The sequence below is a fragment of the Macaca fascicularis genome, chromosome 13 (genome assembly GCF_037993035.2).
Source record: "Macaca fascicularis isolate 582-1 chromosome 13, T2T-MFA8v1.1".
In the NCBI taxonomy this organism is placed as follows: Eukaryota; Metazoa; Chordata; class Mammalia; order Primates; family Cercopithecidae; genus Macaca; species Macaca fascicularis.
Genome location: NC_088387.1, coordinates 48,792,642 through 49,946,074, shown reverse-complemented (window position 1 = coordinate 49,946,074; position 1,153,433 = coordinate 48,792,642). Strand labels below are relative to the sequence as shown.

At 41.6% G+C, this 1,153,433-nt stretch overlaps 7 protein-coding genes, 2 long non-coding RNA genes, 2 other non-coding genes and 2 pseudogenes across 51 annotated transcripts; 8 read left to right on the top strand and 5 right to left on the bottom strand.

Annotated features, from left to right (window-relative positions):
• Positions 1–133,189: 133,189 nt before the first annotated feature.
• On the bottom strand, positions 133,190–153,136 carry CYP26B1 (cytochrome P450 family 26 subfamily B member 1). 4 transcript variants are annotated; one of them, XM_005575617.5, is made up of 7 exons: positions 153,072–153,136; positions 151,575–152,748; positions 147,927–148,151; positions 139,113–139,388; positions 138,731–138,886; positions 137,000–137,284; positions 133,190–136,604 (listed from the first exon to the last, which is right to left on the bottom strand). In XM_005575617.5, exons 2-7 carry the CDS (start codon positions 151,776–151,778, stop codon positions 136,212–136,214), a joined length of 1,539 nt encoding a protein of 512 aa, XP_005575674.1. In that variant the 5' UTR covers positions 151,779–152,748; positions 153,072–153,136; the 3' UTR covers positions 133,190–136,211. The 4 variants fall into 4 exon arrangements, with proteins under 4 accessions (XP_005575674.1, XP_045225026.1, XP_005575678.1 ...); XM_045369091.3 differs by lacking the exons at positions 151,575–152,748; positions 153,072–153,136 and adding an exon at positions 150,998–151,191; XM_005575621.5 differs by lacking the exons at positions 151,575–152,748; positions 153,072–153,136 and adding an exon at positions 151,061–151,191.
• Positions 148,576–149,704, top strand: LOC135966804 (uncharacterized). Its single transcript, XR_010580412.1, has 2 exons — positions 148,576–148,828; positions 149,203–149,704. It is a non-coding gene; the product is annotated as an uncharacterized lncRNA (long non-coding RNA).
• Positions 153,137–180,102: 26,966 nt separating the features above from the next.
• Positions 180,103–858,301, bottom strand: EXOC6B (exocyst complex component 6B). Of its 5 annotated transcripts, XM_005575615.4 has the most exons (22): positions 858,084–858,301; positions 761,674–761,839; positions 753,680–753,727; positions 751,736–751,826; positions 751,591–751,636; positions 738,292–738,496; positions 601,580–601,756; positions 586,861–586,929; positions 542,475–542,558; positions 542,077–542,123; positions 540,580–540,700; positions 528,588–528,659; positions 527,086–527,183; positions 525,101–525,206; positions 524,060–524,169; positions 521,267–521,378; positions 509,124–509,258; positions 494,890–495,069; positions 398,051–398,192; positions 355,949–356,022; positions 187,835–187,947; positions 180,103–183,546 (listed from the first exon to the last, which is right to left on the bottom strand). In XM_005575615.4, exons 1-22 carry the CDS (start codon positions 858,194–858,196, stop codon positions 183,420–183,422), a joined length of 2,436 nt encoding a protein of 811 aa, XP_005575672.1. In that variant the 5' UTR covers positions 858,197–858,301; the 3' UTR covers positions 180,103–183,419. The 5 variants fall into 5 exon arrangements, with proteins under 5 accessions (XP_005575672.1, XP_065383037.1, XP_065383034.1 ...); XM_065526965.2 differs by lacking the exon at positions 601,580–601,756; XM_065526962.2 differs by lacking the exon at positions 753,680–753,727.
• LOC135966803 (small ribosomal subunit protein uS8-like) lies at positions 298,083–298,552 on the top strand (annotated as a pseudogene).
• On the top strand, positions 742,002–742,199 carry LOC123568546 (U2 spliceosomal RNA). Its single transcript, XR_006691912.2, has one exon. It is a non-coding gene; the product is annotated as a U2 spliceosomal RNA (small nuclear RNA).
• LOC123568516 (small nucleolar RNA SNORD78) lies at positions 781,584–781,648 on the top strand. Its single transcript, XR_006691888.1, has one exon. It is a non-coding gene; the product is annotated as a small nucleolar RNA SNORD78 (small nucleolar RNA).
• Positions 858,302–896,367: 38,066 nt separating the features above from the next.
• Positions 896,368–897,724, top strand: LOC102129217 (succinate dehydrogenase [ubiquinone] iron-sulfur subunit, mitochondrial pseudogene; annotated as a pseudogene).
• A 26,163-nt stretch (positions 897,725–923,887) lies between these two features.
• On the top strand, positions 923,888–928,571 carry SPR (sepiapterin reductase). Its single transcript, XM_005575613.5, has 3 exons — positions 923,888–924,226; positions 924,788–925,078; positions 927,762–928,571. The coding sequence occupies exons 1-3, from the start codon at positions 923,923–923,925 to the stop codon at positions 927,950–927,952; spliced, it is 786 nt and encodes a 261-aa protein (XP_005575670.1). The 5' UTR covers positions 923,888–923,922; the 3' UTR covers positions 927,953–928,571.
• Positions 928,572–950,280: 21,709 nt separating this feature from the next.
• On the bottom strand, positions 950,281–955,135 carry LOC107127192 (uncharacterized). The gene is made up of 3 exons (XM_065526551.2): positions 954,923–955,135; positions 954,504–954,861; positions 950,281–953,800 (listed from the first exon to the last, which is right to left on the bottom strand). The coding sequence occupies exons 1-3, from the start codon at positions 955,133–955,135 to the stop codon at positions 952,875–952,877; spliced, it is 1,497 nt and encodes a 498-aa protein (XP_065382623.1). The 3' UTR covers positions 950,281–952,874.
• Positions 953,432–974,011, top strand: EMX1 (empty spiracles homeobox 1). 3 transcript variants are annotated; one of them, XM_005575611.5, is made up of 3 exons: positions 953,432–955,653; positions 961,630–961,814; positions 971,132–974,011. In XM_005575611.5, exons 1-3 carry the CDS (start codon positions 955,134–955,136, stop codon positions 971,297–971,299), a joined length of 873 nt encoding a protein of 290 aa, XP_005575668.1. In that variant the 5' UTR covers positions 953,432–955,133; the 3' UTR covers positions 971,300–974,011. The 3 variants fall into 3 exon arrangements, with proteins under 3 accessions (XP_005575668.1, XP_065383032.1, XP_073867654.1); XM_065526960.2 differs by lacking the exon at positions 971,132–974,011 and adding an exon at positions 968,668–968,873; XM_074011553.1 differs by lacking the exon at positions 953,432–955,653 and adding an exon at positions 957,947–958,143.
• Positions 974,012–979,392: 5,381 nt separating this feature from the next.
• On the bottom strand, positions 979,393–1,110,226 carry SFXN5 (sideroflexin 5). 27 transcript variants are annotated; one of them, XR_010580410.1, is made up of 15 exons: positions 1,110,121–1,110,226; positions 1,095,196–1,095,264; positions 1,077,721–1,077,798; positions 1,060,033–1,060,059; positions 1,059,365–1,059,419; positions 1,057,075–1,057,100; positions 1,038,360–1,038,413; positions 1,037,270–1,037,326; positions 1,035,793–1,035,858; positions 1,024,856–1,024,946; positions 1,008,474–1,008,589; positions 1,005,439–1,005,524; positions 1,004,274–1,004,360; positions 998,312–998,429; positions 979,393–982,457 (listed from the first exon to the last, which is right to left on the bottom strand). XR_010580410.1 is itself a non-coding variant. In XM_065526953.1 (14 exons), the coding sequence occupies exons 1-14, from the start codon at positions 1,110,220–1,110,222 to the stop codon at positions 982,380–982,382; spliced, it is 1,023 nt and encodes a 340-aa protein (XP_065383025.1). In that variant the 5' UTR covers positions 1,110,223–1,110,226; the 3' UTR covers positions 979,393–982,379. The 27 variants fall into 27 exon arrangements, 21 of the variants coding, with proteins under 21 accessions (XP_065383025.1, XP_065383026.1, XP_065383030.1 ...); XR_012422199.1 differs by lacking the exon at positions 1,110,121–1,110,226 and adding an exon at positions 1,095,649–1,095,814; XR_012422201.1 differs by lacking the exon at positions 1,110,121–1,110,226 and adding an exon at positions 1,095,649–1,095,814 and having other exon boundaries at positions 1,024,879–1,024,946.
• On the top strand, positions 1,074,731–1,077,094 carry LOC141408329 (uncharacterized). The gene is made up of 2 exons (XR_012422204.1): positions 1,074,731–1,074,805; positions 1,076,728–1,077,094. It is a non-coding gene; the product is annotated as an uncharacterized lncRNA (long non-coding RNA).
• Positions 1,110,227–1,111,857: 1,631 nt separating the features above from the next.
• Positions 1,111,858–1,150,856, bottom strand: RAB11FIP5 (RAB11 family interacting protein 5). Of its 6 annotated transcripts, XM_045369081.3 has the most exons (7): positions 1,150,096–1,150,707; positions 1,127,624–1,128,060; positions 1,126,794–1,127,493; positions 1,120,522–1,120,540; positions 1,118,537–1,120,284; positions 1,114,535–1,114,724; positions 1,111,858–1,114,222 (listed from the first exon to the last, which is right to left on the bottom strand). In XM_045369081.3, the coding sequence occupies exons 1-7, from the start codon at positions 1,150,524–1,150,526 to the stop codon at positions 1,114,019–1,114,021; spliced, it is 3,729 nt and encodes a 1,242-aa protein (XP_045225016.1). In that variant the 5' UTR covers positions 1,150,527–1,150,707; the 3' UTR covers positions 1,111,858–1,114,018. The 6 variants fall into 6 exon arrangements, 5 of the variants coding, with proteins under 5 accessions (XP_045225016.1, XP_015289029.2, XP_015289030.2 ...); XR_012422198.1 differs by lacking the exon at positions 1,120,522–1,120,540 and having other exon boundaries at positions 1,118,537–1,120,406; XM_015433543.4 differs by having other exon boundaries at positions 1,118,537–1,120,540; positions 1,150,096–1,150,856.
• Between the last annotated feature and the right edge of the window lie 2,577 nt (positions 1,150,857–1,153,433).

Sequence of the window (1,153,433 nt, the reverse complement as noted above, 5' to 3'; positions counted from 1 at the left end):
TAGAAAATTTGAAAAAATGTGATTAACAACCATGACCTAATTAATAGTGGCATTCACTGTATCAAAGAATTTCAAAAGCCAAATTTTTTAAGGATCATATGGAATATTTTCCAAAAATGCTGGGCCATAAAGAAGGCCTCAATGAATTTATGAAAATAGAATAAAATAGATCATGTGCTTGATCATAATAAGGTTAAAAAACCAATAACAAAAAGAAAAGTAGGAAAAACCCTAAATGTTGGGAAATTAAAATATATGTATCTAAATAACTCATGGACCAAAGGAGAGTAACAACAAAAATTAGAAAAAAAATTAACTATATAATGAAGATACAGTACATCGCAATTTGTGAAATGCAGCTAAAATCATGCTTTAAGGGAAATGGACAGGTCTTTTTAAGTTTTTTTTTATTATTGTACTTCAAGTTCTGGGATACATGTGAACACGTGCAGCTTGGTTACATAGGTATACACGTGCCAGGGAAATGGACAGTTTTAATGCATATATTTAAAAAGAAAAGCTAAACATTAAATCCATCTTAAGAATATAGAAAAAGAAACAAAAATTAAATACATAAAGGGTAAAAGGAAAGAAGTATAAAGATGAGACCAGAAACCAATGAAAGAGAAAGTAAACATGTAATAGAGAAAATAAATAAGAGTTTATTCTCTGAAAGTCCAGTAAAAATTAGGAAGTCTCTACCAAAGCTTATTTAGAAAAAAGTGAGGAATACAAATTATTAACTCAGTAATTAGGCTACCCAGCTAGTTCAGTCAGTAGAGCATGAAACTCTTAATTCAGTAATTAAAAGGATACTTTATTACAGCTTCACCATAACCCCTTTAAGGGGAGTCTGGGCACAAATCTTAATGGCTTTGGAAAGATAATAAAATCATATTATGACGAACTTTATGCCAAAAATAAATTCACTTGAACAATTTGCTAGATAATCTAACTTGACCAAAAAGGACATAAGAAGAAACAGAACATCCGAATGTTCTACTACATATACACTGTATACATACTACATGTGTTTTAAACATTGAATCTATGATTTGAAACCTTCCAACAAAGAAATCTCTAGTCCAGGAGTTTTCACTAAACATTTAAGGAAGAAATAACATCAATGTTACACAAACTCTTCCAAAGAATAAAAAAATGAGTAAGCACTTCCCAGCTAGTTTTGTGAAGATAGATGCAAAAAAAAAAAAAAGAAAAGAAATTATGAGTTTACTTAAAAATTATATTCAGCAAATTACAAAACCCAAGAACAAAACTTAAATCACTAGTAAATAGAGAAATACAGATGCAAGTAATAACGAAATGTCACTTTATTCAACAACACCTATTTCTAAAGAAGACATAGAGGCAAATAACTCTAACATTGTTGGTGGCAATGTGAAATGTTATGGTTTTATGAAAAGCAATCTGCAAGTGCCTATAAAATTTACATATATATGCCTATAACCTAATAATTTCACTTCTGGGAATCTAGCCATAACATTAAGAGCACTAGTATATAAGGGTATATATTTAAAGACATTTATTGCAGCGTTGTTATTGTGGCAACAAAATTAAAACCTGGAAGTAAAATTAATGCCTATAAATAAGGAGATGGCTGAGAAAATATGGTTCACCCATACCACGGAATATTATATAGCTGTTTTTTTAAAAATGAGACTAGAAATTTACCTTTCACTCTAGAGGGTTTTACCTGAAGTTTTATTGAACAAGGTGTGGAAAAGAGTATATAATATTCCCTCTTTATATTTTTACAAAAAACAACAGAAAACTCATTATGCATTTGTGTGTGTGTGTGTGTGTGTGTGTGTGTCTGCACACATGTACGTGCAATGCAAATGATCACCTCAGCATGGAGAAGAATATGGAAGGTAACATACTGGATTCCCTTTATATACTAGTTCACTACTATGAGTTCACTTGCTATTAAAGAAGGAGGGGAGAAGAAAAGGGAGACAAGATGCTAAATGAAACCAAAAGAAACCTTTATTTCTTTATGTAAAATTGTCTGTGTATGTGCATAAAGAAATTAAATAACTTTAAAAAACAAAGACCAAATAACAACTTTGTAGTCCTTTTATGAAAGATTGAATAATTTAACTTTTTTGCTGCTTCTATCTTTCCGATCATTTCAGACATTTTAAAAAATTTAATCCAGAATTATAAACCCCATTATTTGCTTTCAAAATATATTAATAATTGAGCTGTTTTTTCCCTTTTTTCTTGTACTTTTATTGAATATTTACAACATTTTTACATTTAAAAAGTCTTAAAAATGCTTAGTGCAATAATTATAGCTTGCCTCATCTTTCCTTGCTTTATTTTTTTCATAACACACATTGCCAACTGAGATCTTGCCATATGCTCCTTTTCCTCCTGTTCCCCACACTGGGATGCGCATGCGCCAGGCAGGGACTGGGTCTATTGTTTACCGCTGTGTCTACAGTGCCTGGAGGGGTGTCTGGCAGACAGTAGGTGCTCAGTCAATGCTTGAATGAATTTGTGAATGAATACATTTTCTATTTCAACTTCTGTATATTTGAGTTCATTTCACTTACTCATGAATTTATTTAACACATGTTTAAAGAAGTCTAAATACCGAGTTAGAAATAGGAATAAATGAAGGTAGAAGACATGGTCCATTCCTCCCAAACAGTGTATGTTCCAGTGGGAGAAAAGACCTGAAAGTCAGTGATTGTTTGGAATGATATGATAAAAGTAAGCATAATGTATTCACGGAGTACCGAGGAGGGGCACTTTTCTCAGACTGTTTGGGGGTGCAGGTGTGCAGAAACTTTCAGAACGCAGTCCCCCTGTGAAGGAAGCCAGGGTGGCTGGGGAGGGAATAGCTCCAGGACAGCAAGCAGGGCCCCATGGCAGGAGCCAGGATACCCAAAGGAATTCCACAGGCCACCTGGTTGGAAAGAGCTGAAGGTGAGCAGGCAGGAAGGGCGACGAAGGGCTTCCAGGTCAGCATGACGCTCAGGGTCAAGTGGCACAGGTGTGATTGTCTACTGAGGAATGCAGATGGAATTACAGTAAAAAATATTGTTCTGTTGTCTCTACTAAAGTCAAGTTGGAGGAGAATGGGTCAAGGCAGCTTAGTACTAAATCCTGGACACCCATTTCCAGCAGAGTTTGCTGGGTCAGCCTCTCATCTGAATCATCTCTGGGCTTCTGCGAATGGATTTCTGCCAGTGTTTCTCTAGGGAAGGTGAGATACAAAGCCTTGAGATGCTGCTGCAGGACTCAGTCCTATGGGTTTGCAGAGGACGAGGCAGCCTGAAAGCTTCCAGTGGGATTTTCTTCTCATGTCTGAGTCAGTGATGAGCTAAGAACTCCTCTTCTTTATACAGCAGCCCTATCTATACATCTCGTGTGAATTCTGGCAATTAGTTATAACAGTTTTTTGCTTAGTGCACTAATTCCCCTTTTCCAGCACTCTTGGGATTAGTAATGATAATATCAATAATAACTATCTATTGGGTTATTACCATGGCTTATTTAATCTTCACAAAAATTCTATGAGGCAGTCACTATTATTAGCCCCGTTTCCCAGATGGAGAAACTGAGACTTGGAAGGGTAAGTAGCTTGCACAAAACCTTGCAGCCAGAAGGTGACACAGGTGCATACCGTGACATTCCAGGCTTTACCAACTTACGAAGCCACACTTCCCTTTAATACCCAAATCACAGAAGTCAGAGCACCTGTCCCTTGCCCACTCTGTTTGGACTTCCTCAGGAATATTGGTGTGTTCACGCATTGCCTCCTGTGTTCTTCCCACCCCACTCATCACCTAGCTCTGGAACAATGCATGTTCAATGTGTTGCCTTTGGTAGGCTCAAGATCAGCTACCCTCTAGATACTCCTGCTGTCCTCGTACCAACTCTTTCCCAAATGTGGGAATAGCACCCTCCTGCCATTCCTCTGCTGAAATGAGATTGGGATGTAGAATTTAACACAAGCTGGCTGAAAGGTAGGCTATGACAGGCGGGATTACCACCCAAGGGGTTTACATTGAATATTATCAATGGCTTCCCTCAGAGTCCACGGGCCCAGTATCCTTCATGGGGACCCTCTGCTGCCTTCCTCTTTTCCTGAATTCCGGCCTGCCTTGCTAGAGTAGAGGCTGACCTGCATGCCCTGACCCAGCGTGCTACTTGTCACTAAGGCCATGCCAAAGGAATTGTCCTTCAGTGTGACAGCCAAGGCAAGATCCAGTTGAGTCATATCCCAAGGCCTACAGACAGAAGGCAGTTTCCCTGCCTTAATGCTAAGATCCACCTTCTAAGTTTTCATTTTCCAGCCCTATGATTAACCCTCCATAAGCATGATTGACAATGGAAAATCAGCTTCCTTCAAGAAAACCCCAGCCCCATCCGTGGGAAAACAGTCTTGCCCTTTGGCCCTTAAAAGATATCTGAACAGAAAGTTTCAAGTCCAGACATTTCCCAAATTCTAGATTGTTAGGTCTTGAAAAACATCTTCTGTGACCTATTAATAGTCTGAGCCCAGCCAAAACCCTTTCATTTTCATCCTTCCTCCAGCAACCCTGTTGACCAAGCCTGCACAGGCTTTCTGTCATCTTCAGGGTCCCCTCCAAGATCTGTGACCAAATGCTTGAAGAGTAACATAGAAATACTTTCTGAGAACAAGCAGTATGATACCAAGTAAGACAGCCTAATCCAGTTGTTGTGAAAGAGGCATTCCTTTAAAGGAAGTAAATCTGTCTACAGAGTGCAATTCTGTCCACCCCTCTCCACCTCCACCACCCTCATTCATGATAACCTGTTAACATTGTTATGCGGAGAAACTCAGCTCTTTGGAAATCCATTGCCTTTGCTTTGCTTAGTCAGAAGGGTCATTGCTCAAGAGTGAATCCAAGAACCCACCTTCAGCAACAAAGGAAATCACTTGAACCTTTGATATCATGGCTCTGTTTCAGCTTCAACCCTCCTCATCAGACTATATAAACCCCAGGAACCAATGTTTTCTTTTGAGGACCAAGTTCAGAATGCCTTGACTTTTTCTTCTGCCAACAGCCTCTGCCAGGAGATTTCCGAAGCAGGTGATTTAAGAGCAACAGTAGCTAACATCGCACCAAGCATCCTTCACACGTTCTATATTGTTTTCCAGGAGAATAAAACTCAGTGAGACTGAGTGGTTTGCCTAATGTTCCATAGCTAATAACTAGGAGAACCATTATTTGAATCCAATAAGTCTGATTCTGGTTCCAGCCCTCTTAACCACTTTTCAGGTGGGGAATGAGAATCCAGCCTGGGAATGAGAAGAATTGCAGACCCATCTCCCCTCTACAGCAGACTGTGGGCACTATGGCATTCCCTTGGTGTGGATTGGGGTCAGTATCCCTCCATGGCAATATATAGCCAATATTCAGTATTTAGATGACAGAGACACTGAAACCTGATCAGCCTGAACCTGCAAAATCCTTCCCCTGACTCTACGCTAAACTTGGAGGAGAATGCGGCTCTGTGATGCAGATTCCTCCATCTCCCCACAGTCAAGGAGAGCCAGGGCCAGAGTGTGGTCCCTTTGGGATTCCCTTCTTTCCTTCCTTGCTTTTTTTTTTTTCTTCTTCTTCTTCTTTTTTTTTTTTTGTTTGTTTGTTTGTTTGAGACAGGGTCTCTCTGTCGTCCAGGCTGGAGTGCAGTGGCGTGATCACGGCTCACTGCAGCCTCGACCTCCAGAGCTCAGGTGATCCTTCCACTTAAGCCTCCCAAGTAGCTAGAACTACAGGTGTGTGCCACCACACCTGGCTAATTTTTAAATTTTTTGTAGAGATGGGGTTTTGCCATGTGGCCCAGGCTGGTCTCGAACTCCTGAGCTCAAGTGATCCTCCTGCCTTGGTCTCCTAAAGTGCAGGGATTATAGGCTGACATTGTAATTTCTGTTGGTCTCAGCTCATCTCCCCAGGCTGACATCTGCTACAGATGCTCACTCAACTCAGTGGGCCCTGACATCACTGCAGGCTCATTCCCGGGGTTCCATATCAATAAAGTCTTTGATAGGAGACTACAGGACTAAGTAGAGAGAAGGGATTGGTCAGAGGGAAGAGGTCGAACTGTATCCCAAACTAGTGGAGGTTACCAGCTTAGCTTGGTTCTCTCTGTTTTTCTTTCTTATTAGAGTCACTTCTCGTGTGCATAGGGCTCTCCCAGGGTTCTCTTTCCCCCTTAGTTTGCTGATCATCCTGCTATTTGTGTTGGATGCCGAGGTGGAGTTTGATCACTCTTTGTGGTGTTTCCTAATCCAGGCTCATAAGCCCTATGTTTAACAGGCACTCCTTTGCATCTGTGGTATTTGGTTGAGTAAGTGTATAGGCCCCTTTATTTAAATTATTTTACACAAGAGGTGGCTTTAAATGAATTCAGGTCTTGGATGAATTCTCAGAGCACGAAATATCATTGCAAATGTGATTACTGAACCATTGTTGATAATGTTTTTGAGGTCATAGAGAACTAGAGACGGGCCACAAAACAGAAGATTGACAAATGTTGAATATTTTTCACATAGGCGAGATGGATGGCATGTGGAAATTGCAAACTGATGAGTGTGACATCTCTTACCAATAAGATACCAGAATGGACTACTGAGTAGACAGTTCCTGCACACTAAATCACCATGCATAAACATGGGTTCTCAAGAAACAGCTCATGCCAAATGATCTAGTCTGTTTCTACTTGCTTATTTGAGTCAAGCATCAGGAAGTACTGTAGGCATGGCTCTTCCTGACTACAGTGAGCCATTTGAAGAAGTTTCTTTTGAAATCTTAGTAGATAAAATGGAGAAATGTGAGTTGGCTACTGGTTAATTAGGTGGATTTGTAACTGGCTGAACAACTATACCTAAAGAATATTGATACAATGTTTTTTAATCAACTCACACAAAAGTGTTTATGACATGCTTATCATCAATTACAAATGATGCCAAACTGCAAGGGATAGCTAATAATTTGGATGACAAAATTAGTATTCTAAAGTATTTTGCTAGACTGGAACTTGGATAAGAGATAACAACAACAAAGTGAATGGAGATAGTGTGGAGTTTTCCTTCAGGCGTAAAAAAAAGAAATTGTATAAGCACAGGAAGGGTAGACATGAGTTAGCAGTAATTCCTTGCATTAGTTGGGGATGCCTTTGGCTGCAAGTAACAAAAATACCTGATTCAAGATCGATAAGGCAATTTGTCATCTCCTATAACAAGGAGACAGGCAAAGCAGCTGTGGGTGTGAAAGCTTTACTTCTCTGAGATACTCTAGGCTAGCAGTTGTCAACCAGGGCAGTTTTGCCCTCAGGGGACATTTGACAAAACCTAGAAACATTTTTGGTTGTCATAATGGTAAGGTGGGAGTATGCTATGGCGTTTAGTGGATAGACAGAGATGCCATGGATGCTGCTAAACATCCTACAATGTGCAGGATAACTTCCACAACAAAGAATTCCCGTCCCAAAATGTCAGTAGTTCAAGACTCAGAAGCCCTGATTTACAGTAATTCAGATCTACTGCCTGGAGCCTTCCCTGAAGTCACATGGGGGAAGGGTGGCTAGCTGAGCAAAATTGGGTTTTCTTAGGAAGGAAGAAACGAGGGATGGATATTGGAGAGTCTGCCATAAAGATACTACATTCATATAAAAAATATTTTTAAATTGATTATGAGCCAGGGTCACTGCCAGCCCAGAAAAGATCTTTGTGTGATTTAGAAAAGGCACCCCCCACCCCTTCCTCAGAAACTTGACTGCCATCTGCTGGAAAATTACTGAAGGAAGTATGTAAATCTACAAGGGGTTGTAAATAGAGCCCCCTAGAGTTGTGCCACACATAACCTCACAATAATTTACAGCATCCCTTCTGCGAGTCTAACATGATCCAGCTGTATAAAATGGCTGTCAACGAAGTAGCTTAGGACTTTACAAACAGGAACTATGTGTCCCAACTAAGGAAGGTCAAAATCTCACCATATCCTACATTGGTCACACCACAGCTGGAATTCTTGATAAATTCTTGGTTTCATAGTTGAAGAATATTTTTTTAAGTGACCAAAGAAAGTTGGACTGCAGGAAGAAGTGTCAAGGAGTCATAATACATGAGAAGTATGTGTGGAGGAAGGAAGGAACTGGAGATGTAGAGCTAGTGAAGAAACACTAAAAGTGAACTGGAGTGTTATCTCCAAGTATCTGAAGGGTTTTAAGGGGATAGGGACCAGACTGAATCTGTGTTTCTCCAAAGGGCAAAACTGGGTCCAATGAGTGAAATCATAGACTCATGAGAGATGGCTGGAAGTGACCTTGGTGGTCAACAAATCAAACCCATTTTTCAAACATCCTTCTTACAGTACTTCCGCAGCAGCTACCCTGCCAGCACACCTTCAGTGCAGGGGCAACCCTGTGATCTTTAGGTGATGCTAAAGTGTTTTACGTTACATTGAACTCTGCCTCCTCTGGCTCTCATCCATCATTCCCTGTCTCCTTAGCTGCTCTCTTGTGACAAGTAGGTTTCAGAGACAGATTTGGTCTACATAACGAAGGAAGTTTCACAACCAGGGTTTCCATCCAATGGCTTCAAGTAGAAGATGGAACACCATTGGTCAGGGATCAGATCCCTCGTCTATCAAATGAAAGAGTTAAACCTAGAAGATCTCTAAGTTATTTCCTGCTATCCAAGTGGATTATGGTCTCTGGGCTACAAAAGTAAGAGTTTGATGTTGCTGCCAAGTTTTTCTTCTCATTTCCTCACCCTCCTTGTACACGTTTGCACGATTTGGCACTTGATTTTACCATAATTAATTTAATCAGCCCCCAACTCATGAACCTTTAGAGTGTTTCCAATTTTTCATTATTACAAACCATACTGCAATAAACATTCTTATATATTACTTTGGGGCACTTGTGTAAATATTTTTATAGGTTAAGTTCCCAGGAAAGGAATTGTTGAGTAAAAGGGATAGACATTTCCAACTTAATCTGCCTTAATGATTTGCATTAATTTACCCACACCAATACTGGACAATTGCACTCAATCATTTCTGTCAAACTGAAAAATTTGTATTTGATTTTTTACTTCTTTGATTATTAGAGAAGTTAAGCATTGATTTCTATGAATTGCTCCTCTTCATAATCTTTGTCCATTTTTCTATGAGTTATCAATATTTTCTAAAAGTTATTTATATATTGTGGATATTAATGACTAGTTAAGGTGTATGTATAGTATATTCAAATATTATTTCCAGTTTTGAATATGTCTTCCTAGATCTATTTAGATCTTTTGCTAGAGGAAGATTTTAATAAAATCTGACAATGTTTTATGTTATAAATTTTAGGTTTTAAGTTATGCTTAAAAAGCCATTTCAAATGGAAAATATTATGCAAATATTCTCCAATACTTTTATGGTAAGATGTTTCATATTTAATTACTTAATTAGTTTGAATTTTTAGAATGCAGTGTCAATTTATTATGTACATTTTTTTAAATGAATATCCAAATATTCTGATCCTATTTATTTAAAAAATACCCTCTCCTATTATGATTGCCACTTGGTTACATATTTACTTCCCATTTGTACATGTGTGCATCTATTCTTACACTTTGAATTCTCTTTCATTCAACAACTTACCTTTTTCTGTACTTGTATTATACAATTTTCAATACCGTGGCTTTATGGTACTTTTTGATTGCTCATAGAATAAATTCCCTCGTAATTTTCTTCTTTTACAAAAAAATAGAATTGATTTTTCCTTGGAATTCAATTAAATTAATGGAGCAATTTGGGGATAATTGATATTTTTATACAATTAAATCTACTCATCCAAGAACTTGTGTCTGTTCACTTACTAATTCAAATATTCTTCTATATCTTTGAAGAACATTATTTAATTTTTATATATGTCTTATACATTTCTTTTTAAATCTGTTACTAATTATTTCATAGTTAAGCATACTCTTTGAAGGATTTTATTAAAATTTTCTAACAGGTTTTTGTTGCTATGTAGGAAGCCTATAGAGTTTCATTTTTTTAATATAAATTTAATCCACATGCTTCACAGAACTCAGTTTACATACTTAATGGCTGATTATCTTGGATATATCATTTATTCACATTATCCACAATAATGACGATTTTTCCTTTTTAATTTACTATATGTAGTTCTTTACTGGACTTTTTCATTATTTTGGCTAGAACTTTCAGAACAATGATAAATAATAGCCGTGATGGTAAGCATCTTTGTCTTATTCTTGATTTTGGTGGTGTTTCTAGTGTTTAATCATTAAGGATGATGTTCAATGATTTTATGATACTTTTGTCTATTTAGTAAACTCTCCTTATTCTCATGACTTACTAGGAGAATATAAAAAGGACAAAATTTGAATTTTGCCAAATAATATTTTGGCATCTATTGAAATGATCATTTTTTTTCTTTAGCTATTAATATAAATGTATGGATATCTACTACTGAACCAGACTCGAACTTCTGAAATGCTTAGTCATGATATTTTTATTTCTTAATACATTGTTTCACTGAAATTTTCAATAATTTATTTAGGATTTTTACAGTTCTATAAATTGGTCTATATGTTGGCACCGTCTCTGTCAGATTTTGGTATCAGGGTTAAATTAGTCTCATAAAATTGCTCAGGAAGGACTTCATCTCTAAGTGTAGATAAGAAATATTTGCCCTATGGAGATGTGATAGATCTCACTTATAAAACCATCTGCCCTGAGGTATTTGGAGTGTTAAGTATTTTATTACCTTTGCCCTTTCTTCTGTGATTATTGGTCTTTTAGATCTTCTGCCTTTTCTCGAGCCATTTTTGTGATTTATACTTATATTAGTGGTCATTTCATGTAGAATTTCAAATTTACTGAAATAAATATGTATGTGATATTAAATTTTTAAAAACTCCCTCTACATAAGTAGTTGTATCTTGATATGGTTTGGCTGTGTTTCTACCCAAGTCTTATCTTGAACTATAGCTCCCACAATTCCCACATATTGTAGGAGGGACCTGGTGGGAGATAACTGAATCATGGGGGCAGTTTCCCCCATACTGTTCTCGTGGTAGTGAGTAAGTCTCATAAGATCTGATGGTTTTATAAAGGATTTCCTCTTTCACTTGATTCTCACTCTCTCTTGCCTGCTGCTGTGTAAAACGTGCCCTTCACCTTCCACCATGATCCCATGTAGAACTGTGAGTTTATTCAACCTCTTTTCTTTAAAAGTTACCCAGTCTCAGGTATGTCTTTATCAGCAGCATGAAAATGTACTAATACATGTCTACTTTCTTACTGAGAAAATTACGTATTTGTATTCTTTTTTACTCCTTTTTTCACCAGTCTTAAAAAGTATCTATTTTTTAATAATCTTTTCAAAAGAATTTCACAAGTAGAAAAATCACATCTATTTTGTTCATCTCAACATCCTCAGTGACCTTGTGCAGTGCCTAGACATAGGCACATAATAAATATTTATTGTCAAGGTAAATCAATAGAAACTTGTTTTGATTTTCTGTATCAATCCTATTTTTTTCTCTCTACTGCTTCATTTTTTTCATCTACTTTATTTTGATGTTTGTTGTTTCTCTTCTAGTTTCTGGAATAAAACTCTCAGCCAGTTCTTTTCAAACTTTTATTTATAATAAAATAATTAAACAATGAATTCTACTCTGAGTGTAGCTTTGGTTTCGCCCCATAAGCCTTGATATATCTTGTTTTTTATTATTAATTTTTAAGTAGACAGTAATTTTTTAAATGGTTATCAATGATTTTATTTTAGAAAACCATTTATTTTTATTATTCCTAGGTTTATTGCACTAGAATGGTTTTGGAAATATCTTGAGAATTTTTTTATATAGTTGTACATGATCAATTTTTGTAAATCATTTACAGGTATTCAAAAAGGATTTTTTTCTATGTATTAGGTATGAAAATAGGAGAATACACAAGAAGAAGCAGGTTTGGGAGAAGATAACGTGTCCAGTCTTAACTTATTGCTTTCAAGTTGCCTACAAAAATGACAAAGTGTTGGTGTCAGTACGTGGGGCCACCAGGTGGGTCTGGGGCTCAAGAAAAAGATGCACCTGGGAGTCATTGCTGTGTGTGGTAGTTAAGGCCAACGTACATGAGATTATTCCAAGAACATGTAGAGTGAGAAAGGCTGGCTGCATGGGCAATTGACCACACAGGACCCGTGCTCAGAGGGCATATGCTTGGTTTAATGCTCTGCTGTCGCCATCTTGAATTTCTTAATATTTGTTGAACCATGGAGCCACATTTTCATTTTGCACTGAGCCCTGCTAATTATGTACCAGTTTCTGAGTGTGAAAAGGGCAAAGACAAACTCTGAAGCACCAAGCCCAAAGGGGTGGGCAGTGCAAGAGAAGCCGGGGAGATTACGAGGGATCCCGGTGCCAGGTTGGAGGAGATGTTGGAGAGTTGGGTCATAGGAGTGACAGAGGTCAGGGTCTCACAAGGGCCATGTTATGCAGAAGAGTTGTGGATGAAGAGGTGTGGGAAGCAGCCAGGTTGCACCGTTTGAGGTGTGAAAAGGAGAGGGACATGTAGGCAACAAGAGTGGACAAAACAGACTTCTAGTTTGGTGACGCAGTATGGAGAAAGATTCAGATTCTGACCACTTCTTACACCTTCTGCTGCCACTATTGTAGTTCACACCCCCACGGGCTCCTGTCTGCACTACTACAGCAGCCTCCTGACTCCTCCCTGCTTCATCCTTGCCCCCAGTGGTCACGATGATTGTGCTGAAACTTCAGTCAGATCACGTCACGCCCCTGGCCAAACCCACCAAAGCCTTCTCATCTCAGAAGAACATCACGTCCTTCCTGTGGCCTCTGTGGCCCTACTGGGTCCAGTCCCCATCCCCTGTTGCCTGCTACGCTCCCCTTCACTCACATGGCTCCAGCCACACTGGCCTCCTTGGCTTCTCCCTGCGCTTTCAAACTGCCTCACAGCTTTACCTGGAATGTCCTTCCACCATTCACTCCTTGACCAGCTCCCTCTCTTCCTTGGGCTCTGCTCAGATGTAGCCTCTCCGGGAGCTCCTCCCTGGCCAGCCTGTCCACGCCTGCTCCTCCTTACTGTATTTTCATCACAGCCCTCAACATCACCTGTCTTACAGTGTAGTTACTGGCTTGCTTTTTGTGTTTCCACCCATGGGAGAGTAGACTATTGGCTTTGCTCACAGTTTGTCTGTTTTGATGCTCTTGTAGAAGGACAGTGGCCCAGGAGGATATCAGCAGCTATGTGGACCCTATTCCCAAGCCAAAAACTATGATATCTTGTCTAGTAATGAGAGAGAATATGCATTTATTTATCTGTTTGTGTATACACCTCTTTGTTTCACAAAAGGATTTAAGGCAGTTTACAAAGATGCATAAAATTCAGCAGGACGACATAAATTAGAAGCAGGTGAGAAAGAAAAAAATGTAAAAGCAAGAGTAAAGCCATAAAATGGAGCCAAGGATGGGACTAATACAAAATAAACATACCATAAACTTTGATCCATTTGCTAGGGGTGGGCCACAAATTTGGCTCTAAAATTTCTAACAGCCAGTGCCAAGATGAAACATGATCAACTGCACAATTCCCAGGATCCTCAAGATTAAAGCAAACCACTAGCCCAGGAGAAATGCATACATTCCTGGTGTCCCAGAGAACAGAAAGAAATGGCTCCTTAACCCCTCCCAGAGATGACAAGGGAGAAGACAGTGAGCAATTTGCTCAGAGGCCTCTTTGCAGCAGACACAGCCATGAGCTTTGTTTCTTACATTTCTTAGCCAGGCTTATGGGAGTCTGACTAATGTGAAATGCAGTTATTTGGTGGGCTAGGGCTCAGGGTTCTGTCCAGCCGTAGGAGTGCCTGAGCAACTGGTGGAGGATGTAATCTACAAATGCTGTCTTTTTTTTTTTTTTTTTTGAGACAGAGTCTTGCTCTGTCACCCGGGCTGGAGTGCAGTGGGGCAATCTCGGCTCACTGCAGCCTCCAACTTCCATGTTCAGGTGATTCTCATGCCTTAGCCTCCCGAGTAGCTGGGACTACAGGGTCACGCCACCATGCCTGGCTAACTTTTGTATTTTTTTTTAGTAGAGACAGGGTTTTACCTTGTTGGCCAGGCTAGTCTCGAACTAGCCTGACCTCAAGTGATCCACCTGCTCCGGCCTCCCAAAGTGCTGGGATTACAGGTGTGAGCCACTGCGCCCAGCTCAAGTAATGCAGTCTAAGGAGAGCGTCTTTAGGCCAAGTTTCAGGCCGATATTGGGGGACTGTGGGTTCTCATGACTGGCACCCTGACTGTCATGAGAATATGGCAAGACTAGGTGACATAGCTTTGTTTGAGATCCACTAGATGTCAAACTGCAAAGAGGTTGGACATCCCCTAGGAAAAATGAAGCAGGTCTAACAGGGTCTTGTTCCCGCTCTCAAGATGAGCAAGATTCTTCCCAGAAAACAAGACCAAGATTCTAACAAGACCAAGATTCTTCCCAGGAAATAATGATGAGCCCAGTGCGATAGAGTGACTTCAGCCTGGGAACATTTTAAAGCAGACCCAGACAAACACCTACCTAATTTGTGTGTGTCAGTAAAATCTCCTTCCTGCTGTACCTTCCAAGATAAACCATTTGTGAAACACATGCCAAGTTAACCAAGAGGAGACCTGTGTGGGATAATTAACTGTCGTTAAAAGCCAAAGGACAGCCACCAAAAATAATGACTTTGCTGATAGAGTATTTGATCTGAAATCTTTCTTTCTGGCAATAATTAAATAGCAGGGCCAGCTGTGTCCTGGGATTGAAAACTGAAATCAAGCTTCTCCAGAAAATCCAGACTGCAGGCCTGTGGGAGAAAGAGCAGAGCCATCGTGGCCCCTCCCCAGGCCCGCTCCCCACCCCTGATAAGGATCCCAGCCACCTCCCTGCTTCCCTGGGGTGTTGAAAGGCTCCAAGATAGCAAAGTGCCCCTCCTCTGAGATCCTGGGAAGGAAAGTGCTAGGCAAATAAGAAACATGGCATAGGACAAAGAGTAGCTGGAAGACTGGAATTGCAAGGAGGGCTCTGGGCCTCTCAGTTCAGAGCCCTGGCTCCTGAAAACAGGATCTCAGCTCCATGGCCAAGTCAAAGCAGTGGGTTGGCAGCCTTTCTATCTTCCCCAAATTTTCCTTGACACAGATTAAAACATCCTGGCAAATCCACAAATACTGAGCACAGTCAACGACCAAAGTCCAGTACATCAATGTCCCCAAGAAGTGGCCTGCTTCCCTCCTGGCCACCTAGCAGCTTCCTCGCTCTGTGAACCACTTCTCGACCTCCCAGCCTCCCTACACTCCTCATACCTCTTTCTTTTACCTCAATGATACCTGTAGCAGAATTGGTCCCTATAGAGAGAGGTCAGTCCTAGCCCTGTGGGCTACATCCTCTGGCCTCCCTGGCCCCCTGAACTTTGATCTGGCTGCCTTTCTCCATATTCACACCCTCTTACTTGTTCTCTAGGGTTAGTCATAATAACCCCTCATGTTAACGGGGCAGGAGATCACCTTAGATCTGCCCCACAACCCCAAGAAGGTGAGTGGTTGGAGACTAACTATTATCTCAGTTTTACAAATCAAGAAATGGGCTCAGAATCATCCCATGGTTTTCCCACAGCCGGACCACAGTGTCCAGGCAGGGAGCAGAACTCACAACTCCAGGCTCCCAGCCTATGAGCCGCCACACCCATCTCCAAACCCAAAACCAGCCACAACCAGCCACTGGCTCCAGGACAAGTCATCCTTGCCCAGTGAGGGCAACTGGAGTACACAGTATGCAGGTGTGTGTGAGGGGCAGCGGCCAGGAGGTGGGGAGGGCTTTCTGGTGTTCCATCACTTCCGTAGCTCCTGCTTTATGGTATCAGGAAATGACCCAGCCAGAGGGAACCCACGAGTTCCCCCACTGCAACCCTTCACTTTACAGATGGGGAAACTGAGGCTCAGGATCCTCAGTAGAATGCCCACTACACGATGGGAGCTGGGCACCAGCACCCCTAGGTGAGCACTGCGGGGCCAGATTCTCACTTGGCCACACACCATGCACACACCTCCCCTGCCCCTCGAGTTCTTCTAAGCCACCCTGACAAGGCCTGGCCGTGGGTTCTTTTGGAAAGAGCACTGGACTGCGCACTGGTAGCTCCCCCTTCCAGGCCTCGTTTGGCAGCTGACCCTCGGGGTGACCTTGAGCCTTTTCTCTAAAATTTAAGAGCCCGTTCTCAGCCTTTCCCACAGAGGGCTTGACCTCAAGAAGCTGATCAGACTCTGGCTTAATGTTTATTCTAGGATTCCAGGACTTCCTTCAAGAAAGGAGTACTCTCCTTGAACAGACAAGCTGTGGCCGGGTGAGGTGGGAAGCCACGGAGGGCAGAACTGGAGGAGTGAGGGCTGGATGGCGGTTGGAGGTGGAGGCGGGAAGCCTGCCTGGAAGGAGGGGTAAAGCTCTGAGGAGGAGGAAGAGCAGGTGCCCCAGGCCAGGGAGAGGGCAAAGAACAGGTTCTGGCCCATTTGGGGCTCCATGAGGCTGCAGCCCAGCCCAAGGCCCTGAAGTCCTAGGACATCCAGTCCCTTCATTCCCCAGCTGGAAAAGCCGAGGTCACCTTTAACTCGTATCAAGTTTGAATGGTCCTGGCCAGACACTTTGACACACAGGGTCTCCTTGCTGCTCCACAGCCTACTTGTGCCAGGGGATTTATATTCCTATATTGAAGACAAGAAAACTGGGGCCAGATAAGTAAGGTCAGAGCAGAAGTACAGCAGCAGCAGGGATTGCAGGGCCTGGCCAGTGCTTTGTCCTCTGTGTAGCCCTTGGCCCCAGCACACCCTGTCATGACCAGATCCCATGTCTCTGGACTGATGAACACAAATGCGTAGCTCATGAAGAGAGCCTAGGAATCTAAGGCTGCTCCCAGCCAGGGAATCAGAAGTATCCTGCCCTAAATGTCAGTATTTCATGTTCAACACTCAACTCATCCATGTGCTACTCTTTTTATTCATTTCACTCATCAAGCAAATATGGATTTAGCTTCTTTTGTGTTCCGGGCACTGTGCGCCACTGGAGTTTCACAGTGTGTTTAGGGCATGGGCTTTCACATGTCATCACTAAGGTGCACTCGAGCACAGCTGGAATGTCTGGGGGGAAGCTCTGTACCTGAACCCCCATCCCCTCCTGAGAAGCTGTATCCTCTGCCTGACTCTATCGAGGTGAGGGGTGGAGGCTGTGGGAGTCAAGGAGGAGGAGGGAGAGAGAAAGAGCCTGAGAGAGCTGTAAAAGTGAGGCAGTAATCACTGGAGAAGTTCTCTCCATCATTAAAGAGGATCTTAATTAAGGTCCCTGAAACAGACACCCCAAACAAGCAGCAGCTGTGGGAACCAGGCCTGGGAGGGGGAGCACAGCCGCCCAGGGGTGCTGGGTGTTACTGGCCAGCGCCTCACCTGTCATTAGGGAGTGGGAATTCACCCCACATCAAAGCCAGCCAGGAAGGAATGTGACAAATGCCATTCACCTTCAAAACAGTGATGAAAATAAATGCCAAAGACTGCCAACCATTGTGTGCGAAAACTCCTCAGGCAGAAGGCCTAGCCCCAGAGAGAGGTGAGGTGTGTCCAGCTGAGAAGCAAAGGAGAGATGCCTGGGTCTGGGAACAGAGCCTTCCCTAGACTGTGGCCGCCCGGACCTGGACACGCCTCTCCTGGCCATTGGCCTTCAGTTTACCGGGTGCTAAGACCCTGGGAAATCCCTTTCTCCTACTGTCCCATCACTCCGGGATACCTTAACGTGGTTGCTTTACTCTGCTGGTGCTTAGGGAATCGGAGGACATCCTGGGTGGAGTCTCTGCCACCCTTGAAGAAGGACACCGTCATGGCCCATCTTGGACCCCCTGACTTTCCTCTTCTGGGAGGCAGTTATTTTCTCTTTGTTGTTTATAATATGGATAATCCCTGACCAAAAATAAATAGATAAATAACTTCTGAGTCCGGGTGCTTCGTTACGTATGACGTAATCCAGAATTCGAGAGAACGGGGGCAAGTTGACATCTCAAGATGAGTTTATGGCTGATGCGGGCAGGGGTTAGCCAGTGGCACCGGGCTGGTGGCATGAGGCGGCAGAACTCTTTTAGTGCCAAGCTGTGTCCACACATACATTGGGTTAATACAGGGAACTGTTCATCTAGGAGTCTTTTGGAGCCTCCCTTTAGCAGAAAGCAGAGAAATCATGGCCCAGAGACTAAGAGACAGAAGCAGGAGCAAAGAGAGATCCAAAGAGAGTTGGGGAGGCGGATGGGATGCATCAGCCACAGAGTAGTGTTTACTGAGACACCTGTGTTTCCCAAATAGCTTTCTCCTGCCGCTTGACCTCCAAACCCAACACAAAGAGGCCAGCCTCTCCGCTTCTACCCCCACCTTGAACTTCAAATCCTGTGAGCTTCCCAGGGCAAGTTCAAAGCAAGGTCCAACAACCCCTCCCATTCCTCAGGAGCAAGTGTGGCTGAGGCTCCATCACCGCCTTCCACCGGGGAGGACCCTGAGCTCCACAAGGCAGCAAAGCAGGTCTGTTTTATGGCCTCTGAAGAGACTTTGTCATACTGTCACCTCACTCTGACCAGACTTCAGTAATCTCGGGGGAATGGGGAGGGGCCCTAATCCACCTTGGGCCTACTTCATATCGATACCAAGGGCCAGGGGCATTCAGGGAGCCATGTGGACTGGAAAGGCCAGAAAAGGCATCCTGGTGGAGGGGGCATGTGATCTGGGCCTTGAAGGGTGGATAGGAGTTGAAACAGAGAAGAGAAGACACCCTCTGCAGTGGCACCGCAGGGCCATGAATTGGTGGTAGGGGAGACAGTCGATAGGATGAAAGCCATAGGCTTGAGCCACAGTGGATAGGATGAAAGCCACGTTGGAAGAACAGCTGTGTGGCCCTGCAGTCAGAGGCTGCTCTGGGTTGGGGAGGACACCGTGGAGATATAAATCAGGAAACAAGACCACAGGGATTGCACTAGGGGGTGGCATGCCCAGAAACTGGGGCATCTCCCCTTCAGGACCACATCTCTCCTTGTGGTCACTGAGACACCTTGAAGTGTCTCAAGTGGGACACCAGACCATCCTCCGCTGCATTAAGCATAAGGGAGGCATGAGGTGTGATTTGGCTGCAGCATGCAGGCTATAAGTCTGACCTAAGGAGGAACTTCCTGACTGGGAAAGTGTGAAAATCTCATACAAGTTAAAGATGATCTTAGAATCCTTTGCCCTGAAGGCTTTTAACAAGACCCTTGTCTGCTAACTGCTGGATCCCACTCCCCACCTGTGAATTGCAGACCCTTAGTTTCCAGGGAATGGGACTTGGAAAGGTCAGAATTTGGCCTCTCTGCCACTTTCACAATAATAACAAATAATTATGATTATGGCAGCTGCTGACATTCTGTGTTCCAGACACTGTTCAAAGTGCTCCAAGTGCGTCAACTCTTTTAATCTTCACAGAATCTTACCAGGTACTATTTCCCCATTCTACAGTTGAAGAAACTAAGAAGCAAAGGCAAATCACTTGCCCCAAATCACTCAGCAAGGAAATGGTGGTGTGGAGATCTGAACCCATGCTTCCACGCTCTCTACAAATCTGTGCATCTTTGAATATCCTCCACTTTGCTCTCACAGCATTTCCCAGGAACCCTCTGTACTCCCCGGTCTGTGTATCAGACAGAGCAGAACTAACACGAAAAAATCAAGGCTACAGCAATTTCATGAGTGTCTGAATGCTGCAAGGCATCTCTATATGTTATGAAGTTTGGCATAGAATAAAATCAAGGGGCCATTTTTCCAAATTCTAAATGTGAGCTGAGCATCTGACAAACGGTTAAACGTAGAACACCAAGATTTACAGGAAAGCCAGGTGTGGGGTTTGCACTAGGCTCACATGAAAGACTGTGGCTGCTCAGCAAGGGCAGTGGTCTTGAGACTGCAGATCTCGGGGGTGCCTCTGTGGAGAGGCAAGGAGGAGACCCCGGCCAGACCTGAGGGCGTGGAGGACACTGGCTGTAAGCCAGCCAGCTTCAAACAGGGGCAGCAGCACGGGCAAAGTGGAGATGAGTGCTATTGTCCAACAAACCAGGTGACCCTGAATGTGACCGTCTCTTCTGCTGCAGGAGAATTTGCTAGGTGAGGCGGAAGAGGGGCAGCATGGTAGCATGGTCTCAGGTTGGCATCATAGCCCATGCTCTTGTGATCGTGCCATCTCAGCCAACTTTAAAAGTAAACAAATAGGCAGAGGACAGAGCCTTCGATCAGTGCATGATCTGGACGACATCTGCAGGGCCCATTGTTGGCGCACTGATTCCAATCTACCCTTCAGTTGCTGGTCTTGTTAGAAAGTCAGAGGTGTGTTAAGGCTTCCACTCTCAAGACACAACTATCAACTTTTTAAGTATACACACACTTGAAGAGTAAAACCAATCACCATGCCCTGGTGGTCACTCACACAGCAAATAAAGAGTGAACTACACTGCAGACTACAAGTTTGTGTGCAGGACAGTGAAGGAAAACTGGGCCAGTGCATTGGAACTGGCTGTCTGACAAAGGATTCCAGAACCTACTTGACAAATGGAATTTCCACTCCCATCCTGGGAGAAGGGCGCACACAGGCCTGATTAGCTCACCTTGTTTTAATGATCCTGAAGTTTCCCCAGCTCAGAAATCACAGCTGGGCAAATGCCCAGCTGGATGAACACAGGCGAGAGGGTGTTTGTGGTGGGTGGAGGCCCTGTCCTTTCTCTGCTAGAGAAAGCCATTTATGACCTCACGGGATGAAAGGAACTAACCCAGGACCACTGAGCTGTTATTATAACAATTATCAAGACCTATCACCTCCCTTTGGGAAATGTTCTTTCAAGTTGCAGTGGCCTGGTGTATCCTGGCTCACTCTTACTCACAATCATTACTGCTGCCCAGGGCAAGTTATGAATGCTTTTCTTCCGATGTGGATGGATGCGATCCTGTTTGAAGGGCTGTAGCTTTGCAAGGGGTTCATTAAAGCCACTGTAGGTTAGTGGTAGGGAGCATGTGTGTGCATGGGTGTTCAAGTGCCCGGCTGTTCCATCCCATGGCAGCATTCCCCCAGCTTGCCCAGGTGACTAAACATGCCAACATGGGGAGGCGTGGACGGCGTTGATCCTGCTCAGCCTCAGTCGTTGGGAGCACCAGGAGGAGAAGGGAGGAGGACAAGGGAAATGTTTTCCCAATTTTTTCCCCTGCTGAGTGACTCAACCCTGCTACACCCAAGCACCAGAAGCCTCTGGACACTGGGTTTGGGGCTCCAGGACATGCGGGGACCCTATTTCCTTCTAGAAGTTAACTCAAGACCAGAGTTCTCCCACTTGGGCCTCTTTTTTTTTTTTTTAATTTATTTATTATTATTATACTTTAAGTTGTAGGGTACATGTGCATAACGTGCAGGTTTGTTACATATGTATACTTGTGCCATGTTGCTGTGCTGCACCCATCAACTCGTCATTTACATCAGGTATAACTCCCAATGCAATCCCTCCCCCCTCCCCCCTCCCCATGATAGGCCCCGGTGTGTGATGTTCCCCTTCCTGAGTCCGAGTGATCTCATTGTTCAGTTCCCACCTATGAGTGAGAACATGCGGTGTTTGGTTTTCTGTTCTTGTGATAGTTTGCTAAGAATGATGGATTCCAGCTGCATCCAAGTCCCTACAAAGGACTCAAACTCATCCTTTTTTATGGCTGCATAGTATTCCATGGTGTATATGTGCCACATTTTCTTAATCCAATCTGTCACTGATGGACATTTGGGTTGATTCCAAGTCTTTGCTATTGTGAATAGTGCCGCAATAAACATATGTGTGCATGTGTCTTTATAGCAGCATAATTTATAATCCTTTGGGTATATACCCAGTAATGGGATGGCTGGGTCATATGGTACATCTAGTTCTAGATCCTTGAGGAATCGCCATACTGTTTTCCATAATGGTCGAACTAGTTTACAATCCCACCAACAGTGTAAAAGTGTTCCTATTTCTCCACATCCTCTCCAGCACCTGTTGTTTCCTGACTTTTTAATGATCGCCATTCTAACTGGTATGAGATGGTATCTCATTGTGGTTTTGATTTGCATTTCTCTGATGGCCAGTGATGATGAGCATTTTTTCATGTGTCTGTTGGCTGTATGAATGTCTTGTTTTGAGAAATGTCTGTTCATATCCTTTGCCCACTTTTTGATGGGGTTGTTTGTTTTTTTCTTGTAAATTTGTTTGAGTTTTTTGTAGGTTCTGGATATTAGCCCTTTGTCAGATGAGTAGACTGCAAAAATTTTCTCCCATTCTGTAGGTTGCCTGTTCACTCTGATGGTAGTTTCTTTTGCTGTGCAGAAGCTCTTTAGTTTAATGAGATCCGATTTGTCAATTTTGGCTTTTGCTGCCGTTGCTTTTGGTGTTTTAGACATGAAGTCTTTGCCCATGCCTATGTCCTGAATGGTACTACCTAGGTTTTCCTCTAGGATTTTTATGGTATTAGGTCTAACATTTAAGTCTCTAATCCATCTTGAATTAATTTTCGTATAAGGAGTAAGGAAAGGATCCAGTTTCAGCTTTCTACTTATGGCTAGCCAATTTTCCCAGCACCATTTATTAAATAGGGAATCCTTTCCCCATTTCTTGTTTCTCTCAGGTTTGTCAAAGATCAAATGGCTGTAGATGTGTGGTATTATTTCTGAGGACTCTGTTCTGTTCCATTGGTCTATATCTCTGTTTCGGTACCAGTACCATGCTGTTTTGGTTACTGTAGCCTTGTAGTATAGTTTGAAGTCAGGTAGCGTGATGCCTCCAGCTTTGTTCTTTTGACTTAGGATTGTCTTGGAGATGCGGGCTCTTTTTTGGTTCCATATGAACTTTAAAGCAGTTTTTTCCAATTCTGTGAAGAAACTCATTGGTAGCTTGATGGGGATGGCATTGAACCTATAAATTACCTTGGGCAGTATGGCCATTTTCACGATATTGATTCTTCCTATCCATGAGCATGGTATGTTCTTCCATTTGTTTGTGTCCTCTTTTATTTCACTGAGCAGTGGTTTGTAGTTCTCCTTGAAGAGGTCCTTTACATCCCTTGTAAGTTGGATTCCTAGGTATTTGATTCTCTTTGAAGCAATTGTGAATGGAAGTTCATTCCTGATTTGGCTCTCTGTTTGTCTGTTACTGATGTATAAGAATGCTTGTGATTTTTGCACATTAATTTTGTATCCTGAGACTTTGCTGAAGTTGCTTATCAGCTTAAGGAGATTTTGGGCTGAGACAATGGGGTTTTCTAAGTATACAATCATGTCATCTGCAAACAGGGACAATTTGACTTCTTCTTTTCCTAACTGAATACCCTTGATTTCTTTCTCTTGCCTGATTGCCCTAGCCAGAACATAGTGCCCAACACTATGTTGAATAGGAGTGGTGAGAGAGGGCATCCCTGTCTTGTGCCAGTTTTCAAAAGGAATTTTTCCAGTTTTTGCCCATTCAGTATGATATTGGCTGTGGGTTTGTCATAAATAGCTCTTATTATTTTGAGGTACGTTCCATCAATACCAAATTTATTGAGAGTTTTTAGCATGAAGGGCTGTTGAATTTTGTCAAAGGCCTTTTCTGCATCTATTGAGGTAATCATGTGGTTCTTGTCTTTGGTTCTGTTTATATGCTGGATTATGTTTATTGATTTGCGAATGTTGAACCAGTCTTGCATCCCAGGGATGAAGCCCACTTGATCATGGTGGATAAGCTTTTTGATGTGTTGCTGAATCCGGTTTGCCAGTATTTTATTGAGGATTTTTGCATCAATGTTCATCAGGGATATTGGTCTAAAATTCTCTTTTTTTGTTGTGTCTCTGCCAGGCTTTGGTATCAGGATGATGTTGGCCTCATAAAATGAGTTAGGGAGGATTCCCTGTTTTTCTATTGATTGGAATAGTTTCAGAAGGAATGGTACCAACTCCTCCTTGTACCTCTGGTAGAATTCAGCTGTGAATCCATCTGGTCCTGGACTTTTTTTGGTTGGTAGGCTATTAATTGTTGCCTCAATTTCAGAGCCTGCTATTGGTCTATTCAGGGATTCAACTTCTTCCTGGTTTAGTCTTGGAAGAGTGTAAGTGTCCAGGAAATTATCCATTTCTTCTAGATTTTCCAGTTTATTTGCGTAGAGGTGTTTATAGTATTCTCTGATGGTAGTTTGTATTTCTGTGGGGTCGGTGGTGATATCCCCTTTATCATTTTTAATTGCGTCAATTTGATTCTTCTCTCTTTTCTTCTTTATTAGTCTTGCTAGTGGTCTGTCAATTTTGTTGACCTTTTCAAAAAACCAACTCCTGGATTCATTGATTTTTTTGGAGAGTTTTTTGTGTCTCTATCTCCTTCAGTTCTGCTCTGATCTTAGTTATTTCTTGCCTTCTGCTAGCTTTCGAATGTGTTTGCTCTTGCTTCTCTAGTTCTTTTAATTGCGATGTTAGAGTGTCAGTTTTAGATCTTTCCTGCTTTCTCTTGTGGGCATTTAGTGCTATAAATTTCCCTCTACACACTGCTTTAAATGTGTCCCAGAGATTCTGGTATGTTGTATCTTTGTTCTCATTGGTTTCAAAGAACATCTTTATTTCTGCCTTCATTTCGTTATGTACCCAGTAGTCATTCAGGAGCAGGTTGTTCAGTTTCCATGTAGTTGAGCAGTTTTGATTGAGTTTCTTAGTCCTGAGTTCTAGTTTGATTGCACTGTGGTCTGAGAGACAGTTTGTTATAATTTCTGTTCTTGTACATTTGCTGAGGAGTGCTTTACTTCCAATTACGTGGTCAATTTTGGAGTAAGTATGATGTGGTGCTGAGAAGAATGTATATTCTGTTGATTTGGGGTGGAGAGTTCTATAGATGTCTATTAGGTCTGCTTGCTGCAGAGATGAGTTCAATTCCTGGATATCCTTGTTAACTTTCTGTCTCGTTGATCTGTCTAATGTTGACAGTGGAGTGTTCAAGTCTCCCATTATTATTGTATGGGAGTCTAAGTCTCTTTGTAAGTCTCTAAGGACTTGCTTTATGAATCTGGGTGCTCCTGTATTGGGTGCATATATATTTAGGATAGTTAGCTCTTCCTGTTGAATTGATCCCTTTACCATTATGTAATGGCCTTCTTTGTCTCTTTTGATCTTTGATGGTTTAAAGTCTGTTTTATCAGAGACTAGTATTGCAACCCCTGCTTTTTTTTGTTCTCCATTTGCTTGGTAAATCTTCCTCCATCCCTTTATTTTGAGCCTATGTATGTCTCTGCATGTGAGATGGGTCTCCTGAATACAGCAGACTGATGGGTCTTGACTCTTTATCCAGTTTGCCAGTCTGTGTCTTTTAATTGGAGCATTTAGTCCATTTACATTTAAGGTTAATATTGTTATGTGTGAACTTGATCCTGCCATTATGATATTAACTGGTTATTTTGCTCGTTAGTTGATGCAGTTTCTTCCTAGCCTCAATGGTCTTTACATTTTGGCATGTTTTTGCAATGGCTGGTACCAGTTGTTCCTTTCCATGTTTAGTGCTTCCTTCAGGGTCTCTTGTAAGGCAGGCCTAGTGGTGACAAAATCTCTAAGCATTTGCTTATCTGTAAAGGATTTTATTTCTCCTTCACTTATGAAACTTAGTTTGGCTGGATATGAAATTCTGGGTTTAAAATTCTTTTCTTTAAGAATGTTGAATATTGGCCCCCACTCTCTTCTGGCTTGTAGAGTTTCTGCTGAGAGATCTGCTGTTAGTCTGATGGGCTTCCCTTTGTGGGTAACCCGACCTTTCTCTCTGGCTGCCCTTAAGATTTTTTCCTTCATTTCAACTTTGGTGAATCTGGCAATTATGTGTCTTGGAGTTGCTCTTCTGGAGGAGTATCTTTGTGGCGTTCTCTGTATTTCCTGGATTTGAATGTTGGCCTGCCCTACTAGGTTGGGGAAGTTCTCCTGGATGATATCCTGAAGAGTGTTTTCCAACTTGGTTCCCTTTTCCCCCTCACTTTCAGGCACCCCAATCAGACGTAGATTTGGTCTTTTTACATAATCCCATACTTCTTGCAGGCTTTGTTCATTTCTTTTTCTTCTTTTTTCTTTTGGTTTCTCTTCTCACTTCATTTCATTCATTTGATCCTCAATCGCTGATACTCTTTCTTCCAGTTGATCGAGTCGGTTACTGAAGCTTGTGCATTTGTCACATATTTCTCGTGTCATGGTTTTCATCTCTTTCATTTCGTTTAGGACCTTCTCTGCATTAATTACTCTAGCCATCAATTCTTCCACTTTTTTTTCAAGATTTTTAGTTTCTTTGCGCTGGGTACGTAATTCCTCCTTTAGCTCTGAGAAATTTGATGGACTGAAGCCTTCTTCTCTCATCTCGTCAAAGTCATTCTCCGTCCAGCTTTGATCCGTTGCTGGCGATGAGCTGCGCTCCTTTGCCGGGGGAGATGCGCTCTTATTTTTTGAATTTCCAGCTTTTCTGCCCTGCTTTTTCCCCATCTTTGTGGTTTTATCTGCCTCTGGTCTTTGATGATGGTGATGTACTGATGGGGTTTTGGTGTAGGTGTCCTTCCTGTTTGATAGTTTTCCTTCTAACAGTCAGGACCCTCAGCTGTAGGTCTGTTGGAGATTGCTTGAGGTCCACTCCAGACCCTGTTTGCCTGGGTATCAGCAGCAGAGGCTGCAGAAGATAGAATATTTCTGAACAGCGAGTGTACCTGTCTGATTCTTGCTTTGGAAGCTTCCTCTCAGGGGTGTACTCCTCCCTGTGAGGTGTGGGGTGTCAGACTGCCCCTAGTGGGGGATGTCTCCCAGTTAGGCTACTCAGGGGTCAGGGACCCACTTGAGCAGGGAGTCTGTCCCTTCTCAGATCTCAACCTCCGTGTTGGGAGATCCACTGCTCTCTTCAAAGCTGTCAGACAGAGTCGTTTGCGTCTGCAGAGGTGTCTGCTGCGTTTGTTTAGTTTACTGTGCCCTGTCCCCAGAGGTGGAGTCTACAGAGACAGGCAGGCTGCGTTTGTTTAGTTTACTGTGCCCTGTCCCCAGAGGTGGAGTCTACAGAGACAGGCAGGTTTCCTTGAGCTGCTGTGAGCTCCACCCAGTTCGAGCTTCCCAGCAGCTTTGTTTACCTACTTAAGCCTCAGCAATGGTGGGCGCCCCTCCCCCAGCCTCGCTGCTGCCTTGCCAGTAGATCACAGACTGCTGCGCTAGCAATGAGGGAGGCTCCGTGGGTGTGGGACCCTCCCGGCCAGGTGTGGGATATGATCTCCTGGTGTGCCTGTTTGCTTAAAGCGCAGTATTGAGGTGGGAGTTACCCGATTTTCCAGGTGTTGTGTGTCTCAGTTCCCCTGGCTAGGAAAAGGGACTCCCTTCCCCCTTGCGCTTCCCAGGTGAGGCAATGCCTCGCCCTGCTTCAGCTCTCGCTGGTCGGGCTGCAGCAGCTGACCAGCACCGATCATCCGGCACTCCCCAGTGAGATGAACCCAGTACCTCAGTTGAAAATGCAGAAATCACCAGTCTTCTGTGTCGCTCGCGCTGGGAGTTGGAGACTGGAGCTGCTCCTATTCGGCCATCTTGCTCTGCCCCCCCCTTTTTTTTTTTTTTTGAGACTGAGTCTTGCTCTGTCGCCCAGGCTGGAGTGCAGTGGCACAATCTCAGCTCAATGAAAGCTCCGCCTCCCGGGTTCAAGCGACTCTCCTGCCTCAGCCTCCCGAGTAGTTGGGACTACAGGTGCCTGCCACCACACCTGGCTAATTTTTGCATTTTTAATAGAGACGGGGTTTCACCATAATGGCCAGGTTGGTCTCAAACTCCTGACCTTTTGATCCGCCCGCCTCAGGCTCCCAAAGTGTTGAGATTACAGGCGTGAGTCACCACGCAGGTCTCTTTTTTTGTGGATCCAAGGCCACTTGGAGAAGGAGGCTCCCTCCTCCCATCCCAGCCACTACTAGACTGTCCCCATTACAATGGGTCAGTGGGCGGGGGCGGCAGCGGGGGGGAAGTGGGAATGGATTCTTGGGGTTTTTTATTCACTGCTAAGAGTCAAAGCAATGGATACTTGAGGAAACAGTGTCCAATCTGCAGGAACTTTAGAAAGATCTATCATGTCTTTACATTCTGTTCATCTTGTAGAAGTGGATACTAAGGCTCAGAGAGGTGGCTGCTTTGCCCAGGGGCACACAGCTGTGAGTAGCAGAGACAAGGTAGAACCCAGCATTGCCACTCTGGGATATCAAAAAATAGGTTTCTATGCAATCACTTAGGAGGCTGTTTATGCTTCACTGAAAAATGTTTTTGAAATGGAATTTTTTTTTAGAAATGTCCTTTGTATTGAGTCCTTTGGGACTCAGTCATGTAAGCCTCATGTTAACACTATGAAAGAAGTAGGAACATTATCCTCATATTAAAGATGAGAAAACCAAGCCCCAGAAAGTCACGCGTTCAGGGTTACAGAGCTAGAAAGTGGTGGAGTGTGAATTCCAACCCAGACGGCCCCAGTCATGCTCTCTGCACCTTAACATCAGACTCCCAATCCTTCATGTCCCAGCAGCAGACAACTCTGGAAAACACTTCCCACACCGTAGAGCGGTGACTGAATTTCTCCCTCCTGTCTAGAAGCCCTCCAGGGAGTCAGTCCACTGGACATGAGCTTTGGAGGATGGGCAGGTCTGGCTGGGGCTCTCGACCCTCCCAGAGCGGGCAAGGTGTTTTGTACTTAGTGACACTCGGCAGATGCTCATGGAGCTGCCTGGATAGACAAGGCACCTGAAAGTAGAGCTCTCCTTTACTGCCATGCTCCTCTTCCTACCCCAGGTCATCCTCTCGTCTAACTAACCTTACACACCTTCAGGGTTACAATAATGTTGAGCTTCTAACTTCTATTTTATTTTATTATTTTATTTTATTTTATTTTATTTAGAAATGGGATCTTGTTCTGTCACTCAGACTGGAGTGCAGCGATGCAATCATAGCTCACTGCAGCCTCAAACTCCTGGGTTCAAGCGATCCTTCTGCCTCAGCCTCCAGAGTAGCTGGGACCACAGGTGCCTGCCACCATGCCCAGTGATGGGCTTCTTTTTAAAAGGTCAATTCTGTCCTCCAACAGGGACAGGAAGGGAGATTTACATAGTAACACATTCCAAAGAAGGTATCACAGGCTCTCTTGGGTTTTGAGCAACATTCGCTTCCTCTGGTTTACTCACTTGGCTTCTCTGCATGGTCAAGACCATCAGCCGCTGACCTAGGTGGTCGGTGGTCCAGTCCCTCAGTTTCCCCCCATATAGATTCTAGAAGCTTCTGTCTCCTGCAGATGTAGAGGGTTCCTCTGTCTCAGTCTGGGGTGGAGGTGCACAGGCATCCCGGGTCCAGGACAGGGCCTAAGGCAGAGTCGGGGAGGAAAGGAGACAAACTGAATGGAAGGAGGGTAAGAAGAAGGGAGAGAGCTAGCAGGAGTGTGAGATGACAGAGAGGAGAAGAGAAAGGAAACAAGAGGTGTTTACAATCAGGAAGGCAGCCTCTGGAGGTAAGAGGACAGGAGGTGGGGAAGAGAGAGGCAAAGGAAGAGAGGGGAGGAGTAGAAAGAGGCAAGAGAAAGAATCGTGGATGGGGAGGACCTCCAGGTCCCCAGGAAGGGACAGTGTTGTGCAGGGAGCTAGGGGAGGGACTGGTTTCCCTTACCCTGGGGTTGCCAGCGTTGTCCTTGGAAACAGCTCCCACAGTAAGGCTGCCCCTGGGTCAGGTCAGGGAGAAGTAGGACAGAGGGTGGGTGAGCGGAGACAGCGGTGGGGAGACAGCCTCCCTAGGAAGCCAAGGACACAGGAGGAAGGGAAGAAAGGGAGAGAGAGAAAGGCTGCCTCTCTGGGCTGGCCCAGGGATCCCTGGAGTCCCCACAGGACCCCTGACACAGCCTCACCTTTGTGAAACGGCCCTTCCTGTCTCCAAGCTCTGATGTCTCCCTCCCCAGTGGCCAGTGACCCAGCCGCCCATCCATCACAACCCAGGAGGAAGGAGGAAGGGAGGGTGTGTCCATGGTTCTGAGAATCCAGCACAAAGCCCCCTGTGGCAGCACCTTCCCATGCACATCCCCAACAGGTGCCATGGGGACAAAAGCACCCTTGGGAGGTGGGTGGGGCAGGGATTCTTCCACCCATTCTATAGATGAGGAGACTGAGGCTGCAAGAGGCAACTCTTCCTGCCTGTCAGTGGCAAAGTGCTTAGAACAGACCCTGGGCACACAGCGACTGCTCAGTAAATATCAGCCACGGGTGTCACTGCAAAGCCTGGACCTCCCAGGGTGTGCTCTTTCAACACTTCCCCGGACCCAGATCCTAGCTCTTGTTCCAGGGAAATGGGTGTCCAGGAAAACCTACCAGGGGCACTGGCAGGAGAGGAAGAAGGGCAGGTGGGAGGCTCCAGCCTGCCCGTGGGCTCTCAACCCAGGCGTCAGGAGGTCCGTGTGAACTTGGGTAAGTTACTTAACAACTTGAGTCTTAGTTTCAGCATCACTAAAATGGAGGTGCTGATATGTTCCTGGAAGGACTCAAGAGCTAACCACTGTGCCAGCAGCTGGCACCTGTGGGCACTCAACAAACACTGGTTCCTTTTCCTTCCCTAAAGGCAGCCTTTCCATGGACAGCTCATATTGCCATTCAGGCACAAAGACACCAGAGGAGGCATGAAGCACGGGATGCAGGCAAAGGACCCCAGGTCTGTTTTGTTTCCCACGGTACCTAGCAAGGGCCTGGGCTGGACGGCAACACCGAGAGAGCCCTGTGGGCTGGGGTGGACAAGAAGGAGTTTGAGTACAGGCTTCCCTTGCAATACAAGTTGTGAAATGTCAATGTAATTATGAAAATGCAAACACAGGAACATTTGCTTATGGGAACTAATGGTTTTTAATGAAGGTAATCAGCTTAGTTAAATCAAATTATTAGCTTTGACAATAGATGTGTAAACAGGTACTTAATGAATTTGTTGATTGTCCCCGCCTGCTAAAAAGACACCACAAGAGCTGTTCTAGGCCCAGTACACATATCTGGGCTCTCCTCTCTGGTTGGGAAACGCGGCCCCTCCACCACCACACAGACACACAGACACATAGACCTAGACACAAACACATTGGGAGCTCCCTGAGGCAGAGACTGTATCTCTCCCATCAGCTCAGAGGATCTAAAAGGGTGGGGCCCTTCTTTGATTTCTTATGTTTTTGCGTCTCCTTTTATACACTCTGTCAGTGGTTGCTGTCTCGGGGAATCTAAGCTTGAGAGGACAGAGTCAGGAGGAAGAAGGAAGACTGTTAAGACATTGGGCTCCTGTGTTCCCGCAATCTTTCGCATATATGTCTCATTTCATCCCCCAAGGACCCTTTGTACTCTGATTGCCATTCTACAGCTTAGGAAATGAAGGCACAGTGGGAGGGGTGGGTTGGTGGCAGTAGATAGAAGTCAAGCCTGGCTGGGAAGCAACTTGCATTTCTCTTACCATGGGACTGACCTCGGGCCGGGAGGACGCCCTCATGAGCTGGGAGGAGCAAAAAGGAAATTGCCCAGAATGAGGAGGTAGGAGTCCATTGAGGCAGAAATGAGGATTAGCAGGGGCAATCAGAAGAGGGGGGCAGGTAGGACTCAGGGTCCTTGTGAGCTAGAAGATGGAAACTGGGCCTCGCATCTCTGGAGACACCCTGGCAGCAATCATGTCTCCAAGGATTCTACCTGGGAATGTGTCAGAGAAGAAGTCATGGGGGCTAGTTTAAGAAGGAGTGCTGAGAGAACCCCCTCCCCTGAAACACACACACTCTCAAACCCCCACCCCCAGTATCAGCCAGGCAGGTGTCTCCCACAGTGCTGGGGGAAGGGAAGTGGGTCCTAGGGTTCTATGAATAATGCAATGGGCAGGTTGGGGGCTGAGGCAGACAGGCAGACACTCCCAAGAGACAGCTCACCCACACCACCCTTGGAGATACCATCAGGCAGTTAACACTGCAGACAAGGCCGCTCGCTTGCTCGCAAGGGCAGCAGCAGAGACGCTGCTGTGTCTCACGTGGGGCTTGCAGAAGGGACTATTAGTCAGACAGATGGAGGGAGGGAGAGTGTGCTGAAACCACCTCAGGCCCTGGCCAGGTTCTCCTGTCAACAGGCCAGCCTGAGACAGTCCACGGGCTCCTTCCTGATCTGAGGCTAGGGAGAGACAGAGGGCGAGGCCCCGCCCCTGCTCTAGGCTGAGTGAACAGACACAGCCCCTGCCATCTGACTCCTGGGCTATTGGTGAAGGCAGTCCCCACCATCCAGCAGCTGGGAAGAGCCTGGTCTTATTTAGGGGAGTCCCACGTCCTACATGCTGACATTTGGAGCCTGCAATTAGTTAGAGAGGCAAAATATTCACCATCAGGATACCTGAGATTGAGAGCCATTATCAAAAGACCTAAACCAAGGGCCAGGAAGTGGGATATGGGCAGGAGGGAGCAGAGTAGGAGGATATAAGAGAGGCTTCTGCCCCATTGTCCACAGCCCCACAAAAGGGGCAGAGGAGACAGTTCCAAATGGGACAATGATGCCATGTCCATGCATCTTGTTGACCTGGCATGGAGGTGCCTGGACTCTCTGTGCCCACATCAACCCAAGGGAGCCTTCGTGAGGACTCCAGCCCATCTCCAGAGAACGTGTCCATGACCTCAGGGTGCCTGGACTGGTGTGGTGGGGCTATTTGGTAACTCAAGAATTCCTTCCCAGAAGGAACAGTTCTCTTCTCAAGTTGAACCTGGTGATTTAGAAACAGGAAACTGAAAAATTAGCCTGCCCCTGGACCCAACCCTAGGACAGGGTTTCATTGGGATGGAAGAGTCAGACCCAAGGAAGGTCAAGAGAGACCTCTTTTCAGCCCCTGCCCCCAGCCATAAATGGTTCCACCCTCTCCAGAACTCTCATCACATATTGTACATTCCTCTACCAGTACCGTGTATAATAATTAAATATGTACCTCCTTCACTAGATAATGACCTACTTCAGTGCAGGGATGGTGTGACTGACAGGGGGTGCTTGGTATTTCCTGCGGTGATCGATGGACGGATGGATGGATGGATGGATGGATGGATGGATGGATGGATGGATGGATGGATAGATGGATGGATGGATGCATGGATGGATGGATGGTTGGCTGGCATACGGACAGATAGATGAACACTACACCCACATCCACCAGCATCTCTAGTGGCCACCGTATGGTTTGCCCTATTCTTGGATTGGAATTGTATCAGCCTATCTCCATTCTAGCTCCATGCAACTGATCCAAATGTCCACACAGGTGTCCTTGCCCAGCAAAAATCTTCTCAGTAGTTACCTAGAGGTCAAGGCCCATTTACCCCCACTCTTCTAAAATCCCACTCAGGATTGTGGTTGCATCAGAGAACTTCCACAGCCCCTTTGGCATGTGAACAATGAAGGGGAAAGGTCAGAGTCAAAACTGGAGGGTCAAGAATGGAGGAGCTTCCAAGGGAAAGAGAAACAGCTCCTGCTTCCATCTAATCCCTACCTGGTCTCTAGAGAGGAAACAAGAGGTCACTTCAAGGCAGGGATAATCTGGGCACTCTCCATCCCCAGACCCCGTCTGACCATGAGGCAGCACCTTCAGTAATGGGTGGAATCATGAACTACAGTTACCCTTACCCTGCAACTAACCCAGCCCCAACCCTTAGTCTAACTCCAATAATAGCAGAATAACAAACACTTACATAGCAATTACCATGTGCCAGGCACCAGCCCAAATGCTTTACATACATTTGCTTATTTAAACCTCACAACAACCCTATGAGGCAAGGATTCTTGTTTATTCTCATCTTACATATGAGGAAACTAAGGCAGACTGAGGTTATGTAGCTTATTTAAGGTCAACAGCTAATAAGTGGTAAAGCTGTGACTTGAACCTAGAAATCCTGTTTCCTGAGTCTACTCTTAACTATCATATCATCCCACCAAATGCATTCATCTCTGTCCTGAATTTAAACCCCATCTCAACCCTGATGCCACCCTCCTATAACCCTCACTTCATCCCCAACTCTTAGCACCACCCTCCCAACTCACCCTTTATACTTTTACACCCTCCCCCCCCCCGCCATAATAGAATCCTCTGGAGATAAATTCCATTGCTAGAAAATATGAGATAAAGGAAAAAGTACATACCAGAAGGAGGCAAACAGACAAATCTGGAATGTGGGACATTCCACCGGGCAACTGACATGATTTCTGCAACAAGGCAATCATGAAAAAAATTAAAAGGGGAGAGAGAAATTCTCTAGACTCAGAAATTTAAGAATTATAACAACCAAATATGAGATATGGCTTTTGTTTGGATCCTTCCATGTTTGAATAAAGCACCCATAAAAAGACATTTTTAGATAGCAGGGATAGTTTGATAATGGTTTGGGTATTCAATGATACCAAGGAATTGGCGTGAATTTTGTTAGGTGTGATAATGGCATCGTCGTCTTGTAAGGAAATGTGCGTAATTCTGAAGTGCAGCTGATTCTTGTTCACAGTGGTTTTGTTATATAAATTCACTAAAACACTGAATTAGCAAATACTGAATTATTGCTCCCAGAGGAAATAGAGGGTTAGGTTCCTATGAGCCTCTGATCACAATGTTTTCCTCAGCTGATCAATACATAATCTTGTTGTATGTGAGTTTCTGCTTAAAGGCACCTTATTTAATACATATTGTTGATTCATTAACAGTAAGCTCACGGCCAACAGGACTGTACCTCATGACTAGATAAAGCTTACCAAACACTCGTATTTCCTCCATAAGGCACATCACAGCTTTCTTGTGCTTAAGAACATCAGACAGCACTGTGCTTCGGGACCACTTTCAACAGCAAAATCACCAACAAAAGGCACCAAGAGTGTGACAAACATGGCACTGAAGAGACCGTGAGAAGGACCCTTTAGAGTATCAGAGCAGAAACCGGAGGCACAGCATCATGACGTTTGGCCTCACCTGGGAACCTAACATCCAGCGACGCATTTTTCACCAATGTGCTCATGTCTGCGAGTGACCAAGAGGGCATCATGTGTGTTGATTTTGCATTGCAAATGAATTTTTAAAACAGGCAAGTTTGCAAATGCAGACTCCATGAATACTGAGGGTGGACTGCATTTAAGAATAAAATGGCTTGGTGTCTGGGATTTGCTTCTAATCACTTCAGTGGGGAAAGAAAAAAAAGGATGAGGAAAGGATAGATGAAGCAAATGTTGGAGGATACTGCTAATTGTGGAGAGTCATGATGGGTATATGGGATTGGGGGGTCTGCTGCTTGAGGTCCTCTAAGAAGCAGGAACCAAGGTGAGATGAAAGGTATTATTTTATTAGGGGAAATTCCTGTGGGAAAGGACATAAGAAGGAGCCAGAAAGGTCGGGAGAGCTAACCATCATTCTAAATGCTTGTCTGACCCTGAGTGAAGGAGGGAGGGAGAGAAGGCTGGGTATGTGCACCCTGGACAGCAGGGCAGCCTCCTGAGTATATGGACAGTCGAGCAAAGCCTGGGAACGTCCCTGAGTGAAAGTCTCTGATAGAGGGTTCCGTAGCTCCCATGAAGGGGCTTGCCTTAGGATTCCTGCCGCACTGGCAGGATCCAGTCCTGGGGAGATGTGGTCCACACAATCAGGGTGAGGACCGAATGCCCAGCACTGGGCCCCACACACAGCAGGGCCCCTGCAGCAGGAGATCTGCAAAGCTTGCTCTCTTTGTTGCCACATGGAGGTTCATTAAACTAGTCTTTACTATTGAGTATTTTTGAAACATTTTTCAATAAAAATTAATAGAAAAAAAATGAAGTGAGCAGAAGAGTGTAGGGAGGAGGAAACTGTGACGAAATTACCATGTGTGGCAACATTTGGACTCACAGCATGCAGGCTGATTGGCAGCAGACCAGCCATGTGTAGTTATTCTCTTTTTTTTTTTTTTTTTTTTTTTTTTAAGAGAGAGAGTCTCACTTTGTCACCCAGGCTGGAGTGCAGTGGCACCATCTCGGCTCACTGCAACCTCCTCCTCCAGGGTTCAAGCCATTCTCCTGCCTCAACCTCCTGAGTAGCTGGGACTACAGGCGTGTGCCACCACATCTGGCTAATTTTCTATTTTTAGTAGAGACAGGGTTTCACCATGTTGATCAGGCTGGTCTCGAACTCCTGACCTCGTGATCTGTCCGTCTCGGCCTCCCAAAGGGCTGGGATTACAGGTGTGAGCCATTCTTATTTTAATACTATAAACTTGGATAATAATTCCACACAGTTTCCAAATTACTTCTGTGCCTCCCCATTGAACTCCCACACCTACTTTAAAAGATGGGCAGGGCAGGCACTTTGGTATCATTGTACCCACTGGGCAGATGAGTAAATCTCTCTCAGCACCCAAATCTTACTTTGGTTAAGAGAGTGGCCCAATCACTCAGCTGAGTAGGAGTCAGGTGAGAAGACTGTGCCTGATCCTCAATCAGATGACCTCCTAGTACCCTTCCGTGGCCCACCCTTCTGGCATTGGGACTCAGGCTGGGAGCTGGGTGCCTCCAGACCCACACTGAGCTGCCCACACTGCTGGGCCCAACATCCCTTGGAAGAAAGAATGCTTATCTTGTGGGATGATGAGTAGGGTTTAAAGGTCAGCCTGGTAGCAGGGCTTAAAGCTCTGAGGTCAGGGTTAAGGTTTAGTCTGAAGCTAGAACAGGGTCACTCTGTGGTCAGGATCAAGGGACTGTAAGGGGTGACACCCCTCAGCCTCATGTAGGCCATGGTAGTGGGGATCAACCCCCTTCCTGGCCCATACAGCCTTCTAACTCACTCTCCTCAGCCCCTCTGGGTCTGTGGACGGGAGCGGGGACTGCATCCACACAGAGGTGCCCTGAGTTTGTCCCTCAGGCCCATTTGCATCTGGCGCACCTTGGGCTCACCCAGGAGGATTTCCCCGGGAACATTTCGTAAGCCGCCTGCCTGGGTTGAAGCCCATTGACAGCAAGAACAACTTTGGGACAAGATCTGTCCAATTCCCCACCCATTGCTACAGACTTAATTACAGAGCCCAGCTGCAGCAAGTGGCCACCTTCCGCCTCCACAGGGGACAGAAGGGGGGCCGGTTTGTGCTCCACTAGGAGGTATCAGCAAGAGAAATCAAGAAGCGTTTCCCAATAGTACAGCCTGGGAGTGCGATCAGTCTCGATGAAACTGTGACCATGGTGGTTACATTTTCTCACGTCCCTGCTACCTCTCCCTCCCCTTTCTATGTACACTGCCCCCCACCCCATCTTGTCCCTGCCATTGTTTCAGTCTCATCCCTTCATGCACCTCAAAAGGGAAAGCCTGAATGGCCTGGCACTTTGTAAAAGGAGCCTGAAGGGGGCAATGCTTATGCCCAAGAGAGAATGATCCTCTGGTGGGGTGGTGGGCACTGTGGCAGCAAAGGTGGAGTCTTCCTGATGCTGCAGAAAAGGAAGGCCCAACCAAACTGTGGCAGCAAAAAACTGTCTCATTCCCCTCCGAATGGGCGCCCCCTTGAGAGAAAGGCAAGCATGCAGGGTGTTGGTGTTGCTGACTGGGCTGGCAGGGACGGTGCTTCCATGTGCCAGGTCATCCCCACCCCATACCTAATCACCAGCCTTGGAAAAACCTGGCAATTCCTTCCTGCCTCTCCTGCCAGGCCGCCGCGGCCCTGCCGTGGGCCCTCCTCCCCGCTCTTCGGGACCTCGGCAGCAACTTTCTACCTCTTCTCCGCTCAGTGCCACAGCACTTCAAGGGCATCATTCCCTATAAGAATAGGTCTAAATCAGCAGTGGGCAGGCTATGAGAGGCCCCAGGCCAAATCCAGCCCACAGCCTATCTCCCTAAAGCCCCACAAGCTGCCTGGCTTTTACAGGTGAAGATTTGCCATCAGTGAGATGGTAGGCACCACTAACTTTTACCCCAATTAAGCAAAATATTACACCCTCCCTCTCCAAGACTGTATCCTTTGCGTTAGTAGACCTATGTTATTTTCTTAATGTACTCTATTGTTATATTTTAAATTTTAAATTTCCTCACTAAAAAGTTGTAGAAACATGCTTTCTCTCTTTTTATATAAGTGCCTATGACATCCTTCGTTTTTCCTCCTGGCCCTCAAAGTCCAAAATGTTTACTGTTTGGCCCTTTCCAGGAAAAGGTTTGCTGGCTTCTGGTCTAAACTCTTCCTTTGAGCATTCAAAGTCCCTTAACCATAAGCACCCCCTGCCAACCACACTTCAACCCAGCCCCCAACCCAACCACACTTCCTGGGTTCAAGTCCTGGCCCTTCCATTTCCCAGCGTAAGTAAGTTATTTGTATTCTTCATGCCCCAGTTTCCTCATCTGTGGAATGGGGATAATGAGAGTGGGATAACTCAGTAAGTTATAAGGGGATTGAATGAGTTATTATTTATAATGTATGTAAAGCAATGCCTGCCACATAACCTGCCAATGTACATGTTTGATAAAGAAATAAAACCTCAGACAGGCGCGGTGGCTCACGCCTGTAATCCCAGCGTTTTGGGAGGCCGAGGCGGGCGGATCACAAAGTCAGGAGATCGAGACCATCCTGGCTAACACGGTGAAACCCCGTCTCTACTAAAAATACAAAAAAAATTAGCCTGGCATGGTGGTGGGGGCCTGTAGTCCCAGCTACTCGGGAGGCTGAGGCAGGAGAATGGCGTGAAACCAGGAGGCGGAGCTTGCAGTGAGACGAGATGGCGCTACTACACTCCAGCCTGGGCAACAGAGCAAGACTCCGTCTCAAAAAAAAAAAAAAAAAAAAAAAAGAAAAGAAAAGAAAAGAAAGAAAACCTCTTACAGCCCAGTGCCACCTTGAGCACTCCATTCAAGCAGTCCTGTCTCCTCCATACGGCTTCCTCCTCCTTTCGTGGGAACCCCTATCTGCATATCTTATCTCTGGCTCACAATGGGAGCAGTGATGACTGTCACTTTCTGCTCCCTCTGCCCTGTTTCCTGAAAGCTCCTTGAGGGCAGGAATAATGTCTTATCTTCCTTACTTCCCAGATGATTACAAAGCCAAATGTAAAATGAAGATACACACACACACATAGGAAGAAGTAAGTTTCAACAATTAGAACAAAGAAGAGCTTTCTAAACTTAAATGTGAATGGAGCAGTGGTGAAGGGAAATATTTTCAATTTGATTGCCTGGAATGTAAGTCTTCTCCATTTCAAGAAAACAAAAAGGCAGGATATAAAATCAAACAGGAAACATAGAAGCAATATTTGAAATGAACATGGCCAGTAAAGGGGGGAGAGTTAATATTCTTAATATACAAAGAATTCTTACAGATCAATATGAAAAAAAAAATCCTAGGATCAAAATAGATAAGTACTAAAAAGACTTAAATAGAAAAAGTGGAAATATAAATGACTAACAAAAAAGTAAAATTATTTGTAATCATTAATAATTCACAAATGCAAATAAAAAGAATGGCAATGAATAATTTAGCACGTGAAATTAATAGATGGTTTTTAAAATAAGAGTATTCAGGCTTTGCAAGGGAACATGAAAATGAGCACTGCTGGTGAGAGTATCAATTGAGCAACTCAGTGAACTCAGCAATATGATTCAAAGGCCTTTAAAACAGTCTTACCATTTGGCCCAGTATTGCGACTTCTAGGAGGCCAGTCCAAGGAAATCATCAGACAGGTGGATAAAGATTTACACACAAGGTTGTGAAAAATAGAATACAACTTACATGTTCAACAATAGGGCATTGGTCAAATAAATTATGATCCACCCATATGATGGTATATTATGCAATGATTTAAAATGATGTTTACAGAGAGTGTTTCATGACATGAGATACAAAATGGTACAAACAATTCAAATGCAAGTATGCTCTGTAAGTGCATAGAAAAGGGACTGGAAGGAAAGAGGCATGACTTCCCAGCTCCAGGACAGGATTGTGGTGCTCCGCCTGCATACCGAGACTGTGGGGTGTCCGAGGCATGGGCATGGATTTCCATGCAGGCCTCTGTAAATCAGTGTGCACTAGGGCACAGTTTTGTCTGTGATTATGTGAGAAAATGTCTTCATGTGTGGACACAGATGTGAAAACATGTGCAGGGCATGCTCTGAGTATGTGTACTTATTTCTTGTGTGCAAGCCTTCATGTTTGAGCAAAGCAATCAGCAAGTGATATGGACACTTCTTAGTCTGCACACCTTGACCGTAAGAGGGCCAGTAGCCACCACCCCGATAAAAAAGTGTTCAGTGCCCTCGGCCCTCAAGCTGGCCCTTGCCGAGGACACTGCCACACTCAAGCTGGGAGTCCAGCAGCACTTGTGGGATCACAAGTGGAGTAGGTCCAGCCCTGCCAGTTGTGATTAGAGGTAATTTGAAATCTCAAGGGCCTAAAAGGAGACTGCAGTTGCTTCCTAAGGCCCTGGAGGGCCTAGATCCATGGGGCTGAGGACTGACCCTCAGCTCACCCTGACCCAGCCTGAGAACTGCCCACATGTGGCGCCATAGAGGGAAGGCCCATGTGGCTCCCCTAGTTTGAGGGGAGCCTGAGCTCCTTGCATAGGCCCATGCACTTGGGGGCAACCTTCTGGCCCGTATTTTCCAGGCCTTTCTGTTCCCATTCCCAGGAGGAGGCCGTGTGGTGTGGTGATTTTCCACTGAGGAGTGCCTGTGCGATTGCCATCTCCCCAGGGCCAGGCTGGCTCCACCTGCTGGCCTGGTTGGTGATAAGTGGGCCCCACCTGCTGCCCCCGCCCCAGGAGCAGGTGGGGGCAGGCTGCCGGGGGTGTGCCAGGATCCTATCTGGAGCACCCAGCCCAGATCGTGGGGTGTGAAACTCCCTAGACACCCCAGCATCTTCCCCATAGTCACCTGACCGGGAATCGAACCCTGTTCTCAAGCACCTGACCTGTCTTTTCCCTCCTCCAAGGACTCACCCTCCTGCAACCAAGTCATCCTGTCCATCCCTCTGCCTCCAAGCTTGGCTGAGGTTCAACTCGGCACATGTTTATTGAGCATCTACTCAGGCTCTCAGGAGCTCCCTCAGAGCCAGGCCCAGCCACACCGGGTCTGAGTCACCAGCAGCCCTCCTGCAAAACGAGTAAGGGATGACTTAGCCAGTTAATGGGGAAATACCCACAAAACCCAGCCAAAGGTGTGCAGACTCTCAAAAGGCAGGAGGAAACAGAGGGAGGCACAGAAGGAGCTGGAGGGCTTTTCTGTGAGTGGGGAAGAGAGAACTCAGATGTTCCTTCAATAGCAACTTTCGAACTCCCACTGCAGGCAGGCACATGCTAGATGCTGGCCACCAATGCCATCTTTGCCTCCTTGGAACTTACAGTCTAGTGGGGAAATGATATTAATCAAAGAAAAGTAAAATTGCAATGGCATTAGGGGATTTAAACCAAAAGTTCACGATGCCAGGAGAGCTCACGCAGGCAGTGCTTGCTCTGTTCCACACCTGGGGGGCAGCCTGCCTCTGCCCCACACCACAGGCCCATGGGCCTGGATTTCCAGCACTGTGTTAGTGTCACCTTTCAGGCCCTCCAAGCTCCTAAAGTCAGCACAAGCCTTGATCCAGAGTTGTCCCCGTGCTGGGTGGTCCTCCCAGGCAGCAGGATGTTCCCAGTGCCCCCCACCCCATGCCCTTTTGTAGCATCAAAGGGCTTCCAGACATCCCCAATGTGAAAGACAAAACGCATGTTCTAACAAACCAGCCTTGAGCAGAGCAGCAGGTGTGGAATGGGGGCTCCACTGAGAGCAGGGGCAGCTCGTGGAGAAAGCGATGTCTGCGAGAGAGCTGAGTTCACAAGGTATGGGGCAGAGCGGGGGTGGGGGCCAGACAGAGGGAACGGTAAGTGCCAAGGGCCTGGCAGAGAGGCACATGGCATGAGCCAGGAAGTGCAAGGTGGCCAGGGTGCTACGGAGGGGCCTAGAGGGAGATGGGAGGCAGCCTGGGCCAGCCTTGTGTACGAAAGTCAGGTTCTTGTTCGTACCCTAAGGGTACTGGGGAGCCATTGAAGGATTTTAAGCAGAGAGTGACATGACGAACTTTACAACTTAACATCCCTCTGGTTACCCTGTGGGGAACCAATGGGAGGCCACCAGAGAGGAGCTGGCAGGCTGTCGGGAGGCTCCATAGCAGCCCAGGCTGGGGGTCCTGACTCAGAGGGGCGGGTGGGCAGGAGCGCACAGAGTTGAGAGCTATGAAAGAGGAGAGTGTGAGGAGGCGGGGCACAGGGCATTGTCTATTTCAGAGGGAGGCAGGGGGCACTTAAGAGTGAGTCAGAGGGACAGAGGCCTCCATGGGGAGTTCAGCCCCAGAGGCTCTCACTCCAGGCATCTGTCCTGTGGGCAGAGATTGTGGGGAACTTCAGGGGCCGCCTGTCCTGGGCTCCATAAACCCATTGGACATCCAAGGAGAGAATGTAGAGGATTTGGGGATTGAATGTGGAGAAAATTACACCATTATTTTCACCAACCCCTAACTCAACTTTCAATTATGTGTGGAGACAACAAAGCACAAAAGTATGTAAAAGTACCTGTGACTTTGTTAGCAATAGAAATCAGATATTTTCATATCATTACAATTGAGAAGACATCTTGAAATATCAAAAACGCTCATCCCAATGCTGAAATTATTATACAAAAACTATTAGACCGGCTGCTAGATCTTGTGATGTGAATCACTAATGAGAAGCACGCATGTTGCCATAGCACAAACTTAAAGCTGAGTTGCCTCCACCTGATGGCTTTTCCACACGCCACAAGCAGCCTTGATTCCACCCGCCATTCTCATCAGGGAGGAACAAGGCAGCAGGTCAACCCATGATGACTAATAGTTTGGTGATCTTAAACCATTAAAATTTTGGCTTATCTTTTATTCAGGAGAAATGGAAAGAAACAGGTTTTCAAACAATATAAATTACATATGTTTTTACGTTCATAATAAGGAATTAACAACCTGAAGTAATGTAATATATTTTTATTTATTTGAAATTGTCTTCATTTTATGATCTTCCGATTTTTTATAACTGGCCACTTATAGCCACATCCTCTAACTTATATACACATCATTACTAAGGCTTATTTACAGCATATTTAAAAATTGTTTTATTCTCGTTCATGGTCACTCACTGCCAACACCTCAAGTTCTTTTTTTTTTTTTTTGACAGGGTCTCACTCTGTTGCCCAGGCTGGAGTGCATTGACATAATCATGGCTCAAAGCCTTGACCTCCCAGTTTCAAGCCTCAGCCTCCTGAGTAGCTAGGACTACAGGTGCACCTGGCTACCACCACCCCTGGCTAACTTTTTAATTTTTGTAGAGACAGCATCTCACTATGTTGCCCAAGTTGGTCTCAAACTCCTAAGCTCAAGGGGTCCTCCTGCCTTGGCCTCCCAAAGTGCTAGGATTATAGGCGTGAGCCACCATGCCCAGCCTGCCTCAAGATCTTGGTCTTTGTTTTCCTAAACTGGATCAGTTTCTGAGACTCTTGTCAAAGACTCTAAGCTTTATACCACCCCTTCTCAAAAAGCAGAGCCGTATGCACCAAGCATTATTTGGTTGCAGGATTTGGGTTGGTTGCATCTTTGAGTCCGGGTCCCAGGTGAGAGGTGTGGCATATAATTGTACCATGCAACATGTGCATTCTTATTGAAGAAATACACAACCAAAATAGGTTGGCACAATGTTTTCTTTTTTAATTCTACTCCAGGGTATTGTCTACTTCAGTGGGAGTGAAGCTCATTTGCATTTTGTCAGTTATAGTGACGTGGTCCCAGTGAAACCTGAGTTAGGTAGCATCCTACTTCCAGCTTGAACCATTTGTGCCCACTACTGACTGGCTACCTGACAGGTGCCCAGATTGCCTTTCTCTGAATCAGGTTCTTCCTGCCGAGGGAAACTGGTTTTCAAAAACCCTCTTCATGGTGCCCTGAATCAGCCCCCGCACCCCCTATACTAAGAAGCTCAAGACCCACCAGGAATTTTATTGAAACAGGGCAAATCTGAACTAGCTGTTAGGGCATTGGTAAAGAGTGAGGATGGATTATTGTGGAGGCTCCAAATAGACACAGTCTTCCTATAGCGTGGGTGCGAAGTGGCCCAAGGTGTCTCTGCAACCCCACCTTCCCTTGAGGTTCTCCAATCACCCTCTTCTCTGCTCCCGCTTCCTGCAACCCCCTACCCAGGGAAGAAACTATTTGCTGGTGCCATTTACAGTGATGGGTGCAGCAATACCCTTTCAAGGAAATTCGTCTGTGGTGAGGGGATGTGCCCTGTCCGAAAGTGTGTATCAGCTCTGCTGGAACTCGGCACCATAACATGCAATCAGGGGCTCTTTGGTGAGAAGACTTCTGCACACACCTCGAGGAATACACAGTCTGCCTGTCTGTGGGGTTGGCCCTCCTTCCAAGCCCTGATCCTTCTTGAGAAAGGCTCTGGCTTCCTAACTTCCCACGATCTCTATCAGTAAGGTAGGTATCCTGCGAGAGGCCCCATGCCCTGTTCCCTGGGAGAGAGGACATGACCCAGGAAATCTCCAAGTACAGGCTGTGCCTGGGGAAGAGGAGCCAGCCAGGGCTGAGGAACCAGAGGAGTTAGCGCAGGAAGGCTTCCTGGGGGAAGAGGGAGCAGCCCTGGGCCCCTCACCAGTACTGTCCCGAACATTCCATAGGCATTCGGAAACTTCTGCAACCCGACCCTCCTGCCCACCCATACACATACCTTACGTTCCTGGCCCCTGAAAACAAGTTCATCCCATGCCGCTGGCTGCTTCCCTGTCCAGAACGCCTTCTACCCGCCTCGCTTCTCTGATATTCTTGTGATAGCCTCCACGGAGCTGCTGCTGGGCACTCAACCCACTCAAGGCTTCTCCCATGGTCACTCTCCAGACCTGGCTGTGCAGTTGTCCTCAAGGCTGTTCTTCAGTGTCCATGCCTCCTCCTTCTCCTGTTACCCACAGTGCAAGGGGAATCAACAAACTTCTCGAAGGTCACAGCTTCCTTCCCTAGCTCAGAGAATTTGGGCACAGAGTTGAAAATGGCAACCAGATGTGGGGACAGTCGTGACTGTAAATGGCAGAGCTCCTGTGTCGGACAAGCCTGGGGCCGCACCCTGGCTCCCTGTTTCCCAGCTGGGCACTCTTGAAATAGCCTTTCCCTTCTCTGAGTCTCAGTCTTCTCATCCACAAAATAGGACTACCTGTGTTTGAAAGGGTTTGGCAAACTGCAAAATACTGAATATCAGAATGGAGATTGTTACTCAGAAATGGCTGGCCCCATGGAGAGATAGACAAGCCAGTGAATTCCAGGCCAGGGCAGGGATTCGGGGCAGGTGTGGGTTGCTGCCTGCCTTACCTGTGCATAGGACCAACCCTGGGCAGGAGTTCCTATTTCTTCCCCTGGAATCCAGGAATTTGCCAAACATGCAGCTCTCACCTGGAAAAAAAGTGACTCAGGCCTCCAAGAGAGCTGGGATGAATCAGGAAGGCAGGGACTGAGTGTGGGGCCCCCACCCAGGGGCCTGGGCCTCTCCCAGCAGGAAGAACATGAGCCGGTCCCCAGCCCTCACTGGGTAAGAGGGCAGTCTTGCCAAAATACGCCCCTGGCCAGCCAGTGGGGCACAATAATCAACACCACCACATCACTCCCACATTCCAGACCTGTCGGGGCGCCTTCACGAGTGCTATCTTGTCATGCATAATCTCTGAACCCCAAGTCAGGGAGGCTCGGGTTCCAGCTCTGCTGCTCGTCCTCAGTGTGCACCCAGGCAATCACGTAGGCCTAGTTTCCCCTTCTGGTAAAGGGGGTGGTGGACTCAGCCCCAGCCGCTCCTCCTGACATGGCTGTGGATGGGAGGCAGTGGCTGCAGGAGACAGGAGCACCTGGGAACAGCCCAGGGTTGCAGCCCCAGCCCTGCCATTTGCCAGTTGTGTGGCCTGACCACTTGCTGCTCTGCTTCCTTGGCAAACCCTTAGAGTCCATCCTGCTCTGACAGTAGTGTGACCCCAGTGAGGTCCTCGGCTGGGACCTCTTTCTCCCTACATCTCCCACGGGCATGGCCAGCTGCTGTCCCTAGAACTCTGCCTAGAAAGCACACTAGGCAGCTCAAACCCTGCATGCCCAATATCAAACTCCGATCATCCTCAAATGCCACAAAAGAACCTCCTTCACCCTGTATCCCAGTAAAAGGCAGTTCCATCCGTCCAGTTGTTCAGGCCCAAAATTTGGACTCTCTCTTTGTCTCCTGCCCCACAGCCAATCCAGCAGCAAATACTCTGGTACCACCTTCAAAGCTGATCAGAGTCAGAATCCCACTGATGCTCATTGCACCTCTCCTCCCTCACTGGTCCAGGTCCTGCGGTCCTCTGGGCCGCCAAGGAAGCCTCCTCTGGGTCACTCTGCCTCACGCTTTGCCCCCCACCGTCAGCATTCCCTGCTGCAGTCAGAGGGATCCTTCTAAACCTCAAGTCAGGTCTGGTCCCTTGGGGCCCAAACTCCACAGAAGCTTCAGAGTAAAAGCCGAAGCCTCGAGGGCAGTGGACCGTTCTATTCTTGCAATAAAACCAACTCGGTTTTGGAAAAAACTCAAAAGGCCTTACAATGGCTAACAGGGCCCTGCATGCTCTGTCTTTCATTACCTCTAGGTTCTCAGGCCCTTCTCCCTCCGCTCCAGCCAAAAGCAACCCTTGTTGTCTTCAGCTCCTCTCTCAAGGCCCATGCATGTCTTTCTCCCAGGCAGCCGCACGCTCCCTCCCTGACCTGCTTCAAGTCTTGGCTGAACCCAGGCTCTCCTTGGCCGCCACACTTCCATTGCAACACCCTTCCCTGGCAGCAGCCCTGATCCACTTGACTCTCCTTTGTTTTCCCCAAACCTCATATGACCTTCTAACATACTCTGTCATATGTCTATCATGTTTGCTGTTTATTGTCTCTCTCTTCCCTCTAGAATGTTAGCACCAGGAGGGCAGAGCTTTTTGTCTGTCTTGTTCTTCGAAAGATCCTTAGCATCCGGCACATAGTATGCTCTCAATGAATACTTACAGTGTGACTGAGTGAATAGGCATCAGTAGACTGTAATGGGAAAGAGAACTTTGGCAATCTGCCATTTCCTAACTGTGTGACATAATCTCTTCATGCCTCAGTTCACTTATTTGTAAAATTAAGTTAATAATGGTATTTGACTCATGGGGCTGGTGTGTGGATTAACATGTGCTCAATAAACATTGACTGTGACCATGATGCCATCTGCAGAGCATCACTAGGAGGCAGGTGTGTCGCGACCCACTGAGTCCCTTTCCAGGTCAGGAGATGTGCCCGGAAAACTTCTCTCAGCTCACTCGGCAGGCTTTTCTTGCCCAGAGCCTAGGGAGGGCACCCCATGCTAAGAAGCAGGACCCTGCTTCAAGGAAGTCAGAGCCAGCCCTGACTCACATGCTCAGTCACTCTTGGATGCTGGGAGTGTGACATAGAGGAACCCAGGCCAGTGGGAAGGCAGTGGCCAGAGAGCATGGAGCCCCAGATGTGTAGTGGGTCTCCTTGGGGTCAGGGGACAGTAATTTATATAGATTTCTCTTCTAGAAGCTGAGAGTAGGTGGCCTTCCCAGCCTGAGCAAACTCTCCCAGTTTCTTCTTTGAGCAGCAAGATTAGTGAGCAAACCAGCTCTGACCAGAGAAATCGCTAAATCTACCTTTTGGCTCAAGGGAGCCTCAAAGCAGCCCCATAAGAGCCAAGGTCAGGCCCCTCATCAAATCCATTTAACACTTAGATAAACAGAGGCCCAAGGGGCAAGAGAATCTTCCCAGGGTCCCACTGCCAGAGAGAGGTGGAGCTGGGACCAGCAGTCAGGCCTTGAGACCTTAAACCCCAGCCAGTTTCCTTCCGCAGAAAGCTGCTGTTTGAACCCAGGCCCCTACTCCCTTTCTCCTCAACTGAAGATCGCAGCTGCAATTTGTTTCCAGGTCTTCAGGCCCTGGAAGCCTCACATTTTCACACCTGTCACTTGAGGTTTCCTCCATCCAAGGGAGAAAGGCATAGGATGTTTGCATGAGTCCCCCTTGATGGTCTATGAGTTTCTCCAGGCCCCATTAATTGACTTATGATTTATACCCTACCTACTTCCAAAGAGGACATGAAGTAGCTTACCATAAAATACAAACATATAATGCTGCTACTAACAAAAAATGATAATACATAAAAATTCAAGAGGAGAAAGAAAGACTCAAATATGCCAAACACAGGGGCAAACACAGATCGTGTGGTTAAGGGTTAACTTTCTATCTGGGCTCCTAGCAGCTAAGGTACAAGTTGGTGCAAAAGTAATCGCGGTTTCTGCCATTAAAATGACACACTACTTTTGAAATCAACCAAATAAAAAGGGCATCTCCAGGAGGCACTGAACCATCTTTTTCATCCTCCCCCAGCACCTGGCATCAAGGATACCCTTGAAGAATGCTTGAGGCTGACTGAAGACATGGATGGCAGCCTAAGTTCATGACTTGCTTTGGCCAAGTGACCCCACGGGGACCCATATCCTTACTCTCTGGGTCCCTCCCCAGAGGTCAGTCCTGGGGCACGCCCTGGGTGCCTGTATGGCTCTCCTCTCCGCCCACAGGAAGTGTGCCCCTGGGTCATGACGTCATGGCTGACCTTGGCATCTGTCCTGCTGCCTTAATGAATCAGGCCTCGCTAAGGAGAAAGCCCCAAGTGGCTAACAGGAGTGACTCAAAATGACTTAATTGATTTAATTAATTGAAAAGAGAGGAAAAGAAACCAAACCCTTCTGAGGGCAGTTTGAGTACCTGCTTGGGCAATGAGTGCAACGGAGATGCCCCCGGCCTAGTGGCTCAGGTTCAGGAAACACGTCCCACCCTAGCCCCGCCCTAGGGTCCATGGTGCCAGGGCAGGCTGGGCCCTGATCCTCACTGTCTCAGGAGAACCAGGCAGCCAGGGATCACAGCAAGGCCATCCACAGTGGAGGATCAGCCCTGGCTTTTGTGACTTAGCCTTCAAGAGCCAGGCCCTGGCAGACGTCACCCTCAGAAGCTTCCTGTAGGAGGTGGGCTGGGTCAGGCGACCCAGGAAGGATGGGTAGACATAAGTAGGTAAGGCTGGGGAGGAGAGGCTTTCTTACAGTGAAGGACAGAGAAGAGCTCTGTGGAGAGGTTGGGCTGAGCCCTGCAGGCCCAGAGTCCCTGAGAAGCTACAAGGAGCAAGGGTGGGCAGGGGAGGCTAACTTGGACATTGCCTTCTGACCCTCTTCAGTGAAAAAACCCGCTTCTGCAGGGGTGAAGACCTCAGCCTCACTGAGCTGCCCTGCCCTGTGGAACCACTGATGTGCTAGGGACAGACTATCCCTGACCACTGACATCTACCGAGCACTTACAAGTGCCAGACGTGCTCGGGGCTTCCCAGAGTGTAGCCCATTCAATCTTCATCGTTCTGCAATAAGTAATGCCACTGGCCCCGTTTCACAGGTGAGGAAATCGAGTTCAGAGAGGTTCAGAAATTGGCCCAAAGACACACAGCTAGTAAATAGTGGAGCCAAGGTTAGGGTCCAAGTGTGCTCAACTGCAGCACCCAAGTTGCTCTTAGCCCCTCCTTGTGCCCCCGCAATGGGTGACTGAGACACAACTCCTGATCATAGGGCTCTCCCAGCCTGACTGCCGTGTTCTGTTCTACAGAAGCTTGGTCCAGCTGGGGAACTTTGTTGCTGCTCATAGGAAGCCCCTGGGAAAGTGGCTAATGGCAGGGCAACAGTGGTGGTGGGGGTTGGGGGGTCCCTTTCATATGGGAACTGGAGCCAGCAGGGGCTGGAGGAAGTATCCTCCTTAGTGAGCATCACTGAGAAGTGGACTAAAGGGATAAAACCAGCAGAATCCACCTGTATCTTCCCTAAGACTGAGGCCTCCTCTCCATGTGGGCCTCTCCCAGCAAGGAGGGCAGACAGGCACTCCCCACCTTCAGGGAGCCAGGCTACCTGGCAGGTGGAGCAGTTCAGCCTGGAGCCAGGAGATCTTACGGGAGGGAGATGCAGTGCTGAGAGGAGATAAGCCCAGAAACTCCCTGAGCATCTTACATGTCTGTGCAATGAGTCCATCTGTAGCCAGGGCCAGAGCCCAGCCAATGCCATTACTGGGACTCTGTCTGAATCAAAGCCAGTTCATGGCCAGGGTCAGAGGTCAGTCAAAGATCAGGGTCATGCATTAGCCAGAGGCCAGCTTGAGGTCTCAGCTAGAGGTCAAGGGTAATGGGGCTGGGATCAACTTTTAAGCAGTGGGTTGCAGAAGGAAGAGGCTGGGAGGTCCTATGAACAAGGTCTGGATCAAGGGACCACAGTAAGTCACCAGGGTGACCCCTGGGGTCCTGTTGGCTGTGGTCACCTGCTAGGGAGTGAGTGCAGCCAGGGCTGCGGATGCTCCAGGGGTAGGCAGGGGCCTGGAGACTCCGTGCCCCTCATTCCTCCTGGCTGAGGTCATTCCATTGGTCCAGCCACCCCAGCCTGGGAGGGGAGGTAGAGGTTCTGAGGTGGCTCCCCCCGAGTGCCTGTGAGTCATGATCCCTAGGACTGCAGCTACTGGGCCTGGCAGATCGAGGTACCCCAGTGTGCTGCTCCCAGCCCTAGAGCCTCATGTGTCAGCAACCAAGAGTCAGTTAAAGGCTAAATCATACTGAGACTAAGCTATGTGCCAGACACAATTCTAAAGCTTTATTTACATAGCATCTTTTAATCCAGTGATGTGTTATTACTCAGTTTCTAGATAAGGAAACTGAGGCACAGAATGGTTAAATACATGACTCTGGCATTTAAATCCATGCATGGCTTTAAATGAGGCAGCCGACCTCACTCTGAACCACAATATGATTTCAGATCAGGATGAGACTAACCATCCCCCAACTCCACCAATTCAAGAAAGCTATGGCATTGTCAAAGGGCTGTGGGCATGGGGACCGCAGACTCCGCATCCCTACCATGCTACTTCCTCATAGAAGAAGCTTAAAGCCAGAGTCCATATCTCTAGGGATGAAATTCCAGGCAGCAGCAAGTTGAATCTTTGGAGCCGGGTGGACTCCCGGCAGCATCAGCCAGGAGTCTTCATTTTTCTTGATCCCTGAAATGCCACTATCCCCATTTGTCTCCTTTCTATTGGACATGGGGCCTTCCAGCAGGCAGCGTACCCTAGGAGGGACTCCCAATGCGGTGTGCTGGCCTCCCGGGAAAGTGGGTTAAGAAACATTGCACTTTGGTGGAGTTGTGAGATGCTGTGGTAACTGCACTTCTATTTGATGTAATGAGGTTAATGAAACTGGGTTAAAATACTGGATTCTCAGGCTATGTGTTCCCAAAGGCAGGAAAAGGGATCAATAAAGACAGTTAAAAGTACACAGGACCCCAGGGGCATCGCATTTGATCAGCAGTTTACCCATTCCAGACACTTCCACGGGTACCTTCACCAGAGTCTCCCAGGGAGGAGGTACTAAAACTGAGATTATCAACCTTTTTCACAGATGAGCAAACTGAGGCCCTCGTGGGGTAAGTGTCAAAGATGCATTGGAGGCTCCGCTGCAGACATTCCAACCTGCCCCTTTCTCTGTTGCCGGAAACTCCAGTTTTACCTGAAGCTCACCATCCCTGGTACTTGAGAAGGACGCCCCCGCTCAGCTCCAGGGTCTCTCTGTTGGCTGAGGTCAGTAGCTTGCCACCTTCCCAAACTCAATCCACTTTTGATAGCAAATATTTTGAGCTATCCTCTTTACTATCCTGAAATGAAATCCATAGATAATATGATTTCAAAGGGAAGCATCAACACAATGCCTTTAACATAAAGGAGAAATATAAGAAGAGTAATTTCTAATGAGATAAACATGTTTTGGTGTGCAGACGATCAAGCGGGACCACAGCACAGGCTGCACCGTGCGGGTGGCAATGCACACCTCCCGTGGTGCTGCAGCCACTCACACGCCAGGAAGCAGCACTGCCAACACTTTGGGACCTTCAGAAGTGGCAGGAGGCTCTCAGTCAAGTTCCAAAGAAAACCATGGAGTATTTTCTCCCACTGTACCTGGAAAACTTGGGCAAGGACGCTTCTATAAAGTGGAGTTAGGACCTACGCCTGGATCATAAAAAACAGGTTTCTCACCATCATGAATGACTGACATGACATTAAAGGTCACAGAAGGGACAAATTATTCTATGCAATGCAGGACATTCAAACTTTCCCTGCACCCTCCCCAAACCTCTCCAAATGCCATCACTCCAACAGTCACAACATGCCCGCAGCTTGCTTCTGTGAGCCAGCGCTGTAAGCTGATGACACAGTCATCTATCTCCTTGCCTGAGTATGGCCAACAGGACCTAGGGGGGTGAGGGAAAGTTTTCTCATGATTGAGGGGAGACAGAACTACCCCCACTTGTTTACCGGATGTCATTTTATCATTGACCACCCTGAGGGAGACACGACCAACTGCTGTGTTAGACAGAGGAAGGATGGAAAGCTCCCGGGCCCCTGAGAGTTGAGGAACTGTCAGCCTGCAGATTCATCTGCCGTGGAACCACCCCGAGCATGGACTCTGCTATGTGAGGTGATACTCCCATCTTGCTTAAGCTACTCTGAGGTGGGCCTTCAGTTGCTTGTTCCCATGGATGTTCAGATACAAGAAGTGGCTTTTCCTGACCTCACAGCCATTCTGGAAATCAGAGCCCAGGTCTCCTGGCCTCAGACGGGTTCTCTCTCCACCTGGAAGCAGATGGAAGCAGCCAGGCTGGGTCACTGCTTGGGAAGCTTTCTGAAAAGGAGGCCTCTGAGCCTCCCCAGTGGGTGGAGACTCTGAAGGGGCAGACATCCTGGGGATGGAAAGGGGACTGTCCCCTCCCCAGCTCCTTCCCTGACTCAAGAGACACTGGGATTAGCAGCCACATTCCTCACTAATGTCATATTTTATGCTTTCAGTGCTTTACAGGCGCCTATTAGAAGCCAAGCACTCCACCCAAAGGTATCTGCCCAGCAGCCAGGACTCCCTAAGTGTGACACAGAGGCAGCACCAGCCTCATCTGCAGTGAGCATCAAAGGCCTCCCTGGGGAAGCCCTCAGCACAGCCCCCAAGGATGGGAAGGAGTAGGCGGTATGGAAGTGATGGAGAGGTGGTCAAACCCGCTGAGAAGACCCCAGTGATGGAAACACAGCAGGACACAAGCTCCTGCTGGACCTGCATCCATCTGCCATGGACCCGCAGATGGAACTGGCATGCAGAACCTACAGACCTCAGTGCAGATTCTCAGCTTTATCCAGGTCCAAGAGGAGCCATCCAAGGTTTGAAACACAGGGTGACACAACCACTTCAAGTCCTGGTTTCCCTGAAACCCTTGAGCATCTCCACAGGCCTCCCACTGCAGAACGATGCTGTGGCCTCGAGTTTGGTCCTCAGTGGGAGCCAGCATCTGCACAGCTGCCTTCATGGACAGGGATAATGTCCCTGGTCCAAGTCTTCTGGCCCTTGGGTGTCAGGTGAGGAAGCAGGATACATTCTAGTCCCGAGTTGCTTCCCGATACCTCACTTGTAACCCATCATTCCCATGCTCAAGAAGCCGCCGTGGCTCCCTCCTGCCCAAGAGGTCAATCCCAAGTCCACCATCTGCACCCAAATGGCCTCACAACCTTTTCCCTTTTGTTCACAAGCACCAACCCCAAGGTCCCAGCAAGTTAACCTCATGGCGCCCTCGACATTCCCACCTCCAACTGCTGCCCACACTGCTTCCCCAGCCTGGAACGGCTACACCCCACAGGCACTCACGTCATCTACAAATCCCACCCATCTCTTAACCGCTGGTCCTCCTCTCACAAACGTCCTAATGATTTTCCAGCTCCTGCCACCCTTGACAACTCCTCAGTCCCCAAAACAGTGGAGATATTCAGCTACCTACCATCAGTCTCAGTACTTACCTTGAACAGTCTCTTTCATCCTGTGTTGCTTTTCACATTTTCAGCGTTTGTGTTCTTGCCTGCCCCCGACTCCATTGTAAACTCTTGGAGGATGCAGACCTGTCTTACTCACACATTCCCAGCACCCAGCATGCTGCTGGCACCCACCGGTTAGGAGCTCAGCGAACGTTCTGTGGTTTTTGAATTGCCTTTGCTCCAAGGAGTGACTCAGTGATAAAATTGCCTATACAGAGATAACTGGGTGGGGGGAGGTTGAGGGAAGGGTCCCTCCCTCGAATTATTATCATCACCAATGACTTTGTAAAAGTAATTGGGGAGGAGATTGTTCTTCTAGTCTGTGATGATGGAGTGAACTCCGCAAGCAAGAGATGCAAATGGAACAAGAGAGAAGAAACAAGACATGGGATGGAGACTGGGTAGGGACAGAAGCAGAGATTTGGAGAGGGAGCAAGACAGTGACAGGGACAGACAGAAACAGGGCCAGAGAAGGAGGAGGAGAAGTGCCTGTGGAGACAGGCAGGGACCCAGAGAGACGAGCATCAAAGAGGGCAGAGAGGGAGAGGGGAAGACCAACAAAAGCTGAGAGAGGCAGAGGGCAGCAGGGGAGTGGGCCCCTCCCTCCCCAGCTGCTTCCCAGCCAGGCTGGGCTCTGCATCCTCAGAGCCACTCCTGAAACTCCCACATGTTGGGACACGAAGGCCAGGAGGAAGGCAGCCAAACTGGAAAGCAGCAGAGGAGCATTTGCCAGGCAGCCATGCACCCAGGAAGATGGCAGTGATGAGGAGACGTTGTCCTGTCCCATGGCCTCACCATCATACCCACCCCAACGTGCGCGCGCACACACACACACACACACACACATACACACACACTGACCTAGCCAAGGTACACTCCTGCACCGGCTGGCTGAGCTTGCCTGGATGAGGAGTACTTTTTCAAGGCTTGACTCAGGTGCCTGCTGGTGACAGGGAAAGGGAGTGGCCCAGCTGAGTCCATGGAAGCTGCGGGGGTAGGGGGGGTCAGAAACGAAAGGAAAGCTGGGATTAAAGTTTCAGTAACCGGCCTCGAAAGTGCCCAGGCATTGTGTGGGCCAGGATTCCTGGGTGCTGAGTAAGGCAGCCATTCCAGCGTGGATGAGGAGAGGAAAGGTGCTGGCCACTGGTTGGTGTGAGGTGGGCAGGGTGATGGAGAGTCTTGCAGGGGACTGTGGCCTCCTCATCACCTCTTCCTACCATGCAACACCTTCCTCACAGTCCAGGCACCCATTGATTGAGGGCTCAGACCCCCACTACTAAGAATGGAATAAGGTGGTGGTTTGAGACTCAGGGAAGCCTGGGTCTGGGGAGGTCTAGGAACGATTCCTGTGTGTGTGGTGTGGTAAGAGGGAGAAAGGATGCTGAGAAAGAAGGGACCAAGAAAGGCAGGGGCTGAAGGGCTTTAAGAAGACTTAGCTGGCCAAACTTTGCTATTCATTTGTGCACTTAAGCAACATTTATTGACACAGAAAAAAGGGGGGTCCAATCAGAAACCAGCGTGAATAGACAAACCCCAACCCTGATCACAGACTGAACCCTAAACCTGGCCTCAGACTGAACTTTAACCCTGGCCATAGACTCACGGCTAAACCTGTCCTCAGACTCACCCCTAATCCCTAGTACTCCAGCTACACTGAGCCTAGTCTTGGCTACTGGCCACCTCAAACCAATATGTTTCTATCTGAAAAGGTACAGGGAAAGACCATATAGATGTTTCTTGAGATCCCTATCACCGCCACCACCAACACACAGCACATGGCAGAAGGGCCTGACAGATGACGTTTGGCTGCACATTGGAAGTAGTTACAAAGGCCATGAAAGGCCCTTGTTTTTCTCTAACATAGCCCTAATGCCCTTCCCAGTTGAATTGCTTCTCCTTCCCACCATTCCCTCTCCCTGCCTGCCAGACAAATTTGCCCACTGTTCCCTGACTCCAGACTCCTGCCCCTCTCAGAGCCCAGCTTCAGAGCCCCCTGAACCTAATCTTACAAGCCAAGTACAATCTTCATCTCCTCCCTCTAGCCAGTCGCAGCTAGAAGGCTGTCTCCCTCCTCTGAACTCCTGCCCCAGCGTGAGTTAATAATCCATTTGGCCAAGAATGACCTTCTATTGTCTTCTTAAAGGGTTATTTTCACTTGCAGAATGACTGCATGTTAAATATACACTCAAATTATTGCCCCAAGTAGACAGTAATTTTTCCATTGTTACAATCAATGTTGTGATGAACATTCTTATAATATATCTTTATGTCCTTGTATACTTTAAAACATTTCTTCAACCAGAAGACGTTCTAAACATAATTTTAGAAGTCTAAAAGTCAAAAAAATTATGATGAAAATCAACAGTATCCTGACCCACTCCCCCTGCTTCCCTGAGGCTCTTGCAATTTCTTTAGCAATTTTTCTAGTATTTAACTGCATATATCTAAATAATTTGTTTACATTCTGCTTTCTTGATTAATCAAATTTAAACATCATTTACTGACTTACTACTGTGGAAGATTAAAAAGGGAGCACTCTTATATTGCTACACACAAACATTTCCCCTCTCCTTGGTTTTCTAATAGATTTGAATTATAACATTTCCAAATCTGAGTCAGGTAGTATACTATGATTACAATTGCTTTCCTATACAATGTTTAGTTCCTCCTGGAGTCAATAACAGCCTTGATTTTATTTGCCTAGTTTGCTCAATACTTATTGTTAATTCTCCCCAGGCTTTCTGACAGAACCATAAGACCTCTCTAAATAAGGTGAATATCTTCCATTTTTTCTTAGATTTCCTTAACATAGCTGCTGCTCCCATCTGTTCTGTCTCTCTGACACTCCAAAGCACAGTTCTTCTTGTACTTCTTTCACTAACATCTTAGGGATTCATTTTGCTTTTATCTTGTGTTGGCATCTTATTTCCTGGCTCCCCTGTCAATATTTTCTTAGTTTATTCTTTTATTTTGTTGGAACACAACCTCCAGTAGTTTCGTGGAAAAAAATGGGAGATACAAGTTTTGAAAATTTAGATGTCTGAAAATGCATTCATTCTACTCTCAATATTGATTGAAGGTTTGGCTGGGTATAAAATTCTGTATTTATTCTTTAAAGAGCCTTCTCACTAAAATATAGCCAGACCCTAGAAAAATTGCCTTAAATACAATTTCTATTTTTGTAATCATACTCACAAAACATAAGGAAAATGAAAATAACAAACTTAGGAAACTATTCTTTCATCATTGAGATCTATAATTTAGGTCAAGTATTCCCAGCATTGACTTTACACTAGAATCAGCTGTGGAACTTAAAAAAAAAGAAAGCTGATACTCCAAAATCTGATTTAATTTGTCTGCAATAGGGATGGGTGTAGTTTGTTGGTTTTTAAGGTTTTTTTTGTTTGTTTGTTTGTTTGTTTTTAGTGAGAAACTTCTCCCAGTCAGATGTAGAATACTGAATTTTCGTATGTGTTTTAAAATATACATAACATAATCGTGTTAGCCATTCCAGTTTAGTGGCATTAAGCGCATTTGCATTGTTGGGCAACCATCCCCACCATCCAATTCCAGAAGTTTTTCATCTTCCAAAATTGAAACTTTGTACTAATTAAACACTGACTGTCTATTCCTCCCTTCCCCTAGCCCCTGGCCACTACCATCTTACTTTCTGTCTCTATAAATTTGACTTGTCTAGGTACTTCATATAAGTGCAATCATATAGTATTTGTCCTTTTGTGACTGGCTTATTTCACTTAGCATAATGGCTTCGAGGTTAATCCCTAATATAGCATTGTCAGAATTTCCTTCCTTTTTAAGACAGAATAATATTTTATTGTATGTGTATTCCACATTTAGTTTATCCATAAATCTACTCATAGATACTTCAGTTGCTTCCACCTATTGGCTATTGTAAATAATGATACTATAAACTATATAGTATATACTATATACTATAATGATACTATGTACAAATACTGGTTTCAGTTTCTGCTTTCTCTCTTCTGAGTACATACTCAGAAGTGGAATTGTTAGATTACATACTAATCCTATGTGTAATTTTTTTTTTTTTTTGAGGAACCACAATACTGTTTTCCATAGCAACTGCACAATTTTACATTCTCACCGATGTAAAATAAACAACACTCTCACAGTGTTCCAATTTCTCCACACCCTCATCAGTATCTATTATTCTTTGTTTGTTGGGTTTTGTTTGTTTTGTTTAAGGATTTTTAGATAATTGCCATTGTAATGGGTATGCAAGTGGTATCTTATTGTGGTCTTAATTTGCATTTCCCTAAAGATTAGTAATATTGAACATTTTTCATGTGTTAATTGGCCATTTGTAATTTTATTTTTGAGAAATGTCTATTAAAGTCTTTGCCTGCTTTTAAATCAGTTTTTGTTTTTGTTGGTTGTTAAGTTGTAAGAATTCTTTTTATATTCTATATGTTAATTGCTTATTAGATATATGCTTTGCAAATATTTTCTCACATTCCATGAGTTGCCTTTTCACTCTGTTGATAATGCCCTTTGGTACAAAAAAGTTTTTAATTTTGGTGGAGTCCAGTTTATCTATTTTTCATTTTGTTGTCTATGCTTTTGGTGTCATATGCAAACAAGCACTGCCAAGTTGAAAGTCATGTAGCTTTTATACTGTTTTTTTTCTAAGAGTTCTATAGTTCTCACTATAATGTTAAGGTCTTTAATCTATTTTGAATTAATTGGTGCATACAGTGTAAGACAGGAATCCATCTTCATTTTTTGTGTGTAAAGATATCCAGTTTTCCCAGCACCATTTGTTGAAAACACTGTCCTTTCCCCCATTGAACAGAGTTGGCTCTTTGTTGAAACCATCTGACGATGTATGGAAGGGTTTTTTGTTTTTTTTTTTTTTTTCTGGGCTCTCTATTCTATTTTGTTGGTATATATGGCTGTCTTTATGCCAATACCACACTGTTTTTATTACTGTAGCTTTGTGAGAAGTTTTGAAATCAGCAAGTGTGAGACCTTCAACTTGTTCTTTTTCAAAATTGTTTTGGCTACTCGGGATCCCTTGGGATTCCATATAAATTTTAGAATAGACATTTCTATTTCAGGAAAAAATTTATTAGAATTTTGAGAGAGTTGCATCAAATCTGTAGATTCTTTGACTAGTCTTGATATCTTAACAATATTACATCTTCCAATCCAGGCACAGATTTAAAAATAACTCACAATAAAAGACTGTAGATAAAGCAAAGAGCTTGTGTTCTTTAATTTGTCTTTGAATTTACCTTGTCTGCCAAGTCATTCAACTGCAAACCTCAAAACATCTTTATTAGTAGCTTTATATGTTAATTGATGAGGATCATAATTACTTTTTTTTTCCATGATTTATCAATAAAGAATTCCTCAGGGTAAATAGCTTCTAACTGGGATTATGTGCCAGAGTTAGCTAAGAGATTTTATTTTGTCTTGTATTACCACAAAATCCTATTTACCCTCTCCTTACTATATACCAAAACATAATTTCTAGGGATTTAAAAGAAAAAACAAAATCTACCTCTAGGTTAAAAAAAATCTGAGAGCAAACAAAAACAATCAGAACAAAAACCCTGAAAAATAAAAGGAAACTAGAAGAGGTGAAACATAAACAAATATGAACGAAATAGTGACCCTGAGGGAAAATGCCAATGTTAGCATGTAGTAGAAAAACGAAGAAATCAACAACAGAATTCAATTTGAGAAAAAAAAAAGCACAGGGAAAACAGAAAGCACAAGGTTTAAAGATGTCAATAATCACTAGAGTTAAATAGACTCCACCTGTTAAATGATGGATATGATCAGAGTCAACTTTTACAAAACTTATCTATGTCGTGTTGTAAAATGACACACATAAAACATGAAGAGAAAGACTGAAAGTTAAAGGATGAAAAACAAGATGTTGTAAGAAATACAAATTAAAATAACTAGGGAGCTACATCAATAAAAGATAAAATAAACTTTGAGATGAAAAACATTATTAAGGATAAAAAGAGTCACAACATAATGAGAAAAAGTTTTAATGAACTGGGAAGATAAAATAATTACAAACTTGTTGGCACCTATTAGAATAAATGATAGATCCAGGGAGGAATGGAAAAATCCACTATAAGAGTCAGCAATTTCAACACAACTCACTCAATTACTCATGACTGAAATGGAATAAAAATCAATAAAGATGTGTAGGGGATTTGAAAGATACACTGACGAAGCTTGATTTAATGGCTATTTCTAGATCTCGGCATTCTACAATCAGAAAATATATATACTCCTTAAACACCCATGAATGATTTACAAAAACTGACAACATACCAGAACATGGAGTAAGCCTTAACACAATTCAAAGAACTGCTATCATTTCAAACTACAATCTCTGATTACAGTGCAGTTAAATTAGAACTCAATAACAAAAATATAATCATTGTAGACATACATTTCTAAATAATGGTTCAAAAAAAAAACCATAATAGAAACTTAAAAATGATCAGAACAGTAGAGCTCAGCTTCTAGCCAACATGGAGTAGCAACAAGATTTACCCTTTCACCTTACACAATCAGAAATCCAGACAAATATACAAAGCATTGGATAGCAAGCAGCACAGAACTTGACCAACTAAGAGAAGAAAAACAAGCAAAATGTGCCTATTATTTTACCAGCTTACTGGCTCCTGGTCAGAAGCTATGTGAGACAGAAGACAAAGGAGAGACATCATTAAGAAAAAAAAAAAAAAATCTGTCAACCTGGAATTTTTACCCAGATAAGTATTGTTTTCAAAATGTAAAATAAAATGAAGACTTTTTTTAGACAAAAGTTGAGAAGATTCATTTTCAGCAGACCTGCTTATAAGAAAAGTTAAAGTGGCCAGGCGCAGTGGCTCACGTCTCTAATCCCAATACTTTGTGAGGCTGGGGCAGGAAGACTGCTTGAGCCCAGGAGTTTGAGACTAACATGAGCAACACAGTGAGACTCCATCTCTACAAAAGAATTAAAAATTTAGCAGGGCATGGTGGCACGCACTTGTAGTCTCAGCTACTTGGGAGGCTGAGGTGGGAGGATTGCTTGAATCAATGAATTCAAGTTTACAGTGAGCCATGATTGGACTACTGCACTCCAGTCTGGGTGAAAGAGTGAGACATTGTTAAAAAAAAAAAAAAAAAAAAAAAAAAAAAAGACAAAAAGAAAAGAAAAGAAAGGAAAAGAAAAAGAAAAGAGGCCAGGTACAGTGGCTCATGGCTGTAATCCCGGCATTTTGGGAGGCCAAGGCAGGTAGAGCACAAGGTCAGGTGATCGAGACCATCCTGGCTAACACAGTGAAACCCTGTCTCTACTGAAAATACAAACAATTAGCTGGGCGTGGTGGCGGGTGCCTGGAGTCCCATCTACTCCCGAGGCTGAGACAGGAGAATGGTGTGAACCTGGGAGGCGGAGCTTGCAGTGAGCTGAAATCTCACCACTGCACTCCAGCCTGTGCGACAGAGCTAGACTCCGTCTCAAAAAAAAACCAAAAAAAAAAAAAAAAAAGGAAAAAGAAAAGAAAAGTTAAAGGACTGTCATTGGCAGAAAAAAAAAATAATACCAGATTGAAAAATGGATCCACAAAAAGAATGAAGAGCACTATAAAGGATAAAAATCACATTTTAATCTCTTGAGAAGATAGCATACTGTTTAACATAAAAATAATAATGTATTTTGCAGTTTACCCATGTGTAAAGGAAATGTATAAAAATAGCACAAAGGATAGAGGAAACAGAAATATACTATTTTAAGATTTGTATAACTATATGTGATGTGATAGTTTAAATTACACTATGATAAGTTAAAGATGTTTACAGTAAACCACAGACAATAACTAAAACATAAAACAAAGTCATATAGCTAATAAGCCGATAGTGGAGGTAAAATAGAATTTTTAAAAAATGATTCAAAAGAATGAAGGAAAGGGAAAAGGGGGAACAAAGAGTAGATTAAGTAAAAAGAAAATAAATAGCAAGATGGTAGGTTTAAGTTGAAAAATATTGAAATTTTTATTAAATGTAAGTGGCTTAAGCACACAAATTAAAAGGCAGAGACTTATATTAGAGTTTTTAAAGCAAGACCAATTATATATTCTCTAGAAGATACTCACTTTTGATATAAAAACACAAATAGATTAAAAGTAAAACAATGAAAAGGATATGTCATGCAAATACTATTCACAAAACAGCTGGAGACGCTATTTTAATATATACTAGACTCAATATTATCAGTGATAAAGACAGAATAAAGTGGTAAATTCATCAAGAGGACATCACAATCCTGAATGTGTATGCAACTAGTAGGAGAGATTCAAAATATATGAAGTAAAAACATACAATAGAACAAAGAAATAGATACATTTATTATTACAATTGGAGATTTCAACATTCCTCTTCCAATAATCAATAGAACAGGTAGACAGAAAATCAATAAGAATATAGAAGACTGGGCTAGGTGAGGTGGCTCATTTGTTTACTTTCAGCACTTTGGGAGGCCAAGGCAGGAGGATCACTTGAGTCCACAAATTTGACACCAGCTTGGGCAACATAGCAAGGCAACATTTTTACAGAAAATTTAAAAATTAGCCAGGCATGGTAGTGTGCACCTTTAATCCCAGCTACTTGGGAGGCTGAGGTGGGAGGATGGCTTGAGCCCAGGAGAACAAGGCTGCAGTGAGCTATGATCACACTACTGTACTCTAGCATAAGTGACAGAGCAAGAGCCTGCCTCTTAAACAAACAAACAAAAAAGGAATACAGAAGACTTGAACAACACTATCAACCAGCTTGACTTAATTGACATCTACAGATTTTGCCATCCGTCTATAGCAAAAGACACATTCTTTTCAAGTGTTTATGGAACATTGACCAAAACAGATTATATTCCGTGTTGTAAAACAAAACTGCCTAAATTTAAGAGTATTGAAATCAGGCAAAATTCCCTTATCACAACAGAATTAAACTAGACATCAATAACACAAAGTATCTGGGAAATCTAAATATTTGGAAACTAAACAATACATTTCTAAATAACCCAGCCTTCCATATTTCAAAGAATTCACAATTTAAATAAAACCATATTTTGAATTGAATGAAAGGGAAAGCACAATCAACCAAAGTGGGTGGATTACAGATAAAGCAATGCTCTGAGGGAAATTTGTAGCATTAAGTGCTTATATATTAGGAGGAAAAGATTATAAATTAATGGTTTAAATGTCCACCTAAGAAATTTAAAAAGTTGCAAGTCAAACCCTAAATAAGAAAACAAAAGGAAATAATAAAGAGTATAAATTCATTTTTAAAAGGGAACAGAGAAAACAATAGAAATCATGAAACAAATGACTAGTTCTTCAAAACACATGAAGCGGGAATTGACACCACAGCCATGATCTCTAAACCTAACAAAGATTCCCTGGGATTATGTCCTCAAGTAAAGACAAAATAAATAGATAAACAAAATAAAACATAAACCTAACAAAGACTACAAAAAATCTCAAACCAATGTCTTTATTCATGATATTAAACCTAAAAAAAAAAATCCTTTAAGATATTTAGTAAATTAAATCCAGTAATACATCTCTAAAAAGGGTAATACAGCGTAACCAAATGGGGTTCATCCCAGAAATGTAAGGTTGGTTTTTACAAATGCTCCCCAAAAGACATTCACAGCTTAATCCCTGTAAATTTACATTAACTTATTTGGAAAAAGGGTCTTTGCAGATGAGATTACATTCAAGACTTTGAAATGAGGGGATTATTCTGGATTATCTGGGCAGGCCCTAAATGCCATCACAACTGTCCTTATAACACAGAGGGAGATTACACACCCAGCAGAGGAGGAGGCAATGTGGCCACAAAGGCAGAGTGTGGCATGATATGGCCACAAGTCAAGGAATGCCAACAGCCCTCTTCAGACAACAGACCTCACCATCTGCCAGGGTAGGGGTGGGGCAGGCACTCAGTGGCACATATTTGGAGAAGGGGCTTAGAGAGCTAATTCCCTTTTTTTATTTTTTTAACTACCTCTTAAACAGCTTTCAGAGAACTCTTTCTATGTTAGCAACTGTGAAAGGAAAATAAATCTCAGGACCTCAAAATCACTAAGGCAAAGGGAAAAGTCAAGCTGGGAACTGTGTCAGGCAAACCTGCCTCCTATTTATTTCTAAATAAGATAGCTACAAAGACTTTTTTTTAAGTTACATACCTCCCTCACAATTTGCCAACTAGGAAAACCCTATGGGCCCCAGGATGTAAATGGACAGCTTATCTTCACAGGTGCAGGACAAAGGGCAGAACACTAAGTCATCCCTCTGCTGGCCTGAGACAAATACGTATCTGATTGCTTCCTCTGATGTAAAAATGCAGATTCTCTGAACTAGACATAAGTGACTGTTTCTCTACCCAGCCCTTGCCCCACATGTAAATTATGTATTCAGTGAAAGACTGATCAGACTCCAAAGAATTCAACTGTTTGTCTCTTACCTATCCACACCTCTTAAAAATTTCTTCCTCTTTACCCAATATTCACTCTTTCCCCTTTGAATACTAAAGCCCTCAAAATCATCTTTGGAGAAGGCACAGACCTGCCTGCCAGGCATATGTCCTTAACCTTGGCAAAATAAACTTTCCAAATTGATTGAGGCCTATCTCAGATACTTTTTAGTTCACACAACACACATTCCTTCCATCACCTCCTTCAAGAGGTTTCAATTCCCGGGTCTTTTGAAGGTCCTGTGATACAATCCAGGTGAGTTCCCAGGTTTGTAAGATTTGTCAAGTAAATTACCACTCTTCTATTGGCTTTCCAGCTAACAGAAATGAGTTGCTCCCCACGCTGTGGATTCAGGCCTTTTAAAATAATCCCTTTACTGTAGCTTTGGAGAGATTTTGGAAAAGAGCAAAATTAAATACATGTGTTTGATTTGCCATTCTCTGCTCAGGCTTCCATTTTTCAACTTCTGAAGCTGTGTTGACAACTTTATTCCATTGTCATCTCCTTGTTATTTTACACTTCTCTTTTAACTTTAGTCAATCGAGTGGGATATTAGGAGGGGGCAGAGAGAAATCCACATATTCAATCTATCATGTTTAACACTCCAATTATTTGCGTAGGCTACATTCCTTCCCAGAAATGGAACTGCTGGTGTCAGAGGGCTTGCACAATTTTAAGACTTTTGATAGAGATGGTCAAATAGTCCTCTAGGAAGTTTGTACTAATTTATAGTTGAACCAGTAAGTTATGAAAGTGTCGATTTCTCTATATCCCAACAAGCATTGTGCAATATTATTCCTGTTAAGCTTTGCAAATCTGTTATGGAGAAAAACTATATCTCATTTTGCATTTATTTTTGCTACTGAATATCAATATATTTAATGTATTTGTTAGCTGTTAGTTTTGTGAATTGCCTACTCATGTAATTTTCCAGTTCTTACAATTAAGCTATACATTTCTTACTGATTTTTAAGAACACTTTATATAGAGAAGATTGACTCCTATATTTTTATTGCAAAAAAAATCCCACTAATTTTTTCTTTTACTTTTTTCATCATAATAGTTTTCTCAGTATGAATTTCTACTTTTTATGTAGTCAAACCTATCAGCATCTTACTTTATTGCTTTGTTCTAGTGGCAAGAGTAGAAAGGATTCCTATTTGAAATTTATTTTTTGTAAAAAATAAGGAAGAGAATCCAACCATATTTTTGCTTTAAAAGAATCCAATTATGCGTGTGCCATTTACCAGACAGCCCACTCTTTCCCTGCTTAAATGAAATCTTATCTTTACCTTATACTAAACCCTTATAAACACTTGTCTTTGTTTGGACTTTCTATTTAATTCTACTTTTACATTTGTGTGTTCTGATGTTGGTGCCACACTCTTTTTATTTACTATAGTTTTAAAATTCTGTATATCTTATCTGGAAGGGTAAGTATCTTTTCATTACTTTGCTTTTTCGTAATTTTGTTGACTCTTCTTTTATATTGAATCTTTACATAAACATTAGAACGTTTCTGGCAGGTTGAAAAAAATCATTGAGAATTTGTGGAAATTATGTATGACCAACAGATTAATTTGAGGATAACTTATCTATTTATGATATAGTCTTCTCACATAGAAATTAAATTAAATGTTACATCTCTAATTATTGCTATTAGGTTGAATTGCATAAAACTGCTTATATTTGACCTTTTGACCTACAAAAACTAAAATTTTATATGTTTTAACATAATAGTACTCAAGAAATTGTTTCCTAGAATTGTATTTTCATTCTTTCAATGGAACTCAGATGTAGAGAATTGGATTAATCATAACCATTGGTTTATGACTCATTCTCATTGGTCCACATGTGACCTGCTTTTATGCATTCATTTATTTAGTTGGGTAGGCCATGTGGTATCTTGTCTTCAAGTCGGGTGCCATCAATTCTTCCCTTTCTTGTATCACATGTTTTTCATCCTTTGAGAGGTAGAGTTTATTCCTCCTCTTGCCTTTATTTCTGAGACTAGGTCATAAGAAGACTTGCAGCTTTTACCTGGGCCTCTCAATGCAGTCACTGTTAGAGTCCTGAGCCACCATGTAGGAGGTCCAACTACCCTGAGGCCACCATGTTGTGAAAAAGCCTAAGCTAGCCCCATGGAGAGAAAGGGAGCAGCACCTGACCAACCCCCAGATGTTTCAGCCCCAGCTGTTGTACTCATCCCAACTGAGACCCCAGCCATTGTGGAACAAGATACGCCTCTCTGTGCCCTACCTGAACTCCAGAGAATCATAAGGTATAATAATAACAAAGGTTATTTTAAGCCATTCAGCTTGGAGTGGCTTGTTATACAGCAGTAAGTAATTAAAATGGATAGTTTTAGTTAGTTAGTTAGCTTTAATGATTACATAAGCATCTATGAAACCACCACCCAAAACAGGCTTGGGCCTTGACAATAACCTACATCTAAACATGATCTCCCTCCATACCATTTCCCTGCCTGTCTCAACTCAAATGAGTCATCATCCATAATCCCTGTATTCATCACTTAAATATTTTATTTTTGTATAGTTTTTCTGCATCTATCTATTCATTCAAATGTACATATTTTTATTTTAACTTCACAAAAGTGATATCGTGCTGAATCTTTTGAGACTTACATTTTTCACTTAATATTATATTACTATGATTCATCCATATTGTTGTATATCATTTTAGTTCATTTGTTTTGACTACTATGTAATATTTTATCATATGAATTTATAACAATTTACTCATCCACTCTTCCACTGATGGGCATTTAAATTGCCAGATTTTTGATATTGTGAACACTGCTATGAACATTCTTATGCTTGTTTTCTCTGTTATACATGTGCAAGTTTCTCTTGAGTATATATGTAGGATTAGCTCAAAAGGTAGGATAAACTTTAGGAGGTAGTACCAAACTGTTCTCCACATTAGTTGTGTCCATTTAAATCCCCACCAGCAAGATATGAGAAAGAGGTCCTTTGATGGCATATCCTCTTCAACTTTTGTTGTTGTCAGACTTGTTCATTTTTGCCAATTGGATGTATGTTTAAAAACATCCCATTGTGGTCTTAATTTGCATTTTCTGATCATTAATGATGCTGAGCATCTCTTCATCTATTTGTGGATGATATGTGTTTCCTCTTATGTGAAATGTCTGTTCACAGTTTCAGGAAATTTTCTATTGGGTTGTATGTGCTTTTCTTATTAATCTATAGGAGTTCTTTATATATTCTTAATGCAAATCCATTATCTGTAGCTACTGCAAATATCTTCTCTCAGTTTCTACTTTGCATACTTTCTTTTCTTTCTTTCTTTATTTATTCATTTTAATTTTTATTTTAGATTCAGAGATACATGTACAGGTCTGTTACATAGGTAAACTTGTGTCACTGGGATTTGTTGTACAGATTATTTCATCACCCAGGTGCTAGGCCTAGTACCCAGTAGTTATTTTTTCTGATCCTCTCCCCTCATCCCATACTCCATCCTTTACTACACCTCAGTGTCTGTTGTTCCCCTCATCGTGTTCATGAATTCTCATCATTTAGTTTGTTCTTATAAGTAAGAATATGCGGTATTTGGTTTTCTGTTCCTGCATTAGTCTGCTAAGGATAATGGCCTCCAGTACCACCTACGTTCCCACAAAAGACAGGATCTAATTCTTTTTTATGGCTTCATAGTATTCCAAAGTATATATGTACCACATTTTCTCAGTCTGTCACTGATGGAAATTTAGGTTGATTCCATGTCTTTGCTATTGTGAATACTGCTGCAATGAACATTCATGTGCATATGTCCTTATGGCAGAATAATTTATATTCCTGTGGGTCTGTACCCAGTAATGGGATTACTGGGTTGAATGGTAGTCCTGTAGCTCTTTGAGGAATCACCACACTGCTTTCTACATGGTTGAACTAATTTACACTCCTACCAACAGTATACAAGCATTGCCTTTTCTCCGCAACTTTGTCGCCATCTGTTATTTCTTGACTTCTTAATAACAGCCATTCTGACTTGTGTAAGATGGTATCTTATTGTGGTTTTGATTTGCATTTCTCTAATGATTAGTGATGTTGAGGTTTTTTTCACATACCTGTTGGCCACATGTATGTCTTTTGAAAAGTGTCTGTTCATGTCCTTTGCTCACTTTTTAATGGAGTTATTCAGGTTTTGCTTGTAAATTTGTTTAATTTCCATATAGATGCTGGAAATTAGACTTTTGTCAGATGCATAGTTTGCAAATATTTTCTCCCATCCTGTATGTTGCCTGTTTACTCTGTTGATAGTTTCCTTTGCTGTGCAGAAGCTCTTTTGTTTAATTAAATTCCATCTGCCAATTTTTGCTCTTGTTGTGATTGATTTTGGAGTCTTCATCATGAAATCTTCACCAGTTCCTATGTCCAGAATGGTGTTTCCAAGGTTGCTTACCAGAACTTTTATAGTTTTGGGTTTTACATTTAAGTCTTTAATCCATCTTGAGTTTATTTTTATATGTGGTGTAAGAAAGGGGTACAGTTTAAATCTTCTGCATATAGCTAGCCAGTTATCATAGCACCATTTATTGAATAGAGAATCCTTTCCCCATTGCTTGTTTTTGTCTTGTTTGTCAAAGATTGGAAAGTTGTAGGTGTGCTGCCTTATTTCTGGACTCTCTACTCTTTTCCATTGGTTTATGTGTCTTGTTTTGTACCAGTACCATGCTACTTTGGTTACTATAGGCTTATTGTATATTTTGAAGTCGGGTGATGTGAGCCTTCAGCTTCGTTTATTTTGCTTAGGATTGCCTTGGCTGTTCCGGCTCTTTTTTGGTTCCATATGAATTTTAAAATAGTTTTTTCTAGTTCGGTGAAGAATGTCATTGGTAGTTTGATAGGAATACCATTGAATCTGTAAATTGCTTTGTATCCATGAGCATGGAATGTTTTTCCATTTGTTTGTGTCATGTATGATTTCTTTGAGCAGTGTTTTGTAATTCTCATTGTAGAGATTTTTCACCTCCTGGTTAGCTTATTCCCAGGTATTTCATTCTTTTTGTGATAATTGTGAATGAGATTGTATTCCTGATTTGGCTCTCAGTTAGCTGTTGTTGGTATATAGGAATGCTAATGATTTTTGTACATTGATTTTGTATCCTGAAGCTTTGCTGAAGTTGTGTATTAGCTGAAGGAGATTTTCAGCCAAGACTAAGGCTTTTCTAGGTAAAGAATCACGTTGTCTGCAAACATAGATAGTTTTACTTTCTCTATTCCCATTTGGATGTGCTTTATTTCTTTATCTTGCCTGACTGCTCTAGCTAGGACTTCCAGTACAATGTTGAATAGGAGTGGTGAGAGAGGGCATCTTGTCCTGTGCCAGTTTTCAAGGGGAACCCTCCCAGCTTTTGCCCATTCAGTATGATGTTGGTTGTGGTTTTGTCATAGATGGCTCTGATTATTTTGAGGTGTATTTCTTCTATACCTAGTTTATTGAGAGTTTTTAATATGAAAGGATTTTGAATTTTATTGAAAGCGTTTTCTGCATCCATTGAGATAATTGTGTGGTTTTTGTCTTTACTTCTGTTTATGTGATTAATCACATTTATTGATTTGCATATATTGAACCAACCTTGCATCCTGGGAAAGAAGGCTACTTGATCATGGTGGATTAGCTTTTTGACGTGCTGCTGGATTCAGTTTGCAAGTATTTTCTTCAGGATTTTGTCATCAAGAGGCCAGTTTATCAATAATATTGGCCTGAAGTTTTCTTTTTTGTTGTTGTTGTGTCTCTGCCACGTTTTGGTGTCAGGACAATGCTGACCTCATAGAATGAGTTGGAGTCCCTCCTCAATTTTTTGGAGTAGATTCAGTAGGAATGGTACCAGCTTTTCTTTGTACATCTGGTAGAATTTGGCTGTGAATTCATCTGGTCCTGGGCTTCTTTTGGTTGGTTGGCTATTTATTACTGATTCAAATTCGAAGCTTGTTATTGTCTGTTCAAGGAATCAATTTCTTCCTGGTTCAGTCTTGGGAGAGTGTATGTGTCCAGGTATTTATCCATCTCTTTTCAGTTTTCTAGTTTGTGTGCACAGAGGTGTTCATAGTAGTTTCAGATGGTTATTTGTATTCCTTTTGTATCAGTGGTAACATCTTCTTTGTCATTTCTAATTGTGTTTATTTGAATCTTCTCTCTTTTCTTCTTCATTAGTCTAGCTAGCAGACTATCTATCTTATTAATTTTTTCAAAAAGACTAACTTCTGGATTCATTGATCTTTTGAATGGTTTTTTGTGTCTCAATTTCCTTCAGTTCACCTCTGATTGTGGTTATTTCTTGTCTTCTGCTAGCTTTGGGTTTGGCTTGCTCTTGTTTCTCTAATTCTGTTCGTTGTAATGTTAGGTTGTTAATTTGAGATATTTCCAGCTTTTTTATATTGGTGTTTAGTGCTTTGAATTTCCCTCTTAACATTGCCTTAGCTATTGCCCAAAGATTCTAGTATGTTATATCTTCGTTCTCATTAATTTCAAAGAACTTCTTGACTTTAGCCCTAATTTCATTATTACCCAAAAATCATTCAGGAGCATGATGTTTAATTTCCATGTAATTGCAAGGTTTTGAACAAATTTTAAAATCTTGACTTCTATTTTTATGGTGTTGTGGTCTGAGAGTGTATTTGGCACAATTTTGGTTCTTTGGCATTTGCTCAGGATTGTTTTATATCTGATTGGTCAATTTTAGAGTATGTGCCATGTGGTGATGAGAACAATGAATATTCTGTTGTTTTGGGGTGGAGAGTTCTGTGGAGGTCTAGAAGATCCATTTAGTCCAATGTTGAGTTCAGGTTCTGAATGTCTTTATTAATTTTTTGCCTCAATGATATGTCTAATACTGACAGTGGAATGTTGAAGTCTCCTACTATTATTGTGTGGGAGTCTAAGTCTCCTTGTAAGTCTCTAAGAACTTGCTTTAGGAATCTGGGTGCTCCTGTGTTAGGTGCATATATATTTAGGATAGTTAGATCTCATTGAATTGAACTCTTTACCGTTACATAATGCTCTTTTTTGTCTTTTTTGATCTTTGTTTAAGTTTTTTTCATCTGAAATTATGGTTGCAATCCCTGCTTTTTTCTGATTTTCATTTGGTTTGTAGATTTTCCTCCATTCCTTTATTTTGAGCCTATGGGTGTCATTACATGTGAGATGGGTCTCTTGAAGACACCATACCATTGGGTCTTGCTTTTTTATCCAGCTTGCCACTCTGTGCCTTTTAAATGGGGCACTTAAGCTGTTTACATTCAAGGTTAGTATTGATAAGTGTGGATTTTCTCCTGTCATTGTGTTGTTAGCTGGCTGTTATGCTGGCTTGTTTGTATACTTTATTTCATATGTCTTTTAGGCAACTAAGATTCTTAATTTTAATATAGACAAATCTATTGATCTTTTCCTTTACAAGAAAAACTTTCTGTGTCTTTTTTCAAAAATATTTTTATACCTGGAGTTTTAAATTCAGGATATTAATGCATAAGTTCACAATCTATCTTGAGTTGATTTCTGTATATAAAAAGAGGATTCCAATTTTGTCAACTTCTATATGAATAACCATTATTTTCTAGTTATGTTAACATCTTTACTGATCTGATATGACACCTCCTTCTTGTACCTAAATTCCACACATGTCTGGGCTGGACTGGGTTCTCTATTAGTATTAGTATTTGATGATATAACTTTTTCCTTCCTTTTAATTTGTCCTTGTACTTAGCTTTAAATGTGCCTTGTAAATAGCATAAATTTATATTTTAAACTCTATTCTGTCAATCTTTGCATTTTACCCATTAAGTTAAATTCATTCACATTAATTCTAATTATTTATATATATTTGGACCAGTTTCTATTGTCTCAGATGTTCAGTTGTCCTATTTTTAAATGTTGCTTTTCAATCCTTTATTTCCTCTCTAATTTGACAAGAATTTTAGCACACTTTCACATTCCCTTAGTCTTCCCTACATTCCAATCTCAATCATGCTGATATCATCTATACTATGGCTTCTCAAATGCTCAAAGGGCCTATAACCCTTCTTAAAAGGCAGATACTGATTCTGCATGATTCTGAGATGGGGCCTAAGACTTTGCATTTATAACAAGCTCCCAGGTAGTAATGATGCTGATGCTGGTTCAAAGACTACATTTTGCATTGCAAGGACCTAGATTTGTGCCATCCAATATGGTAGCCAAATTCTGGGTTTGCATTTTCTCTTTACACTCTTCATCCAAAATAGCTTTTGGTGTGGATCTTTCTATGACAAATGTTATGAAACTTTCTGGGATTAAGAATATTTTTATTATGCCCTCATATTTAAATGATGTTTTTTGTTTTTTGTTTTTTCTTGAGACAGGGTCTGGCTCTGTCACCCAGGCTGAAGTGCAATGGCACAATCTCAGCTCACCGCAACATCTGCCTCCCAGACTCAAGCCATCCTCTCACCTCAGCCTCCCGAGTAGCTGTGACTACAGATGTGTGACACCACAACTGGCTGTTTTGGTTTTTTTTGGTTTTTTTTTTTTTTTTTTTTTTTTTGTAGAGATGGGGTTTCACCATGTTGCCCAAGCTGGTCTCAAACTCCTGAGTTCAAGTGATCCACCTGTCTCAGCCTCCCAAAGTGCTAGGATTACAGGCATGAGCCACCATACCCATCCTGATGTTTTGATTTGATATAAAAATCTACTAAGTTCTTTACTTCTAATATTTTAAAAATAATATTCTTATGACTTCCTGTATCCAGTGCTTTTTTGAAAACTCTCTGAAAGTCAATCTGATTTTTGTTCCTTTGTGTGAGAACTACTCTCTCTCTGAAAACTTTTAAAATTTTCTCTTAGACTTTGCTAGTCTCAAATTTCACATTCCTATTTAGTTTTCTCTACCTATTCTTTACAGCTTCTTTCAACCTAAAGTCTTCTTCTTCTCCTCCTCCTTCCATTCTTCCTCCTCCTCCTTCCCCTCTACTTCACTTTGGGAAATTTATCACTATTATTTCTTCAAATATACCCTCCTCCACATTTTTTGTTTCTCTCTTTCTGGGTCTCCTATTGTATTAGTCCGTTTTCACACTGCTATAAAGAACTATCTGAGACTGGGTAATTTATAAAGATAATAAGGTTTCATTGTCTCACAATGCTGCATGACTGGGAAAGCCTCAGAAAACTTACAATCATGGCAGAAAGGAAAGCAAGGCACATCTTACATGGTAGTGGGAAAGAGAGAGAGCAGGGGAAACAGCCACTTTTAAACCATCAGATCTTGTGAGAAGTCCTTCACTATTACAAGAACAGCACTAAGAAACCACTTCTATGATCCAATCACCTCCCACCAGTCCCTCCCTTGACATATGGAGATTACAGTTTGAGATGAAATTTGGGTAGGAACACGGAGCCAAACCATATCACCTATTATCTAAATATTAGCACTTCTATTTTTCTCTTCCATGTGTCCTTGCTTTTTAAATAATATTTTTTCTATTTATTTGTCCTTTTCTTCCTTTCTAAGGGAGATGATTTCAATCTGGCCTTCCAAATTACTAATTTATCCCCAGAAAGCTCCAATCTACTACTTAGCCTAACTATTCTTTTCTTTCTTTTTTTTTTTTTTTGAGATGGAGTCTCACTCTGTCACTCAGGCTGGAGTACAGTGGTGCTATCTTGGCTCACTGCAACCTCTGCCTCCCAGGTTCAAGCAATTCTCCTGCTTCAGCTCTTGAGTAGCTGGGATTACAGGCACGTGCCACCATGCCTGGCTAATTTTTATATTTTTAGTAGACATGGGGTCTTGCTGTGTTGCCCAGGATGGTCTCTAACTCCTGGGCTCAAACAATCCTCCCACCTCAGCCTCCCAAAGTTTTGGGATTATAGGCATGAGCCACCGTGCCTGGTCCAGTTCTTTATTTTAACCACTATATTTTTCATACCTAATATTTCTACATCACCTTTGTGTTTTCTTGTTCTTGTTCTAAGATATTAGATACAGCTGAGAAATAAAAATAAAATCTGAAACCCCCCCACAACTGACTAAATAGACCCTGCTCTTGGACAAGGGGAACCCAGGGAAACCTGAGTTCCTGACATGATGGGATGGGAGGTTGCACATACTTTGTTATACCCTCTTCCCTTGCTAACCACCATTACATTTTTTCCTTTAAAGTATAAACAGAAACCAGCCCTTTTAAAATACTCACTTCACTACTGATATCAACCAACCAACTGACTGATGCTGCCCCTCCTTTTTTGCAGTTTGACGCAACTGACCAGCATTCCTTCCTAAGAGACCACAGACCACTGAGTGGTTCTGGCCAGTCTACAGAGAATGCAGTGAGGGTTTTCATGTCCTCTGCTTCACCTTTTGACATCAGAGGCTGAAAACTCTATCCTTGGAGCATGCTAATGCCACCATTTTTTGTACATGTGACCCATGAAGGGGTATGAAGCTCAATGGCACATGCACAGGTTTCTCTACTCATAAATATTCATGACTCCTCCTAGAGCTTATAGAATATATATATATATATATATTCGGCCAACACATTCAGCATAAATCCCTGTCTTATTCTTCTGACCCTTGAAGCGCTTGTTTCTGGTTTCTGACCAGAGGCTACACTTCCCAGTCTGTGGAACTGGCCTCCCTTCAGGCTGTAACTATTTATAAGAAATAAAATTTTCCTTTCAAATTTATGAACCCCATTACTTCAGTTGACCCTGCTAATATATTCTCTTATCACTTTTAGCTTATTACTCTAGTTTTACATTGGTGGTTTGTCTATTTTAATATTTCTTTCTCTGAAGAAATCTGTACTCTGGTTGTGCATTATTTTTTTGTTTGAAATACTATGAGTCTAATCTGTCTTATTTTAACCTGAACTCATTTTTTTCCCTGGGAATATTGCCTTCTCTGTTAATACAACTGGGAAAAGGCCAGATCCCTGTCTATGTGAGTTCCAGTGAGCTGAGGAGGTGGAAGAATCCTAGGGTGAAGAGGCTAGGAACTGAAACTCATCTCAACCATTAGTCACCCCACAAAATAACTCTTTGGGACTGGGCTTCATACACCCTTTGGATCCCAGAAAGAAAGAACACTATGAGAAGGTTCCCCATCCCCAACTTACCCCACCCAACATAACTCACCTGCCCTGAGGACTTGGAGAGGGAGGAGTGAGGAAGCAAATGTCCAAAGTTAATTAATCTCTACCTGTTTTTCTTAGTTCCTCAAACTTACCTTGCATTTCTGGAATGATCCCTATTTTTATAGAGTGTGTTATTGTTTTCACATACGAATGCTCTTGATTTGCTCATGTTTTATTGATGGCTTATTCACTAGCATATTATTCAGTAGCTTTCCATTTTGTGCTGTTTCATCAAGTTTTTGTATTAGGTTTAAAAAAATTTATTAAATAAATTGAAAACTTCTACGTTTTTATCTATGCCCTAGAGCAATTCAAATTGCATAAACATTCTCTTGGGTTTGAAATAAATCACTTGCAAATAGATCTACTTTCTGTTCTTATGGCATAGTTTGAAGGAGATGGATATAGGTGGCAAAGTTCTTCGTAAACTTCTCAATTTATTTCATATTTTTGCTATATTCAGATTTTCTAGTTCTTTTCAGAGTCTATTTTAGTTATACTTTTCTTAAAAAGCAACCAATTCATCTGTATTTTCCAATTTATGCATCTTACAGTGTTCTTTTTAAAAATAGCTTTACTGAAGTATAATTTACATTAAAAAATTCATCCATTTTAGGTACAGTTCAATCTATTTTAACAAACTAATGCATTCCTGTAATCTTTACTGAGAATATGGAGTATTTTTTAGTATTCAGAGTCATGCCAAAAGTACTGACTGCAAAGGCAGCCAGTAACCTCTCCCAACCTCTGCCCCAAGCAACTACTGGGTTGCTTTCTATCGATATAGCTCTGCCTTTTCTGAAATTTCATATGAATGGAATCAGACACAATTTGTCTTTTGCGTTTGGCATTTTTTGCAAAGTATAATGTTTTGGAGATTCATTCGTGCATGTATCAGTTTTTTGTCCCTTTTTATTACTGAGTAGTAGTATCTTGTATAAATATACCAGGTTTGTTTATCCATTCACCAGTTGGTGAACATGGTTATTTTAAGTTTTGAGTCCCCCCACCCCAAATATATTCAGATGTGAATCCCTGGTACCTGTAAATGTTACTTTACATAGAAAAAGCACCTTTGCAGATATAATTAAGGATTTTGAGATGGATAGCTTATCCTGGATTATCAAGGTGGGCCCTAAATGTAATCACACATATCCTTATAAGAGGAAGGCAGAGGGATATTTGACACACACACAGATGTGAAGACCAAGCAGAGGGAAATTTGAAGATGCTGGAGCAATGCAGCCACAAGCTGAGAGATGCCAGCAACCACCAGAACCAGAAGAGGCAAGGAATGGCTTCTCTCGTGGAGCTTGCAGAAGAAACATGGCCACGCCAACACCCTGATTTCAGCCCAGTGAATCTGTTTTTGTACCTCTGGCCTCCAGAACTGTAAGAGAGTAAATGTATGTTGTTTTAAGCCACCAAGTCTGTAGTAAGTTGTTACAGCAATACTACAAAGAAAGTTGGTATAACCTTTGTATACAAGTCTATCTGTGGGCATGTTGCTCATTTCTCTTAGATAAACAAATGGGATTGCTGGGATATAGATCTAAATTTATATAAGAAATGGACTGTTTTTCAAAGCAATATGTGGGAGTTGTCATTGTTTCACATTTTTATCACTAGGTGATATTTTAGTCTGTTCATGCTGCTACAACAAAGTACCTGAAACTGGGTCATGTATTAATATAAATAATCAAAATGTATTTCTCATAGTTCTATAGGCTGGTACATCCAAGATCAAGGCATCAGAAGATTTGGTGTCTAGTGAGAGCCTGGCTTCTGCTTCCAGGATGACACCTTGAATGCTGTATCCTCATATGGCAGAAGGGCAAACAGGATTTAGTTAGTTCCCTCTAGTCCTTTTATAAGAGCACTTATCTGTTTGTGAAGGCAGAGCCCTCATGATCTATCACTCCCCAAAGGCCATACCTCTTTTTTTTTTTTTTCTTTTTAGATGAAGTCTTGCTCTGTTGCCCAGGCTAGAGGGCAGTGGCGTGATCTCGGCTCACTGCAACCTCCACCTCCCTTGTTCAAGCAATTCCCCTGCCTCAGTCTCCCAAGTAGCTGGGATTACAGTCACATGCTACCATGCCCTGCTATTTTTTTTGCATTTTTAGTAGAGATGGGGTTTCACCATGTTGGCCACACTGGTCTCGAACTCCTGACCTCAGATGACCCACTGGCCTTTGGCATCCCAAAGTGCTGGGATTACAGGGTTCAGCCGCCATGCCCAGCTGCCATACCTCCTAATACTGTTACATTGGGAATTAAATTTCAACACAAATTTTGGAGGGGACACAAACATTCAAACCATAGTACTTGGTATGATTAACCTTTTTTAATTTTAGCCATTCTACTATGTGCATAGTGATATCTCATTGTGGTTTTGATTTACATATCCCTGAGCATCTTTTCATGTGCTTTTTTTTTTTTTTTTGTCATTCATATATGTTTTTTGGTGAAATGTTTATTCAAATCTTTTTATCCATATTTTTATCCCAACAACTCAGTTGTTTGCCTTCCTATTATTAAGGTGTGAGAATTCTTTATATAACAGATACACTTGCAAATATTTTTCCCAGTCTATAGCATATCTCTTTCGTTTATGTCTTTCAAATAGCAAAACTTTTTATTTTGATGAATTCTAATTTAATATTTTTTCTTTTACATTGTGCTTTTATGTCATAAGAAATCTACCTAACCAAATGTCACAAAGATTTTCTTTTATGCTTTCTTTTAGAAGCGTTATAGTTTTAGCCCTTACATTTAGGTCTATCATCTATTTCATGTTAATTTTTTGTGGTGTGAGTTGAGGATCAAGGTTCACATTTTTGCATATGTATATCCTTTGTTCCAGTTCTAAGTATTGAAAAGAGTATCTCCATTGACACCCTTGGCACCTTTGTGGAAGGTCAACAGACCACATCTGTTCCATTGATCTGTGTGTCTATCATCACACCAACCCCACACCATCTTGATGACTGCAGTTTTACAGTCATAAAATCAAATAGTTTAAGTCTTTTAACTTTATCCTTTTTTACAAAATTGTTTTGGATATTCTAGGTTTCTTGTATCTTAGGATCAGCTTATCAATTTCTACCCCTTTTTCTCCCTGTCTCAAAAAAAACCTGCTGGGATTTTTATTTGGATTGTTTAAAAATCTATAGATCATTTGGGGGACAATTAAATCTTAATACTGAGTTCTCTAATTAATGAACATGGTATATCTTTTTATTTATTTCAGTTGTATCTAATTTATCTCAGCAATATTTTATAATTTTCACTCTACATGTTTTGCACACAATTTGTTATACCTAGCCTTGATTATTTTAAGATTGTAATGCTCTTGCAATTGAGGTTTTTAATTTCAATTTTCAATTGTTTATTTTTGTATTTTTCTTTAGAATTTTCTCTTTCTAGAGCTTTATGCTGTTTCTCATTCATAATATTTTGTGTGCTCTTTTTTGTCTTATTAGCACTGCTAAAAGTTTTCTTATTTTATTAGCCTTTACACAAATAAATACTGGTTTGTTAAATCTATTGACTTTTCATTTTCTAATTAAGTTTTGCTTTTGTCTATTGGGGGAGCCCCAATATTTCAACATAGGCTCTTTCTATTTTCCATAAGTGTCAACTGGCTGAGAAACAAAGAGAGGCAGTACAAAGAGAGGAATTTTACAGCTGGGCCACCGGGAGTGACATCACACATCGGTAGGACTGTGATGCCCGCCTGAGTCTCAAACCAGCAAGTTTTTATTAAGGGTTTCAAAAGGGGAGGGGGTGTAAGAACAGGGAGTAGGTACAAAGATCACATGCTTCAAAGGGCAAAAAGCAGAATTACTAATAAGGGTCTAACAAACATCACAAAGCAAAGGGCAAAAGCAGAACTACTGATAAGGGTCTATGTTCAGCGGTGCACGTATTGTCTTGATAGACATCTTAAATAACAGAAAAAAGGTTTGAGAGCAGAGAACCAGTCTGACTACAAATTTACCAGGGCAGAGTTTTTCCCCACCCTAGTAAACCTGAGGGTACTGCAGGAGACCAGGGCGTATCTCAGTCCTTATCTCAACTGCATAAGATAAACACTCCCAGAGCAGCCTTTTATAGACCTTCCCCCAGCAATGTATTCCTTTCCCAGGGTATTAATATTAATATTCCTTGCTAGGAAAATAATTTAGCGATATCTCTCCTACTTGCACGTCCATTTATATGCTCTCTGCAAGAAGAAAAAAATGGCTCTTTTTGCCCAGCCCCGCAGGCAGTCAGACCTTATGGTTGTCTTCCCTTTTTCCCTAAAAATCGCTGTTATTCTGTTCTTTTTCAAGGTGCACTGATTTCATATTGTTCAAATACACATGTTTTACAATCAATTTGTACAGTTAACACAATTATCACAGTGGTCCTGAGGTGAGGTGCAACCTCAGTTTACAAAGGTAACAGGATTAAGAGATTAAAGTAAAGACAGGCATAAGAAATTATAAAAGTATTATTTGAGAACTGATAAATGTCCATGAAATCTTCACAATTTGTGTTCCTCTGCCATGGCTCCAGCTGGTCCCTCCATTCGGGGTCCCTGAATTCCCACATTTGTCATTATTAATTTTTTTCCTTTTGCTTTCATTAGGTTTATTTCATTGCACTTTTTAAAAATTTGTTAACTGTTGAATGAATTTTGCTTTCATTCTATCTTATTTAATTATTGAGATGGCATTGTACTGTGACCACTTATCTAAACTTGAAGAACTACATTTCACAGAATTCTCTTCCCTATATGGGTGCTGGTTAGATTTGGCCCTGTGGGAAATTTACATTGCATTTGGAAGGCAGGGGTGAAGGAGTAGTCACTTTTTAAAATCAAAGGTCAGTGTAGGGCCAGGTACTGCTGATTGCAGTTTACAAATTGTAGAATATCTGCTTTCTGACTTTGCCAGTGAGGGCAGCACTCAGGCTCTCAACTCCCACTGGGTCTCCTCCTGCTTCTCAGAATTCTGGTCCTGTTGCATGTGCTGCTGATGCCAGCCTATTACAGGTAATAACACAGATTCCCATTTGTCCTGATGGGTCTCAGTTCACCCTTACTGTCCCTTACTTCTCATCCCTCTCCCTTCCTGACTTAACATAAATGGGGGATTTTCACTGGAATTAACAGATGTTTTTGGTCCATGTCATTACTATAAATTTCTTTTTAACTTGGTTAGGTTTCTAAAGAGTTTTTTCTCTCTCTTTATTAAATTTTTAACTATGTTACTAGCAATAATTTATATATTAACCAAGTTTCATGGTTTTGTTTGTAGTCACAATTTCTTTTTTTTTTTTTTTTTTTTTTTTTTTTTTTTGATGGAATCTTACTCTGTCACCCAGACTGGAGTGCAATGGTGCAATCTCAGCTCACTGCAAGCTCTGCCACCTGGGTTATGCCATTCTCCTGCCTCAGCTTCCCGGGTAGCTGGGACTACAAGCACCCACCACCATGCCTGGCTAATTTTTTTGTATTTTTTAGTAGAGATGGGGTTTCACCTTGTTAGCTAGGATGGTCTCGATCTCCTGACCTCATGATCTTCCCACCTCAGCCTCCTAAAGTGCTGGAATTATAGGCATGAGCCACTGCACCCAGCCACCACAACTCCTTTTACAGTATATCTTTCATATCGGAGTCTTATTTTTATTCACTTCTCAATTTTATTTCCTCAAGCAATTTTTCTGAATAAATAGTTTACTTTCTGAATCCTAGTATAACCAAGAATGTCTCTATGTTTCCTAACTCTGTGCTCTAATCTTGGGCTTTTCATAGGTTTCCTAGGTAACCTGTCTATTCACTTCCAATGCAAGATATAAGCTTGCTACCCCTCTCCCAATCCTAATGATTCTGAAATCATAAAGAGTCTTACCTTCTAAGGAGGTCTATCAGCACACAGGTGGGGAGAGGAAGAGAGGAGCTGGGAGTAGAACACACACCATGGGAAAAGGAATATTCAATATTCTTGAACTCATATCAAACTCAAAACTCAACAAAATCTTTTTGACTGGAGATACACAAAGATAGGATGAGAAAACTTTGCAGGGGAAGAGATACTGAGAAACACAGCACCCAGTTCTACCCAGCAAGTCTCTGGTTGATTGATGGCTTCCTTTCTATGTTTTAAAAATGAATGCAGATGTAGAAAGGGTGGGTGAATAGGCAGATGGATAAATATAAAGAAAAAAATGGTATTTCAAAAATACAATGATGGTTTGAGCTACCTTGCCTGCCAGAGGGCAGAATTCCATTTAGGAAGTTCGTTTCCATTTTTCTTAAAAATGCCTTAATAGTTGTAGCAGAGACTATTAGATATCTATCAAAATGCCATCTCCCTTCCCTCCATAGTGAGTTTTATCTAGGAAGTGAATACCAGCCTGATACCACTCTTACTAGTCCCACTTCCCACAAGGCAAGGCCACATGACCAGTCTCACTACACAATGTGAGCAGCAGTGTTGTGCACAACTGCTGAGCCAGGCCCATGTTCCCTAAGACCCACTTCTCCACATTCCCTCAGATGACTGAGGTGGTAAGGACTAGAACATCCTGGGAGGTGAACGCTCAAGTTGACAGAGTTGTCGTCAGCCTGGTTTCCTGAATGACTGGCTGGAGCAGAGACTCCTCCCATCATCTCCCTCTACATGAAATAAATCAATTGTTTTCAGTCACATGGTTTTGAAGTCTTTTTTTTTTTCCATAAGATTTTTCTAACTAATACAGTGGAATTCTCAGTGAGTCAAAACCAATTTCTCCCCATTCCCTACCTTTCTGCTGCTTCCATGGTAGGAAAAGAGTACAGAAGAAAGCTTGATTGTTCTACAGAAGATTGTGCTCTCACACACAACAGTTTTAATGGGCAGCTTGGGAGAAGAAGAATGAGGTCACCTGGAATGTGAAGAGAAATGTGGAGACAAAAGAGGACCATGGTGACACGGAGTGCAACAGAGAAGGGGTAGTCTGATAAACTCTCAGTGGTGGGCATAACTGAGTACAAAAACATCTAATACTCAATGTGATGCAGTCCCTTGAACCTTCAGGAAATCCTACAATGCAAAATTGTCTCCTGTTAAATGTTTATCGGGGCAGAGATTACAGTGTGGTTAAGCAAGTGTAGTGTTGGAGAAACAGCATAAACTTTAGAGCCAGATCTGGACTCAAGTCCCTTCATTTATGTGTCTGCACAGCTTACATTCTGCAAGCTTGAGTTGCCTCATTATGAAATGACTAAATAATTCCCCCTAAGACTTCCAATTAAACATGGTAGATTGTGCCACTCTTCTGCAAAGTCCCACTCCTACAAAAGTAAAATAATTATTTATTTATTTATTTATTTATTTATTTTGAGACTGAGTCTCGCTCTTGTTGCCCAGGCTGGAGTGCAATGGTACGAGCTTGGCTCACCACAACCTCCACCTCCCAGGTTCAAGCGATTCTCCTGCCTCAACCTCCTGAGGAACTGAAATTACAGGCATGCACCACCATGCCCGGCTAATTTTGTATTTTTAGTAGAGACGGGATTTCTCCATGTTAGTCAGGCTGGTCTCAAACTCCCAACCTCAGGTGATCCACCCGCCTCAGCCTCCCAAAGTGTTGGGATTATAGGCATGAGCCACCAAGCCCAGCCAAATAATTACTTTTTAGGCACAAACTCACAAAGACAAATAGAATAGGAGTAAACAGTCACAAAATATTAAGAAGTGGTGAGTAGACAGCCAAATGATACCTGACAAGACACTGGGGAAAGCTCAAATCCAAATGAATTGTTGGGGAAGACCAAAGATAAGTTCATTGCGCTTCAGAGCCCCTGAAAATCTAAGAATTAGAAGTACCAGGTAGGCTGGTTGTGTGGCTCACGCCTATAATTCCAGCACTTGGGAGGCTGAGGCGGGTGGATCACCTGAGGTCAAGAGTATGAGACCAGCCTGACCAACATGGTGAAACCCCATCTTTACTAAAAACACAAAAATTAGCTGGGCATGGTGGCAGGTGCCTGTAATCCCAGCCATTCAGGAGGCTGAGGCAGGAGAATCACTTGAACCCAGGAGGTGGAGGTTTCAGTGAGCCGAGGTCACGTCATTGCACTCCAGCCTGGGCAACAGAGCAAGACTGTCTCGAAAAAAAAAAGAAAGAAAAAAGAAGAAGTACCAAGTACTCCTTGGAAGTGAGAATGCAGTTGGGGCTGAAAATAGAAGATTTGATTGAAAGGCTTTATGAGGGATAATCAGCCCCCCAGTGCCCTCTTCCAACCTTACAGAAGACTAGAGTCCCTCTCTCTAAAGAAATTGAGACAGAGAAGCTCTGAATTCAGCAGCTCTGGGAGCAACCAAGGATTGGGGAGGGGAATTCTAGACTGTAAATGGGAAAATTAGGTGAGGGGAGAATGTAGTCCTCTCCCCTAACTCTGCCTCCACACTCCTGCAGCAGCATGTGTGCATCACCCCCACCCCCAAGCAGGAGATTGTGAATCCCTCTATGATTAAACCAACTATCCCAGGAGAAAAGACCTACGGACACCGAGATGCAGTGGTTCCCCAAAGAATTATCCAGCCAGGCTGTCCTAGAACGTCACCATAGTCAAAAAGCCTCATCCATGCACATTGTTTCCAGTTTTTCAGTGCCCCACTCTTAAATATGAGCCAAGGATTGCCAACATATGATGAGGGATGTTGACAAGAATATAATGGAGGCAGTTGGTTGTCAATGTTAATTACAGTATGTCTGAACTGTTGAGAGAAGTTTTCACTTCCTTCAGAGAGATTAATTAATGAAAGTTACAGAAATTAACAACTAAAATGGACAATTATTAATCCCAGAGGAAACAAAAAGTTGCACAAGAAAGGAAATGTGTTCATGGGACACTACATGGTTCAGCTGCAATGAATAGATTATACGGACATAATACCAAGAGTATATATTGGTCCAACCAAAAAGACAATATCATTCCATTGGAAGGCTAGAAAAACCAATACGTCTGTATTCTGGGAAAGGAATGGAGCAAAAACCTCATTTTTAATAGTAGAAGACCAATACTAATACCTAAGCCTTCTACAAAAGTCCGTATAAGCATGATATTTAAAAATATGGCCAATAATGTCACAAAAAACTCAAAATAGCTGCCTCTGGGAAGTGGAATTCAAGAAAGATGAAGGATAAAAATGTTATACTTTTTAAACCATGTACATGTATGACTTTGTCAAAATAAAATACATTTAAATAAGGTGTAGAAGCTTGTGAAAACGTTTTGCAAGTTGATTTGTACTGCACCTGGATAAATTGTCATGAATTCTTTCCTCTTTGTATGTTTTAATATTGATGTATCTCTGCAATTATTAGCCTTCCGGAATTTTTTCTTTTTCCCCCATGTTCCCTCTTCTCCTGGTTGGGTCCTAATGATTGAGGACAATAGTGGTAGCAATGACAACAGCAATGACAGCTGCTAACCTTTATTATCTTATTTAATCCTTGCAATTTGGCAACAGCACGATGGGGTTCATGCTACTTCCTGTTCTTAAAGAAAAGCAAACTGAGTCTCAGGAAGATCCTGTAACTTTGCCAAGGCTGCATAGTAGCAATGGGTGGATCAGGGATTTGAACACAGACATTGTGACCCCGGAGGCTGTGCAATGACAGTTCATGCCATCCAGCTCCCTGTTAGTGAAGCAGATGGGAAATTAGACGCTTCAGTCTGACTGTGGCTGCTGACCTCACACCTGCGGCAGCCAAGAGCCATAAGTGGGAACCACCATCATTAACATAGCACGTGCCATGCGCACTTTGACCATGTGGTTGTTACCACACATCCCTAAGGCCAATATCCCTGCTCCCTGGCAAGGCCCCTGAGCTGGGATCTCACAGTCCCATGATTGAACCTGGTCCCTGGAAAATGCTCATAGATAGTACATGTCATCAGCCTGATGCCCAACCTATGCAATGGGAGCCTCTTTTACTGTCTTTGTTAAGCATCTACTGCATATAACTTGTGGCCTGCAGCACCTGGCTAAGACCTTCCTCCACTCCCTCCCTAGGAGACTGCACAGCCTAGCTGGGAAAGTCAAAGCCATCAAGGATCCAGAAAAAGTTACAAGGTAATAGCACATCTGCAAGGGCGAAATAGAGCCCTCAGCTCAAGACGCTGAATGATGAAACGTGACCTGAAAGTCTTTGCTAGTTCTCCAGTTGCAAGTGGAAACTAATTCCTTCTTCTTGAATATGGCCAGCTCAGCTTGGGCCGTCAGCCAGTGCCTATCCTTAAGACTGCCATGCTGGAGAGCCCACCTGGAGGTATCCAGCCTGGCAGCTTCTACCCAGGCCTCCCAGAACACTTGTTCTGGGGACCTCAGCCAGGAGTACCAGATGACAGACCATCCCTGAGAGAGGGAGTAAAGAGCAGGGGCGCTCAGAGAAGGACAGCTGGAAGCAGACAGAAGAACACTTGCCCCTGAGCCTCATGGAATTCTGGGGCACTCAGCCTACTGTGCTTCTATGCCTGAGTCAGGCCAGGGAAACCCTCCCAGGGCCAAGGGCCACACTCAGTGGGCCCTGTATACCCTTCAGAGCCCCTCTGCCCTCCCAGTACTTCACAGAGGAAGGGAAGGACAAGCTTCCAGGAAAGCCAAGGCCCAGCGTGAACCAGAGACTCACCGGGCACACAACCCATCCAAGGATGGGCTGAGATGCAGGGCTTTTGGATCCCCACTCCTGTGCCTTTCGTGAGGTTGCACCTAAGTGACCACCTCCGAAGAGATGAAGGAGGAAAGCAAGGGAAGGGAAGAGGAGGGGAAAAGAGGGGAGGAGAGAGGAGAGGAGATGGTTCACAGCCCAGCTCAAAGCTGGTTTTCAGGCAGGGCCATGGCTGTGTAACTACTATTCACAGTTCAGGGAAGGAACTTAACCTACTATCCCTGTGTGTGTGTGTGTGTGTGTGTGTGTGTGTGTGCGCACGTGCATGTGTGTGCATGTGCACAAGTGTCAGACTGGAAGTAGTTGTGAATCACACAACATGCTCTGCACTGGGGAAATGTGAGCTCTGAAGAACCTTCCAGAAACATGTGAGCACCAAGACCCAGGTATTAGTGATGGCAGCAGTATGCTATCTGGTGCAGCTGCTGCCATCACACTGGTGGCTGAAGGGAGGGCATGGGGAGGAGGTGGACAGCCCCCACCCCTGCAGCCCACCACCCTGGGGCCACTGGGATGGGACTGGGCTGGGTCGTGTGCCCAAGCCACAGCTGCAACCTGGGCACCCCTGCACTCTTCGGAGCTGGGAGTAGGCAGGAGCCCTGCCCTCCTGGGCTCCTGCTCCATGGAGCACCACCCCCTTCATGGCTACAGCTGTCCATACCACAGCTGCAGACCCAGGCATCCCTGAACTCTTACCTTTGCAGGCTCAGAGGTGCCTTCTCCCACTGCCTGGCCTCTCTCCACTTTTGGCACCCCCTTCCAGTCTCAGAGTAGAGTTGGCACTAAGCCCAGTGCTGTTACAGCCAAGCCAGGTGGGCCCGGCACTGTCACAGCCCAGTCAGGTGTGCCCACACTCCGGGCAGTGCTGACATGCCAGCCTCCTGCTGTCTTGGTCCCCTTCAGACTTTGGGCACTGAGGAGCAGGGGAGGGGAAGCTGAGGGGGGCTGAGGAGAGCTGGGTACTGGCCTGCAGGTACCCCTTGGTGCCAGCAGCCTGGGCACCATGGATGGTCACAGAAGGCAGACAGTCTCCTGGGTGGAAGGGAGTGGGTCACCAGTGAAGCCACATCTTCAGGCCAGTCTGCCAGTCCTACAAACAGGAGGGGAACTCATAGTGCTTTTTCCTGGGCCCACCCATGGCTGCCCAGGGACCAATCAGCACACACTTCCCCCCTCTGATGCCCATAAAAGGCTGGGGCTCAGTCAGAGCAGGGCAGGGGTCAGAGAGAGGATGGGACAGCCAGCTGCAGAGAGGAGTTACCCTCTCTGCTGGGAGCTGAATACTCAGGCTGACTTACCTACAGAGAGAAGCTACCCCCTGCGGGTGTCCTCTGAGTTGTTCTAATACTTAATAAATCTCCTCTTCCTCATGTTCACCCTTCACTTATCTGCATACCTCATTCTTTCTGGATGCGGGACAAGATCTTGGGCAAAGGCACCACTGGCCATAGAGATTTCCGGCCAGAAAATCGATACCCTAAAGATCCCATAATATCAGGACTTCACACCCAGCACTCTGCCCACTCTAACCATTGCTCATAATCAATGGTGATGCTGAGTACCCAGGAAGAAGGAAGTGCCTGGATGGATTTCTGGTCATGCTGACCCACCCTTGGTGTCCACTTTCATGCTCGAGGGGGGCGTGTGGAGCAGGGCAGTTGCAGGTCACTCTGCTAATGGGATGCAGGCCACCCTGGGCCATGGAGCAGCTCTGCACCCCTGGCTCTAGCACTGAGTGTGTGACCCACAGGCAGGGGGCATGTGCACACAGCACTCGCATACCCGCCGACCAGCCTCTGCCACTCCGAGATTTGTGGGGCTTTTCATTCGCCTGTGAACCCGAGTGACTCAGAGCGATGGGGTTTCCAGAACTGCCTCTCTGTAGCTCAAATGACACAGTTGAGTAATCAGAGGGGCTGCAGGGGTCAGAGCACCAGTTTTCTGACTCTCAGGCTGCTGTCTGGACCCTCGTCATAAGGGTCCTCTTCCTTCAGAGCCCTGGACCTGAACTCGCCACCACTCCCAACCCAGCCCCCATAGCAGGCGCCTGGGTCCCACCTCTCTCCCTGCTGCCCCCACCCCCACGTCCCTCCTTGGTCTCCATCTTGGCAAGCTGGCCTCTACCCCACCCCATCCCCATTTGAATTCTGGGAAAGGCAAAGGGAGGAATGGAACAATGGCCTAAAATTAGAACCCACAACAAAAACATGGCACTCTGAGTCATGCATTGTTCTTTTGCACTGCTCCAAATGCTATGTAGCCACATTGGTTCTGGCCCTGACGAGTGCTGACAACAGGATGAGCACAAGCCAGGCCTCAGGGGAGAGGGGCTGCAGAGTGGCGGCCCCATGGGGCCTGGCTCCTGGATGTCAGAAAACTGGTGGGAGGATGGAAGGCCAGTGTTGCCCTTGGGTCAGCCCTGATGGGCATGGAGATGAGATGCCTGGGCCAGTTGCCTCCGCTTGCACCACCTTCCATCTGCCTGCCATCAGGCAGCCTCCCGACAGCACTTCAGTGCAGTACCATGTGCACGCATGAGGTTTCCCGTTCGTGGGAAGTGACGGCTGGCTCAGAGCACACATCAGCCATGATCGTGATCATCCCAGGAACTGCTGAGCAGGACCTCAACTGAGCCACATGCTTGTCACCTTCTCAGAAAAAAAAATGACTCACAGTCATGTTCTCCAGTTTGCACCCACAGGAAGGGGACTATGTCCCTTTACCAGCAGGTTGGGGGCCCCAGCATGGAATCTCATCCCAGAAATCTCTTGTCCATCTTTTCGCCATCCCCACAGCTTCCTTTAAGAAGAAAACAGTGTTTTTAGGTTCCCTTCATCCCGGGGATCCCCCATCACCACAGGGATGAATCCCCTCATCTGCAGGCAGGCGCGGCCCGCTGAGGGGCGGCCCGGAGGTGGAACATGGTTCTCCTTGTGCTCTGGGCTTTGTGGGAGGAGTGAAGACAAGATAGACAGTTCCCTCATCTTTCAGTGACCCCCAGTGTACTTCAGGGCTCCTCAAAAGCCAGCAAGTGCCAGAACCACCATCCAGGCAGCTGATTTCAGAGCCGACTCCCCGTTCTCAAAGGGCCCGAGCCTATGGGACCGGGAGAGCTCCACAGTCTACCTGCCTCTGGGGGTGGAAGACTACTCTCAGAAGCACGGGCTGAGGCCTGCACGCGAACAGATTCCCGCGCAGCACATGCACAGGTGTGCCCTGGGCCAGCGGCCGTTTCGGGTGCTCGGGACTGGATGGTCGGAGGAAGGCGCGCGCTGAGCTTGAAGCCTTGGCAGGATATGGAGAGGCAGGAATTGGAAGTGAAAATTAGAAAGATTGTGGCCTGGTGCAGTGGCTCACACCTGTAATCCCAGCGCTTTGGGAGGCTGAGTGGGGCAGATCACCTGAGATCAGGAGTTCAAGACCAGCCTGGGTAACATGGCAAAACCCAGTCTCTACAAAAAATACAAAAATTAGCCAGGCATGGCAGCGCATGCCTGTAATTCCAGCTACTCTGGAAGCTGAGGCAGAAGAATGGCTTGAACCCAGGAGGTGGAGGTTGCAGTGAGCCGAGATTGCGCCCACTCTAGCCTGGGCAACAGAGTAAGGCTCCATCTCAAAATGATAATAATAATAATAAAATTAGAAAGATTATGAAGAGCTTTGAATGCTGCCAAGAAAGCTGATTTTCACCTGCTGAAAATGGGAAGCGGATGTGGAGACAGACACGTGGTCAGAGCTATTTTCGGACAGAAGCTGGCAGAATATGGAGGTGGCCTGGGAGGCCAAGAGGAGCAGTGGTGGGTCCCTGTTCCCATCCAAAAGACCCCAAGAACAGGACCAGGACTTACTGGACTCTGCATTCCCAGTTCCTGCCTGGTTCACAGTGGCACTGGTGAATGTGTGTGGTCAGGTGAGTTATGCCTGAGAAGGTTCCTGCATTGTCATGCATGAGAGGAGACGGGCCTGAGCTGGGACAGGCTGGTGATGAAGGGAGGGTGGGGACACATGGCGGCACAGGTAGTGAAGGTGGGAGATGAGGCCTCTGGAGCCCTGGGGTGGGGAGGGGCAGGCTGCGGGGTGGGCCTTGGACCCCGTGTGCGGGTCGGGGGTGGTGGTAAAGGTGGTGCAGGGCCAAGACCAGAAATGGAGAATGGATCCTGGGTGGAGTCAGGAGTGGAGTCACTGCTTCTCCAGGATGGCCTCTTGCCCCAAGGCCATGGGAGCAAGGGGGGTGCTGTGGGAGCACGGGAATGCACTGTGAAGCTGCACGTGGGCGCGATGTCCTTTCACTGGAGTCCTCAGGGGTCTCGCCCTGCCTTGCCCCAGCATCCACCCACAGACCCACGTGTCCCAGATCCGAGAGGAACGTGTCTGCTAAATGCCGTCCCCCACAAAAGGCAAGGGACACACTGTCTCCCCTCACTGCCGGCTGGCATTGTAAGAGGAGCCGCTGGCAGCTGGAAGATGCTCCCAAAGCTGGAGAGCACCCGGCACGTGGCTGGGCTGCGGGGAAGCGGGTGCAGCAGCCACCGGCATCCGAGCCTGGAGGAAAGTCAGGTCTCAGAGGGAATAGAGTGGCGGGGCTCTGTTTAGATTGAAAGAAAATCATCAGAAAACCCAGAGCTTTGGTTCCAGTTCAGACCGGCTCATTGGTTTGTTCTCGTTTTAAGACTCTCTCTTTGTTTATAAAGTGTATTTGTATTTGTTTCCATTTGGGATTCAGCAGATGAGTGCAGTGAATTCCAGGGTCTGCTTCACGGATCAGCTCAACTTGAACACACGCACATTTCACTCTCAGACTGGGGCGCATCCAGGGATGTGTTGTCTCCTCTCTGCTCCCTAGACAGTCCCGGGGCAGCACCACACAGACCAGAGACAGGGGCTGCCGCACCAGGAGCAGCAAGGCCTGAAAGACCACAGCTGACCACTATGGAGACTTCCAATGCCTGGCTCATGAATCATCTCATTTAAATCCTTGCAACAACTGCATGCCGTTGGTTTGATGATTAGCCCTGTTTTACAAAGGGAGGGGGAAATTCAGAGAGATGAAAAACATGTCCATGGTTGTTCTGCAGGCACATGCAGAACAGGATTTGAACCCAGGAACCCAAGCAGTCTGGCTCCAGGCCCTACCCTGGACCATCAAGTGTATTCTTTCTGTACAAAGTACTGCTGCTCACAAGAGGGAAGTGGCCCCCAGAGCCTTGTCTCCCCTTAAGAGAGAATGTAGAATGAGAGGCAGGGTGGGCAGCAGCCCGGGAGCTGCATGGTCTGTCCTGCCTCACCCAGGAGATGGCTTGCTCCAGGGCTGCCCCCATGATGGCCTCTCCCAGGCAGGTCCTTGAGAGGTTGGAACAACCAGGACTTTGGGGGAACCATGTTCTTGTACCCCCCGGGCCAGGACAGTTGCAGAAGCCTGGGGCTCAGGCTGCAGAGGTGGCGGGCAGGACTCTGGGTGCCCACAGCCCCGGAAGGATACCTCACCTACCTGCAGGCTCTCCTCTCGAGGACTCTGTCCCAGGGGCTCCAGCAACCCCCTGGGAGGCTGCTCAGGCCCCACTGTTCCCCAGGCCCACCTCTGCTCAGAGTGAGCCTAAAGGAGGAGCAGGAGAGAGAGCACGTCTTAAGAGAGAAAGCCACCTTCGTGAGCAGACGCTCGCCTGCTCCATTAGCGCCAAGGTCAGCGTGAGCAAGGAAAACCATTACCATTAATCAACAGCAAGGCTGACCTGAAGCCCAAGTGCTGGGAAATAGGACTGGGTCACCTGGGGAGCAGCTGCTGGGCGAGCTGCAAGGTGTGTGGGAACCCACAGCTCCCTGGCAACCTGGGAAGGCTGCCGGGAGGAAGCAGCCTTTTGAGTGCTGCTGGATGTCCCCAACAGCTCTGGGCCCCATTCCCAAAGGCCTCTGCCTCCCAAGAACACCGCAGGCTGGCTGGCTCCCATGTGGCCCTGAAGCCCACACGGTCAGGAGCAGAAGAAAAGTGGGAAAGGAGAAGTTGCTCTACTGGGGAGGAGGCCAGAGGCCCTGGCATCCCCGGGAACTGCACCCCCTGCAAATTTTCAATTCTGCAATCCCTCCCTGACCAAAATCTCACTCCCCCTGCTCTTTTCTTGGCAGGTGGCCTTGCCTCATGCAAAGACATAGAAGGGCCCTGCTCCTCTATCCAGAGTTGCCTCTGCCTGTCTGCCCTGACCTCTCTCTGTCCATCAGAGCTCCCCGCTCCACTGCCCCCCACCAGTCCCTCAACACTGATTCTTTGGCCACTCCTTAGTCCTTGCTCTGGACCCACTCCCTGGGTACCCCTGAAATACCAGCTGCCTCCCAGGGCCCCACTGTCCATCCTCTCTGCTCTTCCTGCTCTCCACATGTGCAGATAACAATGCCTGTATTGATTCCTTCATTTCTTATAATAACCTCATAGAGTTAGAAGGGCACTCAGTAGATGCCGGCCACTCCTCTTCCACAGAAGGCAGTCAGGAGGCGGCACCCCCAGGCCTGGTCAACTCAGCCACCCAGCCATGTCAGGCGCTGGGCCAGGTATACCGTGATTCTCTCAGTTCACTCCCTGAAGTATGTGAGACCACTGCCATGAGTCCCAATATCACATTTTTACAAGGCAAAGTCTACACACAGAAAAGAAGGCATTTTCCTCCTCCATTGTCTCTTTTTATCAGGGAGAAAATATTTTCCTGGAAGCCCCTGATTCCTTGGACCAATTCAGGCATGGTGCTGAAAACCTAGCTGCAAAGGAGGCTGGGGAGGCCTGGTGTTGGGAAGGTAGTTCTGCCAAAAAGGAGAGGGGCACCTGCCCATCTGGCTAATGGGATGACCTGCCCTTGACCTTTCCCCTCTCCAGCCCATCCTCCATAATGATACCAGAGTGACCTTTCTAATCTCAGATTTGATTGTGTTGGTCTCTGCTTAAAAACTTTTAATAATCGACTTCAGATAAGGCCACAGTCCTTGATGTGACATATGATGTCTTCCACTGTGTGATTACAACTTCTCTTCCTGCAATTCCCCCGTTTGGCCAGTTCAAACTTCTCACCATTCCCTCGAACCTTTCCCTACCCCACTCTCTCCTAAATCAGCCTAACAAAATGAAACTATTCATTCATCAAAACACAGTTTATTTTGCTTCCTCATCCCCCTGTTAGGCCAAATACCTACAATGGTGCTAACTCAGAGGCTTTCAATCAGTGTTTGATGAAGGAGGGAAGGAAGGAAGGAAGGAAGGAAGGAAGGAAGGAAGGAAGGAAGGAAGGAAGGAAGGAAGGAAGGAAGAAGGAAGAAGGAAGGAAGGAAGGAAGGAAGGAAGGAAGGAAGGAAGGAAGGAAGGAAGGATGGAAGGAAGGGTCAGAGGCATTTGCACCACAGTGACTCCATCTTGTATAGAGGCTGGGTAAAATGAGGCTGAGACCGACTGGGCTGCATTCCCAGGAGGTGAGGCTAAATCACAGGATGAGATAGGTGGGCACAAGATACAGGTCACAAAGACTTTGCTGATAAAACAAGTCACAGTAAGGAAGCCGGCCAAAGCCCATTAAAACCAAGATGGTGACGAAAGTGACCTCTGGTCGTCCTCACTGCTCATTATATGCTAAGTATAATGCATTAGCATGCTAAAAGACATCCCCAGCAGCACCTTGACAGTTTACAAATGCCAAGGCAACTTCAGGAAATTACCCTATATGGTCTAAAAAAGGGAGGAACCCTCAGTTCCGGGAATTGCCCACCCCTTTCCCAGAAAACCCATGAAAAATCCACCCCATGTTTAGCATACAATGAAGAAATAGTAAGTATAAGCAGCTGAGCAGCCCATGCCACTGCCCTGCCTGTGGAGTAGCCGGTCTTTATTCCTTTACTTCCTTAACTTGCTTTCATTTGTTATATGGACTTCCCCTGGCTTCTTTCTTGAGCAAGATCCAAGAACCCTCTCTTGGGTTCTGGATCGGGACCCCTTTATGGTAACAGAAAAAAGGAAGGAAGGACAAGAGGAAGGGAACAAGGAAGAAGAAAGGAACGAAGGAAGGGAGGGAGGAAAGAAGGGAGGGAGGGAGGGAGGAAGGAAGATGCAGAAGAGGAAGGAAGGAAGAACAGAAGGAAGGAAGGAAGGGATGAAGACGGGGGGAAGGCAGATGGGAGAGAAGGAGGAATAGAGGAAGGGAGGGAGGATTAGGAAGAAAGGGATGGAGGGAAGGATGGGAGAGAATGGAAGGAAGGAGAGAGGATGAGGAAGGAAGGATATGTATGATGCCCCAGGCATCATTGGGCCCTTTCCTCTTCTGTGGAAAGCATGGAAAGTGCCATTGGCTCCTAGAATGGCCCCGTGGGGCCTCCTGGGCACGACATTTTGTTATAGGTGGTTAGGCATGAGTGGAGCAGGAGAGGGCTCTCCCCCAACCTGCTGGAAATGGCAGGTGATGGTTTGGCAATTATTGCATTGCCTCTCTAAAAATGATAATTCATCACCCAGGGAGAGACCAGCTACTGACGGCCCACATTTTTTAACATTAGAAGTGTTAATTGAATGCAGACCCCAGGGAGAAGCGGCTTCCTGGGCATGAGTGTTAAGAGACAAAATGGCGAAGTATGACGTGCCAGGACACGCCACTGGAAAGAGGAAAAATGCTTCAGACGGGCATGTGTGTAACTCCCTGAACACACGGTGCCTGCTCAGTTCCAAAGGGTAGGAGAGCACTGCGCATGCGGGAAGCCCACCCTAAGGGAAGAATCATGGGAAAGAGGCGAGTCTATAAAATCGTAGGATCACGGTTAAAGCCCCACCCTTTTTTTTTTTTTTTTTTTCCTTTCACTCTTTTCTCTTTTGGATATTCAGGCGCCCGCTTGGGTCTCTTCCAAGCTAACTTTCCTTTCTTTCCTGTTCTAAAGCCTGTTTAAATAAATTTCCACTCCTGCTCTGAAACTTGCCTCGGTCTCTTTTTCTGCGTTATGCCCCTCAGTGGAATTCGTTCTTCTCCAGGAGGCAAGGGCTGAAGTGGCTACAAACCCGGACGGATGCACCACCCGTAACTCGGATCTCTTCTACTGCTAACAGTTTTGTCCCAGCTCATCGGTGGAGGTTGAACTAGAGACCATCCTCTCATCACTACCGGATTCAAGTAGTTTTGTTGTCCACCAGCCCCCACTTGGGATAACTCCCTCCCACTATGGGCTATTTTCCTAAGCCAATGAGACACACCAAGTATTTTCCAAAAGATCTACAGCGCTGCAGGGTGCTGTGGTCTCAGTGGAGGGAGCGTTTCTCACTGGTCCCCCATGGGGCGCCCTCACATTTAATTCAGCTCACCTCTCCAGCCTGACGGGGCCTCTTGGCCTTTGACCCAGATGCCCTCATTCAATAAGCATATCACCTATGTCTTCAGCTCCATAGCTACTAGAATCATTACACAGGCCTAAACCTCCCTGCTGAAACCTCCCTCATCTGACCTCAATCTTTTCCTCCATCGACACCCCTTGGGCATGGTCATTCACCCCTGGAGAGCTGGGTAGGAGCAAAGCCTCACTCAAGGTGACCTCAGAAGATGGGGAAGAGAGAAAAACCTGCCCTGGCAGGGGCTCAGACTGACCTGTGGAAAAGAAGGGGAGGCCAGGCTGACCCAGGAAGGGTCAACATGTTGTGGCACTGTGAATTCTTCAACCCGGAAGCTAGTATCCCTCCTGCCCCTTCCTCTGCCTCTGTTTCTCCCTTTTCCTGCCTGACTTCTGTGAGTTGCCTCTTGAAATTCCCAAGAAAGTTCTGTTGGCCAGCTAGTCACCATCCAGGATGGAGCACACCAGGCAGGCAAAATCTCACTCCCAAGGGTGGCTCATGCTCACTCATCTTCAACCAATAGATGACTTCCTTGGACCCAAGTTCTGATTCCTAGGCCAACCAGCTGTGGCCAGAGGGACAGGGTCCCAGACCACAACTCCCAGCACTAGCCTGCAAGGGCTGCTCAAGGCTGCTTTCCTGAGAAGCAGAGGTGGGAATGGCAGGCGCCTGGAGTCCCACAGACCAGCACGCTGGCATCCAGCCCATGAAAACAGGAGCTTGAGGCTTGTAGGCTGTTGGGGAGCTGGGGTCCAGACCTGCCCCTGGAGCAACCATCTAGTTCCTGCCCCTGATAATGGCACAACTGGCTGTTATCAGGGGCAGGAAGTGCAACTGGGCCAGGGTAAAAAGAGCAAATTGGCAGCTGATACTGCCCTGGTAGGGCCCACCTAGGAGAGGCCCAGAAACAGGCAGCCAAAGAGAGGAGCCCAGCAATGGATGTCCATGAGCACCCTGGCAGGCCTGCCTCTTGTCTTACCAGTGGGCTGGAAGACAGAGACAGGCCCAACACTTGGATGGACTCGCAGTATCTGAAAGGGCCCAAGGCAGAATCCAGACCTGGAAGCACCATGGGGCCTCATATGAGACTGCTTCAAAGGCAAGCCCTAGTCTCTGGATCTGGAGCAGTAGGTCACAGCCAAGCTGCAAACGGGAAATAACATCATTCCCTTACCCAATTACATATATAACTCCTTACATTTCCCACACCCTGGTTGGGGCTTATTCCTGAATCAGCCTTCCCGATTAACTGGGAATCCACCTGGCCTCAGCTTATGGACGAGAAAGAGACAGGGTCAGAGAAGTGCCAAGCCGTCCCAGCCCAAGGGTCTCCATTTGATCTCACAGGGTGACTTGAGAGACTTGGGGAAAGAGACACATCTGCCTCCCATCCCGGCTCCCACTCCCACCTCCTCATCTGGAACCCATTAAAAATGAACATGAAAGAATTTCATAGGTCTGTCAAGCAGAGCCAGGTGGGCTCCTGGTGGCGACCACTTTCTTTTCTACAGATTTGCAAACTGTGTTTTTATCCAACCAGAGAAGGAGCCTGCCTGTGTTCGATGAGTTCTGGCCTAGTCCTTCCCCTCTCCAGGTATTAAACTCAGAATGCCATCTGACCAGGTGTCCTGACCTCCCTCCCAGTTTCCACACTGACTTGGCAGTGTACAATTGCACAGTTCTCTCCAGGCCTGCTGGGGATGACTCGAGGCTTACCAATAGGATTATCAGAATATTGAGTGATTACCCTGGGACAATGGCTGGGTACTGTCTGAATAATCAGGTTCAAAAGGTCAGTGATAGAATTGAACATATGCATTTGTTCTGGATCCTTCACCTAAAGGAAGAGAAAATTTGGTCCAGGAGAACAGAAGGAGCCGTGTGGTTCACACGAAGGGGAAGCGCTCCCTGCGGGGTGGTTAGCATGTGAGCAAATTCCTCACTCATTTCATTAGATCAAATCCAAACTCCTCAGCCTCAATGAGGAAATGACTCTAAAGCAGCCAGCAGTTTTTCAATGTATTGCTACTGTGCATTTGGAAACATGAACATAAACCAGTAGTGACAAGATACAGGAAAATTATTTCACTTGAAAGGCGGTGGAGAAGGCCGGTGAGTTCAAGCGGAAAGGACTTGCTCATTGCTTATCTTAGTCATCTCTTCCCTCCAAAAGTGCAGAAAATTAGAGGCATCCGTAGGAGAGAAGCAGAAAGCATAAAGGTCCTAGAGGACAGTAAGCATGGAACCAGGCATCTCAATCCCTCCTGGACCTCCACTGACCCCCTCAGCATGAACATTCCAACCACCTTAATAAACAAAACAGAAACAACATCCTCAATAGTGAAAGACTAAATAAATTATACAATCATTTAATATGCATTTAACTTATATTTACTTAATATGACAATAAATTACATTTTATATAAAATGGTTAAATTTTATACTCCTGCTAAAATTGGAGTTTTAAGTAGCAAGTGCTGCTTTTATAAGTAAATATCACCGTTACTAAACAAAAGCCAGACATTTTGGTTTAGGTTGGGCGCGGTGGCTCACGCCTGTAAGCCCAGCACTTTGGGAGGCTGAGGCAGGCGGATTGTCTGAGGTCAGGAGTATGAGACTAGCTCGGCCAACGTGGTGAAACTCCATCTCTACTAAAAATACAAAATTTAGCCAAGTGTGGTGGCATGCGCCTGTAGTCCCGGCTGCTTCGGGAGGCTGAGGCAGCAGAATCACTTGAACTCAAGAGGTGGAGGTTGTAGTGAACCGCCATCGTGCCACTGCACTCCAGCCTGGGTGACAGTGAGACTCCGCCTCCAAAGAAAAAAAGAAGTTTGGTTTAAAAGCATTGATTGGTACAAAGTTATCAAAACAGAAAAATAACAATAAAAGAATTGACTTTACAGGTTATATTAACCCTCCCTTTTTTTTCCATTCAGTGGAAGTCTTTTAATTTGTTTTGCCCACTGTCTGTTGACTCTTCTGATCCTCTTGTTTTTAAATTTTATAGGAGTAGCTTGCAGCGTTCCTGCCTCTCTGGCCTATCCGGTTCTCCCATTCTCCTGTCACCATCTGTGGCTCACAGATGGTGGGCTCACTTCCCCAGCAAGCTTCTCCTTAGAGGGGTCCAGACCTACTGCCTCATCTCCTCTCCTCCCATCCTCCCGCAGTGTTTTGCAATCCACCCTCCATCTCTGTGGCTCCAAGGTAACCAGCAGCCTCTGGTGCTAAATCCAGTATGTGCTTTTCAGGCCCCGCCGTGTGATTTCTCCACAGTGTTGGATACTCAGCTACTCCCTGCTTCTCCCAAGCTCCTCTCCCATTAATTCCCATATATCCTCTCTCCTTACTTTCCCCCATTGCCCTCCTTTGGAGCTTCTCTTCCGTAGAGGCTGGGATTCCCCAGCATTCTCTCCTAAGTGCACTTTCTTCTCCCACTACCCACAGCCCCCTGAGACGGACGATCAATATGACCGCCAATGACCCTCCTGAGCTCTGGATTCAAATCCCATAGGACCTCAAACCTGGCCTATGATCTCTTCCCTCATGGCCACCTCTTGCCCCTCCTCTCAGTTGTTCCTCTCAGCTTCGGGTTCCGCCACCCAACCAGTTACTTGGTCTAAAATGTGGGGGATTTTCTTAACTCCTGCCTTTCCCTTACGGACCTTATCCAGCCCATTTTCAAGTCCTATAAATGCCTCATCCTTAGTAGTTCTTAAACCCACTTCCCCCTCCACCTCCTTCTCAGTCCTGGTGTCCTCTCGGATCACCGGGACACTGGCGAAGTCTAACTGTCCTTGTTGGCTGTCCCATCCCCATCACCACCCTCACTTCAATTCATCCTCCACCCAAGGAGTGATTTTTATAAAATGCAAATCTGAGGATCCCATTCCCTTTTTAAAAATTTCTCCAGGGGCACTCCAGCCTGAGCTACAGAATGAGACTCTGTCTCAAACAAACAAACAAAAAAAGTCTCCAGTAGTCCTTGTCTCCTTTGCAGGACAGCCCTGCCTGGGTCAGCCTTCAGCCCTCAGCCCTCATTCTGAAGTGCCCAGTTCTGCAGCTCCCATCCTGCACCATGCCTCAGCCCTCGTCCATTCACCCCACTCTTCCTTTATCTCCTCCAGCAGGAGCAGTACCCCAAGCCTCCAGGTCTTGACCAAAATCCTACTGTTATGTGTCCTGGGTTGGCCAACACCTGGCCAGCCTCTAGGAACAAATGAGGCCAGCATCTCGATAAGAACCTAGATTCCTCTGGTCCATATCACGCAAGAATCTGACATCTTAAATCTCCACTCCAATTCTAAGAGTCCCCAGGACATCTCACCTATGTCCACACACAAGTCCAGTTGCCACCCAGTGGTCTGCTGAGGACTTGTTGGGGATGGAATGTTGCCTTGTCAATGTCTTTGTCTCCCTTCCCCTCTGTGTAACTGTCAAGCAGTCTGAATGGTCCTGACCCCATCTCAACTCTGAGAGGGATCCTGCTCCATCTAAACCAGAGTTGCTCAATCTCAGCACCATTTACATTTTGGGCCAGGTGGGGGCAAGGGTGGGGCTATCTTGTGCATCATAGGCTGTTTAGCAGCATCACCGGCCTTTATTTACCAGATGCCAGTCACACACACACACACACACACACACACACACACACACACACACAAAACCTGTGACAAAATGTCTTCAGACACTGCCAGTGTCCTGTGGAGGGCAAAATTGCCCCTGGTTGAGAACCACTGATCTAAACCAATTCTGTAATGTCATTCTCTTCTCCAGTTCTCAGTTAGATTCGAATGTATGACCTAAACTGGTTGAATGAGAATGAAGTTCAAGCATTGCGTTCAGTGTTCAGTGGTTTTGTTTTCTCACCTGCTCGAGTATCAACCTGGGAATTGGAAGCAGCCATTTGTAGGAGGGGCTGCAGGATAAAGCTGCCGCCATGGAAACAAAACAGAGATGGAAAGAAATCAAGTCCTGAGTGACAAGCTTGGGCCTCAAAAGATCAAACTGCCTTAAGTTCACTCATTGCTGGACAGTTCTATATACTAAGCCTATAAATTTTCTTGTTTATAGTCCTGTTACTTGCCACTGAAACCATCACTACTGTTAATACATCCTCTGTTTGGGCCAGATCCACCATCTGACACAGGACTCGGCACAACCACTAGTAACCACTGCCATTTTCCACTGGGCTTTGCTCTGTATTCCTGAGCATGGCACCTGCAGGCAGTGCTTCCCAGGGGGCACTGCCACCAATGTCCTAAAACCCTCAACATGTGAAGCCAGAGGTTCCAGGGAAAAGTGTGAATGAATATCATGCTCCCCTTCATGTTAGCCTTTGGGAGAGGACAGCTAAGCTCATTGCTCTGGCCACAATATTATTCAGAGTTTAGTGAAAGAGGCATTTTGAGTTCACTCATCTTGTAGCTCGCTGTCTCTCTCTGTCAAAGACAAGATGTGAGTTCATGGGACATGGCCAAGGACATGTTTAAGTAATAGTCCCGTCCTTATGTTAGACTTCCTTAGCCTCTTCAAGGCCAATCAGAACACACATAGATTTTTCTAATCTTAGAAGATATTCTTTCCCAAAAAGCCCTGGCCCCTCAACCAGATAGATACTGGGTTTTTAGCCCAATATTGGTATATTGACCAGCTTATGCTAGCTGTGGCAACAATCAATCCCAAATCATAGTCTCTTACAACCATAAGAGTTTTTACACTGTCAATATTATATTTATAATATAAACATATTGGCTCTGTACGTGAATTTATTCAAGGTTATCACCAGTCCTTCAGCGTAATGCTTTCTCCACTCCAGAGTTTTTTATTCAGATTCATCTCTTGCTTAACTGGATTTCATCTCCCAGGTAGTTTTTAAAGAAATACTTACTGGTGCAACAGTCCCAGCATATTTCCATATTTGTGAATGACCATTGCCTTTAGACTTGAAAACGTGTTAGGTCATGCTTCTCTCTTAACTCTGTAGATGATATGCCACTACTTTTTGCTAATACTGAGGAATATGCCTGAGGCCAATTGATAATATTTTCTTCCTTGTAAATGACTTGCTTTTTCTGCCTGGATGCCCATATGATTCTTTAGCTTTCTTACTTAATTACTTCACTAAGATATGTTCTTTCTGGAACATACTGCACCCTATCCAATTGTACATTCAGGTCCTCCTTTATAGGACAGTTTTATTTTTGAATTTCTTTCTACTTCATTTATTTTGTCTAATTCCACTGGAAAAAAAACTGTTGCATTTATGCTGGATTTCTTTTGCCTGTCTTGAACTTCTACCTATATTTTTCTATCTTTGCTCTTCTCTGTTTCATTTTATGGGGTTTTTCTCAGGTTTGTCTACTATGCAGCTTACTCCACTTTCAAAAATCAGTTTCGTTCTTGTGATTGCCAGTAAGGTTCTTGTATTTCTAACGTGTTTATTATTATCTTACATGTCTGTTATTTGAGTTTTGTCAGCTCACTTTTTATCTCTGTTCATTCTCTTATTGTTGCTCATTTGGTCTCTTTTATTTCTTCTCTGAGTTCCTCCTTTTCCCCTTAAGAGTTTATATTTCCATCAGTTCCTCGTTCCTCTGAGATGATGAACAGAGTGTGTTTTTCTGGAATGTTTCTCTATCTCCCGAGGTAATTTTTTTCTGATATGCATTTTTCATCGGCTTTTTAATTGTTATGTGTCTTTTCTTCTTTCTCTGTTGAAACCATTTTATTGATGATTCCTTTCGGTTCATTCCTCATCATTGAATGATTGAATGGGAAAAGTTGTGTAGGCCAGCTTTTTTATTTTTTGAGACAGGATCTTACTCTGACACCCCAGGCTGGAGTGTAGTGACACAATCATGGCTCACTGCAGCCTGGACTTCCTGAACTCAAGTGACCCTCCCACCTCAGCAGGGACCACAGGCACACGCCACCACACCCATCTAAAAGATTTTTTTGTAGAGACGGGGTTTCACTATGTTGCCCAGGCTGGTCTCGAACTGCTGAGTTCAAGCAATCTATCTGCCTTGGCCTTTCAAAGTGCTAGGATTACAGACGTGAACCACTGCACCTGGCCAGCATTTTTTTGAAGAATCATGTGGGGGAGGTATGGAGGAGTGGGTAGGGCAGCTGACGGCTTCACCTGAGACTAACACTACAACTGCTTTCTCACCAAAGCACTGTGTTCTCTGTCTAGGGGCACAATAGCCTCTCAGGTTCTGTTGATGTCCTGCCATCTTGAATCTTGCAGAGGAGCAGAAAATTTTTTTGAATGTCCCTCCTATTATTTTGATACTTTTTCCTTCATTTAAAAAAATCAGTTTTATTATGATAAAATATATATGCATTAAAATTCACTCACTTTCAGTGTACAGTTTGAGAAGTTTGGCGATTGTATGCAGTCATGAGACCACTACCACAATCAAGATAGAAAGCATTTCCATCACCCTAAACATCTCCCTTTGTCCCTGGTGTTAACCCCCTTCCGTAGCTGCCCCAGCCCCAGGGAACGACTTATCTACTTCCTGTCCCTATAATTTTGCCTTTTTTAGAATTTCATCTGAATAGAATCACACAGTGTGTCATCGTTTATGTTTTATTTCCTTCACTTAGCATAATGCTTTTGAGATTCATGCATATTGTTGTATGTATCAATAGTTTGTTCTTCTTTATTGCAATGTAATATTACATGGAAATTCTGTTTTGCGTACCCATTTGCCAGTTAACAGACATTTGGGGTGTTTCCAGTTTGAGCCACTTATGAATAAATCGGCTATGAACCTTCTTCACATACAAGTATGAATGGACAAATCTTTTTTCTCCTGGGTGAATACCTAGGAGTAGAATGGCTGGGCTGTATGATAAAAGTGAACCATACAGTTCTCCAAAGTGAGTATCTTACATTCCCAAGTAATCTGCCATCTTTTTAGTTGATTGTTCTCAGCAATGCTTGGTATTATCAATCTTTTAAATCTAATTCCATTAAATTTAATGAGAATTTCATCTCATTGTAGCTTTAATTTGCATTTCCTTGAAGAATACTGAGGTCAAGCATCTTTTTACGTGTTTATTGGCCATTCATATGTCTTCTTTGGTGAAATGTCTTTAAAATTTTGCTCCTTTTTAAAAAATGCTGGATTATTTGTCTTACTATTGTCTTGTAAGAGTTCTTTAAATATTTTGGATACAAGTCCTTGTTTAGATATATGTTTAACAAATACATTCTCTCATTCTGTATCTGGGTTCTTCATTTTCTTAACGATATCTTTTGAAGACAAGCATGTTTCAATTTTGCTAATGCTCGTTTCATCCATTTTCTTTTTTTATGGCCCATGTTTGCTGTGTCCTATTTCAGAAATCTTTATGTAAGCCGATGTCACAAAGACTTTTGCCTCTATTTTTCTCTAGAAGCTTTATCATTTTACCTCTTACATTTGGGTCTGTGATTCATTTAGAGTTAAATTGTTAGCCGGGCTTAGTGGCTCATGCCTGTAATGCCAACATTTTGTGAGGCCAAACAGAGGGAATCACTTGAGGGCAGGAGTTCAAGACCAGCCTCTGGAATGATAGATTTGCCACTAATTGCTCTGAAGAAGACTGGGACAAGTAAGCTGGGAAGGGAGAGAGGCAACTGGGATGCGTAGTGGGCATCCAACTGGAGATGGGCAGCTGAACACACAGATGTGGAGTCCAGAAGACAGGTCCAGGTGGAACACGTGGATTTGCTAATCCTCGGAACATAGATCATCCTGAAAGACATGACATTTGATGTGATCACCCAGGATGGGGGCATGGACAAAGAGGAGAAGAAATCCAAGGGATGAGCCCTGGGACATCTCAAGATTTTTTTTAATAATAATTTCCTAAAGAAGCTCATACTTGTGTATAAAGTCTATGGTTTTTGCCTTTGATATCATATTAAAAAGTCCTTTCTCACCCACAGATATATAACTATTCATCTATGTTTCTTTTATAGTATAATTTTTTTATATTTGATTATGTTCAGACCTTCATTTCTCAATACCATTTCCCAATCAAAGGAAGAGTTCCTTAGAGAAATGGCTGATTCCAAGTCTGGCACAGGAAAAGTACAAAGTAAGCCTGGAGCATCTTGTTGTGCCAGAAAGCAAAGAAGTGCTTAGACAACGATAGGAATGGGTCAAAAGGGCATGGGTCAAAAGGGCACAGGACTCATGGGCCAAATCTGAGACAACTGGAGCATCAAAATGAATAAAGACAGTAACGGGCGATGGCCCATTGAATAACAAAAGAATCCATACTGATAGGATAGAAAGAAAAAGAGAAGGAGAGAGAAGGGAGAAGAGAGAGAAAACTTCCTCATAATAAAATGCCAACTAATAAATACAGAAGGAATGATAGACTTGGAAATTCACCACCTTACAATAATCCTAGTTAATTAATTTAGGCACCAATCATGGAATGAACCTGGATCACATTCCTATGTGCCTCCTGAAGTGAGGCACTGAGCAGGACACATGTGTCAAGCTGTATTCCTGCAAAAATGCGTAGCCAGATTCCAAGTATGAAATGCCAGATAAACAGCAATTGAGGGAGATTCTTCAAAACAATGGGCCTGTGTATGTCAAAAAATATCATGGACACAAAAGACAAAGAAAGGCTGAGAAAGTATCCCAGATAAAAGGAACGAAAGATGTGACAACAAAATGCCATGAATGATCCTGGATTGAATTCTGGTTGGGGAGAAGGGAGGCCTATAAAGGATATTGTTGGGAAACTGCAGAATTTGAATTGGAACTGAGCATTAGATGATAGTATTGTATCAATGCTAAAAATTTTGAATTTGACCATTGTATGGTGGTTACATAAGAGAATGTCCTTATTCTTTGGAGAATCTCACTGAAGTTTTTAAGGGTAAGAGGTACAATTTTCCTGCAACTTTCTTTCAAATGTTACAGGAAAAAATAAAAAATAAAATATATATATATATACACACACACACATACACGTGTGTGTTTGTATATGTGTATATATGTATATGTGTGTATATGTGTATATATGTATGTGTGTATATAGATGTGTGTATATATATGTATATGCATCTGTGGGTATATAATAAAACAATTGTCAAATGTCCACAATTGGTGAGTCTTTGTTAAGGCTATGATGGAATTGATTACACTATTCTTACACATTTTTGGTAAATTTAAAGTCTTTTCAAAAAAGCAAAGAGTTAAAAATGAAAATACATGTAATCAAAAGCTAAGATTTGTGTTTACATGTGTTTTGAGGAAGGAATCTAACTTAGCCTTTATTTATTGAGCACTTATTTTCCAACTCTATGAAATATCTCCATAATCAATAATAAAATCTCACACATATTTGGATCTGCTCCTGCCTTCCTAGTCTGTCTCATGAATCCATCTGTCTGTTTTTCTTCACCAGCGAATACACTGTAATTGTTGTAGCCTTTAATTATGTTTAATATCTAGTAGGGCAAGCCCATCCACCTTGCTCTTCAACATTTTCCTCCCCATGCTTCTATTCTTCCAAAGAAACTTACAATAATTTTGTCAGATTTCCTTAAGAGAAAAAACTCACTGAAATTTTGATTGATATTTAGTGGCTTATTGATTAATTGGGAAAATTAAAATCTTATAATTTTTATTGATTCTTCCTAGAAAAAAAAAATGTTTGTTTCTCTTTTTGTTCAAGTCTCATTTTGGGTTCTGTAAAGTCTTTTCATTTTCTTTACATAAATCTTGTGCATTTCTTGCTAAGTTAATTCCCATGAATTTTGTTGCTGTAGTAAATGCAATATATTTCTGTGATGTGTTCTAATGGCTTGTTCATTATCATAGGAAGGATATTGGTTTTTATAACTATATTTCTGTATTTTGTGACTGCTACCCCACTAAACTCATTTGTTAGCTATATGACATTTTCAGTTGATTTTTTGAGATTTTCAAATTACAAAACCATATCCCCTGAAAATGATGGTGATAATATTTCCTTCTTGGGAATATTTATGACCCTTATTTTATCTTCTTGTTTATTTCCATTGCTAGAACTTTCAGAACATTAATAAGTAATAGTGATGATAGAGGCTTCCTTGTCTTATTCCTGAACTTAATTCGGATGCCAATGATGTTTTCACAGTTAATGATAATGTTGCTTTAGTTTGAGAGAGATCTTCTTTATAATGTTAAAAGAGTGTTCTTTAATTATTTTATTTACAAAAACATCACCAGAATGAATGGCAATGTCTTGAAATTTTTCTAAAACTCTGATTTACTAAGCTCTGACTCTGTGCCCAGCTCTGTGCCAAGAATTTTAAATTTACCATTTAATGTAACCTGCACATGACCCTGACTATTAAAAATTAATTTTCAAATTATATAGTAGAAAAACTGACCAAGGGCCCAGAGTTGGGAAGTGAAAAAGACAGGATTTGAACTCAGGCTTTCAAAATTCAAGCTCTTGACACGCTATGGCAATGACAATGTGTGTTTTGTTTTTGTTTTTGTTTTGCCTTAATCTATTTAAAAAATTGATCACATTAAGAAATTTCCTAGTATTGAACAACATTTGCATTGCCAGAATCAGCCCTGCTTGTACATAGTGTATTACTAGTTTAAACACAAGACTTCATTCAATTTTGTAATAGTTTGAGTCTGTATTTGCAAAATTAGCCTGCAGTTTCTCTTTTGCCCATCTGGCTGGCTGGTTTTAATGTCCGGGCAATGCCAGCTTAGCCAAATGACTTGGGAAGCTGCCCGTCTTTTTCCATGCACTAGCCCTATTTAAACAGCCCAGAGATGATCTGTTCCTTGAAGTTTTGAAAGAACTTGCCTCTCCGACGGTCTGGGTTTAAAGCTTTTTTTAAAAAAACTTTCTCAGCTTCATCTTGGATTGTGTTAGTCTATTCAGGTTTCTACCACTTCTTCAGTCAAATGTGGTCATTTCTATTTTCCTAGAAAACTATCCACTTCATTGACATTTTCAAGTTTATTAGCATAAAGTTATAAAACCTATTTCTTTATATTTTTCATTTATTTTGCATCATTTCTCATTTCTGCACGCTCATATGTTCTCTTTCTCTTGATTAGGCTTGCCAATGGTTTCTCTAATTCATTGGTCTTTGTAAAGAGCCAGGGACGCTGGGTTTATTTATCAATTTATGTTTCCCATTTTCTAATCCATTAATTTCTAGGGGTTTTGTTATGAGCTTCTCCTTGTTTCCTTGGGTTGTGTGGGTGGTGATGGTAGTTGTTTGCTTTTCTCTTTTTCTGGCTTCTGGAAATAAATGTTTGGCTCATTTATTTTTCTGTGTTGTCATCATTATCATTATGTTCCTTACAGACTATGATTGATGTTTGTCTTCCCTCTCAGACCCAAGAGCTACTTAGAAGGATAGTTTTTAATTTCCCAAGTGGTCCGACGTTTCTGTTCTTTGCTAACCCTTTGCTTTTTAATGTCTAGTTTTCTTGAATTCTAGTGAGAGAATGTGACCTGTACAATGCATGCATTTTAGAAGTGATTGAGAACTTATTTGGGACCTGGTCTAAGCTGAAAATATTCTGACCTGTGGCTGAAAGAAATGTGCATCTTCTGTGGGGTTCTCCCAAAGGACCCCTGAGCAAACCCGAAGGATGGCAGGCAATGTGTCTTTAAACCACTCACACTAGCCAGATGAACACGACTCTCTCTGCGCGGGAGAGAGAGGAACATTTAAAGAGGGAAAGAGGCTAGGGATGGGGCTAGGAGATCAAGCGCGCGAGGAAATGGTGAGCCACCCGTGCTGTCCTCCTGCCCTGTCTCAAGATATGACCCGAGGGTGGCCCGGAAGCTCTCCCTTGGGAAACTTGTGGCAGGCAGTGTGGGGTGCTAGGGACCCCTCTAGGACCATCGTTTGACTGCTTGGGGTCCCAGTTTTGTCTGCTTATTGAACAAGAAAAGTCTAAGGTGTTAAGCAGGTATCTGAATGTCATTCAAACCAGCCGGACTTGCCACAGCCTCCTCAACCCTGCCCTCTGTTGAGAGTGGGCCTGCTCCTTGCTGGCTCTTCTCTCTCAAAGTGTGACATTAGAACTGGGGGCGTGGGAAGGAGGGGAGTGAGTTAATCCTGACACAATTTCAGAGAAAACATAACCTAGTTACTGCTAGCTCAATGGCTTTGTCTTGCTTACAAAAAGATCATGGGCAGCCGCACAGTACTCAGAACCAAAGCTCCATGTGCACGGCTGGTACAGTGTGCCCACTGCTTAATCCTTGGAGCAGACATCCCAGCCCACGCTAAACCATGGCACCCATACACTGTGAGAAGCCCTCGTCCACTGCCCCCCAGGACATGTCCCCTGGCCTTGGGTTGCTCTCCGAGTCCTCCCCATTCTCTCCCTCCCTCTGTCTCTCACTGCAGACCCCTCCCATCTCTTAAAATAGAAAGACAGAAAATCTCCATGACGTGATACTTCAGAGATGGCAGCTTATTGCTGTGTCCTCACATGAAGGGGGACACAGAAGAGAACAGGGACTGGCAGCCCCTCTCCAGCCCTTCTAGAAGGGCTGGGCCCCATCCACGAGGGCAGGGCCCTCATGACCTAGCCACCTCCTAATGCTATTGCATTGGGGATTAAGTTTCAACCTGAGTTTTGGAAGAACACATTCAACCCACAACACCCGCCACCTTCCCTTTAAATTTCATTCAGATGTTAGTCCTCAACCGCTGGGTTGAAAACTGGGCCACTGCTTTTGTGTGTGTGTGTGTGTGTGTGTGTGTGTGTGTGTATGTGAGACAGAGTCTTGCTCTGTCGCCCAGGCTGGAGTTCAGTGGTATGATCTTGGCTCACTGCAACCTCCGTCTCCTGGGTTCAAGCGATTCTCCTGCCTCAGCCTCCCAAGTAGTTGGGATTACAGGTGGGTGCCACTGTGTCTGGCTAATGTTTGTATTTTTAGTAGAGACAGGATTTTGCCATGTTGGTCAGGCTAGTCTCGAACTCCTGACCTCAAGTGATCCACCCGCCTCGGCCTCCCAAAGTGCTGGAATTACAGGCATGAGCCGCTGTGCCCGGCCAAGGCATTGCTTTTTAAATCTCACTTCTAGATAATAAAAATTGTTTGAAGTGCCAAATACTAATTCAGTTCAGTAATTAAAACTATTCCAGTCCCAAGTGACAATAAAATCCTCCAACCTGGTTTCGATGTTCTCCCCTATCTAAGCTGCTTACAGTGGAGTGGTGCAGGGGGCAACTGGGGCAGGGGCCTCTGCGTGCCTCTGTTTCCCCCTTGCATTGCCTGGCACCTCTCTGCCTCCCCCAGCCCAATAGCTGTGGCATCTGACCCTCCAGGGCTGGGGCCTGAGTGAGGGGGCAGGAGGAGACATAAGGAGACAGGCACGTTCCACCTGCCGGGGACTGAGCTAAGACGGCCTTGTGACTTCCTTGTGGCACATATTTGTAGCATCCTCAGAGGCCACGCAGGGAGCACCTGACGCGCTTGCTATGAAGGGGGAGCGGCAGTGACCTCTAGTGCCCTTCGCGTTTCCACGCTGCCTGCCTGTCACTGGCAGGTCCCTGAGCCATTTCAGAAGGTCGCCTGGGCAGGACTTTCAACAGCTCTAGTCCAGTTGATGAATTGTCACTCCGCACGCCTCTCTCTGGTCCATGACAAATGGGCACGTCCACGCTGGCCTTCGGAGGAAGCAGATCTCTCTCCGCCAGTGGCCAGTGTCCCTCGGCCCTGCTTCCCAGCCTCCTTGCAGGCAGGTGTCAGACCCCAGCGCACTGTGTCCCTCAAGCTCTCATGTCCGTCAAGATCTCCCAAGGCCTTCTCGATGGACACCGGGTGAGAAGGACACTGAGGCTCTGTGAAGAAACTCCCCCTCCCAGAGTCTCTCACAGGTGTTCAGACCCTTGATGTGAGTGAGGGCCCAAGAGTCAGAAAACCAGAGGGTTTTGTTGTTGTTGTTGTTGTTGCTGCTGCTGCTGCTGCTGTTGTTTTGGTTTATTTTTTTTTTCTAACTCTTTTGTGACTTTGGCATATGGTGACAAACAGTGGTTCACAACTTTGGGTGCACATTGAAATCACCTGGGGTGTTTTTGAAAATAGTGATGTCTGGGTCTCAGCCCCCAGATTCTCCTTTAATTGGTCTGGGGTGTGGCCTGGGCAGTGGGATTTTAAAGCCTCCTCTAGGTGATTCTAATGAGCAGCCAAGAATGAGACCAGTGTTCTCAGACTTCAACATGTTTATGAAGTGCCTGGGAGGCTACTGAGCTTCGGGTTCTTGCTCAGCAGGTCTGGCGTGGGCTTGAGAGGCTGCATCGCTCCTAGTGATGTTGAGGCTTCTGATTCAAGCACCACACTTAGAGCATCTGCGAACTAGAACCGACGTGCCTTGGTAAAAAACTCTGATTTTTTTTTTCTGGACTTTATTTATTAGAGCAGTTTTAGGTACCCAGCAAAATTAAATGGAAAGCACAGTGTTCCCATAGAGCCCCTACCCCAACACAGGCACAGCCTCCCCCATTACTAACATCCCCCTCCCACTGGTACATTTGTTACAGCTGATGAACCTGCGCTGACCCATCACCCAGCGTCTGCAGCTTACTTAGGGGTCGCTCTCGGTGTGGGACGTTCTATGGGTTTGACAAATGTACAGTTGTCTTTTGGTATATGTGGGGGATTGGTTCCGGGACTGCCTGCCACACACCAAACCCACACATACTCAAGTCCTGCAGTTGGCCCTGCGGAACCCACTTATACGAAAAGTGGACCCTCCTAGAATACTGTATTCTCTATCTGCCCTGCTTGAAAAAAAAAAGCCGTGTGTAAGTGGATCCTCTAAGTTTAAACTCATGTTTTTCTAGGGTCAACTGTATCACAGCATATATCCACCATCAGAGCATCATTCTGGTCAGTTTCACTGACCTAACAATCCGGCGCTTCCCCTATTCTTGCCCCGCTCCCTACCCCCCAGTCCCCAGGCAACCACTTAAAACTTAGATTTTTTACATCTTATTACCTATTTAGAATGTTTAAAATCCTAAGAAAGTATCTTCCTAAACAACTTAGGCAATAATGGCTCTACAGCAGAATTTCTCCGCTATTTCCCCCCGTATTTGGGGCTGGATAATTCTTTGCTATGAGGGCTGCCCCGTGCATTGGAGGTTGTTTAACCACATCCCAGTCTCTACCCACTAGCTGCTGGAAGCAAAGTTCCCTCTTCCCAATCAACAATGTCTCAACATTGCCTAATGTCCCCTGGGGACACAATCACCCTCATCAAGAACCACTGATCTAGAGCAACACAAAGAACTTGCAGAATTTTTAAATGTTGTGTCTTTAAAATTTCATTCATTCGTGAATTATACTGCTGAGCACCTCCTGTATGCCAAGCAATCCCCCTAGTACTGAGGGATATAAAGGTGAACAAACCAAATGCTTATATAATATAATGTCCAGGAGTGATGATTATATGCAAAAATAAATAAAGCAGGACAAGGAAATCGTGGTGGCCTGAAGCAGGGATGAGCCGGCAGGGAAAATCCCACCAGGAGAGAGGTAGGGAGGGCCTTTTTGAGGATGTGACTTTCAAGCAGGAGAATGAAGTGCAGGTGAGTCAGGTAAACATGGGGTGAGGGCAGAGGGTAGGTGGTTTGAAACTGAGGGAAAGCTGGTACAAAAGCCCTAAGGTGAGAGCTCACTTTAATCCCAGAGCAAAATCTCAGACTAGGCTGAGGATCTGGAGGGAGCAGGACAGGTTTGGAAGGTGATTCTGTCCTGTTCAGGTGGAACCTCATGGTCTCCACTTTTCGCTTTTGCTTTTATGTCTACATGATTTGATTTTTCTAGTTCTTTTTTTAGACACCTTGACCTGTCAAATACGGAGATCCATATGTTTAAAATCTCCACATGGATTCATGAATTTTTTTAAATATAATAGCTTTTGCTTTCTATTTTTTAATGAGATGTTATTTGGTTCATAAAAGTTTATGAAGTATCTTTATTGTGGATTGTCATTTTGATCAATATAAAATAGCACTCTCTTATTTGCACTTCTCATGTACTACTACTATGTATTTCTGCTTTCTTTTTGTTTGCATTTGGAGTATAATATTTTCCCACTTCTCTGTTTTTCATGTTTCCACTGTATGTTTCTGAAAGAGTATATACTTTGATTTTTTTACATAATCTAAAAGTTTTCATCTGTTCACAGCAGAACCTCATATGTTGATATTTATTGTGAAACTTGTATGTTTAACATTGTTTCTGTAATACTATTTTGTGCTTTGTTTTTATATTTCCTTCCTGTTTCTTTTTCTGAATTTACTTAATTGCATAAATATTTTGGTGTATTTTTCTGTAATAATTTGAAAGTTATATATACGTGTAGAATAAAACAAAATATTTAAAGCAAAAAATCCTACAATTTTAATAATTAAATAATATCTATAACTGTACTGAAGTAAGACGAGAAATTTAGGACATTTTTCTTTCTCTCTTTCTTTGCCTATCTTTTCCTCACCTTAAAGTTTCATCAGAATAATTATTTATTTTGGATTTATATTCTTTTCCTTCAAGAATTATTTTGTGTGTTTGCATTTGGCTTTATAGCCATATTCCAAACGATGATTTAGACGTTAACTGTTCCTTCCTGGCTGAGTTACTCATGGCTGTTTCTTTTGTATCTCTTCTTTCATTCTCTGGTTCTTGATTTTGACTCATTTCTTGGATGATTGGTGGATCTTTTGGGGCATTGTTTTTAAAGCAGAATTACATGAGCTCCTACATGTCTGAAAATGCCTCTTTCTTGACCTATATATGAGTGACATCATAGCTATGTATAGAATTCTTCTTCACAATTGTTGTCACTCAAAAATTCAGCAGACATTGCTTCATTGTTTTCTGAAATTTAAAGTTGCACAAGTGAAGCCTGGGATGACCTGATTTTTTTCTCTCTCTGTTTCTTTCCTGCCTAGATACTGAAAATGGTTTTCCTTTATCCTTAAGCCTTGAGATTTTATTAAGCATACATGAGTCCTTTCATATGAATGTTGCCCCTTACATCTGATGGCTGACATCTTCCTTCACATCAGAGAAATTTTCTTCTATTATTTCTTTGAGTATGGATATAGTAGATTATAAAAAATAATCAAATGAAAATGTAAACTAGAGACTTTACATGAGACTATAAAAGCTCCATTGACTCAAAATAAGCTCCCTAAATAAATGGTGAATGAATGAATAAGCAAAGAATGGATGAGTGAATCTTTTTCTCCATTTTCTTTGTTCTCTTCTTCTTCCTAACCTGCCTTTTATGTTTTCCCTCATCTCATCAGCATTTTCTTCTGATATCTCTCAGAAACTTTCAAGCTACTTTCCTAATTTCATTTGATTTTATGTTATTCATGGCTTACACTTTTTAAATTTTATAATAGTGATTTTTCATATTTTAACCCTTTCCTTTACCAAAAAAAAATGCAGTTGAGATTTGTTTCTTCTCACAGATGCAATTAATCTTATAAAAACTCTAAAGAGAGGTATTACATTGTATTTCCCTTCGTTCTGTTTTCTCTGGTTTCTTGCAGTAACTCTTTTCCAGAGGGGAATACATCTGTTTAGTTTCCTTGGATTTGTCCTTGCAGAGCCAGCCTCTAAGATGCCCCTGCAAATTCCCACCTTCCTGCTATTCCTGCCCTTCTGTGTTGCCCTCTCTCAGTGAAGCAGGGCTGATCTGTGAGACCAAGAGTCTCACCATTATGTAGAAGTAACGGTGCATGACCTTTGATGCTGGGAGGTCACAGAAGACATTGCAGCTTCATCTTTGTGCTCTCGAATCTCTCCCCGGAAAGCCCACCACCATGTCATGAGGACATTCAAGCAGCCCTGTGGAGGGATCCACCTGGGAAGGAAGTAAAGTCTCCTGCCAAAGGCCAGCACCACGTTCCAGCTGTGTGAGTGAACCACCTTGGGAGCGGGTCCTTCCAACCCATAGAGCCTTCGGATGACCGCAGCCCCAGCCAACAGGTCAGAAGACTGCAACCCAATGGGAGTCCTGGGCCAGGACCACCAAGCCTCTCCCAAATTCCTGACCCACTAATATTGTGAGAGAACATGGTGTTTATTATTGCTGTAGGCCACCAAATTTTGAGATAATTTGTTAGGTGGCAATAGATAACTGATACCATCTCCTTCTTTTGAACTCATTGGCCTTTTCAATAAATGTTCTTTTACTTCTGTTTGTCCAGTATTGGGATTTGACATTGGTTCTGTCAGAACTTGTGCAGGTTTCTGTTCAAACCTTTCATTCCCAGAGGACGGAGAAGACAAAAGTTGAGCTATGCTATGTTAGCTTTGTTTTCCCCGACTGGGGTCTGTGAGGCTCATGGTGAGCAGAGGCTTCTATGGCTTAATAAGCCTGGTGCGGGGTGTCTCATCACCATGTGGAAGGGTTTTCTGTACGGGGGTATTTGAATGTCCCTGCTCTACCTAGAAGTGAGTGATCACTGGAGCCAGTGGGCTCCCCACTCCACTAGCCCTTCCTCTGCCAGCCATGGGGCCACCGTGCGTATGCACTTTCTCGCTTGCACAGACCTCCCCTGGCACCTGCAATGCTTCTCCTGGGGGCTCCCACAGGCCGCAGGGATTTCATTGTGTAGCACATTTGAGAGCCAAATGCCCCAACTAACTTTGCTGAAGCCCATCATCCAACTAACTCTTCAGACCACACAGTTTAGATTATGTTCTTGACTGGAGCATTAGGGGCACCGTCAGGAGCAGTAACCAAACAGGAAGAACACACTTGAGGCATTATTTGGCATCATCTTTTACAGCTGAACACATACACATCCTCCAAGCTCCTTCTAAAGAAACTGGAATTTGTTCATCAAGAGATAAGAATGCTCACAGCAGCACTGTTTATGGTAGAAAAAAAACTGAAGACAACCAAATATTCATTGACTGTAGAATGGATAGATAAATCCAAGTGTGTTTATTATAGATGGTGGGTTATTATACAGTAGTGAAAAAACGAACCGTAACTCCACATGTCAACATGGAGGAATCTCAACACTCACAACGTGGTGCAGAAGAAGCAAGTGAAAGAAAAATGATTCCATTTATAAAATGGCAGGAGTTCCGGCACTTTGGGAAGCTGAGGCCCTTGAGCCCAGGAGTTCGAGACCAGCCTCGGCAACACAGCAAGACTCTGTCCTACAGAAATTAGATAAAATAAAATAGCAGGCAACATGAAATATTCTTTTGCTTAGGGCTGTATTCCAAGGTGGGAAGCCTAGTGATAAACTCGAAATTGGGGGACCTCGGAAGTGGGGAGGACGCAACCAAAGAGAGCTGTCCTGGGCAGGTGCAAGCCCCGGCAGAGTTAATTTTCTCATCCTGAGAAATTGCTTCACTGGGTATTGAAACAGAAGAAAAAGCAGGGTATTTGCTTCATTGTTACTCCTTAACCTGTACACATACAATGTAACAAAGTGAAATACACACACAATGTAACAAATTGAAAAAATAGATCCTAACCAGCTTTCAGATCAGATCTCCACAATGCCTGTGTCCTCTAGGCTAGATGTTGGTTCTCCCTCTTCTCCCTCTTTGAGTCTCAAGCAACAGTCACTCCCTGTGCCAGAAAATCCCACCCCTGCCCTCGAAGAGCCGCCTTAACCAGCTCTTCCAGGGTCCTCAGTCTCCAGAAGCCCCTGTGACCAGCCAGATTGGCATTTCTTGGGCCTGTGGTCAGCTCCTACCTGGACCGCCTTGAACACCAGGCAGTAAATTCATTCTTGTGCATGAACTCCTTGGAGTGAGGAATATATCATTTGTAAGGACAAATGCAAGGACAGGGCCCATTCTGACCTGTGTGAGGTCTGAGAATTGTATCTACATCGTTGGAGTAGCTGGTTTCAGAGCGTGAGATGCATTCACTGACTCAGCACTCACACGGGTGAGTGAGCAGACAGCGGCCTGGGAGCCAAGAAAGCCAGACTCTACGAAACAAGCCGTTAGCCATGAGGAGGCCACTTTTACTTTCTGGGCCTTAGTCGCTTCATCTGTTCAGTGGGATGTTTGGACCAAACGAAGTTCACATCCATTTTAACCCCACAGTCCCTGTTGTTACGCATTCACGGAGTGCAAGGGTCCCCCAGGAGCATAAAGAGACGGCGCTCCCCTTGAGGAAGCAGGGCCACTCACGGCACGTAATCAAAGAGCACTGAGGAAGTTCAGCTCAAGGCCAAAATCCCCAGCACAGAGACACGGACCACAGGTGCTGAGAAAAGTCACCCGCTGAGGCTGGGTTTGGGAGCACACGTGAATTGGGGTGGGAACAGGGAGTGTCCCCTTGGCCTCACAGTCCTGTGAGCTCACAGAGGCTCTTCCGGCCCGTTTCTGGCATGGGCCGGGAAGGCGCAGCTGGAATCAAGAGTGGACTGGGGAGAGGCGAGACTCAAGAGTTTCGATCCGAAACCCTGCGGGTAGGCTGAGCGCAGAAGCAGACCAGCAGCAAATGGGGAAATCTGTGGAACTCGGGTGGAGCCAGATTTCTGGCTGCGTTCTATGTCCACTCCCCTGGGAGGGACCCTCTTGCTGGATGTAGGAGTTAAGTGTGACGGTTAGACACTCCCCAGTGACTGAATGTCCAGTCTGTAGGCAAAGCTTAAGAGTGTTCGGCCACCAGGCCTATGTCCCTCCTCAGCAGCTATGCTGGGTTGACTCCGGCCAATGAGCTGATGAACCCCAGGTCTGGGAATACTGGGTGCTCTGTGCCATCTGCCCTGCTCCATCATCCTTGCAACTGATGGGGTAAGATGGTTCATCCAGGATTGGGTGGTTTATGGCTGGGCCAAGAGAGGGAGGTGGGAGTTAGGGGTTAAGTTGCCCCGAATTGATCCCAGGTGACCTGGCGTCTCAGAGAAAAAGCCAGCCTCCTGCAGGGGTCCCCCAAAACCAGCCTCAGCCTAGTGCTGAGGCCTGAGGACCAGGGCAAGCAGTCCTGGAAGAAGGTATCAGGGATGGAGCAGGTCTCCCATGCTGAGAGCTGCAGCAGCCTGGCCCCATCGGAGGCAAGGGACAGGTGCTTTCCTATCCACACTGCCTAAGAGCCCCACAGCCTCAGTCCCTCTTCCAGGCTCTGACGTCTGGCCCTGCTGGGTCCCTGCGTGCTGCCCTAATGAGACCAGCAATGAAGGCTCACACAGCCCAGCTTCCCGTCTCTGGAATTGCCCGCTAATCAAATGCCCCGGAAGCCCAGTGAGTGTGTGCAGCCGGGTCACGTTTTTGTTTGCTTGACAGGAGGTGAAAAGACGTTTCCCTGTGGGAGGTTGTCTGCCCGAGGTTGCACTGAATCTTTGTTACTGAGACACCAGTTCTGCTAGTCCCCCACCTAAGTCCCCTCAGGTCTGTTATGACCCTCAACTTCTAAATCCCTGGGAGGACGGCTGGCAGGCGAATGAGGCTCACCAGGAACCAGGGCTTCCTCAGGCGTGCAGTTAGAAAGGGCCAGAACCACAGCCAGAGCTGCAAATGCCCTCCAGATCGGCAGGCCCAGCATCCCAGGCTGGGCTGGTGGAGGCTCCCCAACCCTCCCAGCCATCTGGGAAGCCCCCCTCTCTCAGGTCCTCATGGTGAGGCTGACAGTCACATGTCCCCACCCCCACCTGACAGAGCAGGCACATGGCCCCACCAGCTAATCAAGTTGCCTGTCCCCACCCATAGCCAATCATTCTTCCGTGGGGTTGCATGAGGACCAGAGAGAGAAGTCCCCCTTCCACCAGGGCTGCACGGACAGGGCAGCTCGTGGCCCACAAGTGTCCTCCCCACTCAGAATGGAGCCAGACAGAGACATTCGAGAACCAAGAGATAAAGCCAGAGCGAGCAGCTGGGGGGGTCCCATTTGAAACCAGGGCCTGGCACTGCCTGAAGCGGGAGCCCCTGATGGACTCAGCAGCTCTGAGGCAGTGGGGACTTGTTTCTAGTTCCTTGTCTTTACTGACTGCAAGAGCCCAGGCCTTTGCTCTCCATAGCTGTCACTGTATCCCCCAGCCTCACCCTCCTCAATCCTCCACACAGCACCTGTGGCTCTGCAGCCCTGGGCCAACACCGTGATGGGTCCTGGACTGGCTCTTGGACAGCTTAGATGCCGAGGCCCAGAATTGGCTGCTGGGGCATCCCCCATTCCCAGGAGAGTGGGTTGCCCTGGAGCAAGGCTGCCTGGCCTCCTCAGGGAGACCCCAGCCCCTGTCTCAGGAATGCAGCTTCTCTGAAGAGCCCACTCCATCGCACAGACTCCAAGCCCTCGCTCCCTGCCCAGATGCTTCGCTGGCTGAGACTGCCCGCGCCCTGCTTTCTGCGCATTGCACAGCGTTTCGGCTCTTTAGCTTGAAGGTTTGTGTTATTTCTTGTTGGAATAAAATGCCAAACCAGAACTAACGGTGGGACTCAGTGAGCTGTTTGGAAACGCCTCTTTGAGCCACAGCACAAAAATCAGCACAGCATGTCCAACTTTCCTGTGAATTGAGGAAGCAGGCACCTGCGAGGTCCCACCTGGGATGGGAGGGCCGGGGGTGGCTCTGAGCCAGCATTGAGGGGAGCGACTCATTCAGTCAGCAAGTGGGCCTGAGCCAGCTCGGGCTGGGGAGAAGACCAGAGCAGAGGGCCTTGCCCGTGGTTTGAAGCCCAGGTGCCGGGGCTGGTGTGTCCAGGACAGAGGCCCGTGCCCCTTGCTCTCAGGGAAGATCCGCCCAGGAGTGAGATTCTGAGTGCTCCTCCAGCCGCAGCCCCTCAGCGTGTTGTGACAGGGAGGGGCAGAGGCTGGGGAAACCAGTCAGCCACTCTGTGAGTCAAGCCTTTGGCAGGCGGCCCCCAGCCCCAGGGCATCTCTGACTCAGCCTGCTGACTGACTGACTGACAGGAGATCTATGGACAGGAGGCAGTGAAAGTGCCGGGAAAGGGTGGACCCAGGGCAGAAAAGGCTCTCAGCTTCCCCAGAGAACTTGAATTGGGCTCCCTTCGAAGCCTGGCCCCGGGGCACCCTGCACTCCTCTCTGTCCTCCTCCTGGCACACCCCCTCTGTCTGAGAGCCTGAGCCCGTGAGTGCAGCCTGAGGGACAGAGAAGCACACTTCCCAGTCGCTGGCAAGTGAGCAGCCCAGCAGCCCCCTACTCCAGGCCAGACAACATCCTGCCCTCCAGAGGACCCGGTCCTCCAGTGAGGGTGGGGCTGATGCTGAGGGCTGAGGAAAGATCACTTCCTGGCCTTCAACCCTTCCACACCCTGTCATGGGCCCCACCCCACTACAAGTTCTCTCCAAGCACTACTCAGCACATGCTTGGGGCCAGCCCTGACCCCCAGGTCGTTTTCTTAAGCATGTGTGCCTCATGGCCTCCCCCACCCTGTAGAGTGCTGCAGGTTTGGCCCCTCAGGACACACACACTCATTTCTCCAGTTTGAGCCCACACTTGCCCTGACTCCTCTCTGTGTTCTCTCCCTCCTCCCAGCCTCCCAGGCACTGTCCCCAGCCTACCACTGCCAAGGAGCCCCCAGACGCACCCTCAGCCCCAGGGCCACCTGCAGGCCAGAGCAGGGGCTGCAGGAAGCTGCACTTCCTCTGGCTTTCTCAGGGCCCAAGGAGGGGCCTGCTCGGTCCCCTTGTTCAGCCCCTTCTCTGCCAGCCCTACAGGAAAGAAAGGAGGCCACGCCTCAGAGCTTGTGCCCCAATCTGGAGCTTCTACACCCGTGCCCCAGGTCCATCTGGCCCCACCCTCACCTGTCTTCACTCTGAGCCTGGAGAGGCCCAGGACTTCCAGAAAGCTGCAGACCAGGACCATCAGCAGCTCCTCCCCATTCTGGGAGAAAGCCCCAAGACAGCCTCTGAGACGACTCTGACTTTCTAACTGGAACCTGGGGCAAGTCACTTAGCACTCAGAGCCTCAGTTTCTTCGCATGTAAAAAGGGATCATCGAGCCTGGAATATAGTAGAATTATGAATCAAAATTCTCTCTTACTAGTTACTATTACTGAATGTTCGTCTGTTTTGACTCACACCTGTAATCCCAGCACTTTGGGAGGCTGAGGTATAAGGATCACTTTAGGCCAGGATTTTGAGACCAGACTGGGCAACATAGTGAGATCCCACCTCTACTGAAAATTTTAAAAATTAGCTGGGCATGTGGCACATGCCTGTGGTCCCAGCTACTCAGGGGGCTGAGACAGAAGGATCACTTAAACCTGGGAGGTTGAGGCTGCAGTGAGCCATGATCATGCTACTGTACTTTAGTCTGGATGACAGAGTAAGACTGTCAAAAAAAAAAAAATGAAAGAAAGAAAGAAAGAGAAAGAAAGAAATACCTGAGGCTGGATAATTTATAAAGAAAAGAGGTTTACCTGGCTCATGGTTTTGCAGGCTGTCCAGGAAGCATGGCGCCAGCATTTGCTGGGCTTCTGGGGAGGCCCCAGGGAGCTTTCACTGATGGCAGAAGGTGAAGTGGGAGCAGGTGTGTCACACGGTGAGGGAGGGAGCAAGGGGTGGGGCCGGCTCCTTTTTAAACAGCTGGATCTTGCATGAACTCAGAGAGTGAGAACTCACTCATTGCCATGAGGAGGGCACCAAGCCATTCACGAGGGATCTGCCCCTGTGCCCCTAACACCTCCCACCAGGCCCCATCTCCAACACTGGGGGTTACACTTCAACATGCGATTTGGAGGAGACACACATCCAAACCATACCTCTGACCTAAATATAGAGCACTAATTCTGAACCTTAACTGATTATAGCATCTCCGGACCCCTTTTGAAAGTGATGGAAGCTATGAACTCTCACCTCCAAGAAGGCACAAAAACAAAAATTGTAAATACAATACAGGTGCAAAGGCCTCCGAGGGCCATCCATGAATCCCAGGTTCATGGCCATCTGGGTCATTTCCACTTTGGGGCCCTTACGAGCACTCCTGTACCTTCACACACGAGGAGCGGATGCAGGGTCGTTTGAGGATGGAATAGCCAGGTCAGCTTGATGAGCTTCTGCTGAAGCATTTTCCAGAGCTGTTCACTGTTTTCCATGCCCATTGAGTGTAAGGAGCACTTAGTGTGAATGCACTTTTGACTTTTTGCTCCCCTCGTGCATTCCCTTGCTCTTCTCACAAGGGCCAGCGTTGGACCTACAGACCCTGACACTGTGCTGGAGAGGCGAGCCCTTTGCAGGCTCCTGGAGACTTTCATCAGGAGTTCGCCACTGTCCAGCAAGGGCCTGCTGGGCAGCAGACACTGCTTAATTACATTGTCTCCTTTAACCCCGTCCAGTGCTCTTCAACACTGAAATGTTGAAGAAATGATTCTCCTGCATGGTGGATAAGAAAACTGAGGCAGATACACCAAGTTCTTTGTTTCATAGAGGGAACAGGCTTTAGGTCACACCAGACACAAGGAATGTATCTACAGTCAGAGACTTAGAGACCACCGGATGAGATGCCAGGCCTTGGCAGGGAACTCAAAAGTGGCAAGAATTAGGGTGACTTGTGAAGAAGTGAGTGCTGTTGGTTTTTAGACAGGCCACGTATATAGGACCATGTGGGAAAAAAGGAGCATCTTTCTACAGGAAGCCGTCCCTGATTCACTCTATCCCACAGGAATAATTGCTCTGCTTTGCCTTCCTGATTATGCACTCGCTTTATGATAAAACTTTTTGGGTTGAGTTTTATAAATATCATTGATACCTGGAGTGGACACTTAAGGCATGATCCATCTCTCTGGCCACCCCACCTCTCAGCTGCCTTATTTGTGCCGAAGGATCCTGTCTCCTGGGACAGAGCTAACTAGCCTGGAGGAGAATACAGCTGGACCCATCAGATGCTCTCTTCTGAGAAACCGAAATGGCAGACTGGGAGATCCACTGCCAACAAACCACTGGAGCTGAGTCACATTGATGAGAAGGCAGCACCACAATCTCCCATTACTGGGGTCTCCAGGGCAAACCCCTTTCTATGGCTTTGAGTTTGGGTCTTCCTTGGAGTCCATGAGACATCCAGAGTCCTCCCAATAAGTTCCTTTTGGTGCTGAAGCCACTGCTATTTAGTCTCTTTTACTTGCAATTGAAAGAATCAGAAATGATCTAACTTTGGAGCAGGAAGGAAGCTCACATCCACCTCCTCACTTTTCAGATGAGAGAACCGAGGCCCAGAGAAGGGAGTCATCGATCGAGCACTTCATAGGTAGAGGACGGCAGAGGCTGGACTGGACTGCCATCCCCAGACACCCTGTGCAACACCCACAATGTCAACTCTGAGGATCACAGCAGGGCTCCCCACACCTGCCTCCTCCAACAGCAGGAAGATCTCGGAGGGAGTTGGGTTAGGGACACGGTGGGAGGGAGGCCTGGGAAAGAGGCTTGGAATAGCTAAGTGTGGCACCAAGTACATATTTGTACTTAGAAATTTGTAATGCTTTTATAATCAACCCATACCCTAACTGGGGTTTCAAGTTATTCATGGGTTATGGAACTCAATCAAGACTTGAATTATGAAATTAATAAAGAACAGCCATCTGGCTGGTGACAGGCAAAGATGTGTGGGTTGTGTCTTGAGTTGACACCACAAGTTTGGCATCTGTTGGTGTGAGCCACCGACCCTTGGGAGGTGTCACCAGGTGACAGCCCTCCAAGACAGGGTTAACGCATCTGTTCCAGCCCCCTGGCAGGGTGTAAACAACAACAGGCAGGTCAGAACTTGAGGATAACTTTTCATTCTTGCTATCAGCCCCAAAGGATATCCCAATTTTTTGGATGAACTGAGATTTGGCCTGATGGAGCTTTGCTTGGGATGAAGGCGTCTTTGGGTAGGACCTGAAAGTTTAGTTGAAAAGTGTGTGGTGATAGGATTGGGCTGGCCCATGCCCCTTCACTTCATTCTCTAATCTCTTCATCCATTCAAAGGGATGAAAAACTGGAAAACTGGTTCTAAATCTTGGAATGGGGAATAAATAAGGGAAAGAAGGGGATAAAGAGATGAGAAAGTATCTGTGGAGTTGACTTGTAAGGTCATAGAAAAGGTTGACATTGTCTCTCTGAGAAGAGACAGGAAGTCCCAGACACAATCCACACCCACCCGTTGGCCTTTTCTGTCACTAATAGAAATCACTGGGTCACATCTGACTTAATTTCACTCTTTTTCTCCACCCTTTCTTCAAACTGGTGGAGGACCTTGGGGGACTTTCCAATTCTGGTTTTTCTTAGAGCAGAAAGACAGCAAACCACACAGGTCAGCTGCAATCCTCTGTACATCTCGACACCTCTGTCTGCATTCAGGGCCCCACATATGAAATTCAGCTCTGCTTTGATTTCTTGTAATTCAACAGATGGGCCTGAGATGGTGGCTCACACCTGTAATCCCAGCACTTTAGGAGGCCAAGGAAGGAGGATGACTCAAGCCCAGGGGTTTGAGACCAGCCTGGCCAACATGGCGAGACTCCATCTCTACAAAAATTGTAAAAATTAGCCAGGCATGGTGGCACACACCTGTAGTCTCAGCTATTCAGGAGGCTGAGGAGGGAGGGTCACTTGAGCCCAGGAATTCAAGGCAGCAGTGAGCTGTGACTGCACCACTGCACTCCACCCTGGATAACAAGTTGAGATCCTGTCTCAAAAACAAACAAACAAACAACAACCACGAAAAAACAGAAACGTGTATTTAGTGCAAGCCTATTGTAAGCAAGACGTCATGCAAAGCACTCAGTAAATATTAACAGAGAAGGCAGGAGAGCTGTTTCCACTTCCAGAGTTATCTTATTTTTGAAATTCTAACACTGAAAGTATTACCTATTCAAATCTTTTGCCATTTTTTTTTCCTATTAGATTTTTTCCTATGGGGTTGTTTGGGCTCCTTGTATTTTCCGATTATTCTCTTGTGAGATGGGCAGTTTGCAGATATTTTCTCCCATTCTGTGGGCTGCCTCTTCACTTTGCTGTAGGAGCAGAAACTTTTTAACCCATTTATGCCTAGTGTTCCATCATTGGAACGCTAAGCTTGTGGGAGTTATTTGTATCCTACTGCTCAAGGTCATCACCAAGGTCTGATTTTTCACACACAAAACATTTGCAGCCTCCAGCATAAATGGGTTAACTTGATGTGAACCCATTTTCCCATGTTGGCTTTGGTTGCCCTTGCTTGTGGGGTATTACTCAATAAATCTTTGCCCGGTCCATTAAACCAAAGTCTTCAACTATTTCAACCTTCTCATATCCCAATAACATATTTTAATTCTGAATTCTCCCAATAACCAATATCTATGCATCAAAATTCGTAAGTTGAACATTTTTTTATATAACAGAATGATTAGGCTTACACTGCCTCGCCTCTCTTACCTATCACTAGGATATTCACAGTTCTTTCTATTTGCATATTTGTATTTTTTAAAGACTTTTTCTCAGAGAAGCATTAGGTTCACAGCACAACTGAGAGGAAGGTACAGAGATTTATCATATACCCGCTGTCCTCATAACTTCTCCATTATCAACAACATCCCCAGCAGAAGAATATGTGTGTTACTGTTGGTGCACTTTGATTTTTTAAAATACATGCATACACATATACACAGTCACACAAAGCCCCTGGGAACATGGCTTTGTTTTGATGGAGAAGCAGTTGACATTATAATAATGCAAAAACTTCACATGGAGCAGCAATGGCTTCGACTTGGAGTCTCACCAAGCTTAAAATGTCATTTACCACCCCCCATTCCCATCAGTCCACTCACTGCCTTGCTAGCTCCTTCACTTTCCTCTAGAGTAACATTGGTCTCCATCTGTTCTCTCCCACATCACCTGCCCATCTCAACCTTGGCCTGCAAGGTATCATTTATCCCCAAATTGATATACAGGTTTAACACAATTTCTATCAAAATCTCAGCAAGAATTTTTGTATATATAGACAAGGTTATGCTAAGATGTACATGAAAGGCAAAGGAACTAGAATAAGTAAAATAATGTTGAAAAAGAAGAAAACAACATGGAAGAAATAGTTCTACCCAACTTGATGACTTATTCTATAGCTACAGTAATCGAGACAAGTACCCAGCCTGCGAAGCTCCCTCGTCCTACTGGGTTGATACTCCTCTTCCCCACCCAGAGACACCAGGAGTCCAGGTGGAACAACCAAGGTGATTACAACACAACAGATCCCCAGCCTTTGATCAAGGAAGGGGCTATTCTGCCACAAGTGCCCAGCCTGGAAGAGCTCTTTATTCCTGCAGGCCAGAGACTCCCTCCTCCTACCCAGAAGCACCAGGCAGCTCAGCCTAGGGAGGCTCCCTCTGCCATTCTGCCAGAAGGGTTAGTGGGAGCCTCACTGGCACTAGATACACTAAGAAAACCAAAATAACATTGCAAAGACTCTGAAAATTAAATTTTCATTGGAACTACAGCTCATAAAACAAGCCAGTTTCTTTGTGCTAAACCTAATCAGGGTGACTGACTACTGAAATGAGAAATTTATATAGGACCCAGAGTCTCCTAACATAACAGGCAAAATGTATAGTATGCAATAAAAGATCACCCATCATACAAAGATTCAGGAAGATCACAACTTGAACGAGAACAATCAATCAACTAACGCCAACAACAAGAATGAGAACAAACCTTGTAATTATTTGACAAGAATTTTAAAGCATCCGTCATTAAAATGCTTCAACAAACAATTACAAATTCTCTTGGAACAAAGGAAAAATAGAAAATCTCAAAAAAGAAATATACACTATAAAAAGGAAAGTTATAAAACTGAAAAATACAATAAGCAAAAATAAAAAAGACACATTACATGGGCTCAATAGTAGAATGGAGGTGACATAGCAAAATAATCAGTAAACTTGAGGACAGAAAAATGGAATTTACCCCATCTGAACAGAGGGAAAACAGACTAAAAGGAGTAAGTAAACTGTTACAAGGATCTATATAAAAATGGCAAAGACCCAACATTTGTATTTTGGCATCCCAAAAGAAAGACAGGAGAAGACTCAAAAGTACTCAAAGAAGTAATGGCTGAAATCCCAGCTTGGCAAAAGACATAAGCCCACAGACACAAGGAACTGAGTGAAGTCCAATAGGATAAACCTGAAGAAATTCATGCCGAGACACAGTGAAAACTGAAGACGAAAGGAAAGTGCTGAAAGCTGCCAGAGAGAAGTGACACATTAATTCTAGGGGCACACCAGTTTAAATGAAAATTTCTCATCTGAAACTATTCAGACCATAAGGAAGTGGCACAATCTTTTACAAATGCTGAAATAAAAGAACTGTCTACTGTGAATTCTACATTGGGTGAACGAAGGTGTTCTGCAGAAATGAAGCGGAAATAAACGTTCTTAGATGAAGAAAAAAAGAATTTGTGGCTAGTGACCTACCTTTAAAGAATGTCGAAAGGAAGCTCTTTAAACAGGAAAAGATACAAGGGGGAGTCTTGGGACATCCAGAGGAAAATAAAACAGAAAGAAAAGAAATACGGGTACCTACAATAAACTAAACTACTCCTCATCTTGTAAATCACAATTGATGAAAAAGTAAACCTAAAACCGCTCTGAAAAATGAAGTCTATTAGTTTTTTTTTTAAAGCACATGCATATTTACAATCACTCCAAAGAAAATGAAATACTTAGATACACACTTACATATCATATACAAGATCTGTATGTTGAAAATTATGAAATGCTGATGAAAGAAATCAGTGAAGAACTAAATAAATGGAGAGACATATGTCCATGAATGGAAAGACTCGACATAATGAAGATGTCATTTCCCCAAAAACTGATTGCATTTAAAAGTTTAATGCAATTTCTATAAAAATCCTAGCAAAGTTTTTGCCAACATATACAAGCTTTTTCTGGAAGGGCACAGGTCTTAGAATAGGTAGAATACTCTTCAAAAAGAAGGATGAAGCCAGGCACGATAGTGATACCTGCAGTCCCAGTTACTCAGGAAACTGAAGATCACTTGAGCCCAGGGGTTGGAGTCTTGCAACATAGCAAGAACCCATATCTAAAAAAAAATTAAAATCTTAAAAAGAAGCATAGAGTAGAAGAAATCTGCTTACCTGATAATAAGGCTTACTATATAGAAAGAATGTGGTTTTAGCAGATGGATTGACACATTGATTAATAGAAAAGAAAAGATGCCAGAAATAAACCCAAGCAAAATATGCCCAGCCGATTTTAGACAAAGGTGCAAAAGCAATTTAGTGATGACAGATACCCTTGTCAACAAACAGTAGTGGAGCAATTGGGAATCTATAGGCAAAACCAAAAACATTAACAAAAAACAAAAATCCCACTCACAATAATCTTAGACTTAAATTTCATATCTTATTTGGAAATTATAGACTTCATTATAAAAAACGAAACTAAAAAACTTGTAGAAAAATAGCAAAAAATCTCCAGGATCTAGAGCGAGGCAGAATTCTTAGACTTGACATGAAAAGAACAATCAATGGGGCCGGGCGTGGTAGCTCACGCCTGTAATCCCAGTACTTTGGGAGGCCAAGGTGGGCAGATCACCTGAGATCAGGAGTTCCAAGACCAACCTGGGCAACATGGAGAAACCCTGTCTCTAAATAAATAAATAAATAAATAAATAAATAAATAAATAAATAAATAAAAGGAATCAAAGCACAATAAGTAAAATAAAAAATTAATAACAAGGACCTCATGAAAATTAAAACGTGTTGCTTTGTGAAAGTCTCTGTTAACAGGATAAGAAGTCAAGCTACAGAATGGGAGGAAATATTTGCGTGCCACATCTAACAAAGGACTAGTTACTAGAATATGCAGAATATGTAAAGAACTCTCAACGTGCAGCAGTAAAAAACGAACAATTCAATTAGAAAATGAGCAAAAGACCTGAACACCCTTATTACCCAACAGGATTTACAAATAGCACATAAACACATGAAAAGATGTTTCCCTCGCCAAAGTAAAACCATGATGAGATACCACTATGAACTTACGAGAATAGCTATCATTAAAAATAATGATGATACCAAATGCTGGTGAGGGTGTGGGAAACTGGATCTCTCATACATGCTGGTGGGGATTGAAAAGGGCACAGCCACTCTGGAAAACGGTTTGGCAGTTTCCTATAAAACTAAGCATTCAACTACCATATCACCCAGTAATTGCATTCGTAGATGTTTATCCCAAAGAAATAAAAATGTGTGTCCACACAAAAAAGCATACACAAATGTCCGTAGCAGCTTTCTGTGTAAAAGCCAAAGCTGGAAACAATCCAGACGTTCTTTGATGGGTAAATGGTTAAACAAACTGGCACATCTGTACCATGGAACACTACTCAGCAACAAAAAGGAACAGACTATTGATATACGGAAGGACTTGGATGGCTTTTTTCCTTTTTTTGAGACAGAGTTTCGCTCTTGTCACCCAGGCTGGAGTGCAATGGTGCGATCTCGGCTCACTGCAACCGCTGCCTCCCGGGTTCAAGCGATTCTCCTGCCTCAGCCTCCTGAGTAGCTGGGACTACAGGTGCTCATCACCATGCAGGCTAATTTTTTGTATTTTTAGTAGAAACTGGGTTTCACCATGTTGGCCAGGCTGGTCTTGATGTTATATGGAAAAAGCCAGTCCCAAATAATTATATCCTGTATGATTCCATTTATACAGCCTTCTTGAAATGACAAAATTCTAGATATGGAGAAGAGATTCGTTGTGTCCAGGAGCTGGAGAGAGTGGAGGAGTGGGGCAGGGGTGGGTGTGGCTGTCAAGGGGTAGCAGGAGGGAGGGAGATCTTTGTGGTGATGGAACAGTCCTGTACCTGCATCGCGTGGTTGGCCCACACATCTACAGGTGATAAAAGGGCAACAAACTGCGCCCATCCAGTCACATGTCACTTAAAAACAGGGATACGTTCAGAGAATATGTTCAGAATCGCCTGTCAGGCAATTTTGTCATGAGACCATCATAAAATGTATTACACAAACTTCAGCGGTAGAGCCTGCCACACACCTAGGCTGTATGGTGCGGCCTATCGCCCCTAGGCTAGAAGCCTGTGCAGCTTGTTACTGCACTGAATACTGTGGACGATCCTGTGTGCTCTCGGTCGCCCTGTCCAGCCCTGAACACAGTGGCATTTGTGTATCCAAACATAGAAAAGGCAGTGTGTTATGCTACGATGTCACTAGGTGGTAGGAATATTTTTGCTCCATTATATAATCACACGGGACCACCATCGACTGTGAGGTCCATCGTTGACTGAAACGACATTGTCGCGTGGTGCGTTACTATCCATTGTACCAATGTCCATTTCCTATTTTGAGATTCAACTACAATCACAACAAGGTGACGAGTACACAGGACCTCTCTTGTACTATCTTTGCAACCTCCTGTGAATCTATAATTACTTCAAACTAAACAGTACACATACACACACACACACACACACACACACAGTCACACAAAGCCCTTGGGAGCATGACAAGAGAAGGAATTGATACCATAGGAGTGCAAACAAGCTCACGGGAAGCGGTGAGGGCTTCCATTTACAGTGTCTCCACTCCTAAAATGTCGCTCATTGCCCACCTTCCTTCTGGCATCCCTGGCACAATCCAGGGATGTGCTCTTCCCCCGCTTGATAGTTTCTTCCCCTGCCACCTCTGTTGTGCTCTGAAGTAACATTCACATCCACCTGTCCCTTCCTACACTTCCTTCCCCTCTCTACCTTGGGTTGCCAAACCTACACCACGCCTCTGACCCCCTCCAAGGCAACCAATCAGAGGAAGCCATCCTCCTGGCCAGGCGTGGGCATGTGACCCAAATTAGACCAAGCGGAGTCCTTGTAGGGGGCTGCCATTTGACCTCTGCAGCTCCGGGCTCAGAGCATGGCCTTCCACGCGCATCTCCAGGGCCACCACTCCAGGTGAGCCACTCACGATGTGTTCTACATAACATTTGACTCAGAGGGAATCTAAGCCCGAGTCCCAGAAGAGGAAACTTCACGAAGGAAGGCATGCCATAGGCAGGACTTCTGTGGGTGCCGACCAGCTAGGAAGGAGGGGGCCAGAGCCACGCAGGTGGACACTACCCAGGCTCACCTGCCTCCCCAGGAGCCTAGTACCCTCAGCTGGGCCAGCCCCCAGCCCCATGGCTACTGGTAGCCAAGGAGCCCTTGCTGTGCTTCAAACAGCCTGAGGGTGTTACAGCACCGCACTCACATGGAAACCTTGCTGGGGTCCCCTGTCCCTTGCCTGCTGTGCAGGACGGAGGAGCCACCGGAGGAGGTCAGAGTCTCAGAGCACCGGTGCTTAGGGGCACAGGGGATTCTTTCCACAGGGAGGAGGCCAAAGCTGAAGGGGCTGGAATAAGAATCTCCTGGGAGGCCAGACGTGGGCATTCTCTGTTCTCTCCTCCTCCCCGTCTCCTCACTTCTGTACCTCCTTTCCCTCTCTCTCCTCCCTCTCTCTTCATCTGTCCCTCTCTCCCTCTTCCCCCCTTGCCTGCTTCTCCGTCTCCCCTCCAAGGCATGTCAGAGCTAAGCAGAGCCAGCAGAGCCGTGTCTCTGTCCTCATCTGGTTACCCCCAACGCTGGCCCCCTAGCCTTGCTTTCCCCAGCTCTGTTCCTGGCTCCCAGCCCCGGCCACCCTGGGCAACCCGGCCCAGCAAAGACCAGGCTGTTTTGGAAAAGTGCAGGGAGGTGGCAGAATGTGCGGTCTGTGAGTTCCCTCCAAACTGGCGCCCCAATCCCTGGACAAACAGAGCCCATGTTTGCCTGTCCACAGCGGTCTGTTTTCTCCTTCCAGGCTGGGAGATCCCGAGGGTAGGCGACCGTGTCGGGGACGTCATTGACCCACTGGGCCCATGGAGGAGAGACAAGGACAGCCTGGGTGATGACGGGGCCAGCCGCCTGCCCAGCTGGGCCCGCCTACCCCAAGCAGGGTGGTCAGGCCGAGGGCAGCCCAGGGACCATGCTTTCATTGCCTCTGCTGCCACATGGGGCATTCCACCAGGAGGGACGGAATTTACTCTCTGGAAAATGACCGCCTTTCTTGGCGCGACTCCCTGCGGAAGCTGGGGCTTTTCACTGCTTCTCAGGATGCTGGGGGCCTCTGTCCAAGGGAGCCCCTTGGAGCGGGCATGTGCGGGTGGGGCAGGCCACCAGTACTACCTTCTGCTTTTTGTGGCTTTAGGAAAGTCCCCTGCCCCTTTCCCCACGCTGGGGAGAGTGGAGGATGGGGCCGCGTCACAGTGCGGAGGAGAGGTGAGCAGAAAGGACACCAGAGCAGGTGAGCTGGGGTTAGGGTTGCTGAGCGTCCTGCTCTGGTGACATTGCTCTGATGCTGGGTCCTTCTCTTCTGGGTGGCCAGGCTCTGAGACCTAGGCAGAGTGAGGTCCTACACCTCAGGGCGTGCCTGGGCCAGGGTGCTCTGAGCTGAGGTTGGGGCTGACTTGACTGTATGGAAAAGAAACGTTGCAGCCGCAAAAAGGCTCTTCTCAGGCCAGCTCAAGGGTGGGCCTTCCCCCTCAGGCTGTGGGGATGGGACCGGGGCAGGGCGGAGGCTGGGGCTAGCCTGGCCACGCTGTGGCCTTTCCTGGTTCCCAGTGTGCAGCTCCAGGGGCCAAGGCTCTGTCTCTCATTGCCCTCCCTCCCCAAGCACAGCCCCTCAATCCCGGGAACCACCTGGGGTTTTCTCAGCACTGAAAGCTGTGCCCACCACAGGTCCTCGCCTCAGGCCTCTGTGATAGGCCGTGGATCTTTCCATGAAATGTGATCATCGGCGAAAGAGGACAGGGTTTCAGTCCTCAAATAGGCCTGGAGAATGCTGCAGCCCATGTTCACCCCATACTCTACTACCCCTGAGGCTACACATCCTGTGGCTCAAGGTTCTGACAAGGCCTGCAGAAGGGGAACCAGGATGACTGTGTTTAGCCCATTTCCCAAACTCATTTGATCATGGAATCCATGTGATCCCACAACACCCATGAAACAGGCTTTGAGAAGTGCTGGCATGGGACGCGAGGCCAGACGTCAGAAGAACTGAATTCTGCGCCCTCATTTGTCACGTGACTGTGAACATCAGTGTCCTCGCTCAAGTTAACAAGACAGACTCAGAGCTCTCAGTCCCCCTGTCCAGCCCCGAAACACCTGGCACAGCCAGCCATGGCCACACTCGGAGTGTCCTCCCAGCTGCCCCTCCCCATATAGGCTGACCGGTTCTCTTTCTCCTTCCCCAAGGAGCCTCCTCCTCCCAGGACTCTGTCACAGATCTCTGTGCCTGCACGCAAGGAATGGCGAACTGGCCTCACGGGACACTTTTAGGGAAGAACTTCCTAACTGACAAGGTGGATGGGGCGTTGCTGGTGTGAACACAGGTGGCCAGGGAGGACCCTTTCAGTAAGGCTGAGAAGGCAGAGAGCAGAGAGGCAACGAAGACAAGGGCAAGTCCCCATGGTTTATTATAGAAGCCTATAAAAGAGCCACATTGAGTATTTCCAAAATCACAAAATGCACAACATTCATTTTTTTAATATGCAACATGGAATATTATATACAGATTAAAACCACGACAGCAAAAACACTCACACGGTACCAGTTTCATATCAAAACAAAACACACAAGTGCTTTTTCAATATTAAAACGACTGTGATAAAAACATATTAATATTTTGAACCATGTTTACAATAGAGCAAAATTCATATTTTACTAAATAACAAATATTTAACAGCAAAAACTTTATACTAAATATCTATTTTGAATTATAACAAAAATAGTACTTATAATAGTTTATAAAGACAGACACAAAATTATAACATTTATGAAAAACATGTTTGTGTATAAAATAATATTATAGCCATCTGGGCAGGGTCACGATGGTGCCCAGAACACAAACGCCAGCGCCCAACATCGAAAGTGCTTCAATCTGCAAGCCCGTGGCAGGAAGAGTTTTGTGGGGGGGGGGGTTGTCTTGTTAAGGTCAAGTTACAATAGTTAGGGATGATAAGTAAGAAACATCACCCGTCTAATGCTAGCTCTATGAAACACACGCGCACACACACAGACACGGGAATCTCACCAGAGAGCTGAAAGGAGGGACCAATTACAACACAGGGGGCCTGTCAGCCAGCCAGAGCTTTCTTCGGCTCTCTTCTCATTGCCTTTGATACCCAGCAGGGCAAATGATCCTTCTTTCCTCCCTCACTGGAACCCCCCTCAGCTTTTCCTTCTCTGCCCCCTACCAGGCTGGCCACCCCCAGGCAAGGCCCCTGAGACCTCCCAGCCCCATGCCTCCTGCCCGTCACCTGGACCAGACCCAGTGGGCTTGTTGTCTGAAGTTCCACTTACTGCTCTCCTAGATACTCAGTCAAAAACAATTGGTTTAGGGCCAGCTGGATCAGTTTAAAGGCAAATGAACTTTCCGGACACTCGTTTTGTGTTGAGGGATGGGTGGGTACAGGTTCGGGTGCACCATGTAGCTATGTTGCAAGCTTTGACAAGTCTTTACCCATTCAGGCCTGTTTTTCAGGATTGGGGATGATCAATTTTGCCAATAATGTCTGTTCCACACTGTTTTTTAGTAGTGGAAAAGTAGGAAATAATGAAACATCTGAGACTCGGGGACTGGAGAGCAGTCTGTGTGGTATGGGCCCGTTCCTATAGTCTATCGTCAGGGTGGCGGTGAGTGGGGTCAGGGTCAGTCTGTGGGGCTGCCTACGGTATCTGGTTGGAGGGAGCCGCTGAGGTGCTCACAGCAGCGATCGGGGGCTGGCATGTCCTTCATTCTTCTATGTTTTCGATTTTCTTGTAAAGAGGATTCATTGCTTTTACAACATCAAAAACCAATAGAGAAACACAAAAGCAAGGAAAAATCTGAAAACAAACACAATTGCTTAGAGACTCACCAAAGGCCCCCAGACCATCCCCAGGAGGCATCCCAAATTGCCAACACTCAAAATGCCAGTGGCAGGAGCTACTCCTCTTTCACCCAGTCATCCCGACTGGCCAGTTTTCAACCCAATCCCCTGACAAACTGCACATAGCCGCCTCGTCAGCTCTAGCTGCAGCAGCCTTCCCGCAGCTGTCCGGAGACCACACGGGGCCCTGGAGTCAGCTCCGAGGCAGAACTGCCGCTGCACTCACCTCCCCCACGCTTTCGCCTCTTCCCTACCCCTGAGCTGGGCTAAGCAGACAGTGGCATAGAGGTGGAAGGGACTTCAAGGACACCTTTTGCAGGGTGGAGGGCAAAGGGGGAGGGTTAAGGAAGGGAAGACGGAGGGCCTGGCTCCCCGTCAGAAGAACCCGTATCCTTCCCCATACTGATGCACTGGAGTCAGGGGCACTGGGGTGAACAGGGGCCAAGCAGGAAATGGCGGCCGCCTGCAAATCTACCTGATCAGGGCTTTTGACAGGAGAGGGAGGAGGCAATGGGCCATGTCCCATCTCCACCAGGGACAAGGCAGAGGCACTGGACTTCAGCCCAGGAGTGAGCCTGCAGGATTAAACCCAAATAATGCCTGGAGCCGGGGAAGGCTTTCAACCCTAGGCCCGGGGGCTGGGTTTGACCAGAGACCCCTTCCTCTTCACTCACAGAAGTCTCGCCAAGACAGCTGGAACACAGGCTAGGGCGTGAAGGGGAGGAGATGTTCACTCCAGACCCCAGCATCCCCAAGATTCCCTATCAGTGAATAAATATGGGGGCAAGTAGCACACGAGCCGTGGACCTCAGGCCCGTGTGTGTAACAGGGCCGGGTTCAGCAGGGGATGGGAAGGTGGGGGTGTCAGTGCACCTGCCCAGGGCCACCAGGGAGGATGCTGGGGAGACAGGGCCTGGGGCTCCTTTGCCCCAAAGTCGGAGGACAGAACAAGTAGCAGCAATAGGTAATTTCAAATGTCCAAACCGGCGAGGGAGGGTGGGAACAGGGGCACAGGGAAGGGCAGTCTCCAGGTTGGAGGCAGCCCCCACCCCGCCAAGGTTGACTCCTGTTCTGCTACCCAGGATGCTGTTCCTGGGCAGATGCAGTGGGGGCGCAGGAGAGGGAGGCGCTGAAGAGTGCACCAAAGGGGGCACCGCTCTTCCCGTCCCCCGGCTCCAGCTAAAAGGGTCCAAAAGGAACGGAGGGAAGGGAGCATTTCAGAACATCACAAGAACACTGTAGCACGCGCTGACACCAAACACTGTCACGGGCATGCAGAGCCCCCGCCACGCCCTTCCCAGGGGCTGAGCTGGTGGGAAATGGGGAGTGGCTGGAGGGAAGCGGGAGCCAGAAGTGGAGCACCGCCCTAGGAAGGATGGGGCCCACTGGCTTTGGGTAGGGTTTGCCAGGGAGGGGGAGCAGGGAAGGGCAAGTATGGGGGCCGCTTGCCCTCCCTGTTCCGGCCCCCTCCCACACACAGGTTTCTACCTCCCACCACCGCCACCCCGCTGCCTGGGCTGGGCTGAGGCAGGTGGGCCTTGGGTTAGACTGTGGCGCTCAGCATGGCCTCTGTCTCTGGCAGGATCTTGTTCTGGTTGGAGTCCAGGCCAAAGAACTTGACGCTGAGGCCGTCCACGGGGTGCAGGACGGGGACCAAGGTGATGCGGGGAAAGGTCCGCGTGGCCAGCTCAAAGCGGCTGGTGCTGGCCAGCTCCACCGCCAGCACCTTCAGGAACAGCTTAGCCAGGTGCTTGCCCAGGCAGGTCCGGACACCGCCACCGAATGGGAGGTAATGGAAGCGGCCGTCCTTGTCCTCGCTCCGCGCCTGGCTGAAGCGATCGGGGTCGAACACATTCACGTCTTTGAACACAGGCGCTGTGTCGTGGGTGTCCCGGATGCTGTACATGACACTCCAGCCTTTGGGGATCTGGAAACCCTGGAGCAAGATGGGGGCCGAGGAGCGGGTGGTGAGAGCCGGAATAACCCACGAAGGGCCTAGGACTGCCCCCTGCCTGCTCAGCCCCAGATGTTCAAGACCTGTCTCTTCCTAGAGACACCCCACTGTGGCCCCCCAGGCCTGGCCAGCCAGCCCCACTCAGCATGTTAGTCCAAGCCCTTATCTGTAGATGTGCACATGCGACTTCACATATAACACCCAACTTGGCTTCATCTGATGCATTTGGGGCGCACTTCTCTCATGAGACTGAAAGTAAGCACTGTTTCCCCATCAGGCCTGATGTCCCTGAAATGGAGGCTGGTCTCCCGCCTTGCCCCATCCCGGTGCCCCCGCTCCCCCATCACCCCCGGCTCCACAGGCCCAGCCTCTCTCACATCCAGCTCGAAGGTCTGCAGCACAGTGCGGTAGCCACCGGAAATGGGTGTGAACAGGCGCATGACTTCCTTGATGACACAGTCCAGGTAGCGCAGCCCGCTGAGCGTGTCCAGGCGCAGTGTGCCCTCGCAGGGGCAGCCACCGCTGTGCAGGATGCCATGAGCCCGCAGCTCCTCCCGCAGCTTCTCCAGCACGGTGGGGTGCTTCAGCAGCTGCATGATGAGTGAGGTGCTGGCGCTGGCCGTGGTGGCATAGGCCGCGAAGATCAGCTCCAGGGTCCCGTCCTGCAGGGCACAGAGGAGAGGCGTTGTTGGAGGTATGGGTTCAGCCAGGCAGGGGCTACCCCATTCGGCCAGCGGCCCGTGTGCCCAGGTCATCTGTGCTGGGCCCTGCCTGGTTCCTGCAGTGAATTCTGCTTCCTCTGAGTCTCATGTTGCCAGAGCACTAGTGTCACGACGGACACGGGGGTCACAGCCAGTCCCTGGCTGGGCAGAAGACACAACTGCTGTGACCCAGGGCAGAAGCCTCCAATCCTTTGGAGCGGGGCCACTTCTCACTCACTGCTGGGTTCCTGGGCCAGCCCCACAGGCCTGATATGCAATGGGCTCACAGGAGAAAAAGAACAAATCCCAAGGAGCAAGGCCCTGCGCAGTGGGTGTTCGTGTGCGTGTGTGGGGGATGTGGTCTAAACCCGGGCCTTCCCACTAGCAGCGCCAGCCCCTTCCTCCATCGCAGGAGGAGGACATTTGGTGGGTAGTCAGGGGAGCCAATGGGGTCTGAGAGGCAGCCTGGGGCCACAGCCTGGGGCCACTCCCCTGGAGACCTGGGATGAGGCTGAGGGGAGGTGACCTCCTGAGGACCTAAAGACCCTGCCAGGGCTCTCTGGGGAGCAGGACACCAGGGCCATGGGTTCCCCATAGAAAGGCCCCAGCAGGCCATCTCATAGCAAGCCCTGCATTTTACAAATGTGAACTCTGGGCCCAGAGAGGGGAATGAAGGGACCTGGGTCCATTACTGGCCATGGCGACACCCATAAATCACAAAGCTTGTTATAGTGGAAAAGCTACTCTGGCTCTTCCTAGCTCCCCAGGAAAGAAGCTGGAGCTAGAATACGGGGAGGCAAAGATAGTGGGCAGGGGAGGCTGCAGTGAGTGTCCGTGGGGACCCAGCAGCGGAGTGGGCCTGCAGAGCCCAGGTGGGGATGGGCGAGTGAGCCCTCCTCCGGTGAAACATCTGTCCAAAGCAGGGCAAGCAGGCCCTGCGCGGAGCACAGCCGGGATCACCAGGGGCCAGGGGGCTGGGAGGGCATGCAAAGTGCCAGCAATCTGAAAAGGCTGGGGGTGGGGGAGGAGACCTCGCATCCAAATCTCCGCTGCTGTTCCCCAAGGGCTGAGGCTGACGATAAGCAAGTGGTTTCCCCTTGTGGGCCTGCATTTCCCTAGAGAGCCTCCCAAGGATATTGGGACTAGGAAATGAACCGAGATCATTCCCAGGCCTGAGCTCCCTGTAGGCCATGGGGAGAGAAGGGAGGGCACCCACGGCATCCTGCAGAGCAGGGGCGGGGACACAGACTTCGCTTCCGGTTTCGCGGTCTCCAGCCGCTGCTCAGAAAGCGTGTGTGGGGCCAGACTACAGGGGCTAGAAAGGGCAAGGCACATTTCCATCCAAGGAAAGCTCAGAATGGAGCCTGGGTGCTGGTGCTGCCAGCGAGGGGCGCATGCCCACCCCACCTTCAGCTCCTGCATGGTCATCTCCTTTCCGTGCTCCTTGCTGCTCTCAATGAGGAGGTCCAGGGCGTCCGAGTAGTCCTTGCCCTGTGTGCACTGCAGCTTCTCCCGGATGGCCTTCTCCAGCCCCTTCTGCAGGATCTGCCGAGCCTGAATGCCCTGCAGGGGGAAGGGCTGTCACTCATATAGAAGGGCAGGCTCCCATCCGAGCCTTGGGACCACCAGGGATGACTCCAGCCTCCTCCTACCCCACGCTGACACCTCTCCCCTTTGTCCATGTGCCCTGTGCCTAGGTGCCCACTCAGGGGTCAGGTCAGCCACCCATCCCCAGAGAGGGGGCTCATGGATGCTCCTGCTAATCTCCTCCCAGGCCCTGGGTGCTCACCCGCCGATAGCCACTGAAGGGCAGGTCAACAGGCAGGGAGAAGACATTCTCCACAAACTGCTGGTAGACCTCAAATAGGTGCCCAAGGTCCTCCTCGGGGATGCTGAAGCCCAGCAGCACCCGGATGGCCATGCGGAAGGTCAGCTTCTGCGCCTCCTGGTACACGTTGATGGCCTCGGGGTGGCTGCTCCAGGCACGCAGTGTGTCCTGGATCACCAGCTGGATCTTGGGCAGGTAACTCTCCAGGGCCTCGTGGCTGAAGATCTTGGAGAAGACCTGGAAGGCAGAGAGGCAGGTGGGTGAGCTGATTGGCACGGCCCGCCCCTGGTCAGCCCCTCACTCTGCCTGAAGGATGAATGTGGCCAAAGAGAACTTCAGCTTCCACACAATCACAAAGCGTTGGGAGCTGGGCAGGCCAGCTGTCAGCAAGTCTTCGAGGGATGTGGCTTGCGTGGGGCACAAGTGGCAGCTGAGCGGGGAACCACCCTTCCACTGCAGAAGCCCATTTCGGAATCCCGGGACACAGGATGGAAGTGCCCGGGAGAAGTGGAGCACAGTCGTTGGACTGTACAGGAAAGTAGGGGAAGGCCATCAGGGGATAGCTACTCCATGGGGGACAGCAAGAGAGCCTGAGACTGGACCTCAAGCAGGACTTCCTGGGAACCAAAATTGTCATCACTTGCTGGAAAACACCTACTGGGTGCAGATTCTAGTAAGTTTATTAACAGCTGTGCCATGAAAAGGTCTTCAGTGTGGCCAGGTCCAAAAGCAGCGGGGGAATGGGGACAATGGCTTTCCACCCCCAAAGATCATAAAGACAACCAGAAGCCCTGTGACTTCCCTGCATCTTCCAGGGCCACTGTAAGGAGGCAGTGAGTCCTGTTCCCACCTCCCCGTCTTCCGTCCTCCCGGCTGCCTGCGCAGCCCCCCTTGCGGCCCTCCTCACCCAGGACTCCCCCGCACATGTTTTCATGTGTGGAGGAGACGGGAGCACGTTAGTTTATTTACCGATAGCCTGTGGGTCTCGCTCATAAGCAGCAACCTCCATCCCACCAGAGTTCAGATGAGAAGGGGGAGCACCCCCACTACCAGCACCAAGCAAAGACTGGGAGGGGAGGGACAGTGTGGAAGAGGGAGCCCCCCACCCCACCCCATGCAAACCACACACACGCGCCGCCCTCCCCAACTGCCCCCCAAACACAACCACCGCACAAACTGTAAATGTGAGAATTTCCCCTGCAGTCAGCTCGGGGAGGAAAGGTAACATTTTCCTGGCCTGGGCCCTGCATGGCTAATGGGAGGGCTGGTTTGCAGAAATAACAGTGCTGGCCCTTCAGTGGCCCAGCCAGGCGTTCACAATAGCACTTTCATTCCGAAATTCCCGGTGGAGGGAGGGAGGGAGGGCAGGAGGCCGGCGAGGGGCAGAGAGGCCTGCACTGTTTGGGGCCGCTCCTGCTACAGAGGAACAGCAGAGAGGTAGAAGGATGATAGGAGGTCGCCTAGATCAGCCCAAGTCCAGATGGGTCATTCACACCTTGCCCAGTGTTGGGGGTCCGAGGGAATTTCCAGGGGACTCTAACTGCTGCCTCCCTTCAGAGAGTAATGGATAAAGGCAATGCTTGTTTGCTTCAACCCCCAACCCTCATGTCCTTAGGATTCCAGGTTCAGCCCTTGGGCAAATGAAGGGTCTTGGGGGAATGAGAAGGGGCACTTCTCCTAAAGCCCAGCACTGGCCAGTGAAGTGCCCCTTACAGACAGCAGAGAGCCACAGGGTGGGCAGACAGCAGCACACAGGAGGGAAAAGTGCATCGGGAAACAAGACGGGGACAGGCAAATCACTCTGCGGCTACCAGGCCTCCATGGCAGGACAGGGAGGCCAGAGGTGGGACAGGGAGGGCCCAAGAGGTCATACTTGGCCCAGAGCCGGCCAGCCAGCCCAGGACGGACGGACTAGGTGTTCTGTCATGGAGGGTGCAAGGTGGGAGCTGGCCAGGGCCCCCAGCACATGGGAGACCTGGTCCTCCTGCCTCTCACCCTGTGCCCCGGAGGCCACGTCCACCAGGCCCAGTCGAAGTAGAAACCGGCGGGCTCTAAGATGCGGTGGGGTGACAGGAAAGGGGCTGAGTTGTAGCTGTGCATCATCCAGCAACTTACAGTGTGATCATGGCCAAGTGGCTACCCGCTCCCCCAAGCCTCAGTTTCCTCATCTGTAGACAGTGAGGTGGAGCCAGGTGGCCTCCCGTCAATCCACTGAGCACCTGAACAGCAGCCCCCACCTGCCCCTAAGTAGATGCTATCCCTTCAAAGCGGCCCAGAACTTGTCAATGCTCGAATCCCCTGGGGAGCGCCTTCCAGCCCCCACGCACACACCCCATGTGGGCTACAGTGGCCCAGGAGGGGCCATCCCAGGGTTTAAAAAGGGGGAGCACGGAGGGCCCACACCTCACCCACAGACAAGCCCTGCCTTGCCCCGTGGGCTCCGTTTCCTGCGCCCTCTAGCGATGGCCGGTTGAACTGCTCCTTCCCAGGCCTTGGGGGCCCTGGAGGGCAGGCAGGGATAGTCTAGGAAGAGAGAAGGGCCCAGGGACTGACCGAAGGACTCCAAGGGCAGGGGTCCACACCTGACCCCTGCGGGGAAGGGCTCTATGGGCAAGGCCAGGAGCTAGAATCAGCCAGAAAAACCACTGCCACCCGGCACCTGCAGGCCCCTGGGGTTGGGGCTTCTAAAAGGAAAGTGAAGGCAGGACCAGGACACTGTCTCGGCCAGTGTCTGACTGGCTGAGTGACAGCCAGCAGGCCGCTGCCCCTCCTGGAGCTGTTTCTCTGCTGGGTTCACGAGAGGCCTGACTGGCCGTTCTGAGGGCCTTTCCGCCAGGCTGTCCATGACGCTCCTCAGAGCTCACCGTGAGGTGGAGAAATCCCCCAAATGAGAAGCCCAGCAAAGGTGGGTGGAGGGCACACTGGCCCCGAGGGGCTGGGCTCAGAAGTCACCAGGTCCATGCCCCTGCCTCTGGCCCAGCTGCTCCACAGGCATAGGGGCCTCCCAGGCCCTAGGAAGCCTCCAGGGCCTCATCCCTGGGTCTGTGCCCAGGTGTAACAACGCAGGCACTTCCCCAAGCCAGGGAAGCTCTGAAACCACCACCCGCCACGAAGGACGGGTGGAGGCAGAGGCGCAGGCTGGGGCAGAGGGCGGTCAGGGCTGCGTCAGGGCGCGCTGGGTCTGAGGCCACCGCCTGCTGGGGTCAGGGCTCGGGCATACTGGGAAGGTGCCGGGGAGCGGCTCCCTGTGAAGAAACGAAGGGTTCCCGGCCCGGAGCTACTTCCCTGACCACAGGCATAGCAGGAGCCACGGCTGCTTTGTTTCCTTCTGGGGCTTCCCTCGGAATTCCCAAAAGTCAGCCAAGAATGCCGGACAAAGGTCACTGGGAGCCAGCCCAGGCCCAGGCCAAGCCCTGCAGAGGGAGTGGCAGGTATGGACTCCCCACCAGGGTTGGTGCCAGGAGAGAGCAAGGGTACTGTCACAGGAGACCAGGAGCGCCCATCCAGGTTTACCTGCTGCAGCCTCAGAGGCTTGGGCAGGAGGGAGGAGGGCAGTCGCCTTGAGGGATGGCTTTGGGCAACTCCCCTGCCAAGCCCCCAAGGACACAATAGGCTCAGGAGTCCACCCCTTGGTTCTCTCCCTCCCTCCGGAGTGGGAGCTGATCCCACAAGGGTCTAGGGGCACCAGCAGGGGCTCGTGAAGGCTCAGATTCCCTATCATTGTTTCTACAAATGCATTCTCCCCAAGCAGGCCTCCTCACCCCTCCTGCCTCTCACCCTGTGCCCTGGGAGGGGAGTCACTTTGTGAACCCCCATGGCCCTACGGGCCGCGCTTACTCAGCCAGATAGCCTCCCCCTTCTCTGCTGGCAGGTGTGGACAGATGGACAAATGGATGGGCAGCAGGAGTGGGTAGAGCCGGAGCGGGGACCCACTGCCCAGGCCAGTGACTCAGACTGGGAGGAATGGAAGCGGCTGCCCAGGAGGGGTGGGGGCCTGGGCAGGCCACCCGGCCAAGCCACCGGAGCCTCAGCCTGTGGAGTGGAAAGAATAACAGAGGGCAGGCAGGCGCTGAGGCAGCCGTCCGCACAGGGGTGACGCCAAGGTGTGTACTTTATATTCAAGCAAGGGGGGTAAGAGAGGACGTCATCTTCCCAGCTGCCTGGCTGCCTCAGCTTCACCCTGGCCCAGTGGAAATGCCAGGCAGCTTCACCCAGAACTGGAAATGTCCAATCCGGGTCTGTGGGGCTGGGCACACTCAGCCCCTCTGGTTACAGGGAGGCTGGCCCAGACCCCCAACAGGCTCCAGCGGTTAGAGCAGAGCGCCTGCCCCTGATTTGACTCCAGCTGTGATCATCTCACCTGGAGACGTGCTCCCCACTGCCCTAACTCTTCCACACATACCTACAGCACAAGGGGGGCAAGGTGGGGAGGGGCGAGCAGCACTTGGCAGACACCTGCCAAGCCACAGAATCTGAGATTTGCCCGGCCGCTCTTACGTCTCCCGCTTCCAACCGCCACCAACCCTACCTTAGAAAGCCGTGGATGGGGAGGGGCCTCCCAAGGTCACAGTCCAGAGTGTGGCTGGCCACACCCACCAGAGGCCCTGAACTCCCTGCCTCCCACCACTCCAGACTCCATAGAGCTGCCCTCTGCCAGCCCTGGTGGGCTCTGAATTTATTCAAGGGTCCTGAAGGGGACTGTCCTCTACAGTGAAGTCCACTCTCAGGGTGAGGCCAGCTGTCCCTGCCACTTTGGTGTGATCCTGGCATGTCTCAAGGCCCCGCAGTTGCTTCCTTTTAGGCTTAGGGAACCCAGGACAGATACAGCAGCCAGCCTGGGGGGCCCAGGGCCAGGGCAGACCACACCAAACCTTCCCACTCCCCGCCAAGGCCACCTTCATCTTCCAAGGCTGGGAGAGTGAGCAAACACATCAGTACCACAACCTTGGACCCCTCCCTGCCTTGGGAGAAGGACACAGAAAGAAGGGACAGAGGGAAGGGCTGGCCCCCGCATCCAGGCCGCCCACCCACCTGCTGCCTGGCACAAGGGCATGCAGAGGGAGTTTCCCACTCCCAGGCGTCCTGGCAGCTGACTGTGGGCTCCCTCCCCCACTGACCTTCAGATAGATCCGCTGCTGCTACCCGCCCCCTCAGCAGCCCCTGTGCCCACCCACTGGTGCTACAGTAACTTTTGGGCGAAGGACTTGTGTTGGCAGAACAAAGGCGTTGTGCCTATGCCAAGGGGCTGGGGCAGAGCTCCCAGCAGCAGAGCTGCCTGGCTGTGCCACTGGCCTTCCATCCAACACAGGTTGGACCTTCTGCCCTGAGCTGAGCCTGGTGGACATGACTGTGTGGCCAGAGGTTGTGCCTTGGTCCAAAGGCCTCCTAGAGCCAGGTGTGGGCTAGCCTTCCCTGGGACCCCATAACCATGGGTCCTCCTGGCACCGTCCTCCTGCTGAGGCACCTCCTGGCCTCTCCATCCCAACACAGATCCCAGGAGCACAAGGTTTCCAAGATGGGGCCAAAGTCAGGGATGGTGGATGGACAGGCAGGGTTTCTTGACTTCTACTTCCAAAGCCTAATCCCCCACCTTGGCTTCAGGCCCAGAAGGCCCTGTAGGCAGGGATCTGGGTAGATGGGGCAAGACTACCACTCCTGAGGTCTCCCCAGTTCAGAGGCTCCAAGGCTAAGTCCCTCCCCTGAAATACTCTCCAAGTTCCCTGAGGGTATCTCCAGGCCACTGTCTGGGGTGTCCTGAAGCTGCTGGCCTCTTGGTGCGTAGAGGTCCAGTCCTATCTCCAAAGAAGAAGAGGAGAGGCCCAATCCTGGTGGGTAGGACTGGGCATAGGAAGCTTCTAGAACGATTCCCTAGCTCCTTCTCCATGTTTTGGACAACCGTCTCACCCCCACCTTCCTAACCAGACTCCATCTGCCCTTCTACAGCAATACTCCAGCCTCTCTACACACGAAGAGGGATGGGGTCCCTCCCCCATCCATCAGATACACCCCAGGCCCTGGGCAGGGGAAGGGTAACCCAGGAGGAGGGAGGGAGTCTGAGGCCCTGGCTGCAAGGACACAGGCCTGGCTTCCAGAGATGATTCTGTTAGACTGGGCAAGACTTTCTGGACTTTTTCCCTGGCAACCCCACCCCTGCTGGCCCAAGACCACCAGGGCAGCCAGGGCAAACACCTGGAGCGCAGTGATGGCAGTGAGAAGCCCCCTCCAACACATCTGGTCAGACCTCCCAGAGGCAGGGTGGGCCACCAGCCCCAATGGAAACAGTGACGCTCCAGTTCCCCACCAGCCGGGCCCCAGCACACCTGGGCCCCACTTCCCGCTCCTACCTCCTAACCAGGCCAGTCCTGGCCCAGCAGCCCACACTGTAGCCAGGCCCCTAACCGCAGCATGGACCAGATAAAGAGGTGTGTGTGGCACACAGCAGCCCCTACCTTGGCCACACTCAGTCCACCAGGCCTTGGGTTCAGCAGATGAGCAGTTCTCTCCAGGACCAACATGTATATTTAGAAACAGTGGCCCTGAGTGTCCTCCTGGCTTCCAGCTAGATTCTACCTACCCAGCCCCAGGACTTTCGTGGAGTTTAGTAAACTTAAATCATCAGTTAGGGAGATTTGGGGGGAAGAATCCTTTCATCTGGCTGACTACCCATTTCTCATTCGACCCTCCCTGCCAACATGCCTCACATGGCAAGCATAAAACTGCTACACACAAAGAGGGGGCCCTGCATTTGGCTCTCAGGCCCCTGGCAGGATGAACCAGCTTCTGGTGGCTCCCCACTCACCCCCAGGGAGCTAAAGGACTGGCTGTTCTGAATAGGGAACCATCACACCTCAGCCAAGGCTCTCAGTGTCTGCCCTGACCCCAGTCCCAGCCCTCCTCCTCCCTTCCCTCATATTCCTGGTCATCTGCGCCCTCCCTTCCTTCTCCCTCCCCTCTAAGTGGACAATCTAGGCCAAAAAACCTTGGGACTTTCCAGGCAAGCCCTTCCCAGCCAACACCTGGAGGCCTGAGGCCAAGTCAGGCCCAGGGTGGGTGGAACCCCAAGACAACGCCCTCACCCCAAAGCCCTCTGCACCCCACACTCTGGTCCTGGCCACACCTCCTTCCTCACTGTCCACCCCAGCTTCCAGCAGCCCCAGGCAGGCCGGACAGAGGAGGACTCTTCTCCCGGGCCCAGAGACTATTCCCGTGGACGCTGCAGTCCAGTGGTGCAGGCTCTCCCCGAAATTTTCTTTGTCTGCTGACCTGGTTCAAGTCTCGTTCTACCGCTCTACGCTTCAGTGGCCCCTTCCGTGAAAAGGGCACAATAATACCCCTCTGACCAAAGCCTCTGTAAAGCAGAGCTCAGGAAGCAGCCATCTCCTTTGGAGCTGAGTCTCCGCTCTCCTCGCTCTTTGGAATGGGCCTGTGGTGGAGTCGCAAAGGCTGAGGGAAAAATAACTGCCCAACACCTTGGAAAAGCCGAGGCTTCATTCCGAAGCCTCCAGCCCCTCCCAGCCACTCCCCAGAACCCCTCTCCCGCCGCCCCCAGGCTGTGGCAACTGCTTCCAGCTAGGAGTGGGGCAGATGGAAGAAAGGACTTTGGGAGCCCGTTTCTAGTTCCCGAAATACATGCTGTATAAGGGAACGGGGTGGGGGCAGGGATGCAGCCCAGTCTCCTCGGTTTGACCGCTCCTTCTTTTGTCTGCAGTTAAGAATTACCCTTCACAGGCTGTTCAGAGAACGTCAAGTGCTACAGGATGCGTCTGCAAGTAGAGCGCTCCTCATCTTCGCCCAGACCACAGCATATGCGGCCCCTGACGGAGGGAGTCCGCCTCCCCACCTCCCGGGTCTGCCACCGCTCCCGAACGGGAAGCTGCCTCTCCCTTTCCTTAGCTTTCAAACCTGGGTGAGTCCTCTGACCCAGTGGAAAAAAATGGAGTCGGGGAGGTCGCGCGGCCCCCCTCCTGGCGGCTTCGAGCCCGCCCGCCGGCTCGGCTTTCGGGTTACTGCAGTTCAAACAGCACGTGCTGCCCGCGCTGGTAGCCGAGCGCAGCCGGGAGGGGCGGAGGCCTGCCCCGTGCGCGCCTCCTCCGCGCCTCCTCCAGTCGCTCGGGAAATCCAAGGGATAAACACCCACTTTCCCTTCCTCTTTCGGGGGGGTGGGTGCGCTTTGATCCCCGCTCGTGCCTCGCCTGCTCTCCCCCCGCCCGCCCTGCCCCCATGGCCCAGGCCCGTGTGCTCTGCGGCCCAAGGCTCGCCGCACCTTTCTCTGACCAGGCCCAGCCACCGCAGCCCACAAGCTGTCCCCAACCTCCACGAGCAGCCGCCTGCCCGCGCCTCCCTTCAGGCAGCCTGTGGTGGGAAGGGCAGCTTTGATTTTAGAATGATCGCTCTCCAGTCCTCGGAATTCCCTGGGAAACGTGGAGAAAAGGCGAACGCCGGCCAACTGTCCCGCCTCCTTCCTTTTCCAGCTCGGTGGAGCAAGGCAAGGACAGGCTTTGGACACCCCAGATCCCGCATGCTCAAGCTCTTCCAAGCCACCGTGGGTGGTGCCCACGGCAGTCGGCCAGCATGATAAGGGACCAAGAGGAGGGAGGCCGGAGCAGGCCCTGGATCCGGACTCGAGGCCTTGTCGGCGGGGAACTGCGGTGTCTTCAAGCATGGTGTGCAAAGGGGGGCACAGATTCGGTAGGGGAACATTCCCCAGGCTCCAGGAACTCCTTGCCCCGAGGTGAGGGGAGGGAGTGCACGGAAGAAAGAGGACAGAGTTTTTACCTTGCGCTTGTTGCGGTGGATGTCGCCAATGGAATTGGACACCGTGTTGGGGCCCAGCAACATGCGCGTGCTGCGAGGCCACTCGGTGCTCACGAGGTGGTGCTCGCCCATGAGGATCTTGCGCACGTTCTCCGCGCCGGTCACGCGTATCAGCGGCCGCCCCAACAAGTGCGTCTTGAACACGTTGCCATACTTCTCCCTCCGCGACGACTGGAAGCCAGAACCCTGCGGGAGCCACACCGGGGTCTCTCTCAGGGTGCACTTCTGCAGAAGGCCCGCGAGGGAGGGGTGGCGGACCCCAACGCGGGGCACAGTCACCTGCCCCCTCTCCCCACCAAACACACACTCACATAGACAAGCACGCAGGTTTTATTTTTCATAGCGTGCACAAGAACTGGGAAGTAGGGCCTAGAGGATAATAAATAATGCAAGGAGGCGGAGGCCCAGGGGCACCCCCAGGAGGCTGTTTTTTAGTAATGACTTTCGAGAGGAAAGAGGTATCCCGGACAGCTGGACCCGAAGCGGGAGTCTCCACCTCCAACCCCTCCCCCCTCCCCCGCGCTCGGGAGCCTCTCGGAATAAATATTTCCAGGCTCCGGGCCACGGGCTGGCGAGACCCCGCGGGGTGGCCGCAGGCCAAAGATTATTTATAGCGGTAAGCGGTCGGTGCCCGAAGGCAGCAACTACAGATGGGGGTTGGAGTTTCCTCCGCTGTCCGGTGTGGCCCGCGCAGGGACCCGGCGGCCCTCGGAGGACTCTGCAGGGCGGGGTCACGGGCCGAGAGCCGCGATTTTCCTAATGCATTTTGACCTGGAAATAACGGAGACCGACTTTGGTTGCCGCCCTGGAGTTTGGAACCCGAGCGCGGGGCGGGGCGGGACCGGGCAGGGCGACCCGCGCAGGTAACCAGATCCCCGGCTGTGGCGGCGCGAGCCGAGGATGGCGGGGCCGGGGCCCTGCCGGGCTCTCGAAACGGCTGGCGGAGCCGGCCCGGCGCGGGTACCGGAAACCGTGGAGACCTCAGAGGGGCGGGAGCAGGGGCGTCCCGCTCACCTTTGACGTCGGCACTAGTTACCCCACCCCACGTTAACCCTTCTCCTGCCGGGGCAGCACCGGGCGAAAAGGGGAGGGGCGCCACCTGTCTAGCCGCCCCGCCTGCCAGTCCACCGGCGTACAGACTCGGGCTCCAGATCTACCTGGTCCTGCAACCCCGAGGGAACAACTCAGTCTCCCTATCCCGGGTTGGTCCCTCTCCTCACTTTTCTTTTTTCCACAGAAAACTATTCTCCAGCTAAATGTGCACACACCCCAGTACAGCCGAAAAGTGACTCTGCAGAACCCGGAGCCCTAATCACTTTTCCACATGCGCCTCCGGCCCCGGCGCGCGACGGGGAACGAGCCGGGAGCGCCAGCGCAGCCAGGAGGGGGGCTGGGCCTCGAGAACGCTGTCCCCCTTCCAGGCTGGAGGACGGGGAGAGTTCCCCCCACCGTGCAGCCCTTCTACACGGCGTCTACCCCTTTAAGAAAAATCTAGGCGGAGGTGGGGTGCGACAGAGCGGGTGGTGAGGCGAGGGGTTCCCTCCCTCCGTCTGCTATACCCGTCTCCCTCGCTCCGTCTCACTCTCCGTCTTTCCTCTCCTTCTTTTCCTCTGTTTTTCTTTTCTTTCAACACAAAAGTTGGGTTGTGAATTTTCCGAGGTCGCCGCCGCCTCGCCCCCACCCCCTGCCTCTGATCTGCCTAACTATAATTAAAGTGCGTTTTTTGTGGCATTAATAAAGAGTTATTTGTCTGCCGTTTCCACGGTCTTCACAAAGAGGACTTTCATAGGGGCGGCCGCTCGGGCCGCGAGTCCAATTTATACAAAAATGTTGTATTTTTAGCCCTGGGCTCTGTTTAGATGGCGCTCGGTGGAAACGGAGAGCCCTTGGAGGTCCCCCCGTAAAATCTGATAAATGACTCCGAAAAAATAACGCTGGGATTCAGAGGGCTCTTATTAACCCCTTAGGCGCTCTGTACACGTACCCCCTATTTCCCTCCCCCACGCCAGATCTAGGGCCCCGGGTTGGAGGGATGGGGAGGCGTAGGTTTCCTCCTCCCTAACTTCTGTGCAGGTTGGACGCAGACCCCCGGGGACTCTTGAGGGATTCGGAGAAAAGGTCATGGGAACCTGAGCGGGGCAGAGAGAGGTGAGGAAACGAAGTGGGGGTGGCTGGTGACAGACCGTGGATTCAGCAGACAGTCTCTAAAAGGCGGGAGCCGTTGCCCAAGTTATTTTATTTCCTAAATTCGCGGCCCAGAGCCTAGAGCACCGCTGCAGTTGACCCTTTAAGTGTGGTGGCGAGGGAAAGGCTCTGGGGATTTCTTTGCGGGGGTGGGGGGGGATACTTCCATTGGTTGAAGGGACCCCCACCTCATTGCACTAACAACCACAAAAAGAGATGGGCCAAATCCGGGACGTGGAAAGACCACAGGGCAGAGGAACTTCGAGCCCCCTCCCCGTCCCCGCTCCGCTGTCACTCCGCCCGGGGCAGGGTGAGTGCGCGTGTGCGCGCGCGCGCGAGCGCGCGGATTGCACGCGTCTGTTAATTTCAAGCCAAGCTTTCGCACCTCTAAACCCACAGGTCCCAGCGCTCACCTTTCGCTTCACCTCTCTGGTGCGGGGATTGTCAGTTTCAGGACATCCCTGCTTCCGCTAACAGAACAAACGCGAGTATGCACAAATACACCTCCCGCAGTTACTGCAGAGGCGCTCCCATACCCCAAGAAGAAAACTGGTGTGTATCACATTGCAAAAGCGATTGTCTACCACTTGATGAGGTTAACTCTAGGTTAATCTCCCCATTACCTACCTGGGTCTGGTCCCTGACGCGCCCCACCCCCATTATCACCAGCAGAGTGGGGTTGTGCAGCATCCAACAAGCACACACGCACTCTCTCTATGGATCCCACACTCACCTCTCCCAAGTTTCCCTCTCCTGCCAAACTGTCCCCACCCAATAAGTAAATAGACCCTTTTCCCCGAAAGCCTAGAGCCCTGGCTTCTCAGGCTTCTCATTTTTCTTTGGGTTACCTTCTTCCTCTTCCACCACAAAACAGACACACCAGCGCGGACCGCGGACCAGGACAACTGTACCTGGCGCTGCCGACGGCGCCGCCGGAACACAGTTTTAAATCGGCAGTTCAAGTTGCCACCAGCCCCCTCCTCTTCCGACTCAATTTTCGGCTCCCAGCGACACAGCCAACCCCAGAAAGCCGAGGGCGACTGGGGCTTCGAGCACCGAGGGGCGGCGAAAGCGGCTCAGGACCTGAAGCTCCCTCGGGATCGCGCTGCGCTGGGCGCCCCCAGGGCGCTCCAGGACCCCATGCCAGGCCAGCCGCGACCCAGGCAAGTCCATCTGGGAGCCCCCTCAGGTCCAGGAACCCCTCTTACCAGCCCCCTGAACCTGCTCAGCGAGCGCCAGTGGTCCCGGAACCGCGCTGCCGGCGGGCTGGGGAAGCCTGGGCTGCTGTGGCAGAGAGGAGGGAAGGGGCGGGGCGGGGACCAGTGCCTTCAGGCTCCCGGCGCCCCCTGGCCGGCCCGCCGCTCCGTCAGCCCAACGCTCGCAGCTAGCGGACCCCGGAGAGCAGCGGAGCGAGCGCGCCCTTACCTGCAGCAGCCAGTGGCCGGTCTCTCCGATGAGCGGGAAGCCCATGGATCCCTTGGGGATGGGCAGCTTGCAGCTCTTGTCGCGAGTGGCGGCCCAGCGCAGCTGCCACAGCTGCTGCGACACGGCCAGCAGCAGCGTCACGGACACCAGGCACGCGGCGAGGGTGGCCAGCGCCGACACCAGCTCCAAGCCCTCAAAGAGCATGTTGGCGGCCGCTCGGGGGATTGGCTGTGCCGGCCGCGGCGGGGGAGGGGAGGGCCAGACGGGAGGGGACCGGAGCGGCGGGGGAGGGGAGGCTGCGGCCGGGGGTCCTGGCACCTCCAGCCGAAACAGAGAATGAGGAGGAAGGGGCCGAGGGAAGGGGAATGGAGGCTGCGAGGGGAGCGGAGAGAGGGAGGAAAAAAAATTGCCTAAAAGAAGAGAGGAGACACGAGGCGACTGGGGGTGTAACTTTGTTTGTTTGTTTGTTTGTTTGTTCCTTTATAGCGGGCTTAGGGGCTGCTCAAGGGGTGGTGAGATGAAGCCGTGAGTCAAGCTGGTGGGTTTGCTCTCCCCGCTACCATCACACTCGGAAAACTTTGGAAAACTTTGTCCAGAGGGAGCCTCTCTCTCGTAAGCCCCTTTCCCTGCTCGGGAAAAAAAGAAGGGGGCAGAGAGCTAGCGGAGAGGAAGTGCAGTCGATTTGTCAAAAGTATTGCAGTATGGCCCCCAAATTCCTAGGTAAAAAAAGAATTAAAAAAAAATCCTGAATCCAAAAATTCCAACGAACCCAGAAACTTTGGGGGCGAGGGAGAAAGCTCCCTGGCTGAGGCGAGTGGAGAGGCCGGAGCCCAAATGTCCCTGGGCTGCCCCGGGCGGCGCGCTCGAGCCCCAGAGCCGCCGCGGCACCCCTGAGGCAGGAGCGGCGGGCGCGGCGGGCGAGGCGGCGAGGCGGGCGCTGCGGCCCGAGCGCGGATGCGGAGCTGGAGGGCCGCTGCCGGGACGGGACGCAGCCGGCGACAGAGCCCCGGGCGGGCGATGGGGCGGCGGCGGCGGCGGCGGCGGCGACAGCAGCGGGCGGGAGGGGTGAGGCGGGGTGGGGTTGGGGGAGGAGGTGGAAAACCCGAGCTGGGCTATTGTATCAATTAAGAAAAGGCAGTCCGTCCCGGGACGCGGTCTCTCGGCTCTGGAGTTGCTGTTAGGGGAAGAGAGGGGGAAAAAAGAAAGGAAGGCAAAAGGAATGAAAGAGGGGGAAAAACAGGAGGCAGGATTTCAGGGCTGGTGGTTTTAAAAGCTTCTCTCAATGTGAATTTGAGTCCAAAGCGAGGCGATGCGTGTGTTTATATAGAGGCGGGAGGCTGCGCCGTGGGCGCCCAGCCAGCAAACCCCCCCCAAACCGCGCGCTCACAAAGCCGGAGGCGTGGTGAGAGGCCGGGCCCGCGGCCGGAGCTGTAGAGTGCAGCCCGGCCTCCCGCCCCGCCCCGGCCGCCCGCCGCCCGCAGCCCGCCCGGGACCCACTTGTAGCAGCCGCAGGATCAAACTCAGTTCACCTCTCGCCTCCTCTTCTTTCTCGCCGGCGTCTCGCTGAGCCCAGCGCCTACAGACGGACGAGATGAGACACACGCGCGCGCACCTACGCGCACACACACACAAACACATACACGCGCGCACACACACACACACACCACACACACCTCCGCACACACACGGTGCGCACTCGCTTAGTGCCTGCTTGGCTTCTAGGCTCCTTCCCTTCCTCTTTTCCTCCTCAGGTCAGCGGCCTCCTCCTCCAGCTCCCAGCAGTCCCTCCTGGGCCGGAGCCCCAGCAGCGGAGGTCCGGCCTGACTGCCCCCACGACTGGGAAGCGCCCAAAGCCCTCGAACCTGTGCCTAGGGTCCCGAGCTTCCAACCCGCGGGATCTTGCTGGCTCCTATCTCCAGGGACCCCTCAGTTACTAGTCCCAATCCCCCTAAGCCAAATCCCCCATTCCCGATCCCTACATCCTCACACCTCCGATGCTAAGGTCCGTCCCCCCACCCCCGCCATATGTCTCTTACCCTACGGAACCTGGAGGTTCCCCAGTCCCCGTCAGCGTCCCAGGCTGCTGACTCTGTAGCTCCTCCTCTCCGGCATGTAGGGACCCCCTTCCCCTGCTTTTGTAGTCCCCATCCACCGCCCGCAGCGTCGGGGAACCCCGATGCTGGTCCAGCAAGTGTCCTGCACGGGGACAAACGCGGCGGCCCCGGTACCCAGAGGCGGGAGAAGACGGGCACAAACGTTCATTGATACAAATTAGTAAATAAAAGTGCCGGGTGAGCACGGCCACCTTCTCAGCGCTGGCAGTAGAGGGCCCGGCGCGCGTGCTTGTGTACGATGTGCGTGTGGCCCGGGGCCGCACCTGTGTGTTCGCGCGCGTGGCCTTGCGTCGGCCCGAAGTCTGAGGAGCAAGGTGGCATGTCTGTGGGTTTGTGTATTCTTTCTAGAGCCGTAAGTGTGTCTGCGCATCCGTGCATCTGTCATCTGGCCTCTCCTCCTGCGAGTCTGTGTTAACGTGGAGCTGCGCACAGCAACCCCGGCACTGGTCTAGCTAGTGCCTGCCTCTCCCTCTCCCATGCATCCTGCTTCCCTCAGTCCCCTTGGCTCTGGCGTTCACTCTCGCACTCCGGGAACCAGAGTCGATATCCCATCTTTCGTTTAGAGTAGTGTGTGTGTTAACGATACTAGACTTCCCTTTGAACACTTTGCCTGCACCCGTACGAGTTATGCATTAGAGTTCACGAGACAAGAATGCGTGTGAGCGTCTAAGGTTCGTGCAGATGTGTTGTCCCTCCCTGGGTGAGCGCTTCCGAGGCTGGTGTAGCAAGAGATCTAAACGCTGGTCTAGCTCCTAGTGCTAGGTCACCTCGGCTTCACTCTCTGCCCTGGAACCCCACCTGGTGGGCAGTTATAGTACTACAGATTCGGGGAAACAATTCCCTCTTTCCCCTTTCCGCACTCGCCCTTCCTAGTGGTAGATAGGTCCAAAGGGCCCAGTTGTAGGTTCCGAAGCACCCCGCGCCTGTTGTCAGTGCCCTCAGACTTCCACCCCAGGATGCTTGGGGCCGGACACTCACGAAGGCCCTGTCAGGACCACTGTGGTCCCGAAATAGGGAGCTAGGAAGCATTCTCGGAGCACGGTGGTTTCACAAAACAGTCACATCTGAACAGGGCACATCAAAGTGCCAGAGCCACTCCACACCCTATCTGAGGATGAGGCTAACATAAAATGGGGTTGGGGGAGATTGTTGAGGCCTTGCTGGCTTGAAGAGCTCTAAGAATCTAGCCTGACCCTCAGACACAGCACTGGCCACAAGGTGGTGAAATGGGCAAGATAACCCAGGAAAACCCACCTGTGGAAATCTCCATCTCCTAAAGGACAGACACACACACAGCTTTATAGAAATGCAGATAGATGCACAGGTTGATACTGAGCACACACACACATACACACAAAGGATCATTGTCACAGTCAGAAAACACCCAAGACCTTCCAGCCACCAACCCAAGAGACCACGGGAGGTGTCTGCGGTGTGGGGATCACAGCCCCAGAAGTCCCCCAACACACCAGTTGCCTTCCTCCCATCTCCTTACTCCTGGGTGGGGGTGGCTTTTGTGCCCTTTTGTCCTCCACTGCCCACCCTCTTTTCCCGTTCAGGTATAGAGGAGGAGTTGGGAGGGACGTGGGGGAGAAATTCTGAGTCCTTACACCCTGTGCCAAGTGGGATCCTGGGGAAAGTCTGCAGGGATGGCACAGCCCCACAGCAATAGTCGCTGGATTTCCTAATTAGAACCACCTCTCTACTCAAATCTCACAAAGTACTTCGTAAAGATGAAAAGGAGAGCATGGTACTCCACTCCAAGACTTCCTGGAGGTGCTGTGGAGAGTGGGGGTGCTGAGGCCGTGGACAGGCTTGTGAAGAGGGTGGCTAAGATACAGAAAGCTCGGCAACTTTGCCAGTCAGATTCCATCAGAGGACTTTCTTTCATTAACCTCAGATGGACTTCTGACTCTGATCCCAGACAGAGCCCTGCTCCAAACCTCAGTCTAGCCTGTAACCCTGACCTAAAACAGACCCCTGAGCCAAATCCCAGAATGATCCTTAATCCTGGTCAAAGATTGACCCTGTCTCTAAGCCCAGACTGAATGCCAGTACTACCAAGTATCACTTTGGCCATGAAAGTGTGACTGGCCCCTTGTAGACTGCCCCAAAGCTGGGGCACAGCTCCACCCCTGAGGTGCTGGGCACACAAGTGTATTCCAGGGGAGAATATTTGCCTCATTCTAGCCTTGGGATGATAAGCCTGTTGGCTAATGGTCATCCCTCTCCCTCCGGGCTGATTGTAGGAACTCCCAGACTGCTGCCCCTACCACACACACACACACACACACACACACACACACACCCCTCTTTCCCATGGGCCCAGGGCATACCCCGAGGCTTCAGCTATTGCCTGCAGTGCTGCAGTTCAGGGCCTGAGTCACACGACCCTGTAGCCTTTCTGGCACTTTGAAATCAGTCAGAGCAGCCTGGGACATGAGTAAGGAGATGCTAGTTCAAGTGGAGCTCTGCCTGGTGACATTTGCGGTCTTTGGCAGAAAGGGCCTGGGAAATACAGAAGGTAGGCCTCAGGCACTCAGGAATATGCAGGCAAGGGGCAAGCACAGCCTCTGCACCCACTTCCCTAGCTCAGAAAACTCCACATACAGGGGCAGGTCTGCCTAAAGTCCTGCTGCTCACAAAGACACAAAGCTGCACTGGGGTGTTGTCTGCCCTGGACTTGCTACACCCAAGGGAATGAAGGCATTACCCCTTACAAGTCGCTTACATGCATGCAGTCCTGTATAGCCAGTAATTCTCTTCTACAGCTATTATTTTACTTCAGTGAGATAAAATAGTGAAATAATACTATTTTTAGATATTAGATATACATGTTACTTTTTGTATTGATGAGAAAACAGAGGGCCAGAGTCCCTCAATGCCCACTCCCGCCACACACACACACACACACACACACACACACACACACACACACTCTGTATTGTCCTGTTTCCCCTCCCACCACACCAGCACACATCTCCAGGAGCCATGAGATCCTGTCCATACGGCAGCTTCCTCTTTGTTTAATGTCCATGCTCTGACAACTAAAGCCGACAACAGAGGGAGCTGTCAATTTTATGCTCAATTTTGTATAGTTTTGGCCCTGAATTTTTTCAATTGATGCTAATTTGCTTTCTTTTCCCTAAAACCATTTCTAATTCCTCCAACCGGAGCAAACAGAAAGGGGGAAATTGTCCAGCATCAAGGCGACCACTTGGCCCTACTGGCCAGAGAGTCCAGAGGCAAAGACACCAGGAGGTAGCGAGCAGGAAGCAGGGCTGTGTGTTCAGGGACCAGCAGGGTTTGCTAAAGTCCTCCCAGCCTCTGGCCTGCACCTTGGGCCGTCTAGCCTGAGGGACAAAGCGCAGCATTTCGTCTCAGGGAGCTCTTTGCTCTTAGACCTGTTCTGGCTTGCTGGCACGAAGGAGTCCTTGGAAAACTCAGCTCTCGGCTCCTTCTCATTCTTCCCAGGGTCTCGGGCTGGCTCCCTTCTGTTCTAAGTCTTCTTGGTACACTGCCTGACAGTGGCGGGGCCCTTTGCCTGCGAGATCCCAAGTCCCATGGGGAAACGACATTTCTGAAGGGCTGTGGAGGAGAGGGACCTGGGGGGCAGGTCCTGCCCAGACCCTTCTCCGGAGCCAGAGCAGAAACTGCGACTCTGGTGGGTCAGGGATGCCCCCTTCCCCTGGAACCCAGCTTGCGGCCCCAGGTATTCGTCCCGAGGCCTAGGTGCCTACCCTTCTCCCACTTTGTGCCCTCCCTCCAGAGCCAGCACCACAAGATCGGCAGCCCTCGTCCAGTGCCCAGTCCTCAAGGGCAGCTTAGAGGGCGCTCCCTGCCTGTGCCCTGGCTGTTCTGACGGGCTGGGATCCCTGCTGTCCAGGCTGGGCGGGGGTGGGGGTGTATGGTGGCACTCAACCCAGCTCGGCTTGGAAATCAACACGGTACCAGGCATTCTGCCTTTCTAGAGCCTGTAGGGGCTAAACTCTCCTTCTCCCCCAACCCCTTGCAGCTTTGAGGGCTCTGAGGCTGTGTAGAGAATGCACTGACCCCTCGAAAGCCACTGCCTGCCAGAAGCCCAGCCAGCCCACCCGCCCCTTGGAGAGACCATCCTGCTGTTTCAGTGCTGCCGAAGCAGAGCGCAGTTCTGGGCTCTGTGCGTTGATTTCTTAAAGGCTGCCTTCTTCTCCTTCTTTCTTCCTTAGTGCCACTTGCTCCCACCCCACCCCCAGGTATCTTCAGATTTTGATTTTCATTTTGTTTTATAGATAGCAACCACTATACAGCCATCTCTACCTGGCAGAGCCAGATGTCGGCACAGCCTGGCCCCTCACTCCCAGCCCCTCGGAGAGGAACAGCGAGGAGGGAGCCCCCATCCACTCCCCTGCAGCCCTCTAGGAAGGGGGTGGCCTTTGGGAAAGAACTTTGCTTCTTTCTCCTTTGCCTGAATATGTACCAAGCCTCACGTCATACCTCATCTCAGAAATCTCAGCTTCAGAGACTTGCCTCAAAAGGAATTTTCAAAAAGAAGTGGAAATACCCCCATCGTCCCCTGTCAGAGCCCCCAACTCAGTCCTTTTCCTCCCACCCCACACCCAACCCCAGCAAAAGCAATCCAAAAAAGGACTTGCCAATGGAGAGGACGGATAGGTGCGAGGAACGCAGCTGACAGCTGTGTCCAAATCGGCACTGCCTGGAAAAGAGTAGCCTGCTCGGTGGCAATGGGACACCGGCAGTGCCCCAAGCTGGCTGTGGCTGGCAGCGACACTGCCGCAGTGATGGCGTTCCCTCAGGCCCGGGGAGCCAAGAGCCCTTTATAGCCTGAAACCTGCCCTGGCACCGCCCACTGGGCGGTTGCAACAAGGGCCTGCAACTAGGGGAGTCTCTAGGAGCTGAGAGGGCATTCGTCCCAGGACCCCAGGGCCAGGGCCCCACACACAAGAATCTGGGATTCAGCCTCTTCCCACCAAGGCAACTGTATGTCCTGGCATGTGTACGAGACTCTGTGTGTGTGTGTGTGTGTGTGTGTGTGTGTGTGTGTGTGTGTGGGCATGCGCTCGTGCTTAAACGTCCATTCAAAGACCTCAGATCTCATTCCCTCATCCTCTTTCTCTGGCAGTAACAGTTTTTGAAAGGATGGGGAGAGCAGTGTGTTTCTGCTCAGTTTATCAAATTACACTCAGTGACAAAGGACTGAAGTGCATTTTCTTGAAAGCTTGACAATTGGGATCCAGGAAGAAAAAAGAGGCATGACAGAGAACCCAGAGCTTTTGTCGAAGGTAAAACACGGATATGAAAAGCGGGGGGTGTGGTTGGGTGGCTTTCAGTGAATTTGTCTTCATGTTGCTTGGTGTTAAAAACTGCTTCCCCCCACCCTCCACACAAGCTACAAACATCTCACAGATCCCAGAAATCGCAAGATTGTTGATTCTTAAAAGGAACACTGTTCATTTTTGCACAGGCTGAATCAGACAAGCTGGTGCACAGCCTCCTCCCGCAGGGCCCCAGGTTCCCTTTCCAGCCTCCCATGCCAGAGAAGCCTCCTCTGGGAGGTCACTTACCAAGGTCCAGTGCCCTCCATACTGCTCACCTCAGCCTGTCCAGCCAGCTTCTCCTGAGGGGTACAGTTGAGACAGGAATGGGGTGGGCTTCTCCCTGCCATTCAAATTCCGTCCTGCACCTGAACTCCAAGGGTTGCTAGATAGAGAAGGATGGACTCTTGGGGGCAGGTTTGGGCTGGAAGCAGAGTACACAGGGGCCCTGGACTGTTTGTCTTAAAGTTTCGCATTCTTTGGGAGCAGAAGGGAAGCCAACAACCTAAGTGACCAGCCTCAGGTGCAGAAGGCTGAGAGGAAAAATATCCCCTTATCCAGAGCTTGGATACCTGAAGCAAGTCCACCCTGCCTGCTGTTCCCAGCTGGCTTTTGTTCATAATCCCACCACAGGCAGACCAGACAACTAACCAGCAGCCTCTCCCAGAGACCTCGCAGAGCAGAGCCAACCTGAGAATCTACTTGGCAGAGCTCTCCATTCCCAAGTCCAAAATGCTACCAAATCACTTCCTCTCACCTGAGGCCGAGACTCCTGCCCACTGCCTCTTAGGAGATGGAGGGGCAGAGCAAAGAGGCTGGGTGGTGGCCCGCCTGAACATCTATCTTTCTTCTCATGCCTACAGCCCAGCTCCAAGCACACAGGGGCCCTGCTACTAGAGCTTTAGCTAGTTTCTTCTCCAGACACTGGTGTGGTGGCTGGAGCATAAGAGAACAATTCCCAGTGAGACTCCCACTCCCCATCTCCACTGTTCTGACAGCCAAGGTTATTCTGGCACATGCCTGTGAAGATTTCACCTGGCCCCCACTGACTGGGCCTGACCACTCTGTCCCAAGAAGTTCCAGGGAGAACTGCTGCCTCTCTAGCACATTCTGTCCATCAGCATCCCCAGCAAAGCTCTATGCTTTCTGTCAAACCCAGCTTCAATACAAGCTCCCTGGTCTCCCACCCCCAGCAACCAGATGGCAGCTCTGATATCTGTTCTGTATGGAAAATCTGGAGCACCTCTGAGTCACTCTTCTAATTTTCCCTCCATTGGTTTCTCACTATCCCGCTATTCCAAATTTATTAGTTCTTCATGCTTGCAAACAGGCAGAGTGGCTTAGTAGCTAAGAACAAGGGCTCTGGAGTCAGTTAGAAGTGGACTTAAAATCTGCTCTGCCACTTACTAGCTTGAGCAATATACTTTACCTATCTAAGCCTTAGGTGCTTCTCCAGTGTGGAGAATGAGAGTTGAGGCAGGGAGACCAGTTAGGAGACTATGGTGATAACTCAGGTAATAACAATGAAAGTGATCATCATAGCACAGTAATATACACTAACACTTCTTTAGCACCTTCCTACCTGCGGGACACTTTAAAAAGCACTTCGCTGATTTCAGCTGCCCTCACAGCAACCCCAGGCGGTGGGTCGGTGGGTACTATTATCCTTGCTCTACAGAGGAAGACTCTGAGCTACTAAGTGGTTCAGTAGCTTGCCCAAGTTCATCCACCCGCACTTTTGAGGTTAAATTTAATCTCCTCTAAAATTCAAACCCATTGAATGTGGATTAGAATCTGAGCTGTTAGCTGGCATACTAAAGACTAAATGAAGCTAGTAGCAGGGATGATGAAGAGAAGTGTACAGATTTTAGAAATATTCAGAGTTAGAATTAAAAAGTGGACAGATTTGGCAACTGATTAGGGGTGAGAGCAGGTGGTGGGGAGCGAGGCCAGGATTCCAGGCTGGGGAACTGGGTGTGTGGTGATGATATGTAGTGAGCTAGGGAACTCGGGAGAAAGAGAAGACTTGGGGAACAATATGTTGAGTTTGGTTTGGGCCAGAGTAGGCTCCAGGTGGTGAAGGGGTATGCCAATGGAACTGTCTGCTGGCTGCTGGACATAGAGGTCTGGAGTGCAGAAGACAGATCTGGGCAGGAGAGAGAGACTTGGACATCATCTGCATTCACATGCTAATGGGGGACACAGGAGTAGAGTACCTACGCCGAGTGGAGAGAGCCCCAGAAACACCAGCATTGAAGACACAAAGAGAGGAGAGGAGTCTGGGAAACAGCAACCTCTTTCCTTTGCCCACACATCCTGGTTAGCCTCACTTGAAAGTGATTATTCCTTTTGTTTGTTTCCCCTTAGTACTTATTTATTTATTTTTTGAGACAGTCTTGCTCTGTCGCCCAGGTTGGGGTGCAGTGATGTGATCTTGGCCTCACTGTAACCTCTGCCTTCTGGGCTCAAGCGATTCTCCTGCCTCAGCCTCCTGAGTAGCTGGGACTACAGGCATGTGCCACCGTGCCCAGCTAATTTTCACATTTTTAGTAGATAGAGGGTTTTGCCATGTTGGCCAGGCTGTTCTCAAATCCTGATCTCAAGTGATCCACCTGCCTCAGCCTCCCAAAGTGCTGAGATTACAGGCGTGAGCCATCATGCCCAGCTGTTTCCCCTTAATACTTAGACTCTCAGGGTTATCAAGAAACTCGGAAGCTGGCAATTTCAGCCTCCACTTGAAATTTGCATTTAGAGGCTAGTGAGGACAGAAGGGCAGGTGATAGGTGAGGGAGAGGGAAGAGGATGGAGGTGCTTGGGCAAGGTCTCCACATGATAATGCTAGTTATTAAAGCACCAGCTCAGACAGCCCTGGGCTAGGTATAGCCTCTGATGCGGATGAGGCATTGCTCTGAGCAACTGTGGGGAAGCTCCCTGGCAAGACCACGAAATGGAGACCAAAGGAGTGGGGGAAAGCTGGCAAAGCTTCCTCTGCTGGGTGGATGCATACATTCTTGCTCTCACAGATGCTCCTGCCCCGCTCACAGAAATCCACAAGGTCTCTGCCCAAGACACACATGCCAGCTCCTCCCCATTCTCCATGAGCTGGTTCAGGGGCTGAGCTTCGTGGCTCTGAGACTCTAGCCTGGCAGGAGGAGGGCCACCCACCACTCTCAGGACCTTCCTACCCAGAGAAGCTTGGCTGCTATGTGAGGAACCCCACACTAGAGCACATGTGGAGAGGAAAAAGGAAGTCGTGCTGGGATGGACCTGGGCATGGGGTGGGGCAGCCTTCTCAGAAGTCCACACCGATAGGAAAAGACCCTGCATGGCCTTCTACCTGGCCCCCAGCTGTGGGATGTGGGCTTCCCCCTCTGCTCAGCCTCTGAGCTCTCCCCACCAGGACCCAGTTCCCATGGGGCCATAATCAGTCTGGGGGAGGCAAGCGTGACTATTACGGTGGAAGGGCAGCCCCAGGCTTAGAGCACTCATCAGCTGATCCCTGCAGCCCTGTTACAAGGCTTTCTCCCACCCTTCCTGTCCCTGTTTCTGCGTCTGCCTGATTGCTCTCCACCCCCACCCCAGGGTAGCTGCAGCTGGGACATTTGGGCCAGAGGCTCCTACCAGCCCACCACATAACTAAGCAACTCAACTCAGGCCAAGGACCAGAGGAGTGAGCAGAGCTCATTCAACAGTGGAATGTGGAGTTGAATGGACCTAGTTCTGTCACTTACCAGTTGTACAATCTTGGCCAAGTCACTTCACCTCTCTGAGGCGCAATTTTCTTATAAAAGTGGAGAGAATAAGTCTTGCCTTACTGGACGAGTGATAGTTGTGAGGATCATGTACAAAGATAATGCATGCCAAGCACTTGGCAGGGTGTCAGACACACAGCCAGGACAGATTCACGGCAAAGCCAAGGAAGCTGAAGCTGTAGGGACCCTCATGTGTACAGGCTCCTTTCAAAGCCCTAGGGTAGTAATTTTTGTTATTTTCTTAAAAAAGTTTCCTCAAATCATACAAGCCTCAGGTTCCACAAATCCAGGGACCTGAAAGGTAGTTGTTGCCTCTCTTGTCCCACCCCATTCTCAATCCCCTCAACGTGTTCCCCATCCACCGAGGGAGAGTTGCCCAGTCTGGCCAGGGAGAGTTAAAATGAGCCCAAAGCAAGGCCTCGGCCCAGATGGAAAGCTGGCGTGAAGTCACCCTTCCATGTGAAGGTTGTCCTAGGCCTGGTCTCATTCCTAAACTGAGCTTGGCGCCTACTCCTCCCCACACTCTTTGCAGCAGTCAACCCAACCCAGAAACCCATTGAAGACATGCTCTGGAACTCTCCAAAGTTGTGGCAAACTCTGGGCACTGTGTCCCGATCCTGACAGAGGCTTTGCTCCAAAAATTATGACCTCCTAGAAGAGCCAGTTCTAGGGCTGTGCTAGGCAACGTGGGGGCTCAAGAATGGGCCTTAAGGAAAACAAAGGCAACTTGGCTGCTTTCTCTATTAGCACCCGTTCCCTAAGGAGCCTTGGAGGGAGTGGAGACACAGGGCTCCCTCTTCAGTGTCTGAGAGATGGATGGGGCTGATTTTTTCCACGATTCCTCCCCATAAATCTGATTTGGCCCCTCATCTGTCTAAGCCAGTCTCCATGGAGGTGTGCGGTAGTGATGAATGCGCTGCCTGACTAATGTGACTGTGGTGGCAGGGATTGGGGAGGGGCTCTGCCCTGATGGATGGTCCTCATGAGGGGATATTGCATTAGACACCCATAATGCAATCAGCAGGGCCATTAAGATACCAATTTGTTGCTTCTCCTTACCAAGGTGGGGCAGTGGATCTGGAAGATTAAGGAGGATGTCAGGACTTTGGAGACACCTGGGGGGATTTTGAGAGGGTGCAAGATTTCCCTGTTGGGGGCTGTTACTAGGAGAATAATATGGAGCCAAAGAAAGTGTAAGCTGAAAAGTGAAAACAAGGGAAGTGAGGCCCAGAGAGGTGTGACCTGTCTAAGGTCACTTCTGGAACCAGAAGAAAGAACTGGAATTAGAACTTGAGTCTTCTGCTTTCTGTGCCAAGGTAGCCAGGGATGGAGGAGGGAATGGGTTAGGAGGGGAGAGACAACCTCATTCTGGCCTCACTGCTGCTGGAGGCCTTCCCACCCCTCAAGAGGTTTACTGAGATGGGTGACACCGATGACTGCTTCTCTTCCAAAAGAAGGTGGTCCACTGTGGGTCCCTGTGGAGGGCACCCCACAGAGGGCACCATTCCAGACTACCCACTGCTGTGCTGCCCCACCTACCCACACTTGTTCCGATCTCTGTATTTTCCTCCTGTAATTTTAAAGTAGATGTCTAAACATTACACTGTCCAAGTCTTCCCTTATCCTTTTTAAAACAAAATGTTCTTTCCTGCTTAAAAGCTGTTAGCAGTTGCCTGTTGCCCTCAGGATTGGGGGCCTCACCCAGGCCGCACTCTGACTGCAGCCTCTGTCCCGGCCTCAGCTCTGGGCTCCCTTGACCTCACTCAGCTTCTCCTGTGAAGAAAGCATACCAAGCAGTTTATACTCCTAGGGCCTTCATTTAGAGTGGATGGGTAGGGAACCAATCTTCATACTCCTCAGTTTAACATTTCAGCCAGCGCGGGCTTTACTCTAGTTTCCTTTTCCTCTTCAATTGCCAGCCCCACTCTTGATCCTCAGCTTCTGCCCCCAGATACACACTCCATTGTGTTGGTGTATATGCATACATGGTGGTGGATATGTATCCTTGAAAACAGTGCTGTCTTATGTACGGATGCATTTTTAACTTTCATCAATGATCTTGCACTAAAGAGCTCTCTTGTTTGGATTTTTAAAGGTATTTAACACTGTTTTGAGATTTATTCATGTTGCCTTATGTACTTCTAGTTTGTTATTTCTGACTGCTGCAAAATATTCCCAAATGTGCGTGACAGACACCTAGATTGTCTCCAACTGCTTATTTCTACAGTGGCAGTGAATTCATTTTCTCTGTGTGTTTAACCAGGAGGGAACTTACCAGGTCCTTGGGGATGTATGTACAAGTTCTGCTGGGTAACTCTCCAGAGAGGCTGCTCTAGTCCAACTCTTCAGCAGCGCACAAAGGTGCCACCTCCCTCATCCTCAACTCGCGTGATTCCACTGTCTGATTTGTCAGTCTGACAGGTGTAAAGTGGCCTAAGCCTTTACACATAGCAGTAACCGCTGCTCTGAACATATTTCCTTTTAATATCATTCTACTTTAAACATCCTCCTTTCACTGCCTGGTAAACTCCTAATTATCTTTCAAAATCCAAATCTAGTATCATATTCTTTGTGAAGTTTTCCAGTTTGCCATTCCTTCCTTGGTGCTCCTGAACACCCTGTGCAGACCATCCTAGCAATTATATCACTGTAAACCTTTCTTTCTCATTTATACAACCGCCACCGCCGCTGGCCCCCGGCGCCCGTCAACCTTGGCAATTAAGGCAGAAATTGTTCCTGCCTCAGGAAACCATGGGGTAGGGGGAGAGAGGAGGTGAGGAAGGAGTGAGGTAAGTTGTATAGGTAGGAGCTGGGAAGTCAAGCAGTTAATTTTATAATCCTTTCTCTTGATGGATTCAAAGGACTTTAAATACTGAAATTGTGCATGCTTCTTCATGGTTCCAGTGACTATGCTGTCAATAAGTGTTTTTCTGAATAAATTATCTCTTACATACTTCAGGATCTCACTCAATTCTATCTCAAACAGCTTTATCTTAGCTATTTCTAAATGTTTCTCCCTTTCTGTCTATAACCAAGCCAATATCTCTCTTAGCCTAGAAAGATTTTCCCTTAATGCCAATGAACTCTGGGCTGACATTTCACAAAGATAGGATGCAAAGGAAAGAGCATAGTAATTAGAATTAGGAGACTCTGGGGAGTTCATGTGCCCTTTCTTACACAATGGAGCTAGGTTTGTTGTATTACACAACCATGCGATAGCACTGTGCGTCCATTCTCTTTCCTTCACCAAGCTTCCAAAAAATACCTTCACACATGGCCAAAATTGAATTCCCCATCTTCTTTCAAACCAATCAGCCTCTGGAATATTTTTGCTTTAGCAACTTTATCATTTTCCCACCTCCCTGGCTATTTAGTTAACTAGAAGTCCATTAATTCATTAATTCACCTTTCCAGTTGATGCTTAAATATGCTCCACATCTCCATCCTCATTTGCACTGTTCTCAGAGTAGAGGAATCTTCAGATTGGGTATGAGTTTATTTAGAGACAATGTGTACAATTTAAGTCATCTGCTAACCTGTTTTGGTAGGTTACATCCCACCTTCACTGCTTCTCCCCCATCTACAGACTCATCTGACGTGTTATAGGAATTGCAAATCATCAGTGACCAGCACTCTATCTATCTTCCCCTGCTCCAGATGAAGTTAGTTTTACAAGTTTTGTCAAGAAACAGATAATCCTTGATACACTAAAGCAAAGAGAGGGAGAATAAGATTTTTCAAAAAGATTTTCCTACATACCAAAACAAAACCTTTTGAAGGCAGCATAGAAACAGTTATGTACATGGCTGGGCATGGTGGCTCACTCCTAGCATCTTAGGAGGATGAGGCGGGAGGATTGCTTGAATCCAGGAGTTTGATACCAGCCTAGGCAATATGGCGAGACTCTGCCTCTACAAAATATTTTTTAAAAGTTAGCTGGGCATGGCGATGTGCACCTGTAGTCCCAGGTACTTGGAAGACTGAGGTGGGAGGATTGCTCAATCCTGGGAAATTGAGGCTGCAGCGAGCTGTGATTGTGCCACTGCACTCCAGCCTGGGTGACAGAGTGAGACTCTGTCTCAAAAAAAATAAAAAGAAAAAAGAAAAAGAAAAGAAACATTTAAATACAGACAAATCTTATGAATATTTATATAAAAATCCTAAATTAAATGTCACCAAGTAAAATACAGATGTTTGCCAAAATAATAAGACATTTTGATTAAGCATGGCTGAAATCATAAATGAACCAAACAATGTTTCAACTTAGGACTTTACTATATTAAAAGGCAAGGGAAAAAAGTGATTCCAATAGAGGCTAAAAGGAAGTATTTGATAACATTCAACACTAATTTCTTTTAAAAGCTAACAATAAAGTAGGAAGAGATGAAAACTCCCTTAACTTGATAAGCCTACAGCAAGTCTTACAATTAATAACTAACTTAGAAGCACTTCAACTGAAGCAAGGAGAGACAAGTTTTTACCATTGCCACCATTATAAAAAACTGTCTGGTTGGCTCAGCCAATTAAATCAGAAAAAAATCAGAAATGCAAGGAAAAATCTAAAGCATAAATATATAAATAGTAGTGATAGATCCTGGACAACTTTCTCAACTTCTTTCATGATTACTGCTCTTTTGGAGTGTTCTGTGTTTTCTTGGCTCAATTCAGGTAATACATATTTTTCTAGAAGCATCATCTATCTTCCTTTAGGTTTACAGATTTATTTCCACAAAACTGTATAAAGTATCCTCAACATTATTTACATGAATATTAGGACTATCTACAATAGAATTTTCTAGGGAATCAACTGCAAACCTATTAGATATAATAAAAACATGTAATAACTTCTTTGGATACATGATAAACATAATCAATAGCTTCCTTATGTGTTTATAATAATAAACTTGGAAATATAATTTCAAATATATAACAAATGTGCATATTCATGTGAATTCATGTGAGTAATGTGAATTCATGAGTCATGTAAGACTTATGGGAAGAAAACATAATTCTTTGTGAAATACATAAAAAAGGACCTAAATAGAGACTTACCATGTTGGGATGTCAGTTTCTCCAAAATTTAACAAATTCAATGTAATCCTAATCAAAATCCCCAAGAGATTTTCAAAATGATGCTTCACAAATTAATTCTGAAGCTCATCTGTGAAACTAAACACACAAGGAGAGACTAGACATTTTTGAAAAAGATCAATAGTAGGAGACTTTCTCTAGCAAATATCAGAACATATTTTAAGGTTATATAAATTATAATGATCTCATATTGGCACAGAAATAGACCAGAAGAATATAGAGTCTAGGCAGTGAGGAATGGGTTGACTGATAATAATAAGCACTTAGGATCTTCAGATAGCCATTTGAAAAAAAGGTTATATTTGCATTTTATATAACCCCAAATAAAATCTAGACAGATTTAATATTTAAATATAAAATGAAACTAAAATATTTTTATAATCTGGTGGTAGTGGTGGGTGAGAAAGCTTTCCTATGTAAGATGTAAAACTCAAGAGCTAAAGGAAAAGACTGATGATTAAACTGCATTAAATTTCAAATGTCTGTCTGATGAAAGATGCCATAAACAAACATTACAAATAGGTGAAAGTGGGAGGTATGGGTTAATAATTATGAAACTGTATGCAAGGGTTGAACAACTAAGTAAATAGCTAGTATATGATAGGAGACAGGATCTCACTCTTGGAGAGAGATGAGCAATAAGGGAAGACTAGAATGATCCCTGGGGTACCAGATTACAGTAGGAGACATCAGTATGAACTCAAGTTTTTTATATATATATATATATATATATAGCCTCATAACACAAACACACACACAGAGATGTACAGATACAGAAACAACTAGAAATATTGTATATACATGCATTATCCTACGTAATACAGTATCTAGCTCTGTCTGCTGAGAGCATAAAAGCAATGACACCCCAGGAACAATGAGCATGCCCAGCACCCAGATCTTGATTTTAAAACACCATTCTTCAGTAAAAGGAACCAGTGCTCCATGAAGAACTGGTTAATGCTAGGGCTGGGACAGGGAAAGTACAAGGTAATCTTGCAGCATCTTGAGTATCATAAAGCAAGGAAATCATCATCAAAAAACAAAAGGATAAGGGTATGTCAAAGGCACACAGGAGCCAATCTGAAAGAGTTCCCAGTGATCAAACCTGGAATAATTTAAGTAACCAAATAGGTAAGTAACATGGAATTGGATTATAATCCAAAGGACAGAATAAATACATAAGGCAAAGGATAGCTACATGGATCAATGGGAGAGAACTGAGAGTCCAGATATAAAGCCATACATCTATAATTAATGGATTCTCAGCATGGATGCCAAGACCATTCAGTGGGAAAGAATAGTCTTTTCAACAAATGGTGCTTGGAAAATTCAATATTATTTGAGTTGTTCATATACAAAAATCAGTTCAAAGTGGATCAAAGACCTAACTGTAAGTGCTAAAACCATAAAACTCTTAGAAGGAAACGAAGGTGTAAATCTTGACTTTGGATTAAGCAGTTGTTTCTTAGGTTCTTAGATATTATGCCAAAAGCACAAGCAACAATAAGAAAAAAATGGATAAATCTGGACCTCATCAAAATTTAAAACCTTTTGCATCAAGGATACTGTCAAAAAGTGAAAAGACCCATAGAATAGGTTAAAAAAATTTGCAAATCATATATCTGCTAAGGATCTAAAATCCAGACTATCTACAGAGCTCTTACAAGACAACAATTAAAAAACAAATAGCCCCATTTTTATACAAATGGTCACGATGATATACAAATGGTCAATAACTACATGGAAAAATTCTCAACATCATTAGTCATTAGGGAAATGCAAGTCAAAACTACAGTGAGGTGCCTCTTCACACCCACTAGAATGACTATTACTTAAAAACATAAACCAAAAAAATGGAAAATAGGAAGTGTTAGCAAGAATGTGGAGAAATTGGAACCCTCATATATCGCTGATGGGAATAGAAAATGAAGCAACTGCTGTAGAAAACATTTCAGCAGTTTCTCAACAAGTTAACCATAGTTACCGTATGACACAGCAGTTTCACTACCAGGTATATACCCAAGAGAATTGAAAACACATGTTCAAACAAAAACTTGTATACTGATGTTCATAGTAGCATTATCAGTAATGGCCAAAAAGTGGAAAAAACCCACAGGCTCATCTAATGGATGAATGGATAAATAAAATGTGGTACACAATGAAATATTATTCAGCCATAACAGATATGAAGTACTGAGCATGCTACAACATGGATGAACCTTGAAAACATTATGCTAAGTGACAGAAGCCAGGCACAAAAGGTTGGATATTATATGATTCCACTTATATGATATGTCCAGAATAGGCAAATTCATAGAGAGAGAAAGTAGATTAGGGAGACAGGGGAAGAGGGGAATTGGAAGTGATTACTACTAGGTATAAAATTTCCTTTTGGGATGATGGACATCTTCTGAAGTTAGACAACGCTGGTTGCACAACATTGTGAATATACTGTAAACCACTGAACTGTATGCTTTGAAATGGTGAATTTTATGTTGTGAGTTACATCTCAATAAATACAAAAAGGAAGTCTAAGATAAGTGCCAAAAATCCAGATAAGTTCATGCTAATATAAATAAGTGACTTCAACTATTGGTCAAATAAATAAACGGTATTGAAGAGACAATTCTTTCTTCCAGAAGAATTCCAAATAATTTACTGAGAGAGTCTTTGTGAGAGGTAAAGCTTAACCCTCCTGCCCTTCCCTGCCCCTTCAGTATAGGCTGCAATTAGTAATTTGCTTCTAATAAATAGAATATGGAAAGGGAAAAGTAGTAATTTTATAGTGGAGAAACCTGGCAAACGCTGCCTTAACTAGTGATAAAGGTTAACATCACCAGTGATGTCATGTGAATATCATGTATAGACTGATATATGATAAGGAAGTCACTTTGCCTTTGGTGTATTCTTTCAAAAAACCCATAAGCCCAATCTAATCAAGAGAAAAACTTCAGACCAACACAAAGTGAGGGACATTCTACAAAATACCTATCACTCCTAAAAACTGTTAAGGTCATGGGAAAGAAAGAAAGAGTGAGAAACTGTCACAGACCAGAAGACACTAAGGAGATATGACAGCTAAATGCAAGATAGTATCCTACACTGAATCCTGGAACGGAAAGAAAACATTACTGGAAAAACTGGTGAATTCTGAATGAAGTCCAAGTTTAGTTAATACTAAATGTGCCAATGTGGTATAAAAATTTTTCACAAGTGTACATTGTAATGTAAAACGATAACAATAGGGCTTACTGAGTGAGTAATATATGGGAACTCTCTACCACTTCACAACTTTTCTCTAAACCTAAAATTATTCCAAAATAAAAAGTTTATTTAAAAGGAAGTGGAAGATTAGGGGAAACTATTTGCTCATATATACTGAACAAGTATGTAATTACCATCAAGAGGATCAGTGGGTCAAGGATCTTGTGACAGACCCCATCTCTTGACAACATTCATTTCCCCCTCATCTCCCTGCAGAAAGCACTCAGACTGGCTCAAGTAGTGGTGAAGATACCTTGATATCATGCCCCTATTCTATCCATTTATCTTTCCATTCATGCATACAGTCAGTTCATTCAACAAAATTTCTTAAGCGTATTTTATGTGGCAGAAACTCTTCTAGATACTGAGGATAAAGCTGTGAACAAAGCATCCTGCTTACAGGTACAGGAACTTACAGAGTATGAACCATGATTGGTATGAACCAGACATGATGATCTTACTCCCTCTGGTCATGATTGGTTTGGGGGTGCCCACATGACCCAGTTCTGGCCAAAAAGATGTAAGAGGAGGTAATATGAAGAGATAATTTTAAATAATAATTTACATTCGGGAGGCTGAGGTGGTAGGATCACTTGAGCCCAGGAGTTTGAGGCTGCAGAGAGCTATGATTATGATACCACACTCCACCCTGGGAGACAGAGCAAGACTCCAGCTCTAAAAATAAATATAAACAAATAATTTTGAGAATACTTACATAATTTTAGGGAAAAAAGTAAATCTGTAAGCCTAAGGAAAGATGGAAATCATAGGCTTTTAAGAAAGGGATTCAGCCTGCATGGCTCTTCATCTCTTTGCTTTTTTTTCTTCTTCCTGCCTGGAAAGTGACTGTGATGTCTGGAGGTGAAGCAGCTCTTCTGTGTCTATTAAATGATAAACATACTAAGGATGACAGAACAAAAAGACCGAGAGTGTCTAGGTCTCTGCTGCTCCAGTCCTGTATCATTTATGGTTAAACCTCCAGAATTCTTCATACTTCAAAAAACAAAAACAAAACAAAAAAAACTCAAAAAGCCCCCAAACCAGAAAAAACCCTACCCAATTATTTACTGCACTCATATGACATTTTGAATGAGTAGCTGAACATGCTTCTAATTGATGAAGTTATCAACAGGCAATTTATTGATAATAACTAAAAATGGCTGAGATGTGGAAAGATGATTCAGCCCAACAGAAACTGGCAATTGAAAATTAATATGCCATTTCTCCTCACTCCGTTTGACAGTCTTACTGAGGGTATGCGGAAATGGACCCTCTCCCATGTTGTTGGTAAGAGTATAAACTGGTACAACCTCTCTTTCATTAAAAAAAAGACAATTAACTTTACTGATCTACAGAATGTTTGTATATATGCAAAAAGATATCAAAGATGTTTGCTTCAGTAGTTCTTGTAATGATTAGCAAGTAAAAGCAAGTTAAATAATAAGGAAATGGCTAAAAAAATTAAGGTATGGTCACACTGAGGAATACTATGTAGCCACTAAAAAGACTGAGAACATTATGTGGAATACAAATCTATTTGTGAAAACATTTCAACATTTTGCTATATTCACTTAATTTTTAAAAAAGAAATTAGACTTTATAAAGTTAAAAAGCCTACTTTGTACCCCCATGTCCCTCATTTTTTTCTCCCTCTGCAGATATAACTACTATACCAAATTTGGTGTTTATCATCCTCATGCACATTTTAAAAGTTTGAATTATATTGTATTGTTATCTATAATTCAACTTTTAAAAAAATTCAATAACTCTAAAAAATATTTATTCATGTTGACCCATGTAGGTATAGTTCACTTTAACTGCTGTATAGTATTCTATTAGATTAATATATCACAATTTATCTATTTTCCCACTAATGAACATTTAGGTTATTTCTAATTATTCATCGTTACAAAAAGTGCTGTAATAAACATTCTTATACATGTCTCCTTGTGCACATGTGGATAGATTTCTCTAGGGTATGCACATGTTTAATTCTACTAAATACAAGTCCACAATATGTTGTTCAAAACCCTTGGGGCCAGATATGTTTCAGGATAAGATTTATTGAATTTCAGAAAGGCAATACGGCATATGTGCCATATATAACACCCTCAGTAGGGTTTAGGAAATAGACATAATCAAATATATTGCTTTTTCTGTGTTGAAAAGTATAAATATCCACATTAAGTGGGATAAATACAGATGATATATAACTTCTCATCAGGTCAGATTTTGCACCAAATCAGTAAAGAAAGAATGAGCTTTTTCAGTTTCTGAATTGCCAGTAAGGGATTTGGATCGGTACCACCAAGCTTCTCTGTGAAGTAGGTATATTCATTTATCTTCCCACCTTTATGAGATCCCGTTCCTACATATCCTCATCAATAATTGGTAATACCAGACTTTAAGATTTTTGCCAATCTGATAGATGAGTACATATTACTTTTGTAATTAAAACAAAAAGAACACATAGAACACGAATGAGGAGATCTCATTTTTAACAGTAATGAAAACATAAAACATTTATGATTGTACTAAGTAAGAAATGTGAAGAATCCAAATGCAGAAAATGTTAAACTGTTTGAGGAATGTGAATGTGATGAATAAATGCACAGGGCCTTGCATAGGCAGGCTTTGTGTTACAAATATGTCCTTAACCTGTAAATTATTTTATAAATTCAATGCAACTCCAATCAAATCAAAATAGAACACTGGAAATGAAAAAAATTATAAAATTAACCTGGAAGAATAAATATCTGGGAACATTCTGAAAGAGGAAAGTATGGTGTATTTCCTCTAATAGGAATGGGCTACTAGATATTAAAACAGATTATGAAGATATGGTAATTAAAACAATTTGGTAATGGCTCAGAAACAGAATGATCATGAGACCATAAAGAAAATCCAGAAATAGATCAAAGATAAATATGAATTGAATATATGATAAAGATGACATTTTAAAATTAATCAATGATGTTACAGACAACTAGTTAGCCATTTGGAAAAAAGAAAAGGCTGGATCCCTAACCATGCTCCTCACATCAAAGGAAATTTCAAATTGATAAATGATTAATATATTAAAAATGAAGTATCAGAAGAAAACACGGGCCAATATTTCTATGATTTTGAAGTGGGGACATCTAAGTATAACATGAAATCTAAACATCATAAAGGAAAAGCCTTGTAATTTGACATTTCAAGAATGAAAAACCAGCCAGGTGTTATGGGTCATGCTTGTAATCCCCAGCACATTGGGAGGCTGAGGTGGGAGGATCACTTGAGTCTAGGAGTTTGAGACCAGCCTGGGCAACAAAGTGAGACCCCTATCTCTACAAAAAAAAAAAAAAAAATTAGGTGGGCATGGTGGTACATGCCTGTAGCATCAGCTACTCTGGAGGCTGAGGTGGGAGGATTTGCTTGAGCCAGGGAAGTCAAGGCTGCAGTAAGCCTTGATCATGCCATCACACTCCAGTCTGGGTGACAGAGGGAGACCTTGTCTCAAAAAAGAAAAAAAAAATAATAAGAGAAAACAAAAACATTCTATACAGCAAAAAACACCATATAGTGAATATTGAGGCTGTCTTCTCCACATTCTTTCCACTGTCTTCCCCATTGTGTGGATGCTACGCAGTTTGTTTGGGGGTAGGGTATCCATACCGCCTTACTCTAAATTCCAAGGGTGAGAGTTGATTGTTTTAACTTATCAAGGTAATCTTGTTGCCCTTGCCACAGTGATTGGTTCAAGTAACCCTGATAAAAGCAGTAAATTCATGACATGCTCCTGATAAAAAAGAATGACATATAATCCAATTTAGGACTCTCAATATTGGAGGTTTATTGGATTAAAAAATTCCTTGCTCTTCTAAGAGAGCCACTGGAAGTTTCTGTAAAACGTAGTGTGGGGATGTGAAATGTAGAAAAATGACAGCCAATTAGGCACCATGAGGGAAGTGAGATTTAGGATGGTCTTCTTACCATAAAAGGCAGAGTAGAGGGGAGGAAAGGAAACAGCCTTCACATCTTTTTAAGTCACTGAATCATACTAACCCTGAATCACCTTTGGATTTTTGGTCAGTAAATATTTTCTGAATTGGGTTTTTTGTTACCTGCAAAATAAAGGGTTCTAACTAATATGAACCAATGAACAAACTCAAAAGACAAACTGGGAAAATATTCGCAATGCAAATGACAAATAGCTAAAATCCCTAAAACAAAGAACTACAAATCAATATGAAAAGAAAATAACCTAATTTTTTAAAAGGCAGACTATCTCAATAGTTCATACAAGAGGAAATACAAATAACCAACAAACAATATCAATAGATACTTAAGTTCACTATAAATTAAAGAAAAGTAAATAAGAACAAAGGAAAATGATTTTTCACTTGAAAGGCTGACAAAAATGGAAAAAAACATTAATATTACGTAGGACTGAGAATTCATAGGGAGACAGATTCTCTCATAACCTATTGGAGAAAGTGTAAATTGGTGATTTTCAAAAGAGTAATTATATACTTTCTATTAACATTTAAATACTCATAGGTTTTTTGTTTTTTGTTTGTTTGTTTTGTTTTGTTTTTTGAGACAGTCTCACTCTGTCACATAGCCTGGAGTGCAGTGGCCAGATCTCAGCTCACTGCAACCTCCACCTGCCAGGTTCAAGTGATTCTCCTGCCTCAGCCTCCAGAGTAGCTGGGATTACATGTGCCTACCATCATGCCAGGCTAATTTTTGTATTTTTAGTAGAGACGGGGTTTCACCATGTTGGCCAGGCTGGTCTTGAACTCCTGACTTCAGGTGATCCACCTGCCTTGGCTTCCCAAAGCACTGGAATTCCCAAAGTGCTGGGATTACAGGTGTGAGCCACTGCACCTGGCCAATATTCATCGCTTTTAACCAACCAATTCCACTCCTGAAATTGTATGCTATGGAAATACCTAAGCAAGTAGGCAAAGATGTATACAAATATCTCACAGTATTGTTTGTAAGAGTGGAATGCTGGAAGCATTCTCGATATTCATTAATTCAGAACTGGTTAAATAAACTCATGGTACATTCATGCAATGGAAGAACTTTATGGGCTTCGTAAAGAATGAAGAAATTCTGTATGTTGCCAATGAAATGTATTTCAGATAAATTAAGTAAAAAGTAAAACTGTAATAAATACACTATGATGATAATTCTGTGACAGTATATACAGATTAAAATAATTGGACAGAATATCATCATACTATTAACAGTGATCAGATGTGGGAAATGGGATTAGGATTCAGTGGAGAAAGCTCTAATTCTGTGTGATACCCACATACTCATACACAATACTCATGTACATACACATTGATCACTACCACCAGGACCACATCCTGCCCATCAGGAATTACACTGCCACTTTGGTTTCTCACCTGACTCTTAACCTATTTTCAACCTGTTCCCTACTCTGTGGCATGACAAGGATAGGATGGTACATGTTTGTTGAAAAATTTAAAACCGGCCGGGCGCGGTGGCTCAAGCCTGTAATCCCAGCACTTTGGGAGGCCGAGACGGGCGGATCACGAGGTCAGGAGATCGAGACCATCCTGGCTAACACGATGAAACCCCGTCTCTACTAAAAAATACAAAAAACTAACCGGGCGCGGTGGCGGGTGCCTGTAGTCCCAGCTACTCGGGAGGCTGAGGCAGGAGAATGGCGTAAACCCGGGAGGCGGAGCTTGCAGTGAGCTGAGATCCGGCCACTGCACTCCAGCCTGGGCGACAGAGCGAGACTCCGTCTCAAAAAAAAAAAAAAAAAAAAAAAAAAAAAGAAAAATTTAAAACCACAATAAAACAGACTAAAAGTTGGCTTGCTTTTTTTATTATCTACTCTATGTTGGCAATTCTAAACAATGCCAATAGTAAAATAGTCCTCCCAGCAAGGGTACTGCTCTCACAGCCCCCACGTTTGCACATGACTGCCCCTCTGAAAATCTCATTCATTTGACCATGAGTGCCCATGTGCCATTTGCTGGACTAGGTGCTGCCCATCTTTGCCTCCCTGTCTCCAGTGTCCAGACCACCAATGAATTAATTCCTACTTTGCTTCTGAGAGTGTTACATGAAAATGCCTTCCCTAAAATCTTGGGAAAAAGCTGAATGGCTGCTTAAAACTGGCTATCTGAAAAGCCTTTGGCTGGTGCAGTCATAGGCCCCTTACAAGTACCCACGGAAGTGGTGCTTCCCCAGCAGGCTTGTCTGGAAAAGGGGATCACTGGAGAGGGCAGGGCCTTACTCCATCAGCTTTAAGAATAAGCACCCCATGGAATAAAAAGAAAGCCATCTACCCAGCATAACCTGAGCCTTGTAACAGAGAGGGGAGTGTGTGGGGAGAACAAGAGGCAGATCCAATTAATTATCCTTAGAAGCAAAGGTAAAAGTTGAAGATTACGAGACCCATTTACAGGAGGAAATAGACCCATCATTGAGCCTAGAGAATGGGAGGATTGTTTAGGGCCAGAAAAGCGTCTCAATGTTCAGATTCCATTCCTTTTCTGGAGCTTTGGAGAGAGGAAGGTCACAGCTTGGGCTTGGAAGTTACACTTAGCAGTGGGTTCAGACTGGTAGGAGGAGGGCTGTTGTCTTGGGTCCGATTCTGGGCCCCCAGGCGGCCCCCACCCTGAGGGGATAGAAGCTTCTATCTTCTCTAGGGGCTGGCCAAGGAGGGGGTGCCCCCTGCGAGAGGCCCATCCATTACCATCACAACAGCTGATGTCACAGACCCCACAAAGCAGCTGGGGCCCCAAATGCAGGGTAACCCTAACCCCACCAGCGATTGAAACAGATAGAGGGGTAGCTCTGCCACACAATGCCTGGCCCTCACTCCTCTCCTCCTCCCCCTTGCACTTCCTCAAGAGCCTTTGTCTTCTGGTCCCTAGGGCCTGTAGCCTCTCTCATTCCCGGCAAACTCCGTCCATTAAATTCAAAATGAGGCCTCTGGGGAAAGGGTTTGGCACTTTCTTTCCCTGCCTCCTCTTATCTCCCACCAGCTATTCCCCATCCGCATCTGTCTGGCAGGCAGATAAGAAGCCCAGCTGTGAGAAAAGGGGCAAGGTGGTGACTGCTTCACATCCTTCCCTGGGCTGTTTTGATTTGCTTTGTTTTTCTGCCTCAGAGCACCCCACAGGGTTACTGGTCTCTCTCTGGACAAGGCCTTGGGCCGGAAGTCATAAGAGTCAGTACTGAGGCTGTGGGAAATGTTCTGGGGTGAGTCAGGTTGTTTGACTGTGATAGCCCAAGTCTCTGTACTGAACTCTGTCACCTCCCCAACCAGCTGGAAGCCCCTGTGTTTTCAGAGTGCAGAGTCCTCCTCTCCCCCCTCAGGACCCCAGCATGCTGAGAGAAAGCCAGGAGCAGTGGTTTCACCAGTCTTTAGGTGTGACATGGGGTTCAGGGGGAGGCTTCTGGAGAAGGTGGGTGGCAGACCAGCAGGGCTGGAAAAATCTATCAGAGCTCTATGAGGCAGGGAGAAGGGTCACTGCTTAGAGCTTCTGGCTTTTCCCCCACGAGGAGAGCTACATGTCTGAAGGGATTTGGTTATTATTCAGTATTTTAGTCATGAATCTTTCTTAGACATTGATGAAAGCCATGAACCTTCTTTCCAGAAAAAAATGGGTGGCATGCACACATGCATGCAAACACACACACACATCTGCGATGGTTCTTGGACACCCAGTTAAGAACTCCCAATAGAAGAAAGTATAAGTTTTGGCACCAAAGCAAGAGTAGAGAAGGTTCCAGGTAGTGTTGAGGATAGGCTGTCCACAGAGCCAGGCGGCTGGCTGATTTGAAAGGCGTGTCCCTCTGTTTCATATACAGGTGCTTGGGGGGCATGGCTATCACCAACCCTGTAGTGGACTTGGGGAGAGGATGTCAGGAGGCAGAGAAGCCCTGGACACCTTTGTCCTTTGCTCAGCCATGAGGCATGTTGTGGAATTGGAAGGTAGGGAGGAAAAGGCCTTAAATATTGCATAGGCTATTGCTCGATGTGATACTGGCTAAGCATTTTGACCTTCCACAGCTCATTTACACTTCACAACAAATCTGTAAGTTGGAGACTACCATTCTGCTTTCATGGATGAGGATGATGATATTTAGGGAGTTTGTTGAGTAATTGTTCAAGGTCAGAGGCTAGTAAGTGGCACTGCAGAGATTAAAGCCCAGGTCTCGGGCATGAAAGCCCAGTTGCAGCAGTCAGATATCTTACTGAAGAAAACTGTTTCTAGTCTATTCCCATTGCTTGTGTGCTAGCCTGGAGGGCAAGCAGGCTGGGCGTTGCTACACTGGCATTGCTGGTCTTACTTACCATGGTTCCAGATGTGCTTAGGAGGTTCTTCATTACATCCCAGAACATACCAGGCTCATGCCAACATTGTACTCTAATGTGGTCTGCACCAAAAATACTCATTCCTATGACTTCACAAAATTTGACTTGCATTCCCCTTCAAGGCTCAGCTAATTAACATCTCTTCTGAGCTGTCTTTCCTAACCAGACCCTTTCCTTCACTAGGCCAGGATGACTGTACCCCTCCCGCACTGAGTCTAAAATAGGCTTATCTCTCCCTTTTCTGCAGCCTGGCTTTGTTCTGGATAATCCTACATCACTCCATCTTGACTGGAAGCCTTTCCTTGGCAGGGCTAGTGTTCAACATTGGGTTCCAAGTTGCCTAGCCCAGTGCTCCACTTAACTCAAGCAGTTCAAAAAGTTCTTCTTGATGATGATGTCAGTGTTAGGTGCATAAGCAGGAAAAAAACCTAACCCAGGGGTTAGGGATGTTTCCAAGGCCACAGTACGGCTCCTTGCCTTGTGTGGAAGGTAGGCTTTCTCCTCCCCACTAGGCTCTTGCCTGCTTTAGTCCTCAGTACAGCTGAGTGGGGATCCAATGTCAGTCATCCAGTTCACCAACCACAGTTGCACTGTGCAAATGGGATGGAAGAACAAAATACCCATGAGACAACACCGTGGCTTTTGAAACAGGTATGTAGGCTTTCTTGTTTAATAGCAGTTAAAAGAGGAAAATGTACAAGAGGAATAAACATGCTCTTTTCACAGAGGAGATTTCCCCTAACCATGCGGCCCATCCATATCAGTAGCTTTACTAGTAAGTTTTAGAGAAAAAAGTTCCCTTCAGAGTTAAAAATGGACTTTCCTAATTTTCTCTATAAATGTGCAACTATCTGTGCAAAATAAAAACGCCATTTCCAACACCTTTGTGAAAAGTACTTGTGAATGCAGGCAAAAAAAAAAAAAAAAAAAAAAAAAAAGAGGCAATTGCAGTCAAGAGAGGAGTCCTGGGAGAAGGGAGGCTAAGGTAGGGGAATTTCTGCAGCAGTCCCTAGAGAGTGTGCTCAGAGGCCTGATGAGGAAGGTTATGGCCAAAGCCAATCTTGGGAGATAAAAGGCCGTGGGTCTGTGACTTGCTGAGTAAGCACTTGTCAAGTGTACAGTAAGGCTAGACTGACTTGGAGGACTGGTATGCAATGAGAACACTGGGCAATGCACCCTGGAAGCTGTACATTCCCTTTGCCAATAGGGTCTCACTTCCTGGTTCCCATTTTCAGGTCCTATTCCTTCTTTCCTGCAACAGCTTCATTTATAGCCTGCTCAAAGAGATTTTTCCTATGAATGTTAAAATGATGCAAGCAGCCTATATTACTGCTGAAACCTAATAGGGTCCCAAACTGGACTGTCCCTTCAGGAACATAGACCTGGTTTCCTCAGGAACTTGGCCAAGGGTTCATCCTGACCAAAAGCCATATAGGCTTCTAGCCATCTGTGTGCTTGCCCTCTTATTGAGGCCCTCCAGGGTTTCTATATCTCTAGGTATTTGAGGCCATATCTGAGGAGTCTGATGGGTATGGGCACACATGCTTTGCACAAGTCCTCTCAAGGGTTGGCCCAGCTACAGGTCTATAGACAAAACTAAAAACATTCCACTTTTCTAATTCAAAAACTTGACATTGCTGGTCCCTGTTTTTACCTTCCCTGGCCAACCAAGAGTATGCCTCTACATATAACTCAGTAGCTGCATGTTGCTTTTAGTTAGACAAGGTGAAGGTAGACTAAGAATGGAGAGAAGATATATCAAAGTGTCCATCTTTATATATTGAGCTTGAATAGGCTTTTTCTTTCAGGGGACTTCTGTGCAGAATAACCCCTATTCCTCCACCTTGTTCACCTTTTCCTCTATAGCACAGTTCTTCCAAGGCAGAGGTTTGGGATGAGACCAGCAATGATGATCCTCTAAAGATAAACACTGTGGCATGCTTACATGTCTCTCCATTTCCACTTCAAAGTCTCTCAGCACTTAAAGCTGAAGAGATCTTGCTGCAAAGGGGGTACTAGCGAAGAAAAGTGTTTTTAACCCTTCTCAAGCAATAGAACTTCAGATTAATATAATCGTTTCTCACTTGTTTCAACAAAGATGAGAGCTTGGCGATGCCATTTTGGCTCCTGCCTTCTCTTGGCTTATCAAGTTCTGGGTGGCAGTGCTCATCCCCTACCCTCATCCTGAAACCCTGGCCAACCACCCAGCCCTCAGGATGAGCTGCAGCAGGCGTCTGTGAGCTCACATGTAGCCTGGTCTCTCCAGCTTTGAGGAAGTTTGTATGTCTGTGTGCACATCCTCTTCCCCATGACTATCAAGATGTGATAGGATATAGTGAGGTAGAGGGGTTGAGGGTGGTGGGGGGCAAGGAAGTGCTCCCTCCCCAGAAGCAACTCAGTAGCTGACAAAGGTAGTGAAGAATTCTGTTTGATGAGTCTCTCCTCCCACCAATCCAAGCTGGAAAGGCCTGTGTGGCTTATTTGTCATTGTTTGGTGATGCACAATTATACTCTTGCCAGTAGCCATAGTAGCATCTTTCTGAAGTATCTTAAAGTACAGTTTCCCCTGACTGACTTCATAGCAAAGCTCTTGTATTAAGTCTCAGGAGTCCATCTGGGACAATGAATGCAGCCTCCCAAGCTAAGCTGCTCCAGGCTTTAGAGTTTGGAGGATAGGATTATAGGCAATCTTTCTCAGACAAAGCCAAAGATGGCTTTGGGGATCTCAAAAGAGGATGGGAACCTTGGGCTTCAATGACAAAATAATATCTAGGATATTATTTAGTGAAGGACAGTTGGGCCAGAGGCAACAAGTCACAAGCCATGGTTGGCTCTGCTGACTTTATGGTAACAATGTCTCCATCCCTAGATGCATCCACTCCAGTCATGGCTGCCCCCACAGTGCAGAGCTGGTGACATTTCCTTGAAGATCATAGCCAAAAAACTGCTTTTTAAAACATAAAGGAACAATCCCAACTAATCCTCAGGTTTCACCTAAGGGTAAGGTAAGGGCATTTTTAAGCTTCTGAAATCTGAAATATTTCAACAGCATTACTGGAGAAGGCTAAGTCTCAGACGCTCTGTGAAGACCTATGGAAATAACTGTTGATTTATGTCCTGAACCAAATGTGCTGACTGTGAATGAAGGAAATGAGATGAGCAGGGAAGGGATTGGGTCTCTGATTCCATGAAAACTGGCTTTCAAGATCCAGAAAAACTCCTCGGGTTGAGACTCAACACTTCTAGAGTTGGGGCAATCTGCAGTTAAAGATGGGATCCAATTATTACTGCTCTCTACTTAGCTGTATCCTGCCCCAGAAAAATTTGCAGTAAAAGCCTCAGGTTAGATCTAGGCTAAAGAAATTGCCAAGCTTGGGGGATTGGAATGAAGCTGTCATCTTGCCATATGACATGTTTGTTCACAAGCCAGTGAAAGTCAGCAGACTGAGGAGATGACCCTCCAGAGCTCCCCTTAGTGTATTAAATAATGTTTGCCAGGCCCTTTCCTTGCATTGAGAAGAATCAGCCTCATCTATGTGGTGAATGGGCATCCAGGAGTGAACAGGACATATTTTAGTATCCTTTTGCTTATTCACTCTACCTCCCAGTGCCAGATACCCATTTTTTGTGGTTCCTAAGCCCCAGACCTAAGCTTTAGAGCCATGGATGGAAGGTGGTTCATCACACTGGGATTGATGATACCACCATCTCTAAGATAACACAGATAGTGTAGTAATAACTTCCCCTGAGTCCCAGCCTAGCAACATCTCATGTACTTGCTTATTCTTGTGCCTCTTTTACTATAGGGAAATGTTATGTGAATACTGCACAGGGGTTAATAAAAAAATACATATGCTCTCTTTGAAGAAGAATACACAAATGCAGGGTCAGCTGGGGTTGGATCCCAGACAAAGGGGCTGCAGCAAGTCGCCTCTGTAGGTCCAGGCCACCCTTCATGAGTGGTGGCTGCTGATGAGTCCTCGGAGCTGCTTGGCCACAGTGTCAATGAGTTTCTGCTTGTCTCGCTCATTTTTCCGAAACTGTGCAAACATGTTGTTCTTGCGGCTAGTATCCTTCATCCTAAACAGAGAAGGAAAGAAAAAGGGCAACGTGTTTGAGGAAACAATGGTGGAAGGAGAACCTGCAGGAGGCAGGATGGCAATGCATCTTAACCACTATCCAGAGTAATGAGAGCATCCAGAATATCTCCAGTGTCAGGCCCACACTCACCTACTCATCAGGAAGCTGGCATTCTGGCACCTACATCTCTCAACTTCAGTCACCTTTGGAAACTGGTCAAGACCTAGTTTTGGAGGGGCCAATCTCCTTATCCCTTATACCTGCTCCACCTAATTCATTCCCTTCTCTCAGCAGGTATGTGCCTGCTATAGGTGTGTGGGACATGGAACAGCTCTGCTGGTCAATAAACCCTTATAGAATGTCTAGGATCCACTCATTACCTCATGAACCTACTAAATCCTGTTGGGACCTTCGAGATAACATTTGAAAGGTAAAGCAGGAAAAGTGTTCTTAACTAGCAATTCCAAGAGAACATGAATAACCAAAGGCCACTGTGTATTTCTAAACCTCACTCTAGCTGGCTACTCTATCCCATCCCTAACAAAACTAAGGGCTTGACTGACCTTTTTCCTTTTGTCTCAGGGTAATGGCACATAGGCGGTGTGGTGACTAAGAGAGTATGGTTACTTAGGAAAGCATGTGCCAAAGGGCTGGGCCATCCTCTCACTCCACAAACCAGAGCTTTTTACATGAAAAGCCCTTGAGTCCTCAAGGGCTGTCTGTACCTCCAGACCTTTGACCTTTGGGTCATGCTAAAGCTTCACAGATGGCATATTTCTAGAACCACGGGCAATTCTGGCCAGTGGTTCTTTCAGGTAGACAGCCCTAATGGGGAAACATGGACAAGAAAGTCAAGACTAGGTTGAGATGGTCACAGAACCCCCAAGTCTAAGCAATTGTGACAGAATTCAGGAATTTGCTATTCCCTGCACAGGGCTCACAACCCCTGACATATATTGGTGGCCACTAACTCTTGTCCTAGCCTCTGCACACCAGACCCATATCCCACAGCTAGTTCCAGTGTTAGACAATTGAGAACAGTGCCAAGACAGATTTCTTTCTGGGATAGGGCCAGTCTTCACCAGAGCTGGGCCAGCCCTCTGACTTCACTGCTCCCTGGGCTGTATGGAGACAGGCTAAAGGGAAGGAACATGGCACCAGGCTATAAATTGCCCCCAGGCATATTTCCCAGGGGACTTTGGTCAATCCTGCACCACTTTTTCCCCCCCACTGTGGGTGGCCCTTTGCAGAGGAGCAGATTAGAGGCCAGTGAGTCAAAAGGCCAGAGATCCTACAGGGGCATTTATGTTTGGTATATATGATATAAATTTACAATATATGTATTCCATAAGGGCATTATATGTGGCAAGAAGTTTCTAATGAGCACCACAGCTGTATGGCTCTGGCTGACAGTGATAGCCACAGACTAATTAAGAATTCTCTCACTGATCTAAGCTCAAAGGCCTTCAGGCTGGAATTACTCATCAAGCAAACTCAGAACACTGAATATAAGGTACGACCACCCACATGTGGAGGCCTGTGCTTGGAGGGGAAGAAGAAGGGCAAGTGACTGCACTAGTTGAAGAGAAAGAATGAGGGTCCTCAAGCCTCTGATAATTACTATATTTGTTCCCTTATATACTAGTGGAACAATTATGTTTGTGGAACTGGCCTGGTTTTAGATAGTCCCAGGGAAAGATTCCCTTTCCTCTGCTGGGTATACTATATATCTAAACATTATCAACAACACAAAACAAACAAAAAGAAATGAAGAAAACCACTTCCTATATTCATAGGACATTTAGTTTAATATCCTGCATTATCATTAATTTCACGACTCCTAGAAGCAGCTGAGAGACAGGCAGCCCGCTGGCTTTCAGCTCCCACAGGGAGGCTCCTGTAATATCTGGGAGAAAGAGGGTAGTCTTTGGCCTCACAGGCTAGAATTTCTTGGTCGTTAAGACCTGGAGTTAGAACAAGGCACTGTAAAGATAAACTCAAGTACCCTGAGGGCTAATGGTGGCCTGCTGGTTTCCACTCAGGAATGCTCCAAAACCAAAAGTCAGCCCTCCCACCTTCCATCCCATTCTGAAAGCCCAGTATCCTGTTCTACTTTATTAACAGCTATGGCCACCTCTCAGTGATGCAGGGGTCACTTCTTTTCCCTAAATGTCTTTAGCAGGTCTTTGGGTCTTTCCGTTTCACCCTGCTAAGAAGTGCCAGGTTGAAAAGGAGAGTCAAGATCTGATGGTAGAGCTGGCTGTGGAAAAGCAGGAATAGGTCAGGTAAAGGGGTCAATTCCTATGAGGCTGGGAGACACGGATTGTAGTGATCTGGATGCCCTTTGATCTACTGTGTTTGGAAGAAGCTTTTAAACTCTTCTGATTGCTAGGGCTAAGCACATAGCTTCTTTACTGGCCAGCGCTCCAGAATGGTAGGGAGAGGCTAATTATTTTCAACTATTGTTGAGCCATAGGAAGTGAATGAGCCAGTATTTCCTAGATCCAGAGATTCTTGGGAACAGAAGAGTAAAGGACTGCTGAGAGAAGTAAATAACTGAAGGGAATCCCAGAGCCCATTTGAAGGATACATAATGACCATTAAATATGACCATTTAAGCACCAACTCAAAGGTCAAAATGTTCCCTTCTTTCACCTTAGCACCAAGAACTGTGGGATTAAGCCTTGCTTCTAATAAAGGGTCTTCTATAAGAGATGCGGGTTCTAGATTTTAAAGCCACCAAGAGGTAGGGGAGGCTGCTGAGGAGCTCCCTTTGGTCAGGGCTTTATTTCAGGCCCCACACTAGCAAGAATATTGAGTGTGCCAAGAGGTTGAATGGGAACAACCCTTTACCTGGCACAATGGGAGAAAATGCCTGCTGCCACTCCCAGCCCCAAAGGAATTAGTAAGCCAAGGGTCACTCTAAGGGCCAAGGATAGAGAAGGCAGCCAGCCAGTTGGCACCAGGCTGGTTTAGTAGATTAGTATGTCAGGGTGGGGACAACTCAGAGGCTAGGGATTTTAGTGTAGTCATTAGTGTCAATGAGGAAACCAGAAGGACTTGCCTCAAAGTGATGGAAAAGGCCCAAGTGAATAATATACTTACTCTCTAGATATCCTAGGGAGGAAGGTCAGTGGGAGAGAGAACCATGGGAAACAAAGTTAAAATGGAAACACCAATCTCTGACGTGGTCAGGAGAAAACTGTAGTCTGAGTTTTTAGTCTCTTGGCTCCAAATACATACCCCTGCATCATGCTCTTGCCTACCCTTCACCTCTTCCCCTTTTCTCCCCCTTTCATATTGCATAGTAAGAAGAATAGACCTTGACCTCTCCTTCTGCTTAAGGCTCCACTCTGACTTCCTGGACTCTGAGTCTTGCCTTCCTAGGATTTGAGATGTGGCTGACTGGCCATATATGTAGACTTCCTACACTGCCTAGAGGCAGGGCATTCTTCCAAGTAGCTGGGGATTAACTAGTTTCTCAGATTTCAAGAGAAACCTGCCTTTTTATGTGGGTCTTGGTCTCTGACCTGCCAGCTCTCTAAGAGATTAGCAAAGCCAGAGCCAGGCTGTAATACATAGCATTTCCCAGCTTCTGGGTGACATATTGGTTAGCCCTGAGATTTCCTGGAGCTACCTAACTTACTTTCAGTGGTAGCACCTCTGCTTCAGAGAGGCTACAGTTCTGTGGCAGGGAATCCTCTGCAGGCTAGTGACTGCCTACGGCAAAAATCAGACACATTCTCCAAGACAGCTTTGTTGGGATAGTCAGTACAATAAAGCTCAGTCTGGCAGGGGCTGGGAGTTGGGAACAGATGAAGGTTTCAGTAATTCTCAATAATTTTCAGGGATTCTCTACTAGGAACCAGAGAAGCCATCTGTTCTGTGGAGTTGCACTATCTATCATCATACCCCAGATGACTAGGGCAGCCTCATTCTGTTCACCAGGCTGGCCTGAGCCCCAAAGCAAGCCATTTTTCTTTCTTCTCTTGCCATCTCTAGTAAGAGACACTAGTAAAAGACCCATTAAACTAGAAGGTAATGTCAGAGTCCAATTCTGATCCATACTTGGCCTAGCTTGTTGGGGGCTCAGGAATGAATAAGCCACAAGAGGAAGACTGGCCTGCCAAATCCAGTGATTGAGATTGTTGACAGCACCCATGGCCTATGGCAACTTCCAGAACAAGGCTATCTTTCAAGATATTGGCAGTGGCAAAATTATCTTCTATGCCAAACCCCATCCCTGTCTCCCCACCTCCCAACACAGACCACTGGACTAGGTACTCACTTCTCTAGCAGGGTCAGAGCAGTCACTGGGTTTACCCGGAGGTACTTGCAGTTGGGCTGACCATAGTCAGCAAGGTAGGTTGACCAATCCCACTGGATGAAAAGATCCAAAAGCTGTAAAATATCCAAACCCCACCCCAGGGATTAGTCAGACAGACAAGACAAACCAAGATACCAGAAACTTCATCATCCTTCACTACCAGCTAATAAATTAGATACATAAAAATTAAAATATAATAAGAAAAAGAACAGCTTCAGACTATTCTTTCAACCAAGAAAATAAATGAGTAAACATTAGATGGCAGACTTATCTCTGCCATAAGCAGTATGGAAATGTTGCTAAGACTATATGCCAGCAGTTAGCTCTCAGAGGCAACCCTGTAAAGAAACTAACACTAGACTGAATCAAATATGATAATAATATCATAATAATCATTCACTTACTCATTTAATAAATACTTATCAAATGCCTTCCACATGCCAAGAACCATTCTCAGTATTTAACAAAGAGCAGATAAAGGTGGATGTAGTCCAGTGCCACATATGCAATTGTTTGAACTTCAAGGTTAAAAGGTCTGGGCTCAAGTATCAGTTTTTTGACTTGCTGCACTGACTTAGGTAATACAGACATATATACATGCCTATATACAAATAGGACACACAGACAACACAGAAACACTGAACCAAGGCGTAAATGGATCATGTAGCATTTCTAAGAGGCAATATGTGTTATGCCTATGCAGACACAGGCTGAGAAGATGAAATCTGGGCCATAGTAGATTAGCCCATGATTGAGGACACAGAGTCTAGAATTGGGTTATCAGTGTTAAAGAGAAGTGCCAAGAGCTAGATGTGTGAAAAGACAATGAGAGCTTTCTGAGGGTGAGCTGAGTTCTGACACTGGGGGAGATTTTGACTGAAAGAAGCTAAACTTTTGTCAAAGGCTTTCCTTCCCAGCCAGTTTTAGCCTCAGACATCACACTAACAAATATTCAAAAATTGTAACTGAGTAAAACAAACAAACAAAAGCTTCTAGAAGGGGCACAGTCCCAGACTCACATCACTGCATAGAGGGAGAACCCTCACAGTACTTTTGACTCAAGACATTCTCCGTTTCTCCCTTTCCAGGAGATAGGAAACTGCTGATGAGGACAAGTAGATGGCTGCCTGTGCAGAACAAAGGCAGAGAGGCTGAGAGTGCAGTCATATCCAATGCCAGAACCTGGGCTCTAGGCACACCTTCCTCCATATCTGTCTTCACTCTGCAGCTGGGCAAACAGGCAGTATGGGCCTTGCCCTATTTGGCCAAGTCTCCACTTCATCCAGTCTCTTAGAATAGCAGTTATGAACTTCCTGAAGCAGGATGGGAAATGGCTGAAGTCCCAAACCTAAAACTGAGAAAAGCCCTTACACCCTCAGCCAAGAAAGGGATTTTAGAGATGAGAGAAGCAGTCGGGGAGAGACAGGCACGCTGCTTGGTCTGGGCCAGGATGGTCCCAAACGGCCCCTCAGGCCATTTTCAGGTCATGCCTATTTTCACTGGCAAGTTAAAAGGCTTCTACCACTTCTTTCTGCTGACCCAAGGCCTCAGAGAGTTCTCCTTTAGAAGAGAATTTCTCCTGACTTTCTACTCTAGCGTCAGTATTTCTGTTCTATGGTCTTCAAAGACCACTCAAGACAGCTCCTCTTTACTTGCTTCCACGACAGACACTGAGAGTACCCCTTGTTCTAAAGTTCTTCCAGTACTATGCTTTACACATTTCACTATGTTTTCCCGCAACTCCTAGGGAAAGAACTATGAAAAAATATAGCATTTTTTTCAATTAAAATTTTTTTCACAAATTAAAAAACAAAACAAAACCTAGGAAGCCTTTTACTATTTGTCTGTTAAGGAGCTGATAAGAAAAGTGAATGAATATCAAAAAAGTCTAATTGGAAAAACTGGAAAATCATTTCTTAAAGCTATTTTAGATACTACTTTTTCAGCATACATGGACATATACATGCATGTATTACCTTCTTTTCAAATGAATTCCTAATTTCTGTGCTGGAATTAATGTATTAGTACTTCTGATTTATTGCTAATACTACCATGTATTTCTGGTTAATGACACATGGGAAGTCACTAGTGGACAGTGGAGAGAAGTTCATGGCTTAGCTCTAAGTTATGGGATCTTTGGGGTGTCGCTTTTCTGGCCGGAAACCTGTGGCTGGTGGCACTTTTGCCTTGAGTTTTGCTCTGGCCCACTGGGTTTGTTACACCCACTTGGCCTGGCAGGCTGAGCTCATGCCTGCCAGGGACACTGGAGTCAGGTGTGGAGCAGCGAGGGGTGTGTGTGAGTAAGTGTGGGGTCCAGTCACTGCACAGTCAGACGCGCTGGGTGCTGCCATGGTGTGGGCAGCTCCAGGTGCCAGCATGGACACCAATTCTCTATGCGAATGCAGCTGGACCAGGTGCACTGCAAGCAGCTTTCCTGGATGGCACCGGGGAATGTGGCAGCACCCAGAAGCTTGGAGATGTCAAGAACCACAGGGCCCCAAAGAGGGAGTCACAGCTCTGGCTCAGGGAGCTCCCATGTCTGGGCTCTACAAAGAGCTGCAGCTCTTCTCTCCTTCTCTTCACCCACAATGTGGCGAGCAGGGGGTATGTTTCAGCCCTGTTTGTGTTACCCCAGCTCTTTTAGCCTCACCATTCAGTAGGTCTCAAGTTCTTGTCCTGCAACCAGGAAGAATGAGGTACACACACAGGTGGAAGGTGAGCAAAATGAAGAGATTAATTGAGCAATAGAACAGCTCAGAGATGACCCACAGTGGGAAGCTCCTCTCAGAAGCCAGGGTGTCCCAGCAAGTATTCAGCTTCTAGCAGAAAGGGTTGCTCCTCTCTGTAGGCAGGTCGTCTTGATAAGTGTTCAGCTATCAGCAGAGAGAGTGGCTCCTCTCTGCAGCTGTTCGTTCTGCTGTCTTTCTGTCCTCTCCTCTGTTCTGGCTGAGCTCAGGGCTTTTCTGGGCCTCAGAGGGGAGGAAGTGCATGCCATCTGGTCCACGGGCAGCCAAGTCCCTACTCTGGTCTGCAGGACTGGCAGCTTGGCCACCAGCCTTCAGGCCTTCTGTGGCCTGAAAGTCAGGCCTCACTGGGGACCTGCCCCCTTCTGCCCAGGAACCTGTCTGCTTTCTGCTCCCATTCATGGCACCTGAGGTCAGCCCCAACTTTGCTCCAAGACTGGAGCAGCACTGACAACAGGGAGAAGCCATGCAGTGGGAGCAGGCACTTAAAAGCCTACAAGAGCAGGGAGGGGCCTTCCCAGGCCCCCAAGAGTGCAGGGACGCCTGGGTCCACAGCCATGGTTTGGGTGGCTGCAGTTGTGCCCAGGAGGGTAGGGCTCCTGCCTGCTCCCTGGCTCCCACCAGCTCCATGGAGCATGCAGCCCCGGTCTTGCCTCCCTGCTGCAGCCAGCATGATGGCAGTGGTGGGCCATTTAGGGCAGCCACTACCATCATAAGGATTTCCATTTTTGTCTTCCTGCCAAAGTCAATGCCAATGGTGAGCCTAAGAGCTCTGGAATGACAATCTATCTAATTTATTCCACTACAGTCATGGAAGCTACGTAAGTCTATTAAGTTCAACCACCATGAGCCTATAGATCACACTCTGGGTCATGTTGCTTCCCACAGTCTTTTAGGGTGGCCTCAAGCTAGGTCTTATGGCCTTCTCTGAGACAGATGGACAGAGAGTGAGGGTACTTAACTAAGTGAGCTGCTTGGAGGCACACTTCTACTGGATTCCACAGAACAGTGTTAGAATGAACAGCCAAGAAAACCAGCAGGCCTATTTATCCATTTAGTACTTTGATTTCCAGACTGACTTTCAAGGTCAATCAGACCCTCCCAGCCGATTCTCCACGTACAACAACCTTGTTAGATTGCTATAAATTCTCCTGCAAGAACACTCAATTATCACTAATGACCACACTAGTGATCATCACTAGTGACCACTAATGTTTCTTTTTTATTTTTATATCTTTCATTTGGAAATATTTCAAATTTATCAGAAAGTTGAAAGAATAAGCATAGTATAAAGAGCAACATATTGCTTCCATCCAGATCCATCCACTGTCAATATTCTACCCCATGTGCTCCAGCACTTGAATTCTTTCTCTTCATATACATATACCCATGCATGCACACATATGTTATTTCTTTTCTTGAGTTTCTTCAAAGTAAACTGGGACTTTATTCTCAAATACTTCAGTGTTCCTAAGGATTAGGAATATTTTCTTATATAATCACAGAATAATTTTCAACTTCAGTTTAATGTTGATATGATCCATATTAAATTTTGTAAGTTGACCCAGTAATATCCTTTATAGCCTCTTTTATTTTTGTTCTACTACATGATATAATTTTAGGACTGAGTATTACATTTAGTTGTCATGTCTCTTTAGTTTCCTTTAATCTGGAATATTTATACAACCTTTCTTTTTCTTATATGATATTGACATTTTTGAAGAATATAGTTCCCCTGCCTCCATTTTTTCCCAGTTTGGTTTTGTCTAGTGGCTTCTTATAAGATTTAAGACACGAATTCTTCAGCAGAATACTACGTAAGTGATGCTATGTCCTCCTCAGGGTATCACCTCTGGAGGCATACGATGCTCATTTTCCCCTCATTGATGATATTAATTTTGATCACCTGATTAAGATGTTGTCTGATTTCTCCCAACATCTAGTTATTACGTTTTCCTTTGGAACTGTGAAGATTTAAGACATTCAAATACACTGTTATCCAGTGAGGATTCTTGCCTAACCCAATGTTTACTATGATAGCTTCAAAACTGCTGATTATCTCAACACCATCCTTCCTTGCACATTTATGAGTTGTCACTCATTCTACTGTAAGCAAGTACTCTCTCTTCCCCACTATTAATTTATCCATCTATTTGTTATTAGCACAAACTCACCACTGTGCCCTTCCCCTCCCCTCCCTTCCTTTCTTCCTTCCTTCCCGTCTTTTCTTTTCCCTCTCTCTCTTTCTCTTTTTCTTTCTTTCTTTCTTTCTTTCTTTCTTTCTTTCTTTCTTTCTTTCTTTCTTTCTTTTTCTTTCTTTCTCTCTTTCTTTCTCTCTTTCTTTTTCTCTTTCTTTCTTTTTTCTTCTTTCTCTTTCTTTCTTCTTTCTCTTTCTTTCTGTTTCTTTTTCTTTCTTTCCCTCTTTCTTTCTTTCTTTCTTTCTTTTCCTTCCTTCCTTCTCTCTTTTTCTTCTCTTCCTTCCTTCCTTTTCCTCTCCCCTTCCTCCCTCCCTCCCTCCCTCCCTCCTTCCCTCCTTCCCTCCTTCTCTCCTTCCCTCCTTCTCCCCGTCCTTCCTTCCTTCCTTCCTTCCTTCCTTCCTTCCTTCCTTCCTTCCTTCCTTCCTTCCTTCCTTCCTTCCTTCCTTCTTTTTTCCTAAGAGAATAGTTCTTGCTCTGTTGCCCAGGCCGGAGTGCAGTGGTGCAATCATAGCTTACTGCAGCCTAGAACTCCTGAGCTCTAGTAATCCTCCCACCTTCACCTCTCTGAGTAGCTAGGACTACAGGCACACACCACTATGCCCAGGCTAACTTTTAAATATTTATTTTTGTAGAGATGAGGTCTTGCTATGTTGCCCAGGCTGGTCTGGAACTCCTGGGCTCCAGTGATCCTCCTGCCCCAGAAAATACTGATTTCTAAAGTTACTTAGGTTAGTTATTTTCTTTGTCATTACTTTCAATATGGTTGTGTTTTTCTTTTATAATTCAGCTATGTTCATTTTTCACTGCTTGTGCTCCACCTTTGATTCCCCCACATTCCAGTTGATTTTCATTATTAATTTTGGGGTATGTGAAACAATACTATAGTTCTGAGAGTAACAGCAATATAAAAAATGTTCTCAGAGAAGTATTACTCCCTCCTCATTCCAGCCTGTTCCCATTCTCCCCACTTTCTTCTATATCTTTCCTATCCATTCCTGTAGATAACCAATCTAGTTTCTGGTTTGTCCTTCTTTTATTTATTTTACGCCAATGAGCAGACACACATATATTTTCTTATATCTTCCTCTTTCTCTCTTGAAGGGTAGCATATCATAGCTACTCTTTTACACTTTGTTTTGTCATGTAATGGCATATCTCAGAACTCACTCCCTAGAAGCTCATTCCTCATTAATGATTATATTCTTGATGTATTCATGAAAATGCTGTTTTTGTAAACTAGGTAAGCAAAGTCATTTTCAAGGGACAGACCAGACATTACATTTTGGAGCATTTCATGTTAACTTGGTAGAACAGGAGAGTGCTAGATTTTTAGAGTAGGAAATTCTGATAAATGTTAAGGTTAATTCAATCAAACGCAAACTCAACCCATCATTAACGATGCTTTGATTTCAAACACAGAGTTATCTATTTGTGGTATTTAATAGAACAGGGGAACTAAACTAGTGTAGTAGTTGATATAATACTTTATAAGCTATATAGGTTAATTAAAATGGTAAATTATGTGATTACTGGTTATTATACAAAAATGCATGTAAGTGGAAAAGGATATGACAAGGGGAGACATTTTTAATCAGGTTATATATTAAACAGGCCACTATGATAGGATACTTTTTTTTCTTCCTATATAACTTTTATCTGTGTGACTCTTAACTAGGGCTTTGGCAAAGTTCTAAAGCTCCCTCTGGTATATTTCCTTGTTTTTTTAGAAAATTCCCTGGGCTTAGTAAGACTCAAATTATAATTTTGATTTCATGGAGGGTGGGGAGAGTGGAGAGGACCAAGAACTAGAAAGCATAAACAACTTGCTAAAAATCACAAAGTAGACAAGTGGTGGAGATGGTTTGTTGGCTCACACCCCCCAAGATGCCACAGCTGGTTTTTTGTTGTTGTTGTTGTTTTGTTTTGTTTTGATTTTTTAATCCTGATTGATTCTGTCTGAGTTAGATACTCATCTGAGACTATGCCAAATTTCTGAACAGACTTTCTTTTTTACAACAGTAGCTGGGAAAGACTAGAAAAATCCAAACAAGTCAAAGTGAAAACTAGTCCAAGGCCATACAGTGAGTTAACTGGACAGAGAATAGGCAGCATTATAATAGTAGAACAAATGCAAAGTTCCAAGAAGGACCTTAGGAATGTGATTATTATTAGGATAAAGCAGGACTCGGTTGATCTTTGTTAGTGTACACAAATATACATGTCTCTGGCAGCAAGTCTAGAAATAATTCAGATGGATGAGCTGCTCATGGCTAAAGGACTAGAAAGAAATCATCAAGTAAAAATTACAGGCAATATACAAGCAAACCATCCTGGGGGTACTTGAGTTTTCTTTGGCAGAAAGGATTACCCAAAAAAAACTCAGAAAATAGAAATGTGGAGGCTGGTGGAGAACGGCCTGCTTGTTTCTCCTCCTGGACTGTCTGTTACCAAACCAATTCATATCATGTCTATTCATAAGTGAAGAGAATTGTTGGATGTACCCTAACTTCACTGCCAATTCTTGGCATATAAGCCTCATCTCCCATGTAGACAGGAGCTCCCCAAGGATGGGGATTATGTTTTCTCCTTCTGACTCCTCAACAGCAGACTATTATATGGGCTAGATTCTCAGCAGGTAGTCAGCAAAGACATGGAAAATGGAATTAAATAGGTCAGCTAACATTTTGTAGCAACGATATTGGCTAGATGGTGGGAGAGACTTATACTTTGTGCTTCTCATATCAAACATTCCAAATGGACCAAACCTAGGCTGCTCTTGCCCAGCACTAGAAGAAAAGTTGTATAAGGAAGAAGAAAGCATCAAACAGGAGAGATGATACCTATGACAGGTGAGTGGGAATCCAGTCCCAGACATGTGAATTTAAGGTTCCAATGGAAGACACCTATGATTAATGACTGGAAACACAGCAGATGTTTGGTGACATGTGGGTTGGGTCTTAGTAGGCAACATGGGGCCTACCTCATGTTAGAGAAAGCCTCCTCTTTCCAGAAAACCTGCAAGGATTCCATGGGGAGCAAAGCATAGTATGAGCTAAGGTAGGCATGCAGACAGACACAGATGCTAAGACACACTGACAGTGGCCACACCCCTCTTCCTCAGGGGTGATTTTTTTTACATGTTTTCGCTTGAACAGGAACGCTGAGTCCTGTAGAGAACTGCACTCCCAAAGCAGGTGTGTCCTTGAAGTAAACTTGATGCAGGAAAACCTGAATTTGCACTTGATATACATTCCAGAAGAATTCTTCATGTTAAACAAGATAGACTATAAAATGGTTTCAAATAACATGCTTTTCTGGGACACTTAACATATAATCCAAAAAAAATTCTAAAAGTTCTACCTCTTCAGAACATGGCTGCTGTATAAAGTGCAGCCCACTTTCACTAACATACAGAACACTAACCCCGGAGAAGCTTCATTTGCCCACTCCCTGTCTCTGACAGAATGAAACTAATTACATCATTATAAATTATTTTCATAATCACTGATCCACATCTGCCTTTTTTTTTGGAGGCAGTAGAGCACAGCAAAAGAGCCCCGAGGCTGAGGGTCCTCTGACTGATAGTGTGACCCCAAGCATGACACCAAATCTGTTTCTCTGGTTCAGATGTGGAATCATAATAGCTTCTATCAGCAGCTGAGAGCAGATTAAGAGAACAATTGTAAAGTCTACTAAAAAGCACAGAATTGACCAATGACCCATTTGTGTTTATTGCCCGAGATTTCCTCCAACTCCTTGTCTCTGGTGCTAGGCCTCTGTGATTCAAAGAAGGGCATCCTGAGTCTCCTCAGGAGCACTTCCTGACACAGAAATCTGGGCAAATGTAGAAAATGGAAAGCAGGGCTTATTTCAACAAACATAAATTGAGTACCAACAATGTCTCAGTCACTTTTCTAGATACTGCATATGAAATGATGTTAAGATGTTATCTCCAGTCTTGAGGAAATCAGTCTGGTAAATAAATTGATACAGAATGATGTGAATACCCTAACAGGTACTCTAACAGGTTATAAAGAAAGTTCAAAAGCAGGGCATCTAAGCCTGAGCCAGGTCGGTGGTGACTGAAGGGTGGGGTGGAGGTGTCAAGCAAGGAATCTGACATGGCTAGATCTCTCAGGAGTGCTTTGGGAATAACCAAGACAAATGAGGCCTCATATACTAAGCTAAGGAGATAGATTTTAGCCTAGAGACTTCTCTGCTTATTCTCATCACTGCTGCTACCTGCTTTTTTCTAGATTAGAAGATGGAAAACTATAGTCACTACTTGTTGTAAATAAAGTTTTGTTGAAACATAGCCATGTTCATTGATTTACATAATCATCTATGCTGCTTTTATGCTATAATAACTGAGGTAAGTAGTTGTGACAGAAACCATATGACATGGGAAGCTTAAAATATCCACCATCCAGTCTTTTGTAGAAAAAGTTTGCCTGTAGATCCAAGGCAGGGAGGGCAGTGTGCTCTGAAATTCTCTCAGATGTAAGACATTTAATACCTAGTAAAGAAAGAAGAAAAAAATGTCTTTAGGGAGACCCTTCCCATTGTAATGAGATGGCATAAAATTCATCATCCTAACAACTGGCGTAAAAATTATTTCACGGGAGAAAAACATGTTTGGGGGAAATACCCTGCTTGGTGAGACTCCCAAGGTGCCAAGACATCTAGTAGAGAAGGTAGAAGCAATTTGGTATTCTGGTTCTTGAGAGGCAGAATGTGAAGACAGGAGATTTAACTAACGTGTGAGAAGGGATAAGAAGAAAATTCTTCATGGTATTGTGGTTCCAGACAACTTTGGAGAGGGAATCTAATAAGTGACTTTTCAAAACTGTTTGCTGTGCAGCTCATGACACAATCAATCTTCTTTACAAACCCAACGCCTCAATCCTGGTCTTTAGACAAATCCACTCTGCTCCCAATTGCTGGGTGAACGATTTCTCTCTCTCTCTTTCTGTGTGTGTGTGTATGTGTTTATGTGTTTGTGTGAAACTCAGAGCAGAAGCTGTTTCACATCTAGAAAGCTGCACAACTGCACTATGGAACTGGGAGTGCAGGAAGCAAGAAGACTGGAGGTGTCTACGGATTCACAGAAATCTGGAGGGGGCCTTTGGATTTTCCATAGGCTATGGAACTGTGGTAGGGAGAGGTTCCAAGTTTTTCTGATTTCTGTACATTAAGGGGGTCAAGCTTATACTTGAGCTTTGCAACAACGGCCAGTAATAGGCTGGTTCCTGGCCCTACGTCTGACCTCCTCTTCTTTTACCTAGCGGAGTGAGGGCAGACAAAGAGGTAGAGGAAGGCACAAAGAGTGGCTGTGCAGCTCCCTGCTTTCCCTGCAGCCCAGCTCCAGGTGGATAGAAGCTTCATTCAGTTCTTTATCAGTGACCAATTGCCTATCAGCAGCTTCCTCTGAAAGGGAACATCACCCTGAGAAATATTTATTTGCCTCATAAATGTGGGTTTATAGGTTTTCTGTCTAAACTTTTCACCTTTTCTCTCTTGGTAAAGAGAAAAAAAGAAAGACAGGGAAGCTTCAGGTTCTCCTGTTGTTACCAGCTGGTGCCTACGGGAAGATTCCCAAATAAAAATGCCAACACCAAGCATTCCTTTGAGTCAGAGACTGTCCTGTAGGGCCATTTCTCACTGATGACAGCATCTGTCCTGCTGCAGGGAGCAGAAGGAAAGCCTATTATCACACGGGCTGATAATAATCATGTACACATACATGTTCAAGGGGAGGATGGCAGGCCCCAGTCATGGGCTGACTGAGTTGTCACTTGTTGGGGTGGTAGAAGCAGGCAGATGTGAATTTTGAATGGAATTGCTGCCACAGATGTTGTAGGAGAAGAAGGTAGGAGCCATGGGCCAGTGTTTATTTTCTTTCAGTATAGTGTGACTTGTTAAAGGTTCCTGGGTGGGTGAATTAGGGACTCTATGATTGAGTTGTTAACCCTTCCTCTCTGGACAAAATGACTAAAGGCCTTAAAAAGAATCCCTGCAAAGAGACCACACAGTGAAGATAATATTAACAATGTAAGCGTAAGCAAATATCAAGAAAATGGCAGAGCTCAAAAATCTCCTAATCATAATACAAGCTCTTTATCAGCCACATTATAAAATAATAATAGTAATAAGCTAATCAGATTTGATAAGTCAGTCCCCCAAATCTGAAATGATCGAAAAGCTATTTATATTATTTGTATTCATTATTATGAAAAATGAACTTAACCTAAGTATATATTATGCTTTGAATTATTAATATTAGTATGTATGTGTGTACAAGCAGACTTTCAAAGGTAATGATAATGTTCTGTCTGTTAAACTGCAGTGGGAAGAAAGTTATACATGGGAATAACCTTTTGCAGCTACTCAATGTCTAATTATAATTTATTAGTAAATTTTTATACATACAACTATATTAGGGGGAAGCTCTTAAAATGTCTTTTACCAACAGTAGATTTTCAATCAAAAAACTTTGGAGACATTGGGTAATAACCTGCAGGGAAAACTACTGCAAATTCATAATGAAAATGATTCAAGTTCTTTTTTATAAATGGATAAATTAAGAAACATAGTTGTAGAAAATTACATCTTGCCTTATATAAGTCATTATTACAAATTACAACCCAGGCATCCTATGATAGGCAGAAGAAAAAATACCTAACATTAAGGGATGGCAAAGCAGGTAATGTCCTTACACCCTGGGTAAATTTAGAATAAGCTAGGCTCTCCATGGCCTTTGAAATATGCTTGAGTCTGGTAGAAAGACTCAGCACTAGAAAAATTAACTTCTTAAGATCTTTAGCTCAACTAGATATGCATTTAAAATCAATTTTGTTCACTTGAATTTGAAGGCTAGAGACTGAATAAAATTGCAACTCAGAATTTCATTGCCAAATTTTGAAACTAATCAATAGATTCAGCAAAGAAGCATTAGATAAGTTATGGTTCTTGACCACCAAGGGATGCTTTTTGTTCATTTGTTTTCCATCCATAAACTTCAAATTTCAGAAGGGTTCTGCCTCCCAAACATTTTGTTAGGTAAACACTAGTTCCCAGGAAGACTATAGTTTCAGACCCATAGTGGTGGTATATTTGCTATTTCCTTTTTCATTAAATTTATTTTCCTCCTTTCAATTCTATTTACTAATTAGTTTTTATGTAAAAATTTAACGAGCCACTTCAAGTCTACTTTGGACATAAGTGGGATTAAATAAATAGATAAAAAGTGTTCACCAGCATGCTGTCCATCCTTGAGGGTCAAAGGAGGGCCCCAGGCATCGAGTACCATATGCATTCAGATCAAGGGAAAATCAGGCCCAAAATGTTTTAAGTTCCAGTCTGCCAAAAAGTTGGGCATGATTTAGATAAACAGAAGAGAATGAAGGGAATTTCAAGCAAAGAGACTAGTGGAAGCAAAGGAGCAGAAACAGAAGTAGCTGAGATATATTCAAGGGAAGAAAATAGACATTTCTTGAATACCTATTATGTGCCATATTGGGCTAGGTATCTTACTTATCCATTTCATTTAATCCCCAGGAAAATCAACAGCAGAAGAGGCAGGTACCTCCATTTTATAGATAAATAAAAGAAATCCCAAAAAGGTTAAAAGAATGGGCCAAAAGGAACATATGCAGTAAGTGACAGAGTCAGGACTTGGACCCATGACAATCTGACTCCCAAGCCTGATCTTTTCCTCCATTCCCTTTTGGGCCTCTGTCAAGGGCTAGTTGGATGAAAGCAGAGGGCATATAAAGGAACAGCAGTGAAGAGGCTGAAGAGGAAATAGGTGGGGTTAGACTATGCAGAGTACTGGAGTACTGACTCTCAGTCTAAGGACTTAAAAATAATCTACATTCCACGGGGAGTGGTAACATTTCAGTAGCAATTTATTTAGTGGGATAAATTTGGTAGTAGCATACAAGATGGACTAGAGGAGAAAATTTCTAGTCAGGAAGATCTGAGACAATAAGGATCTGGATTGGGATGGCAACAACAGGGTGACAGAGGAAAGGATGGCCACTGTCTCAGTTCCGACTGAAGGATTTGAAGGCTAACTGAATGTTGGAGGAGACAGGGAAGACTAAAACATGATCACAAAGCAGGTTTTTCAAAATCAGTTGCCTTTAGAGACCAGGCGCACAATACAAATGAATGAATCAGGCAGGTGAAATATGATAGTGAGTAGTGGGGGCTATGGAAAACTAGAGTACATAATCCTCCTAAAGCCATTCACATTTAGATGTTTTAAAAACATTATGCTGATCACTCATTGGGCCATCAGTCTGAAACTTTTGTATAGGGTTTTGAAGCTGGATAGGACACAAGGCAGACCAAAGAGGAGAATGTTGGATATTGCCCCATGATCTACATGCCTCTCACATTCCCAGAGCTTTCTCTCATTGGCAGGGTATACCACATTAATTAGGGTCATTATCAGTCTTAACTTTTATCCACCAGCTGAGTTGACATATATGTCCCACAAAGAGGAAATAGGGCCAAAATGAAGAGAAACATATTTCAGGTTCAAGCCAGTGTTGTCAAGGCTTAGAACACCATGTTTTCACATGAGCTAAACCAATGGCCTTCAGAACAGATCCCAAAAGAACTCTTGCCTCCAAGGAAAACCAACAAAGCATTCAGGGCCTGCTCTCTCACAGAGCAGGCTGCCTCCTCCTTTTCCCCTTTCTCTACTAGCTGGGTCCAGTTTGAAAAAGAGTTTTCAGATCAGGCCAAGTAAAATTATAAGGCAGAGAAAAAAGAAATTTATAGATATTTATTGAGAACCAAGTGTTGGCTAAGTGACATATGTTTAACTTAGATAATGTTATTAGATCCTTTACATAATTCTGTGAGATAGGTTATTATTTTTCTAGATGTGAATAAGAAAGTAAATAAATAGCAAAGTAGTAGTAAGTACAAAGTAAGTAGTAAGTACAAAGAAAGCTGTAAATAGCAGGCCTTAGACATGAATTTAAGTCTTTTTAAGTCCAAAGCTACTAGATTTGAGGTTAAGTCTCTTTAACATCCTTCTACTATGCCAAGAGCTCAGGTCTCCACTGTTCCCCATAACTGTTCTCATTCCAAACAAAAGCAGATGAACCAACACGTCTTTGAGTTCTTTCATATGTGTCTCTTGCTTAAGCTATGCCAGTACTTACACAATTTAACAGGAAACAACACTGAAATCAGATTACTACAAATCTGGGGTTCTTGGGCCAGGAAAGTCCAAAGTGGGGACCATACTTAAATCCTGGTATGAGGCAACTATGACTGTGTGACAAGGGCTGGTTGAATCATTGCCTGGCTTTTCTAGCCTTTATTCATGGGCTACAAGTTTAAAGCTGGAAAGAACCTCCAAGAAGAGCAGAGCAGAAACTCAATGAGATTCCAGGAAGCAACAGAATTCACTAAGGGAACCACATGAAGAGAGAGTGGTGCTACAAGTGTGAATATCAGACTAAAGAACAGAGTCCCAACCAGAGCTGGCTAGTGAGTCACTGTGATTTCTGACAACCACTAGGCTGTAATATTGAGCCACTCAACACAGAAGATTGAAAATTCTATTTAGATTTTCAAGGTGATTTTATTAGGCAGCTGACTTAAAGGGTAAGGTTACCTTACAGTTCAGCACCACACTCAATTCCAAGATCCTCAAAGGCAATACATACAAGCAGGCCCAGTAGGTAAGTGCTTGCTAAAAATCTTGGCCAAGTCTAAGAAGCAAAACTTGCTGAAGACTATTCAGAAATACGTGCTTGTATTTGGGAGGCTGGGGGAAGTGAAGAGATACATCTTAATTTTTCTCTTTGTCTTTGCTCACTGTGAATTTTTATAGGCAGAGGGTAAGGCTAGCTAAGGGTCTGTGGCAGGTTCCAATGACCAAGAACAGTTAATGCTCAAAGAAACAGTGAAGTTTTGAATTACTTAAATCTTAGTAGGACAAATAGCTTCCTCTCCACCACCACTCCCCATCACCATGAATACCCTTCCTTTTCTATCACAATCTCCTTTCTGTCCTCATGCCAGAAATTGTCACAATATTACTTCTCAGAATTCTCATCTAAGGGGTCAAGCATCCTATATGAAACAGTTTTTGCCTGAATTCTGCCTGGCATTTTCAAAACATCCTGAAACCCCAGACCTTTCAGTTTGTTCCATATTATTTGTCTTTTGGTTAGCAAATATACCTTTAGTCATCCTGCTTTCCTTTGGTAGCTTCAGACATATTCTTTCGGCTTTTGAGAGGTTTTTATTTTTATTTTGAGACAGAGTTTCACTCTTGTCACCTAGACCGGAGTGCAATGGCACGATCTCGGCTCACTGCAACCTCCACTTCCCAGGTTCAAGTGATTCTCCTGCCTCAGCCTCCCAAGTAGCTGGGATTACAAGCATGTGCCACCACGCCCTGATACTTTTTGTATTTGTAGTAGAAATGGGGTTTCACCATGTTGGTCAGGTTGGTCTTGAACTCCTGACCTCAGGTGATCCGCTCGCCTTGGCCTCCCAAAGTGCTGGGATTACAAGCGTGAGCCACTGCACCCGGCTTGAGAGATTTTTAGACTTCCGGAATAGAAGAGAGAAAACCAGCATTGTAGCCCTGGATTTGTCACTAGTAGTCTTGCAACTCAGGATTCCTTCTAAAATTCATGTTTACTGATGACCAGATATCTATCCCTCCAGCTCTAAGATTCTAAATCTAATGAATTTCTTTAAAAAATATATATATATACACACACACACACACATATATATACACATATATATATATATACACACACACATATATATATATATTTGGTAGAGACAGGGTTTTGCTATATTGCCAAAGCTGGTCTCAAACTCTTGGCCTCAAGTGATCCCCATTCTCCCACTGTCTTGGCCTTCCAAAGTGCTGGGATTACAGACACAAGCCACTGTGCCGGGCCAGTGAAGCTATGGCATAGAGAGTAGTTCTTAGCATTTAGCAGAAATGGGACTGATAAAATGATAGACTGTGAGGAATTGTAGAGAACTATACTATTATTTCATCTTGCAGAGGAGGAAACTGAGGTCTGGAAAGATTCATTATGGCAAAGTTACCATGAATGGGGCTGTGGTTGGAATACAGGCCCCTGATTTGAATCCACTTTTTTTTCTAATATATGATGCAATTTAATCAGCTGGAGGAGAACAAAAATCATTGAGAATAGTACACAGGTCAGGTGCCTAGACAGGTGAAGGAGAAGGAAAGGGAGTTTCATTTTTAATTAAAAAATAAAAATAAAAGAGAATATAAAATCCATCTTACCCCAGTGAACAAATGTTAATAATTTGTCCAGTTTACTTCAGATCCTCCCTTTGTTTTAAAAGATAAAACATTATAAATAAAGGTGAAATCCCCCTGCCTTCTCTCCATTCCTTCACTTTCCTGATGAAGGCTGCTATCATGATTTTGTTATGTATCTGCTACATGTTTTTATGCTTTTAATAGATAAATAATATATGGTAATGTTCTGTGTTTTAGTTTATATCTATATCTATATATACATACTATGTATACATATGTGACATTATACATAATATTCTGCAACTTGCTTATTTCATTCAATCTTATGTTTTCAAGATCCATCCAGGTTGATCCATCTAAATCTAGTTTATTTAACTGCCAAATAGTATTTTCCACCGTAGAAGTACACTTAAATATACTACACTTAAATATACTTTCATGATGGAAATTTGTACAATTGTGTTTCCAGATGATAGAAGAATGCGGTGTTGCTTGTACCCAGGGAGCAGGCAGCATGCTAGGTGAGTATGGTGAGAAGGGGTTATCATCCTTTATCACTATATATGTGAAATGATGTAAAAAAATTGCAGGGCATTTAGTGAACCAGCTTAAATAGTCCCTGCATTTGATCCCACAGAAAGTGGCAGAAAAAACTCAGATGATTAGTCCAGGCAGGACTCTTAATGAGATAACTGAAAGGAAATTCATCTCTCCTTCGAAGAGAACATGCAGAGGAATAAAGAAAGCACAGTAAAGCTGACATCACTATGCCTACCCTGAACAGAATTAAGATAAACACAAACTATTTCTTTTCTGAATTGTAATGTTAGGGAGTTACATCCCCATTTCTAAGCCTTTGGGAATGGATCAGCAAGTCTCTATAAGATTTTCAAAAGTATATGAGGCTGACCTGGGATGGTAGAGAGGAACAGGCTCTGCTTCCATAGTTATTGTGTGAGGTTGCAAGTTATTGAATTGAGAGTCCAAGTTTACATTTTTCTTGAACTTCAATAAGTTGCTGAATTTCTTCAAGATGCATCTAAATGCCCACTAGCAGTGTTTGCATTGGATGGGAAGAAGACATTAGGAGAAAAAAGAAACCTCCTTGTTATGGGAAAGCTTGGTATCATTCTCAAAGATGCTAGGATGGAAAGACTTCTCGCCTTATTCTGCATTGACAAGCTTAATCTTCTAGTTTCTTGTGTGGCTAGAGCAATAAGGTCTTAGTCTCTGATGGCATGGGAGCCTTGATCCAACATTAGAGCTATGTATTTATCATTTCTGGTCTATAATATGGCTTGTTGTGAGGCAGTTTCTCAATCAGGTGAATTTTTAAAAACCTGCTCCAATTTCTTGAATAAGGATGTGAAAGGAGATACAGTAAGTGAAAGCACTTGAAAACTTCATCTTGTTATTACAGTTAACAACACCATTACCACAGGGTATCATCATTATTCAAGGAGATTTTTAAAAAGCAACTAAAAACTGCCCTTTGTGAACTTTAAAACAACAGGAGCTGTTCTGACTTTTACTTCAATGTAATATAGATGGCAGCCCCTGGCTTTCATCCAAGTTACAATTCCCTTCTCCCAACCCCAGAACCATCATGTCCATATTCCGTGTGAACCCAGGACAGACAGACATTCTCCAGATTAGCATTTATCCATGTGGCTTGTTCCGTGGAAGCAGAGTTCCCTCTAGGACTTTACCAAGGGCCAGATCATAAGCAGTGATTATTTGGAGGGGACCACCCACAGTTTATACCATGAGCAAGCTGCGGGAGAAAAAACCTGTCTTTTTACCTGAGATCTCTCCCATGTCTACAAGAAAATCATTCCAAAGTAGATACCAAGGTGACATTGAAAAATCACCATCATCTTGTTTTAGCCAGTCTCCTTGACTAGTCCTTCTCATCTGGTGATAAGTCACATTCCTGACTTGAAGATATCTTTAGCGGCTAAATATTCCCCAAACTTTCCCACCTCCTGTCCCCTTTATGGATCGCACAAACATTTTACAGCACTGAGCCGGGGACAGAGGGTAAGGAGTTTAGGAATCCTGAGACTCACACTGAAGAGTGGTGGTGAGGCAAATCCAGATCATTCTGCCTAGAAGCCGGCCAGTTCACGACGTTCATTGTTTCTCACTTTTGTGCCTTTGGGCAAGTTACTAACCTCTCTCTAAAATGAAAATAATATTTGCCTTGGTAGAGTATTCAGCATAGTGCCTGGCACAAATGTTCAGCAAATACTGGTGATAATGATGATAATGACAATGAAGATGGCAAACTTATTCCTGCCTTCACTCCTTCACACTTGCCGTTCTCTAATTTACAATGACTTCTTTTCTCTTTGTTCTATCTAAATCCTTCCCATTCTAAGAGACCCTTAAGAAGTCCTTTTCAATCAGTCCCAGGCACAATATTTCAATTGGTAGTATCATAGCCTATCTTAAATTATGAGTTATTTCTTTTGTCTTGCCTCCCCAGGGAGATTATAAGCTCTTTAAGGACAAGGATTTTTTTCTGTGCTTCTACCTGACACATGTCTGGGCCCATGGTATGCGTGATATACTTAGCATTGAGAATAGTCAAGGGAATTTCTATTTGCTGGTCATAGAGTGGTACTAAGCACATTACAAAGGGAATTTCACAGCTAAAGGCTGTGTCTTTCTGGCTGCTCAGTACCATTAGACTTCCATTTCAACTCATACAACTAAAATGGTCCTATATTGGCTAAAGGAGTAAACAGTCTATAATCCCTGAATGAGCCTCAAATGAGTAAGGGATTATAGAAGCTAGTTCGAGATTTAATACTTTAATTCACTAAGCAATTATTCTTACTCCCTATATTGGACAACAAATTGTATTTCCACATTCCCAAGAGAGCTGCTGAGGTACAACAGAGGTATGTCCCCTATGCATATCTGTACTGGCCCAGAGGCTCTGGACCATCAAGATACTGAGATTATGGCAAATAAGAGTTGGTAAGAAATCATCAAGTGGCCACTGCTCTTCTGTAAGTTGTTAATGCTCAGGCTGTGGGCCTTCAATGTATTATACACTGCATCTCTAAGCTTCTGGAATTCTCTGGCCTGGAGGCCTTTCTGCAAATGGATTGGAAACTACAGCACAGCCCTACAATGGGAAGGAACTTCCAATGGAGTTCTATCTTGATGTTGTCTTCTGCTTTCTCTGGATACCAGCAAAGTCCCTGTCCTTCCTCCTATCTCTAAGGTCAGATAATAGATACTCTCCCCTTTCAGCCTGTGAGCAGCTTGAAGGCTTGTCCATTTTTTTTCTTCTTAGTGTTTAGCACTGTGTGGTGGAGTAGAGAAGGATCTCAAAAAGATGTGTGCTGACTGATGATTGTGAGAAAGTATCGTAGAAGGCCACCATTGTGGCAAGGCCCTGAACATATCACAGGAGCTCTCCCTGAGCTCCCCACCCTCTGGCTCCTTGAGGTTCTCTGGAGTCCCAGGGTCTGGCTCCACAAGGCTCTAGTCTCTGCTTCTGTTGGTGTTTCTTCATATTCTCCAAAAGGCAGGGAATGGGTGGAAAGGCTCAGCCACAGGATATTGGACTGTTTACAGTTGGCCAGGCCAAGATTAGCGTGAGCACAACATATGCCAAGTTCATTGGAAGTTACATTTTCTCTTTGTTTACACATTAAAGGGGAGAAGACCAGAAGAAAAAAAAAAGCAGGTGACCTCCTGTTAACCTCAGCCGTCTGCAAAAGGCTGCTGCCCTCACCTCTGAATGAACTTTCAGATTATCTCAGACAAGATTCACCTTGCGCTGAACTTGTACGCCTGCTCTGAAGCCCCCAGTCACGTAGCTGTGATTAAACATTACAGAGTGGCCATAAATTTACAAAAGTATTATTGTGCCTTGCTTTCCTCTTCTTCTTTGGGAGAGGAAGAGGGCAATGGGTTTGGGGTGGGGGGAGGCAAAAAAAGGGAAACACACAGTCAAACAAACAGTTCCTTTTCACAGCTCTGAACAAAAGAGAAAACATTGCATAGGTGTCCCAGAAAGAAGGGGAAAGAAATTTGGTCATGTGAGAGAAATTAAAGCTCTAGAAGAATGCAAAAGCCTAAAACTCAACGGAATAGCTGAGGTGCTCCTGGTCCCATTTCCAGACAGTCTGCAAGTCCACAGACGAAAGACAAACCTGCTCTGGTCCTTGCTCCTGGCTTCTCATGAAGGGTATCCCTGAAATAATACTTTTGCCAGAGAGAGAGAGAGGAAGAGAGAGGGCACGAGGCAACTGACAGGGCAGCAGGCAGGAGAAAGAAGGCTGCGAGAAAACACAGTTCGTTTGTTCTTTGAGCTGCTATGAGAGATGAGGAAGCCCCAACATCTGGGACATTTAAACAGAGACTGGATAAAGACTAGTCCATGTTCTAAAGGAAACACCCTGTAGCTGTACCCAGGAGACTGACCAGATGACCTAAGAACATTTGTTTCTATGATTCACTATTTTATGCTTAAAGTAGAAAAAAAACGGATATTCCACTGAAGTAAAATTTGTTAAACCCTCTAGGATTCCAAAGCCAAGATACGCCTGCAAAAGGCCTGTGCTGACCATGAAACAATGAGACCTCTATAACCAGAAAAGGCCAGGGAGTGCTCTATTTAATCCAAAAGAATTGTAAAAAGTGGTCAGGAAGCCCAGACTGAGGTGATAGGCGCTGGCCAGCAAAGCCACCTTTGGAAAGGAGTCGTTCTGTCTCTGGTTACCCTATGGCAGTGACAGGGGTGCTAAAGAGGCTCATTGTTTCTATAGTTGGCAAGGCCTTGCCCATAAAAGCAGCAAAGTCCAGGGTCCATCCACATGAGGAAGGCGGCTGATGGCTTAGCTCTTGCTGCTTTTAAGAATCAGCCAGGAGTCAAAAAACGGGCCTATGGAAATTCTCAGGCATTGCCCCTGACACACAGAGATGAGCCAGGAAGTGAAATGGCCAGTGTCAGGGCAATATTGGTGATAGTGAAGCTCCGCGTGGGAGTTCTGAAGTCAATCTCTGGTCCCCAGGGGCAACCTGTGTTCAAAACTCCGGCCTGGACTTGGAGAAGAAAGAGAATGGATTCCTGCCTCTCAGTGTGAGTTCTGTGAGAGACAAGACTATTGGGTAGAAACACAGGGGAAAAAGGATAATAAAATGTACATTCGTTGTGAGCCAGATGGGCCAGGTATATATTAAATGCATTATTGGTACGGTCTCAATTAGTGTGATTCTAAGAGGAAGATACTATTTCTCATGCCTATTTTACAGATAAGGTAATTGAGGCACAGGACAATTTAAGCAACTGCTCAGAATCACACAGCTAGTAAGCAAGGAAGTCAGAATCTGAAACCAGGTCTATCTGATTCAATGCATCTTTAAATATGAGAGCAGAATCTTAGAAACGTAGAATTAAGGAAATCTACCAAAGTTCATGCCAGGCAGACTGAATAAAGTGTCCTCCTCCTTTTCCTACCATCCTTCAAGACCCTGCTTAAGTACACATCTCCTTTAGGAAACCTTCTTGAACACTACTATCAGTTCCTTAGATTTATCCCTTCTCTGAACTCCATTTGTACCTATTGTTCATGGTGCACAGGAAGCACTATATCACATATTTTTCTATTCTTCCAACTGTTTGTGCCTCACAGTTGAACTGTTGATTATGTCAGTAAACTAGATGTTGATAAACAGAGAAACCCAAGTGTTTTATGCTCATATCTCCCAGAATAGAACATCAACTTTTTGAGCAAGGGACACATAGTGGGACCTCAACATACTGTGACTAAACTCCACAGAGACTAACAAAAAGCTCTTGATGTATTAAATAAGGATACACTTTATAATAAGTAAAGTTGTTCATTAGTGGAATGTGCTGGAACAGAATGAGTGAAATGTGTGAATGTGTGAAAGTAGAATAAGTTCTACTTCTTTAGTACTTTTTCCCAAGATAATGTAGTTTTATTGTGTATTTCTGTATTAAAAACAATTTATGCTTTTTGCAAAACAATTCAGAAAAAAACTTATTTAATTCAGAAAAGCATAATGGGAAACCATCATCCATAAATTTCATTCCCTAGGGATAATGACTGTCAACAATTTGGTATTTAGCCTTTAACACTTTTTGTCTCGCCAAAATAGAGCAAATTATAGATACTGTCAAAAGCAGATTTTTCCCACTAATACAGAATAGACATCTTTTACATGTAAATACACATAGATAAATGTAACCAATTTTAAAGACTCCACAGAATCTATTTTTAACAGCTATATACCGTACTAAGTTGAACAAATCCCTTATTGATGGGTATTTTGAGTTTTTTCCCCAATCTTTTTTTATATTACCGAATGTCTTGATGAAAATTCTTGAATATACATCTTTGCACATTTCTTCAAGTGTTTCCTTAGGGAATAGTGTGAGTTACAATATGGCACAGTGGTTAAAAGTGTCAACTCTGGATCTAGATAGCAACTCATCAGCTTTGTGACCGTGGGCAAGTCATCTAACCTCTATAATCCAGTCTCATTATTTACATAATGAAGGTAATAGTACATACATAATTAGGTAGGCATGCATATTTAAAGAGTTAATTCACCCAAAAGCACTCAGGACAGTGCCTTTTATGGAGTAAATGCTGAACAAATGTTAGCAATGATGGTGATAATTGATGATGATGATGATAATGGTAAATTCCTGGAAGCAGAATTCTAGGTCAAAGCTTTTGATATCCATCCATAAACTGCTTTCCAGAATAGTGTATCAATTTACATTCCCATTAGCAGGTACCAGAGTGTTTTTGAATGGAAGTATTAGACGAACATTTGTCAAAATACTAGAGGGACTAAACAAAAAGCTTTAGGTTTATCATCTCAATGATCCCTTTCTATCATAAAATACCATGCTTCCTTGCTCCACTGCTAAATCATATAAATGTAATGAAAATAATAAAACAAGTTGAAAACCCCTGGAACACCTTAGAAGGAGAGTGCTAACTTGCACTTAGAAAGTGCTTTGTAGTTCACAAAATGTTTTCAAATATATTCTCATTTTTCGGTTCAAGCACCACCTAACTTATTGGCTATGCAAATTTATACTCTCCAACTGGGACAAGTGAGTGATGATCAGATTATGAAATAACCAAAGGGATGTCAGGTCTCATCTTTTTAAAAAATTTTTCAATTTTTATTTTAGATGCAGGGGGTATATGTGCAGATTTGTTACATGGGTATATTACATGATGCTGAGGTTTGGGGTACAGATCCCATCACCCAGGTAGTGAGCACAGTACCCAATAGGTAGTTTTTTCACCCATGTTCCCCTCCCTCCCTTCCCCATCTAGTAGTCTGCAGTGTCTATTGTTCCCATGTTTATGTCCATGTGAGCTCAATGTTTAGTTCCCACTTATAATTGAGAACATGCAGTGTTTGGTTTTCTGTTCCTGCATTAATTTGCTTAGGATATGGCCTCTAGCTGCATCCATGTTGCTGCAAAGGGCATAATTTAATTCCTTTTTATGGTTGCAAAGTATTCCATGGTGTATAAGTACCACATTTTCTTTATCCAATCTACTACTGATGGGCACCTAGGATGATTCCATGTCACTGCTATTGTGAATAGCATGGCAATGAACAAACAAATGCATGCACCTTTTTGGTAGAATGATTTATTTTCCTTTAGATATATACCCAGTAAAGGGATTGCTGGGTCAAATGGTAGCTCCGTTTTAAGATCAGGTCTCATCTTAACCCTTTTCTAGATCCTAAGATCCAGCCCTCTGCCTCAGAATGAAACTCAGGGTGCCTGCACCCTTTACCTCACAAACACGAGATCTAAAGAGCTCTCTTGTATTCTCTTACTAGAAATCTTTCAATGTCACTAAGTATTAAGAAACTCCTTTTCTGTGGATTTTAACCTTACAATACAGCTTTTTTTCTCTACTTTCTAGAAACTCTTTTATCAAATGAATACATAGGCAAGGAGTTACAGATACAATCTTCTTAACAGAAGTAGCTTGAAATATTTAATATCGCTAGGTGTGGTGGCTCACACCTGTAATCCCAGCACTTTGGGAGGCTGAGAAGGGTGGATCACCTGAGGTCGGGAGTTCAAGACCAGCCTGACCAACATGGAGAAACCCCATCTCTACTAAAAATACATATTTAGCCTGGCATGGTGGCGTATGTCTGTAATCCCAGCTATTCGGGAGGCTGAGGCAGGAGAGTTGCTTGAACCCAGGAGGCGGAGGTTGCAGTGAGCCGCGATCACACCATTGTACCCCAGCCTGGGCAACAAGAGTGAAACTCAGTCTCAAAAAAACAAAACAAAACAACAACAAAATATAATCTTACTTAGTTGTCTCTCCTTTCATCAACTGGGACCTTTTACCAGGACTGAACAAATAAAAGTTCCTTAGCTGTTTCTATCCTGCTCCAATAAAATCTTCTTTCTTAAATTTTCAAGTTTCTGAGGCTGAGGTGGGAGGATGGTTCAAGCCCGGGAAGCAGAGGTTGCAGTGAGCCAAGATTGTGCCACTGTACTCCAGCCTGGGCAACAGATCCAGACGTTGTCTTTAAAAAAAATTTGTTTTCCGGTTTCTGAAGAAGCAAAGCTCAGACTTCCTAAAATTCTTTATCTTAGCACCCTCCGCTGCTGATAGGAAGTGTGAGCATCTCATTCTATTAGAAACTAGATGTGTTTCAGCCAAAGACCCAGTGCAGACCTATGCTTATAGCAGAAAAAAACAAATGGCTCCTTTAAAAACTGGGCTGTTTCATTTCTGATCATTATAGCATTTTTTGCTTAAGTAAAGGCTTACAGCCACATCAGAGAATTAGTGTTGTAACTCATCCTGTGAGTGTCAAAATCAAGGTTAGGGTGCTGAGAATACAACTAGGCACATTTGAATACACTCTTACTTACCAAGGACCATCATCAAGGCAGACTCTTTCTTAAAATTAATGTATTTAAATTTGGTCCTCAGTGATAAGATTTTTATGTTGTTGCTTTTCACATTCAAATATGATGCACCTAATGATTCTGCTACACATGGATTTTGCAAGCATAATTTTTAAAAAAGAATTATAAACAGGAAGACTTTCTTTTGGTAGGTATCTGTAGCTGCCATGTGTAGGGTGTGCTGATCTTTTGGGTCCTAAACCTTTGCTTGCTCTCAGCTCCTCCCTAGTCTCCCCTGGTTTGTCTCCAAATACTGTTTTTTTAGGCATCTACTCAATCAACCTTTATTGAGTATTTTCTCTGATTTACCGTCATGCAAAACGTTATGCGGACTACCAAGAAAGGAGAAAATACAATCTCTTCCTTCAAGGAGTTTACAATGAATTAAGGAGCCAGATCCACATATTTAAGTCAATCAAAATGCATTTTTGTGGATGGCATATTGCTAACTTTCCATTAATCCTAAATAAAATGAACACGTCAATGTGAAGTATGGTAGGGATCACCACGGAAAGTTTAGAAGGAAGAGCAGCAGACGATAATATTTTGTTCATACTGGATAGCTGGATACCCATTTCCTAGCACGATATCAGATACAACAGATACTCAATAAATATAATGAACTGCCCCCTCTCCTGACCTGCCATCTATTTCAAAGCTAGGGGACCAGGTGTTTTCCAGGATACGTACCTTCCCCAAAGGGCCCCTGAGTCACTACAATATCCAGAAAGTTGTACAGTTTTCTGGCAGCTATCCCAAAGGGGGCTGGCTGTGCCTCATCTTACAAGTCAGTGTGTCTTCTTCTCTGGGCACAGTGCCGGTGGAAGCTTGGTTTGCACTTTGTTATTTTTTTTGTGTGTGGGTGGTGGGCAGCAGCAAGGTGGGATTACAGGTCTTCAGGAGTGAGGTGGAAACTTTGGAATCTTTGTCCTTGTTTCCTCAGCAAAGCACAACATACATCCCAAAAGGGCAGTCGGCTGTGGAATCTTGGATATGATGGCTGAGTTACAAGAGAACAACCCTTGTTTACAAAGGCATTTCTTCAAAATGTCTTTGCTTGGCACTTATTTTAGGGTGCTGATTAGCCTGAGTTAAATGTTATCTGTAGAAGGTGAAACACCACCTCCTGTTCCCTCCAGGCAGCGACAGCTTTCTCCAGCCTGGGTTGATTCAGGAAAGTATTAGCAATTTTACCCTCTTCCTTCTCAACCCAAAATGTATCCTGTCTTCACTAACTGCCTGGGCACCTGCAACCTGTAAGACTCATTCCTCAGTGGACCAGTTTCCATGTCCCCTTGCAGACACTCAGAGATGTACTGACAGGTGATCCTAGAAAGTTAAAATATTTCTGGACCCAATTTCTCCAATAAAATGACGTTTTTGGACTAATTGATTTCCAAGGGCCCTTTTCTAGTTCTGAAACTTACTTTCTATTAATAAATGTTCCGTATTCTCCAACGAGAGACTGAGGTGAGAAAATGGGCCCTCTTTTTCTGCTAGAGCTGTACTGTTAGGCAAAGGAAAGCCTTGGGAGAAGCCTGGTATAAGCTCAGGACTAAGGCTGGGCTCTGTTTCTGCACGTGCACCTTTACTCACTCACCATTTAATGAATGCCTCCACATACCCAAAGCCATAACCGAAACAAAAACTTTGTCCTTGCTTAAGATGGAACATTATGCCACACCCACCATAAGCTGGGTTTTATGGTGATTTCACATGAACCACCATGCATAATGAGGTTGCTAGAAGGTGATATGTAGAGTTCTGAATGATTTTTAATATATATCTCCCTAATTCCCACTGTAAATTTGGTATGTGGTCAGGTAGCATAATCTTAGATTGCTATGAAACCAATGTGATTTTAGATAAAAGTATATTTGTTTTTGTCAATCTTAGAAACTATATGAAGGATTTGGGAGGTTGCATATCAATTTGGTTTACCTGTTGCTTTGGTTTGACTTTTTCTGTCACCCAGTGTTATGCTGCTTAAAGTTTATCCCAGTGATTCTCAATGGTGGACTTTTTCCAAACCACATAGCTCTCCCCAAGACTCACTGCTCTAATGAGCCATGAGCCTCTGACACAGATGGGAGTGTGTGGAATCCCTCAAGTGTGCTGAAGTGGGAAAAAAAAAAGAGGCTCCATTGCTTTGGAATATGCAGATGGCATTTCTCCCTTTGGCCCAAGAATGGTGTATCAAAATGAATGCTGTTTCAAGGGTGGTTGACAGGGTCTGCCCTAGGCCTAGTTGGTGCCTCTCTCTGTAGGAAGGTAGCATTTTGCCCTTGAGGGATGTCTAGATGTAAGGAGCAAAAACATTGTTTTCAAAGGGTGTAATGGTATCTACCAGCTACCAACAGCCTGATTTAGCTCTTAATCCACTCCACAATTCTAGTTTCTTGGGGCAGGGCAGGCTGTTTTATGACTTGAAGAGATTTGCGTTAATTACCAACATACCATAGAGATAAATCTGAGTTTCCAACACACATAGGAACAGAATAGCCCTAGAAAATAATAGCCCTATAAAAGAGGAGTTGGAGTTGCTGGTACTGAGAAGGGATAAAAGAACAAAGCAATAAAAAAAAAATTAAATGTCAGTATCAAGCATATTAACTGAACTGAAAATCCCTGAGTGCATAATAAAACACCTTTAACTTAATAAAAATGCATTTGACTTAGACAATAATGGGGGAAACGGACCAAGAATTTGCAACTTATCTTCTTCCAGGTTTTTCCTCACAACTTCTATCTTATGTAAGAGAAGCAGAGCTCAAGCCAATGATAATCAGCCTTTCAGGAATGTATGGAGAGTGACAACTTTCATGTTCTCTATCTCCACTATAAAGTGAACAAAAAAACTTGAATACCAATTGTAGTACATGATGCTTAGGTTAAATACAAAACAGTTCTTACTATAGCAGTATAAGAGGCACTTGAAGGGGAACCTTAGGTGGTGTAGTAGAGTGTGTTTCCAAAGATAGCTGCAAGAGTAACTCCCATCCCATGTGCTGCTTTGCAAAATAACATTGTCACTTTCGCACCAAGAGGTAGAGCCTATTACTTTCCTTCTGAATCTGGGCTAGCTTTAGGACTTGTTTTCCTCAAGAGAATATGGTAAAAGTGTCGCTATACACCTTCTGAGGCTGGGCCTTAACAGATACTAGCTTCTGCTTCACCATTTGGAATACGGACCCTCGAAATTCAGTTGCCAAATAAAGAAGGCTAAGCTAGCCATCTGGAGAGGTAAAGAGAGGTCTCAGCCTCCTAGCCAACCCTGCCAAGGCAACAGACTTGTGAGTGAAGCCATCTTAGCATTTCAGCCCCAGCAACCATCCAATTGCAACCTCATGAGATATGCTAGCTAATACCATGTAAAACTGCCCAGCTGAGCCCCGGCCAAATTCCTGACCCACAGAATAATGAACAAATAAAATGGTTGTTACTTAAAGTCACTAAGTTTGGGGTTATCTTATTAATGTAATAAAAGATAAACAGGTGGAAATATTCCTCCTAGAGAAGTTCTAGGAAAAGGAGAGACGGCCATCTGTTTTGTAAACTTAGGCAGAGGCAATTTGTGATATCCACTTCACCTTTCTGGATTTAACAATCCACTGGACATGGAGAAAATGGAGGAATGAATTACCTTAGAATCTCTACAGTGACTCCTGTTAGAACTTCAGGATGGGACGTCCTGATAGGAAGCCTTCAAGGTGTGCTATGATCTAAATGAGTGCATCTCCCCAAAATTCATATGATGAAATCCTAGCTCCAAGGTGATAGTATTAGGACATGGGACTTTTGAGAGGTGATTAGGTCATGAAAGCAGAACCCTCATCAATGGAATTAGTGTCCCATAAAAGAGACCTGAGAGAAACCTCTTACCCCTTCCATCATGCGAAGACACAGCAAGAAGTCTCCATGCCAGAAAGTGTACCCTCACCGGACACCAAATCTGCCTTGATCTTAGACTTCTCACAACTGTGAGAAGTAAATTTCTGTTGTTTATAGGCTATCCTGTGTATGTTATTTTGTTATAGCAGCCCGAATGGACTAAAACAAGGGAAAATTGGTTTTTCCTTCGTAGCTCTTGGAACAGAAACTCTTCTTGTTTAAGAAGGTGCTCCACTGATGTTATTCTGCCCACCACCCCATACAGTCCATTCCTGATGTGGAAAACTGAAGTCAAGAATACATCAGTTCTGTTCATATTGTCATCTGATGTTATTGAAAACTGTGACTGGTGCCTGGAGCACAGGATGTGCTAAGTATCCTCCCTTTAGATTACTTGTTATCGGTCTGGCACGGTGGCTCACGCCTGTAATCCCAGCACTTTGGGAAGCCAAGGCAGGCAGATCATGAGGTCAGGAGATTGAGACCATCCTGGCTAACATGGTGAAACCCCGTCTCTACTAAAAATACAAAAACAAAATTAGCTGGGTGTGGTGGCGGGTGCCTGTAGTTCCAGCTACTCAGGAGGCTGAGGCAGGAGAATGGCATGAACCCAGGAGGCGGAGCTTGCAGTGAGCCAAGATTGTGCCACTGCACTCCAGCCTGGGCGACAGAGGGCAATTTGTCTCAAAAAAAAAAAAAAAAAAAAATTACTTGTTATCACACATGATTGTGGTAACCCAAGCCCCTTTTCAGTGTCTCTTCTGGCGAGGATTCCCCAGCCAATCTACCACGTTTCTGCGTAATCATTTCTTCTGTTTCCTTCGTGCTGCTCATGCTTTCCACTTATCAGCTGATCTGCAGTTAGAATGAATCAGGTATGTGAGGAGATGGCCACTTGCAGGCTTCTTTCTTTACGACCAGATCAATGTCATTGATGGGAGATTCCCACCTACCATAAAAAGATTAATTTGATGTTATGAACAGAAACAAAAGCTGAGAACTCGGGGGAAGCTTTTCCAAAAGGCTGATGCGATGTTTCTGCATGTGAAAATTTTGCTTTGGGGTTGTGAACTCTTTAAAACAAACAGTTGAGGTCATTGTTAATGGGAGACAGGATGACTCGCATAGTTTCTGTCAAGTCTGACTGCTTTTAGGGAGGAAATGCAGCAGAGAGGGTTGGGTTTTTTCACAATGATCCATCTTTCAAAAGCACAAGTGAATGCCCTCTCTCATTAATCATAAGACTCCAGCTTATATTGGAAATAGGGAGCAAGAGCTACTCATGGGGACACCATATCTCTTCTCTTGCTGAATGGTGAGAGGACCAAATAATCCCATCTTTCCACTTGACTACTTAAGGGACACTTCTCTTGGCAGGCTGAACACCAGAAGAAGGGATGCATATCCAAATCAGTAAGTCTTACTGTTTCATGGTTCTCTTCTGAGGTAGGATGTTAGGGAGGAGAAATTATGTTTCATTCTGGGATTGCCCTGGACTAGGCACAAGTTTCATGGCATCTCTTTAATTTATCACTCCAGCATCACCCAGTAACCAAAACGCCAAAGCAAATGGATCTTCTCCTTCACATTATCTCACCAAACTGTCTCACCCCTTACTTCACACAACGCTTTTTACCTAAACCTAACTTCCAAGTTATCGTTATTATCACCACCCTCAAATGACCAAGGAAATCAGAGTAAAAACTTCATAGGAAGTTGTAGAACCAACTAGACTAAAATCTAAAGGAAAACAGGCACCTTCAAACAGACAGAGGACATGAGCTTTTGCTTACTTGGGACAGATGCTGGGTGCCAAGCAATCTGAAAGAAGTCAGCTGAAAGAAGCCAGCTAAAATTGTTAACAACTAAAAGCTGAGCACATACCATGAGTACAGAACCTTTGGGATCAATACACATGAGAAATCTGCATCTGTTAGGAGACTTCCTCATAGACCTCATTGTTCATAAGAGATTGGAACAGGGCAGGAGATCAGAAAAGGCCTCCTTCTGGAGGCCTTGAGGAGATGTATAATAGTCACTGCAGGAAAGAAACAAAGCTCAGCCTTAGGTGCTTCTATCCTTTCTCCATTGCAAAAGCTGTAGGCTGCTGAGGAAAGAAAGGGCAGCAAACCCTATTGCCTTTAGGGCACAAGGGAAGACTCAGTGCAGCTGTGGTGAATGGAATAAAAAACAAAACAAAACAGAACAAAAAACCCTTGTATCTATGAGAGAAAGACAGCAAAAGGAACTGGGTTCAGATCCTTAGAGGTCCCTTACTGCTTAGGTAGGAAAAGGATCACTGAGAACAAAAAATATGAACACTTCTACCCCTCAAAACCAAGCTAGCAAGCAATAAATAATCAATGCCAGCACTAAACTTCTGGGGTAAAGGCACTGAGAGGAAGCACAAAGGGAAGACTTAAAACAAGAATGTCTACTTTTTGGGCAAAGGACATGAATAGACACTTCTCAAAAGAAGACATTTATGGGTCTGACAAACATATGAAAAAAGGTTCAACATCACTGATCATTAGAGAAATGAAAATCAAAACCACAATGATATACCATCTCACACCAGTCAGCATGGCAATTATTACAAAGTTAAAACAACAGATGATGGAGAGGATGTGGAGAAATAGGAACGCTTTTACACTGTTGGTGGGAATGTAAATTAGTTCAACCACTGTGGAAGACAGTGTGGGCATTCGTTAAGGATCTAGAACCAGAAATAACATTTGAACCAATAATCCCATTACTGAGTATGTACCCAAAGCAATATAAATCATTCTTTTATAAAGACACATGCACACATATGTTTATTGCAGCACTATTCCAATAGCAAAGACATGGAACCAACCCAAATGCCCATTAGTGATAGACTGGATAAAGAAAATGTGGTACATATACACCACGGAATACTATGCAGTCATAAAAAGGAATGAGATCATGTCCTTTGCAGGGACACGGGTGAAGCTGGAAGCTATCATTCTCAGCAAACTAACACCGGAACAGATAACCAAATACCACATGTTCTCATTCATAAGTGGGACCTGAATAATGAGAACACATGGACACAGAGAGGGGAACAAAACACATGAGGGCCTGTTGGGGGCAGGGGCGCAAGGGGAGGGAGAGCATCAGGAAAAATAGCTAATGCATGTGGGGCTTAAAACCTAGGTGATGGGTTGATAAGTACAGCAAACCACCATGGTACATGTATATCTATGTAGCAAATCTGCATGTTCTGCACATGTATCCCAGAATTTAAAATTAAATAAATAAATAAATAATAAAAAGAATGTCCACTTTTACCAGTTCTCTTCAACACAGTAATGGAGGCAATGGAATAAGGAAAAACAAAAAACAAACAAACAAACAAAAAACAGCAAAAAAAAAAAAAAAAAAAAAAACTAAAAGGCTCACAGACTGGAAAGGAAGAAATAACAGCACTATTAATATATGACAAGGGGGTGCATGTAGTCCCAGCTACTCGGGAGGCTGAGACAGGAGAATGGCGTGAACCCGGGAGGCAGAGCTTGCAGTGAGCCAAGATCTCGCCACTGCACTCCAGCCTGGACGACAGAGCGAGACTCCGTCTAAAAAAAAAAAAAAAAAAAAAAAATATATATATATATATATATATATATATATACACACACACACACACACACACACACATACATACACACACACACATATATATATGACAAGGTCAGCTATGTAGAAAATACTCCCAAAATCTACCAAACAGCTACTCACACTAATAAGTTTAGTAAGATCACAGGATACGGGGTTATGATAGAAAAAAAATCCATCCTAACACTATAGTTTTGTTAAAGCACCATCTACAACAGCACCAAAAAACATAATACTTCCATGCCACATCTGTATGCTAAAAACTATAAAATGATGAAAGTGATCAAAGAAGACCTAAACAAATGAAGAAATATACTATGTTCATGGATTGGAAGACTCAAGATTATGAAGATGTCAGATTTCCCAAACTGACCTATAGATTCAACATAATTCCAATTAAAGTTTTAGTGGACTATTTTTGCTGGAAATTGACAAGCTGATTCTACAATAGAAAAGCAAAGAAATGATGGAAAGAAATTTTGAAAATAAAAACAAGTTGGAGGATTCACATTATCTGTTTTCAAAAGTTACTATAAAGCTACAGTAATTACAACAAAGTAATGCTAGTAAAATGAAAGACATATAGATCAATGTACTAGAGTAGACAGTCCAGAAGTAGATCCAACAAATATGTGTGGTCACCGGTTTACAAAGGTGGAAAGGCAATTCAATGGAGAAATGGGAGCTTTCTCAACAAATGGTGCTGAAAGAAGTGGACAGTCATTTTATCAGTTTCTTGTGACTACTATGCCAAATTATTATAAACTGAGTAGCTTAAAACAACAGAAATGTATTCCTTCCCAGTTCTGGAGACCAGAAGTCCAAAATCAAGATGTTGGCAGGGCTGCATTCCCTTTGAAGGTTCTTGGGGAGAATCTGTTCTTTGCCTCTTCCAACTTCTGGTGGCCCATTGGTTTATGGGTACATCATCCCAATCTCTGTGGTTACATTACCTTCTTCTCTTCTGTGTGTCTCAAAAATCCCTCTTCCTCTCATATGAGGATATATATGATTGTGTTTGGGGCCCACCTGGGTAATACAGGATAAAATCTTCCTTTCAAGATACTTAAGATAATCATACCTTTTGCCTTGTAAAGTAATATTCACAGGATCTGTGGATTAGGATGTGAACACATCTTTTTGGGGCCCATCACTCAGTCCACTACAGTTATATACCTAAAAGCAAAGCAAACAAAAAACAAAACAAAAAACCCAACTCCAAACTATAAATCATACCATATACAAAAATTAAAAATAAATCATATACCTAAATGTAAAACCCACATCTGTAAAACTTCTAGAAGAAAACATAGAAGAAAATCTCTATGAACTTGGTTTTAGGTAAAGATTTCTTAGATATACCATAAAGCACACAATCTAAAATTTAAAAATTCATAAAATTAGGCTTCATCAAAATTAAGACCCTTTGCACTTTAAAAGAGAATGAAAAAACAGTCACAGACCGGGATAAAATATTTGCAGGTCACATATATGATAAAAGATTTGTATCCAGGATATAAAAAGAACCTTCAAAACTCAGTAACAAGAAAAACAACCCAACTTTAAAAATAGTAAAAAGATTTGGAAAGATACTTCCTCTAGGAAGATACAGGTGACAAATAAGCACACAAAAAGACACACAGTATCATTGGGGAAATGTAAATTAAAGCCACAATAAGATACCACCACATACCTATGAGAGTTGCTCAAATTTTGAAAAAATTGTACATTTATTTTTGAAAACAGTTTGGCAGTTTCTCATTAAGGCTTAACATACAACTCAGCAATCCCACTCCTATGGATGTATGAAAGCTAAATGAAAACTTATGCTCACAGAAAAATTCTATGTATGAAGGCTTAAAATGGCTTTATTCATTAATTGCAAAAAACTAGAAACAACCTAGATGTCCTTTAACTGGTGAATGAATAAACAAAGAGTAGTCTATCTGTACGACAGAATACTACTCAACAATGCAAAGGAATGAACTCCAGATACATGCTACAATATGGATGAATCTCAAATGCATTATGCAAAGTGAAAGAAGCCAGAGAGAATCATATTGTATGATTCCATTTATATAACATTCTGGAAAAGACACAGATATTGGGACAGAAAACAGATCAGTGATTTTCAGAGGCTGGGAGTGGATGAAGGGTTTTAATACAAAGGGGATGAAAGAATTTTTTAGGGTGATGGAACTGTTTTATATCTTGCTTATGATGGTGGTTACATGAACGTATGCACTTGTCGGAGCACTACACTACAAAGAATGAATTCTTATGTACGTCAGTTCCACCTCAGTAAGGCACAGTTCATGCACAGACATCCTCTTCTTCCTGCCCAGACTCCCACATCCCATGCCAGGCCATTCCTCTACAGAGAGACTCCCTCACCCTTCATTTTAGTTTTTGAACATATAAATGCTAAGGACTACTGGAAAATTAGAATTATGTAAGGTTGGTGTTAATCAAATGTTGACTCAATTTTCAAAAGAGGGAAGAAAATAGATGCTGAAAACTAAAATAAAATAGGCATCTTGTATTCTGTCATTGATATTCTTGACACAGTAATTTTATTCCTGATAGCTTGTACTAAATCATCTGGTAAGCTAAAAAACTTTATATACCAATACGACTACTATAGATTTATAAATGAAAAATTGGTAACATCTAACAATAGGGGAATGCTAATGTAATTTATAGTGCATTAATGACAATTTTAATTTTTGTAAAAATACAGGAAGAAATGTTCTTAAAATAGTCAGTATATAGTACACATACTAAAGAATATATAGCATGAGCTCAATTATGCAAAAAATGTGTGTGTGTATGTGTTTATTAAGTGAGGAAAGGAGATACATCAAAATATTTACAGTTAATATCTCTGGGTAGTATGACAATAGGTAATTTTCTTTCTTTAGAATTGTATCTTTTATATTTTCTGAATTTATTTAATAAGCATGTATTAGTTTTTAGATGTGAAAAATAAATTTTGAGACATTAATTAATGTCTGTTTTCATAGCACTTTATATCTCATAGAATACAAAGTTAAGTAAGAATAGATCCTGCTTTTAATGAGCTAATATTGTAACAGCTACTCATACCTAGGACCAAAGAATGAGTCTCTTTTTTATGGGAAAGTTATCACCTTGGAAGCAAGCATAGAACCTTGAGGTTCTGTGAAGGAACCACGAAGAAGAAGCCATGAGGAAGGACACTGTCATATGACTCACCAGCATCAGTATCAGCAGCAACAGCAGTTAGCAGCTAATACTTATTGAGTACTAACTATATATGTCAGGTATTGTCCATCTCTGTCAGGTATTGTCCATATTAATACTTATTGAGTACTAACTATACATGTCAGGTATTGTCTGTATTATTTCCTTATTTAATCCTCACAGTAGCTCTACCAACTCTATTATTATCTTCTTTTTACAAATGAGGAAACTAAGGCACTGAAAGGTTACCTTCAACTAGCATGTGACAAAGCAAGGAACTGAATATAGGCAACTGATTCCATAGACTAGTATGGACTGTGTAGTTTATAAAAGAATGACCCCTGATAATTAAAGGGGGTGAAAAATTGCAGGAGAGTGACTTCTTATCCTTCTGATCTAGCAAAGACATGATATGCACACATGGTTCTATATGCAAGGTAGAAAGCAGTAAGTGTCATAAAAGAGTTAGAATTAGAGGATCTTGGAGAGGGAGACATGATGATTCAGCAGACAGGACTGGCATTAGAGAGACCATGGCAGATCTCCTAAGGTCAGGAGTACAAGACCAGCCTGGTCAACATGGTGAAACCCCATCTCCACTAAAATACAAAAATTAGCCGGGCGTGGTGGTGCACGTCTGTAATCCCAGCTACTTGGGAGGCTGAGGCAGGAGAGTTGCTTGAACCTGGGAGGTGGAGGTTGCAGTGAGCCGAGATCATACCACTGCACTCCAGCCTGGGCGACTCCATATCAAAAAAAAAAAAAAAGGTATAGTAACCAAGGTAAGAGAAGAAGGTAGCCTGAACCAAGGTATTCTCCCCTCTCCTATTCTGTAGCCCAATTTTGTGAACTAAAGGTTTACATCGTGTGTTTCCCATAAAATACCACTATTATTCCTTACTTTCCCACTGCAGACCAGCCCTGATAATACCAATATTCACAGGTCAGGAGCAGTTGGAGGTTAAAAAATTATGCAATTCTGGTACCTAAACGTCACAATCCCTCCCTCTTAGCTACTTTCTCTCCATTTTACTTGAAAAAGGAGGGTCAAGAAACAGGATATTCTGAGTTGGTAGAGCACAGATACCCAAGTCAGACTTCTAAACTCAGTGGCACAGAATCAGGGTATTAACTACCTCTGCCACACAGAGTCCCTCAGCTACAAAAAGGAGCTAGTATTAAAAAAAGGTACATTCAGAGCACTCACTGTGTGCAAGACTCACTATGTGCCAAGTGCCTGTCAACAAAGAAAGAAAGAAAAACTCCCCCATTGGGGAGCTTCTGCTCTAATGGCCAAGACACAGTCTTACAAAACAGGGGCCCTCCTTGTTCAAGGTAGGACAGGAGAAATTTGCCTTCAGAGGGCCAGACCCAAGAGTAGAGGTCAGGGAAAATGATCAAAGACAATCACAGCATGAATATGGATGTCTCAGGGCTTCCTTCTTGGGGTCTGCTTCAAAGGACTGATATCTGGCATTTTTAGTTAGGAACTTCCAGGAATTGAAAAGATGATGAGTATCTTGAAGACTCCTTGACTATGCTTTATTTTCTTTGTGCCTCAACTTGGACAGGACCTAGCATATAAGCATTTAGTAAGTAATAGCACTAATATGGTCATTATGTGCCAGACACTATACTAAGCATTTTTATATATTATTTTAATTATATTCAAACAAGATAATTAAAGGTAATGAGGCAGGGTTTATTAGTAAACCCACTTTACAGATGAAAAGAATAAGGCCAGATAGGTTAAGTAACTTATTCCAGATCACTGAAGGATTCTTTGGAAAAAGGAGAATGCATGCTATTAGGGGAGATGAAGGGATGAAAGGAGGAGGTTCTGCCAGTTTATAAGTCAATGCACACTCAGAGGAAGAAAATTTACATACTTGCCTTTTGTCAACCATACCTCATAAATGCATTTGTGGATGTGCACAGTAAGGCTGCAAAGTGGCTACTTAGTGTTCAAGTCATCAGCAAGGTGAATTTTTCAGGTTGCTTACTATTCTAGTAGCTAGAAAACTTTAATCCTAAGCATAAAGTCATTTACAGTTTAGCATTTATGCATATTCATGAATTCTTTGATCCTATCTTAATTTCTAGGGACTCAACCTAGAATAAAGAGGCCACTCAATAAGGGTCCCAGAACACAATATGTGTGTGTGCATGTGTGCATATGTATATGTATGTATTTATAACAATTACTAATCACTTTAATTAACCAACTTAACCTGATTAGTAATGATTTATTTCTTCACTGTTTTCTGACACTGTTCCTTACATTGCTAAGTTTTCATTTGTTCCCAGAACCTCTTCTTTGCATTTATCCCTCATTGCTTGCTCCAGTTTTTATATTGTCTTGATCCATCAGCTCTACTCTTAATATGCCGTTTCTTTTTGTGTTTGTTTTTGGAGACGGAGTCTCGCTCTGTCGCCAGGCTGGAGTGCAGTGGCGATCTTGGCTCACTGCAACCTCCGATTCCCTGGTTCAAGCGACTCTCCTGCCTCAGCCTCCTGAGTAGCTGGGATTACAGGCATGTGCCACCACGCCCAACTAATTTTTGTATTTTTAGTAGAGATGGGGTTTCATCATGTTGGCCATGATGAAACTCATGATCTGCCCACCTCGGCCTCCCAAATTGCCGGGATTACAGGCGTGAGCCACCATGCCCGGCCAATATGCTATTTCTTAAAAAAAAAAAAAGGAATGAAGGAAAAAAAACTGGAGAGAATGAAAATAACAACCAATGTCTTAGTAACTTAATTGTACCTGTGATTGTTTGTATCAGGGGACCTTGCTTTCTATGGGCAACAAGAGGCACTGGCATTCCATCGTGATAATACTGAAATAAAGGATTGGTCTGGGATTTCTAAGACCAGAGAAGAGAAGGCTGAAGGGAACATTGATTGCAATCATCAAGTGCCTAGCCATGTGTGAACACTGATAACCGTTACTGCTCTCATTTTCTAAAGCTTGGCTCAGACAGTGGCAAGAGGGAGCAAGGGGGAAGGAGGAGGGGAAGGGGGCAGGACTATATAACCTTGAATGATCATTACCAGATCTGGGACACAGACCAATAGTTTGGACAGCAGAATCCAGCTACTAAAGAATTCTCTGCTCTCAAATTTTAAGCCCCTCTCTCCATGCCGCAATACTGCTTGAGTTCATATAATACGTCTTATGTCAAGATTAGCAGTTTATAACATTGTCATTCTAGTCTTGAAAACTCACAATTTTACCTCTTTCATATTTTCTCCTCCTAGCCTTCCTCACTCTTTAAATATTTAGTTTATTATTCTTTGTTTTCCTTCTCTTCCCTACTCTATTTAATCTAAGCTAAGTCAAACAGGGGGAGGAAGGAATTAGTGTTGTTAGAGGGTCAGCCATAGGTTTTCTCTTTTCATTTTTTTCTGCTCTGGCCCCAAACAAGTAGCACTCCCCAAATATGAAATAATGAGTCTGCAGTGTCCTTCTGCCTTAATCCATTACCTAATTATAACTGTCATTATAGCACTTTCAGTTTGCCTCATTTTATTTTCACAATCTTTTTTTTGTAATTGGTAGTACAAAGATCATTAGCATCCCACGTATTTATGAAACACTAAGGCTCAGATTGGTTAAGCGATTCGTGCTGGTGGAGACACATTTGAAGACGGGTTCATGTACCATGAAGTTACTGGAAACCTGACTCACGGTACAGCCTTGGGTAAGTCACTTAGCCTTTTTGTGTCTAATCTCCAAAATGGGGATGAAAGTACCAACTTGCTTCTCAGGGAAGCTGCAGAGATTAAGTAACCAATAAACAATTGTAAAGGGATTTGGAAATTTCAAACACTACATAAATGTTTTAATAAGCTTTTAATGTTAAGGCTTTTAATGTTAGGTATCCATAGATGGAAATTAGGTGAATTTATCTGCTGGCATTCGTATTTTCCAGGGCCTGGAGAAAGGGGATTGAGCTCCTTTAAGGACTATACTCCTTTCTTAATTGCCCCTAGGTGCTGGCCCTGCTACTTGCAAGTCCTATCTCTGCTGCCCCTCCCCCAGTTGAGCCCAAGCAGATGTGTTGCTCTCTAGAATCTGGCCAAGGCAACTAGAAAATACAGGAAGGAGGGCTGCCTCCTCATGCCCCCTGGGGGCAGCAGAGATGATCACAAGCAGACTCCTATTGTTAGCTCTGGAAACATTCCAGATGGGCACTCTGACCTCCAAGAAAACAACCCTAATAATTTGCAGGGCATTCAAAGAAAGTACAGTGTGGTTCTGGCCACTAAAAAGTGATCTAGACTTGTATTTCAGATCTTCAGGTTATATATTTTGTCTCTTCAATGAAATTCACTTAACTTGCTTTATAACAAGTTTATTATATTGCATAGGGAAATTGGTGACAATGTCATATCAAAGAAAATATCTGAAATCAATTTACATTATAAGAAAAAAAATCTCTAAGGACCGATGAAGACAAACTGCACGATACACTACTGCTGTACTAACCTCAAACATTGTACCCTGTATAATGTTGTTCAGTTCTGTGACTCTAAAGACATTTCTTTTCTTATTACCTTTTTTTTATTGAGGTATAATAGGTGTACATAGTTTAGGGGTGCAGGTGATAATTTAATACATTCACATACTTTGTAAACATGAAATCAGTTTACTTGGGATATCCATCACCTTAAATATTTGTCTTTTCTGTATGCTAGAAACATTCAAGTTATTCTCTCTAGCTATTTTGAAACGTACAATAGATTATTGTAAACCATAGTCACTCTACTGATCTATTGAACACTAGGTCTTATTTCTTCTATCAAACCATATATTTGTACCCATTAGTCAACTTCTCTTCATCCTTCTCCCACACCTTATTTAGTTCCCGTTTCTTTTCTGTGACTTACTTTTCCCAATTTGTAAAACAAAGACAATGGCTTCTGTCAAAAATCTGTCTCACATGAAAGCCACTTTAAGCCAGGATTGATATTCAGTTGGTACAATGAGTTTCTACATGTAAAAAATAAGACTTAAAGGAATCTACGTTAGTTACTAAATTTAAAAATGCCAGTAAATTTTAAATGATAAATCATGGCTCTCCCACTGCCTGCAAAGCTATTCTCTCAGATATCTGCCTATTCCATCTCCTTCAAGGTACTGTCATCTCTTACCTCAATTGGGCCTATTCTGACTACAGTATTTAATACTGCAACCTGTCCTCCCAAATCCCCATACTCTCCAATCCCTTTCCCTTCTTCTGCTTTCTAATTCCTTCCACAGTACTTATTTACAACAACAACTACAGAATCTATTATTTATGCTTATTATTTATCTATTTCCTTACTTGTCTACCCTAAACTGTACTTCATGAGGTCAGGAATCTTGGCCTGCTTTGTTCATTAAGGTATATCAAGTGCCTGGGACATAACAAGTTTAGCAAACATATGGTGAATAAGTGAATGAATGAATAATCCTCTAAGAATAATTAACTTTTAAATTACCCAAGGGTAGAGCTAATTTCTTCTGAATGGTCACTATACTCAGCTCAGGGTTTGGGCCCAGGAAATATTTAAAATCATGTTCTATTTGATTGACATTGTATCTGAAAATCATAAATACTCTGTGACTAAATTCTTTTATCTGTCTTCTCTTTGGTTTGGGGAAACTCTTCTGAATTAGCCAGCCAATTAAGAGCATCAAGATGAGGAGGTGAAACTGGGTAAAGGCAAGGGAGATGAAGGAAAAGGTGAAAGATGACTGAGCAGAGATCCAGAAGCATTGAGAAATGGCCAGTGAACTCACCATGACAAGTCAGTAAGAGCTTCATGGAGAATTCAGTGGAATAGCCAGGGAAGATGGGGATTCTTTTAAATATGTACAACTTCTGTTCTTTTGTTTGCTGGATCACACTACCTGGTGTGTTCTAGGTACTTGAATAGTGAGTCCTAGAAGACATAGGGAATACTATGACTGCCACTATGCACTGCTGTAGGAAAATGCAATGTGTGGAAAAGCTCAAAGGGTTGGCTGTGTGTCCACAATTGATCACAAAAGCCTTTCTACAGGAAACGTGGGTCCTAAAGTATGGGAGAAAACGTTTTTTTGTGTAGACCACAAGAACAAATATATAATGATTATATTTTTATAGGCAGAGCTGAAGGCAAGGGACAGTTTATTCAAGAAGCTTCTTAATTATTTTAAAATACAAAAACCTTGTATATTTGAGTGTCACTATACCTAGTTATGGATAATCTCAAAAACAAATAAAATGCCCTGGACTAGAAGCTAAGCTGATCATCAGCTGGAGAGAGCAAATAACCTTTTTTCTTATGATATATACAGTGTTTCATAATTGTGTCCTTATGGGGTACCAGTATCTTCCTCAGGAAATATCTGGTACTGGGCTGTTTTGGAGATAGGTCATGCAGCTGGTGGGCTACATGGGTCATTTTTGTGGAAAATGTTATTACTATTGCACAATGAGCTGTGTATCTCATTTAACACATCCCCAGCATTTCAAATAACTCATCACAAGCTACTTTGAACCCTAACTGGGCAGAGGCAACTCTCCTGCTAGGCATCTCACGTATTCATTATCCTTCAGTACTAAAGCAACAAGGTGAGGCTGATGGCTAAGGCACTGAGGAAGTACTTTCATGCGAGGGTTTGCAATATACTCACTCTCTCTTCACAGATTAGTGGTTATATATGTGAGTCACTAGCACCAAAAATGTGTAGCAGCAATAGCATCTGTGTTCAGTATGTCTCTGAGATTCATCTTCTCTGATCTATACCCCTCCCTCCATCCCATGCCAAAAACCACAGCTGCCTGTTTCTTGGTCACCAGGCTCTGCTCTAATTCAGTGAAAATGTAGAAAGAGCCCAATAGGCAGATGAAGATATGAGGGCTGACTGATTTCAATAGCTAACAGCCATTGAGAGACCACTACTCAGAAAATACAGTGGAAAAACAAAACAACAAAACACAAAGACTTATTCAGCTTGTTTTAAATTGGACCATACACACTTAGACTTTGGGAAAGTAAGTAAACCACCAAGTTATGAGTGCAGTTTACAAAAGATAAAAATCTGAGTTATCCCTTTGTGGTTACAGATTATGAAACCATTTCAGGCTCTCTCTAGACAGTATTCCTGATGAATGGTAGATTGCAAACAGAGCAAGCCAGAAGGGTTAGCATCTCTGATTACTATCCTGTTAAGATTTTTTCTCAAGCATCCTTGTATAGTTTAAAATTAAATTTTTTTGCCTTTGTAATCTGTAGCCCTTGTATATATATCATCTAATGAAAAGGGCTTTTTTGAATTAAAATGGTGTTTGGAAAAAGAACATGTGTTTCTGATTTATTATTAAATACATTTATAAAGACAGAAGGTTCTCAGACCTAGTGAAAGCCTGTTTTATGTTTGTTTGTTTGTTTGTTTTAAAGCAAGAGTCCTGTAACACTTCAGGAGGATAGAATCTCTCATGCAAACACTCAGATGGACTGGGGCATAAGTTTTTGGGTAGCAAGTAATTGTGGAGCCTAGGAATTCAGATTTGCCTTATCTGACCACCTTAGGGGTAAACACACTGCTCTTCTTTTTCCAGCTAGTTGGTGAACTTGGCATCTATTAAGCAGGACATTTTGAAATACAGACTATTCCAATTATCACAATGGTCTTATGTTTCAAGACTGCTTGTTCATAAACATAGCCACTTTCTGTTTAATTTCTCTCCTTTTTTGGTTTATTTAAGCTCCAAAATTTTTTCAGCACCTAAATGAGGATTTTTGAGATTTATGCCTGGCCAGTATGCATTAAATTAATAAAAGGTATTAGAAATATATGTTATATAAACGTCTACTTTTCATTTGCTAGTAATCAGGGAAATAGACAACAAAGCAATGAGACTTTGCTATTTTACACCTAACGATTAGCAAACAAATTAAAAATATTAACTCCTCTGCAAGGTTTTGGTAAAATCAGTACACTCCTACACTGCAAATAGCATGATGACAAATCATTTTGAAAGAAATATTACCTTACCTCTTGTGAATCACAAAAATATTTCTACCCCCACCACAAAGATTTCACTTATAAATATTTACCTGAAGGGAATAATCTACTAGACTAAAAATGCTATATTTACGAAGATATATACTACTCAATTCTCAGGAAAAAAATTTAAAAATAACATCAGCAGTACAAAATTGCAAACACACTAAATAAATGGATTTCAAAGAGTACAAGTACTCTTTCATGGGAAGGATGTACATCAGAATCTACTTGGGGAGAAAAGGAGGAAGGAACAAATAATATATGTGTAGTTTCAAAAAGCATATTGAGAATTATCACTGCTCTTATTTACTTGAGACAAGGTCTCGCTCTGTTGCCCAGGCTGGAGTGCAGTGGTGCAATCTCCACTCACTGCAGCCTCAAACTCCTGTGCTCAAGTGATCCTCCCACCTCAGTGTCTCAAGTAGCTGGGAATACAGATGCATGCTGCCATGTCCAGCTAATCTGTATGTGTGTGTGTGTGTATACATATATATGTATATGTAAGTATATGTATACATATATGTGTATGTATATATATATATGCCTGTGTGTGTGTATATATATATACTTCTGTGTGTATACATATATACACACACACACACACACACACACACATATATATATCTTTTTTAGTAGTGATGGGGTTTCGCCATGTTGTCCAGGTTGGTCTCAAACTCCTGGGCTGAAGTGAGCACCTGCTGTGGCCTCCCAAAGTGCTAGGATTGTAGGCATGAGCTGCCACACCCAGCCTATTTTATATTAGACATAAAATTGCTTTATTTTATGATTTGAAATAATACCATATAGGATATCATATTTTTATGTTCATTAAAAGAAGTATAAGAAAGTTTGAGAAATGGCAATATAAATATCAATAACGAGGGTGCGAGCAAGATGGCCGAATAGGAACAGCTCCAGCCTCCAGCTCCCAGCGTGAGCGACACAGAAGACAGGTGATTTCTGCACTTTCAACTGAGGTACCAGCTTCATCTCACTGGGGAGTGCTGGACAATCCGTGCTGGTCAGCTGGTGTAGCTCGACCAGCGAGAGCTGAAGCAGGGCGAGGCATTGCCTCACCTGGGAAGCACAAGGGGGAAGGGAATCCGTTTAGAAGCTGAGACACACAACACCTGGAAAATTGGGTAACTCCCACCCTAAAACTGTGTTTTAACAAGGGTCTTAGCAAATGGCACAGCAGGAGATTATATCCCACACCTGGCCAGGAGGGTCCCACACCCACGGAGCCTCCCTCATTGCTAGCAGAGCAGTCTGAGATCAAACTGCAAGGCAGCAGCGAGGCTGGGGGAGGGGTGACCGCCATTGCTGAGACTTAAGTAGGTAAACAAAGCCTCCAGGAAGCTAGAACTGGGTGAAGCCCACCTCAGCTCAAGGAGGCCTGCCTGTCTCTGTAGACTCCACCTCTGGGGACAGGGCATAGCAAAAAAAAAAAAAAAAAGCAGCAGAAACCTCTGCAGATGTTAATGACCTTATCTGACAGCTTTGAAGAGAGCAGTGGATCTCCCAGCACGGAGGCTGAGATCTAAGAACGGACAGACTGCCTGCTCAAGTGGGTCCCTGACCCCTGAGTAGCCTAACTGGGGGACATCCCCCACTACGTGCAGACTGACACCTCACACCTCACATGGCAGGGTCTACCCCTGAGACAAAGCTTCCAGAGCAAGAATCAGACAGCAGCACTCACTCTTCAGCAATATTCTATCTTCTGCAGCCTCTGCTGCTGATACCCAGGCAAACAGGGTCTGGAGTGGACCTCAAGCAGTCTCCAACAGACCTACAGCTGAGGGTCTTGACTGTTAGAAGGAAAACTAACAAACAGAAAGGACACCTACACCAAAACCCCATCAGTACGTCCCTAGCATCAAAGACCAAAGGCAGATAAAACCACAAAGATGGGGAAAAAGCAGGGCAGAAAAGCTGGAAATTCAGAAAATCAGAGCGCATCTCCCCCTCCAAAGGAACGCAGCTCATAGCCAGCAACGGATCAAAGTTGGACAGAGAATGACTTTAACGAGTTGAGAGAAGAAGGCTTCAGTCGATCAAACTTTTCAGAGCTAAAGGAGGAACTACATAACCAGCGCAAAGAAACTAAAAATCTTGAAAAAAGAATGGAAGAATGGATAACTAGAATAATCAATGCAGAGAAAGGCATAAACGAACTGACAGAGATAAAAACCATGACACAAGAAATACATGACAAATGCACAAGCTTCAGTAACCGACTCGATCAACTGGAAGAAAGAGTATCAATGATTGAAGATCAAATGAATGAAATGAAGTGAGAAGAGAAGTCTAGAGAAAAAAAGGAAAAAGAAATGAACAAAGCCTCCAAGAAAAATGGCATTATGTGAAAAGACCAATTCTACGTCTGATGGGTGTGCCTGAAAGTGAGGGGGAAAATGGAACCAAGTTGGAAAACACTTCCCAGGATATCATCCAGGAGAAGTTCCCCAACCTAGTAAGGCAGGCCAACATTCAAATTCAGGAAATACAAAGAATGCCACAAAGATACTCCTTGAGAAGAGCAACGCCAAGATACATAATTGTCAGATTCACCAAAGTAGAAATGAAGGAAAAAAATGTTAAGGGCAGCCAGAGAGAAAGGTCGGGTTACCCACAAAGAGAAGCCCATCAGACTAACAGCAGATCTCTCGGCAGAAACTTTACAAGTCAGAAGAGAGTGGGGGGCCAATATTCAACATTCTTAAAGAAAAGAATTTTCAACCCAGAATTTCATATCCAGCCAAACTAAGTTTCATCAGTGAAGGAGAAATAAAATCCTTTACAGACAAGCAAATGCTTAGAGATTTTGTCACCACCAGGCCTGCCCTACAAGAGATCCTGAAGGAAGCACTAAACATGGAAAGGAACAACTGGTACCAGCCATTGCAAAAACATGCCAAAACGTAAAGACCATCGATGCTAGGAAGTAACTGCATCAACTAATGAGCAAAATAACCAGCTAATATTACAATGACAGCATCAAGTTCACACATAACGACATTAACCTTAAATGTAAATGGGCTAAATGGTCCAATTAAAAGACACAGAATGGCAAATTGGATAAAGAGTCAAGACCCATCAGTTTGCTGTATTTGGGAGACCCATCTCACATGCAGAGACACACATAGGCTCAACATAAAGGGATGGAGGAAGATCTACCAAGCAAATGGAGAACAAAAAAAAGCAGGGGTTGCAATCCTAGTCTCTGATGAAACAGACTTTAAACCATCAAAGATCAAAAGAGACAAAGAAAGCCATTACATAATGGTAAAGGGATCAATTCAACAGGAAGAGCTAACTATCCTAAATATATATGCGCCCAATACAGGAGCACCCAGATTCATAAAGCAAGTCCTTAGAGACTTACAAAGAGGCTTAGACTCCCACACAATAATAATGGGAGACTTCAACACCTGACTGTCAACATTAGACAGATCAACGAGAAAGAAAGTTAACAAGGATATCCAGGAATTGAACTCAATTCTGCACCAAGCGGACCTAGTAGACATCTACAGAACTCTCCACACCAAATCAACAGAATATACATTCTTCTCAGCACCACATCACCCTTATTCGAAAATTGACCACATAGTTGGAAGTAAAGCACTCCACAACTAATGTAAAAGAACAGAAATTATAACAAACTGTCTCTCAGACCACAGTGCAATCAAACTAGAACTCAGGACTAAGAAAATCAATCAAAACCTCTCAACTACATGGAAACTGAACAACCTGCTCCTGAATGACTACTGGGTACACAACGAAATGAAGGCAGAAATAAAGATGTTCTTTGAAACCAATGAGAACAAAGATACAACATACCAGAATCTCTGGGACACATTTAAAGCAGTGTGTAGAGGGAAATTTATAGCACTAAATGCCCACAAGAGAAAGCTGGAAAGATCTAAAATTGACACCCTAAAATCACAATTAAAAGAACTAGAGAAGCAAGAGCAAACACATTCAAAAGCTAGCAGAAGACAAGAAATAACTAAGATCAGAGCAGAGCTGAAGGAGATAGAGACACAAAAAACCCTCCAAAAAATCAATGAATCCAGGAGCTGGTTTTTTGGAAAGATCAACAGAATTGATAGACCGCTAGCAAGACTAATAAAGAAGAAAAAAGAGAAGAATCAAATAAACGCAATAAAAAATGATAAAGGGGATATCACCACCGACCCCACAGAAATACAAACTACCATCAGAGAATCCTATAAACACCTCTAAGCAAATAAACTAGAAAAGCTAGAAGAAATGGATAATTTCCTGGACACATACACCCTCCCAAGACTAAACCAGGAAGAAGTTGAATCCCTGAATAGACCAATAGCAGGCTCTGAAATTGAGGCAATAATTAATAGACTACCAACCAGAAAAAGTCCAGGACCAGATGGATTCACAGCTGAATTCTACCGGACGTACAAGGAGGAGTTGGTACCATTCCTTCTGAAACTATTCCAATCAATAGAAAAAGAGGGAATCCTCCCTAACTCATTTTATGAGGCCAGCATCATCCTGATACCAAAGCCTGGCAGAGACACAACAAAAAAAGAGAATTTTAGACAAATATCCCTGATGAACATTGATGCAAAAATCCTCAATAAAATACTGGCAAACTGGATCCAGCAGCACATCAAAAAGCTTATCCACCATGATCAAGTGGGCTTCATCCCTGGGATGCAAGGCTGGTTCAACATATGCAAATCAATAAACGCAATCCAGCATATAAACAGAACCAAAGACAAAAACCACATGATTATCTCAATAGATGCAGAAAAGGCCTTTGACAAAAGTCAACAGCCCTTCATGCTAAAAACTCTCAATAAATTTGGTATTGATGGAACGTATCTCAAAATAATAAGAGCTATTTATGACAAACCCACAGCCAATATCATACTGAATGGGCAAAAACTGGAAGCATTCCCTTTGAAAACGGGCACAGGACAGAGATGCCCTCTCTCACCACTCCTATTCAACACAGTGTTGGAAGTTCTGGCCAGGGCAATCAGGCAAGAGAAAGAAATAAAGGGTATTCAGTTAGGAAAAGAAGAAGTCAAATTGTCCCTGTTTGCAGATGACATGATTGTATATTTAGAAAACCCCATCATCTCAGCCCCAAATCTCCTTAAGCTGATAAGCAACTTGAGCAAAGTCTCGGGATACAAAATCAATGTGCAAAAATTGCAAGCATTCTTATACACAGTGACAGACAAACAGAGAGCCAAATCATGAATGAACTTCCATTCACAATTGCTTCCAAGAGAATAAAACACCTAGGAATCCAACTTACAAGGGATGTAAAGGACCTCTTTAAGGAGAACTAAAAACCACTGCTCAGTGAAATAAAAGAGGACACAAACAAATGGAAGAACATACCATGCTCATGGATAGGAAGAATCAATATCATGAAAATGGCCACACTGCCCAAGGTAATTTATAGATTCAATGCCATCCTCATTAAGCTACCAATGACTTTCATCACAGAATGGGAAAAAACTGCTTTAAAGTACATATGGAACCAAAAAAGACCCTGCATTGCCAAGACAATCCTAAGTCAAAAGAACAAAGCTGGAGGCATCACGCTACCTGACTTCAAACTGTACTACAAGGCTGCAGTAACCAAAACAGCATGGTACTGGTACCAAAACAGAGATATAGACCAATGGAACAGAACAGAGTCCTCAGAAATAATACCACACATCTACAGCCATCTGATCTTTGACAAACCTGACAAAAACAGGAAATGGGGAAAGGATTCCCTATTTAATAAATGGTGCTGGGAAAATTGGCTAGCCATAAGCAGAAAGCCGAAACTGGATCCCTTCCTTACTCCTTATACAAAAATTAATTCAAGATGGATTAGAGACTTAAATGCTAGACCTAAAACCATAAAAACCCTAGAAGAAAACCTCGGTAATACCATTCAGGACATAGGCATGGGCAAGGACTTCATGTCTAAAACACCAAAAGCAACGGCAACAAAAGCCATAATTGACAAATGGGATCTAATCAAACTAAAGAGCTTCTGCACAGCAAAAGAAACGACCATCAGAGTGAACAGGCAACCTACAGAATGGGAGAAAATTTTTGCAATCTACTCATCTGACAAAGGGCTAATATCCAGAACCTACAAAGAACTCAAACAAATTTACGAGAAAAAAACAAACAACCCCATCAAAAAGTGGGCAAAGGATATGAATAGACATTTCTCAAAAGAAGACATTCATACAGCCAACAGGCACATGAAAAAATGCTCGTCATCACTGGCCATCAGAGAAATGCAAATCAAAACCACAATGAGATACCATCTCACACCAGTTAGAATGGCAATCATTAAAAAGTCAGGAAACAACAGGTGCTGGAGAGGATGTGGAGAAATAGGAACACTTTTACACTGTTGGTGGGATTGTAAACTGGTTCAACCATTGTGGAAAACAGTACGGCGATTCCTCAAGGATCTAGAACTAGAAATACCATATGACCCAGCCATTCGATTACTGCGTATATACCCAAAGGATTATAAGTCATGGTGCTATAAAGACACATGCACACGTATGTTTATTGCGGCACTATTCACAATAGCAAAGACTTGGAATCAACCCAAATGTCCATCAGTGACAGACTGGATTAAGAAAATGTGGCACATATACACCATGGAATCCTATGCAGCCATAAAAAAGGATGAGTTCGTGCCCTTTGTAGGGACATGGATGCAGCTGGAAACCATTATTCTCAGCAAACAACTGCAAGAATAGAAAACCAAACACCATATGTTCTCACTCATAGGTGGGAATTGAACAATGAGATCACTTGGACCCTGGAAGGGGAACATCACACACCGGGGCCTATTATGCGGGGGAAAGGGGGAGGGATGGCATTGGGAGTTATACCTGATGTAAATGACGAGTTGATGGGTGCTGACGAGTTGATGGGTGCAGCACACCAACATGGCCCAAGTATACATATATAACAAACCTGCACATTGTGCACATGTACCCTAGAACTTAGAGTATTATAATAATAATAATAATAAAAGAAATTACGGTAAAAAATAAAAATAAATAAATAAATATCAATAACAAGTCTAACAACAGTCAGAAAATTATAACAAAACAACAATGACAAGTTAATGCTTACTGAGCACTTGATGTGTCTGGTATTGGGCTAAGGTCTTTGCAGACATTACTCTTTATTAAATTTTCATATTTCTAGGTGAAAGAGTTGTGGACACATTTGACATTGAATTAAAAAAATTATTATTGGAATGAAATAGTGACAGGAAAATTCCTTTAGTGGCCCTAGAGGACAGGGAGGTATCTGAGGCTTGGGTTTACAAGCCTACATGGAGACTGTGAGACAATTACTTAGACTTGTCTATGGAGCAAGGTTAGAATTGAGACTCCTGTGTGAAGACAGGGCTCTTCAAGAGCTGAACCTTTGTGAAAGGGTAGGCTGGAAAACAAATCTACCCCTTGGTATAGGCAGATGATAAGGAAACCTTTTTATCATAGCATACTAAAATAAAATACGGTTTTACATTTTCACCCTCATCCCCACTCATTTAACTATATATTGGGCATCATTTGTTGTCCATATAGAAAGCACCTCTTATTAGTATCCTATTAAACAACTATAAAAAATGACACAGTGAATAATCTGGTAAATGCATGCAAGTATGTATATCTGTAGGACTGAGTCCCTGGAGGGGAGCTGCTGGATCAAAAGACATGCACATTAAAGTCCCTCCTTGGAACTTGTATCCATTTATACTACTATAGCAGCAGCCACGTATGTGACTCTCTCTCCACACCCTAAGAAACAGTGTGTTGGTAACTTCTAAAAGACTAGAAATCAAATGTAAACACCCTTTTAAAAGAATGGAAAGAGAATGTAAAATAACCATTTGTTGGAAAAAGAGGGAAAAGGGGATTTAAAAAAACAATCAAATAGAAGACAGACTAAGGAGATATGATGATTGAACACAATGAGATTTTTTTTTTTTGATCCTCAACTGCATCTTAAAACAGAAAAATGGCATTAGTAGAAAAACTAGTGAAATTCAAATAAAGTCTACAGTTTAATTAATAGTAATATATCTTTGTTAATTTCTTGTTGTGACAAATGTTTCACTGTAATAAAAAACAGATGTTAACATTAGGAGAAACTGAGTAAGGGCACACAGGCACTCTTAAATAATGTCTTTGCAACTTTTCTGTAAATCTAAAATTATTCTCCGAAAAGTTTATTTACAAAAACAGAGGGAAAAAGATAAGGCTATCCCAGCAGGGGAGGAGGCAGTAGAAGGAAAGACATGAAGGAAGAAAATAGCACCATTCACACAAGGAACTACAAGGCAGGTTGTTGTTGCTGGAAAGTAAAGTGGTACTCTTAATGTGTAAGTTGTTTCATTATTCCATTTTCCCTGCCATTCCCTTTAAAAATCTAGGTTTACTTAGGTTGTCATGTTTTCAAGAAAAAGTGTGAATTTAGGTTTTATGTTCACTTTGACTAGGTCATAATGTCATCACCAAAGCACTTGCATTCTGGCAGCACTTATTAAGGGACTAACTTCACTCATGAAGTCAGCAGACTTGGCACATCAGTGAATTGGTTTTCAAGGTACAGTATGTGAACAGCCAAGTGGTGATGATTATATATATTTGACATCTCTGTCAGTCAATTAAATAATGTCAAAAGCAAAAAAAAGTGTTTTGAGATTTAGGACTCTATGTTTTCTGCCCTCTTAACCAGAAGCAAATTGTCTGTAAATTTGTTAGATAGGTAGGAAGCAATGGAATTGACAACCACTATATAAAACCAGAAGAATTATGTCTGCATTGCATATATTCATAGTCATAATGCTAACATTTTAAAACCAAAATATAAAAAATAAAAGAAAAGATAAAAACAAAACAAGTGAAGCAAATAAAAGGTATGGTAAATATCACAATAAGATGTTAAAAAGAAAAATATGACAGCAATGATCTAAATTCATCAGTTAAAAGATAGAGGTTCTCAGGTTGTATTAATAAGCAAATCCATCTAAATGCTGCCTATAAGAGATAAATTTAAAATATGAGGATACAGAAAGTTCAAAGTAAAGCAATGGAAAAAGACATATGGAGCAAATACTAAAAAGGAAAATTGGTGCAGTAAAAACTATCAGGTGAAAAAGCATTAATAGGAATAAAAAGGGTCACTACAAACTGATAAAAAAGTAATTCACCAAGAAGACATAAAATTTCTAAACTTGTACATAACCAATAACATAGTCTCAAAACACACCACTACACAAAGTAAAAACTGAAACTATTATAAGGGTAAATTGATACACCATAATCACAGAGAGAGACTTTAACACTATTCTTTCAGTAATGGATAAAAGATTTTTAAAAATTAGTAAAAATGTAGTAGATTTCAATAGCACAACTGGTATGTTTTATCCACTGGATATGTAACATTGCATTCATTTACTAGAGAATACACATTCTTTCAAGCATCCATGGAGCATTTACAAATATTGGCCACAAAGATGCTATAAAGCAAACCTTAATAAATACCACATTCTTTTAATCACTGAATAACATTATAAATAAATAACTTAAATCTATATATCTTCTTTTTAACGAGAGTCTTTCCCTAGGATGTTTATAATTTTACTCAACTTAGCAAAACAACTTTGTAGTGTTAGAAACAAAACTAAGGAAGTGATAGTTTTATTTTAGTGTTACACAACTAATTGGCTTCCTAATGTTATTCACCAGGCCAAGAAGAGTATTGATGATGGAGGAACAGTGATTGCAAAGATAAAATGATATGAAAGGGCAAGGAATTTGGGGGAAGGTATGACTGAAGAATAGATGAGAGAGAAAAAGTAGAAAAGGCTGTTAAAGTAGATTGGAGTCAGGAAGTTTGGATTTTATCCAGGAGAAGGAAGTTTGCTTTTGATCATTTAGGCAAAGGGAAGTGATCAAAAGTGTGTAGGCATGGGGCTGATGAGGTGTGGTAGGGCATGGAGTTGACATCACTTGATAATGCACCCTATGTCCAGGGAAATGAGTAAAATGGGAGAAAAAGAAGAATCAAGAATACATCTCAGATTTCTTAGTTTGAATGATGGAGTAGTGATGTCTTTAACTGGGAGGAGGAAAAGAGAAAAATAGTAAAGCAGGTAGGAGAGGGGAAAAAGTAACACATGGAGTTCAGGACATACTACATTTGAAACAGGGAGACATTCTTAAGAAGATCTAACTCTGACAGTGATGGGAGCATTTACGAAGATTACGAAGCAAGGAGAAGCTGGCGGAGATTAGGAGTTAGAAAATTCAAGTTGCCTGAAATTGAGCAAAGCAGGGTCATGTTACCATTTGCTTTAAAGGTACACTTTTTATGACAACAGGACAAGTTTAGTGCAGCAATTTATGGTTATAACAATAAGCAAGACATCTCTTTCCAGATCTGAAAGAAGCCAGGTATTGTCAGAGGGAGACAGGCAGGGAACTCCCCAGCAAAGGCTCTAGAGCATCCCATAAAAGGAAGAGGAGAGAGACAATCCACAAATGAAAATATCTATTCAATTTTCATTCTATTATAGTTATATTCATAGTTAATACCACACGAAAATGTTTATTATAGAGTCACCTGCAAGAGCAAAAATAAGAAATAACCTGAATTCCCAATAAAGATTCAAATGGGTAAATTATAGCATATTAACTCAAAATATTTTTTAGAAAAGTTGCCTATGTTCAAATCGATACCACGTGCTACCTAATAACTTGCCTTAAAATTTACACGGTTAGGGAAGCTTTGGCCATTTTTGTGGTACTGGATATAATTATATCACAACAGGGGATTCTTTCTGACAGGTATTCCCATCTCAAAGCATCTTAAAAAGGCGAAGTCATTTTACTGTACAATGTTCCCTCGTTAGCAAACCAAAGAAGGAACAGACAAAGCAGGAAAAAATGAGGTGAGTAAGGAGGGGGAGGAATGGAACAGCACTATTTCCCAAAGTACATTCACATTGTCTCTGTGGGGAAAAAAAAAAAAGGGTTCTGCAACTAGTAAGTTTGATTAACTATGGTCAGTGCCGTATTAAGGGTTCTGAGAAGTCCTGCTATAAAGAAACTCACTAAAATTTAACTCCGCACGTCCCAAATTTATTTACTATGGAACTCCCTCACTGCGGGACACTTATTAGCATGCTATGGAACTACAGTTCTGTCGAACATACATTGAGAAATATGAACTAAGTTAGAAAAAATTATTTGATAACAAAGTAGTTTTGGAAAGGGAAGAACTACTAGAAAGACAAGATTGAATTTGGGAAGTCTAACTTCTGAATGATGTCTTTAAGTATTTAAAGGCATATCACTATCTTTTTGCAATGCAATTCCTTCTTGTGTCAAATGAGGATAAGAATTTATTTCACCTCTATTCTAAAGTGTCTTATACTAACGTGAGAGGCCAGCAGTGAGGGTCATAAATACATAAAAACGGATCCCCTGCATTTTAACATTTTAACTAATGACCTAGTCCATATACTTAAATGAGGTTTTAAAAAACTCTTATTGTTAGGTACTAAGGAAGAGAAGAAATAGTTTGTGTGAAAAGCTTACAATAGCTGGTAAATAAAATTTACATATAGGATAGAATAAATTTAAGTGTTCAATTGTTAGACATAGACTCTCAGTGCTACTAGAATTCAGAGCAAAGTACTATTAAAGCTAGCTGTAGGAATTAGGATTTGATGTGAGTATTGAAGTATTGCTGGGAATAGTCAGATAGAGGATATTTTAGGCAAGGAACAATATGAATGAAAGCAGGCATAAAAATGACATATTCCTAAGAGTGAAGAAACAGGCTTTGTAGATATGTGTTGGAGAACAGTACTTTTAAAAAAGTCAAAAGAAACAGTTAAAATGCTTTTCCAGTCAATGAGAACAGCTAGAGATAAAGAATAAAGCAGTTAACATTGATTTAATAAAATCAAACTTACTGAGTATATTTGACTTAAGAGTACCCACGAAAAGTAGAATCTAGTCCTGGTTTAACATAATGAAAGATTTTCCCAACTTTCCCAACTTCCTATATGCCCATGAATATAGGCATATATACACTCCCTCCCTTTCTCTGCTCTCACTCTCTCTAAATAATAATAGCACTATAAATTTAAAAGACCTGATTGCCAAATCTGGGGAAATAGATTAGTCAACAAGAGTGCTGGGAAAACTGGCTGTATGAAACAAAACAAATTAAATCCTAGTTTCAGATCCTTCTCCAAAATAAATTCTAGATGCATTCGTAATCTAAATATTTTAAAATGGAACAGTAAAGAAGAAAATAGGGGTATTAATCTTATTTCTGATTGTGAATCAGAATCAGAATAGAACAATAAGAGAAATTCTTATTCTTTTTGAAGTATAAAAGCAATAAGAGAAATCACAAAGGGAAGTTATAAATTTGAATACATACAAATTTAAAACAAGTATATAAAAATGGGCAAATAAACTGGGAAAATGTCTTTCTTTAGTAAATATGAAAAAATAATAGTAACTCTACTATATAAAGAGCTACAACTGGTGAAAATTTGATATGCCCATGAAACATGGGCAAGGGACAATGGAAATTATGAAAAACTTCACCAATGAAGAAACACAAATGCATAATAAACATTAAAGAATGCTCAGTTGCAAGGGCAATCAAAAATGCAAATCAAAATAATGAGATACATTTTGATTATTAGCATATATATATATATATATAAAATTTTTTTTAGACAGTCTGGCTCTGTCACCCAGGCTAGAGTGCAGTGGCACAGTCTCGGCTCACTGCAACCTCCACCTCTGGGTTCAAGCGATTCTCCTCTCCCAGCCTCCTGAGTAGCTGGGACTACAGGCATGCACCGCCACTCCTGGATAATTTTTTTGTATTTTTAGTAGAGATAGGGTTTCAATATGTTGTCCAGGCTTGTCTCAAACTCCGGACCTCAGGTGATCCACCTACCTCAGCCTCCCAAAGTGCTGGTATTACAGGCGTGAGCCACCGCACCCAGCCTCTGCCTATTAGCAAAGATTTTTTTAAAACTGAAAATATTTAATACCAGTTATAGTGAGATTAAAAGGGGTCCTCTCATGTATTATACATGGGAGTAAATTGGTAAAAGTGTTCTGGAAAGTAATTTGTTAATATGCATAAGAGTCATTAAACATTCACATAGTTTTTAACCTAGTAATTCTTCTTCTGGGAATTGATCCTAAGGAACCCTTGAGAAAATCTAGAAAAAGATAAAAATACCAGATGTTCATTGTAGTGTTATTTATACTAGGGCAAACCAGAAACAATCTAAATGTCTAACCACAGAAAAATCATTAAAAATTATATTTTAAAAGGCAGAATATAAAAAATGTTTGTGTGGTTCTTAATAATAGGAGATGCTCATAACATTAAGTGAAAACTGTAAGACACAAGTCTATGTAAATAATATCTTAAACATTATTTCAAATTTATAATATCCCATATTTCAAAATTTCCGTAATAAATATGTATTATTTTTATTATTAAAAAAACACGAGCCGGGCGCAGTGGCTCACGCCTGTAATCCCAGCACTTTGGGAGGCTGAGGCGGGTGGATCACCTGAGGCCAGGAATTCGAGACCAGCACGTGCAACACAGTGAAATTCCGTCTCTACTATAAACACAAAAATTAGCTGGGCATGGCTGCGGGTGCCTGTAATCTCAGCTACTCGGGGGGCTGAGGCAGGAGAATCACTTGAACGAGGGAGGCGGAGGTTTCAGTGAACCAAGATCATGCCACTGCACTCCAGCCTGGGTGACAGAGTGAGACTCTGTCACAAAAAAAAGAAAAAAAGAAAAAAGAAAGAAACCCTATTAAATAAGATACCCTTTAAAAAGCTACTATGGGACCAAGAATCTCAAAGGATCACATAACTGTGGAACCATATTTTTGTAATTAAATAGAAGACACTAGGAAATTCAGGCAGGGTGGCAGGAGAGGCCAAGGTGTGGACTAGAAGCAGCTCAGTGTGCCACATGATGGAGGAAAGGAAGGGGCTGGTGAACACTGACCCTGCAGGCCGATCACCTGAGAAACCATGTTGGGACCCAGCAAGGCAGCAGGGAACACAGAGGGCAGAGAGGAGTGAGGCTGGGCCCTAGCCTGTCTGGGCTCTGTGGGGAGCCAGGAAAACTTCTCCAACATGGGAAAAGGGGTGTGAGGGACAGCCACCTGGGGGATTCACACTCTCCACAGGAGCTTGAACAAGAATGGGAATGGGAGAATCCCCCTCACCCTCCTCGCAAACCCTCACTGTGCTTCTACACTGAGGCAGACAGCCACCTGGATATTCTGGGGGGGGCAACTCTTGAGCCCAGGGGGACCTCTACAAGTCTTAGGTCCTAGAGCAGACCAGAACCAGTGCCACGGCCTCAACAGAGGCCACAGTTGTGGCACCTGGGAGCACTAAGACTGTTCCACATCCTCATTAAATGCAGCTTCACTCCAGCTTCTGGCCTATCAGTCCTGCTTCAGCATGACCTTGGCTGGCAGCCGCAGCTTCCTGCTGTCCCAAGAAGCACCCTACAGCAGGGTGTGTGCCCCTACCTACCCCCACCACTGGTAGCCAGGTGGGCAATGCCTGCTAGAGCTTTCAGCCCAGCAGTCCCACTTCTGGGTGAGCTCAGCTGGCCTTCTGTTGTCCCAAGAAGCACTTGGAAGGTAGGGCGTGTGCCTCCATCCACTGGACATTGGTAGCCAGGTGGGCAATGCCTGCTAGAGTATCCAGCCCAGCAGTCCTGGCTTCCCATATGCAGAAGATTGAAGCTGACCGCCTCTTTTTCTTTTTTTTTAGATGGAGTCTCACACTGACGCCCAGGCTGGAGTGCAGTGGTGTGATCTCGGCTCACTGCAACCTCCGTCCCCCAGGTTTAAGCAATTCTCTGCCTCAGCCTCCTGAGTAGCTGGGATTACAGGCGCGTGCTGCCACGCCCAGCTAATTTTTTGTATTTTTAGTAGAGATGGGGTTTCACCATCTTGGCCAGGCTTGTCTTGAACTCCTGACCTCGTGATCCACCCACCTCGGCCTCCCAAAGTGCTGGGATTACAGGCGTGAGCCACCGCGCCCAGCCTCCTTCTTTATTCTATGTACAAAATTCAACTCAAGATGGATTAAAGAATTAAATGTAAAACATAAAACTATAAAAACCCTGGAAGATAATCTAGACAATACTTCTGGACATAGGCCCTGGCAAAGATTTCATTATGAAAACACCAAAAACAACTGCAACAAAAACAAAAAATAACAAATGGCACCAAATTAAACTAAAGAGCTTCTGCACAGCAAAAGAAACTATCAACAGAGTAAACAGACAACCTATAGAACGGGAGAAAATATTTGCAAACTATGCATCTGACAAAGGTCTATTATCCGGAATCTATAAGGAACATAAATTAACAAGCAAAAAACAAACAAGCCCATTAAAAGGTGGGCAAAGGATATGAACAGAGACACTTTTCAAAAGAAGATATACATGCAGCCAACAAGCATATGGAAACATGTAAAATCATTAGAGAAATGCAAATCAAAATCATGAGATACCATCTCATACCAGTCAGAAAGGCTAATATTAAAAAGTAAAAGAAAAAAAAGAAAAAAAAAACAGATGTTGGCAAGATTGTAGAGAAAAGGAAATGTTTATACACTGCTGGTGGGAATGTAAATTAGTTCAGCCATTGTGGAAAGCATGTGGCGATTTCTCAGAGAACTTAAAGCAGAAGTATCATTTGACCCAGCAATCCCACTACTGAGTATATACCCAAAGGAACAGAAATCATCCTACCATAAAGACACAAGCATGCATATGTTCATTGCAGCACTATTCACAATAGCAAAGACATGGAGTCAACCTGAATGCCCATCAATAGCAGACTGGATAAAGAAAATGTGGTACATATACACCATGGAATACTATGTAGCCATAAAAAAGAATGAGATTGTATCCTTTTCAGAAACAGGGATGGAGCTGGAGGCCATAATACTAAGTGAACTAATACAGGAACAGCAAACCAAATACTGCATGTTTTCACTTATTTAGCTCACTTAGGAGCTAAATATCAAGTATACATGGACACAAAGAAGGGCAGAACAGACACCAGGGCCTACTTAAAGGTGGAGGCTGGGAGGAGGGAGAGGATTGAAAAACTACCTATTGGGTACTTTGTTTATTATCTGGGTGACATAATAATCTGCACACCAAACCTCTGTGACATGCAATTTACCTATATAACAAACCTGCACATGTATCCCTGAACCTAAAAGTTAAAAAAAAAAAGAAATTCAGGCAGAATTGATAAATCTAGCTTCTAGATGACGCTGTCTAGAAACTGAGTGAAACATAAGAATAGGTATATGAGACTTTCCCATTTATAACTTCCTTTACTCTAGACCTCTTTCTCAGCCACAGTCCTTTGAATATGCTGCCTCTTTCATGTGGTGCCACCTTTGTCTGCCCCTTTGCTGCATGGTTAAGGTCCTTAGTGCCTCAGTAACCTTTCCATACCAATGCAGCCTCTGCCATCACCTTTTCTTCCCACTATTTGTACTACTTTTTTGGCATTCATAATACACCACTTTGCACTGTGGCTTATCTTTTTATAGGCATAATTTGCCTCCCCTTCAAGGGCATTATAAACTTTTCAAGGCTAAAATAGCCATATAGAAGTGCTTAATAGATGTAAGTTCATGATAGAGCTTAAAGGACAAATGCTGAATATTTCTGAGAAGAAAGGATTCCTACTTACATTTTACAGAAACCAAAAGTGATGTCTAGAAGAGTTAATTTATTTCCCTTGGATTCTTGAGCTGAACCGAAATGAACTAAGAAGGTTCCTCTCCTTACTAGAGCAGGGAGCCTCTTGGCAAATCAAAGTGCATAATCCCTTCAGTAACACTGGTTGCTTACCAGCATAGTCAGTATTGATTTATGCTTACAGGCACATGGCAGCTGGAGAATAGGGCAGTAATATTAGGCCACTAATACACAAGAGGAGGTTAAATGGTTTGAAATATTCTGAATCCTGGTTTTCTCTGAGCTTGGAAAATGACCTATTGGGTACATTATTCTGAGGGCGAAAAAGAAAAATCACATCCTGGCACTGGCTTGTCATTTTATCTTTAATTTAGATTTCCAAAATCACTAAATATTTGGTTTTTAGGTACAATGTAATTTTCAATACACTTCCCAGCAAGACAGCTACCAATAAATTGAAGTAATCTTAGTTTCTGCAGCATCTCTTGGAAACTTCATGCCAGCACTGTCCTTGTCTCTGAATTGTTTCAACATATTTGGCCCATGATGAGTCAACCAATTAACAATGCAATTCACAGGCAAAGTGGCTGATATTTTGGTGACTCAGCAGAAGAGTCTTGAAAGACATGGTTATTTTCCTGGCAACTTTTGACTTAATTGCCATCTTGCCAGATTTAGTATAAATAAATTAATAGTGGGACAAGTAAAGAGGGCCATCAAAATTCAGGGGACCATGGGCAGTCTTAGTTTCTCCTGCACTGTCTCAGGTGACTCCACTGCTCTTTGGCAACGTCTGTGCTACCTCTGATAACTATCAACAACAGATTACAAGTCCCATATTTAAACACAGCAGAGTTGTAGTCCTGTTTTTCCCTTCTGGAATGATTTTCTACTTGCTACATAGAAAGATGACATTGCTATAAAATCTACACATAGTTAATATTTCCTGAGACTTCAAGTTAGAAAGAAAGACTTGGGAACAAATAAAGGCATAGTGGTCTATGGAAAACAGAAGAAAGTGGAAGTGCCAGTGCCAGGTAGAGGCTGTTAGGTAGCTCATTCATTGATTCATTCACTCATAAATATTTATGGAGCACATAGGAAGTAACAGGCATTATATGAGGCAGTGGGAATGCAAAACGTTAAACTCCTGAAGTTCAATGTATCACTAAGATGTCAATTTGTCCAAGCTAGCAAGGCGTGTGTGCTGTGCGACAGGTATCTGGTCATTGGGATGCCACCTTTACTTTTGCTCATTGATTTTTATCATTGGCCAGATACACTTTTCTCTTAGAGAATATAATCAAGAGGTTGAAAATAAGTATGCAAATTTCAAATCAAACATGTTTAATAGAAGAGGGCAAATATTTCAAGGAAACAAAGATTCAGCAAATATACCTAAGAAAAAATATGCAAAGAAACCAACATATAGATTATGAACAAAACACAAAGAAAACTGACTATAAATGAAGTAAAGCCTCTGGCTGAAAATCTAAAGCATGCTACACTTTGCTAGATGGCAATGTGAATTTAAATGTGTTACAGAGTCAACCCTATCCTTACCCTCGCCCCCTGCCTGACCTCTGAATCTCTGTGTAATTGCCAGTTTGTGTCGGACTTCACATGCTATGACTCTTTGATTTCTGCTTTGTATAATATATTTCTACAGAGTTTGACATTACGGCAGCACAGGCTGTAAACTGAGTGATCCTTGGAGGCTGCTGACTTGAAGTGTGGGTAGAGAAGAGGCAGGAGAGAGCCAAGACTGGAAAGAAAGAAGGAAACAAAAGTTTTGCTCACTTTTGGACTTAGGGAAGCATTTGCTTTTTTTTTTTTTTTTTTTTTTTTTAACAGCTTAGTTAAAATATAATTCACATACCATATAATTCACCCATTTAAAGTATACATCTCAATGGTCTTTAGGATAATTACAGAATTGTGCAACCAGCACCACAGTCACTTTAGAACATTTTCATCACTCCAGAAAGAAACCCTGTACCCATTTTCAGTCACTCCTCATTCCCATCCCCCAGCTTCTGGTAATTACTACTCTACTTCTGTCTCTATAGATTTGCCTATTGTGAACATTCACGTAGATGGAATCATATAATATGTGGTCTTTTGTGCTTGCTTCCTTCACTTAATGTATGATTTTCAAGGCTCATTCATGTTGTGGCATACATCATTACTTCATTCCTTTTTATTGCTAAATAATATTTCATTGTATTAATATTTTGTTTTTCCATTAATCAGTTCATAGCCATTTGGGTTATTTTCATTTGTTGGCTATTATAAATAATGCTGCTATGAACATACATGTATAAGTTTTGGTATGGACAAATGTTTTCATCTCGAGTATATACATAGGAATGGAATTGCTGGGTTATATGGTTAACTCCCTGTTTAACTTTTTGAGGAACTGCCAGACTGTTTTCTAAAGTGGCTGTACAATTTTGCATTTCCCCAGCAATGTATGAAAGTTTCAATTTTTCCACATCCCCACCAATGCTTGTTGTTACTTGTCTTTTTTATTTTAGCTATCCTAGTGGGTGTATAATGGTATCTCTTGTGGTTTTTATTTTAATTTCCCTACTGACTAATGATGCTAAGCATTTTTTTCATGTAATTGTTGGCCATTTGTATATTTTCCTTAGAGAAATGTCTATTTAATTCTTTTACATTTTAAATTTATGCCATCTTTTTATTATTGAGTTGTGAAATTATATATTCTAGATATAAGTTCCTTATCAGATATATGATTTGCCAATATTTTCTCTCATTCTGTGGTTTGTCTTTCCACTTTCTTGATGGTATTGTTAGTAGCTCAAATGTTTTTAGTTTTTTTGTTTGCTTGTTTTTTAGACAGTCTCACTCTTTGCCCAGGTTGGAGTGCAGTGGAGCAATCACATCTCACTGCAGTCTCAACCTTCCAGGCTCAGGGGATCCTCCCACCTCAGCCTCCTGGGCAGCTGGGACTACAGGTGTGCACCACTGCACCTGGCTAATTTTTTGTATTTTTTGTAGGGTCAGAGTTTTACCATGTTAACCAGGCTAGTCTCAACTCCTGGGCTCAAGCAATCTTCCCATCTTGGCCTCTCAAAGTGCTGGGATTACAAGCGTGAGCCACTGCGCCTGGCCTGTTTTAAATTTTGATTAAGTCAAATCTACTTTTTCTTTTTTCGAGCATGTGTTTATATGGTGTTGCCTAACTCAAGGTCAGAAGATTTACTTCAATGTTTCTTTCTCAGGTTTATAGTTTTAGCTTTACATTTAGGTCTTTGATACACTTTGAGTTAATTTTTGTGTAATGTAATTAAAGGATCCAACTTCATTCCTTTACCTGTGGATATCCAGTTGTCACAGTACCATTTGTGGAAAAGACTATTCTTTCCCTCACTGAATTGTTTTTGCATACTTGTCAAAAGTTAATTGGCCATAAATGCAAGCGATTTTTCCTCAACTTCAACTCTATTCCATTAAGCTACATGTCTGTCCTTAGTGCCAGTATAACACAATCTTGATTATTGTAACTTTGTATTAAATTTTGAAATCAAGAAGTGTGAATCTTCCAACTTTGGTCTTTCTCAAGATTTTGACTGTTCTTTGTTTCCATATTAAGTTTAAGATCAGCTTATCAATTTCTGCAAATAAGTTAACGGGGATTTCAATAGGAATTGTGTTGAATCTATACATCAATTTTGAGCATTTTAACAATATTTAGTCTACCAATCCATGAGCATGAGATATATTTCCATATATTTTGGTGCTCTTCAATTTCTTTCAACAATGTTTTACAGTTTTTAAAGTAAATCTTGTACTTCATTTGTTAAATTTATTACTATGTATTAATATTTTATTCTTTTTGATTTTATAAGTGAAGTTGTTTTCATTTCATTTTTAATTTGTTCATTGCTACCATATAGAAATATAATTAATTTATGTAATTTCTGTATAATATAACAAGGTACAAGTACATGGTTGTATCCTGCAAACTTGCTGGATTCATTTGTCAGTTCTAACAGATTTTTAGTGAATTACTTTGTATTTTCTAAGTATAATATCATGTCATCTATAAATAAAGACAGTGTTACTTCTACCTTTCCAATCTGAATGCCTTCTATTTCCTTTTCTTGCCTAATTGCCCTAGCTAGTACCTCAAGTACAGTGTTGAATATAAATGGTAAAAGTAGATACCCCTGTCTTGTTCCAGGTCATAGGGTAAGGCCTTTGCTTTTTAAGCAGTTTTCGAAAGGTTTAATGCTTTCTTCAAGGGGAAAAAACAAATAACAATACAATATATCCAAAGAGAAAAATGAACTTGAACTCCTATTCTCCAGAGTATCAAAACCCAAAACAGAAAACCATTCTAATTTAATACCTACAGAAAAAATAATAAGGCAACACTAAAATGTATAGTGCTCTGTTGAGGAAACAATGGAGTATGCATAGGAATGACCTATATATATTCCAAATGACTTTTACTCCAAAGTTCTCTTGAGCCCGGATGTTAGCAAAAAATTAAAAGGATGAGGTTGTCCATGAGGGTACATTTGAGATGAACAATGATAGTGACTGGACAGATCCCTGGCCTACAATCATCTGCCGGATAAGATAAGGCACTTACCAGACTACTTAATAGGAGTGCTATATGCTACTATAAAGAAAAAACAAAAGAAATACATTTAAACCATGTAGCATAAGTTAAAAAGAGAAATAATGACTACTAGTTTCTATTCTAGCATATAAGAGGCATAGAATTTGTCACTACAGTTCTTACAACAAAGAAAAAACGAACAAAAATCAGGAAGTCGTATTAGATACATCAGAGATTAGAGTCATAGTGCAAATCACTGCCTCAAAAATTGGACAAACAGGCCGGTGGATACAGAGAATACATTTTACTGGAGTAGAAACAAAGGAGCAGAAATAACCACTGGAGCCAGTACTAGGGCAGAAAAACTGAAGCTGTAATTTGTAATCAGCTAGAGGCTTATTGTGGACAAGACTGAAAGATTAAAACTGAATATAAAACAACTGTGATTAATATGCTAAGGGTTCCAGTGGAAAAATGTACAACATGCAAGACCACATGGGTAACATAGGCAGAGAAATGGAAACTCAAAGAAAGAATCTAAAGGCAATGCTGGAAATAAAAAACACACTGCAACATAAATGCAGAATGCCTTTGATGGGCTCCTCAACAGACTGTATATGGCTAAGGAAAGAATCTGAGCTTGAAGAAATGTCAATGGAAACTTCCGAAACTGAAATGCAAAGAGAATAAGTATGAAAAAGGCAGAAAAGATTTCTAAGAATCATGGGACAATTGCAAAAGGTGCAATATATTTGTAATGAGAACATCAAAATGAGAAGAAAGAAAGGAACAGAAGAAGTACTTGAAATAACTGAGAATTTTTCTAGAGATATCAAACCACAGATCCAGGAATCTTGGAGAACATGAAGCAAGATAAAAACCCAAAAATCCTACACTTAGAGATAATCGTATTCAAACTACAGAAAATCAAAGGCAAAGAAAAAATCTTAAAAGAAGTCGGGTGGGTGGGGGGTCGGGGGAGAATCTTACCTATATAGAAGCAAGAATAAGAATGACATCTGACTTTTCTCAGAAACCATGGAAGCAAGAAGATAGAAATATTTAGAATGTTGCAAGAAAAAAATCCACCAGTAAAGAATTCTAGACCTAGAGAGATTATCTTTCAGAAGTGAAAGTGAAATAAAGACTTCCTCAAACAAACAAATATTGAGGGAATTTGTGCTGAGAGATCTGCCTTGCAAGAAATTTTAAAAGAAGTTCTTCAGAAAAGAAAGAAAATAATATTGGTCAGAAAAGTGGATCTAAAGAAAGAGCCTGGCCAGGTGTGGTGGCTCACACCTGTAATCCCAGCACTTTGGGAGGCCGAGGTGGGAGGATTGCTTGAGCCCAGGAGTGACCAGCCTGGGCAACATAAGAAGACCTCGTCTCTACAAAAAAAAATAAAATAAAAATTACCCAGGCATAGTGGCACACAGCCGTAGTCCCAACTACTCCGGAGGCTGAGACAGGAGGACCACTTGAGCCCAGGGGGTCTAGGCTGCAGTGAGCTATCATCATGCCACTGCACTCCAGCCTGGGTGACAAAACAAGACTCTGTCAAAGAAAAAAAAAAAGCCCTAAATAAGGCATAAATAAAGATCATAGAAAATCTGAATTTTCTTATTCTTAATTGGTCTAACAGACAATACTTTGTTTAGAACAAAAATAACAACAATGTTTTCAGCAGCTATAGTTATGAATAAGTGAAATAAATGACTAATATTATATGGGATGAGAGGGAAGAATTGGAAAAACTCTGTTATAATGTATTTGCACTTACACATGATGCAGCATAGTGTTATTTGAAAGTAAACCTGGATTATCTGTAAATGTATATTGCAAACTCTAGGGAAACCATAGATATGCTAAGAGAAAAGAAAAAAATATTATTAAAATGTTCAATTAAAATTATAGGGCGCAGGAAAAGAATGAAAGACAAAAAAAGGAACTAAGAACAAGGCAACCAAGAGAAAACAGTAACAGATATGGTAGATATTAATCCAACAATATCAATAGTCACTTCAAACATAAAATGGTCTAAATGCCAATTAAAAGACAGAGATTTTCAGAGTGAATAAAATAATAAGACCCAATTATACATTATATATAAGAAACTATTTATTTATTTATTTATTTATTTATTTATTTATTTATTTATAGGCAAGGTCTCACTCTGTCACCCAGGCTAGAGTGCAGTAGTGCAATCATAGCTCACTGAAGCCTTGAACTCCTGGGCTCAAGTGATCTTCCCACCTCAGCTTCCTGAGTAGCTAGGACTACAGGTATGTGCTACCATGCCTCACTAATATTTAAATTTTTTTTTATAGAGATGTGGTCTGACTGTGTTCCTCAGGCTGGTCTTAAACTCTTGGGCTTAAGAGATCCTCCTGCCTTGGCCTCCCAAAGTGTTGGGATTACAGGCATAAGCCACTGTGCCTGGCCAAGAAATCCACTGAAAATACAAATACACGGGTTGTATCAGTCTGTTCTCATGCTGCTATAAGGACATACCCGAGACTGGGTAATTTATAAAGAAAAGAGGTTTAATCGACTTAGAGTTCAGCATGACTGGGGAGGCCTCAGGAAACTTACAATCAGTGTAGTGATTCATCAAGGATCTAGAACTAGAAATACCATTTGACCCAGGGATTTCATTACTGGGTATATACCCAAAGGATAAATCATGCTACTATAAAGACACATGCACACGTATGTTTATTGTGGCAGTATTCACAATAGCAAATACTTGAAACCAACCCAAATGTCCATCAATGATAGACTGGATTAAGAAAATGTGGCACATATACACCATGGAATACTATGCAGCCATAAAAAAGGATGAGTTCATGTCCATTGCAGGGACATGGATGAAGCTGGAAACCATCATTCTGAGCAAACTATCGCAAGGACAGAAAACCAAACACCACATGTTCTCATGCATAGGTGGAAATTGAACAATGAGAACACTTGGACACAGGGTGGGGAACATCACACCCCAGGGCCTGTTGTGGGGTGGGGAGCAGCGGGAGGGATAGCATTAGAAGATATACCTAATGTAAATGACGAGTTAATGGATGCAGCAAACCAACATGGCACATGTATACCTATGTAACAAACCTGCACACTGTGCACATGTACCCTAGAACTTAAAGTATAATTTAAAAAATAAATAAAAACAAGAACAAAAAAGAAAAAACAAGAGAAAATTATCAGGGAAAAAGAGGAGCATTACATAATGATAAAGAGGTTACTTCTTCAAAAGGACATAACAGTCTTTAGCATGTATGCACCTAAGAACAGAGTGTAAAAAGTACATTTGGCAATAACTGATAGAATTGCAAGGAGAAATACATTAGCTCACTATTATAGTTAGAGACTTCAATACACCATTATCAGTAATTGTCGGATATAGCAGGCAGAAAATCAGTAAGAAAACAGCTGAACTCAATAGCACCATCAATCAAGTGGACCAAACTGGCATTCACAGAAAACTTCAACAAAAGCAGAATATACATTCTTCTCAAAGTCACACAGAATATTCACTAAGACTGACCACGTTCTGGGCTATAAGATATACCTTTAACGTTAAACTAAGAATAAAGGAATATTACAGGAACTAGTAACAACTATAGCGAGGGTGCAGGATACAAGATTAATATATAAAGGTCAACAGCTATCTTATATACCAGAAATGAAGAACTGGAATTTGAAATTAAAAACATAGTATCATTTACATTATCACTCTAAAAAGTAAAATACTTAGGTATGAATTTAAAAACATGTACAGATTTATATGAGGAAAACTACAAAAATATGATGAAAGAAATCAGAAAAGATCTAAGTAAATGAAGAGTTATTCCATGTTCATGGATAGGAAGACTCAACATTGTCAAGATATTAGCTCTTTCCAACTCGATCTATAGTTTCAATACAATCCCAATCAAAATCCCAGCAAGTTATTTTGTGAATATCAACAAACTGATTATCTAAAGTTTATATAGAGAGGCAAAAGACCCATTATAGCCAAGATATTACTGAAGGAGAAGAATGTCAGAAGATTGACACTACCTGTTTCTAAAACTTACCATAAATCTGCAGCAATCAAAATGGTGGGTATTGAGAAAAGAACAGACAAAGAGATCAATGGGACAGAAGAAAAAGCCTAGAAATAAATCCACACGAATACAGTAAACTGAACTGTATATAGACAAACAAGGAAAGGCAATTTAATAGAGTCTTTTCAGCAAAAGTTGCTGGAAAAACTGGACATCCACATGAATGGACAGACAAACTGATACATCCATACAATGGGATATTATTCAATGTTAAAAAGAAATGAGCTATCTAGCTAAAAAAGACATGGAGCAACCTTGAAAGCATATTGGTAAGGGAAAATGCCAATCTGAAAAGGCTATATGTTGCATGATTCCAAATACATGACATCCTGAAATGACAAAACTACGAACACAGTAGTTGCCAGGGGTTTGGGGAAAGTGAAGAAGAGAAGAGGCGGAGCGCAGGGCAGTGAAACTATTCTGTATGATACATAATGGTGGATACATGTTATATATTTGCCAAAACCCATAGAATGTACAATACAAAGAGTAGACCGTTATGTAAATTATGGAACTTAAAGATAATGTATTAATATTCACTCATCAATATTATAAAGTCACCTTTTTTAAAAAACATCTGAACTACTGGAAAAATCTCCAGGTTGTTCTCTTACACTGATTCTTTCTGTAGTTAGAATGATTTAAAAAACAAAACAAAACAAAACAAAATAATTAGATCAGTGCCTTGCTTAAATTCCATTGATGGCTAATTGTTTTTTGGATAAAATGCTGGATTCTTTTAGTTCCTCTAATGTACCAGTCTTTTAAACAAATTAATTTACTTATTTTACTTTTTTACATAGGGACGGAGTCTTGCTATATTGTCTAGGCTTGTCTTGAACTCTATTAATTTCAAGCAATCCTCCCACCCCAGTCTCCCAAAGTGTTGAGATTACAGTCATGAGCCACCATGCCCAGCCTTGTGTCACTCATCTTCAAGTTTCAGTTTGGATATCACTTCCTAACAAAAGCTGTCCCCAACTCTTACAGATCAAGCTAGGTCCCTATAAATTATGCTTCCCTAACACTTTATATTTCCCCTTTCATAGAATCCAACTTACTGTCATATTAGACTGCCTGTTTTTATTCCCTAGAATGGTAACTCCTTGAGGGGAGGGCCTATAGTTTTCACTGTTATATGTGTAGTACCTGGCACACAGTAGGTACTCAGAATTAGAGTGCTCAGAATTAGATGACTCACTTAGTGATGTAAGTCCGGAATGCCAATACTTTCTGGAATAGGTTAACTCATTAATGAATTGATTTTTTTTTTAAGAGACAGGGTCTCGCTAATGTTTCTCAGGCTGGTCTTGAATTCCTGGACTCAAGTAATCCTCCTGCCTCAGCCTCCCAATGCACTGGGTTTACAGGCATTAGCCAGTGCACCCAGCCTGGAATACATTAATTTAGGAAGCAGTTGTTATCCTATCTATGGAGACAGAGCTAAACTGATCTGGAATACTGGGTAAGAGGTTGGAGAACATTTCTCTGAGATCATTTTCCATTTTAAATCTATAAAGACAGGGAGGTGAAAGAGATGGCCTTCTAAGATCTTGTTTTTTGAGGTTTTTGAGTTTCTACAATATGGTTTTCCATGGTGTGATCCATATTTAGCAACTCTACAGTTCTTTGCCTATAGAGGAAAATGGTCCACATTGTACCAAACACACTTTTCTAGAAGAGGGTAACAAAATATGCTACCTAGAAATGCAGAAGATAGGACTTTGTGCTATAAAGCAAATATCTTTTGTCATTAAGAATATGAAAATCATTTTTCTGATCAATGTTTTTAATTTATTTAGTGAACAGAGATGCTGTTCTGTGGATTATTTGGTCAATCTTATTCCCATCTCAGAAATGAAGAAGTGGAAAGGCAAGACCTGGGCAGACCCTGGGAGTTGTACTGCTGATACCACCATGTGTCCAAGATACGGAATTATAACTCCTACTATGAGGATCTGAAAATTGTTGAAGGTACAGCAATAGGATACCTAAAGTAGTAGGGGAAAGAATTCAGCAGAGGCTACTGTCCAAGAGAAAAAGGACACTGGGGTTGTTGTCATTATCACACAGATGCAGTTGTTTGCTTAGTGCCTTTTAAAAAGTTTCTAATCTCCCTGTAGCTCTTCCAAGGTTTCTCAAGGACAATACACTGTGATGAACTGATGGTGTGTCCCTGGACTTTCCAGGTCCGCCCAGATGTCAGAAGTCCTCCCTTTTAGATTTGCTATGAAATTAAGATACTTTTTGGCTGGTTGAAGTTTGTAACTGCAACTACTCACGTAAACTCCCAGCTCCTTTTCTACAGCTGCCTTGGAAAGCAAAAATGGGAAATTTGCAAAGTTTTTAGAATATGATGATTGGCCCACAGATGACATTCTTTCTGGGAGGCACGGAAGTGAGGGCACTGGGTAGTTTTCACAAAGTGAATACTTTTGGTCCTTTAATGATTTGTTTTGATTCATCTTATGGGGAAGTTTGGAAGGCATATTAAGATGCTCTGAATTTGAACTTGGATCTTCCTTAAGAATCTTGGAGAGTCATCTGTTTTTTTATGGTGTAGGTAGAAGATGCCTGGAAAATGGGAGATAGACTAGCTGTCCCTGAGGAGGCTTTCACCAAAGATTCTATAATAATATACAACCAAATCTCAGAGAGTGATTCTATCAAGGTTATGCTCTGGGATATTGGTTTGCTCTCTAATCTCTTAGAAACAGTTTCCACATTACCTGACTTCCTCTGCCAGAATCTAAACTACTTAGATAATAAAAAAAAAATGATGACAAGAATAATAACTTTAAAAAGTGTTATCATTTTTTCATTATTAAAATTCCATGTCCCATGACAGGTATAAGTACCTGTACTATCTTTATTCCTTTAATCTTCATTTTGTGTTCATATTTATTAACTAGATTGCAGCTCTTTGAAGAAGGGATCTAGGTGTGATAAATCATCATTTTATCATAAATAGCACTTAGTAGAGACGCTTCAAATATAATAGTTTTATTGGATTCGTAAAACTGTAAACTCTTCACAGGGAGAGACACTTTAGCTTAAATTTATCCCAATTTTCACTATGCTACCATGAGCCATAAACAGCATAGGTTCGCTCAAAGAGTGGTGTCTGAAGTTGATTCATCTTTCTGAATATCCACAAAGTTTTCCACCAAGACATCAAACTCTGACCATTTATTTGGGAACACCAAAAGTTCATATTCACCTACAATTATACCTTGTATGGATCCTGCCTGTCTTGTTCATTGCTTAATCTCTTGTGTCTAGCAGAGTAAATGCTCGGTAAGTATTTGTAGAATAAATGAAAAAGAGTTTTATATTAACATCTAGCTAAATTATTATTCTTACTGCCTACTACCAAAAAAAAAGACATAAAGTGGCCTGCAACATTGAAATATATACAATATAAGACAAAACAGAAAAAGAATAGATTAGAAAAATAGGAAAGAAAACCAGATGAACCAGGAATCTGGGTGAATTGATCACTGTCAAAGAACATTATATGTAGTGTTACTGGCTTCCTGGTTGTCAAACAAAAAGAGAAAATACATCAAGTTTCTAGTTTCAGTAGAATTCATCTGAAGAGGCAAACAAGGCTGGGTGTGGTAGTTCAAGCCTACAATCTCAGGCTTTTGGGAGGCCAAGGTGGGAGAAGTGATTGAGCAGAGGAATTTGAGACCAGCCTGGGCAACATAGTGAGAGCTTGTCTCTCCAAAACAAATTTTAAAATTATCCAGGCATGGTGTCAAGTACCTGCAGTCCCAGCTGCTCAGGAGGCCAAGGAGGGAGGACTACTTGAGTCCAGGAGTTGGAGGCTGTAGTGAGCTAGGATCATACCACTTATACTCCAGCCTGAGCAACAGAATGAGACCTTGTCTCTTTTTTAAAAAGAAAAGAAAAAAAAAAAAAAAAAAAAAAAAAGGAGGTACACAGTTTCCTGGCACTGAATTCTAGGAAAGAATTCTTTTTGCATGAATTCTTACATGTGAGATGGTAGACAAAAAAGTATACAGAATTTTTGTTTTTAACTTTGTAAAAAAATTGTAAAATTTCTTCCAAGTGGGTACTTCTAACATCAGTATCTACAAAAGTCAAATGGGTGCTTTATTTTCACTATCACTACCCAATAATTTATTTGCTTCTTATGATCATTTGCTGTTTTATGACAGGAAAGCTATGTCAATGGTACATGAAAAAAATTCTCTTCTTTGGAATGGTCGGTAGGCATTTACCTAATTAATAGCTGGTTGAACTGTACGAAATTGCTGTTTTTATTGAATATTGGAAGCTTCATACATATTGGTAGTTCAACCTAATACAATAGCTTTATCAAGTTATTTAGGTTAAACATAAAGGGTGAGTAACTCAATCCTGATTTACTCATTAGAATGTAAGCTTCCTGAATGTAGTGACTTGGCTTATCTCATTTACTGTAGAATCCTTATTGTATGGCACATGGTAATACATTTCATAGAGACTGAATAAATGAATACTTTACCTTTGAGTTATTTCAAGAAAATCTTTCATGCAGAATGTAACACAAAGCTTAAATGACATAGTAGAGGAATCTATGATCAAGTTTCAATCATTTTTAAAATTTGGGGGATGAAAACAGTCTCCAAATTCTTGTATAAGCATGGTACCGATCAAAGTCATAATGTATTGCTTGGTTGAAGCCTCTGTTTTTTTTGTTTTTTTTAATTTATTTATTATTATTATACTTTAAGTTGTAGGGTACATGTGCATAACGTGCAGGTTTGTTACATATGTATACTTGTGCCATGTTGCTGTGCTGCACCCATCAACTCGTCATTTACATCAGGTATAACTCCCAATGCAATCCCTCCCCCCTCCCCCCTCCCCATTGAAGCCTCTGTTATATCAGACCAAATTAATCAGTACCTTTCTGATCCTGACAGTACTGTCTAGACAGGAACATATTTTTAAAATTATAATTTAATTTTGTTTTTTGAGACAGGGTCTTGCTCTGTCACTTAGACTGGAGTGCATTGGCATGATCTTGGCTCATTGCAACTTCTGCCTCATGGGCTCAAGCAATCCTCCTAAGTATCCTCCTGAGTAGCTGGGACTACAGGTGTATACCACCAGACCTGGCTAATTTTTGTATTTTTTTTGTAGAGACAGGGTTTTGCCATGTTACCCAGGCTGGTCTCGAACTGCTGAGCTCAAGCGATCTTCTCACCTCAGCCCCCTAAATTGCTGTGATTACAGGTGTGTGTCACTGCACCCAGCCAGACAGGAGCATATTTGGCAAGAAAAGTCAGATTTCTGTAAGCAATATATTTACTTGATTTGAAATCTATTATGATTTTTTGGAAAATTTACAGTTCCTCTTACTCATCACTTGTAAAAAAAACTCAATTTCAATTTGTTTCGTGAAGATAAAAGAAGCACATGTCTTCATTATTTCACTTGCTTACTTTGGTTTTTGTTTGTTTGTTCATTTTTATTTTTGAGATGAGGTTTCACTGTTGCCCAGACTGGAGTGGAGTGGCAGGATGAAAGCTCACTACAGCCTCCGCCCCCTGACCCTCTTACCTCAGCCTCCTGAGTAGCCAGGTTAGTTGAGTAGTTGGCTAATTTTTTGTATTTTTTATGGAGACAGGGTCTCACTACATTGCCCAGGCTGGTCTTGAACTCGGGAACACAAGTAATGTGCTCACCTTGGCCTTTACTTGCTTACTTTGTATTTAATATTAGCAATGTCTCCATAGTCACCTTTTTTTTTCTTTTTGCTATCTACTTTATTTCTTAGCATGCTTGTTCCTGATCTTGTTCTTTGAGGAACTTTTCCTACTTGGATTCCAAGATTTTCATTATAAACTAATCTCTTAGAATAGGTTTTCTAGGCACTGTGTGTTCCAAGTGTATACAGGAATTTATGTTTAGGTAACACAATTTGTTTTCCACCACACTATAATGATCTAAAAGAATATTTAATTTAAATGGCTTATCTGGAAGGAGTGGGTATGACAATGACACACCTGCTGTCATATGCATGTCAACTGGGTTAAGTCTCCAGGGGTAGGAATAGATATGAACCACCACATCCATTCCCACTGTTATTCACATGAAACTGAAGACATTCATTTGCAAGATGGTTAGAACCACTAAGAGGTTAGTTAGTGGGATACATGTGAGAGTCTGAAGACAGCATTTTAATTTTTATTTTTTAAGTAGGACAAATAACACGGATAAAGTTTCAAAACATAATTTCAATAGTTCTTGAGGCAACTGAGTCCCAGGCAAATATACATTTCCCCATACTGTAATTTTTCTTACAGAGAATGTATTGATTATTGCATGCAATGACAATGATTTAGTATTTCCTTGGTTCTGCCCTTTTGTAACTTTATCCATTATGTATAATCATGAATAGCATAATTATAACTGAAATAAAATTTAAGACTTTTCATTTAATGTTTAGCATATGTAAAACCTCACATCCGATAAACCTCAACATTAGATAACTATTTTAGTTTACACAATTTTATTACCAAAAATATCTATCAGCACTCTTGCATCTGAACCCATATTTTCTCCCCCTTCTTCTCTTACAATGAATGAACAATCCTTGTCCCATCACTTGTGCACTTAATTCCACTCTTTTCTGTATACTCAAGGGTGTTATTCCTGCAATTATCCCCTTTCTCACTAAAATCATCAACTTTTCCCTCTTAACTGGATCATTCCTATCACCACATAAATGTTGCATTATCTTTCAGTTATTCTACTACTAAGTAGTACTAGGGCACGGGAAAGGGAAGATGGGCATTGGAGCCATAGAAGGGATTACAGTGACTTTTGGAAATTATACAATTTTACTTAATTGCATTTATATAAACAGGGGTAAAATTTCTGCCACTATTGCCTATGTAAACATTCTTCATGTGTGTGTGTGTGTGGGGGGGCTGATGAAATATACATCTCTACTGTCTACTATTATCATAGGGGTAAAATACTGTTCCACGAAGTTTTTATCTATTCTGAGAAAAACGCTGCAAGGCAATATAATAGAAAGTCACACCATTGCACTCCAGCCTGGGTGACAGAGCGAGACAAATGTCTCAAAAAAAAAAAAAAAAAAAAAAAAAAAAGAGTAAAAGCTTCAGTTTTATCATACATCTGGAAGATTTGGGTTCACATCTCGGTTCTACTATAAACTTCGTGATACTGAGTGAGTCACTTCATAGTTCTGAGTCTCAGTTTCTCAACTGTAATGATAATGTAGTACTGATAATACCTTCTTTACAAGTTGTGAGGAATTAGTGAATAATACACATAATACACATTAAGCACACTGACATACAAATCAGATCAGGGAGGGAGGGGAGCATGGGTTGAAAAACAATCTATTGTGTACTATGCTCACTACCTGGGTGACGGGATCATTTGTGCTCCAACCCTCAGCATCATGCAATATACCCATGTAACAAACCTACACATGCAACCCTTAATCTATCATAAAAGTTGAAAAACAAATCACAGATCACAGGACTGGAAAGGAGTTTTAGAAGCAATATGCTTCACTTACATTTGCAAACTGCAGTGGATTGAATGGTGAACCTCAAAAAAAAAATCCAATCTATAAGGAACTTGAATTTATAAGCCAAAAAAAAACCCCATTAAAAAGTGGACAAAGGACATGAACGCTTTTCAAAAAAAGACATACATGTGGCCAAAAAGCATATGAAAAAATGCTCAACATCACTAATCATTTGAAGAATGCAAATCAAAACCATGAAATACCATCTCACACCAGTCAGAATGGCTGTTACGAGAAAGTCAAAAAATAACAGACGCTGGTGAGGTTGCAGAGAAAAGGAAATGCTTATACACTGCTGGTGGGAATGTAAATTAGTTCAGCCATTGAGGAAAGCAGTTTGGTGATGTCTGAAAGAACTTAAAACAGAATTACCACTTGACCCAGCAATCCCATTATCAGGTATATACCCAAAGGAATGTAAATCATTCTATCATAAAGACACCCACATGAGTATGTTTTTCAGAGCACTATTCACAATAGCAAAGTCATGAAATCAACCTAAACGCCCATCAATGGTAGGCTGGATAGGAAAATGTGGTACAGATATGCTATGGAATACTATGCAGCCATAAAAAAGAATGAGATCATGTCCTTTGCAGCAACCTGGATGGAGCTGGAAGCCATTATCCTAAGTGAGCTAACACAAGAACAGAAAATCAAATACCACATGTTCTCATTTTTATAAGTGGGAGCTAAACATCGAGTACATATGGACACAAAGAGGGGAACAAGAGAACTGGGGCCTACTCCAGGGTGGAGGGTAGGAGGATGAGGACTGAAGAACTGCCTATCAGCTACTATGCTTACTACTTGGATGACAAAATGATCTGCACACTGAACGCCTATGACATGCAATTTACCTATACAAAAAACCTGCAGACGTAACCCTTGAACCTAAAATAAAAGTTAAAAAAAAAAAAAAAAAAAAAGGATGTTCGGCCAGGCACAGTGGCTCATGCCTGTAATCCCAGCACTTCGGGAGGCCAAGGCGGGCAGATCACGAGGTCAGGAGATCGAGACCATCCTGGCTAACACGGTGAAATCCCGTCTCTACCAAAAATATAAAAAATTAGCTGGGCGTGGTGGTGGGTGCCTGTAGTACCAGCTACTCAGGAGGCTGAGGCAGGAGAATGGTGTGAACCTGGGAGGCGGAGGTTGTAGTGAGCCGAGATTGTGCCACTGCACTCCAGGCTGGGCAACAGAGCAAGACTCTGTCTCAAAAAACAAACAAACAAACAAACAAAAAAACCAATATGTTCAAGTTTTAATCTCCAGTACTTAGGAATGTGACCTTATTTGGAATAAGGGTCTTTGAAATCATCTTGGATTAATGGGGTAGGCCCCTGAACCCAATGATGAGTATCCTTAAAAGCAGCAGAAGAGTAGAAGACATGAGAAGATAGAGGTAGAAACTGGAGTTATGTAAGTCACAAGCCAAGGAATTCTAAAAACCATTAAAAGCTGAAAGAGACAAGGAAGAGTCTTCCTTAGAGCCTTCGGAAGAACCACAGCTCTGCCAATGCCTTGATTTCAGATTTCTGGCCTCCAGACCTGTGAGGGAATAAATTTCTTTTGTTTTAAGCCACCAAGTTTATAGTAATTTTGTTATAATAGCCATAGGAAACTAATACAGATTTCGGTAACTACAAGATAAGTGCTGTTGTAATAAATACCTAAACATGTAGAAGTGGCTATGGAATTGGGTAATGGGCAGAGGCTGGTAAACTTTTGAGGCAAATGATAGAAAAAGCCTAGATTGAAGACATTGTTGGTAAAAATATATACAAACATTAAATGCAATTCAGGGTCAGGCATGGTGGCTCACACCTATAATCCTAGCACTTTGGCAGAAAACTCGGCTGAATTGTGTTTTACAGTTGAGTAGAAAGTAGAGCTTGTAAGCAATGAATTTGTGTATTAAGCTGAGATTTCAAAGCAAAATGTTGAAGACACAGCCTGATTTTGCCTCACCACTTATGGTAAAATGTGATAGAAAAGAGATACATTGAAAAAGGAAATCTTAGGCAGAAAGAAACCAACACTTGATGATTTAGAGGGTTCTTGGCATATACAGATTGCAAAGGATGCCAAAATCAGGAAACTTACACTTAAGGAAAGTATGCTCTGTATATCAAGCCAAGGGTGTGGCTGGACAACCTTTTGCTGAAGAGACTCGGCATGTGACTCATTGATCCACTGAACCATCTCAGCAGAAGCCAGAAACAGATGGGGTAATCCGGTAAAGAAAAATGGGCTAATAAAGCTACTTATCTGCAGATATGTAGTACCCTTTAAGAAAAGCAAAGGATGACTTCTAGGTCAGAGCCATGGGTGCTGAAGTAGCTGCTGATGAAGCCACCACAGACCTGGAGGGCAGCGCCAAGAGTCATAGATAATTAGTTCCAGGCCTTAAAATCTAATGTAAATTGCCTTGCTGGATTCAAACTTACTTGGACTGGTGGCTCCTTTATTCTCTCAGTTTCTCCCTTTTGGAATGAAAATTTCTATTGTATCCCTATCCCACCACTGTATTTTGGAAACAGATCATTTCTTTTGTAAGTTCATAGTTCTACAGGTAGAGAAGAATTTTGCCCCAGGGTGCATCATACCCAGAGGGTCACCCATATCTAATGTAGACATTTAGATGAGACTTTAGACTTAGAGTTAATGCAATAATGGATTGAGACTTCTGGGGATGTGGGGAAAGGCTGAATGTGTTTTGCATGTGGAATAAATGTTAATTTTTGAGAGCCAGAGGATAAACTACAGTTGGTTGAATGTTGATACCAAAAAAGATTTGTCCAAGTCCTAACCTCAGGTATCTGTGAATGTGAGCTTATTTGGAAACAGGATCTTTGCAGATGTAATTCAGTCAAGGATCTCAAGGTGAGACCATTCTGGGTCAACTGGGTAGGCCCTAATTGAATGACAAAAGTCTTTATAAGAGAAAGAAGAGAAGACATGAGGAAAAGAGGTCACATAAAGACTGAGGGAGAGATTGGAGTTATACAAAGCCACAAACCAGGGAGCTCCTGGGGTCACCAGAAGCTGAAGGCAAGGAAGGATTCTCCCCTAGAGGATTTGGAGGGAGCACAGCCTTTCTGATATCTTGACTATAGCCTCCAGAACTGTTCCTGTTTTAAGCCATGAAGTTTATGGGTAATTTGTTACGGCAGCCACAGGAAAAGTAATATCGCAATGAAGATATTATCAAATCATTTTGCAGACAGGGTGACTAAAGTTTAGAAAACTTAAGTGATTTCAGTTCACAGAAAAAGCATGAAATAGTTGATCTTTGCAACTGCTGCTTTAGGGTAGAATGAACAGACAATGGAATGGGAATTAGATTAGGGTTCCAGCTCTGGCTTTAGCTGTGTGACTGGGCAGATCACAAATTCTCTGGGCATTAGTTGCTAGTTCTGTAAAACTGAGAGTAGAGGTAGTGAGTACAGGTTAAGTATAGTTTAAAATTGGCTGATCATCTGAATCATGTTGGAGACTTACTTACAACTATAGATTCTCAACCCTCATCACACTGCCCCTACTCCCAACCTGCTAAATGCAACCTGAGAAATCAGCTCTGAAATCTATCTATTTTTAAAAAGCTGTAAGGTAATTCAAGATTAACCAAGTTTGGGAATCACAGAGCTAGATGATTACTGAATCCCTGCTAGTGCTAAATTTTATATTTGGGATCAGCGATATATTCTTATAACATTCAGCACTTAAATATTTGCATGGATTGTGTATGTGTATGAACACAAGGAGGCTGAATGTAAAAGCAGGTATCTGGAACCTATTTATTCCAGGTTCCAGGGCCGTGGAATTTAGGCCTAAAGTAACTCTCAATATCCTTTGTTCTGCATAAGCAGTCACTGTCATTAGGCTGACTCCTTCATGCCCCATCTCATCATGCTCTGGGAACAAAATGACTGTGCAAAGTGTTTTCTCTCCACAAAAACAATGCACATATGTGACACGACACAGGCCAGGTGAAACAGGTATTGTTCAAAGTGTTTGAGTACAAACCAGTCCTAACATGGATTTGCCACATCTGAGAATAATATTCACAAAATCTTTTCCATCTTTTAGAAGTCATGCAGCTTAAAAACAAAAACAAAAACAAAAACAAAAACCAAAAAACCCAAAAAAACACATATCTTTGTTTCTTAGCAAAGGATCTGTTTGACTAAATAAGTTAAAACAACAACAACAACTCATGCTTAGGTTATCTTCTTGGCTCTCAGATTAACCTTTTTCTTCCCTGAATTTAATCTCAAACAGATAATATTAGTATTGGATAAATTACATTTGTTTTAGAGCCTAAATTTGATCATTAAAATTAATTGATCCTGAGTTAGCCCAATCTTAGCAGAATGAAAAAACACTATTAATCTTTGGTCATTAAATCAATCTGAAGGCAATGTATTATTCTGATGTTTACCACTAGCTGAATGCAGTGTGTTAACAAGGCCTGTTAACACATAAAGCTTGAATTACATGTCTGTCAGCTACCAGAATATCCTTATGGAGACAGGAGTTGTGAATTCTGCTGAATTAGTATGACTTAGAAAGATCAGTGAAATACTGATGCCTTCCTATTCTGAGGAAGATAAAAGCAGGAGTTATTTTTTTCTGTTCATTTCAAACCACCCAATTTCCCAGGGCTGGGCTAGTCAACCATCGCCTACACAGCCACGGGATAGTATGATGTTGATGGGAGGGGGTCACATGGTCCCAGACAGTTTTCTAGTTCCTACAACTCCAGTCTCTTTGAAGAGGTGGAGTTAAATGGGCACAGAAATATCTGAATCAAGTGGCTGGGACTCTTCCCACGATTCTGTTTTAAGTCCTGCAAAAAGGACACTCTCTGGGAACTTCCATCCTGAAATTTTTAGGAGGAAATTGGTTTACTCACTAAATTTCATAGTCTTTTAAGTAATTTAAGGCTAAAAGCCTATATATGATTAGATTATTACACATTCTTTAAAGCTAAATGGCCCATCATTCTTGCAATTATTTTTTTTTAAACTCTCAAACTAGTCTGACAGAGGCAGCAAGAAAATAGTGTTGTCTTTATGTAAAGTCAAGCATGAACAGTACCAAAACATTTCTTATCTCTCTCATTAGGCTGTGAGCTCCTTAAAGACAGGGTTTATGTTTGTTTTATCTTGATGTTCTCAGCACTTAAGCCAGGGCTCAACATGGAATAGATGCTCTATGAATGCTTTTATTTTTTATTTTTATCTTTTTTTTTTTTTGAGACAGGGTCTTACTCTGTCATCCAGGCTGGAATGAAGTGGCACAATCATGGCTCACTGCAGCATTGACCTTGGGGGCTCAAGCAGTCCTCTCATCTTAGCCTCCTGAGTAGCTGGGACTACAGGCATGAACCACCACTCCTGGCTAATTTTTAAAATTTTTTCTTTTGTAGAGATAAGGGTCTCCCTGTGTTGCCCAGGCTGGTCTCAAATTCCTGGGCTCAAGTGATCCTCCTGCCTTAGCCACTCAAAGTGCTGGGATTACAGGCATGAGCCACCACACCAGGCCCTACGAATGCTTTTAGAATAAATAAATGAGTGAATAATTATAATAATAATAAGAAGAATGCTTTTAGAATAAATAAATGAGTGAATAATTATAATAATAATAAAAGGTTTTAGAAGGCCCAGATACATACAAAGACAGTAATTATTCCATGAAGAATTTTAAACTTGGCTTTTCTTGTCATTGTGGCTGTTACTGCTTCCTAACCACCCCTGCTAACATTAATTTCAAAATTTTCAAACATACAGATAGTTGAAAGAATTTAACAGTGAACATCCATACACTCACTATCTAAATCTACAATTTACATTTTACTATATTTGTTTTATCATATGTATATTCATCAACTATTCTTCGACACATTTTGAAGTAAGTTGTACACAATTTTATCATGATACAGAGTTCAATCCTTGCTTACAGTTCTACTTTTTATTTTGAGGTGAAATTTACATATGATGAAATGCACAAATCTTAGGTGTACAGTTTAGATGTGTTCTGACAAATGCATACACTGATGTAACCCAAACTCCTATTAAGGTAGAATATTTTCATCACCTATTACCACTCCTCAGAGGCAATCACTGCTTTGAGTTTTTTCCCACCTAGATTAGTTTTGTTTGATCTATGAATTATAGATTGTCACCTGTAAAATTTCATATAAACAAGAGCATACAGTATGTTCTCTTTTGCATATTTCTTTCATTCAGTATGTTTTAGAAATGCGTCCGTGTTGCTGTATCAGTAGTTATTTCTTTTTATTGAAGAATAGTATTCAATTGTATGTATGTACTACAATTTGTTTATCCATTCTCCTATTCATGAACTCTTGGGATCTTTCATCTTCTTTCAATTACTAATGCAGTTGCTATGAACATTCTTTTACAAGTCTTTTTGTGGACATATGCTTTCATCTTGGATAAACACCTATGATTGGATTAGATGGGTTATAAGGTAAGTACCTGTTTACTTTCCTAAGAAACTGCCAAACCATTTTCCATAGTAGTTATACCATTTTATATGCCTACCAACAATGTATGAGATCTCTAACTGGGTTGCTGCAATTAGCCAATTTTTTACTGAATAATTTAGCTGCAGCTAGTGTCACCCTAGCATGCCATGCTGGATTTTTTTGCTTTGAAAGTATAGCAATGCGGCCAGGCACAGTGGCTCACACTGGTAATCCCAGCACTTTGAGAAGCTGAGGCAGATAGATAGTTTGCCCAAGAGTTCAAGACCCGTCTGGGCAAAATGGAGAAACCCTGTCTGAAGAGAAAAATACAAAAATTAGCCAGGCGTGGTGGTATACACCTGTAGTGCCAGCTGCTCAGGAGGCTAAGGTGGGAGGATGACTTGAGTCCAGAAGGTCAAGGCTACAGTGAGCTGTGATCGCACCACTGTACTAAAACCTGGGTGACATAGTGAGACTCTGTTGAAAGAAGGGAGAGAGAGAAAAAGAGAGAGAGAGAGAGAGAGGAAGAAAGAAAATGTAGCAGTGATGGAGCTGCCTCTTCCTGTTTATATATAATAAGGTTTATATGTGATAATAAGCAGTCACTAAAGCAGTCACTTTAATTATATATTATAGAAATGTAGCTATATGAAGGGAACTCGAACTATGTGTATATCTAAAGGGAATGCTATGGTCCATGGAGACTGTTAGACTTCCAGCGATATCACAGGGTAAGGTGAGGTTGATTAGGGCATTAAGAAAATACGTAACCTACTTCTAAAAATCCATTATTTGTATCCAGCCTGTAGGATAACAGAAGTCGTATCCAGTTTTGATTGTGCTAGGCAACAATTATGAGCAGAGTGTCATTAGCAAAACCTCTGTGAAGCTGTAAGAAACTGATTTAAAATATGTCACCACACAGATCAAGTTCAAAGATTCTCTTTTCCTGCCCCATGGCCAATAATCTAGACAGAATTTCAAACACCCTAAAAGTGTAATGGAAAAGAATATCATATAAAACACAGGCTCCAGAAGACTCCGGCAAGGGGAGTGGGGGAGTAAAAATGAGCCATCCAGATCATTTGATAAGAGAACAGAGAAGATTTTGGCAATTTCCTTGTAATAGCTGCAATTCTTGGTAACTTAATCCTTGAAGGGATGGTATGGGGAAGATATTCCCACATGCAAGAGGTGATTCCAACAGAATTCCTATTAAAGAGACTATCCACCAAAACTGAGGTCTTATTTTCTATCTGGTGATAATCTACAGAATTTCTTTTCTCTGAACCGTTGACTTAGAAATATGAAAGTTACTAAATTTATCCAGTTTAGAACAACTATAATTCTGGTTACTCCACATGTGTCTGCTGCATGACATCTGTGATATCATGAACTCCCTCTGTCTGTTCTTCAGAGACATGGAAAGATGAATAAAGAGTTTATGTTGACAAGGACTATAAACTAAGCAGTTCCAAACATACTCCTGCAGGCTCCCAGAATACAAAGAAAAAAGTAATCACTCCAAATGACCCCCAACTATTTAGAATTTCATACCATCAAGTCAGATGAACCAAAATTGCTACCACCTGTAAAGATTCAAAGAAATACAAAAATCACTAAGAAGGAAAAAAAAGTGGCAGATGTGCTTAGAGGGAGGTGGAACAAGTAGAAGAACATGCTTGGAGCACCCCCTCCAGGGAACTCGTGATCGTATCAGAGGCTGAGAAGTCCGGCCAGATTGGAAAGTACTAAAACAACATGCCTTATCTATTCTTATACTTATAATTTTAAAGAAAAGTTTGTTAAAAAAAAGTATAGATCTTTTAGAATCATAGAGTTAAAGGATGGAAGGAGTTTGAGTTTGTCTACTTGCAAAATCACAGACTTTTAGCTTTGGAAGAGACCTTGGGAATCATTTAGTATAATTTGCTACCCAATACAAAACACCCCTTGTAAATGTGAATCTGTTTTCTGCTGGCATGCCTCTAGTTAAAGGAAATATAGCTTGTTCCAATTTTTGAGAACTCCAGCTATTGTCAAGTTTTTTCTCTTATATTGAGGCTGCTTTCCTTTAACTTCCAATCACAGGTCCTAGTTAGCAACACAAAAGTAAGTATACACATATAGTTCTTGACAAGTTATACTTTCATATATTTGAAGGTGGATATTATAAATCTAGCAGTCTTCTCTTTCTTTAGGCTAAAATATCCCCAGTTCTTTTAACAAGGTTTCTCGACCTCTTGCCAGCCTGGTTAACTTTTTCTTTTAATGTACTTTAGCAGCGTCCTCCTTCAAAAGTGGTGCTCGAAATGAAATGCAATGCCTTAGGTATGGGCTTATTATCATAGCTAACTGCCTCCAATTACAGCTGATGAAAGAGATGCCCAGGAAGGTTAGATTACTTGCTCACATTTACACAGGCAGGTAGTGGCAGAGATGGAAATAGGACATAGATCTCCTGATTTCAGTTAGTATTCTTTCCCTATATCTCACTGAAAATAACCTATCAGTTAGAAAAAATCTGAATTTGTCTTTTTCAATATGGCTAACAGAGTTTTTGTGATGACAAAAGGAATTAATGAAAAATAATGAGTCTTAGGATCAAGAACTTCATTCTCCTAGGCCAGCTTAATTCCTTTCCTTGGGTCTCCACTCCTGCCCACAAAGGAAAACAAGATGTATCTCAGGTAACCTCTCTGTATAAGGAAGGTCTTGAAGAATCTAGTAGCAGAGGATCAAAGCATATGAGTGGCTTCTGGTCTTTGTTTAAGAGGCCCATTACTATAGTCCGGATAGGTTCCCTGCACCTCCCAACTGAAGTCTCAAACTTATTGAGGCAATAGTATCCCTGACATTAAAGACAGCTTACAAATAATAAAGACATTCAGTCTACCGCCATTCCACCTTGATTACACCTAATCTCATCTAATCTCAGAAGAAATTCAAAGCATTAAATATTGATCTGAGTTGTGGTGGGGTGGGGAAGCCTTGGCTTATAAGCTATACTCACCTTTTAATCAGAATTTTGAATATAAAATGTATAGAGCAAAGGTACAGAATGAAGCAACATGTATTACCTCTGGGGCAATAGAAGTTCAAGAGCACTGAGCAAAATAGCATTCTGGTTTCATACTGGCTGAGATTTGGCTTAGGTGCTTTCATTGTATATCTTTCCCACCTCCTACAAGTTTTGCATTCACCCTTCAAAATACATATGGAATTAATTCAATATATACTTACTGCAAATCAATAAGACAAAAGGCATCGAGAATTCAAATTCACAAAAAGAGAGAATAAGGCCTGCCTTAAAGAAATTCAGCAACTAACAATAAGACAAGCATGCAGACAACAAACAAACAAGCCACACTGATAATAGAGAAAATGGATACACAAAATATAGCCATACCTAACACTGAAGATTTTCCTCTGAAAGCAAGATCCAAAGTTGGGGGGACAATTTAGAATTAGAACTAATTTTTGATATCAGATTGGAAATTCCATGAAAGTCTCACAATACAAGAGATCTAGGAATTCCTCTTTTGTCAATGGACTAAACTTGCCCTGTGAAATTAACTGGCTCCCAGAGTGAGCTGCTCTGGAAAACAGCCTGCCAGAGTAGGTTAACAATAGGATAGTAGCCAGTGTCAGACCTGGCTTGCATGTCTCTGTATGGTCACCTGTCCAGTACTCTGACTATGATGTACCTGAACTTTCCATGACTGAAGAAAGGTTGCTGGGAAGAGACTATGCTCCATTGCCAAAAGTGATATTCAACCCTTGTTTGTTTGAGAGTGGGGCACTGCTATGTTTGGAGCAGAATATGAAAAAAGAACAACTGAGAAAGGGTTGGGGCAAGCCACATTGTCCTTACCCTCCTGCCACTGTGTAGACTAGTAAGCAGAAAACTATTATGCTGGACACAAACCAGTCTTATCCCCAAAGCAATGAATTTTACAAGCCAAATGACAAACAGAAACTAAATCTATGAATGCTGAATCCGCTGAGAAATCCAAAAGAGAAATATCAATTGTCAATTCTTTCCCAAAGGGGTTGGAAGGAGAGGTTGAATAAAGCAATTCTATAAAATACAATCCAAAAGCCCTAATTGTTTACTGCATGGTAAATCATAATGGCAGGAGTGGTCTTATCCTGTAACGCTGGAAAATGAGCTAGAAGATGATAAAGTCACAGCCACAGCCACTAAATAAAGTAAATAAATACTTTATCCACACAGCAGAATATCCAGACAATGCACAGTCTCCCTGTTCTCAGCCACTCCTGCAAAGGGAAATTGTCTCTTCAGCTTCTGCTACAGGCAGTATAGTAAAGCATTCTGACAGCCAGCCAGCCAGCCAGCCAGCCAGGCAGGCAGAATGCTATGAAGATTCTGAAAGGAGTTTGCTTAGAATACCACAGAGTTGGCGGATGTTTCAATAATGTTTACTTCAAAAAGTAAAAAATGTTTTACTTCCTTTTTCTGAATTAAGGAATGGGCCTACACCCAAGTGTATAAAAAAGGATAATGAACCAATACAGAGCAGATGTCATATACTGTATGCTCAACTAAACCATGTTAATCTTTCCTGCCTTAGAGCTGAAGACTGTCATTCCATCCATTGAATGAGAACAATGTTAAAGACATTCATGGGACCCAGAGTCTCTTGTTTCTATACTCAAAATTGACACTATTCCCACCTTTCTTGTCTTACTATAAACATATACCTTGAGGCTGGGCGCGGTGGCTCATGCCTATAATCTCAGCACTTTCGGAGGCCGAGGCGGGCAGATCACCTTAGGTCAGGAGTTTGAGACTAGCCTGGCCAGCATGGTGAAAACCCGTCTCTACAAAAATACAAAAAATTAGCCAGGCGTAATGGTGGGCGTCTGTAATCCCAGCTACTCGGGAGGCTGAGGCAGGAGAATCACTTGAACCCGGGAGGCGGAGCTTGCAGTGAGCTGAGATCATGCCATTGCACTCCAGCCTGGGTGACAAGAGCAAAACTCTGTCTCAAACAAAAATAAAAACAAAACAAAACAAAAAACAACATATACCTTGATATGGTTTGGCTCTATGTCTCCCCCCCTCAATCTCACTTTGAATTGTAATAATCCCCACGTGTCAAGGATGGGGCCAGGTGGAGGTAATTGAATCAAAGGGGCAGTTTCCCCCACACTGTTCTCATGATAATTAGTGAGTCTCATGAGATCTGATGGTTTTAGAAGCATCTGGCATTTCCCCTGCTGCCTCTCTCTCTCTCCTGCCACCCTCTGAAGAGGTGCTTTCCTCTATGATCATCAATTTCCTGAGGCCTCCTCAGTCATGCTGAACTGCGAGTCAATTAAACCTCTTTTCTTTATAAATTACCTAGTCTCAGGTATGTCCTTATAGCAGCATGAGAACGTACTAATACAGTACATTGGTACCACAGAGAGTGAGGTGCTGCTATAAAGGTACCTGAAATGTGGAAGCGACTTTGGAACTGGGTAACAAGCAGAGGTTGCAACGGTTTGGAGGACTTAGAAGAAGACAAGAAGATGGGGAACATTTGGAACTTCCTAGAGACTTCTTGAATGGTTTTGACCAAAATGCTGATAGTGATATGGACAATGAAGTCCAGGCTGAGATGGTCTCAGATGGAGATAAGGAACTTCTTGGGAACTGGAGCAAAGGTGACTCTTAACTATTCTTTAACAAAGAGTCTGGCAGCATTTTGCCAATGCCCTAGAGATCTGTGGAACTTTGAACTTGAGAGAGATAATTTAGGGTATCTGGCAGAAGACATTTCTAAGAAATTTCACTTGGGGTCATCTCAACAAATAAAAATATCATATGCATCAAGACAAAATAACTCAATGAATCAGTCATTCTACTTCTAGGTATACTTCTAGGTAAAACTCCCCAAGAAACACTCATATATATGCACAGGGAAACAAACATAAGTATGTTCCATGAAGTACTGTTTGTGACAGCAACAAAAATGGGAACATCCTAAGTGTTTATTAATAGAAGAAAAGATAATAAAATGTGACATATAAATATAATGGAAGACTATACAACACATAAAAGGTTTTGGATTTTTTTTGTTTTGTTTTGTTTTTGTTCTTGAGACAGAGTTTCACTCTGTTGCCCAGGCTAGCGTGCAGTGGTGTGATCTTGGCTCACTGAAACCTCTGCCTCCTGGGTTCAAACAATTCTCATGCCTCAGCCTCTCGAGTAGCTGGGACTATAGGCGTGCACCACCACACCCAGCTAATTTTTGTATTTTTAGTAGAGACAGGGTTTTGTTATGTTGGGCAGGCTTGTCTCAAACTCCTGGCTTCAAGTGATCCACCCACCTCTGCCTCCCAAAGTGTTGGGATTACAGGTGTGAGCCACTGTGCCCAGCTCAACATATAAAAGGAGCAAATGAAATGTCATTATTGGCATGGAGAAATCTTGAAAATAATAATGAAAAAAATATTGCAGAATGATACATAGTATGACACATGTACATAAGTTGGAAAATATACAAATCAATACTACCTGTTGCTTGTAAATACTAACTGATATCGTTTGGATGGGTATCCTCTCGGAATCTCATATTGAAATGTGATCTCCAATGTAGGAGGTAGGGCCTGGTAGGAGGTGTTTGGGTCATGAGGGCGGATCCGTCATGAATGACTTGGGGCTGTCCTTGAGGATAATGGATGAGTTCTCACTCAGAGTTCATGTGAAATCTGGTTGTTTAAAGGAGTGTGGCACCTCTCCACCTCTATCTCTTGCTCCCATTTTTGCCATGTGACATGCACGCTCCCCTTCACCTTCCACCATGGTTGTATGCTTCCTGAGGCCCTCATCAGAAGCAGATGCCAGCACTGTGCTTTGTGTACAGCCTACAGAACAATGAACCAATTAAACCTCTTTTCTTTATAAATTATCCAGCCTCAGGCATTTCTTTATAGCAACCCAAGAATGGACTAACATACTCATATATGGCTTAAAAGCATTAAAAAAAAAACCCAAAAAGATAAATACCAAATTCACAGAAGAAACGGGCTTGCCTAGGCCTGGGGATCAAACAGGATGTTATATATATTGCAATGTGTTCCTTCTTTAATTTCTTCTCCTTAAACTACATTTCTTTTATATTTATTCTTACTAACTCTATAGATTTCTAAAGAAAAATAAAGACAAAACAAATAAAAACATTAATTTTCAAGTCTGGACAGTGGAAATACAGTATTTGTTACTATATTTACATTTCTGCAAAAAAAAATAGTTCTTAAAGGGGCCAGTCACTTGACTGTATTTAAGGTATGGAGAAACACACATACTGGGTGTAAACAATTCTGAACAGAAGTAAAAATTTAGTTCTGTTTAACATTTCCTCTGAAAAGGCAGAGAGTTCATGGCTATCTGAATGAATGCTTGCTATTTCAGTTATGAGCCAGCCATTCAGCTAGCTACACTGGTTCTAGGCAAGGTCACTGGAGATAGCAGGTAAAACAAGATAACAGTTAAGATCTCTGGCCAGGCACAGTGGCTCACACCTATCATTCCAGCACTTTGGGAGGCTGAGGTGGGCAGATTGCTCAAACCCAGCAGTTCAAGACCAGCCTGGGGAACACAGGGAGACCCTCTCTTAAAAAAAAGATAACCTTTGACATCAGAAGATCTGGGTCAACTCCTGGTTCAGTCACTTAGTCTGACTTTGACTAAGCTGCTTAACCTCTTCATCTATAAAATGAAAATGATAATTTCTATATCACATGGTCTTTGGAGAATTACCTGAGATAACACTACATAGATTTGCCTAGCACACAGGAAATCTTCAAAGAATGATAGGAAAAACTAAAAGGGTTGAGGAAGCATTTTTCAAGAGTTTTTTGAAGTTATTCTTTTCTTAATTCATCATATATGAAGAATATGGTACATTCCCATCATAATAATGGGGGATGTGAAGAGGTGAAGAGGTTCAGGATGAGAGGTGGTAAACAGGGACAGAAAGCCTCCCAGATATGCCCCAACCCCTCATATCTTCCCTTCATCACTGGTCTGGGTTAGCAGACTCTAGGCCTGGGTATTTCAGGCTCACAGAACTGCGGAGGCATAGCTGGTGGCAACTCTGGACCACTGCTCCCTCCAAAAGCATAGGTTCCAGAGGTCACAGCAATGAGACTTCCTGTTGGCAGCTGCTAAAACCCCTGGGTGGTCAAAACTTGGGGTACTGGGAGGTAGTGGTGGCTGGTTTTCATTCTAAGCAGCCTGGAAGGAGTAGGAGTGGTCTCAGGGGATCCTGAGCAGGTGTCAGAAGGCAAGCATCCCAAACAAAGGCTGAAAAGTTTTCCTAAAATATCTATCCACTCCAAGTCTCACTTCTCTCCATAATAGGGACATTGCTAGATGTCACTTTCCTCCAAATATCAATAAGCATTTGAAATAAAAGACTAAAAAATTTGAACTCTTCACACATATTTAACCACAGACTTTGAAGAAACCTTCAGTGAAGTCCATCTACCTACCCAACACCCTTGCCCACCTTCCTACCCATGCTATCCAGAACACATCGTAAAGCATCTGTTGAAGACATAATAAAATTGCTTTTCTTAGCTGCTTGCTTCTCATCAGCATTTTTTGGTAACTACTATAACTTTATCCAAAATGTATCAGTAGCAGATATCAATTTCCCCTTTAATATTTAATAATTTAGTAATACTTTATTGAATTTAATAATGCATTAAATTTAATAATTAAATAATAATTTATTAATCTTCAAAAATTACAATGATCAGAAAGTGAATAAAATTGAATTTCCTTTGTATTAAGCCTCACCTGAACAGTTCCTTCCCTAGGGAAATAGGTGGCAGAAAATTTCTAAAGTAATCTAAATGCTTCTTGCTGAAATTTAAATCTCTGCTCTTTGAATCTTCTTTGTGTGTACAGAATAATTTGGAAGGAAGAGATGAGCAATTCAAGCAATGTTTGCTAGCAGTTCTCAAGTACATAATTGCTTGAGTAATGCTCCCTCCACATCTTTCTCTCAGTCCAGAGACAGTGCTTATTGTTTTAGCAACCAGGTGCTTTGACATGTTTCCTATTATGTTGAGAAACTGAGGGAACAGGTGATATGAGGTATTAAGTGACTTGATTGGGACCAAAAGTAAAGGGTTTTAAAACTCTTCCCCTTTCATTTGTTGGGATTAGTTCTTTTTGTATGCTGGTCTGCATTCTCTTGAGTTTAAATTAAGTAGGTAAAGATCACAGTGAATGTTCTGACTACTTGAGAGTAATAGTTAAAATCCTAGCCTTTTGAATATCTTGCCTATCCTGCCTCTTTGAGTGAGTCTGCCTACAGTAAGCAGTATCTCCTAAGGAGGGGGCCTTGAGAATCAAAGTCTGTTTGTCAAATGAGGTGTTTCACAATAGAGAAGGATGGTCTACTGAAGGACAGAGTTGGGGAAAGAGGCAGTGAAAGAAGGAGAGAGGGATACAGAGAGAGGGACCGAAGGAGGATGGGAGGTAGGGAGGAAGAAGAAGGGGAAGGAATGGAAGAAAAAGAAAGAGAATGAGAGAGAATCTACTGTGTCCTTTTGATTTTAGGGGAAAAAAACCTTGTGATGTTGGTCCTTATATAATGTAAAGTAGCCTGTTTACCTATAGAGAAAATTTCTACTCACATTTTCATCTTGATAAGTACTTCTGGGTTTGCACATACACCACAATACATTATACATATTTCAAGATCAAAACTGCACCTGCAGTTCACAATGACCTATATTTTGCCTTGGTCCCTGAAAGTTGCTCTGTAGCAAAGCCAAGTCAAAACAATGCTCAAGTAAAAAAAAAAAAAAAAAAGAAAAAACGCTGAAAGTTCCTGGCAATTTCCCTTCCACTCCACATGCTGCCAAGGTCACAGAGAGGTAAAGCTGAACTCTCCATTTGGTCATTTTTGCTTTTTCCTCTCCTTTTCCCCTCCCTCCACTTACGTACATGCTGATATAGTTTATGGTCTGTACCTCAATAGCATTATCACTCTGGATTTTTATCAGACTTGAGGTCAGTGGAAAGGAGAATGGATGTGAGTCTGGGTGTGGCAAGGTCCTACTGCTTTATCAGGGAGGTAAGAAAGTGAATCCACCTGGTATGCTTCTGGCTGTGAAGTGCAGTGAGGTGAGCCAAGGTGCCAGGGGGTCACTAGGAGTTCACCTTGAATAAGTGCCCAGTGTTTGCAGGACTTAGCTCATCAACTTTTCTAATTTGCAAAGATGTATTTCCTGTTGGGTTTCTTCATCCCTGTCATCTAGGGAAAAGAATCCAGTATGCAGCCTGTTTGGTGTGTACAGAAAACATCCCCTTCCTGAATTAAATCCAATTATGGTAATTCATTCAGCAAATCCTGTGATCACAGGCACAAGTTAAACTGCACAGGGTGGAGGAGTTGGGTGTTAAGCAAAGGGGACTATCTGTCAAGTATACCTAGGTGCTTTCCTCACCACTGCATTGACCTGTACCTGAACCTATTCAACATCATCTACAAACTACTTAACCTTGGTGTGCCGTGTTTTCGATTCCTATAAAATAGCATTTCTCACTATTTATTCCTAAATAGGTTCTGTTACCTGCTTAGAGAGCCCTGGAGAGTAGAACAACTAAGTCTCAGTAACAGGAAAGAAACACAAGATTAAATTTTAAGAGTTGTGCTTCTGGATTTTGAGACTGAGAGGTGGCTGATAGGGGGAGCCCTATGGGCTGGCCCTGAATAGGATGTTACTGGCATCATTCTTTTGTGCTAATTTATGGTAGAACTGACCATTGTTTGGGTCTTACTATTAGATTACAATGATTAAAAGTACAAAGCAGGTGGGAGGAGTACTGAATAATTCTCTCCTATTAAGGTTAGGCCAAAAATATTGCAGAACACTAAGGAAAAGTGTTCATTTTCTGAGACATTGCATTAAGGAGAAAGTAAAAGATGAGATTTTACACCTGCTCTCCTAGTTATGGTCAAATTGCCCTTACATCTTTTCACCTAACCTACTTTGAAATATATGTGTGATAAACTATAATGTGATCAACCATAATGGCAATAATCACTTCCACTCAAACTTGAGGACTTTCTCAAATCAAGTTTTCCAAGATACATTTCAAGGTATTGAACTCCCAGCTGAAATATGCAAAGGCCCCTTAACAATTAGCTCAAAAAGCAGGACATATATAAATGTAAAATACTTTAATTTCTAAGGATCTCTCTCATTGGAAATTATTTGACTTCCTTTTAATTCTATTTTTAAAAAAGATGTTTACTCATTTGTTTGTTCATTCATTTAACAAACATTAATTGAACAGCTGTTGTTTGCCAGGAACTGAGATAAGGATATAAAAATGAGTAAGACAACAGTAGAGGAGACATACAGGCAAATAAACACAGTATAGTATGATATGCTGCAACAAATCTTTGTGTAACGTCTTCAAGAAGTATAGAGGGTGGGCCAGTCCCTCCCTGGGAGAGTCAGGGAAAGGTTCACAGGGGAGGAAACATCTGACCTGAATCTTAAAAGTTGAGTAAATGTTTGCCAGAGAAATAAGTGCCTAGCTAAAGGGAAGAAACTTTGCTATGTCATGCTTGGGGAACAGCAACACATTTGATGTGGATATACCAAGGGAATGGTGTAAAAAATTAAACTGGAAAGGCAGGCAGGGGCTGGTCTCAGAAGGTACTTGTATGCAAGGTCTTAGGACCTTCCTTGGAGGTGATAGACCTTGAAGAGTTTTAAGCAGAGGAATGATCAATTTAATTTGTATTTCAGAAAGGCCACTTTAGCAGTAATGGGGGTGGGGACAGGTCTACTATGTGAAAGCAGCGGGAACACTGAGAGAAATATGTAAAATAACTATGATAAAGTTTACGATAATGCTGATGTTAATGTAGATATCTATGTAAGTTTTATAATATATCTGCCACCATTACACATGCTATGGACAATATAATAAGAGTTCAGCATTTGGAATGAAATGATGAGGGAAGGCTTCATAGGAAGGCAGATACTGAGAAAGAAATTAACCCCAGAGTATAGAAATAGAACAAATAAACTGTGATGCTTCTAACTATATGAATGTGTCTGTTAGTTGGAGAATATGTACCAGACATTGAAATCAGAGAAATAAAATTACCTGGGGTCCTACACATTTAGATCAATACTCCAAGTTACATGGAAATATCACACAGAAGTCCACCAAAATCTAAACAGGATCCTAAAATGGGACTGGAAAGTTAATTTTTTAAAATACTAAGCTGACATGATCATGCCTATAATTGCTGTAAAGGTTCTAGTCCATTTCTAAGCTTGTGCATTTGATTGAGATAAAACACACTAGACAAATACAAAGTATTTTGCGTGTCGAATCTTAATCACCAAACAAGTGAAATAACATTTACTTGAGATAAGGAGCCTGGGTTACCAGTGAGTACCTTGTAAAGTTTCTTTTTCATTTACGTATTCTACAGGAAAGACAACAGTATTTAACACAGGCTGCTATTAAGGGAGGAGTTGGGAAGACAAAGCAGGTTTATATGTGTGTCCTAACTGAAACTTCTTTTGAAATATAGTTTATGGTGTTACTTATACATATAATTCTTAAACTAAGCAGATATGTGAACAATTAGATCATTCCAATCTCATGAACAGTGTAAATCCACCCAGTAATAAAAGCCATTTTGGATTATTATTCTTTGTTTACTAAGCCAACAGAAGCATTCATTCCAGCTAGCCTGTCAAAAGCACAGAGTGAAGCTAAACAGTTTGTTTAGTCTAACGATAGATGTTCTCAGCCAAAACAAAAAGGGACCCAAATTGTTTTGCTTTTATAAAATGTAACTTTACCATGGAATGATATTACATAATTAGAGGGAATAGATACGAAGACAGAGGCAACAGAATGATGCAGAGTTCTTTTTTATTCAGTGTGACAAAGGGATGAGATAGATTTTTTTGCCAGTCTAAAGCAGTGACCAGCTGTCATGAATGACTCTGTCAAATAAATCATTTATAGTATTCCCTCAACCTAGTACCCACTTGATAACTGTAGCACCATTATTCAATTTCGTTGATTATGTAAGTTAGTAATTTGCATATTTACTTTAAAATAACATTTCATGGACAAGATAGAGTTAAAGTTTATCTGAGATACATTCATTCTACACCATAAATGACTTCACCACCCCTCCCTGTCATTAACAATGCTAAGTTACTGCTGTAGGGTTTTACCTACCTCATTTTGAATAGTTCCATAAAGTTGTCTAACCCATTTGTCAACAGACCACTTGGAGTTCAAGCAACACTTCATGGCTCACAGTTGGTAATTACAAAGTTTCCCTAAACATGTAGATGCTATACGATTTCCAAATTGCAATAATCTTCTAGGCCACTATCAGGCCTGGTAACCTCTCATCACTTCAGAAATCAATTCACAAAGTGAGCAAGTCAAGTCATTTTCCTCAGCAGTTTTAACCAATGTTATGCTTCACATAGACATGGATGGTCAAACTCATTTTTATTTTCTTATTAGTGCTGCTCAATTAATCCTCAACCCTCTTACAACCAGCACTAAAAAAGATATAATCTTTCTACAAGTACAATTGGCCCCGGACATATCCTGACTTCACCTGTTCAGGTCTCTGGGTATTCAATAAAGCAAGTTCAGCCGCTGTGCCAAAAGGCCACACAGAGTTCAAGGTAACACCTCACAGCCATCAGCAGGTTAATTATAATTTCATTTTCAAACACACCGACTACATGCTTGTTTCAACTCCAAATGACCTTACCTGCTTAATTTTTTTTTTGGCGGGGGGGGGGGTGGTCTACATGGAGTAAATTTCTGTCAGTAAAGCTGAGAGGCCACTCAGAGTTCATGGTAACAATTCATATTTTTAACAGGTTGCCCAGACCTAAATCCTCACCTTCAAACATTCCTGAGAGAGCACTTAGTAGCTATGAAGGAAGTAGGGAGTGGGGGATGGAGAAGGAAGAGAGGTGGAGGTAGAGGAGGGTGGAAAAGGGAAGGTGAGACACAACATCTGACCTCTGGAGTTATGAGGAGTTCAGTGTCAATGGCCATTTTAGTGAGGTGATTCTGGCTCATGGGGGATGGGCCTCCACTTTGCGGGTAGAATCTTACAGGAGTTTCTAGATACCCAATGACTGCATCACTGCCAGAAAGAAAACTGGCTAAAAAGCAGCCTTGTATTAAATTCTTAAGTGATCACAATAGTGGAAGCTTGATTCTGTATGGAAGGGACCTGGGACAAAAGCTGACTTCCTGCTACTTTCTCAATGAGTAGGCATAGAAAAGGAAGTTCTCAGAGAGGTAGGTGTTTTCTCCAGACAAGGGCTCTTTCTCTTATCATTTAGGCTGAAAGAGCCCAGTTAACATCAATGAGAGGAGTCATTTCAGATGTGACTTTTTTACATGTAGCGTGGGCCAGAATGACAAGTTTTGTAGAAATGCTCTCCAGGACCAACTGACCCATTTTCCTCCTTAAAATCTCAAACTAGTGGCCTGAAAGCTTTTTCTCAGGAATGCTTTCTGCTTAACTCATCACTCACCCTGTGTGAAGTGAAATGGAAATCTCATTTCTCATTTCACAGAGCTAAGCTGATTTTTTTGATTTAATTTTTTTTTTCAAATGATATAAATGACTCAACTGCTCATAGTATTAACTTGTTCATTTTGTAAGTTGACTTAAAGAGACCAAAAATAAGTATAGAATCCAATAGCATATTTTATTCTTGGCCATCTATTCCTCTTGAAACAATTAGTAGTAGTATGGGACCTTGTCTCAAGTTGCTTAGAAGTCTTCCCTGGCACTTAAATCACCACCTGGTTTGTCTGCATCTGCTTTCTTACAACCTGATATGTCTTGTCAATCTTCTTTGATAAAATGACAATTTCTATACTGTTCACTCATTCCTTCTTTAGAGGATCTATTTGGCAAAAAAGTGAGTGGTATAACAGCCCCTTTCACTCTTAAATCTTAACCACAGATTATCTCAATGCTGCTTTCCAAATCAGGGAGGTAATTTTTGGTTGCTGCAAGACCACAAAGCATTTAGTTGAGTGCCCTCACATAAAAGACTGAATGTTTTGTTATTGTTGCTGAATCCAGTGATTTACATTTTTTCACTTGCAGAGCCTGTTTTCTTCCCCACAAATAAATTTTATAAAAAAGTCCAATATATAAAAATATAATGTCAAAGCTGCTTATGCAAATTTAGGCTAAACCACACAGACACCTATCAGCTCAGTCCTTCAACCTTCCTCCATTCCTCCAACTTCTACCACCATAGCACAGAATCACACCCAAGGGAGCTCAATAGAACTACTGGCTTCTATGCAACACAGCTTCAAAGCTAGTAAGACATGGATGTCGGTAATAATTAGAAAGTAGGTATTTGGGTTTTTTTGTTTTTCTGGAGACAGCTACCCATGCTGGAGTGCAGAGTACAGTGGCAGAATCTTGGCTCACTGTAACCTTAGCCTCCTGGGTTCAAGCAATTCTTGTGCCTCAGCTTCCTGAGTAGTTGGGATTACAGGTGCCGGCCACTAAACCCAGCTAATTTCTTTGTATTTTCAGTAGTGATGAGGTTTCATCATGTCAGCCAGGCTGGTCTTGAATTCCTGACCTGCAGTGATCCTCCTGCCTTGGCCTCCCAAAGTGCTGGGATTACAGGTGTGAGCCACACCTGGCCAAAAGTAGGTATATTTGTAAGTGGCAAATCATTTCACCAAACTTAATTACACCCCATGTTTTTACATCAAATTATCATCTCCATTCTGTAACCCCAATGGACACTGGCTGTTTTTCACCTTTCTTCCAAGGTTACTAATTTTGCTCAGTTGCAATATATATGTATGAAATAAAAATCAGAAATTATAAAAGTTAAAAAAAATTATCTCTTGAAGGCAGGAGCTTTGGCCTGTTTATACGTTCTTCTCATAAGTCATAGCTCATACTAAGCATTCAAAAAATGTTTGCTACATTAAACTCAATAAATACACTATCTGCCTCAGATCGGAAAAAATTACTTTCAGTGCAAAATTTGTCATTTTAAGTGGGCAGGAATGAAATATCCTTCTCTTCCTCACTCTGCATTCACCCAGAAATCCTTAGTCATCACAGGGATCATATGAGACTAGTCATCACATCAGACTCTATTCATTGCAGAAACACTCCATTTGACCTTCAACAAGGTGACAACCTCCATGCATCTCAACTTTCCTTAATGAGAAATGTAGAATGACAATTGAAAGCTGAGGCCTTCAATAAAGCATATTTGGTCTCAACTTTCCCACTTATAAATGGCAACAATTAAACTGATCTTTTCCCTTGTCTGACATTCAAAAGGAGGTAGTGAGTATCAAACCAAGGCAAAGAAGTCATTTAACGTCTGCTTTTCATTTTAAGAGAATTGTTCCTTCTCAATCAACAATCAACCAAATATGTACTGATATCCTCTGAGGTCCTAAAAAGAACATTGAACTTGAAGTCAAAACACTGGGGCTCAAATTTAGAATTTGCTACTCAATGACTGTATGACATTGATTGAGAACACTTTGAGCATCTGTTTCTCATCTCTATAGGTGGCATAATAATTGCTACCTCACAAGATTATTCTTCAGATAAAAAATAGGATTTATGAAAATATCTAGTACTATTCCTAGTGCATATTTGATTCAGGGCCTCATGTGAGACCCTAGGTACAAAAAGGGTTAAAGGAGAAATACAAAAGAAATGTATTGACTTTGCAAGTCAATTGCCATAATTTTGAATACTGAGGCAATTTGTACTTAATATCCACAAGGTTCAAGGACACAAGCTCACCTCTAGGGGACTAAAGCTGTGGGATGAGTGTGGAAAAACTCACGGCTCTGGGTTTGTTCCAAGGTAAGCCTCAGGATATTTTAAATTCAACTAGATTCAGGACTCTACTAAGATAAAAGGCAGAATCAGAGCCATAGTCCATTTGTAGGGCAAGTATACCAATAGTTGCTCCATGATACCAAAAGGATTTTCATTCCAATCACCATATCCTTCCCTTCACTACCTCTTCCTTCTTACTCTGTTTCTCTCTTCCACTTTAGTATCTGAATCAGGGCTAACCTGGAGCTAGAACAGAGAGACTGGATATTCTCAGAAGTGAAGGGTCCTATGGTCACAGGACTATTTCCAGTGCTAAGATCTGTTCCCTTATTCCTCTGCTAGACCTTCTGGAGTTACAATCACACTTTAGTTTCCCTTTATGTGACCCAGTCCTTAAGTTTAGAATTTAAATGGCTAGAGTAGACGATCAGATGGGTTTGAAAATTTGGACCTTGATGCACACAAAAATTGTATAAAGGCCCAAATATTAAAGAATAGCTTTTTTTGTATGTGATAAAACATGATTCTGAGCTAGAGACCATATTCTTCACAAAATTTTGGTAGCAAAGGAACTCCTACCAAATTTACCTTTCCCTTACGGATCAACATGATTGAAATAGCAGAAAAAGTGTAGATAATTTTTCTTTCTTTTTTATGTTTTTGAGACAAGGTCTGGCTCTATTTTCCAGGCTGGAGTACAATGGTGTGATCTCATCTCACTGCACCCTCTGCCTCCCAGGCTCAAGCCATGCTCCCAGCTCAGCCTCCTGAGTAACTGGGACTACAGACATGCACAACTATACCCAGCTAATTTTTTTTTTTTTTTTGTAGAGACAGGGTTTTGCCATGTTGTCCAGGCTGGTCTCGAATTTGTGAGCTCAAGTGATCCACTCACCTCAGCCTCCCAATGTGCTGAGATTACAGGCTAAGTTTAGATAACTTTTCTAAACGTACTGAGTCATTTGGAAACTCATGACTGAGGAATAACAACATCTAACAATGATGGCAACAACAACAAAAATCTGCTTTACTGAATCCAAGAAATGCTTCTGAAAAATACATGTTTCATTTGTCTCATGGCAAGCATTTATTGAGTACTTCATCTATGTAGGGCCTTAGTCATTACAACTTCTGGTCTTCATTAATTTTTTTTTTTTATCATTCTAGTTCTTCCATTTTCCTCCTTTCTTTACTTTTATTTCCCTGTTTCATTCTCAAATTCTTTTTTCGAGAGTCCCATCATAGTTGATGAAGCAGGCATCACCTATGCCTGCTTCATAAATTAATTCAGATATGTTTCAAACACAGTAACTCACTACTTTTTCTGCTTCTTTTTACACACCTGTGCTCATAACCCTTTTTTCTAGAAAATGTCAAGATAACACAGATGTTAGAATTAAGCACAAAGAAATGACCATTTCCTGTATACCAATATGGGTATAAAAGTTTAAAAGGTTAACCTACAAGAACCACTGGACATTAAAATTAAATGTAACTTCAGAGACCATTTAATCTAGCCTTGAGGTTTCAAAGTGTTACAGGTGGTAATGACACCAGTTAGAATTTCCATTTTAAGTCACTAAACAAGTTTTGGGGTATCATGGAGTAATTTGTAGCAGACCAATATTCTATCAAAGACAATTAGAAAAACCACAGACAAACATTTAAAAAAATAAAAAGACTGCTTGGAAGTATCAGAGAGTTGCTGAGGCATCCAGGACTTAAGGATACAAGATCCGGAAGAGAAGGGGAGCTCACTGAGATGAATACAAAATTCCACATAACATATATCCTTGGTGTTGAAAGAGAGGCAAAGAAGCTAAGAGAACTTCTGGCAAACTCACAGAGCTGGATAAACAAAAACGAGTTTGATGATGCCAGAGGAGCAAGAGTGCAGAGAAAAGAGAAGAACAGAAAACAATCTATTGGCATAAGCCAATGCTAAGCTATAGGGAGGGGAGAGCTATAGGCAAAGGGGAGAAAGCCAAGCAGAAAATGGCTAAAAAATAGAGTTATCTGAAGACTCCTGATGCTGAGAAGATAAAAATTGGAGTCCAGGTTCCATCTAGAAGGAGCCTTGCTAAAATGCTCTATGTTCCCAGTTGGGACACATAAAGGGATACCTGTAATAGTTGGTATGAGCAAAATGTAGACTTAACCTTCGAAAAACTACATTGCTGCAAAACTGCATTGCTGCTGCAGAACTACAAAGTTCCTGAATGTATTGAGGTGATGATCCCCTTTACCCTAGATGCCTGCCAGAAAATAGAATGAATGTCTTTAGAAGAGAATATCCAGGGCCACTACAATTTTTCATGTCTAATGGCCGGGATTCAGTAAAAAGTTGTCAGACTTATCAAGAACAGAAATACGAGAAAAGCAGACAATAGAAACAGTACTACAGGTGAGTGAAATCAGAAATACACTTTAAAATAGAGAATAAAATACAGAATTTCATTACACAATTGAAATATTTAAAAAATAAATTATACATCTGAAAAAAATAATAGTTAAAACTAAGAATATAGCAGAGAGATTTAAGAACAGATTGGATAGAGGATGAGTAAACTGGAACACCAGTGAGTACAAAATGTCTAGACAGAAGCAAAATCTAGACTGAAGCGGAAAGCAGAACAACATATGTGCATATACAGTCCCAGTGGAAGATGGAGAATGGAGGAAAAAGACAATTTGAAGATATAATAACTGCAAATTTTCTAAACTGATGAAAGATATCATGTCATAGGTTCAAGAGGAATCTTAAACTCTACACAGGAAAAACACAAAGAAAACCATGCCAAGGAACATTAAAGTAAAAGTGGCAAAAACTGAAGATGAAGAGAACATTCTGGGCAGCACGGTGAGACCACATCTCTAAAATAATAAAAATTTTAAAAAGACAAATAAAAAAGATACATCATCTTCCAAGAAGCTGCAACAAGACTGACACCTGACTTCATTTTTTAAGATGATGGAAACCAGAAGACAATGGAACTACATCTTTGAATGCTAAAAGAAAATAATTGGCAACTTAGAATTCAATACCCAAGGAAAATGTTCTTCAATAATGAAGCCCTCCTCACCCCCTGCCAACAAAAAGACTTTTCCAGGCAAACAAAAGCTGAGATAATTGAACAACTGTAGGCCTACACTAAAAGAAATATTTTTTTAAATATAAAAAGCAACAAAAGGGTAAATAGATGGATACATGTAAATAAACATTGTCTAAACTAAAAATAATACTAATGATCTTTGGGATTTAAAATATGAAGTCAAAATGCATGATAGTAGCAATAAAAATGTAGGAATGGAATAAATTGAATTAAAGTAGTCTAAAGTTGAAGATTTTCTGGGATTTGTTACAATTATATTAGACTAATAAGAATGATTGTTGTAGAGTTCAGGATAACAAGTAAAAGGATAAAAGACAGTATAATTAACAGGCTAATAGAAAATAAAAGAGCAATCAAATATAATTACTGTTTTAAAAGGCAGGAAAGGAGGAAAAAGTTTAAAAAAAAAGAAAGGTAGAAACAGAAGTGGAAAACAGAAAGTATAAGAGTATATTTAAATCCCAATATATCAGTAATTAATTTAAATGCAAATTAACTAATACTCCAATTAAAAAGCAGACCTTATTAGAACAAAGAAGCACACACTCTATAGCAGAGCATACTTTAAAAATAACAATCTTGAAAAATTGAAAATAAAATGATGGAAAAATATATATCATGCAAATACTAGCCAAAATGAAAGCTGGCGTGACTATATTAACATCGGACAAAGTAGACCCTTGGGCAAGAAGCGTTAAAAAAGGAATATCATAATGTTAAAATAGTTGATCTGCTCAGAAGATGCAACAATCCTAAATTTATATCCACCTAGTAACATAGCATTAATATATGTTAAGAAAAAATGGCAAGACTAACAGGAGAAATCAGTCCATAATCATAATTTGAGAGTTGCACACCTCTCTTCATAGCTGACAAAGCAATTAGTACAAAACCAAAACATCATTAGAGATATAGAAAACTTGCCTATCATGATTAACAATCTTGATTTAATTGATATCTATAGAACACTACACCGAATAACTGGAGAAAACATCTTTTAAAGGGCACACAAGACATTTACCAAAATATACCATATGCTAAGCCAAAAGGTAACTGAACAATCTTCAAAGGACTAGGAATAATTCCATTATTTTTCTAACCACAGTAAAATAAAGCTAGAAATCAATACAAAAAGACATCTGCAAGGACTTCAGTTTTCAGTTCTGTATGAGAGGAGATCGGAAGTCACCAGTCCATTCTAACAAGCAAAAGCTGAACAAACTGAAAAATCATCAATTCCTAGATTTGTAAAAGAAGTAAGAGCACAGGGTAAACTGCTGCCTCTCAAATTGGAAGGACAGATAGAGAAAGAGAGTCACAACATACTGGAAGCAGAAACCTCTATGGGAACCAGTGCTGCAGTAGGAAAACATGAAATGTAGTTCAGAAATTGCTGAAGGCTAGGATTGGACAAGTCTAAGAGTTAAAAGTTCCAGGAGAACCCAGCCATTGAGGAGTGGGGGAGGGGCATGATTTTGTGAGCTTTAACTCTAGAAGGTTGGCCAGATTCTCACAGTAAATATCAGAAAAAAAAAATTCTTCTGAGTCTCAGCAGCGGGAGGGGTAAAGGAACCATTCCTCTGTATTCCTTAAAAAGGTCTGCCCCAGGAGAAACTAGTTAACCAGACCCTAACCTAATCCCTAACCTGCTGTGATTTTATCAAAGCCTAACTGACCTGGAGGAGGGGAAATAACCCAATTATAGTCAGCTATAGTACTTCATGTGGAAGAAATATTGTGAATAACTTTTTGCCCACAAATTTGGTAACACAGATTAAATGGATGAATTGGGTGAAAAACACAGTCTGACAAAACTCACACAAGAAGTGGTCATTCTGAAAAAGCATATAGATGTTATAGAAATTGAATCAATAATAATAACCTCCTAAAACAGAAAGCCCCAAGTACAGATGGGTTCACTGGTGAATTCTACCAAATATTTAAGGAGAAAATTACAGGAATTATCTACAAAATCTTTCAAAACACAGAAGTAGAAGGATACTTCCTAACTTGTTTTATGAGGCCAGCATTACCCTAATATCAAGTCTTGCCAAATATATCACAAGAAAACTACAGATAAATATTGCTCATAAACATAGATGCAAACATTCTCAACAAAATATTAGCAAATCAAATCCAACAATGTATAAAAGAACTGTATACCATAATGAAGTGGGATTCATCCCAGGTATGTAAGGTTGGATTAACATTTGAAAATAAATCAGTGTAATCCATTATATCGATGGGCTAAGAAAGAAAAATTACATAAACATATCAACAGATACAGGAAAAGTATTCAACAAAATCCAACACTATTCATGATAAAAACACCCTCAACAGAGTAGGAAAAGTTTATTAATTTGATAAAGAACATCTACAAAAAACCTACAGCTAACATCATACTTAATGGTGAGAAACTACAAGCTTTCCTACTAAGATCAAGATCAAGAACAAACTTTCCTACTAAGATCAAAACCACTCCTTTTCAACATATTATTAGAAGTCCTAGCTAATGCAATAAGACAAAAAAGGAAATAAAAGGCATACTAATTGAAAGGGAAGAAGGAAAACTGTCTTTTTTTCTTTTGTAGAAGACATGATTTTCTATAGAAAATCCAAAAGAACTCACAAAATATTTCTGGGACTAATAAGTGATTATAGCAAAGTTGTAGGATACAAGGTTAATATACAAAAATTATTCACTTTCCTATATACCAGCAATGAACAAGTGGAATTTGCAATTAAAAGCAAAATGGGGGTCATTTATATAAGCATCTCCAGAATGAAATGCTTAGGTATAAATCTAACAAAATATATCATCAAGATCTACATGAGAAAAACTATGAAACTCTGACAAAAAAAGCCAAAGAATAACTAAATAAATGAAGAGTTATTTCATATTCATGGATAGGAAGACTATAATGTCAAGGTATCAGTTCTTCCTAACTTGATCTATAGATTCAATGCAATCCCAATATAAACCCCAGTAAATTTTTCTATGGATGTTGATAAACTGATTCTAAAGTTTACATGAAGAGGCAATATACCCAGAATAGACAACACAATATCAAAGAAGAACAAAGTCAGACTTGGTTCACTATCAGACTTCAAGACTTACTATAAAGTTATAGTAATCAAGGCAGTGTGGTATTGGTGAATGACTAGGTAAACAGATCAAAGCAACAAAATAGAAAGCACAGAAACAGACCCACATAAATATAGTCAGATATGTTAAAAAAAAAAAAAAAAAAAGATAGACCTCTGACAAGCAAAGGCAAAACAATGGAACAAAGATGTTTTTTTCAACAAATGGTGCTGGAACAACTGTACAATCACATGAACAAAAGAAAATAATCTAGACATAAACTTACAGCTTTCAAAAAAATAAAAACAAACCTACAAATGGATCACAGAAATAAATGTAAATACAAGACTATAAAGTTCATAGAAGATAACATCAGAGAAAATCTAGATAACCTTGGAATTAGCAATGACTTCTTTCTAGATATGAATCCAAAGGCACAATCCATGAAAGAAAATATTTATAAACCGGACTTCATTAAAATTAAAAATTTCTGCTCTGCAAAAGACACTCAAAAGAATACAAAGATAAGCCACAGATTGGGAGAAAATATTTGCAAAAGACACATCTGATAAGGGACTGTTATCCAAAATATACAAAAAACTCTTTAAAGTGCACAATAAAAAACCAAACAATCCAATTAAAAAATGGAGCAAAGATCTTAACAGATACCTCACTGAAGAAGATATCATGACATCAAATAAGCATATAAAAAGACGATCCATATCATATATCCTCAGGGAAATGCAAATTAAAACAATAATGAGATACCACTACACACCTATTAGAATGGCCAAAATCCAGGACACTGCTAAACACCAAATGCTGGTGAAAATATGGAACAACAGGAATTCTCACTTATTGTTGGTGAAAATGCAAAATGGTATAGTCACTTTGGAAGACAAATAGTTTGGTGGTTTCTTACAAAACTAAACATACTCTCACCATATGATCCAGGAATTATACTCCCTGATATTTTCCCAAAGGAATTGAAAACTTATATTCACACAAAAATCTGCACATAAATGTTTTTAGCAACTACAGTCATAATTGCTAAAACTTGGAAGCAATCAAGATATCCTTCAGTAGGTGAATGGATAAATGAATGTGGTAAATCCAGACAATGAAATATTATTCAGCACATTAAGAAGAAATGAGCCATTAAGCCATGAAAAATTATGGAGGAAACTTAAATGCATATTACTAAGTAAAAGAAGCCAGTCTAATAAAGGTTACATACTACATGATTCCAACTACATGACAACCTGGAAAAGGCACAATGAGGGGGACAATAAAAAGATCAGTGACTGCCAGGGGTTAGGGGGAAGGAGGGAATGAAGAGGTGGAGTACAGAGGATTTTAGGGCATCAAAAATACTACGTATGATACTATAATGACGGATACTTGTCATTAGACATTTGTCCAAATCCATAGAATATACAAAACCAAGAGTGAGCCCTCATGCAAATTACCAATTTTGGGTGATAATGATATGTCAGTGTAGGTTTATCACACGTAACATACCACTCTGGGGAGAATATGAATAACGAGGGAGGCTATGCATGTAGAGGGGGCAAGAAGTATATAGGATATCTCTGTATATTCCTCTTAATTTTGCGGTAAAATTAAAATTGCCATAAAAATATGAAGTCCTTTTAAAAAAAAGATACCTAGCAAATCCAAAAATGGAAAAGAGTACCCTACTAAATTACTCATGTTTCAAGAGGAAATTAAAATGGAAGTTAGAAAATATTTTGAGTTGACTGTTAAAAAGAAAAACATATCAAGATCTGTGGGGTAAAGCTAAAAATATGTCTCAAGGAAAATGTATTGCTTTAAATGCATACATTAAAAAATAAATACTGAAAAAGAATAATTATGGATCTAGGTATGCGTCTTAAGAAGTTAAAGAATAACAAACTACTATTGCTGCTGCTGCTGCTGCTGCTGCTGCTACAGCTAACAGACAAAAATCAGAGACATAGAATATAAATGTAGGCCAGGTGTGGTGGTTCACGCCTGTAATCCTAGCACTTTGGGAGGCCGAGGCGGGCGGATCACGAGGTCAGGAGATCGAGACCATCCTGGCTAACACGATGAAACCCCGTCTCTACTAAAATTACAAAAAAAAAAAAAAATTAGCCAGGCGTGGTGGCGGGCACCTGTAGTCCCAGCTACTTGTGAGGCTGAGGCAGGAGAATGGCGTGAACCCGGGAGGTGGAACTTGCAGTGAGTGGAGATCGCACCACTGCACTCCAGCCTGGGCGACAGAGCAAGACTACGTCTTAAAAAAAAAAAAAAAAGAATATAAAAGTAAAGTGGAATCAACAAAGGCAAGAAATGCTTCTTTGAACAGACTAGTAAAAATGATAAACCTCCATCAATAATGTGAAGAAAAAAGAAACAAGGCACAAATAACCAACAGTAAGAATGAAAAAGGGCATATAACTGCAGATCCTACAGATATTAAAAATATAATGACAGAATATTATGAATGACTTTATGCCAACAGATTTGGAAATTTAGATGAAACAGACAAATTTCTAGAAAACACAATTTACCAAAACTGATATAAGAATAAACAGAAGATCTGACTCTTCACTTATGTATTAAAGAAATCAAGTTCATAATTAATAAACTTCCCATAAAGAAATTTCCTGGTCCATATAATTTCACTGGTGAATCTTTATAAATCTGAAGAAAGAAGTAAAGCCAATCTTACATAAATTGTTCCTCAGAAATAAAATTAAGGAATACTTACAATTTATTTTTATTAGACTTGTATAACTTTGATTCTAAAACCTGAAAAGGCTATTTTATGCAAGGAAAATTTGGCAAGGGACATGAAATGGTACTTCAGAAATAAGGTATCAAAATGGCCAATTAACATATGAAAGGTTGCTCAACATCATGTTTTAGGGAAATAGAAAATAAACTTACAATGAGATAGCATACACATTCACTAAGATGGCTAAAAATAAAATACCAATATACCATGTGTTTTAGGGATGTGGAAGAACTTGAGTTATCTTTGCTCTTGGTATAAACTGATTAAAATCACTTTGAAAAACTATTATTAGCTACATATATAGACTCTAAGACATACATAGACTCTATGACCAGCAATTGCAATCCTAGGTATATATCCAACAGAAATAAGTACACTAAAAGATATATACAAGACTGTTCACAGCAGCACTATTTGTAAAAAAAGACAAAACAACAAAACAAGTCAACTGTAAACAACCCAAATGTCCATAGAGATCAATATAACAAAGTATGTCATAGTCACATAATAATACTTTACAGCAATGAGAAAGAATAAACTGCTTCATACCACAGTTTGGATGACTCTCATCAATATAATATTTAATGAAAGAAGCTAGACATAAAAGAGTAGATACTATATAATCCCACTCATATAAAGTACAAAACTGGCCAACTAATCAATCTGATATATATATATACACACACACTCTTTCCGTGCCACCAAAATGGTACACATGAATGTCCTGGATGATGCTCCTAAGAGCATCAACAATGCCGAAGAGAGGCAAATGCCAGGTTCTTATTAGGCTGTGCTCCAAAGTCATCGTCCAGTTTCTAACTGTGTTGATGAAGCATGGTTACTTTGGTGAATTTAAAATCATTGAAAAGCACAGAGCTGGGAAAATTACTGTGAACCTCACAAGAAGGCTAAACAAGTATGGAGTTATCAGCCCCAGATTTGCTGTGCAACTCCAAGATCTGGAAAAATGGCAGAATAATAATCCTGCCAGTTTAGTTTCATTGTATTGACAACCTCAGCTGGTATCATGGACCATAAAGAAGCAAGATGAAAACACACAGGAGAGGAAATCCTGCGATTCTTTTTCTAGAGACGCAATACATGTTTACAAATAAAATGGCTCATGGGCCAAAAAAAAAAAAAAAAAAAGAAATAACACATATTAATTACTTTTGGGTGTGAGGCATTGGAACTGGAAGAAGGAACAAGGGGCCTTTGAGGGATGTCGGTAACATTCTGTATTTTGATCAGAGTTTCATGAGTGTATTCACTTTGTGAAAATACATGAAGCCATATAATTATGATTTATAGATCTTTCTATTCTACAATAAAATGTTTACTTGAAAATGTCAATAAATAGAATATTTACTTTCCCTCTTTAAATATGTACTGCTTGAGATACTCCAAGTGAATACAGAGTAAGTCATAAGTAGCAGCCAGTGGATCAGAAAGTTGTCCTCATGATCCAGTCACTTGGTTGGTATTCCGCTCAGCTGACAACAGCTGGGTGCTGTGAGTGTGTGTCTGTGTGTGTGTATTTTAACTTATAAAATTTGAAAACGTTCTCATTTTTATTCATTGTGATGGTTAATTTTATGTATCAACTTTGCTGAGCCACAGAATGCCCAGATATTTTGTCAAACATTATTCTGGGTGTCTCTGTGAGGGTATTTCTAGATGAGATTAACAGAATTGGTAGACTGAGTAAAGAAGATTGCCAGCCAGGTGCAGTGGCTCATGCCTGTAGTCTCTGAGGCTGAGTGGGTAGGGCCCAGAAGATTGAGGCTGCAGTGAGCTATGATCACACCCCTGCACTTCAGCCTGGGTGACAAAGTGAGACCTCATCTCTAAAGAAAAGGTAGACTGTGCTCTCTAATGTGGATGGGCCTCACCTAATCAGTTGAAGGCCTGAAGAAAACAAAAAGGTTGACTTTTCTGTGAGAAATTCCTTCTGCTTGACGACCTTTGAGCTGAGACATCAGTTTTTATTTGCCTTTGGACTCGAACCAAACCATTCACTTTTCCTGGGTCTCAAGCCTGTTGGCATTTGGACTAGAACTATACCATTGGCTCTCCTGGTTCTCAGGCCTTTGAACTTGAACTGTAATTACATCAGTGGCTCTGCTGGGTCTCCAGCCTGTCAACTGCCCCATCTTGGAACTTGTCAGCCTCCATTATCATGTGAGCCAATTCCTTATTAATCTATATGTGCGTGTGTATACAAATTTACATAGATAAATATTACACATCTTATACAGACTCTTGGTTCTGTTCCTCCAGAGAACCATGACTAATACACTCACATATTGCCTACATTTTGTCCATAATAGATGATCTGTTAAAGGCAGAAAACAAAGAACAGTAAAACATAAAAATAAATGAAGACCATAAGAATAATTACAATTTTTCAAATAAGTCTCAAAGATGATCTTCAACAAAATTTGTAATTACATTTACTAATCAGAATCCTTATAATATATATAAAAATATACTTAATCTTTTAAAAATTGATACTTAACATAAAATATTTGTATTCATATGATTTTTTATTTACTGGGATTTAACATTATTCATATTGAGACTATCATTTTTAGAGAAATACTTGTACTTACTAGCACGAAATACTTTTATTTTGAAACCAAACTAGAAAACTATAAAAGCTTTTAATATTCACAGTTAAAAACTTCAGACAACAGGTTATATAAGCTGATTGATTTGGATCTGTATATGTATATATATTTGATTTCCAAACAATTCAATAAAACATTACAGTTAGAATATCTAAAAATTATGTTTTCTCTTATATTAGTTTAAAAATCTATTTTAAATACATTTAAAGATGAAATGTATTTAATTGAAATGTATGAATTATATTGAAATCAAATATGTAATCTTTAATAATATGCAAAATCTGAATTTTTCTTTAGTTTGCTTTTTTATCATGTATCATTAAAGAATAACATTATTTTTTAAGTTCCAAAGAGGCTGATAATGAGATTATGATTACTGTAAATTCCATAGCTCATAAATGTTTGAAAATGTTAATTTAGTATAATCTCTATCCCCAGGTTTTATAGACAAAGAAACTGAGGCTAGAGCAGTTAGACAATTTGACCAAGGATATATTTTTAGCTTGTGGCAGAGTCAGGGTAAATGTGCAAGTTTCTTGACTATTGATCCAGAGTTCTCTGCAGCAGCACAAGATATCCATCTCTTCTGCATAAAAGATAATAAATGATCCAATGGGTCATTTTCTTAGCTCCACAACTAATTTTTCACATGCACAAAAGAACCCGGTCAGCTATAGCTATTAAAAGGTTGCCATGTCTGACTGAGAAATTCACGAATATAAGGGATCTTTACATTATCCTCCACCTTCAATAAATTTGGCTTTCATCAGTTAATGTCTGAAAATACCTTTGGATAATTTTCAGCAGAAAAACAATACATCAGGAATCTCAGTGGCTGAGAAGGGAGAGCTTTTCCAACTTTCATAAACAAAACTTCAGTGACAGTCTCTTTTGGGTTTTGGATGTAATTTTCCTAACTGATGTCTTCACTGTGGTGTGCCTTGGTTGTTTTCCACTCATTAGCTAATTTTGAGGGAAACCATGTTTATGTTGATGCCACATCAGTGTGAAAAACTGATCAAATAAAGTAGAATTCTGCAGTCTCTCACTGAGAAAAGCCGAAATCAAGTCACAATTCACATGTGAATGAGGGAAAGACAAGGTACATCTACAAGAACACTATTGTCCTGCTTCTGGTTTAAATGATTAGTAGCTAATAACACAGCCTCAAGAAATTTCCCACTGAAATATTCATAAAAATTTAAAGAAAAAGTTAAAACGCATAACAATGCAAAACTCTAAAATGGATAGTTAACCTTTTGCCAGAATTGAAAAGGATTTTCACACTAACAAGAATGGAACAGATTTGAGAATCACAATCAAAGGTTAATACAGAATAGACTCACCAGTTTTCTCCATTCCTACCCCTGGCTTAGTAACCAGGCTATAATAGTGTTTTCTAACCTTGGGCAATTTTCTGAAAATACAGATTCCTTGGCTCAATTTCTAGAGATCCTGATTCCATGGGTATCCAATGGTGGCGATAGTGGTGGCAGGAGGATTCAGAAGTGTGTGTGTGTGTGTGTGTGTGTGTGTGTGTGTATACCTTATAAACCCCATTAAGTGAATCTGAATATCTACCAGGTTTGATAACTACTGGTCTACATCAATCCATAAAATTGAATAGTTGTCCCTCTGTTGCATAGTTCCTGCTTTCTTAAAATATAATTTTCTGTTCTGAAACAGGCTCACAGGAAGTTGCAGAAATAGCACAGAGTTTCTGTACATCCTTCAGGCAGGTTTCCCTGATGATAATATCTCATATAATAACAGGACATTGTCAAAAACTAGTTAACTGATGGTTGATACAGTACTAGGAATTGTTTGATTTCACCAGTTTTTACATGCACCTCTGTGTGTGTGTGTGCTGCATATGATTCTATAAAAATTTATCACATGTGTTGATCCATGTAACCATCACAACAATCAGAATGCAGAACTGTTTCATCACCATAAAGAAACTCATTTGTTTTACTTACTACAAGTCACAGCTTCTTCCTTCTGCACCCCTAACCTCTGGCAACCACTGATGTGTTCTCCATCATTACAGTTTTGTCACTTACAGAATGTTATATAAATGGAATCATATAATATAAAACCTTTTGAAATTCTCTTTTTTTCCCCACTCAGCACAATGCTCTTGAGAGCCATCCAAGTTTTTAATCAATAGCTTAATACTTTTTATTGCTGAGTAGTACTCTATTGTATAGATGGGCCACAGTTTGTTTATCCTTTCACGCACGGAAGGACGTTTGGATTGTTTCCAGTATTTGGCCATTATGAATAAAGCTGCTTTGAACATTCATGGACAAGTTTTAGTGCAAACATGTTTTCATTTCTCTAGGAAAAATGCCAGAAGTAGAATTGTTGATTTGCATGGCTTGTAAACATATTTCATTTTATAAGAAACTGCCAATCTATTTTCCACAGTGATAGTACCATGTTATGCTCCCACCAGCATTGTATAAATGAAAGACTTGTTTGCTCTGCATCCTCACCAGCAGTTGGCTTATTAGTTGCTCTTTGTTGAGGCACATAGATTTGGATATCCTAAATGAGTCCCAGGGACTCATTTCAGTCCCTACCTAGTGCTTATGTTTTTATAATATAGTAGAAGAATAAACTATAGAATATAATAGAAGAATGGAGATACAATATGGGCACAGATTGGAGGACCTAAGAAAGAAGATATGTTGGGGTAATAGCTTTTCCATTTATCCTACTGGTTAATATCAGAGAAAGGGACAATGAGGGTAGGCTTATGATAAACAGTAAACCATTAATGTTTCATTAGATGAATAATTGTTAAAAATGAGATAATTCCTAAGTAGATAGGAATTGCATATATCAATGTGCTCTTCAGCTATGGATCTGAGATGGGCCATCCACACTCAAAAATAGGGCTAATAGGTATCTGGTTTTTAAAAGTGAAAGTCTGGTATTACAGCTTTGCTATGGTGTGACTTATGGGCCAACATTAGAGGCTTGTAATAAATAATACAGTCCTAACTCCTTACTTGGATATAAGAGCATTAACTTTCTTTTCTGATATTTCTGGGGATACTATACGGCAAACAAACCCAAATAAACAAGACCATAGTGAACCATACATCTGTTGAAATACACAATGCATTTGAATATTTACTTTTACGATGAGTAATCAGGAAAAAAAAAGCTATGGAAAAAGGCTCTAGGATTACAGTAAGAGACTATCATCTTTCAAGTTCCATAGGAAAAGAATATTTCTAGAAAGACTTAAGACAGAAACCAGAGGAAATTAAAAACTAAAAACTGTGTTGCCTTTTCAATAGGATGTAAGGAAGAAGTTCACAATAAAAGTAGTCATGATAAGGGAGACAAGTGGAAACAGTGAAAAAAAAAAAGTAATAGTAGAATTTCAGTAAACATTCAAGTTAGTAATAATCATAACTTCAGTAACTTGAACAACAGATATAAAGTACAAGTCTAAATGGCTTTCATAAGAATTCTGAGATTAAAAAACACAAAGATGAACAGAAGGAAAAGATGGTTTGTATGGGGAGGCCTAAGAATTTAATAAATAATTATGGATGGTTTACCCTCCAAAGTTAATATTTATTATAATCATTCTACTCTCCTGTCCTCAAATTGATTTTTTACAACAGAAGCAGACCACCAAGAATCTGATACAATTGATAAGCTCTAAAATTTTGACCAATGAAGCTCTAATTTCAAGGCATTCAGAATTAGGAAATGCCCAGATAATTTTTGTTTTCCTATTTGTAGGGACAGGGTCTCATTATGGGTTGCCCAGGCTACGTTTTATTTTTCTTTTAACATTTCAGAGTCATTTTTTGATATTAAAGTCTTTGCTTTTTTATTTTAAGCCAGTCTGAGCCTCTTAGTAGGGATATAATCTATTTACATTTATTATCATAATGAGGATTCTTGGTCTTGTTTTCTATGGTTTTATGCTTTGTAGTGTCCTTTGCTTTCTTTCATTTGCTACATAGATATTTTCTTTGATTTTGTCTTTGCTAGTAGTGTAGAATATATATAAATAATCTCAATTCAGTTTTTTAAATATGAGCAATTAGTTTCAAGAATAAAAGACAATCTATTCCACACTTCTTCTCATTTCCCAATCTGATTGAGATAATTAGGGATTTCAGACATTGTTCCTTATTTTTAAGTACTTAAAAATATTTACATAAAGTATATTAAATGTTTTTATACATTAAAAATATGTCTCTCAAAAATTACTCTGGCTAGGTGGGGTGGCTCACGCCCGTAATCCCAGCACTTTGAGAGGCTGAGGCCAGTGGATCACATGGTCAGGAGATCGAGACCATCCTGGCCAGGATGTTGAATTCCCGTCTCTACTAAAAATACAAAAATTAGCTGGGCATGATGGCATGCGCCTGAAATCCCAGCTACTCGCGAGGCTGAGGCAGGAGAGTCGCTTGAACCTGGGAGGTGGAGGTTTCCGTAAACCGAGATCGCGCCACTGCACTCCAGCCCGGCGACAGAGCAAGACTACATCTCACAAAAAAAAAAAAAAAAAAGTTGAGGGGGCGCCCAAGATGGCCGAATAGAAACAGCTCCAGCCTCTAGCTCCCAGCATGACAGACACAAAAGACGGGTGATATCTGCATTTCCAAATGAGGTGCAGACTAACACCTCACACCTCACATGGCCAGGTACACCTCAGACGAAGCTTCCAGAGAAACGATCAGACAGTAACACTTGCTGTTCAGCAATATTCTCTCTTCTGCAGCCTCCGCTGCTGATACCCAGACAAACAGGGTCTGGAGTGTACCTCAAGCAAACTCCAACAGACCTGCAGCTGAGGGTCCTGACTGTTAGAAAGAAAACTAACAAACAGAAAGGACATCCACACCAAAACCCCACTGTACATCACCATCCTCAAAGACCAAAGGTAGATAAAACCACAAAGATGGGGAAAAAGCAGTGCAGAAAAGCTGGAAATTCAAAAAATTAGAGCGCCTCTCCCCCTCCAAAGGAACGCAGCTCCTCACCAGCAATGGAACAAAGCTGGATGGAGAATGACTTTGATGAGTTGAGAGAAGAAGGCTTCAGTCAATCAAACTTCTCAGAGCTAAAGGAGGAACTACTAACACAGCACAAAGAAACTAAAAACCTTGAGAAAAGATTTGACAAATGGATAACTAGAATAATCAATGCAGAGAAGTCCATAAACGACCTGAGAGAGATGAAAACCATGACACGAGAATTACATGACAAATGCATAAGCTTCAGTAACAGACTCGATCAACTGGAAGAAAGAATATCAGTGATTGAAGATCAAATGAATGAAATGAAGTGAGAAGAGAAGTTTAGTGAAAAAAGAGTGAAAAGAAATAAACAAAGCCTCCAAGAAATATGGGATTATGTGAAAAGACCAAATCTATGTCTGATTGGTGTACCTGAAAGTGACGGGGAGAATGGAACCAAGAAACACTTTGCAGGATATCATACAGGAGAACTTCCCCAACCTAGCAAGGCAGGCCAACATTCAAATTCAGGAAATATAGAGAACGCCACAAAGATACTCCTCGAGAAGAGCAACTCCAAGACATATAATTGTCAGATTCACCAAAGTTGAAATGAAGGAAAAAATGTTAAGGGCAGCCACAGAGAAAGGCTGGGTTACCCACAAAGGGAATCCCAACAGACTGATAGCAGATCTCTCTGCAGAAACCCTACAAGCCGGAAGAGAGTGGGGGCCGATATTCGACATTCTTAAAGAAAAGAATTTTCAACCCCAAATTTCATATCCAGTCAAACTAAGCTTCATAAGTGAAGGAGAAATAAAATCCTTTACAGACAAGCAAATGCTGAGAGATTTTGTCACCACCAGGCCTGCCCTACAAGAGATCCTGAAGGAAGCACTAAACGTGGAAAGGAACAACTGGTATCAGCCATTGCAAAAACATGCCAAAATGTAAAGACCATCCAGGCTAGGAAGAAACTGCATCAACTAACGAGCAAAATAACCAGTTAATATAATGGCAGGATCAAGTTCACACATAACAATATTAACCTTAAATGTAAATGGACTAAATGCTCCAATTAAAAGACACAGAATGGCAAACGGGATAAAGAGTGAAGACCCGTCAGTCTGCTGTATTCAGGAGACCCATCTCACATGCAGAGACATACATAGGCTCAACATAAAGGGATGGAGGAAGATCTACCAAGCAAATGGAGAATAAAAAAAAGCAGGGGTTGCAATACTAGTCTCTGATAAAACAGACTTTAAACCATCAAAGATCAAAAGAGACAGAGAAGGCCATTACATAATGGTAAAGGGATCAATTCAACAGGAAGAGCTAACTATCCTAAATATATATGCACCCAATACAGGAGCACCCAGATTTATAAAGCAAGTCCTTAGAGACTTAGAAAGAGATTTAGACTCCCATACAATAATAATGGGAGACTTCAACACCCCACTGTCAACATTAGACAGATCTACGAGACAGAAAGTTAACAAGGATATCCAGGAATTGAACTCATCTTTGCAGCAAGCAGATCTAATAGACATCTACAGAACTCTCCACCCCAAATCAATAGAATATACATTCTTCTCAGCACCACATTGCACTTATTCCAAAATTGACCATATAGTTGGAAGTAAAGCACTCCTCAGCAAATTCAAAAGAATGGAAATTACAACAAACTGTCTTCAGACCACAGTGCAATCAAACTAGAACTCAAGACGAAAACTCAATCAAAACCACTTAACTACATGGAAACTGAACAACCTGCTCCTGAATGACTACTGGGTACATAATGAAATGAAGGTAGAAATAAAGATGTTCTCTGAAACCAATGAGAACAAAGATACAACATACCAGAATCTCTAGGACACATTTAAAGCAGTGTGTAGAGGGAAATTTATAGCACTAAATGCCCACAAGAGAAAGCAGGAAAGATCTAAAATGGACAACCTAACTTCACAATTAAAACAACTAGAGAAGCAAGAGCAAACACATTCAAAAGCTAGCAGAAGACAAGATATAACTAAGATCAGAGCAGAACTGAAAGAGATAGAGACACAAAAAACCCTCCAAAAAATCAATGAATCCTGGAGCAGGTTTTTTGAAAAGATCAACAAAATTGATAGACCACTAACAAGACTAATAAAGAAGAAAAGAGAGAAGAATCAAATAGACTCAATAAAAAATGATAAAGGGGATATCACCACCGACCCCACAGAAGTACAAACTACCATCAGAGAATCCTATAAACACCTCTAAGCAAATAAACTAGAAAAGCTAGAAGAAATGGATAATTTCCTGGACACTTACACTCTCCCAAGACTAAACCAGAAAGAAGTTGAATCCCTGAATAGACCAATAGCAGACTCTGAAATTGAGGCAATAATTAATAGCCTACCAACCAAAAAAAAAGTCCAGGACCAGCTGGATTCACAGCCAAATTCTACCAGAGGTACAAGGAGGAGCTGGTACCATTCCTTCTGAAACCATTCCAATCAATAAAAAAAGAGGGAATCCTCCCTAACTCATTTTATGAGGCCAGCATCATCCTGATACCAAAGCCTGGCAGAGACACAACAAAAAAAGAGAATTTTAGACAAATATCCCTGATGAACATTGATGCAAAAATCCTCAATAAAATACTGGCAAACCGAATCCAGCAGCACATCAAAAAGCTTATCCACCATGATCAAGTGGGCTTCATCCCTGGGATGCAAGGCTGGTTCAACATATGCAAATCAATAAATGCAATCCAGCATATAAACAGAACCAAAGACAAAAACCACATGATTATCTCAATAGATGCAGAAAAGGCCTTTGACAAAATTCAACAGCCCTTCATGCTAAAAACGCTCAATAAATTCAGTATTGATGGAACGTATCTCAAAATAATAAGAGCTATTTATGACAAACCCACAGCCAATGTAATACTGAATGGGCAAAAACTGGAAGCATTCCCTTTGAAAACTGGCACAAGACAGGGATGCCCTCTCTCACCACTCCTATTCAACATAGTGTTGGAAGTTCTGGCCAGGACAATCAGGCAAGAGAAAGAAATAAAGGGTATTCAATTATGAAAAGAAGAAGTTAAATTGTCCCTGTTTGCAGATGACATGATTGTATATTTAGAAAACCCTATCATCTGAGCCCAAAATCTCCTTAAGCTGATAAGCAACTTCAACAAAGTCTCAGGATACAAAATCAATGAGCAAAAATCACAAGCATTCTTATACACCAATAACAGACAAACAGAGAGCCAAATCATGACTGAACTCCCAGTCACAATTGCTTGAAAGAGAATAAAATACCTAGGAATCCAACTTAAAAGGGATGTGAAGGACCTCTTCAAGGAGAACTACAAACCACTGCTCAATGAAATAAAAGAGGACACAAACAAATGGAAGAACATTCCATGCTAATGGATAGGAAGAATCAATATCGTGAAAATGGCCATACTGCCCAAGGTAATTTATAGATTCAATGCCATCCCCATTAAGCTACCAATTACTTTCTTCACATAATTGGAAAAAACTACTTTAAAGTTCATATGTAACCAAAAAAGAGCCCGCATAGCCAAGACAATCCTAAGTCAAAAGAACAAAGCTGGACGCATCATGCTACCTGACTTCAAATTATACTACAAGGCTACAGTAACCAAAACAGCATGGTACTGGTACCAAAACAGAGATATAGACCAATGGAACAGAACAGAGGCCTCAGAAACACCACCACACATCTACAACCATCTGATCTTTGACAAACCTGAGAAAAACAAGCAATGGGGAAAGGATTCCCTATTTAATAAATGATGTTGGGAAAACTGGCTAGCCATAAGTAGAAAGCTGAAACTGGATCCCTTCCTTACTCCTTATACAAAAATTAATTCAAGATGGATTAGAGATTTAAATGCTAGACCTAAAACCATAAAAACCCTAGAAGAAAACCTAGGCAATACCATTCAGGACATAGGCATGGGCAAGGACTTCATGTCTAAAACACCAAAAGCAATGGCAACAAAAGCCAAAATTGACAAATGGGATCTAATCAAACTAAAGAGCCTCTGCACAGCAAAAGAAACTACCATCAGAGTGAACAGGCAACCTACAGAATGGGAGAAAATTTTTGCAATCTACTCATCTGACAAAGGGCTAATATCCAGAACCTACAAAGAACTCAATCAAATTTACAAGAAAAAAAAAACAAACAACCCCATCAAAAAGTGGGCAAAGGATATGAACACACACTTCTCAAAAGAAGACATTTATGCAGCCAACAGACACATGAAAAAATGCTCATTATCACTCGCCATCAGAGAAATGCAAATCAAAACCACAATGAGATACCATCTCACACCAGTTAGAATGGCAATCATTTGAAAGTCAGGAAACGATAGGTGCTGGAGAGGATGTGGAGAAATAGGAACACTTTTACACTGTTGGTGGGACTGTAAACTAGTTCAACCATTGTGGAAAACAGTGTGGCGATTCCTCAAGGATCTAGAACTAGAAATACCATTTGACCCAGCCATCCCATTACTGAGTATATGCCCAAAGGATTATAAATCATGCAGCTATAAAGACACATGCACGCGTATGTTTATTGCAGCACTATTCACAACAGCAAAGACTTGGAATCAACCCAAATGTCCATCAATGACAGATTGGATTAAGAAAATGCGGCACATATACACCATGGAATACTACATAGCCATAAAAAAGGATGAGTTCGTGTCCTTTGTAGGGACATGGATGCAGCTGGAAACCATCATTCTCAGCAAACTATTGCAAGAACAGAAAACCAAACACCGCATATTCTCACTCATAGGTGGAAATTGAACAACGAAATCACTTGGACACAGGAAGGGGAACATCACACACTGGGGTCTATTATGGGGTGGGAGGAGCGGGGAGGAATAGTAGTAGGAGATACACCTAATGTAAATGATGAGTTAATGGGTGCAGCACACCAACATGGCACATGTATACATATGTAACAATCTTGCACGTTGTGCACATATACCCAAGAACATAAGTATAATTAAAAAAAAACTACTCAGACCCCAAGATGGTTTAAAAATTTTTAATGCTATCTACGAGTACTTCTATACAACTATATCCTTTTCTTTTAATCAATATACATATATTTCTAATGCCTAAAAAATGAACAAGGTGATTATATAATGGAGACTTTTCTCCTTTAAAAGTTTTATAAGAGTTTTCACTTTCTTGCATGTAATTTCACTTTTTTGCATGTAATGCTGTAGAGCAGGGAGTGGTAAACTTTTCCTGTAAAAGGCCAGAGAGTGACTGTTTTAGGCTTTGCATGCTACACTTTCTTTTTCTGTTGCAAGTACTGAAAAGGTAAGTTAAAATTGTCCCTTAAGTTTAATGAGTGTTTATATGAGTAGATGCTGAGCTGTTGTCTATGGTCAAGGAACACCACAGTTAGTGTTTACTAAGACAGCAAGAAGTGGAACAAGGCTTAAAGAACTACTTCCTGATTATCAGGAACTGCATGCTATGTGATTAAAGGTTTACAAGCAGAGAAAAGGTGACTGCTGAGTTCTTGAAGCATCTGTCTACCTAAAGGCTGGCCATTAGACCATTTCACATTTTAAAACCCTAATATATTTATTTTATAACAGATTATTGTACATAAAATGGAGAAGAGAAAAACAGACTTAAAATATGTATTTTTTTCAGAATATAGAAAAAGAGATTATACGAAAGAGGAGAAAGTTAAACATTTTGTAAGGAGCGTTTCTGATAAGTACTACTTCATAATTTCTCTGTAAAATAAATACAAGGACATCCCCTTAAAGATGAAGAATTCAAGGACTAGAGTGGCTATGGATTTGTCCAAGGATACCCAGCGAGAGTTGTAACAATCCTGAACATGTATGTCTCAATTTTGAATAATATTAAATAATAATATATTAAAATACATTTGTTCCTGAATAAATTAGCATACAATCCTGAAGTGCTGAATATAGGATAATATTTCTTCATTCTGGCAGTTTCTAATATAAAACAGTAAGTTTCTAACGTGATATAGCATGACCTCGCTGAAATAGTACCTTGATATGTATGGGGAAGAAAAAACATGGGTCTTTTAGACTCTTCCAGAGAAAAAGCCTTCGAGTTGCCAAAAACCAGACAAATTTCCTTGGCTTTCTAATGACAATGCCACTGTCCTCTTCATAGCACATATAAACAGAGAAGAAAGAAGTTCGAAAGAACTCCATACATATTTAGATAAAGATAATTCATTATTTCTTGAGAGCCTCTAATATGTATAGCATACATTTAGATGGAGAGTAGAGCAGATAGGTGAGGATGTCATAATTCTATGACTATTTTTCTTTCTATTTTGCCTGCTCCTAAAAAGTGTTTCAGGTGTTTCACAATAAAAGGGATGTACACATAATACTTTGAAAATGGAAATAGAGAAGACATGATCATAACTAATTCTCTAGGTATTTAAAGAAGATGACTGTCAAGGAGGAAAGAAGAGTAAAACACATCCCAAGAGACTAAAAATAACTAGGTGTAATAGGATGAAATTAAGCAAAGGAAAATGCAGGATAAACAGAATGGTTTTCTGGTTTTTTCCTCTGTTTCTACTCGTGAACTAAATTCCCCAAGGAAGATTAGTTATAGTCATGTGAAAAGAAGACTATTCTTTTGGTGCTATTCTGCAGAGGCTAAATCTGCAGAAGGAAGGAGGACAAGGAACATAATTTTCTAAATGAGATTTTCCACCTTTACATTTGTTCTCTATAATTTGCTATATTTTGAAAAAGTAAGTAATATGTAAACATATTCTTAAAGGTTAAAAGATTGCAATCAAATAGAAGTGGAAATTCTGCCTTTCTTCCTTCCTAAAACCCTATTCCTTCAAGATGAAAAGATAATTTAGCTGTTAACAAATATAGATATGTAGATAAATATAAATTTTTCGGCAAAGGTGGGATGGGATTTCACATTGTTTGGTGACTTACTTTTAAAATTTCCTATGTCTTGGGAATCGTTTTTACTTTTATTTGAGGTTAAGGGTTACATGTGAAGGTTTATTGTATAGGTAAACTTGTGTCACAGGATTTTGCAGTAGAGATTATTTTGTCACTCAGGTACTAAGCCCAGAACTCAATAGTTCTGTCTTTGCTGTTTCTCTCCCTCCTCACACTTTCCACCCTCAAGCAGGCCCCAGTGTCTGTTCTTCTCTCTTTGTATCTGTGTATTCCCATCATGTAGCTCCCACTTATAAATGAGAACATGTAGTACGTGGTTTTCTGTTCCTGTGTTAGTTTGCTAAAAATGATGGCCTCAGACTCCATGTATGTTCCTGCAAAGAATATGATCTTGCTCTTTTTCATGGCTGTGTAGTATTCCATTCTGTATATGTACCACATTTTCTTTATCCAGTCTATCATTGATGAGCATTTAGGTTGATTCAATGTCTTTGCTCCTGTGAATAGTGCTGCAATGAACATACACACATGTGTCTTTATGGATAGAAGAACTTATATTCCTTTGGGTATATACCTAGTAATGGGATTGCAAGGTTCAATGGTATTTCTGTTTTCAGCTCTTTCAGGAATGGCCACACTGCTTTCCACAATAGTTGAACAAATTTACACTCCCACCAAAAGTGTATAAGCATTCCATTTTCTCTGCAACTTTGCAAGCATCTGTTATTTTTCGACCTTTTTTTTTTTTTTTTTTTGAGACAGAGTGTCACTCTGGTGCCAAGGCTGGAGTGCAGCGGTGCGATCTCAGCTCACTGCAACCTCTGCCTCCCGGGTTCATGCCATTCTCCTGCCTCAGCCTCCCGAGTAGCTGGGACTATAGGCATCTGCCACCATGCCCAGCTAATTTTTTTGTATTTTTGGTAGAGATGGGGTTTCACCGTGTTAGCCAGGATGGTCTCGATCTCCTGACCTCGTGATCTGCCTGCCTTGGCCTTCCAAAGTGCTGGGATTACAGGCATGAACCACCATGCCTGGCCTTTGACTTTTTTAATATTAGCAATTCTGACTGGTGTGTGATGGTATTTCATTGTAGTTTTGATTTGCATTTCTCTAATGATCAGTGATATTGAACTTTATCATGTATGTCTTTTAAAAAGTATCTGTTCATGTCCTTTGCCCACTTTTTAATGTTTGGTTTTTCACTTTTAAATTTGTTTAACTTCCTTACAGATGCTGGATATTAGACCTTTGTCAGATGCTTAGTTTGCAAGTACCTTCTCCCATTCTGTAGGTTGTCTGTTTATACTGTTGACTGTTTCTTTTGCTGTGCAGAAGCTCTTAGGTTTAATGAGATCCCATTTGTCAATTTTTGCTTTTGCTGTGGTTGCCTTTGGTATCTCCATCATGAAATCTTTGCTCATTCCTATGTCCAAAATGATAATGCCTAGGTTGTTTTCCAGGGTGTTTATAGCTTTGGGTTCTATATTTAAGCCTTCAATCCATCTTCAGTTGATTTTTGTATATGGTGTAAGGAAGGGGTTGAGTTTCAATCTCCTGTATATTGCTAGCTACTTATCCTGCTTATTTATGTAAGCTTTGTCAAAGTTCAGATGCTTGTAGGTAGTGCAGCCTTGTTTCTAGGCTCTCTATTCTGTTCCATTGGTATATGTGCCTGTTTTTGAAACAGTACCATGCTGTTTTGGTTACACTAGTCCTATAGTATAGTCTGAAGTCGGGTAACGTGATGCCTCCAGCTTTCTTCTTTTTGTTTAGAATTGCCTTGGCTATTCAGTCTCTTTTTTGGTTCCATATAAATTTTTAAATAGTTTTTTTTTCTAGTTCCAAAGAATGTCATTGATAGTTTAATAGAAAAAATAGCATTGAATCTGTAAAACTACTTTGAGCAGTATGGCCATTTTAATGATACTGATTCATCCTATCCATAAGCATGGAATGTTTTTCCATTTGTTTGTGTCATCTCTTGTTTCTTTGAGCAGTGTTTTGTAATTCTCCTTGTAGAGAACTTTCACCTCCCTAGTTAGCTGTATTCCTAAGTATTTTATTCTTTTTTGCAGCAATTGTGAATGGGATTACATTCCTGATTTGGCTCTCAGTTGGCTGTTGTTGGTGTATAGGAATGTTAGTGATTTTTGTACATTGATTCTGTATCCCGAAACTTTGCTGAGGTTGTGTATCAGCTGATGCAGCTTTTCGGCCAAGAATGTGGGGTTTTCTAGGTATAGAGTCATGTCATCGGGAAACAAGGATAGTTTCACTTTCTCTCTTCTCATTTAGATGTCCTTTATTTCTGTCTCTTGCCTGACTGCTCTGACCAGGACTTCCAATAACATGTTGAATAGAAGTGGTGACAGAGGGCATCCTTGTTGTGTGCTGGGTTTTGAGTGGAATACTTCTAGGTTTTGCTCATTCAGTGTGATGTTGGATGTGGGTTTGTTATAGATGGCTCTTATTATTATTATTTTATTATACTTTAAGTTCTGGGGTACATGTGCAGAACGTGCAGGATTGTTACATAGCTATACATGTGCCATGGTGGTTTGCTGCACCCACCAACCTGTTATCTACATTAGGTATTTCTCCTAATGCTATCCCTCCTCAAGCCCCCCAACCCCTCAACAGGCCCCAGTGTGTGATGTCCCCCACCCTGTGTCCATGTGTTCTCATTGTTCAACTCCCACTTATGAGTGAGAACATGTGGTATTTGGTTTTCTGTTCTTGTGTTAGTTTGCTGAGAATGATGGTTCCCAGCTTCATCCATGTCCTTGCAAAGGACATGAACTCACCCTTTTTTATGGCTGCATAGTATTCCATGGTGTATATGTGCCACATTTTCTTTATCCAATCATTGATGCACATACAGGTTGGTTCCAAGTCTTTGCTATTGTGAATAGTGCCGCAATAAACATACATGTACATGTGTCTTTATAGTAGAATGATTTATAATCCTTTGGGTATATACCCAGTAATGGGATTGCTGACATGAACTCATCCATTTTATGGCTGCATAGTATTCCATGGTGTATATGTGCCACATTTTCTTTATCCAGTCTATTATTGATGGGCATATGGGTTGGTTCCAAGTCTTTGCTATTGTGAATAGTGCCACAATAAACATATGTGTACATGTGTCTTTATAGTAGAATGATTTATAATCCTTTGGGTATATACCCAGTAATGGGATGGCTGGGTCAAATGGTATTTCTGGTTCTAGATCCTTGAGAAATTGACACACTGTCTTACACAATGGTTGAACTACCAACCACCAACAGTGTAAAAGCATTCCTATTTCTCCACATCCTCTCCAGCATCTGTTGTTTCTGGACTTTTTAATGACCACCATTCTAACTGTCATGAGATGATATCTCATTGTGGTTTTGATTTGCATTTCTCTAATGACCAGTGATGATGAGCTTTTTTTCATATATTTTTTGGCTGCATAAATGTCTTCTTTTGAGAAGTGTCTGTTCATATCCTTTGCCCACTTTTTGATGGGGTTGTTTTTTTCTTGTAAATTTGTTTCTTTGTAGATTCTGGGTATTAGTCCTTTGTCAGATGGATAGATTACAAAAATTTTCTCCCATTCTGTAGGTTGCCTGCTCACTCTGATGATACCTCTTTTGCCGTGCAGAGCTCTTTAATTTAATTAGATCCCATTTGTCAATTTTGGCTTTTGTTGCCATTGCTTTGGGTGTTTTGGACATGAAGTCTTTGCCCATGCCTATGTCCTAAATGGTATTACCTAGGTTTTCTTCTAGTGTTTTTATGGTTTTAGGTCTTATGTTGAAGTCTTTGTATAAGGTGTAAGAAAGGGATTCAGTTTCATCTTTCTGCATATTGCTAGCCAGTTTTCCCAACACCATTTGTTAAATAGGGAATCCTTTCCCCATTGCTTGTTTTTGTCAGGTTTGTAAAAGATCAGATGATTGTAGATGTGTGATATTTCTGAGGCCTCTGTTCTGTTCCATTGGTCTATAAATCTGTTTTGGTACCAGTACCATGCTGTTTTGGTTACTGTAGCCTTGTAGTATAGTTTTAAGTCAGGTAGTGTGATGCCTCGAATTTTATTCTTTTTGCTTAGGATTGTCTTGGCTATGTGGGCTCTTTTTTGGTTCCATATGAAATTTAAAGTAGTTTTTTTTAATTCTGTGAAGAAAGTCAATGGTAGCTTGACGGGGATAGCATTGAACCTATAAATTACCTTGGGCAGTATGGCCATTTTCATAATATTGATTCTTCCTATCCATGAGTATGGAATGCTATTCCATTTGTTTGTGTCCTCTATTATTTCCTTGAGCAGTGGTTTGTAGTTCCCCTTGAAGAGGTCCTTTATATCCCTTGTAAGTTGTATTCCTCTTTGTAGCAGTTGTGAATGGGAGTTCATTCATGATTCGGCTCTCTGTTTGTCTGTTATTGTTGTATAGGAATGCTTGTGATTTTTGCACATCGATTTTGTAGCCTGAGACTGCTTACCAGCTTAGGGAGATGTGGGGCTGAGACAATGGGGTCTTCTAAATATACAATCATGTCATCTGCAAACAGAGACAATTTTACTTCCTGTTTTCCTAATTGAATACCCTTTATTTCTTTCTCTTGCCTGATTGCCCTGGCCAGAACTTCCAGTACTATCTTGAATAGGAGTGGTGAGAGACGGCATCCTTGTCTTGTGCCAGTTTTCAAAGGGAATGTTTTTTCCCATTCAGTATGATATTGGCTGTGAGTTTCTTATAAAGAGATCTTATTATTTTGAGATACGTTCCATCAATGCCTACTTTATTGAGAGTTTTTAGCATGAAGGGGTGTTGAATTTTGTCAAAGGCCTTTTCTGCATCTATTAAGATAATCAGGTGGTTTTTGTCACTGGTTCTGTTTATGTGATGGATTACATTTATTGATTTGCGTATGTTGAACCAGCCTTGCATCCCAGGAATGAACCCAAATTGATGATGGTGGATAAGCTTTTGGATGTGCTGCTGGATTTGGTTTGCTGGTATTTTATTGGGGATTTTTGCATTGATGTTCATCAGGGATACTGACCTGAAATTTTCATTTCTTGTTTTGTCTCTGCCAGGTTTTGGTATCAGGATGATGTTGGCCTCGTAAAATGAGTTAGGGAGGATTCTTCCTTTTTCTATTGTTTGGAATAGTTTCAGAAGGAATGGTACTAGCTCCTCTTTGTACCTCTGGTAGAATTTGGCTCTGAATCGGTCTGGTCCTGGCCTTTTTTTGATTGGTAGGCTATTAATTATTGTCTCAATTTCAGAGTCTGCTATTGATCTATTCAGGGATTCAACTTCTTCCTGGTTTAGTCTTGGGAGGGCGTATGTATCCAGGAATTTATCCATTTTTTCTAGATTTTCTAGTTTATTTGCTTAGAGGTGTTTATAGGATTCTCTGATGGTAGTTTGTACTTCTGTGGGATCAGTGGTGATATCCCCTTTATCATTTTTTATTGAGTCTATTTGATTCTTCTCTCTTTTCTTCTTTATTAGTCTTGCTAGTGGTCTATCAATTTTGTTGATCTTTTCAAAAAACCAGCTCCTGGATTCATTGATTTTTTGGAGGGTTTTTTGTGTCTCTATCTCCTTCAGTTCTTCTCTGATCTTAGTTATTTCTTGTCTTCTGCTAGCTTTTGAATGTGTTTGCTCTTGCTTCTCTAGTTGTTTTAATTGTGAAGTTAGGTTGTCCATTTTAGATCTTTCCTGCTTTCTCTTGTGGGCATTTAGTGCTACAAATTTCCCTCTACACACTGTTTAAGCTGTGTCCCATAGATAGTTGTATGTTGTGTCTTTGTTCTCATTGTTTTCAAAGAACTTATTTATTTCTGTCTTAATTTTGTTATTTACCCCGTAGTCATTCAGGAGCAGATTGTTCAGTTTCCATGTAGTTGTGCAGTTTTGAGTGACTGTTTTAATCCTGAGTTCCAATTTGATTGTGCTGTAGTCTGAGAGACTGTTTATGATTTCTGTTCTTTTGCATTTGCTGAGGAGTGTTTATTTCCCATTATGTGGTCAATTTAAGAATAAGTGCAATGTGGTGCTGAGAAGAATGTATATTCTGTTGATTTAGAGTGGAGATTTCTGTAGACGTCTACTAGGTCTGCTTGGTCCAGAGCTGAGTTCAAGTCCTGAATATCCTTGTTAATTTTCTGTCTCGTTGATCTGTCTAATGTTGACAGTGGGGTGTTAAAGTCTCCAACTATTACTGTATGGGAGTCTAAGTCTCTTTGTAGGTCTCTAAGAACTTACTTTATGAATCTGGGTGCTCCTGTAGTGGGTGCATATATATTTAGGATAGTTAGCTCTTGTTGCATTGATCCCTTTACCATTATGTAATGCTCTTCTTTGTCTCTTTTAATCTTTGTTGGTTTAAAGTCTGTTTTATCAAAGACTAGGATTTCTACCCCTGCTTTTTTTCTTTCTGTTTTTTTTTTTTTTTTTTTTTTTTTTTTTTTTTTTTTTTTTTTTTACTTTCCATTTGCTTGGTAAATATTCCTCCATCCCTTTATTTTGAGCGTATGTGTGTCTTTGCACATGAGATGGATCTCCTGAATACAATACACTGATGGGTCTTGACTCTTTATCCAATTTGCCAGTCTGTGTCTTTTAATTGGGGCATTTAGCCCATTTACATTTAAGGTTAATATTGTTATGTGTGAATTTGATCCTGTCATTATAATGCTAGCTGGTTATTTTGCCTGTTAGTTGATGCAGTTTCTTCATTGCGTTGATGGTCTTTACAAGTTGGTATGTTTTTGCAGTGGCTGATACCAGTTGTTCCTTTCCATGTTTAGTGGTTCCTTCAGGAGCTCTTGTAAGGCAGGCCTGGTGGTGACAAAATCTCTCAGCATTTGCTTGTCTGTAAAGGATTTTATTTCTCCTTCACTTATGAAGCTTAGTTTGGCTGGATATGAAATTCTGGGTTGAAAATTCTTTTTTTTAAGAATGTTGAATATTGCCCCCACTCTCTTCTGGCTTGTAGAGTTTCTGCAGAGAGATCTGCTGTCAGTCTGTTGGGATTCCCTTTGTGGGTAACCCAGCCTTTCTCTCTGGCTGTACTTAACATTTTTTCCTTCATTTCAAACTTGGTGAATCTGATGATTATGTGTCTTGGGGTTGCTCTTCTCCAGGAGTATCTTTATGGTGTTCTCTGTATTTCCTGAATTTGAATGTTGGCCTGCCTTGCTAGGTTGGGGAAGTTCTCCTGGATAATATCCTGAAGAGTGTTTTCCAACTTGGTTCCATTCTCCCTGTCACTTTCAGGTACACCAATCAAACGCAGATTTGGTCTTTTCACATAGTCCAATATTTTTTGGAGGCTTTGTTCATTTCTTTTCACTCTTTTTTCTCTAATCTTCTCTTCTTGCTTTATTTCATTGAGTTGATCTTCAATCTCCAATATCCTTTCTTCTGCTTGATCAGTTTGGCTATTGATACTTGTGTATGCTTCACAAAATTCTCGTGCTGTGTTTTTCAGCTCCATCAGGTCATTTATATTCTTCTCTAAACTGGTTATTCTAGGTAGCAATTAATCTAGTTTTTTTCAAGGTTCTTAGCTTCCTTGCTTTGGGTTAGAACATGCTCCTTTAGCTCGGAGGAGTTTGTTATTACCCACCCTCTGAAGCCTACTTCTGTCGATTTGTCAAACTCATTCTCCGTCCAGTTTTGTTCCCTTGTTGGTGAGGAATTGTGATCCTTTGGAGGAGAAGAGGTGTTCTGGTTTTTGGAATATTCAGCCTTTTTGCGCTGGTTTCTCCCCATCTTCATGGATTTATCTAAGTTTGGTCTTTGATGTTGATGACCTTTGGATGAGGTCTCTGAGTGGACATCCTTTTTGTTGATGTTGTTTCTATTCCTTGCTGTTTTTTAGTTTTCCTTCTAACAGTCAGGCCTCTCTGCTGCAGGTCTGCTGGAGGTTGCTGGAGGTCCACTCCAGACCTTGTTTGCCTGTGTATCACCTGCGGAGGTTGCAGAACAGCAAAGATTGCTGCCTGTTCCTTCCTCTGGAAGCTTCATCCCAGAGGCGCACCTGCCAGATGCCAGCCAGAGCTCTCTTGTATGAGGTGCCTGTTGGCCCCTAGTGGGAGGTGTCTCCCAGTCAGGATACATGGGGGTCAGGGACCCACTTGAGGAGGCAGTCTGTCTCTTAGCAGAGCTCGAACACTGTGCTGGGAGATCTGCTGCTCTCTTCAGAGCTGTCAGGCAGGGATGTTTAAGTCTGCTGAAGCTGCGCCCACAGGCACCGCTTCCCCCAGGTGCTCGGACCCAGGGAGATGGGGGTTTTATCTATAAGTCTCTGACTGGAGCTGCTGCCTTTTTTTCAGAGATGCCCTGCTCAGAGAGGCGGAATCTAGAGGCAGTCTGGCTGCAGTGGCCTTGCTGAGCTGCCGTGGGTTCTACCCAGTTCAAACTTCCCGGGGGCTTTGTTTACACTGTGAGGGTAAACACCTACTCAAGGTGTTGAGTACACCTACTCAATCCTCAGCAATGGTGGATGCCCCTCCCTGCACCAACCTTGAGCATCCCAGGTCAACCTCAGACTGCTGTGCTAGCAGCGAGAATTTCAGCCAGTGGATCTTAGCTTGCTGGGCTCCATGGGGGTGGAACTCACTGAGCCAGACCATGTGGCTTCCTGGCTTCAGCCTCCTTTCCAGGGGAGTGAACTGTTCTGTCTTGCTAGCATTCCAGGTGCCACTGGGGTATGGAAAAAAAAAAAAAAAAAAAAAAAAACTTCTTCAGCTAGCTTGATGTCCGCCCAAATGGTTGCTCAGTTTTGTGCTTGAAACCCAGGGCCCTGGTAGAGTAGGCACCAGAGGGAATCTCCTGGTCTGCCAGTTGTGAAGACCATGGGAAAAGTGCAGTATCTGGCTGGAGTACACCATTCCTCCTGGTACAGTCTCTCATGGCTTCCCTTGGCTGGGGGAGGGAAATCCCCCAACCCCTTGCACTTCCTGGGTGAGGCGATGCCCCACCCTGCTTCAGCTCATCCTCCGTGGGCTGCACCCACTGTCCAACCAGTCCCAATGAGATGAACCAGGTACTTCAATTGGAAATGCAGAAATCACCTGCTTTCTGTGTCAATCTTGCTGGGAGCTGCAGACTGGAGCTGTTCCTATTCAGCCATCTTGCCACCTCGGCTCTTATTATTTTGAGGTATGTTCCTTCAATACCTAGTTATTGAGAGTTTTTAACATGAACGGGTGTTTAATTTTATCAAAAGCCTTTACTGCATCTATTGATACAATCATGTGATTTTTGCCTTTAGTTCTGTTCATGTGATGGATCACATTTACTGATTTGCATATGTTGAACCAACTTTGTATCCCAGGGATAAAGCCTACTTGATCATGGTGAATTCACTTTTTTGATTGTGCTGCTGAATCTGGTTTGCAAGTATTTTGCTGAGAATTTTTGTGTCAATGTTCATCAAGGATATTGGCCTGAAGTTTTCTTTTTGTGTGTTTATGTCTCTGCCAGGTTTTGGTATCAGGACGATGCTGCCCTCATAGAATGAGTTGGGGAGGAGTTCCTCCTTCTCAGTGTTTTGAATAGTTTCAGTAGGAATCGTACCAGTTCTTCTTTGTTCATCTGGTAGAATTTGGCTGTGAATCCATCTAGTCCTGGGCTTTTTATGGTTGGCAGGCTATTTATTACCGATTCAATTCAGGGCTTGTTATTGGTCTTTTCAGGGAACCAATTTCTTCCTGGTTCAGGTTTGGGAGAGTGTATGTGTCCAGGAATTTATCCATCTCTTCTATGTATTCTAGTTTGTGCATATACAGGTGTTCGTAGTAGTCTCTGATGGTTATTTGTATTTTTGTGGAGTCAGTGGTAACATCCCCTTTGTTGTTTCCTATTGTGTTTATTTGTATTTTGTCTCTTTTCTTTTTTATTAGTCTAGCTAGCAGTGTGTCTTACTAATTTTTTCAAAAAACAAACTCCTAGATCTGCCTTTTCTCTCTAGAGTTGTTGATCCTGTGAATTTTTTTTGTGTCTCGATTTCCTTCAGTTCAGCTCTGATTTTGCTTATTTCTTGTCTTCTACTAGCTTTGGGGTTGGTTTGCTCTTGGTTCTTTAGTTCTTTTAGTTGTGATGTTAGGTTGTTAGTTGAGATCTTTCTAACTTTTTGATGTGGGCATTTAGTGCTATAAATTTCCCTCTTTTCACTGCCTTAGTTGTGTACCACGGATTCTGGTATGTTGTATCTTTCTTCTCATTAGTTTCAAACAAATTCTTAATTTCTGCCTTAATTTCATTATTTACCCAAAAGTCATTCAGGAGCAGGTTGTTTAATTTCCATGTAATTACATGCTTTTGAGTTATTATTTTAATCTTGATTTCTATTTTTATTGCACTATGGTCCAAGAGTGTGTTTGGTATGATTTTGATTATTTTGCATTTGCTGAGGATCGTTTTATGTTCGATTGTATGGTCAATTTTACAGCATGTGCCATGTGGCAATGAGAAGAATGTATATTCTATTGTTTTCAGGTGGAGAATTTTGTAGAAGTCTATAAGATCCATTTGGTCTAATGTTGAGTTCAGGTCCTGAATGTCTTTGTTAATTTTCTGCTGCAATGATCTGTTACTTACTGTCAGTGGAGTGTTGTTATTGCACAGGAGTCTAGGTCTCTTTGTAGATCTCTAAGAAATTGCTTTATGGATCTAGGTTTTCCTGTGTTGGGTGCATACATATTTAGGATAATTAGGTCTTCTTGTTGAATTGAACCCTTTACCATTGTGTAATGTCCTTCTTTGTCTTTCTTGATCTTTGTTGGTTTAAAGCCTGTTTTGTCTAAAATCAGAATTTCAGTGCCTGTTTTTTCTGATTTCCATTTGCTTGGTAGATTTGCCTCCATCCTTTTATTTTGAGCCTATGGGTGTGACTGCGTGTGAGATGGGTCTTATGTAGACAGCATACCACCAAGTCTTCTTTTTTTTTTTTTTTTTTCAGCTTACCACTCTGTGCCTTTAAAATGGGGCATTTAGCCCATTTACATTTTTGATATGTGTGGATTTGATCTTGTCATTGTGTTGTTAGCTGGTTGTTATGCCAGCTTATTTGTGTGATTGCTTTATAGTGTCACTAGTCTGTGTACTTAAGTCTGTTTTTGTATTGGTTGGTAACAGTCTTTTCCATATTTAGTGCTTCTTTCAAGATCTCTTATAAAGTGGGTCTGATGATAACAAACTCCCTCAACATTTGCTTATCTGAAAAGAATCTTATTTCTCCTTTACTAAGGAAGCTTGATTTGGCTGGATATGAAATTCTTGGTTGAAGGTTTTTTTCTTTAAGAATGTTGAATATAGGCCTCCAATCTCTTCTGGCTTATAGGGTTTCTGCTGAGAGATTTGCTGTTAGCTTGATGGGGTTCCCTTTGTAGATGACCTGCCCTTAACTCTGTCTTTAACATCATTTATTCCATTTCAACTTTGGAAAATCTGATAATTATGTGTTTTGGGGATGAACTTCTTGTGTAGAATCTTTCAGGGGTCCTCTGTATTTCCTAAACTTGACTGTTGGCCTCCCTAGTGAGGTTTGGGTAGTTTTCAAGGATGATAACCTAAAATACGTTTTCCAAGTTGTTTTGTTTCTTCCCATCCCATTCAGGGATGCCAATAATTTGTAGATTTGGCCTCTTTACATAATCCCGTATTTCAGGGAGGTTTTGTTCATTCCTTTTTATTATTTTCTCTTTATTTTTTTCTGTCTTATTTCACAGAGCCAGTCTTCAAGTTTCAAGATTCTTTCCTCAGCTTGGTTTTTCATCTCTATCAGATCAGTTATATTCTTTATTATATAGGCTATTTTGTCTTTCTCCTTCTGTACCATTTTATTATTATTCTTAGTTTCCTTGGATTGAGTTTTGCCATTCTCCTGAATCTCGATCATCTATGTTCCTATCCATATTCTGAATTCTATTTCTGTCATTTTAGCCAACTCAACCTGATTAAGAACCCTTACTGGAGAAGTAGTGTGATCATTTGAAGGACATAAGACATTCTGGTCATTTGTGTTGCTGGAGTTATTGAATTGGTTCTTTTTCACTTCTGTGTGTGGGTGTTCCTTTAACTGCTGGGCTGCCTCTGATTGAAGTGGTCAGGTAGGGGCAGGGTGGTTGTGCAGGAGTCCCAGGTTGGCCAGCCTTGCTCAGTGAGGAGAAGTAAGGACCAGGACCTATGTGGAAAACATTCTGGCCACTCTTGCATGAGGTGAGTGTTCTGTGCTGGGGATTTAGACTAGTCCCTGATCCTGCCAACTCTGCAAAGCTGCTTCCCTGGGTGGGGGAGGCTTCTCTGTCTCTGTGTCACTCCCAGGTGGGCATTTATCCTGCCTTGCTTTTCTCCATTCTCTAGTCTTGGAAATCATTTCATGTCAGTACATATGACTGCCTCAACCTTTTTAAGGAATGTGTGGTATTCCACAGTATGACTGGTCCATAACTTAGCCATTCTTCTATTAATGGATATTTAAATTTATTCTAATTCTCTCTCTTATACACAATACTATAATGTTCATTTTATATTTATATTCTCGTACATATGTGAGTATTTCCCTAATAGAATATTACTGAACAGAAGAGAATACTGGAGGTCCAACAGAAGATATCATTTAAAATATTGATAATTACTCAAACTATCCTCAAAAATGCCACACCAGTTTATACTCTAATTTATAGCTTCACATAGTTTTAACTTTTTTGTTCCTTTGCCCAACACTAGACATTATGGATTAAATTTTTTTTAACCAATCTGAGAGATGAAAAATGAGATCTAATTATTATTTTAATTTCCATAATTAGTAAAGGTATGTATATTTTCATTTTAGGGGGATACTTGAAAATCATTCTAAATGAAACAGACTTTGGAGTAGAAGGAGTAAACTTTCCATAGTAGAAAGTCAACTCAAAGATCAACCTCTAGTAAAAAATACTCTTCATGGTATGAAAAGGTTAGTCAACTGTGCATTCAGTAGAGCCCTGCTTTTGGTTATATCAGTTCTGTTATTAATCTCCTTTACAAAAATGCAAAACTGCTATTTAGGAACCTGACAGCTTTGAAGCTGCAAGGGCCCCTAGACAATAAGCAGTAAATTCAGTAAGACTGGGCTAGGTTATTTTGGGCAAGTATCAGGCAGTTGAGATTGAGAAAAAGGTTTCCTGAGAAGGTAGGAGTCCAGAAGCTCCTGGTACAAGTATTGGGAGCAGACATATCATACATCTAAAGTGAGTGTATATCTAAAAGACCAAGAAGTTCCTGAGAGGTACACTAAATCAGAATAACTACAAGTCATATTTATTAAATACTCGCCATATGACAGGTAGTATGCTAAGCACTTTGTATGAATTAACTTACTTAATCATCACAAGTGCATGAGGTAGCTATTATTATCTGTATTTTGTTGGTTAAGAAACTGAGGCACAAAAAGGTTATGAATTTGTCCAAGGTCATACTGCTAAGTTCATGTAGTTAAATGCCAGGTTAGCCTTGGCTCTGAGGCTAGTGGGGAAACTTACTTATTTCATGGAAATGTTTAGACAATTAAGTTGAAGAAATATGGGTGTGTGTATATGTATATGTATATCTATATCTATATCTATATGAATGAGATGTGTTTTTGGTCCTCACCAAATCATATTCTTATCCAGTGTCCCCTGTAAACCCTGTGAAGGAAAGTTAGAAGTTTTGTCTTCATGCAAAGGTAAGAGGTACCTGTGAATACTAAAATTATATAATCAAATTATTCAGCTCACAATGCAAAGTAGATTATGATTATCAAATATATACTGCATTCTACATAAGAGATCTATAAGACCTATAAGATCTAATACGATCCTTGGACAAATTCATATGCTTTCTCTGTCTCAGTTTCTTCACTAACAAAACACAGATAATAATAGCGACCTTGTGGACTTGTAATGATTAAATAGTTACATAAAGTTTCACTCTAAGGTACCATACCAAATCTTTGTCTGCTCTAATAAACAAAAAATTTCAATGTATTATTATGCTCCAAAATTTTAGAAAACTAATGTCTATCAATTCTTCAGAATAATTTTATGTTTGCTAAAACTGTGAACACTAGCTAATTAGATTCAAGTTATCCCAAGAAGCCAGTGAAATAAAAGGGTTACAATCTAGGGCTTAGAAGTTCTGATTTTGTTTATATAATACATGACCAGGGCCTTCTGTCTTGTTCTCCCATTCCAAAAGGGGGAGCAAGCAGCATGGCCCCAGAGTCCTGAGAATCCTGAATACATTTTCCTTCTTGGGGAGAACAGGCTCAGTTGAAGGAAAGAACACTTCCTACCCTGACAGGCTGACTCACATTAAAGGATCTCTCAACACACATTCACATTAAAAAAAAAGAGAGAGATTCATAAATATCACCCATTTATACATTATTTATAAAAAACAAGGTAAATAATAGATCAGAATTAAAAAGAAAATGTATACCATTATAATAAAGTATTCTTATTTCACAGTTTATGAAACTGAGTCCTAGAGAGTTAGATGACTTTATCTTAAATAATGACTCAAGCTCTGCAAGTGTTTTCTATTTTTAACATTAAACAACACGTTTTTATATAACTGTGTCATTATAATATGCTATTTTCTGACCTTTTTAAAACATTACTTTGTTGTACATTTTTTGTGTATTATGCCCCACATGTGCATTAACCTAGTCCACAAATGTGTTATTTTAATGGCAATATTCAATTAAATTAACATATAATAGTTTAACTTTTCTCAACTGTTAGATATTTGTAATGTTTCTCATATTTCTTTATTAAAAATAATAACGGTGCAACTACAAACATCGTATGCAGTACTTCTCTTTTTCCCTCTATAAGTAATTTTACAAAGATAAAGGTTATTTTTAGGTCAAAAATAGTGCTCGGTTTTATGACCCTCATTGTACACTGCTAAACTATTCTCCAAAACAACCCTGGCAATTTACTCCATTATATCTAAGTCTACACTTCCAAAAATCCTGTCTGTTCTAATGGGCAGTAAAGTTTCCATATGCTCCTAATCTCCAAAATTCTGGGAAAAACGTGATAATAGTTCCTAATTACTAGTCATACATTTCTAGATAATTCCATTTTATTTAAGATATTTATATCTGTGTTTATAAGTGAGATTACTTTCATGTTGCTTTTTTAGGTGCCCATTTTAACATACCTTTTAGGATCAGGACCATAATAATTTACTTCATATAATAAACTAAGGAACCTCCTAGTGTGTTTTCCCAAGTCCATAAAAGCCCTCTTCCTATCTCTCCTCCACAATACAATCAGAACAACCTTTTAAATACTCAAGTCTCATCACATTCATTTCTTAAAATCTTCAGTGACTTCCCATTACTGCAATGGTATAGGCCAATTTTTTTTTTTTTTTTTTTTTTTTTTTTTTAGATGGAGTCTTGCTCTGTCACCAGGCTGGAGTACAATGGCGTAATCTCTGCTCACTGCAGTCTCTGCCTCCCAGGTTCAGGCGATTCCCCTGCCTCGGCCTCCCGAGTTGCTGGGACTATAGGCCTGCACCAACACACCTGGCTAATTTTTTTTTTTTGTATTTTAATAGAGATGGGATTTCACCATGTTGGCCAGGATGGTCTCGATCTCCTGACCTTGTGATCCATCCACCTCAGCCTTCCAAAGTGCTAGGATTACAGGCATGGGTATAGTCCAAAATTCTAACTTGATCCATATGGTTCTAGATCATTGGCCAGTCATGCCCTTTCCCTCTTTGATGTCTTCAAATGCACTCACCATAAGATTTCCACTCCCCTCGCTCCAGCTGCATTTTACTGATCTACTCTTGAATGCCATTAACATCTGTCACTAGGTTAAAGCTCTCACACTACCCAGTTCAAGTTATTCAAAATTACTTATTCAATGGCTGCTATCTCTGGTAAACTATATAAAACTCCATTTTCTACAGCAAAGGTCCCCTTTTTTTCAGGCTATTGGCAAGCACGCATTCTTTGCCTCAGGAGTTTTAGAACATGATACTGTATATTCTGTTTCCCTATAAGACTATAAACCAAGGTTAAAGGCCAGTTCTTATATATCTCTTCCACTCAAAGTTTAGTATACCTTGCATTCAATAAAGGTTCAATGGATTTATATCAATATGTACTCCAGAGGAATAATACAAAGAGTAAACTTAATAAAGTCGTATCAGACAAATACTCTTTAATGTTTGTAATATAAAATAGAAGAAATAACCATATATCACAAAGATATACTGACTTTCCGAGTTCATTGTTGAAAAATCATCAGAATTTCTGAGTTAAAGCATTTGACTCATTTGAAAGTATTATATAATTGAATAGGTAGAGAAAACTCTTCTGCAGAGACCTCAAAGAAAGAGTACTCAGCAAAGACCAAAACACCTCAGTATTTTCTTTTTCCGTTTACCTCATTAGGTCCAAATAATCCTAAACGCTCCAGGAAATGCCCATGAGTCCACTGCATATGCCCAACCAGAACTATCAACCCCAAATACTACCTCCTTTCCATGACAGTGGATCATATCTTTAAACATCTCAGCTCTGGATTCATAAATTTATGACATTATTAATTTTCAAAATCAATTACTGTGTACTATAGACATATTGAAAACCTAAACCAAGAGACCTAAGAAAGGTGGAAGAGGGACAGTGATGAAATAAATAAGTAATGAAATGGATAAGAAGGAATACATTAAGCTAAAGTAAACAACCTTTCTAACTAATTCATTTCTGCTACTGAGAAGACACCTGTAAAATGAGAATAACAATAGTATTTATCTCACAGAGGTGTTGTGAAGTTTAAGTGAGTTAGTATACATAAAGTACTTAGGAGAGTGCCTGGCATTATTGTCATTTATTTTATAAGGTAGCTGGAACTTAAAGCTTTAAGTACATAAAAACAATGGGCTAACATTGTGGGCCAGGAAGACATCTTCTAGTTTGTTCAAGGCTAATAAAAATCTCCATATATGTACATTTCTAGGGAAGTTTCTGATAACCCAACATTATGACTTTTCCCATCCTAACAGGCAGGCAGTTCTTTATAATATCTAAAACTACTGTAGTTAAACAATCTTATCTGCTTTCTTTTACTTTTTATTAGTAGGAAAAGAAAGGAATTTTCTATAATTTAAATGAAGATGATGACTATAAATGTCTAGAGGAAATAATTAAACCAAACTGCTTTTATTTTCATAAGAGAAAAATACTTTCTATTAATATACAAGATGGCAAATCAGATAAAAATGAGATTGATTTAAAATCTTAAAAAATAAGTCATCTCAAGCAGAATTACGAGAGATGAAAAGATAACCCTATGACCAAAGGGGTGACGTTGCTTTCTACACCAATCAAAATTGCCCTGAAGTCTTCCTGCTTTCATTTTTCTTAATTTTTGTGATTAGTCCTAAATGATCACCTAGTCACTTTTCCAGAAGGAAAGCGAGACAGAAGAAACAGATGAGAAATAGAGCTTAGAAAGAGGAGAATGATTTGGCTACTACAGGGGATTCATTTGGGTCTCATCATTTGGTGCCAAGTTAATGATAAATATTTGTAATTTATTTGCAAAAACTTTGCCTTCAAGTGAATTGATATATGCCCCTCACTCAGGTGAGGAATTACTGAAAATTACATTGAACCTCATTTACTCTCTAATCCAACCCTTTAAATAAAAACAAGAAGACACTAAATCATGTTAGTATCCAAATTAAATCCCATGCCTGGATTATTTCTCTACATGCTATAAAGTCATTACCCATGCTTATTCCAATCTCTCTAGCATTTTTACTTATTCTAAGATTTCTCAAATTCTTTCACTCACTGATGCTAGTTCAGCACAAACATATAGATAAGTTGACTATTCCTTACCATTTCCTGATTATCTACAGTGAAACTTAATTTACCACTTTAAATGTTTTAAAATGTACAAATCAGTGGCACTAAGAACATTCATAATGTTGTACAACCACCATTACCCATCTAGTTTCACAACTTTTTCATCACCCTAAAAGGAAATCCATACCCATTAAGCAGTCAATCCTCATTCCCCTGTCCCTGACGTCCACTTTCTGTCACTAAGGATTTGCCTATTCTGAATATTTCATATAAACAGTATCATATGTGACATTTTGTGTTTGACTTCCTTCACTTAGCATAATTTTTTTAAGGTTCATCCATGTATCAGTATTTCATTTCTTTGATGGCTGAATAATATTCCATTGTAGAGATAGTCCACATTATGTTTATCCATTCATCAGTTGATAGACATCTGGCTGGTTTCTACCTTTTGGCTATTGTGAACAGTGCTGCTATAAACATTCATGCACAAGTTTTTGTTTGAACACTTGTTTTCAATAATTTTCAGTATATGTCCAGGAAGGACATTGCTGGGTCATATGGTAATTCTGTTTAACTTTTTGAGGAAACACTAAACTGTTTTCCACAGTGGCAGCACCATATTACATTCCCACCAACATATGAGGCATCCAATTTCTCTACACTTTTATCAGCTTGTTATTTTCCATTTTCTTTAAAAATTACAGCCAACCTGGTAGGTGTAAAGTGGTATCTCATTGTGGCTTTGATATGCATTTCCCTAATGATTAATGATGGTAAGCATCTTATCATGTGCTTATTGTACATTTGCATGCTTTCCTTGAAGAAATGTCTATTCAAATCCCTTGCCTTTATTTAAATTGGGTTGTCTTTTTATTGTTAAGTTGTGAGAGTTCTTTATATATTCTGGATAGAAGTCTCTTACCAGTTTTATGATGTACAAAGATTATTTCCCATTGTATGGGTTGTCTTTCACTTTCTTGATCATGGCCTTTGAAATAAAAAGTTTTTAATAAAAAATAACCAAGCAAAAGAAGCAAAAAGTTTTTAATGTGATGAAGTCCAATTTATTTATTTTTTCTTTTATTGCTTGTTTTTTTGATGTCATATTTAAGTATGATGCTTCCTTTGATACCTAAGATATGTCAATGTTGGTTTTAATTTTTATTATACTAATCACTATCATTTATTAAGCCTCTACCATACGCCAGGCATTTTACATGTGTTATTTCATTTAACACAGACACACACACACACACACACACACACACACACACACAGAGCTAGTATTAATATTACAGCCATTTTTTAGAGAAAAGAAACAAGCAAACAAGCTCAAAAAGGTATTTTCTCAAAGTCATTCAGCTAAGATATAACAGAAGCAACATTCAAACTCATCTCTGTCTAAATGCACAGACCACACTCTTTCTCTCTTCTGTCCTGCATTCTGCTATTGTACAGCATAATATAAACTGACATTGACAAGAAAAGAGGGAATATATGTTGTATTAATATTCTATTGCTTCCATTATAGTACTACAAAGTTAGTGACTTAAGCAACAGAATTTTATTACCTCATAGTTCTGCAGGTTAGAAGTACAATAAGGATGTTACTGGACTAAAATTAAGGTGTTGGCAGGGCTACATTCCTTTCTAGAGGCTCCAGGATAAGATATGTTTCCTTGCTCCTGTGGGTTGTTTGCAGAAGTCAGTTCTTTGCAGTTGTAGAATTGAGATCCCCATTTCCTTGCAGGCTGCCAGTTGAGGATCATTCCCAGCATTTATAGAGGCCACCCGTACTCTTTGGATCATGGCCTCCTTCTTCCATCTTCAAAACCAGCAAGGTAGGTGGAGTTCCTCTCACACTTCAACTCTTTCCCCCTTCTTCTTCTACCTCATCTCTCTGAACCACTTTTTCTGCCTCTTTCTTCTGCTTTTAAGGAGTTATGGGATTAGACTGGACCCACTAAGATAATCAGGATAATCTTACCATCTCAAGGTCTTTAATACCACATCTGCAAAATCTCTTTTACCCTATAAGGTAACATAGTCACACATCCGAGGGATTAAGATGTCGACACCTTGAGGGGAGGAGGGATATTATTCTGCCACACACACACACACACACACACACACACACACACACACACAAACAGATGTATATTTTCAGCCAGGTAGAATATAGAGTGTAAATGAAGAATAGAGGACTGAAGATAAACCTCTGAAATACAATATTAAGGGATGGATAGAGGAAAGAAGCCCCAACAGAAAGTCTGAGAAGGAGCAATCAGACAGATAGGCTTAGACTAGATCTAAAGGGACATTGATCTTGAAGATTCTTATGTTTTGCCTGTTCATGATTTATTGATTTCCTCACTTTATAAAATCTCTTTTGCCCAGTCTTTTACTTCCTGGTCCTGTCATCTTTAATGGTGCTGATTCTTGGGGAGTGACCACACAAATTTTAATTTTGGACATAATATCCCGAAGTATCTCAGAACACTCAGCCCATGAACTGCTAAACTAGCTGAACATTCAGAGACCTTTTCCCCATGAACATCTTGCTCCAGGCAATAGAATAATAGATCATTGCTAGAACTTCCTAAAACAAGGTAGCTGGAGAAAGCTTGCAACATCTAGACGGTTTCCATTACTGGCAGGCAAGGTCCTTACCTCAGATTTTCAAAAGGAGAAACCAAACAGGCCATCTCCTGTTGTCAATACTTTTTATTTTTTCCCAGCTGAGTCAATTAAGTTCTATGAAGTAGAGACATGTGAATTGAAAAGTATTAATTAAAAGAGCTGGGTGGATCCAGTGTCATAAGCTGAGGATCATTAGTAATAGGAAAGATAAAATGCCTCCTACTAAATAAATGCCATCTTTTAAAACTCAAATATAGGAATTTTTTTTTGCAAGCACACATAAAAAGTTAAAGGTGAAACCATCTTTAAAGAGAACAAGTCTATTGCTAGTGAGGATGATTAAGAGTCATAGGACATAAGAAATCAAAGTGAAAGACAAAAATTAGTCAGGCGTGGTGGTGGGCGCCTATAATCCCAGTTACTGGGAGGCTGAGGCAGGAGAATCACTTGAACCCAGGAGGCAGAGGTTGCAGTGAGCCGAGATCATGCCACTGCACTCGAGCCTGGACAACAAGAGCAAGACTTCGTCTCAAAAAAAAAAAAAAACAACACACACAAACAAAAAAAAAAACAACAAACAAAAAAAACCAAAGTGAAAATGAGGATTATCTAACCTAATTTTTTCATTTTACATTGGGGAAATAAAAATACAAAGCAAAGGCATTCCCAAGATCACCTAGGTGCTGGCAGTATCACAAGTATTCTAACCCCTTCTTTAATGTTCCATATCCTGAGGTGATACACAGAAGGTGGCTCCATTATTGCTAAATTGATGCTGATTTCTCAGCCACTTTATTCTGGTGTCTCGATGAGGGGCACAAAAATGAGTGAAACCATGTTAATCATTAAAATGTAAGAAATTTTAGCCTCAGCACTGTTAGAAAATCAATAAAGAACACCATTCAAAAATAATAGGGGTAACACATGGATACACAGAGGGGAACAACACAGATTGGGGCCTAACGAAGGGTGGCGAGTGGGAGATGAGAAAGGATCAGGAAAAATAACTAATGGATACTAGGCTTAATTCTTGGGTGAAGAAATAATTGGTACAATAAACCTATGACATATGTTCACCCATGTAACAACAAACCTACACATCCTGCACATGTACCCCTGAACTTAAATAAAAGTTTAAAAAATTCATTACTTATATAACAAAAAATGTAGGAGATGACTTATGAAAAGCAATGAGCTGATTTTGTGCAGGGGCCAGTATGCCTAGAAAACCACAGACAGTATACAAATCAAGACTCACTGTCTCTGCATAAGAGATTTTAGAAGGGTGTGTATATGTAAAATTACCACTAGATTCTGGGGAAAGAAAATAGGAAAGAGAAAGTAGGAAACAAAATTAATGGCTTCACCTCTGCCACATCTGCCTTTTCTGCCAAGACTTTTAAAACTCTATTATCTCACAAAAAGTAGGAGCCAGAATAAAGAAATCTCTGAAACGTATGCTGTCCAGCGTATCATGGGACAAAACTAACATAAAATCACAGTTTTTACATTCTTATCCAGAATGAAATTTTTTAAAAATCATATTTTGAGGAGTCAGTTGTCCTACCTGGGCCTCCCAACCCAAGCATCTATGCAATTACCCAGTCATAGATTTAGCAATTAAATACTATAATCCCTGTCCAGGCAATTTGCTACTTGAGAATAGTGAGCTGTTGCTAGATGCCCTGTAAAAGCAGTGGGAGATTTCAGCAGGCTAGACCCTGCAGGACACTGAGAACCACATTGAGAAAGGGGATGAAAGAAAAGGGCATGAAGAAAGTAATAGAAGGTACCTAATTAGCCCGGAATAGCTTACTTTAGATTTCTCTGCCACCTCTCAGGTTATACTATTGAATTATAATTACCCTAACTTAAGGCTATGCCATTTAAATATCTCTGTTATGATTATTGTTATCCAAAATATTGTACTCTTGCTATCACTTTGCCCTCTCTCTTCCTGGCATACTGACACTCATTATCCTGGGTTGTCACAATCGCCTGGTTATCAACTAAATTATCTGTGTCTCATTATACTTTACTGTAATCTGCTGGAATAAGAGGCTACCCTATACAATATTAAAATTCACAACACACTTTTCCAATCAGAGTCAGTTTTCCGTTTACCAAAACACTGCTTGCAAACATGTTCTATTAAGTTACTTGGACCATTTTCAAGTCAATTTTGCATTTCTTGATAATCTGGTTTTCCTTAAGTCTCACTGCCAGTTGTGACAGACTTTGGCACCTGGCTCACAGTTTTTCTCTCCATACCAAATGTACCATCATTATCATCCTGGGTGACAAGTTATTACAGAGGAACATTTATCAGCAGGTATATATCAATCTATATTGTGTATCAAAGAAATCCAGAAACAAGAACACTTTTAGGAAAATCCTGTCTCTACTTCATAGAAAAGTATGGAGTTTATATTCAATATGTGCAACAAACTTTAAAACCAATGATCAGGCCGGGCATGGTGGCTCACGCCTGTAATCCCAGCACTTTGGGAGGCCCAGGCGGGCGCATCACGAGGTCAGGATATCAAGACCATCCTGGCTAACACAGTGAAACCCCGTCTCTACTAAAAATACAAAAAATTAGCCAGGCGTGGTGGCAGGCGCCTGTAGTCCCAGCTACTTGGGAGGCTGAGGCAGGAGAATGACATGAACCCGGGAGGTGGAGCTTGCAGTGAGCTGATATTGCGCCACTGCACTCCAGCCTGGGCGACAGAGCAAGACTTCGTCTCAACAACAACAGCAACAACAACAACAACAAAAAGATCAAAAACTCTTTCCAAAATTCCTACTTTTAATGGTAAAGTAGCTTGCTTTGCAGAACAATTCATGCCTAAAGTTTATTAACCACTTAGTACTTAAAACTAAGGCAAGTATGTTGAGATTACACTTTTTTCCTTCAACAAATCCTTACTGAAGGCCTACCATGTACTAAGCATTGTTCCAGGCACTAAGAATAGTTATTCAGAAAATGTGTAAAATCCCTACACTTGTGAAAATCATTTTTTACTAGGGGGAAGAACAAGATATGTAAGATGTAGAGTATACTAGAAGATGATGAATTCTTCAGAGAAAAATGAAAAGGGAAGAGAATAGAATTTTGTTTTGGTTATGGTTTGGTAAGGAGGTGGCAGAGGTATTCAGAGGGAAGTTGCAATCTTAAATGGGAAATGTCTCAATAAAGTGAACTTTAAGTGACTTGAATAAAGACCTGAACAAGATGAAGGAACAAGTAAAACAGGTATCTGGAAAAGAGCCTTCCAGAAAGAGTCATATCAAATGCAAAGGCCCTGAGATGGGTGTGTACCCAGCGCGTCTAGGAAACAATAAAGAGGCTATCAGAGTGAGAACAGAGTGACTGAGGAAAAAAGTAGTCACAGAGTTAAAGGGTGTGTGTGTGAAGGCTCAATAGGATCTTATAGACCATTAAAAGGACTTTGGTTTTTACTTAGTGTGAAACAGGAAGCTCCTGTGGGATTTTAGGCAGAAGAATGATATGATCTGACTTGTTTTAACTTTTTCACGCTTCTTTTATTGTCCTACTGATTATGGCCTGCAGAGGGGCAAAGGCAGAATCATGGAGACCAGTTAAAAAGCTGTTGCAAGAATACTTAATTATTTGAATCATGAGAAGAGAATGATAGTTAAAAGTGGTTGGTTTCTGGTATATTTTAAAGAGGGAGAAAACATAATTTGCTGACAGATTGGATGTGTGATGTGCAAGAAAAAAGAGTCAAGGATGACTCCATAGTTTCTATTCTTAGAAGAAGTAGAATTGCCATTAATTGAGACAAAGAGAGCTGTAAAAGGAATAGGTTTTTATCGGGGCAATGGAGAAATAGGGAACTTACCTTTAAGACATTTTAGCCTATAATAAAATATAGCACACTAATAATGTTCTATTATCATATCTGATGAAGATAATTATATTTCTAGCATAGAGAATAAGGCTATGTTACATTTTCAACACATTAATCAGTCTTACTCAAAACTCTTCACTGCTTCAGCAAGGATTATTTGTAGACTACAATAGAAGTCACTCCTAGAAATTTTAGTATCTTGAATTGGTTGTAGAGTTTGGATTGTTATTCTGGCATAATTTTCGAGCTAGTTAAGTAGGTCACATATGTCTCATAGAGATATAACAAGGATGAAATTCTGGATGAACTCCAAGGGTGTATTTACATTAAGAAAAATGGCTCCCATAGGAATAAAAAGGCAATACATGACACTTGAACCCAAGTGCTCACCAGAACTGGAAGAATATGACCAAATATTTAGTCTGAAAAGTCATCTCCTGTTGAAGCAGTAAGAGTGATTTATCAGGTGAGGAGCTATGTTCCTCTCTGGCATGAACCATCTAGCTGCATGGAGCCCTTCCTTGATAGCCCTCCTTCAGCAGCTCTCACTAGAGAAAGTCCTCATGTACTAGGTTCCAGGGACTGCCACCTAAGTTCCCTTTACCCACTTTACCCATATTTGGTTTTGCCTTTTCCAGGGCTGTGACCTCTGCAATTCATTTAATAAGATTAAAGTAAACTGATAAAGAAGAGCAAGGAGTAGGAGGAAAATGACGAATCTATTTATGGGAGTTTGAGTACAAATATTATTCAGAAATTCAATCTAGTTCCATTTACTTCTAAAATGCCACAAAACAATATTAAGTCAATACATTCAGCAAGCAATTATGAAATAAGAACTATGTTACCCACTAAGGGATGGGGAATTCATGGATAATAAAACAGGGTTCCTGCCCTTAGTGAACTCAGAAGCTAATGGTGAAAGCAGATGATTAAACAAGTAATTACAAGAGCATTTGTAATGAAGGGGCATACAAAATGTCAGGGACCCGAAGGGGGGACAATTAAATCTGCCTGAGGAGGTTGTGAAGGATTTATAAAGAAGATGACATTTGAGCCAAGCTGTGAAGGAAGAGAATGCATTTGTCACTCTACTGAGAGAGTACTCTGTGATAGGCAGAGGCGGCCTAAAGCTTACCAAGCTTTGGGATCGAGGAGGTGTTAAGAGTAGTCTGGGGAAAGTTTACATGGGGAAGAGTGACAGAAAGAGGAGACTAGAAAGATTAGCTGGGACCAGACCTGCTTTGCTAGGGGTTCATCCTTTGTTCTTTGGGCAACAGAGAGCTCTTAGGTTTTTTAAGCAGGCAAAAGCTATGACAATAATTGTGTTTAAAAAAAAAATAGGTGGCAGAAGGGAAGAAAAGAAAGAAAAGTCATCAACAGCAAGGGCATAAAACAGATCAAGAGAAGTAAGAAAAAAATAGAGTTTCATACTTTGCAGAAATAACCATGAACATATTCACTCCCATGCCCCTTTCCCATCCCCATAACCTATCAATACCTCCCTCTAATTAAATTAAACATCTCTATGCACTATCATTTCATCAAGCAGGCAATGAAAAAAGAAATGTCCACACAGAAAGACAGAGGGAAGATGCTGGTACCTCAGAAAAAAACACACAGAAAACCACCTTGTCCCATTTAATTATTTCTCTCAGAGTTTATAAGAGAAGAAATAATTAAGAACACCATATGGATTTAGAACACAGGGAAGCATGCATGAACACATCACACATGCACACACACACTGCTTGTATTGACAAATGATAAGAATGATAAGTAGTATAAACATCGAGAAGAATGATTACATCTGTCTTACCTCATCACACACATTCATTTTTAATAATGCTGCCAATTTACTATTGTTTGAGATCACTCTTTTTAACATAGCCTTGGTGTATCAGTAGCTTCTGAGAACCACTTCCTCTCCATTGTCACTCCTAGTTTCTTGTGGTTCCAAGACGCTAAATACTAAGGACTACTATAGTAGCTTATGAGAGGGCCATAATATTGCTATAAGGAGCCTGCTGCTTGCCTTGATTAGGTCGAAAGCATCAAAGCTCTGGGAAGAATCTAGGAGACCTCTCTCTGACTGATGTTTAGCTTAGATGAACACTACAATCCTTAGATTAGGTTTTTAGAGCACATTTCTTTTTTAACACAGTCCAGAAAATAGAAAGTTATACCTTCACTTTGCTGGCAAATAGAAGGCTCTTTTCTGTAGTACCACTGCAGACAAGCAAAGGTTTGAACATTTTTTATTATCACCATGGGATTAAATTCCCCAGATGGCCATAGTTTTCAGAGACATTATGAATAGTGATTATCGAATGTCTTGGTCACAGAACACTTTTATGAAAAATTTAAAAACCAAAATAAAACTAAGAAACAACATCAGTTCCTACTGACCCATGGTAAAAATAATAACTAAAAAGGCAGGAATCATCATTTCTAATGGCACAGGAATACTTCCCTCCTCCAAACTCATACAGGGCTTTCATGCTACTCATTTGGCACTTAATTACATGCTGTATTTTACTAGTAATGTTTTTTGTTTTGTTTTGTTTTGTTTTTTTTTGAGACAGAGTCTGGCTCTGCTGCCCAGGCTAGAGTGCAATGGTGCGATCTCGGCTCACTCACTGCAATCTCCACCTCCCAGTTTCAAGCAATTCTCCTGCCTCAGGCTCTGGAGTAGCTGGGACTACAGGTGCGCAACACCACGCCCAGCTAATTTTGTACTGTTAGTAGAAACTGGGTTTCAACATGTTGTCCAGGCAGGTCTCAAACTCCTGACCTCAAGTAATCCACCTGCTTCTAGTAGTTAACTTTTTAGAAGTGTTAGTTCTGCTTCTCTTATTTGATTGTAATAAGGTAAGGTTAAGTTAGATATGCATCAAATCAGACTGCAAAATACCTTCCATCAGATAATAGGCACTAAGAATTGAAAATATGGACACTGGTAAATCCATATCCTTACCGAGATTCATGGGCCACTTTATACTACTTTTTTTTTTTTGAGATGGAGTCTTGCTCTGTCGCCCAGGATGGAGTGCAGTGATGCGATCTCGGCTCACTGCAAGCTCCCCCTCCTGGGTTCACGCCATTCTCCTGCCTCAGCCTCCCAAGTAGCTGGGACTACAGGCGCCCGCCACCACACCCGGCTAATTTTTTGTATTTTTAGTAGAGACAAGGTTTCACTGTGTTAGCCAGTATGGTCTCGATCTCTTGACACTGTGATCCACCCACTTCAGCCTCCCAAAGTGCTGTGATTACAGGCGTGAGCCACCGTGCCCGGCCCACTTAATACTACTTCATGTGTAGCATTAAAAAGTGTAATGTGAAATAAAGGTGCACTCTTATACCTATGAAGTTAACCAAAAAAAAAAAAAAAAAAAAAAAAAAAAAAAACCTGTAAAATCAAAAGAACCTATGTTGGTTGGGCTTCTGTAAAGCTTATGCATGATTATACTTCCCGAAATAATTTAAATTGGTATAACCCTTCATTAAGAATCAGCAATACATTTAAAACCCATAAAAATGCTCATAACCCTTATATAAATAATTTACATTAAGGAGTAATTCAGATTAAAAGGCTTTAGATATGAATATATAATAATTTAAATATAAAAACAAAACATTAGAAATAACATATAAGTTTAGAATAATAATGGCTAATTAATTGATGGTCTATAAAACTGATGGACCATTTATAATAAAAACTTCAATCATATTAAGAAGTCAAAGAAACATGCTTAACTGACAAAGGGCATAAAAAAACTTACACCTGTCATCATATTTAATGGTGAAAGACTGAATACTCCCCCACCCAGTAGGATCAGAAACAAGGCAATGATACCTGCTCTCGGCACCTATTCAACCTTGTACTGGAGTTCCTAGTGCAGTAAGACCAAAAAGCAAAAGGTATCTAGACTGGAAAGAAGAATCTAAAACTGTTTTTATTCACAGATGCCCACCTAGAAACTCCCCAAAAATGTATAAAAAACCACTATATCTGATAAGTGAGTTTAGCAAATTTGAGATTCAACATCAACATACAAAAACCAATTGTATATTTCCATATATTTGCAATGAACAATTAAACATCAACATTAAAATAACAATATCACTTATAAGGAATATGGAACACTTTGGAATAAACCTAACAAAATATGTGCACAATGTGCTGAAAACTACAAAGCACTAAAGAGAGAATTCAAATAAATGAACATAGAACTGTGTTCATGGATTAGAAGACTAAAATTGTCAAAATGTCAATTTTCCCCAAATTGATCTCTGAATTCAATATAATCCTAATGAAAATACCAGCAAGCTTTTTTTTTTTTTCTTTTGAGACGAAGTCTCACTCTGTCGCCTAGGCTGAAGTGCAGTGGTGCGATCTCGGCTCACTACAACCTCCGACTCCCTGGTTCCAGTGATTTCCCTGACTCAGCCTCCCAAGTAGCTGGGACTACAGGTGCACGCCACCACACCTGACTCATTTTTGTACTTTTAGTAGAGACGGGGTTTCATCATGTTGGCCAGAATGGTCTCGATCTCCTGACCTCGTGATCCACCCACCTCGGCCTCTCAAAGTGTTGGGATTACAGGCGTGAGCCACCGCTCCCAGCCAAACTTTTTTAAAGAAATTGACCAATTGATTCTAAGATATATATGTCTATATATATTTACATATATATTTTTGTATATTTACATATATAGTTTCACATATTTGTTCATATATATTTACATATATATGGCTTAGAATTAACAAAACAGCTTTGAAAAAGAAGAAAAAGTTGGAGGACTTGAACTGCTTGATTTCAAGACAATATAAAAGTAAGATCAAGACACAGCAAAAGGACAGACACATAGGTCAATTGAACATAATATAGAGAATGCAGAAGGAGACCAACACGTATGTACTGAATTGATTTCTAAGAAAGGTATCAAGGTGCATCAATGGAGAAAATATAGTCTTCTTAACAAATGGTGCTGGAACAACTGTACATGCCATATAAAAATATGAACCTTGGCCATACCTCATATCATACTGAAAAATTAACCCAAAACATATCATCATAGACCTAAGTATAAAACCTAACAATATGAACTCCTAGATGAAAACATAGGAAATAGACCTTTGTGACCTTGGATTAGGCAAAGATTGGGACACAAGGAGCATGAGACATAAAAAAAGTGACATTATAACTGCATGTCACGAAAATCAGAAGGAAAAACTTAAGGTTTTTAAAAGATACTGCTAAGGAAATGGCCTGCTGACCAGAATATATAAAAAAACTTTCACTACTCAATAATAAGAATTATTTTAAAAACTGAATAAAATATTTGAACAAATACATTAAACACAGAAGAGAAAAGAAACTGAATAAAATATTTGAACAAATACATTAAACACCAAATAAGCACAAAAAAGAGATTCTCAGCATAATTAGTCATTAGGTTAATACAGATTAAAACCTCCATGACATATATCTATACATGTATCAGGATAGCCCAAATTGAGAAAAATACTGACAATACTAGCAATGTGCAGAGCAACTGCTCATATACTGCTGGTAGGACTACAAAATGGCAAAGCCACTTTGGAAAGCAGTTTGATAGTTTCTTATAAACATACACTTACTATATGACCCAGTAACTCTAGAGAAATCAAAATATATGTTCATATACAAACCTGTACACAAATGTTTATTGTGGCTTTATTCACAATAAACTTTGGGAGGCTGGGGCAGGTGGATCGCCTGAGGTCAGGAGTTCAAGACCAGCCTGGTCAACATGGTGAAACCTCGTCTCTCCTAAAAATTCAAAAATTAACTGGGCGTGCTGGTGAGCACCTGTCGTCCCAGTAACTCGGGAGACTGGGGCAGGAGAACTGCTTGAACCTGGGAGGCAGAGGCTATAGCAGCTGAGATCATGCCACTGCATTCCAGCCTGGGAGACAGAGAAAGACTCCGTCTCAAAAAAAAAAAAAGAATGGAGTACTAACGTATGCAAAAATATAGATGAATCTCAAAAGCACCATGCTAAGTGAAAGAAGAGAAAATTAAAAGTATGTTTCCATTTATACGGCATTCTGGAAAAGACAAAACCATATAGTGCCAGAGATCAGAGCAGTTGTTGCCAGGGAATACAGTAGAGGGAGAAGAGTCATTGCAAAGAGGCATAAAAAAAATTCTGATAAATGGAAATATTGTGTGATCTTGGTAGTGGTTATACAACTGTGTCAGTTTGTAAAAAAAAATTATAAAGCTGTATATTTAAGAAGGATGAATTTACTGAACGTAAATTATGCCTCAATTAACCAACCAACAAACAAAATACTGTCAACACCAAGTGTTGAAGAGGATGTTAAACAACTGATATGCTCCTCCACTACTGGCAGGATTCGAAAATGGTACTTTGTAAAATAGCTGGACATTTTAGAAAAATTAAGTTACACATACACTTATTATAGGCCCAACAATTCCATTCCTAGTATTACCCAGGGGAAATAAAAAAATACATGTTCAAGTAGGCCGCTACAGTATAGTGACAGCAATAGTAGAAATAATAATAATAGCTACTTCATTAATTAAATGCTTACTGAATAATAAATATATATTCACTTGTACATGAATGTTCACAGTAGTTTTACTCATAATAGCCCAAACTGGAAAGAACAAAATGTTCATAAATGTCAAAGGTGAATGGGTAATTATGATATATCCATGTAAAAAACTATAATTCATCAATAAAAAAGAACGAACTATTGACACCCCCAATACCATGGATGAATATCAAAATATTATGCTGAATCAAAGAAGCCAGACACAAAGTGTGCACAAAAGAATATAAATTCTAGGATGTACATATAATTCTAGAAAATACAAACTAAGCTGTAGTGATAAAGAGCAGATCAGTGATTGTTTGGGGACAAAGGGATGGGACTAATTACAAAGACGCACAAGGAGCCTTTTTGGCATGGTAGAAATGTTCTTGGTTGTGGTGGTGGTGGTGGTTACATGGAGTTGTACACTTAAAACAGGCACATTTTATTGTATATTAGATTATACCTGAATAAAATTGATTTAAGAATTAACAGCCTAAAAATGTTTAAGATAACCAAAACAGCATGGTACTGGTACCAAAACAGATAAGATATATAGAGGCCTCAGAAATAACGCCATACGCCATACATCTGCAACCATCTGATATTTGACAAACCTGACACAAACAAGCAATGGGGAAAGGATTCCCTGTTTAATAAATGGTGTTGGGAAAACTGGCTAACAATTTTCAGAAAAATGAAACTGAACCCCTTCCTTACACCTTATACAAAAATTAACTCTAACTGGATTAAAGACTTAAATATATGACCTAAAAGCATAAAAATCCTAGAAGAGAACCTAGGCAATACCACTCAGGACATAGGTATGGGCAAAGACTTCACGTCCAAAACACAAAGCAATGGCAACAAAAGCCAGAATTGATACACGGGATCTAATTAAACTAAAGAGCTTCTGCACAGCAAAAGAAACTATCATCAGAGTGAACACGCAACATACAGAATGGGAGAAAATTATTGCAATCTAACCATCTGACAAAGGACTAATATCCAGAATCTACAAAGAACTGAAACAAATTTACAAGAAACAAACAAACAACCCCATCAAAAAGTGGGAGAAGGATATGAACAGACATTTCTCAAAAGAAGACATTTATGGAGCCAACAAACATATGAAAAAATTCTCATCATCACTGGTCACTAGAGAAATGCAAATCAAAAACCACAATGAGATACCATCTCATGACAGTTAGAATGGTGATCATTAAAAAGTCAGGAAACAACAGATGCTGGAGACGATATGGAGAAATAGGAATGCTTTTACACTGTTGGTGGGAGTGTAAATTAGTTCAACCATTGTGGAAGACAGTGTGGCAATTCCTCAAGGATCTAGAACTAGAAACACAATTTGACTCAGCAATCTCGTTACTGGGTATATACCCAAAGGATTATAAATCATTCTACTATAAAGACACATGCACATGTATGTATACTGCAGTACTATTCACAAAGCAAAGACTTGGAACCAACCCAAATGTCCACCAACGATAGACTGGATAAAGAAAATGTGGCACATACACACCTTGGAATACTATGCAGCCATAAAAAAGAATGAGTTCCCTTTGCAGGGACATAGATGAAGCCGGAAACCATCATTCTTAGCAAACTAACACCAGAACAGAAAACCAAACACTGCATGTTCCCAGTCATAAATAGGAGCTGAACAATGAGAAGACATGGACACAGGGAGGGGAACATCACACACCAGGGTCTGTCGGGGGTGGAGAGCTAGGGGAGGGAAAAGCATTAGGAGAAATACCTAATGTAGGTGACAGGTTGTTGGGTGCAGCAAACCACCATGGCACATGTATACCTATGTAACAAAACTGCACATTCTGCACATGTACCCCAGAATTTGAAGTATAATAAAAATAAATAAAAGGGAAAGCACAATATTTTTTTTAAAAAGTTAAACATAAAAGGCCATAGGCATTACAAATATGCATATAAAAAAAAGACCAGAAAGAGCCCCACAAAATAAAAAACAATTGTGTTAAGATAAAAGATTTGGTTAGGACTTATTTTTCAACTTTGAAAACTATTTTTAATCTACTATAGTAATATTTTCATAAACAGTATTTTTAATAGAGACGAATAAAGCAAATAACTTGTAATTTGGTTAAACATGAAAAATTAACTCAAGGCTTAATTTCTTTTCGGTTACCTCTATGCTCAGAGGAGCTCAGAACATTTAATAGTTATCATTCTCAATTCCTTACTTTCTGAGAAATGGCAGGAGTCCCAGTATGAGCCATTAGCCAAAGGCACAAGTATCCTGTCATGTAATGAATCAGCAAGAGTTAAGTGATCACCCCAGGTTGCCTGACTTTCACCTGGATACCATTTCCATGCAGGCAGACTTCTCAAGTAGGCCGCTACAGTATAGTGACAGCAATAGTAGAAGTAATAATAATAGCTACTTCATTAATTAAATGCTTACCGAATAATAAGCAACATAATTATATTGTCTTATTTAATGCTTACTCCAACATTATAAGCCTTATAAGCTATTTAAAATGTTCATTTTATAGTCTTGGAAATGATACCTCAGAGAGGTCAAATAATTTGCCAAATGTCACAGCTAGTAACCTAAGGTTTGCTCAGTTCCAAACCTAATCACCATGCTGCCCTGCCACTCAGTAGAGGGTCCCTGAAATTTGTGGTTATAGAAGCCCTATTTTTCTGATGCTTGAGGGGTTGAGGAAAAGAGGGAGACACTATAACTTAATAGACCAAGGCAGAATTGTCTTTCTTCATGCCTAAGGGGGTTTGGAAAAGCACTGAGCATTTAGCATAAAGAGACTCCAAACACAGCTCTCTGCTGACTTACTGGGAACAGATCTTAAGTCTCTGGACTGATTGGGATCTTGCCTATATAACTAGTCATCAGAGCCCATTTTTCTTTTCTACTGTATATTCTTAACCAGTGTTACAGTATAAAACATGAAAAGGGAATATCAAAAGCTATTCTAGGAAAACGGGCTGTCCTTTCACACAAATGTTATCCAGAAAGACTTCATGCCCACGTTCAATTTCATTTCATGTATAACAATCTCTTAATCACATTTGAGAATGTCGCATCATCTCTCTCACTCTCTCCACATTCTCAACAAATTATTTTACCCTTGAAATCAACAGACCAAGAAAGAAATGATCCCAGCGAATCAAGAAGCAGCTATTAATATTTTAAGAGATGATAATTCCATAGATATAGCTGGTTGTATCTGAAATTGTTCCCTTTGCAGATCCCTCCTTGCTGATATGCACCCTATACAAGGCTCCTTCCTGGGTACCACTGCCTCAGAGAATCGATCTCCTTGACTGTACTTTTGCCTCTTTAACTCATTGATTCTGGCTTGCCTCCCACTGTACTTCTTTCTTTCATTCAAGCCTGGTGTTTTATCTCCTGCTACCCAAAAGGTTGTAAGAACTGCTACAAACTGAAGGGCTTTCATCTTCTGCTTGTCTTCACAAACCTGCCATTTATAACAGTTTAATCTGACAAGGCCCACGGTGCCTCTCATTCATGAGCTTGCATTTCCAGACACAAACTCTCGAGGGAAGAACCCTCAAAGAGGTCCAGAAGCAACCTGATTCTTGTTCCATCTTCACTTGTCCTCTTGGGACTTGATACTCTAGAATATCCTTTTGGTTTTCTACCTTCACTGATGCTGTCCAGTTCCCCTTTCATAATCAGTCCTACCTCACACCTTTATCCATTCCTGGTTCCTGGACTTGCCCTAGAAGGAAGTGTCTTAATCCTCAGATTAGGGTTCTGGATTCTCCCTTTGGTCCTTGCTCTCCAAAGATCCATGCTTGTAACTGTGGCTCCCAGGTAGTTAATTCTTTTATAGCCAAGGGTGCTTCTTTCTTGGTAAACTGAAATATGTCCTAGTTGCCGCAATCTGGACCTTTGTTGCCACTCTCTGCTGCCCTCCAGCGGCTACCAGTAGAATGCAGTAGTTAGAAATTGGTTCCAAGGCCTTTCCTTGACCTATGAGTGTCCTCTAGCAGAAAGCTACACAGTGCGGTTAATGAAAATGAGATTCGTGTTCAGGGCCTAGCAGTTTTCATTCAGCCACTACCACTACAACAGGCTCTGATACCACTGCTACTCCAAGGGAAATTCATTGGTAATGACTCTCCTGTCCCTTCTCATAAAGTGTGATTGTCTCAAAAACTTCCAAATTCCATGTTTGTGGATATGCATATTCATGCTGTATGGTAGAGGTTAGGGAGAAACCTTCTGAATTCCTCAGGCTTGGTTTGTTGGGAGAAGCAGAAAGTAGTGCAACGCCTCAGGCTAACCAGGCAGCAAGGCATCTCACAGGTTACCTAGGTCCCCTATGATACAGCAAGAGAGGATTGACAATGCTGTCTGTGGACTAAGGTAGCAACTGCTAGGTGGCTTACTATGTTATGCTTGTTAGCTCTTCACTCAAAAGCTGAAATGGAATGGAACCAATGCCTCCAAACGGACTGACTTCGCAGTGAGGCTATCTAGAGTGATGCTGGCACCATGTCCACATCAAAAGTTACAGTTGTTGTTCTACTCGAAGCAGAGAGGTAGGAGGGGTTCTACTGAAGCAGAGGGGTAGGAGAGTTGTCACAGATTAGACTGACAGTTCTGTAAAAGGTCCTTCTAACACCTAATGGAAAGGGTGTTCTATTAGGTTGGTGCAAAAGTAATTGCAGTTTTGCCATTGAAAGTAATGGCAAAAACCACAATTACTTTTGCACCAACCTAATATACTCTGGTGGAACCGCTAAGCAGTAGCACCCTGCCTCCAGGATGAAGCAGAAGGTGCTGGACAACCCAGCATTAGGTTAGACTGTGATAATATGGGTTGAAAGCAACAATGGAAACCCTTAGCCTGGGAGGCCCATGAGTCAGAAGGCTAAACCTCATTAATTTTTCATGGGGAAATATGCCAAAGCCTGGTATTTTATCTCATGCTACCCAAAAGGTTGTCAGAACTGCTCTGAACAAAAGGAGGACCTTCAACTGCTGCTTGTCTTCACATATCTGCCATTTATAATAGTTTAATCTGACGAGGCCCACAGTGCCTGTCATTCATGAGCGAGCATTTCCAGACACACAAACTCTCCAGGGAAGAACCCTCAAAGAGGTCCAGAAGTTACCTTTCTACCACATACAACTGTGCAAAGAACCACCTGTTTGGGGCTTACATTGCTATTAGGTGGGTGTGCTTGCTCTCTGAGGAAAACCACAGTGGAGTTCATCAGCCCTTCCATCTTCCCTTCAAGGACCTCTTCCCCATTAAAATAAAAATAAAAAGGAGTCTACTTCTTATAAGACTACCATGGTCTTAGTGTGTTTATCATCTACTACAAATACTTCCTCTCCTCTGATTCCCAATCTCCTGAAACAATTCCATGGGGACTTTTAGGAAGTTAGACCCCTGAGGTGCTAAAATGATTTTCATAGTAAGAGAATAAAGAATAGAAAATTGCCTTCCAAACATGTTATGATGTCATTTGGCCCATTAAATGTTGGTCTTTTCCTGGCACTTAAATGACATCTTACATGATTTTCTATACCAAACAGTGCTGCTCTGTTTGGATATTATTTCATGAGGTCCTGGTCTGTAAAATATGAACTCTTTGTTAAATCAAAAAATGCCCTGATGTAGAATTTCCAAACACACTTCCTCCCCAGTTAAGAAGCTGGTATGAAGTGAGACTAAGTCTTGGCAGTTCTAGAGCAGATTCTCCTCCAATTAACCAAGGACATTCAGCAAATCCCAGAATTTGTTACATATTACTGGCAATTCCTCCTACTAATTTCCTCTGATGGCTCTAGTTACTAATGTCTCAAGCAAGGTAAGGATATAGATCTGGTTTGCAGAGACTACTAAAGCATTCCAGAAGCTGAAGACTTTATTCACCTGTGCCCTATCCTTGCATATGTTGATCCAGCCTTTGCTATAAAGTCAAAGGTCTAGCTCACTGGAGCCTATTCTCATAGTGTTCCTTCTTCTATTTTTCACAGAACCATCCCCAGAAGCTGTTAGCTCTCCCCTCCCCATACTTAGGAACAGGAATTATTTCCTGTCAGAGCTTCCTTTGATCCTGGAGGTATCACCTTGAAGGTAACAGGCATCTGTCAAAACAACTTGGGCAATACAATTTTAGCAAAACGACCAGAAAACTCTGTTTCTAAAAACCAAAGGACCATCTTTTGACCATCTTATTTATGTCAGGCTGCTAAACCACAGCTAAAATATCTTTTCCGAAAGTCTGTGTATCTGCATACAGCGAGTTGGCCTTGCCCTAGAGATCTTGCCAGAAAACTCTATAGCTGCTTCCTAAAACTGAACTATGGCACCAATATTTAAAAATATATAGATAGATAGATAGATAGATAGATAGATAGATAGATAGATAGATAGATAAAGTGACATCCCTTGGAGCACCAGGCCACCTGAAGAGAGATTATGGGAAGAACAGAATGTTATATAAGAATGCAAGCTCCATAAAGGTAGGGGCCTGTTTTATTCATGCATTTTATCTACTACCTGGGCTAGGCACAGTGTTGAATAAATGAATGAACATTTCTTGCTCAGGGAGGAATATATCTATATCCAAGTGCTTGCTGTGGCTATGTCAAGATATGAAATATGGTCTGCAGGACATGTAGTGGCTCTGCATCTGCAAAGACATATGTGCAGGTGGTCTGATATTACTATATCCTCTTCTAACCACCAAATGCCTTTGGGATATGATGACCCTGGATTTCATTTCTCACCTGCCCTCCTCATATATACATGCTACTCTATCAGTGGTACAGATAATCTCTTCCAAGATAATGTACTTTATGGCTTAACTCATTCCTTCTAACCCTATTATCCACAACAGTCATAGTAATGACGTCTTCTAATTCCATGGGTTATCAAGTTATTTGATTTCTGACTATGGTATAGATGGCTCCCAGTTTTATAGGCTATTATTTGAGATCATATACAATCTGAAGGTCAACAGAATATTTCAACTGAGCACTTGGAGAGTATCTCTACTGACAACATTACTGGTCCATACACTTCCCAACTAGAAGGTTTGCAAACAACTGTATTTTCTCTACCAAAAATATCCTTTCATAAAAACGTTTCCCTGCTACCTACCCCCACACTTCTCTTCATTAACTGCTCAGTAACTGCTCAGTAAACACTTGGGAAAACTATAGTTCACCTCCCAAAACCCAAGTTATAGTTCAGCAAGTTCAGGACCAATATTAAGTACATGTGGGAAATGGCTTCCTGTTAATAGTTTAATAGTTATAATGAAAAACAGAAGACTGATATCTCTGGGCTTTTGAGATATGGGCCTGCCCTACCCCAGCCCCACCTCCTGTGAAGCCTCCTAGTTAGGGGATAGTTTAGACTGGTTATGGTAAAACATTAAAAAATAAATCCTATGGACTACATGTCTTTTTGGTATATTGCTGTATCAGAAAACAATCAGCTTTTAATATAAACGGGTTTTCTACTGAGGCTAAAATACAAATAATTATTAAAGTTAAGATTTTTTCCTATGAGCCATAGCAGTCAAGCAAAGGGGGAATGTTCCTTCCAGGAACACATAATATTCACTAGACTTGGGCAATTTGATTTGAAAATCAAAATTTTATTGAAGAGGATCATGACAGGATGAGAAGTAGGAGGGGCAGTCCTACATAGTTAAGTTCTTGAATTGTTCTCGTTTTCCTCACGGGTGTTAACTAACCGAAGGTACAGGTTTTACCTCTATACCTCTAAAAGGAATAGCAGCAGTATTTGTTCAACATCTCAAAAGAAATATGCAACTATTTCTCTTAGGTCTTATAGTTGTTTTCAAGGCAGGTTAAGTGTCTGCAATGGAAATGCACTGTGTTTACTTTAGAATACAGGTTAGAAATTGGGGAATAACTGGCCTAGGGGGAATATCAACAGCTCAATCTAAAAAAAGCCCTAGATATCTTGGGATGGCTTGCTGTATGAGAGTCGTTGCCAACAAGCTCCATTCACGAGATCTGATGCAATGTCACAACCTAGTTCATTCAGCTTTATAAAAACTTAAGTATATATCAGAAGTAAATAACTGTTGGGGCCAAGGAACAGAAAATAACAGGATGTTACTAAGAAAAGGAACACCCTCAAGCCTTTGGCCAAACATGGAAGGTGAACTATCACAGATTAAATAAATAATGCAAACTATTATCAAAGGAAGTTAAGCACTTACAATGAATGTGAATAACAGAAACGTGAAATGTTTCAGGGTAGCCTGCAAATAGTAGCACTTAATGAGGAGAATAGATAGGACATAAAAGAAGAGGTATATGAGGAAGATGAACAACAAAAACTAATATGAGAAATTAAGAAATGGGGGTTTAAAGAGATCAGCCTAATACTTAAAAAAGACAGTCTAGATCCTAATTAAACTAACATACAAAACATCCATGTTTTAAAACAAAACTTAAATCTGCTATTTTCTATGCTTTACATATTTTCTTCCCTTAACAATGCTTGAATTTCAGTGCGACTCTTCACCTTTTCCATGAAATATTTTATAGTTACTCAGGCACACATAGGCCTCTCTACTTCATGGCCTCTTTTTGCACTTACAGGTACAATCTTGCTCTTCATTTGCATCGTTTATATATGTCTTATAGCTCAACTAGAGTGTCAATTGAAGTTTATGTCCCCATTTCTTGAATTTGGACTGGCCTTGTGACTAGCTCTAGCCACAAGAATGTGGTAGAACTGATGGTTTGCTAGTTCCAAGCATAGGCTTCAAGGAGTTTGTGCATTTCCTATTGCTTTCTTGGAACTCTGCCAAGATGCTATGTAAATAAGTCTAGGTTAGGTTGTTTGTAAATGAGAGATGAGAGAGAGTAGAAAAGAGTAGCCCTAGCTAAGGCTTCCTAGACCAACCAGTTCCTAGCCCATCTAGCAGCAGACCTCAAAGTATGAGTAAGCCCAGCTGAAACTACCCTAAATTGAGAATCTGTAGAAATTTGAGCTTCATACGTGGTTCTTGTTTCAAGCCAACATGTTGTGGGGTAATTTATTATGTAGCAAAAGTCACTGAAATAACTGAAACATACATAATGGCTTCATCCTTCAATGTAGTACTTATCACAGTGTGCCTTATACTAGAATCAGGAATTTGCTGGTCATTCCTTTGCTCCCAGAGGGCACAGATTATACTATATTCTTTTTTGTATTCCCACAACACTTAGGTTGTGATTTGTACAAAGTAGGCACTTAGACTTTGATAAAATAAACTGAAATGAAAATCAAATTCTAGTGTTTATCAGCATTATCTACTTAATGTTTAACCATGGAAGAAAAATACAAACCATGCCACAGTTTAAAGAATAAAGTAAGTACTGAGAATCTACTGTTGGTCCTATATTGTAATTCTCAATTATGAACCATTAAAGGTCAGCACTTGGTGTTTATATGCCACTTCAAGATAGCTAATTAAATGAGTCTTTAAGCTATTCTTCTCAAAATTCAGCATTAGCCCAAATTTGGATTTTGATGGAAATATACACATATATTTAATGTTTGCATGGGAAGTCATACTGCAATCCTACTTCTATGAACTTACAAAGACAGAAAACACAAAGTACTAAAGAAGGGGATTTTGATTTGCACTCTGTAATTCACAATACTATTAATAGTAGGTTTTGCAAACTCAGAAATCTGACAAATGAGGTTTAACTTATTTGTACTTTAACTCTGAAGTGCCACACAAAAACAAAATATCATGAAAGCTTGTATATTCAAAATGTCATCTCTCCTTCTCCAAGAAGTAGAAAAGTGAGAATAGGACAAGTGAAAAAGGATGAATAGTTTTCTATCCACATCTGATTTGCTTCCCAGTGAAATTCTATAGCTTTTAAATGACACTGTTATTATAGTCTATACAAAGATGATTTCATCAAATATTCCATGTTTTGAATATTTTAAAATTATTCATTCAATTGATACTGTCTGAAACTCTCTAAAGCAAGAGACTATGAAAGCACGTTCAGAATACACATATAAAGCAGAGAGTCAAATACACTCAATGACAGTAAAAGAATATCCTTGCTGCACTGCACTGGGGGCAGATCCTCTTCTTACATGAGTGTGTACCCTATAATTTACCTTAACTTTAGCTTACCTTAGCTTCTTCCTTTAACTTATGCCATTCCTATTTAATATTTTTATCTTTGGCTTATTAAGGGCATAATGATTAAATCACTTAAGCTAGATAACTCAGGCGGTCAGTTAAAGGTTTAGATAGGTCATTATATAATGAAAGAAAAATCTGTGTTCTTAATAACATGCCTGAAAGAAAAACACAGAAAACACAGACCGGTGAGAGTAGTATCCAGTTTTGGTCCATAAAATCAACCCTGTGAGGACTAGATGAGAAATAGGTAACAATGTGACATGTGAAAAAGACTCAAATACTAGCAAATAGGAGGCTCAATAAATGAGGACTAGGAAGCCCATTCCTCTAATTGGGGATGCCCAAATAAAAATATAAAGGTTTAAAGGGTTAAGGTTAAGTGAGACAGATTTTAGCCAACTTAAGAAATACCTTTCTAATAATCATATTGTCGTAAGGTGGAACTTGCTGCTTTGGGGTAGTGGATCCTCCTCAAGGAAGATATTCAATCAAAGTCTGGGGTGTTGTACAGGGATTGAAGTATAAAGCCAAAGGTAATACTACATAATTTTTAAGATTATCCTCCAATCCCAAAATTCAAAAATTCTACTTTAGAAGCCTAAATGTTTAAGAAAACATAGTCCCAGGTTTTCTGTTTAGAGTTTGAACATCTCTGTAGTTCAGAAGCCTCCTTTTAAAATGATGCTCCTTTAAATAAGTTCTGAGAATGACTAAGACAAACTGCAAAGAGATAAATATTTTCAGCACAGGATGTGGAGAGATCATTTTTTTCACAATGACTCCACCTACCTGAGGTCTACTAATAATGAGCTACAGACCAAGAACTAAAGAAGTTTTTCAAACAGTCTAGGTTAGAAAAATTATCCCTTTAAGCTGTTTCAGTAGAGACAAGTATAAGTAGAAATTAGGTGACAGAATGAATAGAAAAAGGCATACTCTTTCATTACCAGTAAAATTTTGGATTTTGGGTTTCTACCATTAAAACATTACAAAAGCAACTCTGGGAAGAAAAATGTAACAGAAAATAGGAACTTAAGCATAAATGACAGGGCTCACTGAGAGCTTACAAGTACTTGCACATTCATTCCCGACTCTGATCCACCTTATTTTGGCTGTGCTTTCTAACTTACTCCCTTAGTTAACATTTTCTGTGAACACTAGTTCCTTTCCATAGGGACCAAAACCACAAACTGGAGAGAATAACCATGCTTCCTTCTCATGAATAGTGAGAACGGAAACATTTTTCCTTGGATGTGTTTCTCCAATGAAATTCAATTTCTGCTTTCCAAGAAAAGCCAATTGGGTTAGAAGTTTCTGAGAAGAAGCAGGAGTGTGGGAGGGAATCCAATAGATATCACTTCACATACCCTAAACCAAAATCCCAATCTTTCAATCTTACATCAGTCAAGGGATTAAAGTCTCGGTTGAGTTGCTAAAACTACAGGTGGAAGGTCTTAAGTGTGGGAAGAGATTGTTCCATTTGTGATCAGGCTGGTGAATCCTTAATGTGCAAGAGAACCCCCACCTTGGCCCCCAAATATTAAGTTGACACACGTTTCTGGGACACAGCCTGAATCCTCAAACTTTGGCAGGTCTATAGACACACAATTTTCTGTTTTCTGCTTAACAGTGCTTTCCAGAATTGTCATCAGATGACAGATTACACCACCCATCTACAAGGATTCAGGGGTAGCTCAGGCCATCCATTATGGGTTAAAAGCTGTTCCAGCATGAATCGAATCACAGTGGTAAGGAACTACCGATACAAGGGGTCCTGCAGCTTTAAGAAATACCCTGGGCATCTAAAAGTTTTCAGAATGCAAACTATGTCAGCTCTGAAAACAAGAGGCACTGCATCATTATGGCAGGAGAAACAAAGCCAGCCCCCTTTTTTAAACAGACAAAAAAAAGATTGTTTTAATAGGAAAGAAGCATCAGTCATTGATTCTTACTTCATTCACACTTTCTATCCAACCCCATCCATCTTAAGAGTGAAGAGATGACAGAGCCCAGTTAACTCTCTCCCTCACTGGGCCCCCACCCACCCTGTTCCCTATATCCAAACCACCAAGGCCTACCAACCCACTCAGTTCAATCTGCAAGAAACAGTCCTATAGAATGACTGGTTCTATCTAATGGGCTTGCCAAAGCTCAGGTATGCCCAAGTACCAGCTTTCATCACATTACTTTAATAGGGTTAGCATGACTGGTCCAGGCCTTTTCTAATCATCTTCAAAAATGACCACTTAGTTACCCATGACTGACCAGATTCTACAAAGGAGGAGGCGGGAAGACTTAAGGCAGCAGGAAAAAGTCAACAAACCAAACCAACAATCCAGAATGTAAAATATTTCATTTTCTTAAATGCTACTGGCCACATTATCTACAAACAAAACTTCTCCAAGCAGGCAGTCTCTGCATCAGTGCACCTGCTTAGCATTGGTTTGCTGAGTTATCTTTTTGCTATGTCTGCAAAAGCCAACAACAGCACAATGGGTCGCATCACTTGAGGGTCACTTGAGTCCCTCTACTCTGGGTCCCCCCTCCCACCGCCGCCTTCCCTTTTACCCACAAAACCTTTAACTCCACCATAGCTAAGGATCCCAGATAGCTAAATAAAAGAGGTGGCCTCAAATACAGGGAAAACCCTTAGGTCTCCAATGTGAATCGCCAATGCCGATCCCCCTCCCTTCCCCTTTTCCTTAAGACCTGATGGTCTTCAGTCACACATCTTAAAAGAAAAACAAAAAACAAAAACACAAAGACTTACTTGTCTCAAGTCGATGAAGGCCAACTGCAGCGTGTCCTCCTGGAACCCAGGCACCGGGCCGGATCTGGCAAACTCTGTGGGAAAGAAAAGAGGATAAAAAGCGCCTTTAACTAACCATGGACAGGGAGATTGGCAGACGGATGACAGGGAAGACAAGAGAAGCTGGGGGAGAGGAGGACCAAGCTTCTAAGGAGTCATGTCTCTCTCCCTTCAGCTTCTTTGTTTGCCCTTCAAAATTCGTGTCATCAAAACACCATTAATTCCAGCATCCTGACAGCAAGGAAACTGTACTAATTCGACCTGAAATTTATTCCCATGAGCTGCGCTGGGCTTCAGAGTATTTGTTTTGTGAATGGACAAACAACTTGCAAAGGAGGAGGGAGTGGGGGAGAGAAAAAAGTTTTTCCTCTCAACACAATAAAATCTTCAGCTGTGAAACTCTTTTCAGTTCCGAAAGCTATTTATATTTTAGATCGCTGAAGGAATTTTCTAATTTCACGCTTGTCACCTCATTCCCCAAGCATTTATCAAAAAATATTCCCTGCCACATCATTAATTATTCCCTCACTGATTATTTGTATTATCTCATGACTGCATTATTGCCCGCCTCCCCCCTCCGACCCACACACACATACACACACACCCCAGAAGCAGAGGCTACCCCAATCCATGGCTTGGCTTTTGAGCAAAGGAATATTTACAGATATGAAAAGGTCCATCTGAATAAATCTCACTGCAAAACTTAGGGAACATTTGCACGTGTCTGTCCTTCTAGCGTATTCTTTGTCCTTGACTTCTACTTCCATTCCACTCTCAAAAATTCTTTCTTCTTCCTCTACCCCAATTTAATCTTAGCCTGAAGAGACTACATGAATACTATCTGCAATTTACAGTGGCGCCTTGGGTACATGCTCAGTTTATGACTCTGGCTTCCATGTCGTTAACAAGAAGATGGCTGTACAGGGATATAGGTACAAAAACTAGTAACACTTAAGAATGTCAAATTTTATTGTCCCTGAGCCCTGCTTATTATGAAATCAAAAGGTCTTAAGTTCCCTATACACACACACACACATGCACATACACACACATGCCAAATTCAAAAGTTGGGCAGTTAGACTATTCTTCAATTCTTTCTATGAAGCCCACAGCCAATCTCCTATTTACCTCAAAAACAACTCAAGTGTCTGTTCAAAGCAAATATGAAAAGGAATGTTTTCCTTCAAATTATATTTCTATCCAGGACTGAATTTAAGAAACTATACAGAGTTGGTATCATATTCTTCTTTTGGAATCAATAAAATTTATCAAGATATTTGCATATATGTCTAGAAAATTACCTCCAACTACTAGTGGCTGGATAGATTCAAATGGTAATTTGTGAACAAGGTTAGGAACTTCTGTTCTTTAAAAATATTTCCATTTGGGGGCTTCTCAGACATAGCATTTCATAAAACCCTTGCCCCACTTTTAAAAATAATGCTAATGACTTAGTTTGCAGGAATTATGAGAACATTACACAAAATGAAATTTAAAGCAATTTATTAAACTAATTAAAATATAGCACAGATGTATTAAACAACAATATACACAATTCTTATTGTAGACATTTAAAATTAAAAATGCCTCTTTTTTTATTTTAATGAGATAAACTATATGGCATGCTTAGCAGTACTAAAGCTTCTACTTGCTTTGGTAAGAAAATTCAAATGCCATACATAAATTAATTCTGTTGTATATTGCCCAAGTGATAAAACTTTTTTAAAAGAGTAAAATGCTGGCCAGGCACGGTGGCCCACGCCTATAATCCCAGCACTTTGGGAGGCCGAGGCGAGTGAATCACCTGAGATCAGGAGTTTGCGACCAGCCTGACTAATGTGTTGAAATTCCGTCTCTACTAAATACAAACAAATTAGCCAGGCATGGTGACACATGCCTGTAATCTGAGCTACTTGGGAGGCTGATACAGGAGAATCACTTGTACCTGGGAGGCAGAGGTTGCAGTGAGCCGAGATCGCGTCATTGCACTCCAGCCTGGGCAACAAGAACGAAACTCAGTCTCAAAAAAAAAAAAAAAAAAGTAAAATTCTAAAACCGTATGATGATTTTATGAAGGCTATGTTAATAAAAAGCTTGACATAATCCATTGTTTATATCTACAATAGCCAATATCTGTGATAACCTTGTATACAGGAGCTATTCGAGTTAAATGTACAATTTTCCCATACTATGCTCCTGTTAATAGCAATTCTTTGAATTACAGCCACAGCTATTCTTTTTGACTGCTTGGATTGTTAGGTGGTCAGCTAAAATTAGCTTCCCATACTTGGTAGTTTCTCCCAAGGATGATGGATTGTCACACTTGGCACTGCATAACTCAAGTCTATGCTGTATCACTCGAAGTATCTGAAGACTTCTCTGTCAGTACAAACCCTACTTGTGTCAAAATGGCAGCAATTATCAAGATGTTCTGCCGTCCTATATATGTCCAACTCAACGGAATCACCTGTCTGAATGCTTGGAAGCTGGCTACACATTCTTGAATTTCCTTATTGGGCATGCTCCCTCGGGCTAATAGATTAAGCTGATGAAACAATTTAGGAATCTGGATGTGATACGCATTTAGTTCTCAGAGTCACTTTATTGACCTCATTTTTATGACACACTGAATCTTCCAGGTTCCCAAAGGATATAATGACCTTTTAGGCTTGATTGCCCCTTTTATAAATCAAGGAATCAAAGAATGACAGTTGCATCAGGTATGACAAAGTAAAGAAATTAATTTTCACATATAGCTTATGGAAATGTCTAATGAGTATATATTCAACCTCATATTTGTATTTTTTCTCATTGCTTTATGTATATAATTCTTGTCTTCTCACATAGATAGCAAACTCCTTAGGGATAAAGACCATTTCACAAAACCAAATATCCACTCAAAATAGTAGATGTTCAACCAATATTGTGTTTTAATTAAATAAGTTACACAAATAGCAAGATTCATTGGTCACATGTGCTCTTCACTGCCAATGAAAATCTCTGGATTGTAATAGGTAAGGGGTCCTTAATCTGAGTATCAATAAACAGGCTTTAGGAATTCATGAGCTCCCTAAAATTATATGCACATTGATTAAAGGGATGGGCTTTGGAGCAATAAAAATCAGAATTTGAATCCCAGCTTTCCATTTAGTAACTCTATGGACTTACACAATTTACTTAACCTCTTTACACTTCAATATCTTTATCTAAAAAATGAGGATAATAGAACATTCCTTATAGTGCTCCTATGAGGATTAAACAGAATAACACATGTGAAGCAGTTGGCAGAGTGCCTAGCATATCATAATTGAGTATCATTATAATTAGTTTTTTAGTGTAAATATGAATTTCTCTGCAAAGAAGGTTCATAGCTTACACTGAATTCTCAGAGGATTGGTAGCTCAAAAAAGGTTAAGAAACACTGTTCTATATCAAGGACAAAACATAAGAAAAAAATTCAGCGATGGCTCAGTGATGAGTTAGTGACTTGGCATTGCTAATTTATTTATAGGCACTATTTAATTACTTCCTTTAAAGGAAATTGATATTATTAACTACTAGTGTTCTAGCTACAGCATAGTAATTTTCATTAGTATTTTTTAAAAATTTAATAAATGTATAAAATAGGTATTTTGTAACTTTGTGACTCAATATGCCCTCAGAAATATGATTAACTTTTAAAATATATTAAAAATGTTAATAGCATTAGAAAGTGCGAATATTTTTTAAAATAAAGGAGAATTTGTATACACTCTAATTTCAACTATATAAAATATAATATGCATAGAAAACATGATAGTAAGCACTCACGTCATAATGTTACCCCAGGCTGCTACAGAGAGGAAGGTTATGAGGGTTTGTTTTTCTTCTTTATATTTTATAAACTTTAAAAAGAAATACAGACCACTTTTATAACCTGAGAGAAGGAAATGGAAGAACACACACAAACACATACACATTATGTAGTGGAGCTCATATTGCAGTACTTTCCCTAGTAACAAGAAATATAATTTGTTCAAGATTTAGCATTACTGGCAACTAGGATCGGTCTGTAAACCCAAATTCTCAGATGCTACTTGATAGAAAGAAGAGGAAAACTACCACATGAGAGAGGGGCAGGAGGCTCCCAGTCTCTTGTAATATGCTGATGCATCCTCAAATTGATTATATGTACACACAAGAAGCCTCTCTTTAGAGCTTTTAATTAAAATTGTCCTTCTCTGACATAATAAGAAAGAGAAATACATGCAATATTGGCCAAGTGAAACCAACGGATACATAGGTCACAATGGAAATTCCCTTTCTGGACTTATCTTTGCAATCCAGAATTTTTAGTAGGTTTTCAGTATCTAAGTGATCCAAGCCAGTACCAGAGATTCTGAAGCACTGGCAAGGAAATCAAGGTACTTGCTCCACTCAACGCAGAACCAAACCCTACCTTTGACCAATTCATGTTACTGGGAGACTGAATCAAAGTTCAGTGAGACTAGCAAGGTGGCTTCTTCTTGGGAAACTTGTTCAGGATAGAAGAGCCTCCGACAGGTACCAACCCATTCTCCAAGAAAGCTTGGCTCTTCCCAGTAGTTCTGCCCTGCTCCTGTCCAATCATGCATGGTAGAAACTCACAGAATCAAAGCTGATATCAGGAACTGACTCCAAGATACCATTTGCAAATGTGCAAAATCTTTCAATGAGGAAACTGCCAATTCATTTGAAATTTATGAAGGAAATATTTTCACTTAAAAAGTTAAAAGGAGGTATACAAAATTGCAGGAAAGAAGGCATATTGTCAGTAAATGAATCAGAGGAGAAAGAAAATCACTAATATACTTTACTTGCCAAATATCTAACTCTTCATATTCTCATACACACAAAAATCTATGAGATATGGTAGTCATTTTAAAAAACTATCAATTTTTCAAAAATATGCTATAATTTTATATTTCTAATAATCTTCACATTATAATGAAGTTACCAGAGGGAGAAAAGGAAGGATTCCACCCATTTCAAAATGCTTTCTAGACTTCTTGTAGGCTGATCTTAAAATTAACAAATTCTGTCACTTAGTCAAGGGGAAAGAAACAAATTAACTTTAATTTGGTACATTCACACTTGGCTAAAGAAAGCAACATATAAAAAGAGCACAGAATACTAAATTAGAATAAAATGGTAGAGTGAGAGTTAGGAGGGGCCTTGAGAAGTCAAAATAACTGCATTAGTCTATAATCTATATATGTAGATAGGACATTTGGGAGTTTATCAAAAGAAGGCTGTGAGAAAAAATATAAAGCTAATTTTTCTAAATCTTTGCAAAATGCCATAGAACAAGAAGAGTTTTCAAAGTAAGATGAACAAGGTAAAATGTATTTCAGAAAAGCAAAACTAGCACAATGTCTGGCAAGTATATAAAATAGCAATTTTGGGAGAAAAAATAACTTGTTCAAATAGGAAGAAGGTGAAAAGACAATCTGCAAAATGTTAACAAGAGGTTCCTAGATAACATCAGTATACTATTGTTTCCAGTAAACTTCCAGTTTAGACAATGGACACGATAGCATCACCTGCTCTTGCTGAATGGATTAGGGATTTGGTTTTGGCCAAAATGCCAGAGAATTAGGGGAAAAAAGCATAAAAGCCTAAGCTATACTAGCTACTTGTTTATAGCTTAAGATCATGTTAGGTCACATGTGTTTTCTTCGTGGGAATGAAAAAATAAGAGCTGTTGTTGCTGTATTAACATAATGGTTTCCTGGTATCTGGCTCCCTGGAGCAACAGATGAAGGGTATGCTAGACTATGAAGTGTCTAGGGAAGCCAAGCCTTCTTGCATCACATCACAGTGGTTCCACTAAGCTAATTACAGAAAGGAGTTGATGTACTCCATAGGGAATCCAATTCAGATCCTACTGGTCAGAGAAAGGACGGCCAGAAGATAAGGAAGTAAGAACAAAGGGAGAACAATGTCAAGGAGAGAGAAAAGGAGGAGGAGGTGGAGGTGGAAAGGAAAAGCTCCTTGGAGATTCATCTGAGTATACTTGTCTAAGTGTGCTTGTATGGACATGTAATCATACAAAATAGATACCATTAATTATCTAGGGTAAGACTGTATGATGTAAATTATTCTTTGCCTTTTTATATTTTAAATATGAAACTCACTAGATCTCCAACTTCGAGAAAGACAAGGGGCTGTAGGACATTGTGCCTATAATGAACAATACTGTACTGTATATTGTACACCTAAAAATTTAAGAGGGCAGATGTCATATACGTGTTCTTACCACGATTTTAAAAAGAATATGCACAAATCATGTCTGGCAAAGGACTTGTATCCAGAACATGTAATACATTACTACAATAGACTCGTGTTAACCTTAAGGACACAACAGACTGATAATGAAAGGATGAAGAAAGACATTCCATGGCAATGATAATTAGAAGTTTTGTCTTATATCAGACAAAATACACTTTTTGGTAAAAATCTGTCACAAAAGACAAAGAAGGTAATGATATAATGATAAAGGAATCAATTCATCAGGAGGATATGGACGTAAAATTGGAACACTTAATACATGAAGCAAACATTAACAGAGCAGAAAGGAGAAATACAGCAATATGATGACAGGGGACTTCAATACCACATTTTTAACAGTGGATAGATCATCCAGACAGAAAAGCAATAAGAAAACATCAGATTTGAACAACACTATAGACCAAATGAACCTACCAAATACATAAGAACATTCCACCCAACGGTAGTAGAATATATATTTTTCTCAAGTGCTCAGAGAACATTCTACAGGATAGGTCATATGCTGAGTCACAAAACATGTCTTAACAAATTTAACATGACTGTAATCATCTTAAGTACCTTTCTGAGCATAATCGTATATAAAACCAGAAATCAATAATAAGAAGTTATAAAAACTCAGAAATATGTGGAAATTAAACAACACCCTTCTAAATAACCAATGGGTCAAATAAGAAATTAAAAAGGGAATAAAAATATATTGAGACAAATAAAAACAGAAACACAATATATCAAAACTTATGGGATGCATAAAAAGCAATTTTAAGAGGGAAGTTGATTTTTATTAGAATTTATTAGGTATCAGAATTATAGATATTTATTAATACCTACATTAAGGAAAATAAAAGTTCTCAAATCAACAACCTAACTTCACACATCAAGGAACTACAAAAAGAACAAACTAAGCACAAAATTAGAAGGAAGGAAATGATAAAGATCAGAGCATAATAAATGAAATAGAGACTAGAAAAAAATAGAAAAGATCAATAAAACTAAGAGTTAGCTTTCTTGAAAAGATAAACAAAATTTACAAGCCCTTAGCTTGAGCAAAGGACCTAAATAGACATTTTTCCAAAAAAGACATACAAATGACTATTGGGTATATGAAATAGTGCTCAAAATCACAAGTTATCAGAGAAATGCAAATCAAACCACAATAAGATAAACCATCCTACAACTTGTAAGGATGGCTATCATCAAAAATACAAGCCATAACAAACACTGGAGAGGGTGTGGAAAAAAAGAAATCCTTGTATACTGTTATTGGGAATGTAAATAAGTGCAGCCATTTTGGTAAAGAGAATGAAGGTTCCTCAGAATATTAAAATGAGTCAGGTGTAGTTGCTTCTGTCATCCCAGCTACTCAGAATGCTGAGGTGGGAGGATTGCTTGAGGATAAGACCAGCCTGGGCAATATAGCGAGACACTGTGTCTCTGAAAATATTAACAACAACAACAAAAAACCAAAACCAAAAAACAATGAAAAGAAAAATAATTAAAACTATAGTTACCGTATGATCCAGTAATCCCACTTCTGGGTATATAGCCAAAGGAAATGAAATCAGTATCTCAAAGAGATATCTGCCCTCCCGTGTTCACCACAGCATTTATATTCATACTCACATTAGCCATGAAAGCAACTTAAGTGCCCATTAATGGTCAATGGAGAAAGAAAATGTTGTATATACACAATGGAATACTATTAAGCCTAGTGTGGGGAATCTTTCACCTCCTTGGTTAACTTCTAAATACTAAATTTTAGGTTAATAATTTTTCTAATGTATTATTCTCTTAAATAAAAAACAAAAAGAAGGCTGGGCACGGTGGCTTACTTCTGTAATCTCAGAACTTTGGGATTCCAAGGCGGGTGGATCACTCAAGGCCAGGAGTTCAAGACCAGCCTGGCCAACATGGTGAAACCCCATCTCTATTAAAAATACAAAAAGTTAGCCGGGCGTGGTGACACACACCTCTAGTTCCGGCTGCTTGGGAGGCTGCGGCACAAGAATTGCTTGAACTCAGGAGGTGGAGGCTGCAGTGCGCCAAGATCATGCCACTGCACTCCAACCTGGGCAACAGAGTGAGACTGTCTCAAAACAAACAAACAAAACAAAAAGAAGTTGCCAACCACTGTGATAATAATACTAGCTTTTATAATTGCCCATGCATGTACCTTGACTGAGATCTTCATTTATTCATATGGCTTCAAGTGACTGTCTAGTGTGCTTCCATTTCACTTTGTAGGATTCCCTTGGGCATTTATTGCAGGACAGGTCTAGTAGGAAAGAAGTTCCTTAGCTTCTATTTATCTGGTAGTGTCTTAATTTCTCCCTCACTTGAAGGATAATTTTTTTCAGATATGTATATAAAATTACAGATTATATATAAAATTATATGTATAAAATTACATATACATATCTGGAAATATATATATTGATAGGTTTTTTTTCTAGTACTTTGGATATATTGACCTACTGCATCTGGCCTCCAAAGTTTGTAATAAAAAAATCTACAAATCTTATTAAGGATCCTTTGTATGTAATGAGTCTTGTAAGCACCAAAACAGAAATGCTTACAAAGAGTCTTGTAAGATCCTTCAGTTCATTTAAATTGGAGTTCTTCTGGCATGTTTATATTCATATCTTTCAGGAAATCTAGAAAATTTTACAGTCATTATTTCTTGAAATATTCTCTCTACCCATTTCTCTCTCCTCCTTGAGGACTTCCAAATGGCTAGATTGGCCCATTTGATGGGTCTCACATGTCCCTTAGGTTCTGTTTACTTTTTTCTATCATTTTTCTTTCTGTTCCTTACCCAATAATCTCCATTGCCTTATCATCCCATTCATTGATTCTTTTTTCTTTCTGCTCAAATCTACCTTTGAATCCCTTTAGTCCAATTTTCATTTGTTATTGTACTTTTCAGCTCCAAAATTTCTTTTTTGTTTCTTTTTAGGTTTTGTATCTCTTTATTGCTATTTCTAGTTTGCTCATACATCATTTCCATGAATTTCCTCACATCTTTCTTTAGGTCTTTGAACATCTTTAAGAGAGTTGTTTTAAAGTCTTTGTCTAGTAGATCCACCATCAGGTCGTTTCCAGGAGCAGTTTCTGTCGATTTACTTTTTTTTTTTTTTTTTGCATTGCGTGGGCAATACGTGATACTTTCCTGTTTCTTTGTATTTCTTGTGATTTTTAATTGAAAACTGGACATTTGAATCTAATAATATGGCAACTTTGGAAAAAATATCCTTCCCCTTCTCTAGGACTTGCTGTTTTTTGTTACTGTTTTTGTTGATTTTTTTTGTTGATTGTTATAGACCATGTCTATGGCAAGGATCAGCCTGATATGTAAACTTCAGGTCCTCTCACATCTTTTCTGAGCAGGTGCCTTTCTCTGGACCTCTACAGTTAGTTTCTAATTTTCTCCAATTATGCAATTGCTTTTGAATGTCTTAGTCTTTAATGTTTGGCTCCCAAATGGGGAAAAAGAAAAAAGAATGAAGAGAAGTAGGGAGTAAAAGCATGAGCCCTTTAAATCTCCTGACATCACTTCAGCCAGAGGAGCAGGAGCGAACAACAATCCTGGGAAAACAAAAAAGAATGATCGCCCATCTCTGTCTGAACCTCTGTGATTAGAAGCAGCATTCAGCAATCAGAAGACAATTACCCAATATTTGGAGGACAAGGTCATTTTGCCCACTCTGGCTGCCACAAGTTGTGTGTAAGCTGCTTTGGGAACACATGCACAATTGCTTGCCATGGGATTGGGGTTGCGGATGGGTAGCTATTAGTGTACCAAGAAATAAAATTGATTAAAGTTAACCACACTTTAATGTCCAAGCCTTCCTCTGGAAGTTGCAAGCGTTTAATAGACTCTGCAGTTCCAAAATAGTTACATCAGATAAATTCTGCCAGGGTAATTATTGCTTAGGTGGGAAAACTGATTCCTGGTACTTCCTATTTCTCCTAAACATACTCTTATCGTTAACCCAGTAATTGCATTGCTTGGTATTACTCAAATGAGTTGAAAACTTATGTCCACATAGGAATCTGGGAATGGATGTTTAGAGCAGCTGTATTTATAATTCCCAAATCTGGAAGCAACCAAGATGTCCTTTAGTAGGTGAATGGATAAATAAACGATGTTATTTCCAGAAAAGGGAATATTATTTAGTACTAAAAAGAAATGGGCTATCAAGCTATGAAAAAACATAAAAGAACCTAAAATGCATATTACTAAATGACAGAAGCTAATAAAAAAGGCTACATATTGTATGATTCCAACTATATGACATTCTAGATAAGCGAAAATTATGGAAATAGTAAAGGATCAGGGCTTGCTAGGGGACAGAAGAAAGGGAGGGATGAATAGGTGCAAAACAGAGGATTTTTTAGGACAATGAAACTATTCTCTATAAAATTACAGTGGCAGATTCATGTTACTATACATTTGTCCAAACCCATTAGAATGTACAACACAAAGAGTGAACCCTAATGTAAACTACAGATTTTGGGTAACAAGGATGTGTCAATGTAGGTTCACTGATTATAACAAATGTGACACTCTTGTGCAGGGTGTTGATGTGGAGGAAGCTATACATGTGGTAGAGCAGGGAGTATATTAGAACTCTGTACTTTCCACCCAATTTTGCTGGAAACCTAAAACTGTTCTAAAAAGTACAGTCTGCTAAAAAAAATTATGTATAAAAATGGCAGAGGAAAGTGAAGGCTAACTCTAACATATTCTCAAAGGTTTTTTATTTAGTAGGAAATGTGATTAAAATTGATAATAATGAAGTCTAATAGCAAATGCTGAACCAGTACTCCAAATGTATTTATAAATTTTCTCTAAAGTTCCATTCTCCTATCTTCTTACAATTGAGAACTAAGACAGACAGACATGGCTTTTTAATTAAACAAGGAATTAATCTCCCATAAATGAGAAGATAGCCACAAGCACGAAGAGTCCTTCCTGCTGCTGCTAAATAAACAGGCAGATCAATCTCCATCTGGCTGTACCATGTGCATTGAGAAGAAATGAGGATATAGGCACTTGCAGTGAGTGACTAATGTTAATGACAACATACATTTACCTGGAGAGAGGCATTGTTTTAAGAGGAATAAACCTAGAAAACTGGAGAAGCTTATTTCTATGACTTGCCTAACATATAAGAATAATCAGTAAATAAGGAAATTAGTGGGTTGAATCTCAAAAAGTAAACTAAAAAACAATTTCATTTCAAAATTCAAAAAAACAGAGATGATTATCATTTTCTACCAGTTCATGGAGTCCATGGGCAGTTCATGGAGTCCATGAAGTACCGCTTTTCATCTAAGGAAATATTCTAAATGATGGATATGACTATTTTAGCTATATTCACTGAATTAAATGAGTAAGTTTTTCAATGTGTGGTTCCTTATAAAGGAGGAAGAGTTAAAGAAAGTAAAGAATATAACAAATGGCAGAACAATAGCAGGCTATATGGCATTGGATTTTCCCTTAGTCTTCCATAGACAAATAATAGCCAAGGATAACAAAGATGTTCTAGGTTTTCAACCTACAATCTGAGGATCCCAAGATGAAAGGAGTATTTGTAATTGCTGAAGACTTTTGTATTAATAGATTTTAAAAGGTCAAAAAAGTTAAGTCAGTGAACTAGTTACAATCTAATCCCTTTAAATCTATTATTTCAATATGCAACTCCCACTCTAGAATATCAAAAACAAATACTCACTTTTCACATTCCTTTGTATACATATAAAATATTCTTTTCATTAAAATACATAGATCTATGTAAAGTCACAATTTTCCTCCAAGGTTCCCAAATGCGTCACAATTTTTCAAAATAAAGGTCAATTTCACCATATATCTTTTAAAATAAGGCCTCTCCCGTTGGCAATCAGCAGTGCTTCTGTGCATAATCTCTAGGAAAGATGAAGATCTGCCATGAAAGGGGTGGGCTTCCTGAGAGATGAGAAAGACTGGTGTTCCAAAGCAGTAACTTTATATCCTTGATATTTTTACTATGCTTTTAAGAACTTAATTTTATCCATGTGTTCGTTCGGCACTGACTATTCTGCCACATGAACATATATCTGAAGCTATGGCTATCTGAAATTTTACATTGAGAAAGCATTCTGTAGGACATTTAACAGAACAGTGAAAATCAATTCTCTAGAAAAGCACTGTCTAAATAGAAATGTAAACCACATGAGTAATTTTTAGATTTCTAGAAGACACATTACAAAAAGAAACAAGTAAAATTAATTTTAAAATTAAGAATATATTTTGTTTAACTCAATATATCAAAAATATAATTTCAACATGAAATTAATATTTTCAAAATTATTGAGATATTTTGTATTTTTTCAAAATCCGGTATGTACTTTATACTTACAGCACATGTCATTTTCTGACTACCCACAATTTAAGTGCACAACAGCCTTTTGTGGCTGGTAGCAATAGTACTGAACATCGTAGCTCTAGATGACATTGATTATAACAAATGGAAACCAAAATGAAGTATGTAAAGAATGACTTAAGATTTTGGAATGACAAGGAAAGGGCACTGCCAAAACCCGTAGCAATATGAATTCTATTTTCATATTGGCTATGAAATTGGAATTGAAGCAAATGCCCATGATACTACACTATGGCCTCTTACGTTAGTCTATTCAGGCTGTTATAATAAAATACCATACAGTGGGGAGCTTATAAAAAACAGAAATTTATTTCTCACAGTTCTGGGATGGGAACTCCAAGATCAAGGCACCTACAGATTCAGTGTCTAATCGGGCCTGTGTTCTGGTTTATAGATAACACCTACTTATTATAGGCTCACACGTAGAAGGTGTAAGGGATCTCTCTGGGGTCACTTTTGTAAGGGCACTAATCCTATTTACAAGGTCTCTGTCCTCATGACCTAACCTAAAGGCCCCACCTCCTAATATGGTTGCCTTGAAGTTTAGGATTTCAACATATGAATTTTGGGGGAACATAAATATTCAGGTCATAGGACTTTTGTTCAGTTCCCATTATGAGAAAATTCTCTTAGTATTTGGAACTTAAAAAATGTTGCCCTCTTAGATAATGAGAGAGCTATATATTTTGTATATGCTTCAACATGTTTGTCAGTACATTTTTATTATGTCTCTACAAATCCTTTACTTGTATTCTTGCCTTCATCTCATTTTTGCTTTCTTATATCTAATTTATTCATTTTTCAAATTTATAGTGTTGAAAGTGGTCACAAATCACTTGGAAAGCGTAGGATATAACGTTTTTAAAATTACGACAGTTGATCAGCATATAAGTTTCAGGACAAAACTCTCTGCCTCAGTTTCCTCAGCCAATGATGACAGTAGCAAATTTGAGCAACAACTGCAAATACTGCAAATTGTTTTATAAGTGTACAATATAAAATAAATGCTGATCGTTAACAAGAAAAATATTAAGACTAATGTTCAGGACTCTTGAGCAAGGTGGAGGTATGGCATACGTTACAAAAAATGCTGAGAGTGAGAAAATTATAAAGGTAGGTTCCACATGGGGCGTTTCTTAGGTTAAAAGAGCTACATTTTTTTAAAAGTCAGTGTGACCCATTCCAAGCTGAAAGGAGATAATGTTTCTCTCATATATATTTCATATATGGTCTTACAATCTGCTAGCAAACTTAGTCTCATACTCCAAATTAATGTCCACAGAAAATGAACATATCATTGGCTGAGATAATGGGGATTCTAGCCCTTTTAGAATTTATTAGCTATGTGACCCTAGGCCAAACATGTAAGTTCTCAGTGCCAGATGTCTCAGCTGTAAAATGAAGATAATAATATTTCACTTGTTTAAAGCTATGGGACTGAATTGAATATACTCTTGAGGTCGGTGATATAATAAGGAATATATCTGGTCTTTGTCCCTGGATCCTGGCATAGAGCTTCAAAAACTCATGGAATTTCCTGAGTGATGGAATACCTTTTGTTATTTATAATGAGCTCCTTTAGGCAATATCTGAGTTTACGTTAATGAGGTAACTGATGGCGGGGCCTTAGAGAATCTGAAGGGAGGGGCTGGCCATACCATAAAGACCAATTATGGAATTGAACAGTTGGAGCTTTGAGCTCCATCCCTGACCTCCAGGACGCGAGAAGTACTGGAGATTGAGCTCAATCATGTAACTAATGATTTAATCAATCTTGCCTATGCAATAAAACCCCATATAAAAACTCTGGACACTAAAACACAGTGTGGTTTCCTGACTGATGAAAACACTGATAAGCTGAGAGGGAGACACACTCAGATTCCATGAGGAGAGGACATGGATGATCGCTATACTCCCCACCTCAGTCAAGCCCTATGTGTCTCTTTCATTTGGTTGTTCCTAAGTTGTATCCTTTATAATAAAACTATAATTGTAAGTACACAGCTTTCAGTGAGTTCTGTGTGTTGTTCTAGCAAATTATTGAAACTGAAGGGATTGTGGCAAGTCTTAGTCTGTGGCTGGCTAGGCAGAAGTGCAGGTGGCCTGAGGACACCGGAGACTTGCAACTGGAGTCTGAAGTGGGGCAGTCTTGTCGGACTGAACCCCCTGTTTGTGCGGTCTCTGCTAACTCTGGGAAGTTACAGTTAGATTGAATTGTAGGATACTCAGTTGGTGTCAGGGAATTGTGGTCAGAACATAAAGTCCAATCCAGATTAAGGGCAGTACAACTTGATATGGGGTCCATTTTAATAAGTAGGTTATAGCCAAATATGTCCCAGCAAAAGTAATTGTGAAAACCATTGGCCTTGGATGCAATAAAACAACAACATGCATTTTTATCTACATGGCCACCTCTTCAATGAATTGAAAAATTAAATATATTATATTAAAACAGTCTTCATTAGACTTCATTAGCGACCATTTTTGATAATGGCATAGTAAAACATTATGCATATCTTTCCTGGAAGAAGTTAACATTTTCTATATTGTCTAGTTTTCCTTCTTTGCTTCATGGAATTGTTCTAGGATTAGCTGATAATTTTTACCCCCAATATAGAATTTTAATGTAAAGTATTAAAACAATGATCTAACATCCAGGCTAAATTTATGCAATTAGATCAATATTAACATAGATAACAAACAGTCTGTCATTCTGCTTATAAAGGCTAATGAATTTATTCTCAGAGGTCAAGAGCTAAGACTTAGGATCCATCTTATTAGAGAATATAAACTTGGGACTAAGAGCTCAGTTTGATGTGGTGTTTTCCCTTTTCTCTTTTCCTAAAACAAACAAATTTTTAAAAATAAAAAGGAGAAGAGAATCTCTGCCAATGAAACCTGAGACCTTAAGCTGGTAGTTATTAGGTAAGGCGTCAAAGATTTGACTTCAGACACAACAGGAGCTCTAAAGGAAGCATCAGGCATTTGAACTCTTAGGTACTGCTGAGAGAAGGAGATTGGTGTTTAAAGGGAATTTAGATTAGTTTGAGGAAAAGGAAATGAACTTTTTCTCAAGGTACATAAGCAACTTCTTTCCATGATAGACTGGTGCTTTTTAAGGAATATCTTAAGTGCCAGTAAGTATAGAGCATAAATGAGCATTTCAAGTATTAAAAGCAGCCCTGTCTTTAAAACGTTCCTTGTTGAAAAAGCCCTCACAAATGCTTTTGTAGGGGAGAGTCAAGAACCTCACCCTTTCCCCTGGTTAATTGTCTGGGCAGGGGATCATGCTACACCTTGTTTCCATCCATTGACGGGCAGACAGCTGAGAAAGAGATTCCAGTGAGTCAGAGGGGAAGGGCAGGCCTCAAGCAGTCTGACAGCTGGATTTGGTAAAAAAGTGAGCAGACCTGAAATTCTCCAGAAAGGTACATCATTCAGAATGAAAGAGGAGAGAATGACAGAAAGAAGAAAAAGTTTATTAGGAAAATTTTACTGATGCCTACAAAGAAAACAAATTAAAAATAATTTCTCTTTATTTGTGGTCCCATTATATGTTTGGTGTTATTTACAATTAAACAGTTCATAGTCATTTGGCTTAACAATAGCGACATAAGAAAAGTGACCACTGAACTTCTCAGAGGAAGTGAAATAAATACCTTGTTTCCTCCCTTTCAAATCAATTTCTGAAAGACTTGTTTACAAACACTGACTCACCGTCTTTATCTTCCATTCATTCCTCAACTCTGCAATCTGGTTTCCACCACCCTACTTCCACTAAAACTACTCTTTCTTTGGCTTCCTTCTTACTAAAGCAACACTTTTTATGTCCTTAGGCCATTTACATATAACCTGTAATATTTGGGACATGCTTATACTGTAATTTGTTTACCTGAAATTCATTTTTTCCCCTGAACTTTAAATTTAATCAGGCATCCTGTTTTTTATCTGGCAACCCTACTTATAACTGGTTTCTACATCTAGTCTTGGCCTCTCTCCTACGAATTTATTACACTGTTGCTATAATTATTTTTCCAAAGTAGAAATGATCATGACACTCTCATACCTAAAACATAAACAGCTCTCAGTATTCTTAGAATAGAGTATATGCTTCTTAATACATCTTGCAAGATCTAACAATAACTTATCTTTCCATGAATTCCTTATGACTACCCTACTTCATTTCATCCTATTCTCTAGTCAAAATGAACTAGTTTTAGTTCTCTAATTTAAGATAACTCTTCAGTATGCTCTTTATTTTCTCTCACAATTTGTACATACTACTGCCTTTCAGAACACACTTCCTAACCAACTTCATCACACTTGAATGGGTAACACCTAGTCATCTAGTCCAATTGGGGATTTTAGTGCAACCCATTTACATATAACAAATTACTGAAAAAATTATGAAAGGGATTAGCTGAGTTGCACAAATTCATAGCTATTAGTGGTTAAACAAAAACAAAAACACAGGCCTCAATTCACCCATCCAAATGTACATTATCCCACTATTGATCCTACCATACCATCTGCTCCTTCCAGAAAAGGAGTAGAAAATAGAAGGAAAATAGAGTCAGCTACCAGCATAGAACATTAAAGGCAAGGCTTTAAAAAGTCTATACATTGACTTACTAGCTCTTGGAACTTCAGGCTTTCTAAATGGAAGTGTTGGCAATGATATTTTCTTCAGTTTTTCTAAATTTCGATCTCAGAAATATGCAATTGAGAATGCTAAGGTGATATTTGGGTTTTTTCTCTCTCTCCTTTTCTTTCTTTCATGCACATAAATGCAAATAGATTAAAGAGAAAGAAAGAGGACAAATGTTAATACTTGTAATACTAAAAGTAGATTAAATATATGATTTAATTAAAACAGCATAATCCAAATCAGAATCTGTTAAACGCTGGCATGCTGGAGTGAGTAATGATGCAAAGGCATACTTTTTAAAATGTCTTACTTAAAAAAAAAAAGTCTTATAAAAGTTAGGACTGTAATCAATTTTTTTTGAGATGTATAAGGTGTTATTCTACCTTGTACAGTAGATGGATTAAAATGTTATGGGAACTTCTTGTAGACCTGAGTAGAAATCTGTTAACTTGCAACAATTAAAACAATTTCTAAATAGACATGGTATTTAATATGGTTTCCCGGTTTATACCCCATAAAAGAGCTCAATTAATATAAACAGTTTACTGATGTCAGCCCTAACAACATGAAGCGAGGGCCAAAAAATATATTAAATGTACTAGTGTAAACACTGGGAGACAAGCAAGAGCAGTGAATGCATCAGAAATTCTTGGGAGATTGGGGCATACTACGAACATTAGGATTTTGGCCTACATGGGTGAAAGGAAGAACAAATGGCTTGATGGAAGGAGGGGCACCAGTGCTAAATAAGTAAAATAATTTTCAGCTGAGGTGATGTTTGGAGTTAGTTGATAGAGCAGAAAGAGATGACCACACACTGCCCTTGAGCTAATGGTAAGGTCTCCGGTTTGGAATGATGATTAAGATGGGTTGTTCTTTCTACTGGCTCATTTATCCCTGAGAATGCTTCTGTGTGTTTTCAAGCAAATTATGAGGATCAATCTCCACAATGAAAACTTTATATTTTATTTTATTTTTGAGATGGAGTCTCACTCTATCACCCAGGCTGGAGTGCAGTGGTGCCATCTCGGCACACTACAACCTCTGCCTCCCAGGTTCAAACGATCCTCCTGACTCAGCCTCCCGAGTAGCTGGATTACAGGCACCCACTACCATGCCCAACTACTTTTTTTGTACTTTTAGTAGAGACTGGGTTTCACCATGTTGGCCAGGCTGGTTTCAAACTCCTGACCTCAAGTGATCCAACTGCCTCAGCCTCCCAAAGTGCTAACATTACAAGCATGAGCTACCATGCCCAGCTGTAATGAAAATTTTAAATAATCGTTTCTTAAAATTTCTAGTAAAAAAATCAACAGTAAAAAGGCTTTGGAAATTAAGAAAATCCTACAACATACTACTTTAACTGTGACAAAACATGTTTTACCAAGTCTGGAATCAGGGTCAAGTGATATGAAAATAGTAATAACCACAGCATACTGTTCTTCTTTGAAATGGCATTACTTATTCTTTCTGGTCCATGAAACTTAAGGTGTAGAAGGTCTCAAAGTTGCAAAAAATAAGAAATGAAATCTGAAACAATTAAAGTTGAAAATGCAGAGAAAGAGGGATGGAGCAGCAAGCTTGGGACAACAACTAAAAAATAAATTTGTCCCTCTCCTTTTCAAAACCATGTATCAGGAAAATGGTCTTTTAGAAACTATTAGTTGAATAAGTTAGATCTTCTACTGCCAATGGCTTCCCCACCCCAATATCCCTTGAAATAAAACCAGAAGGAAACAGCTAAACAGTTTCAAAGAGCAACCAGCCACTGTCTGTAGCTAGAGATGGAATAAGTACCATATTTACCAAACAGCCAGACAGCATTTCAGGGTATTGAGGGAACTTGCCACAGAAAAGAAGTTCATTTGTGAATTACGATCTTTCATGTAGTAGGTCCTTTGTACTCCCTCATCACGAACATTCGCAGCATCCAAGGTAAGTTCTGCTACCAGAAACAGTACTTTGTTTTTGTTGGCCAATCTCTGAAAGTCAATAGCATGGCTTGACAATGATGTATGTCAAGGTTAGAGCAGCATGATCCATCTCCATTTTCTTGACAGGGATGGCATCTTAGGCCAAGATAAGGAGGAACAGGTTGCTTGCCCCCGCTGTTCAGGTTGGCAGCACCTACTATCAAATGACCAGGTATCTGGCAATGGGCTCAGAGAAACAATGACTGCCTTTTCTTCTGGAATTCAAGGAACTTCAGCCTATAAACTAAAATAACTGCTGAGTGGGCACTACTCATTGACCCATGTCTGAGAAAAGCCCTCTCAGAGAGTATAGGGTCCATCATCTGTGGTCAAAAAGAAGTGACACTGCCATTTTAATGGCCAGGAGGGCTTCTATTTGGGTTCTCCATAGCTAAGAAAGGCATATCATAAAAGCACAGCACCTAGCAAGGACAAGCCTTGTAGGCATGGTAAGATAAGAGCAAACAAAGCAGAGCTTTTGTACTGCCTATTTTTGACGACAAAAAGATTTGCAGTTTGTGTACTTCCCACACCATTCACCATTTTAGATTTAAGAATCCAAACTCAATCGTGCTTTTAAAAAGAGCTGGTAAGGGCCTGGGAGGTGGAGGAGAAACCATCTATAAATTTCCAAAGAAGCTTTTACGTAAGTTGATTGAGAGCTGTGTGCCTGAAAAAATGATACAAGACTATGGTCGCTATTTTCATCCTACACATTCCTACTGCACTTGAGTTTTAGGTATAATTTCTTATATAAAATATCTGCAGTGTGCCAGCTCCTACAGAGAAAACAAGGAACACAGAGAATGAATGAACTATTGACTACTGTATGCATATATACACACACTCATATATATATAATTGCCAACTTAATCATTCTCCTTTGTAAATCTATATGTTTCACTGCAATTATTAAATTCAAATGAGAATTTTGAAACACTAATACAGAACAAAACTGAAAAAAAGGAAACCAAATGATAAAATGAATGAAGAGGGTATGCACTAACAAAGATTGGCAACTCAAATCCCTATATATTTCCAGTAGAGAATGAAAGCATTATTGTAAAAAATATAAAATATTTCTCTGATTCCATTAACCAGTCGGGCAAGCAAAAGAGAAAATTCATTAGCCATGGAGCTTTTCTCATAAAGCAAGTTATAGTCTTCATGATTTTAAAGCAATAACAACTAACTATCCTTAGATTTTCACATGTGCAGTGCACTGCAAATTGTAGAAAACAAGTTTATTTTTCTGCACACAAATTTGAAGTCTATCATCAATCTTTTGACCTTAATGTTTCTCAGATTGGAGACAGCAAAAAGCAGCAGCTTATTTTACAATTATAATTCAGAAGGATGAGGCTAAGGATAGCAGGTAAGGGATTGAAAATTATTGATACTGAAACACACAACATGTCCTTCAGTAGTCCACCCATAGGAAATTTGCATTTTAAAGCACTATAAATTCTCTAACAAAAGGGACATCTGTTATTTTCATTTAACCTAGTAGATGAAGTTTAAAATTTTATTGGGTTCAAACTTCCTCCATTTGTCTCTCTTTAAACCTTACATTCTTAAGACTGCTCTCTTTTAATTCTTGAGGAGGTATCAAATGTCTAAGATGCAATTTGTAAAGTATCCTTTCGCTAAGGTATTAAAATATATTTTAATTGAAAAGGAAGTACATTTAAAATGTTTTATAAGATTCCTTACTATGAAATGGTGCTGTTTGCTACAATGATTAAACATTCCCAAGATTTACTTAATTTCACATAGAGCCAACTTTTATTTTTAAAATACATTTCTACCAGTATGTTCATGTTCAGATACCCAAGTTTCCAAAATAAATTTATTCATATTCTTTAGTTTCTTCTGACGTTCAGGACTGCTTAGCTAACATGTTTTATTACGGCAACTCTGATCTCACCCATAACCACACTAAACGTCTCTACCAGAATACTACAGTGCTTCAGAGCTTGACTAGACAGGTTGATTTTCCTCTGAAACCAACATTATCCAGCCAGGCATGGTGGTACATGCCTGTAGTCCTAGCTACTCAGGAGGCTAAGGCAGGAGGATTGCTTAAATCCAGGAATTCAAGGCTGTAGTGTGCTATGATTGCCCCTGTGAATAGCCACCATACTCTAGTCTGAGCAACATAGCAACATCCTGTATCTTAAACAAAAAAACAAAACAAAACAAAACAAAAAAACTAACACTACCCCAAAGTAAATAGTATAAGGCAGACTATATGAGACAGTCCCACCTTAAAGAATCACATATAAATTTTCTTTTAGTAAAAAATTATGGACCTTATTACATGGCCATTGACTTTATAAGAGCCAACACCCAAAACCTGCTTTCTGCTTGCATATACTCTGAATATAGTAGTCTTTCCCTTATCTGCCATTTCACTTTCCACGGTTTCAGTCATCTATGGTCAACCACTGGCTGAAAATATTATATTGCTACCCTTGCACTGTGGGGCCATTATTGGTGTAAAATAAGAGTCACTTGAACACAAGCACTGCCATACTAAAAATGCAGAACTGAGAACTGAGACGGCCACTAAGTGACTAACAATTAACGGGCAGGTAGCATATAGAGCATGAACACACTGGACAGAGGGATGATTCATTTGCCTAAGTGGGACAGCCAAGATTTCATCACACCACTCTGAATGGTGTAATTTAAAATATGTAAATTGTTGAATTCTGGAATTCACTTCATCTCATCACACAGGCGTTTTATCATCTGACAAAAGGGTGAGTACAGTACAGTAAGATATTTTGAGAGAGACACCATATTTATATTACATAAGAGCATGTTGTTATAATTGTTCTATTTTATTATTATTGTTGTTAATATCTTATTGTACCTAATTTATAAACTAAACTTTAACATAGGGAGGCATGTATAGGAAAAAGCATAGTATATATAGTTATGTGTTGTATAATGATGTTTTAGTCAACAATCAATTGTATATATGATAGTGGTCCCATAATATTATAATGGAATTGGGTTGGGTACGGTGGCTCATGCCTGTAATCCCAGCACTTTGACAGGCCAAGGCAGGTGCGTCACTTGAGGACAGGAGTTTGAGACCAGCCTGGCCAACATGGTGAAACCCTGTCTCTAAAAAAAAAAAAAAATACAAAAATTAGCCGGGTGTGGTGGCACACACTTGTAATCCCAGCTACTTAGGAGGCTGAAGCAGAAGGATCACTTGAACTCAGGAGATAGAGGTTGCAGTGAGCCGAGATAGTGCCACCACACACCAGTCTGGGCAACAGAGCAAGACTGTCTGAAAAAAAAAAAAGATGATAATGGAACTGAAAAATTCCTATTGCCTAGTGATGCTGTAGCCATTGAAAGGTCATAATGTAACACATTACCTCTTCTGTTTAGATACAAATTCTTACCACTGACTGTGTTACAACTGCCTATGGTATATAGTACTATACACGCTGTACAGGTATGTAGCCTAGGTGTGTAGTAGGCTATATACCATTTAGGTTTGTATAAGTACACTCTATGATGTTCACACAACAATGAAATCGCCTTACAAACTTCTCAGAACACATTCATGTCACTAAGCAATGTACGACTGTATAAGGTTCAGTACTATCCACGGTTTCAGGCATCCACTGAGGCTCTTGGAATATATACTGCATAGATAAGGGGGACTACTGTATAAGTCCTCTGGTAAACATGGCATATTATATAACTATAATGAAAACCACATAAACATATTAAATATTTATCTAATAATTACAATATGTATTTATGTTCTGTCATCTGTAAAGCATTTCACATGCATTGTCTCATTTAATACTTACAACAACTCTCCACAGACATAAAGCTATCCACATGATTCCCCTTCTCATAATAAATCTTAATATCTTGGAACTAAATGGAAATTCAGACATCACCTAGACCACCTTTCTCATTTTATAAATGAGGAGCCCAAAGCCCAAACAAGGTTTAATGAATACCCAAGACCAAGACTATACTTAGCCATTGGCAAAATTGAGGTTATAATACAATGACCTCCAGCCCAGTACTCTTTCCAATGATGATGATGGCTGCTAACAATTACTAAGCATTTACAATAGCAATTATTCACTTAGTCATCACATGTCTATGAGATAAGTACAAATATAATTTCATTTTACAAATGAAAAAAAATAAGGTTTGGAGAAGTTGAGTATGCCCAAACTACTACATTGAAGATCCAGGTTTTAAAGGACAATCTATCTATTTCCATCACCTAAGATTTTAATTATTATGTATTATATTGCTGGCATATTAAGAATTGACTGTTGGTGGTAAATATGGCTTTATAATCCATCCAAGTTTGTGGTAGGATGTATGTACCAAAATTGCCATTCACTGACTCTCCAGTTGCATACCATGCTAAGAGAATATTCCTTAAGATTGCAACCACATCCTAGTTTTCCCTATTATTCACATCTCATGATATCTATCTCAAGCTACTTCCTACCTCAACTCCCTCCCATCTTCAGAGCAGACCAAACAGATCTAGAAACTGAAGTAATTGCTAATTGTATCATATTTACTCATTCAAAAAATATTTATTATTAATGTACCATATGGCAGGCACTATGCTAAGTCCGAAGGAGATAGGACTGAGTGGGGCGACAAGATCCTTGCCCTAACTAATCTACTGTTTACCTTTTTCTTAGACTCTATGAAATGAGTATATTTAAAATAAGCGCTCCTCTATTCTTGAACTGGTTTGAATAGATTTTTGCTCCTTGCTCTATTGTTTGAATGTTAGTATCCACTCTAAAATTCATGGTGAAATTTAATCTTCAATGCAACAGGATTAAGAGGTAAAGTTTTTAGGAGGTGATTAGGGTATAAGGGCTCAGTCATCATGAATGGGATTGGTGATCTTACAAAAGGAATGAAGGAAACTACCTAGGCCCTTTTTGCCCTTCTACCCTTTCTACCTTGTGAAATCACAGCATTTGAACCCTCCAGAGGATGCAGCAATAAGGCACCATCTTGGAATCAGTTTTCAGGCCCTCATCAGACACTAAACCTGACAATACCTTGATCTTAAACTTCCAGCCTCCAGAACTGTAGGAAATAAATTTCTATTATTTATAAATTACCTAGTCCCAAGCATTTTGTTACAGCAGGACAAATGGACTAAGACAGTTGCAAATAAACATACTCTAATTAAGACAGATTATTATTAGGGAATGAGCTGCCAAACAAAAGAGAAAGTAGAATGTTTGGAATTAGTTAGCAGGTAATGATAGGGAAAGGGGATAGAGACTTCCCTTTTGATACGTATATTTGTTTGCATATTTCTGTTTGTATATTTGTCCCCTCCAAATCTCATGTTGAAACATGATTCTCAATGCTGAAGGTGAGGCCTAGTGGGAGGTGTTTGGGTCATGGGAGCAGAGCCCTTATAAATGGCTTTGTGCCCTCCCCACAGTAATGAGTTTATGTGAGAGCTGGCTGTTTAAAAGAGCAAGGCTCCTCCCCCACTTCTCTTGCTCATTCTCTTGCCATGTGACATGCCTGCCTGCTTCCCCTTCCCTATCCACCATGAGTAGAAGCTTACTGAGGCCCTCACCAAAAGGATCTGCTGGCACCATGCTTCTTGTACAGCTTGCAGAGCCATAAGCCAAATAAACCTCTTTTCTTTATAAATTAACCAGCCTCAGATTTTTTTTTTGTTTATTTCAGATGGGGTCTTGCTCTGTCACCCAAACTGGAGTGTAGTGGCGCAATCTCAGCTCACGGCAACCTCCATCTCCCAGACTCAAGCAATCCACCCACCTCAGCCTCCCACGTAACTGGGACCACAAGCATGTGCCACTACGCCCAGCCAATTTTTGTATTTTTGGTAGAAACAGGGTTTCGTCATGTTGGCCTGGCTGGTCTTAAACTCCTGAGCTCAAATGATCTGCCTGCCTCAGCCTCCCAAAGTGCTAAAATTACAGGCGTGAGCCACTGCACCTGGACTTCTCAGATACGTTTTTATAGTACAACTTCATTTCCCAGGATGGAAAGCCAACAGTCTGTGGAACATGGCAGCCAAGCTCATAATTAAGGTATTATATTAAGTCACTTATGACTATGTTCCCACTGAGGGAGAAGCTATGGAGGACTAGTGTCTGCTGCCATTTATCAATTTAAAAAAATTGAGGAATACAAGCCAAGTGATCACTTTTAACAACACTGGGTAACTTAGGATAAAAATGAGGCCAATTCTCATCCTTCCTAGAATGCCCATCTCAGGAATCTAAGGAAACACAGAACTATAATGAAGCTCTATTGCAATAATCCCCTTCCTTCTGCAGCTGGATAGCTGAGTAAGCTGAAAACCAAATAAGTTGATTTCAAGTTTCTGTTGCCTTCATAATCCCATCATATTTTCTTGATAAATGCAAGGATAGTAAAAGAAATCATGGAATCTCAGGAGAATGGCGTGAACCCGGGAGGCGGAGCTTACAGTGAGCCGAGATCTTGCCACCGCACTCCAGCCTGGGCGACAGAGCAAGACTCCGTCTCAAAAAAAAAAAAAAAAGAAAAAAGAAATCATGGAACCTCGATCCCTTATTCTTCTCCAAAGTACTTTCCATTGCAACTCCATTCCCAGAGAAGAGTAGCACTTTGCTCTGCTATGCTCTGTCCCTTACTGAATCTTGTCTTGTGACTAGGATCTACATACAACATGTGTTAAGGTTAAAAAGAAAAATAAAAGTAGAGAAGAAAGGAATTATATCCAGAAGGAAATGTAAGAGTTTTCTAGGTAAACTCAGCAAAAACAAGGAAAACTGTGTGGTTGTGCATTTTGCACTACTTCTTCAAGGACGATTAAACATAATTTTGATTGACAACTTAATTACTCTAGGACATCTCACTGGAGAAGCTTGATTGAATGTAGTAACTAGTAGTTACTTTCACAGTTTGCTGATGTAAAGGTCGCTTTGCATAATATAAACTTGAAAGGCTGCAAAAGAAAAATGCTGGTGTGGATCTGTCATATATGCTTGCCCTGTGTTTCTCACCGGGGTCCTCAGGACTCTCCACTATTCCCTTTTCCACACATTAGGAAGAGGTTGGTAATGGAATGCCTGAAGCCCTGTGAGGGAATCTCGGACCAAAGGTGAATAATTAAGTATATGGAACTGAAGAGGCAAGGATAGCTGGGCTCAAGTAGTGGAGAAAACAAAATGAAGTAGGTAGAGTTATGCCAATTGGTAGTTGTTGATGCCCGATACCTAGGGTTCAGTGAGATCTCTTTATAAAGATTCTTTAGTTCTGATGTCCCAGTGACAAAACCACAAGCAAGTCTATTAAGGACTGCCTGGTTAATATTCACGAAAACATCTCACACCTGAGTCAGCGCAGACTCAGCTATATCACAAACCTGTAGCCATTTACTTTTGTGAATATATACAAAGAGATGGAAACTTTCAAACTTTTCAGGAACTATTGGATACTGACTTTGAGATAAAATAAATTCTTCAGGGATGATGTGATCTTTCAATCAGAGTGAAGAGGTTAAGTAGTAAATGCTGTTCTGCCGCTAGTATATATCACAATAGACTCAGTGAGACCAAGAATTTACTCTGAAGCTGTTTCCCTAAATCCTGTGTTTAGGCAAAATCTCTATATTGGTTTCCTTACCTGTAGAGTGAGGGTTATTATGATAAGAATGGTGACATGGAAGGCTTTAGAAGCCCTTGTGCCCTTTCAAAAGAATTAAACCAAAGCATATTTAATTGATCATCAAGATCTGAGAGAATGTGATAAGATGCATTCTATCCCTCCTGTTCATGGATCCAGTTTATGCTGTGAAAAAGATTCAGGGGTCCTGGGAAATGATGGATTACATTACATTTAAAAAGATGCAATTGTTGCTGTATTTCTTTGCAAAGAAATGTGTCCTGGATTTGGTTTAATTATATTTTTAATGTACCAATCTTTTGAATAATTTAGGGAGCTATGCAGATAATTGAAAACTGAAAATGTTTAATATTGTAGACCATAAATCAGTGGAAATATGAATGAAAACACATAAAGGCATATAGATAAAGAAATGATAATTATAACAAATTATAATAAATAACATTTCCATGGCTGTTTCAAATGATTTTATATATATTATTTCATTTGACTTTATAACAGTAATGTGAGACAAATATAGCAGGAATTAGTATTTCTAGCTTACTGATGGGCTCCGAGAGGTTAAATGAATTGATTCATTCACTCTCGTGGCTTGAATTATCATACGAATATATGCTGAGGCTACCAAATCATCTCTACCATAGATTACTGCAATAGCCTTCTAACTAGTCTCTGAGGCTACTGCGAAATGCAAGTTCCTTCTGAAAATACAAATCTAATAGAGTCACCCTCCTATTTAAAATCCATGATTTCTCATCTTATCTCCAGCCTCCAACCATGGTATTTTGCATAGAGCAGTGCCCAAATTGTATCTGCTGACTGAATGAGCAGATTACTGAATTAATGTTGGTAACAAGTGGTTGAGCTGGAATATGAATCTAGAATTCCTCATTTTGAATATACAAAGAGAAAGCATAGGAAATTCCAAACCCAGACACAGACTGAACATCCTAGTGCATGAGAGATACAATAGCTTAAGTTAGATCTAGAAGCTAGTAGGCAATCAACACCTGCTGGTGTTTAAATCTCAGTTTCTCTGCCAGGATCCAGTGCTCTAACGTTTAAAACCAAATATAAAACATACAAACATACAGAGATCTAAGATGAAATCCACACAAAGCAGAAAAACACAGAGGTCATTATCAATTTTTAAAGAAAAAGTGATGACTTCATCACACCTAGTAAATTTTGTAACTGCCACCTTAGAGTTATTTGATTTGGTAGCCTATCAGCAAGAATTACCTAACAATAATACTCCTGTTACATAATGGCACCCTAAGCAGTAGTTACCATCTGTAGAAAAGAGCTGAACTGATTAATTGTAAAATAATCAAGCTGAGAATCAGAAAATCATCAGTTCTGGATCATACCTTCAAGGACAGCCATAGAAGTTTCACAGACAACTACCAAGAAGCAAAATCAATGTATTATACCAAATTAAACCTGTCACAAACTGTGACAAAGTTCCAAGTACTCTGCAAAAGACCTTCTGAGACATGCTGGATATGCTTAATATGAATTAGCAGATTTGCTAACTGCTGCTACTGATGATGATGACAAAAATAGGAGCAGCTAATAATTAGTGCATACTTACTGCTTTGCCACACAATGAAATATAGCCTTTCATGTATTGTCTCATTTAATCCAAACCCACTCATCTTTATAATATTCAGTACTATTATTATTCCTACCTCATAAATGGAGTTGTAAGGGGTTAAATAATTTACATATGGTAACACTAAAAGTAAGTGGGAACCAGAATCCATTCTGTTTAAGTGACTCTAACATCTATATTCTTAATGACTACATTATCCTAGCTGAGTATCTCAGGCTCTTGGTAGTGCGTATAACACCTCTATGCATTTGGGACCTAAGAAAATGGCAGACCTGACCTCATATTCAAAAACATTCAAGGTATATTCACATTTTATCTTGTCCACAGTTTGATTTCTTTTAGGACCTATACAGTTCTTCCAAGGACTCACAGACAAAAAGGGAAAATACCTCATGCACAAACCACTGGGTAGAAAGATATAAGTGTTAATTATCTTGTCATTTGGGACTGCTTTTATACGCCTCTGTATAGTTACTTGAATTTTATGTATCATTTCTTTAAGATTTTTTTATAGACCACTGAGCATCTAAAGAAAAAAAATGAAGGGGGTGGTATAGGGAAAAACATAGAATACAGTTCTTTCTTTTAAAGTAAAATAAATGTCCATGAAAAGTTTCTTGACAGACAAATTACTGCCAATCAGGAATGAAACATTAAATTCTAAATCAATGAATTTTAGTGGTTCCACAATATATGAAGAAAAAAATTTTCAGTGCTGATATTATGGTTATTCGTGGACTGTCATGCCCTTGAAATGTTGGCTTCAATTTGATTTTAAGTCTGAAAGGTTATTACAAATAACAAATGGCTTTTCAGATAAGATATTGGCTCTCTGGAATCTCTTGTACATGGTTAACAAACTCTTGTGTTTCCACTTTTTCATTAAATGCTCTTTTAGTCTTAACTGAAAGCTGGCTCTGCATTAAGGATGCAGATTCTCCTTCAGCTCTCTCAAGAAGAAGCTGCTCATTCAAAATCAGGCCTTAAAATGGCCATTATTCTTACTCTTCAGTGCTTCTCCCAGTCCATCATCACTCCTACTGAAAGTGCATATATTTTAGCTTTATCATCCTTCATCCCTGTTTCTCTCTTATTTCTGTAAAAAATGCAGTCTTGTAGTTGGTCATTCCCCAAAATTCACCAGACTTTGTTATTTAACCAGTGGTATTGGTTGATTGCCTACACCAAAGCCCTTTCCTTCCTTTCTTTATAAGAGAATGAGCTTCTACTTTTTCCTCAAAGTTCAGAAAAGGATGACTTCATTCTCATCTCAAGAATCAATTTTGATTGTTTTAGCATTATGTTTTCAATCTCCTACTAAATAACTGATTAAGACAGAGGAATGTGAAACAATTTTGGCTAATTAGATGCAAGGAATGTGGCGGGCAACTTCTAGAAACGGTTCTGTTGCTATTGTATATTACCATGTCTAGATGAAAGGCATAGGAGTGTGCTTATTTCTGAATGGTAAGATTAGGGTAGTTTTTATTTTCTTCCTGTACTTTTTTTTCCCCCCACCATTTTCCACAATGAATAGATATTTCATAAAAAAAAAAAAACCCTAAAAATCTTAAAAAGTATTCACTTGTTTCTGCTACTGATTATGATAAACTAATAGGCACAGCACCAATCTTTCCAGTGTAAAAACATCCTGGAAACCTAGAAAACTGTACAAGGAGTCTGAAAAAATGGTTTTAGATACTGGACAAGAGGTAATGCAGAATTATGATCCCACAGACATAATGATACTGAGAACAGGAGAGCAAGCGAGGCAAGCTACCCTAGAGGCGGCTTCCAGGCTGTGCTACAAAGCAGGCAAAGGGAGAGAACTGAAACAGAACATGGTTGTCTTACTAAGTTGAAAAGTCAGAAACTAGAGCCCAGGAGTTCAAGGCAACAATTATTTACAGGACTGAGTATCAGAAAGGAGGATGTTGCAAAAGAGAGCATCCAGGAAAATTACAGAAGGGTCCTTTCGGTATTTGGTGGAGTACTAATTTGTGTATGTACAGGAGGCAATTACCAAAGGCTGGAGAAAGAACCATTAGAAATGAAAAGGAAAAGAATTTGTGAAAGTCTTACAGGGATGACCATACTTTGTGTTTCCACCAGCCAGAGTTTAAAGACCTCTGAGCTATCCAAAGCATCAAGCAGAATTCTCCCAAGGGTACTGCTTTAGAATTGGTGACAAATTAGACCTAGACAAAAAGCTGCTATGGACCCGCTATATACTTGAGAAAGTATCAAATGAATCCAATTGCAAATAACTAAAATCTACGTCAGAACAAAATCTAATATTATTTAAAGAAATACAACAAAATACAGCATCCAACAATATGAAATGTAAAATTTCAGGAATCCAGTAAACAATGACCAGGATGCAAAGAAACAGGACAATATGACCTATAATCCAGTGAACAATATCAATAACCTGGAAAATATACACATGATGGAACTGGTAGAACAGGACTGTTACATAGCTATTACAAGAATGTTCCACGTGTTAACAAGGTAGAGGAACAGGAATATTATGAAGAAAGCAATAGAAGATATCAAAAAGAACCAAATGGAGTTCATATAGAAGTGAAAAAAAAAAACCACCTCAAATGACAAATACACTGAAAACAGATAAGCAGCAGATTAGATATTGCAAAAGGAAAGTTCAAAGAACTCGAAGACATCAATAGAAAGCATTCAAAGAGAAGTGCATAAAGAAGAAAAGAAGATTAATAAGAAAATAAACAGAATATCAATAACTTACAGGACAATGTGAAGTGGTCTAAAATATATGTAAAGGAAGTTTCAGACAAAAAGGAGAGATAGAAAAGATATTCAAAGAAATAATGGCAAAAGCCTTCTCAAATTTAATAAAAGGCATAAACTTGCACGTCCAAACTCAATGAATTCTAAACAGAATTAACCTAAAGAATCCCACAGAAAAGACACAGTCTAATGAAATTGCTGAGAACCAGTGATGAAAATCTCAAAAAAGTAGAGAAAATGAGACATAATTTGTACAAAGAAATGAAGATAACAAAAAACATCATCAGAAACTATATCAATCAAAAGAAAATAGAACTCTTTAAAATGTTGAAAGAAAAAAACAACCCTGTTAACCTAGAATTCATTATACAGTGAAAATATATTGCTGAAGATTTTACCAGAAAAAAAAAGTTTAGAGAATTTAACATAAGTGGAATTATACTATAATGTACATTGAAGGAAGCTCCTCAGTAGAATAAAAATGATATCAGATAGAAATCTGAATCTGCACAAAGATAAGAAGAATGCAGAATATAGTAAACACATGGGTAATTATGAAATATATATTAATCATATCTAGACATTTTATAAAACAAATGAGTGTTGAAAGCAAAGATGCAGTAATAATGTATTGTGGGGTTTATAGACTATGTAGAAGTAATATGTATAACAACAATAGTACAAAGGACAATAGATAGAAGAAGAACAATACTTTTGTAAGAGTCTTACATTAATGCAAAATGGCATAATATTATTTTAAGGTATTCTGTGTTAAAGATGTATATTGTAAATCCAGGAACAAAAACTAAAATATAAAATAAAGAGTTTGAGCTAATAAACTATAGATCACATAAAAAACACCAGTTAATCTAAAAAAAAAAAAAAGCAATGAAAGAAGAAAAACAAACAAAGTATGAAAAAGGAAATAGAAAATGAATAGCAAGATGATAGATTTAAGCCCAAGCATACTGAAAATTACATTCAGGAGGTAGAACAAGATGGCAGAATGTAAGATTACATCATTTGTCTGATCCCCCTTCCCCAACCCCACCCCTGCAGGAACACCAAATTTTAACAACTATCTGCAGACAGAAAAGCACTGGCACAAGAATCAAAAACCAGGTGAGTAATCACGCTACCTATATTTTTACATCATATCGCTAAAAAAGGCATTGAAGGTGGGCAGAAAGACAATCTTGTATTGCTGACGCCACCCCTCCCCCAGCCCCTGGCAGTGGCTGAATGGCCTGGAGAGTTTGTGCTCTTGGGGAAGGGAGAGTGCAGCAACTGGGGGACTTTACATTGACCTCAGTCCTGCCCTGTCACAGTGGAGAAAAAGGTTGTGCTGGCTGGGCTCAGTCAGAACCCACACGTGGAGGGAACATTTGGACCAGACCTAGCCAAAGGAGAATCATCCATTCCCGAGGTCAGAACTTGAGTTCTCAGCAAGACTCATCACCACAGGCCAAAGTGCTCTGGGGTCCTAAGCAAACTTGAAAGACAGTCTAGGACACAAGGAATGCAACTCTAAGGCAACTCTTAGTGTTGGGCTGGGCTCAGAGCCAGAGGATTAGGGTGGTATGTGACCTGGGCAGTAACCCAGCCAGGGCGGCTAAGAGAATGCTTGTGCCACCTCTCTGCCAATCCCACGCAGTACAGCTCATAGCTAGAAAATGAGTCCTTCCTTCCGCTTAAGAAGAACAGAATAGAGAGGACTCTGTCATGTGTCTTAGATACCAGCTCAGCCACAGTAGGATAGGGCACTAGGCAGAGTCATGAGGCCCCCATTTCAGGCCCTAGAACACAAACCAATAACAAGTAACAAGATTGAAACCATAATAAAAAGTACCCAGTAAAGACAAGCCCGGGACCCAATTCACTGCAGAATTCTATCAAACATCTAAAGAAGAACTAATAGTAATCCTCCTCAAACTGTTCTGAAAAGTAGAGGAGGAAGGAATACTTCCAAACTCATTCTACAAGGTCAGTATTACCCAGATACTAAAATCAAAGACACATCAAAAAAGAAAACTACATGCCAATATCTCTGATGAATATTGACATAAAAATTCTCAACAAAATACTAGCAAACTGAATTCAACAATGCATTAAAAATATCATTCATCATGACCAAGTGGGATTTATCCCAGGGATGCAAGGATGGTTCAACATACACAAGTCAATCAATGTGATACAACATACGAAGGGAATTGGAGGACAAGAACCATATGATCATTCCAACTGATGCTGAAAAACATTTGATAAAATTCAACATCCCTTCCTGATAAAAACCCTAAAAAATCTGGGTGTTAACATTACCTCAACAAAATGAAAGCCACGTATGACAGATCCACAGCTAGTATCATACTGAATGGAGAAAAACCAAAAGCTTTTTCTCTAAGAAGTGAAACACAACTAGGATGCCTACTTTCACCATTGTTATTCAACATAGTATTGAAAGTCTTGTAGAGCAATTAAACAAGAAAAAGAAAAAAGAGTCATCCAACTCAAAAAGGAAGAGGTCAAATTATCCTTGTGTGCAGATGATATATTATATTTACAAAAACCTAAAGCCTCCACCAAAAAAATGATTAGAATTGATAAATTCAATAAAGTTGCAGGATACAAAATCAGTGTACAAAACTCAGTAGCAGTTCTATATGCCAACAGTGAACAATCTGAAGAAGAAATAAAAAAGTAACCCCCTTTGTAATAGCCACAAATAAAACTAAATACCTAGGAATTTACTTAGCCAAAGAAGTAAAAGATCTTACAAACTATAAAATACTGATGAAAGAAATTAAAGAGGACACATACAAAAAAATGCAAAGATATTGCATGGTCATGGATTGGAAGACTCAATATTGTTAAAATGCCCATATTACCCAAAGCAATCTACAGGGTCAATGCAATTCCTATCAAAGTACCAATGGCATTCTTTACAGAAATAGAAAAAACAATCAGAAAATTTATATGGAACCACAAAAGACCCAGAATGGCCAAAGATATCCTGAGCAAAAAGAACAGAACTGGAGGAATCATATTACCTAACTTCAAATCATATTACAGAGCTATAGTAATAAAAACAGCATGGTACTGGCATTGAAACAGACACACAGACCAATGGAACAGAATAGAGAACCCAGAAAAAAATCCACATACCTATAGTAAATTCCTTTTAGACAAAGATGTCAAGAACACACACTGGCTGGGCATGGTGTGTGGTAGCTCACACCTGTAATCCGAGCACTTTGGGAGGCCAAGGTGGGCGGATCATGAGGTCAGGAGATAGCATCCTGGCTAACACGGTGAAACCCTGTCTCTACTAAAAACACACAAAAAAATTGCCAGGTGTGGTGGCACGTGCCTGTAGTCCCAGCTACTCGGGAGGCTGAGGCAGGAGAATTGCTTGAACTCGAGAGGCAGAAGTTACAGTGAGCCGAGACTGCGCCACTGTACTCCAGCCTGGGTGACAGAGCAAGACTCTGTCTCAAAAAAGGAACACACACTGGGGAAAAGACAGTCTTTTCAATAAATTATGGTGGGAACACTAGAAATCCATATGCAAAATAATGAAACTAGACCCCTATCTCTTGCCATGTATAAAAAGCAAATCAAAATGAATTAAACACTTAAATCTAAGATGTCAAACTATGAAAGTACTACAAGAAAACATTGGGGAAACTCTTCAGGATATCAGACTGGGCAGACATTTCTTTTTTTGAGATGCAGTCTCACTGCAATGGAGCAATCTCAGCTCACTGCAACCTCTGCCTCCCAGGTTCAAGCAATTCTCCTGCCTCAGCCTCTCGAGTAGCTGGGATTACAGGCGTGCGCCACCATGGCCAGCTAATTTTTGTGTTTTCAGTAGAGACGGGGTTTCACCATATTGGCCTGACTGGTCTGGAACTCCTGACCTCAAGTGATCCATCCGCCTCGGCCTCCCAATGTGCTAGGATTACAGGCATGAGCCACCATGCCCAGCCTGGGCAGACATTTCTTAATTAATACCTCATAAGCACAGGAAACCAAAGCAAAAAGGGACAAATGGGATCACATCAAGTTAAAAGGTTTATGCACAACAAAGGAAATAATCAACAAAGTGAAGAGACAACCCACAGAATAGTAGAAAATATTTGCATACCATCCGACAAGGAATTAATAACCCAAATATATAAGGAGATAAAACACTCTATAGGAAAAAACCCCTAATAATCCAATTTAAAAATGAGCAAAATAATTGAATAACCATTTTTCAAAAGAACACACACAAATGGCAAACTGGTGTACGAAAAGGTGCTCAACATAATTGACCATTAGACAAATGTAATTCAAAACTACAACGATATAGCACTTCACTCCAGTTAAAATGTCTTTTATCCAAAAGACAGGCAATAACAAATGCTGGAAAGGATGTGGAGAAAAGGAAACTCTCATATACTGTTGTTGTGAATGTGAATTAGTGTAACCACTATGGAGACGGTGTGGTGGCTCACTCCTATAATCCCAATACTTTGGAAGGCCGAGGCGAGTGGATCACAAGAGGTCTGGAGTTCGAGACAAACCTGGGCAACATGGCGAAACCCCATCTCTACTAAAAATTACAGAAATTATCCAGGCATAGTGGCATGCACCTGTAATTCCAGGTACTCAGGAGGCTGAAGCACTAGAATCGTTTAAGCCTGGGAGGCAAAGATTGCAGTAAGCCAAGTCACGCCACTGTATAGCCTGCGCCTCCAGAGTGATACCCTGTCTCCAAAAAAGAAAAAAATCCACTATGGAGAATAATTTGGAAGTTCCTGAAAAAAGTAAAAATACAGATATCGTAAGATCCAGATCCAGCAATCCCACTGCTGGGTATTTATTCAAATGAAAGAAAATCAGTATATCAAAGAGATTTTATATCTCCACACTCATATTTCTTGCAGCACCATTCACAATAGCCAAGATTTGGAAGCAACCTAATTGTCCATCAACAGATATATGGAGAAAGAAACTGTGGTACTTACACACAATGGAGTACTACTCAGCCATAAAAAAAAAATACTGTCATTTGTAACAGTGATCCTGTCATTTTAATGAACTGGAGGTCATTATGATAAGTGTTAAACCAGGCACAGAAAGACAAACATTGCATGTTCTGACTTATATGTAGGATCTAAAAATCAAAACAATTAAACTCATGAAGATAGAGAGTTGAAGGATGGTTATCGGAGGCCAGGAAGCAGAGTGTTGAGAGGGGAAGTAGGGATGGTTAACGAGTACAAAATACTTAGAAAAATGAATAAGACCTAATATTAGCACAACAGGGTGGCAATAGTCAAAATAATTTAATTGTACATTTTAAAATAACTAAAAGAATATAATTAGATTGTAACACAAATGATAAATGCTTAAGGAGACAGATATTCCATTTTTCACAATGTGATTATTACACATTGCATGCCTGTATCAAAATATTTCATGTACTCCATAAATATATATACCCACTATATACCTACAAAAATTAAAAAATTACATTCAATATAAGTCACCTAACAACCCAGTGAAAAATAAAAGATTCTCATATTGAATAAAAAAGCAGAACCTGGCCGGGCGCAGTGGCTCACGCCTGTAATCCCAGCACTTTGGGAGGCCGAGACGGGCGGATCACGAGGTCAAGAGATCAAGACCATCCTGGCTAACATGGTGAAACCCCGTCTCTACTAAAAATACAAAAAAATTATCCGGGCGTAGTGGCAAGCACCTGTAGTCCTAGCTACAGGCTGAGGCAGGAGAATGGCGTGAATCTGGGAGGCGGAGCTTGCAGTTAGCGGACATCACACCACTGCACTCCAGCCTCTCAAAAAAAAAAAAAACCAAACTTGACTATAAGCTGTATACAACTTTATATTTTTAAAAAAAATTAAAAGATAAAGATAGAAAAGGATATACTTATGCAAACACAACAAGGTCATAAGGAAGTTGAGTGGGCCAATACCAGCATCACAAAAAGTATATTTTTTTCAAATAACACATATTACTAAGGATAAACAGGGTCATTTCATCATAATAATAATCAGTGCATCATAGGGAAATATCAGTTCTAAGTAGTATGCACCCAATAACAGAGCTTCAAAATGCATTAACCTGATAGAATGGAAACTGACAGGATTGATATTGATAAATATAACTGAAGATTTCAACTCTTCTCAGTAATTAATAAACCAACTACAAAGAAAGTCAGAATGAATATAGGAGATTTGAATAACACTGTCGATCAACTTTACCCACGTGATGTCTATAGGCTACTCCACACAGTAACAGCAGAAAACACATTCTTTCTAAGTGCAAATGGAACATTTGACTAGACCATATACTGGGTCATAAAACAAGTCTCAGCAAATTTAGAACAACTGAAATTATATAAAGTATGCTCTCTGATCAAAATGAAAGTAGACTAGAAACCTAAAACAGAAGTATTAATAGATCTAAAAATTTTCTAAATATTTGGGAAGTAACACATTTCTAAATAACCCATAGGTAAAACACAAAAGTAATTTGAAAATACTGAAATGAATAAAAATTAAAACATGACACATTAAAATTTGTATACTGTGGCTGAAATAATACTTAGACAATAATTTCTAATACTAAAATGCTCATATTAGAAAAGAAGAAAGTCTCAAATAAATTATCTAAGTTTCTACCCAAAAGAAACTAACAAAAGAAGAGCAAATAAACGAGAAGTAAGCAGAAGAAAGAAAACAGTGGAAATGAGACAGCTAGAAATTAGCTAGGCACCTGTTAAGATAGGCTCAAGCCTTCTTCATGTGGTCTTTCCACATGAGCTTGCTTAAGATTCTTCAAGCTTGGAAGCCTCAGCATAGCTAGACTTTTTACACAGCAGCCAAGATGGAGGCAGCACCATTCTTTACGGCCTTGACTCAGAGTCACAAAGGGCCACTTCTGCCATATTCTGTTGGCTACAGTCAACTCACAAGCTTTCCCAGATTCAAGGGGAGGGGAATTAGATGCCATTTCGTAATGAAGTAGTCTCAAGATTCTAGAAAAAAATGTGGTAAGGGAGATACTGTTGTAGACATCTTTGAACAATGTAATCTATATTATAGATCTGGGGTGACATATAGTATCATTTCCATTTACCCTGAAAACTACCTTTCACATTTGTGTAGTGCAAATCTGGTGACAAATTCAACTACTGTTTATCTGAAAATGTTTTTATTTTCCGGTTATTTTTGAAGGATATTTTCACAAGATACAGAGTTTTCATTGACAGGTTTTGTTTTGTTTTTCTTTCAGGACTTTACAGATATTCTACTACCTTCTGGTTTGCACTGTTTCTGGTAAGTTGGCTGTAGCTCTTATCACTGTTCTTCATTATGTAATACGCCTTTTCTTCTTTGGCCGCTTTAAAATTTTTCTCTTTGTTATAGTTTATTTAGCAATCTGATTACAATGTGCCTCAGTGTAGCTTTCTTTGTATTTATCTTGCTAAAGTTTTTTGAGCTATTTAAATTAGTGTGTTAATACTGTTTCTCAAACCTGAGAAACTCTGAACCCAGTTATGTACTATGTCCATCTTATCTCTTAAATTACTGACTATATTAAATTATTTTAGGCCCCTGTCTGAAATTTCCAACATATGTGCCATCAGTGGATCTACTTCTATTGTCTATCTTTTCTTCTGTTACGGGTAACATTTTCTTGCTTCTCTGCATGTCAAATTTTAGCTTTTTGCTGTAAAACTGTGTATGCTATGTGCTTGAGAGTGTGGAATTGTCTTTTCTTCCTCATCCTTCAAAGGCCGTTGAGTTTTGTTGGAAGGCCTTTTTTTTTTTTTTTTTTTTAATCAGCAGAGTCACTTTATCTTGCGAAATTGTTAGGGTCAAGAGTAGCTCTTGGGGTTAATATTCAAAATATGTCGAAAATTCACACTAAACAGCAAGAAAAATAACTCGATTAAAAAATAGGTAAAGGACCTGAATCAACATTTCTCAAAAGAAGATATGCATATGGCCAACAGGAATATGAAAAGATGCTCGGAATCACTAATTATCAGGGAAAGGCAAATTAAAATCATAATGACACATCAATTCATACCTAATAGAATAGCTACTATCAAAATGACAAGAAATAACAAGTGTTGAAAAGGATGTGAAAAAAAGGAAATCCTTGTGCATTATTGGTGGAAATGTAAACTAGTACAGCCATTAAGAAAAACAGTATGGGAATTCCTCAAGTAGTTTTAAAGTATACAACTACCATATGATTCAACAATCCCACTACTGAGCATATATTCAGAGAAGATGAAATCAGTTTGCCAAAAAGATATCTGCACTCCTATGTTCATTGTAGCATTATCACAATAGCCAAGATATGGAATCAATCTAAGTGTACATCAGTGGAGGAATGTATAAAGAAAATGTAATATAAATAGACAATAAAATATGGAATATTACTCAAACTTTACAAAGATGGAAATCCTGTCATTTGTGACAACATGGATGAACCTGGAGGACCTAATGTTAAGTAAGAAAAGGCACAGAAAGACAAATAGTGCATAACCTCACCTATACATGGAATCTACAAAAGTTGAACTCATAGAAGTAGACAGCAGAATGGTGGCTGCCAATGAACTCATAGAAGTTGAGTCATATTGATCAAATAATATAAAATTTCAGTTAGGAGAAATAAGTGCAAGAGATCTATTATACAACATTGTGACATTAGTTAATAACAATGTACTGAAATCTTGAAAATTGCTAAGAAAGGAGACTTTGTTTTTTTAACCACCCAAAAAAGTATATGAAGTAATACATATATTAACTAGCTCAATTTAGCCATTCCACAATGTATATATATTTCAAAACAACAAATGTACATGATGAACATATACAATTAAGAAAAAAAAACAGAGGAGCTCCTCCTCTAGAGCTTTGAGTAGCACTCTTAAGACATCATCTTCTGGGGTCTTACTGAATGCAAAAGATGTTTAGCTGGACTCCTTCATTCTGGTTGGTCAGAATTCCAATGTTTCTGTGTATGTTTCCAGTGACCTTTGGCACCCTTATTCATCTCACAGACTTCCAGTGGCTGTTCTCTGCCAAGCCTCACAGAGTTTCACTCTGCACATGGCTACTAAATTTTTTACCAAAGACTCAAGGGCTCTCCAGTGCTGATTAATAGAACTACTTCTTTGAACAATTCCTGCTCTCTGGTACCTTGCTCCACCAATCCCAGCTGTCACACCAGCCCTATAAGCCAGTCTCTGGGATTTTGCTTTTGTCTTTTCTTTGTAAAAACACTGCTTTTTGTTTGGGCTTTACTTTCCTATGTTACTATTTAGACAGTGTCCCCAGACAGAAAAATGGGGAGAATGGCAAGATTACCTTATGTGTTTCCCTTTCTTTGAAGTATCACTGCCTTTTTATGTCTTCTGTCAAATGCATGAATAGGGTTGCTTCATGTAGTTCATTCAATTTTATAATTGTTTATGGCAAAAGGGTAACTTTAATACCTTTTACTCTGTGATGGCTATAACTGGAAGTCCTATTAATGCCTTTTTAAATTAAAAATAGCATTGCCAATAAAACCTTAATTTCCACATATCAAAAGTCAAGCAAAGGAAACCAGTAAGTAGTAAAATAAAAATGTGGGCCAAGGGTGTGAGCAGACTCATATAATTTCCCATTAGTTTAATTTTCTTAGAATAAAAAAAATTCCAAGAGTCATATCATTTCTTGTTCATTTTCATTTCTCACTGACAGCTCTTCATTCTTTCCTAACCAAAGCCTAATTTTGCATTCATCTTCGAGTAGATCATTTATGATGAGTCAACTATGCCAATAATGATGCTCCTATTTCACTTTGTCAGATACTCAATCTCCCAGCCTCCCATAGAGCTAGAAGTGATCATATGGCAATGTTTTGTTCAATGAGACCTATAGGAAAGTTTGTCAGGGATCTCCTTAAAAGGTTCTTATTTTCTTAATAAAAGGAATAGGTGAAGACTGGTCCATTTCCTGTCTTGAATGTGGGTCTCTTCTGACTGTAATATAAATGAAAATGAAGAGTTCACACTCTAATTATACCAAAGGAGGAGAAATGAAAGACCTGGGTCCATAATGACATCATTAAGCAACTAAACCAATACAGCAACTGTCTGCCTTTGAGAAAAATAAAATTTATTTGTTCAAGCCACTCTAAGTTTTTTATTTCGTATAATAGAAAACATTTCTGATTAATTAATGCACACAGCATTTGTTCTTTAGACTAACAAGAGTTTGCATATAAGATGTAGCTAGTTTTTAAATAGAATATTAGAAGAAAGGTGTTAGAAGCTACATTCTTTTGAAGCCTTTGGACCCATTGGGTTTTCTTTAGTGTCTATTAAATGCATGCCTCCCTTATATCACCCTATAGATTGCAAACTTCCTTGTAGCTAGAGATCTTCTGTTTTAAATATGGATCTAAGCACTTCTGGGAGTTCAAATTAGCTTGCTGATAAATAGATGTTCTATAAGTTATCTCTGTTATCTAGGTATTCTTTGACTCCATTAGGAACAAGGACCCTAAACACCTAAAACATTTTTCCCCCCACAGAAATGAGTTTGCTGGTAAGACAAACAAGCACAGGGATGGTCATTGTCTTACGTTCACATTCTCTGACGTCCAAGTTGAACTGCTGTAATGCTCCCAAGGTGAGCTGCCGCACTTCAGCTTCCAGCAAAAGTTGCATCAAGGATGTAGCTAAATGCTTGCAAGCTGACATACACGCTGTCTGGGCCACCTTTCCCTGAAATACAAGAGTGTAAATCATAAAGTTAATGAATCTAACATAAATTAAAATAAAATTTCAACAAAACTTAAAATCACTTCTTTTTCAATTAGGAATTTCCCTAAAGTTCTCCTCATCATAATACCCTTCCATTCAAATAATCCTGGAATTAACATCTGGTGGCAATCATCTCATATAATAGCTCCATCACCATCAGTAGCTGTAACACTAAGGTGAAATTCACAAAGCCCAGTTATTTAATCAAGAATTACTTCTTTTCTAAATTGAAAGCAGACAAACAATATTTGAAATCTTAAGTAAAGTGAGAAACAATATTCTACAATATTGTAGAATACAGTATTCTACAGAGAATAAATTTCAGAAACTTCCTTCCAAGTTAAAAAATTCTTGAAAATCAAATGTGAACAATAATCCCTGCTGTATCTAGAAACCAGTGTTTACTGCTTTATGATTTAACACATATAAAATGAAAATAATTATGGCCGGGCGCAGTGGCTCACGCCTGTAATCCCAGCACTTTGGGAGGCCGAGGTGGGTGGATCACAAAGTCAGGAGATCGAGACTATCCTGGCTAACACGGTGAAACCCCGTCAAACCCCGTCTCTACTAAAAATACAAAAAATTAGCCAGGCGTGGTGGCGGGCTTCTATAGTCCCAACTACTTGGGAGGCTGAGGCAGGAGAATTGGCATGAACCTGGGAGGTGGAGCTTGCAGTGAGCCAAGATCGCGCCACTGTACTCCAGCCGGGGGACAGAGTGAGACTCCGTCTCAAAAAAAAAAAAAAAAAAAAGAAAAGAAAATAATTATTTAAAACAAAAAGGTTACCTGAAAAAAATAATTGAGGGGATGCATTTTGTTTTCTTAGAAAATACTGAGATTTATGAATATAAACTCTAAGTCAATTTTGAAAATATGGATTTTAAAATTAATATTTTAGTGTCTTCTTTAAAAGATTCAAGGTACTCTACATTTAGTGAATTATATAAATTTCATATCTGTTATTTATCATCTTTTTCAAAAGACAGGATGATATATGTTTTAAAAAGACTATGATCAATTTAGTGAATCATCCTTCTTTTTTGAAATTACAGAATCTTTCAGCCATACAGAAAAATACAGAATCATAAGATGAATACTTACGTATCCCCTAAACATTACAAATACAGTTTAAGACCCTATGTGACCTCCTTAATCATTTTCCTCCCACTCCCCAGAGATGACCATTATTGGTATTAGGCATCCCATTTGTTTTTTAAAAGTACTATTATGACAAGTATATAACCAGAAACAATATGTTGTATTATTTTACATATTTTGAAGCTTTCTATAATATTATGTAGGTCCTTCTGCAACTTCCTTTTTCAGTTGAATATTATGAATGTGAAAATTTTTGAAGTGTATTGCATCTAGTTGTAGTTTATTCCTTTAATTGTTCCATAGTATTCCTTTCTGGAAGTATACCACAATTTATTTGGCCATTCCTCTTATACTGGATATTTAGGTTATTTCTTTTTCTTTCTTTCTTTTTGTTTTGGCTATTATAAACACAGTAAGTCAGTTCTAGTGAGAGATCATGAAAATGAAAGAGCATGACTACAGTGCCCCTTTTATATGTTTTTTCATATGTTATACTGGGTCAGTATGATTCTAGCAGGCTTTAAACAGAAAAACTATAAATAAAAAATACCACAATACATTTTAAAACTTACATAATTTTATATAATTTGGATAATTTCTTTGGAATTACTTTTTGAAGCTACTAGGATGAGGGGTATGAAGACTGTGATCCATAATGTATATGCTTGTATGTAAAGACAAACACAAGTGAAAGCTAGACTCCCAAATATCTGGTTAAATGACTCTGCTTATGGTATGTTCTGATTTACATTGTCCCTAGATATTTCGTAGAGTATTACTTCATTGCATAATCATCAGCACTTTATAAGTTTTTCTGCTAATTTTTCTACTAATTAAACAAAAGATATTTTATGGATTTTATCTCTTTGATTACTTTGTGGAATTGAATATTTTCTAAATTTGTATTTATTTGACTAAAATCTTATTTGTAGCATAAAAAATAATGATGACCTATTTTAGTATACAGACTATACATTTTCCTCATCTCTATGGTTTCATCTGTATTTTCTGATGGGCCACACTCTGGATGATTTAAAACAACAAAGGAGTTAATTTAGAGATCAAATAGAACAGATACAATAGAGGCAAAAACAAATTCTAAAGAGAAAAGTCACATCATGAAAGAAATCCACATTAAATTACTTGGTTTTAATTAAACCCACTAGAGACCTAAGACAGGCACCTCCAAAGAAAAACAGGGTTCAACATAATGGTCAGGCTATGCCCACTATGAACTTTCAGAGGGGACAAAGGTGTGAGACCAGCACAACTTACTGAACATTATTCCCCATGGCTTGCTGTTGTCAACTTTGTTGAAAATCAGATGGTCATAAGTGTGTGGAATTATTTCTGGGCTCTCTCTCTATTCCATTCCATTGGTCTGTGTGTCTGTTTTTGTACCAGTACCATGCTGTTTTGGCTACTGTAGCCCTGTGGTATAGTTTGAAGTCAGGTAACATGATGTCTCCAGCTTTGTTCTTTTTGCTTAGGATTTCCTTGGCTATTCAGGGTCTTTTTTGGTTCTATATAAAGTTTTAAATAGTTAATTTCTAGTTCTATGAAGAATGTTATTGATAGTTTGATAGGAGCAGCAATGAATCTGTAAATTGCTTCAAGCAGTATCGCCATTTTAACTATATTGCATCTTCCTACTCAGGAATATGGAATGTTTTACCATTTTTTGTGTCATTTCTGATTTATTTGAGCAGTGTTTTATACTTCTCATTGTAGAGTTCTTTCATGTCCCTGGTTAGCTGTATTTCCAGGTATTTTATTCTTTTTGTGGCAATTGTGAATGGGATTGGGTTCCTGATTTAGCTCTCCACTTTGGTGCTGTTGAATGCTATTGATGTACAGGAATGCTACTGATTTTTGTACATTGATTTTGTATCCTGAAACTTTGCTGAAGTTGTTTATTAGCTCAAGGAGCTTTTAAGCAGAGTAGCCATATACAGAAGATTGGAATCAGACTCCTTCCTTATACCATATACAAAAATCAACACAAGATGGATTAAAGACTTAAATGTAAAACCTAAATCTATAAAAACCTTGGAAGATAACCTAGTAAACACCTTTCTGGACAAGGGAACTGGCAAAGATTTCATGATGAAGACCCTACAAGCAATTGCAACAAAAGCAAAAACTGAAAAATGGGATCGAATTAAACCTAAGAGCTTCTGCACAGCAAAATAAACTATCAACAGAGAAAACAGAAAACCTACAGAATGGAAGAAAATATTTACAAACTATGCATCTGACAAAGGTCTGATATCCACAATCTATAAGGAACTTAAACAAATGTACAAGCAAATAAACAAACAAACCCCCTTAAAAAGTAGGCAAAGGACATAAACAGCCACTATTCAAAAGAAGTCATACATGTGGCCAACAAGCATATGAAAAAATGCTCAATATCACCAATCATTAGAGAAATGTAAATCAAAACCAAAAGGAGATATCATCTCATACCATTCAGAATGGCTATTAGAAAAAAAAAATTTAAAAAAACAGACGCTGGCAAGGTCGCAGAGAAAGAATACTTATACACTGCTGGTCAGAGTGTAAATTAGTTCAGCCATCGTGAAAAGCAGTGTGGTGATTCCTCAAAGAACTAAAAACAGAGTACCCATCAACCCAGCAATCCTACTATTGAACATATAACCAAATGAATATAAATTGTTCTACCATAAAGACACATGCACACGTATGTTCACTGCAGCACTATTCACAATAGCAAAGTCATGGAATAAACCAAAATGCCCATCAACAGTAGACTGAATTAAAAAATTAGGTACCTATACACCACGGAATACTACACAGCCATAAAGAAAGAATGAGATCATGTTCTTTGCAGCAACATGGAAGGCACTGGAGACCTTTATACTTAGCAAACTAAAACAGGAACAGAAAACCAAATGCCTCAGGTTCTCACTTATAAGCAGGAGCTAAATAAAGAGAACACATGGTCACAAAGAGGGGACTAACAGATGCTAGGGCCTGCTTGAGGGTGGAAGATGAAAGAAGTGAGAGATCAGAAAAAATACCTATCAGGCACTATGCTTACTACCTGGGTGACGAGATAATCTGTACACCAAACCCTCATGACATGAGTATACCTATATAACAAACCTGTCTGTATACTCCTAAACCTAAAAGTTAAAAGAAAACAAACAAAAAATGAAAACAAACAAAAAAAGGTGTGAGACTCTATAGCTTTTCAACAGTGAGAGTAGGAATAGAGTGAATGAATGAAGCAAGACTAAAGCAGATGCCCAGAGACAGCATAGCAGATCAGAAATCAGAGAAAAGGTTAAGAAACTGCCATCTCTTGGGAAATACTACACACCAGATGTGCTACACTTAGGCACTTGATATATTTATGTAATCCTCACAATTACCCCCCCAAAATTGATATTATTCTTTTCTTGTACATAAATAAACTAAGACTCAATGAACTTAAGAAATTTACACAAACTCATACAATTATTAGGTACTTCTACCCAATTCTTTTTTTTTTTTTTTTTTTTTTTTGAGATGGCGTCTCGCTCTGTCGCCCAGGCTGGAGTGCAGTGGCACAATCTGGGCTCACTGCAAACTCTGCCTCCTGGGTTCACGCCATTCTCCTGCCTCAGACTCCAAAGTAGCTGTAACTACAGGCACCCGCCACCATGCCCAGCTAATTTTTTTTGTATTTTTAGTAGAGACGGGATTTGACGTCTTAGCCAGGATGGTCTCGATCTCCTGAACTCGTGATCCACCCGCCTCGGCCTCCCAAAGTGCTGGGATTATAGGCTTGAGTCACCGCGGTCTACCCAATTCTTAATCTGTGTCATTCCACAGATATATCTAGGTAATACATCACCTAAAAAGAAGTTATGTATTATAATGTGTCAGTGTATTACACTGAAACAGTTGGGCTAAACAGTTCCAGAAAATAACAGGGGGAAAAGGTGGTGGTAGTTCAGGAGCCAATTCTTCAAATGCAGAGTATCTGCTGGGTCATACTTTTTAACTTGTGGCCTAACATCCTTATCTAGAGCAAGATAGACACTTAAAGGACCTACTAAGCTGAACACTGAGATAAGAAAATCAAAGAGTTAAAAGCCCAATAAAGTCAGAGGCTGAGAAAACAGCATTTGAAAGTCTTGTTTTAGTGGCCAATAGAGACTGACAAGGAGAACCAAAGGTGACTGGGTAAAATGAAAATAGGATTGTTGGCCAGGCACCGTGGCTCAAGCCTGTAATCCCAGCACTTTGGGAGGCCGACATGGGCGGATTACGAGGTCAGGAGATCGAGACCATCCTGGCTAACATGGTGAAACCCCGTCTCTACTAAAAAATACAAAAAACTAGCCGGGTGAGGTGGCAGGCGCCCCTAGTCCCAGCTACTTCGGAGGCTGAGGCAGGAGAATGGCGTGAACCTGGGAGGCGGAGCTTGCAGTGAGCGGAGATCCGGCCACTGCACTCCAGCCTGGGCAACAGAGTGAGACTTCGTCTCAAAAAAAAAAAAAGGATTTTTCAGGGTCGGAAAGTACCAAGTTTGAACTTTTGTCTTTATCATTTGTTAGCTGTGTAATTTTGGTAAGCTATTTTATGCTTCTGACTCAATACTCATCTCAACATATTAAATCACATTAACTTTAACATTAACATGAAATATAGATTTGGTTTTCAAGACTGTATCAATATATATCAATCTGCTGTGTGCAATGGTTCACGCCTGTAATCCCAACACTTTGGGAGGTCGAGGCAGGTGGATCACATGAGGCCAGGAGTTCAAGACTAGCCTGGTCAACATGGTGAAAGCTTGTCTCTACTAAAAATACAAAAATTAGCCAGATGTGGTGGCATGCACCTGTAGTCCCAGCTACTTGGGAGACTGAGGCATGAGAATCGCTTGAACCTGGGAGGTGGAGGTTGCAGTGAGCCGAGATTGCACCACTGCACTCTAGCATGGGTGATAAAGCAAGATGCTATCTCAAAACAAACAAACAAACTATATATATATAAAATATTGTTTATATATATATATAACATGTATATGTTTAGCTCTCTATTGATAAATACAGATCAAAGATGGAAGATCTCGAATATCTATCAAAAGCTAAACACATACATGTTATGTTACTCTGATATACTAGATTATTTAATTGCCCTCCAACCATTTTCCAAACTACTTTTTCTCAAGCTAATTCTTTATTTCCAAACAAAACTATAATTGCAGAAATGTATGGCTTCATTGTTAAATATTTTTCTTTTTCTGTTTTCTTTTTTTTTTTTTTTTTTGAGACAGACTCTCACTCTGTTGCCCAGGCTGGAGTGCGGTGGCGCGATCTCACCTCCGCTTCCTGGGTTCAAGCAATTCTCTGCCTCAGCCTCCCAAGTAGCTGGGATTACAGGTGCCTGCCACCACACCTGGCTAATTTTTTTGTATTTTTAGTAGAGACAAGGTTTCACCATCTTGGCCAGGCTAGTCTTGAACTCCTGATCTCGTGATCCACCTGCCTTGGCCTCCCAAAGTGCTGGGATTACAGCCATGAGCAACAGGGCCTGGCCTGTTAAATATTTTTCTAGTCCTAGAAAGCAATTTGGAGCTTTGCTAATTCACAGTCCATCTCCACTCTTTCTCATTTCTGCTATCCATTAATATGCTGTTCATAGGCTTTCTAAGAAAGAATAAACACAGACTCAAGCAATAACAAACAATTACAAGGCAATAAAAATTGGTGGTTTCACCTTTTCATTAAGTATTCTTAATATGATGCTGACTCATATTAAGAAGCTTACAGCCAAAATCTATAGGACAATGTATGAATTTGGAACATACGAAAACCTAATCTGACAAAATTTCCTATAAAACTGTCATCAATTGTCCTATAAAATTGTACCTCTAGGAACAATTTCAAGTCAGTCATAATTATGTATAGGCTATTATACCTTATGAAACTATGTAAATACCAGGGCAAAGAGATTGCACAATAATAAAGACAGAATGTCAGACAAGAGGAAAAATGAGCTATCACATCATATTTTGAACATATGAAAAATCTGTGATTTGGGGAGGTTTGGGACACAAGGTCTTGCAACTAATTCTATAGGCAAAATCATGCTGCCTCTCAATGCATTTGTAATATTTATGCACTCCAAGACAGTCAATAAATATCAACTACAAGAAATGAAAGTCAACTACGAAAGCATTTAAGTAGTTTATACTATTTCTCAATCTAGTTACAATAACTTTTTGTAAGATTTGAGAAGGGCAGAGGAGTAAACCTGTAAGAAAATTCACATTAATTCAGAAGTCCAGATATTATCATAGTGATAACCAAAACTAGGCCTAAGTTAATACTCATAAAAATTCTCTTTTTATTTTTACCATGTAACTCTTTGGTAGCCAAATCAACTCATTTCCTTAAAAATATGCCCCAGATTCATATTCTGTAATAAAAATCACCCTCTTTAATTCCTACTCTTTCCCTATTTACTGTCTTGCACATTCAACTTATATGATAACACTTTGTACTGGAATATACATGCACTGTTATTTCACGAATGTACATTAACTTAAAAGGTACATAGTTTGCTCTTGAGACAAATGAAAATGGAAACAACATACCAGAACTTATGGGAGACATAAAAGAGCAGGTGTTAAAAGGAACGTTTATAGCAATAAATGCCTACATCAAAAAAGATGGAAGATCTCAAATAAACAACCTAATATTATACCTCAAATGAACTAGAAAAACCAAGAATAAACTAAGCCCAAAGTGAGTAGAAAGAAGGAAATAATAAAGATCAGAGCAGAAATAAATAACATAAAACTAGAAAAACAATAGAAAAGATCAACAAAATTAAGAGTTGGCTTTTTGAAAAGGAAAACAAAATCAACAAACTTTTTAACTATACTAAGAAAAAGAGAGATGACTCAAATAAATAAAACAGAAATGAAAAGGAGGCATTAAAGTATACAGAAATACAAATGATCATAAGAGGCTACTATGAACAAATACACACCAACAAATTGGATATCCTAAAATAAATAGATAAATTCCTAGACATACAAACTACCAAGATTGAATCATGAAGAAATAAAAAATTGAGGCCGGGCGCGGTGGCTCAAGCCTGTAATCCCAGCACTTTGGGAGGCCGAGACGGGCGGATCACGAGGTCAGGAGATTGAGACCATCCTGGCTAACACGGTGAAACCCCGTCTCTACTAAAAAATACAAAAAACTAGCCGGGCGAGGTGGCGGGCGCCTGTAGTCCCAGCTACTCGGGAGGCTGAGGCAGGAGAATGGTCTAAACCCGGGAGGCGGAGCTTGCAGTGAGCTGAGATCCGGCCACTGCACCCCAGCCTGGGCAACAGAGCAAGACTCTGTCTCAAAAAAAAAAAAGAAATAAAAAATTGAAATAGATGAATAATGACTAAAGAGCAATTGAATCATTGATCAAAACCTTCTACAAAAGAAAAGGCCAGAACCTGATGGCTTTACTGGTGAATTCCACTAAACATCTAAGTAAAAACTATTACCAATCCTTCTCAAACTCTTCCAAAAAAACCGAAGAGGAAGGAAAACCTCCAAACTAATTTTATGAGCCCATCACGATCCTGATACATAAACCAGATAAAGATAATACCAAAAAAGGAAGATTATAGGTCAATATAACTAATAAACATAGATGCAAAAATACTCAGCAAAATACTAATAAACTGAATTAAATAGCACATTAAAAGGAATATTTACCACGATCAAGTGGGATTTATCTCTGGAATGAATGAATGGTTCAACATATGCAAATCAGTAAGTGGGACACATCACATTAACACAATGAAGGACAAAAACTACATGCTTATCTCAGTAGATGCAGAAAAGGCATTTGAAAAAACTCAACATCCTTTCATGATAAAAAAACTCTCAACGAATTAGGTATAGAAGGAATGTAACTTAATACATTAAAAGCCATATATGACAGTCCTATAGCTAATATCATACACAAAAGAGAAAAGCTGAAATCATTTTTTTGTAAGATTAGGAACAAGACAGGGGTGTGTACTCTCATCATTTCTAATCAACACAGTTCTGGAAGTGCTAGCCAGGGGAGTTAGTCAAGAGAAAGAAATAAAAAGCATCCAAATTGAAAATGAAGTTAAATTGTTCACCGACTGTTTGAAAAATAAATATGATCTTGAGAGGTGAAGCCGGCTGGACTTCTGGGCAGGTGGGGACTTGGAGAACTTTTCTGTCTAGCTAAAGGACTGTAAACACACCAATCAGCGCTCTGTGTCTAGCTAAAGGTTTGTAAATGCAGGGATCAGCACTCTGTAAAAACGCACCAATCAGTGTTCTGTGTCTAGCTAAAGGTGTAAACACACCAATCAGCCCTCTGTAAAAACGCACCAATTAGCGCTCTGTGTCTAGCTAAAAGTTTGTAAACAGACCAATCAGCACTCTGTAAAATGGACCAATCAGCAGTCTGTAAAATGGACCAATCAGCAGGACGTGAGTGGGGCCAAATAAGGGAATAAAAGCTGGCCACCTGAGCTAGCAGTGGCAACCCACTCGGGTCCCCTTCCACACTGTGGAAGCTTTGTTCTTTTGCTCTTCACAATAAATCTTGCTGCTGCTTACTCTCTGGGTCTGCACTACCTTTGTGAGCTGTAACACTCATTGCGAAGGTCTGCAGCTTCACTCCTGCAGTCAGCGAGACCACGAACCCACTGGGAAGAACAAACAACTCTGGACGCACCACCTTTAAGAGCTGTAACACTCACTGCGAAGGTCTGTGGCTTCACTCCTGAAGTCAGCAAGACCATGAACCCACCAGAAGGAAGAAACTCCGACACATCTGAACATCTGAAGGAACAAACTCCAGACACACCATCTTTAAGAACTGTAACACTCACTGCGAGGGTCTGCGGCTTCATTCTTGAAGTCAGCGAGACCAGGAACCCACTGAAAGGAACCGATTCCGGACACAATCGTATATAGAGAGAAATCTAAAAATTCCACCAAAAACTGTTAGAACTAATAAACAAATTCAGCAAAGTTGCAGGATACAAAATAAACATGCAAATATCAGTTGTGTTTCTATACACTAACAACAAACTATCTGAAAAAGGAATCAAGCAAAAAATCTCACTTACGACAACTATTTAAAAAACTATTTTAAAAATTTAGCTAAAGAGATGAAATATTTGTATAATTAAAAGTATAAAACAATACTAAAAGAAATTTAAGAAGACACAAATAAATGGAAAGACGTATCATGTTCATGAATTGAAGGAATTAATATTGTTAAAATGTCCATTCTACCCAAAGTGATCTACAAACTCAATACAAGCCTTATCACAATACCAATGACTTTTTAAAAATAAATAGAATAAATAATGCTAAAATTCATATGGAACCACAAAAGACCCCAAAAGCCAAAGCAATCTTTTACAGAAATAATGAAGATGGAGTTGTCACACTACCTGATTTCAAAATCCAATACAAATCTATACTAATCAAGACAGTATGGCACTGGTGCAAAAACAGATACACAGACCAGTGGAACAGAACCAGGGCTCCATAATAAATCCACACATTTATGGTCAAAAAATTTTTGATAAAGATACCGATAACACACAATGGGGAAAAGACTCTTCAATAAATGGTGCTGAGGAAACTAGATATCCACATGCATAGGAATGAAATTAGTCCCTCATCTCACATTGTAAACAAAAAATAATTCAAAATAGATTAAAGACTGAAACATAAGACCTGATATGAAACTACTAGAAAAATATAGAGAAAAAGCTCCATGACATTGATCTGTACAATGACTTTTTTTTGTATATGACCACAAAAGTACAGGCAACAAAAACAAAAACAGACACATATGATTACATCAAACTAAAAAGCTTCAGGACAGCAAAGGAAATAATCAAAAGTGTGAAGAGAACCTACAGAATGGGAGAATATACTTGCAAACCACACATCTGATAAGGTGTTAACATCCAAAATATATAAGGAACTCAAACTCAATGACAAGAAAACAAATAAACTGATTAAAAAATGGGCAAAGGATCTGAATAGACATTTCTCAAGAGAAGACACATGAATAGCCAAGATGTATATGAAAACATGTGCAACATCACTAGTCATCAGAAAAATGCAAATTAAAACCACAATGAGATACCACCTCTCATTTGTTACAATGAATATTATCAATAAGACAAAAGGTAACAAGTGTTGGTGAGAATGTGGAGAAGAGTGAACCTTTGTAAACTGTTGGTGGAAATGCAAATTAGTATAGCTATTATTGAAAACAGTATGGAAGTTCCTCACAAAATTTAAAATAGTATTACTATGTGATCCAGTAATCCTACTACTGAATATATACCCAAAGGATATGAAATGAGCATGTCAAAAAGACACCTGAACTCCCATGGTCATTGGAGCATTATTCCCAATAGCCAAGATACGGAGATTACCTATTGTCCATCAATGGATGAATGTAAAAAGAAAATCTGCTATATATATATATATGTGTGTGTGTGTGTGTGTGTATATATATATATATACACACACACACATATACAGTGGAATACCATTCAGTCTTTTTTTTTTTTTTAGACAGAGTCTTGCCCTGTCACCCAGGCTGGAGTGCAGTGGCACGATCTCGGCTAACTGCGATCTCTTCATCCTGGGTTCAAGCAATTCTCCTGCCTCAGCCTCCTCAGTAGCTGGGACTACAGGCGTGCAAAACCACGCCCAGCTAATTTTCGTATTTTTAGTAGAGATGGGGTTTCACCATGTTAGCCAGACTGCTCTTGAATTCCTGACCTCAAGTGATCCGCTCACCTCAGCTTCCCAAAGTGTTGGGATTACAGGTGTAAGCCACTGCACCTGGTACCATTCAGTCTTATATTGTATACTTGAAAATTCATAAGAGTAGTTTTAAGTGTTCTGCATTAAAAAAGGATAAGTATGTGAGGTAATGCACATATTAAATACCTTGGTTTAGCCATTCGATAATACATACATTTATCCAACATCATATTGTACATCATACATATACACAACTTTTATTTGTTGATATGGTTTTAATATGTGTCCCCACTAAATATCATGTTGAACTGTAAAAAATTGAGAAAAAAATTTTTATCTTTCCTACATATTTTTCATTTCCGGTATTCTTTGCTCCTCCATGTAGACCTAAGCTTCCATTTTATATTAATTCTGAAAAACTTAATTCGATATTTCCTGAAATTCACGTCGTCAATAAATTCCCTCAGCTTTTGATTGTCTAAAAAAGTCATTATTACACCATAATTTTTTGCTCACTATAAGATTCCTTGGTGATGGTTCTTTTTCATTCTTTCAGCATTTTAATGGTGTCATTTCATTATCTTCTGGTTTGTATAGTTTCTGACAAAAAAGAAGTATCTAGTCATTTCATCACTTTTTCTCTTTATGTACTGTGTATTTTTTCCCTAGTTGCTTCTAAGATTTTCTTTTCATCAGTTTTTCAGCGTTTTTTTTTTAATCAACTTGCAAAAAATTTTAGTCACTATTTCTTCAAATACTTTACCTTTTCTTCCTTCCTTTCCTCTTTTTCCAAGAAGGCAGTTAGACATACTATCTGTCCCACAAGAATCTGAGGTTCAGGAAAAATTATTCCTCCATTGAATTGCTTGAACCCGGCAGGCAGAGGCTGCAGTCAGCCAAGATCGCACCACTGTACTCCAGCCTGGGTGACAGAGCGAGACTCCATCTCAACAACAAAAAAAGATTCTTCCTCCATTAATTCTCCTTCTGTACTTCAGTTTGCATGATTTCCATTGCTATGTCTTTTAAGTTCTCCAAACTTATTTTGTATAGTTGCTAATTTCTATTAATACAATTCAGTGTAATTTTCATTTTAGATATTACATTTTTGTTATTAGAAGTTCTATTTGATTCCTTTTTGTATAACTTCTATTACTCTCATTGTATTTACCTTTAAATATTGAATATATTGAGCATGTGTGTATAAGCATATAAGCATTTTTAAAGCATTTACCTTCTAATTCTGTCACTTCTGTCATATTTGGATGTTTATATGAACTGATTTTCTTCCGTGTTATGGATCACATTTTCCTGCCTCTTGGCATATCTTGTAAATTTTTGTTGAATACTGGATATTGTGAATGTTGCTGTTGAATATCAGTATTTTGTTAAACTTCCTTAAGGAGTGTTGGGCTTTGTTATGGCAAACAATTAAGTTACTTCTAGATCAGTGTGAAATTTTAAAGCTTACTGGTATGCACTTTTATGCAGAGATCAGAATTATCTTTTATCTAGAGGCCCAATACTATACTATTAGGTCCAGGACTAATGCTACTTTCGACCCATGACTAGCCTCTCATTGCTGTCTCTGCGGTATGCTTCAGTTCAGTGGTGCCTTTCCCTTCTTACAGGTTGTAATTTGAACATTCCCCCCACCTCTTTGTTTGAGTTCTGGCAATTGTGCTTAGCTTCTGTACCCTCTCAATTTGACGGTTTGTTTATTTGTTTGTTTGTTTGTCTGACCTCATGGACTTTTTGCCCTATACATTAATAGCTTAGTTTTCAGCCAAAGCCTCAAAATAATCTCAATGCAAGGTTATTCTTTCCAAAACTTTTTTCATTTCCAAATTGCTGCCTAGCAAATTTCAGTTTTTTCGTCCCCAAACTCCAGTCATTGTCTTCTTACCAGTACTGCTATGCGCTGCCTGGGTTTACCCTTTCTTGTACAGCAATTTTACAAAGTATTTCTAGGAGACTGCTGGGTTTACACTTCATTTGTTGGTCTTCTCTCATGGATCACTGTCCTGCACTTCCTGCTGTACGGTATTTAAAAACAGTTGTTTCATTTATTTTGTATGATATTCTAGATGTTTATGGTTGAGATCAAGTCTGGTACTAGCTATTATACCATGGCCAGTAGTGGCTACCTCAACATTTTTTAAAATATATTTTCACTGAGTACTGAAGTGTGCATTGGCAGTTTTGTTCTCTTTTGGAATTTTATACACTTCATTCTATTGTCATCTGGACTTCATCATTTTTATACAAAGTCAGTCATAATTCTTACAGTTTTTCCCATGAATGTGTCCTTGTTCTCTGGCTGTTTGTAAGACTTTTTTCTTTAATATTGGCAATCTGACCATTATGTGCCTAGGTATAGTTTTCTTTAAGCTTATCCTGTGTGGGCTGCTGAGCTTCCAGAATCTGTGGATTGATGCATTTCTTCAGATACAGAAAATTCTCAAGCATTCTTAAGTACAAAATTCTTTAAGTACTGCTTTGTATCATTCTCTTTCTCTCTTCTCCTTCTGGGACTCCAAGTACAAGCATTTAAAACCTTTCAACTGTGTTCCACCTATCTCATATGCTCCATTCCATTCTTAAAATTAAAAATAAAATTTTTAGGGCTGGGCATAGTGGTGCACACCTGTAATCCCAGCTACTTGGAAAGCTAAGGTGGAGGATCCTATGAGCCCAGAAGTTCAAGTCCAGCCTGAGCAACATAGTGAGACTCACATCTCTTTTAATACTCTGTGTGTTTCAGTTTGGGTATTTTCTGCAGACCTGTATTTGAGTTCACTAATCTTGAATTCTGCTTCGTTGAGTCTGTTTTTAAACCCACTCACTACATTTTTAAAAATTCATGTAATGAGCTCTTATGACAGATTTTATATTTTGCTATTCTATTTCATTCTTTTTTAAAAATCTTGATTTATAATTTAATGGCTGTGCAGGTTCTGGTTCCTCATTTCTGCTGCTCATGGGCCTGCTGCTCTGGGGTCAGGGTTTTCTATTCAAAGGCATGGATATGCAAGAGCTTTTCAGTTGGGCATGCATTCATCAGCTGGTATCCCTGAAGCAGTGGCTTACCCTTGGACTTGGCCAACATATCGGGACTAAGAAGCTGTATGTGAAACAGCTGAGCTTTATATCTTCTACCTCCATGTCTCTGGGTTCTGTTGCAGCTTCCCCTGGAGGTCTTCAGTGCTAGGTTCCATAATGGCAGTCCAGCTGGGGCAGCTGCCCAGTGAGGATTGAACTGCATCTCAGACCCTAGCCACACTCCACATGTCATTCTTAATCTCAATTCAAATAAGTCATCTTTTGATACATTTTGTCTATTATTTCCCCTGTTTTAATATGTTAGTCATAGCTATTTTGAAGTCTTTGCTAACGTCAATATCTGGATCAGCACATGATCTGCTTATATTGACTATTTAAACCTTTGATTTTAGGTCAGTTTTCTCCATGTACTAGCATCTTAGAAAATTTTGTTTTGTGTGGCATACATTGCAGATAAAGTGGTATAGAGACTAGATTATCTGATCAGCCTCAGTAGAGTTTTGAGTTTTGCTCTAGCAGAGAGTTAAATTATGTTTTTTGGGTTTTCTTTTTTTTTTTTTTTTTGTAGACAAAGTCTCACCCTGTCACCAGGCTGGAGTGCAGTGGCATGATCTTGGCTCACTGCAGCCTCTACCTCCCAGGTTCAAGCAATTCTCCTGCCTCAGCCTCCCGAGTACAAGCACTTTGTACTCCCAGTACAAGCTGGGACTACAAGCACACACCACCATGCCCAGCTAATTTTTGTATTTTTTCAGTAGAGACGGGGTTTCACCATATTGGCCAGGCTGGTCTCAAACTCCTGGCCTCGTGATCCATCTGCCTTGGCCTCCCAGAGTGCTGGGATTACAGGTGTGAGTGACTGCACCTAGCCAAAGATTTTTTTGGGGGAGTTTCTTCTCCATGTTTTCTCTCCTCTTTGGTATTCTGCTTATCTAAATCCTATACTTACAGATATCCAAAACATTGATCCCTTCTTTCACTTAGCAACAATGTAATTTTATATTTTCTCCAGGTTTTTATGTTTGTTTATGATTAGAGGATAAAACTGATACTATGGTATCACAATTAGAACCCAAAATGAATCTTTTTAATTTACTACATTTATATGAAACCAGAAGAAAACTGTAATAGATATTTAAAGAATTTCTTTCTGGCCAAGAATCTTCTATGCCTGAGTCTTGATTTCCATTGTCATCTTGGCAAACATTTTTGCTTTATTTACAAAATGCTTATATATGTGTGTCTTTAAACCCAAATTTACAGTAAAGGATAAAGGGTGTAGCCATTAATCAATGCATGCCCAATTCAAAACAACAGTAACACCACCAGCACACACCTAATGTATTCTACTGCCAAAGACTAATAATAGTGTCAGAGCAAAACCAAAGAAAAAAGTATATATAAAGATAAATGGAAAAATTACAGATGTGTGGTTTAATAAAACCAATATACACTTTAAATGTGATGCTCTAGGACACTGACTTTAACCTTTGTCTCAATTTCCTTATCTGCCAAACAGAATTATTATAATAGTTAAATAAAAATAAATCTTATGTAGCATTTTTAATATAGTATGTGGATTATATGTTAAGTACTTACTCAATATCTTCTGATATATTATAACTTTTATTCCTATGATCCTATATAGTAAATAATTGAAAATGACATTAGGTATATTTGCTTAAAATGTAAGTATTTTATGAAGGTATCATATTTTACAAAGTATATCTTTTATAGTCATATGATTTTCTTTTTTTAAATCAAATAATTTTGTATGTGCAAAACAGTGGAAAATGTATTTCCTGTTCTGAAGCAAATCAAGGAGAACATGCAATTAAGTGCTAAATTGAGCATAATAAACTCTAAGCCCTATACAACTTTAGCTGAAAAAAAGTTATGAGGGCACAACAGTCAGAGACGGTTTCACAAAAGTGGTGGGGCTTGCTGGGTGACCCTCATTATATACCAACAACAATGACATGGGAACATTTTTAAGTGGCTTAAAAATTGAAATGGAGGTAATATAAAGTATCCTAAAAATAACAAATATTACTACTATATAAACCTCCGTAGAATGAGAATTATTTGTAATGAAAAATAAAAACTCTTCCTTTCTCTTTCCTCAACCCTGTTCAGGTTAAAGGTTAACTTTATCAAGTCATCTCATTAACAAAGACATGTCTTTGAAGGTATTCAGTCTTTGCTATGCTTAATGTTTCACCAGGCTACAACCAAGATGCCAAAGAATCTGATTCAAATATTAATGAGCAAGAGGTCATGATGAAATAATCTACAAAGCTCTATTAGTTCCTGTTTTCTGACCCTATCCAATTCCCATTGCCCTTTTTCCAGTCCTCTCTTACTACACACATTTATAGTCACTGGCTTACTTTCAAGACACACCCTCTAAACTGTAATTTCACTTGAAGTACATTTTAAGTGGAGGCCTCCCAGATGCCAGATCCCTAATCCAAGGATGATCTGTAGAGATATAAAGTTAAAATTAAAAGGAAGAAAAGGACCAAAAACTAAATCCAATTTTGATGCTTAACTACTAGAACAAAAAAGAGAAAAGAAAAAAAGGAAAAATAAAAAAGAATCCTTGTCTTTCAAACTTTCCAATAAGCCATTTAATAATGTGACAAAGCAAGAGTATTAAAATATTAACTAAAGCTTCCAGGAAAACCTCTATAATCTCAATTGTTTATTCAAGACCTTTACAAACCTCATAAAAAATTAAGTGGGCTTGGAAAAAACACACCACAGCCATAGGAGAAAGTTTACAAAATACAATGGTAGACGCCTGTCTGTCTGCCAGCCAGTCTCTTTTAACTTCCACATACAACTTATTACTCAGTTCCTAACTGGTCAATACCCTAAATAAGAGCATTTCTCCTCCCAAACACCTCATTAGCCCTAGGTGTTTTTTTTTTGTTTGTTTTTGTTTTTTTTTTTTTTTGCTTTTTTAAGCTAAAGTATCCTGTAGGTGCTTTGGTCATTATTTTCTGCCAATAACAAATGCTTCATTTCAGATTATTTAAAACCTTAGGTTCTCTGAGGGAAATCATTTAAGATATGCTTTACAAGAATTTAATGAGCTCTTTAACATCAATATGGGAGAATGGTGCATGAAACATCACGTCCATATTATGGGAAGTGGTAGTAAAAACAAGATAGGACTAAAAAGGAAGTGATATGGAGAGAAATAGCAAATATTTGGGTTCATATTAACCTAGGTTCAAATCTTCACACTTTTAGTTATGTGACCTTTAGGACAGTTATTTAATCTTGGTTAGACTCATCTTCCTCAGCAGTAAAATGCAGATAATGTTGCCAACCTAATAGAGACTGTATGCAGCAAATGAGATAATATAATATAGAGCCCTGTACAGTGTATGGCACATAATTGGGGCCCAATGAATAATAGATACCTTATTATAAAATATCCCCATCTTGTTGAGAAGTATTGTCCATAGGTTAAGGGAAATTCAAAAGGAAATGTTATATGGGTGTCCCAGATAGAACTAAATATTCTACATTTCTTGAAAACTGGTTATAGTAAAGTTTCACATAAAATTCAAATATGAACTAGACTAATAATCAACTTTCATACACCTAGAAATCCACTGAGTTAATCCTGTTGTAGAGAAGAGAATATGAAATGTAAATATTTCACTCAGTTTGAGAGGATACTCTTAAATCATTTATATCTTTAAAAAAAAAATGCTGTGTATTCTCCCCACCCTCTTCTTCATCGTTTCTGAATGGCCCAGAAAGGAGCTGTAAAAGAGGAAACTTCATCACAGTGCATCTGTGTGAAAGCACCAAAATATGTTAACAATTAGAGAAGAGGAAACCTGAAAGACTGCCTTGTTAATTAAGGAACTTGCTATCAAAGAACACATTAAAAGGTAATGAAACCAAATGGCTATTAAAATAAATATCCACTGAAAAGAATTTGCCTGGCTAACAGCCCTTCAATTTAGCTTCTTCTAAATATTCCTAAATAGCATAGAGCCAGAAAAAGAAGAAAAGCCACAACAATGCTAAAATAAAGATTAACGAAATCACAAGTGATCCTAAGCAGAAGACAAAAGGTGAATTTAGAAAAACCTACCTAGGACTCAGAATATGGGACACCAAACATCCTTGAAAAGTCCTCCACCATCTATCCCCTGTTCTCGGAGTTCCTGGATGAAGTGTTACAGAGAACCAGGATCTATAGTTTGCTACTCCTAGCCATCATGTTAGAATATGGTTCTGCTTATTCCTAGTGACTCCATCACTTATTCCTTGCTACTCAGCCTCTTTCTTATGTAAACATGTAGAAGTAAAAGGTAAAAAACCCTGCCAAATTGTGTTATTGAAGACAAATAGTCCCTTGAGCAAAGCAAAGTAAGAACAAGAATCTTTGTAATAATGGGAGATGCTAGATATTTATTATTTACATTGTACTCAACAAATTTAGAAAATTTTCAGAGTTCCAGACATTGCTGACTGGAAGAAGATGTGGACTCTACTGAAAAAATAATGTTTTCAAAATATGTTGCTTTTTTACTCATTATCTATGTTCTCCCTTTTACCTCAATAATAAAAATCCATGGCAATTACAAAAATTATAATTCTCAGTCTGCTGTCAGATAGGAAAGGCAAAGAATTTGAAAATAGCAATTCCTGTGGAAGCTCTTTTGTCTCCTTCTCCTCTTCCTTCTTTCCTTCTTCCTCTTGACTTTAATATAATTGTGATGGTTAGAATTTAGCAGCTATCTTGGAACCCTGAGGAAATGGTCAAAAGGATAACAAAGACCTCAGCCCTGATATTCCTCAGTCTCTGACTAATATCATTTCTGGAGTTCTTTTTATATAAAAAAATATACTTTTGCTGGGTGCAGTGGCTCACGCCTATAATCCCAGCACTTTGGGAGGCTGAGGCGGGTGGATCACGAGGTCAGGAGATTGAGACCATCCTAGCTAATGCGGTGAAACCCCGTCTCTACTAAAAATACAAAAAATTAGCCAGGCATGGTGGCATGCACCTGTAGTCCCAGCTACTCAGGAGGCTGAGGCAGGAGAATCACTTGAGGCCAGGAGGCGGAGGCTGCAGTGAGCCGAGATCACGCCACTGCACTCCAGCCTGGTGACAGAGTGAGATCCCATCTCAAAAAAAAAAAACAAAACAAAACCACACACAAAAGAAAATATACTCTTATATATTCAAGGCATTGAACTTGGTTACCTGATACTATTGACACCTGATAGCTATGTGAAAGCCAGTAGAATCTGAAATCATATGAGAGATGTGCACATTATTATGCATATAAATGATGTGAATATAAAGGATGAGAAAGCCATCAAATGGGGCTGAATAAAATGATCTAGGGCTATCTATTCAACTTGTTTGTTCAAAGCATACAATCTGTAAAGACCCTACCATATCTGAGGTAGAGAAAGGAGGGAAATAAGATACTAGCACGGGGCACAAGAAAAAAATACTGCAAAACAAAGGAAACAGCACAGCATTTGTAATGGTTAATTTTATGTGTCAAATTGATTGAGCCACCAGGTGCTCACATATTTGATCAAACATGATTCTATATATCTGTAAGGGTGTCTTTGGATGAGATTAACATTTGAATCAGTAGACTTGAATAAAGCAAACTGCCCTTTCTGATGCCAACCTCATCAAATTAACTGAAGGCCTGACTAGAATAAAAAGCCAGACCATCTTGCAGAAGTTTTCCTAACTGCCTTGAGTTGAAACATCAGTCTTTTCTGGCCTTTGAACTGAACTAAAGCATCAGCTCTTCTTGGCTCTCAAGCCTGCCAGTGCTCAGAATGGAAGTCAAACCACAGGCTCTTCTGGTCCTCAGGCATTCAGACACAAACTGAACCTACACATTGACTCACCTGGCTCTCCAGCTTGCCAATTTCAAATCTCTCTCTCAGGCCAAGCCCAGCGGCTCACACCTGTAATCCCAGCACTTCCAGAGGCCAAGACAAGTGGATCACTTGAGGTCAGGAGTTCGAGACCAGTCTGACTAACATGGTGAAACCCTGTCTCTACTAAAAATATAAAAATTAGCTGGGCATGATGGTGCATGCCTGTAATCCCAGCTACTTAGGTAGCTGAGGCACGAGAATGGCTTGAACGCAGGAGGCAGAGGTTGTAGTGAGCCAAGATTGCACCACTGCACTCCAGCCTGGGCAACAGAGCGAGACTCTATCTCAAAAAAAAAAAAAATAATAAAAAAAAAACTCTGTCTACACACACACACACTCTCACACACACACTCACACACACACAATTGGTTTTGTTTCTCTGGAGCATCCTGATTAATACAGCATTTGAAACAGAGAATAAGCAAGTCTTAAAAAATTATATATTGAATGATTGAAAGGAAAAGTTCAAGAAACTCTTTGGTATCTAGAGTATAAAATAAACTGTTTTCAATGACAGAAAAACATAAAATAAAAAGAAAATAGTAAATCCTCCCTAATTCATTCTGTGAAGCCAGTATCACCTTGATAGCAAAGCCAGGCAGTGAAAAAGAAAAAAAAAAAAAAAAAAGAAAGAAAAAGAAAAAAAATTACAAGCCAATATCCCTGCTTAACATATCAACTACATATAAGCATATGATCCAGCAACACATCAAAAATATAATATACCACAATCCAGTGTGTTTTATTCCAAAGATGCAAAGACAGTTCAATATATGCAAATCAGTAAATGTGATTTGAAAGAGCATTTGATAAAATTCAGCATCCCTTCAAGATAAAAACACTCAACAACTAGGCAGAGAAGAAACATACCTCAAAATAATAAAAGCAATATACAACAAACGCACAGCCAACATCATACTGAACAGGGAAAAGTTGAAAGCATTCTCCCTAAAAACTGAAACAAGGTAAGGATGCCTACTTTCACCACTCCTATTCAACATAGTACTAGAAGTATTAACTAGAGTAATCAGGCAAGATGAAGAAATAAAAAGTATCCAAATAGGCAAAGAAGAAGTCAAACTATCTCACAAAAAGTATCCAGATAGGCAAAGAAGAAGTCAAACTATCTCTCCTTGCTGATGATATGATTCTATACCTAGAAAACCCTAACGACAATACCAAAGGATTCTGGGATTTGATAAATAACTTTAGTAAAGTTTCAAGACACAAAATCAATGTACAAAAATCAGTAGCATTTCCATACACCAATAATAATCAAGTTGAGAACCAGATTAAGAACTCAATCCCATTTACAATACCTACAAAATAATAAAATACCCAGAAATACATTTAACCCAGTTGGTAAAAGATCGCTACAAAGAAAACCAAAAAAACTCTGATAAAAGAAATCATAGATGACACAACCAAATGGAAAAACATTCCATGTTCATGGACTGGAAGAATCAATATCATTAAAATAACCATACTGCCCAAAGCAATCTACAGATTCAATGCAATTTCTATCAAAATGCGAATGTGGTTTTTCACAGTAATAGAAAAACCTACCCTAAAATTCATATGGAACCTAAAAAGAGCACAAATAGCCAAAGCAATGCTAAGTAAAAAAAAACGAAGCTGAAGGCAACACATTATCTCACTTCAAATTATACTACAAGGCTATAGTAATCAAAATAGCATGGTACTGGTATAAAAATAGCCACATGGATCAGTGGAAGAGTGAACACAGAAATAAAGTCACATATCTATAACAAACTGATCTTCAACAAACTCACCAAAAATATACACTGTAGAAAGGACCCCTATTCAGTAAACACTGTTGGGAAAATTGAATAGCCATATGCAGAATAATGAAACTGGACACATATCTCTCACTATATACAAAAATTAACTTAAGATGGATTAAAGACCTAAATGCAAGACCTGAATCCACAAAAATCATAAAACAAAATGTAGGAAAAACTCTTCTAGACATTGGTCTGGGCAAACAATTTATGACTAAGATCTCAAAAGCAAATAGAACAAAAACAAAAATAGAGAAACAGAAAAATGGGACTTAATTAAACTAGGAAGCATCTGCACAGTGAAAGAAATAATCAACAGAATAAATAGACAAAGTACAGAATGGGAGAAAATGTTTGTAAGCTATGCATCTGACAAAGGGCAAATATCCAGAAGCTATAAGAAAGTCAAACAAATCAACAAGAAAAAAATAAATAACCCCATTTAAAAATGGGCAAAGGACATGAGTAGACATTTCTCAAAAGAAGACATATACAGCCGGGCGCGGTGGCTCAAGCCTGTAATCCCAGCACTTTGGGAGGCCTAGGCGGGCGGATCACAAGGTCAGGAGATCGAGACCATCCTGGCTAACACCGTGAAAACCCGTCTCTACTAAAAAAATACAAAAAACTAGCCGGGCGTAGTGGCGGGCGCCTGTAGTCCCAGCTACTCGGGAGGCTGAGGCAGGAGAATGGCATGAACCCGGGGGCGCGGAGCTTGCAGTGAGCCGAGATCGCGCCACTGCACTCCAGCCTGGGGCACAGAGCAAGACTCCGTCTCAAAAAAAAACAAAAAACAAACAAAAAAAAGAAGACATATGCAACCAAAAAAAAAAAAAAAATGAAAAAATGCTCAACATCACTAATTATCAGAGAAAAACAAATTGAAACCACGATGACATACCATCTTATACCAGTCAAAATAACTATTAGTAACAAGCCAAAAAACAAGATATTGGTGACAATGTGGAGAAAAGGGAATGCTTATACACTGTAGGTTGGAATGTAAATTAATATAGCCTATATAAAAGACAGCATAAAAATGTCTCAGAAAACTAAAAAAGAACTACAATTTGACCCAGCAATCCCACTACTGGGTATCTACTCAAAGGAAAAGAAATCACTACACCAAAAAGATACCTACATTCACGTATTTATCACAGCACTATTCATAATAGCAAAGATATGGAATCAACCTAAGTGTCCACCAACAGAAGGTTGGACAAAGAAATGTTTTAGATAGATAGATAGATAGATAGATAGATAGATAGATAGATAGATAGACAGACAGATAGATTAGATAGATAGATAGATAGATAGATAGATAGATAGATAGATAGATAGATATACATATAGATACAACATTTATGTTAATGAGCTCCAAGTGGAAGGACCTCAAAGAGATGAGTTCTATACAAGAAAATGTTATATATGGCCAGGTGTGATAACTCACGCCTGTAATCCTAGCACTTTGGGAAGGCTGAGGTGGGTGGATCACCTGAGGTCAGGAGTTTAAGACCAGCCTGGCCAATGTGGTGAAACCCTGTCTCTACTAAAAATACAAAAATGAGGCAGGTGTGGTGGTGGGTGCTTGTAATCCCAGCTACTTGGGAGGCTGAGGCAGGAGAAACACTTGAACCCAAGAGGCGGAGGTTGCAGTGAGCCGAGATCATGCCAATGCACTCCAGCCTGGGCAACTAGAGCAAAACTCTGTATTTAAAAGAAAAGAAAAAAGAAAATGTTTCATATATTTTTTTTACATATATTATATATATTTATATATTATATATTATATATATTTGAAAAAGAATGAAATCATGCCTTTTCCAGCAACATGGATGGAACTAGGGTCCATTATCTTAAGTGAAATGACTCAGAAACAGAAAGTTTATATTAAAAAATAAATAAAAAGAATCCCAAGTCCAGAAATATAGCATAAATACACAAAAATTAAAGGCAAAACTAAAATTATAAAAACAGAGGAAAAAAATTATAGCATCAATAATATTGACACTTGACTTTTCAACAGAAATGACAAATGCAAGAAGATAATGAGATTTCTGACAAGATTTTTTTTTAAATCCTTCAAAAATGAAGAAAAAATAATTTTTTAGACAAACAAAAATATGGCCTCATAGAATGAGTTAGGAAGCATTCCCTCTTACTATTAGCAAAATTTTAAGAATTTGTGTTAATTCTTTTTTAAAAGTTTGGTAGAATTCTCCACTGAAACCATTTAGTCTTGGACTTTTCTTTACCAGGAGGCTTTTGATTACAAAATCTCTCCCTTTTCTCATTATAGGTCTGTTAAGATTTTGTATTTATTCTTGAGTCAGTTCAGGTAATGTGTGTGTTTCTAGGAATTTGTCAATTTCACCTAGGTTATCTTCATACAGTTGTCACAAATCACATTTTATACATTTGTCCTTAATAAAATGTTTATAATTATATTTAAGCATTTCTCTTTTAAATCATGTAGAAATAAAATGTGGAATTGTAAACCAAAAATATTAACACTGGTTTTTATATTTTCCCATGAATTTACTTTTGCCAAAGATTTTTATTTCTTCGTATAGCCTTGAGTTACTATCTACTTTCCTTTCATTTCACCATAAAACAATCTGTCAGCATTTTTTGGAGGGCTTGTCTAGTTGTAACAAATTCCCTCAGATTTTGTTTATCTAGAAATGTGTTAAAATCTACATAATTTTTGAGGAAACGTTTTTGCCAGATGTAGAATTCCTGGGCTTTCTCAGATAGTTTCTGTCAATGTATGTTGCTACTTTGAATAGGCCATATTTTTCTGTTTTGTTGTATACTTTGTGATTTTTGTGTTGAAAACTAGCTACTTGAATAATATAAGGCGGTAACTCCGGAACTCAGATCCTCCCTTTTCATGGGGTTTGTTTTTTTTAATTGTTGAGGCTATAGTAGCCTGTTTTTTAGTGACTTTTCCAATATTTTTGCAAAGACTATATTCCATCATGAATAGTCATACAGTTTCTGTTCTGCTCATGCAGAACTGAAGTTTTGAGGGAGATTTCCTGGAATATCAGGAGCAACACAAAAAACAAACCCAATAAAAAATTTTAAAACCAAGACCAAAAAACCAAAAACAACCAAGTCCCAGTCAGTGCAAATTGGGTCTCTGTTGGGGGATTTCAGAATTTATACAGGCTTGCACTGAGACCAGAGATTTACCTCAGGTGAAAGATTAGGGTCTATTTAAGTCTTTTCTGAGTGTATTGCACTTAGCATACACATGGCTTTATAAATTTACCAAGCTTTTCCTCTTGGGGTTTAGACAGTCTATTGTATGTCTGCATTGTAATTTTTTGTTCCGCACACCTGTAAGTTTTTATTTCAGTTTACAACATTTTGAAACACTGCTCATCACTTTTCTGGTCTGTTTTAAGTTCCACAAAACAAAGACAAGGGTTTTCATTGAAGTAGCTCTAAATAAGTTAGAACAGATATATACAATAATTTGTGCATAAAACATACTCTAGGGCCAGTGTGATGGCTCATGCCTATAATCCCAGTGCTTTGGAAGGCCAAGGTGGTAGGATTGCTTGAGGCTAGAAGTTTGAGATCAGCCTGGGAAACATAGTGAGACTTCATCTCTATAAAAATAAAAACAAAAAGTAAAAAATTACCCAGGCATGGTGGTGCATGCCTGTAGTCCTAGATAGGAGGCTGAAGTGGAAGGATGGCTTGAGCCCAGGAGTTCAAGGCTACTGGGAGCTATGATTGTGCCACTATACTGTCCACTACGGTCCAGCCTGGGCAACAGAGCAAGACCCTGTCCTTAACAAAATAAAAAAACTTAAAAATAAAGACATGTTCTGCTCCCTCTGGAACTAATAACAGGGTCCCACAGTGGGAACATGGGATGCCACTGTTCCCCTACAGAGGAAGGTGAGGGGCAAGGGCAAGTAAAAATTGCACACAGCTTTCCAACATTTCTGAGTTGCCTTTATCTTGATTCAACATTCATTTTTCTGCTGTCATCCTTTGACTCTTTTCCAGAGTTCTGACAAAATTGGTTCTGACAGTTTCTGCTTATTCTTCAATGTTTCTGTAGGATGATTTTGAAGCTGCATATTCTGCCATTTGCAACCATCATTCCCAGAGACTGCTTTTCTTACGTCAAGCAGCTGTATCACAAATTATATGTTGTAGATCAGCAATGATCAATCTTATTTCCAATAATGGGTACCATGGTTCTTGATGGAACATGTCTGAAAAATTGTTCTTCTTTTTCATGACTGTCTAAAAACATAAAATAAATGTGGTCTATTTCATCTGAATGCTTGTAGTTACAAGTGAAAACTACTATATGATTTCAGTATCTCAATTTGTGTCTGTGTTAACACTTAGGTTAGTATCAAGTAAAAAACATTTCTGCCACAAGCAAAAGGCTATACATAGGCCTTTATGCAGTTGTATCAGGTGAAGGTCAAATCAGCTTACCAAACAGTATGAAAAAAGTCTTACAATGGTTAAATAGATGAATATGGTAGAAATACTGAAAAATCACACACCACATGTTAAAAGATATTACTATATTCATGTTGAATATACCAATTTAGCTCTGGCAAAACAACACTGATCTTATGAAGCTAATTTTAATTTTACTTACATTGGTTGTAAATATTTATATTTGTTATAAATTTGTTTTTTATTTATAGATATATAAGAACTATATGTATAACACATTTATACCTACTTTATACACATATAGGTAACACTACTAAGAAAAAAAATAACCACTGGGAGAGAATTCTAGTAGTCAAGGAATTTTAGCTCTGGCACATGGCAGACTGAGCTGAAATAAAACATAGAAATTATAGGTGAGGCACGGTGTAGCCCCAGTACTTTGGGAGGCCAAGGCTGGTGAATAGCCTGAGCTCAAGAGTTCAAGATCAGCCTGAGCAACGTAGTGAAACCCTGTCTTTACTAAAAATACAAAAATTAGCTGGGTGTGGTAGCGCATGCCTCTGGTCCCAGATACTTAGGAGGTGGAGGTGTGGGAGGGTCTCTTGAGTTTGAGGAGGTCAAGGCTGCAGTGAATTGTGATTGTGGCACTGAACTCCAGCCTGGGTGACAGAATGAGACCCTGTCTCAAAAAACAAACAAACAAACAAAAATAGACATTATCAATTAAATATAATAATACTTTTAGTAACACATCTGAGCTTGAAAAAAAAGGAAATCTCTTGGTGCTAGAAAGGAGCAGGAAACAAGCCAGAGGAGTAAACTCTTAGGCTGATTTTGCTGAGATCTCAGGAGGACATGAGGCCAAATTCCATAATAGCTACATATTGGATTTTACTACCAATAGAGAAATAGGCCCTGGGTTCTGCAGAAGGAATGGAGAAATAAACTAGTCTCCAGCATATGGATGGGACCTCAAAAGGCTATACTTTTATTGAAAAGGGAGATTAAAGTGACACGGAAGCTTGGTTTCCCCCGTGCACTTGCTGGTGGGGGAAAAAACTAGTATCTCTTGAGAAATCAAATTCCAAGTGTGGGTTTGCTGTCAGCATTTATAATACCCATGTAGTATATGAATGCCTACGCCACAAAATAAGCCGAATCTGGTCATGGATTAGTAAAACCCCTGAGACAACCAGGAAAAAGAAATGCAAAATAGGTCAATAGGAGCACTTTTATAATCTAGGAAACGTGAGTTTCCACAGTAAAAGCAATTCCTGTGAAAAATGAGCTCATAATCAAAAATTTAAAACTGCCTAAAGAAACGATGCCTGAGGAGATAGAGTCTAAAGATCAACAAGTAGAATCAAAAGCTAGACAAAAACCTGAGATGAAGGAACTTTTTGAGAGTTAGATAAAATATGTATGTTTAAGATGAAAAACAAGATAAAAGTAATTTAGATCATTACAAAATAATAGCATACTATGAAACAAACACATATGAAAAAGACCCAAACAGCGCTTCTGGAAAAATACTGTCATTGAAATTTAAAAATTAATGAATAGCATAAACAGTAGATTGGACTAGAAAAAAAACTGAAGAATTATGAAGAATATAAGTTAAAGATATAAAAAGATAAAAATCTCAACAGTAACAAGAAAGAAAAACCAGATTGATTACAACCAAAAAATAAGTAAGACTGACATCAACAACAAGAGGCTACAAAACAATGAAATGTTATCTGTTATAGGCTGAAGGAAAATTAGGTTTAATTCAGAAATCTAACACTAGCTATAGGTGAACAGAGGTGAAATAAAAATATTTTCAGTTAGGGGATCAAAGATCACTGAAATCTGAGAACACTGCTCTAGGTAACAACCAAAAGCCCACAGAGTATGCACAGTCATTTCAAGTCATAGATATACATCCTCTAGGTGCTAGAAAAGACCTCAAGTAGTGGTCATCTGATTCAATCCACTATATGAAAGATTACCACAACATTTCTATTAAGAAGATGTCTGGAACCTAACACAAATGTCTGCAGAAAGATGAAGCTCACTAAATCAAGGAGACACTTTTGCCAAAAAGTTATTTTGCTACTGAAGGCAACAATTATATATCTTAACCCTCTAAGTTATCTTTTTTTTTTCAAGGCTAAATAAACAAAATTTCTTTCACATATCTCCATAGGATTTAGTTCTTAGTTATTTCTAGAACACAGCATTTTATTTTAGAAGTACTCTAGCTCATCAGCATCTTTTTTAGACTATAAAATAAGCAAAATAATTGATCCTGGCATGTTCTAACCAGCATAAAGTAGAAGAAGCTTTTGTTTTAGACCAGAAGGCCTTTTTCTTTCGTTCTTTCTTTTTGGGGTTTTTTGTTTGTTTGTTTGTTTGTTTTTTGTTTTTTCTGTTTCTGTTTCTGTTTTTGTTTTTGTTTTTGTTTTGAGACAGAGTCTAGCTCTGTCGCCCAGGCTGGAGTGCAGTGGCGCGATCTCAGCTCACTGCAAGCTCCGCCTCCCGGGTTCACACCATTCTCTTGCCTCAGCCTCCTGAGTAGCTGGGACTACAGGTGCCCGCCACCACGCCCGGCTAATTTTTTTTTTGTATTTTTAGTAGAGACGAGATTTCACCGTGTTAACCAAGATGGTCTCGATCTCCTGATGTTGTGATCTGCCCGCCTCAGCCTCCCAAAGTGCTGGGATTACAGACGTGAGCCACCACGCCCAGCCCAGAAGTTCTTAAACTTTAGCATACAACACAATAACCTGGAGAAGTTATTACAACATAGGTTGCCAGGCTAATGCCCAAGTTTCTGACTCAGAAGGTCGGTATAGGGCCTGAAATTTTGCATTTATTTATATTTTTTTATTTTTTTAAGAGATGGGGTTGGCCAGGCACCATGGCTCATGCCTGTAATCCCAGCACTTTAGGAGGCCGAGGCAGGCGGATCATGAGGTCAGATGGAGACCATCCTGGCCAGTATGGTGAAACCCAATCTCTACTAAAAATACAAAAATTAGCTGGGTGTGGTGGCACATGCCTGTAATCCCAGCTACTCCAGAGGCTGAGGCAGGAGAATTGCTTGAACCCAGGAGGTGGAGATTGCAGTGAGCTGAGACCGCTCTACTGCACTCCAGCCTGGCAACAGAACAAGACTCCATCTCAAGAAAAAAAAAAAAAAGGAAAAATGGGGCCTCTCTATGCTGCTCCAGGTTGGTCTCGAACTCCTGGCCTCAAGTAATTCCTCCCACTTCAGCTTTCTGAGTAGCTGGGATTACAGGCTGCATGAGTCACCACACCTGGTGAGATTTTGCATTTCTAACAAGTTGTCTAGTGATATTGACTCTACTGTTCCATGAACCTCAGTCTAAGATCAATTTAGCTTTTTGGCAGATCTACAATCTTGTTGACTAAATCTGAATTTGCAGTCAATTCAAATTCCCAAGTCTTTTTTATAAGCACAGTTGATTTTAGTAACCTACTTAACATTCCCATTTCTTGTTTTGTAACACATTGATAAAATCAACAAAAAGCATGTTACAGATACCAAATCACTAATTATACACTCACATATGAAAGAGAACATATTATTCTTTATATTTTAGCTTTAATTCATGAGCTAAAAGGAGTTGAAGACCTCTGTCGTCTCCAATTTTACAAGTGAGTCAGTTTTTGAGATCTCTTGGTGTCCTTTCCCTGACATTAAGAGAATTCCAAGGCTCTGCACTGAGTATTCTACAAATAATTTTTCTAAAGTCTCATAACAACAGCACAATTGCTAAACAATGAATCAACTACACAATGCTTTCCAAAAACCCTTGAAAAATAACCTTTGGCTCCTTCTCAAGTATATGAATAGTTTATCTAATTGTCCAATTACTAGAGGTCCAAAAACCCAGTTTTATAAATACTTATCCACAACTGAAAAAAAAAAATAGTTTCAAGGTTGAGTGCTTGACTCCAGTTAGCTAATGTGACAAGAAGACAAAGAACCCTGCCATTTCCACATAACATGGACAGAGGCCCTCTGTGCAGGGATATTAATATGCTAAGAGAAGAGCCTTTTAAGAAACAGATGCACTCAGTGTCAATCAGCTAAACTTTAGAAATTAATGACCTTCACTAGCTTTGCTTAGTCATTTTTTGGTGCCAACTTCTTGAGTACCCAAGTTCAATTCAAGTCAGTTTGACAGATTCAAGATACATCCCAAGAATACGATATTCAACTCTACATAAATTTACCAGCTCACTGAAAGGGCTCAGCTCTGTTAATACTTACCCTAATTCAAGATGTTTTGGTTAGCACAGGATCAATGGCCAGACAATTGCTAAATTACATAATTCTATGACATTTATTTTATTGTTAGTTGGGTTATTTTACTTTATTTTATTTTTTTGGTAGAGACAAGGTTTCACCATGTTGCCCAGGGTGGTCTCAAACTAACTTAAGACTCTGTGCCCACTGAGTTGGCTGAGTTAAGTTGATAATAAGTACTCTTCTGTCACTGATCAGGTAAAAATATTTATGCTAAATGATATTAACATTTTCTGTTTTTAAATATTTTTCATTTAAGAAATATAATCAATTGCTATAGCAATCCTGAGGCATCCTTAAGACTCAGATATTCATTTACATTTTCAAGTCAGGAAAGATAATGAGCTTTGAGGTTCTAAATTCAGCTAAATTAAAGAAGCCAAATCTCCCAAATGATACCTTTACCTCAGTGTCTCAAATACTTAGCTATGGAGTTCTGAAAGCTTACAAATTGAATTCCTGACTGTTACAAAGCAAAAGACGCTGAGCCTGGAGTCCTCCAAAAAAAAAATACACTGATTAAAGGCTGACTCATTGTGGCTGTGGCAAAAATGTAGTAAAGAAGTAGTCTTCTTAGATTAAAACAAATAAAAAACACCTATATTTGAAAAGTACCCTGAAAACTGTTAAAAATATACTGACAATTTGCTTTAAAATGTATGAAAGTCATTCCATCTGTAGTTTTTTTTTTTTTTTGAGAGTGTACTCAATAAAAACAGATGCTACAATTCACTGTCTCACAGTGTCCAAAGTGTGATCACCAGACTTAGATCCAAGATTCTACTAGATTTAACCATGCAAGCATAAAAGCCAATTGAATAAAACTGTTGATGGAACACTGCTTTTCCCCACTAGTGAGGAAGAATAGGTAGCACAAAGTGAAATTTCTGACTATGCATTGACCTCATCACAAAGCAATTATGATCTTGGTACACATAGTATATATAGTATATATGGAATAGTGCCAAATAGCAGTAATGGATTTATCTGCATTATATCTTCATTAGTACAGTGCAGAGAAAAAGTGATTTCTAAGAAAGTTTGAAGGCTTATCTTATTCAGGATTCTAGAGATGAATACACAAATTTTGACCAATACTATAGTGACTTATCAGGCAGTTTAAATTAGGTTATGCTGCAGTGACAAAAATTCCCAAATCATTGTGACTTATGACCACAAGGATTTATTTCTTGCTTATGCTACATGTCAGCTTTCAGTCAAGCTGAAGATGCACCCCTCTTCTAGGACAGCAGCCTTCATGGCAGAGGGATGACAGCCATGGCAGAAAAGTGTTTCTTAAGGATTCCATTTTGAAGTGACATTTATCCCTTTTGTTTATATTTCATTGGACAAAGGAAGTCACACAGCCAAGCTAGATGTCACTGGTTAGGGAATTAGAATTCTCTCACTGAGAGAGCCAGCAAATAATTGGGGAAAATCATAATGCTTCTCAGAGGAGATAACCCTAACTCCTTTCCAATTATGGCAATAGACTCGCCAAGTCCCGGATCTTGTGATAACCCTTATTTAAAATCCAAATGTGGTGCCTTTTACTCTGGAGACTAATAAACTAAAAAGACGAGTTAGCTGCCCCTCAAATATCTAACATATAACTGCAGAATGGGAAGATACAACTTGCATATATCTCCAAATTGGAAAGAGGACAAATGGGAAATACAGCAGTCACTTATCTATGTAAATTCCAAAATTTTGATGGGCAGAAGATGCAAGCGCTGCTGCTTTGCCCTGGGACTGGCAAACATTCTTTAATTGGGTCCTGGTTCTTCTCTATGGGAAAAGTTTCCCAGTTTACTGTTTTCTGAGGCTGCTGGTTCTGCCCCATAGGAGGTTATTCCTGTTCCTTGATCTTCCTTGGGTCTATAAATAAGGGATTATAGAATATGCCTCTCCTCCACAAACACACACTCACTACTACCATGTTGGTGGCTGAGCAGCTTTCTCAGGCTGCTTCCTAGTCACAGAAGATTAGAGGCACAAAAGTCATTAACAATCGCAGTCTCTTTTACTGGAACCTAGTAGCTGTTTTGGCAGTATAATTCCCTAAAAAGTTCAACTGGCTTTTAACCTGTTTGATTGTACTCATCTTATTACACCAGTAGCCATGCCCACAATCCTTTCTGAGATATGCAACTTACAGTAGATTTAATTACAAGTTCCTTGAAGTAGACAAATTTCTGTGGGACAGCCACACTCATCTTTTGTCCCTTCCTGTACAAAAAGCAGCAGGACCTAAACTGAATCCCTGGTGTTTTGGTAACAATACCACATACTCACTCAGTACATTATCTGATTTCTAGTTACCTCAGGTGACAATATAATCAAAAGTTTTATCATGGGAACCACCTTCTGTCCATCCCCAAAGTCAATGTCATATCTACTAGCTATTTTTGTATAAATATTAATTACAATGGTATCCCATTCTGGTAGCAATTTCTTTATCAGTCAGCTTATAATCAATTATGATAAAATAACATACAACTCATAAATCTCAGTGGTTTATAAAACAGTTCTAATTCTTGCTCAAATTACTGTCAGATACTCTGGCTTTGTAGCATTTTAATTCACTCTGGTCACCTAGGCTGGAGTGCAATGGCGCAATCTCTTCTCACCAGCCTCCTCCTCCCAGGTTCAAGTGATTCTCTTGCCTCAGCCTCTAGAGTAGCAATTTTTGTATTGTTAGTAGAGGTAGGGTTTCACCATGTTGGCCAGGCTGGTCTCAAACTCCTGATCTCAAGTGATCCACCCACCTCGGCCTCCCAAACTGCTGGGATTACAGGCATGAGCCACCATGCCTGGCCAATTCATTGGTCATTTCTGTTTCTTTTATAAGATGTTTTCCATATTCCTGCCCCATTTTTCTAATCTGCTTATAATTAATAATTTGTAAGATTCAGATGTTAACCTGTCTGTTATATATAATAAATATTTTCCTATTCTGTCATTAGTTATCCAGCATATGCTTTAATTTCAGATTATGGTATCTTGCACATATACAGATTTCAATTTTTAAGACAACAAGTGCTTAAAAATATGATTTCGTAACAGAGAAAATTATATAAATTTAGTCTTTTAATTCTCCCAGTGTGTTGTACATTTTTACGGTAGGATATATATCTCCCTTATTCAATTTTGAGTTTATATTTGCCTTAAGTTCTATTTTATATAATGTTTATATTGTAATATATACTTCCTTTTCCTTCACATTCACCTGTAGTATCTTCTCACACATTTATTTTATATATTTTTATCTTATTTTGAGTAGCATATCTTATAAAACACACAAAGGTGAATTTTGTTTTAAAGAAATCCTAGGAGTCTTCATGCTTAAAATTTATTTTACTATTTTCATATTTAAAGTGATTATTGACATGTTTGGACTCATTACTATCATCTTATTTCATATTTTCTATCTTATCACAGTTTCTTATCTTCTCTAATTCTAAACTGGTCAATTTTTCCTTTTATGGTTTTCCCTTCTGCTGTTATATAGCTTTCTATTATATATCCATAAATTATTACTCTGAAATTTTAAATTCATTTAAAAGATATAATTCAGTTAGTGTCTATAGTTAATCAATATATTGTACTAATTTAGTCATTCATATTCTTGTACAAACATCACCAACATCCATCTCCATAACACTTTCCATTTTGCAAAACTGAAACTCTATACCCATTAAACAAGTCCCCATTACTCTCTCAACCCCTGGCAACCACTATTCTGCTTTCTGCAGGGTTGTTCTATCCAGTATTGAGAATGAAAGTATTGAAGTTTCCCACTGTTATTGTAGAACTATGTATTTCTCCTATTAATTCTGTTAATCTTTGTTTTATATATGTTGATGGTCTGTTTGCAGATGCATAAGTGTTTATAACTGTAATCTCCTTGCAGTACTAAATGTTTTATTAATATACATTGTTTCTGTTTCTTGCAACCTTTATTTATTTAAAATCTATTTTGTCTAATATTAGCATAGTTATCTTTGTTCTCTTTTGGTTACTGTTTGCATGGGATCTTTTTCCATGCTTCTACTTTCAACCTGTTTGTGTCTTTGGATCTAAAGTGAATTTCTTATAGATAGCCCACAATTGGAGCATTATAAAAATCCATTCTGCCAAACTCTGTCCTTTTAAGGGAGGAGACCACCCCTCATATTGTCTGATGCCCAATTTCTGCCTCCAAAGAAAGAAAAAGTAAAAACTAAAAGGCAGAAATGAAATCCACAAGCACACAGGCCGGCACCACACCCTGGGCCTGGTAGTTAAAGATCGACCCCTGACCTAATTGGTTATGTTATCTATCGATTACAGACATTGTATAGGAAAGCACTGTGCAAATCCCTATCCTGTTTTGTTCCGATCTAATTACCGGTACATGCAGCCCCCAGTCATGTACCTGCTACTTGCTCAATCGATCACAACCCCCTCACATGCACCCCCTTAGAGCTGTGAGCCCTTAAAAAGGACAGGAATTGCTCACTCAGGGAGCTCGGCTCTTGAGACAGGAGTCTTGCCGATGCCCTTGGCTGAATAAACCCCTTCCTTCTTTAACTCGGTGTCTGAGGAGTTTTGTCTGCGGCTCATCCTGCTACATTTCTTGGTTCCCTGACCAGGAAACGAGGTGATTGGTGGATGGTCGAGGCAGCTCCTTAGGCGGCTTAAGCCTGCCCTGTGGAACATCCCTGCGGGGGACTCTGACCAGCCCGAGTGACGTGGATCCTGAGAGTGCTCCTGGGTAGGCATTTGCCCCGGTGGGACACCTCCCCAGAGCAGTGTGTGGCAGGCCCCCATGGAGGACCAATGCAGTGGCTGAACACTGGGAAGGAATGGGCACTTGGAGTCTGGACATCTAAAACTTGGTAAGACTAGTCTTTGAAACTTGCTCACACCATTTGAGTGGAAGCATGGCCTGATCACCCATAACATGCCTTTATTGGCACTTTGGTTTTGGTTTTGGTTTTGACTTGGTTTGAATTGCTTGACGGGACCAGTCTTAGGAACTTGCCCATTCCATTTGAGTGGAAGCGTGGCCTGATCACCCACGGCGTGCCTTGATCAGCACTTTGGATTTGGTTTTGACTTGCTTTGAATTGCTTGACAGGATTGGTCTTAGGAACTTGCCTACTCCATTTGAGTGAAAGCGTGGCCTGATCACCCATGGTGTGCACTTTGGTTTTTGTTTTTGACTTGACTTGGATTGCTTGATACTTTGGTTTTGGTTTTGACCTGGCTTGGATTTCTGGATACTCTGATTTTTGTTTTGATTTTGGTTTGCTGCAAACTGCAAAAGTGTGTGCGTGTGCCCTTTTTACCCGTTCTTTGTTTTGTGGTGTGTGTGTGTGGTGTGAGCGTGGTGTTTTGTCTTGAAGAAGCATAGGTCAGGCACAAATAAGCCCACCCTACTAGGAACTATGTTGAAAAATTTCAAAAAAGAATTTAAAGGAGACTATAGAGTACTGTGACACTAGGGAAACTTAAAACTTTGTGTAAGATAGACTGGCCAGCATTAGAGGTAGGTTGGCCATTAGAAGGAAGCATGGACGGATCCCTTGTTTCAAAGGTATGGCACGAGGTAACCTGTAAGCCAGGGAATCCAGACCAGTTCCCGTACATAGACACTTTGTTACAGCTGGTTGTAGACCCGCCACTCCCAACACACAGTAGTTGGGAGAACAGCAGCATACGCGGCTGGCAGAGGCAAGGAAAGACCAGCAGAGAGAGAGAAAGGAAAGAGACAGAAAAGAGGCAAAGAGAGAGAGGAAGAGACAGACAAAGAAGGAGTCAAGGAGAGAGAGAGAGAGAAAGAGAGAGGCAGAGAGAGAGAAGAGACAGAGGCAAAACAAAAGTCAAAGAGAGAGAGACAAACTCAGAGAGAGAGAGAGATACAGGTAGTTAAGAAAAAAAAGTGTACCCTATTCCTTTAAAAGTCAAGGTAAATTTAAAACCTATAATTGATAATTGAAGGTATTCTCCATAACCCTATAACACTCAATATCATTTTGTTGTCAGTGTAAAAAAGGGCATATCCCAAAAGCACTGAGGCCTTCCTATCAAAAATCCTTAACCCAGTAACCCGCAGGTGGCCCAAATGCATTCAATCTGTAGCGGCAACTGCTTTGCTAACAAAAAAAAAGGAAAAAAAAAGTAAAAAAAAAAAAAAAAAACTGTTAGAGGAAACTTCATTGTGAGCACATCTCACCAGTTCAGAAGTATCCTAAGGAAAAAAAAGGGGGGCAGAATTTATATAAGAAGAGTATTATATGGTAAATTCTTGTCCTGAAATAAATTAACTGATTGTTTAAAGAAAGAAATATTTTTAATAAGTCTGAAAGTTGAGGCATGTCGAAGAATTGTCTGTGAAAGTCATGAAAAAGGAAAATGTTATAAAAAAAGAATTTATGCAAAAAATGTTGTATAATTTAAAATTAACTAGGCCTCCTGAATGTAAAACTATTGAAAAAAAACAAAAAACAGTTTATGTGCAAAGTGTATAAGAAAAGTAAAATATACCTTTGGTAAAAGGATTATAAGGAGGCATAAGAATGTACATTTTTACCTACATTAAAAAGTTACAAAAATTATTGTTTTGAAGGTTTAAGCAAGTTTAAAAACATTAATTGTAAAGAAAATTCTGTGTGTAAACCTATTAGCTAAAGTTAAAGAAGTATCATCCAGTTTTTCTGTGAACTGGACATTAAAGTAAAAGCATAACAGGTTTTTGTTAAAGCACCAACCTGCTCTTTAGCAAAAATTATAAAAGATTAAAAAGAGTCTATAAAATCTTACCTTATGGTCAAACATTAAAAATTAGATAAATATGTCTACAAGGTTTTATTAAAATTAAGTTTAACATCAATAACACACTAATATAAAGATAAAATTTAGCTTATCTGGTATAAAAATCATACGAGAAGCATCGTTAAATATAAAATGGTATTTGGCTTTCTTTGGTTTAAAAACTAATAAAAATAGGTGCTAAAGGAAATTTGTCAGTAAAAAGGCACTAAAGACTATAAAGTCCACTGCCAAGGTCCCCACATTTAAAACAAAAGGTCAGTTTCTTAGAAATTATATACTTGGTTTATCTTCCACTTTCCTTTCTCTCAAAAACTAAAAGTCTTTTAGCACATGTACCACCCCTAGAATTTCCGGTAAACCAGCACCAGCCGAAAGATCATGTTCTCATCGAAAGGTGGAAAGAAGAAAAACTCAAGCCAGCCTGGGAAAGACTCTACCTTGGGCTGCTAACCACCAAGACTGCTGTTCGTACAGGAAAAAAAAAAAAAAGATGGACTCATCACACCCGAGTCAAGAAAGTGCCACCCCCTCCAGAGTTGTAGGCCATAGTCCCAGAGGAAAATCCTACAAAACTAAAGCTAAGAAATATCTAACTCTTTCAATCTATTCTATTACTCTTTCTTCTTTCCACTCTCTATTGCTGACCATTTAGTTATTAACAAAACCAAGTCAATTTCGCCTCAAACTATTGCATTTAATGCTTGCCTTTTTATACCCTGTGGGGACTTGCCAAGTCAAAGACAGCTCTCTACTTCAGAAAAGTACTTCTGTACCTCCTGACTCTCCTCAGACTCAGCATTAGTAAACTAGGACCATTTAATCCAGGGAGATTTCGATAAAGACCCCAGTGCCAAACAGGGGTCTTGCCCCCCGATGTAGAGCTTTCATGCCATAGTTAGTCCAACTTTCTGTGGACCACTAAAGAGCAAGGATGGACTGCCCCAACCGGTTTTTGTAATTTCCTAAAACCATACATTCATTTTACTAGAGAATCATAGAAGTAAAAGACATAAAACAAACTTTAGCAATTAAGACAGGATACCAAGATGCAAATGCCTGGTTAAAATTGATCAAATATTCCATCTGCACGTTAAACAAAAGCAATTGTTATGCTTATGCACATGGCAGGCTAGAGGCCCAGATTGTCCCCTTTCCAATAAGGTGGTCCTCCAGTCGACCAAGTGTAGGCTGCATGTCAGCTCTTTTCCAGGATTCTGCAGCCTAGAGTAGTAAGTTGTGCCAAGCTCTCTCTGTTATATCCCAAAATCCGGCACCCTGCAGGTCAGCCCCCGAGGGACATCCAGCCTCCATCTCCCAACACTAAGTTCACTTCGTGTCTCTCACAACAGGGAGGAAACTTAGCGTTCCTTGGAGATCTGAAAGGACGCAGTGAGCTTAAACATTTTCAAGAGCTTATCAGTAAGTCCTTGTTCATCCCGGAGCGGGTGTGTGGTGGTATCGTGGTGGACCTTTATGGCACTCTGCCGAATAATGGGAGTGGCACTTGTACTTCAGTCCAACTGGCTATCCCTTTCACCCTGGCATTTCATCAACCAGAAAGAAAAAAATAAGACATCGTAAAGCGAGAGAAGTCCCTTATGGGTCTTTCGACTCTCATGTCTATTTAGACACAATTGCAGTCCCACGAGGAATACAGATCAATTTAAAGCTTAAAATCAAATAGCTGCAGGATTTGAGTCAATATTTTGATGGGCGACAGTTAATAAAAATGTAGATTAGATAAACTACATCTATTACAACCAACAGCAATGAGCTTTTCATGAGTTAAAAGAAAGACTCATGTCGGCCCCAGCCCTGAGGCTGCCTGACCTGACAAAACTCTTTACACTCTATGTGTCAGAAAGAGAAAAAATGGCAGTTGGAATTTTAACCCAGACTGTAGGACCCTGGCCAAGGCCAGTGGCCTATCTCTCAAAACAACTAGACAGGGTTTCCAAAGGCTGGCCCCCAGGTCTAAGGGCCCTAGCAGCAAAGGCCCTGTTAGCACAAGAAGCAAATAAACTAACCCTTAGGTAAAACCTGAATATAAAGGTCCCCCATGCTGTGGTAACTTTAATGATTACCAAAGAACATCATTGGTTAACAAATGCTAGATTAACCAAGTACCAAAGCTTGCTATGTGAAAATCCCCACATGACCATTGAAGTTTGCAGCATCCTAAACCCCACCACCTTGCTCCCAGTATCAGAGAGCCCAGTTGAACATAACTGTGTAGAGATGTTGGACTCAATTTATTCTAGCAGGTCCAACCTCCGAGACCATCCTCAAACATCAGTAGACTGTGAGCAGTACGTGGACGGGAGCAGCTTCGCCATCCCCTGCAAAGTGACTCTGAAGAAGACGACAAGCCCTGCTCCAGTCACACCCGGAAGCTGACTCGTCCACGCATGGACGAAGCATGAGAAAACTCTTTGCGAGACTCATTTTCCTTAAAATTTAGACTTTTACAGTAAGGACTTCAACTGACCTTCCTCAGACTAAGGACTGTTCCCAGTGTATACATCAAGTCACTGAGGTAGGACAAAAAATTGCTAGAGTCCTATTATTTTATGGTTATTATAAGTGTACTGGCACTCTAAAAATAACTTGTTTGTATAATGTTATTCTATACAAGGTATGTAGCCCAGGAAATGACCAACCTGAGGTGTGTTATGACCCATGTAAGCCTCTCATGACCACAGTTTTTAAAATAAGATTAAGAACTGAAGACTGGTAGAGGCTCATAAACGATATAAGTAAAGTGTTAGCCAAAACAGAAAAAAAAGGGGGTGCCCAAACAAGTCACCTTAAAATTTGATGCCTGTGCTGTCATTAATAAGTTAGGAATAAGGTGTAGTTCTCTTAATTAGAAAAGAGGCTATATGGCAGAAGATAAGTACATTTGTCATAAATTAGGACTGTGTGGAAATAAATGTAAATACTGGTCTTGTGTCATTTAGGCCACTTGGATTAAAAAAAAAATGAAAAGGATCCAGTCCACCTTCAGAAAGGAAAAAAATGGTCCTTCCTGTACTAAAGGACAATGTAACCCCTTAGAGCTAGTAATAACCAATCCCCTTGATCCTCGCTGGAAAAAAAGGGGAACATGTAACCCTAAAAATTGATGGAGCTAGACTGGATCTTCAAGTAAATTTCATGGTTTGAGAAAAAGTTTATAAATGCTCTTCCGAGCCAGTATTTCAAACCTTCTATGATAAACTAAAAGTGCCAGTACCAGAAATTCCATGAAAAACAAGAAATTTCTTTTTGCTATTAGCCGAGCCTGTAGCCCAGTCTCTCAATGTCACTTCATGTTGTATATGTGGAAAAATTGTAATAGGAGATCAATGGCCATAGGAAGCCCGAGAATTAGTACCTACAGACCCAGTTCCTGATGAATTCCCAGCCCAAAAGAATCACCCTGATCACTTCTAGGTCCTAAAAGCCTCAATCATTAGACAATACTATATAGCAAGAGTAGAGAAGGACTTCACCCTTCCTGTAAGAAGACTACATGGTGGAGTTCAAACCACACACAGAAAAATCCATTCAGTAAATTTCCAAAGTTGCAGACCATTTAGGCCCACCCAGAATCCCACTGGGACTGGACAGCCCCCACTGGGCTATACTGAATATGTGGACATAGAGCCTATGCTAAGCTGCCTGACCAGTGGACAAGTAGTTGTTATTGGCACTATTAAACCATCTTTCTTCCTACTGCCCATAAAAACAGGCAAACTCCTGGGCTACCCTGTCTATGCTTCCTGTGAAAAGAGAAGCATAACTATAGGAAATTGAAAAAATGATAAATGGCCGCCTGAGAGAATCATACAATATTATAGTCTTGCTACTTAGGCACAAGATGGCTCGTGAGGATACCGGAACCCCCATTTACATGATCAACCAAATCATGCGGTTACGAGCTGTCTTAAACATAATCACTAATAAAAACGGCAGAGCCTTTACTATTCTGACCTGGCAAGAAACTCAAATGAGAAATGCTATCTATCAAAATAGATTAGCTCTCGACTGCTTGCTAGCAGCTGAAAGAGAAGGCTGTAAGAAATTTAACCTTACTAATTGCTGCTTACACATAGAATATCAAGGGCAAGTAGTCGAAGACATAGTTAGAAATATGATAAAACTGGCACATGTGCCCGTGCAAGTGTCGCATGGATTTGATCCTAGGGCCATGTTTAGAAAATGGTTCCCAGCGCTAAAAAGATTTAAAACTCTTGTAACAAGAGTTATAATACTAATAGGAACCTACTTACTGCTCCCTTGTTTGCTAACTGTACTTCTTCAAATGATTAAAACCTTCATCGCTACCTTAGTTCACCAAAATGCTTCAGCGCAAGTGTACCATATGAATCACTATCAATCTGTCTTGCAAGAAGACATAGGTAGTAAAAATGAAAGTGAGAACTCCCACTATTAAGTGAGAGTCTCAAAGCGGGGGAATAAGGGAGGAGACCATCCCTCATATTGTCTGATGCCCAATTTCTGCCTCCAAAGAAAGAAAAAGTAAAAACTAAAAGGCAGAAATGAAATCCACAAGCACACAGCCCGGCACCACACCCTGGGCCTGGTAGTTAAAGATCGACCCCTGACCTAATCGGTTATGTTATCTATAGATTACAGACATTGTATAGAAAAGCACCATGAAAATCCCTATCCTGTTTTGTTCTGATCTAATTACCGGTGCATGCAGCCCCCAGTCACGTACCCCCTGCTTGCTCAATCAATCATGACCATCTCATGCTCACCCCCTTAGAGTTGTGAGCCCTTAAAAAGGACAAGAATTGCTCACTCGGGGAGGTCAGCTCTTGAGACAGGAGTCTTGCTGATGCCCCCAGCTGAATAAACCCCTTCCTTCTTTAACTTCGGTGTCTGAGGAGTTTTTTCTGTGGCTCGTCCTGCTACACTTTGACTGGAGAGGTTAACCCACTTATATGTGAAATACTGACTAGTAGAGGAGGGACTTTCTTTTGTCATTTGCTATTACTTCTCCATAAGCCTTACAACTTTCTGTCCCCCCTTATTTACTGCATTACTGTCTTTTTTTGTGATTTTTTGTAGTGAAATATTTAGATTCATTTCTAATTTCTTCTTTTGTGTATTCAGCTATTTTCTTTGTAGTTATAATATGGGTTATGTTTAACATCCTAAAGTTATCACACTCTAATTTGAATTTATACGAGCTTAACTTAAGTAATAAACAAAAACTGTTCCTTTATAACTTGATCTCTACCCCTATCAGTTGCTACTGTCAACAAATTTACAACTTGATACAGTGTATGTCTGAAAAAATAAATGAATAATTATTTTTAATGTGTTAGTCTCATAAATTATGTAGAAAACAAAATGTGAAGTTACAAACCAAAGCTATAATAGAGGGGACGGAGCAAGATGGCTGAATAGGAACAGCTCTAGTCTCTAGCTCCCAGCGCAAGCAACACAGAAGACAGGTGATTTCTGCATTTTCAACTGAGGAACGAAGCTCATCGCCAGCAACGGATCAAAGCTGGACGGAGAATGACTTTGACAAGATGAGAGAAGAAGGCTAGAGTCCATCAAACTTCTCAGAGCTAAAGGAGGAATTACGTACCCAGCGCAAAGAAACTAAAAATCTTGAAAAAAGAGTGGAAGAATTGATAACCAGAATAATTAATGCAGAGAAGGCCATAAACGAACTGACAGAGATAAAAACCATGACACGAGAAATACGTGACAAATGCACAAGCTTCAGTAATCGACTCGATCAACTGGAAGAAAGAGTATCAGTGATTGAGGATCAAATGAATGAAATGAAGTGAGAAGAGAAATCTAAAGAAAAAAGGAGAAAAAGAAATGAACAAAGCCTGCAAGAAGTATGGGATTATGTAAAAAGATCAAATCTATGTCTGATTGCGGTGCCTGAAAGTGAGGGGGAAAATGGAACCAAGTTGGAAAACACTCTTCAGGATATCATCCAGGAGAACTTCCCCAACCTAGCAAGACAGGCCAACATTCAAATTCAGGAAATACAGAGAACGCCACAAAGATACTCCTCGAGAAGAGCAACTCCAAGACACATAATTGCCAGATTCACCAAAGTTGAAATGAAGGAAAAAAATCTTAAGGGCAGACAGAGAGAAAGGTCGGGTTACCCACAAAGGGAAGCCCATCAGACTAACAGCAGATCTCTTGGCAGAAACTCTACAAGCCAGAAGAGAGTGGGGGCCAATATTCGACATTCTTAAAGAAAAGAATTTTAAACCCAGAATTTCATATCCAGCCAAACTAAGTTTCATAAGTGAAGGAGAAATAAAATCCTTTACAGATAAGCAAATGCTTAGAGATTTTGTCACCACCAGGCCCACCTTACAAGAGACCCTGAAGGAAGCACTAAACATGGAAAAGAACAACCAGTACCAGCCATTGCAAAAACATGCCAAAATGTAAAGACCATTGAGGCTAGGAAGAAACTTCATCGACTAACGAGCAAAATAACCAGTTAATATCATAATGGCAGGATCAAGTTCACACATAACAATATTAACCTTAAATGTAAATGGACTAAATGCTCCAATTAAAAGACACAGACTGGCAAACTGGATAAAGAGTCAAGACCCATCAGTCTGCTGTATTCAGGAGACCCATCTCACATGCAGAGACATACATAGGCTCAAAACAAAGGGATGGAGGAAGATCTACCAAGCAAATGGAGAACAAAAAAAAGCAGGGGTTGCAATACTAGTCTCTGATAAAACAGACTTTAAACCATCAAAGATCAAAAGAGACAAAGAAGGCGATTACATAATGGTAAAGGGATCAATTCAACAGGAAGAGCTAACTATCCTAAATATATATGCACCCAATACAGGAGCACCCAGATTCATAAAGCAAGTCCTTAGAGACTTACAAAGAGATTTAGACTCCCATACAATAATAATGGGAGACTTCAACACCCCACTGTCAACATTAGACAGATCAACGAGACAGAAAGTTAACAAGGATATCCAGGAATTGAACTCATCTCTGCAGCAAGCAGACCTAATAGACATCTACAGAACTCTCCACCCCAAATCAACAGAATATACATTCTTCTCAGCACCAATCACACTTATTCCAAAATTGACCACATAATTGGAAGTAAAGCACTCCTCAGCAAATGTACAAGAACAGAAATTATAACAAACTGTCTCTCAGACCACAGTGCAATCAAACTAGAACTCAGGACTAAGAAACTCAATCAAAACCGCTCAACTACATGGAAACTGAATAACCTGCTCCTGAATGACTACTGGGTACATAGTGAAATGAAGGCAGAAATAAAGATGTTCTTTGAAACCAATGAGAACAAAGATACAACATACCAGAATCTCTGGGACACAATTAAAGCAGTGTGTAGAGGGAAATTTATAGCACTAAATGCCCACAAGAGAAAGCTGGAAAGATCTAAAATTGACACGTTAACATCACAATTAAAAGAACTAGAGAAGCAAGAGTAAACACATTCAAAAGCTAGCAGAAGGCAAGAAATAACTAAGATCAGAGCAGAACTGAAGGAGATAGAGACACAAAAAACCCTCCAAAAAATCAGTGAATCCAGGAGTTGGTTTTTTGAAAAGATCAACAAAATTGATAGACCGCTAGCAAGACTAATAAAGAAGAAAAGAGAGAAGAATCAAATAGACGCAATAAAAAATGATAAAGGGGATATCACCACCAACCCCACAGAAATACAAACTACCATCAGAGAATACTACGCAAATAGAAAATCTAGAAGAAATGAATAATTTCCTGGACACTTACACTCTCCCTAGACTAAACCAGGAAGAAGCTGAATCCCTGAATAGACCAATCACAGGCTCTGAAATTGAGGCAATAATTAATAGCCTACCAACCAAAAAAAGTCCAGGACCAGTTGGATTCACAGCTGAATTCTACCAGAGGTACAAGGAGGAGCTGGTACCATTCCTTCTGAAACTATTCCAATCAATAGGAAAAGAGGGAATCCTCCCTAACTCATTTTATGAGGCTAACATCATCCTGATACCAAAGCTTGGCAGAGACACACACAAAAAAAGAGAATTTTAGACAAATATCACTGATGAACATCGATGCAAAAATCCTCAAAAAAATACTAGCAAACCAGATCCAGCAGCACATCAAAAAGGTTATCCACCATGATCAAGTGGGCTTCATCCCTGGGATGCAAGGCTGGTTCAACGTACGCAAATCAATAAACGTAATCCAGCATATAAACAGAACCAAAGACAAAAACCACATGATTATCTCAATAGATGCAGAAAAGGCCTTTGACAAAATTCAACAGCCCTTCATGCTAAAAACTCTCAATAAATTTGGTATTGATGGAACGTATCTCAAAATAATAAGAGCTATTTATGACAAACCCACAGCCAATATCATACTGAATGGGCAAAAACTGGAAAAATTCCCTTTGAAAACTGGCACAAGACAGGGATGCCCTCTCTCACCACTCCTATTCAACACAGTGTTGGAAGTTCTGGCTAGGGCAATCAGGCAAGAGAAAGAAATAAAGGGTAGAAAGAAATAAATAAGAAGTCAAATTGTCCCTGTTTGCAGATGACATGATTGTATATTTAGAAAACTCCATTGACTCAGCCCAAAATCTCCTTAAGCTGATAAGAAACTTCAGGAAAGTCTCAGGATACAAAATTAATGTGCAAAAATCACAAGCATTCTTATACATCAGTAACAGACAAACAGAGAGCCAAATCATGACTAAACTTGCATTCACAATTGCTTCAAAGAGAATAAAATACCTAGGAATCCAACTTACAAGGGATGTAAAGGACCTCTTCAAGGGGAACTACAAACCACTGCTCAGGGAAATAAAAGAGGACACAAACAAATGGAAGAACATACCATGCTCATGGATAGGAAGAATCAATACTGTGAAAATGGCCATACTGCCCAAGGTAATTTATAGATTCAATGCCATCCCCATCAAGCTACCAATGACTTTCTTCACAGAATTGGAAAAAACTGCTTTAAAGTTCATATGGAACCAAAAAAGAGCCCACATTTCCAAGACAATCCTAAGTCAAAAGAACAAAGCTGGAGGCATCACGCTACCTGACTTCAAACTATACTACAAGGCTACAGTAACCAAAACAGCATGGTACTGGTGCCAAAACAGAGATATAGACCAATGGAACAGAACAGAGTCCTCAGAAATAATACCACACATCTACAGCCATCTGATCTTTGATAAACCTGAGAAAAACAAGAAATGGGGAAAGGATTCCCTATTTAATAAATGGTGCTGGGAAAATTGGCTAGCCATAAGTAGAAAGCTGAAACTGGATCCTTTCCTTACTCCTCATACAAAAATTAATTCAAGATGGATTAGAGACTTAAATGTTAGACCTAATACCATAAAAATCCTAGAAGAAAACCTCGGTAATACCATTCAGGACATAGGCATGGGCAAGGACTTCATGTCTAAAACACCAAAAGCAATGGCAACAAAAGCCAAAATTGACAAATGGGATCTAATTAAACTAAAGAGCTTCTGCACAGCAAAAGAAACTACCATCAGAGTGAACAGGCAACCTACAGAATGGGAGAAAATTTTTGCATTCTACTCATCTGACAAAGGGCTAATATCCAGAACCTACAAAGAACTCAAACAAATTTACAAGAAAAAAACAAACAACCCCATCAAAAAGTGGGCAAAGGATATGAACAGACATTTCTCAAAAGAAGACATTCATACAGCCAACAGACACATGAAAAAATGCTCATCATCACTGGCCATCAGAGAAATGCAAATCAAAACCACAATGAGATACCATCTCACACCAGTTAGAATGGCAATCATTAAAAAGTCAGGAAACAACAGGTGCTGGAGAGGATGTGGAGAAATAGGAACACTTTTACACTGTTGGTGGGATTGTAAACTAGTTCAACCATTATGGAAAACAGTAAGGCGATTCCTCAAGGATCTAGAACTAGAAGTACCATATGACCCAGCCATCCCATTACTGGGTATATACCCAAAGGATTATAAATCATAAAGACACATGAACACATATGTTTATTGCAGCACTATTCACAATAGCAAAGACTTGGAATCAACCCAAATGTCCATCAGTGACAGATTGGATTAAGAAAATGTGGCACATATACACCATGGAATACTATGCAGCCATAAAAAAGGATGAGTTTGTGTCCTTTGTAGGGACATGGATGCAGCTGGAAACCATCATTCTCAGCAAACTATCGCAAGAATAGAAAACCAAACACCGCATGTTCTCACTCATAGGTGGGACCTGAACAGTGAGATCACTTGGACTCGGGAAGGGGAACATCACACACCGGGGCCTATCACGGGGAGGAGGGGAGGCGGGAGGGGGGAGGGATTGCATTGGGAGTTATGCCTGATGTAAATGACGAGTTGATGGGTGCTGACGAGTTGATGGGTGCAGCACACCAACATGGCACAAGTATACATATGTAACAAACCTGCACATTATGCACATGTACCCTAGAAATTAAAGTATAATAATAAAAAAATAAAATAAAATAAAAAATAAAAATAAAAAAATAAAAAAACAAAGTTATAATAATATTAGCTTTTAGACTAACAATTATGTTTTACAAATATTTTAGTATCTAAAACAAAAAGCAGAGTTACAACTTCTCATTACAATAATAATAGCTTTCATAATGGCCCATGTATTTACTGTTGCTCAGATCTTTTCTTTCTTAATAAGGTTTCAAGTCACAGTCTAGTGTCCTTTCATTTCATTCTGCATGACTTTCATTAAGATTTCTTGCAGGAAAAATTTAGTGGTAATTAAGTCCCTTAGCTTTTGTTTATGTGGGGATGCCTTACTTTCTCCTTCACTTTTGAAGGCCATTTTTTCCAGATGTAGTATTCTTGGTTCACAGTTTTTTTTTCTTTTAACACTTTGATATAACAGCCCACTGCCTTATGGCCTCCAACATTTCTGATGAGATATATGCTCATAATTTTATGAAGGAACCCTTGTATGTGACAAGTCACTTATCTCTTGCTGCTTTCAAGGTTCTCTTTGTTTTTCAAAAGTTTTATTTTTAATGTGTCTTAGTGTTGGTCTCTTTTAGTTCATCCAATTTTGAGGTTTTTGAGTTCCTTGCATGTTTATATTCACGTCTTCCTTCAATTTTGGAAAGTTTTCAGCTATTATTTCTTCAGATATTCTACTTTCCCCTTTCTCTCTTTTCCTTCTGGGGTCCAACAATGTGCATAATAGTCGGCTTGAAGGTGTCCCATAGGTCCCTTGGGCTGTGTTCACTTTTATTCAGTCTTTTGGCTTCATGCTCTGCAAACTCAATTCTTTCCAGTATCTTCTCTTCTAGTGTGCTCATTCTTTGTTCTGCCTACTCAAATCTGTGTTTAGATATCTTTAATTAATTTTTCACTTTATTTATTATACTTTTCAGTTCCAGAATTTTGTTTTGGTTTCTTTTTAAACCTCTTTATTAATATTTCCATTTTTTCCATATATAATTTCATTGATTTTTCTCTACATTTTCCTGTAGTTCAATAATCTTTTTTATCATTATTATACTTTAAGTTCTGGGGTACATGTGCAGAACGTGCAGGTTTGTTACATAGGTATACATGTGCCATAGTGGATTGCGGCACCCATCAGCCCATCATCTACATTAGGTATTTCTCCTAATGTTTCCCTCCCCTAGCCCCTCACCCCCCAACAGGCCCCAATGTGTGATGTTCCCCTCCCTGTGTCCATGTATTCTCATTGTGCACCTCCCACTTATGAGTGAGAACATGTGGTATTTGGTTTTCTGTTCTTGTGTTACTTTGCTGAGAATGATGGCTTTTAGCTTCCTCCATGTCCCTGCAAAGGACATGAACTCATCCTTTTTATGACTACATAGTATTCCATGGTGTATATGTGCCACATTTTCTTTATCCAGTCTATCACTGATGGGCATTTGGGTTGGTTCCAAGTCTTTGCTATTGTGAATAGTGCCACAATAAACATACGTGTGCATGTGTCTTTATAGTAGAATGATTTATAATCCTTTGGATATATACTCAGTAATGGGATTGCTGGGTCAAATGGTATTTCTAGTTCTAGATCCTTGAGGAATCACCACAATGTCTTCCACAATGGTTGAACTAATTTACACTCGCACCAACAGTGTAAAAGTGTTCCTATTTCTCCACATCCTCTCCAGCATCTGTTATTTTCCTGACTTTTTAATGACCACCATTGTAACTGGCCTGAGATAGTATCTCATAGTAGTTTTGATTTGCATTTCTCTAATGGCCATTGATGATGAGCTTCCTTCATATGTTTGTTGGCAGCATAAATGTCTTCTTTTGAGAAGTGTCTGTTCATATCCTTTGTCCACTTTTTGATGGGATTATTTTTTTCTTGTAAACTTGTTTAAGTTCTTTGTAGATTCTGGATATCAGCCCTTGGTCAGATGGATAGATTGCAAAACCTTTCTCCCATTCTCTAGGTTTCCTGTTCACTGTGATGACAGTTTCTTTTGCTGTGCTGAAATATCTTTATATATACTAAATTCCCAAATAGCCTGAAGTCTATTTCTAGATTACCTATTCTATTACATGGAACTATACATTCTTTATATTCTCCTGAATGCCAAAATTTTGCATGATACTAACCTTCCAAATTAGGTGAGAATAGTATATTCTCTTTATCTTTTTAAAATAATTTTATTGATCATTCCTTTTTGTCACATTCTAATTTTCAGATAAATTTCACCTACTTTTAATAAATCACAAAGCAAATTTCAGAAGAATTGTTATTGGGCTGCATTGTACTAATGACTAATTGACATTTTGCAAATATCTTGCCACATATGAGAAGATTATTTTATGATACTGTGTAGAGTTTCAGAAATTTCCCAATATAGCATTCACATACTTTGTGTTTATTCTTAAATGTTCTGATATTTTTGTTGCTACTATGATGGGATTTTGATTGCTATATAAGATTTTATATATGGATTTTGATTCATATATAAGAAAATTAAAAATTAAGAATTTATTAAATAATGTATTTTTATGTTGCAAATTATTCTCTAGTTAAGTTTCATGGTATTCTAGATATAGGATCATATAATTGGCAAGTAATAATTTTATCTCTTCCCAACATTTATAACTTAATGCTTTTACATAACTGCTTTAGCTACCACTTCCAGTGAAAAATATTAAATAATAGTGGTACTAGGAAACAATCTTTCTTTTATCCTACAAACATCTACTCACACATATATGCATGCACCTGTGTATGTGCACACACGCACATACACATGTGCATACATACACATACACACACGCACACACACATGAACACACACACTTATTTTAAGAAATTGTTTATCCATTTTGGGTTATATATATTCAATAATATAAAATGTTTTTTAGGTACACAAAATGTAATATTTTTATTTCTTCATTACAGATTACTAAGAATTTTATTGCAGCAACTCAGCATTCCTGGAATGAGCCTCATTTGGCAAAGGAATACATTCTTTTAATACACTGCTGAATTGCATTTGCTACATTTTCTAAGATGATTCTCATCAATATTGTGCAAGATTGAATTGCAAATTGTTTTCATCTTTTCCACGTCAGGTTTTGTATCAATATTACGTTGTCTAGTAAAGGTTGTTGTTATTTTTGCCTTCTATTTCTATGATTGGGGGACAGTTTTAATGTCATAAGTTAATATTACACAATTCTTGATAATTTACACAAAATTCATCTGTGAAGCCATCCAGAAGATGTAAGTAACAGGTAGAGGTGGATTAGTAAACCCTTGCTCCTTGACAGTTTTGTTCTTTCCATTATGCTTTTTTTCCCAATCAGATTTTTCTATCTCCTTTTAAACCAGTTTTAAATTTCATAGAAAATCATTCATTTCATCCACATTTTCAAATTTTAGTACATATAAAACTTGTGCAAAATTGTAGCATTCTTTTGTCTGTATTTTAAGTCATCTCCTAATTTTTATCCATAATTTTGTGTATTTTTGGCTTTCTTCATTTCCCCAACTAATGACTTTTATATCATCAAAGAACAAGCTCTTAAAAACATTAAGTTGATATTTAATCATAGATTAATAGTTTTCATTATCAATTCCTGTTGCTTTCCTTTTCTTGCTGATTTTTTAAGAACTTATTCCTTTTTCATTCTTACTAGATTAAAACTGGAAAATTGAGGCTATAAATTTTCCTTGAAATATGACTCTAATTGTAGCTCTATTTGACTTCTTCAAGTTTATTAATGTGACTACTTCTATGATCAAACAATTATCAAATAGAAACATATCTAATCATCAGGATTACTGATACACAGATAATCTGTTGACTATATCTTCATATTTGATAGCATCACATTTTTCTTTTATTTTAAGTTCAGGGGTACATGTGCAGATTTGTTACATAGGTAAACATGTGTCATGGGGATTTCTTGTACAGATTATTTCATCACTCAGGTATTAAGCCTAGGACCCATTAGTAATTTTTCCTGAATCTCTCCCTTCTCTTATCCTCCTCCCTCCTATAGGCCCCAGTGTGTGTTGCTCTCCTCTATGTGTCCACGTGTTCTCAACATTTGGCTCCCACTTATAAGAGGGAACATAGCATCACAATTTGAATGCAAGTTATTCTGACTCCACATTTTGAGTTCTTAACTCTTATTTTCTATTGCTTCCTTACTTGCTGTTTGTTTTATATCTTTTGCTTTATGGCCTGGATTTTATTAGTTTTGAAATTTCCCCTTCTTCCCTTCAATTATTAATTTAGAAAATACATACAATTGTCAGGTTTTAGGTCTATTAGTGATGATTTTATGTATTTAAAATTATATTTAAAGCACTCTAAAGTGTCATTAACTATAAGATGCTTTGTTATTTTTAAATGATCTTGAAAGAAAATATGGTGCCAATTACAACTATATGTTATTACTGATTGGAAGACATATTCTAATTCCAGAAATGTTTCTTAGAATTGAGGAAATACAATAGTATGCTTAAGCCGCATTTTTCCATTTATATACATCAAAAACAAACTGTCCTAAGATGAAGCAATTCAGTATATTAATATGACCTTCCCTCCAACCCCTCTCCCCAAACCTCCATTTTGCAAGTTCTTTCTGAACTTTTCATCTCAGCTAACTATCATCAAATTATTATTATTTACCTTTTATTTCAGAATTCCAGTATTACATCCCCTTTTCCTAGTCTGTCTGATTTTATGTTTAACATGTTAATCACCAATCCTTCTAGATGGTAATTTTGCCATTTATGCATTCCTTCTTTTGATTCACCTTCTATGTAAGTTTTAAGAGACAGGTCATAAAAGCTATAATTTCTTACTTTTTAAATTTTCTCCTATTTTTCTTAAATACTCTACAGATATTATAGCATCACTTGAAGTCTGAGAAAAAATATGGGATCAACTTGATTTTTAAAAACATTGTAGGTGACATTTTTCTTAATCTAGTCATGCCCATGAAAATTTTTAAATCTTAAAAGTGTATCTTTCAGTCTTTGTTACATTTTCCTGGTATTTAGTAAACCCTCTCAATCTATAGATTGCAGTTTTAATTTCAGGGATAGCTCCTCCCTCTATATCAATAACATTTCCACCAAGTAGTTTTTAATTTCTACCTCACTACATTTTGTGTGATTTTTTTTTCTGAAGTATTTCCTCCAACTCATTAAGAACATCTGCTACATTATTCACTCTATATCTTCCTAGGTCTAATGTAGTTTTAATTATTTTTGACAGCTTTGCTCATCCCCATCTGCCAACACTTCTCTAACCTTACTTTAGTATCCTTTTATCTATATCTTGATCTCTTAAATCTCTTCCTTGATCTCTTATCATAAAGCCTATGATCATTTTATCTCCTTGAGAGTGTTGAAAATTTTTCTTAAAATGTTCATTTCCCCTAACAGTTCTTTTTTCAAAATATTTTCCTTATTTGCCTTTGTATTTTCATTTATTTTATTTCTTTTTGGTAGTATTCATATACAGGTCTGAAGTTGACATTTATATTAGAAGAGGGGAGTTTCAGTATATCTGCTATTTGTTATGATTAGTGTGGTTAAGTTTCTCTACTTATCAAGTGCCATTTTCAAACATACTTTATAACATGAGCTGCAAAGCTAGAATTGGGATAAGAAAAATAGAGAGTACAATGTGATCCTCTGTCAGACCCCACCTCTCCTATTAGTCCCAATTTGCTATTTGCCACTCATATCCCTAGTGCTCTTATTTCCCAGTTAAGTGTTACTGGTAAGATCTTTCTGAATTTAGGGACATATGTATCAGCATTTGACATCAAACTTTAATTTAGTTCGAATATTATCAATGATGGCAGCGGCAGGCCATCCGGAGCGGCCGCTGCCACCACTCCAGCTGCAGAGAGGAGCTGCGAGCAGTGGCTGCAGGGGCAGCAATGGCAGCAGTGGGTCCTCTATGCCCGATGTCCCCGAGGCAGCCAACTGCACTGCCACCACCCTCGTGCAGCCAGACGGGAAGGGATCCCAGGCTTGAAGCTTCAGCCACACCAGACCCTGTATCTGCTCACCACTCTTGCCAGCTGCCACTGAAGAGAGGGAGAAGGGGGTTGGCAGAGCTGGGCCCGGGGCGGTGTGATGCTTCACAGAGCCCGCAGGAGCCAGGGACGAGTGGGAGCTCCCCTGGAGCCAGCCGCCCCCGTTGGCCACAGCAATGGGGCCTGGCCAAACCACCCGCTGGCGGAGGAGCAGCACGGTTGGGCACAGAGGGGTGGACAGAGAGGGGCCCAGTGAGGACCTCAAGCCCCCTCACCAGGCTGAAAGATGTGGCCAGAGCTGCCAGCATGCTCCATGGAGCGGATGGGAGCCCCACCCTCCCAAGCGCAGGACTTGGGTGTCTGCACTCTGCACCCTCAGGGGCCGGGGAAGGCCTCTACTGCCCCCGCAGCCTCAGGGATGTCTGCTTCCATTACCTGGCTTCTCCCCACTCCTGGTGCCCACTCTCATCTCGGAGCAGGGTTGGGGCTACGCACGGGAACTGTCATAACCCAGCGGGGTGTGTGCATGCTCGGGGGCAGCACTGACACACCAGCACCTTGCTGCCTCGGCCCCCTCTGGACTTTGAGCACCAACAAGCATTGCGGAGAACAGGAGGCGGCACTGAGAGGAACTCGGCACTGGCTTGCAGGTGACCCTTGGCCTGAGCAGCCTGAGCAGCCTGGGCGCTGTGGTTGGCAGCAGTGGGCAGACAGGCACCTTGGTAGAAGGGCACGGGACCCTGGTGAGGCTGCATCTTCAGGCCAGGGAGGGACTGAAGGAGGGAGGTTGGGCTGGTAGTCCCACAGACCAGAATGGGAACTTGCAGTACCTTTTCCGGTCCTGCCCATAGCCACCCAAGGACCAACTGGCACACACTTCCTCCCCTGAGGCCCACAAAAGCTCCAAGCTCAGCCATAGCTGGACAGACAATGGGACAACCAGCTGAAGAGAAGAGCTACCCTCTCTGTTGGGAGCTGAAACGTGTTGGGATGACCTGCCTGCAAAGAGGAGCTACCCTCTCCGAGAAGCTGAACACTCCATGGGACACCCTGGCTACAGAAATGAGCTGTACCCTGTGGATCTCCTCTGAGCTGTTCTATCACTCAAAAAAGTTCCTCTTCCTCTTGGTCACCCATCACTTGTCTATGTACCTCATTCTTCCTGGTCACAGGACAAGAACTCAGAACCCACCAAATGGCATGGCTAAAAGAGCTGTAACACAAACAGGGCTGAAACACGCCCCTTGCTCGCCACGTTCCAGGCAAAGATAAGGTGACAAGAGCTGTGGCCCTTTGGGGAACACGGACCTGGGAGCTCCCAGAGCCAGGGCTATGATTCCCTCTTTGGGGCCCTGTGTTTCACGGTATCTACAAGCTTCTGAGTGCCACCGCACTCCCTGGTACCAGCTGGGGAAGCTGCTTGCCTTGCACCTGGTCCAGCTGCAGCCTTGCAGAGCTGGAACCCATGCCAGCATCTGGAGCTGCCTGCCCTGCGGCAGCAGCAGACAAGCCTGACTGCACAGTGGTCGGACCCCATGCTGGCTCATACACTCCTCCCAACTCCACGCTTGACTTGCAGTCTCCGTTGGAGGCATGGGATCCAGGCTGGTAGCATGAGGAGAGTGCAGCCTACCAAGCTGAGTGGGTGGAAAAAGCCAAGCAGGCACAAGCAAAACTTGGGCAAAGGCACCACTGGCCACAGGTTTCCAGCGAAAAAAGCAACACCCCAAAGATCCCATAACAACAATATCTAGAAAATAGCCTTTGCAATAAGTGGAATGGAGCAAAGGTCACTGCTATTGTGTCATTTATGCCTTAAGCTTACACATCTATCTTTGGCTCTTTTTGTCCTTTTCAGAGAGCATTTCAGGAACAGCAATCAGCTCAATCACTCATCGTTCTTAGAACCCTTAGAATTTCAGTTTTCAAATAAGTTTCCAATGATTTAAAGTAAAAGATGAAAGCAGATGAAAGGAGATCAAATAGACCATCTTAATTTGTGATAATATTTAAATTTTATGTTAAACTTCAAGTGATCTCAATTTCACTAATTTAGCTCTTTTAAGGCACAAGCAAATTATCTTTACCTTTCATTTGATTATATGACCCTGTCGATATTCTAAAACTTTTCTGAAAGTCATCATGGGAGTTGTATATCCTGATGTTTGCATTTGATGCCTAAAAATATCCTGCACACTTTTTGTCAAATGAGCATCAATTGTTTTCAAGGGACTAACCCCACCACTTGGTTAGCCATTCCTATCCAAAATAGAAAAGAAAAATAAAAACATGAAGATATTGAAAGATAACTGAAACATTTTTTAAGTTGAAGATTATTTCAGGATGATTAAATAAGTCCTGATCAAAGCAAACAGGTCTTCTTTTACCAAGAACAAGTAATGACAAAATATAAGCATGAAGCGGTTTGATTTGTTTAATATAGATAGATAGATAGATAGATAGATAGATAGTTAGATAGATAGATAGATATAGATATATCAGAACTTAGATAATCATAGCAGGTAAGACATTAATGATAATCATTCTCTGAAATACTCTTGGAATTCCCTTTTAGAACGCCTTTCACAACCATTATTTTGTTAATTTCAATGGTAGCAATTATTTACTATCTGAAATTTTTTAATGTTTTAATTTAGACACAAAAAGTGATTCTCAACTGGGAATGACTTTTCTCTTCAAGGGACGTTGGGCAATGCCTGCAAACAGTTTTGGTTGTCACAAATTATGAGAGGGGGAACACTACTGGCAGCAAATAGGTAGAGGCCAGGAATGCACTTAAACATTCTGAAGTGCATAGGACAGCCGCCACAACAAAGAATTATCCATCCCAACATGTCAATAGTGCCAAAGGCGAGGAACCCTGCATTAAAGTCAAGAATGACGAAAAAGATGGGAGACTGCTTTAGCATAGTATCTTGCATTCTGTGGGGATTTAACAAATATATTGGATGAAGGAATAATTAAGGGAAATGACACTGTTTGGGATGATAAATTATCGTCACAAAACAAAAGGATCCATACAGTGGCTCTAAATATTTTGTTATGGGGAAAACTGTACAGCTTTCCAAGAACACTATTTTGAAAGACAAAATTTTGAAAAAACGTAATAATATAATTGCTTTAAAAGCCACATACAACTAAAGACACAAGAAATCTGAGAAGACTACATCTTTTCATCTTATTACTTACAGAGTTTTATAACACAGGAAAAATAAACTACTGATGTAGCCAATACCTTCTGCTCATCTATAAAGTTGGTCTTTTCTTCCAAATACTATATGTGGATGGAAAAGATGGTTCTCCCTACAAATCTTGAAATCTACTTACAATAAACTCTGAGTAAAAAGATGTAACTGTAAAACAACCTATAAAAATTTGGCCGGGCATGGTGGCTCACGCCTGTAGTCCCAGCACTTTGGAAGGCCAAGGCGGGTGGATCACTTGAGGTCAGGAGTTTGAGACCAGCCTGGCCAATATGGTGAAACCCTGTCTCTACTGAAAATACAAAAAAAAAAAAAAAAAAAAGGCATGGTGGCACATGCCTGTGATCCCACCTCCTTGGGAGACTGGAGCAGCAGAATGGCTTGAACCCGAGAGGTAGAGGTTTCAATGAGTGGAGTCCACACCAGTACACTCCAGCCTGCACAACAGAATGAGACTCCATTTCAAAAAAGAAAAAAAAAGTACTCCTTTGTATCTTAAATATTCATATCAGAGAAGAAATTAAATTTTATCTCACTAAGGATATCATTTCACTAGCAACCAAAGTCCACTGAAAGAAATAAGTAACCTTGATTAAAGAAAAATAAATGGGCAGAAGAATTTCTAAATGTCACTATTTTGGTTAAGCTATTCAAACAAACTGAGCTGCTGATGCTGCCAATCCTGCCAATGAGAAACATAATGTATTATGCACTAAAGGGAACAAATTCCATAGCCAGAGACTTGAGATTGGTTTTTGGGCCAACCAATTCACGGCTATGGAAATACAGACTGAGTACTTAACCATAAAGGTCCTGAGTTCCTCCACTGATAAATGGGGATGCTAAAAAGCTACCTTATTGGGGGTTGCATGTTATTATTACTTTAATCACAACAGAACTGAAAGATCAGAGAGTTGACTCTGCCTAATTTAATTTCCTAGAGCACTAAGGCCCCAGTATCATTTTGAAGTATTATAATTTTTAGTATTTAACATTTAGTATTTAAATATTATAATTTTAAGTATAATACTCTTACCTAATACAGAAACTCTCATGTGACACAAACTGTTAGAAAGTTCATAACATGGCTTCAAATTAGCTTCACTGGCAATTTCATAATGAATTTTAATTATTTTTATTTTTTTAGAGATGGGGTCTGTCTCACTCTGTTGTCCCCAAGGTGGATGCAATGGCACAATCACAGCTCACTGCAGCTTTGAACTCTTGGGCTAAAGCAATCCTCCTGTGTCAGCCTCCTGGAGAGCTGAGAGTACTACTATGTGCCACCATGACTGGCTTCCTTTATCTATCTATCTATCTATCTATCTATCTATCTATCTATCTATCTGCCTATCTATCTAAGGTCTCCCTCTGTTGCCCAGACTGGTGTGGAATGCCTGGCCTCAAGTAAGCCTCCCAGATAGCTCAAATTACAGGAGAGAGCCACCATATCCAGCTAATTTTTTTTTTTAATTATTCTACTTTCAGTTTTGGGATACACGTGCAGGTTTGTTACACAAGTATATATGTGCCATGGTGTTTGCTGCACCCATCAACATTTCATCTACATTAGGTATTTCTCCTAATGCTACCCCTCCCCTAGCCCCCCACACCCCAACAAGCCCTGGTGTGTGATGACTCCCTACCCATGTCCATGGGTTCTCATTGTTACACTCCCACTTATGAGTAAGAACATATGGTGTTTGGTTTTCTTTATTTCTTTCTTTATTTATTTTTTGAGATGGAGTCTCACATTGTCACCCAGGCTGGAGTGCAGTTGCATAATCTCGGCTCACTGCAACCTCTGCCTCCCGGGTTCAAGCAATTCTCTTGCCTCAGCCTCCAGAGTAGCTGAGATTACAGGCACCCGACACCACGCCCAGCTAATTTTTTGTATTTTTGGTAGAGATGGGGTTTCACCATTTTAGCCAGAATGGTCTCGATCTCCTGACCTCGTGATCCGCCCGTCTCAGCCTCCCAAAGTGCTGGGATTACAGGCGTGAGCCACCGCGCCCAGCTGGTGTTTGGTTTTCTGTTCCTGTGTTAGTTTGCTGGGAATGATGATTTCCATCTTCATCCATGTTCCTGCAAAGGACATGACTCATCCGTTTTTTATGGCTGCATAGTATTACATGGTGTATATGTACCACATTTTCTTTTTCTTTCCTTTTTTTTTTTTTTCTGAGATAGTTTCAATCTTTTTGCCCAGGCTGGAATGCAATGGCACAATCTCAGCTCACTACAACCTCCATCTCCCAGGTTCAAGAGCTTCTCCTCCCTCAGGCTCCCAAGTAGCTGAGACTATAGGCATACACCACCACGCCTGGCTAATTTTTTGTATTTAGTAGAGACGTGGTTTCACCATGTTGGTCAAGCTGGTCTAGAACTCCTGACCTCAGGTGATCCACCCACCTCGGCCTCCCAAGCCACATTTTCTTTATCCAGTCTATCACTGATGGGCATTCGGGTTGGTTCCAAGTCTTTGCTATTTTGAATAGTGCCGCAATAAACAAACATGTGCATGTGTCTTTATAGTAGAATGATTTATAATCCTTTGGGTATATACCAGTAATGGGATGGCTGGGTCAAACGGTATTTCTAGTTCTAGATCCTTGAGGAATCACCGCACTGTCTTCCACAATGGTTGAACTAAGTTACACTCCCACCAGCAGTGTAAAAGCATTCCTATTTCTCCACATCCTCTCCAGCATCTGTTGTTTCCTGACTTTTTAATGAACCCCATTCTAACTGGCATGAGACAGTATCTCATTGTGGTTTTCATTTGCATTTCTCTGATGACCAGTGATGATGAGCTTTTTTTCATGTTTCTTGGCTGCATAAGTGTCTTCTTTTTTTTTTTTTTTTTAATTTATTTATTATTATTATACTTTAAGTTGTAGGGTACATGTGCATAACGTGCAGGTTTGTTACATATGTATACTTGTGCCATGTTGGTGTGCTGCACCCATCAACTCGTCATTTACATCAGGTATAACTCCCAATGCAATCCCTCCTCCCTCCCCCCTCCCCCCTCCCCATGATAGGCCCCGGTGTGTGATGTTCCCCTTCCTGAGTCCAAGTGATCTCATTGTTCAGTTCCCACCTATGAGTGAGAACATGCGGTGTTTGGTTTTCTGTTCTTGTGATAGTTTGCTAAGAATGATGGTTTCCAGCTGCATCCATGTCCCTACAAAGGACACAAACTCATCCTTTTTTATGGCTGCATAGTATTCCATGGTGTATATGTGCCACATTTTCTTAATCCAATCTGTCACTGATGGACATTTGGGTTGATTCCAAGTCTTTGCTATTGTGAATAAGTGTCTTCTTTTGAGAAGTGTCTGTTCACATCCTTCAACCATGTTTTGATGGGGTTATTTGTTTTTTTTCTTGTAAATTTGGTAGATTCTGGATATTAGCCCTTTGTCAGATGGATAAATTGCAAAAATTTTCTCCCATTCTGTAAGTTGCCTGTTCACTCTGATGATAGTTTCTTTTGCTGTGCAGAAGCTCTTTAGTTTAATTAGATCCCATTTGTCAATTTTGGCTTTTGCTGCAATTGCTTTTGGTGTTTTAGTCATAAAGTCTTTGCCCATACCTATGTGCTGAATGGTACTGCCTAGGTTTTCTTCTAGGGTTTTTATGAGTTAGGATTTACATCTTTAGTCTTTAATCCATCTTGAGTTAACTTTTGTATAAGGTGTAAGGAAGGGGTCCAGTTTCAGTTTTCTGCACATGGCTAGCCAGTTTTCCCAACATCATTTATTAAATAGGGAATCCTTTTCCCATTGCTAGTTTTTGTCAGGTTTGTCAAAGAACAGATGGTTGTAGATGTGTGGTGTTATTTCTGAGGCCTCTCTTCTGTTCCATTGGTCTATATATCTGTTTTGGTCCCAGTGCCATGCTATCTTGGTTGCTGTAGCTTGCAGTATAGTTTAAAATCAGGTAGTATGATGCCTTCAGCTTTGTTCTTTTTGTTTATATTGTCTTGGATACATGGGCTCTTTCTTGGTTTCATATGAAATTTAAAGTAGTTTTTTCTAATTCTTTGAAGAAATTCAATGGTAGCTTGATGGGAATAGCATTGAATCTATAAATTACTTTGGACAGTATGGCCATTTTTATGATACTGAATATTCCTATCCATAAGCATGGAATGTTTCTCCATTTGTTTGTGTCTTATTTCCTTGAGCAGTGGTTTGTAGTTCTCCTTGAAGAGGTCCTTCACATCCCTTGTAAGTTAGATTCCTAGGTATTTTATTCTCTTTGTAGCAATTGTGAATTGGAGCTCACTCATACTTTGGCTCTCTGTTTGTCTATTATTGGTGTATAGGAATGCTTGTGATTTTTACACATTGATTTTGTATCCTGAGACTCTGATGAAGTTGCTTAACAGCCTAAGGAGTTTCTGGGCTGAGACGATGGGGTTTTCTAAATATACAATCATGTCATCTGCAAACAGAGACAATTTGACTTCCTCTCTTCCTATTTGAATACCCTTTATTTCTTTCTCCTGCCTGATTGCCCTGGCAAGAACTTCCAATACTATGCTGAATAGGAGTGGTGAGAGAGGGCACCCTTGTCTTGTGCCAGTTTTCAAAGGGAATGCTTCCAGCTTTTGCCCATTTGTGGGTTTGTCATAAATAGCTCTTATTATTTTGAGATACGTTCCATCAATACCTAGTTTATTGAGTGTTTTTAGCATGAAGGGGTGCTGAATTTTATCGAAGGCCTTTCCTGCATCTCTTGAGATAATCATGTGGCTTTTGTCATTGCCTTTGCTTATATGACGAATTACATTTATTGATTTGCATATGTTGAATCAGCGTTGCATCCCAGGGATAAAGCCCACTTGATCATAGTGGATAAGCTTTTTGATGGGCTGCTGGATTTGATTTGCCAGTACTTTACTGAGGATTTTTGCATTGACGTTCATCAGGGATATTGACCTGAAATTTTCTTTTTTTATTGTGTCTCTACCAGGTTATGGTATCAGGATGATGCTGGTCTCATAAAATGAGTTAGGGAGGATTCCCTCTTTTTCTATTGATTGGAATAGTTTCAGAAGGAATGATACCAGTTCCGTTTTGTACTTCTGGTAGAATTCAGCTGTGAATCCGTCTGCTCCTGGATTTTTTTAGGTGGTAAGCTATTAATTACTGCTTCAATTTCAGAACTTATTACTGGTCTGTTCAGGGATTACATTTTGATAAGTTTTTGCAGTGGCTGACACTATTTTTTCCTTTCTATATTTAGAGCTTCCTTCAGGAGCTCTTGTAAGGCAGGTCTGGTGGTGACAAAATTCCCTCAGCATTTGGTTGTCTTTAAAGGATTTTATTTCTCCACTTATGAAGCTTAGTTTGGCTGCATATGAAATTCTGGGTTGAAAATTATTTTCTTTAAAAACGTTGAATATTGGCCCCCACTCTCTTCTGGCTTATAGGGTTTTTGAGATCTGCTGTAAGTCTGATGGGCTTCCTTTTGTGGGTAACCTGACCTTTCTCTCTGGCTGCCCTTAACATTTTTTCCTTCATTTCAACCTTGGTGAATCTGACAATTATGTGTCTTGGGGTTGCTCTTCTCGAAGAGTATCTTTGTGGTGTTCTCCGTATTTCCTGAATGTGAATGTTGGCCTGTCTTGCTAGGTTGGGGAAGTTCTCCTGGATAATATCCTGAAGTGTGTTTTCCAACTTGGTTCCATTCTCCCTGTCACTTCCAGGTACACCAGTCAATCGTAGGTTTGGTCTTTTCACACTGTCCTGTATTTCTTGGAGGCTTTGTTCATTCTTTTTTCTCTAATTTTGTCTTCACGCTTTATTTCATTAAGTTAGTCTTCAGTCTCTGATATCCTTTCTCCGGCTTGATCAATTCAGCTAATGATTCTTCTGTATGCTTCACAAAATTCTCATGCTGTGTTTTTCAGCTCCATCAGGTCACTTATGTTCTTCTCTAAACTGGTTATTCAGTTAGCACTTCCTGTAACCTTTTATCAAGGTTATTAGCTTCCTTTCACTGGGTTAGACCATGCTCCTTTAGCTCAGAAGAGTTTGTTATTACCCACCTTCTGAAGCCTACTTCTGTCAATTCATCAACTCATTCTCCATCCAGTTTCGTTCCCTTGTTCATGAGGAGTTGTGTTCCTTCGGAGGAGAAGAGGCATTCTAATTTTGGAATTTTCAGCTTTTGCATTGGTTTTTCCTCATCTCTGTGGATTTATCTACCTTTTATCTTTGATGCTGATGACCTTTGGACGGGGGTTTTTGTGTGGGTGTCCTTTTTGTTCATGTTTTCACTTTCTGTTTGTTAATTTTCCTTCTAACAGTCAGGCCCCTCTGCTGCAGGTCTGCTGGAGTTTCCTAGAGGTCCCCTCCAGACCCTGTTTTTCTGGGTATCACCAGCAGAGGCTGCAGAACAGCAAAGATTGCTGCCTGCTCCTTCCGCTGGAAACTTTGTCCCAGAGGGGCACCTGCCCGATGTCTGTCAACCCCTGCTGGGAGGTATCTCCCAATCAGAAGGCCTCAGGGTCAGGGACCCACTAGAGGAGGCAGTCTGTCCCTTAGCAGAGCTTGAGCGCTGTGCTGGGAGATCCACTGCTCTCTTCAGAGCTGGCAGACAGGAACATTTAAGTCTGATGAAGGTGTGCCCACAGCTACCCCTTTCCCCAGGTGCTCTGTCCCAGGGAGATGGCAGTTTTATCTATAAGCCCCTGACTGGGGTTGCTGCCTTTCTTTCAGAGATGCCCTGCCCAGAGAGGAGGAATCAAGAGAGGTAGTCTGGCTACAGTGGCTTTGCTGAACTGCGGTGGGTTCTGCCCAGTTCCCAGCTAAATTTTAAACAATTATTTTGATAACCAGCTTTTTCAAAAAATTTTGCTGCATATTAACTCCTCTCATACAAACACTGAATTAACAATTTGCTCTTATCTAATATGGATATAAGAACAAAAACTGTATCAGATTGTGCTCTCAAATAGGTCTTTAATGACAGCAAATAATTAAACCTAGAGTAAATCTATTTAGCAATATATTAAAATCATTAATTTATTTCAGTGATAAATTATTCCTAAAGAACATTTTTAGGACAGCTGGATTACTAATGCAATTTATGTGATTAAATTTGGAATACTTCAAATCATGTCACTATATTCTTCCCCAGAGAAGCAATCTTATTTTTATAACCTCACCATGTGGTAGATCATTGAGTACACATTAGGTAGTCAATAAATGTTTATTGAACTAAATTGAAAGCAGTGAACTTGAAATTCTAGGAGCTCATGTTATTCTAAAGCTGTACATATGATAATAAAACAGATGAAACAATGCAAAGGAAACAAACTAGAATTGTATTACACCAATTTATCTAGGATGGTAGACTATGAAGATATATTAAAACTCAATCAGAAAAACACCAAAAAGAAGAATGTGATGATTCTGAAGCTTGGGCCTATAGCTATCAATCTTTGTAAAAAAAAAAAAAAAAAAATTGGCTGGGCATAGTGGCTCACACATGTAATCCCAGTGTTTTGGGAAACTGAGGTGGTAGGATCACTTGAGGACAGGAGTTTGAGACCAGCCTGTGCAACATAGTGAGACCCCATCTCTACAGAAAATTTAAAAATTAGTTAACTGTTGTGGCATGTGCCTGTAGACCTAGTTACTCAGGAAGCTGAGGTGGGAGGATCACTTAAGTCCAGCAGTTTGAGGTTTTCCTATGCCTTTCTTTACTTTAATCTCTTAATCCCATCATCTTCTTTGTAAGCTGAGGAGGATGAATGTTGCCTCAGGACCCTGTGACTGTATCAACTGCACAAATTGTAGAGCATGTGTGTTTGAACAATATGAAATCTGGGCATCTTTAAAAAGAACAGGATAACAGTGATGTTCAGGGAACAAGAAAGGTAACTTTGAACTGGCCGCTGGTGAGCCAGACGGAACAGAGCTATATTTCTCCTCTTTCATAAGCAAATAGAAATATCACTAAATTCTTTTTCTCAGCAAGGAACATCCCTGAGAAAGAGAATGCGCCCTGAAGGTAGGCTTATGGACGGCCCCTTTTTAAGGCGTACCATCGAAGCCGAAGAGATGAAATAAGCCCCGGTCTCCTATAGAGCTCCCAGGCTTATTAGGACAAGGAAAATTCCCACCTAATAAATTGTGGTCAGACAGGTTATCTGCTCTCAAACCCTGTTTCCTGATAAAATATTATCAATGACAATGAGTGCCCGAAACTTCATTAGCAATTTTAATTTCACCTCATCTGGTGGTCCTGTGATCTCGCCCTGCCTCCATTTGCTTTGTGATATTTTATAACCTTGTGAAGTATGTGATCTCTGTGACCCACACCCTATTCCTGCACTCCCTCACCTTTTGAAAATCGCTAATAAAACTTGCTGGTTTTACGGCTCAGGAACATCATGGATCCTGCTGACATGTGATATCTCCCTCGGACACCCAGCTTTAAATTTCTCTCTCTTGTGCTCTTTCCCTTTATTTCTCAACCCAGCCGAGACACTTAGGAAATAGAAAAGAAACCATGTTAAATATCAGGAGTGGGTTCTCCCAAAATCATGTTTTCTTTTCCTTACTCTTTTTGAAATCACCTTCATTGTGGTAAAATAAATGTAACATAAAATGTAACATCTTAAACTTCAACTCACTTTTAATGCATTCTTTTTTCATTAACACCTCAGGTCCTGCTTGAGAGTCTTGCTATAGGATGTCTGAAGGAAGATATGCAAATATCAGAGAAATTGGCTAGGCTAGAATTTTCTTTTAAAATGTTTACTAAAGCCAAATTTTACTTAACTTACACTGTGCTGTCTTGAAAAACAGCTATTAATCAACTATTAGGAAATAGTAAGTTAATTCCACAAAAGGTTTCTGATGCTATTACTCAAGAACTAAAGGCAGAAAAATCCTACCTCTGCCACTTAGAAGCTGTTACCTTGGGTATCTTACTTAATTCTGTGTGAATGACCTTCATTTGCAAAATGAATAAAATAATTCTGCCAATCTCACAGGATTCTTAAAAAATAAATATTTGTAAAGCAACTTAGAAGAGTTAGTATATTCTACTGATATGTAAGGTTTATTAAATAAAAAAGTAAAATTGTGCATCTTGGGGATATATAACTGGGTTTTTCTGAATTTACTGAATATGAAAGCTGTCCTGTCTATCTAGGTGGAGAAAGTGCTCATGGAAGATATCCTGAAATATGTTTTCCATATTGGTTCCATTCTCCTCAGCACTTTCAGGTACACAAATCAATTGTAGATTCCCATATTTGTTGGAGGTTTTCTTCATTCCTTTTCATTCTTTTTTCTCTGTTCTTGTCTGCCTGACTTATTTCAGAGAGACAGTCTTTAAGCTCTGAGATTCTTTAATCTGCCTGGTCTATTCTGCTATTAATACTTGTGACTGCATTATGAAATTATTATATTGTGTTTTTCAGCTCTGTCAGGTTGGCTGCATTCTTCTCTATACTGGCAATTTTGTCTGTTGGCTTCTGCAATGTTTTATCATGATATTTAGCTTCCTTGCATTAGGTTTCAAAGTATTCCTTTAGCTCAGTGAAGTTTGTTTTTATCCATATTCTGAATTCTACTTCTGTCATTTTAGCCATCTGAGCCTCAGCCCAGTTCTGAACCCTTGCTGGAAAGGTGATACAGTCATTTAGAAGGAATAGGGTACTCTGGCTCTTTGAACTTTCAGTGTCTTGCACTGATTCTTTCTCATCTTTGTGGGCTTATCTACCTTCAATCATTCAGATTGCTGAACTTTGGATTTTTTTAATACAAATTGGCCACTTTTCCATATGGCTGCTGTGGTTTGCTGGGGGTTCATTTGCTCTCGTCCCTAGGCACCTCGAAGTTTTGGGTACCTGGAAGTATCAGCAGTGCTGAGAGACAGCAAAGACAGCAGCCTTCCACTTCCTCTGAGAGCTCTGTGTAAGGGAGGTATGGACCTGTGGCCAGCCCAAACACACCTGTAGGAGGCAACTGAAGACCCTGTTGGGAGGTCTCACCTAGTCAGGAGAAATAGGATTGGGGACCTGCTAAAAGAAGCAGTCTGGTAATACTTTTGAAGAGGAATTGTGCTGTGCTGGGGTCCACTTCTGTGTCCAGTTGGCTTCGGTTCTCCAGGGTCGAAATGAAAAAGAAAAAATGGTAAGGACAGCAAGAAATAAAGGCCAGGTCACCTACAGAGAGAAGCCCATCAGAATAACAGTGAAACTCTCACTGGAAACCCTACAAGGCAGAAGAGACTAGGGGGCCAATATTCAACATTCTAAAAGAAAAAAAAAATCCAACTCAAAATTTTATATCTGGCCAAACTAAGCTTCATAAGTGAAGGAGAAATAAGACCCTTTTCAGACAAGCAAATGCTGAGGGAATTCATTACCACCAGACCTGCCTTACAAGAGATCCTGAAGGAAGCACTAAATATGGAAAGGAAAGAACATTACCAGCCACTGCAAAATACACTGAAGTACATAGACCAGGTACACTATAAAGCAACCACATACACAAGTCTGCAAATAACAAGCTAACATCATGAGGACAGGATCAAATCAACACATTATCAACACTAACCTTAAATGTAAATGGGCTAAATGCCCTAAATAAAAGACACAGAGTGGTAAGCTGAATAAAAGACTAAGACTTATTGGTATGGTGTCTTCAAGGGACCCATCTCACATGCAGTGTCACACATAGGCTCAAAATAAAGGGATGGAGGAAAATCTACCAAGCAAATGAAAACCAGAAAAGAGCAGGGATTGCTATCCTACTTTCTGACAAAACAGACTTTAAAACAACAAAGATTTAAAAAAGGACAAAGATGGGCATTAAACTATGGTAAAGAGTATATTTTCACCCTTTATCATCTGGTTATTTTGCAGACTTGTTTATGTGGTTGCATTATAGTGCACCTGGTCTATGTACTTCAGTGTGTTTTGTAGTGGCTGGTAATGGTCTTTCCATATTTAGTGCTTCCATCAGGAGCTCTTGTAAGGCAGATCATGTGGTAACAAATTCCCTCAGGCTTTGCTTGTCTGAAAAAGATCTTATTTCTCTTATCTCTATTCAATAAGAAGAACTAACTATAAAAATACAACATACCAGAAGCTCTGGGACATGTTTAAGGCAATGTTAGGTGGGAAATTTATAGGATTAAATACCCACATCAAAAAGTTACAAAGATCTCAATTTAAAAATCTACCATCACAATGAAAAGAACTAGATAACCAAGAGCAAACAAATCTCAAAGCTAGCAGAAGACAAGAAAAAAACCAAATCAAAGCTGAACTGAAGGAGATAGAGACCTGAAAAACCATTCAAAAGATCAACAAATAAAGAAGTTTCTTTTTTGAAAAAAAAAATACAATAGATAAACCTTTAACTAGAATAATAAAGAAGAAAAGAGAGAAGATTCAAATGAACACAATCAGAAATAAGAAGAAGGATATTAGCACTAAACCCACAGAAATACAAATAACCATCAGACAATATTATAAACACCTCTATGCATATCAAGTAGAAAATCTAGAACTAATCGATAAGTTTCTGGACACATACACCCTCACAAGACTAAAACAGGAAGAAACTGAATCCCTGAATAGACTAATAATGAGTACTGAAATTGAGTACTACCACCTACCAACCCAAAAAAAATAAAAAAAAGAAAAGCCCAGGACCAGAAGATTCACAGCTGAATTCTACCAGATGTACAAAGAAGAGCATGTACCATTCCTACTGAAACTATTCCAAAAATTGAAAAGGAAGGACTCCTCCCTAATGCAATCTATGAGGCCAGCCTCATCCTGATAGCAAAACCTGGCAGAGACACAACAAAAAAAGAAAACTTCAGGCCAATGTCATCGATGAACATTGATGTAAAAATCCTCAAAAAAATACTGGCAAACCAAATTGAGCAGCACATCAAAAAGCTTATGCACCATGATCAAGTAGGCTTAATTCCCAGGACGCAAGGTTGGTTCAACATATGCAAATCAATAAATATGGTTCATCACATAAACAGAACTAAAGACAAAAACCACATGATTATCTCAATAGGTGCAGAAAAGGCTTATCAGAAAATTCAACATCCATTCATGTTAAAAACTCTCAATAAACTAGGTATTGAAGGAAGATACCTCAAAATAATAAGACCCACGTATGACAAACTCACAGCCAACATCACACTAAATGCAAAAAAGCTGAACACATTCCCCCAAAAATGGCACAAGACAAGGATGCTCTCTCTCAAGACTCATATTCAATATAGTAATGGATGTTCTGGCCAAGGAAATCAGGCAAGAGAAAGAAATAAAGGGCATTGAAATAGTCTGCAAACTATTCCTGTGGTTTCTAGATTCTATATCTAGAAAACCACACTGTTTCAGCCCAAAAGCTTCTTAAGCTGATAAACAACTCCAGCAAAGTTTCAGTATACAAAATCAATGTACAAAAATCACTAGCATTTCTATATACCAACAACAGCCAAGCTGAAGCCAAATCAGGAATGCAGTCCCATTCACAGCTGAAACAAAAAGAATGAAATACCTAGGAATACAGCTAAGTAGGGAGGTAAAAGATCTCTGCAAGGAAAACTACAAACCATTGCTCAAAGAAATCAGAGAGAACACAAATACATATTTTAAAATTCCATGTTCATGGATAGGAAGAATCAATATCATTAAAATGGCCATACTGCCCAAATGAATTCATAAATTCAATGCTATTCCCATTAAACTACCATTGACATTCTTCACAGACCTAGAAAAACCTATGTAAAAATTCATAATGAACCAAAAAAGAGCCTGAATAGCCAAGCCAGTCCTAAGCAAAAAGAACAAAGCTGGCGGCATCATGCTACCAACTTCAAACTATACTACAGAGCTACAGTAACCAAAACAGCATGATACAGGTACAAGAAAAGATACATAAGCTGGGCACAGTGCCTCATGCCTGCAATCCCAGCACCTTGGGAGGCCAAGGTGGGCGGGTCACTAGGTCAGGAGTTCGAGACCAGCCTGGCCAATATGGTGAAACCCCGTCTCTACTAAAAATACAAAAATTAGCCAGGCATGGTGGCGCGCCTGTAGTTCCAGCTACTCAGGAGGCTGAGGCAGAAGAATCGCTTGAATCCGGGAGGCGTAGGTTGCAGTGAGCCAAGATCGTGCCACTGCACTCCAGCCTGGGTAACAGAGCGAGATTCTGTCAAAAAAATAAAAATAAAAAAAAAAAGACAGAGAACCCAGAAATAAGACCATACATGTACAACCATCTGATCTTTGACAAAGCTGACAAAAACAAGCAATGGGGAAAGGGCTTCCTATTCAATAAATGATGCTGGGATAACTGGCTAGACATATGCAGAAGACTGAAGCTGCACCCCTTTCTTATACCATGTATTAGTTCATGTTCATGCTGCTGATAAAAACATACCTAAGACTGGGTAATTTATAAATAAAAAGAGGTTTAATAGACTTCCAGTTCCACGTGGCTGGGGAGCCCTCACAATCATGGTGGAAGGCAAAAGGCATGTCTTACATAGCGGCAGACAAGACAGAATAGATGTAGGAGAACTCCCCTTTTTAAAAACATCATATCTCAAGAGACTTATTCACCATCACGAGAACAGCATGGGAAAGATCCACCCCCATGATTCAATTACTTCCTACTGGGTCCCTCCCACAACAGGTGGGAATTACAGGAGCTATATTTCAAGATGAGAGTTGGGTGGGGACACAACCAAACCATATCATTCTGCCCCTAGGCCCTCCCAAATCTCATATTCTCACATTTCAAAACCAACCATGCCTTCCGAACAGTCCCCCAAAGTCTTAACTCATTTCAGCATTAACTCAAGAGTCCACAGTCCAAAGTCTCAATTGAGACAAGGCAAAGTCCTTTCCACCTATGAGCCTGTAAAATCAAAAGCAAGTTAGTTACTTCCTAGATACAATGCAGGTACAGGCATTAGGTAAATACAGCCATTCCAAATGGGAGAAAGTGGCCAAAACAAAGGGGCTACAGGCCCTATGCAAGTCAAAATCCAGCAAGGCAGTCAAATCTTAAAGCCAGAAAATGATCTCCTTTGACTCCATGTCTCACATCCAGGTCATGCTGATGCAAGAGGGAATTCCCATGATCTTAGGCAGCTATGCCCCTGTGACTTCGCAGGGTACAGTGTCCCTCCCAGCTGCTCTCATGGGCTGGTATTGAGTGTCTTGCTGCTTTTCCAGCTGCACAGTGCAAGCTGTAGTTGGATCTACCATTCTGAGGTCTGGAGGATGATGGCCCTCCTCTCACAGCTCCACTAGGTGGTGCCCCACTAGGGACTCTTGTGTGGGGGCTTGCACCCCACATTTCCCTTCTGCACTGCCCTAGCAGAGGTTCTCCATGAGAGTTGCACCCCTGCAGCAAACTTCTGCCTAGATATCCAGGCATTTCTATACATTCTCTGAAATCTAGGCAGAGTTTCCCAAACGTTGGCCCGTTTTAGTCATGGCCAGAGTGGCTGGGATGCAGGGCACCAAGTCCCTAGACTGCACCACAGCACAGGGACCTTGGGCCTGGCCCATGAAACCATTTTTTCTTCCTAGGCCTCCAGGCCCACGATGGGAGGGGCTGCCATGAAAACCTGTGACATGCCCTGGAGACATTTTTGCCATTGTCTTCGGGATTAACATAGGGATCCTCATTTCTAATGCAAATTTCTGCAGCTGGCTTGAATTTCTCCTCAGAAAATGGGATTTTCTATTCTATCGCATTGTCAGGTTGCAAAATTTCCAAACTTTCATGCTCTGTTTCCCTTTTAAAATGGAATGCTTTTAACAGCATCCAAGACACTTCTTCAATGCTCTGCTGCTTAGAAATTTCTTCCACCAGATACCCTAAATCATCTCTCTGAAGTTCAAAGTTCCACAAATCTCTAGGTCAGGGGTAAAATGCCACCAGTCTCTTTGCTAAAACATAACAAGAGTGACCATTACTCCAGTTACCAACAAGTTCCTCATCTCCATTTGAGACCACCTCAGCCTGGACCTTATTGTCCATATTGCTATCAGGATTTTGGTCAAAGCCATTCAACAAGTCTCTAGGAAGTTCCAAAGCTTCCCACATTTTCCCATCTTCTGGGCCCTCCAAACTGTTCCAACCTCTGCCCGTTACCCAGTTCCAAAATCGCTTCCACATTTTTAGGTATCTTATCAGCAGGGCCCTACTCTACTGGTACCAATTTACTGTATTGGTCTGTTTTCACACTGCTGATAAAGACATACCCAAGACTGAGGAATTTACAAAAGAAAGAGATTTAATGGACTTACAGTTCCACATGGCTGGGGAGGCCTCACAATCATGGTGAAAGGAAGAGCAAGTCATATCTTATGTGGATGGTGGCAGGCAAAGACAGAGAGAGCCTGTGCAGGGAAACTCCCCTTTTTATAACCATCAGATCTCATGAGACTTACTCACTATCACAAGAACAGCATGGGAAAGACCTGTCCCCATGATCCAATTACCTCCCACTGGGTCTCTTCCACAACACATGGGAATTCAAGATGAGATCTGGGTGGGGACACAGCCAAACCATATCACAACCTCATAAAAAAGTGAGCAAAAGACGTGAATGCACACTTTTCAAAAGACATACATGTGGCCAAGCATATGTAAAAAAGCTCAATATTACTGATCACTAGAGAAATAAAAATCAACACCGCAATGAGATACTATCTCACACCAGTCAGAATGGCTATTATTAAAAAGTAAACAAAAATAACAGAGGCTGGTGAGGTTTCAGAGGAAAGCAAACGCTTATACATTGTTTTGGGGAGTGTAAATTAGTTCAACCACTGTGGAAAGCAGTATGGCAATTTCTCAAAGAGCTAAAAGCAGAACTACCATTTGAACCAATAATCCCATTACTGGGTCTATAACCAGGGGAATAGAAATCATTCTGCCATAAAGACACATGCACGCAAATGTCCATTCACAATAGAAAAGACATTAAATCAACCTAAATGCACATCAATGACAGACTGGATAAAGACAATGTTTGGGAGGCTGAGGCAGGAGAATCACTTGAACCCAGGAGGCGGAGGTTGCAGTGAGCCAAGATCATGCCACTGCACTCCAGACTGGGCAACAAGAGCAAAACTCCGTCTCAAAAAAAAAAAAAAGGAAAAAAAAAAAAAAACGAAAAGAAAGAAAAGGTAGTATATCTACACCATGGAATACTATGCAGGCATTAAGAAAGAATATCATATCTTTTATGGGAACATGGATGGAGCTGAGGCTATTATCCTTAGCAAACTAAAGCAGGAACAGAAAACCAAACACCCATGTTCTCACTTATAAGTGGGAGATAAATGACAAGAACTCATGAACACAAAGAATGGAACGACAGACACTGGGGTGTACTAGAGTGGGGAGAGTGGGAAGAAGGAGCAGAGCAGAGCAGAAAAAAATAACTACTGGATACTAGGCTTAATACCTGGGTGATAAAATAACCTGTACAACAAACCCCTGTGACACAAGTTTACCTATATAACAAACCTTCACACATACTCCCAAACTTAAAAGTTTGTTTGTTTGTTTTTCTGTTGTTGTTGTGTTTGTTTTTTGAGACAGAGTCTTGCTCTGTCGCCAGGCTGGAGTGAAGTGGCATGATCTCGGCTCATTGCAACCTCTGCCTCCTGGGTTCAAGCGATTCTCCTGCCTTAGTCACCTGAGCAGCTGGGAGTACAGGCACGTGCCACCACATCCAGCTAATTTATTGTATTTTTAGTAGAGATGGGGTTTCACTGTGTTAGCCAGGATGGTCTCGATCTCCTGACCTTGTGATCCACCCACCTTGGCCTCCCAAAGTGCTGGGATTACAGGCGTGAGCCACTACGCCCAGCTAAAATAAAAGTTTTTAAAAAAGAAACTCCTGCTTCAAACTAACATAATTTAAGAATGCTGCCTGGGCACAGTGGCTCATGCCAGAACTTTGGGAGGCCAAGGTGGGCAGATCATGAGGTCAGGAGATCAAGACCGTCCTGGCCAACATGATGAAACCCTGTCTCTACTAAAAATACAAAAAGATTACCTGGACATGGTGGTGCGCATGTCTGTAATCCCAGCTACTTGGGAGGCTGAAGCAGGAGAATCACTTGAACCAGGGAGCTGGAGGTTGCAGTGAACTGAGATCGCACCACTGTCCAACCTGGCGACAGAGCGAGACTCCATCTCAAAAGAAAAAAAATGTTAAAGATTGTTCAAACATCCACCTATTTTGTATTCAACTCCTTTTACAACCTCTAAAAAACAAATCTATCTTTGGAAAAATGTTCCTCTTATAAAGTTCTTCATTATTTCTATTCCATTAAACTCTGAGCTAGTTACTTGAGGGAAGGACTTCTTTATTTCATTTTTGTATCATTAAAACTTAACATAGTGCCTTGCATATGATAGACACCTAAGAAATGTCTATTAAACTAAGATCTATCTCTCTGGAAGTACCTAGCAATTATCTTGTAATGAAATCAAATTTATTTATATACCTTCAAATATATGAAGGTAGTATGTTACCCAGAGTCTTTACACTTCTATACCAAAAAATTCAAGTCATTTAGTCAAACTAAACGAATTACCTCATACTCTTCTTTATGAGCTCCAGTATATTCACACCATTTCTAAATGGAGGGCCAGAATAAAACTCAACACATTAGGTGTGGCTAGACTAAAATACAGCAGATATTGGACCACAATGGTGCTAATTTCAGAAATTACATTTCTATTAATAATAATGCAACCTAAGTTAACATAACCTGTTTCAGAAGCTATATTTCACCAGTGACATTTATTGAGTCTCTGCACTCTCCAAACTTTGATCATAGGATTTGATGCTAAGCTGTGTCTTTCTTTGTACTTGTACTTTGTACTTGCACAGATGATTTGGGGGGTCCAATTATGGTTATACTTATTATATGCAATCTAACTTGCATTAGTCCTCTCCTCTAAAGTCCCACTGCCACTGACTTGGTAATACCATCCATTATCTCTCACCAGAAATATTAGAATATTTACTAAATGATTTCTTGGCCATCATTCATACTATACTCTAATCCACTCATTAAACTGCAAAATGATTGCCCCTAAATGCAATTTAATCAGTAACTTCCTGTATTCATTTATGCTTCTTCACCATTTTCAGTAGAGTCCAATTTCCTTATATGCCATTTAAGGCATTCATGTTCAAGACTCTTATCTATGTTACTAACTTCATATTCTATAATACCCCAAAAAATATCCCCTTATAGTTTATAATATACCATAATTACAGGAATTCATTGAATCATGCAGAAGGCCACTGAAAGTTTCTCTTGACTTTCTACAATTAGCATCAGTAAAATAATTGTGTTTCTAAAAGTTCCATGATTAATTTCATTCCTGTTTCTTTACATACACTATACCCTCTACCTAGTGTTTTCTCTTTTCTCTTCTACCAGATGCCTACCATGCTACCAAACTGTTATATAATTTTTTGATCTTCATCATCTATTTGAAGAACATTATTGTCTATCTCTAGCTAGAGAACACATCTCATTCTCTATTTAAGTAAATGGTATTCAAGTTAGGTGATTAGGTAATTATTTCCAAAATCAACTTATAATATAAGTAATATCTTACAATGTGACAAACAATATATTTTCAATATTTGTCTGCTTCATGTATTTTTATTTAAGGTATACTAAACAACAATAACCTGGGGTAGAAAATTAAAGATATCTATTACCATTGTCTCCCAAGTAACAAAGAAATTTTACTGTGGAACACAGAATAAATGAACTAAATGTTAAACCAGACAACTACAATAACAAGTTATATGGTATTTTATATGAAAGTAGAGTATAAGATTTTGCAAAAATGATTATATTTTGTACTACTAAAAAAAAAACTTCCTTGGTTTGGAGCATCTGGTTAAATCAATAATATCTTCAAATGTAAATGGCCCAAAACTAAGTTTTCTATAAATACTGAGTTCAGAGCTGTGTTCAAAAAACTAGACAGAAGACTAACCACAGATCAGTTCACTTTAGTGTAAGCTTCTGCCCAGTTTTGGAAGAGCCACTATTACTGTCAAAGTTGCATCTGGGAAGATGGTTAAGGCTTTTGGGGAGACAGAGAGTGTCATTAGCATTCTTTTATATATTCACAAGTTTAAAAAGAGTCGTATGAAATTTCATAGTACCAGACTGTGAAAAAAGACAAAAATAAAACAAGTCTATTGTTTCCCTTATACTTAAGCCTAAAAGAAAAATATACCTCAGCTCATATTATAAAGCTTTTGGAAATCTCAGCCAGAGCAATAAACTCTAAACTTGTTTTAAGCACTCTACTTTTGGAAGTTATGTTGCTCATTTCACTTTCCAATTTGTCCTAGAGCATTGTTAATTTTTTTTGCATTGCAGTTATGCAAGAATAAAATTATAATGAATTTTTAGAAATGATCCCTCCCAATGAAATTATATAACTATACTGGACCAATATAAATATTTTCATAGATAAGAAAAATGCAAAAATATAAGGTAAAAATTCCTCTAAATTCAGGCCTTGATCTAACATTGTCTTCACTATAAGTTTAATGTCTAATATGCTTTTACAGTTATTATTTTAGATGACCTTTAAACATACTAAACAGATGCTGTGGCAAACTATATACCAAGTAATTCCTCCTATTTGGTTCCAATACATAGGGGCAGAAGCACAGGAACCTCCGGGTTGGAAGATTTAGAGTTCTAGTCTAACACTCTGTCCTACACATGGATTGCCTTTGCGCCATCCCAGAGAATCAGCTATTCTCTGTTACAATGTTGTCCATGAATCAACTAGTTCATACTCTTACTTATCTCTAACTTCTACTTCTTAGAACAATTTATAAGAGGTCTCATCCATCTTCCATACAAGCACTTCTTCCAGCACTTGGTTTTTCCATTTCCATAAGAAAAAGCAAAGAGCCACTAGGTATTCAAATCTTACTCTAAATAAAATACAGCAGATTAATAAGGGTCAGGAACAACATTTATGGCCACCAGGTGTAAATTCTTTTCTATCTATAATAATTTGACAATCTCTCCCTTGGAGAAAATAATAAACAGACAAAATCAGTACTCAAGAAAACTGTGACAAGCTCCCCAGAATTCCCATACCCTATTTATGTAGAGAGGTTAAAATGGCCTGCAAAGAGATCTTAAAGAAATAGAAAAAAAATAAATAAATAGTAAAACTCTGCTATGTGGATACAATCAATTTTTCAGAGTGCCTCCCAGGTTTTTGGACTAAAAGCACTTAAGCCAAATATCTGTTCCAGCTCCATGAAATCAGAAACAGACTGGCAAGTTTACTAAAGGGACCTGAAAGACAGAGGTCATATGCCATAGAGGGTATAGACACATTAAAAGTTAATCTCACAACTACCACATTATTTTAAAAAGTAAAGGAATTAAAAGAGTGAGAGACTTTACTTGTTAACTAATAGCAAAAGAGAGTCAATAAGACAAGTAGGTACTCATGAGATATCCCTATGAAGATGTCGTTGTTTCGCAGTTTTGGGTAGCAATGTTTTTTAATCAAAAGCAGATAAAGTCCTATATACCATAATTACAGGAATTCATTGAATCATGCAGAAGGCCACTGAAAGTTTCTCTTGACTTTCTACAATTAGCATCAGTAAAATAATTGTGTTATATTCAGTGATCTTCCCTCAATAGCATAGAATAAGTATGATTAGGAATAGTCATAGTCATATCATTAGCAGTTGACTGGGGCCATAGACTAACATTAGAGCTAGACTAGGACTAGAATTTTTAAGCATTGCTATTGAAGCCATAAACCTTATGCTCATTAGACTCATTCTCTGTGCTACTCAAGGGAGCCAGGTTCCACCAGGAAGGTAAAAAGATAAACAAAAAACACTGGAAGGATCCCCATGGACAAGTGCTAAAGGGAAGGGAAACCCTAAGGAAAGATCACAATTATATGTACCCTAGGGAACTGATACCTCCTATTTCCTTTACCACCTGCAATGTAGCATATCAATGTGATTCTTTTAATAATCTCACTGTATCTGTTTTACAATAGCAAAAATATAGATATTGTCAATATGGCACCAAGAATATTGTTTCAGTGAAGAATCCTTAGATTTTACATACTTCCAGCTGGAATGTGTGCTCACAACTAGAAAAAATAGGCACAAAAGAAAATTAGCCTTACAAAGGGTTCATGTTAAACTTCTTGAGAGTATAGAGTTAGGGCCTGTTTGTCTGTTGAAAGACTACTTCCCATTTTCAGATCTCTGTCACCTCCTAATCCTAAGATTATCTTTCAAAGGAGTTATCAAGATAAACAAAGATTAAAGGAAACCTAAGTAAAAACAAAAAATAGTAGGCCAGGAAAAAAAAACACATAGACAAAAACATGAAATAAAACTTCCTCGTTTTGTTACCATTTTAGAACAGTTGAAGATGGTAAATCATTCAATTGCAGAAATCTGTAAAGGCAGTAAGATAATCCTACATGAAATAAAAATAACAAGTGGATATCCTTAACAGAAACACTTTAAAAAATATGTAACATAATGCATTCAGGGATGTATTGCAGGGTAGAAAATTCACTTTTTGTCTTTGTGCGTGCATGCGTGTGTGTGTGTGTGTGTGTGTGTGTGTGTGTGTGTGTATCCCTAATCATTTTTTAAGAAGGTAGTTTTCCTTAGGAAGAGAGTGGACTTCATCTATCACCAAGCAGCTAAAGACCAAGAAGCCTGCAATTGCTAATTCAAAGACAGGGAGGTCCCAGGGACAAGAAAGTACTGTGTCTGATTTCCAACATTGTGTGTTGTTTGGAGAAGTTCAAGCACTTACTAAACTATATTAAAATTGTGGCTATAGACTACCATGAAAGTCTACAGAACAGTGGCATATACCACATTCCTATTGCTCATTTAACTGTGAACTCCTCACCCCACAACATGTACAATATGTATGCTAAGGTATCCTGACACCAATTTGCAGGCCCAAATTTGTCCTCTTGTCAAAGCAGCAAAAATGTAGTTTAGACTGACTGCATTGCGATATTCCAAGCAGCAATATTTTCTTCCTTTGGAACTTGGATAATTACCTTTACAGTGCACTCCCAACATCATTCTTAATGAAGTGGAATTATAAGCAACATATATTTATAATGAAGAGCTGTAATCAAAATAGATGTCATTTGTAAAGGCAAATAGTAATCTGAGTTGAAGGACACTATTCCACGCATGATGTCCCTGTTAGACATTCCAATCTCATCATGACATTGACTGGCTATCTACTCAATGCTGGCCATATTAAAATGTCTGAGATACTTTCTTTCAAATAACATATAACGTTAGTTGATGATAAGGGGAAAATATAGAAAATAATATTTAAGATCATATATCTGAAGTTTCAAGTAGAAAATTGAGACTCCTATAATATCTATAGGAGTTCACAAGAAAATCAAACCTTGGGGTATGAATTGTGGGAAAAAGGGTGAACAGTCCTAAAAGACCTCATGGGGAAACAGGTGTGTTAAGCTGTATTTTAAAGGAGGGAAAGATTTGAAAGTGAGATGAGAAACCATTCTGAGAAGAAGGAAAACCATGAGCAAGAGTCTGCAGCCAGGAATGAGCATAGTATGTTTGGGAATGATTAACAGATATATTTGGCTGAAGTCACAGCCTTCTGTAAGGGAATTATAAGAAATGTATTTTATGTGGATAGTAGCTATACTTTAAAAGGTGGGGATTATTAAAAATTTCTGAAGAGAGAGAGTAACAGACAAACCAGTGTTCTTGGAAGGCACATCTAGAAATAAACTGACATAAAAAGAAACTCTGCCTATGTTCTTCCACTGCTGCTCTTCTTTATAACGATCACACATCCTCAGTTGTCCGTAGTTGTGCTTTATTGTTCTTGATCTAATCGCAACCATGCTTCTCAGTCCCCTTGCCTAGAAGTTTGCTTGGAAACCTCAATTCAACAGCACTCCTACAGACCCAAATACCTTCCTTTAGACTTGGAAATATTAGGGGAAAAGCAACTAGTTTACTGTAGCAAAAAGAGCATATGCTTCGGAATTAGAGAGATCTCAATTTAAATCTGTATTCCAAAAACATATTCTTTATAAGGTCTTAAACAATGATTTAACCTACCTATACCTAAATTTAACCCGTAAAAAGATTAAGTAAAAAGTAAAAAAGGGCTACTTTGCAAATGAAGATGAGATAAATGAAGGATACTGGCACATAAAATAATCTAAAAATGTGGATATTTTTTGTTTCACTTTGAATTTATAAGCAAAAGGAAATCTGAACTGAGAGAGAAGCTGTAAAGGTCTACAACTTTTGTTAAATAAAGGAAATGCTTAAAGACTTTTAAAATGCCAAGAACAATTTTGAAGAAAACTAAGAAGTCACACTACCAACATAATTATTTTAAATATTTCTTGGTGAACTTTTTTCTCACTATGAACATGATTTTACATGTTTGCAATCATTTTGCTTATAAAACTTTCATTCTGTTTCTTTCATTTAACAAAAGTGCTTTGCAAGGTTATAATTTAAATTTCATAAAATTAGTTTACATAAATGCATAACATATCACTGAATAATAGTATTAAAGTTTATATAACAGTTTACCTATCATTACACAGTTAAGGTTTTTAATTATTTGATGATATTAACAATGATGAAATAACTATTTTGTCCTCTGATAAAACTCAACACCCCACAACTTTAGCATCAATAAGAAAGAATTCAAGCAATCTTCTCTTCATCTTTTAAATGTATTGTATTAGTCTGTTCTCACTCTCCTATGAAGAAATACTCAAGACTGGGCAATCTATAAAGAAAAAAAGGTTAATTGACTCACAGTTCCGCATGGCTGGTCGGGACTCTGGAAACTTACAATCATGGCAGAAAGCACATCTTCACAGGGCAGCAGGAGAGAGAATGAGTGCTGAGAGAAGGGGGAAGTGCCTTACAAAACCATCAGATTTCACTATCATGTGAACAGCATGGTGGAAACTACTCCCATGGTTCAATTACCTCCACCTGGTCCCACCCTTGACACATGGGGATTATTACAATTCAAGGTGAAATTTGGGTGGGGACACAGCACCAAACCATATCAGGTATCAAAGATACTGAAGAGACCAAGTATAGCAATATGTAACATATTCTCACTGGAATCTCTGACTCTTACCAGGTGCAGTGGCTTACGCTTATAATCCCAGCACTTTGGGAGGCCAAGGTGGGAGGATTACTTGAGCCCAGAAGTTCAAGACCAACCTGGGCAACACAGTGAGACCCCATCTCACCAAAACATTAATAAATTAGCCAGGAATGGCAGCACACACCTGTAGTCCTAGATGCTTGCAGGGCTGTTGTGGGAGGATTGCTTGAGCTTGAAAGGGCAAGGCTGCAGTGAGCTGTTATCACATCATGGCACTCCAGTCTGGGTGACAGAGTGAGATTCTATCCCAACAAAAACACACAAACAAACAAAAAAGGAATAGAAAAAGAAAAGGAAGAAAAGGAAATCAAATATGAAAATTTGTAAGTGTGGAATTTTGCAGTATGTTAAATTCTAGATTCTCCTTATTTTCTACCTTATCAACAAAAACAGGATTAGAAGTAAATGGCTTTTGGAACCAAACAAACTTAAGCTTTTATTTAACAATTATATGAGCAGAAGAAGACTCAAAGGTCATTATCATTAAAGAGGCAAAGGATTACTGGCTGGACACTACCAGAAAGAAGAGTTCTGGCTTGGTAATAGTAGCTTTATGGGGAGAAAAGTCCTAGGTAATAACTCAACACACAAAGATATTTCTGAAGAAATATAGAACCTCTAAAGTATTTAAGTGATTAACTAAACAAAAGATCCCAATACCACATTCATAAGAAGCAAATGTTTTTATTTCAATATACTCTGCGTAGCTCAAATAACATAAAAGTTAACTGCATGGAAACAGGAAACATAAATCACTTTCTCGATAGGCAGAAAAATCATCAGTAATTATCAGTAATTTGTGCTCCATCGGGGAAAAAGGAAAAAAACTTGAATGTTGGCTCTACCTATGTAATTAATGTAATGAAGAAAAACGTGGTTGTATCCTAAAGGATCTGATGCTTCTAGTCCTCTTTGAGGACACCTGGAACTTTTTTATTTTGTTCCAGAGAAAGTCATAAGAATTGAGCTAAATTACAGGATCATTTTTATCAGTAGATGAGAGAATTTCCACATAAGGTGTCAAAGAAGGGAACTCAAGTTAGGTTAGAAACAAGCAACCCACTTATTGATATATTTCCCATTACCAGATAGAGTTTCTACTTTATGGGGATGTTACCACAATTTATCCCCCATACCGGGAATTGTGACTAAATTCTGGTCATCATGACTAAAATTTTATGAACTAACAAAAAAGATTCTGAATAAGAATCCCACAGAAAAAAAGGTACTTAAATGATGGCTCTATGAAACATAGCTTAGTGCTTCTCATACATAGTTTACAGGTATTATATAGCCTAGGGGGAAAGAATAAAGGCTTTGGAGGCAGTTTGCACCCAGATTCCCTAATTCTAGATGAGTAGTTTTTGACACAATAGTAAACCTCTCTATGTTTACTAATGTGTAAGCTATTCTAATTTTTTTCTTTTTCTATATTATATTTTTATTATACTTTAAGTTCTAGGGTACATGTGCACAACGAGCAGGTTCAGTACATAGGTATACATGTGCCATGTTGGTGTGCTGCACCCATTAACTCATCATTTACATTCTGGGTATTAGTCCTTTGTCAGATGAGTACATTGCTAAAATTTTCTCCCATTCTGTAGGCTGCCTGTTCACTCTGATAGTAGTTTCTTTTGATGTGCAGAGGCGCCTTAGTTTAATTAGATCACAATTGTCAATTTTTGATTTTGTTGCCATTGCTTTTGGTGTTTTAGACATGAAGTCCTTGCCCATGTCTATGTCCTGATGGTATTGCCTAGGTTGTCTTCTAGGGTTTTTATGGTTTTAGGTCTAACATTTAAGTCTTTAATTCATCTTGATTTAATTTTTCTATATGGTGTAAGGAAGGGATCTAGTTTCAGCTTTCTACATATGGCTAGCCAGTTTTCCCAGCACCATTTATTAAATAGAGAATCCTTTCCCCATTGTTTGTTTTTCTCAGGTTTGACAAAGATCAGATGGTTGTAGATGTGTGGTATTACTTCTGAGGGCTCTGTTCTGTTCCATTGGTCTATATCTCTGTTTTGGTACCAGTATCATACTGTTTTGGTTACTGTAGCCTTGTAGTATAGTTTGAAGTCAGGTAGCGTGATGCCTCCAGCTTTGTTCTTTTGGCTTAGGATTGTCTTGGTTATGCGGGCTCTTTTTTCATTCCATATGAACTTTAAAGTAGTTTTTTCCAATTATGTGAAGAAAGTCATTGGTAGCTTGATGAGGATGGCACTGACTCTATACATTACCTTGGGCAGTATGGGCATTTTCATGATATTGATTCTTCCTATCCATGAGCATGGAATGGTCTTCCATTTGTTTGTGTCTTCTTTTATTTCATTGAGCAGTGGCTTGTAGTTCTCCTTGAAGAGGTCCTTTACATCCCTTGTAAGTTGGATTCCTAGGTATTTGATTCTCTTTGAAGCAATTGTGAATGCGAGTTTAGTCATGATTTGGCTCTCTGTTTGTCTGTCATTGGGGTATAAGAATGCTTGTGATTTTTGCACATTGATTTTGTATCCCGAGACTTTGCTGAAGTTTCTTATCAGCTTAAGGAGATTTTGGGCTGAGACAATGGAGTTTTCTAAATATACAATCATGTCATCTGCAAACAGGGACAATTTGACTTCCTCTTTTCCTAACTGAATACACTTTATTTCTTTCTCCTGCCTGATTACCCTAGCCAGAACTTCCAACACTGTGTTCAATAGGAGTGGTGAGAGAGGGCATCCCTGTCTTGTGCCAGTTTTCAAAGGGAATTTTTCCAGTTTTTGCCCCTTCAGTATGATATTGGCTGTGGGTCTGTCATAAATAGCTCTAATTTTTTGAGATACATCCCATCAGTACCTAATTTATTGAGAGTTTTCAGCATGAAGGGCTGCTAAATTTTGTTGAGGGCCTTTTCTCCATCTATTGAGATAATCATGTGGTTTTTGTCTTTGGTTCTGTTTATATGCTGGATTGCATTTACTGATTTGCATATGTTGAACCAGACTTGCATCCCAGGGATGAAGCCCACTTGATCATGGTGGATAAGCTTTTTGATGTGCTGCTGGATTCAGTTTGCCAGTATTTCATTGAGGATTTTTGCATCAATGTTCATCAGGGATATTGGTCTAAAATTCTCTTTTTTTATTGTGTCTCTGCCAGGCTTTGTTATCAGGATGATGCAGGCCTCATAAAATGAGTCAGGGAGGAGTCCCTCTTTTTCTATTGAATGGAATAGTTTCAGAAGGTATGGTACCAGCTCCTCCTTGTACCTCTGGTAGAATTCGGCTGTGAATCCATCTGGTCCTGGACTTTTTTTGGTTGGTAGGCTATTAATTATTGCCTCAATTTCAGAGCCTGTGATTGGTCTACTCAGGGATTCAACTTCTTCCTGGTTTAGTCGGGGGAGAGTGTATGTGTCCAGGAATTTATCAATTTTTCTAGATTTTCTAGTTTATTTGCGTAGAGCTGTTTATAGTATTCTCTGATGGTAGTTTGTACTTCTGTAGGATCTGTGGTGATATCCCCTTTATCATTTTTTATTGTGTCTATTTGATTCTTCTCTCTTTTCTTCTTTATTTGTCTTGCTAGTGGTCTATCAATTTTGTTGATCTTTTCAAAAAACCAGCTCCTGGATTCATTGATTTTTTGAAGGGTTTTTTGTGTCTCTATCTCCTTCAGTTCTGCTCTGATCTTAGTTATTTCTTGCCTTCTGCTAGCTTTTGAATGTGTTTGCTCTTGCTTCTCTAGTTCTTTTAATTGTGATGTTAACGTGTCAATTTTAGATCGTTCCAGCTTTCTCTTGTGGGCATTTAGTGCTATAAATTTCCCTCTACACACCGCTTTAAATATGTCCCAGAGATTCTGGTATGATGTGTCTTTGTTCTCATTTGTTTCAAAGAATATCTTTATTGCTGCCTTCATTTCTTTATGTACCCAGCAGTCATTCAGGAGCAGGTTGTTCAGTTTCCACGTAGTTGAGCAGTTTTGAGTGAGTTTCTTTATCCTGAGTTCTAGTTTGATTGCACTGTGGTCTGAAGACAGTTTGTTGTAATTTCCATTCTTTTGAATTTGCTGAGGAGTGCTTTACTTCCAACTATGTGGTCAATTTTGGAATAAGTGTGATGTGGTGGTTAGAAGAATGTATAGTCTGTTGATTTGGGGTGGAGAGTTCTGTAGATGTCTATTAGGTCTGCTTGGTGCAGAGTTGAGTTCAATTCCTGGATATCCTTGTTAACTTTCTGTCTCGTTGATCTGTCTAATGTTGACAGTGGGGTGTCATTATTATTGTGTGGGAGTCTAAGTCTCTTTGTAGGTCTCTAAGGACTTGCTTTATGAATCTGGGTGCTCCTGTATTGGGAGCATATATATTTAGGATAGTTAGCTCTTCTTGTTGAATTGATCCCTTTACCATTATATAATGGCCTTCTTTGTCTCTTTTGATCTTTGATAGTTTAAAGTCTGTTTTATCAGAGACTAGGATTGCAACCCCTGCCTTTTTTTGGTTTCCATCTGCTTGTTAGATCTTCCTCCATCCCTTTATGTTGAGCCTATGTGTGTGAGATGGTCTCCTGAATACAGCACACTGATGGTCTTGACTCTTTATCCAATTTGCCAGTCTGTGTCTTTTAATTGGAGCATCTACATTTACATTTAAGGTTAATATTGTTATATGTGAATTTGATCTGTCATTATGATGCTAGCTGATTATTTTACCCGTTAGTTGATGCAGTTTCTTCCTAGCATCGATGGTCTTTACAATTTGGCATGTTTTTGCAGTGGCTGATACCAGTTGTTCCTTTCCATGTTTAGTGCTTCCTTCAGGAGCTCTTGTAGGGCAGGCCTGGTGGTGACAAAATCTTTCAGCATTGGCTTGTCTGTAAAGGATTTTATTTCTCCTTCACTTATGAAGCTTAGTTTGGCTGGATATGAAATTCTGAGTTGAAAATTATTTTCTTTAAGAATGTTGAATATTGGCCCCCACTGTCTTCTGGCTTGTAGAGTTTCTGCCGAGAGATCTGCTGTTAGTCTGATGGGCTTCCCTTTTTGGGTAACCCAGCCTTTCTCTCTGGCTGCCCTTAACATTTTTTTCTTCATTTCCACTTTGGTGAATCTGACAATTAGGTGTCTTGGAGCTGCTCTTCTCGAGGAGTATCTTTGTGGTGTTTTCTGTATTTCCTGCATTTGAATGTTGTCTTGCCTTGCTAGGTTGGGGAAGTTCTCCTGGATAATATCCTGCAGAGTGTTTTTCAACTTGGTTCCATTCTCCCTGTCACTTTCAGGTACACCAATCAGACATAGATTTGGTCTTTTCACATAGTCCCATATTTCTTGGAGGCTTTGTTCATTTTCTTTTACTCTTTTTTCTCTGAACTTCTTTTCTTGCTTCATTTCATTCATTTGATCTTCAATCACTGATACCCTTTCTTCCAGTTGATCAAATTGGCTACTGAAGCTTCTGCATTTGTCACGTAGTTCTTGTGCCATGGGTTTCATCTCCACCAGGTCATTTAAGGACTTCTCTACACTGGTTAGTCTAGTTATCCATTTGTCTAATCTTTTTTCAAGGTTTTTAGCTTATTTGCAATGGGTTCGAACTTCCTCCTTTAGCTCGGAGAAGTCTGAAGTGTTCTTCTCTAAACTCGTCCAAGTCATTCTCCGTCCAGCTTTGTTTCATTGATGGCAAGGAGCTGCGTTCCTTTGGAGGGGTAGTGGTGTTCTGATTTTTAGATTTTTCAGCTTTTCTGCTCTGTTTTTCCCCCATCTTTGTGGTTTTATCTACCTTTGGTCTTTGATGACGGTGATCTCCAAATGGGGTTTTGGTGTGGATGTCCTTTCTGTTTGTTAGTTTTCCTTCTAACCATCAGGACCCTCAGTTGCAGGTCTGTTGGAGTTTGCTGGAGGTCCACTCCAGACCCTGTTTGCCTCGGTATCAGCAGCAGCGGCTGTAGAACAGCGAATAGTGCTGAATGGCAAATGTTGCTGCCTGATCATTCCTCTGGAAGCTTCATCTCAGAGGGGTACCCAGCCATGTGAGGTGTCAGTCTGCCCCTACTGGAGGGTGCCTCCCAGTTAGGCTATTCGGAGGTCAGGGACCCACTTGAGCACGCAGTCTGTCTGTTCTCAAGATCTCAAACTGTGTGCTGGGAAAACCACTACTCTCTTCCAAGCTGTCATACAGGGACATTTAAGTCTGCAGAGGTTTCTGCTGCCTTTTGTTTGGCTATGCCTCGTGCCCAGAGGTGGAGTCTGTAGAGGCAGGCAGGCCTCCTTGAGCTGTGGTGGGCTCCACCCAGTTCGAGCTTGTTTACCTGCTCAAGCCTCAGCAATGGCGGGCGCCACTCCCCCACCCTCGCTACCACCTTGCAGTTCGATCTCAGACTCCTGGGCTAGCAATGAGGGAGGTTCCATGGGCGTGGGACCCTCCAAGCCAGGCGCAGGATATAATCTCTTGGCGTGCCATTTGCTAAGATCATTGGAAAAGCGCAGTATTAGAGTGGGAGTGACCCAATTTCCCAGATGCCATCCATCATCACTTCCCTTGGCTAGGAATGGGAATTCCCTGACCCCTTGTACTTCCCATGTGAGGCGATGCCTTGCACTGCTTCAGCTCATGCTCGGTGGGCTGCACCCACTGTCCTGCCCCCACTGTCCAAGAAGCCCCCATGAGATGAATCCGGTACCTCAGTTGAAAATGCAGAAATCACCAGTCTTCTGCATCCTTCACACTGGGAGCTGTAGACTGGAGCTGTTCCTATTTGTCTATCTTGGACTCACCCATCTACAGCCATCTTGGAACCACCCGTCTACCTAATTTTTCTTTTCTAATTTGTAAACTGGGAGAATAACAATGTTTTCACAAATTTGTTGCAAGGAATAAATGAGAATAAATATATATATTAATACATACATACATGTATATTAGAATATATACACCTACGTGTGTATGTGTGTGTATATATATGGGTGTATATGTATACACACACAGAAAGAGAGAAAGAAAGAGAGACAGAGAGGGAGAGGACACTCTGCACAGTAACTGGTACATGGCATGTACTCAAAAGATAGTAGCTATTGTTAAATATTAAGAGACAGCTTGATATAGTGAAAAGAGCATGACCCAGGGTAAAATGACATAGGATCTAGCCCCATAATTGATTAACTTTCTGATCTCTGGGCAAGACCTGTTAGGCCTCAGTTTCCATATTTGTTAAATGGGGAAAATAGTGACTGTCCATATATCATAGAGGTTGCTTTTTTGAAAAAAGAAATGGGATAATGACATATACAAGAAATGTTAACATTACTAACACATGAATGCAAGGCATTTTATAACTAAAATTCTGTCACATGAAAACCATGCTCTTTCTTATTTGGAGAAACAAGAGGATATGGAAGGAGAAAGACCAATTTAGAATTTTAACCTAAGCAAACTTTTGGTCATTATCTCAAAATAATAGCTTTTTACTTCTCTTTTCTATAATTAAATGGCTACTTTTAATGATATATGACCCAAAAATGATTGTCAATGCCCAGGCAGGAATTCAGTTACTTTATTACTCAAAACAGGTAAACTCCATAAAAACTTATTGTGCACTATTTCGTGCAAGTTGCTGCACTATACACAGAAATACAGACGAAAAGGACAAGGTCTTTATCCACAGGGTTGACCAGTCCATAGTTGGCAACCAGTCTAATAGACAGGATAGTATAATGGAAAAAATTATAAGTCAAATAAATTTGTTTAAATCCTAACCCTTTCCCCTATTTGCTGTATCCCTTACAAAGTACATATTCTTCTTGAGTTTATGGTCTCATCATAAAATATAATAATAATATTAATACTTATCTGGTTGGGGTATTTTGAGTCCTCATCAACTGGGATGACATATAACACATATAAAGCATTTGGAATACAGCAGATGCTTTAATTACCATTGTCTCCTTTCCTGAATAAAGTACACAAATGAATGACACATCCAGCCCAAGGTAAAATTTAATTAGTGCCATTTAAAAAAGTGCCACAAAGGAAGATGTCACATCTGGTTAGGAGAACTGGTAAGGCCTCATAGAAGGTGTGGTACTTGAAATGAACCTTGAAGTATGTAAGATTTTCAACACACATAGTTAAAGGGCAGAAGCAGTAAAAGTAGACGAAAGGCATGAAAAAAAAAAAAAAAAAAAAAAGACCCAGGGAGAAAACAGTTGGGTATGGTTAACAAAGAGCATTACTTCATTATGGGAGGAGAATCTCTGGTAAATAGAAAAGAGAGACAGAGACAGAGAAAAAGACAGAAAGGTAGTTTAAGGTCCCATTATGAAAAGTCTTGGTGGACACAGAAAAGATTTTGTACTTAATGGGAGTACTGACAGTTCTTCAGTAGCAGAATCATTTGGTTAGGTTGGAGATGGCAGCAATTCCTGGAAATAAAGTGAGTACTAAAAGAAATGTCAGTTTTTAAAGGATTTTAAATGGGAAGAATTTCAGAAACTTATATGTAGAAAATAATTTTCTCTTAAGGATGACCTAAGAGAAAGTAAGGCCAGGGATAGGTATCACTGTATTACTAGACAAAGAAACTAGGAGAATTTCCACACTTAACCCACAAACCAAGGTGGGCCATGAGAAATCTTGTCCTATGTCATACAAATTAACATTAACAGCAGACAGCGAAAACAAACTCAGGATTCCATCCTGTGGGTCTGTTACTTGAGATAGCATTTCCTCTCTTAAGCATTTCTGAAAGATAATTATCAGGATAACAATAATAAATTCTCAAAAATATGCTCTTATGCTGAGCATGCAAAATGGGTAACTGTGCATGCAATTGTAAATTATACAACTGAAGTCTCAAAAAAATGTGTGTGTACTTACCTCATCTGTTAACTCGAGGGAAACAGTAAGATTTAAAAACTCTAAATGTGGAAAATATCATTACAATCATTTCTGGGTGCCTCATGAATATAGGTAGGCCGCCTAGGTCACGAAAACTTCAAGGGAAAAAACAGTTGCAAAATTAAATAATTTTCCCCTCTGACCACTGACTATCTAACAATGAGAATAATCTGCAAACAAACACACTCGTATTTTCCCTCTGTGTCTCTGTGGCACACACAAACCCATTTCTAGACACTGACCTATTCCATTGGCTATGTTGCTGCTGTGATGTGGTAAAATATCCCTGAAAATTAAGAGAAACTGGGGATTCCAAAATGTAAGAGAACAAGACAGAATTTGCCTTGTCTTTTTTTTTTTTTTTTTTTTTGAGACGGCGTCTCGCTCTGTCGCCCAGGCTGGAGTGCAGTGGCTGGATCTCAGCTCACTGCAAGCTCCGCCTCCTGGGTTTACGCCATTCTCCTGCCTCAGCCACCGGAGTAGCTGGGACTACAGGCGCCCGCCACCTCGCTCGGCTAGTTTTTTGTATTTTTTGGTAGAGACGGGGTTTCACCGTGTTAGCCAGGACGGTCTCGATCTGCTGACCTCGTGATCCGCCCGTCTCGGCCTCCCAAAGTGCTGGGATTACAGGCGTGAGCCACTGAGCCCAGCCTAACAGTCCTCTCTATATACATTTTTTCTATTGATCAATCCCTCTCTGACAGAGAGCCACTTCTGCCAGAGAATTTCAAATATGAAAAGAGAATATTTATAGTAAGTAAAAGACAAATGATTTGGGTTCTTTTTCAGAAACGAACTCTTTTCGCTCCCATTCTTTCTCTAATAATGCCCAAGGGCAAATCTTAGACACAGCTGTTTTGTGACTAATACGGGGTTCCATGAGGAAATTATCTAGCATTCTGGGCAACATAAACACAAATGTTAGGCAATCTATTTTGTGGAAAACCAGGTGGGGTAGTTTAAGAAGTCATCTGATTCTAGAGAATATAATGGTTGGTGAATGCAATTAATTATAAAAGCGTAGCTTCAGAAAAGTATAGACAAGACAGAAATACAGCACCAATGGAAGCAATATTGAGGACTTAAGCCTGTCAGTTACTTCCTACTTTGATTCTGAATGGTCCATGGTAAGTGGTTCTAAAGCCTGAGTGGTAGAATCAACTCTATCCACACTGAGGTGTTTTACAGTATTTAGGTAAAAATGGCAGTTTAGAAAAAACAAAAGAGGGGGAAATAAACCTCAACTAGTTACTTACAGTATAGCCTTGCAAGAAAGTTCACAACTCTACAGGTAGAAAAAGCATGCACTTTAATTCAGACAAGCACCAGCTTGATCCACATTACTGCTTCTAAATGACCTACAGGTTAAAGTAAGGAGTACAAAGTATGGTGCTGAAATATGACAGCATGATGAAATGGGGACAGGTGGGCTGGCAAAAGCAATTTTAAAATATAAATTAGTAATTAAATACAATAATTATTGAGATGGAAAACATTATTCTAAATATCACCTCCACATACCCCCAGCATTATAAAAGCAGCAGATGTTTCAATTCAGAAAACAGTTTCTAAAAACACAAACAAAAAGGAAAACCTAAAAGCTACACAGAAATAAGGATAAACCACGGAGTATACAATTCTAGACTTACATTGTATATAATATAGATATTTAATTAGTGTATATATGTATTAATTAAAATAAGATCATATCTGTTTTTCCAGTTAAGAAATAGTGAACATATTTTTAATGAATAAATACAAATTTACATTAATTTAATGAATGAATGATATCACATATGAATATACAATACTTTAATTTGTGAACAAATTTGTTTATTGGATTTTTAATTGGTACCAACTCCTCTCTATACAAAATACATTGCATTAAATATAGTTATATTTGAATATTATAATACAACCATGATTATTTCATTAAGTTCAAATTCTAAAAGGGGAATTACATAGTAAAAAGGTAAGCACATTTTGAGGGGTTTCTGAGGCATATTGAAAAACTGATCTCCAAAAAGACTATAATAACTTAGACCCCTAGCAGCAATGTATAAAAATACCTATTTCCACAAATATTTCTCACAAATAATGAATGTTACCATTTTCTTATTTCTGACTAGTTTATAGTCAAAAATACCACACAAGCTTAATATGTATGTCTTATTAATAGTTACAAATTATGTTCATGTTATCTTTTTTTACCAAATATTGTGCATTTTTGCTTACAAATGAATTTCAGAATTATTTCATTAAGATTCCTGCCTAAACAAATTTACTTGGTACTTACTGCAATTAGACTAAATTTGAAAAAACTTTCTACAAAATGAAATATTCCCGTCCTGGAATACCATATATATTTGTGCATAAGAAAGTATCTTTTATTTTACTCTGTAAGGTTGTCATATTATTTCTAAATTTACTTGCTGAGTAGCTGCATAGAAAAATTATATCTATGTCCCAGTAGTAAATAAGACAGTTTTGACAATATATTTTCTATGTGGGCATTGCTAATATAAGAAAAGTTTATTTGTTTTCTAAGTGAACCATCTAACCTAAATTCTTATTGGTCTTAATGAATTTTTAGTATGTTCTATCTAGATAATAATAACCTATGAATAATAATGTGCATGTGCTATGGTTTGAAATGTTTGAGCCTTGCCAAAATTCATATTGCAATTTAATCCCCAATGCAACTTTTATATATTATTTTAATTTTTACATTTTGTCAGGAAGGGCTTTTCGGAAGTGATTACATCACTCATTAATTGGATTAGTGCCTATATAGAAGGGATTGTGGGAGTGAGTTTGTCCTTTTTGCCTTCTCTGCCATGTAAGGATACAGAGGTGCCATTTATGAATAACAGGACTTTGTCAGACACTGAATCTGCTGACATCTTAATATTGGACTTTTCAGCCTCCAGCACTATGAGAAACAAATTTCTGTTGTTTATAAATTTCTCAGTCTAAAGTATCTTGTTATGGGAGCAGGAATGGACTAAGACATGCATGGCTCATTACAATGTAATTTATTCTTTTTTTACGTTTATTTGATAGAACTTCTAAAGTGTTGGTGAGAAGCATCTTCACCCAATTCCTGATGTCAATGAAAATAAATGTTTTATTGTTCTACTGTTAAATCTATGGTGGCTACTAAATTTCAAATAGATGTTCTTTTTTATGTTATTGAAATATTATCCTGCTTGGAATTTAGTAAACTTTGTTTTTAAATCAAGAATGTAGCCTGGATGTAATAAAATGTCTTTCTAGAATACATCAAGCAACTTTATCTCCTTCACCTAGTAATGTGATAAATTATATTAACAGATTTTCTAAAATATCAAACCATCCTTGCATTTCTGGAATAAATCCTACACACTAGTACAAAATTACTTTCTTAAAACACTTGGAATTAACTTGCTAAAATTTTATTTATTTTATCTCTATCCATAATTGTGAGATTAACTCATAGTTTTTTTGTGTGTGCTCTTTTTGTCTGGCTTTGGTATCAGGATGAAGCTAGATAAAGTGACATATTTTTCTGCAGGTAAATGCTCCCACTAGGAACAACCAGTAGAGGAAGTAAAACATGCAGAAAAAACATATTAAAAGGTATCAGGTGCTGTGAAGCAATGAAGACTAAAGGGAATAAACCTGCATAGAGGACAGAATCTTTTAAAGGTGAGGTGAAAATCTGCAGCTTTCCTTGTGGGTATTTGAGGAATGTAGGCAAGGGCAACAGACTGAGAATCTTAAAACCAGGCAAAGACTATCTACTAGTGGGTGAAAAAAACATGGAATCTATGCTGCTTCCAATGGACTAGACTGACACAATTGGAGGTTTCAGGACTAGTATTACCCTCAAGATATTTACTGAATTCTAAAGCTAAACAACTGAGGAAAATAAGGGTTTAAGCCAAAATCTTTGAAAAGCAAGGAGATTTCTCTCAGTTTCACAGTGTTTCAGAGAAAAAGACTCACTAGTAGAAGGATGCCTAAAAATGATGGGAACTATCTTAGTTCATTCAGAATAATGTAACAAAATCCCATAGACTGTAGCTTATAAACAAAAGAATTCTCACAGTTCTGGAGGCTTGGAAGTCCAACATCAAGGTACCAGCAGATTCAGTGTCTGATGAAGGCCTATTTCCTAGTGCAAAATAAAAAAGGAGTCTTCTTTCTGTATCCCCATATCCTCACAAGGCCACAAGGAACAAGGCAGCTCTCTGAAGTCTCTTTTATATGTATACTAATCCCATGTGTGAGGCTCTACCGTCATAATCTATCACCTCCCAAGACCTCACCTCCTAATGTAATCACACTGGTTATTAGATTCAACATATGATTTTGGGGGGTACACAAACATTCAGATCACGTAGGAACTGAAACCTCATTAGGGACGGTAAATTAACACTGGCAATCCCCAACACTTTCTTTCCTGTCAGCAATTGCTGGTACTGGGTACTGCTAAGTCTCCTTCTCAAGACATTTGCCAGATGCTAAAACCAAAGAGTACAGGAGGCTGAACAGACAAGGTTTCTGTGAAGAGCAGGAATTTCTATAGTCCTCTTTGGTGCTAAAAAGACAATGACATGTCAGGCATTTTTTAAAAGCTCTGCAGAGCCATATCCTACCAACAAGGGCAAACAAAGTACACTACAATTGCAACCCAATATTAACCCCAATCAGTCCATGATGGTTCTAAGGTGGTCAGCTTCAAACCACAACCCACCTGCCCATTCTATTTACTTAGCAAAGGAAAACATGACCACCTGGAATCTCTACATATTTTACACAATGTCCAACAACAACCAAAAAATATTAGAAAGAGACAGGACCATATCATTGAAAACCAAGAGAAAAAAAATCCACAAATATGTATGTATAATATATATAAGAAGTAGTAAAGAATGATTTTGAATGTCTCTAATTAATATGCTTAAGAAAACAGAGAAAAGATAGACAAATTAGATTAAAAAGATGGAGCATTTCATCACAGAATTTCAGTTTATATAAAAAAATTAAAGAATATTCTAAGACTAAAATATACATACCTGAAATTCTAACTAAGTTTCTTTTTTTAATTCTACCAAGGCTTTTATATTGTCTTTCTACTAATAACTTTGAACATCATAGGAAGATAAGCAGACATAATACCAGGAACCATTTTTAGAATGAAAAAAATGCAAAGGTCAATGAAAAAATGATGGAAGTAGCCTCTAAATATCATTAAAGGTTAATAAATATAGCATGATCTTCTATATACTGAAGACCTTCCTGGGTAGTTACAGCAGAAACTAACATCTTTCACCAAACTAAATTATAAGGAAACCTTCTTATAGGTAAAGGACAATGTAAGAGCAACTGTCACTTACAGGAAGGTGTGTGAATACAGCAAAGGTGCTACGAAGAAAGGCAATGAGGTCTACCAGGTAATCACTAGCTTTGTTGCCCAAATCTCCAGTCATCCAGTCATAGTCTGCCAGCTGTAGGAACTGGTCAATCTTCTGGTTTAAGTTGGTATAAATCTCTTCTTCAGCTGCATGTCTAGCATCCTGTGAAAAAATATAAAATTTGAAACATCACTCAGATTTCAATATGGGCAGAAATTTCTATGAGCTTAGAGTCATCTGACATATCCATTAAGAAACCTAGAATATAACTGGGAATACTGAGTCATATCACAGTCTTCTTTAATTTCTTTTTCAAAACCATTGTGTAGGTTTTTTCTAATTTTTTGTTTGCATCCTAAGACATGTTAAAATAAAAGCAGAATGCCCAGATCACGTAAGTTTGAGATACCTATATAAAAGATTCATGATATACACTAGCATATTAAAGGCCCTAAGAAGTATGGTGAGATTAATATTCTTACAAAAATATTTTCAGGACAAATGATCATACATTACTCTATGACAACCAGTATTCCAATGCTAAAATTCCATCAACATAGACTTGTGCAGAGTAACTTACGAAGTACCTGCCACCACCTTCAATATTCACTTTCAGTCTGATCATCCTTAACTTCTGTTAAATACTCTCTTTTTAAAACTCTGTCTTCCTGTGGAATTCATTAGATGGTTTTCTCCTGGCTTTCCTTTTACTTCTCTGGACACAAATCTTCTCACTTTCTTTGGGTGATTTAATTAAATCCAATAGCTTCCAGTATCTCTATCTTTAGTACAGATCTACTCCAAAATCATTCTAATTCAAGAATCATATATGCGAGTGTTTCATGGACATCTCTGACCCAGACAAACTTTGAAATAATTGGCCAGGAGCAGTGGCTCATGCATGTAATCCCAGAACTTTGGGAGGCCGAAGTGGGTGGATCACCTGAGGTCAGGAGTTCAAGACCAGCCTGGCCAACATGGTGAAACCCCATCTCTACTAAAAATATAAAAATTAGCTGGGTGTGGTGGTGGGACTCTGTAATCCCAGCTACTCAGGAGGCTGAGGCAGGAGAGGTTTCAGTGAGGCGAGATTATGCCACTGCACTCCGGCCTGGGTGACATAGCAAGACTCCATCTCAAAAAAAAAAAAAAAAAAAAGAAAGAAAGAAAGAAGTAGGTCCAGGTTGAGACTCAGCATATTTACCACTCTTTACCTGTTCAACTCAGACCAAGGCAGAGATCTAAGCAACATCTTAAATTCCATTCTTTCCTCCACAGTCAGAAAATGAGTTCTGTAAATTATATCTCCCGAATTTCTCTGTAATTTGTACTGCCCTCTACATTTTCACATTTTTTAAGTCGGAATAATTTTGCAATATATTTACATACTATAACATAGTCAGTGACTATGTTTACTTATGTGAACAATGATTTATAAAATTTGATTGATAGATAAAAATTATATAAAAATTATGTATTTGTCATGTACAACTTGATGTTTTGAAATATGTACACACTGAAATGGCTAAATTGAGCTAAGTTTGGTGCAAAAGAAACCGCTTTTAATGGCAAAAATCACAATTACTTTTGCACCAACCTAATAATTAACATATGCATTACCTCACATACTTATTTTATGAGTTAGGAGTACTTATAAGTACTCTGCTAGCATTTTTCAAGAACATAACACATGGTTATTAACTATAATCATCATGTTATAGAATAGATCTCTTGAACTAATTCCTTCTATCTAACTTAAAATTTCTATCCTTTGACCAAAAACTCCCCAACAATATTCCCCAGCTCTGGTAACCATCATTCTATTCTCTGTTTCTATGAATTCAACATTTTTAGATTCTACATATGAGATCATGCATATTTCTCTTTCTGTGCCTTCCTTATTTCACTTAATACAATGTTCCCATGAGGTTTCTATGTTGTTGCAAATGGCAGGATTTCCTTCTTTTGTAAGGCTGTATAATATCTCATTCTGTATACATACTACATTGTCTTTATGCATTCACCAGTTGACAGACACTTAGGTCAAATCAATATCTTGGCTATTGTGGAAAATGTTGCAATGAACATGTGAGTGCAGATATCTTGATGATATACTGATTTCATTTCCTCTGGAAACATACCCAGTAGTGGGATTGCTGAAACATATGATAGTTCTATTTTTAATTTTTGGGAGAATCTCCATACTATTTTCTACAATGGCTATACTAATTTACATTCCAACACCATATAAGGGTTTCCTTTTCTCCACATCCTCTCCAATACCTACCATTTGTCTTTTTGATAATAGTCAACCTAACAGGTGGAAAGTCATATATAATTGTGGTTTTAGTTTTTATTTTTCTGATGACTAACGATGTTGAATATTTTTTCATACACCTCTTGGTCACTTGTATGTCTTCTCTTGAGAAATGTCTATTCAAAACCTTTGCCCATTTTCTCATCGGGTTGTTTTCTTGCTATTGAATTGTTTTAGTTCTTTACATATTCTAGAAATGCATGCCTTGTCAGCTGTATTGTTGGCAAATATATTCTGCCATTATTTTTTTTTTTTTTTTTTGAGATGGAGTCTCACTCTGTCATCTAGGCTGGAGTGAAGTGGCACAATCTTGGCTCACTGCAACCTCCATCTCCCAGGTTCAAGCATTCTCCTGCCTCAGCCTCCTGAGTAGCTGGGATTACAGGCGTGTGCCACTATGCCTGTCTAATTTTTGTATTTTTAGTAGAGATTGGGTTTCACCATGTTGTCAGGCTGGTCTCAAACTCTTGATCTCAAGTGATTCGCCCGCCTTAGCCTCCCAAAGTGCTGGGATTACAGGCATGAGCCACCATGCCCTGCCTGTTCTGCCATTTTGTAGGTTATCCTTCAACCGTTGTTTTCTTTGCAGTGCAAAAGCTTTCCTGTTTGATAAAATCAATCTCATTTGTCTTTTTTCACATTTGTTGCCTGTGCTTTTGGAGTCATAGCTTAAAAAAAATTATTGCCCAGATCAATGTTATGGAGATTTTTTCCTATATTATTTTGTAGTAATTTTAGTTTCAGGTCTTATGTCCATTTTATGTGGATTTTTATATATGGTGTGAGATGAGGAACGAATTTCATTCTTGTAAATGTGGATATCCAGTTTTCTCAACACCACTTATTTTTTCAGAGACTATCCTTTCCCCTTTTGTGTGTTCTTGGCATCTTTGTCAAAAATGAACTGACTGTATATTAGTAGGATTATATCAGGGTTATTTTGTTCCACTGGTCTGTGCGTATGTTTTTATGCCAGAATCATGCTATTTTGATTATTACAGCGTGTAGTAGATTTTGAAGTCAGGTAGACTGATGCCTCCAGCTTTGTTCTTTCTGCTCAAGATTGCTTTTGCTATTTGGAGTGTTTGGTGGTCCCATATGAATCTTACTATTGTTTACTTTATTCCTATGAAAAATGCATTCGAATTTGGGTAGGAATTGCATTGAATATGTAGATCACTTTGGGTAATATGGAAATTCTAACAATGTTAATTCTTCAATCCACAAACTAGGATATCTTTTTGTTTATTTCTTCAATTTTTTCTTTGATGTTTTATAGTTTTTCAACAGGTCTTCTAAATATTTCAATGAGCACTTCTATACTTTCATCTTTACATTACTTGTATAATAATCTTAAGGTGTCCTTGAATTTCTGTTTTGCTAAAAGTCTTTTTCATTAAAAGTCTTTATTTTTTAGTATTTTAGGTTTAAAGAAAATTTAAGCAGGAAGTACACTGCCTCTGTATATACCACCACCCTCCATGCTACTGCCCCTATTTAAAATTGGTGTGGTACAATTTTTACAATTAATGAAATGATATTGGTATTTTATTATCAACTAAAGTCCCTAGTTTACATTAGGGTGTAATCATTGTGATATCAAGTTCTGTGGGTACTTAAAAATGCATAATGTCACTAATTCACCATTACAGTATCATTTAGATAGTTTCACTGCCCTAAAAATCTACTGAATTCCACCTACTCATCCATCCAGGATTTTCTCTACTGATTTTCTCTACTGGTTTTCATTTTCATTGATTTCTGTTCTAATTTTCATTATTGTTGTTATTATTATTATTGCTCACTTTGGATTTAAATTGTTCTTTGCCTAGTATCCTATGGTGTAAGTACAGATTATTAAATTTAGATCTTTCTTCTTTCTCATATATGCTATTAATGGTACAAATTTCCCTCTGAGTAATGCTTTCACTGCATCTCAGAAATTATAATAAGTTGTATTTTAATTCTCGTTTATTTTGAAATATTTCTCCTGAGACTTTTTCTTTCACCATGTTTTATTTTGAAAGATGTTGTTTAATCTCCAAATAATTTGACATTTTCTACCTTTCTGTTACTCATTTCTAGTTTAATTTCATATGTTCTAAGAGGAATGTTAGTATAATTTCTATTTAAAGGATGTTCTATTGCCTAGAACATGGTGTGTTTTGGTGAATATTTTGTATAAGTTGCTGTTGGATAAAACATTCTATAAATGTCCATTAGATTCACTTGATTGATGATGTCAGTCATTTCAACTATATACATACTGATGTTTCTGCCTCCTGGATTTGTCAGTTTCAGTAGAAGTGTTCCAGAAATTTTAATGAGAATAGATGCTAACATATAAAATAAGATTTTAGTATCTTTCAAAATACTCGTATTTTACCTTCTTCAATCTTCTAAAGTAGTAACTTTGAAAAATTTTCTAATACTAATCATTCATGCATTCCTAACCTTACTTCAATCCTTCATTTATTTGTATGTACTTTTAGATTTTGCTCAGAATTGTTCTGGCTATTCACGTTCTTTTTTTAGTTCCCTATGAATTTTATGATTGTTTTTTCTATTTCCGTAAAAGATGACACTGATACTTTGTTAGGGATTGCATTGAATCTATAGACTGCTTGGGGAAGTATGGTCATTCTAATGATATTTATTCTTCTGATCTATGAGTATGGTATTTCTTTCCATTTGTTTGTGTTCTCTTCCATTTCTTTCATCAGTGTTTTGTAGTTTTCATTGCAGACATTTTTCACCTCCCTGGTTAAACTTATTCCTAGATATTTGAATGTTTTTGAAGCTATTGTAAATAGGAATGCCTTCTTGATTTCTTTTTTATTGTTTCATTATTGAAGAATAAAAAGGCTACTGATTTTTGTATGTTGATTTTACAGCCTGTAACTTTACTGAATTGGTTTTTCAGTTCTAAGTTTTATGATGGAGCCTTTTAGTATTTCTTTTTTTTTTTTTTTTTTTTTTTTTTTTTGAGACGGAGTCTCGCTCTGTAGCCCGGGCTGGAGTGCAGTGGCCGGATCTCAGCTCACTGTAAGCTCCGCCTCCCAGGTTTACGCCATTCTCCTGCCTCAGCCTCCCGAGTAGCTGGGACTACAGGCGCCCGCCACCTCGCCCGGCTAGTTTTTTGTATTTTTTAGTAGAGACGGGGTTTCACGGTGTTCGCCAGGATGGTCTCGATCTCTTGACCTCGTGATCCGCCCGTCTCGGCCTCCCAAAGTGCTGGGATTACAGGCTTGAGCCACCGTGCCCGGCCGCCTTTTAGTATTTCTAAATGAAAGATCGTATCATCAGCAAAGAAGGACAATTTGACTTCCTGTTTTCCAATTTGGATACCTTTTATTTCTTTCTCTTTTCTGACTGTCCTAGCTCAGACATCCAATACTACGTTGAACAGGAGTAGTAAGAATGAGCATCCTTGTCTTGGGGAATGGTTCCACCTTTTGCCCAGTCTTAAAGGAAAGGCAGTTAACCTTTCCCCATTCAGGATGGTGTTAGCTGTGAGTCTGCTATATGTGGTCTTTATTATTTTGAGGTATGTTCCTTCTATATTTGGCTTGTTGGGAGTTTTAATTGTGAAGGGATGTTAAATTTTATCAAATGCTTTTTCTGCATCTATCAAGATGACTATATGGTTTTTGCCCTTCATTCTGTTGATGTGAAGTTTCACATTTACTTCTCTGCATATACTAAACCATCCTTTCACCCCTGGTCTAAATCCCACTTGATCATGGTATATTATCTTTTAATTGAATTCAGTTTTCTAGTATGTTGCTGATAACTTTTGCATCTATTTTTATCAGGAATATTGGTCTGCAGTTTTCTTTTGTTGTTGTTCCTTGTCTGGTTTTGGTATCAGGGTAATGCTAGCCTTACAGAATAAGTTAGGGAGAATTCTCTCTCCTAATTTTTTGGAACAGTTTCAGGAGGATTGGTATGAGTTATTCTTATATGTTTGGTGGAATTTGGTGGTGAATCCACCTGGTTCTGGGCTTTTCTTTGTTCAGATACTATTTATTACTGCTTCAATCTCACTGCCTGTTATTGGTCAGTTCAGGTTTTCCATTTCTTCCTGATTCAATCTTAGTAGGTTCTACATTTCGAAGTATTCATGCATTTCCTATGGGTTTTCCACTGGTTAGCATAATAGTCCCTGATGACCTTTTCTGTTTCTGTGGTATCAGTTATAATGTCTCTGTTTTCATTTATAATTGTATTTGAGTCTTCGCTGTACTCTTCTTGGTTAGTCTAGCTAGTGGTTGTTATCAATTTTACCTTTTCAAAGAACCAACTTTTTGTTCCATTCATCTTTCCATATTTTTCTTTTCAGGTCTACTGTGATCTGTATTTTTTCCTTCTGATAGTGTGGATTCGGTTTGTTATTGCTTTCCTAGTTACTTGAGGTACACTATTAGATTATTTATTTGAAATCTTTCTGCTTTTTTGATGTAGGTGCTTATTGCTATGAACTTCCCTTTAAGTACTGCTTTCGTTGTATCCAACAGGTTGTGATATGTTGTTTCCATTTCATTTGTTCCAAAAAATTTATTTTCTTATTAATTTATTCATTGAACCAATGGTTGTTCAGGAGCATATTGTTTATTTTCCATTTATTTGTATAGTTTCCAAAGTTTCTCTTGGTATTGATTTCTAGTTTTATACCATTGTGAACTGGCAATATACTTGATGTGATTTTGAATTTTAAAACTTTGTTGAGATTTGTTTTGTGGCTTAATATATGGTCTATCTTGGAGAATGTTTCTTGTGCTGATGAGAAGAATGTGTATTCTGCTATTGTTAGATAAGATGTCCTCTAAATGTCTGCTAAGTCCTTTTGGTCTAAAGTCCACTTTAAAATGAATGTTTCTTTTCTGATTATATGTCTCAACGATCTGTCTAGTGTTGGCAGTGGGGTATTAAAGTGCCATAATTTTATCAGAGTTCATCTATTTATTTAGATATGGCAATATTTGCTTTATGAATCTAAGTGCTACAGTGTTAGATGTCAATATGGATTTGGTGTTACATCCTCTTGCTAGATTGATCCCATTATCATTATATAATGACCTTCTTTGTCTTTTTCTTACTGTTTTTTATTTAAAGTGTTGTACCTAATATGAGTATAGTATGCCTGCTCATTTTTTGTTAACATTTCCATGAAATACTTTTTCTATTCCTTTATTTTTCTATTCCTTTATTTCCTTTATATGCATCTTTAAAGGTAAATTATGTTTCTTATAGGCAGCATATGGCTAGATTATGTTTTTTTAATCCATTCGAGCAGTCTATATATTATAAGTAAAGAATTTAATCAATTTACACTCCAAATTATTATTGATATGTGAGGTTGTCCCTTCATCATATTAATTATTTTCTGGTTATTTTGTGTATTCTTTGTTCCTTTCCTTTTCTCTTACTGTTTGTTATTGTGGTTTGGTGGTTTTCTGTAGTAGTACTATTTGAGTCCTTTCTCTTCTTCATTTGTTTGTTTGCTTTACCAGTGAGTTTTATACTTTTGTGTGTTTTCATGATAGCAAATGTCGCTCACGATATCCAAGTTTAGAACTCCCTTGAGGAATTTCTTGTAAGGCCAGTGTAGTGGTGATGAATCCTTTCAGCTTTTGCTTCTATGAGAAAGATGTTATTTCTCCTTCATTTATGAAGAATAATTTTGCTAGATATTTTATATTTTGCCTTCTGGAACCCTTATAATTTGAAAATTTGGTCTCTTATGATGCCCGGTATGTAATAAAGGCTTTGCTCTTTTTTTTAATTGTTTTTACTTTTATTTTGTATAAAGAATTATCTTCTAGATCTAAAATGCTTTCTTCTGCTTGGTCTAGTGTATTGTTGAAGCTTTTGAACGTATTTTGCATTTCATTTAATAAATTCTTCAGTTCCATAATTTATGTTTGGTTACATTTTTGGTATCAATCTGTTTAGCAAATTTCTTATTCATATCATGCATTCTTTTTCTGATTTCTTTGTATTGTTTTGCAGAATTCTCATGTTTCTCACTGAGCTTCTTTGGAGTCAATCCTTTAACTTCTTTTTCTGAGATTTCATTAATTTCTCTTTGATTGGGAGAATTATTCCTTTGGAGGTGTCATATGTCCTGGCTTTTTCTTATTTTCTGTACCATTATATTCATATCTGTACATTTACTATAACAGTCACTTCTTGCAATTTTTTAAATTTGCTCTGGTAGGGGAGGACATTTTCCAGAAGATGTATCTATGCTGTTAGTTGCATAGGACACTTTGGTTGTGATTTTGAGTGCAATAGTGTAAACTCTGTACGATTCCTTCAGGCATAAATAGTACCAGTGGTATCTATAATTTCTTCAGTGGCTCAGAGTGCAATTATTAAATGAGGGTATGGTTTTGCTGTGGACTGTAACACCAGGTAGGTCAGTCTTTGAGCCCCAGTGATGGCAGCAGTGGCTAAGTATGTGTGTCCTTGGGCCCAGGTTGGTCTGGCACCATTATTAGTGAGTCTAGATGGGCCAATTTTTGAGTTTCCGGATAGATTATTTGGATGCCAGCAGTGACAATAGCAGGTGGGGTGGGTAGGGATGTTCTTGAACCCCTGGGCAGCCAGCTTTATGTGAATGATGACAATGGCAGTGGCAGAATCATCCTCTATTAGTCCCAAGTGGTTCACAATGGTATTGGTGTTGGTTGTATTCAGCTGAGTGGGCTGGTCTTCAGGCACACAGGTGGTGCATGCAGGTAGGTGCCAGCTGTGGTAGTAGCAGTCATGTGGGTAGGCCTGATCTCAGGCACCTGGGAGGAGTGTTCAGGTGCCAATTGTAGTGGACTGGGCTAGGTGATCCTCTTGCTTCCTGTGTGCTCTGGCACAGGGGTTTGGGGGTGGCAGGGCAAAGCTGAGCCAAACTTGTCCTCATGCCCTCTGATAATGAGTACAGGCACCAGATGCAGTAGTTAGTGGTGAGGGAATCCCTAGAAAAGTGATATGCTCTGATGGTAGGTGGCAGCAGCTGTGCTAGTTCCCTGCCACTGGGGAGGGCAATGCCACCTTCAGTACTGGGCAACCTAGGTCAGCAGGTGGAAAACACACACACCATTTTCACCACAGCCCAAGTGGCACTCTTTCCTCAGCCCCTCTGCAGTAGCCGACACCTTGCTCATGCCTCAGCCTCAATGGCAGCAGCATGCATCATGATAGCATCTCAGCCCCTGGTGTGGGTGGCCCCTGGTCACTGGCATCTAAGTTGGGAGGCAGCAAGCGTGCTTCTCCTGCTCTTCAGCCCCAGTAGCAGTGGTCTCCAGGATAATGTGCTATCTGTTGGAGGCAAGGCTCTAAGATGGCTGCTTGCTATAGCTGCTTAGGTCTCACAGAATGTGTGAGACTTGGTGTGAGCTCCTTCCCTGGAACAGTGCCATCACACAATCTCTCAGCATCTTCCAATGTTAGTTTCAGGGCAAGTGAGGGTCAAGAGACTCTCCTGTGGCCAGGATTTCAGGAGTCCATAGTGGAAATGGAAACCACTGAAAGTTTCTCATTAACCCTTTCCTCAGTCTCCCTCAGCTCCCAGCTGATCCTAGTGAGTAGACTGCCTCATTTCCTTCCCCTTCCTTGGTTTAGGCATTTACTGTCACTTTTCTGTTGAATTACAGTGTTCTGTCTTGGATGATCTATTTGAAGTGTGATCATCTACTCATTATGCTGGTTCTTCTTAGTGGAGGAAGCGAGTATGAAATACCTCTAGTCAGCCATCTTGAAGCTTTCCTCTTTCATATCTTTTTCTTATCACATCATATCTATTTCCCTATGGATCCTCAAATTTATTAGCACAGAGTTACACAGCGTCTTTTAGGAAGTCAATTCCTCTCATTCTGAACTGTGAGTAATGTGATTGATGTTGTTATTTCCTCCTTCTTTCCTTCCTTACCTTCGTCTTTTCTTTTCCTTCTTTTTTTAGTTTTTCCCTTCCTTTCAATGAAGCACAGTAGAATGTTTATTTTTTTAAATGCAACATCCCTCACTTGAAGTCTTTCAAAGACTTTAGAATAAAGTCCACATTATCTATTAATATAAAACAAAGTGCTTCTCAGATTGGCATTTATCTACTTCTGTATCTCACTGCCATCCTAATTCTATGCTGAATACTGGCTTTATTTTATCATTTAATCTTTGCACATGAAGTTAAAATATCCTTTACTCCCTCTATATCCATTCTCTCCCTAGAAATATCCTGCTGGTTCCAAGATCCATTCCAACTTGTACTTGTCTGGGAAGTCTTCTTTGGAGGTCTTAAAGCTGGAACCTCATCCTCTTTGGAATTCTCCTCTGTTGAGCCTGTCAATTTTGAAGTCCCCTGGAGCTCAATCCTCACACCTTTCCTCTATGTATACTCAAATCCCAGAAGAAAATCCATCCTATGCCATCAAATACCATCTTTACACTGGTGAACTCTAAATTTTTATCTCCAGCTATGATTTTGTCCTGCTAATTTAATACCTCTATATAGCTATCATTAAATATATCGATCTTAATGTATCAAAAATGGAAGTCTTGATCGTATTTCTGCTTTTCAAATGTATTTTTCTCTAAGTGTTCCCCGTCTCAGTAAACAGTATTCATCCAGTTTGTTCAGTTCAAAAGTTTTGGAACTACCCTTGACTCCTGTCTTTCTCTTAATACAAACACCCAATCTAGTACTAAGACCTGCTATCTGTACCTTCAAAAATATTTCTTACCACTTCTACCTCTACCACTCTAGTCCAAGTGACCATTATCTCTTGCCTGGAATACTGCAACTGCCTCCCAATTAGCCTTTCTTCTTCCCCTTTTATTAAATTACAATATATTTATTTCCACATAAAAACCAGTATCACATTAAATAACTCAGATCATTACCCCCCACACTTCAATCTTCTAATGACATCGCATCTCATTTCAGAATACAATGTATAGTATTTATGATGGCCTACAGGGCCAGAAATAATCTAACTCCTGAATACGTCATCTCTTATCATCCATACCATTAGTGATAGATACATCATTGCCAGACTGACCCCCTTACTATTTCTTGAACACACCCATACCTACCACTGTGCTGTTCACTTTGACAGGAATGCATATCCATCGGAAATCCAAATGATTTAATTTCTCACTTCTTTTGGGTCATTTATTTTTTTCCTAGTTCTTATCACTACTTGCCATTATATTAGTTTTCTTTGTTTGTTTATCATCCACTAATTCATTAAAATATAAGCTCTGTAAAGTCAGGAGACTCACTTTTTTGTTCATACCTGAAACTTTCCCTGATTTGTAGTAGATACTGTATTAAAACTTGTTAAATAAATGAGAGATTGAATATATCCAATGTATTATTCCAGTATAGTGGCTGTCTTCTCTGTAAATCATAAACTTTAAGTCCAGGAACAAAGTACTTTTTCTATCTCTCCCCAAGAATCTACCAGATGATTACATAGCAGATACGCAAGCAATATTTATTATGGAGTAAATTAATAAACACTTTCATTCTCTTTTGTAAGAGGGCAAGGAAAATGTTATGAATAAGGAAAGCTAAGGACGCCAGCTTGATTATGTCATACATGGCAGAAATAAGAGGGAACTCTGCAAGAAAATACCTTAAAGACCTTCAGACTCTTTCTACCCCTTTTCCAGCATAAAGGTTTCCATCTGCAAGGGAAAGTTTTCTGGAAACAGTAGCTTAGGAAAATACACAACATGTAGCCGTTATAATTGCCATGTTTATATTGAGTTCTGGGTTAGCTAGTCTGAAACAGCCCTGGTAAAAATAAATTTTCAGTGTGTTTTAAGCAATCAGTGTTTCCAATATGCACTGTCAACATGACCTTTAGTGGTCTCCAGAACTTCTCCTTCACTAAGTATTTAACTGGCTGTTCAGCCCCTATGGCTTCCTGTCTGCCTTTAATTTTCCCTCAGCATTTTTTCATGCTAGAGCAACAACAAAATACACAAGCCATCCTTTGAGAGAATTTCTGAACATAATTTGAAAAGCTATTGACATAAAAAAATTGAGACAGGTTGACAGAAAGAGTATCAGTGGATACCACATATTCTCCATTTGATAGACAAATGAACCTCACGTTCTAATTCCCTAACTCCCTATTATCTACTTAACACTGAACTATTTCTTTAACATTTTCTTTCCTCGAGAAATTTTGGCTTTCACAGAAGAGCAAATACGGAAAATTTTTTTGATAAATCTAATGCCCAAGCTCCATAATAATGCTAGTATTTGAGAGTAATTATAATTCCTATAAAACTGCCTGAGGTCATTCTGAAGCTCTGAAAGCTTTTGTGGCATTTTCATACTCATTCTCAGGGCCTTTTTATTAAATCATTCTTTTCCTCACTAAAAGAACATCAAAATTAATATCATTAGACATTATTGAAAAATTAGGAAGTCACAATATGAACATAACATTATGTGTAATGAATTTTGATTTAAGTAATTTTATTGTCATTTTGAAACAAAGAATTTATAGTCATTTAATGAATGTGTAACTTAACCTAGCAGTTGACCTAATCGCATAGATACATAAAGAATACTTTCTGATTCAACACTGCGTTTTTTCAAGCAATAGAAAAATAGTAAGTCATACCAAAAATTTTTATCTGTCAAAAAGCATAACAGCAGTATGAATCAAATTTGATTTCTTCTCTTGTGCCTACAATTAAAAGAATGTACCAAAAATAGAGAAAAAGGATAAGATGATGGGAAAAAGCAGACAAAAGGGGACATAAATCACGGTTCCAACTCTGCAATTGTACATTTAATTAATATCAATTTCTGGATTTCAACAGGGTGATATAGAATATGTTTCAAAACTAAAACAATCAAATAACAATATAAACAAAAAATCAAACCATATAAGTAGCCTATATGTTAGATCTACATTTTTAATGTTTAAGATGTTGTCCTATTACTTTTACTGCTTAATACCTATTTAAAGCTCACATAATATTAAGGAGTTTATTAAAGCTGCTCTGAGCTATAGCATTTACCCTCCAGAAACTCATCTACCATCAATCCTTCTTTTGTTCTACCTGACTGTCATTTCTTCCCATTTGATTCAGCTCTGGATCAAAACTAGTGCTGTGGACATATGAAATTATAAAATTGCTAACTAAAAAAGCAGGGACAGAAATTCCTCACTAAAAAGTAAGATTAAAAAATTGATCACAGGGCCGGGTACAGTGGTTCATGCCTGCAATCCCAGCATTTTACGAAGCCAAGGTGGGTGGATCGTTTGAGCCCAGGAATTCGAGACCAGCCTGGGCAACATGGCGAAACCCCATCTCTACTAAAAATACTAAAAATTAGCCGGGCATGGTGGCACACGCCTGTTATCCCAACTACTTGGGAGGATGAGATATGAGAATTGCTTGAATCCAGGAGGCAGGGGTTACGGTGAGCCAAGATTGCACCACTGCACTCCAGTCTGGGCAACAGAGCAAGATTTGGTTAAAAAAAAAAATTGGTCACAGGATACAGAGAGCAGGCGACAGTTTAGAAAATTTTAATGAATATTAATGTCAGCCATAACTATGATTATCTAGATCATATTTAAGAACTGTTGACTGATGGGGGCTCAACTTAGGAAATAGTGATTTACATGTACAAAACATAAGGAAGAGTTTACAGACACAGTTGTAGTTGCTTTGTTTTGTTTTGTTTAAACACCCAAAAACTAGGACTGGTATTTATTTCTTCAAAAAAAAATAGAGAAGGGAAACCAAACATATCATAAACACTTGTTCTCAAGAGCATGCTATAAACCATCTTGCAGAAACACAGCCATTTTAGGTAGAATGTCCCAGACTGTGTACACCAGAAGCAGTTCCACTGTACCGCAGGGCCTCTCACCTTAAAAGTTGTGGTGCCATAGAGCTTGGTAGTGTGAACTGTTTCTGGAAGCACATTAGTGATGTTGGTGATAAATTCTTCCAAGTACTTACAGGATTTCTCCAAATGTGTTGTATTGATAATAATCTGGACAAGCTAGAAAACAACAAACACAGGTAAAAGTCATTTGACTACTCACCCCAGGATGAATGGTTCAATATGAAGCTGCCGGTACAAGACAAATGAAAGGCATGATGGAAAAGGCCATCAACATTCTGGTAAGGGGTATGTTAAAGCATGGGCTTTCATGTTACCGCTTCTAGGAAGTTTTTGACATGGTCAGGCTTTGTGTCCCCACCCAAATCTCATCTTGAATTGTAATCCCCATAATCCCACATATCAAGGAAGAGACCAGGTGGAGGTAATTGAATCATGGGGGCAGTTTCCCCCATGCTATTCTTGTGATAGTGAGTGAGTTCTCACAGATCTGATAGTTTTATAAGGGGCTCTTCCCCCTTTACTCACACTTCTCCTTCTTGCCACCTTGTGAAGAAGTCCTTTGCTTCCCCTTTGCCTTCCACCATGATTGTAAGTATCCTGAGGCCTCTCAAGCCATGCTGAACTGTGAGTAAATTAAACTTCTTTCCTTTATAAATTACCCAGTCTCGGGCAGTTCTTTATAGCAGTATGAAAATGGACTAATACAGCCGTCCTAGCATTCCAAAACCTTTTGTATTTCCCCGTATTATGGGAACAACTTATCACTGTATTCTAAAGGTATGTTTTCTTCTGTTTAAAAAGATTAGACTAAGAACAAAAATTGCTACTGTTTAGCATGATGCCTTCCAACTAAAACATTGCCAAATGAACTAAACGAATAAATGATAACCAAAAGAATAGGAATCATTAAAATGCAACAATTCAAAATTAGGCATAATGAACAGAGAGATGTTAGGAGAGACTACAATACGTTAATAAACTACAACGGTTTGTGGAAGAAAGAACATGGGCATCAAAGTGAAAGTAACCAGGGAATTAATGACTTACTTTATTATTATTACCTTCTGATCTTGGGAAATTTTCTTTACTTTTATAACCCTATTTCCTTATCTGTAAAATGTCAATAATAATGTCTACTTCACAGAGTTACTGTGAGGATTAAATATTCTGTTGTTAACACTATTTCCCTTTTCTTATATAGAACAGATCATTAAAAATACAGTACTGGTAAAAAAAAAAAAGTTGTCTTCTATAAATTACTTAAAGAGGAAGATAAAGAATAACTATTATTGTCTGTATAGAATTAAGGATTCTAAAGATTAACTTTGTGATTCATTTTCCTACACTGCTTTCCCATAAACTTGGAAATGTAGTTAAAGGGACATAATTATAACTTCCATTTTATTATAACAGAAATGAAAATGAAGTGATTTTCTTTAGATCACATAGCCTAAATGGAACTAATACTACGTCCTGTACCTTCCAATTATGGACTCATCTAAATGACTCTGCCAATGCCTTTAGCATAAGCATAATATGGCAGCTCTGAAGTGCTGCAAGATTGTGTACATTAGACTAAAATATAAGATTCAGGGCCTGCAATCAACTAGACCCCAATATGCTCTGATTCTACTGTCTGTAAAAAGAAGAGGAAAAAAAGTGGTATCTATTACTTATTTCTTAACTATTAAATTATCCAAACTGTTCATATTCGTTAGAGTCTAAAAGAAATACAAACAGGAAATAGAATGGAAATCTTTTTTGTCTCTCTTTTCTACATCTTTACTTTGCATTTTCACAAAAATATGCCTGATGGTGAGGTTGTGGCAAGTAGGGGGTAGTTTTGGCATGTAAGGCAATGAATTAATCTAGGTCTTTTGGTCTAGTGAGACAGTGAGCCAAGAGGGTGGAGGGGGGGTGGTGGATGGTGGCATATGACACAAAGCAGAAATTGGAACTAAAAGATGGGGGTGGTACTACAATGGTTTACAATCCATAATATTTCAAAACAATGTTAAAAAGTTGGAATTTTATTTCAGTAAGAATCATATCATGCTGTGGAATATTAAACAAAAATACAAATAGGACTGTAATCAGAAAATACATTCTTACTTCTTCCACATCATCCAGCACAGGATGAAAGCACACACTTCATTCTCAAAAAATACATGTCAATTCATAATGACAATGTTTTAGTACTGGTTTCAATTAAGAAAAAGAGTATCTTCTACTCCACTAAGGATCATCCTGACAATCTTAGGAAAATAACTACTTTGAAACACAATAACAACGGGCAAAAACACAGAGATACAATTCCAATAAATTCTCTTAGATGAAAAGTTAGGTCAACACTGGGACTAGATCTCTGTATTTTCCCCCACAACTCATCAGACAAGTTCATATACATCAGCTCTCCTTTCCATTCATTCCACAGTTTGAATTCAGAAATTTTGAGTTTTGAACACAAGACTACTACATCCTATAAAATTACCAAAAACAACAACCTTTTAACTTTGGGGTGTTCTAGGAAAAAATATCCACCAAAATAAGCAATTCATCACCCTCTTTCTTTCATCATTTTCTCCTTCAGAGGAAGACTAAAATCATTTAAAAATATTTAAGTTGTGTGAATTAAATAATTCGTCTTCCTGAGTGGGAAGGTGGCTACTGGCAAGGTTGTCTTGATGTGGGAGTCAGAAAATTAAGAGAGTTAATTTGAGAACTGAAACATTTCTATTTTAAAATCAGTATTACCTATGGAAACACGTTCTGTCAATCAAAAGAAATCCTAATAATAAGGAGGAATCATGTCATGTTATTGAAATAAAAAACAGTGGCAGTCAAAGAGAAAATTATCCTGTTTTACAGGATACTGGCAGTTAAAGAAAAAAAAGGGAGGTGGCTTCACTGGGTACAGCAGTAATTTCCCATGACTTTTTAAAGATCTGTCAACACAAAAGATCACCGTGAATTACATCAATTGGCTGTCAGTCACTTTTTGAAATGTTTCATTGCTGAGCATAGAATAGACTATTAAGACACTCTAGGATTACAGTAGATACCATGTCATTTTCTGAGAGAATATTGTCTGTTAATGAGGTCTAAGTGATAACTTCTCCTGAATGACAGCTACCAAAATCCTTACAAGGGCATTTACTAATGTAAAACCAGATGCTTTGGGCATAATTTCAAATTGAAAGATAAAATGAAGCAATTTCAGATAACTTCCATCAGAGTTTGAGCTCCCTTGATGATATTTTTAATGACTACTTCCCAGTCTCTTATAATATATAACACTGCAGTAATCCAAACTGTCCTAAACATTATTTCAGGGACATAAAACTAACAATAGATCAAATATTGATTATCTCTTAAAGTTCTATGAGAATTGTCAAAAATGAACATTATAAATCAAACGATTATCTCTCACAAGTAAATAACACAAGTCACTTAAGTGAAAAACCATTAAAAATTAGAAAATTTTTCTGTCTCTCCTTCCTTGTATCAGAGAAAATCTAATGAGAAAGGCACATAGCACACCGTGGAGGTCGTTTCTTTTTTTTTTTTTTTCCAATTTTACATTAAGTTCTGGTATACATGTGCAGAACGTGCAGGTTTGTTACATAGGTATATGTATGCCATGGTGGTTTGCTGCACCTATTGACCCGTCCTCTTAAAGATCCCTCCACTCAGCCGGGCACGGCGGCTGTAATCCCAGCACTTTGGAAGGCCGAGGCGGGCAGATCACGAGGTCAGAAGATGGAGACCATCCTGGCTAACACGGTGAAACCCTGTCTCTACCAAAAATACAAAAAAATTAGCCAGCCGTGGTGGCACGTGCCTGTAGTACCAGCTACTCTCCCGAGGCTGAGGCAGAAGAACTACTTGAATGCGGGATTTGGAGGTTACAGTGAGACGAGATCATGCCACTGCACTCCAGCATGGGTGACAGAGCAAGACTCTGTCTCAAAAAAAAAAAAAAAATCCCTCCCCTCATCCCCCACGCCACAACAGGCCCTGGTATGTGTTGTTCCCTTCCCTGTGTCCATGTGTTCTCATTGTTCAACTCCCACTTACGAGTGAGAACATGGAGTGTTTGGTTTTCTGTTCGTGTGTTAGTTTGCTGAGGATGATGGCTTCCAGATTCATCCATGTCCCTGTAAAAGACATGATCTCATTCCTTTTTATGGCTGCATAGTATTCCATGGTGTATAAATGCCACATTTTCTTTATCTAGTCTATCATTGATGGGCATTTAGGTTGGTTCCATGACTTTGCTATTGTAAATAGTGAGGCAATAAACATACGTGTACATGTGTCTTTGTAGTAGAATGATTTATATTCCTTTGGGTATATACCCAGTAGTGGGATTGCTGGGTCAAATGTTATTTCTTGGTTCTAGATCCTTCAGGAATTGCCATACTGTCTTCCACAATGGGGGAACTATTTTACATTCCCAGCAACGGTGTAAAAGTGTTCCTATTTCTTGTGGAGGTCATTTCTCCTCCAAGCCTGCTCAAAACACCCTAGTGGAACCTGAACCATGATGACATTCTATTCTTGACAAACCCCAGAAAATATCTTCATCATCTTCCATAGTTCAAAACTAAGCTTTAAATTCCAAGAAGAGGTTTCCATTCCCTCTTATTTCTGGAATATACACATCTGCATATATTAAAACTGCTTTTAGCATGTTTCCCAAAACAGACAATTCAGTACAATAAACCTTCAACAGTACTAATCCAAAGGAAGAAAATGAGAAGTCACACTCCTCTTCATACCACCAAGGCCTCTCAACTGTTAAATCTGCAAAACAAAAAACTAAATAGTAGCATTGGTTCTCATTCACAAAAATGAGCTATCACATAGACTTCAAGGGATTTGATCTCCTTTTCACCCTAGTCAGGGTACAGAAAACTCTGTCAACCACTCATTTTATAACATCTCCATGATTAAAATACCTAAAATACTAAAATACATGAAACTACTGGTTACAAATTCCAAGATAAAGTACAAAGTTTATATTTGACAAGACTTAAGTATAAAACATGGTAACAAAGTGAGCAATATCACTTCTGTTAACCAGAGGGGAAATAAATGGAATGTGGAAAATGAGAGGATAGAATCATATGGTCATCAATCTAAATTATACTAAAAGCAAAGAATAAATGCAAAGCACTGTTCATTTCTTCAGGTCTCTACGACCATATTAGGTATGCGTAGTGCACTACATCGCAGTAGTGCCCTGTGATTATAAAAATACAAATACCCAATATGGTTTCACTAGAAGGAACTCTGAACTTCTTTCTACATATTATAAATAATTAAACATAAATACTACTGTAAATTATAAAGTATCAGATGAAAATGTACCCAATTCTTTAGAACTAGTATTGATATGAACTGATACATTGCAGCTTCCAGCAAAATATGATTTAAGAAAATACACAATCATGGTTGAGCGCGGTGGCTCATGCCTGTAATCCCAGCACTTTGGGAGGCTGAGGCGGGTGGATCACCTGAGGTCAGGAGTTCGAGACCAGTCTGGTCAATATGGTGAAACATTGTTTCTACTAAAATACAAAAATTAGCTGGGTGTGGTGGCACACGCCTGTAATCCCAGCCACTCAGGAGGCTGAGGCAGAAGAATTGCTTGAACCTGGGAGGTGGAGGTTGCACTGACCCGAGATCAGGCCACTGCACTCCAGCCTGAGAGACGGAGCGAGACTCCATTTCAAAAAAAAAAAAGAAAAAGAAAACGTACAATCGTGTTAGCTAGTTTCACTTTAATTCATGTACACTAGTCAAGAGTGGGCACTTAATGCTACCAAATAACCACATTATCTGGCACAAATCAATTCTTTTTTTTTACACACCCCCAGAGGACTACAACATACCTTCTTTCTCCTTCATCTCCCATGCTTGCTCTCCCATCTGCACATTTAGCCGAAGACCCTGCATTTGCTGGGGAAACTAAGCATTTGGAGCCTGCCACCATAATACGTACCCAGCCACTACCATTTGCATTCACACACTCTGATTCTTATCTGTTACCAGAGGTGAACTTGACACTATCTACTGCCAATCCCTTTAACTGTGTATTGTATCTTAAACTCTCTTACCCAAGGACATTGCACCAGAGATTTCTCCCTTTCTCCTACATCACCCATTTTTTTTGCTCTATACTGTATCATTCCCACAATACATAACAGACTGTTATTTGTCCCATTAAATTTAAAAAAAAAAAACCTGTCTTAACCAACTTCTGCTGCTAGCTATCATCCCATTTCTTTGTTTCCCTTGGTAACAAAATTTCCTGAAAGAGCTGTCTTATATTTGCTGTCTCCAATTCCTCTTTTCCCATTCTTTAATTTTTTTATTTAAACTCTTTATTTTAGGACAGTTTTGTATTTATATTTACAAAAAAGTTGCAGCGTTCCAATATACTCCTCACTCAGCTTCCCTTATTGTTAACATCTTACTTTACTGTGGTACATTTGCCACAACTAAGGAACCAACATAAACGCATTACTACTAATTGAACGCCATACTTTATTCAGATGTCACTAGTTTTTCCTTAATGTTCTCTATCTGTTTCTGGATTCCATCTGAGATACCACATTACATTTAGTTGTCATGTCTTCTTATTCTCTGGTCTGTGACAGTTTATCAGATTTTCCTTCTTTTTGATTACACTGACAGGTTTTTGTTTTGTTTTGTTGTTTTTGTTTTCATTTTCGTTTTTGTTTTTGTTTTTGTTTGAGACGGAGTCTCGCTCTGCCACCAGGCTGGAGTACGGTGGCACAATCTTAGCTCACTGCAACTTCCGACTCCCTAGGTCAAGCGATTCTCCTGCCTCAGTCTCCCGAGAAGCTAGGATCACAGGCACGTGCCACCACGCCCAGCTAATTTTTATATTTTTAGTTGAGATGGAGTTTCACCATGTTGGCCAGGATGGTCTCCAACTGCTGACCTCGTGATTTACCCACCTCAGCCTCCCAAAGTGTTGGGATTATAGATGTGAGCCACCATGCCCAGCCCTACACTGACAGTTTTAAGGAGTACTGGTCAAGTATGTTATGGCATGTCTTTCAATTTTTGTTTGTTTAATGTTTTCCCATGGTTAGACTGAGCTCATGGGGCTAGGGAGAGAGAACACAGAGGCAAAGTGCCCTCTCATCAAATCATATGAAAGGTACATACTATCAATATAACTTATCACTGATGATGTTAACCTGGAACACTTGAGCGAGGCAGCGTCTGCCAGGTTTCTTCACTGTAACGTTACTTTTTTCCTCATTCTACCCTATACTTTTTGGAAGCAAGTCACTAAGCACAGTTCACACTCACCTAGTAGTGGCAATAGTATCTATATTAGTTATCTGAAATTCCTCTCTTCAGGAGTCATTCTCTTTAAAACCTACTCAATCAGGAGTTTCCTTCCACCATTTTATTAAAAGTGTTCTTATCAAGGTCACCAATTTACTCCAAATTGCTAAATGCAATGGTAATTCTTCACCTTCTTCTTGTCAATCAGCAGTATTTGTCATAATTGATCACTCTCTCATTCTTTGTATACTTTATGCACACTCCTGTTTTTTGTTTTGCTTTGTTTTTTCCTAGTTCCCTGGTGGCTCCTTCCCAATCTCCTTTCTTGGTTCCTCTTTTCTCCTAATATCTTAATATCAGAGTACCCAAAAGTTCAATTCTTCATCCTCTTTTCTTCTCCATCTTTATTCATTCCCTCAGTGATAGTACTCAGTTGCATGATTATAAATATTTATATTCTCCCCAATTTTTATCCCCCAGCCAAACTGTCAGGCCTCTGAGCCCAAGCCAAGCCATCACATCCCCTGTGACTTGCACATATATGCCCAGATGGCCTGAAGTAACTGAAGAATCACAAAAGAAGTGCAAATGCCCTGCCTCGCCTTAACCGATGACATTTCACCACACAAGAAGTGAAAATGGCCGGTCCTTGCCTTAAGTGATGATATTATCTTGTGAAATTCCTTTTCCTGGCTCATCCTGTCTCAAAAAGCTCTCCTACTGAGCACCTTGTGACCCCCACTCCTGCCCGCCAGAGAACAACCCCCCTTTGACTACCCAAATCCTATAAAAGGGCCCCACCCTTGTCTCCCTTCGCTGACTCTCTTTTCGGACTCAGCCCTCCTGCACCCAGGTGAAATAAACAGCCATGTTGCTCACACAAAGCCGTTTGGTGGTCTCTTCACATGGACGCACATGACACAAACCTTACTTCCAATCTCCAAATTCATATACACAACTGCTTACTCAACATTTCAACCTATATGTCTAACAAACACTATAAATTTAATATGTCCAAAATCAAATTCCCAATGTTCTCTCACTGCAGATTCAGCTCTGCCTAAAATTTTTCCTATCTTAGTTCATGGTATATACCGCCTTCTCATTGCTCAAGTCAAAAAATCCTGGAGTTAGTTTCCTTCAACTCTTCACTTTTTCTCTTTCTTTATATCCAATCATCAGGAAAGCATGTTGGCTCTACACTTAAAATCTTATCATTGTCCATAGCTACCACCCAGTCTCACTGGATTTCTGCCATAATCCCCCAACTGATCCCCTTATTTCCATCCTACAGTTTATTCTCACTACCATGGTCAATGTGAACCTTTCAAAATATAAGTGAGATCATGTCATTAACCAAAATCCTATAATAGCTCCCCATTTCACACAAAATAAAAGCAAAAGGCTTTACAATGGCCTACCATGAATGCTTGATACCTCTCTAAACTAATCAATTGCTTCTCTTCCCCTTGCTCACTCCACTCCAGCTACCCTAGCCTCCTGATTTTTTCCTCCACTTGCCAAGAACTTTCCTACCTTCAGGCCTTTGCTCTGGCTCTAATCTCTACCTGAAATGCCTCCTGCAATAATAACTTACCCTCAACGTACTGCTATAAAAATAAAACCAACCTAGAACACCTACCAGAATCCTGATTTCCTTAACTCAAGTGCTTTTTCTTCTCTCCATAGCATTCACTACCTTTAACCATACTACAAAATTAACATAATTATTTTGTTTATTATTTATTAACTGCTTTTCTCTCGTAGAATGTAAGCAACCATCTCTATTGTTGTTATTGTTCAGTGATTTATCCTAAGGGCATGGAATCAGTGCCTAATAGAGAGTACATATTTTAAAAATTGTAAAGGTAATAAATTATCTTAATAGAACATCTTATTCTAATTTTTTTTTACTTCTCTTAATTAAAAAACTCCATTTCTATACTAGTATTAATCAGTGATTGACTGCTTAGACCTCTTAATAATAACAGGTAACATGTATTGAGTATTTGCTATATACCAAGCACACTAAGTACTTTACATGCTTCACAACATTCCTGTGAAATACATGCTACCATTGTCCCCATTTTACATAGAAAGCAAAGTAATTTGCCCAAGGGCACAGCTATTATGAGGAGGGCCAGAATTGGAACCCAGGCAGTATGTATTAGAACATACAGTCTTAATCAATACTCTATTGTACTTTTCACAGATCTTTTGAAGCAGCCCTAGGAAAATAGCCATTTTCACTGAATAAATAATGAATAGTCACATAAAGTTTGAAAGAGAAAGGCATTCATGTTCTAGTGGTGCTAAAACTGAAAGGTAATTTTGAATTGGCTCAACATGGAGAAACAAATAAACCATGAGGAAAAAGGATAGAGCATATGCATAGAAAAAGAAAAGATGAGACTGTGTAACCCCAAAACAGAGTAAACACTGTGTAACCCCAAAACAGAGTAAACCCTGTGTAACCCCAAAACAAGAAGGGCAGACAGAGAGACATTCATTTATAGGAACTTTCAAGTCCTAAGAGAATTATCTGATATCCTGAAATAGGAATCTGTAAGTTGTGTGGGCTTATCATAATTCTATTATTGGAGTGGATTTCTGCTATCTAACATAAAACCATCTCTAACTAAAACAATATCCATGTTACTATGGACCTCCTGTAAAAATCTCAATTTTTGTTAGGATGAAATAATTAAATCAATATGGAAGGCAGTACAATACAGTAGAAGTGAATAGGTTTTGGGGAAAAAACCTAGATTTACAAGTATCATTTCTACCAGGTTTGCTGGCTGTATGGCCTCAGGCAATCTCCCTGGACTTTAATTAGGCAGTCTATAAAGTGGGAATAATAACACATGCCCAGCCTGCTTCAAATGTTACTGTACTAATTGAAATCGAATTTGTGAGTGGGCTTTGAAGAATATAAACTGCTCCACAAATGTTACCTATTATGATGATGATTCCAGATGTGAACTCACTTTAGTTACTCATAAAGAAGGATATGTCTTCTCTTTCCAAAGGTAGATAGTATAATCATTCAAAGTGTGTCTGGTTGGTAATTAAAAAAATCACTTTATGTGTTGTGTCTATACATGTACACAGCACTATAATAGCCAAAACAAAAGCGTATGAATGTTTCTTCATTCATATGCAAAGATATTGAAAGTATAGTTCCCTAAAAACACCCAAAGACTAAGGAATAACATTTAGTATTCAATGAAATGGTGCCAAGAATTACATGGTTCTTCCTTGATAACCTCATATTGGTTCTTTCTATTATTACCTGACCTGTACAGTGCTTCCTGAAACCCAAGCTGAGAAGTTAGGCCTTTCTCTTAAAATGTCACAGTAAACCAATGGCACAGCCAGAATTGAACTCAAGATTCTTCTGAGGTCAAAGCTATTTCTATCAGACCATGTTCTTGCTATGCTACTTGTTATAACATTGTTAAGAGACTGCTAAATTGAATGACATAAAAACAGTTACATGAAGAGTTATAATGAAGAGATAGTTCACAAAACAATAAACTTCCCATCCAGAGAAAGAAAACACTATAATCTAACAAAAGGAGGAGGGCTTCCTAATTTTCACTCCAACTTTCCTTTTCTGTAACCTTCTTGATTATAAAGGAAGTTAGCTATTTTTCAGATACATAAAAGCAAATGCCTAATATTTCTGTACCAGGCAATAGAAAGGAAGCTTTGTAAAATGAGGGGATTATCCTAAATAAAGTCTAAGGTAATTTTCAATTGAAAGAAAAGTTTGCTATAAGTAGAACTCAATCACAATCCATCTTATAATTTTTTTTATCTTAATTCAGAGAAAGAGAAAATAACTCCAAAATTAGAAGTAAATGCCCACCTGGCTTCCAGCTGTCTTTACCTATATGTCAGTATCATCAACCTTTTACTGCACTTCACCATAATCCTTGACAGTGTACATTTTAAATGTCAATTTTTTCCTAGAGTAACTGACTTCCAAACTGCACCACCTCTATAGGTAAAACAGATGGCAAACAGCCTTTCCCTTTCCTTGTAAAAAAATTCTTCTAAACTCCTCTCATTTTAGGCACTATAACATCCAGTGAAAAACAGATTGAGGTTACTATGCAATCTTGAGTTTCTAAGAGAGAGAACTTCACATCTTTCTAAATTTTAGAACTACACACCAATAGACCAAATCTCGTTTGCCAAGGTACTACATTCAATATATGTAAAATATCCCTCCTCTGAGATTCCATAAACCTCCACAGAAATGTGACTATTGCCTTTTCTGCACATTTCCTTGATCCCAAATATCTAGTCCTTTTGCAAACAAATTACAAGCTGATAAAGAGTAATTTACCTTTCATACACATGAGATATCTTAAAAATAAAGACTTAGTCTGACACTAACCAAGAACTATGATTGCAATATCCTTGGCATCGATAACTGATGCAAGCAAAATGTGATTTCATATTCTACATTGTACATGAACTGCCATTCACTTGATTGGAACCTGATGCTCAATATATTCTACAAACAAAAATATTTGTATATAATCAATGGCAGGTAATAGAAATGTATTCTAACAACTTCAGAAAGGAAAACCAGTTAAGCTAGTGAAAACAATAAAAGAGAAAAACAACTGTTTTAGAAAAAATGAATAAATTTTTCAAAGGTGACCAAAGAAAAGAACAAGAGATTTCATTTTGCACTTTCACCATTAGGAGCCTATCAGGAAGGGCATGTAGAAAGTTATAACGAATTCAGACATAAGGCCCAGAGCTTAGGACATCTGTTCACATATTGGCTTGGATGACTTCATTAGGAGCAGGTTTACCTCAGTAAGCCCAATATTCTTCCTTTTAATGACATTCTGCAGAGAGTTGCTTAGAGTCCTGGTCAGCAACAGGTTTGTTGATTTACGAATCATGTCATCAATTTCAGTTGAGCTGAAAGAGAAGCACTAAGAGTCAGTCATAGCAGGTAGCACAATTATTTCGGCAAACAAACAGGGTGCCAGTGGTAGTTGTGGTAATAATAATAAAATAATAATAGCAGCAGCAAATATTTATTGTAAGTCAGAAAAAGTACTATAATAAACTCTCCTAGCTTTTGTTGGCTGAAAAAAATATAGTTTGCCTTCATTTTTGAAAATTGTTTTTCTGTCTATAGAATTCTGGCTTTTTTAAATTTTTTTTTATTTCTTTGAGTGTTTTAAGGATGTCACTCCATTTCCTCTGGCTTGCATAGTTTCAGAAAATAAGTCTATTATAATTCTTATCATTATATTATCATGTAATTTTTACTTTTGGGAATGCCTTCTAAACATTCTTTACCTTTCATTTTCACCAGTTTGAACATGATGTCTTTAAATATTTTTGTTTGTTTCTTGTTGTTGCTATTATTTATCTGAATTGGGGTTCTCAAAATCTTGAATTTCTTGTTTGATGCCTTTCATTATTTTTTTGAATACTCTCAGCCACTTTCTTTTAAAGTATTTATTATTCCCAGTTCTCTCAGTCTTCTACTTTAATCTACCATTTGAAATTGCCCTACAGATCTTGGTTCTATTTCTTTCACCTTTTCTTCTAGGTTCTATATTGTAATGCTAGCTCACAGTATACTGTTAACAATACATTAAGACTTTAGTTGTTTTTGTCTTTCTCACATGTGTGGTAGTTACACCTTTCCTATTCTGCCACAGGTGCAGGAGTCTATCCCCTTAGAGGGACCAGTCCCATCATGGTTTTCAGACTACTTAGTTTCCTGGTGACTTCGCCTCTCTGATGAGTTCCAAAAAAGTTTTAATTTTGTAGCTTCTCCGTTTTTTTTCCCCCTGCATTGTTACATAGGAAGCAACAGTCTTTCTAGTCTTATATACTGTAGACATAAACAGAAGTATTTCATAGTAATTTGCTTTAAAAAATGCCGTGCGTGTACACATATTCACATGGAAGCAAGATTAAAAGAAAAAATAAAACATATAAGAAGTGTTATTACTATGTGGTAGAGTTTTGGGTCATTTACATTGTTCCTCTTTGTGCTGTTCTTTATCTCCTGAATTCTTTACAAACATCTAATTTTACTGATATAATGTGAAACAGGATCTCTCATATATGTATGTGGGTGTGTATATATTCTATTATTTTAAGATGAGTATGAATGCTAGAACAGTATTTTACCATAGAAATGCCATGTGTTTGCTATTTTAAAAAAATCTTTCTTTCAAAAAGAAAGTTTTGTGTATTCAAAATTCATGCAATTACAAATTTTGTCAATGTGCATAATGCTTTTTGGCCTCTTCTGTCTAGTGTAAAAGAGAAAATTAAGAGAATAATTATTCTTAAAGCTGCATTAAAATCTGAATGCAGCGGTTTCTCTTGTTTTGAGAGCCTGCATGTAAAAGAAATAATTGTTTTATACAAATTTTCTCATGTTTCATGTTAGCCTCCACTACAAAACAGATATGACTGACAAAGCAATCTGTCACTCCAGGTTATAAGCTAAACATATTCCACGATATAAGATAAATGCCAACTGAAGAGTAAAAGGCATCTTTTTCTAAAATCCCCGAGTTAAATATTTTATTTAAATTTTAAATGTGAAAAATATTAAAGGAAGTTTTCAGGCAAAAACTTAACATATTCAGGCAAGAAAAAGGCATCTGACATTATCCCATTACTAATATTATTCCTTTACCATATTACCTTTCTTCCAAAAGAAGATAGAAAAAGTAATTTTGCAATCAACTTGTAATGATTTATCTACAATAATATACCTAACATAACCTACAGACAATTATCTAATATAAGGTCATTTATATTAATGAAGTGGGGACTAGGCAGATGGGGGATGGAAACCCAGGGTAAAAAACACAAACATCCTCATTTGTGTTTGGCTTGGCTTCTATGTTGCTCCAGCACTTATTAATTAATTGTTCAGCTTCTTAATTAGACTAGGTACTCCTTGAAGACAGGGACCACATTTTCATCATCTTAATTATTTCTATACTGAGGAGCAGCTGCCAAATAACACATTAGCCAAAATGTATGGTGAAAAAACCAATACATGAATAAAGAAACAAAGGAGCCTATACTCTAGGATATACAGAAAACATACATATACGAGTAGAGCAATAATGTTTCCAAAGGATTTTATCTGATACTCCCCTTTTGGCCTTAACATTTCATTAAGTAAAATGTTAAAATTAGTATTTTTTGCTTATTTTTTTTTCTTTAGAGATGGGGGTCCTGCTATGTGGCCCAGGCTGGTCTTGAACTCCTGGATTCAAGCGATCCTCCTGCCTCAGCCTCCCAAAGTGCTGGGATTACAAAAATGAGCCACTGCATCCAGTCTACCATTTTCTGGTAAATTATCTTTAATAGAAAGTGTTGAAATGCAAATCTATAAAGAGCAAGATAGATAATATAAATTTTCAAAATTATTCAAAAGTTACCAATCTTCCCTTTCATCATGACTATATAAATATAGCAGTGCTATGCATTGAAAAGCTAATTATTAAGATTTCCAAAATCAGAGCTGATGGGACTATCAAAAGTTTTTTAGAATATGTAAATATATGAAGTCACAATCTTAACATTGATTACATTTCTACTATTTTATATTATACCTTAGATGAAGATCTTCTGAAAACTTCAGACAAGCGTAGATAAATTCTTTAATTTGGTTGTAAACTTTTGGCACAAATTCAGAGAAAGGAAACTTTTTTGGAAATGGTTGCTGTCAATGGAAGAAGTAATGAAATCAAGTCACAAACCAAGGAACATTGAAGATATTTATAAATTATTTAGGTTGCAAAGAGAACATTCTTCTACATTATGAATTGTCTCCTTAACAACCTCAAATATAAGAAAATATCTCCCAAAGTTTTCTGATATTAAAAAGACATAAATTTTAATAAAACAATAATTCAAGTGTCCTTCATCATGGAAAGAGATAAACAAATTGTGTTACCTACTCAGAAATAAAAAGGAATGAACAATGATACATGCAACAATTTGGATGAATCTCAAAAGCATTATGTCATATCAAAGAAGTTAGTCTCAAGAAGTTATATACTATACAATTCCATTTACATGGCATTCTGAAAAAGGCAAAAGTAGATGCACAGAGCCCAGCTTTCTGGTGTCCTGGGGCTGGGTTAAGGGAGGGAATTACAAAGGGGCATCATTAAATAAATTTTTTTTTTTTGTATAATAGGCCTATTTGGTATCAACATTGTGGTAATGGATACATAACTCAATACATTGTCAAAATCAGCAGAATTGTATATCACAAAGGGTAAATTTTATGTTGCTGGGGAAAATGTCTTTAAATTATAACAAAAACAAGTATTTCAAAGTGCAAACTGAATTAGAACATCCACAGTAATCCTCCAAACACTTCAGAGGTAATAGGACCCAAAGCCATCTGCTGATTCCCAAATCAGGAAATTCTGGTCTTCCCCAAAAAGAGTCCTTCATTGTCAGAAAGGTGATTAAAGTGAAAAAAAAAAGAAAAGAAAAGAAAAAGAAAAAGAAAAAAGAATCCTTTGAAATTGTTTTAGAGTTCTAACCCATTGAGTTGAAGGCACAGCTTTCAATGAAACTGATCCAATGAAAGCTTTTAAGAGGATGCCAAAACAACCAGAGAAGTTTAAAGTATTCCTTACCTTTTCCAGTTCTATATCTTGAAATGGGAATTGTCCTACCACCTTTTTGTACATCTCTTCACTTGTTACTGGTATAGGACTATAGTTGTCAGAATCAAGTATGTTTCTACAAATGGAAGGACAGACAAAGGAAATGGAAGGATAGACAAAGCAGGGTGGGGGAGGGGAGGGAAAGGGAGGGAAGGTGGGTTAATCACAAATACTTTTCTGATGAACTCCAATCTTAATATATATAACACAACCCAAAATGAACGTTTCCCAGTCCCTATTATATCCCTTCCACAATATAGCTATTTGGTTTTGGATTTAAAGAAGACAAAAATAAAACTATCCTCTGAAACAAATGGACCACAATTATAAATATATGTCTTAGGATTAGAGATTTACAAATAGGACAGAACGTATCAATGTAAGTAAGAAGTAAACAACAAAAGAATGTGTGCTCTAGAAAAGGCAAAGAGATTTTTCTGTTTGGTTTAATATGATATATAAATGTACATTATTATTATTATTATTATTATTATTATTAGAGACAGGGTCTCGCTCTGTCACCCAGGCTGGATTTCAGTGGCATGATCACAGCTCACTGTAACCTCAAACTCTGGGGCTCAAGCAGTCCTCCCACCATAGCCTCCCAAGTAGCTGAAACTACAGTTGCTCACCAACCCCCGGGGTAATTTTTTAAGTTTTTGTAGAGATGGACTCTTGCTATGTTGTCCAGGATGGTTGCAAACTCCTGGCTTCAAGGCATCTTCCCACCTTGGCTCCCAAAGTGCTGGGATTACAAGCATGACCCACTGCATCTGGCCCATTGGTAAGGTTTTTAAAATCATGTTCTATTCTAACTTTCAAAATTGCAAATAGAGTAACTTCCATAATAAATTCAAACTATTTCATTTACTTTACCTACTGTTCTATGTCAAGAATGACTTTTTTTAAATCTATAGGTTCTCTCTCCGTAAATAAACTGGGCATTTTCTAATAGTAGGGACCATACTACCAAAATCAAAACAGAAGACTCACTGAAGGCATCAGATCAGAGCATCTAAGACTATGGATATATCATGTTATTAATTTTCAAATATCCTATAGAGGTAACAGTCCCTTAAATACAATTATACCATTAGCTAAATCTAAGTTTTAGAAATATTTATATTAATATACAGATAAATTGGACTAAGTGATGATAGAGATATGTTCATAAACCATGAAGAATAAGAGTAAAGGAACAATGTAAGATCTTAAAGCTGTAAGAGTTTGAAAACAGGACAAACCGATCAGGGAAAGGGGTCTTGCAAGAGGCAGTATAATCACTTAAAGTAAAGGGGAGTAAAGGTATAAAAAGAGAAAAAAAGTCAAATGAGTTGACCTGGGTTATATGCCAAGAGCACAGTCCGAGAAGACATCTGTGAGTGACAGATGTGACAGAATAACTTTCTTATTATTGTATGCATGTTGCAATAACTACTTAAATAACAGGCTTCAAATGCTGGGCTATTACATGCCCCTTTGCTGTGTGTAGAGAGGGAAGATGATGAGGAAGAACATGAGTGAGTCATCAAAACCAATTTTCCAAAAGCCTAAATTATTCCTAAGTGCTCAAATGCTTCTTAGTATAATTAAGTTGTAGACTAGGCATGAACCTCAAAGTGAAAAACAAATATCAGAAGAAGATGACACCAAGATGATCTGAATGACATGAACCAAGGAATCTGACATTTATCGAAGGAAACAAAAAGGAAAAACAGAGTTTGGTGACTTCCCACTACAGTAGACACTAATACACTGAGACTGGATATCTTGGGAACATAATTTTGGACGTTCTAACAGTTTCTTTGAATTCTGGATCATAACCTAGAGTAGCTACAAAATATAAGCAACATACACTTGTTGCCTACTACATCTGAAAACCTTTGTGCATAAATACATGTATGCATACTAATGCACATGAACACATACACATATGACTACAGATAATTTCTCACCTGAAAATACCTGCCCACTTCTTTAGCAGAGTTTCACTATATTGATCTCTGATTTCTAACAGCATGTCAAAAAGCTGATTTACAGGGAAACCATACACCTGAAACAAAATAAGAAAATCACTTCAGTTTCTAAGGAAGGAGGTTTTTTTTGTTTTGTTTTGTTTTGTTTTTTGTTTTTGGCAAAATGAGAGGGATAAGATACTGAAAAAAATTACATTCTTTGAATAGCAAATTAAATAAAACCATGATGGTAGAATTTTTCATTCACACCTAATATCTAGCATTTATCTCTTAAGAATTAAATATACCCAGTAAAATGTTTAAGCCAGTGAGAAAAAGATGAAAATTAAAATCTATATATAAAGGGCATAATATCGGCTAAGTCCTCCCTACAACCCCTCCTATAAGTCCTAATACCTATAGTAAGAGTTCACAGAAGGGAGAGAAAGTAAAAATTCTTCGAATCTCATCCACTTCTAATGCTATTCTGTTAGATATAATATGTGGTTCAAATCAACCATCATTATTCAAGATGGTAGTTAAAGAAACTGCAGACTAACTCAAGTGCCATATATGAATTAAAAACATTGTGAAAAACTAATATAGTCAGTGGTTCAATTAATTGATTTGATATGAGAGAAAAAAAGGAGGTGGAAACTACATATGAAAACATAATGGCTCAGGGTAAAGCTCAGGAAATGCTATGAAGACATAAAAATACCTAGTTCCTAGGAAAATAATAAACTCAACTTAAAACTAAAAGGGAAGTTATCCAAGCTTATGTAGATTTTTTTCTTTGTTCATTTTTGTTGTTGCTGTTTTTCTTCTGTTTGTTTGTTTGTTTGTTTGTTTGTTTTAAGACGAAGTTTCACTCTGTCACCCAGGCTGGAGTGCAATGGCACTATCTCAGCTCACTGCAACCTCCACCTCCCAAGTTCAAGAAATTCTGCTACCTCAGCCTCCCAAGTAGCTGGGATTACAGGTGCTTACCACCACATCTGGCTAATTTTTGCATTTTTACTAAAGATAGGGATCCACCATGTTGGCCAGGCTGGTCTCAAACTCCTAACCTCAAGCGCTCAGCCCGCCTCAGCCACCCAAAGTGCTGAGATTACAGGCATGAGCTACCACGCCCAGCCAGAAATTTTTTTTTTTTTTTTTTGAGACAGTGTCTCTATCACCCATGCAGGAGTGCAATGGCGAGATCATAGCTCACCACAGGCTTGAACTCCTAAGCTCAGGCAATCCTCTCACCTCCATCTGGGACTACAGGAATGTGCTACCACTCCCTGCTGATTTTTTATGTTTTTATTTTTTGTATAGGTGGAGTCTCACTATATTTCTGAGGCTAGTCTTGAACTCCTGGACTCAAGCAATTCTCCTACCTCAGGCTTCCAAACAGTGAGGATTACAGGCAAAAGCCACCAGACCCAGTCAAGAAAAAGGTTTAGAGCTGATGAAATACTAATCTAGATGAGCATATGTAAACAGAAGTCACATACCTGAAGTGTGTCAGCAAAAAGCACAATGAGATTCTTCAAATCTAACACAAGGTTTGGATCAGAGCAGTAAGACTAAAGTAAATAAATGAAAGACAAAGAAGGAAAAATATGTTAATAGTAAAATGAAATTAAATTTTTATTTATTTAATTGTTTAATGCTTTATCTGGCAAATTATTTACCTGGTAAATTCTTTCCCTAGAAATCATTCAACACTTTCCTGGTACAAGGTAACGCCAGATTCAGTCAGGGAACAGCTGAACACAGCAAGTTCAATAACCATGATCTATATTTTCAACACTTAGGAATTTGAAAATGCACTTCTAAATAACTCTTTCGTTAAAGAAGAAAACCAAATTAACACATTTTAAAATGAACAACAATAAAAAACTTCATATCAAAAACTATGTTATGTGGCTAAAACCATTTTCAAAATAAGTTTATATCTATGTAAACATTACAAAACACAAAAGATGAAAATAAACAAACTAAGCACTGAACTCATGAAACTACGGGGGAAAGCCAATGAACCATAAGTAAATGAGAGAATAAAATTAAATTAAAAACAGAAACTAATGAAATTAAAAATGATATGGAAGACTTTATTAAATGAAACAAAGACCAAGTTAAAAATAAAATCAATACAATAAACAAATCTTAGACAAAACTGATTAAATAATACAGAGAAAATAACTCTAAACAACATAAGAAATAACACACTTAAAGCAGTTAATAGAGGGAAATGTATAGCACTAAATGCCCACAAGAGAAAGCAGGAAAGATCTAAAATTGACACCCTAACATCACAATTAAAAGAACTAGAGAAGCAAGAGCAAACACATTCAAAAGCAAGCAGAGGGCAAGAAATAACTAAGATCAGAACAGAACTGAAGGAGATAGAGACACAAAAAACCCTTCAAAAAAATCAATGAATCCAGGAGCTGGTTTTTTGAAAAGATCAACAAAATTGATAGACTGCTAGCAAGACTAATAAAGAAGAAAAGAGAGAAGAATCAAATAGACACAAAAAAAAAATGATAAAGGGGATATCACCACAGATCCCACAGAAATACAAACTACCATCAGAGAATACAGGGCTCTACGCAAATAAACTAGAAAATCTAGAAGAAATGGATAAATTCCTGGACACATACATCCTCCCAAGACTACACCAGGAAGAAGTTGAATCCCTGAATAGACCAATAACAGGCTCTGAAATTGAGGCAATAATTAATAGTCTACCAACCAACAAAAGTCCAGGACCAGAAAGATTAACAGCCGAATTCTACCAGAGGTAAAAGGAGGAGATGGTATCATTCCTTCTGAAACTATTCCATTCAATAGAAAAAGAGGGAATCCTCCCTAACTCATTTTATGAAGCCTGCATCATCCTGATAACAAAGCTTGGCAGAAAAAAAAAAGAGAGAGAATTTTAAACCAATATCCCTGATGAACATTGATGCAAAAATCCTCAATGAAATACTGGCAAACCGAATCCAGCAGCACATCAAAAAGCTTATCCACCATAATCAAGTCGGCTTCATCCCTGGGATGCAAGTCTGGTACAACATAAGCAAATCAATAAACGTAATCCAGCATATAAAGAGAACCAAAGACAAAAACCACATGATTATCTCAATAGATGCAGAAAAGGCCTTTGACAAAATTCAGCAGCCCTTCATGCTAAAAACTCTCAATAAATTCAGTATTGATGGGACGTATCTCAAAACAATAAGAGCTATTTATAAGAGACCCACAGCCAATATCATACTGAATGGGCAAAAACTGGAAGCATTCCCTTTGAAAACTGGCACAAGACAGGGATGCCCTCTCTCACCACTCCTGTTCAACATGTGTTGGAAGTTCTGGTCAGGGCAATCAGGCAGGAGAAAGAAATAGAGGGTATTCAGTTAGGAAAAGAGGAAGTCAAATTGTCCCTGTTTGCAGATGACATGATTGTATATTTAGAAAACTCCATCGCCTCAGCCCAAAATCTCCTTAAGCTGATAAGAAACTTCAGCAAAGTCTCGGGATACAAAATCGATGTGCAAAAATCACAAGCATTCTTATACCCCAATAACAGACAAACAGAGAGCCAAATCATGACTGAACTCGCATTCACAATTGCTTCAAAGAGAATAAAATACCTAGGAATCCAACTTACAAGGGATGTGAAGGACCTCTTCAAGGAGAACTACAAACCACTGCTCAACGAAATAAAAGAGGACACAAACAAATGGAAGAACATTCCATGCTCATGGATAGGAAGAATCAATATCCTGAAAATGCCCATACTGCCCAAGATAATTTACAGATTCAATGCCATCCCCATCAAGCTACCAATGACTTTCTTCACATAATTGGAAAAAACTACTTTAAAGTTCATATGGAACCAAAAAAGAGCCCACATTGCCAAGAAAATCCTAAGCCAAAAGAACAAAGCTGGAGGCATCACGCTACCTGACTTCAAACTATACTACAAGGCTACAGTAACCAAAACAGCATGGTACTGGTACCAAAACAGAGATATAGACCAATGGAACAGAACAGAGCCCTCAGAAGAAACACCACACATCCAGAACCATCTGTTCTTTGACAAACCTGAGAAAAACAAGCAATGGGGAAAGGATTCCCTATTTAATAAATGGTGCTGGGAAAACTGGCTAGTCATATGTAGAAAGCTGAAACTGGATCACTTCCTTACACCTTATAGAAAAATTGAATCAAGATGGATTAAAGACTTAAATGTTAGACCTAAAACCATAAAAACCCTACAAGACAACCTAGGAAATACCATTCAGGACATAGGCATGGGCAAGGACTTCATGTCTAAAACACCAAAAGCAATGGCGACAAAAGCCAAAATTGACAAATGGGATCTAATCAAACTTAAGAGCTTCTACACAGCAAAAGAAACTACCATCAGAGTGAATGGGCAACCTACAGAATGGGAGAAAATTTTTGCAATTTCCTCATCTGACAAAGGGCTAATATCCAGAATCTACAAAGAATTCAATCAAATTTACAAGGAAAAAAAAAAAAAAAACATCAAAAAGTGGGCAAAGGATATGAACAGACACTTCTCAAAAGAAGACATTTATGTAGCCAACAGACACATGAAAAAATGCTCATCATCACTGGCCATCAGAAAAATGCAAATCAAAACTACAATGAGATACCATCTCACACCAGTTAGAATGGTGATCATTAAAAAGTCAGGAAACAGGTGCTGGAGAGGATGTGGAGAAATAGGAACACTTTTACACTGTTGTTGGGACTGTAAACTAGTTCAACTATTGTGGAAAACAGTGTGGCGATTCCTCAAGGATCTAGAACTAGAAATATCATTTGACCCAACCATCCCATCACTGGGTATATACCCAAAGGATTATAAATCGTGCTACTATAAAGACACATGCACACGTATGTTTATTGCGGCACTATTCACAACAGCAAAGACTTGGAACCAACCCAAATGTCCATCAATGATAGGACTGGATTAAGAAAATGTGGCACATATACACCATGAAATACTATGCAGCCATAAAAAAGGATGAGTTCATGTCCTTTGTAGGGACATGAATGAAGCTGGAAACCATCATTCTCAGCAAACTATTACAAGGACAAAAAAAACCAAACACTGCATGTTCTCAGTCATAGGTGGGAATTGAACAATGAGACCACTTGGACATAGGAAGGGGAACATCACATACTGGGGCCTATTATGGGGTGGAGGGAGGGGGGAGGGATAGCATTAGGAGATATACCTAATGTAAATGACGAGTTAATGGGTGCAGCACACCTACATGGCACATGTATACATATGTAACAAACCTGCAAGTTGTGCACATGTACCCTAGAACTTAAAGTATAATTAAAAAATTAAATAAATAAAAATCAAAACCTTACCATAAAGAAAAAATATATAAGAAATACAAAAGAGACAATAAGTACAGAGGAAAATAAAAATTACAAATAATGTCCATGTATAACCTCATATCTACAAATCAGAAAAGTTAACTGACATGGAAAATAAACTCTGTGGGCAGGATACAAAAATGTGTATGTCATTTTTGTAAAAGTTCATTGATTTTGTTATTCAAATTCTTTAATTATAATTTTTGTTACTTGCTCTCTCAAGTCCTGAAACAGGTGTTTGTTTTTTTTTTTTTTTTTTTTTGAGACAGAGTCTCGCTCTGTCGCCCAGGCTGGAGTGCAGTGGCGCAATCTTGGCTCACTGCAAGCTCCGCCTCCCGGGTTCATGCCATTCTCCTGCCTCAGCCTCCTGAGCAGCTGGGACTACAGGCGCCCGCCACCGCGCCCGGCTAATTTTTTGTATTTTTAGTAGAAATGGGGTTTCACCGTGGTCTCGATCTCCTGACCTTGTGATCCGCCCGCCTCGGCCTCCCAAAGTGCTGGGATTACAGGCGTGAGCCACCGCGCCCGGCGAAACAGGTGTTTTGAATTCTCCCGTAATTATGCAGCTTGTCTGTGTCTCTTCCCATTACTAACAGTTTTTGTTTTACACATATTGATGCTTCCTTATAAATGGGCTATTACCTTTTCATTAGATTAAAACTAGTACTAATACAAAATACCCCTCTCCTATCCTGTTTTAAGATCTTCAAATTCATTTCTACTTTCCTTGTAGAATATCACCACTTCTGCTTCCCCTTCTTTATTTTCAATCTTTTCAGCTAATCTTAATTTATGAATATCTCCTATAAACATAGTATAAAACTTTTTAATGCTTTGTCATTTCCTAGTGATATGGTTTGGATATTCATCCCCTCCAAATCTTACATTAAAATATGATCCCCAGTGTTGAAGGTGGCACCTAGTAGGAGGTGTTTGGATCTCTCATGAATAGCCTACTTCCCTCCCCTGAGGTAATGAGTTCATGTGGGAGTTAGTTGTTTAAGGAGCCTGGCAAACCCACCCCTTGCCCTTGCTCCCTGTCTCACAATGTGACACACTAACTCCCCTTTGCCTTTTACCATGACTCTAAGCTTCCTGAGGACCTCACCAGAAGCAAATGCTGGCACTATACTTCATGTACAGCCTGCAGAACCTTGGGCAAAATAAACCTCTTTTCTTTACAAATTACCCAGTCTCAAGTATTACTTTTAGCAACACAAACGGATTGATAAACCTGGGATTACTGACATTTACAAACCTACTCAAGCCACTTTTCGGTACGCTTTTAAAAATTTCCATTAGTGTTTTTATTGGGTCAGCTCTGTTTAATTATCTTTTCGTGGTTAATAAATTATATCCTTTTTGCCCATTATTTACTGAAAGTAAAATTTGGAGTCTTCATTAAAACAACAACAACAACAACAACAACAACAAAACACTTTTTTCCCCCCTCACAGGGTTTCACTCTGTCACCCAGCCTGGAGTGCAGTGGCAGGATCACAGTTCACTGCAGCCTCGACCCCCTGGGTTCAAGCAATCCTCTCACCTCAGCACCCCCAAGTAGCTGGGGCTATAGGCACAAGCCACCACACCTGGTTAATTTTTTTTGTTTTTTGTAGAGATGGGGTTTCATTATGTTGCCCATGCTGGTCTCAAACTACTGGGCTCAAGCAATCCACTTGCCTTGGCCTCCCAAAGTACTGAAATAACAGGCATGAGCCACCACGCTTGGCCTAAAAAAACTTAAACATGATGTCTCTCCTTTTGTAGGAATTAATAGCATTAATTACAAATAATAATACATTATTTAGATTTATCTATGAATTGTACTAATTTTGGCATACATTTTATTTAATCCTATCTCATCTGATATTTTGCATTTTGTTTTTATTTTTTGAATAAGAAGTTCTTAAAGATAGGATAGGTAAAGAGGCTGGGCGTGGTGGCTCATGCCTGTAATCCTGGCTCTTTGGAATGCCAAGGCTGGCGGATCACCTGAGGTCAGAAACTCCAGGCCAGCCTGGCCATTATGGAGAAACCTTATCCTCACTAAAACTACGAAACTTAGCTGGGCATGGTGGCATATGCCTGTGGTCCCAGCTACTCATGAGGCTGAGGCACGAGAATTGTTTGAACCCAGGAGGCAGAGGTTGCAGTGAGCAGAGATTGCACCACTGCACCCTACCCCAGGCAACAAAGCAAGATTATATATCAAAAATAAAAATAAATATAAATATAGGATGGGTAAAGAGTAAACTTTGAATCCTCACGTTTAAAAATACTTTTATTTTGCCCTCTCACTAAAATATAAAATTTCCAATATAAAAAAATTGTCTCCTGTCATTTACCGTGTTTGACACTCAATGTATCCTTCCAACTTTAAGAATCTGCTCTTTTCACTACACTGGAATTTCCCCTTCTTTTATTTTATTACTACAGTACCCTCTTTCGTCACTGTCTTTCCTTTCTAAATCTCTATTAAATACAACCAAAAGTCTACACCAGCTATCCTTGTTTCTTAACTTTCCCTTCCTATTTCTGTGTCTTTGCTCTCTGTATTTTGGGGTATGCATTTGACTTTATCTTCTTAATCAGCATAATATATGGTCTTATCCATTTAATCTCTGAATATCTCAATTCTTATCATCATAAACTTCTAAGAGGCCAATTTTTATTTTGGATTCATACCATCCTTTGGCTTGCTTCCATCATTTCTGCCCTGTTATAATATCTTGGATATCTTAAGGAATCTCTCACTTGCTCTTGGCTTTTGTACTAGTTTGAAATATTATGTAATAATTGTAGTGTGCTACAATTGTTATAACTGATGAGCCAATACCAACACAATATTACTAAACAAAACTCAGAGTTTACATTAGGGTTTACTCTGTGTTATATATTCTATGGGATTTCACATACATAAATATGTTCCACCATTATATTATCATTGAGAACTGTTTTGCTGTCCCCCAAGTACCCTGTGCTCTGCCTATTCATCCCATCCCTCCCTCTCCCAACTCCCAGGCAACAGGGATAGTTTTCTTTTCTCCATAGTTTTGCCTTTTCCAGAATGTCATACAGTTGGGATCATATAGAATGTAGCCTTTTCAGATTGGCTTCTTTCATTTAGCAATATGCATTTAAGGTTCCTCTGTGTGTTTTCATGGATTGATAGCTCATTTCTTTATATCACTGAATAATATTCCATTATATGAATGTACCACAGTTTGTTCCTCCATTCACCCACTGACAAACATGGTTGCTTCCATGTTTTGGCAGTTATAAACAAGCTGCTATACACATGTGTGTGAAGGTTTTAGTTTTCAATTTATTTGGAAAAACTCCTAGGCATACACCTGCTAGATTATATAGTAAGACGATGTTTAGTTTTGTAAAAAACTGTCAAACTGTCCTCAAAGCTGGCTGTACCGTTTCCATTCCCACTAGCAATGAATGAGAATTCCTGATGCTGCACATTCTCTCAGGCATTTGGTGTTGTTAGTGTTCCGGATTTCCTTGATGACACAGGATGATGAGTATGTTTTTTTTGTTTTTTTTTTTGTTTTTTTTTGAGACAGGGTCTCACTCTGTCTCCCAGTTTGGAGTGCAGTGGAATGACCATGGCTCACTACAGCCTCAGGTTCCTGGGATCAAGAGATCCTTCCACTTCACGCTCCTGAGTAGCTGGGACCACAGGCACATGCCACCATGTCTGGTTAATTTTTTAATTTTTTTGTGGACGGTATCTCACTACGTTGCCCAGACTAGTTTCAAACTCCTGGGATCAAGTGATCTTCCTGCTTTGGCCTCCCAAAGTGCTGGCGTTACAGGCATGAGCCACCATGCCTGGCCTTGTTTTCTTGTTTAAGAGTTCATTGTACATTTTGAACACCAGTCCTTCATCAGATATGTGATCTGCAAAGATTTCTCTCAATCTGTAGCTAGCCTTTTCATTCTCCTATATTGTCCTTAATTTGTATCCACCTAAATACTGAGACTTAATCAATATTTTCTCTCTCAACATTATGAGTGGAAATAAGCCATATGTATAATTTTCTTTCTCGCTTCCTTCATTTAACATTATATTTGTGAAATTCATGAATGCTATTGTATATAGCTATACTTTGGTTATTTTCAGGCTCTATAGTATCCAATGTTTGAGTTTAACCCAGATTATCTATTTTACTATTGATGGACATTTAAGTCATTTCTCATTTTAAAATCCAACAATGCTGGAAAGATATTCTTACATTTTTATTATGGTGTATTATGGCAAATTACTGAAGAGAATATAGTTAGAGAAAAGTTGATACATGGGGATCTTTAAGTTTATAAGATATTACACTTTTGCAAAGTGTCTTATCAATTTAAACTTACTCCCTTAGTAGTGTATCGGAGTTTCTATTGCTCCAAATCTTTATCAACATTAGTACTGTTAATTCTTGAATAATGTTACCTCATTTGGTTCTAATTTGCATGTTTTCCCAGCCAGGTGGATTCCTTCTTTCATAAAATGTTTGTCCTTTGCTCATTTTTTCTCATTTGAGATGTCTATCTTTATTGTAATGATTTGGTAGGAATTCTTCATATATTCTATATTAGTTTGTGTTGGTATATACAAATACCATTTTTCACTATGTGGCATATTTTTCTACTAGATTTTGTGAGGTTTTATTCTTATAATTTTAATGTAGTTTGATGTTTTGTGTCTGAATCTTTTCCTTTATGGATAGTGCTTTTAGTTTTCAGTTAAGAACTCCTTCCATATCCTGAATCATAAAGATAATTTATCATATTATCTTCTAAAAGATGAATGGTTTTGGCTTTCACATTTTCGTATTTTATCCACCTGAAATTCAATCTTTGGTGTATATTTTCCTTCATCATGACAGTCAGCTGTCCCACTGCTATTCATTTAAGTCTGACTTCTATCCACAGACCTTCTATGCCACCTAATACATATCCCAAGGATCCATATACATGTGACACTGTTTGAAGGTCCATTATCTATCCAATGACAATATCAGAGGATCTTAATATGATTTTTCAATTGTCTTGGTATACAAATACATTATTCTCAGTCTTAAAGAATCTCTCACTTGCTCTTGGCTTTTGTACTAGTTTGAAATATTATAATTAGGTTGTAAGACAGCCATCTTCCCTATAATAAAACTACTGAAATTTGATTGACACTAAATTAAATCTATAGGTCAATTTTGAAAGTGCTGATATCTTTATAATAATAACTCTTCCAATCAATGAACATGGTATAGCTCTCAATTCTACTTAGGTCTTCTTTAACCCATTTTAATTTCTGAATGACATTTTAGAATTTCTCGACAGGAGTCTTGACTATCTTTAATACATTTTGGAGGACTGCTTTTATTAGTTTAAGGAAATTCTCCCAGTTTCTAATTTACTAAGAAATTTTACCATAAGTTTATTGTGTGTTTTATTAATTACTTTTCTGTATCTACTGAAATGACTATATATTTTTTGTTTTTTAATCTACAATTATGTGCATTATATTAACAGACTTTGTAACATTGATCTAAGCTAGCATTTGCTACTAGAAACTCAACCAAATATATTGTTTGTTGTAAATGGCTGGATTCTGTTTTTTAATATTTTAAGATTCCTGATTTATATTTATAAATAAGTCTGATCTATATTTATGCATTTACAAGGTCTTATACTACTCTCATCTGGTTTCATTATCAAGATCATATACGCATTATAAAAGGAGTTGGTACAGAAGAAGCAGGGTTGAGAAAAGAAAAAAAATAACGCAAAAAAATTAAGATGAATTGGCATTTCCTCATGTCTATTCTCCGAGTATTTATGTAAGAACAAAATTGAAGATAAAACTGCCTAGATAGGAGATTTCTTTGACGGAAGAATTTTGACTGTTTTTTCTTCTACTTCTGGTTCACCCTTATCCTGAAAGGAATAGCCCTTTCCAGCTTAATGGGGGAAGGGCAGCGCATTAGACTCTCCATCTTGAATAGGCCCAAGAGGCTGTGCAAATCCAAGTTTGAGTTATGAACTCTGGGCTAAGAAGTGACTTCAGGAAAAAGGCAGCTTGAGTATTTAACCTATCTATCTACTCATTTCCCTTTGATTTAGCTGAGCAATTCCTTACTATCCTTACTAAGTACTTTAAGACTTAAATGAATATCTTATATGTTATATATAAAATGCAGCATTTCCAGTTGTTTCCAGCTGAGGGATTGGTACTAATAACCTAGTCTTCTACATCCCTAAAATCATAAATATTACTTTGTAAATTTTTCTTCTAGCCCGTAATTTGTATTTGCTAAAGAATGGCTATTCTACTTGTTTATTGTGGTCTTCCATGTGATATAATTGGTTTTCTTCAAATATTTTATGACTCTTGGCTGTTTGTCCATATTTTGGGCTGAAGGACTAGGTTGATTAGTATAGTTGAATCTTAAAAATACTTTTTTCAGTATTATCATATTATCATTAACAATCATATTAGCAGATCTTTTAATATTGAACTATTCCTGAAATGAACTCTCCTTTATACTAGGCATATTAAATCTTTTAATATATTGCTAAATTTACTAAGTGAAGTAGTTTATGCAAGATCTTATGTTTCGAAATCAGCACTGAGAATGCTGCACATATTAATACATGAAATATCGAATCTTTCAAAATGTTTCAATTTACACTAATAATTTAATCAGAAAAAGTAAAGAGTCATTTTAAATAGCCATATATAATGCTAGAAAATATAGAAACATTTGATAAAGAATGTAGTCACATAGACACAGTGTTTTTGAGATTCAATTTGATGTTTGGGTTGTTCTTATTTTGTTTGCTGGGTGCTACTAATAAATAGTGTTATGAAATACAGTCAGCATTTGTGGCACCAACACTCTGTCTCGCTAGCACAAGTAGATGGATACTACAGTCACTTAAAAAAATTGTTTTAATGTTAAATTATCTTCCGTCATTTACTACTCACTATTATTCCTCAAACATGTTGAGATAAGAGCCCTTGCACTACCGTTCTTTAGGACTAAAATGATCATTTAATTGGTCTTCTTTGCATAAATGGTGACTCATTGATATTCTAATCTCAGAATGCCACTTCAAAAAGCAAACACCCTGTTTCCTAATCTGTCATTTTATTTTCACTGTCTGCATTGCATGATCACTGTCTGACATTCTTGTTACAATGTTTATTGGATATCTCTTCCAATCAAAATATAACTCTGAGAGCAAAGACTATCTATCTTGTTCATTGTCACATTCCCACTGCCAAAGCATAATCAATCTTTAAGAATTGAAGGAAGGAAGGAAGGAAGGAAGGAAGGAAGGAAGGAAGGAAGGAAGGGAGGGAGGGAGGGAGGGAGGGAGGGAGGGAGGGAAGGGAATTCATAGCCAGCATTCTCCACCTGAAATAAAGTGGATTATCACCAAAAATATATGCCGCATTAAAATGTATCAATACATCATGGGAACATAAAATTGGGCCACTTAATATGTTATAAACATTTTTTTTCAAAAGGTAAGAGTAGAACTGTGAACTCCAAATCAGTGTTTATAATATTAATAGGCACTATAGCAGGCAAAATGGTGTAGTGGCTAAGAACGTGGGCTCTAGAGTCAGACCATCTGGGTTTCAATCCGACTTCTACTTCTTACTGTATGGCACTAGGCTGGTTACCTAACCTCGCTGAGGTTCAATTTCCCAGACTATAAGGTAAATATAATAATAATAATAATAATACCTACCTTTCTAGGGTTTAGTGAGGATGAAATAAGAGAGTATATATGAAGTAAACAGAACAACATCTGACACATAGAGAGAATAATCAATAGACGTTATCTGCTATTTTCTTATTGCAAAGGGCTTCTATAAAAGTGAGTTCAGTGGTAGAAAATGTGATAATCTGAAGGAGCTACTTCTATGTCTTTGAAGGACATATATAATTCCAAGTGAGTGATTCCAAAGACACACATATGTTGATTTTAAAGCGGTAAAACACTGAATAGTATATAGATAATCAGCTCTAAATAACAAGTTCCCTTGGGCTTCTTACATACCGAGTGGGTACGGAGTGCTGCGATCGTTTTTGAAAGTGCCATTTCCCACAGTTCATCAATGTAGGCTCTATTTACTAAGCCCTGGGTTGTATGTAAAATGTGATCTTCAACCACAAAAAAGCTAAGATTGAGGAAAAAAGAAAGCACAGCTGTCAGAAATTACAATTTTATTACTCTCTCTGGGGTTTGACAAGCATTAAGAGATACCATCAAAGGCAAAGTTAGTGGTCATTTCTTTCTTGAAGAAAGTTATTCAGTATCATAAATGAAATCAGGCTACTTGGATTAAAAATTATGTCTGTGATCATGATATCTTCATAACCACTCCTAGAGAGATTAGAGTTACATTTCTATTAAATTTCTATTAAATGTTAACAATGATATCCAGTAGTTTAAAAGGGAGGAAAATGTGTAGAGGTAATGGAGGCAAATTTTGTTTTATTAAGAAAATACCCAGCTATCAATACATTTCAAAAAAACAAATTTTAAAGAGATCACAAAAGCTAATAATATACATCATATATATTATGTATTCTTTATATATATCTTTTAAGAATCCAATGCACAAAATATCAAAATAATTCCCTTCATGTGGACTCTGTCACCAAAGTGCTGAAAAGGCATTGTATAAAGGTTTCAAAAATGCGAAGTTATGTTTGAACAATCTTGTTGTGGCTTTTTGTTATTATGCATTTAAAATGTAGCTTTCATTGTCTTGTCTAAATGTTCATATTAATGAAAAAAGTCTTTATTAGGGAATTTTTATGATATATTTTAATAACTAATTACATTGAAACAATTTAAATCTGAAAAAAATAAACCTGATGAAGAATCCAAGTTATTTCCTTTTCTTTTAACTGCAAAGTCATTATTTTGCAATTAGAACAAGATGCCTGTATTGGGATGTTTATTTGGGAAATGCAATTCCATACCACTATATATATTCTGGAAGAGGGTGGCAAACTATATAGCCTATGGGATAAACCTAGCCCAATGCCTGTTTTATAAAGATTGTTTTATTGGTACATAGCCATGCTTATCATTTATGTATCGTCTACAGCTACTTTTGCACTGTAACAACAGAGCTAATCAGTTGTGACAGAGATCATATGGCCTACTAAGCCTAAAATATTTTACTATCTGGCCGTTTTGGGAAAAGTTTGCCAACTTTTGCTGATTATTTGGTTCTATCTACCAAAAACAAAGAAACAAAAAATCAAGTGTAATAAGATTACAATTCAATGTTTTTCTCACTTTATCCACAAAAATGCCCTCCAGCAACATAATGTTGAAACCAGCAGGATATTCCTTTTAAATCATTAGAAAATCAAAAACAAATCTTGTCTTAAGGATTAAAAAAAGAAAATGAAAAGAATTTACTAAGGAAAACCTCATTTATTTTTCCAACACTCACAAATCTATGTATGGAAAGAGTATAAATTTCAATAAATAAATAAATAAATAAATAAATAAATAAATATATATATATATACCTACCCTACAATTTGATTAAAATACTTCCTGTAGCCATCTAAAGTTTCATGCTGCAACAAAGCAAAGAAGAAGAAGTTACTGTTTGTGTTTTGTAACATTAAGACTAAGTTAAAATCAGTCACTTAATCTCTTAAGGCTCAGCTCCCTAGATGACATCTGATAAGGTAAAAATAATAATATTATCTACCAATGAAGAGGAAATACAGCAGCACACATCCAGTACTTAGAACAGTGCCTGATACACAGCAATCAATGAATAATGTTTTCTTACTGCAAGTCACATCCACCAAAAGTGGTCTCAGAATGACAGTGTATACACACACACACACACACACACAAGCATCAAAAGACATCAAGGAGGAAAAGTAAAAATGTGAGAAAAGTGAAAATGGTAATCCTACCATGTTAGATGGAGGTTGAAGTACCAAACGAGCCTGTTTTCGCCTCTGTTTTCGGTAGTAATTCTCAAATGTTTCCCGGGCACCCTGTAAAATAAAGAAAAGAAAATGGGTTGACACAATTGGACCAATTACTCTTATATTTCAAGGGAAAAGACAAGGTCCCAGGTCTGGAATTTGAGGTAGTATCACATTTCTCAAAATCTGCTATTTTAACATTGATGATAACAATAGAAAATAAAAATAACTATTACCATTTATTGAACCTGACTTACAAACCTGTAAGGGTGTATACAAAATATCCTTATAAGGAAACTACCAGAACTTAATCACCAGCACACCAAAGCTGGTTTCTGAATCTACTGTCTCAAATTCATAAGAATGAAGGGAAACCAACCTTTCCATAAGTTATGATAACAGGTAAGAAAAATTTTCTTTAAAAAAGCTACAGAACATTCCAGAAGAAAAATGTCCAGAATAAAAACCAGCTTTCAAATGAATCCTGAACAAAGAGGCAATGGGAAGCAGGAAAAAAAGCAGGAATTGAGAACAATAAATTAGTATTCCCCCTTAGGGTATAATCTAGCACAGGATTAAACCCGAAAAACAAAAAACAAAAGCATGAAGATTCTTGGTGCACAGTTCCCACTTTTAATTTAGGGTTTCTGGGCTTAAAATGAGAAGTGCTCTACAGAATAATATCTGACTTATGAGTTGTGTACTGGGTCTCCCCAAATTCATGTCCTTCATGGAACTTCAGAATGTAACTGTATTTGGAAATAGGGCCATTGTAGATGTCATTAGTTAAATTAAGATGTGATCCTATCAGTGGAGGGTGGGACTTTAATAGAGTATGTCTGGTGTCCTGAAAAGCCGAAAAGAATAGATACAGAGACACATGGGGAGAACACCATGCGATGACAGAGGCAGAGAATAGAGTGATGCAGCTGCAAGCCAGGGAACATCAGAGATTGTTGATCACCAGCAGGCGCTAGAAAAACACAACAAAAGATTCTACCCAGTCTCAGAGAGAAAATGGTCCTTCCGATGCCTTGATTTTGGAATTCTAGCCTCCAAAACTGGGATAGAACACATTTCTGTTGTTTTAAACCACTCAGTTTATGGGGCCTTGTGACAGCAGCTCTAGGAAACTAATACAAACTCAGCATGTTTAGATTATCACACCCCACTTATTACTGAATTCTTCTTCTTTTTTTTTTTTTTTTTTTTTTTGAGACAGAATCTCACTCTGTCACCAGGCTGGAATGCAGTGGCACAATCTTGGCTCACTGCAACCTCTGCCTCCTGGGTTCAAGAGATTCTCCTGCCTCAGCCTCCTGAGTAGCTGGGACTACAGGTGTGCGCCACCACGCCCAGCTAATTTTTGTATTTTTAGGAGAAACAGGATTTCCTCATATTGGGCAGGATGGTCTCGATCTGTTGACCTTGTGATCTGCCCACCCCAGCCTCCCAAAGTGCTGGGATTACAGGCGTGAGCCACCACGCCCAGCCCTGAATTCTACTCTTAATCCAAAGCTTTTCTAAATAAATAAGAGTAAAAATGGAAAGAGAGAATACCAGTGGTAAAGAAAACTGACTTTGAAACCAGAGACTATTACATTTGAATAGTGACTCTGCCCCTTACTAGCTGTACAACTGCTATAAATAGCTGTATAACTTCCTACCACTATTTTAAGTTCCACTATTTAACTTTCACTAATAGGTGTGCCACGGTTTTCTCATTTGTAGAGATGCCAACATCATACGGTTGTAATGAGGATTTAGAGGAGTTATAAAGCTTTTAGAACAGTATCTCATGCAAGTGCTTATTTTAAAAATAAATAAGACAAAATCCATGATTAAAGTAAAAGCCCTGCCCACCTAAAAAAAAGTATAAATGCCATGCAATACCTAGTTTAGTTTTCCTCTGCCTTCCTGAAAAATTGAAGAACTTTATTCAAGATGATTTATTTGTTACATTCCCAAACTGGTCCTAAAAAATTGGGAAAGTTGACTTAAGGTACTAAGTCATGTAAAGACACTAGTGTAGCTCAGGGGTTGGCAAACATTTTCTGTAAAGGGCAGGATATTAATATATGAGGGCTTGGTGGACAACTACTCAATTCTGCTGCTGTAGTGCAAAAGCAGCCATAAACAAGACATAAACAAGTATGGCAGTGTTCCAATAAAGCCTTGTTTATGGAAACAAATTATAATTTTGCACAGTTTTCACCTGTCATGAAATATTCCTTGTCTTTTGATTTTAAAAATGTAAAAACCATTTTTAGTTCACAGGCCATTCAGAAACAGGCAACACGCTGGATTTGGTTCATGGATGGTATGTTGAACCCTGGTGTAGCCTAAAAACAACAGTTTTAAAGTTCTAAAGTGATTATAACTGTACACCCGAATTTTTCCTTCCTATAAAATGAAATCGAACATTAGAACAGCTATGCAAGGCTTTTTTCATCCATACATTAATGAGGCGGCAAATGATTCCGTTTGAGAAATAAGAGAAAACTGCTAGTTGGTTTGTTAAAGTTATTCTCAACTTGTCACCATTTCACAGCATAGTAGTATTATTAAATCTTAATTACGTTCTGTACACACTTAGGGCTTTTTATTTTAAGGTGACCAGCCCTAAAGGACCTTTATTATTATAGTGTGACATTACATATTCAACATGCTTTGGAGCCAAGACACACTTACTAGAGAATTTAGAGAAAGCATTCTCTCTAATTATACCATACTAAACTAATTTAATTTTTTGTTATACATGATAGAAAATACATAAGATGAAATTCTATATAAAAACCAAATCATGAACTTCTACTTAATTCTAAACTGGGTATAGTTTTGCCTTTCAAGTATTCCTTCAATAGAATAAAAACAAAAGAAAAGACCAATTTATCTAACAGGTCTGGCTTCTCATTTACAAAAATGAGCTGGAGTTTCCTTAGTGGCTGCTAAATTCACCTTTCGTTATTCTATTCCATCTGCCAATTTTGTCAACTCAATACTTAAAGGTGGAATTTGAGACGTAGATGTTTGACCAGTCCAGTTGAGTAATTGGTGAAGTGCCTGTCTATTCACAGAGAGGTCACTAGATGAACTACAGAGGTTTCACTTAAGCTCCAAGCTCTTTCAATCATTAACATTTTTTTAAAAAGCTGCTGAAGACATAAGTAAATAGATATAAAACAATAAGCAGGCAAGTAAAACTTGGATTTTTTCCTACTTTATGTCATTAGTATTATACTGCTCCAAAAGTTTTGTGTTAATACACACAATCTCACCAAAAACCAAGTCACTTAATATATACTAAGTGGTTACCATGTGATTGGCACACTGAGAACAGTACCTGTACTTACTGAATTTATAGACTACTATGGAAGACTGACAAACAAGCAATTACATTCAAATCAACTATAAAATCCTATGGATTAAAGTAGGGTGTGTGTGTGTGTGTGTGTGTGGTGGGTGGGGAAAGTGTCAAAGAAAGCTTCTTTAAAAAATGACGTTTATGCTTCTAATTGACAAATGAGTCAGAAGAATAAGCCAGAAAGAGAGAAAGGGAAAAAAATGTTCCTGGAGGAGACAAAGAGGCTGAATGGAAAAAAAAGCATCACATATCCTAAGAATCTGAAAGAAGTTCTCCATGGCTGGAACTTGAGGTGTGAGGTATAGGGCTGACAAGAGATGAGGCAGGAAAGCTTCATAAATTATGTTAAGGTATTTGTACTCTAGTGCCATAAGAATTTTAGATATTTTGGAAATTGTATTGCAGAGTACAATAAAGAAAAGGAAAAATTAAAATTGAAAAGATCAGTCTCTGAGGTGTATTTAGGAGGAACTTAATTGGATATGGGTGATAAAGAATAGGAAGGAAAGAAGGTTGACAGAAAGTTTCTAACCTGGGTAACTTGTTTGATGGTGTTTTCATTTGTGAGAGAGGGAACATAAGTAGACAGAATAAACAGTAGATCATTATTCACAGATTCTGTATTTGCAAATTTGCCTACATGCTAAAATTTATTTGTAAACCTAAAAGCAATACTCATAGTTCTTTCATAGTCATTCAACAGACATGTGCAGAGGGGCGAAAAATTTGAGTTGCCTAATGCACATGTTTCTAGCTAAGGTTTAAACAAGGCAATGCTCTGCCTTCTTATTTTAGTTTTCATATTGCAAACGGATATCATTTTCATAGTCTATCCAGTGCCACATTTTTTGCATTTCTGCATTTTTGGTTGATGATTTTGCTGTTTAAAATGGCCCCCAACAATAGTACTTATGTGCTGTCTAGTGTTCCTAAGCTCAAGAAAACTGTGATGTGCCTTACAGAGAAAACCCACATGGTAGATAAACTCTCAGGCATGAGTATAGTGCTGTTGGCTATGAGTTCAATGTTAACGAATCAACAAGATATATTAAATAACATGTCCTTAAACAGAAACACTCATAAATCAAGGTTATGCATTCATTGGTTGATGAAAATGTGACCAGAAGCTCACAGGAAACTAAACCTGTATTTCTCCTAAAAACAATGGCTCAGTATTCGCTCACTCAGTGTTTCCAGTGACTTTATAGAACATAACTACCATGAATAATGAGAATTGACTACATTTGGGACGATTAATAATGATGACTTCTGTACTGGGCATATTTAATTGATGACTTCCAAGTACCAAGTATTCGGGAACTGGCATATTTGGGTCTATAGCTCAAGAGAATCATAATCATTGGCAGAGAGATAGTAGTCAAGGCCCTTAGAGAAAGGGCTCTAAGAAATGCTTGTAGAATTAAAGCACAAAAGAACCTAGCAAAAAAGTCCAAACATGAGGAAATGTATAGCTCTTTCTGATAACTCAAATATAACTTTGAACATCAACTACCTAGAAAAGACTTTTCTACTACTTGATTTAAAATGGAAAGTTTTCCCTAACACATAACCCTTTTAATTCTTTGGTTAGCACATATCTCCATCTGATACTGTTTACTGTCTGTCTCCTCTTGTTAGGATGCAAGCTCCATGAGAAAAAGTCTCAGTTTATCTTATTTATTGTTGTATTCCTAGCTCCTACAACAATGCCAGACACATAACTGGTATGCAATTTTCAATAAATGATTAAAAGTGTGAATAAATTATTAATCTATAATTTCTTAAAACCCTTTGCTTTTATATTTGCCCTTCATCTCCTACTGCAATAATCATTTACTTGTAAGTATTCCTATTCATCTCCTCATGTAATTTTTCGATCTCCATTTATTCTTTTAAAGTTTTTTGTTCATTTCATAGAGACAATTCTTTTTAAGAATTTTCTTTTGATTCCTATAGAAAATCACTTTTAGTGTCATGTTTCCTCTGGATTTTTAGGATGATGTTCTTTAACCCTTTCTAGTCAATATATTTTCTCAGACATCATTTTGTTTTGTTGTGTTTTGTTTTCCCATTTACTCTATTTTGAATGAGAGGAGCTTTCAGGTTTGGTTTGTGGTTTGCATTTGGCCCATTCACCATTTATCTGGCTATAGATCTAACATCATTATGGAAGTGGTAACTCATAGGTTGATGTGCCCAGGTCCAAAGACATGCCAAAGGCAATCTACAAATTGATTTTAGCATCCACCAAGCAACTGGCTTATAAAATATGAGCAAATATTCTCCTACCACGCAGTTCCCAGTGTTTAATAATCTGAATTTCTTAAACTGAATAAAAACCAGAGTAATACAGGATCTTCATATATGTGCTCTTGTATGGCACTATTATTTTGAATATTCTCCAGCACAGGATGAACTGTACAGTCATCCCCAATTCCCCAATTCCCCTTATCCCACACTCTGAGAGCCTTAAAATGGGAAATCCGCGCACCACAAGGGTTTCCAACTGCTATGGTCTGAATGTGTCCCCCAAAATTAACATGTTGAAACTTAACCACCAACATAGTAATAAGAGATGCGGCCTTTAAGAGGTGATTAAGTGATGAGGGTAGGGCCCTCATGAATGGAATTGGGCCCCTATAAAAGAGTTTGAGGGAGTGGGTTTGCACCCGCCCATCTCTTCTGCCATGTGGGCAGAAGAGTTCCTCCCCTCCATTCCCTCCCTCTGGAGGATAAGGTAGTAAGTTGTCATCTGGAAGTAAACAGCAGCCTTCACCAGACAAAAGAACCTGTTATTGCCTTGATCTTGGGCGTCTCAGCCTCCAGAACCCTAAGAAATAAGTCTCTATTGTTTATAAATTACCCAGTCTGTGGAATTTTGTTATAGCAGCACAAATGGACTAAGACGCTGGCTAATGTACTTATACATTCAGGATCCTATTTTCAAGCTAGAAGGCATAGAGTGGGAAAGGTATAAAATGTCTTCTGACTTACAATTTTCTCTGTTTATAACAGCAAATCACATCACCTAACAGCTAGATTTCTCAATCCATTCAATTGGCCCAACAGAGAAAATTTTACTTAAATTCAGAGAAAATGTTAATCATCAGCCTTACCTATGAATGGTGTAACTTTTCAGATTTTTATGCATCTAAAGTATGTTGGTAAGAGTTAAGAAAGACAGACATAGAAGACAAACAAGGCTTTGTTTAACTTTTTTTTTTTTTTTTTTTTTTTTTTTTAGATGGAGTCTCGCTCTGTCACCCAGGCTGGAGTGCAGTGGTGGGATCTCGGCTCACTGCAATCTCCGCCTCCCGGGTTCAAGCGATTCTCCTGCCTCATCCTCCCAAGTAGCTGGGACTACAGGTGCATGCCACCACACCCGGCTAACTTTTTGTATTTTCAGTAGAGACGGGGTTTCACCATGTTAGCCAGGATGGTCTCAATCTCGTGACCTTGTGATCCACCTGCCTCGGCCTCCCAAAGTGCTGGGATTACAGGCGTAAGCCACTGCATCCAGCCAGTTTAATGTTTTTTTATATTGAATACATATATACCATCTGAAATTTAACCTAAAGACTGTAATATTATAAAGAAATCTCCACAACAATTTTTTTTTATCATTTAGTTAAAAAGAAACAATATAAGAAGGGCTAAATAATCACAGCACATATCCTGTATTTACTTAATTGCCAAACAAGAGGAAAAAAATATTCTCCAAGCCCTGTTAAGCTCTTCTTCAATTCACTGGGTACTTGATTTACTAAATTCATATTTCATTTAAATATTTAATATTATATCACACCCTATGTACTACCTGGGGAAGGGCGCAAATGGTCAAATTCTCCAAAAGCCATTGCTATTCCCAAAGTCTAATAATTAATCCTAGCACTGGGTTTTATCAAAAATAACATACTTCTCAGGCAACGTTGGAAACAGTTTCCTTTTTTTAACCTTCTGTTTATAGCTGTGTTTTCTACATTGTTTATCTCTTTTTAAGTTATTATTAATTACAAAAGTAAAATATGTGACTTGTAGAAAAATTAGATAACACAAATTGGGCAAGGAGAAAAAATGAAAGCCATTCATGATCTCCTAATGCTTACTTTTTGATGTACTCCCTATTCGATACATTTTCTCAGATCTCATTTTGTTTTCTATTGTTTTGTTTTCCCAACTCTATTTTAAGCAAGACGACCTCTTTCTAGATCATACTTTCTTTCAGGCTTTGTTTGCGGTTTGCATTTAGCCCATTCACTAAGATCTAATATCCTTACAGATTTTGCCCTATTCTAAATAGATAGATATTTCACATATAATGAACATATACACACATATAAATAGGGTCATATTGTATATACTCTTTTCATTGAACTTTGCATACAAAAATCTTTTCTCCAGCAACATAATTTAGCATGATCCACTTTTACTCCACAACAGTGTTCCAGCTCCTTTTCTTCAAACACATGCTACAAACTGTCACCATACAAATGCTGGAACTAACATGGGCTCTGAATAAATGTTTAAAAATAAAAATAAAAAACAAGTGACAACCTTGAATTCTTCTCCATGTGTCCAGACACTCGTCTGGATAAAAACATAGGAAACAAAAACAATATTGCCACTCAGTATGGGCAAATGAATAAGGCTTTTTGTTTTTGCATATTAAAGTAGTAAAATTTACTACTAATAAAACTCAAAGCTGAATTTTAGCTGCTGTAGGTTACAAATGTACACCAGTAATCAAGTAAGTCAGAATCACATGAACCCATTCTTGGGAGAGAAAGAGACGGCAAGATGAAACACCTTGCCAAGGGATTTCCTTTTCTTCATGAAATGTGACAATGTTCATCATATACACAGACATTCAGAACATTCAGAACATTTCAAACCATTATTGAGCTCCATGCCTCTAACATTAATGGCATCTTACATCCTTATTTTTGCAGGGAAAAAAAACTTATACTGAGAAATACTACTTCATATGGGCAATATGTCTACACAGCAGGCAGAAAGGGACAGACCTTATATTCTCTTCATTAAGATTTACTATGCCATTATCTGGCTAAACAGCTCTTTATCTACTGGGTCTTTCCTGGTAGATACTGGTATGGGGTCTATTGGAGAATGGGCTGAGTTCTTCACATCTGTCACAATAACAGAAAATTAACTCTTGGATTGAGAAGCAACTAAGGACAACCACACAAAGAACAAGGGAAGGGAAAGGAAGAAGAGAAGCACACACCATTGTTCTTCCGCCTCTGCCTACAGGAAGCAATATTTCCACTAGGTCTTGGGGAAAGCCTGTAATTTCACCACCCTGACTGCAGCTGGAACTCCCTTTTAACTGTCACGGCATCCAAGTGAAGACAGGTTTATACAGAGTTTTTAAAAAAAAAAAAAAACTGAAAGGACCATTTTAATTTGCTTCCATGTGAAAAGGGGAGTACTTTTCATAGAGCCCCATAATGATGTTCAGCGGGATATTACACTTCACCATATGGCTAATTTGCACAGCACGCTCAAAGCAGGATTTTCTTTCATTAGAACTGCCCTAAAGATCAGACTACAAAAATATGTGAAAAGAACAAACCCAAGATGCCCCCTATTGCTTAAATCTAGAAACACTGAATTCCCAGATGTAATAGCCAATTCACAGTGTTCCCATGGCAAGGTCATTCCAGAGTCATGATGGTATGTGTCACAGCTCCATTTATATGTATTAGGGCTTTGAAAAATGTCTAAACCACAAGTTTACCTATGTAATAAACCTGCATGTGTACCCCAGACCTGAAAATAAAAATTTTTAAAAAACTTAACTGTATGTTTTAAAATTACTTAAAAAGTGTAACTGGATTGTTTGCAACTCGATGAATAAATGCTTGAAAGAATGGATACCCCATTATTCATAATGTGCTTATTTCACATGGCACACCTATATCAAAACATCTCCTGTACCCCATAAATATATACACCTAGTATATACCCACAAAAGTTAAAAAGAAAAACGTCTAAACTTCAAGAGCCACAACATTGTCAAAACACCTCACAAAAAAACTGTATATGGAGAAAGGATACTTGCTTTGATAGATAATTTATCATTAAAAATATCATTACTTCCAAAGGCCTTAATTCTTGTTATCACTCAATTAGCCTACAGAATTAATCTACATAAACTTGTGACCCTTATTTGAAGAGAGCAGAGGCAGTCTGATGTTCTAACAGAGCCCTGTTTATTTTTAAGGTTCCCTTATAACCTATGTTTGTCTTGGCATTTCCTCCCGCTGCTATATCCCAAGAATGAGCCATAGGAGAGCATCCCCTCCGGGAACCAACAGAGTCTGTAGAATTTTAAAAAAAGAAAAGAAAGAAATCTGATGTTTGATGATTATGGAGTAGTTGAGTCTGTGCTTTTGAAGAAAGTAAACATTACGATTAACAATCTTGGCCTTTGTAATTAGCTTCCCCTTTCCAAGACAGAGTGTTAATTTATTAAATATTTTAACAAAGAGTCTTTTATTATCAGATCCAGTTTGGCTGGATCCTTTCATAGCATTACCAATTACAACCAATAAAGCTTTAATTGATGACTACTTTTTATAACCTTTGACCCAAGATGATAAACAGTTGTACCTTAGAAGCGAAAGGGTAAACCTCAAAGGGAATGGTTCTTAATCATACTTAGCAAACCAAACTGCTTAAAATTACAACCTACCCACCTGGCTAGAACAACAACAACAACAAATGCAGACTTCCTCAATGATGAAGGTTAATTCATTAGAAAAAATTTGTATTTCACTTTTAAGATAAGTATCCTTTTTGTTAGGGAAACCCTAACCTGAATTATCTGCATATAATTGTGTACCTTAATGGGCTAATTATTCAAAGAATATGATCTAATCAATTTGTAGACAAGAACATTTTTAATATAAAACAAATATGATGCAAGTTATTTTACTATTTAAAAAGAATCATTAAGATTAAAATTACATCTCCCAACCACCCCCAAATCCCATTGTTTTCTTCAGTGGTCCCTAACATACCAGTTACAACTAAGGGTATGTGAGAACAGAAATAAACCAAATTATTTGCCAAAAAATAGGACACCAAAAATTCTTAACTGAGGGTCTGCATATGATGAGAAAGGAGAGTCATTGCTTTTATTACCATGAACAAAATGGGGTTTTTCTACATTTTCTCCAAAGAACTATTCCAAAAGTTGGTAGTTTTCTAAAGTTATTATTCATATACCCAATTTCACACTTGCCAATTTTTAAGTCTTTTCTGACCTAACTTACACTTGTCAATCTTCTAAATTGCTAAGGTAATTCACAGTTTGGAAGTTTAAAATTTTCCAGACAAATAACTTAATCTGTTTCATTTTGCCAAGAGGAATAGAGCCTCTGAAACAATTTCTAAGGAGCTAATAGGAAAATGTGGCATTTAAAAATGTAAATTAAAATAATACCAACATGTTACAGATGAAGGCAGTGAGAGATTGCTAACAGTTCTCATAATGGAAAGTACTGGCTTAAACAGAAGGTACAGTATAAGATTTTACACACACAAAAAAAAACTAGGCACATAGCTTCTAAGCAACTTCCCATGTATATAAGGAAGTCAATGCCAGGAAAAGCACAAAATCTGAGACTCAAAGTACTTTATAAACTGAGAGCTATACACATTATTTTTATGATATATAAATGTATGTAATGGATATTTTATTAAAGACACATGGCTTCTTCCAGCATCTCAAAATCACATTTACTATACATACACAGACAAAAATAGCCTTTTATATAGTTAAGTGAGGGTTGGAGAAAACTCATATAAATAATCTATGCCTTCACCCCCATCATTAACAGAAACTGTACAGAAACTGACCAATTTAGAATCTAAGAATAAATAAATCTGTCATACTAAACTTCAGATGTTCAGAAAAAGAGACAGAATATGTAAAAACAGAGAAAGTGGATAAATATTGGATCTACATCTGGTAAATAATGTAAGAATACAGGTGAAGGGAAACAAGCAAACTAAAAGCTGAATAAAATTTGCTTCGTCACCAATTTTTATTCAGATTTTTCATTATAAGAGAATTAATTATAGATCCACATGTAGTTATAGGAAATAACAGAGACAGACCCCATGTGCACTCTATCCAGTCCCCCAAATTTAAACATCTTAGGAAACTATATTGTGTACAATATTCACATCCAGGAAATTGATATTGATAGAGTCAAGACGCCCATTTCCAGACTACAAGGATCCCTCAAGTTGTCTTTTTATAGCCATATCCACTGCTCTCCATCTCTACTTCCTACTTCACTGCTAAGAACCACTAACCTCTTCTCAATTTCTATATAATTTCCATATTCATTTATATGTAATATATAATTTTGTCATTTTAAGAATGTTACAAAAATGAAATTAATGGGGTATCCATCCTTTCAAGCATTTATTCATTGAGTTGCAAACAATCCAGTTACACTTTTTAAGTTATTTTAACACACAGTTAAGTTTTTTAGGAGTATGGAAAGGAGTATGTAATCTTTTTTGATTAGCTTATTTCACTCAGCATAAATCTCTAGAGATTTATCCAGTTTGTTACACATATCAATAGTTCTTTCCTTTATATTGCTGAGTAGTATTCTATTATATAAATGTACCACAGGTATTTAACAATTCACCTGTTAAAGAACATCTAGGTTGTTTTCTAGTTTGGGGCCATTATAAATGAAGCTATTATAAACACTCCTGTATAGTTTTCTGCCTGAAATCTACTTATTTTCATATCATTTATTTTTATTTCTCTGGGACAAATGCCCAGGAGTGCAACTGCAGGGTCATATGGAAGTTGTTGCTTAATTTTTCAAGAAATTGCCAAATTGTTTTCTAGAGTGACTATGCCATTTTACATTTTACTATTTTATATTCTTACCAGCAACCTCACGAGCATTAGATGTCACTGTTCTGATAGCAGAGTAGTGACTTTAAGTTTAATTCCTCCAACGACTAATGATGTTGAATATCTTCTCATGTGCTTATATGCCATCAGTATATCTGCCTTGGTGAATTGTTTCTTCATGTCTTTTGCTCATTTGCCTACTTGCATTGTTTCTTTTGTTTTTAGTTTGTTTGTTTTACTGATGAGTTTTTTTTTAAGTATTTATATATTCTAGATAAATAAGTGGTTTGCAAATATTTTCTCCCACTCCACTGTATCTTTTATCCTCAGCAGAGTCTTCTGTAGAGTAAAAGTGTTTAATTTTGATGAAGTCCAGCCAACCAATTTTTTTCTTTTACATTGAAAGAAAGTTAGTACTTTTGGAGGGAAATTTAAGAACTCTGCCTAAGCTTAGATGCTAAAGATTTTCCCCTATTTTTTTTCTAATTGGTTTGAAGTTTGTATAGTTTTGCATTTAAGTTTATAATCCATTTTGCATAAAATGTAATAATTTTTGCATAAAATGGGAGGTTAGCTCTATGTTCTCTCTCACGCTCACTCTCGCTCTCTCTTTGGTCTATGGCTGTTCAATTGTTCTGACACTATGTGTTGAATTATTTTTGTCAAATATTTTTGTGAATCTATTTCTGGGTTCTCTATTCTGTCCCACTCATCTAACAGTCTAGCCTCTGCCAATACCATGCCATCTTGATTGCTGTAGCTATATAATAAGTCTTGAAATTATATGAGTTAATTTCTCCAATTTATTCTTCTTTAAAATTTGTCTTAGCTATTCTAGTTATTTTGCCTTTCAATACAAATTTTAGAATAATCTTGTTTGTATCTACAAAAATCTTGCTGGAAATGTATAGGAATTTCATTAAATCTTTGTAAAAACCTGGGAAAAATTGGTATCTTTACTGTGTTGAGTCTTCCAGTCCACAAACACAGTATGTCTCTCCATCTATTTACATATATGATTTTATCCATCAGCATTTAGTAGTTTTCAGCATACAAATTCTGTAGATTTTTCTTAGGTTTAAACTAAGTATTTCTTTTTGTTAAGCAATCATAAATAATACCACATTTAAAATTTCTGTATCTACATACTCATTGTGAGTATACAGAAGAACAACTGATTGATATATGTTATCTTATATCCTGCCATCTTGCTGCACTCACTTACTAGTACTAGGTGGTTCACTTAGTAGTCCTACTAGTGGATACTTGAGGATTTTCAATATAGACAATCATCAGGTTATTTGCAAATAACACAGTTGTATTTCTTCCTTTCCACTCTGCATGTCCTTTATCTCCTTTCCTTACGCTAATGCACTGGAAAAAACTTCCAGCACTATATAGAATAACAGTTGTGAGAGCAGATATTTTTGCTTTGCTCCTAATTTTAGGGGGAAACCATCTGGACTTTCACCCCTAAATATAAAGCTAGCTACAGGGTTTTGACATACGTTTTTTATCCAGCTGAATTAGTTTTGTTGTTGTTTTTACATCATGAATGTGTTTTGGATTTTGTCAAATGCTTTTTCTGCATCAAATGATATGATCATTTGATTTTCTTCTTTACACATCCCTGAAATAAACCTGACTGGGTCATACATTCATTTTATACATTACTGTAATCTACTTAAGATTTTGTTTTAAAATTTTTGCATCTATATTTATGAGGAATATTAATCTGTAGTTTCCTTTTCTATATTAATTTTTTCTGGCTTTACCTTAAGGGTACTAACTTCATAAAATGAATCGGAAAGCGTACCCTCCATTTCTGATTTCTGTAACAATTGGTGTTAATTCTTCTATAAATGTTTGGTAGCATTCTCCAGTGAACCCACCTGAGCCTGAAGATTTTAGAAAGAAGTTTGTTTCTTTGGTTTGTTTGTTTGTTTGTTTGTTTGTTTGTTTGTTTGCTTTTAGAGATGGGGTCTCGCTATGTTGCCAAGGCTGGTCTCAAACTCCTGGGCTCAAACAATCCTCCCACCTCAGCCTCCCAAAGTGCTGCGATTACAGTTATGTGCCACTGTGCCCAGTCCTAGAGGGAAGTTTTTAAATTATTAATTAAATTTCCTTCATAGTCATCAGGTTATTCAAATTATCCATTTCATGTTGGGTGAATTGTGGTAGTTTGTGTTTTTCAGAGAATTAACCAATGTCTTTTACTCTGTCAAATTTATGTATATAGAGTTGTTCATAGTGTTCTCTTATTATCCCTTTCATATCAATAGTGTCTCTATAGATATTCCCTGCTTTAGTTTTATGCCTAATATCAATAATCTGTTTATTCTTTCCTTTTCTTTGTCAGTCATGTTGGAGGTCTGTCCATTTTATAAATCTTTTAAAGAGAAAAATCTATTTCACTGATTTTCTCTATTGTTTCCTGCTTTCAGTTTCAATGATTTTGGCTCTTATTATTCTTTCATTCATTCTACTTGCCTTGGGATTATTTTGCCTTTCTTTTCCTAGGTTTTAGATGACAGCTTACATTATTCATTTGAGACTTTTGCTCTTTTCCAGTGTAAACAGTTTAGTGCTATAAATTTCATTCCCAACACTGTGTGCCACAGATCTTCATTTTCATTCAGTTCAATATACAATTTTACTTCCTTTGAGACTTCCTCTTAGACCCAGGCATTATATATAAGTGTATTATGTAGTTTCAGAGGTTTTGGAGATTTTCCTTTTATAGTTGTGTTACTAATTTCTAGTCTGATTCCATTGAAGTCTACATGTGATTTCAGAATTTGTTGAGGTCTGCTTGCCCAGGGTATGCTCTGACTTAGTATGTTTTGCGGATGCTTGAAAAGAATGAATATTCTACTGATGTTGTGTACAGTGTTCTATAAAAGTCAGTTTATCATCTTATTGGTTGATGATGTTGTTTTTTCTGTATCCTTACTGAAATCCTGACCAGTCATTTTACCAATTTTTGAAGTTTTGAATTCTGAAGTCTTCAACTAGAATAGTGATTCATCTGATTATCCTTTCTATTTTACTAGTTTTTACTTCACATATTTTGCAGTTTTGTTGTTTGGGGCATAATCATTATCATTTAGGGTTATGCAACTTTTTGATGGATTGACCCTTTTACCATTATATAATAAACCTCATCTCTGGTAATTTTCTTTCCTCTGATGTCTACTTCATTTCATATTAATAGAGATTTTTCTGCTTTTCTTCGATCAATGTTTGCATGTTGTATTTTTCCCTTCCTTTTTACTTTCAACCTCCCTATATCATTAAAGTGATTTTTCTACAGACAATATTTCTTAATCCATTTTATCAATATCTGCCTTTTTATTGATATATTTAGATAATTTACATTCAATACAATTATTCACATGTTAGGACTTACATCTCTCAGGTTTTTTTGTTGTTGTTTTATGTTCATTTTCCTTGTTTTTATTTTTCTTGCCTTCCTATAGGTTCCCTGAATAACCATTTTTTTAGAGTTCCATTTTTATTTAACTGTAGTGTTTTCAAGTGTATCTATTTACACATTTCTTAGTGGTTAATGTAGATATCACATTATATATACATAATTTACCATAGGACACTGGTGTTTCCATTTTACCAGTTCCAGAGTAGAGTAGAAACCTTACTTCCCTTTACATCTCTATCCTCCTCCATTTATAATACAATTGTCTTAAATATTTTCTCTACATACTGTCAGAACCAAATCAGAAAGTACTGGTAAATCAAAATGTCATTTATAGAACACTCTTAACAACTGTAAAATATACATTATTTTCAAGTGTATACTGAACATTTACCAAATTATACTGTATGCTAGACCATTAAGAAAATCTCCTTAAGTTTCAAAGTGTTAAAATATATAGGGTATTTTATCTGACTTCAATGGAAATCCAGAAATCCTCGACAAAATGATAGCGAGTAGGTAATTTCCCATAGAAGAAAAGTACCTAGGTCCATTTAAAAGAGTTGTGTAAGAATGCCATAGCAGGCCATGCACAGTGACTCACACCTGTAATCCCAGCACTTTGGGAGGCCAAGGTGGGTAGATCACAAGGTCAGGAGTTCGAAACAAGCCTGGTCAACATGGTGAAACCCCGTTTCTACTAAAAATACAAAACTTAGCCAGGTGTGGTGGCGGGCTCCTGTAATCCCAGCTACTCAGGAGGGCTGAGGCAGGAGAATCGCTTGAACCCGGGAGGTGGAGGTTGCAGTGAGCCAAGATCATGCCATTGCATTCCAGCCTGAATGACAAGAGCAAGACTCCTTCTCAAAAAAAATTTTAAAATAAAAATAAAAAGGAATGCCTTAGCAGCTTGAGTTGCTATAAGCTCCAAAGTGGAAAGAGCCCAATGTTCTTCATATTCATAAAATGGAATATCACCCCAGGATCAAAAGGGAAAATACTGATAAATGCAACAACATGCATGAATTTCAAAACACATGTATCAGACAAAAAAAGTCTTAATAAATAAAACATAAACATTCTATGCATATACAAAAAGGAAATGAATGGCCTCTAAACATTAGAAAAAATGTCCACAATGAATAGTGATTTTGAAAATGCAAGTGAAATTAACAATGTGCCATTTTTCCCTACCAAATTAGCAAAAGAAAAAAATACAACACCCAGTATTGTTGAGAGTACGGTAAAACTGTACACCAAAATTATTTTTCTAAGGAATGCAAAGTTTTGACTTTTCTGAGTGGCTAGTAGGTATCAGAAAACTTTAAGTGAATATTTCCTTTAATTCAATTTAATAATTTTACCTAAAATGATAATCAGATAAGTGAGGGCAAACGTAAGGCCAGGCGCGGTGGCTCACGCCTGTAATCGCAGCACTTTGGGAGGCCGAGGTGGGTGGATCACAAGGTCAGGAGTTCAAGACCAGCCTGACTAACATGGTGAAACCCCATCTCCACTAAAAATACAAAATTAGCTGGGCGTGGTGACGCACGCCTGTAATATCAGCTACTCCAGAGGCTGAGGCAGGGGAATTGCTTCAACTCAGGAGGCGGAGGTTGCACTGAGCTGATATCATGCCACTGTACTCCAGCCTGGGTGACAGAGCGAGACTCCGTCTCAAAAAACAACAACAACAAAAAAAACAATGCTTTTGGTTCCGGCATCTGCCATTTGAGACTACAGACATAGTAGCTATCAAGTACACAACTCTGGGATAACAATATGGGATGACTTCAGGCATCAGAAGACATCCTACACAGTAGATATAATTTACCTAAAATTATTCCTAAATTTCAACAAAAGTTATTTTGAAATAGTCAAGTATCTGAAGGTCTCCCTTAAGACAGTACTAAAGCTATGCCTGGAAAGAGGGGAAATTTTTGCTCTTTTCTGAATGGGAGGACCCAAACGCAGCCTGATCCTGGAACAAACTGCACAATAACCTGGCATTATGAAGGGCTATTTGGCAATTCAATGAAGGATGATCTACCCTAAGACTAGTCCAGAATGAGCTTGGCTCTGCCTAACTTAAACCTGGCAGTGATCCTTTCAAAACAGCAGTATTAGCGTCTGCCCCTTCCCTCCTGATTTTCCCGAGCAAGTCAGGTCTACAGTGAAGAGCAGAGAGCACAGGATAATTTCTCATTAAAAATAAATCCTTAGGATGAACTTTAGAGAACTGTCTCAGCAAGGCTGAAATTTTACATCGCAGTTGCAGGACTCTGACAGGCCCAAAGGGACCTTGTATGACGACACTAACACATTATTAGAGTTTCTCATAAGGCAACACTCCCAATCTTTGAAGCAAACTGTTAAACATATTTGCCCATCATCTCTCACTACCCAGTCATTTTTCTAAGCCAAAACCAATGTGGTTTATATGACTGTCTTTCTCCAGGTCCTTGTATCTGATTTCCAAGTTTTTGCCAATATTAGAAGGTAGGGCATGACTATAATTTTTAGTGTAGTTTTTCCAGAAACTACCAAGAGCATTACTTCAATTAAATATTGTATAGGCCGGGCGCGGTGGCTCAAGCCTGTAATCCCAGCACTTTGAGAGGCCGAGACGGGCGGATCACGAGGTCAGGAGATCGAGACCATCCTGGCTAACCTGGTGAAACCCCGTCTCTACTAAAAAATACAAAAAAAAAAAAACTAGCCGGGCGAGGTGGTGGGCGCCTGTAGTCCCAGCTACTCGGGAGCCTGAGGCAGGAGAATGGCGTAAACCCGGGAGGCGGAGCTTGCAGTGAGCTGAGATCCGGCCACTGCATTCCAGTCTGGGCGACAGAGCGAGACTCCGTCTCAAATAAATAAATAAATAAATAAATAAATAAATATTGTATAAACAGCTCTTTCTCCTCACACTTCAAATACCAAAATTAATGAAAAACAAAGCCAATGTATTTATTTTTTAATAATACCTTCAGAATGTATCATTTTAGAAAAAGTCTTTGTCTTAACTGCACAGTATTTGCCCCTGTAACAGAAACATCAAGGTTACTATAAATTCAAAGGAGGTTTCGAATATGACTCATAAGAACAGGCTTTGATCCAAGTTTTGCCAATCACTATCTCTGTGATCCACTGAGCAGACATATTAATCTCACTGAACCTCAATTCCCTTAACCATCAAGTGAATATTAGATATTCACTATAAAACCTGTATATCTCAGACTGGTAGAGTGAGACTCAATGAGATAAAGTATGTATGAAAGTGCTGTAGGAAAATAACAAAGCTCCTCAATTTGAAATGATTCAGCAGTGTGGGATGTTGACTATAAAACAGCTTAGGGCTATAACTATGTAGGGTCAAACCAAAAAAATGACAAAAATTATTCTTCCTTCTAATAAGCATGTCATAACTTCGGTTATTTTCTAGTTTTTTACTTTCAAGAACTGCTTGAGAAGGAGATAGATACAGCACTAAAAATTAAACTATATCCTCAGTGCTTGCCATGCTCATAAAGAATATATCACAAAGGCCACAGGGGACAAGTATTTTGAATTATGTTGAAAAAAAGGAAGTAGAAGAGTAAAATAATCTATGTTTCAGGTTTAAAAGGCATACAGTTAAAACTTAAGATGGTATGTTTTAACTTTACACTTCATAAAAATAAACTTTACCTAACAGGCTTGATTGAGGTAAGGGTTGGATTTAAGGTTTGTGGAAGCAGAAGAGGCAACTTCATGCATGCTTAAGAAGAAATTCTTACTATAAAGAATCAATATACATTAATGATTCATCATACCTGGTATGTACTAGGTAGGCATAGTGGTAGCTAAGAGTTTATAAAAAACAATGTAATTATCTCATTTATTCTTCTCTACAACTCTTTATGTTGCAATTGCTGTCACTATAAGAAAACTGAAAGCCAAAGTTACAAAGATTACTGAGAACAACGCAATTGTTTTCTGATATTATCTCATGTTATTTCTACTATATTATTCTTTTCTATGCAGTTTTTTCTGCTTAGTCCCATAGTCTCCACTTCCAGACAAGTGTAGCTTTTGGTTTCTTTTCTTCAGGAATGGATGAAAGTTTCCTTCTAAAACTCTCCCCTCCCTCAAATCACACTTTTAAGACTAAGTCACACTAAACTTCAGGCCTAAAGTGGTTTCAGGAAACCTCCATCAAAACTATTTCAAGGAAAGAATGTGTTTCCCATCAACTAGAGATAAAAAGCTTAAAATGCAAATACTAAACTTGTTAATCAGATCATATACATCTCTTCGCCTATTTTAATACATACTCTTCAAGAACAAGAAACTCCTCAATACCATTCAAGTTTTTAGCAAGGAATTCTTTTTTTAGGCAAGGAATTCCTAGATGTACCTCTTCAGAGTCTATTTTGCTATTTGGTTTGAAACCGACAGGCACAGAATAAAATGTACCTGCAACAAATATTTACAAAATGAATAAAGTATAGTTCTATTAAAGCACTACTTAGTTTTTTGTTGTTGTTGTTGTTTTCTGTGGAAAGACTGAACTTCAAAGAATGTGTAGTGACTAAGAATTCACATTAGGAATATTAGAGGGGTACATACTCCATGCTGTAAGCACCAAAGTCTTTTCATATTGGTTCTCTATAATGGTACACACTTTGTGTGTAGCCTGACATGTGCATTAATGGCCTTAAAAAGAATTGCTGGTTTTCAAGTTGCACAGAAGGAAGATAAGAAATACACAAAATCAGGCCGGGTGTGGTGGCTCATGCCTATAATCCAAGCACTTTGGGAGGTTGAGGCGGGTGGCTCACCTGAAGTCGAGAGTTCGAGACCAGCCTGACTAACACAGAGAAACTCCGTCTCTACTAAAAATACAAAATTAGCCGGGTTTGGTGGCGCATGCCTGTAATCCCAGCTACTAGGGAGGTTGAGGCAGGACAATCACTTGCACCCGGGAGGCGGAGATTGTGGTGAGCCAAGATCACGCCATTGCACTCCAGCCTGGGCAACAAGAGCAAACTTCTGTCTCAAAAAAAAAAAAAAATTATATACAAAATCTTCCACCAGTGTTTCATGGAAATTCTGTCAAGATGTTCAAGCTAAAAGTAGCGTTATAGGAAAATCCCAGTGACGGCCTTTTGACAAATATGAATGGGATATCTCTGATAATATGACACGCAAGCAGAAACAGTTTAAAGCATTTTATTAACTTTTTATAGGGAATCACATACAAAGAATTGATTTTAAAATGTTCCCTCAGTCCAGGATACATTGCTGATGCATGCAGTCTTGTTATTTTTAAATTTGTTCTCATTTCATGTCCCATTTCCAATCCCATTCCCCTCATTAGTATAGGCACCCATTTGAGAATATAAGATATGTCATTCAAGTCAATATTTTATATTTATTTCTATTAAAATATGCTTTTAAAATAAACATATATAGTATTATTGAGTTTGTTTTAATTTATATAAATGACATAGTACTATCAACTGTATTATTTCTTACTTTGATCTCCCCAGCATAGTATTTCTGAAATCTATATGTATATATTACCACATTTGAATATTGTTTGTTATTTATAATTGTTTGCTATATGTTGCATATTGCATTCAATCATATGTAAATACAAATTTTTAAATATCTTATCATCACTTTTTTAAAATTGTAAAGGTTTTTGTTGATACATATTAGATGTGTATATTTTTGGGGTTGTAAATACCAATTTTACTAACCCATTCCTCTAGTAATGAATACCTCAATTAATTACCTCTCCTCTTTGCTACCAGAAAAAAAAAGTACCAAAACAAGTGCCAAAATAAACATTCTCATAAACGTTTTCTTGTAGAAATATAAGAGAGCTTCTTTGAGATATGGGCCATCACAATATGCCCTCAAGTCTTGACAGCCAGCCACTAGCCTATACGCCACAGCAATTCTGGATGAATCAGAAAAAAGTCTCCCAAGTCACTACAAACTTCCTATTAACACTGTTACTTGAGATCATTGATTTTACAAATTAAATTGAGGAGAAATCAACAACTTTGCATTGTATGAACAACCTATCTATGAAGAGTTAGCTCTCTTCATTTATTCTGCACTTCATTTATGTCCTTTAAAAGAATTTTGAAATTTTCATCATAAAGGTCTTGTACATATTTTAGGTTAATTTCTATGTAACCTATTAGAAGGTTTATTTATTTTAAACTGTATTTTCTCCATTGATATAATTAACCTACAGAAATGCTACTGTGTATGTTTTGCTGATTTTTAAATTCGTCTATCTTTTTTCCTTTTTTTTCCCCCTCATCCTAAGACTTTGGAAATAATGGACATGGCAGATGGTAGTGTGCATCTTCGTCCTAGCATCTGTCTTTATCTTCTTCCTGACATTATTGGGAATCCCTCTAAAGTTTAGTTATCCAGTAAGATCTTTCCTGTAGATTTTTCACAGATGCCCTAATTTCTCTGTAGCTAGAATAGTTAAAAACACAAAACAGGCCAGGCAGGGTGGCTCACACCTATATTCCCAGCACTGGGAGGCCAAGGCAGGTGGATTTTATCACTTTAACCCAGGAATTCAAGACCAGCCTGGGATACATGGCAAAACCCCCATCTCTACAAAAAATACCAAAACAAAAAACAAAACACACACACACACACACACACACACAAACCTGGCCAGGCATGGTGGCACATGCCTATAGTACCAACTACTCTGGAGGCTGAGTTAGGAAGACTGCTTGAGCCAGGGGGGTTCAAGGCTGTATGAGATCATGCCACTATACTCCCAGCCTGGGCAACAAAGTGAGACCCTTTCTCAAAAAAATACATATATATACACGGAGATTTTCCTTATAGTTTTGAGTAGCTTATATAAAAATTCTAGTGGAATTGATGGAGATAAAAGAACCAAGATTTCTGGGTCATATTGATTACTTTTATAAACATTAGGTTCTTATTAATGAATCAGGTTGCCCAGAGATACTCACCAAGGTTTTAAATTTATTCAGATATGGTATATCAAGTTGACAAAAATTGATGTTATTTTGGAGATGTATTGACCATCATCAAAATTCAAAGTAGATTAAAAGAGGGCTCAATAAAATCATGGCTGATATTCTTTTACAAAAATGTTAAATGTAATAACACTAGAAATGAAAAATACTTTTTTTTTTTTTCCGAGACAGGAGCTAGAGTACAGTGGCATGCTCATAGCTCACTGTTAGGTACCTCAAACTCCTGGGCTCAAGCAATCCTCCCACCTCACCTCCCAAAGTAGCTAGGACTGCAGGTATGTACAACCACACCTGGCTAATTTTTGTTTTTAATTTTTAGTAGAGATGAGGTCTCACTATGTTGCCCAGGATGGTCTCAAACTCCTGGCCTCAAGCAAGCCTCCTGCCTTGCCTCCCAAAGTGCTGGGATTACAAGTATGAGCCACTACCCAAGAAGTTTCTTCACTATAAAAGAGAGGGAGTAAAATGCTAAGGGTTCATTATATATTCATTGATATCTGATAAGCAGCGATATTCAACAGAAATATAATGTAAGATGCAAATGTGAACACAATATATAATTTAAAATCTTCTGGTAACCACAGTAAAAAACAGGTGATGTTAAATTTAATAATATATTTTATCTAGCCTAATATATAAAAAATCTTCTTATTTCAGCATGCAAATCAAAATTATTAATATTTTACATTTCTTTTTTGGCAATGAGTCTTTGGTGTATATCTCACACTTAACAGCACATCTTGATTCAGAATATTCACGCTGCAAGTAATCAAAAGCCACACGTGGCTAGTGGCTACCACATTAGATAGCACAGCACCAGTCTAAACCATACAGAACAGAAATTCTGTCCAAAGCCATAACAATAAACCATGTGTTCTGCATACTAGAATTATGCAATAAATATTTATTGAATAAATGAATGAATAAAGTAAATGAAGTGAGACAACCTGAAGCAACAAAACAGTATAATGCAAACGTATATATAAATGGACAAATCAAACAGAGAGGATTTTCACTCTATATATAGTTCTCTGCACCAAGCATCTCTGGCCTGCTATGTTATTACTGTAGTTCTCAAGTTGTAGGAACAGAACTCTATGGATAGCAGCTTGAGCTGGGAATAGGCATTGGCAGAAATAACGACTCTCAGATCACAGCCAGAGAATCAGTGAAATACATATAACAATGCCTCACTAACCTCAAGTACCATTTTTTGATCAGTGGGATAAATTCAAAGTATCGAACTCACTAGAACACAGCAATATCCACAAAACTGAAGCACAAAAGCTGCCCCAAAAGCCCAGAGTAGTGCAAGACCTCCAGCTGACAAAACAGCTTACCCAGAACTGCTTGGTTTGCCAGTAGAGCAAAGAAAAGGAAAAAAAAGAAGGGGGAGGGGAGCATCTAACATACTTCTTCTGCCCTGTTATTTCTACTCCCCACGATGACAAGACCTTTGTGAGCAGGCAAGGGAGTTGAGAAGAGAGAACTCAATCTCTGCAGTCCAAGCTGCTTCACATTTTTCAGAAATTACTACATGTTCAAACAATGGGATATTTGTCAAAGTACAACTTGATCACCAGAATTCATCTGTTTTTCATAACCACATTTGACCTAAACTGTGCTGACTAAACAAGGTACCCTGTGTTTTGCAGTCTGGAAAATGTGGCTCCCAACATCATTTTTAGACTGCACTAAAACCTCTTGCCCCTAGACTACAGCCTCTTGGTAACTAAGTGCAGTCAGATTAGGCCAAGGATGATGTTTGCTGGCTTTCCTTGTTACATTAATCACCAGATTTTCATTTCAACTCATATTTTGGTTAACTTTTCTCTTTTTTATAGGTATCTATCAGGAGAGTATAAAAGAGCTTCAAAATTTCTTATATCTTTTCCTTTACTGTGGTCTATGCGTGTGTGTGTGTGTGTGTGTGTGTGTGTAGTTTGCATATATGACTAAATATACTTATAATTTTTATTTAGAAATTTCAACTTACAGAAAAAGTGTAAGGAGAGTACCAAAAAAAACTCATGTAGCCTTTATCCAGATTCATATGCTGTTAATATTTTGCCCCATATGCCTTATCATTTGCTCCATATAAATCATTTTCTACATATATATTTGTTCTTAACCATCTGAAATTATGTTATATGTATCATATCTATTTATTCCTAAATACTGCATTGTGCATTCCTGAGAATAGGATAATTGCTTACATAATCACGGAATACAATTTCTGAAAAGTTAACGTTTTTCTAATCTACTGCCCACATTTCAATTTTGTCAATGGACCCAGAAATATCCTTTATAGCATACTTTCCCACAGGTAGAGGATTCACTCTAGAATAGGGATAAGCAAACCATGGCCCATGGATAAAACCCATTCCATTACCCGTTAGGTAAATAAAGTTTTATTGGAGCACAACCACTTAATTAATTAACACAGTGTGTCTGGATGTTTTGCACTATAACAGTAATATTAAGTGGCTATAAGAGAGACACAATGGCCTAAAATATTTACTATCAGGACCTTTGCAGAAAAAGTTTGTAAATCCTTGGCTTATGACAATGTGTTGTATTTAATTGTCTCGTCTCTTTGGCTTCTTTTAATCTGAAAAATTCCTCAGCTTTTCTTTATCTTTTGTGACTGGCATTTGATATGGTTTGGTTGTGTCCCCACCAAAATCTCAACTTGAATTGTATCTTCCAGAATTCCTACCTGTTGTGGGAGGGACCCAAGGGGAGGTAATTGAATCATGGGGGCTGGTCTTTCTCATGTTATTCTCATGATAGTGAATAAGTCTCACAAGATCGGATAGGTTTACCAAGGGTATCCGCTTTTGCTTCTTTCTCATTTACTCTTGCCACTGCCATGTAAGAAGTGCCTTTCACCTCCGGTCATGATTCTGAGGCTTCCCGGGCCATGTTGTGCTGTTTAGTCCAATTAAACTTTTTTTCCTTCCCAGTCTTGGGTTTATGTCTTTATCAGCAATGTGAAAACAGACTAATACAGAATTTTTGAAAAACACTCCTTTCTTCCTCCCTTCCTTTCTCCCTTCCCTTATTTCTTTTTTCTTTTATTTCCTTTCTTCCTTCCTTCTTTCTCTTTCTGACCCCTAGAATATAGTCTCTTGGTAACTAAGTGCATTCATAGAGGGTATACAAAAGCCCTTCTCCTCCTGACACTCCATGGATTTTTTTTTTTTTTTTTTTTTTTTTTTTTTTTTGAGACGGAGTCTCACTCTGTAGCCCAGGCTGGAGTGCAGCGGCCAGATCTCAGCTCACTGCAAGCTCCGCCTCCCGGGTTTACACCATTCTCCTGCCTCAGCCTCCCGAGTAGCTGGGACCACAGGCGCCGGCCACCTCGCCCGGCTAGTTTTTTTTGTATTTTTCAGTAGAGACGGGGTTTCACCGTGTTAGCCAGGATGGTCTCGATCTCCCGACCTCGTGATCCACCCGTCTCGGCCTCCCAAAGTGCTGGGATTACAGACTTGAGCCACCGCGCCCGGCCCACTCCATGGTTTTTTAATCTCTAGATTATAATTTTTATAAAGGTAACATTAAATGTGGATAGATTATGGAAATGTACAGGTTTTCTTGCTTATCTGTGGATCTATGTCAACACACATATTAGTCTAGTTCCAAGTCTTTTTCCTTTCTCATTGCATTCTTTAAAAGTCCTTTTTATAATATGAATATGAGGTAAGGAGACAGGTGTAGGTGGAGTGTGTTCAGGTTGTGAAAAGAAATGTTTCTTTATGATTTAGTAATATTCTCAGCCATTACGCCAGGTGTTTTTACATAGATTTTTTCATTTCATTCTCATAGAGACACTGTGAGATAAATACTATTATTTACAGTGTTTCATCATGTTGCCCAGGTTGGTCTCAAATTCCTGGGCTCAAGTAGTCTGCCTGCCTCAGCCTCCTAAAGTGCTGAGATTACAGCTGTGAGCCACCGCACCCAGCCGACCTCATTTTCATACTGTAAAAAGTATGTCAACATTTCTTATAATTTCAGGGCAATGAGAAATCTCTAACCTTAGTTATTAAAACTCCATTTAATAGACCAACAAACTATATTAACCTCAATCAAAATAACTCAATTTTCTTAGCATACTTCATAGCCTTTTACAGGTCTGTTAATTTTTCACATAGTACTTTTTTGAGGTACTTTATTCATTCATTCATTTTACAATTATTTATTCAGCTCCTTCTATGTGGTGAGAATAACCCAGAATTCTGAGATTTTCGGAAAGTCTAGTTAAAGAAGATGAAGTTTTAAAAAAATGAGATAGGCTGGGCGCGGTGGCTCATGCCTGTAATCCCAGCACTTTGGGAAGCTGAAGCAGGTGGATCACGAGGTCAGGAGATTGAGACCATCTTGGCTAACACGGTGAAACCCCGTCTCTACTAAAAATAGAAAAAAATTAGCTGGGCATGGTGGCATGCGCCTGTAGTCCCAGCTACTGGGGAGGCTGAGGCAAGAGAATGGCGTGAACCCAGGAGGCGGAGCTTGCAGTGAGCCGAGATCGCCCCACTGCACTCCAGCCTGGGCGACAGCCTGTGCAAGACTCCATCTCAAAAAAAAAAAAAAAGAGAGAGAGAGAGATGGATCTTGCTTACATTGCCTGAGGTCTTGAATAGGGACAGGCAAAGAGACTGAGCTTCTAGTCCAGCATTAAGCCCCATACTATTTCACCTCCAGATTGTTGGTTTCAGTTTCACCTCTAGAGGTTCTAGCATTTCACCTCTAGATTGTTGGTTTGAGTTATAAGAATCTGAAAAAGTAAAGAATCTACTACAGTCCCAAACTCAGCTTTTTCAAACTTTCACAATTTAAAATAAATCAATTCTATTCATAGGTTAAAAAACAAATCCTTCATTACACCTACTATAACCAACTGTAAATAAATATGAGCTCCAGCTATGGTATTTGTTTCTGGTAAGAAGATCATTTTGGTATATGCTGCTTATATAAACATCTGAATGACCAAAATCATCTATAAAAGAAAAAGAAACTCCTTTTCTCCCTTATATGATCTTTCATTGTTTAGATCATGAGGCTCTGGCTGTAGTTATTTATGTGTCCCCAACATGACATTCAAAACTATTGGGACAAATATTAAACCAGGTAATAAATGGCATCTTGGGCAAACCTCAAAAACCTCTGAAATTTTGAAAATTTAAAAATGAACAAACAAATCTTGCAGTTACAACCAAATTAGGTTGTAGGGAAAAAATGCAGAAATAGGGAAAGGAAGCAAAATGTGTAAGAGATCTGATCAGACATCTGAGATAAGGGAGAACAGGATGTAAATAAAAATCCAGATATCTCAGTAATGGAAGAAATTTGGTATAATTTGGAAAAGTCACCAAAAGGAAGAAAGAAAATGAGAAGTATCTCTCAGGAAAGAGAACTGCCTGTGCAAAGGCATCACTGTGAGAGTACATGGAGTATGGTGTATCTGGTGCATAAACTGTGAGTAGGCAGGAGGAAAAGAACAACCAGAAATGAGGTGAGAGAGTTAGGCTAAGGATAGAATATGGAAGACTATACAGACTAGATAAAGAAACTTACTTTATTCTGAGAAAAATGGGAAACAGAAGTATTTTAAGCACTGTCTTGATAAGGTTAAAATTGTATTTAGAAGGATTACTGGGTGTTACATGGAAAATGAATTGTTTCTTCTTTGTCAGAGCTTGAAAAGAAGTTATCAGATTATTGTGGTGTCTAAAGCTATTCACATGAGATATTATTATTAAAAAGAAGGTAAGCACACTTGAGAAGTTTAATCTTCCCAAAGGAAGCATTTTGGAAAAATGAACGCAAGCATGTCTAGAGATCAAAACAAAACACACACTCTCTCTTTTTCCCCTACCTTGTTTTATTCAAGGCTAAATGATATGTATGCCCATGGGCAATAAGGTCACCAGGTTAAAAGAGCAATATGATAATTATAAAAAGTTAGATCACAGCTACTACAAACCGGGGCCCATTAGCCCATACTGCAGGAAAGTTATCGCTATAACTGGCTTTTCCTGTGTCCTTATCAATGCAGTGCACAAAGTATCTCACCCTTAGTTTTTTCTCTAAGATCTATGTAGTGTTTATGCCTATCTAACCTCACCAGGCACTAGTGGGTCAGTGAAACTAGGAGGCAGTGAGATATGGCAGGAGACTGATGAGACAACCTGCTAAGTGTCAGAGACGGACTAGGAGTTACCAAACATTTCAGGGCAAACTTTCCACATTAAAAAATATCTCTAAAGAAACTACTTAAAATACATTCTTATTGTTCAGGAGTACTCAAGATTACCATGGAAACAAATCAGAAAGCTTCCAGCTCTTCCAATAGTATAAATTGGCTCCTCAAAGATGTAATTTGCATTTGTTTTAGATGTTGTGAAATAGCAGATGAATATTTTGAGATGGAAAATAAAGTCCATTTAAAATGAAAATAAAACAATTACAGATAGATCAAGAGGAATAGTGTCTAAATATCCACTCCTGAAACATTAAACAGTCACCTGAATTTCTTAAAAATAAATTTCAAGGAAGAAACATCAGAATTCCTCTCTAAAACCAATGATATCCCAGAAGACTTGAAAATGACACCTATTCATTTCAAATTACTATTCTCAGGAAAGCTTTTCCACTAAAAGCTCCATGTTTTATTTTGTTTTTTTCTTATTTCCCAAGAAAAACGTATATGTTTCAAATAAACATGATGGATTCTTTTTTTAAAACTGAGTCCTCATCAGGTCTCTTACAAAGCAGCTTTTGTTTACATCTACTAAATTAGAAACTTTTTGAGAGCAGAAAGTGTCCTTGCCATCTCTGTACCTTTCAGTGTATTAGGACATGCTAGCTTCAATAAAGTTTAACTTTTCTTTTTTGGTAGATCTTCTCAGAATATACTTAAATAGACTAATATTAACTGTAAAAAGCCCAAGACAGCAATATAGCACACCAAGTTTCAATGACATTTGAAAGAGTGGGTGCCCTCTTTTATATTTTTTAACAGATAAATTGATGAGACTAGTGTTTCCTACAAATACAGCTCCAGAAATGACTTCACAAGGATCTGAATCATCAAATTGTATCTCTGGCAATGCTAGACTTCTATATACACAATTTCCCATTTCTTATCACTGGTGAAATAAAGTGTTGTTTCCCTATCTTTGTAATGTCATCTTTATAAATATTTAAAAAGAAAGAAACTTATTCACAAACCCTAAGCACCTACAATTTGCATTTTTACAGGCATTTCCCATTTGCCTTAATTTCTAGTATAGGAATTGTAAATGACCCCACTTGTGTTTATATAAAAACCAATTTAGATGTTAATTTAAGTATCTTTGTGAGAAATTGAGAATTCAAATAATAGATATTTACTAATTACATAAAATTAATTTTAAAAATTCCAAGATTTAAAATAGAATCAAGATAGCTCTTAAAAAAAAAAATACTAGGCTATGGGAAGCACTATCAATTTTAATAAAAGCTAAAATGCCAGCCACAGATCTATTTGTTTATTTCCTTTCACTGCCACATCAATGGTTGGTGAGATGCACTGGCAAAAATGATATGAGGCTGATCTGTATCTTTTTTCATTTGCCAATCAATTTTCTTAAGATCAAGATATACCAAAAATGTTTGACCATATTTTTTGAAGTATCTCATTAAAAAAAAAAATCAAATTGACTATTGAAAATACACCCAATCCTTCAGATTAACTTTAAGTGTATGTTCCAATTCCTAAGGCTAACTTTATGGGTTATTAGATAATTAAACTAAATTTGTTTGTTATTAAATAGCAACAGTGCTTCTGGTAAAAATGCAAGAACAAGAACCCTAAAATCTTCATTCTGGTGCCAAAAAAGAACTATTTCACAACATAATTCAGAGTGAGGTAGTCTCTACATAACGAGGTGTTTTCCCCGTATTTACCACATCATTTATTTAAAGTAGTCAAATTTATGAAGCACTATGAAATTGCAGAGCAAAGTGTTATATAAAATCCAAGATGATACTATGTTAATATATATAAACAACAAGTCTTCAAACACTACTACAAAAGTATCTTAAGTCTAACTTTGAGAATACTAAAACTAATTATTTTTAATGAAAACTTCAGTAATGTTTTTGACTCTTCAGTTATTTATTTCCCAAGTGCTTTACTGTAATGGTCAATAGCTACTAAAGTTCTTAAAACAATTTCATTAAGAAATTATCTTAACACCTCAGGAAACATGTCACTTACAAATGCTTATGTCTGTTCCTTTTTCCGCTCTTCTAATCCTTTCCTTGCTATTATCTTTAGTTGCATGACTATGGTTTCCGTAGTTTCTCCCAGCTTCCAGTATAGACTATACCAGTAGAAATCTTCAGATTAGAGTGGGAGAACCATGTCCTAGGAAGATTATTGACCATCTTACACCATTCTACCCTACACCCCTGCAATGGCCATAAGGGACTATAAAGAGATTACGGCCAGACATGGTGGCTCACACGTGTAATCCCAGCACTTTGGGAGGTCGAGGCAGGCGGATCACCTGAAGTCAAGAGTTGGAGACCAGCCTGGCCAACATGGCAAAACCCCATCTCTACCAAATGTACAAAAACTAGCCAAACGTGGTGTCACGTGCCGGTAATCCCAGCTACTCGGTAGGCTGAGGCAGGAGAATCGCTTGAAATCAGGAGGCGGAGTGAGCCAAGATGGCGCCATTGCACTCCAGCCTGGGCTACAGAGCGAGACTCCATCTCCAAAAAAACAGAGAGAGAGAGAGAAATAAATTATGAGTAAATTCTACCTCTGCTGCTGATTCATTTCTTCTAATTATAGCCAAGCCCTTAAAAAATATATTAAAAGTAAATTAGTAGAAAAATATTCTGAAATGTAACACAATTACTATGCTCAGGGAGATCAATTAATAACACTTCTCATAATAGTTTCTAAATCTCTGTTCTGAATCACTTTAAGCAGAAGAATTCAGGAGACAAAACCATTAGTTTAACTGGTGAGGCTAACTTATTCCTAACAGAAAAACAGGTCATCAGCTTGCCATGCATAATGGCTGCTCAGGGAATAAAGATTTATGACACAGAAATAAGGTCACTTTGAAATATACTTTTAGATTTAGATTTTGGCAAGGCTTCCAAATTTAAGAAAAAGACAAGGTGGTAGGGAGTTCTTACGCGGCTTAAACAAGGAGATACTCAAATGGAATTGGGGAAAGCTATTCTGGGGCAAAGGTCTGTAGTCAATAGATACCTGAAACCTAAATCTGTACTTCCCATTAGAGGAGGGATTCTTTCTGGGTCTATGGATGAGATTCAGGGAATTGGGGGAGCCTCTAAATTTTAAGCCAAATGTCACATGCATGCACATATCTGCATTTTGCCTTGTGAAAGCATTCAGAGCTTTCGTAAAATCTCAGAGGCCCCTTGATTAAGAAAACTTAAGAGAAATACTGTACTTGATAGAGCCTTTATAATAATGAATTCACTGCACAATGATATCCTGAATTCTCTTATATCTTAGGGTATTTTACAGTCTCCTGTAGTGAATGGAGCAGAATTCAATAAAACTGAAGTTCTTATGATTCATATAATACTGGGGGATTGCTGCTTACTAAAAACATCCATGTATTTTAACTGCTATTGCTGGACCCAAGATGTCAGAAATCTTTAAACTTTTTTTTATAGTATAACACATATGCAGAAAAGAACATTAATCAAAGGTGAACATTTTGTCAACATTTTTTAGATCTAGGAATTTAAACTGTTAATGAGATGATGATGTACATAGCTGGAGATCAAGAAACCACAAGAAGATCACATACAAGTCTCACAAACTAAGCTTATGGATACATTTATAGGTTTGCCCCTCTAGTCTCTCCTAATGACACTTAAGCTACTTGTTATGGGTTGTATGTACACCCTTCCAGTGATAGCAGGGTGAGGAGTGAAATGAAAGCAGATTCAGAAAGATGTTTTAGTGTATAAAGGAGCTTAAAGTACACGCAGATCTTTGTCCATATTGAGCCAGGTTTGAGGATTAAGGCCGACTGAGTCAATAAAGTTCATAAATATCTACAAGACAGAATAGTCTGTCTTCATCAGACACATAGTCCATCCATCTTTATAACTACCAGTACACTACATACGAGAACCTCAAATTGTTATTATTCATCATTTGCTTAACAGTAAAATTTCTAGTTTGTTTTCCACTTTTAAAAACATATTTTTCTTCAATTACTATAAAATATTTTATATCCTGCCCCTTACCTGCCCATCTCTAAAATGCATGTGAATGTGAAGATTTAAACCATATAAAATTTTAAAAATAATTCCATAAAATACTTCTACCTTTGCCCTGCACACTTCCACTGCATTATTATATCAAAGACCATGTCTCAATTAACCACTATCTGACCCTTGTTCACTTTCTTCCCTCTCCTCCCCCTGCCAAAGTTTGCCCTTCCTGCCAAAGTTCAGCACTTCCTAGAAAAGTCTCACTGCCTGTTTGATATTGTACTTCACTTTAGTCACCAAAGGAAGAATTTGCAGGTGCTTGGCCCCATCTATAAGACCATGACCGAAATCTGACCTCCTGTTACAATACATGAACTCCTGACCTACTGATAAGGCTGGCAGATATAAGTAGGATTTTTCAAATAATCCTTTGGGAATTTATAAGCAGCAAAGCCATAAAAGGGGGGTGAGTGGAAGGTCGGTTTCACTAAAAATAATAAATATTGCCATGTTTATTCAAAGAGTGCCTTGTTATCCTCCAGGCCAAAAGTTCAGATAAACACTATTGTAAATGACAAAATATTAGAACTTTTTGTTACTTATGTTATGATCCTTCCGTTGGACACCAATAGAACTGTTTTCCCTCATATAGGTCCCAGCCCTGATATTGTATAACAGTCCCTGTGACTAGAATACTGAATTCATCTGCAGGTCAAAAGGAGAGTAATTATTCAAAATCAAAAACAAACATTTACTGATTATTACATACTACTAATACTAAGTGCTAAGTACTGGGACTAAAAAGAGGTGAATAAATATAATATCTGCCCTAAAAGAGCTTACAATCTATTGAGGAAAAGCAACATGTTTAGAATATGATGATATAATAAAGTTAAGCAGTAATATAAATATACACTGAATCCTATGTGAAGGAGTAGGGGGTCCACTGAGTTTAAGCTGAAACATTAAAAAAAAATTGCTGGATGATACAAGTAAAAAATAAATAAGTGTGTGAACCAGGGAGGTGGAGCTTGCAGTGAGCTGAGATCATGCCACTGCACTCCAGCCTGGGCGACAGTGAGACTCAATATCAAAAATAAGAAAAATAAATAAATTAAATAAATAACTAAATAAATAAGAACTAGTAAGATAAGTGAGAATAGTAATTCAGGTAGAAGGGCTAGCATAAGGAAAGAATGAGAGGCATATGGTACATTCGAAGAATTGGAAGCATTTAAGTATCATTAAAGTAAAGTAAGAAAATATGGATGATAAGACATGGAAGACTATCTATACTTCTACATACTATATTGTATTCTATACTTCTACATTTTACTCCACAGATAACCAATCACAGAATTGTAAGCAGATAACACATATATCAGATTTGTATGTTGAACAATTATGACTATAGTAAGAACTGAGTTAAGGGTTTAAGATAATGGTAGGGAGACCAGATAAGGAGACTATTTTCAATAATTCTGATGAGAATCTGAACTAGGGCAATAATTTTAGGATAGGAAAAGATGAGATGGAGTAAAACTATATTTAGCAAATAACATTTGGAGATTGGATGGTATTCAGAAAAACCGAAGAGTTTAGGTTTCTGGCTGGTGACTACATAGATGACACTATTATCTGACATCACTAAAAAAGGAGATGGGCAGGAGGGGCAAGAGGTAATGCCTTCATTTTATAACATAGGGAGATATAGAGTTTATGCTGCCTGAGAACATCCAAACGATTCTGTTCACTAGGCAATATATATAAGTCCAAAGCTCAAGGGAAAGTTGAGGACTAAAGATATAGGTTTGGAAGTCATTAGGATTCCAAATCATGAGAATAAATTATATCATTCAAGAAAGGCAAGACACAAAGAAAAGCAGGATGAGAGTAAAACCCTGGGAACAATGAAGGACACTAAGAAGAAGTAAAACTCACAAAGATCAAAACAGGCAACAAGTATCAGAAAGACTGGTAGAGAAGAAGAAAAACATACTGTAAAAGAAGACAGAGATTAAGAATTATAAGGTGAAAATGATCAACAAAGTTGGAGCCAAAAGGTCCAGGAAAATACAGTTTCAGGATAGTGCTAAGAACAGAAGATAAATATACAGGGTTGATGAGAGAATGAAAAGGGAAGAAGTAGAGACAAGCATTAGAATGTAAAGGAATGCGAGAGATACGGTTTTATTTTCTCCTCAATCCCCGTTTCTTTATTCCTAAATCCTTTTTCTAAAGGCCTAACAGTAATATTAAATATATTAGAAAATAAGAAAAAAATTACAAATATTAAGTAATCCATTTTAAAACAATCTTTGTAATTAATATTATGAGGAACTATCCTTTACCATGCAGTAATGCCAATTTGTGACTTGAGAATGGGATAACAAAGAAAGAGAGGTAACAAATTACAGCCCCAAAAAGGCTATGAAGAGTCAGCACTGGAAGTTATACACGTTCTGGTCCTTCCTTTTCTAATGGAGATATCTGAGTATTTATTTAAAGTCCCTATAGACCTAGAAAATCAATGTCCAGAAAATAAACATATATTATCCAGAAAATAGAACTGAGTTTCTACCACTAACTATACCTTTTCAAAACTAGGAAATACCGTGAATGGGAGAAGAGACCCGTTTCTGCCATATAAACAATGCCTTATTAATTGCTATAGAAAATTTATGAATATAAAATATTTCAACAGTAGGGAATATTACTGTGTATAATTTACTTTTAAATGGGCAGTTTAAGGTCCTCCTGCTTTTCTAGAGCTTTATCATCTCTAAATAATAACCAGTATGCCGTAGATTCTACATAGCTTAGGACTATATATGGTCATTGTACAATTAAGAATATGTGGATTTTTAAAAATTTGTATATTGATGACAGAGACCAGAACCCCTATCTACATGTCTACAGTTTATGCCAAACACTTTTAAAAATATCAATACTGTGTCTAACCATTAGCATCAGAGATACATAACAATTACCAGATAACTGCCATTTCTTTTGTTTTGTTTTATTTTTAAAAGGACTCTCGCTCTCTTGCCCAAGCTGAAGTGCAATGGTGCGACCTTGGATAACTGCCATTTATTAAATGCCAATTATGCATACCAGTGACTGAGTTAAGCACTATTTATTCAATTTATTAATTGTACTAAGTAGGTAATTATTATCCTATTTAATATATGAGAAAGGTAGCCTAACAACATACAACTAGTAAATGTGTGATTAAATTATTTCAATACTCATGAATCACTACTGGAGTTCACTTGAGCAAGATCTGTTTTATTTTAATATCATAAAATCTGGAGTCTCACTCTTTCACCCAGGCTGGAGTGCAGTGGCATGATCTCGGCTCACTGCGCCTCCCAGGTTCAAGCGATTCTCCTGCCTCAGCCTCCTAAGTAGCTGGGATTACAGGCACATGCTACCACACCCAGCTAATTTTTGTATTTTTAGTAGAGATGAGGTTTCACCATGTTGGCCAGGATGGTCTCAATCTCTTGACCTTGTGATCCACCTGCCTCGGCCTCCTAAAGTGCTGGGATTACAGGCATAAGCCACCGCACCTGGCTAATATCATAAATTCTTAATCTCTTATAAAAACTAGCATACACACAGTGATGAGATACAATGCGGTCATATTAAAATCATTCAAAGAATGGAACTTCTCTCCTGGTATACTGTAATCATATTAAAGCATAATTTATTAACTTTTATATATCCTTGCTTCTCCAAAATTCATTTCATGCAGAAGAGAAATTCAGTAAGTGTTTTTTTTTAAACAAGGAAACAAATAATAAGATTTGAGTCAACATATGTTCAAACAAATATACTGCATTCTTTAGTTACTACTTATTTATTCATTCAACTATTTAATAATATTTACTGAGTACTTACTACATGCCAAGTAATGTTGGTACTGGCAGATATAACATTAAACAAAATAAACTAGCCATTTCACAGACCTTATGTTATTTGAGGGAAAAAAATCATTAAATTTTTAATTATGAGGCCTACTCTTAACCTTAAAACTTGATGCGAATAAACATGATTATTTTTCTATAGACTACTGGCTTAATTACAACTGTGAACTCCCTTACCCATACATACTATTGAAGAGAGTAAATAAAATCATGGAGCACAGAAACAAGATGTTAAGGAAAAAAGGAGTAAGTGTGTGGCAAAGGAAAAATGTATATTATTGTATATGTGAGTTCTATACAACTTTCAAGGAACAGATAACTCTTATATAAGTCATTCCATAAAATAGAAGAAAGGGGACATGTTCAACTAATTTTAATGAGGCTAAAACAACATTGACTTACAAACCACCTAAGGACAACACACCAAAAATGAAAATTTCAGGGCTGTATTACATATGGCCTAAAATAAAGCAACAATAAAAAGGAGTTAAATTCTACAGGATGTTATAAAAGTAGCAATACATGTTCATCAAATTGAGTTTATCTAATAAACGCAAGGATGAGTTAATACCAAAAAAATCTATCAATGAAACTCATCATATTCATAAACTAAAGAATAAATATTATATTAATATGTATAGAAAACTAATTCAATAAAATTCAGCACACATTTATGTTTTCTTAAAGGATTATCAAGAGTCTAGGAACAACTAAATAGAAGCTATTTACCAAAAACCTATATAATGATTAGTCAATGAAAAAAAGTCACACATATTCTCTTTAAAATTAGAAATCAAAGAGTCTCACTATCACCTTATTGAACAACAAAGCAATGATGACTCCAGTCAATACAGTAAGACAATAAAAAGAATAATGAGATATACAAATAGAAAAAAAAGTCACTATCTGCAGACAATATGATTGACTACACAGGAAACTCATGAACCAAAAAGACTGTTAGAACAAATAAAAGAGTTAATTAAGCAAGGTTTCTAGATGTAAGATCAACCTATAAAAATCAACAGTGTTCCTCAATATCAGCAATAACTAATTAGAAAATAAAGTAGAAAACCACAACAAAAACTATAAGAATTTTGCTATTTATCTAACAAAGAATGTCCAAAACTCTTAACATGAGATTGGGGGAAAGCTCAATTAAATAATTTAAAAGATCTTCCTCCTCCATGACTGGGATGACTTAGCATTATAAAACTGTTAATTCTTCCAAAATTCAATCAATTCAAATCAAAATCCTAGAAGGACTTTTTGAATAATCTCAAACTTATTATAACATATATATGGAAAAATAAAGATCTATAAATAGTTAATGCAATTTTAAAGAGGAGACATGAGAAGGGATTTATTTTATACCATCTATTTTGATATATTATAAAATATAATATAACAAAAAATGAGCTCAGAAACCGAACGATGTAAATATTGAAATTTACTACCAGAGGTACTACCAGAAATCACTGAGTAACATACAGATTATATAGTAGATGGAATTGATAAAACTGAATTCATCATATGGAAAAAAATAAAGCCTTATATTATACAAGGAGTCTTAAAAAGTTCATGGAAAATGCATATTATGAAAAAATTATGCAGGAATTTCAAAATATTTTTACACCAAAATAAGCCTGTACCAACTTGTTATAACATGTCTGAACAGAATCTAGTTTGAGGCACTAAAAAGTATAAGACATCAATTTGAAAAGAGCCTCTATTGGAGCAACATGAATTCTGCTAAAATTGAAGCAAGCACAAATATCAAATTTATGGTAAAACTTAGGTAGAAGAATGGTGAAATCATTGAAGCTTTACAAAAAGTTTATAAAGACAATGCCCCAAAGAAATCAGCAGCTTATAAGTGGATATTTGTTTTAAGAAGGGATGAGACAATGTTGAAAATGAAGCCTGCAGTGATAGACCATTCACATCAATTTTTGAGAAAACAATCTTGTTTGTGCCCTAATTAAAGAGGATTGATAATTAACAGTACAAACAACAGCCAATACCATAGACATCTCAATAGCTTTAGATTACACAATTCTCTCTGAAAAATTGAAGTCAAGCAAACTTTCCACTCAATACAAAACCACTGCACTCAGATCTGCTGCAGAAAAGAGCAGAGAACTTTCAATGGAAATTTTAAACAAGTGGGGGATCAAGATCCTGAACCATTTATGATATGGTTTGGCTGTGTGTCACCAACCAAATCGCATCTCAAATTGTAATTCCCACGTGTCAAGGGAGGGAAGTGATTAGATTATGGGGGCAGTTTCCCCCATGCTGTTCTCATGATAGTGAGTGAGTCTCACAAGATCTGATGGTTTTAAAATGGCAGTTTTTCCTGTCCTCACATTCATTCTCTTTCCTACCACCTTGTGAAGAAGGTGCCTGCTTCTCCTTCACCTTCCATCATAAGTTTCCTGAGGCCACTTAGCCATGCTTCCTGTTAAGCCTGCAGAACTGTGAGTCAATTAAACCTCTTTTCTTTAAAATTATCCAGTCTCAGGTAGTGTTTTTCTTGAGTGAGTTCACATTGCATATGTGAGCTCTACGCAACTTTCTTTTTTTTTATTTTTTATTTTTTTATTATACCCTAAGTTCTAGGGTACATGTGCACAACATGCAGGTTTGTTACATAGCTATACATGTGCCATGTTGGTTTGCTGCACCCATCAACTCGTCATTTACACTAGGTATTTCTCCTAATGCTATCCCTCCCCCAGACCCCCCCACCCCCTGACAGGCCCCAGTGTGTGATGTTCCCTGCCCTGTGTCCATGTGTTCTCGTTGTTCAACTCCCACCTATGAGTGAGAATATGAGGTGTTTGGTTTTCTGTGCTTGTGATAGTTTGCTTAGAATGATGGTTTCCAGCTTCATCCATGTCCCTGCAAAGGACATGAACTCATCCTTTTTTATGGCTGCATAGTATCCCATAGTGTATATGTGCCACATTTTCTTAATCTAGTCTATCATTGATGGACATTTGGGTTGGTTCCAAGTCTTTGCTATTGGGAACAGTGCCACAATAAACATACTTGTGCATGTGCCTTTATAGTAGAATGATTTATAATCCTTTGGGTATATACCCAGGAATGGGATCACTGGGTCAAATGGCATTTCTAATATTAGATCCTTGAGGAATTGCCACACTGTCTTCCACAATGGTTGAACTAATTTACACTCCCACCAACAGTGTAAAAGCAGTCCTATTTCTCCACATCCTCTCCAGCATCTGTTGTTTCCTGACTTTTTAATGATCACCATTCTAACTGGCATGAGATGGTATCTCATTGTGGTTTTGATTTGCATTTCTCTGATGATCAGTGATGATGAGCATTTTTTCATATGTCTGTTGGCTGCATAAATGTCTTCTTCTGAGAAGTGTCTGTTCATATCCTTTGCCCACTTTTTATGGTGTTTTTTGTTTTTTTCTTATAAATGTGTTTAAGTTCTTTGTAGATGCTAGATATTAGCCCTTTGTCAGATGTGTAGATTGCAAATACTTTCTCCCATTCTGTAGGTTGCCTGTTCACTCTGATGATAGTTTCTTTTGCTGGAGTTCTACACAGCTTTCAAGGGACAGAGTGAATCCCCAGTTTTGCTGCCCAGGCTGGAGTGCAGTAGCATGATCTTGGCTCACTACAACCTCTGCATCCCAGGTTCAAACAATTTTCCTGCCTCAGCCTCCTAAGTAGCTGGGATTACAGGCACCCACCACCACGCCTGGCTAATTTTTGTACTTTTAGTAGAGACAGAGTTTCACCATGTTGCCCAGGCTGGTCTCAAACTCCAGACCTCAAGCAATCCACCTGTCTCAACCTCCCAAACTGCTGGGATTAAAGGCATAAGCCACTGCACCCGACCTCGAGCAGTATTCTTTATAGCAGTGTGACAACAGACTAATACAGTTTCTTTGAAGAATTGTGGCAGAAGAGAAACAGGGCTTTCCCAGTACAATCCTGAAGATAAGGCATAATCAAAGCAATGGCTACCAAGAGATGAAAGTAGTCCAGTCAAAGAAAAAGCAGACCAGTCAAGAGCAAAGGTCAAGGCAACAGATTTTTGAAATGCTAAAGGAATTTTTCTTGTTGACCTTCAGGAAGGCCAAAGAACAATAATATCTGCTTATTATAAGACTTTTAGCCAAAGCTTTAGCAGAACTATGCCTGGGAAAGCTTCACTATATAGTCCTCCTCCACTACAGCAACGCTTGTGCTCATTCCCCTCATCAAATGAGGGCAATTTTGTAAGAGTTTCAATGGGAAATCATTAGACATTCGCTTTACAGTCCTGATTTAGCTTGCTCTGACTTCTTTTCGTTTCCTAGTTTTAAAAAGCCTTTAAAGGGCAACTATCTTTCTTCAGTTAATAATGTACAAAAGACTACATTGACATGGTTAAATTTCTAGGATCCTCAGTTCTTTAGAGATGGGCTAAATGGCTGGTATAATTGCTTACCAAAGTGTCTTAAACTTGATGGAGCTTCTGTTGAAAAATAAAGTTTATATTTTTTATTTTTATGTTTTAGTTTCTTTTTTCCATGAACTTTCTAAAGTCCCCTTATATATAATGATGAACCCAAGATGGGTTAAGATGAAAATGTAAATGGTAAAATATTAAACGTAATATAAAGTAAATACTCTGTGACAGCAGGATAAAGAGGTATTTTAAAAAAAAAAACTCAAAAGTATAAACTTATATGGCTAAAATTGATGGATGTGATTACATGGAAACTAAATATTTCTGTTTCACTGAACATAACATAGACATAGTTTAGAGTCTGGTGACAAATTATGAAAAAAGGACATTTTAAACATTCTAAACTGTCAGTATCTACAATATATGAGGAATTTCTGAAATTACTCTTTCAGAAAAGAGGGAAAAAAATAAGAAACCCGATTTTAAAAAATGGACAAAGGTTAAAAATAAGCACTTTATAGAAAAAAATCTAAAAAGATCCACTAGTCTATAAAGAAAACCACAATTTTGACTAGTAACCAGAGAAATGCAAACTAGAACCATAGCGCAACAGCATTTGAGTAAATTAAAAGCACATACATTTACAAATCACTATACATTTTTCAAGGATATTTACACATCTATGACCATATATTACATTTATTAGTGTTATTATTCTTGGAGATGAAAGACAACTGGGCTTGTAAACAATGAATGAATGGAAAAAATATAATAAAACAAAATAAAATACAAGAGGGGGGCCTTTATGAATTGATAATAGAGTGTCACAGTCTAAGATGTATATGATTTCTTATCTATACTTGTGATTGAAAAAGATTGTCAACTTGTTTTAGATGCCTTGATACAATTCAATCTACATTTGGCTTGACCTTTATATAACAAGGAATGGTACATGTGCAGCCATAAAAAAGAATGAGATCATGTCTTTTGCAGGAACATGAATGGAGCAGAAGGCTGTTATCCTCAGCAAACTAATGCAAGAACAGAAAAACAAATACCCCAAGTTCTCACTTATAAGTGGGGGCTAAATGACAAGAACTTATGAACACAAAGAAGGAAACAACAGACAATAAGGTCTACTTGAGAGTGGAGGGAGGAAGATGGGAAGAGGGAGAGGAGCAGAAAAAATAACTTTTGGGTACTGGGCTTAATTCCTGGGTAATGAAATAATCTATACAACAAACCCCTGTGACATGAGATTACCTATGTAATAAACATTCACATGTATCCCTAAACCTAAAATAAATCTTTTAAAAAAAAAAGAATTGTACGTATATCAGACAATATGAATTTTATTTTTGTTAAAAATGTCTGAAAATATTAGATGTAAATACATAAAACATAAATAATGGTGGTCTCTAGGTGTGAAATCGTAGGCAATTATAATTTTATTTTCATGTCTTTTGTTTTATTTACTTTTTGTAACTTGAAAATTTCTAAATGAGTATATGTTACTTTAGCAGTAAGATATTCAGAGCTTCTTTATAAAACCAAAAAAAAAAAAAAAAAGAATGTCTTCTGAGAAATTGCTGCTACTGCAATATTAAATTTAATTCTAATGCCTCTCCACTGTTAGAGTGATTCTAGTATGGACATTTAAACTAGTGAGACATACTTATATTCAAATGTAAATACAAAAATCACAGTATAAGGCTACACATTATTTTTAGTATTCACTACTTTAACTGCCTATTTAAAAAAAAAAAGGAATGGTAGATTAAGAGAGAGGGAGTATAAAGGGAGGGAAGACAGAAAGAGAAACAGAGAAGAAAAGAGGAAGATGAAGAAGTGGGCGAAAGAGGGAGAGAAGAAGAAACTACCTGATTTTTAATCAAACCAATAAAACTACCACAAAATACTTCAGACCATAAAGTCCATAGGTCAGTATCCCAAATTGTCAGGAGTAATGACAAAGTAACACTATGTTAAATACATGAACAAAGAGGCCGGACATGGTGGCTCACACCTGTAATCCCAGCACTTTGGGAGACCCAGACGGAGGATCACCTGAGGTCAGGAGTTCAAGACCAGCCTAACCAACATGGAGAAACTCCATCTCTACTAAAAATACAAAATTAGCCGAGTGTGGTGGCACATGCCCATAATCCCAGCTACTCAAGAGGCTGAGGCAGGAGAATCGCTTGAACCAGGGAGGCGGAGGTTGTGGTGAGCCGAGGTCACACCACTGTACTCCAGCCTAAGCAACAAGAGCAAAACTCTGTCTCAAAAAGAAGAAAAGAAAAAAAAAAAAAATATATATATACACACACACACACACACACACACACACACACACACACAGAAAAACTGATAAGAGACTGAGCAATAAGACATACTTCAACATATTAAAAACAACCTGATACAAGCACCAGTGAAAGTTTCTGTAAAAATAAAAATCAATAATAGGCTTCTCTCACCAATTTGTCTTGGTTGCTACAGTTTAATTTTTGATTCACTTTCTGTGTATCTATGTGTCTGCATGTGAGTGTACTACCAAAATGGAGAAAGGGATCATTTCTTAGAATATTATTGACATCTATAATATCCCCCACACAGAGAGGTTCCCTTTTCCATATGCTTTACATGACAAAAGGAATAATTGTCATTAGGAATAAAAAAGTAAACATTTTCACAAATACTATTTTAATGTGTAAAGACAGAATATTGTTATTTAAATAATTACATTATTAAACTAAAAACAGAAATCTGGATGTGTATGACTACTTCTAGTTATAAGCTACTGATTTATTGATGACTGAGAAATGTCACTAGCCATAGCATATTACATAAAAACATAAGAGATTCAAAATTGCTTTTTATAATTAACAGTCCTTAAACAAGAAGAGTTTTCTCATTTTTCACTCTTAATAAGAAACAGAAAAACTACCAAAAGTTGAGAAAGCAAAGTTTTGAACTCAATGGACATCTTTACTAGGCAGAGCCAGATAAAGACTCACCAGGACAGAATATATGTGTAGACATCGATAAACTGGAGAGAAATCCACCAAATCTTGGGCCCCAGGTACCTGCAAATACAAGATTACAACAAAAAAATTCAAACAAAGCTATTAAAAGCAACTACCTTAATTGTTACTACTCAAGTGTTTGGTTCTTTTTATAAAGGCCAGTTCTAGCTTCTAAGTGAGAAATATAAAACAAACAAAGAAATAGGTTTCCAAAGACCTAGTTCTTATGTTTGAGCCATAGAATTAATAAACTGTGAAGATATACACCAAGGCTGGGACAAAGCCCACAAGGATGGGTAGCAGAGAAGAGAAACAGGTGGTACCAATCCTGCATTTGCCTTTAGAGATACATCTTTGGCCATGGGACTCTAAAGGGAAAATAAGAACAATGTGAGAATGTACCTTTCATGACGACTTTTTCTAAAAGATATGAGAGTTTACATAAAAAACTAAGTTTTAGTAGTTAAAAACAAAATTAGCCACACAATATGAATCACGGCCTGCCAGCCAACTTCTGAAGAACACAAGAATTCATCAATACTTAAGTCAACATGCAATCAAAATCAGAAATATGCTACGAAAAGAGGGGAGATTATGTGAAAAATAAGACAAAGAATGGAAAAGTCAAACCAAGAAGTAATACCAATGGATTTTAATGTGAATAGTGTATGTTAATTAAACCTAGACATCAAGAGAGAAAGTAAAAGAAAAAAACATCAGGTAAGAACTGGAATCTAGTTTCAATGCTAAAACTGATTTGCTTTGTGATCTGACAAGAGTAATTCACGATTTACTTTGGGCTCGATTTCCTCAGTTGAAAAAAAAACTAATCAGCTGATTTATAGGGATTTAACAAGAATAAAAGGAAATATTGAAAGTAAATGTTGAACAAAATAAAACAAAAAGAAAATGAAAAAATTACATAAAGAAGTATTCAAAATAAAGACCTGCCAGTTTTTACTGTAACACTGGTAACTACACAATTCATCAGAATATAAGCAGCAGGCATATCTAATTTGGGTAGGGCTGATTCATAATTACAAGGTCATTTTCCCTTATTTCATAAAGTAAATCTCATTTCTTCTTTTGGGGCATAGCTTCTTTACCAAGATACTTTTCTTAATGAAATCTACTAATTCTAAAATTCAACAGCACAACACCTATGTTCTTTTCCCTCTGGAACCATCACACCTTTATATTTATGGGTTCAAACTTGTTGACTCTTCTGTTCATCTGCTTCACACCCATGACAGCAAATATTAAATTTCTATATTTTAAGTTCCTTGATAGCACTATATACTCTGTAAGCACACAACAAACTTTTAAGTGAATCTAAAAACTGATAGTAAGATGGTCAACATCCTATAGCATGGCCCAAGAATAACTTTACCTAAAAAAAAAACAAACAAACAAACAAACAAAAACCTTATGAAGAGGTAATGAGCATTGCAAATTACTGAAAAAAAATATGGACAGATGTGCAGCATGCAGTTTAAAAAGAGTAAGATTAAATAGCATATAAAAATTGTACGAATGCAAATGGACACTCATTTTCATCTTAATAACACAAAGAGTCCACAGGTGATCATTTTAGGCACTCTTATTTGAAATAATCACAACACTAAAACATCTTTACAGTCTCCTCTTTTGGACTGCAAAGTAGAGAGCTAAAGGAAATTTATTTTATCTTGACAAAAAACCAGAGCCTATTTTATCTTGCCAAAATATGAGGAAAATTTCTTTTATCTTGCCAAAAAACCAGAGCCTACAGCTAAGCAAAACACATTCTCAAAAGAAGAAAAATGTTAAAACATCAAACATGATATTCACAATAGTATTTAAACTATATAAAAACTACACATGCATATGAAAAAGGACAAGAAGAAAACATATTTAAAAGTTTGATCTGTATAGGAAATGACACATTTTTCTTTTATTTAGAATTAATAATTTTTAAATTCTGTTACATATTTACAAAAAGTTTAAAGAATTTTTCTTACATAATTTTGAGTAGCAAATTCAATCATAATTTTGTTTATATATTCTTCTTCATGCAGTTTATTTTGTTTAACTTCATCTCAGAACCATATTTTCACTCAAAAGGAAACTGCTTGTAGCCATTCCTCAGACAAGGCCTTAGCCCTTTTACATGTCAGACCCACCCTTGCAGAATGAACATCTAAATTAAGGGAAAATTTCCCTAAAAATCTGCGATAAATAAGCTAACAGAGCCCCATAACAAAGACATTTTGTTACTAATGGGCTAAGACTGGTTTATGTGGGCATACTATTAAAAAAAATTGATACATTTAGAAAGGAGACAAAGGCCTTTTTTTGTCATCTCCAACAAATATTTACAACCAAATCTATTCTCTCTGAGGCTATTGTGACATCATTCTATTAGCTTCAAACAGGCTAAAGTGCTCTGACTTGTAAGTATTGTCTCTATTATTTCTTAGCCACTGGAACCACCATCCAGTTAAGTCTTCCTAAGCACAAGACTGCCTGCTTTGAAAGCAGTACACAGAAATCTAGACAAAAAGAGAAGGGAGTAAAATGCGGCTTCCGTTCACAACCTTTACCTCTACTCCCAAAATAGCGTAACATTTAGAAATCATTTTTCCTCTATGGTCCCCTCTGTGAAGAACACTAGGAATGAACACCATGAGGAACCAAGAAGAGTGCTGTGAGGATAAAGGTATGTAAAGTATGCACTGACTCATGTTGCTTAGAGTGAGATGTGTTTTCTCTGCTGCCACTAATGAAAAAGAATCACAACTACAGAAAGGCAAAAGGAGAAGAGCAACATACATTGGCTGTGAAGGAATGCTATAGGTTGGGAAGAATAAGAAGTGAACTTTCAAAAATCTAAATAAATAGGGGCGGGGAAGAGTATCAGAAAAAAATGAAGTTTTTCCTGACTCACAGAAATGTGTCTGTTTTAAGGTCCACATCTTGATCACCATTTAAAATGCTAACTCTCTGTCAAAGCTATATTCATACTTCTTCCTTTTCTTTGACCCTCCCTCCCCTCAAGTTGCAAAGAATGATTCAAGGAGGTTTAGGTTTCAGCTGGGGCAGAGGGAGGGGTCCAAGGACACTTTCTTAAGCTAACAATAACTGTTTCTAATAGTTTCTGTCTCCTAACAAAAGCCATGACTCCTTCTATTATCAGCTTCATCTAATTTTTCCTTTCCAAAGAAAATAACACAGCCCTTGCATTTTACACATGTCCAAATTTGACAAATCATCATCGACTGCCACTATAACTGATAAGAGATAACTTTGTGGTAGGACGTTGTCATTTCCTCTCATAAGGGCTTTCTTTCTGAGATACAGAAACATGATTAGAATAGTTAAACATTTCCTCTGCCTGGCAGTCAGGAACTCAAGACTTTAAGATACTGGAGTCTGTATTTTTCTAGAAGTTCAAATAGATCTATGAAGATACAAATAGTAGCCACAAATAGTATATTCAAGATTATCCTGTTTTTTTTAACTAGTTGTTTTCCTTAAGAATTTACATGAAATAATTTCATCACCAAGGACAGCAGCTGCCTAATTCCCTAAATAGTTTCTGAATGGAGAGCATTAGTGCCTTTTGCCAGTTCAAACCTTTCTCCAGAGGATCAAATAGTAGTTAAGATTTTACATTCTATAACTAAGATATCTGTGCCTCAGAGCATATTATAACATTACATAAACTAAGCGAACTAGGATACATTTTTTAATAACCGATAAATAATGACCTAGTAAAGCATTTGAGGATGCCTTAACTTCAGTATCCAGAGGTAGATATCATGGAAGCAACTATTACATTCTTCTATAAATATACATTCACATATCAATTAGAGATCATTGACAGATTAGGTACATGAATTGGCATCTAATGGATCCTATTGGCATCCACGTTTGGTATCCACTAGATACCAATACATATGGCTAATCTGTTAGTTTCAGTACAATTATTCTTATATTTTTATAATACCTATTAACAGCTTCAATCAAAGCATTAGTTCCTAGTTTTTGTTTGTGGAATATTTGTTGTTAAAGAGCATTTATAGTCTATAAATATAGCACTGAACACATGAGACCAATGTATAGATGACGAAAAAGAGTCTGAAAATAGAGGATGTTACAAAACAAACGTAAATTTTAAAATGGGATTAATCAAAGGCCCCCTAAAAAATCAAAAGCCCCTGAAAAAATATTACGAGCCCCCACAGATAATATTTACTACAGAAGATATACAGATTCAGCATAGACATGGGAATATTAGATGATCAGGAGGAAAAGAAACATCAACATTTCTGATTACAAGAATTTTTACAAAACACCAGGATGTGACTTTTAGGATATATTTTTCTTCCTCTCTAATACATCTTAGTTCAGGTAAAAGAAAGTCTCTAAAAACAGAAAAGTAAATGGTTAAGTTCCTCTCATAGCACATAAGGAAAATGCATTTACATATTAAAAAAAGAATATTTTGATTTTTAAAATGCATGATGCCATTCAAGTTTTAACAGATATATTCATTTAATATTTTTCTAACCCTTCCTCCAAAAGGATTCAGAGTTCATAAATATTTTCTATTTTAAAAGACTCACTAGTGAAGGAAGACAGGAAAGAAACATTATCTGCAGGTAAAAATATAATAACTCTACCAGCTTTACTGCTGGGTAAGCATACCCTTAGAAAAGGGGAATACACTATAAGAAAAGATTGCTTGCCTCCCTCCACTCAAGAAGAGTAGCGACATACTATGAGATATTTACCTCTGCTGCCGATAAAGACAGCACATTAAAACAGAAATGCATTAGTACACTCCAGCCCTATTGTTCCCACAGTTGCACCAGAAGATACACAAATACACAGACACACACACACTCTCTCATACACCTACACAGCATTTATTTTTCTCTTAAGAAGGCTTTCAAAGTAGATGGATCATCCAAAAAGAGTTTGATAGAGATTTGCAAGGAATTTAGATATCTTTCTCACTCATTATTTGAGTACAAAATAGTTTCTCCGTATTGGTAAATGAATGCAGGGACTTGGTGCCTGTTTCTGAGCATTACTTAGATCTCAAGTCATTAAAATGTACCAGGCATTTTTCTGCGGAGAGAAGACAACAAATGATTAGCTGAAGGAGCACTGACTTTGCATTCAGAGGATCAATTTTGACAGCCCATATTATGTCTATAAGCCAGGAAATGTCTGGCAAACATTTTTCACCAGTGTGCATTTCAGATCTATGTTGCTTCCCAAAATTCAGAGAAAAGAAGGGTAGAATTCATTTGGATATGAGCTTTTATGCAGCTAGACTAAACACCACAGAAACACCAACAAACTGGAAGGCCTATAATTTTAAGTGACTAGAATTAGCAAAAGCATAAAGAATTTTCTAAGCCTTTTAGCATATAAGAATACTGTGGCCAGAGCCCTATCCCAAAAAAGTGCAAAATTATGCCAAGGAGCTTCTCACAAATTATTAGGATTCTTTCTGAGAAATCCCTAAGCAGATTACCACTTAATTACTCAAGTGTTTGCACTAAGCAGAACAAAATCAAGAAAAACCACCATTTCTCCTTACTGATGCACTGCAAAAAACCTGTGACCAAAGTCAAAGGATAGTCCCTCAAGAATTCTCTGCTTAAAGCTGAACACTGAGAGCCAGGCATGGTGGCTTACACCTGTAATCCCAGCACTTTCGGAGGCCAAAGCAGGTGGATCGCTTGAGTCCAGGAGTTCGAGACCAGCCTGTGCAACACAGCGAAACCCATCTCTACAAAAAACTGCAAAACTTAGCCAGGTGTGATGGCATATGCCTGTACCCCCGCTACTCAGGAGGCTGAGGCGGGAGGATCGCTTGAGCCTGGGAAGTTGAGGCTGCAGGGAGCTGAGATCATGCCACTGTACTCTAGCCTGAGTGACAGAGTGAGACCCTGTCTCCAAAACAAACAAACAAACAAACAAAAAGGCTGAACACTGGTGAAACAAAAATTCAACTGGTCTTTATTTAACACGGGTCCACTATATGCTATGAAACGCTAAACCTTTAGGCAAAAGAGGCAATTTTGCACTACTTGGTATTAAACATAAAAGGTCTGAGAGGATAAAAAATTAGGGGGCGGAGCTTGCAGTGAGCTGAGATCCGGCCACTGCACTCTAGCCCGGGCGACAGAGCCAGACTCCGTCTCAAAAAAAAAAAAAAAAACAAAAAAAAAAAAAAAAAAAAGTTACAATATTATAGGTAAAGAACGAATATCCCTAATATACAGAGAACTAATAAACAATGAAGAAAAATCAAAATCATTCAAAAAATAGGCAAAAGACATAAGCAGTTTACAAAAAAGATATACAAATAGCCCTGAACCTTATAAGATATTCAACTTTACCCACAGTAATAGGAACGAAAATTAAAACTACAAAGAGATATGTTTCTTATCTATGAGAACGGCGAAATTCAAAAGCTTAAAATAAATACTCTCTTAAAGAAGCTGTAAGAAAATAGGCAACTCATGCATTGCTGGGGTGGGTGGTAGGGTATCGAAAACAGTACAACCCCTGTGGAGGAGAATTTGACATTATCTAACAGAATTATATGTGCATTTACCCCTTGACTCAACAATCCTGCTTCTAGGAACCTACCCTGAGGATATAGCTCCAACCACATGGAAAAACAGTTCTCAGGATTTTTTTTTTTTTTTTAAAGTTTTAAAGTGTTTTGCATATGGTAAAATTCACTCTTTCTAGTAAACAATTCTGTAAGTTCTGACAAATGCATATAGACCTGTAATCATCATCATAATCGAGATAAGAAGAAACAGTTTCAGCACTCCCCAAAATTCCCTATGGCCCTTTGTAGTCAAATTGTTTCCTGATGCCTAGCCCTTGGCAAACACTGAACCATTTTCTATCTCTAGAGTTTTGACTTTTTAGAATTGTCATATTGATAGACTCATATAGTTTATAGCCTTTTGAACCTGGCTTCTTCCATTGAACATAATGCATTTGAGATTCATCTGTGTTGTTTCATACATTCTGCAGTTTACTCCTTTTTATTTCAGAGTGGTACTTCAATTATGGATATACCACAGTTCATTTATCCCTTCATGCACTGAAGGACATTTAGGGTGTTTCTAGTTTTGGTAATATATGCACAAAGTTGCTATAAATATTAAGCTTCAAGCTTCTGAGTGAACATGAACGTTCAATACCCAGGAGTGGGATTGCTAGGTCATATATATGACCACTCCTAGCTGTATGTTCAACATTATAATAAACTGCCAAACTGTTTTCTAAAGCGACTCTATCATTTCACATTTTCACAGCAATATATGAGTTCCATTTGCTCTATATCCTTGACAGTACGTGGTAATGTATTTTTTTTATTTTAGCTATTCTAATAGCTGTACAGTTAAAACACTACTTTTTAATTAAAAAAAATTGGAAATCATTTAGTGTCCATGTATAGATTGGCTGAATAAACTATGGTACATCCAAACAATGGAGTACTATTTAGCAGTAAAAATAGAATGAGAAATATTTCTATGAATTGATATGGAATAATTTTCAGAATATATTTCAAATGAAAAAAAACAAAGTACAAATATATATGTATTATGCTATTAATAATTATGTTGCTTAAGGTATAATGAAGGGTATACATACAAAAATTAACAACACTCATTACTTACAAAAGGTGGGTAGGAGCAGTGTGGAAAGGATAAGGATGAGAATGGGATTTCACTGAATATATCTTCTTATATAGTTTTGCCTTTGAACCATGTTCATATTTTAAATAGTCAAAAAGTTAAATAAATAAGGATAGTTGAACCCTAAAAAATAATACAAAAAGAAACAAATGAACCTAATTATATATATATCAATTTGGTAACAATCAAACAGAAGAAAAAAAAATTAGCCAAAAGTGTTTGAACGTAGTACTCTGAACTATACAGAGTTAGTGGGATACACTGTAGGATTAAAAGAACTGTGAAGAAATCTTGAACTTAATAACTTTATTGCTTTTAGTGACATTTGCATAATAATTCTGCAACTATTTTCTGGGTATTATATAATTATCCAAAAGAGTAAATATACTGATACTCTGGAAACCAGAATATTCGCAAATACAAATATAGAATGACAGAAAAAACGTATTACATTAGATTGGAATTAGAAGTAAGTTCTAATATTAGCTTTAGAAGTATTAGCTTTAACTCATGATTTATTTTTTTAAGTCTACACATTAATGTAGCAGGTGTATTTCTTAGCTCTGTCCACAAAAGGGGTATACCTAATACCCATGTTAGCTTCTAAATATCATTTTCCAGTAAACAAAATTAGAACTCTCTGAAGAAATGGCTGATGCCAGGGCTGGGGCAGAACCTGGGGTTTCTTGTGGAAAAGAAGAGAAATTAAAGAGCAGAGCTCAAAAACTGGATGGATAATTTGGAACAAGTGGAAAATGAAAATGAAAGACAAGATGGAATATAACACATTGTATATAAAATGATTATCCATGTGCCCACACTGACACTACAAAAAATAAGGCGAGAAAAGGAAAGATTTTTATAGAAGAATGCTGACTAATAAATGTGAAAGAAATGATAAAAATAGGAAATCACAATATCTTATAACAACCATGGCAACATATGATTCCGGAAAGTGGCATCAATGAATTCTAAAACCACTGGGTGACAAGTTGTTAGGGAACAGGATAGTCACATGGTCTAATGCATTACTAATTACAAAGAAGGATGGGTACCTTTATGGTCAAGAAATCTAGTGAACACCATCTTAATCAATATGTGCCTCCAGATGTGATGCAATGAAAAGAACTTAATATTACCTTTGTAATATTCCTGCCAAAAATGATTAACCTGATTCTAGTCATGAGGATATAACGAGATGTACCTAAACAGATGGATATTAAGGGAGACTAAAAAGATGTAAAAATTAATGTGTAAAATTTGTCTGGATGTGGCTGCAAGGAAAAAAATGAAGGAAAAAAAATCTGCTAGAAAGAACATTATTGGAACAACTGGAGATATTTGTATAAAGGTTGTATATTAAGTGGCAGTGTCACCATCAATGTGAAATTTCCTGATGTAATCACTGTATTGTATGTATATAGAAGAACGTCATTGTCAGGAAACACAGATTACAGTATTTGGAGTTCCAAATATTATGAATGATGCATGCCACTTTCTTCCAAATGGCTCAGTTTGGGGAGAGAAAAGAAACATACACATACACACAAACACACACAGACACACACACACACGCACACCCCTATTCTTTCAAAATCAAATTTTTGAGAGAGAGAGAGGACGTGTCAAGTTTTAATAAGTGAACTATTTAAGTGAAGCATATATGGATACCACATGTGTAACTTTTCTGAAGATGCAAACTTCTTCAAAAGTAAAAGAAAATTTTTAAAAGAGTGTATTACAGAAGAAGTAAAATTGAGGGGTCCTTCAGATAAAAGTAGAATAAGGCATTCTAGGCAAGAAGAAGGGGGTAAAGGATCATATTCCACCGTTGCAATTACTAGCAACTTAGTGCAAGGTAAAGTTCTTTGAATAATCAATGAGACTATAAAAGAGAAATTCTACAAGACCTGAAAAGAGAGGTCGAAGTTTATAATTGAGGCAAATGATTTCAAAATAACAGGGCATTTACACTATCACCACAACCAAAAAAAAAAGAAAGAAAAAAACCTTGAGTTGATGTGAGTCATAATATATCTTTACCAATGGATAGACCTAAAAGAGCAAAGACTGGGAATAAGAAAACCAAAACAGAATGTCTAAAGCATGTCATAACGTTTTCATTCAACCTTCTAAATTGCCCTTTTGGTATTTCATTATATATATGGGCACCTACTTTTCTTTTGATTGCATATGTCCTTAATAGGCCAGATTTCATTAAGAATAGAAGTTTAAAATTCAAAGCCTACAAGTATCAATGGGTATTGGGATTAAGTGATGGATGCTGGCAATTTTAAATCATATTCTCTTAATAGACATACTTTGTATATGAAATATCAAGGACTATTATTTATTCTTACAAAGCACATTATTTTTTTTCACATCAGTGTGGCCCTGTCAGTCTGTTTTTTATTTTGCCATATTTTTTGGATAGACACCCAATATAAGCAGTATTATATTTTTGTCATCACATTTAAACCATATCCCTGATGGCAACATTGCTACTCAAGGCCAGTCTATTACTACCATGCTTAGAAAAAAACTAAATTAGAAATCTAGATTTTTATGTGAATCTAATTGACTTGTAGAAGTTGGCGACTAATTTAAAAATTCTTAAGCATTGTGTAGGCCAACAACCAGTATGCAAGCTGTTTCTGGCCCATAGGTTGCCAATCTGCAACCTCTGGTTTAAACTCTAAACTTGTAAAGGCAGCCTTTGTTTAAGTCTAAGTTTAAACTCTAAACTTCTAAAGTAGCCTTTAGCTTATCGAGGAATGATCCTCATTTTCTGTTACCTTCCTGTCAATGGAAAGTTTTACAATCAATATTTTAAAATTTGGGTCAAATATCACAACCACAATTTTTTACAAGCAATTTGACATAATTATTGTCACTATTTCATAGGTGAGAAAAGGGATGCTTAGAAAAATTACATAATTTCCCCTAATATCACAAAGAAAAAAGCTTGTACATTCTAAAAACAAATCTTTTTTGTATACTTTCCAAACACCCTCTGTTATGACTAAATTGTGTTATGACTATAATTGTGTCTCCTCCGCAAATTCCTATGTTGAAGTCCTTAGTCCCAATGTGACTGTATTTGGAGACTGGGCCTTTAAAGAGGTAATTAAAGTTAAATGAGATCATAAGAATGGGGTTTTAATTCAATAGGACTGGTATCCTTATAAAAAGAGGAAGACACACCTTATAAAAAGAGATATAAGCAAAGAAAAAAACTGTATAAGGATACGGCTAGAAGGCAGCTATCTGCAAGCCAAGGAGAGAGGCCTTAGGAGAAACTAACCCTGGTGGAACCTTGATCTTGGACAGCCAGCCTCCAGAAATGTGAGAAAACAGATTTTTGTTTAAATCACCCATTCTGCAGCCAACTTAATTTATTTGCCAACTGTTAAGGAACAGTGGTAACCATGTCATCCACACCACTGGTCATAGAGTATGGGTCACATAAGTATTTGTTGACCAAATAATTCATGTCAGATTTCTCTCTCCAGATTTTGGTGTCTCTTTTGAAGTATAGAATCAACAGGAGGGAATTGTTAATGTAAATACAAATGCCATGTAATAGAAAGCCTTCTGAGATATCTTGATTATTGTTGTGCTGCAGTAATTTTGAAGTAATGGGACGTATTAATTTGCTAGGGCTACAATTACAACATAGAAATATGTTTATGTTCTAGGGCTCCAGGCACCAGGAGCTCCATCCTCATCAGGGACCTTGTTAAAAAATGCAGACTTGGACTCATTCTCAATCTGTATAATCACAATCTACATTTCAATATGCTTCCCAGGTGATTCCCATGCACGTTAAATTTCAAGAAACATGGTTCTACAACACAGTTCTTAAGTTGGGTCCTAGGGGTAAAATGAATTCCATAAACTCCCTGAAATTTCATGCAAAAGTTTTTGTGACAGCATATATGTACATTTTACCGGGAAATGACTCCATATATTTTTACCAAACTTTCAAAGTAATACATGACCCCAAACAGATTAAGAATGACTGCCATACAGGATTCTATGCCACGGTTACCATGCTTACAGATTAAAAGTCACAATATTCCAAAAACTATGCTGTTCTCAATGAGGTCTGTTGAAGAATGACAAGAATGAAGGTCAGAACGTCACAGTGGGTCACGAAAGACCTTATCTGAAGAATTTATTCACACCATGCAAGAACTATGCCAAGAAACCAGTTTGGAAACATCTAAATAAATAATTCTCTACATGAGGTTTGAGATTAAGAATGTGCACTTGAAGAAGATTCAAACTGAGAAGTAAATAAATATAAGGTAGAATTTTTTTAAGATAGAATGCCATTAGATGACAGTGAAGTGCCAAATTTTTGTTTTAAGAGCTCAATCAGCAAATCTTTAATATGAATTGTTTGATTTGAGATATAGAACCATTTAAAAATATTAACTTCCAAGTACATTCTTACAGTACTACTTTTATGAGAAACCTCCCACACATTTTACTAGTCTCATTTTCTTCATCTTCTCTGGACCTCACAGGACAAGGCAAAGAAGGAGCATGGCACAGAAATTAAAAGGAACTTACCCAGGATCTTCAATGGGTCCATTATAAAGATTGGTTTCCTTTTATATATCACAGTTTCAATGATATATAAGAACTGTGTATATATTTTATTTTTTATCTTATCATCTAACCATCTCTTCAGGTACTGTACGATCCAAGGGCACAGACTATGTCTAACTCATAAGCCACAGTATCTGGCAGAATTTCATCTTCTTCATGGGCACGCAAAATGTAGGTTAAAGGAGTTAGTTGGTGCTTCTTGAGACTGATGCTTTATTGTGCTACTACTGTGACTGATCATCTGTGATGGAATCTAATATCTGAAAGTTTGTCCTCCAGGGTGAATCCACATCCTAACACACCAGTCATTCCAGGCAAGTAGGGAGAATGTTAGAAAATATTCAGGGGAATAAAGTCCCCTCTATCTCTTTCTATCTCCATGAGTCATTAGGCCAATAGTTGGTTCATTTTAGTTTAAAGTGGTCCAATAGATAACACTCAAAAGACTTTTCTTAGCTCTATTAAGAGCTAGTAAGAGTTCTTGCAATCCATGTGCAGTAGGGATAGGATGAAACCTTCAAGCTTTGTTAACTATTAATGTACTTCATTTACATAATAAACATATCCTAGTAAAATATAAACTTTAAAAATGATAAATAAAATTATTCACTTAAATAGCAGAAGTGTGTCCCCTCAATAATGAAACTTATATAAAAGAATGTAGTTTACAGCCAAGCATGGTGGCTCACGCCTGTAATCCCAGCACTTTAGGAGTCCGAGGTGGGTGGATCACGAAGTCAGGAGATCGAGGCCATCCTGGCTAACACAGTGAAACCCCATCTCCACTAAAAAATACAAAAAATTAGCTGGGCATGGTGACGGGCGCCTGTAGTCTCAACTTCTGGGTAGGCTGAGGCAGGAGAATGGCATGAACCCAGGAGGCAGAGCTTGCAGTGAGCCGAGATCAAGCCACTGCATTCCAGCCTGGGCAACGGAGTGAGACTCTGTCTCAAAAAAAATAATAAATTTAATTAAATTTAATTTAATTTTAAAAAAAGAATGCAGTAGTTTACATTCTTATGATAGCTCCTGAGATGTTCTATCAAACTTAAATGCTAAGGTTGTAGACATAAAAATAACATCTTTATTTGTTTTTCAGCTCAAACAGTAACAGTTTAAACATTGCCAATTCACCTTTTGAAGTCAAAGAGGAATAATAATAGAGGCAGGCATAATGACAATAGAGATATATAACAGAAGTCAGCAAGGAAGAGTAATGAAGATAGAACAGAAACCAATGTTTCCTCATCACCCTTTAAGGAGCAAGGATTTGTGAAATCCTATGGGGTAGAGACTACCGCCTCTACTTAATAGGTGAAGACACTCAGCTTAACGATTAAACAGTTTATCCAAGATTACAAAATTAGGACAAGTTTTGGGAAAGAGATAAAAGCAAGAGAGTAGTAACGGTGTAACAGGAGACAAGTACGGGGAAGAAGTAGTGAATCCAGTTTGATCTGGAGAAAGGAAGCAAGCACTTAAAAAAAAGGCTACTGACTACAGGAGTAAATGATTCCTTACACATGTCAGTGGCCATTTTAAAAGTAAATGATATAATTATTAAGAATTTTTTAAAACTTAAGTGGCAGAACCAGGATTTGAACACTGTCTGACTCTAAAGCTCATGCTCCTAAACACCACACTCACAAAGAGACATCCAGTTAATGCAAATGATAAATATTTAGAAAAAAACATTTAACAGGAAATCTCAAAGGTCATAATAGTTTTATTTTTAAAAACACATTAAACATCCTTCTAACAACAAAGAAAGATATAAAAATATGTACTAGTTAAGGCACTTAATCTTATTCTTCCCTGACAGTGACCCAGAACTAATCTATGAGGTTATGAATATGTCACAAAATTCCCAGTTACCCTGTAATCACTCATATGTTTATTTCCTCCAGAAATGCACTCTCAACTTTCTGGAATCTTTGTGTATTTTCCATCTGAGCCATTTCTCAAGGTAAAGAATCTATTTGTTCACTCCCCAGCTTTTGAAGTAACATTTTTTTTGTTTGTCTCCAGTAACTATTGCAGTTTCAGCCGAGGTCACCTAGACCTTCTGTCTCTAGGTAGGTAAACTCTGCTCTTCCCTTAATGTAGTTCCCAGTCAGTACAGAATTTAAAAACCCTGAAACTTTTCAAAATAGAGGAGTGAATTTAAAATTTAAATTCTTGAAAAAGAATCAGGATCTAAATTATCTTAGTGTATCTTCAATTTCCTTATATTGAGTCTTATTTGTATTCAAAATGGTACTTAATATCCAGAAGATCATATAAACTACATTATATGGATAAACTCTTCATCACATCTCAAACATACTATTTAAGCTTAAAAATAGTCTCACTTCCCCGCATCAAATGTTAGTTACCTCTTCATCATCTTCCTCGTCTTCAACATCCAGAATTCCTGAATCCTGTTCAGACTTAGGACTAGTGCTTTCTATCTCTGTATCAAAGATTATATATGCATCTTTCTTAGATTTCCTCTTGCTACCTATTCTGGGTTGTTGCAAGACGATGTTATCCAGGTTTCTTTGCTGCTGGGCCTAGGATAGAGAAGAACACACAAACACACCAAAAAGGTGGGGGTAAGGAGACAGAAAGAAAGAAAAAAGAAACAAAACTTAATTAAACTTTCCACAAACTTCTAATTTTGAACAAATTGATATCTTAAAGAAAATACTACAACAAAAGGCCTTAGTACATAAAGTTTTAGTATCAGATATAAAGCCAAACACATTAATGTATACCTTTTTAACCCTGGAGCTATCGTATTTTAACTCATTTTCCAAGTTAACACAGAAAACAGATAACCAATCAATATTATCATAAGACTTTTCAAATATATCCATTAAATCATCACAAAAAGAAATCTATCCAGTTTTGTCTTAGTAGGCCAGGAGATTAGTGCCTACTATTTATCTCTGACAAGAAAATACCATATTGAGACCATAATGGTTGAAGGAAAAGGGTGGGAGCTTAGAATTAATTTTAATACATTTAGGCTTAAGATACTGTTAAAAACAGTTATGTGGATATAAGAGACCAATGAAATATAATCAGGAGAATGAATTATCTTCAGAAAGTGATTTGAACTAAGTAATTGAATAGGATTCCATGACTGTGATCTGTGGAAAGCAGGGTTTTAAAGGGTTTTTTCTTCTGAACCCCAGAAAAGGTAGTGTAATCCCTTCAGCTTAAAAAAAAATAAACTGATATGGTGGCATGGTTTCAAAAGATACAGAGAGGTAGAAAGTGGGACTATCCAGAGTCAACAACAGAAGCATTAAACCACATTAAACCACATTAGAGCTAGAAGTTACCTTAATTGCCACTCAGGAAAATGAGGCTAGAAAACAAAGGATTTGTTTGAAGTCACAAGGCAAGTGAGTGGTAAATCAGAAGCTCAAAGTATGGTCTCCTAAATTTCAAATTAGTGACATTTCCACTACACCAACAGTCCCTCAAAGCATGATCAAAATGTTACCCAAATATGAGTTGTGGTCAAATCAACAGGAAACACTGCATCCCATAAGCCCTCTTACAGATACGCAATGCACACTAACAGAACAAAAGCTGGGAGAGGTCCTATTTTAAAGAAACTTATTTAATTTGGTTAATCCAGCATGTTCCAAAAACATTTCCCAAGGGAACTTCCTTTTCTTTCTTTTAATGTAATATTTGGTATTACCCCAAGATATAAAGCTTAAGAATGTGACTTCTGAAAGTATACATTTCTTAATCAATATAAGATATTTCTCCTCAGTGGCAAATAGAAATTGGTTCAGGAGAAAAATCAGTCTCCAATCTTCTGTATAAGGTTAATGAAATGAAGATAAATATAAAGTATAAGAAGTTAGTCCAGGCATAGTGAAATGAGACAATTATAACAAGGCAGAGAAAAACTTCAACTATGTGAACTAGTTTCTGCCAAGAAAATGAAAAGAATCTACATTCCAGAGATTTGAATCAATGGACATACTTGTTTCTCTGCATATCACCCATTGATATTTTGGTTAGATTTACATAAATACATGGCTTCAGTAACAAACTGAGATCGAGAAGTACCCCAAATCATTTAATTTAGGTTTGTACATAAGACACAATATCCTCCAAGCCTTTCAGAAACCAAGTTAAATAGAATATTCTATTTTTCTCAAAAGTAAGATGTTCTTCCCCACTTACTTCCAATGCAAAATATACAAAAAGGGATCAAGGACTCCAGGGGCACAAAGGAAGGTACAACTTTCTTTAAAACTTTCATATTTTAAAAAAGCAAGCTCTCACCTAGAGAGTGATCATTTGCTCGCTTAACTCTATCCTCTTTCAGTACAGCAAAACCAAACGCTTTCATAAGTAACTCATATTTTATTGAATCCCAAGTTAATTATATTTCCTTCATAATCAATAAAATATTATCAGTGTTTCAAAAGCAATGAACAAATGAAAGTTATCATCTATTCAAAATGTATGTTATGGTACTGGCAAGAGGTGGTGAAGACTAAATACTGATATAAATACATAACTACATATAATATATATAAAAATGAAAATATGACATTGAAGTCCATGAAAATCAAAAAAAGAAAAAGCCCTTCAGAGATCTTTTCTAATATGCTATGCTGTTTCATCAAGACCATTGATTCTATTCTATCCCTCCAGAGACAACCATTATAATAACGTGGCAAAGAAGCAGCTCACTGACTTCTGCTGACTGGGCTGGAGTAGAGGGAGAGGGGTACAAGGAATACTAACAGCAACTAGATCTGAGAAAGCATTTAGGTGTTTTCATTTTCTTAGTTGTTCATTCTATTTGTAAGTAATTTTTACACACTTTACCACCTCTTTCTCAAGAGTACTTCATATATATTCTTCTCTGATTTCCTAATATAGAGAAATTGAGCAAGGTTTACTCCTCAAACCCTTATCCCTCAAACCACTCTTTCTACTCTCCCAAAATCCAGTAGCACATGTCCCGTTTCCTACTACTAATGTGTGTTCCACCGTCGCCTCATTTCCATCGTACCTAAAATGGAACTCATCACCTTCCTATTACAATCCCCCTACCTAATGCATCCAGGCTCTTCTTAAACCACATTTGTTCTCATGTCAATTAGATATAAGGGAAATTGGGGCAGGGGCAGAGGGATTTAAACAAGTTTAAACTTCATAATCTATCACTTAGATTCCACCATAATGGAAGCTAAACCTAATTTTCCAATGTACTTACCCAATATCCTCCAAGATGAATCTTCCAATTGGGTGAGACTCTACCTCCTAATACGCTGGGTAAATTTCCACTTCTATATCCTTAGTTCTGCCATTTCTCTACCTGATTACCTTTCGTTGCCTCAATCTAACCCTTCCTACAAAACCCAAGTAAGATTCTTCTTCCTTTAGAAAGCCATTTCTCACTGCTCTAACTCATGATGTTTTCTCTCTGTACTCCTACCTTCAGTCAAACACATGTTAAATGTCCACATGGTACCAAGCATTGTGTTGCACACTGGTGATACAAATAAATAAGATGGAGACCCTGACCCCTGAATCTCACATCATATTATTACAGGAAGCAAATCAATAAATAAAAGATAAATATGCTTTTTCAGAGATAAATGGAAAGAGTAACCATTCCAGAAGAATGAAGCAGCATGAGAAAGGACTATGTATGAAAAAAATATTATCCCCTCAGGAAACGGCAAGTAACTTTGTATAATTAGACTATAGTTTATAAAGCAGTAAGAGGAGATAAAGTTAAAGATGCTATATAAAGCATTTTCAATGTTAGAGAAACAATAAAAGAATGTAAGCAGGCAAATAATGGGATCAGCTTTACAATTCAGACAAACCCTCAAGAAGTAGGGGAGTGGTCAACTGAGAAAAGACAAAGACTGGAAACAGGAAATCTAATATAGATCACTAAAACAGTCCAAATAACATTATGAGAACTTGAATAAAGGTAGCAACAGATTATAAGAAGCAAAAGTAACAGAATTAACTGACTTAAATGTGGTACATGGAAGAGAAGAAGGAAATAAGAATAACTCCAAGTATTCTGGCCTTGATGACTAGACAGTAGGGCCATTCCAAGCAATAGGAACCATGAAAATAGTAAGTTGAATGCAGGATAAAAAAAAGATGAGTGCCATAAACCTGTTGAGTATCCAGGTGAAAATGACAGTCAAGCACCTCAGTGTATATAACTCTTTCAGGATAAGAAAAACACTTTACCATTCTTAGACTGCCCCAAGTCCAGAAAGTGACATACACATAGTAAATTTAGATATTTATTATATAAAAAGAACAGGTAACAAAAGGGAATCCATGTGAAAATGAGATTTGGCCCAGTAAAAATTTATAGAAGACTTTACTTGAGTGCTTTTCTACCCATTAGAAGTTAGGGGAGAACCCAAAAGCATGACCTAACCTGGACTGTCAAACTAATTCACTATTAACACTTCTAAAACTGTCAAAGTGTGTCTATGAGGCATCTTACACATGCCATTAAATAAACATTTCTTGTGGAATACAACTTTCAGGGCTACCTAGCAATAAGACTCAGAGAATTAAAAATAATAAGAATCAAAAGCTAAAGGCTCCTGACTTTCTCAACCCAATACTGACCTCTAGTGGATTAGAGGCATACATAAAAATGACCTTTAGAATAAGAAACTAGTTGAAAGGTTTAGGCTTACAGATTGGAGGCCTTGGAGGCCTAATATAATTATATAGCCTTCAATAACAGGGGAGAAACAAAGCTTCTTGGAGAAAGATAGGTCTTACTCTGCAACTTATTAATTGGGCAGGTTAATTCTCTGTGAAATATCCTTATCTATCTATCTACCTATCTATATAGATTAATCAAACCTACCTCGAAGCGGCCACAAGGCTTAAATGAGAAAATACATGTGAAGTCTCTTAAATTAAAACAAAAAAAAAAAGCAAACAAACAAACAAACAAACAAACTCTACCTATCTTGCCGCTGAAAAAGAAATAGGAATCTTTTTTTTTTTTCTTTTTCAGACAGGGTCTCACTGTCACCCAGGCTGGAGTGCAGTGGCACGATATCGGCTCACTGCAACTTCTGCCTCCTGGGTTCAAGCGATTCTCATGCCTCAACCTCCCGAGTAGCTAGGATTACAGACATGCACCACCACACCCGGCTCTGTTTTTGTATTTTTAATAGAGACGTGGTTTCACCATGTTGGCCAGGCTGGTCTCGAACTCCTGACCTCAAATGATCCACCCACCCCGGCCTCCCAAAGTGCTGTGATTACAGGCGTGAGCCACCGCACCCAGCCAGGAATCTTGTTTCACTATCTACTATGGAAACATCTGAAACCCAGCAATATTTCTATACAGAATAATTAATGCACCTAATATCACTGTATAACAAATTTTGCATTTACATATATTTCAAGTATTATGTTTCTGTAATGGACACAATTAGTGCTTCACTTAAATCCTCTGTTTCATCTCTTATTCCAGCTACCATCAGCAACCAGTTCTGAACAGGCCTGGAAGCATCACATAACGTAACCTGACATCAGGTTACTTGGATACTTGTATACTTGGATACTTACAGTATACTTCTTGCTGCCTGCCCTAGGACTTTTCTAATACCAGAATGTGGAACCCCACAAGAAATACTTAGCACTCCTGGAGCACAATCTGGAAGTAAAACAACTCTTGAAAAGCAGCTGACAGAAATGTTTCTTTGCTTTGTTCCTTCCATAGTCAGTTCCAAAAGTCTTCTCAGAGAGTCCCATGGATTAAGGAACCAGACTGCCCTAGCATTGTACCATTGTACTAACTCTCCCACCTTCTCTTTTCATTCCTCCTAACTCTTACTTCTGTTTCATGAGATCATACTATTGAATAAACCAGACACATATCAACTCCCCAGGCTAAGAGAAACCAAAGCTAAAATAACATCCCATCAACAATATAGTAAAGTAGAATTGTGATCCCTTGTTTAGTGTCTGAAGTCCAAAGGATAACCATGAAAATAAATGTCAAAATCAAGACAGGAAGAATCCAAAGTTGCCACTTCAAGTCTCACCAAACAAAATTAACTGTAAAGAAGCTGTAGTTTCAAACCAGGGTTTTTTCACACTTATCAGGACTGGCTCTGGACTCCATCTTTCTTTGGCAACCCACTCCAGTATCAGATTAAAACAAACAAACAAAATGAAAACAAAACAAAATCAAAGTGATTTAAAATGAAGGAAAAAGACCATCTTAAGATAATCTCAAAAAAGTTATTTGTATGTTATTGTCCATAGGAATGTATTTATGTGAACATGTGCATGTGTGCTTCATGTGATATTTTAAAACAAAGAAATAGACAGTTTTCTACACCTTCATCATGACCCAAAGGATTTCCATCAATATGGTTATTATACTTAGGACCTTTTTTATTTAAATTGAGGAAGGTGGTCACTATATCACCTTTAAAGTTCTAATAGTTACCCCAGGCCCAGGCAGATCTCCAAGTTCCTGAAGCACTCATCTCCCGGACAAGGAGTATGGGCTGCCTCCACCTCCCACACCCCGCCCCTGCTGGCCAGTGCAGAGAACTTGGGACCAAGATTTCCCAGCTCCACACCTAGGCATAACTCTGGGCACTTGGTGGTCCCCCCCCACTGGATTCTCCTTCAGCACTAGTGCTTGTGCCTGCCACTGGCAGACCTGTAGGTGGGCCTGCTGGGTCTGACCCCTTCCATCTTACCCATCACTCCCCCAACCCCAGGGCAAAGCTGGAAGCTGAGACCAGGGTGCACTCCACAGATCAGACCATTGCCTGAGGCAACAAGGAGGTTTCTCCCAATAAACAAGGATCAGATATATACCCAACCACACTGGGCACAATCAGCACTGACCCACATGCTGGCTTGCAAGTCCAATCACAGACTCATAAAATCTGCAGACAGAAGTTCATAGGCCATAGAAGAAAAGCCAAAAGACCCTGCCCAACATTCTCTGTAGTGATAGGCCTTAGGGAGGGTGAAAGAGAAGGGGAAATACATACATACATATATATATATATATATATATATATATATATATATATATGCAAAAAATAAAAATTTAAAAATTCTATCCACATGAAAATGATTACAGGCCAGGAGCAGTGACTTATGCCTGTAATCCCAGCACTTTGGGAGGCCAAGATGGGCTGATTGCTTGAGCTCAGGAGTTCAAGACCAGCCTGGGCAACATGGTGAAACTCCATCTCTAACTAAAAAAAAAAGCTGGGCACCTGTGGCTGTGATCCCAGCTATTATGGAGGCTGGGGTGGAAGGATCACTTAATTTCAGGAGGCAGAGGTTGCAGTAAGCTGAGATCATACCATCATACTCCAGCTTGGGTTATAAAGTGAGACCTTGTCTCCAAAATAGAAAAGAATTACAGAATTTTTTTTTTTAAGATGGAGTTTCGCTCTTGTTGCCCAGGCTGTAGTGCAATGGCATGATCTTGGCTCACTGCAACCTCCACCTCCCGGGTTCAAGCAAAGAATTACAGAAATTCGAAGTGCCAATGTCTCCAGCTGAGAAGGAAGCAGTACAAATATTCTGGCACCATGAAAAACCTGAATGTATTGACACAACCATAGGATCACACAAGGTCTCCAGCAATGGCTCCTAACCAAAATGTAAATTTAAAATTTAGAGTTGGGGAGTGATGGGTAAGATGGGAGGTGTCAGACCCAGCAGGCCCACCTACAGGTCCCGCAATTGGCCAGGCTGATCTCTTCTTTAACAAATAAAGAAATCAAAATGGATTGCAAAGAAGCTCAATGACATCTAAGAAAAAGTTGAAAATCAACACAAAGAAACTTCTAAATTAATCAAGGAAATGAAGAGAAAGATAAATACATTAAAAGAAATTAATTAGAGCTTCTGGAATTGACAAACTCACTTAGGGAATTTCAAAATACAATAGAAAGTTTTAGCAACAGGCTGGACAAAGTGGAAGAAAGAATTTCAGACTTTAAAGACCAGTCTTTGAACTAACCCAATCAGACAGAAATAAAGAAAAAATAATTTTTAAAAATGACAAACTATGAGATTATGTAAAAGAATCAAACCTATGAATTACTGGCATTCCTAAGAGTGAAGAAGAAAAAGTCAACAACCTGGAAAACGTATTTCAGGGAATAATTAAAGGTAACCTCCCTAATCTCACTGGAGAGGTAAACATACAGATATAAAAAATCCAAAGAACACCTGCAAGATACTACACAACATGAACATCATCAAGGCATATATTCAACACACTATCCAAGGTCAACCCTAAAGGAAAAATCTAACGGTAGCTAGAGAAAAAGGTCATATAACATACAAAAGGATACCCATGAGGCTAACAGTGAACTTCTCAGTAGAAATCTTACAAGACAGGAGAGATTAGGAAAATATTTTCAGTATTGTTACAGAAAAGAAATTCGAACCAAGAATTTGATATCCAGCCAATTAAACTTCATAAGCAAAGGAGAAATAAAATCTTGTCCAAACAAGCAAGCACTAAGAGAATTTGCTATGACTAGGCCCACCTTAAAAGAGATCCTTAAGGGAGTTCTCTCTCTTTTTTTTTTTTTTTTTTTTTTTTTTTTTTGATGGAATCTTACTCTGTCGCCCGGGCTGGAGTGCAGTGGTGCAATCTTAGCTCACTGCAATCTCCACCTCCTGGGTTCAAGCTATTCTCATGCCTCAGCCTCCTGAGTAGGTGCACGCTACCATACCCGGCTAATTTTTTGTGTTTTTAATAGAGATGGGGTTTCACCATGTTGGCCAGGCTGGTCTCAAACTCCTGACCTCAAGTGATCTGCCTCCCTTGGCCTCCCAAAGTGCTGGGATTACAGGCATGAGCCACCCTCACCAGGCCCCTTAAGGGAGTTCTAAACATGGAAACAAAAGAACAATACCTGCTACTACAAAAGCACACTTAAGTACATAGCCCACAAGACCCTATAAAGCAATAACAATAGAAACTACAAAGCAACCAGCTAACAATTTCAATATTAACCATGAATATAAAGTCTAAATTCCCTACTTAAAAGGCACTGATATGCAAGTTGTGTTAAAAAAAAAAAAAAAAAGAAAGAAAGAAAGAAAGAAAGAAAACAAGTCCCTTCCATCCTGTCTTTAAGAGGCCCATCTCACATGTAATGACACCCATAGGCTCAAGGGATTTGGGCCTACTAATAGGCACAAATAGAAAACAAAACAAAAAAAAGCACAGGTTACCATTCTTACATCTGATAAATCACACTTTAAGCCAACAACTATAAAAAAGAACAAAGGAGGGCATTATATAATAATGAAAAGTTCAATTCAACAAGAAGACTTAACTATCCTAAATATATATGCACCTAACATTGGAGAACACAGATTCATAAAACAAGTTCTTCTTGACCTAAGAAAAGACTCAGACAACCACATAAAAATAGTGGAGGACTTCAATACCCCGCTGGTAATAGACAGATCACAAAGGCAGAAAACTAACAGACATTCTGGACCTAAATTCAACAGTGGACTAATAGGACCTAACAGACATCTACAGAACACTTCACCCATCAACCACAAATATACATTCTTCTCTTTATAGAAGGAACATACTCCAAGATCAATCACATCATTGGCCATAAGGAAAGTCTCAGTAAACCAAAAAAAAAAAAAAAAAACCTGAAATCATACACTCTCAGAGCACAGTGGAATAAAAACAGAAATCAATACCAAGAAGATCTCCCAAAACCACACAATTACATAGAAATTAAACAACTTGTTCCTGAATAACATTTGAGTAAACAACAAACTGAGACAGAAATCAAAATATTCTTTGAAATAAATGAAAACAGAGACACAACATACCAAAATCTCTGGGATGCAACAAAAGCAGTGTTAAGAGGAAAGTTTATAGCCCTAAACATCTACTTAAAAAAGTTAGAAAGAACTCAAATTAATGATCTAATATCATATCTAGAGAAATGAGAAAAACAAGAACAAACTAACTCCAAAACTACCAGAAGAAAAAACCATCAGAGAACAATTGAACAATATTGAGATGCAAAAAAATGCATACAAAATATCAATGAAATTAAAAGTGTGTTGTTCTAAAGAAAAAACTAGATTGATAGATTATGAGCTAGATTAACAAATAAAAAAGAGAGAAAATCCAAAATAGCACCATCAGAAATGACAAAGCTGGCCAGGTGCAGTGGCTCATGCCTGTAATCCCAGCACTTTGGGGAAGGCCAAGGCAGGCAGATCACCTGAGGTCAGGAGTTTGAGACCAGCCTGGCCAACATGGTGAAACCCCATCTCTACTAAAAATACAAAATTTGACAGGCGTGGTGGCACACACCTGTAGTTCTAGCTACTAGGGAGGCTGTGGCAGGAGAATCACTTGAATCCAGGAGGCAGAGGTTGCAGTGATCCGAGATCACGCCATTGCACTCCAGCCTGGGCAACTGAGTGCAAAAAAAAAAAAAAAAGAAATGACAAAGGTGATATTACAAGAGATACCATAGAAATATAAAAGATCCTCAGGGCCTAGTATGAATACCACTATGCACACAAAGTGGAAAATCTAGAGGAAATGAATAAATTCCTAGGTAACACAACCTCTAAAGATTAAATCAGGAAGATAGTGAAACCCTGCTAGACCAATATCGAGTTCCAAAATTGTATCAGTAATGAAAAAAAACCTACCAACCTAAGAAAAGCCCTGGACTAGATGTATTCATACCCAAATTCTACAAGATGTACAAAAAACAACCGTTGGTACCAATTCAACTCACATATAGACCAAACAACACAATAGAGAACCCAGAAATAAAGCCACACACCTACAACCATCTGATCTTCAACAAAGCCAACAAAAATAAGCAATGGGAAACGGAGTTCCTAATTCAATAAATGGTGCTGGGATAACTGGGATAACATACCAAAGAATGAAACTGGACCCCTATCTTTCACATATACAAAAATTAACTATGATGGATTAAAGATTTCAATGGAAAACCTCAAACTATTAAAATGCTAGAAGAAAACCTAGGAAATGTCATTCTAGACATTAGCCTTGGGAAATACTTCATGTCTAAGTCTACAAAAGCAATTGCAACAATAACAAAAATTGATAAATAGGGCCTAATTAAACTAAAGAGCTTCTACACAGCAAAAGAAACTATCAACAGAGAAAACAGACAACCTACAAAGAGAATGGGAGAAAATATTTGCAAACTATGCATCTGATATCCAGAATCTATAAGTAACTTGAACAATTCAACAAGCAAAAACAAATAACCCCATTAAAAGTCAGCAAAAGACATGAACAGGCACTTCTCAAAAGAAGACATACAGCAAACTTAGCCGGGTGCAGTGGCTCACGCCTGTAATCCCAGCACTTTGGGAGGCTGAGGCGGGCAGATCATGAGGTCAAGAGATCAAGACCATCCTGGCCAACATGGTGAAACCTCGTCTCTACAAAAAGTACAAAAATTAACTGGGCGTGGTGGTGCATGCCTGTAATCCCAGTTACTTGGGAGGCTCAGGCAGGAGAATCACTTGAACCTGGGAGGCAGAGGTTGCAGTGAGCTAAGATCACGCCACTGCACTCCAGCTTGGCGACAGAGCCAGACTCCGTCTCAAAAAAATAAAAAAATAAAGAAGACATACATCAACAAACAAAAATATGAAAAAATGCTCACCATCACTAATCATCAGAAATGCAAATCAAAACCACAATGAGGTGCCATCTCACACCAGTCAGAATGGCTACTATTAAAAAGTCAAAAAACAACAGATGCTGGTGAGGCTGCAGAGAAAAGGGAATGCTTATACATTGTCAGTGGGAATGTAAATTAGTTCAGCCACTGTGGAAAGCAGTTTGGAGATTTCTCAAATAACTTAAAACAGAACTACCATTTGACCCAGCAATCCCATTATTGGGTATATATCCAAAAGAAAACAAATCATTCTATCAAAAATACATATGAACTCACGTGTTCATTGCAGCACTATTTACAGTAGCAAAGATGTGGAATCAACCTAGGTGCCCATCAACGGTGGACTGGATAAAAAAATGTGGTACATATACATCGTGGAATACTATGTAGCCATAAAAAGTAATGAAATAATGTCCTTTGCAGCAGCATGGATGCAGCTAGAGACCACTATCCTAAGCAAACTAATGCAGGAACGGAAAATCAAATACTGCATGTTCTAACTTATAAGTCAGAACTAAGCATTGCATAATCATGGACGTAAAGATGGCACTGGGGACTGACTAATAAAGCGGGGAGAGAAAGGAAAGAAAAGGGTTGAAAAACTAACTGTTGGATACTATGCTCACTATCTGAGTGACAGGATCATTCACATCCCAAACCTTAGCATCACACAATATACCCATGTAACACGTGGCCACCTGAAACTAAAATAAAATCAGAAATTATTTTTTAAAGTAACGATGATAATAGTATGTTAGGGCCACCTTATCTTTAACAAAAAGTACATATATAAAAGAATTGTGTTGGTTTTGTTGATAAAAAAGTAAGCAAATAAATAAAATTATAATCATTGGGTGTCAAAGAGAATCATCAACAGAGTAAAAAGGCAGCCTAGAAAGTGGAAGAAAATATTCACTAATCATGTATCTGATAAGGGATTAATACCCATATTATATGAAGAATTCCTTAAATGCAACAACAACAACAAAAAACAACTAACCTGATCTTTTTAATGGGCAAAAGAGTTGAATAGACATTTCTTGAAAGAATACATACAAATGTCCAACAAAAATATAAACAGATGTCAACATCACCAATCATTAGAGAATGCAAGTTAAAACCACAAGGAGATATCCTCATACCCATTAGGACAGTCACTATTAAAAACAAATAAAATGACAAGTGTTAGCAAGGATGTGGATAAATTGGAAACCTTGTGCATTGTTGGTGGAAATGTATAGTTTTCCACTACAGAAAACAGTATGGAGGTTCCTCGAAAATATTTAAAATGAAATTAAAACATTATCCAGAAGTCCCATTTCTGGGTAAATATCCAAAGACTTTAAAGCACTAAATCAAAGAAATACCTGCAAGCACATGTCCGCTGCAGCATTATTAACAATAGCCAAGAGGTGAAAGCAACCCAAACATTCATCAAAGGATGTATGGATAAAGAAAATGTGGCATATACATACAATGAACTATTATGTGGTCTTAAGAAAATTCCGTCACATTTTACAGCATGTATGAATCTTAAGGACATTACGCTAAGTAAGCGAGTCATAAAAATTTTTTAAAAACTGTATGAAACCACTCATATGGGGTATCTCAAGTAGTCAAACTAACAGAAATAGAAAGTAGAATGGTGGTTGCTAGGGGCTGGGAGCAAGGGAATATGGGGCGTTAATGTTCAATGGGTATACAGTTTCAGTTTTGCAATATTAAAAAGTTCTAGAGATTTGCTGTACAACATTGTGAATATACTTAACACTACTGAACTGCACAATTACAGCTTGACCACACTGGAAAACACTGATTAATAATTTTAATTTTTTAAAGTTATAATTGATATCCTTAGCCCTTTGAAAATTGAAAGGTTTGACTCCAGATTATAGTTAAATATTTATTTCATTGGTGGATGAGGAGGTATTTGTACTATTAGAACTCAGTGTAATAAGATGGACACATATAGAACATTATAATTTGTGTGAAGCAATAATGAAATTTTTACAGAATTATCTAGTGAATTTGAGTAATTCCCAGCTCTTTTTAAATATTACCTTTTTCCTTTACATAGACATATACATACTCACAGCAACATGGATTAATTGTACTTACTTGATAGATTTCTTCATAGGAAAGTAAAGAATTAAAAGAATTACTATGAAAAAACAAGGCAGTGAGGCCAAGAAGAAAAAAACACCAGAAAAGAGTCATGATCTAACTTGCTCTAAATGCGACTATTTGTATAATCTTGTGTCATTTTACTCACTTAAAAAATAAAAAATTTGAGCCCTTAAAATAGATTTAGTCCTAAATTCTATATATTTATTATTTTGACACTTGAAACAATATAAATTCAGTGCAAAAAAGTAGAATATAACATTTATCTTACTTCAAAAATGAAAAAAGAGATAAATTTTTTAAAACCACAATGCTTTCTGATAAGACAGTTGACACACTTAGTAACTCTTTAATAATTGATATGCATATTTGAGTTGAAATAACTAGTTCAAAGCAAAAAATTAATTTATTTTATTTCCTTCTACCATCTTCAACAAAGTATTACAAAGTGCTCTGAATTTCTGGAATGTTACCAAAATGCAAAACATTCAGTCGTATGTACTGAGTATTCAAAATACTTAAATTAAGCATACATTCCAGAAAAAAAAAAAAAGTACTTTTTGTTAAAAGAGTAATGTTTCAAATTTTGGCAATGAACAGGATATGCAGGTCTATCTGGTAATTTATTTGGCTTCAAGTGATCCGCTGTGATGTAGTGTGTACCTGAAAATTAGTTTTCCCCTAGCAAAACTAAGGGGAATCTAAAAGGTTGTTGAGAGCCAGGACACTGGGTTACTAGAATTATCTCCCCATGTCTACTTACTCTCTTTTTTCTCCTCATGTGTTTGCACCAAAAAAAATGATATAACAGATCTGATATAACTTAGTTGACATGGCATTGAATGGGGAAAAAAAAGATATGTTAGAAAGCCACATTTGGATTTAAACATTCTGTTTCAAATAAAGGCTTCTGTAAGAAGTCCAGTGAAAAGAAGAAATTCAAAGACCACATCAAAGTGAAGGGTAGTACTCCAAGCTGCCCTCCAAAGAGGGGATAATGACGAAGGAAGCCAATTTTTCGTAGAGGAAACATGTACCTTTAGTGTGGTTTACTAGAAAAGCCAGGACATAACATCTCCTAACCTGTAAATTACCTCGGCGATGGGGCATAATCTTAGGATTTCAGTAATGTTGTGGATAGAAGTCATTGGCTACGTAGGTTGCTAATGAGATGAAGGATGGGTGATTCAAGTGCATATAAGACAACTTATCATAGACAAAAACTCCATATAAAGAAAACTTTGATTATGATCCATTCATATTACACCAGTAGTATAAGCTACTGATAACAAAGCAAATCTAGAAAACCAATATGAATAACATTGTACTTTATAAACACAAGTAGAAAAGTTATAAAAATGAAAATTAGTGTCCACACTCCAAGAGTATTTTAAGAAAAGCTATCAAGAGACCCAATCAATACATAATAGAAATATTAACAAGAAAATAATATAAGTTACTATGCTATGCTTGATTCACATTCCCCAGAAATTCAACATATAACAACAAAAAATGGCAAAAAATTAAAGATCTAAAGCCTAGCTTTCTCCACAATGAGGGTTTTTATTAAAGATTCAAAAGTTCAAATTAAAATCATTCACTTCACTTTATGTACAACTGCCTAGCACTGTAACTAGCACAGAACAGATATTTTTAAAATGAGTTTCTTCCTTCCATAATCTAATGTTTCTTTATCAACAACTTCTGCTAACACAGAAGGTATATTTTTATAGACCACACTAGGCAGGTATGATTAGTATCATTACAGGGAGATAGATCATATCTCTACTGCCTGTTCCTTTAAGAAGCGTCACAGGAAAATGGATAGCATAATTGCCATTTAGTCAACCTATGAAAGACCAAACAAAAGAACCATAATCTAGCTTATAACAATGAATTAAAAAGCTGATTACAATTTCTTACAAAAATTGAGTTTTGATGAACCATAGTAGAGAGCTAGGAAGTGTGTGAGAGAATAGAGAGAACATCTCTATTGCCTGTTCTGTAAAAGAGTGCCATAGAAAAAAGAATAGCAAAAATTGCAATGTACCCAATCTATGAAAGACCAAACATTATAAATTAAGATCTAGTTTATGAAAATAAATTAAAAGACTAGTACAAATGTGTCACAAAAATTGAGGAGTAGGCTATCAGAGTTAATCAAAATGAAGTTATTAAAACGTCTAATTTGGACCACCTGTCTACATACGTGATTTTTAAACATCTTATCTTTATCCACCAATGAAGCTACTGATGTTTGTTTAAAAAGAAATGCAAACTAAATTGTTGTTTTGTGATTGTCACTGGAGCTGATTATTACAGAACTGAAAGACAGCTACTGTTACCTCAGGTTCAGAGTAGTTACTGCTCATTTTGTCTGCTATTTTATGAGTCCTTTTAAGGGACTAAGACACACAATATTAAGAAACCATTTATAATAACCTTTTCAATTGCATCATATTCCTAAGAAACAATATTACCAAAAGCAGCCTTTCTATAAGAAGAAAAAGAGAATAAAGTTAATAAAAAATGACAGCAAAAATGGCTCAAGGCCAGAGACCCATTTGAAACTTCTAAAATCTTCCTAAAATCAGATGGACATGTGTTCTCTTATTGCTAGGTATAAAACTATACACTCACACAAACTTCTGTTTCCAGTTTTAACTTAAAAGCCAGGTTTTCTCAAGATATTAAAGGTTCCTATACATTCTCCTAATGAAATTTAGCTTTGTTTTCACAGCAGGTATTTAGTGCAGTAAAAATAATCAAGTGTACAGTCATTAATGTGTAAATCAGAGGGTCTGTAAATAATTTTGAATTTAGAAATATCATGATGTAGCAAATAAAAAGGGAAAATTAAAGGAGGAAATAGAAATGTCTGCTAACAGGGAATCAGATCGGAAAAAGAATAAGAAATTTATACAACACAAATATGAAGAAATATTACTCAATTAATTTTTTAAAAACCATGTATTGAAAGAATAGTTACATGGAGAAATGTTCTTAATATTATGTTGTTTAAAATATATATATTTATATATACAATATCAAAATTTTATGAAACAAATGTGAATATAAATAATTGTAAAGAATATTCACTTCTGGCAATGGTGAACTAGATAATTTAGATAAGAAAAAGAATAACAAAGTATAAAAGCCAACTGCTTAAAGGCATCAGAGAGCTAAAAAGATGGCGAAAACCTTTTGGGCCAGTATCCAGGAAAGGGAAGTGCCATGGGGAAAAGAGTCCAATATTTGTAGCCATTCTTCCTTTGAGGGCATTTCCAATACAGGAGGGGTGACAGAGTGACTAAGTGGCACTTTTAACAATGCCAAAGGATTAGAAAACAAATACAGAAGTCAAGTTCCGACAGTTAGGAATGGCCTCGATATATCCCTTACTTTGGGATGGAACCCTGAACATTTGAACTCTATGACAAGGGTACACCAGGATTAGACTGACTGATTAGACTGACTGTCCCTTGCAGGAACCCACACTAAGCATGAAATTGGATTAAGGTAATTACAAAGTACTAGTGTCCCCCAGGATCCTGGAATAATACTGTCCACTGGTGTCTGATCAAAGCAAATGTGAATCATCTCCAAAAAAAGACACCATCATCCCAGACTTTCAATAGTTTCTACAAACAATTTTGACACGACAGTGCTGTGAGGCTGTGATATAATAAGAGATATATATTTGGTCTTCATCCCCACTGCCCAGCACAGAGTTTTGAAAACCTTTGTAACTTCCTAAGTGACAAAACTGATGCGAGCATCTTTAATTATAATATTTGGGTTTTGTCCCTGGTTTCTGGCACAGAGCACCTGAACACCCTTGGAATTTCTGAGTGTAAGAGGAGTATCCCTTTTATTCATAAGCTCCTTTCAACCATACCTGAGTTTGTGCTAATAACATGACTCTTGGCAGATGGGGGCTGGTTACTAGAGGAATCAACCACAGGATTAAAGGGTTCAAATTCTCAGCCCCACCCCTTGACATCAAAGAAGAAAAGAAGGGGTGGAAATTAGTTCAATCACCAGTGTCCAGTGATTTAATCAATCATGTATACACAATGGAACCTCCATAAAAACCCTAAACAACAGGGTTAGAGAGCTTCCAAGATGGTGAACACGTCAAGATACTGAAAGGGTAGCATGCTTGAAGAGGCCATGGAATCTCCATGCCCTTCCTCCATACCCTGTCCTATGCATATCTTCCATTTGGCTATTCTTAAGTTGTACCCTTTCTAATAAACTGTTTTTATTAGTAAGTAAAGTATTTCTTTGAGTTCTGTAAACCATTATATCAAATAATAAAACCTGAAGAGGGAGTCATCAGAACCCCCAATTTGTAGCCAAGCTAAACGGAAGTATGGGTAAACAGGGGACTTACTCCTTGGGATTGTTATCAGCAGTGGGGGCAGTATTGTAGGACTGAGTCCTTAACCTTTGGGGTCTGCTATAACTTGTTAGATAGTAACACAATTGAGTTAAATTGGAGGACATTCAGTTGATGTTCAGAGCGAATTAGAGAATTGCTTTTTGTAGAAAACCATTTGCTGTCAGAACTGTTACCAGAATAGAAAAACAATTTTTCCCTTCAAATGCCAGGGATGCAATCAAAAGTAACCAAGCACAAAAGGAGTAAGACAAGATGAACAAAAACGAATAGGGGTCTTAAGAAAAAAAAAGCAGAGGAAGGAGATATAACAGAGCCCTCAAATTTCTAATTATTAGATACAGACTTTAAGGAATCAAAGGCAAAACATCACTACAAACCCAACATTCAATGGATAAGAATAGAATATTACAAACAACTTTATGCCTATATATTCAACAACTTAGTTGAAACAAATTCCTTATAGATGTAAACTACTAAAGCTAACTCAAAAAGAAAATGATAACCTGAATAACCTTGTATATATTAAAGAAATGGGGCCGGGCGCGGTGGCTCAAGCCTGTAATCCCAGCACTTTGGGAGGCCGAGACGGGCGGATCACGAGGTCAGGAGATTGAGACCATCCTGGCGAACACGGTGAAACCCCGTCTCTACTAAAAAAAAAAAAATACAAAAAACTAGCCAGGCAAGGTGGCGGGCGCCTGTGGTCCCAGCTACTCGGGAGGCTGAGGCAGGAGAATGGCGTAAGCCCGGGAGGCGGAGCTTGCAGTGAGCCGAGATCGCGCCACTGCACTCCAGCCCGGGCGACAGAGCAAGACTCTGTCTCAAAAAAAAAAAAAAAAAGAGAAATGGAACATGTAGATAAAAACCTTCCAACAAGTAAAACACAGGGACTATTGGTTCCCTAGTAAATTCTATCAAACATTCTGGTTGTTGTTATTGTTGTTGTTGCTGTTGTTAAGACAGGCTCTTACTGCATTGTCCAGGCTGGAGTGCAGTGGCATGAACACAGCTCATTGCAGCCTTGACCTCCTGGTCTCAACTGCCCAAACTCAGCCTCCCAAATAGTTGGGACCACAGGGGCATGATACCATGCCTGGCTAATTTTTTAAAATTTTTTGTAGAGACAGGGTGTTACTATGTTGCCCGGGCTGCTCTCGAACTCTTGGACTCAAGCAATCTTCCCACCCTGGCTTCCCAAAATGTTGAGATTACAGGCGTGAGCCACCACAACCACTCTGTATTAAACATTTAAGGAAGAAATACACATCAACGCCACACAACAACTTCAGAAAATGGAGGAGAACCGGACATATCCAAACTCATTTTACCAGGCCAATACTACCCTAATACTAAAGACTAGAGTCAATCTAGAAAACAAAAAGGCAAATGAGCACAGTGCTTTACAATGACCTATCTAAATTTAAGTATGGAAATGCCTGAACACCCAGGAGATGATGAATGCTGCCCAGCCACCTCCATACTTTGAGTAAGGTGTACCTCCAAAAAAAGACAATTATATATGCTTGGAGAAAGTGTTTTGATACAAACAACCCAACTTGTTTCTGCTGTCTTCCTATTACTGCCAACTTATTCATGACCCTGATCATAACAAGAGCTAAATGACCACTATAATGTATTTTCTATGAGAAAAAAGGTTTCCATTTGTTTGGTTGACTAACATACCTAAATATTTGCAACAAAACCTGGCATTTAGAAAACAGTAACAAATGGTTAAAATAAATGGATTTCTACACAAAAATTTAAAACCAAAGTTTTCCAGCTTTCTAGCTCATTTTCAAGAGGATGATTCAAATAGTATATAATTAAAGAAAGAAAGATACCAAAGAAAATCTATGCACAATATAGTCTTTAGAAAATACAGATCTAGAAATTAACATTCCCATTCAAAGACAATTAATAAGCATGGAGAGGCCAGATGCAGTGGCTCACGCCTATAATCCTAGCACTTTGGGAGGTAAAGGTGGGTAGATCACTTGAGGTCAGGAGTTCCAGACCAACCTGAACAACATGGTGAAACCTCGTCTCTACTAAAAATACAAAAATATTAGCCAGGCACAGTGGCGCATGCTTGCAATCCCAGCGACTTGGGAGGCTGAGGCAGGAGAATCACTTGAACTCAGGAGGCAGAGATTGCAGTGAGCCAAGATGGTGCCACTGCACTCCAGCCTGAGCAACAGAGCAAGATTCTGTCTCAAATATATATATAAATATATATATATATATACACACACACACACACACACACACATATATATATATATAACAAAGACAATTAATAAGCATGGAGAAAAAAATGACCAAAAAGAAAAGACATATAAAGATAAGCTAATAATATAATTTTAAAAATAAAAATATTAAAAGAAAAAATTTTTGAAAAAATAATCTTGTGTAGTAAAAGAAAAAAAATGTTTCTATAATATCAAGAAGTTAAGAAAAATGAATACTACAGAAAAGTTATCAAAGAAGAGACACAACATGCTTTTATAAAGTAATATGTCAGATGAATATTCTTTTAAAGAGTGATGACAGTTAATGGAAGAAATAGAAAAAACTTAAAAGCAATACAGAACTGAAAACCCCTTAGAAGCCAGAAGCAATACCAAATTAGGGTCATAAAGGAGAGAAGTGACACAAATTTTTTTTTAAAGACATGGATACACAATAAGGAAACAGACAAAAATACGAAAGAAATTAGAGAAATGATAAATACGGAAGACTGACAATGGAATGCCAACATACTGTAATTATTTTCAGATTAAGAGAAAAGAAAAAGTAGAATATAAAAATACTGAAGGCTAAAAAAATGTTTCAAGTTCTCAATTTGCACAAATAAGACTACCATGTTCCAAAAGAAATAACCAATACCAAAATATAGCTTAGAAAATTTCCTGAACTTGAAGTCTAAAGATCTTATCACCAAGTCAAAAGAAGCATACCACACCACAAGTGGGAAAAAAAAAGAAAAAGAAGGCCTCCGGCTTCTCCTCAATAATAATAGATGTCAAAAGACAAGAGGTCTGGTGAGAGAGCCCAGGAAGAATGAGTTCTAAAAATAGTATAAAAAGCCAAGGTGGAACAGACTTCTGGTTTAGCTCCAAAGTGTGAAAAGCTTAGAAGCTGTGACTCTCATATTCACAACAAGAAAAAAGATGAAAAACTAGAAAACAAACCAACTCTTCTCAGATCCATCAGAGAACTGAGGTCTCAAGACAAGCTGCTACTCAGAAAGTTAGAGAGACAGGTGAATACAGAGAAAGCACAACTATCATGAGTGGAAACCCCTGGTGCCTACCTAGTAACAGGTAGGAAAACTTAAATGATACATAATTACTGGAACAGTGTTAAAAGTTAAAACTCTTTAAGAGGCCCAGTCTTAGAGGGGCTCATGAGTTTTACTTTTAGGAGCTTTCCAAGGTTCTCATGGAGAATCCCCTCCTGCTTCCAGCAAAGAAAGGAGAAAAGTAACCATTTTGAAATATGCTCCCTCTAGTCTTCCTTTGTTATATAAAGGAAGAAAAACATAAAGGAAGAGAAGAAGAAGGAGAAGAAGAAGGAGGAGGAGGAGGAAGAGGAGGAGGAGGAGGAGGAGGAGGAAGAGGAGGAAGAGGAGGAGGAGGAGGAGGAGAAGGAGAAGGAGGAGGAGGAGAAGGAGAAAAAGAAGGGTCAAGAAACTCTGAAGGTTTCCCTCTAGTCTTCCTTTCCTATATAAAGGAAGAAAAACATAAAGGAAGAGGAGAAGGAGGAGGAGGAGGAGGAGAGAAGGAGAAGGAGAAGGAGAAGGAGAAGAAGAAGGGTCAAGAAACTCTGAAGGTCACAGTCCAGGAAAGTTGGTTCAATATTTTTTAACGAGAGAGAGATTTAATCATAATACTACAGAAAGCTTCCTGCCTCCAACCCCAAAAGCCTTACCACCACATTAATAACAGTGAATTATAACTGAAAGAGCTACAAAACAAGTACTTTGTTTAAAAAGGAGCTACTAGGGAAAGCTAAAGACAAGGGAGAGAAAAACAAGGACACAAGAGGAAATTGAAGGCTCTGACACCAAAAATTACAGTAAACATTAAATACAGACTAACTCCTACCTAGATAAATACTCATGTTAAAATCCTATTTATCTCAGCTCTTAATATCTGATGCATCATGTCTATCAGAGAGGGTGGAATGGGGAATAATTATTGTATAGCTATCTCTATTTACTCCTAAAGCATTTCCATTATCCCAAAAAGAAACCCTATACCCAATATCCTTAAGGTTTCTTTTTGGGATAATGGAAATGTTTTAGGAGTAAATAGAGACAGTTGTACAAAACTGAATATACTAAATGCCACTAAATTGTTCACTTAAAGATGGATAATTTTATGTTATGTAAATCTTACCTCAATTTAAAATTTTTAATTCTTAAAAATAATACCAATAATGGATTAGGTTATTACAGTTTATGGATAATGGAAATTAATGACAGCAATGTTATAAGGAACTAGAGGGAGGAACTGGGAATACTCTGTTACAATGTATCTGCCCTACTATGAAGCATTACACTGTTATTTGAAAGTAGACTTAGATTAATTATAAATTGATATTGCAAACCCAAGAACAACTGGTAAAAATTTTTAAAGAAAGTATAATTATATGCTGAGAGGGAAAATGGAATTATATAAAATACTCAATTAAAACCACAAAAGGCAGGAAAAAAAGATGTTTTAAAGGAACAAAGAACACGTATAATAACAATATAAAAGTAATAAATATAGTAGCTATTAATCCAACTAAATCAATAATCACCTTAAATGTGATTTGTCCAAATATACTAACTAAAATGAGATGGAAAGAGTGGATGAAAAGAAAGACTTAGCTATATGTTGCCTATAAGAAACCCACTTTAAGTATAAAACTACAGATAGATTAAAAATAAAGAGATAGAGAAACATATACCACATCAACAGTAACAAAAAGAAAGCTGGAGTTACTATATCATTTTCAGACAAAGCACATTTCAGAACAAATAAAATTATCAGGGATATAGAGAGGCACTACATAATGATAAAGGAGTCAATTCTCCAAGAAGATACAACAGTCCTTAGTGGGTATGCACCTAACAACAGAGCACCAATATGCATAAGGCAATAACTGATAGAACTTCAAGAGAAAACAAAAAAATTATTATTATTATAATTGGAGAATGCAATACACATTTATCAATAATTGAATGATCCAGCAGGCAGAAAATCAGTAATAGCTAAACTTAACAACTGGATCTACTTGACATTTGTAGAATACTTCATTCAATAATAGCAGAATAGACACTTTTCTCAAGCTTACATGGAAAATCCACCAAGGCATACCACACTGATGGCCATAAAACACACTCAAAAATTTTGAAAGAATAGAAATCAAAAGACATACCCACTCAGATCACAATGGAATGGAACAAGAAATCAATAATAGAAAATCCCAAAATATTTTGAGATTAAACAACATACTTCTAAATAATACACGAGCCAAAGAAGTCTCAAGAGAAGCTTTTTAAAAATGTAAACGAAATAAAACCTAAAATACAACTAATCAAAATTTGTGGTATACAGCAGAAACAGTGCTTACAGGGGAATTTATAGCATTTAATGCATAAACCAGTAAAGAAGAAAGATCTAAATTCCACCTAAGGAAACTAGAGAAAGGGCTGCAATATAAACCTAAGCAAGCAAAAGAAAAGAATAATTAACATTGGAGTAGGAATCGATGAAATTGAAAATAAGAGAACAATAGAGACAATGAAATGAAAAGCTGGTTCTTTGAAAAGACTGGTAAAGTTGACAAATCTCTAGCCAGGTTAACTGCAAAAAGGGAGATAAACAGAAGCCATAAATTACAAATAGCACAAACATAAGGGAGACCATCGTTACTAATCCCATGAACATTAAAAGGATAACAAAAGAATATTATGAACAAATCTATACTCATAAATTTGATAACTTTGATGAAACAGAGCAATTCCTTGAAAGACATAATCTACCAAAATTAGTTTATTGAAAAGTAAATAATTTAAATATATCTGTATCCCATATCTATTAAATAAATTGAATTAATAATTAATAACCTTTCAAGACAGAAAGCAGCAAATCCAAATAAGTTAGCTGGTGAACTCTACCATTTATGAAAGAAATTATTGAATTCTCTACAATCTCTTCCAAAAAAATAGAAGCACAAAGACGCTTCCTAAATCATTCTATTAAATCAGCATTTCGTAATATCAAAGCCAGATTTAAAAACTTACTAGAAAGGAAAAGTACAGATCAATATCTCTAATGAACACTGATGTAAACATCCTCAACAAAATACAGTAATGCAAATCCAATAATGTATAAAAAGAATTAAACATCACAACAAGTAAGGCTTGTTATAGGTATGTAAGGCTGGTTTGACATTAAGAAATCAATTAATATAATCCAACACATCCATAGGTTAAAAAAGACAAAAAATGATCATATCAAAAAACAAAAAACAAGCATTTGACAAAAACCAACACCATTCATCATAATAACTCTCAGCAAACTGCTAATAGAAGGAAACTTCTGAAACCTGATGATGAACATCCATTAAAAACCTATATCACATCATATTTGACAGTGAGAAACTAGATGCTTTCCTCCTAAGATCAGGAACAATACAAGGATGTCACTTCTCACCACTACTATCTAACATCATATTGGATGTCCTAGCTAATGCAATAAAGCAAGAAAAGGAAACAAAATATACATAAATTGGGAATATAACTGTATTTGTTTGCCAACCACATGACTATTTTAGAAAATTCCAATGAATCACTGGGAGAAAAAAAAAAGCCCTCCTAAAACTAAGTGATTATAGCAGGGCTGCAGGATAGAGGTGAATATACAAAAGTCAGTTGCTTTACTAAATACTAGCAATGAACAACTGAAACTTGAAAGTCAAAACCCAATGCCATTTACATTAGCACCCCAAAGAAACAATTAGGTATAAATCTAAAAAATGTGTACAAAGCCTATAGGAGGAAAACTACAAAACTCTTATTAAAAAGACCAAAGAAAACAGAAATAAATGAAGAGATATTCCATGTTCATTGATAAGAAATCTCAATATTAGGATATCCATTTCTCCCAAATGATCTAAAGATTCAACACAATTCCAATAGAAAATTCTAGTAAGTTATTTTGTGACTATTGACAAACTGATTCTAAAGTTTGTATGGAAAGGCAAAAGACACAGAATAGTCAACATAACACTGACGAAGAGGAAGAAGATCAGAGGACAGTGTCCAACTTTAAGACTTACTATAAAATGTAAAACTGGCTGGGAGCAGTGGCTCACATGTGTAATCCCAGCACTTTGGGAGGCCAAGGCCAGCAGATTGCTTGAGCGCAGGAGTTCGAGACCAACTTGGGCAATATAGTGAGACCCTGTCTCTACAAAAAATACAAAAATTAGCCCAGTATGGTGGCATACACCTGTTAGTTCCAGTTACTGGGGAGAATGAGGTGGGAGTTTCCCTTGAGCCTGGGAGGCATAGGCTGCACTGAGCCAAGACTGTGCCACTGCACTCCAGCCTAGGCAATGGGGTAAGACCTTATCTCAAAAAAATAAAATAAAATAACTAAGACTGTGATATTGGCAAAAGAACAGACAAATAAATCAAAAGAACAGAATACTGAGTCTAGAAATAGACCCACACAAATAGAGTCAACTGATCTTTGACATGAAAATGAAGAAAATCCAATGGAAAGGAGAGCCATTTCAACAAATAGATGATGGAACAGCTGGAAAGCCACATGCAATAAAATGAATGTAGACACAGACCCTAACATGGTTCAAAAAATGTGACTTCGATAGATCATAGACCTAAATGTAAAACACAAAAATATAAAACTTCTGGACAATAGCAAGAGATAACCTAGGTAACCTTGGGTTCAGTGACAATTTTTTAGATACAACACCAAAAGCATGACCTATGAAAGGAAAAAGTGATAAACTGGAATTCATTACAACTTAAAACATCTTCTCTGTAAAAACAATGCTAAGAAAATGAAACACAATGCACAAACTGGGTTAGAATGCAGTAAGAAAATGAACAAATCTATTTTAAAAAAAAAAGGCAAAGGATTCAACAAACACCTCATCAAAGATATACAGATGGGAAATAAGCACATATAAAGATGTTTAATATCATCTGTTATGAGAAGATTTCCAATTAAAATAACAAGTAGACACCATTATAGACTTGTATGGCTATGGTGCTATACATATATATATACACATATATATATATATATTTTTCCCCCCCTGAAACGGAGTCTCACTCTGTCACCCAGGCTGGAGGGCAGTGGTGCGATCTTGGCTCACTGCAAGCTCCACCTCCCGGGTTCATGCCATTCTCCTGCCTCAGCCTCCCAAGTAGCTGGGACTATAGGCGCCTGCAACCACGCCCAGCTAATTTTTTTGTATTTTTAGTAGAGACGGAGTTTCACCATGGGTTAGCCAGGATGGTCTTGATCTCCTGATCTCGTGATCCACCTGCCTCGGCCTCCCAAAGTGCTGGGATTACATGAGTGAGCCGCTGCGCCCAGCCTGTATGGCTAAAATTTTTAAAAGCAAAATAACAAATGCTGATGAGGGTGTGGAGCAACAGGAACTCTCGTTCATTGCTGGTGGGAATGCAAAATAGTACAGACACTTTGGCAGTTTCAAAGAACAAAACTAAATGATCAACCAATGGATCCACCTTACCATATGATCCACCAATCATGTTCCTAGTTATTTACATAAATTAGTTGAAAATTTATGTCCACAAAAAAAACTGCAAACAAATGTTTATAGCAGCCGTATTCATAATAGCCAAACCTTAGAAGCAACAAAGACGTCTTTTGGTAAGTGAATGGATAAACAAACCTTGGTATATTCATACGATGGAATATTATTTGGAAATAAAATGAAACACACCATGAAAAGGCAGAGAGGAACATTAAAAATGCATACTGCTAAGTGAAAGAAGCCAGTTTGAAGGCCAGATACTATACGATTCCAATTATATGACATTCTAAAATAAGCAAAACTACAGAGGCAATTGAAAGATCATTGGTGGCCAGGGGGTTGGTGGGGGATAGGAGGAAGAATGAATGAGTGAGAATGTTCTTCTAAGTGGTCTAGGTCTCTTATAAACCTCTACCTAATTATTTCCCTTTTCTCAGTAAAAGATCATCTGCTGAAATGTAGGTTCAGGTAAATTTGGAGGATTCAGCAACATGAGAAGTTTGAAATAGTCACCCCAGAGAAAGAAAGCAAGACTTAAGAGATGATCATAAGAATTTATAAGAACCATGAATGTATTGGTCAGTTCAAGTAGCATGACTGTAGTAGATAAATCAGGATAATTATATTACTGTTTCCATGAATGAATATAATTCTCAGTAGCCATAATGTTTTCCTTGTTGTGGACTTTATGCTTAAGTTTCTTCCTTCTTCATTAAAACCAACATACTCCATGTAAGAAACAGACAGAATGATGAATATAGTGATTAATGGTTAAGACATAATATTCTCTCAGCAAAAGAACAGACCAACCAAGTTGACAGCTCCATATTCACATGCCTATCAATTAATTAAAATACTTCAAATATCTGATTGTTACTTTAGAATCCATCTGCTATAATAGATGGCTTATATAGAACAGCAATCTGATATAAATTTTAATTCCTACTAACAATGTATGAGTTCATGTCAAAATATGCTTTTGATTATAAATACTACATATATACAATTTCTGTTGTATATATTAATAGCATCATTCTGTCACACAGGTTATTGACTTCTGCTAACATATCCAAGACACATAAAGAAAGATGAGCCCCAAATTCAAAACAAGCAGTCTGTTGAGATCGAACATCAGCCTTAGATCAAAATTAAGCATTCCTCCTCCTCACTCAGTATACTTGGATCTGAATGAAATTAATCACAGCCATCAATGTCTAAAAATGACAGCTTCTAAGAGATGGTGACACACAAATTTTTTGGAACAAGGGTCTGGCTTTAACCTGAGTCATCAGCCCCCCTCTCCTCCCAAAAAAGTAGGAGGAGGAGGAGGAGAAGCAACACTAAGTAGAAGAGAAGTGGGTGGGAGGGAAAGAAAATAGTCAGGGTTAACTTGTGTATGGACAGATGGTTTTTTTTTTTTTTTTTTTTAAAGCACTTTCTTTTCCACCAGGGAATATCAGTGGCCTTTTAAGCAGTTTCACATTTACATGTGTGTTCTGACAGTCATGTCAGAGCCTGGGTAAAAGCCTTTTCATGGAAATCATTAAAACGAAAAGATCCAGACAAGAGGCCTGTTTTTTTCCAGGGAGACAGGGTAGAATAGAATAATGTCACTTTTAAAAGATGGAAGTACCGTAAACACCGAAGGGATAGACGAAACACCTTCTTTACCCTCCCTTCCCCTCCCCTGGCCCCCTAGCACCTGAGAATTTTTACCTGCTGCTGTCTAGAATACTCTATTATCAATAGTCAAGGATCCTTGGGGATAAGGTTAGGAGTGAGGAGAAAAAGAAGAAAAAGCCTACAACTGTACATCAACTTGTGATTCAAAGCAGGAGAGAACAGAGCAATCCCAGAAGTATTCCAATGGAGCTGACCCTCCTGGGTCCTATACTCCCCGTCTGTAACTCACAAAGTCTCAAAGCTCTTAACTTTAAATTGCTGAATCATTCCAGCAAGTGGTGTGTACCTATCTGCTGGTAAGAAATAACAGTCATTCCTTGCTTCAACCATCATTTCCTTGCTTCCCACTGGTAAGTGCTCTGCTGCCCACTGTCAAGACTGAAGCAATGCTGACTACTTCTCCCTAGGAAAACTGGAGGTTGAGTCAGCCAGCCACGAAGGTCACTTTATATCTTGGCTCAAACACTAGGCCCTCTGCAAAAGATGTTTTTTGTTCCTGAAAGACCACAGAGATACTGGTATTTCCCTTACCCAAGTTAACAACTTTTCAAGGACGTCCCCCACCCGCTACATTTTTCCCTTATGGCTCTTTTTATTCCCCCTTAATATCAGAACTGGAATCTTGATATGCTAGAATGTTTTTTCACTTATATGTTCCATAAAGATCATTTCTAAATGATTATTTAGTGTGCCAGAAAAAAAATCATCTTAGATTTACTAGTCCCCGGTCATTTGACACTGACGGAAGTTTCTGTCACACTGATCTTCTAGATTCCCCTAATGCTTTAGTGACTCTAACAACCTTAGGAAGAAGTATAATACAAAACCCAAAGTCGGTGTTACTGAAATAAATCTCATAGATGCCAAGAGACTTCCCCCTAAGAGCTGGCATTATGCACAATCTTAAACCTAGTTAAATAAAAAAACCCTGTGAGTAAACTCTGGTTTCAGATTCGTCAAAGATAACTTTGAAATTTTCGCTTTACCCTTAAAATGAGAAAATTCCTAAGAATCAAAAAGAAAACAAAAAATAATTCAATAATAACATTTGTGAATGTTCTTTATGCACCAGGCACTATAGTAAGCAGAAAATCTGGATTGTTTTATTTAAATTCAAACAACTTTACAACATAGATACTTTCATTATTTCCACTTTAAAGAAGAGAAAACTGAAGTTTACAGAGGTGCTTTAAGTGATTACAAGTTATAAATCCCAGAGAGTGACAGAAACAAGATTTGAAGACAAACCAATGAGACTGGGTGTACCCCATGTGCGTAACTCATGTGGATAACTGTACTTCTATTACTGATCACATCCAAACTAGCTTATATTAAAATCATTTATTTCTGAGTCCGATCCATACTATGATAGAGTTAGAGAAATTATTACAACATTCTTCGGAGAAAGAAAAACACTTCCTAGTTAATAAAGTCTTCTGTGAAGACCAACTTTTACACAAATTATTTCTTCCCCATTACTGACAATTAAACAACATTTAAAGTAGTAATAGCCTATTATGTAATAATTCAACGGTATATGTATGTAAAAATAAAAGCATCTCCTATGCACTTAGGAATCCCAAAAAATCTGAAAGCAAAACACAACCTATAAAGATTACAATTAAGAATCTCCAACTTGGCCAGGCACAGTGGCTCACGCCTGTAATCCCAGCACTTTGGGAGGGTGGATCATGAGGTCAAGAGTTCAAGACCAGCCTGGCCAAGATGGTGAAAACCCATCTCTACTAAAAACACAAAAATTAGCTGGGTGTGGTGGCAGGCACCTGTAATCCCAGCTACTAGGGAGGGCTGAGGCAGGAGAATTGCTTGAACCTGGGAGGTGGAGGTTGCAGTGAGCCGAGATGGCACCACTGCACTCCAGCCTGGGCGACAGAGCAAGACTACGTCTCCCAAAAAAAAAAAAAAAAAACATATATCCAACTTACAGAGTGGAATACTAAAGTCCCAGGATGAGAAGGTATGCCACTTAATCAGTTTACCATGGGGAGGGCTTCACAACCCCAAGTCCTAGATAATAGTCTCTTCCCAGTCTCATCTTGATTATATAATTGGCCTCTCAGCGCAGAGGCAAAGGGAAAGCATTTTATAAGTTTATACTAGTTCTTACTATATCATATTAATTTGTCTCAAATATAAAAGGAAACAAATTATTATATTTGCATTTTAAGTTCACAAAATGACTGTAATAAGAAGAAACCTTTATTCTTTTTCTGTTTGTTCAGTAGGAAGAATTACCCTGGTGGCATTCCAGGAAAAAATAACACTAGCACATGCATATACTAAGGACTGCATCATTAACTAATCCATTCCAGGCAAAAAACTCTCAGGAAGGTTTATTTATTTCTTCTTGAAATCCCTGTAAGCCTATTTTCTCCATGTAATCCTCAGAAAATATGAAAAGACACTTAAAGAAAATGTAACTGAAACAAACCTTCATTGTAACTGAATTAATTTTATAGTTTCATAACCATCTTTACCTCAATCCAGTATCATAAAGATAACACTCTTGATATGTGTGACATATCACAGAATATGTGAATAATAACTCAGTACCTATTTTACTTTATATGACTTTAGATAAAATGACTAAATGACTTTAGATAAAAACCAAAAAAACAAAGCTATATTTACTATACATGTAATGCCCTCTACAGGCCATCAGTGGAATGTATCAGAGAGACAGAACTAAATAAAGATTTCTCAGACTTAGTTATTATGCACTAACACAATTTATTTTCTACATAGGCCAATAGGAATTAGTCTCATTTCTAATCTACATAAGTTTCAAACAAAATTTTCCATATTCTTTCAATTCTTTAAATGAAGTCTTTCAAGGGCCCAAATGGTCATTTACCCAGCTTAGTTATATTCAACATACTGTTAAAAGGATTTTTATATACCACCACTGCATATATATATATACACACACACACATATGCCATAAGTTAATAAGTACACACACACATATAATGTTAAACAGACCTATGAAGTAAACAGTAAACATTAAAAAGTATACTCTTCATGTATATTAGTACAAACTTCCACCCATCTCTACTTGAAAAAAATCCAGATATTAGTGATGGTTCTAATACAAAGTTTAGTCTAAGGCAGGAGAATCACTTGAGGACAGGAGTTGGAGACCAGCCTAAGCAAAACAGGAAGACCCTTTCTCTACAAATAAATAAAGTTTAGAAGATAATTACTTTCCAGAAATATAAATGCAATATATTCACTTTCTTTCTTTCTTTCTTTTTTCCTTTCTTTCTTGTTTTTTTTTTTTTGTTGTTGTTGTTGTTTTTTGTTTGTTTGTTTGTTTGTTTTGAGACAGTGTCTTGTTCTCTCTCCCAGACTGGAGTGCAGTGGCCCAGTCTCGGTTCACTGCAACCTCCACCTCCCAGGTTCAAGAGATTTTTGTGCTTCAGCTGGGATTACAGGCATGAGCTACCATGCCCGGTCAGCTTTCTTTGAACCTAATTAATGTTTTCAAGATTTGATCTACCAAACTTTCCAAAAATCACCCTCATGACTAACGCAATACAACATGACAAAGCAAATTTATTTCAGGGGAATAATTTTCTCCTTGTTAAACTCATGATATTTTAAACATATTGCCATTCTCAAAACAGTATTAATTAAGATTACGGAATGGGATGGGTGGAGAATGCAGAAGAAAAGAAAGGGAAAACAAATGACAATTTTTTTTAAGTTCCCCAAATAAGGTTAGATTTGAACTAACTCCAACTCAAATTCTCAAGTTATTTCTCCAGATTATTAGCAAAGTCTTTCTCTCATAATTTACAAGAGAATAAGTTCCTGACATAAAGGATAAGCTCAGCCTGATTTCTTCTCTCTATCTCGTGCACTGTCTTCTGCCTTCCACCCCTCTGCCCATGGAACGACCCAGACGCCAGCGCCATGCTCTTAGATGTCTCAGACTCTAGAACTGTGAGCTAAATAAACTTCTTTTCTTTATAAACTATGCAGTCTGTGGTATTCTGCTAAAGCAGTAGAAAATGGACTAAAACACCTTCTGAATTTTTTTTAATCATCTAAGTTTTGGAAAATCTATCAAAAATAAATTTTTTATAAAAGCTGTATAATGCTTAATCCAAGTCTTTAGGTGAATATTTTATACCTTAGAGTCCAGGGCATAGTCCAGAGTAGAGTTAGTCATTTGCTGATCTATACACAGAAAAACAAATCAGCCTTCCTTTTTAATGGGGTTTACATGGCAATTGAACAGTTAATAACATTATAATTCTTCTAAGTTAAGAAAACTTTATAAACAAAGAAAGTTTCTAATATTCTGTAAAACATATTGGGTCAGTAAACAGATATGACTTCAGTAAGGTTTTCAAGTGGGTGGTCAGAGGCCTAATACTAAAATTTTCATAAAGTGACAGAATGAAACGAGTTAAGTATGAAACTGATGCTCAATGGAAAGAAAAAGAATTCCAATTCACAGTAAACAAATGACATTAAAGAAATTATCAGAAAGGACAAAAAACAAATGGGATATTATTTGAAGGTAGAATTGTTTTATACAAATTCAGCAAATATGAAAGAAGGCGATAATCAAAATAACAAGTTTAAATGAACTAAATGATGCTATTTAGACCTGAGTAGACACTGCTAATAAATAAAAACAGAACACAACATACGAGATTCTAACAATTCCTTCCCTGAACTCTTGAAATTTACGCATATGAGAATGGAGCATTAATATTTGGTACACAAAAGCCCAAAGCGTTAAGGAATTTGGAAAAGCTGTAAGAAGTTCATATGGTACTCTACTACCACAAAGGAAGACAGTAAACAGAGGCAAGTTTCAAAAGCAGAAAACAAGGAACAAACAATAAAAGTTCAGCAAGATTTCCAGATACTAAAAATAGTTAAATTCTAGAATGGCCTTTTTCTAAGTGGTGAAAGGACTCTTTATCTCACAAACCATTAAGAGTAGTTTATAAGCTAAAGACCATTTATTTCTCAGTTTTAATTATCATCAGTAGCCTAATTCTTCTTGCTAAACTCAACTTCACATCTCCTCCCCCAAATAGTCAAATATGCATACAATCATTATTAAACCAAAGATTCTTTACAATTTCTTTTATTGTTCACACACAGTCAGCAGCTATAAAATTTAGGGCTACTTTCCATTCATGTCAGTGTTTCAGCAATTCATGTCAAAGCTGAGAGAAATTTTTTAAAACTAAATGTTAAAAAAAGGAGTTTCAACACTAGTTATGCTGTAGATGGCTACAAAACTATTTCCTCCATAAAAATAATACCAAAAAGTGAAAAAAAAATAATTCTTTAAAAAAGCAGAAGAGATGTGGATGGGGAAAAATAAAGAACAAAGTATCACAAAGAGATGAGCCTATGTTAGCAGAGACTGGCAACCATTATTATCACTAAGGACAGATACCAAATCTGGGTCACAAGCAGAACAAAAAAATAAATCTACCGTGGATAAGGGAACATTATTGTAATCAAGAGACAACAAATTTTTAATACTGACATTTAAGCTGGTATAGGGGACTGAAATCTAGATGAGTCCCAAACACAAAGCCACTTACTCTCACCTTCCAATTACCACCTCACTTCCCAACTCCACCCACAAGTTTATAACTGAGTAAGCACTATGTAGGAAGATTGAGATGGTACCAGGAAATACAGGGAGATCTAGTGTTTAGATCACAATACCTTATTGGAAGAGCAAACAATCAAAAATTATGAGACATGGGAAAAAGCAGAAAAATGTGACTCATAATCAGGAGAACAAACAGCAATAGAAACAGACCCATAAGTAACCTAGATATTCAAATTAGCTGACAAAAACTTAAATAACTACTGTAAATGTGTAAAGAATGTAGAGAAAAGACTGGATCAAACAAGAGAAAAAAGGTAGACCATTTCAGCAGAGAAATAAAAACTCAAAAATGAACAAAACAGAAACTCTAGTACTGAAAAACATAGTATCTGAAATAAGGAACTTATTGGATGTTCTTAAAAGCAGACTAAACAAACCAGAAGAAAGCATTAGTAAGTGTGAATTATTGACGTGCAGAAAAAAAGATCAGGAGCCCATTCATTAATATCTAGGAGTATGATAAAAGTATAATTGGATTCCCAGAAGGAAAAGAACAGAAGATAAAGTAGAAAAATATATTTGAGGAGATATTTGAGGAGATACTGGCCAAAAGTTTTCCAAACCTTATAAAAGATTTCAAACTAGAGGTCCAAGAAGATCAATAAAGAACAAGAAATATAAAAACTAACAAACATGCACACACACACACACATAGAAAAAACCTCCTCATACTTAGTCAACTCTGTGCAAATAATAAAGGGAAAACATTAAGAACAGCAAGAAAAAACAGACACATTTAGGGAAAAAATTTGAATACAACTAACATCAGAAACAATGAAATCAGTAAACAATAAAATGACATGTTTACAGTGCTGAAGAAAAAAATTAACAGAATCTTGCATCTGGTGAAGATAGCCTTTAAAAATAAAGATGGAATAAACACATCCTTAGGTGAATGAACACAGAGAAACTGTTGCTGGAAGAGGTCTATAATACTATGGGTACTATATTAAATATTAAAGTAAGTGCTTCAAGTGGGTATGGCTGTCTTAATATTAAGAAAATCAATCTCAGAACAAAGCATATTATCAAAAACATAAGTGGTACATTTCATAATCATAAAACAGTCAAACCATTTAAAAGATATAAAAAACTAAAAGTATATACGTAGTATATATACATAGGTTGGCATAATATAAATTACTTTGCACTATCCATTGAAGAGAACTATTAAAATGGCAACACCACAATTACTTTTGCACCAACCTAACAGAAGCAATGACACCTCAGTAGAAGCAAGTATTCTTAGCAACCGGATCTTGGTTTCTAAATACCATTCTCCATTAATGCAGTGTTTAGTACTACATGGAAAAGAAAATGGATGATTCTTGGACTGCCACAGGGATTAAGTAATTGCTGAAAATATAAAAATATGGGGATACATTAAGGGACATAGAAGGTAGCCTGAAATAACTCCCAATCTGAGCAACAAAACAAGTAACATAGTATTGTATTAAAACTCAAAGTATTAGATATTTGTGGGTCCATACTGATATAAACAAAGGAGCAAATCAATAAATTAATAACAGGTGGGGTGAGGTGGGGAGCAAAGAGACAAATCTTCCTTACAGAGGAATGCCAAATAGTTTACATAGATACCACAGCCAAGAGGTGAAATTTAATACCCTCCACCACCATGCCCCATGCCACCACCTTAAGCATGGGCTGCATTTAGCAGCCCACTTTCAAAGAATAAAGGTGAAAATAGGGACAACTCCGCAGTGAAGAAACCTGACAAACACCACCTTCATTGTGATGAAAGTTCACATCACCAGTGAGTGATATCATGTAGATATCACGAATTCCCTGATGTGATATGATTAAAAGGGCACTTCATTTCTGTGGTATCCTTTTCAAAAATCTATATCCCACTCTAATAATAAGAAAAGCACCAGACAAAGACAGAGTGGGAGACATGCGCCAGTACCTCCCAAGACTTGTCAAGGTGGCCAGGCGTGGTGGCTCACACCTGTAATCCCAGCACTTTGGAAAGCCAAGGCAGGCAAATCACTTGAGGACAGGAGTTGAAGACCAGCCTGGCCAACACAGCAAAACCGCATCTCTACTAAAAATACAAAAAATTAGCCAGGCATGGTGGCACATGCCTGTAATCCCAGCTACTCGGGAGGCTGAGGCACGAGAATTGCTTGAACCTAGGAGGCGGCAGTGAGCCAAGATCATGCCATTGCGCTCCAGTGCAATGACTCCAGAGCAAGACTCTGTCTCAAAAAAAAAAAAAAAAAAAAAAAAAAAGACTTGTCAAGGTCATGAAAAACCAGGAAAGATTTAGAAACCATCACAGACCTAAACAGACTGACAAGACATGATAATTAAATAATGTGCTACCCTGGAATGGATCCTGAAACAAAAAGAAGACATTAGTAGAAAAACTGGTGAAATACAAATAAATCTAGACTTTAGTTAGTAGTGATGTGCCAGTACTAGTTTCTTTGTTTTGACAAATGCAAATGTAAGATGTTAACAATATGGGAACTGGTTGAGGAGGATACAAGGACACTTCATATTATCTCTGAAACTTTTCTGTGAATCTAAAATTTCTTCCCCCAAATTATAGTTGCATAAATAAATAAATAAATAAATAGTCTAACTAAACATTTAACAGTAGGAGAGTTGGTAAACAAACTAAAGTACAACTACATCATGGGACATAGTTCTGAAGCTGTCAGAAATAAAGAAATTATAATTATATGACAAAAGTTTATTTTATATAACATTTTAAATGTAAAAATCAGAATTAAAAACCATATGCATAGTATGATCTAAATCTTATAAAATGTACATATACAACTATACTGACAAAAATGCATAGAAAGAGGAATATAAATTAAACAATAAATATTTCACATTTAAAATTATCATCTTGGGGCCAGGCATGGTGGCTCACACCTGTAATCCCAGCACTTTGGAAGGCTGAGGTGGGTGGATCACTTGAGGCCAGGAGTTCGAGACCAGCCTGGGCAACATGGCAAAAACTGTCTCTACTAAAAATTTAAAAATTAGCCAGGCATGGAGAAGCACACCTGTAGTCCCAGCTACTCAGAAGGCTGAGACACGAGAATGGTTTGAGCCCAGGAGACAGAGGTTGCAGTGAGCTGAGATCACGCCACTGCACTCCAGCCTGGGCGACTGAGCGAGACTGCGTCTCAAAAAGAAAAAGAAAAAAAATAAAAACTAAAAATAAAAAAATAAAATAAAAATCATCTCTTGGTGCACCAAGTATGATAAACACTACTGTGCCTTAGCAGCAAAAACTTCAATTCTATGATTCTCCTTTGAAGTTTCTATAAAGGTCGTATCCTAAATGAGGCAGATGCTGGTCTTTGCCTATCCATTATCAATTCCCTCCTTCTCCCTAATTCCAATCTTGCTAGAAGTGGCAGTGCGCTTAAGTAAAAAGCTCACATTTTGAAATGTATACAAAAGTCATCAGGTGAGGTTTCTAAGAATGCTCTTCAAAAGGGGAAAGACTTAACTCAGCTTCTGCTTCTTGTTTTCTCCTTTTCTTCTTGCTAGAGGTAGAACCACCATCTTAAAATTATGGGAGGATAAAGCATCGGGTTAAAAGCTACAACTGGATTTGGGTGTCTGAGCAGAAAGACAGAAGAGGCCTGGGACCCAATTAGCATCATACTGCTGCTTCATCAGCCCTAGATGACTGCCTGCCTCCCCATACTTCCTTACAAGAGAAAAATAAACTCCATATTTGTTTAAGCCCCACTGTTTCAAGTTTTCTCTTCTAAGCACATGTATACATTCCAAACATTACAGAACTGATGTCTATACTCAAAAAGTTTCTTATTGGGTGTCTTTAAAGAACTAAATACATTTTTAAGAAAGTCATGCAGCTCGCTCAGTAGCATTTGGTATTTTTTTAAGCTGCAACAAATGTCAGCTTCAATTTTTCCTGGGATGTGTGAGACAGGAACCATTGCATCATTATAAGGGTGTACAAAGTCTAAGGATAAACAACTGAAGAGATTTTAATGATGATAAAATCAGAGTTAAATATTTCAATGTATTTTTTGACTTAATGATCAGTGTTCATATAACACAACATTTTATTAAGCAGGCATTTGCTAGGCGGAGTTCATTTGGACTGAAAAAAGTAATAAAACAAGATCTTGTCTTCAAACAGGGTCGTAATCATCCTTTAAATGTTTGTAAACTATCTTAACAAAATAAAACAAGAATGGAAACAAAAACTGTTTTCACTTTTTTTAAGGCTGTACTCAGTTATAATAAAAAACAACAATAAAAAACTGGGGGGAAAACTCCAATGCCCAAATAAGAAAGCTAACTGAGTTGATGAGAAATATTATATATTCATTAAAATAATATAGAGACTGTGAAAATGCAATAAAAAGCCCAAAAACTTTAAACAAAAATACAGAACAAAAATAATATGCATAGACTCTTATAGTTATACAAAAACAAAGTATAAATTAAACAAGGTCATAAATCTAAAATAAGGAATGGTTTACCATTTTTTTCTTTATATTTCACCAAATAGGACTTAATATCAAATGATAAAACAGATTATGAAACTAGCAACATATATATTGAAATCTTCTCACTGCAAAATACCCGAAATACTGGATAAACAGAAAAACACTTGAATTTCATATCTAAGCATGCATGGAAGCAAAAAAAAACATCTAAAAGGTCCAAAATTAGAGGATCGTGGAGAAAAAATGTCTTAGTGGCCTATAGCTGAGGTCAGGAAACTATGGCCCACAAGCCAAATCTGGCCTGTAGTCAGTAACCTAAGAATAGTTTCTAAATCTTTAAATGATCGAAAATAAAAAAGTTGTCTTGACAAATGAAAATTCTATGAAATTCAAATTTCAGTATATAAAAATATTTTTTTTTTTTTGCAACACAGCCATGTTCATTCGTGTTAGTATTATCTACAGCTGCTTTCCACAAACCACAAAAGCACAGTTGGATAGTGGTAACAGAGACTATATGATCTGTAAAGTCTAAAACATTCTCTATCTGGCCCTTTATGGAAAAACGGTTTGTCAACCCCTTGGCCTAGAGCTTCATTTTTAATGAATATACAAAGGGAATAGGAAATAGAGCCTCTGGCTTATATAAGGCAAGGGATCACCTGGAAATGCTGTTACAAAGGCACTAACAACAAAAGGACTAGACATTTAATAGAAAATGAACTAGAGAATATATATCCCACAAAATTATAGTGTACAGACACGTGACTGCTTTGACAATGACTCTTCATGAAACAGAGGCAGGGCAGGGAACCAGGAGATAAAGAGGGGAATTTCCTTAAGGATTTATGGACACTGAACAGCCTGTATATGGATTTAGAGCTCAAGAAACACTAAGTTAAGAATTTAATTTAAATTAGACTCAAGTAATCAGTGGTCCCCACCTCCCAATCACCTGACTGATGCTAATACAAATTTTCTCAGAAGGACCATAGCATCAACAAATAAACTTCCAAATAAACTTTGGAACTTCCAAGTAATAACAACAACAAATCATAAGAGCAATTAATTCTATTTCTAGTAATGGAGAGCTAGGTTACTCAAACTAGCACTTCTGCTTAAAACAAGTAAAAATGTTAGCTAAAATATTCAAAACATAAAGTCAAAAGCACTGAAATGCTAATAAACTACTGCAGAACCACAAAGACAAATTCTAAGAGAAAGCTCATACCCAAAGAAGTAGGGAGAATACTAAAACACTAAAGACAATCCTGAACTGAGGGCATTTGCCAATTACAATCCAGAAAGAGGAGTTCACTTTGGAGCTTGAAAAGAGGAAGGCAGAAAGGAAAACTCAACTCCATCCAAGATGATCTTCAGGAGTCTTATAAGAAATTCCCTCCCACACAGAGCTCCAACAGACTACACCATAGAAGTAAGAATATACCATAACTAAATCTCCAACTAGAGAGGAATGCAAGGAAGCTTCCCTTGGTGCAGAGCATAACAAAATATTTTAAATGGGGGAGGGAGGAGGTAAGGAAAGAAAAACAAAAACAAGATGCTGGAAAAGCTGTGCTCATATCTAAGACTTCATAAGGTTGTACTAGAGATAAAGACCATCTAATATTAAGATTCAGACATCTAATAACAAAGCTTCAATATAAATAAAACAAAAAGTGAGAGTAAGCACACTGATATAATATACATATCAACTATTATATAAATCATTTGATATATCAAATCATACTATGCAACTTTCAGGTCATGAATCTTGCTTTACTATTTCTCATTTCTAGGACTACGCCATCTTCAAAAGTCCATCTTCAGTTTGTTAGAAGGAAAATTTCAGATGAATTAAAATTAACAGAGTTCGACTGAGCAAAGAACAAATTGCATATCGGCCTATCCCTCAGAACCAGAATAGGTTCAGAGCTACTCGGGGGCTGTCACATGGTCGAATAACATTTATGGTCAGAAAAAAAAGAGTGACATACAGTAAACAGAATTGACTGTAACACATTAATCATGTGTTTGTGGTAATGCTGATATTTAAAAAAAAAAAAAAAAAAAAACCCACTGTGCAGTCAGGCACATAAAAGTAAAGCACAAACAATTATGTGTAGTATGCAATGTTTAATAATTATAATAAAGAACCATGTTACTGGTTAATGTATGTACTATACTTTTTATCATTATTTTAGAGTATAGTCCTACTTATTTATAAAAATTAGTTAACTGTAAAACAGCCTCAGGCAAGTCCTTCAGGAGGTATTCCAGAAGAGGGCATGGTTATTACAGAAGACACCATACATGTTATTTCCTCAAAGACCTTCCAGTGAAACAAAATGTGAATGTAGAAAACAGCAATATCCCAATGATCCTGACCCTGTATAGGCCCATACTAATATACATGTTTGTGTGTTAGGTTTTTAAAATTTTAAAATGTAAACCAAAATAAATGCAAATTTTAAAAATAGAAAAAAGCTTATAAAATAGCATATAAAAATACCTTTATACAGCTATACAAAATGTTTAAGTAGTATTAGAAAAGAGTCAAAATCTATATGTTGAAAACTAGAAGACACCCATGAAACAAGTTGAAGAAGATATGAATAAAACATATCCCATGTTCGTGGGTTAATATTGTTAAAATGGACATACTACCCAAAGTGACCTATAGATCTAATGCAGTCTGTATCAAAATACCAATGACATTCTTCACAAAAATAGGAAAAAAAATTCTGAAATTCATATAAGAGCAAAAAAAGACCCTAATAGTCAAAGCAAACCTGAGCAAAAAGAAGAAAAGCTGGAGACATGACACTACCTAACTTCAAAATACACTACTAAGCTATAGTAACCAAACGAGCAGGGTATGTGCATAAAAACAAATACACAGACTACTGGACCAGAACAGAGAGCCCAGAAATAAATTCACATCTGCTTTCACATGCTGATAAAGACATACCCAAGATGGGCAATTTACAAAAGAGGTTTAATGGACTTACAGTTTCACATGGCTGGGGAGGCTTCACATTCATTGCAGAAGGCAAGAAGGAACAAGTCACGTCTTACATGGACGGCAGCAGGCAAAGAGAGAGCTTGTGCAGGGAAGCTCTAGTTTTTAAAAACCATCAGATCCTGTGAGACTTACTCACTATCAAGAGAACAGCATGGGAAAGACCCACCTCCATGATTCAATTATTTCCCGCTGGGTCCCTCCCACAACACATGGGAATTATGGAAGCTACAAGATGAAGATCTGGGTGGGGACACAGAGCCAAACCATATCACTACCCAGGCCCCTCCCAAATTTCATGTCTTCACATTTCAAAACCAATCATGCCTTCCCAACAGTCTCTCAAAGTCTTTACTCATTTCAGCATCAACTCAAAATTCCACTGTCCAAAATCTCATCTGAGACAAGGCAAGTCCCTCCTGCCTATGAGCCTGTAAAATCAAAAGCAAGTTAGTTACTTCCTAGATACAATGGGGGTACAGGAACTGGGTAAATACAGCCATTCCAAATGAGAGAAATTGGCCAAAACAAGGAGGCTACAGACTCCATGCAAATCCAAAATCCAGTGGGCCAATCAAATCTTAAAGTTCCAAAATGATCTCCTTTGACTCCATGTCTCACATCCAGGTCATGCTAATGCCAGAAGTGGGCTCCCACAGCCTTGAGCGGCTCCACCCCTGTGGCTCTGCAGGGTATAGCCCCCCTTTTAGCTGCTTTCACAGGCTGATGTTGAGTGCCTGTGGCTTTTCCAGGAGCGTGGTGCAAGCTGTGGGTGGATCCACAGTTCTGGGGTCTAGAGGATGGTGGCCCTCTTTTCACAGCTCCACTAGGTGGTGCTCCAGTAGGGACTCTGTGTAGGGGCTCTGACCCCACATTTCCTTTCCACACTGTCCTAGCAGAGGTTCTCCATGAGGGACCCACCCCTGCAGCAAACTTCTGCCTGGGCATCCAGGTATTTGCATACATTCTCTGAAATCTAGGCAGAGGTCCCCAAACCTCATTTTTTTTTTTTTTAATTGAGATAGGAGTCTCGCTCTGTCACCCAGGCTGGAGTGCAGTGGTGCGATCTCAGCTCACTGAAACCTCCACCACCCAGGTTCAAGCAATTATCCTGCCTCCACCTCCAGATTACAGGCACCCACCACACCATGCCCTGCTAATTTTTGTATTTTTTGTAGAGATGGGGTTTCAACAGGGTGGCCACACTGGTCTCAAACTCCCAACCTCAAGTGATCAGCCTGTCTTGGCCTCCCAAAGTGCTAGGATTACAGCCTTGAGCCACTGTGCCTGGCCAAGACCCTGTAGAGTTCTGATCTTTACTACAGACTCTCAACAGATGGTTCAACAAGTTTTACAGGAATAATACAAAAAAGAATTCATGAGAGACTATTTCTGTCTCTCATGAATTGATGTTGAAATTTATTTCATGAGAGAATTCATGAGAGACACTATTTCTGTCTCTCGTGAATTAATCTTGAAATTTACCTAAACTTACTGCTCCTAGAAAAGAGGAAAGATTAAGAAATTCCTTCGGCCAGGTGCAGTGGTTCACACCTGTAATCCCAGCACTTTGGAAGATAGAGGCAGGTGGATCACCTGAGGTCAGGAGTTCAAGACCAGCCTGGCCAACATGGTGAAACCCTGTCTCTACTAAAAATACAAATATTAGCCAAGCATGGTGGTGGGTGCCTGTAATCTCAGCGACTTGGGAGGCTGAGACAGGAGAATCGCTTGAACCCAGGAGGCGGAGGTTGCAGTGAGCCAAAACCACACCATTGCACTCCAGCCTGGGTGACAAGAGTGAAATTCCATCTCGAAAAAGAAAAGAAAAGAAAAGAAATCCCTTCATACTATTGTGTTCTGAGAAAGAGCTAACCACAAAGGACAATGACATCTTCACATATTCTAAAATAAGACCCGCCTATACCCTTCTTCAATAACTCCTTTTTTCATATAGCACCCCAAGATTTTCCTTTTTAAGATATTCCTCATCAATGAACATTCTCCCTATTATAGTAGCCTGAATGAAATCATCTGTCTACTGTATTTGTCTTTCACAGCAATTTGTTAGTATCTATTAAAGCATTCCTTATGAGCCAGCAATACCATGTCTATTAAGGAAATATTAACATGAATGGAAAAAAAGATGGATGTGGTACATGTTGCTGCTTGCTTAACTTACATCCATTCCTCTACTCTCATTCCCTTCTTAACCTGAAATTCTCAAATTCTCAAATTCTCAATCCTCTTCCATTCAATCAAGGTAATTCTCATCCTCTTCCATTCAATCAAGGTAATTCTGGAAACTAACCCTACTCTCAGCACCCTGCTAAGTACAAAGGTAAGCCCAGCTCCCTACCATACTCATTGGTTCTGACACCCAAGTCTCAGCCAATTAGCAACTGAAATTCCCTTGATAACAGGAACTGATTCAGGAATTAGCATGTGACTTAATCTAGGCCAACCAAATAAAATAGTGTTGCTAATGAACAATTGGAAGAGCAGCTTTGTTGCTCTTAAAGGAAAGCCAATGGAAGAGCTGTTGAATAACAGAAAAGCTCTTCTTGAGGTTGCAGCTATGAAACTGAAAATGTTACAGTTATTCTCCTACCACATGGAAAGCCAGACTAAGAACAAAAACAGAGAAATACACAGCCAGAGAGAGAGAGAGATTAAATTGGACCCGCTGGATCAAACCAACATAGATCACACCTTCCTGTATGAAACAATGACCCAATCGTTTCCTTTTTTGAATAAAAGAATTTGAGTTGGATTTTCTTAAATTATTTTACTGGCAAAAGCATTATACCTGATTTTTAAAATAAAGATTGTTCATGGCAACATTTCCCATGGATTGTCCACCCATTAAAAAAATGGAAAAAGAGAAAAAAAAGGAGACATTCATAGACAGGATAACATATGAGTAACTTACGATACAGTAGGAAATTAGGGTATTTTAAAAAGAATGAGGAGGAGGGAGAACAGGATGGCAGACAAAAGGCAGCTAGCAAACACTATTCCCAAGAAGAGAGACCAAAGTATGGAACAAACCACCATAATTTGGGCAGATCTTTGAAGAGAAAACATCAAGAGTAGTTGGAGAGTCAGCACCAAAGCAGAGATTGAAGAGGGGGAAATCTGGAAACCTTGCATGGGGTACCTGAATACTAGGGTTAGTTTCATCCCTCTAATGGCTCCTATGAAAATGATAAGTGAGGGGACTCACGGACAGCTCACTCTCACAACAGACCTCTGGGATCCTAGCAACAGGAGACTGCATCCCTGATTGATGTGTGAGCTAGCAGGGGGATCTCCCCAGGGAGCAGGCAGAGATAGGCTTTCAGTGGGAGCTTCTGTGTGCTGGGCAGTTCTGGTGGAGAATGGCCATAGATACCCATCCCCCAGGTCTTCCCATATCCCTCTGGGAGGCACTGCCCCAACTGACCTCTGACGAAGAAGAGAGAAAGGTCGGCTTCCCCGCAGGACTGGGGTGCATCCATTCTGCAAGTCCTCCTGCTCACCAACCCAAGCCAGACTGAGGTGCATCTATTCCTCCCAGTCCTTCAAGGAAGCCAGCCTTACTATCTTCTGGGTCAGAGGTCAGTGCCTCCCGGAGGGATATGGGCAGCCTCTGCAGCCCAGGCTGAGTGTGTTGCTATGTCTAAGTAATTTCCCAGTGACCCAGGAGCCACATCAGATCCCCCAGCCCAGCTGGAACCCGACTTCAAGCCACATGATGCAGTGGGGATGTTGCGGGTGGTGGGGGGTGCTGGGGGGCAGGGAAGAGCATTAGGAAGAATGGCTAATAGATGCTTGGCTTAATACATTGGTGATGGGATGATCTGTGCAGCAAACCACCATGACACACATTTACCTATGTAACAAACCTGCACATCCTGTACCTGTACCCCTGAACTTAAAATAAAAATAAAAGAAATTTAAATGTAAGACCTCAAACTATTAAAATGCTAGAAGAAAACCTAGTTAATACCTTTCTCAATATCTGCCTTGGCGAAGAATTTTTGGCTAAGTCCACAAAAACAATTACAACAAAAAACATAAATTGAAAAATGGAAGCAAGTTAAACTAAAGAGCTTCTATACAGCAAAAGAAACCATCAACAAAATAAACAGAAAACCTACAGAATGGAAGAAAATATTCATAAACTATGTATTTGACAAAGGTCTAAAATCCAGGATCTACAAGCAAAAGACAAACAACCCTATTAAAAATGAGCAGAGGATATGAACAGACACTTCTCAAAAAAAGAAATATAAGCAACCAACAAAAATGTGAAAAAAATGCTCATCATCACTGATCATCCAAGAAATGCAAATCAAAACCACAATGAGACACCATCTTATACCAGTCAGAATGGCTATTATTTAAAAGTCAAAAAGCAACAGATATGGCAAAGCTATGGAGAAAAGGGAATGCTTACACACTGTTGGTGGATATGTAAATTAGTTGAGCCACTGTGAAAAGCAGTTTGGGGTTCTCAAATAACTTATAGTTACCACTGGACACATCAATTCCATTACTGGGTATATGCCCAAAGAAAAATATTTTGATCACTATGCCAAAAGACATATGCACCCGTATGTTCATCACAGCACTATTCACAATAGTAAATATATGGAATCAATCTAAGTGCCTATCACTGGTGGACTGGATAAAGAAAATGTGGTACATATATATATCATGGAATACTATGAAACCATAAAAAAGAATGAAAACTACCTTTACAGCAACATGGATGGAGCTGGAGGCCATAATCCTAAGCAAATCGATGTACGAACAGAAAACCAAATACTGCGTGTTCTAACTTATAAGTGGTAGCCAAACACTGAGCATATATGGACGTAAACATGGGAACAATATCCACTGTGGACTACTATGGGGGAAATTAGGGAGGCGGGGGTGGGTTGAAAACCTACCTATTGGGTACTATGCTCACTACCTGGGTAAAATATGCCCATGTAACAAATTTACACGTATCCCCTGTATCTAAAATAAAAGTTGAAATTTGAAAGGAAATATATATATACATTTTTTTCCTCTTATAAAAGGGAGGACAGATGAGGTAGCTGAACAACCAAATGTTTACACTTCAAAATGAAACCAATTTAGAATTCTTTTTCTCACATGTACATTAATACAGATGAATCAGTTAAATATAGAATAATCAATAAAATCATGTATGACGATATTAATGAAATTTAACCCCATCTCATCAAAGGAAGAGCTTGGCATCCTGGAAAAGCATTGTCAGGTATTTTAATGTGGACCAGTAAATACTAGAAAGACAACTTCTTCAGCATACTTCAAAAAAATGAGGTATTACTCGGCAATTAAAAATAAATTTTTAATGAAGATGTTTATACATTAACTTAAAAAGATGTCCATGCCACAATAAGTGGGGAAAGAAATAACTTTCATTGTTAAAAAAAGAAAGAAAAAATTATACTGGTATAGAAAAAAAGTCTATAACAATATATGTTAAATCATTACAATGATTACCTGTAATATTATAGGATTGGAATGGGAAAAGATTATTTTCATATTATACACATGAAGTTTTTCTAAGTTCATATTTTATAAATAACATTTTAAAAAATTGATGAAGTACAAAAAAAAAAAATACTCTCCTCAGCCCCACCCCAGACCAACTGAATTAGAATCTGCACACAGTAAGATCCACAAATACATGTTTTAAAAGCTACTCAAAATTTAGAATATAGGAAGAACTCATAAATTATTAAGAAAAAGACAAACAACTAAAATGTTTCTATATGAAGTAAAAGAAAGTGAACACTCTGTAAAAGAGGATATCCAGGCTGGGCACGGTAGCTCACGCCTATAATCCCAGCACTTTGGATGGTCAAGGAGGGTGGATGACTTGGGCTCAGGAGTTTGACATGGCGAAACCCCATCTCTACAAAAAATACAAAATTAGCCAGGTGTGGTGGCATACGCCTGTGGTCCCGGCTAGTTTGGAGGCTGAGGTGGGAGGATCACTTAAGCCCAGGAAGCAGAGGTTGCAGTGAGCTGTCATCTTGCCACCGCACTCCAGCCTGGGCGACAGAGCCCAGACCCTGTTTCAAAATAAAAATAAAAAAAGAGGATATCCAAATGGCCAATAAATATATGAAAACATCATTAGTTATTAGGGAAATATACAAATAAAAAACATAATGTCATAAGAAAGGTTAAAATTAATAAGAAAATACCAAGTGTAGTTAGAATATGAAACATCTGGAATTCTCATATTCTGTTGGTAGAATTGTAGATTAGTACAACTACTTTGAAAAACTGATTGGTAGTATCTACTACAGCCAAACATATGCATACCCTAGGATCCAATCAGGATAAAGGTTATGGGGACTGAACTGGAAAGGGGCAAGAGAGGAGCTACTGGGACACTAATAATATTCGGTATCTTGATCTGGGTGCTGGTCAGATGGGCATGTTCACTTTGTAAAAATACATTTAAGCTGTCACTTATGTATAGTTTTGATGTATGGATATAATACTTTTCTTAAAAGTCTATATAGAAATGAAAAAAATCCATTTAAAAAAATATTATCCTGAGCATTCTTCTCTTCTCAGTCTACAGTGGGGTGTTCTCTTCCAAGGTCGTATCTTCATCTATCATATATGCACACTATAGATTTACATATACATACCTCTAACCTAGAACTCTTCTAGAAGGCTAGAGACACACTGGCAAAATCAGTAATGACACTTGTTCAAACAGATATTCTTTATGTATTTGCTCAACATTTATTTAGACACCAGGGTAAATGCTCTATGAGCAAGTACAGAAAAGGACAACAGAAATAGAGCTTAGCATCTTCTCTATTACCCCTATTAAGGTTAGGCCCCAAATTGAAAACCGGAATACAGAAACAATGCCCTTCAACTAACCAATTCTAACTTCCTTAGAGAAAACTGCCAAAGTAATCTATTATTTTAACACTCCCTTTATTATTAGTCACTACCCTCAACTCCACAGATTTATCCAAGTATATCTGCTTCCATGACAGTGCCCTGTCAATGACCCAGCTGACCAGCACCTTAATTAGACTCAACCACTGAGTTATTCAACTGTTCCCTAACCTCAGATTAAATATCTCCTATTCAAAAGATTCAAAATGTTTTACTCTTACAGCCTCCACATCCCCATATTGCCCAAAAGCAACACAACTTTGAAAGTAAGTACTGCTATTCCTATTCTTGTTGTAGCCTTCCCATAAACTCCTTCTATGATAAATGCACAATCCTGCTAGCCAATTCCATACAGGCACCTAGAAGTCAACTTTGATACTGTACCTACAGTTTGTAGCAGTACACATAATGAATGGGCTATCTCCGGTTATAGTTCTATAGCAGATAACGAAAAACTAAATGCTGAAAGACAATTTTAATCTATTTACTGTTTTTAGTCTTCTGAAATGAAACTAAAATAAAGGATGAAGATATGAAGAGCAACTCTATATTTTCTGCCTTCATATCAAAATCAGATCATCTTTTTTTTCTTTCTTTCTTTTTTGGGACAGGGTCTTGCCCTGTCCCCCAGGGTGGAATGCAGTGGCACACACTCCTGGGCTCAAATGATCCGCCCATCTCAGTTTCCCAAGCAACTAGCATGTGCCACCATCCCTGCCTAATTTTCTTTTTTATTTTTTGTAGAGACAGGGGTTTTGCTATATTGCCCAGGCTGGTCTCAAACCCCTGGCATCAAGGTATCCTCCTTCCTGGGCCTCCCAAAGTGTTGGGATTACAGGCGTGAGCCACTGCACCTGGCATAAGTGCTTTTTAAATAAAATACAATGATCTTATTTATAAAAATAAGATGCTCTGATTTTGACCAGGTGCAGTGTCTCACTCCTGTAATCCTGTCAATTTGGGAGGCCAAGACAGGAGGATCATTTGAGACCAGGAATTCAAGATTGCCCTGGGCAACAATATAGCAAGATCTCCACGACAAAAGAATTTTTTAAAATTTAGCCAGGCATAGTGGCACACATCTATAGTACTAGCTACTCAGGAGACTGAGGCAGAAAGATCACTTGAGCCCACAAGTTCAAAGCTGCAGTGGGCTATGACTGCACCACCGCACTCCAGCAGAGATGACAGAGCAAGACCCCTATTTCTTAAAAACAATAACAACAACAATAAAAAGCATTTATATAGTACCTACCACTAGCCAGGTACCATTCTAAGTACATTACACATGTTATCTTATTTAATTTTTATATCAAACCTATAAAAGAAGAAACAGACATCAGTAGGTTAGGTGTTACAAGGTCACATAAATTTTAAGTAACAAAGTTCAGACTTGAAATGGACTGTCTGCCTATAGAGTCCACACAACATTTTATACTCTTCTACCTCCTAATCAATGATAACAGCCTAGCAACCTGTCTTTTCAAACCTTTATTTATGCTCAAGAACATATAGAAGTTTTTTTTGGGGGGGGTTGGGTTGTTTTGTTTTGTTTTGCTTTGTTTTGTTTGCAGAGGCAGAATCTCGCTATATTGTTCGGGCTGGTCTCAAGTTCCTAGCCTCAGGTAATCCTCCCACCTGAGCCTCCCAAACTGCTGAGATTACAGGCATGAGCCACCACACCTAGCCTAGAGAGTTTAAAATATATATATATAAAATGAATATATATGTATATGTGTATATATATAACTAAAAATATATATATATACCCCTGAAAAAGACTTTCAGTACTGTTTAACATTTTTTCATTTATCAAATTCTAAATGAAACTGAAACAGTCTTTTCATATTTGCCTCTAATTATAGTTAAATACATGTCCAGAACCCTCAAAACAGCTCTGCTACTTTGACTGCTTACCATTCTCTCTCACACAAAATTCATTGCCCAACTCTGGAGAGGGACTGGCCCCCTTTCCTGCCCATAAAGAGGACAAGGAATCGTCAGTTTCTAGTTTCCCCTATTGTCCTCATTCCAGCAGATAATGAGAAACTCACAAGTAACACATCTGGAAAGAGAACTTTTTTCCTCCCAAATTTGCTAGCATATGCCACGAAAGGCTCCAGGCCATATCAATTACCTCCAAATTCCTATACTCTTGTCCAAGATCCCAAATGTAATGTATTCTCTTGAGACTGTTGGTCTTTTACTGAATCGTATAAATATCAGAGGATATTCCTATTTTCCTTCTAGTGCTACAAGACCACCACAGTGGATTATTACACACCTATGTTCAGGAATATCCTCACCTCCAATTCACATGTGGTCATCATTTACACTAAACAATGGTTTTCAATTGAACTTACTGTGGTTTTTTTACAAAACTATTACTTTTACATGGTTTCAAAGAGACTAAACTTATATGTTCTGGCTATCCTTCAAAGTTTCTAGTAATCTATTCCTTCCTTTTGAATTTACCCTCATTCAGAATTTAACAGCAGCCCTTCCTTTCCCATATCAGGACTTTATATATATAAGTCAAGCAACCTAAAAGCTATGTTTTTCCCCATCTCCCAGAAACCTCACCAAACTCAGAAAAATAATAAAAATTTTTCAAAACCTGTTTTTTCACATAAAAGAATATGAAAAAAATGAAATAAAGATAATCCTCAATTCATTCTTGTAGATAAACTCACATTCAACAATAGAATTGAAAGGCTCTTTCAGCATTCATCTAGCTGTATTTATCAAGAAGAGAAAAAACACTATCTAACAAGATTTCAGTGACTCCTAATGGTATTTAAAGTTCATCCGAAAATAATAAATAGTTGGCATAATAGATCCCAAATCTAAATTAAGAAATATTTTATGATTTAGCCTCATCCAAAGATGTTAGGTTCTAATTTTTAGAGGTATCTTCTCTGGACTTAAATGGGTTATCAGACAAGATGATTTTGGAGTCCTTTCAAACTGTGAGATGCTACGAATTCTCTTATTTAGCTTTCCTTGACCATTCCATCAACAGTTGCCTCTCCCTTTTCTGATCACCTTCACTAGGAACTGCCTAGGATGTTTGTATTTATTTGCTATTTATATGCCATCATGTTAGTTTCTATGTATAATAGTTTTGTCTTCTCAAGTAGATAATAATGACAAAGACAAAATCGTGACCTTTTAATACTTTTTGGTATCTAACTGGCATAATTTATACATACCATTAAGCACTGCCAAGTATGAGAAGGAAGAGCGTTTTCCCTCCCCACTAGGCCAGAATCTACTTAAATGGGAGAAAACCCCTTGTTTTGTTTTTATATTGTTTTTTAATATGTTTGTTAGCCACCTAATATATATTCGGTCTTATGCTGTAGGCTAAAGATTGATCCCTGCTGCACAATGATTATAATTAAGAGGATTCTGGTCTATGCCTTATTAGATAGATAATAGTATTCAGAAGCAACTTTAATTTCTTTTTAATGAGCCTAAATGAGTATTCTATTGCAAAGGGTGGGTGGGTTGAAGATTTATGGAAGAAGGCAATGTATCAGATAAATAACATATGTTTTGTAGTTAGGGAAGGAGAAGCTGATTTCTGAGCTGTTACGAAGATAGAGGATGGGGGCGCAGAATTCCTACACAGACTTTTAGTAAGCAAAATGAAAAATCAGTGTTTTATTTTTCTTTAGCTCTTCTGACTGCTATTCTGCATGCAAAATTGTCCTCTCTTCATCTCTGCTTCTCAGATTACTGAAAGTCAAACCAAATTCCTTCTCTAATTGAGTCTAAGACCTTGCAATTGTACATATTAAAAACACTCTGCATTTCAGCAGTGTTCCCTTTACTGGTGCCACATCAGAGACCATTGCCTGACTGTATAATGACTTGCTGATCATATAGCAGAACGTAATTTAACAAACTACGCTGCACAGATTCTTATGCAACCAGTGTTCCATTCATATAAATCATTCCTGTGATAGGAAAGTTTTTTGGATACAGTTAGTTTCAAGTAAAAAGTATTACATTTTTATATTCAAAGAAAAAATCAGTAAAGTTAATAATAAAAGTTCTTATATGAGTTGGCAATGAAAAGTGTTAATCAGTGTCCACGCATAATTTGGCCACCTTGGGTGTATTTACTTTATGGAGCCCTAGCAGAAGGCTATTTTTCTTTCCATGCAATCTCTCTTTTTGGAGAGAAGATGATCTGTGAGTCTCTGGTGCATTAGGTCAAGGTTAGAAAATTAACTCGCAAGAAATTCCTCTATTTCTCATTTTTAGTTATGTTGCCCAGGCAGGACTCAAACTCCTCGGCCCAAACAATCCTCTCACCTCACCCTGCCAGGTAGCTGGAACTATAAGCATGTACCGCTGCACACAGCTTTCATTTTTGTTGTGTTATTTTTGTGATGTATGAATTTTTGTGAATACTTGTTGTATTTACTTGTGATACATACATTACTTGTGAATTTGTTGTTCTTACTTATATAGGGGTAGGATGTAGAAGCCATTTGAAGTGGAGAAATCACTTTTTAAATGCAGTTTTAAGCAAACATGGAAATTCCAAATTTTAAACAGTATTTTATAAAACAATATTTTATAAGAAGTTTTTATAGAGATGCTTTTGTAGAAAATGGTTTGGTAGAAAATTATCATTGTTATTATTTTTTGAGACAGGATCTTGCTCTGTCTCCCAGGCTGGAGTACAGAAGCACAATCATAGCTCACTACTGCCTCAAACTCCTGGGCTCAACAATCCTCCCACCTCAGCCTCCCAAGTAGCTAGGACAACAGGCATGCACCACCACTCCTGCCTAATTTTTTCTTTTAATTTTTTGTAGAGACAGAGTCTCACTGTGTTGCTCATACTGGTCTCAAACTCCTGGGCTCAAGTGATCCTCCTGTCTCAACCTCCCAAATCACTGGGATTACAGGTGTGAGCTCCCATGCCTGGCCCTAGAAAATTATTTTTAAATTAATCTTCAATGTATTGAGTCTTATAGGATTATATAACATAATGGTTAAAGGCTGTTTGTGACCCCTAAAATTCATATGTTGAAATCCTAACCCATAATATGATGGTATTAGGAGGTGGAGTCTGTGGAAGTGATGAGGTTCAGGAGGGTGGAGCTTTCATGAATAGGATTAATGCCTTTATAAAAGAAATCCCAGAGACCTCTCTCTCTGTCTCTCAGCCACATGAGGATATGAGAAGATGGTGGTCTGCAACCCAGATGAGGGCCCTCACAAGAACCCAACAATGCTGGAACTCTGATCTTGGACTTTCAGCCTCCAAAACTGGGAACAATACATTTCTGTTGTTTATAAGCCATTGAGACTACATACAGTATGTTGTCATAAGAGCCAGAAATGACTAAAGCTGAAATGTATATAAAGTACATATATATACTTAAGGCACTCAAAAATCTAATTCCTTTACTTTCTGCCTGTGCCCTAATCTTTCTCCAATAGCAAAGCTTCCTCTATCCATGTAATATAATACTACTCTGTTGGTGTCAAAACAATACAAGTCTAATCAATTTTCCATGTTTAACCCTTTTAAAATATGAAGCCATTTTGATGGCCACAAAAGTTTTCTGTGTTCTAGGTTAAAAACATCTTTAGTCCTTCATATGCAATAGTATCTTGTTAGCTATTCTATTTTCTGTCCCCAAAGATATTCTGCTTCACTTATATTCCCTTGAACTGTGACACACAAAGCTAAACATAACATTCCAGATGTATTCTAAACAGAAAAAAACAGAACTATCACCTCACTCATCCAGAAACTAGAGCAGTACTATTCATACAGCCTTGGCTTTTTTGAATAACCACATTGCAGTGCCTCCTCCACCTCCCCACATGTATTGCTCATAAACTGTTCCCAATCTCTACTTACAATTAGTTATTTAAGATATAAGAATAGAAATTTCACAATAACTCAAGATAAAATTTAATTCTATTAGATGAAGCCAGATTCAAAATTCTGTAAAGATCCCTCAGAATCTTGATTCTGTTATTTATCATATTCATTTGCTATGAATGGAAATATAGAGCATACTCTTTAACATTTTGATTATGATGGAAAAGCCAGTATTCAGCACAAAGGACCCTACTACACAATAGCAGCAATCTTCTGTTCTCACAGACTCATCTATCATTGTGCCTTATAGTCAACCAGTTGTCTGTTGATCGGTCTTTTTATTCAATTCCTATTTCTTCACCTTGTATAAATACATGACTAGGATGGCAATGATGTGTAAAACAATGTTGAAGAACAGTTACAAAAAGTGAATTATCTTCCAGTTTGTAAATGCACCATCCACTCTTGCCTTCAGACTTTGTAAATTCTGTCTTCTACCCACAACATGCCAACCCCAGAGCTCTGACCTTCATCAAATTCCTTTCTCTCAGCTAATACACCACTTTTTATAGGAAACCTTTGATCACCCAAACCTGGGTTAGATATTCCCCTTCTGAGATTCAGAAATACATTATACCTTCTCTATTATAATACTCACATTATTATAATTTCTTCTTGTCCTTCATACTCAACAAATTGCAAGCCTTAGGCAGCTTGCCATGAGTAGCATTATATAGGTCAAGCCTCAAGGAGCCAACCAATCCAGAGGTAAACATTCAGGACTGGAGCAAAAGGTTTGGTTACCCACCATTTCATAGGCTTTGGGGACTAATTCCATCATCTCATCTCATATCCATTTACCTCAGTGACTAAAGCCTAATCTTCTAATCATCCATCACCCTCCAGCCAGTCATCCCACATGCTCTCTGGATCTCCTAAGTATGAGATTACAAATGTGTGGTCTGCCAATAATTAGAAATTAGGAGAATTCACACAAACATCCAAGTTGTCAATATCTCTTGAAAAAACAATTATGGTTTGGTAAGATTAGGCCTATACTGCCCATGGAAATAAACATCTAGAGATGAACAGTAACTAACCCCCCTTAGACCTGTATTATCCTCTCTACACTTATTCACATATCTGTTAAATTCCCGGATTTAACTGAATATGCAAAACCTGTCCTAATAAAACCATTTCTACCCATGATCATGACTTCTTCTCCCATCTCTTCCACTATGACCTCTGGAATCTCATTCTGAGATCATCAAACTTCTATATACTCTTCTACATAATACAATAAATATTTTCATTCCAAAAAGGAAAAAAAAAATTTCTACATTTTTAAAAACAATAATTCTGCCAAAAGTTAGGAAATACAGGAGGACTGCTAGATCAAAATAAAACATAAAAGAACTCTTGAGCTAGTTAACTAAACAATTAAATAGTAGAAATATTAATAGCTATCCTAAAGCATATTAACTGTATTTGTGCCATGGAAAAACAATTTCTAATGCCCAAGTGCGAATCTCAGGAGGAAGTAGCAATATGAGTAATCGTGTAGTGACATGGTAGTCAACCCTAAAGGAGAAACATTGGCACTATATCAAATCACCAAACTAAACTAAATAATCCCAAAGTGATGTCCCAACATAGCAAACTACATAACGGTGCATTCATCATGACTTTGCATTATCACCACTAATCAAAACATCCTACAAAAAAGAAAATAGTTATAAAAGAGAATAAATGACAATGTGTGAACAGGCAATTAGAGCATAGTTAATGCTCACTGATAGTTCTAAAGTATAGGAATGTGTGTGTTTGTAGATGTATGCAAGTGTGCATATATATATGCATATGTGTATATATGTGTGTGTGTATATATGTATATGTATATATATACATCACTGTTTATAAAATAATGTAACATTTAAATGAGTCAAAGATAAATTATCCATAATACCATATCATTGTTAATATATAGGACCTCTATGCCTCTACTCTATCACTCTATCCTACATATCCTACATATATATATGTAGGATGCAGTGATACAGTAGTGGGGGTGTGTGTGTGTGTGTATATATATATATATATATATATTTTTTTTTTGAGACAAAGTCTTGCTCTGTCACCCAGGCTGGAGTACAGTGGCACAATCACTGCTCACTGAATTCTTGACTTCCTGGGCTCCAGTGCTCCACCCACCTCAGCCTTCCAAGTAGCTGGGACTATAGGCACGTGCCACCATGCCTAGCTAATTTATGTATTTTTGGTAGAGATGGGGTTTCGTCATGTTGTCCAGGCTTTCTCGAACTCCTAAACTCAAGCAATCCACCCGCCTTGGCCTCCCAAAATGCTGAGATTACAGGCATCAGCCACCACGCCCAGCCCACCCCATCCAATCATAATACTTAACTGACACCAAACCTGTAAAAGAAAATGCACAAACACATGTATTTTGTAGCAGTTACCTATTCATAATAGAATACAAGGATTGTCAAATGCATGGTGATGCCAACATGAAAAGCAAATTAAAGTAAATTCCAGATGGATTAAAGAGTTATATAAAGAAGGAAAACACACAAAAATCATTTTTTAAAGTATCAAATATAAATATACAAATAGAAAATTAAAAAACATCAAAAAGATGAATAGGTGATGCTACATGAAAGTGGATATAACTGATGATTTAAAAAGAGAACAAAAAGCTAAGCGCAACTTCCCAACAGAATAGAAGTGTGAACATGGGAAATGAATACACAATTCACAAAGGAGGAATAGATCTAGTGGATAAACCTGTGTTAAAATGTTTAGACTTATGATTAGAAATGCAAAATTTTAAAAACCTATGAAATTTTAAAAGATTGAAGAAAAGAATAATACCTGTTGGCAAGAGTACAATGAAAGAAACTCTCTGAAAGAATCAGTAAAAATGTAAATGTAAAATATCAGTTTGGAAAACTCTTTTTTAATGTGTAGGAAGAACCTTAGATGTGTCTATATTCTTTAATCCAACAACTCCATCTCTCAGAATCTATCCTAAAGAAATGATCTTAAATATGGAAATTATTATGGTTATATATTTGGTATTTTAATATTTTTTAAAACCTGGAAATAATATAACATCCAGCATTTAGTAAAAATAATTTACTGACACATACCACAATGATTCTCTAGATAATAAAAAAATTCAATGAAAGTAATGTTTGCATGGGATAGATAACAACGTGAAAAACACTTGTAAGTAAGTCTCAAACACTAGCTTCTCTCAATTTTTTTTTTATTTTTTTATTTTTTGAGACAGAGTCTCCCAGGCTGGAGTACAGTGGCACAATCACGGCTCACTGCAGCCTCGACCTCCTGGGCTCAAGCAATCCCCACACCTCAGCCTCCCCAGTAGCTGGGACTACAGGTTTGTGTCACCATTCCCAGCTAATTTGTTAATATTTGCTAGAGTTTAAGTCTCCCTGTGTTGCCCAAGCTGGTCTCAACCTCATGGGCTCAAGCGATCCTCCCACATCAGCCTCCCAAATTGTTGGATTTACAGGCGTGAGCCACTGCACCCACCAGACACCAGTTTTCTTAATCTATACCTTGTGAACAAACTTCCTTAAACTAGAATGAACTGTACACTGTACACTTTTTGGTAGACTCATTAACATTTTTGTTTTTTTCTACTTTATATTATAGCATGTATTTCATTCTGACTCTTTGAAAAATACAAATTTTGCCTTTCTGATCAAATATTAAGCAACTTAACATAAAATGTTCCATCTGCCATCAGGTGGAGGCACAGGGATTCCAAACAGAGGAGCACATTCCTGGAGACCTCCAACCTCCTACCCCATCCCAGGAACTGCGGAAGAAATTAGGCAGGATCACATAATGTATGTTGTCGTTGTTGTTGCTGTCGTTGTTGTTGTTGTTGTTGCTGCTGCTGCTACTGCTGTTTTAATATCACTTCCCCCATGCTCTATATCCATCAAGATTTTGATGCCTCAGAGAGAACCCCTGGTGTAATTAAAACAAAATAGAGGCCGGGCGCGGTGGCTCAAGCCTGTAATCCCAGCACTTTGGGAGGCTGAGACGGGCGGATCGCGAGGTCAGGAGATCGAGACCATCCTGGCTAACACGGTGAAACCCCGTCTCTACTAAGAAATACAAAAAACTAGCCGGGGGAGGCAGCGGGCGCCTGTAGTCCCAGCTACACGGGAGGCTGAGGCAGGAGAATGGCGTAAACCCGGGAGGTGGAGCTTGCAGTGAGCTGAGATTCGGCCACTGCACTCCAGCCTGGGCGACAGAGCGAGACTCCGTCTCACAAAAAAAAAAAAAAAAAAATAGACTCTGGTCCATTCTAACTTTCCAACCTTCAATAAATTACTTCAGCTCCTAGAGCTTCAGCATATTCAACTGTAAAAGAGAAGAATAATATTTGCCTTACAGGTTTATATAAATATTAAATTAGCAAACGTAGTCACATAGGTAAATACAGGTAAAACACCTGGAACAGTACCATGGGGCTGACTCAAATAAGGTTCACTTCCCCTTAATCAAACTGCTGAAGTGACTAAGACAGTATAAGCTGGTAAATAAAACAGGATCTGTACCATTAAAGAACTTAAAGTTTTGTGAGAATAAAAATAAATTAGCAAACGTAGTCACATAGATAAATACAGGTAAAACACCTGGAACAGTACCATGGGGCTGACTCAAATAAGGTTCACTTCCCCTTAATCAAACTGCTGAAGTGACTAAGACAGTATAAGCTGGTAAATAAAACAGGATCTGTACCATTAAAGAACTTAAAGTTTTGTGAGAATAAAAATACTTTAAACAAGTAATCACACTAATAAATTTTGCATAAAATATTGCAATAAGTACTATGAAGGAAAAGTTAACAGTGTTATGAAGTAGAGCGGGCCTCTGACTTAGATTGCTGAGGATCGAGAAAGCTTCCTTTGGAAACATATTTAAGCTGAAATCTTTAAAATAAATAGGAGAGGAGGACAATGAAGATAAAAATGATCCAGATGTAAGAAAAGAGCATGTGTGAAGGTCCAAAGACACACAAAACGTTGGCAGCTTAAAAAAAGAACGAAGAAAAGAAAAAGGCAGTGGCTGCAGCATACTGAGCAAGCAGAAAGACTCAAGGAGAGACTAGTAAGATATAGGCAGCTTTCACGTTGAGAAACTATAGCCCAAGACTTAAAGCCAATCTATAGCCTGTATTTGTACAATCCTAGTGCTAAAAATGTTTTTTACATTTTGTAAGAGCTGTAAAAAAATGCTAATAAAAAAAAAAAAACAGACTCTCATTTCTAGAAAGACAGAATAGATGCACTTTTCCTCCTCTTCCTGCTAAGTACAACTAAAATACTGCAGCCCCAGCACTACCCCACCAAAAACCAAGTAGTAAACCAAGACTTGCAATGCCTCCAGGCTATAATTTGGTGCTCCAACCCATCCCCACCTTAGGGATGGTGTCAGAAAAGGCAGAGTGGGGAGCTTGCATTTTACACACCAACAGAAAGTAACAAAGAAACCTTACATGGTGTCAACAGACATATGACAGAATGGTAAGCAGAAATAGACAAATCCACACTTATAAATGGAGACTTCAAAACCCTCACCTCAACAACTGAACAACTCTAGAACAATTAGGAAATCAACAAAGATATAGAAGAATTCACCAGTACCATCAAGCAACAAGATCTAAATGACATTCATAGAATAAGCTTCAAAAAAGGTTCACATCTCCTTAATCAAACGGCTGAAGTTTCAAATTTGTGCTGTCCTTATAACAACAGAAAAATACTCATTCTTTACAAATATCAACAGAACATACAAAAAGATAGACCATATTATGGGCCACAAAACACATCTCAACAAATTTAAACAAACAGAAATCATAGGGTGTGATCTCTGAAAATAATGAATCTCCTACATGCTTGGAAACAAAAAAAAACAAAAACAAAAACAAAAAAACTTCTAAATAATATATGGGTCAAGAAAACATCTCAAAAAAATTAAAAATACATTGAACTGAATGAAAGTGAAAATAAACCAAACCAAAATTAGTAGGATATAGCCAATGCAAGAAGGAAATTTCTAGCACTACACGTATATATTAGAAAAAAGGAAAAGTCTCAAATCAATAATCTAAGCTTCTACCTCAAAAAACTAGAAAGAGAAAAGCAAAGTAACTCTAAAACACATAGAAGGAAGAAAATCATAAGGATAAAAACACAAATCAATTAAATTGAGAACAAGAAAATGTTAGAGAAAATCAATGAAACAAAAAGGTGGTTCTTTGAAAATATTAGTAAAATTGGCAAACTTCAAACAAGACTGACAATGAAAAAAAGAGAAAAAATACAAATCAGGAATGAAACAATGGCTATCACCATGGGCTGTGCAGACATGAAAAGAATAATAAGGGAATGCTATGGTAGAAAAGACTCTAAGGCCGGGCGCGATGGCTCAAGCCTGTAATCCCAGCACTTTGGGAGGCCGAGACGGGCGGATCACGAGGTCGGGAGATCGAGACCATCCTGGTTAACACGGTGAAACCCCGTCTCTACTAAAAAATACAAAAAACTAGCCGGGCGAGGTGGCGGGCGCCTGTAGTCCCAGCTACTCGGGAGGCTGAGGCAGGAGAATGGCGTGAACCCGGGAGGCGGAGCTTGCAGTGAGCTGAGATCCGGCCACTGCACTCCAGCCTGGGTGACAGAGGGAGACTCCGTCTCAAAAAAAAAAAAAAGAAAAGACTCTACAAATATAAATTTGACAAAGTACATGAAATAGACCAATTCCTCAAAAACTACAAAGTACCACACCTTCCCCCAATATTAAATAGAAAATTTAAATAGTCCTGTAACTGGGAAGGAAATTGAATTTACTGAAAAATCTCCCCTTAAAAAATCTCCAGGTGCATATGGTTTCAATAGAGAATTCCACCAAACATTTTAAGAAGAATTAACACCAATTCTACACAATGTTTTCCAGAAAGCAGAAGAGGAAGGAATACCTCCCCGACTCATTTTATGAAGCACTGATGTCAAAACTAGACAAAGACAGTACTAAAATAGAAAACTACAGACCAATATTCTTCATACATTTAGATAAAAATATCTTAGCAAAATACAAGTAAACAGAATTCAGCAATTTACAAAAGGAATTATATACCATGACCAAGTATGGTTTATTCAAGGAATGTAAGGTTGCTTGAATATTTGAAAAATAAATTATTGTGATACATCATATTAACAGACTAAAGATATAACAGAAGAAAGGAAATCTAAAGAAGAAAAATGAGGCCAAGAGAGTAGGATTACTTGAGGCCAGAAGTTCAAGAAGAGCCTAAGCAACATAGGCTTAGGCTATAAGAAACAAAAAATTTCTTTAAAAAATTAGTCAGGTGCAGTGTCATGCATCTGTAGTTCCAGCTACTCAGGAGGCTGAGGCAGGAGGATGGCTTGACCTCAGGAGTTTGAGGCTGTAATGAGCTATCATCATGCCATTGCACTCCAGCTAGGTGACAGTGAAACCATGTATTAAATATCTTTTAAAAATAAAGAAGACAAGAAAGAGGAAGAGGAAGAAAAAAAGGGAAGGAAAAAAGGAGGGAAGAAGGAAAGGAGGGAGGGAGGGATAGAGGGAGGGAGGGAGGGAAGGAAGGAAGGAGAGAGGAAGAAGATAGAAGAAGGAGGGGGAGGAGGAGAACAGGAGGGAGGAAGAAGAAGGAAGAAAAAGGAGGAGGAGGAAGAAAAAGATGGAGGAGAAGGAGAAGGAGGAGGAAGAAGGAGGAGGAGGAGGAGAAGGAGAGGAAGAAGGAAGAAGAAGAGGTGGCGGCAGCAGCAGCCACAGTGCTAGAGAAAGAGAAAGAGGAAGAAAAAGAACCATATGATCAAATCAATTGATGCAGTAAAAACTCTTGACAAAATCCAACATCCATTCATGATACAAACTCTCAGAATACTAGAAATAGAGATGAATTTCCTCAACTTGATAAAATCTACAAAAACTTCATAGTTGACATCACAGTAAATGGTTAAAGGCTGAATATTTTCCCCCTAACACAGGAAGCAAGAAGATATGCATTCTAACCACTGCTATTCAGTATAGTACGTACAGTTCTAGCCACAGCAGTAAGGCCAAAAAACAGAAAAAAGAAAAGAAAAAGCACACATATCAGAAAATAAAAAATAAAACTGTCTTTATTTACAAATGATATGATAACCTATGTAGATTATTCCAAGCAATCTACAAAAAAAAAAAACTACTAGAACGAATAACATCATGGTACTGGTACCAAAACAGAGATACAGACCAATGGAACAGAACAGAGCCCTCAGAAGAAATACCACACATCTACAACCATCTGAATTTTGACAAACCTGACAAAAACAAGAAATGGGGAAAGGATTCCCTATTTAATAAATGGTGCTGGGAAAACTGGCTAGCCATATGTAGAAAGCTGAAATTGGATCCCTTCCTTACACCTTTTAGAAAAATTAATTCAAGATGGATTAAAGACTTATATGTTAGACCTAAAACCATAAAAACCCTACAAGACAACCTAGGAAATACCATTTAGGACATAGGCATGGGCAAGGACTTCATATCTAAAACACCAAAAGCAATGGCAACAAAAGCCAAAATTGACAAATGGGATCTAATCAAATTTAAGAGCTTCTGCATGGCAAAAGAGACTACCATCAGAGTGAACAGGCAACTTACAGAATGGGAGAAAATTTTTACAATCTACTCATCTGACAAAAGGCTAATATCCAGAATCTACAAAGAACTTAAACAAATGTACAAGAAAAAACAAACAACCCCATCAAAAAGTGGGCAAAGGATATGAACAGACACTTCTCAAAAGAAGACATTTATGCAGCCAGCAGACACATGAAGAAATGCTCATCATCACTGGTCATCAGAGAAATGCAAATCAAAACCACAATGAAATACCATCTCACACCAGTTAGAATTGTGATCATTAAAAAGTCAGGAAACAAAAGGAATCCTAGAGAGAATGTGAAGAAATAGTAACGCTTTTACACTGTTGGTGGGAGTGTAAACTAGTTCAACCACTGTGGAAGACAATGTGGCAATTCCTCAAGGATCTAGAACTAAAAATACCATTTGACTGAGCAATCCCATTACTGGGTATATACCCAAAGCATTATAAATCATGCTACTATAAAGACACATGCACACACGTTTCATGCGGCACTATTCACAATAGCAGTATCTTGGAACCAACCCAAATGTCCATCAATGATAGACTGGATTAAGAAAATGTGGCATATATACACCATGGAATATTACGCAGTCATAAAAAAGCATGAGTTCATGTCCTCTGCAGGGACATGGATGAGGCTGGAAACCATCTTCTGAGCAAACTATCACAAGGACGGAAAACCAAACACCACATGTTCTCACTCATAGGTGGGAACTGAACAATGAAAACACCTGGACACATGGCAGGGAACATTACACATGGGGGCCTGTCATGGGGTGAGGGGCAGGGAGAGGGATAGCATTAGGAGAAATACCTAATGTAAATGATGAGTTAATGGGTACAGCAAACCAATATGGCACATGTATACCTATGTAACAAACCTGCACGTTGTGCACATGTACCCTAGAACTTAAAGTATAATTTAAAAAAAAGAAAGAAAGAAAAGAAAATTAGCAAAGATATTCAGGACCTACACTCAGCATTGGATCAAATGGACCTGACAGGTATCTACAGAAATCTCCACCCAAAAACAACAGAATATACATTCTTCTCATCACCACAAGGAACATACTCTAAAATCAGTCACATGACAGAAAGTAAAACACTCAATATACATTCTTCTCATCACCACAAACAACAGAATATACATTCTTCTCATCACCACAAGGAATATACTCTAAAATCAGTCACATGACAGAAAGCAAAACACTCCTCAGCAAATGCAAAAGAACTGAAATCATAACAATCCCTCAGACCACAGCACAATCAAATTAGAAATCAAGACTAAGAAATCTGCTCAAAATCATACAATTACAAGAAAATTGAATAACCTGCTTCTGAATAACATTTGGGTGAATAATGAAATTAAGGCAGACATCAAGAAGCTCTTTAAAACTAATGAGAACAAAAATACAACATACCAGAATCTCTGGGACACAGCTAAGGTAGTGTTAACAAGGAAGTTTACAGTACTAAATGACCACATCAAAAAGTTTTTAAAAACCTCAATGTAACAACTTAATATCACAACTAAAAGAACTAGAGAACCAAGAGCAAACTAAGCCCAAATCTAGCAGAAGACAAGAAACAACCAAAATGATAGATGAACTGAAGGAGATTGAGACACAAAAAAACTATTGAAAAGATCAATGAATCCAGGAGCTGGTTCTTTTAAAAACTGAATAAAATAGATAGACCACTAGCTAGACCAATAAAGAAGAAAAGAAAGAAGATTCAAATAAACACAATCACAAATGACAAGGGGAATACTACCATTGACCCCACAGAAATACAAATAATCATAAGAGAATATTATGAACACCTCTATGCAAATAACTAGAAAATCTAGAAGAAATGGATAAATTCCTGGACATATACAGTCTCCCAAGACAGAATAAGGAAGAAATTGAATCCCTAAACAGACCAACACTGAGCTCTGGAATTGGATCAGTAATAAATAGTCTACCAACCAAAAAAAGCCCAAGACCAGATGGATTCACAGCTGAAATCTACTAGATACACAAAGAAAAGCTGGTACCATTCCTGCTGAAACTATTCCAAAAAATTGAGGAGACCTCAGTATGAGGTCATTCTATGAGGTCAGCATCATCCTGATACCAAAATCTGGCAGACACACAACAATAAAAGAAAACTTCAGGCCAATATCCTTAATGAACATTGATACAAAAATCCTCAACAAAATACTTGGCAAATTGAATACAGTAGCACATCAAAAAGTTTATTCACCATGATCACGTAGGCTTTATCCTTGGGATGCAAGGTTGGTTCAACATATGCAAATCAATAAATGTGATTCATCACATAAACAGAACTAAAGACAAAAATCACATGATGGCTGGGTGTGGTGGCTCACCCCTGTAATCCCAACACTTTGGGAGGCCAAGGAGAGCAGATCACTTGAGGTCAGGAGTTCAAGACCAGCCTGATCAACATGGCAAAACCCCACCCCTACTAAAAATACAAAAATTAGCCAGGCGTAATGGCACACACCTGTAATTCCAGCTCCTCAGGAGGCTGAGGCATGAAAATCACTTGAACCCAGGAGGAAGAGGTTATAGTGAGCCAAGACTGTGCCACTGTGCTCCAGCCTGGGCAACAGAGTGAGACTCTGTCTCAAAAAACAAAACAAAACAAACCACATGATTATCTCAATAGATGCAAAAAAGGTTTTTAATAAAATTCAACTATGCTTCATGTTAAAAACTCTCAATAAACTAGGTATTGAAGGAACACAGCTCAAAATCATAAAAACCAAACCCACAGTCAACATCATATGAAATGGGCAAAACCTGGAAGCACTCCCATGAAAACTGGCACAAGATAAGAATGCCCTCTCTCACTACTTCTATTAAATATAGTATTGGAAGTACTGGCCAGGGCAATCAGGTAAGAGAAAGAAATAAAGAGCATCCAAATAGGAAAACAGGAAGTCAAACTTGTCCTGTTTGCAGATGACATGATCTTGTAACTAGAAAACCCCATAGTCACAGCCCAAAAGATTCTTAAGCTGATAAACAACTTTGGCAAATCCTCAGGATACAAAATCAATGTGCAAAAATCACTAACATTCCTACACAGGAACAACCATCAACTCCAGAGCCAAATCAGGAACACAATCCCATTCACAACTGCCACACACAAAAATAAAATACCTAGGAATACAGCTCACCAGGGAGGTGAAAGGTCTCTACAAAGAGAACTACAAAACATTTCTCAATTAAATCAGTGATGACACAAACAAATACAAAAGCATTCCAGGCTCATAAATAGAAGAATCAATACCATTAAAATGTCAATACTGCCCAAAGCAATTTATACATTCAATGTTATTCTTATTAAACCACCATTGACACTCTTCACAGAACTTAAAAAAAAAAAACACCTATTTTAACATTCATATGGAACCAAAAAAGAGCCCCAATAGTCAAGTCAATTCTAAGCAAAAAGAACAAAGCCAGAGGCATCACATTACCTGACTTCAAACTACACTACAGGGCTAAGGTAATCAAAACAGCATGGCACTAGTATAAAAACACACACATAGACCAATGGAATAGAACAGAGAACCCAGAAAAAAGGCCACATACCTACAACTATCTGACTTTCGACAAACCTGACAAAAACAAACAATGAAGAAAGGATTCCCTACTCAATGAAAGTTGCTGGGATAACTGGCTAGCCAGTTAGGATACCCCTTCTTTACACAATATACAAAAATCAACTCAAGATGGATTAAAGACTTAAATGTAAAATCCAAAACTATACAAACCCTGAAAGACGGCCAGTGTGTTGGCTCACACCTGTAATCCACCACCTTAGGAGGCCAAGGTGGGTGAATTACCTGAGATCAGGAGTTTGAGACCAGCCTGGCCAATATGGTGAAACCCCGTCTCTACTGAAAATACAAAAAATTAACCAGATGTGGTGACAGGCACCTGTAATTCCAGCTACTCGGGAGGCTGAGGCAGGAGAATTGCTTGAACCCAGGAGGCAGAGATTGCAGTGAGCCAAGATTGTACCATTGCACTACAGCTTGGGCAACAGAGCAAAACTCTGTCTTTAAAAAAAAAAAACCTGAAAGACCATTCTGGACGTAGGCAAAGATTTCATGATGAACATGCCAAAAGCAACTGCAACAAAAGCAAAAAATGACAAATGAGATCTCATTAAACTAAAAGAGTTTCTGCACAGCAAAGGAAACTATCAACAAAGTGAACAGACAACCTACAGAATGGGCAAAAAGTTTTACAAACTATGCATTTTGTATGCAGCATCTATAAGGAACTTAAAACAAATTTACAAGAAAATAACCCCATTAAAAAGTGGACAAAGGATATGAACAGACACTTTTCAAAAGAAGGCATACATGTAGTCAAGAATCATATGAATAAAGCTTAACATCACCATTCATTAGAGAAATGCAAATCAAAACCATAAGATACCATCTCACACCAGTCAGAATGGCTATAATTAAAAAGTAAAAAAATAACAGATGCTAGTAAGGTTGCAGAGAAAAAGAAACACTTACACACTGTTGGTGGGAGTGTAAAAGTTTAACCATTGTGGAAGAGAGTGTGGCAATTCCTCAAAGACCTAAATACAGAACTACCACTCAATTGGCGTGCAATCCCATTACTGAGCTACCATGCAATCCCATTACTGGGTATGTACCCAAAGGAATACAAATTGTTGTATCATAAAGACACATGCACACATATGTTAATTGCAGCATTATTCACAATAGCAAAGACATGGAATCAACCTAAATGCCCATCGGTGGTAGACCTGATAAAGAAAATGTGGTACATGCACACCGTGGAATACAATGCAGCCAAGAAAAAGAACAAGATCATGTCCTCCCCAAGAACATGAATAAAGCTGGAGGCCATTATCCTTAGCAAACTAATGCAGGAAGAGAAAACCAAATATATGTTCTCACTTACAAGTAGGAGCTAAAGGATGAGAACATATGGACACACAGAGGGGAAAAACACATACTAGGACCTGTCAGAGAGCGGAAGGTGAGAGGAGGAAGAGGATCATAAAAAATAACTAACGGGTACTAGGCTTAATATCTGGGTGACAAAATAATCTGTACAACAAACTCTTATAACACAAGTTTACATATACAACAAATGTGCACATGTACCACTGAACTTAAAAGTTAATTTTTTTAAAAAAAGCATCCTGGCAAAGAAAAGCCTAGGATACAATGGCTTCACTGTTGAAATTTACCATACACTTAAAGAAAATGTAACACCAATCCTACTCAAACTAATCTGAGGAACAGAGGAGGAGGGAATTCTTCCAAAGTCTTTCTATAAGGCCAGTACTACCCTTATACCAAAACAAGAGACATCAAAGAAAGAAAACTATAGCCCAATGTCCCAGATGAGCATCGATATAAAAATTATTAACAAAATACTAGCAAACTAAATTCAACAACACATTAAAAATAACCAAGTGGTATTTTTCCCAGGGATGCAGTGATGGTTCAACATATGCAAATCAATCAAGGTGATACATCATATCTACAGAATGAAGCACAAAAACCATATGATCATTTCAATTAATGCTGAAAAAGCATTTGATAAAATTCAACATCTCTTCATGATAACAAAAAGCTAGGTACAGAAGGAACATATCTTAACACAATAAAAGTCAAATACTACAGACCATAGCTAGTATCAAACTGAATGGGGAAAAACTGGAAGCCTTGCCTCTAAGATCTGGAACAGGACAGGAATGTGCACTCTCACCACTGTTATTCAACATAGTACTTGAAGTACTAGATAGAGCAATCAGACAAGAGAAAGAAAGGGCATCCAAATTGGAAAGAAAGAAGTCAAATTATCCTTGTTTGCTGATGATATGATCTTATATTTGGAATAACCTAAAGACTCCACACACACACACACACACACACACACACACACACAAAACCTATTAGAACTAATAAAGAAATTCAGTAAAGTTGCTGGATACAATATTAACATAGAAAATGAGTAGCAATTCCATATGTCAAAACTGAACAATCTGAAAAAGAAATCAAGAAAGTAATCTCATTTATAATAGCTACAAATAAAATAAAATACCTAGGAATTAACCAAAGAAGTAAAAGATCTCTAAAATGAACACTATAAAACACTGATGAATGAAATTGAAGAGGACATAAAAAATGGAAAGATATTCCATATTCATGGATTAGAAGAATCAATATTGTTAAAATGTCCATACTACTCAAAGCAGTCTATAGATTTAATACGAGCTCTATCAAAATATCAGTGACATTCTTCAGAGAAGTTGAAAAAACAATACTAAGATTTATATGGAACCACAAAAGACCCACAAGAGCCAAAGCTATCTTGAGCAAAAAGAAGAAAACTGGAAGAATCACATTATCTGACTTTAAATTATACTACAGAGCTATAGTAACCAAAACAGCATGGTATTGGTGTTAAAACAGATATGTAGACCAATGGAACAGAATAGAGAACTCAGAAACAAATCCACACCTTTACAGTGAACTCATTTTCGACAAAGGTGCCAAGAACATATACTGGGGCCGGGTGCAGTGGCTCACCCCTGTAATCCCAGCACTTTGGGAGGCCAGGGTGGGCAGATCACCTGAGGTCAGGAGTTCAAGACCAGACTGGCCAACATGGTAAAACCACGTATCTACTAAAAGTAGAAAAACTAGCCAGACATGGTGGTGGGTGCCTATAATCCCAGCTACTTGGGCAGCTGAGGCAGGAGAATCGCTTGAACCTGGAAGGCGGAGACTGCAGTAAGCCAAGATCACGCCATTGCACTCCAGCCTGGGTGAGAAACTCTGTCTCAAAAAAAACAAAAAGAACATACACTGGAGAAAGGAAAATCTCTTCAATAAATGGTGCTGGGAAAACTGGATATCCATACGCAAAAGAATAAAACTAGACCCCTATCTCTCGCCATATATAAAAGTCAAATCAAAATGAATTAGAGACAGAAATCTAAGACCTCAAACTATGAAACTACTGAAAGAAAGCCTCAGGGAAACATTCCAGTACATTGGTCTGGGCAAAAAAAAAATTTTTTTTTTTTTTTTTTTTTTTTTTTTTTTTGAGACGGAGTCTCTCTCTGTCGCCCAGGCTGGAGTGCAGTGGCGTGATCTCCACTCACTGCAAGCTCCACCTCCCGGGTTCACACCATTCTCCTGCCTCAGCCTCCCGTGTAGCTGGGACTACAGGCACCCGCCACCACGCTCGGCTAATGTTTGTATTTTTAGTCGAGGCGGGGTTTCACCACGTTAGCCAGGATGGTCTCGATCTCCTGACCTCGTAATCCGCCCATCTCGGCCTCCTAAAGTGCTGGGATTACAGGCGTGAGCCACCACGCCCGGCCTGGGCAAAAATTTCTTGAGCAATACCCCAGAAGCACACTCAACAAACACAAAAATGGACAAATGGAATCACATCAAGCTAAAAAGTTTCTGCATGGCAAAGGAAACGATCCAGAAAGTGAAGAGACTACCCACAGAATGGGAGAGAATATTTGCAAACTACTCATCTGACAAGGGATTAATAATCAGAATACAAGGAGCTCAAACAACTTTATGAGAAAAAAAATCTAACAATCCAATTAAAAAATGGGCAAAAGATCTGAATACACATTTCTCAAAAGAAGACATACAAATGGCAAACAAGTATATGAAAAGGTGCTCAGCATCACTGATCATCAGAGAAATGCAAATCAGAACTACAAAGAGGTATCATTTCACCCCAGTTAAATGGATTTTACCCAAAAGACTGGCAATAACAAATGCTGGCAAGGATATGGCAAAAAGGGAACACTATCTAGTACACTGTTGGTAGGAATGTAAAATAGTACAATCACTATGGAGAACAGTTTTAAAGTTCCTCGAAAAACTAAAAATAGAGCTACCGTATGTTCCAGCAATCCCATTGTTAGGTATATACCCAAAAGAAAGGAAATCAGTACATCAAAGAGCTATCTGCACTCCCATGTTTACTGCAGAACTATCCACAATAGCCAACATTTGGAAGCAACCTAAGTATCCATCAACAGACGAATAGATAAAGAAAATGTGATACATATACACAATGGAACACTATTCAGCCACAACAAAGAATGAGATGCAAATGTCATTTACAACAACATGGATGGAACTGGAAGTCATTATGTTAAATGAAATAAACCAGGCACAGTAAGACAAACGTTGCATGTTCTTATTTATTTGTGGGAGCTAAAAATTAAAATAACTGAGGCCAGGTATGCTGGCACATGACTGTAATTCCAGCACTTTGGGAGGCCGAGGCAGGAGGATCACTTGATTCCAGTTCAAGACCAGCCTTGACATGATGGTGAGACCCCTGTCTCTACAAAAATTTAAAATTAGCCAAGCATGGTAGTGCACACTGTAGTCCCAGCTACTCAGGAGGTTGAGGTGGGAGGATCACTTAAGCCCAGGAGTTTGAGGCTGTTGTGAGCTGCAATCACACCACTGCTTTCCTACCTTGGTGACAGGGAGAGACCCTGTCTCTATTTAAAGGAAAAAATAAAATTGAACTCATGGAGATAATAGAATGATGTTTACCACAGGCTGGGAATGGTAGTGGGTGGCAGGGAGTGGGGATGGTTAATGGGTACAAAAACCAGCTAGATAGAATAAGATCTAGTATTTATGACAGCACAATACAGTGAGTATAGTAAATAACAATCAAACTGTACATTTAAAAATAACTAAAAGAGTATGATTAGATTGCTTGTAACACAAAAAGTGAATGCTTGAGGTAACAATGTCCCATTTATCCTGATGTGGTTATTACACATTGTATGCCTGGATCAAAATATCTCACGTATCACGTAAATATATGCACCTACTATATGCCCACAAAAATTAATTTTTTTAAATCTGTGCAGCAGTAAAAGAAAAAAATCTAAAAAATGAAAAAAAATAAATTTTTTAAAACTAAATAAATAAATACAATTTACATGAAAATGTAAAGAAACTAAAGTAGCTAAAAACAGTTTTGAAGAAAGAAGAAAGTGCGAGAAAGCAGTCTACCTTATTGCAAGACTTACACAGCTATAGTAATCAAGACTGTGTGAAGGGACATGCACATAATTCAATGGAACAGAACAGATCCCAGAAACAGCCCCACAGTACAGCCAACTGATTTTTCCCAAAGGTACAAAACCCTTTCAATGGAGGAAGAATAGCCTTTTCAACAAATGGTGCTGCTGGAGCAATTTCATAAACATAAGCAAAAAAAATGAACCTCAACCTAAACTTCACACCATTTGCCAAAATAAATTAAAATTAATCATAGACATAAATGTAAAACATAAACCTATAAACCTTTTAGAACAGGGGTCCCCAACCCACGGGCCACAGACCAGTACCAGTCCATAGCCTGTTAGGAACTGGGCGCAGGGCAGGACACGAGCAGCTGACCAGTGAGCATTACCACCTGAGTTCCACCTCCTGTCAGATCAATGCAGCATTAGAATCTCATAGGAATGTGAATCCTATTATGAATTGCGCATCTGAGGGATCTAGGCTGTGTGTGCCTATGAGAATCCAATGCCTGATGATCTAAGTTGGAATAGTTTCATCCCAAAACCATCCCCCACATCAGTTTGTGGAAAAATTGTCTTCATGAAACCAGTCCCTGGTGCCAGAAAGTTGGGGACTGCTGTTTTAGAAAATACGTAAAAGAGGCTGGGCACGGTGGCTCACGCCTGTAATCCCAGCAGTTTGGGAGGCAGAGACAGGCGGATCACGAGGTCAGGAGATCAAGACCATCCTGGCTAACATGGTGAAACCCCATCTCTACTAAAAATACAAAAATTTAGCCGGGCATGGTGGTACACGTCTGTACTCCCAGCTACTCAGGAGGCTGAGGCAGGAGAATCACTTGAACCCGGGATGTGGAGGTTGCAGTGAGCTGAGATTGCGCCACTGTATGCTAGCCTGGGCAACAGAGGTAGACTCCATCTCAAAAAAAAAAAAGAAAAAAAAAAAAGAGAAGAAAAGAAAAGAAAATAGGTAAAAGACATAGAAATATATTTACTGAAGAGGATATAGGAATAGCAAATACACACATGAAAAGATGTTCAACATCACTACAATTCCTATCAGAATGGCTATTATAAAAAAAAATGGCAAAATCAAATGCTTCAGGGAATGCAGAGAAATCAGATCCTTCGACACAGTTGATAGAAATGTAAAACAATACATCCACTCTGGAAAACGCTTTGGCAGTTTCTAAAAAAAAAAAAAAAAAAAAAAAAAAGCCCAGGATTTCAAGGCTACAGTGAACTATGATCACACCACTGCACTCCAGCCAGGGTGATATCCCATCTCTTAAAAAGAAAAACAAATATCTTGAACCCTAGTTTACCAAAAGACTAGTATTACACAAGTGAATCAACCAGTCAATAACAGCAATAAAAACAGCCTAATCTGAGCATCACTATGGACCCGCAATTATATGAAATATCTGTGCTTTGTCTGTTTTAATCTTTCAACTACCCTTTGAGTTAGATTAATTACACTGGATTACAAAAGTTAAATTCTATGCTAAAAATCTTACTGTTAGGAAATGGTAGAGGCAGGACTCAAAATTCAGGCAGTGTGAACACAAAGCCTGTAGTTCTAATCCATGGTTTAATACTGCCTCCACTAAACTACCCTCCACCTTCATTTGTGAGGGAACAACCAAATGAAATGCAGGAAATTACAGACAAGTGAGGTAGGCAGAACTGAATCGATACTAATTGAGTTGATCTTTGAAAAGACACCTGAAAGGAAAACCTCTGAAGACACAATTGCTCTAAGAATAACTAATCAGTTAGTAAAAGATGCTGTTTAGTTGTTGCAATAGTAATTGCAATTTTCGCCATTAAAACAGCAAAACCGCAATTACCTTCGCACCAACCTAATACAATAGTTTCTTATTTAGTGAGCGCTAAGTAACACTTTGTGACTGGAATGCCTACTTTTTCTTTTTTGTTTGTTTGTTTTTTGTTTTTTGTTTTTTTTGAGACGGAGTCTCGCTGTGTCTCCCAGGCTGGAGTGCAGTGGCGCGATCTCGGCTCACTGCAAGCTCCGCCCCCTGGGTTCACGCCATTCTCCCGACTCAGCCTCCCAAGTAGCTGGGACTACAGGCGCCCGCTACCACGCCCGGCTAATTTTTTTTTTTTTTTTTTTTTTGTATTTTTAGTAGAGACGGGGGTTTCACCGTGTTAGCCAGGATAGTCTCGATCTCCTGACCTCGTGATCCACCCGCCTCGGCCTCCCAAAGTGCTGGGATTACAGGCTTGAGCCACCGCGCCCGGCCTCTTTTTTTTTTTTAAGACGGAGTCTCCCTCTGTCGCCCAGGCTGGAGTACAGAAGCGCGATCTCAGCTCACTGCAAGCTCTTCCTCCCAGGTTCATGCCATTCTCCTGCCTCAGTCTCCCAAGCAGCTGGGACTACAGGCGCCTGCCACCACACCCGGCTAGTTTTGTGTATTTTTAGTAGAGATGGGGTTTCACCGTGTTAGCCAGGGTGGTCTCAATCTCCTGACCTTGTGATCCACCCACCTCAGCTGGAACGCCTACATTTTTTACTGTGCCTAAAAAGATTTAGACATCCATTCTACTGAAAGAGAAGATATATATATGACAATGAGACACAGATCCAGTATAATAATTTGGCCTGCCTCTGTTAGGAGTAAGAATTAAATGCCTTCTAAAATTCTCTTTCTAAATAATCTGTGATCTCTAGTTTCAAATTTATTAATTTTACAAATGAGTCAATATTTTTACTTCCCTAAATTTCTATAAAATAAAGCCACACAGAGCCAGGTAAAAGAATTATGATATATAATGTATTAAATTTCAAATTTCACCCCCCTCCCCACAAATAAGAAAAAAAAAAAAACCTGAGTAATTATACCTAATAAACACAGTAGCAGGAGCGTCAACCTTTGAAAGAGAAAGGAGACCAAAAAAATGCGTAACCATCTGGTAACCATGCGTTATTTGAGCAAATGTTAGTGTTCTAATTGAGATCTAATTGAGTTTGATTTACTTGTCAAGATAATTGCTTCAGTATTAATTAAATATGTCTCCTGCAGCTGCACAGAAAGCTAAACCTTACATTCTGCTGATTATATAGGATACATATCGATCATTCAAGTCAACATTGCTAGGCTCATATTACACCAAAAATAGCTCTCTGTATATTGATTATTAACATCTCAGATTCTGACATTAGTTATTTCTCAACAGATGAAGAATAACATTTCTGAAATCTTGAGAGGAAATTAGTGAGGCTACTTACAGACTAGTCAGAAAACTATTCACCATCAATAATATATATATATATATGTAAAATCTTACATAAATATATGTGTATATAAATGATTTTATACATTATATGAGAGATTTTTACTTTTTTCTATGGAATTATATATAATTAATATACTATATGAAATTATATATAAAATATATAGTAATATATATCTAATATTATAATTATATAAGATAATATATAATAGGCATATATTTTATGTATAATATATAATCACAAAGAAAAAAGGAAAAATTAGGACCAGGCATGGTGGCTCGCACCTGCAGTCCCAGCATTTTGATAGGCTGAAGTGGGAAGATCTCTTGAGCCCAGGAGTTCAAGGCCGGCGTGGTCAACACAGTGAGACCTCAGTTATATATTTTTTTAAAATTTAAAAAAGAAAATATTACTCTTTTATAATCCTGTTGCCATTTTCCAGAAAGTAGTATGTTAAAGCAGGAAATACTGACGAGTTGAAAGAGACCTAAAAATCACCTAATTTTGCCCCCAAATTATACTTCTAAAAGAGGTAAAATATTAATTGACTGACCAAAGTTCTTCATTTGATACCTAACATTTGAAACTAACTTCTAAGTAAAGGCTTTATCAAATATATTTTTCCCATATATATGCTTCAATGGGATACACCAAGCTTCCATAGCTATGAGTACAGCACTACTACAAATGAATCTAAAAGGATATTAAGTATTAATAACAACAAAATGGTTGTAGGCCTGCTACAAGTACACTGGTTCGGAATAACCTTTGATAATGTATAATGGTACAATGTCATGAATTTTAAGGAATGCTTTTAGAGATCAGATTTTTCTCCAGCTTTCAATCTACATAGAAGTCTTTTTTTTTTTTAATTTATTTATTATTATTATACTTTAAGTTGTAGGGTACATGTGCATAACGTGCAGGTTTGTTACATATGTATACTTGTGCCATGTTGAAGTCTTTAACAACTGTCTTCCAACATGTCTTATTCCCAAAAGGTGTATATATCAAATCCCAAAGTTAGTTTCCTAATTTCTCTCAAATTTATAATTAGCAGGGTTAGACAAGAGAAACCTGAAGGAAATAAACAACAATCACTTCATGATGCAGAAGAGAGGGAGACCTAGGTTTCAAAACTGATGTGTAGAGTTTAAGTCTGGTTTTGTCCTGTTATTTTTGGCTCCTCCAGAGATGTAAATTAAACAACTGTCTTTTTTTCCTTTATGGGTTGTATGTGAAATGCTTAGATGCTGAGCACAGAGAAGAGAATGAGGAATCTTTTCTTTCTTTTCCTGATGATAAAACTTTATGCCAGAGCTATTTTAAATTTTCAGTCCAAAAACACAATGCCCAACAGCTATTATCACCCATACATCAAGACTGCCACAAATGTGCCATCCACAAAAATCTCTCAGGAAGCTAGTAGGCTTTATGATTTTATAGGTTAATTAAAGAGAAAAACTGAGCATGTTTTCTTGGGCTTTATTCTACATGAAGTATGTTAAATATTTTCCAATAAAGAGACAGGAATACTGATTGAAAACATGCAATACCACACATAAATAGTAATAAATAATTAACTCATTCTCATTATTTACACGTATTTATCTTTTGAAAATTTGTAGCCCATATAGAACTTTAAGTTTAAGATTTAAGTCTAAATCCTACCTGTACAAGTCTTTCAAAAATTAACCATACTTCTGCTAATACCTTTCCTTAGGAGAACAAATATGGTGTTCCAACTTACATGAGACACATATTCAGTGTCCAGAATTATTGAATCAATTATTCAAACAAGTAAACAGATTTTAGTAATCACTCTATTAAAATGCTAGAAGTAGTTTATGCAAAACTCACTATGATTACCTACCTCAATAGATTGGGAACATGGAGGTCAATTTAAAAATTATAAGCATACATACTATTAATAACTGCATGGTAACTTATTCAAAACTATCAAGAATTTTTTTAATTCTTTAAATTTATAGATTTTTTTAAAGGGCAAACTAAAAAGAAAAATCAGGTAGACATCAGACTTCTACCATAAATGCAAGAAGACAATGGAGGAAGATACATTCTGAAGAGAAAAATACATGTGGCACAAGATTTCTATATTTAAGAAAGTTGTTACTTGTAAAAGAAGAGAAAAAAAAAAAGAAAAAGAAGTCTTTAGATTTACGGTGCTTCTAAAACAATTCCATTCATATAAATTCCATTTCATGTAAATTTTTTGAAAAAGTACCTGTATTCAAAGATGCACTCCAGTCAAAGACAAAACAAATCAAAATAAGAACCTAAAAATAGAGAAACTCCAGTATCCAAGGCCTGGCAATAAGCACTAAAATATTTAATTTAAAGAATTCAAAATAATTATTGAAAACATGATGATCAAAATTACAAATTACACTTTTAGCAGAAAATGCTTTTCAAATTTAGCATATTGAGCTAGTTAACCATCCCTGAGATATTTTGCAAAGCCTTCCCATTTAAACTTCTAAATTTCTTTTAGCATATTTTAATCTATAAAACTAAATAGACCTAAAGAAGATCAGAATAAATGAAGTTACAGACCATGTTCCTAGATAGGATGCCTCTATTGTAAATATGTCAATTAATCCAGTAATTAAATTAGAAATATAATTCCTTTGAAGGTTTTACTACTGTTTCTTTGAAATGTGACACTTTTTAAAGAAATATTGGAAATAAAAAAATAAATAGATTAAAATGCCTAAAAATGCCCAAAAACATTTTGAACTGAAGAATAATGACAGGGAAACTAAAATATCAGATGTTAAAATATACTGTAAAGCAATGATGGTTAAAACAGTGTGCAATAAACAGGAGAGAAAAACTAATAGAATAAAAAGCCCACAAACAGCCAAAGTTTATAAAAGTAGCATTTCAAATTAGTAGGAAAAAGTTTAATTGTTCAATAAATGAGAAAACTGGATAATCTTTTGTGAAAACATATATTATCAGATTTCCATCTCATACTAAAAACCATATTATAAGAAAATAAAGGAGAATACTAATTGTAAAATGAAGAAAGACTTTAAACAGAAAACAAAGAAAAAGTTTAAAAGATATGATTACATAAAATTAAAACTTCACATCTATGCAAGGAATTTAAAAAGGTAATTCACAAAAAAATAAATAAAATAGTCAAAAAATTACAAATTGAAACAGTAAGATATAAATGTTTCCTTTTTATTTTAGAAAAAGTTTATTTGAAAAACACAGCTAACCAACAGACTGGATAAAAAGCCCCCCTTATTGAGTAATGGTGAAAGTCAAAATGTTCATTATAGTTATAGAAGAATGTTCATTACAGTTGATTTTAAAATAATTTAAAAATCCATAAAACTGCCACTCAGAGATGACTACTACTATCAGTTGGTATATGTACTTTAAGTCATTTTTAATGGTGTGTAAGTGTATGTATATACACAAACATGTACACACAAGTATTCATAACTCAACTTTCTTTTTTTTTTTTTTTTTTTTTTTTGAGATGGAATTTCACTCTTGTTGCCCAGACTGGAGTCCAATGGCATGATCTCGGCTCACTGCAACCTCCACCCACTGGGTTCAAGTGATTCTCCTGCCTCAGCCTTCTGAGTAGCTGGGATTACAGGCATGCACCACCACGCCCCGCTAATTTTGTATTTGTAGTAGAGACGGGGTTTCTCCATGTTGGTGAGGCTGGTCTCGAACTCCCGACCTCAGGTGATCCACCCACCTCAGCCTCCCAAAGTGCTGGGATTACAGGCGTGAGCCACCGGCCTGGCCAACTTAACTTATTTTTTTAAGACTAGATCATCAATATCTATTTTATTGACTACTTAACCATATTACCACAACTGTCTTCTTTTTTTCTTTTTTTGAGATGGAGTCTGGTTGTGTTTCCCAGGCTGCACTGCAGTGGCGCTATCTCGGATCACTGCAACCTCTGCCTCCCAGGTTCAAGCGATTCTCCTGCCTTAGGCTCCCTAATAGCTGGGATTACAGGTGTGCACCACCACACACCCAGCTAATATCTTTGTTTTTTTTGTTTGTTTGTTTGTTTGTTTGTTTTTAAGGAAAGAAGAGGTTTCACCATACTAGCCAGGCTTGTCTCCAACTCCTGACTTCAGGTGATCCACCCAACTCGGCCTCCCAAAGTGCTGGGATTACTGAAGTGAGCCACCGCGCCCAGCTTGTCATTTAATATTAGGTCTCTCCTCTTTTCTTTCTTTCTTTTTTTTTTTTTTTTTTTTTTTTTTGAGCTTTTTAACAATTCTTCTGGCTGGAATATGGGTAGGACAACTGAAACTCAAATAGCCATCTTGGAACTGGAGGTAGTACTGACAAACTACTGGTAGTACTGAAAAAGTCTGGGTCTCTGATGATTTGGTGGAATAGTCATTATACTAGACTTAGAGAATCTACCATAAGAAATTTACATAAGAGAAAAATAAAGCACTCGATATATATTAGCTAGTATTATGTCTTAAATGCATTTACTTTTTTTAATGCTCACAATACTACTTGACTTTAAAGGTTAATCATATAAAGAATCACAAAAACACACACTGAAACTATATCAGTGGTCACTTCTAAGTATTAATTATATACAATTTTCCTTTATTTTTATTGCCCAGATGTTCTGTATTAAGCAAGAATTATTCTCATAATTTGAAGAAATATATGTGTAATTAAAATAAAGCACCACATATTGGAAAATAAAGTCCAGAGAACAGGTTAATATCCAGTCCAGCTTTTTAAGTTCTTTCTTCATAAAACCACACTGAAGGTAACAGAGAAACATCTTCAAAGAACCAATTTAGGTACGCCCTTGACCTTAAAAGGATCAATCTACTCTGAATTAATTGGAGCAAACAGAAGAAACAGGAAAGGACAGAAATCAAAGATAATTACATACTATATAAAAACTAGGGGAAAAAACTAAAAACTAGTAAAAAAAAAAAAAAAGGGATAAAATCAACTTAACAACATAACAAACAAAAAAGCTCAATAATTTACAAGAACCAAAAATACTTTTCTTAATGTTAAGTGCACCAAACATTTTTCTTTCTGTTAAAATAATTTGTAATTGTTCTTAGTGTCATGGCTGAACTCTAAGTTTTTCAAATATTATAATGGACCCAAGGAAGAGCAAATCAACTAATTCCTCTATCAGTGATCATCTCCAAATATAAATTATATATAACTAATCACTCTGACACTATAGTACTGGAGTCAACATAGAGCTTCCACTTGCCTTCCCTACACAACTGGACATTTGAATGTTGTAATTCTAATTGACAAGAAACTGAGAAAGAGAAGAGAGTTTAAAAAAAAAAAAAAAAACTTTCTAGTAAGCTTATATATTTCTATTGAGAGTTAGTATTTTCATTTTTCACAAATACAGTTTTATTATTTTATACCATAATTATAATGGACCCCTACTCCATAATCAGGAGTTACTTTTAGTTAAAAACAAAAATCCTCTGCATTCTCTTAAAATGGCCAGATGAAAAAGACGCACTTGTTTTTATCAGATAATGATAAAAATTATACAACCCATGATGTCTTTTTTCATCTTTTCTCACAGAAAATTCAGAGTAAAGCACTGAAATATAGTACATTTCTTAAATCAGTTTCCTGGTATTTATTTCCTCTTCCCATTAGTCATACCTTCTATCCACCATCATTTTCATTACTATATTACTGTTCATTTAACCCCAGTATTTATAGGTCTGTCTTTTACCAGAAGGTATCTCAAATTATTTTCGGAAGTAGGTAGAAACATACAATGAATTAATAAACTGGAATATCCACAATATGAAAACAGTGCAGTCTTTTGACTACATTTTAAATTACAAAACAGCCTAAAATGAGATATTATATTCCCATCTGAAGAAGATAAAGTCACACAAGAAACAAATAATTCTCATGGGATCTCTAGCAAATAACTGTCATTGGATCTCTTGCAAGTAAATTTCATAGGATCTCTTGGTTGAATCAATTGACCTCAAAAAAAAAAAAAAAAAAAGACCGCTAATCTCTTGCTCTATATTAGGCAAAAACCTTTCCATCTACTCATGATTCACTTTACACTGAATTCCTACAATTTTTTATTCCAAATCCTAATTATTTTATCTTAAGAAAATTCAAGAACTGTGTTAACAGCTATATTTTATTTCCCCAAGTCTATATAAGGGATCTGTATCTTGCTATATAACTGCAGACAGGCTTCTATGAGGGTTTGTTTTATTTGTTTGTTTTGACTGGGGTTTTTTGCATCCAAAATTTCACTATTGCAGTGACCACAGTGTTGGAAAATGGCTCCTAAGCTGGAACCAGAACAAGATTTCAAAAAATGTATAAATAATCATTTCAAGAACACATCTTTCCCTATTTTATCCTACAAAGACAATATTTTATTCAGGAACCACAAACTGTCAACTTCTCAGCATACCCAAAATCCCACTTAGGTCTATATTGTAAACAGTGTAGTATTTCACTACCACATCAATAAATACAATTCTTAAAAGAATCATTTTTATGTTTGATTCACATTTGTTGTGCATATGCCAATAAACCTAAGGTATTTGTAATGTTAGACTCTTAAAAATCTTTAGCTTACAAAAGGGTCAAGCAATCCGAAAACAGCAAAAGGTCTACCCATGGAGACAAGCACGGACAAAATCTAAAATAAGGAATCACAGCATAAACTGGTATGACAGTCTGTTGTACTAATCCACCTCACTCTCTCCTTACATCAATCCTCTTTTTTTTTTTTTTTTTTTTTTAACGGTAAGTGTAAAGGACTGGCTGTTAAAACACAGTCTACTAAATAGGGAGTACTATCCTAATGTTTTAAAACCATGATTTACCTCATCAAAAAGCTGAAAAAAAAAAAACAAAGCCATTGGTAATTTAACAATCTTGAATAGAGTAAACAAAAAATACTTATTGTACATATTTCTAGTGATATCTGTAGAAGAGTATTAAGAAAGCATTATCTTTTCTCAGTCTTAGGAAAATTAGTCTTTTCCATTCTCCTTAATTAATAAGAACAGTATAGAAATAAAACACTTTCTAACAGCACAGATAAAGAAAAATTACCAGTTGTGTCATCAGAATTTTGCTCAGAAGCAGAATACAAAAATTATCCTCATTCAACGTCTCCTACAAAACTTTGTCTCCACCAATGCATTTGATTATTAATTATCCTATAAGAGAATATTTTCAATTATAACTATGGCAACATCAAGAGAGCATTTACTCTGTAATTATTTGGTCTACACACAAAAGGGTGTGATTTAGCTCATTTCCTGTAAAATGTCATTAATGGAGTCTAATTCCAGGTAAAATAAGGTAAGTATACTGAAACTTCTCTGAATAGTTATAAAATGTTGACAGAAGTCTTGGAGCAGCTATTTAAAGACTCTGAAAAAGTAAATCCTAGCAGGTAGATTGAAGAAGAAGACTAGAAGTTGAAGTATTACACACTTGGCACTAAGTTTACCTTTTTTTTTTTTTTTCCTTCCTTCATCTCCTAGCCTGGACTCAATATACCAGTGACTTGGAAGTAGGCAATGAAACTCCAAGACCAGTCATCTAGTTCTGGCTCAAGGAGCAGAAAAGGAACACCTAATGCACAGAGAAAATAAAGAAATGCCCCTTTTTTTCTTTCTTTTCTCTCTCTCACCATAGCCCAGTAGCAATCTCTAGGCAAAAGTAGCACTGGCCACTAACGAGAGCCCACAGGAGTTCAAACTCTAAGGGAGGAAAACCTTTCTCCCCACTCAGTGGAGCTACAGGGCCAAGAGGGTGCATCTAAATCCCAATTATTTTTCCTTTCTCTCTGTCCTCCCAGAGCTTACCTTAGGATGAAAGGGCAACTGGGGAAGTCCACACCAAAGTGAAGTAACAAAAGACTCACCTTTCTAGCCAGAGGACAAAAAAGAAAAGCACCAGGAAACTGAAAATCAATGGAACATAAAGATTACGAAGAAAAAAAAAATTAAATTGTCCCTACTCACAGATAACGTAATTATCCAGGCTGAATATACCAAGAAATCTCAAAAAAAAGAAAAAACCTACAACAAATAAGTGAGTTTGACAAGCTTGTACAATATAGGGTCAATATCAATATCATAAATATCAATAATACTTCTATAAAATGGAAATAATTTAAAACCAAAAAATTTTAATATCATATATAACAGTTCAAAAAATATGAAATAATTGATATGACTCTAGCAAAATATATACATGATTTAGATAATAAAAACTACGAAATGCTAATTGAAGAAATAAAAAAAGACCTAAATGAATGGAGAGATATACCATGTTCAGTAATTGGAAGAGCCAACATAATAAAGATGTCAATACTACACAAATTGAGCCACAGATTCGATGCAATTGTAATTAAAATCCCAGCAGGAATTTGTATAGATATAAACAAGCTGATTCTAGAATTTATATAGAGAAGCAAAGAAACTAGAATGTTAAAAACAATTATTAAAAAGAAGAATAAAGTGAGAGGAATTACACTATTAAATTTTAAGATTTATTTTCAAGCTACAGTATTCAAGACACTGTACTACTGGGAAAGGGATAGATACCAGCGATACTAATAGACATCAGTAGAATAGAACTGATATTCCAAAAATAGATTCACACTAATATAGCCAGTGATTTTTGACAAAACTGCAAAACAATTCAATGAGAAGTAATAGTCTATTAATTAAATGGTGTTGGAACAACTGGAAAAGATAGAAACTGGGGAAAGGAGGAAAGGGAGAAAGAAAGAAGAAAGGAAAGAAGGAAGAGAGGGAGGGAGGGAAAGGGAAAGGGGAAGGGAGAAGGGAAGGGGGAAGGGAGGAAAGAAAGAGAGGAAGTTGGGGAAAGAGAGGAAGTTGGGGAAAGAGAGAAAGATAAAGAGAAGAAACCTTGAACTAAATCGTATACCTCACACAAAAATTAACTGAAAATTGCTCATAGATCTAATTGCAAAATCTGCATTTCGAAGAAAATCTTCATGGCCTAGCATAAGACAAACAGTTCTTAGACATGACACCAAAATCATGATTCACTTTCTAAAAACTGATAAATTTAACTTCATCAATATTAAATGTTTTGTTCTACAAAAGACACTGTTAAAAAGCAAACTACTGAGTGGAAGATGATACCTGCAAATCACATATCTGGCAAAGGACTTGTATCCAGAATACATAAACAACTCCCACAATTCAAAAGTAAGAAACAAACAATCCAATTTAAATTGGGGGAAAATGTTTGAATAGACACTTCACCAAAGAGTACAAATGAATGTAAAATAAATATGATGAAAAGATGCTCAAGATCATTAGCCATTATAGAAATGCAAATTAAAACCACAATAACCTATCACTACACATATAAAACCTAGGGGAAAAAGCTAACAATACCAAGTGCTGAGTGAGGATACAGAGCAACTGGAATGCTCAGATATTGCTGGTGGAAATGCAAAATGGCCCTGCCATTCTGAAAAACAGTTTAGCCATTTCTTTTCTTTTTTTTTTTTTTTTTTTTTTTTTTTTTCTGAGACGGAGTCTCACTCTATCACCAGGCTGGAGTGCAGTGGCATGATCTCGGCTCACCACAACCTCCAACTCCCTAGTTCAAGCGATTCTCCTGCTTCAGCCTCCCAAGAAGTTAGGATCACAGGCACGCTAATTTTTGTATTTTTAGTAGAGATAGGGTTTCACCATGTTGGCAAGGATGGTCTTGATCTCCTGACCTTGTGATCTGCCCACCTTGGCCTCCCGAAGTGCTGGGATTACAGGCATGAGTCACCCCACCCAGCCTAGCCATTTCTTAAAAAGTAAAACCGCACCTACCCTAAGACCCAGCAATCTCATTCCACAGTATTTACCATAGATAAATAGAAACATGTGTTCACGTAAAAACTTATACGCAATTGTTTACAGCAGCTCTATTAACTGGAAACAAACCAAATGCCAATCAACAGCCAATTCTATAAACAACTTGTAGTACATCCTTACAATGGAGTAATACTCAACAATAAAAAGGAATAAACTATTGACACACACAATAATTTGGATTGATATCAGAGGTATTCTGCTGAATGAAAGAAGCCAGTCTCAAAAGTGTACGTATGTATAATATATGTCCCATTCTCAAGGAGACAGAACTATAGTGACAGAAAACAGATAAGTTATTTTCAGGATGTAGTGATTGGGAAAAATATGTGACTATAGCACAGGAAAAACATGTGACTATAAAGGAATAGAAATGGATAAAATATATATATATATATATATATAGAGAGAGAGAGAGAGAGAGAGAGAGAGAGAGAGCTAGAAAGCCCTAGCTATGAAGGGTTTTCTTGAAGAAGCTTGAAAATTACAAAACACTTCTAAATAATATATGTGTCAAAGAGAAGTCTCAGGAGAAATTTGAAAATATTTTCAACTAAATGAAAATGAAACCACAACTTGTAGGATGCAGTAAAAGCTGTGCTTACAAAGAAATTTAAAGCTGTTTGATTCCAAATGCATTACATTTTGGATCAGGCAAAATTATGGAGATAGTAAAAAGATTAGTGGTTGTCAGGGATTGGGAAAGGGAGGGGAAGGGATGAAGAGGTGGAATACATAGGACTTTTAGGGCAGTGAAACTATTCCGTAATATTGCAGTGGTATATGTCATTTTATATTCTTAAAAACTATGGAATATACAATGCAAAAGGTAAACCCTAATGTAAGCTATAGCTTTAATTAATAATAATGCGTCAATATTGGCTCATCCATTATTTAAAAAAAAGTATTACACTAATGCATGATGTTAACAACAGGAGAAATTGCCTCAGGGTGAAGGTGAAGGGGTATTTGATAACTCTGTACTTTCCCTTCAACTTTTCTGTAAACCTAAAACCATTTTTCTAAAAAATAAAGTCAACCAGGAATGGTAGTTCACGGCTGCAATCCCAATACTCTGGGAGACGAGGCAGGAGGATGGCTTGAACACGGCAGTTTGAGACCAGCCTGGGCAACATAGCGAGACCCCATTTCAACAAAATAATTTTTTTAAATTAGCCAGGAGTAAGGAACAAAATGGCTGACTAGACACAGCAAGAAGTGCTGCTGAGAGACACCAAAATATTGAGTAAACCAGCATACTTCAAACAGATCTTCAGAGAGAAAACACTGAGACTCAGTAGAGAGGCAATGAAGACACTGAGGCTGAAGAGTGGGGAAGCTAGGATCCCTGCATGGAGTTGCTGGGTGCCAGCACTAGTTCCCAGCCTTGAATGGCTCCTAGGGAAAGGGGGAGTGACATTGAGGGTGGGATGGCCCACTCTTGCCACGCAACTCTGGGAACCCAGCTACAAGAGATCCCATGACACCACCACTCCCCACCACAGACAGTTAAATTAACAGGTGGATCTCCCTGGAGAATAGTCAGAGGCATAACTCCAACCTGAGCAGAGCCCAGGGAGTTTTGCACACAGAGCAGCTGCAGCAAAATGTGGCCATAGGCGTTCACCCTTCAAGGCTATCCATTTTCTTGTGAGTAGCTCTAGCCCCAGCTGATCACTAAGCCAAGAGACACCAGGACTGTCTTTCCCCTGGGACTGGAGTACATCTGTTCTGCAGTCCCTCTGCCCAGCAGTCCTTTGAAAGGTCCCGGTTTGGCTGCTCCCACAGGAGTGTGTGCACAGCATAGCCTCTATTGTGCAGCCTGGGTGCTATGCTGGCAGCCCTGCCTGAGTGCCTTCCCAATGGCCTGAGAGCACTTTGGATCCACTGGTACAGCCAGTGACCATCCCAGAGGGACCGAAGGATGGAGCTGTGGGCCCAGTCCCAACACTCCAGAGTTTCAGCATGCAGCTTGGGAGTGTGAAGCTAAGATCTGTGGCCAATTCTTGAGCAGGGGAGGAGTCCCCACTCTGAGAACACTGAAGACAGGTGGGATGTGGCTTCGTGGGCTGGCACAGGAGTGGGGCATGCCTCCCTCTGCAGGGCCAGTCTGGGAAGGGTGTACCCTGTTTGCCAGCCACAGCCGCTGATAAAGGGAGCACCATGGCCCAGAACACCCAACAAATGAAACACAGGTGCAGTGCTGTGATGGAAGGGGCTCTTCTAAGGCCCAGGAGTGGACCTGGTGAGAGAGTCATCTCTCTCCCACACACACCACAGAGCACTGCTGCTAACACGTGGAAACACAAAAGAGCTGTGTGGCTGAGTAAGAGCCTATCTGCCAGCCATTATACAAAAGTGCTATCGACAGGATTACAGCCAAAATTACAGCACCAAAAATATTTTGCCAGTAAATATTGCCTCTGAAACCCAGGGCATGAATTTAGCCACAAAAAAAGAAGTCATACAGACTGGTGGCCCTCTGAATGCACCCAGATGTTAAGCCAATTTACTGTACTCAAAAGAATCTGGATGGCAAGGTAGCTCATTGAGATCCAGAAAAAGGTTGAAACCCAATCCAAGGAATCCAAGATATTCAGTAAAATAACCCAAGATTTGAAAGAAGAAACTGCCATTTTAAGAAAGAACTGAACTTCTGAAATTGAACATTAACAACAAGAATTTCAAAATACAGTTGGAAGTATTAACAGCAGAACAGACTAGGGTAAGTAAAGAATCTTAAGAGTTTGAAGACTGGTTCTTTGCATCAACTCAAACAAAAATAAAGAAAAAAAAATTTTAATGCACAAAAACTCCAAGAAATATGGGATTATGTAAAGAGTCCAAATCTGTGACTCATTGGCATTCCTGAGAGAGAAGAACTTGGAAAAAATACTTGAAGATATACTCCATGAAAAATTCCCCAACTCACTCAAGAGGTTGACATGCAAATTCAAGAAATATAGAGAACCCCTGAGTGTTACTATACAAGATGACCAGGCCCAAGTCACAGTCATCAGATTCACCAAGGTCAATATAAAAGAAAATAATATAAAGGCAGCTAGAGAGAAGGGTCAAGTCACTCATAAAGGAAACAGCATTAGGCAAGCAGCAGACCTCTCAGCAGAAACCTTATAAGCCAAAAGAGATTGGAAGCCTATTTTCAGTGTCCTTAAAAAAAAGAAATTCCAACTAAGAATTTAACATTCCACCAAACTAAGCTTCATAAGCGGAGAAGTAAAATCCTTTTCAGACAAGTAAACACTAAAGGAATTCATTACCACTAGACCAGCCTTAAAAGAGGTGTTTAACAAAGCACTAAATACAGAAATGAAAGAATTATACTGACTGCCACAAAAACACACCTAAGTACATAGCCCACAGACTCTATAAAGAAAATACGCAATCAAATCTATAAAGCAACTAGCTAATAACACAGTAACAGTAACAAAATCTCACATCTCAATACTAACCTTAAATATAAACAGTCTAAATGCCCCACTTAAAAGGCAGAGAGTGGCAAGGTGAATAAAAAGACGACCCAATTATCTGCTCTCTTCAAGAGACCCATTTCACATGTAACAACACTCATAGACTCAAATTAAAGTAATGGAGAAAGGTCTATTATGCAAATGGAAAATAAAAAAGAGCAGGGATTGCTATTTTTATATCAGATAAACCAGATATAAACCAACAACAAGCAAGAAGGACAAAGATGGGTACTACATAATGATAAAGAGTTCAATTCAACAAGACTTAACTATACTAAATGTATACACACTCCACAATGAAGCAGCCAGATGCATAAAACAAGTTCTAGTGGAAGCCTTGAACACCCTACTGACAGTGTTATACAGATCATCGAGATAGAAAACTAACAAAGAAACTCTGGACTTAAACTTGCCGCTCAACCAACTGGACCTAGTAGACATCTACAGAGCACTCTACCCAATAACCACACATATACTTTCTTCTCATACGCACATGGAATATATTCTAAGATCAACCACATGCTTGGTCATATAGCAAGACTCAATTAATTTAAAAAAAATTAAATCACCCCACACACACTCTCAGATCACAGAACTATAACAAGACAAGAATGCTCACTCTCACCATTCCCATTCAATAAAGTAGTGGAAGTCTTAACCAGAAAAATCAAGGAAGAAAAAGAAATAAAAGACATCTAAAAAGGAAAAAAGAAGTCAAACTATCGGTCTTCATTGACTACATGATTATGTACTTAGAAAACCCTAAAGACTCCAAAAAAAGGCTTCTGAAAGTGATAAAGGACTTCAGCAACGTTTCAGAAGACAAAATCAATGGACAAAAATCAGTAGTATTTCTATATACCAATTACATTATAGCAGAGAAGTAAATCAAGAATGCAATCCCATTTACAATAGATACACACACACACACACATACACACACACATACACACACAGAAATGCCTAAGTATACATCTAACAAAAGAGGAGAAAAAAAAATTTTTTTTTCAGATGGAGTCTCGCTCTGTCACCCAGGCTGGAGTGCAGTGGTGCCATCTCAGCTCGCTGCAACCTCCACCTTTGGGTTCAAGTGATTCTCCGGCCTCAGCCTCCCGAGTAGCTGGGACCACAGGTGCATGCCACCATGGCCAGCTAATTTTTTGTATTTTTAGTAGAGATGGGGTTTCATCATATTAGCCAGGATGGTATCTTTCTCCTGACCTCGAGGTCTGCCCGCCTTGGCCTCCCAAAGTGATGGGATTACAGGCATGAGCCACCACGCCCGACCGAGGAGAAAGACTTCTATAGAGAGAACTACAAAACACTGCTGAAAGAAACCAGAGATGACACAAACAAATGGAAAAACATTCCATGCTCATATTTAATAGATTGGAAGAACCAATCTTGTTAACATGGCCATACTGCTCAAAGCAATTTACAGATTCAACACTACTCCTATCAAACTACTAACATCATTTTTCAAATAATTATAAAAACCTACTCTAAAATTCATATGGAACCAAAAAAGAGCCTGAATAGCCAAAGCAATCATAAGCAAAAAGACAAAGCTGGAGGAATCATATTACCTGACTTCAAACTATATTATAAGGCTACAGTAATCAAAACAGCATCTAGTGGTACAAAAACAGACACACAGACCAATAGAACAGAATAGAAAATCCAGAAATAAAGCTGCACACCTACAACCATCTGATCTTTGACAAACTCAAAAAAAAGAGCAATAGGGAAAAGACTCCTTGTTCAATAAATGGTACTGGGATAACTGGTTACCCATATGCAGAAGAATGAAACTAGACCCCTACCTTTCACCATATACAAAAATTCACTCAAGATGGATTAAAGAATTAAATGTAAGACCTAAAACTACAAAATTCTAGAAGAAATTCTAGGAAATACCTTTCTTGATATTGGCCTTGGCAAAGAATTTATGGCTAAGTCCTCAAAAGCAATTGTAACAAAGATAAAAATTGACAAGTGTGACCTAATTATACTAAAGAGCTTCTGCACAGCAAAAGAAATTATCAATAAACAGGAACCTACAGAATGGAAGAAAATATTCACCAACTATACATCCAACAAAGGTCTAATATCCAGAATCTATAATGAACTTAAATCAACAAGCAAAAAACCAATCCTCAGTAACAGTGGGCAAAGGACATGAACAGACACTTCTCAAAAGAAGGCATATGAGTGGCCAACAAACATATGAAAAAATGGTCACCACCACTAATCATTACAGAAATGCAAATCACACATCTCACATATCAATACTAACCTTGAATATAAGCAGTCTAATCAAAAACACAATGAGATACCACCGCACATTAGTCAGAATGGCTTTTGTTAAGAAGTCAAAAAATAACAGATGTTGGTGAGTCTGCAGAAAAAAGGGGACATTTACACACTATAGGTGAAAATGTAAATTAATCTGGTCACTGTGGAGAACAGTTGGGCTATTTCTCAAAGAAGCAAGAGTTGAACTACCATTTGACCAAGCAATGCCATTACTGAGTATATATCCAAAGGAAAATAAATTGTTCTACAAAAAAAAAATGCAACCCATATCTTCATTGCAGAGCTAGTCACAACAGCAAAAAAATGGAGTCAACCCAGGTGCCCATCCACGTAGACTAGATAAAGAAAATATAGTACACATACACCATGGAATGCTTTGCAGTCATAACAAAGAACAAAATTATATCCTTTGCAGCATCATGGACACAGCTAAAAGTCATTATCCTAAGTAAACTAATGCAAAAACAGAAAACCAAATACCACATATTCTCACTTACAAGTGGGAGCTAAACACTGGATACACACAGACATAAAGATGGGAACAGCAGACACTGGGGACTACTAGAGGGGAAAGAGAATGATAGGGGCAAGGGCTGAAAAACTACCTGTTGGGTATTATGCTCACTACCAGGGTGACAGATTCAGTTATACCTCAAATCTCAGAATCACACAATATACTTTTGTAATAAACCTCCACACGTACCTCCTAATTCTAAAATAAAAGTTGAACAAAAATATTGCTGGGTGTGGTGGCACGCACCTGTGGTCCTAGCCACTTGGGAGTCTGAAGCAGGTGAATCACTTGAGCCCAGATGTTTGAGTCTACAGTGAGCTGTGATCACACTACTACATTCTAGCCCGGGTGACACAGCAAGACTTTATATCAAAAAACGTATTATTATTTATTAAAATAAATTCTATTAGTTTAAAGAAACAAAAAAGAAACTCATACTCAAATATGGAAAAATAATAGTCCTAAATCCTGTAAACATTGTTCACCAGTATCTCAAGAACAAGAGAGCAGCAAGAAGTTCTAATCACTGTAAGTACAGAAGAAATTTTCACAATGCTTATAAATGGGAGGTTCACTGCCAAGCTTTCCTTACCCAATATCGAATTAGCCACAGAAATCTAAGAAAGATGATTCGCTTAAAAAAAAAAAAAAAGAAGGGAAAAATAAAGTCAAGAAGTGATTCTGATTTATGAAATGGGGGGTGGCAGTACCATTTTCATAGTTTGGTTTTTTTTTTTTTAACACGCTTCAGAGCTCCAAAAACAAATGTGAGAAATTAACACTAAAATAAACATATCGTCACCACCAATATCACCAACTACTTAAATGCACATGTATACAATTCTAGAAACACCAAACCAAACAGTATCCTTTCCTAATTATTCATAAAATGCTAAAACATGATGCCATAATCCACCACAGGTTATTTTTAAAGAGGAGAAACAGAGATGAAACATGCTATTACACCTTAAACTAGGGATTTCTACACAGTCTGTGCGTTGCAGGAAGGCATGTGTTGAGAAACGTGTGGAAGATGTTTTATCACAATAATTAGTAGGGTAGCCAGGCACCATTGGCAGCAGGTAGAGCCAGGGATGCTAGACAACCTGAAATATGTGGGATAGTCCTATAAAAAGAAGAAATATCCCACATCACTCTCAACTATCTGATGTCCCAGTGGACATTCATGTAAGTCAAAAGAAAATGTCTTGAATTAGTTACCTGAACCCATAACTTAATGGTAGTATTCATGAAATACGTTTTGCACAGCTTTAATATGCACTGAACTTATAGAAATGTAATAGCCATATAGATTAGGGGAAATTGTATTTTGTGGTTTTTTCAGAACTCTACAAAAGTTGCTCCGTAACTCAGAATATTAAGCACCAACTGTAATGCTGCTTATGGCATTTAAATTGGAAATACAGCACGCTGGAATGAGTTTGTATTTTAGCACACAAGGTATCTGTAAACAACTATCCAACTATTTCACTATGCTATCAATATTTCATTATGTCTTCAAGTATTTATAGATGAAAATATATAATATTTTGTTATAAATTGTTTTCATTTTATTTCCTGTTTATACTACATTTAGGGCATCATATTATTTTTTGAATTGTGTAGATATATTATTAATAGCTATAAGTTTAATTATTTCAAGACTATAAAAGAGGCATCATAAAATATTCCTTATAAAAAGGCAGCATTACGTTTGACAGAATTGAACCAATAAGTTAGTTAGACTATATCATTTCTCCCCTGGAATTCTGCAATACTTTCTCAATTAGGTCTCTTTTTATTTAATCAGGCCTAGACACTGCTTACCCTTCCCAGTAAGCCTTCCTAAAAGACAAGCTTGATCATGCCCCTCTGCTATTCATAAATATTTAATACGGCTGACAGTAAAAAGCCCAAATCCTCAAAATGGCATTCAAGACTCTGTGATATGATGGTATTAATTGCCCAACAATTTTTCTTTTCTGGAAATTGCTCTACCTCTCACAGTGAAAACTTTCTTCATTATTAAAGAATCTGGAACACCTCTACCTTCTGGCTCTTCTGCTTCTTTACTGAATGCTATTCTTAATCTCTTTTGCTGGCTACTCTTTTCCTCATCCTCTCAATGTTAAAGAGTTTCTGTGCTCAGTCCTTGGAGTTCTCTCTTCTCTACTGACACTTATTTTCTACGTGATTCCATCCAGTTCTATGATGAATTCCAGAATTATACTAGTAGCTTAGGCCTCTCCCATGAACCTCAGACTCATAAATCCAATCCAGTCACCCTACTCAACATTTCTGCTTGGATGTCTTAGAGCTATCCTCAAACTTAACATGTACAAAATCAAATTCTAAGACTTGGAACTATGAAACTACCAGAAGAAAACATTGCGGAAATGCTCCAGAACATTGGATGGACAAAGATTTTTTTGTGTAGGACCTCAAAAACATAGGCAACAAAAGCAAAAATAGACAAACAGGATTACATTAAGCTAAAAAGCTTTGGCACAATAAAAGAAACAATCAACAAGGTGAAGAGACAACCCAAAGAATGGAAGAAAATATTTGCAAACTATCCATCTGACAAGGGACTAATAACCAGAATATACAAGGAGCTCAAACTCAATAGCAAAATAAAATCTCATTTAAAAATGGGCAGAAGATCTGAATAGACATTTTTCAAAAGAAGACATACGAATGGACAATGGGTATATGAAAAAGGCTCTGGCTGGGCACCCTGGCTCAAGCCTGTAATCCCAGCACTCTGGGAAGCTGAGGAGGGGGGGATCACCTAAGGTCAGGACAGTTCGAGACCAGTCGCCAACACGGTGAAACCCCGTCTCTACTAAAAAAAAATAAATAATTCATTGGGCGTGGTGGTGGGTGCCTGTAATTCCAGCTACTTGGGAGCCTGAGGGAGAAGAATCGCTTGAACCCAGGAGGTGGAGGTTGCAGTGAGCCAATATCGCGCCATTGCATCTAGCTTAGGCAACCAGAGCAAAACTCCATCAAAAAAAAAGAAAGAAAGAAAGAGGAAAAGGAGAAGAGAGGAGACGAGAGGAGAGGAGAGGAGAGGAGAGGAGACGAGAGGAGACGAGAGGAGAGGAGACGAGGAGAGGAGAGGAGAGGAGAGGAGAGGAGAGGAGAGAGGCTCAACATCACTAATCATCAAAGAAATGCAAATCAAAACCACAATGATATCTCACCCCAATCAGAATGACTTTTATCAAAAAGACAGGGAATAGCAGGGTGCTGGCAAGGATATGGAGGACGGGGTACCCTCATACATTGTTGGTGGGAATGTAAATTAGTACAGTCACTACAGAGAACTGTATGGAAGTTCCTTAAAAAACTAAGAACAGAACTACCATACGAGCCAGCAATTCGACTACTGGGTATACAAAAAGATGAAATCAATATATCAAAGAGATATCTACACTTCCATGTTTATTGCAGCACTACTCACAACAGACAAAATATGGAATCAACCTACATGTCCATCAATGGGTAAACAGATAAAACATGGTATATGGCCAGGCGCAGCGGCTCACACCTGTAATCCCAGCACCTTGGGAGGCCCAGGAGGGCGGATCACAAGGTCAGGAAATCCAGACCATCCTGGCTAACACGGTGAAACCCCGTCTCTACTAAAAAGACAAAAAATTAGCCAGGCGTGGTGGCAGGCAGCTGCTCGGGAGGCTGAGTCAGCAGACTGAAGTGAACCCGGGAGACGGATTTTACAGTGAGCCGAGATCACCCCACTGCACTCCAGCCTGGGCGACAGTGCGAGACTCCGTCTCAAAAAAAAAAAAAGAAAAGAAAATGTGGTATATATACACAATGGAATATCACTCATCCATAAGAGATGAAAGTCTGTCAGATGCAGCTACATGGATAGAACCAAAAGTCATTACATTAAGTGAAATAAGCCAAGCACAAAAAGACAAATATCAGATGTTCTCACTCATATGTGAGAGCCTGAAAAGTGGATCTCATGAAGATGGAGAGTACACTGATGGTTACCAGAGGCTGGGATAGGTTGAGGGAAGGTGGTGAAGAGAGTACTAATTGATACAAACATACACTTAGAGGAAATAAGACCTGATGTTCAATAGGGCAATAGAGTGACTACATTAAACAACCAATTGTACATTTCAAAATAGCTAGAAGAGAATAACTGGAATGTTCCCAGCATAAAGAAAAGATATATATTTAAGGTGGTGGATATCCCAATTACTCTGATTTGATTATATGAATGTATCAAATTATTACATATACCCTGAAAATATGTGCATATAATATGTATCAATAAAAAAGAAAAGGAAATATTCAGAAAAAAAACAATTAAAATAGCAATAAAACAATAAATAATACTATTTTGTAAATCCTCCAATGGTTTCCTTCTCACTCAAAGACAAGTCTTTACATTGACTCTCAAGGCCTACATCAGTATTTACCAAGGATACTTTTAATATATACTAATGCCCAGGTTACAGCCTCAGTAGTTCAGATTCAACTGGTCTGTCTAGAGTGTAGGGCATTGGTGTTTACTGAATGAAAGGCTATGATTGTCAATAACCTGCCCAGCCTTTCCCAACACAGGGATGCCTACAACTCTGGCTAGCCAGAGTGTCCCATTCCTCTGGTCTTGTTTAAGATTGAGCACATGATACAAGCTGAGTCATATTCTGGGCCTTTGGTAAAGTTATCTGGCAAAGTATATGGTTAATATTTAACATTATGTAAGCCCAGAGCTGCCGAAGGCCATCATTGTCACCCTTCATTGTTAAAGTTTCCTTAACAATAAAGTCTTAACAAAGAAAAGCAGACTGTTTAGCACACTAGACCCATGTGTGTTTAAAGGGAGATCCATTCCTGGAACTTTCAATTATATGTGCCAGTAAATTCCTTTTTTTTCTTTCTTTCTTTATTTATTATTATTATTTTTTTTTTTTTGACTAAGGTAATTTAAGTTAGGTTTCTATCACTGGAAAGAAAATAATTCCTATCACAATTATAAGCATGCTTAGTTTTTAAATTCCTAAGATTAGTCTTTTACCACCATCAGCCCTCAATTAGACAGTAAGACCCTAGCAGAAAAATGATTCTCTTCACAAACTTGTATCTATCACATTAATAGTACAGTGTCTGACAAATGGCAGATACTGAAATATTCATCTACCAACCAAAAGAGTTTGGGGTTTGTTTGTTTTTTATATATTTAAAACTTCACTTCATTTAGAAGTAACACTGAAGAAGGATATTTGCTTTTGCAGAAAGGATGGATTCTACGACTTTAAAGGTTTCTCTCACCACTTTGATTTTATGAGACTCTATAATCTCTTTTTATCAGTGAGTTTCACCAGAAAGTTTCAGCTATCTCACTTTGTATCTCCCCAGTTTGGTCCTTTCAGTTCCCACCAATCAAGCATACTCCCAATCTCATTTGAAGGACACCATCCTTCTGAGATTTCTCTCAAGTGTTGCTCTATGATTAAGAAGGTCCTACCTTCTACAGATGATCAGACTCCCCATCTTCTTATAGAAAGTATTTTGTTAATTAACAGTCTTGGAACCAGTGCTGTATTAACATTCAGTGTTCCTCACTTTCACATTTGTCTACAAACATGAAGGCAAAATGCACTTCTACATATTTTCATTTACTACAATCGTTTATGTCTATCGAGTGGTAATAAATCGTATACCTTTTAAAAGGTTGTGCAGGCTGAGCATGGTGGCTCACACCTGTAATCCGAGCACTTTGGGAGGCCGAGGCGGGCAGATCACAAGGTCAAGAGATCGAAACCATCCTGGCTAACAGGGTGAAACCCTGTCTCTACTAAAAATTCAAAAAATTTGCCAGGCGTGATGGCGGGCTCCTGTGGTCCCAGCTACTCAGGAGGCAGTGCTTGCAGTGAGCCGAGATCGCGCCACTGCGCTCCAGCCTGGGTGACAGTGCGAGACTCCAACTCAAAAAAAAAAAAAGATTGTGCAACTGACTGAAAAACATAAATAATGATAAATACATAAACAGATAAATAATGATTATTTATCGGTTTAAATTACAAAGGCCTAAAGAATAGACAGTGTCAATGTAACTAAGTTGTGCAATGCATGATATACATGTGTGTAACAATGATGTTTAAATGCTTCCTAAATATATGCCTTTTCATATTTTTAGGCTAATACCAAACTCTGATACATAAACCCTCTACAAAATTGGGTTGATGTGTTTCTTTATATACCACTCAAAACAAGCACTGCTAAAATATCTTGCTCCACTATGATTTGTACAGGTATACACCCAAAATAGTACCATCCAGAGGAGGCCTACTGATAAATGCTATATGATCAAGGAATATCACTAACTGGTTCTTTGAACTTTGTACTGACTTTCATGTTTGGAACTCTGTAACACAAAACTGCCACAGTTGATTAAAAAATAAAAAGCTGAATGAGATCTCTCCTAGTATAAAGACAGCATTTAAACATTCTATTAGTCTGATAGCATTAAACAGAATCTTCTGAACAATCTACCTAAAAGTTGAGATTCTCTGTAAATAACTGACTGTGCAAACTGGATTAATTATTTGAATATTTTTCTTGTGGAATCTTTACAGCTCATAAAATCCCCTGAGGCAGTTTCAAGCAGCTAAATGCCTTAAACTGGCAGGTCAAACATCACGATTAGAAAGCACAGGCCGGGCACCATGGCACATGCCTGTAATCCCAGCACTTTGGGAGGCCGAGGCAGGTGAAACACTTGAGCCCAGGAGTTTGAGACCAGCCTGGGAAACATGGCGAAATCTTGTCTCTACAAAAAATACAAAAATTGGCCAGGCATGTTGGCATGTGCCTGTAGTCAGCTACTCAAGAGAGTGAGATGGAGAGAACTACTTGAGCCTGGGAGGTTAAGGCTGCAGTGAGCCAAGATCACACCACTGCACTTTAGCCTGGGTGACAAAGTGAAACCATGTCTCAAAAATCTTTTCTAAAAAGGGCGGTGTGGGGGGACAATGTACAAACCACAAAGTTTTCTATTTATCCTCTATCTTTGGCTCAGTATACTTACATTAGTATACTTACAGTATACTATACATACATAGAGGTGCTTTCCTCTATGTTCTACTAATGCATCTCTGGCACTCGAATCAAGCTATAGCTCCCTCTGTAGCAGAATTTTTTTTTAAGACAAACACACAGACACCCCTTCACTGACTTTTTCCAAAGAAGTTTTCATTGAATAGAAGATAGACTCCAGAAAACAGCCCTTATGAAGGGATATGGCATGAACAGACCAGGCTCTGAACTAATATGTGTACATTTCATTCTAGTTTAAAAAAAAAAAAAGAAGAAGAAGAAGAAGTAGGTTTTCAACTTCTGAGAGGGGAAAAAAATCAGTTTTACTTATGATAAGCCACTCTTAGTCTTTAGAGAATGCCCTGGCCATTTTCTGTCTCTCAACTCAGAACTTCAACCTTTCAAATGATTTTTTAAAAAGGTTCAAACACTACAAAGCATCTGATTTAGTGAAAAGCACTTTAAATACCTCTCCAAGTACTCCCCACAGGATCAAAATGTCATAGAAATGTTGTAAACACTATCAGTCATGTTCCAGAGAACAATTTAAACAAACATTGTTTTGCTCTTTTGTCTGGAAAAGTAATTTCTGAAGTGAAGAGTTCAAAACTTTTAGCCCTACATACTACGCAGTAAGAAAAAAAAATACATCTTTTAAGCATCAGAAGCAGAGTACACAATAGGCTTTGTCTTGTTAAACAAAAGAACATGCTTTTATTTTCAATCATTTCCAGCTGTATGATCTGGCCTTCACAGAATCAGAAATTAACAGCATATGGCATCTGGCTACCTGCACAGACTACATATAAAATTTGAAATCTTCAATAAGATTAACGAGTCTAGTGGTTGAAAGTGGAGGGGGAACCACCGAACACCATTTCTTATACAGAGGCAATAACTCTAACCAAAGAGGGCAAGAAAAATCGTCCCTGCCTAATCAGATGTCAACTATATTCCTGTGAAGTGACTCATATCACAAGATCTTTATACTTCCTAGGCAACTTGTAAAATATACTACCACTGACTACATAACTGTTCTGACTTTCAAACAAGAAAGGAATTCTACCAAAAACCCCCAGAACAAAAAATTTCTGGACTAATCCACCTCATGAGAGATACATGAGAGTGATGCTTTGGACCCAAATGGGCCAGAAAGAAGAAAAACACAAACGACTATCATTCTCATCATAAATAAATTCCACTAAATCTTAGTAGCAGAATGTCTTTAGTCTTTTTGCATAGAATCTTAGCCTAAGATTCAGCCATACAGCCCAAATCTCTAATCTGATTCTCAGCTAGCATAACATAAACCCTAGAACTTCCTTCCTGTAGTTGTACACAAATGGGGGGAATGAGTGTAGGACAATAAAGAGTAAGTATCAGCAGGGTGCAATGGCTCACATCTGTAATCCCAGCACTTCAGGATGCCAAGGCAGGAGGATCCCTTGAGCCCAGGAGTTCAAGACCAGCCTGGGCAACAATGTGAAACCCTGTCTTTATTTTTATATTTAAAAAAAAAAAAAAAGGAAATAGGGATAATAAGTATCAGCAAACTTAGAAGAAATATCTGCTCAAAACAGTCAAGACTGATCCTTTCCTCCCCCTCCCCAACACTTTCCTCTACAGCTTCAGACACCCAACACCTTCAAGTGTACTCTTCACACTTTTAACCCTGTTTCATCTGGATCCTCTCCAAAACACTCTGAGTTGAGCTTCAGTGGGCCTAGAAGTCAAACAGTGCTACATTCTTTGACAGTTTACTTCATAACTCCTAGAAGAGAAAAACAATGTAATTTATTCACAAATATCATCAAAGGTGGGTTTGCTTAAAGTAATTTCATCAACAAAGTTTAATTCTGCCTTCAAGTCTTTGGATTTCATAAAAGAGTACTCAACAGTGCCTAACATGAAGACATGTAGAAAATCCAAACACATTTAGAAGCAGAACTGAAGTCTCTTAATGACATACAACTCAGAAAATGCAAAATAAAAAGATGAGCAATCCATGAGGAAGTTAACTACTTTATTTTTAAGACATGCATGGTCTAAGGACAATCAACCACTGGAATTCCTAAATCAAAAACTCTTTTAGTGACAATAGAGGATTGCTAGATTCCAGTAGGACTCTCTAGATTTAATTTAAAAAAAAATACTTAAAAGAATAACAAACATGTTTTCCCTCTCAGATTCTCCCTCTCTCTACAGTTCTCACCAGGACCCTGACAGCCTGACAACATCAATGTATTGCACATCCTGAGGCACTAGGTCAACTGCAGGAATCTATCTATCGCAGCTGTTAATGTTTTAGCTTTACTTGAAATTTCAGAAATGCAAATGCAACGTACCAACAGCTGTTCACACTTTCAATTTTTTCTTGCAAAGCAGGTCATGAAATGTGGCTTGCTAAACATTTGTAACACAGTTACCAATTTCTGTTTCAAGGCCTATAAATACTGCTGCCGCTAGTGTACAATCTGATTTCACTGCCCAGTAGTGAAACAGTGTGGCTGGAGGTCCACCAGAAAGGAGATATGTCTGCTTATTAAGGAACTGGAGCAGGCTGGGCGCTGTGGCTTACGCCTACAATCCCAACACTTTAGGAAGTCAAGGTGGGCGAATCACTTGAGGCCAGGAATTGGAGGCCTCATGGCCAACATGGCGAAACCCCATCTTTACTAAAAATACAAAAATTAGCCAGGTATGTTTGCACACAACTGTAGTCCCAGCTACTCAGGAAGCTGAGCATAAGAATCGCTTGAGCCCAGGAGGCACAGGTGGCTGTGAGCCAAGATCGTGCCACTACACTCCAGCCTGGGCGATAGAGCAAGACTGTCTCCAACAACAATCACAAAAAAGGAACTGGAGCAGACTAATAGTTAAAACACACACCACAACAGTCTGTTTAAATTAGAACATAGATACACTAACATGTGTGCATGCACACATCAAATTAGTGAGCAATATGAATTCTCAATACATACACTTAATTAAAATTTGTGAGGACCTATTGTTTTGTAATCTCCTAGGATTTCATCAGACACAAAGAAAAATTACCTCAAGATACACTCTCTCTTCTAAAGTAAGCACACTAACAGGATAACTCTTAAAATTATTCCACATTATCAACTACTTTGAAATCCTAACGAAAGTTATGGATCCTCTCCCCAGAAATACATGCAGATATACTGATCTTTCATATAATTTCTTTTTTTTTTTAAACAGAGTCTGATTCTGTCACCCAGGCTGGAGTATAATGGCGTGATCTTGGCTCACTGCAACCTCTGCCTCCTGGGTTCAAGTGATTCTCCTGCCTCGGCTTCCCAAGTAGCTGGGATTACAGGCACATGCCACCATGCCCAGCTAATTTTTGTATTTTTTAGTAGAGACAGGGTTTCACCATGTTGACCAAGCTGGTCTTGAACTCCTGACCTCAAGTGATCCACTCGCCTCAGGCTCCCAAAGTGCTGAGATTTACAGGCGTGAGCCATCGTGCCTAGTCTATCTTGCATATAATTTCAGGGGGTTAATAGACCTCCTGAACCCTTTGAATGTACCCCAGATTAGGAACCCCTGTTTAAAACAAATATATTTAAAGGTAAACCAAAGAAATGTGGGTTTCTTAGATGTAATCTGTCAAGATTATGTTTTTTGGAAGTGCATTTTCATTAAGAAAAGGAAGGAAGTTTGGCAGAAAGAATAACATTTCTGATTTAAAAACTGGTAATCTCATGAGATTTCACTGACGGTATAAAGTTGTAAAATGAATTGGGAGGAGGTAACAGAAAAAGTAAAGTGTGCATTCATAATTGGAGAAAATATTCTCTGAAGAAAAGAGAAAAGAGGAACTATAAAATTGTTAAATCTTAGAAGTTGATGGAAATGGCAACAAAAGTTTTCAGAAGAGAAATGGAATATAAACAATGCTTGGCTGGAAACAATGATTCTGGTAGTACTGGCAATGGTGACTAGCCAAGGGAAGGCTACACAGATTAGAGGGTTAAGAGCACAGACTCTGAAAAATGATCCTGGATTGACTCCTAGATCTAAGCAAATTTTTTTCTTTTATAAAATTTGGATAAGATTTATAGATTAAATAAGAATACAACATAAATATAAATTTCCTGATTTTAATAATGTGATTATATAAGAGAATGCTGTTTTCCTGAAGATGTCATTATCTCTATAATGAACTCTAAAATTGTTTAGAAAAATATATATGGATAATAAAAGGAGAAAGCAAATATGAAAAAATGCTAACATTTGGGGAATCCAGATAAAGTGTATATGGACTTGTTTGTGCTATTTCTGCAAGTTTTCTGTAAGTCTGCTATTATTTCAAGAAAAGGGTTCTAAAAAATCATAGGCTCTGAAGTATGGCTGCCTAAATCCTGGCTCTGCCACTTACTAGCTACGTAACGACGTGCAAGTACATTTTTTAACCTCTCTTTACCTATTTTCTCATTTGTAAAATTGACACAATAAAAGTATCAGCTCAAGTTGTTGTAAAGAATAAAATAATAATCAGAGACTTCATCTAAAGCATTTACAACAGTGCCTAACAGATAAGAAGCACTCTGATCTGGCCTGGCCCAGTGACTCACGCCTGTAATCCCAGTACTTTTGGAGGCCAATGCGGTGGATCACCTGAGGTTAGGAGTTTGAGACCAGTCTGGCCAACATAGTGAAACCCCATCTCTATTAAAAATACAAAAATAAGCTGGGTGTGGTGGTGCATACCTGTAATCCCAGCTACTTGGGAGGCTGAGCAGGGATGAACCCAGGAGGCAGAAGTTGCAGTGAGCTGAGATCTTGCGACTGCACTTACGGCCTGGGCGACAGGGCAAGACTCCATTTCAAAAAGAAAAAGAAAAAAAAAGGCCGGGCACGGTGGCTCACGCCTGTAATCCCAGCACTTTGGGAGGCCGAGGTGGGCGGATCACGAGGTCAGGAAATCTAGACCATCCTGGCTAACACGGTGAAACCCCGTCTCTACTAAAAATACAAAGAATTAGCAGGGCGTGGTGATGGGCGCCTGTAGTGCCAGCTACTCGGGAGGCTGAGGCAGGAAACTGGCGTGAACCCGGGAGGCGGAGCTTGAAGAGCTTGCAGAGCTTGCAGTGAGCCGAGATCGTGCCACTGCACTCCAGCCTGGGCGACAGAGCAAGACTCCATCTCAAAAAAAAAAAAGCACTCTGATCTTCATCATTATTGTTACCATTATTCCTTTTTATATAACCCTTATCCATCCCCATTTCACCACACCATTCTCTGTCTTAGATCAGGTCCATTCTAGGGGGAAAAAGAGAGAAGCAAGCAAACTTAATGGGAAAAGTTATGGTTCTTTAGTTAGAGGATTATGGCTCTTCAGTGTGGACTCCCAGCCTCCAGGCTGTTCCTCCTTTAACCTATCCTCTGAATGCTGTCAAGGAATCTTCAGTCTTCATACACGCACCTGTTTACATAGAACTCTGATAAGTTTATGGCCTTCTTAAAATCTTCAATGTTAGCTTTAAGGATAAAATTCCAATTTCTTTAATTTAGTATATAAAGTCTATCATGATCTAGCTGCAGCATACCCCTTTGTTCTCATCTTTCAACACACGTCCATAAATATACCCTTCACTCAGACCTCAGAGAATTACTTGCCCAAGCCCTAAAATAGAATATTCTCTCTGCCTGGAATAGAATTTCACCCTTATTTATCTAGCCAACTCATATTCACCCTCAAAATTTATCTCAGTCTGATGCAGGTGCCGCTGTGAGCACACCAAAACTCCATATGCATGCCTCCAATACGGTATCATACTATAATCACTAGTCTGTTATGTTTATTAGGTTCTAAGTCTTAGATGGCGAGAGTCTTAGATGTCTTTTAAGGCTCTGAATCCCAACACAAAACCTGACATAATAAGGGCTTTCAATTACTGTTAAGTGAATTAATCTCTTGACAAAAAACCAATAGTGTGTACCAGCTCTTAGCCAAACCCTTAGTCCTAAAAGTCCAGTATGTGTGTACACATAGGATAATCTATTGGGTAACAAATGAAAGCATTTGTCAAATACAGAGGACTATACACTTGAACCAACTCTATACTAAAGCAAGTATATAAAATATTAGCTGTGTACATTTTAATGATTAAAAAAAACTAGCTCTATGACTCAAGAGGTCAGAAAAAGTAAATGGCAGTAGAGTTGGTAAGAAAAGGGATTCCCCTGAACACATATTCATGAATTTCCTAATACACAATAGCCACAACAATAATGTACTCTTGATTTATTAAAAACAATATAAATAACTAAAAATGCTTTTGCTGCCAGAGGCATACACCATTTAAAATGACAACTCTTCTACTAAATCCTTTCTCTCCACTAGCCAAGAAATAGAAAGAAGGCCTAATTTTAGTTCATGAAGTTATTTCTAACCAGAATCTCTTTAAAAAAAAAAAAAAAAAGAAAGAAAGAAAGAACTAATACAATCTCTCTGAGAAGGCTTTAAATCATGCCAGTTACAATGGCTGGTTAATTCCTAGAACCAAAGTCTTGACCAGAGTTCCCTTTCCCACCATAAGGTGGGCAAAACACATGGCCAAATAAAAAAGGTGCCAGAAAAAGGCCCCTGAGCTGTATTAAACACAATGAAAATAACGTTTGAAAATAGTATCTTTCCCAGCTGGAAACACAATGGCTCCAACCATTTCCTCATTCTTCCTAACATTTCTTTTTCACAAATGGATATACTGACTTATTATTTTTTCCATTCAAGAAACAAAATCGCAGGAGTTGAGGATCGCAATTTAAACCAGATAAAATACAGACAGTAACATAAAAAGTCAACAAACTCTAAGACATATTTTATCAGTTTCCTTTTTTATATTCTCTATCTCCTTTTCTTCTTTTTACCTTTTTTAATTCCCATCCCTTCTGTAAGAAAACTCACTAAGAAGCTTCTTGAAAGAGAACATGTTTCAAATGAATTTTGAATGGAGCAATGATGGGCTCACATAAACCATCAGAGTGACCATAAAGGGACAAAAAGAGAGTACGGAAGAAAAACAGAACTATTCATTCAATCAATAATTTAAAAAGATATAAGCTGCCTGGTGACAAAGTTACTAAGTATTGATATTTAAACTGATTTGCCTCTGACTATTTATAAACAAAGCCGAAAAGAAAATCAGGAGGAGAAAATCCCTCTTGATTCCATATACAAAGTAAAAAGGTTAAGAAGCTATTCCATGGTATTATTTTATATACTAGAACTCCAAATTCTATTGTGGGATTTTGGGTAAACACTGGATGAGATATACCCTCTATAATTATTATTTCTTTCAATGAACCACTATAAAAGTTCTCATGTAATTCCAGGGCTCTGTGGAACAACATTTAAAAGCCACAGGAAAAGTTGTCTATTCTTAACTCCAACTAATTTGCTATACTTCTTAGAATATCAAACTCTATCAACATTTGACAATCTTGCTACCCAGGTATACAGATGAAGGAACAGCAATAATGTCATACTAAGCCTCACTTAAAGAGTTTCTGCACAAACTACCATGTACTTCCTGCCCTCTCTACTAAGAAAAATACTTACTTTGAAAGCTTTTACCATCTGAATCAGTTTCTCTGGATTATGAGTTCCTAGAAGGCAGAGCTATGTCTTTTTCATTGTGGATTCTCCACCTTCCTCAACCCTGCCCACTCAGAGCTTTACACATAGCAGATGCTCAAAAAGTGGCCTTTTTTAAAAAAGAGAAAGAATCCAATGTCCAGTAACACAGGAATAGTTAAATTATGGTATTTATATAATAATTTTTTTAATGATTTGGTAGATTTACACTTATGGACATTAAATATGTCTAAGAGGTGAATGGAATGGCTATAATTTGTATGCATAGTTCAAGCCCATTTTTGCAAATATATATATATAGACATGAATGTATAGATAAATAAATGATTCTCATTTATACATAAGAAAAATCTAAACCTTTTTCAACAAAACATTAACTGGCAATCTGTGGGCAGTGGGATTTTGAGTGATGCTTACATTCCTGTTCATATATACTTTTATATAATATTTTAAAAACTTAAGTAATGAATAGTAGCTTCTCCCAGAGATATCAAAACAATAAAGATGTTTTCAAATGTGGGGGAAGTCAAGTAAATTGAACTTTCTAAGCCAATTACTATTCTTTTCCCCAGTTCTCTGAAGTGACTTCAGTCTAGCTCTCTCTCAGATTGTTGCTCCTCTGTCATTTACTTTATCATTCCACCCTTTCTCTTTGTGCTTTCTTCACCCATTGCTTCATCCATGTCCCAAAACAAGGCAGATAATTCATCATCTAGGGCACTGCAATTTACTTACTTATTTATTTGAGACAGAGTATCGCTCTGTCACCCAGGCTGGAGTGCAGTGGCGCAATCTTGGCTCACTGCAACCTCCGCCTCCCAGGTTCAAGCGATTCCCCTGCCTCGGCCTCCCAAGTAGCTGGGATTACAGGCACCCGTCATCACGCCCAGCTAATTTTTGTATTTTCAGTACAGACAGGGTTTCACCATGTTGGCCAGGCTGGTTTTGAACTCCTGACCTCAAGTGATCTGCCCACCTCGGCCTCTCAAAGTGCTGGGATTAAAGGCATGAGCCACCGCACCAGACCACAATGTATTCTTATACCTCTTTCATCTCTTATTCCTCATATCTCAGTCTAAACCAAAAATAAATGTTGACCACCATGAGATAACACCACATACCCACCAGAATAACTAAAATTTAAAAGACTGACAATAAATAATGCTGGCAAGGAAGTACAGCAATTGAGGAAACAAAAAATGGTAAGAACTACTTTACAAAAAGGCTTGGCGGTATCTCATAAAATTCTGATCCAGAATTCCACTGCTAGGTATATTTACCCAAGAGAAATGAAACAGATATCCACAAAAACACCTTGTATAAGGATGTTCATAATAGCTTTATTCATAGTAGCCCCAAACTGAAACATCCCAGGTATCCATCAGTAGGAGAATGAATAAATTATTAAATTCATATAAGAGAATACAACTCATTAATGAAATGAACTACGGAAACATGTAACGACATAGAGGCATATCAAAATTATCATGCTGAGTAAAAGAAGCTTTATATAAAAGAGTACATCCTGTATAACTCCATTTATATGAATTTCTACAACAGGCAAAACTAATCTATAGTGGAAAAAATCAGAACAATGGTTGCCCATGGGGAGGCGAGGGGAGAGGACTGAGTGGAGAGGGAAATGAGTGAAGTTTCTGGGATGATGGTAATGTTCTCTATCTATTAAGATAGCGGTTTAGGTTAAGCAGGCAAGATAGGGGTTTAGGTTAAGCATTTGTCAAAAACTCGCTTCAGATTTGCGTAGATTTGAGGTATTTAAAATTTACCTCAAAAGAAAAAAAATCAAATATTGACCTCTAACTAATATAATGCATCCTTAAGTGTTTAGAGGTGCAGTGTACCTAGGTCTCGAACTTACTTTAAAATGCATTAAAAAGATGTGATGGGTTGATGGATAATCAATGGATATATAATAAAGCAAGTTATAAGAGATTAATCATATTAATAGAATCTAGGTGGTAAGTAAATATGGTGGTTGACTATACAATTCTCCCAACTTTTCTGTATGTTTGAAATGTTTCAAAATGAAATGTCAAGAAAAAAATACTAAACTTTGATCTCCAAGTCAAATTACTTTTTGCTCAGTCTCCAGAGATAGTCTCATTTTGCAGCAAGCAAAGTCAGTTTCCCTCTACTTAGACCAGTAGGCAGGCACATTCTGTGTACTACTTAGCAGTGGGGGTCAAAAGTGGTAAATTAGCAAGTTTGCCCAGAGGGAAGATTGGTCCCAAAAGATGAGCCGAAAAGGACAGTCACTGATGCAAAGCAATCAGAGTGACTATACTACTACTGACTGTAACAGCATCTATGGTAACTGTTGTTTTGATCCCAAAAAACCAATAGTACTTTCAACCAGTACTAGATCCCCTTTAGGAGAGTCTGCCACTACCACCCAAATACTCACTAACATTCTTAGGCAGCTTTTCTACTCTAAGTACAACCAGAAGTACCTTCTAACAAAAACACACACAATTTTGAATTGTAACATGGGACAGATTTATGGAATATGGAAGACATTAAAGTATTCGCTTTCTTTCTGAAAATAAAGAGTGCAGACTCATAAACAATGCCTAAAAGGCATTTCAGCAGCTTAATCCATGCAGGACATGTTTTGCTTTTTGAGACAATCAGGAACTATTGGGTACAGGAAGCCATAAACAACAAGAATTTGGCTTAAGAAGGAGAACAGAATAAATGTTTTTTATGGAAATCACTTAACATTTTTTTGAAGGGGTTTATTTATATGTGACAAAGCCTACAAGACAGAACTTGTATATAAGTAGCAGCTCTTACAATACATCAACCATTGACTGACTTCTCACGACAGTGGCACCAAGCAGGGCCAGTCTGTCAGCATTTCCATCAACAACTACATTTGCTGAACTTAATAATTCCCTTTTTTTCCCCAATTTTCTCCAGACAGAGGAATCCACTTAGCTGGTTCTCAGCATTCAGGCTCAGCCAAGAGTTTTTCTTCTTTTAAGTTCCATTGTATATAAAGTCTGAAGTTCGGTAAAGTGGATTTCCTTAGGTAGGCTTAGTCTTTTAAGTCTAAGGAATGAAAGAAGCACGATAGGAAAACCACCCACAGAATTCTGTAACTTAACAAACATGCCACATACAAAATTTACTGAGTTAATAAGGTTTAACATAGAATAAAACAAACAGTACCATGGGGTAGAGAAAGAGATACTCTCTTAGCGAAAAAGTACTATTTTCAATAGATATCTTAGAATGTACAATTATTATCTGATATTCCTAAAAGCAAAACAACTTATGAATAAGGTACAGATTTTTTGCAACAGGTAGTATGTGAAAAGTCCAGGTCTCTGAGATAAAGAATTAGTGTTCTGTTTTGAGGCTTCTGTATAACCATAAGCAAGATACTGAATTCTTTACTTACCCCATCAGTAATCAAACTTTCTAAATTTTTATGTTCAAAGACTTGAACTTCTCATGCAAACCACAATAAGTGTTATTGCTATGAGTCTTATTCCTTCCGACTACAAAAGAGGAAGCCCAGTATGATACATATAAATAGCACTAACATTCCAAATGACAATATTCAGTATGTCCTACACAAATAGGGAGTACATATCTCATACACACTAAAATAACAAAACCTTCCTTTCGGCCAGGCGGTGGCTCACGTCTGTAATCCCAGCACTTTGGGAGGCTAAGGCGGGCAGATCATGAGGTCAGGAGATGGAGACCATCCTGGCTAACACGTGAAACCCCATCTCTACTAAAAATACAAAAAATTAGCCGGGTGTGGTGGTGGGCGCCTGTAGTCCCAGCTACTTGGGAGGCTGAGGCAGGAGAATCGCTTGAACCCGGGAGGCGGAGCTTGCAGTGAGCTGAGATCACACCACTAGACTCCAGCCTGGGTGACAGAACCAGACTATGTCTCAAGAAAACAAACAAACAAAAAACCTTTGTTTCTTCCCCAACTTCCCAACTTTCACTCCTATGTTTTTCTTACTTTATAGTATTTTATGGATAGGCTGGTAAGAAATAATTACTTGAAATATTTTTCTTCAGATGCTCAGAAATATATAAATTGTTAATGACTGGGGCACTATATGCAACCAAACATTCTGTTCAATACTGTTGGCTGCACAGCCTTATTTTATTTTTATGTTTTCTTCGGTGAACACTAACTTCTCTGACTTCAAGTTAAAGATGGCCGATCAAACATATGCACTAAGCTCACCTCCCTCCTCAAAACTTAACTAAAACAAAATTAAACAGCTTTTTTTTAAGGCAAAACCCCAAAAAATCAATAGGTACAGAAGAAAAACCAACAGCAACAAAAATTTTGGAAGTTAGTCCAGTGAGGTAAGGAAACAACATAAGTAGTGGAGAAATCCAAAACGCAGCTTGATTATATCGCATTGGTAATACTGGGTATCTCTGGAAGGAAAGGCAGAAAATGAAGCTTAAAGGGGTTTAGCTGAAAGTCTGCTTAAGAAGAGGTTAGACCCTGAGATCACCTTTCTAACTTCATCTTGCCAAACAACTGTCCCTCTCTCACCACAGCAAAAAGCTGGAGATTTATTCTTTATATACTGTATACAGTAAAATAAAGCATCTCTTGACTGGCACAGCTATCACAATTGAGGAGAAGTACACCATTCTGAAAACAGGGGATTAAGTATGAGAGCTTACATAGTGCATGCTGATATCCCCAATCTCCCCTCCCCTGCCACACACACACTTAGACGTCTGAAAATGCTGGCATGCAAGAAAAATTCTAGAAGCTCATTGTTGGGGTAATTTTACCAGCCCCCCCCAAAAAAATCACCAAAAGATACTGACAAAGGAACCCCCCGCCGAGCCCCACCAAGGTAACTGTCGATCCCGATCACCCTAGGGTTAAGGGGAGGGAATGGGAGAATAACTTCCATGGGAGCTGACGTTAAGTGGCAACGTAAGTATGCTATGTCTTGGATCCACTATAAATCCACATTTATTGCTAAGCATGTACAGAAATAGGGTCCAGACTTTTCAATGCTCTTGACTACTGTCTTATTTTAAGTTTCCCCAGAAGAAGAATCTGAAACAAGCATTTGAGTCCAAGGAATTTACTCAGGAGAGGACCCCAGAAAGGATAAGTAGAGACATAAGGAAGTGAGACAGGAAAATAAGTCAATAAAGGATATGTTATCAAGCAAGTTAGGTCAACTAAAACTTATTTCCATGGGGAACTCAGAAATGGCATAGAATACCTACCTCAGAGGTATTTCACACCATCCTCCTTCCTGGTGGACAAGGAAGCTGAAGTATTTATATACCAGCTTCCACGAGTTATGAGCTGAGGACTACTGGTACAGGGGCAGGGGCCGGGGGCAGGAGGAGAGAAGAGGTGGTATTAATTCCCCATTTCTGGCTTCCAGAGAAAGTCCTTTGGCAAACAGGTGCAGGTGCTAGCAAACTGAAGGTTGAGTCAGCATGCACTGAAGGTAAGAACCCAAGGGATATGAACAAGGCACTAGCAGCATCTGCTACGTCCACCATGATAACTGAGCTAATTTGTGTCACTATCTTATTCAATGTAAAAATCACTTGTATAGGTTCACTCTTGAATTCTTCCTTGTCTTTAAGAAAGCTAATACCTAGTAGTAAATGACAGGGGTCCAAAATTATCAAGCACTTTTACCAAATTATCTATGCACAGCTGTACAACATTTTAGTTAATGATACTAACCTGATCACTCTGTATTATAGTTAAATATTAGTCATTTCTGTTTTACCAATGAGAAAATGAGCCCAAAGCAATAAAGTGATGCATTAGGTCCAAAAGAAAATTGAGGTAAAAATAAAAACTAAACTCATGGTTACCATTTTAAACATTCAAAACATGCTGTTTATTAACTTCCATGTTCACAATAATTTTGTCAATTCTCTGCTATAAGAATTTTAGCCCAGAGCAACTAAGCAGAAAGGTACATGTTACTTTATTTCATGATTGGGTAGCCAAAACTAAAAATCATACCTGCCTGTAATATTAACTTTCCAAAAGGTAAATGCAGCCTGAATGTCTCCTAGGCCCATTAAACAGAGCATCCTTTTAGGTTACTCTAACAATATTATATCTCTAAACCCACTGGCTCAAAAACATCACTTATCAAAGTTGTTAAACGTCAGTCTCCACTCATGTTCTCACTCACAGCACACTTCCTATTTCTACAGGAGTCTCTCTCTCTCAGTCTTTCTCTCTTCTTTACAAAAATACCTTCCTTTGTAATATCCACTTTGTTTAAACATAGGTACACCACAGTAGAAGGACTGGGATTCCTAATGATATAATCTTTCAGTTTCATATCCTAAGGGATATAATTGCTTAGCTATGAAGTGAGGTTAGGGAAGACCAGGTCTGAATGGTTGAATCAATGCTCCTTTCTGATATTCAGGCCCTGTGGCAAACTCTGGACTGCTATGCCAGGATCCTTACTCACACACTTGTTCTCCTAGGGATTCTGCTATCTCTCCTTGCAATCTGATCACCATATACCAGTTTAAGCATGCACAATTGTGGGCAGAGTTTGCCAACTTTCCTATGGGTCCATAATGCAGCACAGGGGACATAGCTAGGTACATACTCAAGTGTCCCTAACTTTTCTGGGACAATTAAAGAGACTATTGAAAGCATACATAAAATATCCAGTGGAGTATTGCTAAGCTTCTCATTCCAGCTATGACTAAGCCAAAACAATTTGTTATACAAGTTTGAATTCTTCACAACAGGAGGACAGAGATGGTTTATCAAAACCCAGAAATTAAACTGTTAGTTCAAACCAGTTTATTGCCAAGTTTCTGTAGCTGGCTTGCCCAAAGAAGTTGCTTTTGTTCAGAGCGCTTATTTTTCTGCCTATGAGACTGTGAGGAAAAGACAATGACCTACTTCCAAAAATGTCAGTAATAACATAAAACCTCTAAACAGATGTTTCATATCATCAATAATATTTGCATCATTTGACTACCATCTTGGGTACATGATAACTAAGGATAGCAGTGTAATTAAAAAATATCTTTTCCTATAGATCATAAAAATGACTTTGACTTCTTTTCCCATATCCCCCTGTCCCTATACATATTCCAATCATTTTATTTCCATGAGAAAAAATAAAGAAGAATCTCTTATATTCTAAATTAAGCAGAATATCTTACTTTCTAAGGTAAACTAGCCTGATCATTCCTTTATTCTCAATTTCCCTCAATATTTAAAATATCAGTTGATCACGTCAATTCACTATTCCGGAAAAGGTTCTCAAGGGATTGAGTCTTTATTTTGAATCCCTTGACAACATCTAATATAATTCTTTGTAATTAACAGCCACACACACACAAAAAAATGTCTCATATTAACCACTACTGACTTACCAAATGCAACAGTCTTTCTAAGCAATTCTAAGCAATTCAACAACTTTGTATAAACAGTACTAGTCTCAGTTTCTAAATAGAGAGCCTGTTATATCTTCTCAGTTTTTCATGAAGTATAGGCTTTCTTACACTAAAGATTTCTGGGTTACTTGGGGCTCATTTCCACCTGTCCACAAGGCACAACAATACAGAGAAAGAGCTGCTGGACATGTCAGGTACTCAGTCAACTTAAACTCTTTTGTGGCTTAAATTGTGTCCCCCAAAAATATTTGTTCAAGTCCTCATTCCTAATACCTGTGAATGTGATCTTATTTGGAATTAGGGTCTTTGCAGATGTAATAAAGTTAAATGAGGTCTTCAGGGTGGGCCTTAATCCAATACGATTGGCATATTTAAAAGAAGAGGCTGGGCATGGTGGCTCACACCTGTAATCCCAATACTTTTGGAGGCTGAGGCAGGAGGATGATTTGAGCCCTGGTCTTCAAGACCAGCCTGGGCAACATAGCAAGACTCCATCTCTATTATTTAAAATACAATAAAATAAATACAACAAAAGAAGAAGAGATACAGACACACAAGGAAAATGCTATGTGATTAAAGAGGGAAAGATTGGAGTTATGCTGTCATAAGTCAAGGAACACAGAGGATTGCTGGCAGCAACCATAAGCTAGGAGAAAAGCATGAAACAGATTCTCTGTGAGCACTGAAGAAGGAACCAATCCAGCTTACCTCTGGATTTTAGATTTCTAGACTCCAGACCTGTGAGATAATAAATTTCTGTTGTTTTTTAAAGCCACCTAGTTTGTAGTACTTTGTTACAGCAGCCCTAGGAAATTAATACATCTACCGAGAAATAGAACTATTAACTGAGGGACCAAAATTTAAAAGAAAAAATCTTAACACATAACATAATTTAGCTTATAGAAAATGCCATTATGAATATGAAGTTGAATAGGTTAATCAATAATATTTTATAAATAACTTTTATTCTATTTCTCATTAATATCTCAGAAAACAGAACTACATAGGTTAAAAAAAAATTTAACAGGAATGCTTATAAAAAGAAAATATAAACTAGCAGGGCTTCTCTGGGATCAACACAGTGTTGCATATCTTTTTTTTTTTTTTTTTTTTTTTTGAGATGGAGTTTCACCCTTGTCGCCCAGGCTGGAGTGCAGTGGCATGATGTCGGCTCACTGAAACCTCGGCCTCCTTGATTCAAATGATTCTTCTGCCTCTGCCTCCCGAGTAGCTGGGATTACAGGTGTCCACCACCCCACCTGGATAATTTTTTTTCTATTTTTAGAAGAGATGGGGTTTCACCGAGTTGGCCAGTCTGGTCTCGAAATCCTGACCTTAGGTGATCTGTCTGCCTCAGCCCCCAAAGTGCTGGGATTACAGGTGTGCGCCACTGTGCCCAGCCCCTGTTCCCCTCTTTATCCTCTCCATAGCAAATATCACCATCTGACATACTGTATAGTAATTTGTTTTTAACATATACACAATAGCTATGTGTTGACTGAAAGAATAAATGAACAAAGGTAATCTTTCACACACAGAATAAGTTAATGAGGTAAAAGTGTTAATTATTATATGCTTGACTATATGATTACTGGTAAGTTCCTAATTCCTTCTCTATTATTCCTGCTTCTCTTTTACAACTTTCACTACGCTAAGAAGTGTACAGAATTTTCCTCTTCCTTTTTCACCATATTCTTCATCAATTAAGATTGCTTCACATAAGATAAAGCTTCCTTTTACTAACTGACCCATTTGAAACTCTTAGATGATCCTTAGAAGAAAGAGGCACTCACTAGGATTTAGTGGCTGACTACAATCCAGCTGCATATTTCTCCCTGTGGAAAATATTCTACAAAAGCCCAAGAGAGGAAACTAAGTGGAATCTTAGGTTTCAAACTTCTTTTACATGAAGTCAATATTAATATCCTCGGGGCAAGTCCTATTTGACAAAACTAAAACTCTAGGAGAAAGAAAAACAGATTATCAACTCCCCTAAACTATCCTTAAAGAAGATTAAGTCAAAAATATGGTTTAGAAATAAGTATATTTGTGAATGAAACACTGAGCTTTAATGCCAGGGGAAAATGAAGAAATCGTATGAAATTCAAGAAAAGCTAAAAAATGGTAGGCAAACAGCTCCAGCATTTTCTCTTTCAGTTCCCTATATATTATTCCCTGCCCCCACTTCAAAAGAAGGAAAAGAAGAAGCAATCTGAGTTAACAAAGAAATATAACACATCTCAGAACACACTTAAAAGCAAAACAGACTCAGATGGTCTCACCTGGAAAACTAGAATATCTCCATATGTATAAGGCTTGCAATTTTTTTTTTTTTTTTTTTTTTTCTTGAGACGGAGTCTTGCTCTGTCGCCCAGGCTAGAGTGCAGCGGTGTGATCTTGGCTCACAAGAAGGCTTGCAATTTTTAAAAGGGAGATCATAAAAGCAGTTGTGAATAATAAAACGCAATTATTTTCCTAATCCAGGATCTGCTGTGTGTAGCTCTTTTCTTTGCCTATGAAGTTGTTTAAATTATGCCTCTCCACCTCAAGTATAATCTAGATGACAAAAAAATCTTACAGTGAATCCCCAAAGCCATCCTTTGAACCATTCTGAAAAATAAAAGGCCAATGCACGGGATCAAACAATACTTTATTACCTGGAGCAGTAAGTCAACATAAGATACATCAAGGTTTGGTCGGGTTACTTAAATCCATAAATCAACATTATCGTGGCTGCTTTGTACCGATATTTAGTATCCATGCTACGTTTCATAATCCCTAATCTGATACCTGTTCTCTCAGATTCACCCATGAATTATAAACCTGGTTTACTTCCCTATTCATCTACTTACCTTCCTCTTTCCACAAACTTTTCTTCCTTTTTTCTTTTTTTTTTTTTTCTCGTGCCACTCATCCTTACTCCTCTAAATTTCTTACCCTTTCTGCTTTCCTAAAAAAAAAAAAAATCCAAATTCCTTTAAAGAACTGACTGTTTCTCTATCCTAACTCTGTCATAAAAGCAGGGTGAGAAAATGTGACATGAGATACTAATGTCTACATTGCCTTTGAGGAAGTGTTGATCTATGCCTATGATATAAATGCATATTTCTTTCTAAAAGAATGTCCTAAGGAGACCTTGAATCTAAAAGCTCTGGATACAAATTTTCTGCTTTGAGAAGAGTTTTCTTCCTTCAAGAATGAACTGGTGGGGCATGGTAGCTTACACTTGCAATCCTAGCACTTTGGAAGAGGCACTGGCGGGCAGATCACTTGAAGTCAGGAGTTTGAGACCAGCCTGGCCAACATGGTGAAATCCCGTCTCTACTAAAAATACTAAAATTAGCCAGACATGGTGGTGGGTGCCTGTAATCCCAGCTACTCAGGAAACTGAGGCAGGAGAATCACTTGAACCCGGGAGGCGGAGGTTGCAGTGAGCCAAGATGGTGTCACTATACTACAGCCTGGGTGACAAAGCAAGACTCTGCCTCAAAAAAATAAAAAATAAAATAAAATAATGAACTTCACAGATCTTATCTCGGTGACTCACAGATCTAATTTGAGAAGGTAGATAATTCTTCCACCTCCATATTTTTGGTACAAGTTAGATTTTTAAACAAATGTTCAATGGGAATGCAGCACTGACATGTAATGCTAACTATTATTTCCATATGGGTTTTGTTGTTACTGTTGTTTGAAGGAGAAGGAAAATAAAAAGACTTTCTTTTGCATTAAAATGCCGTAGGAACAAAGGAGTTACTAAAGAATCTTGCATGTTCCACAGGCTGTGTATATACACATGGCCAGAGTCACCTTTCCTTTTGCAGGCTTGCATATTGCTAAGATAGACAGGTTTCAGCCCTTCCATTTGTAGCAAGACATTTTCTCTGTATGTCATTTGGCAGATGCAGTTGTGGGACTCTGCCAATTCACCCTGGAGCCCTCCATTTTAATCAGTATCACATAAAGTTTAACACATGCTTTGAAATATGCACCAGATCCAAGGCTTTGCCTGGAGACGGGGGTGGGGATGCTTGCTACAAAAACACATACCATCCCCGCCGCTACTCCACAAGCAATTATCTTTCACCTTTGGCTGAACCAAGAGAACTGTCAACACAGGCACACTGCCAACCAGGGGAGAGGTTACGGGGTCAAAGCAGGAAAAAGGGCTGGATGCTTTGGGGTTCAGCTTGGACATCTGTTAATCTCTCTGGCTACATGGAAGAAGCATTCTCTTCAGTCACCAAGACACAGCTATAAAAGCAGCAGCTAATACTGCTAGTACACTAGAATTTTAGCAACGGTTTTCTAGTAGTAAACTTCTTAGTAAAAGCAAAAAGCTCCTGCAGCACAACAGGACAACCACGTATGAAAAGCTAAAGAACTCAGATCAGCAAATTCACATACATCAGGAAACTGCCACTGTGAACTGGGCTGCGTAGACAAGAGGATTAAAACAAACCTCATATGTTAGGAATAAACACTTGTTTTCTTCATCATAAATACAAGTTAAAAATATGTGAAAGTATTCTTAAAGGTTTTTTTTTTTTTTTTGAACAGAGAAACCAAAGTTGCCATTGATACTTTTTTTAAAAAAAGAAAAATTATTAAAGCATAGATGAAGTGTCTCCATAAGTATCCAAAAATAAATAAACAGCTAAAACAGAGATGAAAGTCAGGATCTCCCTAGCTCCAGGATACAAACTGCCAAACACGCACACACAGACACTCACATAGACAGAGCTAAGATCTTTCCTAAAATGCCTATCTAAAATATATGAATATCGTACCTCTTCCACAAGTAAAACTAATCTCTTATAACAAGAATTAAAAAAAATTATCTTAGGTGTCATTTGCTAACCATTTCTGAAGGCTAGCCTAGATCTTTGCATTGAAAAGGGCTCTAAGGCTTAGTACAATGCAGTGGGAAGAGTGCCATGCTGAATCACATCTGTCAGGGCTGACACTAATGGACATAACAATACCACTTGTGGCACTTAACTGTTCCACATCAGTTAGACCAATGGGTCCAAATTTGTTTTTTTTGTTTTGTTTTAGACAGAGTCTTGCTCTGTCCCCCAGGCTGGAGTGCAGTGGTGCAATCTTGGCTCACTGCAAGCTCCACCTCCCAGGTTCATGCCATTCTCCTGCCTCAGCCTCCCGAGTAGCTGGCACTACAGGCGCCCGCCACCACACCAGCTAATTTTTTTGTATTTTTAGTAGAGACGGGGTTTCACCTTGTTAGCCAGGACAGTCTCGATCTCCTGACCTCGTGATCTGCCCACCTCGGCCTCCCAAAGTGCTGGGATTACAGGCTTGAGCCAGCTCTGAAGTTTTAAGGTTATCCAAAAACAATCTACTGGTATATACATATATATACACATATACATACATAATTTTCATCTTAAAAAACAAAGAAAGACACTAAGTTACTAACATTGGATTTTAAAATAACAACAATGATACCCTTCCTTACTCTCCATATGTCAGTCATGTATCACATACAGAATTCAAGCTATAGTGTACTGGGGAAAGACAGTGCAGAACAGTTGACAGTAATATTCTCATTTAGTTATTTTCTTTCAGTTTATTGTGCTATATTGTAGATTATAGGTGCTCAGATAAATAAAACTAGATTATCCAGTTTTAAACATGTATAAAATGCACAAATGGCCTTGAAATATTCCTAAAATATTCCTGTAGTTTGTAAATAATACTAATAATAGTAGCACATGTAAATGACAAGAAAATAGCAAGGTTAATACCTATCTTCAACTTGCTGTGCTAAGACCATTATAATAATGGTCCCCAATAGATCATCTCTCTCTGTGCCCATGTGCCTTTGCAATGTGACACTGCTGCTTCTTTCATCAAGAGGTAAGAGCCATTTCTCCATGCTCTTGACTCTAAATTGTCCGTGGGACTTGTTTTGGCTAATACAATGTAGTGGACATTGTCAAATTCTGGAGACTGGGTTTGAAGGGGCACAGCAGTTTGATTTCTCTCCCTCTCTGAACCGTAGGGCCACCATGCAATGATGAAGCAGTTTAGTCTACTGGGGAATAAGATACCATGTGGAGAACTGAGATAACCTATCCAACAACTAACACCAACTGCCAGCCAGGAACATGAGTGATTCCTGGTGAGGCCACAAGACAAATTCCATAGCTGTGCCCAGCCTGATACTTCTATGGTATCAAAAAAAAAATTATAAATCAGTATTGTTTTAAGTCATTAAGTTTGGGGTAGTTTGTTACACAGCAATGAATAACTGATACACCTGCTAAGAGCCGCTGGTCAAATATATCATGTGGTAAATATAATGATCAGATATGATAGGAAAGAACATACAAAATTTGAAATTATCAAGAAGGCTATCTGTACAAGGAATTCAAATGTATTATTAACAATGGACCTCTCTCTAAATGTATACCCTGCCTTAACATACTAGCTAATGAGAGTAGTACATGTGTGTATGATTTTTATATATATATATATATATATATATATATATGTATATGGGATATACATACACAAAAATATTTTATTGATGGCCGCCCATAATCAAAAGGTTTGTAGCCACTGACTGAGCTAATGAGAATAGTACACATATATCATTTATAAATACAGATATTGGGCACAAATATTCCACTTCCTTTGAAGAAAATTCAAAATCTTTAAAGAAATTTTCTTTAAAGATTTCGAATATTCCTAGTAAGCTGCCATGCACTAGGTCATGCAGTAAAGCTGAAAAAAAGAATCTCTTCATGCTTGGTGTGGTGGCTCATGCCTGTAATCCCAGGACTTTTGGAAGCCAAGGCAGGCAGATCGCTTGAGCTCAGGAGTTCAAGACCAGCCTGGGCAACAAAAAAGACCTATCTCTACAAAAATTACAAAAATGAGCTGGGCATGGTGGTGCATGCCTGTGGTTCCAGCTACTCAGGAGGCTGAGGTGGGAGGATGGCTTGAGCCTGGGAGGCAGAGATTGCAGTGAGCCAAGATTGTACCACTGCACTCTAGCCTGGGCAACAGAGCCAGACCCTGCCTGTTTCACCTCTATTTCCAAAAATTAGAAATTCCTAACTATGCCAGAAAGTAAGAGTCTCCATAGTTCTAATATTCTTTTACTAATAGAATGCATCTGCAGTTTATAATATTGTGTATACTCCACCATCCCATAATATTTTACTTACTACACTAATATCACTACAACTAAGATAGTGATCTCAACCAACTGGTAGAAACGATGAAAAAGAGCATTAAATCTAATCATGCCCCTTTCCAGCCCTAACTTAAAACCCTCAGGGACTTATCTATAAAGCCTGAATTTATTATTATGGCAGATTTCTATATTAGATCAATGGCAATATCATTCAAAGAGACAGGAAATAGAAGAAAAGCATGTGGTGGTTTGGTGATGGGGAGGGGGAGGACAGTGATACAGCCAATGAAAGGAGAACCTTGGGCATGTCAAGTGCAAAGTGGAGTCACTGGAGAGGGGAAGGTTGAAAAATAAAGGGAGGAGAAAGGAATTAACTGACAGTACAAGGAAATGACACTGAGCACAGGTGGAAGAAATAGCCTTAACCAGAAGGAATCACTGCTTCCTCTGAGAATGGAATTAAAGCAATAAAGAATGGTGGAGACAGACAGTTAAGGAACAAGAGTGCTGAAAGCCAAGAGAATTTCTGCCTAATGGCCCTCAGTTTCTCTATGACATTGGTTAAGAGATAAGGTTATCAATAAAGAAAAAGGAGGCATTATCTCTGTGAAGAAGGAGGTAAACTCTTCATCAAAGTAAAATGCCTTTTCATGTCACACTGAATAATAATAGTTAGATGAATACCAACTTTATGCTTACTCATACTACATTATCTCTATTTCAAGTCAAAATCAGAACATTTTTCATCGTTATCTTGCCCTTCTCTATTTCTTGTGTACTAACTGTACAACAGAAATAAGGAGTGAGAAAAAATAAGTGACAAAAGCATGAGAAGTTATAGCTAAACCAATGTCTGAAAATACAACGTTATCCAATTTTACCACTGCCAACAGCAAAATGAAATATAGATCACTTTATTCGCTGACATCAATCTAGTATCTAAACTTGGCTACTCAGAAAAGTTTACCAACATCTTGAACCTATTTGTTTATATGTTACTGATGTTAGCATCCATTTTCGCTCATGGTATAAAATTAAATTGAGATGCTTACAATTTTATTCAATCTCTTCTACTACATACTCTTCACAAATCATGAAGAAACTAGAAAAGGAGCATCCCAGAATATACTACTGATTCTGACATTGATATGGACCTTAATAATCTGGAGGGCTCTCACAAAGAACATATATCTATTTCAGAGAGTGTCTAAATCCCCTAACATTTTATGTGCACGTGGTAATTTTTCTAAAAAAGAAGGTTCACGAGTTTCACTACATTCTCAAAAAGTTTACATCCCTAAAATGCTTATGAACTATTGCTACAGATAGCTCCCTTCTCCAAAGTTAATAGAAGAAACTCTGCTTGAAGACGTATCAAGAAAGTCAAACATGGCTGGGCGTGGTGGCTCACACCTGTAATCCCAGCACTTTGGGAGGCCGAGGCGGGTGGATCACGAGGTCAGGAGTTCAAGAACAGCCTGGCCAAGATGGTGAAACCCTGTCTCTACTAAAAATACAAAAAATTAGCTGGGCATGGTGATGGGTACCTATAATCCCAGCTACTCAGGAGGCTGAGGCAGAGAATCGCTTGAACCTGGGAGGCAAAGGTTGCAGTGAGCCGAGATTGCGCCATTGTACTCCAGCCTGGGCAACAGAGTGAGACTCCATCTTAAGAAAAACAAAAGAAAAGAAAGAAAGAAAGAAAGTCAAACAATACTTGCCCCATTAGGCCACAGACTTCTTCATTAGGGAAGCTGAGAGGGTCATATGTTTAGTAGACTACGAAAAGCTGAAGACACTCTGCTGGGAAGTAGGCTGGACTATTTTTTGGCATTTGTTTGCTTTCTTATATGGTTTATTTAGAGGTAAAGGAAAGGTACAAATTAATAACAGACTTTAGTTTAAGTAAAAAAACAACGTTATAGTACTGAAAACCAGATATTCATTACCCTCAAATCCTCTGGCACCAGGGTAAAATTACCAAATCCAAGGACAGGATAGCCCTCAAAAGTAGGCTAAGACCACCATGGTTCAAGCCAGCTTTTAATGGCACTACACACAAAATCTATGCTAAAAATATAGCTTTCTATATACAGTCATCCCTCAGTATCCACAAGAGATTAGTTCCAGGACTTCTCTGCAAATACCAGTATCTGTGGATGCTCAAGTCCCTTACATAAAATGGTGTAACATTTGCATATAACCTATGTACATACTCCTTTATATTTCTAATCATCTGTAGATTACCTATAGTATCTAACACAATGTAAAAACTATGCAAAAAGTTGTTATACTCTATTGTTTTTATTTGTATTATTTTAATTTTTTTTTTAATTGTTTTGCTTTTGTACGAATATTCTCATCTGCCATTGGCTGAAGTGGTGGATTTGGAGGGATGGCTGTATCCTATTAGATACAAAGACCACAGAAACACACACACACACAGACACACACACGCACACACAAAGTTATCTGTGTCAACCACCAGACTAGAAGACTTTGAGAGAGTAAAGGCTCTTCCTAGTTTTTTTCATCCTGATCAAATTTCTTAAGGAAATTGAAGAACAGAAAAATCTATACATTTAGAGACAATCTCCTACTTACTAAGCTAAGAGCTGTGATGTGAATTCCACTTTTGTTATTTGCCTCATTTTCTTCTCTGTTTAGAAGTTACAGTGAGTTGCTCAACACATATATAAAATATTTCATTTGTTCAATCAGTAATGGGGTCGAAATTGTACGTTTAAAATTCAGTGATTACAGGCCGGGCGCGGTGGCTCACGCCTGTAATCCCAGCACTTTGGGAGGTCAAGGCGGGCGGATCATGAGGTCAGGAGATCGACACCATCCTGGTTAACACGGTGAAACCCCGTTTCTACTAAAAAAAAAAATACAAAGAAAAAAAAAATTAGCAGGTCGTGGTGGCAGGCTCCTGTAATCCCAGCTACTCTGGAGGCTGAGGCAGAAGAATCACTTGAACCAGGGAGTCGGAGTTTGCAGCGAGCTGAGATCACGCCACTGCGCTCCAGCCTGGTGACAAAGCAAGACTCCATCTTCCAAAAAAAAAAAAAAAAAACACTGTACCTAAGAGAAAAAAATTCATCTGGAATTTCAAAGATAAATTGCATCTAGAGATATCAAATTTGAATATAATAGTCACAGGTTTCATCAGCAAATTAATCACCTAAGAAAGGCGGGAAAATATTAAAACTCTTAAAATATCCATGGAGAGTCTCTGTCCCTAAATGCATATGTCAAAAAAGAAAAGCAAGGCAGTACACCTAGGTTCTGTGGGAACAAAAAGATGAAATCAATTCAGATTCATGTCCTCAAGAAACTGTAAGTAAATGATTATCATAAGGAATTCTAATTCCTGGAGTCTATCTTGCCTACAGGTTTCCCTCCTCCAAATACCTGCCCCAGAGCTACTTTGTCACCTAGTATTCTGCAAGTGAGTCCTATGTAATTTAAAGTCCACATTCTTTATGGTGGTGTGCCATAGCCAGAACACATCTTAACCATCAGCACTGCAAACTGTTTTTAAAAACAAGGGCTCTCAAATGTTCTACTTCCCTTCCAATTAAACTCTCACTGGTACAGAAGGCAATTATCTGCCATGACAAGCCATCAGTACTCCTAAAATGATATTTTCTGTTTTCAAAAATTTACAAATACTTTAAAGTTCAAATAAAGATCCATTGTCACTGTTCTGTTCTAATGGGTAACTACACACGGAGAGCTCAATGGTTGGCTAACTTCATACACACACGTGCATACATACACACACATGGGCAAGTAAGCACCTCAACCTGACAAAGCCTTTCCTATCTCCTCAAACAACTGTCCTAATCTGAAGATAATTTTTCCTCCTCTGCATGCACACTCATGCGCGCACGCGCACACACGCACACACACACACACACACACACCCCTATAAAAAGAACAACTTAGGTGGACACAAGACCTACAAAATTCTTTTCATTTACAAAATTTTAACTTTTCTGCGTTTTGGATTATGGATTCATTTCTCTGTTGAGATCCTAAACAAGAGGGAATAAGAAAAATGCCTCATTCCCAATCATTGAATAGCCTAACAATAATGAATTAAATTTTCTGGTAGTCCTCATTACCTGTTGAATGTGCTTCCCAGCCTATATTTCTGATCCACTTCATTATCAATGACCAGAGAAAAGAATAAACCAAACTTCATTGGGATAGAAGAATAAAATGTATCAGTTACCTAGAAAATATGCTACATATTTATTGTTTTAACAAGATATTTTTAAAAATTTGGTCGTCCTTCTTCGCTTTTATTAATACTATATGAATGCATCCCTTCTGGATAATTCTTTGTAAACCACTAAACAAGACAGATAAACACACATGATATTCACAAGAAGACATTTGTGAACAGATTTCTGGAGGAGACTAATCACTTTCCAACAAAATATTTTCCCAGAGTCATTCACCCCGCCAAAAAAAAAACAGCTGAAAGGTGTGTGTGTGTCATGGTCAGGAGGCCGGGACAAGAGGACATAAGGAATGTAATTATCTAGTTGAAAAGTTAACTTACCTTCTTTTTTGAAGACAGGGTCTCATTTTGTCACCCCAGTGGAAGTGCAGTTGGGTGCGACCATAGCTTACTGCAGCCTCCATCTCCTGGGTTCAAAGTGATCCTCCTGCCTCAGCCTTCCAAGGAGCTGGGACTACAGACATGTGCCACTACGCCCAGGTAATATTTTTTTTGTTTGTTTTTTTTTTTAGAGACAGGGTTGTCCAGGCTAACCTAATCCTGTCCAGGCTAACCTGCCTTATTTCTTTTGGGTAACTATTATCAGCTGAAATTCTGCCTTGGATTATCTCTCAGAGATTTTTACTTTTCTGTAGTTTGTTATCACTACATTACTCCTTTAGCCTAGGAAGACATTCAGACCATGGCCTCGTGGAATGGATTTTTAAAAACAGCCACAAAATTCTTTGACATTCACCCTATCAAGAGATAGGTGTCTATGATCCCTTCCCTTGACTATAGCTGTCTTGCAACTGCTTTGACCACTATAACACAACTTCCAAGGCTAGGTCAAAGAAAGTGATCAAGTTTCCACATTGTGCTTGGAGCCCATAAGAAGTTCAACCATACCGGGGATATTTCCATGCTGTGAGGAAAAGTCACGTGTAAGCACTTAAGTCAGCACTTCTAGTCTTTAAGCCATCCCAACAAAGGTGCCAGAGTTGTGAAGGAAGGGGCCCCTAAATTATTCCAGCTCTCAAGCCTAAGCCCCTCTCAGCATTAAAGTCATCCCAGCTGATACCCCAGACATCTTGGGGACAGAGTCAAGTGTGTGCCCTTACCAAATTCCTGACCCACAGATTTTATAAGCCTAATAAAATCGTTGGTGTTTTTAGCTACTAAGTTTTATGACAATTTGTTATGCAGAAATAGTAACTGGAACATTATATATCCAGATTTAAGTCAAATGCACCTTATTATTAAACCTGGAATATCTCACACAGCTATATGAGATTTCTCATCCTTCTAAATTCTAACATTTTATCTCTATTTCTTCCATGGCACTTAGCATTTTCTACCTTGTATTCCTATTATTTATGTATATTTTTCTTTTTTTTTTTTTTTTTGAGACAGAGTCTTGCTCTGTCACGCAGGCTAGAGTGCAGTGGTGCGATCTCAGCTCACTGCAACTCTGCCTCCCAGGTTCAGGTGATTCTCCTGCCTCAGCCTCCCAAGTAGCTGGGATTATAGGTGCCCACCACCACACCCAGCTAATTTTTGTATCTGTAGTAGAGAAGGGGTTTCACCATCTTGTCCAGACTGGTCTCAAACTCCTAACCTCGTGATCCACCTGCCTCAGCCTCCCAAAGTGCTGGGATTACAGGCATGAGCCACTGCACCCATTCTATTTTTCATTAGAAAACAAAGTTCCTGTGTTTCTGAATTGAATAACATAATGCCTACCATAGTATTTTACATATTATAAATACTCAATACATATTTCATGAATGAGTGAGTGAGCTAATCAAGATTAGGTGAGAAAGAGACATTAATGCTACAAAGGAAAAGAAATATATAGCAGATAAAAGGAAGAAATAAAATAGTTATTGAAAGGATAAAAACAAACAACATGCATTTGTTTTTATTTTGGAAATGTGCTGAAAGAATTCACAATGGATCAATATACTTGACTCTACAAAATATTAAATTTAAAAAAAAAATTTTAGAAAAAAAAAACCAGACTAGGGAAATATTAACCTCCTGAAACAAAATAAGAGTCTCTATTGTAAAAAGAGTTCAAATCTTTTATGGAAAAAAACAAGTTCCCAATACTATACATGATAGAAACTCACACAAGGAAAGGCAAACATATAAACAATAGACAGGGAAAGGACAAGGAAAAACAGCAATGACATGTTAGGACAGTGGAATCCCAATCCTGCATAGTTCAAAATATTATTAAAACACTCATAAATCTTCATATATTCCAGCATGATCCTTTAGTAACAGAACTGAAAGCTGATGGAAACCTTAATTTACATGCAGTAAAATTTACATTTGTGTATACATTTCTATGAGTTTTGACAAATGCATAGAGTTGTGCAATCACCACCCTAATCAAGATACTAAACAGTTGCATTTACCCATAATATTCCATTTATACAATATTCTAGAAAAGCCAAAACAATGGAGGTGGAGAACACAGATTAGTGGTTGCCAGGGATTATAAATGAAAGGAAGGTTTAACTACAAAGAGTAGTATAAAGAAATTTTAGAAGGTGATAGAATTTTTCTCTGCATCCTGTTTGCAGTAGTGGTTATATGAGTCTATACATGTTTTAAAATTCATATACACCAAAGAAAAGTGAACTTTACTATATGTAATTTAAATTTAAAAAATTTAACAGACGGATTCTTGCTCTGTCACCCAGGCTGGACTACACCGGTGCAATCACAGCTCACTGCAGCCTCAAACTCCTGGGCTCAAGCCATCCTCCTTCCTCAGCCTCCTGAGTAGCTGGGACTACCGGCTTGTGCCACCACACCCAGCTAATTTTTTTTTTTTTTTTTTTTTTTTTGGAGAGACAAAATCTCACTATGTTACCCAGACTAATCTCAAACTCCTGGCCTCAAGTGATCTTCCCACCTCAGCCTCCAAAGTGCTGGGATTACAGACATCAGCCACCAAGTACAGCTTATAATTAACATTAAAAAAAAAAAAAAAAAAAAAAAACTACTTCAGGGTTACTTGCTAAAACTTCTTCTCAAGATGTAGAAGGATGTGAGAAAACACAAGTAAGCTAGATTTCTCTCTCTTCTAGATCATCCTTAGGCCTACTGCTTTAGCCATCCTGAACATTTTGAATATTTCTTCTTCTTTGCTTATTTTTATTTCTCTATATTTCAATTCTCTTAGCATTATTTTGATGGCGTTTTCATGCCCAGTAAAGAAAACATCTGGCAGAGGACAAGACTAAAGCACTTGCTGTGAGCACAGCAATCCTAGGAATTCTCAACTGGGTTTCTCCAGGGCCAGGAAGAAATCCAGGCTAGACTGCACATCACAGGGATTGTTGGAGGGCTCCAGATCCAACCTCAAACTTGGCTTCACTACATTCTGCACACGTGGCAGGGGTCTAGGGTTGCGGAAAAGAAACTACAGCCACCAGTAAACTCAATTGTTCATACCAAGAAGTATCAGAACAGAGGAAGATGACAAAATACTGAGCTCAATGTATAGCTTAACCACGTAACTGAGAAACACAATCACCAGACGCATGAAATTATTTGAAGAGACTCTAGAAAGGCCAAGAGCCCAAAATTAAATTTCTTTTCTTTAATTTCTTTTTTCTAATCTTTGTTTTTGTATTTTGCACCTGCCACTTCAAGACCAAAATCAAATTTCTAAGAATAAAATTAAAAGATGCATTTAAGTCTCACTAATTTCTATGGTTTAGATTGCTTATGAGAACAGATATAGGGTTTGGTTTCTCACTGACATTAAAGCCATCACTGAAAATATAGCTTTAAAAAAAAACTATTTCTTAACATTGAAATCTGAAAATAATAAGGAAAATCTTTTAAAGTCATGTATATAAATTCCCTTCCCAAAGCTCATACTGTCCAAAATAAGTTTATTTAAAAATACTCACAGAGAAATGTAGTTGCAATTGTTCAATAAGAAAATGGAGTTGTGAACAATTGGTACCGCCACCCACCGTGCCCAGAGATGGGGTTTCACCAGGTGTGAGCCACTGCACCTGGCCAAGTTCCTTTTTACCCTAAAGAACAGAAACCAAACTGCCATACTGTCTTTAAACTAGATTTAAAAAATATTGCTTTCTGTGGGGAGCCAAAAAACAAATTAAATGAACAAAAAATAAATAAAGTAGATTTAAGGAATAAATTATTTCTCTTCTCTCACCCCAACTCAATATCAGTAAAGAGACACTGATCTTTTAAATTTAATGGTCATATAATATATGTGTGCTTTTTCATTGAAGTCAGGTTCAAAATATTTCAGAAGCGTATGTAATACAAATAATTTTTTAAGGCAAGCAGAAAAAAATGTTTAAAAATGAGATCCCACATTACCCCCAGACCATTCATTTAGGCAAAAGAGTAAGAAGCAAAAATTGGTACAAACATACAACTATCAAAATCAAGAAGAAAAGAGAAAAGAAAGTAAATCCAGGAACACCAGACCAACTTCTTTGACAACAAAGACCACACTCTGTGCATGTTTTGCATAATATCTAGCATACAAGAGGCTTCAACAATACTTCTTTTACATAGTGGTGAATACATGGACTACATGAACTCAGTCAATAGTACTGTGCCAGATCTAAGTCAAAAGATGTTCTACGCCATACATTAAAGAGTAAATTTTGCTGTAGTGAAGACTTAACCAAAGAAAGTAAAGGTTTGAAAGGACCATGGTGACAACTAATCTTACCCATTTACTCAAGGAATAATGCCTAGGAGCCTTCAATATCTTTTATAGGCAATTAGTGCACTTCCTTAAATCAGTTGCATAACCCATATAGTCTGGCAAAGGCAAGTTAGAATTGTAAAAGTAAATAAATCCTTCCCCTTGTTAAAGGGCTCACACAGAATGATTACATTATAAATGTTATTTAGTCCCACAAAGCCTAAAGCAAACTAATCAAAATAAGAAATACAGATCTTCTCTCCTGTACAAATCAATTCCATAATAAGTGAAATCCAGAAAAAAATTTCAAAAGGAAAACTAGAAAACAGTTGACAATTAACAAAGAACTTTTTGAGGATTTTTTTTTTTAATCACTTCAAACTAAAGTCACAGTTCCAAAATAAGATATACACAGTATTTTGGAAGCACACAGGAAGAAGATCAACACAGAAAATGGAATAGGATAAAATGGAGGGGTTTTCTACTGCTCTAAAGATGGCTCTATTTCCCATGACAGAACCCACATGTATGTCCACTAAATGCTTTCAATCTACTACCATGTTAAAAACAAAATGACAACAACAAATGCAATATGAGAACCTAAAAGATTTGTTGAAAATAAACTTAACTTAAAATTCACTACAGTAGCCCCCCTATCTCTTATCCACAGAAGGTTTGTTCCAAGTTCCCCCATATATCCCTGAAACCATGGATAGTACCATGGCCTATATAACTGTATATACCTATGATAAAGTTTAATTTATAAACTAAGCACAGGAAGAGATTAACCACAATAAATAACAATAAATGATAAAATAGAACAATTATAACCATATGCCAGTATCACTACTCTTGCACTTTGGAGCCATTACTAAGTAAAATAAGGGCTGCTTGAACACAAGCAGTCAATACTGCCACAGTAAATCTGATAACCAAGAGGTTACTAAGTGACTAACAGGTGGATAGGACAGGGAGCATATACAGCATGGTTACGCTGGACCAAGGGATGATTCTGTCCCAGGTGGAACTGAACAGGGGATTTCATCACACTACTCCAAATGGTGAACAACTTGAAGTTTATTAATTGTTTATTTCTGGAATTTTCCATTTAATATTTTTGAACTACAGTTGACTCTGGATAACTGAAACCATTAAAAGTAAAACCATAAATAAGTGTGGACTACTGTACAATACTAACAGTAAAATGGACAATTTTGAAACTCCTCCTCAGATTCGCTAAATGATTGACCTTGTATATTCTCTTATTTTTCTGCAGCTTCCCAGGTATATTGGAAGAAAGACAGAAGACTGAGAGACATCTAGCTAGACCCCATTTTAAATGAAACTATACAATTGTTTCCTAGATCCAAAGGCAACACATCAATGTACAAGTTTTTTTAAGTAATTCTATTTGAGGCCAAAATAATAGAGTATAGGTTTTCTTTTCCTGAGTAACAAACTGCTATAAATTTAGCAACTTAAAGCCACACGCAATTATTATCTCAGAGTTAACTCATGGATCAGGGGTTTAGAATGCCAGTATTACTATTGGGTCTGCGTCCTTTGTTCAGAGTCTCACCAGGCTGAAATCATGGTGTCAATCATTGCTGGGGGTCTCTCTCACTTGGAACCCAGGGTCCTCTTTTAAGCTTATTAAGGTTGTTGGCAGAATTCAGTTCCTTGTGATTGTAGGACCGAAGTCCCCATTTTCTTGTTGGCTGTCAGGCGGGGATCATTTTTAGCAACTCAAGGCTGCCTACAGTTTCCTGCCATGTGGCCTTCTCCCAAAATGGCACTTTGTTTCTTCAAGACCAACAATAGAGTATCTGCTGGAGCACTGAATCTTTCTAACATCTTCTATCTCTGACCTCCTGGCCCTCTTTTAAAGGATCTCCTCTGATTAGATCAAGCCCACCCTCTCAAGAAGAGGTGATTTTATTGGATGTACATGCAAGGGGGCAAGAATCCTGGAGGACATTTTAGAATTCTGTTTACCACATGCAATTAAAGAAAAAGAGCTTCCTAGTGATAAAGTTCTATCTAAAGACCTTTCGATTTTAGACCACATGCAATTAAAGAAAAAGAGCTTCCTAATGATAAAGTTCTATATAAAACCTTGCATACAGAAGAATGCACAAGCCACATATGCTTCAGAGGATCCTCAAATAGTATTTTTTGTGTTTTATCTTTTAATAAAATTGAACAACAAACAGTTTGAGATTATAATCTCAGATAAATTATTAGAGCTTAATTTACTCATTCAAGTTTAATTAGGGTAGAACCAGTTAGTGATGTTTTGGCTGGTATATCCCAAAAAGAAGCCAATGTACCAACCTGGCTCCACAGTATCAAGGACAAAGTTCACCCATGGATCACTCACTGCAGCACCTCAGGACACATTGGGTAGAAGAATAAAGAGAGGGATGCTCACCAAGAAAAAGCAGTCACCTACATAATTTGTAGAAGAGCCCAGACCAACTATCAATATTAAGTAAGACTTTCAAGTCTGTTTTCTCAGTACAATTCTAAAGAAGCATACTTAGAAATGTTTGAAAAAAGAAGTTACCATGATACAGAAAGAATATAAGAACAAGAACAAATTCTTTAAAGCCAAAACTGTGACTGTTGGACTAAAAAATAATAATAAAGTCCTAAATAGCAGCAATGACAAAGCTAAAAACTGAATTAATAAATTAGAAGGCAAACACATAGGGAAAATGATGAAAAGATTGTGAAGAAAAAGCAAGAGACGTGGAAGATACTTATCTTTCTAGGCTATATGATAGCAGGTTATGGCAGAGACTAGCTTAGCTATTCATCAAGCCTATTTCTTCTTTCTCCTGATCACACAGCTAGAGTATATTTCCGACCCTCCTTTGCAGTGATTGGCCTCTGGCCAATGTAATATTGGCAGAAGTGAGACGTGCCACTTACAAGCTTCATCCCTAAAAAACCTCCAGGCATTACTTACTCTCTTTCCCCTTCTGTGGTACCCTTGAAAGCCACAAGGTGGAAGACTCCTAGATCTCTTGAAAGTCACCCACCAGGGACATGCATTTTGGTCTTTACATAAGCAAAACATAAAATTTCTATTATGAGATTTTAGAGTTTGTTACAGCAGGGAACATTATTTAAGGAATACAGAAACAGGTGTTGGAAATATGGTGTTACCCCCCAAAAAAAATCTAAAATAAAAGACATGGGTTTAGTAGTCAGGCAGTGGGCAGTAAGAACATATATTTAACAAGTTAAAAGGCTGAAAAGCCCTATAATACTGTGGCAAAACAACTAGTAAAATTGGAACCTATAATAAGTGAATAGGCATATCACTTCCCTATTGGGCCTACTGCATTATAAGTAAATAAAGAGTGAGAGTTATAGTGTACACTGGTATTTACTTTCTGCTTTTGGCAAGGTATTGCATAAAAACGATAAGCTCAGAAAAGTATTAGCTCATTTGCAGACTGAAATTATAGGGAACAGAAGTAGTCCCAGAAACTTAGGCCTCACAGGGTTAAAAGGGGAATATATACAGATCCTAAACAGTATGAGAAAAAACAAATAGTAAAGGCTTATGCAATAAAGTCCCAGGAAGGCTTTTAGTTCAACAAAGTGACTCAACTCTGAGGCAGAGATGTCAGATTCAAGCATGATCTTACCACCCACTGTTTCACGTCACCTCAATATAAGGCCATCAAACTGAGAAAGAAGCATGAAGCAAGGGCTATGCTCCCCAACCTCCACTACTTCCCCAAAGAGAGGAGAAGAAAAACAAAATCATTCTTGAAAATTATATTTAGGGAAGAACAGTGGGTATGGTGTCCTCACAGAACCTATTGGAAAGAAAAAGATGAGATGCCTACATTTTGAGGGAATGATAATGTCAAAAAAACACAAATTTGGACTAAATATTAATAAATGTTTGTTCAGAACATTAAACCAACCCTCAGGCAAAAAGCAAAAAGCAGGCAGTAAAAGACATATATAAATGTAAATGTAGACACAATTGCAGATACAGATATATAGATATAGAGAGAGAAAGAGAAGTATGCCTTCTAAGGAATGTATATTTCCCAGCATCTACTTCAGAAGTATATATTTAAAATATATATATAATATATAAAAAATAAAAAATATATAAAGTATATATATACACATATAAAGTATATATATACACACATATAAAGTATATACATACACACACACATATAAACAAGTAAAAGCCAGTGTGCAGCTAGGAGCTCAAGAGAACAATGAGCAAAGGAGTTCCTTCCAGGGAATCAAGGTCTAAGCAAGGAAATTCCCCTACTACCAGAGCAGAGGAACTTCCCAGGGCCTGCCTAAGTAGATTTATATGATTTGTTATGAAACAGAGAATATTGTTCGTCTCCCATTCTTCCCTTTTCTAAATAAAAGGTTTTGTTATAATTATTTTATTCTAGCTTCTTCATTGTATATTGGGGGTGGAAGGAGACACCAGTACACACAACTTGCAATCTTAGTTGAGTAGTTACCAGCTCATGAAGAGCCATGGCTGAATCTTATGGAGAGGGTTGAGCATCCCTGGAAGATACTAGATTTTGAGATGGATGTAATGACTACATGGGCCATTGGACTGTTGCCCCCTAGGGAAGGAGTGTGTTCTATGTATGAGAGAAAGAATGAAAAGATATTTGATCACCAGAAGGTAGACTGTGCCAGATACTATTATTCATCAAACCTATATCCTCCTCCTGTTAGAGAATGAGTGAGATTACATTTTCCAGCCTCTCTTGCAGGTAGGTATGGCTATATAATTAAGTTCAGACCAACAGAATATGGGTAGAAGTGACGTGTGGCATCCATGCCTGGCCCTTAAAGACCCTCCCACATGCAACACTCTTTGGTCTTTCTCCTTCTAAAGCAATCTTCAAAGCCATCTTAAAGATGGAAGAGCCATACAATGGGAGGATTCTAAGTCCTTAAATCACCATTGCAAAGAAAACCATCACAAACCAGAAACACTGTTTTGGGCTTGAGGCAGTGAGAAATAAACCACTTCCTCTCCCTCTTATCTGGGAATTCAAACATTTATTGAACACCTAGTATGTACAAAGTACATGGTATTTTCTCTCTCCTATCTTCCTTACGTTCTAGGTACTACAAAAGATTTTTTAATGGGTTAACATATCTTTACTCAAGGATCCTGAGATGAAAAATGTTATAGGAGAAATAAAGATTTCTCAGTTAATTAAAAGTCCTGGATTTACAAAAGATTTCTTCATCGTTTCTTTATATGACAAAAATAGAGCAAACAGCTAATAGTTTACACAGATTGAGTATCATAGTAGACAAATTCATTTCAACCCAACCTGAATTCTAATGCAGGATCTCACCTTTACAAGTTGTTTGAACTTAAGCAAGTTACTTCCCTCTTCTTGGTCTTAATTTCTTCAGATAATTGAGGAATGAGCCCAGTTAGCCTCACATTAAATAAAGTAATATTCTTCATGGCTTCCTCTTTCATCAAAAGGGAAGCAAATTAATTTCTCAAGCAGAGGCTCAGAAAAAGCAATTTTTAAAAAGGCAGCTTCCATAGAGGCTTTGTACTATACTCTCCTATATTTTAAAAGCTTAGGAGAAACTGAGCAAACCACAATAAAGACTTATCTCAGAAGATAGCTTCATTCCTGTATTCAAAATATGTACCCAGCAATGCAAAGGTATATTGTCACTGATTAATTTTGTTTCTTCACCACTATAAACAATGAAATCACACAATTATCTCTGTCAGGTTTATCATCTACTTTTAAACTCTGCACTTTGTGAAGTATAACACTGACAAAATTTAAAGGAAGAAAGGGAAAATATCTGTATTCCCTGAGGAAACGGTAACTGGAGAATCTCTTTTGGAGGATCAAATAGATATTATGGATCAAATAGACATCTGAATAGATTATCAAGGCTAGTCAAGACCTAAAATATGATTTGAAATATAATCTATTCCTTCATTCCTCACAGAATGATAAAAACTGCAAATGATCTATTCAAGAACACTATTGTTTACAGAACCAAAAAGTACTTTCCATAAACAACTGATTCTTGTATTTGTTGCTGTAGGCTATATCATCAGGTATACTAAAAATTTTTCATAAAATCAATGTGACAAATTTCAAGTGAGCAAATACCATTGTAAAACATTACTGACCTTTCATTCATAATTTAAAAAAAGAAATTTAGATGTTCCTTGTGACTTTGGTGACTTAGGGATGAAAATGTTTTAACAAATGTAAATACTGGTAACATATTTATTAATATACAAGCTGTTAATAAATCCTTTTCTTTGATCATAATTCAAAGCATTTCCCAATAGGCCTTTTTTCACTGACACCTATTAATATCAGAAATATGCATATATAACATGCTATCTTGCTTACATAGTAAATAATCAACCAAAGACACATGTGGTACAATTTAGGTCATTAACTAGAAGGAGAACTTTAAAATATCTTGAGCTTCAAATTACATGCAAAGTCAAGGGAAGTATACAAACAATAGAAAAATTTCTTCATAATCTCAATGTAAACCATTACAACTGACCAATATTTACTGAACATCTACAGAGCAAAACAATATAATTGTCCATTGCTCTGTTAAAAAAAAAGAAAACATTTTTAATCACGTGTTCCCATAAATATGAAGGACTTCCCTAAAATGATAAGAAACAACTAGATACTTGGCAAAGAGAAACCTGTGTTTAACTCAATACTGATAAGCCACTGGCCAACCTATCATAAACCCAAGACCTACTTGCTTCATGGCAGTCTCTCCAATTTTGTCTGAATGTTTGCGGATGCTCTCCAGAAAGTCTTTGAGATCGGACATAGAAACATCTTTTATTTCTTCTCGAAGCTTGGGGATGTTGTCCACCATCACCTTGCAGAATCGATAGTGGCTTACTTGAGGCAGGTAGGTATGCTCTAGATGTTCCAGAGTTTTCAGTGCAGGATAATGCCTACAAAAGGAATTGATCACCTTTAGCTCACTCAGTTTTCTTTAGGGTTAGGCAAAATGTCTAGCCTGAATTGGTTTTCACTGTGCATTAAGACAAATCCAGCATCAAGTTTTAATGAGAACATCGGTGAAAAGAATCTCAAATTATTAAAAATTAATACATACTTTAAAAGACTGGGAAATTATAAACAAAAAAGATTTTATCCAAAGAATGCATAAGACTTAAAATAGCTACCAATAAAATTAATGACATAAGAGAAATAAAAGGGGCCAGGCATGGTGGATCAGGCCCGTAATCCCAGCACTTTGGGAGGCCAAGACAGGTGGATCACTTGAGGCCGGGAGTTTGAGATTAGCCAGGTCAACACGGTGAAACCCCATCTCTACTAAAAATACAAAAATTAGCTGGGCATGGTGGTGCAAGCCTGTAATCTCAGCTACTCAGGAAGCTGAGGCACGAGAATCACTTGAACCCCGGAGGCGGAGGTTTCAGTGAGCCGAGATCACGCTACTGCACTCCAGCCTAGACGACGAAGTGAGACTCAGTCTTAAAAAAAGAGAAATAAAAGGAAATGAAGAATCATCATCTCAATGCCAAAAAAAATTCATCCTATAAAATGAAGTATCCAAGGCTAGACTTCCAACTATGGCACACAGAAAAGCTTGGCAAATCTTCTATCCAAAGAAAACAAATGTAAACTATCCAAAACAACTATTTTAGGGTTCTGGAAACTAAACAAAAGAGAACAACAAGTCAAGAAGTGTTTATTCATAATAACTGCTCAACAGTGGGACTCTGTAGCTTTCTTGCCTGGAGCTACTTCCATCACTCTCCCCTTCTAATTCCTCCACCCCTGTTCATTGGCCATGGCTAGTCATGAAACAGCAGCTTTCCTGAGATGAGGGGCTGACATAATATGGAGCAGAGGGCAAAAAACTCATATTGAGAGATGCTGTTAGTGAAAGTAGCGAACTCAGTAAAAATAAGTAAATAAATAAATAAATAAGAAAAGTCTCCAGCTCTACTGGTCAAAAGTTAAAATTTGGGTTGGGGCAAACAACAGACCAAAGGACTAACCAGAAATTTAACAGGTAAACCATAGAAATAAAAGACCCACAGAAGGGCTTGATAAACTCTTTGCAAGTTGCTAGCTGGCTGAGAGGCTATGCATACCTGCAGGCGACATCTAAAAGGGTCTAAGCAATCCACACATCCCTGGCTGACTAGGAGGCTGTAGACAGGCACATGGGAAAACTAAGAAGGTAGGTAAAAGTTTAAGCTGACTTTAAAACTGCTTTTAATGTAGTCCCTAACCCACATACAAACTCATTACCAAAGACTGGAAACCTTACTCAAGTTTTTTGAGCATAACCTCTAACCAATCATTAGCTGATGACTATTTAAAAATCAAAGTGAAATATGATACCTTTCCAGACAAAGAAAGACAGAAAATTCCTTGCTAGCAGACCTGCCTTACAAGAAATACTAAAGTAAGCCTGAAAGGAAATGACAGCAGATGGTAACTTGAATTCACAGAAAGAAACGAAGAACATGGGAAATAGTAAATACATGCTAAATATGAAAGACGAATAAAAATATTTTTTCTCTTTTCTTAACGTCTTTAAAAGATAAAATTTTTTAAAGCAATGATTATAACACTGTATCAATGGGTTTACAAAATGTATAAGTGTAATATATCTAATAATAACAGCACCAAAGAGTAGGAAAGAAATGGAGCTAATTGAAGCAAAACTACTACTATATATTATACCAAATTTATATCAGCAGTGACCTCCAGTAGACTGTGATAAGATGCATATTATAATCCATAGAGCAACCTCTAAAAAAGATCAAAAATGTATCTCATTTGAAAATCAACAAAAGAATTCAAATAGTACACTAAAAATATTTAACACAAAAGAAAGCAGTAAAGGAGCAACAAAAACAAACAAAAAAAGACATTAAAAATATAGAAAACAAAGAACAAAATCCAACCATATCAATAATTACATTAAATGAGAATGAACTAAGCAATCCAATTGGAAGGCCAACATCGTCAGGACTTAAAAAGCATGATCCAACTACATATTGTCTACAAGAAACACACTTAGATTCAAAGATACAAATAGGTTGAAAGTAAAAGGGAAAGAAGATATGCCATAAAAAAAAGTAACCATAAGGCTGGGCACAGTGGCTCACACCTGCAATGCCAACACTTTGGGAGGTCAAGGTGGGTGGATCACTTGAGCTCAAGAGTTTGAGACCTGCCTGGGCAACAAGCCAAAACCTCATATCTACCAAAAAAATTACAAAAAATTAGCCAGATGTGGTGGCATGCACCTGTAGCCCCAAGTACTTGGGAAGCTGAGGTGGGAGGATCACTTAAGCCTGAATGGGCAGAGGTTGCAGTGAGCTGAGATCAGGCTACTGCATTCTAACCTGGGTAACAGAGTGAGACCCGTCAAAAAAAAAAAAAAAATTTTTAAAAAAAAGGAACCACAAAAGAGCTGAAATGGCTGTATTAATACAAGATACAAAAGACTTTAAGCCAACAAATATTGCTAGTAACACAGAAGGACATTCCATAATAATAAAAGGGATGATATTTGTCTAATAGGAAAGCTTCTATATGCATAAGAGGACAAATAAGATTAATAAAGCTGAATAGGTAAAAACGAAATAAGTTGTGCAAAAAAAAAATAAGAATAAAGGGAAAAACTGGTAAACTTTATTTGTAATGTGTACCTAAAAGATTAACAGGCCGGGCGTGTTGGCTCACGCCTGTAATTCCAGCACTTTGGGAGGCTGAGGCAGGCAGATCACTTGTGGTCAGTTCAAGACAAGCCTAGGCAACAAGATGAAACCTCTTCTCTACTAAAAATACAAAAATTAGTCGGGCATGTTGGTGGGAGCCTGTAAATCCAGCTACTCAAGAGGCTGAGGCAGGAGAATCGCTTGAACCTAGGAGATGGAGGGTGCAGTGAGCTGAGATCACGTCATTGCACTCCAGCCTGGGTGATAGAGTAAGACTCCATCTCAAAAAAAAAAAAAAGATTAATAAACTTGAGTTGTTTTTGTTAAAAAAATGAACAAAGAAAATTCACAAAAGAACCAAAAAGGGTCAACACATGAAAAAAAAATGTTTAACTGATATGTGAAAAAATGCAAATCAAACTGCCAAAGATTTCTTAAAAGATAATGTGTTTCATCAGGGGTTTCAATAAATGGAATTCACAGCCGGCTGACAAACAAGTTTTTATGAACAACACAAGTTTTCAATGAAGAATTTTAGCAAAACAATTATTTTAAGCAATTGCATTTCCAAACAAACAAACAAAAAAAAAGATGCACAGCAATACATATAAGCCTCTTGAATTATAGAATTATTTATGTTAGCAAATAAAAAAACTAACCTAGATTTCTAATAAGAAGTAGTAAAAGGCTAATAAAGGAGCAAAATGTTTACAATATTGTTGAATGAAAATAATTTCAAAAAATAGATTTCATTGCCTCTTGGCCTTTTGGCTAAGATCAAATTTAATATCTGATATATCTTATCAGTTTAATATCTGATACATTCTCTTATCAGAGGACAATATTTATTAAATGGATTTTTGCAGCAGGGAGATAAAATGGGAACTTATTTAGTCCCCTCCATGCATCAACCTGGCATTGCAGTACCTCCAGGAATGGTGCTCCAATTGAAAAGAAAAAAAATAGATCTTACAAGTATAATCATAATATTCTTCAAAATTACAAATATTTACACATATAAATTATGAACATTTATGCATATATGAGATATATATCACTGGAAACATACACACACACACAAAAGTAGAGAGCAAAATGAGAAAAAAAAATACAAAAATGTTAGCCATGATATTTTTCCTTTGGATGGCAATCCTACGAGTGATAATTTTCTCCTTCATACTTTTAATTTCCTAATTTCCATGTTTCCCATGATATATTTGGTATAGGAAAAATTCAGTTCCATCCTTATAAAGCAAAGACTTACAGCTCTATTTTGGACTTTAAGAATGATTTTCACAGCAAATACTTAAACTCTTCTTGCTCCAATGAATTTAGTACCACAAATGCTAAAGACTAGAGACTGGTTTTACTTGGGTTTTTTTGTTTTTTTGTTTTTAATGTTTTCCCTCATGTGTTCCAAAAAATCAAAGTCTTTGTTCAAGTAAATGGAGGGAAGAAAGTTTTATTCTCACTAAATGTAAATAAAAGTACAAATATAGTTAAATCTGAAATCATTGCTCTTATTAAAATTTTACAGGCTCAAAAACAATACAATTCACATGGTTTAGTGTAAACAGAATGGTGTTTATACTACAATTAGGTATGAAGAGCTATGTGCAATAAAATGCAATTCCTCTAGAGAGAAACTTTAGAATGGATACAAAGCCAGAAATTAAGCCAAAAAGATAAACACATTTTGGGGTTTAGTTATATTTTGGAACATTGTTTATAGAATGAGGAGAATTCAACAATGTTGCCTGCAGATGCAAGGCACATTCACTGATGAGACACATGGCTCATGCTGAAAACATCTGGTCTGTCAAATAGCTCCACATTTTTCAAGGCTAATTAGTACAAAACCCAGTGATTCCTGGAAACAAAGGATGTCACCCAATTTCCCCATTGTCCCTTCCCAGCATAGTCACATTTTAACTATAACGAATCAGTAATATTCAAATGTCTAGTCTATTTCAATATCCATGACAGGTTAAAGATAGCCAACCAACACCTGTATAGCAGGCACCAAAAGAAAAAAATTGTGTCCAGTGAACACAGAAATCCAAAATTAGATTTTGATGTACTTTTGACAATCTCCAGACATTATTAAAACTGAATCAAAAGGCAAATTCCTAAGTTTCACTTGCATGTGTGGTCACTCTCTCCCCTCTTCTCATGCAGGCTCCTTAACAGAGATACAATCAGAACTAAAGTAAAGAAAATAAAAGCAGAGAATAAAAGGGAAGAAGGCAGGGAAAGAGGTTCTAAATAATCCTACAAACTGAATAACCATGATCAGAAAACAGACATGGTTGAATGCTAAAGCAAGAAGAAATATATTGGTTCCAAGCAAAATAAATTTTGGTACTTTCTTGCCATAGCATGGAATTCTTTCACAGCGATGGTTTCTAAAATTCTAGGAAGTGATGCTTGAAAGCAAATTACAACTATCTATAAGAAATTTTTTAAAATTCAGAGTATGATAAAATGTGAAATAAAAGCTTTCATCACAGAAAAATATTAGTGTCACTCCTAATCAAAGAGCATCATTAACAAACATTTAATCTCTTCTGTGCACTAGAGATAGAAAGATGTTCAGATGTCTTTCCCCAGGGAGCATAAAATGCAGTAGAAAAGTCAGTATTTATAGCTTAAAAAAAAAAAAAAAAAAAAAAACAGACTTCCAGCTACAAAAGCCTAACAAGGAACAGACATGATCTCTCACTTTATAAACAAGTAGAATATTGGCAAAAATACATGAAACAGTCATTTGCAGACACTAGACATCAGGCAACATAGAACTGCTATCTCTGTAAAAAGGGAAACAAACAAGGTGAGTTTAATAATCACCAGGATTATCTACCTAAAGTTGATTTCTAGGTCATGGGCACAGCCGGAAAAAAATCAAAACAGAGCTCAGCAGCCTTGCTGACTTAGAGAATCAGTGATAGTAGCTCAGGAAAGTTGATTCAGCTTGAAGTTGTGTGGCAGAGTTCCCCAAAAAAAGCAATGCAGAAAAAGAACTGCAGAAATTTACACAGGGGTTCCCTTGAGTCTGCTAAGTACTAGGACAGGCATAGGGAAAGTGAAATTCCACATGCATAGGTAAAAAGAAGGAAGGAAGGGAGAGAGTGGGAGACCAGCCAGGGGAAGGTAAGATGAACACTTCAAGGATCTCAGACAAGGCAGATAAACATTCAAACTCTGAACAGTCAAAGTGAAGAGTCATTGGGGACTCCTGAGCTATTCAGAGTAGATTATAGAGGGATCAAGTCTTACTTAGTAAAGCTGAACTCCCCTGGAATAAAGGTAGGCCTTTAAGCAGAGTTTAAAAATTGGGTCCGAAGGTAACAAACTGATCTGCAATCACCTGACCATTTGCTAAAACAAAGCCCAACACTCTCTAAAGGAAAAAAAAAAAAAAAAGCACCCAAAAATCCAGAGACTCATCAACATAATATTCATTATTCAATCAAAAATTTCTAGACATGAAAAGAAGCAAAGAACTGACCTACAAGCAGGAAAAACAAAATCAGTCTGCAGACAGATCTAAAAAAAATGCCAGAAGTGGCAGAAGTAGCAAAGGAGTACATAAAAACAGCAATTAGGACAAGGTACATGTACATAAAGAAACAAGTAATAAAAGAAATAAGACATAAAAAGCTAAATGTAACTTCTGTACATGAAAAATATATTATCTGAAATGAAAATGTCACTGAAAGGGACTAAAACATTACACAATGCAAATGAGAGAGATCAATGTGCTTGAACACAGCCATAAAATCTATCTCAAATAAAACACAGAGAGGACTGAGGGGGCAGGGAGAAAAGATCTTCAAGTCACCTGCGGGGTTAATCAAGCTGTCCAACATAAATATTAATATAACTGAAGTCCCAAAATGGTGATGGGAAAAGGAAAAAAAAAGAGTTTGGAAAAATAATGTCAACATTTTCCAGATTTTATGAATATTGTAAACCCACAGATCCAAGAAGCTAAACAAACCACAAGCAGGATAAATACACATATGTGTGCCTATATTTATACCAAAGTGCACAAAATCAAATTGCCTGAAAACAAATGATAAAGACGAAAGCTTTAAAACAGCTAGAGAAAAGACACATTACTTACAGGGAGACAAAGGTAAGGCTACTTATACATCTCTCCTTGGAAACTGCAGAAGCCAGAAGACAATGAAATCATGTCTTATGAACTAATGAAACCATAAACCTCAAATTCTATATCCATCAAGGTTTTTTTTAAAATGAAGGTAAACAATCAGACACCATTTCACACCCACCAGGATGGCTACATTAAAGTCAAATAATAAGGATTTTTTGTTTTGTTTTGTTTTTGAAACAGAGTCTTACTCTGTCACCCCAGGCTGGAATGCAGTGCGCGATCTCAGCTCACTGCAATCTCAGCCTCCCCAGTTCAAGCAATCCTTATGCCTCAGCCCCTCCGAGGAGCTGGGATTACAGACTCACACCACCACACCCGCCTCATTTTTGTGTCTTTAGTAGGGATGGGGTTTCGCCATGTTAGCCAGGCTGGTCTCAAACTCCTGGGCTCAAGCAATCCGCCCACCTCGGCCTCCCAAAGTGCTGGGATTACAGGCATAAGCCACCATGCCTGGCCTGGGTAGACAATAATAAGTATTGACTAGGCTATGCAATAATTGGAAACATCTATGCTGCTGTTGGGAAGATAAAAAGGTGCAGGTGCTTTGGAAAAGAATCTAAGTTCCTCAAAATGATAAAACATACACAGAGACAAAGTGCACCAAATGTTTACCACGTGACCCAGACATTCTACTCCTAAGTATTTTCGCAAGAAACCTGAAAGCATATGCTCACACAAAAGCTTGTAAATGAACATTTGTAGCAGCATTATTCTTAATAGTTGAAAAGTGATAATAACCCAAATGTCCATTAAATGATGAAAAGGTAACTGAAAGCAGTATATCTATACAGTGAGAGAGTATTCAGCCATAAAAAGGAATGAAACAGTGATGCATTCTATAACATGAATGAACCTTGAAAACCTTCCATTATGCTACGTGGAAAAAGTCAGACACAAAAGGCTGCATATTGTATGATTCCATTTACATGAGATGTTCAGAATAGGCAAATCTATGGAGACAGAAAGCAGATTAGTGGTTGCCAGGGCAGAGAGGAAAGAGGAATGGGTACAAGATTCCTTTTTGGGGTAATGAAAATGTCCTGGAATCAGCTAGTGATGATGACGTTACAACCACATGAATGTATTAAAATCTACTCAACTGTACACTTAAAAATGATGAATGTTATAATATAGGAATTGTAATTCAATTTAAAAACTGAAGGTGAAATAAACATTTTTTTCAGAAATACTGTATTTCTGAGAGAATTCATAGCCAGCAGACTGATCCAACAAGAAATATTAAAGGATGTCATTTAACCAAAGGGGAAAAATAATACCAGATACAAACTTGGATCTACATTTAAAATAATGTGGGTAAATATATGAGAGTTTTTCTCTTTAATTTTTAAATTTCTTTAAAAGTTACAGCAAAAATGAGCATGTGTGGCACTGTGTTGTCACAGGTCTTACGACATAATAACATAATAATAACATGACAACAATGACATAAGGAAGGGTAAAATGGAAGAATATAACATGGCAACAATGACATAAAGAAGGGTAAAATGGAAGAATATCATTATAAGAATCTTGCATTGTGTGTGATTTGGTGTAATATTTAAAGACTCATTGTAAGTTACACATTGTAAAGATAGAAGGAACCACGAAAAAAATAAAATACAGCTGGCCCTTCATATTTGCAGGTTCCAGATCTGTGAATTCAATCAACTATTTTGATCAAAAATATTTTTTAAAAAACACAAATAAAACAAAACAGTGTAACAACTACTTACATAGCATGTACATTTTGTTAGGTATTCTAAGTAATCTAGAGATGACTGAAAGTTTTAGGAGGATGTGTGTAGGTTATATGATAATACCATGCCATTTTATATAAGGGACTTAAGCATCTACACCTAGTCCCCTATCCCAAGGCACCTGTAACCAATACACTGAGGATACCAAGGAAAAATTGTAAAACTAAGAGGTATAAATAATAGGGCATTACCAAATATAAAACAACAACCTGAAATATAGAAATTGATTTTTTAAAAATACAATAATACAGAGAAGGAACAAAGAACAGGTAGGATAAATGGAAAATATAAAAGAAGACAGTAGATTTAAACGCCTATGTTGATAATTGCATGAAATGTAAAAGATCTAAACAGTCTTATTTAAAAACAGAGATGGTCAGATGAGAAATTTTCAAAGAAAGCAAGATCATTCTACAGAATAACTGACCTGTAATCTTCAACAGTAATAAAGTAATAAAGTCATGAAAGGCAAGGAAAGGCTGAGGACAGTTCCAGACTGAAAAAGACTAAAGAGACATGACAACTAAAAGCAACTTGTGATTTGAACTGGATTCTTTTGCTGGAAAGAACATGATTGAGACAATTGGCAAAACTTGAACTGGGTATGCCAATTAATGCTAGAAATCTATCAAAGCTAATGTCCATTCTCTACTGCACTGTGGTTGCACACAAGAATGTCTTTATCTGTAGGAAACCATACTAGAGTAATTGGGGATGACAGTGTGTCATGTTAGCAACTTACTTTCAACTGGTTCAAGAAAAAGACACTGTTATTTATACTGAAGTTAAGAATGTCTGAAAACAACATTTTTTGAAACCCACAAAATAAATTTGATTATACCAAAACTTAAAATTTCTATGCAACAAAAACTACTAATTATATAATGTTAATAGGTAAGCCATGCACTGGAAGACAATATATAACAGGAAAAGGCATCCAAAGTATATAATTCCTATATATGAAAAAGAAAATAATAAACAACCTAAAAGTGGGCAGCAAGTAGATGAGAGAAAACCCAAATGCCTAAAACCTAAATTCACTAATAATCTAATAAAAATAAAATAAAAATCACAATAGTGATCTATCATTTCACAATCATCAGACTGGCAAAAACCAAAAGTTTGACAATATAGATGTTACCAAGAGGTAGAGTAACAGGACCTCCCACAAAATACCAATGGTCAAAGACATGTAAACCCTTTCTCTGATCCAGCTGATCTCTTTCTAGGTATAGACCCTAGACCAACAGAATTGACATCACCTGGGAGCGTGGCAAAAAATGCAGAATCTCAGGAATGACCCCAGCCAGACCTATTCTATCAGAATCTATATTTAACTAATCCCTCATGATACCACTTCCATGCATAGAAGCATCTAAAGAACAACACTCTCAAGAAATTTTGAATGTGAGTCCAAGGAGACAAGAACAAGGACATTTATTGTACCACGGTCTGTCATAACTACTGGAAACATACCAAATGTCCCAAACAGTATCAGTAAGGATAGTTATCTTGTAGTAATAACCACCCCCAAAATCTCAGTGACTTAAAACAAAGATTTAAAACTTACTCATGTTATACATTCACAATGGGTTGGCAGGTAGGCTACGCTCTCTGAAGTTACTCAGGGACTCAACCAGCATCTTGGAGTTGCCATTTTTCAAGAACAAGAGAAAATAAGAGAACTCTGGAGGGAAATTAAATGCTAAGCCCAAAAGTGATACATATCACTTCTGCTCACATCTTATCAGCCAGAAAAAGTCACATGGAACTGGGAACCCAGTAAATATACACAGGGAACCCAGGAAATATAATACTACCTTGCACCAAAGGAAGCAGCTAGAAATATTGGCGAACAGCACTTATGATAATCACTGGAACTGGCAGGGGAAATGTGAATTATTCATATAATAGACTACCATGGAGTGATTAAAATGAGCAAACTGTGTCTATATACATAAAGAAAATAAGCTGCCTACTAGTATGTATGCCCCAAAGGGTGGATATTTTTATCCATTTTATTCATAGCTGTATCCCCAGCACCAAGAGCAATGCCTAGCACATAGTAGGTATTTGATTCATCTTTGCTGAGTGAATACACAGATCTCAAAATGAGGACTGAGAATCATCTACATAAACTTTTTAAAACACAAAACAAAACAATATATGATTTATAAATATTAAAAGCACAGACTAGAAGAACATTCAATAAATTTATGATACTGGTTTCCTCAGGGGAAAGGAATAGGACTGAAAGGAAAGGAATAGGACCGAAGAAGGGAACATAAATTTTATCTGTAATTTTTTAAAGTATATATATATATATACCTGTTTCTGTCCATATATATGTTTTATATATATACTACATATTTTTTTCTTTACACATATATGAATCAAAACTGGAAAATTGTTAATATCTGTTAATTCCGAGAAGTTGGTACACAGGTGAATTTTTTTTTTTTTTTTTTTTTTTTTTGAGATAGCCTCGCTCTGTCACCCGGGCTGGAGCTCAGTGGTGCAATCTCAGCTCATTGCAACCTCTGCCTCCCGAATGCGAGCTATTATGTGAGACAATTCTCATGCCTTGGCCTCCTGGGATTACAGGTGTGCACCACCTCCTGTAATCAGCTCCTTTTTTTGTTTTTCAGTAGAGATGGGGTTTCTCCGTGTTGACCAGGCAGGTCTCAAACTTCTGGCCTCGAGTGATCCACCCGCCTCAGCCTCCTAAAGTGCTGGGATTATAGGTGTGAGCCACTGCACCTGGCTCACAGGTGATTTTAAATTCTCTATAATTTTAGAACTTTACTAAAAGGATATTAGGGAACTAATACTACTTTCATATCACAGGCAGAACTTCTCATAGTGTTCTATCCATGTTCTCTTATGAGAGCATGTCCTCCTATTTTAATGTCTAATGATTCAGCTTCAAAAATCTTGAGAATTTTGAATTTTTATCCATAATATTTCTATTCTTATCTCAATATTAAATATATTTTAAATGTATACTTTTTCCCTCAAAACCTAGGTAAAATTAACATTCCAAGAAGACATGCTCTGTTTATCCTACAGCTTCATATATCCCCATCATACTACAGGGCATCTCAGGGTAGAGAGATGGGAGATGCTTATTCTAGTTTGGGGAGCAGAACTATAGAGTCACTGTAGATTTTCCTTTAGAAGAAAACAACATACAGAAGAGGAAATCCTCTGAATTTAACCTCACCCTTCCCCTTTACAACAGTTAATTTTATGCGGCAACTTGGCTGACCACTGGACCCAGATATTTGGTCAAACATTATTCTAGATGTTTCCGTGATGGTATTTTTTAGATGAGATTAACATTTAAGTCAGTAGACTATGAGTAAAGATGATTACCCTCCATAATGTGAGTAGGCCTCATTCCACCACAGGTGAAAACCTTAATAGGAAAAAGGCTGACTGTGCCCAAGGAAGAGGGAATTCTACAGAAGAGCCCCTTGGAACTCAAGCTATTATCTTAACTCTTCACTGGACCCTAGCTTGCCAGACTACACCGCAGCTTTTGCTATACGTGCTATACTCCACAATCATGTGAGCCAATTCCTTAAAATAAATACATCCCTCTCCAGTAGGTAAACAGACAGAGATACGCGCGCGCACACACACACACACACACACAGACACACACACACACACACACACACACACATACATATACACACAGACACACACGCTATTGGTTCTGTTTTTCTGAAGAACCCCCGCTAATGTACTCTTGCACCAAAACCAGTACTATTTTTTTCTACGACACTATTAAATAAATCAAAACATATCTCAAACCAACTATCACTAAAATAGGTATATGCTTTTCCTTAGAAGACTGGGTCTTGGCCCGGCGTGGTGGCTCACGCCTGTAATCCCAGCACTTTGGGAGGCCGAGAAGGGCGGATCACGAGGTCAGGAGATCGAGACCATTCTGGCTAACACTGTGAAACCCTGTCTCTGCTAAAAACAGAAAAACTTAGCCGGACGCGGTGGCGGGCGCCTGTAGTCCCAGCTACACGGGAGGTTGAGGCAGGAGAACGGCGTGAACCCGGGGGGCGGAGCTTGCAGTTAGTGGAGATCGTGCAACTGCACTCCAGCCTGGGCGACAGAGCGAGACTCCGTCTCAAAAAAAAAAAGACTGGGTCTTTTAAAAATCTAACTGTAAGTATTATTTGTTAAACCTAATACATGACAGAACACATTAGCATACCACGTATATATACAAATAAATCTATAACGAATCAATAAATATACAAAAGGTTAAGAAGATGTTAGAAACTTAATTATTTTTTGAAAAGTTATGCTAAATATGGACCTAAAAGTATTCTAAATAACAGAAATTTTAGGTAGTAAAAACTGTTCCATTAAAAAAAAAATCTTACCTTTTAGTTTTCATCTGGTCCCTCAGTTTGCTGTACATCTCTAGGACTTAAAAGAAAGAAAAGAAAACACAAACATGATTTAGAGAAAGCCTAATTAAAGCAAAAAAATTACACCAAAAATCCTTCTCCATTTCCAGTTCCTCACCTGGAAGACACAGCATTAATTTATCAACAGTGGCAGAAATATTTCTCTGTTGTAGTCGACACTGCTTCAGCTCTTCCATTGCTATTACCAGCTTGGCAAGAGGGAAAAAGACTGAATTATGCCAATGGCTGTAAATAAAAAGCTTTCAGTCACATTTTTCCACACTGTGTTCAATTCATCAGAAAATCCCAGACAGTTTCTTAGTAAGACCTGCCAAGTGAACTAAAGAACTGCCTTTCTTAACCAGTAAAACATTCCTGCACAGTTTCCCGCTTTCTCCCCAAGATACATACAATACTAGGAAGGGCTAGGTAAAATGAAGTCCTAAAATACAAGGGTTATCCAGGAGAAAAAACAAAAAAACTATCTTCAACTAAATCTCTATTTCAACAAATAAACCACACACTTAAAAGATGTGGCTTTTCTAAAAATTACAGTTTGGTGAAAAGTAACTCACTTTTATTCCTCTAGCTCCAGTTTTAAAGGCTTCTATCAGAAGTCATACCATAATATAACTAGAAGAAATTGTACTCCACAGAATTTAGAATGTGAGACAAACTTCTTTAAAAAGTAATAATCTACACATCTACTTGCAGCATTCATCCTACACCCATACCTAAAAATGTTATCTGCTTAGATACCATGCAGAAAAGAACCAGAGAATGGTCCTGAGTAAGTCACTGATAAAACAATCAAAAGCTAATCTTAAAGGTTATTAAAATTAAACATTTTAAAAGTATTAGGTGATAAGAAAGAAGCATGATAACAGAGAACAGTCATGTACTACAAGTCAGAAAACCCAGGTTTTAGTCCCAGCCTTGCCAATAACTATGTAAAATACAGCAAATCATTTGTTTTAGTTTCCTCATCAATCAAACAGTGATAATACCTGTCCTGATTTTGTCGGCCATGAGGATCAAATGAGCAAATAGATATAAAATAATATTATAAACTGTGATGGTTTAAATGGTAAATATGTCAATTAATAGAATCAACGATTTTTTTTAATGGTCGGGGGATAGAGATGGGGTCTCCCTCCATCACCCAGGCTGAGAGTGCAGTGGCGCAATCATGGCTCAATGCAACCTTAAACTCCTGGGCTTAAGAGATCCTCCCATCTCAGTCTTCCAAATAGCTGGGACTACAGGCATGCACCACCATGCCTGGTTATGGTTGTTTTTCTTTTTTTTTTTTTTTTTTTTTTTGGTTTTTTTTTTGGGGGGAGTTGGGGGTAGAGATGGGGTCTCACTATGTTGCCGAAGCTGATCTCAAACTCCTGGCTTCAAGTGATCCTCCCACCTCAGCCTCCCAAAGCACTGGGATTACAGCATATAATCTCAGCCTCTGTGCCTGGTTGATTAATTTGTTAAATAAATATTTGTTGAGCATCCACATTGTGCCAGTCACTATTTAGGTAGATGGAGGGGATACAGCAATGAATAAAGCAAACGAAAATTTCTAATCCCATGGGGTTTAATTTCCAATGGAGGTTGACAGGCAAAAAAAATATATATATAAGTAAAAATATATTAAATATAATATCAGAGCATGACAGGCACAATGAAGAAAAAGTGGGAAAGGATCAAAAGAATGCACGGGTAAGAGTGAGACCACAATTTCAAATAAGGTAAGAAGGCAACATTTGAGCAAAGATTTGAAGAAGGTGAATATTGAGGAAATAACATTCCAGGCAGAGGAAGAGCATTACTGTATTATGACAAGTCAATGATCTAAAAGCACAACTAAGAAGGCTGTATCCTCTCTCCTTAGACTTCCCAGTGACTACGTTCATTTAATTTAGATAAACATTAGGAAGAGCAACAATAACGTCCAAGTACTTCCAACATACTACTTACAGTCTTAACCACTAAATGAATAACATAGTCATTAAAAGAGAGTGGCATGAAACAGAAAAGATTTCTTCAAAAGGTAAACTGGTCTTACTTCCTTTCCCTCATGTTGTAGTTTTCTATTAGTATCCGTCACTTGATTCTGTGGAGAGAAGACAATTTATACTCATAAAAAACAAACATTTAGACAATAGTTGAAAAAGATCTAAATTTAATATGAAAAGAATGGGAATAGGTAGTTAGATATTTTCAGTATTCCACTACATATTGGTCCAGTGGCATTCTCTTGGGTTTAAATTATGTCAACTTTTCTACTGGATGTTTGCATGACCTTTTGAAAAGAAAAATTTACTAAAAAATATGGTGAGTTTAGAACAGTTCTAAACTAAGATACTATAATAACTGAAGATCACACTTTAACTTTGGGGAGACAAGAGGAAAAAGGGGAGAGAAAAATAAAATAGAAAGAACAAATTTTATCATAGATATTCTTCATTTCACCAATGTATTCCTAGAAAAGCTGGGTATACACTGAACTTTTTAACTCAAGTCATAGTTTCCCTGTTTGCTTATTATTTTATTTTTAGAAAATGCTTTACCTAAATTATTTTTGGATCATTAATTCTGAACAGCTCCTAACACTTCCATACTTCCATTTTTCCAACATAGTCTCTCCATCAGATAGTCAAAAATTTGTGAATACGCCCTTAAATGATCCAGAGTTCATTATTAAAGGAAATGGCATCTACTTTTTTTGATACCCACTTTTGACATTTCAATGATGGAAAAAATTAATTATATAGAATAGTAATTTCCTCATCATCTGTGATATCAAAACATAAGCAATACTAACTTCTATTATGTTGTTTAATAAAGGCTTTCTAGCCTTCCACCAGTAATTGCTACACCTTATACTTTTAATGCATCCCCTAACCTAGCATTTCCTATTATGTCCCTTAGGACATCAAGAAGTGTTAGTGAGCAGGTACTCTGCACATGCACACAGCCATGCACACATGAGCACACAAACACAGACACACAGACACACACACATACACACAAACACACATGATATGACATGCACTGTAAATGCCCAAGAAAGGGATATCGTATAGGATGTTTTCCAAATTTATCTGACATAATACCCTTTAACTGAAGATCTTCTCAAGGAGCTAGTTTTTTAAAAGACCACACTTTTGAAATCACTGCTCTGAACTATACACTATACCTGGACTATCATTCAAAGCGGATTACCATCTGCACCTCCATCCAAAGACAAAATGAACTGTGAACTCCTCCAGGAAGCCTCTTTAAAGTACCAGAAAGGGAGGCAAAAACACCAGCAAATTCCCTCTTTATTATTTACTTAATGGCACCACCTGTGAAACACTTTGTGGTTTTATTGCACTGAGCTCAATACAAATTAAGAGTGATAAAGCCATCCAAAATGCACATCCAAGACAATGTTAACAGAAGCATTGTCTAAACGGGGGTCAGCAATCTGTTTCCATAAAGGGCTAGATAGCAAATATTTTAGGCTTTGCAAGCCATACAATCTCTGTTGTAACTATTCAACTCTACCTCTGTAGCAGGAATGCAGCCATAAAGAAAATACATGTAAATGAAAGGTCATGGCTGTGTTCCGACAAAATTTTATTTACACAAACAGGTGGCAAGCTGGATTTGGCCTAAGAGACAGAGTTTGCTAACCCCTGGTCTAGAATAAGCGTGATGGTAAGGTAGTAATACCACACTATGAAATTTACAATTGGATGCCACATTTTAAGAAGGGCTTTACAAGCTGAAGCATGGTTAGAGGTGAACAGATTTGGAGAGGGAGTCAAAGCTATACCACATGAAAAACAGATGAAGCAATTTTTAGCCAAAAGAGGAGAAAAATATTCACTTGGAGACACTATACACCGTACCTGGATCCTACGTACTATAAACCATATTTAAACAATAGCTGCCCTTCAAATATCTGAAGAGCTATCAGAAGTAAAGTGGTTCCCTAAAAATGGAGCTTATTACTCAAACCAATGCTTGTTACTAGAAAACAGTATTCAGCTCAATATAAGAAAAAGCGTTCAAGCAATGTGAATAAAAATCATAATGGCTTCCTTGGGTGATAATGCTATCCCCATTATAGTAGTTATTCAATAGCAAATTAGATATTTTTTATCCTAAACTGGAGATCTCCCAAAATTCAACCCTCCATAATACTCGTAAATTCAGCAACACTGTCTACTAGAGTAGCCTTATTTGCCTTATGAAGGGACCATTTCTCACTTTTTTTCACCTTAAACTCACTGTAAAAAATACATTTTCCATTGCAACTCAGTACACAAGTATAGGGAACACACACACAATTTTCAAGAAACAATGTTTATCCTCAGTACATGTAATACACTCTCTTGTTTTCTATTCAATTCGATTATATTTAATTTCAGTTTTTGCCAAAAATACTGATCAAGGAACACTAAATTAATTTCATGCAAACCATCGTTCTGAAACATATTCCTAGGAACCTAACGAATGCTTCCAGTAAGAAACATAATAACTGTGGGCAGGGTGTGATGGTTCACACCTGTAATACTATCACTTTGGGAGGCCGAGTTATGTGGATCAACCTGAGCTCAGGAGTTTGAGACCAGCCTGGCCAACATGGTGAAACCCAGTCTCTACTAAAAATCAAAAATTAGCTGGGCGTGGTGGTGCATGCCTGTATTCCCAGCTACTCGGGAGGCTGAGGTGGGAGAATCGCTTGAACCGGGTGAGGGGCACAGGTTGTAGTGAGCCAAGATCATGCCACTTCACTCCAGCCTGGGTAAAAGAGCGAAACTCCGTCTCAAAAAAATAAATAAAGATAATAACTGTGTCAATACCATTCAATAACTATTTCAATGCATAACAATAAAAAGAAGCCAGGCGCAGTGGCTCACGCCTGTAATCCCAGCACTCTGGGAGGCTGAGGCAGCGGATCATTTGAGGCCAGGAGTTCGAGACCAGCCTGGCCAACATGGTGAAACCCCATCTCTACAAAAATACAAAAATTAGCTGGGCGTGGTGGCATGCACCTGTAGTCCCAGCTTCTTGGGAGGCTGAGGCAGGAGAATCACTTGAACTCGGGAGGCAAAGGTTGCAGTGGGCTGAGATCATGCCACTGCACTCCAGACTGGGTGACAGAGTGACACTCTGTCTCCAAAAAATTTTTTAAAAAGAAAAAGAAAAAGAAAATATACCAGCTATCTAGTATGCTACTTCATTTATTTCAAAGAAGATAAGTGTGTATATGTATACACTGAGAATCACAACAAATAATGGGCATCTTAGAGTACAATTTATTTTCATCGGTATGTTAAAATAGCATTAACAGTTGTTAATACTTTTTACATTGTCTAAACTATTTTCTAGAGTTCAGGAAACTTTTTATTTCATAGATTCTGAACCTAGGTCAAATGGATCCCCCTAGACCAGAGTCTCCTACGTGTCCTGCTAGACATTAATCCCCTCTGCCCTCAAAGTAACTGGGTGGAACCTGAAACAGACTAAAACCCTAAATCAGTAGCCTCCAGTTCAGGTATTCCCGCTGGGGCATCTTCAGCAAGTTGAAGGAATTTGCAACTTGAAGAAATTTGATGGAAGGCAAGGGAAGCAAGAGGAAAAGAAGATGAGTACCAACCAGCAAGTGATATCAGCAATTCGGGAGCATTATGAGCTATAATCAGTACTACCGTGCCAAGGAGGTATCCCACCACATGACTACTTCAATAACCAGAGACAAAACATTGTGCTGACTATCATGGACAGGGCACCAAGGAGCTATGGGAGAAGTGTGGGATAGAGGCATCAAAGGAGCATAAAAAAGAACAGCCCAAGATGAGTATAGGAAGATGCAATGGCTGGGTGAGGATAAATAGCATACACAGGTCCTGGCAGGAAACCCCATATCTTTGTTTACACGCATTTCAGAACTTTTGTCCAGCTGAGGCTCATCAGCCCACAAAATTTAAGGATTATAATGTATGGACCAATAAATAGAAAGATGCACTATTAAGATTCTTTAATATGGTCAGTCATGGTGGTTCATGCCTGTAATACCAACACTTTGGGAGGCTGAGACGGTCAGATCACTTGAGGACACGAGTTCAAGACCAGCCTGGCCAACATGGTGAAACCTCATCTCTACTAAAAATACAAAAATTGGTCAGGCATACTGGTACATGCCTGTAGTCCTAGCTACTTGGGAGGCTGAGGCATGAGGCACAAGAATTGCTTGAACCCAGGAGGCAGACGTTGCAGTGAGCCAAGATTGTGCCACTGCACTCTAGCCTAGGTGACAGTAAGACTCTGTCTCAAAATTTTTATTAAAACAGGTTCTTTAATATCATTTCAGATGGTTCACTTTTTTAATAGATGTAGAAATAATTCCATGTTTTGTATCACCTACTTATAAGAAAAGGTTCTCTTGGATAGTGTCTATGAGAAATTTAAGAAGGTTATCATTTTTAAAGTCTTGATTACATTTGCATGGCATATAGTCATTTTAAGCAGAAAACTAAATATTTAAAAAGTTATTTCAGGCTGGGTACAGTGGCTCACACCTGTAATCCCAGCACATTGAAAGGCTGAGGTGGGGAGAACTCCCAGAATGAGGAGTTCCAGACCAGCCTGGTCAACATGGTGAAACCCCGTCTCTACCAAAAATACAAAAATTAGTCAGGGGTGGTGGTACGCCTGTAATTCCAGCTATTTGGGAGGCTGAGGCAGGATAATTGCTTGAACCTGGGAGGCAGAGATTGCAGTGAACCAAGATCAGCCGCTGCACTCTAGCCTAGGCAACAGAGTAAGACTCTGCCTCAACAAAAAAAAGTTATTTTACGGTAGCAAGTTCAAGTTTCTCATTTTAAAATGATGAAACATTTTAGAATGTTTACAACAGTTCTAAACATACAGAAATGTTTAAAACATTAGAAATTGTTCTCAATTTACACTATGTTCTCATGCGTGTATACATTTTTTAGAGACAAGATTCAAACTATTCATGAGATTCTGGCCCCATTTTATTCCCCATATGAGTGACTCGAACCACCAACTACTGGGTCACCCAAACCAGAAACCTGAGAGTCATGGACTCTATTCCAGATATATGAGATACTATATCTCATAAGCATCTCCACAGTCTGCCCCTTCTTCATCATCTCCTTAGTTTTAGTCTTCCCCATTTTTAACATGGATTTCAACTTATTTTCCCATATGTAATGAAAATTTTGTTTTAATGTGTACACTTTAACACTGAATTTTCTAATGAACATTCAAAATTGTCAGTTGAACCTGCAGGAAACTTAAAATACAAAGAGAAGCATTTCAGGTACTTTTGTTCAGCTGAGGCTAATCGGCCCACAAAATTTAAGGATTACAAATGTATGGACCAATAAATAGAAAGACGCACTATTAAGATTCTTTAATATGGTCAGGCATGGTGGTTCATGCCTGTAATACCAACACTTTGGGAGGCTGAGACGGGCAGATCACTTGAGGAAAGGAGTTCGAGACCAGTCTGGCCAACATGGCGAAACCCCATCTCTACTAAAACTATAAAAACTGGCCAGGCATGGCGGTACACACCTGTATTCCTAGCTATCTGGGAGGCTGAGGCATAAGGCACAAGAATGAAAACATTAAAATTATTTATTATCAAGGGATTATTGATAACATTTTGGTATATAGTCTTCTCATCTTCTTTAATGCTTATTTATTTACACGTAAAGTATGTGTATTTAGTTTATAAAAATAGTCATACTGTTCATACATTTTAATCATCTTTATACATTAAGCAAATATCTCTAATACTTTCCAATGTGAAATATCCTCTATACTGTAGTTTATTATTATTTCAAATAGATGTACCATAATTTCTTTTAGTAATCTTCTATTAAATGATGTTAGGAACACTTTTAAGTTTTACCTATTAAAAGAAAACATCACATGAACATCCTTGTACATGCACTTACAGCCTTAGAATAAATCCTAAAACTATGTGGGGTTTTAAGTATTGGCACCTTATTGTTTAAATCTGCATTCCTTTAATTTGTTTCTAAATTGTAGAGCTCCTTTGTATTTCTTCTTATGTAAACTGTATGTTATTGTGTATTTCTCAGTTTTCTATTAGAATGTTCACATTTTTCCTATTAATTTATCAAGAATCTTCATATATAAGGATATCAACAATTTGCCATAATGTGTTTGTAAGTATTTTTTATTATCTGCCTTTTAAGTTTTAATTTGTAGGTGCAATAGGTTCTTTCCTTTTAATGTTATTACATATATCAATTTTTTCTTTCTGGTTTAGAAATTTTGTTTAGAAATGTCTCAAAATAATATAAATATTCACCTACATTTTCTACTAGTTCTTTTATGGTTTTATTTTTTACATTTAACTCTTTAGTTCCTTTAATAACATTTTACATTTAACTCTTTAGGTCCTTTAATTTTAGTATGTTGAATAAGGAAAAGACCTAACTTACTTTAAATGAAAATAGTTAAGCATTAAAGAACATTAACAATAAATCAAAAAACTGTTACCTCTCGAGTAGAGAAAACAACTGAGAGGGGTACTAATGAGAGATTTAATTGTGATGGCAATATAATATTTCTTAAGATGGCTGGATACTGTTGTACAGGTCCATAAATTCTTTTTTAAAACCTTAGGACCTAATGTGTTTAAACTTAAGAATTTTTGAAATTTTTTAAAGATATTAAGGTAAATATTGATACTATATAATACCCCTACCCAATGGGGAGTAGGATGGCACCACATAATCAAACACACTAATATTTCTGCAGCAAAACACAAAAATTCATGCTAAATAAAATAAGAAATTTGATAGTTTCACATGATTTAGGTCATGTTCTACAATCGAGTTTTAAAATTATTATAGCTTTAGAATACAATATAATGTCTGACAGCCCACTTTGCCCCTCAGTAAAACTGTGTCTTTGCTTTCCTTACCAATAATTTTTAAAATGAGTTTTATACTCACTGTCAAGTTAACCCCATGCCCAGGAAAATCCTTTTAGGATTCTAATTCAAATTTCAATAAGAAAAAAATAATTAAAAGCATAAGAACTTGAAAGAAGAAAATAAAACTGTTATTACTTACAGATCATATGAGGAGTATTTACAAAGAAAACTCAAACTACATATAAAGTATTATAAATAACAGAAGAGCTTACTGAAGTAGTTAGATTTAAGATCAATAAGCAAAGTGAGTTATCTAAGATAAGTGACTTTGCTATGCCAGGGACCAGACAAATGTGCCTAGCCTCCTTCCTGGACCTTAAACTGTCACATCAAGAAATAACCTTCATTCTTTGGTAGAAGACCCTCCACAACAACCACTGGTTTTTTTCTTTGGCCTAGGTGGCATGCTATAAAGAATTTTATAGCAATGCCTTGAAATTCTGTCATTCTACAATGACAGCTTTTATCCAGCAAGGATAGAGAAACATGAAGACTCAAACTGAGTTGCTGTTTAAAAGAACCAGCTACTGATCACTGGTTCTGGTCCACATGTAGTTATCCCAATGAAAATATAACCTTAAAAGGGTATTCTTGGCCGGGCATGGTGGCTCACGCCTGTAATCCCAGCACCTTGGGAGGCTGAGGCGGGTGGATCACGAGGTCAGGAGATCAAGACCATCCTGGCTAACATGGTGAAACCCCATCTCTACGAAACATACAAAAAAATTAGCCGGGCGTGGTGGCAGGCACCGGTAGTCCCAGCTACTCGGGAAGCTGAGGCAGGAGAATAGCGTGAACCCAGGAGGTGGAGCTTGCAGTGAGCCGAGTTCGCACCACTACACTCCAGCCTGGACGACAGAGCAAGACTCCGTCTCAAAAAAAAAGGGGGGGGGGTATCATTTTTAGCTAAAAAGCCATACTCTCAAGAATGTACGTTTCAGTATAAATTCCTTTCTAATTATACAAAAATCTTCACTACAAATATGTGTTCTGCATTATAATCCTTTAATCCTAATGAAAACCCCAACACAGGACGGAGAAACAGTGTCTTAGAGCCTTCTTACTTTGAGTTTCTGAGCTTCTCCTCTCACTTTCAGCAGTTCAGTTATAGAGTCCACAAAGCCCTGGTAATGAAAGTTGCACATTTTCTCAATTTCTCGGTCGTGATTACGGATACGAGTTTCAAGCTTCTCCATGAAACGTCCATGTTCTTCACCATCATAAACAGACCTTTAAAAAAAATGGCACGAAGGTTATATCACGGTTACTTCTAAGAAGGAAAAACAGAATTACAAATCCAGAAGCAAATTTGGTTTTTAGATATTTAGGGCACTTAAGCCACAAAATAATCTAATTGTATATCAACATTGCCTCATTGTTAAATCAGTATTTTTAAGGAAAATCCAAACTTTTGCTTTCTTATTCATTCCAGAATATTTGAGTGCCTGACAGTATTCATCACAAAATTCTCATCATAAAATTAGAGGACTGAATTACAACTCCCTTGTACCTTTCTTTCTCAATTTAAGTAGTCTAGAAAAGCTCATTTTAGTTAAATTCAACTATCCAATTGCTCCATGACTATATTCAAGAAGTTGAACACAGCTAGAGAAAAACACACAGCTGTTCTGGCTAGACTCAGGGTAGCCATGTAACTGCAAATCTAAATTAGGCAGTCAATATTGCTAGATAATCCTACTACAACTATTCCCCCATCTCACATCACAGAAAAACCACTTTGTATTCTAAAGTATTTATGTGTGGGAACCTTACCTTGCCCTCTCCTCGAATGTTCTTACCTTCACTCTCAGCTGCTGATCTGACTATATACTTTACAGAAAAAAAACAGACACAAAGAACTACCTCCTCTTCCCTCACTAAAATCAGTCTACTTTACATCTGTAGCTCCTACTCTCCACCTTCCAGTAACAATAAAATAAGTGTTCCAAGCTCTTATCTGCAATTCAGTCCCTCCTGTTGTCTCAAGAATTTTACTCCTGCAAGTTTTCCCTTTTATCACTCCTCGGTAACATATATTTCTCCCTCTTTACTACATGATTATCATGGCTATATAAACATGACTTTTTTATATATAATTGTTTTTTTTTTTAACAAAAGATGAAGTCTCAATATGTTGGCCAGGTTGATCCTGAACTCCTGGCCTTGGACAGCCCTCACACCTTTGCCTCCTAAAGTGCTGAATTTACAGGCATGAGCCGCTACGCACAGCCTATACATGTCTTTTTAAATCCTGCCCTTAACTACACATCCCTCTCCCCTTCCCAGCAAAACTCCCTTCCACTTCCTCACTTCTTTACTTGACTAAAGTATTCATTGTACTCCACCTAATAGCAGCATTTGATATGGTTTTATATTCTCTCCTTCTTTAAACACTGTCTCCCGTAGACTTCAATGATACCACACTAACATGTTTCTTAACCTCTCACTGATGTGCCTTCTCAATTTCCATTCTCAGCTCCTCCTCCTCTATTACATTCCAAAGTATTCCTAAAACCTCTTCCCTTCTCCACCTATGCTCTCTCATTAAGTGAAGCCATCTAATTCCATGGTTTTAAAATATCATCTCTGTAGTGCTGATTTCCTAATCTATACCTATAATTCAGAGCATTTCCCTGAGCACTAGATTCAAATATCCAGCTACTATTTAACTCCAATTGGGTTTTTTAAAGCCATCTCATTATTTAATATAGAAAAAAAAAATCTTTATTACTAACATATCTCCACTCCCATACCAGTTCCTCCTCAAATTTCCCAACAACCTACCCACCCCATCACAGCTAAAGGCACTATACAGTTGCCCAAGCCAAAAATCTAGGAATGATTCCTAATCTATCTCTTTCCGTCATATACTCTATCCAATACATTAATAAGTCCTGACAACTCAACCTCCGAAACATGTCTTAAAATTTACCATATTCCACCATTTCCACTACAACACAATCTAAATCTATATTACCACCACAATGGACCAATGCAATAGCCTCCTAACAGTCTCCATTCTGCACTTTGCATGTACTCCACCCCCTGCCCCAAAACAGACACTCCACACAGTAACGAAAATGATCATTTTCAATCAATAATTTAGATGTTATCCCCTGCTTAAATCTCTCCAACAGCTTACCTTTATAAAAGAATTAAAATCTTGAATCTTTATCGCTGCCTGTAAGGCCCTATATAATGTAACCTCAAATTACCTCTCTAACCTCATTTCTCTCCTCTCTCTAGTTCCCACCCAAATTCCTTTCCATCCTCTATGTTCCAGCTACCCTGGCTTTTTTTAAAGCCTCTTCCTGCCTCAAGAATTTTGTTTTTCCAGTTCTTATACTAGTAATGCTCATCCCCTATACCTTTGAACAATCTCTTCCTCCTCATCGTCCATGATATGTTGTCTATCTCTGCCTCCCCACAACCCACCTCAACTAGATTATAAGCTCAAGGGCAAGAATTTTGTCTGCCATATTGTACCTCTATAACAGTGCCAGACAGGTAGTAGACAATAAGTAAACATTCATTGACTAAAGAATGACTAACACTATCTTTAAGGACTCTTTGATTTCTGACATTTGTTCAAGAAATACTCATTTGCTCATTGCCAACATTTTCTGCTTCTATAATCCTTTCTGAGTACTGGATCCCTATCCTGATCCGGTGGATCAGAAACCACACCCCCCTCAGGAGGTCAGTTCTACCACCCAAAACTCAGCAATAACCATAGATGAACCAAATAGTCATGTACGGCATAATAATGTTTTAGTTAATGATGGACCACATATACAATGGTGGTCCCATTGTATTATCTAGTGAAGTCATAGCCTTTGTAACGTTGCAGTGCAACACATTACCTTTTCTATATTTAGATATATAAATACGTACCAGTATGTTGTAACTGCCTACAGTATTAAGTACAGCAACGTACTGTACAGGTATGCAGCCTAGTAGCAATAGGCTATACCATATAAACTAGGTGTGTAGGAGGCTATATACCATCTAGGCTTGTGTAAGTACACTCTATGATGTTCACACAACACAATCACCTAATGATACATTTTTCAGAACACATCCTCTTTGCTAAGCAACATATGACTGTACATGTTTGGCTTCCAGTCAAGATTCTGAACGCTTACTTCAGAAAAGGCAGAGCAATCTGGATTCATTCTCCTTCCTTTGAAATAAAGGGAGATTGTCAAATAAATTATAAACAATCCCTGCTTTGACAAGTAGGAAAACTGTAGAATAACCACTTGCCTGAAAAAAACTGTTTGGAATACATAACAGAATCTACCACTGACATTTCAAGTAATCTCAAATAAGCTTAACTTTTCCCCTTTTGAAAGGAAAGGAAAAGAAAGGTTTCCATGTAAAGATACCCATTTACCTTGACACTTGGAGAACTTGGAGAACGCGAAGAATAAACTGCATAAGCTGATATATTATTCAATATTAGACAATCTCTTGGTTTCAAATTCAGTACACCCTGACTTGACTCAGTATACTTCTAAGTTAGATGGCAAGTATAGTTCATTCTACTGGGTAAAACTTCTGTTCATTTCTTCCCTCCAGAGATCTATGTTAACATCATAAAAGACAACCTCACAGAAAAGCAAATTCCAAAGTTAAGAAATTCAGAACTTATATTAATAATGCCTCCCTAGGCTCTCTGATCTTCCCATTAAAAAAAAGAAAATCAAAAACCTAAGAAAGGAAAGTGGATTTTAGCTGCCTATGTGGCCTTCATCTTAGCACTGTAATTAGCTTGCTCTATATAAGTCTTTGGCCAATCCAGTTAATCTCTGTGACCTTCAAGTTTCTCATTTAGAAAATAAGAAGCAATCAATTACAATTCTCTTAAAAGTACTAGCTTAGCTTTAAGTATCCACAATTCACCTCCATTTTCAAGTTTAGTCAATAACGCTAAGCTCATACATTTGTAGAAGTCTAAATAGGCAGTAGTTCAAAACAAGTTAATGGACCGGTAGTGGTAGCCCATGCCTCTAACCCCAGCACTTTGGGAGGCCAAGATAGAGGGATTGCTTGAGGCCAGGAGCTTGAAACCAGCCTGGTCAACATAGTGAGATCCCATTTCTTTAAAAAACAAAATAAAACACAAGTTAATAAAGTTTCTACCTGCTCATCACTACTCTCCATCTGTTACTCCTATCTTAGGACCATTATGATTGTAATATTCTATTTAATTATTATGCAGAATAACATGAAAGGTTTGCAGTGGATCCCCAGAGTATTTTGAGAATTTTAAAAAAAGAAAGAATAAAATGTAAAACACCCATATTTAAAACAGGGGATAAAGACTATATTTAAGAGACTTTATGTTCCACAGGTATGTTTCAGGAAATCCATGATTCCCAGATCCTATGTGGATTTTGTATATATAGGTAGATGTACATATATGCATTTTTAAGAAAAAAAAAGTTTCCCATAGTTTCCATCTGGTTATCAAATACGTTAAAAACCACAGATTGAAAGATTTTATTTCAAATTGTCTACCAAAGGAAAAGGCAATTATGAACTGATCACTACCTACCAGTTCGCCATGAAACAGCATTTCAAGTATATTTAACTATAACACCTTGCTAACCAACATATCCTTCAGATATAAAAGGCTAAAAACAAAAATAAACAAGACTTAAACACTGAAAAGGTCAGAAATTTACTAATGAAGCCAATCTAATATCAGTAGTCAACATTGCAGTTGAACAAAATGTGGCTTTTCTCTTTTAACAAATACCTTAAGGTAGAGAAAGACTGCCATCTAGTGATGGCCCTTTTCTAACATTCCTTGAAACGATGCGGCCTTACAAGTAAACAGGACTGCTTAAAAATCTAAAAACTGTATTCCATAATACCCATTGATCAGAGACTTATAGCTGATTACTAAATGATATGTAAGGTACACACCTCTAATGTTTAAATTTCCATTACTATTAGAAAGCAGGATCTTGAGAACAAAGGCATAGGTTTTTGACATGTCCAGGTTATATTGCAGTTAAACAAGACAATCTATGGAATAAACTGCACCACTAGTTTAATTATTTGTGATTATCTCAATAATAGCCTAGTACTTGGTAAAAGGCAAACAAGAAGAAACACATGGAAATTAACTAAACTTTTTATAGCCTAAATTTGACTCAACTAAATAAATGCTGCCATGTGGAGTCTGGTTTCCAAAAACCCCCAAATAAACCACTGGTTTTTGCAAAAAGTAAATTATTTATCCTAGTATAACTATCTGGTGCATAGTTCTAGATTTCATAATAATACTATATCCATATCCCACCTAAATTTCATGTGCATATTAAGAGATCTTAATTTATAAAATGGCACTTGAGTAATTCTATTGAACAAATATTTACCATTCCCCTGTACTGAACCACTACAGGATTATATCACTTGCTTAGAGCCTATATTAACTCAAATTTGCTTGTCAAAGAAGGAGGAAAAATAATGTTATGAGCATTATTTCATTTAAATCCAATGCATCTTATAAATTGGACATTATTCCCATTTTATAAATGAGAAATCTGTAACCCAAGAAGATGAAGCAACTTGCCAACTTCACATAGCTACAAAGTGTCCTCTCTACTGCATTAGTCTATCTCTTAGAACGAGGAAAGCAAGCAGGTGGCATGGGCCCCTAAAATGTTAGTTGAAAGAGGTCTTAGAGATGGAATACAAAACTCTCATTGTACACTCAAGGAAACTGAGGTCAAGGCAAGTTAAATGCCTTAATCAAAATTACATTGCTTGTTACGATACAATTAGGCCTGACCCCCAAAGAAAACAGAAAAAGCTAATGCCACATGAAGCCCAACACAAAGCTAAGTGGTTTAAAAAGAGAGAGAGAGAGAGACAAACTTCTACTTCAAGATGAGTAAGTTGCCTATTAGTTGTGCCTATGCAACTATTCTCTTCTTCCTCCTATTGGAGGAGTCCCAATTCATTCTGATATTTCTGTCCTGCCACAAAAGATAAATATTAATTAGTCTGTAAACCAATCATGGTAATTGCATTCTCTTTGTCAGTGATCAGTTAATATATGGTGGTGTGACACACTCATCTCACCAATGAGAAGGAAAATCTGTCAGTGAGGGTCCAAGAAAAGGTTTTCTTTCCTGAAGCATTCAGGAAAAGAAACTGCTTTTCCAGCCTTAGACATTGTCCTGTGAAAGCATAATGTTTGAGGATGCAGTAACCACTCTGAAAAGGAAGAAGATATTGCCCAAAAAATAGAATGGCAAAGGGGAAAATGGAAAGCACTTGGCTCTTCAATAGTGATGCAATCCTGAAACAGCCCTATCTCCAAACATCATGTTATATGACTTAATAAATTTCCCATTGTTTAAGCCACTTTCCCTCGATATTCTGCTACTTGCAAAGGAAAGTATCCTAAATGACGCAACATTATTCAGTCTTCAAAGGTAACAAGCAAATCAAAGAAACAACCAAGAGCAAGTCAGAGTCAACACACTGCAAAGCAATCTTGTTCCCTGGACCTACGCCATTCTTCTCCTTTTGCTTCTAGTTTACTTAGGAGTAACTCCCATTTGCCCCTCAATTTTCAGCTTGTACCTTTTCTGGGAAACCTTCCCTAATCACATAGACTCTATTATGTGCTCCTCCTCGGTGATTATCATCTTTACAGAATTTATTAAACTATATCTGATTGTCCATTCACTTGCCAATCTCCCTGTGGGGAGAGACTATGTCTTACCCATTTTATCTCCACCTCCTGGCACACAGCCTGGCACAGAGGAGGTCCTCCATATATGATGAAGATGGAGAAAGAGAAGGAAAGGTAGGAGACTAACTGATGAGGATTTCTAGTTGTTTCAGAGGTGGATGCAAAAGTGCATCTCATGATACAAAGCTGTTGAGATGTTTTCAGAACCACGGAGAACTTCAAGACACAATGAACTGAACATTTCGGTTTTTGTTTTTGATTAATTCAAGGAAAAATTCCAGAGTTTATTCTGGTCTTTTCTTTTTCATATATATGTTTTTAAACTTCTGTCATGGTTTTATTCCTCAAACATTTTCTTCTCATTAAGCTCCATAAAAGCATCATTAGTATTTTTGTTTATTCCAAATGTTAAAAATAAAGTGGAAAAACAGATTTGTGCATGATGTTGAAAGAGAAACTGCAGGAGGTCAAAAGGAGTTTAAAGTCCCTTCTCCTTACTTCAGTTTGTCTATCAGTTTAATTCCAACCTTACTATTGTAATCTGGATGTTCTGAGTGCATAAAGATGAAGCAGATCAATCAGATCATCATCAATGGCAGGAGAAGCATATGCTAGTTAATGAATTCTAACTGAACATTATACCCAAATATTTTTGTACTGCCACAGGAGATCAAATGTATTCAAATCCTTTTTCCAGCTCTGAAGATACCAAGGTATCCAACTGGCTTCACATGAAGATAGCCTGTATAACCAAAAGAATGCTGTGATACAGATCTCTCTCAAGGCAGGAAGGGAACCCCAGTGATGGCTATCTTCAGAGGAATAAAAACAGGGTGGAGCAGTTTCAATTGACACCTAGCCAAAGGGCCTACTAAAACCTGGTTTTGGTTAAATACCACAGGAAAGTAGAGAAGGGGAAACTGTCACAAAACATCAGTCAAATCAACAACAGACTATTAGGAAATAAACTAATGAAAACAAGGAAACTCCAAATTAAGAACATAGAGACTGCCATAACTGCTACTATGATAATGTCACACTATTAGAACAAGTAATCACTATCAGTAACTGAAGATATAAAGGCAAAACAGGATTGTTAGTGGCTTCACTTTGTCCTTTGTATCTATTGTATTAAGTGCAAAAAGATTTTATTTCATTGCATCTTTCAGTGGTGGTCATGAAATCTGGCAGATAAAAGTTAGATCATGAATGTGGCTGCTAATTATAAGATAAGGTATAAAAAAGTAACTCTACAGCCTGGTGATAGTCATGAATCTAACCTGGAAAACTGCTGAAAGCAGAGTACTAATACAATTGTTTAGGAGTTATAATACCCTTGGTAGGTTAGCTCTGGTTTCACTGCATGTAATTCAGTGTGTTAAGTTTAACACTTAAACATGCAATGTTGGAGCTAAATGAAACGACCGGTTCACTTAGTATCTATCATCAACATAATTAGTCTGAATCTAGGGCATATTGATAAAACACTTCCAGATTCTTTACAAAAGATATTAATTAGTAGGGTGGTGCAAAAGTAATAGCGGTTTTGCCATTACTTTTCATTTTTGCCATTAAAGGAGAAAGTAATTGCGGTTTTGCCATTACTTTTAATTTTTGCCATTAAAAAAATGGCAAAACCGCAACTACTTTTGCACCACCCTACATATTTAATTAAATAATTACTCTGAAGAGATGTGTAAATATTAAGAGACTGTGTATTAATTATTGAAACATGATTCTACTGAGAGAAACAAGAAAAATGAATAATTGTTGGAACACTTCGGTCTCCCCACTTAAAATTATCATTATGGTTCCAATGATAGGTATCATTAAGCTATTAACAAAGAAAGACAAACCACTAATGGTTAACACTAGTATGGTAGAAACACTGCAGTGAATAGTCATAATCCACTTAAGGCATGTAGATTTAATGTGGACTTAACAAAAATAGACCATGCAAGTTTCCTAGAATCTCTGAATCAAACCCTAATAAATGTAAGTAACCTCATGTGTAGATGTATATGTTGTATATATTATGTATATAAATGCATGTATTATATATAGTATATATGCTATATATGTGGGAGACACATATATACATATACATACCTCAAACACACACATACATACATACACACACACACACACACACACTTTTTCTAATTTTCTGAGAAAGAACCAGACCTAACAATACCACATTCAACTCCTGGTCCAATTTCACCCATAAGCAGTTGTCTGCTGATACCCCATGGCCAAAAGTGACCACAATTTAAAACTCTTTAACTCTCTAAGCAATTAAGTACATGAAAGAGGATGGATGAAAGGCATCAGAATAGTTTCCATCCTAAAACATAATATAGAACAAAGCAGGCAAAATAGGATGAAGCTCCATGACCAGTATGGAAGATTGGATACGTGAAAAACATTTCTACTATCAAACTCCTAATCACCTCTAACCACCTCTAACCTAATCTCTCTAATCACCTCTGACCTAATGCTTCTATTTTATAGCCATACAGAGAAAAAGAGACATGGCCTATTGCCCACACAAGATGGGGAGTCAAATCAGAGGCCTTCAAATGAACGAAGCCAAGATACCCCCAAGATACATCCTTAGTAAAAGATAAAATAGAAAAACACTTCCCCATAAACTTCCCCATTTACTTGGAGACTGCAAGTAAACTTGCCTATCTGGTGTTGGCTCTGGGTGAGGGAAGGAGAAAACTCCCATGATAATTAAAATCACATGCCAGCCTTCTCACAGAAGGGAGGTCTACACTAATACTATCAGTCCTCTGTGGTCTGAGAAATCTCAACTGACAACTTATTTTTAAAGTAGTCCCAGCATGGTTGTTAATACCCTCAAATAACTGACTGAAGCAAAGGCAAATCTTCTCCAGAGAAATATACCTTTACCCATACTTCTAGGAATTCTCACAAATAATACTCCTTAGAACTGGAACTTAAGTATCAACAGTCATAAAACATACAAGGAAACAAAGTATAAAAACAAGAATCAGAAGAAACACAAATAGCAAAATCAGGCTTGCAATGGCTTAAACATTAATATGTATACATTAAAAATAAATGTGTAAGATGTTTAAAGAAATATAAAAGTGAATTACCAAGAAAAGAAAAAAAAACTATCAAAAATGAATATATGAACCCAAAATATCTGAGACAGGTCTCAGTCAACTTACAAAGTTTATTTTGCCAAGGTTAAGAACAGGCCTGTGACATAGCCTCGGAGGTCCTAATGACATGTGTCCAAGGTGGCTGAGGTACAGCTTGCTATTATACATTTTAGAAAGATATAATACATCAATCAATACATATAAGATTTAGATTGGTATGATCTGGAAGGGCAGGACAATTTGAAGCAGGGAAGGGCTTCCAGGTCATAAGTAGATTTAAAATTTTTCTGATTGGCAACTAGCTGAAAGAGTTATTATCAGTAGAAAGGAATGTCTGGGTTACAATAAAGGGTTGTAGAGACCGAGATTTTATCATGCAGATGAAGCCTCCAAGTAGCAGGCTGCGGGTAGAATAGACTGTAAATATTTCTCATCAGACTTGGATTTTCAGGTTAACTCTGGAATGCCCTTGACTGACAGGAAGGGTCCATTGAGATGGTGGGGGTGCCTTAAAATTTTATTTTTGGGCCGCGCGCGGTGGCTCAAGCCTGTAATCCCAGCACTTTGGGAGGCCGAGGCGGGCGGATCACAAGGTCAGGAGATCGAGACCACAGTGAAACCCCGTCTCTACTAAAAATACAAAAAATTAGCCGGGCGCGGTGGCGGGCGCCTGTAGTCCCAGCTACTCAGGAGGCTGAGGCAGGAGAATGGCGGGAACCCGGGAGGCGGAGCTTGCAGTGAGCCGAGATCGCGCCACTGCACTCCAGCCTGGGCAACAGCGTGAGACCCCGTCTCAAAAAAAAAAAAAAAAATTTATTTTTGGTTTACAAATAGATAAACCGGAAATGAAATATAGAACTTTTAGAATAAAAACTATAACAACTGTTATTTGAAACAAGAAATGGAAAGGAAAATACTTAACTGGGAGGTGTATATATAAAAAGTACAAAATGCATAAAGACGAAAGATGGAAAACACTAAAGAAGAGAATGGAGAATACAATGGGTTTAATGGGAGCTCCAGTAAGAAATAAGAGACATGTAAATTTTTTTTTAAATAGTTGAGAAGTTCCCAGAATTGATAAAAGATGTAATGAAGTTGTGACCCTCAAAATAAAAAGACAGACCCATAAGCCTTACCAAAAGTAGCCCCATCTCTGCTCAGTTATATCTAGCAAACTTTTAGAACTGGCTGCCTATTTATCCCTTCTCTTCATAGCTAAACTTTAGTAGCGTGCAGAACGTTGCTATGATGGAGCTAATTATATAAATATATGGACCCCTAGACCCGTGCAAACTTTTGGTATGTCTTTTATCAGCTCATTCTTCCATTACTACAGCATCATTTCCAAACTGTCACCATTCTCTTTAAGATGCCAATCTCAATCCTACAACTGCCTTTCACAACAAATGGTATTGCCATGTATTACATTTAAAAACTTCAGGCTTACTAGGCACAAAATATTCTTAACTTCTTGCATTCCAATACACAAGTCTGTCTATATCTCTGTCTACCCTGATATTTGTTCCTTCTTATCTCTATGAAATAGACAGCGCATCTCAATGCAAGACTAATCCTGTGTTCTCAAAATCCTGTATCTCTTCCACTCCAGGAAGGTTATTCCATCAATACTTTCTTTGGTGGGGGAAGCTGATTTCTTTCAAAACATGCCCCCATCTTAACAAAACAACACAGCCCATCATTTTAAAGAAAAAAAAAAATGCACTAAATGAAAATCTCTCTTCTGATAAATTTCCTTCTGGCATCCTTTCCCTTCCCTTTCTCTCTCTCTCTCTCTCTCTCTCTCTCTCTCTCTCTCTCTCTCTCTCTCTCTCCCCCCCCACCTCTCTCCCCTGCCTTTTCTCAGTTAAGATCTTAAAAGAGCACACTACACTTACTGCCTCCATTTCCTCAAATTACACTTGCTTTTCAAACCAGTGTAATCTGTTTCTTACCTATACCACTCACAATGAACCTATTCTTGCTAAAGTCAATAGAAGACTATTAATTGTCAAATCAAACATTCACTTTTAAGTTCATCATTTACTTGACTTCACTTTTGTATGTGCCACCACAAACTATCCCCTCTTTTTAAAATCTCTATTCCCGGGGCTTCTATTACACTCCTCCTTGGTTCTCCCATTCTCAGTCTCCTTCAATAATTCTTCTTCTTCCCTCTACCCCTGAATACCTCCTTGATCATTTCTTCTCACTCTTCATATATATATACACCCTCAGAGATATCATCAATACCTCAGTTGTTAGTATTAAACAAGTCTGGTTACCAAACCAATAACACCAGGATATATCTCTGTCAAGTCCTATAAACCTGAATACCTAACCACCATTCATCCTCAAAGACATCACAAACCGTGCATGTCAAAAACTACTCAGCTGGGCGTGGTAGCATGTACCTATAGTCCCAGCCACTCAGGAGGCTGAAATGGGAGGATCTCTTGAACCAAGGAGTTCAAACCCAACCCAGATAATACGGCAAGGGGCATGTCTCTTGAATTTAAAAAAAAAAAAAAATTATTTAACTTTCTACCCAAACCCACATTTCGCTCCTAGTATTCACCATCTCAATTGAAGATAACACCAGCTACTGAGTTACCTAAACTAGAAATATGTATGTTAACCTTGACACCTTACTTCACCTCACACCTCCTCATAACTAGTCACCAAGACCTATCGTTTCTAATTCCATAATGGCTCTTCTATGCTCTTTCCCCTCCCTATTCACCCAGCTACTGCCTTGACTCATGTCCTTATCATCTCTCTTCTGAACATTTGTTTTTATCACTTTCCTCTTATATTTGTAACAATCCATCTTCAATACTTCTTTGACAGTAATTTTTTAAATGAGACCTTGTACTCGGAAATTGAAAGACAGAAATACACACACATACACACAACTTTAGGATCTTGTTTCAGGATCAAGTCCAAAGTCCTTAGCATAGTATGTAAGACCCCCTCCATGTCCAGCATTATCTCTGAATACTCCCCACATTCACTCTACAACTCTACTTGAAGTTCCTTGAGCGTAGCATGTATTCCCTCTGCCTGCAATCTCCTTACCATCACTTCTCTGGCAAATTCCTACTCATCTCTCAAGGTTCAGCTCAAAAGTCAACTCTTTCCTAAAACGTCTCTCCTTAACACAACTACTATAACCTGATACAGAAGCTCCTCACCTTTTTAGTTTTTAGGATTTGTTTTTGTTTTTGTTTTGAGACAGGGTCTCACTCTGTATCCCAGGCTCAATCGATCCTCCTGCCTCAGCCTCCTGAGTAGCTGGGACTACAGGCAGGCACCAACATGCCTAGCTCATTTTTTTGTAGAGACAAGGTGTCACTATGTTGCCTGGGATGGTCTCAAACTCCTGGGCTCAAGCAATCTTCCCACCTTGGCCTCCCAAAGTACTGGGATTACAGGTGTGAGCCACCAAGGTAGAACATAAGAAACTATTCATAAAACCAAAGCAACCATGAAGAGCTTAAGCTTGCATACTATGGAGGAATTTACACTAAACAAGACCATGAGTCCATTCTTTAAAGATTCGAATTCAATACTATTTTTCTCCTACTTGCTGATATTAGGCATCTTTTCCCAAATGAGACCAACTTCTTTTTTTTTTTTTTCGTTTTGGTAGAGATGAGATCTTGCTACATTGCCCAGGGTGCTGTCAAACTCCTAGCCTCGAGCAATCCTACCACCTCTGCCTCCCAAAGTGCTGGCATAACAGGGTGTGAGCCACCACACCCAGCCAAATTTAATCTACAATAACAGTCTGTTGCAGCATGTATTAGTCTAGTTCTACTTATTTCATTTTTTAATAGTTTTTTGGGGTTTTTTTTGGTTTCTTTTTTTAGAGACAGTATCTCACTCTGTTGCCCAGGCTGGAGCACAGTGGCACAATCATGACTCACTTACAGCCTTAAATTTCTGGGCTTAAGGGATCTTCTAGCCTCCACCTCCTAAGTAGCTAGGACTACAGGCATGCACCACCACACGAAGCTAATTTTTAAAAAATTTTTTAGCAGAGATGGGGTCTCACTATGCTGCCCAGCTGGTCTCAAACTTCTGGGCTCAAGCGATCCTCCCACCTCAGCCCCCCAAACTGCTGAGATTACGAGCATGAGCCACTGTGCCTGCCCATAGTCTAGTTTTATAAGGAATATATTTAAAAATCTATATTTTTAAGGATGAAACAAAATCTATTGAAGCACCTAGCCCTATCCTTGATAAGGAGTGTGTGATAAGGATATAGGATAAGAGTTACTCCTGAACAGTCATGGTATAATCATTCACCAACTGGCTCTCACTTTGACACTGTATAAATTTGAACTGGTCTTGAACCTATGAAGCCATATGTGGTTTGAGGTAAATTTCACCAGGAGTACTGTCATCTTGTTTTGCCTCAAAGTTCTTGAACAAATGCCTAGTATTATCCAGAAGTTACATTAGGATAATGGGCCTAGAAATCAATGGGCACCACTACTAAAGATATTCACTGGTGGAAAGCACAGTTAATGTCCTTTTACTTTGGAATGTTTATTTGTTCATATTTTTGAAAGGGTACTACGGTGAACACTCTATACAGTAATGATTTATTTACATGTCTATCTGCCCTATAAGACCATGAGTTCCTTGAGAGTTTACACCTGGAACAATGGCTGTATCCCACAGAGAAAGCATTATAAAGTGACGAAGAGCCAAAGCAGTGCCCAAAAATGTTTCAACATTTCAACTTTCCCCAAAGAGAAGCACTAGAGTTCAATAATAAATATTTTTACCAAAAAGTCTATTCAAGTTCTAGCAGTGCAAATAATTTGCACTTCAGCTAAAATGTTAAATAGAAAAAGAAAGAAACAGAGGAAGAAAAGGAGAAATTTAGATGGCTAAAGGAAATCTATTATAGGAGGAGAGTAGTGTCTGGCAATAATTTGTTATTTCCCTAGCTCTCCTCTAACCTTCTCTGGAAGCTAGGAGAAGGAATATGATTAAACTGCAACAAGACCTGGTTCTGAAGAGAACTGATGTTTCTGGCCCTTGTTGCCAACAGAAGGGGGAGGGTGACAGCAGTCCCTATGGGCTTTTAGAAAAAATTGCTTCCAGGTGGAAATTTTTTATGGTACTGAGCAGCCTGGAGCCATTTTTTGCTTTACTTCTTAACTACTGATGATTAAACCATGGACAATCAGGCTGCAACAATGGAAACAGTTAGACGGCTCTGAAACATCATGGTTACATGCTCCAAATTACAAAGTTAACTCTCAAAGGAGAGAAACGTTTTGTTGGCAAAATCTTTTTCTAAGGGGGGGACGTTTTTAACTGTGGGTGGGGGGGTGTCAGGTGGAGTCTGTCAAAGATTTATATTTGGTAGAATATAAAAGTAGCCAAGAACTCTGTATCATAATGATAAACATCAGTTCCATGCCAAACCTAGACACTGTAATGTAGAGTCATAGGGAGCTGAACAAAGGACAATGCTAAATGTCCTGGTATTTCACAATTTTTCATTACTTTATTTTGGCCTGGATTAAGCATTCTATTAAATGATTATCATAGATGCCTGTAGGGAAATCCAGCCACACAACACGTGGGACAGCTAAGTCGATTTATACCTAATCATGGTTCTGAAAAAAGTTGTGATATATATTTCTGAATTCGGAGTGATGGCTCAAGAACATTAGCAAAAAAAAGTTACTTACAATAATAACTCATGAAAAGCACACAAAAACAGAGATCAATTATTTGACCACCCAGTAATTTAATCTAGGCTATTTTATTACCGCAATATCATACAGACCATTAAAGGTTAAATTCAGCCCAAAATTATAAAATAGCAGTAAAAGTAAGCATTTTTTAAATATGTGCCAAATCCTGTTAAATATTTTATATTCATTAACTCACTTATTCCCCAAAAATAATCCTAGCAGAAGTTATTATCATCATTTTGCACATGAAGCAACCTTTCTCACATTGCTAGTACATAGAAGCATTTACCTTTCCCAGGTTGCCATAGTTATATAAAGGATAATAAAATGAAGGAAACAGGATGAGGGAGAGGAAAAGGAAGATGAGTAAATGGAAGAGGAAGAGGAGAGCAAGAAGGAAGGTGAGGTGAAAAACACAAATGTAAAACTACATACACATTCAATATAAAGTTAAATATGTCCAAATATTTTAATTCAATTCTATAGAAAATAATCAAGGACAGAAAGAAAACCAGCAAACTAATACAATGTTTAGATGATGCAATTCTGAATTTTTTCTATTTCTGTATTACTTTATCTATTACTTAAATAAACATGTATTGCTTTTCCAACTGAAAAAATAAAATGCATTTAAGACTCTAGAACAGGCCGGGCGCGGTGGCTCAAGCCTGTAATCCCAGCACTTTGGGAGGCCGAGACGAGCGGATCACGAGGTCAGGAGATCGAGACCATCCTGGCTAACACGGTGAAACCCCGTCTCTGCTAAAAAATACAAAAAACTAGCCGGGCGCGGTGGCGGGCGCCTGTAGTCCCAACTACTCGGGAGGCTGAGGCAGGAGAATGGCGTGAACCCGGGAGGCGGAGCTTGCAGTGAGCTGAGATCCGGCCACTGCACTCCAGCCTGGGCGGCAGAGCCAGACTCTGTCTCAAAAAAAAAAAAAAAAAAAAGACTCTAGAACAGTACCTGGTTCATAGTAGATGCTCGATAAAATATTATTTAAAATGAAAACCAAACAACAACAAAAATTCAGTGTAACTAGAAGTCTATTTTTCAATAATTATCTAAAATGAAAAAAATGCTTAAAACAATAATGTAGTGGTTAACTATAACAAAATGGAGTCACTTATGTCAAAATTTAACCAAATTGAAGTCAGGGAAGGCCATAAAGAAACTCTCTCCCTTGCATTCCTGAAATACCTGGACATCTTGTTAGTACTTGTAAACAGAGCAAACAGATTATCACAGGAATTTCCTCTGGCCTACAGTATTTCAGATAAGACATTCAAACCTGGACAGTTGCCCAGCAACAGCTATCTCCCCAAATGAATTAGTGCCAACTCCTACAATGTGTCCCTGAGATCAATGAGCTTTGTTTCAAAGCAGTTTGCCTAAATTTCTCTTTGTCTTTAAAAATTCCCAGTTTGTCCTAGTTTTCCTCATGTGGGCCTATGATTTTCATAGCATGTACACCCTAGGTTGCAAACCTTTGCTATTACCAAATAAACTCTTTTGTTCTAAACAGCCTATCTCTCTGAGTTCCTTTTTTAGGTTGACAAATGAAATGAAAACTCCTTCTCAGGATCGATCCCTCACAAATCCAAGAAGCAATGATCACTGGTCAGAATTTTTAAAATTTAGTATCTTTTCCATATTCTAACTTCCTCTTGTAATTAATCATGATATCAAAATGGTTTTAAAACATATATATGGGCCAGGCACAGCAGCTCAGGCTTGTAATCCCAGCACTTTGGGAGGCCGAGGCAGGAAGATTGCTTGTGCCAATGAGTTTGTAACCAGCCCAGGCAACATGGCAAGATCCCAATCTCTACAAAACTTGTAAGAATTAGCTGAGCATCATGGTGTGTGCCTGTGGTACAGCTGTTCAGGAGGCTGAGGAGGGAGGATCACTTGAACCTTGCAGGTCGAGGCTGCAGTGAGCCATGTTTGCACCACTGCACTCCAGCTTGGGTGACAGAGTGAGTGAGACTCTGTCTCAAAAAAAAAAAAAAAAAAAAAAAAGTACATACATTTGATATCCTGAAATTCTTAATTTAAGAATTGATGCAGCAGATTCCTAGATCCCTTCTACTGCAACTACAGAACCCATCAGTTAATGTTATTTTATTATCCCTCAAATGGGAAGGGGAAAGAAGAGAGTAGCTTCAAAGGTTATTATGATGGAACATCTGATCTATTAGTAAATAACTTGATTTGTCAACTGAAAAAGTAAGCCACTTTCTTTTGCTTCCTAGTCCACTAACAAGATATGCAAACAAAAACAAAAACAAAACAAAACAAACAAACAAAAAAAAAAACTCCCTACAAACATCATAAAGCTATTTACAAAAAAAACATTTTAGACGAAAATAAATCTGGTCCCCCTCTTCTCACATCATAGGTGCCATGTTTCCATTAGGAAACAATTTTGTGTGTTTTTTCTAGAAGCATTTGTTTGAGGACAGTATAGACTAGCCCATTTTAATAAACTCTCTTTAACACTGAAGTGTACAGGGAAAAAAGGAACCTCAGAGATGATCCAGTCCAATTTCACAGACATAACAGATTTTCCAGCTATGTCCATAAATACTAGTCCAGGTTCTGCTGGAACATCTCTAGTAAAAAGAAGTTCACTGCAAGGCAAAGAATCCCATTTCAACAGCTGTTGCAAAGTTCTTATACAAAACTAAAACTTACCTTTCTATAATTTTCACCATTTAAATTATTTTTGCCCTAAAAAGACCAGAGAGAACAAGTCCGTGATCCCTTTTTTTCCCTCTCCAGACTAAACAATCTCAAATTATTCAACTATTCTACATATAAACAGCCTTTCAATTCTAGTTTTACCCCCTGGACATGTTCCAGCAGTCACTTTTCTTTAAGTGTAACAACAAAGGCAGTATAGCACAGTGAGCAAGAACACAGGCTTCACAGACAGACTTTCAGGATTTGAGCCTTAGTTCTGCCACTTAATAGTTGTGTGATCTTGGGCAAGTTTATTAAACCTCTGTATACTTCAGTTTCCACATCAGCAAAATGCAGATAATGGTAGAAACCATTTCATACAGTTGCTGTGTGAAGATTAAATGAGATAATGTTAGAATTCTGAACAGTGCCTGGCATACAGAAAACATTCTATAAATATTAACAATTTTTAAATCAAGCATGGTCAAAGTAGAAAAATAAGGCCCATCTCCTTTAACCTTGTTACTTAGCTCCTATTAACAGCCTAATACTAATGCTTATGCAGTTTTGACAGTCATATCATGCTGTATATTGAACTCAGAGTCATAAAATTTTTCCATGTGCTTTTCTATATTGCTATATGCAGGTAGTTGATACTCTGAATCTACAATGTACTACTATTAACTATGGTCCATTTTTCCAGTCTTGTGAGACCTTTTGGGACAATGACTTTGCCATTTCAACTTTTCATTTCAATGTTTCTCTTTGTTAAGTAGGTACAGAAAGATTTTCACAAAAGAAAAAATCCAGTGTGGGAAAGGGCAGAAACCTAAAAAACTCTAGAATCTAAGAAAGAAGAACCGAAGAACCCTGGCATGCACCAACATTTAAACGGAGATTTGCTGGTTTCCAATTTTAACAGGGAAGACTGTTAATCACATAACGTCAAGTAGAGACTTGAAAAAGTTAATATTGATTCTTTAGAAAAAGTCCAGGAAATAGAAAAAGCCACCAACCTCACTTCCTTAAGCCAATATTCAGCCCCCCAACTGTGTCCAACTTGGAGAGAATTTGCCACAAGCCAAAGCTTTTCATGTGCCTACCTTTTGAAGGCACAATGGAAACAATTCCCAGAACAAGGGAGTTACGTCAGTGAACTCTCTGCTCTTTCAAGTTGCAAGGACAGTTGATTCACACCATGTGTCAGAGAGAAACACCAGTGAAAACCAACTGAGATAAATTTTAGGTCTCCAGAGATGTTTAATATTAAACTGTATTAAATCATTGTTATAGCAAATTATAAACAAAATATTTTCTTTACGCTTCCTCTCAAATGCTTCTTCTCTTGAAAAGAAATTTTAAGGTAATTCATAGTTCCAAGGTCATAGATGCTCCACCAAAGAAATCATTTCCAAATGTTAGCATCCAGAACCAATGATCTGGATCATACTCCCATCAAACTGCCCTGGCATATCACAGAGTAAGCTTTGATACATAACCTTCTAGGTTTCAAGACAGTGTTAGTTTAGTGACAGTCATAGACTTAGAGTAAGACCTCACTTTTTCAACTGTCTCTACATGAAGTCATCTTGGTGTCCACTCTATTCAATAATTTTACTTTCTACTTAGATCAAGAAATCAACTATATGTTAATCTACATAAATAATACTAAGTTGACTTTATTTTTAATACTATGAATGGTAAGACTAAAACCTGAAACACGTAATAATGTTCATCAAATGTCTGACCTGAAATGAGCATGTAGACAAAGTTAACATTGAAGAAGAAAAAAAAAAGACCTGAAACAACCTTGATCTACATGAATTTATTTGAAAAAATGGTCCTAGAGCAATCAAAATAAAATTTAACACAAGTGATAACAAAACTCAAATCATAAAAGTTGAGGAAAAACTAAACCAACAATACAAATATTTTAAGATAAAGCTTAACATGTTAAGAGACACCTTTCTGAAAACAGAGACCACTAAAACTGCATTAGTTCAATACAAGGAATTAAGAAATTACAATGGGTAATGGTGGAAAGCAAATTTCACTTCTCTCAAAAATGACATATGATGCCAGTCAGAGGGGCTTACGCCTGTAATCCCAACCCTTTCAGAGGCTGAGACGAGTGAATCCCCTGAGGTCAGGAGTTCAGGACCAGCCTGGCCAACACAGCGAAACCCCGTCTCTACTAAAAATACAAAAATTAGCTGGGCATGGTGGTGTGCACCTATTATCCCAGCTACTCAAGAGGCTGAGGCAGGAGAATCACTTGAACCCAGGAGGAGGAGGTTGCAGTAAGCCAAGATTGTGCCACTGCACTGCAACCTGGGTGAAGAGCAAGACTCTGTCTCAAAAAAAAAAAAAAAGATGTATGATTAAAATGTATTAGATATCTACCTGAGGCCTCCTGTACATTTTCATTACTCTTCCATTATCAATAGATCAATCTTGTTTGGGCTATGTAACTTCTTTAGAGAATCTGATATTCTCCATAGGTGAACTCTAAACTCAACAAAGTGATGACCTACTATGACCCCAATCATCGTTGAAGAAACAAAGTTGCTTACCAATAAATTACTTCTCCGAAGTGTTATATTTAGGGCACTCTCCCAAAGTTATGAAATATCACCACCACATTCTAGCTCTCCAATCTATAGTGTAACTTGATTATTTATTTAAAGAGGGAAAGTAGCAGCATCTTTTTTTTCTAATGTTCAAAATGAACCAAACTAAAGTAGACTTTTAAAGGGCAAGAGAGATTTGACTATTAAATAATAAAATAAATGGCCTCAGAAAATTAAATGGACACTGTTTTCTCAGAAATTTAACAATATTGGCTATGTTATATGGTTTGGGCATTTTCCTGCCATAGGCTCATTTAGTATCTATTTACTGAGAACTTACTAAAAACAAAAAGAAAAGAGTATCTTCCTTTGAGGGTGCCCATACTATAATTAGTAAGGAAATAAGAAACCACAATGAAAGGTAATTATAAAACTGTTCAATGGCTAAGGATGGTAGCACATGCCTGTAATCCCAGCTACTCAGGAGGCTGAGGTCAGAGGTTCTCTTGAGCCCAGGAGTTCAAGATCACCCTGAGCAATATACTGCTCATCTCAAATTTAAAAAAAAGAAAAAAAGCCAGGCGTGGTGGCTCATGCCTGTAATCCCAGCACTTTGGGAGGCTGAGGTGGGCAGATCACAAGGTCAAGAGATCAAAACCATCCTAGCCAACATGGTAAAACCCCATCTCTACAAAAAATACAAAAATTAGCTGGGCGTGGTGGCATGTGCCTGTAGTCCCAGCCACTTGGGAGGCTGAGGCAGCAGAATTGCTTGAACTTGGGAGGCAGAGGTTGCAGTGAGGCGAGATGGTGCCACTGCACTCCAGCCTGGTAACAGAGTGAGACTCCGTCTCAAAAAAAAAAAAAGAAAAGAAGAAAAAACCTGTGTATAAAGTAATACAACATTTAAATCTGTTAGGTGATACAGCAATGAAAAATAAAGGAATGTTCAGTACAGAAATGGATTAGTCAGAAAAGGCTTCTTGGAGTTGCTAACAAACACTAATAAAGAAAAAATAAACCTTAACAGCAAAAGCAGAGGGAAGAAAATAACACACAAAACACAAAGAAAGAATGACTGCAGACTTCTCATCCAAATTATATAACGAAGAAGATAATGGAAAAATATCTGAAAAGTGCTAAAGGAAAAAAAATTGTAAATCAAGAATTTTATACCCAGCAAACATATCCATCAACAAAGCAAAATCTTAGAAAATTTGTTGTCAGCAGACCTGTACTATAAAAATTGTTAAAGTAAGTTCCTCAGGCAAATATAATATAAAATCTGTTCAAAATCTGGATCTTCACAAAAGCATAAGGAGCAAATAAACTGGTAAATATACAGGAACATACAAAATATTTTTATTATTTTAAAATTTCTTTTAAAAAATAACTAAAAACATTATTTTGTTCAAAGCAAAAATAATGATAATGAACTATGGAATTCAAAACACGTGTATAAGTAAAATGTAATTAACGATAATTCAAAGATCAATGGGTGAAATGAAAATATACTGTTTTAAGGATTGTATGTTATACATAAAGACGTATAATAGCATTTGAAAACACATTGCAATAACTTAAAGATGCATACTGTAAACCCTAAAGTAACCACTAAAAACAAACAAAACAAAACAAAAAACACTAAGAAGGTATACCTAACAATGGAATCTTTAAAAATATTTAGTTGTTCTAATTCAGTTAAGGAGAATATGAAATGAGAAATAAAGGGAAAAAAAAAGATGAGACAAACAAAAAACAAACAGCAAGATAACAGAGTTAAACCTAGTCATATAGGTAATTGTGTTAACATAAATTATTTCCTCTTTTCCTGTTTTCTTTATAATTAATTGAGTATACTTCCATTTCCCCCTTCCTGTATTTAGAGCTGTTGTTGTCATTCCTTTGTATAGTACCTTGGTGTTGTTTTGTTGTTTATGTTTATCCTGCTCAAGGAGTTGTTTGAGCTTCTTGAATTTCCATTCCTGTTTTCCAGAGAAAGTCAATTGGAACGTGTTCTTTCTTTTTTTTTCTTTTTGACAGGGTCTCACTCTGGCACCCAGGCTGGCATGCAGTGGTACGATCTTGGCTCACTGCACACCTCCCAGACTCAAGGGATCCTCCTGTCTCAGCCTCCCAAGTAGCTGGGACTACAGGTGCATGCCACCATGCCCGGGTAATTTTTGTATTTTTTGGTAGAGATGGGTTTTCACCATGTTGGCCAGGTTGGTCTCGAACTCCTACCTCAAACAATCTGCCCTGCCTCAGCCTCCCAAAGTGCTGGGATTACAGGCATAAACCACCACACCTGGCCCAATTTGAACTTTTATAAATGTTTCCATTTTTAATTTTTGAGAAGTAAGCCCATATCTTCAAATAATATAATATTGACTGGGCACAGTGGCTCACACCTGTAAACTCAGCAGCTTGAGAAGCCAAGGCAGGCAGATTGCTTGAGCCCAGGACTTTAAGACCAAACTGGGCAACGTGGTGAAACCTTTTCTCTACAAAAAATACAAAAATTAGCCAGGTGTGGTGGCATGCCTGTAGTCCCAGCTACTCGGGAGGCTCAGGTGGGAGGATCACTTGAGCCCAGGAGGTCAAGGCTCCAGTAAGCTGTGATTGTACTACTGCACTCCAGCATGGGCAACAGAGCGAGCCCTTGTCTTAAAAAGATAATACTGCCATTTTCCCTTTATCCATTGAGATATTGTCTATTTCCTATTATAATTGATCAAAAATTACCTCATCATACCATATCATTCCTTTTCCTCTCCTCTCAATACTTATATATCCCTTTTTGTTTTTCTAAAGATTGCTTTTGTAATATAAATAATATAGTTATGCTTTTGTTTCTTATATTACTAACAACAGATTATCTTGATTCCCAACTATGCAAAATGAAGCATTACCTCCCCCTTATTGTCTTTTTTTTTTTTTTTTTGAGACAGAGTCTCACTCTGTTGCCCAGGCTGGAGTGCAGTGGTGTGATCACAGCTCACTGTAGCCCTGACCTCCCAGGCTCAAGCAATCCTCCCACCTCAGCCTGCAGAGTAGCTGAGACTATAGGCATGTGCCACAACACCCAGCTAATTTTTTCATTTTTTGTAGAGATGGGATCTCACTATGTTACGCAGGTTGGTCTCAAACTCCTGGGCTCAACCAATCCTCCTCGGCCTCCCAAAGTGTTGGGATGACATGCATGAGCCACAGTGCCTGGCCCCCTTACTTTCTCTTTATATCTTTTCCTTACTTTCCCCAAATGTGGAAATGAATTTTACACTGATAAAGTTGATAAACACATATATTCTGTTCTATAATCCTAATTGTTTTTCATAGATGGCCCATACTTTATGTTTGCAAACAAATAACATTTGCATTATTTTAACTATACAAATATTCTTCACTTTCAAGCCAGATTGTCTACTAATATTGCCATTCCTTCCTGGCTGGAATCCCTTTGTCTGTAAATCTTTCTTGAAATTCTCGTTTCTTCTGCTCCAATCTAAAGTGATACTCCCAGCCAGGTATGGTGGCTCACACCTATAATCCAAGCGCTTTGGGAAGCCAAGGTGGGAGGATTACTTGAGCCCAAGAGTTCATTACCAGCCTGAGCAACACGGTGAGACCTCATTACTACAAATATATATATATATACAAATTTTTTTTTTTACTTAATAAGGTACCTTCCATTTAGGAAGAAAAATTTTTTAAAAATTAGCTGGGCATGGTGGCACATGCCTGTAGTCCCAGCTACTTGAAAGGCTGAGGCAGGAGGATAGCTTTAGACCAAGAGTTCAAGACTATAGTGAGCTCCAGTACACTCCAGCCAGGGCAACAGAGCAACACCCTCTCTCTCAAAAAAATTTAAAATAAAAATAAATAAACGAATGCTTCTCCAGGTCTTCTGCATACCTGTTTATGATATTCTTTCCTGACTGACTAACAGAACCGCTCAGGCAGTCAGGCGCGGTGGCTAACGCCTATCATCCCAGCACTTTGGGAGGCTGAGGTGGGCGGATCAGCTGAGGTCAGGAGTTCAAGACCAGCCTGGCTAACATGGTGAAACCCCCCTCTCTACTAAAATACAAAATGTAGCCAGGCATGACGGCAGGTGCCTGTAATCGCAGCTACTGGGGAGGCTGAGGTGAGAGAATCGCTTGAACCCAGAGGTGGAAGTTGCAGTGAGCCGAGATTGCGCCATTGCACTCCAGCCCGGGTGACAGAGCAAGATTCTATCTCAAAAAAATGAAAACAAAAACAAAAAACAGAACTGCTCCAGCAACCAGAAATTAAGGGAACAAAACACTGGAGAAGAGGGGAATAGTAAGAATGGGTCAGCTAATATTCTTCAGTCACTTTTTCTCCCTCAAGGTAAATACCAAATCTGCATTCAAGAGGCTGAAGTTCCCAGTAAAGGGAACAAGCAGAAAGCCAAGACCGAAAGGCAGGAAAATCAGCTTTTGACAGTTTTAGAGAACCCTGGTACCTTAAATTAGAGGCATACAAGGTTAGAATCCTGAAGAGGAAAAATGGGAAGAGAACATAACACTTATTTTCTCAACACATTTGCTGAATTCTTACGCTACACAAGGAGAGAGGTTAAGACAAGCAAAAAGACTCAGAGAAGCCAACAGAATGTTAGCTAGTCTTGAGGTATAAAGGAAAGAAAAGAATTAAGGATCTACCAAGGGAAGAGCTCCTAGTCATCACTCCAGGCTCTTTGGAATGTCTGGAGGACTACAGCATAAGGCAGTAATGAGCCAGAGACAGTCACACCCTGACTAAAGGTGAACCCCAGATTTAGCCAGCTCAGTCGTTGACTGGATTAAAATATTGCCATACCATCTGCCTTACCAGAAACTGAGGGCAGAGGGGAGGGACCTTCACTTAAGGAAGAAAACACCATCCAAAACCTCCACAATTTTTTTAATGTCTATTCAGTCCAAAATTACCAGGCGTGCCGAGAGAAGAGATTCACAGATTATCTAAATGTTGAACTTATCAAATAAGAACTTTTAAAATGGCTATGATTAATATGACAAGAAAAGAAGAAAAGAACAAAACAGATGAAAAGATGGAGAATTTCACTACAGCCTTACAATTTGTTTTTTTATTATAAAACTGGAGAAAACTCAGAACTGGGTTTTAAAAATTCAGAACTCTATAAATGGTTTACCAGCAAATAAGTCAATTGAAAAAATCCACATTGAGGTTGGGCACGGTGGCTCACCCCTGTAATCCCAGCACTTTGGAAGGACGAGGCAGGTGAATCATTTGAGGTTAGGAGTTGGAGACCTGGCCAACATGGTGAAAACCCATCTCTATCAAAAATGTAAAAAATAGCCAGGCACAGTGGTGCGCGTCTGTAATCCCAGCTACTCGGGAGGCTGAGGCACAAAAATCGCTTGACACCGGGAGGCGGAGGTTGCAATGAGCCGAGATCACCACTGCCCTCCAGCTTGGGTGACAGAGTGAGACCCTGTCTCGGAAAAAAAAAAAAGAAAAAATATCCACACTGAAGCACAAAGAGAACAAGGAAAGGAAAGGATGTAAAATACAGAAGAATGTAAGAAAAATGAAACATGGACACCATCAAAAGTCTTCAGCCAGCAGTTCTCAAAACTTTTTGCTTGGCACTATTTTTATGCTCTAAAAAATATTGAGTTTCCTGGCCGAGTGCAGGGGCTCACGCCTGTAATGCCAACCCTTTGGGAGGCCGAGGTGGATGGATCACCTGAGGTCAGGAGTTCGAGACAAGCCTGGGCAACATAGTGAAACCCCGTCTCTACTAAAAATACAAAAAATTAGCGGGGTGTAGTGGTGGGCGCCTGTAATCCTAGCAACTGGGGAGGCTAAGGCAGGAGAATCGCTTGAAACCGGGAGGCGGAGGTTGCAGCGAAACAAGATCACGCCATTTCACTCCAACAAGAGCAAAACTCCGTCTCAAATATATATATATATCCCTTGGGTTTCCCAAGAACTTTTGTATATGTGTTATGTTTGTTGACATTAGCCACATTAAAAATTGGAACTGAGCCAGGCACAGTGGCTCACGCTTGCAATCCCAACACTTTGGGAGGCCGAGGCTGGCGGATTGCTTGAGACTAGGAGTTTGAGACCAACCTGGGAAACATGGCAAAACCCCATCTCTACAGAAAAATTAGCCAGGCGTGGTGGCATGCACCCGTGGTCCCAGCTACTCGGGAGGCTGAGGTTGCAGTGAGCAGAGATGAGACCACTGCACTCCAGCCTGGGAGATAGAGAGGCCTTGTTTTTTTTTTAAAAAAAAAAAAAAGCCAAGTGCAGTCGCTCACGCTCGTAATTCCAGAACTTCGGGAGGCCAAGGCAGGCAGATCGCCTGAGGTCAGGAGTTCAAGACCAGCCTGGACAACTATGGCGAAACCCCATCTCTACTAAAAATATAAGAGTTAGCTGGGCATAGTGTCGCAGGCCTGTAATCCCAGCTACTCAGGAGGCTGAAGCAGGAGAATCACTTGAACGCGGGAGGCAGAGGTTACAGTGAGCTGAGATCATGCCTCTGCACTCCAGACTCTGGCGTGGGGGACAGAGTGAGAAAGGGAAGGCAGGAAGGCGGGAAGGCAGGAAGGCAGGAAGGCAGGAAGGCAGGAAGGCAGGAAGGCAGGAAGGCAGGAAGGCAGGAAGGAAGGAAGGAAGGAAGGAAGGAAGGAAGGAAGGAGAGAAAGAAAGAAAGAGAAACTGAATAAATTAAATAAAAGAACATACAAGTATAAATAATATTCACCACTGAAACAATGATATTTTCATATCATGCAGCCTCTAATAAACTCATTTCTATTCCCCTAGGAGAAAGCAAGCTTTTTTATTTTTTATTTATTTTTTTTTTTGTTTTGAGACAGAGTTTCGCTCTTCTTGCCCAGGCTGGAGTGCAATGGTGCAATCTCAGCTCACTGCAATCTCCGCCTCCCGGGTTCAAGCGATTCTCCTGCCTCAGCGTCTGGAATAGCTGGGATTACAGGCATGTGCTACCATGCTCGGCTGATTTTGTATTTTCAGTAGAGACAGGGTTTCTCCATGTTGGTCAGGCTAGTCTCAAACTCCAGACCTCAAGTGATCTGCCTGCCTCAGCCTCCCAAAGTGCTGGGATTACAAGCGTGAGACACTGTGCCCAGCCTAAGCTTTTTTTTTTTTTTTAAAGTAAATAACGTCTAACTGATATTGTGAAAATATTTTTAAATCTGTAACTCCCCTGAAAGAAATTTTATCATTGTATAATTGTGCAGATGCAATACTTAAAGACATCATAGCCAAGTATTTCTAAAAACCTATGAAAGATATTAGTCCATAGTTTCAAGCCCTATAAACCCAAAGCATGATGAATGTAAAGAAAACTATACTTGGCCAGTCATGGTAGTTCACACCTGTAATCCCAGCACCTTGGGCGGCTGAGGCAAGAATATTACTTGAAACCAGGAGTTCAAGACTGGGCCTGGGCGCCAAAGCTAAATCCTGTCTCTACAAAAAAAAATTAGCCAGCCACAGTGGCATGTGCCTATAGTCCCAGCTACTTGGGATTAGGCAAGTTCTGGAGATAGGTGGCAGTATTGGTTACAGAAAAATGTGACTATACCTAATGCCACTGAACTGTACCCTTAAAAATGGTTAAAATGGTACAGTATATGTTATGTATATTTTACCGCAATTTTAAAATAAGGTGAAATACAGACATTACTCATACAAACAAAATAAATGAGTCCTTCACTAAAAGAAATGCTAAAAGGAGTTCTGCATATAAAAGGAAAAGTGACCTTAAAATGAAGCACAGAGATGGAGGAGGAAATGAAGAATCAAACAAAAGAGTAAACATATATGAATGGTGACTCTACGAAATAATAAGGAAAATGTTCTGTGGGAACAAAATTACATGTAAAATTAAAATTCATGACAACAGTGTAAGACATGGGAAAGGATAAATGAAAAAGTATTACATATTCCTAGCAGTGTCAAGGAAGTGACAAAAATATTAATTTATATTACGCTTTAATGAGTCAAGGATACATGCTGAAATTCTTTGAGTAATGTCTAATGATTAAAAAAGGAAAGGCCGGGCCCAGTGGCTCACACCTGTAATCTCAGCACTTTGGGATGCCAAAGCGGGCAGATCACCTGAGGTCAGGAGTTCGAGACCAGCCTGGCCAATATGACAAAACCCTGTCTCTACTAAAAATGCAAAAATTAGGGGAGTGTGGTGACACGTGCCTGTAATCCCAGCTACTCAAGAGGTTGAGACAGGAGAATCGCTTGAACCCTGGAGGTGGAGGTTGCAGTGAGCCAAGATTGTGCCACTGCACTCCAACCTGGGCGACAGAGCAAGACTCCATCTCAGAAATAAAATAAAATAGGAAGAAGAAGAGTCAATAGACAGCCAAAAATAATAATCATAAAGAATAAGCCCTTAGGGAAAAAGAAAAACCAGCAAGTATCAGACTTCTCCACAGCAACACTGAATACCAGAAGACAAGATGCTCAAGGAAACAAAACATGAGCCAAGAATTTTAATTTCAACCAAGCTAGCCTTTGAATATAAAGTCTATAGAGCTAAAATTCAAATATACAATGACTCAAAAATTGTTGCTCACATAAGTCCTTCTTAAGGCAACTACTAGAGGAAGAACTCAAACCCAACTAGATGACAGGGAAAACTTCAATAAAAAAAGCATGTCAATGAAGACTGAATGTATTTAACTGCAACTCTAAGACAAAAACAAAGTCAGATTAAAAGTGATCAAGTATCATACATAAAAATAGTACATAAAAATTATACACCTAAGAAAAAAAAGAGAGAAGATGGAAAGTAGAATAAGCTAGTCAACTGTCTCATACCAGTAACTGTGAGTCAAAGCTAGGCAAATCAGCTACAGGTCTACAATCCCTAATCGAAAATCCTTGTAGCAAAATGTTTCACAATACCAAATTCCGTACATTTAAAAAAAATAGAGCTCATTTGTCACATATTATGTAACATCCCAGTAAGATCTTAAGAAGCATTCCATAATCAAACACATTCATATTTCAGCAGGAAAATATAGGAATATTCAAAAAAGTGATAAATATAAAGATTATTAATATATTAAGTCAGCTCACATCAGGTTTTCTTGCCAAATGAATTAAGGCAGGTTTTGACACCAAATAGTTTTTAGAGCCTTTAGGATTTGGGGATTACACATGAGAGATTAGGGGCCAAATTAAGTATGCTTGACTACAAAGTAAAGCACTAAGATAATACTATTCCCTGATATTTAATGCTAAGAGGAAGGAATAAGACAAGAGTACACAAGTTAAGTTTCATTGTTGCCCTTGGGTGAGAAACCAGTAAATATTACATTTAGAGAGAGAGAGAGAACTGAGGATGCAATACAAAGGAACCACAAGAACAAAAATACAATTTTTTAAAAATTCAAAGAAAAAAAGTAGGCCATTAGATATGGCTTCATGGTACTGTCTTCCCCCTCGCCCCCAGAAAAATTATTTCACCTGACACTGTTTTTTTTAATGATTATAGTGCTCTAAATTTCCAACTTACGACGCTTGGAAGAAACAACTGCTGATGAGCATAAAGTCACTAGGGGGCAGCAGAGCATAAAGAGTATCCCCTGAAAAGTGGTGACAACTACAAAGTTATTACATAACCAGAAGTGTCTTCAACTGCTGAAAACATTTCAGTCATCACAAGCACAATCAAACATTCGTCAATTAATTTGTAAACATTGCTTCTAAGATATTCATTATATTACTTTATGATTGTAATTTTTATTTTGAAATAACTTCACATTGCACAGAGAACTCTTGTATAGCCTTTATGCAGGGTTCACTAATTTTTGCCATATTTGTTTTATCATTTTCTTCCTACATATATATGTATATGTATGTTTATTTTTCTAAACCATTTGTAAGTAGGCTTCATATATCATGCCTGTAAAACTATAGTGTGTACCTCCTCTCTTACATAATGATAGTACCATTATCAAATTCAAGAAATTTACATTGATACAATTATAATCTAATCCACAGTCCAAATTCCAATTTTGAAGATCATCCCAATAATACTCTTTAGAGCATTTTCATTTCCTACTGGAAAGTATCCAGTCTAAGATCATGAATTACATTTTGTTGTCATGTCTCTTCAGTTTCTTTTTATCTAAACAAGCAGTTTCACCAAATTTATGGACAAAAAACCACCTTACATTATTAAAAATTACTGGGAGGCTGGATGTGGTGGCTAACATCTGTAATCTCAACATTTTGTGAGGCCAAGGTGGAAGGATTGCTTAAGGCCAGGAGTTCAAGCCCAGTCTGGGCAACATAGTGAGACCATATCTCTAAAAAAGAAAGAAAAGAGGAAAAATAAAAATTACTGAGTACCCTAAAGAGCTTTCGCTTATATGAAATATATATATATATATATATATATATATATATATATATATATATCTGAGTATGTGCTATTTTAGATATTAAAACTGAGGAGTGATGTTAGCAAGATGGCAGAATAGGAGTTTCCAACACGCATCCTTTCACAGAAACATCAGTTTGAACAAACATCCAAGTACAAAAATATATTAAAAAGAACTAAGGAATCCAGGTGAGAGATTATAGCATCTGGGTAGAATGCAGAAATAAGAAAATATACATTAAAGAGGGTATGAAAGACAGCTTCACATTATCCATGATTCCCTTCCCCCAAGCTCACAAGAGAGACCCTTGCTGGAGGAAAACGAGAATGATATGAGTACCCTACTTCACTGGGGACCCCAGCCCCAGGCCTGCCCCAGTGAATTTTGGTGCCAGGTCAGCTGCCATGTACCCAAGCTCCAGGCCAAGTCCAACACAAGGACAGGCAGCCAGTGACCTAAGGCTCCAGGCCTGCCCCTGCAGGACCAGGCTTAAGGCAAGCTCCAGTGCCAGGCTGGCCCCCCAAAACCCCAGGCTTCAGGCCTGCCCAATAGAACCTGGTGCCAGGCAAGTCCCCACAGAAACAGGTTCTAGGCCCAGCCACATGGTACCAGGCACCAGGCTCATCTCCATGGAAAGAGACGCCAAGACTGCCCTATTGCCAGTTAGTCATTGTGGATCCAAGCTTCAGGCCTGCCCCTGCAGACCCCATTGCCAGGCCCAACCCATAGATCCTTTTACCAGGCTGATCCCCATGACCCCAGAATCCAGGCCCACACCCACACCCAGGCAACAGGACTGATCTTGTAAACTCAGGTGCCTGGAATGCCTACCTGCTGACCCAGGGACCAGGCCAGCCTACCCAGGGACTCCAGAAGAAAGTCAACCTGTGCACTCAACCAATCAGCCTGGTCAGAGACTCTGAGTAGGCTGACTGGTGATGGGCTTTCCCTGCCAAAGCCAGCCTGTAAAGACTGGAAGAGGTACCTACATCTTCAAATGCACAACTACCAAACCAAAGCCAGAAGGATCACAAATAAACAGGAAAACCATAATCCCCCCATCCAATGAACAAAATAAAGCACCAGTAGCCAACCATAAAGAAATGAAGATCTACAAACTGTCTGACAAAGATTTCAAAATAATTGTCCAAAAGAAATGTAGAGAGCTACAAAAGAACCACAGAGAACTATAAAAGAACATGTACAACATGGAACTATAGGTAATAATATTATTATATTGTATAATTTAAATTTGCTAAGACAGTAGATCATAGATTTTCTTTTCTTTCTTTCTTTTTTTTTTTTTTTTTTTTTTTTTGAGACAGAATCTTACTCTGTTGCCCAGGCTGGAGTGCAGTGGTGCAATCACGACTCACTGCAGCCTCAACCTCCCAGGCTCAGGTGATCCTCCCACATCAGCCTCTCAAGTAGCTGGGACAACAGGCATGAGCCACCATGCCCAGCTAATTTTTTTCATATTTGTTGTAAAAATGGGGTTTCACCACATTGCCCAGGTTGGTCAGAAACTCCTGGGCTCAAGCAATCCACTTGCCTCAGCCTCCCAAGGTGTTGGGATTATAGGTATGAGCTACCATACCTGGCAGATCTTAAGTTTTCTCACCAAAAAAAAAAAAAAAAAAAAGAGGCAACTATGTGAGGTGATGAATATGTTAATTAGCACAATTTTAGTATTCATTTCACAACGTGTATATATATCAAAACATCACATTCTATACCTTAAATATATACTTTTTAAAATTATACTTCAAGAAAGTTGGGGGGAAAAAACTAAAACTGAGAACCTTGAAAATAATTAATTCATTTAAAATTAACAATGAACCCACTACAAGTTAAGCAGTATATTTTATACAAATAAAAAACAGTTAAAAGAGTTTGTTTTACATTTGTGAAAGTATCTTTAATGTCTGTCTTAACAGAAGACATCTGGATTCTGTAGCTGTCTCCGCATTCAACCTATGGCAATGAATAGTTGCATAGTTTTGGTTAAAGTATATAAAGAAAACTCAGCCTCACAATACATGTAACTGGAAAACTAAAAAGTATTTTCAAAGACTTTTCAGATAATTATATATAAATATTCTTTGGTATAATTTTAGAATGTGACAAATGATACTTTCTTAAAGTTACAAGGTGAAATCTGAAACCATATCAGTAAATGTTTTGTACCTTGTTACATTAAAACCCACTAGTCTATGTTATACTTCAAATGAATATTTTACATGATTTTGTAACATCAGGCATTGGTCATTTAAAAAATACTGATTCACTGGGTTGTATAGTTTTCCAAATGTTGACATATTTCATTAAATAGTATCAAAAAACACATTGATTAATATTATCACCCAGTCTAACAAGAAATGTTTGTAAGTACTGACAATCTTTAGAAGGGCAACAAGCTACCTCAGGGAAAATATGAACAGGTTGCAACAGTAAATTCTGCATACATAGTCCAAATAATAAACTGGTTATTCTGTAGAACACAATAATAAAGATGAACTGAAAATCTAATCATAATAAATAATCACTATACATCAGAATGGATGAAATAAAAACTAGTGACAACGCCAAATGCTGACGAGAATGCAGAGAAACTATATCACTAATACTTTACTGATGGAAATAGAAAACAGTACAGTCACCTGCAAAAATATTTTTGAAGTTACTAAAAAAACTAAACATACACTTACCATACAGTCCAGCCAACTGCACTCCTGAGCATCTACCCTAGAGAAATGTTAACTTATGTTGAAATATATATACATCTAAATCGGTACAGGAATGTTCACAGCAGTTTTATTCATAATAGCCAATGAATGGTTCTTTTTCCTCCTGACAAAAAATATGTAGTATCTTTTACAACATCAATTCTCTGACACCTACTGATGTCTCACAATTCTAATTAATTCTCACACTATCTCCTGGAGTTAGCATCAGACCAAAGGTTAAGGGCTCAGTCCCATAAAACTGACCCACTTCATGCACCAGTCACAAACTAGGTGCCCAGATGTCCCACGTTTTTGCCCAGGCAACTACAAATTCAATTGTTGCCATGATGCCTCCCCTCCCTACCAGGTTCAATAAGTTACTAGAATAATATAGAACTCAGTTAAGCACTTTGCTTACTTACTGATTTATTATTGAAGATATAACTCAGGATCATCCAAATGGAAGAGGTGCATAGGGAGAGTTATGAGAAAGAGTGGGATGCAAGGAGCTTCCATGTCCCCTTCAGACATGCCACCTTCCCAGCAACTCAATGTGTTCACCAACCTGGAAGCTCTCTGAAACTCCTTATTGTTTAGGAGTTATTAAGGAAGTTTAATTACATGGGTATAATTGATCAAATTACTGGCCATTGGTGATTAGGGCTCTCTCCCCATCTTGGAGGTTGGGGGATGAAGTTGAATGTTCCAACCCTCTAATCAAGGCTTGGTCTTTCTGGTAACTAGCCCCTCTCTTAAAGCTATCTAGCGCCTCATCAAGAATTATCTCATTAGCATAACTCAGGTATGGTTGAAAGGAGCTTCTTATGAATAACAAAACATAAACCTATCGCCTTCTCACTTACGAAATTCCAGGTAGTTTAGGAATTATGTGCCAGAAGTCAGGGTCAAAGACCAAATGCAATTTATTATTATGCCACAGCCCAAAACAAGAAACAGCCCAGGTGTTCAACAGGTAAATGGTTAATAAACTGTGGTACAACAACATCATGGAGTACTATTCAACAAAAAAAGTAATAAACAATTTATGCTCACAACAAACGAATCTTTTTACGCTGAGAAAAAGAAAAAACAATACCAAAAGGTTACAACATATGACCTCATTTATACAGCAATTTTGTAATGACAGAACTTTAACAATGGAGACAGTGGTTGGCAGAATTAGTGATGGGGAAGCAGGGAAGTGGATATGATTATAAAAAGGTACCACAACTAGGTCAGGAGATCGAGACCATCCTGGCTAACCTGGTGAAACCCCATCTCTACTAAAAAATACAAAAAACTAGCCCAGCGAGGTGGTGGGCGCCTATAGTCCCAGCTACTCGGGAGGCTGAGGCAGGAGAATGGCGTGAACCCAGGAGACAGAGCTTGCAGTGAGCTGAGATCCGGCCACTGCACTCCAGCCCGGGTGACAGAGCGAGACTCCATCTCAAAAAAATAAATAAATAAATAAAATAAAATAAAATAAAATAAAAAAGTACCACAGCAATCATTATAGTGATGAAACAGTTCAATATATTGACTGTGGTGGTGAATACATATACAACATGAGATAAAATTGTACAGAACTAAATGCATACACACAAATGCCTATAGTAAAACTGTAGAAATCTGAATAATGTAGGTGAATTATATCAATGTCAATATCTTGGTTTGATATTATAGCATTGTTTTGCAAAATGTTGCTGAGGGGAATTAAGTAAGGGTACTTGGAGTCTCTCTATAATTTCTTATAAATTATATCAGTGTAGAGCAGGCAATAAAAACATATAGAGATAAATACACATATACACACACATATATATACTTACATATATAATTTCTTATAACTGTATGTGAAACTGCAATTATCTCAGCAAAAATTTCAATTAAGAAATCAATACTACATATCTAAAGAGAATTCAGAATAATATTTTTATACTTTTAAGGTAATGAAGACCCTTCTAAGCAAGATATCATATTCAGAAGCCACAAAGAAAAAGACTGGTTGATTTTACTACAATAAAATGTTAACCTTCTGGCCAGGAGGGGTGGCTCACACCTATAATCCCAGCACTTTGGGAGGCCAATGTGGGCAGATTTTTTTAGCTCAGGAATTCGAGAGTAGCCTGGGCAACATGGAGACACCTCATCTCTACAAACAATACAAAAATTAGCCAGGCATGGTGGTGCACACCTGTAGTCCCAGCTACTCAGGAGGCTGAGATGGGAGGATCACTTGAGCCCCTGAGTCGGAGGTTGAGTGAGCCGGGATCATGCCATGCCACTGTACTCCAGCCTGGGTGAGAGAGCCAGGTCTCAAAAAAGAAAAAAAAAGAGTTAAGTTTCTGTATAAGAATTTGCAATATGAATTAGGTGAAAAAATAAACACCAAAATGGGGAGATGCATTTATAAAAGTTAATACAAGATGAATATCTGGGACATAATACATATATAACATATATTATATAATAGTAGTTCCAAAAGGAAAGGAGAGAAAGAGAAAGAAGTTGGAAGAATATTTGTAGAAGTAATGACCAAAAACTTCCTAAATCTGATGAAGAATATGAATACATACTTCCAGGAAGTTCAACAAACTCCAAGTAGAATAAACTCACAAACATCCACAGCAAGGCACATTATAATCAAACTGTCAAAATACAAGACAGGCCGGGTGCAGTGGCTCATGACTGTAATGCCAGCACTTTGGGAGGCTGAGGCGGGAGGATCACCTAAGGTCAGGAGTTCAAGATCAGTCTGGCCAACATGGTGAAACCCCATCTCTACTAAAATTACAAAAATTAGCTGGGCATGGTGGTGCATGCCTATAATCCCAGCTACTTGGGAAGCTAAGGCAGGAGAATCACTTGAACCTGGGAGGCAGAGGTTGCAGTGAGCCAAGATCCTTGCGCCACTGCACTCCAGCCTGGGCAACAGAGTGAGACTGTCTTAAAAAAAGAAAAGCAGACTCTTGAGACTCTTGAAACCAATGAGAGAAGCAACTCATTGTATATTAAGGATCCTCAATAAGATGAACAGCAAATTTCTCATCAGAAACCATGGAGACCAGAAGACAGTGAGATAACATATTTAAAATGTTATTTTAAATATTTTTTATTTAAATTTGTAAAATGTTGAAAGGAAAAAACCATTAAGCAAAAATTCATTATCTGGCAAAACTATCCTCCAAAATGAAAAAGAAATTAAGATATCCCCAGATAAACAAAAACTGAGACTCTGTCATTAGTAAACCTGCCCTATAGGAAGCACTAAAGCAAGTCTCTCAGGCTAGAAAGAAAAAACACTAAATGGTAACTCAAATCCATACAAATAAAGAACACTGTTAAAGGATAACTACATAGGTAAATACAAAAGTCAATATTATTGAATTTCTAATTCGTACCTCCTCCTTTTTCCTATATGATTTAAAAGACTGCATAAAAAAACGTGTCCCTGTTGATGAGCATACATTGTATAAATACGTAATTTATGACAACAAAAAGGACAAATGGAGTTATATAGTAACAAAGATTTTGTATACTATTGAAACTAAATTAGTATCAAACCAGATATTCATAAATTAAGATGTTAATTGTAACCCCCAGAAAAATCACGAAGAAAATAAGTTAAAATTTATAGTTTATAAATGAATGAATCAAACTGGTACACTAGAAAATGCCTATCTAACACAAAATAAGGCAGTAATGGAAAAAACAAGGAATGAAAAATACAGAAGATACACAAAATAAATAGCAAAATGGCAAAAGTAAGCCGTTCCCTATCAGTAATTACAATGAATGAAAATGGACTAAACTCTCCAATTAAAAGGCAAAGATTGACATGACGAGCTTTTTTGCTGCCGTTTGTTTGTTTTCTTTGACATGATGGACTTTTTAAAAATAGTAACAACATGATCCAACTACACGTCATATATAAAAGACTCATTTTAGATCCCAAGATAGAAATAGGTTGAAAGTGAAAGGATGGAAAAAGATATTCTAAGCAAACAATAACCAAAATAATATTAACTGGACAAACCAAAGGAGAGCTAAAACTAAACAAAACAAGCTTCAAGCCAAAAATAGCTGCAAGAAAAAAATGGACATTATTACTTCTATTTTAAAGGTTCAGAAAACTAGTACTCAAACCCTGTTCTGCATACTGCTCCTTCTAGAATAATATACTGTTTACAATAGAAACAGAATCAACTCTTTAGTGCCTGCATAGGTAGGAACAAATGTGCTGTAGACGAGTTACCAAAAAATTACCATTTCATACACTGGTGAGGAGGCCCTGGTTGACCTTTAGCCTGTTTGTGCCAAGCAGTTATCCTTTCAGTTCAGGAAAGGGATGTACTAATCTGACAAACACATTCAAGCCAACGACTACAAATCATGACTAAGATTTGCTATTAGTCATCTCCCATTCTTTCTAAAGACTTCACTCCTTTGGAGTAAAGGCTATCATATACGAGTAAAGCTTTTCCCAAAATGTCATGCCTCAGAGGAAAGTTAAGATCACCAAGGAGTTCTAAAATGTATTTTCTTTAGGGTTGTTAATTTTCTAAAAAACATAATAGAGCAAACAAACATATTAGTTTAAAAAAAAAAAAAGCAGGATACAACATAACATGTGCATGTACCTGTCTGTATGTTAATACAATATTAACATATACAGTGAATATGTCCATATAGTATATATAGTATAACATAAATATTATAGTATTTATAAAAACAACAGCGAATGTTTATTTCATGTATACTACTTATAAAGGACTGTTCTAAACACTTTTCACTTATTATCTTGCTAAACCCCAAAACTATACCCATGATACAGGGTGACAGTATTACCTTCATTGCACAAAGAAACAGAATCACAGGCAAGATAGATTATTTGTCCAAGTTACAAAGCTAGTGAGTAGAGCCATGATTACAGAGAAAGTATAAAAACTCAGAATCCCACATTCATCCATTTCTCTATCTGCCACTATATTATATATATTATATAAATGTACATATTATAACTTGCTGCCCCCATACAAAATAGACATAACATTATGCAACATCATAAATACATTTATGTTATACATACACAAATTTTTTATATATGCACATGTGTGTGCATGTGTGTTTCAACGACATAGAAAACGTTCAAAATGTAAAAAAATTATCAAGCAAATATGCTAAAATAATAAGTTTATGAATAGTTTTGCTCTGTTTTAGGTTTTTCTAAATATTTCCATATTTACATCAATAAGCATTATAGTGGCAACTATTTTGGTCAGACCCCAGGCCCCACATCAATGCTATCTGGCAAAAGACCACACACTCCACACCCCACAGCCATAAAATTAAACAGGGGACTAAGTTTGGGCCAAGCATAACATCCCAGGTCCCAGAACACGTAAGAATTAGACTATTGTCTTAGGGGTGGAAAATCAGATCATTTTCCTAAGATTATAATAACTGAAGCTGACCAAAAAAAAGAAAAAAAAAAAGTCCTTTTCCTCTTTAGTCTAGAGATATTATAATAGATGCCTAAAGTTGCTGGTGTATGCCCCTTGCTTCATGAGAAAATTCAATTTTAGGACAAGATGAAGACAATGGAGAAAAAGGCAAGTCTGAAAAAGAGAAGAGACTTTCTGGTCAATACAAAAATCCTTTCTTACAGTCTGACCTAACACCAATTTGACCCTATGTTTTCAGATGCTTGGTGTAACTTAAACTTTTTTGTTTAAGTTAATTCACACTGAGTTTCTGTCACTTGCAACCAAAGAGTCCCAACCACTACAGGTATTAGTTTCATAATCTGGAAAAAAGGCAAAGAAATATTTGTATGCTGCTTATATCTTTTTTAAAATGATCTTCATAACATTTTCTATTATTAACATATAAACTCCAAAATAAAAGAAATAATAATAGCTTACTAAACAATAAAAACATACCTACAATACAATGAATTTTCTAAATTTCCAAATGCCCTTATGACGATAAAATCAAAACAAGAAATCATTCCTTCCAGCAGAGCAAAACAGGACTAAAAGAACAAGCTCTAACACTATAAAATAACCTGATTATACAGAGATTTTTTCAGCATTTTTTGTTACTATTGTTCTATTTTTTCCTTCTATTTATCTTCAGAACAGTACAGGTAGAACAAAACTGCATTAAAAAACCTGAAGTATTCTGTGCCCTAAAATATTTTATCTAAATCTTGAAGAGTTGTTATATACTCTTAGTTGCATTCATGTAACTTGGCAAGCTGACAAAGGTTTCCTTCAATACACACTACACACAGCAGATTAACCAACAGGACATGGAGTAGAACCTAATTCTAAAGTGACTGTTTTTCATTTTATAATACTACCTTAGGCTATCTGACACCAAATTTCACTGAGTAGATGACAGTATATGATGTGCTTGCTTTATCTAAAAAAGAGGAAGTCAAAGTAAACAAAGAATTCAATAGCAGCTATAACAATTCCCTTTACAATGATATTTCCTCCCCTGTGTAACAGCTCAAATTACAGAAAATCTGAGGTTGCTATTAAGCATTAAAAAGGATAAGGAAGTCCTTGTTAGGTTGTTTTTGTAACTTGTTACACTAAGAAAAAAAAAAACTCCTTTTAAATTGGGTTTTCAGGGGGTTTTATTTTTATTTTGTGTTTATAAGTGATGAAATTCCTAACTAAATTACTACTCCCAATGTTCCTATTAATATAACCATTGGTAGATTAATCTTTTTGTCATAAAGTTCTGGCCATGCTATTCTTCTGTCCCTTGAAAAAGATACCAAGTCCTGAATCCATATTGAAGATTCTAAATAAAATCTAAATTTCTGAGCTTAACAGTCTAGTACTTTCCCAATCTTACCCTAATCTTTCTATCCATTTTTTCTTCATACTGTTCCTCTCCACAAGGTTTTCTCCTCTCTGAGCAAACTGATTTTTTTAATCCTATGAACAGTCTAATTGCCAGGATAGACTAGATTATGCTACTATAACAACCAACCTCAAAATTTCAGTGGCTTAAAACAACAAAGATTTCTTTCTTGCTGATGATGTGAGTCCATCGTGGGTCAGTATGAGGCTCTCCTCTACAATGTCCTCACTCTGAGAAGCAGCCAATTATCTACAGTCAGTAAACTTTTTCTGTAAATAGCCACAAAGTAACTATTTTCAGCTTTATGGGACATATGGCATCTATCACAACAATTCAATTTTGCTGTTGTAGTGCAAAAGCTGCCAAAGACAATACATAAACAAATGAGTATGGCTATGTTTCAATAAAATTGCATTGACAAAAATTGGCAACAGATCGCATGTGGCCTGCATGCCAGTTTGCCAGAGCACTGCAGGTCACTGTGACAGAGGAAAAGCACAGTAAGAAAATTAGAGACTCTTAAAACTTCCACTTGGAAGTGACTCATATGACTTCAACTCATATATGATTGGTCAAAATAAATCATACGGCCACAAGTAACTTCCAAGGAGAAAGGACATGCAATTATATGTACCTGGAAGGGAAAAAGAAATATTGAGTATATAGGCTGGGCGCAGTGGTTTGCACCTGTAATCCCAGAACTTTGGGAGGCCGAGGCGGGAGGATCATTTGAGGTCAGGAGTTCGAGACAAGCCTGGCCAACATGGTGATACCCCATCTCTACTAAAAATACAAAAAATTAGCTGTGCATGGTGGTGCGCACCTGTAATCCCAGCTACTCGGGACGCTGAGGCAGGAGAATCACTTGAACCCGGGAAGCAGAGGTTGCAGTAAGCCAAGATCAAACCACTGCACTCCAACCTGGGCAACAGAGCGAGATTTAGTGTCAAAAAAAAAAATTGAGTATATAATCCTAACAACATCACAAAGTATATTTTCTTGACCTTTTCTTGTTTCTTCCCTACTGTTATAGAATGCCTAAATCTCCTTTATCTACAAATCCAAATCCTAGCCATTCCTCAAGACTGAGTTCAAATATCACCATCTCCAAGGATTCTGCATCTCATAATTTCTTTTTGGCTTAGAGTTACCTTTTCTTTTTTATTTTTTAAAATTATTTAATTGATACAAATATTTCTACATATTTGTGGGAAATGTGTGATATTTTGTTACATGTATAGACTGTGTAATGAGTAAGTCAGGATACTTAAGGTGTCGATCACCTCAAGTATTAATCATTCCCGTATGTTGGGAAAATTTCAAGTCGTCTGTTCTAGCTATTTTTAAACAGACAATACATCATTGTTAACTATAATCACGCTACTCTGCTATAGAACATTAAAACTTATTCCATCTAACTATATATCGGTACCCATTAACCAGTTTATTTTTATTCCCTCCCACACCCCCACCCTCCCACTCCTCTGGTATCTATCATTCTATTCTCTACCTCCAGATTAATGTTTTTAGTTCCCACATATGAGTGACAACATGTGATATTTGTCTTTCTGGGCCTGGGCTTAATTCACTCAACAAAATGACATCCAATTCCATCCACATTGCTGCAAATGACATGATTTCATTTTCTTCTGCAATTGAACAGTATTCCATTGTGTATACCTCGTTTTCTTCATCCATTCATCCATTGATAGGCACTTAGGTTGATTCTGTAGCTTTGCTATGTTTGCATGGAAGTGCAAGTATCGCTCTGATATACTGGCTTCTTTTCCTTCCAATAAATACACTGTAGTGGGACTGCTGGATCACATGAGAGTTCTATTTTTGAGAAACCTCCATACTGTTTTCCATAGTGGCTATACTAATTTACATTCACAAGAAAGTGTATAAAAGTTCCCTTTACTCCATACCCTTTCTAATATATGTTTTTTGTTGTTGTTGTTGTTGTTGTCTTTTTAATAATAGCCATTCTAACTAGGGTAAAATATATCCATGGTTTTGATTGCATTTCCCTGATGATTAGTGGTGTTGAGCATTTTTAACACACCTGTTGGTCATTTCTTTTTCTTTCTCTTTTCTTTTTTTTTTTTTTTTTTTTTTTTGAGATGGAGTCTCGCTCTGTCACCCAGGCTGGAGTGCAGTGGCGCGATCTCGGCTCACTGCAACCTTCGCCTTCTGGGTTCAAGTGATTCTCCTGCCTCAGCCTCCTGAGTAGCTGGGACAATGGGACACCACTGGGACACCACCATGCCCAGTTAATTTTTGTATTTTTAGTAGAGACGGGGTTTCACCATGTTGGTCAGGCTGGTCTCGAATTCCTGACCTCGTGATCTGCCCACCTCGGCCTCCCAAAGTGCTGAGATTATAGGAGTAAGCCACTGCACCCAGCCCCTGTTGGTCATTTCTATGTCTCCTTTCAAGAAATGTCTATCCATGTCCTTTGCCCACTTTTAATGAGAATAATTGTGGAGATTTTTTTCCTGTTGTTTGGATTCCCTATATAGTCTGGATATTATCCCTTATTGGATGAAGAGTTGCAAATATTTTCTCCCACTCAACAGGTTGTCTCTTCACAGTTGACCATTTCCTTTGCTGTGCAGAAGCTTCTTAGTTTAGTATATTCCCATTTGTCTATTTTTTGTTTTGTTACCTGTACTTTGAGATCTTAGCCATAAAATCTTTGCTTAGACCAATGTCCTGGAGTGTTGCCTCTATGTTTTCTTCCAGTTGCTTTATAGTTTCAGGTCTTATGTTTAATGTTTATGTTAAATCCTTCTTGAGTTGATTTTTGTAAACAGTGAGGGAGTCCAGTTTCATTCTTCTGCATCTGGATATCCAGTGTTCCCAGCACTATTGATTAAAGAGGATATCCTTTTCCCGATGTCTGCTTTGGGTGCCTTTGTCAAAAATCAGTTAGCTGTAAGTATGTGAATTTATTTCTGGGTTCTGAATTCTTCTCCATTGGTCTATGTGTCTATTTTTATATGAATACCACGCTGTTTTGGTTATTATTGCCTAGTAATATATTTTAAAATCAGGCAGTGTGATGCCTCTAGCTTTGTTCTTTTTGTTCAGAATTGATTTGGCTATTTGGGTTCATTTTTGGTTCCACATGAATTTCAGAATTGTTTTTTCTATTTATATGAAAAATGACATTGATACTTTGATAAGGATTGCATTGAATCTGTAGATTGTTTTGGGTAGTGTATTAGTCCATTTTCACACAGCTGATAAAGACATACCCAAGACTTGGAAGAAAAAGGTTTAATTGGACTTACAGTTCCACATGGCTGGGGAGGCCTCAGAATCATGGTGGCAGGTGAAGGGCACTTCTTATATGGTGGCGGCAACAGAAAATGAGGAAGAAGCAAAAGCAGAAAACCCTGATAAACCCATCAGATCTCGTGAGACTTATTCACTATCATGAGAATAGCACAGGAAAGACCATACACCATGATTCAATTACCTCCCCCTGGGTGCCTCCCGGGTCCCTCCCACAACACATGGGAATTCCGGGAGATACAACTGAAGTTGAGATTTGGGTGGGGACACAGGCAAACCATGTCATTCCACCCCTGCTCCCTTTAAATCTCATGTCCTCACATTTCAAAACCAATTATGCCTTCCCAACAGTCCCCCAAAGTCTTTACTCATTTCAGCATTAACCCAAAAGTCTATAGTCCAAAGTCTCATCTGAGACAAGGCAAGTCCCCCCCACCTATGAGCCTGTAAAATCAAAAGCAAGTTAGTTACTTCCTAGATACAATGGGGATACAGATATTGGGTAAATGCAGCCATTCCAAATGGGAGAAATTGGCCAAAGCAAAGGGGTTACAGGGCCCATGCAAGTCCAAAATCCAGGGGGCAGTCAAATTTTAAAGCTCCAAAATTATCTCCTTTGACTCCAGGTCTCACATCCAAGTCACGCTGATGTGAAAGGTAGGTTCCCATAGTCTTGGACAGCTCCGCCCCTGTGGCTTTGCAGGGTACAGCCTCCCTCTCAGCTGCTTTCATGGGCTAGCATTGAGTGTCTGCAGCTTTTTCAGGCACACAGTGCAAGCTGTCAGTGGATCTATCATTCTGGGGTCTGGAGGACAGTGGCCTTCTTCTTGCAGCTCCACTAAGCAGTGCTCCAGTAGGGACTCTGTGTGGGGGCTCCAACCCCATATTTCCCTTCTGCACTGCCCTAGCAGAGGTTCTTGATGAGGGACCCACCCCTCCAGCAAACTTTTGCCTGGACATCCAGGCACTTCCATACATCTTCTGAAATCTAGGCGGAGGTTCCTAAACCTCAATTCTTAACGTCTGTGAACCCACATGCTCAACACCACATAGAAGCTGCCAAGGCTTGGGGCTTGCACCCTCTGAAGCCACAGCCCAAGCTGCACATTGGCCCCTTTCAGCCACAGCTGGAGCAGCTGGGAACCAGGGCACTAAATCCCTAGGCTGCACACAGCACAGGGACTCTGGGTTCAGCCCACAAAACCACATTTTTCTCCTGGGCCTCCGGGCCTGTGATGGGAGGGGCTGCCTGGAGACATTTTCCCCAAAGTCTTGGGGATTAACATTAGGCCCCTTGATACTTATCCAAATTTCTGCAGCTGGCTTAAATTTCTCCCCAGAAAATCGGTTTTTCTTTTCTATTACATAGCCAGGCTGCAAATTTTCTAAATTTTTATGCTCTGCTTCCCTTATAAAACTGAATGTAGGGCTGGGCATGGTGGCTCACACCTGTAATCCTAGCTCTTTGGGAGGCCAAGACAGGAGAATGGCTTAAGTCCAGGAGTTTGAGATCAACCTGGGCAAGACAGCAAGACCTTCTCTTCACTAAAAATAAAATAAAATAAAAAATTGAAGTAAGACATTCTACAAAACAAGGGAGCAAGATATGCTTTTCTAAACAATGAAAGTTAATATACAGAAAATATTGAAAGAATCGTAACAATGAATAAATATTTATTTAGGGTTAGATTATGTCCTCTATACCAACATGGATGCCAGAAGAAATACAAAGAAATTATATGACAGTCTGTGACCTAGAAGTTGGAGAAACAAGACATGCACACATGAAATGATAGCAAGTACAAAAACTGTACCATAATTCAAACACTTATTGAGGATTTACATTCCAGATACTGTATCCACACTGAGGATAAAACAATAATGAACAAAATACTATCCCTCCTTTTAAAAACTTCAAAAACTATCAGAGGTGACTAATATAAACAACTACATAATGCAATGTCACTGGTACTATGTTGATGATTTTTATTAAATGCTATGAGAACTAGGATCAAGAAAATAATTGTTTCTGCTTCTACAGAAATACCAAAACTGCCCTCATTGAAGAAGTTATTTGAACTGTTAGGGTATGCTAAAACCTGACTATAAAGAGCCTACATGGTAGGCAAAAAAGAACCAGCAAAGATCTGATCTGGATTTTTTTGTAAGTTTATGGCAATAGTATGGAAAATGGGCTGACAAGTAGTCTATATACTCTACTAGGGCAATCGCCATGTCTGTCTTATTTACTGATGCACTCAGTGCTGAGCACAGCATTTCACACATAGTAGACCATCTTAAGTAATGCATTTGTTGAAAAAATTATAAAAAATGAAAGAGACACTAGTAAGGAGTGTGTTGTCCAAGTGAAAAACAGTGAGAACTTAATTAGGGCAATCACAATGGGGAATTGTTGATGACATCGACACTGAATTGCCTTAATTTAAATGCCAAATTGTATGGCTTATGAACTATAGGAACTAAGAAAAAACAAATATAGATACAAGAGAAGCAATCTGATCACAAAGAAATCTCACAATGAACTATAAGCCAAAACAACCACCTAACAACTTTAAATATATTACATATTATTGGAAAGTGATTCCCTCAACTGGCACCAAGTATGAATTCATCTCAGAAAACCTTTAAAAAGTCATATAAATCCCCAGGGTTTTATTTTATTTATTTATTTATTTATTTTTAAATTTATTTATTATTATTATACTTTAAGTTGTAGGGTACATGTGCATAACGTGCAGGTTTGTTACATATGTATACTTGTGCCATGTTGGTGTGCTGCACCCATCAACTTGTCATTTACATCAGGTATAACTCCCAATGCAATCCCTCCCCCCTCCCCCCTCCCCATGACAGGCCCCTGTGTGTGATGTTCCCCTTCCTGAGTCCAAGTGATCTCATTGTTCAGTTCCCACCTATGAGTGAGAACATGCGGTGTTTGGTTTTCTGTTCTTGTGATACATTGCTAAGAATGATGGTTTCCAGCTGCATCCATGTCCCTACAAAGGACACAAACTCATCCTTTTTTATGGCTGCATAGTATTCCATGGTGTATATGTGCCACATTTTCTTAATCCAATCTGTCACTGATGGACATTTGGGTTGATTCCAAGTCTTTGCTATTGTGAATAGTGCTGCAATAAACATACGAGTGCATGTGTCTTTATAGCGGCATAATTTATAATCCTTTGGGTATATACCCAGTAATGGGATGGCTGGGTCATATGGTACATCTAGTTCTAGATCCTTGAGGAATCGCCATACTGTTTTCCATAATGGTTGAACTAGTTTACAATCCCACCAACAGTGTAAAAGTGTTCCTATTTCTCCACATCCTCTCCAGCACCTGTTGTTTCCTGACTTTTTAATGATCGCCATTCTAACTGGTGTGAGATGGTATCTCATTGTGGTTTTGATTTGCATTTCTCTGATGGCCAGTGATGATGAGCATTTTTTCATGTGTCTGTTGGCTGTATGAATGTCTTCTTTTGAGAAATGTCTGTTTATATCCTTTGCCCACTTTTTGATGGGGTTGTTTGTTTTTTTCTTGTAAATTTGTTTGAGTTCTTTGTAGGTTCTGGATATTAGCCCTTTGTCAGATGAGTAGATTGCAAAAATTTTCTCCCATTCTGTAGGTTGCCTGTTCACTCTGATGGTAGTTTCTTTTGCTGTGCAGAAGCTCTTTAGTTTAATGAGATCCCATTTGTCAATTTTGGCTTTTGCTGCCGTTGCTTTTGGTGTTTTAGACATGAAGTCTTTGCCCATGCCTATGTCCTGAATGGTACTACCTAGGTTTTCCTCTAGGATTTTTATGGTATTAGGTCTAACATTTAAGTCTCTAATCCATCTTGAATTAATTTTCGTATAAGGAGTAAGGAAAGGATCCAGTTTCAGCTTTCTACTTATGGCTAGCCAATTTTCCCAGCACCATTTATTAAATAGGGAATCCTTTCCCCATTTCTTGTTTCTCTCAGGTTTGTCAAAGATCACATGGCTGTAGATGTGTGGTATTATTTCTGAGGACTCTGTTCTGTTCCATTGGTCTATATCTCTGTTTTGGTACCAGTACCATGCTGTTTTGGTTACTGTAGCCTTGTAGTATAGTTTGAAGTCAGGTAGCGTGATGCCTCCAGCTTTGTTCTTTTGACTTAGGATTGTCTTGGAGATGCGGGCTCTTTTTTGGTTCCATATGAACTTTAAAGCAGTTTTTTTCCAATTCTGTGAAGAAACTCATTGGTAGCTTGATGGGGATGGCATTGAATCTATAAATTACCTTGGGCAGTATGGCCATTTTCACGATATTGATTCTTCCTATCCATGAGCATGGTATGTTCTTCCATTTGTTTGTGTCCTCTTTTATTTCACTGAGCAGTGGTTTGTAGTTCTCCTTGAAGAGGTCCTTTACATCCCTTGTAAGTTGGATTCCTAGGTATTTTATTCTCTTTGAAGCAATTGTGAATGGAAGTTCATTCCTGATTTGGCTCTCTGTTTGTCTGTTACTGGTGTATAAGAATGCTTGTGATTTTTGCACATTAATTTTGTATCCTGAGACTTTGCTGAAGTTGCTTATCAGCTTAAGGAGATTTTGGGCTGAGACAATGGGGTTTTCTAAATATACAATCATGTCATCTGCAAACAGGGACAGTTTGACTTCTTCTTTTCCTAACTGAATACCCTTGATTTCTTTCTCTTGCCTAATTGCCCTAGCCAGAACTTCCAACACTATGTTGAATAGGAGTGGTGAGAGAGGGCATCCCTGTCTTGTGCCAGTTTTCAAAGGGAATTTTTCCAGTTTTTGCCCATTCAGTATGATATTGGCTGTGGGTTTGTCATAAATAGCTCTTATTATTTTGAGGTACGTTCCATCAATACCGAATTTATTGAGCGTTTTTAGCATGAAGGGCTGTTGAATTTTGTCAAAAGCCTTTTCTGCATCTATTGAGATAATCATGTGGTTCTTGTCTTTGGTTCTGTTTATATGCTGGATTATGTTTATTGATTTGCGAATGTTGAACCAGCCTTGCATCCCAGGGATGAAGCCCACTTGATCATGGTGGATAAGCTTTTTGATGTGTTGCTGAATCCGGTTTGCCAGTATTTTATTGAGGATTTTTGCATCGATGTTCATCAGGGATATTGGTCTAAAATTCTCTTTTTTAGTTGTGTCTCTGCCAGGCTTTGGTATCAGGATGATATTGGCCTCATAAAATGAGTTAGGGAGGATTCCCTCTTTTTCTATTGATTGGAATAGTTTCAGAAGGAATGGTACCAACTCCTCCTTGTACCTCTGGTAGAATTCGGCTGTGAATCCATCTGGTCCTGGACTTTTTTTGGTTGGTAGGCTATTAATTATTGCCTCAATTTCAGAGCCTGCTATTGGTCTATTCAGGGATTCAACTTCTTCCTGGTTTAGTCTTGGAAGAGTGTAAGTGTCCAGGAAATTATCCATTTCTTCTAGATTTTCCAGTTTATTTGCGTAGAGGTGTTTATAGTATTCTCTGATGGTAGTTTGTATTTCTGTGGGGTCAGTGGTGATATCCCCTTTATCATTTTTAATTGCGTCGATTTGATTCTTCTCTCTTTTCTTCTTTATTAGTCTTGCTAGTGGTCTGTCAATTTTGTTGATCTTTTCAAAAAACCAACTCCTGGATTCATTGATTTTTTGGAGAGTTTTTTGTGTCTCTATCTCCTTCAGTTCTGCTCTGATCTTAGTTATTTCTAGCCTTCTGCTAGCTTTCGAATGTGTTTGCTCTTGCTTCTCTAGTTCTTTTAATTGTGATGTTAGAGTGTCAATTTTAGATCTTTCCTGCTTTCTCTTGTGGGCATTTAGTGCTATAAATTTCCCTCTACACACTGCTTTAAATGTGTCCCAGAGATTCTGGTATGTTGTATCTTTGTTCTCATTGGTTTCAAAGAACATCTTTATTTCTGCCTTCATTTCGTTATGTACCCAGTAGTCATTCAGGAGCAGGTTGTTCAGTTTCCATGTAGTTGAGCGGTTTTGATTGAGTTTCTTAGTCCTGAGTTCTAGTTTGATTGCACTGTGGTCTGAGAGACAGTTTGTTATAATTTCTGTTCTTGTACATTTGCTGAGGAGTGCTTTACTTCCAATTACGTGGTCGATTTTGGAGTAAGTACGATGTGGTGCTGAGAAGAATGTATATTCTGTTGATTTGGGGTGGAGAGTTCTATAGATGTCTATTAGGTCTGCTTGCGGCAGAGATGAGTTCAATTCCTGGATATCCTTGTTAACTTTCTGTCTCGTTGATCTGTCTAATGTTGACAGTGGAGTGTTGAAGTCTCCCATTATTATTGTATGGGAGTCTAAGTCTCTTTGTAAGCCTCTAAGGACTTGCTTTATGAATCTGGGTGCTCCTGTATTGGGTGCATATATATTTAGGATAGTTAGCTCTTCCTGTTGAATTGATCCTTTTACCATTATGTAATGGCCTTCTTTGTCTCTTTTGATCTTTGATGGTTTAAAGTCTGTTTTATCAGAGACTAGTATTGCAACCCCCGCTTTTTTTTGTTCTCCATTTGCTTGGTAAATCTTCCTCCATCCCTTTATTTTGAGCCTATGTATGTCTCTGCATGTGAGATGGGTCTCCTGAATACAGCAGACTGATGAGTCTTGACTCTTTATCCAGTTTGCCAGTCTGTGTCTTTTAATTGGAGCATTTAGTCCATTTACATTTAAGGTTAAGATTGTTATGTGTGAACTTGATCCTGCCATTATGATATTAACTGGTTATTTTGCTCGTTAGTTGATGCAGTTTCTTCCTAGCCTCGATGGTCTTTACATTTTGGCATGTTTTTGCAATGGCTGGTACCGGTTGTTCCTTTCCATGTTTAGTGCTTCCTTCAGGGTCTCTTGTAAGGCAGGCCTAGTGGTGACAAAATCTCTAAGCATTTGCTTATCTGTAAAGGATTTTATTTCTCCTTCACTTATGAAACTTAGTTTGGCTGGATATGAAATTCTGGGTTGAAAATTCTTTTCTTTAAGAATGTTGAATATTGGCCCCCACTCTCTTCTGGCTTGGAGAGTTTCTGCCGAGAGATCTGCTGTTAGTCTGATGGGCTTCCCTTTGTGGGTAACCCGACCTTTCTCTCTGGCTGCCCTTAAGATTTTTTCCTTCATTTCAACTTTGGTGAATCTGGCAATTATGTGTCTTGGAGTTGCTCTTCTCGAGGAGTATCTTTGTGGCGTTCTCTGTATTTCCTGGATTTGAATGTTGGCCTGCCCTACTAGGTTGGGGAAGTTCTCCTGGATGATATCCTGAAGAGTGTTTTCCAACTTGGTTCCATTTTCCCCCTCACTTTCAGGCACCCCAATCAGACGTAGATTTGGTCTTTTTACATAATCCCATACTTCTTGCAGGCTTTGTTCATTTCTTTTTCTTCTTTTTTCTTTTGGTTTCTCTTCTCGCTTCATTTCATTCATTTGATCCTCAATCGCAGATACTCTTTCTTCCAGTTGATCGAGTCGGTTACTGAAGCTTGTGCATTTGTCACGTATTTCTCGTGTCATGGTTTTCATCTCTTTCATTTCGTTTATGACCTTCTCTGCATTAATTACTCTAGCCATCAATTCTTCCACTTTTTTTTCAAGATTTTTAGTTTCTTTGCGCTGGGTACGTAATTCCTCCTTTAGCTCTGAGAAATTTGATGGACTGAAGCCTTCTTCTCTCATCTCGTCAAAGTCATTCTCCGTCCAGCTTTGATCCGTTGCTGGCGATGAGCTGCGCTCCTTTGCCGGGGGAGATGCGCTCTTATTTTTTGAATTTCCAGCTTTTCTGCCCTGCTTTTTCCCCATCTTTGTGGTTTTATCTGCCTCTGGTCTTTGATGATGGTGATGTACTGATGGGGTTTTGGTGTAGGTGTCCTTCCTGTTTGATAGTTTTCCTTCTAACAGTCAGGACCCTCAGCTGTAGGTCTGTTGGAGATTGCTTGAGGTCCACTCCAGACCCTGTTTGCCTGGGTATCAGCAGCAGAGGCTGCAGAAGATAGAATATTTCTGAACAGCGAGTGTACCTGTCTGATTCTTGCTTTGGAAGCTTCCTCTCAGGGGTGTACTCCACCCTGTGAGGTGTGGGGTGTCAGACTGCCCCTAGTGGGGGATGTCTCCCAGTTAGGCTACTCAGGGGTCAGGGACCCACTTGAGCAGGGAGTCTGTCCCTTCTCAGATCTCAACCTCCGTGTTGGGAGATCAACTGCTCTCTTCAAAGCTGTCAGACAGAGTCGTTTGCGTCTGCAGAGGTGTCTGCTGCGTTTGTTTAGTTTACTGTGCCCTGTCCCCAGAGGTGGAGTCTACAGAGACAGGCAGGTTTCCTTGAGCTGCTGTGAGCTCCACCCAGTTCGAGCTTCCCAGCAGCTTTGTTTACCTACTTAAGCCTCAGCAATGGCGGGCGCCCCACCCCCAGCCTCGCTGCTGCCTTGCCGGTAGATCACAGACTGCTGTGCTAGCAATGAGGGAGGCTCCGTGGGTGTGGGACCCTCCCGGCCAGATGTGGGATATGATCTCCTGGTGTGCCTGTTTGCTTAAAGCGCAGTATTGGGGTGGGAGTTACCCGATTTTCCAGGTGTTGTGTGTCTCAGTTCCCCTGGCTAGGAAAAGGGATTCCCTTCCCCCTTGCGCTTCCCAGGTGAGGCAATGCCTCGCCCTGCTTCAGCTCTCGCTGGTCGGGCTGCAGCAGCTGACCAGCACCAATCGTCCGGCACTCCCCAGTGAGATGAACCCAGTACCTCAGTTGAAAATGCAGAAATCACCGGTCTTCTGTGTCGCTCGCGCTGGGAGTTGGAGACTGGAGCTGTTCCTATTCGGCCATCTTGCTCCGCCCCCTACACACTCTATTTATTTATTTATTTATTTTGAGACAGAGTCTCACCCTGTTGCCCAGGCTGGAGTGCGGTGGTGCAATCTCGGCTCACTGCAACCTCCACCTCCCGGGTTCAAGCAATTCCTCCACCTCAGCTTTCCAAGTAGCTGAGATTACAGGCGTGCGCCACTTTTGTATTTTTTTAGTAGAGACAGGGTTTCACCATGTTGGCTAGGCTGGTCTCGAACTCCTGACCTCAAATGATCTGCCCTCCTCAGCCTCCCAAAGTGCTGGGATTACAGGTGTGAGCCACAGTGCCCAGCCTCAGGGTTTTCTTTATCTTTTTCTTTTTTTTCTTCTGATTTTCCATAAAAGATAGCTTTAAGGAAAGTTTAAGATTATAACTTACTTTTAAATATGACATAAATTTCAAGAAGGTTTTAATTAAGACACAGAAAGAGATTACTGGTCTAATTTCTTTTTTTGTTTGTTTGTTTGTTTGTTTGTTTGTTTGAGACAGGGTCTCTGCTGCCCAGGCTGGAGTGCAGTGGTACAATCAGAACTCACTGCAGGTGATCCTCTTACCTCAGCCTCCCAAATAGCTAGGACTACAGGCACATGCCACCATGCCCAGCTAATGTTTTGTGTATATTTTTTTTTCTTGCAGAGATGGGGTTTCACCATGTTGCCCAGGCCAGAACTGGTCTAACTTCTAAGACATGACACTACAAATTAAATAGACTAAAAGGAAGACCCATTCAGCTATCAGAACTCGGTAAGAGAGACATGAATAAAATACTTTTTTTAATACTTGGTATCCACACTTTTACTATTCAAGCATGACCTTAAAGAAATAATTTACAAAAGGGATGAGATAATGCCTACCTCATTGTGTTCTTACCTGACATAGTTCAGTGATTTTCAGATAGCATAATAGTTAAGAACAAAGACTCTCTAGGTTCAAATACCAGTTCCTTCGTCTACCTGTTATTTCTGTATTATTCAACTTCTCTGATCTTGTTTCCTCATCTGCCTCATAGGGTTGTTGTATTAAATGACTTAATATGTAAAATTGCTTAAAATAGGGCATAGCACAAAGTAAGTACTAAATAAGCATTAACTGTTGTTATTATTTAAAATACTCAGTACAAATATAAGTGTGAAGTTGAATGTGAAGGCTAGTCATTTAGCCTCTGCATGAGCCTAGCAAATGACACAGCATCAGAATTTCAATTAGCAACATTCTGGAATGTGGGGTTCTTTTTTTGCCGTTGTTTTTTACCTGCAAACCATGAGGTATCAGAATTTGGGGTTCTTAACAACATATATCCTTCAGGAATATCAAGAATCTGCCGGCTGGGTCTGGTGCAGTCGCGTGCACCTGTAATCCCAGCACTTTGGGAGGCGAAGCCAGAAGGATCACTGGAGTCCAAGTGTTTGAGACCAGCCTGAGCAACACAGTGAGACTCCATCTCTACAAAAAATTTAAAATATTAGCCAAGTGTGGTGGTATGCACCTGTAGTCCCAGCTACTCCAGAGGCTAAGGTGGAAGGATTGTGTGAGCCCAGGAGGTCGAAGCTGCAAGTGTGCGGTAATCACACCACTGCACTCCACCCTGGGCAACAGAGTCTGAAAAAAAGGGGGCAAGCCTGTCTCAAAAAATTAGAAATGATAAAAACAGAAAGAATCTCCCATATTCCTGGTGCTACCACTGGCAGAACCTGAGCAAATTATGACCTCATTCTTTGCTCTAGTTTTCTCCTAAGATCCTCATGTCAGCTTTTTCTCTAGGATCCTGGACTGAGTCACAACTTCCTCACTGAATTCCTGATTTAGGTTCTTTCAGGGGCTGTGTCTAGCTCACTCTGGGTGTGGTGCCATGTTTGGCACCATCTCTTCTGAAAACACTGATGTGGTGAAATTCAGCTGTATTTGAGCTGGTTTCCCTTGTAATTTTCCACTTTTTTTTTTTTTTATTAGAATGAGCAAAAGCACAAAACATAATTACAAGTTCTGTACTTAGCACTATCAAGCCTCCCAAAATCCCAAAGGAACTAAGACTTTTGTCAACTATCTTCTAAGAAACAGTATTGACAAGTCCTACCCAGACTGCCAATCATTATGATCCAAAGAGCTAACATACATGGTACATCTAGCTCCAAGCAATAAATGCTGATTTCTTTTGACTCTTCCTCTACCTACTTTATCCCCACCCTGAGGGAATGTATGATGAAAAACTTTAGGAAAGAGACTAAGCTGGGTATGTGTAGTGGTTTGTTGGGGCACAGCTTGGAGACACTGGCATTCTTGACAACAACTCTGAGTCAAATGTGAATTAATATCAGTCTCCCACTTCATTTTACCCGTGTCTCCCACTTCATTTTACCCGTGTCTCCCAACTTCCTAAATGGTGGGTGTGATTACATGAATATGTTTGTATCATGATTAATGTTCAGATCAGAAACAAAACTGGTTCTTTTTATGACTCAGAAGGTAAAATATTCTACCTTTCAGGCAGAATGTGAAAATTAGGATAACTACTAACTGATGACACCAAACTTAATTTTCTTGCAACTATACAATAAAAAACCAATCTGACATATAGAGGAAAAATGTATATAGATAAGTAAATATAGGAAAATGTCAATAATTAATTATTGAATCTAGGGGATTGTTCTTTTGATTTTTTTGCAAGTAAGAGATTTTTCTTAATAAAAAGTTTGGGCAGCAAAGGGCAGGGGGGAACTTGACACACTCATAGACTAACACTCCCAGAGTTCAGAAAAATAAATAATTTACTGTCTATACCATCTAAGTCATAGAAAACAAAACTGCTCTGATTTTTTTGCCTGTATGCATAAATTTTACCAAGTCCTATACCAATTTACCTGGATGCTCACAGGTTGCCCCCATAAGGCTACCACACTCAGAGAAATGGCACAGGGCTGACTAGGAAAAAGAATTCCCATCTGCCAGCCATAAATCCCCATGCTAACAGTAAGTCGAAATGGATTCCTCTGATAGGGGTATTCCCAGCCTCTAACACAAAACACACTTCCACCCAAGGTAACAGTAGAAACCTTTGGTGAGATAATTCTTTAAATTTTTAAATATAAGAGGGAAAATATTGAATACAATCACATAAACCTATGAAAATTAAAATAGTAATGCAGAAGCACTAAGTTGTGAGTTTCTACAACCCAAGTGGTAAAAGTGAGGGTTTTTCATCTAAATCGAAACGAGAAAGGAATTCTGCATTTAGTATTCCATCAACACTTCAACTGTAGGGAGAATAAATCTATAATATGCTCTTTCACAGGGAACAAAATTAAAATAAGGTAAAGATGGTGACATTTACAACCAGTTTCTAGAATCTGAAGCAGTTCCACAAAAGCTATGCTTTCAACTTACTCGGAGCAACCAAAATTTTAAAGTTAAATATAAACAAATTATCCATTTCTCCTTTCTTAAGTAATATAGGAGGTAAGACAAAAGTAGTACATTTTAATCCAAAACTGCTAGGTAGAAAACAAAATAAGAGTCTAGAAAATTAGACTAGGGCATTAGTATTAGAATTAACAAGTAGAGGGAATATAAATCTTGATATCACTACAATTTTCTAGGTGGTTTTTAACAAGCCACTTAACTATATCTTTATGCTAAAATAGAAAACAATATTAACCATACCTTCTGAACTGAAAATAGGCCTATTGAAAATAAATTTGAAACCACATGTTCTCATTCACATGTGGGAGTTAAAAAAGTTGAACTCATAGAAGTAGAGAGTACAACTATGGTTATTAGAGGCTGGGAACAGAACGGGGAAGGGGCGGATGGGGAGCCATGGTATATGGATACAAAATTACAGCTAGATAGGAAGAATAAGTTCCAGTATTCTATGGCATTACAGAGTAAATATAGTTAACAATAATTTAGTGTATATTTTCAATAAATTATTGAAATTTCAATAACTGTCATCTGCTGGTAGTTATCCTATTTTGAATGTTCACAACACAAAGAAATGATAAACGTTTGAGATGATGGGTATGCTAATTATCCTGATTTGATCATTACACAGTATATACATGCATCAAAATATCACTCCGTATCCTATAAATATGTACGCCTGGCCAGGTGTCGTGGCTCTGGCTCGGGCCTGCAATCCCAGCACTTTGCGAGGCTGAGGCAGGAGGACTGCTTGAGCTGTGGAGTTCAAGACCAGCCTGGGCAACATAGTGAGGCCTTGTTGTTACAAAAAAATAAGCAAAACTAGCCAGGCATAGTGGCATACTCCTGTAGTCCTCGCTATTTGAGAGGTTGAACTGGGAGGATGGCTTAAGTGAAGGAGGTTGAGGCTGTGGCAAACCAAGACAGTGCCACTGCATTCCAGCCTGAGCAACAGTGTGAGACCCTGTCTCAAAAACCTAAATATATAAATAAGTACAATTATTACATGCCAACTAAAAATTATATAAATAAATTTAAAATCAAGGGCTACATAAATGCTTATTAACAAATAATAATGATGTGAGAACAAACGATGTGAGAGCTGGGAAGGAGTCAATACCCAAAGGATATGTATCTACAACACCTAGCGGATAAGCAATCTTTAATGAAGTCATCTTTTTAAACCTTCAAGTAAATAGTAAATCTGATTGCAAACTATCACATCTGGCCTCACCACAAAAAACATCAAAGGCAGTGAACATGTAATGAATCAATGTGAAATATAATTCAGCAGCCAGCCCTATAAGTTTTTGCCTGTAATCTTGAATTCACTGAAATACAGATTCCAAATAATTTCTCAAAATCCAAGCTTCAGCATTTCAGTCTGGGGTCTGTTAAAGAATTTATCCTAGATGCCCGGAATAAGCTGGATTAGTTTAACCAGGTTCTGTTGCCTAGCTATGGAATGATGGAGCACCTCCCTGGAAGTGGATAGAATCCAGTGTTCTTCAGTAGAACTTTCTCAAGATATATCTCAGATAATTACTTCTGAGAGCATTCTGAATGCAGACTAAGAACTATTTTCCAACAACTTCCAAGTCAAATTTAATCATTAATAACAGCACAGTGAAAAAAATCTTTGTTCAAATCCCAGCTTGGCCACTTGTTAGATATAGAACCGTGAACCCTTTGTCTAGGTGTAGAACTAATCTGCTGTGAAATGGTGATAATGACATCTAAGCCAAAAAGATGTAAGTTAACTCTGCTTTTCGTAACTGAATCTAGTCTTGGGGTTATTTTGAAGATTAAATAAAATAATATGCCCAATTAGCATGGCATATGACACAAAGTATCAGCAGCATCCAAATGTTTCCTTGTCCTTACCATTTCTAGCTTTTCTTCTTACTTCGATTTCATCCACTTTTAAATTTTATCCTTCCTAGCAAAAGCCTATAGCATCTGCTTTGAGGCATGATGAGACACACAATATAATAAGGAAAATAGTACACTTATTGTTTACTATGAGCTAGTCACTGAGCTAAGTATTTTATATAGTTTATCTCATTTTATATAGGACATCTGAACTGTTTCCATGTTTTAGCTACTGTGTACATTTGTGCTGTGAACATTTCCTTTACATGTAACCTGAATTTTGGGAAATGCACAAAAATTTCTTAGGGCAGTGGTCTTCAAACAAACACAGATCTACACAAAGGATAAACAAAGGGTACATAAAGAATATACAAAGACTTTCCAAATGTCAAGTGTGAATATTGTGTTTCAAGAATCTAATTCCAGACCCACAACTTTCATACACACTCTTTCCTAAATAAGAACAGGCTGCATTTAATGCAGAGTAGCTTTATAAAATAAAGGCTTATCCCTTACCCCATCCCAAATCGTACTATCATGCATTGGTTCCAAATATAAAACTCATAGAAAGATAAAATGCTTAGTCTTGAGAGGAAAGAAGAACTACCAACTAAGAGTAATGTAATAAATTATATAATGGAGATATGAACAGGTATGGTCTTTAGAAGTAAATAAAATAAACTACTGAACTAGTTGGAGGAGTCAGGGAAAAAAGAGATGACATTTGAACTAGGCCTTGAAAAGTAAGCATAGCTGTAGAAAATGGTGAAAAGAACACTTCTTGCAAACAGGTTAGCGAGGTACACATGTTTAAGAGGAAGTCACTGGGTAGAGTTTCAGGAAAAACAATTAAAGGGGGATAACTCAACTGATGCGCTCCTTTTGCCTCTGAGGAGGTACAGACTTGAAATAAAAGAGGGTATATAAGAAAAGAGGATGCCAAAATAATTTGTATCCAGAGTAGGAAGTATGACATGGGCAAAAAGCTGGTAAATAGTATGTAGAGACATATTAGTAAAAGGGAAGAGAAGAGTATGTCGAGAAAATAACTGAGCATCCACCAAAGCCATGGTATGCCAGCAGGAGCTGCTCTAAATCTCGATCCAGGAAAGAGGTGTCCACTGGGGCTCATGAGAGATAAATACTAATTTATAAACAACTAATTACCCTCTTGCTAATCACTGCCATGTTGTTCAGTACACTCACATTAACTGTCATATACAAACATCCTGTCACATGCTAAATAGTTGCCCTTGCAGAAGCAGCTCAGTTTTGATCAAACACAGATAATCTGCCAATTGGTTTGATGTGGAGCTCTTTTTCGAAACCACTGTTTCTCTAACTATGGCATCTTAAGTATGTGTCACATGAGTCTCCAACTGGCAGTCACATGGATCTCTTAACACAGTATCAGCTGCTCTAAAATGGTAACTGCCTAACTTTAGGGTGACCAGAGCTCACCAAAGTAAATGTCACATAACCTTTATTTTCAGTCAAACAATCCCAAATGTAATCCTGAGATTTGGTGAATATTACCCAGATATTTTGGCAAGATATAGAGAAACAAATAGAAAAAAATATATATTCATATAAAATTTACTAATAATCAAAAACACTTTAATCAGTTCCTACCACTTTATAAATACCTATGTCCTCTGTTCAATTCTTGGAGAAGGTGCTGATAGATTATGATCAAACCAGAAGCAGATTAATTCAGTGACTGTTACTTGATAAATGACCAAATAAACACTGAGCACCTACTATGACTCACCTACTGTATATAACAGGTGATAGAAACAAGGAATTTATAAACCTGTTCCAGAAACAAATGTGAACAAGTACACATAATGAGCAAATTGCTAAAACAGAAATATATAAAATAGGAAATAGAAGTAGGAAAGGAAAGAGATGAAATCCAAAGCAAGTACAAAGGTAAAGCAAAGGCAAAAGCATGGAAGTACAAAACCACATGCAGTCGTCTAGAAATAACAATTAGTCCAGTGTGGCTACATCAGTGGTTCTCAAGCCTAACTGGAAAAGCAGGGATCTGGGCACATAATTTTTTGTCATTTCAGATATTTCCGAGGTACAGACAGGTATGAGAATCACTGGGCTAGAAACAGAGATTACTAGGGTTGGAAGATGGAATTAGAGAAGAAGAGAGCCAGAGGTTAGGCCAGTGCTAGACTGAAAAGGCCTTAAAAGCCAGGATGGACCTCTAATCGGCCCCTTTGAAAATTAGTTCCATATAAACATAATTTTGATGAAAGGAACCAGACATTTCATCACATTTGGATTCCCGTTTCCCCCAAAATATTAAAAATACCTTTGTAAGCAATAAATCAAACAAGTTTTTAAACAAGTGAATGACAAAAAACTGTCCCTTTTCTGTGGTAGAAAGAATAATGGTCCCCCAAAGATGCCCACGTCCTAATCACTGGAACCTGTGAATATTAGGTTACATGGCAAAGGAAAGTCAAGGTTACAGGTGAAATTAATGTTGCTTATCAGCTGTGAGATATGGTAATTATCCTGGATTAATCAGGTGGACCCATCATAATCACAAGTGTTTTTTGTTTGTTTGTTTTTGAGACCAAGTCTCGCTCTGTCACCCAGGCTGAATTGCAGTGGCACAATCTCAGCTAACTGCAACCTCTGTTGCAGGTCACCAAGTCCAGCCTTCAAGTATTTTTAAAAGTGGGAGAGGAAGACAAAGGAGACTCAGAGAAGTTGGGTGCAGTGGCTTATGCCTGTAATCCCACTTTGGGAGGCCGAGGCAGGCGGATCACCTGAGGCCAGGAGTTTAAGACCAGCCTGGCCAACAATGGTGAAACCTCATCTCTACTAAAAATACAAAATTAGCCCAGTGTGGTGGCGAGTGCCTGTAATCCCAGCTACTCGAGAGACTGAGGCAGGAAAATCATTTGAACCCAGGGGGTGGAGGTTGCAGTGAGCTGAGATCATGCCACAGCACTCCAGCCTGGGTGACAGAGTGAGACTCCATCTTTAAAAAAAAAAAAAAAAAAAAGCTTCATAATGTTTTAAGAAAGTTTATAAATTTGTGTTGGACCACATTCAAAGCTATCCTGGGCCGCATGCAACCCATGGGCTACAGGTTGGACAAGCTTGGTTTACATAACCCTTTTCCCCCATTAGACTATGTGCTCTTCAAGAACAGGAACCCTATTTTATTCATCTTTCTATTCTGAACACCTATTAGGCACTAAATAATTCATGTTTTAACAAATGAATCTCTTCACCTCCACTTTCACGTCTCTATCTTCCCCTTCCGCCCCACAGCACTTGTTTAGAATCATAATTTTAAAAAAAAAAAACTTCCTATCCCATAAATCTTGGCATACACCAGTACACATAGGCTCTCTACCTTGCGCGACCCTATGCTACTCAACATAGTGAAGATTTGGAGGAAGAATGCTCCTAGACATCCCCACTCATTTCCATTGCCAGAGGAGACAGCTAGCTCAATCTGCAACCAGAGGCACTATCACTCCATCCTCAGGAGCGCACCCATAAAAGAGGAGGGGATACTTAATCAAGAGGGAATAAGATTATATTACAAAGTAAACTTCCCAAAAAGGCAGAGTTAATGCTATACAAATACATCTCAATTTAAAGTACTTCTCAGGCGGGGAGGCACACAGTAAATTAAGCTTCTGAGAGGACTTCAAATTGAGGAAGGGAACTTTAGATAAAAGGAATGGGAGTCATAGGAATAGCTTTCCCTGGAATAGATCCCAATACTGGGATCTATGAGCATCATGATGTTCATAGTCAGTGGGCACCACTGACCACACCATAATTTCTTTGATTCATCTCTTCCCATACTAACCAGGCAGGATTAATTTGATCCTCTTCCTCAGCAAGGATGGTCTTCTGAAGGGATAAGGAAAGAGCTGTTTTTATAAAATATTCCTCCGTTTTTGCTATATCTTTGCCTAATCCTGACAAAATAAGTCCCTTTTCTCTGGTCCTCTCAGAAAAGGAAGGTACTCTAGCTAGCTAAAGAACTTCCTATTTTTTAGTTTAAAGTGGGAAAAGAAATAATAAAAAGATAACAGAAGGTCTTTATATAGTAGAATATAAAAGATAAAATAATTAGAATTTGGACATTTTATAAGAAAAGGAACAAAGTAGGCAATGGATTGGAGGGAAAAGACTAAGTAAAAAATACAAATGTAGCTGGGTGCAATGGCTAATGCCTGTAATCTCAGCATTTTGGGAGGCCAAGGTGGAGAGATCACTTGAGGTTGGGTGCTTGAGACCAACCCGGCCAACATGCCAAAACCCCATCTTTACTAAAAATATAAAAATTAGCCAGCCATGGTGGCAGGCACCTGTAATCCCAGCTATTCAGGAGGCTGAGGGATGAAAATCGCTTGAATCCAGGAGGCAGAGGTTGCAATGAGCCGAGATCGCGCCACTGCACTCCAGCCTGGGAGACAGAGTGAGACTCTAAAATTGAATTAAATTAAGAATGTAAGGGCTCCCTCAAGAAATCATTCTAGCATTGCAACACTAGGAAATATTATCATAAACTCAAAGCCAGAGAAGAATAGCCAAAACAGTATATTTTGCTAACAGGCAAAGTTAAGGAGAAATGGCACCAGATTTGGATTAGAGAATCTAGCTTAAATCCAAATTTCCCAACTAACTAAACTTCATGATCTCAAGCAATTCACTTCACCTCTCTGGGCCTCAGTTTACCTCGAATGCAGAATTTGAAATGAGCTTCAAGGATACTACACTGTATCCTTGCCTTTATCACCCACTCTCGGGATGGTGCTCTTAAAACTCCTCTTAACTTTTATAATCTGTAAATAAAACCATCAAGTAGATAGCCTGCATTCCCTCTCCGAACATTTGTGCAGTCTAGAAAAATTAAGCCAGACCCCATTCACCCCTCCTCTATTAGCTAAATATATAATATTATAAGAAAATGGAGGGATATTCATAATACTAGTCCCTCTACTCTTGTGGATACTTTGAAAATGTATATAATGAAAAGTTTATTATCTAGAAAATATCAGAATAAATTTTGATATATTCTGTTTATTAAAAAGGAAGAGAAAAACATGATTGAAAGTAATATTTTTTGTCACGTTAATACCCACTATCAAAGTAATATGTTATTTCTATATTGGTTTTTACTGATCTCTTTTACCATCTTGGGATTCAGTTAATCTAGGACTAAACAGTAATTTTACTTAACTGTAAACTGAATCAAATGTTAAATCACAAAGAATAAATTTACCACAAGTTAAACCTATTTATTTTCTAAAAATGCTAAACTGTATCAAAATATTTGCCAAAATAATATTTATTTGATTCAAGTTCTAGATTAAATGAATATCCTACTATGTACCTGTCATCCAGCTTCACTAATTATCAGGCCAGGCGCAGTGGCTCATGCCTGTAATACCAACAATTTGGGAGACCAAGGTGGGCAGATCACCTGATGTCAGGAGTTCGAGACCAGCCTGGCCAACATGGTGAAACTCTATCTCTACTAAAAATACAAAAATTAGCTGGGCATGGTGGCAAGCGCCTGTAATCCCAGCTACTCAGGAGTCTGAGGCAAGAGAATCACTTGAACCTGGGAGGCGGAGGTTGCAGTAAGCTGAGATTGTGTCACCGTACTCCAGCCTGGACAACAAAGCGAGACTTCATTTCAAAATAAATGAATTAATTAATAATAATAATTATCAGCATATAAAGAATTTTGTTTCATCCCTACTCCCACTCTCAATGGAAAAAAACTAACCACTCAAAACAGGGATTATGCAACAAATTTCACTTCCTATATTTCTAATATTTGGTGAACTTTTGTTTTCCTTGAGAAGAAAAACATATCTGACATTCAGAAAAGTTACTTAAACATGATTTTTCAAGTTAAGAATTTGAGTACACTGCCAAAGACAATCCCAATAAACTCTGCTCTCTTAATTTTGTCTTTACATCCCTTGGGACTAACACAGTAATTGACAAAGTGTATATTTAAGAAATGTTTATAAACCAAATAAATAAGAACATCTACAAAGACAAAAAGTAAATTTCACCATTTTCCATCCTGAAGATTTACCTCTTGCAAAAGACAAACATAAAAAATGAGAATTCATTCTGTGTAACTCTAGAGAGCAGAGAAGAATAATTACATGTAATTTTAACAGTTCTTTTTTTTTTTTTTTTTGAGATGGAGTCTCGCTCTGTCGCCCAGGCTGGAGTGCAGTGGCCGGATCTCAGCTCACTGCAAGCTCCGCCTCCCGGGTTTAGCCATTCTCCTGCCTCAAGGCTCCCGAGTAGCTGGGACTACAGGCACCCACCACCTCGCCCGGCTAGTTTTTTGTATTTTTTAGTAGAGACAGGGTTTCACCGTGTTAGCCAGGATGGTCCCGATCTCCTGACCTCGTGATCCACCCATCTCGGCCTTCCAAAGTGCTGGGAATTTTAACAATTCTTAAGCTATATTTATCACAAACTCATTGCCACCTTAACCAAACTCTAATTGAAAAAAAAAAAAAAAGTATACAAAATTTGAATATCTTTTTTAAAAGTTAAACTCTGATCTGTAACATACTGGCCTAAAATAGCAATATGCTAGATATTTTTAATACTAATCAAAATAACTATGTGGAGACTCAAAAGTGCTAAGTACTAAGTACTAAGACTCAAAAATGCTAAGTCTCATATATGTGAGACACCTAAGTGGGTTCTAAGATTCCAGGAGAAAAGAAGTATATATACAGTGACCCACAAACTTTGCCATTTTCAAATATTTGGTTTATTGCCATAAACCATAAAAATTCCATTATTTCGGCCGGGCGCGGTGGCTCAAGCCTGTAATCCCAGCACTTTGGGAGGCCGAGGCGGGCGGATCACAAGGTCAGGAGATCGAGACCACAGTGAAACCCCGTCTCTACTAAAAATACAAAAAATTAGCCGGGCGCGGTGGCGGGTGCCTGTAGTCCCAGCTACTCAGGAGGCTGAGGCAGGAGAATGGCGGGAACCCGGGAGGCGGAGCTTGCAGTGAGCCGAGAGCGCGCCACTGCACTCCAGCCTGGGCAACAGCGTGAGACTCCGTCTCAAAAAAAAAAAAAAAAAATTCCATTATTTCAGCAAATAGTAACTAAAGTATTCCATATTATATATATTTTTATTTTAAGTTTTAAAAACTGAGCCACAAAAGATAGGGAACACAGGCCAAAGCAACACCATAATTACTCATAAAAACATGGAGACGATATATATCCTACACATACAGTTATAAAGTTCACTAATAGCCCAGTAAAATAAAAGCCTGTGCAACTGGGTAACAACAACAACAATAAAAAGCTTGACGGTCATATGAAATAATAACAATGATGAATTTATTTCCAGGTATAATTATATGTAGTCATTTGACCTACATATAAAATGTGTTCTAAGGTTGGGTGCGGTGGCTCATGTCTGTAATCCTAGCACCTTAGGAGGCCAAGGTAGGCAAATTGCTTGAGCCCAGGAGTTCAAGACCAGCCTGGGCACACATGGGAAACCTTGTCTCTACAAAAAAATACAAAAACTACCTGGGCATGGTGTTGCGCTCCTGTAGTCCAAGCTACCTGGGAGGCTGAGGCAGGAGACTCGCCTGTGCCCAGGAGGTGAAGGCTGCAGTGAGCCAATATCTCACCACTGCAGTCCAGCCTGGGTGACAGAGTGAGACTCTGTCTCAAAAAAAAAAAAAAAAAAAAAAAAAAAAAATATATATATATATATATATATATATATATGTAAAATAACAAAATGAAATAAAATATGTTCTAGGCAGGGGCTCAGGCCTATAATCCTAGCATTTTAGGAGGCCAAGGTGGGCAGATCACTTGAGCCTAGAAGATTGAGACCAACCTAGGCAACATAGCAAAACCCCATCTCTATTAAAAATACAAAAATTAGCCTGGCGTGGTGGCATGTTCCTGTAGTCCCAGCTACTCAGGAGGATGAAGTGGGAGGACCAATTGAGCCCAGGAGGCCGAAGCTGCAGTGAGCTATGATGGCACGACTGCATGCCAAAGAGCAAGATCCTGTCTCAAAAAAGTGAAATAAAATGTGTTCTAAAGTTTTAAAATGTACTTTAATACAAAAACCTATGCAAAAGAAACTGTATTTTTTTAAGCGTTTATAAAAAAAAAAACCTTTCCTTTTTGAAGAAATAGGAAAACCAAAACAAAACACCTGATTTCTAACATAGAGGTAAGATCATTATTGTTCAGAATTCAAAGTTTCTCACTATTTTAAAATAGTGACTCAACATGCTGGCTCATGCCTGTAATCCCAGCACTTTGGGAGGCCAAGGCAGGCGAATTGCTTGAGCTCAGGGGTTCAAGACCAGCGTGGGAAACATGGCAAAACCCCATCTCTACAAAAAATACAAAAATTAGCTGGACATGGTGGCATGCACCTGTAGTCCCAGTTACTCCAAGGGCTTAAGTGGGAAGATGGTTTGAGCCCTGGAGGCAGAGGCTGCAGGGAGCTGAGATCATGCCCTGTACTCTAGCCTGGGCAACAGAGCAAGACCCTATCTCAAAAAAAAATAGTACACAGGCATTAAAAATTGCCAATATACCAAATGTGAACATAAAAAGAATTACAAATAATTGATTTTAAAAAGCAAAATGCATAAATGTGTTTTTTCAAGTATCTGTAAAGAATAAAATATATAGTTTTTATTGATCACTTATTATTCCCAGGCATTCTTCTAAGCTCTACATATGTTAACTATTCATTTAATTTTTATAACAATTTTTTGAGATAAGCACTATTCTCATCACCCACTTAAATGACGAGTAATCGAAGCAAAGATAAACTGATTTGACCAAAGTGTATAAAGCCAGAGTTCAAAACTAGACAGGAGGACTCTAGAAAGTTATGCCATTCTGCCTGTCATAAAAAAAATCAAAATACCTGTTGTTTCATTTATAGGTAAATTTTTTAACTTACAAATGTTTCTTTTTATACAATTTTGAAGTCAATTTAGTAATAATAACTATTAATAATAGCAAACATTTAATAAAAGCACTGACTACAAGATAGACATCATTTCTCACAACAGCCTTGTAAGACAGCTCCCCTTACTAGCTCCATTTTACAGATGAGAAAAGAGAGGCACACAAAGATAAAGTGACTCACCCAAGGTCACACAGTAAATAAGTAATAGAGCCAGAAAGGGAATTCAAGTAATCTAACTCCAGAGTCTGGACTTGGACTCTTAACTACTATACCATAATAAAATTTAGGTAATAAAAAGAAAGCCAAGATTATTTTCATGATACCTTTTATAATATCTGAATAGAACTGGATCTAAAGTCAAGATGATATACACTCTATCAACGGTGTAAAATAATGGACTTTCTCCATCTACCTAAAGGAACAAATATTATGATACCCTCTTTCCCTCTCATTCTCTACTGTGGTGATTACAAATAACCAGTTTTTCAAAGCTTGCTAAAGAAACATTAAAAACATTAAGGAAACATTAAAGTGCATTACAATGCTTAGGAATATCAGAATAGGTATTTGGGCTTGGTAGAACTGTGACAGATACAAAAGTTCAGTTCAGATATACGCTCCAAATTAGGAAGCCCCTTGTTATCTGTAGAAAATGGTGCTTTGAAAATAAGCCCTGCATAGAACAGCAATTTCTATTGAAGTATAGAAAGAAAACATCAGCATCCCTGCTCTATCAATAACTGTATCTTGTCTTTTTAAATTTCTATATTTCTGTGTATGTTTGATAACATACATAAATATTTTAGTACTTGCAAATAATTTATAATTAAAGACATGTAAAAGAAGGTAAGTGTGCTCTCTGTTTATCAATAGGTCAAAAATGTAGAGACAATTAACAAAATGAAAAAATACATCACTGAAGAAAATGGTTTGACTTTATTTTAAAGATTTTCTTTTTTCTTTTTTTTTTTTGAGATGGAGTCTTGCTCTGTCGCCCAGGCTGGAGTGCAGTGGCGTGATCTCGGCTCACTGCAAGCTCCACCTCCCGGGTTCACGCCATTCTCCTGCCTCAGTCTCCCGAGTAGCTGGGACTACAGGCGCCCGCCACCACACCCGACTAATTTTTTGTATTTTTAGTAGAGACGGGGTTTCACCATGTTAGCCAGGCTGGTCTTGATCTCCTGACCTCGTGATCCACCCACCTCGGCTTCCCAAAGTGCTGGGATTACAGGCGTTAGCCACCGCACCCGGCCTTATTTTAAAGATTTTCTTTTCACTCTGAAGTTTTAGCATATTTTTAGTTGTTTCATTGGTCTCCAGATGACTCCTAAAGCACTATGTTGACTGTCTCTATCCTGCAGTAAAGGCCCTTTTCAGAAATTTTCAATAAAACTTATGAAGGATAAATAATGCGGCTGTCATCTAAGAAGGTGCTTTCTGTAACACGAAAATAAAGAAATGACTGGAACAGTGTTTTGAAGCTCACCGAGATTAAATAACCCCATCAAAACCATGATGGAAACTTGAAGGGGTACTGTAGAACTAAGGACCCTCTCTCCATTCCATACCTATCAGAATTAAAATTTGCTCCAAGAAGAGTCATTGTCTGTCTTAAAGAAAACCTTTCTACCATAAGAAGATTCAGGTAAAGGAAGTTATTACCATTTCCTTAAAACCATTTCATTTTATAGGCAAAGTGCAGGCACTGTTAGCAGAAGTCTCAACTCATACTGCCTTTCTGGAAGGTAGTTTGGCAATATGCATTAAAATTTTAAATGTACATCTCCTTTGACCCAGCAATATCATTTCTTGGAATTCATAAGACTATTAGACACATATACAAAGATGTAGTATAAGAACTTATGGCTGGGCACAGTGGCTCATGCCTGTAATCCCAGCACTTTGGGAGGCCGAGGCAGGTGGATCACAAGATTTGGGGTTCAAGACCAGCCTGACCAACATGGTGAAACCCCATTTCTACTAAAAATACAAAAAAAATAGTCAGGTGTGGTGGCACTTGCCTATAATCCCAGCTACTCAGGAGGCTGAGGCAGGAGAAACGATTGAACCAAGGAGGTGGAGGTTACAGTGAGCCAAGACCGTGCCACTGCACTCTAGCCTGGGCAACAGGGTGAGACTCCATCTCAAAAAAAAAAAAAAAAAAAGAACTTGTATCTGCTAAAAAAACTGCAATCTACATGCTTACCACTATCATTGGCTAAAATATTGTGCAATCTATATAATACTAGACTTAATATATATCTGTGTCTATTGTATATTGTTGACTGTTGTAGGCTATAAAATATCAAGTACAAATGGAACTATTTTAAATAAAATTATAAATGTATATAAATGCACAGGAAAACATTTGAAATGTTTACGAAAACATTTACCATATTGATAATGTGGCTTTAAGTAATTTTTTTCTTTTATCATTAAGCTTTTCTGTACGGTTTGAGTTGTGTTACTATATAGTTGTATTATTTCAAAAGCAGAAAGAAAAAAGGCCCTTTTCATCTTGGGAAAAAAATTCTAAGGTTACGATAGTTTTCTCAAAGACCTAAACCTACTTCCTTTCATGCTAGATGCTATGAAGTATAGATACAGAAAAGAACAATGTTATCTTACAGCAGCGGTTCTCAAAGTGTGGTACCTGAACCAGTAACATGAGCATCATTTGAAACTAGATAGAAAGGCAAATTCTCAGGCCCCACCCCAAACCTACTGAATTAGAAACTCAGAGGGTGGAGCCCAGCAATCTGTATTAACAAGCCCTCTCAGTGGTTCTGATACACTCCGGTTTGAAAACCACTTCTTAAGATGAATTCAAAACCTGGTGACCTGAAAGACCGATTTAAACTCCTCTTGGAATGGTTAGTGCCACATAAATCAAATTCAAACAAATATAGGTAATGTCTCCACCAGTAGATCCTGCTTGCTGATAAACTTTGGGGGATAAAGACCTCAAACATATTCAAAATATCGGAAATAAGACAGTAACCCCAAGTGCACTGACCTGCACCATGACTAATACTGATGCAAAAAGAACAAATAAAATTTCCAAAACCACCTACAGAAACAACATCTCAAAACAGTGAATAATATGAAAAGCCTAGTGCTACCCAGGGCAACTCTCTGGAAATTCTGAGCAAAAAAAAAAAAAACAAATGAACTTGGAATCCCAACTGACCACACAATGACAGAATCACAACTGAGTAATAACCAAATCTCTGGCAAAGATGTGAGGTTTATTCAACATACAATGAAGCTATTAACTGAATCCAAGCATTGTCATCTCAACATGGCAAGAACATCCATATTAAGGCTTCATTTACTAAATTGTGAACAAACTAAACACATCAAAAATGAAAGTCCAAAACACGCTGAGAGCAAATTAAGAGCCCCTTTCTCCAAGGGAAGAAAAAAAAAAATGCTGTCTGTATTAAAATAAGGAAAATGTGGGAGAAATAATAAACACAGGGAAAAAGGAATGAATACATAGACCATTCACTTAAAATTATTGCATCTATTAATGCAACTTTAAAGAGTTCTCATTTAGTTTTGAAAGAAACTTTTAATACTTAAAAGTAGGGTCTATACTTGCCCCCTGGTACCTTTCCATTATTCAAGATACTTGACTGCCATCTGCTGTATAATTGTCCTAATAAATATACAAATCTACATTGTCTAAGCTATAAATGGCACAACCTTAGATACGGTGCAGCTGAGTACTATACAACCAGCACAACTGTACAAAGAAACCACACTTAAGAATTAACCTAAGTTAGGCCACACCCAAATTTCCATAGTAAATTAGAAATCTTAAGACATCAGAGTATATAGTTCATAGAGGTTAGGCTGACAGGAGCCTCCCAGCTATGTATATCACCTAAAACTTCATCTTTACAAGTTATTAGTGATAAAGCAATACAGCTCTGGGATTCTGGGTTCAGGCAGACAAAGAATAGGTTGTTCTCTGACCCTTGGCTTTTGATCAAACAGGGATGATACTGCTTTGACTAGTGATTCTAGGATGTAGAAAAAGCAAAACTAGTTCAAGAATTTTCCTGCAGACTCATTCTCTTCATATGCTTTTGAGTGAATTTAATTTTTATTTACTTGTTTATTTAATTGGTCTGACTGCCTATTTTGTCTATTATGCCTCAGAGAACAAGAATGCTACAATAGACAAGGTCTAATGCAACTCTTCCTAGAGCGCATAGGAAAATGAGGGATCTGCTATATATAATATTAGTAAATCATTATTATAGTGACAACATACTGATTTGGATAAAATGTCATTTAAAAATTTTATCTGATGAACGGAACCTAATGGTGCAAAACGATAGCACCAGAAATAATTTTGCAAAAAAGCTCATATTTCTACTCAAGTATACAACAATCTGAATTTCTGGACCAGATAAAATTATCATTTATTCTTCATTTAAACTTTTTTTTTTTTAATTTTTTGAGATGGAGTTTCGCTCTTGTCACCCAGGCTGGGATACAATGGCATGATCTCGGCTCACGGCAACCTCCGCCTCCTGGATTCAAGCAACTTTCCTGCCTCAGCCTCCCAAGTAGCTGGGATTACAGGCGCCCACCACTGCACCCAGCTAATTTTTTTGTATTTTTAGTAGAGATGGGGTTTCACCATGCTGGCCAGGCTGGTCTCAAACTCCTGACCTCAGGTGATCCACCTGCCTTGGCCTCCCAAAGTGCTGGGATTACAGGCATGAGCCATCACGCCCGGCCAGCCTTTAAACTCTTAAAAAAGATATCCCGGGCCGGGCGCGGTGGCTCAAGCCTGTAATCCCAGCACTTTGGGAGGCCGAGACGGGCGGATCACGAGGTCAGGAGATCGAGACCATCCTGGCTAACACGGTGAAACCCCGTCTCTACTAAAAAGTACAAAAAACTAGCCGGGCGAGGTGGCGGGCGCCTGTAGTCCCAGCTACTCGGGAGGCTGAGGCAGGAGAATGGCGTGAACCCGGGAGGCGGAGCTTGCAGTGAGCCGAGATCCAGCCACTGCACTCCAGCCTGGGCGACAGAGCAAGACTCCATCTCAAAAAAAAAAAAAAAAAAAAAGATATCCCAGATACCATCTCCATACATGATTGGCCTTAGAGATTAGTCAACTGAGGAAAGCAAGGAGAATCAAGAGAATTTCAAAGTATTTCTAGTAACTTGTTGCAATAAAATGAAAATCTTCTAGAACTCTGCCTCAAACATCTTGAGAAATTTCTCTCCTTCTATCAACAAACTGCTGTAACCTAAAGCTGATCTAAGCAATATGGGAATTGTCCTCCTGGTGCCTAGTTTGTCAGACTGCCAAGCAGCAAAAACAAAACTCCTGACAAAGTTTGTGAAATGATGTGAGAAATAAAAACACAATGATGACACCTGGGATTTTTTTTTCGTTTTTAGAATTAACTTATAATAAACTTCTGACTTAGTAAGTCTGGTAACAGGGACAAATTCTGGATCATGTTGTCCAAAGCATGAATTTGATAACTGAGGTGATGACAGTTTACCTCTGGTGTACCTTTGTAGGCTTAGTTTTCCCAGCTTTATAAACAGCCAGAACTTTGTATACTAAAAGAGGCTACTTTCTTTTTCTTTTAATGGCAAAACATATAAATTTACTATTTATTTTTAGTATTTGTCAAGGCATACCCGACACATGAAAATTATATAAATTTATGCTGTACAACATGATGTTTTGATATATGTATGCATTGTGAAATGATTAAATCAACGTAATTAGCATATCTGTCACCTCACATACTTTTTTTGTGGTGAGAACATTTAAGAGCTACTCTCTTAGCAATTTTCAAACATACAGTACTTTATTATTAGTTATAGTCACCGTGATGTACAGTAGGTCTCTTAAAGATATTCATCTGTCTAACTGAAACTTAATATACTTTGACTGCTATTTCCCCATTCTGTCCTCCTCCAGCCTCTGGCAACCACCATTCTACCCTCTGCTTCTATGAGTTAAATTTTTTTCAATTCCACATAAGTGAGATCATGTAGTATTTCTCTTTCTGTGCCTGGCTTCTTTCACTTAGCATAATTCCTTCCAGGTTCATCCACGTTGTCACAAATGACAGGATTTCCTTCTTTCATAAGGTTCAATAGTATTCTGCTCTATATATAAATATATTTTCTATTTTTTCTTTTTTTATAATTTCAACTTTTATTTTATATTCGGGGGTACATGTGCAGGTTTGTTAATGGGTATATAGCATGATGCTAAGGTCTGAGGTATAGATCCCATCACTAGGTGGTGACATAGTACCCAATAGGTAGTTTTTCAACCCACACTCCACTGCCTCTCTCCCCACTGAGTAGTCCACAGTGTCTACTGTTCCCACCTTTATGTACATGTGTACTCAATATTTAGCTTCCACTTATAAGTGAGAATATGCAGTATTTGGTTTCCTATTCCTGTGTTAATTTGCTTAGGAATAGGCCTCCAGCTGCACCCATGCTGCTGCAAAGATCATGAATTCATTCATTTTTATGGCTGTACAGTGGTCCATGGTGTACACGTACCACATTTTCTTTATCCAATCAACCACTGATGGGCAAAGACTGGGTTGATTCCATGCCTTTGCTATTGTGAATGGTGATGCGAAAAATATACAAGTGCATGTGTCGTTTTGGAAGAACGATTTATTTTCCTTTAGGTATATACCCAGTAATGGGATTGCTGGATCAAATGTTAGCTCTGTTTTAATTTCTTTGAGAAATCTCCAAACTGCTTTCCACAGTGGCTGACCTAATTTACACTCCCACCAGCAGTATATAAACATTCCCTTTTCTCTGCAACCTCACCAGCATTTATCATTTTCTGACTTTTTAATAACAGCCAATATGAGTAGTGTGAGATGGTATGTCACTGCGGTTTTGATTCACATTTCTCCAATGATTAGTGATGTTGAGCTTTTTTTTTTTCATATGCTTGATGGCTGCGTGTCTTCTTTTGAAAAGTGTTCATGGCCTTTCCCCACTTTTTAATGGGGTTTTGTTTTTTGCTTGTTACTTTAAGTCCTTATAGGTTCTGGATATTAGACCTTTGTGAGATGCAAATTTTCCAAATATTTTCTCCCATTCTATAGTTGTCTGTTTTCTCATTTTCTCATTTGACAGTTTCTTTTGACGCACAGAAACTCTTTAATTAGGTCTCACTTGTCAATTTTTGTTTTCATTGCAATTGCTTTGGTGTCTTCATCATGAAATCTTTGGCCATACCTATGTCCAGAATGGTATTTTCTAGGTTCTCTTCCAGAGTTTCCATAGCTTTAGATTTTACAGTTAAGTCTTTAATCCATCTTGACTTGATTTGTGTATATGGTATAAGGAAGGAATCCAGCTTCAGTCTTCCACATATGGTTAGCCAGTTACCGCAGCACCGTTTATTAAATGAGGAGTCCTTTCCCCACTGCTTGTTTTTGTTGAATTTGTCAAAGATCATATGATTGTAGGTGTGTGACTTTATTTCCTGGCTCCCTAGTCTGTTCCATTTGTCTGTGTGTCTGGTTTGGTACCAGTACCATGCTATTTTGGCTACTGAATCCCTGTAGTATAGTTTGAAGTCAGATGATGTGATGCCTCCAGCTTTGTTGTTTCTGCTTAGGATTGCTTTTGCTATTCAGGCTCCTTTTTGGTTCCATATTAGTTTATGGAACCAAACTCCCATGTTTATTGTGGTACCATTCACAATAGCTAAGATTTAAAAGCAACCTAAGTGTCCATCAACAGATGAATGGATAATGAAAATGTGGTACTTATATACAATGGAGTACTATTCAGCCATTAAAAAGAAAGAGATCCTGTTATTTGCAATAACATGGTTACAACTGGAGTTCATTTATTTGTGGGATCTAAAAGTCAAAACAATTGAACTAATTGAGATAGAGAGTAGAAAGATGGTTACCAGAGGATGGGAAGGGTAATAGGATGGTTCAGAGGGGAAGTGGGGATAGTTAAAGACTACAAAAAAAAAAATCAAAAGAATAAATAAAACCTAGTATTTAGTAGCACAACAGGATGACTATAGTCAATAATAATTTAACTGTACATTTTAAAAATTAACTAAAAGATTATAAATGGATTGTCTGTAACACAAAGGATAAAAACTTGAGGGGATGGATACCCCATTTTCCATCATGTGATTATTACACATTGCATGCCTGTATCAAAACATCTCCTATAGCCCACAAGTATAACACCTACTATGGCTACAGTAAGCTCTCTAATTAGAAATGATTTAACAACAACAACAGGAATCCTGGAACATCAAAAACAAAGAAAGAACACAGTAAGAAAAACTATAGGTAAAAACAATAGGCTTTACTTCTCCTGAGTTTTCCAAACTAGGTTTGACACTAGAAGGAAAAATTATAACACAGTCTGATATGATACAAATGTTTGTGTAGGAAATATTTAACACAATTGTAAACAGTGGATGATATAAAGAGACATAAAGGAAAGCAAAGTTTCATTCAAACTGCTAAAATGACACTAGTATGCTATGATGTTACATATAAATAATGTAGCATCCAGAGAAATCACACACACACACACAAACTATACTAAAAAGTACACTCAAAAACACAACAGAGGCCAAGGGTGATGGCTTATATCTGTAATCCTAACACTTTGTGAGGCCAAGGCAAGAGGATGGCTTGAGCCCAGAAGTTCAAGACCAGCTTGGGTAACATAATGAGGCCCAGTGTCTACAACAAATTAATTAATTAATTAATCAATTAATTTTTTTAAAAATGCTAGGCATAGTGGTACATACCTGTGGTCCCAGCTACTTGGGAAGTTAATGTGGGAAGATCACTGGAACCCAGGAGATCGGGGCAGCAGTGAGCCATGATCACTCCACTACAGTCCAGCTGGGCAACAGAGCAAGATCCTATCTCAAAAAACACAGCTGGCTATAGTGGTTCCTGCCTGTAATTCCAACACTTTGGGAGGCAGAGGGAGAATTCCTCGAGCCCAGGAGTTCATGACCAGCCTGGGCAACATGGCAAAACCCTGCCTCTACAAAAGATAAAAATTAAAATATTAGCTGGGTGTGGTATAGTCACAGCTACTCAGGAGGCTGAAGTAAGATGATCACTTGAGCCTGGGAGGTCGAGGATGCAGTGAGCCATGAATATACCACTGCACTACAGCCTAGGTGATAGAGTGAGATCCTGTCTCAAAAACAACAACAGCAGCAGCAGCAGCAGCACAACACACAAATCAAAATGGAGTTCAAAATAAATGTTCAAGTATAACACAGAGGAAGGCATGAAAAAGAAAACAGAAACAAAAAAGGAAAGAATAAACAAGAAAATAAAACTTCAAGCTTAAGCCTTGGGATATAAATAATTACATTAAATGTAAATGGTTTAAATACACCAATTAAAAGATAGAGATTGACAAAGTGTATTTTATAAAACAATACAAGTATATGCTGTTGACAGGAAATTCATTTCAAACAGAATGATACAGGCAAGTTCAAAATAAAAGGATGGAAAATGACATATCATCCAAACATTGATCAAAGCAAAGCAGGAATGCCTATATTATCATCAAATAAAGTAGACTTCAGAACAAAGAAAATTATCAAAAACAGAGAAGGTCACCATACAATGAAATGATCAACCCACCAAGAATGTAAAATAACCCAAAGTAAACAGCAGGAAGGAAATAATAAAATACAGACAGATATCAATAAAATTTAAAACAGAAAAACAACAGAGAAAATCAAATAAAGTTTGGGTTTTTTGAAAAGATAAAATTGAAAAATATTTAGCAAATCAAAAAAGATGACACCAAGAAGACATAGCAATACTAAATGTTTATGTACCAAACAACAGAGCTACTAAGTATGTGAACCAAAACTGATAAATCTGAAATAAGAAACAGATAATTCCACAATTACACATAGGGACTTGACCACACCTCTCTCAACAATTGATAGAACTAATCAATTGTTTCTGTCTAGACAGAAACTCATAAATCAACAGATAACACCACTAACCAATGAGATTTACTCAATATTTATAAAATACAACACCCAACAGCAGCAGAACACAAACTATTTTCAAGCAACCACAGAGCATATACTAAGAAAAAGCATATCCTGGGCCATAACACAAATTTTAACAATTTAAAAGAACTGAAATCATACACAGTATGTTCTCCAAACATAATGAAATCAAACTAGTAATCAATAACAGAAAGATAGCAAATGTCCAAACACTTGGAAACTAAACAACACTCTTTTAAATAATTCATGGATCAAATAGGAGCCTAAAGGGAAATTTTATGAAGCCTGGGCAAGATGGTGAGGCTCCCATCTCTACAAAAATATTTGAAATTAGCTGGCTGTGGTGGTGCACGCCTATATTCCCAGCTACTCAAGTGGCTAAGACACGATGATTCTTTGAGCCCAGCCTGAGTGAGAAAGTGAGACCTTGTCTCTAAAATAAGTAAATAAACAAATAAATAAAAATACAGTGAAGTGTATGAAAATGAAAATACATCATATCAAAACTGATAGAATACAGGTAAAGCAATGCTAGAAGGAAATATGTTAATACCTTAAATGTATACATTAGAAAAGAGGACAAATCTCAAATCAATAATCTATGCTTCTATACCGCAAGAACCTAGGAAGAAAAAAGTAAAATAACCCAAAGTAAGCAGCAGGAAAGAAATAATAAAATAAGGACAGACATCAATAAAATTTAAAACAGAAAAACAATGGAGAAAATCAAATAAACAAAGTGTGGTTTTTTTGAAACCATAAAATTGACAAATATTTAGCAAATCAAAAAAGATGACACAATACCAATATAAAGAATGAAAACAGGAATATCACCATACATCGGCAAACAATAATAAAAGAAAACAACAGGCCAGGTGTACAAAAATTTGTACTTTTTGTACAGACAAAAAGTGGTGGCATAGTGGCACTCACCTGTAGTTCCAGCTACTGGGGAGGATGAGGCGAGAGGATCACCTAGGAAGTGAAGGTTCCAGAGAACCAAGATCACTGCACTCCAGTCTGAGCAACCTCATATCAAGAAAAGCAACACAATAGACCAGATGGGGTGGCTCAGGCCTGTAATCCCAGCACTTTGGGAGGCCTAAGTGGGAGGATCACTTGATGCCAGGAGTTCGAGACCAGCCCATCTCTACTAAAAATACAAAAATTTAGCCAGGTGTGGTACACACCTGTAATCCCAGTTACTCAGGAGGCTAAGGCATGAGAATCCCTTGGGCCTGGAAGGCGGAGATTGCAGTGAGCTGAGATTGTGCCACTGCACTCCAGCTGGGTGACAGAACGAGACTCAAGACTCCACTTAAAAAAAAAAAAAAAAGGCACAATAAATTTAACAACTTAGATGAAATAAACCAATTCCTCAAAAAATACAAACTACAACTCACCAATATGACATAGTGAATTTATACAGTCCTATAAGTATGAAAGAAATTGAATTTGCAATTTAAAATCTCCAAGCCTAGAAGGCTTCATTGAAGAATTCTACAAAATATTTGAAGCAGAATTAACATGAATTCTAAAATCTCTTCCAGAAAATAGATGAGGAGTGAGGGGCTACTTCTCAATTCATTTTAAGAAGCTACTATTACTCTATCAAAACCAGACATAAGACAATAAAAAATAAATAAAATTATAGACCAATATCTCTCGTAAGTATAGATCAAAAATCCTTAACAAAATATCAGCAAATAGAACTCAGAGATAAATAAAAAGAAGTGTATACAATGACCAAGTAAGGTTTATTCCAAAAAGGCAAGGCTCATTCAATGTTCAAAACAGATTCCACCAGACTAAATATTTTAAATCACATGATCATATAAAATGATGCATTATAAGCATTTAACAAAATTCACTCTTTCACAATAAAAACTCTCAGAAAATAGGAATAGAGGAAAATTTCCTCAAACTGATAAAGAGCATCCACAAAAAAACCTAAAGCTAACATGATACTTAATGAGAAAAGACTGAATGCTTTCCCTCTAAGATCAGGAAAAAGGGAAAGATACCCACTTTTACCAGTCTTAGTCAACATAGTCCTAGATGTTCTAGCCAGTGAAATAAGGAAATAAAAGGCATAAAAATTGGAAAAGAATAACTAAAACTCTCTCCATTTGCAGATAACACTATTGTTTACATAGGAAATTCCAAAGAATCTACACAAAAACTCCTAGACTAACAAATAAGTCCAACAAGATCACAAAGATACAAGGTAAACATACAAAGATGAATTGCATTTCTATTAATAGCAAATGAAGACACAGACACCGAAATTAAAAATACAATAACATTTAAAATCACTTAAAAAAAGAAAATGAATTACTTACAGATCAATCTAACAAAATATGTGCCAACCTTGCATGCTAAATACAATGCTGATGAAAGAAATCAAAAGAGCTCTCAATAAATGGAAATATATACAATGTTTGTGGATTGGAACTTATTAGTAAAGATGTCAATTCTCCTCAAATTGACATATAGATTTAATGCAATTTCTATCAAAATCTCAGCAAACTTTTTTACTGATATAGAAAAAATTATTCTAAAACATGAAAGGTGGCCAGACACTGTGGTTTGTGTGTGTAATCCCAGCTACTAGGGAGGCTGAGGTGGGAGAATAGCTTGGCCCAAGGGTTAGAGGCTTCAGTGAGCTAAGATTGCACCACTGCACTCCAGCCTGGGTGACTGGGGGAGACCCCCATCTCTAAAAAATAAATAAATAAAAATTTATACAGAAAAGCAAAGAAACGTTAGCCAAAACTATTTTAATAAAATAAGATTAAAATATTCTGATAAAGAAGATTAAAGATAAAGAAGAATCTGTCTACCAGTATCAGGATATTATATATTGCTACACTAATAAAGACTGTGGTCTGCTCCATACAAGGAAAAATTGATAAGCTGGACTTCATCAAAATTAAAAAACTTTTGATCTGCAAAAGACCCTTTTAAGAGGGTAAAAACACAAGCTACAGAGTGGGAAAAAAAATATTTGCAAACCACATATCCAACAATAGACTAGTATAGAGAATAAAGGGGATCTCTGTATTATTTCTTACAACTGCATGTGAATTCTATAATTATCTCAAAAGTTTAATTGTACTTACTTCTTTATTTCAGAGACAGGGTGCCACTCTGTCACCCAGGCTAGAGTGCAGTGGCATGACATTGGCTCACTGCAGCCTCAACCTCCTGGGCTCAGGTGATCCTCCCACCTCAGCCTCCCTAGTTAGTTGGGACTAGAGTGCATGCCACAATGCCCAGCTAATTTTTGTTTTCTGTAGAGATCAGAGTCTCATTATATTGCCTAGGCTGGTCTCAAACTCCTGGGCTCAAGTGATCCTCCTGCTCAGCCTCCCAAAGTGCTGGGATTACAGGTTTGAGCTACCACACCCAGCCAAATTTTAAAAAATCAAATAACAAAGTATACCATCAAATCCACATTTACCATTTAAAATGCCTCTAATAATCTATTTTTCCTGGGGCTTCAAGAGCTCTCTTCATTTCACTTTCCTCTTATTCTTGCTACTCCAATGCCAAAAGATCATTGTATACCTCTTCCTTACAAATGTCAAGGAACACCTTTACCTGACCAAAAACAAAATACTTGGCTAGCTCCATTATTTTTTTCCTTTTTAAAAAATGTGTTCCGGCCGGGCGCGGTGGCTCAAGCCTGTAATCCCAGCACTTTGGGAGGCCGAGACGGGCGGATCACGAGGTCTGGAGATCGAGACCATCCTGGCTAACAGGGTGAAACCCCGTCTCTACTAAAAAATACAAAAAAACTAGCCGGGCGAGGTGGTGGGCGCCTGTAGTCCCAGCTACTCGGGAGGCTGAGGCAGGAGAATGGCGGGAACCCGGGAGGCGGAGCTTGCAGTGAGCTGAGATCCGGCCACTGCACTCCAGCCTGGGCGACAGAGCCAGACTCCATCTCAAAAAAAAAAATGTGTTCCATAAATATGTCTTTCCTTAAATCAAACTCCATACCAAAAATTTTCATAGCATAAATTTAGTCCAGCCCAATGTCTGCTGTTTTTCTTCACTCATATTGCTTGATAAGATCACATTTCATATCAATATCTTTAGAATTTCATTGTTTATTAGCACCAGAGCTTCCCCAGGAAGTAGAAATTGGTTTGCATTGTGATGATTCTTGCTCGTTTAGATATTTCATGGACAATGTGTGTTTTAAAATTCTAAGTTACAGGAAGTGGTAGGGAGATACAAAGTCAAGCACAAAGAGGAGGAAAGAAACAAAGGCACAATTTGCAAAGGGAAAAAACATAAAGAAGCAAGTTTTGAAAACTGAGATGTTGAGAACAATAAGAAGAAAGAGACTTGGCAGGAATGTGCAACAAGATGTCAGTATGCCACTATACAATATCATAGTACCAAAAGATATGCGAGAGTCACAGAATTTGTCATGTTCTGTGACTGTGAAAACAAGGTCAAATTGAAAGTCTGTGTTCCTCCACAGCTTTTTAATCAAAAACTAAATAATGAAAGAGAGCCTATATTTTAATTCAAATCAACACTTTTGGCAAATGGCCTTCATCATTTATCTAACATACAATAGAACATTTATTTAGAGTTCTAAACACTGGAAGCATCTAAATACTGAAATGATAGAACTGTTATAAAAGAAGTTCATTATTGTTGTCATTGCTTTTGTTTCTGCTTTTATGTAATAACCAATCAATTATCAAACCACAGTAGTAACTGAAGATAAATTCATGCAAGTTCAAAGTACATGTCAATATGATGATCTTCAAGACTGAACGATAGGTAGGTGTTTTAACAGAGTCCCAGTCCATATGTATTATCATAAATCAAATTAAGGTAATCTAATTAGTTGCATTGTGATAGTTCTTGCTCCCTTAAATGTTTCACTGGGTAACGTATATTTTAAAGCTCTAACAGGTATGCAGGTATGCAATTTATATTACATGTTTAAATTTCTTTCATCAAATCATTGTCCTCTTGGAGTTAACATATCTCAATTTTTTTAAAAAAAAATTATAATTCTAGAACAGGATAGGTTCCAGGTATGCCAGTTACTTACTGAAATTAGTAAGTAAATAATCTACTTAATAAGGCATACCTTTTCCAGCTAGTATATTTTGTAGATTATACAGTGTAAGGCAAAACATCTCTGGTTATTTTATTTGTTGGTAATGTTTCAAATGTCCAAGGTGAGTTGATCTTTTTAAACATCAAATTTAAGACATATTATAGGTTTGCAAGATGTTACCAAACAAAATTTTGGTACCAAACAAAATTATTGTGGCATTAATGGCATTAGTTTCCGTGCTAGAATGCACCCCAAATTACTTTATAGAAGACTCTTGATCCTATCCACTTCTTTTAGAGGCATAAGGTAGTTTATTCAGGTTCTTCAATTTTCATAAAAAGATATTGAACCTACCTACAGCTGGTTTACTTTTAAAGCATATATCACTCTGTACTTAACCAAGAACACAGGCAAATGACATATTCAGAAAAAAAGGTAGAAAAATATCAACTTGAACTCAACGAGAGTCAATACTTATCAAAAAGCTCGACCACTAAAAGTTGTACTTATAAAGAATTAACATACATGCGGTACCTACATTTTTTCAGATTAGAAATCATGGAGACTAGACTGAACACAAGAGGGAGAATGATAATGCATTTCTACCTTCTAATCTATAGGTATTATAAAATCTATGCTTTGATTAAGTCAAGACCAGCAAAGAACTGTATTCCTGGACCACTTTATTTTGGCTCCCTGCAGAATGCTTTCACTAAATTGTACTTTGGTTATGCCTTATGCTTTCACAAAAGGGCAATCTAAGAAAGAGCCTGTCACATATTGCTACATTTACTATATGGATATCAAAGTCACATTATACAGGGACTTCTCTGTCAGGACACCTGGGAAAAACAGTTCTCTGATCTTAAACTCAGAACCAAAAATAATTGTACCTCTCCTAATACCCACTTTTTAACTTTGAATCATCTAACTGTTCTTACTCTTTACTTCATATTCTCCTTCCTACCCTTATTTTCCCTTTGCCCCAATTTCTTCACCACCTTTGATGTATCTAATATGTGTATTTTTTAAATTACATAGCTTTTTGGAAACTAATTCCTTTCTAGAACAAGAGAAGGAAATAATCAGAGACAAAGAAAGATAACAAACAATCAATTGCCAATTAACCAGAATAAGAGAGGAAGGAGATTGAGAACAACTCAGAAACAAAGTTAAGACAAAATTAATCCCCCCCAAAAAATAGTCAAATGTGGTATAAAATATTAATGTTAAGTTACATGCAATTTAAAGGAAAACATTTATCATTCTACAGACTCCTAGAAATATAAAATATAATTTACAATACATGACACCACAAACTGCTTTTTAAAAATAGCCAGAACATTAAAATACTCCATTATTGTTGTCTATTTTTTAGATGAACTCTCCTTAATTCAAATACTGGAATAAAATCCATGCAACATCACTTTGTCTTTGTGCATACCATGTTCCTTGCTTTCTAACTATTCCAGCAGACACTACTACATCACAGAAACGACTTTACTCTTCTTTTCCTAACCCATGGCAGGCATCACTAAGAAATAACCTCTTAGTCACCTCAGATCTCAAGTATTTAAGTTTAGCTGTGTAACTCAAGTTTTTACCAACCCCTCCCCCTTACTAGTTTTTCTATTTCCCCCAAGCAAACTTAAAATGCCCAGAATCTCAACTGTGACACATTTCACAGACAAGTGACTCACTAACATTTCATAGACAAGTGACTCACTATTTTCAGTTCTTCTAGCTGCTTACAGATAGAGGCTTGATTTCAGTATATGATTAAAATAATTATTAAATCATTAGCGAATACTACAAACTATCAACTTCAATGATGAAAAGAATCAAAATATTTTTATTTTCCTCAATGACCTAATTAATAGTCATATTATCATATTCCAGCTAAAGCTATGTGAGATATATAACCCAAAATTCTAAACTACTTCCAAAACCATACTAAATAATTGTCTTTATCAACACATTTTTATAACTAATTCATATGTTAATTGTGTTGATGCTGAACATAATATAAACATACAAATACATGCCATAAAAGTTGAAGGTAAAGAATTTATTAAAATGTTGATATCCCCTGATTTGCTAAGAATCTTATTTGTACGTGGAGCAGCAATACCTTTTTTTTTTTTTTTTTGAGACAGTCTCGCTCAGTCACCCAGGCTAGAGTGCAGTGGCACGATCTCGGTTCACTGCAACTTCCGCCTCCTGGGTTCAAGCAATTCTCGTACCTCAACCACCTGAGCAGCTGGAACTACAGGCTTGTGCCACCACGCCCAACTAAGTTTTGTATTTTTAGTAGAGCCAGGGTTTCACCATGTTGACCAGGCTGATCTTGAACTCCTGACCTCAAGTGATCTGCCCACCTCGGCCTCCCAAAGTGCTGGGATTACAGGTGTGAGCCACCACAGCTGGCCTGAAGCAGCATTATCTAATGATATAACTGTATTCACCAATAAAACCTTCTAATTTCTAATTATCACAGCATCCAAATATAATATTTTAAAAATCGTTTAAAATGCCTTTGTTTATTGATGCCTCTTTATGACTAAAATAATAAAGAGGCAGATTTGAAGCTTTCATTTCTTAAAAAACAATGATTTATTTACCAATCACAACTAATTCCACTGTACATATTCATCATGCATTTAAGCAACATATAACCATCAAAGGTTCTTTACCCTGGGCGCCCAAATATCAAAAAGAAAAGTATCCTGGCCGGGTGTGGTGGCTCCCGCCTGTAATCCCAGCACTTTGGGAGGCGAGGCAGGCAGATGGCTTGAGCCCAGGAGTTCAAGAGCAGCCTGGACAACACGGCGAAACTCCGTCTCAAACGAAAAATTAGCCGGGCATGGTGTCGCGCACCCATAGTACCAGCTACTCAGGAGGCTAAGGTGAGAGGATTGCTTGAGCCCATGAGGCGGAGGCTTCAGTGAGCTGAGATTGCCCCACTTACTCTAGCCAGGGCAACAGAGGGAGAGATCCTGTCTCAAAAAAAAAGGGAAAAAAGAAAAAAAAAATCCCCCTTATAGAAAAATAAGCAAAAGACATACACAAAAGCCCCTAAACATATTATTGTGAGATTTTCAGCCTCACTCACAATAAGAAAAATAAAAATAAAAACTACACTGAAACACTATTTATCACTTATCATATTGACAAAAGCCCAAAAGTCTTTGGGTTGTTGAAAAAGCTATGGAGAACTTTATTGAAAGAGCTATAAAGAAATGAGCAATCTCAAAGACTGCTAGAGGGAGAACAAAACGGTATAGCTTTTCAAGTGGGTAATACCTACCAAATTCCAGATACATTCATCATTTTACTTAGCAATCTTACTTCTGGGAATCTATCCTATAGACACAGTATGAAATGTACAATAGGCCAGGTGCAGTGGCTTAGGCCTGTAATCCCAGCATTTTGGGAGGCCGAGGCGGTTGGATCATTTGAGGTCAGGAGCTCAAAACCAGCCTGGCCAACATGGTGAAACCCCATCTCTACTAAAAATACAAAAATCAGCCGGGCATTGTGGTGGACACCTGTAATCCCAGCTACTCACCAGGGTGAGGCAGGAGAATCGCTTGATCCCGGGAAGCGGAGGTTGCAGTGAGCAGAGATCGCGCCACTGCACTCCACTCTGAGAGACAGAGCAAGACTCCGTCTCAAAAACAAAACAAACAAAAAAAGAAATGTGCAATAAAAAATGACCAATATTCAAGCCTATCCCTTGCTGCATTATTTTTTCTGGCAAAAGGCTGGAAATAATCCAAATATCCAGAAACAGAGGACTAGTTTAATAAACCATGGTGTATTTACATAATGGAATACTATATAGCTATTTTTAAAAAATAAGGAAAACCTCTATATACTGATATGGACAAATTTCCAAAATATATGTAGGACTAAAAACTAAGCTGCAGAAGTCTATACAATAACACTATTTATTTTGTAAAAGGAAGGAGAAAATAAGATAATATATGTTCCTATTTGCATAAGAAAGCAATGGACGAATAAATAACAAACTAATAAAATAGGGAAATAGAAGGAATGAGACAGAAAATATTTATTAGATCTATGATTCATAGCCTTTTCTTTCCACTTTTTAAATAAAATATTTCAAACCCACACAAGATAATTTACCTATATCATTTTTTATTTTCAAAATTATAGTAGATAACATTTCCAGGAGCTCAGGTTCCTCAGAATTACATATTTGATATGATGATAACTAATAAACTCTTGAAATTTAATACAGGAATACTTAGCAAATGCTACACTCCCATTTAATTTCTCTCAATGGCTACTAATTTTTCTGTGGTGTGAATCTAATCAATCAGATAACAAATCAGCATAACCTCCACTGGAAGAGCTTCAATGAAAATTTTTGTCTATTTAACTCAAACAAAATCAAACAGAGCCCACTGCTAGCTAATTGAACCAAATCAACATTGTCTTATTAACCACAGATTCTTCACAGGTTTTTCATTTTTCCAGTTTGCTTGATAACTCAATGAGGACATTTTTTAAAAACAAATTTCTCTTTATCAAACCACAAAAAAATTTATTTTCCTATTCCATACTGTATTGAAACTTATTTAACATTATCCACCCTTTTTTACCCAAATGTACAATTTCAACTTTTTGCTAAATGTTAAGCTTTATTTATATAACAGGCACTCAGATTATAATGCTTTCATCAATAGAGTTACTATTCTTAAACTTGCAAACTTTTGACAACACTACAAAGAACACTGAGGAATGACAGGCTTTTTAAAAATTATTTTAGATTACACTTTTGACTGATGAAGAGAAAGAAGAACTATAAAGTTATACGTAGTTATAAAAAAACATTTCTGATATATAGAGGCTTTTGAAATTTTCATTAGTTTTATTTTCTCTCAAAAGGAAGTCATATTTTTAAGACAGTTAATCTGCAAATCAGTTAATTAATTCCCAGATAATTAACAGTTGGTGATACAATTTTTTAATTATTCTATTCATTCAACAAATATTTACTGAGCACCAACTATATGCCAGGCACCCATTGGGTTCCCGGGATACAGCAGCAAACAAAAGAAACAAAATCCTTTCCCTCCTGGAACAGACATTCTAATAGGGTGGACAATCAAAAAATAAATATGTCAGGCTGTGATAAGTTATTCGAAGAAAAGTAAAGTTCCTCCCCTTATTGTTCCCTATCCCAAGAATTGGCATCACCATCATCTGATTGCTTAGGCCAAGAGCCTTGGAATCATCCTTGATCCTCTCTTTAACTCCCATAACTAATCCATCGTTTTGGCACTACCTTCAAAACATATTCTAAATCCAGCTACTTCTCATCACCTCCTCCCTAATACCACATTGCATGCCATAACCATCTTTTGCCTCTTATTACTTACTGCAAACATCCCTTAACTGGTTACCCTGTTTCCTCTCTTACTCTGTCTCCACACAGCAGCCAGAACATTCCTTGTTTGTTTGTTGTTGTTGTCATTGTTTTTGAGACAGAGTCTCACTCTGTCGCCCAGGCTGGAGTGCAGTGGTGCAATCTCCACTCATTGCAACCTCTACCTCCTGGGTTCCAGCGATTCTCCTACCTCAGCCTGAGTAGCTGGGATTACAGGCGCCCGCCACCTCACCAGGCTAATTTTTGTTTTGTTTTTCTTTTGAGATGGAGTCTCACGCTGTCGCCCAGGCTGGAGTGTAGTGGCGCGATCTCGGCTCACTGCAAGCTCCGCCTCCTGGGTTCACATCACTCTCCTGCCTCAGCCTCCAGAGTAGCTGGGACTACAGGCGCCCGCCACCAGGCCTGGTTAATTTTTTTTTTTTTTTTTTTTTTTTTTTTTTTTTGTATTTTTAGTAGAGACGGGGTTTCACCATGTTAGCCAGGATAGTCTCCATCTCCTGATCTCGTGATCCGCCCGCTTCGGCCTCCCAAAGTGCTGGAATTACAGAAGTGAACCACCGCACCCGGCCATTTTTGTATTTTTAGTAGAGACAGGGTTTCACCATGTTGGCCAGGCTAATCTTGAACTCCTGGCCCCATGTTGGCCAGGCTAATCTTGAACTCCTGGCCTCAAGTGATCTGCCCTCCTTGGCCTCCCAAAGTACAGAGATTGCAGGCATGAGCCACTGTATCTGGCCACATTCCTTGTTTAATCTAAGTGACCACATGTCACTTTCCTGCTCAAAACTCTCCTGTACTGGCCGGGCGCGGTGGCTCAAGCCTGTAATCCCAGCACTTTGGGAGGCCGAGACGGGTGGATCACGAGGTCAGGAGATCGAGACCATCCTGGCTAATACGGTGAAACCCCGTCTCTACTAAAAAATACAAAAAACTAGCCGGGCGAGGTGGCGGGCGCCTGTAGTCCCAGCTACTCGGGAGGCTGAGGCAGGAGAATGGCGGGAACCCGGGAGGCGGAGCTTGCAGTGAGCTGAGATCCGGCCACTGCACTCCAGCCGGGGTGACAGAGCAAGACTCCGTCTCAAAAAAAAAAAAAAAAAAAAAAAAAAAAAAAAAAACTCTCCTGTACTTTCCCATAATGCTCAGAATAAAAACTCTCCTGTACCTTCCCATAACACTTAGAATAAAATCAAAGTCTCTTCCTTAGTCTACATGATCTGGACCCTGACTACTTTCCTACCACCACTTCCCACCATTATCCTTTTCCTGAGGACCTTGGCATTTACTGTCCCCTTTGTATGGAAGGTATTTCCCTCACAGAGAGCCATATGGCTCGTTGCTTCACTCTATTCAAACCTTTGCCAAAGCTACCTTTCCTAACCCCCAATTGAAAGCAATAACCCAGTCATTATGTAACATTAATTGCTGAATAGCATTACATTATATATTTATTCATTTGTTCTGTAAGTACCCACTCCAGACTCTATAAGCTCTATAAGGATAGGGACTTGTCTATATTGCTGCCTGCTGAACCCCAGAGTCTGGAAGAGTATCTGGCACATAGACATTGCTCAATATTGAATGAATATATTAATGAATCAATTCATTAATAAAGCCATTAAAGTGACATCATTATAATGTATAAATCTGTATATAACATGTTAACTGAAACAGCAAGACACATAATAATCATCTAATACTTAATATAATAAAATATATATGAAAAAAGTTAAAAGGAAATTAAAAATATAAAAGTGGTGAAAAGGTAATAGAGTTATTTGTTGTTGTCTGTTTCTTCTTAAGTCATTCTATTACTAACTAAAATATAAAATTTTATATTTATTTATAACTAAATATAAAAATGTTATTTTTAAAAGGGCGCTACTATTAAAAAATAAGCATGAGCAATGGGAATGTTCTTCCCCTCAGTGATTGTCAAGGATGGAGTATATCCCAATCACCTGAAGGGCTTTTATATATTTATTTCCTATCTCCTCCTCCATTCTCTGCTCCATCCCAAAATAACCCCTCCCAGGATTGATTATTGATAAGTATTATATCCCTTAGATACGTGGGAGCAGGAAAAGGAAACAAAAAAAAAAAATAGGCTAACCACTAAACTAACAAAACTCAAAATATAGAAATACTGAAGTCCACATAGCAAACCCAAGGGTAAAGGTGGAAAATGACTCACACTTGAGTGACCAATGCCTAGCAGGTACCACAGCACCCCATCTACATTGGAGGAAGAGTATGAAAAGAAAAAAGAGAGAGAGAGAGAGAGAGAGAGAACATCCTTCATGATACCTGCTAGGCAGTAGTCCTAGCTTGGTACCTTGTATCGTACCATGAAGGATGGTTTATCTTCATTTTTCTCATCATTTTTTAGATGAGAAAAATTTGCCCAGTTAGGTGGTAAGTTGTTTATAAAAATAAATTTATTTAATTTATTAAAGAGAGCCATGGACCTATAATGAGCAAATGTCATGAACCAAGGATTATGATTAACTGATCTCTGTACAAATGAATTAATGGGAGGGGGTGCTGGATGGAAAAATAAGAGTCATGTGGCCAAAGGCACAGAAGTAGTAAGTGGGGATGTCAGATCCCCATATTTAATTATCAAATGACCTTAAATAAAACAGCCTTTTGAAAATATCCCCCTCAATTTGTTTCTTGTAAGAGCTAGCTTTATAAACAAACAACTTAAAAAAGCAAGACAGAAAATTATTTCTACACCCATAAGTACAGCTTTGTAACAATAAAATATATAAGGCAAAGTTCTAGAAGGAAAAGCACCAAAACAACAGCAGTTGTGTTATAGGATTGTAAGTAATTTTTAATCTAGTTTCTAAATTCCATATATTGACATACTGTTTTAACAGTGAAAAAGGTAAGACTGTATCATTAACATACTTTATGTTACATAAGACCGGGTAGTATGACACAAAATAATTCCATAAGACAAGAATCAGTCCATAAAGTAAAGTTCTTTACCAAGAACAAATATAGCAATCAATCATTATGATACAGAAATTGAGCTAAAAAGAGAAAAACTTTAGCTGAAAACTAGAGCAAACTTCCCTGGGTGAGAATACTAAATGAAGGAAGTTAGGCTAGCTAGCAAAATCACATAAACTCAATAACAGGGTTTTCAATGTTACATTTCTGCCAGAAATAAGGAACATAAATCATGATAAGGAGATCAAAATAAATCAACCAGCAATCTGGGTTTTTTTTTTAAAAATGATAGCAGTCAACAAATGGTGTTGGAACAACTGGATATCCACATGCCAAAGAATGAAACTGGACACTCTCCCTTACATCGTAAACAAAAATTAACTCAAAATGAATCACAGATCTAAATGTAAAAGATAAAATTATATAACACTTAGAAAAAATATAGGAGCAAATCAGCTGGGCGCAGTGGCTCACGCCTGTAATCCCAGCACTTTGGGACGCCAAGGTGGCAGACCACCTGAGGTCAGGAGTTCGAGACCAGCCTCAACATGAAGAAACCCCGTCTCTACTAAAAATACAAAATTAGCTGGGTGTGGTGGTGCATGTCTGTAATCCCAGCTACTCGAGAGGTTGAGGCAGGAGAATTGCTTGAACCTGGGAGGCGCAGGTTGCGGTGAGCCCAGATCGCGCCATTCCACTCCAGCCTGGGCAACAAGAGCGAAACTCCGTCTCAAAAAAGAAAAAATATAGGAGCAAATCTTCATGATCACGCGTTACACAAAAGTTTCCTAAATACAACATCAAAAGCTGAAACAAAATAAGAAAAAAAAATAATTGGACTTAATTCAAATTAAAAACTTTTGTGCAGCAAAAGCTAAGAACATGAAAGATATCAAAAAATGGAAAAGACAAATCACAGAATAGGATATAATATCACAAATCATATATCTGATAACAGGACATATTCAGAATGAATAAATAACTCCTACAACTCAACCTAAAAAAAAAAAAAAAAAGCAAATAACCCAATTTAAAAATGGGCAAAGAATCCAAAAACGATAAACAATGACCAATAAGCACATGAAAAAAACAGCTATTACGGGAATGCAAATCAAAACTACAATGAAATGCAACTTCACGCCCACCAGTATGGCAAAGCAAAAAAGATAACAAGTGTTGACAAGGATGTGAAAAAACTGGAACCCTGATACATTGCTATAGGAATGTAAAATGGTGCACACACTTTGGAAAAACAGTCTAGCAGTTTCTCATAATGTTAAACATAGAGTTACCTTACAGCCTAGAAATTCCACTCCTAGGTACATACTCAACAAAAATGAAAACATATATCTATACAAAAACTAGTATACAAATAGCCATGGCAGCACTGTTCCACAGCCCCAAAATGGAAACAACCCAAATGTCCATCAACTGATGAAAAATAAAATGTAGTACATCCACACAATGGAATATGATTCATTGATAAAAAAAATTAAGTACTGATACATGCTACCACATAGAGGAACCCTGAAGACATTAAGTTACCAAGAAACACATATTGTTTGATTCCATTTATACAAAATGTCCAGATGTCCAGAACAGCCAAACCCATAAAGAAAAGTAGTGATTGCCTAGGGAGAGAGAGGGAACAGAATGAGGAGACCGCTAATGGGTACAGGGTTTCTTTTTGAGGTAACAAAAATTTTCTAAAATTAGGTTGTGGTGATTGCTGCACAACTCTGCAAATATACATACCCAAAACCATTTAATTATATGCTTTAAATGGGTAAATTGTATGATACATGAATTATATCTCAATATAGTTGTTTTCTTAATGGCAGTGTATTTCACTATTAAATTTTAAATTTGAAAACAAAAAATCTTAAACAACAATTAGACTGAATGTTAATTGCTATTACCCAGAGTACAAAATGAAGAAATGACTTCTACTGAGTAAGTGATATAAAGGAAAAGTGAGATATAGGGATGGGATTTGAAAAATGAAAACAGGGAGCTATTGTTCATAAATGATTTGTCATCAAAATTTTAGTATTTATAACACAAAACAGGAATCAACATTATTTTAAAAACAGGACAGACAGGCTTTAACATCTTATAGGCCTCTTTCCAAAATTAGGACTCACAGATAACAAAATAATTTTTAAGGTAAAGACAAAGAGAGAGATAGCTAGTTTCCCAAAAGAGTTTGCTAAGCAACAACCTCTTTATATGCGGGTATGCTTGGGCCTTTCAGAATTACAACGAAAAAGAAGAGGTGGTATATCCTTATGATACATGGGAATCTACCAATATTACATGTATAGCTCAAAACTAAAATAATAATAGTAATATAATGAAAAAGTCAAGTCACTGTGACTCCTCAAACAAAAAGAGATAAGACTGGAAAAACAATCCAGTATCACAGCAAAGAAAGCAAGCAAGTAATGATACACAAATAATAGCTGGGAAAGGAAAGAGTCTGGTTAGGCAATATAGCCAAGTGGATTTTTTTGAAGAGCAGGTATTTTAGGAATGGATATACTAATCTAATATCTGCTCTCAATTTACTTTCTCTGTTCGTTAGTTTCTCTTCAGCTAGAAAAGCCTATCTCAGGAACAGTTAAGAATCTGGTGCCTTTACCTCAAAAGATGAAGAAAGAGGAAAGACATACTATGAAGAGGAAAAGTTCGAGATTTACAATTGAGAGTAGTTAAGGCAAGAAAGCTACTGCCTTAATCAAACCTGTTTAATGATAGTGATGAAAAACAGGAGATAATGACAATAGAGGCACATCCCAAGTAAGGCATGGGATCTGAAACATCAAGTCTGTGCATGCTGCTGCCTCTGAACGGGATAAGGAAAAAAGGTGAGATCATCCCCTATGAATATGGGTAGGGACAGCTAGACTAAAGACAAAGCCCATGGGTACTCCTTGTATTATAGGATATTCAAGTGAATAAACCCTGGGTCTGATAGTAAGATTTAGTGTAATCTGCTAAAAAAAAAAAGAAAAAAAAGTTAAGACCAAAAATGATAAGCCCGTAATAATCATATAGGAAGTCAAGAAAAGCAAGTAAAACTGGTATTGAGTCTCAAACTTTTTTTTTTTACAGTGTCCCCTTAGGGCAAAAGATCTCTTAATCCATCTACCTACACAAAACCCCACTTTTCAGTGGAAAAAACTCAATAATATCAATGAAACAAGTTTTAGGGAGACTGGGTAACTTATATTTAAATCGTAATGTATATACAGTTGACCCTCGGTATCTGCAGGTTCAACCAACCTCTTCAATCAAAGTTTTAAGAGAAAAAATAAAGGGACAGTGGCCGGGTGCAGTGGCTCACACCTGTAATCCCAACACTTTGGGAGGCTAAAGCAGGTGGATTGCTTGAACCCAGGAATTTAAGACCAATCTGGGCAACACGGTGAAACCCCATCTCTATATAAAATATTAAAAATTAGCCAGGTATGGTGGCACACGCCTGTAGTCCCAGCTACTCAGGAGGCTGAGGGGAGAATCACCAGGCGGTCAAGGCTGCAGTGAGCAGTGACTGCAGTGATTGTGCCACTGCACTCCAGCCTGAGCAACAGAGTGAGACCCTGTCTCAAAAAAAAAAAGGATGGTTGCATCTGTACTAAACATGCTACAGACATTTGTCTTGTCATTATTACCTAAACAATACAGTATAACATATATTTACATGGTATTTACCATTATATTAGGTATTTTAAGTAATCTAGAGATGATTTTAAGTATACAGGAAAATGTAGGAAAATATAGGATCATTGACCCTTAAGAGCTAAAGAAAATGGGAATTGAGAGAAGCACAATGGTCCTGATCATAAGGCAATGGGGGTTGGTGGAGAGACAGGCAACTGTGTGGAAGAACTGGTCCAAAAAAGGGAGCTAAAAGTCACTTTAAGGGACAAAGGGGCCAGGCACGGTGGCTCATGCCTGTAATCCCAACACTTTGGGAGGCTGAGGTGGGAGGATCATTTGACCCCAAGAGTTTGAGACCAGCCGAGGCAACATGGCAAAATCCCATCTCCACAAAAAGTTTAAAACGTAGCCAGGTGTGGTGGTGGTGCACAGCTGTAGGACCAGCTACTCAGGAGGCTTAGGTGGGAGGAGCTGAACTCTGGAAGTCAAGGCTGCAGTGAGCTACAATCACCTCACTGCGCTGCAGCCTAGGAGACAAAAGGAGACCCTGTCTCAATAAATGAATATTAGGTTGGTACAAAAGTAATTGCGGTTTTTGCTATTACTTTTAATAAATAAAGAGACAAAAGGCAAACTACCATAGTTATGACCAGGGGTGGTACTGGCAGAAATGTGCTAACAATGTGTCCTGGAGAAGGAAGCTGTGCAGGTGGAGAGGAGGAGTAGTTTCCAACCTGCCCTCCTTCAATTAGTCTTTCCTGAGTCAACTCACGCCAGGAGAACGCAAGCAATGAGTAATAACTTTTCTGATGGGAGGGGCAGTGACCCAAGACTGTGCAAGGAGGGTAAGATAGTTATCTATGTATTGGCTGCATGAAGATCAGAATGCATAACAGTAAGGGATAAGGCTGAGTTCGTTCTAGGACACCAGTAACATGAGGGGAAGGGGGAAAGTAGTTCAAAACTAGGCTTAGTGAGTAATTATCAACAGGAAGTACGGGTAGCCGGTAATCTCCAGCTGAGGCAGAACAGTGGTTAAGTGTCTGGATCCAGGCTACCCGAATAGCAATCTGAGTCCCCTACTTTATTTTCTCTGTGACCTTGGTCAAGTCACTTAACCTCTCTGCGCCCCATCTGTAAAAGGAGAGTAATAGAACCTACCTAATACGGTTGTTTTGTGGCTTAAATAAGTTGCATTTGTAAAATCACTGTTTACAACGTCTTGCACTTTATGTAACAAGTGCTACCTAAATTTGTTAAATAAGTTGAGGTAAGTCGGGATTTCTTTTGACATCTCCAAATAAAATGGAGATGTGCGTGCAAAAAAAAAAAAGAAATGGTAACTTGGAGGCGGCAGCAGGGTCAATTTTCCCCAGCGATGAGGAGGCTGCACCGTGGGCGAGGGTCGTCCTCGTAATAAGGAAGCAGGGATAAAGGAGCAGCGGCTCCCAGGAGAGGGGCGTGGGTTGGGGGAACTTCCATCCAGGCCTAGGATTTCCAAGGACTCGTTTCTGAGAAGTGGCTGTGATTCTGAGGCAAGACTTTGATTTCGAGCACCAGATCATGGAGTGAAATTCTGTGTTATCTGAAGAGCAGGACTCCTGTCTAGGGCAGGACGGAGTTGGAGTCGGAGGGAGAAGGGTGATGTCCCCAGGGAGAAGATCTGACGGGAGCCACCACCATCGGTCGGGCGCCCGCTCGTTCCCCAGCGCCGGACTAGCCTCGGAGGGAGAATGAAGGCTGCTCCAGCCCCGAGGGAGACAGCGGGAGCCTCCTGAGTCACTGGGCTATGGGGCGCCGCGAAGGGACCCCGCGTCGGGGCTGCGAAGGGAGACCGCCTCGCCCGGAACGCAGGGTCTCTCCCAAGGGAGAGGCCAGCGCCGGCCATGGAGACAGCCGGCCGGAGCCCGGACCCAGAGGAGCCTGCCCCGTCCCGCCCGTTCCCGCCCCTCGGTGGCCCCGGCACCCGGGGTACCTGAGCGTGGGCCCGATGCAGGCCGTGTCAGTGCTCTCGATCTCTCGCAGGATCCGCTCGTGCTCTGCCGCTGTCTCCAGGCTCTCCGCCTCCGCCATCTTACCCCGCTCCATAGACTGGGGGCGCCGCGCAGCGCGTCCCCTCCGTCAGCTCGGCTCACCTTTTCGCTGCCCCACACTCCCTCTTCCACCCCAGGCTCCACAGCCGCCCCAGCCTCTGGCTACCCGCAGGCCGACCCCTCCCTCAGGCTCGGCACGCCCCCTTGCGTCACCGCGTCCGTCGGCGTTCTGCGTAATGTCCGCTGGGATTTGTAGTTCTCTGGGAAATGCTAGGTTGGATTCCGTGCATTCATACATTGCATTCATACATTGGATCCGCAAATACTTGTTGAAAGCCCACTGTAAGCTAAAAACAGTTAACAACACTGCGTAAACAGTGATGATCAAGTCAGGCAGTGGCACTAAGCCTACAAATTCTTGTTTACCACCTTTGTCACAAAGTGCAAAGACTCTGTAGGTGCGAATAATAAAGTAACTTAATGTCTGACAGAAGCCTTACAATCTAGTGGGGGAGACACGGGGAGCTGGAGAATTCAAAACCGTGAACTGTGAGCCAGTACAGAGAATGGAGTTCAGAGATCTCTTCTGGTTGCCAAAGTTTCATAAAGAGACTGAGTTTCGGAGGTTAAAAGGCATAACCGGAAGTTGTGAGGAGAATCCAGACGGCCGAAAAGAATTTCATTTGCACTGATGTGTAAAGAAGTAGTAGTAAGGGATGGGTCTGGAAAGGCATGTTGGAGAGAAATTGCGAGGAGCCTTAAATACTGGGCTGAGAAATGTGGACTTTGTTCTAATGGTTCCACTGATCCAACAACCAACTGCAACAGAAGCACCTGGAAACTTTTTTTTTTTTTTTTAATACAGACTAACGGTCATACATCTGGAGATTCTGATCCAGGCATCTGCATTTCATGAACTCCTCAGTTACAATTTAAAAATCAGATTTATTGATCATTGCTTGAGTTGTTACATAACACAACGAATGGGAAGACACAGAAGGTTTTTAAGAGGAGTGACACATCAAAATGTGGGCGTTAGGAAATTTGGTGAAGGGCAAGTGTGCAAGATGTGCAGAGATAGAGAATTTGGAGATAAGGAAACGCCATAGGAGATGATAAGGCCTAAACCAGGGAAGCAGCAATGAGAATGAAAAAGAATGAGCAAATAGGAAAAACATCAAAAAGGGAGAATTGACAGGATTTACTAGATACCAAAAAGGTTAGATATTACTCCAAGGTTTAGTACCAGAGTGACTAGTAGAAGAGGGTTTCCACTGACAAAAAAAGTCATGAGACAAAAAAACTGGAAGTTTAGGCTAAATAACTTGTGCTACAACCATACTACAGACTAGTATGCAATCATTAAAAAGAAAGACAAAAGACTCTATGGTCATACATGAAACTGTCTCCAAGTTGTAGTTGTTAAGCAGAAAAAAGCAAGGCATGAAACAGTATATAGACTCTGTCCTCATTTGTTTTTTAAAAGAATAAATACTCATATATATGCTTTGATATATATATACACACACACATATATATATAATATTACATAGGTAGAATATTTCTGAAACGGTGCCCAAAAACTGTTAACAGTAATGGCATCCAGGAAAAAAAATTGGAAAGAAGGAGTCTGAAGTGGGAAGAAGGTAATTTTTAATTATCTATCATTTGCACTCTTGGAATTATTTTCCTTGTGCATGCATTACTTTTTTAGTAAAAATGGCAGTCATTACCTAAGAACACATTTTAAAAATAAATAAACCACTAGTAAGGGGAATGGGTTACAAGTGCTAATTTGCCAGGAAGAGAGCAAGTTGATAAATCTGTCTGTCTCTAGATAATCTCTGCCTGTCCTCGTTTTGTTTCATTACTCATGTTTAAACAATTCCAAACAGACATAGGAGGGGTAGGGAGAGTGTGGAGCCTTTGATATTTCTAAAGATCTCTTGAAATACATGACCGAGGGTCCCTTCAGACACCCATTTTAGCATCTCACTCAGCAAGTTTTTCACCGATAACAGGATCCAGGCTGCTGCACAGACGAGATATATTCAGTAGTGGTTAAACTAGCTTCTGCTACTGTCAGCAGTTTTTGTGAGCCTCCACAGAGGCCAGAGGCCACACATCTTAGCAACAGGGAACAGGTCTGGAGTAAGCAGTATTGGAAACCTCCAGTGAAGAAGACAAGATGACCTGTCTAATGTTTATGTCCTCCAAATAGAAAGAATGTGAGTCCCGTTGATTCAGTTCCAGCATTACTGGTTAAAATGTATTGAGCAGGCTGGGCGCAGTAGCTCATGCCTGTAATCCCAGCACTTTGGGAGGCCGAGGTAGGTGGATCACCTGAGGTCAAGAGTTTGAGACCAGTCTGGCCAACATGGTAAAACACTGTCTCTACTAAAAATGTAAAAATTAGCCCAGCATGGTGGCAGGTGCCTGTAATCCCAGCTACTCAGGAGGCTGAGGCAGGAGAATCATTTGAACCTGGGAGACGTAGGTTGCAGTGAGCCAAGATCATGCCACTGCACTCCCACCTAGGTGACAGAGTGAGACTCCATCTCAAAAACAAGCAAACAAAAAAATGCATTGAGCACTTTCTGTGCGCCAAGCACGATATACAAAATAAGTACTTCACATATATCAACCTTGTTAAATCCTTACAACAATCCTTTGCAGTAAACATCAAGTGTCCCCTTTTACAGATAAGAAAGCTGAAATACTAGGCAACACCCCACATCTCACATCCAGTAATGAAGCTGGTATTCGAACCAGGTCCATCTGATTCAAAGGCCTATTTCCTAACCAGTAGCCCATGCTGCCCCACCCAGGCCCTTCACAGCCACAAGTTTATTGTGTGATCATTCTGCCACTCTACCTCTGCTTCTACATTGATATAATGGATTATATCATTTCTGAGACCGCTTCCAAATCACCTTGGAGACCTCTTCACAAAATCACATCACTCCGCTTACCTAGAATGAACTGGTTTTCTCTTCTGCATGAGTAGGTAGGCAGCATCAGCATTCTCACTGCTCTCCACTGCCACATCTAGGCTGTTGTTTCAATACCCTGATTCCCCAACTCTCCTTTGAAGTCTAGGGCATCTGGTTGTGCCACAATTATCTACTAACATCCATATTCCTCAGAAATGTTACCTCTTGGCTCACAGTTTTAGGGACAGGAGGCAGGGAAATTCTGGGCAGAAGAGGGCAGGTCCCCAGCAAGAGCCCCACCCTCAAGCCGGAACCACAGCCCAAAGTGAGAACATATATCCCTGTTTTCCTGCTTGAATATTGCCTTTTCCAAAACCACCCACGGCCCACCCCACTCCCCATCCTGTGCCCATAAAAACCCCAGGCTCAACTGGCAGAGAGGAGAAGCAGCTGAACATCAGAGACTATGGTTGAACATTGGAGATACGGGGCTTGACTTCAAAGGGACAGCTTTATGGAGTAGCTCTGAGGGAAAATTACGTTCCCACTCTGTCCCATTTACAGCTCCCCTTCCCAGTGAGAGCCACCTTCCTCAGCAATAAAATCTCTCACATTTACCATCTTCAACTCTGTGTGACCTCATTCCTCCTGGATGCCAGGTGCAGATGCAAAAGTCTATCACACTGACCCTCCACTGAGCTGCTAACACTTAAGCTGTCCATGGATGGCAAAGCTAAAAGAGCACTGTAACACTTCCTCTGGGGCTTCAGGGGTCACGAGCACCCTCCCCTAGACACTGCCACAGGACCAATACGGAGTTGGGTCTTGCTGGCGCCCAAAGGTGCTCGTCCCAGCTCCTGCACACATTCACCTGCACTCCCCCTCCCACAATGGGTGGAGCAGCAAGTAAGTGGAGTTCACCCCTGCCAGTGCCTGTGCACTTCAGTTTCCACCCACAAAAGGGTCAGGGAAATTTCCTTCTTCCACAATTTTTCTCTCCACTCCATTCCTTATCACGACCCCAAGGAATTTCAACACCGGGACTGTGCCTGCTGACCACTCTGACTTCACTGATCGATCCCAAGTATCCCAGCCAGGTTCCTGGTGCTACATAGACAATCCATTCATGGCTTCACCTCCTACCTTAATATAGTAAGTCCTAACTTAAAATCACCAATAGGTTCTTGGAAACTGAAATTTTAAGCGAAACTGTGTATAATGAAATCAATTTACCACAGTTCACTGATATAGACAAGAGTTAAGTTTCTACGGCCTATTTTTGATCTCAAAAACATTACCAAACTTCTAAATAAACACCAAAACACTTCTATTATTAAATATTGAAATAAGAGCTAGACATACATTTTAAAAAGATTAATAGAAACAAATAAGATAATGATTTACCCATTTTTTGGTGAACCAGTGAGTGACAGCAATTGTAGTGGTGGTGGGTTAAATCACGGAATAAATGTTTACAAGGCAAAAATTATAGGGAGTACCTCCTACCCAAGGCTTAAAAAAATTACTGAGTGCTTTAGTACAGCATCATTTATTGTTGTGCAAATGATTATCAGATACTTTAGGACGTCTTCTTGTACAATAAGTTGTATTCATTCATTTTCCAACTTGCTTATTCCAATTCAGGGTTGCAGGGGGCCAGAGCCTAACAGCTCAGGACCCAAGATAGGCACCAACCCTGGACAGAATGCCATTGCATGGCAGGGTGTACTCACACACATACCGACACTCACTCAGAAACAATTTAGAGATGCCAAGAACGTAACATGAACATCTTTGGGATGTGGGAGGAAAACTGAAGTACCGGGAGGAAAACCAAAGTACCAGGAGAAAATGCAGGCAGACATAGGGAGAATGTGCAAATTTCGCACAGACAGTGGCCCTGGCTGGGAATCTATTTTTTTTCTCATCAAATGTCAACCTAAAAAATCCAAAAGTTCAGAATCTAGTTTAAAAAGAGTTTATTCAAGCACAAGGGTTGAAGAGGGCCACCTGGGAGCATAGATTCAAATTGCCCTGAATAATACACACTCCAAAATTAGTGGCAGTTACAAATGGTTTCTTTGGGTTTTTGTTTTTTTGTTTTTTTTGGCGGGGGAGGAGGGTGAGAAGGAGTCTCACTCTGTCGCCCAGGATACAGTGCAGTGGCATGATCTTGGCTCCCTGCAACCTGCATCTCCCAGGTTCAAGTGATTCTCCTGCCTCAGCCTCCCAAGTAGCTGGGATTACAGACACCTGCCACCATGCACAGCTACTTTTTATATTTTTAGTAGAGATGGGGTTTCGCCATGTTGGCCAGGCTGGTCTCGAACTCCTGACCTCAGATGATCTGTCCTCCTCAGTCTCCCAAAGTGTTGAGATTACAGGCGTGAGCCACCACACCTGGCCAGTTACAAATGGGTGGGGGTTTTTTGTTTTGTTTTGTTTTGTTTTTGAGATGGAGTCTCTCTCTGTTGCCCAGGCTGGAGTGCAGTGGTGTGATCTTGGCTCACTACAACCTCCTCCTCCTAGGTTCAACTGATTCTCCTGCCTTGGCCTCTCAAGTAGCTGGGATTACAGGCTACCACCACCACGCCAGGCTAATTTTTGTATTTTTAGTAGAGACATGGATTTCACCATGTTAGCCAGGTTGGTCTTGAACTCCTGACCTCAGGTAATCCTCCCGCCTCAGCCTCCCAAAGTGCTGGGATTACAGGTGTGAGCTACCTCCCCCAGCTACAAGTGAGTTTTCAAAGGAAAAAACAAGAGGCAGTTTCTAAGTTTACCAAGAATTTACATTAAAATAATATAAGCTATTGATTGGCTTTAAATTGTTCTTTGTATCACAAACTCCAGGAATATGAAGATAATGGATGAGGCAGCTAGTCAGGAACAAAATGTGTTTTAACAATTGCCTCAAGCATGGGTGTGGGGGTAGGACTAAAGCCCCATACCCAGGTCTCTCTCAGCCTGATAAATTTTGCCTCACTCACAAACTCAGACAGCTCTGAGCTATCTTTCAATTTTCCAGTATTATGACAAAATGACGTTATTTGGTTATTCAAGGACCTGCCTGTATTCCACAAACACTGCTCTTCCCCCAAGACTATTAAATTCCTCTCTCTGCCTCTTTTCCAGTCACCTCTTCCTCTGCCTAATTTCTATGAGACCTGCACTTTAATCCTGATCATCCCTGATTTCTATATTATCTATTAGCATCTTTTCCCTTTTATCTAAGAAAAATTTGGATGGAATTTCTTCCATCCAAAATTTCAATTCAGAGAAACCTGAGTTTGCTTCCTGGCTTTTCCATTAATCAGCAGGTGAGTTTGGGTAAGTTATATGGCTTCCTCAAGCTACAATTTTCTCAAACATAAAATGGAGTTTATAAGGCCGGGTGAGGTGTCCCACACCTGTGATCCCAGAGCTTTGGGAGGCTGAGGTGGGAGGATTGCTTGAGGCCAGGAGTTTGAGACCAGCCTGGACAACATAAAAAGACCCAATGTGCCTGGACAACATGGAAAGAACCAATGTCTACGAAAATTTTTAAAGATTAGCCAGGAGTGTTGGTGCATGCCTGTAGTCCCAGATCCTCTGGAGGCTGAGGCAGGAGGATCACTTGAGCCCAGGAGTTTGAAGTTGCCGTGAGTTACGATCACACCACTGCACTCCAGCCTGGGTGACAAAGGAAGACATTGTATCAAAAAGAATGGATCTTATAACCTACACCTACGGCAATTGTAAGAATTATAAATAATTAATGCAAGGGGCCTAGCACAGAGCTTGTTGGAATAAGTTAGCTGCTACCCCTCGTGTATCCCCACGAACCACCAATTTGACTAAACCTTCCCTAATTTTCTAGCTTCCTTTAACATACCAATCTTCCACCATACCCACATTGTCAATCTCTCCTCTTTTGTGGAGTCCTGATAAGAAAAGTAAGCAACAATGAGGAAGGGGTCCCAGATGAGGTAGAACTATTGTTCTGAGAGATGACTAATCACAGACAATCTGCTGGCACAACATCCTGTTCCCGATACCTCATTCTGCACATACCCCCCTCCAGCATGACTCTAGAAAACTTCCCTTCAACCCCTGCCTCTTTGCAGACAACTCCTTCTCTGCTATGCTGCCCATTGCACCCTTGCAATGTATCTTCATACTTTCTCGAATAAATCTGCCTTTCTTTACCTATGACTGTCTTTGTAAATTCCTTTACCACCTGCCACACCTTTCCCAGCCTGTCACACACAGGACACCCTTCTATTGTAATCAGGAAATAAGACTGTAACCATGGCAACTAGCACAGACACGTTTATGTTACTCAACATCATTTGGGCCCTCAGGGTTCCTCACCCATCCTTTGACTTCTAATCCTGCTCACAGCATCAAGTTATTTTTTTCCTTTAAACAAAAATTTATTTTAAGTAGAGATCACGGTGGGGGGGGAGGGGGAGTGGTCTCACTATGTTGCTCAGGTTGGTCTCGAACTCCTGACCTCAAGCAATCCTCTAGCCTCAGCATCTCCAGTAGCTGGGATTACAGGCGCCAGCCACCACACCTGGCTCACAGAATCTATTTATAAGGTTTTCCTCTCTACTTAAAACCCTAGTTCTACTCCCCATCCTTCTCATTCTTAGGAGATACCTTTGTCTCTCACTTTATCAACAGGCCTACCATCCATCATTAAGTCCTCATTTTCCCTCCCCTTCACCGTCTTTTCATCCAATTCCACCCATGTCCTGTGTAAAAGGAATGGAGAACCTGTCATTCTCCAAAGTCAACTTCCCATCTCTTTGTAACAGTCCTGTAATAATCTCTTTTCCCTCCTAGAGCTTCAGTCTCCCCTCTTTGCTTTATCTTGACCAGTAAACACATGTTTGAGTCTTTACAACTAAAGATAATCTCGTCAGCCTTGCTTCCCTGAGCTATTCCAATTCCTCCATTCCGTTCACTCCTTGGCAATGTAGTTTACACTCCTCCTCTTTACCTCTCCCTTGCTCTTAATGCCTTAACTCAAACCACTCCAGACAAACAACTTTCCAAGGTGATCCTAAACTTTCTGACTGCCAAATCCAAAAGCATTTTTCCAGCCTTCATCCTACCTGATCTCTACTCATTATTTGACATTATTGACCGCAGATGTTATATGGAAGTGAGAAATAGGAAGAAAAGGGGAGTGGGTCCCCTTTCATAACCTTAACTCAAGTCTTCACAAAATGTTAAGAGTGCAGGCCTGGTTGACTACCTGTCTGTAGTTCATTGCATTATTATTCCCAGTTCTTCACTTGTCAGGTGATTTTGCAGTTCTTCCCACTACAGGTGGAGTATCACCCCCTGACTCTTGACTTTGGGTTCAGCCATGTGACTTGCTCTGGTCAATGGGACAGATAAGGGTTAATGAGAGGCCTGAAATGCACTTACACGGATGGTCTTGCTCTCTTGCCTTTCTGGTCTCAAACACTGTGAGAAGTCCATGCCTAGTATAGCCCCCTCGTCCAGGAAGAGTGAAAGGCATTTTGAGCAGAGATACTCAGCTGACCACAGCCTCTTAAGTGAGAAACAATTACTTCATGTTGTATGCGACTGCCTTTTGGGTTGGTTGGTTACATAGCTTTATTGTGACAATAGCTATCTGATACACACTTCCTTCAAAAAAGTTTATCTTACCTTAGCTTCTGGAGCACTTAGCTCTTCTGATTCTGCTCCCGTTGTACTTGAGTTTCTTAGTCTTCTCCACCATGTTTTTTAGTCCATATACAAGCTCGGTTCTCTTCTCAGCCTTCTTTTCTAGCCACTTCTCACTCTTTCCCTGAGTGATCTCATTTAATCCCAGAGGGTAAAAACAAATTTTACATTTGACTTCGAAAGTTTTCCTTTAAACTTCAGACCCAGACACTGGCTGCCTTCTAAGCATTGCTGCTTAAAATCCTGCCACCACTTCAAACTCAATATTTTATTTTATTTTATTTCATTTTATTTATTTTTTGAGATAGGGTCTGGCTCTGTCACCCAGGCTGCAGTGCAGTGGGGCAATTATGCTTCACTGCAGCCTCGACCTCCTGGGCTCAAGAGATCCTCCTGCTTCCACCTTTCCAGTAGCTGAGACTACAGGTACATGCCACCATGCCTGGGTAAAAACTCAACATTTTAAGTGAATTTCTAAATTCATGACAAAATCAGCTCTGACTCCTTCCCATCTTCTCTCTGACAGACAAACCACCACCTATTTGAATATTATTTATTTATTCAGTAGCCGCAAATTTGGATCGTTCCATCCCAGTCCACACAAAGACAAGAAACCTGGGGTGAGTAGCTGCACCTGAGCTAGTGGACTAGCTCAGGACTAGTTGGACTAGTTGCCTTGTGCCAACATGACTGGGACAAAAATCAGTCTCTGGAAGTTTGCCCTTCAAGTTTCATTCAGAGCTTGGTTCAGAAGACAGACTCAGAACAATTTCATCTTTGCTTCCAATCCTAAGGACCCCCTGACTACTATTCCAAATGTAAACCCCTCAGACTATCTCTCTCCCTCACTGTTCTTAATTCCTCCTCACTACTGACTTGTACTTTAAGCCAGCCTCTTTTAACCTTTTCCCAGAATAATCCTGCTACCTCCTGCCTTAAATGAGCTTTGGCCTCCCTTTGATAACACTACATCCCTTACAGCCTTTCTGAGACAAAGTTGATGGTTCTGTTCTTCCATCATCATCCTCAGTGCCTGGCCCTGGTCCTCACACTGCACTGCCTTCCAAATGCCAACTGTGAATCAATCATCCTTCTCTACTCCTATAGGCCTGAAGTGTCAAAGGCAACTGGAGAAGAGAGCACAAATGTGCAAACTGGTGCTGCCATTACCTATCCCGAGGTACCAATCTCTGCAAAGGTCTGCGTGCCTCCCTTCCCCAATGCCTTGTACCTGCCCCTAGTAAATTCACACTCATATTTACCTGTTTGGCTGGAAACACCCCACTAATTTGCTCAAGCCCTAGAACTCCACTACACACACATGCACACAGAGTAGTTTGCCTCACTCCTCTTCATTTAAAAAAAAGACATCACTGTATGAGAACTCACTTATTCCAGTACTATTGCTACGTTACAAGTCATGCCAAACTTAGCAGTAGCAGTATAAAACAACAGCTATTTTCCTATTCTCACAGATTCTATGATGCAGTGTTTTCGGTATATGCAAAGCAACACAATCAATTTTAGAACATTTTCTTCACCCCAAAGAGAAATCCCATACCCATTAACAGTAAGTCCTCATTTCAACCCAACCTCCCCAGCCTTAGCCAGTTACTAAACTGTTCTAGCACTACAGATTTGCCTATTCTGGACATTTCATATAAATAGAATAATATAAAACGCGACCTTGTGTATCTGACTTTTTCCAGTTACCCTAATGTTCATAGGATTCATCTATATTGTAACATGTATCACTACTTCATTGCTTTTTGTGGCCAAATAATATTCCATTGTATAGCTACACTACATTTTCTTTATCCATTCATTAGTTCATAGACATTCGAGTTGTTTCTATGTTTTAACTATTATCAGTAATGCCACTATGAATATTCATGTACAAGTTTTTATATGGGCATATGTTTTCAATTCTCTTTTTTTATAGACGGGATCTCACTCTGTCTCCCAGGCTGGAGGACAGTGGCATGATCACAGCTCCCTGCAGCCTCAGCCTCCCACCTCAGGTGGTTCACCCACCTCTGCCTCCCTCCTGAATGGCTGGGACTACAGGTATATGCCACCATGCCCAGCTAATTTTTAAAATTTTTGCAGAGATGGGGTTTTGCCATGTTGCCCAGGCTGGATGTTTTCAATTCTCTTGTGTAGATACACAGAGAATAGAATCGTTGGGTCATATGGTAACTCTACGTTTAATTTTTTTTTTTTTTTTTTTTTTTGAGGTAGGGTTTTGCTCTGTCACCTAGGCTGGAATGTAGTGGCATGATCATAATATACTGTAACCTTGAAGTCCTTGGCTCAAGGACCCTCCAGCCTTGGCCTCCCGAGTAGGTAGGACTATAGTTGCAAGCCACCACGCCTGGCTAATTTTTGTCTTTTTTATAGAGATGGGATTTCGCCATGTTGCTCAGGCTGCTGTCAAACTCCTGGGCTTAAGTGATCCTCCTGCTCTGGTCTCTCAAAGTGCTGGGATTAAAGCATGAGTGACCGCTCCCGGCCTGGTTTTGTATGTTCTTTCAATTTTAGCTATTCTAGTGGGTATGAAGTGACATCTTATTGTTTTGACTGCATTTCCCTAATAGCTAATGGTGTTGAGCATCTTTTTCATTTGTATGTCTTCTTTGGAGACACGTTTATTCAGATTCTTTCCCCATATTTCAATTGGTTTATTTTATGTTACTATCATTGTTGAGTTGTAAGAGTTCTTCATATATTTTGGATATAAATTCCTTATTAAATATGTGATTTACAAATATCTTCTTCCATTCTGTAGATTGTCTTTTCACTTTCATTATAGTGTTCTTTGAAGGATAAAATGTCAGCGAAGTTCAATTTATCTATTTCTTCTTCTGTGGTTTATGCATTTGGTATCATATCTAAGAAGCCATTGCCTAACCCAAGCCAATGAATGTTTATCTGATGTTTTTATCTAAGAGTTTTATAGTATAAACTCAGGTCTGTATCCATTTCAAGCTAATTTTTATAAATGCTGTGAGGTAGGGCTCCAACTTCATTGTTTTGTATGTGGATGTCCAGTTGTCCACATACCATTCACTGAAAGAGACTATTCTTTCCCTATTGAATTATCTTGTCACTCTTGTTGAAAATCAATTGATCACAAATGTAAGGTTTTATTTCTGGATTCTCAATTATATTTCAGGCATCCATATTTCTACTTTTATGTCAATACAACACTTTTCTTGATTACTGTAACTTTGTAGTAAGTTTCAAATTAGGAAGGGCGAGTCCTCCAACTTTGTTTTTCTTTTTCAAGATTGTTTGGCTATTCTAGGTCCCTACATTTCCAAAAGAATTTTAGAATAAGCTTGTCAATTTCTACAACAATAACAACAAAAACAGCCACCTAGTAAGTTTTGATAAGGACTTTGTGAATCTGCAGTTCAGTTTGTGGAGTATTGCCTTCTTAAGAATATTAACTTTTCTGATCAATGAGCATGGCATATCTTTCCATTTATTTCATCTTTATCAATTTGTTTAGCTGCAAAACAAAAATATTTTACGGATTTTAGTGCCAACTCTTGCACATATTTATTAAAGTTACAAGTTTTTGGAGAAGGGGGATCTTCCCTCTGTTTGTATTGGTCAGTCTAGCTAAAGGTTTTTCCATTCTGTTTATCTTTTCAAAGAACCGGCTTTTGGTTTATTGACTTACCCTGTTGTTTTTCTATTGTTTCATTTATTTGTTCTCTAATCTTTATTATTTCCTCTCTTCTGCTTGCTTTAGATTTAGTTTGCTCTTATTTTTCTGATTTCTCAAGGAAGAAAATTTGGGAACTTTCTTCCTTCTTAATATGCGCATTTATAGCTATAAATTTCCTTCTTGGTACTGTTTTAGCTGTATCCCATAAGTTTTGGTATGTTGTGTTTTGATTTCCATTCATCTTGATAAATTTTCTAATTTCTCTTGTGATTTTGTTTTTAACCCACTGGTTATTATAAATGTGTTGTTTAATTTCTATATATTTGTGAATTCCCAAATTTCCTTCTGCTGCTGATTTCTAACTTAATTCCACTGTGGTGCAGAACATATCTTTTGTGTTATTTCAATATTTTATTTTATTTATTTTATTTTATTTTGAGAAGGAGTCTCACTCTGATGCCCAGGCTGGAATGCAGTGGCATGATCCTGGTTCACTGCAACCTCTGCTTCCCGGGTTCAAGCAATTCTGCTTCAGCCTCCCGAGTAGTTGGGATTATAGGCATGCACCACCACACCCAGCTAATTTTTGTGTTTTTGGTAGAGAGGGGGTTTCACCATGTTGGCCGGGCTGGTCTCAAATTCCTGACCTCAGGTGATTCGCCCGCCTTGGCCTCCCAGAGTGCTGGGATTACAGGCGTGAGCCACCACACCTGGCCATTATTTCAATCTTTTAAAATGTATTTCTGTGGTCTATCATAAAGAGAGTTCTATGTGCACTTGAGAAGAATATGTATTCTGCTGTTATTCAAGCCTACTATTCTCTTGCTCTTGGTTGTCCTACCTATTATTGAAAATGGAATAATGAAGTCTCCAACTAGTTTTTGAAGGGATTCTACTCTTAATTATCTCTTAGGTGTTTCAAAATTGATTTTATGCTCTCTCACATCTCAAATTCATCCAGTTAATGACACCCAGGTGCTCTCACCAGAAACTTGGTAGCCATCCTAGATTCCTCTTTTTTCCTCATGTCCTACATCCAAAAGACAACCAAGTCCTGCTAATTTTGCTTTTCTGTTCACTCCTTTTTATCTCATCCATCCCTTCCTAGTCCAGGTCCTTGCATCTCACTCAGATCTATTATAATCAGTCTACTTGCCTTCATTCTTAACATTGTTTTGCTAATGATGTTCATTCCACCTGGAACAACACACTGATTCTGTAAGACTTAACTGCAGAGTTAGCCTCTCCCCTGGGGATTCTTCCCTATATGATCTCATTCTCCCCTTTGGCCTCATGATCGCCTGTGTATACCTCTGTCCCAGAAGTTATCACATGATTTTACCACTTTCTTACCCTCAGGACAGCTCTTTCTCTCATTGCAGAGTAGTGAGGAGCACAGACTCTGGGGTCTGACTTTGTAGTTTAAAATCCTGACTCTACCAGTTTTTAGTTGTGTGATTCAGTAAATTATTAATATCTCTATACTTCAGTTTCCTAATCCATCATAAGGGGATGATACTAACACCTACTTCATAGGATTAAATTGAAGTAATAGATGCAAAGTACTTAAACTAAGTGTCAATCTTAACATTATATTCACGTTGGTGGCCCCAGCACTTTAACAAAGGGCATGGCAGAGGAAGTACTTAGTTAGCATAGCTTGAACTGAAGTAAGTTAAACTACTTGTTTTTTGTTTGTTTGTTTGTTTTGTTTTGTTTTTTGAGATAGACTCTAACTCTGTTGCCCAGACTGGAGTGCAGTGGCATGATCTCCACTCACTGCAACCTCTGCCTCCTGTTCAAGTGATTCTCCTGCCTCAGCCTCCTGAGTAGCTGGGACTACAGGCATGCACCACCACGCCCAGCTAATTTTTGTATTTTTAGTAGAGATGGGGTTTTACCATGTTGGCCGGGCTGGTCTCAACTGACCTCAAGTGATCCACCTGCCTTGGCCTCCCAAAGTGCTGGAATTACAGGCATGAGCCACCGCGCCCAGCCTATTCTGCTCTTCATGTTTGAAATACTCTTACCCTTCCTCTCTGTTGCTTAATTGATGAATTCATTCTTTGAGATCCAGCTTGTGTGGCTTTCTTCTGTAAAGAGAAGCCTTCCCTTCCACCCCAGGCAGGCAATCACTCTATATTGTTCCTGTCACACTGTGTGACTTTGAGTCATTGCAATAATCACAGCTACCATTTATGAAGCACCTGCTGGATGCTAGGACTATAATATGACTTCTTTCATTTAATCCTCACAATCATCCTGCTGTAAGCCAAGAATTGTTGTCTTCATTTTATTGATTAAAAAAACTGAAGCCCAGTGTGGTTAAATAACTTGCCCAAGGTCAGATGGTTAATAATCAAGTGACAGACTGAAGTTAGCAGCCCTGCATAACCTCAAAGCTCATACACTTTTTATTTTTTATTTTTGCTTTTAATAGTTTGCAAGTCTGCCTCTCCACATATACCATGAGCTTCTTGGAGGCAGGGATCTGTTCCAGCAGATGGTTCTCTTAGGGGAAGAAATATGTCTCCCTATAAGGCCTAACATTTCCTAGGTACAGTGCATCAATTGCATCAACACTCCTTCCTTCTGTCTCTCTCCATGGCATCCAGGGATGATTCTACACTGGCAGAAGGATAAAGACAAAGAATGATAATTGAGCCACAACAAAAGCAGCTCAGCCCCCAGGGCCCTCTTGGCCATGTTTGCTGTTCCAGGTGTCACTGGGGGCTGTGAAGAGGCCTCCCTGGGGTCTGAGCTCACTGGGTCCCCTGGGCAGTGATGTCACCCTCCTGCTCTGCCAGGCCCCTGAATCCACAATCACACTGACATCACTCATGTTTCCATGGGGCTTAGTAAGGAACTCAGACCTCGCCCACATGTCCCTGCCTGAGACAACTTCTGTGATCTTGATTTTGGGGGTCCATTCCTTTGCTCAGAGTTCTCTTTCCATGGGTGGACAACTTTCCTCCCCATCCTTCACCCTGACTTATCTGTGCCCTGTAACTGTAAGCTTCACTCAGTGCTTTGCTCTACTCAAATAGCCTGGGATCTCTGACACATTAGTCTAAATTAGGAAGCACAGGGGATTACAAAAAAAGAAAAAAAAAATGCTCCTCCATGATTTTGTCAGACTGGAAAAGGGAAAAGCTGAACAAGAAGAAATTAGGGCAACTCGTCAGCTTTTCCAACATCTGGCTGCGACAGGGCTCCTTTACTTTAAAGTAGCTGGAAACTTGAAGGGCTTCAACTCTGAACTTTGAGGTTTTTCACTTGCCTGTCTCCGTTAGCCTTAAGGAAAGCATCTCCAGAGAGGGATTCTCTCCCTCTAAGCCACCAACCCCTAGTTTAATTCAAATTCGGCAAGTAATCATCAAGCAACCAAACAGAGAGCTGTTTACCCTAATACTTGGCACTATGGGATATGCTTTAAAACCAAAATGTGACAGACATTTCTCTACCTTAAATCTTTACATGGCCCCATTGCACCTAGAATAAAATCCAAACTATACCATGGCCCTGGGCACCTTCCCCCTGGCCACTCCCAGCTGCATCCTGTTCCACTCTTCCTGTGTCACTTACCTCCGACCACATCAGCCACCTTTCAGGCCCTCAAACACACCAAGACCTGGACCACTTCAGGCTTTTGCAATTTGCATTTGTGTTGAGAGCTGCATGATAAGTCAGAGTTCATAGGTCTTAGGTTAATTATCTCCTTAGAGACAGTAACAAACAGAATGTGGACCACTTGAGCATGGCAATTGAAGCTGCAGTACTGAAAGTCAAAATTGAAAGGATGGGGAAAGCCTGACCATTCTAGAATGTAGCCCTGGGCCCAGGCCTCATGTCAAGATGCTGCTCCAATAGAGGAGCAGAGCCATGGGCTATCTTAGCTCCCCTGGTTCCTCTCACTGGTACAGCACTGGCTTAGGGGCCAGCTCCTGAGTTAGATCATCTAAGGCTATGATGAAGACTGCATTCTTTTCCTTCATCCCACTCATCCCAGTTTGTAATTAAATAATATTTGTTTGTATGTTTGCTTTCTTTCTCCTTCACTAGACTGTAAATCCAAGGTGGGGCAGGGACCATGTCTGATTTCTTTAATGTATTCTTAAAACCTAAATCAGTGCCTGGCACATAGTAGGTGCTTAATAAATATTTGATGGCCAAACAAATGAAAAAGGTGAACTGTACCTTCAGAGAGCATCTCTGATCTATATGGGGAAGCTGGTATAGCATACACAAAGCAGGTAGACAATGTGCTTTATAAATTGGGGATGCAAGAAGTGGTGCATTACTTCAATTCCCTTCAATCAATTTAAACCTACCTCCAAACTCCCATTTTGCTGGATTACTGGGAAATTCAGTCCCAGTCCACTGCTGGGAAAAGACCTAAGGGGCTTTCCTAGAGCAGAACATTTAGGGGAATCTCCAACTGAGATGCTCATTGCCCCAGCCTTGGTGGCCTTGTAAGGTAGCTCTGCGACTCCCAGACCACTCCTCCCTTAGGAAGTATTGTGGGGTTAGGAACCCTGGGGTGTGGAGTCCACTCAGAGGGCACTCCTTTCTACCATCTCACCACCTCTCCCAGGTGCCCCGAGGGGGCAGCCTAGGTTTCCTGCCTGCTTGGAAACCACCTCCAAATCTTGAAGGGCTCTCCTTTCCTCTCTGCCCTCTCCACCTCAACCTTATCCCTTCAGATAATAGCCTGCTCCTCTTCCCCAGGGAGCATCAACCCAGCACAGAATTTAGATTTCCTTCTGACTGCTTTCCTTTCTGCTTTGCCACGCTAATGGCTCTGCCAGTGGTATCCAAAGCCCAGCTGTCTCCTTGTAATGCGAGAAGAAAATCGGGAGAATGGAAGACAAAATAAAAACTTGATACATTATCCTGTTCTACACCAATAGGAAACTCTACAAAGGCAGATACAATAAGGTCCTAAGTTGAAAATAATCAAGTACCAAATGTATGGTGTGATCAGAAGTGTTTGGGGTTAGTTTATTTCTCACCTCTAGTTTGTCTCACAACCTGTGTGCCCATCCTAGGCAATCTAATTTTTTTTTTTTTAGACAGGGACTTGCTCTGTCGTCCAGGCTGTAGAGCAGTGGCACAATCATGGCTCACTGCAGCCTTGACCTCCCAGGCTCAAGCGATCCTCCTGCCTCAGCCCCTTCCCACTTCCCTACTGAGAAACTGGAACTACAGGCATACACTACTATGCCCGGCTAATTTTTTTTTTTTTTTTTTTGAGATGGAGTCTCACTATATTGCCCAGACTGGTCTCAAATTCCTGGGCTCAAGCAATCCTCCCACCTTGGCTTCCCAAAGTTCTGGGATTACAGGCACAAGCTAACACACCTGGCCAGCAATCTAATTTTCTTGCACACTAGAGAGACACCCTGAATACACATTTACACCATGAAATCTTGTCAATGATTCTACTTCCGCAGTGGCTTGGATCTCTGCATTCCTTGCTTACAGCATTGCTATTACCACATGTCAAGGTGTAACATCTTGTGCCAAGACTTTTATAAAAATCTACCAATTTATTTTCCTAAAGCCCTCCTTCACCAGTATTTATTCTTTTGCTCTTCTATTCAAAAGTATTTTTGGAGCAATGATGGTGACACCAACTGTGTGACCTTGGGCAAGTTGCTGACATCCCTAATGCTTCTATTTTTCAATCTGTAAAATCCAGATAATAATAATAATATCTCTCCAATATGAATGCTATGTCGTTATAAGACATGCCTGAGGCCAGGCATGGTGGCTCATGCCTGTAGTCCCAGCACTTTGGGAGGCCACGGAAGGAGGATCACCTGAGCCTAGAAGTTCAACACCAGAAACAGGGAGACCTCATCTCTACAAAAAAATTTTTTTTAATTAGCTGGGCATGATGGTGCACACCTGTGGACCTGGGTACTCAGGATGGTGAGGTGGGAGGATCATTTGAGCCCAACAGTTCAAGACTGCAGTGAGTCATGATGATGCCACTGCACTCTAGCAACAGAATAAGACCTGCTCTCCAAAAAAAAAAAAACAACAGTGTCTGGCATATAAGTAGTGCTGGATAAATGTTGGCTATTTTATTTGCTGTTGCTATTGTAATTGTTGTTGTTGATATTACTTGTCAGGCATTCTTAGATGCTGAAGATACAGTGGTAAACAAGAGAAGCAAGATCCCTGTGCTTATGGATCTTACCATATGGTCAGGGGAGAAAAAGGGGTGTGTGTGTGTGTGTGTGTGTGTGTGTGTGTGTGTGTGTGTAAAATCTCAGATAGTTGCAGAGGCTATTTAAAGAATTTAAATGGAGTGACATACTACCCATATCCATTAAGATGGCTATTATGAACAAACAGAAAATAACAAATGTTGGTGTGGATGTAGAGAAATTGGAATACTTGTACATTGCTGATAGGAGTGTAAAATGTTACAGCCACTATGGAAACCACTGTGGTAGTTCTTCAAAAATTAAAGCTAAAACTACCATACGATATAGCAATTCCACTTCTAGGCCTACGGCCAAAAGAACTGAGAGGAGGGACTCAAAGAGATACTTGTACACCAACGTTTGTAGCAACAGTATTACGATAGTCACTAGGTAGAAAGCACCCAAATGCCCATCAACAGATGAATAGATAAATAAAATGTGGTATGTACATACAATACAATGGAATATTATTCATTCTTAAAAAGGAATGAGGCCAGGTGTGGTGGCTCACGCCTGTAATCCCAGCACTTTGGGAGGCTGAGGTGGGCAGATCACCTGAGGTCAGGCGTTTGAGACCAGCTTGACCAACATGGAGAAACCCCATCTCTACTAAAAATACAAAATTGGCCAGGCATGGTGGCGCATGCCTGTAATCCCAGCTACTCAGGAAGGCTGAAGCAGGAGAATCACTTGAACCCAGGGGTGGAGGTTGCGGTGAGCAGAGATTGTGCCATTGCACTCCAGCCTGGGCAACAAGAGTGAAACTCTGTCTCAAAAAAAAAAAAAAAAAAAAAAAAAGAATAAAATTCTGACACATGATACAACATGAATGAAACCTGAAGATGTGCTAAATGAAATAAGCCAGACACAAAAGGACAAATATTGCATGATGCTACTATGATGAAGTGCCTAAAATACTGAAATTCATGGAGACAGACAGTAGAATGGAGGTTGCCAAGGGCTGAGGGGAGGGAGGAATGAAGCGTGTTGTTTAATGGATTCAGGGTTTCAGTTTGAGAAGATAAAAAAGTTCTGGAGATGAATGATGGTGATGATTGCATGACAATGCATATGCACTTAATGTTACTGAATTGCACACTTAAAAATGGTTCAAATGGTAAATAAAGTATTATATATATTTTACCACAATGAGAATAAGTAAACATTTTTTAATGGAGTGGCATAATGAGCCTGCTCAGGTCATTTCTAGACTGATAGTTAGAGAGGGTGTTTCTGAGGAAGCGAAATTTAACTTCAAGTTCTGAATGACAAGAAGCAGCCAGCCATGAAAAGACAGTGGGTGAGGGGGAGCAGGTCAGGCAAGGGGGACAGAGGGTGCAAAGCCCTAAGGCAGAAACACATCTGGAGTGTTCCAGGGACCTAAATAAGGCTGGTGCAGCAGGAGTAGAAAGGGCAACAGAGGGACAGCCAGCTGGAATGGAGGGTGAAGAAGTGACCACAATCACCATGGACAGCTCTTTCAGGAAGTTTTTCTATAAAGAGAAACAGGAATAGGGCACATGTCAAAGGGGCTGCTGGGGAGATTTTTATTTTTTTATTTTGTTCAAGATGAGAATGATTGAGTAGAGAGGGAGAATCAATGTCACTCAAGAGACAGATAAAGTTGGAGGACTAAAGTCCTTGAGTAAAGAGAAGGACTGGAACCCAGATCATTAGCAGAGTGTTTGGGGAGAGTTGATACCAGCACAATTCCACATTACTAAATTTAACAATGCTGGGACAGGGCATAACACAAAAACATAACATGTCCTTAAGTTAGAAAACACTGAGACCAAGTGAAAATAACTGATTGCTGCAGAAAATATCTGCTCCTGGAAGGTAATACTATGAACCAGCGAAAATAACTTGTTCATGAAGACTCACTTCAAAACTTTCGCCTAACTGTGCCCACCAATCCTCAGCTGTCTTATACTTTGTTGTCCAGTCCTAACCAGTTTTCCACTTTGAAAACCCACCTTAAAACCATCCAACCCAGGCCCTAAAACTCTATAAATACCCCGTCCTAATGTCCCCATTTTGAGATACTACTAAGATTCCAGCAAGGGGGCGTAGTCCCTTATTGCAGTGAGTCTGAGAAGCTACTTTTAACTTGATTAACAGATTTTTCTAATGGTATTTGGGGAATAGGCAGTTAACACTAGCTTTTGACAGGGGCAGAGGTATTCATCCATTTTAACAGGGCAGAGACTACAGATGCAAGTATCTTGAGGTTTAGTTTTTAGAGATGTGATGGAGTCATATTCCTAAACGATAAAAATTGCATCACATCTACCACGTATTAGTTTCCTATTGCTGTGGTAATAAATCTCCACAAACTTAATTACTTAAAACAACAAATGTATTACCTTATAGTTCTGTAGGTCAGAAGTTTAAAATGAGTTTCACTGGATTTAAAGTGCCAGTAAGGCTGCATTCTTTCTGGAGGCCCTGGGGAGAATCCATTTCCTTGATCTTTGCAGCTTCTATGGACTGACTGCATTCCTTTGCTTATAGTCTCCTTTAATCCTCAAAGCTAGATATTCAACCACTGTAATCGCCGCGTCCTCATTACATCTTCTCTGACTCTGATTTTCGTGCATCCCTCCTCACTCATAAGGACCCCTGTGATTACACTGGGGCTCACCTGGATCATCCTGGCTAATTTCCCATTTCAAGATCCTTAATCACGTCTGTAAAATCCCTTTTGCCATGTAAGGATTATTCACAGATTCTACGGATTAGGATGTGGACATCTTTTGGAGCCACTATTCTGCATACCATACCCTATTATAAATGCTTAATGATTCTTGCCGGCAAAATGAAACTCAGACCTTTAGCATGGCACTAAAATCCAGTCCCTTCCTAACCTTCCTAATCTCCTCCATCATGATATTCCTCATTCGACTCTAACCATTCACTTTATAAAAATGTATTGAACACCATCTATGTGCCAGGCACTATATTAGGTACTAGGAATATGAGAAGAGGAGGAGATAATAACACATAAACAAATAATTACAGATGGCAGGTGTGATCAGTGTTATAAAGAAAATAAAGCAAGGTAAGGAGGATGGGGAGCAATGGGGAAGACAGTGCGAGGTGGTCTTGGGAGACCATCGAGGCACGGTCATCAGTGGAATGAGTGAAGAGAGCGGTAAAGCCATGGACACAGAAGTAACTGGGGCTGGATGGAAGACTCAGAGTCTTCTAAGAAGAGGAATGACAGGATCTGACTTATGTGTTAAAAGGTTACTCTGGCCTTTCTGTGGAGAACAGATTGTTAGACCAGAAGGAGGGAAGCGGGCACATAAATTAGAAGGAGGCTACTGTGACTGTTTGGGCAAGAGACGATGATGGCTTGGACACAGTGGCAGTCTCACTACAGGGGTGGCGAGAAGCGTTTGGATTTCAGATGTATTTCGAAAGCAGAGCTGGCAAATTTTGCTGATGGATTAGACATATGGTGTGAGAGAAAGAGAGGAGTCAAGGATGATTCTAAGGTTTTTGGCCTGAGCAAATGGAGGAATGGAGTTTCTGTTTCTAAGATCCAGAAGACTTGGGAGAGATGAAGTTGAGGAGGTGGGTGGTGAAATTGGGAATTTGATTTTGAACATGTTAGGTCTACTTTACATTCAAGTTGCAGTGTCAAGTAGGCAGTTAAATGTATGAGTCTAGAGTTCATGTGAGATTAGGGTTGGAGATGCAAATTTGGGAGTCATAAAAATGTACATGTTATTAAATCCATAAAACTGGATAGGATTCCTGAGGGAGTGAGCACAGACAGAAGAAGAAATCCAAGGACTGAGTCCCGGGTTCCCTGATATTTAGAGGCTTTTCAAACCCAAAATGTCTTCTCCTGATCTTTACTGTGCTGTTCCTTCAGCCTGGACTATCTCCAACCCCACCACTGTCTTTCAAAATTGTACTCCAACAAGAGGAAAGGGGACTTGGGGGCACTTCATTTTTCAGCCCTTTTCTGAGGATTAGGGGTACAGTACTGTCTAGGCTTCGTGTACTGTGGCAGGTAACACAGACATAGCCTTGTCTCTTCTTGCTTGCTGAAAGAACTTGAATGTAGTTCAAGGCAGAGTGTTGGGCCCTAGGCTGTAAGTAATAATTGTCTAGTGATTCTCAGTCCTCAGGTGCTTCAGAATCACCCAAGGAGGTTAAAATGGTCAATTCTGCTATGCATATTGTACTACAATATTGTTTTTTAGTTTGGGCATGGTGGCTCATGCCTGTAATCCCAGCACATTAGGAGGCTGATGCAGGAGGATTGCTTGAGCTTAGGATTTTGAGATCAGCCTGGGAAACACGGCAAAACCCTGTCTCTACAAAACATTAGCCAGGCGTGGTGGTGCACACCTAATGGTCCCAGCTACTCAGGAGGTTCAGGTGGGAGGATCACTTGAGCCCGGGAGGCAGAAGTTGCAGTGAGCCGGGGAGGCAGAAGATTGTGCCACTGCACTCCAGCCTGGGCCACATAACAAAACCCTGTCTTGAAAAGTAAATAAATACATAAATAAAATAATAATAAATTATTTTAAAAATCGCTTGTGGAGATTTTTTAAAATGGCAATCCTAGTTACATCCTCAGAAATTCTGACTTAGTTGGCCTGGGGTCATTGGTATTTTTTTAAAGCTGCCCAGGGGATGATGATGTACAGCCAGGTTTGAGAACCATGAGACAAGAGTGACAATTCTGTTCCCCCTTGTGAGATACAGTGTTAGAAACCAGCTTCCGGCCAGGTGCAGTGACTCAAGCCTGTAATCCCAGCACTTTGGGAGGCCGAGACGGGCGGATTACGAGGTCAGGAGATCGAGACCATCCTGGCTAACACGGTGAAACCCCGTCTCTACTACAAAAATACAAAAAAAATAGCCGGGCGAAGTGGCGGGTGCCTGTAGTCCCAGCTACTCGGGAGGCTGAGGCAGGAGAAAGGCGTGAACCCGGGAGGCGGAGCTTGCAGTGAGCAGAGATCCGGCCACTGCACTCCAGCCTGGGCGACAGAGCCAGACTCTGTCTCAAGAAAAAAAAAAGAAAAAGAAACCAGCTTCCCTAGAGTGACCGTGTAATGCAGTTCTGGCCAATAAGACCAAAAGGAAAGCTTCTGGGAGCTTCTGGAAAATGCTTTCCTTCCTGACTAAAGTACAGCCCATCTGCAGTTGCTCGCCCCCATCTTTTTTTTTTTTTTTTTTTTTTTTGATGAGATACACTCTGATAAATTATGTTCTCTTTCATCCTATTTCATTATTTCTTTTATTTTTTTATTATTAGATTTTATTCTTTTTTTTAAATTTAGTTTTAAGTTCCGTGATACATGTGCAGGTTTGTTACATAGGTAAACATGTACCATGCTCACCTCCATTCTGGATAGAGTTGGGATGCCCAGAGTTCTTTCCAGGATTCTGTGGGCCTGTCCCACTCTGCTCCTCCCTGAGGTGGGAGACACAGCTCAACACCTTCCACCTCCTTCAGCTCCCACCCGCAGGAGGACGTCTCTCATATTCCTGGTGCTAGAGTCCCACGACAGTGAACGGTCCTCTGGAATGGGGTCCTGCCTGCCAGCCCACACTGACATGGCCAGGTCTGCAGCGAGGGCAGACATGGAGACCCACATACCACATGTCTGCTGATTTCAAAGTTATAAGTCAGTCTAAATAAGATATGTTCATTCTCATACCTTAACAAATATACCTTTATGATGACCTAGAAGGCCAGCTATGAATTGAGACTCATCTGACTGCTCGGCTTTCTGTGTGAGAACGTGGAGGTGCGATGAGGAGCACTCTTTGCCTGGGCTCTGACCACTAGATTCACACATTCGTGGATGCCTTGAACATCCAAGCTCCATCCACAGCTGCACAAACAGCGGCTCCTCAGCCATTCCTTAAATGTAGAGGCTGAATATATCCGCAGCAGCATGGCCTGCCCACAGGATGAGAAGGAAGAGACCCATATGGCTGCCAGAAGGGAGCTCAGAGCCAGTTGGGCAGGGAATTCTGGAGTTCCGGGCCTTGGACCACGGTCTACAGGGCGAGGCACGGGTTTTGGGTGGGCACATCCATCCCCTTGGCCCCGTGGACGTCTCAGACACTGGAGATGACCAGGCTGGCAGAGGGTCAGCACCTGATCCTCTAACACATCAGACCCAGGGCCCCTTTCATTCAGGCCAGAGACAGGGCAAGGGGTTACTGCCTGTCGGGAAGCTCAGCCCAGCTCGCCTCCACGTTGCTTAGCCCTCAGGAAGCTCAGGCAGCTCGACACTAAGGCAGGCTGCTTTGCTGCTCCGCCTTCCTCCCCTCTGCTATCTCTCTTCTTTTATGTTTAGATAAACCAGGGCAAGATCAGAAATTCCACTGTCTAAGCTGACATCCCTCATGAAATGGAGTGCCATTCTCTCCCCAGTCTCTGTGAATTGTCCTCCTGGAGTCTCTTCTTCACCTGGCTTGTGGCAAGAGGGGCCAAGAGTCTTGCCCCTCACAGGAATCTGCTCTCCCAAAAGACTCGCGGCTCCTCCTTCCTCCCTCCTTCTCATAGGGGGGTGCTGATTGGTGTCGTTGGTGGAGCCTTTTTCACACCCTCTTCATAATCCCTGAAAGAGAGATGTGACTTAAATTCTTGACAACTTTCTTTAGGAATATGAGGTACTTAGTATTTTTGTTTGTTTGTTTTTGGAGTTTTGGCGTGTGTGTGTGTGTGTGTGTGTGTGTGTGTGTGTGTGTGTGTGTTTTGTCTCCAGTTTTGAGCCTTAGCTGCCATTACCAGGCAAAAGGAAGAGCCCCACTCAGCACCCATTTCCGGTTTTAGGGCCCATGCACTGTTGAGCAGACCACTATGTGGAAAGCCAGGGACAGAACCTTGGCCAAGAGGATGATAGCAGCCCCCCAACGAGGCCATGAGCCCCAGAAGTCAGTACCTCACCTCAGCAGCCTAGAGTCGCTGCCTAGAACCTGCAGACTGCTAAGTTCTTTACCATCCTCTTCTTTTCAATTTTTTGACGTTCTGGAAATTTTTTTTTTTTTTTTTTTTTTTTTTTTTTTTTTTTTGAGACGGAGTCTCGCTCTGTCGCCCAGGCTGGAGTGCAGTGGCGCAATCTCGGCTCACTGCAAGCTCCGCCTCCCGAGTTCACGCCATTCTCCTGCCTCAGCCTCCCGAGTAGCTGGGACTACAGGCGCCCGCCCCTGCGCCCGGCTAATTTTTTCTATTTTTAGTAGAGACGGGGTTTCACCATGGTCTCGATCTCCTGACCTTGTGATCCGCCCACCTCGGCCTCCCAAAGTGCTGGGATTACAGGCGTGAGCCACCACGCCCGGCCTGGAAATTTTTAACATCTAGAAACTTTGGAGGGATTTTGGTTTGTTTTGTTTTCTGAAACAGGATCTCACTCTGTCCCCCTGGCTGGAGTGCAGTGGTGCAATCATAGCTCACTGCAGCCTTAACTTCTCATACTCAATCAATCCTCCCACCTCAGCCTCCCGAGTAGCTGGGAGTATAGGTGTGCACCACCATGCCCAGCTAATTTTTTAAATTTTTTGTAGAGATGGGGGTCTCAACTCTGTGGCCCAGGGCAGACTCGAACTCCTGGACTCAAGCAGTCCTCCCACGTTGGCCTCCCAAAGTACTGGGATTACAGATGTGAGCCACTGTGCTCGGCCTTTTGTCTTTGTTTTTGTTTTTGCTTATTTATAAAAATATCCTCTAAAGATAGTTCACAGAAAAAGAAAAGAAAGCCCCGGAAACAAATGAAAAGATGTTCAGCCCTATATATAACGAGAAAAATTAAAATTAAAACTTATACCAGGGCCGGGCATGGTGGCTCACACCTGTAATCACAGCACTTTGGGAGGCTGAGACAGGAAGATCACTTGAGGCAGAAGTACATGACCAGACTGGGAAACATAGCAAGACCTTGTCTCTACAAAAATAAAAATAAAAAATTAGACAGTCATGGTGGCACATGCTTATAGTTCCAGCTACTCAGGAGGCTGAGACTGGAGGATCACTTGAGACTAGGAGGTCAAGGCTACAGTGACCTATGATCATGCCACTTGGACTCTAGCCTGGGTGACAGAGTGAGACCCTGTCTGGACACAAAATAAACAAAAAAACTCCTTATACTGAAAGACCATTTTTTACCTATTAGGTTGGCAGAAATAATTTTTTTAAAGTTTGGTTATAATGTATGTTGGAAGAGTGTGGTGGAAGAGGTATTTCCTACATTGCTGGTGGAAGTACAAATTGGTTATACATCTAGGGAAGGCAAACTGGCAGTATTGAGCAAAATGACAAGTGCCAAAATGACAAGAGCAATATTTTATAATCCAACAATTACACTTTTAGGAATTTATTCTCCAAATATTCTCACACATGGAAATGACATCATTCAGGTACCATTGTTCTTTATTTATTTATTTATTTTCAGACAAGGGTCAAAGCATGATTTTTTAAATTTTACTTTCAGTAGAGACAAGGTCTCACTGTGTTGCCCAGGCTGATCTCGAACTTCTGGGCTTAAGCAATTCCTCAGCCTCCTACAGTGCTGGGACTATAGACATGAACCACTGTGCCCAGCCCACATACTGCTGTTTTTAATAACAAGAATAAACAACCTAAATACCCAACAGGAGGAGACTTGGTTAAATAAACCATAGTAAGTCCACACAGTGGAGTACTATGCAACAGTAAAAAAAAAAAAATGAGGAAACTTTTTATGTACTGAATCAATAATCCTCTATATACTTTTTTTTTTTTGAGATGGAGTCTTGCTGCATTGCCCAGGCTGGAGTGCAGTGGCGCAATCTCAGTTCACTGCAACCTCCATCTCCCTGTTCAAGCAATTCTCCTGCCTCAGCCTCCTGAGTAGCTGGGATTACACGCATGCGCCACCACACCTGGCTAATTTTTGTATTTTTAATAGAGACAAGGTTTCACCATGATGGTCAGGCTGATCTCAAACTCTTGACCTCAAGGGACCCACCCACCTCGGCCTCCCAAAGTGCTGAGATTATAGGCGTCAGCGACTGAACCCATTTTACATAATTTTTTTTTTTTTTTTTTTTTTTTTTTGAGATGAGTGTTGCTCTGTTGCCCAGGCTGGAGTGCAGTGGCGCGATCTCGGCTTACTGCAACCTCCGCCTCCAGGGTTCAAGCAATTCTCTGCCTCAGCCTCCTGAATGGCTGGGATTAGAGGCACACGCCACCACGCCCAGCTGATTTTTTTGTATTTTTTGTGAGACGGGGTTTCACCATCTTGACCAGGCTGGTCCTGAACTCCTGACCTCGTGACCCACCCACCTCGGCCTCCCAAAGTGCTGGGATTACAGGCGTGAGCCACCGTGCCCGGCCTACATACATATTTTTAATACACTTTTTATTTTGGAGTAATTTTAGATTTAGAGAAAAAATGTGAAAACAATGCAGAGAACTCCTTATACCTTGACTTATACCTTGACCCAGTTGCAGTACATGGTACAGTATCAAAACTAAGAAACCAGTATTGGGACATTTCATTTAACTACACTCCAGATTTCATTTGGAGTTCACTGGGCTTTTCCATTAATGTCCTCTTCTGCTCCAAGATCCAGTTCAGGATCCCACACTGCATTTAGTCATTATGTCTCTTGGTTTTCTCAATTTGTGGTAGTTTTTCAGACTTTCCTTGTTTTTCATGAGCTTGATGGTTTGGGGCAGTACGGGTCAGGTGTTTTGTAGGCTGTTCTTCAATTTGGATTTGGTGATGTTTTTCTCATAACTGGACTGGGGTTATGGGTTTTGGAAGTAAAACCACAGAGGTAAGGTGCCTTCTCATTGCATCGTAGGTACAGGTACATAAATGCACACGATGCTTACGTGACATGCCATGGTTAAGGCAGTGCTTGCCAGGCTCTTCAACCCTAATGTTACTACTTTTCCCTTTCCAAACTGTCTTCTTTAGAATCTAGTCACTAAGTCAAATCCACCATCACAGGTGGAAGGGGAACTCAGCTCCATGTCCTAGAAGAGGAAATACCTACATATGTTAAATAAAATTCTTGGGAAAGGAAGATATTTCTCACCACCACTCCTATTTAAACATATATTTTTATAATTATGAACACACATGTATTTATTATATTTGGGACAATAATTCAGTACCATAGTATTTATTTTATTGTACAAATTGTTTCAGCTTTGGCAGCTGGGAGCTCCTTTAGGTTGGTTCTTGTATCTTCTTGACATGCCCCCATCCTGTTGTTTTTTGAGCAGTTGCTTGATTTTGATTCTGCTGTTCGGAGGCCAGTGGCTAGCTTCTCTCCATCTCTCTGCACCTGGCTCCTTCCTCAGTGGCCTCTGGCATTTCCTACACTAGCCCCTCCACCCCTCGTCTCAGGTTGGGTTGGACTAGCCCATCATGGAGGGCTGAAGTCAGAAAACACCCCCACTCAGCTGTGTCTGTTGCCAAGGCAACTAAGCAGCCCTGCAGGAAAGCCCAGGGGTCCAGCTCCCAAGTCTCCTGCCACCTGTGGTGCACTGAGTCCTTGGGGCACTGGGGGTGTGGGGGTTACATCAGTCACATGACCTCTGTCACCAGGGCACTCTGGTGCAACTTCTCCAGGGTCCAGGACCCAGGGAGCTTGGTCTACAGAGGCGCAGCTGGCTAGCTTTTCTCCAGGGTTCTGGGGGAGGACACAACTAGCTGAAGTCACACATTTGTTGAGCTAGAGTGACCACACCTCGGGATCTCACTCTGCTCATCTCACTCCCGTATGTTTATATTCTTACCCAAAGCCATCCTGATTGCTCCCTCTGAGATGATGGACAGAGAAAAATTTCCCTCCAAGGACGGACAGAGAAAGAACAACGGAGATGTGGGCATCTGTTGGCATCCATGCATTTGTGCAACTAGCAAAGCACCGAGTTCACAGGGAAAGGGGAGAGAAAGTGTAAGTGAAGGTGCAATTGTGTGTGGAAGGCTGAGTGTGGTCACAGGAAAATTGCCTCCTCCTTGTATTGTAAATGCATCTTTCATCCCTCAACCCCAGGTTCTAAGTAGGTTCCCTCTCCCTTTCCTCAGTTACCACCCTTGTGCCATCATCATCTCTCACTTAGACCACAGCTTTATCCACCTGACATGTTAACCCCACTCCAAATCATTTTACAGATAACTTTAAATACAAATCAGATTATATCATTAATCTGCTTCAAACCCTTGAACAGCCCTCCATTGATATCATGATAAAAACCCAAATTTTTTGTCCCCCAAACCCCTACTTTACCTTGCACCACTTCCCCCTCACTATCCAATTTCAAGCTACCTCAGCTGTTGATCACACTGGCCCCTTACCCTGGGGCACTCCTCCCTCCACTGCCCCATTCCCCTTCATCCTCTGGACCTTATTGCAAACATCACTTCCTCAAGGAAACCTGCCCCAATCAAAAAATCTAAATTAGACCATGAGATATATTTTCTTAAAACCCCTCTACACACTCCCCATTCATAATCATATAGTTTTCTGATCATTATATATTATCTGTTTACCTCACTACATTGTAAATTCCTTGGAGGCAAACATGATATTATTTTGCTCACTGTTGTATCTCCAGTGTTCTGCACAGTGACCCGCATGTAGTAGGTGCTCAATAAATCTTTACAGAATTAATGGATGAAATCCACTTCTCCTATGCTCCATTCTCAGAGACCGATATCATTATTTAGCCTTTGCTCAGGCCAGAAACTGGGGAGCCAGCCTTGGTGCCTTTTTCCCCTCATTCCCCATACTGTTGTTCACCAAGTGCTGTGGATTTCGCCTTGTAAATATCTCTCAAATTCATCCTTCCTCTATATTCATCTTTCCAGTTTCTGACTTATTGCAATAGCCCCTCACTGGCTTCCTTGACTCCAGCATTGTCCCCTCCAAGTCATTTTCCACTCTAACTGAAGAAGTATGTGATGTCTACAATGCAATCTGATTAAGTCATAAAGCTGCCTTCATGATAAAATTACAATACAGACCCTTAGGGGGATGTAGCAGATCTGTTACTGACCCTGCCGGCATCCCCAGTGTCTTAGTTTGTTTCATGTTGCTATAACAGAATACCTGAGACTGGGGAATTTATAAAGAAAGGAGGTCTATTTGGCTCATGATTTTGATGTCTGGAAGGTTCGAGACTGGGCGGCTGGTGAGGGTCTCATGCTGCTTCAATGCATGGTAGGAAGCAGAAGAGGAGTGGGTGAGTGCAAAGAGATCACATAGTGAGAGAGGAAGCAAGAAAGAGAAACTGAGGAAGCCAGACTCTTTAACAACCTGATCTCCGGGAATTAATCCATTCCCGAGACAGCAAGTAAGAAAACTCACTCACCCCTAAAAGAGGATATTAAACTATTAATGACGGATCTGCCTTCATGACACAAACACCTTCCACTAGACCCCACCTCCCAACATTGCCACATTGGGGATCACACTTCAACATGAGCTTTGGTGAGGACACACTGCAGTCAAACCACAGCACCAGCCTCACAGGGCTCCATTCATAACCTACACCTGGCCATAGGAAGCCACATGTAGTTTCTCAAACACACCATTCACTTCATGCTTCTGGGCTTTGCAGATCACTCTAACTTCTACACTAAATTACCCACTACTCATCCTTGAGGATGACTTCCGGGAAGGCTTTCCTGATCTCTCCCCACAACAACATGGAATGAGATCCTCCTCCCACATGTCCTCCCTAGACTCTGTGCCAGCCTTTATCACAGCATGAAATACACTGAGGTATAATGTCAGCCTACCCAGCCATCTCCTCTATTTTGAAACCTTGAGAACAATAGTCTTCCCTTATTCCTCTGTTTCCAGGGTTCAGTAATGTGCCCCAGTAGTGTTTTATCACTTCCAGAGCATATTCATGTGCTTTATCTGGTTCTACCCTATCAACAACTCTATGAGGTAGATAAGACAGACATTCTTATCCCAAATTCCAGAAAGGAGTGACTGATCGCACTCTGGGCCCATGACAAGATAAGCCCCCAGTCCCCTGTGTTCCCAAGTCTAATGCTCATGCTTCTGGATAAGCATTTACCATGTGAGCCTCTGCTCAGATCCAGAATTCTGGGCCGGGCTCACATACTCATGCTGCAGATTGGAGAACCTCAGGAGAATCTGGCCAGCCTAAGAAAGATGACTCAGGTGCTGACATTTCAGTTACCTGGTGGAACATCTGGGCCCCTCCCCTGCCCCCCATTCACTTACCCCTGGAGGACACAACACTTTCACTCTCACTGGCCCACTGGTCAGTGAGTGCCCATCTCTCTCTCTCTCTCTCTCTCTCTCTCACACACACACACACACACACACACACACACACAACTTCCAATCAACTCTCTAATGCTCCTCTGGATAGCTAAGCATCACCAGACATTTGAAGAAAGCTTCCAACATGAAAAACAGATACCACGATGAACAGGAAAAAAAGGAACTCAATGGAAACAGATACAATATAAGAAGTAGAAGGAAACTAAAACAAACAAGCAAACAAGAAACCCCTCAAACTCCCACCATTAATAACATACTCAGGGAGATAGCTTTGTTAAGGAGAACATATCTTACCCACGGTATAAGATGAGAATTTGTTTTTATTTCTGTAACAGCTTCATTGGGACAAAATTCACATGTCACACAAATCACACATTTAAAGTGTATGTTTTCTAGTATATTCACAAAGTTGTGCAACCATCACTACAATTAATTTTAAAACATTTTCATCACCTCGAAAAGAAATCTCATACCTTTTCCCTATCCACCCTTAAGCAACCACTAATCCACTTTCTGTCTCTATATATTTCTCTAGTCTGGACATTTCATGTAAATAAGATGATATGATATGCAACATTTTGGCTTCTGCCACTTAACAATGTTTCTAAGTTTCACCAAGTTGTATCAGTACTCCATTCCTTTCTGTGGCTGAATAATGTTCCATTATATAAATATACCACAAAGTACTTATTCATTTGTTCATGATGGGCATTTGAGTTGTTTCTGCCTTTTGATTATTATGAATAACATTGCTACAAAAATTTATGTACAATTTTTTGTGTTGACATATGTTTTCATTTTTCTTAGGTACATATGCAGAAGCACAATTGCCAGGTCAAGTAGTAACTCTACATTTAACACTTGAAGAACTGAGGAACTGACAGACTGTTTTCCAAAGAAGCAGTCCCACTTTATATTCCCACCAGCAGTGCATGAGGATTCCAGTTTTTCCATATCTTCACCAACCCTTATTATTATCTGACTTTCATTTTATCCCAGTGGGGTGAAGTGGTGTTTCACTATGGTTTGGATTTGCATTTCCCTGATGATGTTGGGCATCATGATGTGCTCATTATTAAATTTGCTTGGGGGAATGTCCATTCAGATCTTTTGCCCATTTTTAAATTTTTTTTGAGACAGAGTCTTGCTCTGTTGCCCAGGCTGGAATGCAGTGGGCAGTGGTGCAATCATGGCTCACTGCAGCTTCAGACTTCTAAACTCAAATGATCCTCCCACCTCAGCCTTCAGAGTGGCTGGGACTACAACCACATGCCACCATGCCCAGATAATGTTTTAACTTATTGCAGAGACAGGGTCTGACATTGCCTAGGCTGGTAGAATCAAGTTCTTCATCAGATATTTGATTTGCAAATATTTTTTTCAAATTAAAAATGATGACCAGGGGCAGTGGCTCATGCTTGTAATCCTAGACTTTGGGAGGTGAGGCAGGCAGATCACTTGAGGTTAGAAGTTCAAGACCAGCCTGGTCAACATGGCGAAACCCTGTCTCTATTAAAAATACAAAAATTAGCCAGGCATGCTGGTGCACGCCTGTAGTCCCAGCTATTCGGGAGGCTGAGGCATGAGAATCGCTTGAACCCCAGGATTCAGAGGTTGCTGTGAGCTGAGATCACACCACTGCACTCCTGCCTGGGTGACAGAATGAGACTCATCTCCAAAACAAAAACAAAACAAAAAAAGATGAAGCGATAACTCAGGAAACCTTTATACTATTATATTATTCATAAATCAAAATAAACCTTTGTAAAACAAAATAACTAAATTTCTAAACATTCAGTATATAGAGTAGCTGCTTAAATAATTTATATCTGAAATGGGACTCAAGTACAGAAAATTCACTGTGTATTAACAACAGTGGTGTCTTAATGAAAGCCAGTGCTGTGTTGTTCATTTTGTTGGGAGGCAGTGTGGTGGAATGATGCAAAGGTGACTCTGAAGCCAGACTACAGACCAAAGGATTTTGAGAACAGGGAGACCTCCCCTACCTGTGCAGATACATGAAAGGCAAGGCTCCTCTGGACTGTATATCAGTGGAAAACCTTTAGATTCTGCTGCCACCTTGTGGTGGTCAGATTACAACATGGTGCCCCACGCTCTTGGGTTTTGCTAGGGCTCCTGCTTCATTCAGGTCTATCGTAGGGCCAAAAAAAAAAAAAAGAAAAGAAAAAGAAAAAAGACCAAGGCAAGCATACATCGTATTTTGTATATGCATTAAACAAGAATAGACAAAACATTTTTAAAGCATGAGCGATTATAGCATAATGATAAGACCAGTATCTTTGGAGCTATTCTAACTTCATTTATACTCCAAACTTCACTTATACTCCTGACTCAGCATTGGACTAGCTGTTTGATGCTGGTCAAGTCACTGTTACCCCTTTGCGAGCACTGTCTATTAAGTGGCAATAATAATAGTACCTCTCTCACGATGAGAGGTTAAATGAGACAGTGATTGTTTGGCACTGAGTTCCTGGCATATGATTCTTGGTTAATTACAAATGATTGATATAGGTTGTATTAGTCTGTTTTCATACTGCTATAAAGAACTGCCTGAGACTGAGTAATTTATAAAGAAAAGAGGTTTAATTGACTCACAGTTCAGCATGGCTGGGGAGAACTCAGGAAACTTACCATCATGGTGTAAGGTGAAGAGGAAACAAGGACCTTCACAAGATGGCAGGAAGGAGAAGTGCCGAGCGAAGGGGGAAGAGCCTCTTATAAAACCATTAGATCTCCTAAGAACTCACTATCATGAGAACAATCCACTATCATGGGGCAATCCACTTCCATGATTCAATTACCTCCACCTGGTCTCTCCCTTGACACATAGGGATTATGGGGATTACAATTCAAAATGATATTTGGGTGGGGACATAAACCCTAACCATAACATAGATGAACAAGGAAATCAAGCTAGTTCCTTTCTGGGAGACTTTTCCTTTTTTTTTTACATTGGGTGCAAAATTTGAACTAATCAAAATTCTTGGTTTATAATGCATGTCATGGAACACACAAAAAAAATGTGCTTCTGTGTTGGGATTGGATGCCTAGAAACGATCTGGATGCAACAATTTAGTGTAATTCCAGGATTAAAAGAATACAACACACACTCACTTGTGAGCACACATCCATATATACACACATACACTGACACAAAAGGAGAAGCATGTTCCAGTTGGTTATAGTAACTCATTTCATCCTTATGCAAATTTTATCCTAAAGGAGGACTGTTCCCTATCTTATCTAGGATATGCAGGTATGGAACCTGCAGGATTTCAAGGTCACCTTTAAATCTAGTGGGCGTGAGCTCTAACCTATGAGGAACGGTGCATTCTGACTCCTTTTTAAAAGGATACAGTGGGCAAAGCGAAGGGAGTAAGACCCTCTACTGAGACAGATGGCTAAGTGCTTCCTGCAGGATAAGGTAAATAAGGGGTTGGTATTTTGCATTTTCTTCTAGTGAAATTTGTCTTTTAGTTTTTAAAAATAGCTAACTCTGTTCTTTTTAAAATTATTTTCATAGTTATGCCTTTACTCTCTTTTTAAGGGCTTTTTTATTTTTCTAAAATTCAAAGTCTAATATTAATTTATTAATATATGCTACATTATATAAATATATAATTATTATGTTTATAATATTTATAAATATTTCATTTTATTATATTTATATATTTATATTATAAATTTATATTTACAATAATATAATAGAATTATTATAATTATATTAACTAATAATTAATAGTTTAATTCTCAGCTAACAAAAACTCTTAAAGCTGTGAAATTATATCTGAAAACACAGCTTTGTCATGTATCTCACACTTAAAATGTTGCAGTTTCTTACTCATTTTTTCTTTAAAGAACCAGATGTATTCATCTTGCTTTCTCTATGACTCTCGTGCTATTGGATAATTTTCCCTCTTTTTTGATTTTCAGGTGGCTGGGTTTTCATATTGTTTTGAGATATTCACTGGTTACAATGTGGCTAGAGGATGTGGTCTATATCACTTCTGCTTTTGGAAATTTATTACAGTTTCTTATATGCAGTCCATTTTTATGACTATCTGTAGTTGATACGCTTTTCACAGGCCACAGGTTCAAGTTCGGTTAGAAAATGTAATATAATTTTCTATTATACATTTTTCCTCTACTTTGAATATCTATTACTCCTAATGCATGTACCCACAGAAATTTTTAAAAATAATAAAAAAAATAAAAACTACAACAAACCACCAACCACACACATACACCTAATGTTAGTCATCTCCATGTAAACTCAGTAATTTTTTTCCAGGATTTTCCAAATTAGTGTTTCCCGTTTTCCACCTTTTCCCAGGAGGTTGGATCTAAGTCATGGGGGTACTTTTGTAGCACTAAGGGAGGGTCATCTGAATGTTCTGGGGTCATCACCTTTCCACTTTAGTATCCATTGAGATGTATGTCATCTTCCCCTCCCAACCTTTGTTGCCTTCCACAAACTTTGCAGACATTAGCTTGGTGACCTGTTTCCCACGTTTCCTAGTTCTTGGCACATGCATTTCTCCACCGGACCTAAAGGCCACTTCCACTCTCCCACCCACCTGAGTGCCCCTCTTGGGCAAAGGGAAATCTTTGCATATTCTTGCGAGCAACTCTAGGATCTGAGGAAACGTAAGGCTGACCGATCTCCTCCAGTCCTTTGACAACCTTCATTGTTCGCGTGGCTACCGTGGGCTGACTTCTGCAAGGCTTATTGATTCCGTATGTTCCGGAAATGTGCACGTGACGATCTCACATCTCTAGCTGAGGGGATTTTCATACCCCATTCAGGGCAGTTTCAACCCCCGGGAGAGGGTACAGTGGACAAAGGGCACAGCCGCTTCCCAGAGACCCACGCTGCATCAGACTCACGGTCTTTTAGACTTTGCTAGTCCTGAGGCTGCTCGCCCCAACCCACCAGGTCCCGGCTGCGCTTTGGCGCCACCTAGTGGTGTCTTGGCGGCTCGGGCGTAAGCCGGCTTGGGATGCGGAGGGTGCTATTGGGAGGGGTCTCCGCCAGGCGGGACCTCCCAGCCGAGCTACGCGCGCTCCAGGATCCGCCCGGTTAAACGGCACCTGCTTTCTTGGGGGCATCTGGGGAGACCGGGCAACGAGAACACCGAGGACACAAAGGTCCACTTTCTACTTCTGGGTTTCCGAAAATAAGGCGGCCTGAGTTTTCAGCGCCTGGCCTTCCCACCACCCCACCCTACCAACGAAAGGAAATCACCTGGCGTGGGAAACAAGCCCTACCTTGCGTTTGTTTTCGGAATTCACAGGTGGTGCAGGCGTGTTACCGTCGGGTTTACCCACTATCCCTCTATGCGTGCTGTGGGCACCTGAAAAGGAGGTGATCGCCCCTCTCTGTAAATGTGCAATTCCCCCTGCCCAGACAAGGGAGAAGTCAGGACGCAGAGTGCCAGGGTCAGGCAGGGCAGGAACCCAGGCTGGCGCAGCCGAAGGAGAGAAACCGAAGTTCCAGCCAACCCCAGCCAAGCGAAGCGAAGCCAAGAGCTGGGAAGAAGAGAAACAGGAACCCGAACGAAGTCGCAAAGCGGCGAACAGGAGACGCAACTGGAGGGGTTCCCCGAGTCACAGAGGCTGGCTTCTCACAGGGAGGGGCCCTAGGAGAATATAGGCCACTGAATTTTTTCCTTAAGTTTTATTTTGTCTGATATTAAATTTGCTAAACTTTATATCCAACTTTTAAAACAATGTATTATTTTCTTTATTGTGGAAAAATATGGAAAATTGGGGAAAACACATCTTGTGTAACACGTAGAAAGGCTGCTGTTTATTTGTGTGCGTGTGTGTGTGTGTGTGTATATATATATATATATATGTTTTGTAGGGATGCTGGGACAAATTACCACAAACTGGGTAATAACACAGATTTATTCTCTGCCAGTTCTGGAGAAAAAAGGCTGAACTCAAGATGTCAGCAGGGCTACCCTCCCTCCAAGGGCCCTAGAGAGAATTTTTCTTGCTTCTTCCAGCTTTTGGTGACTCCAGGAGTTCCTTGGCTTGTAGCTACATAACTCCAATCTCGGTATCCGTCTTCACATGGCCATGGCTTTCTCTGTGTCTGTGTCTTCTCTTCTGTCTCCTACACAAGGATCGTTAAATTTAGGACCCATCCAGATAATCTAAGATGAGCTCATCTCAAGATCATTAACTCAATTATATCTACAAAGACACTATTCAGGAGCGTGGGTATTAGGACATGGAGAGATATTTTTAGGGGTCATAATTCAACCCATTACAACGTGTGTGTTGGGGGGGATATATATATAAAAAAATATATATATACGTTCTTTATGCACGCATATATGGAGAAACAGAAAAAAAAAAGCTACGATTCTACTATTCACATTTTGATGCATTTTCTTTTTCTTTTTTTTTTTTTTTTGAAGTGGAGTGTTGGTTTGCTCTGTGGCCCAGGCTGGAGTGCAGTGGCCGGATCTCAGCTCACTGCAAGTTCCGCCTCCCAGGTTCCCGCCATTCTCCTGCCTCAGCCTCCCGAGTAGCTGGGACTACAGGCACCCGCCACCACGCCTGGCTATTTTTTTGTATTTTTAGTAGAGACGGGGTTTCACTGGGTTAGTCAGGATGGTCTCGATTTCCTGGCCTCGTGATCCGCCCGCCTCGGCCTCCCAAAGTGCTGGGATTACAGGCGTGAGCCACCGCGCCTGGCCCACATTTTGATGCATTTTCTTCAGGTGTTGGTGTTGGTTTTGTGCACCAATAAAACTTTTAAATGAGGAGCCAAGATGGCGGCGGTGGTCTCACTCTCCTTGAGGCGCTGGTTACGGGCCACAACCCTTGGCGGAGCCTGCCTGCAGGCCTCCGGAGGAGCCCGGACAGCCGCAGCCGCAGCTGCCCGTATCAAGACATTTGCCATCTATCGATGGGACCCAGACAAGGCTGGAGACAAACCTCATATGCAGACTTACGAAGTTGACCTTAATAAATGTGGCCCCATGGTACTGGATGCTTTAATCAAGATTAAGAATGAAATTGACTCTACTTTGACCTTCCGAAGATCATGCAGAGAAGGCATCTGTGGCTCTTGTGCAATAAACATCAATGGAGGCAACACTCTGGCTTGCACCCGAAGGATTGACACCAACCTCAATAAGGTCTCAAAAATCTACCCTCTTCCGCATATGTATGTGATAAAGGATCTTGTTCCCGATTTGAGCAACTTCTATGCACAGTACAAATCCATTGAGCCTTATTTGAAGAAGAAGGATTAATCTCAGGAAGGCAAGCAGCAGTGTCTGCAGTCCATAGAAGAGCATGAGAAACTGGACGGGCTCTACGAGTGCATTCTCTGTGCTTGCTGTAGCACCAGCTGCCCCAGCTACTGGTGGAACGGAGACAATTACCTGGGGCCTGCAGTTCTTATGCAGGCCTACCGCTGGATGATTGACTCCAGAGACGATTTGACTGAGGAGCACCTGGCCAAGCCGCAGGACCCGTTCTCTCTACACCGCTGCCACACCATCATGAACTGCACAAGGACCTGTCCTAAGGGTCTGAATCCAGGGAAAGCTATTGCAGAAGTCAAGAAAATGATGGCAACCTATAAGGAGAAGAAAGCTTCAGTTTAACTGTTTCCATGCTAAACATGACTTAAAACCAGCTCAGAGCTGAACATAATTTATATCTAATTTGAGTTCCTTTAAAGATCTTGGTTTTCCATGAATACAGCATGTATAATAAAAATTTTAAGAAATAAAAAACCTTTTAAATGAAATTTAATTCATAGATGATATACAGATTTGATCTATTTTTCCATAATGATTTTTCCATCTTTAAATATTGATTTAAAACATAACTAATGGTTGCATCATAAACTATCTTAAATGTGCTATATTTTATTTAACCATTCAATTAATATTGAAAACATAACTTTTTGGTGCTATAAATAAATGATGATGTAGTGAACAAAGTAATAAAAATCTAGCTTCTAAGGAACAATTTGTTGTTTTTACCACCTCACATCCATTACTTCTTCTTCATAATATTACCTTAATTTTTCTTGGGGAAGTAACATTCTTTATTGGATAATGATTGGCAAGACAATCAATTAAGATGCACTGAATATTTTTAGATTAAAAATAGATGTGAAACCTAACTTAGGATAGTTGGATGCTCTCTCCATAGCAACTGAATCTTAAGACTGAAAACAGCTGTAGCTGATTCATCTGGTAGCTGATTCATCATGTAGCTGTTTCATTGCTTTCTGTTACCTGGTTCTCCAGAGTCATCCTGGTTCCTGCCCTTTTGGGGCCTAACTTTTCAACTTTCTCTTTCAGTTCTATGAACTGAACCAAAAATTTATGTTTTATTTTGTCTGAGTTGATTTCTGCTTTTGCAAACAAAGAATCTGAACTTCTACAAGGTGAATACTTCATTCATTTGTTTTTGGTATTTTTTGCTTTCTAATACAAATATTTAGTAATATAAATTTTCCTCTGAGAACAATTTTGTTGTTATACAAAATTGTTTTCTCACTGTTACTTGTTTTTGTTTTTGTTTTTGTTTTTAGTTGGAGTCTTGCTCTGTCGCCCATGCTGGAGTGCAGTGGCGCAATCTTGGCTCGCTGCAACCTCTGCCTCCTGGGTTCAAGCAATTCTCCTGCCTCAGCCTCCCAAATCGCTGGGACTACAGGCACGTGCCACCACGCCTGGCTAATTTTTGTATTTTTAAATATGGGGTTTAGAGATGGGGTTTTACCGTGTTGCCCAGGCTGGTGTCAAACTCCTGACCTCAAGTGATCTGCCGGCCTCAGACTCCCAAAGTGCTGGGATTACAGCCGTGAGTCACCATGCCCAGCCTGTTACTATTTTCTGAATAGACTTTTATTCTTTTACTTGAGTTATTTGAAAAGATGGTTTTAGAACACCAATTGATTTTTTGATTGATTTTTTTGGACAATATCCCAAAGCCACACAAACACACTATGAGAAAAAAGAACTACAGAACAATATCATTTGTGAACATATATGCAAATATCATCAACAAAATACTAGCAAACCGAATCCAGCAGCACATTAAAAGAATTATACCCATGACCAAGTAGGATTTATCCCAGGAATGGAAAGTTGGTTTAATATATGAAAATTAATCAGTGAAATACACCACATTAAAAGAATGAAAGATCAGCCTGGCCAACACAGTGAAACCCCGTCTCTACCAAAAAATACAAAAATTAACCGGGCATGGTGGCGCATGTCTGTAGTCCCAACTATTCAGGATGCTGAGGCAGGAGAATCACTTGAACCCAGGAGGCAGAGGTTGCAGTGAGCCAAGATCGCGCCACTGCACTCCAGCCTGGGTGACAGAGTGAGAGAGTGAGACTCTGTCTCCAAAAATAAATAAATAAATAAATAATAAAAGAGAAAATCCCACATAATAATCTCAATTGATGCAGAAAAAGCATTTGACAAAATTCAACACTCTCTCATGATAAATACACTCAATAAAATAGGAATAGAGGGGAACTTCTTCAACATGATAAAGGCCATCCACAAAAAACCCACAGAAAACATCACACTCAATGGTGAAAGACTGAAAATCTTTACACTGAGAACAAGAACAAGATAAGGATGCCCACTTTTGCCACTTCTATTAAACATAGGACTGGAAGTCCTAGCTAGAACAAGTAGGCAAGAAAATGAAATAAAAGACATATTGGAAAAGAAGAAATAAAATTATCTTTATAAACAGATGACATGATCTTATACACTGAAGAACCTAAAAAATACACGCGTGTGTTCACACACACATACACATATACAATAGAGCTAACAAGTGAATTCAGCAAAGTTGCAGGATACAAAATCAGCACACAAAAATTAGTTGTATTTCTATACACTAGCAATGAACAATTCAAAAAGGAAATTTAGAAAACAATTCCATTTTAAAAATCAAAAAGAAGATACTTAGAAATAAATTTAACTAAAAAGGGACAAAACTTATTTACTAAAAAAAACCAAAACATTGCTGAAGAAAATTAAAGAAGACATAAATAAATGGAAAACGATCCCACTTCATACATTGGAAAACTCAATATTGTTAAGATAACAGTACTGCCCAAAGTGATATACAGATTTAATGCAATCCCTACCAAAATTCCAATGGCATCTTTTTCTTTTACTGTTTTGTTTTATTCAGAACCAGAAAACCCTTTCCCAAAATTCATATGGAATTTCAAGAGACCCCAAAGAGTCAAAACAATTTTGTAAAAGAACAAAGTTGAAGGACTCACACTTCCCAATTTCAAAGTCTTACTACAAAACCACAGTCATCAAAACATTGTGGTATTGGCATAAGGACAGAGATATAAATCAATGCAATAAAGTCAAAATAAATCTTCATATCTATTTGGTTTTTGACAAGGCTGTCAAGACTATTCAATGGGAAAAGCACAGTCTCTTCAATGGTGTTTTGGGAAAACAGGATATCCACATGCAAAAGAAATGAAGTTGGACCTTTACCTCACACCATATGCAAAAATTAACTCAGGATTCAGGGAAGCACCAAGAATCTGTCTCTCCACCTAGACAACAATTACACTGGCAGCATCTGTCTGATGTAACTATTTTAGAACTCTGGAGTCTACTGAAAGATTGCAACTTCTAGGAAAAGGTCTGGACCCTAATAGGTAGTTAATTTCAGTCAATTTTAGCTCTTAGCACAGTAGCAGTGATTAATTCCCACTCCTACCCCATGACAGACAGCTGTGCATGGGTTCCTGTAGTAGATACAAACAGCCTGTGGGAGCCAAGGGTGGGCAAAAAGGACCTTGTCCTTCAGCTATCAGGGATCTGTGCTCTGATGGCCTACTGCTGCTTCTAATCACAGAGGTGAAGACAAAGGCACTTGGGAAGGCTGAGATGGGAGGAATATTTGAGCCCAGGAGCTGGAGACCAACCCAGTCAACATAGTGAAATCCAGTCACTACAAAAAATTTTTTAAACTAGCTGGGCATAGTGGTATGCACCTGTAGCTCCAGCTACTCGGGAGGCTGAGCTGGGAGGATCACTTGAGGCTGGGAGGTCAAGGCTGCAGTGAGCAGTGATCATGCCACTGTACTTCAGCCTGGGGGAGAAAGGGAGATTCCATCTCAGAAAAAAAAAAAAAAAAAAAGACAATGAGGCAGCAGCTATTGTTGTAGTACCTCCCTCCATTGTTGCAACTCCCTCCCTCTCTAGCTGAAGTGACTTCCAGGAGATTTAAAGGGCTAATGCCCTTTATTTCCTCCCTTCATTTTACTTTTTTTCTTTTTGAAAGCTAGACCAAAAAAAGTAGTAAACCGTTTAAAAAAAAAAAAACTGCATAAGCTCAGCCTTCTGAGATTAGAATTAAAACATAATTCTAACGGTTGCATCATAGACTATCTTCAATGTGCTATATTTTGTTTAACCATTTAATTAATATTGAACACATAACTTTTTGATGCTATAAATAAATTATGATGTAGTGAACCAACTAACAAAAACCTAGCTTCTAGATTCCACATCCACAGATTTAACCAACTGTGTATCAAAAAATATCTGTTTATATTTAGAAATGGGTCCTTGCTCTATTGCCTAGACTGGAGTACAGTGGCATGATCATACCTCACTACAGTCTTGAACTGCCGGGCTCAAGAAATCCTCTTGCCTCAGTCTCCCAAGTAGCTAGGACTACAGACATGCACCACCACACCCAGCTAATTTTTAAGTTTTTTGTGAAGATGAGGTCTCACTATATTGCCCTGGCTGGTTTTGAACTCCTAGCAACAAGTGATCCTCCCATTTTGGCCTCCCAAAGTGTTGGAATTACAGATGTGAGCAACCATGCCCAGGCTAAAAATATTTTTTTTTAAACTATAAAAATAATACAAATTTAAAAACAATTCTGAATATAGTATAACAATTATTTACATTGCATTTATATTGTATTAGGTATTAGAAGCAATCAAGTATGTGAATAAAGTATGTGCAAGTTGTACACAGGTTAAATGCAAACATGCCATTTACATAAGAAACTTGAAAATTCATGCATTTTGGTATCTACAGGGTATCCTGGAACCAATCTTTCACAGATACCAAGGGATGACTATATATGTCTTCCAAAAGAGAGAAAGAAATTAACACAATCCCAATTAAACAAAAGCTGAGGGAGTTCATTACCACTAGAGCTGCCTTGCAAGAAATGCTCAAGGTAGTCATGCAAGGTGAAATGAAAGGATACTAGACAGTAACTCAAAACCATATGAGGGAATAAAGATCTCAATAAAGGTAAATACATGAGACATTATAAAAGCTAGTGTATTTTAACAACAGTTTGTGGCATCATTTTTTGTTTCTACATGACTTAAGAAATGCTACATGACAAAAAGGGATGAATACATTTTTAAAAAAATATTAGTCTAAAAGTCAGTATTGCTAGGTGTGGTGGCTGACACCTGTAATCTTGACACTTTGGGAGGCCAAGGTAGGAAGATCACTTGAGGTCAGGAGTTGGAGACCAGCTTGGGCAACATAGTCTCTATAAAAAAATTTAAAAATTATCCAGGCATGACGGCATGCACAGATAGTCCCAACTACTCAGGAGGCTGAGGTGGGAGGATCACTCAGCCCAGAAGTTTGAGGTTACAGTGAGCTACGATTGTGCCACTGCACTCCAGCCTGGGCAACAGAGTAAGACCTTGTCTCTATAAAAATAAAATAAAATAATTTTTAAAAAACATAAAATATAAGCCAGCATTTCCATAACTTTGGTTTGTAACTGTTCATTTTGATTTTTACATAATTTAAGAGACAGATGCATTTAAAAAATTATTAATTTAGGTTTTCAAGCACAAAATGCATATGGATATAATTTTGTGACACTGACAGCTGAAACTGTGAAGATAGAGCTATAAAGGAACAGAATTTTTGTACATTACGGACATTAAACTGGTACAATTTCAAGTTAGAATATTATACCTTTAGAATAGTACATTAAATCTCCATGCTAACCACAGAGAAAACAGCTGTAGAATGTATACAAAAGGAAATGAAAAAGGAATTGAAATTTTTCACTACAAAATATCAATTAAATGTAGGAAATAAGGGACAAAAATCTACAAGGCATTTAGAAAACACCCAGCAAAATGACAGAAGTATCTCCTCATCCATCATTATTTTAAATGTAAATGAGTTAAACTCTCTAATCAAAAGAGATTAGCAGAATGGATAGAAAAACATGATTGAACTATATGCTGTCTACAGGAAGTTCACTTTAGATTCAAAGACACAAAAGATTGAACATGAAAGAATGGAAAAAGATTCTCCATGCAAATAGTAACCAAAAGAGAGCAGGGGTTGCTATTCTAACAATGGACAAAATAGACTTTAAGTCAAAAAAGATTAAATGAGACAAAGAAGGACATTATACATTAATAGGAGGTTCAATGTAGCAAGAAGGTATAATAATTATAAACACTTATGCACCTAATAACAATCAAAACCTGTGAAGCAAAAACTGACAGAATTGAAGAAAGAAATAGACATTTCTAAAATAAATGTTGGAGACTTCAAAACCCCACTCTCAATGGGGAGACTGATTTGAGTAATAATAAAACTCCGGTCTCCCACACAGCTGGCTCTGCTTGAATTAGTCTATTTCTATTGCAATTGATCTGTCTTAGTAAATCGACTTTGTCTAGGCAGCAGGCAGGGTGAATCCATTGGGTGGTTACAGTGCAATCATAGCTCACTACAGCCTCAAATTTCTGGGCTCAAGCAATTCTCCTGCCTCAGCCTCCCAAGTAGCTGAGATTAAGGCACGTGCCTCCATGACCAGCTAATCTCTATTTTTTGTAGAGATGGGTCTTACTAAGTTACCCAGGCCAGTCTCAAACTCCTAAGATCAGGTAATCCTCCCACCTCAGCACCCTAAAGCCCTGGGATTACAGGCACGAGTCACTATGCCTGGCCTTACACTGTCATTCTTATTGGATATTTTAATCTTTATACAATTCTATGTAGAATATTGTTCTGATTATATAGTATGTAGGGCAATGTAAGTAAATCAATCAGTTCTTAATTCTCATTCCAGCTCTGCCACTGTCTAAGTTGCCTCAACTATAAAATAGCGATAATTTATTTCAGAAACATTGTAAGAATCAAATGAAATAATGATTTGACTTTATGAAAATGTATTACATAAACCATGAAGTATCATTTTTCGTTGGTATTCTGGTATTCTTGATAATTCAATGTATAAGAGTATTTCATTTAACTTCTTTTTCAGTTAAATATGTTTTTTGATGAAAATGTATTTTTAAAAATCAAAAAGGGCTGAAATTAGTTGTAAAGTAAAAAGACAGAAAAAATAGGAATTATGAAGTTAAGAGATTATTCTGGTCATTGTGGATAGCAAGTAGAAATGGTACTAATTTATAGCACTCATAATTTATACATGAAACTAAATAATCATGTTTATCAATCAAAACAAAATGAAAAAGAAGAGAAAAGCAAAAAAAGCAGACATAAAACTAGAAAATTCACAAACTTATGAAAATAAACAACCAATAAATCAAAGTAGAAATTCAAATGACAATGAAAACATAACATACCAAAATTTATGGTTTTGTGCCTTAAGGCAGTGCTGTAGTGGAAATTTATAGCTATACATGTTTACATTAAAAAAGAAAGATGTCAAACCTAATTTTATAACTTATAGAACTAGAAAAAGAAGAACAAACTAAACCCAAAGCTAGCATAAGAAAGGAAATTTAAAAGATGAGCACAGAGACCAACAGAATAGAGAACAGAAAAACAATAAAGAAAATTAATAAAACCAGAAACTGGTTCTTTGAATATAACAAACATTTATCTAGATAGACTTGTTAAAAATGAGGCCAGTTGCAGTAGCACTCACCTGTAATCCAAGCACTTTGAGAGGCTGAGGCTGGCGGATGACTTGAGCCCAGGAGTTTGAGACCAGCCTGGGCAACATAGTGAGACCCCATCTCTATAAAAATATTTTTTTAATTAACTGGGTGTGATGGTGTGGGAGGATCGCTTGAGCCTGGGAGGCTCAAATGATCAGGCCACTGCACTCCAGCCTGAGAGACAGAGCGAGACCCTGTCTCAAAAAAAGAAAAAAAAAAAAAAAGACGACGACGTGAATTACTAAAATCAGAAGTGAAAGTGGGGACATTATTACTGATTCTACAGACATAAAAAGATTATATGAGAGTGTTATGAACAATTGTATGTCAACAAATTTAAAAACCCACATGAAATGAACAAATTTCTAGAAACACAAAATCTATTAAGGTTAAATTATGAAGAAACAGAGAATCTGAGTAGACCTATAAAGAATAAGGAAATTGAATCATTAGTCAAAAATCTCCAGATTTGGGGTCGTCAGAAAAGCCCTACATCTAGACCGGGCACAGTGGCTGATGCCTGTAATCCCAGCACTTTGGGAGGCTGAGGCAGGCAGGTCACTCAAGGCCAGGAGTTCAAGACCAGCCTGGCCAATGTGACAAAACCCTGCCTCTACTAAACATACACAGATGTGGTGGCATGCACCTGTAATTCCAACTACTTAAGTGGCTGTGGCTCAAGAATCCCTTGAACTCAGGAGATGGAGATTGCAGTGAGCTGAGATCTTGCCACTGCACTCCAGCCTGGGCAACAGAGCGACACTGTCTCAAAAAAAAAAAAAAAGAAAAAAAGAAAAAAGAAAGAAAAAGAAAAAAAAGAACAAAAGAAAAGCCCTGGATCTGATGGCATCACTGGTGAATTTCACCAAACATTTAAAGAACTAATACGGATCCTTCTCAAACTTTTCTAAAAAACTGAAGAGAAAAAAACTCCCTGACTCATTCTATGAGGTCAGCATTAACCTGATACCAAAACCAAAAAAGACACTACAAGAGAAGAAAACTACAAACTAATATCCCTTATGAACACTGATGCAAAAACCCTCAACAAAATACCAGCAAACTGAACTCAACAGCACATTAAAAGAATTACTCAACATGGCCCGGTGAGATGTATTCCTGGAATGAAAGGATGGTTCAACACTTGAAAATCAATCATTATAATACACCACATTAACAGGATTCGGGGGGAGGAAAAACCACTTAATCTTCTCAATTGATACAGAAAAAAAATTGACAAAATTCAACACCCTTTTTTGATAAAAATATATAACAAACTAGAAATAGAAGGAATATTACCTCGATGTAATAAAAGCCATAAATGAAAAACCCACAGCAAATATCATAATCAATGGTGAAAGACTGAAAGCCTTTCCTCTAAGATCAGAAACAAGGTAAGGATGCCCACTTTCACCACTTCTATTCAACATAGTACTGGAAGTCCCATTCAAAGTAATTTAGACAAGAAAATAAAATAAAAATCACCTACATTGAAAGGAAGATGTAAAATGTCTATCATTTTACTTTCCCACTAACAGTACACAAGAGATCCAATTGCTCCACATCCTCAAAACACTTGTTCTTTTCTTTTCTTTTTTAAATAGCTATCTGGCAGAGCACAGTGACTCACGTTTGTATCCCAGCACTTTGGGAGGCTGAGACAGGAGGATTGCTTGAGCCCAGGAGTTCGAGATCAGCCTGACCCCCTTGTCAGATAGGTTGGTGAGATTGTGGTTGTAACAGCCTAGAAGGAAGAGGTGGCCCCCCAGTGAGAGAGAGAGGGACGCTTACTGTTCGAATGACCCTCTTGTTTGCAATGAGAAAGAGACAGCAGAGAGTGTTCTCTGTCTGTGCATGCATGCAGAGAAAAGGCCATGTGAGAACACAATGAGAAGGTAGCCATCTCCTGCCAGCAGGAGAGCCCTTACCAGACACCAACCCTGACAGCACCTTGATCTTGGACTTCTAGTCTCCAGAACTGTGAGAAAATAAATGTCTGTTGTTTAGGCAAAACAAAAAATCCAGAATGGATCAAAAACCTAAATTTAGAGCTGTACTGTATAATTCTTGCAGTTGTAATCTAGTTTTAGAACACTTCTAGCACTCTAAAAAGTTATCTCACGCTTATTTGCAGCTCATTGCTCTTCCACCCCTAGTCTGAGAAAACCACTGATTTGCTTACTGATTCTATAGTTTTGCCCTTTCTAGAAATTTCATATAAGTAGAATTATACAATACATGGTTATGCATTGTCTGGCTTCTTTCATGAGGTTCACCTACGTTGTGGCATGTATCAGGACTTTGTTCCTTTTTATTGTCGAGTATTATATGGGTACAGCATGTTTCATTTATCCATTTACCATCTGATAGACTCTCACACTGTTTCCAATTTTGGGCTATTGTGAATAATGCTGCCATGAACACTTGAATACAAATATACAGTTTTTTGAATTGTATTATCACAGTGTTAATCGTCAGATTTTAACAATTTACTATTATAGTAATTCATCAGTACTGTCAGTTTGCTCCTGTGGTCACTATACTGAATATTTGTAATTCTAAATAGATGCTCATTTTTGTCGGAGGCGGGTACCAGAGCAAAATATTTTTTTGGCTTTCTCTGCCATTCGGACCCTGCTGATGGTGATGTTGCTATCATGTTATTGAGCTTTCTTTCTCTTTAATAGTAGCTGATCAAGGTAAAAACATCTTCTTTCATTCTTGATTAAAGATTGATGGTGACAGTACATTTTCATTATGGCAATTTTACAAACTGAAGCTTCGTGCACTGCTGAAAGAAAATGCTTTCTGAATATTTTCTTTTTTTGAGACAGAGTCTTACTCTGTCACCCAAGCTGGAGTGCAGCAGTGGCCCAGTCATAGCTCACTGTAACCTCAAACTCCTCAGCTCAAGAGACCCTCCTGCTTCAGCCACCTGAGTAGTTGGGACTACATGTGTGCCACCACACCAGGCTAAATTTTTTAATTTTTGTAGAGATAGGGTCTTGCTTTGTTGCCAAGGCTGGTCTCAAACTCTTGTCCTCAAATGATCCTCCTGGCTCAGCCTCTGAATATTTTCAAAATCAGATTTAAGATAATTGTCCTCAAGTATAATTTTATTTACAATATTTTCCCATGTACTTGCTGCTTCAAACAATCACTTGAGAAAATATTTGCCTTTAAATCCTCAATCTTGAAATAGGATATGATGGAACAATATAATTTAAATTCTGAATTTACATCTGTATGAGTCAGGATTCTCTAAAGGGACAGAAGTAATAGGACATATGTATATATGAAGGGGAGTTTATTAGGAGTACTGACTCACAGGACCACAAGGTGAAGTCCCAACAATAGGCCATCTGCAAGCTGAGGAGCGAGGAATCCAGTCTGAGTCCCAAAACCTCAGAAGTAGGAAAGCCCACAGTGCAGCATTCAGTCTGAAGGCCTGAGAGCCCCTAGCAAATCACTGGTGTAAGTCCAAGAGGCCAAAAGCTGAAGAACTTGCAGTCTGATGTTTGAGGGCAGGAAACATCCAGCACAGGAGAAAGATGAAGACTGGAAGTCTCAGCAAGTCTGCTCTTTCAATTTCTCCCTGCTTTATTCCAGCTGCACTGGCAGCTGATTAGATGGTGCCCACCCAGACTGAGGGTGGGTCGGCCTCTCCCAGTCCACTGACTCAAATGTTAATCTCCTTTGGCAACACCCTCACAGACACACCCAGGAACAATACTTTGCGTCCTTCGATCCAATCAAGTTGACGCTCAATATTAACCATCACAACATCTGCATCTCAGGTTTTACTGCACACTCATCAGTTTCAAACTTGCCACTAGAGTAAGCTGATAGGAGGATCTTTACAACTGATTTCAGTGAAAGATATATTGCCCTCACAAGACAACTGAGTTGGTTACGTCTACAGCAGGTTCCAGCCAGTAAACTCTTTTCTCTGCAAATCACAAGGGTTATTGTGTTGTTACAGTGATCTGCAAAGTAAAAGGTCAAGGCTTTATTTTGGTATTTAAGAGGACTTCTTGATATGTCATAAGTGTTGCATTATCTTTTTTGAACATCTCGAATAAGTACATGACAAGGCAAAGGCAATTCCACAGTGTCTTGTATATCACATAGTTTGCTTTGGCTGAAGAATAATATGGAAAAGGTCTACTCTCTTTCTGTTTACTGCCAGCAACCCATGGTGCTATATTTTAAAAAGACTTCTGGTTGTTTCTTCATGTCCAAGTGTCTGATATACAGGGTACAAAAGTAGCACATTTAATAATATCATTAACCTTTTTATACACAGCAGACTTTAATTCTAGAAACTGCTTTTAGTAACACGTTTTATAGAAGGAACTTTATATCTTCATCAAATGTCAAAAATCCTTCATCTACTACTAAAAATAGTTGGCAGTCTACAGCAATATTTTTGTCAAGCTTTCTGTTTAAATTTTTGCATAGACTCAAGAGTAAAAGGAACTATCTTCTTGAAATATTTTTATGAAGTCTTGTTTTGAAATATGATTAGTAAAAACAGAATGGGTTTGAGATACCTCATTTCCTCTAAACTTTTTAAATTCATTGTTTATATTCTATCTTAATCAAAGCTGTTTCAACATGGTGGTTTTTCTATGTCATTTTAGAGTTTTCCTCCTCATAAACTCTGGGGTAGCACAGTTGATATTCTTCTTGGAAGTCATCCTTAACAAGATGTAAACAATTCTCAAACAGGACTTTTTCTTGAAAGACTCAAAGCTAAATAATACGAAATAAAAATTAAATCGTTTTTGAAGATTTCTTTGAATGTTATGAATGCTAAAATACCAAGCAAGTCTACAAAGATTATAATTCTATTATCATTCCTTATTCTTTTTTAAGAACATTTACGTTTTTAAGAAGCTGTCTATTTGTTTATTTTTTGAATAGGGAATACATTTATATGACTTAAAAAGTCAAAGTAATGCAAAAGGTACACTCTGAGTATATTCACTTTCACTCCAACTTCCCTCTCCCTCCTCTATAGTTAACTAGTTTTATAATTTATTGAGGATCTTTCCAGTATTTAATATGTGAATGTTAGAAAATCTAAATATGTATTTTTATTCCCCCTTTATTGCACAAGATTGCATTTTGCTTAAGATATTCTTCTTTCCATTTTTTACTTTGCCTTCTTCATTCAGTATATTCTAGAGATCTTTTCACATCAGTATAAAGAGCAATTTTCATTGATGTTTATAGCTGCATATTATTCCATGATGTAGGATGTACCTTAGCGTATTTAACTAGGTCCATTTTGATCTTTTCCAGTCTTTCGTTGTTACAAGCAATGCTGCCATGCATGACCTTGAACACAAGTTGAACACAAGTTATTTCATGCATGTGAAGTATATTTGAGGTAAATTTCCAGAAGTGGGATTACTGGTCAGAAGATAGAAACGTGTAATTTTGAGAGATATTTCCAAATTGCCTTACACATAGGATTGTTATCTTTTGGGCTCCAATCAGCAATGCATAAGAGTTTCTCGCCAAAATTATGTGTCATCAAACATTTGGAATTTTTTAACCAAGCTCACAGATGATAAACGGCATGTCCATTGTGTTATAATTTGCAGTTCTCATATTTTGAGTGAAATTGAGCATCTTCTATGAGTTTAAAGTCATTAATATTTCTTTTTCTGATAACTATCTGTTTATATCCTTTGCCTGTTTTTATATTGGGTTGTCTTTTTGTCTTGATTTCAATGAAATCCTTATATATATTTAAAAAAAAATAAATTTTTTAATTTTTTTAATAAAAAATAATTTTTTTTATTTTTGCCAAAAGACAAAAAAGTAGACCAGAATAGAAAAGTATAAAGTGTTCTTGAACAGGAAGACTTGGCATTACATTACAAAGATGTTAGATCTCCCTAAATTAATTAAATATTTTTAATATAATCTCGATAAAAATACCAAGTTTTTTAATCAAATGAAACAACAAGAATAGATATAAACTAAATGTAATGCTGGGCACTAGTTTAATGCTGTACTGGAGGCGAGAGTACAGCCTCCAGTACTCTGTGGCCGGGGTGGCCGGGCACGGCAGCACTTTGGGAGGCCAAGGCGGATGGATCGCTTGAGGTCAGGAGTTCGAGACCCTGTCTCTACTAAAAATACAAAAATTAGTTGGGCATAGTGGTGTGCATCTGTAATCCCAGCTACTCAGGAGGCTGAGGCAAGAGAATCGCTTGAACCTGGGAGGCAGAGGTTGCAGCGAGCCGGGATCGCACCACTGCACTCCAACCTGGGAGATAGAGCGAGACTCAGTCTCAAGAAACAAAAACAAAAACAAAAAACAAAAAGAAAACACCCTTTGTCAGTCTTATGAATTGCAAAATTTTCCTATTTTTCTCTGCCTTGTGACTACTTTTTGTCATCAGAATATTTTTGTGTAGTAAAATATATCTATCTTTTTAAATTTGGTTTCTAGACTTTGATTCATAGAAAGGCCTTCCTCACTCCAATGTTACAAAGAAATTTGTCCATATTTTCTTCTACTACTTTTGAGGTTTTATTTTTTTCTATATAAATCTTTGCTACATTTGGAGTTTATCCCGATGAATAGTGTGGGCTATGGATCCAATTTTATCTTTTCCAGATAGATATCCAGTTGTCACAACACAATTTATTAACATCGAGATGCATCCTTTATCATAAACTGAATTTCCCTACACTAGTCATCTTTTTCTTTACTTTTCTTTCTGTTTCTTTGTGTGTCTATTCATGTGCCAAAACCATACCATATCAATGGTATATTTATGGTCAGACTAGTCTCTTTCAATTGTTCTTCTTTTCAGACTCTTTCTACCTATTCTTTTCTTTTTTACTCTTTATTTGGAAATAAATTCAAATTCACAAATAGTTGCAAACATAAAAGTAGTTCAAAAATAGTCACATATCCTTTACCCAGGGTCACATTTGTTAATATTTGTTTTATAGTTTCATCTTCTCTTCTTCTCCTTCTCTTTCATACAAAACTCTTTTGCTGACCCATTTAAGGATAAATTTCGTACATCATGGCCTTTGCCTCTAAGTTCCCCAAGTGTGCATTTCCTAAAAATAGGGAGATTATTTTACATAACCACAGTACAATGATCAACTTCATAAATTTACATTGATACAATACTTGTATCTCTTCTGCCATTCATGTTTTTATTTTGCCATTTGACCCAGTAATACCCTTTTTAGCATTTCTCTCACCTCCAGTACAGCATTAAGCTAGTGCCCAGCATTACATTTAGTTTATATCTATTCTTGTTGTTTCATTTGATTAAAAAACTTGGTATTTTTATCGAGATTATATTAAAAATATTTAATTAATTTAGGGAGATCTAACATCTTTGTAATGTAATGCCAAGTCTTCCTGTTCAAGAACACTTTATACTTTTCTATTCTGGTCTACTTTTTTGTCTTTTGGCAAAGTTTTAGTTTTCCTTGTATACATCTGCACATTTTTGTTAATTTATACCTACTATTTGCTCTTTTTTGCCCTATTTTATATAGTCTTCTATTGTGTCTTCTAGCTGGCTGTGAAACTATTGATTTCAGAATATTTATTTTTTATTAGTGGCCTTACAAAGTTTTCTTATTGTTTGTAGCAATTTTCAGTTGTAATTTGATTTGTTTTGCCTGTATTATTATTTACAATTTAAATAAATACTTACTGAATCAAAAGAAATAAAAATTTATTCCTAAATTATCTATCTCACATACTTTTTTTTTTTTTTTTTTTTGAGACACAGTCTCTGTCTGTTGTCCAGGCTGGAGTGCAGTGGTGCTATCTTGGCTCACTGCAAGCTCTGCCTCCGGGGTTCACGCCATTCTCCTGCCTCAGCCTCTCGAGTAGCTGGGACTACAGGTGCCCATCAGCACGCCCAGCTAATTTTTTTGTATTTTCAGTAGAGATGGGGTTTCACCATGTTAGCCAGGATGGTCTCGATCTACTAACCTTGTAATCCACCCGCCTCGGCCTCCCAAAGTGCTGGGATTACAGGTGTGAGACACCATGCCCTCTCCTGTCTCACATACTTTCTTAAGGTTTGTATTAGCTTAATCTATTCCCCCTATTTACTTAAAATCTCTTTTTTTTGAGAGAGAGACTCGCTGGGTCACCTAGGCTGGAATACAGTGGTGCAATCACAGCTCAAGCCCTCCTGGGCTCAAGTAATCCTTCCTCCTCAGCCTCCCAAGTAGCTGGGACCACAGGCATGTGCCACCACACCCAGCTAATTTTTTTAAAAAATTTATTTCATAGAGACAAGGTCTCCCTATGTTGCCCAGGCTGGTCTCAAACCCAGCAATCTCCTACCTCAGCCTCCCAAAGTACTAGGATTCCAGGCATGAGTCACCATGCCTGGCCTACTTAAAGTCCTTTTTGATATTTAAAATTAATCAACTTTTTGATATTTAAAATTAACAGCTTTCACAGTCATCATTAATTACCTCATAATTTTACTCTAGCAATAATACTTTAAAGTGTTACAAAATATCAACATACAAAAAGTATATAATAAATGCTGTTTTCACTTCAAGTTACATGTAGCATGCTTACTTGTATTTGCAATGAATATTCAGATGTCAGCTATAATTCTTATTGACACACTTCATTTGTCTTATTGGCATTGTTAAACACATTATACTGATGGTAACATATAATTTTGAGGGAGGCTGACACTGGCATGTTCTCATCTGGGGAGTGGGGTCACTGCAGAGAGTACTGTAAGCAGGGACAGAGGCTCCATAGATTAGAACCAGGCAGTGACAAGAGGAGAATGTGCCCTGCAAACAAGCAGGTGCATATGGGAGAAAACCTGTTGTAAACAGGGAAACATGGAACGCTCGTGGGGGCTACGAACAGTATTCTGTGCTTCAGCTGTAGATCTGCGACCAAGATTCAACAGTAACAGAAAAGTGAATAGTGAGTAGGTTTCATGTAAACTATACATCCTGCCCTTGGCATTTTTCTATTCCTTACCTCTATTCTCTCTTGAACCTACTTCAATCAAACTTTTGTACCCACCATTTCACAGAAACATCTCACATGAAGGTCATCAATGACTTCCATGTTATTAAATCAATTCTCTATGTACTTGACTTATCAGGAGTTTGTGACATTTCAATAACACATTTCTTCTTGAAGTACTTTTAAAACTGTATTATACTTCCAAGACATCACATTTTCCTGATTCTCCTCCTGCCTCCATGGCCAGTGGTTCCCAGGCTAGGAATGTTAGATTTAACAAACAAAAATGCAGTTAAGCCTGAATTTCAGAAAAATAACAAATAACTTTGTGTATAAGTTTATGCCAAATATTGCATGAGATAATTATGTACTAAAAATTATTTATTTAAAATATAACTGGGTGTCCTTTATTTCATTTGGTAACCCTGTATCTGTCTGTTTTTCTGGATTCCTCCTTATCTCCACAACTTCTCTTCTCCATCTGTACTGACTCCCTAAGTAATCTCATCCTATCTTGAGGCTTTAAAAACTGTCTGCTGAAGACTTTCAAATTTGTATCAACAGTCTAGACTTCTCCTTTTTACTCCAAACTTACATATATGTCTACTGACGTCTCCTCTTTGATATCCAGTGGGCATCTCAACTTAACACATCCAAAACTGAATTTTTTTTTTTTTTTTTTGAGATGGAGTCTTGCTCTGTCACACAGGCTGGAGTGCAGTGGCAAGTTCTGGGGTCACTGAAACCTCCACCTCCTGGATTCAAGCGATTCTCCTGGCTCAGCCTCCCAAGCAGCTGGTACTACAGGCATGCACCACCACACCTGGCTAATTTTTGTATTTTTTGGTAGAGATGGGGTTTCACAATGTTGGCCAGGCTGTTCTTAAACTCCTGGCCTCAAACGATCTGCCAGCCTTGGCCTCCCAAAGTGCTGAGATTACGGGCGTGAGTCACTGCACCCAGCCCCAAAACTGAACTCTAATCTCCTCCAAAGAATCCTGCTCCTTCTGCAGTCTTCCCCACCTCAGAAAATGGCAATTTTTATCCTCCCAGTGCAAAGGCCCCAAACTGTGGAGTCATCACCGACTATTCCCTTTTCTGTATACTCCATCTCCATGTCTTCAGCAAATGCTTTTGCCTTCTTCTTCAAAATGTATCCCCAAATGAATCACATCTCCGGAATCTCTCATCTGTAATATAGAAACAACCTCCTAGATAGTCTCCTTGCGCCTCCCTAGAGTCCATGGTTTATTCTCAAAACTGAAGCAGGAACGATTCTGAGTCTAAGCAGATCCCTTATGCTCAGATCCCTCCAGTGCTTTCCCATCTCTCTCCCAATAAAAGGAAAACTTTTACAACCACCTGTAAGGCCCTGTACACATTTGGTGTTCCATGACTTCTCTGATCTCTCTAAATTCTCTGTCCTGCTAACACTACTAAAACAACCCTGCCCTTTTCCTGTTCTTCAGACAACCCAGGCACTATCCCACTTAGGAGCCTCTGTGCTTTCTGTTTTTTCTGCCTGAAATAGTCTTCCTCTGGATAGCTGCATGGGTCACTCTCTCACCTCCTACTGCTCTCTTCTCAAATACTATGCTTTCAATGTGGCATTCTCTGATCACCCAGTATAAAATTGCAAGCACTCTCTACCTCAGTACTCCATAATTACCATCCTTGTTTTATTTTCCTTTGAAATGTATCATCATGTGTATTAGTCTGTTTTATGCTGCTACAACAGAATACCTGCGATGGGTAATTTATAAACAATAGAAGTTTATTAGGCTCATAGTTACAGAGGGTGAGAAGCCCAAGAGCATGGCACAAGAATCTGGTGAGGGCCTTCATGCTGCACCATTCCATGGCAGAAGGCAGAAAGGCAGAAAGGCAAGAGAGCATGTGGGAGATTGAGAGAGCAAGAAAGAGCCAAACTCTTTTTTTTTTTTTTTTTTGAGATGGAGTCTCGCTCTGTCGCCCAGGCTGGAGTGCAGTGGCGCGATCTCGGCTCACTGCAAGCTCCACCGCCTGGGTTCACGCCATTCTCCTGCCTCAGCCTCCCGAGTAGCTGGGACTACAGGTGCCCGCCACCATGCCCGGCTAATTTTTTGTATTTTTAGTAGAGATGGGGTTTCACCGTGTTAGCCAGGATGGTCTCAATCTCTGTGATCTGCCCGCCTTGGACTCCCAAAGTGCTGGGATTACAGGTGTGAGCCACCGCGCCCGGCCTTTTTTTGTTTGTTTGTTTTTTCAGATAGAATCTTACTCTGGATTCAGATAGAATCTGATCTCAGCTCACTACAACCTCTGCCTTCTGAATTCAAGCACTTCTCATGCCTCAGCCACCAGAGTAGCTGGGACTACAGGCATGCACCACCACACCCAGCTAATTTTTTGTATTTTTAGTAGAGATGGGGTTTCCCCAGGTTTCCCAGGCTGGTCTCAAACTCCTGAGCTCAGCCTATCCATCTGCTTTGGCCTCTCAAAATGCTGGGATTACAGGCATGAGCCAGTGCCTAGCCCAAACTCACTTTTATAACAAGCCCACTCCTGCAATAATAACTCACTCCTGTGACAATGACATTAATCCATTCACAAGGGCAGAGCCCGCCTGGCCTATTCACTTATTATGCTCCACCTCCCAACACTGTTGCATTGGGGATTAAGTTTCCAACACATGGCTGGGTGTTGTGGCTCACACCTGTAATCCCAGCACTTTGGGAGGCCCAGGTAGGAGGACTGCTTGAGTCCAGGAGTTTGAGATCAGACTGGGCAATATAGTGAGACCTCATCTCTACAAAAAAATTAAAAAGTAGCTGAGCGTGGTGACATGCATCTGCAGTCCCAGATACTTAGAAGGCTGAGATGGGAGGATCTCTTGAGCTTGGGAGATGGAGGTTGCAATGCACCACTGCACTCCAGCTTGGGTGACAGAGTGAGACTCTGTCTCAAAAAAAAATTTCCAACACATGAACTTTGGAGCACACATTCAAACCACAGCTCCATCCAACATACTTTTTTTTTTTTTTTTCCTGTTTCTCGGTTTTACTTTTTTTTTTTTCCCTGTTTCTCTCTCCAAAAATGTAACCTTGAGGAAGACAAGAATCTTTGCCTATTTTGCAAACTGATGTATCTCCAGCACCTATATGTAGCATGAATGTGGTGTCTTCAAAGCCTGGTACTTGGTAGGCACTCAATAAATAGAATAAATAGTTATTGAATGAATGCATAAATAAATGAATGAATGAAACTAAAGAATACGCATAAATCTGTCACCAGGTGACAGATTATTGAGAAATCCTAGAACAAAAGAAGCAATAAAGAAAAGATGAGTTTGGGAGGGTAATGAAAAGCTCAGTCTTGGCAGAGAGGAAAGCAGAGGGATCCTGGCGGTCTTTTCCAGTCTTTCAAGCTACTAGTAAAAGGCGGGAGCTGTCCAGCATGGACCTCCTGAAGTTGGAGTATTGCTGCAGGGACGAAAGCCTGCTTTCCTAATCCTGCTCAGGATCACTTCATTGCCATCCTTATCAAATACACCTTTGTTCCCTGTGTGCTTCTCCTTCCCAGTCCTTTTTCCTTTACTCAAATGTGACCAGAAAGCCCATGAGCTACATGAAATCTTATTGTTCCCATGCTTTTCAAAAAGCTTTACTCACTCCAGTAACTTCCATGCCATAAAAGTGATGACTGGGATGACAGAAACAGTGTCTTCATAAATGCATCCATTGAAATGAGTTTGGTGCTTCCTTCCTGTGTATCTCTCAAAAATCAGCTTTTTAAATGTGGCGAAAAGCCAAGATTGGGGGCCCAATAGTCTAGCAAATTTCTTAATGAGAAAGCACTGTTCTCTATCACACACCCTAGTCGGCTGAGTTGTGTGCCCCCCTTCCCCAACCTCAAAAGACATGTCTACTTGAAACCTGTGAATATCATCATATTTGGAAAAAAACTATGCCCTTATCTGTAGCTATAATTAAATTTAGTTTCTTGAGATGAGATAATCCTGGATTCAGGACAGGTCCTAAATTCAATGGCAGGTGTCCTTACAACAAGAGGAAAGGACAGAAGCACAGAGAGACATAGAGGGGAAGGCCATGTGAAGTTAGAGGCAAAGTTTGGAGTTACACAGCTATAAGCCAAGGAACGATGAGGATTGCTGGCAGCAATGCCCAGAGCCACCAAGAGCTGGAAGAGGCAAGGAAGAATTCTCCCCCTAGAGACTTTGGAGGGAATATAGCCCTGCTGATACCTTGATTTCAGAATTCTGGCCTCCAGGCCAGGCGCAGTGGCTCAAACCTGTAATCTCAGCACTTTGGGAGGCCAAGGCAGGCAGATCACTTGAAGTCAGGAGTTTGAGACCAGCCTGGCCAACAGGGAGAAACCCTGTCTCTACCAAAAACACAAAAATTAGCCAGATGTGGTGGAGCACACCTGTAATCCTAGCTACTCAGGAGGTGAAAGGCACATCTTTTTTTTTTTTTTGAGATGGAGTCTCACTTTGTCACCCAAGCTGTAGTGCAGTGGTATGATCTCAGCTCACTGCAACCTCCACCTCCTGGGTTCAAGCAATTCTCTGGCCTCATCCTCCCAAGTAGCTGGGATTATAGGCATGTGCCACCACGCCCAGCTAATTTTTGTATTTTTAGAAGAGATGAGGTTTCACCATGTTGGTCAAGCTGGTCTTGAACTCCCGACCTCAAGTGATCTGCTTGCCTTGGCCTCCCAAAGTGCTGGGATTATAGGCTTCAGCTACCATGCCTGGCCAAAAGGCACGTCTTACTTGGCAGCCAGCAAGAGAGAGCTTGCACAGGGGAACTTCCATTGAGAAAGCCATCAGATCTTGTGAGACTTATTCACTACCATGAGAAGAGCATGGGAAAGACCCACCCCCATGATTCAGTTGCCTCCCATCGGGTCACTCCCACAACATGTGGAAACTGTGGCAGCTACAATTCAAGATGAGATATGGGTGGGGACAGAGCCAAACCATATAATTTCACCCCTGGCCCCTCCAAATCTCATGTCCTCACATTTCAAAACCAGTCATGCCTTCTGAACAGTCCCTCAAAGTCTTAACTCATTTCAGCATTAACCCAAAAGTCCACAGTCCAAAGTCTCTTCTGAGACAAGGTAAGTTCCTTCTGCCTCTGAGCCTGTAAAATGAAAAGCAAGTTAGTTACTTCCTAGATAAAATGGGGGTACAGGCATTGGATAAATGCAGCTATTCCAAATGGGAGAAACTGGCCAAAACAAAGGGGCTACAGGCCCCTTGCAAGTCAAAAATCCAATAGAGCAGTCACTAAACCTTAAAGTTCCAAAATTATCTCCTTTGACTCCAGGTCTCACATTCAGGTCACACTGATGCAAGAGGTGGGCTCCCATGGGGCATCCATGGTCTTGGGCAGCTCTGCCCCTACGGCTTTGCAGGGTACAGCCTCCATCCTAGCTGCTTTCATGGGCTGGTATTGAGTGTCTGCTGCTTTTCCAGGCTGATGGTGCAAGCTGTCAGTGGATCTACCATTCTGATGTCTGGAGGATGGTGGCCCTTTCTCACAGCTCCACTAGGTAGTGCCCCAGTGGGGACTCTGTGCCAGGGCTTCAACCCCACATTTCCCTTCTGCACTGCCCTAGCAGAGGTTCTCCATGAGGGTCCCACCCTGCAGCAAACTTCTGCCCGGACATCCAGGCATTTCCATACATCCTCTGAAATCTAGGTGGAGGTTCCCATATCTCAATTCTTGACTTCTCTGCATTTACAAGCTCAACACCACATGGAAGCTGCCAAGGCTTGGGGCTTTCACCCTCTGAAGCCACAGCCCAAGCTGTACCCTGGCCTCTTTTAGCCATGGCTGGAGCAGCTGGGACACAGGGCATCAAGTTCCTAGGCCGCACACAGCAGAGGGTTCTATGCCCAGTTCATGAAACAATTTTTTCCTTCTAGGCCTCTGGGCCTGCAATGGGAAGGTCTCTGACACGTGAAGGTCTCTGACATGCCCTGGAGGCATTTTCCCCATTGTCTTGGCTCCTTGTTACATATTTGGCTCCTTGCTACTTATCCAAATTTTGGCAGCCAGCTTGAATTTCTCCCCAGAAAATGGGGTTTTCTTTTCTATTGAATCATCAGACTGCAAATTTTCCAAACTTTTATGCTTTGCTTCCTCTTGAATACTTCACTGCTTAAAAATTTCTTCTGCCAGATACCCTAAATCATTTCTCTCAAGTTCAAGGTTCCATATATCTTTAGGGCAGGGGCAAAATGCTTGCAGTCTCTTTGCATAGCAAGAGTGACCTTTACTCCAGTTCCCAACAAGTTCCTCATCTCCACCTGAGACCACCTCAGCCTGGACCTTATTGTCCATATCACTATCAATATTTTGGTCAAAGCCATTCAACAAGCCTCTAGGAAGTTCCAAACCTTCCCACACTTTCTTATCTTCTGAGCCCTCCAAACTGTTCTAACCTCTGCTTGTTACCAGGTTCCAAAGTCACTTCCACATTTTAAGGTATCTTTACAGCAGTACTCCACTCTCAGTACCAATTTACTGTATTAGTCCATTTTCCCACTGCTGACACACCTGAGGCTGGGTAATTTATAAAGAAAAAGAGGATTAATGGACTCACAGTTCCACATGTCTGGGGAGGCCTCACAATCATAGTCGTAGGTGAAGGATGAAAGGCGCATCTTACATGGTGGCAGGCAAGAGAGAGCTTGTGCAGGGGAACTCTCGCTTATAAAACCATCAGATCTCACGAGACTTATTCACTATCATGAGAAGAGCATGGGAAAGACCCGCCCCCATGATTCAATTAACCTCCCACTGGGTCTCTCCCACGACATGTGGGAATTGTGGGAAATATAATTCAAGATGAGATTTGGATGGGGACACAGCCAAATCATATCATCTGCCAATATTTATTATCTGTCTGTTTTATTTTAGCCATCTTAATGGATATAAAGTGTTATCTTATTGTAATTTTGATTTGTATTTCTCTGATGGCAAATTATGTTGAATATCTTTCTATGTGCTTATTGACCATTTGTGTAATTTCTTTGGATAAATGTCTGTTCATATCCTTTGCTCACTTTTTCATTTTATTTTTGACTTATAAATAAGGTTTTTGTTTGTTTGTTTTTGTTTTTTGAGGTGGAGTCTTGCTCTGTCTCCCAGGCTAGAGTGCAGTGATATGACCTTGACTCACTGCAACTTCCGCCTCCTGGGTTCAAGCAATTCTCCTGTGTCAGCCTCCTGAGTAGCTGGGACTATAGGTGTATGCCACCATGTCCGGCTAATTTTCATATTTTTAGCAGAGACAGGGTTTCACCATGTTGGCCAGGCTGGTCTTGAACTCCTGACCTCAGCTGATCCACCTGCCTCAGCCTCCCAAAGTGCTGGGATTATAGGCATGAGCCAAGTATGGCTTATTTTAAAAACTTTGTTATTTAGAAATAATTTCAGACTTTTACAAAGTTGCAAGAATTGTATAAAGAATTCCTGAATACTTTTAATGCAGATTTCCTAAATGTTAACATTTCACCATTGCCTTATTCATTCTAGTTTTTTTTCTGAAACATTTGAAAGTAAATTGCAGATTTGATGCCCCTTTACCAAATACTTCTGTGTATTTCCAAAAACAAGAACACTCTCTGATATAACAATAGTCCATTGGTCAAAGTCAGGAAATAATTCAATGCCAATAACTAACTCTACAGACCTTATTCAAATTTCACCCATTCCCCTACCCATGTCCTTTATCAGACTTACGCTTTTAACACTTTTTTTTTTTTTTTTTTTTTTTTTGAGACGGAGTCTCGCTCTGCCGTTCAGGCTGGAGTGCAGTGGCCGGATCTCAGCTCACTGCAAGCTCCGCCTCCCGGGTTGACGCCATTCTCCTGCCTCAGCCTCCCGAGTAGCTGGGACTACAGGCGCCCGCCACCTCACCCGGCTAGTTTTTTGTATTTTTTAGTAGAGATGGGGTTTCACCGTGTTAGTCAGGATGGTCTCGATCTCCTGACCTCGTGATCCGCCCGTCTCGGCCTCCCAAAGTGCTGGGATTACAGGCTTGAGCCACCGCGCCCGGCCGCTTTTAACACATTTTTATGTATTTCTTACCTTTCAGGCATTTGTATCTTTTTAAAAAAAGTTACTGTTGGCCAGGTGCAGTGGCTCACACCTATAATCTCTGCACTTTGGGAGGCCGAGACAGGAGAATTGCTTAAGTCCAGTTCAAGACCACACTGGGCAACATAGCAAGATCCATCTCTACAAAAAACACAAAAACTAGCGAGAGCAGATAATCATCTTCCTCAGAAAAGAAGAATTTTCCAGACCCTCTCCTAGTATAGAAAAACCACATTCTCCTTAGGGGCTGTTCCCAAGTGGTTCCTCCTAGAAGCAGCTAGGTTCAGAAGAGGCTGGGTCTGATTTTTTGCCATCCCCTCATTATTCCCTCCTTTTCTTCAAAATCTTGCAAATGGTAGAAATTTAATAAATGTCAAATGAATGGATGGATGGGATCGTGCTTTCATCAACCTGTCTTCTAAGGCCTGAAGAGCAGGGAGAAGCTATTAAAATTCTTTAAATAGTAGGCTGTTGGGCCAACGAGATCTCTATCTTTCAGTGTGAATAGGTAAGTGAAAAGCAGGGCAACTTCAAATGGTATATACATATACAGAGTCCTATCAGCGTTAAAATAGAGAAAGCTTAAAAACAATTAGCCAGGTGTGGTGGTGCACACCTGTAATCCTAGCTACTCAGGAGCCTGAGGTAGAAGAATTGCTTGAGCCCAAGAGTTCAAGGCTGCAGTAAACTGTGATCACACCTCTGGATTCCAGTTCGGGCCAAGAACGAGACTCTGTAAAAAAAAAAAAAAAAAAAAAAAAAAGAAGAAGAAGAAGAAGAAAAAAGAAAAGAAAAGAAAAAAACCTTCCTTCAAGTTGTTTCTTCCTTGGAGTTGGCAATAAGAGGAAAGGTGATAACTTTGCTCTTTGCTGTTTAGCCCCAGGGGAGGGATCAGCCCTGTGGGGAACTGGGCTAAGTTATCAGAGGTTACTTACTGCCCTTGCTAAACTCTAAAGAGATTCATTTTTTAAAAACTGATACATAATATTTGAACATATGTGTATACACAATGGAATACCATTCGGCCACAGAGAAGGAAACCATGAAGAGATTCCTTTTTAATATATGTAGCTGAATGCCAACTTGTCTCACGTTCCCCTTCTCCTAGGAAAAAAAAAAATGTGGATTTTCTGAAGCACCTACCTGGAAGTACATACAGATGATTTCGTAAACTTGAAGCTGAGAGTGGATGGAATTGCTACTAGGAAGACTGTAGCATGAGCAGGAGCAGAATCCTGGGGAACACACTTTTAGCGACAGGAGTCAGAAATCTCAGAGAAGCAGGGGTTACTGGTGGGAGCACGGGGCTGCTCAGAGCCTAGTAAAAGGAAAAGGTTTTAATATCATTTGAAGCCACTGTGGTGCTCCAAGAGGAAGCTCCTGTCATCCAGAGAGCAGTGAGCTCCCAAGCAAGCAGAGACTTCAATCCCTAAACGAGCATAAGCTTCATTCAGGGCATTCACTGGCCACGACCAGGGACGCCCAGCACCTAGTGCAGGGCCTGCCCTGGAAGAGGTCAGTAGTGCAAAGAAGTTAGGGCTGGAAATGGGAGGAAATTCGAGCATGCGTCCCAGCCGGAGGTTGAGCTCGCGGACGAAGAAGAAGGCAGAGCTGGGAACCACGCTAGGGCTTTCCGTGTGGGCCGCGCCTGCCGGCCCTCTCTGTTGTCCCACTTGGCACGGACTGGGCTACCGCCCACAGCTTGACTTCCGCCACCAGCGACCAAGGGAACCAGATCCCAAGGGAACCAGCACTCCTGGGCGTTCGCGGCCCGAAGCCTGAGGTTCCCTCCCGGCCCCGGCAGGGCGGCCCCGCCTACACCCGTTGCGGTCCCGCCCCCCGCGACCGCCCCGCCTCCCTCGGGTCCCAGCGCCGCCGGCGGAGGACAGTAGCATGGAGGGCGGCCTGGGGCGTGCTGTGTGCGTGCTGACTGGGGCCTCCCGCGGCTTCGGCCGGACGCTGGCCCCGCTCCTGGCCTCGCTGCTGTCGCCCGGCTCCGTGCTGGTCCTTAACGCCCGCAACAACGAGGCACTGCGGCAGCTGGAGGCCGAGCTGGGCGCCGAGCGGTCTGGCCTGCGCGTGGTGCGGGTGCCCGCCGACCTGGGCGCCGAGGCCGGCTTGCAGCAGCTGCTCGGAGCCCTGCGCGACCTCCCCAGGCCCGAGGGGCTGCAGCGACTGCTGCTCATCAACAACGCGGGTAAGACCCCGAGACTGAAGCGGGCTCCCCATGTGAGCGCCCACTTCCTCCACCGCTGGGGAATTTAACAGCGACTCCTAGGGAGTCAGATAGGACGCCTAGAAATCTAAAGCCCTAGTTGTTCCAGCTTGAGTAGCAAGCGGAGGCGAGGTGTACAGGAAGACTCGGTGCCGTCGGGGCAACAGTCTGCCCCCACTTCCTGGAAAATTGGCCAGCCGGGTTTTCCAAAGCGCCTGTAGAACTTTCCCGATCTCCTTGCTCTGCGCCCTCTGGCGGAGGCCTGAGTCAGGGCTTCAAGTCTCCAAACAAGTAAAGTCGCTGCTTCTCCAGAGGACCCCTAGAGCTCTCCCTCAGCAAGTCAGGTGCCTTCTCCTTCTGCAGCTTGGGATGGCTGGGTTCCCCAGGTGTGTCTTTCCGCAGAGCTGGGGAAGAGAGAAGCCTTTTCAGAAGCGCAGCTTCCTCCTCTAGGTCTGCATGGGAAGAGGGTATCTGGAAGAACTTGGGAGGGCTGAGAAGAAAGCCCCGCCTGCCCTGAGTTACTCCTAAGGGTTGGTTTTTCAGGCTCTCTTGGGGATGTGTCCAAAGGCTTCGTGGACCTGAGTGACTCCACTCAAGTGAACAACTACTGGGCGCTGAACTTGACCTCCATGCTCTGCCTGACTTCCAGCGTCCTGAAGGCCTTCCCGGCCAGTCCTGGCCTCAACAGAACCGTGGTTAACATCTCGTCCCTCTGTGCCCTGCAGCCTTTCAAAGGCTGGGCGCTGTACTGTGCAGGAAAGGCTGCTCGTGATATGCTGTTCCAGGTCCTGGCGCTGGAGGAACCTAATGTGAGGGTACTGAACTATGCCCCAGGTAGGTGGGAAGTCCTGCCGTCCCTGTCCTCCAGAACCCACTGGTGCGCCTCTGGGGGCTGGGCAAGCGGCCTAGTCCACCCCCTCCAGGAAACAACCCACAGGATTTTGTCCTTGAATCCTGATCCATGACCCGTTAGGGGAAATACAGACCCAGGGGAAATAGAGGTGGTAGGGTCCGGGGATACTGGCAGAGAGTGAGGAGTTGCCTGGACTGGAGGGTAGGGCAGGAAAGTCTGAGGTATTAGATGAAGTTTGGGAGAAGACTGGGGTTTGAGTACCAGGCCTTCCTCATGTGAAATGGGGAAGACGCTCCCTGCCTCACAGGGCACTTTGGAAGACTGAATGAGATACTGTATGTGAAAATGACCCTGACCTGTGAAGTGTTGCCTCATTGTTAAATAGGACTGACCACACTGTATTGCACTATGCATCTGTGTGTTCCCAACACCTAGCAAAGCACTACAGTAAGGCAAGCTGCAGGACATGCTAGCTGTATGGAGAGCAGACAGGCATTGTTGAGTGCTGACCATCCCTGGCTGAACTGTGCTGGAACACTATTGAGGATACTGGGATATGTACAATAGAGCCCTTATTTTCATGAAGGCCAAAGGACAGGGAGTCTTGTGATACTGGGTCTGGTTTCTGATGCTGCAGCGCCCCTTTCTTAATAGTGAGGAGTCTCTTTTAGGCTTGAGGTTGCTGCAATCAGAAAGTGGTGACAGAGTAGCCATGGAAAGCCTGAGCAACTTGGGCAGTGATCCAGCAGTCTGTGTCCCTGGGGAATAGGGTCAGGATCCCAGGGCAGACAGGTAGAATGGCCTGCACAAAGCACAGATGTGGCAGGCCTACATCCCACCATGTTTCCAAGTCCTTCCTCACGTTCTCCTGTACCCCAGCTCCTACCACCCCTGTCCCCCAACACACATGCACAATTATTCTTGCAACCAACATTCAACTCATCATCCACTCTGAGCTCAGCCCAAGGACTCGCACAAACAATGGTGACCAAATGTAAGCTACAACCAGGAGCAGAGCAGACTCCAAGAGGCCACATGGCTGCATTTGGTCTCAGGAGGCTGCCCCGGGCATTATGAGGGAGCTGAGATTTTCAGGAGGTCCCCAGGGCCTGAACCAAGGCAGAGGCCAGTCTGGTTTTCATTTTGGTCTCAGGAAGAATGTTGTAACAGGTGCTCAGAGATAGAATGGGCTGTTTGGAAAGGCAGCAAGTTCCCTCTCAGCAGGGATGCACAGGTCATTGGAAAACAGTCAAGGATCAGGAGATAAATTCTCCCTCTAACCCTGGAATTCTCTGATTTTCTGCCCTTGAGGACCATTAACTGCAAATACTGGGGTGCATGAGTGATTCTTATGTGAGGAACGGAATGTGCTTGCAACAGTTCAAAAAGGGAACAATTCCCTTTAGGTGGGGAGACTAGAGATGGCTTTATTGGAGGTAGCTGAACTGGACATTGACCTTGGTTGTTAGCAGATGGAAGGCATTCCCGATGAAAGGAAATAAAGGTGCGAAGGCTCACTGTGGGTGTGGCAGGTCTTCCGGTTTGCCTGTAGGGTAGGTGTGCCCAGAGGAGGGCACACTAGGATGCTTTGAGTACTAGGCCAGGCTAGTGGGAAGCTGTTGAGGGGTTTTGAGCAGAGGAGTGTTGTGATCCCAGTGATGTTTTTGTTTGTTTGTTTCTTTGTTGAGACGGAGTCTCACTCTGTCACCCAGGCTGGAGTGCAGTGGCGTGATCTTGGCTCACTGCAAGCTGCGTATCCCAGGTTCACGCCATTCTCCTGCCTCAGCCTCCCGAGTAGCTGGGACTACAGGCGCCCGCCACCATGCCCAGCTAATTTTTTGCATTTTTAGTAGAGACGGGGTTTCACCATGTTAGCCAGGATGGTCTCGATTTCCTGACCTCGTGATCCGCCTGCCTCAGCCTCCCAAAGTGCTGGGATTACAGGAGCCACCGCCCCTGCCTCAGCTCAGGCAATTCTAGCACCTCAGCCTCCAGAGTAGCTGGGATTACATGTGCATGCCACTACGCCTGGCTAATTTTTGTATTTTTAGTAGAGGTGGGGTTTCACCGTGTTGACCAGGCTGGTCTCAAACTCTTGACCTCAAGTGATCCACCTGCCTCAGCTTCCCAAAGTGCTGGGATTGCAGGTGTGAGCCACTGCAGCCGGGCCCCAGTGATGTTTTAGTGGAGTAAGTTTAGTAGAGGGCTACAGGAGCTGAGGCAGGGAGAGAAGCAAGCTTGTAAAAAGGACCTGATTGTCGGGATACGTACACGCTGAAGGGTCCTACCTGGTGCCTGGTTGGCTGTGGGGGCGAGGAGGGGAGGGAAGGAGGAGGTGATGGAGGTTTTGAGTCTGGGAAAAGAATACTTCATTAATAGAAATGGGAATGTCAGGAGGTGGTGCTGGTTGGACAGGAGATGAGAATCTTGGTTTTAGACATGGTAATCTAGAGGGTCCATGTTCATTGGGCTTTTGAATTTCAGTCCAGAGCTTGATAATGACAAATTGGAGCCTTTGACAACCCTGACCACACATTTCAGCCAAGATGACGTGTTTCCTCCGGCCAGACCTGACTCAGCCCCACCCCCGACATACAACAGGGACCTGAAACCTTCTGCCCTGCCTCGGCCATGTTCCCTCATCGTCTGCTTTTCATCCTCTAGGTCCTTTGGACACAGACATGCAGCAGTTGGCCCGGGAGACCTCCATGGACCCAGACATGCGAAAAGGGCTGCAGGAGCTGAAGGCAAAGGGGAAGCTGGTGGATTGCAAGGTGTCAGCCCAGAAACTGCTGAGCTTGCTGCAAAAGGACGAGTTCAAGTCTGGAGCCCACGTCGACTTCTATGACAAATAAGCCCATGTTTTTGGCTTCCTGAACCTTTTCGTCCCCACTTTCAGACATACCCCAGAGCCCTGTGGCTCCCCACACCCTGCCATAGGGGCAGTCCTGCCTTACACATAGAAACACTCATGCCTGCTGCCCTGCCGTCAGGCACAGCCAGCTGTGAGCTCCCAGATCTTGGCCTTACCTGTTGTCAGGAGTCTGTGCTGTGCACCCTGGATTATGAGGATGGTAGGAGAGAGGTTATGGGCATTGGTGTCTCTATCCCCAGAAATAGAACTTAAGGAGTGGGAAGAGCAGGAAAAGAAGCTGGGACACAGAAGAGAGGAGGTTGTGTCTCCTGCTCATAGCAAGCCTGTGGGGAGAGGGAAGAGTGATCTGGTGTGGAATAGGAGGACCCATGTAGATTCACAGATGGCCTAGATGGGAAGAAGAGCAGATGGTACAAGTTCCAGCCCACATAGATGCCCCTTGCTGAGGGTAGCAGGACCTTCTTTTGCACTTTGTGTCCTCACTCTGATGTCTCTTTCCTCCCGAATCTACCACCCCTCCCCCAGGCTGGGAGAAGGGGCTCCTGGGTGTCTGTATACATGCCAAAGGCAGATACAAATAAAATACAGATTGTCCTTTTTTCATGCTTGCTTTCTTCTCTGATACAGGGTCTGTGACTAACTTCCTGGTTCACTGGGCCCAAGGTCATTCCCGAGGCAGTTAACCCAAAAGTGAGATGTTGTCCTTATTTCCTAGGGAGCTGTCCTGGGGCCATCTACCTCCAATCATCAAGCCCCACTCAGTGGCAAGCCCAGGTCCAAAGTTGCCCACGATCGGCATGCCTGCTCTTTTGTGTTGTTGCCCATGCCAACCCCAGCCTTGACAGCCCTTCTCTCACCCTGGGCTATTCAGAATACCCATCTTTTACGGCCCAACTTACAGCCTGCCCTCCGCATGGCCCTGGAGCCTGGGTCTTTTCCCCGACTCTGGATTCCCAATTCCACCCACTGTCCACATGGCAATGCTGTGAATGGATACCAGCTGCTATTGGCCCTCTTGGCGTTGCCCATCTGGCCCAGCCCATGGTCCAGGTCCTCAGTGGGGTGGGCTTAGGACCAGCATGCCTTTGGGGGAGATGGGCAAGATTCCAAGAAATGGAAGCTCTGAGAAATCAGGGCTTCATCTAAGCCAATCCTTGTGCAGGTTGGTAGACATAGGCTAGACTGGGAGCTCCACAGCAGTGGTGGTCTGCAGCCAGCACCCTGGCCCCTGGCCATATTTGGGAGGAGGGAGCATGGTCCGCTGCCGGCTGACTCCAGGACGCCGCCTGCCTCTGAGTGTGCATAAGAGAACTCCTCCTTGTGCTCAGCAGAGGGCGCATGGAGGCCGCGCCTCTTGCTGAAGGGCAGGCCCTAGGCTGAAGCTGGCAGCGCCCTGCCTGCTCCCCTAGGAGGGAATGGGCGAACGCTTGCCTGGTCCAGCAGAGGCGTTACCCTCATGCACCCATTGAAGTAGAAATCACTGGGCTCAGGTTCCTGCTCTGCCACAGCTGGTAACCCAGGGCAAGTTTCTTCTCTGTGCCTCAGTTTCCTTATCTGAAAAATGGATTATAATGGCACCTAGCCTAAAGGGTTATTTTGAACATTAAGTGACCTAATGTTTGTAAATGTTCAGCACAGTGCTAGCATTGTGGTAACTGCCCCGTAGGTGCTAATATTATTTATTGCCTTTAAATATCAAGATCCAGATCATCCTGGAGCCCTGCTGGAAGCCTCCTCTCCTCTAGGCGGCCCAGACATCCTCCCCTGGCTGACTTGAGGCAAAACCTCTCACTGTACTGCCCCTATTCAGCCTCCTGGAGGTGAGGGTGGGGTTTGGTCTGGATACCTTGTCTTGGATTTACAGAAAAATGCATGAACTTTGGAGTCAGGAACCTTCACTTCCACTACCTTGTCTGTGACAGAGATGCTGTGGGGAGTTGGGCAGAGCCCTGCTCTCTCTCTGGGCTTCAGTTTCTTTAGAGCAGTGAACTCCAAGATTCCTTCCTGGACACCCTCCTCTGAGGTGTTTCCAGTGTGATGAGGCAGTGGATTATGGCAGCCTGGGTTGCCTTTCGTGCCATGGTGGCTGGTAGGTAGGTTTCCTCACCCGGCCCCTTGCTCCTGCGGGAGTATGAGGGTGGGCAGTGCCAGTCCAGCTCCTTGTGAATGATCATCGGGGTTGACTCTGTCCCTCCCCTCTAGGCTGGTTGGCCAGGGGCTTCGTGAGGAGTACCGCTTGTCCCCACGAGGTGGCGAGGCCCTCCCATGCCTGACATTTGTCTTCTCTGAGCCCAGAGATGTAAGAGCTTTGGAAGTGCTCTCTTGGGCTGTCTCTCCCTGCAGTCCAGGATTCTGGACTCTCGGGGGCCCCCAGGGAACTGGGGAGATCAGAGATGGGCAGCAGCACTCTTCCTGCCAGGTCCCGAGGCCTCTTCAGTGACCCACGGTCTCTGGCCTCAGGGATTTCCCAGACCTTGCTCCCAGCCCTGAACTCAGCCTCCCCAGGTCCCCCCACACTGAGGCAGGGAGGCTTTTGTGGCAGCCTCCAGGCCATAAGCAGCCACCCTCCAGGGACTAACCATCTGTGTTCCCCGACTGCATGACCCGGCCTTGGCCACCACACACATGAGCACACGTGAGTGCACACATGCAAATACATGCCTGCACATGCCCAAGGCCCAGCTGCTGGAGCGAGCAGGGCCATAGATGAGCCAAAAGATAAACAAGTTTCCTCTTTGTCTTTGGTGTGAGAGTGCTGGACGGTTTTTGGTTTTGTGTTTAATACGCCTGCACTGGGGCCAGCAGCTGGCCTGTGAGGAGCAGGAGGAGTGAGGGGAATATTCCAGGCCAAAGCCAGTGTCCAAGAGCATGATCAGCTGGGATTAGTCTGGTCAAGAGGTTCCCCCGAATCTCCAATTCCTGTCCTTCCTCCCATGAATAAACACATGTGCCCCCACACCAAGGCTGGCGCTGAGTCTGTTGTCAGTCATCAGGGTCACATGCCCAGGATGTACTCCATCCTAGCATCTCCCCCTGTCTCACCCCAGAGAGCCGGGCACTGGGATGCTGCCTCCTAGCATCCTTCACCTTCTTCCGTCCCCATAGAACATGGCCTCATAGGCTAGCAGGCATGCGGTAATTCTGACTCGTATAGCAGGTGTGCACATTCCCGGGTGAGCACACCCAAGAGCACCCAGGCATGCCCTCGCTACTGGGCTCCCGTGTGGTGACAGAGAGGTGGGTGAAGATGACTCCCAGTCCCTGGGGTGGAGACCCCCATTGGGTGGCACCTCTCCAGCTCTCACATCATCTCTCAGTAATCTGGGGTGTAAAAGAGGAGGGGAGTGGACCAGAAGCCACTAGACAGCTTGCTGGAAGCCAGCTGAGGAATCACTCCGAACCTCTGGAGTCAGTTGGGGGAGCCGATGATGGAGGGTAGGGCTCCAATCCTGGAGCAAGCCATCCTTGCCCCACTCCCCAGTCCCAGTCCTGAGGTCTCCCACCTGTGGTGCTGGGAGATGGGGAGCAGCACAGATGTTGTCTCAGACTTTTGAAGTAGAGCCCACTCCCACCAGGGAATTACTGTTACTTCCCAGCCAGCCTCCCCTACCTCACCCTTTGTCGCTCCTTTCATCCATGGTAACTCCATCTTCAGCCCTAAGTGCCCTTCATGTGAGCCGGGAGAGTCCCAGACTTCTATTTTCAGTGAGGAGCTGGAGGAAAGGAGGATGGGAGAGAGAAGGAAATGCCTATCCCTTGGGGGCTCCTCCCCCAGCTGACCTCAGTGGCTCAGCGTGGTTCCTCAGCTAACTAACCTGAAAGCTGTCTAGTAGCCTCTTAGTCCACAGGACCGCCCAAGGACAGCCCCAGATTCCCCTATCTCACCCCCTGGGCAGGAGCCCTATGCAAAGGACAGGGACAGCTGCATCATTTTCTGGAACAAAATAGGCTTTTTCTAAGAGTCCCTCCTTGTGGCCTGCCTGGGTGACACAGGAAAGGGACCAGGGGCAAAGTGAGGAGTTGAAAGGAGGCAAGTCCCGTCGAGCATCCAGGCAGAGAAACAAAAGCAGACACCGCGAGAGTCAAAGACAGAGACAGGGCAAGCCGGACAGTGAGAGAAGATAGAGAAAGGGACAGAAATGCAGGGAGGAAACAGGCAGAAAGATTCGAAAATATAGTAAGACAGATTTAGATGAAGGGAGAGAGATGGCGGGAGAAGCCACACACCCTCACACACTCACACACGCTCATACTCCCTCTCTCTCCTCCCCCCCTCCCTCTCTCTCTCACATACACACACTCACACACACACACACACCCGGGCGTGCGCTCACGCAGCCGCCCTGAGCCTTGCTGGAAATAATCCCGTTCGCGACGCCAGGGCCTCAGCTGCACAGGCGTTGCCGAGCTGTTACCTTGCACATCTGTCAGCTCCAAATGTAGAAGCTGTCATAGGACTGTATGTGTGTGAGTGTAAGAGTGTGTGTGCATGCCTGTTCCTCCCAGAGAATTCTGAGGCCTTGGTCGGCAGAGGGAGATTCCCAAAGGCCCAGAGGCTCTCCAGGAAGTCCAAGCCCTGGGAAGCAGGTCTGCTCCTTCCCTTCCTGCACAGGAAGTGGCCACAGGGCCGCCCAGCTTTATGAGATAGCCCACTGGACTTGGCTTCTGTGGCCTGGCTCGGCCACTCACAGCCATGGGGCCCTGGGCAGTCACTTCTCAGAGCAGCTGTGTCCTGCTTGTCAGGTCGAGATGTTGGGTAGCTATGCCACCTGGAAGGAACCCAGACGGGGTGATGAGCACCTGGTCTGGTGTGTGTCAGTCACTTCCGGTCGTCAGGGATTTTTCTCTGAGAGCTGGAAAGTCCTTCTTGTGTCTGACTCCCACTTCTGAGAATGTATCCCACACCCAGGTCCCTCTGGGGCACCGAGAACATTGCCCTCCTCTGACCCACTCTTCTCCATGCCAGTCTCCTTGCTGGACTGGAGGATGGGCCTTGGGCACCGACTCCGGGCTGCAAAAGGTCCAAGAACCTCAAGCACCAAGTCTCCAGGAGAATAGCGTGTTGGCACAAAGCCTGGAGGACTTGAGAATGTTGAGCCTTTTCCTGTAAGGATCCTTGGGTAGAAACTTTTCTCTGGTGACTCTTTCCAGGTTTTCAACCCCACTCCCTGGCCCCAAATGTCAGGACGTTCTTCTTTTGTGTTTGCACTTCCTCCTGCTTTAATCTAAGTGTATCACAGATAAATTTCATAGCAATGAGAAAGAGGCCCCAGGAACTACCTAGTAAGGAGGGCAGCTTTTTCGCTCCAGGTAAGAGGAAAGAGGGACCCTGACCAAAGGGACCCCATCCTGTATTGGTGCTCTTCCCACAATGCCATGGCCACCCTATTTCATCCTCCCCCGATCCATGGAACTGACCCCTTGAAGACTTGAATACAAAGGCCCTGCCATCCATCCCACAGGCTGGCACCTTCACCCCTGTCCTGGCCTCATCAGAAACCATCTTAACCCCAGGCCATCTCTCATGCCGTCCTCAGATCCATGTTTCTTTCTGCCTAAAGGCTGGATGGAACAATCTAACAGGCATTGTATGCTCATGGTGCTCACAGCAGGGTGTTCTGAGAGAGGAGATGAGGCCAAAGACTTGAATCAGTGGTTCGAGCCCAGAAGCCATCACCTGGAATGTGTTCTCCCCAGGGACCTGGGTCTCCGAGTATGCACATTACGGATATATATGAATCACACATGGGCCTGCCCTGGGCCCAAGCTGTGTGTGTGTGTCTCTGTGTGTGTGTGTGTATATATATATATATATATAACTGTTTGCCACCTTAGAATTAGTCTTATGGGGGTTTGAACATTCAGCTTTTCTTATGCCTGGAGGGGTGTAATTGTGTGTGTACCTGTGTATAAGTGTTCTGATGTAAAACTTACCAGGTAATGGTGTGGTGTGCAAATGTGGGTTTGAGTATATAGCTGTACATGCACACCTATAAGCCTATTGTGTGAATGTGAGTGTAACTTCGAAAACTACTGTGAGCACACACGAGCATTTGTATTTGAATAACAGTGGGTCTGTGTGTTTAAATCATGTATGCATCAACAGTGTACATATATGTGATTATGAGTGGTGGTATATAACCACATGTTGTATTTCTGGGTTGCTCTCCATTCATAATTGGGTGTGCATGTGTGCACACGTGACAGGTTGTTACCTTCCAAGCAGGAGCTCATGCAAAGCTGTGCATGAGATTTATGTGTGTGTGATCTTGACACGGGACTGGTGTCCCTGGATAAATGAGTGTGTTCAGGCCTGTGACTGGGGTATAACAATTGTGTGTTGACAAACTGCAGACACCCCTTAGGCCATGTCCAGTGAGAAGGAAAAGTGTAAATGTTTGTTGAACACAAAACAGAACAGCCACAAAATGCCAGGCCCTGTAGTGGCGCGGCAAATCATGGAAGTTTTTTCCTCCCTCTCCATCTCTCCCTCTCCCCAGCATCTCGGCCCCTCTCTGGCGTCGTTCCCTCACACCTAAGCCCAATGGTGTTTTGCAGGCTTTCAGCTGTTACCTCAGTCCCTCCTCGCCTCATTCCCGATTCACTCCGTTGCTATAGGTATGTTTGAAACCCCAGCGTGGTAGATTTTAATTAGTCTTCCTACAGATGGCCAATTAACATTCATTACTTTTGCCTTGAGCGATTAATTATGAGTTTGGATAGAAAAGGAGAGAAGAGGAGAGGAAGATGGGCAGGTGAATGAAAGGAGAAAAGAGAAGGGGGTTTGATTGGGAGTTTGGAATTTTTACACAGAGCAGGCTGGTGGGGGAGAGGGTGGGAAAGAGCCGTTTCAATCCCCTCACTCCCAGCGGCCTCCCTCGGCCCACAGCTGCTCCGGGCCCCTAATCGGCTTGGCTGGCCCAGCCCTCCAGGAAAATAGAGCTCACACCCTCGTTTGGGAGGCCTTAAGCCTTTGGTGTTCCCTGACCCCAGCCCTTTCATAATACCGGCCCTCTTGTTTCTTGTGCCAGAGCTGGGTGGGAACTGTGTCAGGAATCGCCCAAAATATTGCAGATAACCCAGAAAGGAAGCTCTGCTGCCAGTCACTCCTTGCTAGAATTGCAGTGTCTCACTATACAGATGAGAAAACTGAGGCCCGCAGAGGAAATGACTTCCCCTACCTCGGGCCCCTGGGAAGGTCGCGGAGAGTCCAGCTTCATTGACTCCCCAGCTCTGTTCTCTTTCTGCTGCAACCAGGGTGGTTTATAAAGATTTTGTGCAACATTCCATGAACAGGCTGATTTCAAATACAATTCACATCCTTCGCTGTGCACCTAATTGCCAAAGGTCCTGTGATTTCCCGGCCCATTGAAAGACTCCTTGAGTGTTGTTGGCTGGGTTCAGGAGTCGCACCTGTGTTCCTAATCCTAAATTCATTCCAGGAGTGGGGAATAGATGCCTAAATGTAAACAATGGTCTTTTGGGTGGTAGGATTCCGAGTGATTTTCATCTTCCTCTCTCAGATCAGCTGTATTTTTAATTCTCTGTAGCACAGATACATTATTTGAACAAAATAAAATATGTAAGCTATGCCTTCATGTTACTTGAAACTTTTTCAAAATTTATATTGTAAAAAGAAACAGAAAAGAAGTCCACATTAGTTTATGATCTTTTTTAAAAGACCACAAATATGTACATCAAAATTTTGAACACTGATTATCACTTGAATCAGCCTGCTTGAATTCAAGTCACAGTTCTGCCACCCACTTCAACAGTGTCCTCATCTGTTAAGTCGAGTTAAAAAGAATAGCCATCTCATAGGGTCGTGAGAATTAAAATAACGCGTGAAAAGTCTTAGAACAGTGTCTTGTATCTAGAAAAAGCCCAACAAATATTATCTATTATGAATATTAATAACAGTAAGATTTTAAAATAGTGGTTATCTGAGTGGTGGTATTTTAAGAGCTCTTTTTGTTTTTCTGTATCTTGAAAAATTTTCCACAAAGAACATGCAATACCTCGATAATAAGATAGTGTAATTTGGAAGAGAGAGAGGAAGGAGAGAAGGAAGGAAGGAGGGAGGGAAGGAAGGAGGGAGGGAAGGAAGGAAGGAGGGAGGGAAAGGGAGGAAAGGAAGGAAGGATGAAAGGAAGGAAGGCGAGAAGGAAGGAAGGAGAGTAGGAAGGAAGGAGGGATAGAGGGAAGGAAGGAAGGAGAGAAGGAAGGAGGGAGGGAAGGAGTGAGGAAAGGAAGGAGAGAAGGAAGGAAAGAGGGAGGGAGAGAAGGAGGGAAGGAGGGAGGGAGGGAGGGAAGGAAGGAAGGAAGGAGAAAGGGAGGGAGGGAGAGAGGGAGGGAGGGAAGGAAGGAAGGAGAGAAGGAGGGAAGGAGGGAGGGAGGGAAGGAAGGAAGGAGAAAGGGAGGGAGGGAGGGAGAGAGGGAGGGAGGGAAGGAGGGAGGAAAGGAAGGAAGGAGAGAAGGAAGGAAGGAGGGAGGGAGAGAAGGAAGGAAGGAGAGAAGGAGGGAAGGAAGGAAGGAGAGAAGGAGGGAAGGAGGGAGGGAGGGAGGGAAGGAGGGAGGGAGGGAAGAAGGAAGAAAGGCAGATGTATTTATTCTGCTCAAAGCAAATGTAGTTCTGCTGTTTTAGACCTCTATTACACTTCTATCATTTTGGCTGGGCACGGTGGCTTACGCCTATGATCCCAGCACTTTGGGAGGCCGAGGTGGGCAGATCACCTGAGGTCAGGAGTTTGCGAACAGCCTGGCCAACATGGCAAAACCCCATCTCTACTAAAAATCAAAAAAAAAAAAAAAGTTAGCCAGCCGTGGTGGCGCACACCTATAGTCCAAGCTACTCAGGAGGCTGACGCAGGAGAATTGCTTGAACCAAGGAAGGGAAGGTTGCAGTGAGCTGAGATCTCCCACTGCACTCCAGCAGTTAGGGCGACAGTCTAAAAAAAAAAAATTCCACTATTTTACCCATAGTTGTAATAGTTATGGCTATGGTAGTTATGGCCTATGTCCCCTGGAGGTCTTACTGATAGCATGGCAAACATTCTCACCTTCAGGAAACCCCCTCCATCTCCTCTCCTGCTTGACTAACTCTTCCTCATCCTTTACATCCTTAGCACCTTCCTTGGCCTATCCCACTCCCCGCACACGCCTGGCCTATGCTCTTCCTGTGGGGCCTCTTCCCTTCCGGGGTTGTGTGGTTTACTGTCCAGATGTCTGGTAAGTGGGAACTGGAACTCAAGCCTTGTGTCTCAGGGACACATTGTGGGGTCTGCCAGTCGGTGTGCATCCCTTCCCTTTTTCCCAGGACGCCGCCTCTGCTCACACTTCATCTTTGTTCCCTGTGACTTCAGCATGCATGCAGCCCTGTCCTCAAGGCCTAGGCCCACACTGAACTGCAGCTTCCTTCCATGTCTCTCAGTTCACATTTCTAAAAGGGAGCATCTGGTTGGCCTAGGGCCTCTTTTTGAGCCTCTTCACAGGTCAAGGGAGGATTGGCTGCAAAGGGCTGGGTCTGGCAGTCTGGGCTGATGTTGCAGGATGGGGCAGAGACAGGGCTGTCCCCAGTACTGGGTAGGGGTGATGGGTGGGCTGCAGCCTAGGAGAAGCATCCCAGTGCCTTTGTGGAGGCAGAAGGAGAAAGAAGAGCTAAAACCAAAGGCTCCCTGGACACACTGGAAACCCAGACACGGATGTGGGAGAAAGGAGCCTCTCTGACTCTCCTTTCGTTTGGGGGCATGGGCCATAGATTGAGGCAAAAAGGGGGTGAGGAAGGCCTGAATTTCTGTGTGAGAACCAAGGGTAGTGGCCACCTTTTTCTTTTCACATCATAGCCCCAGAGTCCGTGGTCCCTTCCAAATGGCTTTCCTGAGTTGTAAAAATGCAAGTGTAAGTGGCAATCTGACAACTCCAAAGGGCACTGCTTAGGGGAGGTGGGTAGAGAGGGCTGCTTGGAAGACGTGAGACTAAAACACGCCTTGAAGGTTGAGCAGGGTTGGCATTGGTGGGGAGAAAGAAGGTACGCTAGCTGGCCAAAACCTTGTGAGCAAAAGCACTGAGGGGGAAGGGGCATAGGGTGGGAACAAGGATTCCAGCTAGTCTGGTGGTTTGCGGTCTGTTAGAGAGAGGTGGGTGAGACCAGATAACAGATGCCTTTGAAGCAGAGGGGCTTACATGGAGCCGCTCTCCTGGGGGCAGGTGTCTACATTATCAGGCCCCTGTTCTCAACAGCAGGCGTCTGAGACTTCTCCAGGCCTCTCCCCGCCACTGACGGCCACCATGCAGGGGATCCAGTTGAGAGTCCCCTCCTGCAGCGCTTTCCACACTCATCACATCCTTCAGCTGGCCAGATTTCCTGACTGTCCTCTTAACCTAATCAACCCATTTCCTAGTGTGTCTGGAGACCATCTGCTGTAGAGGGGAGTGAGATAACAGACATAAGCACTGCTCTCAACGTCTTAAGAGCTGCTCGGGGGAGATAGACATGGGTAGGGCAGTTTCATGTTAAAGGAGGTGCTCTTGACCAGGAATACAACAGGCCTTTGGGGTGGGGGCATGAGGATTGAAGCCAGGAGGGCCTCTCTACAGGGACTGCTCTCCTGGGCTCACACTGAGGTGCAGCCCTTACAAGCTCCAGGCACTGTCCCACCTCCCTGCTTTGCCACACTCACTCTGCCCCTGCCCATTACTAAATAGCCCTCCACTTTGGGGCCCTCAGTTCAAATCCCTGAGAGAGAATCTCATTGAGCCTGAGCCTGGCCCCAAATCAAGTTCAGCGGTAAGTCCAAGGGGACCACCCTGATGTAATCGGCTGTGACCAGAAGGAAGGCCATGGGGTTCACCCAGGACCAGTACGGGGTGTGTGGAGGTGTGGGCATAGCAGGCATGGACACTGAAAATTTTTGCATGTATCTAATTACTTATCATTTAATATACTGTCCCATGAGAAAGTGTTGCTGAAATTTCTTTCATTTTGTCATTCATGGTTTTTGAAAAACATAAGTTTAGTAATATGACCACTATTTATTAGAAATAAACATTTATACTAAATTGCTTTTCTGAGGTAGTAGAGGAAACTTTTTTCTTTCTTAAAAGAATTTTTTTTTCTACTTTGAAACCTTTGGGGATTACTCATTGGCATAATATCTCTGTTCTGTCTCGAATGGTTTAAAAATATTTATCGCTTCTCTCAGCTGGCAAACCATGAAATACTGATTTAACCTTTGATGGGAAAGAGAACAATGTCTATAGTTTCAATTAGAAGCTACTTAGAAAAACAGTGCCTATAATACTTAGCCCATTGTTTAAATTTTGTTAAAATTTATAAACAAAAGGTGAATTCAAATTTGGACACCAAAATCAGCCAAGACCTCACTGCACCAGCCACCTGTACATTTCAAAAAATAGCTTGACATATCTTTCCATGTTTGAATAATCTGCAGAAACCCCTCAATCATGACCAATAATCCACACATTTTCAACAATCCTGGAGTTTCCAGTATCCCTTCACTCCACTTACAAATGTTTTGAAAATTTGCCAGCTTTCCAGAGATGCATGAATAGTGTCATACAAATAATTGACAGTACTGAGATCACTTCAGAGTTCTTTCATATCCCGACAAATCTCAACACCAATAAATCCCCAAGATGTACATGACAATGTGTGTACAAAGCTCTTGGCTCATCTTCCATAAACGTTGTGGCAACACATTAAATCTTCCACTTGTGTCAGCAGCTCCAGTGTAGACACAGCCATACATTTTATTAAAATCAGCTTCCATAATAATTGGGTGTGACAGCCTACCAGTGATATTATCCATACCCATGTGATATGGTTTGAATGCGTGTCCCTTCCAAATCTCTGTTGAATTGTGATCCCCAATGTTGGACGTGGGGCTTGGTGGAGATATTGAATCATAGGGGTAGATCCCTCATGAATGGCTAGGTTCCCTCCTCTTGGTAATGAGTGAGTTCTTACTCTGAGTTCCAGTTGTTTGAAAGAGTCTAGGACCTCCCCTCACCCCATACTCCCCCTCTCACCATGTGACACGCCTGCTCCCACTTTGACATCCGCCATTAGTGAAGGCTCCCTGAAGTCTCACCAGAAGTCGAGCAGATGCTGGAGCCAGGCATGCACAGCCTGCAGAACCGTGAGCCAAATAAACCTCTTTTCTTTATAAATTACCCAGTCCCAGGTATTTCTTTATAGCAACACAAAAACAGACTAACACATCATAGCACCTGTGAAGGGCTGTTTAATTAAGATGGCCTTGGACATTTTCTGCAGGGAGCTTGAACAGGTTGAGAGCTAGGCACCACTATACCCTCAGTGGTCTCGTTGTAGCTTATGAGTGGTTTATGGAAACAATGCCCATGTATATTATTTCATTAATAGTTCTAAATACTTGCTATGTGCCAGACAGTATTACTATTCTAAGTGTTTTACATATATACACTCACTGGATCCTTCCAAAAAACTCTAAGGTAGGTTTTATGATTTATTCTCATTTTTCAGGTAAAGAAAGTAGCACTGAAAGGTTAAGCAACTTGCCTAAGTTTCACAACAAGTTTGCACAATCTGTAGAAACCAACTTAAATTAGTTATGAAGTTCTCTTTTTTATTTCAAACTCAAAACACTTGCCTTCATTTGCAAGTTAGATTCCTTATGCCCATGGCAGACACAATTTTCCCAGAAATAAAATATCTTCAACTTCAAAAACATCCTGCTTTCCTCATTAGGTTTTAGTTAGCCAGGTAATACTTTACAAAAGACAGTGTATGTCAACAAAAAGCATATGCTTACTATAAAACTACATCAAATATAAATGAGTTTTATATTTTTTTCTGGTGTTCTGAAAACTTCCGGAAATTTTTTCAAGTTATGATTGTTCTTTCATTCCTGAACTGTTTTAGCAGAACAACTAGAATGGGTAACAGAATTGCATGTCTTTTATAATGCTCTGTTCCATCCATGAAAAATCCAATTACTCAGATATTTTAAAAAATGTTTTCATTTGTCTTGAACTTTTTATACTTTAAAGGTAGTTTGGGGGTGAGAAGGCCCATTCCTTCCTTTTCAATTTCAAACCGTGTGCAGAATCTTGGCTTAAAATGTGTTACTCCCTCTACCCACCCTTATGTCAGTTCTGATTTCCTCTTGATGATGAAATATTTGACTACTACTCACTATTACTGTTGGCATCATAATTTGATGATAAACTCTTGGAAATTTTTGTGAAAAACAGAAACTCAAACCTTTGTTTTGACATCACTTTTTAGATTCCTGTGATTTAAGTATTTATTTAGAATTGCTCAGTGATTGTGTTCCATCTACAAGAAGAGAATGCCAATGACAGATTCTCTAACACTTCTTGTTAAGACACTTTCCATGTTTTCTCAGTTATTTTCTAACAAGATTAATGTCCCAAAGCAAGGCTCTTTCAGCCTAGTGGCATACTCCTGCTATAGCCTAGAAACCATGGATTTAAGGCTTTCCTACAGACTATCGTTTTTGTTAAGAAACTGTTTTATTGCTATTTAATGATCTTTTGTCCTAGTTTTTTAAATTCTATTTTTTTCTCTTTTACTAATTTGGAAGTAGTAGCCCACTTCTATTCCTTAGATGGCATATTTCATTTCTCCAAATCTAAAGTTAATCATCATCTTTACTATCCTTTAGAAAAATGTACGATCCAAATGTACTTTAACTTTGATCAACACACTACACCAACTTAGATGCTGTTGTTGTTCAATACTTATGCTATTTTTTTAGTCCCACAAATTATACAAGGACATTACTGTTTTATATAGTCAATATTTATTTATATTGTATTAACTTTACTCACTATTCATCCTTTCACCTCAGACTTTTCTTCTACAATAATTTTCCTCCTGCCTAAAATTCCTTTAATGAGTGTCAGTTGGTAGAAATTTTCATTTTTGATTTGTTTGAAAATGTCTTTATTTCACCCTTATTTTGAAAGACAATTTTTGCCAGAAATACAATTCTAGGTTGTAAGTTATTTTCTCTTAGTGCTTTGAAGATATATCCCACTCTCTCCTGGCATCCACTGCTGAGAGTCGGTTGTCAGTCCAATTGTCACTTTCTAGTAATCTATATTTTCTCTCTGGCTACATTTTACTTCCTTCCTTCTTTCCTTCTTTCCTTTCTCTCTCTCTCTCTTTCTTTCTTTTAGACAGGTTCTCATTCTGTCACCCAGGCTGGAGTGCAGTGGCACGATCTCAGCTCACTGCAACATCTGGCTCCCAGGTTCAAACAATTCTCCTGCCTCAGGCTCCCGAGTACCTGGGACTACAGGCATGCACCACCATGCCTGTCTAATTTTTGTATTTTTATTTTTATTTTTATTTTATTTTATTTTTTTTTGAGACGGAGTCTCGCTCTGTCGCCCAGGCTGGAGTGCAGTGGCGCGATCTCGGCTCACTGCAAGCTCCGCCTCCCGGGTTCACGCCATTCTCCTGCCTCAGCCTCCCGAGTAACTGGGACTACAGGCGCCCACAACCGCGCCCGGCTAATTTTTTGTATTTTTAGTAGAGACGGGGTTTCACCGTGGTCTCGATCTCCTGACCTTGTGATCCGCCCGCCTCGGCCTCCCAAAGTGCTGGGATTACAGGCGTGAGCCACCGCGCCCGGCCAATTTTTGTATTTTTAGTAAAAATGGGGTTTCACCATGTTGCCCAGGCTGGTCTCAAACTCCTGGCCTCTGCCTGCCTCGGCCTCCTAAAGTGCTGAGATTACAGGAGTGAGCCACCACGCCTGGCCTCTCTCTGGCTACTTTTAAAATCCCTTTTGCTTAAGCATTCTACAATTACATTGCCTATATGTAGATTGGTCTATCTTGTTGGATTTCAATGGCCTTTCTTATTTCAAGGATTGGTGTCTTAGTCCATTTTCTGTGGCTTATAATGGAATACCTGAAACTAGGTAATTTATAAAGAAAATAAATTTATTTCTTATAGTTATGGAGGCTGAGAAGTCCAAGGTTGAGAGACCACATTTGGTGAGAGTCTTTTTAGTGGTGGAGACTCTCTGCTGAGTCCCAAGGTAGCACAGGGCATCACATGGAGAGGAAGCTGAGATGCTAGCTCAGATCTCTCTCTCTCTTCTTATAAAGCCACCAGTCTCACTCCCATGATAACTCGTTAACCCATTACTCCACTAATAGATTAGTCTACTCATGAGGACAGAGCCCTTATGACCTATCACGTCTTAAAGGCCCTACCCTTTCATACTGCCACTTTGGAGATTAAATTTCAACATGAGTTTTGAAGGGGACAAATATTCATACCATAGCAACTGGCTTATCAATTTTTTAAAAATTCTTAGCCATTAGCTCTTCAAAGGAAGCCTCTCCCTGAGTCGCTCTATTTTCTACTTCTAGAACCCTAGTTAGATTCACGATAATCCTTTGGACACAAACCTCTATCTCTCATAACCTCTTGATGTACCCTGCAGCTTTGCCTCTCTCTGTGCTGCATTTCCTCAGCTCTTCTGATTTCTAGTTCATGAATTATCTCTTCTGCTACATCTAATCTGCTAATTTCTTATTGAATTTCTAATTTCAGTTACTATAACTTTTATTTCTCTTTGGTACTTTTCCAAATCAGCTGGGTTCTCTGTTTACACTGAGCTGTAATTAACATTCTGTAAGATGCATGCATCTGAAGTGTATATCTTGATGAATTTTCCCCTATGTGTACATCCATGTAAGCACCAGGTTAAAATATAAACATTTCCAGGACCTCGGAACATTCCACTGTGCCACTTTCCAGTCAATAATTCATCAGAGATAACTGCTTTTCTTCCTTTTTTTTTTTTTTTTGAGACAGGATCTCACTCTGTTGCCCAGGATGGAGTGCAGTGGCACAATCACGGCTCCCTACAGCAGCGACCTCCTGGACTCAGGCAATCCTGCCTCAGCCTTCCAAGTAGCTGGGACCACAAGCATGTGCCACTTACACTTGACTTTTTTTTTTTTTTTTTGCGGGGGGGTAGAGAGAGTCTCCCTATGTTGGCCAGGCTGGCCTCAAACTCCTAGGCTCAAGGATCCTGCTGCCTCGGCCTCCCAAAGTGCTGAGATAACAGGCGAGAGCACCTGACCTGCTATTCTGGCTTTTATCAACATAGATTAATTTTGCATTAATTCTAAGGTACCATATAAATGGAATCTTACAGCATATACATTTTTCTGTCTAGTTTATTTTACCCAATAATGTATTTAAGATTTTTCCATGTTGTTGCATGAATCAATAGTTGGGTTTTGGTTTTGTTTTACTTTTTGCTGCATTTCACTGTATGAATCTAGCAATTTATTTATCCTGCTGTTTATGGGAATATGGATTGTTTCAAGTTTTTGGTGATTGGAAACAATCACTTGTAGACATTTGCATTTTTTTTTTTCTCGCTCTTGTCCTCCAGGCTGGAGTGCAATGGCGCAATCTTGGCTCACTGCAACCTCCACCTCCCAGGTTCAAGTGATTCTCCTGCCTTGGTCCCCCGAGTAGCTGGGATTACAGGCACCTGCCACCACGCCCGAGTTATTTTTGTATTTTTAGTTGAGATGGCATTTCACCATGTTGGCCAGGCTGGTCTAGCACTCCTGACCTCAGGTGATCCACCTGCCTCGGCCTCCCAAAGCCACCGTGCCCAGCCGACATACACATTCTTATCTCTTGCACATATATCTAGGAGTAGAATGGCTGAGTGTTTATATGTTTAACTTTATTTCAAACTGCCAAGTAACTTTCCAGAATTGTACCATTTTGCTCTCTTATGCAAGGTATTATTTAGTTTCTTTTTAATACCATCTTTTATTTTGTGACATATTAAACATAATTATTTTATAGTCTATATTTGATAATTCTAACATAGGTGGTCTTTTTTTTTTTTTTTTTTTTTTTTTTTTTTTTTTTTTTGAGACAGTCTCGCTCTGTTGCGTAGGCTGGAATGCAGTGGCGTGATCTCTGCTCACTGCAAGCTGCGCCTCCTGGGTTCACGCCATTCTCCTGCCTCAGCCTCCCGAGTAGCTGGGACTACAGGCGCCCGCCACCACGCCCGGCTAATTTTTTTTTTTTTTTTTTTTTTTTTTGTATTTTTAGTAGAGACGGGGTTTCACCGTGTTTGCCAGGATGGTCTCGATCTCCTGACCTCGTGATCCACCTGCCTCAGCCTCCCAAAGTGCTGGGATTACAGGCGTGAGCCACCGCGCCTGGCCCATAGGTGGTCTTTCTGCAGGTCTCATTCTGCAGTTTGTGATAGTTTATTTTCCTGTATATTTGATGACTTTCGATTATGAGTTTATCTTTCTCACGACTTTATCTGGGGGAATTGTTTGGCTATCAAATCTATTCCTCTAGAAGAGGAATAAATACACTTATTTTCTTCTGCCAAGATATACTAAATTTTCAGCCTGGGGTCTTTTAGGGCCTCCTAAAATGTTTGGTCCCACATCCAAGTGAGAATGGGGCCGTGGTTAGAAACTCTGAGGAAAACATATTTTCTTTTTTTCCCCTCTACACAGAACCAAAGCTGAGCCAGGCACATATGCCCACCACCTCCCTTTGTTGGATGAAATTTTTTCTCATTCACTCAATAAGGATGTCACCTTTCGGGAATCTTTGATCTGACTTCCTGCCTTGGATGAATCCCAAGTGTTATTCCTCTCACTTGGAGTCCTCTAAAACCCAAGCTCTGGGCTACCAGGGAATTGAAGTTTGTTCCAACACACACTGTAGCTTCAGAACCCATTTCCTTGTCTCAGTTCAAGCTTTCTACAATCTCTGGGAAACTGGGGATTTTTCTTTACTTTTGTGCCAGTTCAACCATCATTCTAAAAGATATTTTTAAGACTAGCAAAATATTATTAACTAATGTTGAATGGTAAATATATGGAGGTTTGTTATACTGTTCTCTCTACAAAACATGTTTAAAATTTCACACAATAAAAGTTTCCTTTTTTAAAAAAATTCCCAATAGAGATTCATAGTGAGATATTTAGGACTGAAACATCATGATGGCTATAATTTACTTGAAAATACTTCGAGGCAGGCACAGTGGCTCATGCCTGTAATCCCAGCACTTTGGGAGGCCAAGATGGGAGGATTGCTTGAGGTAAGAAGTTCAAGACTAGCCTGGACAACATGGTGAGACGCCCTATCTTTCCAAATAATAATAATAATAAAATTAGCTCAATGCAGTGGTATACCAGTAGTCCCAGCTACTTGGGAGGCTGAGCCTAGGAGTTTGAGGAGGCAGTGAGCCATGATTGTGCCACAGCACTCTAGCCCGGGTGATAGAGCGATACCCTATTTCTGTTAAATAAATAAAATACTCCAGAGAAAAAAGGATGAGTCAAAATGGAAAAATGTTAATCATTGTAAAATCTAGGTTACAGGATATGTGGGTGTTTATTATACTATTTTGTCTACCTTTGTGTATGTTTGGAAATGTTTATAATAAAAAGTCAAAATAAAACAGGTTCTTAGATGTTCTGTACTGGGAAGGCTCTCTGGACCTCTAGTGTACCGTATTATTAGAAACAAATTTGATATCATATTCAGATAATTACACTCACAAAGACAGAGTTCACAAATGACCCTGGCCAAATTATTCAACAACTCCGAAAAGGTACGAAATGTGTGTGCTGTGTAATACAAAGCTGTTCAGATCCAGATATGAACAAATAAATTAGTGGGCAGTTGGGGAGGTAGGCAGGTCAGCAGGCCAGCAGAACAACAGAATAGGTAGGGATGGGCCTACTGAAGTGTCTTGACATTGAGCTATACCAAATGGCCCCCTTTTTCATTGCATTTCATGGCCCATATGTGTGCTGGTTGATAGTCCCATCCATGTAATAGCAAAATCACACTTCCTCTCTCCATAGGTCCAGCCCCTCTAGTTTTAGGAAGGTGAAGCCATCTCCCAGCTCCAGCCAGCCCAAATCTCACCTGCTCTCATTCACCTCCCATTTATGCCCAAGAGTCAGGGTGCCCATTCCAGAACTCCTAGGGGTTAAGCTTGCCTGGAGCCCCATTGAGCCAATCTCCTACTACATAATCATCTGATGCAAGTACATTTCCCAAAGTCCAAAAATTCCTTCTAAACTGAAATTCTGAGTGAGCATTCAGCAGAATAGCTCAGGGTGGGCTTTGGCAATTCAGGTGAAAACACTCTACCAAATTGGCTGGGTGTGGTGGCAAAGACCTGTAGTCCCAGCTACTTGGGAGGCTGAGCCAGGAGGATTGCTTGAGCCCAGGAGTTCAAGGCTACAGTAAGCTATGATTGCATCACTGCACTCTAGCCTAGGTGACAGAGTAAGACCCTGTCTCAAAAAAAAAAAAAAAAAAGAAAAGAAAAAAGAAAAAAAGAAAAGTCCTGTACCAGTGGGAGATGAAACTATGGGCCTCCCTGCCTTTCATTTTCCAGTTCTATGGAGAACAATTTGAATCAGAATGCATATATACTCCCAAGAAGGAACCGTAATTTTCAGGGACAGAGCAGACTAGACCCAAATGTTGAAAAGAAACATTTCCTTAAGTTAAATTAACCTGCAAAAATGACATCCTGTTATAGAGGAGACATTTATACATTATGCAGAACACTTGAGCTTGTGGTCTCTAATAGATTCCACTAAAGAATTAAGTCTTTGGTTTATCTTTGCAAAAATGAGGCATCCATTGAAGTGGTTTATCTTTGCATTTACAAGGCATCCATTGAAGTGGGTTTTTTTTGTTTTTTTTTTTTTTCAGAAGAAAGGGATATTTGCTCCAAGTTCACACATTTTATGTAATAGAGTCATACTTGAAACTTTGAATTTACAGTCCTTCCCACTCAAGAGTTTAGCCAATTATTGGGCAGGCTCCCAGTTCAAAGTGTCTGGGTTTCCTTTCCCAGCAGACAGAGGCTCTACAAGAAGCATATTCTTCCAATATGGGACCTAGGATGGGAAGCCCACCTTGAGGGTCAGGCAAGAATTCCACCTATTTTGGGAGGTGTGGCAAACCCTACAGGGCAAGGACTGTATATTCTTTACGTTCTATTATGATGAAAACTTGCATTTTTACATATCTCAGAACAAATGGAACCTTGAGTCATGTTTCTCACATTTTTATAATCAGTCAACAAATCTTTAATGGGCATTTATTATATGCCAGACAACAGTGTTGTGTTGGAAACACAGCAGTGAACAAAATAGACGTTCTCATGAAGCTGGCATTCTAAATAGTTGACTATGTGCACTATTGACAATTTTCTTCCTCTTAGAAGTTGGACTGATACAGGCTCTGGAGTAAATTTTTTTTTCCTTTTTTGAAACAGGGTCTCACTCTGTCACCCAGGCTGGAGTGTAGTGTGTGATCGTGGCTGACTGCAGGCTCGAACTTTTAGTCTCAAGTGATTCTCCCACCTCAGCCTCCAGAGTAGCTGGGACTACAGGCATGCACCACCACATCTGGCTAATATTTTTAATTTTTTGTAGAGACAGGGTCTCACTATGTTACCCAGGCTGGTCTTGAACTCCTGGCCTCAAGCAGTCTTTCTGTCACAGCTTCCAAAAGTGCTGAGATTATAGGTGTGAGCCATTGAACCTGGCTTGGAGTAATGTTTTTGAGCAAAGCGAAGGTACAGGACAAGCACAGAGAGGCACAGGGAGCACAGAGTCCCTGGATGAATGCTCTGGCTGGTGGCAGTATTGTCAAAGGGCAGGCTACCCAAAGGTGAGCAGAAGACATGAGGCTAGACAGGTACGACTTGCTCATGGAAAGCCTTGAATGCCAAGCTTAGGAGTTTGAACTTTATTGGAACAGTGACACTAATAGTTAATGTTTACTGAGTGCTTACTATGCGCTAAGAGCTATGCATGAATCACCTCATTCTAATTCTTTTAACTCTCCAGAGTAGGTCTTATTATTTCCAGATTGCTGATGAAAAACTGAGTCACAGAGAGGTAAAAAAAAAAAAAAAAAAAAAAAAAAACCCATGCTGGGTCCCAGAGTTGTCTGAAAAAATTTTAGCAGGTTAGAGTTGTATTGTAGAAATCTGGTAGCCAGCCATGTGTAAGATGAATTGTAGAGAAGAGAGATCACAAATGGCTATCATAAGAGAATCACTGGGAAAAGTTAACAAGAACCAAAATTAGAGGGAAGGAGAACAGAAAGAAATGAAAAAATGCAAAGACTGACTAGATGTGCAGAGCAATGACTGAGAGAGAGGAGATATCACAGATGCCTCTTAGCTGCTAAGCCTGGGTATCCTGCAGAAAGGGGCAGTCACTATCAGAAGAGAGAAGCCAGAGAGAGGCACAGATTTGGGGGGGATGATGTTGACCGTAGTTTGGGGGTATGGTGAGTGTCTAGGGGGCCTGTAGGACCCCTCCAGAAAGCTTCTCACAAGCATTTGAAAATCAGTGACTTGATCTGGAGAAAAATACAGGACTGGCATTACAAACCGGCCGGGGTCTGCATTATAGTATTGGTTGAAACTGTGGAAATAGATAATGATAGATGGTTGGTAGATAGATAGATAGACAGATAGACAGATAGAATAAATGGCATGATTCATGGAATGAGGGAGTTTGCAGATCCAGGCAAGTATCTTGTTCAGAAAATAAAGAGAAGAGAGTTTCCAAAAGAAAAGGGGGTTGAAGGTACTCAGATGCTGAGGAGCCTATAAACAACTGTGACTAAAAAAGACTCAAATTTGGAAATAAGGTGTCCTAATGAACATTTCAGAGGATGAAGAGAGATTCTTAAAGTCAGCCTGTGGAAGAATAACTATATATAACATTTCCAGAGGCCAAACTAGTGACAATGAATAAAATGAATGAAAATATTGCATATCTGGAAATTACACAGCTAGAAATATGTAGAGAAGAAACACAAACATGCAGTAAGATACAGCTATGGAGCTGTTTGCTGAAATTTTGTTACAACAGTGAAAATCTGTAAACTGTATAAATATCCAACAATAAAGAATATTTAATGAGAGGCAAAGATGCTTTGATTGGTTATAAAGATAAAGAAGTTACAATACTATGTACAGTATTATCCTTTTTTTAAAGGGAGGCACATATAAAATAACTGGAAGGATATACTATCAGAATTTCACGATGTTTGTTTCTGGGTAGTAGGATTTGACAATCTGTGTTTTCCCTTCACTCCCCCCTTTTGGATCATCTGTATTTTTTATAACTCTGCCCAAAAGAAATATAATGTGAGACACACATGTAATTTTAAATGTTCTGGTGGCCACGTTTAAAAAGTAGAAAGAAACAGATAAAATAATCTTCTTAAGATATTTTATTTTACTCAATATATCCATTATTATGTGTAATCGATATAAAAATATTAATAAATATTTTAGCACTAAACCTGTTTAACACTAAATGCAGTGGGTATTCACATTTACAGAACATCTCTATTTGGGCCATCCACTTCTCAAGCACCACATAACCGCATTTGGCTCCTAGCACGGCTCTATGAAATAATAGCAGTTAATATTTATCAAAAGCCTACTATGTTCCAGGCACTGCTCTAAGTTCATCAGGTGGAGATTATAACTCATTAGGTCTCAATAACTCCATGAGGTTGAACTTATTGTGCTCTCCATAAGCACATGTTGCTTGCCCTTGTCCTAACACCATAATGAAATGTTTGGAGCTTTTGCAAAAGCCATTTTCCTAATATGATGGGCATCCAAGTCTGGTTGCAAAGGCTTGGGTAGAGGGCAAGTGAGAGAGTTGGAGAGAGACTAAAAATCATTCAAGAAGTTTTGTGGTGAAGAAGACAAGTCAAAAGACTGTGGGAAACATGAGGACAGAAAACTCTTTCTAAGGCAAGGAGACATAAAGATGAAGTCAGGCTGAATAAGAAAGAAAGAGGTGAAAGGTGAAAGAGAGATGGCTGGGGGTGTGGCTGGTCCAAATTCTCACAAGAGCTCTGTTGGAGAAACATTGCCTGGCTTGTGCTGGTGGCAAGATGTACACAGCAGTTCCCAGCTAGAGGGAGCAGGGAGTCATGGCCTGGTGAGGGGGACAGAAGGAGACACACACAACTCCATCGCGCAGGTGAATGCTATGAAAGAATGGGGTGGAGGGATTCCCAGGGAGATGAATTGAGTTTTAAGAATGAAGTTAGCCAGCAAAGAAGCAAAAGGAAGAGGATATGGACTTGAGGATTACATCACTGGACGACTGAGCCACTGATTGGATGTGGAGGATGAGAGAGTGAGGCTTTGAGGTGATTCCCAAGTTCTCCGCATGGACAAAGGCAGAGACAGTATCTTGTACTGAGTGCTTCTTTGGAGTCTGACATTGATCCAGTGCACCACATATGTTAGCTGATATACTCCTCACAGAGGTCCCATATCATGCTTGCCATTTCACAGATATGCAAGCTGAGGCAAAATAATTGGCCCAGGGCTCACCACTAATAAATAGGAGAGTCTGGATAAGGGGCCAGGTTGTTCCAGAGATAGAGGGAGGAAGGGAGGGAAAATGTTAATGTGGGGCCAGAGCCAGAACAGTAGGGTAGGCTGTATCAGCCTAGGAGGCATCCGGCTATTCTCCAGAAAGTGAGGCTCCAGGTTGCAGGAGATGGGAACTTCAGGAAGCAGGTGGGAGGCTGGACAGGGGCAAAGTGAAAGGTAAGCAGCCTGAAGATGGGTGGGATATAGTGGACTCCAGCGTGAGGAGCCTCCAGTCTCTAGCAGAGCTCAGCAGCTTGGGTGGGAGGAAAGGAAGGGCAGGGAACAGAAGGTGGTGGGGGGAACAGGTTTTGGTTAAGATGGGCAGCTGTCCGGTGGTGAAGAGGGGAAGTATTTGTGTATAAGATCATTTGTGGGGGATGGTGGTAGAGGGAGCAGTATGAGAGTTTGGGAGGAACAGGGCAGGGGAGATGGCACAGGAGGAGATTGGGGTGGGGGCACTGATACAGAATCCAGAACACAGCGGCAGGCTTACAGACCCCCTGAGGGTGACAAATTCTTCTCTTAACTTGCTGCAGGGAAAACGACAAGAGAAGAGGTCCTAAGAGGAGTGAAAATAGAGGAAACTAGCTAAGGGATAAAGATAAGCAGAGCTATGGAAGAAAAAGAAGACAATTAGGGAAATACAGGAAAGGAAGCCGACAGAAAGGGGCGCTGGGAGAGCGAAGGGTGAGGGAGGACGAAAACAGAACTCCTATCCCCAGCGCATTCCAACCCCCTCCTCCTCCCCGGGGAAGTATGGGACTGCATCCTGGCAGGGATGGAATGGGAGTGGAACCTAGGCCAGGCTGGGACCCCTGGGCTGTCCCAGCCCAACCCAGACGGTGACCAGACTCAAGTTACTGATCCTCTGCTGTTTCTTCATCTGTAAAGTGGAGTTAATGACAGACAACTGGATGTCAACTTTTTTGTTGTTTGTTTCAGAGATGGGATCTCCCTGTGTCGCCCAGGCTGGAGTGCAGTGGTATGATTACGGCTCACTGCAGTCTCGACCTCCTGGGCTCGAGAGATCTTCCTGCCTCAGCCTCCCGAATAGAAATGTCAGCATTTGAAAGCCTCACAAGGGAAGGTGGTGTAATAAAAGGTCTATCGATTTAGATATGAACAAGTACACCCAGAGCCACATGAATGAAAGGAGGTGGCCAGTGTAGATGGAAGTCTAGGACGGTGGGTAGATTCCAAGCTCCTCTACCTGCCCAGTTAAACAAGTTCGCGGCCCCTAGCCAGCCTTGCGATGGGGGTAGGAGGCGGGGGTCTGCGACAGGACGGGTGGGATTCATTACCAGGCTAGGAGTGCAAGGCCCTGGGGCCGGGTTCAGCTTGCTGGGCTCCCGTCTTGTCTCAGCCCCCAGCACTTGCTCTGTCGCCGCAGAGCACAGGCCCAGGCAACGTTTATCCAACTGAACCCGCATCCCTGTGGGAACCTTGCTCCAACAAAATCCCGTCGTTGTCTCCTTCCATATGGAACGAAAATCTTCTGTACCTCTGCCCAGCTCCGCACCCCCGCCCCCTTAGAGATATGGCCTGGTCGGGTCCTGGTCCCCCACTCGGCGGCGCTTCCCCTTTTCCCAGACTGAGGGTGGTGAAAAGGAGGAGGGGGAAGAAATCAGAGGAGGAAAAGTCGGGAGGGAGGGGAGCCGGGAGGCAGGAGAGGGGGAAAATAAAGAGCCTGAGACAGAAACGAGAGGAAAAGACCATCACAGAAAGCCGGAAATCTCCGGAGAGGCCAGCAAAAGAGACACCCGCGCTCCCCACTGATTCCATCATTCCTTCCGAAGGCGCCTCTGCGGTGTCTCCGCCGTGCCAGGCCCCGGGGTTCCCAGGACGCGGAGGAGTGCTGGGTGCGGCCGCCTCGCCTCCCCGCCCCTGGCCGCCCCTCCCCACCTCGTCCAAGGGGGCCGGAACGGCGTCGGCGCGCGGGGGCTTTTCGGAGCAGTCGAGTGGAAAATAGACTTTAACCCGCTTTGTGGCGGCCGGGGCGCCCGGAGCGCTCTCCAAACCAAGGCTCCTGGCGCTCAGGCGGGCCGCTGCCAAGACCCGGCCTGGAGTCCCTGCAGAGTTGCGCGGCGCGTGGACCCCGTGGCCTTGGGGCGTCAGGAGGCCCAGCCCGGATCTGCGCGCCCGGGCGGCGCTCAGGCCGCTAGGATGGACCCCGGCAGCGGCGAGGAAGCGGAACTCTCTGCGGCTTCCTCTCCACAGTGCGCTGGCAAGGTCCAGGTCCCAGCCTCCCCACCGCTGCCCGCGCCCTCCTAGGCCTCGGAGCACCGCCTTTCTGCGGCCTGGAAGGTCGGGGTGGGAAAGTTTGCGGAATTCCGGCTCTCACGGCCAGTCGTGAGAACTGCCCCCAGGGAATTCGTCCGCAACACAGAAAAACTGGCCGGAGCAGAGTCGTCCGCGGTTCCGCGGTTGCAGGTGGAAGGTGAAGGTCGAGGGAGGTCAGGCTGCCTCTGCGTGTCCTGACGGCCGGCGTGTTCTCTTGGGATGGGCTGCGGCTACTTGGACAGCTTCAATTTAAGCCACAGTGTCTCCGAGGCCCTGGTCTGGTCCGGCCCGCCGACACTTGAGCCCCCCGAGCCTCAGAGAAGGCGAGGAGGTGGATCGCCCAGTGCCGAGGCCCGCCGTCCTGGTCCGAGCCGGTCGCGGCGCGGTGGCTGGGCACAGGAGCTGCTTCCAGCCCCGCGAACAGCTGGAGGGTTGCAGTGGGACCGCTTCGGCGGCTTCTCCCGCGCAATGCCCCGTCTGGCCCCTTGTGAAGGCAGTGAGCGTCCCCTTTCCAGAGCTGTCCCCCGTGACATCCAGAAAACGCGAAACCTCAGGAACAAGGCCGCAGCTTCAGACCGCGGCCCAGGAGGCCGATAGTGGGTGAGTGGGAGAGTCCCGGAGAGCAGGAGAGCAAAAAGCTGGTTTTCGGGAAAACCAATATGTTGGACCCCAAACATCCACCCTCCTCTCGGATCCAAGTTCTTTGAGAACTGGAACGATATCCCAGGACGAATGGGAGAGTTAGGCTGAGCTACACACCGGGGAGGCGGGGATTGGAGTTTACCCCCAGGCCCTTCGGACGCCTTCTTCGGTTCCCGCGTGGGTTGAGACGGCGGCAGCGGCCACCAGACTCAGCTAAAGGGCGGAGTCGCGAGGAGAAGCCAGTGGCGAGGGGAGGAGGAGGCCTGAATCTCCCCGCGAAGGCTCCAGTCCGGCTTTTGCCTCCGACTGCGGGCTCCCTCCCCACCCGCAGTCCCTCGCCCCGCCCCGCCCCGCCCCCCACCTTGGGGCAGGTGAGCGGCGGCCAATGGGCGAGCGCGGGGCAGGTGCCCGCTAACTCGCGCCTCGCAGCGCTGGGCTGCTGGGGCCGGGCAGGGCAGTGCGGGGACACCGGGGGCTGGGGTCGGTCCCAGCGGGACTCCGAAAGGAGGGAGCCGGGCTCAGCCCTCGGGCCTTACCGGCAGCTCGCAGCCTCGCACGGAGCCCGCGCCTGTGCGGGCGCCTGGAGCTGCCCGCTCCGCCGCAGCTGCCGCCGCGCCTGGCTGTACGCTGTGGCCGGACCCCGCGCTCGCTCGCTCACACACCCCTCGCCGCTCCGCGCCTGGCTCGCCCGCGGGGGCCGAGCGCAAGCGGGCGGGCGTGGGAGGTGAGGGGTGCGGGCGGGTGTGCATGTGCCTGGCTGGGTGCACACCCCGCACGGCGGCGGCGCCAGGACGCGGAGCGCTCCCCAGAGCCCGGCTGCCTCGCACAGCTCCCGCGGCTGCGACCATGTTCCAGCCCGCGGCCAAGCGCGGCTTTACCATAGAGTCCTTGGTGGCCAAGGACGGCGGCACCGGCGGGGGCACTGGCGGCGGGGGCGCGGGCTCCCATCTCCTGGCGGCTGCCGCCTCTGAGGAACCGCTCCGGCCCACGGCGCTCAACTACCCTCACCCCAGCGCGGCCGAGGCGGCCTTCGTGAGTGGCTTCCCTGCCGCGGCCGCCGCGGGCGCGGGCCGCTCGCTCTACGGTGGGCCAGAGCTCGTGTTCCCCGAGGCCATGAACCACCCCGCGCTGACCGTGCATCCGGCGCACCAGCTGGGCGCCTCCCCGCTGCAGCCCCCGCACTCCTTCTTCGGCGCCCAGCACCGGGACCCTCTCCATTTCTACCCCTGGGTCCTGCGGAACCGCTTCTTCGGCCACCGCTTCCAGGGTGAGTGCCCACGCTGTGCCCGCCGAGGCGGCCGGCCGGCGCCCGCGCTGCGGCGATGCGGGGGAGGCTCGGGGGCGCGCGGGGCCGTTCAGAAGTTACTGCTGGGAAGGCTGCAGGTCCGCGGAGGTAGATTCCCAAGCAGGGAACAGCCGTGCGGGCTCTACCCGCGCCTCTGCTGCGTTGGTCTCCCTCCCAGGAAAGCAGGTGGAGACCTCCAGGCTTTTATAGAAAAGGTATCAGTTCGGACGCAAGCCCAGGCGCGTTGTCGGAGCCTCTGCTGGCCCTCGCCACGGCCTGCCCAATTGTCTCTCCCGGCTGAGCTAGTTTTAGCCCAGAGTACAACTGCTCCCGCTCTCCCTCCACCCGGCTTGACCTGGCACCACGCATCGCTCGCACGTCCACCACCACCTCCCAGACTTCAGCCTTCGCTGGCGCGTCAGGGCCGGGGAAAGTCCATCCGCGTGCTCTAGTTCTGTGGGAAGCAAGGGCAGCGGGGAGGGCGAGTCGGAGAGTTAATGTTCAGCGTGGAGGGCCCGGCTGTCTTGGGATATTTCTCGGCAACCTTGGCCCGATTTCTCCAAGTCACACGTGCCTCTCTTACCCAAGGTGGGGAAGGTTTGCAGTAAGCAAACTGGCTTGCGCCGTTGCTCGTCGCCTTTGGGAGGGAGCCTACCCGGCTGCTGGAGTACGGAGGACGGTTTTCCCGGGCAGGGGGCGGGGGCAGAGGGCTTTTAAGGTCGTAGCCCGTCCGAACCCCGGAGTTTGCACCCAGCAATCGGCTTGCTAATAAAGATCTTCCAGTGGCCTTACACACACACACACACACACACACACACACACACACACAGAGACACGTTTCAATTATTTGTCTTTCCCCAATAAAAGAGAGTTGCATTTGTTGGAGTTCGTTTTCTTCCTTGAAATTTGTTGGAGTTTGTTTTTCTTTTCTTTTCTTTTCTTTTTCTAAATTTTATTTTAAAGAGTGGCCTTGATTTGTACAGTCATCACTTTAGTTTCCAGTTTTATTTTGTTAGTGTAGACCAGACCGCAGCCTTGTGAGAAGGGTCTATGGCTCAGAGCTAGGTAACCCGGCTTTTAGAGAAACAAATGAAAGGGACATGGCTGGAGCTTCCGCTCCGGGAGCTAATGTGACGGTCAATAGTCTATGTCTACAGTCAATTAGATGTTTGGCACAGTTATTTAGATAATAAAATGAAAATTATCTGTTGACATTGACTTTCACAGAAAACCGCTTTCCCGGGTCCCGATTTGTCAGGCAATTTTTTCAGTCCCACCTGGCCAATAGATCCTGACTTGGCAGATCCCACAAAACCAGAGAATGTAATTACTAGAATAAGAATGGTTGTGGGCAGCCTTGTCTCCTCTTTGAAGATTTCAAAGACTTGCCCAAATCCAAATCCGAAAAAAACAAAAATGCCTACAATGTCATCTGCCTTGGGCAAGAGTTTCTGCCACTTAAAAATAAATGTTTACCGATAACATGAGAATGTCTTCAAAATTGAGCAATCTACCCTGGTCCTCCGTGGGCTCGATCCGAAGCCTGGGTCTCAAAACCTGGCGCCCAAGGGCCGAGTTGTAGTTGGGGCGGTGTGTGAGCCCGCGGGCGGGCCGCCGCGGCCGAGGGGCTGGCGGGTTGGAGGCTGGTGGAGGGTTAGGGGTTCGGAGGAGAGGGCGGGGCCGCTCCTAAGTGCTGTGGCCTCCAGGGGTTCAGCTTGTCCGGAGGCGGCATCCTGGGCCGCATCCTCGGCTTCGAATCCAGCCCCTGACGCCCTCCGCACCGCGGTTCCCGCCTCCGGGCGCCGAGGGCCGGGGACGCCTCGAGAAAAATCCAGCTCCAGCTCTGAGCGTCTCCAGCCAGGCGAGGCGAGGCGGATAAATCCTTCGCAAAACCCTCTTGGAAATTGCCGCCGCTTCCTGAGCCTTCAGCCCCAGCGGGTACGTTATCGAGTTGCACAAACAGTTGAATTTTTCTCTCAAGAACCGAGTCTGGACGCGGAGATGGAGCCAAGTGTGGCTGCATTTTCAGACCCGGAAATCCGTTGGGTACTGAAGCACTTTTCGAACCCTGAAGCGCTGTGGCTTCGCGGTCCATCGTCGCCGCTGCAGACGGACGCGCTCCCCGGCGGCTCCACGCCCTCCAGTCCCGGCCAGGCCGCGGGGCTGGGAGCCGAGCCGTCTCGGGCCCTCCGGCGCCGCGTTTTCTAGAGAACCGGGTCTCAGCGATGCTCATTTCAGCCCCGTTTTAATGCAACAAACGAAACCCCACACGAACGAAAAGGAACATGTCTGCGCTCTGTGCGCAGCGGTCGGGCGGCGCGGTCCCGGCGCGCAGGGAAGCGGCGTCTCCGCTAACCGAGGTGGTGGAAGGGGAAAAGCGAATGCGGAATCGTCCTGGACCCCGAAGGTCGGGGCCGCTCGCGAGGCCCGAAGGGGAGGAGCCGGCGAAGACCAGGAGTGGGCCGCATTTCGGTACTGTTTCCCCGAGATCAGGAACTTTCTGGGTCTAGGAGCAACGCCGGGAGGGGGGTGTAGAGACCCAGCGCCCCGGGACCCGCAACGACAATGGGCCGGAGCTTCTAAGGTCGCCTTTGTTCTGGCAGGAGGACGGGGAATGAGGTTATCTCCGCCGCCTGTCCTGCCTCTCCTTCTCCTAGCCCTAGGGCCCTCCGCCCAGCCGTCCGGCCCCGAGCCCCCGGCCGGCGGCGGCCTCTCCAGCGAACACTGCAGCTCGAAGACTGCAGTTCGGACCCGGGTGCTTCGGATCCCCAGCTCCTACCTCCAGCCGCCTCATTCCTGGGAGTTCCTAGTGCTAGTTCCCAGCCATTGCCTTGAAGGGGCCCTAAAAGAGTGACTGTAGAAAAATCGGAGGGGTAGGGAGGCCGGGGGTGGGGGGAGAGGGGTATTCATTTCCCTAGCTCCAGGAAAGGCCATACCAGTCCCTTTCCACTTTGCTAACTGTCCTAGTCCGAAACTGACAGCCCGTTCTCACAGCCCGGAATTACTGCGTCCAAACAGGCCGCACTCCAGCCCCAAGTTTGTTCTGCCCTTGTAGTCCAGGCAAGGGAAACTGAACCCTTGGTAGGGGTGGTTCAGGCCTCCTTCCCACAGGTCGGGAGGGGGGTGGGTACAGGTACTTGGGCACCTAAGGCATCACCCTTGTCTTTGCGGAAATTGTAGCAATTGATCTGTTTCTCAGGATGTTTGGTGTTGTACTGAATATCCGCTTTCTAACAGGGAAATGTCCTTATTCTTTTGGAATTAAATAACCTGTCATCACTTAGCATCTTGACTCATCCTGCAGTCTCCTGCTTCTCTGTGATGGGGTTAGAAGGACCCCTGTGTTTTTGCACTTGCATGTAAATATACCCTTTAGGAGACATGCTATCTACCACAACTGGACATGACAATGACCTGGGCCCATTTTCTCAGTAAGGTAGACCCAAAGCAACCTAGCATCCCCCTAAAATAACCAGACTTGAGGCAAAGGGGCATATGTTGGGACAGAAGCTTGTTGCCTTCATCCTCTCATCTGGGTTTATAAAGACAAACACAGAGCACTCCACCACTCAGGTGACTGACATATACCACAGAATCGCAAAATAGTCACTAAGTGACAGACACTGGGGCAGACTGCAAACCTGCTTCCTCAGCCCCACACTGCCCTTCACACCTCTGCATCCTATTCACACACACTTACTGGGCTTTCCACACTGCAGCCTCACTTCTGACCAACCTGGGCCAGCCCAGCAGCTAAGGCCAAACCCTGCCAATGCTGGGATGAGCTAGGCTTTCTCTCTCCCTCTCTGGTTCATTTGTCCAGAGGAAACCACTACTGGGACTTCACCCAGGTTCATAACAATGTTGTTTTTTGAGGCAAGTTATTAACATCAACAAGAAGCATTTGCTTTCCACCCACCTTTCCCTGGCCTACCTCACTTGGCCCCACCCCCGAGACTTTAATCTTCCTTATTCCCCACCTGGAGCAGCCTCCATATTTTTCTGCTCTTTACTCATCTCTGCCAGACCACCTTCCCTGACCATCTGTCTATTCCACTATCCCAAGTGAAACTTCTCTTCCTTCAGTCAGATCCGAGGGCCCTAGATCTGCCCCCACTTGAATAACCAAATGGGGTGTCCCTCACCCATCTCCCTGTGATGTGGTCCCACCATTTTTGTGGCTGCACAGATCCAACCAGTTGAAATTGATAAGATGACTGGAGGTTATTGACTGACCCCTCCCAGGCACTACCCCACAATCCTAGCAACTCTTTTCCACAGAAAACTCCAGCAAAAACTTGGCCTGTTTAGGTATCCACAGCCCAGAGACTTGGAGTAAGTAAGGTCAGGCAAGTTCCACCAATAAGTTACCTGGAGAGTTTTAGCTACAGCATCTCAATTATGTGCTTTTGCTTCACTTACATAGATGTTTCCAGAGATGGGAGATGTTAACTGAATTATCCAGGTGATTGTCTTAGAGCAAAACAACAGGTCAAATCAAGTCCAACCAGTAGCCATCTCTGAAGAAATTAATTGGATCAGTCAGTCCCAAGAGCTAATTCTGTCAAAATATTCCATCTAGAGTTCTGTGTTGTTGGTGCGTCAGGAGGCTGTTATGTGCCCTTGCATGAGAATCCATGGGTGATTTTGTCAGGGCCTGTTTTGAGTCTTATTAGCATGTGCAACCAAGCCAGAGATTGTGTGAGGGCCTAGTTGCGGGGCGCGGTGGGGGGGGTTCGTTGAGACAGGGGCTGTGGGTAGAGGCTTGTTTGGGCATTGATAGTTTCTGACCCCATCTCCCCTACCCCAGCTTCATCCAGTCCAGTGTTATCCCTTCCTCCTGCATGTGGGAGCTGAGTCCCTATGCTGGCCAACATTTGCTAAGGGACAGTCACACTCTAAAAATCCTATACAGTAGATGGGAAAAAAAGACAGTAGGGAGGCTGGAACATATATTTACACACGCCCATGCAGAAACCAATATATCTATATCTATATATATTAGAGAGAAAGATGACATCTAGATATTTATACACATGTTTCTTTAGCAAGGGACTATTCAGGGATGAAGCAGGGATGAAGCTTTTCCCACCAGACAGTACTTGGAGTCTCCAGTGTGTGTGTTGGGGTAGGGGTTTGGGGGCTTACTCTAGAGGCTGGGTCTCTGGACAGCCAAGGCCTGGAGGAGAGAGAGGTGGAGAAAGGGGAAGAAGAAGCCTGACTTTCCACTTGCAGGTGCTGCCTGGACCACTGACCTAGCCACTGGCCTATTTATACCCTCTGCAAGACAGAGCTAGAGCCTGCTGGCAGGAGTTTTTAATGAGCTAGTAGCCTGAGCATTCAGCCGCAAGACTAGTGCAAGCAGGTGTGAAGGGATTGCTCCTTGGGTACCTTCTAGTTCTTGAATCTGTGTTTGGCAAGGGTGTGCCTGGCACACCGCTGCTCCCCTTATCACCTTCCTGACCCCCGGCCCTGCCTCTACCCTGGGTCCTCTTGGAGGGAGATGTTTTGCGACCAGTTAACTAAAAGCAAATCGTTGGGACTGGCAGCCAGGGCAGCGCCTCTGGGAAAGGACGGAGAAAGAGAGCCAAGGGACTTTTCTTCGCCACCCCTTGGCCTCTTCCGCTGCCCCAGGCATTGTGGATTTGGGCTAGTCGGCGCCTTGTCCGGCCTGGACCCATCTCTTGGCCTAACAGAGGGATCTGGAGTGCTGTTATTCCCCGCGTACCCCCGCGGAGTGGCTCTCTAGTGTGGGGAGGTGTCGAGGAGGGGAGTGGACTTAGGGAGGGGGCGGCCAAAGGGCAAAGGGAGAAATGGCGTGTGTGTGCGTGTCAAGGAATAGAGAGGGCAGGGCGCGTGGGAGCAGGGCGGGAGGCCGGGCTCTGCCGGGCCCCGGCTCACGGCGCCCCTTCTCTCTGTCTGTACCTGCGTGTGTTGCCGTCGGCGGCGGGGCCGCAGCCAGCGACGTGCCCCAGGACGGGCTGCTTCTGCACGGCCCCTTCGCACGCAAGCCCAAGCGGATCCGTACGGCCTTCTCGCCCTCGCAGCTGCTGCGGCTGGAGCGCGCCTTCGAGAAGAACCACTACGTGGTGGGCGCCGAGCGGAAGCAGCTGGCCGGCAGTCTCAGCCTTTCCGAGACGCAGGTAATCACCCCCGGTCGCGGCCTGCCCAGCGCCCGGAGCCCAGGGCGAGGTGAGGGTGCGCGGGTGCAGGAGAGGCCCTGAGCCCGCCCCAGCCCAGCACCACTGGGTTCCAAAAAGCCCCCCTTCCTCGCGGCGCTGCAGTCAAGCCTGTCTAATTTAGAGCCCCTTCCTGGAGACTGCGTGCAGCCTGCTGAGGCCGCAGGACTTTTGTCAAGCGCTAAGGACCTAGCAGGAGGCAGAGTAAATGCAAACTGCATCCCGAGCCCGGCTCCCAAAGCTCCTCACAGAGGGACCAGGTTCTCTGGAGGAAGCGGGTCGCCTGGGGAGAGGGCAGCGCAGGCAGCACCAAGGCCACTGGAGCTGGCCCCAGCCCTGGCATTACTGCAGCCCTTTTCCCGCCACTGTGCCGGGGCGCTCATAGTCCTGCGGGGAGCCAGTCCGCACTGGCTTTGCTGCTGTTCCGGGGCCTTGGCTGCCCACCAGCCAAGGGAGGGTCTGGGGAGAAAGCCCAGGTGTCCTCAGACTACCAACAGAGGGGCTTAGCCAGGGAGGGGCCAGCCCCTGCTTGGGGCCCGAGGGTTCCTCTGATCCGGCCCAGGCCGTCTGGTAGGGCTGTGGAAGCCACGGTGTGCGTGCGCAGAGCATCTGAGGGGCCTGGGCATGGTGGGAAATAGACCCCGGGTACTCAGGGGCTGCTCTGAATCACTGGAAAGGCTGTCGCATGGGAGAAGGAATAAACCCCAACGGCGTCTGGGCTTGAACTGAGTGAAACTAACAATTACCGTGTAGTGTTTTTGTAAATGATCATTAATTTAAGGGAAAAAATTAAAGAATTAGATGAAAGTTATAGGGAGGTGGATTTGGGTTCATTGTAAGTAGACTTTGCCATAAATAAATGCTGCCTGGGGATCACTGCATAAGCTCCTGGTCCACCCGGGTCCGACGTGTTGGAGTGGGGCTCAGCGACCCTCAGCCTAGCTGCTGCCCTGGAGCTGGATTTCAGTCTCTGGATGGGCCTTGCGTGCCTGCCGGCTCCCAGAGTTGCGAGAGGCCAGCTCCACGGTCCCCCAGCTACCTCCCGGCTGACTTTTCACCTTCCGCTCCCCTTTTCCTCGTGGTCTCGCCCCTACTACACCATCGTCCCCTCCCAAGTCCCGGGCAGTGAGAAGATGCCCGGCATGGGGGGCAGCCGGAGCCTCCCTTTAGCAGCCAGAGTAGGAAGGGGGCTTAGTGAGGGAGCCTAGACCCAAACTTCATCCCCAGCTTTCTTCGGCGGACCTCACCCTCTCCTCCTTTGGTGGCATTATTGGCATCTATTGTCATATCTGTCTGATGCCCCACTTAACAATCTACAAATCGCTCATGGGTCAGAGGCAGGACCCGTGCGTTTTCAGACATGCTTGCTGGGCTGTTCTAACTGCAGGGGAAAAGCTTACAAAACAAGAGTTAATTTAAAAACGTTTCAAAGAAAGATATGTTTTTAAAATATAAGTTAATAAAATAACACTCGCTCTTCCCTTCTGGCAGTGTTTTAAAATTATTGTTTGAAACAAGGTGTTAGTTTAAGAATGGTGTTTATAATTAACCTCATTTAAAAAGTAATATTTATTAAATTTTAATTGCAGAAGTGTAAGAAAACAAAAATGGTTTTTAATCCTACCACCCACAGATTAATACTTGTTGAAATAATGTCATTGTTTTTAAACTTTCAATTTTTTAGCTCAGTGAGAGCATTTTTAATTAACTCTCTTTCAAACTGAACCTAGATGCCTGTCAATATTTGCTCCTAACAATGCCAGTTAGTAGACGGACTGATTGTTTCTTTCATTTTTATTATGAGACATTTCAAACATATATTTAAAACAAAACCAGATAGAATAACATAAATGTATCCAGCTTCATTAACTATCAAAACTTAGGGTTAATCTTCTTCCCGTCTGTAAATGAGCTGCTTTTTGCATATGGTACAACAAAAAGAATGAGGGGAGGTTTTAGCCTGAGGAATCTCCCGTGGCAGCCTGTCCTTCCAGGTGAAGACCCTGAGATGGAGAGATGGATTGGGCAGAGCTTCCCAGGTGGGCAAACACGATTTTAAATACCTGCCTCCCTGCTAACTTAACTGTGTAACCCTGGGCAAGTCACTTAACCTCTCTGAGCTCTGGTTTCCTCATCGAGAAAATAGGTTGTTTAATGACTAAAGTACCTCATATGAGCTCAAATAATATTAATCCCCGTCCCTAGTCCCTTCCCTTTAAGGTAGTATGTTGGATTAGAAGCATAAGAAGATCCAAACCTGGGTGTCCTCTTAGTCCAGTGTTTTTCCTGCCTTATGCAGTTTCCATCATCAACATTGCCTTTCTGTTGCCCTCATAACTTATCATTTGGAGCCAGGCTATATAATTAACTACTTCTTTATCCACCTCTTGGTACTTACCAGGCAAGCTTACCTGTCATTTCCAGCTATGAGCTATTTGTCAGGCATCAGTCACCCCCATCAACCCCCCTGCCATGCATTTCTACTGTTAATATCTGTATCTGTCTCTCAGAGCTCTCTAATTTGTCCCTCCCCATGGCTGTTTTACATCTAGCCATCTACTTCTGTCTGCTCTCATTAAACTGCCTCCCCAAAACTGGCTAATTTATATTTCCGATTTTTCTATTAATTATATGTTCTTCCTAACAATAAGAACTAATTACCCATTTGTTCATTATCTTTGTCATCTATCTTACCTTCCGTGTGTCCACCATTCATCTCAAACTTCATCTCCATCGAGCTATTTAGCAACTGACAAACAGTGTATCCATATGTCTGGTAATGGTTATCTATTATCTTATTAGCTCTGGCTTTGTCTTCTCTCTGGGTCTGGGCCTCGGTTTCTGTAATTGTGAGATTGAATGACACAAATTCCAGGGTTTTTTCTAGCCCTGAGTTTCTGTGGCTCCTCTACATTCTACTTCTCTGTGTTTCTGTACACTCCCTCCTCCACATTCTCAGAGCTCACCACACAACCCCTGCCTATCATGATTTGCATCAAACTTTGTTGTTATTACTTAATTATCTGCCATGTCCAAACACCAATCTGTAGACCAGCAGCATGCATCTCTCAGGGAGATCTTAAAATACAGATTCCTGGGCCTCACCCAGGAGATTCTCTTAGGAAGTCCAGGATAGGGTACAGGAAAAAGTTTAAAAACAGTTCTTTGGGTGATCGTGATGAGTAACAGGCCTGAGCATCTCAGCTCTGGGAGGCAGAGGCCAAGCCTGTCTATTTCTCACAGGACCCAGCTCAGTGCCCGGGATGGAGTAGATGCTCAATAAACATGTATTGAATTAATGAGCACATTTCTCTTTGCCCATACAAATACACACTGACTTTATCAATCATTCCCCTTGCTCTCTGCTGTCACTGCTGCCTCCCTGTCCCTCTCCTTCTATCTTTCCCTTGTACTTTCACAGCTGATTGTTGATTTAAATTACGCATATACCAGTTTGTGGATAAAACTTCTTGGAGGGTTACTCAGATCAGTATGTGTGTGAGCTCTTAATCCAGAGCTCAGAGGTCCGTGCACTCCCAAAACTTCAGCCGGGTGCTGGGAGGTGGGCAACCTGGGTGACTATGTATGTTTAATGGGAGTGGGGTATTCGTGCTGGGATGGCCAGTGCCTCAATCTAGGAGGTGAGGGAAGAGCCCTGGGCAAGGGCTAGTTGTCCCTTCAGGTTCTAATGACTTGTTCCTCACTGCTTCGGTGCCACCCTGGAGTATGACCAAGAAGGTACCAGTCTAAGCTTCAGTCCTGGTGGCTGGTTGGGCAGACCTGGGCCTGGGTCATTGCAGAGGCTCAAGTTTAATGAGTGTGTGTAATGGGTGTGTGCAACATGTGCCTGCCCACCATGTGGGGCACCAGCGGGCTTCATGTGATTGATGCCCAAAGGTCAGATGATAGCATAGGTACACACTGGATGCCATTAGGCAGTCACATGACATGGAGTGCAGCTTGCATGCTTCAGTGTGTGTTCGTGTGTGTCGGGGGTAGGGGTAAGTTAGTTTTAGGGGAAGTGAGAGAAAGCACCTGGTTGCTCCAGGTTGATCAACTGGTCAGTATTCCAGCTACTCCTTCTGCTCTGAAGAGATCAGCAGGTGATTCTTGACCTTGTCTGGGTTAGAGTTTAGCTGAGCGGTGAGGGCAAAGGGTACAGAAACGTGGTCTGTGGCTCTGAAGATTGCTCACTGAGTGATGAAGCCTAAGTGCCAAGCTTGCACACTTGTGAAGCATGCACAGGATGAATGACTAGGGTCCCCTTGATGTCACAGCTGTGGGCTGAGGGGTATCAGGATAGAAATGCTTGAGAAGATGGCTCTGGGAGGCCTCAGACCTGGAAGGCTTGGGGGAATGCTTAGGATCCTACGTTGGAGGGAAAGAAGGGGAGGGTTTGAGGCAGGCAGATGAAGATAGAGCAGGAGCTGTCCAGACCAGCCACCATCTTGGAGTCCAAGGCAGGGAGATCTTGGGAGGCAGGAGTTACGGTCACCTGCCTATGGCTTTTTCCCCTCAGAGGCATGGAAAGGAGGATTTGGAGGGTCCTTTCCTGCTCTGGAATGTTCTGCCCTTAGAGGGATGGATAAGAGGGGGATATCCAAGTGACCTGAATTTTAGGAAGAAATCAAGAGACATTTGTTCCTAGCTCACGGTGTGTCCATATCTCTTGTCTAAGTCTTGGCTTTTCTTCAAGAACTTCTGCATCTCATGTTCTAGGAGTCCTGTGTGGGAGGATGAGGGGGAGATAAAGGAGATTAGAGTGGTTCTGTGAGGAGCTGGGACTGGGGACATGTCCTGAGGTAAATCTTATGATGTCTCCCTGAGAGAGAGAGAGGAAGGGTCCAGGCTGGGCTGGAAGAGGAGGAGACAGGGAGGCTTAGGGATATTATGGTTATGGTTGGTGGGGAGCTGGAGGTGACCTCAGCTTACTGGGGTGAAGGTTGAACTTAGCATGGCATTGGGCTTGACCTCGAGAGTGGGAACAGCCCACATGATCAAATGATAGGAAATGGGTCCCCAGGGAAGAGAGTAGGCTGAGGGGCGACTTGATTGATGTCTCCAGGCTCCTGTCCATTCTGGGATATTTGAAATCTTTGACGACAGGACACTTATTCACCTGAAAGTGTGCAGGGGCCTGGAGCCACAGACCTTTCCATTTGCAGGAGTGGTGAAAAAGAAGGGATCCAGACCTCGTTCATTCAAAATAGATTATTCCAAAGTAAAGTCTGATTAGTTCTGAAATATTGGCTGGAGCTGTATATTTGCTTGTTTGTTAGTTCATTTTTCCCTTTGTTCTTGCATGCATGTCTTCATTCATTAATGCATACATTGATCAATCCTCTAGCAAATTGATTCATTCATCCATAGCAGTTTCACCTTCTTCATTCTGTCTGACTCAAGCCAACCCTTCTTCCGCCCAGCAGCAGGTCTCCCTCCTCCAACTTCCCCTAAAAGTGGCCAATCCAATTTACCATGTGGAATATTAAAAACTGGCCGTCTTGCAAAAGTGTCCACAAAACTAAGAAAAAGATCCCGTCTCTCTATCACTGAGCACTTCTCAAACCCTTTGCTGATTGGAATTCTGCCCCTCTTCTATTCATTTTCTCCTGTTTTCCAGGTCTGGCCCAGGTACCTCTTGCCTAGAGCATAGGCCTGTCCAGCCAGATGACTATACATGGAACATGTCCTCTGGGCAGGGCCCTGGGACTAACATACCACTTTGGTTCTCCAGTCTCATAGTGTGGTGAGGAGACAGATGTAAATAAGTAAATTAGTGCACAGTGGGGGTCACTGTTACCGAGACTGGGAAGAGGTACTAAGGAACTACAGGCAGGTGATGGGGCAGGCCCATCAAGGAACATCAGGTCAGTGTCTTGAAGGCTAAGGAGAGTATTCCAGGTTAGGTAACTCAGGAGAACAGAGACTTTTGGAAGGATCTGGCCTCTGAGAAACTGAGACGTTCAGTGAAGTGAGGACTTGGGAGACCACAAGGGACCTCTTGCTACAGTAGAGAGGTCAGAGTGGGCAAGGGGTCCTCCAGCCAACATTCCAACTGTACCTTGGGGCTTAGAGAGGGGTGAGTAGTGTGTTTGTGTTGGGGATGGGGAGGCATGTGCAGGACAGATCCAGCCTCCAAGCCACACCGTATGATCCAGCTCCTTTCCAGGGCCTGTGTTCTCTAGGGAAAGGGGGTCTGGAGGATCTAGAGTTGCCTGTAGGTTGGAGAGGTCATGAAATGTCACTCTCATCTCCTAATACCCTCAGAGCCCAGTTCCTTTTCTTTTACCCAGTAAAAAATAACTACCATTATCAATAATCTATTAAGGAAAATTCAGAAAAGTAGAAAGAAGAAAGAAACATCACCCACACTTTGGGTACATTTCCTTCTAGTCTTTTTTCCCCATGTGTAGATTTTGTTTTTCTATGGTTATGATCACACTGTGCCAGCCCTGTGCATCCTGGCGTTTCCACTAATGCTATGAAGTCATAAGCACCACCCTGTTATTGCAGTCTTTGTAAACAGCATCTGGACACTCAGCCCAAGGCTGTTCTCCGGAAGATGGCCAGGCTGCACAGGGAGAGGGTTTATGTCCCTGCTTCTAGAGAGATGCCTACTTGACCCCAGTATTTTTCATGGGGAAAATACTCAGAATCACCTTTCACTTGGGTGCCCTAGGAAGCTGCCTCTGGCCTATCCTGTGCCTGAAGTCGCCATCCAAAGCTTTCCTTCTTTGAGCCAGTGTTGCTAGACAAGGGCAGCATGCTGGGCCCATCCCACTACAGGCCAATGTGACCGTCAGTCTCCTTCCTGAAGGACACTTGGAAATGCGTGTGGAAGGAGAAAGGTACAGAAAAGGGCCCTTGGTCCCTGGTACTGCCTGCATCACCTGATGGTCACCTTCGGCCAGCCCACTTGGGCTTCTCAGGAATGACGCCCCGGCCCTGCATCCGGCCCTGAGTCACGCGCAGGAGGCAGGGTGAGCTCACCCACCCACTGGCTGGCACAGTCACAGCAGGCTCCAGGGTGGGGGGCAGGGGCGAGGCTGCTGCCAAATGGTTGTGCTGAGAACCACCCAGGGTCCAGGTGGCCCTGCGCCCAAAGATAGGTGGGCTTGGAGTCCAGCAGCCTGTGCCCAGAGCCTCCGCCATCCTCCACGGCCGGCCTAGGTGAGATGTCCAGGCTATGGGTTTGGAAATGAGGGGAGAATCCCCTTGCCCTCACTCCATCCATCGAGGCTGGGCACCAACCCTTCCTGGGCCAGCTTTCCAGACCCTGGCTGGCTGCTCTGCAAGCACTCAGTGCCAGCTACCCCCATCCCCGTGTCAGTGCTCTAAAATCAGTGCTCTCAAACCAGGGCAGATAGCACAGTGGAAGTCCCGGCAAGAAGAGACTGTGAGGGGAGGTCCTGGGGTAGGTGGGACAGAGAGGACTGCCTGGGAAGGGTGTAGGGGCAGCACCTCCTGGGCATGAAACCATCTGCAGGGCACAGAGGCCAGGTCTGCCTCTGGATGCACTGCTTGGCCTTGTGGCTAAGGCCTGTGCTTTACCCAGTTCTCTGGGAGCAGGGGCTGGACCTAGCAGTCTTTCTGAGGCCTGCCCTCAGCCCTGCCCAGGGTTCAAGGATCTCCCCTCAGCATCATTGCTGCTGCCAAAACTAAGAGGCTACCCACCATTCCTCACCCGCAACTCTGCCACGCAGCACCGTCTGCACAGCTGCAGTTGGCCACACCTACTTGCTTTTGAATGTGCTGTCATTTCCTGGAAACCATCCGGGCCTTGTAGCCTGCCCTCTGCACCTCCTCCCCCAGGGGCCCTCTGGAGCAAGAATCCAAGAGGTGCCCTGGCACTGCAAGAGTCCCCAGAACATTTCTTCTATGCATGAAGGACTGAAGCCCCGAGGGGGAAGGGACTTAGCTGAGAATCAGTACCTAGGATCCTCCTGCCAACACTGAAGACGGTGTGGGTCTGGCCCGACTCTGCAAAGCCAAGTAAAGAACCACGGAGTCAGGGAGAGTTGACAGATGAAGGCTTTCTCCACAGCCCACAAGCACTAAGGCCAGTCCAGGAGCCAGGACAAGCCTCCCAGATTATGCATGAGAGGACATTAAGGGCTGTGTCCTGGACACTGAACAGATACTGGAGGAGGAGGGAAAAGAGGCTTCCTGGAGGACGTGGCTTAGAACCATAGACCTGTCCTCTGCCTCATGCCTCCTCCAACATGGAGGATGGTTGTCCAGTTTCTGTTCCAACCCCACCCCGTACCTTGCCAGGGCTCTCACTGCCAGACACAGAAGAGGGGGCTCCCTGGGTTCAAAGTGGAGCTCGCTTCTGTCCCCTGGGCTTCTCCTGACTGTTCCTTGTGTGACCTGTTCCCGCATCTGGATGGGCTGCAGGAGCCAGTGCTGTGGGGACAGAAGGTCTGGAGCTGCCCGTGAAGGGCAGCACACTGTCCTCAGACCCGCCTCCTCCCTGTCCTTGTCTGTCCAAGGAGAATGAGGCCTCACTACCCTGAGGAGCTGGCACCTGAGGGACAAGGCCCCCCACCTGCCCAGCTCCAGCCTCTATAGCTCCACTTCTGAGGAGGGGTGGGAGAGAGCTACATGAGGTTGCTAAGAAAGCCTCCCCTGAAGAAGGAGACCACGCAGTGTGTGAGGCTGGAGTCTCTAGCAGCGGGTTCTGTGCCCCCGGGGTGGTCTGGCTGTCCAGGCACTGCTCTTGGTATAAACGCCACCTCCTGGTTATGAAGCCATGCCCACTCTGCCTCCGTGTATGGAAAAGAGCATGGGGCTGGCCCATGGGGTACTGTCCACTTTAGGCCCTGTGGGAGCTCATGGGAACCCACGCAGTGGGTCATAGGCTCCCTCATTTACTACTCACATCCACTCTGTGAAGAAGCGATTATGATCTCTCCTCTAGAAACTCGTGGAGTCCCAGGTCTGCCAGCTTCCAGAGCCTGCGCTCCTCCACCTTGGCTTGGCTTTGCTGGGGCTAGAGGAGCTGGGATGCGCAGCAGCTCTGTGACCCTTTATTTGAGAGGAACAGGAAAAACATCCTCCTCTCTGGCCCACTGTGTCCTCTTCCTGCCCCGCCATCCCCTTCTGTGAATGTTAGACCCATGGGGGCAGCTGGCCAGAGGGGACCCCGACCTGGGGGCCCTAACCCTATGTAGCCTTGGTCTTCCCATCAGGCTCTCAGCTCGGCCTGAGTGTTGAGGCCCCAGTGGCTGCTCTGGGGGCCTCCTGAGTTTCTCATCCGTGCCCCTCCCTCCCTGGCCCAGGTGAAGGTGTGGTTCCAGAACCGGAGGACAAAGTACAAACGGCAGAAGCTGGAGGAGGAAGGGCCTGAGTCCGAGCAGAAGAAGAAGGGCTCCCATCACATCAACCGGTGGCGCATCGCCACGAAGCAGGCCAATGGGGAGGACATCGATGTCACCTCCAATGACTAGGGTGGGCCACCACAAACCCACGAGGGCAGAGTGCTGCTTGCTGCTGGCCAGGCCCCTGCGTGGGCCCAAGCTGGACTCTGGCCACTCCCTGGCCAGGCTTCGGGGAGGCCTGGAGTCATGGCCCCACAGGGCTTGAAGTCCGGGGCTGCCATTGACAGAGGGACAAGCAATGGGCTGGCTGAGGCCTGGGACCACTTGGCCTTCTCCTCGGAGAGCCTGCCTGCCTGGGCGGGCCCGCCCGCCACCGCAGCCTCCCAGCTGCTCTCCGTGTCTCCAATCTCCCTTTTGTTTTGATGCGTTTCTGTTTTAATTTATTTTCCAGGCACCACTGTAGTTTAGTGATCCCCAGTGTCTCCCTTCCCTATGGGAATAATAAAAGTCTCTCTCTTAATGACACGGGCATCCAGCTCCAGCCCCAGAGCCTGGGGTGGTAGATTCCGGCTCTGAGGGCCAGTGGGGGCTGGTAGAGCAAATGCGTTCAGGGCCTGGGAGCCCGGGTGGGGTACTGGTGGAGGGGGGCAAGGGTAATTCATTAACTCTTCTCTTTTGTTGGGAGACCCTGGTCTCTACCTCCAGCTCCACAGCAAGAGAAACAGGCTAGACATAGGGAAGGGCCACCCTGTATCTTGAGGGAGGACGGGCCCAGGTCTTTCTTAACATATTGAGGGGTGGGAATCAGGCCCAGGTAATTCAGTGGGAGACAGTGCTTCCCTCTGCCTAGAGACTCTGGTGGCTTCTCCAGTTGAGGAGAAACCAGAGGAAGGGAGGATTGGGGTCTGGGGGAGGGAACACCACTCACAAAGGCTGACGGTTCCAGACCAAAGTCGTGGGCCCACCAGGATGCTCACCTGTCCTGGGGGAACCCCTGGGCAGGTTAAGACTACAGAGATAGGACTTAAGGCTGAGCCTGCATCCAGTCCCCAGTGACTCACGGCCTCCTCAGCCCAAGAAAGAGCAACGCGCTGGGACCCGCTGAGCTCTTATGTTCACCTGCCCTTTTGTTTGTCCCACTTGTCAGGATGAAGGTTTCCTGACAAGCATATCTGCATTCCTAAGTCTTTCCCTTATGACATCTAGACCCCTCTTTCTTCTTCACCTCCCATGTGCTCATGAAACCTCTGCTCATTGGCCTCCATGCCACCATTCTGCTGGTGCTGACAGTCACCAACTACAGTCGCTGGCCACTCCCTTGTGGCCAAACTCAACCACTTCCTGTCTGGGTTCACCTGCTCCCCGATCTGCTGGCCATGCCCTCCTGGATTCTCCCACCCTGCTCTGCCTTCATTTCGGTAGCTCTGACTCCTCCTCCAGCCTGAGCTCATTCAGTGTCATCCATGCCTTGTCACCTCTGGCCACCCCCAGGTCAGTCCTTGCTCTCCCTGCCTCCTCATTGTGCCCTCTGCCTCGGGGGCTCACATCCACTTCCAGGACTTCTCTTTGGCTCCCTGGTCTGTGTCTTTAGCTGACCTCTGCTGAGCTGCAGACCCATCAAGCCAGCTGCCTGGTCCACCCCCTGCCCCTCAGCACCTCAAAGCCAATACATCCACAGCAGGACCCACCTCCCATCTGTGCTTCTCCAGGATCACCCACCTCGGCAAAAAGCATTAGCCATGTACACAGTTTCCCAAGCTACAGGAAACCTGGGAATCTTCCTCAAGCTTCCTCTCCTCTTCCCCAGCCCCATCCATTCCCATCTAGTGGGTTGAGTCTAGGCTGGCTTCCCAACCACACCTCCCTAGTGCAGCCCCCCCGCTGCCCCCCTGCCCAGCTTGTGCCACTGGCCTGGCCTGGGCCCTGCTCCTCTAGGGAGGTTTCTGTGAATGTCAAGGATGAGGCCCATTTCAAAGGAGGCCCTCCATGCTGCAGCTAGATTTCTCTTCCTTGCACCCAAACAGGGCAGAGTCACCCCCTTCTGAGCCCCTCTGCCCCATCTTCTTGCCTTGCTCCTGGTACCCTTTGCTTCAGCATCCCCATCCCTGTCCCTGAGGGAGCCACAGGTTTTCCCTGTGCTGTGCCTTCGCTCATGCTGTTCTTCCCACCTGGAATGTCGGGTGCTTGATCAATGTTGAACTCACTGGAAAGATGTCAGAGGCCCAGCCTTGCTGCCTGGGCCACATGCAGGGATCCAAGCACATAAGGTCGTTCTGCTGGGAGCACAGACCCAGATCCCACTCGCACTCTCAGTGTCTCCCCCGCCGCCTCTGCCCACCTCACTTGTGTCCAGTCAATGCTAGAAACCAAAGGGCTTTGTCCCATCCCAACACCCCTCTCCCTCCATCAGTCAGGAATGCATTCTGCGAGTCTTGAAAGTCCTAATCCAGATTAACCCACGTGGCGACCCTCACTGCCAAGCAGGTGGGATCACTTCTGGGAGCACACATGCCCAGGTGTGGAAGGAAGGCGGGAGGAAGAGTCATCCTTTTGGCCCCAGTGGGGGACAGAGACGGGGTGAGCTGTTCCTCTCAAGATCCTGCCTCACTTGGTACGGGGAGGGGGTCCAGGAAGATCACAGCAGAGCACCCCCTGTCATCCGAATAAAGGGTTGGAAGGGATCCAAGGAAACCTGCCAATCTCCCGAGGCCAGGCCTGCGGGGGGCGGGGCGGGGAGTCCCTGCCGCACTCCCATCCACCCCCCATGTTGTGCCTCTCCCTGCAGACGGTAAATATTGGTGTTGTGACTTCATTAATAAAGGCTTCTGTGAGCCTGAAAAACATGGAATCAGGATGAACTATTTTCTGAGCTGCGGGCTTGCCAGGTTTGCTAATTTGGGAGTTTTTGGGCCCTCTCCAGGGAACAAACCAAAGTCTCTCTCGAAGAGACACAGATGCAGCCGAGAAGGGAAGAAGACGAGGACTGCTGCTCCCTTCCCTCCCCCAACGGCTCCTCCCACCTGGGGAGCAGGGGCCCTGCAGAGGGTGAGGACCCAGGGACAGTAGCTTGCTGGTGGCCTCCGCGTGCAGGCACTGCGTGGCCAGGCCTTCCCCGAGGGGGCCCAGGTCAGCCACTCCCCTCAGCTGGGCTGGCCTCCCGGGGCCTGCAGAACTCGTGGGCTGAGGTATCATGAACACCTGTAGGAGCTCCAAATTGTGCGCGGCTGAAGTAGAGGGAGCTCAGGGGGCCTGTTCTGAACCCTGGTGGCCTCATCCACACCCTCACCTTCAGGGACTGATCTTTGCACATCCTCTTGTCCGTGGAACTTTCCAGGACTCGTCCCCACGGCCTTCGCAGCAGTACAGCTCACGCTCCTAGCATCTCTGCACTTGGTTTGCACCAACTCCTCCTCACACGTACTGGGACGGCTTCCCGGGAGGCATCAAGGCGCCCTGGCTAAGTGAACCAGGCTCTGTCCAGAGGGAACCGGCCAGGCCCACAGGCCTCTGCTATAGCCCCGCTCCAGGGCATCCCTGCAGGCAAGGGGAGAGGAGGGGAGGGGCGGCCAGCAGGCTGAGCGGTGCAGGCCCAGCCAGCTTTCCTGTCAGACGGGCGCTGCCAAGGCGGAGCCAGACATCGGAACAGGTTTAACCAATTACCCGAGCGCCCCATCTGCTGTCTAGGGTGTGTGTGAGGGTGAGTGCATGTGAGGGTGTTTGGAGTGTCTGGGAGGGCTGTGGGCGTGCGCGTGAGTGTGACTGTGTGGGTGCCTGTGGGCGTTCGGCTGTGCATGTGTGCGGCTGTGCACGTGTGCCGTCTGTGGCTGCGTGGCCCGGTCATGCCCCCTCATTTGTTAAAAGCTGTGGCTACGGCTTACAGTCTTCCTGTCCCCCAGATCTTGGGGTCTGCATGGACAACCCACCTAGCATCCCAGCCTCTCATTCCCTCATCTCCCCCTCACCACCCTCTCTCAGGGATGATCAGAGCCCAGAATGGGGCCTTCTCTCAAATCACTCATTCGGATGTCTTCCCGTCGAACCTGAGCTCTTCCCATTCGCTGGCTCGCTCCTTTCCCTCTGCAGCAGTGTGGCACCTTGTGGGGGCCCCCAGGCCACAGCCCACTCTGGTCTCTTTCCGACACACCCATGTCCCACTGTTCCTTGGTTGCACCTGTCTGGCGGAATTGAAACCCTGCTTGAACCTGCTTCTCCACCCGCCCGTGCAGTTGAGTCCATGAGGACAGCAGGCAGGTGTGCAGGATGGCGCCCCTCGATGTTTCAGGTCCCAGCCTCAGCTGAGGCCTCGCCCTGTTGAAAAGCTCTCTGCTGCCCTCCCTCCAAACCTCTCTTCCCCCTGACTCAGCAGAGGGCCTTACTCCCACCTTCAGAGACAGTCCTGGAAGGGGACACCTTTGCATCAGTCAGATGGTACCTTCAAATAGAGCACTTGGAGAGTTTACTACAGGAACAATTAAATTTTGGGGAACCCACAGGGATGGTGCAGTACCCCAGAGCTGGTAACAATGGGGAGCCCATATGGCCCTGAGGCCTGAAGAGGAAGGACCAGTGACAGCTACTGGAACCTGGAGGAGTTGGCTGGAGAGGGCCCCCAGGTAGGAGCTGTAACCTTCGGTACAGAGAGGCCCAGAGATGGCAGGAGGGACAAGGAGGGAAAAATCCCCCAGTGTCACTCCTCCAATCCCCCGTTTCCTGCTGGGACTCCTGGTGGTGGAAGCCAGACAGCCAGCCCTTAGCTTCCAGGGACAGAGCAGGTGGACAGACACAGAGTGGATCTGGAGGGGCGGGGGCTCCTTACCCTCAACCCCACGCTGCCTGCAGCCAGCCCATCCTCTCCACCTGCCTTCTGTCACCACCTGCCACTTTCTCTCCTTCTGGCCCAGGAGAACCCCACCCCTAACCCCCACCTCCAACCTGGGCTTCAGAGTCTCCCTGCCTGGAGCAGCTCACTGCTAGGCTGTTCTTCCTCTTTCTGTGACAGTCTCTTCTGATTCTTGCCTGAGGGTCCACCTTCTAAGCACCCCCTCAGCTCCATGTCACAACGCCCCACTTCTGCCCATCAGCTAAATTTCATGAAGGAATTAGCTATGCCGGCCATCCATGGGAGTCCTACTGATTTCTTGACCTGTGAAGATCTGTCTTTTGCCCTGACCACATCCCACTGAGGCCCTTCTCTCTGGGTCCTCCATGGGGCCCGCCTTGGTCCATGTCTCCCTTCACCTGTCGGCTTCAGTGAGGTACGTGGAAGCCCCTTCTACCTGGAGCACTCCCATCAATGTCCTCTGAATACCATGCCCTCCCTGCCTTCCTCGCCTCTTGCCTTGGTGTGCTGGGGCCCCACGACAAAGCACCTCAGACTGAGCGGCTTTGACAACCAAAATGTATTCCCTCCCAGCACCGGAGGCTGCCAGCCCAAAGTCAGGGGTTGGCAGGACGGGTTTCTTCTGAAGCCTCTCTCCTTGGCCTGTGGACGGCGCCTTCGTCTTCACAGGAGCTTCTTCCTCTAGCATGGCTGCATCCCAATCTCCTCTTCTTAAAAGGACATCAGCCATTTTGGATTCTCGTTTGGATGAGAGCCCACCTTAATAACCACATTTTAACTTAATTACTTCTGTAAAGACCCTGTCTCCAAAGACAGTCACATTCTGAGGCACGAGGCATTGGGACTTCAACAGATGACTTCTGGAGGATGCAGTTCAGCCCTGACACATCCCTTGTGGCTGAGCTTCCTTGTCTCTGCCCAGGCCTCAGAGGTGGGGCTCCTCAGGGCTCCGTTCCAGTCCTCCTCTTCTCACCCCACCTCCTTCGCCTGGGTGGCCATCTCTGCTCCTCCAGCTCCAGATGCTCCCTAGACATGGATAACAGACACATCCACATTTCCCATCCCTACCTGTCTCCTGAGCTCCAGACCAGCAATTCCTCATCTCTTGGTGTCCACTTGGTTATCTCCCAGGAGCCTCCGATGCCTTGGAAATTGGAATGCATCCCCTTTCCTGTGGGTTTGTTCTTCCTTCTCTGTGCCTTAGCTCAGAAATGGCCCCTTCTCTGCTGCCTACGCCAGGAACCTAGGGTCATCCCTTACTTCCCTCTGCCACCCTCACGGAGAGCTGAGCAGTCCTGAATCTTCACTTCTCTCCTTCCCCATCCCCATCCCCACCCCCACCCCCACCGCATGGCCCAGGCCCCATCTTCCTCACCATGACCGCCGCAGGGGCCCCCTCACCCAGTCTCCCCAACAGCCTCACTGTGTCCACTCCACCTGCCACTCTGCAGCCAGGTCACTCCACTTCTCTACTTAAAGCCTCTAGGGGCTCTCTGCTGGCTTTGGCCCGGCAGCACGTGGCCACACCGCTGCTCCTGGATCTCCTCTCTATTCTCTAATGACATTGAGCTGCTTCAGGGCCCTGCAGTACTGTCCCTCCTCTGTCATGCTAACATATGAAGAGGTGGAGAACCAGCATCCGTTGGCCTGGGATGGAGGGCTGGCCCCTTCCCTCACTTCCCCATGGGTTTACATGGGGTCTTCCAGGAGAGCGTCTGGTGGTCTGGGGCCTGTCTGTCCATTTGTCCATCTTCTCTTTTCCTTTGCTCTCTTCTCCACCCCTCCATAAGGCCCAGGGAACTGGGGTGGGCCCCAGATTCTTGCTGTGGCTGAGGAGGTGTCCTCGTGGGGAAGGGAAGGAGAGACTGGCCTTGGCCTTAGGCAAGGCTGCCAACGGCTGCCTCAGTGTGAGGGGTGGAGAGTGAACACTTTTCAGCTACCACCTGGAGAGACTCTCGGTGCTGCAGGGAAGGGTGGACATGCAGGGGTGAGGCCTTGGAGGAAGTAGCTGAGGCATTCCTGTTTTGGGAGCTAATTGGTGGCAGAGGGATGGCCAAGATGGTAGAAGCTGCAGCAGCTTTCGGGGAACTGAGGGAGCTATGAAAATGAGGCTAGGTCCCTGGGGCATCAGGAAGGGTCACTTATCGTGGCACCCATCCCCTCACATTCTGACTCTCCTAACCGTGGCCTGAGTGAGAGGAGGGAGGTCCGATGGGCCAGGCGGGGGGGATGGGGGCAGGGGTGGCCACATTCCTGGAGTGTTAATGATCTCTGGTCTGGGCAGGAGCTGAGCCCCCAAACCAGCTAAAAACAACAAACAGCTCCCAGGAGGGATTTGTGTCTGTCCTGAGAGTCCAGGATTTCCGCCTGACCGGATGGAGGCTGTGGCCTGTGGAGCTCTTAGCAAAGAAATTCCCCAGAGACCAGCATCCTCCTGGCCCAGAGGCATCACTTTGAGAACAGCCCCCTCCCCTACCCCTTCTCTCCTCCCTCTCTAGTGGGGAAGGGTCCAGCACCCAGGAGGGGAGGCAGGCTCTTCCCCACACACCTGGGAGCGGGAAGAGGAGTCTGGGTGCATTCCTCCTCCAGCTTCCATCCTTACCACAGTTCAGCGAGTGATGCTTTCTTGACATTTTATAAATAAGGACACCAAGGCTCAGTTACAGTAGATGTCAATAAACGTCTGACCAAATTGATGGGTGAATAAAGGAAGTGTCTGGCTAGAAGCTCCAGTCACGCTGGGCCGAGCTGCAGCTGGAACTGGGGTCTGTCTGAACCCAACCAGGATGGCTTTCCACCTCCCTGCCTGCTTCTCTCTGCAGGGCTGGACTTGAGAACTCTGGGGGCTGCCTGGAAGAAGAGGAACCATTGCCATCAGGAGATGCCCAAGTCCTAGCCCTAAGGGATAGTGGAGGAGTTAAGAAGGGGCAGACCTCTCAGGGCTGGTACCATACACACTGCAGCCATGAAGCACCTTTCCACTTGGCTCAAACCTTCCCTCCCTGGGAGGCCTCTCCTGGCCCCAGGTGGTCCAGGAATGACCCCCTCCGGTCTCCCAGCCTCATCGATGTAAATAGTATGGGAATCTAACCAAAAGTCTTATTTACTCACATTCCTTGAGGGCGGGCTCCTTAGTGAGTGCTCAATAACAGCTCTGTAAGGGGATTCCTGCAGAATTTCACCCTCCTGTGCCCTCACATGGTCTCCATCCTTTCCTCTTCCCTTCCCTCTGGGCCTCCCAGCTGGCCCGATCCAGCCTGGAACCTAGGTCTGCACCTTCCTTGGGGGGTCTTCCCACAAAATCCTCGGGCAGTCCTTCCCTTTTCCCACGGGGTTCCATACACCACTCCCCTTCCCACCCACAATTCACAAAACCACACCCTGACGCTTGAAATCCTGTATTTATTGCCCGAAGCTCATTAGTATTACACAAATCACATAGATTGAGAAATTTTCTGAGAAGGTTAAAAAGACACTGCAAAGGCCCCTGGGAGTGGCTGAGGCTTGCGTGCGGGGGCCTCACTCTCACTAGGCCAGGCTTGAACATCACCCTGGGTCTGTCTATGGGCCTTTTTCCTTCTCTAGGCTCCTGCCCTTCTCCCAGAGGCCAGAACACGAAACAAGTTGGCTCATAACCAGGAGTGAAAGGGGTCTGTCGACCAGCTTGACTCCATGGCCAGCTTGACATCTTGGTCCCTGCACCCTCACATTGCTGTCTGGAAATGGAAGAAGGGCATCCCCAAGCCTGAGGGGATGTTTGAAGTGATCAGCGGAGGGCCAGGCAGGGACACCAGGGACGGAGAACCACTGCAGGTGTGGGCTGTGTTCCGGCACAGCTGGCCAGCCCCGCCCTGACTGTGGGTCCAGGCTCAGCCTCCGCCCCAGGCATGAACCAATCTGCCCCTCAGGTCTCCCTTCCTCTGGCTTCAGCAGAGTGGGGCATGGGTGCTGGGTGAAGGTTTCCTCTCATGGGGCTTTCCAAAGCCAGACCAGGGTCTACTGGCATAGCCCACTGTCCCTCTGACACTCTCATCCTGGGCTATCTGGATCCTTTGCCACTGCACCGCCACAGGAGCAGACCCCTCGGCTCACCTGAAGCTGCATTTGGGAGCATGACGGAAATCATCCAGGAGACAAAGCAAATAAATTATGAGATGCTGAGGCCACAGGCTGGGCTAGGGCACCCACCTCTGCCAGGCCTCCGGCAGGCGCAGGGTGGGGAGGGGCGGTGGGGAGGCAGTTTTGGTCCCAAGATAAAGTGCACGAGGATAAGAGCCTATGATAGGTAGGAGCAGGGTGAGCCTGAAGTGAGCTTTTCAAAAGAGGACCCGGACATGCCAGCCCTAGTCCAGGCCTAGAGACCCGCACAGTGCAGCAGTCACTGGCATATTCACATTATGGTGTGACTGGCTCAAAAAGGCCTGGCCCTCCAACACCGTGGCACCTCCACGCCCCCGCTGTTTTGTCCTCCAGGTTTGTCCCCCTCCTCACAGGCAGCAGGTGGGCTGCTCCTCAGGAGAGTGGCAGGCCCCTCAGGGCAATGTGCTGCAGAGCCAGCTGGTGGGCACCAGGGGCTGGCAAAGAGGCAATGGCCATGCCCACAGAAGACCCGCCTCAGCACACTTCCGCTGCCCTAAGATGCCGCCCTGCACCAGCCTCTTCCTACACATGAATGTTCACCTCTGGCCTAAATCTCCCCTGAGGTGGAGTCCCCGGGGGAGGGAGGCTCAGGGCTGCAGGTGGAGGCTTGCATACTAGGTGGGGTCAGGAGGGGGCTGCACTGAGGCTAGAGCTTCCCCCTGGTTTGGGCCTTTCAGATGAGGCGCCACCCTGCTCACACCCTCCCCAGGCTCTGCTTCCCTCTGTACAGCTTGCTCTTCCTTCCTAGTCTGCAAGTGGCAGGGAGATGGGAGCCAGCAGCAAGGGGCCTCTGAGGCTGCAGAGTGACAGGTGACATGCAGGTATGGCCCCACCATCAGGCCCAGGCATCTATGTTACCTCCTCCTCCAGAACTGTAAAGTGTTTGGCAAAGGCCAACTGCTCCCGGGATATGGGGTCACATACAGAAGGCAAGGTCCAGGTTCTGAGGCCAACTGCTGGTCCAAAGGGGCCTGCGCCCTTCCCAGTCCAGAGTCCACACTGGGGACATGCCCACGATGACCAGCATCTCAGCAGGACAGGCAAAGATGAGGTCTTGCTGGAGGAGCCAGTGGGAACCCCTTGATCCAGTCTTCTGGTTTCAGACAGGGAGTGGAGGCTCAGAGAAGGGAATGAACTTGTCCAACATCTCAATGCCATTTAGTGCCAGAGCCAGGGCCCACTGCTCCTCGGTTGACGCTGCTTCGCCGATAGGTGTCTAAGGAGCTGGCCTAGGCGTTCTCAGGCATGAGACCTTCCTGCTTAGAAAGGGATGGGATGGGGCAGGCAGCCTTGGTGGCTGAAGAAGCTCCCCAGAAGGCAGCCAGTCCAGTTCCAGCCCCACTCTCAGCCCCGGTGCCCAGCATCCAGCCTGGGGCCTGGAAGGAGGATCTTGAAGAAGCCAAGCGCAGGTCCACGGTTCCTGCCAAGCACCATTCCTTCTTGGGGCTTCCTGCCTGGAGCTGGGGTTGCTTCAGGGGCCCTGAATCAGTGAGAGCTCTACAAAGGGGGACTCTAGCTCCAGGGTCACCCGGTTTCACTCAGAGGGACTGGTTCTGCAGCTCTGGAATGGATGTGGCCTGGCTACATTCAGAGCCAGCTGCCCACAGAATCTTGCAGAGGACTCCAGTGCTCCCTGATTCCCTGGGCCACTTCCTTAGGACCCTAGTCACGGCTAGTTCATCCTGTGGGGTGCAGACCACCTTCTCTCCCCTCCCCTCGCCAGCCCAGGGAGTCATCTGGGCTGGTCATTGTAATATCCTAAATTTACCAGCCTGGCCACCAAACCAACCCAACTCCAGGCCTAATCTGGCTCCCCCCACCTGTCCTCCTGCCACTTCTGGTCAGCTGAAACTAAGGCTCAGATTTGATTCTGATAAAAAATAAAAATAAAAAAGAAACCAAAGTATAAAAGGATTCTAATCCTACCCTATGGGCACTCTACGATTTTTCAGCTTCACACATAATTGTGCTGAGTGGAGTTCTGACAACCCCACATAAGGCCCAGAAATGCACTTGATTATTTTTTTGTAGGAAATGTGTTAGAACTCCTCTCCCTATGTTAAAATGTGAATGGTCAGTCTCCCTCCACTGCAGGTGAAGCACTCTCCCAGGGGGCCCAGGACTGCTGGGGTCGGCGTGCTGCTCCCTGCAGGTGCAGCCGTGAGTCTACAGCCCTGCCCCTCAGCTCCCCGGCTGCACAGTGCTCCAGCCCCAGGCCGCTGACCACACTCACAGCCCCTTGTTGTACACCACTGTCCGGCTGCTCGTGGCCTGGGCTATCTCCGGCTCTAACTGGGATGTTTCAATCTGCAGAGAGAGAATAGAGAGGAAGAGTGGGGGAGTGGGAAGGGGCAAATAGTGGGGCTGGGAGCTGCAGTGAGGACCACCCTGGGCTCCAGAGCTCTGCCTCTCTGCACCCCCATGTCCACCCCAGCCAGGGCTCACGTGCCCTACCTAGTGACACATCTTCCTTCTCCACTGCCCTCCCACCACGGGGCTCACAGCATCCCTTCCAGCCCAGACCCGGCCTCTTTCTTCTGACGGTGTGTCCACGTGGGTGGACATCCTACACATTGGCCTCTGAGTTCTGCATCTCCCTCATCTCCAAGAACCATGTCTGCTGCACTGCAGACCCCCCACAGCCCCACCCAGGGCCGTCCCCTGGACCTGATCACCACCCAGGGCTGCCCCACCTCCTTCCATCCAAACACCACCCTCCTGGGCTCCTCAGTCCCCTGTCTTTCTAGCACCCCACTCACTCCTGCTTCTCTGTTTCCAGTCCCCTAGACCTCAGCACCCACACCCCCACCACTCAGTCTTTACATCTTCCCCTGCAACCTGGACTCCGGGGGCCATCCCTTCAGCTACTCCCTAGCCCAAGGGTCCCTCCCAGGCTGCTGGCAGAAGCCCTGCTTTGGAGAACCCCGCCATGTACCCCACTCCTACTTGAACCTGACCGTGTAATGGAGACCCTCAAAATTCCCTGTCCTTGACTTTGGCTGGACCCCCAACCAGTGGACAACCACCCTGCCCCTGCCCCCGCCCCCATAGCCAGGTCAGCTCCCTTGCCCACTCTCCAGAGGCCACTGGACACCTGCTCTGCTCTCCTCTCCTCGGCTACCCCAACCCCTGCTCCCACGCATCCCGGGCAGGTGAGACTTCAGAGGACCCCTCAGCTTCTCATTATCTGACACGCTGCCTCCCGTGTCCATGCACAGCTTTCCACTTGCCCTCCTCCTACCCCACAGCTGCCATCCCTCCCCTCACAGGACAGGACCCCACCTGGCTCCACCTCCCCTGCCCACTCCGGGGCCCCCTCCTGGGTCATCCTCCCTCTCTCCCACCTTTGCCCATTAGTGTTCCACACACAGGAACCTTCTCTGATGACACCTCCCCTTCATCCCGAGGCAGGCCCAGCTACTACCTGGTCTCTCTCCTCCCCAGCAGCTACGTTTCTTTAAAAAACTTAGTCTACACTGGCTGTGTCCACCTCCTTCCCTCCCACTGACTTTTCAACCCACAATAAATCTGGCTTCTGTTCTCACCACACTCCAGAAAAATCTCTCTCTCCAAGGTCACTGCCACCCCCCACTTCACGACACCCACTGCACGGTCCTTGGGGTCCTTGGGGCTGGGCCTGGCTGGACCCTCTTCTCTGCACGTGCCCTGGGTTACCCCCACACCAGAGTTCTCCAGCCTTGTTTCTCTCTGGAGCCTCAGGTTCACAGCCGCCTGCCTGCCAGACTTTGCTGTGGACGTCTCACAGGCGCCTGAACTTAACCCACCTGAAATGGAACTGAACCCGCCCTCTCCCCCGGCCCCACTCAGCTCTGCCTCTCGGGAATGACGCTGCCATCCAGTGGTGCTGCTCTGCCCAAAGACTCTGGAGCCTCTTTGAGTCCTCTCCCCGTCCCTCCCCGCGAGGTCTCATCCAGCCCAGTCCGTCCCCAACCACAGCCAGTGCTGGCCTTCTAAACTGCAAGTCTTCCCATGCCTCTCTTCACTGTGAAATGGCTCCATGGCACCCTGATCCTCAGGGATCAAGTCAGACTCCTGTACCACCCTGCCCCTTGGACTGGAGACACAGAGCACACGGACTGATTTTGGTTCCTCGCACACCCTGGGCTCTGTCCCCACTCTAGTCTTTGCCTGAGTTGTCCAGAGACGCCCCGTCCTACTTCCATTCCTGCCCCCACTCTGCTCTCCCGTCTTCAGTTCATCATCTTTCGTGTCTCAGCTTTAGACACCTTCCCTCCCCCAGGCTGGGCGTGGCCACTTCTGTGGCCCCCATAGCTCCCTGAACTTCTCATATCCCCACCTCTCCACATTAGATCACAAGCTCCCTGAGGCAGCGGGCGTGCAGATCTGGCTCGCCCCTGCGTCCTCAAAGCCTAGCACAATGCTGGTCCACGGTAGGTGCTCCCTCAGTGTGGAATACATGGGCAGAAAGAAAAGAGCCAGTAAGCACTGGAAGATGGGATCCCCCTGGAGATACCACATCAGCCCCGATGTCGGGCTTTATCTCCAGGGACTGAGCCCATGGGGATGCCTGAACCCCTAACTTGAGGGGGGCAGGTGAGAAAGACACTACCACAGTGAGAAGGTCCCTGCCAGACATTTGCCCTGGACAGAGTCAAGGAGGCACCAGGCCTCTTGCGACGTAGGTTGGTTGAACTTGGTTCTAGGCACCCACCATATGTCAAGATGTGGGAACCCTGGGAAGTGGGCAGAAGGTGGTACAGGCCAGCCTGGCCTTCGGAGAGCTCTGTCACGTCCGGGCTGTGCACACTGGAGTCCACACAAGAGGGAGTGTGGTGAGGACTAGAGCTGGTGGGCACAGTGGGAGAAGAGGGGACCCTTCCTCTGTAGTCCCTGGTGCCCCATTACTCAAGTCTGGTCACCCGAGAGGGCCAAACAGAAGAGAGCTAAGCTGAGGGCCCAGGCCTCTTCCCCACCCCCTCTTCTCAAACCACCTTCTCCCACCCTACCCCTGCCACCCCCAGTCCCCTCCACCCTGCCGGCTCCCCTCGTCCCCACGCTGCCACTGACACAATGCACAGCGCCCACGCTTAAAAATCTAAATGCTTTTGAAAATGTTTAACCTAGTTAGACAAATTAGCAAAAATTTGTGCAAAACAATTTAGGTATTTAAAATATTCAATGTTTTTAAAAAACTGGAAAACTGTTCTTAGCTTTCAGCTGCAAAAACCAACAAAATATAACATCCCAGCAATCTTACCATGAGGTGTAACATAACCCTTCGGGAAAGCTGTTAAACAGCTACTGAGGCATCCTGGGAAATAGCACTTCATTTATTCAAATGCACATATGTCAGGCTTTTGCACCATATGTCATTCCAAGCTATTTACAGTAATAATTAAATCTTAATCAACGTTTAACCTCTGTAAAATGTTTGAAGAATCCTAATCACCCTTCAGACTGCACTAATGAAGGAGAAATATATAAACATAAAAGGAAAATGATGCATAGATATCACGCTGGAAAGAACAGTAATTGCAAAATTGTATTTCTTTTAAATATAATCAGTAAATGATGTAAAGTAAGCCAAGGAGTATTTTAAGTTAAGACATCTTGGATGTCAGAGGTGTGAGCAGCTAATTTTGTTCTGCTACCCATAACAGATGTAGCATATTTTATTTTAGTGCCATTATTAGCAACTTCCCATGCCGGCTTTCACTGAAGCACTGAGGCCCACATTAAAATCAGAGAGGCTGCTCAGCACCACCGTGGAGGACCATGGCCCAGGGCCACGGCCCACTGTGCCCACTCCTTAGAGCATGCTGGCCCGGGGGAGACCGAGGCCTCCTCCTCCTGGTATCCCGTCTCCCCTGGGCTCCCCACCACACACAGGGCAGCAGGTAGGAGCAGGGGGAGATGCAGTGGGTGGGAAGGCTCCTGGGGGAGGTGGCTGAGGGATCAGGAATGGGGGCCCCGGGACAGAGCTGGCATCCTAGGCTTCTTCTCTCATTTCAAGTCAATCCACCCTCATGTCAGCAGATGTTGATGGTCGCCAACTCCAGACACCCAGGCTGGGTACACAGAGCGGGGGACAAGACCAGTTCATGCCCTTGAGAAGCTTAAAGTCTAGAGAGGAGTCGGCTGGTGAAAGCAGATGGAGTCCGGAGAGACAAGCAGAGTGCCATGGCAACTGGGGAGGGGCTGGGAGTTCCAATGTATTGATGAGGCAACAAGGAAGGAAGACTTCTCAGAGGAGGTGAGCCAGGAAGAGAATGGAGAATTTTGATCAGAAAGGGCAGGCCAAGCTTGCTGGGTGAAGAAAAAAGTATTAGCTGGCTAGCACGGCCTGTGTCTGGGAGGTGAGGCAATGTTGGACATGGAAACGTGGCAGGAAATGGAGGTGCTGCTGGGACAGGCAGAATCTTGTATGCTACATGAAGGTGTCAGCATTTTATCTGAGGGCAATAGGGAGCCACAGAAGGACTTTGAGCAGGAGTGGACCATAACCCAGACTCTGTTTTTATTTATTTTTCTCTTGAGATAGGATCTTGCTCTGTCACCCAGGCTGGAGTGCAGTAGTGTGATTGCAGCTCACTGCAGCCTCAAACTCCTGGGCTCAAGCCATCCTCTTGCCTCAGCCTCCTGAGTAGCTAGGACTACAGGCCTGTGCCACCATGCCTGGCTAAGTTTTAAATTGTTTTAAAAATTTTTATAGAGACAGGGTCTTGCTATGTTGCCCAGGCTGATCTTGAACTCTCGGCCTCAAGTGATCTTCCACCTTAGCCTTTCAAAATGTTGGGATTACAGGCGTGAGCCACTGTGCCTGGCCTTAGACTGTCTTAGAAAGGTCTCTCTTGGGATGGTGGGTGTGGAGGATGGACTGGAGGGGTAAGGAGGGGGTGGGGAGGCCTCCTGGGGAGCATCTGTGGGAATCAGAGAAGTGCCAGGTCCTGCCCTATGATGCTGCCAGTGGGGGCAGACAGGAGGAGCCTTTCTGAAGATGAAATCCACAGGAGTTGATGACCAATTCCACGTGGGGGTGAGAGGGAGGTGTTGAGGATGACTGTGCGTTGGATGACTCCTAATTCTAGCTCAGGAGCTGGGGTGGCTGGTGACGCCATTCTCAGAGGGAGGGAATATGGGAGGGGATGGGCCAGGGTTGGGGGTGGTAGGCTCAGGGTGGCCACATTGAGTCTGGGGTGCCAGTGTGCTCCCCAGGTGGAGAGGCCTGGAGGCAGATGGGTCCAGGGCTCTGGAGCTCTGGGCAGGAGAAAGCGCCCGGGATGTGTGAGCATAGCCAGAGCCTTCAGAGTGGAGAAGCTTGCCCAGGGAAGCAGATGGAGGGGTGGGTGCCAAGGCCTGGGGAACAGACACATTTGAAGGGCAAGTGAAGGGAACAAGCCCATGATGGTGGCCTTGGGGGACCAGCCCGAGGAGCGGACGCAATGACAGAGGGGGCCGCAAACACTGAGCAGCCGTGAGCGTCAGACAGTTTTCTGAGACTTGTCCCAGTGAGGGCTGAGAAGCTTTGGTCTTGGCAACTGGATTTCAGTGACTCCCTGGGGTCCACATTGCCCGACCCCCACCTCGTGCTGATCCTAGTTCACAGCCTCTCACTCTATCCCAGGCCAACTCAACTGGTCATTTGTTAGGACCCCTCCAGCTCTCTGGTCATGGCCAGGTGTTGGGTCAATGGCTACCACTGAGTTGCCTGCTCACCTATACGTGATGTTTCCTCCCCGTCCACCAAAAGCTAAGCATCTCCCTTGAAGACCACCTCTCTGAGGTAAGTGTAGGGCCAAGTTTTCTCCAAGGGCACCACATCCAGGGTCTTGCCTGGCAGTGGCCTCTGGACCCATGGCTAAGTGAAAGTGACTCAGGTCTGAGCAAAGGCAATAGAGTATCCCCTCCTGCTACCCGGCCAGCTCCACCCCGAAGAAGGCCACAGCCCCAGGGTAGTGGGTTGAGGGGCAGGGACTGGCTATGGCCACAAACTGGCTCTGAGGGGCCTTCTCTGGGGATAAGGTGATGAGGAGAGAGGACAAGGAGTGGCCACAGGGAGAAAGGGTGGCCCAGCCCCAGGCAGCCAGCTCAGGGCAGGCTGGAATCCGTGGCCCGTCTCTTCTATCTGGTAGGCTCCTCCCCGGGCACCTGAGAGCCAGTCAGCAGGGGTTCCCGAGGGAGGGGTTGCCTGGGATGAAAAACCAAAGCCCTGAAGGGCAGGGGCTGCAGGGACCATAGAGCACTGGCTGACGGTTGCCCCTGCCACAGAAGTGGGCTGCCAGGATCACCCTGCCCTGCCATGAAGGAAGCAGTGCCACCTTGCTCCCTGACTCCCAGGCAGAACCTGCACACCAGCTCCCAGCCAGCCTCCTCAGGATGTGCCCCTCTCCATATCAGAGTGCCACCCCATCCTCCCCACCCCACTCAGACCTTGCTGACCCTCCAGGAGAGATTCCCAGACATGGTGCATCCTATTCAGCATCTCCCCAGCCTCCCAGGCACCCTAAGGCCCAGCTAGAACAGCCAAGCACCTTCCCTTGTGGCGTGGGAAGGGTTAACCTTGAGCTATTTGTCTCTTGGCTCACTGTGGGTGGGGGGCTAGAGTCAGGAATGCATCTGGGGCCACCTCTGCCTCTACAGCCTGGGAGCACACACACACCTGCAGCCAGGCCAGCGGATAGTTTACATATTTGAACCTGGAGCTAAGGTGCAGAGACATAAACAGGAAACTGGATCCCCCGCCTGTGCCCCATTCTCCGGGGCTTTTACCTACTACAAAGAACTTCCTCCTCCTGGCCTTTCTTCTGATGGCTTTTCTGCCTCCTTTTCAAAGGCACGGGGCTAGTGGGGGTGGGGTGTTCCGCGTGACCCTGTGACATAGCTCAAAGCCACCACCTGCTCCTGGCCACAGGTCTGGGCTTCTGAGGGTCTGCAGAAGGTGGCGACATTGACACAGGGCCCAAAGCCCATGCAGGCACCTGGCTGACCCTTTGTGCCTGAGGCCTCTGCCAGGCCTGGGACCGCTTTGTCCACTGGGCACAACATCCCATCTTACCAGGGCTGGGCAGGCCTCACGTCCTGCTCCGACACACACACATCCAGGCCCCACCTTTGGGAGAGCTATCTTGAGTGTCCTTGGAGGGCAGACGAATTAGGCTGGGGCTGGGGAGCAGCTGAGGCCTAAGTCTAGACCCCTGGACCCCTGAGTTAGGCCTCTGGTGCCGGCTCTGGGCTCCCACTATCTTCTCAGTGAAAGAACCCTCTGCTGGACACTCCAGGCCTTCTGGGACTTTCTCCAGCTTCTTCACCCCTCAACTGCTGTCCATTTTCTTTACATTCTAAGTATACACTTTGAGCCTTGAGTCCAGGCTATATTCTGACCCTCTAAGGCTGCCTCCTCCAGGAAGCCTCCCTTGATCTTCTTAGACCAAATCCATTGCTGCTGCCTCTGGTGTCCCCAGCACATGCTTTGATCTCCATCCCATCCCCAGGCACAGGCTCATTTGCACTCTAAACAGGGGTGACTACAGTAGTCCCCCACCCCACCCCACGGTGAGCTGCTCCAGGCAGCTCGGTATCCTTGTGCACTGTGCACCGTAGATCCTCGGTAACAGCTGAGTTAAATGACACTGAAGTGCCTCTTGGGCAAGAATCCTGTCTTACATTTTTCTGGCTCCCCTGTGCTATGTGTACCCAGCAAGTGCTCAGACCACATCGTGCCCCCTACCATTTTGGAGCTTTGCACCATTCCTGGGTGCCCTCTGGTGGACCAATCTCAGAATCATTCTCTGTCCTCTATCATCTCAGCTTTGAGGCCTCAGTTTCCCCACATGTATGCTAGGAAGATTTTCTAAGATCTCCTGGTGCCAGGATGAGGATTATATCACAAAATGGATAGGATGGCCCTTTGGAGGCTTAGAAAACCTGTGTGATGCTGTGTAAAGAGGACAGGACCCAGGGTCCCCACACTCAGCCCCAGCCCTGCTCACTCAGCCCACAGGGCTGAGCCTTGCTGCAGGCCAGGCATGCTCCACTTTGCACGTATTAATGCCTTTAATGGAAGCTCTGCACAACCAAGCCTTCTCCCTCCCTGTCCTGGATTCAGCGAGGTGTCATGAAACGTCCTGGAAAGGAGACCTGCGGGGGAAAGGCTGTCAGGCAGCCCCGCCAAGGTCCGCCATCCGGGCATGTGTGCATGTTCTTGCGTGCACGTGTATGTGTGCGAGCCTGTGTGCACGCGCAGGTTTGGGGTGGGGGTGTGGGGAACAGGCAACATGACAGGTGGCGTTGGCGTTCCTGGGCTCTGAGCGGCTTTGCCATTCCCATCCATCCCTCCTGGGGGGTCCTGTGGGCAAACTCCAAGAAAGCAGCGGGCGGGGAGGCAGCAGATTTCTGACGGCAAAAATAGCCCACTTTAGAGTTCAGTAGGGACTGATTAAACCAGTAAACGAGAAAAACCCCAAACAAACATCTCCAAGCAAAGTAGGAGATGGATTGGAGACTGGAGGGGAGGAGGCTCCTGCTCTGGGAGACACTGAATACTGCTGTAGACTCAGGAGGGAGTCAATGGACCCTAGACATTGTCTCTGGCCTCACATCAACCCTGGAAGAGTGGGAGAAGCAGGGACCAACAAAGTCAAGGTGAACCCAGATGAGCCACGCTCTGTACTAGGTGTTGATACAGAGCACCAGTTCTCAGCCACAGGGACACCTCATGTCAGGGAAGGGAGAAAGGTCTATTGTCCCAAGGGGGAAGATGGAACACAGAAAACACACCACCAGAGCCTATACAGGAGAGGAAAGACAGATCCTGGTGGGGGAGATCAGCGAGGACTTCCTGGAGGAGGAGCCATTTCTAGAACAGCTTGAATGTGGACTCACATTCCAGCTTATTCCCAACTCTTCTCCATTCTTGGTTGGGGGTCCAAATACTTTCTCAAAGAAAGGGAGATAAGCTGGGGGGACCTTTGCTTCTGGTGGCTTACAGCTGTCTAGCCAGGCTGGTTCATCAAAACCACCATTTTCATCAGGGCTGGTAAGAGGGTGGAGATAGTGGAGGTTCTGGTACCCACTGAGGGTACCCACATTTTCGCCCATACAGGGAGGTATGCCTCTCTGTTTCTTAACCCCGAAAGCTGTAAGTGGGGAGGCAGGAAGGAGTATGGGGTGGTTGAGGTTGGCCCTCCTGCCTCATCTACCACATGGATGTGGCCTCTAAGAGCCACCCTCTGGGGCCAGGACGAGACATGGCTCATAAATCGTGCTGAGGAATGATGGGAAGGCTTTAGCCTTCCTCAGAACATGGCTTCTAATCCCCAGAACCCTCTACAGCTGAGGTGAGTAGGGGCTCAGCTGAGAGGGAGGGACCTGGGGAGTTCCCAGGGCTGACATGGGAGGCTCAGAGCAGGAAGCCCTGGCCCCAGGGGACTCTTAGGCTGTCTTTTCTTCTAGTCAAGGTGCTTGGCAAAAGCTAGAAGGGGGAGGAACAGGTGGTGAGGGTACAGGGGGAGGCCGGTTCTCCGCTGAGGCCTCAGGGAAGGCAGAGGGCAGAGGCCAACAAACCAACAAGACAGCCAGCAGGGAACAGGCCCACAGGAAATAAGCCTCCTGGCCAGTAAGCCTCACTCCCGCCCCCAGGGGCCCGTGCAACAGCTGAGGCAGGAAGAGACACATGCTCATAGCCTCCAGCCCCTACAAGGGTGGCCCAGGGCCCTCTCCCCTGCCCGCAGCCCCAGCCAGGAGGCACACTGCCCAGTCTCTCATCCCTACCCCAGACCCACAGCTGCAGGGAGGACAAAGGAGCCAGTGAGGGTCTAGGGGCCACAAGACACATTCCCAGGAAGGCCAAGGCCCTGCCCACTCGCCATGCCCAGACCCAGAGGGTGGCTCCCAGAGGGCACACCCTTGCTGCAGGCTGGGCACCTGAGGGGCAGCGTGTAACTCAAGGGGACTCACTCAGCCCACTGTCTAGCACCAGGGCCCTGTCTTGAGTTTTCACTTTCCTAATCTTACTGGGAGAGACTTAGTTCTTACAGGAAGAAACTTAGTTCCAACACCTCATCTTCCAGCTGGGGAAACTGAGGTCTTTGAGGTTAAGACCCAAGGTCATATGGAGAGTTGAGGCAGAGGGATGCCAGCCAGAGGGGCAGAGGGCAGGCCTTGGGGCCACGGGACGGCCCCTCCACCCCAACATCACCTAGGGACGGGGTCGAGCTCCCCGCTGCCCCCCACTCCCCACACCTCACTCATCCGCAGACAAGCCCCACCTTCTGTGGACACATTTCAACCTCACCAAATCAGCTAATTATTGACAGTTGGTGAAGAGGAGATTTCACTTTTTCCTCCTGTTAAACTGCTCCTAATTAGTTCCCTGTCACCACGGCTGGCTCGCCCGCCCGCCGCCCGCCCGTTCACGCAGTAATCCCGCTGCACAGTGCCTCATTAACCTTTTGCTCCTCTCCTGCCGCCTGCCAACAAGATGAAGACAAAAACAGATTGTTGAACAATGGCTCCGGCTTGTACGCGCAGCCCCGTTCCCCAGCCCCCGAGCTCCCAGGGGAAGAGTGGGGAAAAGAGAGGGGACTGGGGTGGGGGAGAGCCCCAGAGGAATCAAGGAAGGGAGAAAGAGGCACAAAGAAAGATTGAAGCAGAAACAGAGGCAGGGACGTGGGGAGGGGCCTTGGCCAAGGTAGTGCTTCTTGCTCCAGAGAGACATGAGGTTCATTAAACAGGATTGGAAGTGCTCCCAGGTAGGGAACACCGGCTGTCAGAGTTAGAGGGACATTTGCCACCACCCGCTCCAGCCTCTTGTGGTAGCCAAGCCCATGTTTCCAGACACTGGACCCTGCATATCTCCCTCAAGGGACCTGCGGCCCCAGTGTATGTCTGTGTTGCGGTGGGGAGGACAGAGAGAACCCCATGTGCTTGGAATCCAGAACCCCAATCACCAAGCGGGTAAGGCCAGAAAGGCCACCACAGTCTGGCCCTACCACAAGGGAGGCCAGCACCAGCCCCACCTACAGCAGCCCCGGCAAGCTGCAGCGCAGCCTCTGCTTTAGTTCCACCATGACCTGTGCTGTCACCTGACAGTTCTTGTTTATTGAGTTTTGTCTCCACCACCAGGAGGGAGGTTCGCTGAGACCACAGGGCTCCTACAGGGCCATCCTGGTAACAAGAAAAAGGGGAAAGTGCCCAGGCTTCATGGGGCAGGGAGCAGATTCTGGGTGTGATGGGCCCGTCCATGTTTGGGGACAGGCTGGTGGGGCAGGCCTACAGCAGTAACCTCCAGATCCACTAGATCCGCCAGGGCAGACCCTGTACTCCCTGCATGGGCAAGAGGACTGGGGTCCAGAAGGGAGCCCAAGCCCTGTTCCCCAGTTCTCACAACAACAGGAGGTTCCCTGCCCTACCTGTTGGCCCTTTAGCCTCCCTCCAGCCCCTCTACTGCCCAGCCCTTTCCTCGGCTCTGGGTTGGAAAAGACAAACACTTACTCCAAAAGGTCTCTGTGAAAATGCACAGATTTCCTGTGGAGGGGAGGAGGGCTGGGTGAGGGCACTGGGATGTTCCTGCTGATGAATTAGCAGCAAGCAGTCTGCAGCCCAGAAGTGGGCCTCGTCTTTCTATAGTGAGGTGTGGGTGGGCTGGGGAGGATCACAGAATCCTTCTGCCTGGGTACAAAGCCTGCTCCATCGTCACCAACTTTGGATCTTGGACAAGGTACTTAAACTCAATGTGCCTCAGTTTCCTCATTGGTAAACAAGAAATATTGGTACCTACCTTGGAGAATTCTCAGGATCTAGGCCCCCATTTCTCCACCACAGCCAGGTAGCCCCCTCTACTCACTGGACCCACGGACTCCACGGAGGCCATGCCTTCCCGCCTTGGGCTCTGGGCATTCCTTCCCCATCGCTGCCCTCTCTCCAAGCCCCCCAACCTCTATCTCACAATTCTTTGCTGTTCTCCCACCCTCCCCATCCCTGAGCTCAATTCTTTGAACAAAGAAAAAACTGACTACCATGTTGCCTCCTAGACTGCCATGTCTAGCTATGCCACCTAAGTCTCCTCCACTCCTTCTAGTCCCCTCTGCACTCACCCACTCTGCAGAGAGCCCCTCCTCTTTGAATCGCCCGAGTCCTCAGCTTCCATGAAGCTACTCCATCCGGGTTCTCCCTGTGCCCTTGGCTGCTTCTTCCCCTTCTTGATGGTTTTTATTTCCTCCTATAGTTGACTGCATCCCCTTTCTCAACTTCAACTCCCCCCATGCACTGAATTCCGTATCTCCGGCCAAACTCTCTCCCCAGAACCATCTGACTGTCTAGGAATCATCTTTTGATGTTCAATGATTTAGACTTAAATGGCATTAGGAAGACTTAATACAGTAAGGCACGCCGAGCTCCCAGCATGCTGCCTGGTCCAATAGATATCTGGCAAATGGTAGCCATTATTATTTGCAATTTGACCCTCAGTACCATTTTAATAGGCAGAAATTAGCAGACAAAACTCTCCCCCAGGAACTGAAGGAAGGATTGAAGTCCTTGCCTTAATCTCTGGGGTTAGTGAGTTGGAAACTCCACACCAATCACTGCAGGTCAGCCATTCTAGGAACCAGTTCCTAAATTCTATCTCCGAGTCCCCTGATTAATTAATTGGTGTTCCAGTGATTACTTCTGTTGACAACCTTGGTGGCTTTTGGCAAGGTTGGGTCAGCCCAAGCAAGTCCAGACTTATTGTGGCAAATTCCACTGGCTTCTGGGACTTGAGACATGATCGTTGTATGGCAGAAGAAGCACCTTGTTAGGGAGAATTGGGAGAGTGAATGGGGAAACAAGGCCCTCTCAGCAAGTTGGCTGAAGGCTTTGGTGCCATGGGTCCCAAACAGGGCTCCAAACACCCCATAATGCCCAGGCTACTCTGCATCTTGTTGGGATCCACGTAGTCGAGGAGGGAGCTCTGAAAATCCTGCCTCTACCCTCCCTTCCCAGAGGACAAAGACTTAACATGCAACGACTATCCTCTTCCCAATCTAGAGAAAGAGACTCGGATTGCAATAAGAGGGACTCTGGTTAAATATTCAGAAGAACTAACTCCCATGTCTATTTGAAGTAGGCATGTGGGGAGAGGGGAGCCTGGGCTTTGACCTGCAGCATCTGTGAGACCAGGGTGGCTCACTTTTCCATCACTGCTTTGCAGCCAGAGCTGGAGGCCTGGGTGGATGAATGGTAGCCATCTCCCCATTATATGCCCCAGAGGAACACCTGCCAAAGACCTACAGCACTTCTAGACCCTTCCACACCACAGTGCAGCCCCCAGCTTCCTCTTCTCTTGGCTGTCCCAAGGTAGGTAAGGTGGTTGTCTAGGGAGAGAAACTCAGCCACAGGAAACGATCAGATGTAGCACCTCCTAGGGGCCTGGACTTGGACTGCGGGCCTCTGGTGTTTCCTCTCCTATCGGCACCTGGCTTGGGCTGGTCCCATGGCTTTTCTGGGCCACCATTTGCCCAGCACAGCCAGGAGCAAGGTAAACTTGATGGCCTTGAAAATCCTTCTAGCTAGGAGGGTCTCTGATTCCGCATCATGTGTTGTCTTTGCCCGGGTCCCTTCTCTGTGCAGGCAGGTGGAGTTATGACAGCTGCAAGAAGCGCAGAGGTACCTACAAGCACATGGGTGACTCTGGCCCTGGTCTAGGACCCTGGGCTCAGGCTGATTGCACAGACAGATGCAATGGCTTCGGGGAGTGCTGGGCTGGGACAGGGATATCAGAGATCACTGAGAAATACCCGCCCTTCCCTCTTCAGGGCTCCTAGGTAACCCAGAGCCCATGGCTCCATTTGGAGTCCCAGGCTGCAGCTTTCCCAGGGTGGGAGGTGGGGGAAGGAGCATCCCAGCACCCATGACAAGGCTGGGCCCTGTGGGCACGAGATGAGGTCCTGCTGGCTTTAGTCCTGGTATGCCTTGAATGGTGGCTCCCAAGACAGGAGCCCCACTCCTCCCACAGAGTCTCCTCCTCAAACTCTGGGGCTCTGGAAGGAAGCCACCCCATTTCTCGCCTTCCAGGGACGGTGAGGCCTAAGGCGGGTCACCCCCTCCTCCTGCTCTAAGAGCCTGGGTCTCCAGCCCTCGCAGCCCCAACAACCCCGGCCTCTTGTTTTCACTTCCCTGACTTGTCTTTAGGAACCCTCACCTCTCCCCCACCTCTCTTGGGGCCCTGCCTGAAGCAGGTCCGTGGTGAAATCATAGTTTTGGAAGCGCCACAGCCCCCGCCTTCTTGTGAGCTCAGTGCAGACATCCTGGCCCTCTTGGGTCCTCCCCCTCAGCTTAGCTCCCACCTTCACTCCAACCCAGTGTGGATCCCGTGGTCCTCTGCTCCTCTGTGCTGTCACCCATCTCTCAGCACCCCCTACCCCCAACCTGACAGAACCCCAGCAGAAAGGATCTGTGGCCCTCCCTGTACTGGCCCATAGCACCTCCTGGTGAACGGGCCCCAGCCGCACCCCCAGACCACGTGCTGCTCAGCCTCCCTCACCTCTCATTCTCCCCTGGATGTCTCACCCCTTCTCTGTGTCCTCAGACCTCTGACCTCCCGCCCCTTCCCCATCCTGCTCTCTCCTCTCTGCTCAGTCACAAGAACACAGGAGCCACTGGAACAACTTCTTCAATTTCCCCACCCCGAACCCTGCCCCCAGCAGCATCTTCCTCCCACCCCACTCCTCTTCCACCTACTGAAGTGGGGAGGGGTCTCCCCATGCCAAGGCTGATCCCCTCGTCTGTGCTCTGGTCCCCCCCTCCTCTTCATGGACTTTCCCAACATCGTCCTCTCAGTGTCCTCAACATCTCTCCTGGTGCCTTCCCTACTGCATTGACCAAGCCCCTGTCTTTCCCATTTTTAAACAAGGATAGATACGTAAATAAAACCCCTCCTGATCCCACATCTTGTTGTGGCTTTCTCATTTTTTCCCCTCACTTGTCACCTGGGTCCCTTCTTTGGGGACAGGGTTTGACTACGTTGCCTGAGACACCAATAGATACTCTGTAATCTCACCGAGTGTGACCTCTCGGGAGGGTCTGACCCTGCGGATGCCCACCCACCCTGATCACACATGGCCCGGCTCTGCCCTCACCACCCTGGCTGCTTGTCCTTGGACCCCGCCAGAGCAGGGGCCTCACCCACCACCCTCGATTCTAGCACTGTTGTCATGCTGGGAGCCTCTACTTCTATCCCTCCAGCCCAGGCGTCTCTCCTCATTCCAGACCCACAGCCAACATCCCAAAGGCTCCTCAACCCTGCCTGTCCATCCAACTGACCCGCTGCCCTCCCTTGAACCTGCCCCTGCCTGGCTCCATCTCGTTAAGCACCTACATCTGCCTGGTCATTCAAAACCACAAAGTCAGCATACATCCTCCGGCTCCCGTTCCCTCCCACCACATACAGCTCTTCATCGAATCCCAAAGAAGCCGCCTCCTGACTCCCTCTTTAGGGACCCACTTCTCTCCATGCCCATTGCCAATAGCCTGGTCCAAGCCACCATCACCACTCACTGGATGCCCGCCATAGCCTCCTGACGGTTCCTTCTCCAGAGCTCCAACCCAGTCCCACGCGGCAGCACAGGGGCCACTCAGAATCAGGAATCTGTGTTCTGCCTTGCACAGCCCTTAGGAGAATATTCACCCTCTCTGTTCTGGCTTCCAAGTTCCCAACACCACCCAGCCCCAGCCCCTCATTCCCGGGCCACGTCACCTTGCTGCACTCCCTGGTCGTGCTGCAGACTTTGGTCAGCTCTTGGACATGGCATGTGCTACCTTACCTCAGAAACTTCACACCAGGTGTCCGCAGACCTCACATCTCCCCCCGCCACCCCTTTTCATCTGGCCAACTCCAGCCACACTCCCAGTCCCAGTGAAATGTCACTTCCCTCTAGGCTCAGTTTGGTCTGCTGTCTCCTTCCACACCCAGTGGAGCTTCTCCCACCCTAACGCTCCTGGCTCATCATCTCCTGGCCTCTGTTTAATCACCCTGTTGACTGCGTGACCTCCACTCTGAGGGCCAGAGCCTGGGCCAGCCTCATTTATGGTTCCAGCCCCAGTGCCTAGCACAGCGCTAAGGTGTCGGCACGGTATGAGTATTTGTTCAGAAATCACCAAACAGCACCCCCTGCCCTGCCCTTGAGCCCCTCCCCACTGACCTCTGACATCTGTGGGAAGAGGCTGATGGCCAGCGGCAGGGCCAGGCCGAAGGCTGCCAGGCACACGAGGCTTTGCACAGGGAGGAGCAGCCGGGGGCGCGCCTGCAGGAGAGACGTCCTGTGGGGGAGAGAGGAGGGAGCCCCATGAGACCCGAAGGTGGGGTGGGCTGGCTGCCAGCCACCATGCTGGGTCCTACTGTGTCTCTGGGCCCAGGAAGCATGGTTCTGGGGCAGTGCCAGTGTGCAGCTAAACAGATATAGCGGAGTTCTGTCTTTGGGGCCTTTCCCGATGGGTACCCCATCCCAAGGCCCTGCCTTGAAGGGCATTGCTGGCTGAAACCTCAACTACTCAGGTCACGAATGAGCACTTTCGGGGCACCCACCCACCATGCATCCAGCCCCGTGCCAAGAAGGCCCTATGTGGGAGAGCCACTAGAAGAGGCTGTCGGCCCCTGTTCCTGGGGAGACACATAGGAAGGTAAGATTGCTCTCGAGGGCAGCACATAATTAAACAGCAAAGAAACCAGAGTAGGTGCCAAGTTCAGGGGAGACGACAAAGCACATAAACATGGGCACGCACCAGCCAGGAGGGGGTGATCGTCCTCTATGTGTGAGAACAGAAGACACCGCACTGGCCACCTTCAACCCAAGGGCAACTTCAACCCAAGGGCAACAGAGGGGCAGTGACTCATCCAAGGCCAAGTCTGCAGGAGGCTGGCAGAGCTGCTGCCTGGACCCGACTCCCCGAGGGTGCTGTCAACCCAGCTGGTCCCCTTTGCCAGCTTCATCACCAACACAACACAGCTGGCACCCTCTCCCCATGGCTGGCTTCGGAGCTGGTTTCCTGGGCATGGGAGGGGGCATGATAAACCTTCCTCCAGGGCCCAGGCTCCCCAGACAGCGTGGGGATATACCAGCTGGCCAATGTGCCTGCACTGTGTTCATCGGAGCTTCCTGTTGTGCTTATACACTAGGCCCTTCAGCGGGGACCACAGCATTCCACCTGGGGAGGCCTGGGATGACTAGACTATTTGCCAGCGGGTGTTGGGCAGGCACTAAGTCTGACCTCAGTAACTGTCAGCCTCTGCGTGACAGGCTCCTGGTGTGAAGTGGAAATAATCCAGGGTGTTGTCCGCTGCCCCCAGCAGGGCTGACAATGGCCACAGGCAGGTAAGGGGCCCTCCGAGGGGCAGAGCCCCAATGTGGGGGCAGTAAACCCCATATACCCTCACCTCTTGAGACAAGAATCCCAACGGCAGCTGGCCCCGAGAAGATAGCAAAATTGGGAGTAGTTTTCAAAAGTTAAAGTGCATCAGATGGGCTGGGCAGCTGGTTAAAAATGCAAATGCCCGAGGGCTGCTTACAACCATGAAAGCCTGATTCAGTGGGCACTGGACCTGGAAATGTGCATTTTAATCAACCCTCCATGAGTCTAAGGTGGTGATCCCAGACCACACTTCTGACAAACCCTGGCCTTGGATGTTCCTGCTCAGGTATTAATAAAGATGCCATTACTTGCAAATCCTATGCTAGCAAAGGGGTCAGCCCTGGCCTGGCACGCAGTAAGTGCTCAGAAATTACGTGTCATTATTGCTGTTGTTATTGCTCATGTTACCTGCAGGAAGGTAGGATCCTCGTAGCCCACCTGTCCTCCAGCCATTCCCACTGGCCCAAACCGCAAGGTTTGTCCAGCTGCTAAATTTGGCCTGAATTAAGTTATTGGAAAGGGGAGTTTCCACAGGATTGACCAGCAGGACCAAGGTGCCTAAATCAAGCTCAAACCCCTCTGATCCTCCAACGCCCATCCAGCATCTCCATCCTCTCTCTCTACTCCATGCTAGTCCATGCTACTTATGCTAGTCCATGCTACTCCATGCTAGCCTGAGTAAGGCTGAGAGGGCCCTGAGATGAACTTCTCAAGCAAGACGAGGAGGAGCAGGGGACACAAGTCTCATTCTCCAAGCTTCACACAGGGCCCGGAGCCCCCGCTTGGAGGAGGCTGTGGAAGGATGGGGCTGCCCTCCTGTTCCAGTGGCAGTGACTAGAGGGTGTGGAGTCCCTGGAAGCACAGCCCCGAGGGTCCCTGCCCACAGCCCTGAGAGCAGTGAAGGGTGAGAAAGAGAGAAGCTCCCCCGCTGGCAGGTGAACAGCAGGCCATGGGCTCAGTCCTCGGGACCTGCTGGTGGGGACACTGGACAGACCCTCTTCCTGTGGGGCTGTGACCAAGGCTCCTCTCAGGGTGGCTGGCTGAAGTACTCAGCAGGAAAGAGGTCCAAGAAGCCCCAGGCCTGGGCTCCCAGCTCAGGAAGGAGGTAGGCCTGAGGCTGAAACAGGAGCCTCAGAAGCCCCAGTCCAGAGCGGGCCAGAGAGCAAACATAGCAGGCCACGGGGAGGGGAGCGGGGAGGAAAATGGCAAGGAGGGATGGGAAAGGCAGCTGGGAGAGTTAAAATATGCAGATGGAGAGATGTGCGAACACCTGGGAGAAAGGAAAGACCTGGAGCCCAGGGAGTAAAGGAAGCTGGGGGAGCGGACTCAGGGCTGTGGCCTGGACCTGGAGCCAACTCAGACTCAGCCTGGTGCCTCTGCTGGCCCTTCATTCCAGTGCCAGGGAGGCTGGGCTGGGGCTGAGCCAGCTAGAGCCCTCCTGATCCAGCAGCCCTGGGCCCAGCTTCCTCCTCAGCATGGTTGGTGCTGCAGGAAGGGTGTCAAGTGTGAACCCCTGGAGCACTCAGGGGAGCTGGAGGGTGGTGGAGAGGGAGGGATGGCACCCAGTGTACTGCACCCCCCCGAGGCAGCCCAGTGCTCTGGGCTGGGGATGGAAGCTCCTCTGCTTCTGACTTGAGATTCTTTACCTTTCTGTCTCAGAGTCAAGGCCAACTGAGCACACTGAGCTCCCACCTTTCTCTTCCCAGCAGGAAGCCCAGGGACCTTGGCTCCCAGAGTATCAACTGAGGCCAGAGGCGAAGCAAGGCAGGTCCCAGCCATGGCCGCCACACAACAGCTTGTCCCCCCATTGCTGTGCATTCCTTCAGCACTTGGAGCACAGTTTTAGTTTGCACTCCATTAATTTGCACATAGGCTGCTTTGTAAGTGTTCTTTTGTCTTTTTTCCTTGGCTGTCCCGACTCCCTCACCCAACAGGGGCTCCCCAAGGGTGGGGGCTGCCTTCCTCTTCAGCCTCCTCAGCGGAAGCCCTGCACTAGTGCCCCTGCACCCAAAGGCAGGGTGCGTGGCAGGGACCCTGCAAAGAGCCGAAGAGCTGCTGGATGGTGCAAAATGCAAAGCCCCAACAAACAAGGTGATGAAGGGGCAGTGTCCTCATTTTCCAGGTGGGAAACTGAGGCTGAGGGAGGCTCCACAACCACATCAGACTGGCAGAAAGAGGTGGAGCAGGAACCTAGATTTTGTTTTCCTACCAGAGCCTCAGCTCACTCTGCCACATTGCTCTGCCTCTCCTACCACACAGTCCCTGCACTTCCAGAGTACATGTGAGATTGGCAAGCCTCCAAGGTCACAAACTGGGTCTTAATTCATCTTCATCTTCTTGGGGGACCCTGGGCTGAACTTTTGTTTTCCCCAGGGACCCTCCAAGGAACTCCAGAGAAGGATCAATGAAACATGAGGCTGCCAACAGCACCAAACTCTGACCTCTTATCACCTTATCAGAGGGGCTCCTTTGGAGGCTGAAATGTGAGAGTATGTGGCATCCCAGACACTAGGGAGGTCCCAGGCTGGGCAGGTTCAGACCCAGAATAATCACCCCACTTCCCATGGATACAGAAGGGGGAAGGGAAGAGCGTGGTCTCTGGCTAGGGCTCCACCCCCAGGCCTGTGCCCACGGACCTAACTGAGGACAGGCATTTTTGTTTTCCTGCCCAAATGTTGCATTTCCCAAGACCACCCTGGCCTGCCACACCCCCTGATCCTGTGCCTAAAGCTGGACGACCAGAGGAGCACATCAGTGGAGGAACACACAAGCAGCTGGACAGCAAGACATCGAGGGGAGCACGCTGGCAGAAGGGCACACAGACAGATGCTGGCAGGCCACCAACTGGCAGAACGATGCGGAGTTTGGCTGGGGCAGTCAGAGGACAGCCTGGGCCACCAAGCAGCCCAACTCCAGGGGAAAACCAATCTCCCTTCTGGCTCCCCAGTCTGCTGAGAGCTACTTCCACTCAATGAAACCTTGCACTCAATCTCCAAGCCCATGTGTGACCCAATTCTTTCAGTACACGAAGGCAAGAAATCCCGGGATACAGAAAGCCTTCTGTCCTCGCGATACTGGGGCTTCAGCTGTAAACATTCACCCCCAGACACTGCGGTGGGGTCGGAGCCCCACAGCCTCCCCAACGTCTGTATGCTCCCTTAGAGGTTTGAGCAGCAGGGCCCTGAAGAAGTGAGCCACACCCCCATCACACTCCCTTTGAGGGGGACAAGGGAACTTTTCCTGTTTCACCATGACTCCCAAAGCCAAGTTTAAGCCCCCAAGTTAATGGGACACTAACCATCATTCCACTTTCTGCAAATATCTCTGCCAACTGGGAAGGCATCGCAGAGCATGTTTTCCCCCAAATTCTTGCAGAAGGACAGGTCCCTGGATGAGCACGGCTGACCCAGCTTCACACCCCACCCCCGCCTTCTTGTAGTTCTCAGGATAGCTGTAGGATGTGTTGGGAATGCAACATCTTGAGATAAGGAGGGCTTGTCTGGGACAGCCTGGGCTCATGTTCCCACCTCTTCTGGAACAGGATGTCCTGCAACACTTTAGCACAGCAAGCTGATGTCCCCAGGGAGGAAACCCCAGGGTGGAGTGCTCCCAGGCTCCCTCAGTTGCAGTGTGATGTGGTACGCGGGTGGAGGAGACTCCATCCTCCCTGGGCAGCTTTCTCGAGCCGTGGGGCACCAGCTTGCCTTGAGTGGTAGGCGTCCATTGTCCCCGAGGCCTATCTGTGAGTAATAAAGTTGGTTCGCTTGACTCGTGCAAGTGTTCTACCTCACTGGACTTGTGGTGCAAGTAACAGAGTAAGCGCTGCTCACTGAACCCGCTTCAGAATTCCAAGGTTCAGGACTCAGTCGTCTCAAGGACAGAAGAACCACCTTGCCCCGCTGGCTCCCTGTATGTACTTGCAGTCACTGGTATTCAGGGGCAACTTCAGTTCACGAAGGGGCTATGTATACGAGAGTCAGGGGCACGAAAGACCCTGCCCTGTTTATTTTTGTCTGTTGCAAACTTTCATACCACGCGAATTTTCTTAATCCCAGCGCTCACCATACCATGCCCATGCTCAGGAACCCCCAGAGCCTCTGCCCTCTTCTAGGGTGAGAGAGGGATCATCTCAGCTGGGCACACAGGACCCTTCCTCAGCTGGCCCCATGAGCACACTTCATTATGGCCAGGCTGGACACCTCAGTGTCCACACCACAAGCCTACACCCTGCCCAGAAAGCCCGCCCTTCCACAAAAATTCTATCCTGCTCTCTGGGTCGGCCACAGCCCCTCTCTGGGGACCAGCCCTCCTTGCTGCCGGTCCCACGGTGCTCCCTCTTCTCAAGGTCACCTTGGCCAAGTTCACACACTGCCTGCTCTCACCTGCAGCTGACCTGGGTAACGGGTCTTGCCCATCACCCTTATAAACACACAGGCTTCCTGAGATCAGACCCCAAATCTACTCTTCCCATTTCCACACAGGGCAGGGCTCAAACACAGGATTGTGGGTTGTGACCTGAAGATGTAAGAGGCAGCCAGTGTGGTTTGAAGAGACTAAGATTTGCAGCTGCACTCCTGAGCCACCACTGGCTCTGCTATTTCCTAGTACGTGACCGTAAGTGGATGATATAGCCTGTCTTTGCCTTCCTCTCCTCAGCTGTAGAATGAGGATATTATACTTACCTTATTGTGCTGTCCTGAAGGGAAATGAGAGGATTCATTCACTCACTCATTCATCCTTTCAACAAACACTTACTGAGCATCTACTCTGTGGCAGGAACTGTGCTAGAAGCTGGGCAGGGCAGTGAACAAAAAGATGGACGTGCCTCATGGAGATGACATTCTAGTAGAGCAGACAGAAAATGCACAACTAGAGGAACAATCTCAGATATGGATAAGGGCTGTAAGAAAAATAAAGGACTCAAGGGAAAGGAAATAGTGAGAAATGGTGACTTCTGATGGGGTGGTCAGGGAAGGCCTCTTTGAGGAGGCGGCATTCGGGCAGAAACCTGACTGAGAGAGGACTGCGATATACAAGTGCTTAATAAATGTCATTTGTTATTATAATTCATACTGTGGGAGTAAGAAAGTCCCCAAACAGGGAAGAATCCTTTGCCCCATAACCCCAGATGGAGTACCCCCTATCCCCGTCCTTATACCACACGCCCCCAATTCCAGCTGCTGTCTTGAGGTGTCCCCATGGGGTAGGGTCTCCTTGCTGTCAACTGACAAGCCACGGGTCTGTACCTCCAGGCTCCCTCCACCTAGGGGACCCTCCCCTGCCCCTTGCCTTCTCCCAGGGCCTGCCCTCTCCGGGCAGCCTTCCAGTCCGCCCCTTCAGTTTCGCACTTACTCATTTGTTAATAGAATCACTCCACTACTGTTATTATGCTCCCTCATTTCTTTACAGTCATGACAGATATGAGTGCTTGGAACATCCCTCTGAGGGGGCAGGAGGCTATTACTATTTGTATTTTACAAGCAGAGAAACTGAGGCTCAGTAAGGTGGTGATTTGCCCCACAGCAGATGCCTACCCGAATCTAGTCTTCCTACCTGAATCCTCAGACTCTGCCTTCACAAATGGTCCTGCACTATTCACTGAGAGCATGTGAGCCTATGTGCACACACACACACACCCCAGAACTGCCAGCTCCTCAGGGGAGGGCCAGCGCTGTCATCTTGGTATCCCTTGCGGCACCTAGCCCAGGGTCCTGCATAGTGAAAGTCCAAGAATTCTCACAGAGTGATTCCGTGGCACTACCTGGAGAGTCCAAGACGGAGCAAGACACCTTCCACCCTCTACACAAACTCAGGCAGGCTTCCTGCCGCCCCCTCATCCCTTGCCTGGGCCAGCTGGTTCCCCCTCCTTCTCCTCCTCCTCCCCCACAGTGGCCTCTCCATGCTGGCTGCCCCAACTCACTTCTCCAGCATGGACATGACGATCGGGGGTAGCACCAGGATGGGCATGGGCAGGACCACTCGCGTCAGCGCCGTCTCCAGCAGGGCCTGAGGGGCAGGCAGAGGCTGTGGTAAGAGGGGCCTGATGGCCGGGGACGGGACAGCACACCCACCCTAGGTGTGTGCCACCACAACACAGGTGTGTCTGAATGGCATTATTCATGGGATTGCTCAGGAAGCTGCATTCCACACAACCAAAAACACTGGTCTCCTTTTTTCTTTCTTTCTTTCTTTTTTTAGACAGAGTCTTGCTCTGTCTCCCAGGCTGGAGTGCAGTGGTGTGAACCCAGCTCACTTCAACCTCCGCTTCCAAGTTCAAGTGATTCTCCTGTCTCAGCCTCCTGAGTAGCTGGGATTACAGGTGCACACTACCAAGCCTGGCTAATTTTTGTATTTTTAGTAGGGAAGGGATGGGGTTTCGCCTTGTTGGCCAGGCTGGTCTCAAACTCCTGACCTCAGGTGATCTGCCTGCCTCAGCATCCCAAAGTACTGAGATTACAGGCGTGAGCCACCATGCCCGGCTTCCACTGTTGTTCTTACCACACACATTTGAGAAGAGCAGATTCCCACCACCTGCCACACGTGGGGAACACCCAGGCAGCCCCAGGAAAGGGCAGTGCTCAGGGAGGTGGTCGAGCACCCTGGGGATGGTGGGCACAGCCTCACATACTGTGTGCATAGGGGCTGGGGAGCAGCTCTAAAAGCAAGGCCGGCACACACAGCTGGGGCCTGTTGAGCCAGTAGGGCTCATGGAGCCAAAGGAGGACTGAGCTTCTGGAATTTACCATTTTTGTTGTTGGTGTTTTTTGTTTGTTTGTTTGTTTGTTTTTGAGACAGGGTCTTCCTCTGTTGCCCAGGCTGGAGTGCAGTGGCGTGATCTCAGCTCACTGCAACCTCCGCCTCCTGGGTTCAAGCAATTCTCCAGCCTTAGCCTCCTGAGTAGCTGGGATTACAGGCACACTCCACCACACCCAGCTAATTTTTGCATTTTTTAGTCGAGATGTGGTTTCGCCATGTTGGCCAGGCTAGTCTCAAACTCCTGACCTCAGGTCATCCGCCCACCTCAGCCTCCAAAATGCTGGGATTACAGGTGTGAGACACCACACCCAGCCTCCTTTTTGTTTTCTGTTTTTTTTTTTTTTTTAAATCTCTTAAAGACAAAGATTTGCAAGATCTTGTGTCTCTTGGCTCTGGATGAGTCTTTCTCAGTGACAAGAGGTTGGTTCTATAAGGGAGGTATGCTTCAGTAGGGCATCTGCAGGGTTTCCCTGAGGATCTGCCTGGGGCCTTGCTCCAGGGGCTCCCAAGGGATTCCTGGGGTAGCGGTGTCTGGGGCCACAGCACAGCTCAGTGGCAATTCTGAGCTCCGACAGCCACTGTGGTGAGTTCCTTTAACCCCACAAGCTCCGGTCCCCAGAAGAGGCTCCAGGAGCGGCTCACAGCCCACAGATGCCTGGAGTCCTTCCCCAGACAGCAAAGAACTAAGCAAGCCAGGCTGAAGGGAGCTCAGGCCGCCTGGGTTTCCTTGCTGTGTAATGCTGAGAGGAGTTATCACGGCTGTCCTCCCTCAGGGGGGTTGGGGAAAAAGAACAAGGCTGGGATAGGAAGTTGAGGACAGGTGGGAAACTGAGGCTAAATCCACTCTCATGATGGGCTCAGGGCTGAACATTTCTCCCATGGAACCTGGGCTCTTCATGGTCAGCCTCAGGAAGGACTGGGAGAGGCCCCTCTAGTCTCCAGAACACGTATGGGAATGACAGGAGGGTCCAGTGCCAGTGCAGGGAGCAGAGGATGCAATGTAGGCATGACACCCCCAACCCCTTGCCCTAAAAACCTTGGAGGGGCACTGACTTGGAGAGAGCTCTTCCTAGACCAAAGTCTGATTGAGAAGACCACATGACTGGGGTAAGGCTTGGGGCCCTCATGGGAGCTGATGAGGACAGTGGCTGGAACAGGGATGCATGCTCGACTACCTCATGGCTCCCCGCCAGCACCCACCCTGCCCCATGCCCAGCACAGAAGCCAGAGCCCAGGGGGCAGCAAGAGGAGCCACTAACCACCATCAGGACAAAGGCTAGGAAAGCAGAGGGAGATGTACACATGGACTGTGTTTTCTTTTTTTTTTTTTCCTTTGAGATGGAGTTTCACTCTTTCACCCAGGCTGGAATGCAGTGGCGTGATCTCGGCTGCAACTTCTACCCTCCGGGTTCAAGCAATTCTCCTGCCTGTGCCTCCTGAGTAGCTGGGATTATAGGTGCCCACCACCACGCCCGGCTAATTTTTGCATTTTTAGCAGAGACAGGGTTTTGCCATATTGGCCAGGGTGGTCTCGAACTCCTGACCTCAGGCGATCCACCCACTTTGGCCTCCCAAAGTGCTAGAATTACAGACATGAGCTACCGTGACCAGCCCGTGTTTTCATTTTTTAAACTGCAATTGCTAGAGTGGCTGAGCCTATGAAACCAGGGGTGAAAGAAGGTCTTGTAACAAAATATCCTCCAAACCTCTGCAAGCCTCAAATCCCTCGACCTCACGCACAGCACTCACTCCCAGGTGAGCTCTCACCTGCAGAAGTGCCTGTTAACCCAGAACCACAAACCACTGGCCTCCCAAGCTTTCCTTGGCTTACTCAAGAGGATGTGAAGGCCTGGGAGGCAGGGCCCTGGGCAGAGGGAGGGGGAAGAGAGCTCTGAGGGAGTCTCCTCTGCCCTCACCAATTAACACCTCCTCTGGGTGAGACAAGCTAGAAGCTGGGTCCTGAGGGGCTGCAACAAGAGACAGGGACTTTTCACGGCAGCAAGGGCATGTCCAGGGGAACAGGCAGGAGGCCAGAGGCCCAGACTCATGCAGATTGGAGGTGGCGGCAGGGTGAGAAGAGACATCAAGAGGCCAAAGCAAGGGTACTCCGGATAGAAGCCTGTGGAAGACACACGCTAAGGGAAAACTACTCCCCTCCCTGTTGCTGGCCTCCCCAACCCTGCAAGCCCCCAGACCCACGTGTCTGGCTGCGATCTTGGAGGAGCCCACGAGGTTGCCATCGCTGTCCAGGACATCAATCCCTTCCTCCAGCTCCCCATACCGCATCAGGACCACGTTGCAGATATTGGCACTGGCTGCAGAGAGAGGGGATGCAGAGAGCAGGATGAGGAGGAAGATGGCATTCCACCTGGAGGGAGGTCACTGCGCTCCTCCCTACCCAAGCCATGGGGCTCTGTGTTCAAATGCATGGGCAAAGCTTGGGGAAGGGGTGGTTCTGTTGTCCACCCGCCTATCAGCCTGCTGAGGGATCTGGGGGACCTTGGGAACCTGGTAAGCAGAAGTAGAAAAGAACAGGTATTAGGGAGGACACCCGTTCTGCCTCAGAAAGCGGCCACTTACCGAGGGATTGCTATCCTCCCCTCCAGGGCAGACTGTCTAGGCAGGCAAAGCGGGTGTCCATCTAGGAGGGCTCTCTGGCCTGAAGTTGCATCCCCCCTGACCCCGAGAGGCCTGATGTTCCACCATCAATGGGGCCCTTGGGCTGCCCCATCCTCTTGAACTGCCTGTCTCACATCCAGCCCCTCCAGTCTGTGAGTGAATCAAGTTCTCAGAAATTTGCCTCCCTGACAGCAGGTGCCAGAGAGGCAGAAACCTCAGTGTTCACCCAGCACCACCCCCTCATCATATGGATGGAACACTGAGGCTCAGAGAAGAGTGACTTATTTGAGGTCACACAGCAGAGTGGGACAGAGCAGAAAGGCTACAGCACCTCTGCCTCTGAATACCCAGCGGGGCAGGAGGGTTGGGGGGAGCGGCGGGCTGAGTTAAAGGCAGACCTTCTCCATTCTTGCTTCCTATGGTTGAATTCCTGCCTTTGGCTAGGCCCCTCCACCATCTGAGATCTTGGGGACCTGGGCTGAGGGGAGGGTTCCCGGCTCCTTAGTGAAGCACTGGTTGGTGAAGTCTGGGGCCACCAGACTAGCTCAGGGATCCTCTCTCTGCTCCCCCAGTCTGGAACTCACACGACGGGGCCAGGCCCCGTGGCCCGGTACAGTGTGGGTGTTGACCCCGCCTGAACTCTCCCAGCCCTGCTTCAGGATGGAAGTGGGGGGACCTGGGAAGGGTGGGCAGGTGGGGAGTGGGGGGTGACAAATGCGGAGTCTGCCTGCTTCACTCCTCCCCCCAAAGCGCCTTGCTGTGTTTAAAGTTTTAATTTTTGCTAATTAATGTCAATTAATTTTGTATAATGAGTGTTTAATTTTGGGGAGTGTGTGAGCCTGGGAGCGACTGCAGTTCTGGGCTGTGAACGCTGATTAGCATCAACACCTGCTGCTTCCCCCTCCCTCCAGTGGGGGGGGCACCAGGGTTTGGGGAGCTGGAGGGTGGCGGGGCCTAGTGGGCAGGCGGAGTGGGAGGGAGACCACAGATGCTCCTGGGGCCTGAGCCAACAAGCGGTCCAGGGTGCTCACAGCTGGGGCACAGGGTTCTGTGGGTGATGTGTGGCTTGAGACCCCGGGGGCCTCAGTCGCCTGTTTCGTTAAAATGGGGAGGTGGAATAAACAGGGGAAGACCGAGAGGCTCTGCAGTCTTTGGAGAAGAAAAGCAGGAGACCAAATACAGTTCTAAAATGTATTTAGAGCACACACGCCATCTTCGAGTATCTCTTCTGCTACCACCGACGCTCAGCGCAGTGGGAACCATGGGCAGTCCCTCTGCGTCCCGGGCTCTCCTGCCCCACAACAGGCATGCTCACCTGCCCTAAAGAGCCGCTGTCTGCCAGGGGCGGTTTTGTGGGGCATTTGGCCATGTCTGGGGGCATTTTCAGTGACTGAGATCTAGGGGTTGGGGGTTGCTGCAGGCATCTGAGTGGAGAGAGGCCAGGGGTGCTGCTAAACATCCCGCAAGGCACAGGACAGTCCCCTCACCAAAGGATCATCTGGCCCCCAAATATGTCAACATTGCTGACATTCAGAAACCCTCGTTTTCACCATAGGCAGCGACAGACGGAATTAGGAAGCTGAATCCAAGGTAAAGGAGATCTGGTTAGCAGGGCATGACCAGGAGGGGTTGGGAGCCTGGGTTTGGGGCCATCGGGCTTGGGTTCCAATTCTGGCTCCATATCTCTCCCCACTCAGCCCCAGGCGCCCAGGGCTCAGGGCCCAGAAGGGTCCCCCAGGGTAGCCTTGGGAAGCAGCCACCTGGCCTCTGTGTTAGTGGTACGCCCTCTAGTGGCCATAGGGAGGCTATGCATCCCCCATGCCCTTGGGGCTGCCAGGCTCTCGGTTCCCAGGAGACCTGAGAAAACCATTGAGAGGATAGTGTGGTTTTCTGCCCTGAAAGGCATCAATCCCAGCCCTCTGAGGAAGCTGTCCACCATACCACCACCGCCGCCACTCCCGGAAAGGCAAAGATACAGGAATGTGGTCCAGGAGATGAGCATCCTGCTAAGGTCGGGAGCTACCAGCTCACTCTGGGGACTTGAGCCATTGCCACCCCAACCCCACCTCGGCTTCTCCTGGCATAAAAGGAGGGGCAGAATTTAAGGTCTCCACAGGATTTCTGGGTGCTGGCTGAGCTCACACAAAATGTCAGCCTCTGCACCTGTGCCCATGCCAAGTCAGGGGAAGCTGGGGACAGCTGAAACATCTCTAGCCCCGATTTTGTGTGTGTATGCACAGGGGAGACAAAGAGAAGAGAGAGTGTGGATCTGGAGGTGGTGGTGGACCAGCCCTGACTCACAATGGCATCTCACTCCCTTCTTGTAATCTCCAAACATTAAACATGGGGCGAGCAGGACAGCTTTGGTTCAAACATAAAACCACTGAGATGAAAGATGAAGCATGAAAGGAAGTGAAAACCCAGCTTCCTTCCCCTCATCCAGCCCCTCCAGGACATTTCTGAAGCTGCCTGGATGGAAAAAAGACAGAGAAAACCCTAAAAGTCATCTCAGAATGATGGTACTCCCCCAGGCTCCTCCCTTGAAACAGGCAATTCTTACAGCCTACATAGATGGCACATGACCTACATCTCTTCTGTTGACTGTGTGCATTGGTTGGCCTTTATTGAGCACCTACCGTATGCACAGGCTACCAGCCATCCATGCCCTTGAGCAATGGGAATGCCAGCCTGTTATAGTGATTTCATTTCCATGAGCTCATCTCGAACTTTGAATTCTGCCATATCCTTTTCAAACTGTCCCTGATCCTTCCCATCCCACTCCTGGCAAGTCCAGCTCCTGTGACAGGGACACTGAGAGCCTAAGCAAATGATACAGAGAGAGACAGAGAGAGAAAGAGAGAGAGAGAAAAAAAAGAAAAAACAGAGACAGAGAGAGAACGAGAGCACGCACAACCCTGGGGCACGGGTCTCCTCTCCAACACACCAGCAAGATCTACTATTGATGGTATCAGCAGGTTCATTAAGCAGCCTGTTAGTGATGATGTTAAGGAAGCTGGCACATTTTCAACTCAGATTGACACCATTCAAGACTCAGGCATAACTGATGTTTGAGCAGCAATGTGGGAGATGTCAAGGAATGAGAGAGAGAAAGAGAAGGAGAGAGAAAGACATTGCTTCTTGATGATGGCAAGCTCAGTGTTAAGTCCTGAAGAGAATTTGCTCTTGCCTGCTGCAGATGTTCTCACATCCGACCCATTGCGATGCAAAATCATGCAGATTGTGAAAAGCTAATGAAGCACCCAGTGTAAAAGGGGCAGTGTGGGGAGGAAGAAAGAGCAGTAGACAGAAAGACAAATGTGCAAGAAAGTTCTCCAAAAGATCACAGGGGAGCCTGCCCCCTGAACTAGGGCAGGAATAGACAAGCAGATCAATGCAGTGCACTAGTCCTGTAACACACCCATCTGTCGGGGAAATTAATTGGTGGTAAAGCAGTTCTATCAACTCACAGGGAAAGGACCATCAGTAGCAATGGGCTACTGATTTGGGGAAAATAAACTACATAACTCCTCAATTCTACAATGCACTTTCCCATATTTTAATGTTTTAAAAACCATGATGTGCCTTACAATGAAAGTTGGCAGAGAAGGGAACCTTACCTGCTACTCAACACAATTGCCTGTACGTGTGTGAATTCAGCCATGTGTAGAGGTACCCATTCATTCAAGTGTCACCTCAGCTGACCACAGCAATCCATACAGAATTTGAACTTAAACTTAGATTCCTAATTGTTGCCTAAAACATCTTTCTAAAACTTACACTATAATGGAGCACGGACATGAAAAGTTATTGTACATGCAGAAGATCGTCTGCCAGATACCAGGCAATGCAATTAAAGACAGTAGAAATTGCCAAACCATAGATAGCTACCCTAAAGAAATGCTTGCCCATATGCACAAAGAGACATTTACAAGGATGTTAATTATAGCACTGTTTGTAAGAGCAAATAATTAGAAACAACCTAAATGTCCACCATTAGGGAACTCACATGGGAAGATCTCCAAAACAAACTGTCATGTGAAAAAAGCTACTGACTATGTACATGATGATTTACTGTATGTAAAGCCCTGTAATTGGCATATGCACATACATGTGTGCGTAAATCCACAGGTAATGTTTTGGAAGGTTCACAGCTCACAGAGTGGTCTGCTTGGGGAAAGGAATTCAATTTGAGAATTAGGGGTTGTTGAAAGACTTCCACTTTTTTACACCAGAATTTTTCTATAATATTTAAATTTTTACAGCGAGAATATAATCATGTTTCATTTACCCAAAAAGTAAAAAAAAAAGAAAGAAAGAAAAAAAAAAACCTGCCAAACTTCTTGAAGAAGATCACACAAATTTTAAAGCCAGCAGGGATTGACGTAACCTAGTCATGGGTCCACACTTAGGTACCTACGACATGTCGGCTTCCTAAAGAAGCTGATTAATTTCAGGAATATTTTTTCTTCAAGTAACGAACAAATATGAGACACAAGTATAACCAAATCAGAAATGCAAACAAAAATTCCCAATATTCTTTTATATGCTTTGAAATTATACCATTCATCTTAAACGGGCTAAAGGAGTCGAGATTAGAAACAGGACTACAAAAAGCAGTGGTGGCCACGATGCTGTGTTTAAAAACCAATGCCCAAAAAAGAACAAGAAAATGTGAAGGAGGCTTAGACTCCAACTCTGTGGTACTAAAGAAAGTGACTTGTATTGAATGTGTAAGTGAATGCTTGCTTATTCCTTCCAATGGACACTAACTATAGTTCTCTTCTCTTCTAAGAGGCTATTATGTTAATACCTCTTATAACTCAGGCATCTTAGAAACGCAGCATTCAAGATTGATTTAGAAACTATACTATAAGAAATGGGGACCTGGGAAGTGATATTCATTACATATGATAAACAAAGGGCTACTAATCTTAAGTTATGGAGGGTCATAGTGACTGACTCCCAAGAGCTATTCTACCCCCCAGAGATTAGTCCAAACTAATAGTAATAATCCTCCCACGGGCAGTGACTGATCAAGGAAGAGGCATGTGACCCGATTTCAGACAACCAGGAATGTCTGCTGGGGACTTCTGGGGAAGGTCTCCTCCCATCTAAGAAGGGGTGGGAGGCAGGCAGAGCCTGTTGTCCTCTGGACACTGGGTCCAGATGTGATGCTTGGAGCTGCTGCCGCCGTCTTCCACAAGCCTGAGATGAAGCCCACCGGGAGGCCAGCAGAGCAGCACTGGGGGAAGCACCCTGGATGCCCCACCTGACACTCGCCCTTTGTAAGGTAATAGACTCCCTTATTCTTTAAACCCTCAACACAAACTGTTGGTGCTAATTTCAGCCAAAAAATCCATACGATGTGTAAGAGCTTTAACAATTATTAAGAAAAATATATGGTGATCAAAATCATAGAAAAATATATGAGTAGGCAATTCATAAAAGACTGAAAAACTAACAAACATGAACCCAATCTTACTAATAATCAAGGTTAGGTTTCTAGATGTGAGGGAAAAAAATCTGCAGGAGTTCCTCATAGGTTTTGGAGGCTAAACCTCATTGGTTAAAGGGTTTACAAATAGCTATTCCCAGCCTGTGACTTGTTTTTCTCACAACATGGTGTCTTCTGTCATATAGTTTAATACATAGTCAGATAAAGAATTCTTCCTGGTAGATACATTTTGTGTTGTTAAGAAACTCTAGGCAGGGCACGTGCCTCACGCCTGCAATCCCAGCACTTTGGGAGGCCGATGTGAGTGGATCACTCGAGACCAGCCTGCCCAACATGGAGAAACCCCATCTCTACTAAAAACAAAAAATTAGTCGGGTGTGGTAGTGCATATCTGTAGTCACAGCTACTGAGGAGGCTGAGGCAATATAATCGCTTGAACCAGGAGGCGGAGACTGCAGTGAGCCAAGATTGCACCACTGCACTCCAGCCTGGGCAACAGAGAGAGACTCTGCCTCAAAAAAAAAAAAAAAAAAAAAGAAAAAAGAAAAAGAAAAAGAAACTTTACGCATACTCCAGTGTTCATCTATATTTTCTTCCAAAGGTTTTAATTTACTTTTCACATTCAGGCGTTTAATCTATCTTGAATTTGTGGATGGTATGAAATAAGGATATCCTCTTGCTCTCTCTTCTGTTTGGAAACCCAAATGTCCAATAAAGTTAAGAAAAGTTTCCCAACCATACTGGGAACTGGAAAAATGCAAATTAAAATGAGAAATAAACCAGTTCAGATGAACAAATTTTACTCTTTTTTTCAGATGTAGTCTCACCGTGTCACCCGGGCTCGAGTGCAGTAGCACAATCTTGGCTCACTGCAACCTCTGCCTCCCAGGTTCAAGCGATTCTCCTGCCTCAGTATCCCAAGTAGCTGCAATTACAGGTACCCACCACTATGCCCAGCTAATTTTTGTATTTTTAGTAGAGATGGGTTTTCACCATGTTGGCTAAGCTGGTCTTGAACTCCTGACCTCAGGTGATCCACCCGCTTCAACCTCTCAAAGTGCTGGGATTACAGGTGTGAGCCACCACGTCCAGCCCAGATGAACACAAATTTTAAGAGATCGATAATATCAAATATTGAAGAGGATGTAGGGAAACAAAAATTCATACCCTGCAGGCTGAGTAAACGCCCGTATGCCCATCTGGCAATATTTAATAAAGCTAGAAACATGCATACCCTCTAATGTGTCCATTCCATGTCTGGCTACACACCCTAGCCTGGAGATTCCCAGCACTGGCTGCACAAGTGAAACCAAAGCTGAGGCAGGGTCCAGATCTGTTTTGTTTTAATTCCCCAGGTGATTATAATACAGAGGAAGGTTTGAAAACTTTTGCCCAGGAGAAACTCTTACTCATGTGCACATGAGCTGTTTAGAGCACAAGGTTGTTTAGAGCAGGACTGTATAATAATGAGAGACTGGAAACAACCTAAATGTCCCCAATTAATCACCTGTGGATGGCCACAGAGTACAAATGCCTATGGCAGCTGAAATGAATGTATATGTATTAACATAAATACATTTCAAAACCACAACGAAAGGCAAGTTTCAAAAGGATATGTACAGTATAGTACAGTTAAAAAATTCATGAACAATACAATTGATGGCTTATGATACATGCACATATGCTAAAATATAAAACCTAAATGGTAAGCATACACTAACTCCAGGTCGGTGCCTTCTGTGGGGAGAGAAAGAAACCAGAATCAAGAAGGCGGAGGGTTTTGAGTGTATCTAACGTTCTCTTTCTCTATTTCTTCAATTTTCTATGTTAATAGAAAAATTTCATAATTAAAAAAACAGGCCGAGTGCAGTGGCTCATGCCTGTAATCCCAGCACTCTGAGAGGCCGAGGCGGGTGGATCACCTGAGGTCAGGAATTCAAGACCAGCCTGGCCAACATGGTGAAACCCCATCTCTACTAAAAATACAAAAATTTGAACATCTAATCACCTCTTACCCCCAATACAAAAATCACCCGTAATCCTAGCTACTCAGGAGGCCAAAACAGAAGAATCTGCCTCCCAGGAGGCAAAGGTTGCAGTGAGCTGAGATCATGCCACTGAACTCCAGTCTGGGTGACAGAGCAAGACTCTGTCTATAAATAAATAAATAAATAAATAAATAAATAAATAAATAGAAAATAGCCATGGAACAAACTATTGTGGCCATTAAGGAGAAGTTAGAATTTTATGACTGCCATGGAAAGACATCTAAAATTGACTGTGAGGTTAAAAAGCAGTTTACAGAATAGTGTATATATATATGAACCCATTTGTATTAAATTACATTTATATAAACATATTTACACTATATATAGATATAATGGGCAGAGATTCATATACTTTTAGATGTTAACTTGAATTTGGAGGGATATACACTAAATGACTCTGGAGAGAGAAGTAGGATTGCTTATTCTATTATGTATTATCAGAAAGAAACAGAGCCATTTTCATTAAAACAAACAAACAAGCACTCTAGTAGCAAGCATGAAACTTCAGTTGCTATTTTGGCTCAAGACTGATGTTGGACTAAGTACTTCCAGATTCTACTTCCTCATCTGCAAGAAGTGGGAGGTAACGCTGGCCTCCCCTCCCCTCTTCTCTCTTCTCTCCTCCCTCCCCCTCTTCCTTCCTTCCACCGTTGTGGGCAACACAGTCAATGATTCAAATGGTGTAAAAGGGGAAATAATAAAAAGTAAGTCTCCTTCCCAACCCTAAGCTTCATCCCTTCCCCAGAGGCAACCATTGTAGCCAGGTTCTCACGTCCCTGCCCGGGGAAGGTTTATGCATTGAAAATATACATGTAGGCATATTACCACCTTTACACACTCACACATACTCTCTCCCTCACACTCGAATCACAGCAGAATACAACCCCTCTGCCTTTAAGACAGTGATGATTATCAAATAAGGATGCATGCCCTCATATTTGCTCGATTTCACAAAAATCCCCATTATTCCATCTGAGAGGCAGTGTTAAGTAAGCAGCACAAATTTTCTTTTAAGTAGCTTGAGAATTTGGGGAGAGTTTCACAACCCATATTGAAGTGTCACCGACTCAGGACCGGGAATTTCTGGACTGAAAAATCAGCCTGTAAGTCTAGGTGCAGGCTGACTTGGAAGTTTGGAATCTCTTAATATGATTCCTGCTAATACATCCATCTTTTTAAAAAGCCCCTTTTTATCACAGCTGCCTCTTAGCTTGAGATTCTTCAATGGTTCCCCGTCAACCAAAGATAAAGCTCAAACCCCGAGCTAACACTCATAGCGCCAACATGCCCTCCTCTGTTCCCCAGCAGGCCAGCCCAGCCCAGCCAGGCCCCCTGCTCCCTTCTGCATTCCCCTCCTGCACAGCCCCTCCCTCCCTCCGCATTACACTTCCCCACTTTCTCTGCCTCTGGGCGTCTCTACCTTCTGGATTTCAGGAATTATAAAACCCTGGAACTGGAAGGCCATTTACGCAACAAGCACTTATGGAGCACCTACTGTATGCCAGCTCCCGAGCAAGCTGCTTGGAAACAGGTGCCTTGGTCATGTGCGAGTGCCCCTCACAGCTTCTGAGGCCTGTCTGCTGATCAGACATTTCCCTCAAATCCAGGGGTCAGGCAGTTCATTTCAATAACAGGCTCTCAGTTTTTTCAGAAGATCCTGTCACTCTCGTGGCGTTACCACTTATCAGAGCTACTCTTGACGTGTACAGCCAGAATTAAACAGACTCCTTTGTTCTTGGTGTTCTATCTTTAGTAATGCAGCTGAAATCTGAGTGAGCATCATCAGAGGCACATGCCACACCAGGGACCCATTCTGAGCACATGGCCCACGAGACCCCTGGGTCTCTGTCTTGAGAACTTCAGCCAAGTCAGGTCTTGGCACCCTATCACTTGTGCACCTACATTTTTTGAACAGCAAGACTTACATCAAACCTTGTGAGATCTCATCGGCCCACCTCAACAGATCTTTTTAGATCCTGGTGCTCTTGCCCATGAATTCACAATCCCTGCCAGGTTGGTGTCCCTGTTTCTTGAATGTGAGCCACAGGCCTCCTCCATCCAAGGCAGTCAAAATAACTGAAGGGAATGAAACTGAAAACAGAGCCCTGGGACACTAGACACTTCCCTCTGGCTGCCTTGGACCCACTGCCTGTGTCCTCTGGGGTCTGACACACACCAGGGGCCCATGCCAGTTCTGAGGCTGCCACCGATTCCAGCACCCAGCCCAGCCCAGCCTTCCACGGCTCCTCAAAATCCACACCACCACGCCCACATATTCCCTTGATAACATGATCTAATTATCCTGTCCCTTTTTTCAACAAACACCCTTTCCCGACATAATTCAGTTCATATTAAATTCCTAAAATCGCAGAGGTGATGGAAGGTGATTGAGAGAGATTATTGAATGGGTTTCATCCTCTATAAAACTTTATTGCCCTTATCACTGGAACTTTTGTGTTTTTTTTTTTTTTGTGCCATTTGAACATCTAACCATCTCTTACCCCCAAAGAACAAGTTCCCTGATGGCAGGAATGTGCCACCCCTGATTGGGGCAGGAGGAACAGAGTAGAGCTGGAAAAGGATCAACATTTAAGAGGTGCTCATGCTACGCTGGGAAATTGACATGTTTAATCCCCATGAAAACTTTGCTTAGAGATACTAGTATCCCGTTTTATAGATGGGGCCACCATGGCCTGGAAAGGTTGGATAATCTGCCCAGGATGATCTGGAAAGGGGTGAGCTCATTGGTCATTCGCCCTAGGCCTGCTGACTAAGAGTAGACCACAGTGATGGTAAAAATGTATACAAGAAAACAGAGCACTCAAAACCAACTTTAAAAAGTGGAAAATGTTCAGAATAAATATCCAGGTAGCTACAGAATCTGGCCACCACTCTCATCAAGGTGAGGTTCTGCTGCGAGAGCCTCATCTCAAACCTTTTGTGCCAAAGCACTCGTTTGATCATTGAATAAACCCACACTGAGCACCGACTGTGTGCCAGGCACCGAGGGGGCTGAGGGTGGTGGTGGATGAGATCCAGTCCCTGTCTTGGGGCACTCACTGTCTAATGGGGGAGGCAAGCTTGGAAACAACATGGGCAGTCCCCAGATAGACATCAGCACACACGGGTAGCTGCTGTCTAACCCTGGCTGGGATTCCCAGCGAGGGCTTCCAGAGGAGATGGTGTTTGAGCCGACTCACAAAGGCCTGGCAGTCGATGGAGGGCAGAGGGTGGCTTGAGGTAGTGTGAAGAGCAGGTATCCAGACATCAGGGCCACATGCAAAGGCCCAGGGCCCAGCAAGAGGGAGGAGAGGAGGATGGCAGGATTCTCCAGGGCTGCAGTGGGGCACAGGAGAGGCAAGAGCAGGGCAGGTCAAAGAAGGGACTCCTGGCATCCAGAGGTGCCTGAAGGGCGTGGATGCCACATGAAGCACCATTGACCTTGATGGAGGGACCTTGATGTCACAGGGCCCAGGACAAAGCTGCCACAGGTGCACGCTGCTGCCTCCTGCTTACAGGGGATGAGGCCTGGGGAGCTGAGCTCTGACCTGGGGGTAGGCCCTCCAGACTTGGGCAGCACTGCCATGGCCACCTCCTAGACGGAGAAAGCAGGGTGGACTGAGCACAAAGAGGGAGCAGTGGAGAGAAGAGGGGTTCAATGACACAAACACCCGTGTGGACTTGGGGAGAAGGGGGTGTGGACATCGGGGAGCAGGTTTGCCACGCCCGTGAATGAACAGAAGAGCTTCTCCCAAACAGTGCCAGGACACTCTGGGCGACGGATTCACCGGTGAACACAGAGATCTTTTCATGGCAATACAATGCATTCTGACATTTAACGTAAGAGACTGCTGGGGACGGCACAGGAAGAAGTCATTTCTCAGCAAGGAGCTGCTGAGGCTGGCATTTCCGGTGCCTGCAGGAAGCTTGTTCTCCTTGGAAGGAGCAGCTGGCTGATGCCGAGGCTCGGGCCTCCCTCATTGGGAGCTCAGGGCCTAGCTGGGGGTCTTGATGAGCACATGATACAATCACTGCCTGTTCCCTGCTTTGAGTGGATGTAGCCAGGCAGCCTGGAGTGACCTTCAGGGCTTCCTGCCCTCCCCATGCCCACACCTACCCGGAGTCTAGAGGGTCAGCTTTATAGATGTGCTTGCTGAGACAACACCACAGTCTCCACCTCCCTAAAGCCCCTGCCCCACCCATTACTGTCAATAAGATGTGTCTATTCCCCTGGCCACTGCCCCTCTGGGACCCGGGACCTGGCCCTCCTTCCTGCTGGTAACTGCTCCCGGTACCCCTCCCCCAAGGCCCATCAAGAAGCCTGTAGGGCCGGCAACCCCTGGAACGGACTATGCTCACAGAGACTGGTGGCTGGACCTGGGGGTGTGTATTTTTCCAATGCCTCTTCTACTGACCTTTAATTACACTGTTTGCCCAGCTTCCCAAACCATTAACTTCACCTCGCAGCAACCATACGTCAATTAACAGAGGGCCTGCTCCGAGCTTGAGCTCCTGAACACAATTAGGCGTGACAGTCCACAAATAAGAAAGAACTGGAGAATTAATTAAGGTCTAAGCAAATTAATTACCAGTCCCCAATCGATTCCGATGCCAGCACACATGCTCCTGGGCTCACTGTCTTTCCTAACATCTCCACGTATAAATAGAAACTGAGATCTCCCACACGATTGCTGTTCTAGACCAGGGGCACAGCATAGCCCTGAAACCACCTCTCTCCAAGGGGAGAGAAATGGCTGCAGTGAGCATTCCAGGGCTTCCCACGTACTCAGCACATGTGTGTGTACACGCATCAGTCATGTGACACAGGCGTGTGCACACACACACTCTGAAAAACTAGGGGGGGAACCTGGAGGCAGAACAGGGAGGATACTGCGTAGCCTTGGCTGCCTCTGGGCCACACTGCTCAGTTTCTCAGCTATAGGGGTGAGGGGTTATCTCAGAGGGCTTGAAATAGCCCTGGGCTGGGCCTGGGAGGGCTGGGCTCTGGCCAGCTCAGTACCACTTTCAGCAAGTCTGACTTTGTTCATTCTTCTGTAAGAAGGTGATGGCATGCTCTGCCTTCAGACCCTCCCAGCACAGAATGAGGAGAACCGAGGGAGGAGAGAGGCCTGCTGGAGAACAAGAGGGGAGCTGTGCAGCACCCAAGAGCTCTGCAAACCTCAAGGAGGCCTGCAGTCACAGAGGTCCTGGTGGGAAGGGGCTGAAGGAGGGTCTCATCAGAGGCCTCATTTCCAGATGAGGAGACAGTGGGTAGAATGGGGTGGGAGTGGTGGAGTTCGGTGTGGGGTCCAGGTGCGTGTGTCTCAGGCCACTCTTAGGCAGTGTGTAGCCCACCTCCCAGGCTTCAGGCTGGAGCCTGCAGAGGAGCTGGCAGAGCCTTGGGAAGAAGAAATTGACTCCTGGGGCTTCCTTGTTCCCTAGAGCTTGAGTTCCCAACCTGCTCAGAAGTGTGAGAGTCTGGATGTGGCCTCTGACCACAGGGCACAAGCTTCTTCAGGACCCCCCATCACCCTGAAGACCCCCTTCAACTCCACCCACATCCCAACAACAGGGCTTAAATATGATCACTGCCACTTTCCCCAGCCACCTTCCCCTGTGCACTCACTGCTCAGTGAGTCCTGTCTCTGCAAGCAGCCTAAAGGGACAGAGGACCCTCCATGAGGTCAAGCACAGCCTGAGCCAGCTTCTTGGTCACCTTTAACGGTGGCCCAGCCAGGTCTGGCCTGGCCTGCCTCAGAGAACTGGAGTGAACTCCGGGCAGGACCTAGGCCCTGCCAGCACCCGGTGCAGCTTAGGGATACTCTGGATAAGGTGCAGAGAGGCCAAGTACAGGGACTGGACAGTGGCCTGAGAGGACCAGCGGGCTTTGAGTCTCTGGTGGGTAAGGGCCATACCTAATCATCTCAAAACTGTGTCAGCATTGACTAGGGCAGTCCGCAAGTGCCCACTTGCGGATAAGAGGGATGGACATGGGGACTAGAGAGATGGAAGCCTGTGGTGGGGGAGGGGAGGCTGGGGCTGGGGCAGAAGGCAGGCAGGCACCCAGCCAGGACTCAGCAGCCAGGCAGAGGAAGAAGCCACAGAGGGCCTGCCTCTCCCTGGATCCCAGCGAGCTAGGACTGTCACCGCTACAAACCACATTATGCAAGCTGCGAGGGATGTTCAGGATCTCAAGACTACAACAGTGGCTGCACCTGTGCCAGCAGCTGAGGCCTCATTCCCAAAAAGAAGAGGGGAGGGGAATTGCACTGGAGTCTGAAGAGGGGCAGGTCAGAAAGTCTCAGACCCAAAGCAGGGACCCTCCTCCTGAAACAGTCCCAGAGAGGTTAAGACCACGCCAAGGTCACACAGCAAGATGGCCAGTAGGGCTGGAATGGGCCCCCGGCAAAGTTCTTATCTAAAGCTTGGCTAAGGACAGATTACATCTTGGCCGAATCCCAGATCCAGCCCAGTGCAGCCGAGCGCTGCCCCTTCTCAGACTGCATCTAACCCTCCAGGCTGAATGGCCAGGAACAGCAGTTGGGCAGCCGTGTTTGCTTTATTAGGCCTCCTAACGAAGTCAGATCTAAAGGGTTATTCCATTAATGGCCCACGACAGAAATAGCTGAAAGTTCATTAAAAGTGTGGCGTTGCTATAGCAATTATCTGGGCTGGCTGAGGCTAAGCCAGGTGGCTGGTTCTGGGAGTTCATTAGTCTCCGGGTCATCCAGGGGTGGGGCTGCCCAGCAATGACCTCTCACCCTCTCACAGGGCTTTGCGAGTGCTTCAAAGCACCTTCCTCTCAGTGGAAACTGGTTTGTGGCCTCACTTGCTCCTCCCAGAGCTCTGGGCTATAGGAAGGTGGGTACTGGTACCCGCATTTTACAGATGGAGAAGCAGGGCCCTGGAGATGATGATCAGAGTCAGGACCATGAGCCTGGGTCTGACTCCGGCTCTTCAGACCGTGCCTTGGTACCACAGAGGTCACAAGTCCTCATGCCCTGTGCTGGCCTGTCCCCACTGTTGTCCTCTGGCACAGATGGGGAGCTCTGCTGTTATGGTTCAAGCACTAGTTTACCCTTCTCTTTTGACAACTATGCACTGCCTTACGCTGTTCTCAATACCAAAGGCTTGAAACCTAGACTAGCAGAAGCTTTCAACCTTCTCTTGTGCCAGGAACCACTCTGGCTTCACTCTGGTGAAGCCTATGGACCCCTCTCAGAATAATGTTTCTAAATGCATAAAACAAAACACATAGGATCACGGGGATCATCCTGAAAGAAATTACCAAAATACTGTGATATAGTAATAGATGTTTTTTGGGTTTTTTTTTTGGTTTGGTTTTGTTTTTGAGACAGAGTCTCACTCTGTTGCCAGGTTGGATTGTAGTGGCATGATCTTGGCTCACTGCAACCTCCAACTCCCTGGTTCAGGTGATTCTCCTGCCTCAGCCTCCTGAGTAGCTGGGATTACAGGCCTGCACCACCACACCCAGCTAATTTTTGTATTTTTAGTAGAGATGGGTTTTCACTATGTTGACAAGGATGGTCTTGATTTCCTGACCTTGTGATCCACCTACCTCGGCCTCCCAAAGTGCTGGGATTACAGGCGTGAGCTACCACATTCAGCCTAGATGCGCTTTTTAACTAATGAATTAAAAACAAGGTCTATCAGTTGATGTATTAAACATGAATTAGTGGACAGGCACGGTGGCTCACGCCTGTAATCCCAGCACCTTGGGAGGCCAAGGCAGGTGGATCATGAAGTCAGGAGTTCGAGACCAGCCTGGCTGACATGGTGAAACCCCATCTCTACTAAAAATACAAAATTAGATGGGCATGGTGGTGCATGCCTGTAATCCCAGCTACTTGGGAGCCTGAGGCTGGAGAACTGCTTGAAGCCAGCAGGTGGAGGTTGCAGTGAGCCGAGATCGCGCCACCACACTCCAGCCTGGGTGACAAGAGCGAAGCTCTGTCTCAAAAGAAAAAGAAAATATGAATTAGTGTTGATCATAAATAATATTTTAAGATCTCTGTAAGAACTATAATGTGCCATGAAAACATCTGTGATTTCTACTGGTGACAAAGTCACAGGTCCTGCTTCTGACTGTGGTTTGCTGCCTACATTCGTAATGGAAGGAAATGTTAAAAGGCAGTTAGAGGTTAATGTAAATCTTTTCTCTGACCAAGCTCACTGGATCCGCAGCATTCTGTCTACTGACCCCTTGGGGGTGTGGGACCCCAGGCTAAGAACCCCTATGCTGAAAGCAGAATCTCAGCACAGAGCTGGTCAGTGGGACCCCGTGACCTGTCTTTTAGCTACATATTTTGCACCACTTCTCCCAGCTGGGTGCCCCCTGGGCATCAGGAGAGGTGTAGAAGGGTCGTCTGTCTTGCTGGGAGCCCTGCGGTCCCCCGCACCCACCCACAGCACACATCTATGTGCTGTGCAGGTCTTACCTACAGCAGGGAACGGCACAAACCTCTGGATGAGAAGGCGGGTGGCTGGGGTGAACTTGTTGGCTTTCTGAACCAGGACATTAAGGCCCACCTTTGAAAGAAAAAAATAAAAACACAGAAAAAGTACATGATGCTGCTGTGGCTTATGGGAGGAGCGGAGAACTGGAGGAAGGACAGAGGGTGGCGGATGTCATCTTTCCCCACAATTGCACCTCACACCCCTAATCCGCAGCGTCACCTGAGGTTGCAGAGCTCCAGTGTCGCTGCATAAAGTACCACTGCCCAGTCATCCCAGGCAACTGGCCCATAAGAAAGAGGGAGAGGTAAAGCATCAGACACACACACACACATTTACACACTCACACACACACACTGCAGAGGAGAAAAGGGATGGGATGATGTGGCAGTTGCTGGTAAAAGGATACATACTCCATGAATAAACGAAGTGTAGAAAGGCCTCATTCCCACCCCAGCCCTAAGCACCACCTTTCTGAAATCCATGGTACACCCAGGTGTGGGCCCAGCCAGACCATAAGGGCTCAGGACAGGGAGACCCCCACACCTGCCCACAGGCTGCAGGACTAAGCAGCGTAGCTCAGGGCAGGATGGAGGGTGAGGTGGATGTCCTGAACTCACTGTCATTGCCTTCATACCTGTCACCTGGCCCAGGATGCCAGGCGCCCCACCCCAGGCCCTGGCTGGGGTCTTCATCACTCCAGTCCATCCCCTAGGCTCTTTCAGCTTTCGAGAGCACAGGCTTTCTCATGTCTGCCACACCAGCTCCTCTCTATGACCAACCTGCCTGAGAAGGTACCATCTCCTTCCCGCAGCAGCCTTGGCCTCCATAACCTCAACACCCCATGTTCAACCCCAAGAACTGCTGCTCATCAGATGCTCTGTACCCTTCCAGCCACGGGGCCTTTGCCGTGCTGGTCCGGGTGCCTGGGATGCCTCCCTCCTCCACTCAGTCCACACCTGTTCTTTCAGGCCCGCCCAGGAGTTCCACCTCCAGTGTCACTTACTAGCAGTGGGACCTTAGGCAGGTAAGTCATTTCATCTTTCTCTGCCTTGGTTTACCTATCTGTAAAAAGGGATAGTAATACCTACAACATCCCAGGGCTGGTATAAGAATGTATGTAAAGTGGTGGGTGTGAGCTTGGCATATAAGAGACCTCAATAAATTAAGCTATATAATCATGATGTCACTGGACCAGGAGGAGTGACTGCACCTTTTTCATCTTTGTATGTGCACTACCTAGGGCTACACTCACTGGCACATAGTACACGCTCAATAAATTGGTGACTCAGGAATAAATGCAGGAACCAACAAACATATGACTGCATGGAGAAGACAAAGGCTGGGAGTGGGGCTTTGCGGAGGAGAGAAAGATGGGGTTGGGCTAGCAGAGGAAAAGGACTTTCTGGTGGAGAAATGCATATGAGCGCAGGCCTGGAGACAGAAAAGACAAGATGCATGAAACCAGAAAAGGGGTTGGGTTGCAGAGGCCTCTGCTTCCCCAGACGGTGGTCAAAGCCAGCCCCCTGCGCTGTCTTTCCTGGGAAGCGTGGGAGGAGCCGTGGCAGGACTCCTGGCCTGATGGGCTGGGGCAGCCTGCTCTCAGGTCTGGCACACCTGGTGGCTCAGCAGGCCACCCTGTGCCCTCAGGCCTAGCTCTGGCCTTAATGTTGTGGGTGGTTGGGGAAGACGCAGAGCCTTGGGAAGGCCTCCAGGGCTGCCAGGTGCCTGCCGCTGTTGAGGCAGGGTGCAGCAAGGCAGAAACAGCCCAGGCCAGGCTGCGACTGTGAGACCCAGGAAGACAAGGAAGTGCTGGTCCGCCAGCCCCGGGGCAGTGCAGCATTCCGTGGAGCCAGAGCGCTTCCTGGCATGCCCACCCTGGGCTCTCGGGAACACAGCCTCCATCTTAAGTCTCAGGCTGATCCTGAGTCCAATCTTTGTCCTCCCAGCTCGCTCAAGAGAAGGCTGGGAGGCAGCCAGGGGCACCACGGCGTGGACTCACTTGAGTGGTACAGTGGGCAGGGCTGGGGAGCTGCCGGTTCACACTGGGCCCTGCTGCCCCCGCCACACGAATGGAATTCATCAAGTCCAGGAGCGAGTGACTCAGAAATGGCCTCCCTCACCCCCAAAAAAGTGCAGTGAGAGAAAGCGTGGGAGGAGGCTGGAGGACACGCAGACGGGCAGTAGCGATGAAGAGGCGGGGGTTTGGGGGAAGTCAGTAAGCACCTCCTACATGAGGCCACTCAGCACATATTCACATGAAATATCTTAATGAGATCCCCACGACAAGGCTTTTGGGTAGACCATGTTGGCCCTTTTTACAGATAGAGACAGGTCCAGAGAGGTTAAACAATTTTGCTCAAGGACAGACAGCTGTCATGAGGCAAGTAAAGCTAGGATTTGAATGCAGGGACTGCTAATTCCAAAGCCTTGCTCCTAACCACAGTGCTCTCGACCTTCCCATTGTCTCCCACCTGAGGGAGGGATGCTTTCATATCTGCATGCCTTTGAACGGCACATCTGCATAGCAAGCACCTCCCTGACAATGGCCTCCTTGGGGCTGGGATCCAAATGAGTGGAAAACAGAAGGCAACTCCTGCAGGGAAGACAGGGCCCTTGAACCACCCCTGCCCCCAGCAGCCAGAAGTCAGAAGATCTGAGTTCAAAATCCTGCATGACAATTTAAGAAGATACAGGAAGTGCTGGAAGAGGCGGGGAGCAGGAGCCATTCAAGGAAGTGAGTAGAGGGGCTGGGACCCTTCCCCATGACAGCCTCTTGGGGGTACGCAGGGCTGGAGAGCAGTGGGAGGGAAAGGAGGAAAGGTAGCCATCACATTTGCCTCCCTCTCTCCAAAGCCTCCCCGTCCCTGGTCGGCCATTCTTTCCACTGGCTAGGACTGGCACAGCCCAGAGTGCAGGGAGGAAGAATGAAGAGAGAAAACAATGTTCTTGTCCCAGGTTTCTTCTGGCCTCCCCTTCCCTGAAAGTCACCAGGTCTCCCAGCATGGATAGGGTGACATTTAGTGCGGTACACATATGTTTCTGAAAGCATGGCCAACATGCCTGAGACCGAGAAAGGGGCTGGGGACCAGCAAAGCAGGGAGGAGACCTGGGCATGTGTGTAGCTGTGAGCTCATGAGGAGTCAGTGAGGTCACAATGCCCACTTGCCAGTGATAGGCCCAGTGGCAGGGAGGGCATGGACATAGAAGAGGCAAAGGGCCACTTACCCTCACCCCTTCCCAGGCCCCAGCCCAGGTCTTACTGCCGCAGCACCTAGGACAGCCACAGCCTGAGAAGGAACCCAAGATGGCTGCAGACCAGGGGTTGGGAGCCCGTCTGTTCTGGTTCCTCAGGGCCCTTTGGCCTGGAACATTTGGTAGAGCCCGTTAAAATGAAAAAGCCAAGAGGCTGGTGGCTCTGAATGCCAGCTCGTTTTCCCTGGCATGGTGGGTCCTGTTTAAGGGAACCAGCTGGTATTAATGGCACACAGCTCATCACAAACAGCAGCTAGCGATCAGAAAAATCAGAGCTAATAATCGGGTTCAGGAAAGATAATGAGATGTGGAACAATTACTGCTGAGGGTCCCCCAGGATCTGTTTTAACAGCATCCAAATAAGCCACAAAATAGAAATTAACCAAACAGGAGCTCCATTTTGGTAGATGGGGAAAACAAACAGGGTGTGGATTTTGCACAAGAATTTCTCATATGGCCATCAGACAGGGGTTCTGGGAAAACCAGAGCTCAGGCCCCACAAGATATCAGCAACATCCTGAAGGAGAGAATAGGCCTTCTTGACCACCTATCTCCAAGGTCTGGCTACTGGGCCAGTGAATTTGCCATGAGCAGCTGACAGGAGACCAGGGGAAAAGGAGGGAAGGCCAGCTTCCTGATAGTCCCCACAGAGATGGGAACAGGGTCGACCAGCAGCAGGAGCTGTGGGTGGGGTGGGAGCTTCATGACACCAAATCTTTAGTGTCATGAGCTACACAGTTGGTGGCTGTAGCCTTAAGAACCAAGGGCTTTCCGGGCCAACAGGCCAGCAAGGAGACAGTGGATGGAGCTGGAAGAATGCCTGCATCCCTCTCCCCGCATCTGTGCCCTGACTCCAGCCTGAATATCCGTCGCCTGGTGGATGCCTCTATGTCCAAGGGCTCTAGGCATTCCACCTTCTCACACCTCAAATGAAGGTTGTCTCGCTCTTCCTCACCCACACCCCAGCCTTCTCGCCCATTTCCAGCTCTGCTTCTCATGCCAGAGACCTCAGAGCGTTCTGGGCAGAAGCCTCCCGGGGCCCACGTGTAACCATGGCTCCCTGGTGCATCTCTCGGATATCATGAATGCAGCTGTTTGCTCTCCCTGCTCCCCCGACTCAGCACGCAGCCTCTGTCCCAGGATGACTGCGTGCCTCCTAACCAGGCCCCCTGCTTCCACTCTTGCCTCCATCCATCTGCTCTCTACAGCAGTCGGAGTGAAGTCTGAAAACACATGGCAACTTGCTTAAAGCCTTCAGTGGTACTGGAGGAGCCACACAGCCCTGCAGGACTGCCTGGCTTGCTTGCAAGGCTCTGGCTACCTGTATGAGGAGGTGCCGTAAGGGAGTGGGTCCAAGGGTCATGAAGCCTCCTGAGGAAGGGGATGCCTGCCTGACCCCTGAGTAGGAGGCTAGGAAGGGAGCGGGACTCCGCCAAGGATCAGAAGCATGAAATACCAGGTCGTCTGCGGGGCACTCAGACAACAGTCTGCAGACTCTACTGCACCAGTCATTATGGGGGTCCAAATGGCCCTGAAGAACAATGGAGGAAGGGGCATGCCTAAAAGGAGGGCACCTCTTGGGTGGTAGATAATAATGTAACCAAGGGTTAGGGGTTTGTGTGGGCACTGGGGGCAAGGGTTGGAGAAGGTCAAAGAATCGCTGAAGTACCAAAAATATCCACCAGAGGGCACACTTGATAAAACACACTGGTAGTCAAGTAGACCCAAGACCCTCCATGGAGGTCAATTGTTCCCCAACCCCAGCCAGCCCGCTGCTTGGCAATGGGGTCAGCAGCAAAGTAGCCAAGTAGCTGGGACAGAGTTCTGCACAGGCTAAAACATCAGTTGCTCCAGCTGTGACCAAGTTGCTTGTTTGCTGACAACAGTGACCAACCCTGACTCCTGAACCACGCCCCACAAGGGCCAGGGGGCTACCTGCTAGGAAATCAATTACACAGACCCCTTCTACACAGGAGGCGGCAACAACTTGTCGTCCCTAGAAAAGACACAGAGCTGCTTTCTGTGTCTGACTCGCACTGCCAGCATCACCATCTGCAGGCTTCTGAACACTGCAGATTCTCTACAGGGTCCATGCGATGGACCCTCCAAACCCAAAGCCACTCCCTGAACACAGCAAGACAACAGTCTGGTCCAGGATTCCCAGGTGCTGTCATCCCCCTACCTCTCTCCAGCCTGGAGAAGAATGGAAGGGCCTGAGGTACACCCTCCGCCACAGAGTCAGCCAGGCCTGTCTTGCAGGCGGCAGGGCATGCTCTGGGCCAGGGACAAATATATGCCGCTGACTTGACAACGGCCAGAAAACACAGGCCCAGGAACTAAGTATGAAGGTGAGCAGAGGGTTGAACTCTGTTATACCTAAAGAACCTCTCAAAAAATATCTTCCAGTCCCCACTGCTCTCAGGGTACCTGGGGAGGGACTTGTCTGCCAGGCGGCATGGTAATAGCTTCTCCAACCTAGAAGCTGAGAACACCACTTGGCTTCTCCCATCTCCCTATGCCACAGGGGGTGCAGTAGGAAAAAGGCAAAAGGGGTCTCTGTGTGTGATTAAGCCTGGGTAGGTCCTGTCACTCACTTCACCTCCGTGCCTCAGTCTCCTCATCTGTAAAATGAGGATGAACACCTAAACAATGCCTGGCGCGCTGCAGGCACTCGGGAAGTGCTAGCCATTATTACAATTCTCATGACTGCTTTCCAGTCTGACTATCCAGGGAACACAGAGCTGTCAGTAAGCAATGGGAACTGGAAGGTGTACGGGTTCAGTACCCAGGGATCTCCTGGAACCCCTCCTTCTATGCCAGTGTCTGGTAGTGAAGGTTAACAGCCACTGCATCCTACACAGAAAGAACCCCCCAGGGCCCAGAACCTTTGGGAATGGAGCTCAGCACTGCCCCAACAGGGAAAAACCTCAGCCAGCTAAGACCTAGCTGGAAGGGAAGGGTGTGAGGAATGGGCATGAAGTGCCTCTCATCATGTGGCTCCCCCAGGCAGCTCCTGATTGGTCCCACATCACTTCATCCCTGAGTCTTCCTCTCCAGCCCCACGTCCACCCTCATCCAGGCCCCTCGTCCATGAGGGTGGCCCCACCCCTTCTCCTCCAGCCCACTTCCACCTGCACCATCTGAGACACCCAGCAGATGACACCCAGGCAGGGCTCCAGGCATGGCCTCCTTCCTCCTGAGCAAGGCACTCACGGTGCCTCTTGACTAGCCCTGATCCTCCTCCACTCACGATCACCATCACTCCCTACCCGGTGGCCACCCTCCTGCTCTGAGCCCAGAGTTGGTCATGTTCTCCTGTGCGCCTCTGCCTGTGTGGTGCCTTCTCTCTGGAACACCCGCCCTGTCTGCCCCTTGCTCTCTCCACTCTGTCCTACGAGTCAGCCCTGTGTGAAGTAGGGGCCCCTCCCCTGCTCCCACCACACCCTGGGGTCACCTTAATCATAATTCTGATTATACCACAGAACGTTCTAGCTTCCCCTCTCAGCGCCTTGAAGGACACCCCAGTCCCTGCAGCCCCCAGCGCCTGCAAAGTACCCACACATCACAGTCCCCCAATGGGAGTCAATGGGTCTTACTTCCTCTCACCCTCGTGTAGCCGGGGGCCCAGTGAGGGCCGCCCACAGAAGTGCTTAATGCAAACTCTCGAACTAAAAAACAGTGAGGATTGAGAGAGGCTTCCTTTGTTAAAAGACAGCAAACTGTTAGATTTCAAAAATAACTTAAGACGGGATTTCTTTTTTATTCTCAAGCAAGCAGCCAGACATTGCCAAATCTATTTAGAAGGTTCACCAAGAGGCTGCTAATCCCACCCTGGTGGTCCTGCAATCAGCAGGAGTCTTCACTTGGGGGCATGCAAACTGGGGATCCCTGATCCCAGGGTTGCTGGCCAAGGTCAGGGCTCCTCTGAGTGGGGGAGGGGCTCTCCAGGGCCCTGGAGGAGGCTGGCCTCCACTCCAGCTCGCCCTCTGTCCCAAGGACCTGCTTGCAGCCTGTAGGCCCCCATCCATGCCGCCTGCTTGTAGGGACTCGTTTTAATTAATGCCAGAGCTGGGCCAACCACTGGGGCCATGACACTTGTTTGCAGGTCATCTCCTCCTAACAGGCTCGCCCTGGGAGGGGATTTGTCACTAATTGAAGCAGAGATCAGTTAATGAGGCTGCGGGACCTGGGGTTCCAGAGAACAAGGGAAAGGAAAATAAAATAAAGCCTCTTTCTTCAGAGGTTTTGTGACTTACACACACAAAAGAAAAGCAAGCAAGCTGCTGATTTTCCAAGTCAGAAACTCCAGTCCATCTGCCGGAGTTAGACCCTCACTGTGTGAAGACGTCAGGAGGAGGGACGCCGCCACCGCTAGGACTCGCAGATCGGAGGGGCCTCAAGGCCAGCAATCAGTCAGTGGCCTAATTAATAAGTATTTATGGGGCAGTGCCCTATGCTCCTCTCCATGGGGGAGAAGCCATGGTGCCTGTCCCTGGTTAACTTGTAATTCAGTGGGGATGGGGCTCAGACTGCAGAACACTGAGGGGACAGGGACATGGTGCGACTGAGTGTGAGTGGGGAGGACAGGGGTTTCCAGGACTTGTGGGGAGGGAGAGTGCTACGGGCTGGAGTGGTTGGGGAAGGCCTTTCGAGGGGTGCTGGAGCTCACAGGGAGGAGAAACGAGGGAGGCCCCAGCACAGACACAGCCCCACTTGAGGCCCCAGCCCCTGCTCAGCAAGATCAGCTCTGGGAACCCCAGAGGGCTCCAAGTCCCCCAATAACTCTGTCTTCAGAACCCATACCCTACAAATCTGTGCTAGGTTTGCCCTGGCAAGTGGTTGGGATGGAGCGGCTGATGGTCCTTCAGGTGGGGCAGTGAGGACTGGACACGCAGAGAGCTCGGAGCTCTCAGAAAAAGCTGAGTGATTTTTTACTTTTTTTTTTTTTTTTTTTTTTTGAGACAGAGTCTCACTCTGTCACCCAGGCTGGAGTGCAGTGGCTGGATCTCAGCTCACTGCAAGCTCCACCTCCCGAGTTCACGCCATTCTCCTGCCTCAGCCTCCCGAGCAGCTGGGACTACAGGCACCCGCCACCTCGCCCGGCTAATTTTTTTGTATTTTTTTAGTAGAGACGGGGTTTCACCGGGTTAGCCAGGATGGTCTCGATCTCCTGACCTCGTGATCCGCCTGTCTCGGCCTCCCAAAGTGCTGGGATTACAGGCTTGAGCCACCGCGCCCAGCCAATTTTTTACTTTTTTTGAGACAGGGTTGTGCTCTGTCGCCCAGGCTGGAGTGCAGTGGTGCAATCATGGCTCACTGCAGCCTCAACCTCCTGGGCTCAAGCAATTCTCCCACCTCAGCCTCCCAGGTAGCTGGGACTACAGGTGTGCACCACCATGCCTGACTAATTTTTTTGTATTTCTTGTAGAGATGGAGCTTTGCCATATTACTCAGGCTGAGAAGCTGATTCTTGGCCTGCAGAGGAAGGAAGTCCACCGGGACAATGATCCCCTTCACTCAAGCCTTTCCATTCAGGGCCACTCAGCATCCTTCCCTATGTAGCCTCCTCTTCTCACCCCACCCCTGAGTCTCCAAGAAGGGAAGGGGATTTTTGAGCTGCTAAGCCAAGCAGACCATCAGCTCCTCTCATCACAAGGAACAAGGAGGAGGTGACAGAGTCCTTTCTCCCACTCAGGAGAGCCTTTGGCCTTCACCCAGCAAGTCCCCAGAATCAGGGACCCCCCACTTGTCTGACTCACAAATGCCGTCTCCTGCTGGGCTGCAGGACAAGCTGGGTGGCAGGTCAGCAGTCTCTTGGTGAGCCATCTGAATAGGTCTGCAATGTCTGGCTTCTTGCTTTTGTGAAGACATAAGGATTTGGGAAAGAGATCTTGGGCATGAGATGGGACATCCCACTTCACAGCTATTTGGAGATGACTTGGTCTATGTGGGAGTGAAATAAATGAGGCCATTTCAGGACAACCCCAAATCCCTCCTTTAGAAGAATGGTGAATTAAATTGTGGTGTATGGTACAATGGGTAATATACAGCCGTGAACTGTTATTATACAGTATTTACTTAATGGCACTGGAAAGACGAGGAAAGTGGGTTTTACCAAAAGGTTATTGTATGTGAATTCTTCATTATATGTGAATGTTTTCTTTTTCATTAGAGATAAGATATTGCTATGCTGCCCAACGTGGCCATAAGTGATCCCCCCATCTCAGCCTCCTGAGTAGCTGGGATTACAGGGGCATACCACCTTGCCCAGCTGAATGGTTTTGGAGTTTTTTATTTAAACTTTTTTATTATTTATTTATTTATTTTTCTGGAGATGGAGTCTCACTCTGTCGCCCAGGCTGGAGTGCAGTGGCGTGATCTCAGCTCACTGCAACTTCTGCCTCCCAGATTCAAGCGATTCTCCTGCCTCAGCCTCTCAAGGAGCTGGGATTATAGGTGCCCATCACCATGCCAACTAATTTTTGTATTTTTTTAGTATTGACGGGGTTTCACCATTTTGGCCAGGCTGGTCTTGAACTCTTGATCTCAGGTGATCCACCTGCCTCGGCCTCCCAAAGTGTTGGGATTACAGGCGTGAGCCACTGCGCCTGGACTTTTCTTTTTTTAAATGGGGTCTTGCCATGTTGCCCAGGTTGGAGGCACTGGCTGTTCACAGGTGCGATTATAGCATACTACAGACTCCAACACCTGGGCTCAAGTGATCCTCCCACCTCAGCCTCCTGAGTAGCTGGGACTACAGGTGTGCCCTGCTGTGCTCAGCTATGTGAATGTTGTTTGGTTTTCATTTTCTAATTATTTTTTCTTACCAGTTACATTAATGTATTGTGTAATGAATGAAATGACAGGGTTGTGAAGGGGCCCTTCGCCCTCTGGAGTCAGCTATAGAAGGCCATCCTAGTGGGGATCCAGAGAGAGCCAGACATAGGCACAGGGGTGGGCCCAGGGGTGGGACAAGTGTGCAGAAGGTCCTGGCAGCTTGAGCGTCCACTCTGGCTCTGGCCCAGGGCCCTGACTGTGTCACTTGCCCCTGGCCTCCTCTGGGAAGCAGGGAGCCACATCTACCATATCCTCACACTCAGTCTCTGAACCTCCCCTACTGAGTAGCTGCTCTGGCCTCAAAGTACTGTGGAGACTCAGCGCGAGCCTAATGCCCCTGGCTTTGGGCACTGACAGGTCTTCAGGAGGAGCTGGACATGTGACACCAGTAAGGCCACAGAGAGGAAACAGCAGCGCCCCGGTAGCTGAGCAAGAGCTCAGGGGAGCAGGCACATGGGCGGGCCTTGCAGAGTCATTCAGAGGCGCTCCCGCCAACTCCGACCCAGCCACGTTACTGAGCATGAGAAGTGGCCTTCTGAGCAGAGTGCTGGGCAACCGTGGCCCCACTCAAGACAGATGTCCTGCCTCGGCGCCCCCGGGGCACCACCTCACCTCCCCGCCTGCTCTCCATTACAGGGAGCACCGGGTTGTGCTCTGTCTACTGGAGCCTCTTGTCGGCCTGGAAAGCCTGTCCTGACTCCCTACCCACAGAAACCTGTCTCCCACATCCTTGCCCAGCCTGGCCCTCAGGTAAGCATCCACTTGCAATGCTGAGCGGGGTGGCCCGAGAGCAGCAGAGTCAAGAAGGAGCAGGGGAGGGAGTACTCACAGCAATGGAGACAGCACTGATGACAGCTCCCAGGTAGCCCTGGATGAACTTGGATACAGGTGAAGGCTGGAAAACAGAGGCAGAATTTCAGGCCTGCTAGGTGCCAAAAGCTCCCATACTTCCCCTTATAAGCTGTCCCAGCCAGCAAGAAGCATGCTGCCCACCAGCCTGGAAGGTGGGTGGAAGAGGCCCCTCAGGACCCAAAGGGATTAGGCCACCCTCAGCTCAGTTCCCAGCGTAGAAATATAAATCACCAGTAACCAGGGAGATGCTGAAGGGCCCACTTCACTCCTGCCCTATTCTAGAAAGGTCACTGGCAGACAATGCTGGCTGGAGGTGAAGAACAGCAAGGCTAACACGGACCATTGATGGCTGGGGCAAGCAGTCTCCACTTCAGAGGTTAAATGCTGCAAGGGGGCTGTTTGGCACCTGGAGCACTTTCTAGGTGGAAACGCCCGTGTCAAGGCTCTCACAGGCCTTGCCAGCCCATGGAACAACTGGGCTCCCATGTCAACAGATGATAGCTGCCCAATATCGCTACAGAGTAATATACCCCGAGTTCCAACACAGACAATTAAGAAAAAGCTGAGGAACTTGCCCTGTGCTACAACTGCAGGCTTACAGGTGTTTGGTTTAAGATAAATGGGAGTCATCCAAGCAGAGATGGCCATATGTGAAGCCTATGAGAGAGACTGGGGTGGAGGTTTAGATGTCAGGGGGCACCCACAGCATACCAAGCCTCTCAATTCCTACAGTCCAGGCCAGCTCCTAACTCCCCTCCTCTCCCCCAAGGTTAGCAAATGTTAGGACTCTCCTCTACCCCAAACCGACAGGCCCCCAAAGGGGACCTAGATGCATCCTGCCTTCTTTGCCTTTGAACTGAAGTTGGGGAGAGGTGGCCTTTGTAGCAAAGCAGGGGCCCAGCAGCTCTTCCTGGACAACAGAAGGGTGATCGGGCCTCCACCACAAGCTCTCCAAGGAGTGCAGGGGGCTTTGGGGAGGAGGTACCAGCCCTGGACCCTCCCCACTCAGGAGCAGCCCTTCAGCTTGTGGCCAGTCGGGACCTGAGAGCACTGAGGCAGCTTCCAGAAAATTTGGAGGAAGCTTTAGGGGAATTTGGCCCCCAAGTAGCTGATATCATCATGATCCAAAACCCAAATGTAAGAGCTATCCAAGAAGAATCTGAAAGCCAGCCAAATTCATCCCTTGCATTGCCCCCATTTAATGGGCCTTCTTCACTTCATGTAAACAGCTCCTCCCCAAAGGGCTCCTGGCCCAGAAACTCCAGCTGACCTCAGCCGAGTAATGTCTGAGTCGGCCACCCACCTGAAGGGTTGGCATTTTAAATAAGATATCTAGAGGAGGGCCATGTTTAACCAAGAGGCAGCCACTGATGGTGGCATGTCACACTGTAGGGAGGATGACTGGGCCTCCCTATCCTGAACCCCGCCACTTGGGAGAGGGCAGTGATGCTCACCTTGGTCGCATTGCGGTTTGCATAGTTGACACAGGCATTGTGGCTCTGGTTCAGCCACTGAAAGGCAATGATGAGAGAAGTCAGGGAAGGAGTGGTCACCTCCCTGGAAGCCAGGCCTGGACCCCAGGAGGTCACACATCCCCAGAAAGACACAGCATGCGGTCTCTAGCTCACATGGTGCTACCCATGCTGCCAGTTAGCATGACTGACGGTCCTGGTTTGCCCAGGGCTGTGCTGGTGTTAGCACTGAGCCCTGCCTCTCGGGAAGTCTCTTGGTTCCTGAATGGGGTCCTGCACACCCCAGCAGTCCACCTGATCCTGAGACAGTCACCTCTCTTGGAATGATGGCATTCACTGCCCCTGCAGACCCCATTGCCTTTGTCACACCATCTTTATTATATTACTTGCTGGACAAAAGTTGGCCTAGAATGACTGACAGCCCTGCACTTCTTTCAAAAATCTCCCAGTCCAGTGTCCTGCACCTCCAGTTCCCAGACACAGAGGCCGGCAGGAGTTTTGTTCAGTGAAGACTGACATTTTCTCCTAGAAGACAGACAGGTTTTCCTTCCTGCCCCTCTTTCTCTGCACACATAAACACAGAGATACCCTCAACTGTTTTCATGGCATCACAACCCAGACTGTCTCCAAGAGCAGGGACCAGGGTCTGTGATGCACTTCACCACCTCAGGTTAGGGGTGTATTGACCTTTCTCAGTAGATGTGGGGGAGGCTGATGTCAAAATGAGGCTATGGGCCTCAGGGTCACTGGCCTTGGGATGAGCAGCCAAGGGGCAGAGTGGGGGCCACCCCACTGACAAGCCAGCATGTTCCAGGCAGGGGCACGCAGCCCTCATCACCTCGGTCCAAAGGTTAGAGTGACACATGTGGATTGAGACATGCTGGGCTGCTGGAGACCTCAGCAGGGCCAAAGTCCTGGTTTTCCTTCAGTGACTTCTGGGCTGGGGTGGTGTCGGGGTGGACTGACCCTACGCGGGGTCTGGACGGGGCAGGAGACACCAGGGCAGGGAGTTCTTAACCAGCACCTGTGTGGGCCCTTCCTTCAGGAGCCCTGTTTGCTGGGAGACTGTTACCTGCCAGAAGACAGTGGATGCCAGTGTCTGGTTGGGCAAGAGAAGACCGACTACCTATGAGCGAGAGAGAAGAAATGCTGAAAAAGGCAAAAGAAACATCCTATGCTTTTGCAAAGAAAAAACACACTACCACAAACGAGTGAGCTGGATCTATACAAACTGATGTGGTATGCCGTGTACACACAAACTGAGGTTCACTAAGGGAGAGGGTGTGCGATGGGAAAAAACCAAGTTGCAGAATTATATTACAGCATAATCTTATTTAAAGAAAAATCACCTTATATATATAACCATATACACAAACACATGCATACACACATTATCTCCAAGCATGAAAAAACCTGTAGCGTGGATGTCTCTGGAGGTTGGGTTGCAGGTTACTTTTGCACAATCTTAAATATTTCTGTATTCTTCTTAACAATAGACATGCATTATTTCCACTATTAGGGGGGGCAATAAAAACAAGCAAACAAAAGGAATACCATCGTTTCCACTCAGGTTACCTGACTCCTTCTCACCCTAGCCTTCCTGTAGGATTTTCGCGAGGATTAAACAAAAATCATTTCAAAGGCCTTAAGTGCTTTGTAAATACAAGTTGGGGGAATTTGTATCTGTCATCTGTGAATTTCCATGAAGCAAAAACCTATACCATGTTTAAGCAACTGAATGAAACACAGATTTCTAATATTTGTTGAATGAGTGAAGGAATGAATGAAGAGATGAACAAATATACACATATGGCTACGTATGGAAACACAGACGTGGATCCATTATTCCCAAAGCCCAAATATCACCTAAGACCTAGACTTGCTGACCGTTTTTTTTGGTTTAAGTCAAGATGAATGGTCTGATTTTGACACTAGCCAAGCCTTGGACTTCAGGGATCCCTGTGCATCTCTCCAGTTTACCTTTTGAGTGTTTGTGTGCAAAGTAACATCTACCAAGTCCCACTGCATATGGGAAAAATGTGCACAACCATCCACATATTGACTTATTTATTATTCCTGTAGATGAAATGGCTCTTTGGCAAGAATTTCTGTAAGGAACAAGTATAAACACTCAATAATATGCAGTAAATCAAATTCTAGACATCCCCAGCAGCATTAGTAAATCATGTTTTAAACATTAAAATGTTTTAAAACAGCGAACACACACACACACACACACACACACACACAATCTATATTTATTGGCTCATATCAGTTTGAATAAAATTATATAATATAAAGCTATTCCATAGCTCCAATGAGGAATTATGAGATTTTTTTCCCCCAGAATGAGATCCCAACTTGATTTTTTTTTTTCTTTGCAGTAGCAGCTTAGGGAACTAGAGTGAGAATCAGGGGAACTTGGGTCTTACGTTCAGCTCCAACCCCGTGTGATTTCTGGCAGAAGATGATCCCCTTTGGGGCTCTAACTTTCTTACCTATGCAAGTGAAGGGGTTGACCTCAGTGTAAAATTCTACTTCCAAATTCTGGGTAGTTGGTGTCAAGTCAACAGAGACAGTCTCGTCTGTAATGGGATCCCATCTGCCAAGGAGCATCCCAGAAAACTGAGGACCTCCTCCTAGTTGGGGCCCCCAGTTAGAAGCCAAACCAGAGGGAGGAAGCCGAGCCTAGCAGGGGTGGGGACAGGACAGGGGGTGGGTGAAGAGTACATGTGCTCATATGTGTACACGTATGCATGGCTGACTGCCTCCTACCACCAGAGGAAGTTAATAAAGTTGTTCACTGTTTGGAGCCCAGCACGTCATCCCCTGATCTGGAGTCTACTGAACACGGTGTCTTACGGACTACATGTCTTCTCCTCTGAATCCCCACTTACCCCCCTTGAACTGTGCTTGGACCACCAGGAACATTGTAAAATACAGCCCAATGGAACTCACTGCATTTACCTGACAACTGCTGTCCAGGACACGGCCCGTGACACCACAGGGTTCCCTTTATAATCCACTTGGGGGAAGTATTTTCCAGTCTCAGGATCAGAAGCTGTGCCTCTGAGTAACTGGTGTGCATGCGCCTTGCAGACACTGGGCCATTTAACTGAGTCTCTTTGCACCGTCCAGAAACTCAGGCCAGCTCTCCATAGCCACATTTGCCAAGTGTACAGACCCACACTGCCTGGATTCTGTGCCCAAACCTCACTTCTGGCTTCATTTTATCTTCCCTTCCCTTTGTCTCATTTTCATCTTCACTTCTTTTATCTTTAGTGGCAAGCATTTTTAAAAGTGACATCAAGTCTTTTCCAGAACAAACTAGAACTCTAAACTAAACCAGTATTTGGGCCATGTACCACACACATACACACTGCCCATGGCTCTATGACCAGCGAGCTTTTTACTTTGTTAGACAATCCCCACTTCCCATCCCAATCTCCTGCCCTAACATGGGTCTGGGGTCCATGCTGGCACCTCTGACTGCTATAAGTCTCCTCACTCTTTCTTAAAGAGATGGATTGACTGATTGATTTTGCCAAGCATTTCACTTACCATAATCCTCATACTAACCCTGGGGATCAAACCAGAGATTACTTTTGATATTTTACAAACGAGACAACTGAGGCTTAGAGAAATTCAGTAATCTGTCCATAGCTTCACAGCAAGCTAGAGAATCAGGTCTCCTGGTTCCTGGCTTGGGGGCCCTGACTCTGATTTTAGGGTGCTCCTTCTCCAGCTCATCCCCCTGAGCACAGAAAGAGGGGGGATCCAGTCAGCACTCCACATCCATTTATGGGGAGCTGCTTCTACATACCAAGTTCCTTGCTGCTCCTAATGGAGAAAGTCAGAGGAAAGGAGTGAGTACATGCGTGTGCATGCACACTCACACCACACACACACACACCACACACACTCCTTACCCACAATAAAAACAAAAACCAGACAAGAAAATGGAGGCTAACATCCTTTATAACACCTAGGCTTGAAAATGACAAGATGGTTTAATGAGGTATTTGGATATGTGTAAAGTTGATAAATTTTAACATCCAAAGAGAAGTTCAGGAAGGGAGGGGTGAGTGTGTCCCGGCTATCTAACAAAGGCGGAGGTAGGAGTGAGCCGAGGGGGTGCAGACACAGGAGCAGGCACAGCCGAGACAGCGGAGAGACTGGTCTGACTGCAGAGGAGGTCTGGGAGCCCAGAAGGGAGTGTGGAGAGGGTGAGCTTAGAAGACAGGAGCACAGAGCTGCATCGGCCAAACAGAGCCTTAGGGGGCCATGTGAGGCTAAGGCAGAGGAGCAGGGATCCTGCCCTCCAGGTCCTCACAGTCAGGCAGGGACCAAAAGCACGAGGATGCCAGCCCCATTCCCTATTAGGCAAAACGCAGCACCATCTGCACAATCCCAGGAGCAAGAGCAGATATTTTATAACTTCCTTTTTTCTTTTTAAGTCTAAATTAAAAATAAATGTTCCCTTCAGCTCTCAGATGTATATCTCTGGTGCAACCTGCCCACATTCCCTCCCGCTGCCCTTTCCAGAACATGGCAGGGGAAAGGAAGAAAGAGATGGATAGAGAGAGGGAGCCAGTCCACCCAGCTTCAATGCCAGTGGATTGCACCTCTTCCAAGAGGGAAACGATTCAGGCGTGGCCACGCAGACGGGTGGAGAGCGCCCAGAATGTGGCTGGTACCAAGGAAAGTGGAAGGAGAGGGAAACAGGAGCCAACAGCTAGGATTTCTAGCCCAGCCTCCACCCTATCGCGCTGCAGGACCTTGGCCAAATCACACATCCTATCTCTGCTCCCATTTATAGTTCATAACATGGCTGAAGTCCCCTCTGCCGCTCCAGCCCCCTGGCAGCTGTGCTCTCTGCACATCCGTCTGTACCTTTGCTGTTCCCCTTCCTCTTGGGTGTCCTACCACAGACCTAGTGATTAACGCTCAGGCTCTGGTCGTCAAATGCTGGTGCCAGCATTTACCAGTTATGTGACCACAGGCAAGTCACTGGAACTCTTTGTGCCTCTGTTTCTTCGGCTGTTAAGTGAAGGACAATCCCAGTACCTCTCAGGATGGTTATGAGAGGAAGTAAGGTGTGGAGGAAATTCAGCTCAGCGTGCGGCCTGCAGCAAGCGCTCCCTGGATGCCGGTTGCCAGTGCCATTCCTCTCCTCCCATGTAGTTCTTTCCTGGACTTTGCTGGTTTCCTCCTCTGAGCTCCAAAGTCAGCATTACACCACTGAACATCATCTCATCTCCATCCGTCTTGGAATACAAGTCTTATCCCTCAGAGAACAGAGCTGCGGAAGGCAAAATTGGGGCTTTTCCCTCTTCCTCTGATGCCCCCCATGGCATTCAGCACAAAGCTGGGCTCACACCCCAGGCTGGAAGAACACTGCTCATCATTACATAATCATTGACCAGGGAAAGATCTCTGCTGGACTGGGACAATGCACTCCTGACTCCTTTTATTAAGTCCTAATTGCAGGGGGGTTGGGGTAGGAGACTGAGTCTTTGGTCCAGATTATTTTCCACTCCCTCTATCCATACCCTCGCCACAGCCTCATCACAGAAGGAATTTATTTCCTCACTTTTTGGCTCCGCTTGGTCATCTAACTTGCTCTGGCTGACAGCACATGGGAGGACGGACGTGGCAGTGCGTCAGTTCTGAGCCCTGGCTCAGAGGCCTCATGCCTTCCTGCTTGCCCTCCTGAGCATCTAAGGGTTGCCACAAGAAGACATCCCTGAAAAATCCCTGGTCCAAGGAGGAGGAGAGACAGGAGGGCACAGTCTATCCCAGGTCAGGTCACCTTCAGTTGACCATGGCGAGATGCAGAACTGCCTCAGTCAAGCTCTGCCTAGACCGGGCAAACCCCAGTCAACTGCAGATCCCTAAGAATGAATGCTTACAGGCATGGTGGCTCACACCTGTAAACCCAGCACTTTGGGAGGCCAAGGCAGGCAGATCACCTGAGGTCAGGAGTTCAAGACCAGCCTGGCCAACGTGGCAAAACCCCATCTCTAGTAAAAATGCAAAAACTAGCTGAGGGTGGTGGCAGGTGACTGTAATCCCAGCTACTTGGGAGGCGGAGGCACAAGAACTGCTTAAACCCAGGAGGCGGAGGTTGCAGTGAGCCGAGATCGCACCACTGCACTCCAGCCTGGGCGACAGAGCCCAAAGAGTGAGATTATCTAAAAAAAAAAAAAAAAAAAAAGAATGCTCACAGATGCCACTGAAGTGTTGTGGATGTTTTCTACATGACACTATGGTAGCAACAGCTAGCTAATACATGGCTTACTACATATGCAGAGTGACTATGCTGTTCTTTCTAGTCCAAAATTCTGTACCATTATGAATATGCCTTGAATTAAGTCTTCACCAGGGATGTTGGTTCCTAAGCAGCCCTGCTTATCAAAGCCACCCAACCCAGGGGCCATCAGCCCAACTCTAGGGATGCCCTGACAGGCCCAGGAAGAGGGGCAGTTTGTGCTTGAGCCTAGTCTCAAGACAGAGTAAGGAATGGGGCCAATGGCACCCATATGGTAACTTGCTACAAGAAAAATCACATCTTCACTTTGGGCCTCCTCCTTCAGAGTATTCTAACTGCTGCAGAGAGATGAGGTCTCAATCTGGGAGAGAGGCACCCCCAAATATCTCAATCTGCTTGGCCAGAAGTGGGACATGCACAGCTGAAGATAAAGGCAAGGAGGGGTAAGGCCACTGCCACAGTTCTGTGTACCATGATATCAGGGCTCAGAACTGAGCAAGCCCCCGCCCCTTGGCCACCTCCCATACAAAACTGACTCAAACTACAGGAGAAAGGTTTTTTTAAAAGCGTGGGAAATCTGGAGAGGAAATGAGGTATGCGTCAAAACAATTGGGCAGTAAAACTGAAGCCAGGGGAAGACTACGGGGTACAGAACTGTCCTGTTCGCCAAGATAACGGTGGAAATAATCGTCCCTCTCACCCTTCACCCCGTTTCTACTTGGCTAATCCCTCCTTCCTCACCCTTCAGGTTTTAGTTTAAGCATCACTTCCTCCAGGATGTCTCCTCTGACCCTCACAGTGAGGTAAGGTCTGTCACGCGCTCCCCGGCACCCTGCATGCCTTCTCTGTACCATTCCTCTCAGCAGCAAAAAAGTGTCTACCTCGAGAGCTTCCATAAGCTCAGAGGAGGCCCCTTGACGCTGCCTCCCCACATACCCGGGAGCCTCTCAGGTAGAGCAAGTGTCTTTACATCTCATCCCTTTCCACCACAGACTCGCTCAACTCCATAAATGTCCCTCTTTGTTACTGACAGATCCACCATGGGCCCCAGTACCCCAATACCCAACAGATGTCCTGTTGTTTCCTTCTACTTTGTCTCCATCTTCTGATTTATGTGACTAATGATCTGAAAGTTATACTTCAGTGTATAAGGGGTGTTGCTACTTAAAGGATGCCAGCCAGTTAAAGAAAATCTCTCTGTCAAATGAATGTTTACCCCGGACCGGTCAATTCTAGCTTCACTGGAGTGACACCTCCTGTGTGGTGAGCTAGGTCAACATGGCTGGGGTCTGGTAATGCTGGAGGAAAGCCAGGGAGAACACTGGGATTGGGATTTAAATGTGCAAAAAAGCAGAGGAGGGATGAGGAGGCTTGGGAGATGTCAGGAGGGCCCTGGGACACACCCCTGGAGATGAAGTGGCCAACACCAGCATCTTCTGATACTTGGAGTCTCTAAGTCCATGTGATCATCTGTGCGTTAAAATGAAAGAGTGCAAAGTACAGAGTTCAAGCTCTTAATGTCTCAAGACAGAAATCGGATTTAGACTTAACCTAAGGCCACCAGATCCAATGACTAGGTGTTCGTGGTCTGCCCTCCTTAGCACCCTGGCTGGAAATGAGGCTTTTGGTCCCTGAGTTTTGAGAGTCCGACATGACAGGGAGGGGAGGGGAGGGGAGGGGAAAGGAGAGGAGGGGAGGGGAGGGGAGGGGAACAGCACTTTGGGGAGCTCAGGGCTGAGGGTGGCACGAATGCTCTCTGGGACAGCCCCAGGCCCATGAGGGAAACCCAGGCCCTGGCATCTGAGGCATTCCACAGCAAACAAGGGAAGAGGGCGCAGGAGCAGAGGGGAAATGGAGAGGGCAGGCAGGACGAGGGACGGACCACCAGGGCCAAGCCTGGCTCTGCCTCTCCCCGGCCACGTGCACGGAAGCGGCAGTGCTGTGCTCAGGGGAAACCTGGAAAGGGAGAGGCCGTGGATAAGAAGCCACCACGCTGGCAGGTTTTTTCTGGAAAGATACCTGAAGAAAGGGAGCGATGAACGGCAGAGCCTCAGGGACAGCCTCAGTGCACCGGCATAGCCGCGGTGCTTATGTATAAATTGGGATCTCTTTGCCACACACCGAAGGGGGAAAAAGTTCCCATCTTCAAATGTTAAGCTTAAAATAAGACACTACATGGTTGCCAGTGGATCTGTGAAATCTGCTGACTAAACTGGCACCAGCCTCTGGGAGAAAACCAGCTCGTTTCTCCTGAGCTCTGGGGGGTGAGCAGGGTAGGGCGAGGTGACTCCCAGGCAAAGTGGGAACAGCGTCGGGGTCAAGCCGGGGATGTGCACCTGGGCAGAAGGCAGCCTCACTGTGGTTTCCAGAAGCTTCTCAGTTGAGGCACCTGCCAGCCTTACTCGCCCCTTCCCTTCATCACTCAGGGACCCAGTTCCTAGCACATTCGCTGGCACCCTCGTTTCTATTTTGGTAAGCATTTTTAGTGGCTTCTGCATGCGTATATTTTCTTACCCACTCCATCAGACCAGGGGCTTTCCTAAGGTGTGGACTGGAACTTTCACTCCCCTTCAGACCAGGCATTTGCTTAAATGTTCAGTGCTACTAGGCGACAGCAGGGCCTTGGAGGAGCTGATGGGGCTGCAGAAAGCGCTGGAGCAGCCAGCATGCTCCCTCCACACAAGACGAGGCAGTGGCCCAGGGGTGGGGAGGAATGGGGACGGACCACATTGCTTGTCCATGTGAAAGTGCCAAGGTGGAAGGCCACAGGTTCTTCAAATCCAGTGGTTCCTCGGAAGACCCAGCCTCTGGCTTGACTGTTCTGAACCCCAGGATACAGATATTTGGGGCTAGGAAGTGGGGATAGGTGAGCATCGTCATTTCGGTTCTGGCTGCCTCGTAGAGGTGCTGGGAGGTATCCCAGGCCATGCTCCCCATTTTGCCTCCATCAAGTATTCACACAGGATCTTGGAGGCCAGGGCATCCTCTTCTCACACCACATGTGTGTATTCATAGAGGGATGTTTGCTCCAGCCTGGGAAAGGATTGGTCCTGATAGGACATTCATACATCTGCTTCAGCAATGAACCCCTGAATGGCATGCGAGTGGATCAGTACCCAAGACCCCCACCTGCCTACAGGGCCATAGTGACCCTGCAGTGATGGGCTTGTCTTGGGTACGGTGAGGAGAGAGTGGAAACATATGGGATGAGCCTCAGTAACCCGTTGTGAATCGAAGACAGTGATGGCATCTACTGGGTTAGCCAGTTCTTCCCACTTGATAGCAGCTGGTAATTGTGTAAGACTCCATTTGGCTTCTCAGGGAAAAATGAGCCCCACATTCAACTTTTGCCATTTCAAATATCCACTTACCCAGTTTAACAAAGAGATGATACCACTAAATGGTATATCTTTTAAAGTGTTGATGGAATATTTATAGAAGTTATTATGGCATTCTTGTTTGCCTACCTATCACCATTCTTCCCTTCTTTCTTACTAATAGAATCCTTATATAATTGGGGATCAACTATATACCCAGCTAAATTCTAAATGAAATGTAAGCAGAACTGTTGCATGGAAATTCCAAAAAGGCTCCTTAAAGAGAGGCTGTATCTTAAAGATAAATGTATTTCAGTTGGGAGATACAGCCTACTATTCTTCTTTTCTTTCTCCTCTCTGGAATGTGAATGTGATGGCAGGAACTCCAGCAGCCATCTCGGGCTATGGGGTGACTTTTTGCAATAGAAGCCAGTACTGAAAATGGAAGTCTGGGTTCCTGATGATACTGTGGGGGTCCTGCCTATCTCCAAACTTCTTTGACATGAGAGAGAAATAAACTATTTTGTTTAAGCCACTGTTATTTTGGACTTTGTTACATGCAGATGACCCTGATCCTAAGTGGCATATTCAGATACCATGCTACAAAGAAAACCACAATAAATCCCAACTGGCAAAATTGTAGAGGTCACTCTCTCTGAAAATAAGACAAGCTAGAACATAACAAAAGAACACATTTTTTAAAACCCAACCACTTAGAATTTAAAATGTGTTCTTCTAATTGACTAAAGAGGATTTGAAATTATAATTTCAAGCTTATTTAGAAAATAACAACATAAGATCACTATATATGAAAACATATCAGATATAGCCATGTTTTAGATATATTCAGAGGCAAATTCACAGCACTAAACACTTTCATTAGAAGGAAAATAAATAAACTAAGCATTCAAGGCAAAAAGTAAGAAAACCAACCACAAACAAAGAAAAGAGGGAAAAAGGAATATTATAAAAACAAAAGCATAAATGAATACTTAGAATATAGAATTGATAAATACATCCAAGAGCTGATTCCAAGACATAGCTTTCACACATCTAGTTATTTTATCTTTATTTAATTTATGTATTTATTTTGAGACAGGGTCTCACTGCGCCACCCCGGCTGAAGTGCAGTGGCACAATCAAAACTCACTGGAGCCTCAAACTCCTCAGCTCAAGTAATCCTCCCACCTCAGCCTCCCGAGTAACGGGGACCACAGGCGCACACCACCATGCCTGGCTAATTTTTTAACTTTTTTGGAGAGATGAGATCTCCCTATGTTGCCCAGACTGGTCTCAGACTCCTGGGCTCAAGTAATCCTCCTACCTTGGCCTCCCAAAGTACTGGGATTACACGCGTGAGCCATCACTCCTGGCCTCAGTTATTTTAATAAAGGAGATGGAGGTGAGGAGTGGAAAAAGACTCAAAATCAATCAAAAGATAGAGCATTATATTTAAAGACATCAATATTTAAAAGTTTTCTATAACAAAGACACCAGAGAATAAGGGATAAACAGCTGGAGAAGAGACCTGCCATATATATAACCCAAAGGATTAATGTCCAAAATATATAAAGAGCTCTTACAAATCAACTAGAAAAATATGGCCCATGGAAGAATGGACAAAGAGTGTGAACAGGTAATTCAGAGAAGAGGGAATACAAATCGCCAATAAATAAATTTAAAAAGCACCAACATCTTTTCGGTGTTTATGGAAATAAAAATTAAAAGCATAATGAGAACCTACCCCTTCCCCCATCAGCCTGGCAAAAACATTAAAAAGATGAATGAATACTAGTGTTACGAAAGCATGGGGAAATATAGTCTTTTTGAAGGGAAATTCAGCCATATCTATTAAAGATGTAAATGTGCGTAGCTTTTTAAGCAGCAAATTCACTTTCTGGAAGTGCCCTTTAGAAACTCTTATCCTTGTGCAAAAATGGCTTTACAAAGATTTTTCATAGCACAATCGTTTCTAACAGCAAATAATCGGAAATAACCACAACCCATCACACTGGAAGAGACGGTGCCATTCAGCAGAGAAAACAAACAAATAAATAAATGAAGCCAATCGTTATGGAGGCAAACTGCTAAGTGTCATAAGCTAACCATAGATACATACGTATATTGTTATCTTTTTAATGGAAAAATCCACAAAACAAAAAAAATTTTAAATGACTTAAATGTATGCAGATATCTAGAAAAAGCCTAGAGGCACACACCAAACTTCCTACAGGGGTTACTCTGGGCAGAAATTCGGGGTTGAGGAGCATCACAAGGACCTCTACTTTTGTTTGTATTGTTTAAATTCCGAGCCGAGAGAACATTCATGTATTACTTGTATAACTTTAAAAATATTCTTTATAAAACATTCTTGGTGGTATTTTTGAATCCCAAAGAACATATTCATGTATTACTTGTATAATTTTATAAAATATACAGAGAAGATTTTTTTTTAAATCCTAGGAGATATTTCTGAACTCCAAAGATAAAGAGAAAAAATACCAAACGATTCCAGGGGAAGGGGGAAGTTTACCTAGAAAGGAAAAGAGAATCAGGCCAACTATTGTTCATGTATGAAAGGGAAAAAAAAGATCTCCAGATATGCAAAGATTCAGAAAGGCATATTGCCCCTGTATTCTGAATATTGTTCAAAAAGGTATTCTAGCCAAACAACACACACACACACACACACAGCCTAAATAATTGTGAAGTATAATACAGGTGTTAAGAAAGGCTTTATAAATCTGATGACATTCCAGATGATTTCCAAAAACTTGGCAGGTGTGTGGAGGTAGCTAAAATGATCAAGTAGAGAGTAGAGTGAAATTACATGCTACAAGTCTTTTCCTATGTGGGTAGCATTAGGGAAGTCATACTTATTATTTGACTCTTGATTATAAAGTATATATAATGTAACCTCTCTGTACTATAAAATATTACAGATGAATGGTAAGTAGAGAAAATTAGGATGTTCCCCTTCCAAACTAAAGAAACTAAAGGACCTTTTCTCTACTATAAATCAGGAAAAGAAGTGGAAACAAAAACAAAGCTTAATAAAAAGCTAACAGCAACAACAAAACCCATTTGACAGCTGGGCTATGCAGTCATAATCATCAGTGGCAGAATAAATACAAAAGGGCTCCATTTCTCATTAAAATTAAAGGCAGTGTTTCTCAAACTGGGTTAAATGTAAGTAGCCTTTTTACGCAGCAAAAGTAGAATTCAGCTATATTTTGTCCAAAAGAGTTGTGTAACACAAAATAGCACAGAAATTAAATGACTCTGACATAAAGGTATAGGCAATGATACATAATGCAAGTCAATTAAGCAAAACAGGAATAAAAAATATTAAGAGAAGTAAAATTCAAGGCAAGAATAATCAAAGAAACAGGGATATTTTGTGTGTGTGTGTGTGTGTGTTTGAGAGACACAGATGATATCAAGAAGACAAAACTGTCTGAACACACCAAACACCACTGCATCGAAATCTATAAAACAACTGCAAGAAATGCAAAGAAATGAAACACACACTCACACATACACACAATTATGGTGGGAAATTTATAAACCTTTCTCAGAATATTTCAGAACAATGTAGTAGTTTCAGGGCAACAACATAAAAATAGAGATGTGAATAATACCTCTCTTGATATATTTATATATTTTTAAATATATGTATAAAATGAAATCTTTCAAGGATACAGAAAAGTCTAGAGGATAACGAGCATCCATATATGTCCAATCTTATTTCGTCAATTTTTTTGTGAAGATGTTTTTAAGAGATGAAACACTATAAATGCAAACGAAGCACCCCCTGTTCTCCTGCTAAATTTCATTGCTTTCTCTCCCCAGAGGTAAACAGTATCACGAAGCCGGTGCTAATTGTTCCCATGAATGTTTTTAAGGATGCATTAAAAATGTACTCATAAACTATATATAATATTGCTTTGCATATCTTTTAACATTATATAAATGACAGAGAGCATTACTACTCTGCTACTATTTTTTCATTCAACATTGTTTTTGAAATTTATCCATATTCATAAATGTCGCCCTTGCTCATTGTTTTCTTTCCTGTGTTAAGTATTCCACTGCGTGACTAAGCCATGACTGATTCATTTTCTTGTTGATGGAATTTCAGCAGTTTCCAAATTTTTGCTATCATAAACATTGCTGCAAATATTTTCTTTTCATATTTAAATGTCCTTTTGTGTATAAGGTGATGTAGAGATCTGATTTTCTTTTCCACATAGGTAGCCAGCTGTCTCAGCACCATATTATCAGATGGTTTGTTCTTCTTCTCCACTGATTTGTAATGCCACCTTAGTCAAATCTTAAGTTTCCATATAGGCATGTCTCCAGGTTCTGCGTTCTGTTTCATTGACATATTTGCTTATCACTGTATCAAAACAAAGTTGTCTTATAATATTTGGTAGGGTGAGTCCTCTCCCACCACCTCATTCTTGAAAATTGTCTTCGCTATTCTTATCCCTTAGCTTGTATTCATGTAACTTTTCATAGGAACTTGTCAAGTTCCATAACAAATCCTGCTGAGATTATGACTGAAATTACATTGAATATAGATTTTAATTTGAAGAAAACAAAATGATACAGCTGTCTACTTCTTTAGATCTCCAATGTCCTTCAATAAAGTTGTATAGGTTTCTCTGTAAAGGTCTTGAATATTGTTTCTTGAATTTATTTTTATATCCCTTATTGTCTAAAATACTATTGTAAATGACATCTTTTACAAAAATCATATTCTAGACGTTTGTTTTAGGTTTACAGGCATACAAATTTTTTGTATACTTGTCTTACATCCAGAAATCTTTTAAAATAGTTCCAATAGTTTGTCTATTCTCATAAATGTTTTTCTTTCTTTCTTTCCAACTCTATAAACAATAATAACTGTTTATTTTTTCATGTCTTACTGCACTTGCTAGTCTTCCAGGAAAATGTTAGATAGAAGCAACATTATCAGGCATTCTTACCCTGTCCTACACATCAAGAATTTACCTTTGTTTCATCTTTAAGACAGGTGCCTGCTATGGTTGGTTTAAATAAATTTTATAGACACTATCAAGTTAAGAAAGTTCCTTCTAGACCTAATCTGTTCTGTTTTTATCATAATAATTATTACTGTAAATTGAGTTATGTTTTATTTTATCAAATACTTTTTCTGTATCTACTGGGAAAATCATGTTTCTTCTTCAGTTTCTTAGTGTGATGAACTAATATTAATATATTCTCTAATGTTGTATTTGGTAAAAAGCATTTTGTTATGTTGTACTTTGATGCATTGCTGGATTCAGTTTGTTATTATTTTATTTCATAATCTTTACATGTAATTTCATAAGTGATATTGGCTTATACTTTTTCGGTCTTATATTTACTTCAGTATTGGTCTCAAAGTGCCTCATTAAATAAACTGGGAAGATTTCCTTTTTTTCCTCTCTCTTTTTTGTTTTTTTCAATGGAGACGAGGTCTTGCTATGTTGCCCAGGCTGGTCTCAAACTCCTGGCCTCAAGTGATTCCCCTGCCTTGGCCTCTCAAAGTGCTGGGATAAGAGGCGTGAGCCACTATGCCTGGCACTTTTTTCTCTTTTGAAAGCTTTATAAAATTGAGGTCAGCTATTCCTTTGGGTACAGTCACCTGTAAGATCAGAGCCCAGTGATAATTTTTGGTTTGTTTGTTCTGTGGTACAAATATTTTAAACTGCAAATTAAATTTCCTTTTATTTATAGGTATATTCAGATTTTAAGGCCAGGTGTGACAACTCATGCCTGTAATCCCAACGCTTTGGGAGGCTGAGGCAGGAGGGATCACTTGAGTCCAGGAATTTCAGGCTGCAGTGGGCCATGATCGCATCACTGCACTCCAGCCGGGGAGACGGAGTGATACCTTGTCTCCAAAAAAGGAAAAGAAAAAAAAAGAAAAAGACTCTATATTTCGTCTTTCTAGGCAGTTTTGGTAAGCTGTATTTTCCCAGAAATGTATTCATTTCTTCTAAGTCTTTAAATGTATTGTCTTGAGTTGTTCAATGCATTCAGATCTTTTATTCTGCTACTGCATCTATAATTATTGTACTTCTTAAAGCTAATGCTGTTTATTTGTATCTTCTCTCTTTCGTCTTGATCAATCTTTCTAGAAATGTCTATTTAATTAGTCCTTCCATAGAACCTAGGAATTTACCCTCAAGATATATTCCAACAATATCATAAGATTATCATTTTGGCATTATTCATGATGGCAAAGTATTACAAATAATCTAATGTAAGAAATTATCTAAATAAATCATGGTACTTTCACTTAGTAGAATACTATACAGCTGTAAAAACGTAATAATGAGGAAGATCTCTATAAATCGATATACAGTGATTTTCAAGATATATCAAGTGGAAGAGCTGGGGCAGTGGCTCATGCCTGTAATCCCAACACTTCGGGAGGCTGAGGTGAGCGGATCACTTGAGGTCAGGAGTTCAAGACTAGCCTGGCCAACATGGCGAAACCCCATCTCTACTAAAAATACAAAAATTAGCCAGGCGTCGAGGCACACACCTGTAATCCCAGCTATTCAGAAGGCTGAGGCAGGAGAATCGCTTCAACCTGGCATCAGAGGCTGCAGTGAGCAGAGATCATGCCACTGTGCTCCAGCCTGGGCGACAGACGGAGTGAGACTCTGTCTAAAACAAACAAGCAAACAAACAAACAAACCCACAAAAAACAGATATATCGAGCGAAAAAAACCATTGTGCAAAAGGGTGTACAGATACTTCTCAACTTATGATGTGGTTACACCTGATAAACCCATCATAAACTGAACATATCATAAGTTGAAAATGGGCATTTTGTTGACGTGATGGGATGTGGAACACAGAATGCAATATTCAAAAAAACACTGGCAACACAGTACATTGTAGTATGGGTTGTTTACTCCTGTCATCACATGGCTGACTGGGAACTGCACTGCCCAGCATGGTTAAAGTATCAATCACATATCTCTAGCCTAGGAAAGGATCAAAATTCAAAATTGCAAGTATTGTTTTCAGTGAATGTATACTGCTGTCACATATCATAAAGTCAAATAATTGTAAGTTGAACCATCGTAAGTTAGACACATCTGTATATAGTATACTACATTTTATATAAGAAAAAAGGGGGAAAGCAGATATTTGTATCTGTTTATTCTCACACAAAAAAAATAAGAAGGAGAAGTTGTTTACCTACAGAGGATAGGTGAGGAGGAGGTAGCAGAGATAGGAAGGGGAGCGGAACTTTTATGAGTACATCTTTTTAAATAGCTTGGACTTTTAAACTATTCCTATCTCCTAAATATCAAAAAATAAATTAGTAAGAATGGAGAAACAACTAAAATGGAATGCCGACAGAAATCAGTTAAACCTGTAACTGTACATCAAGTAGATAACATAAACACGTAAGAAAAAAATTAATTCAAGAAACTTTTGAACGTGGTACTCTGTGTACTCTCAACAGGATACTTTCTAAGACAAAAAGAACTTCAAAGAAATATTGGGCTTTAGTTAGTAGTATTTTGAGAGTGATATTGATGTAGCAATTCTGAAAACTCTTATTTGTATGTATAAGATTTTGCAAGTGAGTAAATATACTGTTGGAATCTCATTAGGAGAAGGGAGATTCAAATATGAAATGGGAGAACAAATGAACACTGAGATGTTTGATGGGAATTACAGGTATCAGTATAAACTCATGAATTTTTAAAAGTTGTATCTCCTAGCTCTGTCCCCTAAGAATACCGAGAAGCAATGACACTCCAGTAACAATGAGTACACCCAAAATCAAGATCTTGGTTTCTAAGTATCATTTCCTTCTAAAAGGAAATAGGGCTCCTCAGAGAAATCAATTATTCTAGGATGGGGGTGAAGAAAGTACTGTACAGACAAATCTACTGTAATCTCAGCACTTTAGGAGGCTGAGGTGGGAAGATTGCTTTCAGTCAGGAGTTCAAGACAAGCCTGGGCAACATGATGAGACTCCATCTCTACAAAAAAATGTTTGAGAAGTTAGCTGGGCATCCTGGCACATGCCTGTTGTCCTAGGTACTTGGGAGGCTGAGGCAAGAGGATCACTTGAGCCCAGGAGTTTGAGACTCCAGTGAGCCAGGATCCTGCCACTGCACTCCAGCCTGGGTGACAGAGTGAGACAAAATAAAAGAAAAAAGAAAGAAAAAGGAAGCAATGAAGACAGAAAATGAAGGAAAGGAAAGAGGAAAGGAGAAAAGAAAAGAAAAAGAGAAAGAGAAAAGAAAAGATGAACCTAGAATATCCTGTTGTGTCAGAGAGTACTGAAGCTCTCAAAGACTGAGGGGGCATGTCAAATAGAGAAACTGCTTTAAGGTTGGGTCAAAAGTGGCCCAATTTGCATATCAAAATAAATAATGACAGGAGTAAATTTTTACCCCTGAATTTAAAAAAAACCAAAAAACACAAAGACCGTATTAACAGTATCTAAATACTGATAGTTTTAAGAAAACATTAAAGGAAGAGGCAGAAGGGAAACTCAAGAGGATGCCAACTAATTAACACGGAAGGAATAATATCTATGATATCTATAGGAAAATTTGAGACTACGCAAATATTCTGTTCTCAATTAGTTTTTCCCCAATAGTTTTAACATCTGTGGGTCATTCTTGTCTGCTTCCAGTTTTAGACTAATGTGAAAAATGCTACTACAAACATTCACATACAGATCTTTGTGTAAATAAACACATTCATTTATCTTGGATAAATACCTAAAAGTAGGGTTATTTGGTCATATTGTAAGTGCATCTTTAGCTTTATAAGAAACTGCAATACAGTTTACACACCACCTGCTCCAACCCAGGATCCATTCTCGGATCACACATTGTATTTATTATAGTTGTTACCTGCTTTTAGCTTCCAAGGTCTGTATCCAAGAGGAATGAGGGCATATATCCACTAAAAGACTTGTACAAGCATGTTCAAAACAGCACTATTTGTTGTAAACCCAAAACTAGAAAAAACCAAATGTTCACCAACAGTATGAATAAAGAAACTCTGAAAATTTATGACAATGGAATATTATACAGCAATGAGAAAAGAACAAATGAATGTTACAGACAATATGAGCAAATCTCACAATGTGGAGTGAAAGAAGCCACACACAAAAAAGCACATGTTGATGATTCCATTTATATAAAGTTCAATAACAAGCAAAACTAAAATATAAGAGTCAGAAAAGTGATTTCCTGTGGGGGTGGTGATTGGGAAAGACACATGTGAGGTTTCTGAGATGCTGATGATGCTCTGAATCTTTAAGTGAGCTGGCCGAAGTAGCTCAGTTGGGAGGGTGTCAAACTGTTCCTTACCTAAGTGATATTTACTGAATATGCCTGCTTTTTTTTTTTTTTTGAGATGGGGTCTCGCTCTGTTGCCCAGGCTGGAGTGCAGTGGCACCATCTCGGCTCGCTGCAAACTCCACCTCCCAGGTTCACGCCATTCTCCTGCCTCAGCCTCCCGAGTAGCTGGGACTATAGGCACCCACCACCACGCCCAGATAATTTTTTGTATTTTTAGTAGAGACGGAGTTTCACCATGTTAGCCAGGATGGTCTTGATCTCCTGACCTCGTGATCCGCCTGCCTCGGCCTCCCAAAGTGCTGGGATTACAGGCTTGAGCCACCGCGCCCGGCCCTGGATATGCTTGCTTTTTGAAAATTTACCAAGCTGTACATTTATGATGAATGAACCTTTCTGTATGTTTTATTCCAATAAAAATAAAGAGTAAACATAATCCTGATTATAAAACTGAGCAAAAAGAATGCTGAAAATTCTTTCTGAATTAATTTTAAACTTTGATTTTTCAGAAGGCATGCTTCCACTCCTACTTCCCAAGTTCTTTGAGAAAACTTCCCTATGACTAGCAGGTGCTAATGACAACAGTGGGGACAGAAAACGTGCCGGGAAGAAGGCAATTTTCGACTCCACGCTGGATTTAAGTCATCAGGCTTTTTATGAAAAGAGCTTTGCCAATCGGCATCAAGAGATGCGGTAAGAAATACATATCATTTTATTTGGTAATCTCTCTCCAGGAATTGATTTATCCTAAATCAACAACTCAATTATCTGTGAGCAATAACATAAAGTTAGACATTTAAAATTATTTTTTAGAAAAAGAAATCCTTTGAAGATAACACTTACAATTGGCGTCCCAAAAGGAATGTAACCTGTGAACGAGAAGAAAAGAGGCAGGCCTTATAATCTACCCACAGCTCACCTGAGATACCCAGGAGCCTCCGGGTTAGGTCTTAGGCCATCAGTGGCCCTAATGAAGGGGTTCAGGTCAGTTAGGCGGGAGGCATCCCCAATCTCATAGACCCTTTCCCCATTCAGCCCTTGCCGGGGTTGTGTCCCCAGTCTCCTCTTCTCTGCTCCCCTGTGGCCAGGCAGCTTTCACTCTCTCCTGGAACCCAGAGGCCTGTTCCTGCAGGCAGGGCTGCCCATGGCCTGGGGCATCACTGCTTCACACTTGGTGATCCTCCTACGATTTCCTGCGAGGCACGACACACCCTGCCCACGCTCACTACATGAGGCTGAACATCCTCCAAGGACCCCAGAATGTCTTCCTTCTTCCCTCAGCTTGTCTTTCTAACACAGGCCCTTATTTTCCCGGCCGGCATCATGACCATTTCTGGAAAGAAAATTCCCTCCCCACCTAAGCCATGCACCTCTAAGTGCCAGAGCTTCTTAAATCTGTGGCATCCCCAGTGGCGCAGTAGGGAGCTGGGGTGAAGCGCAGCCAGGCCCTGGGTACAGCCTCCTCGCTGCTCTCAGCCCTTGGGCGAGGCTCCCTCCACAGCCCCAACTGCTGTCAGTGGATAGCCTCTTGTCCCCAACCTCTAACCATGGCAGCCGGTGAGCAGTGGCTGGACAGCAGGATCGGGCTTACTGACTTGCATCTAAAGTGAAGCTTTGCTCCTGAGTGCGCATAATCACACACGCACATGAGCCATGGCTCTCCTACCCACTTCTCTCTGGGGAAGATAACCAAAGTTTGATCGGGGCCTCAGAGGAATGCATGACTCAAAAAGGTCAAGAATTACAAGAGAAGCGAGGCTCAGGGTGAGAGCCTGCTGTGCCGGGTGCAGGGACTGGGGAGCATCTACAACCACAACTGTAAGACGCTCAGAGCCCTTCCCAGCACTTTAGGAGGCCAAAGCAGGTGCATCACTTGAGGTCAGGAGTTCAAGACCACGCTGGCCAACATGGTGAAAGCCCATCTCTATGAAAAAATACAAAAATTAGCCAGGCGTGGTAGTGTTTGTCTGCAGTCCCAGCTACTTGGGAGGCTGAGGCAGAAGAATTGCTTAAATCTGGGAGGTGGAGGTTGCAATGACAGAGATCACGCCACTGCACTCCAGCTTGGGCAACAGAGTGAGACTCTGTCTCAAATAAAAAGAAAAAAAAAATGCTCAGAGCCTTGAAGTTTTTCATGGCAAAGCAAGGGGGCCACAGGGCACTCAATGCCCCAGTTTACACAATGACATCAGACGTCCACCTACTCCCTGGTTGTTTATTTTCTTGCTCCCAATGAGGTTAGGCTCTCTGGGGGTGGGGACCCTGACTGACTCATTTGACTTAGACCGCCTTTCTCCAGCCCTCTGAGGCCCTCCCAAGGCAACAGCAGCAGTGCCCTCCCATCCCACCCTCATAACTCAAGGTGGGTGCACCCCATTGCACTGAGAAATGGCAACGAGGAGGCGTCAGCACACCCGTGAGTGTGACTCTGCAGAGACTCTCAGAACTGTTGGGGGGGATCAGCATGTCAGCCTAGCTCGTGTACCTGCTAGTGCTTTCTAAGCCCTAAAGCCCACATAGACACAGCTACCCCTTCAGTGACCACTGGGACTTCCTGGGGCAGGGATCTTGTATTCCCCTCTGCCCCCTGGTCTCCACAGAACAGGAATCCCACCTTCTGTACGTGCACAGCAGTGCAGTAACAGTGCATCCATTCTGAAAGGAGGGCTAATTGCAGGATCAGAGAATAGAGAATTAAGCTGGAGACTGACTGCCTAAAAGGGGCAGGGCAGGGAGCAGGACTTGGAAGGAAACAGCAGGCCACACACTGGTAAGAGAGGGGGAATGACTTGTAGAAGCCAGGGCTTGCTTAGAGGAGGCATCACTGAGGCTGTCCTAGTGAGCGCTGAGTGATGTGGAGTGGGCGGTACAGGGGGCTACCAGATTTGCCTGTGGAAGGCCCAGCTCCACCCCAACTGCTCAGGCAGAAAAGCCAGGCAAGCTCCATAGAGGATTCTGAGGCCTGGCCCCCGTCTTGTACAGGTGAGCTGAGGTGAACGTATAGGTGCAAATATGGCCACAATTGTGACAGGCTCTGTCCCCTCCTTAGGCCAAAACATCTGGATGCTCCTGGAGCTGTGACTGGAGTAAGCACCCCAGGCTGGCCAGAACCAGAAGGGCCCCAGGAGCTTACCTGACATTCTAAAGGGCATGAAGATCTTTTCATTGGTGTCCGGGTGTAGAATAGCCTGGAAAAAGCAGGAACAGAGAATGGGGTGGGGACAAGGGTGCAGGGAGGGGGAACAGGGAAGGGGAAGGGAGGACGGAGACAAGCAGAGGCATTAGGAGAGGAAGAAGGCAAGAGGACAACTTCTCTGGGAAGATTCAGACACCAGTGGCTGTAAGTTGCCTTGTGGCTAGTTAGGCCTTTCCACCACTCGAGGCAAGAGAATACCAAACCATGGGCCATAAACAGATAGCACCCCTTCTCCTAACTTACCCTAAAAGCTGAATGCAGTGGACAGCAAAAGTCCATGGGGAATGGGATAGTGTCTACCTTGCAGGCCCTCTACCCCTATGCCTGGCACATGGTAGGCACATAATAAGGATTTTGTGGACAGAGCCCTGTCTCTTGCAGGAGCTCAGAGAACCCAGGCAAAGGCCAGCCTAGCCTGAGCTCCAGGCTTCAGAGACTCTGGCCCTCGGGTGCCAGGGCAGAAGGAAGGAGTGAGGGAGTCAAGGGCAAATGTGAGAGCCCGGAAGAGCCATGGGAGGAGGAGCTTCCACTAGATCCCTGGGACAGGGCAGGGTGGAGTCCAGGACAGCACGGAGAAGGAAATAGAGAATCCAAAACTGGATTACCTGCTTGATTTTCTGTGCACTCCAGAGCTGGAGGAAAGAGAGAGAAAGGAAAAGAAAATAAAGAACAAAAATCAAAAGCATATATTGGTTTAAGGTTTCCAACCCATGTTTTCTAACCCAGGGATCCAGCTCTGAAAGCATAAGAAGCTCGGGCTGTCCTTGCCAGCCAGGCTGGGCAGTCGTCCTACCCTGGGGGTGTGGCATCAGAGAGTAAGGGCCAGAGAGGTCCCAGAATGGCAGAGCTAGGGGACCTAACACAGATCAATGAAGCCAGGGGTTCTCGACTCTGTCTGCACTTTAGAATTCCTTGAATAATTTTTTCAGCATTTTCCTAAAGCTCCCTAGTTGACTCTAAGTCATAAGCAGGTAGAAACCTCTGATTTAAATGAAGATACTTCAACTGTCTCCCAGAATCACTAGTGGCAGCATAATATAATTTTTTCAGAGATAGCCTAGATTCCCTGCTGTGCCACTTCTACCTTTGAGCCTCAGTTTCCTCATCTGTGGAATGGGCCTAATAGCCATGCTTCTAACACAGCGTCATTTAAGAGGTGAATGGGAAGCTCTTGGAGCAGTGTCAGCACAATAGCATGTGCTTATAAGTGCTTACTGTTGCTGACATTATTATGCCTGTTGTTATTATAAGAAGGCTGTAGGGAGAAAAAAGTTCCTTTCAAATGCTGATGAGGCTGTCTCTTTCCAGCAAAGAGACAGGTTGGAGAAACAGAATAATTTGTCAATCCCCTCAAATGACCTAAATACTGTATTGCATCGAATCTAAGACACCACTGATCCTAAGATATACTATTATGTGCCACATACGAAAGAAAACTGTAACCATAATACCAAGACCCCCATCAATTAAAAGACTCATTTCATTTACAGATGTTATAATGTGATAAAGTAGGCCTTTTTTTTGGGGGGGGGGAATGGATGGAGTCTCGCTCTGTTGCCCAGGCTGGAGTGCAGTGGTGTGATATCAGCTCACTGCAACCTCCGCCTCCCAGGTTCAAGCGATTCTCCTGCCTCAGCCTCCTGAGTAGCTGGGATTACAGGTGCTCACCACCACGCCCAGCTAATTTTTGCATTTTTAGTAGAGACGGGATTTCACCATGTTGGTCAGGCAGGTCTCAAATTCCTGACCTCGTAATCTGCCTGCCTCAGCCTCCCAAGGTGCTGAGATTACAGGTGTGAGCCACCACGCCCGGCCCAGGCCTTTTCAAATCAAGGAAACATGGTAAGTAAACATTTACACTGTCCAGGGGCCAGGCACAGTAGCTCACGCCTGTAGCCCCAACAGTTTAGGACGTCAAAGCAGGAAGATCGCTGAGCCCAGAATCAGTCCACCCTGGGCAACAAAGGGAGACCCCATCTCTACAAAAACTCTTAAAAATTAGCAGGGCGTGGTGGCATGTGCCTGCAGACCCAGCTATTCAGGAGGCTGAGGTGGGAGGAACACTTATGCCCAGGAGGTAGAGGCTGCAGTGAACCATGATTGTGCCATAGCACTCCAGCCTGGATGACAGCGTGAGAACCTGTCTCCAAAAAAAGAAAAAAGAAAAAAACCAAAGGCCAGTATATTTTTTTAATAGAGAAAGGCGGCTATGGGGCTAGAAGGAAGATACAGCCAGCAGCTGATGTTAAAGTTTTATAATAGAATGGTTGTTATGCCTCATGTATATGGCAATGTTGGTCATCTGGAACATAAATTAAGCTGCAGAAGTTAAGAAGGCTACTGGGTAGTAAAAATAGAAGTTATAAAATTGATACATTAAAGTTTATGCATTTTTCTCACAGCTGAGTCCCTCAAACCTTACTTCACAGCCTAATTAACTCTTATTTTAGACACATTTCCAACACACTTGATTGTCTGCTATTCCAGACCCAGGCAGATTAGAAGCAGTCGATGTTTAAAAAATAATAATTGGGGAACAGAGGGGACTGACGAGAGAAAAATCAAAAAGTGGAATCACTGCTAGCACAAAGGTTAAGTGAGCGCCTAACAGCTAAGAGGTTATATATATATATATATATATTTAAAAAAAGAAAAAAAAAAGATAAAAGGCCAACCCTCCCCTCTTTGCTCAGTAAGCAGCTTCCTGAAGTGCACCGTCAAGTCTGGGCTCTGCCCCTGGTGTGACCCCAGGCTCTGTACACAGACTCCTGACACCCCACACCCTCCACCCCAGTCATAACCTTCTGCATCCTCTCCCCTCTGGATTCACAGTAAGGCCACTCAGAGGTAGGAACTGGCTTTTCAGCACTGTCTCCTAGCACATTCCAACCCCATAGGGCCTGGAACACGGTAGGTGCTCAATACGTGCTTAATGGAGGAATACTGTCTTCTAAAACAGAAGTATATCTAGACTTAAGTTGACTTCTGGCAAGGCACAGTGATGCCAAGGCACAGTTTCATCTCCTTTTCTTCCAAAATCCTCGAGAAAAGAACAGCAAAGGAATAAACCAGCTGAAAACCCCCTCAGGGAGGAAGGGGACATACAGCAGGCAGAAGATGTCACACATCTTTGAAAGGTGGTAAGCTGATGAAGAGACGAGAGGTTGGCAATGTTGCAGAGGGTGGAGGTGCACTCCACATGCTCAGCGGGAGTGAGTGGGCTCAGCCCAACTAGAGCTCCAGACACCGCGAAGGTGCAGGCAGCATGGCCAGAGAGCAGGGAGAGAGTTTGAAAATGTCCCAGCGCACGGAGCAGGGAGGCCCAAAGTCCCCGCCCAGGTAATGGAGGTTTATTCTCCAGCGAAGCTGAATCAGAACAGCCCAGACATGGTCACAGGCACAGGGGGACCAGGCAAGGGTCTGAGTGCTGAGTCTCTAAAGGAGCCCGTCTGTGTCCAGCTCCCAGGACACCACAGCTAGGAGGATGGAGACACCTTCTCCAGGGAAACAGAAAGGATCCCAGAGAAATGACCCACAAGAGGGCTGGATTCGTGGACAGGTCATCAGCGCAATGCTGAGAAGAAGGTCCCGTTCCAGTGGTCTATGCTGCTGGCTTTTTTTTTTTTTTTCGCCCAGGCTGGAGTGCAGTGGTGCGATATCGGCCCACTGCAAACTCCGCCTCCCAGGTTCAAGTGATTCTTGTGCCTCAGCCTCCCCAGTAGCTGGGATTACAGGCATGCGCCACCACACCCGGCTATTTTTAATTTTTTTAGTAGAGCCAGGGTTTCGCCATGTTGGCCAGGCTGGCCTTGAACTCCTGGCCTCAAGTGATCCGCTTGCCTCAGCCTCCCAAAATGCTGGGATTACAGGCATGAGCCACCTCGCCCAACATGGTTGCTGTCTTGACTTTAATACAGGCATTGCCACCTAAGGACATTTTGGTCAATGGCAGACCACATATACAATAGTGGTCCCATAAGACAACAAGAGAGCTGAAAAATTCCTATGACCTAGTGACCCTGTGGCTATCTTAAAGTAATAGTACAAAGCATTACTCACATTTGTGGTAATGCTGGCGTAAACCAACCTACTGCATTGCCAGTCATATAAAAGCCTAGCACAACACCGGACAATAATAAACAATGTTACTGGTTTATATGCTTACTATGCCATACTTCTTATTATTTTACTTATTTATTATTATTTTTGAGACAGAGATTCACTCTTGTTGCCCAGGCTGGAGTGCAATGGCACAGTCTTGGCTCACTGCAACCTCCACCTCCCAGGTTCAAGCGATTCTCCTGCCTCAGCCTCCCGAGTAGCTGGGATTACAGGCGCCCACCCCCATGCCCAGGTAATTTTTGTATTTTTAGTAGAGATGGGGTTTCAACATGTTGGCCAGGCTGGTCTCAAACTCCTGATCTCAGGTGATCCACCTGCCTCAGCCTCCCAAAATGCTGGGATTACAGGCATGAGCCACCGTGCCCAGCCACTTATTATTTTAGAGCATATACCTTCTATTTATATTAAAAAAAAAAAAAAGTTAACTGTAAAACAGCGTCAGGCAGGCCCTTCAGGGGGTATTCCAGAAAGAGGCGTACTTATCACAGGAGATGACAGCTCCTGCGTGTTACTGTCCCTGAAGACTTTCCAGTGGGACCAGATTTAAAAGACAGTGATACTGATGATCCTGACTCCATGTAGGCCTAGGATAATATGGGTGTTTGTGTCTTACTTTTTAATGAAAACGTTTAGAAAGGTTTTTAAAAAAGTAAAAATGTTTAAAAATAGGAAAGAGCTTATAGACAGGAATTTTTTTGTAGAGTTGTACAGTGTGTTTGTGTTTTAAGCTAAGTGTTATTACAAAATAGTCAAAAAGTTTTAAAAATGTACAAGTTTATGAAGTAACGCTACTGTAAGCTAAGGTTAATTTATTTTGAAGAGAGAGCATTTTTACAATAAATTCAGTGCAGCCTAAGGATATGTCTTTATAAAGCCTACTGTAGTGCAGAGTCATATCCCAGGCCTTCACGTTCACTGACCACTCACTCACTCAGAGCAACTTCCAGTCCTGCAAGCTCCATTCATGGTAAGTGTTCTATGAAGGTGTATTATTTTTCTTCTTTTTTTTCTTTTTTTAGACAGGTCTTGCTCTGTCGCCCAGGCTGGAGTGCAGTGACATCATCACGGCTCACTGTAGCCCCCACCTCTCCAGCTCAAGCAATCCTCCCACCTCAGCCTCCTGAGTAGCTGGGACTACAGTCATGTGCCACCACACTTGGCTAACTTTGTGTGTTTTTGTAGAAACATGGTCTCCCTATGTTGCCCAGGCTGGTCTCTGACTCCCGGGCTCAAGCAATCCTCCCACTTCAGCCTCCCGAAGTGTTAGGATTACAAGCATGAGCCACCGTGCCTGGCCCCATCTTTTTAATCTTTTATGCCGTATTTTTACTGTACCTTGTCTATGTTTAGATACACAAATACCATGTGTTCCAACTGCCTACAGTATTCAGTAGAGTACCATGCTGTACAGGTTTGTAGCCTAGGAGTAACAGGCTGTACCATACAGCCTAGGTGTGGAGTAGGCTCTACCATCTAGGTTTGTTTAAGTACACTCTATGATGTTCCCATAATGACAAAATCACCAAATGATGCATTTCTCAGAACATATCCCTGATGTTAAGTGAGGCATGACTTTATCTTTGAATTTGAGTTTCATAAGTTAAGTGCAGCGGGAGAATGGAGCACATGCTGGCAGCCTGGACCCTCAGCTCACACGTGGTCCCGTCTCCCACTGCCTCAGCCACCTCCCTGAAATGAGTTCTTGGCCACCCAGCGACTGCTGCAACCCTCCACTCCTGTCAGAGGCCTGGGCGCAGGGAGGGCCATGCAGGCCCCATGCATCAAGTTGTGAGGCAGGACTTCAGGTGCCTGTGAGGGTCTGCACTTGTCCCACGAGTGTGCCCTGTGGCTAAGGAAGAGAAACACTAAAGAGCAAATAAAAAAAACACCTTGCCGGGACGAGAGAAGAATGGGGGAAGAGAGAGAACTCAGAAAGGAAGGAAAAGCTTCTTTTGTTTTGTGAACAAGGGTCTTGCATTTCTATTTCGTATTGAGTCTCACCAATGATATGGTCAGCTCTGCCTAGAAATGCTGATATTTGGAGGACCCCAATGAAACAGATCATTGCTCAGTGAGCCTACACATGCATACACAGAAAATAAATTCTGAGGAAAGGAGACAATGTAGGAACTAAAGAACATTTTAAAAACACTCTAGCATCTTCAGAGCAGACAGACATGAAAGAGGAACGGGATATAATGAAAAAGAGAGAGGGGACAAATCCTGGCTCTGTTGCTTACTCCATGTGTGTCCCTGGGCAAATCACTTTGCCTCTGTGCCCGGTTCTCCATCAGTAACATGAGTTGTTATAAGGGAGGGTGCCCTGGCAGTCTGCATTTACAGGTACACAGCTAAGCCTATGATTCCCAGCCTCCCCCACAGTCAAGTGGCCTCCTGGGACTGGGTGCTGGCTAATGGATTGTGGGTGGAAATGACATTCGCCAGTTCCAGTCCCCGAAGCCTCCCAAGGAGGATCCGGTGGAGGACAGTGAGGCCCTAGAAGACACGAGTGAAAGGAGGCATCTTGGCATCATCTTTGGCCTCTGCCAGGTCCCCGAGTTGCAATGGAGTCAGATATGAGTGAGAAACAGACCTGACTGTGTTCAGCCTCTGAAACCTGGGCGTTATTTGTACTAACATTTGGCTCGATCTGACTAACACCAAGCGTTAAATGACATATGTATATATAAAATATTTGACTCATAGAACGTGCTCAATAGTTTTGCCTAAAATAGAGGGAAGCAATTCAAATGAGCAGTTTTTTAAAGGAGTTAATCATCTTTCAAAGTAACTTCATCTCTATTGTTTTATCCCCCAAATGCCTGGGAGGTAGACAGATGCTCTTTAGACTAGGTAAGACATCTCAGAGAAACTAAGTGACTAAGCCAGGGCCCCAGGGGTCGGTGCCAAAATGGAGACGGGCACCCAGGCCTCCTCACCTGGATCTCCCCGGCACTGGAGCACATCAACATCTAAGGTTGGCCAGAATGACTTATTCACTTATTTAATCCCCTCAACAGCCCTAGGAGGTTGGGATTCATATATCTCCCATTTTTACAGATGTGGAAACTAAGGCTCAGAGAGATTAAGTGACTTGCCCGAAGTCCCATAGCAGGCTGGGCGTGGTGGCTCAGACCTGTAATCTCAGCACTTTGGGAGGCTGAGGCGGGTAGATTGCTTGAGCTCAGGAGTTTGAGAACAGCCTGGGCAACACAGTGAAATCCCAACTCTAGAAAAAATACAAAAATTATCCAGGCACAGTGGCGTACACCTGTAGTCCCAGCTACTTGGGAGGCTGAGGCAATCGCCTGAGCCCAGGAAGCGGAGGCTGCAGTGAGCTAAGATCACGCCATTGCCCTCCATCCTAGGTGACAGGAGTGAAACCCTGTTTCAAAATAAAACAAAACAAACAAAAAAACCTAAAATCAAACAAACAAAAAAACAAAGTCTCGCAACACTGGGATTTGAACCCAAGCAGTCTGCCTCGAGAGTCCCCGCCCTTAACTACCACTTGCTTCCATCTCTAAAGGCTAGCTCGTCACTGCACTGTTCTGCCCCTCGGGCTTGTCATATATTTTGGAGATCTTTCCACATCAGTGCACAGAAAGCAGTCTTATTCTTCCAACCAAAACCCTTGAATGAATCAAAAAGTATATATATTTATTATATATAATACACACACACATATATTTGTCATTGTTGTAGAGATGAGATCTCACTATGTTGACCAGGCTGGTCACGAACTCCTGGTCTCAAGCAATCCTCCTACCTGGGCCTCCCAAAGTGCTGGGATTACAGGCATGAGCCAGTGTGCCCAGTCCAAATATTTTATAAAATGTTTCCTATTGATGGACAGTTCTCTGGCATTAAGTACATTCACATCGTGGGCAGCCGCCATCACCACCATCCATCTCCAAAACACTGATGGCTTCCCCACCTGAAATTCTCTACCCATTAAAGGTGACCTCCCCATTCCTCCCTTCTCCAGCTCCTGGAAATCACTGTCTGCTTTCTGTCTCCATGACATTCACTACACTAGGTATCTCATATAAGTGGAATCACATAGTATTTATTCTTTTGTGACTGTCTTATCTTTCTGCTATTACAAATCATGCTCCAGTGAATTTCACTGGAGTTATTATATTGGGAGAATTTAAAGAAAAAGGATAAATTATACAGAGATTTCTGGCATAATACAGAAGGAACCAATGACTAGGGAGGGAAAGTGGGCAGCTAGGGGAGAGAAAAAGGGAAAGTTTTTTAAAAAATCCCTACTCTTTTCATACCTTTAGAATTCTGTATCTTGTTCATATATTACCTACTTTAAAATATTTGTTTAAAAATTAAAGGTAACCACTAGAAAAATATAACAGAAGATGCACAAATTCCAAGCCCTTTATTGACCCTTATCCAACAAAAATCATGTCCTGTTGTGTTGTCCATAGTCATAGAACAGAAGCTGGCAGGTGGCTGGCCTGTTACACAATTCCCAGCCTCCTCTGCAATGAGGCTCGTCCATGTGGTTGAGACCCCCAGTGGCATCTGAGGGGAAGTGATGTGCCTTTTCCAGGCCAATGCCTCCCCCTCCATGCTTTCTGTCCCCTTCCTGTGAGCCAGTGCAAGGATGTGGCTGCAGCCCAGCCTCAGCCATGAAGATACCACAACGCCCAAAGACACGGTAGAGAAACCTGATGGAAGGACCTGGGTCCCTGAATAATCCTGCGGGGCAGAGCAACTTGCCCACCTGGAACTTGAGCTGTTACACAGGACAGAAATAAACTGTCTCATTTAAGCTAGTGCATTTGGGGATCTTTTTGTTACAGCAGCTAGTATCACTTTAACTAATATAACCCATTTGGGGTTACTGGAAACTGCTTCCAGTGATATCAGGAAAAGATTTCCAGGGAAGAAAGGAAGGAATGGAACCTAAAGTGGTGCTTGAGGCTCTTCTTGAGGCATCTGACAACACACCAGCCTCAGAGGTTTTGGGGTGAGGTGGGAGGAACATCTCCATTTTCAACAAAAATTCCTAGTCATGATCTGATCTTGTTTGGGCTGATCCCATCGCCAGGCCGCGGTGACAACAGTCAGGATCATGGACTTTGGCCCTCTCTCAGTCACTAACTTACATAGTCTGCCTCTGCAAATTACCTCACAGCTTAGACTTGTATTATTTTTAAAATTAGGCAGAAGCAGGGACAGGAGGTAGAAGCAAGTCTCTCCAGGGTCCCTTCCTGTCCTATGGTGTATGAGGCCAGGCCCAGCTTAGGCGGAGAACAGGACAAGGACTCAGGTCTGACTCCTTGGGTCTACGCTTTTCCCTAGGACCTGCTGGATCAAACGCTGACTTTAAGGGGTTAAATGTTGGATGCAAAAATGGCAGCAGGGAATGTACCACCCACAAGCCAAGAGCTGGTTGCTAGTTTGAAGTTTCACAAGCCAGTCCTGTGAACAGATGATAGAAAAGGATCATCCTAGGATGTCAAGAGTTCGACAGGAGGTCAAATAAGATGCAGTGGACAGGCCATCCACACTGGGAATCTAGGACAGGGAGCCCGCAGCATCTTCTCACTAGACCACTGAAGCATCTCCACTTTAAACTACAATTCCTGCTTAAGACCTCATCTGGTGTGGGCTCAGTCCATCTCCTCTGTGCCTCTGCTGAGCATAAAAATATGCAGTTTTGATCCCTTGGGACCTACTGGCTCCAACAACAAATCAGTGTGGATATGAGACTTTGAACCTTGCTTGATTTCTCAACTTGGTGAATGAAGACATGGAGCAGGTGTGGAGAAGCAATCTGGGTGAGAGGTGGCTGGACAATCCCAGAAGTTAGTTAATTTCAAAAACAGCCAGCCTCTCAGCTGAACTGCCATCTGAACCTATCTGAAGTAGGGTGTAGAGTCCAAGGGAGGGGCAGAGGACACTCACCAACCAGCCTTGGCCTTCTCAGGCAGAGCGGGGCACACCCCCAACACCCAGAGGGAGGAGGAACAGCCCAGCACCACCCCCAGTCTGGCTCGCTCCCCTTCCCCTCTGCCTCCTTCCAAGCTGCTTCTCCAAACCTCCCAAGGCAGCAAAGACAGAGCCTATTTAAAACAACCTCCAGAAGGTAATTAAACAGAGCCTGAAGGGGATCCTTCTGTAAGGCAAAGAATGCCTCCATAAAACAAACAAAAAAAACTTCCTAATTTATCAGTTGGGCCAATCGCATTATACCTCACCATTAATTTTGTTGCCATGGTTACTTTCAGGTAGTATGTACCTATTGCAAGTCTATGTCGGGTGAGGGGACCCCCAATTCTACAGACTCACGAAAGAAGAGAGACTCTCCGCCTAGTTCTGCAGCATAGCACACAGCAGCAGTCACAACTTCCCTATACACACAGTTTGTTTCTATCCAGACCCGGGTTTAAATTCTAGATCTCCCGCTTGCTGGCTATGTGTTTTAGGACAATATACTTAATCTTTCTGAGCCTCCTCTTCCTCATTTGTAATGTGAGGATGTGAATACTTCCAAGGTTATTGTGAAAATTAATAATTAATTTACTTAACAAATACTTATCGAGCATCTGCTATGTGCTGAACACTGCTCTAGGTGCTAAGGACACATCAGTGACAAAAACAGGCCAAAATCTCTGCTTCTGTTGAGTTTAGAGGGTTGCACAGACAGACGAACAATATGCAACACAAACAATAAATAAGCAAATTATCTGATATATTAGAAGGATAAGTGCTTCAGGAAACTAGGGAAAATAGAACAGGACAAGAGGATAGCAAGTGTGAGCAGGTGGCAGAGATGGAGATTACAGACTTAAGGAAGGTGGTCAGGGTGGGTCTCATTGAGGTGATATTGGAAGAAACACTGGAAGGAGAGAATGAGTCACGCAGTTATCTAGTAGGAGACAGAACAGCTACTGCAAAGGCCCTGAGGCAGAAGTGGGCCTGTCTGGTATGTTTGAGAGACAGCAAGGAGACCGGTGTCACTGGAGTGGACCAAATAGGGGAGAGCAGTAGGAGACAAGCTCAGAGAGGACTGGGGGCTTTGCAGGCCAGGTTAAGGACTATGGTTTTACTCTAAGTGCAAAAGGGAACCACTATAGTTTCTACAAGAACAGTGGTTCCCAACTGGGGGGGGGGGGTTGGATTCTGCACCCAGAGGACATTTGGTAACATCAGAAAACATTTTTGGTTGTCATGACTGGGGAGGGGAAGCTAATGGCATCTACTGGGTTAAAGCCAGGCAGGTTGCTAAACACCCTCAGTACACTGGACAGCCCTCGCAAAAAATAATAATCTGGCTCCAAATGCCAATTGTGCCAAGTCTGAGAAACCCTGGAGCAGAGGAACAAACAATGTCCTGTATAATTTCACAGATGGCTCCATCTGCTGTATCGGCAATGGACAGAGAGGCCCAGGTAGTATGGGGAGATCATCCAGGAAGCCACTGCAGGGACCCAGCCCACAGATGCATCTACAGCACTCAGTACAACACCTACCACATCATAGAAATGACTCAGCTCCTACTGATCACTTGCCTGTTCTGTGCTCCCAGTTAGGGCCATGCTGGGGCTGGCCCAGAAGGGCAGGGTGCTGACCAGGATCCCCAGAGCTTGATGCTAAGAGTCAGGGTAAGACTAGTAGGTCAGCCAAGCCTTCCCTTCGGCATCTGACAAACCTGCTGATGCCCACAGAAGACTTGGGGCACAAGTATTTTTAATCCTGCCTCTGGTATTTGCTCTGCTATTTTCAGCAAAGCCCAAACACAGCTGACCCCATTTCCTTTCTGCCAGAGAAGACTTGCAAGATCTCTTGCATCCCAGCAGCTCTTTCTCCTAGGCAGGTCGCAGACAGAAATCCATCCTGCATGGGGGCTCCGAGTAACCCATACATTCATTACCCTGGGTGCAGGGTAGGCACTTAGGAAAGGCTGGCTGTTTCCCAGCCTCTGGGGAATGTGGAATGAGGGACAAGCCCCGCCATTCAGGAGCTACAGTGGTTCCCAGTAACCTGCTTACCACACTCCCCATCACTCCAGTCGCTTCCGAGCTGGTTTCTGTAATAGCACTTACTCCTCCCCAGCGCACTCTGGCACTGCCACTGACTGATCCTACCACAATACCACTGTTGTGCTACTCCCTTGCTCAACAGCTTTCAGTAGCTTCCACTTACCCCATACAACACATCCAGCATCTCTGCCTGGTTTTCAAAGACTTTCACAATCTGGCCTGTAACCTCCAGCTTCCTTCTCAGCTTTCTCTTTCTTATCTCTTTTCTCTCTGTCTCTCTCACTTACAGAAGATGCCTCTCCCATTAGACCTAAGAGGCCCAGTGTCAGATCCCTGCCCCACCACATACTAGCTATGTGACCTTAGGCAAATAATGCAACCTCTCTGAGTCTCACTATAAAACTGGGTTGATATAGGTACCTACTGACAAGTTTATGTGAAGATTAGCTGAGATAATAAGTGGAAAGCGCTAGTACTTATGGTGCAATATCCCGCACTTCGTAAGCACACAGCGAGCGGTGGCTCGCCATGGGGAGGGGTCTTCCATATTTAGCCCCACCCACCTCCATCTACACCAAACTCTTCTGGCAAAGCCCCAGCACATACAAATGTACAGATCAGAGTCAACATTCAGAAACTTAATTGGCTGTGTCTATGCTTACATTTTTGCACACTGTGGCTTTGTTTTTTTAACTGATAGCTACAGTCCTTATTAGGGTTCCTAGCTCTTCAGATTTTCACCTGCTAAACCCAAAAGGTAAATTATACTCATTTTTATTCTGTCCTCAGAACCAGTGATTCATTAGTATAGCAATCTTTTTTTTTTTTTTTTGACACCGAGTCTTGCTCTGTCACCCAGGCTGGAGTGCAGTGGCGTGATCTCGGATCACTGCAACCTCTGCCTCCCGGGTTCAAGTAATTCTCCTGTCTCAGCCTCCTGAGTAGCTGGGACTACAGGTGCATGCCACTACGCCCGGCTAATTTTTGTATTTTTGGTAGAGACGGGGTTTCACCATATTGGTCAGGCTGGTCTCGAACTTCTGATTTTAGGTGATCCACCTGTCTTGGCCTCCCAAAGTGCTAGAATTACAGATGTGAAACACCATGCTTGGCTGGTATAGAAACCTTTAAACAAGGTAATGGTCCCTGGAGGAGAGAGTAGCCACCCACAACAGAAGACCAAACCAAGGCCATCAGAAGTGAACAAACTATCAATACATTTGCGCATACCCACTGGTGAGGTGTTGTACCTGGAAGTCAGGTTAGATGACAAACTGGGTAAAAAAAGAGAGTGTCACAAGTTAATCAGCACTGCCCACAACACCAAGACAGGCCTGCAGGCCTCGGGACCCAGTTGCAGGCTTCTGGCCCGCACACCTGCAAAGGCATCAGAGCAAGCGCAGAGCCCAGATGCAAGTGAGGACACTGTCCAGACTGAGACCAAGAACCACCCGGGCCACTTCAGATGAGCAGGGTCAGCCTGGAGCAGGAACAGCCACTGTTAATTATGGATTGTCAAGCCCCCCAAGCCCTGAGCTGCCATGTCACCACTTATTCCCTCTGCTCCTGTGTCTGCGGAGGTCAGAGGAGGATGTATATTGGCTGACTGAAGCCGAGGGAGGGAAGCATTTGTGAGAGCTGGTGCAGGGGGAGCCAGGAGGTTGGGGGAAGGGAGGGAGGAGGATCTGCCTCTAGGGGGCCATAGTGGCAGGCTCACACCTAGAGCACTGTGCTACCCAGCCACCAGATGGACACTGCAGGCATCACCAACATGAGCCAGAATCGGGAAGCACAGTTAGTGCCAAGCTGCCCCTCCACCCAGTTCCCCTCCTCCCCAGCTCCCTGGAGGCACATGGGGGCTTTCAGGACAGAAAACAAAAGAGGCCCGGGAAACAGGACAGGCAGCTTTAAGCTACTGAAGGGAGCAAAGAGGAGGTAATGTGGCTTCATTCCCCACACTCTGGGAGCTGGAAGGGGTCCCAAGAGGCCAACCTCAGTAAGAAAGGGGCAGAGCGGAGCTTGGGCCAGGAGCAAACACATGGTCCAGAGGCCACAGAGGCAGGATCCAACTCTCACAGGTCTGAGAAAAACACGAAAGGGGCTGGGGACTGCTTCGGCCTGAGTAGGGTGGGGTACCAGGTCACACCATCCAGGCTCTTAGGTGCTCACTGCCAGAGAGAAGTCCCACTGCTCAGGAAAGAGGAGATCGCAGCCTGCCCTCCCAGCTGACGGCTGCCCATGACTCAGCACACAGTGCACACACCTTCAGATGGGCCCTGTGTGGGCAGGTACTGCAAGTCTGTCACTCTCCCAGGGCCCTGCACAGGAGCATCTGGCCAAGGTGCTGCTTCTGCTCACGCATTTGCCCTCTACTCCCATCACCATGCTCCAGTCTAGCATATTTGCCCATTCTCTCCTTCTGTAGGGTCTTGCTCCCTTGATCTCCAGTACAGTGTGGCCTCCTTGCCTGGACCACCCCCACCTGCTCTTCACCAGCCCTGTCAGCCCTCACATCTCAGGGCAGAAATCTCTTCCAGACACCCCGAGTCTGGGAGGGTCACCCCTTCCACGGCTCTGCCATGATATCATGTGCTTTCAGTGTCACTGCCTGGTTTCTGGTGGTGCAGACAAGAACCTCATCCAGCTTCCTACCTGCTCTATCCCCCAGGCCCTACCCTCGCTTCTGGCCCATAGTGATGGATAGAAGAGAAAAAAGGTGAGAAAAGCTATGTGTCAGCTTACGATGGCTACTATTTGACTAACAGAAGTTCCAGAATGAGAAAAAGTGATGAAAGCAATTAAAAATTTTGCCAGAGCTGAAGACAGGAGTCTTTAGATTGAAAGGGGTAATCAAGAATCCAAAATGATAAATTTTAAAAGAAACAGCATTGTGGAATTTCAGAAACAAATTTCACAGATAAAGAGAAGATCCTAAATATTTCCAAAGAAAGAAAACAGACCGCAAAGAATCAGGAATGAAACGGCATCAGGTTTTTCAACAGCTATATTGGAACCCAGAAGAAAATAGCGCAATGGTCTTCAAAAATCTGAAGGAAAATGATTGTCAACCTAGAATTTTCTCCTCAGCCAAACTGTCAATTAAGGCTGAGTGCAGAATTATAATTTTTCAGACATAAAAAGACTCAAAACTTTCTTCTCATTTACCCTTTTTCAGGAAGCGACTAGAAGAGGTGTTCCACCAAAATGATGAAATACACCAAGAAAAAGGAAGACCTGGAACTCGGAGGTAGGCCCCAGAAAGGAAAATTTCAGGAAAACAAAAAGCAACTCAAAGACAGAAATCTTCAGATTGAAAGGCGCACTGAAAATACAGTCATGCGTCACTTAACAACAGGGATATGTTCTGAGAAATGCATCATTAGGTGATTTCATCATTGTGGAAACAGCACAGAGCATCCTTACACAAACCTAGATGGGCAAGCCTGCTACACACCTAGGCTACGTGGTAGGTAGAGCCTACTGCTCCTTGGCTACAAGCCTGGGTAGTATGTTACTGTACTGAATATATAGGCAACTATAACACAATGGTAGATATTTGTGTATGTAAACGGTTTGTGTATATTTGTGTATAGACACAGTTCAGTAAAAATACGGCATAAAAGATAAACAATGGCCACCTGCATGGGGCACTTAGCATGAACGGAGCTTACGGGACTGGCAGTTGCTGTGGTGAGTCACTGAGTGTGTAGTGGGTGAATGTGAAGGCCTAGGTCATTACTATACAGTACTGTAGACTTTATAAACACTGTACATTTAAGCACACTAAATTTTTTTTTTTTTTAATTAGCCAGGTGTGGTGGTGTGTTACTCAGGGAGGCAGAGGTGGGAGGATCGCTTAAGCCCGAGAGTTTGAGGTTACAGTGAGCTATATTGCCCCACTACAGTCCAGGCCCGGGTGACAGAGCAAGACCTTGCCTCTTAAAAAAATTTCTTCAATAAAATGAACCTTAGCTTACTGTATATTTTTTACTTTATAAAATTTTAAATTTTAAATTTTAAACTCTTTTGTAATACTTAGCTTAAAACACAAACACACTGTACAGCAGTACAAAAATATTTTTCTTTATATCCTTATTCTATAAGTTTTCTATTTTAAAACTTTCAACTTTTTTTTTTTTTTAACTATTTAAACTCTTAAAACTAGCTAAAAACTAAGACACAAACAAACAGACTAGGCCTGCACAGGGTCAGGATCGTCAAGACAACTCCAGGCAACAGGAATTTTTCAGTTCCATTATCATCCTTTTTTTTTTTTTTGGAGACAGAGTCTCACTCTGTTGCCCAGGCTGGAGTGCAGTGGCATGATCTCGATTCACTGTAACCTCCACCTCCTAGGTTCAAGTGATCGCCCTACCTCAGCCTCCCAAGGAGCTGGGATTATAAGTGTGTACCACTATGCCTGGCTAATTTTTGTATTTTTAGTAGAGACAGGGTTTCGTCAGGTTGGCCAGGGTGGTCTCGAACTCCTGACCTCAAGTGATCCGCCCGCCTTAGCCTCCCAAAGTGCTGGGATTACAGGCATGAGCCACCATGCCTGACCACCATTATCATCTTATGGAACCACTGTCATGTATGTGATCCTTCGTTGACCAAAATGTCTTTATGTGGTGCATGACTATATTGAAAGGCCGTGGGAGGGTACAGTGAGAGTGAGAGATGGTACAAAGGAAAGTATGCCAAAGAAAAATCTGAGGTAGTTATTAACTCCAGATAAAACAAAGTTGAAAAAGAGACATAATCATGATACAACCAGTCTGACTATGCAGTAAATGTTATTTCCATAATTTTAACAACATGAAGACTGAATATGTATAGGCCCCAAAACCATGATAACTATTTCAAGAGTGGATATGGATGGGGGAAAGAAGTATGTTTAGAGGGGTGGATGATAAGAGAGCTGAATCCTCAACTACCATAATAGATAATCCAAAGGAACTAATTGAGAAATAGCAGTGTAGATAAGCATATTTGTCTGAAAGATAAAATATAAATTTCTATCTGCAGAACAGCAAAAAGTAGTTGCTCCTGGGAAACAGGCATGGAAACTGGGAAGGGATGGGGAACATATACTATTTTTCCTTGCAAGCACTATTTTATTTTATTTTATTTTTATTGATTTTTGAGATAGAGTTTTGCTTTGTTCCCTAGGCTGAATGCAGCAGCGCAGTCTTGGCTCACTGCAACCTCCCTCTCCCGGGTTCAAGTGATTATCCCGCCTCAACCTCATAAGTAGCTGGGATTACCGGCGCCCACCACCATGCCAGGCTGATTTTTTGTCTTTTAGTAAAGACAGGGTTTCATCATGTTGCCCAGGCTGGTCTCGAACTCCTGAGCTCAGGCAATCCGCCCACCTTGGCCTCCCAAAGTGCTAGGATGACAGGCGTGAGCCACCATGCCCAGCCCCTTACAAGCACTTTAGTACTATTTGACTTCTTGAATTATGCACACACGTGACTTTGAAAATGTTTAAATTAATGTTTGAAAAAGCTTTTGAAATAAAGTTTATGAACAAAAAGACAGGCTTTGGCACATGAACCATCAGTCTCTGTAATCATTAACTACTACACTCCCTTATCCTCTCCAAAACAAAACACTACCTTCAACATCTCAGGTATCTCTAATGCGAGTTCCTACACGATATTAAAAAAGAATAAAACAACAGTATCCTAATCCTAATCCTCAACATCCTCCCCATCTTTCCCACCCTTAACCTGAATTTTTGAACAGCGGTATGCTGGTAAACGTTTAATAATCCATTCTCTGGAGAAAAAGTCCTGATTTGTAGCATTTGCCAACGTCTATGGTGTAAATACTCCCATCATGGCTGATTTCCCACTGCGTGGTCCGTGATTGTGGAATTGGGAAGAAATGCCCACAATCAGCTCTTGCAAGCCAGTGCAGGCTGGCTTCACCAAGCCACTGCCTTTGGACCACCCTAGCCTTATCGGCCTCCATGCTTTCCACTGGACCCAGAGCACAGGAGAGATCTGAGCATCTTCAAAGAGCTTTTAGTCCACAGGGGTATGTACCAGCAGAAGTAGATACAGGAAAGAAGTGGTTCTGGCTGCAGGGAAGGGGTTGTGAATTTCTCACTTTCCTTCCCTTCCCCACTGGCCACGCTCCCACCTCCCACACAGTTACCTGTTCATTGGTGACTCCCGGGCGCAGAGTCCCATGCTTATAGTCCTCCAGCAGCTGCACAGCCTCTCTGAGACGTCTCTGCAGAAGAAAGAAAAGAGACATTGAGGGGCACAGATCAGGGGCTCCTGCAAATTTTTCTTTTGTGGGATTACATCAGTATCAAATACTGCCAGCGCAAGGCTTCGGGCCTGCCCTCAGTTCATGGGACACACACAAAATCATAAAGAAATACCACCTAAATGTTCTTACTTGGCAGTTTAAAAAATGAAGTACAGCTACGTGTGCTCCCATGGTCATCTCCCCAAGATATTTTGTTGAGTGAAAAAGCAAATGGCCAAGCAGTATGATGCTGTTTGTTGTACCAAATAAACAACACACACGTATCAAATAATATTTCCTATGTGAACATTTATATATGTCGATGTATCAGAAAAGCCCTAGAAGGAGAACAACCAAACTGGTGGCTGGGGTTACCTCGGGGTAGGAGGAAAGGGCCAAGACTTGGTAAGGGGTATCACAAGGAACTTTAATCTTAATGTAATGTTGAAAGCTTTTAGGCTGGGCGCGGTGGCTCACACCTGTAATCTCAGCACTTTGGGAGGCCGAGGCAGGCTCATCATGAGGCCAGGAGTTCGAGACAACCCTGACCAACACGGTGAAACCCCGTCTCTACTAAAAATACAAAAATTAGCTGGGCATGGTGGTACATGCCTATACGCCCAGCTATTCAGAAGGCTGAGGCAGGAGAATCGCTTGAACCCAGGAGGCGGGGGTTTCAGTGAGCCTGGGGGACACCGTAAGACTCAGTCTAAAAAAAAGAAGAAAAAAAAAAAAAGGAAAGCTTTTATAAGGAGGGTTTTTTCCTTTCTTTTTTTGAGACAAGGTCTTATTTTGTCACCCAGGCTGGAGTGCAGTGGCATGATCTCAGCACACTGCAGCCTCAACAGCCCAGGCTCAAGTGATCCTCCCACCTCAGCTTCCCAAGTAGCTGGGATTATAGACACGCGCCACTGCACCTGGCTAATTTATTTTTTGTAGAGACGGGGTTTTGCCTTGTTGCTCAGGCTGGTCTCAAACTCCTGGGCTCAAGCGATCCACCTGCCTCAGCTTCCCAAAGTGCTGAGATTACAGATGTGAGCCACTGTGCCTGGCCAAGAGAACGTATTTAAGTAGCACTTATATAATTTCTTTTCAACATTTTAAAAACACTGGCAGAGATTTACCTACTAAAGTACATATGGCTACAGTAACTGATGGAGAGAAAGAGAAAAAAAGGATAAAACTGTATGATTTTTTAAGTCTAAAAGCTAAAGAGACAGTAACAGTGACAGAAGGTAGCCTTTGTCCCCACCAAAAGAGTTGTGTAAGAATGTTCATAGCAGCAGCATTTATGTAGCCCCAAACTGCAAATAATTCATTGTAGAATGGATAAGTAAACAGCAATATATGCACACAATAACTATTATGCAGTAGTTAAAAAGTAAACTATGAGTCGGGCATGGTGGCTCGTGCCTGTATATCAGCACTTTGAGAGGCCGAGGTGGGTGGATCCCAAGGTCAGGAGTTCAAGACCAGCCTGACCAACATGATGAAACCCCGTCTCTACTAAAAATACAAAAATTAGCCGGGCATGGTGGCGCCCACCTGTAATCCCAACTACTCAGGAGACTGAGGCAGGAAAATCACTTGAACCTGGGAGGTAGAGGCTGCAGTGAGCTGAGATCACACCACTGCACTCCAGCCTGGGCGACAGAGCAAGACTCCGTCTCAGAAAAAAAAAAAAAATTTTGCCAGGCATGGTGTTGAGTGCCTGTAGTCCCAGCTACTGAGGAGGCTGAAATGGGAGGATCGATTGAACCTGGGAGGTTGAGGCTACAGTGAGGCATGACTGCACCACCACACTCCAGCCTGGGTGACAGAATGAGACCCTATCTCAAAAAACAACAGGCCAGGTGCAGTGGCCCACACCTGTAATCCCAGCACTTTGGAAGGCCAAGCAGGTGGATCACTTGAAGCCAGGAGTTTGAGACAAAACCCCCATCTCTACTAAAAATACAAAAAAAATTAGCCGGATATGGTGGTGGGCGTCTGTAGTCCCAGCTACTCAGGAAGCTAAGATATGAGAGTCGTTTGAACCTGGGAGGCAAAGGTTGCAGTGAGCTGAGATCACACCACTACACTCCAGTTTGGGTGACAGAGTGACACTGTCTCAAAAATAAATAAACAAACAACAGCAGCAAAAAAACAATAAACAGACAACAGTGACAGAAGGAAGCTCATGTCAAGGTCCAGATGAGGGACCCAAACACTAAGGAAGCCCAGCATGGGGGAAGAAACCCAGTGAAGCTGCCGTGTTCCCCTTTTGATGGAGAGATGAGACTCGCTAGGCACAGGAGTGCAGAGACCTCAATATAAACCCCTTAGTCTAAAGGAAGGATGTAGCCTCAGGAAGGGCCCTCAGTAGGGCAGACAGGGTTTTCTGAACTGGCTGCCAGAGTGGGAAATGAACAGCTACCTCCTGTACCATGGCAGCACGAATAACTGCCAACACAGACAAACCAGCGAGGCCACCCTCAACCCCACAGGCCTGCATGTGAAGCACCCACATGTGAAACGCTGTGGTGGCCAGCACTGGTCTAAGCCAGGCCTGGCCCAAGACAGAAGCGTAGGCAGCCAGGGGGCCAGGAACACTTTTCTTACTTGGAATGGCCTGAAGTCTGAAAAGTACTGTCCCTCCCCTTCCAAATACAGAAGGGTCTAGCAGCTCCTAGATTCTAAAGAGCCCCTTCCTGGATACTGTTCATTTCCAAAGTGGAGATAGCTTTGTGGGTGGTTTTTTTTTCCCCCTCATTGTACAAGTAATTCATCCTGTTTAAAGAAAATATCAGGAAAAAAAGTGGAAAAGTACAAAAAGTAACCTTAAATCTGTAAACATATCCCTAAGATAACAACTCCAAAAGTGAGGATGATTTTCCTTCTAGACATAATACATTTAATCAACAAAATTGGATTGTGTTATTTGTTTTAACTTGCTTAAGGTCACACAAATAGTAAGTGGGTGATTTAGTATTTGAACCAAGTTTAGTCAGACCCTCACACTGCACACCCCACCACACACCCCCTCAATACCACCAAAGCCTCCTAGTGATGCAGCGAGGCCCCCACCCCTAAGCCTGCCCCTCCGGACCTGGACAATGAATGCTCTACTTTCCAACGCTGAATGGTGAATGGCCCCGTGTTCTCATTATTTTTCCCACTCCAGGGATTCTCCTGAGTTCCTATAACAACCTGGCCAGATTCCATCTTACTTGACACAGTCATCAAAGGGAGCCCTCCCGCCAAAAGAATAAATTCCAAAGAGCTCTGATCTTGGCAAAGGGCATGGGTTGAAAGAGAACGAGATCCAAGGTTCCTGCAGACAAATCTGAGGGCCCAGGACTGAAGGAAGCTGGAACCTGCCTCTGAGAGCTACAGGCTGGCCTTGGACCTTATGAAACCTCTGTCAAAGGCTGAGGGGCTGGAGCTCCAGGCCTGTGGGACAGGCAAGGTCCCAGGCCACCTGTCTGGACAGGGCCCTGAGGCCTGGCTGTTCTGGGGGCTGGTGTCCCTGCTTCAGAGAAAGGGCCTATATCACAGACACTTGGGAAATGGGAGGAGAGTCTCCCTGTTCAAACCCTTCACACGCCCCTGGACTGTGAGGCTCAGCAGAAGGACCCGGGTACTTGAGGGGTGGGGAAAGCTGGGAGATTGGTGGCGGGGTGAACTCTGCAGGAAGTCTTTTCAACCAGCAACAAACAGGCACCAGCTCCTGAACACAAAGGCTGTGAGGGGCCCCGGCTGGGATTAGTGGGAGGACACAGCCCAGGCTGCTGCTTCCCAAACGCTACTCCAGCGCCAGCCTGCCAGCAAGTGTCACCATGAGAGTCCCCCCATGTATTTGAGAGGGGCGTGGTCTCCAGAAGATCCCTCTGGAGGGGTCTGCACCCAGGAGGTCAGCTCCAGCAGCACAGAATTTGAACAGAGGAGAATCCTGGCCCCAGGGGTCCTGCCTCAAGGCCCCGCCTGAGGGGAAAGGGTGGGAAGAGGGCAGGATACCCCAATGGAGGGGAATGAGGACAGAGGGACAAGGAAGAAAAAGAGACACAAAAAGGAAAGCTGAGGAAGAGTCATCGGAAGCAAAACTCATCTTTTCTTGGAGAGACCATGCCCTGTTCACATGGCATGTGGATAAGATTACCCCTCTGTATGTGCACACCCTAGAAACATGGGGACCATCCCCTCTCCGAGAAAACTGGGGCCAAGAGGGAAGGGTACTTCCTTGCCCATGATCACAGAGTGGGTGAGTGACACCTAGAAATCCCAGGAAACCTCAACTCTAGTTCCGAGCCATTTCCATGAGACATCCACACAGAAGAACCTGCTGTACTCATGCCAGCAACCATCTCCCAAAGAAACCTCAGCAATGCCCAAAGCCCCCTAGAACTGATGGCCTCTGAGGCAGGGCACCCCAAGCAAAAAAAGAAATGGCCTCTTTTACTCTCAAAGCTGAGTCCAGCCTAACACAGAAAAAACAAACATGCTTAGAGGAAGCAGGTACAGCTGAAACATGGGCCATTTCAGGCAAAGCAGAGAGTTTGGGAGCTCCAATGGTTATAGAACTAAAAGACTGTGGTGGGGGTGGGGAGGGATGAACTGGCAGTGGGGCATGCAGGATGGCAGGGAGGTTATGTTCCACCATGTCTTGATGGTTCAGTAGCTGACTGTTCTCACCAGGCCAATCTTGCACTGCTGAGGGCAGGGCCATGCATCCTTACCACGGCTTGACCATTACTAGAGTCACCTCCAAGCAGTGGGTCCTGGAGGCCAAAGGTAATGGTTACATGCAGGCAAAATCCCAAGCCTTCCTCTTGTCTTCCCTCAGCCATCCCCAACTCCATGTTCCCACCCAGCAGTCCTGGAACTCCCAGAGTTCTAGCTGTCTGTGCTGCGATGGGTCCTTGGCTCCCATCAGCCAGGAACCCACCCTATGAGAGGCCCAAAGAAGGGGAACCAGGGACATGTGGCTTTCCCTGTCCTGACCTCTAGTCACCTTAGGAGGCTGAGTAAGGTAAACTGATGCAGTTCCAGCAGCATGACAGGAAAGAAACTGATCCACCTATTCCAAGAACTTTAAAAACAACCATGGCTTCCAGCCTGGCTACCCAACTCTTGGAATTTACTCTAAAACGCAAACTTAGCAAAAACTAAGTGATATGTTGGCTGGGTGCAGTGGCTCATGCCTGTAATCCGAGCACTTTGGGAAGTTGAGGCAGGCAGATCACTTGAGGTCAGGAGTTCGAGACCAGCCTGGCCAACATGGTGAAACCTCATCTCTACTAAAAATACAAAAATAAGCTGGGCATGGTGGCACACACCTGTAGTCCCAGCTGCTCGGGAGGCTGAGGCAGGAGAGTCGCTTGAACCTGGGAGGTGGAGGCTACAGTGAACCGAGATCATGCCACTGCACTCCAGCCTGGGCAATAGAGCGAGACTCCGTCTTGGGGAAAAAAAAAAAAAGATAATATGTCTAAGACTATTTTGTCCAGGAAGATAGGAAACAACCTATCTGTTACACCAATAAGTCTAATGGTTTAATAGGATGGTTATTTATGCCACAAAACTTGATTTTTAAAAATAATAAAGACTTGGTATAGTCCCAGCTACTTGTAAGGCTGAGGTGGGAGGATCTCAAGCCTGGGAGGCTAAGGCTGCAGTGAACCATGATCACTGCCACTGCACCCCAAAAATTATTTTTAAAGTTATAAAGACTTCGAAATGAAAAGAATAAAAAAAGTTTATGTTCAATGTCATAATTGCCAAAATGTATGCAGATGGACAAGAACTTAAAGTATATAAGGGTACTGACAATATAAGGGTATGGGGATGTTTTAAATTTAAAAATTCCTTTAAAGATTTTAAAGTTACACTAACCAGCGCTGTCTAAACTACATCTTTTCTTTTTTCTGTTTGGTTATTTTTTCCTTTTTTTTTTCTACAATTCATTTAAATGTACATCCTCACTTGCTGCTACTGGGAGTATAAATATAAAATCTTGGGACAGGCGTGACTCACGCCTGTAATCACAACACTTTGGAAGACCAAGGCGGATGGATCACCAGGTCAGGAGTTCAAGACTAGCCTGGCCAAGATGGTGAAACTCCATCTCTGCTAAAAATACAAAAATTAGCCAGATGTGGTGGCAGGCACCTGTAATCCCAGCTACTCAGGAGGCTGAGGCAGAGAATTGCTAGAACCTGGGAGGCGGAGGATGCAGTGAGCCAAGATTGCACAACTGCACTCCGGCCTAGGCGACACAGCGAGACTCTATCTCAAAAAATATATATATAGATATATATATGTGTGTGTGTGTGTATGTGTATACATATATACATATGTATATAAAATCTTGGTACAGGTTGGTATAATTTGCAGGACAATGATATGGTTTGGCTGTGTCTCCACCAAAATCTCACCCTAAATTATAATAATCCCCCCATGTCAAGGGCAGGGCCAGGTGGAAATAATTGAATTATGGGGCAATTTCCCCCATACTGTTCTCATGGTAGTGAATAAGTCTTACAAGATCTGATGGTTTTATAAATGAGAGTCCCCCTGCACAAGCTCTCTTGCCTGCCGCCATGTAAGACATGACTTTGCTCCTCCTTCACCTTCCACCATGACTGTGAGGCCTCCCCAGCCATGTGGAACTATGTGTTCATTAAACCTCTTTCCTTTATAATTACCTAGACTCAAGAGTATGTCTCTATTAGCAGCATGAGAACAAACTAATATAGTAAATTTGGAAATATTTATCTAAAGTCTTTCATCTGGATATTCCACTTCTAGAAATTTATCCAAAGGAATTAAAGGAAGTACAGTGAGATTTTTGTATGAGGATATTTACTGCAATATTATTTATGAAAAAGACTTGAAACCACCTAAATGGTCAACAAGAGTAAATAATTAAGTTATACAATAGCCATGTGATGAATTATTATGCAGTTAAACACATTTTGAAACATTTCATGACATGAAAAAATGCTCATATATTCATAGATAAAAGTATATACTCTAGGTATCATGCATACCATGGATATCCATTGCTATATAATCACGTATGACATCTATGTATCATGTATGTACACATATCATACATATGTGCATATGATTCCCTATATTTATATAGAGATATAGATATATACATATTATATCAGTCATATCTATTTTGGTTTTTTTGTTTGTTTTTGAGACAGAGTGTCTGTCACCCAGGCTGGAGTGCAGTGATGTGATCTCAGCTCCCTGCAACCTCCACCTCCCAGGTTCAAAATTCTCGTGCCTCAGCCTCCTGAGTAGCTGGGATTACAGGCATGTGCCAACACACCCAGCTAATTTTTGTATTTTTAGTAGAGAGAGGGTTTCACCATGTTGCCCAGGCTGATCTCAAACTCCTGACCTCAGGTGATCCAGCTGCTTCAGCCTTCCAAAGTACTGGGATTATAGGTGTGAGCCACTGCACCCAGCCAGTCATCCCAATATTGTACATATACATGCACCAAAATGTTAATGTTGATTATTTCTAGCAGGTTGGATGATAAACAGTTTTTTGTTTTCTTTAGACTTTTCTATGTCTTCCAGTATTTAGGAATTACTACCAGAATCACATCACATCAGGAAACACACAATGTCAGTTTGTTTTCAATTGTTAGGGATGCTAAGTTTGGTCATCTTGCTAAAAGGTGTCCACCATTATAAATAACATTGCAATTAATATCCTTGTATATAAATCTCACTGTACTTAATTCCTTTGGATAAATTTGTGGAAGCAAGATTTCTGAATAAAAGACATTTTAAGGTTCTCCATTATAAAGGTACCCTTTCTCCTTTGTAATTGCTAAGTAATCCGCAGGGTGATACTTTGAAAGCAAATGAGCATTTGGTTTCCCAATAACATTTTACTCTTTGGAAATAGTATTTATTAATGATCTGGGACAGAATCAGTTACTTCACTGAGAGTTACTAAAGGTAAAAAGAAGAGTTTCCTCATCCACATTTTTAGTTTTACTATGTTATCTTAGACTATCTATGCTGCTATAACAGAATGCCACAGACTAGATAATTTATAAAGAACAGAAATTTATTTCTCACAGTTCTGGAAGCTGGAAGTCCAAGACCAAGAACCAGCATTTGGTATCTGGTGAGGGCAGCATTTTTCTTAAGGGAGGAAGGCTGTTCCTCATCATGACAGAACAGCAAGAGGGCCAAACCCTGTGTGAAGCCTCTTTTATTTTTTGAGACAGGATCTTGCTCTGTCACCCAGACTGGAGTGCAGTGGTGTGATCACAGTTCACTGCAACTTCAACTTTCCAGGCTCCACCGATTTCAGTAGCTGGGACTACGGGTGCATGCCACCACACCCAGATAATTTTTCAAAAAATTTAGCTCAAACTCCTGCACTCAAGTGATTCTTGAGCCTTGGCCTCCCAAAGTGTTGGGATTACAGCTGTAAGCCACCACACCTGGCCAGGCCTCTTTTACGAGGGCCTTAATTCCATTCATGAGGGAGGGACCCTCATGGCCTAATTGCCTCTTAAAGATCCCACCTCTTAATACTATCACATTTGGCATTAAGTTTCAACACCTGAATTTTGTATGGGACATATTTCAGCCATAGCATCTTACCGTGCCCCCACAAAATTTATGTCCTTCTCACATATATTCATTCCATCTCAGTAGCCTCAAAAGTCAGTCATTCCAGCAGCAACTCGAAAGCCTAAAGTCCAGAGTCTCTTCTAGAATCTTCTAAATTAGATATGGATGAGACCCAAAGGTGTGCTTCATCCTGAGGCCAATTTCCCTCCAGCTGTGAGCCTGTAGACTCAAACAAGGTACATGCTTCCAAAGTACAATGGTGGGACAGGTACAAGACGAATATTTATCTTCCAAAAGGGAGAAATATGAAAATAAAAATAAAAAGGAGTACCAGGTCCTCGGTAAATCTAAAATCCAACAGGGCACACAACATTCGATCTTGAAAATCATCTTTGATTCCAAGTCCTGCCTTACCAGACACACTGGGGCAGGAGTTGGGCCTCCAAGGCCTTGGACAGCCCCAACCCCATGGTTTTGCCAGACAGCCACGCTTCAGCTCTCACACACTGAGGTTGCATTCCTGCGGCTTTCCCAGGCTGGTGCTGCATGCTGGTGGCTCTATTGCTCCGGGGTTGCAGAGACAGCCCTATCCCCACAATGCCACTAAGCATTGCCCCAGTGGAAACTGCAGTGGCTCCACCCCTGCGCAACTCTCTGCCTGGGCCTCAAGGCTGTCTGCAACATCCTTTGAAATCTGGGTGGAGGTAGCGCCGCAGCCACAGCTCACACACACACCTGCAGAGTTAGCACCACATGGACGCTGCCAAGGCTTACGCTTGTGCCCTCTGGAGCAGTGGCCCAAGTTGCACCTGGGTCTGCCTGAGCCACAGCTGGGGTGGCTGAGAAGCAATGTGCCAGAATACAGTGGGCAGAGACAAGGGGCAGTGAGCCCTGAAGTCCCATAGACACTCTGCACCCCTCCTTAGAAACTTCTGCCCCTAAGGCCTTGGCACTCTGGGTCTGTGATGGATGTGGCAACCTCAAAGATCTGAAATGCCTTTGGGGGTCATTCTCCCATTGTCTTAGTGAATAGCACCTGGCTTCCTTCTAGCCATACTAATCTCCTTATCAAATGGTCACTTGGCCACACTGCTGGTTTTTTCTCCTAAACATAATTTTTTATTCTTTACATGGCCAGGCTGAGAATTTTCCAAATATGTACGTTCTGCTTCCCTTTTCATTATAAATTCTATCTTTGAATTGTTTCGCTCTTCTTACATTTTACTATAAGCAGTTAAGAGAAGCCATGAAGCACCCTGAATGCTTTGCTGCTTAGAGATTTCTTCTGCCATATATCCTAGTTCATTGCTCTCAAGTCCTGCCTTCCACGAAGTCCTCGGACATAGGCATAATTTAGCCAAGTTCTTTGTCACCGTAGTAAGAATGGCCTTTCCCCCATTTCCAATATCTTGTTCCTCATTTCTGTCTCACGCCTTATCAGAAGGGTCTTCACTGTCACTATCCCGTAAGTTACTTCTAAAAGGAAGGAGGCTTTCCCTACGGCTCTTCTCTTCTTAGCCCTCACCTGAATCGCCTTTAATGCTCTGTTCATGGCAATGAGACTTTTTCCAGCACTTTTTATTTTTATTTTTATTTTTTTTGAGATGGAGTCTTGCTCTGCTGCCCAGGCTGGAGTGCAGTGGTGCAATCTTGGCTCACTGCAACCTATGCCTCCCGGGTTCAAGCAACTCTCTGCCTCAGCCTCCCGAGTAGCTGGGATTACAGATGCCCGCCACCACGCCAGGCTAATTTTTGTATTTTTAGTAGAGACGGGGTTTCACCATCTTGGCCAGGCTGGTCTTGAACTCCTGACCTTGTGATCCACCTGCCTCGGCCTCCCAAAGTGCTGGGATTACAGGCGTGAGCCACCACCCCCAGCCTTCCAGCACTCATTTCAAAACCATTCCAGCCTCTACCCTTTACCAAGCTCCAGAGCTGCTTCCACATTTTTAGTTATTTGTTATAGCAACACCCCACTTCTGTGGTATCAATTTCTGTTGTAGTCCGTCTGTGCTGCTATAACAGAATACCACAGGCGGGTAATTTATAAAGAACAGAAATGTATTTCTCACAGCTCTGGAGGCTGGAAGTCCAAGATCAAAGAACGAGCATTCAGTGTCTGGTGAGGTCTGTATCCTTCAGAGGGGAGAAATATTATGTCTTCACAGAGAAGAAGGCAGAAGGGCAAGAGACCCTAGCAGCTGTGGGAAGCCTTTTTTATAAAGGTCTTAATCCCAGTCATAGCCTAACCGTTGCGTAAAAGCCCCCCCTCTTAATACTATCACATTCACCATTAAGTATGGAGTGGACACATTCAAACCATAGCTTATGAACTCACAGATTTTTTTTTTTAATTTAATGTGTTACAATCCATTGCTGTTTTTCTTAACGCTCAAATTGCCCAAATGCAGCCAACGGATTTCCTTTTAAGCCAGTTCCTGTGTCTCCATCATTCTTTGAGCACTTCCTTGCTTTCTGTAGCAACACTTGCATCCTCAGACCTGGAATCCACCATTTATTTAAGAAGCCCTCATTCCTTTTTGTGGGTAGTGGTATGCAGAAACCAAGATCTGGGTGCTAAGTGTGTTCATAGTTACTGTGGTGTCATAAGTTCTAGGCCCTTTCAGAAAACAGAGCCAGAAAATTAGAAAATATTGAGAGAGAGAGAGAGAGAGAGAGTGTATGTGTGTGCGTATGTGTGTGTGATGAGTGCATATTGGTACCTCCAATTAAAATACAACATCACATAGTTCTGTCTTTTCCCCTACTCTATATTTGTATCTCTGATCTCCCACAGTGAAAATACTGGTTCTCCACATCAGCATAATTATTTATTCTATCCTATAATACACCCCAAATAGTTTCAGATTATGACAGGAGTTCTAGTATTCAATTGTTGTTATTAATACCATTTCAGTTAGTTTTCTATGCCCTTCATGATGATAATCTGTCAGCCACTCCTTTCCTTAAGTAATTATTGAATTCAGGATAGCAAATGCCTTCCATCTTTGGTCCATAATTCAGATGTCATACAGCCTTGCCCTTAAGAGATCTAGATCTAATTCCCTGGCCTACAGAGAAAGCCAAAGATTTCTCCCTTTTGCTTCTGCAAGCTCCCAGTGGTTTCCTTCATTGAAAATAATTCTGCACACACTGCACCCTGGCAAGGAGACTCACAGCCCTTCAAGATTCCCCCAAATAGCCAAGGACTGTGGCTCATCCCTGTTAATCCCAGCACTCTGGGAGGCCAAGGCGGGTGAATCACTTGAGGTCAGGAGTTCAAGACCAGCCTGGCCAAAGGCAAAACCCCGTCTCTACAAAAATACAAAAATTATCCAAGCGTGGTGGCATGCACTTGTAGTCCCAGCTACTCAGGAGGCTGAAGCATGAGAAGTGCTTGAGCCCAGAAGGCAGAGGCTGCAGTGAGCCAAGATGCCATTGCACTCCAGCCTGGGCAACAGAGTGAGACTCTGCCTCAAAAAAAAAAAAAAAAAAAAAAAAAAAATCCCCCAAATAATCTCTTGCAGAGATTTCACAAACCAGGCATATTTTGCTGACAGCTTCCCAGGAATTATGGTAGAAGGAGTAACAGTGCAAATTCACAGTTCTCACAAACACAGTCAGCATCACTCATCTCAAAAGAGCCCCCAGCCACACCTCACTGCGGCATCTCTTTATTGGTCTTTCAGCTCATCCCAGTATTATGGTCTCCTTCCCACTGTTTTTTTCCTCCTCTTCCTTCCCTCTCCTTTCTCCATTTAGGATCAAAATGCACCATTCTTCTCCTCTGTGAAGCAGAGCAACCTCCTCCCCTGAAGCTTTGTTAGGCATTCTTAGAACAAAGACAGCCTTCTTCCTAAGAAAAATTACAGTGAATAAAATTTCCTCTGCCTTATTACACATACAAGGGTTGGGATCTTTTTAGAGCATGGTCAGTTATAAACTACAAAGAAGTACCTGCAAAATTCCCTCAAGAGGAGTTTCTCCATTGGTTCAGCTAACGTCCCTCAGAACCAGGTCACCAGATGGCTCAAGCTACCTAGGATCTTTCTACTTCTGGACCCTCCAGCTTCCAGAGCCACCTCCTCAAGTCCTCATGACCTCTACTGCTCTCCCATCATCACAGACAAATGGGCTCATCCAAATTTCCTCCAGCTAAGCAGCAACCACCCCACATTCCCTCCCAGGGCACCAGCCAAGGGCCCTGGGAGGAAAACTGTATTTATAAGCCATGGTCTGTGGACTGACTCCAGCATTGAGGGGGAACCTGGCCCTCCCAGTGCCCCACAACTCATGGGAGGGACTCAGAGGCCTCTAATTTCCCATTGCATTGATGGAGATGACCTCGCTAAACAACCTGCCTAGGCTAGAGCCAATGAGGGGTGTGGCCACTATCTTGCTAGCCTAGAGGTCCCATTCAGGGCCCTTCCAGACTTTTTAAGGCTAGAAGATCTTCTGTTGGCAGAAGCTTTTAAAAAGGCCAGTACATAGCCTGGAAACAATCCCTAACGGGGATACAGTGCAGAGGAGAGGTGCAGATCTTTCTAAAAAGTCTATCTGAATCTCTGATGAGGTAAAGGAACATTGAAATTTGAAAAATATTCTAAAATTGGAGTTGCCTTCATTATTTTCTAGTCAGTAAATATTTAAGTTGCTTTGACATTTAATAGTTTTTTTCAGGTACGAAATTTTAAAAATTTACTCATAGGAAAAACGGGTCAAAAATGATTTAGTGGCCGGGCGCGGTGGCTCAAGCCTGTAATCCCAGCACTTTGGGAGGCCGAGACAGGCGGATCACGAGGTCAGGAGATCGAGACCATCCTGGTTAACACGGTGAAACCCCGTCTCTACTAAAAAATACAAAAAACTAGCCGGGCGAGGTGGCGGGCGCCTGTAGCCCCAGCTACTCGGGAGGCTGAGGCAGGAGAATGGCGTGAACCCAGGAGGCGGAGCTTGCAGTGAGCTGAGATCCGGCCACTGCACTCCAGCCTGGGTGACAGAGCGAGACTCCGTCTCAAAAAAAAAAAAAAAAAAAAAAAAAAGATTTAGTGATGTAAAAGAATGTTGGGGTCTTTCAAAATGCAAGAGTTGAAGAATAAAATTGCAGTACAAGGAGGAGAGTAGTGAAATGAAATGGTCTGAGAATGGGAGGAGGAGGGACTGGGAAAAGGGACGGGGGGCCCTCCTGGCACAGGTAGCATGCCGTCCTGTAGCTGCTCATCCATCACCAAAACCCCTGCCTGTTCATGGTAACCTGGGAAGCAATGAAATACCTCCCTGCTTCCCCCGTCTCCCTCTACCATGTCTCAATGTGCCTTGAAGTCTACCATTAGCATGTCTATCCTTCACATCTCGGCTGACTCCTCCACCAAATACATGGCATTTCTGTTCAGATTTTAGGACTGCAAATGTGTCTTGTTTTGCACAGTTCTAGAACTTTCTAGAATCATACATTAGGTGGGCTAGATAAGTAGTTTCTCTAGGTTTGTGCTCTTCCAACTTTTTATGTAATTGCACTGATTATTCCTTGATCACTTCTTAGGAGAATCCAGACAGAGCCCAGGTCAGCTAATAAAATACCTATGCCCTTTGTCCTTCTGAGATGCAGTAGGAAACCACCTGTCAGGGTAATTCCCACATTTCATATTACTGGGCTGCTCCCCTGGACATGAGGGGCGATGGTTCTAGGCCCTGGTGCCCAGCAAGCCTTGTGCTCCTTCTATCATGTATTTTCTCTCCCAGAGCTGGTCAACTCCAGGGCTTAAAGCAAGTAAGCCAATGTCAGCACAGAGAAGATGTGCAGTGAAGTGCTGCCCACATGAGGGCCAGGGCCAATGCTCAGGCCTTCTGCCATGTAATCTTGGGCAAGTTCCCTAAACTCAAGTTATTTGAACAGGAATGCAAATGGGGTGAGTATAAGGGTCTGGAGACAAGTGTACCCGGGTTCATACCCTGGCTCCATCACTTGCCAGCACCATTTGCATGAGGCTTAACTTCCAGTCTGTCTTTTTCTTCATCTGTAAACTGGAACTTATAATAGCATCCACATCTTAGGGCTGCTTTGAGTTAATCTGATAAGTTAATGCATGTAAAATGCTTACAAATTGCCTTGTTCATAGTACTTAATAAATATTTGACATTTTAGGCCAGGCATGGTGACTCACACCTATAATCCCAGCAATTTAGTAGGCTGATGGGGTGGATTTCCTGAGGCCAGGAGTTTGAGACCAGCCTGGCCAACATGGCAAAACCCAGTTGCTACTAAAATACAAAAATTAGCCGCATATGGTGGCGCATGCCTGTAATCCCAGCTACTCGGGAGGCTGAGTCACGAGAATCACTTGAACCCGGGAGGTGGAGGTTGCAGTGAGCTGAGAACATGCCACTGCACTCCAGCCTGGGCGACAGAGCAAGACCCTGTCTCAAACAAAACAAAACAAAACAAAATTTGACATTTTATATGTACATATATTCCTACATACATTTGTAAATATATACAAAACGTCTGTCAAATTAGCCCAGCGTAGTGGTGGGTGCCTGTAATCCCAGCTACTTGGGAGGCTGAGGCAGGAGAATCGCTTGAGCCCGGGAGGTGGAGGTTGCAGTGAGCTGAGATCGTGCCGCACTCCAGCCTGGGGGACAAGAGTGAGACTCTGTCTCAAAAAAAAAAAAAAATCTCTCAAGTCCAGGTGCCGTGACTCACACCTGTAATCCCAGCACTTTGGGAGGCCAAGGTGGGTGGATCACCTGAGGTTGAGAGTTCGAGACCAGCCTGACCAACATGGAGAAACCCCATCTCTACTAAAAATACAAAATTAGCCGGGCATGGTGGCACACGCCTGTAATCCCAGCTACAGGGGAGGCTGGGGCAGGAGAATCACTTGAACCTGGGAGGCAGAGGTTGCAGTGAGCCAAGATCGCACCATTGCACTCCAACCTGGGCAACAAGAGCAAAACTCATCTCAAAAAAAAAGTCTGTCAAGACATACTTCTTAGAATGGCTGAAATAAAAAAAGATTTTTAAATTTGACAATAGCAAGTGTTGGTGAGGTAGTGGAGCAACTGGAACTCTCATACATTTGCTGATGGAGATATAAATTGTACAACCCTTTGAACAACAGTTTGGCAGTTTCTGATAAAGTAAACATACATTTACCACACTTACCATAGGATCCAGCATTCCCATTCTTATTCCTTCAAGAGAAATGAAAGCATACATCCACACAAAGAATGTTCATATAGTTTTATTCATAATAGCCAAAAAACTGGAAAGAATCAAGGTATTTATCAACAAGTGAATGGATAAATTCTGGAACATCCTTTCAATGGGACACTACTCAGCAGTCAGAAGGGATTAACTACTAATACATGCAATGACACAAATAAATTCCAAAAGCATTTTTTTTTTTTTAAAAGATAGGGTCTCACTTTGTTACTCAGGCTGGAGTGCAGTGGTATAATCACGGTTCACTGCAGCCTCAACCTCTCAGGCTCAAGCGATCCTCCCACCTGAGCCTCTTGAGTAGCTGGGACTATAAGCACGCACCATCACACTCGGCTAATTTTTTTAAATTTTGTAGAGACAGGTCTCACTATGTTGCCCAGGCTGGTCTTGAACTCCTGGGCTCCAGCAATCCTCCTGCCTCAGCCTCTCAAAGTGATGAGATTACAGGTGTGAGCCATTGCACCCAGCCTCAAAAACATTGTGTTAAGGGAAAGAAGCCAGATACAAAAGGCTGCATACTATAGGATTCCATTTATATGACATTCTGGAAACAGAAAAACAATAGAAACAGAAAGCAAATGATTGGTTGACAGGGGGTGGAGACAGGGAGGAACTGATTATAAAGAGGTATGAGGGAACATGTCAGGGTGATGAAAATGCTTCACATCTTGATTGTCCATAAGGTTTGCTTCTGTGTCCCCACCCAAACCTCATCTCAAATTGTAAACCCTATAATCCCCACATGTTGAGAGAGGGACATGGTGGGAAGTGATTGTATCACGGGGATGGTTTCCCTCATGGTGTTCTCATGATAGTGAGTTTGCATAAGATCTGATGGTTTTATAAGTGCTCAGAAGCTCCTCCTCCATTCCTCTCTCTCCTGCCACCTTGTGAAGAAGGTGCCTGCTTCCCCTTCCACCATGATCATTTCCTGAGGCCTCCCCAGCCATAAGGAACTGTGAGACAATTAAACCACTTTCTTTTATTAATTACCCAGTCTCAGGAATTTCTTTATAGCAGTGTGAGACCGGACTAATACAATTGTGATGGTGGATACATGACTGAATATGACGGTCAAAACTCAAAGAACTGCACACCTTTAAAGGTAAATTATACCTTATTAACCTGATGTTAAAAGCCATTAACAGCTGTTACCTATGAGAGGAGGGAACTAAGTAGGGAGGATGATTAAAGGATACTTTTTTTTCTACTTAAACATACTTGTACTGTTTGAACTTTTCTAATGAGCAAATAATTTATGTACTTGATAATTTCATTGAAGTTTTAAAGAATAACAATAATATCTATCTTGGAGGGGTGTTGTGAGATCCAAACGACATAATGTAAAAAGCATACAGCACAATGTATGAACTCAGAGACAGACACATAGATACATAAATAGACAGCTACAGGTAGAGAGAATTTGTTACCTTCCTCTCTCACCTCCCACCTCCCCTATTCTCTTCACTTTCCCATCCTCACCCTCCCTTAATGACCCACATATTCTGAAATGACAAGGTACAAAGGCCAAAAGGCCACTGAGGGTGACAGCCATGACTTACCTCAGTGACAAAGAGTGTGCGAGGGTCGATGATATCCAAAAAGTGCCTGAAGCGGCCATAGAAGGATGTCTGAAGAAGGGGATGAGAGAGAAGAGTGAATGGATCAGCCGCTGTGCACCCTTCTCCAGACACTGGGGAGCCCCACCCTTTATGATTGGGGTCCCCCGGTCCCCAGGACTCCCCATGTGGGTGATAAATGCCAATGAGGCCTCAGAAATCTAAGGACAGCTTTCCTGAGGCTGAGAGTTTTCCAAAGTCAACTCAGAGAGACTACTGAGATACTCAAGGATGGGCCCATCTGCTCTTCCCGGTGCCTCCCATTTTCCCCCCTCTCTCCCAATGCCCTGAGATCTATTCTGAGCCTATTAAAAGCTCCCAAGCATCCCTGGACATGTAGGCTGAAGGTGAGGCCTGGCCCCAGCCCTCTCCCAGCCTCCCTGTCTTGCTCAGGACCTGAAGTGACAGAGCGTCCTGCCTGCCCCTCACAGGGGTCCCTCCCCAAGGTCTAGCTCTGCCTCCAGGGGGAGGTTCCCAAGTGCAGCTCAAACCTGAAAGCACCAAGCTCACAATCCTCAGGCCCTCCTTCATCCACAGCCCTGTAGCTGCTGAGGTGCAGGACAAGAGGCAGCTCCCCCAACCTTGCCCCAGAGCAGGGGCTGTGGAAAAGGAGGGCTTTGTGCTAAGCGCCACAGGCATTAGAGCACAATGAAAGGAAACCAAGCAACCCGGCTGCTGGGCCTTCTGCCCTGGGGACTAAGCCAGCTGGGCAAAGCCAAGCTCAAGGGGAAGACAGAGGGGGCCAAGGTTGGGGATGAAGGGGAAGCTGCAATCGCTGGGGGTTCATGCCTCACTACACTCTGGGCTCTGCCCCAAATTCCTCCCTGGAGCCCCACAACTCTCCACCATCCTTTGCACAGTGGAGGAAACAGAAGCCTCCACATTCCCTCCCCTTATTTATTTTATTTATTTATTTATTTATTTATTTATTTGAGATGGAGATTCTCGCTCTGTTGCCCAGGCTGGAGTGTAGTGGTGCAATCTCGGCTCACTGCAAGCTCCGCCTCCCAGGTTCATGCCATTCTCCTGCCTCAGCCTCCTGAGTAGCTGGGACTATAGGTACCCACCACCACACCTGGATAATTTTTGTATTTTTGGTAGAGACGGGGTTTCATCTTGTTAGCCAGAATAGTCTGGATCTCCTGACCTTGTGATCCACCCGCCTCAGCCTCCCAAAGTGCTGGGATTACAGGCGTGAGCCACCAAGCCCGGACTCCCTCCCCTTATTTAGTACGACACCAGACCCTGCAGTCAATTCCTGTCCCTTTCCCTTCCCAATAAAGACCCTACAATAGGCTCCAGGTCACCTCAAAGTGTCCCCACACACCAGTTCTCATCCCACCTCCAATTCTCTCCCACCATGGCACCCTACATGAAGCAACCTCTAACCCCTAATGCCGCCCCTACCCAGGTGCTGTCTCTCACAAACCAGATCAACCTTCAGTCCATTCCTAATAGGAACAGCTGCCTAACCTCTTATAATCCACACAGCCTGGACCATTTCCCCATTAAAGACATACATAAGGGAGGCTCACAATGCTGTCCTGGCAAAATTTCACCTCTGAGAATGTAGTCTAAGGAAACAATCCAAGATGTTCAAAGATCTGGTCAGGTGTACATACCAAGGATATTCACTGCTGCATTATTTACAAAGGTGGATGGTTAAATAAATGCTGGTCCATTCATATGACTGAATACTATGCAGCCTTTAAAACTATGTTTTCAAACATTCATGACATGGAATAATGCTTAAAATTTTATGAAATGCATATAAGCAGTGTGATTCCAACTCAATAAACAAGGGGCTAAACAGAGCTAGACAGATACTAAGTGAAAAGCAAAAAGACCAAATGACATCCAGATCCTGGTCCACTAACAGGGACCAGGGTTCCTTAGGAAAGGAGCAGATTCAAAGGCTGGGGTAGGGAGGGTACAAGATGAAACTGGTACATTTTGTTGCACCAGAAAGTAATGAAGTCTTATCCCTAAAAAATGACGGGGACATGTTAAAAGGATCAACGAGGCCGGGTGCGGTGGCTCAAGCCTGTAATCCCAGCACTTTGGGAGGCCGAGATGGGCGGATCACGAGGTCAGGAGATCGAGACCATCCTGGCTGACACGGTGAAACCCCGTCTCTACTTTAAAAATACAAAAAACTAGCCGGGCGAGGTGGCGGCGCCTGTAGTCCCAGCTACTCGGGAGGCTGAGGCAGGAGAATGGCATGAACCCGGGAGGCGGAGCTTGCAGTGAGCTGAGATCCGGCCACTGCACTCCAGCCTGCGCGGCAGAGCGAGACTCCGTCTCAAAAAAAAAAAAAAGGATCAACGAAGGGCAGGTGGTACATTGTGTTCTTCCATATGTGATACCGGGGAAGTCCACAGCATCACTCACATAATATTCCACAGGGACTAAATAAATCTAATCACGAGAAAACAAAACAAACCCACACTGACGGACATTCCATAAATTAATCGGTTTTTTTCATCAAATATGTCAATGTCATAAAGACAAAGAAAGAGTGGGAATGAGACTGTTCCACATTAAAGAAGCTAAAGAAACAACTAGACGCACTGTGTAACTCGGGATTGGATCCTGGCGTAGGGGGGGAATGCTCTAGAGCATTATTGAGACAAGTGACAAAAGTGGAATATGGACCACAGGTTAATAAAAGTGTTGTATCCATGTTAAATCTCCTGACTATAATTACCACACTGTGGTTACATAAGAGAATGTCCTTGGTTTTTTTTGTTGTTGTTGTTTTTTTTCGAGACAGAGTCTTGCTCTGTCTCCCAGGCTGGAGTGCAGTGGTGCAGTCTCAGCTCACTGCAACCTCTGCCTCCTGAGTTAGCAATTCTCCTGCCTCAGCCTCCCGAGTAGCTGTGACTATAGTCCCGTGACACTATGCCTGGCTAATTTTTTTTGTATTTTTAGTAGAGATGCGGTTTCACCGTGTTAGCCAGGATGGTCTCCATCTCCTGACCTCATGATCTGCCCACCTCGGCCTCCCAAAGTGCTAGGATTACAGGCGTGAGCCTCCACGCCCAGCCGAGAATGTCCTTGTTCTTAAAAGACATACGCTGGGCCGGGCGCAGTGGCTCACCCTCTAATCCCAGCACTTTGGGAGACCAAGGCAGGCGGATCACCTGAGGTCAGGGGCTCAAGACCAGCCTGGCCAATGTGGTGAAACCCCGCCTCTACTAAAAATATAAAAATTAGCTGGGTGTGGTAGTGCAATCCCAGCTACTTGGGAGGCTGAGGCAGGAGTATTGCTTGAACTCGGGAGGTGGAGGTTGCAGTGAGCCAAGATTGCACCACTGCACTCCAGCCTGGGTTACAGAGCAAGACCCTGTCTCAAAAAAAAAAAAAAAAAAAGACATATACTCTGATGTATTAGGAGATGAATGAATACAATCTATTCGTAAATAGTTGAAGAAAAATAATGTGTAAAAATACAGGGCAGCCATAAAATCTGGAAATGTAGGTACTATAATTGAATGTAGATTGAAGATGTCCTGATGATATCATGTATATCTGCTATCTTTCCAGACTTTATGATTACTTGTAGACAAAGAGAATAAAGGAAATGTGATGTTAAAAATTGGTAGATCTACGCAAATAGGGAAGTTTTCCTTATTCTTCTTGCAACCTTTCTGTAAGACTAAAAGTGTTTCAAAATAAAAAGGTAAAAATTATATTTTCAAAAAAGCTAGATGAAAATACACTAAAATGCTAATAGAGATTGCCTCTGGGTAATAGGCTTATGTATGATTTATATTTCCAGATCTTTAAATTGCTTTTGAAATAAAAAAAATCAGTATTATGCATAATATGCAGAAATGATATTACATTTAAAAATACATATTTAGAGTAAAATGCAAGCCAGTCACAGTGGCTTGCTCCTATAATCCCACCTACTTGTGAGGCTGAAGTGATAGGATCACTTGAGCCCCGGAGTTTAAGATCAGTCTGGGCAACACAGTGAAACCCCACCTCTAAAAAAAATTTTAAAAATTAGCCAGGCATGGTGGTATCCACCTCTAGTCCCAGCTACTTAGGAGACTGAGGTAGGAGGACCACCTCAGACCAGGAGTTTGATGTTGCAGTGAGCTGTGATCATCCCACTGCACTCCAGGCTGGGGGACAGAGCAAGAGCCTGTCTCCAAAAATAAAGTAAAATATGAACTGATATTTTAAGTATTATATTTGATTATGAGCTCCTGAAGGACATGGGCTATTGAATGTTCCTTCCTTATCCTCCCTGCTTCGAAGTCTCCTTACATCTCTGGAAGGAAGGGTCTCCTGCCACAGGAATCCTTGAGTGGGCTGATGAGTGGCCAATAGCCTCAAGGCTTCTGGGTGGGGTAGAGCTGGGCTGGGCTTTGAAGGGAGGGCAAGATTAGGAAAGGATAACAGTATGGCAGCTAGTGGTTCAAAGGAGGGAAGAGGATGAGCGGGGGCAGAGAAGAGAACCTGGAAGTAGAATGGCCTGAGTGAAGCAACTTCTTGAAGATAGTCCAGCAGAAACTTCAGCCTCTGATTTGTCCTGTGGATCTTGCACTGTCTTCATCCTGTCCCAGTCCTGCCAGCCTTCTTGTGTCACTTTCCACCACAGCTACTGGGGGAGACTCCCAGATAACACATTTGCTACACAGACACCTACAAACGCCTAATGAGCTAGGCTCAGGGTGAGAGGTGACAATGTGCTAGCAGCCCTCACTCTCAGCACCTCCTCAGCCTCGGCACCCACTCTGGCAGCACTTGAGGAGTCCTTCAATGCGCCACTGCGTGGGAGCCCCTCTCTGGGCTGGCTGAGGCCGGAGCCACCTCCCTCTGCTTGCTGGGAGGTGTGGAGGGAGAGGCAAGGGCGGGAACCGGGACTGTGCTCGCGGGCCAGCGTGAGTTCCAGCAGGCGCGGGCGCAGTGGGCCACGCACACGGAGCGGCCAGCCCGCACCACCAGCCCAGGGCAGTGAGGGGCTTAGCACCTGGGCCAGCAGCTGCAGAGGTTGTGCCAGGTCCCCCAGCAGTGCTGGCCCACCAGCTCCGCACTCAAATTCTCGCCTGGCCTTAGCTGCCTCCTCGCCATGCAGGGCTCGGGACCTGCAGCCCGCCATGTCTGAGCTCCTCCCCCTACGGTTGGCTCCCAGGTGGCTGGAGCCTCCCCGACTTGGGCGGCCCCCTGCTCCCTGGCGCCTGGTCCCCTGGACAGCCCAAGGGCTGAGGAGTGCAGGTGCCGCTCGGGACTGGTGGGCAGCTCCACCTGCAGCTCTAGTGCAGGATCCACTGGGTGAAGCCAGCTGGGCTCCTAAACTGGATGGGGACTTGGAGAACTTTTATATCTAGCCAGAGGATCATATGTGTACCAATCAGCACTCTGTATCTAGCTGACCTAGTGGGGACTTGGAGAACTTTTCCCTCTAGCACTCTATGTCTAGCTCAAGGATTGTAAACGCACCAATCAGCACTCTGTGTCTAGCTCAGGGTTTGTAAATACACTAATCAGTACTCTGTGTGTAGCTCAAGGTTTGTAAATACACCAATTCGTACTCTGTATCTAGCTAACTCTGTATCTAGCTAACCAGCACTCTGTGACTGTAACTCAAGGATTGTAAATGCACCAATCAGCACTCTGTCAAAACAGACCAATCAGCTCTCTGTAAAATGGACCAATCAGCAGGATGTGGGTGGGGCCAGATAAGCAAATAAAAGCAGGCTGCCCCAGCCAGCAGTGGCAACCCGCTAGGGTCCCCTTCAACACTGTGGAAGCTTTGTTTTTCACCCTTTGCAGTAAATCTTGCTGCTGCTCACTTTGGGTCTGCTCTGCCTTTATGAGCTGTATCACTCACCACGAAGGTCTGCAGCTTCACTCCTGACAGGGAAACCACCCAGCAGAAGGAAGAAGCTCCAGACACATCTGAAAGTCTGAAGGAACAAACTCCGGACACACCATCTTTAAGAACTGTAACACTCACCGCGAGAGTCTGCAGCTTCATTCTTGAAGTCAGTGAGACCAAGAACCCACCAATTCCGGACACAAAGGGACACCAAATGAACAAGCCCTCAAAGAGCTCAGAGTCCATCAAGCTAGACTAATAACTATAAACAAATAACTACAAAACACCGATCAGAGTTTAAATGAAGCATCGCAAAGTACACTGGGGACACAGAGTTCTTCCTATGTCTTCCTAGTGTAAGTCAAGGAGGTGTCCCAGAGGAGCTGGGACCAGGGGGTGGATAAGTTTACCTAGCAGAGGAGGGTATATGCAAGAAGATGAAAGCATGAAACTTAGGATCAGAAGCTGCACCGGACTCCTGTGGTCTCTTCATTCATTCACCATTCAACCCACCACCAAGGATCTACTGTGTGCCCAGCACTGTGCTAGGTCCTGGAAGTAGCAAGGCTGACCAACTGTGGGGAAATAAGGAAGAGCAGCCACAGATGATGCCTCGCTTTCTAGTGAGACATGAATGTTAACCAGAATGGGGACAGCAAGAAGCATACTGATTAAATGGGAAGAAGATAAAAACTCTGTATTGGTCATATCACTCTGCGATATTTAAAGGGCTTTCCAGATGTAATTTTTCAGCAAACATTTGGACTGAGATTCAAGAAAGAGATTCTGAGTTGGAAATGTCAGGTACAGATTGGCCTAAGACCCCCACCCCACCCACTATAGAGACAAACCTATAGTCTAAGTCAGATTTACTGACTTACTCAATAAAGAGGGGCACAAAGCAGAGAATTATGGGGTGCCTTGCCAAACAAAGAAAAATATTTAGTATATAATTTAAGGAAGATAGAGTAAAATTTAAATGAAGCAGTGCTTCAATACGCTCCACGCAAAGCAAGACCATATGGAAAGGAGTCAACGTAAGTCTGGACCAACCACTCAGGGTCTTGTTTCCTTAAAAACTATAAAGTTAAGATTAATGAGAAATGTTGTGACCAGAAACCCCTTATTTGCAGCTATGGGTTCATTCTCTGAGGCAAAGTGACTTAGACCTGCCTATCAAGAGGTAGATGGTTCATTCCTAATGATATGATTTAAATAGCAAAGTTCTTGGCAGTCTAGGACCTTATAGAGTGAGACATGAGTATGAAAGAGGTGGTTACTAGAAGAAAGTTGTTCGATACTTTGTAGCTCCTGTGGGTCCTTGTGAGAAACATTGTTTCTTTGCAGCTGGATCTGTGTCTGTTCCTTCCTGCCTGATGAATGAATGGCAAGGAAGGTTTTTACTTTCACAATCTCAGTTCCTTTTTATTTTCTCAATAGTATAAAATGTATAGCTTCCCTCCCAAATTCGGCTCCCATCTTTTACCCCCTCCCTCCCAAATTCAGCTCCCATCTTTACCCAATCACACAATCCATGGATGTTTTTCCTCCCCTTTTTCTTCACCGGAAGAATGAGTCAGTCAAGTGATTCCTTCTCTTTCCCTTCACAAGAAAGGTGAGTCAGCTAATTCTCAGCAGGAGCCCCAGGCCTGCAGCAGCTGCCTTCCCACTTCCACCAGCCAGCTCTCTCCCATCTGCAGGCCCCCCAGTGAGAGCAGGCCTTGGGAGCAGCAGCTGAGGGCAAAGATCCCTGAAGAAGCTAACAACGCCCCTCAAATACACACACCAGACCTCCAAATTACTGCTCTTCGGGATTAGGAATAATATACTCACTGAATCTACAGCCCAAAGCAGAAAGGCTGGGCCAGCCCAGTAGTCCTGAATCAGCTGCACCCTGAACCACCTGGGTACTTAAAAAACCAGGCCATATACCCAGGGATTCTGATTCTACTGCTCTGGGGGTGGCCTCCAGCTATCAGTGTCTATTTTAAAACCTGCCCAGTGTGACTCTTGGAAATGATGACCCCTCTCCACTGCACAAACCAGCCCAGGAGCAGCATTAGAAAAAAACTCACTGTGTCGCCTATAGGAAGTAAATGATTAAAATACATAACCACCTGCAAGGTACTGTGATTTTAGAACTTTATTTCAAGCAAACTATGAGACATTTCCCCTCGCCTCCCAACTCTCAGCCCACACAAACTTCCCAACCTTGAAGTGAAGAAAGCATTTTTCTGCCCAGCAAGCTCTCCATACCCCAGAGGGAGCCCTGTGCAGCCAGCCTGCTCTGCTCTACTAGGCCTTTGTCCCCAGCACACTCATACCTCCAGTCATCTCAACAGATAAGTGAGACTTCCAAAAGAGCAAGGAATTTTTGTTTTATTTTTGAGACAGTGTCTCACTTTGTCACCCAGGCTGGAGTGCAGCGGCACGATCACAGCTCACTACAACCCCCACTTCCTGGACTCAGGTGATTCTCCCACCTCACCCTCTGGAGTAGCTGGGACTACAGGCATGTGTCACCACACCTGGCCAATTTTTATATTTTTTGTAGAGACAGAGTTTCGCCATGTTGCCTGGGCTGGTCTCAAACTTCTGGGATCAAGCGATCTGTCCACCTCAGCCTCTCAAAGTGCTGGAATTACAAGCATGAGCCACCACACCTCACCAGAAGTTGTTAAAAAAAACTTCTTTCCTTCTTTTTTGAGACAGGGTCTCACTCTGTTGTCCAGCTGGAGTGCAATTGTGTGATCATAGCTCACTGCAGCCTCGGACTTCTGGGCTCATGGGATCCTACTGTCCCGGCCTTTCAAGTATCTGGGACTACAGGTCCATACCACCATGCCCAGCTAGTTTTTCAATTTTCTGTAGACATGGGGTCTCACTATGTTGTCCAGGCTGGTCTCAAGCTCCTGGGCTCAAGCAATCCTCCTGCCATGGCCTCTTGAAGTGGTGGAATTACAGGCATGAGCCACTGTACCTGGACAACAATTTTTTTTTTTTTTTTTTGAGACAGCTTCGTTCTTGTTGCCCAGGTTGGAGTGCAATGGCGCAATCTCGGCTCACTGCAACCTCTGCCTCCCAGGTTCAAGCGATTCTCCTGCTTCAGCCCCCTGAGTAGCTAGGATTACAGGCGCCTGCCACCGCGCCCAGCTAATTTTTTGTATTTTTAGTAGAGACCGGGTTTCACCATGTTGGCCAGGCTGGTCTCGAACTCCTGGCATCAAGTGATTTGCCCGCCTTAGCCTCCCAAAGTGCTGGGATTACAAGCATGAGCCATCGTGCCTGGCCCTGGACAACAATTTATTTACAGATGGACTGAAACACAAATGGGAGAAAGTATGTGCGTTTGTTTCCTGTCCTGGGGCCCCAACATGGCAAACATGGTATGTGAGCCAGAAGGGAAAACAGTGAGTTCAGGAAAGGAAATGAGCAGAAAAGGAAGAGGAAAGGAAGCAAAGCAGGTCTCAAAGGTTCCCTGGGTGCTGCGCTGTCATCTCCTCCCTTTTATTAGGCAGTTGGGGTAGTGGTTAAATGCAGACTTTAAGTTTACAGGAGAAACAGGCGACAAAGGAACATGCTAACCACTACCAGAGAGATGCCATCAGCTACATTGAGAAGGAGGGGAATTCTACAGGGACGAACAACTGTTTCTTCAACAAAGAGGAAGGGAAAAGAGGAAGAGAGAACTAACAGATTAAAAGATACAAAAGAGGCCAGGTGCAGTAGCTCACGCCTGCAACCCCAGCACTTTGGGAAGCCGAGGCGGGTGGATCACCTGAAGTCAGAAGTTTGAGACCAGCCTGGCCAACATGGCAAAATCCCATCTCTACTAAAAATACACAAATTAGACAGGCGTAGTGGCGTGTGCCCGTAATCCCAGGTACTTAGGAGGCTGAGGTAGGAGGATCACTTGAACCCGGGAGGCAGAGGTTGCAGTGAGCTGACATCATGCCACTGCACTCCATCCTGGGTGACAGAGAGAGATTCTGTCTCCAAAATAAATAAATAAAAGATACAAAAGAGATACCCAAAGGTAATAATATGTGGAACTTACGGGATCCTGATTCAAACAAACCAACTACAAATAAATTATGTCATGATCAGGGAAATATAAATAGTGACTGGTTACTTGATGATATTAAGAATTAATGGACCAGACATGGTGGCTCATGCCTGTAAATCCCAGCACTTTGGAAGGGTGAAGCAGAAGAATCGTTAGAGGCCAGGAGTTTGATACCAGCCTGGCAAAACAGCAAGACACCTGTCTCTACAAAAAAAAAAGAAAGAAAACAAAATATATATATACACACATATACATACACACACACACACACACACATATATATATGTGGCCATGCATGGTGGCACACCCCTGTAGTTCCAGCTACTCTGGAGGTTGAGGCCTGAGGATTGCTTGAGCCCAGGATCTCAAGGCTGCATTGAGCCATTAATTACTGTTCCACTGTACTCCAGTGTGGGTGATAGACAGAAACCCTGTCTCTAAAAAAAAGAAAAAAGAAATAATGATTTTAGGTGTGTTAAGGGCATGGTTATGTTAAACAAATAAAAAAAAAACATTAATATCATGTGATAAAGAGAGCACTTCACCTCTGTGATATTCTTACCTCCAAACCCGTAACTCCGGTCTACCCAAAAGAAAGACATTAGGTAAACCCAAGTTGACGGACACTCTATAAAATATCTTCCAAAATTGTCAAGGTCATCAAAAACAAGCAAAGTCTGAGAAACTGTCCCAGGTACTATGACTGCCACAGACCAGAGGAGGCTAAAGAGACATAATGACTAAAGGTAACATGTTCCTGGATGGGATCCTGGGACAGAAAGGAGACATTAGTGTAAAAAAATAGTAAAGTTAAGTCTGGAGTGTAGTTAATGATAACGTACCAATGTTAGTTTCTTAGTTTTGAAAAATATAAAGTGGCAATGCAAGACGATAATAGAGGACAATGGGTGAGGGCTAGGCAGGAATTGTCTTTTGACTTCTCTAAGTGTGAAATTATTCCAAAACAAAGAAGTTTATTTGAAAAAAACCTAACCAAAGAGTCCTTATTTTTTAGAGACACCTACTAGTAGGTTCAATGAAATGATGGGATATTTGGGCTTTGCTTCAGAATAATTCATTGGTTGGGTTGTGGGGATGGGTGTATAGATGAAACAAGGCTGGCTTTAAGTGGGCAACTGTTGAAGCTGGATGATGGGTGCATAGGGGTTCACCGACAACTGTCTCCAGATTAGTATGTTTGTAAACTTCCATAATAAAGTTGACAACAAACAAATAAACAAACAAACATGAACTCTGGAGCCAGACTTTCTGGGAAGTTACTTAATCTGTTTGTGTGCTGCAGTTTTCTTACCCATAAATTGGAGATCATTGCACCTGCCTCACAGTGTTGTTGTGAAAATTCAGTAAGTCAATACACAAAAAGGCTGGAATGATGCCTGGCTATTGTCACCATCTTACAGAGAGAAAGATGGTCACAGACCACCAACACCCATCACCCTTTCTTCACACTCTGACCCTCCACAGCCTCCACCCTCTTTCTCCCCCTGTTCTCTTGCACAGGGAGACCCCTGAGGGAATAAAGAGGAGTTCTAGAGTGACTCCAAGGAATAAGGAAAGACCTTGTTGGGGAATAAGAGTCATGTCCCTGGCATGGGTGCTGGGAATGAATCCTGGATTATCAACTACTTTGAAGCAGGCTTCTGTCAGGCCAGCACAAGGTACTATAAGCATATATTACACAATTATTACATGCCAGAGCAGGACACAGAGATGTGGGCTGGGCCCTAAAGGAGCTCATCAACCCAGTATATACATGGCCAATCTTTGTGTCTTTAGACTCACCTCCTTAAAGACACCCCAACTCTGGAATATCTCAGCACTGATTAATCTTACACTGTCAAACATGCCCCCACTTGGTTGCAATTTTATAAGATCCCTAAGGGACAATTTGGAGAAAAGTTGGTCCACCTTTTCAATCACAACCTTACAAGTCAATTTAATTCAAGTCCACAAAGCCCTACTGAATTGTCTCCAGGATATTCATGTATACAACAAACCTTCATTAAGTACCTCTTAACTACCAGGCACTGTGATGAGCCTTGGAGAGTCAACATGGAGTGAAGGCAGGCACAGCCTCCACTTCCACAAAGTCCACAGTTGAAAGGGAAACACAGATGGCAAAGAAATACTCATCACAAATCAATGTATACACTGAGATAGGTGTTTGCAGTAAGGAAACAGTCAAAAATTCAACCTGGGAGTGGCAGGAGGCTTCTCCAAGAAAGTGATGCTTCATGGATACACCAGGGATGAGGAAGAGTGGGAACAAGAGTTGCGGGCAGAGGAAGAGGTGATGTTCCAAGCAGATGGCCCAGTGGTGGGAGGGAACATGGTGGGTTCAGAGGCTGAAAAGCAGCCAGTGTGATGTGAAGGAGGGTGCGAGGTGTGGGTGGTTGGGTGGTGGGATTCAAGGAAGTAGTAGTCAGTGGGGTGGGCCATGTATACTTTGGGGGCCCCTTCAGAAGTTAGGTCTTTATCTCAGAAGCAGGGGAAGCCATTGGAGGGTATTTAAATGTGCAAGGGTGTGGGGAGTCCCTTGATCAGATCTGTATCGTGGGGACTCTGCCTTGCAGAAGGAGGAAGGACTGGAAGAGGGACAGAGTGGAAGCAGGGAGACATGTTGTGACGCTACTGCAGTGACCCAGGAAGTAGACGATGGGGGCTTGGTTTAGGATTCTGGCAGTAGACATGGGTGGACCTGAGAGCTGTGTAAGAGGTAAGATCACTGGGCCTCTGGTTGCACTTAAAGGGTGAGGGAGAAGAAGGAAAGAACAGGCAGCTCCCAGGCTTCTGGCTGCACTGATTGGGTGACAAGTTGGGCTGCTTGCAGAGCCAGGGAGCCATGCGGCAGGAGCAGGTGTGGACTAGAGAGAAGATCCTTAACATGGATGAATCAGATGCAACATGCTTTATGCAGGTCACTATGCTGGGGAGGGGAGCTTCAAAAGTGGATACAACAAACACTAAATTTTACTGCCTGCAGGAGCAGTGCCAGGAAGAAGTACCATAATGGCTGCAGGAATAGGGTAGCCTCAAATGTTTATCTATTGCTCTAGAGCAGTGCTCACAGTAAAGGGCTCAGTCATATAAGCTACTAAGACATATTTGATAAACGTCCGTTGGGTAACTGAATGTCCCAAGTGCCACATACAGATAACAGACACCAAGGAAAAAAAAAAAACACACAAATCTTTTACTCGGCACATTACTATATGCGTAACTTGTCTCTATCAGGGCAAGACAGAGACAGAGAAGGCCAAGTTCAGCCCCTTCTCGCAAAAGGACTGCAGGGGATTTGAGGAAACCAAGTCATCACATAGCAAACATTTAGAAGACCACAGGGCACTGTATGGAGAGCTATGAGGATTCGACTCAGGTGGCCAAAGAGGTGTGCGGGAGGGAGTCTGCAATCTCATGGGACCAGAGGGAAAAAGGGACCAGAGACATAGGGAGCAAGTGTTTGCCTGAGAGGCAGGCCCGACTGAGCCTGTAAGGATGAGCAGAATGGGGGTGGGAGCGGTGATAGGCAATGTAATAAGGTCACTCAAGTCCAAGCAGGGACACCCCGACAATCTCACCCTAGATGGCCTCCTACACTGGAAGGAAGATGTCAGTCTCACCTCGGATACCTACATGCTGAGATGGCCTACTTTTAAAAGGAATTAAAGTCCTGTTAAGAAACACTGGGGACATTTTTTTCAGACGGCTCAGGAGCCAAGTTCCCTAATTATCAGCAAAGCTCGGGGTCCCCCTTTGCTGGAACCAATCCCCCTTCCACCACCACAACAAAAAAAATTAAAAAAAAAAAAAAAAAAAAAAGCCACCGCACCGACCTTTGTACAATTTCCTTTCTTCCTGCAAAGTTCTTTTCTGGCCGCCTCGGCTGCCGCCCACCCCCGGCAAGCCCCGGTTCACTTCAGCGGTCTCTCTGCCCGTTTCCCAATAAATTCCGTCTCCTCGGTGCAGGAGGCACGGGAGCCCGAGGGTCTGCGGCGCGGGAGCGGCCCCTCCCCGGCTCCGGTCTCCGGGCCCAGCCAGGCGCCCGGGCTCCGCGTTGCACCCCTGCCTCCGCAGTCCAGGGCCGACTCGGCGACGCCCCAGCGGGGGTCCCGGAGGGAAAGGACCCCTGTCGCCGTGCCCCGAGCCAGTGCCCGGCGACGCAGGGGCCCAGGCGCGGGAGACCCTCCGCAGAGGAAGCAGCGAGGGAGAGGCTGGGGGGGTTCCCGGGCGACAGCCCCTCGGAGGGACGACGGCCCCAGGGGATGACACAGCGTTTCCCTCACACGCCCTGGCTACATCCCCGCAGGGCATCGGCCGGCTTGCTGCGCCAGCGAATCCTCAACCCAAGAAGGGGAGCAGGGACAGGGGACGCCAGACCGCCGCTCGCCTCGGCACTCGCCCCCCCAACCTGCCGCGCGCGCCGGGCCCGGCTTGGGGGCCAGGGCTGGGGAGTGACCGCTGGGCGCGACGCTGCCCGGCGGTTCCGCCAGCAGCTCGAAAGGAACGTCAGTCCCCACCAGGGGAAAAAGTTAGAAGGCATCCCGGCCACGCCAACTTCCCATCCAGGGCCGGACTAGAACTTTGCGCCCGGGGCGGGCGGCTGCACAACCCGGAGCGACCCTGAGCAGCCGCTCGAAGCCGGGCGCTCCGGACCTTGACCGCAGCCAGCGGTGGCCAATCACAGGGCGCCGCGGGCGGGAAAGGCTAGAGGGCGCGGACAGCCGGGGAGTGACGGCGCCAAGGACCAATGGGAAGCCACGGTGAGAGTCCGTGCCCGCCCCGCTGACCAATGGGAAAAGGGTGGCTGTGGCCGAAGTCCCCCCCGGGCTAGCTGCAGGCTCCGCTGGCCGCCGGTGGGAGACCCTCGGGCGGAACGGGACTTTGGAGGGGAGTTTGCTGGTCGTCTCTCTGCCACCCGCCGGCCCGCAGACCACAGCCCGGTCCTCACCTGCTGGAAGCGGGGTTTGCCCAGTTGGAAAGGAGGTGCATCGCTCGAGGCGTTAGCGGCACTAGCCGCCGCCGCCGATGCTGTAGTCGCTGTATCCGCCATGGCCACTGACGCCCGCAATCTCCGGCCCTTTTAAAATGTCCCTCCTCGGCCCCCGCCACAGCTGCCTCTCCCGATTGGCCCTAAGCAACCGCAGCGAGCGGGAGGCGCAAGGGGTTGTGGGGAGTGTAGTTTTTCGCGTCCCGACGCTTGCAACGCTAGACTGCAGAGAGTTACGGCCGTCCAGGGAGGTCTAGGTGCCCGCTGTCCGCGTTGCAAGGCGCAAGGTCGGCAGCCCAGGAAGGGTGTTCCTGTACGACGACCACGGGCGACCCCTCGCTGCTTACTTGCCCCCAGAAGTTAGAGTGGCTGCCGTGGGCGTCGCTCCTGGGGCCAGGCAGCCCAGAAGGGTCCCATTCAAGTGGGCCCGACTTGGGACCAGATGGGCAAAGACTCCAGGCGGAGTAGGGTTAACCTCGGAAGGCTTTCTGCAAGGAGTTGCACTGCGGAACCTTCTCGTCGTTTCCTCCGTCGCCACCCTGCCCACTCGTCCTGTGCTCTCCCGCTGTCCTGACAGTCAGTTCCTGGAGCATGCTGGGGCCTGCCCACCCCGCGACCCCTGAACATTCTGTACCGAGAAGACTAAATCTTCGCCTGATGCTGGCTCTCTTTCTGGCTTTAGCCTAAACATTGCATTTCCCAGTCCATCACTCTGCTTCCACAAAATCCCATGGAGGCTCCGTGGCACCCAGCACTTCTCTTTTGCACTCACAATTACTTACTGTTCTGGATAGTCTTTCTTACTGTAAGGTTCACAGGGCAGGGGCTATGACTTTTTGATTCACTTCAGTTTTCTGAGCCAGACGTAAGAGGGCTCACAGTAGAGACTCAAGTAAGTGTTGGCTGTGAGTTCATCAGTGGGGGATTAAGAGCCCTGACAGCCTTCACCTTGTCTGGCCAACCAAGGAAGATCCCTCCTGGGCCTAATTCCCGGGCAGGAGAAGAACCTGGGACTAGGGCGGGTGGGGAGGACGTTAGGTAAGGGGGAGTATTACAGATTGTGGAGTAAGCACCAGCATGGATAATGAACACACACAGTTGTAGAATGGATTAGCTGGAGATTCCCAGCTGAATTACCTGGTCAGTGAGCCAGACTTGGGGAGTGGAGAAGCTGCCTCTTTTGCCCAAGATGACAGTAGAAATATTTGGTCTTCTAGGGAACCCCACTTGGGGTCTCATTAGTCTCATGGTGGACTGCAGGGTTGGCTCATGTCTGCCAGTGTTTCTGGACACTACACGGGCTGTGGCAGTCAAAGTTTTTCATCCCCTAGTAGTTGAACCACAAGAAATACTTTTCATAAAGCTGGAGGGAGATTTTAGCTAGCCATGAAGAACAATTTGTATCTTGGATTTGTATCTTATCTTCCCCTGCTAGACCATGCAATTTGAGAATAGGAATCTATTTCTTACCCTCTGTATTACCAATAAATGGGCCCATCTTAGGTGCACAATAAATGTGGGTATCCTGGGAGTCAGAAAATACTAAGTTCAGGCTACTGGGCAACACTGTGTTACTGCCCTGATGTCAGGGCAGGGACAGGGCCATCCAAGAATCCCATCACCCTGATTTAAGGTGCCTTCTCCCACAGCAGCCTCCTGTACCTGTTCATTCCAAAACAGGAACACAACAGAGCCACCTGCAGTACATGAATGTTTTATTCTTCATAAAGTGCTTAAAACATGAAGAACAAGCTCTTTATAAAGAGCCTTACAACTAGGAAGACAAACAGCAAAGCAGAACCATTCCTGCTCCCTGCCCAACCCACCTGCAACTCTCCTCCAAGTGTGGCTAGGAGAAGAAACATCAACAAGGACCCTGGGCTTCAATTCAACAACTCCTCTGAAGCCATCCATGCCCTGGGCATTAGGGAGGCCCACAATCAAAGGTCAGGGTCTGGGCTGGGACTGAATAAAGCCCAGAGGAATCCCCAGTAGGGGGGGTGACTCCCTGCTCTCAGAAAAGGTACTTACTTCTCTAATACCCAATGACCCCCCAAAAGCATAACTGAAACCCTGGGGACCAGTGGACACTTTTCTCAGCTTTGATGAGTGGAGTTTAAGGTAGATAACGTTACAGGCGCTTTCCTCCATGTGTAGCGCTCCTCTGCTCCATCCTGGCGGCAGACAGACAGCACCCAGAGGGCACGTGTCTGCCTGAGGCCTTCCAAAAGCAAGCCCACAGGCCCTCTCCTGAAGAAGTGGTGGTCCCAGAGGAGCTCTTGCCTCCTTACTAAGCCATAAGTATCCTCCTTCAGCACCTCGTCACCCCCCATTTTTGCTAATTCAGGGTGCCCCAAGCTGCCAAAGTTCCCTGCAGATGCCTTGGGGAATCCTACCACGTTTTCTGCGAGCAAACCAGGGGCTGGGCCAAATGACAGACACTTCATTTCAAAGTGCACTGCAGGCAAGCCCCTGGGGCAGAAGGGACAGGCTGAGACAGCAGCTTAGTGGATGGATGGGAGGGCAACAAAGGCTTTTTCCTAAGTATAGGTGTCTCCCACAGGCATAGTGGGACCTCCCACTTCCAGGCAAGCTGACTGGTCTAGCATGGCTAAGTCCTGAGGCCAAACAGAATGAGAGTGAGCAGGGCAGCCCCAGGCCTGCCTGCCTGCCTGCCTGCCTGCCTGCCTGCCCAGCAGTGTTTATCCTGGGATCCTCCTATTGGGGTTGAAGGAGGAGAAGACAGCAGGAAGTTTGAGGGAGCAGCAACTTGGCCAGATCAAGAGATTAACTCCAGGGGAGGGGAAGAGCACACAGTAGGGCTGCCCATTCCCATTCCCAGGGCCCTGAGAGAGCCATCCCTATGTACTCAACAGGTGGGAGGGGGACGCCACACAGCGGGAGAGGTCGACATCCAGGGGCTCTTGACCCCGCACACAAAAGGCACATTTTAATTGGTTTCCAAAAGTTCAAACCCTGCAGTAACACAGAGTTTTGGCATCTGGACAGGCAACAAGAATAGACATGGAGGCTTGATCCCCAAAACATAAGCAGCCCCAAGGCCCAGCCTGGAGGGGTCTACACATTGGAGGTGGTCAAGAGCTCAAAAAGCAAAAAGGTATTCTCCCCGCACCCGCCCCTGCACCCCACACTTTCCCATGTGACACTTGTGGAAAGGTCAGAGGAGGCAGGGAGCAGCCTGAAGCACACACATCATCCACCTCTGTCCACACGGCACTCGCCCCACAAACAGCGCCAGACTGAAACAGACTCAGGACATGGCAGAGACTGACCCAGACCACACAGGCTCCTTGCTCTCAGGAGAATGGGTGTGAGGCTGAAGAGCAGGCACCCTGGTTGCCCATAACTCACAGATAAACAGGCAGCGTGGTCGCTGTCCCAGGAATACTAGAAGCCCCTCCAGGGATTGGAGGGAAGTGAAGGGGATGGGGCTTTGGCTGTGGGAAGAAATGGCTGACCATCCTTGGGGGGTAATAAAGTATGTGCTAGCAACCAGTCTTGTCCCAGATTACCGCATCAATCTACAGCTCACCCCTGCTCTGTCTTGGGGGAAGAGTTCCAATTCCCTGGGGCCCCCAAAGCTGAGGGGTATGAAAACAGGCAGGTGGGAAAGACCCAGGGCTCCCAAAGATACACAAATTGTGCACAGAACCTGATGCCTCCAAAGGGAATCCAGAGGGCCCCCCTTCCAGCAGCCCCAGTCAAGGCAGGAGGGAGAGGAACAAGGAGTGACAAGGCAAGACAGACGATGCCCCACTGCAGATGAGAGAGTTCAGCAGGAGGGAGGGCGGGCAGCAGCAGGTCCATGCCAACCCTCCTGGGGGTGGGGTGAGGAAGGCTATTTGGGGGGGCCGGGGGGGATCTGCAGCAGTGTGGGTGAGGTCTCCATGATCCGCACCAGCAGCCGGTCGATGTAGCTCTCCAGCTCCTGCACATGCTCGTCCCGCTGGCTCAGCTCCCGCTCCCGCTGCAGGAGCAGGCTGATGAGCTCATCGTGGGTCAGGTGGTAGTACTTGGCTGACTGGTCCAGCACAGCTGAGTCCTGAGGCCGGACCGAAGACAGTGAGCAGGGGAGCCCTAGGCCAGGGTGCCCGCCTGCCTGCCCCCCTGCCCGCCTGCCTGCGCCCCTGCCTGCCCCCCTGCCCGCCTGCCTGCCGCCCTGCCCACCAACACCTAAGTTTGACCACCGCAAGGCCCCGGGCTGCCTGTCTCCAATGCCAGAGGCGCCCTAACTGGCTTCAGGACTCTGACGTGGGGGACCTGGCCTGCTCCCTGCCCCACCCTCCCCAGGATCAAGCCCTGAGACTCCACCACATATTCTGTCAGATGACCCCCACACCTTGCTGGGCCTTACCTTCAGCTTCTTGGTGTCCACCATCTGGCCAGCCTGGGGGGCCTGGGTCACAGGCTGAATGCTCCCAGATGTTACTGTTTTGAGCTTCTCCAGCCCACTGCTCAGGGCTATGCTCAGACTGGAGCGGGACTGCTTCCTGTCGGGGCTGCCCTCCACAGGGGCGGCACTGAGGGGCTTCACGGGGTGGGGACTGCAAAGACATACAAGAGATGGGTTACACAAAGAGAAGGGTGGCACAGGTCAAAGGTGGGGCTGCTTTCCCTGCGGAGCCTCCAGGTCTGCTGGACAGAAAGCCCAGCACTGGGTGGTAGCTGCCCCTACAGAGTCAAGGTCTCAGGGCAGCCGTGTCCAGTACTCCTGAGCAACCCCCTGGGCTGGCCTCAATCCCCACCCCACCACCTGCTCCCTCCCGTTTCACTTCCTCATTCACCCAGTGACCTGGCCCTTTCACAGGGACAGCAAAGGCCATACTATAGACTCCTATGCACCTGTACCCAGCCTCTGTCAGGGACACCCTCCTCCAGCCATCTTCCCTCTTTTCTCTTCTATACTGTAACCTTTCTCTAGTGCGGTGACCAACCCTTCCAAGTTCCCAGTTTTCCCAGGACTGTGAGGATTCCCAGGACATGAGACTTTGAGTGCTAAAACCTGGGCAAACTGGGACACTTGGTCACCCAGCTCTCTCTAGGGGTTCCTTCCCATCAGCATTTACAGAGCCCTGCAAAAACCCTCCCTTGACCTTGTATTTGCTCTAGCTATCATTCCTAGTCACCTTCCCCTTTCTTCTCACCCAAGCCTCTCCGCAGCAGCATGGAGACTACATTTGTGTAATTTCTTACCTTTCATTGACTCCTTAACCCATTAGAACAGGATGTCGGTCTCTACTGGCCCACCACAAGTGGACTTGTTGAGGTCACCAAGCCCTGCTGGTTCTCACCTCACTGACCTCTGTGGAGCCGACACTTGAAGCACTCCTTCCTTTGGGCTGCTCGCCTCCCTTTCCCTTCAAGACCTCCATCTCGTCTTCCAACCCCACAGCCCCTTCTCAGTCTTAACAACTGCTAGTCTGCCCTTGGGTTCTCTCCTCTCCTCCTCCCTGGATCCTACCACCCTCCTAATCTCCATCTCTAACCCAGACCTCACTCCCTGGACTCCAGACCTGCAGAGTCAGGTGCAGGCTGGCTTGCTCCCTGGGTTCCCCCTCAGGTGCATCCCACTCCCCACCACACCTCCTCTGTGCTGCCTGAGCAGTGAGGAGAACCTCTGGCCACCCCCGGCTCAGGTCAGAAAGTCAGAAGCCTAGGAGTTCCTCTGGCTCATCCTCTTCAGCCTCAGCCTTAACAATCAAGCACTGCCACCTTCCTACCTTCTTAAGCGACCCTGCTCCTCTCCAAGCCAATGCTTAAACCTTCCTTCTAGCCACAGCCACTAAATGAGCTCCTCCATCTCAGTCTTGCCCAACTCCAACCACTCTGCTGCAGGATAATGATCTCAGCATGTCCAAAGCCTGAGAATCCTTTAATGGCTTCTATCAAGGTAAGAAAATACAATCTCTCACACAATTTGGTCCTTGTCCTTTCTTCATGGTCCACTACTCTCCCAGCCACATTCTTACCAAGCTCTTACAAAAGCTATTCTTCTGTCTGGAACAACACTGCCCCTTCCTCCCACTGGCTCACTAATTCCTACTCATATTTCACAGTTGTGCAAGGCCACCTCCTCCAGGAAGCCTTCCTGATTCCTCCAGGCTAAGATGACCCTTCTCTGGGATCCTCCAGCACCCTGTGACAGTTACATAAACTATAACATAAACTGCATCAGGCCCCTAGATCAACTATCCTACCCAGGGGACGTCTTATGAATCTATGCTTACTTCACAGAGGATTTAGACCATTCAGGAGTAGAATGCAAAATGGCTTAGTCCAAGGCCCTGAACTCCACTGAAGGAAGGGTCACCCAGACCCAGAGACTCTCAGGCTAGATCCATGCATTCATTCTCACAAATCGGGAAGAGCGGCAGAGCACCCAGGCTCTGGGCAGACAGCAGAGAGAAAGAATGCATCTCAGTCCCTTTCCTGCCACCTAGGAGCCTGCGCTAGGGATGGGGTATAAAAGCAGCTCTAATGCCACCTACGGGCTGTGCCAGGGAAGGGGAGGATGACCAGTGTAGTATAAAAGTGCCTTGAAGGCCGGGCGCGGTGGCTCAAGCCTGTAATCCCAGCACTTTGGAAGGCCGAGACGGGCGGATCACGAGGTCAGGAGATCGAGACCATCCTGGCTAACACAATGAAACCCCGTCTCCACTAAAAATACAAAAAATTAGCCGGGCGTGGTGGCGGCGCCTGTAGTCCCAGCTACTCAGGAGGCTGAGGCAGGAGAATGGCGGGAACCCGGGAGGCGGAGCTTGCAGTGAGCCGAGATCGCGCCACTGCACTCCAGCCTGGGCGACAGAGCGAGACTCCGCCTCAAAAAAAAAAAAAAAAAAAAAAAAAAAAAGTGCCTTGAATGAGGGGCCGGGAGGCCTTGGCTTGTTTGTCCCCTTACATCAGAGGGATCCGAGATCCTAAACCCTGCGGCTCTCATGGGCTCCATTTCTTCCTTTGAGGAATGAGACAGCTCTATTTGGCCCATCTACTTCATAACAGAAGGAACAAGCCCAGTACAGACATGAAGCCAACTCTGGGAAGAATAAAACTTATAAAAAGTGGCAAATATGATTAGAGGTCATGCTGGCAGAGAGCAAGGCCAGCCGAGGACACTGCAACCACCAGCTCCCCCACGTCCTCTCCCTCACCTCAAGGGAGCAGAGTCACCACCACCACCAGGGAGGGACACTGGGGGCAGCCTGGACTCCCTCCTACCCACTTCCCATATGTAGTTCTGGCCCCTTGGGGTTTCTTCCCTTCTTGGGTCCACTTTATCTTCCCCCAGTGGACTAGACATTCCTTGGGAATAGAGTGGGGACAGTGTCTTTCACCTGTTCAGTGTCTGACACATAGTAGGCTCAGTGAATGTGGATGACCAAACACGAGTGCCTGGTCGGGAGGCCAGTGCTGGAGCCTGTTCTGCTCTCCAAGCCCCACGCCCTGCCCTGCTCTCCCCTCCTTCACTTGGTCCTCCTAGGACGCTATCGTCCCAGAGGGACTTGCTGCCTTCTAAGTCACACCCCATCACCTCCCAGTGCCCTGAGTCTCCAGGCCTCTGCTCACATCACCCCTGACCAGCCAGCCGGTGAGGTCACAGCTTCATAATTCTTCCAAACCTCCCAATGCCACAGTGAGCACAGTCACATAGGCATCTGCTGTCCACTCAGCGGTCCTAAATGCATCGGAACCACCCCCTGAAAGGCACCAAACGCAAACTAATGAAGCTACTGCTGCAGGTGGGGAACCTTTCTTCTGAGAGTTACATATGTGTGAAGTGTTTGAGTTTCCCTTTTTCTTCTGAAGGTGTCTGCAGCTTTCTCTCTGACCTAAGTGCTGGTCCCTCCTCTGGCTCTCTGCCTTCCCCAGCCTGCACCCTCACTCTAGCAGAACAGGAGACTGCTCAAGGCTCCACTGTCAGCCTGCTCTGCCACGGTCTGCCCCAAGACCTGCCCCCTGCTTGACAAGTTCCACCGCCCCCCGCCCCCGCCCACAGCTCCCCTGCGGCCGAGTGCACACACTCCGGAAGGGCCTACAGCACAGCTCTCCTTCCCTGCCAGCCCACGTCGGCTCTCCCCACTTCATTCCTTATGCCCTGCACCTCATCAGTGCTGTTCTCCTAACCCCTGGCTTGTGGGGATCTGCCTTGATTATCCCAAGTCCCAAGAAGGCAGCTTCAGAGGTGGTACCATAGAAAGCTCCTGTCTTCAAAGCCTGTACCGTCTTGCCCCTGGAGTAAAAGAGACCCTCACCTGCCCACAAAGGATGAGGCTGGAGTGTGAACCCCTTAGTCCCTTGGGCTGTTCTGCCCCCGTCCACCCCCTTCCTCCTGGACAGTGTTCTGGGGGTGGATGCTCACCTGGCACTGGGCTGTGGCTCCTCAGCTGGTCGTGTCTCCAAGGGCAGAAGCACAAGCGGGGAGGCTGGGGTGGCTGCAGCGAGGTCCTCCCTAAGTAGGGCAGGGGAGCCCCCAGGTGGGGAGGGCTCAAGGGGGCCAGGAAGTAAGGCTGGCTCCCCTGGTGGTGCGGAGGAGGTGGTCAGGGGCCGGGCTCCAGACAGGGGAGAGCATGGAGGACTGGGTCCCCCACTGTGGTGGCTGGCCCAAGGCGGGAGAGGGGGCGGTGGAAAGTCAGGCTCTGGGGGAGTGGGCAGCTCTTCTGGACCAGAATGAATAGAAGATTCCCTCGACCCTGGCGGGGATGCAGATGAGAGGCTGGGAGGATCTCGGCTCCCCTGAAACAAGAAGGGGTTCAAGGCATCTTCCTTGGAGACCCACACATCAGCCTGCTGGGAGGTGACTGACAGGGACCCAAGCCCCTCTGCTACTGGATCCTGGCCCTGGGCCTCAGGAGCCTCAGGGCCTTCTCCAACCTCTGGAGCCCCCCAGATGTGCTGACTTTGAAGAGTCAAGCTCTTTGAGTGACAGGGTATGGGGGCAGGACCCTCAGGGCAGCTGGTGGGTGCAGACAGGCAGGGCCCAGACACAGGGGGGCTGGCGTCCTCCACTAGCTCTTCCAGGCCAGGTTGGCCCAGCAGGGTTGCAGAGGAACAGCTGTCAGACTCCTCCGACTCATGCTTCTCTCCCTCCTCCTTGGTCTCCGAGGGACCGACAACCAGTGTACTTAGGGAGGCATCTTCTCCCTCTGTCTCTGGACCTCTGTTACTCAGCCCCACTGTGGCCTTCTCCTCCTCCTCCTGAGATCTTGAGGGTGTGAAGAGGCGCGGTGGCTTGGGAGGTGGGGTGCTGGGCTGCAGCCCCTTGTCAGACACCCACTCAGGTTTAGGCTCGGGCTCCAGTGGGGGAAGCCCCTCGCTCCCCTTGGGGCTCACAGTTTCTGGTGATTCAGGCTGCACCTGGGGAGGAGGCTCATCAGACTCTCCCCGCAAGACTAGTGAGGCCGTCTCAGCTGCAGGAGAAATGGTGACCACATCCCAAGGCCAGGCATCGTCAGCTGTCTCGACGTCAGGGCAAAGCTGGTTTTCGCCTCGGGAGGACTCATCGTCCTGGCCCTCAGCAGCGCTGTCTGGGCCCGGCAGCCTCTCCCACACACTGATCACTTCTGGGGAGCTAAATAGAGACGTCCCACTGTCTGCCGGACTCTGCCCTGCTTCCCCTTCTGGGGCTGGCAGTTCCCTGTCTGGTTCTGAGGCTGAGGCTCTCAGCTGCAGCTGGGCTGACGAGGAGGGCAGGCCGGCCCCTACCAACCCGAGGGGCCCCAGGTCAGCCGCACTCATGCTCTCGTGGTCCGGTCCCAAGTCCAAAGGAACCCTGGGCTCCAGCCACACGCTGCTCCCACCTCTTCCTCCTCCTCCTCCCCCAGGGTCTCCCTGGGGCTCAGCTGCCTTCGCAGTCATGGCCCCGTGGCCTGGGTCTTGCAGCCCTGCCGCCTCCAGCCCCACTCCTGCAGGGGCCAGGATCTCGCTCCTGGCCTCTGGACGCAGCCTGCTGGCAGCAAAGACGTTGAAGGTGTTGTCCCACTCAGGCAGGGCTTTCCCAGGGGAGGCCAGGGGGGTGGGGCTGGCCCTCGAGGCACTGGGGAGAGAGGGAGCAGGTGAAGGAGAGTTTAGTGCTATGTCGGCTATGAGCTCCTCGAAGAAGGGGTTGCTCTGCAAAGAGGTGAGGAACGGGTTGGTAAGACCCAATAATCCAGGTGGGGTGGCTTCAGGGGTGGCGGTGGTGGTGGTGGTGGTGGTGGCGGCGGCGGCAGTGGCAGCAGCGGGGGAGGCGGCTGCAAAAAGGTTAGTGCTTAGCATGGGAGCAGCAGTGGGAGCAGGAGTGGGAGGGGCCGGAGCCCAGGGGGAGCAGGGGAGGTGGTGAGGAAGAGCAGCTGGGTCAGATTCTACCTGAGGAGACACGTCCAGGCTGTGGAGGGAGACAAAACCGTGAGCCTCCTGGTTAATGCCAAGACTGGAAAGGTCCCTGAGTCCCACGCCCACCCCCTGCTTCGGGACCAGGGGCCACAACACACACATAGGCTGGATTTACCTACTTGGGCCAGGGTACAGAGGGAAGACCCCAACATGTAACATTATCAAGTGCCTCCCAAGGAGAAAGATGCTGAGCAGAGTTACTTTAATCCTCACTCCAACCCCGGAGAGAAATCATCTCATCTGACAGGGAGGATCCAAACCTAACCAAGTGTTCTTTCCTCTATCCCATGCTGAAGCTTCTAAGGTTCTACTCAACAAGCAATTCACGTCTGGGAAAACTAATCTGAAAGCACCTTACATCCCGTTTTTTGTTTTTTTGTTTTTGAGATAGAGTCTCTGCCTCCTGGGCTCAAGCCATTCTCGTGCCTCAGCGTGTGCCAACACGCCTGAATAATTTTTGTATTTTTAGGAGAGATGAGGTTTCACCATGTTGGCCAGGCTGGTCTCTAACTCCTGGCCTCGTGATCTGCCCACCTGGCCTCCCAAAGTGCTGGGATTACAAACATGAGCCGCCATGCCTGGCCCCTTTTAGGACTAAAAGCAAAGAAAACACCAGCTGGCATGGGGGGATAAAGAGATCAGAGAAAGGCCAGGCCTAGGTATCTGGCTGGACAAAGCCAGAACTTATAGGACCTAGCAGGGCACTTGAAACAGCCTGGGTTCTATTAGAAGTAATGATGGGCTGTCATCTGGTGTGACAAGGTGTCTTGTTTCTTTGAGGGGTAGCCTAACTGGCTAAGGAAGATAAGCCACCTATGGAGAACATCAACCAACAGGTTCCCTGATGGTCCAGACTTTGTCTCCCAAGGCTGGCAGTGTGGCAGCAGCAGCAACTCTGGATGTCACCAGGGGCTTCTCAGGGACTCTGGGGATGGGGGACAGGGAAGGTGCTCTTAGGACACTGGAGAACAGGTGCTGGCCTTCATTTGTCCAGGGCAGGGTCCTTTCTGGGAGGAACGACCCCGGCACTGGTGCTTATCCACAGAGTGCAGCTGACTCCAGAGATGCTGGCAGGGGCGTGCTCTCAAACTAGAGTTTGTCACTTCCCCAGGACACAGACAGAAGGCCAGAAAAAATGGCTGCCTTGCCACTGAGCCACCGTCAGAGGCAGACCTCGGTGGCCTCACCCTCTGCTGTCTGAGCAGTCTCCCTCCTCATGGCCGGTCTCCCAGCCCTGGCTGTAAGCTTCCAGGACCCCTGTTTCTTGGCCCCTGCCTGTCCAGGTGGAAATATCCTGGGGAAACCCCTACACATCCAACTTTTCAAGCCAACCAGCTTCTTCCACAGGAAATGTGGGCAGTGAGTACTGAAGGGGCAGAAGCCAGGCTTTGCCAGCCAGCCCATAAGGAGTATGGCTTGGGGTAGGAAGGGCACCTGTGGCAAGAGTATGAGCTGTCTGGAGCTTGCCTGGATTCTTCCGGGAACCCAGGGCCCAAAGAGGGCAGACCCACACAGAGGTGGGCTGAGGCAGGTCAGCTCGGCAGCTACCACCAGGGGCGGAACACAGGAAGGAGCCCAACCAAACAGAGGCACAGGTGGCTCCAAAGATGCTTCTGAGAGCAGGAAGGTCAGCCTCACAGGTAGAACACAGCCAGGTCCCAAACCCATGGATTTCTCATAAGAATCAGCTTCCAGAGAGTCTCCTGACCCTATTTTTCCCCTTACAATAACTCCCCATCCAAGGGTAAATTCTCAGTCTCACCCCCTCCACCTAAAGATGGAGGGAGAGGGAGGTAAAAATTCCTACCTGTTCCCACTACACTACCCTGCTTCTATGGTCATGGCGAAGATACCAAAAGAGGAAGAATCGTGGGCCCAGGGCCTCAACGCCAGCAGATGCCATTTCTCCCTTCATTCCAGAGAAGCCCCAGGCCAAGGCACACATGCCTGCCTTGGGGACCAAAGGGAGTGAGAAGCAACATACACCATGACCAAGTCAAGAGCCTGACCTCAGCCCACTTGCCATTAAAGCATCCATACCACACCCAGCCCAACCCTGCCTACAGCACCCGGGCCCCCAGGAACAGGGCTAGAGCACTCTGAGCTACTTCTCTCCCAGCCCCCTTTATGACAATAGGCCACAGTCGTCTGAAGGAAGAGAGTTCCATCAACATTAAAAGCACCATGCTTAGCTCTGCCCCCTCAGCCCTAACCTGGCCTGCACTCACCCTTGCAGTCTTTCAGCAACCTGGCTGGCAGTCAGAACTGCAGGGACAAGAACGGCACGGGAGTAGACTGGGAGCCCCAGGTTAGGCTCGGCAACCTCCCTCTCCCTGCCAGCTCCCCAGAGGTACACACAAACCTGTTGGTATGGAATTAGCAAAGGGCTCTCCCTGGAGGAAGGGACTCCAAGCACCGGGCCTGGCAGGCTTTACAGAGCCAGCAGTACTTCTGAGGGCATCCTGTCCGTCCTCGTATCTGGTAACACATCCCTCCTTCATGCCTTCCTCTCCCTTGCTCCACACCACGTGCACATTCTGAAGGTTCTCACTTCAAAACATCTCCCTCCCACTCCACCTGGCCCAGGTCAGGGACATATTCCCACGTGTGCTTGTCTTTGCTGGTCGTGCTCTGAGAACAGATAAACACCTCTGCATCCTAGAACCCACTGTGCCGGCCTGGCACAGTCTCCCCACCCCCAAGCGGTGGGGGCAGCAACATATACTGACTTGTCTTCCCTTTTAGGATCAGATGCTGGGAAGGAAGTCAGAAGTCCAGATGTCTCTGCCCCTTCAACCTGAGGGAATAAAACTTTACTGCCTGCAGGAAGCCCTGAACAATTGGTTGAACCTGCCACTCAACACAGGAACCACCTGTTCACCCCGACAGCCCCTCTTCTTAAACACTACGCCACAGGGCTACCTCTGTAGCTGAAGGCCAGGTGTCACTAGCAGACAGCTCTTCCTTAGGCTGAAAAGAGCCTGTGTCCTTGTCATTTCCACACACTGGTCCCAGAGATGGCAAGTGGATCTGCACAGGTTCTCTACCAGGCAATCCCCCAAAGGCCAAAGCCAGCCTTGGAGGCGCGCTAACCTCCAGCAACACTGCCCTTCAGCTTTCCCTCCTGAGGCACAACCTCCTGACCCTCCTGAGATGGGCCCAGTGTCCAGGAAACATGTCCAAGAGACGGGCACATCCTCTCACATCACCTGGGCACAATGAGGTGACAGAGGGGCCTTGTAAGCTGTAAGTAGGGAGAGTGTATCATTTATCTTCCAAACCAGAACACTGTTAATACAGTAACCATGCCAGAACAGGCACAAGCAGGATGTGAGGCTGCTCTAACTCCAAGCCTCTGGGTGCACATTATAGTTACTCATTTACACCACCAAGAATGCAGCCAACCTCCTTCCACTGCCACAGCACATTCCAGGCCCACAGGGACCTTGTTGCCCACCATGCCTGGTGCAAGGAGGCACTGCAGAGATTGCCAGAGGCCACCAGCATGATACATTCACCTCTATGTTGTACCACACTTATTCCCAGCTTTAAAAGTTTTTGTAATCAACATTTGATCCCCTTCTGTGCATACAGTCCTATGGTTAGTGTGGGGGACGGGGATCAAGGGAACACAAGAATGACCTGGGATAGACACAAAGACAATCCACTTTGGCCCTGGTGGGTTTAACATGCGTGGTCTTGCCTGTCCTCAAACACACATGAAGTAGCCCATACTGCAGCTCAGTGTGAATGGCTCATAACAGGGCAGGGGAATGAGGCTAAGTTCTGCAGCCAAGACAAGCTTGGTCTCAACTACCTACTCCCCACTCCAGCACACACTGATAGGGGCCCAGTGTGACCACCATGGACCCCAGCAGACAAAGGCCACGTCAGAGGAACAGCAGAACCCTCTTCTCAGTCCTGCATAGCCTCATTTGTTCCTTCCTCACGGTAGCAGCCTTTCTCTGGATACTACACTCAACACGTTCAGCCCCGGGCCTCTCTGTGGGGCATCAGTGCCACATGGGAGCACTAGAGGGCGCCGCTGTTCTTCCTAGTGAGGAACATCCTGCAATCTGCAATGGCAGCCCCAGGGCAGAGGCCCCTAATCTCTGGACCTGGGGACAGGCTCCCCAGGCCCCAGCTGCAGCTACATTCAGTCACTCCAGTTCTGGGTCTAACTCACAGCTTCCTGCCGTGAGGCAGCCCACCTCTCCTCTCCTCAGAAGCCCTAAGCAAGCCCTCTGGGGAAGCGCCAACAGTCCTTTCTTCCAGGCCAGCCTTCCCTTCCCTGCAAGGTACACGAGGCTAGGATGCTGCTGACTGAGCTCAAAGGCCAGGTGTCATATCTATCCAGGCCAGGCCATCTTACCCAAAGCACAGCCCCTCCCGCCCCATCTGAATGCACGGCCACAGAGCCTGGCCCTGCAGCCGCCACCTGCAAATGGGCCCCATCTGGGGAGGGATGCTGAGTGCCCTCCATCCTGCTAAAGACAAGGCTTGGAATTCAAGTGAGAGCAGGACAGAAACCTCAGCTTCCTTACGGCCATCAGTGACCCAAATCCTCCAGACTCCAAGAGGCCATTAAGAAACATGGGGAAGCAGGAGAAAGAGGATGGAGACTGTAAGTGCCCCAGGCCAGTGACAACCCCACAGACTCACAGCCTGCGGGAGTCCAAGCCCAAAGCCTGGGCACTCACCTACAAATGGCCTCAGCATTCACCCTGCCCCAGAAAAGGCCCAGAGACACCATACGGACAACCACACTGAGCCTGTGGTCTGTGCCCCTTTCAATCCAGGCGCTCAGCTCCTCCCAGCAAATGCCCTGTCCAGATCTCCTGCCACCTCCCTCTACCCTACCACCTCCAAATATCTCTAGCTGGCTGTCACAGGGCCACCAGCTCAGCCTGGCATCTGGGAAAGGCCTGTCCCCTTTTCTTTCTTCCCAATCTTCTCCCAGGCCGCAGATGACCAGCAGCTTGCCTGGGCTCTGGTGAGTAGGGACAGGAGCTGCCATACCAAGCAAGGGAGGCAGGGGGTGGCATGCCCCTGAAACTGACCCACCCCCCACACCCCTGTCTATGAGGGTCTAACGGGGGTTGTCAGCTGACCATGGCCCAAACCTACAAAGGCCTGCATCTCTCTCTCCACTCCTCTCAACAGACTCAGAGTGCCAAAGGGAAACGAAAAGCCAAGACTACAAGATTCGTCTCCCCTCTAGGCAACAGGTTCGGGGTCTTTCCTCTGCCCTATCTTTTGCCCCCTTGCTACTGTGCTTGTCCTCTAAACCTGTCCAAGCAGCCATGGAGTGGGAAGGGCAGGCTTGCTGAGAGAAACAGTGGCTCTCACCACACTGGCCAGGGCTGCCACAGATGCTGCCCATGAGGGCTGGCCCCAGGCCCTTGGGAAGGTGGGACACATGCTTCCGTGACCTGTGCCTGGAGCCCCTCTCTGGACCCTGCTATACAATTCTGCAGCCTCCCCTGGCTCAGAATTAGGAGGAAGCAAACGGTGGGCATCAGGGGCTCTGCCCAGGGCATGAACTGGGGGACTCAGGACATTCAAAATGGAGCAGCTGCCACCAGCACTTTCCACGGTGCCATTCCCCAAAACCAAGAGACATCAGAGAGGGCCAGACCCCCCAAGGTCTCCAAGGACAGAGATGGGTTACAGATTTCATGGGAGCTGCCCACAGCCTCTTGCCAGGGGAAGCAACTGGGGGTGAATGGATGGGGGAAGGAGTGGTAGCCTCAGTTATTTGACTCCCGTCTCCCAGAGGGAAGCGATCAGAGAGTCAGCTGGGGAGAAGTCCTCGAGCTCCTGAGAGGGGAAGGGAAGTCTGAGGGTGCGGTCTCCAGTCCTCATCTCTCAAGGCTTCCTTACCTTGAGGCCAGAGGGCAAGAGGTGGAGGTCAGGAAGCAAAGAATTCACACAAATGGCCTTTCCTGCTTCCCTCCAGCTCAGGGGGTGGGCATGCCAACTCATGCAGCAAGGTCTAGGGCTAAGAAGTCAGACCCCTGAATCCATAGGACTCTCAGAGCACTGTGCCCTCGTAACTCACCTGTGTCCGTGAGCACAAAACGAAGCTTGGCTTAGGGAGACACCCCCACTTAACCATGCAAAGCCAGAGCCCCAGCAGCCTGCCCGGGGTCCACATCTGCTCCTTCCTCCCTGCCCCAGGGTCCAGGCAGCACACACCCCAGCATCCTCCCCAAGGAGCAAAGTTGGTCTTGCCAATGACGTACCTGGGTTTCTGAGTTGGGTCCTTGGCTTCTCTCAAGCCAAACCAACTACTCTTGGCCTTTTCCTCCCCACTGGACGAGTGATGTGGGGAGGCCCCCAGGGTGGGACCCCCCTTTTCCCCCAAAGAGCTTCGGCGCCCCAACTCGCTCCGACTTAGGCCTTGGTGGTGGTGGTGGAAGAGGCCCATCCGGGGCTTGCGTTCCTCCTTCCGGGCTCCCTCCTTCTCTGCCACAGCCTCAGAGGAGGCTACTATGGGTGTGGCGACCTGGACTGGCTTGCCCTCTGGTAGCCGGGCCCCCTCCTCCTCTCCAGGGTGGCTGGCCCCAGGGGCCAGGACTTTAGCCTGAGCACTCGGCTCCTCCTGTCCAAGTACTGCCTCCGAGCTGCTGTTGCTACGACTGCCTCTGGGCCAGGAGTCATCTGTGGAACGAGGCCCCTCCTCAGACAACCGGGAAGAGACAGCTTGCAAGGAGCCTGAGGATGGGAGCGAGCCCGAGATGGAGCTGCGGTGCCGCACAGGGCCCTGGGGCTCCTCGTTGTAAATGTGGCTCCCATTGACGCAGAGTGAAGAGCGGGAGGCAGCATCCAGGTGGCCCTGAAGGTCCAGAAGGGCCCGAGGAGGAGCCACTCGCATCTGGCTGGCCTCATCGCTGTAGGTCCTCTTGTGGGTGAACAGCTTGGGGGACTGTGCAGAGTCCCTACCTGCAGGGGAAACACACCGAGTTAGCTCGCAGGAAGAGAGGCCCCATTTCCTGGCCCCAGGCCTTCACCACCACCCAAGGGGAAAGCCAGTACCCCCTCTCCCCAGGGCGGCACCCCCATTCTTGCTCACCCCCTTCAGTGGACAGCCAGCTGCTGCGGCTTGGTGAGCGGGTGAGGAGCTCGGCACCTGGCCCCTGGTAGGCCAGGCTCCCACTGGCTGAGGACAGGGTGCTGTCCGAGCCCAGCGAGGTATTGGACTGGGTCAGGGACGACTTGCGCAGCTTGTTGCGGAGGAAGAAGCCTTTGGCCTTGCCCATCTTGCCCAGACTGCCCAGGTCAGGATCCTCTATGGCGCTGCTTGGGAGGATGGCAGAGGCAGATTCCAGATCATACTTCTTCTTGCCCTTCATCTTGTCCTTGATCTTGCTGAAGGGGGACCTTGGCTTGTCCTTCATGGACAGGTCAAACATACTGGCGCTCAGGTTGTTGCGCGTGAACTGGATGGTGACTTCAATCTCGCCGCGTTCCTTCTCCTTCTTGCCTGGCTTGGAGTGCAGCTTGTACCACCTGTGAGAAGTGGGGAGCAGGCAGAACTCAGTCATGGGCCCAGGGAGCCTGGCTCCCGCCCAGTACCAGGCACTGCCCGGACCCCTCATTGCTCTGAGAGCCACTGACAGCCTCTCCCCAAAGGCTCCTGCTCTGACCCATCGGCCTAGGCTTCCAGGCTTCAGACACAGCTGAGAAACTATCCAAAATGATTCCATGATGGAGAAAACCACATCCTGAGTGGGGAAGCTCCTCGGGTACCACCACGTAGATACCACGCCGTGCCCCCTCCCACCCCAGGACCTTCTCCTGGTGCTCAGAGACCTCTACTCTGTCCCATCTCCCCTACATCTGAAACTCTGAGGCCCAGAGGGGTGAGGCTGGGCCTGGGAGGGCCCTCCCACCTCCAGGCCCCAGCACAGACAGACCTACCCACATTTCTCCCTGTTGACATCATCTCCTCTGGCCAGTCCCAGCCAAAGCTCTACTCCCAGCCACCCGTGAGCCCAGGAAAGAACAGCTCACCCAGAGGCCCGGGGCCAGAAATACAGGAATGCTACTGCATACACTCACGTACATACACGCACACACACACACACCTCACTCACACACTGACTCACCCCAAGCCCTGTCGGGAATACCTCTACAAGATGGAGGAACAGACAAGAATGGCAGAAAGAGACCCAGGAAAGATGAAGAGCACTCACATCTGTTGAGCATCTATGGTGCGTTACAACCAGCGTGAGGGTTCTTACCTCACTCCCGCACACACCTCCCAAAAAGCGTATGAGGTTAGAGGCACTTCCCCATGGTGCAGATCAGGACGGTGAGGCTCAGTGGTAAAGGAACCCATCCATGGAGACTCAGAGCCAGGCGTCCAGCCCTCCAAAGCTTAAGTTCTTCCTGGTGCACACCCACTGTGCCCAGAGACACACAGAGACAGCCCCCAACACACATGGCCACCGCACAGGGTGGCTGGGGCCCGCCCTACTGGGGAGAGATGTTCTTATGCAGGGGTTGGCAGTTTCTTAGAGAAATAAGCAAACTCCAACCATACAAGGAGCAATCACACTTCTTGGTACTTAGCCTACTGAAGTAAAAACTTATGTCCACAGAAAAACCTGCACACAAATGTTTATAGCAGCTCTGTTCATGACTGCCAAAACTCAGAAGCTGCCAAGGTATCCTCCAGTAGGTGAACAGATAAGCAAACTGTGGTACATCCAGACAATGGAATACTACTTAATGATAAAAAGAAATAGGCTATCAAGCCATGAACAGACAAGGATGGATCTTACATACATAAGTGAAAGAAGACAATCTGAAAAGGCTTCATGCTTGCATGACAAAACTATTTGACATTCTCCAAAAGGCAAAACTATGGAGACAGTGAAAAGATCAGTGGTTGCCAGGGGATTGAAGGGAGGACAGAGGGATGAATAGGCAGAGCACAGGACTTTGCAGGAGAGAAAAACTATCCTGCATGCTACTGTAATGGTGGACATGTGTTGTTATACACCCACAGAACGCACAATACAACGAATGAACCCTAATGTAATGTAATGTATAGACTCTAGTTAGCAATGATGTATTGATATTGGCTTTCAAATACAACAAACATGCCACACTAATGCAAGATGTTAACAACAGAGGAAACGGCGGCGGGTGGTGGGTGGAGTAGATGGGAACTCTCTATACTTTCCACACATTTTTCTGTAAACCTAAAACTGCTCTGAAAAATAGAGTCTATTAACTAAAAAAAATAGAGAGCAAAGAACACAAAAAGGAAGAAACTATGAAAGAAATCATACAAGAATGTTTTTCTGAACTGAAGAACATGAATGCTAGAACAGTCCTACAAGTATGCAACACAATGAACTAAGACAGACACACACCAACAGATACGGCTATGAGGTTTAGAACACGAGGCCTGAAAGGATTTGAACAGCACTGGAGTCTTCCTTAGCAACACTGGGCACCACGTGAAGGAATGCCTTCACATTTCTAAGGGAAAAGTCTTCCAGTAGCCTGGAAGTCCAGACCCAGCCAATCGAGCATGAAGGTGGAATAAAGCCTGGTGGTAGTGGTCAGGCTGGTCACTAAAGGGCTCAAAGTCCCTTGGTGACTGCACAGCGCGCGCACACACACACACACACACACACCCCTACCCAAGCCGCAGTCAGTGGTGCGGGGGCCACCTCCCACCTGAGCTCTGCACCCCACAGCGCCAGCTCCCTGAGGTTCTGGTGGACACAGCGTGGGGAGCCTTTGCATGAAAAGTCCCTACACATCCAAAGATCCAGAATTAAGTCACTGCAAAAGCTTGGTGGTAGTTGTGGTAGTATTCTGATTATTTTTTAATGTTGACTTTTTTTTTTAAAAGGCTTCCTGGGGCACCTCCGACTCTTCTACATCCCTGTAGAAGAGCCCATCATAACGAAACCCTGGTGAGCTATGGCCCGTCCCCTCCTTGGAGACCCACTCCGCGGCCTGAGCCTAGACTGTTGGTTTTCCCTCCCAAATCTAAGAGACAATCCCCCGAGAAGGCCGGGTAGGGACAGACGGTGGCACGGGCAGGGTGGGCAGAGAAAATGCCCAAGAGGGTGCCTCTCTCATAAGGCACAGGCAGGGAGTGAGGGGAGGAGAGGCAAAGTGAGAGAGACAGACTGAAGGATGTGTGTGAGGGTGTCTGTGGGGCAGGAGAGGAAGTTTGACAGAAAAACCAGCCAGCAGCATCAACAGTCTCATACCTCTATGTTCTCAGCCCAGTGACCACCCTGGGCCTGACTACCTATTTAGAGGCCAAGCCCTAGTTGCGTTCCCTAAATCTGGGCTAGGCCCTATCTAGCACAGAAAGTCCTGGGAGGTAGGGCAAAAGAGAAGGGTATGGACTCCAGCCCCAAACCACCCGAGCCCTGAGTAACTAGGATCAGCAAGCACAGCCAGCCTTTGCTGGGGCAGACAGGTCAGGGGCCCTCGGCCCCAGCTGGTCACACTGCACAAACCACAGCGGTAATGCAATTACCTGGGGGGGCCGGGGCCAGGTGGTGAGACTGCAGGGAACTAGCACTTCCTACATTGTCTATTTTTGTCCTATTTGAATGTTTTATAAGGAGCATATATTACTGTGGTAATATGAAAAAGAGACAAGGGAAAGCTCTTGCTCCTACCTCATCTCAGCTTCCTGAGCCACAAAATGTGCCGCACTCCTCTGCCTCCCAGCCCTCAGAGGAAGGTGGGAGGCCAAGTTTCAGGTCCTCTGCCACAAGGACCTTTTGGGCCTCTCTCCCCTATAAGGTCACTTCCCCTTCTCCTGTTCTGCCCACCCCTCCCCCATAGGGAATTTGGGTTTCTTCCTGGACTTGTATTTCAAGGAAGCATGGAAGGAAAAAGAGAAAGTTTCCTTGAATATTTTTTAGGCTCTCCCATCCAGAACACAGTGAAATGGAGAATGGCCAGGACCTACCTCTGGACCCCAGCTGCCATCACCCATCTACTTCCCTTCCAGCCCCACCTCCCTCTGCAACCCAGCAAGGGCAGGACTGAATGGGATACTGCCCGGCACCTTGGGCACCCCGGGCACCCCAGGGACTCAACCAGAGCAGGCCTTCTCCCAGAAGTGTGGCCTACACGAGCTGAGATGGTCACATCCTCCCCGTCCCCAGAGCTGCTACTTCCCCCTGGCTGGACCAGACAGCCCCACAGACCTGCCGGGTACCATGGAGGTCCACTGGAGGACAGGAAACTATGAACACTGTCTGAGGAACCTGCGATGAAAACAAATGGACGCTTTCTCTTCACAGAGCCCCACAGGCAGCAGAGCAAATGGGCTCTGAGCACCTCATCCCTAGAGACTGAAGCTCCCACAAGGAATGCAACAACAGGGTCCTATGACCTAGTTCAAGTCCCACCTCCTCTAGGAAGCTCCCTCAGCTGCCACCATCCTGCTGGCCTGGCCCAGTCCCTCCTCTTTCTGACCAGGCATACACACTCTGACCAAACTCACTCTACAGCCAGATCTGGCAGCACTGTGCTCCAGGACCCCCTGGTGTTGTCATGTCCTGGGTGCCCAAGGTTCCCCCACTGGACTGTGTTTCTTGTGGATATTGACTGAGTATCCCCTTGGGCACACAGCTCCAAAGTAAAGAAATCATGCATGCACAGTCTGGAGTTGTTACAACCCTGCAGGGCCCTCTCTCAGCTCTCATCTGGATGCACCTGACAGCAGGCCATGGTGGTGAGTGCTGGGTTCCCCACTGACCAGGCCACCTCCCTCAGCCTCCACTTCCTTGACCCTCAGGTGGGGACAACCATCCTCTCGGGGCTGCTGGGAGGCTAAAGCATGCCAAGCCTGGTTGGTAAACAGCCAGTGCTTCCTGCTTATCCTCTCATTCTCTCCCACGACCATGAGCTCCTAGGACTCCCGCTCTTGAATCCCTGAAGCTGATCACTCTGCCTGGCCTTCAAGGGAACATGCCAGATCCTTAAACAAATATTCAACCTCAGCCGCACATGGTGGCTCACGCCTGCAATCCCAGCACTTTGGGAAGCCGAGGCAGGCGAATCACTAGAGGCCAGGAGTTCAAGACCAGCCTGGCCAACATGGCAAAACCCCATCTTTACTGAAAATACAATAATTAGCTGGGTGTGGTGGGGCACACCTGTAATCCCAGCTGCTCGGGAAGCTGAGGCACGAGAATCACTTGAACCTGGGAAGGGAGGTTGCAGTGAGCCAAGATTACACCACTGCACTCCAGCCTGGGCAACCGAGTGAGACTTTGTCTAAAAAAAAACAAACAAAAAAAATTCCAACCTCAACTTCCCAAGGCTGGCTGTGCAAGAGACAGGCCCTGGTCTCCAGTTTTGGAGCTTCTGCTCCTGCTCCTTCCTCCCTACCTGACCAAGGTTTTTTCTCCTTCTCTGTGCCCTTCACTAGGCCTACCTGGCTGGGCCACCGGGCTTAGGAAATCCGAAGCCCAAGCTGAGGCCTGACCTTTCACTTTCATCCAGGGCAGAGGCATGGCCAAAATCAATCAGGGTGTGACCAAGGCCCCAACATTCATCTAGACAATGGCTCAAAAGACAGCTCTCGTTTTCACAGCTCTACAGCTATAGCACCCAAACCTGCTATGCATCGGTGCAGGATTTATATATAGATATAAATCCACCCAAGACACCACCCAGACTTACTGAACTAGAAGGTCCCGGCCTGGTTATCTATATTTCTCAGTAGGTTTGGGGGCGGGGCTCCACAGGTGAGTGAATTCACCCAGATCCCATGTGGGAACCACAAGGATGGTCCCTGACGCTTTACATCACTTTAAGGTCAGCGGCCACCTGGGCTCTCCACCTTGGCTTGTCCTTAAGGACACTTAGTCAGCACCCAGAAGAAGCCTGTGTCTCTCCCCTGCCCGGTAAGGCTTGCCTTCCCAAGTCCCGAGGACACGCTGCTTCTGAGAGAACTGACCCCAGAAATACTCATCCCTCCCCCAGGAGGGGGTAAGTTACCAAAGGAACCCATGGGGGAGGAGCAGGCAGCATTAAGCACTTTCTAGAAATTAAGAGTGTTAAGATGAATTAGGCCTCCTAGTTCAGAAACCACTTGAGAAACAACACTCTCACCAAAACAGGAGGAAGGACAGTGATTCTGTCCCACCCAGTGCTCAAAGTCCGGGCTGCTGGCAGCACAGGTATCACCGTCCGGCACATCCTTCACTGCAGGAACTAAGCTGCTCCACCTGCAAAGCACCCACCTTGACTCCATCTCTCTGTCAGGGGCACCATCTGGGGCACTTAAACTCTCCAAGTCCCACGCAGCACATGCTCAGGACACAAGGGTTTTGATGAAGATGATGATTATCTGGGACTTGTCCCAGGTGCCTCTGCAGCCAGGACATAATGGGCACAATAAGGAAAGGCACAGTAAGAGAAAATTCCTTGCACTGAAGAGGCACACGCAGCTACTGATGCTGCTCTTCAGAAGACACACATCAGTGCTTCTCAAACTGCAAAGTGCAAAAAAATCACTGGATCTTGTTAAAATGTGTATTCTGATACCCAAAGTGTAGGTGGGCCTGAGAGAGCTCCCAGCTACCCATGCTGCTGCTGGCCCAGAGGCCACACCTGAGCAGAGGGCTGCACACAAGGGGGCTACAGAACGGCCAGACCTGACCCTGCTGAGGGCTCACTGTGTGCCGGGCTCTGCAGCTCTTTTACTATCCACACAACCAGCCCAGGAGATGGGAGGCCCATTTTACAGATGAGGAAACTAAGTTGTGGAGACAGTTTGTAACGTGCCCAGGTCCACACAGCTAGTAAGTAATGGAGCTGGAACTTGAACATGAAAATGCCAGACTCCAAGCCCATGACCTTAACCTTCAAGGTTTAGCAACTTTCAGAAAAGCTGAAAGAATATACTCCTGCCCTGGGTACCCTGAGAAGACAGAGGCTGTAAAAGGCCTGGCTACACATCACAGACCCTGAAGACCAGACCCCCTTTCAAAAGGTTGGCACAATCCCAGAGCACAGTGCCCTGAGATACCACTGAGGGGACCTCAGGGTTTTGTCCTGTCCTCAGCCCCTCAAAACCTTGTCTGAGAGCAGCCCAGCCTCCCCCAGCAGCCATCAGGGTCCAGAATTCCTGAGAGGCTGGGACCACAAGGAAGCTCTTGCAGGGCCCCCTGCTCAGCTAGAACACCTCTCCCAAGCTCTCTCTGCCTGACAAAGTTCACCAGGCCCCGTGTGGACTTGGGACTTGGCCCTCAGCCTCCCCCCCACCCACCACCGAAGCAGAGGACAAAGTGGATGGAAGGGGTGGAGAGGAGCAAGTCTGCTCACCTGTCATCAAGATTACAGCCCTAGTTACTCCTGCTGGTGGGGTCCCCAGGCCCTCATAACGAGCTCTCCACCTAGTTCTCAGAAAATGCAGCTGGGCTAACCAATGCCATCCAGCATAACTGGGGAGGCCCTGCACTCAGGGGAGAGCCGACCTGGGCAACTGTCACACATACCCATGCAAGTGCCAGGGAACTCCAGTCAGAGACAGATAGGGGCATGGGGGCTGTGGGTAGCTGCAGCAGCAGGCCTGGACAATCTAACTCACCCCCAACTCTTAGCAGTCTAAAATTCAGACCCAAATAACAATGCCCTTTTCTGAGCCCCCACCCATCATTTATTCCAGACTCCAAACCTAGAAATCAGATTTGTCTCCTTTTTTCTTTTTTTCCCTCACTCCCTACATTTAAACTTTGAACTCTGTGAACTCTACGTGCAATTATCTCCAGAACTCACTCTCTCACCACTGTCACCCCATAGTCCCATCCACTAGCACCTCCCTGATGGACATTAGAACTCCCTGGTTGGCCGGGCGTGGTGGCTCAAGCCTATAATCCCAGCACTTTGGGAGGCCGAGGCAGGTAGATCACGAGGTCAGTTGATTGAGACCATCCTGGCTAACATGGTGAAACCCCATCTCTACTAAAAATAGCCGGGCATGGTGGTAGGCGCCTGTAGTCCCAGCTACTTGGGAGGCTGAGGCAGGAGAATGGCATGAACCTGGGAGGCGGAGCTTGCACGCCACTGCACTCCAGCCCGGGCCACAGAGCAAGACTCCTTCTCAAAAAAAAAAAGAACTCCCTGTTTACCTGACGTCCATGTTCCATCCAGCAAAGATACGCAGTCGGAGCTCATCACGCCCCGCTCTCCCTCACTCAGCACCTTTTGGGGCTCAGCTCCTACGACTCTCTGCATCTCTTATTGCACTCGGGCCACACTGATCCTTCTGGTGTCCCTGAACCCATCAGGTGTATTCCCACCTCAAGGCCACTCCACGTGCTGCTCCCTCTGCCCAAGACGCAGGCCAGACCTTCCGGCCACAGTTCACTGACTCACTCGAGTCAGGGCTCTGTTCATCCGAGCCTCCTCAGTCTTCCCCGAGTACCCCAACTGCAACCACCCTTCACCCTCTTTATGTTTTTTATTTTCATTTTTATTTTTTGAAATGGGGTTTCGCTCTTGTTGCCCAGGCTGGAGTGCAATGGCTTGATCTCAGCTCATTGCAACCTCCGCATCCCGGGTTCAAGCGATTCTCCAGCCTCAGTCTCCTGAGTAGCTGGGATTACAGGCATGTGGGCCACCCTGCCCAGCTAATTTTGTATTTTTAGTAGAGACAGGGTTTCTCCATGTTGGTAACGCTGGTCTTGAACTCACGACCTCAGGTGATCCACCCGCCTTGGCCTCCCAAAGTGCTGAGATTACAGGCGTGAGCCACCACACCCAGTCCCCCTCACCCTCTTTCATCATCATACTGACCACAAGCTGGTACTGTGTGTGTGTGCGCACACATGTCCCCACGTGCACATCAACGTGACAAAATGCTGCACATGTTCAAGGCTTGTTAGCATCTGTCTTCCCTCACTCAACAGTCAAGTGTATTATTCTGCTCATCTCTGTACCCCCAGCACTTAACAGTGGACACTCAAATATTTGCTCAATGAGCCAACAAATTATTCTGTGACTAATGTGGGCCCCCTTCACAACTGCTCTATGGTTTTCTATTGCTACAAACCCAAGGGTCTTACTTGTGAGAGCTGGAGCTCCCAAAGAGCAAAGAGTGTCCCCACCCCAACCCCCAAACAGGAGCCTCCGGAGGGCAGGAGCCAGAGATGTCAGGCTTAAAGGGAGGTTTCCAAAATGAGACCTTCTTTAACTGTGAGACACTTCCTCAGCCCCCAACTGAACTAAGAATCTCACTAACTTCCCTGGGAGAGAAGATGCCCAACCAGATGTGGGAAGCGTCCAGCTTTGTGAACAGAAGAGTCACTGTTGACCCAACTCCAGCCCATCTCTTGGCCCTCAAGTTCCACTAATCTTATCCCTATTACCAACTACAATCACTCAGTTAGCACCTACTGTGTGCTGACACAATACTAAGCACTGAACACATGGAATTACATCTTACTCAATCCTCTTAACAACCCTGTGAGGTTGATTTGGGAGGCAGACTCTGGGAGTGGCTAAGAGCATGGACTTTGGCGTCAGGCTGCCTGGGTTAAGCCCCAGCCCCACCACGTGCTGGCTGTGTGACCTCATCTCTATGCCTCCATTTCCTAGGCTGTCTATAAAATGGTGATAGCAGCTTACCCTCTCCTCACAAGACAACAGGCTGAATAACCCAACCCAAAAATCTGAAATCTGAAATGCTCCAAAACTTTCTGAGCACCAATATGACGCTCAAAAGAAATGGTCACTGGAGCATTTTGCATTTTTATATCGATGCTCAACTGGCCAGATAATACAAATATTCCAAAATCCAAACTCCAAAACACTTCTGTCCCAAGCTTTTGGAATAAAGATCTTCAACTTGCATGAGGATTCAATGGTCTATGCGTGGAGCATTCAGAACAGGGCCCGGCACACGGGAAACGCACATGAGCATCGGCGCTCACATTCAGCAAGTGTGAGCACTGAGGTAAGGAGACGTGCACTGGGTCCAGTAACACAGTAAGCAGGAGAGCCAAAACTGGAACGCAGGCTCCCTGCCTCCAGAGCCCCCGACCTTGACCACTATACTATGCTGCCCCCCTCTGCAAGTACAACACACACTCACCCCCTATGCCCAGAAATCCCTATGTCTCTGCCCAACCAAGGAATCCAAAGGAAAGTTACCCCCCCTATTTCTCTAGAGCAGGGGGTATGTGTTAGATGGGAGGAAAAATCACACATTTATTTCCCCCAATCTCTAACAAAATTTAGCATGTCTTCCCACTATGAATTTTTGCAACAGTAGTAGTATAGAAGCAGTACCTGTACGCTTGTCACCAAGAGAAACCGGATTATTTTCCTATCACATTTCTGCAGTTACAGATGTCACAAATATTTATACTCATCACTACTTTGAATTGTAAAGTCATTAGACCTCCTGTGTAATAAAGCACTTATGTTTCTTTAATAAGTGCTTTTTCTTTATCTTTTTTTTTTTTTTTTCTTTTGAGACAGAGATTTGCTCTTGTTGTCCAGGCTGGCATGCAATGGCACAGCCTCGGCTCACTGAAACCTCCGCCTCCTGTGCTCAAGCGATTCTCCTGTCTCAGCCTCCCAAGTAGCTGGGCTTACCGGCACCCACCACCACACGCAGCTAATTTTTGTATTTTTAGTAGAGACGTGGTTTCATCATGTTGGCCAGGCTGGTCTCAAACTCCTGACCTCAGGTGAGCCACCCACCTCAGCCTCCCAAAGTGTTGGCTTTTTTTTTTTTTTTTTTTTGAGACGGAGTCTCGCTCTGCCGCCCAGGTTGGAGTGCAATGGCCGGATCTCAGCTCACTGCAAGCTCCGCCTCCCGGGTTCACGCCATTCTCCTGCCTCAGCCTCCCGAGTAGCTGGGACTACAGGCGCCCGCCATCGCGGGCGGTTTTTTTTTTTTTTGTATTTTTTAGTAGAGACGGGGTTTCACCGTGTTAGCCAGGATGGTCTCGATCTCCTGACCTCGTGATCCGCCCGTCTCGGCCTCCCTAAGTGCTGGGATTACAGGCTTGAGCCACCGCACCCGGCCTTTTTTTCTTTTTTTTTTGAGATGGAGTCTCGCTCTGTCACCCAGGCTGGAGTGCAGTGGCGCGATCTCTGCTCACTGCAAGCTCCGCCTCCCGGGTTCACGCCATTGTCCTGCCTCAGCCTCTTGAGTAGCTGGGACTACAGGCGCCTGCCACCACGCCCAGCTAATTTTTTGTATTTTTAGTAGAGACAGGGTTTCACTGTGGTAGCCAGGACGGTCTTGATCTCCCGACCTCGTGATCCACCTGCCTTGGCCTCCCAAAATGCTGGGATTACGGGCGTGAGCCACCGCGCCTGGCAGTGCTGGCTTTTATATTGAGAACTATACTTCAACACCATTGGTGTACTTTGCAATGCTGTATATTTAAAGACCTTATTCTGAGGAGTCCATGCACCAAAAGGGCTGAGAAAACCTGCTTTAGAGTGGGGAGGGAGCAAACTCAGCAGAAGGCTAGGTCCTCCCCTCCCTGCCCACTGCATGGGACCCAGGCTGAGAGCTCAAAGCAGAGGATGGGTGCTGCTCCCATTTCCCACCCAGCTAAGGGAACAGGGGGCCTGGTGAAGGGCAAGAAGCTGGCTGAAGGCCCTCAGATTCCCCAGCGTCACGCCACAGTGCTCAGGCTGACCCTCAAACCCTTGCATGCTGATGAAGGTGACTCCAGAGAAACAAAAACAGCCACATGCACCTGCTAGCTGGGAGCAGGCTACTCTGGAGCTTGTTTTGATCATGCCCCCAACATCACAGTCCCCAATTTCCCTGGGCTGGTCCCCACCTGAGCCTCACCTGCTATGGCTACAACCCACCAAGTCTGTAGCTTCCTCCTTCTGGCTGCAGCCACTGCCCCAACCTCTTCCAAAGACAGGCCTCTTCCAAAGACTGACACCATAAAAATGCACAAATGAAGCACACAGGAAGGCTCAAGGGCAGGGATTTGACCTCGGGAGGAGGGTGCAGGACGTGGCATTTATATTGGGCCCTTAACAATGGGTGGGAAAGAGGCGAGGAGGGGGTAGGGAGACATTCCAGGTGCGAGGGACAGAACATGCAGACTGCAGATGTGCAGGCAGGAGAAGATTGCCCCTAATGTCACACTAAGGAGCCATAATTGTATTCTGGGCCTTGAAATGCACGACAGGGTACAACACAAGGACAGGACTGACACTAGGCTGCAGGAAGAGGGAGGGACGGCAGAGAGGTGAGGCAGGGGACCAGCAAGGGACAGTCACAGCCCAGGGTAGCTCCCATGGCCAGGCTGACCTGAGCAACTCCTAATGCCTTAGCAGTTATTTCTCACCATTAATTAAAAACTGGCACTCTGGTTTATAAAAAGGCAGCAGCAGCTAAGGTAATAGTCCAGAGCAGAGGTTAAAAAAAATGTTTTTTAAGCCTGAACTGGGACAGGAACAATGGGGGAGGCAGGAGAGCCAGAGGGCCCCTTGGGAGCACCCCTTTTTCGCCCCCTGCAGCAGCACTATGGCGGAGCCACTCCACTTTGATCTCTCACTACTGTTGACAGCAGGGACAGTTATTTACCTTTTATCCCTAACCACCTGAGAAGGGGCCGGAGATGCAGAACATCTTCTAACACCTGACGGGTAAATGACATGGAATTGGCAGGGCTCGGCTTTTGTCTCAGAAACAAGTTGGAAAAACAATGATTTTAAGGGCATTGTGTGAGAACCCCAGCGGATTGGAAGACGGGAGACCTAGGTTCTAGTCCTGGCTCTGCCTTACTAAGTGGCTTGAAGCAGCCATTTCACCTCTGTAAAATGAGGGTGATAAAATCAGGCAGTTAAAAGACAAGGTAAAGTGAAACTAGAACTATTATATTCAGAGTTTGGTGAGACAGTCGGAAAACCCTTTTTCCCAGAGCCTCCTCCACCCTGATGCCTGCTCTCCTCTCCAAGTGCCCCCCCCCCCAGCAGCCTGCCTCACACACCAGCACACAGGAGCTGTGTGGGCGTCAAGCCAACCCCTGCTGTCTCCCCGCATCCACCGCCTACCCCACCTTTTGATTTGGTATCTACAGTAAAACTGCAAGCCAGACATAATTGCAGGACAGGATACAGCCTCTTATCAGGCCAGAAGATGATTCTTATCACCTGGCCTGGCACCATGCCTGGCACCAGCAACCTTTGGAGGGAGCCCAGGTCCTCATTCATGAGTTCCCCCTGCCTCTGTGGGGACAGACAGCTCACTCAGCCCTCCTCAGATCCCAGCCAGGTCCAGCCTCCCTCCCTCCTGGGCACAAGCACTTCGTCTAATCCTCATCCTAATACTGTAGGCTCCAAAGGTCTGTCATTGTCAGCTCACCCAGCACAAGGAAAAGCTGCAAAAATGGCTGGAGACAAGTCAAACCACAGAGAGCAACAGAAAAGATGTAGGGTTGACAGCACAGTGTAGGGAGAAAAGCATCAGGTTTAGGCATCAGAAGTCTGGCTGAGTCGTGTGACCTTGGACAGGTCATTCCACCTCCTGAGACCCCAGTCTCCATATTCGCAAAAATAGTGGTCCCCTGGCCGGGCGTGGTGGCTCAAACCTGTAATCCCAGCACTTTGGGAGGCCGAGGCGGGCAGATCACGAGGTCAGGAGATCGAGACCATTCTGGCTAACGTGGTGAAACCCCGTCTCTACTAAAAAAAAAAAAAACAAAAAACTAGCCGGGCGAGGTGGCGGGCGCCTGTAGTCCCAGCTACTCCGGAGGCTGAGGCAGGAGAATGGCGTAAACCCGGGAGGCGGAGCTTGCAGTGAGCTAAGCTCTGGCCACTGCACTCCGGCCTGGGCGACAGAGCGAGACTCCATCTCAAAAAAAAAAAAAAAAATTGGTGGTCTCCCTGTCTGCCCTCAGGGAAGAATAAAATGAGGTGACACTGGGAAGGCACCCTTAAAAGTAGGCCAAACCACACAGAAAGATGTAGGTTTATTGTCTATCAAAGGCCTTTTACAGGCCATCATCGGCCCCACATAACTGAGGTGGCCCAGGACCAAAAAGCAACAACCCTGCCCAGAAGGAAGGACAGAACCCGCAAGATGACCTCTGTCGGGGGATCTCTGACAGGTGGAAAAATAAAGAAGAAATTCCACTTAACCCATCCCCTTCGCCAGTGTGCTCCTAACTCCATATTCACCCTGAGCAGGAGACTCAGGTTGAGGAAAACAAAACCAAGTGGCGATGGTCCCCTCTGCCAAGGTCTCAGTTCAGACCCCACAACAGGGGGAGACAAACAATAACTCCCCTGCCAGGCTTATGGGAAGTACAGAACTGTGTGGTGAGAACGTTGCATTTGGGAAAACAAAAATGGGGGAGGGAAGAAAATACAGAACACATTTGCCTCTAAATGCAGAAAATACCTTTGGAAGGTTACACAAGAACTGGTAATGTTAGATGTCTCTGAAGAGAGTAGCTAGGTGACTCAAGGTGGGGCAAGGGAAATTTTTTTCATTACGTGCCCTTCTGTACCTTTAGAATTTGGACCAGGTGAACTACTCAAAAGTAAATGGGGGCCGGGTGCGGTGGCTCACGCCTGTAATCCCCGCACTTTGGGAGGCTGAGGTGGGCAGATCACTTAAGGTCAGGAGTTCGAGACCAGCCTGGCCAACATGGTGAAACCCTAACTCTACTAAAAATACAAAAATTAGCTAGGTGTGGTAGCATGCACCTGTAGTCCCAGCTACTCGGTAGGCTGAGGCAGGAGAGTCACTTGAACCTGGGAGGCGGAGGCTGCAGTGAGCCAAGATCACACCACTGCACTCCAGCCTGGTCAACACAGCAAGACTCTGTCTCAAAAAAAAAAAAAAAGAAGTAAATAGGAAGTAAAGAAAGTCAGGCTGTTTTGCTGAGAGCAGCACACAGGAAACTAAGCTTGGCTCCCCTCACTCCCTCTCCTGGCCCAGTCCCACCACACTCACAGTTTCCCTGCCTCCAACTCACCCTGCCTCTAATCAGATCTCACCTGTTATTCAAGGCCTTGCCTCTCCCAAGAAGCCCACCCTGATCACTCCAACTGGTGAGCTCCCCCTTCTCCTGATCCCCTCATTCTCTCACACTTTTTACATGCTGCTTTGTAGAGGAACTGTCCTTGCTGCGTTAGGCTTGTCTCAAACATATTTTAGCCCTTCTAGAGAAAGGGCTATCTACTTTATTTCCCTGGTTTCCCCCACAGCACTGACCTAGGCACAGTGGTTACAATGGTTGTTCAGTAATTGCTTCCTGGACGTTGTGAAACAGAAGGGAAAAAATAGCAAATGACTGTATTGCTGCAGGAGGAAGAACAGGATGGCTCGGAGTGTTCTGTCACAGTAAAACCAGCATGTGACGTCTTGGGAAGGATTACAGAGTCTGGTATGTGCTGATGCCCCCAAGCCCTGCTTGAAAGGAGCAAATCTCCCAGGGGTGGAAAGTGCCCTGGTGGAAAGTGAGGCTGACCTTCTCAAGCCTCACTCCACTCCCTTTTTTTTTTTATTTTTTTGAGATAGGATCTTGCTCTGTCACCCAGGCTGGAGTGCAGTGGGGCAATCATTGCTAATTGCAGCCTTGAACTCCCGGGCTCAAGTGATCCTCCCACCTCAGCCTCCTGAGTAGCTGGGACTACTAGCGCACCACCATGCCCAGCTAATTTTTTGTATTTTTTTTACAAATGGAGTCTTGTTATGTTGCCTAGGTTGCTCTTGAACTCTTGGCCTTCAATGATCCTCCTGACTTGGTCTCCCAAAGTGCTGGGATTACAGGCATGAGCCACCACACCCAGCCCTCACTCCACTCCTGAGAGTTATCTGGTGGCAGTGACTCCCTCCCAAAGTAAGAGACAACACCCCCCAGCCTCTGAGACGGACACAAGGCTAGAGCTACAGACCAAATGTGCTTATCCCAATAAACCAAGGACTCACCCAGGAGAAGCAGGTCATGCTTACAAAGCACCAGATTAACCCCCGAGATCCATGTCAAGGAGGAGAGAGGAAGCCTTAGCAGGCAGCAGCTGAGCACCTGGCCCTGTGCAGAGCAGGGTCATGGGAGACATGGGGGAAGACTGAAGTGGGCAGTGTGGTGTGGTGGCCAAGGGCACAGACTCGGAAGCCAGACTGCCTGGGTTCACATCCTGATTTTGTGCCATGTGCTGTGGTCAAGTCCAGTGACTCATGCCTATAATCTCAGCACTTTGGGAAGCTGAGGCAAGAGGATCACTTGAGAGTTCATGGCTGCAGTGAGCTATGATGGCACCACTGCACTCCAGCCTGAGTGATGGAGCCAGATCCCCCCCAAAAAAGAAAGAAAAAGCAAAGTCACTTTACCTCTCCATGCCAAGGTTTCCTCAGCTGTTAAACAGTGCCTACACCTCAAGGGCTTGCCGTGGACAAACGGAAGTCCAGTCCTTAAGACAGTGCCAGCACCTAGACAGGCCTTCATCAGTGATGTACTAGACCAACCAGGCAATGAAAATAATGCACCAAAACAGGTGCACATGCTCCAGGTGTGGGGATTCAGAGAAGGCTGGGGAGGCAGATGGGTTCCATGATGGCCGACAGGTCTGGTGTGTGTCCGCTCCTCACAGAGGTGTGCCTTGACCACAGCCGGCACCAGTGGCTCTGTCTACTCCCAACATCTCCAGGGCTCCCTGTCTAGGCCCCAAAACATAGCACTTGCCTATAGGGCTTCCTCCAAATGGAGGGGGATGTCCGGGCCTCCCCTTCTCTGGAATCTCTCCCGTACCAGTGGCCCACTCTTGGCCTTTCAGGCCTCCAGAACTGCCTTTGGATTGGACTGCCCTTCCAGGTCAGCAGAGAAGCCCAATGCCCCATCTCACTAAAACCCGGCAGGCACTTCCACAGAAACCCTGGGGTACACACAGGGCTCCAAATGCCACCTCTTCTTTATCCCAAATCCTACAGCTCTGTGGGCTGCCCGGGTCTAATGGAAACCACACAGGGCACACCCTCCACTAAGTGCTGGGTAGTTGAGAGTGTGCAGCTCTCCCTCTGCGAGTCTCCGTTTCCTGTCTGAGCTCTCTTCCAGGTCCCATGCTGGAGTCCCATGAGTAAGGGCTGTGCTCCCTTCCCCACTACCAGGTGAACCAAAGGTCAAGGTGGCCTGTGATACCCCCTCCCCGCCCTGCAGCTTCTTGGAGGTGCTGGCTGCCCCTGGGAGCCCCATTTTGGGAGGCCCTACTTACTGCTCCTGAGAGGCCGGGGCCCAGCTCCACACAGAGGCCTTGTGTGGCCAGCCAAGCCTTTCTCTGGCCACCATTGTTCCCAAGGTAGAAATAACCTCAGGCCAGCTCAGTAAGGGCACAGTGATCAGATTCTTCCCCGATGGGACTGCCAGGTGCACAGCAGACTCACATGTGGACTCATTTTTATTACCTGGCCGTGGGGAAAAACAAAACTGCTTCATGACTACACCATTTTGCAAAGGAAGAAAAAGAGGACTGCTTCCCCTGGAGCAGAGCGACAACAGCTCCTGTTCTTATGTTCATCATCTGTCCCTGCGCAGGGTGGGAAGGGCAGGAGAACATCTGGACAAGGCCAGGCCAGTGGTTTAGACAAGAGCGTCACAGCACTGAGGTGGCAGCAGTGACAAGCGGGGCGGGCAGCTCCCAGCAGAGGAGGACAGCCCTCAAGGTCACCGGGATGTGGCTCTGCTGAGCTGTGCCTTGCAGTCAGCTGCCTACAAGGACAGGCAGGCGGGGCAGAGATGGGGCTGACCACAGGCCCCTTGAAACTCCCTGGTCCCAGCCAGGGCTCAGGGCCAGGGGCAGATGGGGAGGGCAGGGGAAGCTGCTGGGCCAGAGAGGAAGAGCTGCCCAGCCTGACTGAGGAGTCACACTTCCTACCCCGCCCCACACCCCCAGACGCTGCTGCTCAAGCAACCCCAAATAAAAACTACCCCATAACTAAGGGCAGTGGAGCTTCTGCATACCAATGACTGGCTTCTGAGTGCAGCCACACCCTTCTCCTGCAGCAGAGCAGACCTCCCCAGCAGCCCCACAGGCCTCCCATGCCAGCTCTGGGGCTGGGGCAGGAGCCAAGGCCAGGGGCTCAAGTGACCACGGCTGTTTTCCGAGGAGCAGAGTCACACCCAGAAGCCAATAGAGAGAAGGCTGTGGGGTCACACACCATCTGCCCACAACTGTCTGCCCAGGCTGTCTGTGGGTTACAGGATAGATGGAAGCCTTCAGAGACCATCCCAGCCTTAGGCCAACAGGATGCATGTCCCCTCAGGTGCCTCCCAGTGCCCCCAAACCCACCCACCTAAGGAGGTCTCAGAACACCATGACCAGCCAGGCAGAAGGCTCTCATCTCAGACCTACATCCTTCACAGCCTTAGGTCTCCGAGCTCCCTTGCCAAGTGGCACAGTCTAAGCAGGGCCTGAATGGAGCCTCTTGCAGGCCATGATTCATGGTCACAACAGTTCTAGTCTTTGTGATGAAAAAAGACAAACTGATCCCAACCCAAGTTCCCAAGAGGCCAGCCTCTAACCATTGATCCAACAGGATGATGATCCTGTCTGTCACACTCCAGGCCTTACCACAGGGACCATTTCACCCTTATCAGGATGAGGGAGAAGGTGGACAGGGGCTCCATATAACACAGTTGTGCTCTCTCCTCCTCCTCTCCTAAAACACACAAAGACCAGCATTCCAGGGCAAAGACCAGGTCTCCCCAAGCAAAATAGCCCTGTGGCAGATGCCCTGTCTTCTTACTCCAAAACCTTTGCTGCTGCTTCCTTCCTTCCCTCTTCTGATATATTCAGGTCCACTCCCTGAGGGTGTGATCCACACCAATTGCATAAAGGCCAGACGGGTCCAAATGACCCATCTGACCCCACAAGGAACAAGGAGAACTAACTACCTACCACATCCCATCCCTGTCTTGGGAGTCAGGGAGGCAAACACAGGATACCCACTGGGGAGTGCTAAGGAGGATGTTGGGCCAGGCGTGGTGGCTCATGCCTGTAATCCCAGCACTTTGGGAGGCCACGGCAGGTGGGTCACCTGAGGTCAGGAGTTTGAGACCAGCCAGGCCAACATGGCGAAACCTGGTCTCTACTAAAAATATAAAAATTAGCCTGGTGTGCTGGCACACACCTGTAATCCCAGCTACTCAGGGGACTGAGGCAGGAGAATCACTTGAACCTGGGAGGCAGAGATTGCAAGTGAGCCAAGATTCCGCCACTGCACTCCAACTTGGGCAACAGAGTGAGACACTGTCTTAAAAAAAAAAAAAAAAAAAGGTAAAAACCAGAAAATAAATCACAGAGAAGCATCCAGGATTTCCAGACTCACAGGAACATGACGATCCATGGACAGTTCTACTGAGGGAGGGGAGATCATTAGTTTCCTTGTGTACTACCGTTCCATTTTGTTTTGAGAATATCCTCTTCAATTATTTGGAAGCCTCTGGTGAAATTCCTCATTTCAAAGACTGCCCCACTGACACAAGACCTTCGGAGGCTGCTAAAGCACCTACCACCCCAGCCACCACCATCACACAAAACAGGGCCCCAGAGTCACCACCACGCTAATATTGTGAGAGCTTCTATGTATCCAGAACTACATTAAGGCTTTTACAGATGGTGTCTTATCTAATCTGTACAACTCTATGATCATCATCATGACTTTTTTAGAAGTGAGGAAGTGGGATAAGTAACCTGCCTGCTGGTAAGTCACAGAACTGAGAATGAAACCCCAGTCTCCAGGTTTTTAAGCCCTGGGCCATCCTCCCTTCCCAACAGGGCAGGGGCAGCTCCAGACAGGGCTGCCAGGGAGGAGAGCTGCAGAGCTGCAGGGCTTATCTGAGCCTGGCTTCAGGACTGCAGAGGCCTTTCAAGCCCAGCCCTAGTTCTTGAGCCTCTAGCAGCAAATAGAATGCAGAGAGCTGCAAAGGGCCAGCTCATTTCGCTGGGAACTCTCGTACTCTTCTGTGTACTCCATCACCCATGATTCTGAGGCTTTCCTAGGCTCTAAGTTCTAGACTGTCTCCCCCATCCCATAAGAAGCTCTTCCAGACATTGTTACCAAAACCTCCCTTCACCATCACTGCTCTGCACTGACCACTCACCATGTACAGGGACTGTACTAGGTGCTTAAGTTGCATTTTCATTTCATCCCTCACATCAACCCTATGAAGGTATAAATTATCTCCATTTTACAGATGTGAAAACTGAGGCACCAAGAGTTTATATGACTTGCCACAGGTGGCAGTTTTGGGACTGGGATCTGTCCAGTGCCACTCTGCAGCCCCTTCCCAACCATGAAGGTACCTCCCCCAGTCAGGTCCTCTCTTGGCAAAGGGCCACCATCTGCCCTGCCTGACACCACCGCAGCCAACTCCTGGAGTTAAGGAATAGATACTTTTCTTTTCCACCATTATCCAAAGCTGAGGAGGGTACACCCTGGTCTTCTCTGCTTTGCCCTCTCCCTACCAGGCAGCATTCAGACTCAGTCTCGGTAGCCCACAGCAGGGTGCTCCAGGAAATACCACCAGGAATGACCACTAGAGCCAGAGGTGGGGACCACAGCGGGGTTGACAGCCCTCCTTCTCTGTCAGTGGGCATTGTGTTAGGTCCAGTAAACTAGAGCACCAGGCCAACTTCACATACTTTCCTCTGCCCACCCTAAGTGACCCTCCCCACTCCTGTTCCCTCCCAGTTCTAGAAATAAACCAGGTCATAGCATCAGAGAAAACAGCCAGGTGCGTGTGGAAAGATCCTGGTGGAAAAGATTATTTCTATAAAGTAAATTAAGGCTCCCATTCAGATCAAGGGGCGGTAAGTCAAATTCTCCAAGACAGGCTGTTCTTGGCTGAAAACGGGTCCACCTGGACCTACAGGCTTGGCCAGCTCAGCTAAGGAAGATCCAGAGGCCAAGAGGAAAGCATGGGCAGGAACTGGAAAAAACAATCAAAGAAGCTGCTCCCTGCAGGCCTGGAGCCTTTTTTTGGTCTGCCTCCTCTTGTTCCCCCAGCACCCCCCGAACAGATGTGTCATCTACCAGTCTGGTCAGAGTAGCTGATTGGTGGAGGGTGAAGGACTGGGGGAAGGGGTGGGATGATTTGGGGGACAGGCACTTCCTCTGAAAAAGAATGGGCTAAGAGATCCAGGGGAGAGCTTTTCGCCCCATATACCCACCCTGTTGGGCTCCAGGAACCAGGAAGGAGGGAGAGGACAGAAAGGAGGAAAAAAACAAAACAAGGTCCAAGCTATACCACATGATTCCACACCCAGCCACCAAACAGCAAGTCATGAAGGAAGGAGGGGAGCAGGCCAGGGGATGGGGAGATGGAGTTAAGTCACAGCCACGCCTGGAACCTGCCCTGCACTAATGCCCTCCTCATCCCAGGCCACAGAGAGACAGCCAGGAAGGTCATTTCACACCCGTGTTTCGGAAAACATTCAAGGTCAGATCCTTTCTACCTAAATCCTGCTTTCATTTGGGTTTGCATCAGGCTCATCCCCTTCCTCCTGCAAGCCTTCCTGGATTTATTCACTCAGTGGATGCCATTCCACCAGGGCAAACGTTTGCGGCACCTCTCCTGACCTAAGGCACAGTCCTGCCCCAATCCCCTTACCCTCCTACCCAGATCACTCCCAAGTTAACCACTTGAGTGATCCACAGCAGGCTGTCAGCCCCCGGACTGGCTTCCAGCTCCTGCCCAAGCCCAAAACAGGAAATGGGGCTCCAAGGCTGAAGCCTTGATCTTAACACAGGCAAGGTTAAATGCTGCCAAAATAAATGATTTTAAAAAAACCTGGCCCATTGAGGTGGAAATGACCGGGAGATAATCTCCTGCTGTGCATTAACCATGCCGCTGCCTCCTACCTCAGGCAGGGCAGGGCAGGCAGGCCACTGGAAGGCTGACTCAAATGTTTCCTTTTTTTGCTTAGGAGCTCCTCCTGCCCTCAGACCAGGGACACAGGACACAGAGAGACAGGATGGGGGGGGTGACATCTCTAGATAGTGGAGGGCATCTTGAGAGCCAGGCAAGAAGCAGATGCCCTCTGCAGCCAGTTTCTACGTTTAGCGGGGTAATCAACATTCAACCTCGCCCTGGAGAAAGACACCTGGCCTTCCTTCCCCCGCAGGGCAGGTCTGTGCCTCTCCACTCCCTTGCCGGACAGGCGCCCGCAGTTCCCCTCCCCTTTGAGGAAAGGGAGGTAGGCCCGGAGGCTCTAAGAATGGCCCCAAGATTTCCCTTCTTGAGGTTTCCATAGCCCCAAAGCCTCTGAATCTCATTCCTAACTTTACTTGACAATCTACTCCCAACGTTCGCCACCACTTGAACCTCCCCCAGGCCTCTCAGGGACCACTAGCGGTGGAGCCGCACACAGCGCACGTTTGGGGAGCATGAAGGCGACCCCGAAATGCGAAGAACCAACGTGTCTGTCGGTTTACGACCTTGAGCGCAAGGCAAGGGGCTCACCCGCCCGGCGGAAGTTCAGGGTCCTGATCCCCCACCAGCCCCGCCCAGTTAGGCCTTTAGCCGTTTCTGTGCCCCCGCGCCCCCTACTCACTGCGTGTGCTGGGCGCGGCCTGCGCCGAAGACCTCGTCCAGCGCCACCGTGGCCTGGCCCAGGAACTTGTCGACGCCGATAAGCGAGCGGTGCATGGTGGTGAGCACCAGCTCGCAGGCGGCGGCAGAGCTCGCGGCCCAGGGCGCCGGGCCCGCGTCGGCCTCCTGCGCCCGCAGCAGGCCATCCAGGGCACCGGGCGGCAGCTCGAAGGAGCACTCCTCACGCCACTCGGGGCAGCCGTGCGTCTTCTCCACCACCGACGTACTGTACTTCTCGCGGCCCACCTGGATCACGGTGTACGCGTCGCTGGTGCTGCCCGCGCCCGAGCTCTTGCCCCGCAGCCCGCGGGCCCGCAGCACGGTCACCTGGACGTGCGTGGGCAGCCAGCGGGAAGGCCCCGCCGCCGGCTCCGCGCCCCGCACCAGGGCCATGGCGGGGAAGCGGCGGGCGAAGTCTGGCCGAGCCGGTGCAGACCCCGGGACCTGGTGACAAACTCGGCCGCGGCAGAAGGCGGTCAGGAACCGACTCCGAGCGCCGCCGCAGCTGCCGGCTGGGCTGGGCCGGGCCGACCGGCCGCCGCCTCCCCGCCCCACCGGGCCGCGGGCCGGGGGCCGCGCCGCGACGTCAGCGCCCCGCCCCCTTCCCCGCCCCGCGCCCGCCGCCCCGACCCGCGTGGCGGTGCGACAGGGATGCGGGGACGCCGCTCGCGCCCAGGCAGCCGCAGACCCGCCCGGAGCGGGAAGGGGCGGCGCGCGCCCTCTGCAGAGGGTGGGCGGAGTTCCCGCGGTGGCCCCGCCCCTGGCTGGGGGCGCCCGAAGCAACCCGGCCTCGCCTGTGGGGAGCCCAACACCCGCGGCCAGGTACAAAAAACCCGCTCTGCGCCTCCAGGCCAATCCCACGTCTCCGTTCTAAAAGTCCCTGCTCTGGAAAGCCGTCGCCCTAAAAGGGTCCCGGCCCGCCGCCCCTGGGATGGCCAGCCTCTTGGCGCGGACTTGGGGTGATAGGGACCCCCGCCGCTCCCCTGACCCTGGGCCGCGCTCTCCCCTCCTCCAGTCCGCCCCTGCCCGGGAAAATGCCAGAGAGAAACCGGAGCGATTGCCGCCCCGCCACGTGACGGTCCCGCATCGGCGACCTGGAAAGGAGTGAGCTGCCGCCGCCTCCAACCTTTCCCGGCACAGGGGGCCGGGATGCGGCCAGGCCGCGGCGCGGGAGGCCCGAGAGCGGGGCTGACCCTCCTCAGATTCTGCGGCGGAGAGCTGAGTGATGAATAAATGAGTAACCACATCAATATTTAAGTGTTCACTCGGAGCCTTGGGGCTAGTGTGTCACGGGTTGGGGGAAATTACAGGCCCTGGTGGGGGGTTAAATAACTACTTCCACCCATTATTAAGTGCCTACTATGTGCCAGGGCCTGAGTATTACGTACACTTAGTTTATTATCGATAATAACGATGTTTAGTAATTATAGATGCTGAATTTCAGCCAACTGTGGTCTGTGTGCTTTTATATGCATTAGCTCATTTTATCCTCAGAGCAACTCTGTGGGGTGAGTATGGCTTTTATCCCTATTTTCCAGAAGATGAAATGTCAGCTTAGATGGGGGAGGGTTGTGAATCCACTAGATGCCCCCAGGGCCTGTTTTGTTTTGTTTTGTTTTTAACTTTCAGAGCCTGTATTTTTAAAATAATAATTTTAAAATAATACACACAGCTTTTTTAAAAAAATCAAATAGGACAGAAGGGCTTGCAATGAAAAGCAAGAACTCCCTCTCCATCCTTCAAACCAGGGATACCACTTAAAGCCACTGGTGTTTTCAGGTCTGATGGTTACCTCCACATCATTACATTAAGATGCTCACATAGCTACATCTGGATTTATCAGGACTGGCCACTGTCTGTGGCCTTTCTCCTATGATAGATAATGATTTAGCTGGCTCACACCCACTTCCATCCCTCGATCTTGTGTAGTTACGCTATTATTTTTAGTTCCTCTATAGCAGGGGTCCCCAACCCTTGGGCCACAGACTGGTAACCCTCCATGTCCCGTTAGGAACTGGGCTGCATGGTAGGAGGTGAGCGGTGGTGGAGGCTAGCTGGTGAAATTTCATCTGAATTTACAGCCGCTTCCTATTGCATTACTGCCTGAGCTCCACCTCCTGTCAGATCAGCCGTGGCATTAGATTGTCCTAGGAGCACAAACCCTACTGTGAACTGTGCATGCCAGAGATCTAGGTTGCAGACTTCTTATGAGAATCTAATGCCTGATGATCTGTCACTGTCTCCCATCCCCAGATGGGACCATCTGGTTGCAGGAAAACAAGCTCAGGGCTCCCACTGATTCTACATTATGGTGAGTTGTATAATTACTTCATTATATATTGCAATGTAATGATAAGAGAAATAAAGTGCACAGTAAATGTAATGCACTTGAATCATCCTGAAACCATCCCTGCCACCCTCAGTCTGTGGAAACTTACATTTTGGTCCTTGGTGCCAAAAAGGTTGGGAACCCCTGCTCTATAGGATACCTAACAGGAGAAACATGTATTTCTTCTTAGGGAGACTCCACAGTACCCCTCGACTGTCCACCTTTCAGGCTATGTCCTCTACTGGAAATATGAACCTAGGAAACCAGTAGAGTAGGCAGAGGAGACCCATGAGAGCACACCCAGCACAGGCCCAGTCCTCACAGCCTCCCACCTTAACTCTTTCATCAGAAGACTGGGGTGGGGAAGTCCTAGGCACCAGCCCCATGGTCCAGCATCCCTGACGGTAGTACCTAGCTTTAAAGACAGCCAGATCTGCCTACAGATCTTGGCTGTCTGCCTCTTAGTAGCTATGAAACCCAAAGTTTAAGCCAACTCTCTAACCTCTCTTGGCCTTATTTCTTCATCTGGATAATGCGGATAATGATTCTTACCTCAAGCCAGGTGGGATGGCTCATACCTGTAATCCCAGCACTTTGGGAAGCCGAGGCTGGTGGATCACTTGAAGCGAGGAGTTCAAGACCAGCCTGGGCAACATGGTGAAACCCCACCTCTACTAAAAAGACAAAAAACTACCCGGGTGTGGTGGCAGGTGCCTGTAGTCCCAGCTACTTGGGAGGCTGAGGCACAAGGATCACCTGAACCTAGGAGGTAGAGGTTGCAGTGAGCCCAGATTGTGCTGCTATACTCCAGCCTGGGCTACAGAATGAGACTGTCTCAAAAAAATAAAAAATGTGGCCAGGCGCAGTGGCTCATGCCTGTAATCCCAGCACTTTGGGAGGCCGAGGCGGAAGGATCACTTGAGGTCAGGAGTTCGAAACCAGCCTGACCAACATAGTGAAACCCCGTCTCT

Excerpts from the sequence above, each read along its gene's own strand:
- CYP26B1 (XM_005575617.5), bottom strand. The coding sequence starts at position 151,778 with ATGCTCTTTGAGGGCTTGGAGCTGGTGTCGGCGCTGGCCACCCTCGCC. Across the intron at positions 139,389-147,926 it reads TCCACCGCAACAAGCGCAAG|GTCTTCTCCAAGATCTTCAG; the intron begins GTAAAAACTCTG and ends TCTGCCTTCCAG. Across the intron at positions 136,605-136,999 it reads TGCAGACCTTCGAGCTGGAT|GGTTTCCAGATCCCCAAAGG; the intron begins GTGAGAGAGGCT and ends ATCTTGCTCCAG.
- EXOC6B (XM_005575615.4), bottom strand. The coding sequence starts at position 858,196 with ATGGAGCGGGGTAAGATGGCGGAGGCGGAGAGCCTGGAGACAGCGGCA. Across the intron at positions 761,840-858,083 it reads TGCATCGGGCCCACGCTCAG|GTCTGTTTATGATGGTGAAG; the intron begins GTACCCCGGGTG and ends TTTTTTTTAAAG. Across the intron at positions 495,070-509,123 it reads ATGGCACCACAACTTTTAAG|GATGCTAGACATGCAGCTGA; the intron begins GTGAGAGGCCCT and ends ATTTTTTCACAG.
- SPR (XM_005575613.5), top strand. The coding sequence starts at position 923,923 with ATGGAGGGCGGCCTGGGGCGTGCTGTGTGCGTGCTGACTGGGGCCTCC. Across the intron at positions 924,227-924,787 it reads GCTGCTCATCAACAACGCGG|GCTCTCTTGGGGATGTGTCC; the intron begins GTAAGACCCCGA and ends TTGGTTTTTCAG. Across the intron at positions 925,079-927,761 it reads GGTACTGAACTATGCCCCAG|GTCCTTTGGACACAGACATG; the intron begins GTAGGTGGGAAG and ends TTCATCCTCTAG.
- EMX1 (XM_005575611.5), top strand. The coding sequence starts at position 955,134 with ATGTGCCTGGCTGGGTGCACACCCCGCACGGCGGCGGCGCCAGGACGC. Across the intron at positions 955,654-961,629 it reads CTTCGGCCACCGCTTCCAGG|CCAGCGACGTGCCCCAGGAC; the intron begins GTGAGTGCCCAC and ends GCGGGGCCGCAG. Across the intron at positions 961,815-971,131 it reads TCAGCCTTTCCGAGACGCAG|GTGAAGGTGTGGTTCCAGAA; the intron begins GTAATCACCCCC and ends TCCCTGGCCCAG.
- LOC107127192 (XM_065526551.2), bottom strand. The coding sequence starts at position 955,135 with ATGCACACCCGCCCGCACCCCTCACCTCCCACGCCCGCCCGCTTGCGC. Across the intron at positions 954,862-954,922 it reads TGCGAGGCTGCGAGCTGCCG|CCCCCGGTGTCCCCGCACTG; the intron begins GTAAGGCCCGAG and ends GACCGACCCCAG. Across the intron at positions 953,801-954,503 it reads CTCCAATCCCCGCCTCCCCG|AGCCGGAATTCCGCAAACTT; the intron begins GTGTGTAGCTCA and ends ACTGGCCGTGAG.
- SFXN5 (XM_045369082.3), bottom strand. The coding sequence starts at position 1,095,783 with ATGAAGGAGGGCCTGAGGATTGTGAGCTTGGTGCTTTCAGGTTTGAGC. Across the intron at positions 1,057,101-1,059,364 it reads CATGCCCTTTAGAATGTCAG|GTTACATTCCTTTTGGGACG; the intron begins GTAAGCTCCTGG and ends TCTCGTTCACAG. Across the intron at positions 1,008,590-1,024,855 it reads TGTGCCGTTCCCTGCTGTAG|CCAGTGCCAATATCTGCAAC; the intron begins GTAAGACCTGCA and ends CTCTCTCTGCAG.
- RAB11FIP5 (XM_015433543.4), bottom strand. The coding sequence starts at position 1,150,526 with ATGGCCCTGGTGCGGGGCGCGGAGCCGGCGGCGGGGCCTTCCCGCTGG. Across the intron at positions 1,128,061-1,150,095 it reads GGCCGCGCCCAGCACACGCA|GTGGTACAAGCTGCACTCCA; the intron begins GTGAGTAGGGGG and ends CACTTCTCACAG. Across the intron at positions 1,114,725-1,118,536 it reads GAGCCACAGCCCAGTGCCAG|TCCCCACCCCGTGAAGCCCC; the intron begins GTGAGCATCCAC and ends ATGTCTTTGCAG.